This window comes from Staurois parvus, unplaced genomic scaffold (assembly GCF_062004578.1).
Source record: "Staurois parvus isolate SC_StPar_1 unplaced genomic scaffold, SC_StPar_1.0 ptg000346l, whole genome shotgun sequence".
NCBI classification, from domain to species: domain Eukaryota; kingdom Metazoa; phylum Chordata; class Amphibia; order Anura; family Ranidae; genus Staurois; species Staurois parvus.
Window position 1 is genome coordinate 2186886 of NW_028318142.1, and position 1153433 is coordinate 3340318.

General features: G+C 42.4%; 3 protein-coding genes and 1 pseudogene across 5 annotated transcripts; 3 read left to right on the plus strand and 1 right to left on the minus strand.

Annotated features, from left to right (window-relative positions):
* Window positions 1–79072: 79072 nt before the first annotated feature.
* On the plus strand, window positions 79073–101321 carry PEX10 (peroxisomal biogenesis factor 10). The gene is made up of 6 exons (XM_089684348.1): window positions 79073–79432; window positions 82326–82406; window positions 84316–84722; window positions 87462–87637; window positions 90195–90330; window positions 92916–101321. The coding sequence occupies exons 1-6, from the start codon at window positions 79321–79323 to the stop codon at window positions 92982–92984; spliced, it is 981 nt and encodes a 326-aa protein (XP_089540474.1). The 5' UTR covers window positions 79073–79320; the 3' UTR covers window positions 92985–101321.
* Window positions 101322–115057: 13736 nt separating this feature from the next.
* Window positions 115058–150710, minus strand: RER1 (retention in endoplasmic reticulum sorting receptor 1). Of its 2 annotated transcripts, none has more exons than XM_089684349.1 (7): window positions 150641–150710; window positions 137615–137702; window positions 132432–132536; window positions 131098–131197; window positions 126252–126330; window positions 121526–121661; window positions 115058–117367 (listed from the first exon to the last, which is right to left on the minus strand). In XM_089684349.1, the coding sequence occupies exons 2-7, from the start codon at window positions 137693–137695 to the stop codon at window positions 117278–117280; spliced, it is 591 nt and encodes a 196-aa protein (XP_089540475.1). In that variant the 5' UTR covers window positions 137696–137702; window positions 150641–150710; the 3' UTR covers window positions 115058–117277. The 2 variants fall into 2 exon arrangements, with proteins under 2 accessions (XP_089540475.1, XP_089540476.1); XM_089684350.1 differs by lacking the exon at window positions 150641–150710 and adding an exon at window positions 150310–150374.
* Window positions 150711–158026: 7316 nt separating this feature from the next.
* MORN1 (MORN repeat containing 1) lies at window positions 158027–615796 on the plus strand. Of its 2 annotated transcripts, XM_089684351.1 has the most exons (15): window positions 158027–158112; window positions 194794–194865; window positions 199758–199856; window positions 210403–210513; window positions 212403–212493; window positions 228810–228897; window positions 289576–289672; window positions 300300–300410; window positions 328263–328386; window positions 330639–330814; window positions 425853–425998; window positions 439714–439802; window positions 588547–588623; window positions 597008–597127; window positions 615588–615796. In XM_089684351.1, exons 1-15 carry the CDS (start codon window positions 158040–158042, stop codon window positions 615737–615739), a joined length of 1626 nt encoding a protein of 541 aa, XP_089540477.1. In that variant the 5' UTR covers window positions 158027–158039; the 3' UTR covers window positions 615740–615796. The 2 variants fall into 2 exon arrangements, with proteins under 2 accessions (XP_089540477.1, XP_089540478.1); XM_089684352.1 differs by lacking the exon at window positions 597008–597127.
* A 191031-nt stretch (window positions 615797–806827) lies between these two features.
* On the plus strand, window positions 806828–806948 carry LOC149456883 (U2 spliceosomal RNA; annotated as a pseudogene).
* Window positions 806949–1153433: the final 346485 nt, after the last annotated feature.

Here is a 1153433-nt window from a genome sequence, read left to right on the forward strand (position 1 = left end):
TGTAGCAGAATACATTTTGGCCTAAATTTATAACCAACTTTGAGTTTACTATATATTTTTTATAGCTGAAAGTAAAAAATATTGTTTTTCTTCAAAATTTTTGGCCTTTTTTTGTTTATAGCGTGAAAAATAAAAAGCGCACAGGTGATCAAATACCACCGAAAGAAAGCTCTATTTGTGTGAAAAAAAGGACGTAAATTTTGTTTGGGTGCAGCATTGCATGACCGCGCAATTATCAGTTGAATTAGTGCAGCGCTGAGTAGCAAAAAGAGGCCTGGTCATTAAGGGGGGTAAATCCTCTGGAGCTCAAGTGGTTAAAAAAAAAATTGTAAATGCATTGAAAACCAATTAATCTGTTCGTATTGCGAAAAAAATGTGTAAACCTAGGCATTATTTTCAATGGATTTTCATTCGTAAACCGAAAATTACATTAACCGAGGCGTTCGTAAACCGAGGTATGCCTGTATATCATTTTCAGCTCCTGAGGAATATAACTAATGTTTTTGTTTCTGAGTTTTGCTTTAAAGTAAATGTAAACCCTTACTGAACAAGATTTAGTTCCCAAAGTACTGTACATTATATTAAAAAAGTGGGTTTTTTTTTTACAAAAATATACTTGTGCCTTTTTTCATCCTTTGTTGCCTAGCTGGGTCCTCCAAAAAAAATATTATAAAATAATTTAGCTTTGTCAAGAATCAATGTTAGAAGATTTATTACAGGTCATTAATAACAGATACTCCCTTATGCACACATTACTGTGTGCTTGCATTCTTATCACTTATATGTGGAAGGAGGTAGTGCTAAAGGTTTGCCATATGTAATATTGTTTATTATTCATCTATAATTAGGCTGTATTCCAGCAGCAGAACTGCAGAATACATATAAAATGAAAATACATTATTTAGATATATAAAGGAGATCATTACATAGTATACAGTCCAATTCATCCCTTATAGCTTAATTTTAGGAAAATAGCTATATTCACAGCTGAAATACATACAGAACGTGAACTTGAACTGTTTTAATAAAGAATCACCATTTTACATAGCTGGGGTGCCTAAGGGGTCTGACTAGTCGTGGATGTCCCAAAGCCTAGTAGCACATTTTCTACTGAACTCACTTCTACATGTATAACTATAGACTCAGGTACCTGTTCCAGGGGATAGCACTATTATTATCATTATAATAATACAGGATTTATAAAGCACTACCATCCCTTCCCCAGAACAACCTGGCACAGCCCATAGGGTGTTTCGCACAACTCTCCAGCACACCTACAAAAAATTAGTGGTGCACACAGCATCTGAAGAACAGTACCTTACTCTTCCTATAGATCAGTCCAAGAGTTGACTTTTAGGACTCACTTGTGTATGGAGGGTCATGGATGGACACTTGCTACCCAGCCCTCACTAGTAGCAGACTCCTCACACACCCTTAACACTGAACAGTTCACTTACTCAACATCCCAGATCCTCATGCAATGATGGAATGTCCAGTTGGATCTGCTTGTCTTTCACATTGTACTTGCTCAAAGTAATTTTTACAAAGTTCAAATAATCGATAATAATTAATTTCTTGGAAGGAGAACATTCAACTTCTCATAAACCACTCCAAAAATATGGACAGTTACCATGCTTGGGATAAAATGTGTATCCAGTCAGGTACCTGCCAATACCCCATATTATTCACAGCTGAAATACATACAGAATGTGAACTTGAACTGTTTTAATAAAGAATCACCATTTTACACAGCTAGGGTGCCTGTAGCATGAAGTTAAGGCCTAGCCCCCCTTCATAGGTGAGCTGCTTACTGGCATGTTTGTGGCCTAAGGGGTCTGACTAGTTGTGGGTGTCCCAAAGCCTATAGCACATTTTCTATACTGAACTCCCTTCTACATGTATAACTATAGACTCAGGTACCCGTTCTGGGGGATAGCACTATTATTAATATATTACAGGATATATATAGCACTACCTTCCCTTCCCCAGAACAACCTGGCACAGCCCATAGGGTGTTTCGCATAACTCCCCCGTACACTTACGAAAAATTAGTGGTGCACACAGCATCTGAAGAACAGTCCCTTACTCTTCGTATAGATCAGTCCTAGAGTTGACTTTTGGGACTCACTTGTGTATGGAGGGTCATGGGTGGACACTTGCTGCCCAGCCCTCACTAGTAGCAGACTCCTCACACACCCTTAACACTGAACGGTTAACTTACTCAAAATCCCAGATCCTCATGCAATGATGGAATGTCCAGTTGGATCAGCTTGTCCTCCACAAAGTAATGTTTATAAAGTTCAAATAATCGATAATAATCCATTTCTTGGAATGAGAACACTCAACTTCTCATAAACCACTCCAAAGATATGGACAGTTAGCATGCTTGGGATAAAATGTTCATCCAGTCAGGTACCTGCCAATGTCCCATAATAAAGCGATACTAAACACAAAATGTTTAATTGCCATTAAACATCTTGTGATCCAGACAACCCTGTCACACCACACACCCAGGTCCTGGACATCACTGCAAACTACATTTTAGGTTAGAAAAGGAGCCTGGTCAAGGATCAGCACTAGGTTTCTTCACTGAATAGTGAAGAAGTGGCAGCCTGTTGGTCAAGCCATTATTTTGCTCTTTTCTACTCCAAGTATGTTCAAATTGTTACTGACAGCACTGTACAAAGCAATAGGCTAGTTCACACTGCAGGCTCTCCTATCGCAGTATGAGTACTGCTATGTAGGGCATTCAGGGTAATAACTGGAGTGGGATTATTTAACAATATACAACAGCATAAAAAACAATAGTTTAGTGTAACCCCCATCTTCCATTCTTGCTTAAGCGAAAATGTTGTGCAACTCTCCTGGCGCCTTTTGAGATATGCGTGTCACATATACCAAAAGGCATAGGCTTCCATTTATGTTTAATCTGTTTTATTCAGTTTTCAAGTTTATGCAAGCCAACAAAACAAAACAAAATGCACTTTCCATCACCAGTACATCACATGAGATGCACATAGAATGCTGGTGCATTTCGTAAGAAAAAGGGCATAAACTCACTCTGGAACAAATAGAGAATGTGTACCAGGTTATTGTAATCACCCTCAAGAGTGGACAGAGAGACATTAATACAATGCTTTAATAGCTATAATAAAATTACAACATAGAAACAGTATGAAACCAAGTATATAAGAGCATCTGCCAATATCCTGAATTGAATGAGTATCAATTCCACTACTAATATAGTTATAACTATGTGGTAAATAGTAAATAGTGGCAGATGAAATCTACATAATCAGCATATAGACATTCAGAGACCATCAATATGCAAGTAACCTATATATTATTATTATTATTATTATACAGGATTTATAGAGCACCAACAGTTTGCGCAGCGCTTTACAAAATGAAGGTAGACATTACAGGTACAATACAATTTGGTACAAGAGGAAACAGGGAAAAAAAGGTGTGCAGTATGAAATGAAGTAAAGATGAGGCAAGAGGGAAAAATGAGAGAAAAAAAAGGGGGGGGGGGGTAAATTGGGGAGCTTGGGACCTGAGCTCTATGGCGGAACAAAGCCAGGGGACTAGTCTACTGGAGACTTGCAGACAGCAGAGCCAAATATCATACATAAAAGGTAAATTTTGAAGAATGTCGGGAGTGATTCCAAACCGACCATGTGAGGGTATAATCGCCAGTTTTACCTGTTTCCCAGGAGACCAAATTTTCCATGTGGTTGATGGAATCAGGCTTCCATTTATAACAGGAAGAGTGGGGTATGCACTGCCTGAACCCAGAAGAGATAGCCACCTTCTGATGATCTCACAGATGAAGATGGCATTGCTGGATACCAAGAGTTGGTAGTGGAGAAGTGGACCACTGCAGGACAATGCTACATCCGCTCAGCGGGTGAGTATCTGAATTGAGGACAACCCAGCATCAGGTAAGAAAGGATTGAAAAAAAAATAAACAGGGGAGAGGGTAAAGTTTATGTAGCTACCAGAGGAGGAGCAAAGGGGAACAATATATATTGTCAGTTTTGTGTCAGCTCTGAGTCTGCTGTGGCTGCTGACGTGATATTCAGGATGGTGGCACCCAGCAGCAGTCACAGGGCATTTGGATATCTACACAAGGTAGGCTTTTACAGGTAAATATCATGCCTAAAATACGTTAAATGCACATACAATTTTATGGGAAGATTCTTGGTGACATGAATGGTCTGGCGATGGGGTCTCTTTAAAGCTCTGCACCAGTCATTTACATTTAGTTTTGAATAAACTAGATGAACATTAAAAACTTTATCAGGTTTTTATGGCTGTATCCCTGGAACAGAGGTGTAGGAACAATCTCACCAAAGAGAGTTGAGCAGAAAGAAATAAAACATTTTTTATTGCTGTCTGTGCCCCATTTGAGGAGATTCAATCATATCCTATTCCAATGACAACCTATGTGTCATGGTATCACTAAGTTTAATAGTAAGAGGAAATTTTCCCAGTGGGAGAAGACAAATATACATTTCAAACCTGTGGGTCCAAAGCCGCAGAAAATTTCAGTGGACACTGTAGTGAGCAGATAAATAGTACCATTGGACATATGTATGATAACCGTCTCCAATCCACCTGGTATTGTCTTATCTCCCCAGTGGGGATACAATAAAATATGAACCCCTCCCTACTGTAAAGCTATAATAGAAACAATAGTTTTGGAGCTGGAATTAAATTTAAAGTGGCAATTACTGAACAGACAATAAATTCACCCAGCATTGACATCTATGATTCATATAATCTTCCTCTTATCACTTCTATAAGTTCTTATTATTTCTTTTGAATAACGCATTGTTGAAAGAATTTTCAACCCAACACATGCCTGCCATGATCTACTGTGGTTCCTTTTTGTAAAGATTTCTGCTCCCACACAGGAGGATATTACATATTAATGCCAGAAATGGTGCACTGCACAACAATTGTCTTGTCTATGGCCATCTTTAAGGTGAACAATGGAGTGAATACTGATTTGTGAATGGTTATTGCAAACCACTGCTGGTAGTTCCATAATATTAAATTAGCCAAACTGCCTAAAATCTGAGAAATAGGTAATCCTTGAGCACTGAAATTGCTCTATGCTTATTAATAAATATATTCACCAAAGATGCTTAGAGGTATATGAAGGACAGCAAACAACTGCCCTTTGGCATTTTAAGCTGGCCATAGATCAGTAGAATTTTGATTAAATCATTTATCGGAATGTTTGTTCGATTTTCATATTTATACGTACATATATACACAGAGAGGCTGTGAATGAAATTCTCCCTCAGTATTCCATCAATGCACAAGAATGACACATGACCTCTGCTCTCAACACAGTTTGTAGATTCCTAGCAAGATTACTACATTGTTTTCTTGCCCTTCAGGGTATAGATTTCACATCCGCCTAGAGATAAATGCTTCAAAAGTCTTCCACACACAACTGTCAGGATTCAATGCACAGCTACATGCAACAGTTCCTCCATTTCAATGATTAACCTGCATTCAATCTTTACAACCTATTTATGATCCCGATAAGGAGAAATGTGCCCAGACAAAATGAAAATTCTTCCTTGTGTTGTTGGTGCTCAAACATTGATAGGCAGATCTTCTAGAATGGAGGTTCCCAACCCCTCTCAGTGTGAGAGACACTCAAATAAAAGAGGTGGCGGTAAATACTAAAAGCGGTATTAACCTCCTCGGCGGTATGATTCTTTCCGATTTTTTGTGCTGAAAGCGGTACCATTTTTTTGCATGGAAATATGTACTTTTTTATTGCAGGCCTGTAATTTTTAGGAATAACTCACTGAAATCTGGCCGAACAAGAGTCTAGTAAACATCCCGGGTAGGATAAAATTTGAAACACGAAATCATAAATTATAATTTAATAAATATTCATAAAAAATAATAATATAATAATAAATGTAATTCAATAATATAATCAAACCAAAAACACTGAAATTTGAAATACTGAGGCAAATTCGCACATCGCTGAGCAAAGTCGCAAAATTGTTTTCAGTGTCTGATGACGAATTTCCCCACGAATCATTATCACTCAATTCTGCAAGTGGTTCTGATTTACTATCGCTGTTCTCTAGCTGGTCTAAAACCGCTTTTGATGTAAAGGGATGCTTTTTGGACGCCATGGACTTTTCTAAGTTTCCGGCAGAAAGAACAGTCAAAATGCAGGCAGGGGACAGGACAAAGCACTCGGGACAAAATGTATGTGAAATGCATTGAAATAGCAATGTTTTACTATGTAATAATCATTTTTAAAAAAATTTAATTTTTTAAAAATTTAAAATTTGCCGCCAGTTCCGGCGCCTGTACGTCCCGACGTCACAGGGACCGGAACACAGAAGCCGGATGCCGGTATCGGCCGGAGGAGATGGCCGGGAACGCTGCAGGGGGCACATCGTGGGAGCGAAGGACAAGGTAAGTGCTGCAGGGACTCCCTGAGCAACGCCGCATGGTAAGCCCGAGTGTAGCTCGGGGTTACCGCTTTTGGTACTGACATTTTCCCCGAGCTACACTCGAGAATACTGCTAAGGAGGTTAAACCCAAAAAACTATAATGGATTTTATTGCAGCTTACTAGTTCTTAGATGTGGTGGTTGTATTAGTTTCCTTTTTTCCTTTTATTTTCACTGGTGATCTGGCCAGCAAGTCTATTTTTCAAATTCTTATAACAGACCAAGCTGTCCAGTAAAAGTGGCAGTTACAGGGTTGAAATAAATCATTTAACACTTACAGGGGTGCTTACATGAGTCAGATTTTATTCATTTATATACAAACTTTCTTACAACAGAATAAAAACAAAATGCTGTAACTGCTTAAAAAGTGTTAGCTGGTGTTCACCCTTAGTTTGTTAGCCAAGTTAATCTAAATCTGCTATTGCACCTAACACTACCCTCTCACGAGATTGACGATCCTGCTGTCCAAAAGTATCTCCATTGCTCCCCCATCCTAAATGGAGTCACTCTAAGAAAGGAAGTTTGTTACTGGCCGGATCACCAGGTGAAAATAAAAGGAAAAAAAACTAAAAAAGGAAAATGAATGCAGCCACCACATTTAAGAATTGATAACCTGCAATATATTAATTTTTTGTTTTTGTTATTGTTTTTGGGGGGTTTAATACTGCTTTAACCACAAAATAAACCCTAGCAAATAAAATATTTTAGTCAATCATTACATAACATTTCAGTGAAAGGACATCAGTTAGGTAGCTTCCATATGACTTTCTGCTTGTTTGAAGTGTCTGTAGCAGCAGGTGATTAAGAAAGATTGATCCTGGCCATCTGCAGATATTGGAAGCCACATGAAAGCAAAATGAGAAATACACGTGACTCTTAAGTCATGGCTTTAAGACCACTATTCTATAAGATGTTTGGAGAAAGTTCCCTAAGTGGATATAAAACATGTTGGTTATTCTGGTTATTCTAAAAACTAAATATGTGTACAGCAAATTACTGTGCAGTGCTCATTAAAATGCAAAAGGTCATAAAGGCACAGAGATGAAAGAGAGAGACATTTCTACCTCACACCCTCTGAGTACTTCCCAAACACCAGGGCTACCAAGTGTAGTGAGTACATGAATAAACCTCCCAATGATACTATTACTGGGCTGCAGCTAGAGGGAGTTCTAATGATTTGTTGTGTGACTTTGGGAGATTAATACCAACAAGCTCACATTAAACTCGGAATGCAAGTAAGCAACGTGTTTTCTGTTCTCTTTAAATACAGGTTAGTCGTACTTTATTTATGCTATCTTTGTTCAGTTTTGTGTTTGTTCTGACACTCACTTTCTCTGTTTCATATCCTATATGTTAGTAATGGTAATTCTCTAATACAAATTGATGCACTTTTCCATGTGGCCTGCGCTGCCACTATAAAGAAATAAAGCATCTATATAATGTGATCCATTTCTGTTTAACACATTAAACTCGGAATGCAAGTAAGCAACATGTTTTCTGCTCCTCTTTAAATACAGATACTTCAGGCTGCATCTCTGGCTCCATGCACACGGGGCGTTTTAATAACACTGGTAACTTTAGCTGTGTAAAGTCACGTTAAAAGCATGAGTTTTTCAGAGTTTTTGTATTAACATATAGTGGTGTTTTGCTGCGTTTTTTCACACTTCCTTTTTTTAACATCTTTTAAAGGTTTTTTTGACCACCAAAAACATTTTTTTTAGTCCACAGAATGTAAAAAATTTAAAAAAAAATTCTGGTTTGCCGTAATTTACCACTATTTTCAGCGTTAGAGCGTTTTTACAGCTAAAAAACTAGTCCTGTTTTTTTTTTTTCCAGCCAAAAAACTTCCCTGCCAAAAAACGTTGCTTACAGTCTATTTGTGCATGGACACCTAGGAAAACATGCTGGGGGGTTTACTGGCTGTAGAAAAAAACATCAAAAGCCAAAAACAGCCGCTGTAAAAACGTCCAGTGTGCATGAGGACTTTCTCATACTTCACACTCAGATCTTGGATCTCTCAACCCTGATAAACACATTTGAAATGATGCGGATCACTGATTGTGAGCTAGGTCTTCTTATCCAACATCAGTACCTGACCTCACAAATGCTCTTTTGGCCGAATGAGCATAAATTCCAACGAACACATTCCAAAATATTGTTTCAAGCCTTCCCAGGCTTCCAAGGAGGGAGGACCAACTCCATAACAATGGCCATCATTTTGGAATGTGATATCCAACAAGCTCATTATCACGCCTACCCCTAATGCAGATGGTCAGGCACTATAGGTAGCTTCTGTGTTGTTTAGCAGAACCCTTTCCCATAAGGAAAGCAGGCCTTCCGGTACTTGGTTGCCCCCAGGAATTATACACAATGCCATAGTACCTGGCTACCACACTGGGGCAGGCACAAACTGAGCACAGCAAACAGATACTTATGACAAGCATAGTGGTTCAATGACAGTCCAGGTACAACCCAGGCAAGGCTCAGGATAGAGTCACATCCATATTCAAAATACAGGCAGAGTTCAGACAGTAGTCAATATCCGATCCAAGGTCGTCAACTAGGGAACCCAAACAGTGAAGCAGGACAGACAGACAGGGAGCTTGCAGCATGTTTTACAAACACAATATCACAAGCATGAGACTGCAGTCTTGGCTGGCTTAAATCAGGTTTGCTCTCCACCCAGAGACTGGCCACATCAATCACCTTGCAAGTGAACAGACAGATAAGGATGCATCATAGCGTAAACCAGGATGCTGGAATAAGACCAGCAGCTGTCAAAGAACAGGAATTTTTACATGGTCCTGACACTCATATACACTATATTGCCAAAAGTATTGGGACGCCTGCCTTTACACACACATGAATGTTAATGGCATCCCAGTCTTAGTCCATAGGGTTCAATATTGAGTTGGTCCACCCTTTGCAGCTATAACGGCTTCAATTCTTCTGGGAAGGCTGTCCACAAGGTTTAGGAGTGTGTCTATGGGAATGTTTGACCATTCTTCCAGAAGCACATTTGGGAGGTCAGGCACTGATGTTGGCCGAGAAGGCTTGGCTCGCTGTCTCCACTAGAGTCTGGTTGAGGTCAGGACTCTGTGCAGGTCAGTCAAGTTCCTCCACCTCAAACGCGCTTATTCATGTTTTTATGGACCTTGCTTTTTGCACTGGTGTGCAGCCATGCAGGAACAGGAAGGGGCCATCCCCAAACTGATTCCACAAAGTTGGGCGCGTGAAATTGTCGAAAATGTCTTGGTATGTTGCCAGTTGTCTGCAGAATCAATAGCTAAAGAGTAAGGGAGTGTTATACCCGTCAGTTTTTTGTGCCATCTGTATCCCATGGGGACATTTCTCTTCACTTCCTGTCCCATAGCCAAAACAGGATGTGATAGGAAATCCCTCCAAAGTGATGGAACTTCTGGTTGTTGTCATCTGCACTATTGTCCCCATTGGAAGATTTCCCATCTATTCCTGTTCGTGAGACAACCTAAAATTTGGGATTAAAATAACAAACAGGAAGGGTGCATCTCCCTAATGAGGGCACAGGCAGCAATAAAAACTGACGTGTTCTGTTTCCTCTCCACTCTAACCAAACCTAAAAACAAGTTTTTCCTTCAGGTACACTGTATTTGGGGTTGCTAGCATTCACTGTCAAATATGTATATGTTTATTTAAAGTGAAAAATATTACAGATTCCCTTTATAAAAAGCAAACAATGCAGAAAAAAATATATTCTGGGCTGGTAAATGAGATTTTAACTAGGTCAGTCATTGGGAGCCTCCTATATATCAAGGTATTCAATTGTTTGTGTCACTGCAATATCATCCCAATTATACAGACATTGTAACCTACTTTACAAGAAGTTTAATGCTCTTATTAATTGTATACTAATTAGTTTTGATACCTGGAGAAAACACCTTTATTTAATTCTCTGCCTTCAAATGTTATGTTTTTTTTTTTAACTCTCAAAGCCGACCTGACAGCTTCATATAAAATGCTGCTCCACTTATTAGAGTTCTTCTGTTATAGACTAAAGTGTAGAATCAGTTGGTGATTGGCTAGCTCTACCAAGACATCAGCCCTTTAGCTGCGATCAAATGACCAGCCAAAGTGATATTACAACCTCTGCAAGAATGATAACTAATTTTATCTCAGCGGCTATTTGGCAACTGAATTGATTGACATATAAATAATAATAAGGAGAAGAATATACAATTCAGTCTGTGACATAACTTATTGGATAATTAACAAGTGAAAGTTACAGTTGTGTCCAAAATTATTCAACCCCCACTGAAATTGAGTGTTTTGGCCAGTTTGACATTGCTTTTGATCATTCAGTCATCTTGCTTACATTTACATTAAAGAGGCACTTGTAGGTCAGACAAATATAACATAACAGTTATAATGAAATAACCACAAATGTCTTTTCTGTGCTCACAGCATTATCAGTTTTATTCAACCCCCAAGTGACATTCAATCTTAGTACTTAGTACAGCATCCTTTTACAGTTATAACAGCTTTTAAACGTGAAGCATAGCTTGACACAAGTGTCTTGCAGCGATCTACGGGTATCTTCGCCCATTCTTCATGGGCAAAGGCCTCCAGTTCAGTCACATTCTTAGGCTTGCGCACTGCAACTGCTTTCTTTAAGTCCCACCAGAGGTTCTCAATCGGATTTAAGTCTGGTGACTGCGATGGCCACTCCAAAATGTTCCAGCCTTTCCTCTGCAACCATGCTCTAGTGGACTTGGAGGTATGCTTGGGATCATTGTCCTGTTGAAAGGTCCAACGTCTCCCAAGCCTCAGGTGTGTGACGGACTGCATCACGTTTCCATCCAATATCTCCTGGTACTGAAGAGAATTCATGGTACCTTGCACACGCTGAAGCTTCCCTGTACCTGCAGAAGCAAAACAGCCCCAAAGCATGATTGACCCTCCACCATGCTTCACAGTAGGCAAGGTGTTCTTTTCATCATAGGCCTTGTTCTTCCTCCTCCAAACATAGCGTTGATCCATGGGCCCAAACAGTTCTAATTTTGTTTCATCAGTCCACAGAACACTATCCCACAACTTTTGTGGTTTGTCCACATGGCTTTTGGCATACTGCAGTCGACTCTTCTTATTCTTTGGAGACAGCAAGGGGGTACGCCTGGGAGTTCTGGCACGGAGGCCTTCATTACGCAGTGTGCGTCTTATTGTCTGGGCTGAAACTTCTGTACCCACATCTGACAAATCTTTTCTCAGTTCCTCAGCAGTCACACGGGGACTTCTCTCCACTCTACGCTTCAGGTAGCGCACAGCAGTCGAAGTCAGCATCTTCTTTCTGCCACGACCAGGTAGCGTTTCAACAGTGCCCTTTGCCTTGAATTTGCGAATGATGCTTCCTAAGGTGTCTCTTGGTATGTTTAACATCTTTGCAATCTTCTTATAGCCATTGCCCTTCCTGTGAAGAGAAATCACCTCTTCTCTTGTCTTCCTGGACCATTCTCTTGCCTTCACCATGTTTGTAACCACACCAGTAAATGTCTAGAAGGAGCTGAGTATCACAGTCATTTTAAAGCTGCCTAATTGGTGCTTATTATGCTTGATTGCTGCTCGGTGACATCCACAGGTGTTTTCAATACCTGATGGAAAGCACCTGTATGAACCTCTGTTCTTCAGAGTGGTAGTCTTTAAGGGGTTGAATAATTGTGGCAATGAAGAAACCACATAAGAACCATTTACTACTGTATTACATAAACAATTGATGTCATTTTAGTTGCATTTGGGTAGTTACAACGTCCTTGTAGGATTTGATTCTGAATACAATTCCAAATGTACACTATAGTCCCTAAACCCCTTTACAGCATTGGGGGTTGAATAATTTTGGACACAACTGTATAAGTTGGCTAAAGTGACAGCAAAGCAGTAGCTGTCTGCCTTTTGTCTTGTTTTGCGTGTCAGAAACTCGTATTGGTAAGTAACTAGCCACTGCAATTTTTCATTCACTTGTGTCTATAAATTGCAGTTTGAGCTACCGAGGTCTGTTAACAACAGCCTTTAACCACTTCCCCTGCGCCCTATAGCAGAAATACTGCGCAAAATCGCGTATATGTACATGATTTTGCAGTTCGCAGCCTCGGCTGTCAATCACTGGGTCCCAGCCTGTGAATACTCGCCGGCACCCAGTGATCACCAAGTATTACCGACGGGTGAAAGAACTGTATGTAAACAATATGGTTCTCTCCACTGTCAGCTTCTGCACACTGCTTTGTATGGCTCTGCATAGCAGAGCGGACAGTGGAAAGCACACACACAGCCTCATAGTAAAACACACACAGCACACAGTTAACCCTTTGATCGCCCCAAATGTTAACCCCTTCCTGCCTAGTGCCATTAGTACAGTGTGAGTGCTTTTTTATTAGAACTGATCACTGTATTGGTGTCACTGGGGATGTCAGTGACACCATGTCAGTTCCCCCCCAGTGTCAGAATGCCCACCGCAGTCCTGCAGTCCCACAGTCCCACTATAAGTTGCTGATTGCTGCCATTACTAGTAAAAAAATGTTATGAAAAATTCCAGTATATTGTATATACCGCCATTTGTAAAAGCTAAAACTTTCACGTAAACCAATTAATTTACACGTATTTTTTTAGCAAAGACATGTAGCAGAATACATTTTACCCTAAATTTTTGCCAAAATTTGATTTAAATTTTTTCATTGGATATGTTTAATTGCAAAATTTTAAAGGTATTGTGTTTTTTTCTCACAATTTTCGTTTTTTTGTTAATAACGCAAAAAATAAAAAAAAACAGGCAATCGAATACCATTGAAAGAAAGCTCTATTTGTGGGGAAAAAGGATATAAATTTCATTTGGCTGCAGTGTTGCATGACCATGCAATTGTCAGTTAAAATAATGCAGCGCCATAACGCAAAAAATGCCCTGGTCAGGAAGAGCGGTAAATCCTCTGGAGGGCAAGTGGTTAAACATGGGGAAAGAAGCTGAAAGCTTCATGTGTTGGCAAAAAATGCAAAATACTAACTAACCTATAGGCATGAGGTGGAGCCTATGAAGGAAGTACCTTTTATTTTAAATGGACATTCGCTAATGCTGCCCCAAATAAAAACTGCTCAGTTAAATCAGTTAAATAAATTTAAAAAAATTAAAAAAAATATTCACCTTAAAACCAGACTTCTGGTGAGCTTGCATTGCCAAGGGTAATGTCACTGGGCCTTTTAACAGTATCCTGGGAAAGCTTAGTATTCCATATCCCAATCCCCAATTCTGCAATGGCCTCTTGCAAGATTTAGGATTCTCAACTTACCCAGGATCCTTTGGTGAGGCCCTGCGATGTCAATGTGACCTGGCATTCGGTTATGTAACTGGAAGGAGCTCTGTGCCGCAGTTTCTTGAGTAAATGTATTCAAAGTAAGATTGTGTTTTTCCCACTCACAAACCTTTATTGAGAGCAACACAAAGGCTGCAATAGCTGATTACCTTCTGTAAAAAGCCTAAACACTTGCAAACTGATTTACGTTGGTAGAATGTTGTTCGAAAGATTTTGTTTTAAGAACATTCGTTTAATTTTCTAGTTGTTAATTGGGTCAAACTTACATTCGTTTTTGCCCGCAGGATAAAAAATTTTTCCCGTTGGATACATTTCAAACAGTGTATGTAGTTTTCGTTCAGAAAACTCCCTTCATTTCAAAATCAAATGTTAAAGACGAACAAAAATTTTAACTTTTTTTGAACAACATTCGTCAATTTGTTGAATCTACTGAAAGTTCTCGTTTGAAAATCCACTAGTGTATAGCTAGTGTTAGTTTTCTTTGTTCAGCCAATAGGTTGAATGAAAAAAAAGCTAGCAGGTTCCTCCATCCACAAACAGAGGATGGAAGAATCCCCCTTCCCCCCACCAGGACATTGTATTCTTACAGCAGTACCTGTAACTATCATAATACACTAATCAGCAGCTCATCAAAAAAAATCCAGCTGGTCCCTTCAACAGAAGTTAAGTGATTGATTTTTGGAAGGCCACACACTGGCTGAAATTCAGATGGTCACTGCTAGAGATGAGCGAAGTATTCAAAAATTCGATTAGACTGATTCGGCGAATTCGTAGAAAAAATTCGATTCGAGTCGAATATATTCGCTGTGAATTTAACTTAAAAAAGGGTGTTTCTAGGCTTCAGAGAGACTTAATATTAGTGCTGAACACTGTACCTTTAATTTAAATGCCCTTGGAGTCTGCTGGGGAAGAGAAATAATACTGTCAGGCAGTATGACATGCAGATGAGTGCCGTCGATCTTAGAATCACCGCACACTTCACTCATTTGGCCAGTCACGGGGCCAAAACCAGAGTGTGGAGCCACAGTGTGGCGGTGGAGGCAGCAGCAATGGGAGGCCATGCAGCACCCTATGACAAAAATGGAAACCACCAGCAGTGTGAGGAGACCTGAAAGTGGCACATGGCAGAGTGTGGCGATAGAGACAGCAGCAATGGGAGGCCGTACAGGGACCCATGACACACTCTGGACCTGGCAGCAGCATGAGGAGGCGGTACAGGGGCCCATGGCAGATTACGGGCCTGGCAGCAGCATGAGGAGTCGGTACGGGGGCCCATGGCAGATTACGGGCCTGGCAGCAGCAATGGGAGGCCGTACAGGGACCCATGACACAATCTGGACCTGGCAGCAGCATGGGGAGGCGGTACAGGGGCCCATGACAGATTACGGGCCTGGCAGCAGCATTTGGAGTCGGTACGGGGGCCCATGACACACTCTGGACCTGGCAGCAGCATGAGGAGGCGGTACAGGGGCGCATGACAGATTATGAGCCTGGCAGCAGCAACTTGGACAGGAGGACGTTCAGTTTCTGCACCGTCTGGTGCGTGCTCGCAAACTGTTGTCTCTTGGAAACGGATTCCAAGAAAGACTGCTGACGGAATCCGTGAAGAGGAGTAGCAGGAGAAGGAGCTTCTGAACGAGCGGAATATGCCAACAAGCGACAACAGGGGCCCATGACAGATTACGGGCCTGGCAGCAGCATGAGGAGTCGGTACGGGGGCCCATGGCAGATTAGGGGCCTGGCAGCAGCTATAGGAGGCCCGTAATCTGCCAGCACCCTATGACAAAAAATGGAACCCACCAGCAGTGTGAGGAGACCTGAAAGTGGCACATGGCAGAGTGTGGCGATGGAGACAGCAGCAATGGGAGGCCGTACAGGGACCCATGAGAGACTCTGGACCTGGCAGCAGCATGAGGAGGCGGTATAGGGGCCCATGGCAGATTAGGGGCCTGGCAGCAGCTATGGGAGGCCCGTAATCTGCCAGCACCCTATGACAAAAAATGGAATACACCAGCAGTGTGAGGAGACCTGAAAGTGGCACATGGCAGAGTGTGGCGATGGAGACAGCAGCAATGGGAGGCCGTACAGGGACCCATGAGAGACTCTGGACTTGGCAGCAGCATGAGGAGGCTGTATAGGGGCCCATGGCAGATTAGGGGCCTGGCAGCAGCTATGGGAGGCCCGTAATCTGCCAGCACCCTATGACAAAAAATGGAACACACCAGCAGTGTGAGGAGACCTGAAAGTGGCACATGTTTGGGGCATGATTCATGGCGGATTTAGTCAGTTGTGTCAGGAACTGGTGGTTTGAAATCCAGACTAATCCACGCCTGATTCATTTTCACAAACGTCAGTCTCTCCACACTTTGGGTGGACAGTCGTGTCCTCCGCGGAGTTGCAATACCTCCTGCCGCACTAAACACGCGCTCCGATGCCACGCTACTGGCCGGGCATGACAGCCTTTCAAGGGCAAATTCAGCTAGTTGGGGCCAAAGGTCAAGTTTCGTTGCCCAGTAGTCAAGGGGATTGTCTACCTCGGTTGGCAGGGTGCTGTCCAAGTAGGCCTAAGCCTGTTGTTTGAGGTCCTGCTCCAGGTCCACCTGATGCTGCTGCTGCTGCTGCTGCTGCTGTGGCTGGTTAGTAGTTTCCTCACTGCGCTGGTGAAGAAAGCTACTCATCATCGACTGCAGACTGAGGCAGCCGCTGCTGGTGGAGCTGCCACTGCTCCTACCACCCCACCCCTCCCCTGCTGCCATGGCAGCGGAACGCGAGCGCACAGGGCCCACAGTGTCTGAGGATGGACGTTGGCGCAGACAGGCAGAGACCAGCTGACTACATAGGTGGTTTTTATAGTACGTTATTTTGGCCTCCCTCTCAGCAGGTGTGAAAAAGGCCACCATTTTGGAACGGTAGCGAGGGTCCAACAAGGTGGACAGCCAAAAGTCATCCCTCTGTCTGATGGTTATTATTCGGCTGTCGCTACGCAAGCAACCGAGCATGCTATGGGCCATTTGTGCCAAGGAATGCGAGGGACTCCCTGCCTCCATCTCCACAGCATACTGCCACGGTGCGTCTGGGTCCTCTGTCTCCTCCTCCTCTACCAGATGCTCCTGCTCCTCCACTCCTGTCCGCTGAGTGGAAAAACCACCCATTTCACTCAATAATTCCTGAGCACCAATGTCCTCCTCTACCTCCTCCTCTTCTTCCTGTCCTGCCCCCACAGGGGTCATGTGGCGTTGAGATCTGTGCGCCACGTCTACCGCACCCTGACCAGCCATTGTTAACAGCATTTGTTCCAGGACGTGCAACAGAGGAATGACGTCGTTCATCCCATAGTCCTGCCGACTCACGAATAGCGTGGCCTCCTCAAAGGGCCTGAGCAAGCGCAGGTGTCACGCATGAGCTGCCAATGGCTGACATCTAAGTTACACAGGGAATACCTTTATCCGCTTTTAACATCAGGAAATCTGTGATGGCCTTTTGCTGTTCGTAAAGGCGGTCTAACATATGTAGGGTTGAATTCCACCTTGTTGCAACGTCACAGCATGAGGAGTCGGTATAGGGGCCCATGGCAGATTAGGGGCCTGGCAGCAGCTATGGGAGGCCCGTAATCTGCCAGCACCCTATGTCAAAAAATTATACACACCAGCAGTGTGTGAGGAGACCTGAAAGTGGCACATGGCAGAGTGTGGCGATGGAGACAGCAGCAATGGGAGGCCGTACAGGGACCCATGACAGACTCTGGACCTGGCAGCAGCATGAGGAGGCGGTATATAGGGGCCTATGGCAGATTAGGGGCCTGGCAGCAGCTATAGGAGGCCCATAATCTGCCAGCACCCTATGTCAAAAAAATTCTACACACCAGCAGTGTGAGGAGACCTGAAAGTGGCACATGGCATGAGAGACTCTGGACCTGGCAGCAGCATGAGGAAGCGGTATATAGGGGCCTATGGCAGATTAGGGGCCTGGCAGCAGCTATAGGAGGCCCATAATCTGCCAGCACCCTATGTCAAAAAATTCAACACACCAGCAGTGTGAGGAGACCTGAAAGTGGCACATGGCAGAGTGTGGCGATGGAGACAGCAGCAATGGGAGGCCGTACAGGGACCCATGACAGACTCTGGACCTGGCAGCAGCATGAGGAGGCGGTATATAGGGGCCCATGGCAGATTAGGGGCCTGGCAGCAGCTATGGGAGGCCCGTAATCTGCCAGCACCCTATGTCAAAAAAATTCTACACACCAGCAGTGTGAGGAGACCTGAAAGTGGCACATGGCATGAGAGACTCTGGACCTGGCAGCAGCATGAGGAAGCGGTATATAGGGGCCTATGGCAGATTAGGGGCCTGGCAGCAGCAATGGGAGGCCCATAATCTGCCAGCACCCTATGTCAAAAAATTCTACACACCAGCAGTGTGTGAGGAGACCTGAAAGTGGCACATGGCAGAGTGTGGCGATGGAGACAGCAGCAATGGGAGGCCGTACAGGGACCCATGAGAGACTCTGGACCTGGCAGCAGCATGAGGAAGCGGTATATAGGGGCCTATGGCAGATTAGGGGCCTGGCAGCAGCTATGGGAGGCCCATAATCTGCCAGCACCCTATGTCAAAAAATTCTACACACCAGCAGTGTGTGAGGAGACCTGAAAGTGGCACATGGCAGAGTGTGGCGATGGAGACAGCAGCAATGGGAGGCCGTACAGGGACCCATGAGAGACTCTGGACCTGGCAGCAGCATGAGGAGGCGGTATATAGGGGCCTATGGCAGATTAGGGGCCTGGCAGCAGCTATGGGAGGCCCGTAATCTGCCAGCACCCTATGTCAAAAAATTCAACACACCAGCAGTGTGTGAGGAGACCTGAAAGTGGCACATGGCAGAGTGTGGCGATGGAGACAGCAGCAATGGGAGGCCGTACAGGGACCCATGACAGACTCTGGACTTGGCAGCAGCATGAGGAAGCGGTATATAGGGGCCTATGGCAGATTAGGGGCCTGGCAGCAGCTATGGGAGGCCCTTAATCTGCCAGCACCCTATGTCAAAAAATTCAACACACCAGCAGTGTGAGGAGACCTGAAAGTGGCACATGGCAGAGTGTGGCGATGGAGACAGCAGCAATGGCAGGCCGTACAGGGACCCATGACAGACTCTGGACTTGGCAGCAGCATGAGGAGGCGGTATATAGGGGCCTATGGCAGATTAGGGGCCTGGCAGCAGCTATGGGAGGCCCGTAATCTGCCAGCACCCTATGTCAAAAAATTCTACACACCAGCAGTGTGTGAGGAGACCTGAAAGTGGCACATGGCAGAGTGTGGCGATGGAGACAGCAGCAATGGGAGGCCGTACAGGGACCCATGAGAGACTCTGGACCTGGCAGCAGCATGAGGAAGCGGTATATAGGGGCCTATGGCAGATTAGGGGCCTGGCAGCAGCAATGGGAGGCCCATAATCTGCCAGCACCCTATGTCAAAAAATTCTACACACCAGCAGTGTGTGAGGAGACCTGAAAGTGGCACATGGCAGAGTGTGGCGATGGAGACAGCAGCAATGGGAGGCCGTACAGGGACCCATGAGAGACTCTGGACCTGGCAGCAGCATGAGGAAGCGGTATATAGGGGCCTATGGCAGATTAGGGGCCTGGCAGCAGCTATGGGAGGCCCATAATCTGCCAGCACCCTATGTCAAAAAATTCTACACACCAGCAGTGTGTGAGGAGACCTGAAAGTGGCACATGGCAGAGTGTGGCGATGGAGACAGCAGCAATGGGAGGCCGTACAGGGACCCATGAGAGACTCTGGACCTGGCAGCAGCATGAGGAGGCGGTATATAGGGGCCTATGGCAGATTAGGGGCCTGGCAGCAGCTATGGGAGGCCCGTAATCTGCCAGCACCCTATGTCAAAAAATTCAACACACCAGCAGTGTGTGAGGAGACCTGAAAGTGGCACATGGCAGAGTGTGGCGATGGAGACAGCAGCAATGGGAGGCCGTACAGGGACCCATGACAGACTCTGGACTTGGCAGCAGCATGAGGAAGCGGTATATAGGGGCCTATGGCAGATTAGGGGCCTGGCAGCAGCTATGGGAGGCCCTTAATCTGCCAGCACCCTATGTCAAAAAATTCAACACACCAGCAGTGTGAGGAGACCTGAAAGTGGCACATGGCAGAGTGTGGCGATGGAGACAGCAGCAATGGCAGGCCGTACAGGGACCCATGACAGACTCTGGACTTGGCAGCAGCATGAGGAGGCGGTATATAGGGGCCTATGGCAGATTAGGGGCCTGGCAGCAGCTATGGGAGGCCCGTAATCTGCCAGCACCCTATGTCAAAAAATTCTACACACCAGCAGTGTGTGAGGAGACCTGAAAGTGGCACATGGCAGAGTGTGGCGATGGAGACAGCAGCAATGGGAGGCCGTACAGGGACCCATGAGAGACTCTGGACCTGGCAGCAGCATGAGGAGGCGGTATATAGGGGCCTATGGCAGATTAGGGGCCTGGCAGCAGCTATGGGAGGCCCTTAATCTGCCAGCACCCTATGTCAAAAAATTCAACACACCAGCAGTGTGAGGAGACCTGAAAGTGGCACATGGCAGAGTGTGGCGATGGAGACAGCAGCAATGGGAGGCCGTACAGGGACCCATGACAGACTCTGGACTTGGCAGCAGCATGAGGAAGCGGTATATAGGGGCCTATGGCAGATTAGGGGCCTGGCAGCAGCTATGGGAGGCCCATAATCTGCCAGCACCCTATGTCAAAAAATTCTACACACCAGCAGTGTGTGAGGAGACCTGAAAGTGGCACATGGCAGAGTGTGGCGATGGAGACAGCAGCAATGGGAGGCCGTACAGGGACCCATGAGAGACTCTGGACCTGGCAGCAGCATGAGGAAGCGGTATATAGGGGCCTATGGCAGATTAGGGGCCTGGCAGCAGCAATGGGAGGCCCATAATCTGCCAGCACCCTATGTCAAAAAATTCTACACACCAGCAGTGTGTGAGGAGACCTGAAAGTGGCACATGGCAGAGTGTGGCGATGGAGACAGCAGCAATGGGAGGCCGTACAGGGACCCATGAGAGACTCTGGACCTGGCAGCAGCATGAGGAAGCGGTATATAGGGGCCTATGGCAGATTAGGGGCCTGGCAGCAGCTATGGGAGGCCCATAATCTGCCAGCACCCTATGTCAAAAAATTCTACACACCAGCAGTGTGTGAGGAGACCTGAAAGTGGCACATGGCAGAGTGTGGCGATGGAGACAGCAGCAATGGGAGGCCGTACAGGGACCCATGAGAGACTCTGGACCTGGCAGCAGCATGAGGAGGCGGTATATAGGGGCCTATGGCAGATTAGGGGCCTGGCAGCAGCTATGGGAGGCCCGTAATCTGCCAGCACCCTATGTCAAAAAATTCAACACACCAGCAGTGTGTGAGGAGACCTGAAAGTGGCACATGGCAGAGTGTGGCGATGGAGACAGCAGCAATGGGAGGCCGTACAGGGACCCATGAGAGACTCTGGACTTGGCAGCAGCATGAGGAAGCGGTATATAGGGGCCTATGGCAGATTAGGGGCCTGGCAGCAGCTATGGGAGGCCCTTAATCTGCCAGCACCCTATGTCAAAAAATTCAACACACCAGCAGTGTGAGGAGACCTGAAAGTGGCACATGGCAGAGTGTGGCGATGGAGACAGCAGCAATGGCAGGCCGTACAGGGACCCATGACAGACTCTGGACTTGGCAGCAGCATGAGGAGGCGGTATATAGGGGCCTATGGCAGATTAGGGGCCTGGCAGCAGCTATGGGAGGCCCGTAATCTGCCAGCACCCTATGTCAAAAAATTCTACACACCAGCAGTGTGTGAGGAGACCTGAAAGTGGCACATGGCAGAGTGTGGCGATGGAGACAGCAGCAATGGGAGGCCGTACAGGGACCCATGAGAGACTCTGGACCTGGCAGCAGCATGAGGAGGCGGTATATAGGGGCCTATGGCAGATTAGGGGCCTGGCAGCAGCTATGGGAGGCCCTTAATCTGCCAGCACCCTATGTCAAAAAATTCAACACACCAGCAGTGTGAGGAGACCTGAAAGTGGCACATGGCAGAGTGTGGCGATGGAGACAGCAGCAATGGGAGGCCGTACAGGGACCCATGACAGACTCTGGACTTGGCAGCAGCATGAGGAAGCGGTATATAGGGGCCTATGGCAGATTAGGGGCCTGGCAGCAGCTATGGGAGGCCCATAATCTGCCAGCACCCTATGTCAAAAAATTCTACACACCAGCAGTGTGTGAGGAGACCTGAAAGTGGCACATGGCAGAGTGTGGCGATGGAGACAGCAGCAATGGGAGGCCGTACAGGGACCCATGAGAGACTCTGGACCTGGCAGCAGCATGAGGAAGCGGTATATAGGGGCCTATGGCAGATTAGGGGCCTGGCAGCAGCAATGGGAGGCCCATAATCTGCCAGCACCCTATGTCAAAAAATTCTACACACCAGCAGTGTGTGAGGAGACCTGAAAGTGGCACATGGCAGAGTGTGGCGATGGAGACAGCAGCAATGGGAGGCCGTACAGGGACCCATGAGAGACTCTGGACCTGGCAGCAGCATGAGGAAGCGGTATATAGGGGCCTATGGCAGATTAGGGGCCTGGCAGCAGCTATGGGAGGCCCATAATCTGCCAGCACCCTATGTCAAAAAATTCTACACACCAGCAGTGTGTGAGGAGACCTGAAAGTGGCACATGGCAGAGTGTGGCGATGGAGACAGCAGCAATGGGAGGCCGTACAGGGACCCATGAGAGACTCTGGACCTGGCAGCAGCATGAGGAGGCGGTATATAGGGGCCTATGGCAGATTAGGGGCCTGGCAGCAGCTATGGGAGGCCCGTAATCTGCCAGCACCCTATGTCAAAAAATTCAACACACCAGCAGTGTGTGAGGAGACCTGAAAGTGGCACATGGCAGAGTGTGGCGATGGAGACAGCAGCAATGGGAGGCCGTACAGGGACCCATGACAGACTCTGGACTTGGCAGCAGCATGAGGAAGCGGTATATAGGGGCCTATGGCAGATTAGGGGCCTGGCAGCAGCTATGGGAGGCCCTTAATCTGCCAGCACCCTATGTCAAAAAATTCAACACACCAGCAGTGTGAGGAGACCTGAAAGTGGCACATGGCAGAGTGTGGCGATGGAGACAGCAGCAATGGGAGGCCGTACAGGGACCCATGACAGACTCTGGACTTGGCAGCAGCATGAGGAGGCGGTATATAGGGGCCTATGGCAGATTAGGGGCCTGGCAGCAGCTATGGGAGGCCCGTAATCTGCCAGCACCCTATGTCAAAAAATTCTACACACCAGCAGTGTGTGAGGAGACCTGAAAGTGGCACATGGCAGAGTGTGGCGATGGAGACAGCAGCAATGGGAGGCCGTACAGGGACCCATGAGAGACTCTGGACCTGGCAGCAGCATGAGGAGGCGGTATATAGGGGCCTATGGCAGATTAGGGGCCTGGCAGCAGCTATGGGAGGCCCATAATCTGCCAGCACCCTATGTCAAAAAATTCTACACACCAGCAGTGTGTGAGGAGACCTGAAAGTGGCACATGGCAGAGTGTGGCGATGGAGACAGCAGCAATGGGAGGCCGTACAGGGACCCATGAGAGACTCTGGACCTGGCAGCAGCATGAGGAAGCGGTATATAGGGGCCTATGGCAGATTAGGGGCCTGGCAGCAGCAATGGGAGGCCCATAATCTGCCAGCACCCTATGTCAAAAAATTCTACACACCAGCAGTGTGTGAGGAGACCTGAAAGTGGCACATGGCAGAGTGTGGCGATGGAGACAGCAGCAATGGGAGGCCGTACAGGGACCCATGAGAGACTCTGGACCTGGCAGCAGCATGAGGAAGCGGTATATAGGGGCCTATGGCAGATTAGGGGCCTGGCAGCAGCTATGGGAGGCCCATAATCTGCCAGCACCCTATGTCAAAAAATTCTACACACCAGCAGTGTGTGAGGAGACCTGAAAGTGGCACATGGCAGAGTGTGGCGATGGAGACAGCAGCAATGGGAGGCCGTACAGGGACCCATGAGAGACTCTGGACCTGGCAGCAGCATGAGGAGGCGGTATATAGGGGCCTATGGCAGATTAGGGGCCTGGCAGCAGCTATGGGAGGCCCGTAATCTGCCAGCACCCTATGTCAAAAAATTCAACACACCAGCAGTGTGTGAGGAGACCTGAAAGTGGCACATGGCAGAGTGTGGCGATGGAGACAGCAGCAATGGGAGGCCGTACAGGGACCCATGACAGACTCTGGACTTGGCAGCAGCATGAGGAAGCGGTATATAGGGGCCTATGGCAGATTAGGGGCCTGGCAGCAGCTATGGGAGGCCCTTAATCTGCCAGCACCCTATGTCAAAAAATTCAACACACCAGCAGTGTGAGGAGACCTGAAAGTGGCACATGGCAGAGTGTGGCGATGGAGACAGCAGCAATGGCAGGCCGTACAGGGACCCATGACAGACTCTGGACTTGGCAGCAGCATGAGGAGGCGGTATATAGGGGCCTATGGCAGATTAGGGGCCTGGCAGCAGCTATGGGAGGCCCGTAATCTGCCAGCACCCTATGTCAAAAAATTCTACACACCAGCAGTGTGTGAGGAGACCTGAAAGTGGCACATGGCAGAGTGTGGCGATGGAGACAGCAGCAATGGGAGGCCGTACAGGGACCCATGAGAGACTCTGGACCTGGCAGCAGCATGAGGAGGCGGTATATAGGGGCCTATGGCAGATTAGGGGCCTGGCAGCAGCTATGGGAGGCCCTTAATCTGCCAGCACCCTATGTCAAAAAATTCAACACACCAGCAGTGTGAGGAGACCTGAAAGTGGCACATGGCAGAGTGTGGCGATGGAGACAGCAGCAATGGGAGGCCGTACAGGGACCCATGACAGACTCTGGACTTGGCAGCAGCATGAGGAAGCGGTATATAGGGGCCTATGGCAGATTAGGGGCCTGGCAGCAGCTATGGGAGGCCCATAATCTGCCAGCACCCTATGTCAAAAAATTCTACACACCAGCAGTGTGTGAGGAGACCTGAAAGTGGCACATGGCAGAGTGTGGCGATGGAGACAGCAGCAATGGGAGGCCGTACAGGGACCCATGAGAGACTCTGGACCTGGCAGCAGCATGAGGAAGCGGTATATAGGGGCCTATGGCAGATTAGGGGCCTGGCAGCAGCAATGGGAGGCCCATAATCTGCCAGCACCCTATGTCAAAAAATTCTACACACCAGCAGTGTGTGAGGAGACCTGAAAGTGGCACATGGCAGAGTGTGGCGATGGAGACAGCAGCAATGGGAGGCCGTACAGGGACCCATGAGAGACTCTGGACCTGGCAGCAGCATGAGGAAGCGGTATATAGGGGCCTATGGCAGATTAGGGGCCTGGCAGCAGCTATGGGAGGCCCATAATCTGCCAGCACCCTATGTCAAAAAATTCTACACACCAGCAGTGTGTGAGGAGACCTGAAAGTGGCACATGGCAGAGTGTGGCGATGGAGACAGCAGCAATGGGAGGCCGTACAGGGACCCATGAGAGACTCTGGACCTGGCAGCAGCATGAGGAGGCGGTATATAGGGGCCTATGGCAGATTAGGGGCCTGGCAGCAGCTATGGGAGGCCCGTAATCTGCCAGCACCCTATGTCAAAAAATTCAACACACCAGCAGTGTGTGAGGAGACCTGAAAGTGGCACATGGCAGAGTGTGGCGATGGAGACAGCAGCAATGGGAGGCCGTACAGGGACCCATGACAGACTCTGGACTTGGCAGCAGCATGAGGAAGCGGTATATAGGGGCCTATGGCAGATTAGGGGCCTGGCAGCAGCTATGGGAGGCCCTTAATCTGCCAGCACCCTATGTCAAAAAAATTCTACACACCAGCAGTGTGAGGAGACCTGAAAGTGGCACATGGCATGAGAGACTCTGGACCTGGCAGCAGCATGAGGAAGCGGTATATAGGGGCCTATGGCAGATTAGGGGCCTGGCAGCAGCTATAGGAGGCCCATAATCTGCCAGCACCCTATGTCAAAAAATTCAACACACCAGCAGTGTGAGGAGACCTGAAAGTGGCACATGGCATGAGACACTGTGGACCTGGCAGCAGCATGAGGAGGCGGTATATAGGGGCCCATGGCAGATTAGGGGCCTGGCAGCAGCTATGGGAGGCCCGTAATCTGCCAGCACCCTATGTCAAAAAATTCAACACACCAGCAGTGTGTGAGGAGACCTGAAAGTGGCACATGGCAGAGTGTGGCGATGGAGACAGCAGCAATGGGAGGTCTCCCATTGTCCCAACATGGCCCAAATAGTCCCAACATGGGCCCCCTGGCCACGCTTGACTTTCTGGCCACATAGTCGACATACGGCTACGTTTACTTCCTCGGGCGGCTTGACGAAAAATTGCCACACCGCCGAGTAGGAAACTTTGCCCCCGATACTCCTCACTGGCTGACTGCTGCTTCCTCCGTGCACACCGGCACCACTACTGGCCGTGGTGGTAGGCTGCAGTGGAGCTGGTGCTCTACTCCGTGGCCGTTTGGCTCCACTGACACTGCTGCGACCCTGCTGCTGTCTCCTGGGCAACCCACCGACTGTTTTGCTCGCTGCCAAGCTGCCACCCTCTTCTCCTGATGATGCGGAAGAAATTGCCTGATGACGACGAGGCTGCCAAGTGCGATCAACCTCCTCATCATCAAGTAGGGTCTCCGCCTCACTACTAGCCCCCTCGGCTGCGTCTGGGTCAGGAGACAGACCTGTCTCTAGACCGGCTACCGAGCCACTCTCCTCGCCACTACTTCTTCGCCTGGCTGCTGAAAAGGCGGATGTCTCCCCCCGTTCCTGACCGCCCTCTGTTAGCTCTTCCTCACTGTACAGTGGGGCTGAGCCCACAGCATGCGATACTTCGCTTGGTGAGGGAACACCAAAGGACAGGGGCAGGTAGAGGACACGTGATTTCAGTGGGCTTGGTCCCGGGCCATGCCAACTAACGGTTGTGTCTGACGTACCCACCGACCGTTGGCTGTAGGTGTCAGAGGTGACCTGGGAAGAGGAAGACGACCGAGCCAACCAATCGACGACGGCAGGGTTGTCGGTGGAGACACGACCGCTGGATGACACCGGGAGCACTGGCCTCTGGCTGCGAATAGTGCTGCCTCGACCCCTTCCTCTGCTGCCACGTCTGCTCGCTCCTAAAACATTGCCTCCTCTGCCACTCCTCTGCATGTTGTCTGACATACTCTTTAATTAAACGATTATGTGTCCCTGAGTAACAATTCTGTGTCCCTGAGTAACAATTCTGTGTCTGTGCGAGTAACAATTCTGTGGCCCTAAGTAACAGTTCTGTGGCCCTCAGTAACAATTCTGTGTCCCTGATTAACGTTTCTGTGGCCCCAAGTAACAGTTCTGTGGCCCTCAGTAACAATTCTGTGTCTGTGCGAGTAACAATTCTGTGTCTGTGCGAGAAACAATTCTGTGGCCCTAAGTAAAGTTTCTGTGGCCCTAAGTAACAATTCTCTGGCACTCAGTAACAATTCTGTCTGTCCCTGAGTAACAATTCTCTGGCACTCAGTAACAATTCTGTCTGTCCCTGAGTAAAAATTCTGTGGCCCTAAGTAAAGTTTCTGGGGCCCTGAGTAACAATTATCTGGCACTCCATAACAATTCTGTCTGTCCCTGAGTAACAATTCTCTGGCACTCAGTAACAATTCTGTCTGTCCCTGAGTAAAAATTCTCTGGCCCTAAGTAAAGTTTCTGTGGCCCTGAGTAACAATTCTCTGGCACTCCGTAACAATTCTGTCTGTCCCTGAGTAACAATTCTCTGGCACTCAGTAACAATTCTGTCTGTCCCTGAGTAAAAATTCTGTGGCCCTAATTAAAGTTTCTGTGGCCCTAAGTAACAATTCTCTGGCACTCAGTAACAATTCTGTCTGTCCCTGAGTAACAATTCTCTGGCACTCGGTAACAATTCTGTCTGTCCCTGAGTAACAATTCTCTGGCACTCAGTAACAATTCTGTCTGTCCCTGAGTAAAAATTCTGTGGCCCTAATTAAAGTTTCTGTGGCCCTAAGTAACAATTCTCTGGCACTCAGTAACAATTCTGTCTGTCCCTGAGTAACAATTCTCTGGCACTCCGTAACAATTCTGTCTGTCCCTGAGTAACAATTCTCTGGCACTCAGTAACAATTCTGTCTGTCCCTGAGTAAAAATTCTGTGGCCCTAATTCAAGTTTCTGTGGCCCTAAGTAACAATTCTCTGGCACTCAGTAACAATTCTGTCTGTCCCTGAGTAACAATTCTCTGGCACTCAGTAACAATTCTGTCTGTCCCTGAGTAAAAATTCTGTGGCCCTAAGTAAAGTTTCTGGGGCCCTGAGTAACAATTATCTGGCACTCCGTAACAATTCTGTCTGTCCCTGAGTAACAATTCTCTGGCACTCAGTAACAATTCTGTCTGTCCCTGAGTAAAAATTCTCTGGCCCTAAGTAAAGTTTCTGGGGCCCTGAGTAACAATTCTCTGGCACTCCGTAACAATTCTGTCTGTCCCTGAGTAACAATTCTCTGGCACTCAGTAACAATTCTGTCTGTCCCTGAGTAAAAATTCTGTGGCCCTAATTAAAGTTTCTGTGGCCCTAAGTAACAATTCTCTGGCACTCAGTAACAATTCTGTCTGTCCCTGAGTAACAATTCTCTGGCACTCGGTAACAATTCTGTCTGTCCCTGAGTAACAATTCTCTGGCACTCAGTAACAATTCTGTCTGTCCCTGAGTAAAAATTCTGTGGCCCTAATTAAAGTTTCTGTGGCCCTAAGTAACAATTCTCTGGCACTCAGTAACAATTCTGTCTGTCCCTGAGTAACAATTCTCTGGCACTCCGTAACAATTCTGTCTGTCCCTGAGTAACAATTCTCTGGCACTCAGTAACAATTCTGTCTGTCCCTGAGTAAAAATTCTGTGGGCCTAATTAAAGTTTCTGTGGCCCTAAGTAACAATTCTCTGGCACTCAGTAACAATTCTCTCTGTCCCTGAGTAACAATTCTCTGGCACTCAGTAACAATTCTGTCTGTCCCTGAGTAAAAATTCTGTGGCCCTAATGAAAGTTTCTGTGGCCCTAAGTAACAATTCTCTGGCACTCAGTAACAATTCTGTCTGTCCCTGAGTAACAATTCTCTGGCACTCGGTAACAATTCTGTCTGTCCCTGAGTAACAATTCTCTGGCACTCAGTAACAATTCTGTCTGTCCCTGAGTAAAAATTCTGTGGCCCTAATTAAAGTTTCTGTGGCCCTAAGTAACAATTCTCTGGCACTCATTAACAATTCTGTCTGTCCCTGAGTAACAATTCTCTGGCACTCAGTAACAATTCTGTCTGTCCCTGAGTAACAATTCTCTGGCACTCAGTAACAATTCTGTCTGTCCCTGAGTAAAAATTCTGTGGCCCTAACTAAAGTTTCTGTGGCCCTAAGTAACAATTCTCTGGCACTCAGTAACAATTCTGTCTGTCCCTGAGTAACAATTCTCTGGCACTCAGTAACAATTCTGTCTGTCCCTGAGTAACAATTCTGTGGCCCTAACTAGCGTTTCTTTGTCCCTAAGTAACAGTTCTGTGGCCCTCAGTAACAGTTCTGTGTCTGTGCGAGTAACAATTCTGTGTCTGTGCGAGTAACAATTCTGTGGCCCTAAGTAACAGTTCTGTGTCCCAGAGTAACAATTCTGTGTCTGTGCGAGTAACAATTCTGTGTCTGTGCGAGTAACAATTCTGTGGCCCTAAGTAAAGTTTCTGTGGCCCTAAGTAACAATTCTCTGGCACTCAGTAACAATTCTGTCTGTCCCTGAGTAACAATTCTCTGGCACTCAGTAACAATTCTGTCTGTCCCTGAGTAAAAATTCTGTGGCCCTAAGTAAAGTTTCTGTGGCCCTGAGTAACAATTCTCTGGCACTCAGTAACAATTCTGTCTGTCCCTGAGTAACAATTCTCTGGCACTCAGTAACAATTCTGTCTGTCCCTGAGTAAAAATTCTGTGGCCCTAATTAAAGTTTCTGTGGCCCTAAGTAACAATTCTCTGGCACTCAGTAACAATTCTGTCTGTCCCTGAGTAACAATTCTCTGGCACTCAGTAACAATTCTGTCTGTCCCTGAGTAACAATTCTGTGTCTGTGCGAGTAAGAATTCTGTGTCTGTGCGAGTAACAATTCTGTGGCCCTAAGTAACAGTTCTGTGGCCCTCAGTAACAGTTCTGTGTCCCAGAGTAACAATTCTGTGTCTGTGCGAGTAACAATTCTGTGTCTGTGCGAGTAACAATTCTGTGGCCCTAAGTAAAGTTTCTGTGGCCCTAAGTAACAATTCTCTGGCACTCAGTAACAATTCTGTCTGTCCCTGAGTAACAATTCTCTGGCACTCAGTAACAATTCTGTCTGTCCCTGAGTAAAAATTCTGTGGCCCTAAGTAAAGTTTCTGTGGCCCTGAGTAACAATTCTCTGGCACTCAGTAACAATTCTGTCTGTCCCTGAGTAACAATTCTCTGGCACTCAGTAACAATTCTGTCTGTCCCTGAGTAAAAATTCTGTGGCCCTAATTAAAGTTTCTGTGGCCCTAAGTAACAATTCTCTGGCACTCAGTAACAATTCTGTCTGTCCCTGAGTAACAATTCTCTGGCACTCAGTAACAATTCTGTCTATCCCTGAGTAACAATTCTGTGGCCCTAATAACGTTTCTGTGGCCCTAAGTAACAATTCTCTGGCACTGAGTAACAATTCTGTCTGTCCCTGATTATGAATTCTGTGGCCCTAACTAGCGTTTCTTTGTCCCTAAATAACGATTCTGTGGCCCTCATTAACAAGTCTGTGTCCCTGAGTAATGGTTCTCTGTCCCTAAGTAACTTTTCTCTGTCCCCAATTATCGTTTCTGTGGCCCTAACTCTGTCCCTGTCCCTAGTACAGAGCGGTCTGCCTCTGTTCAATAACTGCAGGCAAATGAAGAATTCCAAAATGGCCGCTATTTATAGCTCGACCATTACACAGTGCTGGCTGGCTGGCTGCTGATAGGCTGATGCGATCACATGTAGTTGAGGCATGCATTATGGGTCAGCGCGCCTTGTCTGCGCGCCTTCCCAGACATCCCCGCTCCGTCGCCGCACATGTCAGCCGCCATTTTCTGAAAAATTTCGATTCGCGCGTCCGAATTAGGCTATTTTTCGGATTCGGCACGAATCGAAATTTTTCAGATATTCGACTCGAATTCCACTTCGGATACTTCGATTCGCTCATCTCTAGTCACTGCTGCAGCAACTAAATTTCAGTTAGTGTGTGGCCAACTTTACTAAAGAGCATATTTATTTCAGCACTTCAATGGCTTCCTACCCCCCATTCAACCTTTAAAATCCACCATTGTTCTTAGGTTTTGGAGATATTTGGCTTCCTTCCCTTCTCCCATGTGACAGTGTTTAGCAATAGTCCTCAAGGAGCCCAGTGCTGCCATGTAGGGGCAAAGAGAACGTTCTTGGTCCTGTGTAGGCTCCCAGTGGCAATTTTGAACTTATACTGGACTTATTCGACTATTTGATGGTGCCTTCATGGACTTGACTACTTTTCAATGACTTTTCGCTTGAGTACCATGTCAATGTCTCGATTTTTGTATCATCTGTCTGGCCATTTGATGCTGCCTTCATGGACTTGACTACTTTTCAATGACTTTTCGTTTGAGCACCATGTAAAATGATTGCTCTATTTCTGGATTAATGTTGACCAGTGCATGCACATAAGGCTAGTTATGATTTTTCTTGACTGAGAGCGAATTCAGCTATTAAAAATGAGTTTGTTCTCATTGGATTCAACAAAAATTTTCCATCCTTGTCCTTTGATTTCTTTCTTTGCTTTGGTCAAAGCTGATAGTTAAATTGCCCATTTTATCCTCTTTATAATTGAATGAACATTCTAAAAAAGACAACTTTCTAATAAAATTCTATAGGTGAAAGTGCAGATTTACACAGGGATTTCTCTCCTTGTCCCTGGTAGCAGTGGAGGAAAGATGTGTACAGTATATGCACCAGGTCCTGTGACTCACCAGGAAGTGGGAGGATATCTTTCCGATGTGAGCACAAATGTCCATATCAGAAATGTTTTCTTCTGTTACTGTTCTGGTGACAACTTTAAATCTGGTCCTTTGACACAGAGTGGGCTCCAATGAGATCAGCAAGGGGTCTGTCTGCTGAACCTGCTGATTAGAGCAGAGTAGGCAGATGAAACATTCGTGTCTGCTCAGTTTATGGAGAGTGGACATGGACAGAGTTCTGCTCTATGGTCAGCTCTTCTATCGGTTTACATCCAACTGCCCTCCAATCTGATCTGCCTAGATGGAGACGGACGGATCCCCTTCCATTTTGTTAGTGAACTTGGGGTCCGTTTACACCTGCCGGTCCATAGGGGTGAATCATCTGTTCAATAAGGTCTACCTGAAAAACTGACAGGCAGACCTGAGCAGACCGTTCGTGTGAAAGTGGCCTTTTGGATTTACCCTCACTTTCATGCCTGCAGACATTGGTGATCAGGACAATTAGAGTGAATCTCCCTAATAGGACACATACAGCAATACAAAACCTTTCAAAGATTCCACATTCTCACCAATCCATCCACATTTTTGCCTTTAGTTATTTTAAGCACATCCTGAACCTTTCATTAGTACACTAGGGCAAGGTGGTCACAAAGGGGTTGTCATCACAGTATAGGTCCACTTTAACATAGGACAACAGATATATTGTATCGGCTTTGGTCTTATCTCTGAGTACAGCTGACATGCTTTCATAGACTTCCTTGCATGTCCCATCTTTAGGATTTTTCTTAGAAACATCTTTGGGAAGTGTTTCAACTGATAAATATAGGACCAGGCCGAAGCACTATTCTGATGTGTGCTATATCTGAGCTGCGAAAAGCCTGTCTGTAGCCGCTCTGAACTGCCACTGGTCTTTCTCTTATCATAAAACCTTCTGCTAGTAAAGCCAGTCAAGCATGACCCACTGAGCCAGCAAAAAGCAGAAAGGAGAATCTTCAGTCTTTTTAAAACTTGTTTCATGAGAATGTGTTCGGCTTTCAAAATACTTTATAACAATGTGTTAATGTGTAAAAAAAATATGCAACATATATTTATACTCAGGGCACCTATATTTGCTTATTACATACACACGGTTAGTTACACAGTGATTGCACTTTTCTGTTCCTCCCACTGTGGTTTCTAGTCTATCATGTTATCATCTATCATCTTTTACTAATTAAATATATGACCAGCTCTACAAGAATGATAACTAATTTTTTCTCTGCGGCTATTTGTGTTATACATGTGTGTGTATAAATTGCAGTTTGAGCTACTGAGCTCTGTTAACAACAGCCTTTAAACATGGGGAAAGACGCTGAAAGCTCCATGTGTTGGCTAAAAATGCAAAATACTACTTGACCTATATACATATATTGAAGCCTATGAAGAAGGTACTTTTTATTTTAAATGGATATTCACTAATGCTGCCGCAAGTAAAAACTGATCACTTAAATCAATAAAAAAAAAAAAAAAATATTAAAAATATTCACCGTAAACCCCTATTTCTGGCGAGCTTGCATTGCCAAGGGTAACGTTATTAGGCCTTTTTATAGTATTCTGAGAAAGTTGAGTGTCCCATATCCCAATCATCAGTCTGGACTGGCTACTTACAAGATTTAGGATCCTCAACTTTCCCGGGATCCTTTGGTGAAGCCCTGTGATGTCGATGGAAGTTTGGTGAGTATTTTTAAATTTTTTCTTTAAAAAGTAGTTTTTATATTTATTGCTTTAAGTGCAGAAATTATGTTTATTAGAAGAGCTGCAACATAAGCGGACCGTGCATGTTTATGTAAAGTCTGCTTCAGAATAATAATATGATTTAAAAATTTTGACATCTATCTATTTATTTGAATGATAGGACCATTTTGAGGCACACAATTTTGGTTAAACATCAAGCCAGCACTTTGCCCACAGGCACTTTGTGTTTTTTGCAATTTGTCTGGGCTGACACACATTTGAGGTATCACCGCGAACGCCAGATCATGGGCAGTAATTGTAGCACCTGACCTCCTCTGTAAATGTAATTTGATAACCTGTAAAGGCTTTTAAAGTGTCGCTATTGTCATTTGTCGCCATTGCACGGGCAATTTTAAAGCGTGACATATTTGCTATTTATTCAGCGTAACATCATCTTTTATATTATACAAAAAATTGGATTATGTATCATTTTTTTCTCCACTAAAATTCAAAAAAGCGGATTTTTTCCTAAAAAATTGCGTAAACCACTGCACAAATACCGTGTAACATAGATGACTGCAAAACCAAACAATTTATTCTCTAGGGCCTCTGCATTAAAATAATATACAAAGTTTGGGGGTTCTAAGAAATTTTGCAAAAAAAATTTATTGTGACATGTAAACAAAAAGTGCCAGAAAAGGCTTGGTCTTTAAGTAGAAAACTCATAACAGGTCTGTAATATAAATATAAATCCATGTCTCTGTTGTTGTACAGACATCATGTCTACTTATCTCCCAACCCAATCCTTCTCATTTCCTCTAACTCCGATCTAAGCTCCTTGGTTAAAGCTGCCTACGAACAGCAGATAATGACTAAAGACAGATCTCTGCACAAACATGCAAGTTCACATCAATACACATCAGATTTGGTGAATATTCTCTAGTGTCTGTGGAAACCTTAAAATAATCCTGTCCTTTGCCAATGCCAGGATTGAAGAAAATGAATGGTACTTCTAGATATGGTGAAGCATGTGACTCAATTCATGGAACAACACTGGACCAACCATCAAGCACCTGCACTGTCATATGAGTCTATGACATTGTGTAATCAATGGTTTGTGTTTCTCATAGCTTACAAAGCATGATTCGTCACTCCAGAGAACACATTTCCACTGCTCTAGAGTCCAGTGGCGGTGTGCTTTACACCACAGCATCCGACGCTTTGCATTGCACTTGGTGATGTAAGACTTGGATGCAGCTGCTCGGCCTTGGAAACCCATTCCATGAAGCTCTCTACGCACTGTTGTTGTGCTAATCTGAAGGCCACATGAAGTTTGGAGGTCTTTAGCTTTTGACTCTGCAGACAGTTGGCGACTTCTGTGCTGACCCCGCTCTGTCATTTTACGTGGCCTACCACTTTGTGGCTGGGTTGCTGTTGTTCCCAGTTGCTTCCACTTTGTTATAATACCACTAACAGTTGACCATGGAATATTTAGTAGCAAGGAAATTTCACAGATGGAGTTATTGCACAGGTGGCAACCTATCACAGTATCACGCTTGAATTCACTGAGCTCCTGAGAGCGACCCATTCTTTCACAAATGTTTGCAGAAGCATTCTGCATGCCTAGGTGCTTGATTTTATACACCTGTGGCCATGGATGTGATTGGAACACATGAATCCAATAATTTAGTGGTTCCTCTAGTGTCATCCACATAGCTGTAGTCAATGTGTCCAACCATATAGTAGCTGGTCCCCCTCTTCATCTGGTGCCTTCGATCTTCCCAAACATTATTTCCCTCTCCAGAGATGACCAAAATAGGACAGTTGTAACTTCAAAATTTGGGCTTCCAATAACATAGCTGGTTTGATCTTTTCCAAAATTGAAATATTAGTTATATGGACTGTCTGGGGTTTCTTGATATAGTGGTCTCAATGTCGCCCCTGACACCACCAAAGGGTCACACAGAAAATTCAGTTATTTTATTTTCCTATGTCAAAGGCTGAAAACATGAAACAGGTGATGACCAAAGACTAGAGATATGCTATGGGAGAAGGTCAAAAGACTGAAAACAAGCTTTAGAAGTTTTTGTTGACTGAGAGCATGCTTAAGAAGACAACCCTTGATTGGAGACACATTACATGAGACTTCCAGATATCACTGGTATTGCCTCCCATTCCATGCTTCCTCATTTGTGCTCCATTTAGCCACCAAAAAAAATTGCTAGCACCTAAATAAGGAAAATGCAGAATACTGTGTGCAGGGGCTACAAACGAAGCACAGTAAGTGTCAAAGAGCTGAATGTGGCTCTTGGGGCCCTGCAAATTGGTTGAAATTCAAAACCCTGAACAGTTCTGCCAACACCACCCTGCTTGACCAACTTTGATGGAAAAATCAAAGAATAAAAGTCAGCTGAACAGTGATTGTAGCAAACATGTGTGTGTCGGCTGTAAGCAGACAAAAGCCGATAGTGGAAATGTGTCCATACAAGAGTGGATGGGAAATCTATGGATTTGATATGTTCAGCCTACTGAGCTGAATCAGAGGAATCTTCACGTGTATGGCAAGCTTTCTAATTCACGTGCATGTGGGCATGTTAGAGTATGTTAGAGTACTCAAGTGCACGACTCCCTGTGCACCAGCTCAATAGCTTTTTTCTCTGCAATAGTTTATCCCTTATCTGAACCTAAAAGATAGCCAATCTATTAACTCATGTAAGACACAAAGGAGATTTGCAGTGATATCATACAGGCTTTAGTTCCCAGGTTTGGTGATATCAGTACTCCGATAACAAGCACTGACATCACTAGTATGTAATTATATTGGTGCTGTGTAAACTCACCTGGAGAATACAAATATCATAAAAGTCACAGTGACAGTAGAGAAAAGCAAGATGTGTCTTTTGTAAAGTCTAGAAGTGCAGTAAAGCTGGCTATGCATGGCTCAGTTTTTTTCATTCAGCCAGTTGGTTGTGCGAAAAAAAAACAACCATTTTCCTTTTCCACACATTCCAGTTGGATGGGGAAATCCTCCCCACTATGTCATTGTATTCCGACAGTGAGACTCCCCACCAGCAAAATGCACTAAACAGTGCTGCAGCTGACTGGCTGCATGTGCTGATCGAGCTAAAACATACCAACAAGCCCCTTCATGAAAAGCCAATTGAAATGTGGCCGGTTCAGCACCAATGCTGCAGCAGGGAGGTGAGTATAGATGTTTGTTTTTTTTGTATTCCCACACTTCTCCTTAAAATACACTAAGCTCATTCTTTATTCTTTTATTTATTCTTATATCTCAATTTACTGTTCATGCTAATGCACCATAAGCTGTAGATATAGCAATTATTAGCAGGGGTTGCCTGAAATCTTAAAGATATTTCAGTGGTTTCTTTGTGTTACTAGTACACACGATCAGAAAATCATACACAAATACCACTTTCAAAATGATCGCACAATAATCCGATTCGTAGTACACAACTTTCGTCCACAATTATTTGAAAGAACAAGCACGAAAATGTTTCTCGTACAATACCAAATCGTATGATTTTTGTTTAATCGGCACAGTTTGCATTCAAAAATGTAATACAATACATGACCAGGGGACTAAAGATGGCTTGATCCAGTCCCCTTCAACCAATACCTACCCCCCCCCTTTTAAATAAGTAACCACACAGACAACAAAAACTGCAGTTAATGGCCCAAAATGGCCTTTTACTACAACCATTAGTAAATAACATTTAAATAACAAAAACACAGTCAAACATACGTGTTCTAAGGTCCCAATAGGCATCAAGAAAATGAATACCTGCCTCCTGCTTAACTAGGCCTCCAGCCGCAACACCACCGACTCGGAGACACCACTGCAGATACCCCCACCAGAACAACTGAAAGCCGTACCACAGACAGGTTCCTACAAAGTGCCTTTCTTGTGCCCACAGTAAGCAACGAGGACATTGCACCCCGCCGGTTATTCCCCAGCACCAACTGGGCACAACCACCACCAAAAACAAACAAACGGGCAGGAGGGAAGTTTGTCTTGTGAAAACTCTCTTCTGACTGAAGACCCCCCTGCCACAACCTGTCAGACCACCCCTTGTGGCTCCACCCACTCCCTCCTTAAAACCATTTAGACTCCCCCCTTAGCTAATGGGACTCTCCCAACACCCTTTAACCCCTGTCATGCCTGCCCTTCGTTCAGGTCTTCTTCTTTCTTTCTTCTACTCCGGGCCTCCCTTTACATTGATCTCAAATTCTGTCATACAAGAATTTTCGTAACTTTAGTAACCACTTCACATTTGATATGAGACTGGCATGCAGAAAAAAAAAATGGGCGATCATTGGTCCGATATTCTCATCATGTGTACAGGACTTTAAGCTGGTTGAGAGACTGCAATAAAGAGACAACGTTTATTCAAAAGAGAAGTATGGCCAAATCTCTTTTGACCAAATTTCTCTTCTGGGTCATAGGAGTGCACTTACATTTACATTCCTGTGCCCCAGAGTCACAAGTCCAGGCTTTGGAAGGATCCACCCAGATGCCTGACCAGTAACTGGCTCACCACTAAGCCAACTGCTCCCGCCCTCTCCACAGCCAGGCACTCCAGTGAGCATTGGAGGGGCAGAGCAGAGCAGTGATTGAGAGTCATTGTTCTCTGTTCAGAGCAGAGAACTGAGTGATCAGCAGTCATGTGATCACTCAGTTCAGGGCCAATCACTCACATGTGATTGCAGCATAACAGATTACATTATTATTATTAATATATGTTTATTATTATACAGGATTTATATAGCGCCAACAGTTTGTGCAGCGCTTTACAACATAAGGGAGACAGTACAATTACAATACATTTCAATACAGAAGGAATAGGAGGGCCCTGCTCGTGGAGCTTACAATCTAAAGGAAGAGGGAGGTGATACAAAAGGTGATAACTGTGGGGGATGATCTGGCAGAGGTGATTCAAGTACAGTTCTTAGGTGGAGGTGGGGTAAGCTTCCCTGAAGAAGTGAGTTTTCAAAGATCGCCTAAAGGCAGACAGGGTGGGTGCTGACCGGACATGCTGTGGTAGGGAGTTCCAGAGGATGGGAGAGGCTCTGGAGAAGTCCTGGAGGCGAGCGTGTGAGGAGGTGATGAGGGAGCTAGAGAGGAGGATATCATGGGAGGAGCGGAGCCGGCGATTTGGGCGGTATCTGCGGATGAGGTTGGCGATGTAGCTAGGGGCAGTGTTGTGGATGGCTTTGTAACCTGTGGCTAGTATTTTGCATTTTATACGTTGGGTTATTGGAAGCCAGTGGAGGGATTGGTAGAGAGGGGCAGCAGTCGCTGATTGGTTGGTAAGGTGTAGGAGTCTAGCAGCAGCATTCATAATAGACTGAAGGGGGGATAGACTGTGTAACGGTAGACCAGTGAGGAGGGAGTTGCAGTAATCGAGGCGGGATATAACCAAGGAGTGGATAAGTTGTTTTGTGGTGTCATTGGTCAGGAAGGGGCGGATTTTGGAAATGTTCCGGAGGTTGAGGCGGCAGGATTTAGCCAGTGAGTGGATGTGGGGCCCAAAAGGAGAGGTCAGAGTCTAGGATTACGCCTAGCAGACTGGCATAAGGGGAAGGACCAATGGTTGTGCTGTAAAAGTCATGAGTTGGGGATCGGGAAGGAGGAAATATTACAAGCTCAGTTTTTGAAAGATTGAGTTTAAGGTAGTGAGGTGACATCCTCACTGATATGTCGCTTAGTAGATTTGTGATACGTGAGGAGATTGAGGGGTTGAGCTGGGGATTGGAGAGATAGATCTGGGTGTCATCAGTATAGAGGTGGTATTGGAAGCCATGGGAGGTTATCAGTTGGCCCAGGGAGGAGGTGCTAGTTGGTGCGATTAGCTGCGAGAGCTGTCAGCCTCCCTTTGCTTTCAATGGGGCTACCTACTCAGAGGTAATCGCAGGAAAGTACGCTGGGGTTCTCTGATCTAATCGCCAGCAGGTATGAATGCACCTTTACTGGTGCCGAAACTGGGTTCCGCAACTTAGATTGGCTGGGCCTAAATGATGTAAATCCCATGCATGCACGGGAGTTCATTCATTCCATCATGCACAGCTCAATGTAGATTCTAAAGATGATTGTGAACAGGCAGGTAAATGCTGAAGATCCTGCTTGCAATTTTTTTTTACAGTTTAGTTCCACTTTAAGATGTATTCCAGTCCAAACAACACAGCGAAGCAACCTGCTATCTAATATTATTATTATTATTACTACGAGTTTATATAGCGCCAAAGGGTTTGCTCAGCGCTGTACAATAGGGGGGGACAATACATGGCACAGTACAACAAAGACAGACAGCGTACGAGGGGTAAGAGGGCCCTACTCTTACGAGCTTACAATCTAGGAGGGAGGGGGTAAAGGTACAGTAGCGAAGTGGCTGGGGGGGGTGAAGTGGTAGGAGGAATGAGGGAGGATGGCCGTTAGGTGAGGGTGGGGTAGGCTTCCCTGAAGAGATGGGTTTTGAGGGAGCGCCTGAATGTGAATAGAGAAGGCGACAGTCTGATGGATTGGGGCAGTGAGTTCCAGAGGATGGGGGAGGACCTGGAGAAGTCCTGCAGTCGTGCATGGGAGGAGGAGACCAGGGAGCAGGATAGAAGGAGGTCCTGTGAGGAGCGAAGGGTACGGGTAGGGTGGTACCTGGTGATCAGATTGGTGAGGTAGTCAGGGGCAGTGTTGTGAACGGCTTTGTAGGTCAGGGTAAGGAGTTTAAATTTGATGCGTTGGGCAATCGGGAGCCAGTGGAGGGAGAGGCAGAGGGGGGTGGCAGAGGTGGAGCGGGTGGTAAGGTGGATGAGTCTGGCAGCTGAGTTCAGGATGGTCTGGAGCGGGGAGAGCCTGCACTTGGGTAGGCCAGTGAGGAGGGAGTTGCAGTAGTCAAGGCGTGAGATGATGAGGGAGTGTACTAGAAGTTTGGTGGTGTCTGGGGTGAGGAAGGAGCGGATCTTGGCAATGTTGCGAAGATGGAGCCTGCATGTGTTTGTGAGTGATTTGACATGCGGTTGGAGGGAGAGGTTCGCGTCAAGAATGACGCCAAGGACTAATAGTGGGAAAATGTGTATCAGTAGGTGTCCATTGTATTTACTGAGCAAACTTCAATAGATCACATTTACATTAACAGCTTCACATCTGGCCATGGTGTATTTTCATGATCTCAGAAGCTATATGGCTATGATCTCATGGAAACACGGCTGATAAGGCTCTCCCAGCATTCACACTTCCTATCACTAGACAGCTCCCATCACACCACATTGGCTGGAGACCTATCAGTGTCATGCCCAGTAATGTGTGCACTCTGACCGGTAGTCTCAATGAACACCAAAGTGAAAGAGAAGGAAAGTTTGCAGCTGCCTGAGCTCTTCCTCTTCTCCTTTGGGTGGTTCTGCCTTCCTGATTATGTACCCTTAACACGTTGTTACATTGCAAAGATGTTACATCATAGGAGATTGTTTAAAAAATATATGTGATTTGTTGCATCCCCATGTCTGCGCTGCACTAGCACATTGTGGTAGACTTACCTGTCAAATGAAGCCCTCCAGCAGTGAGCTGTCACCACTGACAGGGCTTCCATCTTCACCCAGACCTCCTTCCAGGGTCACATGCGATAGCCATTTGAAAGGCTGGGCCATGATGATGTCACTCCCGCACATGTGCAAGGGAGTCACAATTGCGGCATAATGCTCTGAACTGATGGCACATTCAGTGTGCCCTAGAAGCAGAGAACAGTGTAGATGTGCTAGTGACGTCACTGGCTGCTGAAACGGTGCACATGTAGAAGATATTCTTTGTACCTACAGGTACAACTTATTAGAAGCTTACCTGTAGGTACAACTTCTTATAGAGAGTTATTATTGCTTTAAGGGTAAATCAACACAAAATGAAAGTGGTTCTAAAGTTAAAATATTTTTTACTCTTATGAAGTCTCTGCATTAATGTAAAAAAGGTTTTATTATTTGTTGTGCTCCTCCCTTGTGCTAAACACTTAAAGTGATATTAAAGGCTTAAATTTGAAAAACAAATAACAATAACAAACACGTCATACTTAGCTGCTCTCTGCAATGGTTTTGCACAGTGCCGCCCAGATCCTCGTCTTCTCGGGTCCCCTGCCGGTGTTCCTGGCCCCTCCCTACTTTCAGGTGCCCCCACAGCAAGCAGCTTGCTATGGGGGCACCCGCTGATCTGTGTGTCCATTCACACATGGAGCCACAGCTTGGCCCCGCCCCTTCTCTCTTCTCATTGTCTCCCTGGTTGTGATTGACAGCAGCAGGAGCCAATGGCTGCTGTCGCAGCCAATGAGGAGAGGGAGTCCCGGGATAGCCAAGACTCCAGTGCACATCGCTGGATCGAAAGGGGGCTAAGGTGAATATTATGGGGGGATGCTGCACACAGAATGTTTTTTACCTTCATGCATGCAATGCATGCAAAGCTTTGCCAGCTTTTTAATGAAAACTTTCATGTAATTTATAGAACCAAAAGAAATCCATATGTAATTCCAAAACTTTATACAGTTCAATACCTGTCAAATAAGGATACTTTTGCACTGTTGCATTGCAAAAACGCTGTAAAAACACATATGTGTTTTTGCTGTGTTTTTATTGCTTTTGTGCCATGGTTCCTGTGCATTTTGCACCTGTGAAAAAAGGACACATGACTCACAAAACCCAACTGCAGGTGCCTTTTTTATGGTGTTTTTGACACGTTTTTGATCTGTTTTCCATTAATGTCAATGGGGAGGTGTGTTTTTGGTGCAGTTTATTTACAGCACCAAATCGCAGTATGCAGGACTTTGAAAAACACAACAGACCCGCAACTAACCAGTGCGAAGAGTCCCATAGGATTTAACGGTCATGAATTTTTCTTCCGCAAAAACAGAAGAAAAATTGATCATTGTGAAAGCAGCCTGACTGTCACAAACTGTCACAGAAACTTGACAAATGCTGTGATTATTAAAAAGGGTTTCTGACATGAAGTGGTCATAAAACAGTATATGCCCATTTGTACTTTCAGCACAAATAATATTGTAACAAAGGCTCAGCGTTTATTAATTTCTTTCTTTTTAACATATTATGGCTGTAGTTTTGGAAAGCGCAGGTGCCATAGGGATTAGTGGTAATGTATGTAAAACAATGCACAGAAAGTCCCGTTTTGCTTGCAGAAATGCAATAAAAACGCAGCACATAAACCACTCATAAAAATGCATGTACAATTGTGAACTGTAAATCAGTACAAGGTATTGCTCATTTCTGTATATTTTGAATTTCAAAACACATGATCACAAAGAATTGGTATTACAGCATGCGCAAACTCTCAGTAAGTCAACGTTTGAAAAATAATCCATATGCAGCATAAACATACATCTATATTTCAGTGGCAATGTCAAAAACTACTGCCAGACCTGCAGCTACAGACATGCTCTGATTGAGTCAATGCCGGAAAACTTAGCAGAGTGTCTATGACTTTGAAAAAGCCGGGAACAGCAATCTCCTCTATACCGGTGAATGTCACTAACTGCTGACTGCCACAATGCAAATCTGAACCCTAATATGTTCACCTTCACCAAAGATCCATGTTCTGCTAGAGACAAGTACATACTCTAACAATCATGGATTGTATTGTCATTCTCAACACTGTTCCAGTTTACGCTGAGTGAACTTGCAGGAGCAAACCGTCTCAGAAGCAAAAAGAATACATTATGTATGTGCAGAAATAAATGAAACAACTAACCGTCAGCTTTCATAGTCCAAAGGCCCAGTTAGGAAAGGTCTTCTCTTTGCAATGAAATCCAGCTTGACATGTCCCAAGAAAACAGATGAAGAACAGTAAAGTTTCTTGCGTGCCTCCCAACCCACAGTGATCTCAGTTCACTATTCAGCCCCTATTCAAACAAGTGAGCTCCAGGGCAACAGCAAGTTCAGTGTGGGAGGGGAGCATGGAGGAGAGAGGGAGTTTACTCTCTCCTGTAAGCAAGCCCTTTCTATCCAGAGAGGAAACCTGTTCTTCAGGTTACAAGCTGCTTGAGTATGTTTGAATCCTTATATTTCACTTTTTTGGGCAGGCTGAAAAAAAATCCCCTCCGCCATGAAATTGAAAATAAAGATTTTTTTGTTCATTACAGCTCTTAAAATGCTGTTTTGCTACATGTTTTGTGTACAAGTGAAGTTATGGTGTTTATTTACACAATATCACGTTGTATGGAGCTGTAGAGATCAACCCTCCCCAGGTCTATTTAAAATGGGTCTAAAGTCAAAATCTGACTTTAAAGTGGTTGTAAACCTCAGATATGAACTATGAACAAAGCATATCCCTCTATAGTGTGATCTTGACTTTATCCAGAGCACTATAGAGGGAGGAAGGGATATAATAAACAAAGTGCAACATCCCTAACAAATACAAGGGGGGGGGGAGTCCCCTTTTTTGGTGAGACTTTAACGACACAATTTACTTGTATGATAAATTTCAACAATTCAAAAGAATTTTTTTATAAAAACAGTATGAAATTTTATTTTTACAATCTTCACAAATAAATATAAAGCTACAATACATATTGCGGTGGTGTCATAAGAGATGGTATTGCAAATCTAATCATGGATCATGCATGGCTCGTACTTGACGAGTTTTGAGATCATCAAAAGTCTCTTCTTCAGAAGAGCTCAAGAAGGCATGATGTATGATTCCATGTGATGTAAAAACCGCCAGGAGATATTAAAAACAAATTGTTGTGAACACAGCCACTGATTTCTCATATATCTCAGGCAAAAATGATGAAACAAAAATTAATAAAGAAAAAACTGAGACCAGTGGATGAAAAATGCCGCCCAAACGCTTCTTGAAGGAACCCTGCCCAAATGCACCGTCAACAAGCTGGTTGGTACTGATAGGTCTGTGCTACTATGAGTGCAAAGCGATGACCACAAGGAATTTGCGTGAGAAAGTGTTGATGACCAGGCAGGGGTGGACTGACAACTCATGGGGCCCCCAGGCAATAGGGGATCATGGGGCCCCTGTGTCCTTGCCCAAACTCAAAAAAGCCTATGAAAAAGGTACCAGGGGCATCTCATGGGGACCCCTACTGACCCCGGGCCCTCGGGCGGTGCCAAATGGTCAGTCCGCCCCTGTGACCAGGTCTATCCAAAGAAGCATGCTTGATGGCTGTGAGATAATCTATCCAGAGCACTAAGAGTCATTTCTGTCTGCTGTTTCGTTCTTCTGTTATCGATATCATTCACTTCTGACAAGTTTTCCTGACACCAAGAGAAAAAAAGGTGACAGGGGAGGGAGTCCCAGCTGATTGACAGCTGTAGCTCTGTTCCCATGGTATACAAAACTGCAGTTGGTTCGGAAGGAGATTCGTTCCAAGATCTTGAGAAAAAAGCAACTCATGATTCAGTGTGGACTATGCTCAAGACCAAGTTATGACAAAGTATGTCTCTTTCAAGCCTATCTCCAACACATTATCGCAGTTTCCTTACCTGACATACCGACAGCACTCTCCAGATACAGGTGTGCTCAAAAGTTTGCATACTCTGGCAGAAATCGTGACATTGTAGCATTGATATTGAAAATATGTCTGATCATGCTAAAAAACTGTTTTTTTATTTAAGGGTAGTGATGATATGAAGCCATTTGTTACCACATGCAGTTACGGCCAAAAATATTGGCACCCATGCATTTATGTCAGATAATGCACCACTTTCCCCAGAAAATTGTTGCAATTGCAGCTGTTTAATCATTCTCATGTTTATTTCTTTTGTTTTTCTTGGTATGACACAAAAAAGTGGAGAAACAAAAAGCTAAATCTGACACATTCCACCCAAAACCCCAAGAATGGACTGGGCAAATTTATTGGCACCCTCAATTTAATATTTGGTAGCACACCCCTTGGAAAAAATAACTGAAATCAATTGCTTTCTGTAACAATCTATGAGTTTCTTACACCTCTCTACTGAAATTTTGGATTACTCTTCTTTTGCCAACTGCTTCAGGTCTCTCAGATTAGAAGGATTCCTTTTCCCAACTGCTGTTTTGAGATCTCTCCACAAGTGCTGTATGGGATTGATATCTGGACTCATTGCTGGCCAGTTCAGTACTCTCCAGCGCTTTGTCTCCAACCATTTCTGGGTGCTTTTTGACATGTGCTTTGGATCATTGTCCTGTTGTAAGACCCATGACCTCTGATGGAGACCCAACTTTCTGACACTGGGCCCTACATTGCACCCCAGAATTCTTTGGTACTCTTCAGATTTTATAATGCCATGCACATGGTCAAGACATCCAGTGTCTGAAGCAGCAAAGCAACCCCAAAACATCAGTGAACCTTCACCCTGTTTGACTTTAGGGACTGTATTTTTTTTTGTTAAAGTCCTCATTTCTTTTAATGAAAACAGTAGAATGATGGGCTTTACCAAAAAGCTGTAATTTTGTTTCATCTGTCCACATCATATTCTCCCAAAACAAAAGGATTTTGGCTTCCGCAGGTAAGTTTTGCAAACTACAATCTGGCTTTTGTATGTTTCTGTGTGAGCAGTGGTGTGTCCCTGGGTCTCCTACCATAGTGTCCCTTTTCTTTCAGGTGGAGACGTATAGTGCAAGCTGTACCCTGTGCCTGAAGGTCAGCTTGAATTTGTCTGGAAGTTGATTGAGGTTCTTTATCCACCATTCGAACAATCCTTCATTGCAATCTTTGATCAAGTTTTTCTCTTTCGGAGATTCTTTTGGAGGCTAGCTACAGTGGCATGGGCTGTAAATTTCTTGACAATGTTGTGCACAGTGGACACAGGAACATTAAGATCTTTTATTTGATACATGTGAGTTTAATTACAGGAGCATCACAAACTTGGAGCGCACTTATTTCTTACAATTTTGAGAAGGTGCTAATAATTTTGTTCAGTCTATTTTTGGGATTTTGCATGGAATGTGCCAAATTTAGCATTTTGTTTCTCCACTTTTTTCTGTCATACCAATACAAACAAAAGAAATAAACACAAGAATGCCGAAACATTTGTAATTGCAACAATTTTCTGGGTGAAGTGGTGTATTATCTGACAGAAATGCAGGGGTGCTAATATTTTTGGCCATGGCTGTAGTTGTTTGGCTCCTTTTTAAATCATAATGATAACAAAAATCACCCAAATGGTCATGATCAAAAGTTTACATACCCTGGAATGTTTGGCCTTGGTACAGACAGACAAGGTGATACACACAGGTTAAAATGGCAGTTCCAGGTTAATTTTGTCTGTGGCTTTTTAAATTGCAATTAGTGTCTGTGTATAAATAGTCAAAGCGTTTGTAAGGTCTCACATGGATGCACTAAGCAGGGTAGATACTGAGCCATGGGAAGCAGAAAGGAACGGTCAAAAGACCTGTGTAACAAGTAATGGAACTTTATAAAGATGGAAAAGAATATATAAAGATATCCAAACCCTTGAATATGCCAGTCAGTACTGTTCAAACACCTATTACGAAGTGGAAAATTCAGAAATCTCTCAATACCAAGCCAAGGTCAGGTAAACCAAGAAATATTGCAGCCACAACTACCAGAAGACTTGTTCAGGATACAAAGAAAAACTCAGACGTAACCTCAGTAGAAATATAGGCTGCTCTGGAAAGACGATACTTAAACAAAAAATAAACTGCATGGTAGAGTTGCCAGAAAGTAACATTTACTGCGCCAATGCCACAAAAAAGCCCAGTTACAATATACCGACAACACCTTGACATGCCTCACAGCTTCTGGCACACTGTAATCTGGAGTTACGAGACCATGATAGAGGTTTATGGTAACAACATAAAGCGTTATGTTTGGAGAGGGGTCAACAAGACCTATAACAACAAGTATACCATCCCTACTGTAAAGCATGATGTTTGCTCACTGATGTTTTAGGGGTGTTTGAGCTTTAAAGGCACGGGCAATCTTATGAAAATTGATTGTAAGATAAATGCGGTATGTTATTAGAAAATACTGGCAGACAATTTGCATTCTTCTGCATGGAAGCTGTGCATGATACACTCTTGAACTTTCCAGCACGACAATGACCCTAAGCACAAGGCCAAGTTGGCCATCCAGAAAAGGAGAAAGTTCTGGAGTGGCCATCATAGTCTCCTGAACTTAATATCATCGAGCCACTCTTGGGAGATCTCCAACGTGCGATTCATGCAAGACAACCAAAGACTATGCATGACCTGGAGACAGTTTGCAAAGACAAATGGACAGCTCTACCACCTACAAGAATTCAGGACCTCATAGACTACTATTACAAAAGTCTGCAGGCTGTCATTGATGCTAAAGGGGGCAATACACATTATTAAGAATTAAGGGTATGCAGACTTTTGAACATACCATTGCCATGTTGCCATGTTTTGTTTTATGATTGTGTCATTCTGTTATGACCTACAGTTAAATATGAACCCTATAAGAAATAAAAGAAATGTGTTTTGCCTGCTGCGGTCTCGTGATCTTCTGAGAGAGAGGAGGTACCTCTCTTACTTCATGGCTGGGCTTTGCCCTCTTCTGAGCCTACTCGTGACTCCAATATGGGAACTGGTCCGGTGATGTTAGACGCTGCCGGCATGCTTACAGTTGTGGCCAAAATTATTCAACCCCCACTGAAATTGAGTGTTTTGGCCAGTTTGACATTGCTTTTGATCATTCAGTCATCTTGCTTACATTTACATTAAAGAGGCACTTGTAGGTCAGACAAATATAACATAACAGTTATAATGAAATAACCACAAATGTCTTTTCTGTGCTCACAGCATTATCAGTTTTATTCAACCCCCAAGTGACATTCAATCTTAGTACTTAGTACAGCATCCTTTTACAGTTATAACAGCTTTTAAACGTGAAGCATAGCTTGACACAAGTGTCTTGCAGCGATCTACGGGTATCTTCGCCCATTCTTCATGGGCAAAGGCCTCCAGTTCAGTCACATTCTTAGGCTTGCGCACTGCAACTGCTTTCTTTAAGTCCCACCAGAGGTTCTCAATCGGATTTAAGTCTGGTGACTGCGATGGCCACTCCAAAATGTTCCAGCCTTTCCTCTGCAACCATGCTCTAGTGGACTTGGAGGTATGCTTGGGATCATTGTCCTGTTGAAAGGTCCAACGTCTCCCAAGCCTCAGGTGTGTGACGGACTGCATCACGTTTCCATCCAATATCTCCTGGTACTGAAGAGAATTCATGGTACCTTGCACACGCTGAAGCTTCCCTGTACCTGCAGAAGCAAAACAGCCCCAAAGCATGATTGACCCTCCACCATGCTTCACAGTAGGCAAGGTGTTCTTTTCATCATAGGCCTTGTTCTTCCTCCTCCAAACATAGCGTTGATCCATGGGCCCAAACAGTTCTAATTTTGTTTCATCAGTCCACAGAACACTATCCCACAACTTTTGTGGTTTGTCCACATGGCTTTTGGCATACTGCAGTCGACTCTTCTTATTCTTTGGAGACAGCAAGGGGGTACGCCTGGGAGTTCTGGCACGGAGGCCTTCATTACGCAGTGTGCGTCTTATTGTCTGGGCTGAAACTTCTGTACCCACATCTGACAAATCTTTTCTCAGTTCCTCAGCAGTCACACGGGGACTTCTCTCCACTCTACGCTTCAGGTAGCGCACAGCAGTCGAAGTCAGCATCTTCTTTCTGCCAAGACCAGGTAGCGTTTCAACAGTGCCCTTTGCCTTGAATTTGCGAATGATGCTTCCTAAGGTGTCTCTTGGTATGTTTAACATCTTTGCAATCTTCTTATAGCCATTGCCCTTCCTGTGAAGAGAAATCACCTCTTCTCTTGTCTTCCTGGACCATTCTCTTGCCTTCACCATGTTTGTAACCACACCAGTAAATGTCTAGAAGGAGCTGAGTATCACAGTCATTTTAAAGCTGCCTAATTGGTGCTTATTATGCTTGATTGCTGCTCGGTGACATCCACAGGTGTTTTCAATACCTGATGGAAAGCACCTGTATGAACCTCTGTTCTTCAGAGTGGTAGTCTTTAAGGGGTTGAATAATTGTGGCAATGAAGAAACCACATAAGAACCATTTACTACTGTATTACATAAACAATTGATGTCATTTTAGTTGCATTTGGGTAGTTACAACGTCCTTGTAGGATTTGATTCTGAATACAATTCCAAATGTACACTATAGTCCCTAAACCCCTTTACAGCATTGGGGGTTGAATAATTTTGGCCACAACTGTACACGCGCCTGATTGGGGGTATAAATAGCGAGCCGCTTGGCCCCCTGATGAAGGTAGACCACAATTGAACATTGTTTTATCTACTGGTATATAGCCTTATCTGACTATATATTTGGGAGATCTTGGTTACAAACACTATACTATCTAAGCTTTATTGCACATGGAAGATCGTATGTAGTAGAGACTCCCTTATCTACTTTTAATTATTGGCCTCTTATAGGCTGATCTATGTGGGCTGGATTTATGCCTCCCTAGAATTATTTTCTATATGTTTGTAGGCATTCGTCTATGGGGTCTTATCTAACGCTATAGTAAATTGAAATGGACACCTCCAACTCTCTGCCTGTGGTCTCCTTGCGTTTTGGGTTATGACCTGGTACCAATTTTCTGGTATCTACAATTCCCTCCTGGCTGAAATATTACTATTTTGTTTTAAGGTCAGTATATGGTTGAGGTGGGTTTTTTTGTTTGTTTTTTTTCCTAACATGGTTATTTTGATGTTTTCTTGTCACACAGGTGGTACACCTATTACTTTGCCCGTTATTTTGCCCCCTGTGTCTGCCATGGGGGGAGGTATGGTGGAGCCCCGTCTGGCCTTTTTTTGGCATGAGTTCACATTGGTAGGCAATCTAATTGTAGATTTTGATATACCATTGTGTAATAACATGGTATATGTATATTTTATGAGATGCTGTGTTTTGATTGTTATGATTTTATTTCAGAGTATTTCTTGACTTTTCCTCCTAAAGAAGTGGATTAATTCCAAGGAACATGTAGAGGAGTCAACATCAATCATCCACAATATATAGTTTTAGGGGGTGGAGTTGTAATAATTATGAACTTTGTGATTTATGAGATCATGCAATTAAATGTATGTGGTTTTAGAACTAATTTTCTATGTATCAATAAAAACATATTATATTTACTATTTTGTTGTCTTTGGGTGCTGAGATAGTCCATTCTTGTTTTGGGGTTTCCCCTTCAACTCTTCTATATCTAGCAATTGGATGGGTTAAATATTTTTGGATGATCAATATTGTTTCCTTTTGGATTATGCTGGTCTAAAAATGGACAGGTTGGGCAATGACCTTGAGTCTGGATATCCGCCAACACCACCAGCCAACTAGTATGCTTGGAAATAGTTTACTACTTTACTAGTATAATCTACTGACCATGACACAGATTGTGTATGCATGTTTAATTGCCCTTTAAAATCTATAGCCAGCTAACAGCAATCTTTAGTACAGCTAAAAAGTGATGGCCCTTGTAGAATTCATTAGACAGCATGGCTGGTGTGTAAAGGGGTACTACCTAGCGGAGGTCACTTCAAGTGTATAAAATAGGCTAACATTGCTTTATCTAAGCAATGATGGATATACTGTGGGATATACTTATTGGATGGCTATATCTCCAGGAGTAGACAATCAATGTCACATAGAACCTGATTTCGGAGTAGAACTGGAAGCAGCAAAGAATCAACAAACTTCTAAGACCAGGAAGACCACTTTGGGTGACAAGTAAATATTTCAGGTTTTCTTATTACTTTTTTCAAAAAGTAGAGGCCATGGGAGGGTAGGCAGACCTAATGTCAGTGTTTGATTTTAGGTCGACTATAAACAAATATAATTATATAAGCAAAAATTCATAAATTATAGTATCTTACTGTGCAAACGTGCAGTAATTCTTCAAGGTGCAAATGTGCAGTGATTCTTCATAAAGTGCAACGAATCCTTAGTGCTTCCCTCCGGTGGTCCCGCTTACTCACCAGCTCCCGTGGACTCTTCTAAGAACAAGAGTCTATCGCGTCTGTGTATTATATAGGCTCATCTGGGATTTGTAGTCCTCCTGTGGGTCAGATCCTTATTCTAATCCTCCATTGACAGTTTTGCATTCATGAGAATAAGCTTCTCATAAAGTAGTATATAAAGAGAAAAAGGGGGCCCATATAGTGAAATACTGTTAATTAGAATTAAAATTGTGTTCCACTCACATGTAATGGCAGATAGAAAAGCATGCAAACACCAGACCAGAAGTAGCGCTCCGATGTGTGTTCCACAGGCCTGAAGTGACACCATCAGCGGCTCCCACTGACACGTTTCACTCCTCCCATTGGGCGTTCTCAAAGCCTGCTTCGGGGCTGTTTTTCTGCTAAAGGTACAGGCCAACTTAGCCGTATTGAGGGCCAATGGACAGGGCCATGTATTGTAAAATCTTGGATGAGAATCTTCAGAACACTGAAGATGGGTCATGGATGGGTCTTGACAATGACCCAAAACATACCGCCAAGGCAAAAAAGGAGTGGCTTGAGAAGAAGCACATTAAGGTCATGGGGTGGCCTTGCCAGTCTCCAAACCTTAATCCTTTCGAAAATTTACGGAGGGAGCTGAAAATTTGAGTTGCCAAGCAACAGCCAAGAAACCTTAAGGATTTAGAGAAGATCTGTAAAGAAGAGTGGACCAAAATCTCTCCTAAGATGTGTGCAAACTTGGGAACCAAATACAAGAAACATCTTACCTTTGTGCTTGCCAACAAGGGTTTCTCCACCAAGTGCTAAGTCATGTTTTGCTTGAGGATTAAATACTTATTTTACTCTTTGAATTGTAACTCAATCTATAACATTTGTATCATGTGTTTTCTAGATTTTGGTTGATATTCTGTCTCTTATTTAAAACATACCTATGATAAATATTATAGACCCTTAATTTCTTTGTAAGTGAGCAAACTTACAAAATCTGCAGGGGATCAAATAATTATTTTCCCCACTTTATATCTGAAAGATCTGGCTGCTCCTTCTGCATCATAAGAATGTACAGGTTTGTTCATGTACTGTATGTACACTACAAATATTAGTATCCCAAACAAAATTTCAGGTTTGCATGAGATAACATAGAAATGGCTAAGAAGTAACAGAATGCAAAGAAACCTAAATTTGTCAAACAACTAGATATTTCATTGTGGCATTACTTTAATTAAAGAACAATTTGATGCAACATTTTCACTTTAGAGAAATCTCCATTTAATTTCTGTCCCATAGCCACAACAGGAAGTGAGAGGAAATCCCGGGTCACCAGAACTAGTGTCCCCATTGGAAGATTTCCCCGCCATTCCTGTTCTAGTGAGCACTCAGAATTTGGGATTTTCTTTTATATTTACTTTCATAACTAATTGTTCTAATCCCTCTCCACTCTTTAAAAAAAAAAAACGTTTTGCCTTCAGTTATACTTTAGAGCAATAAATAAGCCACTGTTGTTAATCAGCAAACACCATGCAAAAATCGGATCGTTCACTCAGTTTACTTTAAAGCTCATCAGGGGATTATGGAGGTGAAGAAAGGCTGAAAGCTAGCAGAGGTACACTAGGGAAACAGAAGCACATGTTCACTGGAATGTTCATAGAATACAACAGGTTCAAGGATTCAGGTAGCAGACAGGAACACACTGCTGGGGATGTAATAAATCTCTGTAGTAATATGCTCTGCATGCAGTGACAGCCATGATACTCAGGCGCTGCTTCAGCGGTTTCTTCTCTGCACACCGGTCATGCGCTTGGCACCACCATCATTAAGAGAATACTTTTATTTTTTTTCAATGAAGACAAAGTGTTCTCTGATTGGACAGGATGAAGACTGTGACATCATCCGCCTCTCCTCTTTGCCTTGTTCAATCAGAGAAATGCCTTCTATTCAATTTAAAAAAAAGGTGTTCTTCTCAAAGGTAGAGATGCTGAGCAAGTGACCCCCTGTGTCCAATGTGCAGAGGGAAAGCTACTAGAATAACCTATTCCTAGACTTTATGGTCTATATTTCAGTGCAGTGCAACCAAAATGCCATACAATACAAAAAAATTATAAAACATGTGTGTCTACAAACAATATTCTATATATCCAAAACCTTATCACATCATATAAGTCCATAAGTGAAGTTTTTGAATATATAGAATATTGTTTGTAGACACACGTCTTAGCGTTTTTTGTATTTTTTCTTGTATGGTATTTTGGTTGCGCTGCACTTACATGTATATATAAATTGATTGGTGTTGAAACACATAACAGTGATTAGCTGCAACACATTGTATACATTTTTGTGGTAAAGTTTATTTTATTTAGTTGGTAGTGCAGAGGGCTTTTTTTTTATTGTTAGCCTTTAAGGTATTTTTAGCAAGTGCATGATTGCAGTTCAGGATTGTAGTCTGTCTAGGCCTATATTGTTCATGTAAATATATAGTAGGTGTATGCTGTATAAGTAATCAGCAATCCTATCATGCTTGTTTATCATGAAATAATAACTACACTACTAATTAGTTTTGATAAGCCACAATTTGAAGTCACTTGTTTTAGTATATTTGTTGCAATGAAAGTGTGTTTTCTTTGCACGAATGCCTACAGCTTATTATCACTCATTAAATAGTTTGTGGAAGGTTCAGAGAGAATGAAAATGACTATCTAGAAGGGATGGTGATGGAGCTGTACATAAAAGAACATTTGTACTGAGAGAAATATAGAAGCCAACAAGCCTGGCCTCTCCTTCTGAAAATCCTAGTTGCCTGGCTGCCATTCTTATTTATTGGGTTGGAAGTGTTTTTCTGATAACCAAATGTAAGGAATCTGGCTGATTCAAGTCCAGCACCCTGTATCTGTACTTAAGATGTCCATACATTAGTAAAATTTTGTTTCAAATGGTTTGTTTTAGGAATGCTTGATTTTCTAATAATTTGTGGGGTCAAATTGATGTTCGCTTTCAACTTTAGCGATGAGAAAATTTGTATAAGCAGGACAAAAAAGTTTTCTTGAATGAACAAATTTCTAACAGTGAATAGTTTTTGTTTGGGAAAGTCCATTCACTCCAAAATTGAATGCAGCTAACAATCAAAATGTTATATATAGATGCTAATGCAGTATCCCCATGTATAAAGTATAGGGTCTCATTTACTGAGAGCAAATTAGTACTTTTACTTGTGAATCACCTGTATTAACATTATTCTAGCACCTTATTCTTTTTATATATATATACAGTTGTGTTCAAAATAATAGCAGACATCACTAACCTGATCAATCACTGTTTTTGGTAGAAATGATATTTCTACATGGCAAATAATTTACTAGCAGGTGTAGTAGAGTAATAGAAATCCAATAGACCCAACAGTCATGACATGCATGCTGCTGATTCTGTGTAATTGAATCACTAATTGAAAGGGGCATGTTCAAAATAATAGCAGTGTGGAGTTCTATTAGTGAGGTCATTCATTCTTTGAAAAACAGGTGGCAATTATTGCCCTTATTTAAGGAAGGAAGGCAGTAAATGTTGTACATGCTGGTTACAGTGCACTTCTCTCTGAAATTCTGAGGAAATTGGGTTGTTCCAGACATTGTTCAGAAGAACAGCATACCTTGATTAAAAAGTTTATTGGAGAGGGAAAGACATATAAAGAAGTGCAGAAAATGATAGGCTGCTCAGCTAAAATGATGGCAAATGCTTTAAAATGGCAAACAAAACCTGAAAGACGTGGAAGAAAGCGAAAAACTACCATTCGAATGGATAGAGGAATAGCCAAAATGGCAAGGACTCAGCCAACAATCAGCTCCAGGAAGATCAAAGAAGGTCTAAAGTTACCTGTGAGTACTGTTACAATTAGAAGATTCCTATGTGAAGCCAAGCTATCTGCAAGAAGCCCCCGCAAAGTCCCACTGTTGAAAAAAAGACATGTGCTGAAGAGGTTACAATTTGCCAAAGAGCACATTGACTGGCATAAAGAGAAATGGCACAACATTTTGTGGACTGATGAAAGTAATATTGTTCTTTTTGGGTCTAGTGGCCGAAGACAGTTTGTCAGACGACCCCCAAACACTGAATTCAAGCCACAGTACACTGTGAAGACAGTGAAGCATGGTTGCGCAAGCATCATGATATGGGGATGTTTCTCATACTGCGGTGTTGGGCCTATTTATCGCATACCAGGGATCATGGATCAGTTTGAATACATCAGAATACTTGAAGAGGTCATGCTGCCTTATGCTGAAGAGGAAATGCCCTTGAAATGGGTGTTCCAACAAGACAACGACCCCAAACACACCAGTAAACGTGCAACATCTGTTGGTTCCAGACCAACAAGATTGACGTTATGCAGTGGCCAGCCCAATCCCCGGATCTTAATCCAATAGAAAACTTGTGGGGTGACATCAAAAATGCAGTTTCTGAGGCAAAACCAAGAAATAGAGAAGAACTGTGGAATGTAGTCCAATCATCCTGGGCTGGAATACCTGTTCACAGGTGCCAGAAGTTGGTTGACTCCATGCAACACAGATGTACAGCAGTTTTCAGAAACAGTGCGACTACAACTAAATATTCATTAAGTGATTCAAAGGAAAGCAAAATCTTCAAACATTTTTCAGTTTATATAGTGAATGTTTGAGTTTGTAAAGAAGAATACAAACACTGCTATTTTTTTGAACAGTCTAATTTTCACTTTTCTTCAATTTTTTTAAAGGAACACCACAAATTTGATATATTTTTCGTCATGTTTTGATTTGGAATAGAATGTGTAGTGTTCCCAATGCATTTGTGTGTATGGAAATAAAAGCTATTAGAAGGATTTTGAGCTTTATTCACTTTTTTCAACACACTGCTATTATTTTGAACACAACTGTATATATATATATATATATATATGTTGTAATAAGTCTTAAGTGTTTATATCTTGCAAAAATAATGCTAAACATATATATATATATATATATATATATATATATATATATATATATATATATATGTTCCACAAAAATTTTCTACCCTCTTATATTAACTGCTACAAGCTGGGTGGTTTATTTATCTTTTCAACACATTTATTAATACATATGATCATTTTTTAATTAAATAAGTAATTTTTGTGCATAAAATATTATGATATTATGCAATAAAGAGAATGGCATAGTAATCAGACCCATCAAACCTTGAGAAATATATCGACATAGTAAGTAAACACATACTGTATATAGTAGACACTGTCCAGTACTCTGACCCTCAGAGAAGTCAGAGTGAGTAAAGGGAAAAAAACCCTGAAGATTCCCCTCTTGACAGCTGGTATCATCAAAATGTAAGATGATAGTTCTGTATTTTGGCGATTTCTCTGTCATCAGTTTCTCGTTTCCACATATTGAATAAAAGAATGTATTTCATACCTGAATTGCCTTTGTCATCACCATCTTTTACTTTATTCTTTTTTTAATAGACATTTGGAACACAGTTGAGTTCAAGAGAAACTATACCAGTTTTTGGCCTATGTTTTCTTTTTGTTTCTTTGTTTTTTAACTGATGTTTTGTTTTTTTTGTTTGTTTTTTTATATACTAATGTTACTACTTAAATAAAATCATTATTTGTCCAGTAAGCATTAAATACAGAGTTCATTGTTTTCACATAACATTTTGGGGGTTTCTTGAGCGACAATATGGTGGAAGATGTTTTATTTTCAGACCTGCTTTCTCTAACTGACACTCTACAAACCTAGTCTCAGATAAAGGAAAAAGGAAGAAAAATCTCTGCTCTGATCATTCAGTTTCGTATGTAAGGTTTCTGCATGGTAGGATTTTCAGTAAAGCAACTATGATTGATAAAATTGTGTATAGGAGTCTATTGCTCTATTTACTAGTGAGAAAAAGGCAAATATACAATAATCATATGCAGGGGCGGACTGACAACTCATGGGGCCCCGGGCAATAGGAAATCATGGGGCCCTTGTGTCCTTGCCCACTCTCAAACCACACCCAAAAAAGCCTATGAAAGGTACCAAGGGCATCTAATGGGGCCCCTTACTGACCCTGGGCCCTCAGTCAGTGCCCGAGTGCCTAAATGGTCAGTCCGCCCCTGATCATATGTAATATTTCATATTTACCAGAATAATATATAGAATTTTTTTTGTATTTTATATCCCTATACATAACTAATAATTAAAGAAATATATGCAAAACACTACATGCTGGTTCACACTGATGCGGTGCGAATCTGATGTGGTGTCACAGTGCGATATCACAGTGCGATTTCTGCTGTGACAGCTGCGGATTGAATGCGATTTCTAAGGAGACTGGGCATAGCAGGAAGTGAAATTCACACCATACCCACACTAAATTCACACAGGACCCTATTTTGGACCGCATCAAATTTGCACTGCATATACAGTATGTGAACAACAGCCTGCACTGGAAATAATGCTTTTGTAGATTACATGGAAATTAATGCTTTTTGGATCGCATCTGATCCACATAGAATTCGCATCAGTGTGTACCAGAGCTACATGCAGTTCTGTAGAATCAAGGATATATATTGTTTATACATTTTTTAAGTTATTTCACTTATTGAAAGTACCAACTAATAACACTAACCTGCTCAAAAAATAACTTTGCTGTGAAAGGCCAAGAGAAGTCAGATTACTCACACTGCCGAATGAGTTAGGACACACCATCCTCTTCCTAGCAATAATAGAGGATCAGCTTAGTGTATTTACAGATGGTACCAACAAACATTCTTATTGGAAAGACTCCTAGGCTATACACACTCAGCATAATGGATGCACTCTGTATTAGTTTTATAAAAATACATTTTTATTATTATCACTTCATAATTATTATCTATATCTACACATTTTTCAGCTTTAAAAAAAAAAACAAGTCAAAATAATATTTTAGTCTTTATAATTTTATATTAGATATGATTCTACAGTCCTATGTATCCGCACATACCCAAGTTTCTACCAATACCTAAAATCTTATGTACATTGTTTAATACATTTTTTTTTTTTGAGTACAAAAAAATAGACAATTTAAAAAAAAATCACTGAAGCGAAATCACTCTGGAGTACTCACATCTATGTCTTTCTGCTATCCTTTTTTCTGCTCTTCCTTGCTTTTATTTATTTTTTTCAGTATTTTATTTACTGTTATAAATAATTCAGAATCTTTGCTTGCAATCTGACATGGTGCATAGGGCACTGTTTAGATCAGTGGTGGTAAACCTGTGGCACGCAGAGATCTCTCTGTAGGCACACAAGCCAAGTCGCCCCAGCATCGCCGCAGCAGCCGAGCATCAGATAGCAGCGCACATAGGGGCCATGCGCATGCTTGGAAAGGAGTAGCTGCGCCAGCCGATGAAGTCATGAGCCGCAATTCATTAGCCATGAAAAACATCAGAGATTTCGCTTGGCCGGTCAGTGCACTACCAAGGATATATATATTGGACTGGTTGTGAGTTTTACTACATTTGTTTTTATTAACACAAGATTTTAGTTTGTGCTGGTGGTCAGTGGAACTTTGCCCCCTTGTGTTGGTGGTCAGTGCAACTTTGCCCACTTGTGTTGGTGGTCAGTGGAACTTTGTCCCCTTGTGCTGGTGGTCAGCGGAACTTTGCCCCCTTGTGCTGGTGGTCAGTGGAACTTTGCCCCCTTGTGCTGGTGGTCACTGGAACTTTGTCCCCTTGTGCTAGTGGTCAGTGGAACTTTGTCCCCTTGTGCTGGTGGTCATTGGAACTTTGCCCCCTTGTGCTGGTGGTCAGTAGAACTTTGTTCCCTTGTACTGGTGTTCATTGGAACTTTATCCCCTTGTGCTGGTGGTCAGTGGAACTTTGCTCCCTTGTGCTGGTGGTCAGTGGAACTTTGCTCCCTTGTGCTGGTGGTCAGTGGAACTTTGCTCCCTTGTGCTGGTGGTCACTGGAACTTTGCCCCCTTGTGCTGGTGGTCAGTGGAACTTTGTCCCCTTGTGCTAGTGGTCAGTGGAACTTTGCCCCCTTGTGTTGGTGGTCAGTGGAACTTTGCCCCCTTGTGCTGGTGGTCAGTGGAACTTTGTCCCCTTGTGCTGGTGGTCAGTGGAACTTTGCCCCCTTGTGCTGGTGGTCAGTGAAACTTTGCTCCCTTGTGCTAGTGGTCAGTGGAACTTTGGTTCCTTGTGCTGGTGGTCAGTGGAACTTTGTCCCCTTGTGCTAGTGGTCAGTGGAACTTTACCCCCTTGTGCTGGTGGTCAGTGGAACTTTGTCCCCATGTGCTGGTGGTCAGTGGAACTTTGCTGCCTTATGTTGGTGGTCAGTGGAAGCTCTGTTATTGTGTTTTTCTTTTAAGACAAAAGATGTTATTGTATGGGTTGTTTTTCTAAACTAAAAGCTTAATGTTCAGCTTTATTTGGCACTTTGCATTAAATAAGTGGGTTTTGGGTTGCAGTTTGGGCACTCGGTCTCTAATAGGTGCACCATCACTGGTTTAGATGGTAGACCCTCCAATGCCTGGAACAAGCATCTCTGCAGTATAGTAGCCACTCTGTCTGCCCTTACAACATTCACAATTTTATTTATTAATTAATTACAGGTACTTATATAACGCTGCCAATTTACGCAGTGCTTTACATATTGTACATTTACATCAGTCCCTAACCCTCAGGGGGTGTACAATCTAAGGTCCCTAACTTACATTCATACACACACATACTAGGGCCAATTTAGACAGGAGCCAATTAACCTACCAGCATGTCTTTGGAGTGTAGGAGGAAACCGGAGTACCTGGAGGAAACTCAGGCAGGAACAGGGAGAACATGCAAACTCCAGGCAGGTGGTGTCTTGGTTGGAATTTGAACCAACAACCCTAGTACTGCCAGGCAGAAAGGCTAAATGGTTAGCACTTCTGCATGGCAGTAATAGGGTTGTTGGTTCGCATTCCAACCACGACAATAAATAATTAAAACAGGAAGTATTTAACCACATGTGAAACTTTAGGTGAACAAAATCATAGGAACTGCAGGGCTCACTTGAAGCCGAGGTATTACTAAGAGTTTGTGAAATGTTTGATGTATAGCAATTGCACAAAATGCAAATATAACCTCTCCTTTCTCAAAACACAAACACCCATCTTTTTATTATGCAAAACTCTGTTACCATGCTAAGAGAGTGGGTGAGGGACACATGCCCTCAAGCTAGCAGGAGGAAACCTCCAAGCTGACCTTATAGAATGGGCAGCACAGTGGCTAAATGGTTAGCACTTCTGCCTTGCAGTACTAGGGTCGTTGGTTCAAATCCCAGCCATGACACCACCTGCCTGGAGTTTGCATGTTCTCTCTGTGCCTGTGTGGGTTTCCTCCAGGAAACTCCGGTTTCCGGGTATACAATATATATATATGTAAAGCGCTGCATAAATTGACGGCACTATATAAGCACCTGAAATAAATACATTATTTTCTTGAAGGAATAACTGATGTTTTGAACAGACTTCCAGCAGAGGTAGTAAGTCAGTCGACCGTAAGTGAATTTAAGCACTTTTTTGGGAAAAACATAGATCTATACAACTATTTGGAATTGTTCTCAACTATTTGGTGGACTTAGTATATAACCAAGTTGGTTACCTATTTCACAACAACCAGATACTGCTGAAATGATACAAATTTTCAGTACTGGGTCACCTGTTAAATGTGGCTCAAGCATGCACCCTGGGTTTGTGGAAGCAATCCAATACCCCACACTGTCCCTATGGTTTTCTACAGTTAACAAAATTAGGCAGATGGAAGACCTTACTGCCACTCTTCAAAATAAAGAGTAGTTTCACAATATGTAGTTTGCTTTGAATAAATGTATCTACTCACCCTGAGGTCAGGGCTGGCAGAAAACAGAGAGTAATCCAGGGAGAGATTGAGGTCAGGGCTAGAGGCAGAGAGTAGTTCAGGGAGACTGAGATTACGGCTGGTGTAACACAGAGAATAGTCAAGGGAGAGGCTGAGGTCTGGACTTGCAGAAGACAGAGAGTAGTCCAAGAGCAAGACTGAGGTCAGGGCTGATGGAAGATAGAGATAAGTATAGGGAGAGGCTGAGGTCAGAGCTGACTGAAGACAGAGAGTAGTCCAAGGGTGAGACTGAGATCAGGGCTGATGGAAGACAGAGAGTAGTCCAGGGAGAGACTGAGGTCAGGGCTGGGGGCAGACAGTAATCTAAGGAGAGGTTGAGGTCAGGGCTGATGGAAGACAGAGAGTATTCCAAGGGGGAGACTGAGGTCAGGGCTGATGGAAGATAAAGAGAAGTCCAGGGAGAGGCTGAGGTCAGGGCTGATGGAAGATAAAGAGAAGTCCAGGGAGAGGCTGAGGTCAGGGCTGATGGAAGATAAAGAGAAGTCCAGGGAGAGGCTGAGGTCAGGGCTGATGGAAGATAAAGAGAAGTCCAGGGAGAGGCTGAGGTCAGGGCTGATGGAAGATAAAGAGAAGTCCAGGGAGAGGCTGATGTCAGCGCTGATGGAAGATAAAGAGAAGTCCAGGGATAGGCTGAGGTCAGGGCTGACAGAAAGCAGAGAGTAGTCCAGTGAGAGGGTTAGGTCACTACTGGTGGAAGACAGGGAAGAGTCCAGAGAGAGGCTAAGATGAGGGTTGGAGGCAGTCAGAGGGTAGCCTAGGGACAGACTTAGGTCAGGGCTTGTGGCAGAAAGAGAATAGACCCGGGAACAGGCTAAGGTTATGGTAGGTGGCAGAGAGGGTAACCCAATGACAGGCTACTAAGGGCCAGAACTAAAAGCAAGGTAACAGAGTATAGCGCCAATGCAATACAGAGCTGGTGTAGTCAGAACTATGCTTGCAATATTTAAATAGCATGCTACAGTCACCCACTCAAGGCAAATGCAGCTAAGCAGACGGAGCGAACTTGCTTCCCAGCCATGAGAATGAAGTCCAGAATGAGTGTAACTGCCAGCCAATCAAAGCAGGGGGAGCATTGTCGGCAGAGCATGCTGCCATAGGTGATGACAGCGGCAGGGCAGCGGGCCCCAAAGAGACTGTAGCAGTCATAGTAGCCTGAGGCATAGTAACATGTCTAACTCTCCTAAAACCTGTAAAATGTAATAAATGATAACTTGCAAACCCATAGGGTCCTATAATCAAATATTTGGTCTTTAATAACTGGTATATATAAGAAACAGTGCCAGCAGATGGTAATTTAGACATGAGTTCACAGGAAATGTGTCTAGTTGTATGGTTAGGCTCTAGTTGTATGGTTAGGTATTCAAATGGACCTTTCCTCCCTTTCACTAAAATTCACAGCAACATACAGCTCTGCATGCTGACATGAAATCATCTTATATTTATTAGATAAACATTTATTACTTTTACTCACATTTTCTGTGAGGCACTGGTTATATAACCCTGGCCTCGCTGCTGCTGCATCCTGGGAAGTTCCTGTTATATGGTCCAAGAGGAAGACCCAGAGTTCCAGGAAGTAAAGTGAGATGGATTAATTTGCCCTTAGTAACAATGACCATAGTGAAAGGAATGGGAGGAGATTAAAAATAAGGTATACAAAAATAAAATGCCTGCAATTATCTATAAGTATCTGTTTGTAAATTGTCATTTCTAAAGGTGCCTTTATTGTAATTTTTATGATAAGGGTGAAGTTCCTCTTTTATTATAATTATAATGTAATGTTCCTCCTTTTTCATATACACATAGCAATAAAGGAATCATTCTAGCTTATGTTTTAAAAAAAGAACTCCCAGAATTACCTTTCTATTTAAAATTTGTTAGTTTATAATAGGTTAAGTCCAACTAGGTCTAGGACGTATCTATGTCATTTACAATTTAGAGTTTTACTGAACACTGAGTGTACAGCTATCACTATACTCCCACTACTCTGACACTGGACTTTCAGGTCTCAGAAACACCAGATTTAGAGTTCTGTGTAGTCTCTCTGCCTGCCCCTTCTCTACTCAATTATGGAACACATTGCATGTGAACCCATTCACAAAATACAAAGCCTTCTGTGAATGGGCAGCAGAAAGAAGAGGCAGGCTGTCATACATCAGCTGCATCTCTACTGTTAGAGTGCCAGGAGAGTAGTGATAGCTGTACCTCCAGTGCTCAATAAGACTGCAAGTTGTACATGAAACAGAAAAGTCCATAGCAACCTATTCCTCATTGGACTAAAGTTGGCCATGATGTCACCACATGCTTTAGCTATTATATGTTTACTTTTGGTGTTAGCATGATGGTACTGCTTTTGCAGCAGTTAGCACCCCTAGTGGCCAGAAGCCAAATTACTTCACTGAACCCCACACTAGAAGGATAATGCAGTGACGACATTTTGTCAGTTTCAGGGAAATAGAGTGGAACACTGATTTTCCTCCACCAGTTCTACTCACATCACACTCTACACTTTACTTGATTCAGCCTGAAGACATAGAGGGAAGCTGTTGTATACTTCGCTATGCCCTGCACACCCAAGGTCCGAGCCCAGTCTCTAGCAGGGTGCTGTTACACAGTGGGCCCTAGTTTAGGAATCCCACAACCTAGAATGGTAGAAGATAAAGTACTCATCCAGCCCTCCGATGAAACCTCTGTCACCAGCCACCACCGTCTCCTCTCATGGCTGCTCCTACTTTGATTTACTTCTTATTCTCCATCACCCTGAAGGATAGCCTGAAGGTTTATACTTTGTTTCCCATTCTCATTACCTGAGAGAGCACATTCTTATTAATTTCACAAGAAATTCAGACCAGACCTTCTTACTAAAGCAGGACTTTTTTACTTAAAATTGCCTAAAAGTAACAGTTCCTTATGACCTCCATATTACAGTTCTCCAATAGTTACATGGGCAGTATGGCTCGGTAGAAAACATAACAATACTCTGTTTCTCTCCTGGTGACTACATGCTGTACTTGGAATAGGCTGTGGTGCTCATGCCTTTAGTACCTTTAGTTTGTGATAGTTTCCAACCAGTACTGACATTATGGCTCCTACTATCCAGGCTTGCTTCAGGGTCCCACCATGGGGGGTAACCCCACTGTAAGTGTGACTGTCTGTATGGCTTTTCCAACTCTTCCAACCAACCACTGACCCAACACCCTATCACTGTATATATACAGTATATATATATATATATATATATATATATATATAGTATATATCTGCAGGAAGAACCACAAGCCAAATATGGCAGACTCAGACAACAACCCTTGAGTCAGCAGACATTAACACAATAGTAAAGGTCACAACTGACATTTTAGGAACCTGCTTACAGGCCATACACTGTTAGTTTCTTTTTGCATTCGGCCAGCAGGCTGAAAGTAAAAAACTAACATGTTTCTCCTTCCACACAAACAAGGTGGATGGAGGAATCCCCCTCACCAGGACATTGTATTCTGACAGTTGGACAGTTGGAGCTCTGATCAGCGGCTGTAGCTGATTGGCTACAGGAAATGGTCAGGAATATTTCTCCTGCATGTCACTTCAACAGAAGTCGATCAAACTATTGAATTCTGTCAAGTGAGGATGACCACACATTGATCAATATTCACTCAGTGTTTGGCCCCTTGTAAACTAGCACATTTTGTATAGTAAAGTAATTCCTGGAGTTCTTGAAATGTAACTTAAAAAAGGCAAATAATTCTGTATAAGAGCTTTTCTAAGCAGTTCTTAAAGTAAATTTATGATGAATTGTCTTTTTTTATTATTATTATTATTATTATTATTATTATACAGGATTTATATAGCGCCAACAGTTTGCTCAGCGCTTTACAATATAATGGGAGACAATACAGCAACAATACAGTTCAATACAAGAGGGTTAGGAGGGCCCTGCTCCTTGGAGATTACAATCTAAGATGTAAACACAAATTTAAATAAACTACACATTGAAAGCTTTAAAAATGTATCAGATTAGAATACAACCTTCCATAGTACCACAGACATGCTCCTTTACTGACAACCCATTATTGATTGCATCTTACCAGTAACGTGCAAAGTATAATACTACTGAAATGTGCTTACACTAAGGCAAGAGGGTGGATGGAAAGAAAATTGCTCAATTTCACCGTCAACATAGTCAGTGTTAAGTGGGGAATCCCTCCCACAGCGCTACTGTGTTGTGCCAGCAGGGAGCCCTGATTACTACTGTTGGCTATAGCCAAAAACAGTAATCACATGTAAAAAATGCCACAGGATGGTGGTACCCAAGTTGATCAATGGATTGACTTGGGTACAACCAGCCTGCCCGTAGATGGATCAAATCTATTACAGTCCATGCTGAAGCATCTGAGATTCGATCCATCTATGGCCAGCTTTAGTGATACACAGCACAGAACGCAAACAGTGCAGTTTTGACTAATGGTGTTAGTTTTTTGGGTCTTAATTAGGTAGAAAGTGCATAAATGGTAGCTGACTGGAGTTCTGTAAGTGTAGAAATAGGAACTGATCTGAGGCCTATGGTGACTATTTACTGGCACAGTGTTTGGTTGATTCACATTGCAATTCACCCAGTGAAAGTGCATGTACCCAGCATTTGTTCTATGGAGTGGGGCAAAAAAACAAAAGTTATTTGGTTATTTCCTGTGCTGGTTAAATATTTAAAATTAATTTAAACTCCAACTCCACCTTTTGGACCATTTTACATATTACCATGTATTTAGGGTGTAATGTGTAACCTGATGCAAATGAGACTCCCTTTGATTTGATTCATATCCCCCACAGAAGCTGTCACTTTTGAAATTTGCGCAGTTGTGTGTCTCCTGCACACCCGCATCATTCAGCCATAGGGATTGAGCTAGAAGTCCCATCTGCCACCATGATAAATAAACTTGTAGTTCTCAATGGAACACAAGAGCTGTGGTCACCACACTGAAGGCTTGTATACACTGGAAACTGGTGGGGGAAACTCGTGTTCCATGCGCGTTTACTGCACCGCGTTCAAAATGCACTGCGTGTGCGATCCTATAGTCCTAATGACACCCCAAATGTAGATCGCAAACACATTGCATTTACCTGCAGTGCCAGTACAGTGTGTGTTTTTGAAAAGTCGTGCATGTACTACTTTTAATAAGATCAAGTGTGATTTCAGTGCATTCAAATGAATAGGCAGAAAATGCTACTACACTGAATCGCACAGAAACGTGGTATGAACCGGCCCTCATAGTCTATTGGCACTTCCTTCAGCTCTTCAACTGATAGCCCATATATTGGTACAGACAGAGAACTGGAGGAAGAGTCCGCAGGAGCCTGGTATTGCACCCATGAATCACTGATTGCTTTGCATGCTGATTTGCAAAAAAAACATTAAAAAATTCAAACATTTTTGCTGCAAATATATATATGAATCTCTTAGTTTTTAATAGGCAGACTAAGCTTTTAAAATGAAAAATACTTGTACACATGAAATGTTCCCAAAACCCAAACTGATACTTTGCAGTGCAAAAATTGTTATTCCTGTCCAAATCGCATGTAATTTTCCCACTGCACAGTCATAGCCTGAGTTCACACAGGACAACGGTGCTGACCAATCAAAAGTCGTTTAGCCTGTACTGTCATCCCTGCAATTCAACTCCCCGCGGCTTTCTTTCTTTCTTCTCCAACAGCTGAGAATCTGGAGCATCTGCCTCCATCCTCCGCCTGATAGTCGACACCAGTATACACAGTACATCCCCACTTCTGCTCAGCATGGGATCGGTGCTGCAAAGTTTCCCGTACCACTCCTGTGTGAACTCAGGCTATGACAACCCTGGGTTCACACAGAAGCGGTGGGGAAACTGCATGCGACCTGAACAGGAATAGCATTCCTGTTCAAATTGCATGCTATTCTTTCAGGTGCAATTTGCGTCCATACATTTTTTAATGATGCAAATTGCACCACAAAGTATCAGTACTTGGTATCAGCGAGTACTTGACCGAAAGTATTGTATTCATACTCACTGGTCAAAAAATGGTATTAGTGCATCCCCACTAGATAGCAATATGTATCACAGGAATTGCCTTTAATACTTAGCGCCATCCAGTGGTCAAATTGAGTATTTTCTATTTTAAAGTTTCTCTTTAACCACTTGCCCTCCAGAGGATTTACCCCCCCCCCCCCCCTTCCTGACCAGGCCATTTCTTGCAATATGGCGCTGCGTTAACTGACAATTACGCGGCCATGCAACGCTACACCCAAATGAAATGTATGTCCTTTTTTTCCCACAAATGGAGCTTTCTTTCGGTGGTATTTGATACCTTTTTTATTTCTTGCACTAAAAACATGTCTTCGCTAAAAAAAATTCCAATACGCGTAAATCAGTTGGTTTACATGAAAGTTATAGCATCTACAAATGGCGGTATATATACTGGAATTGTTATTTTACTAGTTATGACGGCGATCAATGACTTACAGCGGGACTGCGGTGGGCATTCTGACACTGGGGGGAACTGACTTGGTGTCACTGACATCCCCAGTGACACCGATACAGTGATCAGTGGTAATAAAAAGCACTGACACTGTATTAATGACACTGGGCAGGAAGGGGTTAACATCTGGGGCGATCAAAGGGTTGACTGTGTGCTGTTTTAATGTGTGTGCTGTGTGTGTTCTACAGTGTAAGCATGCTACTTTGTATTGCTCTGCTATGCAGAGCAATACAAAGCAGTGTGCAGGAGCTGGCATACCTCTCCCCCCATCAGTGATACTCGGCGATCGCAGGGTACCGTTGGGGAATCACCAGCCGAGACCCGGTGATCGACAGCTGAAGCCGTCAATGGCGGCAAAGGTAGGGCGCACGCGCCCCCTACCCGGAAATGCAAAATCACATATATCTATATATACATAATTTTGCACAGCCCTGCTGCCCTGTAGCAGTATTTCTGCTATAGGGTGGCGGGCAAGCGGTTAACCTCCTTGGGTGCAACTTTTGGCCATCTCGATTGGCCGGTGTGTGATGACAAAACTCTCACGCATGCACAAGAGTTCGGTCATCCCGGCACACAGGCACAGTGCCACAATGTATAGTGAACTGCACATGTGCAGCTCAGTGTACAGTCTAAGACAGATTGAAAACAGGCATGTAGGTTTATTTTATCACAGAAGAGACACTTCCTGCTTGCACTTTTTTAAAAAATGACTCTAGTTCTGTTTTAAAGCATCGGCCTAGCACAGGATAATTATGTCACCTATGATGAAACGCGTCGGGTGGAGCTTGGGTGTATGTCACCACACATGCGTGTATGCTAGCGGCCATCTTGGAAGTGGGAACACATGGTTTGTTCTGATTACACAGTGCTGTATTGATCTTGGAGTTTGTAAGTGAACTTTTATGGTTCAATAAATTGTATAAGATGATTTCACACTATAGGAAGCTCTTTCATGTTATGCACATGCCACCTTTGATGCCTGACAACGCTTGCATTGATGGCAATATGGAGTAGGTGAACGTTGTTTGAGCCATATTTGGATGCTATGGAGAAGACTTGCTTGGCTGCTAATCCTTTCCTTTGAGCTGATTTTGACCAGTCTATAACATGATGGTCAAATATATCTGGTAAGCCTTTATTTGAGCACAGAATGGGGTGCCACGTGTTTGCACAGATATCATTTGGTCATCTAGCAATTGAAGATCCACTTTTCTCACATTTATTTGTACATCATTGTATATATCCTTGTGATTCTGTTATCTAGTTTGAACATCATTATATTGAGTTTCACATGGTAATAGCTGGGATTACACAATAATTTCTCTTTTTTTTTAGCGCTACACTCATATATATAATTTGCTCCTGCTGCTGTCAATCAAATCCAATGACAGGGTGTCGGGGGCAGGGATGAGCTGCACTGTGTGTGTCAATAGACACACAGTGTGGTTTGGGATCAGGCACCTCCCCCCCCCCAGCAAGCGGCTTACTGGGGGGGGGGGACTTGGAAGGCAGGAGGATCCAGGAGCATGGGAGGGGGACCCCAGGGGAGGATTGGGACTGCTCTGTGTAAATCCATTGCACAGAGAAGGTAGGTATTAAATTAAAGAAAGAAAAAAATTTACCTTTACAATCACTTTAGATAAATACTCTGGTACATGGCTCCTTATGGTGACAACAACCAACTTGGCTTTCAGCTACACGTCACAGTTACCTCAGGTTGCCATAAGATTATTCCACCTGGTTTTCAGATAGAAAGACCCCGATCCAAATCGATTAATAAGCAGAGAAATCCATTTTTCATTTTGCTTACAAAACACATTCACAAATCAGTCTTTTCCAGCATCTGTATGACATGCAGTATTATGCAGGAAATGCTGACATATCTGAGAAATCAGCCTTCAGTGGACCATGCATTATTGAAATATGCCAAGCAGTAAGAACTCTAAAGTGCTGTTTTCAGATATTTGTGTTCTAGAAATAGTAATGAATTGTACTGTACTCTGCAAGCCTGAAATATCACGCTGTAAACACCTGCAGGCTGTTTTTATATTTAATTTGGGAAAAGTTTATTGAGAAGGTACAAAAAAGGCACAAAGCTGTGACTATAACTGGAGTTGACTATGGCCAACTATGGCAGACTATGGCAGTACATGTGTTTTTAGTGCATGGAGCGCAGAGCTGCACCTATAATTGGAGTCGACTATGGCCATCTATGGCAGACTACGGCAGTATATGTGTTTTTAGTGCATGGAGCACAGAGCTGTGCCTATAATTGCAGTTGACTATGGCCAACTATGGCAGTACATGTGTTTTTAGTGCATGGAGCACAGAGCTGCACCTATAATTGGAGTCGACTATGGCCAACAATGACAGACTATGGCAGTACATGTGTTTTTAGTGCATGGAGCACAGAGCTGCGCCTATAATTGGAGTCGACTATGGCCATCTATGGCAGACTACGGCAGTACATGTGTTTTTAGTGCATGGAGCGCCGAGCTGCGCCTATAATTGGAGTCGACTATGGCGAACTATGGCAGACTACGGCAGTATATGTGTTTTTAGTGCATGGAGCGCAGAGCTGCGCCTATAATTGGAGTCGACTATGGCCAACTATGGCAGACTATGGCAGTACATGTGTTTTTAGTGCATGGAGCACAGAGCTGCGCCTATAATTGGAGTCGACTATGGCCAACTATGGAAGACTATGGCAGTACATGTATTTTTAGTGCACGGAGCACAGAGCTGCACCTATAATTGCAGTTGACTATGGCCAACTATGGCAGTACATGTGTTTTTAGTGCATGGAGCACAGAGCTGCACCTATAATTGCAGTTGACTATGGCCAACTATGGCAGTACATGTGTTTTTAGTGCATGGAGCACAGAGCTGCGCCTATAATTGGAGTCGACTATGGCCAACTATGGCAGACTATGGCAGTACATGTGTTTTTAGTGCATGGAGCACAGAGCTGCGCCTATAATTGGAGTCGACTATGGCCAACTATGGCAGACTATGGCAGTACATGTGTTTTTAGTGCATGGAGCACAAAGCTGCGCTTATAATTGGAGTCGACTATGGTCAACTATGGCAGACTATGGCAGTACATGTGTTTTTAGTGCATGGAGCACAGAGCTGCGCCTATAATTGGAGTTGACTATGGCCAACTACGGCAGTAAATGTGTTTTTAGTGCATGGAGCACAGAGCTGTGCCTATAATTGGAGTCGACTATGGCCAACTATGGCAGACTATGGCAGTACATGTGTTTTTAGTGCATGGAGCACAGAGCTGTGCCTATAATTGGAGTCGACTATGGCCAACTATGGCAGACTATGACAGTACATGTGTTTTTAGTGCATGGAGCACAGAGCTGCGCCTATAATTGGAGTCGACTATGGCCATCTATGGCAGACTATGGCAGTACATGTGTTTTTAATGCATGGAGCACAGAGCTGCGCCTATAATTGGAGTCAACTATGGCCAACTATGGCAGACTATGGCAGTACAAGTGTTTTTAGTGCATAGAAGACAGAGCTGGTAGTCTTGAAATCATAAACCTTGCACTACGGTGCCATTCATTTATAGATGTAAAGAGAAAGGCAGCTTTGATCATTTTGATTGTTTTGGAGAACAAAAGTCAGCTGAAAGTGATTGAATTTGCATTGACATTTCTTAGGGGTTATGTGAACATTTGCTATTCATTTCTATGTGTGTGCACCCAAAAATAAGGACATTTGCTTTGCACAGTAAAACAGCATTTTGTAGCTGGTCCTGAGTGTTCTGTGCATCATCACATAATAAGAAATGATTAAGAAAGCAATTATGTAAATTATTAGCCCCCCCCCCCAAAAAAATAGCAACTCATTAATTTTTGCAAAATGTACGCAATTTAGTCTCTAAACTGAATACCTGACTGCATAGAGAGCTCTGTACTGCATTATAAAGATAGTGTCTAGACACCACCTAGTGACTAAAGTAGTGAAATACAATTTATACTGCTAACTACAATTTTTTGTTAAAGTATCCACATGCCCTCCAGAAGAGTTACCCCCTTCCTGACCAGGCTATTTTTTGCGATACAGCGCTGCGTTACTTTAACTGACAATTGCGTTGTCATGCAACACTGTACCCAAATGAAATTTATATAATTTTTTCCATACAAATAGGGCTTTTTTGGTGGTATGTGATCACAATATTTGGTATTTGATGGTATTTGATCGGATTTGGCGCTATAAACAACAAAAAAATTTTGAAAAAAAAAAATGTTTTATTTCTTGCTATAAAATATATCCAATAAAAAAATAAATTTCATCATAAATTTAGGCCAAAATGTATTCTGCTACACGTCTTTGGAACAAAATCCCAATATATGTATTTTGATTGGTTTGTGTGAAAGTTATAGTGTCTACAAAATGGCTTTATATATATACTGGATTTGTTTTATATATATACTAGTAATGGTGGCATTCAGCGACTTATAGCAGAACTGTAATACTGCATTGGGCAATCTGACACTGACTGACACTGATTAACTGACAATGACATCCCCAGTGACACTAATACAGTGATCAGTGCTAATAATATGCTGGAACTGGTTAACATCTGGGTTACTGTGTTAACTGTGTGCTGTTTTTACTGGAGAATGTGACGGTTTTTATTGTTTGCTTTGCAGGGAGACGAAAACTGGCACATCCCGCTGTCAGTAGAGAGATCTATGTTGTTTTATGAACACAGTTCTCTCTCCTGTCATCTGTTCCACAGATCAGAGGGTTCCGTCCATAAATCATTGGCCGGGACCTGTTTGTCTGCACCTAAGGAAGTCAATGAGAGCTCAGCGGGGTGGGTGCGCACACCCTACCCGGAAATAAAAAATCATATATATATATATATATATATATATATATATTTACACACGAGTCTGCGCAGCTGGCCTGCACTGTAGCAGTAAACCTACAGTGATCAACAAGCCGGTATAACTAAATGGTGTGATGGTCTAAACAGGCAGTGGGGAAGCTTTGGTAGGGCAGAGGTTGGTATCAGTAGGACAGTGGATGATGTCAGTCAGTAGAGTAGTGGACTTGGTCAGTAGAGCAATGGACTTTGTCAGTAGGGCAGTGGACTTTGTCAGTACAGCGGATGTCAGTAGAGCAGTGGATGGTGTCAGTAGTTTTTTTTTTATTATTATTTTATTATTTTTATTATTGTTTTACAATATTATTTATTAATTTTGTTTATTGCAATTTTTTAGAAGCCCCATTGGTTGGGCTTTGGTGGAATATCAGGGGTCTACACAGGCCCCTGATGGGACATTTTTTAGAAAGACAAAGGGACCGAGCACAGAGATTCCACAGTCCCTTTCTCTGCAGCCTCAGCCACACTGGACAGTGATAGAATGGGAAGAGCTCTGTGCTGAGCAGCTTCAAATTCATTCACAAACTGAAGCATAGTAAACAGCAGTTAGAATCCTATATCAGTTAAAATCAGGACAACATTCCTCTCCCAAAACTCCAGCAACTGATCTCCTCAGTTCCCTGATGTTTACAGGGTGTTGTTAAAAGATGAGGATTGCTACATTGTGGTAAATATGGCCCTGTCCCAACTGTTTTGAGACATGATGCCACCATCATTTTCAAAATTACCTTATTATTTTCTTAAAATAATACTTTTTCTAAGTTTCAAGATGGCAAAATTGACGAAACGCGTGGAGGCGGGACCTCCGGTCTTCACTTCACCCATCAGTGCAGCCACATCTGTCCCAGTGTCCCCATGACAGCCATGTGTCACCACAGCCCACACCAGTATGGCTAAAAAATGATATACCTGTGAGGAGGCATACCAAATTCTAAATATAACCGACGAGACCAATGGTCAACTCTCTGTGTTGGATTCTGATTGTGAGCCAGTGCTATGTAGTGTGACTGGAAGTGTACATCTGGTTCAGCCCTTGGAAGAGTATCCCTCTCTAGATCAAGCAGGTCCAGGATCACAACAATTTAGGCTCCGACACAGAGTTCCCCTTAAGGGATGTATGGGTGTTGCTTTTACAGTAGTAGAAACCTCCCACTCTGGATGGATTCGGAGTAACACAGCTTCTGGACCCTACAGAGGTTGCACAGGCAGTCCAACTCCTCCAGGATGGCACATCAATACAATCCATTGCCAGCAGAGGGAGGGATACTCTTCCAAGGGCTGAACCAGATGTACACTTCCAGTGACAACAGGGAATAATATTCATACACTGCACTGTACCAAGTGTAGTTCCGGTGAGTGGGCATTTCTTCCATTCTTTATTGAGGAACATCCACTGTCATTCGACCATGCCTCTGCCTGCCACCTAAACTGACCATACCTCTGCCTGCTCAGAATTGACCCTAGCCTGTTATTCGACCACGCCTCCGCCTGTCGCCTAAACTGACCATACCTCTGCTTGCTCTGGAACTGACCCTGCCCTGTTATTTTACCATGCCTCTGCCTGCTCAGAATTGACCCTAGCCTGTCATTCGACCATGCCTCTGCCTGCCGCCTAAACTGACCATGCCTCTGCCTGCTCAGAATTGACCCTAGCCTGTCATTCGACCATGCCTCTGCCTGCCGCCTAAACTGACCATGCCTCTGCCTGCTCAGAATTGACCCTAGCCTGTCATTCGACCATGCCTCTGCCTGCCGCCTAAACTGACCATACCTCTGCCTGCTCAGAATTGACCCTAGCCTCTTATTCAACCACGCCTCCGCCTGTCGCTTAAACTGACCATACCTCTGCTTGCTCTGGAACAGACCCTGCCCTGTTATTTGACCATGCCTCTGCCTGCTCAGAATTGACCCTAGCCTGTCATTCGACCATGCGTCTGCCTGCCGCCTAAACTGACCATGCCTCTGCCTGCTCAGAATTGACCCTAGCCTGTTATTCGACCACGCCTCCACCTGCCGCCTAAACTGACCATACCTCTGCCTGCTCTGGAACTGTCCCTGGTCTATTTATTGATGCCTCTGCTTGCTGCCTAAACTATCAATCACGATTCTGCCTTCCACCTGAACTGACCTCAGCCTGTTAAATGACGTTTATTGCCTGCTGCTTGGACTGATCTTTTGCCCTGCTACTGTAGTAGTGGGATTCAAAATAACACAGCGGTCTCACGTATGTGAGGGTCTCCAGAGAAGTTTTTCTGAGCACAAAAAACTACATTTTTGGTTTTCTCCGGGTTATGCAATTCTAACATTAGGGTCTGCAGACCGGAGGCTTCTAAAAGATTTGGGTGGGAAGAAGCCTCTACCCCTGTGCCCAGGTCCTACCTGACCAAGGCCTTAAGCCTGATATTTCTGCCAGCTGCCGAAAAACCCTAGCCTGTAAATTGATCATGCCTCTGCCTGAACTGACCACATAACTATGGAACATGTTCCTGCCTACTGCCAGTACCAATACTCTGGCTGTGCTGACCATTTCTGGCTGCTGCCTGGACAATTCCTTTGGCTGTTGCTGACCCCATACCTGCCTGCTGCCTGGTCCAATGCTTTGGCTGTTGTAGACCACATATCTGCCAGCTGCCTGGACCAATGCTTTGTTTGTACTGTCAATATCTCTGCCTGCTGCCTGTACTGACTAGGGACAGTATTCCTGCCTGCTGCCTGGACAATTCCTTTTGCTGTCGCTGACCACATCCCTGCCTGCTGCCTGTACCAATGCTCTCCTCTGTGGACAACTGCACTACTAAAACCACAGGCAATCTTTTCTTTACCCTTTGCTTAGTTGAATGTGGCTATTTTATGGTTTCTAGTGCTCCTGGGTCTTCAAAAATTTGATAGTCAGAAAATTAGATGTGTAATTTATGCCTTTTCTGCCCCTAGAATGCCTGATGGTGCTACTTGGAAGTTGGGCCCCTCTATGTGACCAAGCTGTGGAAAAGTCTCACACATGTGGTATCCCTGTACTCAGGAGTAGCAGAATGTATTTTGGGCTGTAATTCTTGATATGTACATCCTGTGTGTTAGAAATATCTTATAAATTGACAACTTTGTGTGAAAAAAATTGGTTTTCATTTTATTTTCACATATTCCATTAACTTTTGAAAAAAAAATGACACGCTCAAAAGACACATTATGCATCACATAATATACATTGGAGTGGTTGCTTTCCAAAATGGGGTAATTTTGTGGGTAATTACAATGACCTGGTTCTCCAAGGCCTTCAAAACTGTGATAGGTGGTCAGGAAATTAGATGTGTTACTTATGCCCCTAGAATGCCAGAAGGTGCTACTTGAATGTCAGATCTCTATGTTACCAGGCTGTGGAAAAGTCTCACACATGTGGTATCCCCATACTCAGGAGGAGTAGCAGAATGTATTTTGGGATGCAATTGTAAATATGCCTATGCTGTGTGTGAGAAATAACTTAATATGACAATTTTGTGTGAATTACAACTTTGAAAAACTGACACTAAATACCTTAGATGTCTACTTTCCAAAAATGGGTCTTATGGGGCTATTTGTACTTTCCTAGTATGTTAGGGCCTCAAGAAATGAGATAGGCCATCAGTACATTAGGTGTGATTCATTTTCAATCACTAGTACCATAGTTTGTAGACTAGAACTTTCACACAGACTACAGAATATGCACTGATTTAGGTTATTAAGAAATGTAGCAGTATAAATTTTGGCCTAAATGTATGTAGAAAAATTATTTGTTAAATTTTATCACTGAAACTAAGTAAATATTTTTAATTTTTCAAATTTTTCGGTATTTGTTTACTTATATCTCAAAAAAAAAAAAAACCCAGTGGTAATAAAATACCACCAAAAGAAAGCTCTATTTGTGTAAAAAAAATGATACAAATTTTGGTTGGGTACAGTGTAGCATGGCTGAGTAATTGTCAAAGTGTAAGAGCACCAAAAGCTGAAAATTAGCCTGGGCAGGAAGGGGGTAAAAGTGCCCGGTATTGAAATGGTTTAGCACATATTGACCTGCTTATTTCAATGAGGGGTCTTTGCTTTTTGGTGATTGCTCTTTCACCAGTCACTGGGGATCATTTTTTGTCACGGTGAAACAAGAAAATACAAATACTTTAATTTGCTTTATTTATTTGGACACTATTAATAACACAGATTAAATAGGGGGGCAGGGGGGATGGAGAGGGTGGAGAGAGAGAAAGAGGGGGGTGAGAGAGAAGGGAGAGAGAGGGGGGGAGGGGGGGAGAGAAGGGAGAGAGAGGGGGGGAGAGAAGGGAAAGAGAGGGGGGGAGAGGAGGGAGAGAGAGGAGGGGGGGAGAGGAGAGAGAGGAGGGAGAGGAGAGGGAGGGAGAGGAGAGGAGAGGAGGGAGGGGGAAGGAGTGTCAGGGATGCGGGTGTGACCAGAAGTGTGTGGACTGACACAGGGAAACGTAGGCTTCAGATATAGTAAATAATATAATTTATTAAGACTAACAATACAAATATAAACGCAGTGCACCAAACCCCAAGCTAACACAAATACATACAACAAGGTGAAACAAACCCAAACCTAAACTGATATAGATACACAGGTACATACACATATAGAGCACAACGTAGTGAGGCAGGCCGGGTCGATAACTATCGGGCAGGTAGGTACAGGAGGAGCAGCCGGAGAGAATGGTCAGGGATCAAACAGGAGAAGTCAGCAGAGGTCAGGATCAGGCAGGGTCAGCAACAAGTCAGACAGGAATAGGAATGCAGGTTACAAGATACAGGGGCCCATGGAAAAACACACACCAAGGCACAGACTGCAGGTCTGGCCATCCCTTAAATATACCACCTGCAATCAGCCCCAGGTGATGGCTAATTGCCAAAGTGAACCTCTGGTTGTTGAGAGCACCCGCTGGCCAGCCCTGGTACTACAGCCCACAAGGCAGGTGAGTCCCACCACTATTGGCAAGTCCATTCCTGACTGGGAGAGAGGAGGGAGGGAGAGGGGAGGGAGAGGGGGGAGAGAGAGAGGAGGGAGGGGGGGGAGGGAGAGAGGAGGGAGGGGGGGAGGGAGAGAGGAGGGAGGGGGGGAGGGAGAGAGGGGGGAGGGAGAGAGGAGGGAGGGGGGGAGGGAGAGAGGAGGGAGGGGGGGAGGGAGAGAGGAGGGAGGGGGGGAGGGAGAGAGAGAGGAGGGAGGGGGGGGGAGAGAGAGAGGAGGGGGGGGGGGGAGAGAGAGGAGGGAGAGGGGGGAGGGAGAGGGGGGAGAGGGGGGAGGGAGAGGGGGGAGAGAGAGGAGGGAGAGAGAGGAGGGAGAGAGGGGAGGGAGGGGGGGAGAGAGAGGAGGGAGGGGGGGGAGAGAGAGAGAGGAGGGAGAGAGAGGAGGGAGGGGGGGAGAGAGGAGGGGGGGGAGAGAGGAGGGAGGGGGGGGGGAGAGAGGAGGGAGGGGGGGGGAGAGGGGAGAGCACAAAAAATAAAAACTGCACAGGCGATCATATACCACTGAAAGAAAGCTCAATTTGTGGGAAAAAAAAGGCAGTAAATTTTGTTTGGGTGCAGCGTTGCATGACCGCACAGTTGTCAGTTAAAGTAGCGCAGTGCTGTAATGCACAAAATGGCCTGGTCATGAAGGGGGGTAAATTCTCTGGAGTGCAAGTGGTTAAAACTAATTAAGGGGGGGGGGGGAGAGGTAAAAAGGGGGGGTCAGTATGTCTACTATTGTGAGCTTCTGCTGACAAATGGTCCGCCCTGTATCACCTTCACTACTCAGCACAACCCCAACCACACAGCACACTTAGCGGTGGAGCCCGACACTCCAGTTTGGTCTCTTCAGCCTTGCCAGCCAGAGTTAGCCTATCAGGGGACTGCAAAGTAGAATCTCCGCCCATATTCTCTCCAGGTTCAGCACTCGGCTACTAAGGGTAGTGGGCGGAGTTTGCCAACTACAATGAAAGTAGAACATAACTACAACAGCTGCAGAGCGGGGTTGTGGGACAGATAACACAGCCTAATGGAGCAAATAGGGCGCATGTCTGGCGCCTCATTAGCGCCCAACTTCCGCTCACCCTGCGCCCCCTGTCACCTGTTCTTTTTAGGGCTGCTGGGCTTTTTTGAGATAGGGTCCTGAAGCTGCAGCTCCAATAGCCCCTATGTCAATCCGGCCCTGGCTGCAGTACAGAGCACAGCCCGCACACCATGTCATTCGCTAGTCTCCAGGAACTTTGACAGAACGCCGGACAATTATTTGCTGCGGTAACAAGGATTGACGTACGGAAAGCTCCACCTCCTACGCTGGCGCACGCATTGTACACCCGGAAGTGGGGCAGGAAGCCGGGGGGCTGGATGTTGTCATTGTTGGGGTTCCTCGGGAAGTCGTGGGGAGGCTGCGGACGGTCCCGGGGTATGAGGCAGAGGGGAGCAGGCGTGCTGATATGGCTTTGACCTCAGCAAACCAGCCTCAGCTGATTCGGAGCAGCCAGAAGGATGAGCAGTTCCAGAGCTGTCTGAGGGGGCAGGCTCATGAGGCCTGCCAGGCCTTTACTGGTGAGTACCCCAGACACAGGCAGGACATACGTGCTTTTCATGGATATGTGTGTGTATATATATATATATAATGTGTGTGTATGTGTGTGTATGTGTATATATATATATATATATATATATATAGGTATGTATAGACTGCACATGTGTATGTGTATATATATAATGTGTGTATGTATGTGTATATATATATATAGGTATGTATAGACTGCACATGTGTATATATATAATGTGTGTGTACATATATAATGTATGTATAGACTGCACGTGTGTATGTAGGCATTTACCCCCTTCCTGACCAGGCCATTTTTTGTGTTCCTTTAACTGACAATTGCATGGTCATGCAATGCTGCACCCAAATGAAATTTACGTCCTTTTTTTGCAAAGCCATACAAAGCAGTGTGCAGGATCTGACAGGGGAGAGAACTGTTTTGTTTACTTACAGTTCTCTCCCTCCCTTGGTAATGCACCTCGATCACCGGGTGTCGGCGAGTAATTACCAGCCTGGACCTGGTGATTGACAGCTGAGGCCGTGAATAGCGGCGTGGGTAGGGCAAGCGCACGGAATGCAAAATCACGTATCTATATGTGATGTTGCGCACCTGTGCCGCCCTGTAGCAGTATTACTGCTATAGGGTGCTTAGGAAGCGGTTAAAGTGCTTCTGATTAACCCTAAATAAATTTCAGCTGTTCTAGTAGGTCTTTCCTAACATTTTCTTAGTCGCATCTTATAGCAGAAGCCATGGTCCACAGAGAGCTTCCAAAGCATCAAAGGGATCTGATTGTTAAAAGGTATCACTCAGGAGAAGGGTACAAAAGAATTTCCAAGGCATTAGATATACCATGGAACACAGTGAAGACCGTCATCATCAAGTGGAGAAAATGTGACATTACCAAGAACTGGACGTCTCTCCAAAATTGATGAAAAGACGAGAAGAAAACTGGTATGGGAGGCTGCCGAGAGGCCTACAGCAACATTAAAGGAGCTGCAGGAATATCTGGCAAGTACCGGCTGTGTGGTAAATGTGACAACAATCTCCTGTATTCTTCATATGTCTGGGCTATGGGGTAGAGTGGCAAGATGGAAGCCTTTTCTTACGAAGAAAAACATCCAAGCACGGCTAAAAACACATCTGAAGTCTCCCAAAAGCATGTGGGAAAATGTGTTATGGTCTGCTGAAACCAAGGTTGAACTTTTTGGCCATAATTCGAAAAGATAAGTTTGGTGCAAAAACAACACTGCACATCACCAAAAGAACACCATATCCACAGTGAAGCATGGTGGTGGCAGCATCATGCTTTGGGGCTGTTTTTCTTCAGCTGGAACTGGGGCCTTAGTCAAGATAGAGGGAATTATGAACAGTTCCAAATACCAGTCAATATTGGCACAAAACCTTCAGGCTTCTGCTAGAAAGCTGAACATGAAGAGGAACTTCACCTTTCAGCATGACAACGACCCAAAGCATACATCCAATCAACAAAGGAATGACTTCACCAGAAGAAGATTAATGTTTTGGAATGGCCCAGCAAGAGCCCAGACCTGAATCTGATTGAAACTCTGTGGGGTGATCTGAAGAGGGCTGTGCACAGGAGATGTCCTCGCAATCTGACAGATTTGGAATGTTTTTGCAAGGAAGAGTTTGCAAATACTGCCAATCAGGATGTGCCATGCTGATAGACTCATACCCAAAAAGACTGAGTGCTGGAATAAAATCAAAAGGTGCCCATATAAACTTAAGTATCATCTTCTTTATTACTCCGAAGAAAGGTGCAAACTCCAGACAGGTAGCAGCCTGGCTTTTATAACAATCCCAGGAGTGGAGGTTCAAATTGTCTCAGGTATCCTTTAATGACTGGAGCTCTTGAAAAGATATGTTCACATTTGTAACATGTCACATGTTACAAGAGAACACCTGCCTGATCCTCCCCCTGTCCCCACACCTACTGTCACTATCTAAAAACGGATGCGGTCACGTGATCCTCCCGTCCCAGGTTTTCTGTCCTCTTTTGTTTACACAGGCAGGGCCCTTCTTTGATGTCCATGTCACTGCCTGCATGATGTGGACATTCCCTTTTGGCTGTCCAGCAGCGGGGTACTCTCAGGATCCAGAAGAGTAGTGACATCGTTGGGCACCGTCCAGCGAGGGACCACCTGTCCCCCACACCTTGAACCATGCAGGTGGTGAACCTGGACAGGGGACTTTGGTGAGTTTAACACAGAAATACAATCTCCTGTTCTATACAGCCAAGGAAGCTGCCATCTTAGCCTCTATCTGTTCTGCAGTTATGGTGCTGTACATGTGATCAATTATCACACCAGTCATTTGATGGCTTGATGGTTCAAATGAGAGCATAAGCAACTGTGATGGTTATTATTCACGGCATGCCTCAAAAATAAGTGTTTTGGGAAACATTTAAATGAATGGGTTTAGTTCCGTTTTAATTTGCTTTGCAGAGTAAAGAAAAATAAAAACCCCGCAGGGTAGGTTGCAGAGGGGAAGAAAGGGGTTTCATATTTTGTGCAAAGTGGGGCTTTAAGCAATTAAAAAATAGAACCAGCAGTCCCCTGTAAAAGAAGTTATTAAATATTTACTCTTTTTTTGGAATGCAGTAAGTCCATTCATCGCTGTCTTGAAGAGAGATGTGCACCACTGCTATAGGACTCTTCGAAACGTGCTGAATAGCATGTCCCGTGCTGGTGCTGTAGTTCCAAGAGAATGGACTCAAAAATAAATATTCCTTGTGTTCTTTTTATGGGGGGCTGCTGGTTACATTTTTTGTTCCTAGCATCAGGGTGAGTTTAGGAGCTTGCTCATGTATGTTGGTTGATCTTTAGGTCATACACACATTGCACAAATCTTTATTTGGTCACACGTTTATCTGTTTTTAATTATAGGTGCCAAAAAATGGCTGCAGTGGAGGAAAGAGATTGAGCTGCTGTGTGATCTCGCTTACTACACTCTTACCACATTTTCAGGTAGGATATTTGGAATGTCGGTGACAGATGCCCACTCTGGGTGTTTCTAGTTGGTTCAGCTGACAATCTCATGTTCTGGAGTTCTTCCCTTTTCTGCCTGCTAGCTGCTATCAGAAAGAAGATAAGATTTATTGTCCTTGCAGAATCAAATTCACAATGAAATTACATTTCTACTCCACACAGCACTTATATACCACAATCCTCAACTACACGTATACCATACACAAACGCCCAAAAAACTGCATTTTAAAAACAAGCAAGAGATGATAACAAGTCTATTAACCCACTTTCATTTCATTCCTGCATTAATAGCCCTAGGAAAGAAACTCTTTGAATCTATTTGTTGTTATTTTCATTGTCCTAAAACCTCTCCCAGACTGCGATAATTCAAAGAAATGACAGCCTGGATGAGTCTAGTCTCTCACTTTTCTTTCCGCCCTGCAAAGACAATGGGTAAAGATTTCATCAAGAGAAACAAGTTCACACCCTACTATTTTCTGTGCTGTTTGAATCACTTTTTAGAGCATTTTTATAGTCCACTTACAACCAGGATACCACACTAGGATACAGTATGTTAGAATACTCTCAATGGCGGAAGAATTGAAGGTCTATAGGACCTACTTTTCCAGGCCAAGACTACCTAATTGGGCAGAGTAGAAACCCTTTCCTCATCCCAGTTATAACTCCCTTCCCAAAATAAGCAGCATGTGCTATCACCCATATTCTTGTACATTAAATATTCATTGAGATTGGTCACTGAGTTACTAAACTTCCCCCAATTGATCTTTCACTACCCTGTTGATTGGGCCCATTTCATACATCGGATCCTACAGGGGACATTTATAATGTGGTATGGTGTTACCACCACTATACGGCTGCTTTAAAACGTTTGCAAAGGGAGATTGTGGTATGTTTTAAAGCCCAACTCTGGGCTGGCCATATAAATGTAAATGTGTCCCCAACTTGTTTTCCCAAACATTTGATACAGAGGAATACTTTCCCTACTCTATGGTCCTGCAGTCTCCCCACTAGTTTCAGTAATGATGAGTAGACCTCTGAAGCCACTCTTCTTCTCCATTTGTGTTTCTGGCCCTCTGCCACCCCTAGGTTCAGCTTTAAGCATTTATTATAATTGAAATGGCACACATTTTACACATTCATATTTTACCTAATTACCTAATGATCCTTATTTTTGTGAGGGTATTTCAGTAGGTTTGTAGGCCTTTTATCTAGTATTTCTGTATATGTCAGACTGTGCTGAGCATGGACATAGGATGATAAACCACTCAGAAACTGTATTGTTGAAGTCAATAGGGCTGATGATTTACTAAAGGCAAGTAGGCAAAAGAAAAATATGTGCAGAAGTTGCACTAATCCACAGTCCATTCAATCTAATTCAGTGTCTCTCAATGCTCTGTGAAACCGAAAACAGACATGAATGAAAACATCCTCTGGCAGTTGCAGCTCTCACTTTGCTCTCTAGGTGGAGGATGCACTAAATAAAAATAAAAGGAAGAGAGAGAGAGAGAGACAGCACATGCGCCCTAGTGTGATAGGCTTTAATATAAGAAAACAAAAACAAACAAATGTAGTCATACACAAGTCCCACTCACATGCCTTGAGCCATCGATGAATGGATGAGTTCTCCACTGGTCTCTACTGTGTCACATCTAGAGATGGCCCCAGTGTGCATCATCCACCAGCTAGCAAAGCGTGCACCCCCCCTTTCCATTTTCAAGTCTATCCAACTCATCATGTGGTGCATTTTCACTTTGAAAAGAATACCCACATGCAAGGAAAATTAGGGAAAAAGATAATTTGTTGTGTAACCTTTATGGGACCACATAAAGCATCCAATCATTATCAATAATACAATTTATATTTAAAAATAACACAAACTTTTTTGTAGGTTATCAAACCTTGGGAGAAGAATATGTTAATATTGTCCAAGTGGATTCTTCAAAGAGGAAAGTGCCATCCGTTCTGCAGCGCTCTCTACTCATCTGCTGCCACACCTTGTTACCTTATTTCCTGGATAAAGAACTAGCTCGCCTAGAACAAGAGCTGCAGATTGAGATTGATGGAGTCCGGGCTCTACACAGCGGCTTGTCTTCTGGTAGTCACCACCGTTCATGGATGTGGAAGTGGATGCACAGAAAGATAGCTTCTCTTCCAGAGCAGGAAAAAAAGACTCTGGCCAAAACAGTTTATGCCATCAGGCAGAGTATCACCTTTCTTAGAAGGTTGCACCTGGCTGTGTTCTATATGAATGGAATCTTCTACCACATTGCCAAACGCATCACCGGTATCACATATGTAAGTGGCCTGTTACTGGTGATGAACCCATATGTTTTTTACTATATGTGCAATACTCCCTCCTAGGGGTTTTTATCGCTGAGCTCTGCACCTTGTAAAATCCGTAAGAGTGGCTCCATTGCAGAGCTGCTCTTGCTCTCACAGTCACCAGATTCACCTTGCTCCTCAGTCAGAGGTGATCAGTAAAAGGCTTCTCTAGGCTAAATTAACCTGATTGCAGTCAGCATTTGAATGGGCCCTGTATGGGCAAAGCACTAGTTAGCTTTAAAGCTGACCCCTAGGCAGAAATGTTAATATAGAGAGGGAGATATTTCATTTACTTTTTCGTAGCATCTACCTGTTATGCCATGCAATAATCCAGTGGTCTCCAAACTGCGGCCCTTGCTTGCTTTTATCTGGCCCTTGGGGCATTATTTTATCCACTAGTACCAACAGTGGGGCATAGTTTCCTCTGCTGACACCAGTGAAGGGGCACAGTTTCTCCTAATGATGGAGCACAATTCCTCCTACTGACACCAACACTGAGGCATTGTTTTTCCCACTGACGTCATGACCTTTTCTGCTCCCATTGGCCACAGTCTGGCCGCCCTAAAGCTGTAAGGACAATAAACTAGCCCTTTGTTCAGAAAGGTTGGAGACCCCTGCAATTATCCACCCTAAAAAAGGGTAATTCTTTAGATTTTTTCCGTAAGCGAGCAGTGATATACTTACATCAGTGCTCACTGTAGCGGGAAGACCTGGGAGTCTCTGACTCTCGGTTTGACATGTCCACTGAAGCTGGCCATAGACGGTTTATAGCAAGCAGGTTGAATGAAAAAGAAAAAAAGATTCCTATGTCCACACAAACTGGGTGGAAGGAGGAATCTCCCCCCAGCCAGGATATTGTATTCTGACAGGAAGACCCATTGCTGTCAGATTATACTGATCACCTTAAAATCTTTTTCTCTGCGTTTATTGAAGGACATAGCTAGATTTTCACGATGGATGGGTTTGATGCCCCACCTACAGGATTAGGATGCTAGGTGCAACTAAAAACAAAACCACACCTAAGGGGAGGCTCCCTGGCTGTGTCCTTCAGTGAAAGGAAGAGAAAGTTTTCTAGACTGTTTGAGTGACTACTGTCAAAAAGACATTCAACTTTTGTTGAGCAGGGTTTGCCACACACTGATCGAAATTCGTCTGGTCCCTGCTGAGACAGCCAAATGTTGATCCCTCTATAGCTAGCTTGAAGTGGTTCTAGTATTGTAAGGGTTTTTTTACCTTAATTCATAGAATGCCAAACCCTTTCAGCAGCTCTTTCTCCCCATCCCCCCTCAAAAACTTACCCTGTTGAGTCCTCTATTGATCCAGTGCACATCTGCAGTGCCTCTCTCCCCTCTACTCTCTCGCAAGCTTGGCTGAGAGCAGTGGGAGCCATTGGCTCCTGCCACTATCAGTCAATTCCAGTTTGGAGGGATTAGGGGGGGGGGGGGGAGGCAGGGCCAAGTCGCGCTGTTTGTGCACACGGCCCGGATTGGGAGCTAGCCCACTTGGCGTCCTGTGGTGGCACATGGAGAAGGAGAGCTGAGAGTGTCAGCAGGGGACCCCAGAAGAGGAGGTTCGGGGCTGCTCTGCGCAATACCATTGCAGTGAGCAGGTAAGAATATCAAGTTTAATCTTAGGGGGAAAAAATATAACAACCACTTCAAGATAGTTTTGTTTAGTCAGGCCAGGAAAATCCTGGTCTCTGGCTTAATCCAAAAGGTTTGAAGAGGTAAACTATTGTTCCACAGCCTACCCACGTTATCACCCATTGTTGCTAAAAGTCCCAAAGCATTAAGGGAATTGTATTTTGCTAGATGAACTATGCACACTCTAAAAAAAAAACTACATTGGCACTTCCTGTCATCCAGGCATAGCTGCAATTTCTGATTGATAGCGATGATGTTACAGACATTAACAATGTAGTTTTCTCAAGAAATAGACCATTTGGTAAATATAGGCATGTTTAACGTGTTTATGGACAAAAAATATAGGTGACAATTCGTAACTACCCCAGAGTTCAGCTTTAAGTTTGTGTTTTGCTTCTACAGTATTATAAACTGTTCATTCATCAGTCTTACACAGAGTTGATTACAGCATTTTAATGTTTTATTTGCATAAAACATTATTACTCTAGAACAGGGGTCTCCAAACTTTTTGCACAATGGGCCAGTTTACTGTCCTCCAAACTTTGGAGGGGGCTGGACTGTGGCCAGTGAAGGAAGAAAATGTCTTGTTGTCAGTAGTAGTAAACAATGCCCCATCATTTGGTGTCAGCGGAAGGAATAGTGCCCCATCATTGGTGTCAGTGGAAGGTATCGTGCCCCATCATTGGTATTTAATGGGAGGAACGTTTTACTGTTAATGTCAGAGGGCGGAATAGTGCCCCATCATCGGTATCCGTTGGAAGAATACTGCCCCAGCATTGATGTCAATGGGAGGAATAGTATTCCATTATTGGTGTCAGTGAGATGACTAATGCCCCATATGTCGGTGTCAGTGGCTGAAACTATTCCCCACTATTTCTGACAGTGGGGGAATGAATGCCAAAAGGGCCAGATAAAAGCAAGCAAAGGGCCACATCCAGCTCAGGGCCGCAGTTTGGAGACCACTGCTCTAGAAATGTATTAATTATCTCACATGTAAATGAGTGATGGCAGTACATAAAAGGAAATAGTTTTCCAATGGTTTTTTTTTGATCTCCTGAATCTCTTCTAGCTGCGTGTCCGTGGATCACTTGGAGATGATAGTATTGTGCGTCAGAGTTACGGTCTCCTTGGTGCAGTATCAGTGGTTCATCTCATGTTGCTGCTGTATGTCCAGCTGAATCATTTTCAGCAGAAGCAGGAAGCCCAGCAGAAATTCAAGCTACACCGCAGAATGTCGTACCAGAGGTAATCACCAGATGTTTTATTCATACATACATATATATTTTTATATATATATATATATATATATATATATATATACATACAGTGGGGATCGAACGTTTGGGCACCCCAGCTAAAAATTTGTATTAATGTGCATAAAGAAGCCAAGGAAAGATGGAAAAATCTCCAAAAGGCATCAAATTACAGATTAGACATTCTTATATGTCAACAAAAGTTAGATTTTATTTCCATCATTTACACTTTCAAAATAACAGGAAAAAAAAAAATGGCGTCTGCAAAAGTTTGGGCACCCTGCAGAGTTAATATCTTGTACTGCCCCCTTTGGCAAGTATCACAGCTTGTAAACGCTTTTTGTAGCCAGCCAAGAGTCTTTCAATTCTTGTTTGAGGTATCTTTGCCCATTCTTCCTTACAAAAGTCTTCCAGTTCTTTGAGATTTCTGGGCTGTCTGTCACGCACTGCTCTTTTAAGGTCTATCCATAGATTTTCAATTATGTTGAGGTCAGGAGATTGTGAAGGCCATGGCAAAACCTTCAGTTTACGCCTCTTGATGTAATTCCCCGTGGATTTTGAGGTGTGTTTAGGATCATTATCCATTTGTAGAAGCCATCTTCTCTTTAACTTCAGCTTTTTCACAGATGGCATCAAGTTACCATCCAAAATTTGCTGAAATTTTATTGAATCCATTTTTCCTTCTACTCGTGAGATGTTCCCTGTGCCACTGGCTGCAACACAACCCCAAAGCATGATTGATCCAACCCCATGCTTAACAGTTGGACAGAGGTTGTTTTCATTAAATTCTGTGCCCCTTCTTCTCCAAACGTACCTTTGCTCATTCCGGCCAAAAAGTTCAATTTTAACCTCATCGGTCCACAGAACTTGTTTCCAAAATGCATCAGGCTTGTCTATATGTTCATTTGCAAAGTTCAAACGATGATTTTTGTGGTGAGGACGTAGAAGAGGTTTTCTTCTGATGACTCTTCCATGAACACCATATTTGTACAAGTATCTCTTTATAGTGGAATAGTGTACCACAACTCCAGTGTCTGCCAGATCTTTCTGGAGGGATCGTGCAGTCAAACGTGGGTTTTGAATTGTTTTTCTCACAATCCTGCGAGCTGTTCTGTCTGATATTTTTCTTGGTCTTCCAGATCTTACTTTAACTTCCACTGTTCCTGATGACTGCCATTTCTTAATTACATTCCGAACAGAGGATATTGACATCTGAAAACGCTTTGCTATCTTCTTATAGCCTTCTCCAGCTTTGTGAGCGTCAACTATTTTCAGTTTCAGTTTTCTAGACAACTGCTTAGAAGAACCCATGGTGCTGACTGTTGGGGCAAGGTCAGATGAGTCTGGGCATTTAAAACCTTTGAGATTGACATCACCTGGTCTTCCCAGACGATGATTGAGAACAATCCATGACACTGGCAGGTCTCAGCTTGGCAAAGGGGGCAGTGCATGCTATAAATTCTGCAGGGTGCCCAAACTTTTGCAGACGCCATTTTTTTGTTTTCTGTTATTTTGAAAGTGTAAATGATGGAAATAAAATCTAACTTTTGTTGACATATTATAAGAATGTCTAATCTGTAATTTGATGCTTTTTGGAGATTTTTCCATCTTTCCTTGGCTTCTTTATGCACATTAATACAAATTGTTAGCTGGGGTGCCCAAACTTTCGATCCCCACTGTATGTGTGTGTGTGTGTGTGTGTGTGTGTGTGTGTGTATGTGTGTATATGTGTGTGTATATATATATATATATATATATATATATATAACATATAGTACTGTGCCCCTCTTCCTGCATGTGTGCTACTAAATGCGAGCTATGTGGTTGGAGAACAGGATGCCTTCTGCCCAAAGCTGAGACAAGTGCCAGGGAGGGGGGGGGGGAGTGTGTGTCCCACCCTGGAGTTTTCTGGTTATCCCAGGATGCTGTGGATGGTCAGGGGCTACATCACTCTCACCTAGGTGACCATAAGGAAGCAAGATGATGCTATGCGTGAAGGAAGGTATTTACTAAACAAGAAAAAATATTGTGATTATATAAGGAGGAGGAATTGAGATATTCGTCAAAGGTCTGCTTTACGTTTACATTGTCACAACTTTCTGGTTAAACAAGAACATGTCCTTGCTGAGGGGTGTTGCTTTGGCACCAAAGACTGTACTTACAAGCTCCAGTGATGGCAGTCCAGCCCTTGGAAAAAAATCATCCAGATTTTTTATTAAAATTCCACTGTTTTCTCATTTACTACCAAAAATATTCTGCAGCCTAAAAGTAGACTGTAATGTTTTTCTGGTCATTTTTATTAAAATAAAGCATCATAATATTATTTACAAGTTTATAAACTGATATTTTATGTCACTACTTTTATCTTGCACTATTATAACTGACTTTCCCTGACCCCTGGTTCAGCTATGGCAGGATGGGATAGAAGTCTGTTTCTCAGAAATTGCTCTGTGGTAATGTCTTCAGTTTAGATACAGATAGTGATTACCACAGTCATTCCATAACCAAGCTATGGAATACTGTAAATATCTTCTGTTCTGTGTTTGTAGGGCACCGCCACATGAGAAAAACTACCAGCGACCCTCTAAGTGCACATTGTGTTTAGAGCACCGGAAACATACCACAGCCACACCATGTGGCCACCTCTTCTGCTGGGAATGCATCACTGAATGGTGTAACACCAAGGTGAGGGCCCTTTGTGTTTTCTACATAATGTTTCTAGCCTGCCATAGAAAGAATGATGCAGAAATGTTTGGCTGCTATGGACCACACCTCAACTATTGTTTGCATCAGCTTCTATGTTAACCCCTTCTTGTCCACCGTACACAATACAGTGCCTTGAAAAAGTATTTGTACCCCTTTAAATTTTCCATATTTTTTCATGTTACAACCAAAAACGTAAATTTATTTTATTGGGATTTTATGTGATAGACCAACACAAAGTGGCACATACTTGTGAAGTGGAAGAAAAATGATAAACGGTTCTGAATTTTTTTTGTACAAATAAATATCTGTAAAGTGTGGCAAGCATTTGTATTCAGCCTCCTTTGCTCTAATACCCCTAACTAAATCTAGTGGAACCAATCGCCTTCAGAAGTCACCTAATTAGTAAATAGAGTCCACCTGTGTGTAGTTTAATCTCGGTACCAATACAGCTGTTCTGTGAAGCCCTCAGAGGTTTCAGAACATTAGTGAACAAACAGCATCTTGGAGGCCAAGGAACACACAAGACAGGTCAGGGATAAAGTTGTTGAAAAATATCCCAAACTTTGAACATCTCACAAAGCACTGTTCAATCCATCATCTGAAAATGGAAAGAGTATGGCACAACTGCAAACCTACCAAGACATGGCCGTCCACCTAAACTGACAGGCTAGGCAAGGAGGGCATTAATCAGAGAAGCAGCCAAGAGGCCCATGGTAACACTGGAGGAGCTGCAGAGATCCACAGCTCAGGTGAGAGAATCTGTCCACAGGACAACTATTTAGTCGTGCACTCCAGAAATCTTGCCTTTATGGAAGAGTGGGAAGAAGAAAGCCATTGTTGAAAGAAACCATAAGAAGTCCCGTTTGCAGTTTGCAAGAATCCATGTGGGGACACAGCAAACATGTGGAAGAAGGTGCTCTGGTCAGGTGAGACCAAAATTAAACTTTTTGGCCTAAAAGCAAAATATGTGTGGTGGAAAAATAACACTGCACATCATCCTGAACACACCATCCCCACCGTGAAACATGGTGGTGGCAGCATCATGTTGTGGGAATGCTTTTCTTCAGCAGGGTCAGGGAAGCTGGTCAGAGTTGGATGGATGCAGCCCAAATACAGGGCAATCTTAGAAGAAAACCTATTGGGAGTCTACCAAAGACTTGAGCTTGAGGCTGCGGTTCACCTTCCAGCAGGACAACGACCCTAAACATACAGCCAGAGCTACAATGGAATGGTTAGGATAAAAGCATATTCTTGTGTTAGAATGTCCCAGTCAAAGTCCAGACCTAAATCCAGTTGAGAATCTGTCGCAAGACTTCAAAATTTCTGTTCACAGACGCTCTCCATCCAATCTGACAGAGCTTGAGCTATTCTGCAAAGAAGAATGGGCAAAAATATCCCCCTCTAGATGTGCAAAGCTGGTAGAGACATCCCCTAAAAGACTTGCAGCTGTAATTGCAGCAAAAGGTGGTTCTATAAAGTACTGACTCGGGGTGCTGAATACAAATGCACACCACACGTTTCACATATTTGTAAAAAATGTTGAAAATCATTTTCCTTCCACTTCACAATTATGTTCCACTTTGTGTTGGTCTATCACATAAAATCCCAATAAAATACATTTACGTTTTTGGTTCTAACATGACAAAATGTGGAAAATTTATAGGGGTATGAATACTTTTTCAAGGCACTGTATATGTGACAGCGTAGCAGTGGACCTCAACACCTACGTGGCACACATGCAGTTGGCATTGCTATTCTGTGTTGGGAGCTTGCTCACTTGACATCCCCAGCACTGTGACCTCACTGTCGTTGACAAGCTCCTGGTCATTGTTTACTATCAAGAGACAGTGGGGCAGGCTCACAATCATGTGAACATTCTGATTACATTGATCACATGACTGGGAAGCTTATGTAATGCCTCCAGTGTTACGGACTTTTAAAGGGCCAATGATTGGAAAGTGTAGCAAATCGTATTGTGCATATAACAAAATACATGTAAACAAAAAAGCTTAGAAGAGGACCTTTAGTCAGCAAATCAAGTTCTGCTGGATCACTTCAGGCTGGTGGCTTTTGCAGGTAAAGCTGTGTAAAACATTAAAAATAAGTGCCTGTACTGTTTAAAATTCAGGAATACATGGTCTCACCCTGATCTGCACATGCTCAGTTGCCCTATTTTTCCACACTGTGCCTAAAATCAGAGCCACTGGAAACCAATCTGCTGACGGCCTAATGATTGCTCTGGGCTAAAAGAAAACAGCAATGATACTGGAGGCACTTTACTGCAGACACTAATTTTGGTAGCATAATTATTAATGTGGAATGTATGTTCCTTGCCAAAGAACATAATTTTTTATCAAGTTGTTATGGGTAAAGTTCTGCTTTAAAGTGTATTTTAAATTTAAGAAGAAAAATGTAATATATTGCAACTTACCAGTCTTTAGATGTGATGGCTGCATTAGTCTTATTTTTCAGACCAATTAAGAGAAGTTCACTTTAAGCTGAACACAAAATGTGCTGTTGGTTATTATGGTTTTAATGTTTTATGTGTAAAATCTCAATTTCAGGCTGAATGCCCACTGTGCCGAGAAAAATTCAATCCACAGAAGCTGGTGTACCTGCGGCACTACCGATGACTTTGTGACCATCTTTTTCAGACCAAGGGCTTCACAAGGTGTCTTCACAAGCAGTCACTGCACCTCTCGCTTACAGCTAAAGTGTTCTAACCTGTTTCACTGGAGAAGTGAGACTCCAGGACAAACTAACTTTGATGTTTACACAATGTGTGCAGCCAAACCTTTATAATTACAGGCTATACTATGGGCCGTGTGTATACTGAAGTAGAACTGGACTGATAACATATCCAGTGCACACTACTAAAAAAAAAATATAGTACTTACATTTTTCCTCTACTAGGCTGTAAATAGATGTGATTACTCTGGAACGATATATTCAGGATGAATAACCAAACACTTACCACTTGCACTTTACTACAATTCACTCTATATCTCAGTCTTTAGTAGAGAATAAATATTGATTGGCTCTCTGGTGCCCCTGCTGGCAGTCACAGCTTATGGCTTTAGATTTAGCCGGAAGTGTGACAAAACCTATTTTGTTCTGTTTCTTTTCAACCAGCAGCTTCTGACACTACCCAGCAGCAATAACCAGATGTAAAAAAATTGCAGAACTTCCTCAGGGCCACAAGTGTGATTCTTTATGGCATGGGTGAGAAAGTGGCACATATCTGTACAGCCTATATTTAAAGCTGAACTCTAGGGTTAACTATGAATTTCCATTGAAAACATCTGTTCCCAATGTGCACTCAAAGCAAGAGATGTTTTAAACCTAGGTTACCACATATGCGGTGCGGGAAACGCAGCGATCCCAGCACGTGTTTTGTGATCTGCTGCGGGTGTCAATACAAAGTTAACGACATTCCAAATGCAGGTCGCAGACACATTTGCCTGTACCAGATTGCTTGCTACAAAACGACCATGCGATCTGGTTGGAGTGCAGCTCAAAAAAAGGTGCCTGCATGTTTTTTGATGCTATGCGGTGCAATTTGAGCCAACTCAAAATAAATAGGCTCAAATTGCACCGCACTAGATCACATGTGAATTGCACAGGGATGCAGTACAATTCCAGCGTGAGCACATGCAAGCTATAGTGTGAACCGGGGCTTAGTTGCTGTGACTCTAAGCTCCCAATCTTTTCATCAGTGTCTGGCTGCCTGGTGAAGGATTTTTGGTCTGTACTTTTAACTCTTGACAACCAACTTTAGCTATGGCTGAAAGGACTACATTTCTCATGAGTCTTGGAAAATGTAGTCAAAGGTATGGGTGGTGGACAACACAACTCTCAACTAACCACCCACATAGCCGCTCAGCACCATCATCTACAAGCCGGAAACACCAATATTTGCATATGCTGTCCATAAATAGGTAAGACATGGTTAGGCAGGACAAACCAGGGGCCTCACAAAACATATCCGCCTATTGCAGGCACCTCTGACCTAAGGATGTCAGAGGTGTTCTAAGGGCATTCATGTGACCAGTAGAACAGATAAAGAGGACAGGATGTGGTTTATGAACTGGAAGAAACATAAATCCAGCCCAGTGGATGTAATTTTCCAACGTGGTTCAGGCTTTATTGCTTTCTGGAAAAGATGTGTAAAGATTCAGTTACACTAGGGGATTGCTTTTTAAAAGATGCAATAAAAATGCAGACTGGAGTTTAGTACCATGTACCCCAATTTGCCATATTTTAAGAATTTCCCTTCAATAAAATAGCTGTCATAACTACCAAACCATTGACATTGATTTAAAACACTTGTACAAGGTAAAGGAAATCCTGAAAATATGACCTGTTGAGGGTACTTGAGGATTGATGTTGGGAATCATTGCTTGAAGTGATGTTAAATCCAAAATGAAGCATATAATATATTGCAGCTTACCAGTTCTTGGATGTGGTGGCGGTATTTGTTTTCTTTTTTTTAGGCATTTTGGTTCTGTTTTCACCTGGTGATCTGACAAGTAACACACCTCCTGTATTGTGCCTCCACTGTGGATGAAGAAGCACAGGGGCACCTTTTGTAGAGCAGCATTGTCGGTCTGGGGGAGGGGAGTGTTAGATGGACTAGCAGATATATATACACTAACAAATTGAAGACAAACTCCAGCTCACACTGCAATTGCATAAACCGTTACAGCAATGTTTTTTTTGTTCTTTTAGGATAATTGTTTTACATAAATAAAAGCTGATCATTGTAAGCACCCCTGTCAGCAGTAAATGGTTTGTCTCAACACTGTAGCTACTACATTTTCAGGAGAGCTTGTTCTGTTGAAAAACAACAAACTTAATAGCTGGATCATCAGATGAAAATAAAATTTAAAAAAACTATTGTAGCAACCACATCTAAAAATTGGTAAGCTACAATATAATTTATGTTTGCTTTTTGATTTAATACAACTGTAGGGGGTCACATGTGTGCCATTGCATTCACTGTTGGTGATAAAAGCTTGACCAAAGAAAAGGGAAACTGTTGCATAGTTTGGGCTGTCAGATGCTTTTCTTCATTTAACAGTTCTTCTGTTGCGTTTTCAAACTTCCAGTGTGGGTAATTATGTTTAAGAGCCAGTTCACTCTATATGCGTTACATTGTGCTTTTGTTTTTCTGCATCCAAAATACACCAAAAGTAGGTTACATGGTTGCCAATATTATAATTCACATCGGTGCTTGCAGTTGCAAAAAAAAAGTAGAATAGGCTGCATTTTCCTGCACAATACTGTACTGGAACGTGGTAAACTCATTGGAATGCACATACACATATTTAAATTGAAGAAAATGAGTGGAAGAAAAAATGCACTGGAAATCATCAAAAATGCAGCGGAATGTGTCAAAAATGTGAATGCAGAAACGCATCTGGACTGCGTTTCTATGGTGTGAATCAGCCTAAATGTTTATGAGGTGATGGATACTCCATCAGGGCTCCGTGCCAGGCACCTCCGCTAAGCCGAGCTCATTGAACCATGACTTAATGCAGTTGGCAAGTTGTCTGATATGTCTTTGTATGCGTTAGCATTATCAATACCCTTCACTGAACCTGAACTCAAGCATTTTAGACAGTTGTCCACATACTTCAGGCAATATAGTGTTGGTGTAATATTTGTGTGTCCTGGAAGTTTGGGACATATACAGTGATGTATTTAGTCACAATTTGGTGCCTACTTTATAAGATTTTTGGTTAGTGTCGCTGATCTCTTATTGTAAATGATTTAGAAATGATAATTATCAATAGATAATAATGAATTTATGTCGCAGAGTGCAACATAGGATCACAAGCATGCGACAAAATAAAGTCTTGTGCAAGAAAAGCTATATATAACCTAGAGCTATTTCCATTTTACTCGAAGAGGTAGTTCTTTATTCTAGCTCACCTAAAAACGTTTTCTGATAGGAGTTGCAGAAAAATTGATATACAGAATTACCACACAAGCCATATGTGATTTATTGTAATAGATAATGAACTTTCATTTCAGTCTGCTCTAATGGTCTTAAATGTCACTTCCTTGGAATATAGCAACCTGGTAACATCCTTCAATTATCTGTACAATCCCCAGCTGTGTAAAGAGGGACTTCAGTTGGTTTTATTTATTTAAAAGTTAGCAGATACAAATACTGTATACTAAAAATCGGGTACCAGTGCCTGAGATCCAGCACAGTCTTCCTGCACCTGGTTCTTCTTACCATTGCGAGTCCCCGGCGCCATCTTATATACATTCAATACATTTGTTTATATACAGTATCCAGTTGTGGCTTCCTGATGCACAACTGCTGATGTGTCCAAGGAGGCTACAGAAGTGGGATCGGGTACCACAAAAAATTGGTACGCACTTCTTGTTCCCTGAAAAAAACATGTAACTCAGCCAAAGGCTGGAGGGAGGGAGCGAACCAGCGGGACCTCACTTTTTGAAACTTCCTGATATATAAATAAATACATGCGCGCGCACACACACACACACACATATATATATATATATACACAGTTGTGTTCAAAATAATAGCAGTATGTTGAAAAAAGTGAATAAAGCTCAAAATCCTTCTAATAGCTTTTATTTCCATACACACAAATGCATTGGGAACACTACACATTCTATTCCAAATCAAAACATGAAGAAAAATATATCACATTTGTGTTGTTCCTCTAAAAAAAATTGAAGAAAAGTGAATATTAGACTGTTCAAAAAAATAGCAGTGTTTGTATTCTTTACAAACTCAAACATTCACTATATAAACTGAAAAATGTTTGAAGATTTTGCTTTCCTTTGAATCACTTAATTTTTAGTTGTAGTCGCACTGTTTCTGAGAACTGCTGTACATCTGTGTTGCATGGAGTCAACCAACTTCTGGCACCTGTGAACAGGTATTCCAGCCCAGGATGATTGGACTACATTCCACAGTTCTTCTCTATTTCTTGGTTTTGCCTCAGAAACTGCATTTTTGATGTCACCCCACAAGTTTTCTATTGGATTAAGATCCGGGGATTGGGCTGGCCACTCCATAACGTCAATCTTGTTGGTCTGGAACCAAGATGTTGCACGTTTACTGGTGTGTTTGGGGTCGTTGTCTTGTTGGAACACCCATTTCAAGGGCATTTCCTCTTCAGTATAAGGCAGCATGACCTCTTCAAGTATTCTGATGTATTCAAACTGATCCATGATCCCTGGTATGCGATAAATAGGCCCAACACCGTAGTATGAGAAATATCCCCATATCATGATGCTTGCACAACCATGCTTCACTGTCTTCACAGTGTACTGTGGCTTGAATTCAGTGTTTGGGGGTCGTCTGACAAACTGTCTCCGGCCACTAGACCCAAAAAGAACAATCTTACTTTCATCAGTCCACAAAATGTTGCGCCATATCTCTTTAGGCCAGGCAATGTACTCTTTGGCAAATTGTAACCTCTTCAGCACGTCTTTTTTTTTTCAACAGTGGGACTTTGCGGGGGCTTCTTGCAGATAGCTTGGCTTCACATAGGCGTCTTCTAATTGTAACAGTATTTACAGGTAACTTTAGACCTTCTTTGATCTTCCTGGAGCTGATTGTTGGCTGAGTCCTTGCCATTTTGGCTATTCTTCTATCCATTCAAATGGTAGTTTTTCGCTTTCTTCCACGTCTTTCAGGTTTTGGTTGCCATTTTAAAGCATTTGCGATCATTTTAGCTGAGCAGCCTATCATTTTCTGCACTTCTTTATATGTTTTCCCCTCTCCAATCAACTTTTTAATCAAGGTACGCTGTTCTTCTGAACAATGTCTGGAACGACCCATTTTCCTCAGAATTTCAGAGAGAAATGCACTGTAACCACCATGTACAACATTTGCTGCCTTCCTTCCTTAAATAAGGGCAATAATTGCCACCTGTTTTTCAAAGAATGAATGACCTCACTAATAGAACTCCACACTGCTATTATTTTGAACATGCCCCTTTCAATTAGTGATTCAATTACACAGAATCAGCAGCTTGCATGTCATGACTGTTGGGTCTGTTGGATTTCTATTACTCTACTACACCTGCTAGTAAATTATTTGCCATGTAGAAATATAATTTCTGCCAAAAACAGTGATTGATCAGGTTAGTGATGTCTGACTGCTATTATTTTGAACACAACTGTATATATATCACTTTGGTTTGGCAACTCTCCACCAAATGGGGGCTCCTGGAAAACCAGGGTTATCCAGACTGAGAAATCCATGTGTAATCAAGCCAACAGAGGCACAAAAAAAGTCTTTGGAATCCATCGTCTCCTACTGATTCTAATCACTAAGGTTTGAAAAGTCTCCAGATGCTTGAGGTGATTGTAGCCATATTAGTGCACTTGAGACGGGGGCCCCTGGAGGACCGTGATCACCAAGGCTGAGTCTACATGCAATCGAGTGCCAAACAATCATCTCGGGAGTCTTTTATTGATACAGCCAGTGACCACAATTGTGTTTCAGGGGCTGGAACACCCCCTTTCCCCCTTGATTGGAGCTGAAACAAAGTAAGGGAGTGTTTTATAGACTCAGGAATACTTCTTGTCTGACAGATTTGTAACAAGGATTACCCAGAATAGTCAGTACATGACACTGCCAGTGTTAGCGGCAAAGTGAAAAGAGTCTACAAAACACTCCATTACTATGTTTAAGCCCTGATGCAGGGAGATGTTCTGGCACCTGAAATGCTATCTTGCTCATTTTCACTCTTATTGACATGATTACAAAAGGTAAAGTGAAAAGCCATTTACCTGTAATAGTTCTGTGTTTCTAGAGTCACTGTTAGAAATTAAAAACCAAAATTTGGCAAGGATATGATCCTGCAACAGAACATAATGCTATTTTAGACATTTTATTTGCCTGGTCATCCTGCCACTAACATATCTCCTGTATTAGGGCATCTGTCTTCTGGATGAAATGGTAGAGCAGATGCCTTTGGCCAGCAGCATTGTTGGTCTTGGAGAGAGGGGTAACGTAAATCGATAAAAGGGGTAACGTTCGATGCACTAATAGATTTAGATGGACTTGACTTACAAATTGAAGCTGAACTTCTGTTAAACACTTTATAGGCAGGTATAGCAACTTTTTTTCCTTTTGCAATAAAGGTTTTGCATAAATGAATAATGGATGATCATTATAAGCACCCCTGCCAGTGCTTTAAGCAAAGTTTTTTTGGGCCAAGCTGGATAGCGAAGCTGGAGTTAGGCTTTACAGTGGACTTGGTCTGCATGTAGCAGAGCTAGGTATTTTGTAACCAGAACTGGCATTTCTGATCTAGAAACTAGTATTAATTAGTGGCACTTTATATAAAACAATAATCATACTACCTTTACTGTAGACAGGCTACAGGAAATCAACCATCCACCGCTTCTTCCTCTCCATGACAGATTTGGTGATCTTTGGTGGTGGCCATATCTGAATTAAATAGACAATTGGCATTGATGCTGAATATCCATACTGGGCAGATTGCAATCCCTGCAAGACTATATTTGTCATCTTAGAGAGGTGAAAATATTTTTAGATCTCAGAAATCAGGGGCATCCAGTGTACAGCCTTACTGCTGAGAAAGCTAAAACAGCCTTTCTTGGCCAATAATCAGGTTGTATATGGACACAATATTTTTTTTTGTATATATATGAGCATAGATAAAATTTCATGTCATTGACTAAATACTAGGTATCGGTGACCATTTCAATATTGTTTGTTGGGGGGACTAGATAACAGAAGAAATTGGATTTTGCTTTACCTGTAAACCTGTAAATTTGCTATCTTAGAGGACTGTACTGTACAATTTAGATAGACCATACATATCAGGCATTTTTTTTTTTGGATGACCGCACATTTTGAAGTTGCACTTTTCAATGTACACAATGTCATGCTTTGCTAAGCACTGCAGGAGGACAAGATGGTAGTTTTCTGAAAGAATCCAAGATGCCATATCTATATGCATTTTGACAATTTAATAGTCCGAGACTTTACTTTGAGGATGGTCAGCTGATTTGAGATCAAACCTGTAAGGTATGTGCGGTCACTTTAAACCAATTTTTTCACTTAAATTTTAATATTAAGAGGTTACCTGTAAAGCTGCAACTGGAACTCATCTTCTCGGCTCTGTGCAGAAACTGATATTTCTGGTAGTGTCCATCTCCTGTAGCATTCCATGTTCCTCTTGTCAATTCCATGTCATGGAAACAAGTTCTCTGTAACGGAGCTGCTCAGTTTCTGTTGGAAAGTTATGTAGTTGCTTTTCTAAAGGTAACTTCTTTATTTGATTATTTTAATGGCAGTTGCTTGCAGGGAAACTAACCTATAAACATGGAAGCTGCTATCACTGACTTGCTTTTTTTTTTTTTGAAGGTCCTACCTCTGTGGCTGCCATTTGTATTTATTGTTCCCTACTGGTCAAGTAAGTGACTTGGAACACGTATGTGCATATCAGGTGTCCTGACACTACCCTAACGCCTGCTTCTTCCAGGTCAGTGACTCAGTGGATAGGGAGGCAGTCGTGATAGCCTAAAGCTTGCACTTACAAAAACAAGTCAGCAATGGGCACTTCTTGATTTCTTTCCTGACAGGTTCCTTTTAGTATTTTCTGTGTGTGTGTGTGCGCACACACATACACACACCGACACAGCTTAGTGTGGGGGGAAAATACTGGAATTTAATAACTTCAGAAATCCACATGAGATTGCCGTAAGCCCCTCTTTAGTCAGCAGTGTTTTAGTAGTATTCTTGAGTAGTTTTGTTTAGAGAGAAATTGGATTTATTATTCTTCTGTATGATTAATATATACAGTATTTCAGTGTGTGATGGCGATATCTGTATGGTATAGTGTTTTTATTTAAAAGAAAACCAGCATAGCATATCTCTAAATTGTTTTCTGTGATAACTATTAATTTAATGTTTTGCTATTAAAAATTAAATTCTGGAACTTTAATTGTGTGTGTTTAACATATATTTTAAATAAAATATTCTCTTCTTACTAAGAGCATTTGAAAGAAAATCTGCACAAAGAAATATGAAAGTAAATTAGAAATATCCTATGAGCCACTATAAATATTTGTTCTAGAATAATTCGCTAGCACCTAGCTATATTCTCATTAAATATACAAACATTAGCAAAAAAAAATTGAAAAGTAGGGCCGCGCCCTTATGTAAACACCGTGAATAAATAAATAAAATCAATTTATAGTAAATAATATTCAATGATCTATAAATAATTTCCCCTTAGTTACTCCAGATAAGAAAAAAAAAAATAGTTGATATTAATTAATGAAAATAAATAAATTTAGAATAATTCGTAAATATTCAATAGAATTGAAAGAATAATTAAATAAATAGATTCATAAATGTCCAATAAAAATTGAAAATCCCTTCATATATCAAATCCCATCTAAGTGGGACTATATACTGCAAATGGACTGTTCACATGATTTCCAAAATGACACCTCTCAAGATGAAATGAGTTACTTGGTGTTCTTCTATTAGTAGAAGACTGAATGTTTCTCCTCTTTTGCTCCTACTGATCTGCCATAAATAGATCCTGGACTAGATCTTCCCTCCAAGAGTTGTTGTTTATTTTCTCCCTGTTGCTCAGCGTATTGCTAGATAAAAGCCAACAAAGCGCTTTTGATACAAACACTGTATCCAGCCTGAGCGGCGTGTGGGCTCATACTGCCTATACTCGCTGTGCATCGGAGTCCGGGTACGTGGTGACGTCGGTGCCCCTCCCGGGGAGGGGCACCGACTTCACCACGTCGAAATCAAATATCGTTAGAAAACCAGTATTTTCAAAAGGAAAATAGGTATATAGTTTTCCTCAAAGCCTATTTTCGTAATGTTCTAATGCAGAGTATGATGCCAGACTTCCTGTACAGAGCCTCCTGCACTGTGCTCCATTCTGAAATTCTGCACAGTGAACATGACTTGAAAATAACATATTGATTGCAGAGACGTTTTGACTGTACAGGGGACACGACACGGACTGCTGGAGATCCCGTTGGTTGCTCCAATGCAGGGCTCAGCAGTCCAGATCTCCACAGTGCTGACTGCACAGAAGTGCACATGCTTAGCAACAGGAAAGAGCCATGCGTATTGTCTTGTTTACAAACCAAAATGAAAATGTTTAAACACCAGACCATTATATTGCAGCCATTTCATATTTTAATGCATTTATTCCTAAAGCTAAAGTCACATTGCCATCTGATTGTCACCTGTTGATTATCCAACAACTATAAAGTGCAATTCATGGTTTAAGCAGCCACTTGCACTACAAACTTGTTAGTAAATTAAAAGAGAAGTATAGCCAAAGCTATTTTGGTTGTATTTCTCCTGGGGATCAAAGGAGTGAAATTCGTTCTACACTCCTATGAGCTGTTTTCACAGTTGATGTCACAGAGCCGGTCCAGATTCTGAAAAAATCCCAACCATATTGTCGAGATCCACCTAGAAGCCTTGAGTGGCACCTGGTTCTGCCTCTCAGCAATCTTCCAAGAGCCTGAACCAGCCCTTCCCTCCACTTCACAGTCCAGTACTCCAGTGAGCGCTGGAGGAACAGAGAGCCAGACACTAAGGGGTTTATTTACTAAAGCTGGAGAGTGCAAAATCAGACTCACTTCTGCATAGAAACCAATCAGATTCCAGGTTTCATTGCCAAAGCTTCATTGAACAAGCTGAGGTTAGAAGCTGATTGGTTTCTATGCAGAAGGGAGTCTGATTTTGGACTCTTCAGCTTTAGTAAATAAACCCCTAACTGTCACCGGCTTTTTGCTCACGAAACACTGAGAACTGAGCGATCAGCGGTCTTTGAGTATAGTGTGTGTGTGGAGATATATATATATATATATATATATATATACTTTTTTTTTGTTTTAATTTAACCCATATATAACTTTAAAAGGATATTGTATAATTAAACTGTAAAGTTGTGAGGTTATCATTACTTAGAATAGGAAGTCATCCATGACTTCTTCCACTGTGTCACTTAAAGTGGAGTTCTGGGCTTAACCCTGACTACTCTTAAACCTGTCCCCTACACCTTCCTATGCTTACTAACCTGTGTAAGAAAGATCTGTATACTTACATATTTTCAGCCAGCAGGAGAGAGATGAGAGTGCTCTGACAACAGCTAGTAAAGCCTGAAACTGTAAAGTCACCCATAAACTTTAATGGCCCATCCATTGTCGACGCTCCCTCCTCTCCCCTGCAGTCACGTTGGCTGACACAGGGGAGTTGGATCACATGACCTGACTAGAGCGGGCAGAGAATAGGTAATTATTCTACACCGATTAGCTATAATTGTTTGACTACTGACAGGTTAAGTGAATAACATTGTTACAATGTCATCTGAAGGTCAGCAGGGTATAATAGGCAGCAAGTGAACATCTTGTTCCTGAAGTTGATGTGTTGAAAGCAGGAAAAATGGGCATAACAGTTTTTTGTGTATGGGATAGTGTAGCCGCAGACTGGTCAGGGTGCCCAGGCAGATCCCTATCCACAGCCAAAAGTGTATTCAATGGGCACGTGAGCATCAAAAGTGGACCACGGAACAATGGAAGGTGTCCTGGTCTGATCAGTCATGTTTTCTTTTACATAATGTGGTTGGTTGGGTGACCATGTGTCACTTAGTTACATAGTTAGTCTGGCTGATCAAAAACAAAAGTCCATCCAGTTCAACCATTAAAAAAAAAAAAAAAAGTTAGAATCCTATACCCACAGTTGATCCAGAGGAAGGCAATAAAAACCCAGCAAAGCTTGATCCAATTTGCTCCTGCAGGGGAAACCATTCCTTCCTGATCCCCCGAGAGGCAATCGGATATTCCCTAGATCAACTTTACCTATAAATGTTATTATCCAGTTATATTCTGTATATCTAAGAAAGAATCCTGGCCTTTTTTAAAGCATCCACTGAGCTGGCCAGAACCAACTCTTGAGGGAGTCTATTCCACATTTTCACAGCTCTCACTGTGAAGAAACCTTTCCGTGTTTGGAGATTAAATTTCTTTTCCTCCAGACGTAAAGAGTGCCCCCTTGTCCTCTGTGATGACCTCAGGGTGAATAGCTCTACACCAAGTTCACTATATGAACCACTGATGTATTTATACATGTTGATCATATCCCCCCTTAATCTCCTCTTCTCAAGAGAGAATACATTCAGTTCCTCTAATCTTTCCTCATAGCTGAGCTCCTCCATGCCTCTTATCAGTTTGGTTGCCCTTCTCTGTACTTTCTCCAGTTCCACAATGTTCTTTTTGTGAATTGGAGCCCAAAACTGAACTGCATATTCCAGATGAGGTCTTACTAATGATTTGTACCGGGGTAATATGATCTCTCTCTCTCTGGAGTCTATACCTCTTTTAATACAAGAGAGGATTTAGCTTGCTTTAGAAAGCGCAGCTTGGCATTGCATGCCATTATTAAGCTTGTGATCTACCAGAGCCCCCAGATCCTTATCCACCATTGATTCCCCCAGTTGTACCCCCCCTAGTATGTATGACGCATGCATATTCTTAGCCCATAAGTGCATAACATTACATTTATCAACATTAAACCTCATTTGCCACATAGCTGCCCAATTAAACAGTGCATTGAGGTCGGCTTGCAAGTTGGAGACATCCTGTAAGGACGTTATTCCACTGCACAGCTTGGTGTCATCTGCAAAGACTGAAATGGGGAAGAGATGTCACCAGGATGCAGTATGGGAAGAAGGCAAGCTGGTAGAGGCAGTGTGATGCTTTGGACAATGTTATGCCTGGGAAAACTTGGGTCTTGTCATTCATGTGGATGTTACATAACACATACCTACAATGCCTTTAAAATGTATTCATACCCCTTGAAATTTTCCACATTTTGTCATAATACAACCTAAAATGTAAATTTATTTTATTGGGATTTTATGTGATAGACCAACAGAAAGTTGCACATTTCAAGGCACTGTACATCACCATCGGAGTCATTTCAAATGGCCCACCACCACCACAGGTTTTATAGGTAACGGTTAAGGCTGAGGAGTTGAATGCTGACGTCATCAGTACCTGAAACCCTCATCAGCATCAGTTGCCAGTGATTGCCGAGCATCTCCGATTTTGGGAACTGTTTGTAAACAAAATAGTTCTCTCCCTCGTCAGCTCCTGCACACTGCTTTGCATGGCTGTGCATAGCAGTGTGCTTACAGTGAAGCACAACCACAGAACACGATTAGTGCCATTAGTACAGTGTCAGTGCCTTTTATTAGCACTGATCACTGTATTAGTGTCACGGGGGAGGTCAGTGACACCAAGTCAGTTCCCCCAGTGTCAGAATGCCCACCGCAGACCCGCTATAAGTCGCTGATCGCTGCCATTACTAGTAAAAATAAATTTTTTTTTAAAAAAAATCCCAGTATATATAGCGCCATTTGTAAACGCTATAACTTTCACATAAACCAATTAATTGTCACTGGGGAGGTCAGTGACACCAAGTCAGTTCCTCCCAGTGTCAGAATGCCCACCGCAGACCCGCTATAAGTCGCTGATCGCTGCCATTACTAGTAAAAATAAAAAATATTTTTAAAAAATCCCAGTATATATAGCGTCATTTGTAAACGCTATAACTTTCACGTAAACCAATTAATTTACATGTATTGGGATTTTTTTTAGCAAAGACATGTAGCAGAATACATTTTGGCCTAAATTTATGATGAAATTAGATTTTTTAAATTGTTTACTGGACATGTTTAATAGCAAAAAGTGAAAAATAGTTTTTTGCTGAAAATTTGTTTTTTTTTATAACGCAAAAAATAAAAACCGCACAGACGATCAAATACCACCAAAAGAAAGCTCTATTTGTGGGGGAAAAAAAGGATGGAAATTTCATTACATTGCATGACTGCGCAATTGTCAGTTAAAGTAACACAGTGCCGTAATGCAAAAAATGGCCTGGTCAGGAAGGGGGATAAATCCTCTGAAGGGCAAGTGGTTAACCAGTGCTCTGCTGAAGTCACAAGACTGCTCTAACTGCTGATGAGAAAAGGTATTTAGCAGTTTATATTTACTAAAATAATTGCATTTCCATGTTGTGTGTACTGTGGGAGACCAGATATAGGGAATGCAGGGTCCTGGGTTTAGTAACACTTTAAGGAATGCTAGGATTGAGCCTTCCATTGATGAACAGCTGTTCTTCTCTTTTTATTATTATTATACAGTATTTATAAAGCGCCAATAGTTCGCTCAGCGCTGTACATTACAGAGGGGAACAGAACATGTGACAGAACAATACCAATACAATGCAAAACATGAGGGGATCGAGGGCCCTGCTCTTTCGAGCTTACAATCTAGGAATCTTTTGGACTTGTTTTTGTCTGTCCTGTTCTGTTATTAACCTGTTTTTCCTGGGGTTGGCCCAGTGAGTTTTCCTGTTAACCTCATCTCAGTCTAGTCTCCTCTAATTCAATTAGGGTGTCTTGTAAACCTGATTTTGATGGGTTGTTGGTTGGTCCTACAGTTTCTAGGTGGTGGGTACCTACAGGTACTTCAGAGAGAAGCTTCCCCTTGATGGTGATTCCTTGTCCCGGTCTAGAGCACCAGATTGATCTTCTGTACCCTGCCCTTGGTTGTGATAACTCCCCTGTCTTGCAAGGGCTTCACCTCATTTAGCCTTGATTTGGGCATTCTATCTTCAAAAACGTCCGAAATGTTGGATGGTTCCCAAATTCATTTGGGATTGGCAGTGGTGGTTGCTCCCTTGGACTTCTTTTGGGACATCCCTGTTTCTGAATTTTAGTGTCCCTCAATGGATGATGGGGGGAAAAAAATGTATACTTCTATACTATTGTAAAATCTCATTCTTCAAGTCCATTGAGGGACACGGGTCCTACTCATGTGTTGTGGTCCTGTGTACTGCTTGCACACAAAACAGGGGCATGGTGGAGGGGTTATACAGCAGCTGGTTTACATTTTTTTTTTCTGTTTGCCAGTGTACCAACTTACTGTGGGCAACAGTATTACTGAACTGTTTTTGATGGCCAGTGTCCATCAAAAGATTTGAAGAAAAAAAACTTTATGGTACAGACTAGAATTTTCTTTTTTTTAGATGTTTGCTATAACATAATAAATCTTCACTATTATTTACAGTGCTACTTGACCATAAAGACAATGACTATAAAGTCCTGCAATTTTATTTGCTGAAGTTTTGATATGTCATTTTATTTGTGGCTTGAATAGAGAGACTTAAACAGAAGATCCATTTATTGAAGGATGTAGCAACATCCAATGCTTTTAGAGAAGTAATCATGACAGCATATCCAGCCAAATCCCATTTCTTACAAAGTGAGTTGCCTGGTCCAGTGGCAATAAACCAAAGATTGATCCTTACTGCAGTAGGGATAGAGACTGCATGAGAATTCTCTATGAAACCACAGCTTTACATCTAAATCTAAAACATGCAATCAGCGTTTCATACAAAAAAATAAAATGATAAAATCTGACAAATGTTTGCGCCAGCCCTGTTCATACATTGCTCAGTGCAGATGGATTATGTTAAAGTGGAGGAAACAAAACATCAAGAAAATAACATTGCTTCAAAATAATTTCAACAAATAATTAAAATTGTAAATATATATATATCTATAAATTTAAATCTTCAAAGTCATATAAAAGAAAAACATTGTTTTGAACCATTAAAAAAAAAAAAAAAAAAAAAAACCTTTTAGGGATCTCTCAATACCTTTGCATATCTCTGGCAGCTTTCAGTAATAAAACGTATCCACTGATAATCATCTCCCTAATGTTTTTGACAGAATTCATCTCAGCCTTCGACAATGGTGGCCAGTTGAATGTGCATGAACACCATCAGGACAACATAGCTCCCAAGAGCTTCACAGACATGCAATGTTGGTTCTGCAAACCTGACAGACTAAAAGCCCGGTCACACTGGATGCAAATTGGCATGCAATTTGCAAATTGCATGCCAAGTCGCACCCTATTGTCCACAATTAGAGTGGTCATGTCGGAGCCGCATAGATTTCGAAAGTAGTACATGCGCTACTTTTGCTGCGATTTGCATAGACATGTGTCAGATGTCGTGCAATCGCACCTGAAATCAGCATGTCATCCAACTTTGAAATAGCACCCTATTGTCCACAATTACAGCGGTCATATCGGTGCGGTTCTGACTTGGTCGGAGCCGCACAGATTTCAAAAGTAGTACATGCATTACTTTTAGTGCGATTTGCATAGACATCTGTGTCAGATGTCTTGCAAATTGCACCTTAAATTGGCATGTCATCCAACTTTGAAATTGTGCGACTTCACTGTCACACGATTTCAAAGTCAGGTTTGGTGTGACCAGGGTATTAGGGCAATGCAGAGGGAAGGAAATAGGAGATAAGTGGGACAGGAAGGCATATTTTACCCATATGGATCAGATAATGGTCATCTTGTGATGGGCTGCACTACATTATTTGATAGTAGGAATCAACCCTCTTAGCCATCAACTAATTTGTAATCCATTAAAGTGGTTGGAAAGTCTTCTTTTAAATTAAAATAATAAACATGTTATACTTGCATCTTACTGCAGTTGTATTGCACAGAACGGCCCTGAACCTTCTCTTTTGGGGGTCTCCTGCTGGCGCTCTGGGCTCCTCTTGTGTCTGCCCCCATAGCTAGCTGCTTGCTATGGGTGCAGATGTTCAGGCTCACTCCCAAGCTGGGCTGTGTGTGTTTATAGACACACACAGCACAGCCTCCCGCTCTCTGCTCACTGGCTATCTCCAACTACTTACTATCAAGCAAAGCCTGTGAGACCAGGAAGAGAAGGGAGCAAACATGCAGCCAGCCACAGTGCTGGATCAAGAGAAGACACAAATAAGTGTTACAGAGGGAAGTTTTTTTTTTTTGCCATGCAGAGAATGCAATAAAATAAAAAATAAAAGTGTTTACAACCACTTTAATTTCTTAAAGACTTATTCACAGACCATTGCCCTGGAACTAGCATACAAAGTTCTAGTCAAAGAAAGGCTGGAGAAAGGAGCTACAGATACGTGAACAAGCCCTTTAAAAATTGTTCTTATCCACAATATAGCATAAAAGCATCCAAAAGAGGAACAGCATGTACTTCGCAAAAGCATCCTATTAAATGTTCTGCTTTTTTTTCTTCCTACCCTGTTTTAGGGACTGTTGCAATAAGAAGTAAAATTAATAATCTAATTGCTGCAATTTAAAGTGGTTGTAAACCTCAGACATGAAATAGGAAGCATATCCCTCTACTGTGTATTTGTCTCAATTAAGAGCACTGAGTGTCATTTCTGTCTGCTGCTTAGTTCCTGTGCTTTTCCTGACATCAAGAGAAAAATGGCAAAGGGAGGGAGCTCCAGCAGATTGACAGCCTCAGCTCTGTTCCTGTGTGAAGAGGGTGGCAGGTGTCTCTTCCCTCCAATCAGCTCTCATCACTGAGCTCTGCAGTGTTTAATTTCAGCTCCCAGCCTCCATTTTTTCAGAACTCTCAGGTACAACTTATGTAGGATGATTTGTTTGATCTCGGTGTATCCCCTGAGGCCAGTCAGTGGGTGTATGTACAGGTTTTCAACCACTTTAGGTTAGTTGGTGGATGACAAATTATCACATCTACGAATTAAAGGACAAAGAAAATATGCCCAAGGTAATGCACAAGTTGCCCCTTTCTGAAATGCTAGTTGCCTGGCTGACAATGTTGTGCAATGAAACCCTTGCTCACACAAAAATAAATGTAACAGCATACCTTATATCATTGCTGGCTTCCTGTCCCATTTCATGTGAAGTACTTCTTTGCAGCAAAATGGGTTTTTTTTTTAAGTGTTACTAAACCCACAACAGTAAAATCAGTCTCTATATGCAGTAAAGTGTGCTTGTTATACTCACTGTGAAACCTAAAGGGTTATTCCTCCACAAAGGCTGTTTCATCCTGTCTTCTCTGATCCTCCCCTTCTACTGTCCCCAATTCATCTGCTGCTAGTACTGTAAAGAGCTCTAGGAGACACTCTGCACAGGCTCAGGTTAGTGTGTATTGCTAGTTTTTTTTCCCTTTGGGAGGGTGCATGTGATCAGCACAGGGCCAATCAGCACTGTCCAGAGGGCCAGGGTTATGCAGCCTCATAGGACAGTCAGAGAATGAAAACTCCTCCTACAAGCTTTAACCAGTGCTCAGCTGGACATGGATAGAAGTCACAAGACTGCTCTAACTGCTGATGAGAAAAAGGTATTTAGCAGTTTATATTTACTGAAATAATTGCATTTCCATGTTATGTGTACTCTTGGAGACCAGATATAGTGAATGCAGAGTCCTGGGTTTAGTAACACTTTACGTTTATGCTACAGGTGTATTGAATTAAAATTCAAAAAGAAGTCCAGTCAATAACATTTTCTTATGGCTGAGGTCTGAATAGGGTATGCCCATCAGTGTGCCCCCTTACATTAGGTGTCACCATCAGAGTGCAACTTTACATAATGTATTACCATCACATGCGGTGTGCCCATCAAAGTGCTCCTTTACATCAGTTGTCCCCATCACGGTGCCACCTTAGATCAGGTATTCCCGTCAGAGTGCCCCCTTGCACTCAAAAGTACCCTTTTCTTTTCCATCATATTTCCCCATCAGAGTTCCTCTTTACATCATATACCCCATCAGAGTGCCCCTTTCCACAGTATGTGCCCATTTGTACCCCCTTAACCTAACCTGTGCCCATCAGAGCGCCCCCTTAATATAAAATAAGGGCCATGCTGACAGGCACATTTATATTAAGGGGCACGCTGGTGGGCACATTCTATGTCAAGGGGCACTCTTCTGGGTACATTCTGTGTTGTGCCCATCAAAGTGCACTTTAACATTTAATGTGCCCGTAAGAGTGCCCCTGTAAGATTACACCCTACCTTTAGGGCAGACAGGAGCTGTGCTGGGATCCTTGCTGAAGGATGCTTGTGTACAGGCAGGGACCGGGAGCCGGAGAGACGGTGAGCTGCAAGGGGCAGGGCACACACATGATATCATGTTGCCGTGATGAGTGCCCTGCTCAGCAGCAGATCTGCCATTGTGGGCTGGCGGTCCAGGAGAGAGCACTGCTGGGACCACGGACCACCATTTAGTGACTGCTGCTATAGAATTTCTTCTGGCCCTGTGGATTTGCAGGGATATTTTTGACTTTATGCTATAAACATGTCAAGTAAAAAAAAAAATTAAAAAATGTAATTTTGTCAAATTTAGGCCAAATGTATTCTGCTACATGTCTTTGCTAAGGAAAAAAAAAATCCCAATACGTGTAAATTAATTGGTTTACATGAGTTATAGCGTTTACAAATGGGGGTATATATACACTGGGCTAATTTTTTTTTTTTCTGTACTAGTAATGGCGGCAATCAGCAACTTATAGCGGGACTGCGGAGGGCATTCTGACACTGGGGGGAACTGACTTGGTGTCACTGACATCCCCAGTGACACCAATAGTGATCAGTGCTAATAAAAAAAGACACTGTACTAATGACACTGCATGGGCATGAAGGGGTTAACATGACCAAATGATTGTGTGCCGTTTTACATCATGTTCTGTGTTTGTGCTTCACTGTAAGCATGCTGCGCACAGCCATGCAAAGTGCAGGAGCCGACAGGAAGGAGAACTGTTTTGTTTACGAACAGTTCTCCCCGTCGGACATCCTCGGCAATCACCAGATGCTGGCAAAGTAATCACTGGCCAGGACCCAGTGATGGACAGCCACGAATGGCGATGCGGGTAGGGTGCACACGCGCCCCACCCAACCACCTAGAGAGAGATATATATATATATATATATATATACACATATACATATACACACACACACACACACACACGCGATTTTGCGCACAGCTGCCACCCTGTAGCAGTCTTTTTGCTATGGGGCAGAGCTAAAGCGGTTAAAAAGTCAGAACCAGAAAGCAATCCTTTATTGCTCTGTGTGAAAACCTAAAGGGTTATTCTACCTAAAACAAAATTTTCAACCGTGCGTGAATCTAAAATATTAATTTAGGGTAAGCTGACCCAAAGCAAACAGAAGCTGCCATCCTCTGACTCCTGTACTACATACTATCTCTGTAGCAGTGACTTGACACACAATAAGATGCAGCTGCAGAGAACATCCTGTTCCCTTTGTGATTGTATTTTGCATATTGTACCTATACTCCTGTAGAAGCATTTCAACTTGTTCACACCAAAAACGCACAGAAAGCACATGCACAATGGCATGCATTTTTAGTGTGTTGAATCACATTTCTAATTTTTTTTTTTTTTTTTTGCTGTACAAGTCATATGATGGGTTGTAATTCTAATTTTTCATGCATTGAAGTGTAGAAAAATACAGAACTTTTATGCAACGCACCTGTATGGTATAAACGGCAAATAGAAAAACTACAGTTTTCTGTGTGTCCTTGCATTGAGCAACACAGCTCAATGCACATGGCGTGAACAAGCCCTACTATATAGTCCATTTTCTGATTCGTAGATAATTATTTTATATGTTCATGTTACAAGCTACCAACAATTACTTGGCTATATGTGACTGAACCATCAAATATGGCACAAAAACAATGGAAGTGAAGGTCTAGGGGCTCACAGAAGCTTGTGTTCAGGCAACAAATGGACATAGATTAGCTGTCTTAAGGAACAGTTCCAACAGTTCAGGCAGATTGGCAAGTCATTACTCTTGATCATAGACATCTGCACATTATAGCAAAGGTCACCAACTCTCCTATAGAATGTAAACACTTCCCAACCCTGGACAGGCAAAGCCTGTGTAAAATTGGGAGACATTTGGATCAAAGGTATTTACAATTATTTGTGCGCTGTGGATGGCATTTCATCTAAATACATGTCATCTGTAAAAAGAACAAACAGGAGGGTGCAACCGCCTAGTGCATTACCAATGATTTATTGTTCACAAAACATAAATGTCAAATGGATACTCAGAAGTGGAACGTAAAATCGCATAAAAACCATAAGATGTCATAGCAAGGGGAATCGTGTGTGTCCATGCAACCCAGCTGGACCGACAATCTGATGCGTTTCAGAGGCGTACCTCCTTCCTCAGGGTATATATTAGGCATCTGTTTTCTGAATAATAAATCGTTGGTAATGCACAAGGCGTTTGCACCCTCTTGTTTGTTCTTTTTGTAGTTTTCACAAGACTTCCCTAGTTGAGGAGGGCAGCATCTACTACACATTCCTGCTGAAGTTCACAAGCCATTGTATATCATATGTCATTTGTGGTCGTACAAAGCTGTCCACTATACTGCCCTGAACTACATCACTGACCTAATATCCAAGTACCGCCCAGCACACACACTCTGCTCCTCACAAGACCTCCTTCTCTCCAGTTCCCTGGTCTCCTCCTCCCATGCCCACCTCCAGGACTTCTCCAGGGAACTCCCATCCTCTGGAACTCCCTGCCCCAACCCATCAGATTATCACCTACTCTCCTCTCCTTTAGGCGCACCCTGAAAACCCATCTCTTCAGGGAAGCCTACCCCACCCCCTGCTAACTTGCCGACCTCCTCCACTCTTCCTACCACCCCATCCCCCACAGCTATCTCCTCCTGTGCCACCATCCCCTCCCTCCTAGATTGTAAACTCGAAAAAGCAGGGCCCTCAATCCCCTCATGTTTTGCATTGTATTGGTATTGTTCTGTCACATGTTCTGTCCCCCTTTGTAATGTACAGCGCTGAGCGAACTATTGGCGCCTTATAAATACTGTATAATAATAATCTTCAGGTGACCTCTGAGTGCTGAAATTTACAGTTTTTCATGTGTGTACGCATATTATCTCCACCTGGAAGCATCGGTTTGATATTTTCCAAACTGATTTTTTTTTTCGCAGGTAGAGAATAACTTTTGTATGAGGAATCGGCTAAAAGTCTGGCAAGCACTGCCTTATGTCTTGGTCAGACCAATTGTATTTCATCACTTTATTCGGGAAAGCAGGAAATTGCAAATTAAGTGCATAGTTGGGAAGTCTCTATACCTCTAAAGCTGGTTTTACAATTTATCCCCAAGAAAATTACCTAAAAATCTTCTAAATGACTGCAAATGAGTATAATAAAAAGGTTAATGGCTACGTTCACCTTTTTGGAAAAATAAATAAATGCACATTTTTTTTACAGGTAAAAAATTATAATTTTTTTTTTTTCCTCTGCAGCCTGTAAAGCATTGCACTCGCAATCAGCAGAGCATGGGTGCAGATCCCGCAGACTCTCAGTACGTCTGCCCATATCACTCATACGGCCAGGCAAGCAGTTACTGAATGGCAGGAAGAATGAATAAACTACAACCTGCATTTCATTAAGAACTACAAACTAAGTGCATACATTTACTGAACGCTGTGAAGGAGAAAAATCCCCCAGCTGTTGTCACTTCAAATCGTGGGGATAAAGCGAAGGTGCATGAGCTAGGACATGTTACCTGTTCCACCCTACAGGAAGGGTGGCACATGTAACATGTTCCAAAGGTGAACTTATCCTTTCAAGAAAAGAAACTGATTCAGCATTGTGTTATGGCCATCATGCTGTCTAAAACCCACAAAAGCAGGACATCACCAGGGATGAGCATCTTTTCCTGCTGCCAGCCAAAATCTTTATTAAAAAAATTGTTTTTATGTTCTACCAAGCAATCCAAAAACAAAAAAACAGACACAGGTAAAATAGCTTTTCTCTTTGTATATTTATGTTTTCATTCGAGTTCTCCTTAAGAGCAGACATATACCAACATATTACAGTAAAGATATGTCAACAGTCTGACTGCAATATAAAAATAGCCGAAGAGTTGAAAAACACTGACCTTTGTTTAAAAAAAAAAAAGATGGAGCTCTGCGGCTCCCTCAGCGGCAGCCAAGATGGCGCACTGATCATGTTGATTCTGCAAAAGGTGCTAAGTAGACTGAAGTTCAGCCAGAGCTGGCCAAATAAGTATTCTGCTTGAACAATGCGCCACCTCATTGTCAGTACTGAGGCAATGGTCACATGACGGACTGCAAGATGGTGCCTGGAGTGCTGCTTTCTTAAGCAAAAGTAAGAATTTCAATACTTCTGTCTGTCACAGCAAGACTGATAACAACAAAGCTTTGACATATGAGTATAAGTCTGCTTTAAGCTCTTGGGACAGTCAAATAAATTTATCTGGGATGATGGAGGCATTCCATAGAAGATAATTTAAAGCATGGAAAAAAAATAAAATAAAAAAAAACAATCACAGCAGTTCCAGTATTATTACTATAAAGGTTTTCTTCAGTGAGAAGTTAATCAAATCTGATCAGTAAACTCCTAGAGAGTATAGGCATCAAACCAGGTGAAAGCAGTCCACACTGCACAGCCTGTAGGGAAAGTCTCATGGAAATGCCAGGAAGAACAGCAGGAATGTCATGTCCAATGGTTACTCCATGCCGATGAACAACTAAATAAGCACTTGTCAATTTAGAAATATTAACAGGAATATTAAATAAAAACAGTAGGTGTTCCTCATTTTGCTTGAAGCAAATCATCCAGATACAATGAAGGCAGCCGCTCTGACCCAATCTTCATCTCACCCTACAGTATTCATTTTCTAGAAACTAGGGGCACCATTAGGGTTTTAACCCAATGATTACTGCATTTACTGTGTGTGAAATAAAGCAAAAATAAACACCGCACCGGTCACTTTGCAGTGCAAAATGTCATGCTAAAAAATGGTAGAGAAGCGTAATCAGTTATGAAGTTTCAGTATTTTCTAGGTGTAAAGTTTAGCAGTAGTAGCCATGGAAATAGGTGAAATTTGAACTCAGGAGCCTGGTATGAGGAAAGAGGGAACTACACAGAAAACGTGAACGTAATAAGAACATTTTGGCTTAGACTCTTTCCTTTGCATTTCCTTCTAGCTTTCTATATGTATCTGATCATGCCTTCTGAGAATACCAGTGCCATCAGATGTAAGCCACACTCCCAGCACTGCTATGGTTACATACATAAAAAAGGAGTGGTGCTGAACTTCACACATACACTAAAATGTTTATAATTGAAAAGCCGTATCTGTCCTCCCCAAAAATCTGTCCATGCTTTATTCAAAAGCATTCTACTCGTGTGCGAAGTCTCAGATTTAATCAATTATGCTTGGACTGCATATTATATCCTGGGCAATGGCATTACACTGTCACCGCTAAGTTTTACAAAGAAAGATCCCTGGAAAAGAAAAATCAATAAGACATACCTGTCAGGCAGAAGGGGAACCCTAACTTTGCTCACTTGCAGAGCAACTGTAATGGCGGCTGCAGAAACAAACAACACACTAATGCAGTGGCAGAATAGTGTCCAGTTCCATCCATTGGCTCCTAGATTACTATAGAACACAGTAACCATAGCATGCAACAGGCATCCAATGTTCCCAGAAGTGTAGCTCTGCGAGAGGACATAGATATGGCTCACCACCTGACAGCTAAATATTATTGATCTTTTATAGAGACCTTTAATATTCATTTTTTTGGCTGTAACAACGTCACTTTCAGCTTTACCACCCCAGGACCAATATGCAGCCAGGAAGAGAAAGGCAGCTCATATCCAAGACTTTACACAGGGGTGTTTGTTTTTTTTACAGGATCTCACAGTCTGCCAAGTGACCGGTTTACATTAAATCTGAATGTAGAGAGTCATCTATTCCACTTCAGCTGTCTGACTGATTCATGCACATACACTCAGCAGGAACTCTGAGATACCACTCTGTGCAATTGAACAGCAAGTACATCTTTAGAAAGAAAGACGCACTGCCATTGTTTAAAAACATCTATGCTTATGTGGATAAAAAGGCATTGTTACAATGGCTCAAAACTGTTTTTCATTTTTTTTTGTAGGTTTAATTTTTACATAAGAAAGTCAAAAAGAAGGTGACAGTTTCTTTTAACTGGAGAATGGCTTTCCGGTTTCCTCCTTTCCTTTGTACTTCCGTTTTCCGTGTGTGAATGGGATGTATCTGTATTTAATCATGTGCTACAAAACAAAAAAAATTATTATTTTTTTAAACTCAGGAGTGCTGGGGCACGTCCACTCAGTGCTGCAGTGTAAAAAAAATACATCAAAGTAAAAAAATAAAAAATAAAGTTTTGGATAGCGTGGGCAATAGTTAAAACCTGTCAGTTTTGGGGGGTTTTTTTGGGGTGTGTCTTGTTACGGAACCTGTCCCCTGAGACACTGCAAGAAGTCATAAGAAATCTCTCAAAAGTGAAGGAAAAATCAACTAAATGGTTTGCCTTGGTACAGGGATCTGAATTGGAAGACTTCTTCTTCAGCTCCTGTTCTAGTGACAATCAAAAACTTTGGATTTCTCATCACTTTGTATTCTGGTGACACACCACGAGGACAAATAAAGAGGGGTTAGACCAAAAAAAAAAAAAAACACTACATGATTTGCAGGTGTGAAAGTGACAACATGCTTTGTGTAGAAATCAAAAGTGATGTAACATTCTTTTGCGTTTGCTGTGTGATGAAACATCTTGCCAACAGGTGGGAAGCCTCACTTTCGACATCCAATGCTGCTAGTAATATGGAGTCATGTCGGAGCTTACTGAGCTTCAAAGAGGGCAAATTTTTTGCCAATTTATTTCTGAGATTGAGCTCTGCAGTCACTTTTGCAGTAGTTTTCTTATCCCGGGTCGCAATCCTGCTCAATGCCCTTTTGCCTCTTTTGGTCAGATGACCATGTCAACCACCCGTATGTTTATCAGGCGACATTTCCCCAGAAACCGTATGTGCCGTCATAACCTTTGACAATGTACCTCGCGACACAGCAAATAAATCGGAAACGTTCGTCACCGAGGCACCAACAATTTGCCCTCTCTGAAGCTCAGTACGCTGACATGACTCCGTATTACTAGCAGCGCACACAGTGAATGACAAAAGTGAGGCTTCCCACCTGTTAGCTAGGTGTCTCATCACACAGTGGAAGTAAAAGAATGTTCCACTTCCAATGCAAAACATGTCATCAATTTCACACCTGCAAATCATTTAATGTTTCCATTTTTTTGTCTAACCCCTGTAAGAGGACACAACAGTTAAAACATTGTAGGAATTCTAACCCTTAACTACTATCCAAAATTTTAAAGAAAATGGAACTATACATGAAATAAAACAGTTAGATGTGCTAAATTTCCCTAAAAAAGGTACAAATATGGCATAGGAGACAGGCACCACAAGATGTAATTATCTGTGTTAACCAAAAACCCTTCTCTGCTCATATGTCAGAATTCTAGTTTTAGTTTGTTACTGGGACCCAGTAAAAGTGGCGTAGTTTTCATCTCTTCGTCTGCTTGTGAAGACACAGCCATACAGGATAACTCATCTCTATGATTGTACTTGGCACATGCAGGTCTATTTCACAGGCTGCCCAATGGAGAGTAACAATGCTCAGGTGTACAAAGTCAGTGGAAGTTTATTCCTATGCATCTGAAGTGGGTATTAGAAAGGGGAAGTTTGATGAGGAGTGCAAATGGGAGGTCAAACATCAGATGTATATTAAAAGTACATTTATATTTTAAAGTCCATCACTAGATAAAAACATTTTTTCTATATTATACATCATGGGACACAAAACAGCTCTATTATTTCTTACTCACAAGGTAATGTGCCACCTACAGGCAATTGGACAATGGCAAAAAAAGGAGGACCTTCTTGTATGGGAGGGAGTTATATAAAACCGGATTCATGTCTTTTTGCCAGTGTCCAATTTATGCCTTCCTTCCGCTGCAGCTTCTTCGGTGTTGGCGATTCTAGTTTCTACAGCCTAGCCCAGGAGAGTGAGGTATTCTGACATGTCAGTAGGCAATTCTTTCACTCTTCCGGTTTGTTCCGAACTGCTTTCACAAGAGCTGATCTTCTATTCTTGTTTAATGGCACTGGCTTTAATGGTTTTGCTACTGAAAACAGAATCCTAAAGGATCTATTGCAGTTATTCCCATGATTATGAGAGCCAGAAAGGCTACTTCAAGGAAGACTTACTACAGGACCAGGAAATCCTATGTGGCCTGGTGTCAGGCTAGGACATTTCCTCCTCACAAATATGTTGTGGGATGCATCTGGATTTAAGTACAATCAAGGGCCAGCTTTCAACCTTGGCAGTCCTCTTTCAGTAACCGACTGCTTCTCTTTTCTCGGTGTGTACCTTTGAGGTGTTATGCATATTGTTCCTCCTGTCAGATTGTCTTTGACCCCATGGGATCTCAAATTGGTTCTGTTCTACAGAGACCTCAATGTGGTTTGATCTAACAGGAAGTATTTGAAATTAACGTCCGCAGTCAGGCAATAAGACTACTTGTCCTTTCCAGAGGGCCAAAGAAGGGTCAAGTTGCAACGAACACTACTACGTCTCATTGGATTCATCAGCTTATCTCTCAAGCTTAAGGTCTGAAAGGAAGGGCTTCACCTTCTCCATTGACGGATCATTCCACCAAGAGTGTAGGTACCATCCATCATCAAGCTTCATGGCTCAGGTCTGCAAGGCCACAACACGGTATCCAGTTGACACTTTTACAAGATTCTACCAGGTGGATGTAAGAGCTACTGAGGACATAGCCTTTGGTCGCAATGTTTTGCAGGCTGCTGTTCTTTTGGGCCTCTCCGTAGTTCCTATGTCACCTTCCCCTAATGAGCATGTTTTGAGGCTGCATTCACACTTGAGCATTTTGTAGCTTGAAGCTCCAAAAAAGCTCAAACTTACAAAAATCAATTGTTCTCTATGTTGCCTGTATGCATCAGGTGTCAGGTGTGAACAGGCACCACAGACAACAATTGATTTTTTAAGTTTGAGCTTTTTTGGAGCTTCAAGCTACAAAATGCTCAAGTGTGAATGCAGCAGAGAGATCTCTGTGAGCAAGGCATAATAGAGCTGCTCTGTGACCTGTGATGTACAATAAAGAAAACTGGATTTTTGACTTGCCTGTAAAATCCATTTCTTAGACTATATCACAGGACACAGAGATCTGTCCCACTGTGTTGGGGAATATGGCTTGCTAGAAAACCGAGGACCCTCCTTAATAAGAGGGGTTCTATAGGAAGGGATATTGTCTTTTTCCCTAATGTCTAACCACCTGTAGGTGGTACATAACCCTGTGAGTAAGGAATAACAGAGCTGCTCTATGTCCTGTGATGTACTCCCAAGAAATGGATTTTTACAAAAATCCAGTTTTTAAAAAAAGGGACAAGCCTGTTAAAAAAAAAAACAAACAAAAAACACAACAATAAAAAAAAGTTAATACGTGTCCCTCCACCCATACTTCCGGTTTTCACTCTGCTACAGAACTAAGCTAGCTGAAAAGTCTGAATCCAATAGATACTTCTGCTAAGTATTGGATGCTTTGACCCTTTCCACTGCTGTGGTTCCATCCACAGGTCTATGTGTTACAGCGTCCTGTAGTGACATAATTGTCCAGAGGCTGGAACCACAGTGTTCAGTGCAGGACCAAGCACCAACACTCCCAGAAGTGACGCTGGAGAGTCTTCTGGAAGCTTATCTTTGTGACAGGTGAAGGACTGATGGCAAGACAGGTATTAATGGTTTCTCTTTGCAGGATGATTTTTTTTTTTAATATAGAAAACATAGAATGTCAAAAAATATACTAACGTTATATTGAATATAACTTAAAGTGGTATTAAACCCAAAAGCAAACATTTATAATATTGTAGCTTACCATTTCTTAAATGTGATGGCTGTTTTTCAAAAGAACAAACTCTGCAGCAGAATGTATCAGTTACAGAGAAGGGGCAAACCATTTACATTGACAGGGGTTGCTTACAATGATCAGCTTTTATTTGTTTGAATAAAACCTTTATCTATTAAAAAAAAAAAAAGTTTCTGTTAACTGCTTATAAATTATTAGCAGGAGTTTGGCTTCAATTTCTTGGTGCATTTAAATCTGCTAGTAGATCTAACAATCCCCTCACTCCAGACTGAGAATGGTATTGTCCAAAAGTTGCCCTCATGTTCATTCATCCACAGAGGCACTAATAGACGAGGTGTGTTACTAGCTAGATTACGAGGTGATAACAGAGGAAAAAAGCCTAAAAAAGGAAAAAACTGATGCAGCCACAATATCTAATGATAAGCTGCAATATTAAATTTTTGGTTTTGGATTTAATATTGCTTTTAACACTTACCTTTATTTGTCTCTTCATGGTTATGCAGAAGAGCATGATAAAATACATGACAAGGATAGGCCAAAATACAGGGACGTTGAATGCATCAAAGAAAGTGCATACCATGGCAACAACGATTCCTTTAGTGGCTGAGTGCCTAGAGAAGAAAAAAAAAAAAAAAAAAAAAAAAAAAAAAAAACAGTATTGTGCCATGTGTCTTGCATACATTTTTATTTGAAGATCTTATAAAAACTGACAGACATTCTCTACTTGTGACTACCCATAATAAAAAGCACACCCCTTCCCCTGATCAACTTACCTAAAGGGCCACCTGCTGCTGACATCTTGTATCCTTACACACCCATATGAATACAATAGTTTTCTGTAACCACCTACATATCGGAGCAATAGGCAGCAAAATATTCTACTGTATGCAGACTGCACCATGAGAGGGATGTTTGATCTGATCATCTGGGAGGATGTGCATCTCACACCAGACAGCTCAGGACTTAGATTTGGATACACTTTTATATTCGTCCATGTAAAAGCAAGTGTGGATCTATTCTTTTACTGCAAGGGATTGGAATGTGTGAGCAGAGTAAAGTAAAGATATTTCACCGATGTAGGTTGTGCCAACCAATCAAAAATTAATTAGTAAAATAAAATTAATAAATCTAATTGAAGAGGAATAATCACTTTATTTATTATTGATTTATTGATATTAATTTTGTTTATATGATTATTTGGCACTAAAATCACTGCAATTAGATTTATTAATTTAATAAATTATTGGGATTATGAAAAAAATCTGTCAAAATATTTTATTGAGGATTATTAATTTATAGTTGATGTTTCACCAATTCATTTTTGATTGGTTGGCACAAAATCATTTATGAATTGTTTAATGGTATTTGGTTTTTTAAAAATAATTATGGTTTAAAGGTTATTATGAGGTATCAAGGAGCGCAACATACATCGGTGAAATGTTTTGACACACAGTGGTAGTTATGTGTTTTATGTTGGCGATCCACTAGAATTGAGATCATCTTGGCTCGCAGGTTATACAAATTTACATATATTTAGAGTAAAGTAAAGAGTATATGTAGGAAGAGAAGACCACTACATAAAACTGTAAATCCAGCCAGTGTCTCAATAGGCACATTTGGTTTACATGTTCCCTTTACTGCTGCTTGGACAGCTGATTAGGTACTGATAAGCTGGGGTAGTTTATCCTGCTGCTAATAGAGAACCTGTTACCTGTGCTTTCATGCTTCATGCCGTGTCATGACAGGTGGTCTGTTAAGAAAGTCCAGCACTAGAGCTGCAACTTGTTTGCTTTTGCAAACTGACAATCTAGATGACATACTCTCTGCTAGAAATGGAGAAAAGGGAGGGTCATCCTTCTCGGATTCATTCATGACTCACTTAACTAGATGTGTGTGTGATCAGAGCTCCTGGTCTGTACAGCACACTAGATATATAGAATATTTCATATATAGTTGACTAAAAAGAAACATTTTCTGTCTGAACACAACAGTGAAAATTTAAAAAGAGAAGCTCTCATATGTTAAAACAAAAAAAAAAAAAAATACATGCACAACTTTCTGCAGGTAGAAAAATGTGCTGTTATTTTTAAAAATAGTAGTCTGTAAGTCATTGCACCCACTAATCAGTAAATTGCTGGTGCAATCTCAGGCTCCTGCAGGTGATCAGTGAATCACAGGAAGCATAGAATAACTACTTCATCAGCACCTTAGTAGTTAATTGAGAACTACAGACAGGTGGAGCTCTGTGAATGAATGACAGCCATGTAGGCAGAGGTCTGCACGGTTGCTTTTTAAAAGAATTGAGACAGTGGGTGCAGGGAGAGGATCCCTGGCCCGCTGTCACAAAGGGGGATCGGGGGGTAGTAGGGACTGCAATAGTAACATGTTGTTACACCCTGAATACATGTTAGGAAAGGTGAACAAATCCTTTAAGGAAAACCTCCATGTATTCCTTTAAAATACTGGCCTGCATCACCTCCCAGCTCTGGTCAATGCCTAAATTATTTTTAGTATAGCAGTATGCTTCAGCAACTTATCAAAAATCCCTCTTTGATCTGACAGAAAGCCAAAAAAAAATAAATAAATTAAAAAAAAAAATAAAACCACAGATGGAAGCTGACTGGTTCCTACACACAACATCACCGCAATTATTTTATGTCTGTAACAGTCTAAAAATGTAGTTTCCATCTGCTTATATTTTTTGCAAATAATAAGCAGCTCCAATCACCGCTTGCATTAACTTGAATGTCCTTCAGATGTTATACTTAACTTGCCGCACAAATCTATGCTAACACATTGACTGACAATATGTTAATTACCAAAAATGTATCCAAGATTATAATTCTATGCATTATAATAGTGACAAGTTCGGATACATGTCATATAAAAACACAGTAGTCAATATATTGCATATACTCTAAAGAATGACATTAATACTACGTTCTATTCAAGCTGCAACAGTGCAGAAAATACTACGTACAAAGTATTTTCTTTGAGGGCCTGTATACATAAATGACAGCCAATTCCATTGTGTCATTTATACAACCAGTCAATCACCTACAGAAACTTCCACTCGTTTTCTAGTTTAGGGCTTACAGAACTTTAGTGATTTTTTTTTCCTTTAAAATCATTTGCTATAACCCTAAGTAGTTTGCTCCTGCAAGGTGTAGATCAATATTTCTTAACACAATGTCCATGTAGACACCTTCCATAGTGATACTACCAACCCACAGCACTGTGAGCTCCTACTTCAGAGACCATGCGGTCACTAACATCTCCTGGTATCATTTATCAGGAACCAGTCAGCATGTTTTGATTGGTTACTGGGGTTATTTACTGGTTGACAGTTGTAGGCGATGTCAGTTTGATGAAGGTCATACTACGCTGTCTGAAACATTTCCATGGTGACATCAACAAAATTTTCTGAATGAAGAATCCAGGGGTGCCGGAGATATACTGTATACTACTTAGTTCCTGTGACTGCATCCACAAAAAATGTTACAGCTAACAAAAGCATCAGTGTTATGTCTCTCACAGTTTGTGACACTTTCCTTGTCCATCTGCTACTCAAGATGCATTTTAGGACCACAGCACCTAACACACCTGTCCCTACTGTTCTAGATCTTGGCAATATGAAAACAGGACAGGGACAACCATGCCATAAACATAAAACATAAGGAATGCTGCGCTACATTCAAATCAAACAAAATGTGAATGTGGGATCCCAAAATATTAAATAAAAAAATGTGACAATGTTATCAAAACAGGTCTATACGTGCTTACTGATAATAACATAAATCAAATAAATAGCTCAAAAACATGTGGGAACACAAAAAACAATATCTATATATATGTGCATAAACCAAAAAAACACACATATATAATGTAATCACACGTGCCTATTGTGAAGTGAAAAATAACCATAATAATGGTACACACAAACTTATATCTCAAAGTCCAAAACATAAATATTGTTGGTGAACCAAACAGTAAACGGTGCTTCCAAATTGTACTGTTAGTGACCACAGGTGAAAACTCGTGCAGGTTTCTGGGTGTATACAGATCTGCGAATCCAACCACCATCTGAATTAGCCTCTCACCTTATCCCTTCGACCCTTGCGGATCAAAGAGCAGTAGTGGATCCCTCTCACAGATCCTCCAGGCATCAAAACACTCCAAAGACAGTTTTCTCAGAGTATAATATTCCCACTATGGCTCTTCTCCAGGAAAAGTTGTAATATCAATCTCTCAAAATGAGACAAAGGAGTATTCATCTGAAAGCATGAGGTTTGTTCTTGGACTGGCTGCTACGTAAGTTTCAATGTAAATATGCTACATGTTCCTATGGTATAATTAAATATACTACACTATGGGAGGATTCCTTTGTCTCATTTTGAGAGATTGATATTACAACTTTTCCTGGAGAAGAGCCATAGTGGGAATATTATACTCTGAGAAAACTGTCTTTGGAGTGTTTTGATGCCTGGAGGATCTGTGAGAGGGATCCACTACTGCTCTTTGATCCGCAAGGGTCGAAGGGATAAGGTGAGAAGCTAATTCAGATGGTGGTTGGATTCGCAGATCTGTATACACCCAGAAACCTGCACGAGTTTTCACCTGTGGTCACTAACAGTACAATTTGGAAGCACCGTTTACTGTTTGGTTCACCAACAATATTTATGTTTTGGACTTTGAGATATAAGTTTGTGTGTACCATTATTATGGTTATTTTTCACTTCACAATAGGCACGTGTGATTACATTATATATGTGTGTTTTTTTGGTTTATGCACATATATATATAGATATTGTTTTTTGTGTTCCCACATGTTTTTGAGCTATTTATTTGATTTATGTTATTATCAGTAAGCACGTATAGACCTGTTTTGATAACATTGTCACATTTTTTTATTTAATATTTTGGGATCCCACATTCACATTTTGTTTGATTTGAATGTAGCGCAGCATTCCTTATGTTTTATATTTACTTAATCACTGGTATATGATTTAATGCTAGCAGCTCTCTTTGGGATTTACACACATATTTAATTGATTTATTTAATTTTTAAATATACACTTGGAGCGCAGGAGGGTCACACCATCACATGCCATAAACATGACACTGTAAAGAATAAAAAAAAAAAAAAGAAAAAAAAGGAAGGATATTTAAAACGATGCAACTGCAGACACACAAAACCTTACCAAAATTTAAATTCCGGAAGCCGTCTAATAAATGGACGGAACTCTTCATTTTGTTTTGTCGGTAATGACGGACCCTCATCTAGAAAAACAAAAAACATGCACAGCCATGTGAAAACGGAAACAGCAGCTTGGTGGACAATCGTCTCCACATACAGCTCTATCAACATATTTGAACCAACCAGTCAAGTTTGTAAAAATCTGGGATTTATAAGCAGACTTACAGTGGATATAAAAAGTCTACATACTCCTGTTAACATGTCAGGTTTCAGTGATGTAAAAAAAAAAAAAAAACACCTCAGTTGAACAACAAACTGAAATCTTTTAGGTGGAGGGAAGTAAAAATAAAAAGCTTAAATAATATGGTTGCATAAGTGTGCACACCCTTAAACTAATACTTTGTTGAAGCACCTTTAGATTTTATTCCAGCACTCAGTCTTTTTGGGTATGAGTCTATCAGCATGGCACATCTTGACTTGGCAATATTTGCCCGCTCTTCCTTGCAAAAACACTCCAAATCTGTCAGATTTTAAGGGCATCTCCTGTGCACAGCCCTCTTCAGATCACCCCACAGATTTTCGATGGGATTAAGGTCTGGGCTCTGGCTGGGCCATTCCAAAACTTTAATCTTCTTCTGGTGAAGCCATTCCTTTGTTGGTTTGGATGTATGCTTTGGTTCGTTGTCATGCTGAAAGATGACGTTCCTCTTCAGATTTCTAGCAGAAGCCTGAAGGTTTTGTGCCGATATTGATTGGGATTTGGAACTGTTCATAATTCCCTCTACCTTGACTAAGGTCTCAGTTCCAGCAGAAGAAAAACAGCCCCAAATCATGCTGCCACCACCATGCTTCACTGTGGGTATGGTGTTCTTTTGGTGACTGGCAGTGTTGTTTACGTGCCAAACATATCTTTTGCAATTATGGCCAAAAAAAGTTCAACCTTGGTTTCATCAGACCATAACACATTTTCCCACATGTTTTTGGGAGACTTCAGATGAGTTTTTGCAAAATTTAGCTGGCTTCGATGTTTTTCTTTGTAAGAAAAGGCTTCCATCTTGCCACTCTGCCCCATAGCCCAGACATATGAAGAATACGGGAGATTGTTGTCACTGTACCACATAGCCAGTACTTGCCAGATATTCCTGCAGCTCCTTTAATGTTGCTGTAGGCCTCTTGGCAGCCTCCCAGACCAGTTTACTTCTCATCTTTTCATCAGTTTTGAAGGGCCGTCCAGTTCTTGGTAATGTCACTGTTGCATCATATTTTCTCCACTTGATGAGGACTGTCTTCACTGTGTTCCATGGTATATCTAATGCTTTGGAAATTCTTTTGTACCCTTCCCCTGAGTGATACCTTTTAACAATGAGATCCCTCTGATGCTTTGGAAACTCTGTGGACCATGGCTTTTGCTGTAGGATGCGACTAAGAAAATGTCAGGAAAGACCTACTAGAACAACTGAACTTTATTTGAGGTTAGCAGAGGCACTTTAAAACAACCGCAGGTGTGCACTGACTCTTAACATGATTTTGAATGTGATTGCTTAATTCTGTACACAGCTACATCCCCATTTATAAGAGGGTGTGCACACTTATGCAACCGCATTATTTTAGTTTATGTTCACTCCCACCCCCCATCCCCCCGAAAAAAAAGACTTCAGTTTTTCAATTGAGTTGTACAGTTTATAGGTCACATTAAAAAAGGTAGAAAATGTTCTGAAATGATTTAACTTCATCTCAATTTTGCATCACAGAAACCTGACATTTTCACAGGGGTGTATATACTTTTTATATCCACTGTACATCTCAGGGATAGGTGGGTGATGCGGTTTGGCTTTATTATCCTCCTGTCAGAGTCATTGGGGTTGATTTACTAAAAATTGGAGAATGTCAAATCTGGTTTCTATGCAGAGCTGCACCAATCAGCTTCCAGATTTATTTTGTCAAAGCTTAATTGAACAAGCTAAACTTAAGAATCTGACTGGATACCATGCGCAGCTGCACCAAATTTTGCACTCTCTAGCTTAGTAAATCAACCCTGTGTCAGGCACCAGAGAGGCCAATCTGCTCTCTGTCTGAGCTCAGGACTGACAACTGACACGGTCAGCCTGCTGGATGAGGATAAACAGGTCTTTTGTTTTCCTTCATGTAACCCCGATAGCATCTTTGTTATATGACAGTTTTAAGTGTCTGTTATTAGCACCAAGCTCTAGCATACAGCCTGACCCTTCTGCACGGACTGCGTTTCTAGTCTTTTAAACTTACTTTATCTTATACACATACATACAGCATTAACAACTGTACAATAGAAGATTTCAAAACTAACCCACATTTAAAAAGCTGATTGCTTAGATTGCACAATAGCTGTCACACCACATCAAATAGACAGTACAATTCCACAACAAATGCCAAAATACGACTATGTCTGGCAAGGATATCTTGCTGCTGGAACTCCACAGATAAACACGTAGTCAGCATTTCGCAAATATGGAGGTACTGGATTTAACATGGTTAAATCTTGTGAAAGATTTGTGGGAGATATTTGCCTGTATAGGATTACACCCAAATTTATCGTCAACTAGGGCTGCAACTAATGATTATTTTCATAATTACTTGACCGATTATTGTTTTGATTATTCAGATAAAAAAAAACAAAAAACAAAATGAAAAAAGATGTTTGGTTAGGAACAACATATCCTATCCTCTCTCAGAATAACAGAATATATAGTATAGATACTTATAAAAGGATGAAACTGGTACACATCAGACTCAGATCACTTTTTTTTCTTCTTTACATGAAAGACCTAAAAACACCATTTTGCAGATTTTCAGACATGACTAGAATATAATATATGTGGCAGACTAGAATATTATACATGACAGCTTGAGAGAAGCTACCTACACCTGCTGTCACTATTCCATTTGTCAGCGGCACGTGTTTTTTTTTTTTTATCACCAGTCATCATGGGGTTAAAAAAAAAACCACACACACACCAAGTCAAACCAGGACTTTTACAGGTATAAAAAAGGGATGCTAGCAAGGCAATACTACACGTTGAGACCATTCCAGTCCAGAGACCATTAATCAAGATGGCAGACAACAGTGTTAGTGCGTGCATGGAACAGCACGTGGTGATGAAGTTTCTTGTAAATGTAAAACCCTCGGATATCTACAAGACTTCAAGCACAGTACAGAGATGAGACGCTCAGCCGCAATATGAAAAATTTGACCGGTGTAAGCATTTCAAAGATGGCTGTACATCCCTCAGTGATCATCTCAGCCGTGGTGGTTCCCAGCCCACAGCAGTCATTCCTGTGAACATTCAGCATCTGATCCTGTCTGACTGACACATAGCCTGAATAACGAATCTTTCTGCGGGAGCAATGAACACAACGATGACAAAGTGTATCAGGAAGTCCTAGGATAGTTCAGATGTACTGACAAAGCTTTCCAGGCTATGTTAAATGCTGGGATAGATGTATGAAATGCAGTGGGGGGGGGGGGGGGGCTATGTCAGAAATATAAATGCAGTTTCCATTCCTTGACATTTGTTCTTTTGTATATTTAGAACACACACACACACACAAACACGCACTATATTGCCAAAAGGGACACCTGCCTTTACACATACATGAACTTTAATGCCATCCCAGTCTTAGTCCATAGGGTTCATTATTGAGTTGGCCCCGCCCTTTGCAGCTATAACAGCTTCAACTCTTCTGGGAAGGCTGCCCACAGTGTGTCTATGGGAATGTTTCACCATTCTTCCAGAAGTACATTTGTGAGGTCAGGCACTGATGTTGAACAAGAAGGCCTGGCTCACAGTCTCCGCTCTAATTCATCCCAAAGGTGTTCTATCGGGTTGAGGTCAGTCAAATTCCTCCACCCCAAACTCGCTCATCCATGTCTTTATGGACCTTGCTTTGTGCACTGGTGTGCAGTCATGTTGGAACAGGAAGGGGCCATCCCCAAACTGTTCCCACAAAGTTGGGAGCATGAAATTGTCCAAAATGTCTTGGTATGCTGACGCCTTAAGAGTTCCCTTCACTGGAACTAAGGGGCCAAGCCCAACCCCTGAAAAACAACCCCACACCATAATCCCCCCTCCACCAAACTTTGTACTTGGCACAATGCAGTCAGGCAAGTACTGTTCTCCTGGCCACCACCAAACCCAGACACATCCATTGGATTGCCAGACAGAGAAGTGTGATTCGTCACTCCAGAGAACACGTCTCCACTGCTCTAGAGTGCAGTGGCGGCATGCTTTACACTACTGCATCCAACGCTTTGCATTGCGCTTGGTGATGTAAGGCTTGGATGCAGCTGCTTGGCCATGGAAACCCATTCCATGAAGCTCTCTATGCACTGTATGTGTGGTAATCTTATGACCACACGAAGTTTGGAGGTCTTTAGCTACTGATTCTGCAGACAGTCAGCGACTTCTGCGCGCTGTGTATTTCAGCATGCACTGACCCCGCGCTGTCATTTTACATGGCCTACCACTTCGTAGCTGAGTGGCTGTTGTTCCCAGTTGCTTCCACTTTGCTATAATACCACTAACAATTGACTGATTCGAACGCCTGAATCCAATGATTTGGAGGGGTGTCCCAATACTTTTGGCAGTGTACACACCCACAGGGGGAGAACTCATGCTGGGTCGACCCCTAGCTGCACTGCTTGCTTTTGTTGACACAGTGTACAGAGCTGTATGTGTGCTGCACGGTGTATACTGACCAACTGATAACTATTTTTATGATCGATTAGAATTGATTATGTCGATTAGTTCCTTCAGCCCTGTCGTCAACACCTTTACACAGTAATTAAGATTTCAGTTAAAAGAAACATATTGTACCTGAATCTTCCATTAAGGATGGGTCTACTTTTGGAGATAAGAATGCTATGAAGAGATTTAGGTGGTAGATACCCAAGGCATACGTTACTATATACCAACCCTGCAAAAAAGAAAAAAAAAACGAAATATAAAAAAACACAATAGTGTGAACATCCAAATTAAATTTAATGCATCAGTCTACACATTTTATATAGTTCAGATATTCCAGCAGCTACAGCTCTGCACCTAAGCCCTCTTGTTCAGCCACTTTCTGCAGCCTTTAGAAGAAGGCTGCACTCTCACTACAGGATGTCAGTTATTCTAAATAATAGTGAAAGCAGCATAAGGAGCATTAGCCTATGTGCGAAGGGGACAGAGCGAGAACACTGATAATGGAGGGGATCTCTCACTGCTCGAGTCTTTAAAATAATGAATTCATTATAAAGAGTGATACTTTAGCTATGGTAATAAAGTTAATCCAAACAGTTCCCTGTAAAATAAAATGTATACTTGCCTGTTGGGTGGCGAGTTATTTCTTTTTTTCATTCAAAAAGCCACAGGAACTGCTGCCATCATACACTTCCAGGTATGTGCCGCATTGTGTGCATCCCACTGGGCACTGTAGTTCATCCTGCTTGACAAAGTGGTTTCACCTGTTAACCCCTTTGTCCCACAGGACAGTAATTATACAGAGATCAGCTGGTGAAACCACTGCGTCCAGCAGTGGGTGGGGGCACAATATTTGACAAAAATTTCAAATAGCAGTGGTGAATGGAGCTGTTCAATAGACATTTTACCCACCATCCATCAAATAGGCAAGTATAAAGATTCCTATTCTACAGGGAGTTGCCGATACATCTAGTGACAGGTTCTCTTTAAAATTTTGAGCCCCTTCAAGTTTTAGCTAAATATTAACCCAGTAAATCTGACCTGACAGTGTTAACGCTACCTGACCTGCCTGTTTCAGCATCGTATTTACTAGCTCAATGACTCCCAAGAAAAATGGTCACAGCTAGAGAAAAGGGCTCATAGGTCGGCTGCTAGAAACTCTCAGTTTGGCACATTATATATTGAGAAAGCAATGAAATACCAGAGATAGTAAAACCCTGTGCTGGCCCCTGCTAGCTTAGATAGTGGCAAGTTTTCTTCAGGACAAAAAGTACTGTGTGTTCTGCATAGTTTTTAGCTACAGAGGCCAATGGGTTTAATATTTTTTTAATTTTGAAATAGGAATTATCCATTATCTACTAAGTCCCTCAAAATAGCCAACTGCTGCATATTATATTACAAACATGGCAATCTCTATGAAGTGCATATTCAACAAAGCTTGCAGCAACAGGTAACAAAAAACATACCTGTAGTATATAAACCCTTATCATGTAGAGCATGCTTAGGCCCATAGTCATCAGCCATCGCACTGCTGTGTAAGGTGTGGATTTGTCTAGCCACGACTGGTATATCTGAAAAACAAACAAATGTTAATAAAAAACAAAAAAACAAAAAAAAAAACCACTATGTTGTAACAAATAAACGTGTTGCAATCATCAAAACAACAAAAAAAAAGGTCCACTAAGGTTAAATAAATCAGATGGAAGTGCATCCAACAGGTCCCTTCATCACTGGGCTATTGGCAGTATATACACTGCTCAAAAAAATTAAAGGAACACTTTGAAAACACATCAGAGATCTCAACTGGGAAAAATATGCTGGATATCTATACTAATATGGACTGGGTAATGTGTTAGGATTGTAAGGATGCCCCATTGTTTGATGGAAATGAAAATTATCAACCTACAGAGGACTGAATTCAAAGACACCCCGAAGATCAAAGTGAAAAAATGATGCAGCAGGCCAGTCCATTTTGCTGAAATTTCATTGCAACAACTCAAAATGGTACTCAGTTTGTATGGCCCCCATGTGCTTGTATGCATGCCTGACAACATCGGGGCAAGCTCCTAATGAGACAGTGGATAGTGTCCTGGAGTATTTCCTCCCAGATCTGGATCAGGGTATCACTGAGCTTCTTGACAGTCTGAGGTACAACCTGGCAGCGCCAGATGGACCGAAACATGATATCCCAGAGGTATTCTACTGGATTTAGGTCAGGCGAGCGTGGGGTCCATTCAATGGTATCAATTCCTTCAACCTCCAGGAACTGCCTGCATACTCTTGCCTCATGAGGCCAGGCATTGTTGTGCACCAGGAGGAACCCAAGACCCAGTGCACCAGCATAGGGTCTGACCAAGTCCAACGATTTCTTCCCCATACCCAATAGCAGTCAGGGTGCCATTGTCTAGCCTGTAGAGGTCTGTGCGTCCCTCCATGGATATGCCTCCCCAGACCATCACTGACCCACCACCAAAACGGTCAGGCTGAATGAGGTTACAGGCTGCATAACGTTCTGCACAGTTTCTCCAGACCCTTTCACGTCTCTCACATGCGCTCAGGGTGAACCTGCTCTCATCTGTGAAAAGCACAGGGTGCCAGTGGTGGACCTCCCAATTCTGGTGTTTAATGGCAAATGCCAAATCGAGCTCTATGGTGTCAGGCAGTGAGCACATGGCCCACTAGAGGACATCGGGCCTTCAGGCCATTCTCATGAAGTCCATTTCTGATTGTTTGGAAAGAGACATTCAAACCAGTGGCGTACTGGAGGTCATTTTGTAGGGCTCTGGCAGTGCCTCAAGTCCTACGAGTACAGTTTACACCAATGTGCTGCAGTGGTGGCACTGAAAAAAAAAAAAAAAAAAAGGCAAACTTTTTTTTTTCAGTGCAATGTGTTTGCAACACAATACATCACATTGCAACCCGCAAAAAAAGGAGTTGATAAAAAGAGTAAACCGCAATAGATCATTTAGAAGGTATCGGCATAGCCTCCTTCACAGCGCACGCCAAGCCACGCTAAGTAGCAAAAGTGGCACTTAGAGATAATGGGACAAACCATATAACACTGATAGGGGTGCTTAAAAAAAGGCATGCTCTTTTTCATATGCCGAATACTTTATTTTCCAAAGGAAATGAAAAAAAAAAAAAAAAAAAAAAAAAAAACACAACGACTCACAGTTGCATTTTTAAGAGCCTGCAAAGGTTTTCTGATAAAACGTGATCAGGCGGCTCTAGAGCCGCCTAACCACATTTACGGTGCTCTTAAAAAGGGGCACCAGAGGCTCCGGTGGTGCTTCCTGGGCTATCCTTTTCTACCAGGGAAACAGCTTCCCTGGAGTAAGCAAAAGGAACTTCCCTGGAGTAAGCAAAGGAAGCAACGTGCACTGCGACACTTCTGGGATCACAGCTGTCATTCCTCAGTTAGTATAGCACAACCTATGCTGGAATAGTTTCATTGGCGGGTAGGAGAGACTTTGGGGGTCTAGCAGACCACCAATGTCTATGTAAAGAGGACCTGTCACCTGCCCATGCTATCACATAAGGTATCCTTGTGATAACGAGTGGAGGGGGGGGGAAAGGGCCGCGCGCCCCCCCCCCCCCCCCCCCAAGTACATTGGAATGAAAACAATAAATGAAATGTCGTCTATGAAGACTTTTGGGTACCATGGTCTGTTCTGATTCCACAGGAGTGCACAGTTTTAAAACTTGACATGTTTAATCACTTGCCCTCCATCCTACAGCAGAAGTACTGCTACAGGGCGGCACGGCTGTACAAAATCACATATATATAAAACACGTGATTTGCATTTACTGGTAGGGAGCATGTGCCGCTCTACCCGTAGCGCTATTGGCTGGGGATGTCAATCACCGAGTCCCAGCTGGCGATTCATGGCCTGCACTCAGCGATCGAGGGCAAAGCTGACAGGGGAGAGACCTGTGTGCTGGTATGGTGGTGATCAGGACACTAATATTTATTATGGCGGTGATCAGGGCGCTGGTATGGTGTAAGGCGGTGATCAGCGCGCTGGTATGGTGTATGGTGGTGATCAGGGTGTTGGTTTGGGGTATGACGGTGATCAGGACATTAGTATGGGGGTGTTTTGTGCGCAGTGGGACAGGTGACAGGGCCTACCTGCATTATTTAATATGTAAATACTGGGGCACTGATCAGGGACACTGGGGTGGCTGGCACTGCAGTGTGAGTGTACAAGCATGCTGACAGGCTGCTGTACACTCACACACTGCAGGTCTGCTTCTCTCTGCTCTCACATTGACAGCAGAGAGAAGGGATCTGCTGTGCTATGATTGGTCACAGCAGTCACATGGTAAAACACCACGCGATCGCCCAAAGACAGTGGTAATGCGATCCGCTGCGTCTGGGCAACACATCGATCACCAGGCTCTGGGTCCCATGCTCTGTGCGCTGCCCAGGAGGCATCGGTTCAGGCTAATGTACAGGAAAGTTAGCCCGCATCGGCGCTGCTTCTCATCCGCCCACTCTACATAGACGTTATAATTTTCATGTAAACCAATTAACCACTTCCCAACCGCCTTATAGTAGAACTACTGCTACAGGGCAGCAGGGCTGTGCAAAATCACACACACGATTTTGAATGTCTGGAGGGGGGGGGGGCGTGCACGCCCTACCTGCGCTGCCATTGGCGATTGCAGCTGTCAATCACTGGTAATTCCCCCACCTGGCAATCACTGACAGGGGAGAGGTCTGTATGTAAACAATACAGATCTCTCCCCTGTCAGCTCCTCCACACTGCTTTGTATGGCTCTGCATAACAGAGCCATAGAAAGCAGTGTGCTTACACAGTAAAGCACGGCACACTGTAAAAAACAAAACACAGTAAAACACACAGTTAACCCTTTGATCGCCCCAGATGTTAACCCCTTCCTGCCCAGTCAGTGCTTTTTATTAGCACTGATCACTGTATTAGTGTCACTGGGGATGTCAGTGACAGTTTCCCCCCCAATGTCAGAATGCCCGCCGCAGTCCCACTATAAGTCGCTGATTGCCGCCATTATTAGTATAAAAATGTAAAAAATAAAAAATTCCAGTATATATAGCGCCATTTGTAGACGCTATAATTGTCATGTAAACCAATTAATTTACATGTATTAAGATTTTTTTTCAGCAAAGACATGTAGCAGAATACATTTTGGCCTAAATTTAGGACAATTTGATTTCTTAAATATTTTTTACTTGACATGCTTAATAGCAAAAAGTCAAATATATATATTTTTTTTTCTTGTCAGAATTGTTCGTCTTTTGTTAAATTAAAAAAAACAACAAAAAAAAAAAAACGCACAGATGATCAATTACCACCAAAAGAAAGCTTCATTTGTGGGGAAAAAGGACATAAATTTCATTGAGGTGCAGCATAGCATGACTGCGCAGTTGTCAAAGTAAAACAGCACCGTATCGCAAAAAATTACCTTGGCATTTAAGCAGACATGTTGCAGAATACATTTTGGCCTAAAATTATGAAGAAATTTGATTTTTTTTTTTTTACTGGACATGTTTAATAGCAAAAAGTCAAAAATATTTTTTTTCCCTCAAAATGAAATTTATGTAATTTTTTTTCCCACAAATAGCTTTCTTTTGGTGGTATTTGATCGCCTGTGTGGTTTTAAATTTTTTGCACTATAAACAAAAAACATATCCAGTAAAAAATTAAAAAATACAAAATTTCATCATAAATTTAGGCCAATATGTAATCTGCTACACGTCTTTGCTAGAAAAAAAAAAAATCCACCCCAAAATTAATTGCTTTACATGAAAGTTAGAGTCTATAAATGGAGGTATATATAATACCTACCTGGAATTTTTATTTTTTTTCGACTAGTAATGGGGGCAATCAGCGACTTAAAGCGGGACTGAAGCAGGCATTCTGACACTGGGTGGGGGACTACCTGCCACTGACATCCCAATGACACTAAATACAGTGACCACTGCTAATAAAAAGAACTGACATTACACTAATGACACTGGGCAGGAAGGGGTTAACATCTCAGGTGATCAAAGGGTTAACTGTGTGCTGTTTTACACCATGTGCTGTGTGTATTTTACTTGGGAATCGTGCTGCTGTGTATTTCTCTGCTGTGAAATACACAGAAACAGCAGCATGTTACCGCTTGTGTGTTCTTTACACACAGGTCTCTCCCTGTTACTTGGCAATCGCCGAGACAGAACAAGGCATGCTAGTTAGTATTCAGCTGTAGGGAGCCCTTAGGAAATACTGGCGAATTAGTCCCTTGCCCTCTTCATTGAGAAAAAAAAATTGAGTTTTCTATGAGCAATAGGACCATTTGAAAAACTTTGGTTCAGACTGTAATTTTTAGGAACACCAGCTTCCTGAATCCCTAGGATTTATTCAGCCCTTTTTATGTACAACTTTTTACAAAACCCAATCGCAAATCCATTCATGTTAGGGTATTAGCAATTTACAGGAAATCTCATTTATATCAGTGTAGTCAACCAAACTGCTTTTTTCTTACCAAAATGCCAAGGTTTTGTTCTGTGTACATCTATCTATCTCTATATCAAAAGGCACAGTAATAAATCCAAAGAAAAAAAACAAAAAAAAAAACAACACTTTGTTACAGTAACAAAAAAAGATTCAGGCATTTACTTTGCACTTACCTGCCCTAACCTTGAGAAGAAGCGATATACCAGTGAGGGCTTGCCATGAACTGACTCACCAATACTATCTCCTTCTGACATTCTGTTTCTGTGTAAAAATCAAAGAGTGAATGAGTGGTGACCGATAATAGACGGCATTTGGTAGCTGAATGATGAAGCAGAGTTGATCAAATTAAAAAACATACCATTTATTTAAAAATGTTAAATCCTTATCCTCCAAAGCATTGGGCATATGTGAGAAAAGCAGTTGAATGAAGATGCCTTGTATAGTATATAACGGTGTATAGTATATAAGTATAACGGTGTCACATGACTTTCTTCATTTTTATACATCATCCACAGACCGATGATCTTAGCACTCAATGAACCTTTACTGTTCTGGAGAACATGCACATAGAAACCTCACCTAAGAAATCGTCGCTCTGACACATTTCACCCTACAAGAGGCTAAATCACACAGGCCAGACATGTCAAAGCAGAGGAGTCCCAGGTGGGGCTTCAACCAACGCCCTCCCAATATTTAGCTGAGTCCTGTATTGTTTGAGCGCCGTATACACCTGCGGGTCTTCTCTCTTTTCTCCCCACTAATTGGCTCTTGCTGCTGTCAGTAAAATCCTGTTCACAAAGAGTGGGGGGGGCGCTGAGGCTAGCTGAGTGTGCGGGCGCATGCGCGTCAATGGATGCACACAGCATGACTCGGAATCAAGCCCTGCACGTCTGCCCCCACAGCAAGCGCTTGCTTTGGGGGCAGATGCTTAAGATGAAGAGCCAGGATCACCAGTAGGGGACCCAAGAAGTGGAGGTTCTGGGCTTCTCCGTGCAATACTATTGCACAGAGCAGGTAAGCATAACATATTTATTTTTTTTTTTTTTTAAATTGCCTTTACAAAACTTTCGAGTGACCCAATAGACTAAAAACCCAAGGCACTCTAATAATGCAGATCTTAACACCATCTAAGTCAGTAGTTGTCCATTAACAAGGTATAGGGGGCCTCAACTGAGGCCCTTATCACCAAAACCAGACATAACTTTCAGTATACTGCCAGTCACTGACTAACAGATGCTGGGTACACAGTTGCACCAAAACAGCAACAAACTATCGAAGAGTCCAACAATGATTTACTGGTTCACTAAATGATCATGTAAGAGACAACAAATAGCTATAGCATTTCAGGGGTCCATAGATCTTCTCCTAGGGGTTAAAAAAGAACTTAACTCTGCCCAACCCCAATGTAAAAAAAAAAAAAAAAAAAAAATCCAAAATAACAAAAAGCAAACAAAGAACACACACACATACTTACTAGACCCATGCAGTCCAGCGTTGTCTTGTGGAAGCAAAAGCTCTCCTTTCACCTCTTTTCCCCGGGGTTATCATCATTAACTGCGATCTGGCATGTGCACAGACACACTTGCACGTCTCTGGAAGGTCTGCACACGTGCGCCAGACTCTACACATCCAAACGCCATGGAGTCTCTATCAAAATGGTCTTCTTGCTTTCAGGGTCCCATACAAAGCCCTATGTTCTCACAACACCTACTGCAATTTCTCAGTTCTATAACACATCAGCAAAAAAGGGCACTCTCATTTGACAGGGGATGGCAGCTGGGGGAACATAGTCATTTAAGCTGGACTGAAGGGGGAATTACCCTGGAAGCATTTTTCACAATGTGCAAGTAAGTATGCCTCACAAATTTTACACACAATGAAATAAAGAACCTCAGAATATCCCTTGGTCCAGCAATGACAGCTCCACACTCTCCCCCTCTGCATCACAGCCACCGTTCCCATTTTCACAGAAGTTTTTTTTTTGTTTTTGCTACCAGGTGTCTTTCTTCTTTGCCCGCATGGTGAAAAGGATTTTACTGGTAAACCAAAAATCCCATTTTCTGTATTGTACACCACTGGACACAGAGCATCTTCATATCCAATAGATAGGGATGTCTCACAGCACTGAATATGAGGGGAGGGCAACAAGTCAACTGGCCCCAATCAAACTAAGACAGTTAGAACCTCACACAGCAGCCTGTAAAACACACAGACCAAAGGTAGCGTCCTCAGCGGCTCTAACATTGTAAAAAAGTAGAAACTGAAGACCAGGCAGGCAGCTGTACAAACCTGGGCATGGGAAATGGTAGACTTGGAAGCTGTATGACCCCTTCTTGGGCCTTCAGGAATCACAAAAAGGGAATCTGATAAACGAATTGCAGCAGTAGACTTCAGGTAAAACTTGATAGCCAGAACCACATCCAAAAGTATGAAAAGCCTTGCCCTCCTCCATCTGCAGCTTAGCACAGAAAGAGGACGCCACAATGTCCTGGTTGGGATGGAACAAAAACTATGCCAGGCAAAAATGACAGTTGAGGCCAAAAAAACCACCTTCTCATGATGGAGAACCAGGAAAATTTCCTCACAGGAAAAAGCAGCCAATTCCAGAACTCTGTGTGCCAAAAAGTAAACGGCAACCAGAAAAATAACCTTTTGAGTTAGGACAAAAATGAAATATGCCATATAGGCTCAAAAGACAGTACCAAGCTGAGGTCCCTCGCAGTTGACGGAATCCTGACCGATGGAACAGTACATGTGACAACTTGCACAAAGACACATACCAAGGAAAGTAAAGCTATCAGTCTATGAAAAAAAGGACTGCCAAGGCCTAAATCTGGTCCTTGGATCATATTCAAGGCCAGTTCCAGATAAACTTCAGGATGGAGAAAAGCCAGGATGCGATCCATGACAGGCTTGTGAGAAGTCCTCTAGCCTCACATCAAGCAATGCGAGATTTCCAAGATCAGTGGTAAATCTTCCTTGAAGTCACATTAAGAGCCTTCAGTAGGCTAGGAATGACCGAAACAGAAACTGCCCAGTCTCCCAAGACCCTGGATTCAACAGCCATACCATTAAGCCAGCGATTGTAAGGAAGGATGGTAGATCAGACTTTGCGCCAAACAGTATGGTCAATCTGGAAGGATCCAAGGGTTGTCTACTGACATGTTTACAAGTTCTCCCAGACCAGCCCAGGACAACTAGAATCACCAGAATTCTGTCCACTTGAATTCTGCGAAACAGAAGAAGTAATGGTTAAAAGGCATAAATTAGGAAGAACTAGTTCTACGGTGTCACCAGAGCATCCATTGCAACATGGGATGTGGATAGCTAACATCAAAGTAACATGGAGTTCCTCCAAAAAAGGATGATTACCTGGACCTAGAGATTGTCCAGAACTCCAATCCAGCCCATCAGGCTGGTGATAGTCATCAGGATGCTCCAGGATAGAGGGAGGATTGATTTTCCCATCTCCAACATCACTGTTATATAACCCTCCAGTCCAGAAACAGCCTTGTTCTGGCCTTTAAAGACATTGAGGTATTCAACAACTGCAATGTACCGTTTGATGGGACTAAGACATTTTGTTCTGGGAGTCTGGAACGAAAACTGGACAAAAAGGCACTGCCTCAAAAGGAGGCTACCAACTTTCCCAGAACCCTCATGCAATAGCAAATTGAGGGATTTGAGCACAAGATATTTGACCAGAAGATGGATCACTCTCATCCTGGACGGTATCCAGGGACAAGCTTAAATATTCCAACCACTGGGTTGGAACCAAGACAACTTCTCTAAATTCAGAGTCCATCCAAACCTGCACCAAGTGAAACTCCAGCAACGAAGTGACTTGCTCTCTCATAAGTAAGCGTCATACAAAAGGAATATTTTGGTTGCCCAATAGCCCCCAGAACCGTAGCTAGAAAACTGGTGAGCACTTTGGGAGCTGTAGACAGGCTAAACAACAATGCAACAAACTGAAAGTGGCAGTCCTCCACCACAAACTATTGGTGAGGTGGCAAGGTCTAAATGTGCAGGTAAACCTCTGATTTTCACTGATGCCAGGAAAACTCCCAGATGGATAGACCACTGATTCAATCTAGAACTTCTGCACTCGTAGAAACTCAAGTTTCTTGAAATTGAAGGTGCAACAAACATTACCATTTGGTTTCAGACCAGTGAAAGGTTTGAGTGGAAACCATAAAACCTTTCATTCTCTGGATCCTGAATGATCACTCCTTGCAAGAGAACAAACAGAGGGCGCACCATCCTAGCGCATTATCCCAGGGGTATTCTATTATAGATCGGTTAAAAACATGCTCACAAATAGTGCAGGTACACAGCATATCAAGCCATTACCTTGTGTCACAGTGGACAGCAAAACCCAGAGTGGACCAACACCAAGCAGACACCATCTGGGATCCAAAATCGACTTTCACGTTTTGAGGGCAAACATTCTTCAACAGAGCCAAAATATGTAGGCACCAACACTTAATCACTCAAGGTGATAGATGGTGATTAAGCGCTTGAAGAAGAGTAACATTTTTTTAGGGGGCGGGGGGGAAAAAAAAAAAAAAAAAAAAAAAAAACTCACTTGTCCCTCTCTGCCATCCTCTGCAACTTTCCCCCTACTTCAGAAAGTTGGGGTGCCCCTTTACTGTGAAGAGGACCTGTGCCCTGGCTTATTGGACTTTTGAGTCCATAGCTTAAGAAACTGGGGTTTTGGTTTGAATCCCTAGGACATACTGGACTGCTTTTTGAAGTAGAGAGAGCAGCAGGTTGTTGAACTGTAGGTTTTCCAGTGCGGGATACAGGTACCATCCTTCCAAGTACTGAAAAGCTGTAGAAAAATGGATCTAAATAAAGCAAGTCTCTTAATCCCTGATGGAAGAGTTGAGAAACTAGCTGTTTTTCTGTACAAAACTGCACAGACATGACCATCACCTAAGACCCTAGCAAAAAACATGCCTAATGGGAAGGTGTTATGCCTGGGAGGGGACTTCAAGACCCTTTTTTTTTGGCAATGTCCAATCCACTGAAGGCGCCACCATCATTTTATCACAGTGGATATGAAGATGCTCTGTGTCCTGTGATGTACGATAAAGCAAAAATATTTTTTGAAAACAGAATAGCAGGAAGTTACCTCTAATGAATTGTATTATGTCCAGTGTCGCTCTGTACTGTACAAATAGTTTCATTAATGCCAGAAATCACACGGCACTCTTTTTCTGGCGCTGTGATGGACAGTTCTGTCTATAGTACAGTGAAGGCTCGTATTGTTCACTCTACCCTCATCCATTAACAAAAAGGTATTGTATTCTTCTTACAGAATGCAAGAAATTCTGTGAATGAACTTCCTTCAACCATTTCAGATCCAAGCTCTGCCCATTACACCCCTAAAGACAATATCCTCAGCAACCACTAACACTCATTGGACAGGGAAATGATGGGTGGATGGGGCTTACTCCCAAAATCAAAAAGTCAAAAACTTGAAAATGAAGCCTCTTTCTGGTGGGTGCAATGGCATAGAAGAAGCTTTCCTAGTTAGCAAAGGTAATAGAAGGTACATCGTGGTAAATCTTCTAAAAAAAACTTGAAGCACATCTCTGGGGAAAACAAATATCCTCTTTTATAGTGGGGCTGCCTTCAAACTACAAGTGTTGAATGGTTGTTCACATTTGGGGTACCAGCAAAAAAAAAAAAAAAAAAAAACCTCCAAAAACAGTTTTATTTACCTGATCTTCAGCAGCCGGCCCTCTCTTCTACACTCCAGCTTGTGGTCTGTTCCTTGGCACCGTCACATCCAACACAGAGCTATGTGCCCCCATAGTGGCCCATGGTGTGGTGTGCATAAACACCAAAAGTGAACATAGAAAGTGTACAGTCATGGCCAAAAATATTGACACCCCTGCTTTCCTGTAAGATAATGCACCACTTTGCCCAGAAAATTGTTGCAATTACAAATGTTTAGACATTCTCATGTTTATGTCTTTGGTTGTAAGAAATAATTGCATTTCAAGTTTATGATGCTCCTGTAAATTTGTAATTCAACTTACCTGCATCAATTAACAGGTGCTGACATTATAGAAATCATGGAGCAACCAGCCTATTGTGTGTCTCTATGTGCCACAATGAGCATGAAGAAGAGAAAGAGCAGCAAAGATTTGTCTGAGGATTTGAGAACAAAAATTGTGGAAAAGCATGGACAATCTCAAGGTTACAAGTCCATCTCAAGATCATGTTCTTGTGTCCACTGTGAGCAACATTGTCAAGACGTTTACAGCCCATGGCACTGTAGCTAATCTCCCTGGACAAAAGAAAAAAAAAAAATGATCAAAGATTACAACGAAGGATTGTTTGAATGGGGGATAAAGAACCTCGGTCAACTTCCAGACAAATTCAAGCCGACTTTCAGGCACAGGGTAAAACTGTGTCAACTCACACTGTACGTCGCCATCTGAATGAAAAGGAACGCTATGGGAGGAGACCCAGGGGCACACCACTGCTGACACAGAAACATAAAGCCAGACTGTAGTTTTCCAAAACTTACCTGAGGAAGCCAAAATCCTTTTGGGAGAATGTGATCTGAACAGACATAACAAAATTACAGATTTTTGGTAAAGCCCATCATTCTACTGTTTTCAGAAAAAGCAATGAGGCCTTTAAAGAAAAGAATACAGTCCCTAGAGTCAAACATTGTGGAGGTTCACTGATGCTTTTGGGTTGCTTTACGGCTTCAGGCACTGCATGTCTTGACCGTGTGCATGACATTATGAAATCTGAAGGCTACCAAAGAATTCTGGGGTGCAATGTAGGGGTCAGTGTGAGAAAGTTGGGTCTCCATCAGAGGTCATGGATGTCACAGCAGGACAATGACGCAAAGCACATGTCAAATAGCACCCAGAAATGATTGAAGACAAAGCACTAGAGAGTACTGAATTGGCCAGCAATGAGTCCAGATCTAAATCCCATCGAGCACCTGTGGTGAGATCTCAAAACAGCAGTTGGGAAAAGGAACTATTTCAATCAGAGACCTGCAGCAGTTGGTGAAAGAACAGTGGTCCAAAATCCCAGTAGAGAGGTGTAAGAAACTCATTGATGGTTACAGGTAGCGATTGATTTCAGTTGTTTTTCCAAGGGGTGTGCTACCAAATATTAAATTGAGGGTGCCAATAATTTTGTCCAGTCAATTTTCATGGTTTTGTGTGGAATGTGTCAGATTTGGCTTTTTGTTTCTCCACTTTTTTTTTTTAGGTCATACCAATACAAGCAAAAAGAAAAACAATGCCTAAACATTCGTAATTTTCTGGGCAAAGTGGTGCATTATCTTTTCCAATCACGTAAGCGTTTATTTTCGAACATGGTTCTAATGGTTACATTGCCTTGCTCCCTAGGTAGAGTCTGCAGAAAATGGGTAATCTTATACAGGTGTTAGGTCTCCATGGGGGGCGTTTGCAGTGTCTCCATGAAGTAAGAAGATTGTCTGATCCCTGTGAGGTCCAAAAAGTGTGCTATCCTATAGAGGACCTTGCTGAACCACCATCAAAATTGGTGGGGGTTTTGTCCTAGGGGGAACTGAGGATTGTTAAATAGGGGAGCCACTGGGGTAAGAGGGGACTTCATGGGGTATTGTTTGCATACAGTGTCCCATAAATGCCGGGAGTGCGATAAGGAGGGGCTCAATATTGCCTGGTGTTCCTTTAAAATGGAGCCACATCAAAAGGGCCACAGAGTTCATTTGTGCCTCATAGCACCCAGTCAGGGCAATTTGTCTTCGAGAAGATTTGGTATAATTGGACCAGTTGGGCAGCTCAATTATGATGTAGAAAGTGGGGGACCCTCAGTCCCCCACCATCCACTTGGAAATATACAAAGTAGAGCACGCTACTCTACAACCGCCAGTACTCCAGATACATTTATAAATCAGTGATTGCAACTTCCGGAAGAATGAGGACAGTACTGAGATCGGTAGAGACCTACAGTAATATAAGATACGAGATAGGATTGTCATTTTGACCGCCGCTAAAGTGGTGCATTATCTGACAGAAATATTTTTGGCCATGACTGTATATGAACATACACAAACAAGTGCATTTAGGGTGTGTCATATGGTCCCCTCCGGAAGAAGGACCCTTCCCTAACCCCTCTGGGGCGCAAAGCTCCTAACGGGCAAGGCACACTCAGGTTCACCTAGCTAAAAGACCCAGAGGATCCTTGTTCCTCATGATCAACCAAAGCTGACCAATGAGTACTAGGTGAGAGACCCCTAAAAGCAGGGGAGGAAGGAACCCTTTCCACTAGACTTCAGGGTAAGCCTGAAGACTCACTCCTGTACCATCCGTGAATGAAAGAAAACACATATAAAGTGCAAGTGGCACACACGTGAAAAACAAGTGAAAATACCACAATGAATAAACCTTGCAGCCTGGTACCAAAAATTGCCCTGGCTTCAGCTAAAAGGCCTAGCCCATGAGACAATATGTAGAAAACAGTGGGTGTTGTCGTGGGCTAGTGCACAATTTCACAGTGGGGTCCCAAACCTATAGTGATATTCAGAGATTCCCTGCGTTGCTCGACACCACTGGCACTCTGCCGTCCCAGTCTTCAGCCAGACAAAACAACACAAACAATTGGCACTGGAATCCTCCACACCAGGGAGGTATTAATTAACTCCACCTTACCCAAAGGGTGCTTAATTCAGATTCCTTCCTTTGGGGGAGATCTCTTAGAACCCCATCATACCAGTAGGAATACTACAGAGCCAGCCATCCTAGACAGAAGGCTAGAATGACGGCAGAGCACCCCTAGTGGACACTGATATGAACAGACACTACATTTGAGCTTAGTCAAAAAACCAAGACGTTATATGGGCCCTGCATTGCACTTGATGATGAAGGGATGTTGGATTCCTATCGCCTGACGCCCGAGGCATGTCATTCCGGGCGCCAGGCAGGCAGTTTCTTTCTATCTTTAGCCCTGCTGCGGGCAAGCAGCAGCGCTCACCTGTCAGGTGAAGCAATTAGTGGCAGCGCTACCGCCAATTGCTTCACACAGTGCCAGCCTCTCCGCGCCCCCAATGTGAGGTCTCCCAGGCTCCACTTGCCCATCTGCGGGCCTGGCTCGCCATCAGCTAGAGGGGAGGGAGAAGAGTGGACAAGTCCGCGCCTCTCCCCTTCTTGTGCTCACCCGGAAGTGATGTTGCGATGTCACTTCTGGGTCCCCGCTGAAAGATTGTAATGCAATCCGTGGGAAAGAATGTAATATGATGCGATGTGCACCACATTACATTCAGAGGAGCAGAGGGGAAACATGCAGGGTATTTTAGACCTTGTATGTCTCAAAGAGAACCGGTCACCAAAAATCAAAGTTAAAAAAAAATTTTTTTGTATTGTAAAAAATGAGTTACACCCAAGCACGTGCCCCCCCCCCCCCAAAAAAAAATAATATTGAGGCCCCCCACATATACGCACGTACAAACGTAAAAGCACACACTGGGGCGTCTTCGCATGAAACCGTCAATTGCGATATATGTTACTTATCGCCGCACACAGCAGAATGAGAGCAATAATTCTAGCACCAGACCTCCTCCGTAACAATAAATTGGTGACCTGTAAGGAGCTTTAAAAGTATCGACCTATAGAAAATATAGGGTACTGAAGTCCATCGCCATTTCACAAGCGTGCACAAATTTAAGGTTTGACAAGTTGGATATCTATTTACTCGCTGCAACCTCATCTTTTATAGTTTACAAAAAAATAAGGCAATTTATTGCTTATTTGTGCCATAAAATTAACTTACTTGTATTTTTTACTGAAATTTTGTGGTAATATCACATGACATATAAAATTGGAACTACTGCTATTTTATTCTCTAGGGTCTCTGCTTTCAGAAAATATATCATGTTTGGGTGTTTTATGTAATCTTCAGGCCTAAAATTATTTTTCAAACGTGTGCAAAAATGGCTCTGGCAGCGAAAGGGATAAAGCATAAGCCCTGACCCACCCTTTCCTGACATGCAGCCAATTGGTGCTGATTACACTGCAAGGTCTCTCCCCTTCCTGCCAGTCCCGGGGTGCGGTGCTGTAGACAGGCAGGGAGGGGAAGAGGAGATAAACAGCGCAATGTTCAAATTATTACACGTTTAAGTCGCCATTAAAGCCCCCTTTGTTTTTAACCACTAGCCTACAGGGCACTTAAAACCCCTTCCTGCCCAGACCAATTTTCAGCTTTCAGCGCTGACACACTTTGAATGACAATTGCGCGGTCATGCAACACTGTACCCATATGAAATTTTTATAATTTTTTTTGAGACAGATAGAGCTTTCTTTTCGTGGTATTTAATAACCTCTGCATTTTTTATTTTTTGCTAAACAAACCAAAAACAACTGAAAATTCTGAAAAAAAAACCAAAACGTTTTCTTAGTTTTTGTTATAAAATTTTGTAAATAAGTGATTTTCTCCTTCACTGATATGTGCTAATGAGGTTGCAGTGATGGGCACTGACAGGTGGCACTGCTGGGGCTACACTGATCATCAGTGCCCTGATGATCAGTGTACATGTCCCCTCTGAGGGATGCCGATTACCGGCTCTCCTCTCGAGCTGTCAGCATGACAGCTCATGAGGGGAGAAATGCCGATAACCGGCATTTCCCTATTTACATGCAATCAGCTGTGATTGGACACAGCTGATCACATGACTGAGCCAACATCTTCGGCTCTTTCCGTTGATCCGCTGTGTCTGAGGGACACAGCGCACCACTGATGGCCACACTGCGCGCCCCCGGAGCCGCGCATGCGTGGTTAGAATGGGAGGACATCATATGACGTCCTCCCAGAACAAGTACCGCCTTGCGCCCGTCATAACCTTATATGGCGGCCGGGAGGCGGTTAAACGCCCTAGACATTCGTAAAATCACCTCCGATTTAAATACGGTTTTGGTTAAATGTATAATGATGTATCGTGGGATTTAGATGTGAAGTTCTGCTATACTTGTCAATTTACAAGCTTTAGACAGCTGCATGCCAGTGAACAGAATGCTGTAGACTTCAGATTAGCCCCATGTCCTCCAACATCATAAATGCAGGGTTCTGACATCTATACATGCTGCAGCTGGTGGTTACACCAAGAAGCTGAAGACAGTAGTTGGGTGGGCCTCTTCATGTAACATCCGCAGCGCAGGAGGGCCTATGTTGGTAATGGGAGATGGCCAGAACATGGACAGCAGTGATTTAGTATGGGCTTCTCCAAAATACCCTGGATGGACCAGAAGGACAGGTCCAGCTTTGTAATTAAACAGCTTAGTACATTGTGAATTACAGTCTATGGCAGAGTTTGTTATATTTGTAAGGAGAGGTGACCCACAGGAGCATGCTCCAGTCCCAGCCTGCACAGGTACCATATGATGAGCTTCTGGATGCCACTGAAACAGACATCATGTAACCGCCCTGGAACACATCATACCCTGCCCATCCCTGACTTAAAATGAAACTAAAACCTCCTATTCTTTACAGGAAAAGAAGCTCCCATCTTAGTCTCATCAGCTGCCAGAATGCTGCACATATGATCACCTATGACCCCAGCCATTTGATAGACAGTTCAATTGAAAGCACAAGCAACTGTGAAAGTTATTACTCACAACATGCCTAGAATGTAAGACCTCATTCACATTGACTGTACATTCCCATAGGCCAGTGGAGGGCCGTGTTTATCTACACAGCCATGCACAGGGAGTCCCGTTGCTGACAACTGGGATGGAGCAGCTGCACCCCATGCGGTATACGGTCGGGTGTGTGGTCCTGAGTACATCCAGGATGCATTCAAGGACATGAACCCACATGGATGTCACATTGGGTCTGTGTAGCAGCTGCACCCCATGCGGTATACGGTCGGGTGTGTGGTCCTGAGCACATCCAGGATGCATTCGAGGACATGAACCCGCATGGATGTCACACTGGGTCTGTGCAGCCGCTGCACCCCATGCATCATACGTTCGGGTGTGTGGCCCTGAGCACATCCAGGATGCATTCGAAGACATGAACCCACATGGATGTCACACTGGGTCTGTGCAGCCGCTGCACCCCATGCAGTATACGGTCGGGTGTGTGGCCCTGAGCACATCCAGGATGCATTTAAGGACATGAACCCGCATGGATGTCACACTGGGTCTGTGCAGCTGCTGCACCCCATGTGGTATACGGTCGGGTGTGTGGCCCTGAGCACATCCAGGATGCATTCGAGGACATGAACCCACATGGATGTCACACTGGGTCTGTGCAGCAGCTGCACCCCATGTGGTATACGGTTGGGTGTGTGGCCCTGAGCACATCCAGGATGCATTTAAGGACATGAACCCGCATGGATGTCACACTGGGTCTGTGCAGCTGCTGCTCCCAATTCTCATTAAATGGCAATGGGACTGCCTGGATGGGGATGCATGGAACACGTTCCCCCACCAAGGTAAATACGACCCTCCAGGGGCCTGTGGCTCTATACACCCCATGTGAACGAGGCCTGTTGAGGGAAAACTGATTAGATGTACAATATGGAGCCCACCATTGCACACACAGGATGTGGGGTACATCACAGCACACCTGAAGGGCACCAGAGCACAGATCCCCCACCCCATACACAATGGTGACAGGTTCTATGATGAGTCCAGCAGGAGGTTACATGGGAAGGTCTATCTCCCTTCCTTCTATAGAAGGGACCATGGTAGAAGGGGGGCAGGGGCAATTCCATGGCTGGGAGCACAAGCCAGCCCTCTCCCCCATGTGACACCTCCACCCTGAACACTGCAATCATGGGACTCAGGTACTGCCAGAGGGCAAACCACACATCGTACAACCAACCACATGACACGGAGATCAGCCTTACCGAGGACACAGCACAGTATACCAGCTTCCTAACCCTTCTTCTACAGGCCCTTCTGCTGCTGGGACATGTAGTTCACTGCGACTACCTAAATATGAAAGTAGGCAGCACCCTGACTACATCTCCCAGCATGCCTTGCCGTTGACCAACTCACTTCCGCCTCTCTCTCTCTCTCAATAGACGCCGACGAGGCAGGGCGAGGGTCGCTGGAATGGGGTGACAGGAAGTGGCCGTACGGAGAAAACCGTAATATCAGAGCGCAGCTGCGAGTATGGCTTGTAGGATGAGAGAGGCCGTATGCCCGGTGACCGGGAAAGGCCCAAACGGTTCTCACCTGCCTTCTCCTGCCCGACTCGGAACTGCCAAGAGCTCCCAAAGCTACACGTCACTGGTCCCGCCCACCGGCAGACAGGCGTGAGCAGCCGATCACTGGGCGCATCCATCCAGGCATTGGTTTGGGCTGTTCTAGCTGGAGGGCTGCTAATCTGATGCTGCATTGGTTTCTGATGGATGGAACATCACCTAAAAGTTGTACAATCAGTCACATCAAGCTGAGCCTTGTACAACTATAGATAAAAAGTACAAGTATATATATCATTTTGTTTTTGCCAAAAGTATTAGGACACCCCTCCAAATCTTTGGCTTCAGGTGTTCCAATCACCTCCATGGCCACAGGTGTATAAAATCAAGCACCTAGGCATGCCGACTGCTTCTACAAACATTTGTGAAAGAATGGGTCGCTCTCAGGAGCTCAGTGAATTCAAGCGTGGTCAGGTGATAGGTTGTCACCTGTGCAATAAGTCCATCCGTGACATTTCCTTGCTACTAAATATTCCACGGTCAACTGTTAGTGGGGTCAGCGCATGCTGAAGTGTACAGTGCAATGAAGTCACCAACTGTCTGCAAAGTCAATAACTAAAGACATCCAAACTTCATGTGGCCTTCAGATTAGCACAGCAACAGTGCATAGAGAGCTTCATAGAATGGGTTTCCATGGCCGAGCAGCTGCATCCAAGCCTTACATCACCAAGTGTAATGCAAAGTGTCGGATGCAGTGGTGTAAAGCACGCTGCCACTGGACTCTAGAGCAGTGGAGACATGTTCTCTGGAGTGATCAATCACGCTTCTCTCTGATGGACGTGTCTGGGTTTGGTGGTGGCCAGGAGAACGGTACTTGCCTGTGCTATACTGTGCCAAGTGTAAAGTTTGGTGGAGGGGGGGATTATGGTGTGGGGATGTTTCTCAGGGGTTGGGCTTGGCCCCTTAGTTCCAATGAAGGGAGCTCTTAAGGCATCAGCATACCAAGACAATTTCATGCTCCCAGCTTTGTGGGAACAGTTTAGGGATGGGCCTTTCCTGGTCCAACATGACTTCGCACCAGTGCACAAAGCAAGATCCATAAAGACATGGATGAGCAAGTTTGGGGTGGAGGAACTTGACTGGTCTGCAGAGTCCTGACCTCAACCTGATAGAACACCCTTGGGATGAATTAGAGTGGAGACTGTGAGCCAGGCCTTCTCATCCGACATCAGTGCCTGACCTCACAATGTGCTTCTGGAAGAATGGTCAAACTTTCCCATAGACACACTCCTAATCCTTCTGGACGGCCTTCCCAGAAGAGTTGAAGATGTTAGGGCTTGTTCAAACTTGACTGTGTTTCCAACTCTTACCAAATGCCCCTATAGCGTTTGACAAGCGTTGGTCCGGCGTTTGCCCCGCAACCGCCTCGCAAATGCCGGCCGGGCGTTTGCGGGGCGGCACCATGGACCTGAATAGGAGGCTTCAACTCCTGACTCGACCAGAGGCGTCCTTTTTGCCGCGACGCTAATGCTCCCGTTTTAACAACACTATGTGCTGCAATGTGCAGAATTTTCCCAGGGGTTTGGGAAACGGTAAAAACGCTTCCCAAACGCCTGTCTGTCGCTTGCTAGCAAGGCTAGTGTGAACGTAGCCTTATAGCTGCAAAGGGTGGGCCAACTCAATATTGAACCTTAAAGACTAAGACTTGGATGCCATTACAGTTCATGTGCGTGTAAAGGCAGGCGTCCCAATACTTTTGGCACTTTTGGTGTGTGTCTGTGTATATATGTATATTATATACATACTGCATATATCTATAGATATATACAGGGGTTGGACAAAACAAAATGGAAACACTACATGATTTGCAGGTGTGAGAGTGACAACATGTTTGGTGTTGAAAGTGGAAGTGATGTAACATTCTTTTGATTCCACTGTGTGATGAGACACCTAATTAACAGGTGAGAGAGAGGCTTCACTTTCATCATTCATTGTGTGCGCTGCTAGTAATACGGAGTCATGTCAGAGCCAGGGGTGGACTGACAACTCATGGGGCCCCCGGGCAATAGGAGATCATGGGGCCCCTGTGTCCTTGCCCAAACTCAAAAAAGCCTATGAAAAAGGTACCAGGGGCATCTCATGGGGCCCTCTACTGACCCCGGGCCCTCAGACAGTGCCCGAGTTTCCAATTGGTCAGTCCGCCCCTGGTCAGAGCTTACTGAGCTTCAAAGAGGGCAAATTGTTGGTGCAGCTTAGCTGGTGCCTCTGTGACTGAAGTTGCCAATTTATTTGCCATGTTGTGAGGTACAGTATCAAAGGCTATGATGGCATATACAGTTTCTGGGAAAGCGTCTGATAGGCATAAACACAGTCGACATGGTCACCTGACTGACAGGGACAAAAGGACATTGAGCAGGATTGCGACCCGGAATAGGAAAACAAGTGCTGCAAAAGTGACTGCAAAGCTCAATCTCAGTCTTCCAAAGCCTGCGCCTACAAAAACTATGCAGAGGGAACTCCATAAGCAAAACATTCATAGGCAAGCTACAATTGTCAAACCACTAATGACCATAATTTGTGTGCAGAAGAGGAGAGAGTGGTGCAACACCCATAAATCTTGGACTCTCAATCAGCGGAAGACTGTAATATGATCTGATGAATCGAGCTTCACACTGTTCCCAACCAGTGTGGTTACTTGAGGTGAACACCATTCCAAGCTTACGATCAGGACTGTCTTGTGCCCACGGTAAAGCATGGTGGTGGCACAATCATGGTTTGGGCAGCTATATCTTGGTATTCTAAAGGCCCCATCATCACTTTGAAAGGTAGAGTCACTGCCAGCGACTATGTACAAATTTTGGCTGACCATATGCACCCCATGGTGCAGAAATTGATTCCCAAAGATAGCGCCATTTACCAAGATGATAATGCTCTGATTCACACAGCAGGTGTCAAATCGTGGTTTGACAAGCATGCAAAGTCTCACACCTTCCCTGGGCGCCAGACCCCAATATCATAAACCTACTATGGTCAATTTTGAAGAACAAGGTTCAGGCTCGTTTTCCACCTCCAGCATTTTTACAAGAACTGGGACGATTTTTGTATGAATAGTTTACATCAGATTACATTATCCACCATCAATACTTACATTTGTCAATTCCCAGGAGAATTCAGGCCGTCTTGGATGGCAAAGACGGTCCAACACCATATTAGGTAACAATTTTCTTCTTTTACCTGGTGTTTCCATAATTTTGTCCAACCCCTCTGTGAGTGTGTGTGTGTATATAGAAAAAAAAATATGTGTGTGTATGTATTTTTTTTAGATATACACTTGATGTAAGTGAATATTGCATGATAATATTTTTTTTTTTTATTTTAACGCTTAATTTTAACTTTTGGGAGCATGTTACATGTTACCAATGCTGCAGCCACCACCCAATTTCCCCCCATGATAGCAGTACGGGGAGAAGTTCCCCATACAAGCTGGCACTTTTTGAATGGGGTGATTTGAGTAGGGCTCTGCCCACATGGCCGTGTTATTCATCCACCGAGTTCTGTGAACGAATGAACTACAAGTCCTGACAGCATTAGCGGCTGTTGGCTTGTATTTCTCAATGAACTACCATGGCGCTGTGGAGCACTGTGGTAGTTCATTGATTCTTCCTGTCAATATACAGTATCTGCTTGCCCGTACAACACATACAGGCAAGCAGATATACTGGCAGGTCTGCAGGAGACCTGCATGGCACCAGCGATCTGCTGATTGCTGGTGCAATGCTGTACAGGCTCCTGCAACCAAAAATAATAAATGCATATTTTTTACCTGTAAAAAAAGTGCATTTATTATTTTTGGTCAAAGGGTGAACTTATCCTTTAATTTTTATCAACTTGTATTTGAAAGTATCAGCTTCTTTCTATATACATTATGTAGAGAAAAGAATCACCCCCCTCCCTTTAAAATAATCACATTTTGTTGCTTTGCAGTCTGAAATGAAGACAGACACAGTCTATGTTTTATTAAAACGGATTTACTCAGTGTACCTTATAACATTCAAGTGAAAGATAAAACATCAACATGTCAAAAAAAAAAAATTAGAAACAAAATCACTGAGTTGGAATAAGGATCATACACCCCCCCCCCTCCTAAAAATGACTCGTAAACTCAGTCAGGTGAAGGTAATCACCTTCTCAATGGCAAGCAAAGCCGTTTGACTTTCAGCTGTGATCAGCTGAGGTAATTTGATTAGTTCAGCATGAAAAGAGCTTTTCTGGAGCATTTCAGTCCCTGGTAGTGCAACTGGAGCAAACAATCAACTATGGATGGCAAGGCACTGTCAAAAGATCTCTGGGATAAAGTTATGGACAGGCACAATTCGAGATGGATACAAAAAAATTACAAATGCTTTATCAATGCATAGAAGTGAAGTCTATTATTAAGAATTGAAGGTATTTGGTACAACACAGACCCTCCCTGGATCAGGACATTGCTCCAAATTGGATGAAAGAGCCAGGAGGAAACTGGTCAGAGAGACTACCAAGAGGCCTTCAGCAACTCTGAAGCAGTTGAAGGAATTTATGACAAAGAGTGGTCCTTGTGTGCATCTGACAACAATATCACAAATTCTTCACAAATGTGGCTTGTATGGAAGGGTTGCAAGAAAAAGGCTCTTCTCAAGAAAGGCCACATGCAGTCACGAATGAGCTTTGACAAACAACGGCTTGAAGATTCTGAGGCCATATGATAAAAGATGTTATGGTCAGATGAGGCTAAAATTGAATTATTTGGCCTCAACACCAAACGATATGTCTGGCGGAAATCCAATACAGCTCACCAGCCAAGTAACACCATTCCTACAGTAAAGCATGGAGGTGGGAATATCCTGTTATGGGGGGTTTCTCTGCAGCAAGGACTGGAGCACTTGTCAGGATAGAAGGAACAATGGATGGGGCAAACATACATTCTTGAGGACAATCTGCTGCTCTCTGCCAGAAAGTTGTCAATGGGAGGAAGGTTTACCTTCCAACATGACAATGACCCAAAGCACACAGCAAAAATGACGAATGGCGAATGTCCTTGTATGGCCTAATCAGAGCCCAGACTTCAACCTCATTGAAAATTTATGGAATGACTTGAAGACTCCAGTCCACAAATGGTCACCATCAAATTTAACTGAACCTGAGCAGTCCTGCAAAGAAGAGTGGGCAAATATTGCAAAGTCTAGATGTGAAAAGTTAGTAAAGACATATCCCAACAGACTAAAGGCTGGAATTAAAGCAAAGGTGGTTCAACGAAATCCTGACACGAGGGGCTGATCCGTTTTCCAACTCAATGATTCTATTTTTGATTAAAAAAAAAAAAAATTCTGACATTTTGGTGTTAGAACTTTCCCTTGGATGTTATAAGTTGCACTGAGTAAATACAACTGGATACAACAAAAACTGTGACTGTCTTTATTTCAGGCTGCCAAGCAATACAATGTGATTATTTTAAAGGGGAGTGATTCTTTTCTATACCCACTGTGTATGTTTAATAAATAAAAGTAATATGGGGGAAGCAATGGAATGGCAATGTACTTTTCAGTGTTCTGGTTGTCCATCTTGGCACCTATGTCAGAAAAAGGCCAGAGCTCTTACCCACCAGACCGATATATACTCACTTTCTCCGTGTCACCTGTGCAGCTTAAAGGGTTAGTTCACCTTTTACAAATAATTGCCTATGCAGATAAGGGACATCTGTAGATAAAAACAAACTGTGCAGCTCTGACCAAAGTTATTATTATTATACAGGATTTATATAGCGCCAACAGTTTTCTCAGCGCTTTACAATATAACGGGAGACAATACAGCAATGATACAGTTCAATACAAGAGGGTTAGGAGGGCCTGATCCTGGGAGCTTACAATCTAGGAGGGAGGGGCTAGGGGTACAAAAGGTAGTAACTGTGGGGATGAATAATGTCCTTGCTATAGGTGTAGGCGATTTACATACCTCATAAAGCCTGACTGGAAAACTCCCAGGACATTGCTAAGGATGTTACTAAGAGACACCTAGTTACTGTTCACCTTCACAGGGCTGAGCTCTTTCTCTGATTCAAACCGCCTCACTTGTGCTTTCTCTCCCCTGACGCAGGTCAGTGTTTGAGAGCTCCTGTGAAGGTGAACAGTAACAAATAGGCATCTCTTAGCAACATCCCTAGCAACCTCCTAGGAGTTTTCTAGTCAGGCTTCAGGAAGTATGTAAATACCCTATACCTATAGCAAGAGAAATATTCAACTTTAGTCAGAGCTGCACAGTTTGTTTTTAATTCTAGATACCTGAACTAACCAAGTAGGAGTGGTAGAGAAGGGGCATAAGAACACGGCTCAGCCATGTTTTTACTGCCCCCCCAGCCGTAAGTGTAAACAAGCCCTTAGGGCCTTGGGCAATGTTGACTTCTTTTCTCAATTGGGGAATTAAAGTGGTTCTAAAGGCTCAAGGTTTTTTACCTTCATGCATTCTAAGTGTGAAGGTAAAAAACCTGTGTGTAGCATCACCCCCAGCCCCCCCCCCCTAATACTCACATAATCCCCCTCTCGATCCAGTGGTGTGCACTGGAGTCTCGGCTATCCCGTGACTCCCTCTTCTCATTGGATAAGACAGAAGATGGAGCCATTGGCTCCCACTGCAGTCAATCACAGCCATTGAGGGGGTGGGGCCGAGCCGCAGCTGCATGTGCGAATGGACACACGGAGCAGCAGGTGCCCCCATAGCAAGCTGCTCGCTGTAGGGGCTCCTGACAGGAAGCGCCAGCGGGGGAACTGAGAAGAGGTGGATCTGGGCTGCTCTGTGCAAAATCACTGCACACAGCAGGCAAGTATAAACATGTTTGTTATTTTTTATTAAAAAATAATATTTTTGAATCACTTTAATAAAAAGTCTCTGAGAATCTGCCCCAACGTTGTCTCTATTCTAGAACAGCCAATCAGTGTTTACATTTTCTAAACTGTGTTGAAAAAATGAAAGCTACAAGCTGATTGGTTGCTACTGGTAACATCACCTGAATGAGAACTTTAACATTTGAACTTTCTGATAAAAATCTGTGAAATGCACATATATGGACAGCCTGGTGTTGATGTGAACGATTTGCTGACAGGGGCTTTTTAAAGGGTCGTGCCCCTAGTAACAGATGAAAATATGTCACTCTTGGCAAATAAAAGGGTCACTAAAAGGCCCGTCATTTGTAAACGTGGAGATCACGCCGCTCCCTCAGCGTGGATTAGAGACTGCATCCCTTACATCGGTTGTCAACTTAGAGCTGCGCATGCGTACTGGCCGCGCGGAAGGTTTGCCAGGTGCCCGGCGTTTATTGGCCAGCCGTTCCCCTTTGGCCCCGCCTCTTAGCGACAACTCCCATCCTAGCGTGGATTGGTTGCTATGTAAACATTGCAGGAAAGATGGCGGCCTCCAGGAAAGCGGCCCGAGTGTCCAAGCAATACGTGGGAGATGTGAAGAAGCAGCTCCGGCACGGTAATACATGAGTGGAGATGTGACGTAGGAAGGCATTGTACTGCTCTAATAAAGGGTTACCTATAGGACTGTGCTTTATGGTGGAGGTTACTGGGGATGGGAGCAGGGGCGGACTGACAACTCATGGGGCCCCCGGGTAATGGGGGATCATGGGGCCCCTGTGTCCTTGCCCAAACTCAAAAAAGCCTATGAAAAAGGTACCAGGGGCATCTCATGGGGCCCCCTACTGACCCCAGGCCCTCGGGCAGTGCCGAGTTTCCAAATGGTCAGTCCACCCCTGGATGGGAGCATTTCTCTCACAATCCTAGTAGTGAGTTCAGGAAACTTTTGTTTTAAAGTTTTCTTAGGATGTTTAGATTTTTTTGCAGTGCTGACCTTAGCCCTGGTTCACACTAGCACTATTTTACAGCATTCTGGCGACATGTAAAATCTCCGCTAAAATGATAACACATAGATTTTATCCTCTTGCCCTCCTGAGGATTTACCCCCTTCCTGACCAGGCCATTTTTTGCGTTACGGCGCTGCGTTACTTTAACTGACAATTGCGCGGTCATGCAATGCTGCACCCAAATGAAATTTATGTCCTTTTTTTGACACTGGGAAGAAGGGGTTAACATCTAGGGTGATCAAAGGGTTAACTGTGTGTGTTATACTGTGTGCTGTTTTACTTGAGAGACATGCTGCTTTGTATCTCACTGCTGTGCAGAGAGATACAAAGCAGCATGTCCATGCTAACAGGAGAGAGATCTGCGTTATTTGCACACAGATCTCTCCACTCTCAGCCATGTGAACGATCACCGAGTCCCAAACAGGAATCGCTGGCCAGGACAAGGTGATTGACATATCCAGCAGCCAATAGTGGCGCAGGTAGGGCCTACGCTACATGGAAATTAAAAATGACTTATATTTACGTGATTTTGCACAGCGGAGCCACCTTATAGCAGTATACTGTACCTGCTATGGGGCGGCTCATGGGTTCTGTCTTAATTGGCACAACTTGAATCTCTGTGACAAAAAAACGACTTCCTGCTCTACTTTTAGCTAATTGTTGAGCTGCATGACTCCCGTAGACTTAAAATCACCAGCAAGTTGTATGTTTGTCTTAATTGCAGCAACTTTGCTGAGACTTTTGAGGCAGTGTTTTGTTTTTTTGTTAACCCTCGCCTCTTCTCCCTGGTCATCCTTGCTGCCTAAAAACTTCCTTCCTATCACATCCCATTCACACCTGAGCATAGTGGGAATGCATGTTCACTTTTTAGGTATGTTTTTCACATGTAAGCATGTAGCATATATAGGGCAGCCCATTCAGTTGAATAGGCTACTTTGTTTCAACAAATGCTCCAAAGAAGCTCATGCCTGGTCGTGGAGCGTTGTGCATTTTGGCAGCAAAACACACGTCTGGTAACTGAGATTGCGGTGTCATTAACAATTAGCCTGTATTCACATCTGCATGTTTCTAAACGTATGGCAACATGCGGAAAACACGCATCATGTATGCGTTGCCATTTAGGCAGCAGTTGCATCTTCGCGGTTACGAAAGCACGCAACCCACACAGAAAACGCATTTGTTGCCATGTGTTTAGAAAACGTGCAGCAACACACACAAAACGCTCGTCACTCTCACTGTGTCTTTTAGGCTGCATTCGCATCTGCATGTTTCTGAATCACAACCTGGAAAGAAAACGTACGCCTTGCTGTGCGTTGCAAAACACATGCTTGTCACGCTTGCATTGCCATTTAGGCTGTGTTCTCATCTGCTCTTTTCTAAATGTGTAGCAACTTGCACAGAAAATGCGTGTTTTGCCGCTCATTTCGAAAACAAACAGCAATGTGCATCTCGCTTGCATCACCATTCGTTCACATCGGCACGTTTTCCAAATGCACTGCAACCGAAAGAAAACATTCACTTTGTTGTGCATTTGGAAAATGCGCAGAAACACGCAATGTACTAGTGTTACCATTCCTTAGCATTTCCAAATGTACAGCAACCCGCAAGAAAACGCATGCTTTGCCATGCATTTCAAAAACGTGCGACAGTGTGCGCCATGCTTGCATCACCATTTAGGCCAGTGGTTCTCAACCTTCCTAATGCCGTGACCCTTTAATACAGTTCCTCATTTTGTGGTGACCCCCAACCATAAAATTATTTTTGTTGCTATTCATAACTGCAGCAGCTCTTCTCATTCCCGCCATACAAGGCGTCACACTTCCCCCATCCCCATCACACAGAGCAGCCAGTTCTCTTCACACATGGCCCGCTCGCACCTCCACACCGCCGCCATCTTGGATCAGCTCTCCCCCCTCCTCCACCCAGTCCCCAGCTAGCCAGCTCCCTGACAGGCCATGCCCAATCTGAGGATGTCAAAACTTCTTCACTGGCGCTTCCCATTGACACGTCACCTCGTCTGGTTGGTCAAGTTCTAGTTAAATCCTGATAAGCCCCGCATTTAGAGCTGGAGATGATGTCGCCGCTCGGCGTTGATTGGGGGTGCAGTGCAGACAATGGGTGGGGCGGATGTTGTGGGAGATGATAGGCTGGGCAGAGGGGTCAGGTGTCATCACTGCTCGTATGTGGGCGTATCTGCATGTGGGCGGACCCGCCTGGAGACAGATAGAGGGGCGGTGTCTCGGTTCTTAAGACCATCGGAAATATGTGTTTTGCGATGGTCTTAGGCGACCCCTGTGAAAGGGTCGTTTGACCCCCAAAGGGGTTGCGACCCACAGGTTGAGAACCGCTGATTTAGGCTGTGTTCTCATCTGCGCATTTCCGAATGCACGGCAACCTGAAAGAAAACGTACACTTTGCCGTGCATTTCAAAAACCTGCAGCAGTGCGCGTTGTGCTTGCGTAACCATTTGTTTCCATCTCTGCTTCCAACAAAGTCATATAGGAATGCTACTTATCAGTAAAATTATTTTAAAATAGCTCTAAAGTCGTACCATGTTGCTGGGAAGTCCTAGAGCAAAATCGCCTGGAAGTTGTGGCAACTTTCATGTCACACTAGTGTCAACCAGGGCTTAAATGGGCTTTACAATCCTTGGAAAGCCTGCTTTTTCAGTAAGGACCCCTCCCCCATCCTAATCTGCTGCACAAAAAATTAAAACAAACCCCTATGCGGGCCCTGGAATGCTCATGTTGTGTGCACTTGGGGACCTGCAAGTCATATTGGGAAACAGTAGCTGTGTCTGTGCAGTTGCATGTCCAAATAGACAACAACAGATCGCCGGCATGTGGATGTGTGCAACACCTGTGCATCCCCATGCCGGTAAAAGACAGCCCTGCACAGGGCACATTGCCTTACCTGACATCTCTCATGATTCAGTGTTGTCCCATTTGCAGCACCGGTCTCTCCTCTTTCTGGTTTCACAGGAGATTCGGGTAGCAGTGGGAGCTGAAGGGTCCTGCTGCTGTCAGTTAGACTCCTGTAGGGAGTGAAAAGGGGGCGGTGCTTACTGGCGCTGTGTGTGTCTATGGACCACCACAGCCCAGATTTAGAGTGCACCCGCAAGGGTGCCCCCTCATCACACAGCTTGCAAGGGAGCACCCTCAAGAAGGAGGAATGGAGAGTGCTAGCAGGAGACTCCAGAAGTGGAGGCAAGAGACCGTTCTGTGGAATACCAGTGTACAGAGTAGGTAAGTATAACATCCTTTTCATTTTTCCAATCACCTTAAAGCAGTAGTAAACTGCAACCTTTTTAAAAAACAAAACAAAACTGCAAGACAATGCCATAATTTGCTACGGTAGTATGCATTGCATACTAGCACATTATGTGAAACCTACCTTAAAACGAAGCCCTCCAGTGGCATGCTATCACCACTGACATGGCTTCCATCTTCACCAGGTCCTTTCTCTCAGCTTGAGTGGCCGAGCCACGATGACATCACTCACGCACATGTGTGTGGGAGTCACTTTTTACAGCACACAGCTCTGAAGAAATGACACGGGCACGCCGTTCCTTCAGAGCACTTGCGCAATCGCTGCTTTACAAGTAAATATCTTATTATAGGCTTACCTGTATGTACAAGTGAAAAAACAGACTTTACTACTGTGACGATCGTGGCTTGAGGCCCCAGCCCTTCTCACCAAACTCGTGACCGAAGGACTAGCCAATCTAAAACCGCGTTGTCATGTGCGTAACAATGCCACGCCCAGCTGCACCCTGCACAAAGATTTTCCAGCTAATGGACCACAATCTATGTACTTGCAGCCTGGGAGCGATTGTTACTGGGTCAGGTTAATTACGCAATTAACCCTTCACACTGCCACCACCTCCTTTTTGTACAGAGAAAGAGGAAACTCTGCAATATCTGCAATAACACTATGATGTTTGCATAAGCGTTGGTCTACTACTGTCACTGCAGGCAGAGATATACCGAAGTTTAAAACACACACACAGTAGCGCTCTTCAGAGGCAGGGGCTCTTAGTTTGCATTAAAGAGCTTTAGAAACAGTTCAACACTTTCAGAAAGTAAGATTTATTACTAAAAGGTCAAAAGGATGCAATAAAAATATTTACAGAAAAAGATGTAGCCTATATATATATATATATATATATATATATATATATAAATATACAGAGAGCAATAACGCAGCAAAGAGATAACAGAAGGAAGTTTAGAGGGATAAAGTACTTGCCAAATGTCCTGGTTTAAGCAGATCAAGTTTCAGAGCAGAAGGGTCCCTTATCTCCCAAAGTTAGTTCCGTTATTAAAAGGGAGATTTCTTCAACTTAACTCAGCTTAGCTTAGCTATTTCTAGGAAATCAGCACGGTGTCTCCCTGAAGCAGAGAACTAATCGCCTCATTTGGGCGGGTGTGGCAGGCGGAGACCCAAGCTATGACCAAAAACCCTCCCAGTTGATATCATGGTTCATAATTTACCCTGGATACATATAACATTCTATCCACGAGTAGATTAATACGCAGAATCTTCTGCTGAACGTCTACATATGAAATATGACAGACCTGCTGGGATGGTTAAGGAGATATTATTTTCTGCACTCCTGTTGATCTCAGCTAGGGTATGTAATATAGCAAACGATTTGTATTAAAGTGAGCCATCCGAATATGTGCTTCATGTTTGTGTAAGTCTTTCATAATCCAAGACATGAAATCATAGGGGAAAAGGGGATGTTTAAATGTGAGTCCGTGTTACGACTACCTGGAATGTCTTTGAGGCTCAGGGGAAGGAATGGTTTATGGTTTTATGATCCTTCTCTAAGCAGAGTCTCCCAGACATCTGAGGGCCAGGCTAATTGGGTTTTATAGCCATGGAGCTCTCCCACTGGGGCCTGTGGCCTTTTGAACACAGACCACATTCCTGAGGGTGGGGGGAAATTGGAGGAGGAAGCCTGATTTGGGAGTAGACATGATACAAGATGGAAGATCCTTTAGCAAAATGGAGGTTCGCATCCATCCCTATGTGCATGATTGCTACAACTACCACTTTAATATACTTATGTTTTTCCCAGCTTCCATATTAAAGGGGGTGACATCACAGTTCTTCCAACAGGATCCCAAGAGATGCCAAGTACACACAATTTCATGAGATATACAGCACAGTGCAGTACCATGTACTCATGAGATTTGGGATATTCAGCCATCACTTCGAAAGACTGGTGATGTCACCCTTGCAGCAGGTGAAAGTAGAGAGAGAGAGAGAGAGACCACTGGAGAAAATGTAGAGTGGGATAAAAAATAGGCCCGGGCATTTTGGACTGAGCAGCCCCAAGCCTGGGGACCCTTTCCTCTGAGTCCAATGGCAGAATGCCAGGGCCCGGTCGTAAGAGCGACCTTTGTGACCCTGGTAGTTCCGCCGCTAGTGTCAGTAGGTTTTTATTTTTGTTTAATTTTTTATATAATTTTTTTAATGTATTTTATTGTTTTTTTTACATTTGTAGGTGAGAAAGGAGAAGGAAAGAGGGAGAGAAGGAAGGAGGAAAAGAAGGAAGGAGGGAAAAAGAGAAAGAAGGAAGGATGGAAAGAGACTGAAAGAAAGAGAAGGAAGGAGAGAGAAATAGAGAGAAGGAAAGAAAAGTAAAGAAAGAAAAAGGAGAGAAACAGGAGACAGAAAGAAGGATGGAGGGAAGAAGGAAGGAGAGAAAGAAGGGAGTAGGGAAAGAAAGGAGAGAAACAGGAGACAGAAAGGAGAAAAACAGGAGACAGAAAGGAGAAAAACAGGAGACAGAAAGGAGAAAAACAGGAGACAGAGAGAAAGAGAGAGAAAGAAGGAGAGCAGTATAGAAAGAAAGAGAGGGAAAGAAGGAAGGAGGGAAAGAGAGAGGGGAAAAAAGAAAGGAAGGGGGGAAGAAAGAAGGAAGCAGGGAAAGAAAAAAAGAAGGAAGAAAGGAGAGAAACAGAAGACAGAGAGAGAGAGAGAGAGAGGGAGAGAGAAAGAAAGGAGAGAAACAGGAGATAGAGAGAAGTAAAGAAAGAAGAGGGAGAGAAGACACAAGGCTGTCAGGGCATCTGGGCGGGGCAAGACACAGGAGGAGAGGTCGGGAGGAGGAGGGGCAGAACCAGCTCTCTCTCTCCTCTCCTGTCTATAGTGGGGGCTGTCAGCACTGGGGACAGAATATGCTGACAGATCCCCCTCAGCGCTGCAGGAGATGGGGGGGGGGGCATCCACAAGGGTAGCATACAGGAGCCCATGGCATGCAGGAGAAGGATAGAAGGGGCAACCGGGCGACACATACAGGAATTGAGAAATGCACCTGGCAAATGCCCTGTATACACTTTGGCCAGTCCGGGCCTGATAGTGATAGACCAGATCCTCTGGGTCTTGCTCAAGTTCTATGGAAACAGCTTTCCATCTGTGCACAGAACACAAAATACAAGGTGCCCTATGAATGGCGGCAGTGGTCAAGGAGCAGAGGGGTAAGTGCTTAGCACAGAACCTGGAAGATCACAGCAATCACTGTAGTAAAGCCGACTACTACAGTGATTGTCAACTTCTCCAGGTTGACATACCAGGTACCATCAGGTATAAGTAATACATACTTACATTGTACCAAGCTGGACCAATGTAACCATGCAATACAGATCATTGCTGGAGCGTGGATTTAACTTTTTTCTACCTACAGGTGGTTTTTAACATTTTTGGTGCAGCTAATTAAATAGGGAGGGCCTTCGTGAATAAATGATGCTTGCTATTTACAGCCCTGGCCAAACATTTTGAGAATGACACAAATATGAATTCACCTAAAAGGAAACACGTGCAGTCAGCATTGCTTTGCACAAAAGGGAGGTCACAGGCAAGGATATGCTGCTGCTAAGATTGCACCTAATAAACCATTTATCGGATCATCAAGAACTTCAAGGAGAGAGGTTCAATTGATGTGAAGAAGGCTTCAGGGCGCCCAAGAAAGTCCAGCAAGTGCCAGACTGTCTCCACAAGTTGAAATTACTGATGATCTGCGCTCGAATGCTCCTTGTGTGTGATGTTACCTAATAAATAATGATTAAACCAAGGAGTGTACTAGTGTATGTGGCTGCTGCTTCTATAAAAGGTGCTGACCTTTGGATCTAATATTATAACAAAGAGACGCTGCCCAATTGAACATGTGAATTCCTCACTATACACACAGACCAATGAAATTCATACAGTGTGCTCTATATTACAATATACATACAAGTGCACCATCACAATAAAACTGAATAAATATTAAATAATATAGTCTCTCAATGTGCAAACAAGCTATATTTCTTCATAAAGTGCAAAATTCTTGGTGCTCCCCTCCAGTGGTCAGACTTACTCATTAACTCATGTGGACTCTTAATATTAGAGTATGCTTATTAGGTTCAGCTGGGATTTGTAGGCCTCTTTGGGGTCTAGTGCTTTACCCAATCACCAGGTGCCAAGTTCCCATTCACAGTTATAAATTTCTCATACGGTCATATAATAATGTAATGACAGATTTCCAAGCATGGACATACAAACGCCGAACCGGTAGTAGCGCATCAATGTGCGTTCCACCGACCAGAAGCAACTTCACTAGCGGCTCCCACCTCTTAGGTCACGTGAGTGGAACACAAATTGTGTTTTAACTATAATAAATGGTATTTCACTATGTGGGCCCCCTTTCCCTCTATTATATATCCATATTTTATTTAATTTTGATTCATTTAATATTTATTCAGTTTTATTGTGATGGTGCACTTGTATGCATATTGTGATATAGAGCACACTGTATGATTTTCATTGGTCTGTGTGTATAGTGAAGAATTCACATGTTCAATTGGGGAGTGCTTCTTTGTTATAATATTGTCTCCTAAAGTTGATTCAGCTGTGGGATTGGGGCACCCCCAGTGCAGAGCTTGCTCAGGAATGGCAGCAGGCAGGTGTGAGTGCATCTGCACGCACATTAAGGCAAAGACTTTTGGAGGATGGGCTGGTGTCAAGATGGGTGGCTGTCAGGGCTCCGGGAATGACCAGAGGTGTGTGGACCGACACAGGGAAACACAGACTTCAGGTATAGCCTGTAAATAAGAGAATTTATTAAGGACAACACAAACATAAACGCAGTGCAACAAACCAAACCCAAAACTAACACAAATACATACAACAAGGTGAAACAAACCCAAACCTAAACTGATATATATATATATATATATATATATATATATATATATATGGAGCACAATGTAGTCAGGCGGGCCGGGTCGGGTCGGTAGCTAACGGGCAAACGGTACCAGGAGCGAGCAGAAGAGTGGTCAGGAATAGCCGAGGTCAGGACAGGCGGAGTTCGTTCAGAGTCAGGATCAAAGCAGAATCAGGCAGGAAGCAGACAGGGTACAGGGGCTCATGGGAAACATACACCAAGGCACTGATCACAGGCCTGGTCCTGCTTAAATACACCTCCTGCAATCAGCCTCAGGTGATGGCCTGATTGCAGGAGTGAGATTCTGGCTGCTGAGAGCACCCGCTGGCCAGCCTTGGTACTGCAGCCCACTAGACAGGTGAGTCCCACCACCATTGGCGAGTCCATTCCTGACAGAGGCAGAGAAGCCACTTCTCTCCAGGAAAACCATCAGGGACAGACTGATATTCTATAAAAGATACAGGGATTGGACTGCTGAGGACTGGGGTAAAGACATTTTTTCCTGACGAATCCCCTTTCTGATTGTTTGGGACATCCGGAAAAAACCTTGTCCTGAGAAGAAAAGGTGAGCTCATCGGTCCTGTGTCATGCCAACAGTAAAGCATCCTGAGACCACTCAGGGGTTGCTTCTCACTCACAATTTTGCCTAAGAATACAGCCATGAATGAAGAATGGTACAAAAACATCCCCCAACAGCAACTTCTCCAAACCATCCAGAACAGTTTGGTGACGAACAATGCCTTTTCCAGCATGATGGAACACCTTGCCATAGGGCAAAAAGTGATAACTAAGTGGCTTGGGGAACAAAACATCTAAATTTTGGGTCCATGGCCAGGAAACTCCCTAGACCTTAATCCCATTGAGAACTTGTGGTCAGTCCTCAGGAGGGAGGTGAAAAAACCCCCCCACAAATTCTGACAAACTGCAAGCATTGATTATGCAAGAATGGGCTGCCATCAGTTAGGATGTGGCCCAGATGTTGATAGCATGCCAGGGCAAATTGCAGAGGTTTTGAAAAAGAAGGGTCAACACTGCAAATATTGACTCTTTGCATAAACCTAATGTAATTGTCAATAAAAGCCTTGACACCTATGAAATACTTGTAATTATACTTCAGTATACCATAGTAATACCTGACAAAAAGATCTGAAGATACTGAAGCAGCAAGGTGGTGGTATAAATTTGTGGATGATTCCCCCCCCCCCCTTCCCCCAACCACCTAGTGTTCTCAGTGTAGCAATTTTACCATAACACGTCATGTATGGCAGGCACTCTGCTTGCCAAGTGCACCTATTGATGTCAACGGGACTGAACTACAAACATGCCAAACCTTGGGCTCACAGTTGCAGCACAGTATTTCAATATAAAATCCTCATTGGGATCACAAAAAATTAATTTTTTGTAAACAAATGATGTGTCTGTTCCAAACTCTCGACTGTTCTGCAGGAGAATGCAGTGGGTCACAGATCTATAATATGCAAATGATGTACAGGATGCCCAGGGTGGGAGATAGGTGTCCATGTTATTTGAGTTACAGTTCCTTTTAGAGGGACAACTTGACTGCAGTTCGGAGTACTCAGAAGTTCTCACCCATGCAAGGTGAGGGTTTCACTTGATTTGCGGTTTTCCAGAGATTGGCAAGTCCCTAATTAGGATCCAGAATTTGGCGGCTCAGAGAAACTCCAATCTTGAGTACAGGGGCTTGGTCCGGACAGGGTTATCCTGCCCGCAGGGAACGTCTGAAAAGGAACAGGCAGGAGTCAGCACTATGTGTGAGATGGAGAAGAGTCATTCACAGCTGTGAGTGTGGACTATCTAGCAACTCAGATAATTTTTATTGAGCTCCTGTGACCTTTGTTGTATCCCTGAAGCAAACGGGAACTATAAACCCAAGTGTGAGACAGGTATCCACCGTGAACCATTATTGTGTCCTAATTATACCAGGATTATTTACTGTTTGCCTTTTTACTTTTGCTGAAAAAAGCTATTTAGATGCTTGTTTTGAGAGACCAATAAAGACTGTTTTACAAGCGGCTGACTGGTGATCCTGGGCTCTCCATATTACATGTCATATTGTAGTTGAGCATACCACACGTAGTACACAATAATTGTTCATAACTACGCTTACAGGAAATTGAATCGTCAAATTCAACCATTATAAAATAATCAGTTGACCATCCCAGACCAGGGGAAGATCCACAGGGGATACTGGGGAGATGTAATTGTCCCTGATAAGGATACCACACTTATTGGAATTGTAAATTGAATTATAAACTACTTGGAAGGATATAACACCTTACTCTCCCTACAGAGACCTCCAGATAAAGGGGAAGTATGGCTGAAGCTCTTTTGGCCCTACTTTTCCTGTAGGTCACAGGAATACTCTTTGTCTTGCACTCCTGTACCTCAAGTCTGCTATCAGCTGACATTACTCAGCCAGTCCACACTCTGGAGGGATCCTGACTTTAATGTTGGGATCCACTCTGGTGTCTAACCGGCAGCTGGCTCAAACTCTCAGCGTACCGCTGGGAGCCTAAGCCAGCTTCTCCTACCCCCTTTAAAGCCCAGCACTTCAGTGAGTTCTGGAAGGGTAGAGCAGAGAGCTGGTGACTGATAGTCACCAGCTCTCTGCTTACTGATGACCGAGAACTGAGTGATCAGCAGACATGTGATCACTCGTTTCTTTGTCTTAGAGGCAGTGGGGAAAAAATGCAGCATCAGGCCGATTTTGCATCCACCTAGGTGAGTATGATTGTTTATTTTTTTAAATTCCCATACTTCTCTTTTAATAGCTCATACTGTATACCACATTCACTTATGGTGGCCACACACACTTCAATAAATTATTTATTTTTCAATTCTATCTCCTGTTAAAGCAATCGATCTATAGTTGATAATCCTTTTTATTGACATTCCACAAACTGGGAAGTGGGTTGTGATCAATAGTGGGAAGACTAGATTGTACACTCTCACCATGCAACCTCATAATCTGAAAATACAGTCAAATTCAGGGCCAGTACTGCTGATTGATAGCAATTGATCGATATTTTCCACTGAGGCTGATTGGTGCAGTTTGGTTGAATCCAATTTAAAATGCGTCTAAATTGATTTTATGGGAAGTTATGGCTATTTATTTGTTTGGTGTTTTAATCGAATTGCATATTGATTGGATAATAAAATTGAAGTGTGTATAGCCACTATTACATAGAAAGGTTTAAACGTTCCTTTTTGTTTGATCTCCATCACCATGCTATAGAGGAGATGTGATCTATGTAGTCAACCTAAAAATAGATAGATCTATTCATTTAGTCATGGATTTGACCTTATGTGATCTAGTAATTCAATGGCTAACACTTGTGGCAAGCATGCATCCAGGCTGCACAAATTTTCCCAATATTTGCGCTAAGGCCTCGCTCATATGGAGCGATTTACATCTGTGCCCTGTACAGGGCCGTGTTTTCCGGGCATGGGATGCATAAGTGTTACATTAATCCCCGTGCCAGAAGTCCCATTGTTGTCTGCTGGGATGCAACAGCTGCATGGACACAGCTGCTGCTCCCAATGACATCATGGGTGTGGGAACACGGGGCACTGAGGTAATTGCTCTGTGTGAACGAGGCCTAATACGTGGACTTTATGTGATCCTCCACTCCATCTAGTGACTTCTGTTAGAGGTATTTCAGAAAAATATTCTGCATTTTGCCCATTTGATGGAGCTGCTGATAGAAGGAAATCATAATATTACAGAAAATGGGAGGAAACTTTCTGAAGCCTTGAAGAATGCCTGTGACATGCGTCCAACAAGTGTTTTATCATTACACCCCAAAGTGTTAGCAATTCATATACTAGATTGCATAAGGTCAAATCCATTGCTGAATGTGCTATTTGATGTAGCTACACATACACTAGATTGCCAAACGTATTGGGCCAGCCCTCCAAATCAATGGATTCAGGTGTTCCAATCACCTCCATGGCCACAGGTGTATAAAATCAAGCACCTAGGCATGCAGACTGCTTCTACAAATATTTGTGAAAGAATGGGTCGCTTTCAGGAGCTCAGTGAATTCAAGCGTGGTACTGTGATAGGTTGGTCCATCTGTGAAATTTCCTGCTACTAAATATTCCACAGCAACTAAGAACAACAGCAACTCCACCAAGTGGTAGGTCACGTAAAATGACAGAGCGGGGTCAGTGCATGCTGAAGCGCATAGTGTGCAGAAGTTGCCAACTGTCTGAAGAGTCAATAGCAAAAGACTTCCAAACTTCATGTGGCCTTCAGATTAGCACAACAACAGTGTGTAGACAACAACTTCATGCAATGGGTTTCCAAGGCCAAGCAACTGCATCCAAGCCTTACATCACCAAGTACAATGCAAAGAGTAGGATGCAGTGGCGTAAAGCACGCCGCCACTGGACTCTAGAGCAGTGGAGACGTGTTCTCTGGAGTGACTGATCAAGCTTCTCTGTCTGGCAATCCAATGGACATGTCTGGGTTTGGCAGTAGTCAGGAGAGCGATACTTGTCTGACTGTATTGTGCCAAGTGTACAGTTTGGTGGAGGGGGGATTATGGTGTGGGGTTGTTTTTCAGGGGTTGGGCTTGGCCCCTTAGTTTTCGTGAATTGAACTCTTAATGCATCAGCATACCAAGAAATTTTGGACAATTTCATGCTCCAAACTTTGTGGGAACAGTTTGGGGATGGCCCCTTCCTGTTCCAACATAACTGTGCACCAGTGCACAAAGCAAGGTTCATAAAGACACGGATGAACGAGTTTGGAGTCCTGACCTCAACCCGATAGAACATCTTTGTGATGAATTAGAGTGGAGACTGCGAGCCAGGCTTTCTCGTTCCATATCAATGCCTGACCTCATAAATGCGCTTCTGGAAGAATGGTCAAACATTCCCATAGACACCCTCCTAAACCTTGTGGACAGCCTTCCCAGAAGAGTTGAAGCTGTTATAGCTGCAAAGGGTGGGCCAACTCAATATTGAACCCCACGGACTAAGACTGGGATGCCATTAAAGTTCATGTGTGTTTAGAGGCAGGCATCGCAATACTTTTGGCAATATAGTATATTTCTATGTAAATAGATGGTGAGTATTTTTACACTACGTCCCTTAATGCTTATGTGAACCTTACCTTGTAAAACATCCCATTCAGTTTAAAATAGAAATGAAAGGCAAAGATTTGTGTGTAGATATAAAAAATATTATAAATACCTTTTTTTTTCCACCTATTTTTTTAAGGGATATCATACCCTCTGTTTTCAGCTGCATAAGGATCTTAGAGAGCAGTGGGAGGAGAAACAGCAGTACACTGATCTTTCCAATGAAAGGAAGGAACGCGTGTTACAACAAGTCTGATCATTGGTGGAGGGTAGGCTGAGTTCCCAGTGTAACTAGAGAACTGACCACGCTGTTCTCTCATGCTTAATGTGGTCAGTTTTAAATAGGAAAGCACAGGGACTGGCAGGAACACCAGGGATTTCACACAAAGGTAGCAATACAAAGTGAACAGGAGACTTTTTCATGGTACAGCAGGCACATATCAGGAATATGAAATATTGAGTTCATTCTTAACTCCTCTCCCAATCCTACTGCAACAAGAATTTACCATCAAACAACAATCCCTCCACTGACCATATCCTCAGTCTAAGTCATATTGATCCAAACCTTCAAAAATGATAATATACAGTATCCCAACCATAGCCTGGGTAAGAAGATATCCCAGAAAAGGGACAGTTGGGCATTAGGAATTGTTACTTTCTACTAATTCACTTCATGCCAGGCAGATCAGAATATCTAAACCTCCAGTGGAGTGAATTATATGAGATTTGCTCCCCATTATTAGTAACTTTTCGTTTGTTTTAATACGCTGTCAGTAGTCTGTTCTTCACCTATTGCATATTGTTTTGTTTATTGCCATTGTACAGGTCACAAGCTGTAAGTTAATTGTGTCCTCAGGGACGTTTAATATAACTGTTATTGGAGTGTTTGAGTTAAGTCATAGCAACATATAATGGCAATTTGTATCCTGTAATGATCTGCAATATAAAGGCAAGGTAGTGTTTTCTCCACAAAACTCAGATCTCGTCTACCCTGAATAGAGAATATTCTATAGTCTTCTTAATGGCTATTTACATACAGTATATGCAGATATCTTATTTCAACAGATAGACCTTCCATGAGTTATATGTTTTCACATCGAGTGCATGCATGCTTCATAATGTCTAAGAGGTGTATTTATATAAAACAAGGTCAGTGAAAGTGCTTGGACCTTCTTTCTGTGCAAATGTGGGCAAAAAAAAAAAATTGTTATTAGGCTGTTTCCACTTCTAATGAGCTCCTGGCAGTTGTCCCTGGTCCCTGTGGAGTACATTGGTGTTCAATGAGAAGAACTCTGCTTACATCGGTGGTCAGTGAAAGGCTGCAGTACACTGGTGTTCAATGAGAAGAACTCTACGTTGGTGGTCAGCGAAGGGCTGCAGTACACTCGTGGTCGATGAGAAGAATTCTTACGTTGATGGTCAGAGAAGGGCCAAAGTACACTGGTGATCAATGAGAAGAATTTTCCTTATGTTGGTGGTTAGTGAAGGGTCACAGTACACTGGTGGTCAGTGAGAAGAATTCTCAGTGAAAAAGTTTCCTCCTTACACTGATGGCCAGTAAAGGTTCCCAGTACATTGGTGGTCAATGAGAAGAACTCTCCTTTACATTGGTGGTCAGTGAAGGGCTGAAGTACACTGGTGGTCAATAAGAAGAAGTTTCCTTACACTGGTGGTCAGTGAAGGGACGCAGTACATTGGTGGTCAATGAGATGAAATATCCTAACATTGTTGGTTCATGAAGGGCCTCAGTACACTGGTGGTCAGTGAGAAGAATTTTCCATACACTGCTGGCGAGTGAACAGCCAAACTACACTGGTGGTCAGTGAGAAAAGGTCTCTTTACATTGATGGGAAATGAAGGGCCCCAGTACAGTGGTGGTCAATGAGAAGAACTCTCCTTACATTGGTGGTCAGTGAAGGGCCCCTGTAAACGTGTGGTCAATGAGAAGAACTCTCCTTACATTGGTGGTTAGTGAAGAACTATAGTACACTGGTAGTTGGTGAGAAAAAGTTTCCTTACACTGATGGTCAAAAAAGGGCCCCAGTACATTGGTGGTCATTGAGAAGAACTCTCCTTACATTGGGTCAGTGAAGGGCCCCAGTACATTGGTGGTCAATGAGAAGAAATCTCCTTACATTGTTGGTTAGTGAAGGACCTCAGTACACTGGTGGTCAGTGAGAAAAAGTTTCCTTACACTGATGATCAGTAAAGGTCCCCAGCACATTGGTGGTCAATAATAAGATCTCTCCTTACATTGGGGCCAGTGAACGGCCCCAGTACATTGGTGGTCAATGAGAAGAAATCTCCTTCCATTGTTGGTTGGTGAAGGGCCAAACTACACTGGTGGTCAGTGAGAAGAGGTCTCTTTACATTGATGGGCAATGAAGGGCCCCAGTACGTTGGTGGTCAATGAGAAGAAATCTCCTTACATTGTTGGTTAGTGAAGGGCCTCAGTACACTGGTGGTCAATGAGAAAAAGTTTCCTTACACTGATGGTCAGTAAAGGGCCCCAGCACATTGGTGGTCAATAATAAGATCTCTCCTTACATTGGGGTCAGTGAAGGGCTGAAGTACATTGGTGATCAATAAGAAAAAGTTTCCTTACACTGGTGGTCAGTGAATGGATGCAATACATTGGTGGTCAATGAGGAGAAGTCTCCTTACATTGTTGGTTATTGAAGAACCCCAGTACACTGGTGGTCAATGAGAAGAATTCTCTTTACGTTGTTGGCCAGTAAAAGGCCACATTACAGTGGTGGTCAATGAGAAGAACTCTCCTTACATTGGTGGTCAGAAACGTGTCCCAGTAAACTTGTGTTCAATGAGAAGAACGTTCCTTACATTGGTGGTTAGTGAAGGGCTACAATACACTGGTAGTCAATGAGAAAACGTTTCCTTACACTGATGGTCAGTAAAGGGCCCCAGCACATTAATGGTCAATGAGAAGAATTCTCCTTACATTTCGGTAAGTACATTGGTGGTCAATGAGAAGAACTCTCCTTACATTGGGGTCAGTACATTGGTGGTCAATGAGAAGAACTCTCCTTACATTGTTAAGCAATGGGAAGCATATTCCTCTTACAGATTCCTGAAAAGTCCATTGGTGTCAGTAGTAGCTTATCTGAGAGGTAGAAGGGCCCTAGGGTCTATGGAACCCTGATTAAGAAAGGCTGGTATAGTGAGAACCAGAAACCACCTACAAGAAAATAAAAGTTTACAACCCCTGGACAATAACCATGAAGGAAAGTGCAGATTACAGCAGAGGCTTGCTTCTCCAAATATCCAGAGATTACAATGTTCTGTACTGAGAGCATGTCCCCTGTCTAACAATGCTACCTGCCTGGTTCTCAGCCTGGTTTCAATACTTTAAGATGAATACTTTGAGACACAAACCTGGAACAAGCATGCAGAGCAGACCAGGAGAGCTAGCTTTGCTTTGACCTGAGCTAGCCACCGAGTGAGCATTAGGAACTCCAGGACAACCAGGAAACTAGCATTATCTAAAGACTGTGTGAGTTGCAGAGGCAAAGTACAGAAAACAGGAAAAAAAGCTTTTGAGATTAATTTTAAATGAATTTGGACTATAAAGATTTCAGCATCATCTCATGTGATATACAAGTATATCCCTGTGCTGCCATTCGATTACAATGGAATATTATCTGCTAATTTCCAGCCTGCATAATTGAAATAGCATCCAACATCTGTGTCCCAAGGAGGTTGTTTGTACATCACAGAAAACAATAAAATGTCAAACCTGCCACAACAGTGGATGGCATCTTATGACTGCAGATGACTTTACAGGAAAATGTTACAAACTGACCCAGCTTGGCTGCAACTTGAAATGAGAGCAGTGAGCCCTCTGCTGGAGTCTCTGGAAAAGAACAGTGTGGATCAGTAATGGCTTGCCATCTAGTGGTAGAAAGACAGAAGGCATTGCTCCTTGCAGACCATTTTCAGGAAATTACAGTATATTGTATTTTTACAAATCCCATACTTTTATTTATTACAGAGCTGCTAGTAATATTTAACATGACTTACAAACTATAGACAGGACTGCTGTGTTTTATCTCCTATTATTTAATTTTGTCAGGGAGATCTCAGTGCGGCTTTGTTGGTGTTGGTATTGGTAATTTGGCACACTGTAAGGAGGCACCAAAACATAATCACATGACATTTAAATGCGACATTATTATTACTCCTACTTTTCTTAAAACATTCAATATCTCTGTATCTATATGGGCTGCTTGTAGTGAAAGTCTAGTGTAAGACCCAGCACATTTTCTTACTACATGCAAAGAAACAAAAAAGAGGGCGCTCTGGCCTTGTGCATTACCTTTAAAAATTCATTTTATTGTATAAAAATGGTGATATGTTCACAAAGGATACAATTTCTAAGGCACATCATGTGGAGTACAGCAAGGTCAAATCAAACTGGATGATATCTGTGTTGGGATTTGTAGACCTCTGAATGGCTGACGCGTTTCGAGGCTTTGCCTCTTTCTCTCTGTAATAAATACAAGTTTGATTGGACTTTGCTGTACTTCACATGATGTGCCTTTGATATTTTATCCTTTGTGAGTATATCACCATTTTTTATACAATAAATATAAAAGGCCATCACAGAGGACAAGGGGGCACTCTTTACGTCTGGAGGAAAAGGAATTTAATCTCCAAACACAGAAAGGTTTCTTCACAGTGAGAGCTGTGAAAATGTGGATTAGACTCCCTCAAGAGTTGGTTCTGGCCAGCTCAGTGGATTGCTTTAAAAAAGTCCTGGATTCTTTCATGGATACACAGAATATAACTGGTTACTAAGATTTATAGGTAAAGTTGATCCAGGGAATATCTGGCTGCCTCTCAGGGGATCAGGAAGGAATTTTTTTCCCTGCAGGAGCAAATTGGATCATGCTTTGCTAGGTTTTTTTGCCTTCCTCTGGATCAACTGTGGGTATAGGATTATATTTTTTTTGTTTGTTTTTTTTTAATGGTTGAACTGGATGGACTTTTGTCTTTTTTCAGCCAGACTAACTATGTAACTATGCAAATAAATTTTTAAAGGTAATGCACAAGGCCGATGTGCCCTCTTTTTTGTTTCTTTGCATGCAGTTCATTTGGATTCCCCTGGTCCGGTGAGGGCAGCAAGGCGTGCATCCTCTAGGCATCCTATGTGTGGTTATAGTTCCTGTGGAGTCTTTCGTCCAGTTCAGGAGTCAGACATTTTCTTACTAGCCTGCAGGTTAGAGGAGCAGTAAAGCACAGTAACTGTGAAGCACATCTAAGCAGAAAGCACAGCATGCAATTTTTTAAACAAGTATGATTGACCCTGTATATACACCAGTTACAAGTAAATACTTTGGGAATTCTTAGTTCTTTGGCATTACCTAGATGTCAGCATAAATGGCTCCTAATATGAGGTCTTATGTTAAGATAAATACAGTAACAAATAAACGCAAGCTAATTATTAGCTGATTTACAGAAAATATCTAGTCCATTAAAAGATAAAAGTTTTTTTTTTTAAATAATATTTGCCTTGGTGGCAATAGAGCTTATTATCTCCATGTGCTAATTTTTTTTGGCCACCCTGAGCTCTGCTGTATAGTGAACGGAAACCACATCGAATGCAGGCGCTTGCATGGCTTGAGTTAAAAAAACACATTCAAACCTGAACTCTAAGATACATAAATATTGTCTAAATACAAGCGTCATGTGTATTCTTGGAGTGCTTTGTGTGTTTGTTCCAGATCTGTGCATTAATTCAGTGTAAAGCTTTTCCTCTAAAGAAGCTTCCTGTAATGAAGACCGGTCACGGCTGCTCTTTTCTTGTGAAGGGTGACTGGTCTTGTTTCCACGCCTTCCTGTAGTTTTCTGAAAGCAGCCTGAAGTGGGTGGGGCATGCTGGGCCCCTCCCACAGCTCTGCTTTCTGTACAGGCTATATACAATACAGTGATGATGACACCATCTGGTTGACAGCGATTGGTGCACACAAATTCGATTTTGATCCTCCGTGGTTTTTAAGAAGTATACTAAAATGATAGTTTTTGTGCCTCGAGTTCAGCTTTAATCTTGTGTTCATGAATACAAAAACTGCATTCATTTGTGTGTGTTATCTCTGTCTGGAGATAAACTTCAATGTGAATCTCAAGTGACCTAATACATCTACAAATTAGACCCTGTAGCCGCCTTGGATCTTGTACCCAGGGAGTTTTTTGGGGCCCCTTTTTCTTTTTTCTAGCCAGAAAATCCTCTCTGATTCATTTGCACTTCCTTATTGGGACCAGACTCCCCCTTACCAAGTATCATCAACTGCGAGTTTACTGTCCCGTGAGACTGCCTTTACTGCCCACTGAGTCATTCTCAGTGAAGCAGTTCTTAATTTCCTTCCATTTTTGATCCTGTAGTGTTGAGGACTCTCAGCAATGTTCAGTGCCTGAATATAGCAAATTATATCCTTTAGAACAGCCACACTTGTACTGACTGTAACATTATATAATAATATGGATTTGGCACTGACAGGGCCTGAAAGATGATATTTTAGGTAATTAGTGAACTGCAAATCAGACTATCCTTTAAGCAGAACTAAGTGCAAAACTTCACCTTTTTTAAGGTTATGTTAGATCTCAGTGCTGCAAATTTCTTTTAGCTTCTTTACAGCCATTCCCTCCTACTTTTTAGTCCAGTGATAGCTGCATGGCTTGAAGTACCTGATCAAGGTATTGACATTACCGTTGTCTATCATCTCAAATTGGTCTGCCCATTCACTTCTGACATCAACAGGGCATTTTTGTCCACACAACTACAGCTCACTTGATATTTTCTCTTTTTTGGACCATTCTCTGTAAACCCTAGAGATGGTTCTGTGTGAAAATTCCAGTAGATAAGCAGTTTTTGAACTACTCAGACCAGCCCATCTTGCACAACAACTATGCCATGTTCAGAGTCACTTAAATCCTCTTTCTTCCCCATTCTGATGCTCGGTTTGAACTTCTAGCAAGTCATCTTCACCAGTCTACATGCCTAAATGCATTGAGTTGCTACCATGTGATTGGCTGATTAGCAATTTGTGTTACCAAGCAATTGAACAGGTGTGACTAATAAAGTGGCCGATGAGTGTATGTCTGTATATATGTGTATATATATATATATATATATACACACACACACACACACAATATATTTGGAAAAAAGTATTGGGACCCCTGTCTTTACATGCACATGAACTTTAATGGCATCTCAGTCTTAGTCCGTAGGGTTCAATATTGAGTTGGCCCACCCTATGCAGCTACAACAGCTTCAACTCTTCTGGGAAGGCTGTCCACAAGGTTTAGGAGTCTGCCTATGGAATGTTTGACCATTCTTATAGAAGCACATTTGTGAGGTCAGGAACTGATGTCGGACAAGAAGGCTTGGCTCACAGACTGCGCACTAATTCATCCCAAAGGTGTTCTGTCGGGTGCAGGCCAGTCAAGTTTCTCCTTCCCAAACTCGCTCATCCATGTCTTTATGGAACTTACTTTGTGCTCTGGTGCGAAGTCATGTTGGAACAGGAAGAGGCCATCCCCAAACTGTTCCCACAAAGGTGGGAGCATGAAATTGTCCAAAATGTCTTGTATGCTGACGCCTTAAGAGTTCCCTTCACTGTAACTAAGGGGCCAAGCCCAACCCCTGAAAAACAACCCCACTCCATAATCCCTCCCCCTCCACCAAACTGTACACTTGGCACAATGCAGTCAGGCAAGTACCGTTCTCCTGGCCACCACCAAACCCAGACACGTCCATCAGATTGCCAGACAGAGAAGTGTGATTTGTCACTCCAGAGAACACGTCTCCACTGCTTTACCCCGTTCTGTCATTTTACGTGGCCTACCACTTTGCAGCAGAGTTGCTGTGGTTCCCAGTTACTTCCACTTTATTATAATACCACTAATAGCTGATTGTGGAACATTTATTAGGAAGGAAATGTCACGGATGGAGTTATTGCACAGGTGGCAACCTATCACGGTACCATGCTTGAATTCACTGAGCTCCTGACTAGGTATGTGCGGTTCGTTTAGTTTTCAATCGAATTTCAAATGCATTTTTTCATTATTCAGAGATTTGGATGTATCAGAATTTCAAATTACAAAAATAACAAATTTAAACGAATCTGAAATAGCGAATCGAAATTTGGCCAAAATTCTATTCAAGCACAAATTCAAATTCGAAAATAAAATGGAAAACAAATTTGAATTCAAAAACAAAATCGAACAAACATTCAATAACAAATTTAAAGCGGAGCTCCACCCAAAAGGGGAAGTCCTGCTTTAAGGACTGGTCCCCTGCTCCCTGTTAAGGATTGGCACATTTGGGGAGTGGAGGGGGTACCCAAAATTGACAGCAACCCGCTCCCACTTCCGTTGCATTTGCCTAAGGCGATCAGAAGTGGAAGTTTTCCTCCCTGTAGTCTTCTGGGATACCTGACAGGTCCCAGAAGACTACAGGACCATTCACAAAGTACAGCGCTACTCGCGCATGCGCAGTGGGCACCCGGCTGTGAATCTGCAAGCTGTGAGACAGGCTGCAGAGCGGACAGAGTGGGATTGAGGGACAGGTGAGTGCAGGGGCGGACTGACAACTCATGGGGCCCCCGGGCAATAGGGGATCATGGGGCCCCTGTGTCCTTCCCAAACTCAAAAAAGCCTATGAAAAAGGTACCAGGGGCATCTCATGGGGCCCCCTACTGACCCCGGGCCCTCGGGCACTGCCCGAGTTTCCAAATGTCCAAACACGCCCCTGGGTGAGTGTCTGTTTTTTAAAAGTCAGCAGCTACAGTTTTTCTTCCTGCCCCTTCAAATTTTTCCATCACTGCCGTTGAAAATGAACATTGATTTGACCCCACTACTGATTAGGAAATCAAACAAATATTCTTGAAACGATGAAAATCTACACATGTATGGCTAGCCTTATTCAAGTTCGAAACAATTTTGACTGATTTAGAAAAAATTTCAGTCGAACACGAAATTAAAATGTTTTTTCCCCTTGATTTAAGCTGGCCATACACGTGTAGCTTTTCGGCTGAGAAAATTCTTTGCAAATTGGATGAATGGATGAATGTCGTTCGAAAATTGCTTTTAACACTCGATTTTAAAATGAATGTAATTTCTGAACGATAACCACATACACTAGCCGAAAATTTGTTTGCTCGAGAAACGTTTTTCTTCCTGCCCCTTTGAATTTTCCCGTCACTGTTGTCGAAAACAAACATCGATTTGACCCCACTAACGATTAGAAAGTCAAATGAATATTCCTGAAATTAAAATTCTCGAACGAAAATCTATACGTGTATGGCCAGCTTAACGATTAGAAAATCAAATGAATATTCTTGAAACTAATATTCTCGGCTGAAAATCTACATGTGTATGGCCAGCCTTAAGCTGACCATACACATGTAGATTTTTGGCCGAGGATATTCGTAAGAAAAGTTGTACGAAAATTGTTTGCACATTCAATGAATGGACGAATGTCGTTCAGAAATTGTCTTTTGCTTTGATCGATTATAAATGAATGTAATTTCTGAATGAGAATCACATATCCTGTCCGAAAATTCTTTTGGTGGTGAAAAGTTTCCTTCCTGTCCCTTCGAATATTTCTGTCACTGCTGTCGAAAACAAAAATCATTTTGACCCCACTAAAGGTTACAAAATCAAATCAATATTCTTGAAATTAATAATCCCACATGGAAGAGGAAGAAAAATATATTTGAAATATATCTTAAAAATATTGTTGCCAAATATATTGACATATATTTGAAATGCTACAATTTTGGCCAAGTTCAATATATTTAAAAAAAAATAAAAAAAAATAAAAAAAAAAAAAAAAATATATATATATATATCTATATATATATATATATATATATATATATATATATATGAAAAATATTTTTAAAAATACAAATCCACATTTTTGGAATGCATTTACAAATATATGTAAAAATATATGTTAAACTTACTTTTTTATATGTTAAAAAAAAATCTGAAGAATATATTTAACAAATATATATTTTTAAAAATTGTAGCATTTCAAATATATTTTTCTTCCATATGGGTTCTCGGACGAAAATCTACATGTGTATGGCCAGCTTAATTGTTCGAATTTGGTTGGCTTTTTTCAAATTCGGTTGAAATCTTTTCGATTTCGATCAACTTTTTGAACTTTGTTGACTCGATTTCAAATTCAGTTTAACCAGTTTCAAATGTGAATGACTTTTTGAATTTGGTTGAAATTTTTTCTAATAGAATTTGAATATGAATTACAAAAACAAATCCCGAAAACGAATGGAACGATTTTACCGAATCCAACTACATGAAATGTGTTAGATTTCGAATTGAAACGAAACAAAACAATTTTTTTCATTTTGCACATGTCTACTCCTGAGAGCGACCCATTCTTTCACAAATGTTTGTAGAAGCAGTCTGCATGCCTAGATGCTTGATTGTATACACCTGTGGCCATGGAGGTGATTGGAACATCTGAATCACATGATTTGCAGGGCTGGCCCAATACTTTTGGCTTTATAGTGTATGTGAGCTGACTTATGCTCATGGCTATCTCTTGCTCTTTTGAGCTTGCTGCTGAGTGCTAACAGAACACTAAAATAGCACAAGTGCTGCCTGTTTGTGTTGGGGAACCCATTGGAGGGCACTCTGTTAGGCTGGCCACACATTATACAATTCTCTATAGAAAATTGCTTTAGATTTACCAAAAACCATATAGTATGAGGTCAAACCTAAACAACACTTTCAAATGTATCCAATTAACCCCCCTGGCGGTATTCACGAGTGTAGCTTGGGGTAAAGTTTCAGTACCAAAAGTGGTAACCCCGAGCTACACTCGGGAATATCTTGCAGCACTGCTCAGGGATTCCCTGCAGTATTTACCTTGTCCTTCGCTCCTGCGATGTGTCCCCTGCAGCATCCCCCGCCATCTCCTCCCGCCGATGCCGGTATCCGTCTTCCAGGTTCCGGTCCCTGCGAGTGTCGGGACGTATGGGAGCCGGAACCGGCTGTAGATTTGAAAATTTTAAAAAGTGACATTCACTAATACACTAAAATCACATAGTAAAACATTACTGTATCAAACCATTTCACATACATTTTATCCCGAGTGCTTTGTCCTGCGCCCTGCCTGCATTTTTACCGTTCTTTCTTCCTGGAAACTGACAAATGTCCATGGCGTCCAAAAAGCGTCCCTTTAGGTCAAATGCGGTTTTAGAGCAGCTAGAGGACAGCGATAGTAAATCAGAACCACTTGCAGAATTGAGTGATAATGATTTGTGGGGAAATTCGTCATCAGACACTGAAAACGATTCTGTGACTTTGCTCAGTGATGTGCAAACTTGGCGCTCTATTTCAAATTTCAGTGTTTTTGGTTTGATTATATTATTGAATTACATTTATTATTATATTATTATTTTTTATGATTATTTATTATATTATAATTTATGATTTCGTGTTTCAAGTTTTATCATATCCAGAATGTTTACTAGACTCTTGTTTGGACAGATTTCAGTGAGTTATTCCTAAAAATTACAGGTCAATAATAAAAAAAATACATATTTCCATGCAAAAAAATGTACCGCTTTGAGCACAGAAATACTGACATAATCCTACCGCTAGGGAGGTTAAGCAGGCCCTTGCACAGTGTATAGTACATACGTACATAGTGTATGGCCAGCCTTAGTCAGGAATTAACCTGAGTTTAGTTAGTGGCTTGAAGGAAGAGATGTTGTATTTGTTTTAGTCTATGGAATTGTATAACAAAGCCCTCTTATGTTGAGACTGTTTATTTGGTGCTGAATAAATGTGCAGGACAAACCTGCTTGAGATGTTCCTGGCTGTTCCTGTCTCATGCATGGTTTACTGATGCCTTTACCAGTTGAAAGTGGAACTTCAGTTACAAAACCACATTTTAAGGCTCCATGCACACTGGACGTTTTAATATCTCTGGTAATGTTAGCTGTGTAAAGTCGTTAAAGTGTAAAGTTTCAGCGTTTTTTAGCTTTTTTTGTATTAGCGTTTTGCTGTTTTTTTTTGCGTTTTAGAGGTTTTTTTTTATCAAAAAAATATTTTTTTTCGTCAAAAAAGTCCAAAAAACACTGGTTTGCCGCGATTTTCTGTGATTTACTGCATTTTACCACGTTTTGCTGCGTTTTTCAGCGTTAGAGTGTTTTTACAGCTAAAAAACTCTTCTAGAAACCCACTATTTCTGGGGTTTGTTTCCAGCCAAAAAACGCCCCTGCCAAAAAACATTGATGACAGTCTATGTGTGCATGGACACATAGGATAACATGCTGGGGAGTTTACTGGCTGTAGAAAAAAACGTCAAAAGACAAAAACAGCAGCTGTAAAAACGTCCAGTGTGCATGAGGACTAATTCAGTTTATTTATTAAAAAACGTATAAAATATATTTTGTACATACAAATAGCACATGTGCCTAGATCCCTCTTGATATAATTTACTTCTATTCCCCTGTACAGCAGCACTCACAGTAAGAAGGGGACAGGTGACAATCTGAGTGATTCAGAGCTCTTCAGCCTAGCACAGTGCATGTCAGACTTACAGGAGGGAAGAGCACAGAGTTGACCTCATCAGTGTGCTTCTTCTCTTTCATTGTCCAATCACTTTAGCAGCCATTTTTGTTTTAAAGTGAATAAAAGAACCTTGATTTGGGGGTACAGATAGAAAATGCTTGCAGCTATAACAGCATATAGAAAATGCTTGCAGCTATAACAGTAAGAAAGGAAATGTTTATATGGCATATAATTAAAGCATTATAGAATATGTTTTTAAAAAGCTGATAGGCTTCATCCACATGAGTTGTACAGGAGCTATACAGCTCGCAGAGTCTGCATAATCACTTTCCTTGTTATGAATTAGAAGATGTAAGCATGTTGTGCATGAGGGGGTGCATAGAGCACCCACAAACACACTGACCTATGCTCTGAACACACACTTTCTGTATTCAGAGTTTCAGCCATGCGTGTGGATGGCCTGTACAGCCGTGGGCATGCAGCCTTATAGAAAGAAGTTCAAGAAGTCAAATAATTGCCTTTCTTTTCCTGAGAACCCTTTCATCCTCTGGATTTGTTTACATACAGTTCCATTTTTTTACAATGGGATTTTTTAGGCAAGTACATTATAAACATAAATCTTAAAACCATATCTCTTTATATACAATCTAAAATACATAATTACTACATAAAATTGTATAGTGGCTGATACCTCATATAATCTGTACTTAAAATACCCATACAGTCTTGAAGAACATCCATAAATCCCAAAAGGGGAGAATTATATCAATTACCTAGCGCTTGACTCGTCTGCAAAAGTCCCCCAATTTCGGGACACAACCAACACATTTCGATTATTCACAATGAACGCATTTTGATCATTCTTCAGGCACCAGATCTATAATAAAAACATAAAATAATTCAATTAATTGCATAATAGCAATAAGATGCATATGCCATTTCAATGGAACTTTTATAGTCCCATTTTTATAGTAACTACCAGGTCTTCTTTGTGTAGTCAGTTCATGACTCCTGCTCAATGCCTAGTTACTCGTAGGGTCTCATTTTTATTCTTTTACGATTTGGGCAGATATATTTCAATTCTTGTTGGCAATGCATGCTGTAAGTCAGTGTTTCTCAACCTTTTTACCTTTGAGGAACCCATGGCAAAAAGTTTGCAATCTTGGGGATCCCCTGAAAAATAATTTTGCATCCACAGGTCACGGAACATTGGATTTGATCAGCAAGCTGTAGATACAACAATGATTAACAAACACATGCAGAGCAGCGCAGGGAAGCTGCTGTTGTAACATGCCTCTTCCCCTTGATCCCTGCTAGCCCTCCTCTTGTCCATCCCAGGTGATATCACATACAAGAGCCTGGGACAGACAGAAGAGGAGGAACTGTGGGGGTCAATGGAGTAATTAACAATATGCTTTCCTGCACCACTCTGAAAAATCATAATAAAGGATTACTCAAATGGGGTTCCACTGCAGATCAATATTGTGGCAGAGGTATACCCACCCAGGGGTGGACTGACAACTCATGGGGCCCCTGGGCAATAGGGGATCATGGGGCCCCTGTGTCCTTGCCCAAACTCAAAAAAGCCTATGAAAAAGGTACCAGGGGCATCTCATGGGCCCCCCTACTGACCCCGGGCCCTTGGGCAGTGTCCGGGTTTCCAAATGGTCAGTCCGCCCCTGTATCCACCCAATGTTGTTTTGAGTATGCATTGATTCCTGATGCCTCCTCTGCAGTTGCGACTCTTGTGAGCGGCATCGAGAGGAGTGCTCTCAAGGACTGATCAATGCCATAGCATTAGTCTTGGGACCTGCAGCGAAGGAGGGAAATGCTTACTGGAATGAAGATGTGTAGGCATTTGATATCTCTTTCTAATATTTTATTTTTCCTGGAGTGATGTTATTAATCCAAACCTATGCTAATCATATGACGTAGGTCCCCTACATCAGCTTTAATAATAGGTGCCATTTGCCCTTTGCAGGAGTAGATACACATTCAACAGTATAAAATTACAATTTAACCCCCATGTAATCCTCCCTGTGCGTGTTCACATAAACCCTATACCTAAACCTAAATATATATAGTATGTATATACAAGTACCACCTAGAACGGCGAAATTACAAATCTTCTAACGTCACCAAATAAAGAATGCATCCCAAGGGCAATGTATTTATATTCTTTGTAATATCAAAGAAAGGCTGTGATTGTACTCTATAGTTATGTACCCAGAATGATTCGTATTGAAATAAATGGTTATAGCATCCAGAGCTGCGGTCCAAGCTAAACTTTACACAGCAGCTGCTGCCTTGTTTTAGCCCAGTCCAAAAGAAATAATGATGACTCAGAGAGCTCTTTGTCCTCCAACTCCACAGAGTCCTGTGAATTCTGATTTCCATGTACCTGCTTACTAGGCTGACTTCATACACCAGTTTAATATATCGCCATCTGATACAGTGACTTGAAACAAAAAATAACCTTTTAAGACAGCATGATGTAAACAGTCCGTCTTTGTCTTGGCAGGGGCTGAAACTGGCTTTTGGTTTGAAGAACGGCCCACCGCTTAATATCACGCTAGTGTCATTTCACGCAAAAACTGCAAACTGCCATTAGAAAGATCTTTTGCTAAAACATTACCATTGAAAGTCAGCATGCTGAGGCTAAAGTATCATTTTAACAGACTTAATGGGACCATTGACTTGTAAAATAAAGTTGTTGCTTTAGGTTAGGTAGGTGAGCAAATCTGTTCTTAGCGTTTCAGCCGCTAAGAACCGCTAAAAATATCTCAAGTGCATCAAAACAAAACGCGTTTAACCTCTTCGCGCCGGCGCCTCCCGGCCCTTTAAGAGTTTAAGAAGCCAGGAGGCGAGCGAGGTTTTAGGGTCATGTGACTGCCGTGATTTGCCGTCACGGCGGTTACATGATCGGAAAAGGTCCCGATCAAAAGGGGAGATCGGGACCTTTCCGTGAGTCACGGACATATGCACCGAAAAATATTTCAAGTGCATCAAAACAAAACGTGTTTAACCTCTTCGCGCCGGCGCCTCCCGGCCCTTTAAGAGTTTCAGAAGCCAGGAGGCTAGCGGGGTTTTAGGGTCATGTGACCGCCGTGATTCGCCATCACGGTGGTTACATGATCGGAAAAGGTCCCGATCAAAAGGGGAGATCGGGACCTTTCCGTGAGTCACGGACATATGCGCCGAAAAATATTTCAAGTGCATCAAAACAAAACGTGTTTAACCTCTTCACGCCGGCGCCTCCCGGCCCTTTAAGAGTTTCAGAAGCCAGGAGGCGAGCGAGGTTTTAGGGTCATGTGACCGCCGTGATTCGCCGTCACGGCGGTTACATGATCAGAAAAGATCCCGATCAAAAGGGGAGATCGGGACCTTTCCGTGAGTCACGGACATATGCGCCGAAAAATATTTCAAGTGCATCAAAACAAAACGTGTTTAACCTCTTCACGCCGGCGCCTCCCGGCCCTTTAAGAGTTTCAGAAGCCTGGAGGCGAGCGGGGTTTTAGGGTCATGTGACCGCCATGATTCGCCGTCACGGCGGTTACATGATCGGAAAAGGTCCCGATCAAAAGGGGAGATCGGGACCTTTCCGTGAGTCACGGACATATGTGCTGGGAGCGCGCAGGGTGTGTGCTCTCAGCACATATGTATTTTCTAATTGCATGCAAACATGCGGCCGCTCGGTGTCAAGGCCCAGATGCAGAGAGGACGCATATTTGCGTGCGCTCGGCGTCAAGGGGTTAAAGAATAACTAAAGGCAAATTTATTTTTTTTTAGTTTTGAATGGAGTGGAGTGGGATTAGACCCCCTGTCAGTCTTTATTGCTGGCTGTGCCCCCATTAGGGAGATTTACTCTCTCTATTTGTCCTGTTTACCATTATCATTGAAAGTGAAAGTAAAAGAAAAACCCACATTTTGGGTTGTCCCCAGAAAAGTAATAGAGGAGAAATCTTCCAATGGGGACACTATTCCTGGCGACCTGGAGGTCCCCAAGTGCTGCCTATAATTCGTAGGGATTTCTTCTCACTTCCTTTTTGTCTATGGGTCAATAAACGAAGGGAAATCTCCCCGATGGGACACAGATTACAAAAAACATAACAGGGGTTATGACCCTTCCTTGTTCTATCCAAAATGAACAAAAAAAAAAGTTTTGCCAATAGTTCTACTTTAGGTCTCATTTTAACCCCAGCTGCAATAAGAAACCAGGAGATTCCTGCTACTTGATTCCTATTAGTGGCCTCATGTAAAAAATAGAATGTCACAAATGACTCCCATTTGTCATTCAGTTGGTTCTTACTGCACAGTGAGTGCCATTCCCTTTAGGATGGTGGTCTGCAACCAGTAGATCTCGGCTAGGTAACTGGTAGATTGCGACCTGGGCTTGCTGACCCACCATCCCAGAGCATCAAACAGAGTGCAGTGCAGGGAGACTACAGGCGTACCTCGGTTTACGAATTTAATGCATTCTGCAAGACTTTTCGGATTGCGAAAAATTCGTAAACTGAAACGCGGTTTCCCATAGGAATGCATTGAAAAGCAATTAATCTGTTCCGGAGGTCAGAAAAAAGTTAAAAAAAAAAAAGTCTTTTATCTGTTCAAAACTATTTATAAAGTGCACTTTAAAGGCATAAATACTGTACAGGGACATGATTAAAAATTAATTCGTAAATGCATTGAAAACCAATTAATCCGTTCATATTGCAAAAAATTCGTAAACCGAAACGCGGTTTCCCATAGGAATGCATTGAAAACCAATTAATCCATTCCGGAGGTCAGAAAAAAGTAAAAAAAAAAGGGCTTTTATCTGTTCAAAACTCTTTATAAAGTGCACTTTAAAGGCATAAATACTGTACAGGGACATGATTAAAAATTAATTCATAAATGCATTCATAACCAAGTAATCTGTTCGTATTGCGAAAAAAATTTGTAAACTGAGCCATTATTTTCAATGGATTTCCATTCATAAAACGAAAATTACATTAACCGAGGTGTTCGTAAACCGAGGTACGCCTGTACTTGTAAAGTTGGAGCTGTAGTAGGGAACAAGAGCCACATAAGCCGATGCCTCCTCTGTAATGCTGGCTCCTGTCCCATGCAGAGTGATACCAACTGCACTCCACCTCTTATCCCGGCTAGAGGCCTCCAAAGTGGTGCCAGCAGCACGAAAGTCGGTGTGAAGCAATACACTGGGCATACTAGTATAGGGCTTCTTTCACATTGGTGCGCTGTAATTTACCAACCCCGCGGGTGCAGTGCAGTGTACCTGCAGTTATCCTGCGGGCTTGCTGACCTTAGCCATAGACTTTTATTATATCCTGCGGATTTGGTGCACTTTTTGCATTCAGAAATTTGGTGTGCTTTCAGAAAGTGCCCCACACCTGCAGGATGTAATAGAAGTCTAGAGTAAAGCTAACATGGGGGGGATTGTAAAACCTCATAGTTAAGACATGTTTTTACCACCCCTGCCCCAATCACACCCTCTTTAGCTGCAGTGGCCACTGGTGTACACAAGTTGTAGCTGCTGCATGAGTTATACACCCTGTCATGGTTGTGGCTTTAGCACCAGCCAAACATGACTCATTCAAGTGAATGAGGCTGCCCTGCAAGTGCCCTGCAACCTTGTGCAATACAGCAAACAAGGAGTTAAAGCAGGCAGTGGTGTGTTGCTTTTTCACCACCTGCTTTAACTCCTTGGACCCCGCAGAAGAATGCAGTTGCGGGGTGCTTGCAGAGTGGCTCCAATCACCTGAATGGGTCTTGATTGGCAAGAGGTAGCACCCACCAAAAGCAGCAGGGGGTTTAATTCCTACTGCGGCATGTGTAAACCTATGGCTGCTAAAGGTGGTAGGGATTGGGGGGCGGTAAAACGGCGACTCAACCGCAGGGTTTTACCACCCCTACCCCAACTATGCGCGTGAATGAGCTCTAAGGTTGCCACTGGTGAATGCAACTAAGGCCTTATTCATAAGTACAGCAGGCACTGCTGCTCCTCTGAAAAGCGATCTGAGTGTGCTTGACAGGTGGTGAGGAGGTGATATGTTGCCTCTTCACCAGCTGATTTAAACCCATAATTGCCGTGCGATTGCAACATGGTAGTATGGCAATAAGAAGTGTGAGGAGGCGGCACTGGGGGACACTGTGCCCAGTGATCATTGACTCCCATGTTGTTCAGGTAGATCTCCACCTCTTTAAGGTTGCCTACCCCTGATCTAGGGGCATGCCTTACTGCATGAAGCAATCACAATGGCAACATTAGGGAATGCAAAGCACACAAATCAATCACATCCTCTGGTGCACACAGATAAATCACATCCGCTGGTGCACACAGATCAATCACATCCTCTGGTGCACACAGATCAATCACATCCTCTGGTGCACACAGATCAATCACATCCTCTGGTGCACACAGATCAATCACATCCTCTGGTGCACACAGATTAATCACATCCTCTGGTGCACACAGATTAATCACATCCTCTGGTGCACACAGATTAATCACATCCTCTGGTGCACACAGATTAATCACATCCTCTGGTGCACACAGATTAATCACATCCTCTGGTGCACACAGATTAATCACATCCTCTGGTGCACACAGATTAATCACATCCTCTGGTGCACACAGATTAATCACATCCTCTGGTGCACACAGATTAATCGCATCCTCTGGTGCACACAGATTAATCGCATCCTCTGGTGCACACAGATTAATCGCATCCTCTGGTGCACACAGATCAATCGCATCCGCTGGTGCACACAAATCAATCGCATCCTCTGGTGCACACAGATCAATCGCATCCACTGGTGCATACAGATCAATCGCATCCGCCGGTGCACACAGATCAATCACATCCGCCGATGCACACAGATTAATCACATCCTCTGGTGCACACAGATTAATCACATCCGCCGGTGCACACAGATCAATCACATCCGCCGATGCACACAGATCAATCACATCCGCCGATGCACACAGATCAATCACATCCGCCGGTGCACACAGATCAATCACATCCGCCGGTGCACACAGATCAATCACATCCGCCGGTGCACACAGATCAATCACATCCGCCGGTGCACACAGATCAATCACATCCGCCGGTGCACACAGATCAATCACATCCGCAGGTGCACACAGATCAATCACATCCGCCGGTGCACACAGATCAATCACATCCGCCGGTGCACACAGATCAATCACATCCGCCGGTGCACACAGATCAATCACATCCGCTGGTGCTGGTTAGGGGTGATTAAAGGGTTAACGGTGTGCTGTTTCACAGTAAGCTCTGTGCGTCACTGTAATCACACTGCTTTGGATGCCTGTGCTGTGCACAGCCATCCAAAGCAGTGTGCATGAGCTGACAGAGAGGAGAGCTGTATTGTTTACATACAGTTCTCCTCCCCTTCGGAGATGCTCGGCAATCACCGGGAGCCGGTGAGTAATCACCGGCCGGCGCGGGTAGGGCGTGCGTGCCCCCTACCCGGAAATGCAAAATTAAGTATATATACGTGATTTTGCACACCTGTGCCGCCCTGTAGCAGTGTACCTGCTATAGGGTGGTCAGGAAGCGGTTAAACAATGATGATAATTGTACACACTCTTGGTAGTCTTTTGGTTTGTTCCAATCCCTCTTACTGTCATTTTTGCAGAACAACTGTAAATGTGGAAAGTCAAAACAGCTAAATGTATACAGTAAATAGCTATAAATAAAAAAATGAATAATAAATAAATATAAATATAGTAGTAGCCAGGTGGCAGCTGTGCCATCACGGAGTAAGATATCACTCTGGGACAATTACCCTAACATTTCCCTGTAGTGCCTTGGATACCAAAGTCTACCTCATTTCCTGTCAGCAGAGTGGAGGGTGACATTTCTGGAATAAAGCAGAGAATCTTGGGACATGTAGTCACAATGCCCTTGGATAACAGGTTACCACTCCACATCTTGAACTATACCTTCCAAGTGGCTGAGCCACAGAATGAACCTATGGGACAGACTATATGTTTGAATGAAATTGGCTGGCTTTCTCTCTTGGCCCAGGGATTTCACACAGAGCGGGAGTACTGCCGTTCTGCACTTAAGGGGCACCACACCAGTGTGGCCTAGCTGGTCTAAGTCCAACTTCAGGAGGGGGATCCACACCACTGATCTCAGCTGTGCGAGCTGGATGTTCAAGGCCTTTTCTTCAGCGGAAGAGCTGCTCTACAAGTTCTATGCTGATCGCTGATGTGTCAATGGAGCCAGGTGATCGCACGCTGTGCTGTCATCAGAGCGCGCCTGTAAAGCCTGGATTGACTGTCCTGTTCTTGCGGGACTGCCTTCAGGCCGGGATTGGTGAGCAGGCAGACATCCATACACTTTCATACTGTCACCTCACTATCTAGAGACACTGTATGCAGATATCATATCTTTTCTGCCTTAAAGGGACCACCCTTACAAGTATCTCAGCTGTCTACTTACTGGATACTGCAGATCTGTGACTAGTCACCATCAATTACGAGCCCCAAAATGTTAGCGAAGATATCGCCTCACATCTGAAATCTGAACTGCTCTCATCTCTTGACCAACTCACTGAGACATTGGCCTAAGCAAGATTATACTAGAGTACAGGTACCACACAGGTCCCACCTCAGTGGTCCAGAGGGACCTGACCTGTTTCTAAGTCTCTCCCCTTTACACCAGTGTCAACACTAGGTCACTATATTCCAAGAGCACTTACTCATTTATACTTGTAATAATTATTATATTATTATTATACAGGATTTATAGAGCGCCAACAGTTTGCGCAGAGCTTTACAAAATGAAGGTAGACATTACAGGTACAATACAATTTGGTACAAGAGGAAACAGAGGGCCACGCTCGTTAGAGCTCACAATCTAGGAGATCAAGCCTTTTCTTAATGTTTACTCATTAGTTTGAATGCAAGTTCTTTTATTGTGATATTGATATTTATTGTGATATACTCACTATCATACTAGAAGCAGTTGCAGAGGTTAATTTGTGAAAACTGTTCATTCTTCAATCCAGTTACCTATTGAATACAGCAATTTTACTTTGGTAAACTTGAGTTGTGTCTTGTTCAATTAACAAGGTATTATTCTTGTATTAGTGATGTCTTAATCTAGGGTGTCAGAGGGACTGAGAGGCGTGCAAAGTCAGGGCAACAACCAGGGACAAGCATCAATTAGCGGCCCTCAAAGGGGTAGTGCTCAGGTGCGGACTGATAACTCATGGGGCCCCCAGGCAATAGGGAATCATGGGGCCCCTGTGTCCTTGCCCAAACTCAAAAAAGCCTATGAAAAAGGTACCAGGGGCATCTCATGGGGCCCCCTACTGACCCCGGGCCCTCGGGCAGTGCCCGAGTTTCCAAATGGTCAATGCGCCCCTGGGAGCGCTACATATACAGAGCTAAAAATAAATAATAACAAGTAAAAGTAAGTGTATAAATGGCTATAAATTAATATACATATAAATAGCTAAAGTAAAGTTGATAGCTAAAGGCATGTAAAATAAAAAAAAGAAATTCATTTAATTCAATGAATATTATATAAACAGATGACATTCAAGTGGAATTCTAGTTTCTAGCAAAACATAATATTAAGTTGTCCACTGTTTAAAATAAAAAAGCAGCTCTTGCTACAATATTCTCCTCCTCTCTGGAGCAGGGGCGGACTGACAACTCATGGGGCCCCCGGGCAATAGGGGATCATGGGGCCCCTGTGTCCTTGCCCAAACTCAAAAAAGCCTATGAAAAAGGTACCAGGGGCATCTCATGGGGCCCCCTACTGACCCCGGGCCCTCAGGCAGTGCCCCCGAATTTCCAAATGGTCAATCCGCCCCTGCTCTGGAGATGTCCCACCCCAGATAGACCGCACAGAGGTCCAGTGCTGCTTGACTTCACTGTCTCTTTATAGCCAGCATCATTCAATCCAATTCCTGTAAGCTCAGGTTGTCCTGGACCCTCCTTCTAGGGCAGGGGTGAGCAACCTGCAGCTCTCCAGCTGTTGCAGAACTACAAGTTCCATCATGCCTCTGCAAGTCATAGCTGTAACTGTCAGTTTTGCAATGTCTCATGGAACCTGTAGAGTCATGCTTGTAATTTCTAGTCTTTGCAATACCTAATGGGAAATGTAGTTCCACAACAGCTGCAGAGCCGCAGGTTGCCAACCCCTGCTCTAGGGGCATGACAATGAACCACCCCCTGGGAGCATGTCATTAACCCGCCCTCTGGGGGCATGTCATCACAGTGGCCTGGGTTTACAGGAAAACGCTGCAAAGAGCATTTGATGTCATTACATGGCGATTGTTTTTTTCACAGCAAATATGTAGTTTTTATGGACTGCAAATTCTAAATAATCATCAATATTTTATGTTTTGTTATGTAGGATATGGCATTTACGTTTACACAAATTCATTTTTCCGCTATGAAGGGGAGTGGAAAGATGGTAAAAAACACGGTAAGCTTTTTTTTTTCTTTGCCATTATTTTGATAAACCTTACTTTTCAACACAAAACTTTAAAATAAGCCAAATATGTGTTCTCATGAATTATCTAAAGAATGTACATTTTGTGGGGAATTCTTTACCAGCTTGATGAAAGTTCTGTTAAAACAAAAACCCAATGAATACAAATGATGCGGAATCACTACAATAGTTGTTTGATGAAAAAAAAGTGACGCAGTGCCCACAGTACTGCTACTATTTTCTCCTGGGCACTGTGTCATCTTTTTCATCTAACAAATAATTGTGGTAATTCTGCCATTTTCAGTCCTCTCAAGTCTATGTAATATCTGAGACTTGAAGAAGGGACGTACCCTGACCCCCTGAAACAAGTTGGCTGTTTTACATTTTATAATGTCTTGCCTAACAAATAATGGTATTAAAAGTTTTTGGACTCTCAGTCATTAGTCTGGTGCACTTCATGGACTTTGTAGAACAAAATGTTTCTCAGTCATTAGTCTGGTGCACTTTATGGACTTTGTAGAACAAAATGTTTTTGGACTCTCAGTCATTGGTCTGGTGCACTTTATGGACTTTGTACAACAAAAAGTTTTTGGACTCTCAGTCATTAGTCTGGTGCACTTTATGGATTTTGTAGAACAAAACGTTTTTGGACTCTCAGTCATTGGTCTGGTGGACTTTATGGACTTTGTACAACAAAACCTTTCTCAGTCATTAGTCTGGTGCACTTTATGCACTTTGTAGAACAAAAGGTTTTGGACTCTCAGTCATTAGTCTGGTGCACTTTATGGACTTTGTAGAACAAAACATTTCTCAGTCATTAGTCTGGTGCACTTTATGGACTTTGTAGAACAAAACGTTTTTGGACTCTTAGTCATTAGTCTGGTGCACTTTATGGACTTTGTACAACAAAAAATTTTTGGACTCTCAGTCATTAGTCTGGTGCACTTTATGGATTTTGTAGAACAAAATGTTTTTGGACTCTCAGTCATTGGTCTGGTGGACTTTATGGACTTTGTACAACAAAACATTTCTCAGTCATTAGTCTGGTGCACTTTATGCACTTTGTAGAACAAAAGGTTTTGGATTCTCAGTCATTAGTCTGGTGCACTTTATGGACTTTGTAGAACAAAACATTTCTCAGTCATTAGTCTGGTGCACTTTATGGACTTTGTAGAACAAAACGTTTCTCAGTCATTAGTCTGGTGCACTTTATGGACTTTGTAGAACAAAACGTTTCTCAGTCATTAGTCTGGTGCACTTTATGGACTTTGTTGAACAAAACGTTTCTCAGTCATTAGTCTGGTGCACTTTATGGACTTTGTAGAACAAAACGTTTCTCAGTCATTAGTCTGGTGCACTTTATGGACTTTGTAGAACAAAACGTTTCTCAGTCATTAGTCTGGTGCACTTTATGCACTTTGTAGAACAAAAGGTTTTGGACTCTCAGTCATTAGTCTGGTGCACTTTATGGACTTTGTAGAACAAAACGTTTCTCAGTCATTAGTCTGGTGCACTTTATGCACTTTGTAGAACAAAAGGTTTTGGACTCTCAGTCATTAGTCTGGTGCACTTTATGGACTTTGTAGAACAAAACGTTTCTCAGTCATTAGTCTGGTGCACTTTATGGACTTTGTAGAACAAAAAGTTTTTGGACTCTCAGTCATTAGTCTGGTGCACTTTATGGATTTTGTAGAACAAAAAGTTTTTGGACTCTCAGTCATTAGTCTGGTGCACTTTATGGACTTTGGAGAACAAAAAGTTTTTGGACTCTCAGTCATTAGTCTTGTGCACTTTATGGACTTTGGAGAACAAAAAGTTTTTGGACTCTCAGTCATTAGTCTGGTGCACTTTATGGACTTTGTAGAACAAAAAGTTTTTGGACTCAGTCATTTAGTCTTGTGTGCTTTATGGACTTTGTAGAACAAAAAGTTTTTGGACTCTCAGTCATTAGTCTTGTGTGCTTTATGGACTTTGTAGAACACAAAAACTTGACAGAGGTGATAACTCTTCCTCATGCTACCCAAAACTAGTAAAAGCATTATTGCCAGCCTAATATCCCATGAAAAACGGTAAGACAACAAACTGTCTTTTTATGAAGCATTCCAAAATCAATAGTTGGGTCAACATTCATTGATAATGTGCATAGCTGCATGTTATGGCAAGAGCCTTCCCTCAACCATCAGACTTTGGTTCTGCTTTAAAGCTGAACTATAGGTGAAAAATGACCCATGTATTGAGGGTTAAATGTTCCTTTCATCAAGCTGGAACAGAAAAAGCAACTACAAGTATACATACTGTACGTTATCCCTTACTCCCTTGGCAGTCAGTGCTCTTCAGTGCTCCCACGGCCTTTTTCGCTTCCAGTGTAGGGCTGCTGGTCCTGCATTGTACATAATGACATCAGATTGCCTGCGACTGGCAGATCCATTAAAAGACGTGGCTTCTGTGTCTGGACTTGTGGCTGGAAACCTGCAAGAGCAAAGAATAACATAAGTAAAAATGCTTTCATGTTCCCCCCAGACAGAATTAAACACCTGCAGTGCATGAGGAGCCCCACTGCATGGGTATTTTTGTCACCAGAGTTCAGTTTAAGAATGAATGCATAACTGCAATAACAGGCGAATGCCCAGAATATTGCTTGGAATTCAGTGCTAAGATCATTGACCTTTAGTATGTTGTTTACAAGATAGTAAATTGACATGTTTATCTTTTGGTTGACACCTTTTCCGGTGACCATATACTGTATGTAATGGGATTTAGAATTTGGCTTACTAAAGCACCAACAAGGTCCAATTATTATTCTATTTTTCTTATTTGGGGATATTTGATGCCTTTTGTATGATTTTTATGTTGGATAAGATTACTGCTTAACCCCTTCGTGCCTAAGGGTAAAACAAATGTTAATGTCTAACATTTTGCAACTTTGACACGTGTTAGTAAAAGTGTACATATCATCACAACTACTTGTGCATCCAAGTGGATTACATCTTGGTTTTTTTTTGAGGAAAATTGCACACATTTTGCTTTTTTTTTTATCTACCTAAAACACACTGATACTGATACTAATTTAATTTTTTTCTTAAATCCTGCCCAAAATATACTGACCCTGACCTTTAACTCTGACCTTGACCTTTGACCCTTTCTTGTCCCAAACACTAAGCCTGAACTGACCTAGATCAAACTTTGATCTAAGTATTTTTTCTTTATTTTTTTATATTCTTTATTATTTATTACACACAGTTTGCTCATCTTTCTCTGCACAGTGACTGATCACTGTGATAGCCAATCAAAGGCTATCACAGCAATCAGGTGACCCGGAATCGGGAGTTCCGGGTCCTGATCGTTAGTACAGAACCCGGGGTTCCCGGTAAGACCCCAGTCTGAGCACAGAGGCATATACGCAACCCCACTGAAAAAAGCCCAGTCCAGTGGGGCCAAGGGATTAATATTTTGTTTATATTATGTGTATCCATGGCTAGGTGTAATTTTAGGAAATCACTAAGCAGATATAAAAAGCCCAAATTAATGCAGCTATATATTCATTCATACACAATTAAATGTATGTTTTAAACGCAATCAGTGAAAGTACCTGAATTTGACTTTGTATGGGTCTCCTGCAGTCCTCTGTACAGCAGAGCTCAGACTGACAGCACAAGGAGCCAATCAGTTGTGATGCAGTGCTCACATACTAACAAGGAGCATGCTGATAGGAGGAGAGAGCAAATTAACAAACAGATGAGCGTATTGGTCTTCTGTTTCTAATTTCATTGTTCAGTCACAGACTGGGGAGGGATTTGAACTGTCAGTGGTTCTTAACTGCAGCAGAGATAAATCAGGTTTCTTGCCCAGCAAGACAGGGTAGTGCTGTGTGATTGGGTTTTACAAATCCCAGGACTAGATAGACAGAAATACAAATCCTATGAGTAAACATGGTAAACCACTATATATGTTTTCAATTTGTGTTTCATCTGTTTTTTTTTATTTCACATTTGTTTGGTACGGTGCCCGTGTACCTTTATGGTAAACTAAAAGTGATTTGGCTGAGAAATCAAACCTGGCCATTCGTGTTTTGCTTTAAAGTGATTGTAAACCTCAGACATGAAATATTAATAAAGCATATCTCTCTATAATGTGTACTTGTCTCAATTAAGGATCACATCTGGCAAGTTTTTTTTGGCACCAAAAAAAAAAAAGGTGACAGGGAGGGACCTCCAGCAGATTGACAGCCTCAGCTCTGTTCCTGTGTGCTGTGTGAAGGAGGTGTGACTCTTCCCTCCAATCCGCTCTCAGAGATCTAATCACTGAGCTTTGCAGTGTGTAATTTTAGCTCTTCATCGCTTATTTTGTGAACTCTCAGACAAATAAATTCAGCACTTTAAATGGACGTAGAGAAGAGAGCTGCAGATAGACAGGTACAACTTATGTAGGAGGACTTGTTTCGTCTCTGTGTATCACCTGAGGCCAGTCACTTCACTGGGTATATGTGAGAGTTTACAACCACTTTAAATCAATCACTCATGACTATGACACAAAATCATAGTCATGAGATCCCTTCTATAGTCATATGATCATTCCCAGGGTAAACTATGCTGGGGGGACATCTTACTTCATTGGACACCTGAAGGTTGGATGCTTACCATTGTTTCCTTCACAGTGCCCATTGATTCTTCCATAAGCTCATTAGGTAATAATAATTTTAATTACAGGCCTTCTGGGAAAATATCCTCTGTTTGAACTGTACAGCTGCCCACTTCATAAAAATGCTGTGCATCACAACACAAGTGGAAAAACATATGGCAAACTGAATAATCAATACATTTTAACATATAAACAAGAGCAAGTCATTAGAAGCAGTAATGACTACCACTTATCCCTTTTTATTGCAGGTCACGGGAAGCTTTTATTTAGAGATGGAAGTTACTATGAAGGGGAGTTTGTACATGGAGAAATTACTGGAAATGGACTGCGTTACTGGGCAACATCAGGTTAATTCCTGCCTCTTTGACTTGTTCAAAAGCAGTTCCAGACAGCAAGTGAAACCATTTAGCAAACTACTAATGTTATACCTGAATGTGTACTTAAAACAGTATTAAACCAAAACCAAAAATGTATTCTTTCACAACTTACCAATCATTAGATGTGACTGCTGCATTCGCTTTCTTTTCTTTGGCTTTTTTTCTTCGGTTTTCACCTGGTGATCTGGCCAATAACACATCTCCTGTATTAGGATGCCTCCACTCTGGATGGAAGGAGCACAGGAGGCACAGCAGATAGCAGCATTGTCAGTCTGGAGGGAGAGTATTGAATGTATTAGCAGATTTAAATATACTAACAAACTGACACTAAACTCCAGCTCACACTTTATAATCAGTTACAGCCAACAGTTTTTTTTCATTTTGGGATAAAGGTGAATAAATAACAGCTGTTCAAATTAGGCAATGTATGCTAGATCATGACTTTTGGCTTGCCCTCATCCCCCCCCCCCCTTTCTCAGCCCCATACATCATCACTGTACCACTGTACCGGAAAAGCAAAAATGTCTCCAGAACACTACTGAAAGCTGCTTTATTGCTTTGTTTACTATGCATCTGCTTTCAGTGCCAATATTATGAGATTTTTGTACTTCTAGTAAGAACACTGTAACAATGTTGAGACTAGAAGGAAGAGGCTTTGGGAGCCAGTAAGGCTATGTTCACACTAGCGTTGTGTGCAGGCGGCAGAGAGGCGTTTGGGAAGCGTTTTTACCGCTTCCCAAACGCCTCTGACAATTCTGCACATTGCAGCACATGGTGCTGTTCTAACGGTGCGTTAGCGTTGTGTCGCGGCAAAACGGACGCCTCTGGTCGAGTCGGGAGGCGTTGAAGCCTCCTATTCTAGCCTATGGTGCCGCTCCGCAAACTCCCAGCTGGCATTTGCGGTGCGGTTGCGACGCGGTTGCGGGCATTTGCGGAGCGGTAACACCATTTAAACTTCATTATAGGCGTTTGCGGAGTGTTTTTAACGCTCGTTTTAACCGCGCATGCGGCGGTTGCGGAGCGTTTGCCGAGCGTTAACAAATGCTCCACGGACGCCGGACCAATGCTTGCCAAATATATATATAGGGGCGTTTGGCAAGCGTTGGTAAAACAGTCAAGTGTGAACAAGTCCTAAGACTCACAATCTGACACTCCAGAAAGTGTCAATATTCTGGCTAAATTGCAGGACTGATATTTTGTTCAGCAGTGCAGCAGCAGGCAGCACTTTCGTAAGTACATCTAATGCAGATTGCCTGCCTATATTAAGACAGGATGTGGTGGTAGGTTCTGTTTAATCCCAGTCATTAGTTTGTAACATGACATTCCATTTTTTCTTCCAAGTTATACTGTACATTATTAATATCGCTCACTTATTGCACTGGTGAAATTTTTCCACATTTTATACAACCAGTCTCAGAAAAGATTCAACTCTTACCAACTAGTAATTTTTTGAGCAGAGAATAATAAGATAACTAGGACAGAAAAAGACATTCTTTGCACACATCCTCTAAGTAAGAATGCTGCACTAACTCCAGAGCTGAATTAATGATCTTTTTCTAATTTTTTTTTCTGCTGCTTGACAACACATGAATCCAGCTCTGAAGTTTTCATCTGTTAGCTGCTGAGGGTTGCATATTATTCAGTAATAATTTAATGGTGAGGTTTCTTGGAAAGGAAATCTAATTGTTCTGAGCCGTTAACCGAATCCTGATGATTTGGCAGTTTCTGATGATCCAGGATGGTGATTTGAAAATCCATATCCTAAAACAAACACTAGGTGAAGCCATTGCACCATCAATTGTTCATTACAATAGATGAGTGATGTCTAATGGATGCAGTTTCTTAGGACCTTTCCTTAAAGCTGAACTTAGGGCAAACGGCTTAACTACAATAGAAAAGATACACATATGGGAACTGTTTAACCCGTCAAAGGATTTGTACATTGCTCAAACAAATTAAAGGAACACTTTGAAAACACATCAGATCTCAATGGGGAAAAATATCATGCTGGATATCTATACTGATATGGACTGGGTAATGTGTTAGGAATGTAAGGATGCCCCATCGTTTGATGGAAATGAAAGTTATCAACCTACAGAGGACTGAATTCAAAGACACCCCAAAAATCAAAGTGAAAAAATGATGCAGCAAGCTAGTTCATTTTGCTGAAATTTCATTGCAGCAACTCAAAATGGTACTCAGTAGTTTGTATGGCCCCCAAGTGCTTGTATGCATGCCTGACAACATCAGGGCATGCTCCTAATGAGATGATGGATGGTATCCTGGGGTATTTCCTCCCAGATCTGGACCAGGGCATCACTGAGCTCCTGGACAGTCTGAGGTGTGTAGGATGGACCGAACAAGACATCCCAGGGGTGTTCTATTGGATTTAGATCAGGCGAGCTTGGGCACCATTCAATGGTATCAATTCCTTCATCCTCCAGGAACTGCCTGCATACTCTCGCCACGTCAGGCAGGGCATTTTCGTGCACCAGGAGGAACCCAGGACCCACTGCACCAGCGTAAGGAACCTGACAATGGGTCCACGGATTTCATCCTGGAGGGGTTGGGCAGCCTCTGCAACCTCTGTAGGGTCCAGGTATCGCCTCATGCTACCATTAGAGACACTGACCCTAGACAAATGCAAAACTAGTGAAAAACAGAAAAGATGAGTAGCTAAAAAAATGTCAGTGGCCTCCACCTGTAAAACCATTACTGTTTTGGGGGTCGTCTCATTGTTGCCCATCTAGTGCACCTGTTGTTAATTTTGTTAACACCAAAGCAGCTGAAACTGATTAACAACCCCCTCTGCTACTTCACTGACCAGATCAATGTCCCAGGAGTTTAACTGACTTGATGCTATACTCTGATTAAAAAGTGTTCCCTTAATTTTTTTAAGCAGTGTATTTCTGTCCATCCATTTCTGAGACCTGCACAGCTGTTCCAGACAGCACAGCCTCTGGCTGGTAGAGCTGGAGACCTGATTTTGCTATATTGCGGTTTTCTAACACTAAGCTGGCCATAACAGTTGATTTTCTAATCATTATTGGGATCAAATCAGCATTTGTTTTTGACTGCAGTGATGAGAAAATTCAAAGGAGCAAGATGGAGAATTTTTCTCTAGCGAACGAATTTCCAACTGTGAAAGTGGTTTTCTTTTGGGAAAGCCCATTCACTCCAAAATTGTATGCTAAAAGCAAACATTTTTTGAAGTACTTTTGAACCACATTTTGTCATGTCATCGAATGCACTCATAAGAATTTTAACATTTGAACATTCAAATTCTCATATTGCTTGAGGTGATTGTAGCCATGATAGTGCTCTGGCAACAAAAACAATTATGTACTGTCTATGATAGTTTTTTTAATTTGAACTAATATAAAATTTTTCAGGACAAGCTTTCAGGGTGTACCCCCTTCTTCAAGGTCCAAGCAGTACCGTTGGACATATTAATGTTTGTTTGAAAATCAGCTTTAGGCTGAGCATAGATGGTTCAAATTTCGGTCGTTTGCCCAGCAGGAGACAGAGAAAATCATTCAGTTCTCCCCATCCATGCTAACATAGAGGAATCTCCATTGTGTTCAGGCAGCTTTGGCACCCATGGCCGCCTGAATAAAATTGCACTGATGAGCAGTGACTGTATCTGACATGATGCAGTGACTACCTAGTTGATCATTTTCCACCCAACACCAAGCCCATTCTATTTTTTGTTTGACATTTGTTGAGCCTAGTGGTGCTTGCAGAGCCACTCACTACTCTAATTTCAGCCAATTAACAATTGAGTGGTTGAAAATGAGCAGTTTATGCCCAGCTTTACAAGTCTCCTTTTTACCCATAACCTGAGACTGGACAATGAAAGGGGAAGCAGCGATCAAGTCTTGATTCCCCTAGGTCTACAATAGACTCCCTTCATAAACCAATGACATACTGTGGTGGATTGTCATGGTACATAGAAGCCTTTTTTGAATTCCATAAACATTTAAAGTGATTGTAAAGGTTCCATTTAAAAAAAAAAAATAATAAACATGTTATATATACATGCTCTGTGTAATGGTTTTGCACAGAACACTCCCAAACCTCCTCTTCTGGGGTCCCCTGCTCAACTCCTCCCTTTCAAGTGCCCCCATAGTCAGCCACTTGCTATGGGGCCCCTTTGCAGCTCAATCCTGAGCTGGGCTGTGTTGTGTCTATAGACACACACAGGTAATTGCTGCCCCTCTGAAAAATTATCTTTGGCAGATCTATTTTCAGAGGCCATTTTACAGGCAGTGAAGAGGTGATATTTTAGCTTCTCATTGTCTGTTTTAACCCACTGCACTTTAGTGGCTGCAAAGCAAAGCATCAGGCCATGGAATGTGAAAAATGTAATGTATTTTATTGGGATTTTATGTGATAGACCAACACAAAAGTGGCACATAACTGTGAAGTGGAAGGAAATTGCTAAATGTTTTTCAACATTTTTTACAAATAAATATCTGAAAAGTGTGGTGTGTATTTGTATTCAGCCTGCATTTACTCTGATACCCCTAACTAAAATCTAGTAGAGCCAACTGCCTTCAGACCTACCAAAACATGGCCATCCACCTAAACTGACAGGCTGGGCAAGGAGAGCATTAATCAGAGAAGCAGCCAGGAGGCCCATGGTAACTCTGGAGGAGCTGCAGAGATCCACAGCTCGGGTGGGAGAATCTGTCCACAGAACAACTACTAGTCGTGCAATCCAGAAATCTAGTCTTTATGGAAGAGTGGCAAGAAAGGATTGTTGAAAGGATGCCATAAGAAGTCCTGTTTGCAATTTGCGAGAAGCCATGTGGGGGACACAGCAAATATATGGAAGAAGGTGCTCTGGTCGGATGAGACCAAAATTGAACTTTTTGACCTAAAAACCAAACGCTACGTGCGGTGGAAAACTAACAATACACATCACCCTGAATACACCATCCCCACCATGAAACATGGTGGTGGTGGCAGCATCATGTTGTGGGCATGCTTCTCTTCAGCTGGTCAGAGTTGATGGGAAGATGGATGGAGCCAAATACAGGGTAATCGTAGAAGAAAACCTGTTAGAGTCTGCAAAAGACTTGAGACTGAGGTTAACCTTCCAGCAGGACAACGACCCTAAACATGCAGTCAAAGCTACAATGGAATGGTTTAGATCAAAGCATATTCATGTGTTAGAATGACCCAGTCACAGTCCAGACCTAAATCCAATTGAGAATCTGTGGCAAGACTTGAAAATTGCTGTTCACAGACACTCCCAATCCAATCTGACAGAGCTTGAGATATTTTGCAAAGAAGAATGGACAAAAATGTCCCTCTCTAGATGTGCAAAGCTGGTAAAGACATCCCCAAAAAGACTTGCAGCTGTAATTGCAGCAAAAGGTGGTTCTACAAAGTATTGACTACGAGGGGCTGAATACAAATGCACACCACACTTTTCAGATATTTATTTGTAAAAAATGTTGAAAACCATTTATCATTTTCCTTCCACTTCACAATTATGTGCCACTTTGTGTTGGTCTATCACATAAAATCCCAATAAAACACATTTACGTTTTTGGTTGTAATATGACAAAATGTGGAAAATTTCAAGAGGTATGAATACATTTTCAAGGCACTATACTCCTGTATTGCACAAATGTCTACCTAAGGTACAACAGAGGAGGCTAGGGGGGGTCTGAGGAGCCGAGGGGGAGGTCTGGGACTGAGTTGTCTCTCCCTTTCTCTGTTGTACTCACAGATCACACAATCTGGAGTGAAGGCAGCTTCTGCTTCCTCTTTCCAGGCATGTGACATTTCATATGACAAGGGGAGAGAGAAAGAAGGGCAGTCTGCGCTCATTTCTCAGCAGCACTGCGCTGAGACTGAGCTGAGTTCTCAGTCTCAGCGGCAGCTCTCTATAACCCTCTGCAGGCGGGAGGGAGGAGAAAACGTAATCCTATTCCCAGCAGAAGTCTGCCGCTGCTCTTTCTAACAGGAATGATGCTGTAGCCACTCCTGCCAGTGAGGTGTGGCATGAGTGGCCAAATTGCCAGTTTCCCCCCTAAAATACAATGTCCTGGGCACCTGCTCACTTGCCCACCCCACTGTCCTGGCCCTGTGTGCTGCACCCTGATGTGCTATCACACCCATTATGGATTCCCCTGAATGTCTTGGAGACATATGTTTTCAGGAACTACATAGCTCCACAAAATGCATTTACCCGTAGATGGATTTGTACTATAATTGCAATCGGAAGAAGTAATAGTATGTTGAATTTGTTGTACGTACACCGTGTCCATGTATTGACAAGGCAAGGCAACTTACGGTCTAGAAAATACAATGTACAGTAGTTGAATGGTAAATCTCCAAAGAGATCATATCTTAAAAATAGTGATCGATGGTTATACTTGACATCATCTAGTCATAGCATTTTGGATCTTTTGTTTCACAGAAATATCTGGAATTTAGTTTATTGTGGATTACACCCTACTAGTTCAGCCAAATGTTCCCAATATCCTGCTTCATCACTCTAGGCACTCTCAGGTTCACACGTGTATTTTGTAATTATTTATTTTATTTATTACAGGTACTTATATAGTGCTGTCAATTTACGCAGCGCTTTACATGTATATTGTACATTCACATCAGTCCCTAACCCTGAAGGGGTGTACAATCTAAGGTCCCTAACTTACATTCATACATACACATACTAGGGCCAATTTAGACAGGATGCAATTAACCTACCAGCATGTCTTTGGAGTGTGGGAGGAAACCGGAGCACCCGGAGGAAACCCACACAGGCACAGGGAGAATATGCAAACTCCAGGCAGGTGGTGCTGTGGTTGGGATTCAAACCAACGACCCTGGAACTGCCAGGTGGAAGTGATAACTATTTAGCCACTGTGCTGCCATATAATTCATAGTCTTTATAATTTTCATGTACTTCTTCCATCTGAAGTACCTGGTTGATCCTGCCAGTCACCTTTATTTTTTGTTCTAAACTGACCACACAAAGCACAAAAGCTGATCTGTGCTTGTGTGGTCAGTTTTCATTCAACTACCACACCCCCTCCCAATCACAGACTGCCTCAGGCACACCTCCCCCACCCAATCACAGCCAGCCTTTTGAATACACCCCCCACATCTTGTCTTAGACTGAACAGACTATAGAACACAGGCACACTGTGTGTCTGCACAGTGTCCTGTAACCCCACCCCTCTCACAGTCAACAAGAAGAGATGCATGGTCACCTGACAGAGCTTTCTGTGTCTTAAGAGTCCTAAAACCAGGGGAACTACTAATAATCTACTGCCTGGCTGGCATCTCTTCATCTGCTGATTCACCATACCATTAGTGTATTACTGTCATGCACAGCCATACTAACCTATGATAAAGCGTATGTAGCAGGGAATTCCTTTGTTTCTTTTGTAGTTTGCAAAAGAATGTCACAAATTTTAGCATATTTCCATTATTTTTTTAAGAGAGTTGTAGTGGCAATGGTCCCTGTGAAGTTTATGTATATATCTAGTTGAGTACAGGGGCGGACTGACAACTCATGGGGCCCCCGGGCAATAGGGGATCATGGGGCCCCTGTGTCCTTGCCCAAACTCAAAAAAGCCTATGAAAAAAGTACCAGGGGCATCTCATGGGGCCCCCTACTGACCCCGGGCCCTCGGGCAGTGCCCAAGTTTCCAAATGGTCAGTCCGCCCCTGGTTGAGTACCTAGGGTCCTTTCCAATTCAGCACATGCATGTACCTGTCAGTACCCATTCTTAATTTGACAGACAATGTCCCAATCTTTGGAGCAGCTTATTCAGCACTGATGGCAAGAATGGGCATTTCAACATCCTTGCATTTCCAAATAAATCAAACTTTGATACATTGTATTAGCTGCAGCTGTCAGAAACAGCCAATTACAATGTATCGTTTTAATGCAGAATGTGCTGACACTGAGGCTCCATCCACACATATCAATTTAGAATTGCAGTCGTGTAGCAACTGCAGCACAGTGCACATTTGGGTGCCAATATCCTTCCATGGCACCCCAAAAGCGGTGCAATTCTGCCGCAATTTTGGCAAACCACGCTTTAAAATCGTGTGAAGCTTGCCACCCAAAAATGAGCAGGAGCTTCTTTTTGGGTGACAATAGGGAAGCCCATTCAAGTAAATGGTTTGACTCTATCCGACATGCAGAATCACGTGAAAATTAAACTAACAAAATAGAGTAGCCGGAATGGCCAGAATGCTCGTTCCCGCTACATTATAATGTGAATGGGGCCTAAAGGTAAACAATAAAAGACAACTTTGTTTGTTTTCATATTTTTTAACTTAATCCCTTGTTATCTTTAGCCCTTATGCACACTGAACGTTTTGATAGCACTGGTAACTATAGCTGTGTAAAGTCATGTTAAAAATGTGAGTTTTTCAGCTTTTTTTTAGAGTTTTTGCATTAGCGTTTAGCGGCATTTTCCCACAATTAGCTGCGTTTTCCAGTGTTCGCGTTTTTTAGTGTTTTTTTTACCAAAAGAAAGAAAAACATTTTTGGTAAAAAAAATTTGCCACGTTTTTCAGCGTTAGAGCATTTTTGCAGCTAAAAAAACTCCTCTAGAAACCCACTAGTTCTGGGGGTTTTTTCCAGCCAAAAAATGTCACAGCCAAAAAACGTTGATTACAGTCTGTGTGCATGGACACATAGGATAACATGCTGGGGGGTTTACTAGCTGTATAAAAAAATGTCAAAAGCCAAAAACAGCAGCTGTACAAACGTCAAGTGTGCATGAAGGCTTAAAGTGTTTTTAAAGGCAATGTATCATGATGGCAGGGAAGTCTCCCTACTGTCGGCATACAGTACCACAGTGGGGAAGTTTCTTCTATCCACATCAAGTGTGTAGATGAGGAAATCGGGTCAGCCTATGGCCAGCCTGAGATCAGCGCCAGTGCATGCAAATTCACATCTCGAATTAGTACCAATGCAATCTAACATAAACCTCAGATCAGCCCCAAACCCTGCACCTTCAATCCTCAGATTAGCCTCAATGCATGTACTTGCAGACCTCAGATTAGCCACAATGTATGTACCTTCAGACCTCAGATCAGCCCCAAACCCTGCACCTTCAGACCTGAGATCAGCCCCAAACCCTGCACCTTCAGACCTCAGATCAGCCCCAAATCATGCACCTTCAGACCTCAGATCAGCCCCAAATCATGCACCTTCAGACCTCAGATCAGCCCCAAACCCTGCACCTTCAGACCTCAGATCAGCCCCAAACCCTGCACCTTCAGACCTCAGATCAGCCCCAAACCCTGCACCTTCAGACCTCTGATCAGCCCCAAACCCTGCACCTTCAGACCTCAGATCAGCCCCAAACCCTGCACCTTCAGACCTCAGATCAGCCCCAAACCCTGCACCTTCAGACCTCAGATCAGCCCCAAACCCTGCACCTTCAGACCTGAGATCAGCCCCAAACCCTGCACCTTCAGACCTCAGATCAGCCGCAAATCATGCACCTTCAGACCTCAGATCAGCCCCAAACCCTGCACCTTCAGACCTCAGATCAGCCCCAAACCCTGCACCTTCAGACCTCAGATCAGCCCCAAATCATGCACCTTCAGACCTCAGATCAGCCCCAAACCCTGCACCTTCAGACCTCAGATCAGCCCCAAACCCTGCACCTTCAGACCTCAGATCAGCCCCAAACCCTGCACCTTCAGACCTCAGATCAGCCCCAAACCCTGCACCTTCAGACCTCAGATCAGCCCCAAATCATGCACCTTCAGACCTCAGATCAGCCCCAAACCCTGCACCTTCAGACCTCTGATCAGCCCCAAACCCTGCACCTTCAGACCTCAGATCAGCCCCAAACCCTGCACCTTCAGACCTCAGATCAGCCCCAAATCATGCACCTTCAGACCTCAGATCAGCCCCAAACCCTGCACCTTCAGACCTCAGATCAGCCCCAAACCCTGCACCTTCAGACCTCAGATCAGCCCCAAACCCTGCACCTTCAGACCTCAGATCAGCCCCAAACCCTGCACCTTCAGACCTCAGATCAGCCCCAAATCATGCACCTTCAGACCTCAGATCAGCCCCAAACCCTGTACCTTCAGACCTCAGATCAGCCCCAAGCCCTGCACCTACAGACCTCAGATCAGCCCCAAACCCTGCACCTTCAGACCTCAGATCAGCCCCAAACCCTGCGCCTTCAGAAATATGGAGGTTTTAAAAAAGGGGGTGAAGAATGTAGGCATGTGGGTGGGCTTCTTCTGCACATCAGTGCCATCAGGTGCTAGTGAGAAATCGCTTACATCACTGATGTCAAGGAAATTGGTGTCCAAGCTTTTTAAAAGTTCAGTGAGCTGTATTGAATAAGGAATTGCATGCTCACCCAAGCACCGATGCTGGGAGTCGCTAAAGCCTGTGCTATCAATTGTATATAAAATCTTGATTTTTTTATATAAATTTTGTAGAATAGTTTCATACCAACAACACAGAGTGTTTATATTTTATATTTAATGAAATCTGTTTTTTCTACAGGAAACAAATATTCTGGTGAATTCCAAGAGGGAGAACTTCATGGACATGGTGTCATACATTACAAAGATGGTGGGCGCTATGAAGGAGAATTTGTTTATGGAATAAGAGAAGGTAAGTATTGTAGCAAACTTACCATATGCTCCCAAGGCTACTAGTAGAACTATCACATTTTTTGTGCTTACAATTTCATTTTTCCTTTACTACTCTACTGAAATTAATGACTTTAAATTAGTATTAAGCCCAAAACTAAAAATGTAATATATTCATCAATCATTACATGTGGTAGCTGCATTAGTTTTCTTTTTTTAGGCTTTTCCCTCTGGTTTCATCTTGTGATCTGGCCAGTAACACACCTCCTGTATTAGGCTGTCTACTCCCTAGATGAAGGATCAACAGACACACCTTTGGACAGCAGCATTGTCAGTCTGGGGGGAGGGTAGTGTTAGCTGTACTAGCAGATTTAGATACACTAACAAATTGAAGCTAAACTCCAGCTAATACTTTTTAAGCCGTTACAACAGTTTTGTTCCTTTGGGGATAAAGGTTTACATAAATAAATAAAAGCTGACCATTTTAAAGTGTTTCTAAAGGCTCAAGGTTTTTTACCTTCTTGTATTCTATGCATGAAAGTAAAAAACCTTCTGTGTGCACCGGGTCCACCAGCCCCCCTCCAATCCTTACTTGAGCTACTCCGATCCAACAATGTTTTCAACAGCCTCTGCTGTCTGGGGACTCTTCCTCCTCATTGGCTGAGACAGCAGTGGGGGAGCCCATTTGCTCCCACTGTGGTAATTTACAGTCAGTGAGCCAATGGGGAGAGAACAGGGGCAGGGCCGAGCTGAGGCTTTATGTGTCTTATGGATGCATAGTGCAGCGGCTCAGGGAGGATTATGCAGCAGTACCCCCAGGGCGAGTGGCTTTCCCTGGAGGCATTGCTCGAGGGGAGGAGACAGGAGCGCTGGTGAAAAGAACAGGGTTGGGGCTGCTCTGTGCAAAAGCACTGCACAGAGCAGGTAAGTATAGACATGTTTGCTATTTAAAAAAAACCCCAAAGCTTTAGTGTCTCTTTAAGCACCCCTGTCAGCACTAAATGATTTGTCTCACCCCTCTGACTGCTACATCTGTAGGACAGCTTGGTCTGTTGAAACAACAGACTTACTGGCAGGATCACCAGGGGACAACAAAGGACAAGAAAGCCTAAACTAATGCAGCCATCACATGTAAGAACTGGTAAAAATACATATTCTCTAGCATGACCTGAACATTGTGCCACAAACAGATCATAATTGGATAAATCCATGTACATCACATCTCTCTCCAGTTTGTATATCATAAACTTCATTCAAAAATAGGAACAGCTGAGGAATGTCTTCTTTTGACATCAGAGCCATTCCAACTAAGAAGCAAGGGGGGTTATTTACTAAAATTGCATAGTGCAAAATCTGGTCCAGCTCTGCATAGAAACCAATCCGCTTACAAGTTTTATTGTCAAAACTGAACAAGCTGATGCTAGAATCTGATTGGCTACCATATACAGCTGCGCCAGATGCTGAGTCTACCAGTTTTAGTAAAAATCCCCCTCGGTTTGCATCCTGGCTCTAATAGAACTATAAAACTGAGTTATGTATTGGCCAACTATTGTATACATTGGTGGGGAATAATGAGAGGGAGTTGAGGCTTTTCATTACATGAATACAGAAGAAAGTAACAACGTTCAGGGCTTAGCATTGCTTTGCTGAGCAAAGAAACTGTGCCATATAAATATTTAAGGGGCAATACAACTGCTGCCGGCCTTATAGTAGGAATATTATTAGGCTAATGAGTTTCTATGTGCATCTATAACCTTGAGGTTGGATGGAAACAATATGGCTCAGAAATGGTTTCAAAAGCAGCAGCTGTTTTTCATTTAGTTTCCACATATTTACAACATACAATATCTACCTACCTGTAAAGAATGTACCTCCTCTTCCTTTGACATGTTGCTTTATTTTTTGGTATAGGACATGGTTTGTTGGTGGACAAGGATGAACAGACGTTCTCAGGAGCTTTTCACAACAACAAAAAGTATGGAGAAGGACAGATGAGCTACCAGTAAGTCTTTTTTTTCTTTTAATAATAATGGTTTTTGCTACTAAGACAATTAAGCTATAAATCGAAGATGCTTCATATGAGCTTCTATAAGATGCTTCTGTGTGAGCTATTGAAGCCTCCTTAACCACTTGCCTACTGGGCACTTATACCCCCTTCCTGCCCAGGCCAATTTTCAGTTTTCAGCACTGTCGCACTTTGAATGACAATTGCGCAGTCATGCAACATTGTACCCATATTACATTTTTAGAATTTTTTTCACACACATAGAGCTTTATTTTGGTGGTATTTAATCGTCACTGTTTTTTGTTTTTTTTTTTGCTCTATAAACCAAAAAAGAGAAAAAAAATGATAATACAAAAAAAGTTTTTCTTTGTTTCTATTATAAAATTTTGCAAACAGGTAATTTTTCTCCTTCACTGATGTGCGTTGATGAGGCTCCACTGATAGGCAGCATTAATGGGCACTGATAGGCTGCTCTGATGAGCTGGCACTGGTGGGCATTGATGAGGAGGCACTGAGGCTGCTGCACTGATATGCAGCAATGACGGCCACTGATATGGTCACTGATAGCCGGCACTAATGGGCACTGACGGGCGGAGCTGACTGGCAGCACTGACTGATGACACTGACTGGCAGCACTGATGGGTACTGATGGGTGCAACTGCTGGGTGGCACTGCTGGGCAATGGTGGGAGGCACTGGTAGGAAGTACTGCTGGGCACTGTGGGTGGCACTGCTGGGCAGCACTGCAGGGCACTGATGATCAGTGCCCTGATGATCAGTGCTGATCTGCTCTGTGACAGCTGCCGGTTATCGGCAGTACTTTTCTCATGCAATGATGGTCACTGATAGGCAGCACTGATGGGTGGCACTGATGGGCACAACTGCTGGGGGGGCACAGGTGGGTGGCACTGCTAGGCACTAGTGGGAGGCACTGTTGGGCACTGGTGGGTGGCACTGCAGGGCACTGATTATCAGTGCCTATCTGCTCTGTGACAGCTGCCGGTTATCGACAGTACTTTTCTCTTTTCACTATTACAGTGTGAGGAAAATGCTGCTGATAACCGGCAACTGTATGTACTCCGTGATCTGCTGTGTCATTGTACACAGCTGATCACTTTGTAAAAGGCGGCTGTGATTGGCCTTTAGTGAATCCTCACCAGCCTACTTTTAATGAAACAAAATAAAAGTTCAACAGAAATAGATGCCCATGCAGGGGATTTTCACCATCAAAATGTAACAAAAATACTGAGCCACCTGGCTCTGTATTCAGCAGCGCTGCTGCTTAAAGTGGTAGTAAAGCCTGCTTGTGTACTTGTAGTTACAGGTAAGCCTACAGTTCCTTGAAAAAGTATTCATACCTCTTGAAATTTTCCACATTTTGTCATGTTACAACCAAAAACATAAGTGTATTTCATTGAAATTTATGTGATAGACCAACACAAAGTGGCACATAATTGTGAGGTGGAAGGAATATGATAAATGATTTTCAACATTTGTTTTTGTATTCAGCCCCCTTTACTCTGATACCACTAACTAAAATATAGTGGAACCAATTGCCTTCAGAAGTCACCTAATTAGTAAATAGAGTCCACCTGTGTGTAATTTAATCTCAGTATAAATACAACTGTTCTGTGAAGCCCTCAGAGGTTTGTTAGAGAGCATAAGTTAACAAACGGCATCATGAAAGCCAAGGAACACACCAGACAGATCAGAGATACAATTGTGGATAAATTTACCACTTCAATACAGGGCACTTTTACCCCCTTCCTGCCCAGGCCAATTTTCAGCTTTCAGCACTCTCACACTTTGAATAACAATTGCGCAGTCATGCAACGCTGTACCCAAACTAAGTTTTTATCATTTTGTTCACGCAACTAGAGCTTTCTTTTTCTGGAGTTTTTATTTTTTGCTAAATTAACAAAAAAAGACAGAACATTTTGAAAAAAAACATGTTTTTCTTTGTTTTTGGTATAAAATTTTGCAAATAAATAATTGTTCTTCATAAACGTAGGCCAATATGTATTCTGCTACATTTCTTTGGTGAAAATAACCCAAATCAGTATTTATTATTTAGTCTGTAGGAAAGTTTATAGAGTTCACAAGTACTGACGGCCAATCTAATTTCTTGAGGCCCAAAAATATCAGGACAGTACAGATATCCCCCAAATGACCCCTTTTTACAAAGTAGACAGTCTGAGGTATTTAGTAAGAGGCATGGCGAGTTTTTTGAAGTTGTAATTTGTTTGTCAGAATTTTTTGGAAAATGAAGAAATTAAAAAAAAAAATGTTCACACATACTGTCACCAGTGCAATACAGTGTCATCATAAACTGGTGTGGTGGTGATCAGAGACACTGACTGGTGACAGTACAAAAAAAATATATATTTTTTTTTTCAATTTTTTTTTTTATTATCGCATTTTTTTTCTTTTGTAAGATTATTTTTTCATAACACACTGTGACCAGAGTAGTATAATGTTACCATAATAACATTGTACTACTTTGGGGAAGTGATCAGTATTTTGTTTTGTTTTTTACACATTATGATTGCTTATAGCAAAGAATTTCTTTGCTATAATTAAGCATTTAACCTAATGAAATCGATTCATTCAGTTTTTTTGTTGTGATTAGCTGTGATTGGCCACAGCTAATCACAACACATGTGATCACTGACCAATCACAGCTAGTGACACAATTGTATACAATGGATGGCATGAAAGGAAGGCATCCATTGTTCACAACTGTCATGCGACCTGCTGTGATTGGTCTTACACTGTCACAATATAACAATACGGTGTGTGTGTGTGTGTATATATATATATATATATATACATATACATACACACACTCTGAAGACTTTTTTTTATACTCGCCTTACTCTGCCATCCTCGTCCCTCACTGGTGTTGCTTCCAAGAGTGACAACGAGTGGATCCAGCACTGTCCAGTCTGTGCCAAAGCTGACTGGTCATCTCTTCATGACATTATTATGCCATTGCTGTCTCCTGGATCTTAAGAGGATCCCACAGCTTAACATAAGGGTCCTCTTCTGCAGGAAAGAACATGGAAGGCCTAGCACCTGGTGCATCACATGACTGCAGATATAGGTAAGTAGTTTGGACACTTAGAATATTTATGACCACAGTTTAGAATTTTTATGACCCAGATACAGTATAGGTAAGTAATTTGACCATTTAGAATATTTCTACAAATAATTCAGTGGTTAGCTTTTGAGGGTTGTTGGATATGGTGGAGGATATGGGTAACAGGGGTGCCTGACATCACCTTTTGTATCTCTTGACCTTCCCTCTTAGATTGTAAGCTCTATCGAGCAGGGCCCTCTTATTCCTACTCTATTAAATTGTATTATAATTGTATTGTCTGCCCTTATGTTGTAAAGCGCTGCATAAACTGTCGGAGCTATATGAATCCCGTATAATAAAATTAATAATAATAATCACTGCAGCCCAATTTTCACCAGTATATTGAGCCCCTAAGGGGTCCCTTAGACTGTATTCGCTTTCAGGTATATTATGATAAAATAAAAATAGTCAGACTGTCACCCATTGCTTCTCCTTTAAATCTCATGAGTTTTTATTGTAGTCTGAATTCTTTTTTCATATATGTACATTAATTTTCTGTACTAACAAGAGATAAAGGGAAATCTCTCCATGGGGACACCGGGTACAAAAAAAAATTATTTTTCAAAAAAATGGTGAAGGGGTAGGACCACGCTCAGGTTATTTTTACTGCCTCTAATGTATGCCATACATGGTTCGACTTCCGAACAATTTTTGTACGAAAAATCGGACCTAAGAATAATCGGCCGATTTTTGCTCTGTTATTGGGGCAATGGCATCGGACAATTTCCATGGTTCCTCCCCATTTCGTTTATTGGGCATGCTGGAAAACTCATGAAAAACGACTGATTTTCGAAATCATTGGTGGCACCATTGGATTACAGAGCGAATGACGTTTCAATTTCTGGACGGAAAATCGTTTGGAATTCAAACCATGTATGGCCTGCATTACTTCCTGTCCCTGTAACAACCACTTTTATGTCTTGTCTTGCTAATGCAGGGACAGGAAATGGATTATAATCTCCACAATGGGGTCACAAACCGCAAAAAAAAAAAAAATTCACAGAAATATTTACTTTTCCGTAGTGTATCCAAGATTACCTAACAAGAGAGTTTAAGTCCTTGTTGAGTACTACCCACAGTCAAGTGTGTACCAACAATGGTACCTGTCTCACACCTTGAGAAACACTGCCTTGTGATACTTTACTGAATAACACATGTATGAAGGCATACGTCATTACATTCCACAGAGTTTACATTTCAATGGTCACATTTTTCTTCAGTTTCAAGGAACATTAGTTCATTATTCCTGTGCAAAGCAGAAAACCTCATACTTGGAGAGACGATGGGGTATAATACGATACTTGCTTCACGGAAGATCTGCACCTGTGTTCAGCAAGTGAGACTTTTCGTCTGTAAACACTCAGCTTGTACTGTATGTCATCTAACGCTACATGTGTCTGCCAGCGGGATATCGTCACACTGTGCGCGCACGGCCTGTAATCTGAAGAAACACATGTTTTGACGTCATGCATTCCAAATGTGTTTCTAAAGCTCCCAGTGTAATGCTAGCTGGCTCTCTGGCACAAACCTTTGTACACATGTTTACTTTGCCTGGCTACTCAATGGCTTTGGACTGGCACCTCTTGGGCAACAGGTGCACTGAGTTCTAGTAAAGTCAAGTGGTACCCATGTGACATTGTTGTCTTAGAAAAGGGATATCCCACAGAAAACCATGCTGGGTGTTTTAGATACATAGGCTAGAATTTTGTACAAGTTTACTGGGCTCCCCTCCAAAGCAATCACACAGGACTCCATAAGACTAGTACATACTTGCGGAATTTGGCCTAAAGAGAAGATAGGATGGGTGTGTTTTCTTTTGTAACCATCGCAATATTCTTCTGCTGAGATTCTTTTTTCCACTCTTGTTTTGTCCCTGAAGATTTTGTGTTTGGTAGAATGTAAATAGAGGCAGCAAGGGTGTGCCTTACTATTTTGGTGCCTGAGGGTTTGAAGATGAACTCCTGGCAAATAGCTAAAGACAAAGATGAAGAACATATGTGGCAGCTGTTTTACCTGCCAAAGGGTTTGCAGTTTGGTTCATCCAGTCCTGAGAATTACAGATTTACACAGCCCCATTGGTGTGGTGAATGAGGAAAGAAAAAACAGAGGGCGCACAGGCCTAGTGCATTACCATAAAAATGTTTAATAAAAAATAAAGTAAAAAATAATAAATAAAGTAGATGTTGTACTCACAAACGACAATATAGTCAAGGCACATCATAAAGAACATCTGGGTCAACACCGCGCTGAGTAACAGTCCGCAATAGGGAGTATAGACCTCCAAAAGGCTGACGCGTTTTGAGGACTTGCCTCTTCCTCAGAGCCAAAGGTGTGGTGACCTGACTTTTCTCCTCTTGCAGTTAGGCAATAAACCCTGGTCATCCTCTTGCTCCATTCCTGTAAGTAGCTGGTGAAGGAACAGGAGAGATACTCATGTTGACAGACTCTTGCTGCTGCTTCTGAATGCAAACTAAATAACCACGAGAGTAGAGACTTAAAAAGTAATTGGTGTCTCTTGAAGTACAAAATTTGCCCAATAACCAAAAAAGCCTACAACAAAAAAAACGTGAATAGAGAATTCACAAAAAAATCGGTTACATCTAAGACAATGTGATACTCAGATATTCATCAAAATATGCTTTTACTAGCAAAATTGCACATGAAAAACAATTGAGTAAGGGCGGCAAAAAGCCATTTGGCTTTTTGCCGCCCTTACTCAATTGTCTTTCATGTGCAATTTTGCTAATAAAAGCATATTTTGACAAATATTTGAGTATTGCATTGTCCGTGCTTCTGAATGCAGCATGCGCACACTATGCAGCAGCTGTCATTGATATGAACAGAGTACAAATATGACAGCCGCTGCTGACAGCTGCTGCATAGTGTGTGCATGCTACATTCAAAAGCAGCAGCAAGAATCTACTGATTCTTGCCGTCATCTGCCCCTGGCAACTCTATCTTGCAGCCTTGGTCAGTTGGACAGGCTCCTCTCCTGCACTGAAATGTTTTACTCTGATTTCACTGCGCCCCGGAGAACAACCAGCATCATCTAGCTCCCCCCCCCCCCCCCGAACCCCCGTCCCCCCTTCACAGCCTGACTGTATCTGGTCTGCCACTTTTATTCAGTGGATTTTGGTTCAGCATGGCAGCAAGGATGTCCATGTAAATGCAGCCTGCCTAGGAATACCCACCCCTCCAGACAGACTTCCACTTTTATATTTGCATAATTTCTTCCCACAATAATGCATAATTGCATAATTGCTTGTATCAGGACTAAGGGGCCCTTGAGAGAAGTGTAAGGCAGGGTGCTATGATGTTTTCAGGAGCTATGTACAGTACCCTGCTAGCCCCTTCCACCAACTAGGATCTGCCTGCATTACATAGAGAAGCAAAGAGACCCGGTAATAATGTCACTGGGTCTAAATATAAGGAATTAACTTCTTAAGGACTCCACCAGTGAGATCCTTGTCATAGTTCTTGGTTTCCTCTTACCAAGGCATAGACTCTTACTCTACATTCTATATAAGGAAAATGCCTTAATACTCCTGCGGCAAAAAGTGAGATCCCTGTGTGATAGATATACATCTCTCCACTGCAGAGATATTATCACTGAACTTTGTTAGGAATCCCCACTGGTATCTATCCAGCTAAAATATCACTTTTGAATGGATTGCCATTTAAAGCTAAAGAAAAAACAAACAAAAAAAAACTGGAGAATGTGAATGTGTTTCATATGTATATATCCAAAGGCTTCCTGGAACATACAAAGAAAATCAATATAATTTAATGCATGCATTTATTGTCTTCTATTTTCACAACTGCAAGGCGTACACAATAGGAATATTATTTACCGCATGACTTTTGCATACTCATTTAGATTTTGTTCTACCATATACAGTATATTTTGAGGGTTACATTTCACTTCTAACTGAAATGGACATTATATTGTGAGGTGTTGCCCACAACCCTTCATTGCTTTTAACCACAAAGCATAAAAGTAAGCCGAAGGGGATACCAATAAAGTTTGGAATGTGGAAACCAGGTTGTAAATCACATAAACTTTCTCTCATGTGTGTTCTGTTAGGGTAATGCATAGAACATATGGGTTGAGGCTGTCTTAGGTTAGGTTTTAATATTATTATGTTGTTTTTTAAAAGCAGAAACTACACAGTTATGAAAAATAGCACAAGGACAAGCATGAGAAAGTAAAGTTTAGGTAAATGTTTGTACAGCAACAAATCAGTATGGCATCTAAGAAACTCAAAATACATACATGATTATTTAGACATTTGTGTACAAGCGCTTGTTTATGGCTTTTGGAAGTCTCATTAATCTATCAGATTGATGCCCTGTTTTTTAGCCTTGTCAATTTATGCACAGCGATAACAGACTCTTAATTATTTGTGTGGTTTTTGCACTGATAAGGTAAGTACATATATAGGTGGAGCTTAAGGCGCCCTAGTGAGGACACTGTGTAACTGCACTAATGCCTAAACCATAGGCAGGAGCCGCGGTCATGTGAAATATTAAGGCAGCACTCCAAATTTAGAAGTGAGCAGAGCACTTGCACAGTTAACACTTTGTAATCTGTGGAAATACTTCTCACACTGATGGCACTAATGCACTTTGGACACAACTAATGTTAGAGAGCACCTCTCCTTCCAGGTGTTCAGCATTTCTGAGCTGGTACTGCAGAGCGTGTACTGGTGTCCACCAACTCACCAGTCCTGTCACCTCGCTGACAATGTCCATATGTTGCTACTGGACACAGGAAGCACATAGTTACATAGCCACATAGTTAGTCTGGTTGAAAAAAAAGACAAAAGTCCATCCAGTTCAACCAAAAAAAAAAGTTATAATCCTATACTTGTGACGGAACGCGGCGTCTGACCCTTGCCCTTCTCACCAACTTGTGACAAAGGACCAGCCAATCTCGCACCGCGCTGTCACTTGTGTAACAATGCTACTCTCATCTCACCCTGCAAAAAGATTTTCCATCTCTCAGGACCACAATCTACGTATGTGTCAGCAGCCTGAGAGCAATTGTTACTGGGTTAGGTTAATTACACAATTCACTACCGCCTTTTTACAGAGAAGGAGGAAACTCACAAATCCTAGCAATAACACTATGATATTAGAATATGCATCTGCAACACACACAGTCACCACAGACAGGTATATTCGGAGGATTATTACATACAGTAGCACTCTTCAAGAGACTCCCTGTCTGTTTAGTTTCCAATAAAAGCTTTAGAGACAGTTTCAACACTTTTCAAATAGGGTTTATTACTTAAAAGGTCAAAATGATGCAATTAAATTATTTACAGAAAAAGATGTTACAAATACATAAAGAGAACAATAATGCAATAGAGAAATAAAAAAAGGAGTTAAGAAGGCAAAATACTTGCAAAGTCCTGGTTTAGCAGAGTCCAATTTTCTGAGCAAAAGTCTGTTAAATGTTTCATGATTGATGTTAAACGAGAGCTCCCTTCACCAGGCCTGTCAGTCCTTTTCCATGATATTAAAGGGGTGTCGCGTGGAAACAACTGACCAATCATCCAGTTTAGGGGATGGGTGCTAGGAGGTCACTAAGCTTGTGACCAAGTCCCAACTGCAATTTCATACTAATATTAATAACCTCCAATATGTGCAGGTGGTATTCTAGCAACTGGCAGAATAATATTCAGAATTATATTTCAAACCCAGGGATACCAAACAAAGTGTACCTTTGTCACCCAGGAGGGAAGAGACTGCTTTCTCCCCTTACTTATGTGCTAACATAGTCATGTAGGACCTTGATTGGTTTGGCATAATATGCTCTATTCAAATATATACCTAATATTAATGTGCCCAGTTCCTGTTGAATTCTATGAATGTGGAATTTTTACATGTGGAATAGATGTTTTATGGCACGTTTTGCATTCCTAGAGCTTTAATGGTCTAACAGATCATGTGTGACGGCTAGACTGAGTTATTGTTTTATGATAGGGCAGAGGAAAGTGTCTTTGCAAAATAGACATCCTGCCAAGGCTAATTAGCGGTTTACAGCTCTGGAGCTGGCCTCTATTTGTGTTTTATTTAAGATAAGAGGCTCTTTTGAAGTTCGTTACAACTTATAGCCACAAATTCCATTTTCAAGAGGAGGGAGGAGGGAAGAAAGATGATTGATAATGAAAAACAAAATGGCTAAGACTTTAACAATATGGCTGTTGCGTACAGCTTCTATGTCTCTATTGCGCATAATTGTTACACCTCCCCCATCAGGTGGTTGCATGGGAGGGAACTGCAATTTTCCTCTTGAAGCAACTGACGCCTGCTGCCAGTTTGGCTGATCAGGATGCAGGTCCGTTATGTCCAGACGTTCAACTTGGTGTGATCTGGTACAACTGCACTGCTGAAGAACCAGGTTCCTTCTGAGAAGGGTGCTGTTCTCCCTAGCAACACTGTTGTTCCAACACAGTGAGTTGTGAGGGGGGAGTACCAGTCTGCTGTGACAACCCGGATATCGTGGCAGCTTCTGTGGTGCCCACCTGATCACAAGACAATTCTCTTCAGTGATGTCATATGCTAACATACTGAGATGTAGCTTCCTGTCTAGGTAGAAGAACAGCTGTCCCTCTACAGTCTCATTCTTCAGCCCCGGACTACATCTGACCCAAAGGTAGTGGCGCCTGTGACAGGTGGATTCTGGAGCTCGCCTCAAAGGTGTGCCTATGGGTACCTTCATCCAGGTTGAACAGTCTTTATATGCTGGTATCAAGGACGCCATTTTCATCAGTTTTCTGTCTAATAGGTCAGTCACAGGTTCAGCTGAGCCATGATAGTTGCACCCAGGCATCCTATCATAGCCAGCTGTACCCAAGATTGACGTAACCTGCTTCTTGGCTTGGGGAGTAGGCCAGGCCATAATTGCCTCAGCCTCCCCAGTTCCAGACCTCTAGGGGTCTCTTCCTACCGGAGGTATCCAGTGCTGAACCGATGACATGCCCCTCTGACAGTTACCGTGTTTGATTGTCAGACTAGGCACTGGCAGTTTGTTCATGACTGGTGACAGGAGTCCAAGTTGCTCTCCCCAGACATGGCCGAACACTGCAAGACCCCTAAAGTAGGCAACTGCACACAGTTCCACTCCATACTGTAGGTCATTCCTGACCCCCGGAGAGGTGGCTGGTACGTTCTCAACCCCAACTAGCTTTTCCAACTAGCAAGCCATATGGGGTGGTGAAGGCTGAATTGTCCTGAGCCTCCTGTGTTAGAGAGGTTGGACCATACCCTTTGCTCAGGTCCATTACTGTTAGGCAGCGGGCACCTACCAGCTGCTCCATTATCTCATGGTTCCTGGGCATGGGGTAGGCCACAGCCACAGGGTGGGCATTAAGTTTTCCAAGGTCTTCACAAAGCTTGGTCATCTGATCCTTTCTGAGGACTGGGACTACTGGTGATGCCCAGACCCTGCAGGACTTCTGGACCCGTGACTGCGATATTCCCTCTGTCTCTTTGGCTCATTCTGTCTGTGCCCCCTGTGAGACAAGGTGGACCAAAAGGCATGAGGGAAGGATACACCCTGCTGTCCAACTCATGAAAAGCATGGTGGGCCCTCCGAGGGTTTCCCCTGTAACTAAATGGAAAGGAAGGATGATTGGAGCTGAAGGCCCAAGCTCCCTCTATGAAGGCCGGCTATCAACTCCAATAGGGCCCCTTGCACCTCCAATCCAGGTGTACTGCCACTTCCCATGAAATGCGTTGTTCTGGTTGGTTTTGGGGGTTTAGGTTTTCACCATAGACCTTGGCAGGCCATACTAGGTGACACTCTCAATACATGTCTCCTGGGCTGACTGCACAAAATGAGTAGCTGGTTAACTCTTTCAGTCCCCAAGCCCCCTGCTGGTAGACTATTCATTCCTAGCTTCTCACTGTCCCAATCAAGCTGTTGTTTATCTTTCTCAGCAGGGAAGCTCACAGCTAGCCTGCTGATGGCCTTAACATTTTGGTCACTTCCCAGTGAGACTACAAGTACCACCCAGCTGTCCAATACCATACAAAGACGACTGCTGGGGGTTATCAAGGAAGAATCCTCTGGGCTGGAGCAAGGAAAGGGCCTATCCAGACCATCCCTTTGCTCAGCAGCCAGAGACTGTACCTCTGCCCACTTCCCAGCACTGTAGGTGACCCCCAACAATGAAAAAACATCATCATTACATCTAGTAATTACATTGTTAACATCAACTACACATGCGTTTGATACCTGTGCATGCAAAGGGTCTCCTCTGCTTCTTTAGGACATGGAGAACTCTGCACCTCCACTCTATTCCCCCCCTCCCTCTGTCCATCCACAGGTTGCCCAGATAGTAACCCAACATTTGCACACAGTACCTTGGTATGTCCAGAGAGTTCCATGGGGGCCTCCAGGGTGTTCTTAGCAAAGGCACAATCGGAAACAAGAGTACCTAAATCGTCACCCAACAGAACAGGTGTGAGAATTTCATCCGAGACTCCCACTCTCATCCCACTTCCTGCACCCCAATTGATGAACACGTTAGCACGGGGTATGCGTGAACGGGTCCCCCCAACTCCAGAGAGGGTGAAGAACTTTCCTGGGATGATGTTTTTTCTTTCAATCAGCTCTGGTCTGATCAAGGTGACTTCTGGCCCTGTGTCACAGAAACCAGTTACGGTCCGGTTGCCCACAGTGACTGGCTGCAAGTTTGCAGTGGTTACCCAAGTTTTCCTGCGGACAAACGGCACAGAAGAAGAGTTGCTGGCCACTCAGCTGTCAGTGAGGCCCCCCGCTGACAGCTGAAACATTAACACATGGTTTTCACTATTAAATACCACATAAAATAAATCATGCGGTATTTTAGTCGCGTTTTGTGGTGAATTCAAATGTTTTTTTAAAAAATGCTATGCGGTATCCTACCACATACTCGGATGTGGTAAGATACCGCTTAGTGAATTGTGCTCAGTGAGCCTCTCACCGGGCCCCCTACTAACCCCAGGCCCTCAGGCAATGCCAGAATGGTCAGTCCGCCCCTGGGTTCAGGGTTAGTTTAAGGGATTTAAAGTTCAACTGAATTCTCACACCTTTACTATCCTGTACCCCCACATGTTTTGATTTGCTTGAAAACACCTCAAAATACCTTTTCATCAGTTATCTGCCTTCACAATGCAGTGCTCTGCGCTAGCAGTCTTTAAAAAATATACTTTATATATAAAATATATGAAAAACCAAATGGTCTCTGAGCAGATTGTCTGTGACAGTCCTCAATGGAAATCCTCTCCCTCTGGTGAATGAGATGCTTTCTGGCACACCACAAAGCGTCCTTTAAAGCAACCCCCCAGGTGGCAAAAAATGTCCTCTTGTACGAATGCACCACAAAATAGTCCATTCAACACCCCTAAGTGGGGGATGGCTATCTGTGGCACAAGTCTTTGAGTTCTGGTTCCAGGGCCCTCAACAGTTTCTGAGAAAAGGAACACTCCCAGAAAACATGCAAAGCAGGTTCTTCCTGGATGATGCAAAAGGGGATGTGCCTGTACCTGCTCAGATTTCTGGCATGCATGAAAGTCCTCAAAGACAACCCCCTTTGGATCACCTTCCATGCCAGATCTTTATGATGGTAGTGAGTCTCTTTGAAGAAACATTCCTCCAAACCAATTTACAAGTGGCTAGAGGTAGGCGAGGAACAGACTCCACAATGTCCTTATGTCATCTTGTAGACAGTCTTTGGCTTCCACAAGTTGAGCTTAACTCCTTCCAGCCCCTGCTCCCTGATAAACTTAAAATTGTCCAAGTGATACCTGGGAGTATCTCAATTGTAGGGGATAGAGCTGTCCCATTTGTCCCATCCAAGAGGCAGTACTAAGTAATAGCCACTCCCTCTTCACAGACTTCCTCAAATAGGCTTGTATTGTAGAGTAGGGGAGGTGGTGCATCTGATCAGGTCATAGAATTGACTCCCGCTGCTTGTAAAAGTAATCCTGCAGCTAATTAGCCACTAGAATTGCTTTTACATGAAAGCCCATCGCTGGCTGAAAAAAACAATACTAGGATGATGCCTGCAGCTGTAGGCATCATCCTGGTATAACCATTCAAAGTCCAGTGATGTACCAGTACGTCACTGGTCCTTGTTGCATATATATGCTATGTTCTTTTTTTTTTTTTAATGCAGCCTGAAAAAGTGTGTGGTATGCCCACCATTAGAATATACCACCCTGCATCCACCCACTTCTAATGATGGGCACACATTAGGTCGCATGGTGCCACATGCACTACTTCCAAGATTGTACAAATGTCCAAATAGTGGCATGCTTTAATAAAAGTTGTCCACGTATAAGTGGTACCCCATATGGAAAAAGGATGACACCAAGTCCCAAACTATCTTGCCACTACTCCCCATGTAGTCTGGGCATCCGGGGGGGCTCCACGTGACTATCTTTTCCCTCGTAAATCCAAAACGTATATGTATAGCCTGTTGCCCTATCACAGGTCTTATATATCTTGACCCCATATCTGGCGCGCTTGCTGGGGAGAAATTGTTTGAATGCAAGGCGGCCAGAAAAATTAATGAGGGACTCATCAACGTAGATTTTTTGCTGGGGAGTATAGACATCTGCTAATTTTTGGTTAAGGTGATTTATGAAGGGCCGAATTTTGTGGAGCTGGTCAAATTCAGGGTCACCCGAGGACGTATTGTCGTTGAAATGCATAAAACACATTATACTCTCATAATAAATATGCAGCGCTAAAATTCAAATAACACAAATGATATAAACTGATATATTAGTGCTGTGAGGCGCTGAAGTTCTGGTTAGTGCAATCTACACTTATTTATACATCACTGGAGTTACGATCTGCACTTCTATATGGAGTTGGGGATTTATGTGCTTATCTGTAACACTATAATATTGAAGTTCACAACCTGCACAGTATAACGTCCGTAGACATTCATTGCTCTTGAATTTAACTTCAGCGCCTCACAGCACTAATATATTAGTTTAGATCATTTGTTTTGTTTGAATTTTAGTGCTGCATATTTATTATTGGATTTTATGAAGGTAAAGAGGTTTTGCCTTTATGTCAGCTGCTTTTTCCTGCACTACCTAGCGCTCGTATACTTTCTGACATTATACTCTCATATCTATGCCTGGCCATGGCAGCAGAGAACACAGGCATATGATGAATCGGGTCTGTGGACCAATACAACCGCAATTCAATTTTTTTAGTAATGCCCATGTTGAGGGTTAGGCCCAAAAAAAATTTAAATTCGGAAACCGTAATGGATTTCCATGCAAATGGTCTGGCAAAGTTTGAATTTGGGTTGGCAGTGATAAATTGTTGTGCATACAAAATTGCTTTGAATCACAATCAATGCATACAGATCTTCCGTGAAAAACATCTAGAAAAATCAAGGGGAGTAGTTAAATTTGCTGTTTCCACCTGAATTACGGGTTGGGCAGTGAATGGGGGAAGTATGGGTGCTGCAGAATTTGTGGGCTGCCAGTCTGCATTTGCAAGCACATCCGGAAGGATACTAGTGGCTCTACGGGCCTGTGTGCGAATTCTTGGTGGCTGCGGGACAATACTTGTGCTCGCCACCGCACCAGCTTGTACTGAAATTATGGGACTCACCACGTCACCAAGTGATACTGAAGTGCTGGTATGTGAAAGACCAGAATGTACTAGGCCGCTGGTGCTCGCCTGTTCACCAAAAGGTAGAGCGGCACTAGTACTGGCACTCTGCTGCATATGAGAGTCATCAAAATTTACCGGCAAGTGCTAGCAGAGATCAGGCCTGATTCTGAGAACACTGCGGTTTTGTGTACAATGTATCAAGTGACAGTGACCTACTGACACTGCACTTGCTGGGGGATAAGGGGGGGGGGGGGGGAGGTAAGCGTAGGAGTTAAACGCAGGTGCCAGGGCTGACCCTGCTAACGCTGTGTTTTTGGGGACACTATACTAATGTGAATGCTGGTATAGTGCTGATCTGATCAAAGATATTGATCCGTTCAGACACTATACTAGCAAAGGAGGTTTATTGTGTGTGAGTGTGCTCCTGGCAATCAATGGGTTAAATGTGATTACTGGAGTTCTGAAAGGCAATCTGATGCTATCTGGGAGGGGCGTGAAAACCACGAGAGTGTGAATCATGTATATATACATGATTTTGCGCACCCGTGCTGCCCTGTAGCAGTATTTCTGCTATAGGGCAGTCAGGAAGCAGTTAAAGAAGCAGTTTGCATACGATGCTGTTTTACTTTAGCTGACAATTGCGCGGTCATGCAGCGCTGCACCCAAAGATGGATGCAGCTGTCCTGGTCCTACCTCGGAGCAGCGTGCGTTCCACAGACCGGATGGGATGTTGGCGTCATCAAACCTTGACACGTTTCGATCAAAGATCGTCTTCAGGAAGTACAAAGAGTTTGCACGCTCTGCTCCGAGGTAGGATCAGGACAGTGGCATCCATCTTTAATTCACAACAAGGCTGAGTACACCAGGTTCTGGGCTACAGGCACTTCTTTTGTGAGTGTTCATCCCCAATAAAGGTATTAATGCAGTTTTACACTATGGGATGTTTCCTTCTTTTTCTTCATATATGACGATTAATTTTACTGCTACTTGCAGAGCTGTGGAGATAGCGGGCTGTTTGGCAATTGACCTTCTATGTCACGGACCATTCTAAGGATATGTCCGTAGGCTAAAAGGATTCGGAGATCATTGGCTCACTGAGATTGTTCTGCAAAGCTTTAATGACCATTCTAGAGATAGATGGTCATGGAATGAGGGTGAGTGTCAGTCCATGTGGGGCACTATTGTTGAGCACAATGGAGCACTAAGCAAGATATTGGATACAAGCTGAACACAAGCACGAGCACTTTCTTCTTTTTTCAGCAATTATGGGACTGCTTTATGTTATGTTTGTAATATGCACATGCTTATGACCATGCACGGTTCATTTCTTTTTTCATATATTTTTTGTGGTTATTTTACCCCATTCCTGTAGTAGCATCTCCCCTTACCCCCCCCCCCCCCCAGTTTCAGCATCTTTATCATAATGGCTTTCTCTGTATGAAAATCTTTGTCATGTGATAAAGAAATAGCATTTTCTACTTGGCAGTAAGCACTGAACTCAGGCAAGTGTAAGCTAGTAAGCATGAAGTTTGTTTTATTACAGAAACGGTGATCATTATGAAGGAAACTGGGTGCTAGACCAACGTCAAGGACATGGAGTGTTGCACTGTTTAGATGGAACTATTTATGAGGTACAGTAATGCTATATTATATCTCGTTCTGTAGGATCCTACCCTTCTGAAATGGCCTAGTGGCTCATATTAGTAGTCCCACTCTTTATATCAATCCCCTCATAATGCTCTTCAGTAATGGTTCAAAAAATATCTTCTAGAAAATTGTATTGTGTGATTCATTAGTAAAAGATTTGAAAAGAAAGGAACTATACAAATGTATTGTGGATTTGTTTTTTCCTCTTTCAATGTCCTGCCTATATTTATAGTGTTAAAGGGGGTCTGCACCAAATGGGTCAGTAAGTAAAGGGCTGGGTTGATTGTGTTAAGCCTTCATGCCCACTGTCCTTAAACCTTCATTTTTAAAATGCTACTTGTGATGCTCGCGGCGTCAGACCCCTAACCTTCTCACCAAACTCGTGACCGAAGGACTAGCCAATCTAAAACCGCAATGTCACGGGCGTAACAATGCCACACCCAGCTGCACCCTGCACACAGATTTTCCAGCTAATGGTCCACAACCTGTGTACTTGCAGCCTAAGCTCAATTGTTACTGGGTCAGGTTAATTACGCAATAAACCGTTCACACTGCCACCACCTCCTTTTTGTACAGAGAAAGAGGAAACTCGGCAATATCAGCAATAACACTAGGATGATTGGATAAGCGTCTGTATACCACTGTCACCGCAGACAGGTTATACAGAGGGTTAAACACACATAGTAGCACTCTTCAGTGGCAGGAATTCGTTGCATAAAGAGCTTTAGAAACAGTTCAACACTTTCAGAAAGAAAGATTTATTACTAAAAGGTCAAAAGGGTGCAATAAAAATATTTGCATAAAAAAGATGTAACCAATATATATATAAATATATAGACAGCAATAACACAGCAAAAAGATATCAGAAAGAAGGTTAGGTAGATAAGTACTTGCCAAAAAGCCTTGGGTTAAGCAGCTTCAAGTCTCATGAGCCAAAAAGGATTTCTTGTCTCTACTGCTTGTTCCGATGGTAAACGCAGGAGACTCTGCTTTCTCTCACCCAACTCTAAGCATAACAGCCCTTTTTCTACCAAATCCCAGCCAGCAGGGTGTCTCTTTGGAGTAGTAACCAATGGTCTCCTTTTGGGGAGGGGTGTTGGGTGGAGACCTAATTTACAACCAGAATCTCTCCTAGCTTATATTTTGGCTCATAACTTTTCCTAGGCACATTTGCCAGCCTGGGCACTAGTATATTAATACTCAGCCGCATCTGTGGAATGGTTAGAGATGAAACATGAAATATGCACTTGAATGGTTCAAGAGATATACTTTTCTGCTTTCCTAGCTATGCCAGCTAAGGGGTGTCACATACCAGGAGAATGGCCTCAAACTGAGCCTTCCGAATATAGGCTCCATGTGTAGGTAGTTATGTCCTACGTGAAGATATCAACTTATATGAAAAGTGAGTTTTTAAAAGTAGGTCTGTTTTTACGACTCCTTGGAAGGTCTTTTTGAAGTTCAGTGAGGGACTTTTACGATGTTCCAGATTGCACAGTTTCTTAGACAGTGAGGCACCCAGCCCGTGAGGTTTTATAGCTCGGAGCTCCTGCTATGCTTTGGCCGCCTGTGACACTTCTCATCACTCAGGCCACATGTCACTGTGGATAGCAGAGAGGGAGGGGGATGAGGAAAGATATATCTGTACAAGATGGACGATCCTTTGCCAAGATGGAGGTTGGAGCAAAATAGTTGAACCGCGTCCATCTCTGTGGGTACAATTGCTACACTACTCTGTGTTCTTTTGTATGTGTCCTTTTCCAGCTTGGTCTGTTTTTAGTAGCTGCCTATGGCACTATTTTCATGCTATTCAGGTGACAATCTTATCTCTAAGGTACAAGGTGGATGCCTGGAATTTGACTCTGTACAATATAGATTAGCAAACCTGTTCTAATCAGTACTCGCCCCCTGATGCCCTCTGTGTATCTGCTTGCACCATGTACCTCTTCCCACTTTCTTCTACATTGGAATAAATACCACTACTCATCTGAGCCGGGAGTTCATATTTATGACAGTATTACCTGTCAGACTTATCAGGCAATTCAATTGTGTCTACACAGCCAATCACATTGCGTGTGTGTGTTTAAAGTGATACTAAATTCTGGTTTTAAAAAAAAGATAGCATTCTATTCAAATATGTATTCTTAAGGCCCCTTTCGCATGGAGCGAAATCTGCTTTGCTTAGCAGGGGATCTGTCCGCTGATTCCCTGCTGAGAAGAGCAGAGCGGGCGGGATGTAGGTCTGTGTCCTCGCTGCAGAAACTGAGTCACATAACACTCTACAGTATGGGCGGTCAGGTGTATTTACACCTGAATGACGTCCGATCGGTCTTCTATTTTTTAGCGAACTGGATCAGACTGGAGGTAGGCGGGTGTAAACGGACACATCCGATCATGTCTGTTTTTAACAGGTGTACCTGATCAGATCACCCATGTAAAAGGGGCCTTACTCAAAAACGTAGCTTCTATAGCTTTCAGCCTCCTAAATTCCTTCTTTTTGCTGTGAACCAATTTCCTGTTAGAGGAAGGGCTACATACAGTAAGTTCAATGAATGAAATACGGTCTATGAATGGAGGGGGCCAAACTATCAATCATCCACCTGTCCTCCATTCATAGATCTTGTCCATTCATAGAAGCAGTAGTATGGCCTCTTTGAATAGAGCAGGTGGGTAGAAAGGGTAGGCACAGTCAGGCTTTCTTGATGAGAACCTCTGACAGCCCCTAATTCTATCAACCCGAGCTGCATGGGCAGAGGAAGATTTCAACAGAAGAAGTGGGGGCAAAAGATACACCTCCTACTGACTGTAAGCTACAGTATGTCCCTTGTGCTAAATTTTCTATTTTTTTCTGCACATAGGCTTTAACAATTTTCTTCTTGTTTTTTAAAGCTGGAATGGCTGCTAATATGCAAATTAACTGATTTCCTAAACCAGAATAGTATCATGTCTGGGCCCAGCTTAATTGGCATCTATTGGGAGGTTACTTGTACTTGTGCCTGCTCCATCATTGACTGTTATGATATGCTGAATAGAAGCAGCTGCTCCTGATTTTTTAATTCTACATTTGTATGGCTGTCAGAGGTATTGAGTCTCATAAATCGTGACTGTTTTTCCCACAAAATAAGTTGTATTTTTTTAAATTTTGAGCTGGGTTATGTTATATTGTTAGGTTGGATGCAAATAGGGCAGCATTGTTCTCTAAGCAGACACCTATAGAAGCATGCAGCAGTATAATTGTCAGTAAATCCATTAATTATTCTAACCATATACGGCTCTAGTTTTGAATGAATCCATTGAGATTCGAGCCATTTGTAATCTTAATGGCACCACCTGGCTCAACCAAGCTTCATTTTGCAAATACTAAACAGTGAGTGCAGCCAATCAAATGCTGTCACTTATTAGGTATTCTGACAACCATGGGAGCAATGAATTTCAGAATACAGTAGACAGCAGTGGAAATTCCTCCATCTATGCTTTTTACCGTATATGAAAGTATCAAATAATTTCCTTGTTCAGCCTACTGACAGTGTAAAGCTAGTCTTATTGCCTGCCCAGGACTTCCAGAAACAACACATCAAGCTTAGGCCATGTTGTATCCATACAGTGGTTGGACAGAGGGGCCAACCAGCAGGCAGTTAACTTATTAATAACTTGTATGAGTGTTCCATTCCCTTCCTCCATTCATATTTCAACTGTTACAGCTTGGAAGTTGATATTGGGTACACATGGACATTCAAGAACTGCAGTCTGACTATATATGTGTTCCATTCTTTGAAACACCACAGAGTTTCATGATGTAAATATTTTAACAGTTTTTTTTTAAATTCATTGTAATTTGAGTTTACTAATCCAGTAAACGATTCAATAATGGCGACATAACTTAGTAAATGAACACCATTATTTTACACTTAAGCTCACTTCAGACTCCCAACTTATTTTGTAGCTCTCCAGATCCATTAAGTGCCTTCTTCTTTAATCCATTTTATGCTAATTGTATTCGTGATCCTTATGAATTAAACATTCATTATTTCCAAACTAGGAATCTATCACTAAAACTATGCTAATGTGTAATGTACTAATATTGGTTGTAATTATCCTCCATTATAACTCAATTAGCACACAGCTCTGTGGCTGTCGATAGAGACAATGGTGGAGTGTAAATCCATGATCTCCTAGGCAGCGGGATGATTCGTTTACTTTGTCTGTTTGCTGTCTTGTTAGGGAGAATATGTTTTATAGACTGGCCTGCAAAAAGTACATTTATTATCAGTGGGGCAAAGGTGTTAGACAGTTTTACCTGGACAATGATGGGGAAGTTGACAGTGTCTTTGAAGGACACCCCTATACCTCCTTTTCAGTTACCTTTTTTGCCCTCCCTCACAGTTCCTTGCTTCACTGCAGCTTTCACTGAGATCATCTGTGTTGGAGACACAGGTGAGCGGTGATGTCATTTCCCAGGTCTTGTGACAGTTCTTGGGCCTAGTGATTGGCTTCATGGAGGAACAGATCACATATTCCTCCATAGCTGTAAATACAATGTAGTGTCCCTGGCCGTGAAGAATCAAAGCGCTGCTAGAACCCAGGTGCCCAACCTGTGGCTCGAGGGCCACATGCGGACTTTGGTATATGATGTGTGGCCCTCAGACCTCAACAGTCTGTAGAGGGAACATTGATTAGGGTAATAGCTTTGATCTCTACTAGTCTCGTGTAACATGTTACCAGTTTCATATTGTCTTCTACAGCAGCCTTTCTCAACAAAGGTGCCTTGAGGTTTCTTCAGGGGTGCCCTGGCAAAATGTCTAAAAATTGACTAAAACTTGTATACAAGCCATTTACGAACTTCTAGCCGCTGGCATCCTGACAACCAATGACATCATCAGTTGACAAGGAGGCTCTACGTCAGTGCTGGGTTCATATTAGCTTAGTGATGGAGAAAAACTGAGGGAGAAGAGAAACGCTCAGTACCAGTGTTCAAGAGTGGATTTGCTTTGGAAGAATAAATCTTCTCTAATGTTGGGCGTCCTACATGTGTGGATGTTGCTGCATTATATGAAACTATTAGAATAGTTTTTCCCATTTTAGAATGGGGTGCCTCAAGACTGTCCATAATTTTAAAGGGTGCCTTGACTGGAAAAAGGTTGAGAAACACTGTTCTACAGCATATCTCTGTCAAGGTCCTACCTTTTCCCAGAGGTTATGTTACTCCATGTGCTGGCATCCATCTTGGATTTCTGCTGAGCATGGTGGGAAGCTTTTATGCCTTCAGGTCTCTGAGGTCCATCCCCCAGAGGGGTGTGGCTGAGTACATATAAGCCTGTGATCCGCACATGCTCTTTGCACTTGTGTCTTGTGTCTTTGTCTTGCTACAGCTCTGTGTATATGCTCGTGACTCTTCTGGTATTCTGACTCGGCTTGTGACTAAGACCATTCTCTGTGTTTTCCTTCGATCTGACCTTCCGTTGCTGAACCCGGCCCGTGACCTGTGATTCTCTGTCTACTGTTCTGTACTGTTTTGTCCTGTTGTTGTCGACTTGGCTTGCCTGACTACGCTATTGTCATTCTCACCAGCTACACGCCATTGGTGGCGGCCATTACCGCAGCCGGGGTGTCTCGGGGGGCCGTGACCTGGTTCCTGGCTGCGTCAAGTCCATCCCCACCATCAGGGGCCCTGGTGAAGGGCAGCCTGGGACTTAGACTCCGCGCCCTGAGGGACTTCGGTCTGTTGGTGGTGGTTGTCGTCAGCCAGTGCCTTACCCTGCCACTAGGCATACCTGTCCGTTCCACAGCCCTGCCCTGACAATCTCCAGCCAATATGTAGCATGTCCACACTCTTTGACTCTCATTTTCTCTATTAGGTCTTTAGCTTCTGACAGTTCTCTCAAACATTACATATATTGAACATTATGTGCTTCCCATTGGTGATGTCAGGGTCCACATTTGAGGCCCCTTTAGCTCATAAGTTGACAACCACAGTGCTAGAGAGTACAGGCATGGTAAGGGTCAGGCGATGACCTTTTGAAAGACAGTTACTTTGCCCTGTGCGGCAAGGTGGCAGTGACCCCTTACAGTACATAATTGACTGCTGAAAACTATCTTTTGAAAAAATCTTTCCTTGCAACAGAATTACAAACTTCAGTAACTATTCATGTTATCTCATACAATTGCTGATGACTATGGCACCAGTAATTTGTAGCTGCATAGATAAGCAAAACTGTCTGAGCATGTTTATTTCAATACAGGAGAGGAAGCTTATCTGGAGTTGACAGCAGTGGTAACAAATTGTTACACAAATGTGACATTAGGATGCTTACTATGACATCATTATACTGACCGTGACTTTACAAGTCTAATATGTCACATAAGCGACTCTGTTGCTGATAACTAACAAATCACTTACCTATTTTCATTGAGTCTCTCTCTCCCTAGCCGACCAAGTAAGATTATGTAACTTTGCTAGTCCCCGCTAGCTAGGGAGCTTCATCAGTGTTTTGGGCCTGTTAAGGGCAGAAGTTCTATAAAGGTAACTGTGGATGATGTGTTGCAACCAGCAGAATTACATTTGTGACCTCAGCCTTGGGTACACAGCCAGAAAAAAAATACAGCTATTAGAAATATTTTTATGTAACACACTGCACTAATACTGATTGCAGGATGTTAATTAGCCACAAGATGGTAGTGTTCTGCGGTTCAGCTATTCAGACTTTATTGAAGCAAAGCCTTGTTGAATTTATATGCTGGTAGCAGGACTTCTGCACTCAGACAAGGAGTGAACGGACTGCATATCCCAGAAGATCTGGCAAAGGGGCGGGAGCGTATATATATTGAGAATCCTGGGAACTTTACAGGAAGGAAGTAGATGGTGAGAGTCGGAGGACTTTTGTGTGAAGAAGGCCGTACGGGACTCAGAGGATCCAGGCTGGATCAGACTGCTTCGTTGAGAAGGAAAGAAGGACTGCAGAACGCTGGTATCGCTGACGAGCAAGACAGTCAACCCTGCAGGCAGGCAACACGTAGTGTTGCCATCGCCATCACAAGTGACTGTGTTATTTTCAACTGTATAGTTCAGTACACTTTACGCCACAGATAATCACATTGGGCACAGACTGCCCTTTCAGTACTGTGGCCTATTGCTTTAGTGTCTCCCTATATATATATTGAGAATCCTGGGAACTTTACAGGAAGGAAGTAGATGGTGAGAGGCGGAGGACTTTTGTGTGAAGAAGGCCGTACGGGACTCAGAGGATCCAGGCTGGATCAGACTGCTTCGTTGAGAAGGAAAGAAGGACTGCAGAACGCTGGTATCGCTGACGAGCAAGACAGTCAACCCTGCAGGCAGGCACCACGTAGTGTTGCCATCGCCATCACAAGTGACTGTGTTATTTTCAACTCTATAGTTCAGTACACTTTACGCCACAGATAATCACATTGGGCACAGACTGCCCTTTCAGTACTGTGGCCTATTGCTTTAGTGTCTCCCTATTATTCTGAAACAGCAGAACTCTGGCTACAGCACGTGCCCCCCTGCAGACAGTTTTACACTAGTATCACACTTCAAGCCTCTTCCAGCTCCATAGGAACTTTCTTCACCAAAACTTGTTCACCATCCTTGGGGGTTCAACCTCTGCTGAAGTGTGCTTCCGCCTCTTTTTTCAATTATAGCCAGGTTTTGCCTTCAACTCTTGTTAAGGAGACCTTATCCAGTTTCAACACCACTTAAAGAGGAATCTTTATGTTGCTATACCATCTTGAAGAAATCTTGCTCTTACACAAAAAGGGATCTTAGCCTTAATGTGCACCAACTAGGACCCCATCAATGTGAAGAAGATTTGTTACAATTCTTGGATGAAATACAAAAGGGGAAATTATTGCTTATGGAAAAATATTAATTTAAACCCCGTTTCCAGCTGTTGAGAACCTAAAAGTGATTTAGCCTAGTATCTTGATATTCCACTGCAGCTCACTCATAAGCTTGAATTCATGTTCAAATTCTGATCCTGCAGGACATTTGGGTTTGCTTAAAGTGATACTGTGCTTGACTACTTTGATAAACCTTTTAGAGTGTTTAATTTTTTTTTTTAATTGCACATCTACTGTCATTCTAGTTGTGCTTGCACTCTTCATACTCTGACCTCAATATAATTAGAATATTTGCTCACCTTAAACTGTGTGTTTATTTTATGGTTCAAAGACAGGGAGTCCTGGTCAAGGTTTCATGGTGTTGTCAGCAGGGGCTGTACTTCCAAAACAGACTCAGAACAGACAGGGAACCAAAAAATACTCAGAGGCTGTTAAGGGGGTAGCGCTACATTTTTTTTTATGCCTCTATATTAGCCAATGTGTCCATGCACATTGTGATGTTCAGATTATTAATTAGAGCAACATTTAGGGTCATGGAAAAAAAATGCTCCAAGCCTGCGTTTAGAGAGAAGCGTACAGGCATAATTTACACATATGTGTGCAAAAACGTGTATATACAAGTTGTGGCAGTGCGGTGTCCTGCCACGGTCAAAATAAAGCTGAAAACCCTGGATTCTCAACCAGGCAGGTTGAGGGGCTCCAGTGAGTTGATATATTGCAGAGGAAACTGGCTTTTCAGTTTCCTCATATATTCATTAAGTCTGTTTTGGGATCTGGAGCCTGGAGATTTCAAAGAGATCTGGGAGGGATGAAATCTCCAATCCGGGGTCCGTGTTTTGAGAACCCCCAGCACACTGATTGCACAGGTGTGTGCAGGCCTTTTTATAGAGTCCTGACCATAGTTCTGGGCTCCACCCCGGCAGACGGAGTCAGGAGGGCTCCACCCCGGCAGACAGGAGGTCTCTGCCTTGGAGTCAGGTGAAAGCCAGACTAGCTGTGTGCTAGTGGCCATAATTTGGGAAGAGTCTGCAGGAGACAGACAGTAAACTGTGTACAAGCCAGGAGGCTGAATCTTTGTTGGTATTTCTTGATGGTGGATACCCCTGCGTGGGAAGCATTTGTGTTTATGGGACATTTTGTTTAAATAAAAGTGGACAAAAAAAGCCCTTAAAGAAGCGAGTTGCTGTGTGCTTTAACAAGAAGAGCTCTACCAATTGAAGCGAGTTCCCACATATGGTGGAGGATGCGGGCAGAACTAGAGATCCCAGCAAGGAAGTAAGTTCATGTGTTGAACTGTGTTTGGTGCATGACTCTACACTATCTGTGTGTGCAGGTGAGGAGATCCTGCAGAGCAAAGGAACTTTCCTTAAAGAGACAGTGCTCCATTGTGTTGCTGGACTGTGCAAAAGTGTTGTGGAGTGACTGCAAAGATGGGGCGGTCAAAACTCAAAAAAGAAGCAAGATTCTCTGAAATGAAAGACAGAGCCCTGTGGCTGGAGGGGTTGTTACCACCAGAAGAAGCCCCATACATGGCTGCACAGAGTTTGCCACAGTGGGAAGTGCATGCTGTTGTCCCTGGCAATGCTGGTGAAAGGAAACCAGTTTTCTGGGTGCAGAATCCTATGCTGGAAAGAGGATGCAGTGTTGAAAGTCCGGCCAAGATACTGCTGCAAGAGCGCTGTTTGCGGTGCAGTGAATGGGGGCACACTGTCTCCAATTGTCCTTTATCCCAGCTTCCAGTACAAGGTGACAGAAACAGACAAAGGTCTGGGTATGCAACTGGGAAGCCTGCTTGGAGTTCCAGGAAGGAGCAGCAGGCTGCCCAAAAGTTTCAGAAATATGTGGTTGCCCATAGCAACCCATGTGACTTCAGGCCTGCGGACCCGGTGAGAGAAGTGTCGTCTGCAGAGGATTGTGGCAACGCAGAGATGAGAGTTCAGCGCAACTGGAGGAACCCACAAAGTTCAGCTGGGAGAGTGCCATCTCCCATAGCAACAGGAGAAAGCCTGCCAACCAGGAGAAGGGGCTACAAGGGAGATGTGATTCCGTATCCCAAGAAGGTTATCTGTGGAACCATACCCTGCCTGGAATGTGGTCAGTTTGGGCATGGTATCTTTACCTGCCCCAGATTATGGAATACCACTGATGAGGGTGCTACTGGGCAAAAGTCTTCATCTGCAAGCCCAGATTTGTGTTTAAAAATGTTGGCAGCCACCTCTAGCAACAGTGAGGAAGTACCTGTTGTGCTTGCAGGGGGTGCCAAGGCGTCAGAAGTGCCTGCCACAGTATCATCCTATAGCTGCATGGATGAACTCGCTGGCCAAAGCCAAGCAGAGGAGATGACAGAAAGGATCCAGATCCCACGCACTCAAGTGAAGGTGAAGCCTGTTGCAGTGGTGGGTAAGACTGGTACTTTTGAGATAAATGTGAGCGATACTAATGCACTGATTGAGACTGACTTTGAGACTCTCTGCTATAAATTTGGGATACTCCCAGTTGGGAAACCCACTGCTGGTGATTGTGAGAGAGACTTGCCTCTGTATAATGCTTTTAGTGGGGAGGCAACGGTTAAAAATGTGAAGAGTACTGATATTGGGGTTGCACCAATGTCCTATAAACAGAATGCTAAATTAAATGTAGTAGGGGTGACCACTAAGCAGGATGTGTTATCTCCCCTAGCAACAGTGGTTAAGGTAACCCAGGATAACTGTGGTGTTGCTCTGGTGGACCAGAGTGTATCTGAATTGAGTGATGAGAATTTGTTATTTCAGTGTGGCAATGGGGAATCTAAAAGGTATGACCATATTCATAATGATGATGGGTTAATGCAATCCACTAATGCTAAAGTTTTTGTAGTGAATGACACGCCACTAAGTCACGGTGGTGAGAGTAGGAAATTGCAACCTGCTGTGCCTAGAAAAGGAGTCTCCCATTGTGATATGGATAATGAAGATATAGGTAATGGGTCTGATACAGAGCCACTCTGTCCCTCTGTGTGTCCTTCAGCGGTTGGAGTGGTACTGCGTAGTACCTCTGATGGGATCACAGGGACGATGGACTGGGACAGATGGGCAACAAGCTTGTTTGCATTAATAAAAGATGCCTCTGTGGGTAACAATGGGGTGGACATGGTTTCTGCTGTGCTGAATAGAAGGACTGTGGAGCAGCTATTAGTCCAGGGCGCACCTGTCGCTGCCAAAATTAACCCACCGCTGGTAAACGGCACCATTGAGGATAAACGCTCAGCAGAAGTTTTGCCCACAGCCCATAAAGGAGTTAATGGTGTGGTGTACCAAACTGATATCCATAGAGAAACTGTGGAAGAGCTCATTGCACCCTGAGCCTCAGAGTATTTGGGTGAATCCCACACCTGGTTACGCTCTGGGAGAGCCCCAGGTTATTGTATTGGGTACCTCCAGCCGAGAGGAAGCCTCGTTAAGAAGCACCACCTCTGAGGCATCAGTAAATGAGTGGCTCCATGTCTCCAGGAAGGTCTTATGTGTGGAATCGGGCTGTATTTTTATAACAGACCTGCTGAAGGAGATGTTAGCCTTCTGGAGTGTACAGCCGGTGTATACCTTGCTGTCTCTTCCATGTTCGGGAGAGCTGGTACAGTGGAGTCCCGCTAATCGGAGCTTGGTATTACAGGCTATACAAAACAAAGATGGTCAATATAGGAATTCTGTGATACCATCCTTGTTGGTAATGGTGAAAATTGTCTTTCAGTGCATTGCTGGGTTGCTTCATAGCAGTAATCTGTATGAGAGGCACACCAGAGTACTGTTGGACAGGACAGAGGTTTTGGCAGAAGTTCCAGAAGACACATGTATATGTGATGTGGTTGGGGTCGTCTACCCAAATGCAGAATTATGTAAGGATGGTTTGGCATCAGGACAGTTGCTGGCAGAGTCTTTTGTGACAGCGAAGTCAATGGGTAGTGACGTTTCCATGGGAGACACCCACTCCGCTGTGTGTAATTCCTCTCCAGAAACTGCCCTGCCAATTACTAGTGAACTGAGTTCTGACAAAAGTCTTTTGGCTAATGATAAAAAGGGAAATGTGTTAATGAATTTGGATTGTCTGATTACTATGTGTGATAACAAAAAGAATGGTAGACCTGGTGGTCAAGTTGACATGGTAGCTGGTCATCCTGAAAAAGGTAATGAGTGCTTAACAGACACAAGAGAGGTTAAGAGTATAGTAGTAGGCCCCCTACATGTTCAGGAAGGTCACTCTGGAAAAGTTTTCCAAAGGTCCAGTAAACGCCCAAGTTGTAAGAATGAAAGGTCTAAAGGAACTGGCCCAAAGCTTAACAAGGGGATGTTAAAAGTGTTTGATTCCCAAATAAAAGAGCCCACCTCTATTACTAAAGGGTCTAAAAATATAACCCCATCAAAATTAAATAAAGCAAAAAGGGATGGTCTAGAGGAAGTTGAGGGAGCACGTTGTAATATTACAGGTACCAGGCACTTAAAGCTTAGGCGTCAACCCCGGGTTACAAAGGGTACTGAGTTTTGTAAACCCCCTAGTGGTAAAAGGACTAGCATAGTCTTAAGGAAATTAGAAAGGCCGCGCTTTTGGAAGCACACTCGTAAAAAGGCACGGGGATGTCATAGAGCCCAAGTAAGGGTAGCAAGAGGAGACAAGGGAAGTCATCTCTTGGGGCAGGGAGTAGTGTCTCCCTTTGATGAAAATGAAGTCAGCCAGGATTGGACCTTTACAGGTGATAACCCACACAGAAGGTCTAAAGCAAGGGTTTTAGGTTTGTGTGTTCCGCTCCCTACGGGGTCAAAACAAAGGGGGGGGGATATGTGGCAGTGCGGTGTCCTGCCACGGTCAAAATAAAGCTTAAAACCCTGGATTCTCAACCAGGCAGGTTGAGGGGCTCCAGAGAGTTGATATATTGCAGAGGAAACTGGCTTTTCAGTTTCCTCATATATTCATTAAGTCTGTTTTGGGATCTGGAGCCTGGAGATTTCAAAGAGATCTGGGAGGGATGAAATCTCCAATCCGGGGTCCGTGTTTTGAGAACCCCCAGCACTGATTGCACAGGTGTGTGCAGGCCTTTTTATAGAGTCCTGACCATAGTTCTGGGCTCCACCCCGGCAGACGGAGTCAGGAGGGCTCCACCCCGGCAGACAGGAGGTCTTTGCCTTGGAGTCAGGTGAAAGCCAGACTAGCTGTGTGCTAGTGGCCATAATTTGGGAAGAGTCTGCAGGAGACAGACAGTAAACTGTGTACAAGCCAGGAGGCTGAATCTTTGTTGGTATTTCTTGATGGTGGATACCGCTGCGTGGGAAGCATTTGTGTTTATGGGACATTTTGTTTAAATAAAAGTGGGCAAAAAAAGCCCTTAAAGAAGCGAGTTGCTGTGTGCTTTAACAAGAAGAGCTCTACCAATTGAAGCGAGTTCCCACAACGTATACATGGAATTTTTAGTCCAGTGGCTAGAACAAATGACTACTGTAGCCACTAGAATTAAATTATGCACATAAGTGCACATAAACATGTGCCAGACCAAACATTTTTTTTAGTTAAGCCAGCTAGCTTCTGGCAAAGGTATCCAGTGTAAATGGGATTATATTTAGTACGCACGTGTCAATACAGCCTTGTGCTGAATGCATACGTGAATACCTTACTAAGGGTCATACCATATTAGCAGCTTATAGCAGAGATCTGAAGTAGCTGCAAATCTCTCTGCTTGTTTTTTTTTGTAGCTGAATACAGATGTGCTCATTACAATGGTGATCTATGCAGCTACAAATTACTGGGGCCATAGTCATCAGCAACTCTATTAGATATCATAAGTAGTTACTGAAGTTGGTGATTGTGTTGCAAGCAAGATTTTTTCATGTTTGGAGTGACTAATCCGATTCACAGAACGCTAAACTGACTGCAGGTAATTGCACAGTGTGGATGGCACCATTGAAGAATCATTGCATGAATTCATATGCATTTAGAAATGTCCTCTAAACATATTAATGCAGATTTGACACTGCCAGTGTGATTGAGGCCTAGAATGTATGTAGAGCAGCCTTTCCTACTCAACATATAACAGGTGATTAATTATGAAAGGAATTAATTCAATTCCCACAATACCTTGGGAGCTGAATTATTACTGGTACTTTAGTAACCAACATTGGAAATAGATGATGTTATCAAATCCCCTATTGCTGATTAGCTGCTTGTATGGTCCTATACACCTTTCATCAATAGCCTGCTATCAATCAAAGTTCCTGGAAGGAAGGGGCATTTTTCAGCACACAGGACTGTCATGTGTCAGAAGAGCTGCTCTGGCCCATTTGTATATTATTGGGTGGAGTTGCAAAAAACATGTGGATGTGTGTTGACTGTTGCTTATACATGTTTTCTCAGCACCCTAGCCTGCAGTTCTCATTTAAATGTACCTCTCCTCTTTTCATATTTGTCCCGATAATTTCCTATTGGAATTGTTAGTCTCATCTCATTTCATATTATGTCCTATAAAGTGTGACACCAATTATCTCAGCTCTACTAGTGATTAGTGCAGTTAATTTCCTCATACAGGTGTACAGCAAATTACTATTGGGTCATGACTATCTTTACAATCAACTTTAGACTTACTAAATAATGTAATATGAGGACCCAATGATGACCACTTACATTTCAATTTCATTATCCGATTGATGTGTCATTTTCATCAAAGTCATCTATTTGGCTAGCAATCGACTAGGCATACCTTTCCTGCTGTGCGCTTTAAGACTCAATTTAGATTACATTCGATCAAACTGAGTCAAAAATTAATGATCATGTTGAATCTATTGGCACCACTAAGATCAGGGCAGCCATCAGGAAGGACAGCCTGTACACATGTAGGGTGCCCGGGGGTCCCGAGGGGCCTAGGCTCCCACCTGTGAATTGGTGTTGCTGGCCAGGGCCACAACTAGCGGTGTCCTGAAGTGACACTAGCCCTGGGCAGAACATTGTTATATGGAGGGGTGGGGGCTCACTGCACAGACTTTGCTTCTTCCCTGCCTTTAATCTGCATCTGCTAGCTGCCGGGATTGGCTGTCCTATTTTGTGAGGAAGGGGAGAGTGGATGCGGCCAGCAGAGTGAGCAGCAAGAGTAGCAGCAGTAGGACAGTGCGGCCAGGATTTCCTTCTGCTCCGGGACTGAGGGTCTCCCTCTCTCCCCTCAACATTGCCATTGGCTCCAATGTCTGAACAGTGTTTGCTCACAGCACACTGTGTCCTTTCTCCATCACATGGGTGGTGGAGGGCAGCTGACTGCAATCCTCCTAGCTGGGGGTCTCCCTTTACTGGAGAAGGGTGGGCAGGGGAGTCTGTTGTGGTCCCCTCTGATCACCCTCCTGCAATCCCACTTACTTTGGGGTCTTCTTCTCTTGGAGGGGGAGGTTAGGGCAGTTTATGTTGGGGTTCCCTCTGATCACCCCCTGCAATTCTCCTAGCTAGGAGTCTCCTTCTCCTGGGACCGGGTGGGTAGGGCAGTTTGTGTGGGGGTCCCCTCTGATCACCCCCCTGCAATCTTCCTAGCTGGGGGTCCCAGCTTACTAGAAAAAGGGGGTTTGTGTGGGGATCCCCTCTTATCAGCCCCTACAGTCCTCCTAGCTGGGGATCTCTGTTTCCTGAAGAAGTGTATTTGTGTGGGGATCCCCTCTTATCAGCCCCTGCAGTTCTCCAAGCTGGGGATCTGAATTTACTGGAGAAGGGGGATTTGTGTGTGGGTCCCCTCTTATCAGCCCCTGCAGTCCTCCTAGCTAGGCATCTCTTGTTACTGAAGTAGGGTGGCGGGGGTATGTGTGGGGGTCCCCTCTCACCCACCTGCAGTCTTCCGAGATGGAGGTCTCCTCCTAGAGGGGGGTGGACAGAGAGGGTCTGTGTTGGGGTCCCCTCTGATCACCCCTTTTGCAGTCCGTTTAGCTGGGAGTCTCCTTTAACTGCAGGGGGAGGGGGTTCCTGTATTCCTGGATGGATGTGAGGGGGTCTTTTATAATTAACCCTATGCACTCCTCCTGTTCAGGGGGCTTCTTCTCCTGAGGGGGTCAGTATTACTAGATAGGAGGTAGGGGCCCCTCTGATCACCTCCTTGGTTATAGGTGACCTATAAATTTAGAGGGGGAGTCAGGGAGTCTATAGAGGTAGGTAGGTATTGGAGGGTCTTATATAGTGGTCGGTAGGTGTCAAGGGGTCCTATATAGAGACCAGTAAGTGTCAGGAGGTATTTTATAGAGGTTGATAGGTGTCTGGAGTTCTATATAGAGGTCAGTAGTTGTCGGGGGAACTTATGTAGAGGTCATTGTGTCGGAGGGTTTTATTTAGAAGTCAGGGTGTCGGAGGGTCTTATATAGAGGTTAGTGTCTCAGGGGGTCTTATATAGAGGTCAGTAGGTGTCAGGAGGTTTTATATATGGATAGGTAGGTGTCAGGAGCATTGAAGAAGTAGCGCAGGCAGTGTTAGTGTAGGGTCCTGCTCAAAACAGTTTACCATGTTGTGGTGACAGACTTTGTATTTTTTAGCCAAAATATAATTCCTTACTGTTAAATCTTGAAAGCAGTGATGATTTGGAGTACACTGACTGACATGCTTTTGTTTATGAATTTGATGGTATTTCAAATATTCAGCTTATGAGATTACCTGGTGAAAACAAGTATGCTATAGATACCTCATAACTGTATCTGTATCTGGCCATATCTGACCCATCTTTCCAATGAGTTGTTATATATAGATCAATTATTCCTATCGGGAGAGATCGACTGGAATAAAACAATAGTATATTGAAGAATATATGGCCACCATAAGGCTGGCCATAAACTTTGTCTTCTTTAGATTTACCAAAGCTGTAATTATTATTATACAGGATTTATATAGCGCCAACAGTTTGCTCAGCGCTTTACAATATAATGGGAGACAATACAGCAACAATACAGTTCAATACAAGAGGGAAAGGAGGGCCCTGCTCCATGGAGCTTACAATCTAGGAGGGAGGGGCTAGTGGTACAAAAGGTAGTAACTGTGGGGGATGGACTGGTTGGTAGAGTAGAAGATTCCATTATTAGCTGAGGGCAGGATAGGCTTCCCTGAAGAGACAGGTTTTCAGAGATCGCCTAAAAGTGAGCAGAGTAGGCGATGGTCTGATAAATTAGGATAGAGTTCCAGAGGATGGGGGAAGCTCTGGAAAAGTCCTGGAGATGAGCATGGGAGGAGGAGACAAGGGAGCTAGAGAGCAGGAGGTCTTGTGAGGAGAGGAGAGTACGGTTTGGGTGATATTTAGAGACAAGATCGTTGATGTAATTTGGGGCAGAGTTATAAATGGCTTTATACGTTATTGTTGTTTTGAATTTTATCCGTTGGGCAATGGGAAGCCAGTGGAGGGATTGGCAGAGAGGGGTGGCAGATACAGAACGATTAGTAAGGTGGATGAGTCTGGCAGCAGCATTCATGATAGACTGAAGAGGGGATCGCCTGCGATTAGGTAGGTTATAGGTAACGCTGAAGGAGCCTGCGATGGGTAGGAGGAGAACCAGGAGAGAGCAGAGTCTCTGAGACCAAGAGAGTGGAGTTTTTTGAGGAGGAGGGGATGGTCAACCGTATCAAAAAGCCGCAGAGAGGTCAAGTAGTAAGAGTACAGAGTAGTGGCCATTGGTTTTAGCTGTTAGACCATTAGTGAGTTTTAGTAGGGCAGTTTCAGTGGAGTGAGCGAAAGCCAGACTGTAAAGTGTCAAGAAGGTTGTTGTCAGTGAGGTGGGAGCTCAGGTGATTGTAGACTAAGCGTTCTAGGAGTTTAGAGGTAAATGGCAGCAGGAAGATGGGTCTTAAGTTGTTCAGGTTGGTGGGGTCCAGGGAGGGCTTTTTAAGTATGGGAGTGATGTGCGCATGCTTTAGAGGGGAGGGGAAGGCATTAGTAGAGAGGGAAAGATTGAAGATGTGAGTGAGGGAGCATAGGATGGAAGAAGAGGGTGACCGTAGTAGTTGTGAGGGGACAGGATCCAGGGGGCAGGTAGTGAGATGGGCTTCTGAGAAAACCTTAGTGACCTCTTTGGTAGTAGCAAGGTCAAAAGAGGAAAGTGTTGAGGGAGGTTTAGTATAAGGTATGCTAAGTGGGATGGATGTCTGTGCAGTGGCAATGCACAAGTGAATTTCTGATTACGGAGGGCCTTCCTCACGCTGGATGGCGACGGATTCTCAGATCACTCAGCCATCTTCTCTCTCAAGCATGGCTACCCTTCTTTTTCCTGTTCACTCTCCAAGTGCCAAACCCCACCCCTTCATGAATATAGAAATCTCTATGCAGTCTGAGGCTGTGTTAGAAAAAAAACAGTGACATCTTGTGGCTAAACTGCAGAATGTCAGTCAGAACGTTTTTAATTTACTTCAATCAGTGTTCAAACAATGAAAGCTGTTTCCCCATCTCACATGTACACCAGTGCACATGCCTTCCACTCCTGGAGTTTGGGTCAGCAGGAGAGTGAAGTATCAGCAGGAGGTGATGAGAGCAGTAGTAGGGAGATGGTAGCAGTGAGGGTGAGATGTACAAGTTTTGGGGTGGAGCAGAGGGGTACAAAAATGGGAGATTTTGGGAACACAGAAAAGTAATATGAAAAGGAGGAGTAGAGGGGACATATTAAATGGTACACAGAGTGGGACTCAGACTTGTAAGAGATGTTTCCGAGGGTGTTTGCTTGCAGTCCGTCCAGCATGCAGTAGAGTTTCTTGTTGTTGTATCTTCCTGCTGCTTGAGTTATCCTGCTTTTGTGTAACTGCTGTGTTTAACTGGGTCTTAGCACTCCATCAACGCAGCACTCACACAAAAGCAGCACCCCATCTGTGACTGTGCCCCCAATCTGTGATTTCCCCCCATGAGCTGATATAAATTTATAGGGAGATGGTCAAATGAGCACTCTTCTCCGCCCCAATTAGGAACTGATAAGGATCACATGAATAGGGGGGGATGTTTCTCAAACAGACCAGACACAGACTATAGTCATAAAAAAGAGTGCAACTAGAGGTGAAAACTAATCAACATATACAAAAATATATATACACTATTAGTTCTGAAATTAACAGGAGTCTATGCGTGTTGTAGTTAAGAGCGGAGAGGAGATAGCAGCATTACCTTTGAAAAGCAGAGAAGGCATGAATTTGACTGCTGTGTTTAACTGCGTCTTAGCATTCCATCAACGCAGCACTCACACAAAAGCAGCACCCCATCTGTGACTGTGCCCCCCATCATGTGAGGATACACCTATACAATCCATTTAATAATTATCAAATTAAGCAGACACTTGTGCTACATAGCTGATGGCAGATTTAAAGGAGATTATACAATGAGATTGTCTAGTGTATGGTCGGATGAACACAGTTTTCTTTTATATTCCAGGCTAGGTGAAATGGTAATACAGTGTTTCAATGAATGTGGACACCAATTATAGGAACTTGAGGAATGTACTGTATGTCTGCTGTACACAAGGCTCAAATCAGATGCTTCCTTTCAGTCCCTGACAACCACTACAAATGACAAATGAATCTGCTTGTTATATACAGTCTCCTTTCAGCCACATTTGATACATAAGCACTGTTTCGGTATAAAGGTCTGGAAGCTCACCAGGAGCCAGAGGTCAAAGCAGCAGCCATTGTCAATCAAGTTCGTAGACATGTCAGAAATAAAAGTAACACATGCTTTATCATCTAGTAAAAACGTACTAAATGGCCACTCACTGGATTGAAGAAAGACCCATCTAATGTTCCACTCCACCTACATTTCAGTGAAATCTTGTGTTCTCTACACCTGTTGTTTTGAAGCATTTTTTGCAAAGTGGACCCATAATGTGATATTAACATAACGCTGTATGATAATGGGATCGTATTAATTTTGAAAAATTTAAAAGTAAATGTCTGGCCTAGGAGCAGGTGCCACAAGATGCCTACAGTATAGTTCACACTTCTCCCCCACCGCCACCACTGCGCTGCTGCTGAATGTGGTGTCATTCTGACCGGGAAAGCTTCAGCACATTGTTAGTTATGTGCCAGCAAGTCCTGAATGGGAGACCTAAAGACAAGTCAGTTTTGTGCTAGTCTGGCGGGATCTTACAATGTTACCCCACAACTATAGTCAACGTGTCCAAACATCTAGTAGCTGGTCTCCCTCTTCATCTGGTTCCTTTGATTTTCCCAAACATTATTTCCCTCTCCAGTGATCTCCCTCTTCTGACAGTGTGACCAGAATAGGACAGTCGTAACTTCATCATTTAGGCTTCTAGTGACATAGCTGGTTCGATCTCTTCATTGCCATTGTCAAATCATGAAGCTGTATGGCAATTTTATAGAACTCTTAATATTTAGCAAAAGCCAGCAGGTTTGCTTTCAATGAAAATATCAGATTAGGCGGTATTTGCCTTATAGGAGATTCCTGAGTTTGGGAAGAACCTTGGGACAATTTAAAGGCCCCCCCCCCAAAAAAAAAAATGATATATTTCAGCTTACCAATCCTTAAAGTGGATCTAACGCCTTAAAGGCTCAAGGTTTTTTTTACCTTCATGTATTCTATGCATGAAGGTAAAAAACCTTCTGTGTGCAAAGGCCCCCCAGTTCCCCCCCCCCAATCCAATACCTGAGCCCCTCTAATTCAACAGCTTCTGCTGTCTGGGAACTCTTCCTCCTCATTGCCGATTGGCTCCCCCTGCTGTCAATCACAGCCAGTGAGCCAATGAGGAGAGATCAGGGGCGGGGCTGCACCGCAGCCCCATGTGTCTTATGGACACACAGAGCAGTGGCTCGGGGATGAGCACACAGCGGTGTCCCCAGGGCGAGCAGCTTTCCCTGGGGGCAATGCTTGAGGGGAAGGAGCCAGGAGTGCTGGCAGGGACCCATAAAGAAAAGGATCAGGGCTGCTCTGTGCAAAACCACTGCACAGAGCAGGTAAGTATGGACATGTTTGTTATTTTAATAGAAAACAAAACAACGCTTTGGTGTTACTTTAAGGTTTTTCTCCTTAATGCATTCTATGCATTAGGGTGAAAAACCTGTGCTGCACAATTCCCCCTAGTCCCTCCTTATTCTTACCTGAGCCCGATACGATCCATCGATGTGCATGAGAGCAATGGCTCTCGCTGCTGTCTCCCTGCTCCCTGGGCAGATTGGTAGCAGCCGATAGGAGCCATTGCTGTGCTGAGGGAGTGAGGGTGGGGCGGGACCGAGCCACCCCCTTTGTGTCTATGAACGCAGACAGAGCAGCTCTGGAGCGAGCTCACACAGGTGCCCCCATGGAAAGCTGCTTTCCATGGGGGCATCCATCAAACTGGAGGGGCCATGAGCGCCGGCAGGGGACCCCAGAAGAGTATGTTCAGGGCTGGTCTGTGCAAAACTATTGCACAAAGCAGGTAAGTGTAACATGTTTGTTATTTTAATTTAAAAAAAAAAAAAAAACACAAAACAAAAAAACAAAGCTTTAATGTCGCTTTAAATGTGGCTGCATTCGATTTATTTTTTATACTTTTTTCCCTTTATTTTCACCTGATTATCCTGCCAGTAACAAACTTCATGTCTTAGAGGGACTCCACATTGGATGGAGGGGCAATGGAGACACCTTTGAATAGAAGCCTTGTTAATCTGGGGAGAGGGTAGTGTTGGCCTGACTAGCAGCTTTAGATGGACCTGATTAACAAATTATAGCCAGACTCCAGCTAACTCTTATAGCAGCTATAGCAAACTGTTTTTTTACTTTTGGTATAAAGGTTTTATATAGGGCAAATAAAAGAGGACCATTGTAAGCACTCCTGTCAGTGTTACATGGTTTATCTCAATGCTTTATTTGCCACTTTGGCTGTACAACTTGGTTTGTTACAAGAAGTTGAAAAACAACAGACTAAAGCTGACCATACATGGATTGAAATTTGGCTGGTTCAGCAGTTTTGATCCATGTATGGGAAGGCTAGTTGTACACACGTTAATCTATTAATCGACTTGTATACAACCAGCCTGCTGCCAGCTATAGCCGGAAACACTGATCATTGTATCCTGCTGGTGGGGAAGGCTCTCCGCCAGCAAAATACTATATCTCAGCAGGAGGGATTGCCTCATTCACATTGAATGTGTGGATGGGGGAATTGATTCATTTATGTTCCGTTCAACCTGCTGGTTGAATGAAAACAAAATTAATTCTGTATGGCCTGCCTTACTGGGAGGAAGTGAAGCTGACGTGAAAAAAGGATAAAAGAAACTATAAAAAAAGGGAACTAATGCAACCACTAAATCTATAAAATGATAATCTGACATATATTAAATTTTTTGTTTATGGGTTTATTACCTCTATATAGTGCACTGACTATTATAATTATTATACAGGATTTATATAGCGCCAACAGTTTGCTCAGCGCTTTACAATAGAACAGGAGACAATACAGCAACAATACAGTTCAATACAAGTGGGAAAGGAGGGCCCTGCTCCAGGGAGCTTACAGTCTAGGAGGGAGGGGCTAGTGGTACAAAAGGTAGTAACTGTGGGGGGTGGACTGGTTGGAAGAGTAGAAGATTCCATTATTAGCTGAGGGCAGGATAGGCTTCCCTGAAGAGATAGGTTTTCAGAGATCGCCTAAAAGTGAGCAGAGTAGGCGATAGTCTGATAAATTGGGTAGAGAGTTCCAGAGGATGGGGGAAGCTCTGGAAAAGTCCTGGAGACGAGCATGGGAGGAGGAGAAAAGGGAGCTAGAGAGTAGCAGGTCTTACGAGGAGCGGAGAGTACGGTTTGGGTGATATTTCAAGACAAGATCATTGATGTAATTTGAGGCAGAGTTATAAATGGCTTTATACATTATTGTTAATGTTTTGAATTTTATCCGTTGGGCAATGGGAAGCCAGTGGAGGGATTGGCAGAGAGGGGTGGCAGATACAGAACGGGTAATAAGGTGGATAAGTCTGGCAGCAGCATTCATGATAGACTGAAGAGGGGATAGCCTGCAATTAGGTAGACCAATGAGGAGGGAGTTACAATAGTCAAGGCGAGAGATAACAAGGGAGTGAATAAGTTGCTTAGTGGTTTTCGAGGTTAGGAATGGGCGTATCTTGGAGATGTTGCGGAGGTGAAGTCTACATGATTTGGACAGTGATTGGATTTGGGGCTGAAAGGACAGATGGGAGTCTAGGATTACACCTAGTACCCTGGCATGAGGAGAGGGAATGATGATTGTGTTTATGATCTTGATGGAGAAGTCAGGGGAGGGGGCACGGGCTGGGGGGAATACTAAGAGCTCAGTTTTGGAAAGATTGAGTTTGAGGAAGTGGAGTGACATCCATGCTGACATGTCACTTAGTAGGTTAGTAATGCGAGAGGAGACTGAAGGGGTGAGGTGAGGGGTAGAAAGATAGATTTGTGTGTCATCAGCATAGAGATGGTACTTAAAGCCATGGGAGTTTATCAAGTGACCAAGGAAGGAGGTGTAGATGGAGAAGAGAAGGGGTCCAAGGACAGAACCTTGAGGGACCCCTACAGAAAGAGGGAGTGAAGAGGAGGAGGCAGCGTTATAGGTAATGCTGAAGGAGCGCTGCGATAGGTAGGAGGAGAACCAGGAGAGAGCAGAGTCTCTGAGACCAAGAGAGTGGAGTTTTTTGAGGAGGGGATGGTCAACCATATCAAAAGATAATAAAATTGTTACTTATTCTTGGTTGTAGAAGGGGTGGGAGTGGATGCCTCAGGATCTCAGTGGTGCACTGAGAGGTTGACCCAGCTGCTGGTCCAGTCATCTAAGTGGATCCTGACATTAAAGTCAAGATCCCTGCAGAGCCTAGACCAGCTCTGTGCCATCAGCTGACAGTAGGCTTTATTCCGCTGTCAGCTGAATCTGGGTCACAGGAATGCAGAAATAAGTGCACTCCTATGACTCAGAAGAGAAGTATGGCCAAAAAACCTTTGGCCATACTTCTATTTTAATACTTTAGTGTACATAGGGGGAAATGTACTAAAGCTGGAGCATGCAAAATCTGGTGCAGCTCTGCATAGAAAACAGTAAGCTTCCGGGTTTATTATCAAAGCTTAATTGAAAAAGCTGATGTTAGAAATTGATTGGCTACCATGCACAGCCGCACCAGATTCTGAGTGCTCCAGTTTTAGTAAATCTCCCCCATAGTGTGGCACAGGTTCACTTTAGAATACTCTTCTAAACGTGGATAGCTTTTCATACATCTTGGTATTGCTTACATATAATTTTGCAGCTCTCCAACCTTTTTGGTGTACTTCTCTGTCCCCCTCCCCTTTCTTAAGCCTTAAAACTGAATTCCAGATAAGATCATTTTTACATATCAATGGCCCAGCTTAATGTAAGTATACTATATTGCCAAAAGTATTGGGAGACCCCTCCAAATCATTGGATTTAGGTGTTCTAATCACCTCCATGACCATAGGTGTATAAAATCAAGCACCTAGACATGAAGACTGCTTCTGCAAACATTTGTTAAAGCATGGGTCGCTCTCAGGAACTCAGTGAATTTAAGCATTGTACCATGATAGGTTACCACCTGTGCAATAAATCCATCCGTGAAATTTCCTTGCTACTAAATATTCCATGGTCAACTGTCAGTGATATTATAACAAAGTGGAAGCAACTGGGAACAACAGCAACCCAGCCATGAAGTGGTAAGCCGCGTAAAATGACAGAGCAGGGTCAGTGCATGCTGAAGCGTACAGCGTTCAGAAGTCGCCAACTGTCTGCAGAGTCAATAGCTAAAGACCTCCAAACTTCATGTGGCCTTCAGATTAGCACAACAACAGTGCAAAGAGATCTTTATGGAATGGGGTTCCATGGCCGAGCAGCTGCATCCAAGCCTTACATCACCAAGTGCAATGCAAAGCGTCAGATGCAGTGATGTGAAGCATGCCTCCACTGGACTCTAGAGCAGTGGAGACGTGTTCTCTGGAGTAACTTATCATGCTTCTCTGGCAATTCGATGGACGTGCTTGGGTTTGGCGGTTGCCAGAACGGTACTTGCCTAACTGCATTGTGCCAAATGTAAAGTTTGGTGGGGGGGGGGATTGTGGTGTGGGGTTGATTTTCAGGGGTTGGGATTGGCCCCTTAGTTCCAGTGAAGGGAACTCTTAAGGCATCAGCATACCAAGACATTTTGGACAATTTCATGCTCCCAACTTTATGGGAACAGTTTGGGGATGGCCCAATCCTGTTCTAACATGACTGTTCACCAGTGCACAAAGTAACATCCATAAAGACATAGATGAACAAGTTTCGGGTGGAGGAACTTTACTGGCCTGCACAGAGTCCTTTACTGGCCTTGAGAGACCTCAACCCAATAGAACACCTTTGGGATGAATTAGAGTGGAGACTGTGAGCCAGGGCTTCTCGTCCAACATCAGTGCCTGACCTCACAAATACTTCTGGAAGAATGGTCAAGTATTCCCATAGACACACTTCTAAACCTTGTGGACAGCCTTCCCAGAAGAGTTGAAGCTGCTATAGCTGCAAAGGGTGGGCCAACTCCATATTGAACTCTACAAAGACTGGGATGCCATTAAAGTTCATGTGCATGTAAAGGCAGGTGTCCCCATACTTTGGGCAATATAGTATATGTATGTGTCATACCTGAGCAAGCTGAAACTTACTGTAGTAAGCACAGCTACTGCAGTGATCTGCACTAGTTGAATGAATGCAGGAGGTCGCTCTGTCAACACAGGTATCATTCAACATGCATTCTCTGATTAGACGAAGTGGAGAGGGAGAGTTGTGGCATCCTGATTTCCAGTTTATCTAATCAGAGAGTGAGAAAATGGAAAGTGTTCTCTGAATGGCACCTGTAGTAAGCAGCTCCTTTGCTCAGTAACCAGCAAGCAGGAGCTTGGCACAGGACAAGAAGCTAGTAGAAATCACTGTAGTGGTGTCTACTATAGCGATCTCCAGTTTCTATGGGGTTCCCACAGGGTATGTCATATACACACTTACATTAGTCCAAGCTGGCTAATGTGTTAAAAATTGCCCTACCCGGAATTCAGCTTTTAGAAGAAAATACAGACAATAGCATTCCAGTAATTCCATTAAAACCCGTATATGTGTTAAAGTGCTTCTGTCATAAATGGCAGTAAAGCAATGAGACATCACCAGCACTCTGTTGCAAACATCTAGACTTACTTATTATTGCAATGGGAAATTAGTCAAATAGGCCAACGTTTCAGGCCCACGCAGGGTCCCTTCTTCAGGACAAAATAGTGACGACATACTGTACCTCTGCTGCCACTATATCCTAAAAATATCTACTGTCTGCATGCCATTTTGAATTCTGGCTTCACATTTTCTTTTCCTTGTGCAGCTAATGTCGGAACTTGGTGCAGAAGCAAAAGACTCAATGGGGTTGGTTTACTAAAACTGGAGAGTGCAAAATCTGGTGCAGCTGTGTATGGCAGCCAATCGGTTTCTAACTTCAGCTTGTTCAATTATGCAATGTTAAAAAAAAAAACAAAACTGCAAGCTGATTAATTTTTGGTCACAGCTGCACCAGGTTTTGCACTCTCCAGTTTTGATAAATCAACCCCCAATGCGACAGCCAGGCAGCTAGCATTTAAAAAAGAGGGTTGGAAATGGCAGCAAAGGTATTTGTCTCTACAGGTTCTATTAAAGTATATATGAACCCTTACCTTGTAAAACTACCCACTCAGTTTGAAATAGAAACAAAGGGAAAACATGTGTATTGAGATAAAAAGCATTATAAAAACCTTTTTTCTTTTCTTTTTATAAGTGATCACATACCCTCTGTTCTCAGATGCATAAGGAGCTCAGAGAGCTGGGGGAAGAGAAACTACAGTACACTAATCTTCCCAGTGAATGGCTTTGCAAGGTGGCATGGCAGTAGACGTTTGGTCATTGGAGGAGAACAGCACAGCCAGAAAACTGACCACAGTGTGCTCTTATGCCTAGTGGGGTCAGTTTTTAATAGGAAATCAGAGGGACTGGCAGGAACACCAGGAATTTCATATAAAGGAAGCAATACAAAGAGAACAGGATACTTTTTCATACAAGTACATGGTACAGCAGGCACATATCAGGAATATGAAATGTTGGCTTTACATATTCTTTAACCTTTCCAGTGTGTGGGTGAGGCAATTGGGAGGACATCAGATACTCATTCGTAGCAGTGGGTCCCAGCAGTGCACTTATAAAGAGAAGAGAGGGATTTCAGGAGGGCAATTCTTTTTTTTCCCCTTTTTTATTAATATTTATTATTCATAAGCCTACTGCTACAATATACAAATACCCATAAAGTACACTCTATAAAATATTTATTTTGCTGCTCTTTTTTGTTTCATATAAATCCAAAGGGGTGGAAGCCCACTGTCAGTGTTGCAGCAGCAGTGCTCTGAGTCAGTACGAGGCTTGGAGCTCAGAAGGCAAATTGATGGCACAAATCCCACTGCTTTCATAATGATGCCTTTTGTATCCACGAGGATCACATCTGATCTGTACTATTTACAACCTCCTTTAATAAACATTAGTTGCATCTCACGTTATATCGTCAGTCCTCACTACATAGTGAGTTCTGAATGCTCTGTAGGTATGCAGCCAGACTGTACCCTCAATTGGCTGGACTGTCCGCAAAACAGCCAAGCAACTAGGAATTTCAGACCGAGACTGAGAGTAGCAGCAAAATATTTTCCTTTAGTGAAGGTGTAACCAGACAGGGTCCTTTTAGTCCATCTTATCATAAAAATTTCCTGTTCATCTGCAAGCCAGCGTTTCCATGCTCTACACTGATGATGCCCTTCAGGTCTGAAAAAGCTGTAATTCATTTGGGATACACAGCTTTATATTATTAAGCCGTATCTGTGCTGTATACAAGCAGGTCTGGATGCACTGGGCAAAAAGGAATGATTTGCATGACACTGGCACTATCCTTAACCGATTCCGCTCCGCCCTATAGCAGAAATACTGCTACAGGGCGTCACGGGTGCACAAAATCACGTGTGTATATATATATATATATATATATATATATATGATTTTGCAGTTCCGGGTGTTGGGCGCCTATCCGTGCCGCCATTTGCAGCCTCAGCTGTCAATCACCGGGTCTTGGCCTTTGATTCCCTGCCGGCACCCGACGATCTCCGAGTATTACCAATAGGGGAGACACTTGTATGTAAACAATTCAGATCTCTCCCTGTCAGCTCCTGCACACTGCTTTGTATGGCTCTGCATAGCAGAGCTATACAAAGCAGTGTGCTTACAGTGTAAAGCACACACAGCCCACATAGTAAAACAGCACACAGTTAACCCTGTGATCGCCCCACATGTTAATCCCTTCCTGCCTAGTGCCATTAGTACAGTGTCAGTGCTTTTTATTACCACTGTTCACTGTATTGGTGTCACTGGGGATGTCAGTGACACCAATTCAGTTCCTCCCAGTGTCAGATTGCCCGCCGCAGTCCCGCTATAAGTCGCTGATCGCCGCCATTACTAGTATAAAAAAAAAATGCCAGTATATATACCACCATTTGTAAACGCTATAACTTTCACGTAAACCAATTAATTTTTTTTTAGCAAAGACATGTAGCAGAATATATTTTGGCCTAAAGTTCAGATGAAATTTGATTTTTACATTCTTTTTACTGGACATGTTTAATAGCAAAGTCAAAAATATAGTTTTTTTTTTAAAAAATTGATCGGATGTTTTTACATTTTGTTATTGGATATGTTTTTACAGCAAAACATCCAAAATACTTTTTTTTTTTTTTTAAATTGTCAGTCTTTTTTTGTTTATAGTGCAAAAAAAACCCCGCCCTGCTGATCAAATACCACCAAAAGAAAAAAGGACGTGGGAGAAAAAGGACGTAAATTTCATATGGGTGCAGCGTCGCATGACTGCGCAATTGTCAGTTAAAGTAATGCAGCGCCGTGCCGCAAAAAATGGCGTGGTCAGGAAGGGGGGTAAATACTCTGGAGAGCAAGTGTCTAAGGGGTGAATTCACGCTCAGCTCCAATAAACTTCACTGCTCCGGCCACTCTGCGTTGCTGGCTGTGCTAAGGGGTAGTGTGATGTGCTATTTAACACATCATACTCCTCTTTTTTTGTACTAGCTTTATTTGAAGTGTACAGAATGTACACTTCATTCACTGCAATGCCTGATATGCTGCGCTGCCAGACGTTGCAGTGCGATTCAGGCCGGTGTGCTGCAATAAAATGCAGAATGTTTGCATTTTATCACAGAACGCTGCAGCACAGCGCTAGGCTGCATTGCAGTGTGAATAGGACACATAGGAAATTGTTTCCTCTTGTCTGTGCGGTGACAGACATTTTACAAACGTCTGTCACCGCATATAGTGTGAATTGGTCCAAAAGCTGAACTCCAGGCAGATCTAAAAGACACAAATTAGTGCAGACCTCTGTTCATTAAAGTGGTATTAAACCCAAAAGCAAACATTTATTATTTTGCAGCATAACAATTCTTAGATGTGATGGCTGCATTACTTTTCTTTTTTAGGTTTTCTTTCTTCTATTTTCATCTGGTGATCCAACCAGTACGTCTGTTGTTTTTCAAAAGAAGAAGCTCTCCAGCAGAATGTATCTGTTACAAAGATAAGACAAACCATTTAACACTGACAGGGTTGCTTACAATGGTCAGCCTTTATTTATTTCTGTGAAACCTTTATCCCTGACAACCTTTCTGCTATAACTGCTTTTAAAGTGTGATCTGGAGTTGGCTTCAGTTTGTTAGTGTATTTAAATCGACTAGTACACCTAACACTCCTATCCCCCCAGACTGACAATGCTGCTGTCCAAAGGTGCCCCCAGTGCTCCTTCATCCAGAGTGGAGGCACTCTAATGCAGGAGGTGTGTTACTGGCCAGATCACCAGGCGAAAACAGAGGGCAAAAAGCCAAAAAAAATGAATGTAGCCTCCACATCTAAGGACATCTAAGCTGCAGTATATTACATTTTTGGTTTTGGGTTCAATACCGCTTTAAGGCCTTTATCACAGATTCAGTTATGCCACCCTCTGACCACCCACCTAAAGTCCAACATACAGCCGGAGGGAGCTGTCCACATGTCAGAGCCGCAATGCTTTACATTGCACAAAATTTAATGCAAGCATGCTGAGTTGACAGGTAGCACCGCCTATTAAAACTGGCCATACAACCAATGGGGCCATGTTGGAGCCACAAGCCAAATCTGTGGTTTTCACTTGCAGTACATTAGTCCCATTGTAAGTTCGACATAAAAAACAGGCATTCAGGAGGTGGTAGGAATGCGCCCTGAGCGCCTGACTGCTGCTGCGTAGCTGTACTCTGAAAAGCGACACACCGCATATTGCATTTCAGAAAGTGGCCGAGTGTAAAAACAGCTTAATACACCATTGTATGTATTTGTTAAAATCAAGCAGTGCAAGTCCCCAAATGAAACTTGTGTTAGTCTCTCTCAGTCTCCTGTACAGCAAGGTTTAGACTAGAAGGAGAAGAAGCCAATTAGGCGTTCATTGTACATGCTGATAAAAGAGGAGAACAAAGTGACAGAAAGAAGAGCCCATCAGTGTGCTGCTTCTCTTCACTGTTATAGGTGGGCCAGGGGCGGATTGACAACTCATTGGGCCCCCGGGCAATAGGGGATCATGGGGCCCCTGTGTCCTTGCCCAAACTCAAAAAAGCCTATGAAAAAGGTACCAGGGGCATCTCATGGGGCCCCCTACTGACCCCGGGCCCTCGGGCGGTGCCCAAGTTTCCAAATGGTCAGTCCACCCCTGGGTAGGGGTGTGGAGGAGTCATATAAAGCTGGGCATACACAGGTCAAATTTAGTCCAATTCCTGGTGAATCTGCCGAAATTCATTCATTCACCTGGATTGACAAAAGTCAATTTTTCACTCAATGCCTGTGGAAGGAGCCAGGCAGGAAGTTTGGTCAAATAGCACCTGCATCCAATCAGATCAGGCACTGTTTGGGTATTCTGACAGCTGCAGGTTCCTGCTGTCAGCATACAATAGTTGGTGCTGCAAAGTCTATGTAAGGTCGGAAGAAATGAGTAATGCCCTGTAAACACGGTAAGAAAATCGTACGAAAAAGTTCGCGGAACCACTGATCAAATGATTTTCTCTTCGTTGATGAGCAGGATGTTTAAACCGATAACGATATTGTGAAGGAAAAAATCTGATTGAACAATGTTGTCATTTTGCATGCGAATGACTGATTTTCTATGCAGTGGTATGACGGTCGTACGAAAAAAAATCTATCAAGCGCTATCACGCATGAGCGGAAACAGAAGATGACCCGGATGTTTATGTCCAAGGAATCTTCCTAAACACAAACGAAATATCCAAATGTTAAAAGTAGATTGGCCTAATGAGATAATGAAAGCAGAATTCAGCATTTTATATTTTATGTATCATTATTTATGTATATAGATAATGTAATAAACAATATTATACTCATTGCTGGTAATTGTTGTGTATATCGCGCGTTCTGGCTTTAAGGGTGTGGCTACAAGGTCACACGCACACTGCATCACTTCCACTTGTACAGAAGATGTCAACACTACATATTGCCCAACAAACGATTTTTTTAGATTGGTTAATGTGGGCCACGATTTCGACTAATGAACAAACGCCTCTTAGTCGTCGGATGGCAGTTCGGTCGATTTTCTAATCGTGTATTCCCACTGATATTTCCCACAGGGCTGAATAACATAAATCTTTAAATGTATAGCCAGCTTATTGTCTCTATATTGTAACAGAGAAATATCAGTTCTCTATCAGACAGGGCTGTGCTGTATGTCAGAGCGCTGTGTAAATCTCAGGACTGGATGGACAGAGGAGCATACAAACATCATCTGTGTATTTAGCTGTTTGCCTGGCATTTAGCTTTAAATGAAAAGCAAATCCTTTGATTTTGGATTTTTGATTTTGTTTTAGGAAGGCTACTGCTCTCCTTTATCGGAGTTGAATTTGTTGCTTTAAACTTTAAATTTGCCTAAAGACACTAGACAGTGGCCTGCTGTGATTGATCCAGCCATTGAAGAATCCTTCTCAGCAACAATCATTGTATAAAAATGCACTGTGACCATAAGTGGTCATACCCGGCAGAACCTCTCCTATATCTGTAAGTATTTTTTTGTATGGTCAGGTTTCAATTATCCAGACTATTTCATTCTAGAACCAGTAGGTGGCACTCTATGATTTCTCTTTCGCCTCCTGGAAAGCAGTGTGATAGGTTAGATGCTAGCGCAGCTCCCTGCTGGGTTGTAAATGTTTACCACTACAGTTACATTTTCAATAGAAATATGCTTAAAGGTGGAACAATTTCTCGCTGGGAACAATATCCAACAACACCACCAACCAACAATGCTAAGTACTCAAGCAGATCCGTAGAATGGTAGAGCACGCACTGGCTCTTTTTTTTTTTTTCTAAATCCAGCTATAAATGCAGAAATGACAGCGTACAATAGAAAGAACAGTGTTCAATGTGAATAACAGGGCACGTCTTATGATTAGCAATTTTTTTATAACTCTTTTTAATTTTTTTTCCCTCGTTCCCCGTAGACTATTGTGTGATTTAACCGTACATTTGTAAAATTTATTTTCGCGTTATCTACAAGTTGGTTTCATGGGACTCAGAATGACGTCCGAATATGTTTTATAAACTCCTGAAGGTGGAAGGGGCGAGCAATAAAGTGTAAAGATGATGTTTTCTGGCTCAGTCTGTTGATGTAAATGGTTCCCTTTAGGGTGGACTAATCCTGAGCTTGGCTGCATAAAATAGGGAAAACGAGAGAAGTCTGATTTCATCGTTTGTTAGAAGACTTAGGGGGTGATTTACTAAAACTGGAGAGTGCAAAATCTGGTGCAGCTGTTCAGGGTAGCCAATTCACTTCTAACTTCAGCTTGTACAATTAAGCTTTCACAATAAAACCTGGAAGCTGATTGGTTACTGTACACAACAGCACCAGATGCTGTGTGCACCAGTTTTATTAAATCTCCCCCATAATGAGCAAATGAATATACATCCATAGGTTTCTAACAATAGAGTCTGGGTGAGTTCTAGTGGGTTGATCAAAACACTGGTACCCTGTATCTCACTGGGACTCCACCAGACCAGTCTTATCATCATGGCTGAATACATGCAGCCACTGAATGCGTGTAATGCAGGTCTATGAGGCCACGCGCAACTACCCCCAAAACGGAGTGAGCCATTTTAAAGGGTTATGTCAGGGATCCCCTCGATCCCCGCCGCGATGGTCCCGGCGCAGGCGCAGTGTGCCGCCCTGTGCAGGGACTCGAGCATTAGGTCCGGGCCGGCCGTGGCATTCGAGTTCGCGCATGCGCAGTAGAAGCCGCGGCCGCCCGCTGGGCACCAATGGCAGCGCAGGGCGGGATATTTAAATTGCCCTGAGCTGTCATTCAGTGCCTTCTGGTCTTACCTGTATCTGCGAACCTGTGAATTGTAAGTTGCTGACCCGGATTGTGCTTTGACCTTGCTGTATTTCTCCTGCCCTGACCCTTGCTTTGCCTGACCTCTCTCCTGGATGCCCCCTATTGGATTTGACCTGCTGTTGCTGACCTGGCGTGTGACCCGACCATTCTATGCCCGCTGCCTTGTACCTTGCTGTCCTCTCTGTTACCGAACCGGCCCGTCTGACCTTGCTCATCCATCCATCCATCCATCCCTTGCGGTGGGGTCTGCTGACCTCCTCATATCAGACTCTTTCCCGTGGGAGCCCTTGGCGCATACCACTACCACTGACGGACGCACCCAGTAGCCACGACCTGGTCTCAGGGGGCTCCAAGTCCATCCCCACCATCAGGGGCCCTGGTGAACAAGCACCCTGGGACTTAGACTCCGTGCGCTGGGGACGCCTATTCAGTGGAGAGCTAGTAGTACCGCCAGGCGGTCCCTTACAGGTTAAGTCAGACAAAAAGTTAGATCCTTAGCACTCCAGTTTTTAATGATCCAACCTAGTTTTGTCATTAGGTCACCTGACCTGTAGTAGCACTGTGTTGTGAATGCCCCTTGTCTTCTTGTCTGTCGACTGCTGACCTCTGTGCCGAGGCATTTTTTCACCTGACCTGCAGTAGCACAGTGTTGTGGATGCCCCTTGTCTTCTTGTCTGTAGACTGCTGGCCTCTGTGCCGAGGCATTTTTTCACCTGACCTGCAGTAGCACTGTGTTGTGGATGCCCCTTGTCTTCTTGTCTGTAGACTGCTGACCTCTGTGCCGAGGCATTTGTCACCTGACCTGCAGTAGCACTGTGTTGTGGAAGCCCCTTGTCTTCTTGTCTGTAGACTGCTGACCTCTGTGCCGAGGCATTTGTCACCTGACCTGCAGTAGCACTGTGTTGTGGATGCCCCTTGTCTTCTTGTCTGTAGACTGCTGACCTCTGTGCCAAGGCATTTGTCACCTGACCTCTGCTTGGAGGGTGACCACAGTTCAGTCCAAGAATGAAAAGTATAACATTTATATATTTTATATACACAGTATATAGCCTTGCCAACAGGATGGACTTTTGTCTTTTTTTTCAGCCAGACTAACTATGTAACAGAGCACCAAATATTATACATTATGTTACAGTGGAGCTCCAGGCCCCCCCCAAAAAGTTAAAAGTCAGCAGCTACAAATACTGTAGCTGCTGATTTTTAACCACTTACCTTCCAGAGGATTTACCCCCTTCCTAACAAGGCCATTTTTTGCGATACGGCGCCGTGTTACTTTAACTTACAATTGCATGGTCATGCAATGCTGCATCCAAATTAAATTTACGTCCTTTTTTCCCACAAATAGAGCTTTCTTTCAGTGGTATTTGATCGCCTGTGCAGTTTTTATGTGTTGCCCTATAAATAAAAAAGTCTGATAATTTTGAGAAAAAACTGTATTTTTGACTTTCTGCTATTAAACATGTATAGTAAAAAAATGTAAAAATCAAATTTTGTCATAAATTTAGGCCAAAATGTATTCTGCTACATGTCTGTGCTAAAAAAAAATCTGTGTAAATTAATTGGTTTACGTGAAAGTTATAGCGTTTGGAAATGGCGGTATATATACCGCAATTTTTTTTTATTTTTTACTAGTAATGGCGGCGATGAGCGACTTATAGCGAGATTGCGGTGGGCATTCTGACACTGGGGGGAACTGACTTGGAGTTACTGACATCCCCAGTGACACCAATACAGTGATCAGTGCTAATAAAAAGCACTGACACTGTACTAACGACACTGGGCAGAAAGGGGTTAACATCTAGGGTGATCAAAGGGTTAACTGTGTGCTGTGAGCTGTTTCACTACTTGGGCTGTGTGTGTGCTTCACTGTAAGAACACTGCTTTGTATGACTCTGATATGCAGAACCATACAAAGCAGTGTGCAGGAGCTGACAGTGTGTGCAGTGTGGAAGAGCTGACAGGGGATAGATCTGTATTGTTTACATACAGGTCTCTTCCCTGTCGGAGATAGTCGGCAACAGGGGCTCACTGACAACTCATGAGTTCCCCGGGCAATGGGGGATCATGGGGCCCCTGTGTCCTTGCCCAAACTCAAAAAAGCCTATGAAAAAGGTACCAGGGGCATCTCATGGGGCCCTCTACTGACCCCGGGCCCTCGGGCAGTGCCCGAGTTTCCAAATGGTCAGTCTGCCCCTGGTCGGCAATCACCAGGTGCCTGTGAGTAATCACCGGCTGGAACCCGGGGATTGCCAGCTGAGGCCCTTACCTGAAACTGCAAAATCACGTATAGTGTATATACGTGATTTTGTGCACCTGTGCCACCCTGTAGCAGTATTTCGGCTATAGGGCGGCTCAGATCTGGTTAATATTAGGGAACTATCCTGTCCTGTGGGTCCAGCAATGTACTCACCTGAGCCAATTCTGCAGTTGGCTTCGAGTGCTGGCGCTGGCATCTTCAGTAAGGGAAACAGGAAGTAAAGCCTTATGATTTCACAACCTCCTACTGTGCATGCGTGAAGTGCTTTGTGAATGGGCCACAGTCTTCTGTCTGGGACCTGTAAAGTAGGCTGTGAGGTTGGGGGGGGGGGGTGTAAACTCCCAGCTCTGATCGCTGCAGCAAAACCAGGAAACTCCCCCCCCCTCCCGAAAAAAAAATAATAGTGCCAAATGTGGCAGTGGAGGGGAGGGGCAGGAGGCAAACAAGCATGACTTCCTCCTTTTGGGTCGAGTTCCGCTTTAAATATACACAGGGCAAACAAACCATTTGTGCAGACTGTGCAGCTACATTAGTGCCCTCTGAAATCCAGGGGGCTATTTATACTAAATACAGTCATGGTCAAAAATATTGGCACCCCTGCATATTTTGTCAGATAATGCACCACTTTGCCCAGGAAATGGTTGCAATTACAAATGTTTAGGTATTCTCATGTTTATTTCTTTTGTTTGTATTGGAATGACACAAAAAAGTTGAGAAACAAAAAGCCAAAATCTGACACATTCCACGCAAAACTCCAAAAATGGACTGTACAAAATTCTTGACACCGTCAATTTTAATATTTGGTAGTCACACCCCTTGGAAAAATAACTGAAATCAATTGCTTCCTGTAAACATCAGTGAGACTCTTACATCTTTGTACTGGAATTTTGGACCACTCTTCTTTCGCCAACTGCTCCAAGTCTCTCAGATTGGAAGAGTTCCTTTTGCCAACTGCTGTTTTGAGATCTCACCACAGGTGCTGTATGGGATTGAGATCTGGACTCATTGTTGGTCAGTTCAGTACTCTCTAGCACTTTGTCTTAAAGCGTTACTAAACCCAGGACCCTGCATTCACTATATCTGGTCTCCCACAGTACACACAACATGGAAATGCAATGATTTTAGTAAATATAAACTGCTAAATACCTTTTCTCATCAGCAATTAGAGCAGTCTTGTGACTTCTATCAGTGTTCAGCAGAGCACTGGTTACAGCATGTAGGAGGAGTTTTCATTCTCCTGTAGAAAGATGTAAAACCCCTGACCTCTGTTTGGAGAGTGCCGATTGGCCCTGTGCTGATCACATGCGATCTCCCAAACTGAACACCAAACTGAGCATGTGCAGCTTGCCCCAGAGCCTCTGTTCTATCAGGAGATATTTAGTAGACACTGGAAGGATCACAGAAGTTCCACAGCGAGTATACCAAACATGCTTTACTGCATATACAGGTTTTACTGTTGTGGGTTTAGTAACACTTTAAATAATTTCTGGGTGCTTTTTGATGTGTGCTTTGGGTCATTGTCCTGCTGTAGGACCCATGACCTCTGATGAAGACCCAACTGTCTGACACTGGGCCCTACATTGCACCCTGGAATTCTTTGGTAGTCCTTAGATTTCATAATGCCATGCACATGGTCAAGACACCCAGTGCTTTTTCTGAAAACGGTAGAATGATGGGCTTTACCAAAAAGCTGTTCTTTTGTTTCGTCTGTCCACAGCACATTCTCTCAAAAGAATTTTGGCTTCAGCAGGTAAATTTCGGCAAACTCCACTCTGGTTTTTTCATGTTTCTGTGTTAGCAGTGGGGTCCTCCTGGGTCTCCTACCATAGCATCCCTTTTCATTTAGATGGCAACGTATAGTGCGAGCTGACACAATTGTACCCTGTGCCTGAAGGTCAGCCTGAATTTGTCTTGAACTTGATTGAGGTACTTTAGCCACCATTTGAACAATCCTTGTTTGCAATCTGTGATCATTTTTTTCTCCTTTGTCCACGTCCAAGGAGATTAGCTACAGTGCCATGGGCTGTAAACGTCTTAACAATGTTGCACACAGTGTACACAGGAACATGCAGATCTCTGGAGATGAACTTGTAGCCTTGAGACTGTCCATGCTTTTTCAAAATTTTTGATCTCACATGCTCCGACAATTCTTTGCTGCTCTTTCTCTTCTCCATTCTCCATGCAGCACACAGACACACACAACAGAAAGGATGAGTCAATTTTCACCATTTTATCTGGTTTCCGGTGTGATTTCTATATTGTCATCACCTGTTACCTGATACACGTGAGTTAAATTACAAATTACAGGAGCATCACAAATTTGGAATGCAATTATTTCTTACAATTTTGAGAAGGTGCCAATAATTTTATCTGGTCCATTTTTGGAGTTTTACGTGGAATGTGTCAGATTTGGCTTTTTGTTTCTCCACTTTTTTGTGTCAAACCAATACAAACAAAAGACATAAACATGATAATGCCGAAACATTTGTAGTTGCAACAATTTTCTGGGTGAAGTGGTGCATTATTTGGCAGAAATGCGGGGGTGCTAATATTTTTGGCTATGACTGTATGGGTCAGATGAGACCCTTTTCCACAGTCATGTAGATCAGTACATTGCTCACTTCTAGGGAAGGTGATTATCAGAAGACATTCTTCATGCTGCCCTAACCTTCTCGAGGGTTGTAATTAGAGATGAGCGAATTGAACCAGGCGAACCGGAATTCGATACGAATTTCAGGAAAAATTTGATTTTTCCCGATCAGCCGGCAAAAGTGTCCCTGCAGAGAGCTCCGCTATTTCTGACAGTTCTCTGACAGAAGGAACACATGTACAGCGGTTGAAACATTGTATCTATTAGTTTCCATTTAGGATACAGATGTTTCAACCGCTGTACATGTGAAGAAGCTGTCAGAGAACTGTCAGAAATAGAGGAACTCTGCACATACACTTTTTGCCGGCTTGGAATTAATCTTATTTTCATCCTACTTCTTCTTCATCCTCATCCTCATCCTCAGAAGAAGAAGAAGAGGATGAGGATGAAGAAGAAGAAGAAGAAGTAGGATGAAAATAAGAATAATTCCAAGCCGGCAAAAAGTGTATGTGCAGAGTTCCTCTATTCTGCAGATACACTTAGAGGAGCTCTGCAGATACACTTAGAGGAGCTCTGCACATACACTTTTTGCCGGCTTGGAATTAATCTTATTTTCATCCTACTTCTTCTTCATCCTCATCCTCAGAAGAAGAAGAAGAGGATGAGGATGAAGAAGAAGAAGAAGTAGGATGAAAATAAGAATAATTCCAAGCCGGCAAAAAGTGTATGTGCAGAGTTCCTCTATTCTGCAGATACACTTAGAGGAGCTCTGCAGATACACTTTTTGCCGGCTTGGAATTAATCTTATTTTCATCCTACTTCTTCTTCTTCTTCTTCATCCTCATCCTCCAGAAGAAGAGGATGAGGATGAAGAAGAAGAAGAAGAAGTAGGATGAAAATAAGAATAATTCCAAGCCGGCAAAAAGTGTATGTGCAGAGTTCCTCTATTCTGCAGATACACTTAGAGGAGCTCTGCAGATACACTTAGAGGAGCTCTGCACATACACTTAGAGGAACTCTGCACATACACTTTTTGCCGGCTTGGAATTAATCTTATTTTCATCCTACTTCTTCTTCTTCTTCATCCTCATCCTCATCCTCAGAAGAAGAAGAAGAGGATGAGGATGAAGAAGAAGAAGAAGAAGAAGAAGAAGAAGTAGGATGAAAATAAGAATAATTCCAAGCCGGCAAAAAGTGTATCTGCAGAGCTCCTCTAAGTGTATCTGCAGAATGTCATTTATGGAAACAAATAGATACAATGTTTCAACCGCTGTATGGAGTGAATGTCCCAGAACTGTCAGAAATAGACTATTTCTGACAGTTCTGGGACATTCCCTCCATACAGCGGTTGAAACCGCTGTATGGAGGGAATGTCCCACAACTGTCAGAAATAGACTATTTCTGACAGTTCTGGGACATTCACTCCATACATGTCCCAGAACTGTCAGAAATAGACTATTTCTGACAGTTCTGGGACATTCCCTCCATACAGCGGTTGAAACCGCTGTATGGAGTGAATGTCACAGAACTGTCAGAAATAGACAGAAAATGTCACAGAACTGTCCTTCTTCTCATCCTTCTCCTTCTTCTCATCCTTCTTCTCATCCTTCTTCTCATCCTTCTCCTTCTTCTCATCCTTCTCCTTCTTCTCATCCTTCTCCTTCTCCTTCTTCTCAACCTTCTCCTTCTTCTCATCCTTCTTCTTCTTCTCATCCTTCTTCTCATCCTTCTCCTTCTCCTCCTTCTCCTTCTCCTTCTTCTCATCCTTCTTCTCATCCTTCTTCTCATCCTTCTTCTCATCCTTCTCCTTCTTCTCATCCTTCTCCTTCTTCTCATCCTTCTCCTTCTTCTCATCCTTCTCCTTCTCCTTCTTCTCATCCTTCTCCTTCTTCTCATCCTTCTCCTTCTCCTTCTTCTCATCCTTCTCCTCCTTCTCCTTCTCCTTCTTCTCATCCTTCTCCTTCTTCTCATCCTTCTCCTTCTCCTTCTTCTCATCCTTCTCCTTCTCCTTCTCCTTCCTCATCTCCAAGGGCATTTAAATTAAAGGTACAGTGTTCTGCACTAATTTAAAGGCTCTCTGAAGCCTAGAAACCCTTTTTATAAGTTAACTTCGTAGCGAATTAATTCGCATCGAATCGAATTTCTTCCTGGAATTTGCCGAATCAGCCGAATCGAATTTTTGAAAAATTCGCTCATCTCTAGTTGTAATCTTTATCTGTGTACAGTAAGTGTGGTTCTAAAGGTAGACATTTTTTTTTACTTTCTCTGCATTAATTAAAAAAAAAAACCTGTGTGTACCTCCCCCCCTCCCCCTTATATATTTACCTGAGCTTGAATGATCCAGCGATGTCCGCAAGGGCAGAAGCTGTGTCCACTCCAGGGGCGGACTGACCATTTGGAAACTCGGGCACTGCCCGAGGGCCCGGGGTCAGTAGGAAGCCCCATGAGATGCCCCTGGTATCTTTTTCATAGGCTTTTTTGAGTTTGGGCAAGGACACAGGGGCTCCATGATCCCCTATTGCCCGGAGGCCCCACGAGTTGTCAGTCTGCCCCATGGTCCACTCTTTCCATCCTCATTGGCTCAGAGACAGCAGCAGAAGCCATGACATTTTCTTACTGTGTTTTTGTGCCTCCCTGTAATGTCCTTCATGAACTCCCAAATATCTCCTTTTCTTCCTCACTTCCGTTTGCTGGAACAAGCATTGAAAGTTAGTTGCAGTCATGTGCGCTGCTTTATGCACACTACAAATCCCATAGTCCCTAGTCTATCTCAGGAGAGAGCAAGAGAAAGGTGGCTATTTTCCTACAAACAGGAGACCATGGAGAAAAAAAATGTAGTCATCCTCTAACAGGAGGTCAAATCACAGCAGCAAAAAAAAAGAATTTGGAGATTTGGAGGTGGTTTAGAGCAGTAAAATGGACTTTTTAGTTAAGATTACATACTTGAACAGAATGTTCTATTTTTAAACCAGAGTTTTGTGTCCCTTAATGTCCTACTGTGATCCTCCTGCATGTGGGGACACGCACAATATAATACAGTTGCAATTATATAGTCATATCATCTGAAAAACAATCAAATGAGCTGGAAAATGTTTTCCTGGATACGGTACGGAAAGCAAATAAATATGCAAATAGCACATCAAAAATTATTTTCAGGTAATCTTTGGAAAAATAACGACGTATTTACTAAAAAGTCACGATTGCTTTCTAGTTAAGTGCTCTGATTTTACAGCTTTGCAGTAAAAAAATAATTGAGGGACAGCCTGAATATATGGCCATTGTATACACTAAAGACATATTTAGTCATTTGTGATAAATACAAAAATCTGTTGGAACCCATAGCAACCAATTTGCATTCATTAATTTAACTTGCTGTTGATTGATCTAAACTAATGTATTACTAGCTGTGGGTTATGGAACATCTGTGCAGCCTCCACCTTGTTATTTCATCGGCTTTACAGTTCAGAACCTCTGCAGAGGTAATAAAAGCGTTATTTCTTGACATATGGGCTATAATCAACCAAAGGCAGAGCAGCTAATGCGGAGGTAATATGGCAACACTACTGAGAGGTCTTTTTTTCCATTTTCATGCCAAAACGTAAGCTACATAATTAATAATATAGTTCTATTTGTAAAAACAATGAAAAAATACAAAATAATTTCTAAACAAATTCAATACTTTCGGTTTAAAGCAAATATGTGCTTTTCCCACAACAGGTCCCCTTTGTCAGTGTCTGAGAAATACGTGCACATTTCCCCATGCTTTAACACTAGGCTTCATGCATAGAGGGTGTTTAGTTTTATCCTCTGATCTCCTGGCAGGAAAAAGCAGCTTAATTAACCACTTGCCTACCGGGCACTTATACCCCCTTCCTGCCCAGGCCAATTTTCAGCTTTCAGTGCTGTCACACTTTGAATGACAATTGCGCGGTCATGCAACATTGTACCCATATTACATTTTTATCATTTTTTTTCATACAAATAGAGCTTTCTTTTGCTGGCATCTACTCACCCCTGGGGTTTCTATTTTTTGCACTATAAACAAAAAAAGAGCAAAAAAAAATTTTCTTTGTTTCTTTTATAAAATTTAGCAAATAGGTATATTTTCTCCTTCACTGATGGGCACCGATGAGGCTGCACAGATAGGTAGCACTGATGGGCACTGATGAGATGGCGCTGATGAGACGGCACTGGTGGGCATTGATGAGGAGGCACTGATGATGCACTGATATGCAGCAATGATGGGCACTGATAGGCGGTACTGATGGGCGGCACCGACTGACAGCACTAACTAATAGCATTGACGGGCGACACTGCTGGGCACTGATGGGAGGCACTGCTTGGTGACGCTTCTGAGCACTGATGGGTGGCACTGCAGATCTCCCCTGTGACATTTGACGGTTATCGGCAGTATTTTCATCATGCTGTGACAGTGTGAGGAAAGTGCTGCAGATAACCGGCAACTTTATTTACTTTGTGATCTGCTATGTCATTGGACACAGCTGATCACGTGGTAAAAGGCAGCTGTGATTGGCCTTTTACCTAATCATATGATCAGCTATGTCCGTAGGACACAGGGATCACCGGCAGCGCCAGGTGCACGCTGCTGGTGGTGCGCAGAGGGCACGTTCTGTGAGGACATCCATGAATGTCCCCAGAACTGGACAACCATGCTGTAGCCATCTTTTGGCTATAGCGCGGTTAAAAAAGACACCTCAATTCGCATGCGTTTAGATGCGTATAGGCACATCAAGCTTTTGAGCATTAATGGATTACATTGGCCTAAATATGAATTTATTCTGACCATTGGAATACTTTAATGCCTAAACACTAGACATATTTTGCATTTAGGCATGTTTAGATGCATTTACTGTATATACGGTCAGGCACGTCTAACTTTTTTTTCTGCTCTTCAGCTCCTCTCCAGAATACGCTGATGATGTTTTTTTTTGTTTTTTTTCTGCCTGTAAATGCTGCTCTTCTAATATGCCTATGAATGCCTATGTGTGCATAGACACATAGGAATTTATTTACTAAAACTGGAGAGGGCAAAATCTGGTGCAGCTCTGCACAGAAACCGGTCAACTTCCACGTTTTATTTCCAAAGCCTAATTGAAAAAGTTAGAAGCTTGATGGCTACCGTGCACAGCTGCACCAGATTCTGAGTGCACCAGTTTTATAAATCTCCCACATAGAGGTGCTTTTACAGGCTGAGAAAAAAAAACGCCAAACACCTATCAAAGTGGTGTTTTTTAAGTTCAGTGTGCATGAGCCCTTAAAAATTCTGCATTGTATAAATAAAAACCTGTGCACCAAATGCAGAGAGCTAACAACACAGTGGAGTTGATTTCCTAAAGGAAAATAGAGTCTTTACTTTGCAAGGGAATTTTCCCCTAACTTAGTTAGTGTGGGGAAAGTTCACTCTGAAAAGAATAGTCATGTACAAAAGGAAAATTTATAAATGAAAAAAAGAATGTACTTTCGCTTGCACTTGATTGGATGATGGAAACCAGCAGAACTTCATCTCATTCACTAAGCCAAATAAAAATTCCCTTGCAAAGCCAACAGCCTCTCAGCCTTTAGTAAGCCCGCATTCACACTATGATATATGCAAAAAAATGCATGTGACACTTGCCAAGGTGTTTGTTGGAAAAGGCACCCCAAACGCACCAAGCAAGAAGCGTGGGTTTTGCGCACATGACAATGTGTGGCGAAATGTGCAAAGCTTACATGAGCTTCCTTGCAGCCTTTATTTTGTGTAGGGCAGCCCCTTTAAATGTGTGAAAAAAAACAACAGCCACACCTGACATCACGCTACAGTAGTGTAAATGGGGGCTAAATTAGCCCTAAAGCCTCTTTTGCACTAAAATCTCAATCAGGGTTGTCAAACCTGCCCAGTTCTTCCGTGCTGGGCTACAGAACACCTGCCCCTCCCCTCATCTTTATAAGATCTTAGTTTCTGAATGCGGGTTTTTTATGTGTTCCGGTTCCACTGCATGTGGTGTGAACCAGCTCTTTCGCCAGATTTGTTTTGTTTAAAAATAACAAACATGTCATACTTACCTGCTCTGTGCAGTGGTTTCGCACAGAGCAGCCCTGATCCTCCTCTTCTGTGCAGTGGTTTTGCATATAGAGCAGCCCTGATCCTCCTCTTCCCAGGTCCCCTCCCTCCTGCCTAGTGCCCCCAGAGCAAGCAGCTTGCTATGGGGACACCTGAGCAGGCTCGCTTCCGAATTGTTGTTCTGTGTGTCCATTCACACATGGAGCAGCGGGTCAGCCACTCTTTCCTCATTGGCTTAGTGGCTGTGATTGACAGTAGCAGAAGCGACCCAGGACAGCCGAGGCTCTTGTTCAAATCACTGGATCGAGATGGGGCCCAGGTAAGTTTTAGGGGGGGGGGGCTGCTGCACACAGAAGGTTTTTTACCTTCATTGATAAAATGCATGAAAGTAAAACACCTTGAGACTTTACAACCACTTTAAGTCTAAAGATACCCAGAGGTCAGAACAGACACTCTGATGCAGCCTTTCTCAACTAGGGTTCTTCAAAAGGTTGGTAGGGGTTCCTTGAGCAATGTCCAGTTTCTACCTCTCAGATAAATGATCACTGACAACATCTTGTCTTTTTTATCTATTTGTAAAGGGGAAATGTTCCCAATGGCCAAAGATGTAAGGATCAGTCTTCCCAGTGACCATCACACTAATGTGCTATGAGATTTATATATAGTCATTATTATCAGGGGTTCCTTGAGAACAGATAGTTATGTTACAGGTTCCTCCACCTTACAGAGGTTGCAAAATGGCTGCTCAGGGCTATAGTTGACCAAACTTTACTTTCTTGATCACCCACAAAATAAGGTTTTGGGAGTAACTGAGGTAGTTGGGTGATACATTGATGAAAATTGATTTCAGAGTAAGATTTCATTTCACAGAATAATATTTCAAGGACTTCTAATTTCAAGAAATACATGTAGGTCAATACAGGGTCCACTGCTGCTATTGAAAAACCTTTTTGTTGTGTTAGCAAACAGTTTTCCATCTATGGTCAACAAAAGACTACCAGTGTTTAATGCTACATATTTCACCTTTTGCACTTTTTACTTTTTATGCCGTAATGGTATTTATATTGTTGTGGTGGTTTTTTTTTTATTCATTTAACAATGATGCATTTAGTAGAAAACAAGACATTTTAATAGGACACTCTAGGGTGTGCTTACTTGGACCAGTAAAGACATGAATGGATTAAGCCCAGTCAATAGTCTGAGTCTTTTATTGTAAGCGCTTGAGTGCCTGTATTAAGAAAAGTACTGTAAAAGGATTCCACAGTCAGGGTGCATTACCAGTAAAAGCTAATAAAGACAGTTTCTGAAAATAGCAGGAACCATACAGCACCTGCACAGAAGATAAGCAATAATGCATTTTCACCGACATACCAGGGCGAGACTCCATCAAAGGACATCGCAAGGTTACTATAAGAGTTCAGCAGCTGTGTCATCAACCCCAGGCTCTATACTGAGAATCTAACAAAATAAAGCATCTTCCAAAGAGCCATCCCCATTACATGTGTCTACAGTAATAACAAATGACATTTCTAGATGTAATCACACCTGACAACGGGCCAGACAGTGGACACTAATTAAAAGACATGAGCACCAAATAAAGAAAATATATGATGTTTTTTACATGATGTATGTAGCTGAGATTTCATTGTCCTATGTCTGCCTGTCAATGTGAACATAAATCTGTAAATATGGATCTATTTTTAATATAGATACTGTATGATAAGACAATGGCAAATCTGCTTAGCCCACAAACCTAAGTTCTAGTCTTTTTAGCTGCTCTCACTTCAGTACTGCTATAAAACATTTAGAATAAGGGCCAGTTCACACTACATGCATTTCAGTTCAGGGGCTGACTGACCATTTGGAAACTCGGGCACTGCCCGAGAGCCCGGGGTCAGTAGGGGGCCCCATAAGATGCCCCTGGTACCTTTGTTGATTTGGATTTATGCTTTGGGTCTTTCATGCTGAAAGATGAAGTTCCTCTTCTTGTTCAGCTTTCTAGAAGAAGCCTGAAGGTATTGTGTCAATATTGACTGATATTTGGAACTGTTCACAATTTCCTATACCTTGATTAAGGTTCCAGTTCTAGCTGAAGAAAAACAGCCCCAAAGCATGATGCTGCCACCACCATGCTTCACTGTGGGTATGGTGTTCTTTTGGTGATGTGCGCCAAATATATCTTTTGGAATTATGGCCAAAAAGTTCAACCTTGGTTTCATCAGACCATAACACATTTTCCCACATGTTTTTGGGAGACTTCAGATGTGTTTTTGCAAAATTTAGCTGGGCTTGGATCAGGGGCGGACTGACCATTCGAGCACTCGGGCACTGCCCGAGGGCCCGGGGTCAGTAGGGGACCCCATGAGATGCTCCTGGTACCTTTCATTGGCTTTTTCATAGGCTTTTTTGGGTTTGGGCAAGGGCACAGGGGCCCCATGATCCCCTATTGCCCGGGGGCCCCATGAGTTGTCAGTCCGCCCCTGTTTCAGTTGCTTTTTTCCTGCATCCAAAACGCACAGAAAGTAGGTTATATGGTTGTTAATGTCATAGTTCACATCAGTGCTTGCAGTTCCAGTGCGTTCCGGTTGCAGAAAAAAGAGTAGAACATGCTGCATTTTTTTTGCACAGAACTGTACTGGAACACGTTAAGACGCATAAAAAGCACCCTGGAACACACCAAAAACGCACTGGAACGCACATGTCCCTATTTAAATTGAAGAAAAAGAGAGGGGAAAAATGAACTGGAATGCATAAAAAGTGCACTGGAACATGGGAAAAACGCATCAAAAACGCACCGTAACGCATAAAAAACGCGCATTGGGAATTGCATCCGGACAGCGTTTCTATAGTGGGAACCATCCCTTAGACTACTAAGGTACTTAATTAAAAATTCAAGCTCCAAGATTGTACCTAAGCTGTAGATTTAATTAGAACAATACGTGGGTATCCTTCCATCAATATCTTTGTTCAGGCACTTCCTGTTATAGCAAGACAATACTCTCTCCCTATCTCCCAACTGCTCTACTGTGTTGTTACCCTGTCCAGGGGCAGACTGACCATTTAGCCACTCGGGCCCCGGGTCAGTAGGGGGCCCCATCAGATGCCCATGGTACCTGTCATAGGCTTTTTTGGGTGTGGTTTGTGAGGGCGAGGACACAGGGGCCCCATGATTTCCTATTGCCCGGGGGCCCCATGAGTTGTCAGTCCAGCCCTGACCCTGTCACATGTGCTTCCTCTAGAGACTATAGGTGACAATGCTGATGTTCATTGATCAGAAATATTCCACCATTTTTAACATCAGAAAGCCAGCCCTGAGTAATGATATGCTGCTGGTGGAGTATGTGCATGTAGACAGCAATAAGCTGCAAAAACAGTAGGAGAGCAGCAGCACTGAGATGCAAAGGATTAAAAATGTCAAAATAGTATTTTATAAACAAAAAACATGGCATTTGTTTATCATACACAGTGCTTTACCACACTATGGGGGTTATTTAACCACTTGCCCTCCAAAGGATTTACCCCCCTTCCTGACCAGGCCATTTTGCTGCATTATTTTAACTGACAATTGTGCAGTCATGCAAAGCTGCACCCAAATTAAATTTGTGTCCTTTTTTCCCACAAATTGAGCTTTCTTTCAGTGGTATTTGATTGCCTGTGCATTTTTTATTTTTTGCGCTATGAGAAAAAAATTTACTGACAATTTTGAGAAAAAAACTGTATTTTTGACTTTTTGCTATTAATGTCCAGTAAAAAAATTAAAAAAATCTAATTTGTCATAAATTTATGCCAAAATGTATTCTGCTACATGTCTACAAAAAAAATCCCAATACGTGTAAAGTAATTGGTTTGAGTGAAAGTTATAGCGTTTACAAATGACGGTATATATACTGGAATTTTTAATTTTGTTTTAATTTTTACTAGTAATGGCGGTGATCAGCAACTTATAGTGGGACTGCGGCGGACATTCTGACACTGTGGGGAACTGACGTGGTGTCGCTGACATCCCCAGTGACACCAATACAGTGATCAGTGCTAAAAAAAAAAAGCACTGACACTGTCCACAGCCATCCACAGCAGTGTGCGTGAGCTGACAGGGAGGAGGACTGTTAGTAAACAAAACATCCTTTACACCTGTTATTGAAACCTGTTCCGGCGCTGAATACAAAGTCATTTTGAGGGGAATAGCATTGAGCGCTGATTTTCCTCCACCAACTCTTCGCCACTCGCTTTTTTTTACCAGTTCAGCCCGAAGATTGAAAAGGGAGCCACCACACATACTCCGCAAGGCCTTGCACTTTGAGATACCAGGCCAGGTCCCTAGGAGCGTGCTGTTCCACAGCAGACCCTAAAATGAGGATCCAATTGCTTGGTAGGGAACCTCCATCACCGGCCACCACCACTCCCTCTCTCAAGCTGGCTGCTCCTTCTTCTTAATACTCCAAGTTAATCCCAAGGGTAACTTGCACACTTCATTCCCCAGATCATGTCCACTGTGAAGGCACACTCTTCTCCACAAGATTTAGACCAGATGATATATCACAAGCAGTAGCTTCTTTACTGAACAATGTATCTGTCAGAGGACTAATACTAGCACAGTTAATGTTAATGCTAATACTACAGCACACAAATGAGCTTGGGCTAATATCCAGCGTGCACTACACACATTGCTGCCAAGCTGCCTATTTAAAGGAGACCCTGGTGTGTGCTAATTACTGGATGTTCTTCAGCTCCCCTGTGACCTGTGTTCCTGTGGTCTTGCTTATGCTGACTGATCTCCCGTTGTTGACCCAGCTTCTTCCTTATCTTGCTCTGTGGATTTGGATACCAACCTTGGCTTGCCTCTGACTATTCTCTGGCTGCTTCCCTGGTTCTGACCTTGACCTGCTCCTGGAGCTTGCCCCACCTTCTTCTTTGGTATTGACCCTGGCCTGCTACCTGACCATGCTTCTGCTTCATTGTGTATGACCCTGGCTCATCCTGATTACATCTCTGACCCTGGAATTTACCTGCTACCAAGCTACCGGCACCCGTGCTTCTTTGAGCCTTGTACCTCTGTCAACACCTTCAGGAGTGCTCAGACCAGAGCCTCAAGGGACGCCCTTTTGTTAATTCAGCCTCCAACCAAGGTATGTGATAGTGTCTACTATTACATTCATTGTTCAAATATTTCCAGCATTTTAGATGTTAGTTCAATGTAACATTTCAGTATATGATCCATCCTCTTTCTGTTAGATAAGTGCTATGGCTGTGGCACACATACCTTTTAGTTGTATTTGTTCCCATACGCAGATAATAAAGGCTCAGTCCTTCAACCCATATCAGGGTACCACTACAAGATAATCCTACTCTTGGTGTAGCATTTACATCTCTATGTGTATGGTCACATGCCTACTTTCCCAAACGACCTAGAGGCCCAACCTCCTCATGCATATGCAGAGGAAGATACACAACGTACCATGAAACCCTAAACACCACACATTAACCCTTTGAAAAATGGGAAAAATTAACACGTAGGAACCTGCCTACATGAAGACCTATAAGTTGTGATGCTTTCTATTATCATACCCACATCAGTCAAAATGATCACACATGATGGTAGAGAAAGGGCTGCTGCTGTCACAGGCTGTTTACAGGTGGGTAGTGACTGGGGCAACATATTACGCTAATGACACCTCAGTACGCCGCTGTCTGATCATTTCTTTTAATCCTAACCTTACAGGTGTCTGCAAGCACAGGGGACTGACAAATCTCAGGTTTAGTTAACTAGACCCATTTAAGACCCTCCACTGTGCAATTTGGCCACACCCACCATTCAGCATAGTGGGGAACAGCATGTGCCACTTTATTACTCTCCTCTGGGGGGGATGGGGGGGGGATCTACAGTGGATATAAAAAGTCTACACACCCCTGCTAAAATGTCTGGTTTCTGTGATGTAAAAAAATTAGACAAAGATAAATCATTTCACCTTTAATGTGACCTATAAACTGTGCAACTCAATTGAAAAACAAACTGAAATCTTTTAGTGGAGGGAAGTAAACATAAAAAACTAAAATAATGCGGTTGCATAAGTGTGCACACCCTCTTATAACTGGGGATGTAGCTGTGTTCAGAATTAAGCAATCACATTCAAAATAATGTGAAATAGGAGTCAGTACACACCTGCCATCATTTAACGTGCCTCTGATTAACCCCAAATAAAGTTCAGCTTTCTAGTAGGTCTTTCCTGACATTTGCTTAGCCGCATTCTACAGCAAAATCCATGGTCTCATTTCCACAGCATCAGAGGGATCTCATTGTTAAAAGGTATCAGTCAAGAGAAGGGTACAAAAGAATTTCCAAGGCATTAGATATACCATGGAACACAGAGAAGAGAGTCATCAAGTGGAGAAAATATGACGCAACAGTGACATTAGCAAGAACTGGACCTCCCTCCAAAATTGATGAAAAGACGAGAAGAAAACTGGTCTGGGAGGCTTCCAAGAGGCCTACAGCAACAAAAAAGGAGCTGCAGGAATATCTGGCAAGTACTGGCTTTGTAGTACATGTGACAACAATCTCCCATATTCTTTATATATCTGGGCTATGGGGTAGAGTGGCAAGATGGAAGCCTTTTCTTACGAAGAAAAACATCCAAGCCAGGGGCGGACTGACAACTCATGGGGCCCCGGGCAATAGGAGATCATGGGGCCCCTGTGTCCTCGCCCACACCCAAAAAAGCCTATGAAAAAGCCAATGAAAGGTACCAGGAGCATCTCATGGAGCCCCCTACTGACCCCGGGCCCTCGGGCAGTGCCCGAGTGCTCGAATGGTCAGTCCGCCCCTGATCCAAGCCCAGCTAAATTTTGCAAAAACACATCTGAAGTCTCCCAAAAGCATATGGGAAAATGTTTTATGGTCTGATGAAACCAAGGTTCATCTTTTTGGCCATAATTCCAAAAGATATATTTGGCGCAAAAACAACACTGCACATCACCAAAAGAACACCATACCCGCAGGGAAGCATGAGGGTGGCAGCATCATGCTTTGGGGCTGTTTTTCTTCAGCTAGAACTGGAACCTTAGTCAAGGTAGAGGGAATTGTGAACAGTGCCAAATATCAGTCAATATTGGCACAAAACCTTCAGGCTTCTTCTAGGAAGCTGAACAAGAAGAGGAACTTCATCTTTCACCATGAAAGACCCAAAACATACATCCAAATCAACAAAGGAATGGCTTCACCAGAGGATTAACGTTTTGAAATGGCCCAGCCAGAGCCCAGACCTGAATCTGATCGAAAATCTGTGGTTTGATCTGAAGAGGGTTGTGCACTGGAGTTGCCCTTGCAACCTGACAGATTTGGAGTGTTTTTGCAAGGAAGATGGGGCAAATATTGCCAAGTCAAGATGTGCCATGCAGATAGACTCGTACCCAAAAAGACTGAGTGCTGCAATAAAATCAAAAGGTGCTTCAACAAAGTATTAGTTTAAGGGCGTGCACACTTTTGCAACCATATTATTTTAGTTTTTTATTTTTACTTTTCCTCCACCTAAAAGATTTCAGTTTGTTATTCAACTGAGTTGTACAGTTTATAGGTTACATTAAACGTGGAAAAAGTTCTGAAATGATTTATCTTTGTCTCTTTTTTTACATCACAGAAATCTGACTTTTTAACAGGGATGGGTAGACTTTTTATATCCATTGTATTCTCTGACAAAAAGCCTTGGTTTGTGTACCAATGATAATGATTTTGGATTGTTTCTCAACACATCCATGTGGTTTATTTTTGTAAATAAGCCTATACTTCCAGCCTCTTTACTCTTTGTTGCACAAAGTCCTCTTTCTGTTACCAGATGTACATTGTATTCTGTAGGACAGAGGTTAGGTCTCTTAGGAATATATTGAGTGGGCTGGGCTTTCTGTCCTCCCAAGATGAAAGCTAGAGAGCTTTTGTGCAGTGTAGTCTAGTACGGGTCACTGTTCTCAGTAGACATTAATTACCTTTCTATTTCTACAAGGAGCTAGAATTGTACCTTCTCCGATGACCTACACATCTTAAGCATCTCATGGTAAATGCTACCTTGAAAATTTTTTTGTTTAATGTGGCATTCAATTTTGCAATACCATATGGGAAAATGTATTTGAGTGAAGCTAGTGACTTCTTGTTCTTGATGATTGGCCGCTGTGTAAGCAATGCTTACACATTAATTACATTTCAGTTAAAAATATTTTGTGTGTGTAAGTGTGTGTGCATCTCAGCACTGTCAAAAATTGCATTACATGAAGTATATCACCAGCCAAAACTTATTTTAATATGAAAGGACTAGGGCTTCTGTTGGTTGTAATTGTTATACGTGTCCTGATAGGGAGATTTAACCACACTGTTTGTCCCGGTGGCTACTGGGACAAATATTGATGGGATATCCAAAGTCTTACAATTGTAACTGAATCCAAAGGCTACATACTGTAATAACATAGTTTGAAAAAAATACAAGTCAATCTAGTTCAACCAATAGAAAATGTTAATAGAAAACCTCCATATACAAAACTCTTTACCCAAAATTGTTCCAAAGGAAGGTAAAAAAAACACCTAGAAAGCATAGTCCAACTTGCTCCAGTAGGGGGAAAAATCCTTTCTGATCCTCCAATGCCAATTGGATATTCCCTGGATCAACAGGCTCTGGTGTTAATAGGGTGAAGGGAGATCTTCCATTGAAGCAGCTGTTTCAAAAACAGCTGTCAAAGAAGGGGTTTCATCTTACTTTGGTTGTATCTCCAAGGCAAAAAATTAAGGGAAATTGCCCCAGTGGGACAGCAGAGAAAAAGATTAACACAATGTCTATATCCTATAGCTTTATATCATCTCAATAATGTTTCTGCTTTGTCTATTTTTTTTATGAAAACATGGTGCCAAAGAAACAGCATGTACTAAATATTTATTTGTATAATAAGGATTTTATACATGTAGCACCTCCTGCCCCAAGAGAGGCTGTTAGGGAGCCCCAGAGGTCAGGTGAGCTGATATTTTGCCTCATTGAATCCTTTACATATAGTGGCAATGTGGACATAAGAGCACCAGTTATGTTTGAGATGCTTGACTCGGTCTACTTACAGTCTCTCAGAACTGTAGAGTAGAACAGTTCTACATACAGCTGTACTCTACAGTCATCTACTAGACTGGCACCCTGTGATTCTTGAGGAGTTGAGTGTAGAGCAGATGCAGCTACAGACTTCCTGGGCAAGACACCAAAATCCTTTGAATTTCCAAGCCAAGATGCAGCAACACACTTCCAGAGCAAAAGCCCAAAATCACTGGTACCTCCAGCAGCTGAAGTTCCTCCATGATGCTTATTCTAGGGATCCGCTCCACTCCTTCTGCGAAAGCTGCCTCCAGCAAGGCAGTGCAACCTTAGCGTCCCAGACTCAGGACTATTTCCTTACAGCATAGCACATGTGGCCTCCACCAACAGCAGGCATGAGAGTCAAAAGACAGTAGCACACACCAGAGCAAAGCCAGGCAGGAAAGACACCTTCTTGAAGGTCATTCCAAATATTGGTGTCTTTTCTGAGCATGCACCATTGGCAGTAAACCTCCTGAAGTTTTCCAAGGAGAGATAAATATTTGTAAACCTAACTATTGGACCCTCTTATACTATTGCCAGGGACTCTCCCCAACAGCAGCAGTGGCAAACAATAACTAGGACTTAGGGGGAAACCAACAGATATCAGAACTATCCATTCAATTCAAAAGTGACTGCAGAGCTCAATCTCAGACTTCCTGGAACTGAGTTGGACTCTACCATCACTTTTATGCTTATAAGATGACGTTTTTACAGAAACTGTATATGCCACCATAACCTTTGATACTGTACCTTGTGACACGGCACCAGCTAAGTGGGCACCAACAATTGTTGCTTTTTTGAAGCTCAGTAAACTCTGACATGACTTTGTATTACTAGCAGTGCATGCAGTGAAATGAAAGCAAGGCTCCCCACCTGTTAGCTAGGTGTCTCATCACACCGCAGAAACAAAAGAATGTTACGTCACTTCCGCTTTCAATGCGAAAAATTGTCACTTTCACACCTGCTTGTGACGTGGCGTCAGACCCCCAGCCCTTCTCACCAGCTCGTGACCGAAGGACTAGCCAATCTAAAACTGCGCTGTCATGTGCGTAACAATACCACGCTCAGCTGCACCCTGCACAAAGATTTTCCAGCTAATGGACCACAATCTATGTACCGCAGCCTGAGAGCGATTGTTACTGGGTAAGGTTAATTACGCAATTAACCCTTCACACTGCCACCACCGCCTTTTTGTACGAAGAAGGAGGAAACTCGCCAATCTTAGCAGTAACACTATGATGTTTGAATAATCGTCTGTATACACACTGTCACCACAGGCAGATGTATATAGAGGTTTAAAACACACAGTAGCGCTCTTCAGAGACAGGGATTCTTAGTTTGCATTAAAGAACTTTAGAAACAGTTCAACACTTTTCAGAAAATAGGATTTATTACTAAAAAGGGTCAACATGGTGCAATAAAAATATTTACAGAAAAGATGTAGCCAATATATATATATATATATATATATATATATATATATATACAGAGAGCAATACCACAACAGAGAGATAACAGAAAGAAGTTTAGAGAGGTAGGATACTTGCCGTCAGCCTTGGTTTAAGCAGCTTCAAGGGTCCTGGGCAAGAGGGTGCCTTTTCTCCCAAAATTGGTTCCTGATGTTAAAAGGGAGAATTCTTCAACTTACTGCTCCAAGCATAACAGCCTTTTTCTAGGAACCCAGCAGGGTGTCTCCTTAAAGCAGAGAACCAATTGCCTCATTTGGGGAGGCGTGTTTTAGGCGGGGAACTCAGGCTATGACCAAATCCCTCCCAGTTATATCATGGTCAATAACCTTCCCTAGGTACATATAGCAGCCTAGCCACTAGTACATTATTATGCAGAATGATATCCTGATCGTCCAGACATCAAATATGCCATATCTTATTATTTCAGCTAGAACTATATGGCTTCCTGCTCTCCTGTAGACTTTAACTAGGGGTGTAAGATATCAGGTGACTCGCATTGAACTGAGCTAACCGAATTTATGCTTTATTCGATTGTATGTATTCCCTATTTAAGTTATGAAAAGTGGTTTTTACATGGGATATATGTTTTACTGCTATCCTGGACTGCTTTTGAAGTCCAGTGACTGCCGGGTTTATGGCTTTACGATCAGCTTCAGAGCAAGAGTTTTCCAGACACCCTGGCATCAGCTAATTGGGTTTACAACCATGAAGGATATCCAACTGTGTCCTGTGCACTCCTGAACCCAGCACACAAGGACCACGTGTCACTCAACAGAGAGGGAGGGGGGAACTGATTTGGAGTGAGAAATGATACAAGATGGAGGGTCTTTACCAAAATGGATGTTCGCGTCCATATTTGTACGTACAATTGCTACACTGCTAATCATGTAGTGCTCCATTTTTTTGTCTAACCCCTGTATATACTCATCAATAAAATCCAGGAAGAGAGACACCAGAAATGCTACCCTAACTTCCATTCACAGAAAGAAGGCACGTAGGTCTGAAAAGGTTGACACGTTTCAAGGGGATCCCCTCTTCTTAAAGAAGAAAAAAAGAGGGGTTTCCCCTTGAAACACATCAGTCATTTTATTTGATCGGTGTTTAGCATGCCCAGACCTCCCCAGTCTTTGGAGTGCAGCAAGGCATGGTGCTTATTTATGGTTTGGAAGCGGAATAGAATCAATGAAAGTCATTTGAGTTTTGGTTGTTTCTACTATCTATTTACTCCTGAAATGTATTTATTTATTTTTTACAGGTACTTATATAGCGCTGTCAATTTATGCAGCACTTTACATATATATATTGTACATTCACATCAGTCCCTAACCCTCAAGGGGTGTACAGTCTAAGGTCCCTAACTTTTCAGTATATTCATACATACACATACTACGGCCAATTTAGACAGGATCCAATTAACCTACCAGCTTGTCTTTGGAGTGAGATGACTGTGAACTATGGACTATAGGAATTGTAGTGGCATAGAGCAGTGCACATGACCTCAGCAAATATGCAACAAATATGAGGAATTAGGGAAATAGGAACAAGGGAAATAGGAGAGGTGAGGGAGCTCATGGAGGATGCTGCAAGGAGGCAAAATAGGGCGCAAAAAACACAGAAGCCATTTCATGAAAAAAAAAACTACAGGGCCAATAAGTAGTGGATAGATTATTTTGGGAGAATAAAGATATTCGTTTGGTGTCACTTTGAAATACACTTGACCAAAAACCATTATAGTTTTACCTTTAAGACATACTCTTATGCAACTATGAAAAGCCAACTTTAATCTAAAATGTTATATTTTTTCCTATTTTAATGATTCCGTCCCTTTAACAATCTATATGCTAAACAATCAAAGCTAGGAGGTAAAAGTAATGGTGTTCCTTTTAATTTCAGTGTCGGTCATTGTGATCTAGCTCGGTCAAAAGGTCTCAGTGACCAAAGAAGTGTTTGATATAATTGAATTAGAGATGGCAATAAAAATCAAAGAAAAAGATTACCCCTGTGGAGCAATACTGATGCTGGCTATCCGTTCCTCTTGACAGTGCAGCACATGAGACAGCCGGACAGATGGGAGTGTAGATAACTCCAGGTTATATTTTGTCTGTCGTATATCATGGATTTATAGTAATCACATAGCTATAAACTATAGAAAGCAATAAATGCTGGAATTCTAATCCAGTCTGTGTATTAGGACGCAGAGGAGTATTCCTGGAGGAAAACAGTGTTTTATTATGCAGGGGTTTGCTTTTAAAGAACTGCAAAACAAATTTAATGTAAATCAAAAATGTAATCCATATGTTTATTTGCTGAGCAATTGATAAAACAATCTTTAAATCCACAATCTTCACTCCATGTTAATTTATCCGTATCCACAAACTTGCTGAATCTTTATATTGGACTGGCAGTGAATATGACTAAAATGGCTGCTGGAATAGGGAAGCAGGGGTAGATAAGAGGTGTTTGATTTAAATGAAAATAAAATTGTATCGGCTGCAACTAATATGCACCAAGGTTGCAGATGTACAGTCTTATATACCAGAGATCTCCAAATTACAGCTTGTGGACAAACACTTGGCCTGCTACAAAATTTTTTTCTGTCCCACAGCTGTGGTCAATGGTGTATCCTTAAAGTGGAACCATACTCACCTTGGCTCTAGTAATGAGACATCATGGAGCTCTTTACATCTTTGAACAGCCAGCTTCTGAGTATTGGTCTTCGGCCATTCTCATTGGCTGGAGGGGGATGACATCACTCTTGTGTGTGTTTTGCAGTTCCATTGGCTTCGGTATTGCTGAATTTCTACAGTGAGTTGCTCATGCGCAGACATGCAAAAGAGACTAAGCATGTCTCATGTTAAATATCCTGCCTTTTCACCCATTTTTTTTTTTAAATAGAGGCTACCCATGGTCTCTGCTGCAGCCCCTGTCCCCCATGTAACAGGGAACTCTTATGTAAGGGGGTCTTTGATAAGGACCCTGATGTAGAAGGGACACTGATGGGGACTCTAATGTAAGGGGAGACCGTGATGGAGACGCAAATGTAAGGTGGGATTGTAATGGGGTTTTTTTTTGGCCTGAAAATATTTGTACAATATATGCTATGGCCCTCACTGAAGACCCCTATTATATACACTAAGGTCTCAGTTATACGGCAGACACCAGAAGGTACCACATAATACCCTATACCCTTATCTGACAGCCCACACACAGAGCATTGCTGGAGCTTCTGAAGATGAGATGCAAATATTGACTTCTTAAATATGTTTTTTGCATATACAACCACCTTAGTCTCCCATGTGTCATTGCTTGGTGCTAGTGATGGGTCTCTAACGTATGGAGCACTAAGTTATGGGATAGGGAGGTACTTATTCTACCTATATGCAAGAGTTTAACGTTTCCTTGTTTTTAAAGAGGCAACAAATTTACTTTAATTGCTTTGGAAATATATGACATTGCATATGGTGTCAGTGAACCCTGTTTTATATATATATAGAGCTATACATCTATCTTAAAATAGATTCAGTTTGGGGGGAAGAGGGACAGAGGGATTTGGACCTAAAAGAAGGACAGTTGTGGTTGTTTTATTGCATTCAGACGTCTTTTGTATGTTTTTACTATTTGTCCATAATCCCTTCCTATATGGTTTGCAGTGTAATGTTGTTCCCATATAATCGTATGTGAAATGAATCCCCCACTTGCTATAGGCTTCTGGCTTTAGTACAAGTTCAGCTTAGTCCCATCTCTGTTACTGTACTTCCTTCCTGTGTGTTTAGGGAGGATGTTCAGCTCTTTAGGCAAACTGCAAATCATGCTCAACAGGTGTGATGCTGAATGGCATTCCTTCTGTGCACATTTCTACAGTCATCTCTATTTTATTGTTGTATTGTCCAAAAATAGTGGCTTACAAAATAACACCGAAATTGTACAATTGCCAAATTCTTATCTGTCAGCATTCACTACTTCATATCACGGTTAGGCAACTCATGGCTCTCCAGCTGTTGAGAAACTACAAGTGTCAAAGAACAAATTTCAAATAAGGTCACTTTTTTTTTTAGTAGCAACAAATTATTCTGCATATCAGGAATTAATTAAATATCTATTGCTAGCCATACTCTTATGGATATAAATCTACACATTGGACCCCATATAATGAAAATTAAAGGGACTACAGCCTCACATATAGCTTGCATCTATTTCTATCCTGGAAAGTTCAGATGTGCTTTTCCTTATTTCTAAACCTTCCCAAAATCTCTGCTGGTGGAGCTTGCTTGATCCAGTCAGGAACACTCGGGTGGTAGGAGAGCCAAGGAGTTTTCTCCATTTGGCCAACTTCCATTAACAAAATTAGGCACTGCAACTAAAATCCACTCTTCACATGCACACACATATCACAAATTCCAGTATTGTGCACACCATTACCAACATTTGTTTAACAAATCATTAGTGGTAACAATAGCTTATGAGGAGTAGGAGGAATGCCAAAGGATATAAAAATTAGATTGTTAATGTGGTGAGTATTTTACATGCCTATGTGACTATAAAGTCACAAACCATATCTTTATAGTCAGCAGTCTAACTACAGGTTCTTGTCGAATCTAGCAAGGCAGAGGGCATGGCAGCAGGGGTGTGCAGGAGTTCTTGTTAGAGAAGGTATTGGCATACTGGATCTGTCAGAATCATGCTTATTACCTAGTATGCAATTTTCTAACTCCTAGGGGATATGTACGGGAACTGACTGGTCAAAAAGCCTCTTCTCACTGCAATGAGGGTGGATGAGCCCTTCACTGGGACTGGTGGGTTGCAGCACTTTCCTATTAACCTGGCCTGCCAGCAAGTGAGAAAGCTATGGAAAATCCAACATTTTATAGAACAGGAGGTGAGGGGGGGAATCTTCCAATGGGAACACCTGTTCCAATAACAACTGTCTAAGAGTGGAATTTTTCCCTCACTTGCTGTTGTATCTCTGGGACAGAAAGTAAAGATAAGATATCCCCAGTGATCAATGAGAATAAGCTAAAAGGGGTTATAACCTTTCCCGACTATATTTGGATATAAAAAAATATTTGAGCTATATATACAGTACATTTTAATACCGTGTGCAGAGTCTATTCCACCATATCATTTTTCATTTCACCATTTAAATAAAAGAATAAAAACAAATTATTTTATTTCCAAAATATAGTTTTCCTTGGCCTTATTTCTATCTTTGTCTGCAGGTCAGAAGCACCACAGGGGTAAAACAGAGGGAACGATGACATCCCCAGGCTAGCAGGACATTGTTGGTCAAATGTCTGTGGCCAGCTTTTAAATGTCAATTAAAATAATCAAGGATTTCACCTGCTTCTTCTCTATTTAATTAGTGGAAGACTCCCCTAGATTTGGGTTTCCCTCCCCTTTGTATTGCGCATAAAGGAAGCTAGACTTGGCAACGTCCTTATTTTCCGCAGACGTCTTCACAGTATGTACGAGATCATGTCCCTAAATTTTGCAGGTGCTTTTCTTTTTCTTTTTTTTTTTTTTTACAGAATATGTTTCACACTTGACAGACGTATGAATACTCATTGTTGCGAGATTCAAATTGCAAAGCAATTCTTGGTGTAAAATTCAACAGCAGCTGCTCTGCAACAAAACACAGGCAAGAAAAGGCAACCAATTACGGTGATTGCTTTGAGGCAAGATATTTGCTTATAAGGTGAAACATTTGTCTTGCCAGGAAACCTGTTTTTTTTCTATCCTAATTCTTTTTTAAGGGGTGCCCGTTGCATAATCTTTGAATATTGTGTGGTCCGCCATTCAGGATCTCAGAGTATTTCTATCAAGTTGTTCATTTTCTAGGCCCACCCAGTTTGCTATTGAGAAGTCACAGAAGTAATCCCCTCTTTATGAAACAGCAGGCCCAGCAATCCTAATGCAGAAACATTTTTTTTTCAGGGACAGTGGAGAAATGACGTGTTCAGTGGACAAGGAACTATGATTCATTGCTCGGGAGTAATTTATGACGGCCCATGGATCAATGGCCATCCTGCTGGTACGCACTTTATTATGCTATCCAATTATGACTAAGAAAACACGGTAAACTTAATACACTGGCACCATTCCATTGATTATTGAGGGCTGCCTTTGGTGTGTGCCACCATGTGTTCAATAGAACTCAGACCAGTCTCTGTAATATGACAGCAACTCAAGCTTCTGGCCCTAAAGGAAAAAAAAAACCAGAAGACAAAAAACTAAAATAGAGCAAAATTAGACTCGCCGAGAGAGAAAAGAGAGAGTGACAAGCAACGCTTTTTAGTTTTATTTCAAAGGCATTCATGCTTTTGTTGCATCCAGTTTCAAATCCCAAGCATCTGTTGTGGGTGTACAGGATTAGAGCAGACTAAGAGAAATTGATTGTTCCATAATAATATATATTATTTTTCTTCTGTTATTTTTGTGTAAATGCCAGGTGTGTAAAAATAAGATTAAAACCAACCATACAGTTTTTTTTTCCTTTCAAATAATTTAGATAATAGTAGAAAACTGCAGAAAGTGAAAGCACATAAAGATATATGGATGCATTTCCAGACATAATTTGTTATGTTAAAGGAAACTATAGTCTATTTTCAGTAAGTGCATATTGTGAGCTTTTTTGTAAGGTTTGCTGTTAACATTTCTTTAAATGTGACTTTCATATCATTTTTGCTTGCTGTTCCAAATTTTCGATTATAGTAATTTGTAAACAGATTTGTAACTTCTCCCTCTGGTGGTCATCCATATGTGACCAGCATTTCCAACGTAATGTCTAGGCTTCAGCAGTCTGAATAATAGTTCTAAGGCACAGCTTCCAGTGCTGTACCAACGTTAATTAACTCTGGATCTGTGAATTAGAAGCACACTATTGAGCATGCAGCTAAGACCATACTATATGCGAATTTTCTTTCCTGAAACCAGTGGTTGCAGGAAATAAAATCACTTGATTCCCCCATCCATACAGTCAGTGTTGATGGGGGAATCCCTCCCGTGGAGCTATTGTGTTCTCCCAGCAGGGAGGGGAGATATCTCTGCTAGGAGAACACTATAATTATTGCTAGCAACTATAGCCACTGGCAATAAGTGCGTGGTAAAAATCAGACATGCTGGCTGTACCCAAGTCGATTGATGGATCGAACTAGGCACAATCAGCCTGTCCATAGATGGATCAAATCTCGAATTAAGCTGTTGCTGACAACTGCATATCTAACATATATACACTTGTTTATAGACCATACACCATGGGTGTCATTATCAAAACTTATGCATCCCTGTGATCAGGATAATTAGCAGAAAAGTACTGAAATAGTTTGAGTTATATTAACTATCCAAAATAAGTTATATAGGTAAATGTCTGTAGACATCTAGCCATCACATCTGCCTATATGGTCAAACGTAATGTGTTCCTGATTGCTCACCAGATACTGTTGTCCTGATCCAGCAATTAGCTTTCCTGCACAGACTCACACAGGAAAGGTCTATTTTGAGTCTTTTCAAGGTTCTTATTTTAACTGAAGCCCTAATGAAGAGGGAGTTTTTCTGACTCCTGAAAAGCTTTGGCTGTTTTTTTTTAGTACAAACTAATACATTAATTTAGACTCTTTGTTTAAGCTTTTGGTCTGGTGCTCTTTCCATTTGTGCATTTTTTTCCCAGTAACCTGCTGGAGTACCCACTGTCTGCTGTGAACAACCTAACCTGAGCAGTAAGCTCTTCAAATATTTGCCCACTCACTACTTTGTATGAACTAAAATCAAAATTCTGGCACCTCTTGGATGCTTTTTCTTCATTGGAGTCTGCAGAGAGCCCTGACCACTGATTGTGAGCTAGATCTTCTAATTTGTCATAAGTACCTGACCTCACAAATGTTCTTTTAGCTGAATGGAGACACCCTAAAAGTTTATGGAAAGCCTTTTCAGAAGAGTTGAGGCTGTTACTGCAGCAAACAAGGGGGTGACTCCATCTTTATGGCTGAGGTTTTGGAATGGGATGCCCAACAGGGCATTCAGAAAAAAAGTGTCCAAATCTTTTGAAAACCTACCTCCCAACATACTCATACTGTCCCTCCTGCCACACTCCCCTCAGTTGCTTTTTCAGAGGTTGGTTTTCAAGAGACTGTCAATTTGCCATGAATTGGCAATGGCAACAAGTCTCATTGAAAAGCCAAGTCTCTTTAAAAAAAAAGCAAATTTAGCAGTGGTAGTTTCCATATTTTAGAGGCTGATGTCAGAGACATCAGATATCAGCCTGCAATCCCTACAAAGTCAAAGAAGACCTTCATAAATACAGCTTTATCAAATTATTTGGTAGGTTTTTCAGTCCACATATGTATTAGGTATAGTAGAAGTCAAATGTGTAAGAACACTGGCATGTCACTGTATATAATTGAATGTTTTGCGGGCACAGCAGCAAGATTTCTGAAGAGTGGTTGCATAAAACATGCCAAATGCAAACAGATTAAATAAACAGTGCAAACGGACCATGGGAAAATGGAAAACAATACAAGGGATTAATGCCCAAGCTTTGGTGAGCTTATCATAAATGGAAAGAAAAGTTTTCTCTAATTTGGCAGTAAAACCTTACGATATGTTGGCAGGAGCAAGATCTTTCCTTTCGCTCTTTAATTCTTGACAGGGGGGCTGGGAATATGAAAACCAGTTGTTAACCACATATAGTCCCTGGTACACACTGAGGTACAGGCTTGTATTGCAATTTATGCGTAAGCCGCAGAAATCTGATGGATTATGTACCGTTATGCTTAATTGCAAACAGTCAAGGAAACTATATATCGCTTTGGTTATGACAAACCTAATCCTTCAGTGGTCTTGTTCAATCTGCTATTTTAAATATAATGATCCAAAAGGAAAAGTCCGTAAGCGGAATTGTAATTTCCCTAAAGACTATCTACAGAGCTGCCACCACTTAGAAATTGGCAGTTCAGAAACTGTTATAAATCTTAGACTTTAATGCCAAGTACAGCCAGCACACTCAGGATAGATCTTGTCACAGTGCACAGAGGTTTTCTATAACAGATCTAGCAGAAGACTTCAGGAAAAAACATCCCATATGGCAGTCAATTGCATGTTCTACATTCCAATCTGCACAGGAATACCAAAATGGTAAAGTATAACTAAAGCCAAAACAATTTTAGAACACCTGTGGGTTTTTAGTGCCATCAGTGCCCCCATTAGGGAGACGTTTCCTCTCTATTTTTCATGTTTACTGTTATCACCAATAGTGGGGATAGGAAGTAAAGGGAAATTTCCCCAATAGGACAGAAATGAAAAAAACTGACAGGGGTTATACCACTCCCTTACGCTATACAAAATATTAAAAGCATTGGTCTTTAGTTTTAATTTACTTCTGATTGGTTGTTCTAAACAGCACTTCCACTGATGTGACACACAATACCAAGTAGCAATTGCTATAGTGTCTAATAAAAAGGGCTGGCCATAGCAAGTCAGCAATGACAAGAAGAAAAGTTGTCTATATTGGGGAAAACAGAGTGAGGTTGATATATTAAAACTGGAGAGAGGCTCGCTCCCCACCCACTGCTCTGTATGTCCATTCACACAGAGAGCCATGGCTCAGTCCTGCCCCCCCTCTCTCATTGGCTTAATGGCTGTGATTAACAGCAGTGGAAGCCAATTGCTTCCACTGCTGTCTCCCCCAATGAGGAGGGAAAGTCCCCAGAGAGCTGAGGATGTTGTGCACATTGCTGGATTGTGATGGGGCTCAGGTAAGTATAAGGCCTGGTTTACACCTTTGGGTTTTTTTAGTGCTTTTTGCAGAAACGCACTACAATCCATTTAACATGTTATCCTATGGGACACGTTCACATCTATGCTTTTTTTAATGTGACGTCATTCAAATGAAATGAATGAAACAAATGCATTTGGTAATTTCGTTATAACTTTTTTTTTCAGGTTCATTGATATTTGTTCCTATGTCCATTTGGAGACTCATATGCATCCGAATCTCCGAAAATTTAATTTTCATCCAAAAGATTAATTATAACGAAATGAAACCACATGTCTAATGTATTCCCTCACTTTTTTTGCATTGTGATACCAAGACAAGAAATTAGGGGAATGGGTTTAACTAGAATAGGGAGTTACAGGCAGTATTCAAAATACTAACTACAAAGCCATCACCCCCAGCTACATCACCATCTTCATCTGCAGATATCGCTCAAATCATCCTTTCTGCTCCTCCCAAGACCTCCTCCTCAGATCCCTTGTTACCTCCTCCCATGCTTGGCTCCAGGACTTCTCCAGAGCTTTTCCCATCCTCTGGAACTCCCTGCCCTGGTATGTCCAGTGAGCTCCTACCCTGTCTGCCTTTAGGCAATCCTTGAAAACTCATTTATTTAGGGAAGCCTACCCCACCTCCACCTAAGAACTGTACTTGAGTCACCTCCATCAGATCATCCCCTGCAGCTATTACCTTTTGTACCACCTCCCCCTCCCTTTAGATTGTATGCTCCATGTACAAGGCCCTCCTATTCCTACTGTATTGAACTGTATTGTAATTGTACTGTCCCCCTTTATATTGTAAAGTGCTGTGTAAACTGTTGGCGCTATATAAATCCTGTATAATAATAATAATAATAAAATCCTGAGAGAGGTTCTTCTTCATTGTATTAAAATGTTTTTGTTTTTGCCCATGTTCCATTGGTGAGATTAAATGTTACTTTGTGTCCCACTGACATACTGTCATTGAAATAGGACTTGAAGGGAAATCTCCCAAATGGAGACACAGATAAAAAAAATTACCAGCGATTATCTGCTCAATATGTCCAAAGCTTTAAAGTGGAAGTAAACTTAATTTTTTTAAAATTTGCTGACAGACAGGGTATTTATGACAGAAGAGATCCTATCGGTCTCTTCTGCCATGAATACATCCTCCTGCCTGTCAGCTGTCATGTTCACTGAGCCGCGCAGCTTAGCATTTACATTAATTAACATTTACAGCCCTGATCTGTGTCGTAACTCCTGTTCACTTGCATGGGAGAGACGTCATTGCAGCCCATCCTATCAAACGGCCGAAGGAAGGGAGGGAACCAGGAAGGAAGATGCTGGAGAGCACCGTTTGACAGGTAAGTCTGCCATAATGTACTAATATGCCATGCATACTATCTGATTATGGTATAACCCACTTGGGGGCCCCTAAAAATAAAATTATGTAGCAGAGTTTACTACCACTTTAACAAATACTGTGAATAAAGAAAGGTTTGGCTGCAGTTTTAGGGCTTTTTCAGACCTATCCATTGCAGTGGACATTTTACAGCACAATTCTGCCACACATGATAATGCATGGCAGTTTGTGCAGTGTATTGCAGTGCCATTTTTTTTAAAATGGTACCTCATTGTAGAAATGACGTAGGTGCCAAGTGACCCATACTGCAAGTAGATACTGTAGTGTGTTGTGGCGCATTGCTTAAAAGATCCAGTTTTTGGTCCATTGTAATGCATTGCCAGCCATTCAGAATAAATGGGCTGCTTTAACACAGTGCATGGAAAGTGCAAAATACTACAGGTTAACACCCATGTGGTAATGCATCACAATGAACCACAAAGATCTAAAATGGACCTAATTATTTTAAATAGCTGGCATTTTCAATTTTTATTGATACAGTAAAGTCATTTTTAATTTTGGGGGGTTTGGGGTTTTTTTTAAGGTTAAAAGATGTCTTTAGAAACATATAGAAAAAATAAATGTTCTAGACAAATACATGATCTTCAATCTGGCAGAAGGGCAAAATGACACAGGGTTAGTAGCTAGGTGACAGTGCTGTAAGCAAATGACATAATGGCAAGGGTGAATGACATATGACATATCTGAATGATATAATGATACTGATAAGTGATGTAATGGCACAATAATTTCTATAATGGTGAAAGTGTCAGAGTGTTGGAACAGCTCTATATGACATCTGTGAGTTAGTCATTTTCTTTCCATAGGGCAAGCTAAAGTTTAAAGTAAGCTTGGAGAAAAGCCCATTACATGTTAGTTGAGGACAGCTGAAAGCAGGCTATAAATTAACTATTAATAACACGTAATGGTAATGTAGGTGCATTCTTACCACCAGGTGCTTCACGTGTTTTATAAACATTCCTAGGTGTCTGGCTTCTGGACATTACTTTCACTGTACTTACTTGGAATGACCTTTTCCTGCTTGTATAATAACCTTTTCTGCAGCACTTACCCCATCAAAGTTTTCACATTAGTTCCTTCCCTACGGGATCTCATAACTTAATGATGTTATCACAGACCTAAGGCATCCCAGTAAGGGGATAAATCAGTTAACCTATCTATGGTATGTGGGCAGAAACAAGAGAATTTGAAGGAAACCCAACAAACAAGAAGAACCTACAAACTGCATGTAATGTTTCAGGTGTAACTGAACCCAGGATATATTCTGATGGTGATAGTAAATTCTACTATACTACCTTATGGTGTCAATATATAGTTACTCACTGTAAAGTTATTTACAATTGTTTATGTAGCACTACAAAAATGAATGAAAAAAAAAACAATAGAAATGAAAAAATGTATAACCACTTCAGCTCCAGTGACGTACCCGTACATCGCTGGAGTTTGAGCCTTTATACCGGGGTGATGCCTGCAGTTGCAGGCATCATTCCAGTACAGTTTTTCAGAGCTGGTAGTCGGCTCTCTTGTAATAGCAATTGGAGCAGCTAACTAGTTGTTCGATTGCTATTACAAGCAGCAGGAGGGGATGTCCCCCCCTCACGCTGCCTTCCGCAGCTTTACCTGGATCTCCCATCCCACCGACAGTCCCAATCAACCAGCCAGCACTTCTGACGACTAATCACAGACCAGATTGGCTTTGTTTTGTTCTATGATATAGTAACCGGGAAGCAATGACCTTACATCACTTCCAGTTTACTTGGAAATAAGCTGCGCCATTTTTAAAAAAAGAAAAGCATTTATTCCCACTGATCTTGGTGTGATTAAATGCTTTTAAGGATAGAGGAGGGATTTAGGGTCTTATTGAAAAAGGTATTTAGCGGTTTATATATACTAAAATAATTGCACTTCCATGTTGTGTGTACTGTGAGAGACCAGATATAGTGAATGCAGGGTTCTGGGTTTAGTAACACTCTAAGCCAGGGGTGGACTGACCATTCGAGCACTCGGGCACTGCCCGAGGGCCCGGGGTCAGTAGGGGGCCCCATAAAATGCCCCTGGTACCATTTTATAGGCTTTTGTGAGTGTGGGCAAGGACACAGGGGCCCCATGATCCCCTATTGCCTGGGAGCCCCATGAGTTGTCAGTCCGCCCCTGCTCTAAGCTTTCAAAATAAGCAAAATTTTTCACTACTAGATGAACCAAGTACAGCATTTACCACTTTAGCAGAATTTTGTTTGCTGTTATTGTCTAGTTGCCCTTTGTAAAGAACCAATCAGAAATATAGTTTTGTATATAAAAACAAATGTTGAATAATTACATTCTTTTAATGCCATCAACAGATTCTACCTAAAACATATAGGCTCCAAAACTAGACTGTTTATTGCACTTCCGGTTGTCATCTTCTTGATGATTCTCAGCTGAGAGACCCAGTCAAATCCTGTGATGTGTCTCCACCACCCTGTGATGTCAGGTACATTATGGGAGGAAGCAAAGTTGTAACTCTTTGACACTCCTGGCTTCCACATCTTCCTAATTGTAAGCTGCCAGTTGTGGACTCTAACTCTCAAAGTGTGCCCCTCCCCCCAAACCTGTGACAACAAATGTGGTTATTGTAATTTCCCAGCATTTAAGCATCACCAGTACATCTGCAGAGGAGGGGTAACAATTAAAGCAGGCTGCTGTTTTTGTAAGGGATACTTTTTATGTCTACTAATAAATTTTTGTGCATATCAGCAAAACTAGGCAAACTAAAGTATGCAGAAAAATACTCTTGTAAACCCTTAGTGAATGACCCTTTCTTAACTAAAACCTAACAAAATGTAGCGGTTTCTGGCTTTTATAAACAGACAGCAATGAAGAAGAATATAAATCATTCCTTTTTCTTGACATCATTATTTCCCTGCCCGAGGTCTGTAAATCACGTCATGGCTATAGAAGTCTTATTTGCACAATGTATTTCTGTTGAACTGTAGGCAGCAATTTGGTGATGCTTCCTCTGAATGTGACTTATGCTCATCACCAGATGTGGAATATTTCCTGGTGCTAGACAGTACTAGTCCCTCAGAGACTGTAATTATTATGTACCATGTGCTCACTGTCAATGTGCCAAAGAAGACTGTACTTGGAATCTAAATTTGGGAGCCATTTTTGACTGACTGGAAGAGCACATCGTGTAGTATGGCTGGGAATGTCAGTTATCTGCTGTCTATCTGAGAGGCTGTGCGGGAAGTACGCTGGGGATGACATTCTACATACTTCTGGTTATGACAGCTATGAAGTTCAATAATATGTTTAACATCCTCTGTGGGAAACTCATGAAAGGTTATGATTACTGGCCCCCAGAAACTCTGCCCTGCTGGAGTATGGTTATATTGTAAAGAACTTTGGTCTAATAAAATGCAGGATATTGCTTTTAAATGAACAGCTGTTGGAACTACCAGATACATTTAAATAGTGCTTAAACTCTTCCTTATTATGGGGAGGCTTTAATTATGCAAATTATTACAAATTGTCAACTGTTTACTACTGGTGTCTGTACCCACCCTTCCATGCTGATTAGCAATACACTTATTGAGAGATGAGTACAGAAAGCTGTTGTAGCACTATAATAGGTGATACATTTTTTGCTTCAGGTCTGCTTAGATTTTTTTATGCTGAGTAGGAGTGACCACACACAGGAAAATGAAAATATTAAAACGTTAAAGGATTTTTATGACCCACATTTATTCCCAGACGGCCCACTTCCCCTCTAGAGCAGGTCCGAGAATTCATGTTTTCATTTCCCTCGTTCCTGTAACCATAAAGAGTTTCTATTAAGATAGAAGTATAGCCAAAACTCTTTTGGCCCTTAGCTCTGCACTCCTGTGACCCGTATTCAGGCGAAAGCGGACTTTAGCCCACTGATGTCACTCAACTGGTCCACACCCTGGAGGGATCCCAACTTTCTTGTTGGGATCCACCCAGATTCCTGACCAACAGATGGCTCAACCTCTCTGCTCACAGCTGAGATCCTGATCCAGCTATTCCTGCCCCCCTCCACAGCCTGGCACTCCAGTGAACGCTGGAGGGGCAGAGCAGAGGGCCATTGACTGACAGTTACTGGTTCTCTGCTCACTGAAGACCAAGAACTGAGTGACCGTTGGTCTTTGATCGCTTAGTTCTCGGTCTTAGAGGCATTGGGGAACAGATACAGCATTGGACTGATGCTGCATCCACCTAGGTAAGTATGATTGTATGATTTTGTTAAATCCCATACTTTTCTTTATTTGTGAAGTCGTCATTGGGTTTGAAAATGTTTGCAGGGCAGCTGCTCGGAGGAGCAATAAGCAGGGTTCCCTTGGTCAGTTTATAATGGTGTAAGCCTCCCCCCCAGTCCCAGAACTACCAAGTACATAGGCATTCCCTCTTACTCTACAGATAGTATGTGGGCAGGCTATTGAAAATCAAGGCATAGCAATTTTTTTTGGCTGGAAAAGAAATCAATATATTGTATACCCGTCGAGAGGGACAGGTGGAGTTCTATAGTCCAGCAGGGAACTCAAGCAGGGCTGGCAACACTGCTTATGATTTCAGTGCAACAGAGGCAGAGTGCACAGAAAGGTGGGATCTCTTTGGTTTGCTGACATGATCACCAGTATTGTTCTAGTACTTGCATTGCTTTTTACATTTATAAAACAAGGAAACTGTATTGCACATTTCATTTTAATCTTTTGCATGCCTGGACATACACTTTACAACATGATCTGCCATTACTGACTTGTTTTTAAAGGTGTATACTCCAGAGGTTTAATCTGAATACATTTTTCTTTAATTAGTGAACTACTGTCCTGGACAGTGTCATGACACATGTTATACACATACTCATTCTACATCAGTGACTCACAAAATGCTTAGAAGACAACCCTGAAACATTAATCTTTAAAACAAGTCATCAATGGCAGCTCACATATTTCTGTCCTGGTATTTTCCTTTATGGGGCACCTTACACAGTATTTTTAAGAACCACAGATGTGGTCATTTAAAGGATCACACCTAAAAGCCTCATGGTCTTGGTGCGAACTCTCAACAGGATGCTTTCACATCTTAAAAACCAGCTTTCAGTGGTCTCCTTCCAACATTTATTAGCATGAGATGTGGATGGATCTTTTCAATAAGCTTACTAAAGGTTCAAATTACGCTTAATAATAAAAAAGGAACACAAAAGTAAGACAAATTCTGTTTTTTGTACAAAATTTCATAGGAACATAAGTGCTAGTAAATCATGGGGCTGTAGTAATTACCAGGGTTGTGACCTTATGCTCCTGTAGAAGTTTCACCTCTGTATCTTCAGTACTTACCCTTTGATACCAATACTGATTATGTAGTTTCTTTGCCCGATAAAATGAAGATATTCTCCTGAAGACTAAGCAAAGAAGTATCTTCTCCACTATGTGATATACAGCTTTATCACTTTTATAATTCATTCTTTTACTCATTAATGGTTTTATTTCAGATATTGCAAAGAAGATAGTTATACTGGGAGACGATATCATTGATGTTGTCCAAGGGATGCCTGTAACCTTCCGTGTACAGCTCCAGACAGAAGATTGTGAAATTGCAGATAGTAAGATCCAATTTTACTCCAATATTATTGTTGCTATTATTATTTGTATTAGCAGCACTAGTAGTAGTATAATTATTACAGTACTAGTATGTATCGTATTAAATAAACACTCCTTCTTTTTCCTTAAGCAGACCTATCAAATTTAACTTTTCTGTTTTTTTATTTCTAACTTCTCCTTTATATAGATAACGTTACCAAATGTTTATCTTATTACTCAGATATTATTGCACAGATTGTAAAGTTATCACAATTTGTCTTTTTTTACATACAGATATAGTAATTAAACCATTTTGTATCTGTTTTACTAGCTATCTGTATTAATTAAATCTGCAGCTTAATGCCCAACTCTGGGCTAAAATTTTTGTACAAAAGTGCACCCCCCATTTTTGACTGCAGTGGTTACCTTCTCTCCAGTGCTGTGCCCTGCAAAAATTCCTTTTTGCCTCTAGATGATTTCAGTCTTCAATAATTGAATAACAATCTACAGAGGACATCTTGTAAGTGCAGGACGTTGTCACATACCTGGTTGGGGAGCCTGACGTAGAGAGAGGGCGTCCTCTTACCACTCCCGCTTGGGACACCTGATAGGGTAAGCAGAAGGCACCAAGCCAAGAGGGGCACGAGTGCCTGACGGGTCTGAGATGACAGCTGGCAGGTGATGACCCGGAAGACCAGGGTGTAGGTCAGTTGCGGATGCAAGTGAGCAAGTACAGCAGCAGGAAGGTATAGCGGAGGGTTTAGACAACTGCGGGCAGCTGGCAGCCAGAGATAGTCACAGGCAGGAGAAGTTGCAGCATCAGACAAGCCGGGTTAGGACTAATTGGGCAGATCAGGTACAGTGGAGCAGGCAAGCGGATAGTCAAGGGATGAGCCAGGTTGGTGCAGGTGGAGTTCAATCATGGTCAGGTCAAATCAGGAAGGTAACAGGAATCAGAATACAAGCAACAAGCACAGAATGTAGTAGACCAGAAGGCATAAGTTTAAGTGCAGTAGGGGTTTAAATAGCCCACCTGTGTTTGCCGGCGCGCGCACACATGCATACTCGTGTGCGTGCAACAACGTGCGCATGTGCACTGGCACAGCCGACGGGTACCCAGCGTTGGCGCATAAATGTGCGCCGATGCGAAGCTTCCTTACCCTAACAAAAGTGACATTGACATCATCGCGGCAGCATTTTCTTTTTTTTTTTGCATTATTGGTTGTCACCCACTTATGGAGAAAATCCAGAAAAAAAGTAGAACCAAGCCATCAGCTAAACTACCTGAAGACATTTGAAAAAGGTAAATAATAAAAAGAGGAGCTGAAAATATCTAAATTATCTAAAGCCATAACTTTTTCATTGTATTGTAGGAAATTGTTAAAATCCTTGGCTAGTTTTATTGTCATCAATGGTCTGTTGACATGATTTACCCTATTTGTCTTGGTGGCCATTGTTATTAGGAGAAAAAGTAATGTAAAATCTAAACATTTTACAACTGTCCTCAAAACAGGAGATGAAGGGAAATCTAATGGGGGCACTTGTTCTGTCTTAGATCATTGTCTTAGATCAGAGGGGATGCCTCCTTACTTTGTAGAGATAAATAAAGGTTATCTGTTCCCTACTCTATTTAAAACAAACAAAAAAGCTTTGGCTTTAGAATTATCTACAGCTAAACTTTGATTTGACTAAACATAGTTTGCTGAATTTAACCAAGAGACTAAATCCTAGTAGAAAATCACAGTAATGAACATACAGCAAAACATGGGTGGTGACAAAAGGCATAAAGCCTTTATGAAAGGAAGCCATTACTCACATGGGCCTATGACATCATGGGCTCTAAGTACAATCCTGAACAGGTTTGGAAACAGCATGGTAACAGAAGTCAAGTGCTGAGTAGCCATCTGAAGAACTAGCACAGCAGGCTCAAATATAGGTTAACCATCTGGAACTGATCTATCAATTTACTGTGCAGGAGAGGCACACCAGGAGACCACATCTCAATGCAAAGCCTCAATCCTACAGCTAGTGCTAAAAACTCTCCACCAGTAAAGCTGCAGAGCTAATGTACTGTATCTGCGTGTAGTACTAGTGTGAATGGCAGGGCCATAGATGATTTGACCAAGTTAATGCCTGATTATTACCAGTGGCACAATTTAAAGGAAAATTCTACAATTTACATTTGCTTGCATATTCATATACCATATTTTAAATAAAGCATTTCCTTACCTTTTTTCCCCTCACTCCCCATAACAGAACTAGCCCACCCTCCAGCCTTAAAGTTCCATACTTATGATCTTCTTGATTTAAATAATCTTGGTGTATGTTTAATATTTTGAAACTTTGTTTTCCTGTGTATAGTTGTAAATACACACTGTAAGTGCATGAGGGGAACCATATGTGCTCATTGTATACTTGTTTTACAATTTGTTTTACTGCCTATTTTCACTGTGCAAATCTATGAGTTGGCCAATTAATTGAAAAGAAAACACTCCCTATGTGAAGTTAGATTGAATCATTTTAGTAGCTAAGCTACTCTGTCGTTATTGACTAATCTATGAATCTCTATATTTAATACAAAAACAGCATAAAGCAAATATGTGAAATTTGAAGAGATATCAAAAGTACACTACAGTAATAACTCAAAATATGTTAGCAATAAAAACACTATACGCTTTTGGTCTTAAAATAAAAATTTGTTTATACTTACCTGCTGTGTGCAGTGACATTGCACAGAGCTGTCCCTTATCTCCTCTTTGGCAGTCCCCTGCCAGCACTGTCTGCACCTTCTTCTTCCAGATGCACCCTTAGCAAGCCATGTACAATGGCTGTTTGCTTCCATAGATACATAGTACTGGTAAGCCACGCACCCTCTCTCTCTGAGAAGAGTCAGATAACTGTTTAGAAATGGGGGGGGGGGGGGGTTGTAGATGGTAGTGCTTTTTTTTTACCCCAATGTAGAGAATGTAGCAAGGCAAAACATTTTTTGAGTTTAGATGCTCTTTCTAATATACCTGTATACAGGGGCGGACTGACCATTTGGAAACTCGGGCACTGCCCGAAGGCCCGGGGTCAGTAGGGGGCCCCATGAGATGCCCCTGGTACCTTTTTCATAGGTTTTTTTGAGTTTGGGCAAGGACACAGGGGCCCCGTGATCCCCTATTGCCCGGGGGCCCCATGAGTTGTCAGTTCGCCCCTGACTGTATAACATTGCTTTCTCTGCCTCTGCCCTTAGAACATTTGTATATGCTTTTAGATACTTAATTGAAGGAATACTATATGCTATTTAGATATACTCTTACGCAGACTACTAGCATTGAATAAACCAACAATCGTCCCCTATATACAGTACCCCCTATATACCCTGCATGCAATACCTTGCATGGCAATTACATGAGAGTTGCTTTCTGGATAATACATGAGCAATAATAGTATGAATGACATCATTTTTCCCTATGGAGATTACTAGAAAGAGAAAGTAGGGATTTCCCTATGTGCAATATACTGTACATCTAAAATCTATCTTTCAATCACTTTGAAAGCTCTACTGCTTAGATGTACCTCAAAAGAATCAGCACTGTGAGAATTAATGAGTATAAACCTCACTTGGAAGTGTACCTTTATTGCATTAAAAGGATCACAGCCTGGGCAAGGTGGAGGACCCGTTCGCTCCTTCAATGTAACAATGTAAGGCAGAGAGAGCTCCTGTGCCCTGGTGGTGAAAAATAAGACTGCGGCATACCAGAATTGACGTTACCGCAATCTTGGATTTGAGGTTGCCGGCCCCGGACCACCGGCTTGCTTCCCAAGGCAGGATCAGTTCTAGGATGCCGCAGTCTCGTGTTTCACCACCAGGGCACAGGAGCTCTCTCTGCCCTACATCATTACATCAAAGGAGCAAACGGGTCCTCCACCTTGCCCAGGCTACCTCACATATTGTGATCCTTTTAATGCAATAAAGGTACACCTCCAAGCGAGGTTTATACTCATTCACTCTCACAGCGCTGGTTCTTTTGAGGTACTTGGATTCACTACATAAGTGTTAATTACAGCAGCAGGGAGGAGTTATGTCTTATATACCTTTCTAATCACTGCATGGATGGCTCTTACTGCGCTTGGAATAGTTGACACTTCACTACTGCTTAGATGGCATCAGCAAAATAACTGTGACAATATAAATTTTGCCAAGAATTAATTTGAGCAACAAGTTTTTGGAATGTGTTTTTAATATGTTATATTGCAAGTTTTTAGTGCTGTAGCAGCCAAGACTGTATTTAAAACCCTATTCTACCAGCCACCATTTATAAAAGGTTAAGAAGGCTATAGGGAGCAGAAAATGTGAAATCATTGACTTGTAAAGGGGCTGTAATAGCAGTGATTTGTAACAGTCTTTAGCAGATCTCTAAAAACTTCTAAAGGAAGTTTGAAGTCTCTAACCATTTGTCAGGGCCAGGATCGAAACCCACAATCACTGCTGTGTCCGGCATTAGCTATCTTTGCTGAGCCATCTGAGATGCTGGACAGCATCTTGTCTGAACCTTTGGATAATCTGACCTTGTACCTTGTTTCTTGTGAACCTTGAGCTTGTAGCTCCTCTCATGAACTTCCTGAACAGGTTTGGAAACAGCATCTCTCCAATCGCTATTCTGCTCCTTTGCGTACCTGCAGCTGTCCTTATCTCTACTACCACGTGTTATCAACCTTGTTTTTTGACCTTTGGCTTGTTTACTGACTATAATTCTTCTAGATCCCTACCTGGTATATCTGCGACTGGACCCTGGCTTGCTCACCTCCTGGTGGAGCAATCCTGAGGACTACGACCTGGTACTAAAACAAAGCAAAATCCATCTCCACCATCAGGAGCTTTGGTGAATACTTGTAAGCCATTAGAGCCTCGGGTGAGCCTACGTCATTCCCCAGGGTGACCTGCTTGTACACTTATCCAACTGGTTGGTGGGAATCTCTCTACGGCTAGAGCAATTGGTCTTTGAGTCTGACCCCTGACCATGACACCATTTCTTGTCAAGTGCCTGTAGTTGCTGATAGCTTCCTGTAGCAACAAAGCCACAAAATATTATATGTGGCCATTTGGAGATCTTAGGCGATGCACTTGAGGCCTCTTGTATATAATAAGGTGACCACCACTGGTATGTACAGTATTCTGTGACCTAGACCTAGTCTGCATTGGCTACTTCCTCAAGTGGTGCAACTTAATGTTTTCTAGAAACAGATAATAAGAAAAGGTAACATAGTTGAATAAACCAGATATGAGGGGCAATGCTATAGCTAATTCTCATTTTTATCACAAATTTGCACTTACGTTATAAATACAGCAAATAATGAGATTTTATCTGCCCTAGCTGTATTGAATGTTTATGCAGCATTATAGTTGCAGAGTCATGTAAGAAAAGTTGAGAAAAAAATGAAAATTCTGACTTAAGCAGCACCTGTGTCCATGCTCTTATTGTATATAAGACTTAATACAGTAAGTATGAGAACAGCCTGCAGTAGAGTCTGTTGTAACCTGAGTTATTAATGCCATGATATAACTGTTTCTGAAACGTACATAGTAAAATAAAACCTCATCTTTTATGGCAGCTTCAGTGAAATCTATTATCCATGTATCATTTGTGCTTCCCAGCGCACTTTTGTTCCTCCCTAATGCACACAAGGTAACAGAACTTTAAAATTCCACATTACTTTCATTTATGACATTTTCCTTTGAGTGGATAATAGAGCGCTGTAAAACGTAAAACCTACATTATAACTTTAGTGTCATAAATGCCGGCATGCTCGATTGTGTTTCAGATCTGCCAATTGATATCAACAGTTAACATTCTTCACATTGTCTTCACACACCATTTATAATCTTCACATCCACTTTATTAAATAGAAGAAATTAAAAAGAGGCAAAGTCTTAATTTTCTCAGCGTGCACTTAAGTTGTTTAATTTCCCACATATTGAATGGCTCATGTAGTGGTATACATTTCATGTAATTGTAGATTACCATGGAGGATATGCCTGGCCCTCCATATTAGGCCCTTGAGAGGTTTCAGATACAGTTGATAAATGTACATTATCCACCTGCACATTGTCCTCAGTGCAATGGAATTTGTGATATCCAAATACTGTATACTCAGTTTTAAAATGACAAGCGACAGTAAAGTTTTCTGTGATCCCTCACCATAGGCTAGAGATAAATGAAAATGACAAACGGCAGGTCAGCTGCATTAAACAAGGACCCAAATGAAAACTGTTTTATATTTAAAAAGATATAAAAAAATATATCCTTTGCTACCCTTTTGTATCCTTAACAGAGAGATGCACGATTAAAACAAATGTTTTTTTTGTTTTGGATTCCTTCATTAAATCATTTTGTTTTCTTATTTTATAATTTGTTTTCAGAATTAATTTTGTATATTTGGATTTGTTTTGTATATTCATTTTACTGAATCGATTAATGTTTTCTGAAGTTTGGCTATATTCATTCTTATTTCTGGAGATTACTTATGCACTCTGAGTCATCCCTGCTAGTCCAACCCACAAAGAGAAATTGAACGAGCTATATTGAACAAACAATAATGACTGCAGTAACGAAAGTAACAAATGGAATGAAATTTATTTCGGGTTCATTCGTTATGTTATGTTTCAGGGGGTCTGATGAATCCAACACCATCCAACCCAAACACAATAAGTAGGAATCATCATCTTTCACTTTTACATCTTACCATATTTATTTCAATATGTTTCCATTTCATATGAAGTGCATTTTTTATAATAATGAAAAAATGTACAATAAAAACAAAATGGATCGAATTTGGATCATTCGTTATGTCTTCACCGCTATTTCAGATGCTTCAAACATTAACAGAAGGCCCAAATTATCACATCATGCCATCCGAATGAAACAAATTAATGCAAATTAATTCTTTGTTTCGTTATAATTTATTTTGGATTCTTTGAACGTCGTTAATATTGTGATTTAGAGATTTGGATACAGTGAATATCTGAATAAGGAAAATTTTGTCCGAATTCCGATTTACATAGTTACATAGTTAGGCTGAAAAAAGACAAAAGTCCATCCAGTTCAACCATCAAAAAAAAAAAGTTATAATTCTACATCCACAGTTGATCCAGAGGAAGGCAAAAAAAACCCCAGCAAAGTTTGACACAATTTGCTCCTGCAGGGGAAAAAAAATCCTTCCTGATCCCCCGAGAGGCAATCAGATATTCCCTGGATCAAATTTACCTATAAATGTTAGTATCCAGTTATATTCTGTGTATCCAAGAAATAATCCAGGCCTTTTTTTTAAAGTAAAAGATTTGTAACAAAATGAATTGCACATGTCTAATCCTTAATATCTTTTAGCAAACCTAGATGCCGTCTTGTAGTTATCAAATGATTTGTATGATTACAATAGAAAAATGGAAGGAATTAATACAAATTGTTTACCCTGGGGTGCTGTTTCCAATATTCATTTTTGAAGGTTCATTTACACCTTTACAAATGCATTGGTAACCTTATATTGCAATATTACATGTACATTGTATTACATTGTGTGTAACGGGGGGGAGCATTCATCACCATATGCAGGTTATATGAAGATAAGGAAGAAGGAAGCTCTTTGTATAATAGATAGGCATGAGGCACTGCATGTAATAGGCATGACACACTGACTGTAATAAAGAGGGGTGATGCACTGCATGTAATAGAAAAAAATCAGAATCAGCTTTACTGGCCAGGTATGTATAGTCATACACTTTGTCTTCGGTTTAAATATTAAAAGTTCAAAATTATTCTCAGTGCACACTTGTATTAACAGGTCTTGAGGCAGGTTGAACTTCCTAAGCAGACACAGGAAGTACCTCCTTTTGTTGGGCTTTTTTTAAGAATTGCATCATTGTTGAATGTCTACTTCAAGATCCCAGAAACCTGAAGGTCTCCTCAGTTGGCACAGTCCTATTGTGTTTGAGGAGAATGGTGAGAAGGGACATTGTGAAGGGGTTTCTTCTGAATGAGGAGAATGAGGCATTTCTGTGCGGGCATGGATAGGGAAGAGTGAGTTGTCCATGTTGCAACTAATGTAATGGATGCTGGGTTGTGACGTGTCTTTGCTGGAGGGCAGATTATTCTGTTGTCTTGGATACTGGAAAGGGAGTTTTGTATAGTAGAGTGCTGTATTTCAGATCCATTTGATGTCAGGGATACTGGGGAGTGAGGCACATTTCTTGGGGGTTAAGGTCACTCCTGCTACATGGATACTGAATAGGGAGCTTTGTGTAGTGGAGTGCTGCAATTCAGATCCAGTTGATGTTGGGGAGTGAGGTATACTTCCTGGGGTTTAAGGTCACTCTTGTGACATGGATAATGGAGAGGGAGCTTTGCGTAGTGGAGTGCTGCAATTCAGATCCAGTTGATGTTGGGGAGTGAGGTGTACTTTCTGGGGTTTAAGGTCACTCTTGTGACATGGATAATGGAGAGGGAGCTTTGTGTAGTGGAGTGCTGCAATTCAGATCCAGTTGATGTTGTTGATGTTGTTGATGTTGGGGAGTGAGGTGTACTTCCTAGGGTTTAAGGTCACTCTTGTGACATGGATAATGGAGAGGGAGCTTTGTGTAGTGAAGTGCTGCAATTTAGATCCCATTAATGTCACGGATACTGGGGAGTAAGGTGTACTTCCTGGGGGTTAAGTTCACCCTTGTGGCATGGATACTGGAGAGGGAGCTTTGTGTGTGCACCAACAGTATGACATTATATTGGCACTGATGATGTGGAACACTTCTTAATAGAGTGTTGAGATCCTAGATCGCTTTGCCATGGAGGCAGTCTTCAGCGTCGACTTTAGAAAAAAACTAAACCTACATACCGTAGGTACATAGGCTTTGGGGGTCCTGAAGAGCCCTCCAGTAATGGATATTCATTCAGGTAACAGGTGTGCTCCAAAACAGTGCATGTAATGGAGCCAGTGGCTGTACCTATCATGTAACCAGCTTTCTCATACTGTTTACAAGTTATTCCACTTCTATGATGCCTCTTTTCAAGGCTGAGCTATGTGCTTCATATAAGAAAACAAAGAGGTATTGAGAATAAACATTGCATCACGTAAATGAGAAAATAAGAAGCGACTGGTTCTATTGAAAGGGGTACAGGACTCGATTCACCAGCCTGTAATGCAGAAATGTACCTTGCTAAGATATGATATTATTGACCCCAGTAAACTGATTTAGGAACTGTTTGTGAAAGATGAACGCTGTCTTTTATAGACAAGATCTGTCCTTGGAATACTTGTGGATGGGAATCCTAGTCACAGCTGTCCTTGGTTAAGGCTACAATGGCATTGAATTCTAGACGCTCACAAAGAATGATCAGATCCAGCTTACAAACAAAAGCCTATATGTAGGCTTAATATTTTTTTCATACTGTGAATATCAATAAAAAGCTTCCCAGTTCCGTTAACTCTACACTTGCATTGAGAGACATCCAGCTTTAGCACTACAGAAGAAAATGGCAGTAGCAGTATGTTAATCCCATCATGCTTTGGAAAAACTCATAAATTGCCTGCCTCTGCTCGATGACTTACAACAAGCATGGTTTATTCAGACCCAGAGTGGCAATCTGGCTATTCAAGCATTTCCCACAGGGGTTGGTGTGTTTAGGAGCATCAGTGGGCTGATGTTTGTGCTTATAGGTAACTGCAAGGGGAAAATAAACTTGTGGCTGGGACTTTATAGATGCCTAGACATATAGTAAAAGCTTACAACATCCAAAAATTACAAAACTCATTTATTACACAAACATTAAAAATATCATGGATGATCAGTACATTTTTTCCAGTCTCTATGAAAATTGCTTACAAAAACGATATACCACCATGTCCTCCACATGTTACAAAAGATGTAAATGTGACTTGCTTGAACATAATATTATTGTTCATATGGAGGAACCCAACATGTTCCAAGCAGTATACATTACATTATCTGAAATATAAAAACTATATCCAGATATATAACATATACATTATCCTTGTTAGAATGCCAATATTTACATACAGTACAAGGACAAGAGGGAACAACAGGCATGTAGGGTAAAATGTGCAGCTTGATGCCTCTACCTGGCCAACATAGATACCCTTCAAATTTAAACAACACTGGGAGAAAGTCACAAGGGTTGCTGTCGATGCCATCATTTTTCTGCAAAAATAAGAAAGCCAAGTGCATTATGTCAAAATTGCAAAATTCAATAGAAAACTTGCAATATGTGTAGGCTCACATAGGATTAAATGCATTAATTAGTTGGAATTGACTGTAAATTGACTATGCATTTCATTAAAGTCTACTAAGTGTAGGTTGGTTGGTCCAAAAAAAAAATATCATCCAAAAAAATCTTAGTAGATGAAGTAATTAGGTTGTAACATTTCAGTCTGCAGGATTTGTAATTATAGATGTCCCTCTTAATTCTCAAACTGGTTTACTGATAAAGTGAAATAGGCTCTATAAAGTAACATACCTGTATATGGACAAAGCAGAATGAATATATTACTGAATAGATTAAAAAAAAATCTGTTCACATGGTTAATTAATTTTAGCCAATCAGATAACAATAGCATGTGGACACAGAAGAAAGGAAGATTCTGAAAAGAGCCAGCCCATGTGTTATAGGTAAAGATTGTAGAAAAAGAGGTATGAAGCACTATGTATAAAACAGATGCATGAGACACTGTTAGTAAATAAGAGATGTAAGGTCCTGAATATATTTGATAAGTATCAGATTCTGTGTGCTACAGAGAGAACAAGGCAATGCATGTAACAGTCTTTAAGCACTGTGTGCTTCAGATAGTTATGAAGTGTAAATGCACACTAGCTAAAAAAAAAAAAAGAACCTAGCAGCTGCTTTGAGCATTTTTTTCTGCTTCTAGAAGCAAATAGTGTTATGTTTTTGAAGCTTTAGCTTCTAGTAGCGGAAAAAAACTCTTTTTGGGAGCAATTTGCTGACAAAAGAATGAACACTTTTTTCTTAGTGGGCCACCAATATCCAGATTTCGATAAAGGAAGAGGCCCTTGTCTCCCCCAAAAAGTATGGATTGGGGGTGACCCCCACTCTTACATAGTTACATAGTGTGGCTGAAAAAAGACAAAAGTCCATCCAGTTCAACCATAAAAAAATAAAATCCTATATATAATCTTATACCCACAGTTGATCCAGAGGAAGTCAAAAAACCTAGCAAAGCATGATCCAATTTGCTCCTGCATGGGAAAAAATTGCTTCCTAATTCCCCAACAGGCAATGAGATATTCCCTGGATCAATTTTACCTATAAATGTTAGTATCCAGTTATATTATGGATATTAGGAAATAATCCAGGCCTTTTTAAAGCAATCCACTGAGCTGTCCAGAACCAAATCTTCAGGGAGTCTCTTCCACATTTTCACAGCTCTTACTGTGAAGAAACCTTTCTGTATTTGGAGACTAAATCTCTTTTCCTCCAGACGTAAAGAGTGCCCCCTTGTCCTCTGTGATGACCTTAGGGTGAATAACTCTGCACCGAGTTCTCTATATGAACCACTGATGTATTTATACATGTTGATCATATCTCCCCTTAATCTCCTCTTCTCAAGAGAGAATAAATTCAGTTCCTCTAATCTTTCCTCATAGCTGAGCTCCTCCATGCCTCTTATCAGTTTGGTTGCCCTTCTTTGCACTTTCTCCAGTTCCCCAGTGTTCTTTATCTCAGTTGGTGCCCAAAATTTAATTGCATATTCCAGATAAGGTTTTACTAATGATTTGTACAGGGGTAAAGTGATATATCTGTCTCTGGAATCTATACCTCTTCTAATACAAGAGAGGATTTTACTTGCTTTAGAAACCGCAGCTTGGCATTGCATGCCATTATTAAGCTTGTCATCTACCAGAACTCCCAGATCCTTCTCCACCATTGATTCCCCCAGTTGTACCCCCCTAGTATGTATGATGCATTTATATTCTTAGCCCCCAAGTGTATAACCTTACATTTATCAACATTAAACCTCATTTGCCACATAGTTGCCCAATTAAACAGAGCATTGAGGTAGGCTTGGAAGTTGAAGACATCCTGTAAGGACGTATTCCACTGCACAGCTTGGTGCAAAGACCGAAACAGTGTTTTTATTCCCAGACCCTATATCGTTTATAAATATATTATAAATATATCCTCTGGAACTCACTGCCCCAATCCATCAGACTGTCGCCTTCTCTATTCACATTCAGGCGCTCCCTCAAAACCCATCTCTTCAGGGAAGCCTACCCCACCCTCACCTAACGGCCATCCTCCCTCATTCCTCCTACCACTTCATCCCCCCCAGCCACTTCCTACTGTACCTTTACCCCCTCCCTCCTAGATTGTAAGCTCGTAAGAGTAGGGCCCTCTTACCCCTCGTACGCTGTCTGTCTTTGTTGTACTGTGCCATGTATTGTCCCCCCCTATTGTACAGCGCTGAGCAAACCCTTTGGCGCTATATAAACTCGTAGTAATAATAATAATAATAATAATATTAAAAAGTTAGGGTCCCAACACTGAACCTTGGGGTACACCATTGACAACCCTAGTTGTAGAATTCAGATTATGAATCATTAACCACTACTTTCTGAATACAATATTTTAGCCAGTTGTCTATCCATTTGCATACAGATTTATCCAAGCCCATAGACTTTACCTTACACATTTGCCATGTGTGGGGAACTGAGTCAAATGCTTTTGCAAAATCCAAGTATACCACGTCCACAGCCACCCCCACTGTCTTTTTCTTCCATTTTTAATTGCCAGCAATTATTTTGTTTACATTCAGCTGTCAGCAGAGAACCCCACCGGCAGCTAATAAGTCATTGGTTGTTAAGGATGCATTGGCCAGCTTGCTACTAAAGAAGCTAAACGCTGCCAAACACTGGCACACAAAAGGGAAAAATGCCGGGAAAATAACACTCATATTCAATGTATTTTTTTTCAGCATTTTTCCAGTGTTTTTTTCAGCTCCTAGTGTGCATGGAGCCTTAATGTAAGAGAGGTATGAGGCTCTTCATTTAATGGGCAGATGTAAGGCATTGCAAACACTAAATGTATGAAACACTGCATAATATAGAAATGCATGAGGCACTGAATGTTACATAAAAACAAGAGGCACTGCATGTAACAAAGATATAGGATATTCTGGGGAATTTGTAAAAAGGGTCTGAGACACTCTTTAGAATTTTGACAGGCCTCTGCATGGCAAATAGTGGTGCAGGTGACAAATTCATGTATCTATTGTAAACCTGTTACCCATATGAACACTCTGCTGTCAGTCCAGCTGAGCTTCCTCCTGCTTATCCAGCTGTCACACAGACATTGCAGACCAAGGAGTTTTGTAGCTGGGTTGGCGAAGACTGATGTGGATTCAGACACTAGTATCCAAACAGGTCCACTCCCCTTGTGATTGGCAGCAGATGGAAGGCAGATCCATAGCCAGTAGACAGCCTATTATTGGCTATAGAATCGTCCCCCTGACAGCTGTTAATCACAAGGAGAGGGCATACCTGACGGGGAACTAGTGTCTCAAGTTCCCCATCAGTCTCTGCCCACTGTTAGCTTTACTGGTTACTAGAAGGCTGTTGGCTGTGAAGCTGATGGAGTCCATAATGACCAGTGACAGGTGGGGAGGGGAGGAGGTAGCAATGGCAAACATGCTACCTGCTACACAGTGTGCAGAGATGGGCACTGTGCCTAACTCTGTACACCAACTTAGTCAGGTTTAATTACCTCCAGCTTTGTTATCTACATACTGGAGGTAATTATTTTTTAATTTGGTGCAGTAATAGAGCCACTTTGTAAACGTGGCGCTATTAAGAACCATCTGAATCCGCCGCACATGCAAGTAAAGCTACCATATTGGAGGACATGGATTTTTAACTCTGGCACAGGCTATTTTAAAGGGCCATACCACCAGAAAGGTGTTGTTAAAACTTTACTGAATTCCCATGATTATGAGTAGAAGATAGTTTTGAGGCATTACATGTAATGAAGCATGTCCTAGAACAGGTATGAAGCACTGTGGTTAAGAGAGAGACTTGATTTTCTTTGTGTAATATTCAGACATGAGGCACTATGTGTAATAGAGAGTTAAGAGGCACAGGGTTTAATATAGTTACATTGTGTGTAACGAAGAGCTAGGATACAGGAACTGTAGGGAAAGAAGAGGTATGAGGCTCGGTGTATACAAAAGGTATAAGACACTGAGGGTAACTTAAAAATATGGGTCACTGCATGCATAGTTGTAATACATTGAATATAAACTTAAGTGCAGCGCTTAGAGTAAACAAGTGATAAATAATATAAAACCGTGCAATCTCATATGCAAACCAATACAATATTATTAGTATTATTATTATTTCAGGTACTTATATAGCGTCATCAATTTATGCAGCGCTTTACATATATATATATATATATATATATATATATATATATTGTACATTCACATCAGTCCCTAACCCTCAAGGGCGTACAATCTAAGGTCCCTAACTCACATTCATACATACACATACTAGGGCCAATTTAGACAGGAGCCAATTATCCGACCAGCATGTCTTTGGAGTGTTGGAGGAAACGGGAGTACCCAGAGGAAACCCACGCAGGCACTCGGAGAACATTCAAACTCCAATATAAATTAAAAGTCTCATAAAAAGTCCACCATAAAAATTGTAAATCCAGTGCTATCCTCACAGAGACGAGAAAACGAATCTTCCAAATTAATGTGAAGCAAAAACGGAAAAGCTAGACACTTCCACCAATCCACCAAGTGCATAAGATTGGACGCTTACCAAATGGTGCAACCACTGGTTAAGGTATAGTCAAAAAGGCTTCAGATCAATCCGTGCTTAGGGTATGCATATCCTGAATAGCATGGCTCCTCCTGGCATAGCATCTCAAAAGTATCCATAGAAATAAATAGAAACACCAGGGACCCTCATAGTGTAGTAGGTCCCCCTGATGATGTCAACTCTGATGAAACACATTGGGCGGGGCCACAGGATGTGATGTTGTTACGCTGACCCGGAAGTGGAGTTGTGCATGACACGAGTGGAGGAGGAAATACATTGTGAAGATTGTATGATTACTGCCTGGCTATTTATCACTCTTGTGAGTAGTTTTGTTTTTAATAAATTGTATGTTTTTATAGCCACTACACTATGAGGGTCCCTGGTGTTTCTATTTATTTCTATGGATACTTTTGAGATGCTATGCCAGGAGGAGCCATGCTATTCAGGATATGCATACCCTAAGAGCGGATTGCTTTGAAGCCTTTTTGACCATACCTTAACTGGTGATCGTGCCATTTGGTAAGGGTCCAATCTTATGCATGGAGGTGGATTGGCAGAAGTATCTAGCTTTTCCATTTTTGCTTCACATTCATTTGGAAGATTCTTGTCTCTGTGAGGACGGCACTGGATTTACACTTTTTATGGTGGGCTTTTTTGTGACTTTTTGTCTATTTTATAATATATTGGTTTGCATATGAGATTGCACGGTTTTATGTTATTTATCACTTGTTTACTCTAAGCGCTGCACTTATGTTTATATCTAATTTTTAGAGTTTGTATCATCACTCTTTGTGCTGGTTGCTACAGTTGTGACCAAAATTATTCAACCCCCAATGCTGTAAAGGGGTTTAGGGACTATAGTGTACATTTGGAATTGTATTCAGAATCAAATCCTACAAGGACGTTGTAACTACCCAAATGCAACTAAAATGACATCAATTGTTTATGTAATACAGTAGTAAATGGTTCTTATGTGGTTTCTTCATTGCCACAATTATTCAACCCCTTAAAGACTACCACTCTGAAGAACAGAGGTTCATACAGGTGCTTTCCATCAGGTATTGAAAACACCTGTGGATGTCACCGAGCAGCAATCAAGCATAATAAGCACCAATTAGGCAGCTTTAAAATGACTGTGATACTCAGCTCCTTCTAGACATTTACTGGTGTGGTTACAAACATGGTGAAGGCAAGAGAATGGTCCAGGAAGACAAGAGAAGAGGTGATTTCTCTTCACAGGAAGGGCAATGGCTATAAGAAGATTGCAAAGATGTTAAACATACCAAGAGACACCTTAGGAAGCATCATTCGCAAATTCAAGGCAAAGGGCACTGTTGAAACGCTACCTGGTCGTGGCAGAAAGAAGATGCTGACTTCGACTGCTGTGCGCTACCTGAAGCGTAGAGTGGAGAGAAGTCCCCGTGTGACTGCTGAGGAACTGAGAAAAGATTTGTCAGATGTGGGTACAGAAGTTTCAGCCCAGACAATAAGACGCACACTGCGTAATGAAGGCCTCCGTGCCAGAACTCCCAGGCGTACCCCCTTGCTGTCTCCAAAGAATAAGAAGAGTCGACTGCAGTATGCCAAAAGCCATGTGGACAAACCACAAAAGTTGTGGGATAGTGTTCTGTGGACTGATGAAACAAAATTAGAACTGTTTGGGCCCATGGATCAACGCTATGTTTGGAGGAGGAAGAACAAGGCCTATGATGAAAAGAACACCTTGCCTACTGTGAAGCATGGTGGAGGGTCAATCATGCTTTGGGGCTGTTTTGCTTCTGCAGGTACAGGGAAGCTTCAGCGTGTGCAAGGTACCATGAATTCTCTTCAGTACCAGGAGATATTGGATGGAAACGTGATGCAGTCCGTCACACACCTGAGGCTTGGGAGACGTTGGACCTTTCAACAGGACAATGATCCCAAGCATACCTCCAAGTCCACTAGAGCATGGTTGCAGAGGAAAGGCTGGAACATTTTGGAGTGGCCATCGCAGTCACCAGACTTAAATCCGATTGAGAACCTCTGGTGGGACTTAAAGAAAGCAGTTGCAGTGCGCAAGCCTAAGAATGTGACTGAACTGGAGGCCTTTGCCCATGAAGAATGGGCGAAGATACCCGTAGATCGCTGCAAGACACTTGTGTCAAGCTATGCTTCACGTTTAAAAGCTGTTATAACTGTAAAAGGATGCTGTACTAAGTACTAAGATTGAATGTCACTTGGGGGTTGAATAAAACTGATAATGCTGTGAGCACAGAAAAGACATTTGTGGTTATTTCATTATAACTGTTATGTTATATTTGTCTGACCTACAAGTGCCTCTTTAATGTAAATGTAAGCAAGATGACTGAATGATCAAAAGCAATGTCAAACTGGCCAAAACACTCAATTTCAGTGGGGGTTGAATAATTTTGGTCACAACTGTATGATTTATTGTTGCACCTGAGTGTAGAATTTTTATATATATAATACATTGAACATGTTTCAGTGTGCTACAGCGTAATGATGAAAAATGTGCAATGCTTTTTATTTTTTTTTCATAGGCTGGGAGAAATCTGTATTGCCTAATTTCGGTGTAGGCATTGGTCTAGGACTTGCCTGTGATGTGTGGAAGGGGTTCCTGCATTACAATTCTGAGCAGAGTTCCAAATATTGTATTTAAGCAGTTAAACCTGTATTTCAACTTTGTATTTAGCTGTTTGCCCTGAGTTCACTAATAAAGTCAAACAGTCAAAATAAGTCTGTTATCAATGCAGGAGGTGTGCAAGAAAACATAGATGGTCATATAACAGTATTTTTTTTAATGTATAATTTCATTTAGTGCATTTGTGTCTGCTAATGGATGTGTTGATCACAACAGCAGGGATCCGGATCCAGCAGTGAAAATGTTAACTTTCACATATAGAAAATTGACATTTTTCTCTGCACAGCAAGAACTTCATCCTTCTCACCTTCTTAAAAGCATTCTTATTCAGTCAAGGTTTCCTCGAGCAGCAAAGTAAGATTTAAAATGAGGTCCGAGGCATGAAAATCAAATGCAAAAAATACAGGCTTTTTCTTTGAATTTCACAAGGTTATTTATAAACAGAGATTAGAGGGGAGAGTCGGAATGCATTTTCATTATGCATCTTTGAGACGCGTTTGGCGCTTTCCTTTGTGTGCGCTTGCCTTGCCTTGCTCTGCTGGACAGATACAAATATTTGTCACCTTTTAAATCTTCACTTGGATGCGTGGCTTTCTTGGCTCTATAAATCGCACATAAACTCTCACATGGCATCATGTATATAACAAACTGAAAGCTAACTTCACCTTTTTCACATTTTCTAGCTGTAGCAGATTTGTGGTGCATGTTTTATTTTCTCCATTATGTTTTATTTCCTTTTTTTTTTTTTTTTCTTGCTCTTATTCATAATTCTTCACTTTTTTCCTTTCAGTATCATCAACATTTTATATTTAAAGCCTACTCATGCTTTTGCACTTTAGGTGCACTTTACTACACTTAAATTGTATGAAGAGTTCTGTATGGTATTTCCTGTAGGATATTATATATAAGAAAGAGAGTGCATAATATAACGATTATTGAATTAAAACTGTAAGATATTGCACCCACAGGAGGCTTGGATAAAGAGGTTCTACCCCAAAAAGCATTAAGTGGGCATACATCTCTTCCAGGTTTAGGCTAGGGTTTCACCTGAGCTCTGGCCTGGGTCATTCTGTTGCAGAGATATGTGGGAACAACTAAAACTCTTCCCTCTCTGCCTATTATTGTGTAGCCAACATCCAGCCAAACTTCTGGCCCTGACTAGATACCCTTATATCGATGCAAGGCAATGTACTGTATATGCCTATTATACACCAACTTGTACATGTAAGTATAAAATGTTTTAATTTTTAGTTAAAACATGCAGTTGTGTTCAAAATAATAGCAGTCAGACATCACTAACCTGATCAATCACTGTTTTTGGTAGAAATTATATTTCTACATGGCAAATAATTTACTAGCAGGTGTAGTAGAGTAATAAAAATCCAACAGACCCAACAGTCATGACATGCATGCTGCTGATTCTGTGTAATTGAATCACTAATTGAAAGGGGCATGTTCAAAATAATAGCAGTGTGGAGTTCTATTAGTGAGGTCATTCATTCTTTGAAAAACAGGTGGCAATTATTGCCCTTATTTAAGGAAGGAAGGCAGCAAATGTTGTACTTGCTGGTTACAGTGCATTTCTCTCTGAAATTCTGAGGAAAATGGCTCGTTCCAGACATTGTTGAGAAGAACAGCGTACATTGATTAAAAAGTTGATTGGAGAGGGGAAAACATATAAAGAAGTGCAGAAAATGATAGGCTGCTCAACTAAAATGATGGCAAATGCTTTAAAATGGAAACCAAAACCTGAAAGACGTGGAAGAAAGCAAAAAACTACCATTCAATTGGATAGAAGAATAGCCAAAATGGCAAGGACTCAGCCAACAATCAGCTCCAGGAAGATCAACGAAGGTCTAAAGTTACCTGTGAGTACTGTTACAATTAGAAGACGCCTATGTGAAGCCAAGCTATCTGCAAGAAGCCCCCGCAAAGTCCCACTGTTGAAAAAAAGACGTGCTGAAGAGGTTACAATTTGCCAAAGAGCACATTGACTGGCCTAAAGAGAAATGGCGCAACATTTTGTGGACTGATGAAAGTAAGATTGTTCTTTTTGGGTCTAGTGGCCGGAGACAGTTTGTCAGACGACCCCCAAACACTGAATTCAAGCCAAAGCAAAATCTTCAAACATTTTTCAGTTTATATAGTGAATGTTTGAGTTTGTAAAGAAAAATACAAACACTGCTATTTTTTTGAACAGTCTAATATTCACTTTTCTTCAATTTTTTCTAGAGGATCAACACAAATTTGATATATTTTTCTTCATGTTTTGATTTGGAATAGAATGTGTAGTGTTCCCAATGCATTTGTGTGTATGGAAATAAAAGCTATTAGAAGGATTTTGAGCTTTATTCACTTTTTTCAACACACTATTATTTTGAACACAACTGTATGTTAAAATGCACACATATACACCATTAAAGGAACTTAACCACTTGCACCTTGGGCATACAAGGTACATCCAACAAAACATAAGCAGGCCTTGTACGCCCTGATCCCCCCCCCCCAGTGACTGCTGTGCCCATCAAAATCACTAAGACTGATTGCCAATTTGACATTCTGTTCTCAATGTATAAGTATAGACACAGAGGATTCTGTATATATGAACAGTGTGAAGGGGCAAGAGGGTGAGGGCACTCTCCCAAAGTATGATAAGGTCCTATTACCTATCAAGCGCATATATTATTGCAGTACCCCACAGTAAACAAGAAAGCATCTTTTGATGAATTCTGATGTTAATAGGAATTTTTGCATTGTGTCTCACCAAATAAGCTTCCTTCTGCAGATTGTATATTGTTGCTGTTCTGTAAACAGCAATTTAACAGCCTAAAAAAGACTCACCTGTAGTGTGAGAAGAGGCAATGTTGGCTCTGGTTTGGGATTGTTAAAGAGAAACTGTCACCTTGCCCATACAGGACAAGGTGGCAGTGTCTGTGTAAAAGGCACACCTGCACAATGATATACTGCTTGTCAGCACTCCCCTGCAGTTTCTGCTTCAGCCGATCACTCTCTGTCACTCTCGATCATTATGACACTGTTCAGGTCTAGCAATTGACTGCTAGACCTGAGTGCTGTCACAGGGGAGGAGGTCATAATCTCCCCCAAACCTGGAGGCACCAGATATTGTTGCCTGCTGTGACAGAAAGAGGAGTGAGTGTAAGGCTTTAGGGGAAAGGGAGGTTGGCCTTTATCCAGAAAATTACACTTTGCTGTGCATGGGCAAGGTGACAATCTATCTTAACCACTTGCCGACCGCGCATAGCCGAATGACGGCTTCACCGCGGCCGGCCAGTTCTGAGTGGACGTCATATGACGTCCTCCCAGAACGCGCTCTCCTGCGCGCCCCAGGGGGCGCGCACCCGGCGATCTCCGTGATCGCTGTGTCCTACGGACACAGCTGATCACGAGATGTGGTGAAAGGCCGATCCCACCAGCCTTTTACCACGTGATCAGCGGTGTCCAATGACACGCTGATCACAGGAAAATGCAAGTGCCGGTTCTCGGCTGCACTTTCCTCACGCTGTCAGATCGTGAGGAAAGTACTGCCGAGAACCGGCAGTTGTCAGAGCGGGGATCGGCACCGATCATCAGGGCACTGATGATCAGTGCCCTGATGATCGGTGCCCAGCAGTGACCCCCGCAAGTTCCGATCAGCTGTGCGCCCACTAGCCCTGCCCACCCATTCCCAGCAGTGCCCCCACCTGTGCCCAGCAGTGCCCCCACCTGTGCCACTCTGCAGTGCCACCTACCTGTGCCCAGCAGTGCCACCTACATGTGCCCAGCAGTGCCACCCACCTGTGCCCACCAGCGCCACCCACCTGTGCCCACCAGTGCCACCCACCTGTGCCCACCCACCAGTGCTGTCCACCAGTGCCACCCACCAGTGCCACCCACCAGTGCTGCCAGTCAGTGCCACCAGTCAGTGCCCAGGGGTTGTGCCAGTCAGTGCCGCCAGTCAGTGCCCAGAAGTGATGCCAGTCAGTGCCGTCTATCAGTACCCATCATCAGTGTCACCTATCAGTGCCGCCTATCAGTGCTGCATATCAGTGCCGCCTATCCGTGACCCCTAATTAGTGCTGTCTATCAGTGCCGCCTATCCGTGCCACCTCATTAGTACTGCCTATCAGTGCCCTTTAGTGCTGCCTATCAGTGCCCATCAGTGCCGCCTATCAGTGCCCATCAGTGCCGCCTCATCAACGCAAATCAGTGAAGGAGAAAAAATACCTGTTTGAAAAATTTTATAAAAGAAACAAATAAACTTTTTTTTTTTTTCAAATTTTTTGCACTTTTTTTAATTTATAGCGCAAAAAGTAAAGCGCCCAGTGGCGATTAAATACCACCAAAAGAAAGCTCTATTTGTGAGAAAAAAATGATCAAAATTTCATATGGGTACAATGTTGCATGACCGCGCAATTGTCAATCAAAGTGCGGCAGCGCTGAAAGCTGAAAATTGGCCTGGTAAGGAAGGGGGTATAAGTGCCTGGTAGGCAAGTGGTTAAAGAGGTGTCAGTGACAAGGTGCAGCAGCAGTTCCCACATGGGATGTTCTTGCACAGGACACTGCTTCTATTGATGAATGGAGTGGTGGAGGAGGAAGGCAGATCCTAAACAGGGCTCTGCTTCCATTTGTGAATGGAGTAGGGGAGAAGGAGGGGAGCTCTTACACAGCATTCTGCCCCATTGGTGAATGGAGTGGCAAGGGAAAGGGAAAACTTAAGAAGTGGCAAGTGGAAGGGAAAACTTAAGAAGGCCAAAGACAAGTCGAAAACCAAAAAAATATTCTTGGTCTTTCGTTTTTTGCATCAATAGTGTGCCAGCTGCGACATGCGATTTTCGTGTTGCAATCGAAAGTGCCTGATTCAACATGTTGGATTTTGTTTAGAAAAACAAAACAAATGATGGAACAATTGTATGTGCCACTTTCATTTTTCAATTGACAGAACGTTCAGTGTCTGACTCTTCTATGGCTGGCCTTGTACAGGGCTTTGCTCCCATGGATAAACGGGGTTTCAGAGCAGCAAGGACAAGTCTTAATCAGAGCTTTGATCCTAACAGTAAATGGAGTAGTTGGTACTTTCCTTATTCCACACAGTTCCAATAGGAAAGGAAATCTGCTACCCTTGATTGGTGCCTGTTCATGTGGAGAAATCTCACAACAGTGTCCTGGCTAGAGCATCAGATGGTCTCAGCTGCGATGTGACCCACCCGAGAACATCAGTTCCGTCTCCAAACTCCCCTTTACACAATTTCAGGCTCTGCAAGGTTGCAAATAGAGATGAGCGAATTATTCAAAAATTCGATTTGGCTGATTCGCCGAATTTGTGGAATAAATTCGATTCGATGCGAATTTATTCGCTGCGAATTTAACTTATAAAAAGGGTTTCTAGGCTTCAGAGAGCCTTTATATTAGTGCAGAACACTGTACCTTTAATTTAAATGCCCTTGGAGTCTGCTGGGGAAGAGAAATAATACTGTCAGTCAGTATGACATGCAGATGCGTGCCGTCGATCTTAGAATCACCGCACACTTCACTCATTTGGGCAGTCACGGGGCCAAAACCAGAGTGTGGAGCCACAGTGTGGCGGTGGAGGCAGCAGCAATGGGAGGCTATACAGCACCCTATGACAAAATGGAACCCACCAGCAGTGTGAGGAGACCTGAAAGTGGCACATGGCAGAGTGTGGCGATGGAGACAGCAGCAATGGGAGGCCGTACAGGGACCCATGACACACTCTGGACCTGGCAGCAGCATGAGGAGGCGGTACAGGGGCCCATGGCAAGAAGAAGAAGAAGAAGAAGAGGATGAGGATGAAGAAGAAGAAGTAGGATGAGGATGAAGAAGAAGAAGAAGAAGTAGGATGAGGATGAAGAAGAAGAAGAAGTAGGATGAGGATGAAGAAGAAGAAGAAGTAGGATGAGGATGAAGAAGAAGAAGAAGAAGTAGGATGAGGATGAAGAAGAAGAAGAAGAAGTAGGATGAGGATGAAGAAGAAGAAGTAGGATGAGGATGAAGAAGAAGAAGAAGAAGTAGGATGAGGATGAAGAAGAAGAAGAAGAAGTAGGATGAGGATGAAGAAGAAGTAGGATGAGGATGAAGAAGAAGAAGTAGGATGAGGATGAAGAAGTAGGATGAGGATGAAGAAGAAGAAGTAGGATGAGGATGAAGAAGAAGAAGAAGAAGTAGGATGAGGATGAAGAAGAAGAAGAAGAAGAAGTAGTAGGATGAGGATGAAGAAGAAGAAGAAGAAGAAGTAGGATGAGGATGAAGAAGAAGAAGAAGAAGAAGAAGAAGTAGGATGATGATGAAGAAGAAGAAGTAGGATGAGGATAAAGAAGAAGAAGAGAAGAAGAAGTAGGATGAGGATGAAGAAGAAGAAGTAGGATGAGGATGAAGAAGAAGAAGAAGTAGAATGAGGATGAAGAAGAAGAAGAAGAAGAAGAAGTAGGATGAGGATGAAGAAGAAGAAGAAGTAGGATGAGGATGAAGAAGAAGAAGAAGTAGGATGAGGATGAAGAAGAAGAAGAAGTAGGATGAGGATGAAGAAGAAGAAGTAGGATGAGGATGAAGAAGAAGAAGTAGGATGAGGATGAAGAAGAAGAAGAAGTAGGATGAGGATGATGAAGAAGAAGAAGAAGTAGGATGAGGATGAAGAAGAAGAAGAAGGATGAGGATGAAGAAGAAGAAGTAGGATGAGGATGAAGAAGAAGAAGAAGTAGGATGAGGATGAAGAAGAAGAAGAAGAAGAAGTAGGATGAGGATGAAGAAGAAGAAGAAGGATGAGCATGAAGAAGAAGAAGAAGAAGAAGTAGGATGAGGATGAAGAAGAAGAAGAAGAAGTAGGATGAGGATGAAGAAGAATTCCAGTGCAGCAAAAAGTGTATCTGCAGAGAGCTCCGCTATTTCTGACAGTTCTCTGACAGTTCCTTCACATTTACAGCGGTTGAAACATTGTATCTATTTGTTTCTGAATAAAAACATCTGTATCCTAAATGGAAACAAATAGATACAATGTTTCAACTGCTGTAAATGTGAAGGAACTGTCAGAGAACTGTCAGAAATAGCGGAGCTCTCTGCAGGGACACTTTTTGCCGGCTGTAGAAGGGATGAAAATCGGCCGATCGGGGAAAATTCGATTCGCGCATCCGAAGTTTGCTAATGTTCGGATTCGGCGCGAATCGAATTTTTCCTAATATTCAAAACGAATTCCACTTCGCCAGGTTCGATTCGCTCATCTCTAGTTGCAAATGCAAACAAAATACTACAGACTGCCAATTATTCATGATACCAATTTATTATTATTATTATTATTATTATTATTATACAGGATTTATATAGTGTCAACAGTTTGTGCAGCACTTTACAAAATGAAGGTAGACATTACAGTTACAATACAATTTGGTACAAGAGGAAACAGAGGGTCCTGCTCGTTAGAGCTTGCAATCTAGGAGGAAGGGTTGAGTGATACAAAAGGTAATAGCTGTGGGGGATGAGCTGATGGAGGAAATAAATGGTGGTTTACTAGGTAGAAGCAGGATAGGCTTCTTTAAAGAGAAATTAATTTATTGCACTTACAATACTTTAAAAGATATAGCTTAAGATATCGTAAGTGCAACGTGTTCGTAGGTGCCGTGAGAAAGACCATAAATACAATGCTGTCTCTGAGATATACTATTCCAGTTCCTGCACCTGTTCTACAATGGCAACTGGAAAGGGAATTACATCAGGACTCCTTGTGTTTCTGATTCAGCATAAATATAGTTTTACTACTGCTTCCTCTACCCGTGCAGCCCCCAGCTATAAATAAACTGTTTTTAAATATGTTTCTCGGACTCTACCAAAATTTGTGCTATGATGCTATTTTGAGATGGCTAAAGCTAAATCATCTTTGGTGCCTAAAGAGAACAGCCAGCTACTGTCCCCTGTACATAAATAACCCAGAGATTTACAATTCCGGTGGATGGAAGATTGCCTGAACCATACAGTGCAGAGGCAGAGAGTGTAAATAGGTTCTTAATACACTGTTGAATATCTAAGCATCTTTCTTGCACAGGTTTTCATCTTTTGAACATGATAACAATATTTGCAAGGTCAATGGATCTTGGCACAAAAATTATAATTTTAAAAGGATGACATGCATTTTATTTAGTTGAAAAATGTACACATTTATTTAAGGGGCAGCCAATTCAATTTAGTGATATACAAAACAATCACTATTAGTTCACTGCAATAAAGGAAAAACATAACACATTTTCCATAAGCACTACTTATTATTGAATAGTTTTCCTTAAAGCATACATGTTTCCAGCTTAATAAAAGCAAACACAGTGCCACATTACCAGTATCATTCTTGACAGCCACCTCTATTCCCACTATAGACCTACAAAGACTGTATGCAAATAAAGACTTAAATGAAAGTCGGTATTTGAATACTGCTAAGTATGCATCCTGCAACTCGTGGCAGTGCACAGGCTTGACAATTGGCTGCTCAGCACTAAGTGATGCATTGTAGGAGGCCAGAGAGAGCATGCGTATGTGTCTTCTCATACTTTGAAGTTCAGCATAGCAGATCCAGATGGCGGGCATCAATGCTATTTGAATGATATTACATCAATGCTATTTGTATGATATCGCGGCTGAAGTTGGCTGCTTCTCATGGGCTTTGTTTTAACCTTTAAATTGAGCTCTGACCATGGGGTCTCCCTCCAACACCACCCGCTTGCTGCCCAAAGGAGTGTCTAGTAAAGTGTTATTGAAGGTTGTTTTTTTTTTTTTTTTTAATAAAATCAAACGAAGATGTTAAACCTGCCTGCACTGTGCAACGATATTGCATAGAGCTGTTCCCTACGTCCTCTTTTAGAGTCCCTTGCCAGCGCTGTCCACTCCTTCCTGTGGGTGCCCCCTCAGTAAGCCGTGTGCTATGGTAGCACCTGTGAGGGTGCAGTCCTGAGCTGGGCTGTGTGCATCCATGCATACACATAGTACTGACAGAAGCAGGAGTCTTTGGCTCTCAGAGTCTCCTGTGAGACCAGTAAGAGAGAGTAGCTACACTGCAGTTGAGACAGCGCTGGGGCATGAGAGGATTCCGTAAGTGTTTAGGGATGGGCAGATATTGGAAGGTTTTTTTCACCTTAATGGAAAGAATGCATTAAGGTAAAAAAAAACTTTTGAGTATAGACCCACTTTAATTGATAATTGCGGTGTTCATTAGAAAAATAGAAGGGTGGAAGAAGTTGGAGTTAAATCAAGGCCTCTATTGAGTTAATTGTGTGTTACCAAAGCATTTCCTCACCCTACCAAAGTCAGTGTTAGTCTATGAAGTTTATTCCAACAGGAGGGCAGTGCATGAGTTTACGAATGACTCTGAGAGAACCAAGAAATGGCTGCATGGAAAAATAAAGTGGCTTGATATGTTGATAACTGGTCTTGTTATAACAGCTTGAAAACCCTTTTTTTTTTTTTTCATTCTTTTCGAGTAATATATACATAGAACAATAGTGTAAAAACAAGCCTCTCCTAAAAGGGCACCTTTCAATTTATCAAGTTGACTAAACATGTCAGTTTTGCATTACATAAGAACATAACAACTAAAACCATAAATGTGTAATTGTTCTACGAAGTGATAAATTACAGAGTAATGTTGACTATATTTTGGTGTGCCAGAGTTGGTTTGATATGGTTTTCTAATGTATGCCCAGTGGGACAGACTGAAAATAAATCTTAATATGCCTTGTACCACTTTGTAATTCCATGGGACTATTAATTACCACCCTTGGGTCTTTCTGATGGGGCAGGCCACATTTGAAGATAGATTGTTACACCAGACATAATTAATACAGATACAGAAACACAATAATCTGAATGTATTAGGTGAATTCAAGGCAAACCCAACTTATAGCACTAGCAAATCTACCAAGGATTGGCTCAAAAAAAAAAAGAAAAGAAATACGGTTTATGGACTGCCTTAGTCAAAGCCACAATTTTGATTCCCTTTGAAATTTTGTAGGGAATATTAAAATGGGCAGTATTTTCAAGGGAACTTACAAACACCTTAAAACTAAAGGACTTTTTGCATAGAGAAGCGGTCAAACATTTCACTCTAAGTAAGAAAGTGGTGGCCAGTTATACAAAATTCCTACAAGAAGTTATGTCTTCTACAAGGGAAATCCAGCTTTTGATGACAAGAACATACTTACTTTTTCACAGTGCACCATTGCATCTAATACTATTTTATTATTAATGAATGATTGAAAAAGCAATCAAAAGTACTATCACTTTTATCTGTAAACGCTGTTTGAGTAAAGATTGAATATTTGCCTATTCAAATATGCTGAAAAATATACAATGTATATAGTATATATTAGTATGTGTATTGCATTTTAAAACCTTTTTTTCTTGACTTATCAGAAGAAAATGGACGTGTTTTAAGAATAAGGGCTGGAATAAAATACACAACACCTACTAAACCACCAAGTACTAATATTCTGGAATTAATTGAAGATTTTGAAGACAAGCCATTTCATACTCCTTTGTAAGTATCTCACAGTACCCTGTGTGCATATGGTATACATGCAGATGGTGGATGCAATAATGTAAACACCAATTTTATAGGGCTCAATTTTATTTGTGTAGGCCATCTTTTATCTTGCTTTATCTATGCTTTATAGGTTGTATGCCAGTGAACAATTCATGATCAGCAGGGGTTAGTACAAGTAATCACAAAATGAGAGACTTGTCATACTTTTAAAGAGACCAATTTGCCGGTGCCCATTTAGCTTGAGCATCTGTAACCATAACCGTAAAAGCAAAATTGTTTGGTCTCGCTGGCTATGACTACATTCACGAAGCACAACAAGACTTCATTGGTGAAGAGGCCAAAAACTGAAACTGAATTTTAACATTGGTGTCTGTGAATAAAGGTTTAGGGATTGCAGCGGTCCCAAGGGGACATCAAAGTAGATATTGAGCTCCGCTCTTAGATTTACTGCAGTAGTTCTGTTACTTGGTCACAACCCTTATAACTGTTCAGTGGGCCCTGTTGTTAAAGTTTTGGTATTCGACCACTATTATTCGCCAACGAAGTCTAGGTAAAGGAAGGTTCACAGCAGCTGGTTGTAACAGTTTGCTGCAGCTGGCTGATACACAGCTTGTCTATTCAACCATAATATTTATCTACTCCATCACACATTCCTTGAATTCCAATCCTATTCTCATCAATTTATGTAAGCCCTGATGAAGGTAGCACCCTCTGACCTCCCATGCGTGTTGACTATTTGTTTGGGACATAGCCACCTGTTTTAAAGATTATTAGGTTAATTTACTAAAACTGGAGAGTGCAAAATCTGGTGCAGCTCTACATAGAAACTAATCAGCTTCCAGGTTTTGTTGTCAAAGCTTAATTGAACAAGCTGAAGCTAGAAGCTGATTGGCTACTATGCGCAGCTGCACCAGATTCTGAGTGCTCCAGTTTTAGTAAATCAACCCCTGTTACCTCAACATTTCATATTCCTGGTATGTGTCTTTTGTACCATGTATTTGTGTACCTTTTAGTATCCTGTTCTCTTTGTATTGCGTTCCTTTTTTTTAAATACTCGGTGATCCTGCCAATCCCCCAGCTTTCCTATTTCAAACTGACCACACTAGGCATGAGAGCACATCCATCCCATCTGAACATGGTCAGTTTTCTGGCAGTGCTGGGAGAACAGCCTGCCTGTCCTCCAATGATCAAGACTTGTACTGACACGCTCACCTGCACAGCCATTTACTGATATCAGTGTCCTGCTGTTTCTCCACCCCGCCTCTCTAAGCCTCTTAACTGCAATTATGTGATCACTTATAAATAAAAAGAAAAAAAAGTATTTATAATGTTTTGTTATATACTGTATATACACAAACATTTTGCCTTTCATTTATATTTTGAACCAAATTTGTTGTTTTACAAGGTAATGATTCATATACTTTAATGGAATCAAACTTATAGTTGGACTCTCATTTTGGTGTGGCTCTCCATTCTTATTTGTTTGATTCCTATCTAAAGTTTTCTTGAAGAAACCTCAGTACAGGTGGCTACTGCCTGTCCACTGGTTATGGCATTCTGAGACATCCAGCTTCACACAAACCCTTTTCATTTGAGAGTCAGGGCCATCACTCTCCTCTTAGATCTGTTTTCCGGACCCCTATACCAGACAGCGCAGCCAGATCCTCAGTCTCCATTGCAACAGCAGCATAGCTTGGTTTTAAATACACCCCAGCCTACTGATTAGACAGTTAGTGGAGTCATATTAAATTTTATTTAGAATGTTTGTTTTTTTTTCTTCTATCAACATGTTCACACTATAAGCATATGTTCAAGGCAGAAGAACCCCATAGTGTGTAGTACTGAACCTTCTTTTTTTGAGTCCTAGTCTGCAGTGGATTACAGGAGGGTAATATACAGATTTTTCTGTTTAATTATTTCATAATTAATGCTTAACTGTACGAGTTGAAGTTTCATCTGATTATGTGAATGAAGTACAGCTTAGGACCTAGAAGGCAGGTTTCACATGTTCCCCTGCTTACTAAAACTTACAAAGCAATGAAGGTGACATGAGACCACATTAGTGCATTATAAATATTTACTGAATCTGAGGGTTAGATGGTTGTTCTTCCAAAAACTTTATATATAAGGTCCAATGGGGCAAATTAGGAGTTTCTGATGTTTCTTGTTTTAAAAATGTATGGTTGTATTTTTATTGTTTTATTTAAGATACATAAATGTTACATTGCAGTTGTCTGTGTTTGCAGTGGCTATGAATGTGTGAACTATCCCTTGTCATGTACGACCCACGAGAAGTTCATGCAAGAGGACTGCAATGCCGTATCTACTCAGCCTGGACTAGAATCATCTAGTGCCCAGCTGTCAGCGGATGAAAGTGAACCTCGCTCCGAAACCGCTGGAGATCCCCCTGGAGGACAGCATGGTGAGTTAATGACATTTTCATGCTTAGGTTTGTTTGTTACAGCTGTTGTTAGAGCCAGATAGCTTATGGCCTGCAAGAATGTTATGCTGACCATGAGCACAGGCAACTTTGTGTTAATTTCAATGCGTGGCATACCTGCACACTATGGCAGATCTACAGTACCTCTCAGTTTGCCCCCTCCAGTGATGACATCTTCATGCTCTCTGCCACTACTCTGTCCTTGCCACTGCTTTCAACTTCTTTTCTTCTTCTGGCCAATGTCTTCTTTTGTGAGCCACTTCGGGTAACCTTTGTTGATGCAACTCCAGTGCTTATATTATTCTGTCACTGGGCCAGCATTGTAAAAACAAAAGTTAAATATCTAGAAAATAGGAAATGTAGTTTTTCAACCAAAAACATCCCTAGCACTTTATTTATTACAGCTTTATATATATTGTTGACAATTTATACATATTATACATTAGCCCTCCCCTTAAAATGGACCTTTCCCTAAATTTCACATCCACATGCATCTCTGCATGCTGAGTTGAAATTGACTATCAATTTATTTTACATTTTTTTCTTTACGTACCTTTTTTTTTCTTTCAAGTCCTATTTTCCCGAAAGTTAGTATTGATGTAACCCTAGCCACACAGATGCCCCCTAGGAGGAAGGCAATGTCACCATTGCCTTCAGGGTAAACTACAAGATGTCATGAGATATCCCAGTATTGTCATACTGCGCATGTGTGAGAAAAAGCGCATGATGTTATGCACTTCACCTTGTACTTGTGCATGTGTCAATTGACACTACAGGCATCTGCTGGGGAAGAAACCCTTTCTCTGAGATCTCATGGGGTGCAGGAACAGGGACCCAGGTAGTACCAAGGCAAATAAAGAAAAAGTCACAAGGATATATGGTAGGTAAGTATGATTTGTTTATCTTCCCTATATTTTGGTTTATAGAGTGGGACTGGTGGGAAGGTCCTCTTTAAGGAGCTTACAATCTAAGGTCCTTCATTTCACATGCATACATACATGGACCAATTAATCTACCAGCATGTCTTTGGAGTGTGGTAAGAAACCAGAGTACCCACATGCAAGCACAGGGAGAAATGCAACTCCATGCAGGTAGTGACTTGGTTAAGATGTAAACTAACCTCTTTTCTGCAAGGTGGAAATGCTAACCACCTCCACTGTGTTTCCTCACCTTTCTTTTTCTTGAATTCCAGATATGGATATTTCTACATAGTTACATTGGTCCAGCTTGGACCAATGTAACTATGCATATACAATAACTGGCTGATTCCCCTGGAAGCTGGAGATTACTGTAGCAGACACCGCTACTATAGTAATCATTGCTAACTTCTGGGTTCTGTGCCAAGTGGCTGTCTGCTGCTTACTGGAAACAGGAGGTCACCTGCATGGCATGGGCGCCGAGTGATGTCACCACCCTGCTTTGTCCAATCAGAGAACGCAAAGCAAACCATGCTCTAAATGGTGACCCTTTGTGTTCACAATGGCAAACACTCAGCTCAGGACCCAAAAACTAGTGGAGATCACTGGAGTAGTGGTGCCTACTAAAGTGATTTCCAGCTTTCAGAGGATTGGCCAGGTATCCTATATGCATAGTTACATTAGTTCAAGCTTGATCAATATAATGACTGCATGTAAAAATATTATGACTGTAGAGATTAGGAAAGGGAGGAAGGAATAACACAGGATTCTCAAATTTGCAGTTTGAGAAGCTTCCAGCGTGTTTATTGTGAGCGGAGAAAACTGAGTTATACGTTTTCTCCAGGTTTTGAAATACCAGATTGGGGCCTGAAGTTTGAAGGTTCCAAAGTGTCTTTAGTGAGACGGAACCTTCAATCCTGTGTCCGGACTTTTCTAGATGCCTGCAGCCTGTTTGAATGCACAGGTGTACAGGGTCATTATAAGCTAGGTCTGAGAGTAGCTCAGCGTAGTTTCTTCTGTGTGGAGACAAAGCCCTATCAGCAAAGCTGGGAGTTCCTGCCAAAGACTGCATCCCTTGTGAGGGAGATTACTGGCTTAAGGACTGGAAAAGTTGAGTCAGCTATACAGGTCTGGGAGGCCAAGAAAGTTGAAGGAGCTAACTGGTTCAAGGTGCTGGACGGAGTCTGGAAGTCTCTAGAGAGTACAAACTTGAGGGGATGGAAAACCCTATGAGGGAGTCAGGAGTGGGCCTGTCCAACAAAGTCCTGCAACCAAGGCTAGGAGAGCCTGAAGAGTCCATGGTCTGGGAGACGAAAGAGAGCAGTTGTTTTCTTTGTGAAGTTGAAACCCCTGCGTGAGCAACTTTGGGTGGAACTTTAATATCCTTTAGAAAACTGGGCTGCCATGTCCTTAAACTGAAGTGCATCTACCACATTGACCTAACCAACCTCCATATCATAATATCCATACCTGGAATTCATCTTTAAGGTTTAGTTTTAATTTTTGATTGCTGTGTACCTTTAAATAATAAAGGAATAAAGACTGTTCACATGGTAAAAGGATTGTAGTTTTTCTAAAACGTGAATGCTTTTCTTTTGTAGCTTGTGTGACTGTTTTCAATGCAAATACTCTTTCTCTAAGTTCTTTATTTGTTGCCTTGTCATTTCTTATGCAACTGGGAAACACCCATTGAAAAAGACTATTCAGAGATCTTTAAAAGGTAATGACATTCTGGCTGTGTTCTAGGAACCGGCTCCAATGCTCTAATGTGTTTAATGTATTATTTATTTAGCAGATTGCACGAAAAAGTAAATCTCAATATTATGATTCAAAATACCCCATCCCTTAGGTATATTAGCACTTGAACTTCTGGTAGAATGAATAATAGTTGAAGTCCCTGGAGTTCTCTGCCGGAGAACACGGAGCAGAGGTGTATATATGAATAATATATTACCAGCTGAAATTGAAAACAAACATATTTGTTTCTGGGGAGGAAAAGCAAACATTTTAATTGCCCTGACCAAATATTATTAGGAACTGATGGTGCTGCGGGTTGATTTTATTTTGTTGCGCTGAAGAACACAGGGAATTAATAAAGAAGGTTGCTGTTACGACGTAGTATTCCAATGTACAAAGCGATGATCCTGGGTCAATTCCTGCCAACATGCAGATAATTATAATTGAGCACATAAAATTTACATGATCAATATGTGTTCTGTTGCTTGCTTAGATTTCCCATACTAGTCTTTAATTATTTTTAGGGGACTATCAAAAGAATGTGAACTCTTTATTTATGATGTTTCCCTGTTGTAACAGTTGAGTATTTTTGTAACTTGGGTTTTACCAGAATACTGAACTCTAAATACAGATTTTACTGCAATGCCACCGGCTGGAAAACATACGTATTGCAACACAACCACTAATTATACTTTGAGCTCTTTCACACGGAGCGGGGTCTGCTTCAATAACCACTTGAACTCCTGAAGGTTTTACCCCCTTCATGACCAGGCCATTTTTTCCTATTTAGCATTGCTCTACTCTAACTAGTAATTGCGTGGTCATGCAATGCTGTACCCAAATGAAATTTATATAATTGTTTTCACACAAATGGAGTGTTCTTTTGGTGGTATTTGATCACTACTGGGGTTTCTTTTTTATTTTTTTGTAACATAAACAAAAAAAAAGACTGAAAATAAAAATAATTTTTTTCTTACTTTCTGCTATAAAACATCCAATAAAAAAATGTAAAAAAAAAATCAAATTTCTTCATAAATTTTGTCCAAAATGTATTCTTCTACATGTCTTTGGTAGGCCGTTGCAGGCTGGTAGGGGCCTTAGTGCATTACTTTGCTCAGGGGCCCATAGTGCTATTAAGATGGCACTGCTTACAAAAGTAGTCCAAGGATATAAAAATCGGTGAAAGGCTCATGAGTGGCCAAGACTTGTTGATGCACGTGGGGAGCAAAGACAGTCCTATGTAGTCCAATACAATAGAAGAGTTTATATTGCTGTAAAAGTGGAAATTTACCCATCAATTCAATGGTTTCAAAAAATGGTTACATTTCAGGCATACTGAGAATGAAAACTGTCACATTTGCTTGTGCTCTCAACCCAACTGTTAAACCATCAAATGGCTGGTGTCATAACTGATCACGTGCAGCATCATGGCAGTTGAAGATCAAACAAAGGTTAGGATGTCAGCTTCCTTGGCTGAATAGGGTAGGAGGGTTTAGTTCCACTTTAATGCAGTTTTCCATAGAAAGGTGTCAGAACACACAGTGCATCACAGTTTGTTGTTATTGGAGCTACATAGCCGCAGACTGGTGAGGGTGCCCATGCTGATATGTGCTGACCTGTGATCACAGCCAAAAGTGCCTACAATGGGAATGTAAGCATTAGAACTCGACCACGGAGCAGTGGAAGATGGTGGCCTGGTCTGATGAATCTTGTCTTCTTTTACATCATGTGGATGGCTGGGTGTGTGTGCTTTACTTGCTTGGGGAGGGGATGGCACCAGGATGCAGTATGAGAAGAAGGCAAGCCAGTGATCTGCTTCTGGCTGCTTGGTGCCAGGGGCCTTAGCAGACCTTCAGAGATATAGTGGGGTCCATGTCTTGGGGGGTCAGGGCTGTTTTAGCTGCAAAAGGGGGATCTACTCAATATTAGGTGCTTAGTCATGTTATGATGGGTGGCCATAATGTTGTGGCCGATCGGTGTATATTTAATGATGTATTAATGGGTACAAAGCTACAATAATTTGGGTCTTTTATGCATGCCTGAAGTGCGCTCTGCAGTTTACCTGGAATTCAGCTTTAGTTCACTGGGAAATATCACTTTTTCATTGTGGAGCTCTGTCTTCCAGAAATACATTCTTTTCATTGCTAAAATATATTCCTTAACCAGCTCCCTCATTTGCTATGCCTCCTCCACGCCAGACATTTTGTCTGAGTCACAGCGAGACCTACCTACTCACAGGCTGACTCACAGTTTTGAATTTCAAGTTAGGAATAAATAAGCTTCCAGTGCTATCAGGCTACTGCAGAGCAGGTCCTGATCACATTGTGAATCAGTGTCACCCAGGACAGCACATGAAGAATCCTGCGTCAAGCACAGACAATGCATTCAGACAATAGTATTGCACATTCCATATACAGGGAGGATTTGGCCATTATTATCTATTATGTTTAAATGTTTATCTGAAATACCGACACTTGCAGCATCTGATTCAGAAAATATTTTCATGCTTTTAAAATATTCATTTCTATGGCAGTAATGCAGATGGAAGTTTACAGGCACTCATTTTTCCACCGAGGTGAATATCTGCAAATTGTGTAGTTGGACCATCTGTGATTTCAGGAAAAAAAATGAGATTTGCTTTGCAGGTTATTATTTCTGTAGCTATCACCCTTGGCTTGCTTTTTACACATTGGAAAGGGTAGAGAGACACATGTTTGCATGTGAAACAGAAACTGTAACATACTTATGTCACTTCTTAAGCACCTTCCCATCCTACCTAGTAGATGCGATAATAGGTGCCTCTTTGTTTCAGTTAAAGGGATCCTGTGGCATGTCTAAAAAAAATTGCAGCCAGCACCCCCAGCAAAATAAAAAACTGAATACTTACCTCTGCAGCGGGCGGCAAGGGAAAACTTCTCTGTGCTAGGTGCATTTCTGCTATCTGACACATTTGCATGTGTCCGATAGTGTATCCACTGCTGTGTGACGTGGTTCCTCCTGCTAGCCACTATGTCACTACAGGTCACAGTAGTGAAGTAATGGCGGGTGGAAGGGACCGCAGTGCCTGGCGGGGGACATGCAGATGTATTGGATAGCCACTGTGTTCCTAGATCTGCAAAAGAAAGAAATAGATTGTAAGCTCCAAGGAGCAGGGCCCTCCTAACCCTCTTGTATTGAACTGTATTGTTGCTGTATTGTCTCCCCGTATATTGTAAAGCGCTGAGCAAACTGTTGGCGCTATATAAATCCTGTATAATAATAATAATAAAAATATTCATTTTATTTATTTTTTCTACTGGGGGTGTGCTGGCTGCAGTTCTTTAGACAAGCAGCAGGATTTCTGTTGCTTTAAAGCTGAACTCCGAGATATATCTCATGATCTAAAATGTTGGATTAACATTTTAAATCTTAAATGAGATTAAATGATTGGGTTAAAATTATAAACTGACATTTATATGTACTTGTGTTATTTTAATTAGAGAGTGAAAAGATCAGTAGTTTGTGGTATATCATAGAAACCAGTCAGATTAACTTTCATTAATTTTGCTTGGAACTTCATTAGAAGATGATTTGTGTTTGGTTACTTCAAACCTCGAGGCAGAGAATGCATATGTAGTGAGCAATTATGGCTGCCACCATATACAGCACTTTCACTACTAGAGTCCTCAGTTTGAATCCCAACCAGGATGCTACCTACATGGACTTTGCATGTTTTCTCTGTGCTTGCATGGGTTTACTCCCACACTCCAAACACATGCTGGTAGGTTAGTTGGCTACTGTATAAATTGACATTAGTGTGTGTGAAAGCAAGGTAGGCACCTTAAGCCTGGTACAGAAAGCCAGCCAGTTTAGTAGGAAAAGGGCAATTTTCGCTTCATGTGTACCATTGTCTGTTCAACAGATGCTGGTCTAACGTCTGGCTTCTGTCAAACGTTAATGCTGGGAAACCAGCATTTGATTAGCATTTGCAGCCAAAGGCTGCAAGCGTGATCAGTGTATTCTAGTGGAGCAAGTCGTCGCCCCCCCCTCGTTAGAATACAATAGTCCAACAGGAGAGATCCCTGCATTACACATCATCGTGTTGATGCAGGGATCTGTCAGTTTTTTTTCCGTTCAACCCCTTGACTGTACGAAATAAGCAAATAAGCTACAAATGTAAACCCAGCTTTAGATTGTAAGCTCTTTGAGGGCAGGGACTGATATAAATGTAAAGGACTGTATACATTGTTAGCACTTTATAAATACTGTAAATCAGGGGTCTCCAAACTTTCTAAACAAAGGGCCAGTTTACTGTCCTTCAGACTTTAGGGGGCGGACTGTGGCCACTGGAAGTAGAAAAGGTCCTGAAGTCAGTGGAAAAATAACACTGACACCATCTTTGATGTCATTGGGAGGAATTGTGCCTCATTGTTGATGTTATTAGGAGGAAATGTTCCCCTTTATTGGTGTCATTGCGGTGAGTTGTGCCCCATCATTGGTATCACTGTGCACCATTGTTGGTGTCATTGGGAGAAATTATGTCCTATCATTGTTGTCATTGGGAGGAATTGTGCCCCTTCATTGGTGTCAGTGGGGAGAATTATGCCCCATTGTTGGTGTCATTGGATAATATAGTGCCCCAAGGGCTGAAAGCAAACAAAGGGCAACCAGTTTGGAGATCACTGCTGTAAATTAATAAACACTGATCAAAGTAGAAAAAAATGCAATTTTTGGATTTTGATACTTTTTTGTCTATGGATTGCATAAAAAATTATTTTTGCAAGACAATATAACCAAGCTAACGGAAGGTATTTAAAACTTAATGTGTGGTTTGGTGGTTCACACATGCAAATTTGGCTATGTGTGATTACATGCAGGAACCCCAGAGGGGGTTCCCTATGATTAGCTGCAAAAGGTATACCAATTGAAAGCAATGAATGACTGATAGCTCCCACAGCATCATAGTCATTCACAGGTAGTCGTTTATGGAGCGATTATCTGAAAGTGATCAGCCCCAGGAGCATTTTGTCTGCTGATCTCTGGGAACCCCCACTGGGGTTCTTGCATGTAATTTGTGAATGACCCTATTCCTGAATGGAGCCCTATCTCTTACCACGGTAGGGTTTTCTGAGTTTGCATGTTCTTGTTTGGGTTTCCTCCTGGTACTCCAGTTTCCTCCCACACTTTAAATACAGGACAAAACATTAGCACTCATTGGTAAGATTGTTTGAACACAGGTATAAAAGCACATTTATCCTTTTCCACCCTCTTTTTGACCTAAAATAACCACCTCTCTACCCCAGATTTACACTAACCTTGATCCAGGCAACTGCAGCCTTCACTAATCGTCAACTCCTTCCAACAAAATCTTCATACTGTAAATATTTAAGTAAAAGCCCTTTTATATCCAGACTTGTAAGATATAGACCAAGTGTTCTCTATGAGTTGCTTTGGAGATATTAGGGCTCCACATTTCTTGTAAAGCAGAATGCTTCTTTAACATTTCATGACCTGATGTATGTCAGCAGAGTAAACTAATGGGAAAAATGATGGATAAACACTTTTAATGCATTGATTGGAGTGGCATGACGTACTATGTAAAGCAGCTGAAAGACATTTCCTGTCTGCGGCCTCTAATAACTTTATGTAATGTTATATATGGCCGGAAACAACACAGCTATAAAATGGTGATTTATGTGTTTGCAGATTTAGCAATTAAAACGCACCTTGGGTCTGTCCTGAGACTGCTGTTTTTATTAGTCTGACAAGGAACATTCAGGGCACTCAAGTGTGACAAAAAGTAATTTCATGGGATTTGAACTGTTTTCCAACTAGCTTTGTAGAGTTAATTCTGTAATATGGAGCATGTAATTTTTTCAGGTAGTATTCTGGGATCAGATATAGCCGACTCTGTTTTTGGCTATAGGATACACTATGATCAAGCATGTAAAATCTGCACCTTAAAAGCAGTAAGTACCTTTAAAGGTAGGCAGTAAGCAAAAGGAGAAGAACCAAATAAGTGTAGGACCTACATGAGTAGGTGGAGAATCAGGAAGGCACAAGTTTAAAGAGCGAGGAAGTAGTATACATAGAGGTCACTTACCTGATTGGTTGGATGGGAGCTGGCTTGGAGGGGGCTCTAAGGGTGGTCTGGATGGAGGAGTTAGGTGAGTAAAATTGGAAATGTGCTGGAGAAGAGAGAACTTCCCACCCATCTGCATTATAATACAGTATTTGGTTCATTGGTTATGAAATCTCAGCAGTTGCCATAAGGTTTGGTGTTTCTGAAGGCGGTAAAGTTAGTTGTGATGTAAAAGGTGTGGTGTCCTAAATTCAGTGCAGTAAAATGTTTAGGGACCATGTAGTTACAGGTCAGTAGTTGTCTGCAGCCAGTTTATTATGGTCCCCAAGGCAGTATGAGCAACTGTGGGCCTAACATACAGTATGTAGCTGGTTCCTCAGATACAGGTATTTTGTTCTGTTCTCTTAGTGCTTGACCTGCAACCTTGTCTGTTTGACTGTCGTATGGTTAAGTAAATGTGGTTTTAAATTGTTTTAAGTGTTTTATAATATAAGGTCAGTAAGGCCATTGAAATTCATTCAATCATGATCTGTTTTCCCCAGGAAAGGTTTGTGGTAGCATTGGGGAGGGTTAAAGCAGTGAAATAGTGATAGTTGGTTACATCTTAACTACCTTAGTCATGACTCAGGGCCATACTTTAGGGTCTTCAAGGTGCACCCTGGTATCATCTGCATCTAGCTAACTAGGTCACTAAAAACCTCTACAGTAGTAGTCAATATCTTCATCTTCTACATGCCTCTACATCTGAGCCTTCCAAACATAAAGAGGTCAGATGGAGGAATAGAGTATTAGATCCCTGGTTTGGATTAGATGTCTTGGTTAAGTATGAAACATTTTTGGGTTGGCAGTTCTCTAGACTACATTTCTAAAAGTGGTTAGGAAACAGTTCCAAAAACATTAAGATGCAAGTGTGAGAAAGTCACTCCAACTTTCAACGAACAATAAATTGTACAAAAACTCTCCACGCTAAAATATCAGTACCCAGATGGCTTTTAATATTACACTTATCAATATTTCCTCACAATATAAATTGCAGAAAAGATTTACAATGTTCCCAACAAAACTGCATGCAGGCAGTCAGGGTAGTGATCCCAAATTCCAAATGAATTTAAGAGAAGTTGCACGCAGAGCTCCTTTATAGCGACGGATGTGCTATTACTTCATGCTAAAACAGTGAGCACTATGGTGGTGTAGCATCACATGTATGTGCAATTAAAACCTCTGTTTTTAAAGTTGAACTCTAGGCAGCTATACATTATACCAATTAATGCAATCCTGCAATCTCCAATACAGAATTAAATGCATTTTAAATGCAAGCAGTGTATGTATTGTGGGAACTCGCTTCAAAGGGTAGAGCTTTGTTAAATTCACACAGCAACTCGCTTGCTTTTTAAGGCCTTTTTAGCCCACTTTTATTTAAATGAAAGTTCAAAACATAAGAAGTTTCCCACACAGGGGTATCTATCATCCACATAAACAAAATTCAGCCTTCTGGCTCTCTCAGATATAAACACTCTTTCTCTAGCCTTTCTTTTCAGGCTTACATCTGTCTCCTGCAGACTCCTTCAAAAATGGCTCTCACACACAGCTAGCCACTAGCCCACAGCTACTCCCAAGCAGCTCCTTGCCGCTTTTGGCTTCCACTTCTCCTTGGTGGAGCCCTCCTGACTCCTGTCTCCAGGTGGAGCCCTCCTGACTCCTATCTGCCGGGGTGGAGCCCAGAACCCTGGTCCTGACTCTATGAAAAGGCCTGCGCACACCTCTGCAATCAGTCTCCTGGCCATTCCCAAAACCTGGTCCCAGGATTGGAGATTTCATCCCTCCCAGATCTCTTTGAAATCTCCAGGCTCCAGATCCCAAAATGGACCTTACAAACAAAGGAGGAAAGTGAAAAGCCACTTTCCTCTGTATCAAACACTTACCCTGGAGCCCTTCAACCTGCCTTGTTGAGAATCCTGGGTGACAGATTGCCACACTGTCACAGTATCTAAATGTGGTATGGCATGGGTCTCTGAATAGCAGGGTAGGAGTGTGAGAGCAAAAAGCAGCCCAATGAGCCAATCAGTTTATGTGGTGACAAGAAGCATGCTGATAGGAGGAAAAAGCAGAGTGACAGAGAGATGAACTGATCATTGACCTTTCACCATCCAGTCATGGGCGGGGGACGGGTCCAGAATGAACCGGGCACAAAGGAAAGGGGCAGCATAAGCTAACTCCATTTTATATTTGAGTGGTCTATTTTATTTTTATCTTGTTGTTTTTGGTGCAAATGTGCCTTTAACCTAAAATGAAGAAATGGTTTTATTAGACATTTTGTGCTGCCTAGCTGGTTTTGCCATGGAATTTTTGTATTGTTCTGTTTTCAAGAGCAACTCTTTATATCTGTGCTTAATTTTTTTTAAACCTGCTTACTTCAGAAACTACTCCTGTCCTGAACCTTTTTGAAGTGTTAAAGTATTTAATAGCTTCAGTTACTGTATGTCCCCCCTCCCTTTTATTTCTCTAAGCTGTACAGATCAAACTTCTCAAGGCTTTCTTGATATGTCTAAAAATTGTGTCTAAAATATGGATTATGGTTTAGTAAGTGGCGGTAGGTTTACTTATGAGACAACAATATGGAACCAATGCTAAACAAATGTTTCATAGGAGAATCACATTCCTGATTTCTTTAAAGCTTCCATCCTAAATGATTACTATCAAAGTTCTTAGGAAGTTTGAGTGATTTTGTCAGTATATCCACCATCTGTCCATTAATGGAAAGTCTATATAGTCTTGGTAGAAAATGTATTGCTGATACAAATAATTTTAGGAAAGAAGATCAGCTCGCTGTTAAGGGGTAACTCTAGGCAATACATATCTCAAATATCAGGTCTCAAGAGTGCAACTCCTCTTCACCAGATATTTGAGAACCACTCTCAAAGGAAGTTTATAGCATTTTCTAGAAGAATTCCAGGTATGGCATTTTATATAGTTACATTGTTCCAGTTTGGAAAAATATAACTGCATATCAGTACAGAGAAAAGCCGCCACACACCTGGCTGATCACAAGCATTCATGTTTATTGTACAAACCATCCAAAACATGCCAAATACACTATCTACCTTAGGACCGCATGCTCTAATGCACTTCACCCAGTCAGGGCTTAATCATAGATATGGGGGAGGACCAGGAGGAGGGTTCCTATATACACACTAATATGAGCATAAAAACAAAACACTTGGTGCATCTTCAAGCATTCATTCCTTAGGGACGAAACCATTTGTTAACATTATTCATTCTCCTAATGGATGTCAAATGATGCATCAGGATTACAATAAAAACATACAAATAAAATAATGGAAAAACTCAAAATGCAAATATAAATTTATATATGTATGTACATACTTAACCTCGATCATTATACACAATATATAAAAACCTTTTATTCTGTCATGAGTCAGTGCCAATAAGGCTGTTGGCTAAATAATACATTTGAAATGTTACATCCTACATTTAGATAAAGACAATGATTGTAGGGTGAAATGTGATCCTATGGTGAGACATAAAATATATTAAGGTATAGTATCAGAGATTTAAGATGGAAGATATTATCCCCCATCTCTAAAACCTTGAGATTGAGAAAATGCAGAGAATTCTTTGAATGGTGCCCATGCTAAGCTGCCAACCTCTTGTGTTCACATTGCAGCAGGGTAGCCAATCGGCATGGGACCTGGAAGCTAAGGGAGATCACTGGAGTAGCAGTGTCTACAAAAATGATTTCCAGGTTCTAGAATGACTCAGTTGCTTCTATACTTTCTGAGTCACTGACCTGAAAAAAGTATGAAGCTCACAAAAAAAAGAAAAAAAAAGAAAAAAGAAAAGTCAGGAGTTCTAATTTCCATCGTTGGATTAGTGGATCATAGTATCTGCAAGACAGCCAGGCAGTTTTGGCAAGAGATGGATGAACAAAACAAAAGGGGGCAAAGGCATAGTGCATTATCAACAGCACTCTATTAAAGGAACCAAACTGGTCTTTCACATGATGGAACTCATAAGGTCCAAAATTTTGAGTTCCATAGTGTGAAAGACCTGTCTGATTCCTGGGTTCATTTACAGTGCTGGTTTACTGTTTGCTTTTTTTCGTATGTACTCTTTTATCCTTTAATAAAGTGCTGTTGATAATCTACTTGGCCTTTTTGCCATTTTGTTTTGCTTTGTTTGCGCAGTTCCAAGATTCCCCAATCTTAAAGTAGAACTATAGGCAAAACGTTTTAAAAAATTTTGGATAGATAAAGGGAGAGTTAAAACCCCATCAGATTTTTTTGCCATCTGAGTCCCATTCAGCGATTTCCCTTCACATCCTGTCCCACAGCTGAAAAAAAAGTTAGAGGAAATCCTTGCAAATTAAAGGAATTTCTTGAGGACCCCCCAGGTCATCATAACTAGTGTCCCCATTGGAAGATTTCCACTTTTATACTTTTCTGGGGACAGCCCAAAATTTAGGATTTTCTTTACTTTCATTTTCAATGATAATGGTACACAGAGCAAATAGAGATGGAGAATCTCCCTATTGGGGGCACAGAAAGCAATAAAAACTTAAAAGGGTTCTAATCCATCTCCATTCCATCCAAAACAAAAAAAAAATGTTTCCTTTAGTTACACTTTAAGAGGGAGGTATTGGCGTAATATACCAGCTTGGGTTGAGAACTGATCGTCACTGCCTGTGGCAGTTGATATGGTTTCCCTAGAGTCCCTTAGCGCTACAGTGTCAAGATACTACTTTACCCAGAGATGGGCTTTAAATCATTTTGAACAACATTAGTATGAATAGTTCATATTTACCACTGGCAGGCAGTAATTGGTACTGCAATCAAAACAATAAAAGCATCCCCCATACTTTTATTCGTTGTATTGTTGTATTATTTATTTGAATTGTGATGTGTTTTTAATGCACATTTTTTCTGAACATTGGACTCTCCCCACACCTGTTATTCTCTTGAGTCCCTGTTGTGGCCCTTATAAATTTTATTTGCATAAAATCTATATGTTTTATTTTGTTATATTTAGTGTTTTAAAAAAATGTCTGGCATTTCAGTTAGGCTGAAGTTTATCTTTCATCAAGTGCTTCTATAAAAATTCTCCAATAAATCTCTTTTGTACAATATCTGCAGGTCATTTAAAATGTTTTGATTTTTGTATTTTTTGACAGATGACATAAGAAGTAAAATCTTATCTCATTGTCTAACTAGGCCCAAGGATAAAACAAAGTGTTAAGTCACCTTATATGGCCCTACATAGTTGGCAACCATTTCCCGTAATTGAATTAATCTCATGAGGTTTGGGATGATTAATGATGGCAAGCTTCTTAGACAAGAGGGGTCAGTGTCACACTTTTTATCCTGGATTTTGGGTGGCATACTCTCCATACATCCTCCCTGAAAAAAAGAAAAAATACACAAAGAATCATTAATCAAACCAAGAACCTAACAATATGTAAATCCAGCACAGGAAAATAGGCTCTTTCAGCTTTAACAAGCCATGGATATTGTAGCTGGTCTACAGAAAATTGTATGTTCCATTGAAATTTAAGGCCTGATTACATAGAATGGAGTGCAGAAGTCATTAAAGTGGAACTCTGCTGCTGTGGTACCCCAGTGTATGCTGTGCATGCTTACACATTATGGCACACTTACCTCCTAGAGTGCCTTCCTCAAGGTCTGCATTCCCCCTCATTTCTTTGCTACTGCCAACTTTTTCTGCTCTTCTTCTGGGTCTAGAATCTTTTATCTTCATCCAGTAGTCAGTCATGGATTGCATAAATTCCATGCATGCACACTGCAACATATCACCCTGGCACTCAGCTTTAACTTCAAACACGGTCGGCTGTGACTTGTCAAAGACTGTCTTCTGTCATTTTTTACTCTACACTTTTTTTGTGAATGTACCCCATTCTCATTCACATAGGGGGGAACCAGGATCTGGGGGCTCCCTTGTTAAAGGGGGATTTCAGATTCCGAGAAGCCCTCTGCCGGCAGACCCCCACAACCACTGGCCACAGTTGTGGGGAAGAAGCCCTTGTCCCCATCAACATAGGGACAAGGTGCTTGGGGGGGTGCTTTGGGGCAGGGGCATTTTGAGGGCATGTGGCCTGGTATGGTTCAGGAGGGGGGCTGCTCACTTGCCCCCCCCCCTTTCCTGACCTGCAGGGCTGCATGCTCGGATAAGGGTCTGGTAAGGATTTTTTTTTTTTTCAAATTTTGGTGTTTCGGGTTGCCCTCAAAATCTATACCAGACCCAAAGGGCTGGACCCCACGCAGTTTTTTTGTTAATTTTTTAATTGCCAGCCATTCTTTTTACATTCAGCTGAATGTTTTCACTGCTTGACTTAATAACTTGACTTATGCGGTATTTTAGTATTTTTTTTTTTTTTAAATGCTGTGCGGTATCTGAACGCATACTCGAGTGCAGTAAGATACTGCTTAATGAATTGTCCCGGTTCGAAGTTTGCGGTCGAACTTTCGTTCGAATGTTCGACCGTGAACTGAACAGGGTGTTCAATCCATCTTGTAGTACTTCCTACCGAGGTATGGGTTTTATGGTGGAGCGCTTACCCCTCAAAAGTAGGTATTTCATATAAATTGCCTCTGTTGTGTGTTTTGTAGACAGGGACTGATGCAAATGGTTCAGTGTTCTCTGTAAACCTTTCTGAGAAAAGTGTGATCACTGTGTAAAAATTTTGGCAAAATTAAGCAATCGATTGAAATTGCTGTTTTTTTCTTATGTTGTATTATAGCTCATTCTGCTAGCAGCATGGCATTTGAAGAGACCTAATCCTATCCAATTATTTTCTCTTGAAGTTTTATACATCTACTTTCACTTTATCTATAACTTTTAATCACTTGTTAGACTAAATTGAAGATAATACAAGAAATCTTAATTGCAGACCTAATTTCAGACCTTTTCGAATGGCAGTTACAAAATCAAGTAAAACTTCTCAAACTTCAAATCAATAACATTTTTCTCTTTTGATTAGGGCTTCACAATTTGTTTTCTACAGTTTTCAAGGTCAGTAGTGTGCAAGTGACAAGAATAATTTAATATGAAATTTAAAAATAAACCCAATTCGATGGAAGTGATGCAAATCCCGATGAGGCCCATTGTTCTATATCACCTGCTAAAGTTAACCTTTCAGTAACTTTACAAATGTGCATTAATAGATTCCTGACAGTATAAAAATGTTTTATCATTAAAAAGTAGAGATGAGCGAATCGAAGTATCCGAAGTGGAATTCGAGTCGAATATCGGAAAAATTTCGATTCGAAAAATAGCCTAATTCGGACGCGCGAATCGAAATTTTTCAGAAAATGGCGGCGACATGTGCGGCGACGGAGCGGGGATGTCTGGGAAGGCGCGCAGACAAGGCGCGCTGACCCATAATGCATTCCACAACTACATGTGATCGCATCAGCCAATCAGCAGCCAGCCAGCCAGCACTGTGTAATGGTCGAGCTATAAATAGCGGCCATTTTGGAATTCTTCATTTGCCTGCAGTTATTGAACAGAGGCAGACCGCTCTGTACTAGGGACAAGGACAGAGTTAGGGCCACAGAAACGATAATTGGGGACAGAGAAAAGTTACTTAGGGACAGAGAACCATTACTCAGGGACACAGACTTGTTAATGAGGGCCACAGAATCGTTATTTAGGGACAAAGAAACGCTAGTTAGGGCCACAGAATTCATAATCAGGGACAGACAGAATTGTTACTCAGTGCCAGAGAATTGTTACTTAGGGCCACAGAAACGTTATTAGGGCCACAGAATTGTTACTCAGGGACAGACAGAATTGTTACTGAGTGCCAGAGAATTGTTACTCAGGGACAGACAGAATTGTTACTGAGTGCCAGAGAATTGTTACTTAGGGCCACAGAAACTTTAATTAGGGCCACAGAATTTTTACTCAGGGACAGACAGAATTGTTACTGAGTGCCAGAGAATTGTTACTCAGGGACAGACAGAATTGTTACTGAGTGCCAGAGAATTGTTACTTAGGGCCACAGAAACTTTACTTAGGGCCACAGAATTTTTACTCAGGGACAGACAGAATTGTTACTGAGTGCCAGAGAATTGTTACTCAGGGACAGACAGAATTGTTACTGAGTGCCAGAGAATTGTTACTTAGGGCCACAGAAACTTTACTTAGGGCCACAGAATTGTTACTCGCACAGACACAGAATTGTTACTCGCACAGACACAGAATTGTTACTGAAGGCCACAGAACTGTTACTTAGGGCCACAGAATTGTTACTCGCACAGACACAGAATTGTTACTCGCACAGACACAGAACTGTTACTGAGGGCCACAGAACTGTTACTTAGGGCCACAGAATTGTTACTCGCACAGACACAGAATTGTTACTCAGGGCCACAGAACTGTTACTTAGGGACAAAGAAACGCTAGTTAGGGCCACAGAATTCATACTCAGGGACAGACAGAATTGTTACGGAGTGCCAGAGAATTGTTACTCTGGGCCACAGAAACTTTACTTAGGGCCACAGAATTTTTACTCAGGGACAGACAGAATTGTTACTGAGTGCCAGAGAATTGTTACTCAGGGACAGACAGAATTGTTACGGAGTGCCAGAGAATTGTTACTCAGGGCCACAGAAACTTTACTTAGGGCCACAGAATTTTTACTCAGGGACAGACAGAATTGTTACTGAGTGCCAGAGAATTGTTACTCAGGGACAGACAGAATTGTTACGGAGTGCCAGAGAATTGTTACTTAGGGCCACAGAAACTTTACTTAGGGCCACAGAATTGTTACTCGCACAGACACAGAATTGTTACTTGCACAGACACAGAACTGTTACTGAGGGCCACAGAAACTTTACTTAGGGACAAAGAAACGCTAGTTAGGGCCACGGAATTCATACTCAGGGACAGACAGAATTGTTACGGAGTGCCAGAGAATTGTTACTCAGGGCCACAGAAACTTTACTTAGGGCCACAGAATTTTTACTCAGGGACAGACAGAATTGTTACTGACTGCCAGAGAATTGTTACTCAGGGACAGACAGAATTGTTACGGAGTGTCAGAGAATTGTTACTCAGGGACAGACAGAATTGTTACTGAGTGCCAGAGAATTGTTACTTAGGGCCACAGAAACTTTAATTAGGGCCACAGAATTTTTACTCAGGGACAGACAGAATTGTTACTGAGTGCCAGAGAATTGTTACTCAGGGACAGACAGAATTGTTACTGAGTGCCAGAGAATTGTTACTTAGGGCCACAGAAACTTTACTTAGGGCCACAGAATTTTTACTCAGGGACAGACAGAATTGTTACTGAGTGCCAGAGAATTGTTACTCAGGGACAGACAGAATTGTTACTGAGTGCCAGAGAATTGTTACTCAGGGCCCCAGAAACTTTACTTAGGGCCACAGAATTTTTACTCAGGGACAGACAGAATTGTTACTGAGTGCCAGAGAATTGTTACTCAGGGACAGACAGAATTGTTACTGAGTGCCAGAGAATTGTTACTTAGGGCCACAGAAACTTTACTTAGGGCCACAGAATTGTTACTCGCACAGACACAGAATTGTTACTCGCACAGACACAGAATTGTTACTGAAGGCCACAGAACTGTTACTTAGGGCCACAGAATTGTTACTCGCACAGACACAGAATTGTTACTCGCACAGACACAGAACTGTTACTGAGGGCCACAGAACTGTTACTTAGGGCCACAGAATTGTTACTCGCACAGACACAGAATTGTTACTCAGGGCCACAGAACTGTTACTTAGGGACAAAGAAACGCTAGTTAGGGCCACAGAATTCATACTCAGGGACAGACAGAATTGTTACGGAGTGCCAGAGAATTGTTACTCAGGGCCACAGAAACTTTACTTAGGGCCACAGAATTTTTACTCAGGGACAGACAGAATTGTTACTGAGTGCCAGAGAATTGTTACTCAGGGACAGACAGAATTGTTACGGAGTGCCAGAGAATTGTTACTCAGGGCCACAGAAACTTTACTTAGGGCCACAGAATTTTTACTCAGGGACAGACAGAATTGTTACTGAGTGCCAGAGAATTGTTACTCAGGGACAGACAGAATTGTTACGGAGTGCCAGAGAATTGTTACTCAGGGACAGACAGAATTGTTACTGAGTGCCAGAGAATTGTTACTTAGGGCCACAGAAACTTTAATTAGGGCCACAGAATTTTTACTCAGGGACAGACAGAATTGTTACTGAGTGCCAGAGAATTGTTACTCAGGGACAGACAGAATTGTTACGGAGTGCCAGAGAATTGTTACTCAGGGCCACAGAAACTTTACTTAGGGCCACAGAATTTTTACTCAGGGACAGACAGAATTGTTACTGAGTGCCAGAGAATTGTTACTCAGGGACAGACAGAATTGTTACGGAGTGCCAGAGAATTGTTACTCAGGGCCACAGAAACTTTACTTAGGGCCACAGAATTTTTACTCAGGGACAGACAGAATTGTTACTGAGTGCCAGAGAATTGTTACTCAGGGACAGACAGAATTGTTACTGAGTGCCAGAGAATTGTTACTCAGGGACAGACAGAATTGTTACTGAGTGCCAGAGAATTGTTACTTAGGGCCACAGAAACTTTAATTAGGGCCACAGAATTTTTACTCAGGGACAGACAGAATTGTTACTGAGTGCCAGAGAATTGTTACTCAGGGACAGACAGAATTGTTACCGAGTGCCAGAGAATTGTTACTCAGGGACAGACAGAATTGTTACTGAGTGCCAGAGAATTGTTACTTAGGGCCACAGAAACTTTAATTAGGGCCACAGAATTTTTACTCAGGGACAGACAGAATTGTTACTGAGTGCCAGAGAATTGTTACTCAGGGACAGACAGAATTGTTACGGAGTGCCAGAGAATTGTTACTCAGGGCCACAGAAACTTTACTTAGGGCCACAGAATTTTTACTCAGGGACAGACAGAATTGTTACTGAGTGCCAGAGAATTGTTACTCAGGGACAGACAGAATTGTTACGGAGTGCCAGAGAATTGTTACTCAGGGACAGACAGAATTGTTACTGAGTGCCAGAGAATTGTTACTTAGGGCCACAGAAACTTTAATTAGGGCCACAGAATTTTTACTCAGGGACAGACAGAATTGTTACTGAGTGCCAGAGAATTGTTACTCAGGGACAGACAGAATTGTTACCGAGTGCCAGAGAATTGTTACTCAGGGACAGACAGAATTGTTACTGAGTGCCAGAGAATTGTTACTTAGGGCCACAGAAACTTTAATTAGGGCCACAGAATTTTTACTCAGGGACAGACAGAATTGTTACTGAGTGCCAGAGAATTGTTACTCAGGGACAGACAGAATTGTTACCGAGTGCCAGAGAATTGTTACTCAGGGACAGACAGAATTGTTACTGAGTGCCAGAGAATTGTTACTTAGGGCCACAGAAACTTTAATTAGGGCCACAGAATTTTTACTCAGGGACAGACAGAATTGTTACTGAGTGCCAGAGAATTGTTACTCAGGGACAGACAGAATTGTTACGGAGTGCCAGATAATTGTTACTCAGGGCCACAGAAACTTTACTTAGGGCCACAGAATTTTTACTCAGGGACAGACAGAATTGTTACTGAGTGCCAGAGAATTGTTACTCAGGGACAGACAGAATTGTTACGGAGTGCCAGAGAATTGTTACTTAGGGCCACAGAAACTTTACTTAGGGCCACAGAATTGTTACTCGCACAGACACAGAATTGTTACTCGCACAGACACAGAATTGTTACTGAGGGCCACAGAACTGTTACTTGGGGCCACAGAAACGTTAATCAGGGACACAGAATTGTTACTGAGGGCCACAGAACTGTTACTTAGGGCCACAGAATTGTTACTCGCACAGACACAGAATTGTTACTCAGGGACACAGAATTGTTACTCAGGGACACATAATCGTTTAATTAAAGAGTATGTCAGACAACATGCAGAGGAGTGGCAGAGGAGGCAATGTTTTAGGAGCGAGCAGACGTGGCAGCAGAGGAAGGGGTCGAGGCAGCACTATTCGCAGCCAGAGGCCAGTGCTCCCGGTGTCATCCAGCGGTCGTGTCTCCACCGACAACCCTGCCGTCGTCGATTGGTTGGCTCGGTCGTCTTCCTCTTCCCAGGTCACCTCTGACACCTACAGCCAACGGTCGGTGGGTACGTCAGACACAACCGTTAGTTGGCATGGCCCGGGACCTAGCCCACTGAAATCACGTGTCCTCTACCTGCCCCTGTCCTTTGGTGTTCCCTCACCAAGCGAAGTATCGCATGCTGTGGGCTCAGCCCCACTGTACAGTGAGGAAGAGCTAACAGAGGGCGGTCAGGAACGGGGGGAGACATCCGCCTTTTCAGCAGCTAGGCGAAGAAGTAGTGGCGAGGAGAGTGGCCCGGTAGCCGGTCTAGAGACAGGTCTGTCTCCTGACCCAGACGCAGCCGAGGGGGCTAGTAGTGAGGCGGAGACCCTACTTGATGATGAGGAGGTTGATCGCACTTGGCAGCCTCGTCGTCATCAGGCAATTTCTTCCGCATCATCAGGAGAAGAGGGTGGCAGCTTGGCAGTGAGCGAAACAGTCGGTGGGTTGCCCAGGAGACAGCAGCAGGGTCGCAGCAGTGTCAGTGGAAGCAGTGTCAGTGGAGCCAAACGGCCACGGAGTAGAGCACCAGCTCCACTGCAGCCTACCACCACGGCCAGTAGTGGTGCCGGTGTGCACGGAGGAAGCAGCAGTCAGCCAGTGAGGAGTATCGGGGGTAAAGTTTCCTACTCGGCGGTGTGGCAATTTTTCGTCAAGCCGCCCGAGGAAGTAAACGTAGCCGTATGTCGACTATGTGGCCAGAAAGTCAAGCGTGGCCAGGGGGCCCATGTTGGGACTATTTGGGCCATGTTGGGACAATGGGAGACCTCCCATTGCTGCTGTCTCCATCGCCACACTCTGCCATGTGCCACTTTCAGGTCTCCTCACACACTGCTGGTGTGTTCAGTTTTTTGACATAGGGTGCTGGCAGATTACGGGCCTCCCATAGCTGCTGCCAGGCCCCTAATCTGCCATAGGCCCCTATATACCGCCTCCTCATGCTGCTGCCAGGTCCAGAGTCTGTCATGGGTCCCTGTACGGCCTCCCATTGCTGCTGTCTCCTTCGCCACACTCTGCCATGTGCCACTTTCAGGTCTCCTCACACACTGCTGGTGTGTAGAATTTTTTGACATAGGGTGCTGGCAGATTATGGGCCTCCCATAGCTGCTGCCAGGCCCCTAATCTGCCATGGGCCCCTATATACCGCCTCCTCATGCTGCTGCCAGGTCCACAGTGTCTCATGCCATGTGCCACTTTCAGGTCTCCTCACACTGCTGGTGTGTTGAATTTTTTGACATAGGGTGCTGGCAGATTATGGGCCTCCTATAGCTGCTGCCAGGCCCCTAATCTGCCATAGGCCCCTATATACCGCTTCCTCATGCTGCTGCCAGGTCCAGAGTCTGTCATGGGTCCCTGTACGGCCTCCCATTGCTGCTGTCTCCATCGCCACACTCTGCCATGTGCCACTTTCAGGTCTCCTCACACACTGCTGGTGTGTAGAATTTTTTGACATAGGGTGCTGGCAGATTATGGGCCTCCCATAGCTGCTGCCAGGCCCCTAATCTGCCATGGGCCCCTATATACCGCCTCCTCATGCTGCTGCCAGGTCCACAGTGTCTCATGCCATGTGCCACTTTCAGGTCTCCTCACACTGCTGGTGTGTTGAATTTTTTGACATAGGGTGCTGGCAGATTATGGGCCTCCTATAGCTGCTGCCAGGCCCCTAATCTGCCATAGGCCCCTATATACCGCTTCCTCATGCTGCTGCCAGGTCCAGAGTCTGTCATGGGTCCCTGTACGGCCTCCCATTGCTGCTGTCTCCATCGCCACACTCTGCCATGTGCCACTTTCAGGTCTCCTCACACACTGCTGGTGTGTAGAATTTTTTGACATAGGGTGCTGGCAGATTACGGGCCTCCCATTGCTGCTGCCAGGCCCCTAATCTGCCATGGGCCCCTATATACCGCCTCCTCATGCTGCTGCCAGGTCCAGAGTCTGTCATGGGTCCCTGTACGGCCTCCCATTGCTGCTGTCTCCATCGCCACACTCTGCCATGTGCCACTTTCAGGTCTCCTCACACACTGCTGGTGTGTAGAATTTTTTGACATAGGGTGCTGGCAGATTACGGGCCTCCCATTGCTGCTGCCAGGCCCCTAATCTGCCATGGGCCCCTATATACCGCCTCCTCATGCTGCTGCCAGGTCCAGAGTCTGTCATGGGTCCCTGTACGGCCTCCCATTGCTGCTGTCTCCATCGCCACACTCTGCCATGTGCCACTTTCAGGTCTCCTCACACACTGCTGGTGTGTAGAATTTTTTGACATAGGGTGCTGGCAGATTACGGGCCTCCCATTGCTGCTGCCAGGCCCCTAATCTGCCATGGGCCCCTATATACCGCCTCCTCATGCTGCTGCCAGGTCCAGAGTCTGTCATGGGTCCCTGTACGGCCTCCCATTGCTGCTGTCTCCATCGCCACACTCTGCCATGTGCCACTTTCAGGTCTCCTCACACACTGCTGGTGTGTAGAATTTTTTGACATAGGGTGTTGGCAGATTACGGGCCTCCCATTGCTGCTGCCAGGCCCCTAATCTGCCATGGGCCCCTATATACCGCCTCCTCATGCTGCTGCCAGGTCCAGAGTCTGTCATGGGTCCCTGTACGGCCTCCCATTGCTGCTGTCTCCATCGCCACACTCTGCCATGTGCCACTTTCAGGTCTCCTCACACACTGCTGGTGTGTAGAATTTTTTGACATAGGGTGCTGGCAGATTACGGGCCTCCCATTGCTGCTGCCAGGCCCCTAATCTGCCATGGGCCCCTATATACCGCCTCCTCATGCTGCTGCCAGGTCCAGAGTCTGTCATGGGTCCCTGTACGGCCTCCCATTGCTGCTGTCTCCATCGCCACACTCTGCCATGTGCCACTTTCAGGTCTCCTCACACACTGCTGGTGTGTAGAATTTTTTGACATAGGGTGTTGGCAGATTACGGGCCTCCCATTGCTGCTGCCAGGCCCCTAATCTGCCATGGGCCCCTATATACCGCCTCCTCATGCTGCTGCCAGGTCCAGAGTCTGTCATGGGTCCCTGTACGGCCTCCCATTGCTGCTGTCTCCATCGCCACACTCTGCCATGTGCCACTTTCAGGTCTCCTCACACACTGCTGGTGTGTAGAATTTTTTGACATAGGGTGTTGGCAGATTACGGGCCTCCCATTGCTGCTGCCAGGCACGTAATCTGCCATGGGCCCCCGTACCGACTCCTCATGCTGTGACGTTGCAACAAGGTGGAATTCAACCCTACATATGTTAGACCGCCTTTACGAACAGCGAAAGGCCATCACCGATTTCCTGATGTTAAAAGCGGATAAAGGTACTCCCTGTGTAACTTAGATGTCAGCCATTGGCAGCTCATGCGTGACACCTGCACTTGCTCAGGCCCTTTGAGGAGGCCACGCTATTCGTGAGTCGGCAGGACTATGGGATGAACGACGTCATTCCTCTGTTGCACGTCCTGGAACAAATGCTGTTAACAATGGCTGGTCAGGGTGCGGTAGACGTGGCGCACAGATCTCAACGCCACATGACCCCTGTGGGGGCAGGACAGGAAGAAGAGGAGGAGGTAGAGGAGGACATTGGTGCTCAGGAATTATTGAGTGAAATGGGTGGTTTTTCCACTCAGCGGACAGGAGTGGAGGAGCAGGAGCATCTGGTAGAGGAGGAGGAGGAGACAGAGGACCCAGACGCACCGTGGCAGTATGCTGTGGAGATGGAGGCAGGGAGTCCCTCGCATTCCTTGGCACAAATGGCCCATAGCATGCTCGCTTGCTTGCGTAGCGACAGCCGAATAATAACCATCAGACAGAGGGATGACTTTTGGCTGTCCACCTTGTTGGACCCTCGCTACCGTTCAAAAATGGTGGCCTTTTTTACACCTGCTGAGAGGGAGGCCAAAATAACGTACTATAAAAACCACCTATGTAGTCAGCTGGTCTCTGCCTGTCTGCGCCAACGTCCATCCTCAGACACTGTGGGCCCTGTGCGCTCGCGTTCCGCTGCCATGGCAGCAGGGGAGGGGTGGGGTGGTAGGAGCAGTGGCAGCTCCACCAGCAGCGGCTGCCTCAGTCTGCAGTCGATGATGAGTAGCTTTCTTCACCAGCGCAGTGAGGAAACTACTAACCAGCCGCAGCAGCAGCAGCATCAGGTGGACCTGGAGCAGGACCTCAAACAACAGGCTTAGGCCTACTTGGACAGCACCCTGCCAACCGAGGTAGACAATCCCCTTGACTACTGGGCAACGAAACTTGACCTTTGGCCCCAACTAGCTGAATTTGCCCTTGAAAGGCTGTCATGCCCGGCCAGTAGCGTGGCATCGGAGCGCGTGTTTAGTGCGGCAGGAGGTATTGCAACTCCGCGGAGGACACGACTGTCCACCCAAAGTGTGGAGAGACTGACGTTTGTGAAAATGAATCAGGCGTGGATTAGTCTGGATTTCAAACCACCAGTTCCTGACACAACTGACTAAATCCGCCATGAATCATGCCCCAAACATGTGCCACTTTCAGGTCTCCTCACACTGCTGGTGTGTTCCATTTTTTGTCATAGGGTGCTGGCAGATTACGGGCCTCCCATAGCTGCTGCCAGGCCCCTAATCTGCCATGGGCCCCTATACCGCCTCCTCATGCTGCTGCCAAGTCCAGAGTCTCTCATGGGTCCCTGTACGGCCTCCCATTGCTGCTGTCTCCATCGCCACACTCTGCCATGTGCCACTTTCAGGTATCCTCACACTGCTGGTGTATTCCATTTTTTGTCATAGGGTGCTGGCAGATTACGGGCCTCCCATAGCTGCTGCCAGGCCCCTAATCTGCCATGGGCCCCTATACCGCCTCCTCATGCTGCTGCCAGGTCCAGAGTCTGTCATGGGTCCCTGTACGGCCTCCCATTGCTGCTGTCTCCATCGCCACACTCTGCCATGTGCCACTTTCAGGTCTCCTCACACTGCTGGTGGGTTCCATTTTTTGTCATAGGGTGCTGGCAGATTACGGGCCTCCCATAGCTGCTGCCAGGCCCCTAATCTGCCATGGGCCCCCGTACCGACTCCTCATGCTGCTGCCAGGCCCGTAATCTGTCATGGGCCCCTGTTGTCGCTTGTTGGCATATTCCGCTCGTTCAGATGCTCCTTCTCCTGCTACTCCTCTTCACGGATTCCGTCAGCAGTCTTTCTTGGAATCCGTTTCCAAGAGACAACAGTTTGCGAGCACGCACCAGACGGTGCAGAAACTGAACGTCCTCCTGTCCAAGTTGCTGCTGCCAGGCTCGTAATCTGTCATGCGCCCCTGTACCGCCTCCTCATGCTGCTGCCAGGTCCAGAGTGTGTCATGGGCCCCCGTACCGACTCCAAATGCTGCTGCCAGGCCCGTAATCTGTCATGGGCCCCTGTACCGCCTCCCCATGCTGCTGCCAGGTCCAGATTGTGTCATGGGTCCCTGTACGGCCTCCCATTGCTGCTGCCAGGCCCGTAATCTGCCATGGGCCCCCGTACCGACTCCTCATGCTGCTGCCAGGCCCGTAATCTGCCATGGGCCCCTGTACCGCCTCCTCATGCTGCTGCCAGGTCCAGAGTGTGTCATGGGTCCCTGTACGGCCTCCCATTGCTGCTGTCTCTATCGCCACACTCTGCCATGTGCCACTTTCAGGTCTCCTCACACTGCTGGTGGTTTCCATTTTTGTCATAGGGTGCTGTATGGCCTCCCATTGCTGCTGCCTCCACCGCCACACTGTGGCTCCACACTCTGGTTTTGGCCCCGTGACTGCCCAAATGAGTGAAGTGTGCGGTGATTCTAAGATCGACGGCACTCATCTGCATGTCATACTGCCTGACAGTATTATTTCTCTTCCCCAGCAGACTCCAAGGGCATTTAAATTAAAGGTACAGTGTTCAGCACTAATATTAAGTCTCTCTGAAGCCTAGAAACACCCTTTTTTAAGTTAAATTCACAGCGAATATATTCGACTCGAATCGAAATTTTTCTACGAATTCGCCGAATCAGTCGAATCGAATTTTTGAATACTTCGCTCATCTCTATTAAAAAGCAGTCTTTAAACTCTAGTCACATGACTTTACCTAGGATGAGATTTTGTCATTGGTCTGCTGGCAGGAGAAGCATTGTCTCAGTCTCACCTTTCGCAGTGATCAGACATACTGTACATTGTAACTTTGCAGCAAGCCACAAGGAACCACACAGGCACCAGGATTTTACATGACAGTGTCATCTCTGAGCTGGCATCTGAGTCCAGGAAGTAGGTGCTAACTCTGGATGATGTCTGAACAAAGATGGTGTCTTCTGGGGGAAACAAAAGCAGATGAAGGCATTGTCAGGGGGAGTACTGTGATCTCTGTGAGAGATAATAAAAACCTGTAAGAGTTACAATAATGTATTACTTAAAGTGTTACTAATCCCACAACAGTAAAATCAGTCTGTATATGCAGTAAAGTATGCTTGTTATACTCCCTGTGGAACCTAAGGGGTTATCCTCTGCATTGTGTAAAAATGCTGTTTGATCCTGACTTCTCCAATCCTCCTCTTCTTCCAGTGCCTCCTTCTTATCTCCTAATAAGACATATCATGTGAAATCACTCTGCACATGCTCAGTTTGGTGTGTATTGCTAGATAGCTTTTTTTTTTTTTTCGCTTGGGAGAGTGCATGTGATCAGCACAGAACCAATCAGCACTGTCCAGACAGAGATCAGTGTCCTGCATCCTCCTAGAGCAGAATGAAAACTCCTCCTACAAGCTTTACCATGTGATTTGCTGGACACTGATGAGAAAAGGTATTTAGCAGTTTATATTTACTAAAATGATTGCACTTCCATGTTCTATGTACTGTGGGAGACCAGATATAGTGAATGCAGGGTCCTGGGTTTAGTAACACTTTAACATGCATGCATGTAAAGCACAATTGTCATTTAAAGTATAACTAAAGGCATTTGTTTTTTGTTTTGGATAGCGTGGAGGAGGATCAGAACACTTGTCAGGTTTTTATAGCTGTCTGTGTCTGTTAGGCAGATTCACACTCTCTATTCTTCCTGTTTTACCATTATCGCCGAGAATGTAGGTGAAACAAAATCCCAAATTTGTGTTGTCACCAGAACAGGAATAAAGGGGAAATCTTCCAATGGGGATATTTGATCTGATGACCCTAGTGAGAACCAGGGATTCCCTTACTTTGAAAGGATTTCCTCTCACCTCCTGTTTTAACTATGGGATAAAAAAATTAATGGAAAAACTCCCCAATGCAACACAGATGAAAAAAACCTGACAGGGGCTATGACCCTCCCTTTCTCTATTCAAAATGAAAAGAAAAAAAGATTTTCCTTTAGTTTTACTTTAATGCAAAACCAATTAAATACATTGAGGGTGCAAAAACAACTTTTTCTGCTTTTATTTGGCTTTTAACTGAACTCCAGCATAAGCGTACTATAAAAGCAACGGTCTATCTGCAGGAGTCCAACATGTCCACGGCTTCTTCACAACTACAGTTTTGCAATCAGGAATGCAGATCGTTACTTCTAATTAAGCAGGGAAAATGTTTACTGTTGACGCTTTCACACAGAGAACAGCAATCTTTATTTGTAGCTGTGTGCTGGTGATTGGAGCTTTATTACAGAACAAACAAGCTTCACTTTGTCTTTACCATGAAAAATATATCTTACTAGGTCCTTAATAAGCTGCCATTGCAATGAATGGCTGGCCTTCCAACCAGACTTTGGATCAGTACAGATGACCAGATTATAAGCAGGTCTTATTAAACATGCTTATAGCCAGGTCTGACAGATCTTGAGGATCGTTATTTGAACCAACCTCCTAAACTGTTCAAAGTACAGTGAAAGCAGTCTTTACATTCACATCAGTCCATGCCCTCAAAGAGCTTAAAATCTAAGGTCCTTAAAGCCTAGTACACACTTCTAGTTTTTTTTTGTTCAACTCATTTGGCTAAATGAAAAAAAAACCTGACCGCCCAGGAGGAGCAATTGGCAGACCTTTTTCAGTCATGCCACTGCGACAGAAGCTGGTCGTTCCGACTGCCCTACACACAGGATGCATATTGGCTGTTTTTTATTGAACCAGCCAATGCCCTCTGACATTTGGCCCGTGTGTACTAGGTAGTGGTGCACTGAAATGAAAATTCTGGTTGCGAAAACAAAAATTCAAAATGCACTTGGCTGAAAACTGAAACCGAAATGTGCAGTTTTTAAAAAAGAATATTTTTTTTTTGAAAAAAATACACTTTTATTAAAATAAATATATATATATACCCCAATTGTTTTGTAAAATATGTAAGAGAATGTTACAGTGAGTAAACATATACCCAACATGTCACGCTTTAAAATTGTGCACGCTTGTGAAATGGCATGAAACTGCAGTACTTAAAAATCTCCAGAAGAGATCTAGTGCAAAAATGATTGCTCTTGCTCCGACGTTCATGGCGATACCTCACATGTGTGGTTTGAACACCATTTACATATGTGGGCATGGCCTACGTATGCGTTCACCACTATGTGCGAGAACAGGGGGACAGGGGCACTTTAAACTTTAAAAAAAAATGTATTTAATGTTTTTTTGTTTTGTTTTTTTTTTTGCACTGTTCCTTTTAAAATAATTTTAATCACTTTTATGATGAAAGAAATAAGAAACGCATGCATCCCTTGTGATAGAAATAATTAGTGACAGGTCCTCTTTATGGAGAGATATTGGGTCAATAAGAGTGCACATCTCTCCTCTGAAATGTTAAGCATTAGATAAAAAAAAAGCATTGATCTAGTGCTTTAAAAAAAAATGTCCGGAACCGGAAGTGGCATTGCTCCGGTCCTCCAAGGGCATAGAGATGTGTGACGCCCATCTTTCCTTCACTCATCTCTATACCCAGCGCTGGGATCAATGGTTTCTCAGGTAAGGCTGAACTACTGAGCGGCGGCTGGCGGGCGAGCAACAGCGTACGGGCGGAAGCGAGGGGCGGGTTGCGGCACGGGGTGGGTTTTTTCAGCACCTTTATCAGTGCTTTTTTTCATTTCGGCCGACAGCCAAAAGGGGTGTTTTCAGCCGAAACGTTTCGGCCTCCGGAATTACGGTGCTAGGCCTAACTCACATTCATACATACACATACTAGGGCCAATTAACCTTCCAGCATTGTCTTTGGATTGTGCGAGGAAACCCACAGAGCCACAGGCAGAACATGCAATCTCCAGGTAGGTAGTGCCGTGGTTGCGATTCAAACCAACAACCCTAGTTTTGCTAGGCAGAAGTGTTAACCAATTAACTGCTATGCTGCCCAATTGGCCCTTTCAATATTCTGATATTTTTGAGGACAGATCTGAGATGAATGAACAGATCTACCATGTCCAAAATCTGGATCGAAATGTTTTACATCCAGCAAATAACCACTATAGATTTTAAATAAATTTGACACCAGTCTTTCCCATTTCAGAGCCTCCTTGATGAATATTAGGATTAACCATCTCTAGGGATGAACTAAACTGCAAAGTCCAAGATGTTGACTGGCATTATTATTATACAGGATTTATATAACGCCAACAGTTTGTGCAGCACTTTACAACATAAGGGCAGACAGTACAACTGCAATACAAATGAATACAGGAGGGATTAGAGGGCCCTGCTCGTTAGAGCTTACAATCTAAAAGGGAAGGTGGAGAGATACAAAAGCTAATAACTGTAGGGCATAGTTTGGTTCCAGCATATCTCCACCATTGACTTTGAAAAAAAGTTGACACCAATCTTGGTCACTTCCAACGCCCTCCAGATGGGTAATATTGTCACTCATCACTAGGGATGGGCTAAATTAAGACTTTTTATTTCCCCGATTTCCCTTGATTTTAAGGATAGGTTAAGGCAAATGTCAGTTTGAGCTTCACTGCATATACTGTATATGGTGTGAACGGGGTACACAGAAAACATAGAAAATGCAGCTCAAGGGGCGTACAAGCACAACATAAACTCAAAGTGGAAATTCAGTCAGAAAATTAAGTCCTGCAAGATCACTTCAGGTTGGCCCCTTTTGCATTATAGCTATGTAAAACATTAACAATAAGTGCCTGTACTGTTTAAAATTCAGTAATATACTGGCTCTCCCTGCTATGCACATGCTCATTTGCTCTCTAGTTGTGCCGAAAAAGTAGAAGCTGACCTGCTGATAGCCTAAAGATTTACTGCTGCTCAGGGGCTCTGGGCTTCAGCAAATGGCAGCCTCAGGAAAGAACAGGCAAACACATGTACACACTAATTTTGGTAACATAATTATTAATGTGGAATGTATGTTCAACGCTAAAGAATATTATTTTTATTAAGCTGTTATAGGTAAAGTTCTGCATTACCTGTTCTAATAATGCTACCACAAAAAAGTCCCATCTCTGACTCGTTCTGTTGTAAACAACAATCTTTTTCTTCATGAAAACAGGTAAAACTGAACTTTGTCTATTTGAATTTGAACTTTCAGAAGAGACCTGTCACTTTTGCAATAAAGAGTTACATTCTCAGCATGAGTTGAGATGAATTACCTTCTATGCGCATTCAAAGGAGTTACGTTAGCCCTGGCTAACCAGTCATGATGGCCAAAAATGACAAACCTGGAAGATTCCTTGACAAAGAAGTCAGCGTCAGCAAGGGAGCTTGGGGTCATTGCAATGCTGGAGGAGAGATGTGTATTGTGGAGTTTAGTTCTGCTTTAAGTTTAGTTGATAAGCACTGTTATAGAGGATATTAGGTGGATGTGGGGCTTTTCAGAGACACTTCTACTGTGCCCCGTGTGGCTTCATGTACAAGGTGACAATATCTTTTTGAAAGAAAAGCTTTTTTGGCCATATTTCTCTTTTGGGTCACAGGAGTGCACTTACTTTTGCTCTCCTGTCACCCAGAATCAGCCGACAGTGGGATGAAGCCTGCTGTCAGCCGATGTTACAGAGCTGCCCGCTGTCAGCTGATGCTACAGAGCCACCTGCTTCCCCGCTGTCAGCTGATGTTACAGAGCCTCCCGCTGTCAGCTGATGTTACAGAGCCTCCCGCTGTCAGCTGATGTTACAGAGCCTCCCGTTGTCAGCTGATGTTACAGAGCTGCCTGCTGTCAGCTAATGCTAAAGATCCGCCCACTGTCAGCTGATGTTACAGAGCCTCCCGCTGTCAGCTAATGTTACAGAGCCGCCAGCTGATGTTACAGAGCCTCCCGCTGTCAGCTGCTGTTACAGAGCCGCCAGCTGATGTTACAGAGCCTCCCACTGTCTGCTGATGTTACAGAGCCGCCAGCTGATGTTACAGAGCCTCCCGCTGTCAGCTGATGTTACAGAGCCTCCCGCTGTCAGCTGATGTTACAGAGCCTTCCACTGTCTGCTGATGTTACAGAGCCACCAGCTGATGTTACAGAGCCTCCCGCTGTCAGCTGATGTTACAGAGCCGCCAGCTGATGTTACAGAGCCTCCCACTGTCAGCTGATGTTACAGAGCCGCCAGCTGATGTTACAGAGCCTCCCGCTGTCAGCTGATGTTTCAGAGCTGCCCACTGTCAGCTAATGCTACAGGGCCGTCCGCTGTCAGCTGATATTATAGAGCCTCTCTCTGTCAGCTGATGTTACAGAGCCTCCCGCTGTCAGCTGATGTTACAGGGCTGCTCGCTATCAGCTAATGTTACAGAGCCGCCAGCTGATGTTACAGAGCTGCCCGCTGTCAGCTAATGCTAAAGATCCGCCCGCTGTCAGCTGATGTTACAGAGCCTCCCGCTGTCAGCTGATGTTACAGAGCCGCCAGCTTTTGTTACAGAGCCTCCCGCTGTCAGCTGATGTTACAGAGCCTCCCGCTGTCAGCTAATGCTATAGAGCCGTCCACTGTCAGCTGATGTTATAGAGCATCCCTCTGTCAGCTGATGTTACAGAGCCGCTAGCTGATGTTACAGAGTTGCCTGCTATCAGCTAATGTTACAGAGCCGCCAGCTGATGTTACAGAGCCTCCCGCTGTCAGCTGATGTTACAGAGCCACCAGCTAATGTTACAAAGCCTCCCGCTGTCAGCTGATGTTACAGAGCCTCCCGCTGTCAGCTGATGTTACAGAGCCGCCTGCTGTCAACTGATGTTACAGAGCCGCTCCAGACTTTGGAAGGATCCTGCTAATATTGTCAGGATCCACCCAGCTGCCTGACTGATGGCTAGTTCCAGGGCTCTCAGCACGTGTCTGAGAGCTGAAGCCAGCTGCGCCTGCACACCTTCTTCAGCCTGAACTCCAGTAATTGGAAGAAAAAAGGGAGACCAAGAGAAAGAGATCCCTAAGGTCAAGGGGTCCCAATGAGGACAGACTGTGGCTTGCATGAAAAGCAGTTCAAACATATATTGCAGAATAAATAAGCAACCATGTAAAACTATAAGAATATAGACCTCACCACCACCAACAGGAAAGAGTGAAGGATGGAGATGACGTGATCATCCAAGGTGACGCCACACACTAAGAAGTCCCGGCACCTGAGTGAAAGTACTAAGCCGCAGTCTGTCCTCATTGGGACCCCTTGACCTTAGGGATCTCTTTCTTTTGGTCTCCCTTTTTTCTTCCTATGCAATAGTAGGCTCCGAGGACACCACTGTGTGATCCACATGTGAGTCGATATCTACATTTTGCAGCATTAGGGATCATCTCATTGGAACCCCTTTGGTTATAATTCATTAGTATTTAGCTAATGGGCATCCTGTTTTTTTAGAATTCTTGTTACGAGCTCCAGTGATTGATGGAAGGGCAGAGCAGAGAGCGGTAACTGACTCCTAGAAGACTGACAACTGAGTGATCAGCGGTCATGCGATTGCTTAGTTTTCAATTTTAGAGTTGGCTGGGGACAGCTGCAGCATCAGGTCAATGTTGCAGCAGGGATATGGGTATGCATGTTTGTTTTTTTAGGTATCCCAAACTTCTCCTTTAAAGGACACCATTTTTGTAAATTATTAGTTTGTCTAGATCAGGGTCCTCAAAGTTTTTAAACGGGGCCAGTTTACTGTCCCTCAGACCATTGGAGGGCCGGACTATAGTTTTTTTTAAAAAAAACTATGGTCATCTCCTGTACTGTGTCCGCATTTGTTCAGAGACTGCGGACATACAACGGTGGCGGGAGTACTGGGTCGGCTGCTCTATAAGACGCACAGACATTTCCCCCCAAGTGTGTCTTATGGAGCGAAATAGTGTCCCATCATTGGTGTCAGTGGGAGGAATAGTGCCCCACCATTGGTGTCAGTGGGAAGAATAGTGCCACATCATTGGTGTCAGTGGGAGGAATAGTGCCCTATCATTGGTATCAGTGGGAGGAATAGTGCCCCATCATTGGTGTCAGTGGGAGGAATAGTGCCCCATCATTGGTGTCAGTGGGAGGAATAGTGCCCAATCATTGGTGTTAGTGTGGGAGGAATAGTGTCCCATCATTGGTGTCAGTGTGAGGAATAGTGTCCCATCATTGGTGTCAGTGGGAGGAATAGTACCCCATCATTGGTGTCAGTGGGAGGAATAGTACGTCATTGGTGCCAGTGGGGGGGGGGTGGAATAGTGCCCCATCGGTGTCAGTGGGGGGGAGGAATAGTGCCCCATCATTGGTGTCAGTGTGAGGAATAGTGTCCCATCATTGGTGTCAGTGGGAGGAATAGTGTCCCATCATTGGTGTCAGTGGGAGGAATAGTACGTCATTGGTGCCAGTGGGGGGGGGGGTGGAATAGTGCCCCATTGTTGGTGTCAGTAAGGGGAGGAATAGTGCCCCATCATTGGTGTTAGTGTGAGGAATAGTGTCCCATCATTGGTGTAAGTGTGAGGAATAGTGTCCCATCATTGGTGTCAGTGGGAGGAATAGTGTCCCATCATTGGTTTCAGTGGGAGGAATGGTACGTCATTGGTGCCAATGGCGGGGGAGGGGGAATAATGTCAGTGGGGGGAGGAATAGTGCCCCATTGTTGGCGTCAGTGGGGGGAGGAATAGTGCCCCATCATTGGTGTCAGTGGGGGGAGGAATAGTGTCCCATCATTGGTGTCAGTGGGAGGAATAATGCCCCATCATTATTATCAGTGACACCAATGATGGGGCACTATTCCTCCCACTGACACCAATGACACTTAACTTGCTGACCCCTGTTCCAGCATGGTGCTGCTGCAGCCAGCGTACCTGGTTGCAGCAGTACCATCTGCACGGCACACTTACCGGGCGGTCAGCTGTCCTCCTTCCTTCACTTCGGCCTCTCCCTCCCTTGATTTTCGCGGGGCCACTCGGCGATTGTCCGCCTGTGTGCCTTTCCTGAGCTACAGTACTGGCGCCCAATCACCGGTGAGGAGGCGGAGCCGAGCGGCAGCGCGGACATCGAGTGAGGGAGCGGCCGGAGTGAAGGAGCTGCGCATCCTGGAGTGGATCATCATGGGACTGGGACCGGAGCCAGGTAAGAGACAGCAGCCCCCTGCCCACCCCTGTACTTAGTGTCCCCTGCCCATCATTGGTGTCAGTGTGAGGAATAGTGTCCCATCATTGGTGTCAGTGGGAGGAATAGTGTCCCATCATTGGTGTCAGTGGGAGGAATAGTACGTCATTGGTGCCAGTGGGGGGGGGTGGAATAGTGCCCCATCGTTGGTGTCAGTGGGGGGAGGAATAGTGCCCCATCATTGGTGTAAGTGTGAGGAATAGTGTCCCATCATTGGTGTCAGTGGGAGGAATAGTGTCCCATCATTGGTTTCAGTGGGAGGAATGGTACGTCATTGGTGCCAGTGGGGGGTATAATTTCAGTGGGGGGAGGAATAGTGCCCCATTGCTGGTGTCAGTGGGGGGAGGAATAGTGCCCCATCGTTGGTGTCAGTGGGGGGAGGAATAGTGTCCCATCATTGGTGTCAGTGGGAGGAATAATGCCCCATCATTATTATCAGTGACACCAGTGATGGGGCACTATTCCTCCCACTGACAGCAATGACACTTAACTTGCTGACCCCTGTTCCAGCATGGTGCTGCTGCAGCCAGCATACCTGGTTGCAGCAGTACCATCTGCACGGCACACTTACCGGGCGGTCAGCTGTCCTCCTTCCTTCACTTCGGCCTCTCCCTCCCTTGATTTTCGCGGGGCCGCTCGGCTCCGCCTCCTCGCCGGTGATTGGCCGCCTGTGTGCCTTTCCTGAGCTACAGTACTGGCGCCTGATTACCGGTGAGGAGGCGGAGCCGAGCGGCAGCGCGGACATCGAGTGAGGGAGCGGCCGGAGTGAAGGAGCTGCGCATCCTGGACTGGATCGTCGTGGGACTGGGACCGGAGCCAGGTAAGAGACAGCAGCCCCCTGCCCACCCCTGTACTTAGTGTCCCTTGCCAGCGGGCCGGATGAATGTGCTCAGCGGGCCGTATGTGGCCCGGGGGCCGTAGTTTGAGGATCCCTGGTCTAGATGATGTTTGTTTATTATGCTTAAAGTGTATGTGAACCATAACCTTGTAAAACATCCTATTCAGTTTTAGAAATGAAAGGCAAAACATTTTTGTATACATAAAACAAAAGCTTTATAAATGCCTTTTTTCCTTTTTTTTAACATGCCCTCTGTTCACAGCTGCATAAGGAGATCAGAGAGCAGGGGAATAATTTACAAACACTTTTTTGCCGCTTTATTAATATTATCTGCATTTAAAAATACATTTCATGATTGTTAAGGAATATTTGAATTAAAGCATGTTTTTTTAAATGTTTTCCTATAGTAAGAGATAGAACAATCATTTTTGTAACTGATCAGTGAATATACATGTGCTCTATATGGAGGCGTAATGTGGAATTCTGTAACAGACAATGTTACAGTAACTAAAAAAAGAGTCTATAATGTTATTGTTTCTTCCATTCACATTGTTTTGTGCTTAGATAATTGCAAATGTACTCCTCATTCAACAGCACAAACTCCTTTTGTTGACATGTGATACTTAAATTGTACTTAATTTTCACTTAAGATCAAATCATTTCTAATAAACAATGCAAACAAGCCCATCTTCCCAAGGTGGATCCCTTCCAGATTTCATAATACTATTATCAGTTAAATTACAGAATGTAGATTTAGTAACAAAGCGCATTGATTTTATGGACAAAACGATAGTTATATTTAGTCTGTTAACCTTTGATAATTCCCTCCCACAGCTACAAATTGTAGGACTTTTTATGCTAATTGTTGTCAGTGGGGGTTCTGCCAGGGCCCCTCCGTAATTTAAACCCATTGCATCATAATGCAGGTGCTGATAATTGCAGAAAGCCTTTATTATTGACAGATTGGCTGGGGTTTTATGCAATTTATTTTTAGATCGCACTTGCAAATATGCTATTGGAGCTCCATTATCGAAACAGACGACACTGATGACACTCGCACTTGGAATATCAGGAATACGATGGCATAATCGGAGATAATTGTTTATCCTGTTGTTATTAACGTAAATGCTTAAGTTGTTTAATCAGTTAATATTCATTAGTGAAAATGAGTTCAATATTTGTTGTAGTATCACCACTTTAAAGGGAATTTATTCTATGTTGAAATGCTGTAGATGAGTATGTGATCGGTTTATGTAAATAATCTTTTCAATGTACATCAATGACATATTTTAATTAAAGAAAACCTGTATTGTGGAAGCTGTGCCCAAATGCTGAGTACAGATTAATGTGGTAATAAAGTAATTTCTTAAAAAACTGCTGACTGGTAGGGTTTTATGACAGAAGAGAGCCGTCCATACTGTCATAAATGCTTCCCCTTGCCTGTCAGCTGACATGTACAATGAGGCGCACATGTGCAGCTCAGCGTACATTTAACCACTTGCCCACCAGAGGATTTACCCCCCTTCCTGACCAGGCAATTTTTTTTGATGCGGCGCTGCGTTACTTTAAGGCTACGTTCACACTAGCGTTGTGTTCAAGCAGCAGAGAGGCGTTTGGGAAGTGTTTTTACCGCTTTCCAAACGCCTCGGACAATTCTGCACATTGCAGTACATGGTGCTGTTCTAACGAGAGAGTTAGCGTCGTGTCGCGGCAAAACGGACACCTCTGGTCGAGTCAGGAGGTGTTGAAGCCTCCTATTCTAGTCTATGGTGCAGCTCCGCACGGCGTTTGTGACGCGGTTGCGGGGTGTTTTCGGAGCAGTAACACCATTTAAACTTCGTTATAGGCGTTTGTAGGGCATTTTTAACGCTCGGCAAATGCCTAGCAACTGCGCATGCGGCATTTGCGGAGCGTTTGCCGAGCGTTAAAAACGCTCCGCAAACGCCGGACCAACGCTTGCCAAACACTATAGGGGCGCTCGGCAACGCTCGGCAAACGCTCCGCTATTTGCGGAGCGTTTGCCGAGCGTTAAAAACGCTCCGCAAACGCCGGACCAACGCTTGCCAAACGCTATAGGGGCGTTTGGCTAGCGTTGGTAAAACAATCAAGTGTGAACGAGCCCTAACTGACAATTGTGTGATCATGCTACACTGCACCCAAATGAAATTTATGTCCTTTTTTCCTCAGAAATAGAGCTTTTTTTCAGTGGTATTTGACCGTCTATGCAGTGTTTATTTTTTGCGCTATAAACAGAAATAGACCGACAATTTTGAAAAAAATATATATATTTGACTTTTTGTTATTAAACATGTCCAGTTAAAACATTTTTAAAAATCAAATGTTGTCATAAATGTAGGTCAAAATGTATTCTGCTACATGTCTTTGCTAAAAACAATCCCAAAACATGTAAATTAATTGGTTTACAGGAAGCTTATAGCGTTTACAAATGGCGGTATTGATACTGGAATTTTTTTATTTTTTACTAATGGCTGTGATCAGCGACTTATAGCAGGACTGTGGGACTATGGTGGGCATTCTGACACTGGGGGGGAACTGACTTGGTGTCACTGACATCCCCAGTGACACCAATACAGTGATACGTGCTAAAACAAAAAGCACTGACACTGTACTAATGGCACTGGCAGGAAGGGGTTAACATGGGGCGATCAAAGGGTTAACTGTATGCTGTGTGCTGTTTCACTATGTTGGCTGTATGTGTGTGTTTCACTGTAAGCACACTGCTTTGTATGGCTATGCTATGCAGAGCCATACAAAGCACTGTGCAGGAGCTGACAGGAGAGAGATCTGTGTTGTTTATACACAGGTCTCTCCCCATCAGAGATACTCGGCGATCACCAGATGCCAATGAATAATCACTGGCCGGGACCCGGTGGTTGACAGCCGAGGCCTCAAATGTTGCACGCCCCCTACCCGGAACTACAAAATCACGTATATATATGTGAATTTGTGCATAAGTGCTGCCCTGTAGCAGTATTTCTGCTATAGGGTAGAGCGGAAACGGTTAAGATACCGAATCTGTGCCTTGACTATGTGACTCCCATGCACATACACGGGAGTGATGCCATTGCAACCTAGCTATTCAAGCAGCTGAACCCAGGAAGAAAACTGGGCAAAGATGGAAGCGCCCAGGAGCCATGGGATCAGTGATGGCACAGTGCTAAAAAGCACATTATGAAAGCTAAGTCTGTGATAATGTGCTAATATGTGGTGTATAGTAGCACATAATGGCATAAACCACCGGGGGGAACATGTAATTAAAAAATGTCTTTAATACCACGCTAAGAAAACCAAAGTATGTATATTGTGCTTTGCCTTGTATCTCATCATTCAAGGGTTGTTCATGTCTATATGTTGGAAATATGCCTTGTAAAAAACTAGATAAACATAATATTGATTGCAGAGTTAAACCTGTACCGTAGAAGTTGTGCTAAAAAGGCAAGCAGAGGGCATAGGACTAGTTACCAATATTGCATGTGTTCTCATGGAAGCTTATCTTTCCCCTTGTTCTGCACTGTGATTCTATACGGACATCTCGCTAGAGGAAAGGCTTTGCTGTCTAACATCAGAGCTACTTCCATGATGACTGTTGACCTGATGACTAATGGAGGAATGCTCAAAAAGCAGCAGATGAGATGCAGAAAGGATAGATTAAGAAAAAGAAGCAGGGAGGTCTTTGCACTGGAGGTGCTCAGGTACAGCTTCTCTGCAGCAAGGAAACTGATCAGCACAGTAGTAACATCACCAAATCTCACTTTCAACTCTTGTGAGACTAACATTAACCTCCCTGGAGGTATTCTCGAGTGTAGCTCGCGGTAAACTTTCAGTACCACAAGCGGTAAGCCCAAGCTACACTTGGGCTTACCATGGGGCGCTGCTCCGGGATCCCTCGATCACTCACCTTGTCCTGCGCTCCCGCAATGTCCCTCCTGCAGTGTCCCCGGCAATGTAATCCAGCGGATGCCAGCATCTGTCATCTGGGTTCCGTCCTCTGCGTGCGTCGGGACGTACGGAGGGACAGAACGGCGGGAAATTTGAAAATGACAAAAAGTGACATTCACAAAAATCACTAAAATTACATAGTAAAACATTCCTGTACCAAACCATTTCACATACATTTTGTCCCTACTGCTTTGTCCTGTGTCCTGCCTGCATTTTTACTGTTCTTATTGCCTGGAAACTGAGAAACGTCCATGGCGTCTAAAAAGCGTCCCTTTAGGTCAAAAGCGGTTTTAGACCAACTAGAGAACAGCGATAGTAACTTAGAACTACTTGCAGAATTGAGTGATAATGATTTGTGGGGAAATTCATCATCAGAAACTGAAAACGATTTTGCGACTTTGCTCAGTGATGTGTGAACTTGGCGCTATATTTCAAATTTCAGTGTTTTTGGTTTGATTATATTATTGAATTAAATTTATTATTATTATATTATTAGTTTTTATGATTATTTATTAAATTATAATTGATGATTTCGTGTTTCAAGTTTTATCATAGCCGGGATGTTTACTAGACTATTGTTCGGACAGATTTCAGTGAGTTATTCCTAAGAATTACAGGCTTACAATATAAAAAACCAAATTTCCATGCAAAATAATGGTACCGCTTTCAGCACCAAAAATCTGAAATAATCAGACCGCCAGGGAGGCTTTGAGGCACAGGAAGTGTGCTGCTATTTTCAGGAGCTAGCCAGGACAAATAGTAGATTTTTTTCAGGGTATTGCTTAGGCATAATTATCATTTCCAGTTTCCTATAGGAGAGCAAATATTTACTTTTTGAGTTCAGGTCCATGTCAGAGCTGCCTCTATGATGACTGGTGATCTGATGACTATTGAAGGAATAATGAAGAAGCCGCAAATGAGGTGCAGTAGACACAGATCCACAGAATGATTATCCACTTCATCTCTCACACCTAGACATCGCCTATGGACCACTATAGGCCCATTGATTCAGCATAAATTTGTCATTACTTAAGATAATAAGTAATACATTCAGTATATATAGTACGTAATTGTAGGTTAAATTACTCTTTCTTTTGGAGATTCAATCTTGCTAAATTATTTTCGTGCATTCCATTTTATCAATATTACTGTAATAAAATATATAGTGTCTTGTGGATAAAAACTATAAATTGTGTCCCATCATTTATCACATTTAAAATGATGCTAAAATGATTATTCCAGCACAAGCATTACAAAAATATTTACAAATGAAATAAAGATTTTTTTTTCTATTCTGTGCTTTTTTTTTAAATACGACACTAAAAAAAATAACCCAAATTAATTATTAAAAAGAAAAATGTTTCAAATATTAATAGTTATAAAACGAAATTAAAAAAAACCAGCAGTAAAATGATAGATGGGGGTGGGGGAAAGGAAGAAGGAATTAAATAGGTCTGATTAGAGTAAACTAATGGTTACTAAGGGTTTGAATAGGAACAGATTTTGTTATAACATTTTTATTACTTGTCAAGTTGCTTTAAAGTGATACTAAAGTCTTGTTTTTTTTTTTTTTAATAACAAACATGTCATACTTACCTGATCTGTGCAGTGGTTTTGCAAAGAGCAGCCTGGATCCTCTTCTTCTCGGGTCCTCCGCCAGCACTCCTGGCCCCTCCTTCCTGTTGGGTGCCCTCATAGCAAGCAGATTGCTATGGGTCCACCCAAGCAGGCCCCCAACCCTTCTCCTGATTGGCTCACTCTCTGTAATTGACAGCAGGGTGGGGGGCTGCTACACACAGAAGGTTTTTTACTTTCATGCATAGGATGCATGCAGGTAAAAAACCTTGCGCCTTTAGAACCACTTTAAAGCAGTATCAAACCCAAAACCAGAAAATGTAATATATTGCAGCTTACAGTTCATCAGATGTGGTGGCAGCTCTATTTTTTTTTTAGGCTTTTCCCCATTGTTTTCATCTGGTGATCTGCCCAATATGTGTGATATTATTAGAGTGCCTACACCTTGGATGGACGTGCAACAGAAACACAATTGGACAGCAGCATTGTCAGTTTGAGGGGAGGGGAGTGTTAGTTGTACTAGCAGATTTAAATACACAAAAAAATTGATTTGAAGCCAAACTCCAGCTTACATATTATGAGTAGCAAGAAGCAACAGTTTGGTTCCTTTATGGATAAAGGTTTTACATATATTTATTTACAATAAATAAAAGGTGATCATTGTAAGTAGCCCTGTCAGTTGTAAACGGTTTGTCTCAACTCTCCAACTGCTTCATCTGCAGGACAGCCTGTTCTGTTGAAAAACAACAGACCTGCTGACTGAATCACCAGGTGAGAATAAAAGTAAGAAAGCCTAAAAAAGAAAAGTAATACAGCCACCACATCTAAGAATTGGTAAGCTGCAATATAATAAACAATAATAGTTTGCAGCTCTTAAAAATATGTATAAATAAAAATATAAATGAAAATAAACCACAACACCCATGACAATTAAGTGAATCAAAAGGAGTGAACAGTCCAAATATCATCACAACAATTCAGGGATAATCTTCTCCTCTGTGATTTATCTTCATAGGTTGGTATTAGTGATGTTTGACCTCCACCTTAGTTTAGATGCACACTCACCAGATCCAAATGCTGTCTAAATAAATAGAACAGCAAATGCGCTTTTGTAGACAATGAAGCTCTTCTCCAAGAAAAAATACTCCAGGTGAACCAATAGCTCCTCAAACACTCTCTTAGCCCATGGAAATCACAGAAAAAAAATGGGTTTAAAACCGCTTTAACTAACATCTTCAGATTGAAGCTCAGATTTTTGATCTGCAGATGAACGAAACAGTAGATACAAAAGTAACAAAGATATTTTGCATCTCTCTATTTTGTGCCTGTTGTTTATAAACACTGTTTCAGATGTTTTTTTTGTTTCAGCAGCAACTGTAATAGTTGCTGTATTTACTTGACATCTCCTGACTGTCATTTTGACAGTCGTTAATAAGTGCACAGCAGGGTGCTACAGAGGGGTCCTTCCACCATGCAGTCTGACTCTTTCTCTGTTTTTTGGCATTCCCTCTTCCTCTAGCCAAACCTGATCTGTGTACCTATGTCCACAAATAGCCACACACCCTCTCTGCAGACTCACACTCCAAAGGAACTGTTGCCACCCCCCTCCCACCCCCAAAAAAATGCCCACCAAATACTACAGATGATGATACTTCCAATCAACTTTGTGGCCCCCTACTTTTCCTCTAGTGCTTGTTCCTAGAATTCCCAAGAGAGGTCAAGCTGCATACTGTTTGCTCTGCCATAAAACCCCCAAGGCAACTGGCAGCTAGGCAAGGGGAAACCATTCTAACAAGCAGATTGGTAGGTCAGAATGAAGTCAGAAATCCTGATTTGAATACCTGTTCCAGTTAGTGACTCAGCAATTAATGAAACCATTGGATCAACATGATTACCAGGTAATTAGCATTTTCAGAAAATATAGATCATCAATGGAGGCTTCCATATTTTCTTCGAAAAGATTTCCTTTTTAAACCAATTAACCTATAGCTTTCTTGTTATTTTTAATGAGCATGCTGTGTGTTTTTTTGTGAGCTTGATAAGGAAAACCAGGTTTGCATTTGATAATGTGCATCATCATTTTGGAAGAGCATCTTGCTTCTCAATTAACAGTCAAGTACCAGATGCACAGTGGAGTACCATAACATGTTTGCTTTTTAATCATGGTCTCACACAGGGGACCCAGCCTGACAGCATCTGCTTACATCCTTACCTGCTGTTGTTTCCTAGGCTGGAGTGTGTAGTCGTTTTCCAGGCTGTGAAGATAGCATGAGCCTAAGGTGTATTATTCACCTTCACACATAGTCAGGAACCTGCTAGGGCACTTTCATTTGCTGAGAACCTAATGCCACATTGTCCTATTGTGAGTGGTAGTATATTGGCTTATGTGTCTACAAAACATATGTTTGCTGTCATTTACTTAAAAACAGAAACACTTTCATGTTCATTAAAACACTTACAGACAATTGCTGGTTTTGAAAAGGATTGGATAACTTGCTGCTGTGGAAAGTCACATTTTGTTATGTTACAGCCTTATTCCAAAATGGATTAAATTCATTTTTTCCCTCAACATTCTACAAATAATACCCCATAATGACATGTGAAAGAAGTTTGTTTTGAAATCTTTGCAATTTATTAAAAATACAAAATGAAAAAAAATCACATGTACATAAGTATTGACAGCCTTTGCTCAATAGTTTGTGGAAGCACCTTTAGCACCAATTACAGCCTCAAGTCGTTTTGAGTATGATGCTACAAGCTTGGCACACCTAATTTTGGGCAATTTCTCCCATTCTTCTTTGCAGTACTTCTCAAGCTCCATCAGGTTGGATGGGGAGCGTCAGTGCACAGCCATTTTAAGATCTCTCCAGAGATGTTCAGTCGGGTTCAAGTCTGGGCTCTGGCTCGGCAACTCCAGACATTCACAGAGTTGTCCCATAGCCACTCCTTTGCTATATGGGCTGTGCTTAGGGTCATTATCCTGTTGAAATATGAACCGTCACCCCAGTTTAAGGTCCAGAGTGCTCTGGAACAGGTTTTATCAAGGATGTCTCTGTACATTGCTGCATTTCTGTTTCCTTCAATCCTGACTAGTCTCCCCGTTCCTGCCACTGAAAAACATCCCCTCAGCATGATGCTGCCACCACCATGCTTCACTGTAGGGATGGTATTGGCCAGGTGGTGACCGGTGCCTGGTTTCCTCCAGACATGACACTTGGCATTCAGGCCAAAGAGTTCAATCTTTATTTCATCAGACCAGAGAGTTTTGAGGAGTGGCTTCCGTCTGGTCATTCTACCAAACAGGCCTGATTGATGGAGTGCTGCAGAGATAGTTGTTCTTCTGGAAGGTTCTCCTCTCTCCACAGAGAAATGCTGGGGATCTTTAAGAGTGACCATTGGGTGCTTGATTACTTCCCTGGCTAAGGCCCTACTCCCTCGATTGCTCATTTTGGCCGGGTGGTTCCAAACTTCTTCCATTTACGGATGATGGAGGCCACTGTGCTCATTGGGACCTTGAATGCTGCAGAAATTTTTCTGTACCCTTCCCCAGATCTGTGCCTTGATACAATCCTGTCTCGGAGGTCTAAGGACAATTCTTTGGAGTTCATGGCTTGGTTTGTGCTCTGACATGCACTGTTAACTGTGGGACCTTATATAGACCGGTTTATGCCTTTCCTAATCATGTCCAATACACTGAATTTCCCACAGGTGGACTCCAATCAAGTTGTGGAAACATCTCAAGGAGGATCAGTGGGAAAAGGATGCACCAGAGCTCAATTTTGAGAGTCATGGCAAAGGCTGTGAATACTTATGTACATGTGTTTTTTTTACAAATTGCAAAGATTTCAAAATGAACTTCTTTCATGTTGTCCTTATCCTGTAACTCAGGAGGTAGAATACTGGTATCTCCCCCTTTCGAATGTGCTAGCTTAGTCATGTATGACCTAGATTTGATTCAAATATACAGTATATGTAATATTAATGTGTTTTGGTCCTGTTGAATTTTATGAATTGTGTGTGGATTTTGTTAAGTTGTGAATTGGGCGGAGGTCTCGGAAAGGTTGCCCCACCCCTGGCTGCTTTTCTGGGTAGATAATTTATGGCACGCTATGTGTTCCTAGTGCTTTAACTGCACTACAAACCATGCATGACAGAACTGACGGATTTTGTCATAGATTTTTATGATAGGTCAGAGGGAGGTGTTAATATGTTGACTTTTTATGGTCATTGGAAACTAACAGGTATCCTGTCAGTACTCATTTAGCTGTTTACAGCTCTGACCATGGCCTGTATGCTGGTGTCTGCTGTATTTGTGTTGAAATAATGGGATCTTTTGAAGTGTGTTAAAAGTTAAGACTATGAATTCCATAGATTGCAGGAGAAGGGAGGGGGTAAGATCACGGGGCTCCTAAAAAAAATGGCTGAGACCTGAACAAGATGGCTGTCGCCTACAGCTTCGATGTGCCTAATGCACACAACCATTACACAGCATATATCATTATATGGGACTCAGTTTAATGTAAAAGTAGAATTGAACCCAAAAAGTGAAGATTTGCTATCTTATAGGTAACATCTAGAAATGTTAATTGCGCATAAACAGAGCAATGAGTAAGGCACTTCCTGACATGTGACTCTAGCATTTTAGCCTCCAAATCAGTAGTGTGAGAACATCTAAGGCATTGCTACCTTTGACTGCTAGTCTTGATTTAGAGTATGATTTGGTGATGTCACTACTGCACTTCTCACTATTTTCCCTGGGAAAGAGTAAACAGTTCCTAAGGACCTGCAATCCAAGAATCCCCCCCCCATTTCTTTTTCATTCATTCTGTCTATCTGTGCTTTCTACACATGACCACTGCTACTTTTACATTACCCTACCAGTCATCAGGAAAAAACTTTGACTTAAATGAAGCAAAGGTCTGCTCCTCTACCAAGATGGCTGCCTCCACACAGAACTAACAAAAAACTACTTGATGCTTACTTATACTGTAACATTGGTCTGGGAAATATAATAGGGAATATAATAGGGAAACAACAGCTATACCCATGGTGCGCTATACCCATGCACCAAACCCACTATGACCTAAAATGTCACTGTAACTGTCTTAGGGCTCGTTCACACTTGACTGTTTTTCCAACTCTTGCCAAACGCCCCTATAGCGTTTGACAAGCATTGGTCCGGCGTTTTTAATGCTTTGCAAATGCTCTGCAAACGCCGCATGCACGGTTTAGCGGCAGTTGCTAGGCATTTGCCAAACGTTAAAAATGCCCCACAAATGCCTATAATGAAGTTTGAATGGTGTTAACGCTCTGCAACCGCGTCGCAACCGCACCGCAAACGCCGGCCGGGCATTTGCGGAGAGGCACCATAGACTTGAATAGGAGGCTTTAACTCCTCCTGACTCGACCAGAGGCATCCGTTTTAAGGCTGTCAGGTGTAACCTTAAAGCGCAATGTGGAATGAGCGCAAAAATACAAAATGATAGTACAGATATACAACTGCCTTCATTATAGGGAGATAACCAGACAGCAAGGGCATGTATTAATATTGAGGGTTACTGTGATTACTAAAATACTCAACTACCCATTAAAATATATCACAGTACCCTTCCAGCCTGGGAAAAGAATGCATTTCTATCAATCCACTATCTCCACCAGTCCAGAAAAATCTCCCTTTTCCTCCTACAACTAAACCCACATTGCCCCAATAAATCTAAGTGCCCATAATGGAAAATAAAGAAACATAAATAAAAACCACAAAAATCCCTTAACCCTTTATTTTTCATTATGGGCACTTAGATTTATTGGGGCAATGTGGGTTTAGTTGTAGGAGGAAAAGGGAGATATGTTTGATTTTGATGGGCAGCTGAGCCTATTTGTAATCACAATGACAAACGACAGCAAAAAACATACTTACTGGCTGGTTGTTGTCTCACTAGAGTGAAGGCAATTGTACACGGCTCAGAACAATTAAAGGAACACTTTGAAAACACATCAGATCTCAATGGGGAAAAATATCTTGCTGGATATCTATACTGATATGGACTGGGTAATGTGTTAGAAACATAATGATGCCACATTGTTTCATGGAAATTAAAATTGTCAACCTACAGAGGACTAAATTCAACCATCCCCAGAAAATCAAAGTGAAAAAATGATGCAGCAGCCTAGTCCATTTGGTGAAATTTCATTACAGCAACTCAAAATGGTACTCAGTAGTTTGTATGGCCCACATGTGCTTGTACGCATGCCTGACAACATCGGGGCATGCTCCTAATTAGATGATGGATGCTGTCCTGGGGTATTTCCTCCCAGATCTGTACTAGGGCATTACTGAGTTCCTGGACAGTCTGAAGTGCAACCTGGCATTGTCCGATGGACCGAAACATGATATCCCAGAGGTGTTCTATTGGATTTGGGTCAGACGAGCGTTGGGGCCATTCAATGGTATCAATTCCTTCGTCCTTCAGGAACTGCCTGCATACTTTCACCACATGAGGCCGGACAGTGTCATGCACCAGGAGGAACCCAGGACCCACTGCACCAGTGTAGGGTCTGACACTGGGTCCAAGGATTTCATCCCGATACCTAATGGCAGTCAGGGTGCCATTGTCTAGCCAGTAGAGGTCTGTGCGTCCCTCCATGGATATGTCTCACCAGACCATCACTGACCCACCACCAAAACGGTCATGCTGAACGATGTTACAGGCAGCATAACGTTCTCCACAGCTTCTCCAGATCCTTTCATGCCTGTCACATCTGTGAAAAGCACAGGGCGCCAGTGGTGGACCTGCCTATTTCTGGTGTACAATGGCAAATGCCAATTGAGCTCTATGGTGCAAAGGGCCCACTAGAGGATGTCTTGCCCTCAGACCACCCTCATGAAGTCTTTTGCTGATTGGTCAGAGACATTCTCAACAGTGGCCTGCTGGAGGTAATTTTTTAGGGCTCTGGCAGTGCTCATCCTGTTCCTCCTTGCACAAAGGAGCAGATACTGGTCCTGCTGATGGGTTAAAGACCTTCTACAGCCCTGTCCAGCTCTTCTAGAGTAACTGCCTGTCTCCTGGAATCTCCTTTATGCTCTTGAGACTGTGCTGGGAGACACCGCAAACCTTCTGGCAATCGCCTGTATCGATGTGCCATCCTGGAGGAGTTGGACTGCCTGTGCAACCTCTGTAGGGTCCAGGTATCACCTCATGCTACCAGTAGTGACACTGACCCTAGCCAAATGCAAAACTAGTGAAAAAAAGTCAGAAAAGATGAGTAGGGAAAAATTGTCAGTGGCCTCCACCTGTAAAACCATTCCTGTTTCAGGGGTCGTCTCATTGTTGCCCATACAGTGCACCTGTTGTTATAGTCATTAACACCAAAGCAGCTGAAACTGATTAACAACCCTCTCTGCTACTTAATTGACCGGATCAATATCCCAGGAGTTTAATTGACTTGATGCTATAGTCTGATTAAAAAGTGTTCCTTTAATTTTTTTTGAGCAGTGTATATCTGTTCCATCATTTTTTTATTTTTGCATTCATTCTGCATTGCCCTATAAGGCTAAATACCTTGCAGCCTTATGACTTCCTTTCATTTTCTACATCTTTACTTTTTCTACATGTGTTTTAGACAGTTATGAATAAAAGTGTAGTTTTAGGTCATAGTGGGTTTGGTGCTTAGGTATATCACACTCGTGCTGTTGTTTCCCTGCCTCCACACAGAGACATAGTGCAAAACAAGGCATGATAAGTCAATAATAGTGAAAAGATCAGTTGCAGATAGCCTACAGTTAGCACTGGTGTTTAGTTCTTCCCCCTTTGTTTGCCTTTCTTGAACATAGTTTCCACAGTTCAGGTCATTTTAAATCTTCCTTTCATGCCAAGTGCATGAAGTTTTCCAACACCTAGACAAGAAATATTTAAAATGATCTTACTGCTTTCACAACCCCGAAATGTCAGAGCAGGGGCGGACTGACAACTCATGGGGCCCCCGGGCAATAGGGGATCATGGGGCCCCTGTGTCCTTGCCCAAACTCAAAAAAGCCTATGAAAAAGGTACCAGGGGCAGCTCATGGGGCCCCCTACTGACCCCGGGCCCTCGGGCAGTGCCCGAGTTTCCAAATGGTCAGTCCGTCCCTGTGTCAGAGAGATCACTGGAGAAAGCAATAATGTTTGGGAAGATCGAATGAATCAGGCAAAATGGGAGACCAACTACTAGGTGGGTGGACACATTGACTACAGCTATGGGGATGACACTGAAGGATCTGGCCAGACTAGCACAAAACTGACTTTTTGTTAGAGTTCTTATTCTCTTCTTTTTTTATTATTATTATTATTATTAGTATACAGGATTTATAGTGCCAACAGTTTGCTCTGCGCTTTACAGTTTAACGGGAGACAATACAGCAACAATACAGTTCAACACAAGAGGGATAGGAAGGCCCTGCTCCTTGGAGCTTACAATCTAGGAGGAGCTCTTATGTAGGTCTTGAGTTGATGGCACTTATTATTATTAATAATAATAATTATAATAAATATAAAACTTGAGGCAAAGTATAAAAAAACAGACTTATTTTCTTCATCTTTACTCAATACCTTTTAGTTCTTTTGTACCCATACCTTTTTGTTTTATTTGTATGTGTTTTAAAAATGTAGCGTTGATTGAGACTTGATTACTTCAGGTAACATCTTGGCTTGTGTACTCGTCTCAGTACCCTGATTGTTCCTAGTAACAAGTGACAGGCATTTCTGTCTGGGTTTACAGTGAACTCCCTACTTTTTTATCCTACAGAAGAATCCTTATATCGAGGTCTGATAGATTTGGTCTTGAAAAATCAGTGGTTGTCATTTATTTGTATGTACAAATATTATTAGTTCTCTTTAGGCTAGTTCTTCTTTTAGATATGCAAACAAGCTTGCCATGAAAGGATCCGTTTTTGTTGCTTTTTGGTCCCTGATATTTGCATGTTGCTTTTTTTTTATTACTTTGGATTAGCAACTTGATTGAGGCTGTGTAAAGAGAAACCAGGTTTGCATCTGATATGTTTATCAACACTTGGAAGAGCATCTTATTTCTCAATTAAGTCAAGTACCAGATGCACAGTGATGCACCATAAAGCATTTAGTGAATTTCATCAAGGTTGTGGTCTTTATTTCTGATTTGTAAGTGTATGTATTTTAAAATTTCTTGATTTGAGCCTGCACAAGACATCCTACTGATATTCTAAAAGATTTCATATAGATCCTAGTACAGTAATGTCCAAACGGATTTTAATTCTGACTATAAATGTATATATTGTTTTTTTTTGCATACTTGCTTTTCAGGGGACTTATTACTATTCAACTGAGACACAGATGTTGCAGTCATTCCATATTTAGTATTTATTTGAGATCATTTGTTAGAAAAATTAGTAACTGTTTTACACACCATCAATTTTAACCAATGAGCAGAAAGAGCAGCTCAGTACATGCATAATACAGGACAACAGAAATCGCTAGAGTTCAATTATACTCTTTGATTCTAAGCCGCTTCAGTTAACACTGACCAGTCATGTTAAGATGTTCCATGTTAGATAATGTAATTTAATTTTACCATATGTAGTATTAAAAATTGTGCAATCACACACAAATATTCTGTTTATACATTTCCAAAATCTACTGTGAAGAAAATTATATAAACCTGTGCATTGCACCACATATATTAGTCAAGTACTATCCAGTCCCCTTTATACTTTTTTATTTTCATTAACAGTTAATTTTTTAGGGCAAGCTTTTGACAGTCTACCACCTTCTTCTTAGTCCAAACAGTATTTGTTCTGAAAAATTACCTGCTAGTGCAAATAATAAAAAGTATCACAGACAGCAAACAACTGTTTTATTGCAAGTAGACTAGTGCAGCTACAACCACTGTAACCATCACAGTCTTCTGAGATAGAATGAAAGATTTCTAGATGATCCACTGGCTGTTGTATACAGCCTTATTCGATTTTTGTTTTTAGCATTAGACCTTATTTGATATCATACCCTTGAAAGCTGTACAAGTCTCTATGCAAGCAGCCTTTAAAGAACACTTTTATTTTAATGAATCCTCTCTAACTTCAGCCACTGCCATTTGTGAAGCCCACAAACCCACCATTTGTGTAAACTTAAAACAACTAGCCTTCAAAAAGGCTTAAAAAGGTAGGGAAGATTACAGTAAACATTTAGAAGCTGACCTTTTTGCAGCTTCCCAAAATTTTAAGAATGAGCCCCCTACTATCAGTCAGACCTAGGTACTTAGCTTGAAAACTGAGCTAAACCTTAGATTAATGTAGCTGGTGCAACAACAAATTTCTTGAACAGGGCATACATTCTATCTAAAGGGTAAAACAACCTAATACTCTCTTGCCCTCCAGATTTAGAAACATAGGTTCTACAAACACATACCCTATAAATTGTGTACAGATTAGGTACATCCCATATTGAACCAGCAAACACAAATGTTCCTGCACTTGGGGATGGACTCGATGCAGGCTACAACCACATTAAGAATGTCCTGGAACATGCACACCTTGCTGCCCTCAATAGACCTGTGAAATCTAAATATACTGAATGAGGAAAGAACAAACAGAGGGCAAACAGGCCTAGTGCATTACCATAAAAAATGTTTAATAAGAAATAAAGTATGTGTTGTACTCACAAGCAACAATAAAATCAAGGTACATCATAAAAGAACAGCTTGGTCAACACCGCGCTGAGTAACAGTACGCAATAGGGAGTGTAGACAACCAATAGGCCGACGCGTTTCGAGGACTTGCCTCTTCCTCAGAGCCACTTCTTTTATGACGTGCCTTGACTTTATTGTCTTTTGTGAGTACAACACCTACTTTATTTCTTATTAAACATTTTTTATGGTAATGCACTAGGCCTGTGTGCCCCCTGTTTATTCTTTCCACATCCCATATTGAACCCGGTTAAAATCTTAATAATTTTCTAAACCCATATATCAGCAACACAAATCTTGTGACTTCAAAAAGGCAGTATATTTGCCAACCTCAACCTTCTGAAAACTGTCAGATTCAGGTAAAAACTTTATTAGTGAGAAAATGTCTTTATTAGAAGTCTGGCAAGCCATTAAAATCCTGAAAAATGGGGAAAAGCTGTGATCTGATGAGTTTTCTGCTGCTTACTACAAAGTTTTTGGATATCATCTCCCTTTATCTAGCTAAGCTATTTAATCATTTGAGAGAGGAGGCTAAAGCTTACATGTGAATCTCTGCTTTCAAACTATTTGTATGACTCTGAGGTAGCACCCTGACCCATATTACCTGGACAAGTTATTTTCCTTTCTTTGATTAATATTGACATGAAACTAAGGACCACAATCCTGGCTAACAGAATGAATACAGTGCTGGAACACTTAATGTCTAAGGATCAGGTGGGATTTATTCTAAGCAGACAGGTGGGGAATAATCAAAGATTAGAGAGTTATAGTTGTATGTGGCTATATTATCATGACATTATACTACAGTACCAATGCTCATAGTAATAGATGTAAAGAGCAAAAAGGAACTTTGTGTGCAAGTGCTTAAAATAAATGTAGAAGCAAGAAACTAAGGTAGACAAAGACAGAGGTAGTACTTTTGATTTATATAGAAGTATGTTAAGATTCAAAAGATTCCTATTAATTAAAGCAAACCAAATAGAATTGAAAAAAAAGAGGCAAGGAAGCATTTTAAATTATTATTTTTTGACTGTTGTTAGCATATTTAGTAAAAGTATCATCCCTTTATTCATAACAGTTGAGCTGTTATTTAGGAGAACAACGGTAAATGATCTGTTACTTACAGATGACCTACTTAAACAGTATGAATCATATTATACATAACACAGATGGTAGACCGATTACCTGCTTCTGAGTGATTCAAGCTGTTGCAGCTGGTATCTAGAATGCCCTGCCACACCCCTAAATGTGAATGTTAGCAAAGGAATATTACCCCTGGTTCAAATATATGCGACCGTATGGGCCGCGTTTTGCACGGGCACGAGAGCCCATTCATTTGAATGGACTCCCATACTGTGACACGTAGGGAAGAAGTCCCTGCACTTCTTTGGAAAACGCAGCCCACACGGGAACCTCGGTTCCCGGTACGGTTGAGTTTTCCAGTGCGGGCGGCGTGCCATTAGAAGTAATGGCACCCGCCTGCAGGTCTGAATTTCTCTGTGTGGGTGGTGCGGCTGCACGGATTTTCGTGTGGATCCGCAACGACACCACCCGCACAGATGTGAACCTAGGGTTAGTGTGTTTTACATGTACTTTGAATAAACTGGACCTTTTTTTTTTCTAGAGATGCTGGTGTTCCTTATACTATTAAGATCATAAATAAGATCATAATAAATATACTTTACAAGTGCAAGTAGAACAGGTCTTTATGGCATAAGCACCATTCCAAGGCTTCTTTGCAGCTAATGTTTTGCTGCACAGTTTGCTTAAAAATGTTTCACGAATTTTTAGCTATTAAAAGTACCCAGCAAGAAAGGACTTATGTTATTAGGCAAATGCAGCATATCTGTAGGTACATTTAGCTTTTGAAGTGATCCAACCCTCTCTATCTTTTGACCCAGAGAAAACACAAAATTAAACATAACAACCAACGTACGTCCCATTGTGTATAATGAATTAAAAACATTATTATTATAATGGAAAAATGTACTCATAAATGGCCTGGCAAGCATTAAACAAATTGGACCTGGCTGGAGGGTTTTAGTATCACCAGGGGCAGAGGAGAGGAGAGGGATAAGTGCCCTGTCCCTGCAGGGACACAGAGTATGCACTACATTCCAAGACACTTTCTATATGCTATGCAGATTTCACATCTAAGGGGTCTAAACCTTTTCCACCCTCAGCACTAAATCCAACCTACAAGAAATAAGAATGGCTTTATTGGCCAACAAGGCACTCTACTTAGTCAATTGGTTGGCTGATGAGTAGAACTGCATAGCTAACAAAGCATACTTGAGGATTTACTCTTTCAGCAATACAGGAATTCTAAACCGACAATCCACTATACAAGATGGCCAGGTTTCACATATCGCCAAGTAGAGTTAAACTGGAAAAGGCTGATTTGTGTCAAACATCAGATTGCTTTAGGTTAGCCTAATTCACTACAAATCCCAATCTAAGCAAAAACATTCATTCAACACTACTCAAAATCAATTAGTGGTCCTATTATAATCTAGGCAAAGTCACTGACTAGAGCTCAAGGACTGCTTTTTAATGATAAAATGTATGGATTTTTCAAGACGTCTACTGTTATATATTGTGACATGTTAGGATTTTATTGACAGGGACCAGCAGAGTATATGTCAATGTTAGCATTGAATATATCTTCTCTGGTCTCTTTTTGTCTGTGAAAGATACAATTGAAAGTGTTTTATATCTATTTGATACATGAAAAGAAAAAAATACCTTTTCAGAAACTGAATGTTGTCTTGTATCCTGTTAACTCTAACAATCCAAGTAAAATGGATGTATGATACTCACCATTAAGGAGAAGTACAGCCAAAGCTTGTTTGGCTGTACTTGTCTTTTGGATCACAGGAGTGCAGTTCATTCTGCACTTCTGTGACCCATTTTCAGCCAACAGCGGGCTCTCAGCTGATGTCACTCTGCCAGTCAAGGCTGGGGAAAGACTTTAAAGTTAGAAGCCACCCACATCCCTGGACCGCTGAAAGCCTGAGCCAGTCGCTCCTGCCCCCTCCATAGACCAGCACTCCAGTAAGTGCTGGTGGGGAGAGGGACAGAGCAGAGAGCGGTGACTGACAGTCACCAGCTCTAAAAACTGAGTGATCAGCAGTCTGTGATCGCTCAGTTCTCAGAGGTCTTAGAGCCAGCAGGGGACAGATGTAGCATTGGACTGAAAAAAAAACTTCTCTTTTAATCTGGCCATAGATGGGTAGAATTGTGATAGAACATTCTTAGAAAAAGAATGTTAATTTTTTTAATCATTAGTGGGTCAAATTGATGTTTGTTTTCAACCACAGTGATGAGAAAATTTGAAGGAGCAGGATGGAAATTTTTTCTCAAAAAAAACACATTTATAACAGTGTATGTGGTTTTCATTTCCATTCATTCCACAATCAACTGTTAAAAGCAAATACAATCTTTTATGTTCTGAACATTCTGAGACTTTTTGTACAGCTACAATTTCCCTAAAACTTTTTCTAAGAATCTAAGAAAGAAAATCCAGGGCACTCACAGCATGTCACTCCTCAAAGTGATACTAAAGGCCTAATTTTTTTTTCTAAAAATAACAAACATGTCTGTACTTACCTGCTGTGTGCAGTGGTTTTGCACAGAGCAGCCCAGATCCTCCTCTTCTCAGGTCCCACGCAGGATCTCGTGGCCCCTCCCTCCTGTAGGGTGCCCCCACAGCAGCTTGCTATGGGGGCACCTTATGCTCCCTGTTTCCATTCACACACGGAGCCGTGGCTTGGCTCTACCCCCTCTCCTCATTTGCTCACTGATTGTGATTGACAGCAGCAGGAGCCAATGGCCCAGGATAAACTCAAGTGCACATCACTGGATCGAAAGGGGGCTTAGGTGAGTATTTGGGGGAGCTACTGCACAGAGAAGGTTTTTGACCTTCATGCATACACTTTAAAACACTTTAAGCATTAATTCCAAAGACTTAAAACAATTAAAACACATCCTGCCAAAAAATGCTTTTTCAAAACAGTTGGATGTTTGTTACTCAGGGCTTACCTGCTGTTTAAAAATTCAGTTGCCTCCCTATACTTCTTCTCCCCCTGAGTGCTGGTAACTCTGCCTGTCTTTTCTCAAGAGCCTCCCAGTTTCTATCTTGGACTATAGAACTATTACACTCTACCTTTTCAAGATTGACAATTGGCGAAAGACAATTGGGTGAGGCTGACACCATTTCAGTGTACAAAATCCTGTGTTGTCAGCTCACAACAGGAAATTGGAAGCTAAGCGCAATTTTGGAAAAGTAACACATTTTTTTTGTATTTTCAGGGACACCCTGGCCTAAAGATAAACAGTGCAAAAATAACTAAAAATATGCACTCACTGAAAATATGCTACGCTTCTCTGGTAAATGTTGTTCTCAAAATCTTAGTTTAAATGGTCAAATTCTTCTGCCTATCATCTCTGTTGAAGCCTGGAGCTACAGAAGTGTTCACCATGACTCTCTTTAGAATGGAGAATAAAAAATTAATTTCAATGTAAAGCACTTGAACCTATTTCTAAATGCTCCTTCTAAATTTTATCTTAGTACATTACAATACCTAATTTCCTAGCTATGCTAATTTCTTGCCGCAGCATCTTTCATCTTGTAGTTAGATGAAGTTCGAATTCAGATGAGCTTGACTTTGCTTTATCCTCCATCTTTCCACCCTCCACTTATCTTTCAGATTGAAAATATTCGACAGTTATGTTTAACTTTCCATTGTCTAACCTCTAAATTCCACTGTACTACATTAATTGCACTCATTACATAATTGCAGGTGATGTCTATGCTGTCCTAAGTTCTCCCCGACATGTGTATTAAATTGTAATCTTTCCATCTTTTCTTCAATATAAGTGGCTTTGTGGCTAATTGAGTCTGGCTTTAAAGACTAATGTGCTGTGTCTGGTCACCTTTTAAAAAGAGAAATCTATTATAGTGTGTGTATTACCCTCAGGACTTATAACACGTTATTACGAAGATAAAAATGGTTTCTCAGATGGGTGAAAGTATTACGATGCATAGACTGTTATAAACAGAATATCTATTTACTCCCTATTATTAAGGCTCACATTTGTGATTTTATGATGGAACTAATTCATTCTGATAGTTAGATCTGCTTATTCCTAGGGTTTTCCTCCTCCCCCCTCTACCCGACTTGCACCTTGATGTCCTACACAGCTGATTAGTGCAGTGTAATTGAGTTGGTTGTAAAAAGATAATTAATTGACATTTTGCTTGCTGAGAAATCTGTCTGGCCTTTCTTGGTTTTAAGCCCTGTCATCCCGCTGCCTTTCACTCCCTATGGTAACAGTACGACCTTTATCTTGCTGATCATGTCATAATTGTTCTCATTAAAACAGACATGACAGGATTTAACGAGTAATTCAATGACTGATTCTCAAGAAGCTTTGCAGCGTTTTTATGTCAAAGAGACTCTCAGTTCTGATATACCTATATGGGACTGATATTAAGAGGAAAGTGATTGATTCTACTTAGCGGACAGGAGTCATACCTCTTAAACACGATAGATAGATAGATAGATAGATAGATAGATAGATAGATAGATTAGATTCAAAATGGGATTTTTGTTTAAAGGAAGACTCCTGGCAAATCGGCTAAATAAATAGTTGAAATACTTATATTGCCTGTTTCCTGCTTTACCTGTTTAATTCGGCAGTGATGCACATCTTCCATAATGTGACACATGTAGTCACTGAGTAAGCAATTTAGATTCCTATCCCAGGAAGCAGTAGTGCTAACCCAGGACATGGCAGAGTGATCATACTTATTAACAGAGGTGCGTGTATCGCAAGAATGGTTGGCCAAAACTGATATAATCTAGAAAGTAAAACATCAAAAAAAACCCAAAAAACTATATATAGTGTGTGTACAGTATACTGTATATACTGTGTATGTACATATATATATATATATATATATATATAGAAAAAATTTATTTCAAGATTAGTGATTTTTTTTAGACATACATTTATAGATCTAGTTATAATATTTTCACAAATTTTTGATAGTGTTACATCCTAATCTGTCTAGACTTATTTCTTTGAACTGATATCCCCTTATTGACAGATAATGTTTTCCTTGATTCAAATGTATTATCTGAGCACTTTAGTCCATCTTTAAGGAATCCTTGAGTCTTTTGTAGGCTTTTTCTGTCATAGTAGAACTGCAAAATGACTGTACCTCACTGTTCATCTTGCTTAGTGTAAGTCTACTAGTTAAGTCAGACCATTTCTGGGACAAGGTCTAGATCCCGGGGGCCAACATGCCAAATTGCGCCCCCCCCCTCCAAAGATGTATGAGCATTATGTATCAGCAAAAATCCCCCTCCCAAAAAAATTGAGCACTAATCTGCATGCTTACCTCATTTGCATAAATTACCCCTCTTCCCAATACCAATCTGCCCCCTGCTGAAGTCTTCTTCCCAGCACAAATATTTACCCCCCAACCCCCCCAGCTCACGTCCTCTCATTCCCCATATGCGCAGCACAAATCCACACCCCTGAAAAATCCCCGTCCTAGTACAATTCTTCTTCCGCTCAAATTCCCCTCAGAGCACAAATCCTTTTTCCCCCACTCCAAATCTCCCCTCCCAGCACAAATTCTCCCCAAGCCTCCATCCTAGCCCCCCCCCCCCACTCATCCCTGCTAGCGCAAATTCCCTCCACCCAAAAAGAAAAATTCCCCTTCTAGCACAAATCCCCTCCCCCTACCATATTACTTTTTCTAGCTCAAATCCCCCAAAAGTCCCCCTCCTAGCACAAATATTCTTCCCACATCCTCTGTCCCATCACATATTCCCTCAAATCACCACTCCTAGCACGCCTTCCCAAATTTCCCCTCCTACAACGATTCTTATCCCCCCCAAATCCCTTCCCAACACAAATCCCCTCCCCCAAGCTCCTTGTGGTACCCCCCCACCTCACAACACCACTCCCCAGGGCAGCCACCCAACCTGCCCACCCTTTGTCCCGGCCCTGAGTCAGACTAGCTTAATAGTCTTTCAGCAGAAAGAGTATGTGGGTTGAGTAGCATTAGAGAGATTTAGGTAGCCAAATTTTTTTTTTGCCAAATGGCAGGGGTGGCCTTCTTCTAAGGTCTCACCACATAGCCCACACCAGCTTGTTTTTTTTTTTGCAAGTTAGCTTTAAAATATATTCAACAGAATGTGTTAAAATGCTATACAACTCCATATTCTTGGGTGACCTCAGCATCCCTGAAATGGTCAGTCGCTGGTGGTCTTAATGAGTTTAAAGCCCACTTTTGTGAGAAAAAAAATTAGCAAATGAAAAAAAAACCCAATATAGCATATACAACTGCGACTTAAGTCATATTGTAATTGTATGTTAATAAATATTTCCTTTCCTTTTCAATCTGCAGGCCTGTACTTTTCTGTAAAATGCAATATGGCAGGGGGGGGCGTGTCCAAGATGGCGACTGGAGTGGCCACATAATCCGGAGCTCTGGCGCCTTGATTTTTAATCCGCTGCTATCCGGGCAGCAGTGGACCCCAGCAGGGCACCGGAGGCTATTTGAAGCATTCCCTGCAACTGGGAGAGGGCTCTGGTCTGTATTGCCCCTCTCCGTGGCAACGGACATCCATGGCCTGGTGCCACCACATAGCCCGGGGCTCCGGCGCCTCGGAACTAAATCCACTGCCATCCGAGCAGCGGTGGATCATCAGAGTGACATCAGAGGCACCTTCTGCATCCCCTGAGTCTGAGAGAGGGGCACTGTGGTGTATTGCCCCTCTCCGCGGCAACGGACATCTGCGGCCTAGTGAGGCCTGCTCCATCCGGCCCTGATCTCCTCCCATATGGGCCACAGTGAGTACAGGTGGCAGGGGGGCGGGCAGGTGCTGGTCATTGGGTCCCCCTCCAGTGATCCAGGGACTGTGGCTCCCGATCTTTGTCCCAGAAACCCCCCCCCTCTGTAGCCACAGCCCCCGCTGGGCTTGGAGGCCTGCTGTGGCCTACATACTGCTGCCAGTGAGGTGCCTGGGCTCCCTACGCTGGTCCTGGAAGACCCTATAGCCAGCATATGGGGACTTCTGTGCCGCACAGGCCCCTTGGCCCTCTCCGACCCTGTGGTGGGAGTTACAAAGGGGGACTTGGAATCTTGCTTGGAAACTATGTACACCAAGCTAGCCGCTAAATTCCAATCAGAACTCCACAAGAGCACAAATGTTCTCTCTCAGGAAATAGCCGCATTGGGCTCCAGAACTGACCACTTAGAAACCAAACATGATGAACTCAGCCTAGCTTATGGTGAGCTTTCCAGAGATCACGATCATTTACAAACAGCCTTTGCACAATTGTAGGCACAGGTTGAGGACCTTGACAATCGCAACCGCAGGAATAATTTGTGAGTCAGGGGAGTCCCGGAGTCTGTGAGTGACCTTTCACAAGCAATAACCAAGCTATTCAGGTCTCTCCTTCCGGATCACGACCCTAGCTCCTTTGCTTGTGACCGCATCCACAGAGCCCTGCGCCCAAAACCTCCTAATGATAAACCACCTAGGGACATTGTTCTGTGTATGAAGGATTTCCTGACCAAAGAAGACATACTCAGAGCTGCTCTCAATACCCCAACGATCACCTTTGAAGGTTCGGTTTTACAAATATTTCCAAATGTTTCTCCGGCTACGTTAGAGAAACGTAGAAAAATGAAGGAAATCACAACTGCCCTTTTCTCACCTTGTATCCGCTATAAATGGGGCTTTCCTTTTAAGCTGATAGTTCCACATAATGGGAGCACATATATAGCCACATCCCTTCCTGAAGGCGGAGAAATCCTGGCCAAATTGGGCCTGGCAGACGCCCCATCACCTCAACGTCCACCTTCCACCCCTCGAGTCTCTCCCATTTGGCATACTCCATCTCCATGAAGGGATAAAGGAGAGTCCGACAAGAACCGGGATGAAAAGACCTTGCTCACTTGCATATTACACATTGTTTTGATGGTCTTTTGTAGGATGCTGCAAATTGTTACATGTTCATATATCATTACTTTTGATCTAATATTTAGCTATTTGGACGTGCAAAAATCCAGCATGGGTCTTCGGACCCTCATTTTGCCACCCATATGCTCATAGAAATTTCTGACATGTGACCCCACCCTGCCACCTAGCATGGTCAGAGATGTCGCCATCTTGACTAGGGGTGGCGTCTCCGCTTCCCGTGTTTTAAGGTGGTGGAGTTTGGGCCCGTTTGGCCCTTTGATGATGTACTTTTCTGTCTATTCAGAGAAGGCATTTAGCCCACCTGATCCACAGTTTATTATGACTGCTTTAGTTGTAGGGGCTCTTAAGGCCCCAATTATATTTTATGTTTTTGTTTTCTTGACAGTTTTGGTACATGATATTACTCATATACAAATTTGTGGACACCCCGGTACTTATATTGAGACTTGGATGCTCCATAAATTCATTCTGACAGATTTCACCTTTTATGATGTGGTTCCAGATATTCCACTATCTAGACAAACTATTGTTGATACCTTTCAGCTGGGTACAATAATGTTGACTGACACTATTTTTCTTTCCAATGGCTATCCATTGCATCTCACATAATGTCCAGGGTTTCAATTCTCCAAATAAGTGCAAAACGGCCTTCCACCAGTATAAGCGCCTAGGTGCAAAAACGATTCTATTACAGGAAACTCATTTTGCGGTCGCTAAACACCCAACACATTTCCACAGATCTTATAGACAGGGGTTTTACACTTTACACTCTACTAAAAGCAGAGGGGTGGCGATTTTTTTCTTAACTCATCCCCCTTTGACATTCAACATGTATATCGTGACCCTGAGAGTAGATTCATCATTATTAAAGGCACACTTTCGGGTCATGAACTCATGATCGCGAATGTTTATGCATCAAATTCGGCTCAGGCTTCCTTCTTTTCTCATTTTTTCACAGTTCTGGATAGGTTTATTTCCCCTCATTTACTGGTGGGAGGAGATTTCAATCTGGTGGCAAACCCCCTTTTGGACAGATGTTCGCCCTCACCATCTTCCCAGGCCTTCCCAAAATCCCTTACTAAAAAATTGGAAACACTTCAACTGGTAGACTCCTGGAGGGCACACAATGTAGGAGCCAAAGATTACTCATTTTACTCCCAACCACATGACTCTTATGCTAGATTAGATTATATCTATTGTTCCCCTATTTTGCTAGCCAATTCAAGGAAGGCATGTATTCAAGTCCCTGGTGGGATCATAATATAATGGCATTGTCTATCACTTTCATAGGTCTTGCACCCACGCCCTATTCCTGGCGCCCTAATGACTCTATGCTCACGGATATTAATTCCCGCCAGGAAGTAGTTACATCTATTCAGGAATACTTTCAGCTAAACGCAACTCCTGAAATTACCCCAGCTACTTTGTGGATAGCCCATAAGGCGGTCATGCAAGGTCGCCTCATTTCTATGGCCTCAACTAGGAATAGGGAGCGGTGGAAACAAATTCAGAAACTTACCCGGGAGTTAGAAACACATTATAGAGCTCATATTGGTAATCCATCTCTTTTGAAAAAAACAATGATATTGCAAAAGCGTTTAGAGCTGAATACTTTATTATCCCCAAAAAACTGAAAAAGCGGGCGAAAGCCTCTTTTCTGTTACATAGCAACTCGGCGTCTACTATGTTTGCACGGAAATTAAACCATTCTATACGACCCCCACATATCTATAAATTACAAACTGAAACCAACAGCGTCTCCTCTTTGTTTCATGAAGTCCTGGGCATTTTTGAAAAATTTTACTCTACCCTATTAGCTCCCCCACAATCACCTTCTGCTCCCCTAAACGACTCCTGGCTGGATTCTATACCCCTCCCTACTCTCACACCTTCTCAAGTATCCTCCCTTAATGCCCCATGTACATTGGATCAAATAACCTGTGCGATTAGCGCACTAAGAACTTCCACAGCACCTGGTCCTGATGGGTTTACGACCAGCTATTATAAACATTTTGCTACGACACTTGCTCCTTTTTTGCTGTCGTTGTTCAATCATGTTTGCAGGGTCGGCAGGTTCCCTGAGGAGATGCTGTTTGACTAATATATCTCTTTTGCCTAAACCCTTAAAAGACCACCATCTCCCCCAAAACTATAGACCTATTTTGGTAATGAACAATGATCTGAAAATTTTTTGCCATATTCTGGCAGATAGGTTGGCCTCAGTTATACCCACTCGGGATTTATCCCAGACAGATTTATTACAGACAACATTCGCCTCATGTTAAATGTTATACAGGATGCCAATTTGCATTCCAAGGAAGTTTTATTACTGAGCCTGGACATCAACAAGGCCTTTGATAGCGTCCTCTGGCCCTATCTATTTTCTCTACTGCAGAAGATGGGCTTCAATGCCGAATTTCTGTCTGGTATACATGCCTTGTACGACTCCCCCAAAACAAGAATCAGACTCCCAGGTTGTAATTCAAATTTTTTTACACTAGGCAGGGGTACCCGTCAGGGCTGCCCACTTTCACCCCTATTATTTGCGCTTGTCTTGGAACCCTTGGCTATTGCAATAAGATCACATTCAGATATTTCTGATTATCCATTACTGGTTTCGCACTTCAAACTATCTATGTATGCAGATGATGTTAAGCTTTTCCTCACTAATCTATAAGTATCACTACCAAATTTATGCACATTATTGAATGATTTTGCTACTGTATCAGGTCTTACAGTTAATTTTACCAAATCAGTGATTATGCCTGTTAATGTTACTGACTCCCTCTCTCCGCAATTCTTTTCCATTTCGTTGGGCTACTGACCGGATCCCATACCTAGGTATCTACCTCACTCCCAACTTTTCAAAACTATTTACCGTTAATTACCCACCGTGTGTGTCTCGTCTTGCTACTCTTTTGAAGGTCTGGCATGGGTACCCCATTTCATTCTTGGGCAGAGTTACGGCAGTAAAAATGAACATCTTGCCTAAATTACTTTACTTAGTTAGGGCACTCCCTATCTTAGTCTCGAAGGCATTCTAAGATCGTTCTCAAACGACGATTAATAATTTTATTTGGCGTAATAAACGCCGTCATTTTACCTCATCGGTCCTATACCGATCGCAAGGGACGGGAGGCTTTGGTCTCCCCAATTTCTGGTTTTATTACCTGTCGGCCTGTTTTGCACAGATATCTCAATGGTCAACTATCAATTCCCAGATCCCTTGGATTAGATTTGAATCCCAGTCTATCCATTCATACTATCTTCCAGGCATATTATGGTCAAAAACGCCCCGCCCCTGTTTATTATTGACTTATAATTCTATTGTTGCCCAATCGCTAATGCTTTGGTCCCGATATAAATTTAAATTAAAGCTTGTGTTCTTTATCTCTCCAGGTTCATCATTTTTTGGTGACCCGAATTTTCCTATAGCATTCTCATCCCCACAGGCATTTCAATAGTGGTATGATAGATCCCTCATCAGGTTTTCTGACTTTCAAAGGGGAGGGTCTTATGTCACTTTTGAGATGCTTCATATACTTTTTGACATCCCGCTCAGAGAATATTATCATTATCGACAGATTAGACATTTTTTCCTCTCACATTTTGGTCTGATACCTTCCTCCCTGATCTCACTTTTCGAACGTATTAGCCTTGACTCTCCCAGGGGTAGGGGTCTCATTTCGGATTTTTATTGCCAGTTTCTGGTTGCTGCCTTCCCATCTCCCCCTTTATAGACAGAAGTGGGAAGAGGATGGTGGTGTCACATTTTCTGATGAGGATTGGGAGTCCATGGTGGATAATATATGTAAGAGCTCTAGATCTCTTTCTGTCCGGGAAACTGCCCTCAAAATATTAACCAGATAATATTATACCCCATCTAGATTACATATCATGTTTCCAGTGATGTCCCACTTTTGCTTCCGGGGCTGCGTCCTTACTGGTACCTTGGTGCATATATTGTTCTCATTGTTATGGTGCAAGATCTCAGATGCGGCCTCCGCTGTGGCAGAGGCCCCGGTGCATATTTCTATGCGGTCTTGCCTACTAGGAGCCCATATCCCGGGAGTCCAAATTGAGATTATGATGCTAATCCATACCATCTGTATATCTTCCCTTTGGGCTATAGCCCTACATTGGAAGTCCCTCACGGTACTATTCGCCACAGTTCTGAATAGAATTGATGCAGTGATGCTCATGGACCTTACTGGATAAGATGCACTTATTTGACAGAAAATGGGAAGTCTGGTGAACTTATAGGCATTTACTATCTGACTAATGTCCACTCATATTTTGGTTGATTGAGTCATTTTCTTGGAAGCTATATGGTGTTACATACCCCTCTACTTATACTGCTCATGTACTTAATTTCTCTTCTCTTTTTTTCCTTTTTTTTATTTTACATGGTTGTACCATTTGAAATATGCATTACAGATGTGCCTTGTTCTTGTTGTATGCTTTACTTGATACTGTACTGCCATTTTGTAGTATATATCTTGACAAAAAAACAAAATAAAAACATTTGTAAACAAAAAAAATGCAATATGGCTACCTGGAGGCATTCTGTACACAGGTGGTGTTCAGAACACCTCCTGAAAATTTAATTTCTTGCTTGTGTGTTTGGCTTACTGTTTTTCCCAGAACTCTGCACTTAGATACACATGTGATTTTTGGCACCCCCTGCAACAAAAATGTCATATTTAGCAAGATACTCAAAAAAGGAAAGCACGTCTAAAGAGATGCAGACCCTACCAATTTCCTCATTAGAGTACTGCAAGTGCAGCAGCTAATTGATAATTATAAAACCACTCCCATTCACATTCATTTTGCACATGGACACAGACAAACAGCTATTTCTTCAGAATAATAAAATGTAGGAAACTGCAACAAAGTTTGTTAAAATCACTGCAATGTACATAGATCACATAGAGGGGAATTTTATTTTTTTTTTAAACAAAAGTGGAGTTACGTTTTAAAACTTGACTTACATCTTCTCGAAAAGGGGGCTCTACATTTTTTTGATGAAAGCTGTGAAACATTTTAAGTTAGTGGTAAGTAGTAAAAGATCTTTTGGATTGTGGGTAGTCTCAAGGTGTTTCTACCACAATACATTTTGTTTTTTAACCCTTCCCACAAAAAGGCTTCAATGGTCATGCCATAGTACTATGTAGTAGATGGTTGCATCTGCATTGACTTTGGAGAACAACTTTGCTGATGGACTTTTTCTCCAGCAATGGTGCCCTGGACTCATATTTTGTGGCTCTTTATTCCATACACATGAATACCATAAAGAGGTCACCCATCATAGACCTTTGTCTAGTATTCCTTGTGGACTCCAGAATCACAGTCTCTCTTCAATGGCCTTGGGTTCCCAGACTTTGCCCACCAAAAGGTTGGCGTTTCACCCTTATAGTTTACTTTTTGATTTATTAATAATGGAGAAGGCAACAGATATTAAAGAGTTTTAGTAATGATGCATCCTCTACCTAAAATGGATGTATCAATTTTGTCCGTTTCTTTCTAATTTAGAACACCATTGCTTCATAATTTCTCCATTAATTCCATTTAGACAAGCATTTGTACTGTGCATCTGCCAAACTGTGTGTTGCTAGGATATATTTTAAAGAACTGATCAGATAAAACAGTTGTGTTGGAGAACAGGATTTAAATGCTTTGAGAGCATGCAAGACATAACCTTGTAGATATGAGATTTTCAGACAATTACATAGGTACCTCCTGGCAACAATCTGTAATATGAGTTGGAAGCATTTTAGTATTTGTGCTACATGCAACCCGGTGTATTTTCTATTCTGCCTCTAGCAGATAATCTGATATATTAACCAGATCTTGTTATTCACAACTTCAAGATAGAAGATGATTTACGTGTACTGAAATCAAATGACAATACAATTGTACTTATGACAGACTGATTTTGTCATTTTATAGCTCACCTGTCATGTTACAAACATAAAGCTGTGAAGGAGGAGAGAATACATTCCTGTTTCTGGCAATGATTAAGGGTTTATTTTATTTTTTAAGTGTTAAAGTATATATAACCACAGATACTAACATTTCATGTAAGCTTTAATGCTGAACTCCAGGCAGAACAAACAGCTGATGAAAAAGTTATCCCTTACTTACTTTACTTAGCAAAATTTTTTATGTCGTGTTTAAAGTGTGCAATATTTTTTTTTTAAAGCATCCTCAAGCATGTACTGGAGGGGGATTCAGAGCTACAGCTTCCTGTAATGATAGCCAGTTCCCATAGCTGTCTACTAGCTAGGCAGTGCTGCCTTAAGTGGGTAGATCCAGTCTATCACCTGGTCTTTCCCTGTCACCATCACCTGTCAATGCCCATAAATCATCTTTTTGCCTACAGAGCCAAAGGAAATATGGGTCAAGGAATGTTTGGGAAAATTAAAGGATGGATTCAGAAATTCAACGATGCTGATTTTTAATTATGTAAAAAAATAATTACAAACGTAATTGTGAATATTTTTAAATCTGCAGCTTTCAAATGAATATTGTTTACTTAAAGATTCGATCTACTTTAAAACTAAAGTCTTGCTTTTAAAAAATGCAGGAAGGCAGGCTCTTTATTGCAGAAAAAACATTCAATGTCCTTCTGCATTAAAAGAAACCTACCTGTCTGTTCACAGTCTTCTATAGAATGCACAATGAGATGCGCAAGCGAGCTCAATCCACATTCCAGCATAGCATCTGTGTGCTGGGATAAACACACTCTTGCACATGCGCAGGAGTGACATCATCCTGTGCCAGCCAATGAGAGCGACCACAGCCCAGCACCTGGAAGAAACCCAGTAGAAAATGTTGGCGAGGGACATAGAACCGTTTAAGGGAGGTAAATATCGCCGAGTTTAGCTCTGCTTTGAGTGGCGTTTTCGGCTACTTTCTGTCCTAAAGTTGGATTGTGTAAACTTTACTGAGGGTGGGCAGATATTTTATAGATAATAGGGATGAGCTGCTGGCAAAAGTTTACTTGTTCGGAGGCTCACAGCAATAGGTTTAATTTAAACCCCCAGCAGGTAGCTGAGAGCCTGAGCCACGTGTTGCTCCAGACTCCAGGGTGGATTTCGACTTTAAAGTCAGTATCTTTCCCCAGCTTGGACCAACTAAGTGATGTCAGCAACAGGTGGCTTCAGCCCGCTGTCAGCAGAAAACAGGTCGCAGCAGTGCAGAATGAACTGCACTCCTGTGATCCACAAGAGAAGTACAGCCAAAAGAACTTTGGCTGTACTTCTCCTTTAAGGTCAACCTGTGGCAATGCCTTGTGTGGGCACATCAAAGGTTGGCTTTACAGCCTGCATTTATCCCATGTAAACTTCATAGTATATATGTGATTATAGTAGTCTTAGAAGATTAGGAGGAGGGGAGTTAGGTATGACAGGTTCAACTGATTTTTTGGCATTAGAAAGTTGCAGTAAGAAACCTGACGAACGTTTTTGACTCTTATTACTTTGATGTAGCACTATTTTTTGCTAGACCTTTTATTCTTCTCTTTAGCTATTCAGAACATCACTGCAAGATGTCAGTCTTACAGTAAAACAGTTTTGAAAATATAAGAAGAAAGATTTGGGTTATAGGTCTAAAGATAGGCTATCCTATTATACCTCTTAAAGTGCAGTCATTTTTTTACTATTGTATTTGCTCAGAATGTATGCTTATTAGGAAATTGATTCATGATAGCCTACAGCAAATGTTTAAAGTAGAATAAGGTGAATGGAATAGTAAAAAGTCTATAACTTAAATCTCCATTTAAATTAAACAGACCTATTCTACATTATATGAGCTATCCTGTTGATAGATCCCATTAGTAATCTTCAATAATGTTGAAAGTAATGCTATAACTCTGGTATGCTGTGGGGGTAACACTGACACTATGGAATTTATCTCCGTGTTGTCTCCCCTATGGAAAGTCCAGGAATTTCTCAAGCACTTATTAAGATTATGTTCATCTATATCTTTTTTTAAGCTCTCGGAAAAAAGGTTATCCTAATAAAACACACTGAGTCAAAGTATGAAGGGTTTTCCTTATGTTGGTATCCATGCCTCATTATTTTTAATAATAGATAGAGAATCATGCAGATTTATTGGCAAGATACTGCTTCTTTGCATGTTTTTTTATGAATACTCCGTTTGGTCCATACACCTAATCAGAGAACAAACTGACAGTGACTTAGCAACGAGAGTAGCAGTAGTAGGGAATGCTATAGGGCCAATGACCCCATAGGGTTGCAACATGTGACCCTGAATAATGTATTGTTTTAGATATCTAAACAAAAACTATATTATTTTAAATTTTTTTTAACAAGTGATTGTGATTAGTTTCATGTTATATAAGCTTGTTTCTGTCTATAGAGTGAACATGCACAGTGCTGCCGTGTACCTTGGTTGGAGGCTGAGCTGATGAGAAGGCTTCCCTTGTGGCTCTGGTCCGAGCACCCCTGAATGTGGTGACAGAGGTACAAGGCTCAAAGAAGCACAGGTGTTGGTAGCTTGATAGCAGTTCACTGCCATGGTCAAGGACATAGTCAAGGGGAGCCAGGGTCATACACGGTGAGACAGCAGCATGGTCAGGAAGCAGGCTGAGGTCAGTACCAGGGAAGCAGGCAGAGCAAGATCAGTAGCAGGCTGAGATCAGCACCAGGGGATCAGGCAGAGCAAGGTCCAGTAGCAGGCTGAGGTCTGTATCAGGCCGAGATCAGTACCATGGAAGTAGGCAGAGTATAGTCAGAGGCAAGCTGAAATCAGAATCCAGAATACACAGAGCGAGATCAGAACAAGCTGGGTCAGCAATGGAAGATCAGTCAGCAAAAGCAGCAACACAGGAACAAGGATAATGGGGAGCTAATGGACATCCAGTGATTAGCACACAGTAGGAACTCCTTTAAATAAGCAACTTGGTGCCAATGTGTAAGGATGTGTGTGCCCATGAATACTGGTAACAAAAATGTGCCTATGTGTCAGTGCATGCTAGATATTAGCCCAAGCTCATCTGTGTGCATGAGCATTAGCAGCACGAGAATTAGCATTAGCTGTATTGGTTTCCTGACAAGTGCATAGTCTATATATACAGAGAGAGTGAGAGATATGTACATGTGGCAGAAGTTTTGGAGCCAATGTATTGACACTGGTAGATCTCAATATGGAGTTGTTAGGTTTCTGCATCTATTATTCTGTAGCAACCATAAGGCACTTATATAGTTTTTGGAAGTTTATTAAGTGCTAGACAAAAGTTATGCAATAATAAGGAGTTAATCTTAAAGTCCAGCTGAACCCTCTTAATGTAGTACTGTAATGTAGCCAGGCTGCATATACAGTAATAAATATGGCTTTTAATTACCAGCTAGATTCTGCAGCAAGGGTTAAAAAAAGCCTGTGCTGCCAGAGCACAATGTTGGACCATGGGTCACACAAACAGCCAACTCTCCTGCAGTCCCACACAACATACTGAACACTGCTCTCACTCCCTGAACAGCACTGTCGAGTGGGGTGTCAGCAATTCAAAGAGAAATTCTGGAATTATAAAAAAAAAACCTTACATACTCACCTAGGTGGATGCAGCATCAGTCTGATGCTACCTCTGTCCCCTACCACCTTTAAGACTGCTGATAAAGACTGTCAGTCACCGGCTCTCTGTTTTTCTCCTCCAGCATTCACAAGGGGCAGCAGTGGCTGGCTCAGGCTCTCAGTGGCTCTCTGAGAGGCTGAGCCAGCTGTCGGTCAGGAATTTGGGTGGATCCTGACTTTAAAGCCTGGACCAGCCCTGTGACATCAGCTAACAGAGGACTTTAGCCCACTGTTGGCTGAATATTGGTCACAGGAGTGCAGAATTAAGTGCACTTCTGTGACCTACAGGAAAAGTAGGACCAAAAGAGCTTTGGCCCTACTTCTCCTTTGAGCTCTCCAGGTGATACCAGGACAGGGTTCAGTTGGGCTTTGAGTCTTGGGCTACAGGTTAAATTAGGATGGAGGGATAAGGTTAAGTGTTACAACTAGCTAAAATGCCAAGGGTTCATTTTTAGGATTATGATAAGGGATAGAACTATCTTTAAGGATGTACAATATGCTAAAGTGCATCTTTAGTCAAAACTTTTTTTTTTGCTGTCGAGATTGTTTAGTATCTTTGTCATGTTTGTATTGCTGTTTGTGTTCACACTGAGAACATTCACCCATTCTGCTTGTCTTCGTGATCTTTGTCACCAAGACAAAAATTGATGGAAAATACAAAATTTTACAGCTGTCTCTAGAACTAGCGGTGAGGGTAAATCATCCCATGGGAACACATTGTCAGGTGACCGCCATCTAAGAGGAAATCATCCTCCATTCGGAATGAGAGTTCCTCTTCCTGTTGCATCTCGAGAAAGATTGTGAAGAGAAATCTTCCAAACAGAAGCCAGATAACAGAAATATGAAAAACAAGAGTTTAACCCAGTGGTTCTTAACCTGGGTTCGATCGAACCCCAGGGGTTCAGTGAGTCAGTCTCGGGGGTTCGGCGGAGGTGACCCACACCTGACTCATATGATTTGTGATGACATGCCCCGCTTGTCCATCATTTGCTGCAGGTGGTCACGCAACATCGCTTAGCCCAGTGGTCGGCAAGCCGCGGCTCTTGTGTGCCGGGCGCCCGCTCCCCTCCCTCCTCTCGGGCGGCAGGGACTCAAATGCAATGATTGGCCAGTCTCGCTGCCACTCACATCCTGATAGCCAGTGAATTACTATATGGGGGATGAATTACTATATGGGGGATGTATTACTATGGGGGATGTATTACTATATGGGGGATGAATTACTATATGGGGGATGAATTACTATATGGGGGATGAATTACTATATGGGGGGTGAATTACTATATGGGGAAGGAATTACTATAGGGGGGATGAATTACTATATGGGGGATGAATTACTATATGGGGGGATGAATTACTATGGGGGATGAATTACTATATGGGGGATGAATTACTATGAGGGATGAATTACTATGGGGGATGAATTACTATATGGGGGATGAATTACTATATGGGGGATGAATTACTATGGGGGATGAATTACTATATGGGGGATGAATTTTCATACCGTTTGTTACAACATATCTTTGCGAGCAATCCTTTTCGAGGATGCTGGACATAAAGACGAAGAAAAGGAACAGACTTTGTTGCGAAAATGACATGAGAGTGGCACTTGCCAAGGTAATGCCGCGCATTTCTGAACTGGCCTCTGAAAGACAACAGCAGAAGTCACACTGATTTGCGGTAAATATTCATTATTTTGTTTTTGTGTGAAAATCATGTTTTAATGGTTTTGTTCTTTGTTCTTAATGGTTTTGTTCATTTTGTACACCTATGTATAAATATATACCTATGTTTTGAATTTTAAAAATCATATTTTATTTTTCCAATTAAGAAGGGTTCGGTGAATGCGCATATGAAACTGGTGGGGTTCAGTACCTCCAAAAAGGTTAAGAACCACTGGTTTAACCCTTCCCTACTCTTAGCTAAAACTGAAACAATGTGTATTGATATTAAGCAATAAAGTTAAAGTAGAACTCCAGTCAAATCCTACATAAACCTACTCCCACCCCCATTCTAATCCCTATACTAACTATCCTGTAGAGGCAAAATGTGTATACTACCTATTATATTGTAAAGCTCTGAGCAAACTGTTGGTGCTATATAAATCCTGTATAATAATAATAATAATAATATTCTGAGGGCACTCCAGTCTGGTCACTTGCTCTCCCCAGCAGCTAGCTTCAGTAAAGAGATATCACCGACAATGGCTGGCATGCCTATGCAGTGATGTAACCCATAGACTTTCTGTGGGGCATCAATTGTCGGCTGTCTCTACTCTACCCTGAAGCTGGTGCTGGAAGCTGATCACGGGACCAGATCGAATCACCCTCAGAATAGGTAAGGATACATATCTTTCCTGTATAGGGTAGTTAGTATGGGGCTTTGAATGGAGGTGGGAACAGGTTTAAGTTAACATTGGAATTGACTGGACTTCTACTTTAAGCTTTGAGGATTAGGCTAAATGTTGATGTTAGGGGAGGGTAGAAAGTGATGGTGAGGTTACCTATTCATACAGGTTATAATTCAGTAGCATGGGTACTCATGTAGCATTCATATATCTTTTTAAATGCTATTAGCCCCATCTACTTCACTGAACTTTCAACACTGAAAGCTGTTGTGCTATAGCTCATAGTATAAAATGACTCTCCTCCCTGTTTTGTGATAATGCATAATGACTGTTCTTCGCGCCTTCTCTCTTAAAATCAAGCCTTTGGCCAGTCATGGGTATTAAATGTGATACAAGTTTCCTCAGGCTTGGCTATCATCCAATTGTAATATAAACATGTACACTTTAACTAAGCATGGGTCCTTATGGTAGAAGAAGGAGTGGAGCCACTGCCAAACACCACCGGCACCCACTTGTAAAGGAGGAGATAAAGATGATATTTCCAGTAGAAACAACCTCAGATTTCAGATCATGTCTATGGATATCTTATATGTCTGGTCACTAAAGTGGTTCTAAAGGCAAGACATTTTTTACCTTAATGCATTCCCTGCAAGCCAAGGGCATACATAGAAGAGGAGGAGCCGAGAGAGCTGGAGGGGGGCCCCAGAAGGAGATTCAGGGCCTCTCTGTGCAATACCATGCAAAAATGTTTAATATTTTAGAAAAAAAAATAAGCCTTTACAATCACTATAAAATCAAACAGAATTAAATTTAGTTTGCTAAAGCACTGTGTATCATAGACAACTGCTATATTTGTTGTAAATAAAATGTTGTTTTAATCTTTTTTTAATCCTATTTGCACCTCGGTGTTGCCGATCTCCTGCACCTTCTTTGCCATTTCCTGCCTAAATGCATGCACTCCCAATATGGTTGCATAGTATTTCTCAGGGCAGGTTTTCTGATGGTGTTTTGTTAACAACAGTGATCCTTTCATGAGTAACATGAGCTGGAATGGCTACTTCAGAAGCCCTATTTGACAGGGTGACAATACAGCAGCACAACGAGGCAAGGACAGAACTTTGTTGCCCTTTAAGGGGGAGTACCTAAACAAAGACCTTTATGATAAGATCAGCATCTATTATTTTAAGGTAAGCTGAAAGCTTCTTTTCTTTTCATGTTACAACATTGAGATTGCTCAGGTAGTGATAATATAGGCAGACCCTCCCCCTCTTCCCGTTAGTTTGTTTCTTGACACAAGATAACGTGACAAATCTGCAATACAGTTGTGCAAAAATTCTAATGTGTATTATTGCCTAGAGATACACATTACTACAATAAATGGTAAATAATCCTTCTGGAAAGGCCATGTTTCAGCTTTTGCAGGCCCAATTTGTTGTTTCACACAATGTGATAACGTGTCAGAGGTGTTGAGGCAGCACAGAATTCAGGTTTGTGCTAGGAGTTTGGTCTGGGCCCACATGGGGAAATAATCCTAGGCTTATAAAATGTATTTCAGATGTGCACATGCTAGTACGAAAGACAAAACGTCCATGCAGTTTCCCAAAGCAGAACTACACTGCATTTGAGCACCACAAACCAAATTCAAAGCAAACTCCCCCAAGCATGCTTTATTTTGCTGTGAAATCGCTTTGAAACCCCCCCCCAGCTTTTTTGTCCGTGGCCATATTGAGTAAGGGCAGATGATTCAGGTAGCGTTTACTTTCTGGAATTATCGTATTTTTCGCTCCTTAAGACGCACCTAGGTTTTAGAGGAGAAAAACAAGAAAAAAAATATTCTGAACCAGTGGACTGCAGACACAGTACAGGGAATGACCAGAGACTGCGGACACAATACAGGAGATGGCCAGAGACTGCGGACAGTACAGGAGATGACTAGAGATTGCGGACACAGTACAGGAGATGACCAGAGACTGCGGACACAGTACAGGAGATGACCAGAGACTGCGGACACAGTACAGGAGATGACCAGAGACTGCGGACACAGTACAGGAGATGACCAGAGACTGCGGACACAGTACTGGAGATGACCAGAGACTGTGGACACAGTACAGGGAATGACCAGAGACTGCGGACACAGTACAGGGAATGACCAGAGACTGTGGACATAGTACAGGGAATGACCAGAGACTGTGGACATAGTACAGATCACCAGAGACTGCGGACATAGTACAGGAGAAGACCAGAGACTGCGGACATAGTACAGGGAATGACCAGAGACTGTGGACATAGTACAGATGACCAGAGACTGCGGACACAGTACAGGAGATAATAATGGTGTGAACCTCCTGCGCTCAGGATAACTCCCAACACAAATAAAGATCATCCCGAGAAGCTGCTCACATTAAATCATATACCAATCTTCAGAATTAAATTATGGAAACAATGTAGCACTACTCGCTTATATTCATATAAACAAGTGGACAAATAAACACCTAGTAAATAAATATCAAATAACTGAAAAAAATTGTGTCCACTAAAGTGAAATCATGCACATCACTTAATAATACACACATGTGAATGAATCTAAATTCCTATAGTGAAAAATCAATCCTTCCAACTGAAAAACAATACGTGCTTTTACAAGTGAATATATACAGTACATACAGTATATACAGTACATATACATATGAAGGGTGTGCATTAACATATATATGTACCTAAACATACCCCATATAGTGAATAAGTCAAAAAAATGTGCATATATGTGAACTCAATAAGTGCAACTGCACACAAACAAAATATATTTGCATATAAAGTCCAAATAAGAATGATCACACTCAGGTGAACAAAAAACACTCGTGCTGATATTTGTGTACACAAGTGGGTTGATAGTTGAGCAGAAGATCATCCGACTACTGGCTGAATCAGCCTCTGACCTTAAAGACTCAACCCTTGCGAGTCAAAACGTTTAGTAGGATCTTTCTCACAGATCCTCCAGGTTGGTATCACTCCAAACGACTGCTCCCACTGTATATAAATCTCCCTCTAGGGATCAGCACTTCAATAATGGCTCCTTCTCCAAGCAAGATCAAATGCTGCGCTAACAACTCATATGGAACATAAAACACAAGCTTCCATTGTGTAGTATGTTTATTGCCAAGTATAGTAACAAATAAAATGCGCACTTACATCAAAAAAGTAAAATTCAGGGCTCCAACCACACGCCTTTGGATGTAATATGCATGGGTGTACAAGGGTGTACAAAGATGTACCAAGATGACCGCCACGCCGGAAGTGCGTCACTACGTTGGGCCGACGCGTTGTGTCACAATACCATGTGACTTCCTCAGGGCTCTTCCTCAGAGACTGCAGGGCTCTTCCTCAGAGACTGCAGACAGTAAAGGAGATTACCAGAGACTGCAGACCTTTGGGGAGGGAGGGGGAACAGGTACCTGAATTTGACAGGTACCCGCTCCCACTTCCGCAGAGTTGTCTTTCCTTCTTCCCGTGGCAGCTTCTGTGACAGCTGGGTGCCCACTGCGCATGTGCGAGAAGTGCTGCACTTTGTGATGGCCCGGAGCCTTCTGGGACCTGTCATGTGTCCCAGAAGACACCGGACCATTCACAAAGCGCAGCGCTTCTCAAGCATGCGCAGTGGGCACCCGGCTGTCACAGAAGCCGCCGCGGGAAGACTGTAGCGCTGGAGCGAGGAACAGGTGTGGTCCTGCACGAGAGAACAGCTGAGCGGCCGGCCTGATATTCTGACATGGTGGCGGCAGAAATACCGGACCGGCCGCTTTACATTTGCTCCATAAGACGCACTGACATTTTCCCCCCTTTTTTGGGGAAAAAAAGTGCGTTTTATGGAGTGAAAAATACGGTAATCTGCCCTTAGTTTAGTCTCTCCTCCCCTCTTGAAGACTCCTGGAATGTATAACATCATTTGCCTAGGCTGGCAACCAGGAAGTAACTGAAGAAATGTTAAAGAAAAAGTTTAAAACATGTAAATATATAAACCTTCCTATCCATTTAATTATTGCTAGCAGCATAAGGATTGAAAATAGTCCATGTTGATTGAGAAAAGTGAAGTTCTGCTTTTATTTATACCCCAGGTATAGCAGAATACCTGCTAATACTAGGAGACCCATGGGCATCTGTGGCTTTAAAGAGGAACTTCGCCCAGGCATGGGAAAATTAAAGCTTAAGTACCTTAGCTGCTTTTAAGATACATATACTTACTAACCCTTGCAGCCCAGAGCTGTCTTCCGAGCAGCTGATTCTTCTTAAGGTACCTGTTCCTTTGTGGTGCCATCTTGGTCTTGTAGGGCAAGCCAAGGTGATGTCATCCTTGCCTAGGCAAGGAATGAGGAAGTGGGAGCAGGTAATATTAAAAAAGGTTCTCACTCCCCAATTAAAACATTTCTGGTTTCTCAACAGGCTGGGGGAAAAGAAGCGAAGGGTAACTTAAATTTTTGGGTTGACTGCTTTAAATTTAGTTACATAGGTTGAAAAAAGAAATCAAGTGTGATCACTAGAAAAATGAATTAATAAGTAATCCAGTACTGCATAAACAGAATTCTGGCCATACATGGATCGAATCATGGTCAAATATTGTTTTGTGCGTGCCCACCAGGCACCACTTGACTCCACAAAAGTCTCTTTTGTTGAAATACTTAGATGGCTAATTCTCAACTGAACAGCACCAGTATCCAGTCAGATGCAGTAATTGTTTGGGAATTCTGACAACTGAAGGCTGTCAGATGAAAACAGCCAATGCTGCAGATTTGTCTATCCATAGTGGTGTTTAGTGTGGAAGAGAGAATCAAGTGATTTATTTTGCTCAGCCCGTGGCTGAACAACGGAAATCTTAACAATTTTAAAGTACTTTAATAGCCAGGTATATTTTGTGCAATTATAAGCACATCCAGTTAAAACAACATACTGAGGTGGGTAGAACTATCTCCTGAGGAAGTCCATTCAACATTTTCACAACTTCCACTGTGAAAAAGCCTTTCCATATGTAAAGGTTAAACCTATTGTCCTCCAGGTGAAAAATTGTCATTTGTAATGACCTTAACGTGATTCCAAAGCCTCAAGGTTTTTTACCTTAAAGCTTTATATGCATTAAAGTATAAAAAAACTTCTGTGTAAAAGGATTCCCCCCCCCCCTTATACTTACCTCAGCCCCATCGCAATCCAGCGAAGTGCATGAGAGCTGTAGCCCTCCTTGCTTTGTCCCCCCTCACTGGACAGATCAATGAAGCAGCAGGAGCCATTGACTCCCACTCCTGTCAATCAACTCCAGTGACAAGGGAGCGGGCAATAGACACAGCAGCAGGACTCGGGGGCGAGTCTGCACAAGTGGCCCCATGTTAATCGGCTTCCTTTTGGGGGCACAAACGAGAGGAGGAGCCAGGAGCACTGATGAGAACCTGAGAAGAAGAGAATCAGGCCGCTCTGTGCAATTCTGTTGCACAGGGCAGGTGAGTATAGACATGTTATTTTTTTTTTCCTTTACAACCACTGTAAGGTGACCAGTTTGTAAAATAATCCTCCCCCTTCCCCCTCTTATACTTACCTGAGCCCCATCGCGATCCAGCGCTGTGCATGAGAGCTGTGGCGCTCCTTGCTTTGTCCCTCCTCACTGGGCAGATCGATCGCAGCAGGAGCCATTGACTCCCGCTCCTGTCAATCAACTCCACTGACGAGGGATCGGGGGGCGAGGACCAGTCCTGCTGTCTGTGTCAACGGACACAGCAGTGGGACTCGGGAGTGAGCCTGTAACGAATGCCCCCATGGAAATCGGCTTCCTTTTGGGGGTACGAGCAAAAGAGGAGAAGCCAGGATCGCTGGCGGGGGACCTGAGAAAAGGAGGATCAGGGCCACTCTGCAATTCTATAAGTACAGACATGTTTGTTATTTTTTTTTTTTCTAAATTTCCTTTACAACAACTTTAAGATGAACAGTTTGCACAGCGTTTACTATGTGAATCATTTATACATTTATACAAGGTAGTGGTTATTTATTCCATATTATGATCATGCCCTGGAACAGCAGGTAATTGTCAGTTTTCTGAGATGAAAGTCACATTATAAATCACCTTTCATATCCGTCTGTGTATCTGTTCATGTGACAAGGCAAGCAACAGTCATATATGTGTCTGACGGAGAGAGCACAATGTTCAATGTCTAGCTTTCAAATTACAGTCTACGTCTGAAATGGACAAGGATAATTGCAGCAAATTGTTTTAATTGGATGCCGTTGTTTCACCCTATGGGATCTAACGTCGGGTGGACGGCAGCATGTAACATATGCTTTCCCGCTGAAGTGTTGTCGCTGATGCGTCTGGACATTGAAGATTGTAATTATTTGCAGTGGCTTTGTTTGACTGGAGCGCAAAAACAATAAGGCTGCTGATTCATTGTTCCGAATAATATAACCTAATCTTCTCACTTGTAGTTTACTTCTCATTCTGAGTGCTACTTATCAGTCAAGTCTTTCTCCCACTGCCTATTGCTTGAATGGTTAGTTATTGTCATCAGCCACAATGCCATTTTTTATACTTACATCTACAAATTAGCTACTCTTTTGTTTTGTTATTTGTGTTTTTCCTGAAAGAACTAAAGTGAGTTCTAATGAAGTAGCAAAACTTTATGGTACAAATGCACAAGTGAGCTATAATGAGCGTGACGTAAATGTGTGGCGTAAGGGGGCCAATGCATCCTTTTATGAGTCTGTTGAATGATTCAAACATCACTTATGATAATGTGGCGCTGTAGGGGCTTACTTGCAAGCAGTAATGAATGGTTGCAAGAATTAAAGTTTCTTGTTTCTTTCACTGATTTTTTAACATGGCTCCATAGAAAAGTGAATGATCCTTTTACAGTTTTTCAATTCTGATTGTCACCCGAGTCAGGAAGAATGTCAAGTCAATGCAAGGTCTTCCTGTGGACCACTGGTATTTGGTAGCAGTGTGATCACACTGTCAGGACCCAGGTTTATACCTACAATCTCTGCTGTGTCTGGCTGTATCTCTTCTTGCTGATGCACCTGAGATGCTGGATAACACCCTGCTGGATTTTTTAGACAACCTTGCCTTGTGTCTTGTTTCTCTTGAACCCTTTACTCCTTCCATGAACTTGCTATTTACACCATGCCTTTGCACTTTCTGTTTGCCAGATTATTGTGTTCTCTCCAGACAATATGTTGCTCGTGCCATTTCTGCCATCTGTATCCTCACTACCATAAAAAAGCCCTCTTAAAAAATGCCTAAAAACACCTGGGCTTTTTTGTGGTATTGGCGCAGTGAAGGCTTCTTTCTGGCAACTCAACCATGCAGCTCATTTTTTTTAAGTATCGTCTTATTAAGCTCCTTGAAACAACTACATTGTCTTTTTCCAGAGCAGCCTGTATTTCTGCTGAGGTTACTTGCGGGTTTTTCTTTGTATCCCAAACAATTCTTCTGGCAGCTATGGCTGCAATCTTTTTTGGTCTACCTGGCCTTGGCTTGGTATGAAGAGATCCACTTCTTAATAAGTGATTGAACAGTACTGACTGGCATATTCAAGGCTGTGGATATCTTTTTTATATCCTTTTCCATCTTTATAAAGTTCCATCACTTTGTTATGCAAGTATTTTGACAGTTCTATTCTGCTCCCTGTGGCTCAGTATCTAGCCTGCTCAGTGCATCCATATGCGAGCTAACAAACAAATTGACTATTTACAGTATACACAGAAACTAATTGCAATTTAACAACTTCCCAACCACCCTATAGCAGAAATACTGCTACAGAGCGGCCCCGCCCCCTAGTAAAACACTCCCAACACATAGTTAACCCTTTGATCGCACCACATATTAACCCCTTCCTGCCCAGTGCCATTAGTGCAGTGTCAGTGCTTTTTTTTTAGCACTGATCACTGTATTGGTGTCACGGGGGATGTCAGTGACACCAAGTCAGTTCCCCTCAGTGGCAGAATGTCCACCACAGTCCTGCGGTCCTGAAGAAGCTGATCGCCGCCATTACTAGTAGATTAAAAAAAATCCCAGTATCTATACCGCCATTTTTAAATGCTATAACGTTCATGTAAACCAATTAATTTACACATATTGGGATTTTTGTTTAGCAAAGACATGTCACAGAATACATTTTGGCATAAATTTATGACAAAATTTTATTTTTAAAATTTTTTTACTGGACATGTTTAATAACAAAAAGTCTAAAATATTGTTTTTTTTCTCAAAATTGTCGGTCTTTTTTTTTCTATAATGCAAAAAATAAAAAATGCACAGGCAATCAAATACCACTGAAATTCATGTGAAAAAAAGGACGTAAATTTAATTTGGGTGCAGTGTTGCATGACCGCACAATTGTCAGTTAAAGTAATGCAGCGCCGTGACAACAAAAAATGGCCTGGTCAGGAAGGGGGGTAACTCCTCAGGAGGGTAAGTGGTTAAAAAGCCATATGTGTTGGAAATTAACCTTTACTTGCCATTTTAACCTGTGTGTGTCACCTTGTGTGTCTGTATCAAGGTCAAACATTCCAGGGTATGTAAACTTTTGATCATGGTCATTTGGGTGATTTCTGTTATTGTTATGATTTAAAAAGGAGCCAAACAACTGTGTGATAATAAATGGCTTCATATGATTGCAATCCTTAAATAAAAGACACTTTTGTTCGCATGACCAGTCATATTTTTAATATCAATGTCAAAATTTCTTGATTTCTGCTAGGGTATGAAAACTTTTGAGCACAACTGTATACCTGCCTGAAGTTCATAAAAAACATTAATTCATGCTTCAATGGCCAACCATTCATCTGGAACTGCTTTCTGTGTATGCATGACTCTTTATTATACTAGCATACATTGGTTTAAGGCTTCTTAACCCTTATCATTGCATAAATAGACATTATGGGGTTTATTTACTAAAGCTGGAGAGTCCAAAATCAGACTCCCTTCTGCATAGAAACCAATCGGCTTCTAACCTCAGCTTGTTCAATGAAGCTTTGGCAATGAAACCTGGAAGCTGATTGGTTTCTATGCAGAAGGGAGTCTGATTTTGGACTCTCCAGCTTTAGTAAATAAACCCCTATGGTTCAGAACATGGAAGCAGCCATGCTATGGAGCAGAGCATGGATATTGAGTGACCGATGGGTTGCTTACTGCAAGATTTCAAATATAGCACACCAACCTGATGTGTGTATGACCCTCACCATGTGTTCTGTGTCTTAAAAACTGTGCCTGTCATACAAGTTTTTGAAGTTTTCACTTTATTCTAGTTAAATTTGTTGCTCTCTTGTTAAGGCCTTGTCTATCTGTTGAATTATATAGAAAGTGCACACATTGCCCACAGCATGTGCTACAAGATCAAGAGCTACTTGTTGTTTGTTGACTCACAAGAGTAATGAAATTTAATAGAATATTAAAGGAGAGGGAAAAGAAGAGAAAACACATTCTTGAACCAAGCCAGACATGTAAACACTTCATGACCACGGTAGATTGTAACGAGACATGGAAATAATATGTTTGAGTATGGATTTGCTTTTTAAGTTTAATAAAACATGCAGAAAAGCTAAAATAATCATATACAAGATTAGTCTTGAGCCAGTGGTTCAGGAGTTACACCTGGTTCTTCGGTAGCTTTGATGTTGATTGTGATAGTTTCTCAGCTGGTGATTAGTACCTGTCTGTCTAAATATTTGCTGCAACACAAATCTCTCTTAATGCAAACCTGTCAGGATTAAAAACCAGAAACCAATATGTGGATAGAAAAGCTGGCAACATGAAGTTCCATTGAATAAGTGTAATACTTTAGTTTTCCATTGAATAACATCCTGGGCCTATCAAGCACCCTCAAAGTCCCATATAAACTTCCGATGAAATGCTGACACCCTAAACATTGGTGCATAGTTACAGTCCTTTCTGTACACCACAATGCATTGGTTGAGTTTGGCCATCTTTCACTCTGCATTGGTTTGGGGGATGTAAGTAAGGCACACTTCTGGACCCTTAAAGTCAAATCCACACCTTTCAATACATGTCAGGTCCACAACAACCTTTCATCCAGACATTTGATTGAGATATGTTGAAAAGCATGTTTTGTACTCTTGCTTGCAGAACATTTATGTTGAAATAAGCAATTCAGACAGATTCCGGGATACCCTTGAGGATTGGATAACAACTGGTAGGTATTTACCACCTTCCAGTGCCTAGCCAATTATGTGTTTCTTGTTTCCTACAGTTTATTTTACATGTTAAAAGGAGAAGTAGGGCCAAAGCTCTCTTAGCCCGAGTGCACTTCCTTCTCCTGTGACCTGTATTCAGCTTACAGTGGGTTGAAATAATAAAAAAGTTTATGCAGTACATGCACATTTTCTCATGTTATATCCCTTTAAAGACCATGCAAGTACTGAACAATACCTGTTGAACTACTAGAAATGCACTCCTAGGTTGAGATGTGGGCTGACAACAGACAGCATTTTTGTGAACTGGTGTCAGCCATGCCAAGTTTTCTTTTGCCAAACTACTCAGACCTACCCACTCTCCCATCTCCTCAACATAAAGACTATTCATTCTGTAGTTACAAGAAAAGAGCTGGGAGGGCCAATTACTCTTCTTGAGATAAGAGAAGAAGTGTGCACAAGACACAGGACTGAGTTGAATTGCTGACATGATCATCAGGTATTTTTTGTATCAATATAAAATAGTGCAGCGCTAAATAAATGATTGATATCGCCTACCAAACGCATGTATATGATGGATGCGTTTTGTGCCACAAATAGTACTGAGGAATATTACTCAGAAAATGAGGATATAAAATAAAAATGAAGTAAAATGCAAATATCTATAAGAAACATATAGTCATGACGAGTATGTTGATATAAAATGTCCAAAATTATTTAAACTTCTTAAAACTGATGTAATCTTCAAAAAACTTCTATATAGTCCCAGAATACTGATTCCACTTGAATGAGTGTGTAGATAAACATATAGAATGCGCACTCACCAGAAGCGCTAATGAAAAGCGCATTGTATCATAAGCTCCTGAACATGCCCTGGTCCTTCGGGTGTAATCAGGTGTGTTGCCGGGGACTGGATGATCTTCCCAATGGTACTGGGCAGTCGATAGCCAGTGCCAATAATCAAGCTTTTCTGGGGTGCTGGGATATTCACTGAAGATGGTACATTCACTGAAGATGGTACTGAGGGATTTAAAGTGCTCGATACAGAGCAAACATTAGGAATATCCCATAGTGTAGTATTTTAAAAGATGCTTTATTATTGGTGCTTAAAATATGACAGAAGAACATACAGCACTGCAATATGAGATGACAGATGCCGCAATATAAATCACATAAATGTGCATGAAACTGACCAGCTGGAACAATGTGGTGGCCGTCGGATCCCCGTGATCCAACGGCTTGACATCAACGGCTAACAAAAGGGCTCCTCCTTAACGCGTTTCGAACACAACGTTCGTTGTCAAAAGGGGTATGCCTGTAAATGTACTCCTAGGTTGAGATGTGGGCTGACAACAGACAGCATTTTTGTGAACTGGTGTCAGCCATGCCAAGTTTTCTTTTGCCAAACTACTCAGACCTACCCACTCTCCCATCTCCTCAACATAAAGACTATTCATTCTGTAGTTACAAGAAAAGAGCTGGGAGGGCCAATTACTCTTCTTGGGATAAGAGAGGAAGTGTGCACAAGACACAGGACTGCGTTGAATTGCTGACATGATCATCAGGTATTTTCTGTACTGTACAAATGTAGCGCAAAGAAAAAAATGTATACTGCTTCAAAGACTAGCATGGGCTGGATATCCAACGGCCCTAAAAGGGGAAATAAAGCAGCCCATACATGAGTCAGGTTTTTTTGTTCAAGTAGTGAGTTGAACAATAAAAAAATGGACTTGATTCCCCCATCCTCAGACTCAATGTGGATGGGAGAATCCTCCCCGGTAAGCTATTGTTTTCTGACAGCAGGACTTCCCCACCATCAGAATACACTGATCTGCATTGCAGTCTAAAGTCTGCTGGTTAGATTGAATGGGGTAAAATCCAACAGGGTGGTTGTACAGAAGTTTATCTGTAGATCAGCTTCTGTACAACCTCCCTGCCCCATACATGGATCGAAAATTTGGACAATCTCTGCTGAACCAGCTGAATTTTGATCTATGTATAGCCACTTTTACAGATGGTTTTTGTTAGGGTTTACATACATTTAAATTTTAGGTCTTAAATGGTGTTAATTTTGAAAATGAAACCAAGCGGTTGCCTAATCAGTTATTGTTTGCTTTAAAAAATATACTATATATCGGCCTTTTTAATATATACCTCAAACCAAGAATAAAACTTTATTATATTTCAGTTTAGAGGTACAATAATATATTGCAAGTACTTAAACATTTCTGTTGACCTTGACAAAAAGATTTTCTCATTGTAACAATGTGCAATGAACTAAAATCTCAAACAATCCCAGCAACAACCCCCATGTAATGGAGATGATATGCATTGTGATGTAATTAATGTCATTAATTTAAAAATCACTGTATACTGATCTGACTCCAGGAAACTGAAATGTGGTTGGTATGGATTGATGCACTTTTCCCATCAGCAATGCCTTTTCTGTCAATTTACTGAATTGAGCCCCTTTGAGTGGCCCAATGCCACTTCTGTTATTTTAAGACAGTTCCCGAGTTGGGGTGCTTGTTATTCCTGTTCATGGGGAGGCATCTGGTGACCATTGCTGAAGAATCAGCAAAAAGTAGTGTGCAACAATATTTCAGTACAGTCCCACCGATAAAGTGGAGCATGGCTAACCATGGAAGGACACATTCACTGTCATAATAGCTTATATAGAAATTACAGAGTAATCTCATTTCTTTGTGTAAAGATCCCTATACAGATATCAAGAGAGACTAATTTACTCAGTCATTAAAAAATAATGGTCCAATTATGGTACTTTTGCGACATTGTCTTAATAGGCATAACATAGTTAATGATGTAGTAATTTCCCTTCAAATTAAGTGAATATGAATGTATATTAACAGTGCATTATCCATTTTTTTTTTTCGTTTGTGTAATGCAAAAAATATAGGTGACCAGACATATTTTAGTAGCAACACAGTAAGTTGCTTGATCAGATGGCACTGGTCATCATAAATAGAGTGGGTGAATCTCCCCAGTGGTACACAGCCACCATTAAAAATCTGATAGCGATTGCTTGACTATTCTATCTAAAAGTAAAAGAAAAAATGGCTTTAGGCTAGCCATACATTATGCAGTTTTCTTTCCTTCAACCACAGGTTGAAGAAAAGAAAATTGCTTCATTCTGACTGTGTTGATAGGAGAATCCCTCCCACAGCGCTATTGGGTGCACTAGTAGATGGCAAGGTTGGGGGTCCTAGTGGATGACAGACTCAGCAATGGCATGCAATGCTAAGCTGCAGCAAGCAAAGCTAGTGCAATATTAGAATTAATAAAAAAGGAAATTTACTCAAGAGATAATACTATAATCCTGCCATTTTATAAACCTCTGGTTTGGCCACATCTGGAGTATGCTGTCCAGTTCTGGTCACCAATCCTAAGGAGGGATGTGTGGGAACTGGAGAGTCCAGAGAAGGGCATCAAGGTTAATAAGGGGACTGGAGGATCTTCATTGCAAGGAACTACTACAAACATTAAACTTATTCTGCCTGGAGAAGAGTCGCTTGAGAAGAAATATGATAGCGATATACAAATACCTCAATGGTGATTCTAACATACAGAATAAACTACTCAGTCTCAGGGAGTGTAAGAAGACACAGGGCTACTCAATGAAATTGTAGGAGAAGCGGTTTAACCTTAAGTTGCGTAGGGGTTTTTCACTGTCAGGGCAGTGAGGATGTGGAAATCACTTCCACAATTGGTGGTGTCAGCAGGAAGTATTGATAGTTTTAAAAAAACTCTTAGATGGGCATCTTAGTGAACACAGTATACTCGGGATACAGGAAATGATTTTTGACATGAACAAACACACACCCACACAGGTTGAACTGGATGTAACTATGTCTTGTGCCGATGGGGAATGCAGGGAGCCTTCTCCACCGGCAGAATACAATGCAAGAAAAATACCCGACAGGCTGGTTGTGCAACCAGCCTGCCCATAGATGGATCGAAATACAGCCAGTTCCTGCTGAACTAGCTGCATTTTGATCCATAAAGGACAGGCTGAACTCCAGCTAAAACTTTACATTGCATTTTGGATAGAGCTTGGAAGCATTAGAACTTTTATTTTTTTTATTTGTCTGCTCCCCTACTGCTGAGATTTTCTTGGAACTCTTCTCAGGACAGAAAGTGATAAGAAATCTCTTTAGCAAGTAAATGGACAAAAGAATAAAAAAAACCTTTTTCAGTAGAGTAGGGAAGGGTCAGAACTTTTGAATATATTTTTATTTCAGTCCATTCCTTGGACCCTGTAACGGCAATGACCACTCCTCTCATTTTTTGTGTCACAGGGACAAGAAGTGATAGTAAATTTCCCCAATTCAAAGAAGAATTGGCCAGAGTTAGGCTTTAAATTATATTTTAAATCACAACTTATTTTTTCATGTTGGATAAATTAGTGGAGAGTTAAAACCACTGTCAGTTTTTTTTGCTGTCTGTATCTTACAAGGTAGATTCCCTTAACTTTCTGTCCTGTAGAATCAACTGAAAGTAAGAGGATATTTTTTTCAATGTTGGATTTACCCTGTCTTGGTGACATTGGTGTGCAGGACAATTGTAGAGTAAATAGCTGTGGTGCCAGGCGATATTTTTAGTTCATTCATACACAGATCCCTGTGAATGAATGATGTGGTTGTGTGGGCTGAGCTGATTTTAGATGTGACATCAGCTTCCAGGAAGAGGAACCCCTGCCCACTGTCGCAAGATGGGACTGGTTGAAGGTGGGAGGGCAGGCACTTGTACGTGTTACAAGTTACACCTCAAATACAGGTGTAGCATGTAATGTGGTGCAAAATGTAAACTTAGCCTTTAAACCCAAAAACAATAATTTATTATAATGCAGCTTACCAGTCCTTAGATGTGGTAGATGTTTACTTTTTTTTCTCAGGCTTTTTGCCTTTATTTTTACCTGGTGATCCTACCAGTAACCAGTCCTAGGTTGACAACGCACTACCTCTGTGGACAACCAGCATTGCCACGCTAGAATAGAACTAGAAAACACCTTACCATCTCCTCCATTGGTGTGTTGGGGTTCTATAGTCCACATTGAGAGCTGTGAACAATGCTAACTGATAACAGTCAGCAAGGGGCAGAGAGTACAGGAACTTATGAACTTGCTGGATTTCTGACAGAATTAACAGGTATTTTCTTACACTTGTCAAACAAATATAACAAAAAGTATTAATGGAATGTTTAATAGACCAAAAAGGACCACATACAGTAAGTGAAGTTCATTGTTAAGGTTTACCGATACTTTAAACAGGTACATTCAGCCAAGTATTCCTATGCATGATAGTGCTCAACCAATAGAAGTGAAAATTGGTTCTAATGGCTATACTGTAAGGTGGTTTTTCTATCAAAGAAGAAGATCAATGATTAAAATATAGTATGGCTAGACATGGCTATGGTCCTAGGCTGCTACCTCTCTGATAACGACAAAGGCTATGGTCCTAGGCTGCTACCTCTCTGATAATGACAAAAGGGAGTGATCATCAGAAATTCTTGGATGTGTATGGCGGGGCACCTGGTACAAATATTCACTGAAAGGACTTTTTAAAATATTTAATGGTTATGAGCATCAAATACAACCAACATGTTTTGAAGCCCCCCCCCCCCTTTTTTTCTCATGGCTTGAGCAGTTGCTGGAAATAGAATCATGATGGCATATACAGGGACCCGTATTAGGGTTTGATGAAAACTAGCATCTATGAAGGCACTTCACCCAGCCACCTTCAGTTCCATTAGCACGTTCTCCACCCAACATGTTTTGGCATAAAAAAGATGTCGTCAGGGGAGGGACATCACGGATCGTGGCCATCTTGCTGGTTGGAAACATTTTATGATTTTATATGCTGAACTTCATTCACTGTTTGTAAGTGTGATACTTTCATTCAGTTCCTGATTTTATTAATTACTACACAATTAAGTGGGTCTGCTTCTCTTTACATATATTTATCTGGGAGTATTTGATCATCCTCTTGTCTCAATACTATATTTATACTGCTGAGTGAATTGCAGTGGAAAATAATACAGTGAAGAGATCTGTTGGGATCCCCGGCCATCAATATATTTTACATGGGCTGTTTGACCACTTGATCTGTGGTCATTGCTTTTTGGTTAGAGGATATGTGTGCTGACGGTGGAGGATTCTCTTTTCTTCTGTGGCACTTTTGTCTCTTTTGGACATGGGGTTCATATGATGTCATATGATGTCATATGATGTCCAGCTGCACTTTATGGACTTATTTTGAGAACTACCTTATATTATTTGCACTTTATATTTTAGACCATTTTTGTGGTATATACCTTTTGTATGGTAATTAGCGGTGCATCTGGTTATATAATATTTATTGTTTGTTGCCTACATTTTTGGCAGCTGCTGTTTTACCAAATTACGTCACTCCTAGTACAGGTTGTTACTGGATATAGTTACTCCATAACACAGGTTTGAAACTTTTGGGGAACTGACCACTGGGGAGGAAGTCCAATTACCGACTCCCTCACTACCGAAGGACCCTCCACTATATTAGGTACCATGCTTTATGACAGACTGCTGTACACTCTCCACAAGTTCCTGGTTACCTATAACAACTGTTTTCCTCCATAACTTGTATTGCTGAGTTATCCCATTCTGTGGTGGCCTTGCTTCATACCAGGGGCGGACTGATCATGGGGCCCCTGTGTCCTTGCCCAAACTCAAAAAAGCTTATGAAAAAGGTACCAGGGGCATCTCATGGGGCCCTACTGACCCCGGGCCCTTGGGCAGCGCCCGAGTTTCCAAAAGGTCAGTCCGCCCCTGCTTCATACCCATGTGTGCTTTACTGACCCTGTTCTTTCGTATACCAGAAACCATCATGCACCCCTTTTGAATAACTGTACACCAGGCTTTGGAAAGTTTGACAATTTTACTGAAACTTCTCATGGCAGAGCAGACAACAAAGTTCCGACTCTAAACTGGCTAACAGAGGTGGCTACCCAGGCATACCTTAATAGGTGTAACTCCATAGCTGGTGAGTTCCCATGACTGGTAGTACCCACCAGATCACCAGTATCTTGTGCAGATCACATGCTGGTCCTGGGGGTTCCAGGTTCTATGTAATGTGTCTTTCTTCTGCCTCAATCTCCCCTGACCGCTCCTGGAACTGGACCTTCCCCCTATTTATGTATCACACTGAGTGGAAGGCCGGCCCAAGACATAAATCCCGGGAACTTAGGTTTTGGAAGTTCACCCTTACCCCAGCCTGGGCAAGCTGAGCTACCTAGCCAATCTAAAACAACCCACTATGTAGGCAACCTGCCTGCAGGCTGGAAGTTTTAAACAAGGTGCACAGATATGTGATAGTTTCCCCATCCAGATATGGTGATGGTCTTTCCTGTGGAAGCCTTTCTGTATTATAGGATGACGAATTCCTCAATTTTATGCTACTGCAATTGCCTTTCAGTGTAGACAGCATTACAAATATTCAACACAAGCAGTTCTGTGTTGTTTTAGAACTTTAGTCTTTCAGGACATCTAAATAGCAGCAAATAACATTATTTGAAACAACCTTGTAAAAAAAAAAACAGCATCCATCTGTAGAGACATTTAAGGAATCAAACAAAAAGAACTGTATTTGATAACAATATGAAGATCATTTTAATGTTCTCAACTTTTTTATTACTAGAAAGAAATGGTAACACCTACTTGGATTTTGGAGTGCATTAGGACATTGCAATTATGCCACCAGCAATTTGGTTCCTAGTCATTGCCCAGAGCAATAATAGTGCTACCTCAGCTAAAGCTAATGGTGGAATAGAATGTCCTTGTAGTTGTAAAATGCTTAACTCTCATCTAATGTATCGCAATTAGAAAATAAAGACCTTTCATGGAGAAAGATGGATTCTGAATGTAATGAAACACGGTACTATAATTTAAGGTTCTTTTCTGCTGTGAATATTTAAAGCTCATGATCATATGCTGCAACAAGTCTATGTAGAGAGGATGGTTCCTTCACTCTGCATTGTGTTTTTTCATTTCACAATGATATGTTTTAAACTAAACGCCAGGCAGATATAATGTGCACCAGTTATATATTTATTAAAAAAATAAATGTCAGGAATGCATAATGCACAGAGTGCAGGGGTCAGGAGCATGTTTTGCTCAGGGGGCAGGAGTAAATAATGCACAGAATAGGGGTCAGAACCATTTGTCACTCGGGGTAGGAGTAAGTAATGCACAGAGTGCAGGGGTCAAGAGCATTTATCGCACAGGGGGTAGGAGTATGTGATGCACAGAATGCAGGGGTCAGGAGCGTGTATCACCCAGGGGGTGGGAATAAGTAATGCACAGGGTGTAAGGGTTAGGAGTGGGTAACACACAGTGCAGAAGCCAGAAGTAAGTAAAGCACAGAGTGCTTCCCAAGCATAAATTTCCCCCTTCGGCCCAATATCACCCCAACCGCCCATGACACCACCTCCAGCAAAAGTTGCCACTTTCCTCCCTGAATTGCACTTACCCAACCCTAGCCTTAAGTTGCATCTGCTGGTGAGTTCCCCAGGGTTCAACGCCATGACCACCCACTTTTTTTTTCTATATGTCACTTATTCAGAAATTGTTGGCATGTATGGACATCAAATGGATAATCATAACAATATATGAGCAACAAACAGGCAGTTATGACAATCTGCAGTCAAACAAAGAAAAATAGGGCTTGTCATGATGCTCCATGGCCCACTGGGGACTCTCTGTGAACAGGTCAGGTTTGAGGAAGGGGGTATAAGTGCAGGGGTCAGTAGTGAGAAATACAGAGTTTGGAGGTAAGAATTGTGCAGCACACAGTGCAGGGGTCAATAGTAAGGTAGGAAAATTTCAGAGGTCAGGAGTAACACAGAGTACAGGGATCAGTAGTAACCAGAGTTCAGAGATCAATCATAAATAGTTACATAGTAAATAATGCAAAAAACAAATGTTGCCAGGTAGACTACCCCACAGCCCATGGGCTGGGAATATCATTTGAAAAACAGGGTCAAATCTAGGGACACTTTTGTTCTAGGAACAACCACCTGAAATTGGGGGCTATCCACAGAAATTGGCACCATCTGGTCACCCTATTTTAAAAATATCTAGTGTAAGTACTTCAATTTGTTCTGATATTAGCATCCTGCAACCCCCTGCACTTCATGCATCTTATTGGAAGAGGCAAAGCCAGCACTAGAAGCCAATCAGACTCTGTAAAGGCTGGTTCACACCACAAAAATACATTCAGGATGCATTTTTACTTACAGTTCACAGCAAATACTGACAGATGGAGAGAACAGAGTGAGCAGCAGGATCCTTCACTGTCCAATTTGCAGACTATGGTGGTAGTGGTGGTGGGGCAAGGAGGAGGGCTGTTGACCAGTGTTTCTGATCAAGCTGCATTGCTGCTACAGTGAAGATTAAACCATATCAAATATCTAACATGAAAAGCAAAAATGTAAAATATTGTACCTTTCTAGACCCCAGATGAGGCGTTTGCATTTGTTTTCTTTTTCAGGCTCTTTCCCCTTCAATAACTACTGGTAATCCCCAAAATAACACACTTCACAATGTAAAAATAACACACTTCACAAAAAAAACTGTAGCCACCCAGGGACAGGAAGTATCCCTGGGTGGCTACAATCACACCTCCACTGCATCTATTGGGGGAGCCGTGGACCTCAAACATGTCTGCATTTGTTTATCTTCTTTTCATGGGCTTGGAAGATTTAGTAGTCTACAGAAAGAAGATAATGCTTTTTGTTCAGATCACAGGAAGTGACAAGGAAACTGCATTTCTGGCGAGATCAAAAAGTATTTTCTATACTTGCTGAGAATGTCCTTAGCCTGAAAACAGGAAACCAGTGCATTCACTACATCTAAAGACTAGTAAGCTGCATTATATTACATTTTTTTTTTGGTTGTGTCATCCTTTGATGAATTGACTGTGCTCCTTGGCATGGTCGCCTCGTTTGACATAATTGACTGGATCGATTTACAAATCTTTGGCAGGTAAAAAACACACACATGCAAAATTGAAAAATGTTGTATTAGACTTAGAGAGAGAATTATCGTTTTAATTTGAGCCTATAAAATAATAGCTAAATGTTCTCTGGTTCTGAACACTGCCCCCTCAATAGAGTTTAAAAAGGGAGATTGCACAGTAATGGGTGATCACAAATCATTTTTTATTATTTATTCTTCTCTTCTTTGCTAACTGGTAAAAGATATGTGTTAAAGTTACTTTGTATAGTTTTCCTGTGGAGAGATGTAAAGATACCATTTAATCCAGCTTGCATTCATTACAAATAGATGTTTGCCTAAGTATCTGAATCTGTCTTCATATTGCCTCTGAAATTCCCTGCACAGCAGCACATTGTGAAATAGAAGGACAGCATTAGGACCCAATGAGAAAGATATTGCTTCCAGGGAACTTGCTTACAAGAGTGGAGAGCAGGGGATGACTGCTTCATTGTGCTGTTGTCCTATATTATCCATTCACGAGCTGATGCATACCTTGGACTACACAATTTCATATACATTGTCGGCAGGCAGGTCCAAGACATGGCTGTGCTATGCTAAAGGATGCCAGAATTACACACTGGCTGGAAAGTATTATGGGTTATTTGCCATGTAAAGTGACTGCCATGCATGTTTTCAAATGTGTATATAGTTGCTTTCTGGAGTTCAGCCTTAACATATTTTTGCATATCTACTATGGTACAATTCATCTTTTTTATCAAATAATTACAGGTTTTTACATTTTTCACATACCTTTATACCCGCATGCAGTAAATCTGTTAACTGCCCTAAGGAATTGTTATTGTAGCGATAACATTATCAAGTGTTATGCACACTGCTGTATTTTTCACACACTAAAAAGGAGAGAATTGAATGGTATGATCTTGAAACTTAGCTGTCTGTTTTAATTTCAGTTTGTATTGGCACAAAGGGCTAGAGTCAGCATACTGATGCAAAAGGTCATGCAGATCTGGTTTACCAATAATGTAAAACATGGAGTAGTTTTGGCCAAAGAAACCATTCAGGTTTTGGCATTTGTTTGTAGCCTGTACTAGAAAAATTAAAACTGGAATATGGTTGCTTTGGATGGCAAAAACTCTTCTTTTTCTTTTATATGATACATTTTCCATTTGAGGACATTGCTAAGTTTGCACAATAACATGTAGCCTCTTTCTGTTGAGCTGGTCGGTTAGTCAAAGTTAGCTGCATGGTGACTAGAGTTGATTCTAAAATTTGGATGGTATTCAATTTGGCCAAATCTGAATATCAGTGTTGGTTTGGATTTCCAAAAGGCTTCTGGAAGAAATGGGAACAAAGGAGTGCAAAAAATGGTCATGGAACACATTATTTTAGCAAATTAAAAGCCATCCAGTTAGGAGTTACTTTAAATAATTATGATTATGGTGTGGTGTGTTCTTGTCCCTATGGGTGGTGCAACTTAATTTTTTTATGGTTCTGTTTTCTGTTCTCAAGAATACCCCAAAATCTCCATAAGCGATGAGGACATCTCTTTACCTCCTCCAAATAAAAGAGTTGAAACAGGCCAAGTTGTTTTCGAAGATGTCGTGTTTGGACCAACGCCATCACGATTTCTCCATCTTCTCGAAGATGCTGACAAGGTAAGCAATATCGGTAAATAGGCTATATGCCTTATCATCTTTCAAACTGGAATGAACATATTCGTGGAAAGCAGCATTCTCCTGAATAAAATATAAGCTTTTGTGCAGCTGAGTACAGCTCTCACAATTATTTATAAATACCCCCCTTCCTCCGACCACGTATCAGAAAGCATGTGTCTTCAAGAGGAAAAAAGAATTGTACTTTGAAGGAGGTCTATGTGAAACAACACGGTTGTTTTTTTGTCCTGTTACCTACAAAGGATTATTCAGATAATAAACAGCAGACACATCACCACAGCAGTTGGCAGGTGTCAAAAAACAGATAATTGACTGAATGAGAACAAAGAGGAATTCACTACTCCTGCTTCTTTGTATAACAGAAAAAAAGACACATTTCACTACCGTGGATATTTCCTCTATATTAGCTGCATGAAAAAGGAAGCAAAAAAGACAATATTATATGTATTTAGGAAAAGTTCTCCATACAGGGGTTGTTATTATATTTTCTATTGTTTATTGACGAGAAGCCTTGCAGAATTTTTGAAAGGTTTAGACCCAAATCTTTACAGTATTCATAGTGGCTTGAAGGCAACTCAGAGACAGAGGGGTTTAATTACTATAACTGGAGAGTGCAAAATCAGGTTCACTTCTGCATAGAAACCAATCAGCTTCCAGGTTTTATTGCTAATGCTTAACCTCCCTGGCGGTATTCCCGAGTGTAGCTCGGGGTAACATTTCAGTACCAAAAGCGGTAACCCCGAGCTACACTCGGGAATACCATGCGGCGCTGCTCCGGCATGTGTTCTTCACTTACCTTACCCTGCGCTCCCACGATGTGTCCCCTGCAGCGTCCCCGGCCATCTCCTCCGACCGATGCTGGCATCCGGCTTCTGTGTCCTGTCCCTGTGACGTCGGGACATACGGGCACCGCCGCCGCCGGCAGCGGGAAATTTAAAAATTTTAAAAAATGTCATTTTTTTTTTTTTTCATTTTACACAGTAAAACATTGCTGTTTCAACCTATTTCACATACATATTGTCCCTAGTGCTTTGTCCTGTGCCCTGCCTGCATTTTGTCTGTTCTTTCTGCCTGGAAACTGAGAAATGTCCATGGCGTCCAAAAAGTGTCCCTTTAGGTCAAAAGCGGTTTAGACCAGCTAGAGAACAGCGATAGTAAATCAGAACCACTTACAGAATTGAGTGATAATGATTCGTGGGGGAAATTCGTCATCAGAAACTGAAAACGATTTTGCGACTGAGCTCAGCAATGTGCGAACTTGGCGCTCTATTTCACATTTCAGTGTTTTTGGTTTGATTATATTATTGAATTAAATTTTTTATTATTTTTATATTATTTTTATGATTATTTATTAAATTATAATTTATGATTTTGTGTTTCAAGTTTTATCATACCCGGGATGTTTACTAGACTCTTGTTCGGACAGATTTCAGTGAGTTTTTCCTAAAAATTACAGCCTACAATAAAAAAAATACATATTTCCATGCAAAAAAATGGTACCGCTTTCAGCACCAAAAATCTGAAATAATCATACCGCCAGGGAGGTTAATTGAACAAGCTGAGATTAGCAGCTGATTGGTTTCTATGTAGAAGTAAGGCTTATTTTTCGTTCTCCAGCTTTAATAAATAAGCCCCATAGGGTGGTGCTCATCCGACTTGTGAATGGTCTCCTGAAAGTTCATAAATAGTAACCATTTTCATTGCTGAACATAAAATGCAAATGAAAATGCAGTGTTGCCAAATAATATTGAACTGATGCTTTCAGGTAATGTAAATATACATGCATTAGGTTATGATCATTCAGTTATCTTAAAGCAGAACTGCAGCTAAAAAAAAATGTAAAGCTAAAACTGAATAGCCCATTGCATTTTCTAGTACCATGACTGCTTTGTGATCATTGGTTCATGCCTAAAATGGGTACCAATGCTGCAATAGCCACTCATCAGAGTGTTACCAGAGTCTGCCATAGGAGGCTGTATTCAAAATTTTGAGACCTAGACCTGGAAGACAGTGGCGACCACTGTAGTAGCGGAGATTATTACACTGATTCTCCGTTTCCACCGCAGTTCTTCAGGTATTGCATATGCTTTCTTACATTGGTCCACACCTAGAGTTCAACTTTAAGTATCATTCACTAGCCTGGAAAATGGTGGAAATTGCAGTATAATTGGTCTCCATATTTTTAGTAAACAAAAAACTTTCTCTGTTTCATGGATTTAGATAAAGAACTGTACCTCATTAACCAGAAATACATTTCCCTGAAATACATAATTGTTAAAACATGATAATTTTCTCATAGTATATAGTTTTTGCTATCTACACAAAATAGTTGTGATGATAACCTGCTGGTACCAAATGTATTGTTTTTGATATCCTGGAATCTGCTTCCCAGTCAGGAGAGTGCGTGTTTCTGATAAAACCTATTGCTGCCCCTTGCCATATCATTCCACTTCCCCAAGGATTTTCTCCACCCACAATCTTTGATGGTGCACATATTTAATGATTAATTACTCTAAGAAGGGGTCATAATGAGTGTATGTGATGAATATTCCACTGCAAACTACAGTGCATTTTTTTCTTAATCAATCATACACCAAGGAACTTTCATTACATGGCACACTATTTATATTTTGATAGAAGATGAGACTGATCATTAAAGTGTATATAAAACCAGACTGTTCACTTTGCAAGGGAATTTCTCCTTAGCTTAATGAATGAGGTCAAAATTCTTTTTTGTAAAGAATATCCAATCACAGGCAATTAAGATAAAAAAACAGTTTCTGTTTACTTTTGATTGTATGATAGTAGTCAGCAGAGCTTCATCTCATTCACTAAGGAAACATTCCCTTGTAAAGTGAACATAAAATAGAATACAATGACTGGGTGAGTTCATGGGGACCTAAAGCCTTTTGAACCTCTATGCTTGCTCAGTATGGATTGTCCTTATGAGGGACATTCAAGTCAAACCAAGACCTTTGAATTTAAAAAAAAAAAGCAAATTTCAGGTGGAGTGGAAACTGCATTTATTTTTAACATACTCCCTTAGTACATTTATACACTTATCTCAGCTTTTAACTAATGTCTGGAAAGCTACGGCATAGAAAGATTTGTCAGTACGGCTGAACCATCCTAGAAAGGCCTGCTTCACTTCGTCATCGTTGTGTTCACCGTTCCCTCAGAAAGATTCGTCTCTTGTGCAATTTCATGACAAGTTATGCGTCAATTATCCAGGATCAGGTGATCCACGTGCTGAATGTTCACAGGAATGACTGTTGTGGGCTGGGAACCATCATGGCGAGGATCGTCTCTGACGGCCATCTTAGAAATGTTTACGCCATTCAAATGTCTTACTGTGGATGAGCATCTCATCACTGTACTGCGCTTGAAATCTTTTGTAGCTATCCACAGATTTTATGCCTTTGTTCACGAGAAACTGCATCACCACACGCTGTTCCATGCACGCACTAGCACTGTTGTCTGCCATCTTGATTAATGGTCTCTGGACTGGCCCGCGACATGTGTCCACCTATCAGTAATAGGACACACTTGCCACTTACTACTGCATGTAGTACTGCTATGCTAGCATCCCTTTTTATACCCGTAAAATTAAAAGTCCCGGTTTGACTTGAACGCCCCTGTTATAATATCTCAGCTTTATAATATTCTCTTAGCACATGCTTTTCTACAATAGGACAAATCTTTCCTCTTGACTTTTAAAACAAGTATAGCCAGTCAAACTCAAGAGAGCAATTTTACATTTCTAATTAGATGGCACAGAGGTCCAACCACATTGCACAAAATCATACCATCAATACCTGACTGGTGTTGGAGGTGTGGGGAACCAGGTGGTACCTTAATGCATATATGGTGGGCCTGTTCTCACATCTGGCCTTTTTGGAAATCTATATTCAAGCTTTAATCACTGGAAAACCCTGACCAGAGACTCCTGTAGTAGCAGTGCTATCAATAATATCTGGGTCAATTTCAAAGGTTAAAAAGGGTATACTCAGATTCCACCTATCTGCAGGGCATGCATTGATTCCCTGACATTTGAAACCGACTACAATTCCCACTATTAGGGAATAAGTAGAACTTAACCTTCTTATAAGGATGGAGTCATTAACTGCTAGTCTCTATGAATGGTATCCAAAGTTTCTGACGTTATGGTGCACCTGGATTAATTTATCTACATCAACCAAACTTCATCCTTTTCATTAAACATCCTTCAGAATTTTGGCCACCTTCCAGCTTGGTATCATCCCCATTCGACCTACTTTTTGTTTCTCTTTTTCTTTGTTCTTTGTACACCTTTTTCTGGCTATCTATTGCCTCTCGATCAATTGCCTCTCAATGAATTTCTACTCTGATGAAGGTACCAGAAACTTGTCAGAATCATTTTTCCTTATGATACAAGTTATTTAGGGACACTTTGTACATCTAGATAGTTTTGTTGTGACCGAGGCAGCCCAACAGTTTCCTCTAAAGTTTCCTAAACACTTCTGGGTCTTTGGTGCACATGACTTTAAATTTTAGAAACATAGAAAAGTGATGGCAGAAGAGCTTTTTATTTTTGTTTTTTTAATTTTTGTTTTTCTGTTAACTTTTTTGTCTGAGTATAGATCTATGCTTGTCCCAAGCATGTTTGAAGCTATTTACTGTTGACTGACTCCCTACCTCTGCTGAAAGTTTATTCCAAGCATCAACTACTCTTTCAGTAAAATAATACTTTCTGAGATTAGTTTTGAACTTTCCTCCAGTAAGTTTAAGGTCATGTCCCCGTGTTCTTGATTTTGGTTTCATGTTGAAAATACTACCCTCCTGAACCTTATTCACCCCCTTGATGTATTTAAAAATTTCAGTCATGTCTCCCCTTTCCCTTCTTTCCTCCAGACTGTACATGTTAGGTCCCTGAAGTTGCTCTTTATATGTTTCATTCCCCAGACCTTTCACCGTTTTTGTTAGTTTTGGTAATAAAGTAAAAAAATCCAATCACGTTAGTTTGACATGATCTGCCCTCAGTAAAGCCACCCTGCTTTTGGGTCCAGCAAGTTGTGTGTTTTTAAGTGATCAATAATCCTTCTTTTCAGGAGTAATGCCAGCTTCTACCTTGCTGCCCTTCTTGTGGATAGGTACATTAGCTGCCCACCAGTCATGGGGAACTTCTCCTGTTAGAAGAGATTGATTAAAAAGATCAGTTCAAAAACTATACCTTGAAGGATGATCGATCCACACTGTGACAGATCCAAGGCTGGAATACCCCAGGCATTGGGGCAGAGATAAAACGCTGTGACAGCAGGCAGCTGAACTGGCGATCCCACACAGTGACAGATCTGACACAACATACCACCACCAACACTGACACAGATCAGCAGGCCCAGCAGGCACTAGAAGAGCAGGCTGTGGGATTGTGATGATGTCATCACTCACCGACACATTGCACATGTGATGGATGTCTGGCCAGGTCACACTCACACAGACACGAGACATCAGAGTCAGACATTACCTTCCTCCGCAGGTGCAGCTCTGCCTCCACTGATGAATGGGAAGAGAAGGGCTGGAACTCCACAGTGGTGAGCAGCTGCCAGCTGGCTTGCAGTAAGGAACTGAGTCTAAGAGTAACACTGGAACGATCGGCAGCTCAGCTGCTACACTGGCCCCAGACACCTGGCATCTTCCTCTGTCCTTACTTCCTCCCCTCTGCCACCCATCCTCTCAGCTGAAGGATCATTCATGACAGGGTTGCGTCCCACACAGAGAGAGTGCTGGCCTGGGCTGCGCCCAGGCACCCCTGGGTGGTAGTGTGCCCTAATGGAAGCGCCAGTCCTGGAGGAGCCCAGTTTTCATTTTAGTGATCCAATCGTATTTTTTTCTTTCTATGTACCTAAAAAAGGATTTATCTCCTTTTTAATAGATTTAGCAATTACCTCCACTTTCTGTACTTTCTGGCAGCGTTGATAATGTGTTTGGCTTCCTTTTGTCTATTCTTATTCTCTTCTCTGTTAGCAACACCTCCTGTTTCCTATATGTTTTTTTCCTTTACTACTTACCTCTTTAGTGAACCATATTGGTTTTTTATTCCATTTATTCTTGCTAACTTGCCTGACATAACCTAGTTGCCTCCAGGATGGTAGACTTTAACAGTGCCCACTGATTACTTACTCCTGTCGTTTTATTCCACCCTTCAATTCATTTTTTAGAAATTCACTCATTTCAGCAAAATTCGTCCTTTTGAAATGTAAAACTTTTGTTTTTGTATATGATTTTTCAGTTCTTATTTAAATATCAAACCAAAGACATTGGTGATCATTAGAACCCAAATGTTCTCTCACATCAACATCAGTCGATCCCCATCTGTCAGTACTAGGTCTACGATATGATCACCTCGGGTTGGACTTTTTACTAACCATTTTAGAGAAACCCCATTCAGTGCTTCCATTACATCCCTGCTCCTGCATGTAATAGCAGTTTGAGAATTCCAGTTAATGTTAGGCATGTTGAAGTTACCCATAATCAAAACCTCCCTCTTCATTGCTATTTGAGTTATCTCGTCAATCAGCTAGTTATAATATTCTTCAGTCTGTTGAGGGTCTGTATATAATTTTAAGGGAAGATCCCTCTCTGGTTGGAAGGCAGACCCAGAGGGTTTGGAGTATTTCATTTGTTTTTTGAATTAATGTTAGCCTTATGCTATTTTTGACATGTATGGCAACTCCTCCTCCCCTCTTCCCTACTCTGACTTTCCTGTATAGTTTATACCCTGAAATAGTTATTTCCCAGTTATTTGAATCCTTGAACTACGTCTCTGTAATTGCAACAAGGTCCAAGTTGTCCCTAGATATATGTGCTGTCAGCTCACAAAGCTTGTTGCCTAAACTCTGAGCAGCAGTGCACATGACATGACAAATACTGCTATCTACTGCTTTATTTTTACCACCAAAAACTTAAACTGAAGTGACCACCCCATCAGCCTAATCCCCAACAACACAAACCCGCACATTTGTTTCAGCCTGCTGGGAACAGAAATGCTCCTCAACAATTACATCTCTGCCCCCATTTCTCAGTTTAAATGCATGTCTAAAAAAACGTAAATTCCATACTAAGAAGCTCAGCGCCCTTGTGTGAGAGATGCAGACCATCTCTTTTGTACAGCTCAATGTCAAACCACCTGTAAGCATCATGTCTAACATAACGAAAACCTTCAGCTTTGCACCAGTCCTTTAACCAAACATTGAACTCTATATGCTATATGAAGTAATTTCTCTTGTTGTCCTTTACGCACAGGTAAGACCTGTGACCAGGGGCGGACTGACAACTCATGGGGCCCCCAGGCAATAGGGGATCATGGGGTCCCTGTGTCCTTGCCCAAACTCAAAAAAAGCCTATGAAAAAGGTACCAGGGGCATCTCATGGGGCCCCCTACTGACCCTGGGCCCTCGGGCAGTTCCCGAGTTTCCAAATGGTCAGTCCGCCCCTGCCTGTGACAGTACACCATAACTGTTGAAGATCCTGTCCCAAATACTGAAAATACTTCTGTATAGAATACACATCATTCTGGGACAAATCATTTGTGCCAAGGTGCACGACAGCATCAACATTGCACTCTTCACTCGCTCTTTTGACAATTTTTAAAATGCAGCTTTTATCTCTCCTAACAGTAGCACCATGTAAACATCTAACTTCCTTTGACACTTCTACAATGACATGATTTCCTAAAGAAACACCTCTTACAACTGAATCACCAACAAGAAGATGGCTTCTTCTTTTAGGAGCCTTTTTCTACAACACTTGCCTGGACTGGAATCTCAGATAAAACAGTTACTTTTGGCAAAGCAATTTTTTTTTCTCAGGGTCCTCCTTCCTATACTCACAATCAGCTATATTTGCAACCTTTGTATCTGCTTCTAGCTGAGAAAGAGCACTATAGGAGTTATGCAGTGTCACAAGCTATGTGAAAAGCTACATGTTTATGGTTCACAGGCCTCACTCTTCCTGAACCAACAGTTGTCCACACTGCCCTTCTCCTGAGCGGTCTTTGAAGAAGAGATGGCTTTTTGCAGGGCAGCTCAACAGAACAAATTTGCTTAGACAGCCTCCTGATCTCAAACTGCAGGGCACCAACCAATGAATTTAGACAAGCAATGTCATCACATAGACTAGAAATCTGCATACAAATGGGACAGCATCCCGGCTTCCATAAAGGACCACGAAAAACAAATGCCAAACAAGTACTGCACTGAACTAAATCAGACATTTTAAAAAAGATTTATCTAAATTCAAACACAAGTACTAACCAAAGATAGTTGACTGTTTCCAACCTCTGTCCGTTTTCAGGTTACTGCTGTTCAAACTATACACTTTTGTCCTGCTGCACTTCTGTACTGCTGCACTTCCAAAGAGCAGAGGCTACAGAATAAACTCTACAGAGTTGCTACCCCTCTTACAACACTAATTAGGCACCAGTTAGGACAACAGGTCCCCTCTTTGCATATGCTAATTAATAACACCCAGTATTCAACAGGTGATAATTGATAACACTCAGTACTCAACACCTCAGCAGCACAAAAACAATTACTCCAGTACTTAGTAAACAATAACCAATAGCAACTCAGACCCAATATCAAGGTTTAAAAAGGTAAACAGTATAAGAAAAAGCAACTAGAAATACTGTAAAGAATTTAGCAATAACCTGAACTTACTGTATCCAGCTACTGCTGTTCAAACTATGCACTTTTGTCCTGCTGCAGCTCTGTACTGCTGCACTTCCAAAGAGCAAAGTCTAAATTTTGCAATATTTCTCTGTTGTACTGTACCTTCCCCTTTATGTGATACTTGTTGACTTTATCTGCCTACATGTCTTGATATGCTTTGAAACCTAATACAATTTATTCTTTAAAAATATACAATATAAGAAAAGGCTGTGAAATAAACAGAGCGTCACTTAATGGGCTGGTAACAACCATGGGATGGATGATGCATTCATTGAATTTTTGGCTATCATCCTTGACTATATCGACGTCTTTCATAACCGTGTTATCACAAGCTGATACAATTTGTGCTCCTTTGAATCCTATGTAATGCCTTCTAGTCATCATGGTTCACAGACCACAGCTAAGAACGCAGAAGATACAAATATACCATCAGATTATTGGTGTTTGTGCAACAAGGCTTGATAAGCTTTTGTGCTAACACTTTATCACTTGACTTGCACTTGCTCTTTTTGTAAGTTAGGTCCTGAAAAGAGCATTATTGAGATAATTTGAAAATATCACATGTTCACGGCAAAAATTTGAACTTATTGCATGTTGGTGGTGATGAATATACATGCCAATGAAGCATTACTGCTGATCTCCTTTTGCAGATGTTTTCTTTACTTATATAGTAAGATTTATTAGAATTGTTCATATTGGGAAATAATCTCTGCTTGTGCATGGTCACCGAAATGAAGACAGAAAGGAAAAAAAAAAGCTCATAAACAGGGAAATTAACCAAAAGTCGTTGATTTATTAAAACTGCATAGTGCAAAATCTGGCGCTGTACTGCACAGGAACCAATCCGCTTCCAGATTTTTTTGTCAAAGCTTGTTTGAACAAACTGAAGTTAGAAGGTGATTGGCTACCAAGCATAGTTGCACCAGATTTTGCACTCTCCAGTTTATTAAATCAACCTCAAAGTGCCACTGCCTTTAAAAATAATACATAGAGACAGATTGGTACTAATAATTTTATCTTAATATTTACTTCCGAACACCTAACGAGCTTATAACCTAATATCCTTACCCAGTCATACAGCCATGCATCCATTAGATCTCCTGGGCATGATAGTAATTCTGGTGAGAAGTTCTATATAATACCACTAACAGTTGACCGAGGAATATTTAGTTGCAAGGAAATTTCATGGATGGACTTATTGCACAGGTGGTAACCTATCAAGGTACCCATTCTTTCATAAATGCTTGTAGAAGCAGTCTGGATGCCTAGGTGCTTGATATTATACACCTGTGGCCGTGGAGGTGATTGGAACACCTGAATCCAATGATTTGGAGGGGCATCCCAATACTTTTGGCAATATAGTGTGTATGTGTGTATATATATATATATATATGTGTATATATATATATATATATATATATATATATATATATATATATGTATATATATATATATATATATATATACAGTCATGGCCGAAATTGTTGGCACCCTTGATATTTTTCCTGAAAATCAAGTATTTCACACAAAAAAGGTATTGCATTAACACATGTTTTGCTATACACATGTTTATTCCCTTTGTATGTATTGGAACAAATATAAAACAGAGGCAGAAAAGCAAATATGACATAATGTCACACAAAACCCCAAAAATGGGCTGGACAAAAGTATTGGCACCCTTAACTTAATATTTGGTTGCACACCCTTTGGAAAACATAACTGAAATCAGTCGCTTCCTATAACCATCAATAAGCTTCTGACACCTCTCACCCGGAATTTTGGACCACTCTTCCTTTGCAAACAGCTCCAGGTCTCTCTTATTGGAAGGACACCTTTTCCCAACAGCAATTTTAAGATCTCTCCACAGGTGTTCAATGGGATTTAGATCTGGGCTCATTGCTGGCCACTTCAGAACTCTCCAGCGCTTCTTTGCCATCCATTTCTGAGTGCTTTTTGACGTATGTTTGGGGTCATTGTCCTGCTGGAAGACCCAGGATCTTGGACGCAAACCCAGCTTTCTGACACTGGGCCCTACAGTGCGACCCAAAATCCTTTGGTAATCCTCAGATTTCATGATGCCTTGCACACAGTCAAGGCACCCAGTGCCAGAGGCAGCAAAACAACCCCAAAACATCATTGAACCTCCACCATATTTTACCGTAGGTACTGTGTTTTGTTCTTTGTAGGCCTCATTCCGTTTTCGGTAAACAGTAGAATGATGTGCTTTACCGAAAAGCTCTATCTTGGTCTCATCTGTCCACAAGACGTTTTCCCAGAAGGCTTTTGGCTTACTCAAGTACATTTTGGCAAACTGTAGTCTTGCTTTTTTATGTCTCTGTGTCAGCAGTGGGGTCCTCCTGGGTCTCCTGCCATAGCGTTTCATTTCATTTAAATGTCGACGGATAGTTCGCGCTGACACTGATGCTCCCTGAGCCTGCAGGACAGCTTGAATGTCTTTGGAACATGTTTGGGGCTGCTTATCCACCATCCGGACTATTCTGCGTTGCAATCTTTCATCAATTTTCCTCATCCGTCCACGACCAGGGAGATTAGCTACAGTGCCATGGGTTGCAAACTTCTTGATAATGTTGCGCACTGTGGACAAAGGCAAATCTAGTTCTCTGGAGATGGACTTGTAACCTTGAGATTGTTGATATTTTGCCACAATTTTGGTTCTCAGGTCCTCAGACAGTTCTCGTCTCCTCTTTCTGTTGTCCATGCTTAGTGTGGCACAGACAGACACACAATGCAAAGGTTAAGTGAACGTCTCTCCTTTTTATCTGCTTTCAGGTGTGATTTCTATATTGCCCACACCTGTTACTTGCCCCAGGTGAGTTTACAGGAGCATCACATGCTTGTAACATTCTTATTTATCCGCAGTTGTGAAAGGGTGCCAATACTTTTGTCCAGCCCATTTTTGGAGGTTTGTGTGACATTATGTCGAATTTGCTTTCTTTCCTCCCTTTTTTTGTTTTGTCCCAATACACACAAAGGGAATAAACATGTGTATAGCAAAACATGTGTTAATGCAATACGTTTCGTGAGAAATACATGATTTCCTGGAGAAATATCAAGGGTGCCAACAATTTCGGCCATGACTGTATATATATATATATATATATATATATATATAGTGAGGAACAGAAGTATTTGAACACCCTGCAATTTTGCAAGTTCTCCCACTTAGAAATCATGGAGGGGTCTGAAATTCACATGGTAGGTGCATTCCCACTCTGAGAGACAGAAAGTAAAAAAAAATTTAGGAAATCACATTGTATGATTTTTAAAGAATTTATTTGTCTTGCACTGCTGAACATAAGTATTTGAACACCTAAGAAACAGCAAGAATTCTGGCTCTCAAAGACCTGTTACTGTGCCTTTAAAAAGTCCACCTCTACTCCACTCATTAATCTAACTTAGTAGCACCTGTCTGAGCTCTTTAAAACACCTGTCCACCCCACAGTCAGTCAGACGCCAACTACTACCATGGGCAAGATCAAAGAGCTGTCAAAAGACACCAGAGCCAAAATTGTGGACCTCCACAAGGCTGGAAAGGGCTACGGGGCAATTGCCAAGCAGCTTGGTGAAAATAGATCAACTGTTGGAGCAATTGTTAGAAAATGGAAGAGGCTAAAGACGACTGTCAGTCTCCCTCGGACTGAGGCTCCATGCTAGATCTCACCTCGTGGGGTATCACTGATGATAAGAAAGGTGAGGAATCAGCCCAGAACTACAAGGGAGGAGATGGTCAATGACATGAAGAGAGCTGGGACCACAGTTTCAAAGGTCACTGTCGGTAGAACACTACGCCGTCATGGTTTCAAATCATGCATTGCACAGAAGGTTCCCCTGCTCAAGTCATCACATGTCCAGGCCCGTCTGAAGTTTGCCAATGACCATCTGGATGATCCAGAGGAGGCATGGGAGAAAGTCATGTGGTCAGATGAGACCAAAATAGAACTTTTTGGTCTAAACTTCACTCGTCGTGTTTGGGGGAAAAAGAAGGATGAGTTGCATCCCAAGGAAACCATCCTACTGTGAAGCATGGGGGTGGTAACATCATGCTTTGGGGGTGCTTTTCTGTGAAGGGGACAGAACGACTGCACTGTATTAAGGAGAGGATGAATGGGGCCATTTATTGTGAGATTTTGAGCAACAACCTCCTTCCCTCAGTCAGAGCATTGAAGATGGGTCGTGGCTGGGTCTTCCAACATGACAACGATTCGAAGCACACAGCCAGGATAACCAAGGAGTGACTCCGTAAGAAGCATATCATGGTTCTGGAGTGGCCTAGCCAGTCTCCAGACCTAAATCCAATAGAACATCTTTGGAGGGAGCTAAAACTCCGTGTTGCTCAGCGACAGCCCCGAAACCTGACAGATCTAGAGAAGATTTGTGTGGAGGAGTGGGCCAAAATCCCTGTTGCAGTGTGTGCAAACCTGGTCAAGAACTACAGGAAACGTTTGACCTCTGTAATTGCAAACAAAGGCTTCTGTACCAAATATTAACACTGATTTTCTCAGGTGTTCAAATACTTATGTTCAGCAGTGCAAGACAAATAAATTCTTTAAAAATCATACAATGTGATTTCCTGAATTTGTTTTTTAAATTATATCTCTCAGAGTGGGAATGCACCTACAATGTGAATTTCAGACCCCTCCACGATTTCTAAGTGGGAGAACTTGCAAAATCGCAGGGTGTTCGAATACTTCTGTTCCTCACTGTATATATCTATCTATCTATATATCTATATAGAGAGAGAGAGAGAGAGAGGAAAGAAACGTTGAGATATATATATATATATATAGAGAGAGAGAAGAAACGTTGATATATATATATATATATATATATATATATGTAAATAAAACCAGTAACAATATAATGTAAAAAATGTCCTTCGTTATATAGAAGTATTTTTCACTTTGTTCACATGTGGACAGATGTTTTACACATACTGTATATACACCCTTATATTTTTCATATTTTCAGCCACAAAGCAGGAAGAAAGCAAGTGGAAAACTATCTGCAGAAAAAACTGAGAAAATGACAGTCTCACAAGAAAAGATTGAAGACAGCAGGTAGGTGCGAATCAGTATTTCTGTCGCTCAGCTGGGTATGCTTCCCCTCTTATGCCGTGCTTACTTTCCCTCAAGCAAGACAGACTCCTTACTGAGACTTCTATTCTGGGAAATAACAGCGTGTCCTTCCTAGAACTAATCAGATCTCCCCTGTACTACCTATTTGGGAACCCCCCTGGCATGACGGGTGAATTTCAAATCAGATCATTTCATATTAAAGTAATAAGAAGCTCAATTAATTAATTAATTATATTTCAGAAGGCTGTTTAAAATCCAGTTTTTGATTTTCTGTTCTATTTTGATTTGCAGGGCATGTTGGGAATGCAAATTTCTGAAAAAAAGGTTTATTATGTTTAGCTTTGTCATCTGTTATTTGTACAGGCTCTTGGGGTATCCCTTGTGCCCTGTGATAAATATTCCTATTTTGCTCATTGCACCAAGCAAAGTATAGACACCGTGTTGTGTCTAGGTCATCATAGGTGGGCAGACAGAAGATAGACAGCAGTGGCTACTGTACTGCCTTCCAACTAGCAGAATTTTAACAATGACATGGCATATATTGCAAAATCTTCTACATTTTACAGATTTAGTGTTTTCCTTGATGAGCATAAGCAAAGTGCTGTGAAAGATTTTAAGTACTAGGTTAAAATAAAACATATTTTATTTTCTTGATTTCATTTATTCCAGTTTTGTCACTTGCAGTTAGTATATTTTTTAGGACTTTACTTTTTTGTTTCATTTTTTTCATAGCAGTCAATAAAATAAAATCAACCCGCTTTAACTATATTTATTTTTGCAGACTTTGTTGCATATCCTTACCTGCTATTGTTCTGTAAATAAATAGCTATTTTATGTGAATTCACTTGATACATGTGCTAATTCTGAGGAACTGCCTAATCACTTGTGTATTTTGTAATATGAACATTGCATATCCTTGCATTCCTTCAGACTTGCTACATATCTGTACTTAAGTCACCATAGATCCAAGCACTGCGTATTTTGCATCAGAGGAAGAATTTTTACACTTGGGGTTTAATTTACTAAAATTGGAGAGTGCAAAATCTGCTGCAGCTGTGCATAAAAACTAATCAACTTCCAGTTTTTTTTTTTGTCAAAGCTTAACTGAAAAAGCTGAAGGTAGAAGCTGATTGGCTACCATGCACAAATGCACCGGATTTTGAACTCTCACGTTTTAGAAAATCAACCCCATTGCTTTCTGTTGCCATGACTGCATGAAAGAAAAATTTTATATTTTTGAGCTTTGAAAAGTTATGGCTAGATGCAGATTGAAATCAAAAGGGCAGTTTAAAGAAATTTAAATTATAAGATAGCTTGAATTGAAATTCTGTATGTCATTTTATTTTGATCAAAACCGACGTTTTCCGTTAATTCCAGAACACATCTGTTTGCTTGTGTTGTTCTTTAACCAAATGGAAAAAAAACATTTATTTAAATGAAATACAACATTGTTAAGATAAATTTTGGTACTGAAATATAACTTGCAGAAATATCTCAAATAAAATAATGAATAATGTTAATATGCATACAGTATTTGTTAATATTTTCAGATAGAAAGTGATTAATAATATAGCTCCAGTCCTATCAATGATTTGTCCAAACTCCTCCCCAGTGTAGTTGTTGTTCCTGTTGCCATGGAAAATTTTTAATTACAATGAGTCTGTTTATAAATGTTTTCACACAAGATTACACCACTTTCACACCTTTTCCATATTTTAATTCAGTTGGTGAAAGTTGTGTAAATCTTGTGTGAAAACATTTACCAAATGATTTTTTTGTTTTTACAGATATTCTGTGGAAACTGCTAATTTTGCAAATAATTTTTTTCTTAAAAATTTTGGCAAAAACCAGGAAATTTGGGTGAAATCTGGATATCTCGGCAAAATGCTTTGACTTCAATAGGGAATGCCAAATTAAAGTGTTTTGTTGGTTTTTAAGGATCAGTTGGCTTCAATTAGTTCCTGAGGGTAACAGAAGCTGATTTCAACTCACTATTGTAAGTTCTTTTCACACAATGAAAGCAAAGACAGTAAAAAAAAAAGTAAAACAAAAACTTTTTTTCGACAGTTTACAAAGAGCGATTAAGCACAAATACCAAGAATACTAAATTATATAAACTACCACCCTAAATGTTTCCTTAAAAATATACAATACAAATAAAGATAAAAAAGAAGAGACTTTTTTACAAGCATATTCTATCTGATATTACAATATTGACAATTTTCATTAAACCAGTTTTGCCAAAATCATTCCAATATAGTTGTGTTCTCTGATAACTGGTAAAATCTAAACATTTCTTACTGGGCAAGAAATATTTGAAGAGCATCTGCAGGCATAATGAAACAAAACAAATAAAGAATATTTTTCACAAAATTGATTATTTTATTGCTCTTGCTTATAATACCACATTTAAGAAAAAGGTGGAATGATCCTTTAACTGTAACATTTTCTGTTCGCTGTGCTGTCAAACCTACTGATGTCTATAAAAACCTTAGCTCTGTTGCGATCTTCCTAATATAAGCAGCATGCTGGTATTTAGGGCAGTTCTCTGTGGTTAAATATAAAACCCATTTGGAATTTTGTAACTTCTTTCTGTACTGACCTACATTTACTTTTTGTGCCTTCAAACTTTTCTGTTATTTGACATTTTAGACTATCTCTACTATTTTCTGGTAAGGATCTGCGTTTTTATAACAATAGGAATTTCTTCTAAGCGATGTCGGAATAGATGTTTTTAGTGATTTAGAAATGCTCTACTATTTTTTCATTTTTCTTTGGCCTACTTGGTGACATTTTCGTTACTTTTTTTTGATGTTTGGGCTCATGTATGAACTATTATTATCAGTACAACCAGGAGTTAACACTTAACCTTAGATGTACAGTATATATGAATGTAAACAAACTGGGACAGATCTTTGGATCTGCCACAACAGGGAAAGTGGGCAAGGTTAAACTGGAAGGGGCAGAGTTTTGTCTTAGAAGTTTTATAAAGTGTTTGATTAAAGCAGGATACATTTCAAGGAAACCAATGGTTGTCCTTGTTCTTGTATACCCTATTAATTAAAATTCAATAAAAATGAGTTGAATATAAATTTCAAGGAGTGTGCAGGAGTTACTTATAAACAGTGTATAAACAACTGACAATTCCCATCTATAAGCAAGAGTATTACATGGACTTCTGAAATAGGGAAGACTGCACAGAATAAATCTACAATCCTTCCTGTCTGCAGCTCAGATAGTATCATATTACCTGCATTTGTTTAAATTTCATATTCCTAATATGTACCTGCTGTACCATGTACTTGTACGAAAAAGTATCCTGTTCTCTTTGTATTGCTTCCATTGTGTCAAATCCCTGGTGTTCCTTCCAGTCCCTCTGCTTTCCCATTAAAAAATGAACACACTAAGGTGTCCGTTTATGAACCAGTAGTAATAGATCGCTGCTCAGTTCTCCGGCATTCTTGGAGAACACAGTTCTCCTGTCAATGCTGTTTATGAAGCATATGTAGATCAGTTCTCCAAACGAAGGAAGAACGGTCTACAAACGCTGGAAAACGGCTGATTTTACTATAATCTCACGAGATTACAGTAAAGATCAGTTTACTAAGCAGAGGTAAATTATCACTGCTTAGTTTGCGGTCCCTCCGATTCTCCAGCTCTGGGCTGGAGAATCTGGAGGGAGAACACAGATCGCCAGGGAAGGGCTGAACATGTTCTCCGCTGATCTCCTGAGTGTCATAAACTGTGAATGACCAGAGAATAGCTGCGATCCTCTGAATCACAGCTATTCTCTGTGTCATACAAGGACACCTTAGCAGGAAAACGCAGCGTGATCAGTTCTCTAGCTGTGCTGGGAACTTAGTCTGTTCTCCTCCAATGATCAGATTTGTCCTGACACCCCCCACCTTGCACAGCCATTCGCTGGGAGGATTAGTGTGCAGCTGTTTCTCCTCCCCTAGCTCTTATGCAGCTGAGAACAGAGAGAATGTGATCTTGTTAATATTGTTTTTATATCTGTACACAAATGTTTTGCTTTTCATTTCTATTTTTTTACTGAATGGGTTGTTTTACATGGTGAGGGTTTACAATCACTTTAAGTTGGAGTTCAGGTTTAAATGCCATAGGATGATTTACTAGCGGAATATAGGCTGTTCACTTAGCAGGGGAATTTTCACTTACCTTAGTAAATGAGGGGAAGCTCTTCTGACTTTAACCAATTATGTGCAAGCAAAATGCATGTTTTTTATATATCGTTGCATGTGATTGGGTATTCCTTACAAATTTTAAAATAATTTTAAGTGAACAGCCTAAAATTCTTTTGTAAAATAATATCGTGTTAATTTTTAACACCTAAACCAAATGGAGAAGTAAATGAAGCCACCTTCTCTGAACCCCTGACCTTGAGCCTAGTGTTTAACTCTTCCTTCACCCAAGCACTGTCACCTAAAAGGTGATGCTAACAGACGAACATTTTAAGCACCAAGGGGTGCAGTCCCTCTGCTATATCCGAATATTCCTCTATTTTGATCAGGAAAAGCTTCAGCACTTATGGACAAATGCCTGCCCCCGTAACTGATCCATCAACTAAGATAGACTGCCTCACTGGCCAATAGAAAAGTGCATGAAGTGGAAGGGGCAGACCAGCTTCCACACTACCAGGAAGTGTCAGAGCTTAGTGCCGTCAGAAGAGCCTGGCATTTGAACATATGGAGAGCAAGACAAGCACTTGTTACTGTACAAGTTACCTGTTTTCTATGCCTTTTTAGCAGTTTTTTAAAGTGACAGTACCAATTAACCCCCAATTTAACCATCAACCATTCTCATAACTGTTGACCCTCAGATTAGATTTTGGTTAGATTTTTTTTAAATATCAGACATGTTATACTTACCTGCTCTGTGCAATGGTTTTTCACAGATTGGCCCCAAATTTTCTATTCTGGGGTCCCTCACTGGTCCTCTCAATTCCTCTTCTTCTCTATGTGGCACCATAGGAACCCACTTCCTATGGTGGCACACATGCGGGCTCAATCCTGAGCCAGGTCATATGACACACAGTGCAGTTCAGCCCTGCTCCCCCACTCTCTGCACACCTCACAGGATCTGATTGACAGCAGCTGGTGCCAATGGCTCCGATTATTGGCTCAGTCCCTGTGAAGAGAGAGAGCAGTGCTAGATCTAGATCAGGCTCAGGTAAGTATTTGAGGGGGAGGATCTGGGGTTAGCTGAACAGGAAAGATTTGTTAAACCTAACGCAGAAAATGCATTAAGGTAAAAAGCCTTTAGCCTTTCCATTTTACCTGACTCTAAAACCTAACCCTTAATTCTCAACTTGAGCCTAACCCAGGGGCGGACTGACCATTCGAGTACTCAGGCACTGCCCGAGGGCCCAGAGTCAGTAGGGGGCCCCATGAAATGCCCCTGTTACCTATATAACAGGGCCCCTGCCCCATGATCCCCTATTGCCCGGGGGCCCCATGAGTTATCACTCCGCCTAACCCTTAACAAGACCTTAAAATATAGCCCTTAAAACAAACAACCAATTAAAATGAAAGCTGGATGATTGAAATCCCACAAGGATGCACCCCTGCAATTGGCTGGAGTGCAATCTTGTTGGATTTCGATCTCCCGGCTATCCCAGGAGGCAGCAGTGAGGCACAATGATGTCAGCCACGCTTTCCAGAAGCATCCAAAGCTGGGACAAAGTTTTTATAACAGCTTTATTTTTTAAATGCCTTTACAGGCAATCTAATTTTGAGGTGGTGACTTTTAAAAGACCACACCTGCCATATTCTTGGAAGGTTCATTTAATATTTAACCTTAATTTAAAATGTGGCTCAAAAGTCAATCCCTGAAAAAGGCAAATCTTAACCAAACCCCCAACCTCTACACCGACACTAATTAAACTACTTCTAACCCATACTTACCCATAGGAACCCACTTCCTATGGTGGCACACATGTGGGCTCAATCCTGAGCCAGGCCATGTGAGTCTATTGACACACAGTGCGGTTCAGCCCTGCTCCTCCACTCTCTACTCACCTCACAGGATCTGATTGACAGCAGCTGGAGCCAATGGCTCAGATTGCTTTGTTAAAAGCAGAAAGCATTTATGTGCCAAAACAAAGCAATGCTAGGGCACATTACTGAAATCACTAACAGCCAATTCACACTAACTTGCGCTAAAATGTATGGAATATGCATATACATTTCCATCCATTTTAGTCACGTTTTAATGCGCTCAGAACATCCATTGACATACATTTTGACATCGGTTGACATGCATGCACAGCGTAATGGTGTGAATAGGACACATTGAAAATTATTATTTTTTTAGATGTTCCATGGATCTGCATTTTACAGCTGCACTAAAATGCTGATCAACGCATTGGTGTGAATTGGGCCACAATCTGTTTTTACAGCATTTAAAAGATCAAACGTGTAAGGAGACATAATTTGAAATCTATAGGGGAATAACTATATCCTCTACAAATGGTGTCTGCAAAAGCTTAATTTTTTTTTTTTGGGGGGGGGGGGGGAATCTGTTTGATCACTTTTCAATCATATTTATGAGTATTATCTTTCAATTACATCACACACACATTTGTTAAAGTTTAAACAAAAACATTTTGTAAACAGAAATATTTGGTTATCCAGAAGCCACAACTGTATGTTGAAAAGTAGCACTTTTTCCACCCTAGCGAGCCAATACAACCAATGCAATTTCTATAACTTGCTATATACTAGTATTTCTTTCTTATGGTATGGTCAAGAATAAAAAATACACTTTTCAAAAATACATTTTTTAATAAACTAAATATGAAATATTGCTTTTTAGTATTTGCATTTTGTTAACTTGTGGATGGAGCTTTAGTCTCCTTTTCATATGTTTTCCAAGGACAGATCTGTTGTTATGCTGCATTATACACATAGAACCAAATGACACATCGTAATGATTCATCGCTTGTAAGATGGCACATTCTTATATTTTATTTATACAAAATCTGCTGTGAGACAGGCTGCTGTGTTGTCTCTTTAGCCCAGAGTGCTTTTGGAATCCTATGCAATGCATTCCACTTTAATTTTTGTGTCAAACAAGGATTGCATACATATAATAAATACTATTCTAAAGCACATCAGTTTAAAAATGTACACACTATTTTTTTTTTCTCTGGGCTTTCTGGCCAGTCCAGGGTTGTCATGTGCCCTTTCTCTTCTCCAGCAGTAGCAGTAAGCAGTCCTTACCTCCTGGACTGAGCATGGCTCACGTAACATTGGTGTTTGAGTGCTATTTGGTACAGTAGTACATTGAGCTCAAGGTGACATCCCACAAGCAGGTGGGTCCATTACAACTTGGGCTCAGAGGAAGTGAGCTTTATGATGCTGGCCATCATTCAACCCAGAAAACTGGTGGCATCTAGTGGTGAAGAAGAAGTACTGTGGGGGACAACCTTGGATTGAACATTAGTATTGCAGAAAAATCTGCTTTTTTTTTACTTTAGCTGGGCTATTTAATATTATTATAATTTTTTTTATTTTTAACTGGCTTTGAAGTAAAACATTCATATAATACAGAAAATGATACTAGCAGAATCAATTTATTTTCTTTTTTCCTGGAATGTCGTTCTGATCAGGCTCAAGTTCTTTATTTGCTTTAAAATACAAATATATATTTCCGATGATTGTGTTGTTGCATAAGCCTTTGTCTGGCTATGTAATCCAATTTCTGCTCAGCGTATGATACATTTTTTCCTCCCATCAGAAAATAACACCTGCAAGCTTCTCAGAGAGTGTCAGGCAGCTTGAAATGTTATGCTCTAGAATGATCACGCTGTCTGCGGACACATTATCACTGAGACTTTCAGGTCTGCCACTGAAAAGCACCAGGGAAATGTCATCCTGACCTCTGACTCAATCATTCATCCTGTAATCTGTCTGTGCGCTAATAGCAGACCAGCACCCATTGTGTCTTGTACTAAGAAGCTCAGCATGACAACCATCCTGCTAGCATGTCATCCTGTCTGGGAAACCGTAGTGAAAAGAATTCTCTGAAATAAGGTATAAAATAATACAGCCTTATTATATGATCCAGTGTTCTGCATAAATGAGGATTCAGTGGCGGTTGCATAACATAATTTTCCACCAGAATTAAAGGGCAGTTATTTTTAGCACTCGTTGCATGGACAGCGCTATGTCGCTACAGTGGATGTCATTATTTTTTGTTTTTCCCAGTTACTTTTGTTAAAAAAAAAATTTCTAAGGGCCCTTATTGCACTGCACCTCAGTGCACATAGTAAGCCATGTTGTGTTATGCAGCCCATTCAAAATGAATTGGCTGCAGCGTAACTCAACTCATAAAAATGTAGTGCAGGTTGCATTTTTTGGAGCGCAGCTGCGTTGTGGAGGTGTGTCGGGGTGCTATTTAAACTTAATGGCACCATGGCTCATCAACAAATATATTGTACCTTACCATGCATTGTGTTAATATATGCATTAAGGAACAGTGAACTGACCCCAAGTCTGCTTTTTACAATGCCGTATAATTTGAAGCAGCAGTCTTGTTTTTTGAAAGCGGACCCTCATATCCTCTTACATTTTAAAAAAATGCTGGAAAATATTATTTTTTTATTTGTAACATAGAGTTCTGTTTTAAATGGTCAGTCCACCCAGTAGTGATATTTTATTTATAGGTGAAGCCTGCTGAGCTGAGTCAGCCATTGACTTACCATATGCATTGGAAAGTCTACAATTGGCTAGTGTGTGTAACTAGACTTTTGTGTGTAAGTGCCTAAAAAGTCCCTAATCCAAGCCAATTGTATACTATTCTACGTATGGGATGTGGCACCTAGTATGATCAGGCTTAGATTAAATGTATTGGATAGTCCAGTAGTGTGATATCCCTGCTATAATTCCTGTCTCTATTCCTATTCACTTGAAAACTTTGGGTGTTCCCACTTACTTTGTGTGTTACAGTTTCTCTTGTTACATTCTCAATAATATAGGAGGAGTTGGTGGAAGATTCATTCGGGAGGACAGTGGCTGTTTTATTGCATAGCCTTAGGTTGGCCATATATTATACAATTTTTTGGTAGAATTCTCCTTTAGATTTAGCAATACCATATAATATGAGGTCAAACCTAAACACTTTCAATTTGTATGCAATCAGGCAGGCCCTTGCACTGCATAGTTGAAGGTAAATCTAAAGGAAATTGAATAAGAAAATTGTATAAAGTAGGGCCAGCCTCAGACTAGGAGGGTTACTAGTGGCCAGGCAAAGACTTATCCATCTAAAGCAAAACTTCATTAAAAATGCCCCACTAGTGCTTTTTTAAAAACTTTTCACTATGTTTATTCTAATTGTTTTGTTTAATAGTTTATGCTCATGGTTAAGTCATATGGACAATTTGCAGGCTTATCAGATACCCCTACAGGTACCATGAATTTTTGGATTCAGTTCTTGAAATCCAATCCAGTCAATAGCCTTTTCCCTGTAACTGGCCTGTTGGCAATGAATACATTGTTGTATATTGTGTTATAGTAAGCCGCTGATTGTATTCTTTTTCTCTTGTATATTTCGGCCCAATCTCCCTCAATAAATATATTCTGTTTCTGGTCAATTTTAAACTGCTGTATCATCTGTGGTCTCGCAATTTTTTATTGAGAGTTTAATAGAAATTGGCTTGCAGCAGAACAATTGTATATTAGTGAAAAAGTAACAGTCTCAGTGAACTGCTGACCAATTTCTATATGTCTTTTAAAGTGGGCCAGTATTGTTTGATGAAAAAGCACATGTTGCTACTAAAACAGGAAAAGGCCTAAAATGAATCAGATTAGGGCGCTGCTGCTGTATATAAATCAAGCTAATTATAAAAGAAAGAAAAAACAATTCACAGCCAAATGCAGTGTGTGTTGGCAGTCTACACTGTCGCTGAGACTATCCATGAAAATCTTACTGTTTAGTGATGGGCCGAACACTCCTCTGTTCGCTTCGTGGTCGAACATTCGAACCTACCGAAAGTCTACCATCTGAGTATGCAGTAAGATACCGTTCAGCTACTATATCAGTAGTGAAACACTCATTAATGTTTCAGCTGTCAGCGGGCTTTCCCGCTGACAGCTGAATGTCAAAAGAATTGTTGGCATTGCCTGACAATTAAAAAATAAAAAAAAAGGTGTGGGGTCCCCCATCCCATCCATATCAAGTCCTTCAGGTCTGGTATGGTTTTTGAGGGGAACCCCCATGCCAAAATTAACAAAAGGGCGAGCACCCCTCCTGAACCATATTATTCCACATGCCCTCCCCCCCAAAACACCTTGTGACCTGTTTTCAGTCGACAGCTGCTCTGGCTGGTCCAGGCTGGGGAAAGATCCCAACTTCAAAGTCGGGATCCACCCCAGTGTCTGTGAGCTGAGAGCCTGAACCAGCTGCTCCCTCCCCCTCCACAGCCCAGCACTCCAGTGAGCACTGGGGGGGGAGAGCAGAGAGTCATCGTTCTGTGCTCAGAGCAGCTGTGAAAACTTGGCAATCAGCAGTCATGTGGTTGCTGAGTTCTCATGTTTAGAGCCGGTGGGGAACAGATGCAGCAACGTAGTGATGCTGTATCCACCTAGGTAAGTATAAATGGTAAAAAAAAGTCCATACTGCTCTTTTAAATGTGTATTATGGGAATTTATGGGGCTTCCCCCAATACAGTGCAAAAGATTGGCTTAGTATCCTGGTGCCCTTCTTGTTTCTGGTTAATTAAAAAGATAAAAAGGTTTCAGATTTTTCACTGCAATGTGTTGTGTTGTGTGTCAGTTTGGGGAAAATTGAGGTATAACAAGATTGAGATTATGGGAAAACTGAATTATTGAACAGATAGACAGATGGAGCTAGGCATGGATGGACAGAAGGAGGAATGGAAAGAAAAGTGATGTATGACTGGAAAGATGGATGAATGTATAGAAAGAAGAAAGCTGTAAGGATGCAAAGCAGAAAGTAATGGAAAACTTCCACTCCAAAGTGCTGTTCCATTCCATTATCCCTATGGTCTTTTCAGCAGAATCTTCACTGGATAAAATGCTTGAGCAACATAAGATAAGGTATGCTTTGAGTCAACATGGAAAAAACAGTGCAGGACACTAATCCTCGTATTTACATTACATTATTGGCTTGCAACATTACAATGGTGCATACAGAAAACTTACCTGCAAGTCCTAGTGTTGACTGGAGACACTGCTAATATATCTAATTTAATGAAGGCTATTGATTCTCTTTAAAGTCCTTTCAGTGACTGTTAAGTAGTAGTCCTTATGTGCATCTTTGCTGGCGATTTTTAATCTGTTAGTAAAACAATACCATTCCCTGCCATCTATCTCACACATTTTTCTTCCAACACAGTCCTACCCATTTTTCTCCACCAATGGCTTCCTTCTGAACTCTGTACATCTGCAGCTTCTGCTCCCCCTCCCCACTGCTTGCCAATAATAAGTAATGCACCCCTGTCCTGTGCTCACTACTAGCTACCCACACTTTCTGCCTCATTTCCATCCAGCATGGTCAGACCTCTATCTGCCCAACATTCTTTCCTGCACCTCCTATTATCCGGCAAACAGTGATGCAGCACCTGAGCATTGTGTTAATCTTGAATCCTGTACCTTCGGCTCCCTGCCCACCTCCATTGGTTCTATCATTTTTCCCCCTGACTACATATCCATTCACTTCATTGTCTTCAGCCATTTGCTTGAGACTGGTTTGGCTTAGTTTACTCCAATAACTGTCTGCCACTGCATCAAGCACTGAAAAATCCATTGCCTATGCCCTCAGCTCCTGTCACTCAACTAATTTAAGTGGAACTAAATCCTCCTATCCTTTACAACCAAAGAAGCTGCCATCTTAGTTTCTGATCTGTAGTTATGCTGCACATATGTTCAGTCATGACTCCAACCATTTGATGTCTTGACAGTTTTGTTGAGAGCACAAGCAGCTGTGATAGTTACATTCATGCATTGAATGTAATTGTTTTGTGTTACTGTTAAATTGATGGGTTTGAGAAGCCAAAAGCGACATCTTTTTCTACCTACATGGGTCTAAGATACCCTGACTTCTAGAATAGAGGAAGCTCCAGTAAGCAATACAGGTATTTGTAAGTAAGCTAAGAACAAAACGATCTCCAACCATTACTTAAAGGAGTATTTGTTGCTATACTTTTATGTATACAGGGGTATTTTTGAAGTATAGAGTTGCATCTATGTTATATGCATGTTTAATTTTAGGAGTAACATAGAGAGATACATGTTTATAAAATTCAGCTGGCAAGGATCATTATCGAAAGGCTTTGGGTTTGTGTTGATGGGCACATTCAGCTTGCTTTTGACATTATTTTGAGATGCTTCTCAGTTTAAACAGAATTTGTGGACAGGTGAATTTGAAGTACAGTTTACTTCCATTTGACCTGCTTCTAATCTCCATCAACATGCTTCAAGCTGCTTTTGCATTTCATTAACCTGAATGGGGAGAGAAGCAGTTCTGACACAAACAAAAGGCTGTAAACGCAGGCCTTCACAGCTGGCCACCAATGTCCACCACATTCAGATCATTCTTGCATCTCTAACTACTCCTCTTGACTGCAAACCAACCATATCAGAACCACACTCTTGTCCTGGAGGACCATGTTATGGTCTCCTACAATACTTGGAGCTGTGTCCTTCATCTCTCAGCATCTTGCGTAAATCGCACAACGCTGCTAAAATCTTGCAGTTACATTCCAACAGTAAAAATTATTGCCTATCACCGCATATGATACAGTAACCAACATTTAGAAATGGGTCGCACAGCCAAGGTGGTGATTGATGCTCAATAGTGCTCTATGACACTGTTTTAAAAAGACGGCACATTTAATTTTTCTCACATATTTTGGATTGCTGTAAATCTTGCCATACAATGAACGTGGCATTATTTACTTTGGCTACTGTCTTTGTATTAGCAGAAGAAGCACACAGTATATAATCGATGCACTGTGTGAACACACAGAATCTGCTGGAGTTCCAGACAATTAGGTCATCTAATGCACTTGCAGCTGTCTGATGCATTGATCTTCAGTGCTGTCTGGAGCAGGACGTCCTTCTAACCTGCAGCAGGCTGCCATTCATTAGTTTCTAAGAAGAGCAATCCCCTGCAGCGCCGGCCATGTCAGTTATCTTCTTTCTTGTTATTATTATGGGCTGATTATTTATCCCTGTACACAAGTCAGCACACAGCTTCTGTGTATTGCTTTGTGTTCGGTATAAAATATTAACATTGCTTACAATTATTCATGCATAGAATATGAGTGCAGGGCCGGGTCTTACTATGTGTCACTTTATTTTCTGCTGTTGCTTTTTGTTTATTTTTTTATATGTATTTCTATTCTGCAGTGTACAGATGACAAATACTCTGTACGCAAAAGGAATCCTCTGTATTGTAAATAGCTCTGATTTCCGTGACAACTTGAACCTTTTCAGTGCAGATGCATTTTAACCTTGAGGCCGTGGAACTGGTCAGGCTGTGTTAATTCATGCATCAACAATTGCGTTGCATGCTGATGTACATTGACGTACATTTGATAAAAGGTTTGTAGTTCTGTCCCTTCAGCCCTGAGCAGGGGCAGACTGACAATTCATGGGGCCCCCGGGCAATAGGGGATCATGGGGCCCCTGTGTCCTTGCCCAAACTCAAAAAAGCCTATGAAAAAGGTACCAGGGGCATCTCATGGGACCCCCTACTGACCCCGGGCCCTCGGGCAGTGCCCGAGTTTCCTAATGGTCAGTCCGCCCCTGGCCCTGAGATTTACACACACTGTCACATAGTAAAGTCAGGTGGACGGCACTGTTTTTTCTGGTAAAGTTTAGAATAGAATGGTGTCATCTCCTCACCAGCAGCCTGAAAACTGTAGAAGGAAAGAGTAGCAGCAAACTCACTAGGTCATCTCTCTTATCTCCTTCTTTTTCTTGTAAGCACATTTGCATCTAGATTGGATCTTAGTGCTGCCCCTTCCTTTCCCAGACTATGTTCTGCTGTATCAGAGATTGTTGGTATCAGTTTGATGATTGAATAATGTTTGAAGCAACACTTCACAGTGCATGTTGTCCAGAATATTTAAAATTATACTAAACACAAAGTTTAATTTACATGATCCCTTCTACTTCTGTATGTGGATGATGGCACTGTAATTATTTTACTAAAAAAAAAAATCTACATAGCTTTTTCCTGATTGATATATAGCTGTTACATGGCCCAGCTCTTTGCCAGCCTGTCTGCAGGGAAATAGTGGCAGGAGGACTTTCTAGTCCACTGTTGCTGGTCACATGTTCAAAATAAAAAAAAAAAAAAAACAGCCTTTAGAATACAGCATAAAAATAAATAATTAATATCAATAGACTGTTTTAAATTGTCATATAAATATATATTTGAAATTAAATCTTTATTATTTTTTGGCAATAACATGAAGTGGGTGGGCGGATTTCTGCCAGTCACAGGCTGTGTCACGCCCTTGAGGCCAGTGTCTTAAAATAACAGGGAGGTGAAGCCTCTATCAGGGGGCGGACTGACAACTCATGGGGCCCCCGGGCAATAGGGGATCATGGGGCCCCTGTGTCTTTGCTTAAACTCACAAAAGCCTATGAAAAAGGTACCAGGGGCATCTCATGGGGCCCTCTACTGACCCCGAGCCCTCGGGCAGTGCCCGAGTTTCCTAATGGTCAGTCCGCCCCTGGCCCTGAGATTTACACACACTGTCACATAGTAAAGTCAGGTGGACGGACTGTTTTTCTGGTAAAATTTAGAATACAATGGTGTCATCTCCTCACCAGCAGCCTGAAAACTGTAGAAGGAAAGAGTAGCAGCAAACTCACTAGGTCATCTCTCTTATCTCCTTCTTTTTCTTGTAAGCACATGTGCATCTAGATTGGATCCTAGTGCTGCCCCTTCCTTTCCCAGACTATGTTCTGCTGTATAAGAGATTGTTGGTATCAATTTGATGATTGAATAATGTTTGAAGCAACACTTCACAGTGCATGTTGTCTAGAATATTTAAAGTTATACTAAACACAAAGTTTAATTTACATGATCCCTTCTACTTCTGTATGTGGATGATGGCACTGTAATTATTTTACTAAAAAAGAAATCTACATAGCTTTTTCCTAATTGAAATAGTGGCAGGAGGACTTTCTAGTCCACTGTTGCTGGTCACATGTTCAAAATAAAAAAAAAACAGCCTTTAGAATACAGCGTAGGTGATCAAGGGGCCCCTGTGTCTTTGCCCAACCTCAAAAAAAACTATGAAAAAGGTACCAGGGGCATCTCATGGGGCCCCCTACTGACCCCGGGCCCTTGGGCAGTGCCCGAGTTTTCAAATGGTCAGTCCGCCCCTGGCGTCCATCAATCTACATGTAATATGCCTCCCCTGTTGTGTTTAGCTGGTTAGTGGGCATGGAGGAGGAAGGAGGGAGTGGACTGTCATTTACCACTGTGAATACGTCCACATGTGGGACTCTATAGTAACTTGGTCTGCTCATGTGTGACAGGGAGGAAATGCTCAGCATAGAAACTCATTGCAAACTGAACATGTGCAGAGTTGCCAACACTGAAAAATCCCCAACTGCAGTGGGGACTTGGACAGAAGGGGGAGATGGAGAACAGCAGGATCAACCAGGTTTTTTGCAGAATACAGAAAACAAATCTCATAGTGACTGAGTGAGTATGAATCACATGTAATATATCATTTATTGATAGGTTTTTTTTTTTCATGATGTGGTTTTAGTGACACTTTAAGTAAGTCACTGAACCTAGTTAAATGGCGGAGAGAGCCAAGATTTTGGTCCATTTACAGAATCTATACTATGCACGTTCAACATGTGTTACATTGCAGAATATGAACCACTGATGTCATTATTATTATTATTAATATTATTACACAGCATTTATATACAATACATGAGACAGTACAGTAACAATACAATAAAATACACGAGGGGTTCGAGGGCCCTGCTCCTTGGAGCTTAAAATCTAGGAGGGAGGGGAGAGTGGTACAGGAGGAGATAGCTGTGGGGGATGGAGTGGTGGGCAGAGCGGAGGAGATCAGCAGTTAGGTGAGGGCGCGGTAGGCTTCTCTGAAGAGATGGGTTTTCAGGGTGTGCCTAAAGGTGAGGAGGGTAGGTGACAGTCTGATGGATTGGGGTAGTGAGTTCCAGAGGATGGGGGAAGCCCTGGAGAAGTCCTGGAGATGGGCATGGGAGGAGGAGACCAGGGAGCTGGAGAGTAGGAGGTCTTGTGAGGAGCGGAGAGTGCGTTTTGGGTGGTAGATGGATATCAGGTCGGTGATGTAGTTTTGGGCAATGTTATGAACAGCTTTGCATGTCAATATTAGTATTTTGAATTTTATGCGTTGGGTAATTATGTATTATATGTATTATTCTGTATATATATATAATTTGAATTTCCAAAGCTTGCATTCAGTCTCTGTTCCCACAATAAATGGACAGGTTGACATACAACTAAAGGCTTTATTATGGAAGTGTAATCAAGCACCAAATCTAATTACTATGTGATGCCCAAGCCTCATAAAATAAAAAATCTTTACCTTCCCTGATTAAACCAAATCCTCATTCATTTATGTCTCACACACTCCCCCCCCAAGACACTGCAACTCACAGTGGGAGGGATTCAGAAACAAAGGCAGTACTGTCAGTTCAGAAAGCAGTGAGCAGGACTAGATGTGGCCAGGTGCTGAGTGACAAGCTACAGACTTGTGAATCAGAAGTGACATTGCTAGTAACTGCACCTCCCTGAAACATTTTTTTTTCATCCAACTGTAGTGCAAGCAGGCATAGCCTACATAAGTGTGGCAACTCTGCTCTGAATTCAGGAGCGGTGCAGCACGGTTGTCACACCTTCACAGCAACAGGTGGACTTCACAGACAGGCTTAATGGGTATTTGTGGGACTTTGCAGAAGGAGTAACTATAGAACACATGCAGATGCACTTATAATTAAAGCAGTATTAAACACCAAAACAAAAATGGAATATATTGCAGCTTCCGATCCTTAAGGAGTAACTCTACTTTTGTTGATAAAAAAAAATCCCCTCTGGGTGATCAGTATACTAGGCGTGATAATTTAATTCTTGGAATGCCTGCTGCTTAGCTCTATGGTGGTGAGTCACACTGGAGCGTGTTGTGAGATGTTCTAACTTGCACTCCCTTGGTTTGCAGACCAATTGACTCAGTCTTTATGGAGTAGTAGAAGAAATAACATGTGTGTGTTGTGCTATTGGCATAAAATGAGTGATAGGAATCTGGAGCAGTGGATTACCATCATATTTTGCATGAAAATTGGCAAAAGTGCAAATTAAACTTTAGCTTTGTTACAACGGGCTTATGGTAAACATTCCATGAAGAAATAATCTGTTTTTGAATGGCAAAGACCATTTAGGGGGGCATGAAGATGTCCACAATGACGCAACAAGTGGGCAGCCAAGAACACAAAGGCTGGATGCAAATGTGCACAGAATGAGAACCCGCATATGATCAGATCGAAGATTACGTGTGTGAATGATGGCAGAAGAATTGAACATGGACAGAGAAACAGTGTAGCAGATTCTAATGGAGGATTTGGAAATGAGAAAGGTTTCCGCAAAGATGGTGCCTTGAGTCCTCAAGCACACTGGACGTTTTTACAGCTGCTGTTTGTGGCGGTTTTTCTACAGCCAGTAAACTCCCCAGAATATTATCCTATGTGTCCATGCACACATAGACTGTAATCAGCATTTTTTGACAGGAAAAAAACCCCCAGAACTAGTGGGTTTCTAGAGGAGTTTTTTAGCTGTAAAAACGCTCTAATGCAGAAAAACGTGGTAAAACGTGGCAAACCGGCATTTTTGCCTGTTTTTTTATAAAAAAAACCCCACTAAAAACCGCAAACATGAAAAAATCCCACAAAACGCTAATGCAAAAATGCTAAAAAAACGTGGAAAAACTCACGTTTTTAACGTGACTTTACACAACTAACGTTACCAGCGTTAATAAAACGCTCAATGTGCATGGAGCCTGAATCTTGACAAAAGATCAGAAAGAATGTCACCATCAATTTTTATCTGATCTTTTGAAGAACGCAGAGGAGTTTAATGTTTTTGTACAGTCCATTCTGGGAATTAAATAGTCACACCTCATATGTTGCAAGGATTTTAAAACATTTTGCTGTAAAGTCCTACCTGTTTCTACCCTTGTGGAATAGCTCTTTGTTAGATCGTGTCTTTTGCAGGACTGATTCTGAATGGGGGCGACTTTTTCATTCTTGATCAACTGATGCACTTGCAAGGCTCTAATTAGCAGCAGGGTATGCACCCCTTTAGAAGAGATGAATGCTGTAGGAGCATCTCACCAAAACTGAGATTGCTTAGGATGCCTCAAATCTGACTTGTATGTTAGTGCAGACTTTTGGAAAAATAATAAGCAGAGTAAGCCAATAACATAAACCAATCACATAAGCAGTGTACTGTATACGGAACACCTCTGGGTTGCCATATTGCAGTGAATTTTACAGAAAATTGCAGTGCTGCAGATTGAAAAGGGATGCATAGCTCAGTGTACATTCTGTAATAAAGAGCCTGCCTGTTTGCAATTTCTTTTCAACTTTGGTTCCCCTTTAAAAGTGGTTCTAAATGCTGAAGTTTTTTGCCTTAATCCATTGTCTGCATTAAGGTAAAAACTTTTTGAGTCCATTGCACTGAGCTGGTAAGAATACAATGTTTGTGTTTTTAAAGAACAAAAATGTTGGGTTTACAATACCTTTAAGCCACATGAACAAAAAGCTGACCATTGTAAGTACCCCGGAAAATAATTTATGGTTTTATTCAACTGCTGTAACTGTCACTTCTGCAGAATAGCTGAAGCTGTAAGTAAATGCATAAATGCATGTGAAATTAAAAAAAGAGTGGATTAATATACTGAACATTACTGGTATCATTAGTGGTATTAATTCAATACAGTAATCAACGTGCAATATTTTTATTTACCATAGTGGGCCTTTTAAAAAAATCTGCTGTAGTATGCTGTAAGATGTCATATATATTTATAGGTGTTTCCTTTACATTTCCTTGTGGAGTTCAGAAGGTTGATGAAAATGCAACAATAAAAACAATACTTATTGAAAAGATATCAGGATAAAGTAAAGCATTCACAGCCCATGTAAATCTCTGGACACGTACTGTCATCAGTCACTTATTGAGAGCTGCGCTCCATATGCATGTTCTTCTCTCTCCAGCGTGTTCCTCATTGACTGAAGACACTGTTTATGATCTCTGTTTCCCTGTTGTCTGCAGTCAGCAAGCTGCCGTTATCCTGACATTTCACTATTTACATTTGCATTAGAATGCAGTTTCAACAGTTATGTACCCATGTGTATATTATAAATTCAACAGCTCCTGGCATGGAAAATATGCAGAGTGCATATATATATATATATATATATATATATATATATATATATATACACACTATGTTGCCAAATGTATTGGGACACCTGCCTTTACACTTGCCTTTGATGGCATCCCAGTTTTAGTCCATAGGGTTCAGTTTTGACTTGGCCCACTCTTTGCAGCTATAACAGCTTCAGCTCTTCTGGGAAGCCTGTCCACAAGGTTTAGGAGGGTGTCTATGGGAATGTTTGACCATTCTTCCAGAAGTGAATTTGTGAGGTCAGGCACTGATGTCGAACGAGAAGGTCTGGCTCGCAGTCTCTGCTCTAATTCATCCCAAAGTTGTTCTATCGGGTTGAGGTCAGGACTTTGTGCAGGCCAGTCAAGTTCCTCCACCCCAAACTTGCTCATCCATGTCTTTATGGACATTGCTTTGTCCACTGGTGCACAGTCATGTTGGAACAGGAAGGGGCCATCCCCAAACTGTTCCCATACAGTTTGGAGCATGAAATTGTCCAAAATGTCTTGGTATGCTGATGCCTTAAGAGTTCCCTTCAGTGGAACTAAGGGGCCAAGCCCAACCCCTGAAAAACAACCCCACACCATAATCCCCCTCCACCAAACTTTACACTTGGTGCAATGCAGTCAGGCAAATGCAGGTCTCATGGCAACCCTCAAACCCAGACACGTCCATCAGATTGCCAGACAGAAAAGCGTGATTCATCACCCCAGAGAGCACATCTCAAATGCTCTAGAGTCCAGTGGCAGCATGCTTTACAATACTGCATCCAATGCTTTGCATTGCACTTGGTGATATAAGGCTTGGATGCAGTTGCTCGGCCATGGAAACCCATTCCTTGAAGCTCTCTATGCACTATTGTTATGCTAATCTGAAGGCCACATGAAGTTTGGAGGTCTTTAGCTATTGAATATGCAGAGAGTTGGCGAGTTTTCTGTACACTGTTCAGTTCAGCATGCGCTGACCCCGCTCTGTCATTTTTCATGGCTGAGTTGCTGTTGTTCCCAGTTGCTTTCTCTTTGTTATAATCCCACTAACAGTTGACTGTGGAATATTTAGTAACAAGGATATTTCACGGATGGACTTATTGCACAGGTGGAAATGTATCACGAATGAGGAAAGAACAAAGACAGGCCTAGTGCATTACCGTAAAAAATGTTTAATAAGAAATAAAGTAGGTGTTGTACTCAAAAACGACAATAAAGTCAAGGCACATCATAAAAGAACAGATGGGTCAACACCGAGCTGAGTAACAGTCTGTAATGGGGAATGTAGACATTCAATAGGCTGACGCGTTTCGAGAACTTGCCTCTTCCTCAGAGAAAATTGTGGCTAAAGTTGAGGAGGTGAACTACTGGGTTCATTAACAAGGGAAGAGGAAGCCTTACCAGATCTACCACATATATTTGCTGAAGCCCTGGAATGAAAGGGAGCTGGTATTCATCTTAGGCAAGTACGAGACTTAAGCCACAGGTTGGTGTAGACAATGTCCAGGTAGCCGGTACTCTAGCAAAAAGCCGAGACCGAGGACGTGAAGGAATTTTTGCAAAAGATCAAATTTTACTATTTAGTAATTTTACTATTTAGTAAATTTCCTCCAATTTGCTAGGGCTAACTAATGATTAGAGATGAGCGAATCGAACATGACGAAGTGGAATTCGTTCCGAAGATTTGGAAAAATTCTATTCGCGACGAATCCGAAGATTAGCAAACTTCGGATGCACGAATCGAATTTTCCCGAAAATGGCGGCGACATGTGTGGCGACGGAGAAAATGGACAGAGAAGATGGGGCGGGGATCTCTGGGAAGGCGCGCAGACAAGGCGCGCTGACCCATAATGCATTCATGACATGTGATCGCATTAGCCAATCAGCAGCCAGCCAGCACTGTGTAATGGTGGAGCTATAAATCGCGGCCATCTTAGAATTCTCCATTAGCCTCCGGTCATTCAAGAGAGACAGACCTGTGTGTATTAAGGAACAGAGTTAGGGCCACAGAGACTTTAGGGCCACAGAATCGTTACTCAGGGACACAGAATCGTTACTCAGGGACACAGAATCGTTACTCAGGGACACAGAATCGTTACTTAGGGCCACAGCTATCAAAGAATCGAAAATTTAAAGTGACATACACCCTTTTTTTTTTGGTGGCTGTCGTGCACAGTTGGTGCTGCAGTTTGCCGATTGTGCAAAATAAACTGACTTTCTGCTTCACAACCACTATTGTACGTTCAAAGAGTTAAATCCATTTACACGCCGGCTGGCGGTAATATTTTTTGGGTGATTAGTGCATTCCAGTGACACAAACGTACAGTTTCCAGCCAACGGAAAGCTGCAATTGACCGATTGTGTACAATAAACTGACTTTCTGCTTCACAACCACTATTGTACGTTCAAAGAGTTAGATCCATTTGCACGCCGGGTGGCGGTAATATTTTTTGGGTGATTAGTGCATTCCAGTGACATAAACGTACAGTTTCCAGCCAACGGCAAGCTGCAATTGACCGATTGTGCTAAATAAACTGACTTTCTGCTTCACAACCACTATTGTACGTTCAAAGAGTTAAATCCATTTACACGCCGGCTGGCGGTAATATTTTTTGGGTGATTAGTGCATTCCAGTGACATAAACGTACAGTTTCCAGCCAACGGCAAGCTGCAATTGACCGATTGTGCTAAATAAACTGACTTTCTGCTTTACAACCACTATTGTACGTTCAAAGAGTTAAATCCATTTACACGCCGGATGGCGGTAATATTTTTTGGGTGATTAGTGCATTCCAGTGACAGAAACGTACAGTTTCCAGCCAACGGCAAGCTGCAATTGACCGATTGTGTACAATAAACTGACTTTCTGCTTCACAACCACTATTGTACGTTCAAAGAGTTAAATCCATTTACACGCCGGGTGGCGGTAATATTTTTTGGGTGATTAGTGCATTCCAGTGACATAAACGTACAGTTTACAGCCAACGGCAAGCTGCAATTGACCGATTGTGCTAAATAAACTGACTTTCTGCTTCACAACCACTATTGTACGTTCAAAGAGTTAAATCCGGTTTTATTTTTGGGGTGCTTATTGAATTAAAGAGTATGTCAGACAACACGCAGAGGAGTGGCAGAGGAGGCAATGTTTCAGGAGCGAGCAGACGTGGCAGCAGAGGAAGGGGTCGAGGCAGCACTAGTCGCAGCCAGAGGCCAGTGCTCCCGGTGTCATCCAGCGGTCGTGTCTCCACCGACAACCCTGCCGTCATCGATTGGTTGACTCGGTCGTCTTCCTCTTCCCAGGTCACCTCTGACACCTACAGCCAACGGTCGGTGGGTACGTCAGACACAACCGTTAGTTGGCATGGCCCGGGAGCAAGCCCACTGAAATCACGTGTCCTCGACCTGCCCCTGTCCTTTGGTGTTCCCTCACCAAGCGAAGAATCGCATGCTGTGGGCTCAGCCCCACTGTACAGTGAGGAAGAGCTAACAGAGGGCGGTCAGGAACGGGGGGAGACATCCGCCTCTTCAGTAGCCAGGCGAAGAAGTACTGGCGAGGAGAGTGGCTCGGTAGCCGGTCTAGAGACAGGTCTGTCTCCTGACCCACACGCAGCCGAGGGGGCTAGTAGTGACGCGGAGACCCTAATTGATGATGATGAGGCTGATCGCACTTGGCAGCCTCGTCGTCATCAGGCTATTGCTTCCGCATCATCAGGAGAAGAGGGTGCCAGCTTGCCAGCGAGCAAAACAGTCGGTGGGTTGCCCAGGAGGCAGCAGGGTCGCAGCAGTGTCAGTGGAGCCAAACGGCCACGGAGTAGAGCACCAGCTCCACTGCAGCCTACCACCACGGCCAGTAGTGGTGCCGGTGTGCACGGAGAAAGTCAGCCAGTGAGGAGTAGCGGGGGCAAAGTTTCCTACTCGGCGGTGTGGCAATTTTTCGTCAAGCCGCCCGAGGAAGTAAACGTAGCCGTATGTCGACTATGTGGCCAGAAAGTCAAGCGTGGCCAGGGGGCCAATGTTGGGACTACAGCGTTGCGTCAGCATATGCAGCATCGCCATTCGGTGGCCTGGGAAAACCGTGATAAAGATACGGCGGTTCTGCCTGCCCCAGCCCCCGCTCCATCACCCGCTCCGTTACTTGCTCCGTCACCCGACGTCAATCGCCCTCTATCAGCCAGTCAAGGCTCCAACACCTCTGCTGAGGGGAGTTGTCGCTCGTTGGCATCTTCCGCTCGTTCAGATGCTCCTTCTCCTGCTACTCCTCTTCACGGATTCCGTCAGCAGTCTTTCTTGGAATCCGTTTCCAAGAGACAACAGTTTGCGAGCACGCACCCGACGGTGCAGAAGCTGAACGTCCTCCTGTCCAAGTTGCTGGTGCTGCAGTCCCTCCCTTTCCAAGTGGTGGACTCAGCACCTTTCCGAGAAATGATGGCTTGTGCCGAGCCGCGGTGGAGAGTGCCAAGCCGGCATTTCTTCGCCAAAAAGGCAGTGCCAGCCCTGCATTCACATGTAGAAGAGATGGTGGGCCAGTCTTTGAGCATGTCGGTCTCTGCCAAAGTGCACGGCAGCGCCGACGTGTGGAGCTGTAACTACGGTCAGGGACAGTACATGTCATTTACGGCCCACTGGGTGAACGTGGTGCCGGCACAGCAGCACCAGCAACTTGGACAGGTCACGCCGCTTTTGCCTCCACGTTTGCACGTCCTTGGTCCAGCAAAGATGTCCGCCTCTACCACCTCTTCTTCCGCCGTGTCCTCAGCCGCCACCCCCGTGCCAAGTCCCATTACACGACCGGCATATCACATGTGCAGGGCGCAACGGTGTCACGCTGTGCTGCACCTGGTATGCCTTGGCGAACGTAGTCACACAGGGGAGGAACTTCTGAGTGTAATGAACAGAGAAATCGACAGATGGCTGTCTCCGCGCAAACAGAAAATCGGAACCATGTTGACCGACAACGGAAAGAACATGGTGTCTGCTCTGCGTCAAGGAAGGTTGTGCCATGCACCATGCATGGCTCACGTGTTCAATCTGGTTGTCAAGCGGTTCCTAAAATCCACCATCCCACTGCAAGACATCCTTAAAATGTCACGTAAACTTTGCATGCATTTCAGCCATTCCTACACCGCAAAGCACACCCTCCTTGAGCTGCAGCGGCAGAACGGAATTCCACAGCATCGCCTGATCTGCGACGTTGCAACAAGGTGGAATTCAACCCTACATATGTTAGACCGCCTTTACGAACAGCGAAAGGCCATCACCGATTTCCTGATGTTACAAGTGGATAAAGGTACTCCCCTGTGTAACTTTGATGTCAGCCATTGGCAGCTCATGCGTGACACCTGCCGCTTGCTCAGGCCCTTTGAGGAGGCCACGCTGTTCGTGAGTCGGCAGGACTATGGGATGAACGACGTCATTCCTCTGTTGCACGTCCTGGAACAAATGCTGTTAACAATGGCTGGTCAGGGTCCGGTAGACGTGGCGCACAGATCTCAACTAGAGATGAGCGAAGTATTCAAAAATTCGATTCGACTGATTCGGCGAATTCGTGGAAAAATTTTGATTCGAGTCGAATATATTCGCTGTGAATTTAACTTAAAAAAGGGTGTTTCTAGGCTTCAGAGAGACTTAATATTAGTGCAGAACACTGTACCTTTAATTTAAATGCCCTTGGAGTCTGCTGGGGAAGAGAAATAATACTGTCAGTCAGTATGACGTGCAGATGAGTGCCGTCGATCTTAGAATCACCGCACACTTCACTCATTTGGGCAGTCACGGGGCCAAAACCAGAGTGTGGAGCCACAGTGTGGCGGTGGAGGCAGCAGCAATGGGAGGCCATACAGCACCCTATGACAAAAATGGAAACCACCAGCAGTGTGAGGAGACCTGAAAGTGGCACATGGCAGAGTGTGGCGATAGAGACAGCAGCAATGGGAGGCCGTACAGGGACCCATGACACACTCTGGACCTGGCAGCAGCATGAGGAGGCAGTACAGGGGCCCATGACAGATTACGGGCCTGGCAGCAGCATGAGGAGTTGGTACGGGGGCCCATGGCAGATTACGGGCCTGGCAGCAGCAATGGGAGGCCGTACAGGGACCCATGACACACTCTGGACCTGGCAGCAGCATGAGGAGGTGGTACAGGGGCGCATGACAGATTACGAGCCTGGCAGCAGCAACTTGGACAGGAGGACGTTCAGCTTCTGCACCGTCGGGTGCGTGCTCGCAAACTGTTGTCTCTTGGAAACGGATTCCAAGAAAGACTGCTGACGGAATCCGTGAAGAGGAGTAGCAGGAGAAGGAGCATCTGAACGAGCGGAATATGCCAACAAGCGACAACAGGGGCCCATGACAGATTACGGGCCTGGCAGCAGCATGAGGAGTCGGTACGGGGGCCCATGGCAGATTAGGGGCCTGGCAGCAGCTATGGGAGGCCCGTAATCTGCCAGCACCCTATGACAAAAAATGGAACCCACCAGCAGTGTGAGGAGACCTGAAAGTGGCACATGGCAGAGTGTGGCGATGGAGACAGCAGCAATGGGAGGCTTTACAGGGACCCATGAGAGACTCTGGACCTGGCAGCAGCATGAGGAGGCGGTATAGGGGCCCATGGCAGATTAGGGGCCTGGCAGCAGCTATGGGAGGCCCGTAATCTGCCAGCACCCTATGACAAAAAATGGAACACACCAGCAGTGTGAGGAGACCTGAAAGTGGCACATGGCAGAGTGTGGCGATGGAGACAGCAGCAATGGGAGGCCGTACAGGGACCAATGAGAGACTCTGTACTTGGCAGCAGCATGAGGAGGCGGTATAGGGGCCCATGGCAGATTAGGGGCCTGGCAGCAGCTATGGGAGGCCCGTAATCTGCCAGCACCCTATGACAAAAAATGGAACCCACCAGCAGTGTGAGGAGACCTGAAAGTGGCACATGGCAGAGTGTGGCGATGGAGACAGCAGCAATGGGAGGCTTTACAGGGACCCATGAGAGACTCTGGACCTGGCAGCAGCATGAGGAGGCGGTATAGGGGCCCATGGCAGATTAGGGGCCTGGCAGCAGCTATGGGAGGCCCGTAATCTGCCAGCACCCTATGACAAAAAATGGAACACACCAGCAGTGTGAGGAGACCTGAAAGTGGCACATGGCAGAGTGTGGCGATGGAGACAGCAGCAATGGGAGGCCGTACAGGGACCAATGAGAGACTCTGGACTTGGCAGCAGCATGAGGAGGCGGTATAGGGGCCCATGGCAGATTAGGGGCCTGGCAGCAGCTATGGGAGGCCCGTAATCTGCCAGCACCCTATGACAAAAAATGTAACACACCAGCAGTGTGAGGAGACCTGAAAGTGGCACGTTTGGGGCATGATTCATGGCGGATTTAGTCAGTTGTGTCAGGAACTGGTGGTTTGAAATCCAGACTAATCCACGCCTGATTCATTTTCACAAACGTCAGTCTCTCCACACTTTGGGTGGACAGTCGTGTCCTCCGCGGAGTTGCAATACCTCCTGCCGCACTAAACACGCGCTCCGATGCCACGCTACTGGCCGGGCATGACAGCCTTTCAAGGGCAATTTCAGCTAGTTGGGGCCAAAGGTCAAGTTTCGTTGCCCAGTAGTCAAGGGGATTGTCTACCTCGGTTGGCAGGGTGCTGTCCAAGTAGGCCTAAGCCTGTTGTTTGAGGTCCTGCTCCAGGTCCACCTGATGCTGCTGCTGCGGCTGGTTAGTAGTTTCCTCACTGCGCTGGTGAAGAAAGCTACTCATCATCGACTGCAGACTGAGGCAGCCGCTGCTGGTGGAGCTGCCACTGCTCCTACCACCCCACCCCTCCCCTGCTGCCATGGCAGCGGAACGCGAGCGCACAGGGCCCACAGTGTCTGAGGATGGACGTTGGCGCAGACAGGCAGAGACCAGCTGACTACATAGGTGGTTTTTATAGTACGTTATTTTGGCCTCCCTCTCAGCAGGTGTGAAAAAGGCCACCATTTTTGAACGGTAGCGAGGGTCCAACAAGGTGGACAGCCAAAAGTCATCCCTCTGTCTGATGGTTATTATTCGGCTGTCGCTACGCAAGCAAGCGAGCATGCTATGGGCCATTTGTGCCAAGGAATGCGAGAAACTCCCTGCCTCCATCTCCACAGCATACTGCCACGGTGCGTCTGGGTCCTCTGTCTCCTCTTCCTCCTCCTCTACCAGATGCTCCTGCTCCTCCACTCCTGTCCGCTGAGTGGAAAAACCACCCATTTCACTCAATAATTCCTGAGCACCAATGTCCTCCTCTACCTCCTCCTCTTCTTCCTGTCCTGCCCCCACAGGGGTCATGTGGCGTTGAGATCTGTGCACCACGTCTACCGCACCCTGACCAGCCATTGTTAACAGCATTTGTTCCAGGACGTGCAACAGAGGAATGACGTCGTTCATCCCATAGTCCTGCCGACTCACGAATAGCGTGGCCTCCTCAAAGGGCCTGAGCAAGCGCAGGTGTCACGCATGAGCTGCCAATGGCTGACATCTAAGTTACACAGGGAGTACCTTTATCCGCTTTTAACATCAGGAAATCTGTGATGGCCTTTTGCTGTTCGTAAAGGCGGTCTAACATATGTAGGGTTGAATTCCACCTTGTTGCAACGTCACAGCATGAGGAGTCGGTATAGGGGCCCATGGCAGATTAGGGGCCTGGCAGCAGCTATGGGAGGCCCGTAATCTGCCAGCACCCTATGACAAAAAATGGAACACACCAGCAGTGTGAGGAGACCTGAAAGTGGCACATGGCAGAGTGTGGCGATGGAGACAGCAGCAATGGGAGGCCGTACAGGGACCCATGAGAGACTCTGGACCTGGCAGCAGCATGAGGAGGCGGTATATAGGGGCCCATGGCAGATTAGGGGCCTGGCAGCAGCTATAGGAGGCCCGTAATCTGCCAGCACCCTATGTCAAAAAATTCAACACACCAGCAGTGTGTGAGGAGACCTGAAAGTGGCACATGGCAGAGTGTGGCGATGGAGGCAGCAGCAATGGGAGGCCGTACAGGGACCCATGAGAGACTCTGGACCTGGCAGCAGCATGAGGAGGCGGTATATAGGGGCCCATGGCAGATTAGGGGCCTGGCAGCAGCTATGGGAGGCCCGTAATCTGCCAGCACCCTATGTCAAAAAATTCAACACACCAGCAGTGTGTGAGGAGACCTGAAAGTGGCACATGGCAGAGTGTGGCGATGGAGACAGCAGCAATGGGAGGCCGTACAGGGACCCATGAGAGACTCTGGACCTGGCAGCAGCATGAGGAGGCAGTATATAGGGGCCTATGGCAGATTAGGGGCCTGGCAGCAGCTATAGGAGGCCCGTAATCTGCCAGCACCCTATGTCAAAAAATTCAACACACCAGCAGTGTGAGGAGACCTGAAAGTGGCACATGGCAGAGTGTGGCGATGGAGACAGCAGCAATGGGAGGCCGTACAGGGACCCATGACAGACTCTGGACTTGGCAGCAGCATGAGGAGGCGGTATATAGGGGCCTATGGCAGATTAGGGGCCTGGCAGCAGCTATGGGAGGCCCGTAATCTGCCAGCACCCTATGACAATAAATGGAACACACCAGCAGTGTGTGAGGAAACCTGAAAGTGGCACATGTTTGAGGCATGATTCATGGCGGATTTAGTCAGTTGTGTCAGGAACTGGTGGTTTGAAATCCAGACTAATCCACGCCTGATTCATTTTCACAAACGTCAGTCTCTCCACACTTTGGGTGGACAGTCGTGTCCTCCGCGGAGTTGCAATACCTCCTGCCGCACTAAACACGCGCTCCGATGCCACGCTACTGGCCGGGCATGACAGCCTTTCAAGGGCAAATTCAGCTAGTTGGGGCCAAAGGTCAAGTTTCGTTGCCCAGTAGTCAAGGGGATTGTCTACCTCGGTTGGCAGGGTGCTGTTCAAGTAGGCCTAAGCCTGTTGTTTGAGGTCCTGCTCCAGGTCCACCTGATGCTGCTGCTGCTGCGGCTGGTTAGTAGTTTCCTCACTGCGCTGGTGAAGAAAGCTACTCATCATCGACTGCAGACTGAGGCAGCCGCTGCTGGTGGAGCTGCCACTGCTCCTACCACCCCACCCCTCCCCTGCTGCCATGGCAGCGGAACGCGAGCGCACAGGGCCCACAGTGTCTGAGGATGGACGTTGGCGCAGACAGGCAGAGACCAGCTGACTACATAGGTGGTTTTTATAGTACGTTATTTTGGCCTCCCTCTCAGCAGGTGTGAAAACGGCCACCATTTTTGAACGGTAGCGAGGGTCCAACAAGGTGGACAGCCAAAAGTCATCCCCCTGTCTGATGGTTATTATTCGGCTGTCGCTACGCAAGCAAGCGAGCATGCTATGGGCCATTTGTGCCAAGGAATGCGAGAAACTCCCTGCCTCCATCTCCACAGCATACTGCCACGGTGCGTCTGGGTCCTCTGTCTCCTCCTCCTCCTCCTCTACCAGATGCTCCTGCTCCTCCACTCCTGTCCGCTGAGTGGAAAAACCACCCATTTCACTCAATAATTCCTGAGCACAAATGTCCTCCTCTACCTCCTCCTCTTCTTCCTGTCCTGCCCCCACAGGGGTCATGTGGCGTTGAGATCTGTGCGCCACGTCTACCGCACCCTGACCAGCCATTGTTAACAGCATTTGTTCCAGGACGTGCAACAGAGGAATGACGTCGTTCATCCCATAGTCCTGCCGACTCACGAATAGCGTGGCCTCCTCAAAGGGCCTGAGCAAGCGCAGGTGTCACGCATGAGCTGCCAATGGCTGACATCTAAGTTACACAGGGAGTACCTTTATCCGCTTGTAACATCAGGAAATCGGTGATGGCCTTTCGCTGTTCGTAAAGGCGGTCTAACATGTGTAGGGTTGAATTCCACCTTGTTGCAACGTCGCAGATCAGGCGATGCTGTGCAATTCCGTTCTGCCGCTGCAGCTCAAGGAGGGTGTGCTTTGCGGTGTAGGAATGGCTGAAATGCATGCAAAGTTTACGTGACATTTTAAGGATGTCTTGCAGTGGGATGGTGGATTTTAGGAACCGCTTGACAACCAGATTGAACACGTGAGCCATGCATGGCGCATGGCACAACCTTACTTGACGCAGAGCAGACACCATGTTCTTTCCGTTGTCGGTCAACATGGTTCCGATTTTCAGTTTGCGCGGAGACAGCCATCTGTCGATTTCTCTGTTCATTACACTGAGAAGTTCCTCCCCTGTGTGACTACGTTCGCCTGGACCTGGCAGCAGCATGAGGAGGCGGTATATAGGGGCCTATGGCAGATTAGGGGCCTGGCAGCAGCTATGGGAGGCCCGTAATCTGCCAGCACCCTATGTCAAAAAACTGAACACACCAGCAGTGTGTGAGGAGACCTGAAAGTGGCACATGGCAGAGTGTGGCGATGGAGACAGCAGCAATGGGAGGCCGTACAGGGACCCATGACAGACTCTGGACCTGGCAGCAGCATGAGGAGGCGGTATATAGGGGCCTATGGCAGATTAGGGGCCTGGCAGCAGCTATGGGAGGCCCGTAATCTGCCAGCACCCTATGTCAAAAAACTGAACACACCAGCAGTGTGTGAGGAGACCTGAAAGTGGCACATGGCAGAGTGTGGCGATGGAGACAGCAGCAATGGGAGGCCGTACAGGGACCCATGACAGACTCTGGACCTGGCAGCAGCATGAGGAGGCGGTATATAGGGGCCTATGGCAGATTAGGGGCCTGGCAGCAGCTATAGGAGGCCCATAATCTGCCAGCACCCTATGTCAAAAAATTCAACACACCAGCAGTGTGAGGAGACCTGAAAGTGGCACATGGCATGAGACACTGTGGACCTGGCAGCAGCATGAGGAGGCGGTATATAAGGGCCCATGGCAGATTAGGGGCCTGGCAGCAGCTATGGGAGGCCCGTAATCTGCCAGCACCCTATGTCAAAAAATTCAACACACCAGCAGTGTGTGAGGAGACCTTAAAGTGGCACATGGCAGAGTGTGGCGATGGAGACAGCAGCAATGGGAGGCCGTACAGGGACCCATGACAGACTCTGGACTTGGCAGCAGCATGAGGAGGCGGTATATAGGGGCCTATGGCAGATTAGGGGCCTGGCAGCAGCTATGGGAGGCCCGTAATCTGCCAGCACCCTATGTCAAAAAACTGAACACACCAGCAGTGTGTGAGGAGACCTGAAAGTGGCACATGGCAGAGTGTGGCAATGGAGACAGCAGCAATGGGAGGCCGTACAGGGACCCATGACAGACTCTGGACCTGGCAGCAGCATGAGGAGGTGGTATATAGGGGCCTATGGCAGATTAGGGGCCTGGCAGCAGCTATGGGAGGCCCGTAATCTGCCAGCACCCTATGTCAAAAAACTGAACACACCAGCAGTGTGTGAGGAGACCTGAAAGTGGCACATGGCAGAGTGTGGCGATGGAGACAGCAGCAATGGGAGGCCGTACAGGGACCCATGAGAGACTCTGGACCTGGCAGCAGCATGAGGAGGCGGTATATAGGGGCCCATGGCAGATTAGGGGCCTGGCAGCAGCTATAGGAGGCCCGTAATCTGCCAGCACCCTATGTCAAAAAATTCTACACACCAGCAGTGTGTGAGGAGACCTGAAAGTGGCACATGGCAGAGTGTGGCGATGGAGACAGCAGCAATGGGAGGCCGTACAGGGAACCATGACAGACTCTGGACCTGGCAGCAGCATGAGGAGGCGGTATATAGGGGCCTATGGCAGATTAGGGGCCTGGCAGCAGCTATGGGAGGCCCGTAATCTGCCAGCACCCTATGTCAAAAAATTCAACACACCAGCAGTGTGTGAGGAGACCTGAAAGTGGCACATGGCAGAGTGTGGCGATGGAGACAGCAGCAATGGGAGGTCTCCCATTGTCCCAACATGGCCCAAATAGTCCCAACATGGGCCCCCTGGCCACGCTTGACTTTCTGGCCACATAGTCGACATACGGCTACGTTTACTTCCTCGGGCGGCTTGACGAAAAATTGCCACACCGCCGAGTAGGAAACTTTGCCCCCGATACTCCTCACTGGCTGACTGCTGCTTCCTCCGTGCACACCGGCACCACTACTGGCCGTGGTGGTAGGCTGCAGTGGAGCTGGTGCTCTACTCCGTGGCCGTTTGGCTCCACTGACACTGCTTCCACTGACACTGCTGCGACCCTGCTGCTGTCTCCTGGGCAACCCACCGACTGTTTCGCTCACTGCCAAGCTGCCACCCTCTTCTCCTGATGATGCGGAAGAAATTGCCTGATGACGACGAGGCTGCCAAGTGCGATCAACCTCCTCATCATCAAGTAGGGTCTCCGCCTCACTACTAGCCCCCTCGGCTGCGTCTGGGTCAGGATGACACCGCTGGATGACACCGGGAGCACTGGCCTCTGGCTGCGAATAGTGCTGCCTCGACCCCTTCCTCTGCTGCCACGTCTGCTCGCTCCTAAAACATTGCCTCCTCTGCCACTCCTCTGCATGTTGTCTGACATACTCTTTAATTAAACGATTATGTGTCCCTGAGTAACAATTCTGTGTCCCTGAGTAACAATTCTGTGTCTGTGCGAGTAACAATTCTGTGGCCCTAAGTAACAGTTCTGTGGCCCTCAGTAACAATTCTGTGTCCCTTATTAACGTTTCTGTGGCCCCAAGTAACAGTTCTGTGGCCCTCAGTAACAATTCTGTGTCTGTGCGAGTAACAATTCTGTGTCTGTGCGAGTAACAATTCTGTGTCTGTGCGAGTAACAATTCTGTGGCCCTAAGTAACGGTTCTGTGGCCCTCAGTAACAGTTCTGTGTCCCTGTGTAACAATTCTGTGTCTGTGCGAGTAACAATTCTGTGGCCCTAAGTAACAGTTCTGTGGTCCTCAGTAACAATTCTGTGTCTGTGCGAGTAACAATTCTGTGGCCCTAAGTAACAGTTCTGTGGCCCTCAGTAACAATTCTGTGTCTGTCCCTGAGTAACAATTCTGTGGCCCTAACTAAAGTTTCTGTGGCCCTAAGTAACAATTCTCTGGCACTCAGTAACAATTCTGTCTGTCCCTGAGTAACAATTCTGTGGCCCTAATAACGTTTCTGTGGCCCTAAGTAACAATTATCTGGCACTCAGTAACAATTCTGTCTGTCCCTGAGTAACAATTCTCTGGCACTCAGTAACAATTCTGTCTGTCCCTGAGTAAAAATTCTGTGGCCCTAAGTAAAGTTTCTGTGGCCGTGAGTAACAATTCTCTGGCACTCCGTAACAATTCTGTCTGTCCCTGAGTAACAATTCTCTGGCACTCAGTAACAATTCTGTCTGTCCCTGAGTAAAAATTCTGTGGCCCTAAGTAAAGTTTCTGTGGCCCTGAGTAACAATTCTCTGGCACTCCGTAACAATTCTGTCTGTCCCTGAGTATGAATTCTGTGGCCCTAACTAGCGTTTCTTTGTCCCTAAGTAACAGTTCTGTGGCCCTGAGTAACAATTCTGTGTCTGTGCGAGTAACAATTCTGTGGCCCTAAGTAACAGTTCTGTGGCCCTCAGTAACAGTTCTGTGTCTGTGCGAGTAACAATTCTGTGTCTGTGCGAGTAACAATTCTGTGGCCCTAAGTAACAGTTCTGTGGCCTTCAGTAACAATTCTGTGTCTGTGCGAGTAACAATTCTGTGTCTGTGCGAGTAACAATTCTGTGGCCCTAAGTAAAGTTTCTGTGGCCCTAAGTAACAATTCTCTGGCACTCAGTAACAATTCTGTCTGTCCGAGTAACAATTCTCTGGCACTCAGTAACAATTCTGTCTGTCCCTGAGTAAAAATTCTGTGGCCCTAAGTAAAGTTTCTGGGGCCCTGAGTAACAATTATCTGGCACTCAGTAACAATTCTGTCTGTCCCTGAGTAACAATTCTCTGGCACTCAGTAACAATTCTGTCTGTCCCTGAGTAAAAATTCTGTGGCCCTAAGTAAAGTTTCTGTGGCCTTGAGTAACAATTCTCTGGCACTCCGTAACAATTCTGTCTGTCCCTGAGTAACAATTCTCTGGCACTCAGTAACAATTCTGTCTGTCCCTGAGTAAAAATTCTGTGGCCCTAAGTAAAGTTTCTGTGGCCCTGAGTAACAATTCTCTGGCACTCCGTAACAATTCTGTCTGTCCCTGAGTAACAATTCTCTGGCACTCCGTAACAATTCTGTCTGTCCCTGAGTAACAATTCTCTGGCACTCAGTAACAATTCTGTCTGTCCCTGAGTAAAAATTCTGTGGCCCTAAGTAAAGTTTCTGTGGCCCTGAGTAACAATTCTCTGGCACTCCGTAACAATTCTGTCTGTCCCTGAGTATGAATTCTGTGGCCCTAACTAGCGTTTCTTTGTCCCTAAGTAACAGTTCTGTGGCCCTGAGTAACAATTCTGTGTCTGTGCGAGTAACAATTCTGTGGCCCTAAGTAACAGTTCTGTGGCCCTCAGTAACAGTTCTGTGTCTGTGCGAGTAACAATTCTGTGTCTGTGCGAGTAACAATTCTGTGGCCCTAAGTAACAGTTCTGTGGCCTTCAGTAACAATTCTGTGTCTGTGCGAGTAACAATTCTGTGTCTGTGCGAGTAACAATTCTGTGGCCCTAAGTAAAGTTTCTGTGGCCCTAAGTAACAATTCTCTGGCACTCAGTAACAATTCTGTCTGTCCCTGAGTAACAATTCTCTGGCACTCAGTAACAATTCTGTCTGTCCCTGAGTAAAAATTCTGTGGCCCTAATAACGTTTCTGTGGCCCTAAGTAACAATTCTCTGGCACTGAGTAACAATTCTGTCTGTCCCTGATTATGAATTCTGTGGCCCTAACTAGCGTTTCTTTGTCCCTAAATAACGATTCTGTGGCCCTCATTAACAAGTCTGTGTCCCTGAGTAATGGTTCTCTGTCCCTAAGTAACTTTTCTCTGTCCCCAATTATCGTTTCTGTGGCCCTAACTCTGTCCCTGTCCCTAGTACAGAGCGGTCTGCCTCTGTTCAATAACTGCAGGCAAATGAAGAATTCCAAAATGGCCGCTATTTATAGCTCGACCATTACACAGTGCTGGCTGGCTGGCTGCTGATTGGCTGATGCGATCACATGTAGTTGAGGAATGCATTATGGGTCAGCGCGCCTTGTCTGCGCGCCTTCCCAGACATCCCCGCTCCGTCGCCGCACATGTCAGCCGCCATTTTCTGAAAAATTTCGATTCGCGCGTCCGAATTAGGCTATTTTTCGGATTCGGCACGAATCGAAATTTTTCCGATATTCGACTCGAATTCCACTTCGGATACTTCGATTCGCTCATCTCTAATCTCAACGCCACATGACCCCTGTGGGGGCAGGACAGGAAAAAGAGGAGGAGGTACAGGAGGACATTGGTGCTCAGGAATTATTGAGTGTAATGGGTGGTTTTTCCACTCAGCGGACAGGAGTGGAGGAGCAGGAGCATGTGGTAGAGGAGGAGGAGGAGACAGAGGACCCAGACGCACCGTGGCAGTATGCTGTGGAGATGGAGGCAGGGAGTCCCTCGCATTCCTTGGCACAAATGGCCCACAATGTCTCCTCACACTGCTGGTGGGTTCCATTTTGTCATAGGGTGCTGTATGGCCTCCCATTGCTGCTGCCTCTACCGCCACACTGTGGCTCCACACTCTGGTTTTGGCCCCGTGACTGCCCAAATGAGTGAAGTGTGCGGTGATTCTAAGATCGACGGCACTCATCTGCATGTCATACTGACTAACAGTATTATTTCTCTTCCCCAGCAGACTCCAAGGGCATTTAAATTAAAGGTACAGTGTTCTGCACTAATATAAAGGCTCTCTGAAGCCTAGAAACACCCTTTTTATAAGTTAAATTTGCAGCGAATATATTCGGCTCGAAGCGAATTTATTCCGCGAATTCGGCGAATCAGCCGAACCGAATTTTTGAATAATTCGCTCATCTCTACTAATGATGTTGAGCATGATATAATTACTGAGATTGGTGTCATAGTTTGTGTTAGGCCACATCCCAGAAGCTCAGAGGAAGGCTGTCTTAGAGTAGGTGAAAAAGATGTTGGTGCTAGAAGTGACTGAGGAACTACAGAGTGGTGGAGCCCGATTGTTTTGGTCCTCAAGCCCAGGGGAATTCTGGAAGCTTAATGAGGTGTAAAAATTTTACCCCTTCTCTATTGCCTGGGTAGATGAACTCATTGAGAGACTAAGGCTGCCCTGATACATCACCACTTTGGATCTTCCAAAGGGATGTTGGCAGATACCCTTAACCAAAGCCAACCGGGGAAAAGCAATTTTCTCCACCCCCATCAGGAATACACTTTGGTGTATCTGGATGACATTGACATTTTCAGTCAGGGCTGGGAATCCCATTTGTGCAAGGTCCAGGCAGTGGTGGGCTCTCTTAGAAAGACGGATTTACCATGAAACATTTGCTGTAGGCATGGAGGAAGTGGAGTACCTTGGGTACATTGTGGGAGGAAAGATGGTGAAGCTCCAAGTCACCAAGGCAATTGGTAGGGCCAAGACTGTATAGCCTCATACAGTCTTGGCCCTACCCAATTACCAAAAATCAGGTGCTTGCATTCCTGGGTATAGTCAGTTACTAGAAACAATTTGTGCTAAATTTTACCACACTGACAGCACTGTTGACCAATCTGACCAAGGGTTGGAGATTGGTTATGATTGAGTTAAACATAAATGCTAAAAAAGCCTTCCTGGATTTCCTGTGTTAACATCCTGTTCTAATGGCTCCCAATTTCTCAAAGGAATTTGTTTTCAGAAACACCCATCTACTGTGGGACTGGAAGGTTTTCCATCAGAGGACATTAATGGAGAAAAGTGATCTTTCGCAGTAGGAAGTTAACCGTAGCTGAGGAGAATTGTGTGGTGATAGAATGGGAATGTTTGGCCATCAAGTGGACCTTAGAATTGCTCCGATACTATCTTTTGGGAAGGAAGCTTTGCCTGGTTTCTGACCATATTCCTTTAACATGGGTGCGACAAAATAAGGGGACAAATTCTACAAGGCGAGACAGCATGCACTGGGCATGTGCTACCTTTGAACAGGAAAGGTGATAATGAGGGGAAATCATTCTATGGCTGTAGTGTCTTGAAAGTAGAACAGGAAGGAAAGAAGCTGGAATTAGAACTTTTTGTGGCCGGTAAGGGGGGGTGATCAAAAGCCTATACATTTTAAATTAAGCAAGAGATTTATTCACTGCACAATGCATTTACATCCACTGGGTCCCCCTCACTGCATAGGCTGTTTTATGTCAAAAAGTGGACTAACCCTTTAGGTAGTGAACAAGTCCTCTAAGACGGTAATAGTCAGGACAGGGAGGAATTTTAGTATAGGTCTACTTTAATTAGCAACATTTAATTATTTCAGCAACTTCTCATTTTAAAACAAACTCCTGCTTGTTTCAATAGACTGAAGTACTTTAAATACATTTGTCGATTTTACATATACAATGTTTACTGCTTGTTTATACATAATGTTTATTCATAATTGGAAAGAAAATAAACAGCCTTTATCAAAAGACCGTTTTTTCCCTTTAACCTAGAACTACAATGACTGCTGCGTTATTGTATGGTTTTTAGAATTCTGGCAAACAAATATATTATTTTTGTGTGCAAGATTTGTAAAGCCATTAAAGTGGTGTTTTTAAATCTTTTGTGTCAACACACTTTGCACAATATCAAAATGCATAATTCACTTGAAATAAATCTCTTTTATGGCGGTTTTTTAGTTATAGGGCAAAAGCAATCCTTTTAGGGGGTATGGAATGTTGCTCTACAGTTGCACATTCATGTGGTACCACATTGTAACGCACTCTCATAAATGGCCTATTAGCGATGCTAAAATTGCAGCCTGCTTGTCTGAAGGCTTTGTATTTCTTGCTGGGTGTGAGAATTTATACAACAGAACCTCCTCTCCTTGGCAGGAAGGCAGACAATCTATGTGCGGCATGCTTGATTAACAAGCCCAGATCATAGAGAACAACTTGCATGCAAATGAAAAATTGGCCTATTTACCACTCAAGATGTCCCTGTTTGATTCCAATAGTCTCTGTAAAAGAAATGTTGTTTTACACAAAATCACATTCAGCTGGGGATTGTATTTTCCCTTTATGTCTTTCCTTCAGTTCAGAATTAGTACTTTCTTTTTAAAAAGGGCTTTGTATAACCATCCAAAACCATTTTTATTATTTTTATTTTTAAAAGGTCCAATGCTGTTGAAAAGCAGGATTTTATTATTGAAACCAATAAACGTAACCAATCTATTTATTTTTCTCCCTTATACAGTGGATCAGTATACTGCTGGAGGATCAGTGCCCTTAGTTTTCAGAGCAGAACTGTAAGGCTATGGTGCCTACTGCTTTGTCTGCAGAAAATGGCGTACTACAGAAGGGGAAACTCTGTTAGGGTAGGGGTTCTCAATATGTAGCTAGAGCAAAACATTTTTTTTGTTTGTTTCGGACAGAGTAGGGGCAGGTTAAAAACCCCTGCATTATTATTTTTGCTCCCATTGGGGAGATTTTCTTTGCTTCCTGTAGGGAATAAAAGAAGATCTCTCCAAATAAGGGGGACATCCTCCCTTAGACAGTTGAAGCCTGCCTACATGGCCTATTGGTAAATCTGGCCCTGGTTGTTACTGCAACAAGTATCCCTATTGTAAGATTTTGCCTAAATTCCTGTTCTAGCGACATCTTAAAATGTAAGACTTTTCTGCACTTTCAGTTCAAGTGGCAGTTGTCATCAGAAAAAATCAAGAGAGTGAATCTCTCCACTGGGAACAAAGACAGCAATAAAAAATGACTGAAGATTTACTCCTTCCCCACTCTGGAGGCTTTAAATACATTAGGGTTCATTTACTAAAATTGGAGAGTGCAAAATCTGGTGCAGATGTGCATAGAAACCAATCAGCTCCCAGGTTTTTTGTCAAAGCTTAAATGAACAAGATGAAGTTAGGAACTGATTGGCTGCCATGCACAGCTGCACCAGATTTTGCAGTTTTAGTAAATTAACCCCATTGCAATATTTGCACAATTACAAGCTTCCTATACAGTTGCAAGAAAAAGTATGTGAACCCCTTGGGATTACGTGGAGTTTTGCATGAATTGGACATACAATGTGCTCTGAACGTCATCTAAGTCACAACAATAGAAGAACACAGTCTGCTGAACATAATACTACACAAACATTAGATGTTGCCATGGTTTAATTGCACATAACATGTAAACATTCACAGTGCAGGGAGGAAAAAGTATGTGAACCTTTGGACTTAATAACTGGTTGACCCTCCTTTTGCAGCAATAACGTCAACCAAACGTTTCCTGTAGTTGCAGATCAGACCTGCACAACGATCTGGAGTAATTTTGGACCATTCCTCTTCACAAAACTGTTTCAGTGTAGCAATATTCTTGGGATGTCTGGTGTGAATTGCTCTCTTAAGGTCATGCCACAGCATTTCAATCGGGTTGAGGTCAGGACTCTGACTGGGCCACTCCAGAAGGCGTATTGTCTTCTGTTGCCATTGTTTTGTTGAATTACTTGTATGCTTTGGGTCATTGTCCTGTTGCATCACCCATCCTCTGCGGAGCTTCAGTTGGCGGACAGATGGTCGTATGTTTTCCTGCAAAATGTCTTGATAAACTCTGGAATTCAACCATGGCAACATCTAATGTTTGTGTAGTATTATGTTCAGCAGACTGTGTTCTTCTATTGTTGTGACTTAGATGACGTCCAGAGCACATTTTATGCCCAATTCATGCAAAACTCCACGTAATCCCAAGGGGTTCACATACTTTTTCTTGCAACTGTAGATTGGCCAGTATGCTCCCATGTAAGTCTTACAAAACTAGGGAAATTTATTGAGACTTTTTGGGCACCCAATAACAAAAATTATATGTATTGGATATGATAAAAATAACAGACATCAAAGCTTTAAAAAATATGCCAATAAGGCTATATCAGTTTCATACAGGCATAGTGCAGAAACATTATATAAACATAGAAAATACTAATAATCCAATGTTTGAGACATATATCCAATGCTCCACAAGGAGAAAATCAGATGTACAAATATATACCAACGCGTTTCAACTTTCAGATAGCATATGTCTTCATTAGGGGGTTTATTCCCACTGACCATTTCTGTAATACATATATCATGTATATCAATATTTGTCATACTAGGAGAACAGGAAGAATATACCAAAAAAGTATATCAACAATAAGCAGAGTCAAACCAAGACTTTTACATGTATAAAAAGGGATAATAATGTGGCGGTACTACACACAGTAGTAAGCGGAAAGTGTGTCCTATTACTGATAGGCGGTGCACATGTAGCAGGCCAATTTAGAGACCATTAATCAAGATAGCAGACAACAATGTTAGTGAATGCATGGAACAACATGCAGTGATTAAGTTTCCCCTTTTGCTGTCCACAATCCATCTACCACTGTTAGAGCAGTCTGCACATGCTCTAATTGGTGTGTATTGCTAGAGAGGTTTTTTTTTTTTTGAGGGGGAGGGTGCCTGTTTTCAGTACAGGGCCAATCAGCACTGTTCAAACAGAGGGTCGGGGTTTATGCAGCCTCATAGGACAGTCGGAGGAGAACAAAAACTCATCCTACAAGATTAAACAGTGCTTGGCTCGACACTAATAGAAGTCACAAGACGATGCTATATACTGCTAATGAGAAAAGATATTTAACAGTTTATATTAACTAAAATAATTGAGTTTTCATGTTCTGTGTACTGTGGATAACCATATATAGTGAATGCAGGGTCCTGAGTTTAGTAACACTTGAACATTTTTTGTGCAGGATGCTTTTGTGAAAAAAAAATTGGGGTCATTAATAACTTTTATTTTTTACCTGCACATTACGGTTTGAGCTTTCTCTGTGCACTGTCAATCAGGAGCAGTGAGTGATACTATGTAAATTGATCCATTGCAGAGGCTGGATGTGTTGACCCCTGTAGTGCTCTGTGAGAGCCATTGTACCACCATTATAGGAAGCAGTAGGGGAACAATTTAAAAATGGGTTTTAAGGCAGCACATAAAAAGAATGCCAGTACAGCAATCACTGTGTGTTATGGTGTGATATAAATGTTTTTAATATTTGCGTTCAGATAAATCTGAAATTCGCAAATTATCTTGGCATTTCTATTATTTTGGATGAAAATTCCAAAGCCACATAAATCTTACAATAAAGAAACAATTTCTATGAGAGTAACAGATTTTATCTGTCTAAAGCTGGTCATACATTATACAATTTTCTAATTTGATTTCCTTTAGATTTACCTTCAACTATGTAGTGTAAAGTGTATGTATTGAGTAAGTGAGCGCTTAGAAGTTGCTGTAGGCATTGAACACCAAAAGGCACCAAACAACCTCAAAACACTTAATAAACAATGGGTGCAGCGCTAAAATAGAAGAACATCTAAAATAGTACATAAAAATATAAATATATTAATACTGATAGTAAAGTGCTTAGTAAATACCTCCAGTCAGTCTTGTGTATGTGTACCCCCTATGAATACGTGCGGTTTGCACGAAACGCATCAGGAAGGAGCTACAGTACAGAGGCGTCGCGCCACGTGGGCCCCGGCGGCAATCTTGGATTTACTATCTGGTCAGTAGCTGTTTCTGTTATATGTTTTTGCTTGTTGGATACAATAAATTTCAAGATTTGAAACAGTATCACGCTATTTGGCCTCCTCTTTTGGGGCTCTGTGAGAGCTTCCCACTACCCACAGAGCCACGCATAAGAAGGTTAGAGCCATGCTGATTAGCTGAATGAGCATAGAACGGCAGCAGACCAGACCGCACACCAGAGGGAATCCTGGTTAACCTTAAGAGGGGTGTCTCTTACATGCGCATATTGTCTGCGCATCTGGTGAGTGCGCAGTCTTTTACCAATTTGGATGCACTATCACCCTTCACCATATTACTGGAATTTTGAGATCCTTTATGCACCTAACCCACTGGGATATTGTGGATGGTATATTCACACTCATTGTTGATTAGTCACGACGCAGTGGCTTGGAAATGATAGGAGTGGACTTTAAGTTTTGGCACTTTATTATATGCACTTTTGTATGTGTAGTCTCCGTGATTACTTGTGAACACGCTGAGTCACATTACTGATTGGAGTTATTTACCAAGCACTTTACTATCAGTATTTATATTTTTATGTACCATTTTAGATGTTCTTCTATTTTAGCGCTGCACCCATTGTTTATTATATGTAGTGTAAAGGCCTGCCTGATTGCATGCACGTTGAAAGTGTTTCGGTTTGACTTCATATTATATGAACTGGTAAATCTAAAGGAAAAAAGTACAAAAAAATGGTATAATGTATGGCCAGCCTAAGTCCAGGTGGACGTTCCCCGTCACTTATGTAGTGTTAGAAGTGATAAGTTCATTAGATTGTCACCATCTGCTAATGAAAAGTGAAAACCTCCCCTCTTTCTATATTCTACACTTCTATATTCAGTTTTTATGACATACTACCAGCATTCCTTAATACAAATGGTGGTTTCTATTGTTTAAAATGTAGTTTGTTGTTGGGGTATAAGAAATGGTTTTCGGCACAGAGATGCATTTGGTCTGCTTATTCCCGTATGCAGCCAACATGCTGCGGAGATAATTTCACTAAGCACTCAGGCAATTCATCTCGCTCACACCAATCTGCTTACTTTTACAAATGTTAATTGCTCTAGTAAACGATATCCTCTGTTTTTGGATAGTATAGAGATGGCCATTTATAAATAGCGGCATGCCAGCTTAGGAACTTAACAAGTGCATAAAGAAGCTTCTTCCCGCATTAAAATTACATTTTCAGGAATAGAAACCATGAAGAATTGTGCTGTCATTAGTGCCCATTAATCTGTTTAAAAGAGAAGAGCGGGTGTGATTTAGTTTAATTTGGTATGTCGGAACTACACTTCATCATGTGACGCCAACTTGTCTGCTGCTTAATGGCTGTATGCTGTGTTTTGGAGAGAAACTACTGTAAAGATGAGTGAAAGAGGAGAAATGGTGCAAGTTTAAAAGGAGAGTACTGTTAGCTGTTTAAAAGGTCTTGATTGTTAAAGAAAAAGTCTTTTAAATGAGTATGAACTAGAGTGGTGGGATATGAGAATGGTATGTTCTTGCCACTGTTTTGTGTAAGTACGCACATCCAGTTTTTATATTTAATGTCCGCACCAAGCAATGGTTGATTGTAACAAGTCACCTGCAGTGCGTTCACAGATCATGGACTGCAAGTTCCCTCTTCTCTCCTGGAGTGCAAGGGAAGGTTTAGATTTGTTGGACTTGAATACCCACCTCTGACATCTGCTGGATATTTCTGAGCACTGTGACTTGCTTATGCTACCGCTCTACATCCAACCGCATTAGGAATGTGCTCAAGCTGCAGTTCCACATCGAACATACTAATCAGTGTGCTCAGGTCCACACCTGACCTTTTTAGGAGTGTTTAAATGGAGGTAAGACCATTTAACCTGTGTCTGCTCAGAGGTCTTGTTCATATGAAACCTGTCAGGCTACCCATGAACTATTTTCTGAATTTGGCTGGGACCGTATTCTTGAGCACGATCCTGTGTTAAAGGTTCCTTTGGCCATCTAACTGTCTGACCACACTCCTGCTCTGTACCTAGTTTTGTGTGCTTGCAAACTGGATGTCATCATCCAGGGTTCCCTATAGGTTTCTGTCAGTTAGAAGTATAACATCCACAGCATCAGTTGATGGAGGTACGAAACACCAGGGTTGCGCGAGAGAGCATTGAGAGTTCACCACTCTACTGGTGACACGGAGGATCTGCTATACCTGTGATCCAGGTCTTTTCATCCATCACCTTTCTCTGCTTTGAAAACTAGACCTTTACTACCATATCTTTTTTTTACCTAGCTGGCATTTTATATTTACTGGTTCTTTAACTATGCTTTTCATTCAGAAATTTCTGATTAAACACAAAAACATCACAGAAGTCTACAACCCAAGACAAGCCTACAATCTTGAGTAAATAAATAATGTATCTGAACATTCATTGCTGGTTTTCCAGGTCAGTGGGTTAAGGGAGATGAAAATTCTTTGCATATTGCTGGGTTTTACAATGTGCCAGAGATGGATGTCAGACCTAAATGTAGTCAGCTGCTTGAGGTAGACTCGATTTCCTGAGACTCAGCCTGGGTTCTCCCCAACACGAAGGTATAACAGCAATCTTCAGACTTGTCTCACGCTCCCAGGCTTTTTATTGCTGCTTTTCAGTAATCTTAATTGCCTGGTTTTGATGAAGAAAACATGTTCGATTGCAAAATTCAGTGAAAAACAATCCAGCCGGTCTGGTGATTTATACGCAATGCCTGCAACATCAGCCTTCCCTGTAATTACTTGTTCGTAGGTTGGTAATACATGACAAATGCTGGTATGTTGCATTTGTATAACATCTTTTTTTAACCCGCTTAAGAATTCAAGGGGAAAAATGCCACATAAAGCAGAGGATACAAGCTAGGAGCATTGGAACAACATCAGTCTTTTGGCTATCTGATGTGGTGCCCAAAAAGTGTACTATACTCAATATCTGCCTATTTTAATAGCTGTGACATTCAACGTGTGGAAAGAGAATTACATCCTTATTTGGCGAATGCACTGCCCAACCCCTGCCCTTCTCACCAACTTGTGACAAAGGACCAGCCAATCTCATACCATTTTTCTATTATACAATCCCATTATCAGCTGCACCCGGCACAAAGATTTTCGAGCTTGCAATGCCACAACCTAGGTGCCAACAGCCTGAGAGCGATTGTCACTAGGTTAAGGTAATTAAGCAATTAACTCTTTAAGCCACCACTATCTTTTGACTGAGAAGCAGAAACTCATAATCTTAGCAATAACAACTATGATATTATAAAAAGTCTGCAACACACACTGTCACCACAGACAGGTATGTTCAGAGATTTGTAATACAGTAGCATTCTTCAAGAGACAGGGATTCTTTAGTTTGCATTAAAAGCCTTAGGGACTGTTTTATCACTTTTCAAACTAGGGTTTATTAATGAAAAGGTCAAAATGGTACAAATAAAATATTTACAGAAAAAGGTGTTACAAAGAAATAAAGAAACCATAAAGCAACAGAAAATTAGAAAGGAGTTGAAAATGAAGAATACTTGCAAAGTCCTTGGTTTTAGCATAGTCCAGTTGTCCAAGCAAAAACATTGCAGTGGCTCTCTCAAGTCCGGTTAGGTGTTCCTTGGTTGATGCTAAAAGGAGAGCTGTAAAATCTGCAATCTCTTTTTTTATCTGACATCAAGGTGGGTGTTGACAGGTTATCTGATCAATTACACAGCTGGGGGGAGCACAGTGTTCCTGCACTCTGCACTAATTTACTATCCCAGGGGCTTTTCATTCTAATGTCACCCTACAATAGGAGGGGCCCTGGACTAGAGGTAGCTGTCTTTTTATGGAAGGGTCCCTGGACTGGAGATAGTAATCTCTCTATGGAGGGGCCCCTGAACTGGAGATAACAGTCTCCCTGTGGAGGGGCCCCTGGACTGGAGGTAGCAGCCCTGGACTGGGGCATCCATAAAGAGACTGCTACCTCCAGTCCAAGGGCACCTTCATTAAGAGATTGTCACCTCCAGTCCAGGGGCCCCTCCATAGGGAGACTGTCACTTTTAGTCAAGGGGCCCCTCCACAGAAAGATTGCCATGTTAATCGCTAGCAACCAATCAGTGAGTGGTGATGTGCATTAACCGCTAGCAGCCAATCAGTGAAAGGTAATGTGTGCAGTAGCCACTAGCAACCATCAGTGAGTGGTAAGGATGTGCAGTAATCTCAAGCAACCAATCAGTGAGTGGCAAGGATGTGCAGTAACCTTTAGCAACAAATCAATGAGCAGTAATGATGTGCAGTAGCCTCTAGCAATCAGTCAGTGAGTGGTAAGATTGGCACAGTCAGTGAGTGGTAATGATATTCTGTAACCTCTCGTAACCAATTGCAATCGCTGCCTGATCTGCTGCAGTAAACTGATTTTGAATCTACATGCTATTTATGGTATGTCTCAAAGCAGGTGGAGAGTGAAATTGAAAGGGGGAGGTCAGGGCCCAAAAAAAGTTTGCCCGGGGTCCAATTAGTATTAAAGCCCCATTGAGATCCAGCGATGTGCACGACAGCCTTCGGCTGTCCCGGGTCTCTGCTTCCTCATTGGCTGCTGTCAATCACAACTAATTAGCCAATGAGAAGAGAGAGGGGTGGGGTCAAGCCATGGCTTCCTGTGTGAATGGACACATGGAGCAACGGATGCCCCCATAGCAAGCTGCTTGCTATGGGGGCACCCGACAGAAAGGAGGAGCCAGGAGAGCCTGCAGGGGACCCGAGAAGAGGAGGATCCGGGCTGCTCTGTGCAAAACCACTACACACAGCAGGTAAGTACCAACATCTTTGTTGTTTAACAAAACCAAATATTAACCTTTAGAATCACTTTATCTTTAGAGTCACAAAGCTGTATTTCTTTAGTTTGGTGTTTTTTTCTCTTGATTCAACCCCTTCCCTAGCTCATGTCTCTGAGACCTTGATTTATAAAGGTTCATAACATGCTTTATTTAACCTGCTCTGTTAGTAATGATAGTCTCCCACAGCTAATGCTATTATAGCACTTTCATTGTTATTTTTTCGACCTTTATGATTAAATTACTGTAAAAGTCAGTTCATGAGGACTGATACACAGATTCTCTATTGAAGAAAACAGGAAAAGATACATCTGAGTTGGTGATAAAACACTTTGTGAGATAAAATAATTCATGGGAAAATTAGGCTTCCAACAAATAAAATGTTACTAAGCTCACAACAGTAAAATCAGTCTGTATATGCAGTAAAGCATGCTTGTTATACTCACTGAGGCACCTAAGGGGTTAATCCTCTGCACTGTGTAAACATTATGTTTGATCCTGTCTTCTCTAAGCCTCCCCTTCTTCTGCTGCCCCCAATCTTTCTGCTAATAGATTAGTGCCTTGAGGGCAAGGTGCACATGCTCAGTTTGGTGTGTATTACTAGAGAGTTTTTTTTTCTTGGGGGACTCTTGATTTCTGATAGTGGGGGGGGCTCTTGACATCTGATGTATGGGGGGTGTTCTGGACATCTGCTTATAATTATAAGAATAATTAAATCCTATGTCAGTTGAAAAGGAGGGTCGCTCACCACTGGTATCATACACCAGAAACATTATTGGATGATTAAACCATGTTCTGTCTGAACAGTCTCCAATTAAGTCTCTTGTGCATATTCCAGTCTGCACCTGCCCTTTACAGCTGATGTTTTTACTAAAACCTGTGATAATCCAATGAAGAGACAATGATTTAATATGATAAAGTGTGGATACATTTTTATAGACTTAGATACAACAGGCCCTTTGAGGGCAGCCATACTGTTGATGCGGCCCATGATGAAATTGAGCTTAACACCCCTGATTTAGGGTATACTCACACTGTGGCTGGTTTAACTGAACCATGACAAAGTTCCATTCCCCCTGCCCCCTCCACTTTGCACTCACACTGGCTTGTAAGGAAGTGTTCACAGCAGGCCCAGACTGGAACAAAAAATAGGCCCAGGCATTTTGGACTGAGCAGCCCCAAGCCTGGGGACCCTTTTCTCAGAGCCCAAAGGTGGGATGCCAGGGCCCAGTCGCAATAGCGACGTTTGCGTCTCTGGTAGTTCTGCCACTAGTGTCAGTAGGTTTTTATTTTTATTTAATTTTTTTCAATTTTATATTTTATTATTTTTTGTAGGAGAGAAGAAAGAAAGAAAGGAAGAAGGGAAAGAAGGAAGGAGGGAAAGAAGGAAAGAAGGAGAGGAAAGAAGGAGAGAAGGAAAGAGGGAAAGAAGGAAAGAAGGAAGGAAGGAGAGGAAAGAAGGATGGTGGGAAAGAAGGAAAGAGGGAAAGAAAGAAGGAAGATGGGAAAGAAGGAAGGAGGGAAAGAACGAGCGAAGGAAGATGGGAAAGAAGGAAAGACGGAAAGAACGAGTGAAAGAAGGAAGGAGGGAAAGAAAGAAGGAGGGAATGAAGGAAGGAGTGTATGAAGGAAAGAGGGAATGAAGGAAAAAGGGAATGAAAGGAAGGAGGGAAAGAAAGAGGGAAGGAAGGAAAGAGGGAAAGAAAGGAGACTAACAGGAGATAGAGAAAGAATAAAAGAAAGAAAGAGCAAACTATAGAAAGAAAGAAAGAAAGAAAGAAAGAAAGAAAGAAAGAAAGAAAGAAAGAAAGGAGAGAAACAGGAGAGAGAAAAAAAGAAAGAAAGAAGCGGGAAATGCATGGCCCAGTTCCTCTATGTGCCGCCTGGCCTCCCCTCCTATCCACGCAGCTCAGGCCCAGTGGGAAAATGGCCGGTGTGCATTATGGCCAGTCCGGGCCTGGTTCCCAGGAACAGTTACCCCAGTGTCCCCAGGCACATTCTCCTGCTAACCAGACCATCTATCCCTGTTTTACTTTACTATGGATACAACTATACTGCGGCACAGTTTGCACTCACACTGCAGCAAACCATACCAGATCACAAAGTGAACCGTGCCTGGGATGCGTAACCGTTCCCAGGCGTGGTTTGGAGCACTCACACTACACAAACAAATCGGCCTAAAGGGCTGACCCATGCCCGGTCTGGTTAAAAGTGCTATTGTGAGGGCATCCTTAAAGTTCACAAAATCCTGGAGTTAGGCTTTAAAACCCAACTCCAGCCAAAACTTTTGTTACATTTTGGACAGAGTGAGGAAGAGTTAGAATCCTTTATAGGATTTTATTTTAGGTTTTGTAGTTATTGGGGATATTTTCTTTATATACTTTCCCCACCTCACCAAAACCAAAAACATATTTTGGCTGGAGTTAAATTTTTATATTTTGAGAAAAAAGAACAGCGCTTGGCAGCATTCATGTTTGTAAATCTGTAATTTTTAGAAGCAAATTATCATAAGACAAATTGAGTAGAATTCTTAAAATAACTCATTCATTTTAGAGAATTGAGCCTCATGCTCCGTAGTAGCACATTAGTCACTGTAACAAGAATGGGATTATAAGGAGGCTTTGATAAATATGTGAGCTGCAGTCCACCTCTTACATACTGTTGTATGTCATGAAGGTCCAGTCTGTACTTTAGTAAGTCAACTTGTAATGCTCACTCAGCTAAAATAGAGGAGAAACAGTGTTAAAACAAAGCTTATCACTTCATATTGTTATCAGCTGATGGATTGCCTGGCAGCTCCATGTGTGTAATCTAATCACTAGGCTGGAAAAGCCTTCCCTATCCTCCTTCATCAATTTACAGCTATGCTGTAATGATAACTTAAAACATGTTAACAGTCTTTCTGAGAAGGATAAATAAGGAAAAACTGGAAGGCCAGTTACTTTTCATGGAGAAAATAATGTTTTAGGGCTCATGTACACTGCAGCTGATAAACTGACGTTTAGGAGCTGTTCAGCATTTTTTTCAGCAGCCCCTGAACTCACCCTAATGTTTCCCTATGTGTCCATGTACACATCGTCGTTTACAGGCAGTTGAGTTTACAGTCATTTTTTTGAACGCAGAAAACTTGCATTTAGCAGATTTTATCAGCGTTTCAAATGCAAAACACTTGTAAATGCGTGTACACGCGGCTAACCGCGTTTATAGCTGTTTGCGTTTGAAATTTTTTTTTAACTCTTCCAGTTCCAGATGCTGTCCAGAGCCTTTTTTCATCATGAAAAATGCATGCAAAGCATTTTCCGGGTACTCAAATGGACCTAGCACACCATACTTTGAGGTTTTGCATGAAAAAAAATATGTTAGACACTGCTGCAATAATTTCTGCACAGAAATGAGCTAGAACACATCTAAACACCACAAAAGAAAAAAAAGACAGCTGATCTCAACAAATACTACTCTCTCTGCTTCTGCTCTCTCTATTTCTCTAAAAAATTTTTTACTGTTTTTCAGTGCATTCTGGGCATTTGGGAAGGTCTCCTGAGGTTATCTTTAAAAAACGCTTCTAAATGCAAATGCGCATAAACACGGTATACAAACATGGCTAAACACGTTTTTTAACCTACTTTTTTCCAGCAGTCAGTTTCCATTGTTCTGAAGTGTCCCGCGCACATGGGGCCTTAGGCTACGTTCACACTAGCGCTGTGTGCAGGCAGCAGAGAGGCGTTTGGGAAGCGTTTTTACCGCTTCCCAAACGCCTCGGACAATTCTGCACATTACAGCACATGGTGCTGTTCTAACGGGAGCATTTGCGTCGCGTCGCGGCAAAACGGACGCCTCTGGACGAGTCAGGAGGCGTTGAAGCCTCCTATTCTCGTCTATGGTGCCGCTCCGCAAACGCCCAGCCAGCGTTTGCGGTGCAGTTGTGACGCGGTTGCGGAGCGTTTGCGGAGCGGTAACACCACTCAAACTGCATTATAGGCGTTTGTGGGGCGTTATTAACGCTCGGCAAATGCCTAGCAACCGCCGCTAAACCGCGCATGCGGCGTTTGCGGAGCGTTTGCCGAGCGTTAAAAAACACTCCGCAAACGCCGGACCAACGCTTGCCAAACACTATAGGGGCGTTTGGCAAGCGTTGGCAAAACAGCCATGTGTGAACGAGCCCTAAGACTCCCTTCACTGCTGATCGACTCAACCGTGTGTTTATACAGCCCCCCCACCCAACCACAAGTGTAGCCTAAAAGAGCACTGGGGAGCTCAAACTGGCTGTTCCATTTTTCATGATACGACCAGTCAAACCATGGCCCACATAATCGCTGCCCATCTGAAAGAGCCCTAATAGTGACAACAACAGGTTGTGCTCAGGGGCGGACTGACCATTCGAGCACTCAGGCTCTGCCCGAGGGCCTGGGGTCAGTAGGGGGCCCCATGAAATGCCCCTGGTACCTTTTTCATAGGCTTTTTTGGGTGTGCTTTGAGTGTGGGCAAGGACACAGGGGCCCCATGATCCCCTATTGCCCGGGGGCCCCATGAGTTGTCAGTCCGCCCCTGGTAGTGCTTGTGCAATACATGTTGACATGGCCACTTGATCGTGACCATCAGGGGCTTGTGTGACAGAGGGACTACACAAGGGCACAGTTTGGAGACAATCTTCATCCTGTAATGTAAAGTGTCAGAACAAGAATCTTTATGGCAGGATCACCAGATACAAATAACGATAATAAGAATGCAGATTTAAAAAGATTAAAAATAACTTTTGAGATTACATTAACATTTAGATTTAATGAAACCACATGACCCATTCCAGTTCCCCTCAATCAAATATTTTTTTATAAATGTTCCCTATCCAAAATTCAACATTTTTCAAAGCCATAAGCATCCAAATGTTTTACATCAAATTAAACCAATTATGTAGCACATCAATCGTTTTAAATAGAGTTTTCTATTTTTAACCAAGTAGTACTGCCTAGTGACTTTTTTAGTGATTCCTAATCCATGTAGATGTAGAATTCCATTCCTTGAATAATGTTTCCAGGTTGGAAAGTGTTAAAGAAGTTTTCTTTTTTCCCTGCACTGCATAAAATGCTTTTTAATTAAGTGTGCTGTCATTAAATCAGTCATTAGGCAGATACAGATGGAGTCAATTATTTTTTTTTTTATCTTTACACTTGAACACACATTTAATGCTACTGCAATTGTTGAAATGATCTCTGTCATTATTTTGCGTTATGGAGAATTACATTGTTTTACCTTCACTGTAATATACCTTGATGTGTGTATTTTGCTTAATTTATGTCGGTACATGACATGCAGGAAAGGATCGCATTAATTATATATTAATTATGTTTTTTTCTTACCTATAATAAAGATTAAAAGTCTATCTGCTATGCAGGTAGAGGGGGTGGCTTAGGAAATACTTTAAATAGGAACAGCCCATATACAGGCTTTGAAAAAAAAATGAGTATTATTAAACACAATTGAAACTACTTATAAACATATGTATGCCTGAAAAATATTCAACTACTTGCCTACCGGGCACTTTTACCCTCTTCCTACCCAGGCCAGTTTTCAGCTTTCAGCGCTGTTGCACTTTGAATGACAGTTGCTCAGTCATGCAACACTGTACCCAAATTAACTTTTTAGCATTTTTTTTTAAACAAATAGAGCTTTCTTTTGGTGATGTTTAATCACCACTGGTTTTTTATTTTTTGCTAAACAATAAAAAAAAACAAAAAAAAAAGTTTTTCTTAGTTTCTGTTATAAAGTTTTGTAAATAAGTGATTTGTCCCCTTCACTGATGTGCGCTGATGAGGCTGCAGTGATGGCCACTGATAGGATGCACTGATGGGCACTGATGAGGCTGCACTGACGGACATTGATGAGGAGGCACTGATGAGGCTGCACCGATATGCGGCACTAATGGGCAATGATAGGCGGCACTGATGGGCACTGACAGCCAGCACTAAGGAGGCACTGATAGCCAGCTCTGATAGGTATTGATATCAAGCACTGATGGGTTCTGATAGCCAGCACTGATGGGCACTGATACAAAGCACTGATGGGCACTGATAGCCAACACTGATGGGCACTGACAGCCAGCACTAAGGAGGCACTGATAGCCAGCTCTGATGGGTATTGATATCAAGCACTGATGGGTTCTGATAGCCAGCACTGATGGGCACTGATACAAAGCACTGATGGGCACTGATACAAAGCACTGATGGGCACTATTAGCCGCACTGATGGGGCTACTCTGATCTTCAGTGTAGATGTCCCCTCTGAGAAACTTACTGGCTCTCCTCTTATCATACGCTGTCAGTGTGAGGAGAGGACTGCCGATAACCAGCATTTCCTTTTTACACAGTGATTAGCTGTGACTGAACACTGATCACATGGTAAAAGGCCACTTTGATTGGCCCTCTACCTGGACACATGATCAGCTGTGTGCGAGGGACATATCGATCACATATCGTGCCCAGTGTACACCCTCGGGGGTATTGTTCTGGGAGGACAGCACATGTTCTGGGAGGCGTGGTTCTGGGAGGACATCCATAAATGCCCTCCCAAAACTAGCCGAACACACTGTAGCCATCTTTTGGCTGTAGCGTGGTTGGGAACTGGTTAAACTGTAAATTACACCGATAATGCCCATGGAGACTCCTAGGATGTATGAAATAATTTTGGCTTAGGCCAGGAAACAGGAAGCAACAAAAGAAATGTAAAAACAAAGCTTAAAAGAAGTAAATATAATATACCTTCCTATCTATTTACTAATGCTAGCAGCATAAGGACTACAAGTAGTTATTGCTGATTGAGAGAGTTTAGTTCCACTTTAATGAAATTATTTGCTGCCTTCTGGTCTGTTAAATGTAACATTTTTGTTTAATATCAGCTTAAAAAGTACAAAAAATGTGTTGATCCTGACAGAAATCCAGTGCGTCATGTGTCCTGTGCACCCTGCAGTGTTATCTCAAAAAAAGTTATCAAGAAATATTTTAGAACTACAGAAAGTCCCCTTGACCCCAGGTGTACACCTATGCTTGTTGCAATTGATGTGTTTTTCCGGTACGTTTTGCAGTGTGTTTTTGAACACATGTTTTTGATGTGCTTTGTGGTATTGGGACGTTTGTTGTTATGTTGTTAGGGGGAGGTGTTTGTTTTCATGCAGATGAAAAACGTAAAACACAGCAAAAATGCATACAAAAATGCATAAAAAAACGCAATACCTTTGTTTCTAATGTGATTCCATTGAATTTTATTCAAACAAAAATGCAAACTACTGTGGGAAAAAAAAGTCCCTGACCCTTTCCAAAAAATGTACCAGTTAAAAACACACAGATGTGAACCATTGGAAATCATGTTAAATGGGCTGTAGTGTGTTTCTGCGGGAAACGCACTGGAAACCACACAAGTGTGAACCTAGTGTTATTATGGAGAGGAGAAGACTGGCAGGCGTTCTGTAGTCCCAACAATGCTGCTCCTTCATATAGACAGTACAGTGAGTGAGCATTGTCACCATAGGACAGCACGTATGTCACAGGCTGGATCACCAGGTACAAATAAAGGCTAAAATAGGCTGGAAAAAGGTCATTATGGTTATAGCATAAATGAATAAATTAATAGGAGTCACACAATCTCTGCTTTTCTAGATTCTTTTAGTAAAACATCCATGCAATAATTACAGTCATGGTCTCCGCCAAAAACCAATACCTGTTTGACGTGTCAAGGACACCATGACTGCAATTATTTCATGGGTTTTGATGCATTTTGTTGGATTACAACAACTTTACTGGACCTCTGTCTTGTGCCAGTTCCCCTAACTCTGTGGCAGTCTTTCAGTGAGTTAAATAACATGTGGATCTGGTAAGGTGTGTAGACCTCTGAAAGCATGTGAACTTTATCACCTTTAATAGAAAACATTGTAGAAGCTGTAAATGTGTGATTAGTTGATGCTGGGGCAGAGGCATCAAGGAAGATATATTTTACGGTCCAGTAAAGGCATGTTCTGGGAAGGTGTAAATAGCGCCCAGCTGGCAGTGTTGATTTCCTTTGCTCTTGGTTAGCAGTTACCTCTGAATACTAATTACAACAATTTTCACAATCACCAGGACATCATTTGACATTGATTAATTAGAATGATGGTGAACAGAATCCCATCTGATAAGTTGATGATACATAAATTAAGTATTAGCACTTGGATTTTCCACTGGTACTTTTGAGGTCAAATATGGCTCATATTTAAAGGTACACTGCAGTCAAAACTGAAATCTAATCCTAGAATTTATACAGGTAGCACAGCCTATCTTTCACTGCAAGGCAAGGAAACAGGTTCGTCTTCTTGTAGAATTCTACCTAAAGCCTATCTAGTCTTAAAAATGCTCCTCCTTCCCCCTCCTAAAACCTATACTAACTAACCTGTATAAAAAAGATTTTTATACTTACCTATTTTCAGCCCCTTAATATGGTCATGTGATCCAGGTCCCCTGTGTCTGCCAGCAGCAGCTGCAGGGGAGAGGAGGGACTTCAGACAATGGCTTCACCATTGGAGGCTATAGATGAAAATATAGCTCCTGGCTTTCCCTTCTGTTGTTGGGTGCTCTCCCCTGCAGCTGCTGCTGGTAAGTACTGTATATTTCATTTGTACACAGGGTAGTTAGAATATGTGTTAGGAGGGGAGATGGAGCATTTTTAAGACTAGTTAGTCTTTGGCTGGAATTATATTTAAATGCCTTCCTGCCCAACAGCCTATGACCTTTTCTTTGCTCCCATGTCACTACATTAACCTGTCGATAGTGAAGAAATTACCCGGTACCTCTAGGCATGGGAGTTCATGTGAGTCACTCCTCTTGCTCTCATGTGACAGTGCTTGTGCTTGGTGATTTGGCCCTAATATATGTATGTATGAATGTGAGTTAGGGACTTTAGATTGTACGCCCCTTGAGGGTTAGGGACTGATGTGAATGTACAATATATATGTAAAGCGCTACGTAAATTGACAACACTATATGAGTACCTGTAATCAATAAATATGACCTGTTTTGTAAGTGTTTTTGTTTTGTAAGTGTTTTATGAGTGTTGGCATAACTAGACACGTTGCCAGAGACTATAGTGGATGGAGCAGTCTGAAGGCGCTACAATGCTAAATAGTTTTTTTTACTGCTCACAAATTTGCCTTGGTGTGAACAGACACTGTTGAAATGCATTTTCTCACATCAAAGGATTTTACCATTGCTGAAAAAAGCAGCGAAATTCCTGGAATTGCTTGTTTCATAAACAAGGCTGTTGTGTACTGTAAGTGTGGGGAGGAAAGGGGATGAAAAAGGCAAATGTGTTTTATTCGATCTTACTACAAGCGGCAATTAGAATTCAAATAATTAACATATTACCATTTTACACTATAGACCTTGTAGGCTTGGGGACTGTAAACAATTGTCACGTGGCGTTGCACGTAAAGTAACATATGTCATTGGCACACCTTGGATCTCTTTGCAAGGTCCAAACTTTTATAGAAAGATAACATTATAATCCAAAGTTTTGGAGCCACACAGGACCCCTTCATCATTCATATGTGATGTTACTTATTCCAGATGAAGAGATCCAGTATGGCACATTGTGATTTGATCTTCCAATAAATGTTTTGACTGCAGTTTTGTAATCAGGCTGATCTTTTCCTAGGGTATTAATTATATACAGACTAGTCCCACATACAAAGCAGTCTCTAAGAAACTTAGTCTTCACACTGTTTGGAATTTCCAATACAGCCCTCCTCATTACTATGCCAGTTCATAGAGAGGGTGGTCTAATGTGCAGCCATGCTTCAAGCTTTTTTTTAGGGCAGCATATCTGATGAGTACTTGCGAACACATCATAAACTTGCAAAATTGATTGTACCAAGCTAGCAGATCCATATTACCAAAGGATGCGGAGCCAGTGACGGTGAGTAATGCAGGTGGGTGCTTCTTATCTTGAGAAAGAGCAATAGCAAACTAGAGGTTTTCTAAGATGCCCAGTCAATGTTCCTTCCTGCAATTTATAACCACAGGAAGCCAATGTGTATTGGGACCAAACAATCCCCCTTTATTCAGGCTACAGTCCTAATGAAGGAGGATGTTTGGCTCCCAAAACAGATTGCATTCCTGTGGTTATACTGTTGTAGCATTATGCTCTTCGGAGTTGTTGAAATTTTGGGTCCCCCTTTAGTCCTGCACAGCCAGGCAACACGCATTTTTACATCAACTTGCAACCAGGAAGCAGTAACCAGTCCTTGAGCTTACATAGTTACATAGTTAGTCTGGTTGAAAACAGACAAAAGTCCATCCAGTTCAACCATTAACCTCCCTGGCGGTATTCCCGAGTGTAGCTCGGGGTAAAGTTTCAGTATCACAAGCGGTAACCCTGAGCTACACTCGGGCTTACCATGCGGCATTGCTGCAGGATCTGTTCTTCTCTTACCTTGTCCTGCGCTCCCGCAATGTCCCTCCTGCAGTGTCCCCTGTAATGTCCTCTGTTCGGATGCCGGCATCTGTCTTCTGGGTTCCGTCGGGACGTACGGTGACGGAACGGCGGGAAATTTGAAAATGACAAAAAATGACGTTCACTAAATACACTAAAATCACATAGTAAAACATTACTGTATCAAACCATTTCACATACATTTTGTCCCTAGTGCTTTGTCCTGTGCCCTGCCTACATTTTTACTGTTCTTTCTGCCTGGAAACTGAGAAACGTCCATGGCGTCCAAAAAGCGTCCCTTTAGGTCAAAATCGGTTTTAGACCGGCTAGAGAACAGCGATAGTAAATTAGAACCACTTACAGAATTGAGTGATAATGATTCGTGGGGAAATTCGTCCTCAGGCACTGAAAACGATTTTGCAACTTTGCTCAGTGATGTGTGAACTTGGCGCTATATTTCAAATTTCAGTGTTTTTGGTTTGATGACATTATTGAATTAAATGTATTATTATTATATTATTATTTTTTATGATTATTTATTAAATTATAATATATGATTTCGTGTTTAAAATTTTAACATACCCGGGATGTTTACTAGACTCTTGTTTGGACAGATTTCAGTGAGTTATTCCCAAAATTACAGGCCTACAATAAAAAAAATACATATTTCCATTAAAAAAAAATGTACCGCTTTGAGCACAGAAATATGGACATAATCAGACCGCTAGGGAGGTTAAAAAAAAAAGTTATAATCCTATGCCCACAGTTGATCCAGAGGAAGGCAAAAAAACCCAGCAAAGCGTGATCTAATTTGATCCTGCAGGGAAAAAAATTCCTTCCTGATCCCCTGAGAGGCAATCGTATATTCCCTGGATCAACTTTACCTATAAATGTTAGTAACCAGTTATATTCTGTGTATCTAAGAAAGCTCTCACTGTGAAGAAACCTTTCCATATTTGGAGATTAAATTTCTTTTCCTCCAGACTTAAAGAGTGCCCCCTTGTCCTCTGTGATGACCTCAGGGTGAATAGCTCTACACCAAGTTCACTATATGAACCACTGATGTATTATACATGTTGATCATATCCCCCCTTAATCTCCTCTTCTCAAGAGAGAATAAATTCAGTTCCTCTAATCTTTCCTCATAGCTGAGCCCCTCCATGCCTCTTATCAGTTTGGTTGCCCTTCTCTGTACTTTCTCCAGTTCCCCAATGTTCTTTTTGTGAATTGGTGCCCAAAACTGAACTGCATATTCCAGATGAGGTATTACTAATGATTTGTACAGAGGTAATATGATATCTCTCTCTCTGGAGTCTATACCTCTTTTAATACAAGAGAGGATTTTACTCGCTTTAGAAACATCAAAGCTTGTTTTTTTTAAGTTTTATTAAGAAAATTGAAATTGGATAGGGTAAGGGGGTACAGGATGCCCAATAGAACTGAGAAACTGAGGACAACTTTCTGTAACTAATACAAGTTTTTACAGCAAAACAGTCTCTTTATGAGAGCTAGCCTGTGTCTCCGGTTATACCACCCCAGACCCCAGGTGAATCCTCCTCTCATTCAGCTATCTGAGCGAAATCGCTGAGCAGGTAATCCAGTGCCTGCCATGTTAGAGTAAGTCCTGGGTAGTTGCTAATATGGTTTCCCACCAGAATGCTCCTTCCCCTATCTGGCCAAGGAGGTGCAGGTCTACTCACTTAGTACTTCTCCTGTGTTGCCGGTGGATCGGTGGCTGCTACCAGGCCTTCTGGCCTGCTCCTTCCTTGCCACACAGGTGATCCTCTCTCAGGGGTCCGGTGAAGTTCCAAGCTTTCCTCCTTCCAAGGTCCTCCTGCCTGGAGGTGAGCCCCTCTCCCATACAATCGATAACTCATCAGCTGTCAGCGGGTGTCCCACTGACAGCTGAATGAAAACAAAACATGCCAGCAATTACAAATGGTGAAAAAAACAGTGTTCCCCCCCATCAATGCCAGGCCCTTGGGTCTGGTATAGATTTTAAGGAAAACCCCATACCAATAAAAAAAAAAGGCCCTTAGGCCTGGTATGGATTTTGGAGGAACCTCACACCAAAATAAAAAAAAAAGGCGTGTGGGTCCCCTTACAATCCCAAGGGATTTGGGATCTGGTATGGATCTGGGGGGACCCCACATGATTTTTTTATACAATTTTGGCGTGGTGTTCCCCTTAATATCCATACCAGACCCCTAGGGGTTAGGGGGCCCCCTTCGATGCATCTGAAAAAATACCCCATGTGATACCGCCAGCAAAACCCTGGTGATAAATAGCGCATTTTTTTTACTTTCTGTTGTGTTTGTGAAGTGGACTTAACAGCTTACTGCATTTGTTTTTGCAGTATTTACTGACACATTTTTAATTTTGTGCTAAATATCGCAGAATCGTTTTTTTTGTGAATTGGACATTTTGTTACTGCATGCGATAATTTATGCAAATTAGTCATGTGACCGTGTTATCGCATGCGATAACATTTAGTGAATTGACCCCCGTGTCACTTAAATAAAATGGTATATTAGAGGTACCAGCAGCTTTCATTGTACCATCTGCTCCCGAATGTCAGGTAGTTCTGTACTGGCAAAACTTTCACACTTCTGTAATGTCAGAGCTTTGACCGCTCTCTATGAATCACGTATATTCCCATTCTATAGCAGATCAGAATTCATTGGCAGGCAGGAAGGACCAGGCAAACTTCACCACCCCCAGGACGTGGCTTTGCCCATTCGTAACAGTTTGGCATTCTAGATTCCTGTACTTTAAAGTGACAGGATAACTAGTAGATTTTGTTTTGACTGAAGTTCTCCTTTTAAAAAAGCAGTTTACAAGCAGTATCTCATCACTCTTAAAAAATAGTCCCTAAATGAAAAGCAGTCTTCTAAAGCTGTTTGTATTACAGCCTGTTTGTTAAGCCATGTGTTGCTATGATAGAAGCATGATAGGAATATGTAATAAATGATTGCAATGTGAGATAAGCAAGTGGTATGTAAAGTTCTTCTAACTGTCCAGTGGTTGACCACTTGCCATGATGCATCATCTATCAGGAGACTTGTAGCAGGAGCTTGCCGAGTTCCACAATGTGCTTACACATTGTGATAGGAATGCTGTGTATTATCTAGTTGCCATAACAGGGTTTGTTCATACAATGTCAGTAGACACACCCAGGCCCTTCTAAGAGCAGAATCAGTCTGTATAAAATCATTTTGTGGGGTACTCATTAGCAAGGAGCAAACTGAATGACTCTCCCCATGGGGAGCCATAAGGCAGCTGACCTTCTTATAGAATGTGTTTTTTTCTGGTGCTGTAAAGCTGCAGCCCCTTATTAGCAGGTCAGGCTGAGCCTGCTTAAAGGTTTCCACACCTTTTTATAGTTGCTCGGGGATGTATAGTTTTACATTGTGACATTATACTTCTTGCTTTATACAGTTTCATGTAAAAAATAATTACCCTGCATCAAGTGGAGTGCTGTATTCAGGCATTGTTAGGTCACCAGAAGTTTATTTCACACTTTCATTATATGTTGACTTTAGTAGCCTGCAAAGTTCTAGGAATTCTATAGCCGTTAGGAATAGGGGCTTAATAACAATCAGCTTTACTGTTCTCTGACACCTCTTCTGTCTTCTGTTTGCAGAATAGGCTGGAGCCATTATTCTTTAACTGCAGCCATCATCCAGCTCTGACCCTGTACTATTTCATAAATACATGTCTTAATCAGGATTGTATTTTGATATTGTGTTGTCCTTGGCGCAGTTGAATGATGATGCCTTTTTGCACAAACCTCACCTCTTTTTTTGATGTAGTTATCATATAAATTTATCAAAACCAAAATCCTGGATGTTAGAGTGATCATTTGCTCTGCTCCCACTCTCACTTCTTAGGTTTCTGCAGACTGACATCTGGACTTAAGGCTTTTCCAGTTACATTGAAGTGCCCCTTTACATTGGAAATTAGAGGTAAAGTGCTCCCTAACATTAGTGGTTAGGTAAAGTGCTCCTTACATTGGCGGTCAGTGGTAAAATGCCCCTTTACATTGGTGATAAGTAATAAGGTGACCCTTACATTGGTGGTCAGTTGTAAGTTCCTCCTTTACATTGGTGGCTAGGAAAAGTGTCCTTCTTACATTGATGGGCAATGGCAAAATACCTTGATACATTGGTAAAAAGTGATAAGGTGCGCCTTACATTGGTGGTTAGGGTTAGAGTGCCCCCTTACATTAGCAGTCAGTGGAAAATTGATCCCGGTCTTTCACAGTGAGTATAGCAATGCCCCGCATGTAATTGTAAACACTACTTGTGCACAAAAATTAAAAAAAATATATTTTTTTGCTAAAGTTGGTGGAATTTAGTAATTTTGTTTTGTTTTCCTTGTTCCAGTTATTGTTCCTCAAACTCTAAGGACCCGTTCGCACCAGCCCCATTGGGAAGCTTTGCCTAATGCAGTCCCAATGCATAGACAAGGCAATTTAATATATGTCTTATGGCTTGTTCACACAGGTAGCCAGGGGACCATGAAAGCAATTGGTTGAGCTGCAGTTTTATCACTTTCTGCCATTGAACTTGACCCAATAGAGTTGACAGGAGCACACCGCAACCGTTTGCAATGTGAACGTTTGGAGTGCAGTGGTTTGGCCTTTTTAGGGTTAAAGCAAGTGATGTTTGCCTCCTAGCCACCTGTCAGCAACCCTTTGAAAAGTGAGCCATTGTGAATCACACTTCAGAGGGGCGACAAGGCACTGGGGTTGATTTACTAAAAATGGGTAAAAATGGAGAATGCAAAATCTGGTGCAGTTGTGCATGGTAGCTAATGAACCTCTAAAGCCGGCCATACATGGGTCGAATTCCAAAAGGATTTTCTTTCGAAAATCTTTTCTAAGAATTTTCGTTCGACTTTCACACCACTAGTGGGTCATAGAAACAGCCGATTTTCATGTGACCATCCAATCTGAGTGATTGGGCATACTGGAGAATTTTTTTACATTGGTGGTTAGGGTTAGAGTGCAGACAGTGTTAAATTGATCCCTGTCTTCCCCAGTGAGTATAGCAATACCATGCATGTAATTGTAAACACTATTTGTGCACAAGAATAGAAAAAAATAATTTTTACTAAAGTTGGTGGAATTTAGTCATTTTGTTTTGTTTGCATTGTTCCAGTTATTGTTCCTCAAACTATAAGGACTCATTCACACCAGCCCTATTGGGAAGCTTTGCCCAACGCAGTCCCAATGCATAGACAAGGCAAGTTAACATATGTCTTATGGCTTGTTCACACAGGTAGCCAGGGGACCATAAAAGCAATTGGTTGAGCTGCAGTTTTATCACTTTTTGCCATTGAACTTGACCCAGTAAAGTTGAAAGGACCACATCGCAACCTTTTGCAATGTGAACGGTTGGAGCGCAGTGGTTTGGCCTTTTTAGGGTTAAAGCAAGTGATGTTCGCCTCCTTGCCACCTGTCATCAACCCTTTGAATAGTGAGCCATTGTAAATCACATTTCAGAGGAGTGACAAGGCACTGGGGTTGATTTACTAAAAATGGGTAAAAATGGAAAGTGAAAAATGTGGTGCAGCTGTGCATGGTAGCTAATCAGCGTCTAAAGCCGGCCATACACGGGTCGAATTCCAAAAGAATTTTCTTTCGAAAATCCTTTCTAAGAATTTGCGTTTGACCATCACACCATTAGTGGGTAATAGAAACAGCCTGTTTTCGTGTGACCATCCAATCTGAGTGATCGGGCATGCTGGACATTTTTTGAAAAACGAACAAATTTCAAATCAATGATGGGAGCATTGTGTGAGAAATATAAACGAAAAAAAAAAATGAGCGTGAGCTGTGACCTGGAAAGAAAATTCTTGACCACAAAAATTCTTTTCTGTAGCAACACAAGGTGAAATTGAAGGCTTGGTTGGTTGAGTTTCGAAATCAATGGTGGTGCCATCAGGTTACAAAACGCACAAATTTCTGATTTTCTAAAGAAAATTAATTCGGAATTCGACCCATGTATGACCTGCATAACTTCATCTTGTTCAATTAAGCTTTGACAAAAAATCCTGGAAGCTGATTGGTTTCTATGCACAGCTGCACCAGATTTTGTACTCTCTAGTTTTAGTAAAGCAACCCCTCTCTGTTGGTGTGCGCTAAACAAAGAATGACAGGTAGCATTTTTACACATCGGGTTGCGACTTGCTCTACAACCCACTGCAACAAGCTGCGGTGCAAAGAGTTGAATAAAATGGCAGTGTAGCCATCAGAATAATGTACAGTATGTGTGCCAGGGAATGGGGTTATAGACAATTTAAACAGATTTTTTTTTATATCCTGATTCTAATGCCATGCTTCTTTTTCAATTTTTCTGGTTTACCTAGAGAACCTAAGAAGCAGCATATATGATAATTTAGCACAGTGGCTAAATGGTTAGCACTTCCATCTGGCATTACTAGGGTTGTTGGTTCGAATCCCAACTATGGCATCACCTGCATGGAGTTTGTATGTTTTCCCTGTGCCTGTGTGGGCTTCCTCCAGGTAGTCCGGTTTCCTCCCACACTCCAAAGACATGCTGGTAGGTTAATTGGCTCTGGTCTAAATTGGCCCTAGTATGTGTATGTATGAATGTAAGTTAGGGACCTTAGATTCTACGCCCCCTGAGGGTTAGGGACTGATGTGAATGTATAATATATATGTAAAGTGCTGTGTAAATTGATGGGGCTATATAGGTACCTAAAATAAATAACTTAAGGTGTGATGAATGACTATATTGCTGATAGTAACCACATTTCCGTCATCATCTTTTGATGGGTAGTTGACAAGGAAAGCTACAATCTAGTCGGTTGCCATGAGCAACAGTGATATTTTTTTTTGTTTCCTTCCCTCCAGTTTGTATACATACACCTCAACATCTGATGACATGTGTGAAAGAATACAGAAGCTTTTCATGTCATCTAGCAAACACACACAATCAGAAGCAGCTGGGCCTAAATAGCTTAATAATTACCTCACTGATTAAGGGGCTGACAGGCTCACACTTTTCTTAAATCGCATTATTTAGCCGCAGTCACAAAGTTTTAAGTGATTTTAGGATGTTTGAGACCAATTAGATTCATATAAATGAACCTGAAAGATGTCTTAATGAGGAGGTTCCTTGTAAAACAGGAATTACTTCCAGATAAGAAAGCACATTTGGACCTCTGAAAAGGCGTTCTTGTCTCTTAAATTCGTATCCACGCTAAACTCACCCGCCCTCCGAAATTGCTTCCAAAACATCATTCAGGTCACCACCTAAGAAAAAAACCTGTCTAAATTGCAAAGGCACAATGGAAAGAATTAGATTACATTTCAGTAGCCGGATAGACCTCAATACACGCTAAAACAATGGCGGGATTGAAGGTAAGAGAGGCAAGTAATACATAATGATTGGATACAGCGCCATTGATTAATGAAGCCTGGGGGAGGAATGAGGGGGTAGAATGGAATCAGCAGACAGCCTTTGTGAGTGTATAGCTCTTTTTTTCTATTATGGCTGTCACTTTAAATTTACTTAAAGTGGAACTCCACTTCCTGGCAGCTATTTAGAGCCCATTTATTTTTTGTGCAGTACATTAATGTTATGCTAAGGCAGCCTACTGAAAATAATTGTTACTAAACTAGCTGCTGACAAGACCTGAGCTTGTAATCACACTGAACAGAATACCATTAAGCCCTGGCTCACATATATGCAGCTGTAGGGCCGCATTTTGCACGGACACGAGAGCCCATTAATTTGAATGGACTCCCGTGCCCCGTGACATACAGGGAAGAAGTCCCTGCACTTCTGAAAACGCAGCCCGCACGGGAACCAAGGTTACCAGTATGGTTGCATTTTCCAGTGCAGGAGGCTTGTTATTAGAACTAATGGCACCTGCCCGTGGGTCCGCATTTCTCTGTGCAGGTGGCGCGGCTGCACAGAGGTCCGTGCGGAGGTCCACCCGCACATATGTGAACCAAGCCTTAAGGTCCAGTCCACTTCTAGTTCATTCGCATTGTGTTCAATCTCAAGCCCTGATAAAGGGTGTAGCTGGCCAGCTAAGACCGGTCCTAGGTTGTTAATATGGTTCACATATATGTGTATACCAAACCTGCCAATAACCTCAGTACAGTATATATGTGCATATGTTAAAGCCAAAAGCAGAATCATTGCTGTGATTTATGTCTTTGATTGTTATATGACATTTATATATTCATTGTTAGCAGAAGCAGAAAAGGAAAATATGCCTTTAAGAGTTAGTATATAGGTGAGCCAATCACAGCCAGCCTCACACTGTACAGAGCCTTAACCAATCCCAGCCAGTTTCACATTTATGCCTGTGTAAAACACCCTGCTAGAATATTCTAGAGACACATGCTCACCAGACAGAAGAGGAAACAGACAAAGTTCCAGTCAGAGAAGCTTTATGGAAACAGAGAAGGCCAAATAGGTATTTAATGCACTTGTGTGTTCCTCTATTGTTTAACATTGCAGGTAGATCTGTGTGTAAAACCTGTTGTATGTGTTTACTTGTAGTTCCACCAAATTTATCGAATTTAACGAAATAATCTAACGACATAAGCTAACGAATCTATCGAATTTATCAATCTAACGACATAAGCTAATGAAGTTACAAATCTATCGAATGTATCGAAATAATCTAATGAGATAAGTAATCGAATCTATCAAGATAAGCTATCGAGTCAAACCACTGTAATACGGATTAAACCACTGTAATATGAAAGAAATAAGTCACTGTAAGATAAACGAAACAAGCCATTGTAAGCAGTGTTATATGAAGAAGATTGAAGTTATTAAAGAAGTTAACTAAAGTATTCAGTGTGCTCTTTAAACCTACTGCATCCATAGAGCGGCATTGGAGGAATTACAGAGTAAAGTCAGTCTAATCAAACAAAGAATCAGCAATTGCATAATTTTTCTAATGCCACAGCGCACAAGGCACCAAAGGGTGCTGCGCCTGCCACAAAGGGGGTGTGTTTGGAACCTGAAACATGTTGCTTGCCCTTTGGATTGTTCCCTTGACTTTTACTGGAATAAGGTCATCTCTGGATCTTTTAGCAGAGGTGTAGTGCTTCAATGTACATTTTTGTTATTTTGAAAATAATGGGCTGCCGTTTCCCAAAATTGGCCAGAAAATTGGACGTGTCACAGAGTTTGTAACACAGTGCGTCGCAACACACTATGGTTGGTAGTCATTCATTGCAGTTCATGTCAATGCATGTGTAAGCCTTGTACCGGAGCAAAACGCCAGTCTGGCTTGAGTTTGTGGGATATTATCAGCTCTCCAATGTGAAATGTCACTTTAAGTTGTGGAGTCCTTCCAATGATCAGTAACAACACTTGTGGCCTGACACAAACAGAGACCCTAAGTAAGTAGCTATAGGCCTGTCTCAGTCTCTGGAGGCGCCAACACTGAAATGAGGTGCGTGCACGATCTTAACGACCCAGGTCTGCCTTGTATCCGCTGGTGACTCAGAAAAGAACAAATGTCTCTCCAACAAGCATGCAATCTCATCAGCCTTCCTGGCAGCAATCTTCCTTTCTCTGAACAGGATCAGCGTCTTGAACACCATCAGCTTCACTAGCTGCAGTTCTCACACCTGGATGCCAACGGATTCTCTGCTCACATGGCTCTTTTCCTTCACCATCATCAAAACATGGTTGCAGTCTCTCTTCCTGTTCACTGAGCTCCCATGTGTAAAACCCCAACCCTTCCTGAATATTGAAATATCTATGCAGTCTGAGGCTGTTAGAAAAACAGTGACATCTTGTGGCTAAATTGCAGAATGTCAGTAAAACATTTCAGAACATTTAATTCACAATGAGAGCTGTTTCCCCATCTCACATGCCACCCCACTAGAGGTTGTCGTCCTCGGCAACCCTCCCCATACAAACTCATTCTGGGCATAACGCTGTGGGGGCACACCAGCATTGGGCCTTGTTTATCTTCGTAGAGTGACAGGCTCAGAAACACTGGGGACGTAAGAGCTGTTTCCCCATCTCACACATGTGTGCTGGGGTGCCAGTCATGCCACGAATGGTCCCGCTATACAGCAGTGTATTGTAATGTGTGTTACCATAACATGAGTTGCAGGGGTTAGAAATGTGCACACTATACATATTGCACCCTTGAACTCTGCACTAAGTGTAGTGCACCTATGGACTCTGTACATAGCGAACTCCTGAACTCTGCACTTTGTGTGTAACACACTCCTAAACTCTGCACTCTGTGTGTAACGCACCCCTAAACTCTGCACTCTGTGTGTAATGCACCCCTGAACTCTGCACTTTGTGTGTAATGCACCCCTGAACTCTGCACTTTTTGTGTAGCACATTCCTGGACTCTGCACTTTGTGTGTAGCACAATCCTGGACTCTGCACTTTGTGTGTAGCACAATCCTGGACTCTGCACTTTGTGTGTAGCACAATCCTGGACTCTGCACTTTGTGTGTAGCACAATCCTGGACTCTGCACTTTGTGTGTAGCGCATGCCTGAATTCTGCAAGTAGAACTCTGTATGTAATGCACTCCTGGTATTAATTGCCCCTTTAAGACCATACCCGCTATTAGATGAGGTTTTGCTGTTGTGCTTCATGGTTGCTTTACTGCATCTATTCTCTGAGAAAAAAAGCCCTGCCCGACAATTCAGGCCCTGTGGGTAGGCTGCCTAGCCAGTTCACACCCAAAGGGAAGGCATTGTGAAGAGAGGCAGATGTTGTCCCTGCACTGTCCCCACTCCTCTGGACCCTTTCCCTATCTCTAAGCACGGTCCCTGTTAGACGGGGGACCCTGTCCCTATGCTAGCCAATCACATCAAGCGCACCAAACCCAGGAGCCAGAGTCTTAAATAGACTCTGCCTGACCCAAGATGGAGTCACAAAGGGCACCAGCATCCAATCGGACATGCTTATTTTGAAAACACTATGTAAAATACCCATTTCAGATAATGGATGAGTAAATCTGTTTCCTTATGTCTGTATTGTTGTTTTTGGATTCACAGAATAAAAAATAATGCTTTTATAAGGTTTTGGCCTCCAACAAAAGATGACTTTTGCTTATATGGATACCGGGCAGCAGGCTATTCAAGCAGAATTACAGCCACAGTTGTCATTTTTACATTTGAAGGGACTAAGCAAGGGTTTAAACGTGCTTCAGGTTGTTTTTATGCTTTCATATTTTTTTTTTGTGTGATCCCAATGATCACTGTCAGTAGGACAGGGAATCCCTCAGATATCAAGCTGCATTTAAAGCATATTTAATCCCCTCCAAAAATGTATATATTGTGACTTATCTGTCAGATGTTGTAACTGCATTGGTTTTAATTTTGCAGCTGTTTTTATTTTTTTCATGTTTAACCTCTTCCTGTCTGCCCATTATACATAGACTGCGGATGGGAAGCTTTGCTGATGCTGGCTAACGTACCTGTATGTCAGCCCACATTGATGGCTCCTGCATGGCTCACAAAGCGCATACCCCAGAGCTCGGCGATCGGTGTGTCACCTGGACACAGCGGATCACATCACCGCTGTGTCTGGGTGATCACATTGGTGTTTTACCATGTGACTGCTGTGATCAATCAATGGAAAGTGAAAGTAAAGATCGCTTCTCTCTGCTCTCAGTGTAAGCAAAGAAAAGCGATCATGAAGTGTGTGAGTGTATAGCAGCCTGTCAGGCTGCTTGTATGCTCACAGACTGCTGTTCCAACCACTCCAGTGTCCCTGGTCAGTGCCCATGTGTCCCTGATCACTATATTATATGCATAATAAAACATGCAGCCAACCTCTATCACCTATCCCAGTGTGCACAAAAACACCCCCCTACACCATACCAATGTCTTGATCACCGCCATACCAGTGTCTTGATCACCTTCATACCCCAAACCAACACCCTGATCACTGCCATAAGCTATACCAGCACCCTGATCACTGCCATAAGCCATACCAGCGCCCTGATCACTGCCATAAGCCATACCAGCACCCTGATCACTGCCATAAGCCATACCAGCACCCTGATCACCTCCATACACCATACCAGCGCCCTGATTACTGCCATATAATATACCAGCACCCTGATCACTGCCATAAGCCATACCAGCACCCTGATCACCAACATACCCCTTACCAGCATCCTAATCACCACTGTACCCCATACCAGCATCCTGATCACTGCCATGCCCCAAACCAGCATCCTGATCACCACCATGACCCATACCAGCATCCTGACCACCCCATATGCCATACCAGCGTCCTGATCAATGCCATACCCATTACCAGCCTCCTGATCACCACCTTACCCCATACCAGTGTTCTGATCACGGCCATACCCTATACCAGCGTTCTGATCAATGCCATACCCGTTACCAGCCTCCTGATCACCACCTTACCCCATACAAGTGTTCTGATCACGGCCATACCCTATACCAGCATTTTGAACACCGCCATACCCTATACCCGCATTCTGATCACCACCATACCCCATATTAGAATCCTGATCACCCCCATACCTCATGCTAATGTCCTGATCACCGCCATACTCCATACCAGTGTCCTGATCACTGCCAGACGCCATACTAGACTCCAGCATTTTAGGGTCTCAACTGATCAATTTACAAATATATATCACATAGTTTGTAGACTCTATAGCTGTCACACAGACTAAAAAATATACACTGTTTTGGGTTATTTTTACCCCAAAAATGTAGCAGAATATAGTTTGGCCTAAATTTATGAAGAACAATTATTTATTTGCAAGATTTTTTAACAAAAACTAAGCAAAAATTACTTTTTTGAAAATTTTTGGTATTTTTTCATTTATATAGCAAAAATAAAAAACCAGTGGTGATCAAATACCACCAAAAGAAAGCTCTATCTGTCTCAAAAAAAGGATAATTTCATATGGGTACAGTGTTGCATGACTGAGTAATTGTCACTCAAAGTGTGATACTGCTGAGAGCTGAAAATTGGCCCGGACTGAAAGTGGGTGAAAGCGTCTGTACTGGAAGTGGTTAACCTGGTGATCCTGCCAGTAAGCAACATGAAGCTATAGGGTTGCCCATACACTGTTAGATTTTTTTCATTCACCCAGGAGACAGATTTCCCTACCTACTCTATCTACTCTATCCATCCTGTCAGGATGCTGTATTCTGACAGCCGCTAGCTCCTTCAACTGGCCAGAGGGGACCCAACAGTGCCACACTTTAGCCAGCTTAAGGGTACTGGAATCTTGGGAAGTTAAACATGTATTTTTCTGTAGTAATGCAACCGACACATCTAAGGACTATTAAGTGGCAATATATAGAAATGTTGTTCTTGAGTTTAAATATCCTGTAAAGCCAAACTCCAGGAAACGTGAAAACTATCCCTTGCAGTGGGGCTTTGCCTATAGTGCATGGGTTAATTGCATGTTTAGGTCTAGGGGACTTGTTAAAGTGGATTTACTTACCAGATCTCTCCATTCTGCTAGACCAGTCTCCCCCACATTTAGCGGTCTAAGGTCCTGAAGTCTTCAAGACCAATGCAGGATCAATAGTTCTGCACTGGACATGATGATTCAGAGGGACAGTCTGCACTGACAGAACATGGAGGGATCAGCACGTGCTGGGTGAGCAGAGGATCAGCTTTTACTGTCCCCTAGACTAAACAAGCAGTTATCCCTTGCAGTAAAAGTCTAGCACTCAATTTCAGGTATAGTTTTTAAAGTTTCTAAACAGTACATCTCTGTCATACATGCACAAAGTAGAATTCTAGCCTAAGCTCAAGTGGTCTTCAAAATGTCTCCTCCTCCTCCTAACACCTATGCCAGGGTTTGTCAGCCAGGGTTTCTCTAGCTGTTTCTATGGGTTCCTTGAGCAATGAGCAATTTCTGCCTCTCAGATAAGTTTCCACTGACACCATTGATCTTTTTAGCAATCTGTAAAGGGGTATGTGACGGAAGCGTAGGCGGGACAGAACGCATACGGAGGATGATAAACACACAGTTTTATTGAAATAGGAGAGACAATCAGGGTAACAAGGGTAGCGTCCGGGTAAACAAAAAAAGGGGAGAAGAGGGGGAAGAGTCCAAACAGTGATAATCCGGCTCCGGATAGGGCGATTCAGGTATCAATGGTTCGAGCACTCAGTGGGGCAGTCCAGGTTGCTACAGTAATCCAGGCACGCAATAGGGCAGTCCAGGCAAGTATTAATCCAGGTGTTCAATGGGGCAGGGGCGGACTGACCATTTGGAAACTCGGGCACTGCCCGAGGGCCCGGGGTCAGTAGGGGGCCCCATGAGATGCCCCTGGTACCATTTTCATAGGCTTTTTTGAGTTTAGGCAAGGACACAGGACCCCATGATCCCCTATTACCCGGGGGCCCCATGAGTTGTCAGTCTGCCCCTGGGCAGGGGAGAATATGGGCGTACAATGGGGAAGTCCAGGCAAGGGTAATATGGAGATTCAATGGGGCAGTCCAGGCAGGAAGAATATGGGCATTCAATGGGGCAGTCCTGGCAGGGAAAATATGGGCATTCAATGGGGCAGTCCAGGCAGGGGAGAATATGGGCGTACAATGGGGCAGTCCAGACAAGGGCAATATGAAGATTCAATGGGGTAGTCCAGCAGGGGAGAATATGGGCGTACAATGGGACAGGAACAGCTTTCCAGGGACAAACATCGGTCAGCAGACAAGAACAGCTTTCCAGGGACAAACATTGGTCAACAGACAGGAACAGCTTTCCAGGGACAAACAGCGGTCAGCAGACAGGAACAGCTTTCCAGGGACACAGTGGTCTGCAGACAGGAACAGCTTTCCAGGGACACAGCGGTCAGCAGACAGGGCTTTCCAGGGACACAGCGGTCAGCAGACAGGGCTTTCCAGGGACACAGCGGTCAGCAGACAGGGCTTTCCAGGGACAAACAGCGGTCAGCAGACAGGAACAGCTTTCCAGGGACACAGTGTTCAGCAGACAGGGCTTTCCAGGGACAGACAGTGGTCAGCAGACAGGAACAGCTTTCCAGTGACACAGCAGTCAGCAGGCAGGGATCGCTTCCCAGGGACAAACAGCGATCAGCGGACACTCAGCAGGGTCTGGGCTGTGGGGTCTGGCCTCAGCTCAGACCTCACACAGCTGTTCTCTTCCAGAGCAGGGGACCAACAGACAGCCGGGTCCTGCTCCGGTCTTCTTATTACCGGAGCAGGATGCTTCCTGGTTGCCCCGGCAACGGCCGGCCCTGCGTCAGGTTACCGGGGCAACGAGGCATGCCCCCTCATTCCGGCCGTGCCCAGGGAGCACGGCCCTTGTCTTCGGCGGGCACAGCGCGCGGGAAACCTTGGGGCCGCGCCACGCCTGCCGGGACAAGGAGGGGGGGCACGCAGAGACACCCCAGTGGCCAGCACATGAAGAATCCACGTGCAGGCACAGCGGGGTCTCAGACTCCTCCAGGGGCATCGCTGAGGAGAGGTGCTAACCACACCACAGGGGACAGGTTCCTGACCTCTGGCACAGCCTTTGATGTAGGCTTGTGCCGGACATAGGGACCTGTAAGGGGAAGGGAGGGGGGAGGATGAAGGAGAGCGAAGGGGGAGCCGTGACAGGGTAATTCTTCCCAATGGCCATCACACTAATGTCACATGAGTTGTAGATAAAGTAATTTTTAGCAAGGGACCCAAAATTTATTTCAAGGGTTCCTCTGTGTTGAAAAGGTTGAGAAAGGCTGACCTATGCTGACTAACCTGTGTAGGAAAGATGTACTGTATATACTTACTTTCAGCCTACTCCAGCTCAGTTATATGATCCAACTCCCCAGTGTCAGCCAAAAGTGGCTGCAGGGGAGAGGAGGGAGCACTGACAACAGCTGCACCACTGGAGCCTATGGGTGATGTCATCGCTCTCAGCCATTCCCCGCCATTGTCAAGCGCTCTCTCTTCTTACCTGAAGTTCCCTGACACAGGAGATTACATGACTGGACTAGAGTGGCCAGAAAATAAATAAGTATATACATCTTTTTTACACAGGTTAGTCAGCATAGTTTTTTAAGAGGGGGGGAAGGGAGCATTTTTAAGACTAGTTGAGGTTGGAATTCTACTCTGAAAATGCTGAAAGTGCAGGAAAACTCCTGTTGATATGGAAGAAACTCAGAGTGTACCCAACTCCCTCTTGCACAATTCCCAAGAAGTATTGTCAGCCCTGCCCAGTTGGACTACAAAATGTCTCCCTCTTTCCTAATCTCCATAGGGAGGGGTGGTTTTCTGTAGTTCAAAAGGAAAAACAGGGCAGGGTTGATAACACTGCTTGGGATTTTAGGGCAGCAAAGGCCAAGTGCACAACAAGCTGTCACTGGATTTCTGGTAGATCACCAAGTATTTTTCAGTAGAGAATTGAAGTGTGCAGGTATTGCAGAGATGTACTGCATATGTTGCCCATAACCTGATATTATATATGGTTTTTAAAAGATTTATACCGACTGTAGGTCTCCTTTGCGCAATAAAATTTTCAGGGTATTGATGTTGCTAGTTCTTTATTGATTTCCATGAAAACCGGTGGGGGACAAAATGTTCTGTTCTGGCGTGCATCGCATGCCACAGTGACAGGACGTACATCAGAATACATAAGCGATTGCAGCCACCAATTTGGAAGAACAATATAAATGGTTACAGAGCAATCCCATAAAAAGGAATTTCACATTGGAATTCTCTCACGGACAGCCTACCAGCCTTTTAAACTATGTAATGTTAAAAATGTGTACATACGCTGCAGGAGTCCCCCAAATCCAAATGCAAAAATGGTTCCTCTGAAAGGTCTGTCTTTGTCAAAGGGTCAGGAAGCAGAAATGTTTGAAGTTTTCTTGAAGCTGTGACGCTCCAGAAGTAGAGAGCCATCAGCTTTGCCCTGACATGCATTACTAATCTTCTCTGAATGTACTTTACTTAGGGAACATTGTGCTACTATTACATACATTCAAAACCTATAAGGAAAATATGGAATTTGTCAATGTGCCAATGGAAAAAATATAGCAAAGAATCCCCCCCCCAAAAAAACAAAACACAAGTAAGTGACAATATTCTTACCTATACTACTTAAAACAGATCAACATTTCTTTTATTAAAATAAAAATTAATTGCTTAGGACATTTAAAAATAAAAAAGTACAGCTTTTGCTCTCTCAGGCAGTACTTCCTTTCTGCCATGTCCTCAGTCTTCCAGGTTAAATAACAGCCGGTGTCATTAAAGAATGAGTTCACCTTTTAACAAAAAATAATGAATGCACATTTTTTTGTAAGTAAAAAAAATGTGCATTTATTATTTTTTTGTTTCTGGAGCCTCTAAAGCAGTGGTTCTTAACCTGTGGGTCGCGACCCCTTTGGGGGTCGAACGACCCTTTCACAGGGGTCACCTAAGACCATCGGAAAACACATATTTCCAATGTGTAAAGAGCAGCTACTGTGTTGAAAGCAGCTACTGTGTTGAAAGCAGCTACTGTGTTGAAAGCAGCAGTATTGGAGGTAAAACGACACTTCATGAATTATAATTACTGGGTAAATAATTTTTATGGTTGGGGGTCACCACAACATGAGGAACTGTATTAAAGGGTCGTGGCATTAGGAAGGTTGAGAACCACTGCTCTAAAGCATTGCACCAGCAATCAGCAGATCACTGATGTCATGCAGGTCTCCCCCTGACCTGTCAGTATATTGCGCATACATCCCGTACGGGCAAGCAAATACTTACTGACAGGAAGGATCAATGAAGCTGTGGAGCGCCGTGGTAGTGCATTGAAAACTACAAAGCTGTCTGTAGTTTTCCTATTCACAGAATACTGTGAATGAGTGATGCAGGAGGAGCCCCGCATGGCCATGTTTTTAAAAATTGTGACAGCGGGGAGAAGATCCCCCCCGCTAGCTGTCACAACGGGGATCGGGGGGTGTGGGGGCCAGTCTGATCATAACATGTTACATGTTACACCCTGAATATGGGTGTAACATGTAACATGTTACAAAATGTGAACCTATCCTTTAAAGCAGAGCTCCAGTCAAAATTGAAAAAAAATAAAAGTCTGCAGATACAAAAACTGTAGCCACTCACCTGTCCCTGGATCCAGCGGTGTGTTCCCCAGCACCAGCATCTTCAATGTGACAGCTTGTGGTTTTACAGCTGGGTGCTCACTGCGCATGCGAGTAGCACTGCCCTTTGTGAATGATGCAGTAGTCTTCTGGGACCTACGGGGAGGGAGGGGGGAGGACAACTTCTGCTTCCAATTGCCTAGGTGATCACAGTAGAAGTGGGAGTGGGTACCTGTCAAATTTGGGTTCCCCCTCCGCTTTCCAAAGGTGCCAATCCCTAGTGAGTTGCTCCACTTTTACCCTAAATATTTGGTTATTTATATGCTGCACTTAGATGGCACTGCCTCTCTCTTCACTGTTTCCACACATAGTCCCTTCTAACTCTTCACAAGCAGGCAGCCTCTAAGCCCAGCAATCCATAATTACCGACTGATATTCGGACTTCATAGACCCTTCATTCCCCACCCTTTTTTATTATATCAAACACCTATATTGTATTTCAGTGCTGCAGCGGCCACTCCAACCTCCCCTAAGTGTGCCAAATGACCTTTCCTCGCTATGCTCACTGTACTACTGTGTTGAAGTGGTAGTAAATGTGACTTAAAAAATAAATCTTCTCCCTGCAAAGTAATAAAATGTGCTAGTATGCATTGCATACTAGCTCATTATGAAAGACTTACCTTAGAAGAAACCCTCCAGCGACACATTGTCACCACTGCAGAAGGCTTCCTTCTTTACCCAATCCTCCTTCAAGGTTTGCGGGCTGCGGCTGCTTAAATGGGTGAGTCACCAATGATGTCACTCCTGCGCATGCACATGGGAGTTTTGGTCATGGCACACAGCTCTGAAGGAACGGCACGGGTATTGCCACCAGCTGCTACTCCATAGAATATCTCCTAAACAGCGAATGTTTAGGAGATATTTATTTTACCTGTAGGTAAAAATATACAAAGTGACTTTACTGCTACTTTAAAAAATGTTATTATTTAATTACATGAGCACCATTCAGTGCAACACTGATGAAGAAAAGAAAGGATTCATGGGGGGGATTTACTAAAACTGGTGCACTCAGAATCTGGTGCAGCTGTGCATGTTAGTTAATCAGCTTCTAACTTCAGCTTGTTCAATTAAAGTGATACTAAACACACTGTTTAATTTACATTATCCCTTCTCTTTCTGTATGTGGATGAAGGCACTGTAATTATTTTAATAAAGCATATTCTATAAAGCTTCTAGTCCTCTGCTGCTGGTCACAAACAAAGAAAACAAACAAACGTTGCGATACAGAGTAATAATAAATTATTAATATCAATAAACTGTTTTAAATTGTCATACAAAAATGTATATCTGACATCAAATCTTTATTATTTTTGGAAATATCATGGAGTGGATTTCTGCCAGTCACAGGTCCTTCAGACTATGTCTTAGACCAGTGGTTCTCAACCTTCCTAATGCCGTGACCCTTTAATACAGTTCCTCATGTTGTGGTGACCCCCAACCATAAAATTATTTTCATTGCTACTTCATAACTGTAATTTTGCAGTGGGAGGACTAGCGCCCCATCACTGATGTCAGTGGGATGAATAGTGTCCCATCGTTGGTATCAGTGGGAGGAATAGTGCCCCATCATTGGTGTCAGTGGAAGGAGTAGTGCCACATCACTGATGTCAGTGGGATGAATAGTGTCCCATCGTTGGTATCAGTGGGAGGAATAGTGCCCCATCATTGGTATCAGTGGGAGGAATAGTGTCCCAGCATTGGTGTCTGTGGGAGGAATAGTGCCCCATCATTGGTGTCTGTGGGAGGAATAGTGTCCCATCTTTGGTATCAGTGGGAGGAATAGTGCCACATCACTGATGTCAGTGGGAGGAATAGTGTCCCATTGTTGGTTTCAGTGGGAGGAATAGTGCCCCATCATTGGTGTCAGTGTGGGAGGAATAGTGCCCCATCGTTGGTTTCAGTGGGAGGAATAGTGCCCCATCATTGGTATCAGTGGGAGGAATAGTTCCCCATCATTGGTGTCAGTGTGGGAGGAATAGTGCCCCATCGTTAATGTCAGTGGGAGGAATAGTGTCCCATCGTTGGTTTCAGTGGGAGGAATAGTGCCCCATCATTGGTGTCAGTGTGAGAGGAATAGTGCCCCATCATTGGTGTCAGTGTGTGTGTGGGGGGGATAGTGCCCCATCATTGGTGTCAGTGGGAGGAGTAGTGCCACATCACTGATGTCAGTGGGAAGAATAGTGTCCCAGCATTGATGTCTGTGGGAGCAATAGTGCCCCATCATTGGTGTCAGTGGGAGGAGTAGTGCCACATCACTGATGTCAGTGGGAGGAATGGTGCCACATCATTGATATCAATGGGGAGGAATAGTGTCCCAGCATTGGTGTCAGTGGGAGGAATAGTGCCCCATCATTGGTGTCTGTGGGAGGAATAGTGTCCCATCATTGGTGTCTGTGGGAGGAATAGTGTCCCATCTTTGGTATCAGTGGGAGGAATAGTGCCACATCATTGGTGTCAGTGGGAGGAATAGTGCCCCTTCATTGGTATCAGTGGGAGGAATAGTGCCCCTTCATTGGTATCAGTGGGAGGAATAGTGCCCCATCATTGGTGTCAGTGTGGGAGGAATAGTGCCCCATCATTGATGTCAGTGTGGTGGAGGGGGGAATAGTGCCCCATCATTGGTGTCAGTGTGGGAGGAATAGTGCCCCATCATTGATGTCAGTGTGGTGGAGGGGGGAATAGTACTCCATTGTTGGTTTCAGTGGGAGGAATAGTGCCCCTTCATTGATATCAGTGGGGAGGAATAGTGCCCCATCATTGATATCAGTGGGGAGGAATAGTGCCCCATCATTGATATCAGTGGGAGGAATAGTGCCCTTTCATTGGTATCAGTGAGAGGAATAGTGCCCCATCATTGGTGTCAGTGGGGGGAGGAATAGTGCCCCATCATTGGGGTCAGGGGGGGGAATAGTGGCCCATCATTGGTGTCAGTGGGGGGGGAATAGTGTCCCACCGTTGGTGTCGGTGGGGGGGAATAGTGTCCCACCGTTGGTGTCGGTGGGGGGAGGAATAGTGCCCCATCGTTGGTGTCAGTGGGGGGAGGAATAGTGTCCCATCGTTGGTGTCAGTGGGGGGAGGAATAGGTTGAGAACCGCTGTCTTAGAATAATAGGCAGGTGATGTATCCATCAATAAAGATGTAATATCCCACCCCTATTGTGTTTAGCTGGTTAGTAGGCATAGAGGAGGACAAAGGGAGTGGACTGTCATTTACAACGGCGTATACACATACATGTGTGACTCAATAGTCACATCTGCTGTTCAGATGTAATAGGGAGGAAATGCTCAGCTTAGAAACTCACTGTAAACTGAGCATGTGCAGTGCTGCCAACACTGCTCTGCAAAATCCCCAACTGCACTGGGGACATGGACAGAAAGTGGAGATAGAATACACCAGGATCAACCAGGTTTTTTTGCAGAATACAGGAAACAAATCTCATAGTGACTGAGTGAGTATGAACAGCATGTAATACAGCATTTATTGATAGTTTTTTTATGATGTGGGTTTAGTGACACTTTAAGCCTTGACAGTAAAACCTGGAAGCTGCAGAGATGCACCAGATTTTGCATGCTCCAGTTTTAGTAAATCTCCCCCATGGCATCATCACACTGGCTAATAGACCTTTTGAAAAAAGAGATGTACAGTTGTGTTCAAAATAATAGCAGTGTGTTGAAACAAGTGAATAAAGCTCAAAATCTTTCTAATAGCTTTTATTTCCATACAAACAAATACATTGGGAACACTACACATTCTATTCCAAATCAAAACATGAAGAACAATATATCAAATTTGTGTTGTTCCTCTAAAAAAATTGAAGAAATGTGAATATTAGACTGTTCAAAAAAATAGCAGTGTTTGTATTCTTCTTTACAAACTCAAACATTCACTATATAAACTGAAAAATGTTTGAAGATTTTGCTTTCCTTTGAATCACTTAATGAATATTCAGTTGTATAAGCACTGTTTATGAGAACTGCTGTACATCTGTGTTGCATGGAGTCAACCAACTTCTGGCACCTGTGAACAGGTATTCCAGCCCAGGATGATTGGACTACATTCCACAGTTCTTCTCTATTTCTTGGTTTTGCCTCAGAAACTGCACTTTTGATGTCACCCCACAAGTTTTCTATTGGATTAAGATCCGGGGATTGGGCTGGCCACTCCATAACGTCAATCTTGTTGGTCTGGAACCAAGATGTTCCACGTTTACTGGTGTGTTTGGGGTCGTTGTCTTGTTGGAACACCCATTTCAAGGGCATTTCCTCTTCAGCATAAGGCAGCATGACCTCTTCAAGTATTCCGATGTATTCAAACTGATCCATAATCCCCGGTATGCGATAAATAGGCCCAACACCATAGTATGAGACACATCCCCATATCATAATGCTTGCGCAACCATGCTTCACTATCTTCACAGTGTACTGTGGCTTGAATTCAGTGTTTGGGGGTCGTCTGACAACTGTCTCCGGCCACTAGACCCAAAAAGAATAATCTTACTTTCATCAGTCCACAAAATGTTGCGCCATTTCTCTTTATGCCAGTCAATGTGCTTTTTGGCAAATTGTAACCTCTTCAGCACATGTCTTTTTTTCAACAGTGGGACTTTGCGGGGGCTTCTTGCAGATAGCTTGGCTTCACATAGGCGTCTTCTAATTGTAACAGTACTCACAGGTAACTTTAGACCTTCTTTGATCCTCCTGGAGCTGATTGTTGGCTGAGTCCTTGCCATTATGGCTATTCTTCTATCCATTCGAATGGTAGTTTTTCGCTTTCTTCCACATCTTTCAGGTTTTGGTTGCCATTTTAAACCATTTGCGATCATTTTAGCTGAGCAGCCTATCATTTTCTACACTTCTTTATATGTTTTCCCCTCTCCAATCAACTTTTTAATCAAGGTACGCTGTTCTTCTCAACAATGTCTGGAACGACCCATTTTCCTCAGAATTTCAGAGAGAAATGCACTGTAACCAGCATGTACAACATTTGCTGCCTTCCTTCCTTAAATAAGGGCAATAATTGCCACCTGTTTTTCAAAGAATGAATGACCTCACTAATAGAACTCCACACTGCTATTATTTTGAACATGCCCCTTTCAATTAGTGATTCAATTACACAGAATCAGCAGCATGCATGTCATGACTGTTGGGTCTGTTGGATTTCTATTACTCTACTACACCTGCTAGTAAATTATTTGCCATGTAGAAATATCATTTCTACCAAAAACAGTGATTGATCAGGTTAGTGATGTCTGACTGCTATTATTTTGAACACAACTGTATGCATTTTTAAGGTGGTGAGAGAGTCCAGTTATGTGACCTGTCAAAGTCAAATGACAAAGTGTAAAGGGTCTGCTGCAGATAAGTAATAGTTACAGGTCTTGCCCCATCCCCTGCCTGTGACTGGACAGTGAAGGAGAAGCAGCATACCAATGGGCTTGTCTCTCATGGCACATGTTAACCTCTTGGCACTGGCGCCTCCCGACCCTTTAAGAGTTTTAGAAGCCGGGAGGCGGGGCGGAGTTTTAGGGTTATGTGATCACCGTGATTCGCCATCACGGCGGTCACATGATCGGAAAAGGTCCCGATCGAAAGGGGAGGTTGGGACCTTTCCGGCAGTAGTGGACATATGTGCTCACGCTCTCAGTACATATGTCATTTCTAATTGCACGTAAATATGCGGCCGCTTGGCGACAAGGCCCGGAAGCTGAGAGGCCACATATTTGCGTGCCATCGGTGTCAAGGGGTTAACTAACTGGCTTCTCGTGCTTTGTCTCCTTTTCCCAGTCTGACCTCTTCTGTTAAGGAGATTACAAGGCTGATAGCAGGTCACTTTCAGGTACTTGCACTGCTTGCATTAAAAAAATTATTTAATAATGTTTTATAAATACAGTTGTTAATTTGTGTCTTTTATATCTGTATAAAGTTCAGCTTTACTTATTTAAATTCCCTGTAAAAAATATTTGAAGTGTGCCACAAATGTGAATAGTGAGGGTTTTCATAATCTCATGGTAAGCTAGATGTAGAGATGTTGCATCATGAGTGAAACTTTTGGAGACCTTTGAGAAGGATTAGATCTGGAGTGCCTTCTCTCTTTATTACATTGTACCCAAATTCTAACTGTTGACTCACAAGAATAATTATGTTTTGTCTGATGACCCGACGTGCCATCAATAATAAGACCCTCCTGGCCATTAAACGGTATTTTCCTAATAGGTGCACGCTTTGGCCAATCAGAGGGCAGCATTCTTCGTCTGCTCAACCTAAAGATTTCCATTTGAAAAATGAGCCCTGCCTTGTCTCTGCGAAAAATAATAAATAAAAGCAGGTGTGAAGGCTTGGAATTGAAAACAGCTGGAAAGGACGGATGTGAGCTGACTTCTCCGGAGCTTCACTCTTTAATCCCTGCGGTTCAGCGTGAATATTTCCTTTCTGACGCAATGCAGAAGTAATAAAATGGAGTGCAGCATATGGAGGAGTCTTTAAGACATAGAGGACTATCATGGTAAAGCCTGAGATTAACCGATTAGTTGCCATGTTCCCCTTAGAGGCTGCAGTGCTACATTTACCTCCCATGATACAGAAGGGTTAACCCCTAATGCTTAAGTCAGCCTTTTCTGTTAAACAGGATTGCAGCAGATAGCTGGCTAAATGTAACATATTTTTATTGTTGCTACTTACCAGTTGTGCAATATTTCTATCAACTTTTTTCATCTTCTGTATGGGAAAGAGAGTATGGAGGTGCACAGTGTGATGTATGAGAAATTGGCGTTAAAAGGAAACGATTACTCGAAATGTAAGGAAAGTGGATGCAGGAAAAGCACTCTTTACTAATTTATGTGGCTGATATGTCTCTGCTTCACATTCATGACAATGATAAAGATGGTGTTCCAGGGCTGAGATAGAATCCCTCTAAGAGAAAAACACGTATTCACATTGACCCAGACTTCTTACTCAAGCCATGTCTTTGTTAATCCACCTAACTGTCCGAACCTCTGATTGGTCACGGAAGTGTTTGGCCCCCTATTAGCTAGGGAACATGACCTTAGATATTGAGGAACCATAACCCTATCCCTTTGTGTATGCACACAGTACTGACCACTTGTCAGCTCTAATATGGAATTCACATGGTTTTGTTAAAAAAAAACAAAGCCATTAGATTTTTTAAGCCAGTTTTACCTAAACAGTCTGCATGGCAAAATTTGAGGCTAATTCAGACAAAACCTTGGTGAAGGTGAATAAGTGAAAAGGTATTTCAACATGACAAACTCTAGGAATTAAAGGAGTACTATGGTCACAGCATACACTTTATTTTTATAACATCATCATGCATTTGGAGTCATGCACCCACACCCACATTAGGAGCAGCAGCATCCCATTTGACAGCAATAGGACTGTCCAGTACGTATTGAACAAAGACAATCCAATATAAGCTTACTTGGAAAAAAAATCTGTTTTCAGATTGTGAGTTCCGCCTGTCTGCTGGTCAACTGTTCCAACTGTTTCAGATTTTAAAGACTATGTATCCCATGGTAACTTGCTGCCTGCAAGCAGTGATTCCTGTACAGTAAATAAATTAGTGGGGATCTTGACAAAATTAGTTTAAACATGTAAGATGTTTTGAGCGTTAGAAGACTGGATGGGGTAGCAAGGTGTGCTGATGCACTGAGAGAACATTTTGATGCATGCAGTGCTTTTCTTGTAAATTTTGAGCATTTGCTCCACAGTGCGTACAGCTACAGATGTCAGGAAGGGCATGTTTTAAAGTAGCACAATACCAAAAAGGGCTGCGCAACCAAAATATTATATATAAGTGTACACTTATATAAATACCTACAACCAAAAATGTGGAAGTAAATATGTAATAGCTGTTATATTATGTAATCCATTTATCTTGCATTTAGTTTTATCACTAAGCTATTAGATATTATTTACTTACACATTTTTGATTGTAGGTATTTATATAAGTGTACACTTATAGATAATATTTTAGTTGCGCAGCTCCTTTGGGTATGGTGTTATATTTGATGTGCGAACATATGACAGGCACTTGCAGCAACACTTTATTCTGATATTTTATAATATTTTTGTAGTTTTGCAATTTATTGGTGGGATTTTCTATTTATTTTGTCTATTTTTTTTTTGTGAGCATGGGATTATTATATTCTAACGTAGTCCACCACAAGTCCACACTATTAGATCTTCAAACGTTGAAAATATCTTCAAATCACAGATACTTCAAAAAAATATAAACTAAATATAGTGCATTAACTTTTTTAAACCAATATTTCAATACAATATTTGTGATACCATGCAAAACATTTGAATTTATGTAGGACATTTTTGGAGATAAGGAAGGGGAGAAATTTTTTCATGAATGGCTTAATGAAAAGGTTTTTATATTTGCACTTTCAAGAGTGAAAGGTTTACTTTTGTTCGGGAATATTTAGAGAATTTGAATTTGTGATTCTAAAGTAGGTTTAGCAGTTTTTAGGGGTATGTGTATGCAGTGGGGCAAAAACGCATTTAGACAGTCACCAATTGTGCACGTTCTCCCACTTAAAAAGATGAGAGAGGCCTGTAATTGGCATCATAGGTACAACTCAACTATGAGAGACAAAATGAGAAAAAAAATCCAGACAAACACATTGGCTGATTTGGAAAGAATTTATTTGCAAATTATGGTGGAAAATAAGTATTTGGTCAATATCAAAAGTTCATCTCAGTACTTTGTTATATATCCTTTGTTGGCAATGACAGAAGTCAAACGTTTCCTGTAAGTCTTCACAAGGTTGGCACACACTGTTGCTGGTATGTTGGTCCATTCCTCCATGCAGATCTCCTCTAGAGCAGTGATGTTTTGGGGCTGTCGTTGGGCAACACGGACTTTCAACTCCCTCCAAAGGTTTTCTATGGGGTTGAGATCTGAAAACTGGCTAGGCCACTCCAGGACCTTGAAATGCTTCTTACGAAGCCACTCCTTCGTTGCCCGGGCGGTATGTTTGGGATCATTGTCATGTTGGAAGACCCAGCCACGTTTCCTCTTCAATGCCCTTGCTGATGGAAGGAGGTTTGCACTCAAAATCTCACAATACATGGCCCCATTCTTTCTGTCCTGTGCATGGATCAGTCGTCCTGGTCTCTTTACGGAGAAACAGCCCCAAAGCATGATGTTGCCACCCCCATGCTTCACAGTAGGTATGGTGTTCTTTGGATGCAACTCAGCATTCTCTCTCCTCCAAACACGACGAGTTGTGTTTCTACCAAACAGTTCTATTTTGGTTTCATCTGACCATATGACATTCTCCCAATCCTCTTCTGCATCATCCAAATGCTCTCTAGCAAACTTCAGACGGGCCCGGACATGTACTGGCTTAAGCAGGGGGGCACGTCTGGCACTGCAGGATCTGAGTCCCTGGTGGCGTAGTGTGTTACTGATTGTAGCCTTTGTTACGTTGGTCCCAGCTCTCTGCAGGTCATTCACTAGGTCCCCCCGTGTGGTCCTGGGATTTTTGCTCACCGTTCTTGTGATCATTTTGACCCCACAGGGTGAGATCTTGCGTGGAGCCCCAGATCGAGGGAGATTATCAGTGGTCTTGTATGTCTTCCATTTTCTAATTATTGCTCCCACAGTTGATTTGTTCACACCAAGCTGGTTGCCTATTGCAGATTCAGTCTTCCCAGCCTGATGCAGGTCTACAATTTTGTTTCTGGTGTCCTTCGACAGCTCTTTGGTCTTCACCATAGTGGAGTTTGGAGTGTGACTGTTTGAGGTTGTGGACAGGTTGTCTTTTATACTGATAACCAGTTCAAACAGGTGCCATTGATACAGGTAATGAGTGCAGGACACAGGAGCCTCTTAAAGAAGAAGGTACAGGTCTGTGAGAGCCAGAAATCTTGCTTGTTTGTAGGTGACCAAATACTTATTTTCCACCATAATTTGCAAATAAATTCTTTCCAAATCGGCCAATGTGATTGTCTGGATTTTTTTTTCTCATTTTGTCTCTCATAGTTGAGGTCTACCTATGATGCAAATTACAGGTCTCTCTCATCTTTTTAAGTGGGAGAACTTGCACAATTGGTGGCTGACTAAAATTTTTTTTGCCCCACTGTATATATATATATATATATATATACAGTCAGGTCCATAAATATTGGGACATCGACACAATTCTAACATTTTTGGCTCTATACACCACCACAATGGATTTGAAATGAAACAAACAAGATGTGCTTTAACTGCAGACTGTCAGCTTTAATTTGAGGGTATTTACATCCAAATCAGGTGAACGGCGTAGGAATTACAACAGTTTGCATATGTGCCTCCTACTTATTAAGGGACCAAAAGTAATGGGACAGAATAATAATCATAAATCAAAATTTCACTTTTTAATACTTGGTTGCAAATCCTTTGCAGTCAATTACAGCCTGAAGTCTGGAACGCATAGACATCAGCAGACGCTGGGTTTCATCCCTGGTGATGCTCTGCGAGGCCTCTACTGCAACTGTCTTCAGTTCCTGCTTGTTCTTGGGGCATTTTCCCTTCAGTTTTGTCTTCAGCAAGTGAAATGCATGCTCAATTGGATTCAGGTCAGGTGATTGACTTGGCCATTGCATAACATTCCACTTCTTTCCCTTAAAAAACTCTTTGGTGGCTTTTGCAGTATGATTTGGGTCATTGTCCATCTGCACTGTGAAGCGGCGTCCAATGAGTTCTGAAGCATTTGGCTGAATATGAGCAGATAATATTCCCGAAACACTTCAGAATTCATCCTACTGCTTTTGTCAGCAGTCACATCATCAGTAAATACAAGAGAACCAGTTCCATTGGCAGCCATACATGCCCACACCATGACACTACCACCACCATGCTTCACTGATGAGGTGGTATGCTTAGGATCATGAACAGTTCCTTTCCTTCTCCATACTCTTCTCTTCCCATCACTCTGGTACAAGTTGATCTTGGTCTCATCTATCCATAGGATGTTGTTCCAGAACTGTGAAGGCTTTTTTAGATGTCGTTTGGCAAACTCTAATCTGGCCTTCCTGTTTTTGAGGCTCACCAATGGTTTACATCTTGTGGTGAACCCTCTGTATTCACTCTGGTGAAGTCTTCTCTTGATTGTTGACTTTGACACACATACACCTACCTCCTGGAGAGTGTTCTTGATCTGGCCAACTGTTGTGAAGGGTGTTTTCTTCACCAGGGAAACAATTCTTCGGTCATCCACCACAGTTGTTTTCCGTGGTCTTCCGGGTCTTTTGGTGTTGCTGAGCTCACCGCTGCGTTCCATCTTTGTAAGAATGTTCCAAACAGTTGTTTTGGCCACGCCTAATGTTTTTGCTATCTCTCTGATGGGTTTGTTTTGTTTTTTCAGCCTAATGATGGCTTGCTTCACTGATAGTGACAGCTCTTTGGATCTCATCTTGAGAGTTGACAACAACAGATTCCAAATGCAAATAGCACACTTGAAATGAACTCTGGACTTTTTATCTGCTCATTGTAATTGGGATAATGAGGGAATAACACACCCCTGGCTATGGAACAGCTGAGAAGCCAATTGTCCCATTACTTTTGGTCCCTTAGCAAGTGGGAGGCACATATGCAAACTGTTGTAATTCCTACACCGGTCACCTGATTTGGATGTAAATACCCTTTAAATTAAAGCTGACAGTCTGCAGTTAAAGCAAATCTTGTTCGTTTCATTTCAAATCCATTGTGGTGGTGTATAGAGCCAAAAATGTTAGAATTGTGTCGATGTCCCAATATTTATGGACCTGACTGTATATACTGTATATATATATTTTTTTTAATAATGATAGCCTGGCCACAGGTTCACTTTAAACTACAATTTAGCTTTAAACTTGCTATATCTTGCAGTCTAAGTAGAACTTAAGAGCAGCATTCCAATCAGCAGCTAGTACTGGTGCACATAATCAATGAGAATGTGTTTTACTTGACTGTTTATTTGCACTTTACATCAGTATTGTTAATTTCTGTAAAGAGATTAAATAATTTGCAGGATTCTCAAGAACATATACTTAAATACATATTTCAGAGCTTAGAAACAGAGTATAAGCATTGTTATATCATAGAAGAAGTATGCACACTTGAAACAATAATACAAAGGAAAGCATGTCTGCCTTAATATTATCTCACATACAGCTCTGTATGTATAAACAATAGGAGAGTCATGCTCATTAAAACCACAGTAGAATAATACAGTAGATTTTATGGTACATTGTTTTTGGCACTGGGAAGTCAACACTTTTTGTCCTTAGTACATCAATTGTGGTGGTAATAGTATGTGTTCCTGATCATTAACCTATCCCCTTTGGATCTGCGTACATTTTTCAATATTCCACAAGGAAAATTGTCTTCCATGGGACTTTAATGCACCCATAACAACATCAATACATAAAAAATAATTTTTATTAATACATTTGTTTTAAAAAAGATAAATGCAATTTTTGGATCTGGCTTTAAAGTATGTACAATAATACAACCTGTACCCAGGGGCGGACTGACCATTTGGAAACTCGGGCACTGCCCGAGGGCCCGGGGTCAGTGGTAGGCCCCATGAGATGCCCCTGGTACCTTTTTCATAGGCTTTTTTGAGTTTGGGCAAGGACACAGGGGCCCCATGATCCCCTATTGCCCGGGGGCCCCATGAGTTGTCAGTCCGCCCCTGCCTGTACTGCTAACATTTTACAACACATGATCTGATATCAAATAGGAAATTATAAACAGCCAATTTTACCAGCTTTTGCTACAATATGATCTATCTCTAATGCGTTTTGATTATTGTATAAACTTCATCAGGGGGAATGATGAGGTACATATATGCCAGAGTAAATAAAATCATCTTATGGACCCAAAAGGCTCATGCAGTCCAGCATCAAGACCCTCAAGGAGCCAGGATAGCCATCCATGGCCAGACTGGGAGAATAACCATCCACAACCCTCCACAATCAATACCCCAAGCTATTGAATTCTTGTGTGGAATGGTGTAGAAGGTAATGCAATGGCCACTCAAAACTGGATCTCCACAAATCACACGCTATTTAATTCTTAGCATGATGAACACGAGGATGATGGATAAACATTAAGGAATCAGAGTGGCCACAACACGTCTGCACCCAACAGCCAGACCAACAACTTTGTTGGGTGCAGAAGTGTCGCAGTCACTCTGATACCTTAAGGTTTCTTTATCTTCCTGTTCTTGTTCATCATGCTAAGCATTAAATAGCATATGATTTGTGGACATCTAATTTTGAATGGCTATTGCATTACCTTCTGCACCCTCCCACACAAGAATTCAATACTTTTCGGTATTGGTCGTGAGCCGTTGTTCTCCCGGCCTGGCTTTGGATGGCTATCCTGGCTCTTGGGGGTCTTTATGCTGGACTGCACAAGCCTTTTGGGTCCATAAGGTGATTTTTGAATGACCTTTTTTTCTCTCTGGCATATATGTACCTCAACATTCCCCCTGATGAAGATTATACAGTAATCGAAACGTGTTAGAGATAGATCATATTGTAGCAAAAGCTTGTAAAATTGGCTGTTTATAATTTGCTATTTGATGTCAGATCATGTGTTCTAAAACTTTAGGGTACAGGTTGTATGGTTGTACATACTTTAAAATCAGATCCATAAATTGCTTTTAGCAGTTTTAAAACAAATTTTGTATCCATGAAAACTTTTTTTATACTGATGTTTTTATGGCTGCATTAAAGTCCTGTTTGAAACAATTTTCCTTGTGACTTAGTCAAGGGACGAAGCAGCCCTTGACTCAAGATCACTCACCTACTCTTACTATAATTTGTTCAATATTTAGCATTATTTATGGTTAGAAACATTTTTTTTAAGTATTTTGATGTTACCATTTGAATACATTTCATTTTACAATAAAACGTATATTACAGGGTGTGCCCATGACACTGGTGTCAAAGAGCATTAAGCATTTAACAGGGAGAGCAAAGCAGATACTGTTTTGTTTCAGACTATCCCTCTATAATTGAAACTCAGGTTAAGTTATGAGCTCTTGAAACAGGCCTGTCAGAAAGGCAGCCTAACAGCCAAATAAATGGGGCTCATATGTCATGCTTATGATATTGCTGCAAATTACAAGCCAGAGGCTTGGCATTGTCCACCTGCATACATAAGTAAGGAACTTTACAGTTTCTCAAAAAAAAACAAAGCACAAAACAAATTTCTTTTGAAAACTATACAATGAGGTATGATGCTGAAAAATAGATTTTGAGTTTACATACACTAAAAAAATACATAGGCAGCCATTGTTGATTAGTTTTTTGAGAATACTGGTTGCCTGGCTGTTATTCTGATGCAGTAAATTTAACATATATAGTCACTGATCTGCAACAGTTATGTAGAGCAGACATCAGTGGCCAAACTCCTACTCTGCGTCTATCATTCACAGTGCATTGAATATCGAGACAGACCACAGATTTGCATTTTCAGAGACCAGCAATGGTGTTCCATATATTCCTTACCAGTACTGGTTTGCTTCAAAACAGATTTACATTTCTCTGTTGCTGTGCTGTAGAAGATATTTATATAAACCATCTGAGGCGCTTTGCATGTGTTCCATAGACGTCTCTATCCCCTGATAAACACATCTCCCTTTAAACCATGCATTACATTTAAAGTGCTGAGTCGGGAAAACTGAACATCAGATTAAAAAGGCTTGTTGACTATTGCTTTCTATAATGTACGATAGAAAAATTATTACATTTTTTTTTAATTCAAGGTTGGGGATGCAAAATTAAAGTAATTACATTCTGATATCAGGAAATATGGAGCTTACTAAGTCAGCTAGAAGAATATTATAGCCCCGTTCATATACTATATTAAAACCTTGATAGAAGCAGGATGTTACAACATTTCCACGTCTTGGAATAAAGCGCGTTGTTTATTGTTGCCCGCATGTTAACGGCTCTTATAAATTTACTCTTCTTTTATGTTCTGCGTCTACCCACTTTTAATATTCCTGTGATTCATTTTGGACACATCATGAATTTGAAAGTTGGTTAAATTATTGAACAATAAAAATGGTATAAAAATAACATGGGAAGGGAGGTGCTTTATTGCTCCCCACTCCTCAATTTCTAAAGGGAGAAACTTTCACATTACTTTAACATGATCTATACACTGTAATATTCCATGGACAAGGCTGGCAGTTTCTACTTTTATTGATGAATGGTATGATTGGATTTGCTCAGTGTTGTGTATTTCATATATATTTACATGCAATTGAGCATTATTGGGTTACGTAATAAACTGTGGTCTGCAAGAAAGGAATGAAAAGGACATACTGGGCCTTCCACAAACAGCGGGGACTCTGCCAGCTGATGCCACTAACATAAACCCTGAACTTGAAGCAAATATAAAAGGAACAAATTAATGCAATGCTGTACTGATTAATCCATCATTTAATTTATTTTTTGGATGCAAGCGTGTACATACCTGGCCTATCAGCCTCTTGCAGTCTCTTTACAGCAGAGCTCATGGGGGATTGAAAAGCAGCACAATAAACCAGTTGTCCTGCAGTGCATATAGCATGTTGATAGAAGGAGAGAGCAGAGTGATAAAGATGAGCTCTTCAGTCTTATGCTTTTCCATCATCCTTTAGTCACAAGTTGGGGAATGTCAAGACCTGAAAGTGTTACTGAACTACAACAGAATAAAATCAGGTCTGCTGCCCTGCCAGACTGGGCCATGCTGTGTGGATAGGTGTTTAAAGCTTAGATTTGAACAGGCAGAAATACAGATCCTTTGGAGGACAAGATAGCCCCATTATATGTATTTCATCTGTGCATTTAGCTGTATGTATAGAGTTCAGCTTTAAAGTATATATGAACTCTCACCTTGCAAAACCACCCATTCAATTTCAAATAGAAATGAAAGGTGAAACATTTGTACATACATATAGAAAGACATTATAAATACCTTTTTTCTTTTTTTTTTTAAGTGATCACATACCCTCCTTTCTCAGAAGAGAAACAGCAGTACACGGGTTTTCTCAGAAGAGAAACAGCAGTACACTTGTCTTCTCAGTGAATGGCTGTGTAGGGGAAGGCATGTCAGTGGAAGTCTGATCATTGGAGAAGAGCAGGCTGAGTTCCTAGCACAGAAAACTGACCACACTGTGCTCTCATGCCGAGTGTGGTCAGTTTTTAATAAGAAAGCAGAAGGACAGGCAGGAACACCAGGGATTTCACACAAAAGACAGCAATACAATGAGAATAGGATACTTTTTCATACAAGTACACAGTACAGCAGGCACATATCAGGAATATAAAATGTGGGATTTACGTATTCTTTAAATGTGAAGCCTACCCAAAGTTACTATTTCAGTTTTATTTGAATAAAATAAATGCTTGCTTCTTGAATCTCTGAGATTTACTCCCTTGTAGACAAACTCTCTTATTATTTTCCACACATTATTGATACATGCCCTTAATTACTTGACACAATTTGGATTTGTAATGGTCATTAGGCAGAATTGGAGAGAGAAATAGAAATCAATGTGAACATTAAACGGCCTAGAAATTAGCTTGATAGGGATGAGTTTGGAAACATTTTGCTAGACCTTTAAATCTGATAGTTTTATACTCTTCGGATGGGAGAGGTATGTCTGATATATTATGAATGACATGAGGAATAGTGTTAAAACTAATCATTTTATTATCTCTTATAAGTTGCATTTGTGGCCAATATAACTTGATATACTCTAAATAAAAATAAATACACAGTTTGAGTTCATTTTCATTTCTGTGCTCTCACAGCTTACCGTCTACAGGTAGAGCTTGTCAATCAAGGTAGCACATTTGTTGCTCTTACTGATGACTTATTATTCTTACACAGACAGAAGATAAGTATTCAAGTAATTCTACTGTTAGACTGTATTAAGCGCAAATTAGATCAATGTAATTAAAGATAGACTCCAGGAAAAGCAATTATTGTCTTAATACAAGAGTCATGTGTATTCTTGGTGTGCTTTGTGTATTTCTTCCAAGATATGTGCAGTAATCCAGTGTGTAGGAGCTTTGCGCAATATAGACCTACAATACAAGAGAACTGGCTTGGTACATAAGTAAGGCGTAGCTCAGTCCCAAAACTTTATTTCATTAACTCATACAAAAGAAATGCCCATGGGACTTTTGAAAAGATATGTCATGAAGAAGACACTCCAATATTTAAAAAAAAATCATACAACTTCAGCACATATAAATATTAAAACATACACTATATTGCCAAAATTATTGGGGCATCCCTCTAAATCATTGCGTTCAGGTTTTCCAATCACCTCCATGGCCACAGGTGTGTAAAATCAAGCACTTAAGCATGCAGACTGCTTCTACAAACATTTGTGAAAGAGTGGGTCGCTCTCAGGAGCTTAGTGAATTCACGTGTGGTACCATGATAGGTTGCCATCTGTGCAATAAATCCATCCGTGACATTTCCTTGCTAATAAATATTCCGCGGTCAACTGTTAGTGGTATTATAACAAAGTGGAAGTAACTGGGAACAACAGCAACTCAGCCACGAAGTGGTAGGCCATGTAAAATGACAGAGTGGGGTCAATTGCATGCTGAAGCGCACAGTATCCAGAAGTCGCCAACTGTCTGCACAGTCAATAGCTATAGACCTCCAAACTTTGTGTGGCCTTCAAATTAGCACAGCAACAGTGCGTTGAGAGCTTCATGGGATGGCAATCTGATGGACGTATCTGGGTTTTTCAGTTGCCAGGAAAGCGTACTTGCCTGACTGTATTGTGACAAGTGTAAAGTTTGGTGGAGGGGGGATTATGGTGTGGGGTTGTTTTTCAGGGGTTGGGCTTGGCCTCTTAGTTCCAGTGAAGGGAACTCTTAAGGCGTCAGCATACAAAGACATTTTGGACAATTTCATGCTTCCACCTTTGTGGGAACAGTTTGGGGATGGCCCCTTCCTGTTCCAACATGACTGCACACCAGTGCACAAAGAAAGGTCCATAAAGACATGGATGAGTGAGTTTGGTTTGGAGGAATTTGACTGGCCTGCACAGAGTCCTGACCTCAACCCCATAGAACACCTTTGGGATGAACTAGAGCGGAGACTGCAAGCCAATACGTTTGGCAATATAGTGTAAATATTGAAATACAAATCCATAAAATGTAACAATAATACATCGGTTAACCATGTAAGGACAAAAGTGATGTTAAGTCATATTATAGGGAGAGATGATCAAGCAGCATTATACATCTCAATGCATTTTGGTAAAGCAACATTCACTTTTTCAGGAGATATTGTAAATTTTAATAACCATGTTATTACAAACTATGTATCCAAATTTATACCAAAAGAAAAATTAAAAATAAATAAGATAAAAATAATTACAACACTCCCCAAGGCCCACCAAATGTAATTATATATGCCATACGTACATTTCATTTAAAATTTAGAGGACATAGCAGGGATGCTGCTAGTGGAGCGGTGAGCACAACAAGAGGACCCTGTCAGAAAAGTCTGCAGCTGTGGAAAGGGCAGAAACGCCATAATATAGGCAAAGCAGAGATGACCAAGCAGCATTATACATCTTGATGCATTTCGTGAAGCAACGTTCACTTCTTTAGGAGATTTAATTTTGACTGATCAGATACCTACAGACAACCCGTGTTATTACAAACTATACATCCAAGTTCCACAACCCCCCCCCCCAGCAGGCACACAGAAGAGTAGCAGAACAGAGCCAGCTGGGAAAAAAAATGCCTGGAGCCATAAATAAAATTAAAAAAAGGAAAAAGAGAGAATGAGTATACCACATACCAAATAAAAAGAAAAATGGTTTTCTTTGCCTGTAATGTTTGCAGCCATGTGGTATACTCATTTTATTTTTTTCATTTTTTTCTGTTTATTAATGTTCCAGCCATTTTTTTTTGCTCGGGTGGGGGGGGGGGTGACGTCTCTGCCCTTTCCAAAACTCCCAAATCAGACTTTTCTGACAGGGTCCTTTTGCTGTTTTTAGCACCGCCCAACTAGCGCCAGCCCTGCCATGTGCATTGAATTTTAAATGAGATGTAAGTATGGCCTATATAATTACATTTGGTGGGCCTTGGGGAGTGTTGCAATTATTTCTATTTTATTTTTATTTTTTCTTTTGATATAAATTTGGATGTATAATTTGTAACAACACAGTTTTTCTGTAGATATCTCCTGAAGAAGTGAACGCTGCTTCGCGAAAACTGTCAAGATGTATAATGCTGATTGATCATCTCTGCTTTGCCTATAATATGGCTTAACCACTTGCCAACTGGGTTATAGCCGAATGATGGCTACAGCGCGGTTCTCCAGTTCAAGGAGGGCATCATATGGCGTCCTATGGCGTCCTTTCCCAGAGATGTGCACCCAGCACTCTCCATGATCGCTGTGTCCAATGGACACAGCTGATCACACGATGAGGAAAAAGGCCAATCACAGTGTGAGGAAAGTACTGTAGATAACTGGGAAGTGACACAGAGGACATCTGCACCGGTCATCAGGGATGATCAGTGCCCAGCAGTGCCACTCACCAGTGCTCTGCAGTGCCACTCATTAGTGCCCAGCAATTGCGCCCATCAGTGCCCAGCAGTGCCGCCAGTCAGCGCCGCCCATCAGTGCTGCCTAGCAAGGCCAATCATTGCTGCATATCGGTGCAGGATCATCAATGCCTCCTCATCAATGCCCACCACTGCCTCCTATCAGTGCCCATCAGTGCTGCCTATCCATGCTACCTCATCAGTGCTGCCTATCAGTTCTGCCTATCAGTTCAGCCTACCAGAGCAAAATTACCTGTTGCAAAATGTTATAATAGAAACAAAGAAAAACTTTTTTTTTTTCAAATTTTTTGCTCTTTTTTTGTTTATTGTGCAAAAAATAATACACCCAGTGTCAATAAATACCACCAAAAGAAAGCTCTATGTGTGTGACAAAAATGATAAAAATGTCATATGGGTACAATGTTGCATGACCACGCAATTGTCATTGAACGTGCAACAGCACTGAAAGCTAAAAATTGGCCTGGGCACGAAGGGGGTAAAAGTGCCCAGTAGGCAAGTGGGTAAAAGCACATTTGTCCTTGAATTACATTTTATGGATTTGTATATCAGAATGTATGTTTTGACATTTATATGTGATAAATAACCAAAGATTGGACACTGCTGCTCTCTCTCCTTGTGTAGAGTGATTGGTCCTGTATCTGCCCCCTTCTGTAGCTTTCGAAAATCAGCCTGTAGTGGGTGGTGCCTGTTGGGCTCCTCCCACAGCTCTGCTTTCTGCACAGGATATGTACAGTACAGTGATAATATCACTACTACATTTACAAAGTAACATATGGGTTTTCAAAGGCATTTGGTGCACACAAAGTGAATTTATCCTTTATGGCTATCCAAAGATCTGTTTAAATGAGAGGTTTTTCCCCCAAAGTTCTGCTTTAAAAAGAAGGCATTTTTACAGCCTTTTGAGTTTAATTTCAATCTAGTCTCTGAGTTTGCCATACAGTTTGCATAACAGACCTCCCACATCCCCTCTCTGTCATTATTAATTTTTCTAGCACAAGCAGGGGAATGAGACTTCTTCAGTGAGTTAGGTGCAGAATCCGTTTCTAATTTACCATACACCTGGGTAAATGCAAAACAAATTGCCAGTGACACTTTTTAGTAAATTAAATTTAAAAAAATTAAGGATTTCAGAATGCTAATACCCTTCTTCAGGTATATTGCTAAATAAAAGCTGAAGTGCAAAAATATACACAGAATCTGAACGACATAGCAAACATCCCTTTTCCTGAAACTGTTATTTAGACAACAGGCTATATGATCGGTAGCATGAATATCTCAATTTGGTGATTTATTCATGCCCCATTGGGATTTTGCTTTTTTTTTTCTCCTAAAAGGTAAAAGTACATCTAGAAATTTTATCAGTGAATGACAAAGTCTGTGAATTATCGTAAAACCTGAATCAGGAAAACTTGTTATATTTATATAGAAGGGCAGTTCACCTTTTGATGCCATGGCATAGAGTCATTGCAGTAATATCTCTGAATTCCAGCATTAAATTCATCTCGCTTACTCTTTACCTTCGCATTTATCTCTGTTTTTAATTAAACCTACAAGACAGATAAATCAGCCAGCACACTGCTTTCATGTAAAGTATTGCCTAAGTGCTTATTCATTTTTATATCCACTTTCCAACATGGGATCAATAAATCAGTGTATGATTTGCATTTATACAGTTGCTTCTGTACCAGACACTACAACCGCTCCGTGTAGTGTGAAATAAAATAACGTTCAAATATAAGAAAGATGTATTATTTTAAAATCGCGCTCCAGCTAAACCTTTCTTTTGGATAGAGTGCAGAAAGCTTAGAACTTATTTTAGATTTTCATTGCTGTCTGGTTTTGATGCCATTAGGTTTTCATTGCTGTCTGTGTCACTACTGAGGAAATTTGCCTTTATTTCTCTCTTGAAAACAGTGATGGGAAATAAGGAGCAGTCTCTCCCAAACCTGAAAAATGAAACATGAAATGAAACAAGATGTCAATGAAAACTTGTAATGTACACTGCTCAAAAAAATTAAAGGAACACTTTGAAAACACATCAGATCGCAATGGGGAAAAATATCATGCTGGATATCTAAACTGATATGGACTGGGTAATGTGCTAGGAATATAAGGATGCCCCATCATTTGATGGAAATTAAAATTATCAACCTACAGAGGACTGAATTCAAAGATACCCCAAAAATCAAAGTGCAAAAATAATGCAGCAGGCTAGTCTATTTTGCTGAAATTTAATTGCAGCAACTCAGAATGGTACTCAGTAGTTTGCATGGCCCCCATGTGCTTTTATGCATGCCTGACAATCTCGGGGCATGCCTCTAATGAGACAACGGATGGTGTCCTGGGGTATTTCCTCCCAAATCTGGACCAGGGCATCACTGAGCTCCTGGACAGTCTGAAGTGCAACCTGGCGTCATCAGATGAACTGAAACGTGATATCCCAGAAGTGTTCTATTGGGTTTAAGCCAGGCGAGCGTGGGGGCCATTCAATAGTATCAATTCCTTCATCCTCCAGGAACTGCCTGCATACTCTCGCTACATGAGGCTGGGCATTGTCATGCACCAGGAGGAACCCAGGACCCACTGCACCAGTGTAGGGTCTGACAATGGGTCCAAGGATTTTGTCCCGATACCTAATGGCAGTCAGGGTGCCAATGTCTAACCTGTAGAGGTCTGTGCATCCCTCCATGGATATGCGTCCCCAGACCATCACTGGCCCGCCACCAAAAACGTTCATGCTGAAAGATGTTACAGGCAGCATAACATTCTCCATGGCTTCTCCAGACCCTTTCACGTCTGTCACATGTGCTCAGGGTGAACCTGCTCTCATCTGTGAAAAGCACAGGGTGCCAGTGACAGATCTGCCAATTTTGGTGTTCAATGGCACATGCCTGTCGAGCTCTATGGTGCTGGGCAGTGAGCACAGAGCCAACTGGAGGCCTTTAGGCCACTCTCATGAAGTCTGTTTCTGATTGTTAGGTCAGAGACATTCACACCAGTGGCCAGCTGGAGGTCATTTTGTAGGGCTCTGGCAGTGCTTATCCTGTTCCTCCTTTCACAAAGGAGCAGAAACCAGTCCTGCTGATCAGTTAAGGACCTTCTACAGCCCTGTCCAGCTCTACTAGGTCATCAGGTATTGATGTGCCATCCTGGAGGAGTTGGACTGGCTGTGCAACCTCTGTAGGGTCCAGGTATCGCCTCATGCTACCTTAGCCAAATGCAAAACTAGTGAAAAACAGTCAGAAAAGATGATTAGGGAAAAAAATGTCAGTGACCTTCACCTGTAAAACCATTCCTGTTTTAGGAGTCATCTCATTGTTGCCCATCTAGTGCACCTGTTGTTAATTTCATTAACACCAAAGCAGCTGAAACTGTTTAACAACCCCCTTTGCTACTTAACTTACCAGATCAATATCCCAGGAGTATAATTGACTTGATGCTATACTCTGATTAAAAAGTATTCTTTTTAATTTTTTGGAATCAGTGTCTAAAGTATCCACACCAAAGGTCTAGAAGTTCAAAAATTATTTTGAAGATGTGAGCATCATTGGCTGTGAAAAAGAAGTGAAAACAGGTGTATGGATCTATGTTGACAAGAAACGTAAGTTAAAGGTGGTGTAAAAAAAAAGTAGATTAAAGGGAAAAAGAATGTTCAAAAAGGGAGAAAAAAAGAAAATTATAACAGTTAACAGTCATGAAATAAAAAGATAAGTAAACTACGGGTAAAAATTACAAAGTATAGAAAAATAAAGAAATGAAAATATAGGAAAATAATGAAGAATAAAAAATAAAGAGTGAAAAATAGGAGAAAAAAAAGAAAAGATCTTTAAAAAAAAAACAAGAAAAAGGTTAAAAAAAAAGGGAAAATTAAGAAAAGATATAAAAATAGAATGCATAAGAAAGTAGTATATAAAAAAGAAAAGTAATGCAAGAGAAAATTATCTAGTATGATATTATAAAAAAATAATAAAATATGAAGAAATGAATAAAGTGAAAATAATGAGTAATGAAATAATGAATTTGAAAAATAATTGAAGTTAAAAATAAATAATGATGTTGAAAAATAAGAATGAAAATATAGAAATATTACTCTGTGTAAAGTGAAAAATGCGAAGGTGTGAAAAAGAATACAAATGAAAAAATGAAAGAAAAAACTAAGTTCTATTGTCCTGATCAGGTACAAGGAAAGATATGAAAAAATAAAGGCTGTTTGATCCTGACTTCTCTGATTCTCCCCTTCTTCCAGTGTCCTCCTCTTATCTCCCGATAAGACATCTGGTGTGGAGTCACTCTGCACATTCTCAGTTTGGTGTGTATTGCATTTTTTTCTTGGGGGAGTACATGTGATCAGCACAGGGCCAATCAGCACTGTCTTGACAGAGGTCAGGGGTTCTACATCCTCCTAGAGCAAAATTAAAACTCTTCCTACAAGCTGTAACCAGTGCTCTGCTGGACACTGATAGAAGTCACAAGAATGCTCTAACTGCTAATGAGAAAAGGTATTTAGCAGTTTATATTTACTAAAATAATTGCATTTCCATGTTCTGTATACTGTGGGAGATCAGATATAGTGAATGCAGGGTCCGGGGTTTAGTAACACTTTAAGGAATATCTATTAGGCGGCCTTAAAGTCAGCTGAAGTATTCTCATTAGCAGGTGTAATGAAAATGCTGGGTGCAATAACTATAAGTCATATACACACACACACACACAATAGACAGGTAGTCACACACAGGTACTTTTAACCAGCATTTACACCATTACATATTCTACGCATGTGAAAGACCCTCTACCAAATGAACACCTGCCCTGGCACATCATTGCATTCACTTGCCACTCCAAGAAATAACAGAATCCAACTGCAATATTCTTGCACGGTCAAAACCCCCACTTTTATTATCACACAACATACAGGATATATCTTATAGTCATCAAAATCTGCATAATAACACACACCAATAATAATATGAGCATTACAGCATGAAATAGACACATCATTTGACAGCATCACAGCATAGAATTAATACATACCAAAGCTATGTGAAGGTGGGAAGGAGCAGATCCCATTGGAACCATAATGCACAGGAGGTCACGGGGAAGCTGTAAACGTGACCAATTGATGAGGCCATATAGCCTTGGCAAGAGTCCCAGCGTCAGAGCATCCTCGTTTGCTAGGGGGCTCCCAATCGATCCCGTTCAGACTCCCAGCTTTTAAACCATTTTCCTGGCAGCTTTCTCGAAGTGGGCGGGCACCACACCCACTTTAGGAGGAGCTAGAAGAAAGGTTCTGTGAGGATAACAGGGTCACTCCCTGCCACCATATTGAATCAACATCGTTATCTGAAAAGTCACACTTTTGCTTCAGATCAGCTTCTTATCTACCCTAAATGTATTCTCATCTACCCTAAACTCAAAGATTTCTAACTTCTCAAGTAAGTAGACATCTTTAAACAGGTTCTTATCTTCTAATGTGACATTACTAGATGTCATAAACACGTTCAATCCCACAAACAAGTTCTTATCTTGCTCTACACAGAATATTTTGTGACTCTGTTCCTTTAGCTTAGAGAAATGACATCAGTCATTTCTCATGCTCCTGGCATTTGGGCAACAATGGTTTATTGTAAAGTTTACCCAAGAAACAAAGGGTCCAAGACCAACACATTTCATAGGTATTACAGCAGGGATGAGGTCAGTCATGTTCGGATCCTAGTTTGGACATGCTTGGGCTATCCCACCAGAATGCTGTCATACATCCTTGCCAATCTTAAGGTAGCCCACACATTAGTCAGTTTTTTTATTCAACCAGCAGCTTGAATGCACAAAAAGCTGACCCGATCCCCCAATCCTCCCTGCTGAGCTATTGCATTCTGACCACAGGGACACTTCAGCATTGACAGCTATCGTTCATTTTCAACAGGGTGGTTCTACAGAAGTCAATCTGTAGATCAACTCCTGTTCAGCCATAGTGCTCATACATAGATTAAAATTCAGCTGGTCCCTGCTGAACTGGCCAAATTTCCATGTAAGACCGGCTTAAGTAGCCAAGGCAATCCCCATCCTGTAGCAGCACATATACATGCCTCTTGTATACAAGATACTGCAGAGTGAGCAATGTCACTTATGATTGGTGGGGCACTGTGATGGGAAGAAGGGGGCCTTATCAAGTTGGGGGCCCCATGATTTCTAACAGCAGCTCTGATGCTTGCTATGTTACCTTTGCACCAGTTATAATTTAAAACATTGCCCCAGTACTGAATACAATTCTGTATTACACAATATTTGTATTTAGTATGATTATAGTATAGAAAATAGCTTTCATACTTTGGCTTATGTATTGGTGTCATTTTTGTTCTTCATGCCCTTTCGATGGTGTAAACATCCTAAAGCTATACATGATCCAAGGCATGGAGACATAGAGCTTTGACAGAAACAGGAACTAAACTTACAGGTTTAACTGTCAAAAGGTATTAACATGTCAGTCAAATAATTGCCCAGCTTAACTGCTAAATGACACCATGTTAATCTTATTTATACTGTCAAGTTTGTTTTTCATAATTGTCCCTTTTTTGCCAGGACAGAACAATGTATACTGTATGTAGTTTCTCAAGGTAGTGTGTGACATCATAGCTTGTGATTCTCTTGACAGCTTCCCATACATATAACACAAAACATTTTGTAGCAAAGGGACTGTAGGAGAGCATACAGGTAGTGAGCAAAGCCAACAAAAGAAAAAATAAACCATAAAATTCCAAATTTATTGTACCAAATGTAAAAAAGGACATAGTAGTGACCATATCCATGTAATATACCAAGGTATAATTCACATCTGTACTACAGGGAACATTCTTGTTTTTACAAAGAAGGTCTACATAAAAAACTCAACGCGTTTCAAAAACACTCTTTCTTCTTCAGGAGCACATGTAAACACATTTAAAAACATATAACATATTACTAAAAAGAACCAAATCAATAAAAGTTGATTGACACACCGGACAATTACATTTGTTATAAACTGTATGTATTGTGCAAGATGTCTAAGAACAAGGGTCAGTGCATTAAAAACAATGTCATAAGACCTTATTCCGGTGAATCAGCATACATGATGAAGGAACAGGGAGCATATAAAGGATCATAAATTCACATGGCACCAGAAAATACCTTAAAGTATTGCCCATATGAGTATGGTCTAAACAGATATGGAAAAAAAGTGATAGTAATAAAACTGTCCAATAGCGTATCGTTAGCTCTATTGGGGCATTATTTAGTTGAATATGTACTTGCATATGTAGACAGTAAATGTATCAATTGGTGTCTATGGGAGAACAGTCATCATATAGTACTGGGACACAACAATTATAAATGAAGACAATAGTGGTGGTTTTTGCTGCAAGAGCACATAGGAGCAGCCATTAGGCCTAAAGTGGATGTGACTCAGTGAAGTGACTGGCCTTAGGAAAAACACAGAGATTAAACAAATCCTCCAACATAAGTTGTACCTGTCTATCTGTAGCCTTCTCTTCTTGACACCCGTTTAAAGTACAAAATTTATAAAGTTTGTCTGAGCGCTCAGAAAAAAGGGGCAGAGAGCTGAAGTTACACTCCACAGACCTCAGTGAGGAGATATCTGAGAGCTGATTGGAGCGAAGAGGCACATTTCCTCCACACAGCTCACAGGAACAGATCTGAGGTTGTCAATCTTATGGAGATCCCTGGTGTCAGGAAACGTTTAACCCATTTAATAATGAGCTAAAACTAAATACAAATCGCAACAATCAGTTTCTAATGTGCAGCCACTCTATCCACAACTTACATAACAGTATGTATTTCTAATCTGAAAATCCAAGCATATAACAAAAGTGGGTCCCCACCATAATCTTATGTATTCCGCACATCTGTCATGGTGGCTGTTCATGGAGATACCAAGTATAAAATGACTGCTCACAATTTACACTGCAGGGGATATTCTCTTGGCTTGGGAATATGTTCTCCTTCTCTGCACTCTGTGCCTGGGACAGGAAGTAAAGGCAGATATCTCTGATTAAACAAAGACAAAAAAAAAACCCTGACAGAGGTCTTTACCTCTTTTTTTCTATATCAAATAGCTAAAAAAAAGCTTTGACATTACATACACTTTAAGAATATACAAATACATTGGGCATTAGCCAGTAGCGGCTCTGATATATGAGAGTTGAATGAGAAGAAAGGGGAGGGGAAGACAGGGCATATCATTGAGAAAAGTTATGGCTTACATACACCCAGGGCTAGGATCAAAGGAACTTCATATGGATTCAGGGATCAATTTGAAAATGAACACTTGCAGGCAGTATACACTCTCTGGCAACTTTATTAGGTACACCTGTTCAATTGCTTGGTAACACAAATTGCTAATCAGCCAATCATATGGCAGCAACTCAATGCATTTAGGCATGTAGTCATGGTGAAGACGACTTTCGAAAACTGCTAATCTAGTGGGATTTTCACGCACAACCATCTCTAGGGTTTACTGAAAATGGTCCGAAAAAGAGAAACAATCCAGTGAGCGGCAGAGGTGTGGATGAAAATGCCCTGTTGATGTCAGAGGACAGAAGAGAATGGGCAGACTGGTTCGAGATGATAGAAAGGCAACAGTAACTCATGTCTGTATGGACCAAAATCTCTGAGGAATGTTTCCAACACCTTGTTGAATCTACGCCACAAAGAATTAAGGTGGTTCTGAAAGCAAAATGGGGTCAACCCAGTACTAGCAAGGTGTACCTAATGAAGCGGCCGATGAGTGTATGGTGCCTACACATCAGCGCCATTATTATATCAGCCACTTTTTAGGAGAGGTCAGGTACACCTTAAAGCAGAGAAGGCAAAGGTGACAAACTATTCTGGGTGTCTGGTTAAAAAGATCAGCCAATTGGCATGCTGAAAATCTTTCCAGTATCAAAATCTGAGACTAAATTAGAAATGAAAACCTATCTCCCATTGGAAATCATAAACATTTTTGGGGGTCTTCTTTAATGTGTCACTGGCATTCAGAAGTGCATATATATGCAGCAGCATTCAGTTCCATCTGCTTCAACAACATGCATGGCCATTTTGACAAATAAAGCTCCAGGACAAGTGATGGAGCTTGCCACTAAACCCTTACCCCTCACTGCAATGGGCTCCCTCATTGACCATTAGGTAGCAAGAAGTGGTGGGGGGCAAAGGGCAAGCTTCAACACAATCAGAGCTTTTCCAGATCAGACTTGTGAAGCAGATGATACTGAAAGCACTTCAGGTAAGTTCAATCATCTCTGGGTGTCTGTTTTTAGACCTGTCAATAGCGTTTATATTTTTTAAAGTGACAGCATCATTTTTAATACACACAGTGCTGGTCAATAGCATGAACAAAGACAGGCACTGGTATGCCACAATGATGTTTTTTAGCCTGCCAAGGTTTATAAACGTTTCCAACAATATACTGTATCTCATATCACTGTTTAAGTAGTCATGCCATACAGGATGAGGGCAGTTGACGTCTTTGGGAACATATTTTTCTCAAAAGTGCTGACTGTTTCTATTTGCATTCGTGTTGGCAGTGAATATACAGAAGATAAATGCCAGGTGCATAGTGCACAGCAAGCGGTATGTCCTTCATAAAGCTGGCAATTAAGGTGATCGCTTCCATTAAAGCCCCCAAAGGAAACATGTCACTGAGGCAGAGCATAAAGCAAGTGATAAAACCCCAAGGGGCTGCACTCTGTACGTGAACAGTGCATAGGTTATTGGCCTCAGTGACTAAAACATATACCGAATTTAAATGATAAAAAAAAGCATGTAGATGTTCAAGGACAGTAAGCAAAGACTTTCGTAGCAATTGTATTGTATGCACGGAAAGCACAGCTCTCAGACATGTTTAGGTATATAGTACAAAGAGCAATAGTTGGCTTTAACCGATCACAGCCGGGCAGGAATAAGCTCTTTTTAATCTGAAAACAATGAGCTGCTGGGAAATGGCATTAGAAAAGAGGCAGCAGAGGTCACAGATGGAACCATAGGGAACAAATACCCCCCCCCCCCCTTTTCCTCCCTAAGTACACAGCGCACCCTTGTATTGCCATGGTTGCTGTGGAATAACATTTCCCTTTTTTTGGAAGTTTTCCAAAAATAATTGCTTGCTACAAATTGAAATGCAAAGTTTTTATTATAAAAACCTTAACATAGATGTAAATGTTTACTGAATGACAGGCAGTTTGCTAAATAATTGTATATCATAAATAATTGTCATAGTTGCTTATCAGTAAAATTCTTGTTTTCACCTTTTTTCATCTCAGTGGTCTCCATCCTAAAGCTTATTTGCATCCATTGCCTGTCTACATGCCCTCAATAACTGCATGCCATTTTTCAGGACAGTGGTCCATATCTGTGTATAGTGACAGGGTGACAATCAAGGAATGCAGTATGGTGACAGGGACAGAGCGTTTTCATGTTATAACAAGAAGTGCCTGAAAAATTACCTACATTTCAGGATCACCAGATTCTACGCTAATAAAAGATGTAAACATATTTTAAAATATTGCAGATTTAAAAATATTGAAAATTACTTTGGAAATTACACTTACGTGTTCATTTTGTATGAGATTTTAGTGATTGGGTTTAAAAATATTTTAGCTATACATGTTTTTGTTATTTTTTCAAATGAAACTGTAGTTGTTGTTCAAAAGGGAAACTTCACCAAAATAATAATCATCACTGCATGCTTGGTGCCATCCTGAATACATACTGGTTTTGTCTACATCTTGCAGATATCCTAGTGGCAAAATATCACAACATAATTCATGTGGTCATTATAAAAGATAGATAGTAATCTCACTCTTCCCTGGTAATAATTGGGGAATCCACCTGTAGGTGGATGACATCTACCGCATAGGATTGTTGCACTTGCCAAAGATACAAATGACTGCAGAACGCTTTGAGCACTGGAAACTTTCATGCGTATGTGGGGTGGTTGAATAATTCTAGGAGTCCTCCCTCAAAACATAATTATGAACATTGGATGTTTAGTCTTTAACCCTAACCTGTACTATGCTCATTCAGGGAAAAAAAAACATGTTCACTGAGTAACTTGCTCCCTCTGCTGTTGGGACGTACCATTTATTTGCTCCCTTACTGGCTCATTGACTGACTGGAGACCCTTTCAAAATCCCTGTGTTGGTTCCGGGTCAGCTGTAAGTCGCAGTTCACACAGCGTTAAAGTGGACCTTGCAGTACAATGCAAGGTCTGTTCAAATTGCCCAAACTCCGTCACTCTTTAAAAACCACTTACTACTAATAAGTGTAAAATGTTCCTATAGAAAAGAAAGTTGTCTACCTCAATGTCTTTCCCTAAAGATTCAGCTGTTCTGTATTCAGCAGAATCTAGTCAGATGGAGTGTGACACTTTCCTTACCTAGGTGCCATAGGTGGAAAACAGGGGCGTGGTAAGTATAAACTCCAACTCTTTTTTTAATTGTACATTTACATCTAGTAATAGCAGCATACGCCGCAACCATCCTAGATTCTGCTGGACTGTCCCAGGATTTAAACACAACCCTGGTGTTCAACAGATCCAAACTGTAGTAGAGAACAAAAATACTAAAAGCACTAACCTTACCTCAGTAAACAGTTGATTTATTGATTTAGGAGATATACTCACAAAAGTAGCAATAAAGCAGGCATATATAATCCAAAAGTGAATCCTACGATAAGGAGACACGTGTGAATCCCATCGCAAGGGGAGACTCTCAGAGTGACGATGACGCATTTCGTAGGGGGGTCCCTTCTTCATCAGAGCTCAAGTTCAACAGATCCAGGCTCTGTCCCAGAGCCCAGTGCTAGAGAATGTGTTCAAGCACCTGGCTCCAGCTCTATACAGACTCCGTGGTGGAGTGATCTCCTGCCCAAAAGAGTCTCTATAGTCTTGGCAGCAGGAGTAAAGAATGCAATAGCGAGGGACAAAGACTTTTGTACATGTCCACTAACCCCAATATTTTTCCCCACCTTCCACTGGGCGCTATTGTTCCTCCCCACCCTCAGCGGGGTACTATTGCTCTCCCCTTTCCTTGGATGTGCACTAGAGTTCTCCCTCCCCCTTTCCATTGAGCACTATTGTTCTTTCCCCCCAGGTGCTATTGTTGCTCCCATCTCTTATTGGGCACTATTGTTCTGCCACACCAATTATGGGGCAATATTGTTCTCAAGCACCTTCTGCTGGGAACTATTGTTCTCCAGCCACCTTCCACTGTAGAGCCCAGTGGGAGGTGGTTGAGAACACTAGAGCCTATTGTTAGTGGAATAGTGCTCAGCAGGAGGTGAGGGGTGAAAAATACAGCCTTGTTCTCCCCCACCTCCCACTGGGCACTACAGTTTCCCTCCCCCATTAACTATTGTTCTCCCCCAACCCCCACCTGGGTACGAATGTTTCCCCCACCAACATATCAGCATAACTGTTCCCCCTTCATCTGCTGAGCACCAGTGTCACCGACCATATGCATCTGTTTTCATCCCATCCTGGCCATGAACATCAGGGAATTCTTTCTCCTGGCATTTTTATTCCAGCTAACTACTGAATCCAGGTATTTTTCTTATCCCTACGGACTACCAATTCCAAACATTTTTTCCCTCTCACTGTTCACTGACATGGGACATTTTTCCTCCCATTACAAGTGACACTGGATATATTTTGTCTACTACATCAGATTTTTTTTGTCCCTTGGCCACCAACACTGGGCATTTTTTTCCACCCACTGATCCCAAGGCATATTTTTCTTCCTTAGTACTCCTGCCTTCAGGACATTCTCCCTCTCCCTTCCACTGACCATGGGCATTTTCCTCCCGACTGTCACTGGGTCTTTTTGTTTTCTCCCACTGATCAGCAATGTAATGGGCCTTAGGACATACAGTCCTTTTTGCTGCACTCATACATGTGTTGTTAATTGCATTGCCCTGCTTGCTACACTCTATGTGCTGTGTAGTACCTTACATTGACCTGGCCCCTGTACTTATTCTTTCAACAGTTGACTGTTGCTATATAGTTTGCAACTAATAAAGCTCTTCTTTAACCTAGGCTTAGACAAGGTGTTAGATCTTGGTGTATTTTTTATCCTTTAGGTTTGTGTAAGTGAAGCTCTCATTCCTAGCATAGTAACTAAGGAGTATTTTGAGACTACAAGCATTGCAGATTATGTACAGTGTATACAATATCTCGGCTTAGATTTTATTTCACCATATTCTTTTAAGCCACTCCCAATCATCACTACAATTTAGACACCTCCATTTTTGGCATAGTGCACTCCATCAAATGTCAAGAGGAAAGGCTTCTTAAAGTGGACCTTTAAGGAGCCGCCCCCCATGGTCACATCACTGTCATGGGGGGGAAGGGGAGGTTTCTTAAAGGTTTACTGTAAGAAGCCTTTCCTTGCCTCCAACCCCCCCCCCCCCCCCCCCTCATGACAGTGATCTGGTTGGTTAATTAGCTACTCAGGCATTCAGAACTTCATTATGGCACTTAATGGAGAGTCATATGCTTCCACCATACCTGGAAGTGTCAGGTCTTTGGTACTCAACCAATCACACATGGTGGTGGAGAATGCAGGGACCTAATTAGCATCAGTACAGGAAGCCCCCTATCCAACAAACCAGTTACTTTATAGAATTCCAGTAAGAGATGTAAGCCCCCAATTCCTATTAGAATAAATTAAATTTTGTATGTTTCCCTTTTTACCATTCACAGCTGCAAAGAAAACCGAAATCCTAAACACCTGGCAAGAAATGTGACTGTGTCTGTGACCTATTCATCTTGAAAAGTAGTTTATAGTGCAATATTCCAGCTCCATCTTTTCCAAGATGTCTTCACGTTGGGTGGAGGCATTTTACATTATAATAATATCATCTTACCCATTTACGCTGTGAAAACTAAGCACTCGCTGTAATGCCACACAGTCCTTGTATGTCAATGTACGGCATTATTTGTCTTTAAGTGCGCTCGAGCTGCAAAATACAAAGTAGGCTGAAGTAGAGTGTAAAGTATTATTTATCTCTGAAAGAGAAATATCTCGATAACCAAATGCTCCTTTTTTAAAGCTGCCAGTGAATTAGCGATACACATTTAAGAGACGGCCTGACGCTCCAGCATCTTTTTCTGCTAATGTACCTTCCATTGTTCCCGCATTTTAATCAGTGCCTTTCGAATCTACTCAAGCACAATACTTTTGAACTCTTTTTCTCTTTCTAGATTTATTTTCTAAAGCCCTGGGGGTTCTGTAGAAACTCTTAGGATTCTTGTAAACCCTTTTATTCCTCTTCTAGCTGGCAGACTGACAGCTTTTTTTTTTTTTTTTCGTTATTCTCTACGCTAAATTATTTATCTATATTCCCCTCCCAGCCCTGACTTCTAAATCTTTAACATGGCTCCTGGGAGATATTCAAGGTTTTCTTCCCATTTAAAAAACAGAGAAACTTGTATTTTTTTACCTCAAATGTTTCACTGTGAATATTACCCATACAAACTTTGATTGTTGTTGGATCATTAACGGCCTGATACCTGTTATAGAAAACAATTAAGGGCTTCGATGAAGTGCTCGGAAATATTTCAGCCACCTTTTCTACTTTCTTGCCTCAAGGATTTTTATTGTTTGATGTTGTTGTGACTTTTGTCTTTAATATGAAATATCTTTTTTTCATCTGTCTCCGGGGAATGGTGTTTTGCTGAATCAGTTTCCTTTTGTCTCTGTTTTGCATCTTTTTCAGAGCATTAATTTAGTCGTAAATGGTTTTTTTGTATGGGGGAAGCTGTGAACCCACTTGCTTCTTGCATATATTTTCCACATGATCTCCCCCCTCCATTCACGACATACATACTCTTCCTATATACTCCATATTGTCAGAAGAGCTGCAATTCACACATTCAAGGCCAAGTACAAGGGCATTACTGTTTTGATGATAATATGCCTTTAAATAGCTCTGTCTAGTGATATGCTAATTAGATATACATTGCTGGATGCTTTGTACATAGTAACTGCATGCACTAGAATTTCCAATGGAAAGCTCCTAGGGTTCCAAATGCATAGCCTCATGAATCTTATGGCAACAAAATATTTTCCAAAACCCATGAAGCAGCTGTAGGAATATCTTAAATCTGGTCATTTTCTGTCTATGTTAATTAATAGATAATACCATATATAAAGACCTTTTGTGAAATGTGCAAATTGGGCCCAAAGGGTCAAGTTTGTAAGTAGTATAATCGCCATTCTGTCAATTGTTGCCTAGATAATACACACGCTTGCACAGTGGTGGTCAACATTTTTTTTGTGACCCCCATATGTCAGTGAGCCATTGTCCCTGACCCTGAGGGGGACTGGCAAAAGGGCAGCTGCCCCGGGTCATGCTTGTTTTTACAAATGATGGGTGGCACTGACGTTTAGAGGGCCTCCTTTTGTGCTGAACATAATCAGTCAACAGAGGAACGGATGGTCACTGTATGCAGCTGTTTAATTGATCTCAGTTGCCCACATAAACAGTCATTTCACTACAGCTTTTTTTTGGAGAGCGGGAGAGGGGGGTATAACAATATTTTCATTTTGCCTATAATTTTGTATCATGATAAATGTTCAGCTGCTGCTGCACTGCCATGGTCAATGCTGAATGCAACCTGATTTTGAAGTCAAAAGTAGTCATTGTTCTACTGGACAGACCTTCAGGTCCTTCATTGTCTTGGGGCTCTCAGGAGTTATTTGTCATTTTAAGGTATTAAATATCAGGTTAGGCACCACTTTCTAGTAGCATGTAGCTTATTTAGTATTTTATTGTCCAAGCAAAGCTGAAGTTTAGGAAATTGTGCAGTTGGGGATTTACCTTCAAAGCTCCAGTGGTAAGACCTCCTAGGCTTAGATACCACAACATAGTCAGAACTGTAGTTCTGACCTTCAGTTAGTAGTTGTGAAGGTCCTTTCCATCAATTCTTCTTAATTTCTGATATGGTGACCCCAGTCTATGCGCAGTGCTTGGTCATCAATATCTGTAGCATTGACGACTGTGTAGAGACAGCAGAGTTGTCCAACCTTCAAATCTCAAGTGAAACTGCTGGTCAAACTATTACTATGCCAATTAGGCATTTAAGAAAGATAGAGCACTAAAGTGACTCTGACTCAAATATAGTTTCCTAGAAAAGGCATACCTGTAAAAGATAAGTGTACATACTCATGAATGCTGCACCATTACTGAAAAATAGTTCTCTGAGGTCCTCAGGGAAACTACAACATCTGGGAGTGTCAATCTCCTGGTTTTCCTGCAACTCTCACTGAGTCCTCCTGTCAACCTCCACAAACCTAATGTTTTCTCTAATGACATAGAGGTCAACAGAAGGAGCCAATGAGAGCTGCGGGAGACCCAGGACATCAACCAGCCGAGTTGGAGGAGGCAAGCTAAGTTTGTACACTCTTCTTTTACAGGGCAACCTTTTCCTATAGACCAGGGGTAGGCAACCTGCGGCTCTCTAGCTGTTGTGGAACTACATTTCCCATGAAGCATTGCAACATTACAAAACTTGACAGTTACAGCTATGACTTGCAGAGGCATGATGGAACTTGTAGTCCTGCAACAGCTGGAGAGCCGCAGGTTGCCTACCCCTGCTATAGACAATATAAATAAATTTATTTTTGGCTCATGGTAGTGAGTGAGCCTGAATTACTGTGGGTTCAGTATGAGGTTAGGCTGGATGGCTCAGCAGGTTGGGACTTTATCGCCTCCACCTAGTTCTGGAGGTCCATGAAAGCTTCCAGAAGCCAAAGGGCGGAAGGATGGATACTTCAATCTGCATATTCATGGGAGTCTGACCAATCCCAGAGAGGAAGCTCTTGTAGTGTGGTAGACCAGCCCATAAATATGAGAGAGCCATGCTAACAGAGAAGTCAGGTGGAAGATGGATTGCTGAAAGTTGTTGCTGTGTAGCCTGGGAAGGGGGTCTGCTTCCAGTTCCAGGCTTGATGCTGGAAGCCGAGGAAAAGCTGAAAGAGGGAGCTCCACTGCCCTGCTGTCTTCCAGGAGGGAGCCTGCAAACCTTGGAAAGGAAGCAGTCCAGCTAGAAGGCTTGAAAGCAGTTCTATCTACAGATGCACAACAAGGATAGTGTGAGTTCCTCTACACCCCCAGGGCCTAGAAGGGAGAGGTCTGTTGTATGCAAGTTCTGGAAAGTTTTCAGGGGACAGTTCATAGCTTACCCGATCCCATGTCCTGGGATCAGATAACGCAGCCAGGTGGACTGGTATTCTGTTACCCTGTTAAGTTTAATCTCTTAATAAAACAAAAAAAACACAAGTCATTGGACTGTTTACTTACTTTGGATGCAAGTGTGGAAGATGCATGTTTCTTAACTGTGCAGAGCTTAAGGTTGACCCAAAAACTCAATGGCCCTCCAGGGAGTAGCACTGCATTTACTATAGAAACATGGTCGCTCTAACAGTTATAGACAGTGAAGTGCTGTAATGATTTCCCAACATTTTCAGAAAATCTCTGTAACCAATGTTGGACTCCCTGCAGTTAAATGACAACCTTTGTGTGTAGTAGTAGTAATAGGTCTATGACTGCATTGGTGAGATGTTAGGTGAGAGTTCAGCCTATCTATCAACTGATTTAAAGCTCATGAACACAGGCATTTATTGCATATGAGCTGTTTTTATTATCAATATAGTCAATGTGAATGCAAATGCAACTCAGAAGAAGCAGACATTTGTATTTTAGCATTTGAAAGGCAGATTGAAGCAACTCAAAGCAAGCAATTTAATGCTATGATATTATACTGCAATTGACTTGGTTCTAAGTCTGATTCCCATGCCTTTATATGTTATCATACATAAAAGGAGAACAGTAGTTCGTTAAGAACTTATACGCTCACAGCCTTTTCCTTTGTGTGCTATGTCTATGCAGTACACTGTAGCAATAATAGTGACAGTTGCCAATGCTATAAACCAACTATAACATCAACCTTCTGATGTCTTTCCTCAGTCTTCTTGATGATGCACATTTAGTCAACAGTTACATTAGTTGTGTTAGATATTCCTCTACAATACCCAGTTAATGGTGATGACTTACTAAATTTGTATAAGCTGTTCACTTTGCAAGGTAATTTTCACTTAGCTTTGTAAATGAGGTAAAGTTCTGTGAGCAAAAATATAGTTTTTTTTAAATCATTTTACTTGCATTGAGGAACTGGAGAAAGTACAGAGAAGGGCAACCAAACTGATAAGAGGCATGGAGGAGCTCAGCTATGAGGAAAGATTAGAGGAACTGAATGTATTCTCTCTTGAGAAGAGAAGATTAAGGGGGGATATGATCAACATGTATAAATACATCAGTGGTTCATATAGTGAACTCGGTGTAGAGCTATTCACCCTGAGGTCATCACAGAGGACAAGGGGGCACTCTTTACGTCTTGAACAAAAAGAAATGTAATCTCCAAACACGGAAAGGTTTCTTCAGAATGAGAGCTGTGAAAATGTGGAATAGACTCCCTCAAGAGTTGGTTCTGGCCAGCTCAGTGGATTGCTTTTAAAAAGGCCTGGATTTTTTCTTGGATACACAGAATATAACTGGATACTAACATTTATAGGTAAAGTTGATCCAGGGAATATCCGATTGCCTCTCAGGGGATCAGGAAGGAATTTTTTTCCATGGAGGAGCAAATTGGATCATGCTTTGCTGTTTTTTTTTTTTTGCCTTCCTCTGGATCAACTGTGGGTATAGGATTATAATTTTTTTTTTAATAGTTGAAAAGGATGGACTTTTGTCTTTTTTCAGCCAGACTAACTATGTAACTATGCACATAATTGGCTAAGTGAAATTCCCTTTGCAAAGTAAAATTTAGTTTGCAAAGGGAAAGTACTACTCCTTACAAACCAACCCCAAACTTTCCCAATGGGTTTATCCTGTTATTATGCTGTAATTTGACCCTTTCACATCTCTAAATAGTCTGACAGTTGTATTCATGAGCATGCATTCTGAACTGACGTCGTGCCCATATACTGGCATCCTTGGGCCTTTTATCAGTTTTGTTTCTAAAGCTAAACTGCTGCTGTTCAAAGGTGCCTCCATTGCTCCTCCATCCAGAATGAAGACACCCTAAGATAGGAAGTTTGTAACCAACAGGATCATCAGGTAAAACTAACAGAAAAAAGCCTAAAAGAAAGAGAAAACGAATGCAGCCACCACATTTAAGGACTGGTAAACTGTAATAAATTAAATTTTAATTTTAGGTTTAACACCACTTTAAATGAAACTTTCAGTAACTGGTGTTCAACTTCACTATGCAGCAGACAACACTATATGGTAACTGTTTTATATGCCAAAACATTTAGAGCTCTATTCAGCCAATTTTATAAAGCAGGCTCCTCTACCAGACATATTACCCAAGTCTTTATTTTCTTATGCAGTTAGGCAGTACAATTTGGTCAGTGGTTTAACACTAGCCTGATGATTAAACAGTGAAAGAGCAACAGCGCTGTTCTTTCTGGTACTCGTTCCTCCTGAAAGTAAGTCCCTTGTGAGTTAGGACAATCATACTGTAACTACTGTATATTCCTTGTACAATGTTGTCAGCCTAAGTGCTGACCCTCCATTACCAATGTGCACCAAGCTATGCAGGAGGTCACACAAAGCTAATATGAAGACAGAATTCATGTAATTACACAAACTATATTTACAATACAATAACTTAAAGTTCAATGAATAAATAACTGAATTAAATCATATGTAAAGTTACATTTCTTTTTTTCATTTTGGATTGGATAGGGGATGGCTAAAACCCCTATCAATTTTATTTTGCCATGTGTTTCCCATTGGGAGATTTTACCAAAATTTTCACCAGAAAAAGTGTCCCCATTGGAAGATTTTACCTCTCTTCTTGTTCCGGTGACAACTCAAAACTGTCCCTCAATTTGATCCTTCAGTGCTGGTTCACATATATGTGGATTGGATGCCATTTGAACCACATCCAATCCACATGACATGCAAAATAACATTGCTTCCTATGGTGCCTGTTCAAATATGTCCAGTCAGTGCGGTTTGAAAAAGAGTCATGTACGATTTCTGAGCAGTGTTGTCCGGTTCACGTACGAATTACAGACCATTGACTTCTATGGGAACTGTTTCTAAACTGCATATGTGTACATGGGATAAATTCCTGAGCTAATCCTGTCCTGAACCTGATGTAAACCTGACCTGAACCAGTGAACAGCTACTGTATCAATTCGCTGTGAAACCTGAGCTTCAATCCGCACCGCACATGTGTGAATCAGCTCTCATGGTTGTGTATCAATTATATATTTTGTCTTAGTTTTATTAGCTTATGTAACAACTTTGAAACCCACCTCGAGGAAAAGTAAACTCCTCCCTTGACGCCTCCTGCGCTGCAAGGGTACAGGAAAAGCTGGGGTACAGAAAAAGCAGGTTTACTTATCCGATCCTCTTCTCTGCCAGGAGATGGCACTCCTTTATATTTCAGAAGTGGACTGTGTTTTAGCACTCCCATGTCCAGAGCAGGACTAGGGACTTTGCATGAGTCTCAATGACGTCAAAGGGCATCTGACCACTGGAGCATAGGAGAGAAGAAACTTCAGGAATCAGTTTTGCAGCATGGAGGAGCCTGTGGGAGCACAGGAGCAAGTGAATAAAACTGCTTTTCCCAATCCCCTAGATATAAATAAGCATTTAACCCTTGCAGTTTTGGGGCAGCCCCACTGCCATGAAGGAGTTTCACGTTCCCCAGATTTAAGCTTTAAAGACACTGTTGGCCTCTCGCTCTGCACTGTCTCAGTTTTGGGACAACAGAAGGGCATAGCCACAGTGCTTTAATCTACAGTTATTGTCATTCTTTCTATTAAATGCTAGAGAACGTACCCTTGCAAATCTTAATGCTTATAATGAGTATATATTGTTACGGCTTTTCTAGTTATTTTGATTGCAGTGGGGAAGAAGGTTAATTTCAGGAGAATATATTGAGCTTTTGGAACCAATAAACAACTTGTCTGCATGTAATACTACTTATACAAACAAGGACACTTATTCCACAATCAGTCTTTGTTTTCTAATATCATTAATTATAGCTCGGCTTAGGGGCTGGTCACCACAATGAGGCTTTGCTTTGAATCTGTCCACCACGGTGGTCTCTTTTGGTACATTAGCTATGGTATAGCCTCTTTTCTTCTCTTTTATGCACTATCCCCCATAGATGTCTCTGCTTTACATATGTCTATACGTCTCATACTCACAGCCACATAGTTTTGCGTACTACCAAGGCAATATACAAAAGCAATGGCAATTCTGAAGGCTTGTGTATACTAGTCTGCAGGGCTTTTTTATTCTTTTAGCTACAACCATTGCTTTTTGTTCATTGTTTTATATTGCATTTTATTTAGTCTTTTTGTATGTCTTGTCATTGGTTATGTGTGGTCTGACTGCATAATTGTCCACTGAATATATGAGAGCTGCACTCTTACTGAAATCCATGGATGCCCTTTATTAAAAATGGCACATGTGTGTACGCAAGATGTTAAACTGTGTTTCCCAAAGTCTGAGATGCTTCCCAGTGGAGATACTTATCAATATTGGTGCTGGAAAGTTTGTGATCTAGGTGCAGGACAACCTTATGGGAGGGTATGCACACTTTGGTGTCAGCTGCTAGCGCCATTCACATAGGCTATTTGCTAGTTTTTACTATTGAAAATTATGTTTTTAATTCACAAAGGCCTTGAGTACACACCAACTTTATCTTGTACAAGAAAAGTGTATACGGCAAACATTTATAAAGCATTTACAAAGCTTTCAGCAAGCTTCAAGTAGCTTTCCTAAAGCCTTTAAAGCAGCTTTTAGCTCAGTTTAGGGGTGTTAACCACATATCCTAATGGGAGTAATGACTGTCACTTTAAACAAGCTGCAAAAATGCTATCAGCAATCTGCTGCACTACCTAAAACTTGTTAGACGCCGGCTAGCAGCTTGTATGAAATGACAGACATCCCCATTATGATCTCTGTTTAATATTTCCAAACTGGTGCTGAAGAATGCTTTGAAGGTTTCAAGAGAACTACTTAAATATTGCTAGGAGCTTTGTTAACGCTTTGTAAAATCTTCCTGTACACACTGCTGGGAACCAAGCTGAGAACGTAGATGCAAAGATCTTTCCATTAGAGACATTAGAGAAGGCCTGACTTGTGGAAGATGTGCCTAGAAAAAGAAAGCAGTTAGCAGAGAACTAGTCAACAGTATTGCATAGCCATCCCTGCAGTCGGTCTTTCCCTATTATTCGCTTACCATGCCTTGTTCCACACTAGGTCTCTGTGTGGGGATGGTCACCTTGGTCACAGCAGGGTTTTGATTTCTCATGTCAGAGCTGCCCCCTTGATAACTTGAGGATTTGATGAATGGTGGGGTAATATTCAAGCACCAGCAAGAGAGGAGGAATCAAAGAGTCAGAGAAATAATGAAACAGAAACAGGAAGATCCTTGCACTGCATGTCCTCAGTTACAGCTTCCTCTCGCTCAAGGCAAAGGAGTGCCTAGGCACAGTCACATGCTAAAAAGTCCATTTTTTTAGGAGTAAAATGGTAGATTTTTAGGTTTAACGCTTATTAACATTTCTAGATATTACATGGAAGATAGAACATTTTTACATTTTGAGTTCAGGTCAACTTTAAGAGATATCAAAGTGGACCTAGTTGCTGCCTGGCCTATAGCCAGATGGCAGCTGGGCGAACAGCTTGTCCCTCTGGGTGGACGCCACATGACGTTCTTTCCGGAACGCGCATTGCGCGTGCCCGCAGGGCCGTGCTGTGGCAAGTTCTGTCACCGGCCGTGTACCTCGGACACGGCCAATAACAGATCTGTGTATCGGCCCTGTTGCCAGTACCATGTGACCTGCTGTGACCAATCACAGCAGGCCACATGACAGTTGTATACAATGGATGGCTTCCTTTCATGCCATCCACTGTATACAAGTGTGTCTAGCTATGAATGGTCACAGCGATCCCATGCACAAGCTGGGCCAATCACAGCCCAGCTCTGTCATATGATTAGCCGTGGCCAAATCACAGCTAATCACAAAAAGAAAACCCCTGAATGAATCGATTTCATTCAGGTAAATGCTTGCTTATAGCAAAGTAATTCTTTGCTATAAGCAAATTGTGTAAAAAAAAAAAAAAATAAATAAATACTGATCACTTCCACAAAGTAGTGCAATGTTACTATGGTAATATTATACTACTTTGGTCATAGTGCAATATGAAAAAAAAATCTTAAAAAAAGAGAAAAAAATGTAATAAAAAATTAAAAATAATAAACAATTTGAAAAAAACTGAAAAAAAAATATACATTTTTGTTTTTGTACTGTCACCAGTCAGTGTCCCTGATCACTGCCATGCCAGTTATATGATGATGCTGTACTGCACTGGTGACAGTATGTAAAAAAATAGTGAAAATTATTTTTTTAATTTCTTCATTTTCCGAAAAATTCTGACAAAAAAATTACAACTTCAAAAAACTTGCCATGCCTCTTATGAAATACGTCGGACTGTCTACTTTGCAAAAAGTGGTCATTTGGGGGATATTTGTACTGTTCTGACATTCTTGGACCTCAAGAAATTAGGTTGGCTGTCAGTACATCAAGATTGATCAATTTTCATATATATTCCATAGTTTGTGCACTCTATAACTTTCCTACAGACTAAATAATACATCCTCATTTGGGTTATTTTCACCAAAGAAATGTAGTAGAATACATCTTGGCCTAAATTTATGAAGAACAATTATTTATTTGCAAACTTTTATAACAGAAACAAAGAAAAACGTGTTTTTGTGTTCAAAATTTTCGGTCTTTTTTTGTTAACTTCGCAAAAAATAAAAACCCCAATGGTGATTAACCGCTTGCCGCCCTGCCACTGTGTATATACGTGTGCAGGGCGGCAGTGGAGCGCAAAACCACGTTTAAAAACGGGTTCCGCGCTCCCGACACTTTCGCTGCAGGGGGCGCGCCGACCCGCGGGTGACACTATTTGATCCAGGAGGGATCCAGGAGGGATCAATCATTAGATTTCAGCCAGTGATTTCTGGCTGAAATCACATGATCGGTCCCTGTCCTATCCTGTCCTATGTTGACATACACACAGGGCAGGATATGATGTCATTCTTCTCTGCCTGGACACATTCCGTTCCAGACAGAGAAGAAGACATCCAAAAAGTGAGTACACAAGCACTACACTACAGTTAGAACACTCTAGGACACATTTAACCCCTTGATCGCCCCCCCCCTCCAGTTAACCCTTCACTGCCCTGTCACCAGTGTCACTGATCAGTGAAGCGATTTTTACTGATCAGTGTCGCTGGCGACTTCCGATAGAGTTAGCGCCCCTCCCAGATAGCGCCAGATTGCCCGCCAGTACACCAGTAATCCCGTTTAACCCCTTGATCGCCCCCCCCCCTCCAGTTAACCCCTTCACTGCCCTGTCACCCAGTGTCACTGATCAGTGAACCAATTTTTACTGATCACTGTATCAGTGTCGCTGGCGACTTCCGATAGAGTTAGCGCCCCTCCCAGATAGCGCCAGTTTGCCCGCCAGTACACGAGTAATCCCGTTTAACCCCTTGATCGCCCCCCCCCTCCAGTTAACCCCTTCACTGCCCTGTCACCCAGTGTCACTGATCAGTGAACCAATTTTTACAGATCACTGTATCAGTGTCGCTGGCGACTTCCGATAGTGTTAGCGCCCCTCCCAGATAGCGCCAGATTGCTCGCCAGTACACCAGTAATCCCGTTTAACCCCTTGATCGCCCCCCCCCTCCTGTTAAACCCTTCACTGCCTGTCACCCAGTGTCACTGATCAGTGAACCAATTTTTACTGATCACTGTATCAGTGTCGCTGGCGACTTCCGATAGAGTTAGCGCCCCTCCCAGATAGCGCCAGTTTGCCCGCCAGTACACCAGTAATCCCGTTTAACCCCTTGATCGCCCCCCCTCCAGTTAACCCCTTCACTGCCCTGTCACCCAGTGTCACTGATCAGTGAACCAATTTTTACTGAGCACTGTATCAGTGTCGCTGGCGACTTCCGATAGAGTTAGCGCCCCTCCCAGATAGCGCCAGATTGCCCGCCAGTACACCAGTAATCCCATTTAACCCCTTGATCGCCCCCCCCCCGGTTAACCCCTTCACTGCCCTGTCACCTGTGTCACTGATCAGTGAACCAATTTTTACTGATCACTGTATCAGTGTCGCTGGCGACTTCCGATAGTGTTAGCGCCCCTCCCAGATAGCGCCAGTTTGCCCGCCAGAACACCAGTAATCCCGTTTAACCCCTTGATCACCCCCCCCCCAGTTAACCCCTTCACTGCCCTGTCACCAGTGTCACTGATCAGTGAACCAATTTTTACTGATCACTGTATCAGTGTCGCTGGCGACTTCCGATAGTGTTAGCGCCCCTCCCAGATAGCGCCAGACTGCCCGCCAGTACACCAGTAATCCCGTTTAACCCCTTGATCGCCCCCCCCAGTTAACCCCTTCACTGCCCTGTCACCAGTGTCACTGATCAGTGAACCAATTTTTATTGATCACTGTATCAGTGTCGCTGGCGACTTCCGATAGAGTTAGCGCCCCTCCCAGATAGCGCCAGTTTGCCCGCCAGTACACCAGTAATCCCGTTTAACCCCTTGATCGCCCCCCCAGTTAACCCCTTCACTGCCCTGTCACCAGTGTCACTGATCAGTGAACCAATTTTTACTGATCACTGCATCAGTGTCGCTGGCGACTTCCGATAGTGTTAGCGCCCCTCCCAGATAGCGCCAGATTGCCCGCTAGTACACCAGTAATCCCATTTAACCCCTTAATCTCCCCCCCCCAGTTAACCCATTCACTGCCCTGTCACCAGTGTCACTGATCAGTGAACTGATTTTTACTGATCACTGTATCAGTGTCGCTGGCGACTTCCGATAGAGTTAGCGCCCCTCCCAGATAGCGCCAGTTTGCCCGCCAGTACACCAGTAATCCCGTTTAACCCCTTGATCGCCCCCCCCCCTCCAGTTAACCCCTTCACTGCCCTGTCACCCAGTGTCACTGATCAGTGAACCAATTTTTACTGATCACTGTATCAGTGTCGCTGGCGACTTCCGATAGAGTTAGCGCCCCTCCCAGATAGCGCCAGTTTGCCCGCCAGTACACCAGTAATCCCGTTTAACCCCTTGATCGCCCCCCCCCTCCAGTTAACCCCTTCACTGCCCTGTCACCCAGTGTCACTGATCAGTGAACCAATTTTTACTGATCACTGTATCAGTGTCGCTGGCGACTTCCGATAGAGTTAGCGCCCCTCCCAGATAGCGCCAGTTTGCCCGCCAGTACACCAGTAATCCCGTTTAACCCCTTGATCGCCCCCCCCCCCTCCAGTTAACCCCTTCACTGCCCTGTCACCCAGTGTCACTGATCAGTGAACCAATTTTTACTGATCACTGTATCAGTGTCGCTGGCGACTTCCGATAGAGTTAGCGCCCCTCCCAGATAGCGCCAGTTTGCCCGCCAGTACACCAGTAATCCCGTTTAACCCCTTGATCGCCCCCCCCCCTCCAGTTAACCCCTTCACTGCCCTGTCACCCAGTGTCACTGATCAGTGAACCAATTTTTACTGATCACTGTATCAGTGTCGCTGGCGACTTCCGATAGAGTTAGCGCCCCTCCCAGATAGCGCCAGTTTGCCCGCCAGTACACCAGTAATCCCGTTTAACCCCTTGATCGCCCCCCCCTCCAGTTAACCCCTTCACTGCCCTGTCACCCAGTGTCACTGATCAGTGAACCAATTTTTACTGATCACTGTATCAGTGTCGCTGGCGACTTCCGATAGAGTTAGCGCCCCTCCCAGATAGCGCCAGATTGCCCGCCAGTACACCAGTAATCCTGTTTAACCCCTTGATCGCCCCCCCCCCCAGTTAACCCCTTCACTGCCCTGTCACCAGTGTCACTGATCAGTGAACCAATTTTTACTGATCACTGTATCAGTGTCGCTGGCGACTTCCGATAGTGTTAGCGCCCCTCCCAGATAGCGCCAGTTTGCCCGCCAGTACACCAGTAATCCCGTTTAACCCCTTGATCACCCCCCCCAGTTAACCCCTTCACTGCCCTGTCACCAGTGTCACTGATCAGTGAACCAATTTTTACTGATCACTGTATCAGTGTCGCTGGCGACTTCCGATAGTGTTAGCGCCCCTCCCAGATAGCGCCAGACTGCCCACCAGTACACCAGTAATCCCGTTTAACCCCTTGATCGCCCCCCCAGTTAACCCCTTCACTGCCCTGTCACCAGTGTCACTGATCAGTGAACCAATTTTTATTGATCACTGTATCAGTGTCGCTGGCGACTTCCGATAGAGTTAGCGCCCCTCCCAGATAGCGCCAGTTTGCCCGCCAGTACACCAGTAATCCCGTTTAACCCCTTGATCGCCCCCCCCAGTTAACCCCTTCACTGCCCTGTCACCAGTGTCACTGATCAGTGAACCAATTTTTACTGATCACTGCATCAGTGTCGCTGGCGACTTCCGATAGTGTTAGCGCCCCTCCCAGATAGCGCCAGATTGCCCGCTAGTACACCAGTAATCCCATTTAACCCCTTAATCTCCCCCCCCAGTTAACCCATTCACTGCCCTGTCACCAGTGTCACTGATCAGTGAACTGATTTTTACTGATCACTGTATCAGTGTCGCTGGCGACTTCCGATAGTGTTAGCGCCCCTCCCAGATAGCGCCAGTTTGCCCGCTAGTGCACCAGAAATCCCATTTAACCCCTTGATTGCCCCCCTCCCCCCCCCAGTTAACCCCTTCACTGCCCTGTCACCAGTGTCATTGATTACAGTGAACAGATTTTTACTGATCACTGTATTAGTGTCACTGGTGACTTCCGATAGTGTTAGCGCCCCTCCTAGATAGCGCCAGTTTGCCCGCTAATGCACGGGATTTTTTTTACCAAAAACATGTAGCAGAATACATTTTGGCTTAAATTTATGACTAACTTTGAGTTTACGATATATTTTCTATAGCTGAAAGTAGAAAATATTGTTTTTTTTCAAAATTTTTGTGTTTTTTTTGTTTATAGCGCAAAAAATAAAAAGCGCACAGGTGATCAAATACCACCAAAAGAAATCTCTATTTGTGTGAAAAAAAGGACGTCATTTTCGTTTGGGTGCAGCATTGCATGACCGCTCAATTATCATTTGAGTTAGTGCAGCGCTGTATAGCAAAAAAAGGCATAAATTACAGTATCTATACCATAGTTTGTAGACACTATAACTTTCACACAAAGCAATCAATATACACTTATTGGGATTTTTTTTACCAAAAACATGTAGCAGAATACATTTTGGCTTAAATTTATGACTAACTTTGAGTTTACGATATATTTTTTATAGCTGAAATTAGAAAATATTGTTTTTTTTCAAACTTTTTGTGGTTTTTTTGTTTATAGCGCAAAAAATGAAAAGCGCACAGGTGATCAAATACCACCAAAAGAAAGCTCTATTTGTGTGAAAAAAAGGACGTAAATTTCGTTTGGGTACAGCATTGCATGACTGTGCAATTATCATTTGAATTAGTGCAGCGCTGTATAGCAAAAAAAGGCATAAATTACAGCATCTATACGATAGTTTGTAGACGCTATAACTTTCACACAAAGCAATCAATATACACTTATTGGGATTTTTTTTACCAAAAACATGTAGCAGAATACATTTTGGCTTAAATTTATGACTAACTTTGAGTTTACTATATATTTTTTATAGCTGAAAGTAGAAAATATTGTTTTTTTTCAAAATTTTCGTGGTTTTTTTGTTTATAGCGCAAAAAATAAAAAGCGCACAGGTGATCAAATACCACCAAAAGAAAGCTCTATTTGTGTGAAAAAAAGGACGTAAATTTTGTTTGGGTACAGCATTGCATGGCCGCGCAATTATCATTTCAATTAGTGCAGCGCCAAACAGCAAAAAAAGGCCTGGTCATTAAGGGGGGTAAATCCTCTGGGGCTCAAGTGGTTAAATACCACCAAAAGAAAGTTCTAGTTGTGTGAAGAAAATGATAAAATTTTTGTTTGGGTACAATGTTGTATGATCATGCAATTGTCATTCAAAGTGTGACAGCGCTGGGACCTGAAAATTGGCCTGGACAGGAAGGGGGTAAAAGTGCCCAGTATGGAAGTGGTTAATCTTTACAGCTGAAGATGGTTCCATCTTAGCTTCACTGCAGTTGCCATGGAGCTGCACATGTGAGCAGCTATGAGAACAGCCATTTGAGGATTTGAAAGTTCAGTTGAGAGTTGATGTAAACAACTAGAAGTTGTGACAGTTATCATCAGAGGCATTCCTTGAATGTGACTGTTTTAGGAAACCATTAAATTAGTGGGTTTAGTTCCACTTTAAGGTAGTTGAAGGTTTAACCTGCCGTCTTAGAGGCTAAGTTCACCTCTTTCAGAAAATAACCTATGCAGTCAAGGGGTAGATATTGAGAAACTGTAAAATGTTCATTCATTTTATTGTCATACCTGTAGGCCAGTTGGGCCCCCTTGGAATCCTGAATGGAAATCCCCACATCTTGCTTTGTTGCAAGGATGTGAATGCCTCTGGATGCTGTGACAGTGTGAGGCCCTGCCATTATGTGAATTCAGGTAAAAATGATACAGAATTCATAATATGGCGTAATGCAAAGCTCCATGATGTGTATTGTGAGTGGAGAAGGCTGGGCTTTAAGCTTTCTTTGGGTTTTGTAATCCTGGATCAGGGCCTGGTGTTTAAAGGTTCCAAAGACTCTTGGATGGGAAGGAACCTTCAATGCTGTTTCCGGATTTTGCTAGACACCTTCAACCTGTGTGAGTGCACAGGTATGCGGGTCCTTATAAGCAAGGTCTGAGAGTAGCTCAGGGCAGTTGTTGCCATTTAGAGACAGTGTTTCCGTGTGTAGGTAGTGGTGTGCTCCAGCCAGGAGGGGTGACCTGCTTGGGAGAAAAGATCATGTGTATGGGAGACTTCTTGTCCATAGGACTGGGAAAATCAGGACAGCTATGTGGATCCGGAGGGACTGAGAAAGCTGAGGTGATGATCGAGTCCTTTGTTCCTGAGCAGTGGGAGAGCTCGGGGCGCTGCTAAAACCCTATCCAGAGTCCAAATTTGGGACCGGTGCAGTGAGTGGCTGCAAGCATAGGCTGAGTGAGCCAGGGGAGACCATGGTCTGGGAAAATGGAGCAGGCAAAAGTACTGCTGACTGGAGAGCCAGGTGGCTTGACATTTTTGTTATTTGTATTAGCTGGAGACAGGGGCGGACTGACAACTCATGGGCCCCCCGGGCAATAGGGGATCATGGGGCCCCTGTGTCCTTGCCAAAACTCAAAAAAGCCTATGAAAACGGTATCAGGGGCATCTCATGGGGCCCCCTACTGACCCCGGGCCCTCGGCAGTGCCCGAGTTTCCAAATGGTCAGTCCACCCCTGGCTGGAGATGAACCTCTGTGTGGACAATCTGTTTGTATTGAACTTTTTACTTTACTTCTCATTTATGCTCCATTCACACTATGGCGTTTCAAATAGCGGGTGGAATCACCGCTATTCTGCTTGCGAATTGAAAATGCAATGTGAAAACACACAATCTCATGTTTGGGTGCCATTTATTTCAATGGCACCTGACAAATCAGGGTGTTTTTGCCACGGATATGGCACATTTTTCTTTCAAACTGGAAGCGGAATGCGTGAACCCCAAAAATGGGTGTCCCGCGATTTGTCTGTGCAATTGTGGTGCTATTGTTGTGCAGAAAAATGCTCCACATTCGCAACAAAAATGCCCTTTGAAATGAATGACACCTGAACACGCAAACACATGTTTTCACATTTTCACAGCATGATTTCAAATGACGGGCAGAATCCCGGCGATTCCGCCCGCGATTTGAAACGCCCTAGGGTGAATGGAGCCTTAACTGCTGAGCACTTAACTATAATTCCTGTATAACATGGACACACTTGACAAATGTGTCTACCACGAGAGCTAAACATCACCCATATCACACCACTCACTCCCAACATTACGGGTGCTAAACCCAACGTGCTGAGAGTGAGCACGCAAAGGTTTCATGTTGGAGGGAGGATGCAAATAACCTTCAGGTATGACAACAAAAATTTTGTGAACATTTTACAAAGCTGCAGTTTTTTTTTTAATACATAATGGGGCCCCTTGACTTCATAGGCTGTTTTCTGGAAAAAAGTGAAACTGTATTTGGGTGGACAGAACCTTTTAGATGGCATGCAAACCAAAGCATATGGTTAGTAATGATGCAGACATTATTTTAGGCTTGCATCTTTAGGATCTGCAATATTTTTTCTTTTTTACAACTGGGATGACCGAAACATGTCAAGCAGAAAATGAGAGTGACATATTAATAACCCTCTGTCTTGGCAAAGATTGCCAGTGATCAGTAAATAGGTTAATGCGATTATTATGGAAAAGGTCGTGGCAAAATATAAATGGGGTTAATTGCTGAGCATGGAAGGGCAGACAGATCCAGGGAGAAAAGAGAGATGCATTGTGGGTGAACATAGGTAAACCAAAGAATGTGTATCAGGGTCAGACAGTTGTGTTATAAGAATACACATAGAAAGTGATCTCAAAGAATAGCACAAATAGGGGCCAATTCACTGAACTTTATGAGATATTTGAATGGTGTTCGCTATCTTACATAATGATAATTTTCTAATCAAAACATTCAGTTCATATATAACTACTGCTTAGGTGCGTAATCATTTTTGCATTAAAGCTTTACTTCAATTAGATGTAAAAAAACACAATTTAAAGCAGTTCTTTGATCAATCATCATTAAATGTATTTTTTACCACTTCAAGTCTGGACACTTTCACCCCCTTCCTGTCCAGGCCAATTTTCAGCTTTCAGTGCTATCACAATGACAATTGCGCGGTCATGCAACACTGTACCCATATGAATATTTTAGCATTTTTTTGAGACAGATGAAACTTTATTTTGGTGGTATTTATTCACCACTGGGATTTTAATTTTTTTGCTATATAAATGAAAAAGTCCAAACATTTTGAAAAAAAAAGTGTTTTTCTTATAAAATTTTGCAAATAAATAATCTTTATAAATCTTGGCCAAAATGTATTCATCTATCCATCTATTGAGAAATACTGTGAGAGCTGTGATTGGTCACAGCTTGTCACATGGTACAAGGCTGTCGTGAATAGCCTTGTACCATGTGACCTCTGTGATCATTCACAGATTTCACACATAGTAAGCAATGATGTCAGGAAGTGACATCTTGTTTCTTACTGTTCCTGTGATCACTGTTCACACAGAGGTCCTGTACAGTGATTGGTGTTCCAGCGGGCACCGGATCGTGGTGCCACGTGCTCCCAGGGACAGCGCGCAGGCAGTGAATGTGGAGGCCGTTTATAAACGGCCACCTGCTCCTGCACTGCTCCCTTCCAGCCATTTATGTACATGGGCCGGATGGGAAGTGGTTAAAAGCTGGCAGTAAAGGTACCTGAATTTCACTTGGTATCAGCCTTATGCAGTCCCTGTTCAGCAGGGCTGGAGTGTGAGAGGAATTACTAGTACAAGGAGCCAATCAGTCCAAGTACTGAGTAGAAGTAGGAGAGGAGAGCAGAGTGACAGAGATATGAGCTCATCACGGTGCTGCTTCTCCTTTTACTGTCCAGTCACAGGCTGGACAATCTGAGCTCAGAGGATGGAGGTTGAATGATGCAGGTCATCAGACTGATCTATTTTCTATTGGCAGAAAAACGTATTGCAGGGGAAATCCCTGATTTGAAAGTGATAATTTCACAAAAGCTGATTTTGTTTTATGCTTTACTGAGCTATTCGGGTTTGTTTACTTATTTTTGGCTGGAGTTTTGCTTTAACCTCCCTAGTGGTCTGATTATGTCCATATTTCTATGCTCAAAGTGGTAAATGTTTTTACATGGAAATATGTATTTTTTTATTGTAGGCCTTTAATTTTTAGGAATAACTCACTGAAATCTGTCCGAACAAGAGTCTAGTAAACATCCCGGGTTGGAGAAAACTTGAAACACAAAATCATAAATTATAATTTAATAAATAATCATAAAAAATAATATAATAATACATTTAATTCAATAACATAATCAAACCAAAAACACTGAAATTTGAAATATAGCTCCAAGTTCACACATCAGTGAGTAAAGTCGCAAAATCGTTTTCAGTGTCTGATGACGAATTTCCCCACGAATCATTATGACTCAATTCTGCAAGTGGTTCTGATTTACTATCGCTGTTCTCTAGCTGGTCTAAAACCACTTTTGACCTAAAGGGACGCTTTTTGGACACCATGGACATTTCTCAGTTTCCAGGCAGAAAGAACAGTAAAAATGCAGGCAGGGCACAGGACAAAGCACTCGGGACAAAATGTATGTGAAATGGTTTGATACAGTGATGTTTTACTATGTGATTTTAGTGATTTTAGTGAATGTCACTTTTTGTCATTTTCAAATTTCCCACTGTTCCGTCCCTCGTACATCCCGACGTTTGCAAGGAACGGAACCCAGATGACAGATGCTGGCATCCGCCGGATTACATTGCCGGGGACACTGCAGGAGGGACATCGCAGGAGCGAAGGACAAGGTAAGTGATCGAGGGATCGCAGAGCAGCGCCGCATGGTAAGCCCAAGTGTAGCTCGGGGTTACCGCTTGTGGTACTGAAACTTTACCTCGAGCTACACTCGGGAATACCGCCAGGGAGGCTACATACATAAACTATATACTATTTAAGTATACTCTTCTGCATTGGCTCTGTTATTCTGCTTTCCTAAATAGATGCCTTATAGAATTTTACACTTAGTGCCATTCATAAGCTAGAGATATTTTAAAGTGGATGCCAGCCCTAAGTGAATGATGTTTAGTTTGCTAAAGCAATTCTATCATGAACCATGGCTATTTATGTTTTCACCCTTTTTCCTCCTAAGATACATCTCAATGCTGCTGGTGTCGTCAGAGCCGTAGCTAGGATATTTTGCGCCTGGGGACGAACGGCCACCTCATATGGTCCCGGTAGACACCCCCCCCTCCCGATCACCTGGCTTGGCTCTCCCCTCGTCCCCTCCGGCACATGCCCGGCTCACTGCCCTCCTCTCTCCCGGATGGCTCCTCTCATAACTCACTGTGGATGGCAGACATATCAGATGACATGTCTGCTGCAGCAGCTGCAGTGATCTTGAGACCTCATTTTGGCGCCCCTGTACCTTGGCGCCCGGGTACATACAGTGAGGAACAGACATATTTGAACACCCTGCAATTTTGCATGTTCTCCCACTTAGAAATCTGAAATTCACATTGTAAGTGCATTCCCACTCTGAGAGACAGAATTTAAAAATAAAACTTAGGAAATCACATTGTATTATTTTTAAAGAATTTATTTGTCTTGCACTGCTGAACATAAGTATTTGAACACCTGAGAAAATCAGTGTTAATATTTGGTACAGAAGCCTTTGTTTGCAATTACAGAGGTCAAATGTTTCCTGTAGTTCTTGACCAGGTTTGCACACACTGCAACAGGGATTTTGGGCCACTCCTCCACACAGATCTTCTCTAGATCTGTCAGGTTTCGGGGCTGTCGCTGAGAAACATGGAGTTTCAGCTCCCTCCAAAGATGTTCTATTGGATTTAGGTCTGGAGACTGGCTAGGCCACTCCAGAACCTTGATATGCTTTTTACGGAGCCACTCCTTGGTTATCCTGGCTTTTGCTTCGAGCCGTTGTCATGTTGGAAGACCCAGCCACGACCCATCTTCAATGCTCTGACTGAGGGAAGGAGGTTGTTGCTCAAAATCTCACAATAAATGGCCCCATTCATCCTCTCCTTAATAGAGTGCAGTCGTCCTGTCCCCTTCACAGAAAAGCACCCCCAAAGCATGATGTTACCACCCCCATGTTTCACAGTAGGGATGGTATTCTTGGGATGCAACTCATCCTTCTTTTTCCTCCAAACACGACGAGTGAAGTTTGGACCAAAAAGTTCTACTTTGGTCTCATCTGACCATATGACTTTCTCCCATGCCTCCTCTGGATCATCCAGATGGTCATTGGGAAACTTCAGATGGGCCTGGGAATGTGATGACTTGAGCAGGGGAACCTTCCGTGCAATGCATGATTTGAAACCATGACGGCGTAGTGTTCTACCGACAGTGACCTTTGAAACTGTGGTCCCAGCTCTCTTCATGTCATTGACCATCTCCTCCCTTGTAGTTCTGGGCTGATTCCTCACCTTTCTTATCATCAGTGATACCCCACGAGGTGATATCTTGCATGGAGTCCCAATCCGAGGGAGACTGACAGTCGTCTTTAGCCTCTTCCATTTTCTAACAATTGCTCCAACAGTTGATCTATTTTCACCAAGCTGCTTGGCAATTGCCCCGTAGCCCTTTCCAGCCTTGTGGAGGTCCACAATTTTGTTTCTGGTGTCTGTTGACAGCTCTTTGGTCTTGCCAATGGCAGTAGTTGGCGTCTGACTGACTGCGGGGTGGACAGGTGTCTTTAAAGAGCTCAGACAGGTGCTACTAAGTTAGATTTACTGAGTGGAGTAGAGGTGGACTTTTTAAAGGCACAGTAACAGGTCTTTGAGAGCCAGAATTCTTGCTGTTTCTTAGGTGTTCAAATACTTATGTTCAGCAGTGCAAGACAAATAAATTCTTTAAAAATCGTACAATGTGATTTCCTGAATTTTTTTTTAATTCTGTCTCTCAGAGTGGGAATGCACCTACAATATGAATTTCAGACCCCTCCATGATTTCTAAGTGGGAGAACTTGCAAAATTGCAGGGTGTTCAAATACATCTGTTCCTCACTGTATGTACCCCCCAGCTACGCCTCTGGGTGTCGTGCAGCCTGTTTGCAGTTACTTGCTACCTACATGCACTCCAGCAACAACTACATGGCATTTCCTAGGACAGGTTTTCTGTTGAAGACAAATGTGGACCATGCCTGCATAATGTTGAAATGGCCACTTGTAGTCTCCATTGGAAGCCAACATAAGATGAGCACAACTGGGAGACAGGTACAGATCAATGTTATAAAAGAAGTTTCAGCGAGCGCTACAAACACAACAGCTGCTGGGACACCAAAAGGCAACCATAAACCTCCCAATATAAATGTCAATGTAAACAGGTGCAGCGCTGATATAAAATATATTATGGAATAGCTAAATACTTCAATCAATCATAAAACTGGTATGTCTCCAAATAACGGCATAAATATTATAAATGTACGCATTAAAATACAATAAATATAAAGTTCAAGATAATTATATCCACATGAAAGTGGTTGTAGTGATAAAACAGTCCAAAAAATTGAACGTGAGGATCTCGTCAGATCACAACTAAAGTGCTCAAATATTCTTATCCAGGAGTGACAGATGATGTGACTGAGTAATAAGTGAAGGGTGCACTCACCAGAAGCGCGCTATAAACACGCATTTGAGGTTAATACTGCCTCATCAGGTATGTTCAGGTCATCTGCTCCAAAATCAGGCCAGGTTCCTGTTCCCTTCAGGGTCCCTTGACAGGTATCACTGCGTCGAGTCACCTCTATAATAGGCTCTGTGAATGATGGCACTCACAGAGAGAGCCCAACAAAGGATGCCACATAGCGTGATACTGTTTTTCAATGGAATTTTATTTCCACAAAACAAGGTAGTAATAAAAGGAAAACACTGACCATATAGTTTCAGGATGGCCACCAGCGGTGGCGTGACGTCTAGATGCTGTAGCCCCTAACTGACGCGTTTCGTGCTAAGCACTTAATCATAGGGTACAGGCTTACAGCATCAGACGTCTATACAGGTGTATTTATATTGAAAAATGGCGGTTGCGCATATTGCGCCCGCCATTTTGCCGGCTACTCGCCGCATGTGCAGTGTGTCGGCGCCATTTTGTCATGGATCAAAAGATTACATTGCATATCTCTATGTCCATGGAAGGTGCGTGCTACGGCGCCATTTTGTTGGCAGTTTTAAACTCCAGAAGATTGCTCTGTTTACCAGATAAGAGGAGATAGCTTCAAATGTAAGATCAAACGTCAGGATAGATAGGATAGATATCCTTATCAAACTGCTAACATTGAGGGGTAGAGAAAAATGCTTTGAGAATGCACCCACTTAATATTTTAAATACCGCAAATCATGCAGCAGACACATACACAATCAGATCGTTATAATTTGATCCTGTGATATTATGTGTGTATTAAGTTGTTAAAAACATTATAATAGGATATATCCAGTAAAGACATCAGGGTGAGGATGTCATGTAAAATAAATCAACTGGTAAACACAGTAATAAAGACATTCATGAAAATACATACAATTATTAAAATGTTCATAAATATCCAAATAAAAAACAGTAGGAAAGTTCACATGGTCAGCCGTAATTAAAATACCAGCATATGTTACATATATAAAAATAAAATAAAAATCAAGAAATAAATAAAAAAGACAAATATATAAATGGAATTAAAATATCAAAAATAAACATATAAATAAGAAAATTAAATATAAAAAATATTAAAAAGTACAATAAAAGCGATGACAAAAATTATTTATATGTTCCAGTTAAATACCAATGATGGTTGGAATCAAAACTATCAAAAATTATAAAAATATCATAAGAATATCATAAAAAAACGTAAAAGGAGTCAGTGTATAAAATGGAGTCACTATAAATTTAGTCACTAAAACGCTAAAAGGACATATGGTAGTAAAAATATATAAAGCAATCTAACTATCTATAAAGCAGTTGATATCAAAATCATTGTTGAGCCCCTTAGGATGTAAGGAGCCCAACTCAAAGATCCATTTTGATTCTGATTGTGAAACTGCTCTTTTCTTATTTAATCCCCTCCAGTGTGTTTTAAAGATGCCTATGCCCATAAAATTAAGCGAAGACGGATCTCTGTTATGGCAGACCCTGTAGTGATGAGATAGGGAGTGCTCTTTATAACCTTTTTTGATATTGTTTACCTGCACTCTTAACCTATCTCTTAATCGCTTAGTGGTACGTCCAACATATTGCATCTTACATGGGCATTGTAGCAAATAAACAACGTGTTTACTAGTAATAAAATCATCAATATTGTATGTTCTACCCTTCACTGTAGAACTAAAACAATTAGTTTTCTTTGTTAATTTGCTACATTAGCAAATCACAAATTTCCTACAAGGAAAGAAACCTTTCATTTCTGAAAAAAAGTGGTATTACTTGGAGGATTAATTATATTAAATATATTAGGAGCTATCCAGTTTCTTAGGGGCATAGCTCTTCTAAAAGTAATTTCTGGTTTTTCTGGTAAAATTTGATTTAAAATAGGATCTGATATTTAAAATTTTCCAGTTGCTGTGGATGACTCTAGTGATTGCTTTATGTTGAATCAAAAAATTAGTGAAAAAAGGGCACATTTTTTTCTTTCTTTGTATGACCATATCGCTTAACATTTCATTTCTGTTGGAATTCCCTATTTCATCCATTATCTGATTCAATGTAGATTCATTATATCCTTTTTCTAGGAACTTAGCTTTTATGACAGATGCTTGTGTATAATAAGTGTCAATATCTGTGCAGTTACGTCTGATTCTCAAAAATTGTCCTTTGGGGATGTTTTGCAACCAGACTGGGTGATGGCAGCTGTCCAACGGTGTATAACTATTTCTATCAGTCTGTATAAAAAAAGACTCTGTGACAATTCTGCCTTCTTGGTTTAATAGCCTCAAATCTAAAAAATGTATACTGCATCTGCTATAATTAAAAGTAAGTTTGATGTTCAACGTGTTGTTGTTTAAGGTTCCAAAAAAATTTAAAAGGGCTTGTTCATCACCATTCCATACCAGGAGGATGTCATCAATATATCTTTTATAAAAGGAGAGCTCAGGCCATTCTCTCACGTAGATGACATCCTCTTCCCACCTGGCCATGAAAAAAGGTTAGCCAGGCTGGGGGCGAACTTAGCCCCCATGGCAACTCCTTTTGTTTGTAGGTAAAATTTATGGTCGAACCAGAAATAGTTTTTTGTCATCGCAAAATCCAACAGTGTTACAATAAAATCCTTCTGTAAAATAGACATCCCATTAAAATCATCTAAAAAGAATTTTACAGCTTCCATGCCATCAGAGTGCTCAATGTTAGTGTATAAGGAAGTCACATCTGCTGTGACATGAAATGTGGTAGGGTCCAAGGTTACATATCTAATTTCCTGAAGCACTTGTTTAGTATCCCTCAGGTAGGTTACGAGGGGCTGTAAAAAATAATCAATATACTCGTCTGCTCTCAAACACAGGGACCCAATGCCGCTGATGATCGGTCTACCTGGTCCTTTATTTAAAAGCTCTAATTCCTGGGTTGTTAACTCCACCTTACTTAGATTGAAGATTCCTGTGTCTTTCACATCTTTCGTTTTTTGGGGTTTATTAACCCTTTTGCCTCCCCTCTTTCCTCTCCCATGGCACTTCTCTTTCATACAGATCAATAGTCACCAAGAACAGGAAGTGTCTGAAAAAGGACATTTATGGCAGGATCACAAGGCAGTATTTTAATGAAAACTACAGATTTTAAAGAGAAGTGTGGGAATACTAAGATAAGCAGCCACCGCACTCTGCTCTGTCTCTTCAGTGCTCGCTGAAGTGCCAGGCAAGAGAGGCTATGTGTTGAGAGGCTGTACCAGCTGCCTGAGAGGCATTTGGGTGGATCCAGACATTATTGTCAGGATCACTCCAGTGTCTGGCTTTAGCCTGCTATTGACTGATTCTGGATCACAGGAGAGCACAAGTAAGTGCATTTCTGTGACCCCCAAAATAAGTATGGCCAAAAAGCATTAACCATACTTCTTTTATAAATGGCCAATGGAGATTAAATGTTGAAGCTTACGTGAGGTTTTTAATGATTAAGTTAATACACAGTAAAATGTAACAACTTCAGGACTGCAAATGTAGGAGATATGCCTTAAAAAACTTCACCAGACTCCAGAGAGAGAGATATCATATTACCCCTGCACAAATCATTAGTAAAACCTCATCTGGAATAAGCAGTTCAGTTTTGGGCACCAATTCACAAAAAGAACATTGGGGAACTGGAGAAAGTACAGAGAAGGGCAACTAAACTGATAAGAGGCATGGAGGAGCTCAGCTATGAGGAAAGATTAGAGGAACTGAATTTATTATCTCTTGAGAAGAGGAGATTAAGGGGGATATGATCAACATGTATAAATACATCAGTGGTTCATATAGTGAACTCGCTGTAGAGCTATTCACCCTGAGGTCATCACAGAGGACAAGGGGCACTCTTTACGTCTGGAGGAAAAGAAATTTAATCTTCAAACACAGAAAGGTTTCTTCACAGTGAGAGCTGTGAAAATGTGGGATAGACTCCCTCAAGAGTTGGTTCTGGGCAGCTCCGTGGGTTGCTTCAAAAAAGGCCTGGATTCTTTCTTAGATACACAGAATATAACTGGATACTAACATTTATAGGTAAAGTTGATCCAGGGAATATCTGATTGCCTCTCGGGGGATCAGGAAGGAATGTTTTTCTCTGTAGGAGCAAATTGGATCATGCTTTGGTGGGTTTTTTTATGCCTTCCTCTGGATCAGCTGTGGGTATAGGATTATAACTTTTTTTTTTCTATGGTTGAACTGGATGGACGTTTGTCTTTTTTCAGCCAGACTAACTATGTAACTATATAGTTTATAGGACATATCTCCTACATTCAGCAAGTCACCCATAGAGTGCATTGTAATTTGAACAGTGTTTAACCTCAACTGAACAGGTTTGGCTAAAGCTGACCATACACTGATGACATTTTGTCCCGTTTCTCATGAACCGGTTGAAATTCGAGCAGTGGATTGCCCTGTAGGCACCCTACTGCCCTAGATACATTGATCCAAAAATCAAAGGAGGGGCAGGATAATTCAGAGCAAAACAATGACAGCAGTCAGTTATTGTTTGGCAGCACCCTCTGTATTCTGAGCTGATGGCTCTGGCTGTCAGAATACAACAGCCTCAGCAGGAGATTCCTCCATGTCTGCTGTTTAGTGTTGATGGAGGAATCTGTTAGATTTTTTTCTTTCAGTTTGCAGGCTGGGTGAAATAAAAACTATTATGTGTATGGCCAGCTTAAGTGATTCTCCTACTTTACTGAAATCCTGTGGTCTAAACTGGCAATAAACATTATCTGAGATGGGATCAGCAAGACAGAACTACTGTGCGAGAAATCTGAACAACATTTAAAGCAGAATTATACCCAAAAATGGAATACATTGCCGCTTATCATTCTTTAAATGTGGTGGTTTCTGCTTTTTTTCCCCTCTGTTTTCACCTGGTGATCTGACCAGTAACACACCTATATTAGAGTGCCCCCACTCTGGATGAAGGAGCACAGGGGCACAGTCGACAGCAGCATTGTCAGTCTGGGGCAAAGTGAGTGCTAGGTGAACTAGAAGATTTACATAAACTAAAAAACTGAAATCAAACTTCTGCTCACACTTTATAAGCAGTTTCAGAAAACAGTTTTTTTCCCCTTTTGGGATAAAGGTTTTACATAAATGAATACAAGCTGATCATTGTAAGCAACCCTGCCAGTGGTAAATGATTTCTTCCATTCCTGTAAACTGATATATCTGCAGAGAGCTTTTTCTTTTGATAAACAACAGACTTACTGGCTGGATCACCAGATTAAAATCGAAGAAAGAAAGCCTAAAAAAAGAAAATGAATGCTACTACTACTATAGTTACACTGAATGTATTCCTAATTCACTGTTGCTGACAGAAACCAGATTGAAGGTTCGATACAGTCTTCCACATGCAGTATGTCATGCAATGAGTTGCCAAATTGTACTAGGTTAGCATATTATAAAACTGGATTGAGATATCATTACATTATGAAGTGTATACTCTTAGCCATCATACTGGAGCAGCATACAGAAAGGATTCCCATACCTTCTCAGACATTTCCTGGGATAACCCTATGGGTGAATATTCACTTATAAGCCACAACTATATGAACACTGACGGGTTAAGTGAATAATATTGAGAATCTTGTTACACTGGCATCTGAAAGTCAGTGGGATATATTGGGTGTCAAGTGAGCATTTTGTCCCTGAAGTTGATGTGTTGAAAGCAGAAAAAAAATGGGGTTTGCAGTTTGTTGTGTTTGGGGCTGTGTAGCGAAGACTGTTCAGGGTGCTCATACAGACCCGCGTCCATAGCCAAAAGCACGTACAATGAGCATTTGAGCATCAGAACTGGACCACAGAGCAATGGAATAAAGTGGTCTGGTCTGAAGCATAACATTTTCATTTACTTCATGTGGATGGCTGAGTGCATGTGCATCCCTTACTTGGGGAGGAGATGACACCAGGATGAAGTATGGGAAGAAGGCAAGCTGGTGGAGGCAAGGTGATGCTTTGGGCAATGTTCTGCTGGGAAACCTTGGGTCCTGCCATTCACGTGGATGTAACGACACATACCACTTGTAGGCAGGTGTAGGTGCCACTGTCAGTAACCACCATGCAGGAAGAGTAGAGGGCAAGAGAAACTTATGTCCTCTTAGGCCTCTGTATATGTCATAACGTGGGCACTGCTGCGTCGGATGACCTCAGCGGCCATTTTTAGGGAGGGCAGTGCTTACAAAAAGCACTGCCTCACTGCTGTTGGCACATATTTTACATGTGGCTAAATATCTTTTCTCATCAGCAGTTAGAGCAGTCTTGTGGCTTCTATCACTGTTCAGCCAAGTTCTAGCTAAAGCTTGTAGGAGGAGCACAAGGGATGAGTGGGCCAACAAGGAGCATACTGATAGGAGAAAGAGTAAAAGAGAGATGAGCTCATCAGTTTCCTGCTTCTCAATTTCACTGTCCAATTATAGACTTAGGCAGGTCCTGCATCCTCCTAGAGCAGAAAGAAAACTCCTCCTACATGTTTTAACCAGTGCTCAACTGAAGTCACAAGACTGCTCTAACTGCTGATGAGAAAAGGTATTTAGCCGTTTATATTTACTAAAATAATTGCATTTCCATGTTGTTTGTACTGTGGGAGACCAGATATAGTGAATGCAGGCTCCTGGGTTTAGTATCATTTTAACAGTAGGCGATCAAAATGTTTTTCAGCAGCCAACTTTTACACCGATCTTTAAACTCTAAACATTGCTGTCAATAGGCAGACCCTTATTCCATGTTTGTTTCTGCACTATATGTCTTTTGTTCCATTTTTTTTTTGATAATTTTAATGCTGATGCGTTTATTTTTTTTCCAGGCATTTTTAAGGGGGGAAAAATCAATATATTTTCAAGGCTACTGCTATTATTTCTAGGAGCTTGGAAATGGGTTTGCTTTTAAGGAGAGTGGTAAAATGCTGGTATAAAGGCACTCAGTGTGCTCAGCCAGAAGACTACATTAAATATGATATTTGGTTGACCTTTTCTTAACCCAGTCTCTCTCTTTTATTTCAATTCAGCCATTTAGTGCTAGAGGAGCTTGTAAATTCTAATACATTTTTACTGCACACTATGCAAAGAACATTATTACAGACCTTGATTGTTCCGAAAATAAAAGATTTCCACCAAAAACATTTTTTGCTAACTTTTAAGTAAGAACATTTTTTTTTATAAGATTTAATGGAATTCTGTAGTTTTTTAATCTGATTATTTATGAAATTTGAGGCTTATCTTTTTTCACAAAGTATTTAAGTTCATCCTTTTTAGGGCTTATCCACATAGGCGAAATTTAAATACTCAGATCTAAGCTGGATCTTGCTGCCAGAAGCTGGCAGAAACATCCAACGTAAAAAAATGCATGTAACGGCACATAAACTACTTACACATTAGAAGCATATCATTCTTCATCCACTCCTCCAGCTTCACTAGAATACATTAACATGTATAAGCATGTATACACATTTATGTGCGTTTACAAGCATTTACACATACATTACACCAAAATATTCATATCAAATGTAGGATTTGGCCATGTCTCTGAATGCTGCTCTTGATTATGGAACAGGGGCGGACTGACCATTTGGAAACTCGGGCACTGCCCGAGGGCCCGGGGTCAGTAGGGGGCACCATGAGATGCATCTAGTACCTTTTTCATAGGCTTTTTTGAGTTTGTGCAAGGACACAGGGGCCCCATGATCCCCTATTGCCCGGGGGCCCCATGAGTTGTCAGTCGGCAGCTGTTACGGAACTAAAAATTGCTACGTGCATGAACACATTAGCTATAACAGATTTGAAGGCACCAATTTTTGCAACTGTGTGCACAAGCTCTTAAAGAGGAGCTCCACACAAAAGGGGAAGTTCTGCTTTGAAGACAGGTCCCTTGCTCCCCATTAAGGATTGGCACCTTTGGGGAGTGGGCACCCGAAATTGACAGGTACCCTCTCCCACTTCCGTGGCGATTGCCTAGGCGATCGGAAGCAGAAGTTGTCCTTCCCCCTCCTTCCCCGTAGTCTTCTGGGACATGTGACAGGTCCCAGAAGACTACGGGGCTCAGCAAAGCTCAGCACTACTTGTGCATGCGCAGTGGGCACACAGCTGTGAAGCTGCAAGCTGTCACAGCCAGGTGCCCAAACTGAAGATGCCGGCGCCTGGAACACTGAATGGCCGGTGAAACGGGCTTGGGGGAGGACACCGCGGGATCGAAGGACAGGTGAGTGTCTGTTTACCACAATGCTGTATGACAGGGGTGGGCACTAATAGAGAAACAGAAAAAGGGCACACCGACCTAGTGCATTATCGTTTAAAGATTTATTGAAGGAACAAAGTAAGTATCATACTCACAATAGACATAAAAACACAGGCATGTCAAACTGAACAAGATGTAGGATCCAAACAACATCTGAGTCCATACGATGGAACCCTGGATGACCAACTGGCTAGCGCGTTTCAAGGACACAACCTCTTACTCAGAGCCAACCAACCAGCCAACTGGGTTGGCTCTGAGGAAGAGGTTGTGTCCTCGAAACGCGTTAGGCAGTTGGTCATCCAGGGTTCCATCGCATGGAATCAGATGTTGTTTGGATCCTACATCTTGTTCAGTTTGACATGCCTGTGTTTTTATGTCTATTGTGAGTATGATACTTACTTTGTTCCTTCAATAAATCTTTAAACGATAATGCACTAGGTCGATGCGCCCCTTTTCTGTTTCTCTATTAGCATCCAGTGTATTTGGACCACCCAGGTCTGTTGAGGGCAGCAAGCAGTGCATATTCCAGAAAATTCCAGAACATTCCTATTGGGTCTACTGAGTCTTTTCCTAGCGCAAGAGAAAAGTGTTTGTTGTGTTGGTTATGACAGGGGTGGGCAACTGTGGCCCTCCAGCTGTTGGTGAACTACAAGTCCCATCATGCCTCTGCCTTTGGGAGTCATGTTTGTAACTGTCAGTTTTGCAATGCCTCATGGGACTTGTAGTTCTACAACAGCTGGAGGGCCACAGTTGCCCACCCCTGCTGTATGGGCTACAGCTTATGGTATTCTAAATGAGTTCTAGTATGGTTCAGCAGAGACCAGCCAAATTTCAGTCAGTGTGTGGCCACCCATGCTTGACAGAAGATGATTGTTTGAAGGACTACTGTCAAAGGGACATGCTGGAATTATTTCTCAATTAGAAGCTGCATCCACTGATCAGTATATTCTGACAACAGCAGCTCCCACTATCACAATACAGTGTCCCAGTGGGAGGATTGCTGTATCCCTCTTGTTTGTGTGGATGGAAGAATCTGTTAGTTTTTTTTTTTCATCCCGCAAGCAACTGAAAGATCTCTCTTGGGAAATCAGGACCTCCTTCTTCCTGCTTGTGATCACACAAAAAGACTCTCTAGTTCCAGTGTCTTCTTGCAAGATTTTGTCTGTTCTGTATTCCCCAGGATCTAGCTGAAAAAACTATGACGTCAACCTAGCATGAGTAGAAGACAGGGATATAGTTATCCAAAATGTTTTCATCTTGACGAGTATATTAGCAGATTAATAGCAAAAAGTGGGTCTTTAAATTTTGCCTAAAGGGCAACATTAATTCCTTTAGATAACATGCTTGGGGGATGCCTTAAACCTGCATGTAAAGTGATGCATACATAGGATGTACTAAAGCAAATGTGAAACCTAAAAAAAAATTATCACAACTAAATTACATTTCTAACCCCCGATTTGCTTATGTTTACGGTCATGCCCATATTTTGGTCAGTGACATCAACCAGGTTCCCCAGCGCTGCTCTTTATAGTTCAGCAATGCTGGGGAACTGTCAGCTGTGATGGGAATCCAGCGGGAGAGGATCCAGTGCAGTTCATCATGTTCATGTCGGTGGGACATCGTTTGTTGTGAATGACAATGGATCTAAATTGCTGGTCTATGTGATTGAGGCTGGATTTACACTGCGTGGCTTTTTTTTTTCCTAGTAGGAGATATTCACAGGGTCATGTGGCCCAGACAGCACACTTTGTTCTATGTTGTCTGGAGATGGCATTCAACTCTGGAAGAAAAAGTTCTATTTTGAGACATTGTAAATAGAAGTGTTGATGCTGGAACCAACATCTGTCTAGGAGAAGGGTTCCAAATTAATGAGGCTCCCACAGAATCCGTGAATCGTACGTAGCAGGGAACGGCAGCAAGAAAGCACATTGTTTAATCATGTTTGGTGTCAGTGTATTGAAACACTGTACTGTAATTTTGCACCATATGTTCCAGCCTGTGAATTGAAGAATGTGAAAAACTAAACAATTTCACACACTTTAAATGTTGTAAGTGGAATTCTGCACCTCTCTGCATTTTTTTTCCTTTTTTAAACCCTGTCAGGTAGAGGTGGGATATGCTTTCCCTACTAACAATCTGTCTGAAATGTCAATGAACCAATTGACTACATGTAGCAGAATGGGATGTTTGAAGCTGCTGTCGGCTATTAAAAGGCATAGAGCAGCAAAACAAAGAAAACAGTGACTAAAACAAAGAAACATGCTGTTCTTTTCAAGATTGAAGTTATACTGGGATTATATATATATATATATATATATATATATATATATATATATATATATATATATATATAGTATTTTCAGCCTAATAGGTTGGCTGATTATCTTTTCTAAATAATACTACCAAACCCGCTACTACTGCTAATATTAATTTATAAATGTAGCACCTTTCTATAAATAGGAAATTTCGTTTTTGGCTCATTCTGTTGTAAGCCGTGTACCGGGGTGAGCTCCCCAGGATACAGTGAAGTCACAAACGAGGAAGGCAACCCCAACACCAGGTTTTGCCACAACAGAATTTTACTTAGATGTGGCAAATAAACACAACCACAAATGCTGGGAAAATACAATAAATTTACTTACACCCAGCTCAAAGGCTGAGACCCTTGTGCTGCACAGCACGGCGCCTTCTGATGGATGACGGTAGAAAGCGAAGTAATTTACCTACTGGTGGGCACAACTAAGCTGCTCCACCTTACCTGTTATTACCCTAAAAGAGCAAGAATCAGTGTATGGGTGTATGGTATGGGTTAGCCTGCGGTGCAGCACAACAGCTTACAATCTTACACAAATCTTCAGTATTCCCCCTCCCATAACTGATCCTGTAGCAGGTGCCTGAGTATTCCTCCTGAGCAAAACGCTAGTCTGGCTTGAGTTTGTGGGATTTTATCAGCTCTCCAATGTGAAATGTCACTTTAAGTTGTGGAGTCCTTCCAATGATCAGTAACAACACTTGTGGCCTGACACAAACAGAGACCCTAACTAACTAACTATAGGCCTGTCTCAGTCTCTGGAGGCGCCAACACTGAAATGAGGTGCGTGCACAATCTTACCGACCCGGGTCTGCCTTTCTTCCGCTGGTGACTCAGAACAGAACAAATGTCTCTCCAACAAGCATGTGATCTCATCAGCCTTCCTGGCAGTGATCTTCCTTTCTCTGAACAGGATCAGCGTCTTGAACACCATCAGCTTCACTAGCTGCAGTTCTCACACCTGGATGCCAATGGATTCTCTGCTCACATGGCTCTTTTCTTTCACCATCATCAAAACATGACTGCAGTCTCTCTTCCTGTTCACTGAGCTCCCAAGTGTAAAACCCCACCCCTTCCTGAATATAGAAATATCTATGCAGTCTGAGGCTGTGTTAGAAAAACAGTGACATCTTGTGGCTAAATCGCAGAATGTCAGTAAAACATTTCAAAACATTTAATTCACAATGAGAGCTGTTTCCCCATCTCACACTGTAATCAAGGGAACAGCGTCTGTTTGGCCTGGTCAATTCAGTTTCACAGGCTGGGAGTTTGATTGCTTCCCCTGGCTCTGAAAGAAGCTTCAAGAACTTAGGGTCAGAGATTCAAACCAAACAGATGACTAGCCTTAATATTCATCAGGTGCCAGCCAGTCCCTGGAAAGAATTGTCCAGAAGGGGGCTGGAATGGGGAAAAACTCAGACTGGGAGACAGGAAAGCATCCAGTAAAACGGGTAAGCCACCACCACCAGAACGGCTCCCCTGCTCCCCACCGTGTGCTACACATCAGCCCCCTGTGCCCCGCCACCGCACAGCCCCGTCATGCGAGCCTGCCACGCGGCCTACAGCACCCACAGACGCTGGGCCCTACAACACCCACAGGCGCCGGACCTACAGCACCCCCAGATGCCGGGCCCTACAGCACCTCCAGACGCTGGGCCCTACAGCACCTCCAGACGCCGTGCCCTACAACACCTTTTGACACCGTGCCCTACAGCACCTCCAGATGCCGTGCCCTACACCACCTCCAGACGCCGTGCCCTACAGCTCCTCCAGACGCCGTGCCCTACATTTGGACTACTGCAACTCCCTTCTCACCGGCCTACCTCATTACAGACTATATTTTTTGGCTTTGACTATTGCGAGTGAAGGGTAAAATCCCTATGCTGAATTCCCATATCTACACACCTGATTTTGCCATTAGGAGGATTCCCACACTGTATGTTGATTTTTTTGTTTAGTTTATACAATACAGTATTTAGTATGGGGTGCTAGAACACAATGGCGGACACAATGAAAACTCCCAGATACACAGCAACACATTTTCTGGTAGGAAGATCTCACTGTACGAGCATCTGCAACATAGAAGGGGTTAGGGCTGTGTCAGTTCTCTGGGTTCTACTTTTCAGGTTAAATCTCACTCTGGCAAAATAGAGACACCAGAATTTTCAGCTCCACCAAAATTCCACAACCATTACAACTGTATATAGTGGTGTCACATCACCCCTTCAGGATTTCTCTACAGAAAAGAAAATTGCTATGGCCTTTTGGGAGTGATGAAGATACAGACTACAATTAGGAGACTTCAAAGCTGTAGTCTCCAAAAGATACAAGAAGCTGAGCTAAATTTGAACCCACCCATGCAACCCAATGCTGAGCTATCAGACCTCTCTGTAGGTAACATGCTCACAAATCTGACCAATTTCCTGTTCTTTAACATTAATATAACTTTTGGGGAAAATTACATTTTTGGCATCTCTAGCTGCCAGGTAGATGTGCAGTTTATTTTTTTTCTTTTAGTTTGTGTTACTGTGGGTAGCCACTCTACTTCAATATGTTACACCCAATTAGGTCTAAACCAGGGTAAACATAGGAGCCTTCTCTGCTTTTCCGGTGCTGCTTAATCACACTTCCAGGATAAGGGCAGAGTTCACCTGACCTTCCCCCCAGCTGTGGCTTTACAAATACAAGCACTTTAAAGCAAAAGTTGCAAGTAGAGTTTTGGATTGTGGGCAGAGACAGGAAACTGGTCTACAAAAACAAACAGGACTCACTGTCTGGAACACGGGTGTCAAACTGGCAGCCTTCCAGCTGTTGCCAAACTTCAAGTCCCATGAGGCATTGCAAGATTGACAGTTACAAGCATGACTCCGAAAGGCAGGGGCATGATGGGACTTGTAGTTGTACAACAGCTGGAGGGCCGCCAGTTTGACACCTCTGGTCTAGAATAAAGATTTTTTGTTTAGATCCATCAGCCATTGAGAATAATCTAGAAAAATCTGATCTTTTGAGACATGTAGAGAGAATACACAAGGGGTTGATTTATTAAAGGCAAATAGACTTTGTACTTTGCAGTATTTTACCCAAAGCTTAGTGAATGCGGTGAAGCTTCACTTTGTAAAGAATACCTAATCAGGTGCACGGAAATAAAAAAAAAATTTGCTTGCACATGATTGGATGATGGGAATCAGCAGAGCTTCAACACATTTGCTAAGGAGTGGAGAAAATGAATGCAACTGCATTTCCAAAGTGCGCAGTCTTTTTTCCTTTAGTAAATAAACCCCATATCACCATTGGAAATTTGATACACACCCAGCATTCCAGGTCAGCGCAGATTCAGATGTCATGTGAAATTCTTTGAATAGAGAAAGTGTCTTCATCCTAAAGGATGAAGAGTGGAGAATTCAAAACATACCAAACAATGATTTGCACATTCAGAGAGGAGATGACAATGTAGAGTCTATAAGGAAGATTAGTGCACTGGGTTCCTGCAGAAAAAAGCAGAGTGCCCCAGGGCCTTAGGAGGTCAGTACTGATTTAGTTTGGTATGCTATAAAGTACACAGGGGAATTAAAAGTTAATTACTGTCAAATCTTTGTCTATAATTAGATCTTGCCAGTTATTCGTGCTTTTTCCCCCCTTTCTGATTGACATTTAATGGTCTTCAGTAAATATCATTGAGTGCTTAATTACGCAAAAAAAGAGAAGAGCTCTGCCAAACATTGTATCCAAAATGACCATGTGACACCCTGGTGCCTAATCTGTGGCTGGGGTGGGCATGTGGCGCTTTGGCACTTACTCTGTTGCCCTCAGGACTCCTGCAGATAGTAATTTTGATGCTTTCTTAAGCCAGTAAAGGAAATATTTTCAGTGCTGTTTATCTCTTTTCTCATTTTATGTGTTTTTTTCTCTGATCTTTTGTATGGGATCTTGCTGTGAGAACTATCTGTTGTGGCACAAGTAATTTTTAAAGGGGGTGTTGGAAGCACAGGCATGGATTGGTTTGCAAAGTCCCTAGATGACTATCTTCTGAAGCATGTCCCCAGTCACCAACATCTCCTATAGCAAGTTTGAAGCTTCTGACCATCTCCTGTAACAGGTCTGTTATCTCTGACCATTTGTTGTAGCATGGCAGTAGTTTTTTACCATCTCTTGCAGCATGTCTGAAGTCTCTGACAGATTTTCGTAGCATTGCACTCACTGAATTTTATGTGGCCTCTTGGTGATGGACCCTCTGTATAAAGTAACTATCGCTGATGTAACATAATCCTATTATAATTTTAGAAAACTATTACACTTTTTGTGGAAAAAAGAAACTGTTATGCATTTTAGTCTGTCTGCACGACCACACCAATTTCCATGCATACCATAAGTAAGTCTAAAAAACAGAAACTCTGTGATGCAGTGAGAACCTTATACTGCTTCTGCTTTAGCTGTGCATTCAGCATGATGAAGTGAACCTGGTAGACTAGATTCTTTGAGTGCTTATTAATGGCTTGATAAAAGCAAGAAATGGCGCCCAATTTCAAACTTCACTCATGATTATTGGGCTGTACTTCAAGGGAAGCTGTGCTAAGGAAGCCTGGAGGCTGCCATTGCTTCTGCTTTTAAAACAATAGTTCCCTGGCTTTGGCTTTCTTCATGGCATCCAAAATGGGTGCTACCATCTTTGATACCTCTTTGAGCCAGGGAAAAAAGGTAGATGTCAATGACTGCCCTCTTTCCTAAGAGCTTTAGTCTGCACTTGTGCTCTGTCATGTGTGCCCATCCCGCTTTCATACCTCATGAACTAGTGGTGCCTTCAAACACAATTGGAAGGAATGGCTAGCATTCCACGCAATATAATTTTTATTTGGAAATTGTGTCAACACATTCACACAACCCCCATTATCAAGGTGTCATCTTGACGAAGGAGGCCTCCGTGCTTCCAAAACATTTGATGTTTTGAAACAAGTGTAATGCTCACCTCTGAAAGGGGCTCCCTGAGTAGTCCAAAGGTTCTTTCCCAAACTAGTGTATCGGCAGCCAGGGACAAAGCTTCAGTCATTCTTCTAGCTCAATGAACAGTCTAAGGGTATTATTATTTATTATTATACAGTATTTATAAAGCGCCAATAGTTCGCTCAGCGCTGTACATTACAAAGGGAGACAGAACATGTGACAGAACAATACCAATACAATGCAAAACATGAGGGGATCAAAGGCCCTGCTCTTTCGAGCTTACAATCTAGGGTATCCTTTTTTGTGGCTTTACTATTATAAGTTGAACTTGGATAGGGTATATTGAAGCTGTGGTCTACTCCAGTAACACAATGTAGTAAAACAAGGACTCTTCTCACTTTCTTAGAGCTTCTTAGAACAGTCCTTGCAACAGCAACTAAGGGACTGAGCTACGCTAAAACACCATAAGAAATGTCCAAATTTGAGGAGAATCCGGCATTAATACACAAGCGATAATAGCAGCACTCAGTCACTAAGATCTTACACACAGGTCTGTACTCACAATGTTCCTGGATACTTGGATTCCTTCTTCCAATATCAGCCAGAGATTTCTCTCATGAACTCTCCAGACCAGATCCTCAGTAAAATCCCTCTATCAGCTCCAGCAAGGTGCCATAGAATAGGCCCCCCAGCCCTAACACAGCTTGGACCTTGATGAGCAAATACAATAAAGTAGCTGGACTGCCCAAAAGGACAGCAGGTATTTAAGCTGGGAACTTCTCTTCCTGGACAAGAACCCGGCTGCCCCAGGCCTCAGAATTTTTATGCACTCCCCAGCCACCTACTGCTCCCCTTCCCCCCAAGGACTGGCTGGGACTACATAAATATTCAGGCTATAAATCTGACTCTCCTAGCCCACTGTCTTCCAGAATCCCCCAGAAGGCAGGGAGGAGTTATCAAACCTGCAACAGTCCAAAGTAATCACAAGCTGCTCCAGCTAGGCAGAGGAGCCTAAAGAACTACATTTACCTAATCTAACTAGCAACCTATTTAGGAGGGTGCTACACACGTTCCAAGTAAAAATGTACAGACATATGTGTGGAGTGTTGGCCTTTTGTTCTGATTGCTGATTGCATGATGCCTGCATGGTTTGGAGTCAGGGACACTTGTGTAACAGATATTGGCATGCTTGTTAAGCACATTATTCATTTGATGATTATAGCCTGGCCACCGGCTCACTTTAAACAGTGATGGACGGCTGCTCTTTTTATTATTGGATGCTTTCTTTTGAAAAAAAATGAATACTGTATCCTTACACATGCTTCACAACTTACTGAATCACTGACCCCCTTCAGTATACAGACCAAGATTCGTAACTCCAGTGGCTGCATGCTTGTTCCAGATCTGTGACTCACTAGGAATTGAGAAAAAAACTAAGCATGATTGCCCTGGAGCTTGTGCCTTGTAAAACAAGCAAGTCCCAGTCTTTCCCATATTTCTATCCTGACTGTATATCGCTTTAATTAGTTATTTCTAGTTATTTCAGCAGTTTCATATTTTAAAGCAACATGCTGCTTTTTATAACACTGGAGTTCTTCTCGTGTTTATCTGTTAAGTATGTCATCTTCCTATGTTCAAATTTGTCCTCCCGTTTGACAACTCTTGTCTCTGTATTTCAGAACGGATGCCATCAATAAGGAACGTAGGATTAAGAAAGAGACCAATATTCTGGACAATAACAGCAATACCAGGACAGGTAACAAATTCATAATTATACACTCATCTTAGGTTATGTGCCTAAAGGTTGGGAAGCCCAATATTACTTACCACAGTATTTGCACTGGAGAGCAGCACTGGGCCAGTACCCAAAGATACCTAATGCAGATGTGCTTTAGTGGTACTTTGGCATTAACTTCTAATAAAGGTGATAGTGAATTTATATCAAATAAATGTTTTATGTCAAATAAAGGTTGCAAGGTAGGTTTTAAAGTACCCATGTCTTGAGAAAAATGCAGGGGCTGGAGGTTGCGTCTTAAAATTGATAATTGCCCAGCTGTCACCCACATCACTTATTCACATAAAATAAAATTTTAAAAAACTCTAACGCCTTTCTATACTGACCTGAGTCCATCGTCATGTGACCCTCTTTCAGAGGTGCTGTCCTGGGCCTGCTGTCAAACTTGTTGCTGCCCATCTTCATTACAGCATCACACCACTGCAGTCTTCTGGAGCCGGGGAGAATCCCGCTGCTGGACCTCCAGTGGTAACTGTTCACATCACCCAGGTTACAATGTTGACACCATTCTGCATTCTAGGAGATAGAAGACTCAGGAGACGGTACATCACAGGATCATGGATCCCCCAGAGGGAATGAAAGGTCAACCAACAGTTAATTCATGTTAGTCATGTGGACATGAAGGCACTTTTTTTTTCTAAGCTCCATCTCTCTATTCAAACCGGAAAAAAATATTTGCTCTTGTCTTCTCTGATTCTCCCCTTACTAAACCCACAACAGTAATATCAGTCTGTATATGCAGTAAAGCATGCTAGTTATACTCACTGTGGAACCTAAGGGGTTAATCCTCTGCATTGTGTAAAAAAGATATTCGATCCTGTCTTCTCTGATCCTCCCCTTCATCTACTGTCCCCATACCATCTGTTGATAAAACAGAGCCTTGGGAGCAAGCTGCATATGCTCAGTTTGGTGTGTATCGCTAGAGAGTTTTTTTCTTTCTTGGGTGAATGCATGTGGTCAGCACAGGGCCAATCAGCACTGTCCAGACAGAGGGTGAGGGGTCCTGCAGCCTCATAGGGGAGAATGAAAACTCCTCCTACAAGCTGTAACCAGTGCTCTGCTAGACACTGATAGAAGTCACAAGACTGCTCTAACTGCTGATGAGAAAAGGTATTTAGCTGTTTATATTTACTAAACTAATTGCATTTCCATGTTCTGTGTACTGTGGGAGACCAGATAGAGTGAATTCAGGTTCCTGGGTTTAGTTACACTTTAAGGACTGTTATGGTGATATCAGTGGTTTAATTACTATGCAATATATATTTTTGCTGCCTATTTACAGGGTCCAAAATTGTTGTACTAAAAAACTATAGCAAAAGCTCTATGCCAGGATGAAATGACCCATAGACAAAATCACTTTGAGGTTAAAAAATCCATAGCTGTCTTTTGTTTTTAGTACATAAAGAGTTCTTAATTAAGCACTAGTTCCTAGGTGAAGAGCCAATTATAGTTTAATCTGCTGGTATCAGCCCAGCACAAGATGAATTCTGGTTGGCGAGTTTGGGTTTGCATTTAATAATTAAAACCTTCCGGGCTCATGCAAGGGTCCTCTTGTTCTTCAGATCTTCTCACAGTAGTGGATATTCTTCTATGATGCAGAGAGAAGCATTATCATGATGATGTCAGCATTACTGTCTGCATCATTTTTGTGAACATGGGGTACTGTGGTGATGCCCCCTCAGGGGATGGGTTCATGCTACCCTGCACTTATAGGATGCCTTCAGTCCTCAAGGCTGAATGATGCTGGGAGTTGTTCGATCTGGTGGACTGAGGTCATTTAGTGGCAGAAAGCTATTACTGTGGTGGAGAGTAGTGGAGGAGGTGAGTATTATTCCCAGAGCTTGTTTCCTCTCCAGGGGACTCATTTATAAAAAATAAAGCCTGGAGTTGGGCTCCAGTTCATGAAAAGAATGCACCGAGTTAAGAGCTGCTGTTTTCTATTTCAAAATGAATAACACACAGCACAAAACTCATCACAAATAGCTTTCCTTTTAGACATGATCCATGTGGAAAGTGTAGACGTCTCCCAATATCTGTGATGTGTAAAAAAAAAAAAAAGCTTTCCATGTGAAAAAGATAAATTTGCCCCCCCCCCCTTACAGAAACTTTGTAACAAAAGTTCTCCTGTTTTGCAGATAGGATCAGACAGATTAGTGGACTGAAGAATCCCAGTATTACCCTGATACAGTTATCCCAGCTCAGACTAAGCTACATTTCATTACATAGCACAGACAGTTCATTTACAATCCCACTTTAAAGGCTTTTTAACGGGGGAATACCTATGCCCACCTGTTGTGAAAGTTAGAAGAATAATTTCTCTATGCTCATTCAATAAAATATATGACTGTAAAGCCTTTCTCCGAGATAGATAGCCTTTGTGCTTGGCCCACTTTTGTACTGGGAGGATTCTGGGATGGCTTTACATAGGTATGTCACTTTTTAAATGTATATTTTTAGAATGTGTGTGCTATATAGATATTTATGTTGTCAAATCCTTATTTAAATGAGTAAATATACCGGTGTGATAATAAGTGCCTATACAAAAACTTAAAAATTCACCAGCATAGATAGGCATAGGCTCCTCTCATTCCAATGTATATACGATTCCAATGGCATCATAACGTATGTCAGAACAATTCAATATAGTGTAGTGGGCAATAGTAGGAATTGTGCCATTTATTAACCTCCCTGGCGGTATTCCCGAGTGTAGCTTGGGGTAAAGTTTCAGTACCACAAGCGGTAACCCCGAGCTACACTTGGGCTTACCATGCGGCGCTGCTCTGGGATCCCTCGATCACTTACCTTGTCCTGCGCTCCCGTGATGTCCCTCCTGCTGTGTCCCCTGTAATGTCCTCCGACGGATGCCGGCATCTGTCATCTGGGTTCCGTCCCCTGCGAGCGTCGGGACGTACGGGGATGCAACTGGTGGGAAATTTGAAAATGACAAAAAGTGACATTCACTAAATTCACTAAAATCACATAGTAAAACATTACTGTATTAAACCATTTCACATACATGTTGTCCCTAGTGCTTTGTCCTGTGCCCTGCCTACATTTTTACCATTCTTTCTGCCTGAAAACTGAGAAACGTTCATGACGTCCAAAAAGCATCCTTTTATGTCAAAATTGGTTTTAGACCAGCTAGAGAAAAGCGATAGTAAATTAGAACCACTTGCAGAATTGAGTGATAATGATTTGTGGGGAAATTCATCATCAGACACTGAAAACGATTCTGCGACTTTGCTCAGTGATGACTTGGCGCTATATTTCAAATTTCAGTGTTTTTGGTTTGATTATATTATTGAAACAAATTTATTATTATTATATTATTATTTTTTATGATTATTTATTAAATTATAATTTATGATTTCGTGTTTCAAATTTTAACATACCCGGGATGTTTACTAGACTCTTGTTCGGACAGATTTCAGTGAGTTATTCCTAAAAATTACAGGCCTATAATTAAAAAAATACATATTTCCATGCAAAAAATGTACCGCTTTGAGCACAGAAATATGGACATAATCAGACTGCTAGGGAGGTTAATAAATTATGCATGCAAACGAAATGTGTGTCTCAGCATATATCCAATCTCAAACACAGCATGGGATGTAAAAACCTTTTCCAAAATGGCCGCTCCATAACTTCCGGTTTACGTCTGATGTCAGGACTGACGCGTTTCGTCACTTCCGACTTCAAGTGCTACTTTTTTAGGGTTTCCATACGTGGTGGTGTTTGGATCTTTATTTCAGTCTTTTTTAATTGTATATATTTTTAGAGCATATTTTAAGTTTAGGGTGCTCAAAGCACAGTATTTACTTGATGCTATTTGTTGATGGCAGCGGCAGTGCCCAGACCATTCCGACTGTTATGGCTATGGGGGAAACAATGAAGGATTCAGATTGTTTATCCGAGATCTCAGATTACCTTGGTGTCCACAGGGAGAAACCCATACAGCAAGGTAAAATTCTTGTCTTGTGCTGCCTATAAAGTGTGCCATGAGGGTTCAACCATATTGTATGGCACATAGAATTACATTAGAACATTCTAAACTTGTTTGTACCAACAGTGGTGAGCAGGGGCAGACTGACAACTCATGGGGCCCCTGGGCAATAGGGGATCATGGGGCCCCCTGTGTCCTTGCCCAAACTCAAAAAAGCCTATGAAAAAGGTACCAGGGGCATCTCATGGGGACCCCTACTGACCCCGGGCCCTCGGGCAGTGCCTGAGTTTCCAAATGGTCTGTCCGCCCCTGGTGGTGAGCAAGGTTGTTTTAAAGAAACACCAGTCATCAGGATCTTTTTTTATACCAAAAAGGAGAATGGATATCTGATTGGTTATCAAAATCTTTAAGCATGTTAGAAGACATTTTGACAGAACATCCACCTTTGGTTACAGCAAACAAGCATGACGTGGCTAGTTGTAAATATTAAATGTCCTCTGCAGGCTTTAGAATGTAAATCCAATTTAATTATGACTTTGCTCTGTATCTTCATATTTTTCCTTGACTAAATGATCCCACCAAATAAATGGCAAAACCATATTTATTAAGAATTTAAAGCAATATTAATTCCCAAACTAAAAATGTAATACATTGCAGCTAACCCAATCACTTTTTTTAGCCTTTTTTTCCTCTGTTTTCACCTGGTAATCTGGCCAGTAACACACCTCCTGTATTAGAGTGCCTCCACTCTGGATGTAAGAGCACAGGGGGCACCTTTGGACAGCAGCATTGTCAGTTTGAGGGGAGGGGTGTGTTAGATGTACTAGTAGATTTAGATACACTAACAAATTGAAGCCAAACTCCAGCTAATACTTTGTAAGCAGTTATAGCAACAGTTTTTATTTATTTGGATAAAGGTTTTACAGAAATAAAAGCTGATCATTGTAACCCCCCTGTCAGTGATAAATAGTTTGTCTCATCCCTGTGACTGCTACATTTGCAGAAGAGTTCTGTTGAAAGATAACAGACTTACTGGCAGGATCACCAGATGAAAAGAAAGAAAGAAATCCGAAAAAAGAAAACTAATGTAGCCATCACATCTAAGAATTGGTAAGCTGCAAAATAATAAATGTGTAATACTTCTTTAAAGTAAAATAACTTAATCCATGTAAAGTACGGAGAGCAAAGACAGTGTCAAAGATCAGATGTAAACATATGTTTTATGTTTTCTGTGAAACTTCTAACATATGATACACAATATGCTCTCTAAAATCACATTGGCACTGCCTGGCCTATATAGAATATAACTTGAAAGGTTTTGGCTACCTTATACAGCATGTTAAAGTCTTTATTAATATGTGTGTATTATTAGCTTAATTACTATAATGTAGGTAGTTGAAAGGCTTAAGATGAAACAAAAAAAAAATTAAGAAATTATTTAAAGGCAAAGTATAATGGTTTTGTGTCAGTTTTATTTCATTTCTTAATTTATATATTTTTAAAATGATGATTTATATCCTGTTTTCCAGTATATAAAATCTTTATTGTACAAGTAAATATTTGGTCCGGGGAGCAGTCGTGACACCATTTTTGTAGAACACAGAGATAGCCCTTTCCTCTTATGCTGTTTTTCTCTCTCATTTAAATTCTATACAGAGCAGGGAGGGGATTAATTACTTTTTGATTCATTCAGCTGTACCCTGTACCATACATTCCGTATAATCAGGTCAGTGATGTGTGCTAACCCATAGAAACAGGTTTAAATCTACAGTTCAGAGTAGTATTTTAAAGTGAAACTTTACTTAAGTGCTGATAGATTTCCTAATGCTGGCCCCTTTTGCAGATATAGCTATGTGAAACATTAAAAATAAGTGCCTATACTCTTTAGAATCCAGTAAGGCACTGTCTCACCCTGTTCTGCACATGCTCAGTTGTCCTGTATTCTCTGCACTGTGCCGATAATTAGTGAGTCGCTAGAGGCAGATCTGCTGACAGCCTGCAGATTTACTGCTGCTGAGGGGGTAGGAAGCAAGAGGAATAACACAAACTGTGCAAAGGGAACACAGATTAACCACTTTCTGATCGCGCTATAGCCGAATGATGGCTACAGTGCAGTTGTCCAGTTCTAGGAGGGTCCTCCCAGAACTGTGCGCCCTTAGCTGCACACACTCGGCACTGTCTGTGATTGCTGTGTCCTTTGGACACAGCTGATCACATGATATGGCAAAGGGCCATCACAGTGGTCTTTTTACCATGTGATCAGCTGTGTCCAATCACAGCTAATCATCATGTAAACACACTGGCAGTACTTTCCTCACACTGTCACAGCATGAGGAAAGTACTGCCAATAACCTGCAAGGGTGAAAGGAAACATCTACACCTGTGATCAGCATCTTACCATGTGATCAGCTGTGTCCAATCACAGCTAATCATCATGTAAACACACTGGCAGAACCTGCAAGGGTGAAAGGAAACATCTACACATCTACACCTGTGATCAGCATCTTACCATGTGATCAGCTGTGTCCAATCACAGCTAATCATCATGTAAACACACTGGCAGAACCTGCAAGGGTGAAAGGAAACATCTACACATCTACACCTGTGATCAGCATCTTACTATGTGATCAGCTGTGTCCAATCACAGCTAATCATCATGTAAACACACTGGCAGTACTTTCCTCACACTGTCACAGCATGAGGAAAGTACTGCCAATAACCTGCAAGGGTGAAAGGAAACATCTACACCTGTGATCAGCATCTTACCATGTGATCAGCTGTGTCCAATCACAGCTAATCATCATGTAAACACACTGGCAGAACCTGCAAGGGTGAAAGGAAACATCTACACATCTACACCTGTGATCAGCATCTTACCATGTGATCAGCTGTGTCCAATCACAGCTAATCATCATGTAAACACACTGGCAGAACCTGCAAGGGTGAAAGGAAACATCTACACATCTACACCTGTGATCAGCATCTTACTATGTGATCAGCTGTGTCCAATCACAGCTAATCATCATGTAAACACACTGGCAGTACTTTCCTCACACTGTCACAGCGTGAGGAAAGTACTGCCGATAACCTGCAAGGGTGAAAGGAAACATCTACACTGATAATCACGGCACTATTTATCAGTCTCCACTGAGATTTTGTATTCTGACATCATGGAGACTTCCCTGCCGTCACAATACACTGATCACTGCTGATCGAGTGGCAAAAAGCAGTCAATCGGTAGATCGAATTCTGTACAACCACCCTCCCCATACATGGATCAAAAATTGGCTGGTCCCTGCTTAACTGGCCACATTTTGATCCATGTATGGCTGGCTTTAGGAAGTGCTGCTCTGGGCTTCAACGAAGTAGCGTCCTCCAGCAAGAAGAAACAGGAGCAATGCTGGAGACAATTTACAACACACACTAATTTTGGTAGAATAAATAATGATGTGTAATGTATGTTCTTTTGCTAAAGTACATTAATTGTTATCAAAGTTTAATTGTTAAAATTCCGCTTTAATGACAGATTCACTACCGTAGTTTGAGTCTCCTACAATCTACAACAGATTTAGCCATTCATGGTGATGGTCACAATTAACAGACCATTTGTGGAAAATAGGAGCTTTTTTCAAAGTTAAATACACTTGCTGAAGTAGCTCTCACATTATCACAAGCAGTTATCCGAACTGATGGCTGCTGGTCCCAAAAACTGTCAGTAGCTCATTCGAGGACTAGGTATTGGCAAAGAAGGGCTAAAATAGCTTTACTCTGCAGATAATCTGTATATTCATGGTTCCTTAACCTCCCTGGCGGTATGATTATTTCAGATTTTTGGTGCTGAAACCGGTACCATTATTTTGCATGGAAATATGTATGTGCCTGTAATTTTTAGGAATATCTCACTGAAATTGTCTGAACAAAAGTCTAGTAAACATTCCGGATGTGATAAAACTTGAAACATGAAATCATAAAATTATAATTTAATAAATAATCATAAAAAATAATAATATAATAATAAATTTAATTCAATAATATAATCAAACCAAAAACACTAAATTTGAAATATAGCGCCAAGTTCGCACATCGCTGAGCAAAGTCGCAGAATCGTTTTCAGTGTCTGATGACGAATTTCCCCACCAATCATTATCATTCAATTCTGCAAGTGGTTCTGATTTACTATCACTGTTCTCTAGCCGGTCTAAAACCGATTTTGACCTAAAGGGATGCTTTTTGGACGCCATGGACTTTTCTAAGTTTCCAGGCAGAAAGAACAGTCAAAATGCAGGCAGGGCCCAGGACAAAGCAGTAAGGACAAAATGTATGTGAAATGCTTTGAAACAGCAATGTTTTGCTATGTAATAATCGTTTACAAAAAAATTAAAACTTTCAATTTTGCCGCCAGTTCTGGCCCCCGTATCGCCCGACGTCACAGGGACCGGAACATGGAAGCTGGATGCCGGCATCGGCCAGAGGAGATGGCCGGGGACGCTGCAGGGGAAACATCGCGGGAGCGAAGGACAAGGTAGGCGCTGCAGGGAATCACTGAGCAACGCCGCATGGTAAGCCCGAGTGTATCTCGGGGTTACCGCTTGTGGTACTGAAACTTTACCCGAGCTACACTGGGGAATACCGCCAGGGAGGTTAATAGACATTTGCACGCTGGAAATTTTTGTTTTGGATGCATTCATTCTTTGAAGAATTTTGTTTCATCATATTCCTTCTGCTGAACGGATTTATTTCTTGGATTCATTTTGTATCTTCAGCATTTGTTTTGTATTTTCGGCATTCGTTTGGCATGTTTGTTGGTCCGGGTTAATCAAAAAAATATTGCAAATATATATTTCGGGTGGATATGATATTCATATATCAAAACTATTTGGAAGGATTCGATATTTTCAGACACAAAAGAATAATTAATGCAAAATCCGGAGGTCCCAACTTTTTTAATCCTAAGAATTGCATTATACTGTAGAATTGAATTGACTGACTGTGATCATTCAAATTCAATTTAAATCACAAATTTATTTGAATTTGAATTATCGAAAAAATGTGTAAATTGAATTCATTTTCCCATGGGCCTGAACTGCTATCGCATCACGTGAAATCAACCGAATGAAACAAATGCATTAATTTCCTTATAATTTTTTTCAGATTTGTTGAGATTCACATGCATCCGAATCTCTGAAAATCAAATTTTTGTTGGAAAGTCGATATGTTACGAAATGCACATGTCTATTCCTAAACACAAAACAAAAAGTCAGAATTAATCTTTGGCTTTAGTAAACTTGAGTTTATTAGCTAGGAGTTTATTCTCTTTTGGTGCCCTACTGAACAAAGTCCGTAAGTATGGTGTGTGCAGAAAGCAGCAAACTAATGGGTTTTATGTTTGTGACAGTTTCTTTAGAGTTTTTTTTTTACTGGTTAAGGAGCAGGGGTGTATCTTGTACAGCCTAAAGTCCTACACCTGTGTCAGTTTAGCAGGTGAGGTCCTGGTCTGTGTAGCAGAGCCACTGTTAGCAGCCCGTCCAGCACTGATTTTGTGTAACAGAATCAGTGCTTGTCAGAATTTCAACAAAGTTACATTGCAGTTAGCTGCACTTGTCAGAGGCAACTAATCACAATGTAGCAATGTTTTTGAGTCACTGGAGTAAGCCTGAAAGAGTAAAGTACAACTACGTGCTGCAGCATGTACAGTTTTCCCTTAGTCCCCCTGCAAAGTTCCACATGTACCTGTTTTTCCTGCCAGTGAAGTTCACCTAATGCAGCTTCCTGTGATGGTGTGGTAACAATACTGCGCTGCTCTTAAATTTAGGCCAAAGTTGCCAGCCTGGAGAAAATGAGTGCAACTGTACTTGCAAAGTGCACCATCTATTTGCTTTTAGTAAATCAACCCCATAGCTTCCTAATAAATACCAAGCATTCTAAAGTCTCCACTTCATGGGTTAGTTTGTAAGGGTAGATGGGTGGTACTACCTCCATGTTTCCCATTTACTTGTTGGGTAACTCTAGAGGCCTACCCTGGGGTGGGTTGTTCTGGGCTATGCTAGGCACCTGTAAAAGGATCATTCTGCTTTACACATTGCGGCAACTTTACTCTGTGCCGACTTCATCAATGCCCTGGGGCATGGCTGAGACCACTGTGGGGGAATACTCAACCTTAAAGAGGACCTCCACTCTTAGAGATGATCCTGCACTGTGTAAACTTGCACAATAACAGTCCTCCAGTTAACTATCGGGTTCCCGTGACAATGTACACCTTCACTGTCCACATCCACTTGTCCAGCATTTTCCACTACCTCTCCTGGTAGGAGAAGCGGGCCCTGACGTGCACTTAGCATAGGCTCTGTACATGCACTTAAGTTTGAGCTTCCATACCAGGATGGGAGCCTCTGAGGGACTGATCCTCTTCCGTTGTTATGGTATACAGACCACTGGCGGAAGGAATGCAAACAACATCTCCCTCACTGCTATAGGCCGTGGTCCTGCCTGTGACAGATTGCTTTACTGGCGCTGGGCTTCCGTTACCCTTGACTCAACTGACTACACACCAGGATGACTCTTAGTGTAGTGTCTTAATACCTCAGTGTCTAGTGACCTAAACTGTAATCCAAGTGTAAGATATGCAAGTTACATGCACTGCACCCCTTTAATAACTTCAGACCAGGCATGAAACAAAATTGAATTCTTTACTTAAGAAAATATGTTGAAGTCCACATGCATGAGAACATTTCTTCCCTACATCTCTAGACTCTAACTCCAGCTTGTGTGCTGCCCTGGATTAACCTGAAAAGATGTAGTTCATCAATGATGAAGCCCATGGTTAATGGCAATGTCCAGCAGCTGGTGTTTTCTGGGTGAATCCCCAAGTTCCTACATCATGGCAGCAAGGTTTCAGGCAGAAGCAGAACAAGAGATCAAACTCTTCTCCTCCTCCTCCTCCTCTTAAGGACCACTAACCCTTATTTACATTCCAGGATAAGTGGGTTGGACCCAAAAAAACCTGCCAAGAGGAAAACCTGCGATCTAAGGTTAACCCTATCTCTCCTGTCTGGAGCAGCATCTAGCTAGCTAAATTGCAGCCTGCTTACAAGCTCCTGTCTGATGTCTTCTAGTGGTAACATAGCAGGCCCATACTATGCCTATCATTTCCATCCAATGAATTTGAAGCTGCAAAGCAGAAATTACTATCCTGCCCCCTTTGCTATTCTCTGAGTCTAGCTATGTACACTGTACTTTATAGGAAATGTTTAATTGTACTGTGTTTTCATGGAGATACGTCTATGGAATTCAATTGTGTCTGTTAGAAATGATTCTGTAGACACAGCTGTGTCAGTTTCATCTAAGTTTTTTCTAAGCAGTCAGCATATTTTTTAAATTTACCAAGGAGAACACTTTATTACCATATAGGTAGTATATGCTATAGTCTGTATAAACCTGATAGCTTCGATGTGTTAATTTACAATATGTAATTTACACTAGTATCACGTGCAGATTTCTTCTACGTTGGAATTTGCAGCGTGTATAAAAGTCATTGAAGCACGCATGAAAACTGATGTCTCTGCAAGTGAAATCTGCACGTCAGTTTTTTTAAGTTTTTCTGCACGTATGGTGTGAATGAGACCTAAAACACATTCTCCTTTGCACTGGCATTCTTAGAATCAGACTACACTATTTTTAGCATAGACAGTCTCTACCATAAATCCACACCAAGACCAATGGTGTGCTGATTTTTCTCCTGAACAAAGACATTCTCCACCAAAATGATACAACACCAAGATCCCAGTATAGGAAGTCATTACATCCTCCCACTCCCACCTATATTCTGAACATTCTATGCTAAGTCTTTTACATCATCTGGCTAAGCAGTGCGCAAGTGGAGTTGTGAATCTGAGTTTGACGTAAACCAGCACTCACTTCCAGCAAATGAATTGAACATCAGATTTCATAACACATATCCAGCACTGCTTGCATGCACCTCCATTCACTTTTCACAGCACTTGGAAGTCTCCAAACCCAGGATGCTTTATGTTAAGTGGTAGCCATCAGTTTAGAAATGGGAACTCTGCTAGCCCCCTTCCAGCATCCCATGGTGCAATGTCCTGGGCCTTTCTGGCCAGCTAAGAGAGGAGGGGTGGAAATTTCAGATTACCAAACTTAGGAGTTGGTTATGCATACTATTTAAGCACTCAAGCTTGAGAGCTCCTGGGAGCGCTAGAAGAATTAATTGAACCAGAGGCACCCTGCTTTCAACTATTTCTATGTTCGGGGGCCTGTCTATAAAGTAGTGTTGCACTGAATCGGGTTTGAAACCTTTTAGTCATCTTTTTCTTTTTGTTAAATCCACCCACCACTTTCCCATGAAATTTCAAAAGAGCAATATGCAGACAAAAACAGAGAACAGGCTTTTAAAAGTTAAAAAGTCTTGAATTTGTGCCCAAAGTGGTGTGCAAAACTGGCAAACTGGAACAAAAGAGGCCAAACAGGATAAAATTGCTGATCTTATACAAAAGAAAAGGGAGAAACTTGTGTTGCAAGCAATTATGCCACTGTTATACTGCCATATTAATCCTGCAAGCTGTTTTCTCAAAATCCAGTTTTACAGCTTTATAAATATTGAAAATTTCAATAAAATACATGAAAATTGGTTTAAAAAGTGCTGAAGTGATGAATGGGAATATTGAGCTTGACCTTCAAACAACCTTTTATAAGTAGGTAGAACTATTAAATAGAAAAAAAAAAATCACAGAACAAAATATCAGACTAACTTTTTAAAGCCTTTATGAACATGCCCCTTTATTTTACTCGTTGGGGTAACTTCAAACTTTTACATGCTGTCTGTATATCGTGGTGCTTTGAAGCTGGATTCACACTTGTGCACTGTAGTAATTCATATGTTACCATAATACACAGCAATGTGCATTATTTTTGTTGGTGCATTGCAATGCCATTCATTCTGTGAATTAAACCCAGAACCCTACATTTACTATATCTGGTCTCCCACAGTACAGAGAACATGGAAATTATTTTTGTAGATATAAACATCTAATTAGCTTTTCTCATCAGCAGTTAGAGCAGTCTTGTGACTTCTATCAGTGTCCAGCAGAGCACAGGTTACAGCTTGTAGGAGTTTTCTTTCTGTTCTAGGAGGATGCAGAACCCATGACCTCTGTCTGGACAGTGCTAATTGGTCCTGTACTGATCAAATGAACTCTCCCAAGAAAAAAAAAACCTTTAAAGCAATGTACACCAATCTGAGCATGTGCAGTGTGTCTCCACATGATATGTCTTAACAGGAGATAAGAGGGGGGGGCACTGGAAGAAGGGGAGGATCAAAGAAGTCAGGATCAAACAGTATTTTTACACAATGTAGAGGATTAACCCCTTAGGTTTCTCTGTTAGTATATCAAGCATGCTTTACTGCATAAACAGACTGATTTTACTGTGGTGGGTTTAGTAACACTTTAATGGCACCTCAATTCAATTTTAGAACGTACCTGTATTGTAGTTGCACAACTAAGCAAGGTAATGCACAACTAGGCATTGTGGTGAGCTATGATATCATTCATTTTAAAATTGACATTTACTGTTTTGCTGGGGTTTCAGTCAGGAACCTTCCCCGAATCTGCACAACCTTCTTCTGGGTTGGGACATATGTGGCTCAGCCTCCCCTCCCTCCCACTGTTGCACCAACAATCCTCTGGGATATTTTTGTGCTCCTTGCTGTCTTCAAAGATGAGCACAGATGGCATTAACCCTTTCCTGCTCTGAAGTATTATTGACATTGCCCCTAGGTAAGATCACTCACACCTATACCATGACACACAAGGGGTGGCCCTAGTCTGTTTACTTAACAGCTCAGTGGGAGGAGGGTATTCAGAATTTCATCTAAAGTCCTCATGCCTAAAAGTATGGACTGCTGCTCCCAGCCTGTCATTTCCCTTTTCAGGGTGATGCCTTAACCGCTTCTGGAGTGGCCCCTCTCCTTGTTTATCAAGGGAGGAATTTTCTGCTTCCATATCTGAATTTCTGGGTGAGCATTCAGCATTGTTGGAGACCTCTTCCTAGAGGCTGAGACATTTTTGGAGTCCTTTAGTGGTGGCTGTTGTCACAGAAATTATGGATGATCAGTTTTGTACTTTGTCTGGTTCTGAGGACTCAGATCAAGGAAATTTTGAGTTCCCTGAGTACTGACATATCTCCAAAATTTCAGGACACCATTTTAGTACTTACTGATGCAGTGCGTACATGCTTTGACTCAATTTTACAGCCTGTCTCGTACAGTGACTGGTCTAAGCATTTCCTCTCTCCACAAGAACTTAACTGTGCATTTTGAGGATATCCTGATGTTCAAAGACCCTGTGGATAAATTACATAGTTACATAGTTAGTATGGCTGAAAAAAGACAAAAGTCCATCCACATCAACCATTAAAAAAAAAAAAAAAAAAAGCTTTTGCTCATTTTAGAAACCGCAGCTTGGCATTGCATGCCATTATTAAGCTTGTGATCTACCAGAACTCCCAGATCCTTCTCCACCAATGATTCCCCCCCATAAATGACTGGAAGCACTATCTAAACCCTTGTTCTCCCATGCAGGCCTTGCAATGCAACCTGCTGTTGGGACCATATCATTTTGCCAAACTCTGACTGCCTGGTTCAGGGTCATGTCTTGGGATCCTGGTTCTATACTAAGGGATCCTTGTGTTCTTTACCATTTGAACTTCTGTCCACGACCTAACACTATCAAGTCAACTCTCTCACAGATATGACCCACCAAAATATATAAAATGGGCCTCCTGCCTCTGTGAATGCGGAGGACCCTTTGGCTTAAAATGTATTTACATTTTTGCAGCCAAATTGGGGTAATACCTACATTATGATTGTTATATGTTCCCTTTCACAAAATATTTAAAAATTGCAGCTTACCTTTTCTACATGTTCTATTCTGAACCTTATATCAATAAAAAATCCTACATTGTGCTTTTTTCTCTGAGGGAGCTGGGCGGCGGCTGTGTTTGCCATAATTAACCCTGTCTGTACTTTGCAGGCAGATGTTCATTATCAATTGAAACTAGATTTGAACACTGTCTGTCCTAGGAAAGGCCTAAAGGTGTAAGGGCTAGGCATTATGCATTGGGACAGACTAACATTGTTCAAAAAACCTTGCAGTCAGCCATGACACCTTCTGCTGAGAAACATCAAAAAGTTGAGAAGCATTCAAAAAAAAAGAGAAAAAAGTGTGTGTGTGTATGTCTGTCCGTGTGAATGGGAACACAAATTTGACCCCAAAGTACAAATACACTTTAAGTGTTGGTCTTCAGAACTTCACTGCAAGAAGGGGTCTCTTGAGGATGCCAGGATGCCATTGGCTGGGGTATGCATTTTCAGGGAATTCCTGGATACCCTTGTCATGGAAATCATGTGGAGGAGAAGTACTTATTTGCTTCAGAAAAAGTGGACAAAAAGTCTTACAGCTAAAGTCCCTGCTCCTGAAACACCAAATAGCTTCTTTCATTTTCCTCAATTTTCAAGGTCCAAGGCCAAGCCTGAAACCTAGTTCTGCCATAAGCCCTGGATTCCCAAACCCATGAAGTTCAGAGACAAGTCCTCCTCACTATGATGAATTGTTATCTGGTCCCAAGAAATTTCAGACACTTGTCTCCGGGGGCTACACACTAAAATTTTGGTCATTGACTCATGCCCGCTTCATGTTATCAAACTTGGCAATGGCACTGCAAAGATTTGGGGACCTCCATGCTGCTCTGGAGCAGCTCCTGTCCCAGGGGCTCATAACCATGGTCCCAAAGAGAGGAAGGATCTAGAATTTGTATCCCAATCTTTTTACTGCCTGAAAGTGAAAGGAGGCATTCACCTTTACTAGGTCTAAAGATTCTCAACAGACATATTTGAGTGAAAAACATTTGTATGGAATGCTTCCCTCCACCCAAGAGATGTTATGTCCTTTGTGGACATTAAGGATGAATACTTGCACATCTCTATTTTTCCCAGGCATCAATGCTACCTGTGTTTTTTGCTGTGGGCATGCAACATTCCTAATCTGTGGCCCTTCTCTTTGGCTTGACTACTGCACCTTTGATTTTCACCATAGTGCTAGCCCTGTTTCAGTCTCAGGGCATCCCAATTGGGAGATATTTGGACCACCTTTTTCTCAAACAACAATTGGAGCAAGTCCTGTCAGCTAATGTTCAATGGACTGTGTAGAACCTATAGAGCATGGGTGTCAAACTGGCGGCCCTCCACCTGTTGCCAAACTACATGTCCCACAAGGCATTGCAAGATTGACAGTTACAAGCATGACTCCGAAAGGCCACCAGTTTGACACCTCTGCTATAGAGGCTCGGGTGGATCCTAAATAGCCAAAAGCTGCAACCATCTCATTGCTTGGAGTATCTGGGACTGTTCTAGGATATAGCCTTGTCCAAGATTTTCCTTTCACAGAACAATCTCCAGAGACTCTACAGTTCAGGAGGACACCAACCGTCTGCTTTTGTGTGAGGGTTTTGGGCTTGATGATGACCTCCTTTGAGGTTGTCCCAAATGCCCAATATCATCTTAGACTGTTGCAGTTCAACATTCTGCCAATGTTGGACAAGCAGGCTCAGTCTTTAGACCGCTGCATCTGCCTTACCCCCAGGGTTGGTGGATCATGAGTCTGGTGCTGAAAACTAGGCTTTCTTTATAGCTTTGCTTTGCCAGTGTCCAGTTCTCCCTAAAGTGGTGGTATAACTTAATGTTCCAGAATACTATTCTGTGTCCCATAATGTACTAATGTACTCCAAGAATAGTATTTTACAGGTGAGACAAAATCCTATTTTTAAGGTTTTGTGTAGATCAGAGGATTATTAAAACCTGTTGAATTATTACTGCTGTCTATTACCTAATTAGAGAGATTTCCCCTCATGGAAGTTCTAGAATTCTCAAGCAGCTGTCAGATTTTTAAAGCTGTTTGTGTCCCCGTTTTTCACTGACACCTCCCACAATACTATCCTGGCTGATTCCTTTTAAAGATGGAATTACCCTTTAACATTTGTAATCATCTTTAAAAAAAACATTTTTATCTAACCACTAAAAAAGCCACCAAAAAGGTGGCTTGTTTGTGACAACAGCTGAGAAAGCTGCATTGCGACTCCGCAGAATTACTTGCAAATTGAAACTGTAAATAAATGCAAAGTTACCGTTGTGTACTGCAATTCACTCCCTTAGAGGCACATTTGTATTTACATAAGATGCTGCAAAGATGGCGCCCATTGTGCTGGAGTGAATTGATTCAGGTAATTGAAAACATTTTGTTTAGTAATAAGCAAAATATAAACACTAGAGATTCAGGGTGCACATGAGATTCTTCTATGCTAATAACGAACCCTGTTTGCTCTGCTCTTAATATAGTGTGATTAGTGCTGATTAGCATTAATAGAGAGGCTTCTTCTACCTCTCCTAATCACAGGTGTTTGATTAGCATTGTGCTTACATATCAGGGACAGCTGTCTTCTCATTACTTATGCCTCTTGTAGAATGGGCCAATTACAGAGTTTGGTACTGCCGCACCCCTTCCTAGCTATTTATTCTAATTTAGCGCTTATTAAATCTGCTGCATGAAAGGAATGGTGTGCTGAATGCCAAATGCTTCTACACTGTGTTTGTGAACCAAGGGGCTGATGTAGACAAACTAATGTGACCGTAGAGCTGTTTCCTCTAGCAACCAGTTGGCTTTTGTAATTTAGAGGATGACACCTGGTTGTTTGCTGAGAATCAGCTCTAATTTGAATTCAGTTGTTATAGATTAGCTCATAAAATGGCTCTGATAAGATGAGATTTAAAATGGTAGTCATGCTGAAGATGAAATATATAAGAAGGAGAACAGTTTTTTTAGCACTTGAGCTAACCTAAAGCCCCAGCAAAGTAAATTGGCAACTCATTGGACAGGGACATGTCTGAAACTTAAAGGAACCATGCTTTACCTGCTGAGGGATGGATAAAGGACAGTGTGTAATATTTTTTAAATATTTTGTTTTGTTATAGTCAGGACTAAAAATAAATTTAAAAAATGTTTTTTTTTCAGATGTTTTTCAAATTTCCCCTTACCTCTTGTTGTGCAAAGCCTGTCATTTCAGAACTCTGTAGCTCACGCAGAAATGTACACACACACACAAGTGCAAAGCAGTGATGCAGACAAGTGTCAGGGCTCCGGGTATGACCAGAGGTGTGTGGACTGACACAGGGAAACACAGGCTTCAGATATAGTATAAACAATATAATTTATTTAAGACTAAAGAATACATAAACGCAGTGCAAGACTAAACATAAACACAGTGCAAACAAACCAAACCAAAACCCCCAACAGATAACAAAAGAACAATACTAAGCGTAGTCGGGCAGGCCGGGTCAGGAACAATCAGGCAGACAAGGTACCAAAGGAGCAGACTGGAAAGTGGTCAGGAATAGCAGAGGTCAGGACAGGCAGAGTTCAGGGATCAAGGAGGATCAGACAGGAAGCAGACAGGATGCAGGTACAGGGGCTCTTGGGAAACATACACCAAGGCCCTGATTGCAAGTCTGGCCATTCCTTATATGCACCTCCTGCAATCAGCGTCAGGTGTTTTGGCTGACTGCAGGAGTGAGCCTCTGGTTGCTGAGAGCACCCGCTGGCCAGTCCTGGTACTGCAACCCACAAGGCAGGTGAGTCCCACCACTATTGGCGAGTCCATTCCTGACACAAGTGACCTCTTTTCCTTCCATCCCTCTCTTTTCATACAGCTCTATCTAAGGTTTCCATGATGGACATTGTACCTGAAAGGATGCTCTCTATAGATAAGTCATAGAGATTGGTGACATTTTTGTGTTGCATTAACTGTTCATTTGTAAAACAAGATTGTATGCTTTTAGTAAAAAAAACCCCATAAAATATCAATTTAAAAATGTATACAATAACTACAGCAACATTATACTCAAAACCATTATAGTTTCTCTTTAATTTTGTCTGCTCCTCTCTGAAACCTGGAAAACCTCTGAGCACCCTATATGCCAAAGGTTAGTAGACACCTGACAATCACACCTATATGAGTTTGCTGTACTTTCCAAAAACCATCTAAACCCGTGCTCATCAATATTGAATTGACTCCTCTTGGAGATTATAATGCATGCTTCTGGAAGGCTTTCTCTGAGATTTTGTAGTGTGTATGGGGGAATTTGTGCTCACTGAGCAAAAAAAAGCCTTGTTGAGATCAGGTACTTATCTTGGATAAGAAGACCTGGCTCACAACTAGCATTACTATTTATTCCACAGGTGTTCAATAGGGTTAAGATCAGGGCTGTGTGCAGGCCACTCAAGTTCATCCACACCAAACTCATCACACCATGTCTTGATGGAGCTGGCTTTGTGCACTAAAGCACAGTCATGCTGTTACAGGACCTTCCCTAAATTGTTCCTACATGGTTGGAAGCATATAATCAAAACATCTTTGTATGCTGTAGCATTACCAGTTCCCTTCACTGGAAACATCTGTACTCAATAATTTGGAGGTGTATCCACATACTTTTTGCCTTAGAGCATAGGTATGGTGGTCAGGTTTCTACAAACGGTTGGCCATATAGTGTACCTCTCAAAACACAAGCGCCAATCTGAATACATATATGAGCAGTGCTTATGTTCATAGGATGTCTCCTTGCACCATCTGGAGAGCCAATACTTTCCCTGATACTCTTGGAATCACTGAATTTCTCTTCCCACACCGTGCAAACATGCTGAGTGAAAGAGATGACTTACATTGCTGGTGTTTACTCTAGCTGAGAGGCTATTATAATAATAATAATTATTATTATTATACAGGATTTATAAAGCGAGAACAGTTTATACAATGAATTATAACATAAGGGCAGACAGTATAATTACAATACAATTTAATACAGGAGGGATCAGAGGGCCCTGCTCATTAGAGCTTACAATGTAAGCGGGAGAGTCAAAAGATACAATAGGTAATAACTGTGGGGGGTGGGCTGATGGAGAAAATACATGTACAATTGGTTAGGTGGGGGCAGGATAGGCCTCTCTGAAGACATGAGTTTTCAGTGATTGTCTAAAAGTGGACAGAGTAGTCAGACACATTGGGGGAGGTCCAGAGGATGGAAGCAGCTCTGGTGAAGTCCTGGAGGCAAGCATGGGAGGAGGTGACAAGGGAACTAGAGAGCAGGAGGAACAAAAAGACTGATTTAGTTGGTATTTTGAGACAAGGTTAGTGATGTAGCTGGGGGTTGAGTTGTGGATGACTTTTTAAGTTGTTGTAAGTATCTTGAATTTAATTGAATTTAATTTGTAGAGTGTGCGGAAGTCAGTGGAGGGATTGGCAGAGAGGGGTGACAGACACTGAACGGTTGGTAAGGTGGAAGAGCCTGGCAGCAGCATTCATGATGGACTGAATGGGGAATAGCCTTTGTAAAGGTAAGCCAGTAAGGACGAAGTTGCAGTAGTCGAGGCAGGAGATAACCAGGGAGCGAGTTAGAAGCTTTATGGTGTCATTGGTTTGGAAGGGGAATATCTTGGAGCGGTTGAGGTGGCAAACTTTGGACAGGGATTGGATGTGGGGCCGAAAGGATAGTTCAGAGTCCAGGATCACACCTAGAACCTTGGTATGCGGTGACAGGTTGAAGGTTGAGTCTTTGCTTTTGACAGAGGGGGCACGTAGGGGAGTAAATATTATGAGCTCGGTTTTTGATTGATTGAGAATGATTTTGGTGTGACATCCAGACTGATATGTCTGTTAGTAGATTAATGATATGTGAGAAGACTGATGGAGTGAGCTGAGGGGGTAGAGAGATAGATTTGGGTGTCATCAGCATAGAAATGGTATTGAAAGCCATGGGAGGCAATCAACTGACCCAGGGAGGAGGTGTACATTGAGAATAGAAGAGGTCCAAGAACAGAACCTTGAGGAACCCCAACTGAGAAAGGAAGAGGAGAGGAGGAAGTAGAATTGTAAGTGACACTGAAGGTGTCATGAGATAGGTAGGATGAGAACCAGCGAAGGGTACATTTGCGAAGACCAAAGGAGTAGAGTTTTTTAAATAGGAGGAAGTGGTCCACTGTGCAAAGGCAGCAGAGAGGTCCAGGAGTAGGAGTACAGAATAGTGTCCATAGGTTTTAGCCATTAGTAGATCGTTTATGAGTTTAAGGAGTTTAAGAAAGCAGTTTCCATGGAGTGTTGAGGGCAAAATCCGGACTGAAGGGGATCAAAAAGGTTGTTTTCAGTGAGATGGTCACTCAGTTGGTTGCACACCAGGTGTTCAAGGAGATTGGAGGAAAAGGGGAGTAAGGAGATGGGTTGTAGGTTGTTAAGATTGGTGGGGTCGAGTGAGGGCTTTTTAAGTATGAGGGTGACTAAGTGCATGTTTTAGAGAGTTGGGGAAGATGCCATGTGAGTTGGAGAATGTAGGATAGAGCCAGAGGGTGACCGTAGCATTTGTGACGGAACAGGGTCCAGGGGGCAGGTGGTTAGGTAGAGAAAAGTTTAGCAACCTAATTTATAGTAGTGGGGTTAAATACGGGAAGTAGTGATTGTATCTGTGGACATGAAGTGTCAGGTGTGAGAGGTATCTGGAGATCATTTTACAAATTGCATCAATCTTCTTTTTGAAGTAATTGGCGATCTCCTGGATGATAAGTGAGTTAATGGGTGGAGGCAGTGGAGGTTGAAGAAGGGAGTTGAAGGTAGAGAAGAGTTGACGGAGACTGGATGGGAAAGTGTTAATGAGAGTGATGAAATACAGTAGGTCTGCTTTGCAGTGAGGAGGCAGGAACAGTATTTCTGGAGAGCAAATTTATATAGGTTGAAGTCTTTCTGAGACTTAGTCTTATGCCATGGGCGCTGAAGAGCATGGCTACAGTTTTTGAGACTTTTGGTGTCATCTGTTTGCCAAGGTTGTAGTGGTTGGGGCCTTATTGTGTGTGTAGTGAGGGGGGCTAGCTTGTCTAGGGAGGGTGACAGTGAGCTGTTGTAGACAGAAGTGGCTAGATTGGGGCAGGACAGGGATCAGATTTTGTCATGGAGGTGGTTATTAGCATGGTAGAGAAGAGAAGAGAAGGGTTGAGGTTGTGAAGTTTTCTACGGGTACCTGCTAGGCGGTTGGAGGGAGAGGAGGTGGAAGTCAGGGAGAGATTTAAACTAATAAGGTGGTGATCAGAGAGTGGCAGAGGATTGGTGGAGAGGTTGCACGGACTGTATAGATAGGAGAATACAAGGTTAAGGGTGTTGCCATCCATCAGAGTGAGTAGAAGCCTGTATTCATTGCTTCAGGTCAAAAGAGGAGGCTAGACTAACAAGTTTAATAGCAGGAGTATTGACATTAACAGGGATGTTAAAGTCATGATTGTGGGGATTTCAGAAGAGAGAAAATAGGGTAACCAGACAGAGAAGTCATCAAGGAAGGTTGATACGGGTCCAGGGGGCTGGTAGATCACAGCAATTCTTAGAGAAATGAGAGAAAATAGACAAATACAATGTGCCTCAAAAGAGGAGAGTGTTAGAGAGGGAGGTGGGTGAAGTATCTGATAGGTGTTCTGTGGGGCTAGAAGGATTCCTACTCTACCTCCCTTCTGCCCTTGAATGAGTCCAGAAAAGGCTACCATGGGAGAGGGAAGCAGGGAAAGCAGTGTCAGATTGGAGAAAGTCAGGTTTCGGTAATGGCAAATAGGTTAAAGGAATTTGTGATAAAGAGGTTGTGGAGAGAGGTGAATTTGTTAAAGACAGAGCAAGCATTCCAAAGGGCAAAGGAAAAAGGGAGGCTGGTTTTGGGAAAAAGAGGAATGGAGAATAAGTTCTGTGGATTATGGTTGCTTCCAGAGGGAGTGGGGTGATGGGAGCACTGGGCACAGTTAAATAAAGGAGGCCTGGGGTTTGGGGATATTTCTCCAGAGGTTATAAGAAGCAGAAGGGCGAGGGAGGTAATATGGAAGTGCAATTTATATAGATGGGACATGCCTTAGTGTCCTGGAGGTTTTATTAGCATGTGGATTTAGAATTAGCAGGAGTTAGTGAGTGCAGTAATAGGGAGAGGACAGAAGGAAGGGTGATGTATATAGATTGTGGGGTGGAGAAGAGGGGTGAAGGAAAGAGAGTTTAAGTAGAAAGGACACAACTGTCAGAAGGAGTGGTAGAAAGCGCGTGCTACAGAGTGGAAGGAGAGCTGAATAGAGAGACGGTCACCTGAAGCCTATCTGGTGCCTTTCAATGCAGTTTGCTATGTATGTTCGTTTTGTGCAATCGCTGAAGTGCAGAGCCTGAAGTGCATATCACTTGTATAAAGATTCACTTCTAGAAAGAATCACTAAAAGAAAGAACCCCAGCAATGTTCCCCCTGGCAAAGTGCTCATGTACCAAAGTAGCTAAAACCAGTCTAAACCAGAGAGGTTTCCCAAACACCTGGGAATCTACCCCCAATATACAAGACAAGAAGTTCTAAAGGGAACCTGCCAACCCTTTACATCTCTTACTTTTTTCACCTCCCACTGTTATGCCCTAGGCTGCTATGCTGAGCATCCTCACTCTTGCTCCAGTTATTATAAATCAACTTCACACTATGTATAGCTGAAGCCAAAAAACTAAATTTGTATTATAAATGGATCTGAAAGAACTGCCTGGGTTGCATAATCAAAGCAACCAAATAAATATTTCAAGAACATAAACAGGGGAAGCCAGTTGCTATAACACAAGACACGTTTCTTCCAGGCACAACTGCAACACAATTATTCAAGACTGTCTTTCTTTCCCAATATTGCAACCTAATCATAAAGAATAGCAAGTAACCCTAAAAAACATACAATTCCGAGCATGGTAGACAATACAAGTAAATGCAGCAACTGATTTATTAGCTTTAGAGTGCTGTAAAAAATAGTTTTTGGGAGAGTGAGGTGTTATAGCCCCTATAATAAAGAAAACTGGAGAAAGAACTGTTCAAGCTACAAGTTTCTCTCTGCAGCCCCCTCACCCTTCTCAGCACTTTTTCTGAACTCCATTGCAAATCAAATTGAATGCTCCTACGGGGATGAGTGATTAATGGAACATGGTGTTGTTTGCTCTTCTTAAAAATCAATTGTCGAAAGGTAAAAAGTGGTCCAGAGGGCTAATAACCATTTCAATATTGAGTGCAGAATGCACAGCCACCTTTCAAATTGGAAACCTAAACTTCATGGCATGCCCAGTCCTATTAAAGGAGCAGTGTTAAAAGTTGGATTCCCTTTGATTTCCACTAGGATTCCTAATTCAGAAGCAACTTCACACCGTACATCCGTAATATGATAGCATGTAATGACACAAATGAGGTGGGGATTCTTGCCTCATATCCGCCTTCAGTGGTAAAAATGGAATCCCATTGCTTCCCAGTGGGATTCCTATTTCAGAGGTAGCTGCACACTCTGCATTCAATAGTGAGCTGGTAGAGGGCAATTTGGACAAATTCACTGAGTGAATCATGTTCACTAGTGAAATGAATTGCTGCTTCCTAGCAAACTGTCTAGATCAGGGGTAGGCAGCCTTTTTAAAGGTGGAGATCTACCTGATCTAGACAGTTTGCTAGGGCTCCTGCCCTTCATCGCCCGTCCAGAGATGTGTAGCCTCCTGCTCTCTGCTCTGCTGTGAGGATGGATGAGTGCAGGAGAGGAGACGGGGGAAGAACTGGCACCGAAGCAGTGGGGGTCAGCAAAGCAAGTGTTCATGAGCTACGCAGTCAATGGGTAGATCAGGATCAACCCCCGCTGTAGATATTCTACTAGTTCTCACTTACACAAATGAATTCACCCATTCTTATTCTCCAACAGCCTTACCCCTTTCTACAAATATTGTAGCACAATACATACTATAATGTGTGCACTACTATGATCATGCCTTAAAGAAAGTGTGAGAAGGGTTAAGTGTCATTCAGGGTTTTACCCAAATAAGTTAAGGTGCACCAGGGTGCTTGTGGCATGCGTAGGAAATTGGATTTTCAGTTTCCTCAAAGATTGGTAAAAACCTGGGTCCTGCGGTCTGAAGGCTTTGTAGAGACTTCGGAGGGATGAAGTCTTCAATCATGGGTCCAGGTTTTGCAGACAATCAGCTCACTGTTTGTGTAGATGTATGCTGGGCATTCTTCCTAAGAGTCTGTGAGGCTGCAAGGGAACAGCCTGAGGTGTGCATGTCTACAAAGTCTAAGCCTGGAGAGCCAGAGAAGTAGTGTTGCATGATTAAGTCAGGGGCTGAAAAGGAAGCATTTTGGTATACAATATACTGTTCATTTGATACAGTGGGGCAAAAAAGTATTTAGTCAGCCACCAATTGTGCAAGTTCTCCCACTTAAAAAGATGAGAGAGGCCTGTAATTGGCATCATAGGTAGACCTCAACTATGAGAGACAAAATGAGAAAAAAAATCCAGACAATCACATTGGCTAATTTGGAAAGAATTTATTTGCAAATTATGGTGGAAAATAAGTATTTGGTCACCTACAAACAAGCAAGATTTCTGGCCCTCACAGACCTGTACCTTCTTCTTTAAGAGGCTCCTCTGTCCTGCACTCATTACCTGTATCAATGGCACCTGTTTGAACTTGTTAGCAGTATAAAAGACACCTCTCCACAACCTCAAACAGTCACACTCCAAACTCCACTATGGTGAAGACCAAAGAGCCGTCGAAGGACACCAGAAACAAAATTGTAGACCTGCACCAGGCTGGGAAGACTGAATCTGCAAAAGGCAAGCAGCTTGGTGTGAACAAATCAACTGTGGGAGCAATAATTAGAAAATGAAAGACATACAAGACCACTGATAATCTCCCTCGATCTGGGGCTCCACACAAGATCTCACCCTGTGGGGTCAAAATGATCACAAGAACGGTGAGCAAAAATCCCAGGACCACACGGGGGGACCTAGTGAATGACCTGCAGAGAGCTGGGACCAACGTAACAAAGGCTACCATCAGTAACACACTACACCGCCAGGGACTCAGATCCTGCAGTGCCAGACATGTCCCCCTGCTTAAGCCAGTACATGTCCGGGCCCGTCTGAAGTTTGCTAGAGAGCATTTGGATGATCCAGAAGAGGATTGGGAGAATGTCATATGGTCAGATGAAACTAAAATATAACTGTTTGGTAGAAACACAACTCATCTTGTTTGGAGGAGAGAGAATGCTGAGTTGCATCCAAAGAACACCATACCTACTGTGAAGCATGGGGGTGGCAACATCATGCTTTGGGGCTGTTTCTCCGCAAAGGGACCAGGACAACTGAGCCATGTACAGGACAGAATGAATGGGGCCATGTATCGTGAGATTTTGAGTGCAAACATCCTTCCATCAGCAAGGGCATTGAAGATGAAACGTGGCTGGGTCTTCCAACATGACAATGATCCCAAACATACCACCCGAGCAACAAAGGAGTGGCTTCGTAAGAAGCATTTCAAGGTCCTGGAGTGGCCTAGCCAGTCTCCAGATCTCAACCCCATAGAAAACCTTTGGAGGGAGTTGAAAGTCCGTGTTGCCCAGCGACAGCCCCAAAACATCACTGCTCTAGAGGAGATCTGCATGGAGGAATGGGCCAACATACCAGCAACAGTGTGTGCCAACCTTGTGAAGACTTACAGGAAACGTTTGACCTCTGTCATTGCCAACAAAGGATATATAACAAAGTATTGAGATGAACTTTTGATATTGACCAAATACTTATTTTCCACCATAATTTGCAAATAAATTCTTTCCAAATTAGCCAATGTGATTGTCTGGATTTTTTTTCTCATTTTGTCTCTCATAGTTGAGATCTACCTATGATGCCAATTACAGGCCTCTCTCATCTTTTTAAGTGGGAGAACTTGCACAATTGGTGGCTGACTAAATACTTTTTTGCCCCACTGTATATAATGTAATATATTACATTGTTCTTGGTTTTAGATACAATTTATAGATGCACTTCCAGTTCAAGTTCTTGATTTTTCTTTTTCTCTAGGAGAATATGTGATCATGGTTGAAGACATCACCAGTCCACCATTCCTGGGTCACACCCTCCAAACAGCTTTCAAACTTGTCAGACTTATTCCTGATAATGGCAAAATGAAGAATAATCGAAAGTCAGATATGCTAACTGTTCCTAACTTGTGAATTAGTCTTTTGTTTTACTTTGGTTATATTTACTGTAAATAAATGCATTTGAATAAACATTTGTTATAAATTTTATTTCAATTTTTATTGTCAAACGTGCACATCTCATAATGTCTGTAATATCTGAATAAGCCTAAGGCCTCTTTCAAATTGCTGCGCTGCAGTGTGGCCTTTGCGTGGGTGCAGCACGGGTGTGCCTACAGTTTTTGTGTGGGTTGCCCATAGATTTTCTATTATGTCCCACGGTTTTGCCATGTTTTCTAAAAGTACCCAAAAAGTCCTGCCACAGGCAGATCGAAATTCAGACGGTTCAGCAGTGACTGGACAAAGTTTGATCCATTTACTGCACCTGCTGATCAGTGTATTCTGATAGTCAAGAGTCTCTCTGTCAGAATACAATGTTCCATCCACCTCATTTGTGTTTGTAGGGATACCATCTTGAAGGCTGCTGAGTTTTTGGGTCACCCTAAGCTCTGCACAGTCAGACAACACACATTTTTCACACCTTCATACAAAGTTAGTAAACAGTCCATGAGCTTGGTTTTTGTTGTTTTATTAGGGGTTAACAATTTGGAGGGGGTCTAGGGGTATATGGAATGCCCAATGGAAGTGAACAACTTGGAAGACAACTTCTTAGACAAAAATGGCAAGAATCCAGAAAAAAAATCACAAAAAGAACAAATGGATCCTAGCTCTCTACTCCTTCAGGAGTGGCACTTCCCTTCTGACAGATTAGCACACAGTCTGCAAGGAACAGTTGGTCCCCTTAAATGAATCTCCTCAGACCCCAGATGAAAATCTCCTCTTCCACCTGGCTGTCTTGAGAGTATCCAAGGGCAAGGGATTCTGAGACACACAATGAATGTAGTCCCAGGAAGAACTATTTGGATATTCTACCTGATCACCCTTGGCCCAGTGGGTGTAGAAGTACTCACACTGTACTGCTCCTGTAGCTTTAAAGGTTAAAGCTGCTTTCAGGCATTACACTGGGTTGGCTTCTTCACTGCTGACAGGCTGTCTTTCCTAGCTAGACTGTGGAGATCCTTCTGTCCAACTTCAGCCTGTAGACAGACCCTCCTCTTCTGGGGCTCCCTCCCAGGCTCCACACCAACAGCACTTCCTCACTCCATCTTCCACCCGACTCCCCTGCTGACCAGGCTCTCTCATACTTAGGGCTGACCTAGCCACCATGCCAGGCTTCTTGCCTGGAGATTGGCCAGATTCCCCTAAGTATGCAGATCAGCCCTCCTCACCCCTGCCCACTGCTTCTAGAAACTTCTCCAAGCAGGGGGAGGTATCAGAGAACTGACCTGCAGAGCCCTTCAGCCTTAACCTGAAGTAACCTTGTTGAATCACTCCCTGGCTGACTCATATCCAGGCTTCTAGCAAGCCTCTAACTATACACACAAAAAACTCTTACACTAGAGGGCGTTACATATAGATGGAAGAATCTGTTCATTTTTTTCATTCAGCCGACTGGGAGAACGAAAAAAAAACAAAACGTCTATGGCCAGCTTTAGGGAGAAAAAAGAATATGTCCAATTTTGAGAGAGGGAAAGGGGAGAAATGCAAGGGTGATAAGTGGGTGGGTAGGGTGATGGTGTCCCTCACTAGGACAGACTGTTCTGCACAGCATCCACTGTTTTAAAGTGATACTAAGCATACATTTACATTATCCCTTCTCTTTCTGTAGATGGATGCTAGTACTGTAATTATTTTCCTAATCCAAATACAGCTGTCACATGACCCAGCTCTTTCCCAGCCTGTCTTCAGGGAAATATAAGCAGGTGGAGGTTCTAGTCCTCTTTTGTTGGCCACTAGAGATGAGCGAATCGAACTAGGCGAAGTGGAATTCGTTTCGAATATTAGGAAAATTTTGATTCGCGACGAATCCGAAAATGAGCAGACTTCGGATGCGCGAATCGAAATTTTTCCTAAAATGGCGGCGACATGTGCGGCGACGGAGCGGGGATGTCTGGGAAGGCGCGCAGACAAGGCGCGCTGACCCATAATGCATTCATTCATGACATGTGATCGCATTAGCCAATCAGCAGCCAGCCAGCCAGCACTGTGTAATGGTCGAGCTATAAATGGCGGCCATTTTAGAATTCTCCATTTGCCTCCAGTCATTCAACAGAGGCAGACCTGGCTGTATTGAGGGAGAGAGTTAGGGACACAGAAACGTTACTTAGGGACACAGAAACGTTAGTTAGGGACACAGAAACGTTACTTAGGGACACAGAAACGTTAGTTAGGGACACAGAAACATTACTTAGGGCCACAGAAACGTTACTTAGGGCCACAGAAACGTTACTTAGGGACACAGAAACGTTACTTAGGGACACAGAAACGTTACATAGGGCCACAGAAACGTTACTTAGGGCCACAGAATCGTTACTTAGGGCCACAGAAACATTACTTAGGGCCACAGAAACGTTACTTAGGGCCACAGAAATGTTACTTAAGGCCACAGAATCGTTACTTAGGGCCACAGAAACGTTACTTAGGGCCACAGAAACGTTACTTAGGGCCACAGAATTGTTACTTAGGGACAGACACAGAATTGTTACTGAGGGACACAGAATTGTTACTGAGGGCCACAGAACCGTTACTTAGGGCCACAGAATCGTTACTTAGGGCCACAGAAACGTTACTTAGGGTCACAGAATTGTTACTTAGGGACAGACACAGAATTGTTACTGAGGGACACAGAATTGTTACTGAGGGCCACAGAACCGTTACTTAGGGCCACAGAACCGTTACTTAAGGCCACAGAAACGTTACTTAGGGACACAGAATTGTTACTCAGGGACAGACACAGAATTGTTACTGAGGGACACAGAATTGTTACTGAGGGACACAGAACCGTTACTTAGGGCCACAGAAACGTTACTTAGGGCCACAGAAACGTTACTTAGGGCCACAGAATCGTTACTTAGGGCCACAGAAACGTTACTTAGGGCCACAGAAACGTTACTTAGGGCCACAGAATTGTTACTTAGGGACAGACACAGAATTGTTACTCAGGGACACAGAATTGTTACTGAGTGCCACAGAACCGTTACTGAGTGCCACAGAACCGTTACTGAGTGCCACAGAACCGTTACTTAGGGCCACAGAAACGTTACGTAGGGACACAGAATTGTTACTCAGGGACAGACACAGAATTGCTACTGAGGGACACAGAATTGTTACTGAGGGACACAGAACCGTTACTTAGGGCCACAGAAACGTTACTTAGGGCCACAGAAACGTTACTTAGGGCCACAGAAACGTTACTTAGGGCTACAGAATCGTTACTTAGGGCCACAGAAACGTTACTTAGGGCCACAGAAACGTTACTTAGGGCCACAGAATTGTTACTTAGGGACAGACACAGAATTGTTACTGAGGGACACAGAATTGTTACTGAGGGCCACAGAACCGTTACTTAGGGCCACAGAAACGTTACTTAGGGACACAGAATTGTTACTCAGGGACAGACACAGAATTGTTACTGAGGGACACAGAATTGTTACTGAGGGACACAGAACCGTTACTTAGGGCCACAGAAACATTACTTAGGGCCACAGAAACGTTACTTAGGGCCACAGAAACGTTACTTAGGGACACAGAATTATTACTCAGGGACAGACACAGAATTGTTACTCAGGGACAGACACAGAATTGTTACTGAGGGACACAGAATTGTTACTCAGGGACACAGAATTGTTACTGAGGGACACAGAATTGTTACTCAGGGACACAGAATTGTTACTGAGGGACACAGAATTGTTACTGAGGGACACAGAATTGTTACTCAGGGACAGACACAGAATTGTTACTGAGGGACACAGAATTGTTACTGAGGGACACAGAATTGTTACTCAGGGACAGACACAGAATTGTTACTCAGGGACAGACACAGAATTGTTACTGAGGGACACAGAATTGTTACTCAGGGACACAGAATTGTTACTCAGGGACACAGAATTGTTACTGAGGGACACAGAATTGTTACTCAGGGACAGACACAGAATTGTTACTCAGGGACAGACACAGAATTGTTACTCAGGGACACAGAATTGTTACTGAGGGACACAGAATTGTTACTGAGGGACACAGAACCGTTACTTAGGGCCACAGAAACGTTACTTAGGGCCACAGAAACGTTACTTAGGGCTACAGAAACGTTACTTAGGGCCACAGAATCGTTACTTAGGGCCACAGAAACGTTACTTAGGGCCACAGAAACGTTACTTAGGGCCACAGAATTGTTACTTAGGGACAGACACAGAATTGTTACTCAGGGACACAGAATTGTTACTGAGTGCCACAGAACCGTTACTGAGTGCCACAGAACCGTTACTGAGTGCCACAGAACCGTTACTTAGGGCCACAGAAACGTTACGTAGGGACACAGAATTGTTACTCAGGGACAGACACAGAATTGCTACTGAGGGACACAGAATTGTTACTGAGGGACACAGAACCGTTACTTAGGGCCACAGAAACGTTACTTAGGGCCACAGAAACGTTACTTAGGGCCACAGAAACGTTACTTAGGGCTACAGAATCGTTACTTAGGGCCACAGAAACGTTACTTAGGGCCACAGAAACGTTACTTAGGGCCACAGAATTGTTACTTAGGGACAGACACAGAATTGTTACTGAGGGACACAGAATTGTTACTGAGGGCCACAGAACCGTTACTTAGGGCCACAGAAACGTTACTTAGGGACACAGAATTGTTACTCAGGGACAGACACAGAATTGTTACTGAGGGACACAGAATTGTTACTGAGGGACACAGAACCGTTACTTAGGGCCACAGAAACATTACTTAGGGCCACAGAAACGTTACTTAGGGCCACAGAAACGTTACTTAGGGACACAGAATTATTACTCAGGGACAGACACAGAATTGTTACTCAGGGACAGACACAGAATTGTTACTGAGGGACACAGAATTGTTACTCAGGGACACAGAATTGTTACTCAGGGACACAGAATTGTTACTCAGGGACACAGAATTGTTACTGAGGGACACAGAATTGTTACTGAGGGACACAGAATTGTTACTCAGGGACAGACACAGAATTGTTACTGAGGGACACAGAATTGTTACTGAGGGACACAGAATTGTTACTCAGGGACAGACACAGAATTGTTACTCAGGGACAGACACAGAATTGTTACTGAGGGACACAGAATTGTTACTCAGGGACACAGAATTGTTACTCAGGGACACAGAATTGTTACTGAGGGACACAGAATTGTTACTCAGGGACAGACACAGAATTGTTACTCAGGGACAGACACAGAATTGTTACTCAGGGACACAGAATTGTTACTGAGGGACACAGAATTGTTACTGAGGGACACAGAATTGTTACTGAGGGACACAGAATTGTTACTCAGGGACACAGAATTGTTACTGAGGGACACAGAATTGTTACTGAGGGACACAGAATTGTTACTCAGGGACACAGAATTGTTACTGAGGGACACAGAATTGTTACTGAGGGACACAGAATTGTTACTCAGGGACACAGAATTGTTACTCAGGGACAGACACAGAATTGTTACTCAGGGACACAGAATTGTTACTCAGGGACACATAATCGTTGAATTAAAGAGTATGTCAGACAACATGCAGAGGAGTGGCAGAGGAGGCAATGTTTTAGGAGCGAGCAGACGTGGCAGCAGAGGAAGGGGTCGAGGCAGCACTAGTCGCAGCCAGAGGCCATTGCTCCCGGTGTCATCCAGCGGTCGTGTCTCCACCGACAACCCTGCCGTCATCGATTGGTTGGCTCGGTTGTCTTCCTCTTCCCAGGTCACCTCTGACACCTACAGCCAACGGTCGGTGGGTACGTCAGACACAACCATTAGTTGGCATGGCCCGGGAGCAAGCCCACTGAAATCACGTGTCCTCGACCTGCCCCTGTCCTTTGGTGTTCCCTCACCAAGCGAAGTATCGCATGCTGTGGGCTCAGCCCCACTATACAGTGAGGAAGAGCTAACAGAGGGCGGTCAGGAACGGGGGGAGACATCCGCCTCTTCAGCAGCCAGGCGAAGAAGTAGTGGCGAGGAGAGTGGCTCGGTAGCCGGTCTAGAGACAGGTCTGTCTCCTGACCCACACGCAGCCGAGGGGGCTAGTAGTGAGGCGGAGACCCTAATTGATGATGATGAGGCTGATCGCACTTGGCAGCCTCGTCGTCATCAGGCTATTGCTTCCGCATCATCAGGAGAAGAGGGTGGCAGCTTGGCAGCGAGCAAAACAGTCGGTGGGTTGTCTCCATCGCCACACTCTGCCATGTGCCACTTTCAGGTCTCCTCACACACTGCTGGTGTGTTCCATTTTTTGTCATAGGGTGCTGGCAGATTACGGGCCTCCCATAGCTGCTGCCAGGCCCCTAATCTGCCATGGGCCCCTGTACCGCCTCCTCATGCTGCTGCCAGGTCCACAGTGTCTCATGCCATGTGCCACTTTCAGGTCTCCTCACACTGCTGGTGTGTTCCATTTTTTGTCATAGGGTGCTGGCAGATTACGGGCCTCCCATAGCTGCTGCCAGGCCCCTAATCTGCCATGGGCCCCTGTACCGCCTCCTCATGCTGCTGCCAGGTCCACAGTGTCTCATGGGTCCCTGTACGGCCTCCCATTGCTGCTGTCTCCATCGCCACACTCTGCCATGTGCCACTTTCAGGTCTCCTCACACTGCTGGTGTGTTCCATTTTTTGTCATAGGGTGCTGGCAGATTACGGGCCTCCCATTGCTGCTGCCAGGCCCCTAATCTGCCATGGGCCCCTGTACCACCTCCTCATGCTGCTGCCAGGTCCACAGTGTCTCATGGGTCCCTGTACGGCCTCCCATTGCTGCTGTCTCCATCGCCACACTCTGCCATGTGCCACTTTCAGGTCTCCTCACACTGCTGGTGTGTTCCATTTTTTGTCATAGGGTGCTGGCAGATTACGGGCCTCCCATAGCTGCTGCCAGGCCCCTAATCCGCCATGGGCCCCTGTACCGTCTCCTCATGCTGCTGCCAGGTCCACAGTGTCTCATGGGTCCCTGTACGGCCTCCCATTGCTGCTGTCTCCATCGCCACACTCTGCCATGTGCCACTTTCAGGTCTCCTCACACTGCTGGTGTGTTCCATTTTTTGTCATAGAGTGCTGGCAGATTACGGGCCTCCCATAGCTGCTGCCAGGCCCCTAATCTGCCATGGGCCCCTGTACCGCCTCCTCATGCTGCTGCCAGGTCCACAGTGTCTCATGCCATGTGCCACTTTCAGGTCTCCTCACACTGCTGGTGTGTTCCATTTTTTGTCATAGGGTGCTGGCAGATTACGGGCCTCCCATTGCTGCTGCCAGGCCCCTAATCTGCCATGGGCCCCTGTACCACCTCCTCATGCTGCTGCCAGGTCCACAGTGTCTCCTGGGTCCCTGTACGGCCTCCCATTGCTGCTGTCTCCATCGCCACACTCTGCCATGTGCCACTTTCGGGTCTCCTCACACACTGCTGGTGTGTTCCATTTTTTGTCATAGGGTGCTGGCAGATTACGGGCCTCCCATTGCTGCTGCCAGGCCCCTAATCTGCCATGGGCCCCTGTACCGCCTCCTCATTCTGCTGCCAGGTCCACAGTGTCTCATGCCATGTGCCACTTTCAGGTCTCCTCACACTGCTGGTGTGTTCCATTTTTTGTCAGAGGGTGCTGGCAGATTACGGGCCTCCCATAGCTGCTGCCAGGCCCCTAATCTGCCATGGGCCCCTGTACCGCCTCCTCATGCTGCTGCCAGGTCCACAGTGTCTCATGGGTCCCTGTACGGCCTCCCATTGCTGCTGTCTCCATCGCCACACTCTGCCATGTGCCACTTTCAGGTCTCCTCACACTGCTGGTGTGTTCCATTTTTTGTCATAGGGTGCTGGCAGATTACGGGCCTCCCATAGCTGCTGCCAGGCCCCTAATCTGCCATGGACCCCTGTACCGCCTCCTCATGCTGCTGCCAGGTCCACAGTGTCTCATGGGTCCCTGTACGGCCTCCCATTGCTGCTATCTCCATCGCCACACTCTGCCATGTGCCACTTTCAGGTCTCCTCACACACTGCTGGTGTGTTCCATTTTTTGTCATAGGGTGCTGGCAGATTACGGGCCTCCCATAGCTGCTGCCAGGCCCCTAATCTGCCATGGGCCCCTGTACCGCTTCCTCATGCTGCTGCCAGGTCCACAGTGTCTCATGCCATGTGCCACTTTCAGGTCTCCTCACACTGCTGGTGTGTTCCATTTTTTGTCATAGGGTGCTGGCAGATTACGGGCCTCCCATAGCTGCTGCCAGGCCCCTAATCTGCCATGGGCTCCTGTACCGCCTCCTCATGCTGCTGCCAGGTCCACAGTGTCTCATGGGTCCCTGTACGGCCTCCCATTGCTGCTGTCTCCATCGCCACACTCTGCCATGTGCCACTTTCAGGTCTCCTCACACTGCTGGTGTGTTCCATTTTTTGTCATAGGGTACTGGCAGATTACGGGCCTCCCATAGCTGCTGCCAGGCCCCTAATCTGCCATGGGCCCCTGTACCGCCTCCTCATGCTGCTGCCAGGTCCACAGTGTCTCATGCCATGTGCCACTTTCAGGTCTCCACACACTGCTGGTGTGTTCCATTTTTTGTCATAGGGTGCTGGCAGATTACGGGCCTCCCATAGCTGCTGCCAGGCCCCTAATCTGCCATGGGCCCGTGTACCGCCTCCTCATGCTGCTGCCAGGTCCACAGTGTCTCATGAGTCCCTGTACGGCCTCCCATTGCTGCTGTCTCCATCGCCACACTCTGCCATGTGCCACTTTCAGGTCTCCTCACACTGCTGGTGTGTTCCATTTTTTGTCATAGAGTGCTGGCAGATTACGGGCCTCCCATAGCTGCTGCCAGGCCCCTAATCTGCCATGGGCCCCTGTACCGCCTCCTCATGCTGCTGCCAGGTCCACAGTGTCTCATGCCATGTGCCACTTTCAGGTCTCCTCACACTGCTGGTGTGTTCCATTTTTTGTCATAGGGTGCTGGCAGATTACGGGCCTCCCATTGCTGCTGCCAGGCCCCTAATCTGCCATGGGCCCCTGTACCACCTCCTCATGCTGCTGCCAGGTCCACAGTGTCTCCTGGGTCCCTGTACGGCCTCCCATTGCTGCTGTCTCCATCGCCACACTCTGCCATGTGCCACTTTTGGGTCTCCTCACACACTGCTGGTGTGTTCCATTTTTTGTCATAGGGTGCTGGCAGATTACGGGCCTCCCATTGATGCTGCCAGGCCCCTAATCTGCCATGGGCCCCTGTACCGCCTCCTCATGCTGCTGCCAGGTCCACAGTGTCTCATGGGTCCCTGTACGGCCTCCCATTGCTGCTGTCTCCATCGCCACACTCTGCCATGTGCCACTTTCAGGTCTCCTCACACTGCTGGTGTGTTCCATTTTTTGTCATAGGGTGCTGGCAGATTACGGGCCTCCCATTGCTGCAGCCAGGCCCCTAATCTGCCATGGGCCCCTGTACCGCCTCCTCATGCTGCTGCCAGGTCCAGAGTCTCTCATGGGTCCCTGTACGGCCTCCCATTGCTGCTGTCTCCATCGCCACACTCTGCCATGTGCCACTTTCAGGTCTCCTCACACACTGCTGGTGTGTTCCATTTTTTGTCATAGGGTGCTGGCAGATTACGGGCCTCCCATTGCTGCTGCCAGGCCCCTAATCTGCCATGGGCCCCTGTACCGCCTCCTCATGCTGCTGCCAGGTCCACAGTGTCTCATGGGTCCCTGTACGGCCTCCCATTGCTGCTGTCTCCATCGCCACACTCTGCCATGTGCCACTTTCAGGTCTCCTCACACTGCTGGTGTGTTCCATTTTTTGTCATAGGGTGCTGGCAGATTACGGGCCTCCCATTGCTGCTGCCAGGCCCCTAATCTGCCATGGGCCCCTGTACCGCCTCCTCATGCTGCTGCCAGGTCCAGAGTGTGTCATGGGTCCCTGTACGGCCTCCCATTGCTGCTGTCTCCATCGCCACACTCTGCCATGTGCCACTTTCAGGTCTCCTCACACTGCTGGTGGGTTCCATTTTGTCATAGGGTGCTGTATGGCCTCCCATTGCTGCTGCCTCCACCGCCACACTGTGGCTCCACACTCTGGTTTTGGCCCCGTGACTGCCCAAATGAGTGAAGTGTGCGGTGATTCTAAGATCGACGGCACTCATCTGCATGTCATACTGACTGACAGTATTATTTCTGTTCCCCAGCAGACTCCAAGGGCATTTAAATTAAAGGTACAGTGTTCTGCACTAATATAAAGGCTCTCTGAAGCCTAGAAACACCCTTTTATAAGTTAAATTCGCAGCGAATATATTCGACTCGAATCGAAATTTTTTCACAAATTCGCCGAATCAGTCAAATCAAATTTTTGAATAATTCGCTCATCTCTATTGGCCACGTTCAAAATAATAAAAAACATTGAACTGTTTTAAATCATCATACAAATGCAGTATATATTTGAAATCAAATCTATTATTTTTTGGCAATTATTATTATTATTAATATTCAGTATTTATATAGCGCCAAAAGGTTTGCTCAGCGCTGTACATTATAGTGGGGGACAGTACATGAGACAATACAGTAACAAAATAATACACAAGGGGTTCGAGGGCCCTGCTCTTTCGAGCTTACAATCTAGGAGGGAGGGGATAGTGGTACAGGAGGAAGTGGCTGTGGGGGATGGAGTGGTAGGAGGAGTGGAGGAGATCGGCTGTCAGGTGAGAGTGGGGTAGGCTTCCCTGAAGAGATGGGTTTTCAGGGTGCGCCTAAAGGTGAGGTGGGTAGGTGACAGTCTGATGGATTGGGGTAGTGAGTTTCCAGAGGATGGGGGAGGTCCTGCAGTCGGGTGTGGGAGGAGGAGACCAGGGAGCTAGAAAGTAGGAGGTATTGTGAGGAGCGAAGAGTACGGGTTGGGTGGTAATTGGGTATCAGGTCGGTGAGGTAGTTTGGGGCAGCGTTATGAATGGCTTTGTATGTCAATGTTAGTAGTTTGAATTTAATGCGTTGGGCAATCGGAAGCCAGTGGAGGGAATGACAGAGTGGGGTGGCAGAAGAGGAGCAGTTGGTAAGGTGGATGAGTCTGGCCGCTGAGTTCAGGATAGACTGAAGCGGGGATAGCCTGTGTTGGGGTAGGCCGGTGAGAAGGGAGTTGCAGTAGTCCAGACGTGAGATAATAAATATGCGGCCAAATATGCGGCCTCACGGAATGGGGTTTTTTTCCGTGGGGCCGCATATTTGCGCACCTGTCTTTGTGCTGGGCGCGCGCCACACAGCGTGCTCCCAGCACAAAGACCGCAGTGTCACTGAGAGCCCCGGGTCCCATTCTAACGATCGGGACCTGAGACTCCCGATTCCGGGTCAGATGATCGCTGTGATAGCCTCTGATTGGCTATCACAGTGATCAGTCACTGTACAGCTCGGCCCCCTTGTTTTTTTTCCCTCTCTATGAATGGAGAAGAGAGATACATTGTATCTCTCTAAATCCTGGCATAGAGAGAAAAAAATGTTTGTAAAAAAAAAAGAAATAGAAAAAGATAAATAAATAAATATTAAAAAATAAAATATAAAATACCTACATCAAGGTTTTATCTAGTTTAGTGCCAGGGTTAGTGTTTGGATCAAGGTCAGGGTCAAAGGCCAACATTTAAAAAAAATTGGTATCAGTGTCAGTTAGTGTCAATGTCAGTGTTAGTGTGTTTTAGGTAAAAAAAAGACAAAAACAAAATGTGCACTATTGTTTCTGGGCTGTACTACAGGTACAAACAACAAATAACATACACATATATGGTATCGCTGCGATCATCAAGAGCTGGAGAATTTATTTTGGGTTGTTCTTTGGTGGTACAGTGGGGATCGAAAGTTTGGGCACCCCAGCTAAAAATTTTTATTAATGTGCATAAAGAAGCCAAGGAAAGATGGAAAAATCTCCAAAAGGCATCAAATTACAGATTAGACATTCTTATAATATGTCAACAAAAGTTAGATTTTATTTCCATCATTTACACTTTCAAAATAACAGAAAACAAAAAAATGGCGTCTGCAAAAGTTTGGGCACCCTGCAGAGTTAATATCTTGTACTGCCCCCTTTGGCAAGTATCACAGCTTGTAAACACTTTTTGTAGCCAGCCAAGAGTCTTTCAATTCTTGTTTTAGGTATCTTTGCCCATTCTTCCTTACAAAAGTCTTCCAGTTCTTTGAGATTTCTGGGCTGTCTGTCACGCACTGCTCTTTTAAGGTCTATCCATAGATTTTCAATTATGTTGAGGTCAGGAGATTGTGAAGGCCATGGCAAAACCTTCAGTTTACGCCTCTTGATGTAATCCCCCGTGGATTTCGAGGTGTGTTTAGGATCATTATCCATTTGTAGAAGCCATCCTCTCTTTAACTTCAGCTTTTTCACAGATGGCATCAAGTTACCATCCAAAATTTGCGGAAATTTTATTGAATCCATTTTTCCTTCTACTCGTGAGATGTTCCCTGTGCCACTGGCTGCAACACAACCCCAAAGCATGATTGATCCAACCCCATGCTTAACAGTTGGACAGAGGTTCTTTTCATTAAATTCTGTGCCCCTTCTTCTCCAAACGTACCTTTGCTCATTCCAGCCAAAAAGTTCAATTTTAACCTCATCGGTCCACAGAACTTGTTTCCAAAATGCATCAGGCTTGTCTATATGTTCATTTGCAAAGTTCAAACAATGATTTTTGTGGTGAGGACGTAGAAGAGGTTTTCTTCTCATGACTCTTCCATGAAGACCATATTTGTACAAGTATCTCTTTATAGTGGAATAGTGTACCACAACTCCAGTGTCTGCCAGATCTTTCTGGAGGAATCGTGCAGTCAAACGTGGGTTTTGAATTGTTTTTCACACAATCCTGCGAGCTGTTCTGTCTGATATTTTTCTTGGTCTTCCAGATCTTGCTTTAACTTCCACTGTTCCTGATGACTGCCATTTCTTAATTACATTCCGAACAGAGGATATTGACATCTGAAAACGGTTTGCTATCTTCTTATAGCCTTCTCCAGCTTTGTGAGCGTCAACTATTTTCAGTTTCAGTTTTCTAGACAACTGCTTAGAAGAACCCATGGTGCTGATTGTTGAGGCAAGGTCAGATGAGTCTGGGCATTTAAAACCTTTGAGATTGACATCACCTGGTCTGCCCAGATGATGATTGAGAACAATCCATGACACTGGCATGTCTCAGCTTTACAAAGGGGGCAGTGCATGCTATAAATTCTGCAGGGTGCCCAAACTTTTGCAGACGCCATTTTTTTGTTTTCTGTTATTTTGAAAGTGTAAATGATGGAAATAAAATCTAACTTTTGTTGACATATTATAAGAATGTCTAATCTGTAATTTGATGCCTTTTGGAGATTTTTCCATCTTTCCTTGGCTTCTTTATGCACATTAATACAAATTTTTAGCTGGGGTACCCAAACTTTCGATCCCCACTGTAGGTTATAGTAGTAACAAGAAACACACAGCTAAATAAAAAAAATTTTTTTTTTTACTATTTTGGGCCAGTTTTCCTTTGATGACAAAAAAAAAAATCAGGAGATATCCATTATAAAGTATAATCCACCTGGCTGTACAAAGTAGTTGTGATGATATGTATGGTTTTACTAACACATGTCAATCTTGCAAAATTGTGCTTAGGCATGTAGATTTGATTTACCCTTTGGTGTGAAGGGGTTAAGGCAACACAGACTAATAAACAAGTGATTTTAGCAACTGAGAAAGAAGAGAGATCTGGCACTATTCTAATGCATATGAAAAAAAGGACTTTATTCCTGTTAGCATTTGAGGAGATGATGGACATGGTAAATGCATATAAAGAGTAGTGGTCTTTTAAACCACCCTAATCCAGAAAGATCCATATTTGATGATGAAACGCTGTACATGTCTGACAGGTCCACTTTAAACTTGAGACGAAAAAGTCTCTGTAAATAGTGTGATGCAGGTTATTTGTAGACATGTTATTCCTGGAGGTGTTATCTAACTATCCCTATTTTTCAGTGATATAAAGATCCTTGCAGTGAGAGAAGTCTCTGGCTGAACCTGACCTGGTATGGCCTTTCCACAGAGCTTTTCATAGCACTCAGCATTCCTGGGAATTCTCTTGGGTTTGCTTCTCAGGGTCGTGGCTGACAAGTGTCCACCAGTTGCTGCTGTCTTTTGGCAGAATAGTGGCGTCATGAACCTTACTGGCTGGCAGCTGCCTGTGACAGGAATAAGTACAGGGAGGGTGAGGTACAGCAAGTGACTACCTAGGAAAATATAGCCCACAAATAGTAATAGACGTCCACTGTTCTTCATCATTACACAGTAGAGATGAACCTTGCCAAAGGCTTAAAGTCAAACTCCAGTCAAACAGCTAAATATGCAGATGAAATTCATACAGAGGAACTGTTTTATCTGCCAAAGGATTGGTATTTCTGTCTATCCCTTTATGAGATTTACACAGCTCTGACGCACAGCACAGCCAGTCAGGCAGTACAAGATACTGCACTTGTTCAACTTATCGAACTTGTCTCTCCGCCAGCCTTTAACTGAAAAATGAAAAGAGAAGCAGCAGAATGATGAACTCATCTCTGTGTCACTCTGCTCTCTCCTCCTATCAGTATGCTCCTTGTGAGCATATGATCACTGCAGAACAAATGACTGGCTCCTTGTGCTCCTTCTTCCATGCTGAGCTCTGCTGTATGAGGATGTTATGAAGTAAAATTCAGGTTCTCACAATACCTGAATTAAAAAAAATACTGTTCAATCAATACAAAGCTGCATTATTTTTTATATCCACCTGTTGCTCAGTTTCAAAATAGCATTCAAACATGTGGACACCAGCTTATTATTTTTTGTAAACAATCATTGAATAAACACCTATATCAGCCATGCATTCACTATGATGCAGTAAGAGTGAGTGTGTGAACACCTCTGGGACCAGTCTTATCTATGGAAAACATTAGTAGTCCTTTCCAGGGGCGGACTGACAACTCATGGGGCCCCCGGGCAATAGGGGATCATGGGGCCCCTGTATCAAAAAAGCATATGAAAAAAGGTACCAGGGGCATCTCGTGGGGCCCCCTACTGACCCCGGGCCCTCGGTCAGTGCCTGAGTTTCCAAATGGTCAGTCCGCCCCTGGTCCTTTCAGATTGGTAGACTCCCTGGGACTGTCTGGCTGGGAATATCTGCTAGAGTTAAAGGGCATAATTATTGTTAGCGTAGCGCAAGCACTTAAGAGCTGCTAGTGAATTTGGTTCTATTTCCCCCTTAGAGCACACACAACAAGGCACATGGCATTTTCCTCATTCTTCCTATGGCTGAGGAAACAGTCTAGGAGTTCTTTTTTGGGTTTTTGCACGCATGTACCAGCTAACAAGATTAATTTAGTTTTATGTTTCTGCTAACAATAGTTTATTGCAATCTCTCTCCTGGGACCCACATCTACCTCAAACAGCTGCCCAATGAGATACACTGGAAGCAGGGGCGGACTGACCATTTGGAAACTCGGGCACTGCCCGAGGGCCCGGGGTCAGTAGGGGGCCCCATGAGATGCCCCTGGTACCTTTTTCATAGGCTTTTTTGAGTTTGGGCAAGGACACAGGGGCCCCATGATCCCCTATTGCCCAGGGGCCCCATGAGTTTTCAGTCCGCCCCTGATTGGAAGATGTGGTTCTAAGCGGTTATGCACCTGGGGTTACATGAAGCACCCACACAAACAGGGACATGTGCTCTAAATACACACTATTTGCATTCAGGGCATGTGTTCTGGGCAAGTGCGGGTGCATTAAACAAGCCCTGGTTCAGACACAACTTCTAATTCATCTCAATGGGTGGTTGTAAGCAGCAGCTGCAGGTCCCAGGTAGGTGATTATACAGGCTCCGTACAGCAATTGTTATTATGCTTAAAAAAAAAGAAAAAAGGTCCTAAATGGTACTTACTTTCACCACAATTTGGCACTACACTTCTCATCCTCCTCTGGTCCTGGCCACTGCTCCTCTATTGGGCTGAGTAACTCCCAGTACCAATCACCCTTCTTCCTGGGAGCTCAGAGTGTCTAAGGCCATGAGTGCATCCTCAAGGTTTCCTGGCTGATCAGGAGAATGATGTAGAGAATGTGAGTGCTGTTCTCTGCATTATAAAGCTTCAACCACCACTGCTGCAGGAAGAATAGCATCTCGGGACTTCACAAGACTTCATGGAAGACTGATTTGTGAAAGGTATATATACATACATTTTAGAAAAGGGATGCAGGAGGGGTATTTAAGTCTAAATACAGTGGGGCAAAAAAGTATTTAGTCAGCCACCAATTGTGCAAGTTCTCCCACTTAAAAAGATGAGAGAGGCCTGTAATTGGCATCATAGGTAGACCTCAACTATGAGAGACAAAATGAGAAAAAAAATCCAGACAATCACATTGGCTGATTTGGAAAGAATTTATTTGCAAATTATGGTGGAAAATAAGTATTTGGTCAATATCAAAAGTTCATCTCAATACTTTGTTATATATCCTTTGTTGGCAATGACAGAGGTCAAACATTTCCTGTAAGTCTTCACAAGGTTGGCACACACTGTTGCTGGTATGTTGGCCCATTCCTCCATGCAGATCTCCTCTGGCGCAGTAATGTTTTGGGGCTGTCGCTGGGCAACACAGACTTTTAACTCCCTCCAAAGGTTTTCTATGGGGTTGAGATCTGGAGACTTACGAAGCCACTCCTTCATTGCCCGGGCGATATGTTTGGGATCATTGTCATGTTGGAAGACCCAGCCACGTTTCATCTTCAATGCCCTTGCTGATGGAAGGATGTTTGCACTCAAAATCTCACGATACATGGCCCCATTCATTCTGTCCTGTACATGGATCAGTCGTCCTGGTCCCTTTGCGGAGAAACAGCCCCAAAGCATGAAGTTGCCACCCCCATGCTTCACAGTAGGTATGGTGTTCTTTGGATGCAACTCAGCATTCTCTCTCCTCCAAACATGACGAGTTGTGTTTCTACCAAACAGTTCTATTTTGGTTTCATCTGACCATATGACATTCTCCAAATCCTCTTCTGGATCATCCAAATGCTCTCTAGCAAACTTCAGACGGGCCCGGACATGTACTGGCTTAAGCAGGGGGACATGTCTGACACTGCAGGATCTGAGTCCCTGGCGGCGTAGTGTGTTACTGATGGTAGCCTTTGTTACGTTGGTCCCAGCTCTCTGCAGGTCATTCACTAGGTCCCACCGTGTGGTCCTGGGATTTTTGCTCACCGTTCTTGTGATCATTTTGACCCCACGGGGTGAGATCTTGCGTGGAGCCCCAGATCGAGGGAGATTATCAGTGGTCTTGTATGTCTTCCATTTTCTAATTATTGCTCCCACAGTTGATTTGTTCACACCAAGCTGCTTGCCTATTGCAGATTCAGTCTTCCCAGCCTGGTGCAGGTCTACAATTTTGTTTCTGGTGTCCTTCGACAGCTCTTTGGTCTTCACCATAGTGGAGTTTGGAGTGTGACTGAGGTTGTGGACAGGTTTCTTTTATACTGATAACAAGTTCAAACAGGTGCCATTGATACAGGTAATGAGTGCAGGACAGAGGAGCCTCTTAAAGAAGAAGGTACAGGTCTGTGAGAGCCAGAAATCTTGCTTGTTTGTAGGTGACCAAATACTTATTTTCCACCATAATTTGCAAATAAATTCTTTCCAAATCGGCCAATGTGATTGTCTGGATTTTTTTTCTCATTTTGTCTCTCATAGTTGAGGTCCACCTATGATGCCAATTACAGGCCTCTCTCATCTTTTTAAGTGGGAGAACTTGCACAATTGGTGGCTGACTAAATACTTTTTCGCCTCATTGTAAATCTGCCTAACATGCAGCTGTCAGCTAGTGATCAGTGATCACTTACACAAGAAGCCAGGATTCAGTGCTATTTTAGAATTTTAGAATCATTTTTGAATTAATAACTGAAAAAGAGAATTATGACCATCATGGGTGCATGCACTGAGCTTAGGATGGAGACCACCATTATTTTCACTGAGCCAAACTCATTCAAGACTTTTCTTAGGACCACTTCAGGGCCACAGGATGTACGTCCTGTCTCTGCGAGGGCTAGGGCACTTTGTATGAAATGTACCCATTAACCACTTTCCGTGTGGCCCATGTAGATATACGGCTGGACGTTTCTAAACATCCCCTGGCATCCATTGCCTGTGCGCGCTCCCTGGGAGTGCGAGGCACCATGACCTCTGAACACAGATCACTCTACAGGACCTCTGTGTGAGGTCCCGATTCATATGATCACTGATTGGCCAATCAGTGATCACAGGAATAGTAGTAAACTATGTCACTTCCTGACATCATTGCTTACTACGTGTGAAATCTGTGAATGATCACAGAGGTTACATGGTACAAGGCTATTCACAACAGCCTTGTACCATGTGACAAGCTGTGACCAATCACAGCTCTCACAGTATTTCTCAATGGCTGCAGGAATGCAGCCAGAGAGAAGGTGAAATGATTGCTTTTACAGCCTTTATGGGTGTAAAAGCAATCAGTGTAAAAAAAGAAAAAAAAGAATCTTCATCACCCCCCACAAGTAGTACAGTGTCACTATGGTGATACTGTACTGCTAGGGTAATAGTATGTTAAAAAAAAAAACATAAATAATAATATAAAAAAAAATAAAAATTTAAAAATTTTTTTTTTTAAATTATAATTTTTGGTTAAAAACTAATTTGGGTTTTTTTTACTAATAAGATAGATGAACACATTTTGGCCAAGATTTATGAAGAAAGATTATTTATTTGCAAAAGAAAAACACTTTTTTTTCAAACTGTTTGGACTTTTTCATTTATATAGTTAAAAATAAAAATCTCAGTGGTGAATAAATACCACCAAAATAAAGTTTTATCTGTCTCAAAAAATGCTAAAAAATTCATATATGGATACAGTGTTGCATGACAGTGCAATTGTCATTCAAAGCATGACAGCGCTGAAAGCTGAAAGCTGGACTGAAAGGGGGTGAAAGTGTCCAGACTTGAAGTGGTTAATGTCATATGTAATTACACTACCATAGGCAACATGGTGTACACTATGTTGCCAAAAGTTTGTGAATACCCGTCCAAATTTGTGAATACCTGACCTTCTCATGCTTGTTGTATGACCATTAGATACTAAACCATTAGTATCGAGTTGGCTTCAAAAACCTCCACTGTTCTGGGAAGGCTTTCCACAAGATTTTGGAATGTCTCTTTGGGAATTTGTTCCAAATCAGTCTAGAGCAGGGGCGGACCGACAACTCATGGGGTCCCCGGGCAATAGGGGATCATGGGGCCCCTGTGTCCTTGCCCAAACTCAAAAAAGCCTATGAAAAAGGTACCAGGGGCATCTCATGGGGCCCCCTACTGACCCCGAACCCTCGGGCAATGCCCGAGTTTCCAAATGGTCAGTCCGCCCCTGATCTAGAGAGCATTTGTGAGGGCTAGTACTGATGGTGGGTGACAAGACCTGGCTCACAATCAACATTCCAGTTCAAAAGGTGTTCAGTAGAGTTAAGGTCAGGGTTCTGGGCAGGCCACTCGAGTTCCTTTACACTAAACATCTCAAGCAATGTCTTTATGGAGTTGGCTTTGTGCACAGGGGCACGGTCATGCTGAAATAGAAAAGTACATTCCCCAAACTGTTTCTGCAAGGTTGAAAGTGCACATTTGTCTTAAATATATTTGTATGCTGTGCCATTAATGGTACCCTTCACTGGACACCTCTAATAATTAGTCAGTGTATGTCTTCTATAAAATGAGGACATGTAAAATACATTTCAATACTCTCTGCAAATGTTAGTTTTTAGCAAAATAGCTGTTTCAAATGTCAGCATAAATGGCATTTATAAGCTGCTAGTACACAATAATAAAACCCACTGTGATTATATTATTAAAACCTCGAAATTGGCTTTCATCAACTGTTTGGAAAGTCCAGAAAATTTTTAATTTTCCTTCTGGCTACAATTTTTTTTAACTTCAGTTTCCTTCCATTTATGTAATGAATTTTGTAATAGAAGGTCTTCGGAATCCAGGAACAGAAGTTTCCTTTGAAAAGTCCATTCATTTAAAAAAAAATATGTACAGCATTAAACAGCAGTTTAGTCTAATGTTGCAAAGTCTGAGTAGTGTGCTACAACAAAGCAATGGGAACGCTGCTGTAAAAATAGAACAGATGTTTATAAAGCACCTTTGTTTCCACGAAGGGGGGGACACAGGCATCCTTCATGTTAACCCATGGACTCTATCCACCTCCATTAACATTCACTTTCTCACCTCCGCTTTGTAGCTGAACTTGGCTGGAATTAGCATTCTTTGCACAAAGAAACACTGTTAATCATGGAACAGGCATATAGATGTATTCTACGTAGCAATGCATTGGACAGCGGCCAGCCTAATCCATACCAGCTATGTGAGCCATGGAGGGATACACTGCACGCCACAAAGGTGCTGTGAAAAAATGGCAACAGGCTGCTAAAACCATTAAACACTAAATAATAAATAGGTAAACAAAATTAATAATAAGTTTTTTTTAAAATACAGTTTTAAAAATGTTGATAGATTTTATAATATTTTTGGCCATTTTTTCTGTTTAGGATTAAAAAATAAACATTTATTAAATTATTATTTTTAACATTATTTATACTCATGGGATATGTTTTCGTACTGATACTTTTTGATATGTATAATATACCATTTTTAATGAAATGTAAAACAAATCTGATAGAAACAGTGGAACCAAAAAAAAAACAAAAACTTGACCTTTTTTGTAAATATTGAATAACACGGATATATTCAGCATTGAAAATCACCAGCAGGTGGAGATCTACAGTAAGTTTGTTTTTACATGTTTACCAGGGTAACGGTTGCCACTTTGCTGAAAAAAGTCTGTTCTATGCAAAGCTAAATAAGTGTAGCTCAGATTACAGGTACAGCTAAATAAAGTAGAAAAGTGGCTTAACCTCCTCTTCCTCCACATACACACATCTGTATGACACTGTACAGCTCTCTTGGGGATTTCAATTAGAGCAGCAATATGAAAGGCAGGGGCGGACTGACCATTTGGAAACTCGGGCACTGCCCGAGGGCCCGGGGTCAGTAGGGGGTCCCATGAGATGTCCCTGGTACCTTTTTCATAGGCTTTTTTGAGTTTGGGCAAGGACACAGGGGCCCCATGATCCCCTACTGCCCGTGGGCCCCGTGAGTTGTCAGTCCGCCCCTGATGAAAGGTAAAAGCCGTTGTTCTGCTCTATAATATTACTGTTCTCTTTCTTGAATGCTCTGTGAATCAAGTGTCATTAATGCAAACTTTGTTGAACATTTTTTTTCCCAAGAAATTAAGATGTTTTAATAATAGTAAAAAAGAAGATATCAAACATCAGTTTATGAACTTAAACAAAGTGCCCCTGCAAGTAAGACGTTTCATGTGTTATTCTCCCATTGGCTGCATCACCAGTCTGTCCTGTGCTTGATGATTGCTTCCTTAAACAGGTCCTCTCAGTCCTACACCATGGGATTACCAGACAGGGTTCTGTTCTGCCCAATCAGACACAGGCTTCCCCAAAATGGCCATCGGGAGCCCAGTGCAAAGGACAAGTTAGCCCTCTGCAGGTTTTGTTTAGCACCAGAAGTAAGCAGCGATCATGTGATTGCCATGTTTACTTCTGGAAGCTAACCAGGACGGAAGTGGGGAAGTGGACAGATATCACTGCCTAACCTTTTATGTTGTCACCTGTTCAAGTGGGAAATAGTGGGAAACAGTAGCGTCTGCCAGAGACACCCTACTACACACATACAGTGAGAAAAGGTTATAACCCATCCAGACCCTAAAATTAAAGGAAAATAGTGTACCGTGAGCTTTTCAAGGATATGTAAATCCTAACAGTTAAAGCAGTTTTAAAAGCATATTTTTTTTTTCTTAAAATGATAAACATATTATACTTACCTACTCTGTGAAATATTATTGGACAGAGAGCCCCGCGATCCTCCTCTTCTGGAGTCACCCACCAGAGCTGTCTCCTTCTCCTCTTCTACGATTGCTCCCATAGCAAGACTTGTGTGAGCAAGCTCCCAAGCTGGGCTGTGTGCATCCATAGACATACAAAGTGTGGCTCGGCCATGTCCACTGTTCCCTCCTCAAAGGATTTGATTGACAGCAGCAGGTGCTTATGACTCCTGCTGCTGCCTCTGTGTCTTGTGAGAAGAGGGAGAGAGCAGTATTACTACAGATGAGCACATCGCTGGATCGAAAGAGGAGCCAGGTGAGTGTTTAACCACTTGCTGCTATGAGTGGCATGAGCAGGGTAAGCAATGTACTGGAAGATGAACTTCTGTGATTGGACACAGCACGAGTCTGGCAGCTGATTTCAGCCAATGATTTTGGTTGAAATCAGCTGATTGGCTGTATTCAATCACACACAGAGTTCTGTATTTACAAAACACAGAAATCTAAGTACAGGGAACAGCGATCTGGCTGCTTATTCTCCCTGCAATGCAGGGAGAATAAACAGCCATACATTAAAGTAAAAGCAACATACATTACACACGTTTGACATTGTTAGGTACACAGTTAACCCCTTGATTGCCATTAGATGTTAACCCCTTCCCAGTCAGCGTCATTAGTACAGTGACAGTGTACAGTATTAGCAGTGATCACTGTATTGGTGTCACTATTGATGTCAGTTAGTGTAACCACCAGCCAGCGTCAGCTAGCACCACACTATCACAGTCCCTCTATAAGTTGCTAACCACCGACATTACCAGTATAGCGTCATAGCCACATAAATTCCAGTAGATATACCATAGTTTTAAATGTTAATAGTTTTCCACAGACCAAATAATTAACACTTATTGAGAATTTTTTTTTTTACCAAAGATATGTCACAGAATACATTTTGGCCCAAATTTGTGAAAAAAAAAGATTGGTTTATTTCTTTGTATTTTATAATAGAAAGTACAAAGATATTGTTTTTTCCCCTAATATTTTCAGTCTTTTTTCATTTATATAATAAAAAATAAAAACCAAGTGGTGATCAAATACCAACAAAAAAAATTTATATTTGTGTGGAAAAATTTTATAAATTCGATTTGGGTACAGTGTTGCATGACCAAGCAATTGCCAGTTAAAATAGCCCAGTGCCGAATAGCAAACAAATGGCCCGGCCATGAAGGGGGTAGAACCTTCCGGAGCTCAAGTGGTTAACGGGGTCTGGGGGAGCTGATATTGAACGTTTATGCCTGTAGAACCACTTTAACTTCTATTATTTGTTCCCTTTTGGTTTGTTAAATATACAATTCAAAGTGTTTTGTTATTGCTGTTCAAATAATTAAAAAATACCTATTGATTCTGCTAGTATTCTTGTGAGTTGATAATGTCCTGTGCTCTGTACTTGTGCCGACTGTTATCAGTTACCATAGTTCACAGCTATCTAAGAAAACACCTCCCCGTAATTTATGGAGGAGAAGAGAGGTGTTTTGCATTTTGGTCCTTGCTGACATTTCTTTTCTATAGATACAGTGCAGTGAGTGAGTTCTATCCCCCTAGGATAGGAAACATGTTCCTTGCAGAATCCCTAGGTAAAAAGCCTCAAAAAGAATATTAATACGGCCGCCACATCATAGGACTGGTAAGCTGCAATATACTACACTTCGTTTTTGGGTTCAAATATGCTTTACATTATCTTTCTTTTTCATTTTCTTACCTTTACTTTGTTTTTCCTTGCTTGTCGTTACTCATGATTACAATTAAAATAACCTTGGATTAGATATATGAGATAATTAACTAAAGATTTCAAGACGTTTGGAGTCAGTAACGAGTTCCATAACCACAGTTTCACTGGAAAGCCGCAGGCCATTACGACAGTCACGGAACTTGTTTGTGCCATCAGACATCCTTCTAATCAGCAACAGGGGTCATGCTATGCCTTATGGGAACTGGATCCATACTCCCAGGATTCGAATTATAAAGTCACCAATAAATTAGGAGAGGTTGCTATGGACTAAATAAGGGTTAAATGTTGAGCTGGATTAAGGGTTCTAAAGCCTGAATTCAAAATTTAAGCTGGACCTTAAAATTTAGGCATATCTTCTACGCCATCCTCATATTTGAAAATTTTAAATTTTAGGCTTCTTTCACATGGGGCGAAATCCCCTTTGCTCAGCAAGGGATCTGTCCTCTGGTCCCCTGCTGAGCAGAGCAGAAAGGTAGGAAGTGGTCCGTGTCCACTCCATTTATGCAGAGCGGACATGGAGAAAGCCCGCTCTGCTATGTAGGCAGCTGGGTGTAAAAAGACTGGCTGTCCGCTAATACCCAACTGCCCTACGATCCAATCCAAATAGACGGAGAGGAACGGATCTTCTTCCATTTGTTTTTACTGGACAGAATCACAGAATCAAAGGTAGGCGGGTATAAACAGACACAAGTTCGTTTACACCTGCTGGTCCATAGGGGTGAATGGGCCGTCCAATCAGGTCTGCATGAAGAACTGACAGGCGGACTTGATCAGAATGGTTGAATGAAAGGGGCCTTAATCTAATAATGAACAAATAACATTTACACATTCGCTATTCTTTTCATTGTATTTCATTAGTATGAATGAGTACACCAGACTATACAAAAAAGGGTCAAACCTGTGGGTAACTATATATACCGATATTTGTCCCTGTGACTGGCATGTGTTGATAAAAGCAGGATGGTCGGTAAAATTAAATTTTCCACAGAATAGCCATATTTATCCAAATGGAAACTCTCAGTTTTGCTAATTAAGCTATTTACAATGATTTACAATAGAAAAAAAGAAAATGTTTTTCCTTTATTGAAAGGGTTTTTTGTAAGGATAATTTGGGGTAGTTTAGTTTATTTAGTGTTTTTATTATCATTAAAGTGTTCTTTATGTGCAGTATATATTATTGTATTATTATATTATTATAGTATATAGTATAGTATTATAGTATTATATAGTATCGTGTACTGTCAGTTTAAAATATTTATGTTACTTTTTATCTCTGTTTTTTTCTTTCACTTAAAAAAGTAAAATAGGGAAGTTATTGAGTGGATACGTTTTAGTAAATGAAAGGATCCAGGTTAGCTGATAGAGCTTCCATAACCCTCAGGAGCCATTTTAAGCCAATTTCAGTGGGAAAAAAACACCTTAATTTCACTTTGCCTGTTGACACCAAGGCATTTCACTAGAACAGTGAAATTTTGCTGGAAACTGAAAACTTTAAATTTAGCATATCCCTGTAATCCTCCTCAATCTCCTTTCTCTTTGTAAAACACTGGTATGTACTGTGTATGTGTAATATATATATATATATATATATATATATATATATATATATATATATATATAGTCATGTCCAAAAATATTGGCACCCCTGTATTTCAGATAATGCACCACTTCGCCCAGAAAATTGTTACAATTTTCATGTTTATTTATTTTATTTGTATTGGTATGACATAAAAAAGTGGAGAAACAAAAATCCAAATCTGACACATTCCACACAAAACCCCCCAAAATGGACTAGACAAAATTATTGGCATGCTCAATTTAATATTTGGTAGTAAGCCCCTTGGAAAAAATAACTGAAATCAAGCTCTTCCTGTAACCATCAATGAGTTTCTTATACCTCTCTAGAATTTTGGACCACTCTTCTTTCGCCAACTGCTCCAGGTCTCTCAGATTGGAAGAGCTCCTTTTCCCAACTGCTGTTTTGAGATCACTGTACTGGTGCTCTAGGGGATTGGATCTGGAATCATTACTGGCCAGTTCAGTACTCTCCAGCACTTTGTCTTAAACCATTTCTGGGTGCTTTTTGATGTGTGCTTTGGGTCATTGTCCTGCTGTAAGACCCATGACCTCTGACGAAGACCCAAGTTTCTGACATTGAGCCCTACATTGCACCCCAGAATTCTTTAGTAGTCTTCAGATTTCATAATGCCATGCACACGGTCAAAATATCCAGTGCCTGAAGCAGCAAAGCAACCCCAAAACATCAATGAACCTCCACCACTTTAGGGACTGTATTGTTTTCTTTAAAGGTCTCATTTCTTTTTCTGAAAACAGTAGAATGATGGGCTTTTCCAAAAAGCTATAATTTAGTCTTGTCTGTTCACAACACATTCTTCCAAAAACAATTTTGGCTTCCTCAAGTAAATTTTGGCAAAATGTTGGCAAGCTCCAATCTGGCTTTTTTATGTTTCTGTGTCAGCAGTGGTGTCCTCCTGAGTCTCCTACCATGGCGTCCCTTCTCATTCAAATGGCAACGTATAATGTGAGATGAAATGAAAACGAGAAGCGCACCAACCAACCTCAGTAACCAAAATGTATTAATTGTAAAAAATATACTCACAAACAGCGAATGAAATCAGGCATGTAAGTCCTCAAAGGGACTTGAAGATAGTGTGAATCCCATCAAGGGAATGGGTGTTCAGTATAGCTGATGCATTTCGAAGGGAGTCCCTTCTTCATCAGAGCTCTCCCCTTTGAGGACTTACATGCCTGATTTCATTCACTGTTTGTGAGTATATTTTTTACAATTAATACATTTTGGTTACTGAGGTAATGCGCAAGGTTGGTGCGCTTCTCGTTTTCATTTCATTCTGCAGTATTGGTCGGGCTTCCCCAGCCTTGTTTTGGAGCCGCACAGCCCTTTATGCATTGGACGATTTCTCCAGGCCTGGTTTCATCTATTCGCCACTTGTCTGGGTCCTAGAGCGCAGGAGAATTTGTCTTTGATTTACTGTAACGTATAATGTGAGCTGACACAGGTGTACCCTGTGCCTGAAGGTCAGCTTGAATTTGGAAGTTGATCGAGGTTCTTTAGCCACCATTCGAACAATCCTTCCTTGCAATCTTTGATCAATTTTTCTGTTTTGTCCATGTCCAGGGAGATTAGCTACAATGCCATGGGCTGTAAACTTCTTGACAATATTGTGCACAGTGGACACAGAAACATTAAGATCTCTGGAGATGGACTTGTAACCTTGAGATTGTCCATGATTTTCCACAATTTTTGTTCTCAAATCCTCAGACAATTATTTGCTGCTCTTTCTTTTCTCCATGCTCCATGTGGCACACAGACATGCAGCAGAAAGGTTGAGTCAAGTTTAAACCATTTTAACTGGTTGCCGGTGTGATTTCTACATTGTCAGCACCTGTTAATTAGTGCAGGTGAGTTAAATTACAAATTACAGGAGCATCACATGTGTGTGGAATGTGTCAGATTAGCTTTTTGTTTCTCCACTTTTTCCTGCCATACCAATGCAAACAAATGAAATAAACTTGAGAATGCCTAAACATAATTGTAATTGAAACATTTTCTGTGGTGCATTATCTGACAGAAATGCAGGGATGCCAATATTTTTGGCCATGACTGTATATATATATATATATATATGTGTGTGTGTGTGTGTATACATATTTAATTGGATATTTTTTGTGGGTGAGCACTTGAGCATTTACCTCACATATAGACCCTTGAAATAACTTTCTGGTCTCAGGCAACCCCTACTATAAATGACTATATCTACAACTATTGTTACATTAGTGTGATGGTCAGTGGGAAGAATGCTCCTTACAGTTGTGATCATTAGGAAGATTCACCCCCTTACAGATAGCTAAAAAGATGGTGTCAGTGGGAACTTATATGAGAGGAAGAAATCGCTCACTGCTGAAGGAACCCCTAGCAACCTCTAGACAAAGCCTAGGGTTCCATGAAAACCTGGTTGAGAAACCCTGTTATATATATATATATATATATATATATATAGTGTGGGAGGCACTGGGAGCAAAGTCACTGTGTACACTCAGTAAGCAGGGCAGCTGCAGAGTGATCATAGCGGGTAATACAGCTCAACTCCGGGCAGCCTGAGAGAGCGTGGAGCGATCTGCACTCCACTCCACCTCTCCCTGCAGCCAGAAAGCTAATTTTGGTGGCAGCCACCAGTTAACTCACTGTGTATCAGAGGTGCAGATTGATTGTGTGGGTACCTAGCCTGTCCAATTCCTGACTGACTGCTGACTGTGCTTACTGCAGTGCTACTGTTCGCTGTTGTCTGACTCTGTGGAGATGTGTTTGGGTAAATGACAATGCTGCTGATTGGGACTGTGCTGTGCCTGTGGCTGTGTCTTTGTTGGATATGGGTGATGTCCTTTTGCTGCATTAAGCTGTCTCTTTGCTGGATATGGGAGTGTCTCTTTGCTGGGTTAAGCTGTCTCTTTGCTGGATTTGGGGGATGTCTCTTTGCTGGATTAAGCTGTCTCTTTGCTGGATATGAGGATATCTTTTTGCTGGATATGGGGTGTCTCTTTGCTGGATTAAGTTGTCTCTTTGCTGGATATGGGGGATGTCTCTTTGCTGGATTAAGCTGTCTCATTGCTGGATATGGGGGATGTCTCTTTGACAGATTAAGCTTTCTCTTTGCTGGATATGGGGATATTTATTTGCTGGATATGAGACTGTCTCTTTTCTGGATATGAGACTGTCTCTTGCTGGATATGGGGGATGTCTCTTTGCTGAATTGGGCTGTCTCTTTGCTGGATATGTGGGATGTCTCTTTGCTGGATTAAGCTGTCTCTTTGCTGGATATGGGGGATGTCTCTTTGAAGGATAAATCTGTCTCTTTGCTGGATATGGGGATATATCTTTGCTGGATTAAGTTGTCTCTTTGTTGGATATGGGGGACGTATCTTTGCTGGATTAAGCTGTCTTTTCGCTGGATATGGGGCATGTCTCTTTGATGGATTAAGCTGTCTCTTTCCAGATATGTTAGATATGGGGGATGTCTCTTTGCGCATATGGGGGATGTCTCTTTCTGGATATGGGAATGTCACTTGCTGCAACTGGGGCTGTCTCTTGCTGAAAATGGGGGATGTCTCTTAGCTAAATATGGGGATATCTTTTTGCCAGATATGGGAGATGTCTCTGATGTGAGAAGCAAGGAGAGAAGCAGAGAAGATACATTCAGCATGACTAGGGAGTTTAAATAGTCTGGAAGTGCCTCTGAGCTTACTTTAGTAAGGGCTGCATATTTCAGATATTTTGTACATTTAACTACATCGCTTTTTAATTCCATACACATTACTTGTATAACCCCCCAAGCTTACTTGGTTCCCTGTTCTCTAAAGGGGCAGTACTAGGAGGTTTGTAGAGGTGAAGTAAAGGGGTAGTTCTGGGAGGCGTTTATAGGGACAGTGCAGAGGCGGAGACCAGAGTGATCTAGGGGAGGAAGGAGAGTTCCTGCACCTTTTCTCTGTGAAAAAAATCCCTGTATGTGTATGTATATATATATATATATATATATATATATATACACACTATATTGCCAAAAATATTGGGACACTCCTCCAAATCATTGAATTTAGGTGTTCTAATCGCCTCCATGGCCATGGGTATAAAAAACCAATCACCTAGGCATGCACACTGCTTCTACAAACATTTGTGAAAGAATGGAGCTCAGTGAATTCAAGTGTGGTACCATGATAGGTTTGTCACCTGTGCAATAAGTCCATCCGTGACATTTCCTGGCTACTAAATATTCCACAGTCAACTGTTAGTGGGATTATAACAAAGTGGAAGCAACTGGGAACAACAGCAACTCAGCCTTAAAGTGATAGGCCACATAAAATGATAGAGCGGGGTCAGCGCATGATGATGTATACAGTGCGCAGAAGCCACCAACTGTCTGCAGAGTCAATAGCTGTGACCAATCATGCTTCTCTGTCTGGCAATCCAATGGACATGTCTGGGTTTGGCAGTTGCCAAGAGAACGGTACTTGCCTGACTGCATTGTGTCAAGTGTAAAGAGGACCGTGAGTATGCTTCTGGCGATGCTTGAGGCTGACAGCAGACAAGAGTCACCCTGCTGGCAGAAAAAGAAAGATGGGAGCAGTGTCCCAAGTGACTCCAGAGACTTGACAGTATAGATGAGGATGAACACCGCTCAAACTGATCCCCAGGAGTCAGAGAGTAACAGGATGTAGTGGGGTGGCCTCAGTCATCACTCTTATCATGCCCTCTGATGCTGAGGCCATCCCACTACATCCTGTTCCTCTCTGACTCCTGGGGATCAGTTTGAGTGGTGTTCATCCTCATCTATAGTGCCAAGTGTAAAGTTTGGTGGGGGGGGATTATTACGTAGGGTTGCTTTTCAGTGGTTGGGCTTGGCCCCTTAGTTCCAGTGAAGGGAACTCTTAAGGCATCAGCATACCAAGACATTTTAGACAATTTCATGCTCCCAACTGTGTGGGAACAGTTTGGGGATGGCCCCATCCTGTTCCAACATGACTGCGCCCCAGTACATAAAGCAAGGTCCATAAAGACATGGATGAGCAAGTTTTGGTTGGATGAACATGTCTGGCCTGCACAAAGTCCTGACCTCAACCCGATAGAACACCTTTGGGATGAATTAGAGTGGAGACTGCAAGCCAGGCCTTCTCATCCAACATCAGTGCCTGACCTCACAAATGCACTTCTGGAAGAATGGTCTATTGCCAGAGACATTTATGTGAGACTGCTGTGTTAACATAGAATTCCATGTTAGACTGCTATTTATCACAGATATTTATGTGAGATTGCTATGTTGCCATAAACAGCTGGAACTGCCTCTCATTCATCTGTGGGCTGGTCACATGACCTGTGATATCACTTGCAAGGAGGATGGCTTGGAATGGATGTCTGTAAATATACTGCACATGGTTCGGTGTTTCCCCCGCAAAACTCTTCATCTCTGTGAAGGTAAACAGTGACACATATGTCCTACCGGTCTCCCACCAAGCCCAGCAATCCCTAATATGTGTAGGTGGTCAGAGAAGGTAACACTCTCCACTAAGTTACAAAGCAGGGGAACCTATTTGGATTTGAAGAATTGGAGCTGTCTCAGCTCCCCTATTAATCCGGATCTCATTAAATGCCCATGTAAACGCATGTAACGCCGGAACATTTTACAGAGGAAATACAATGGTTTTAAATGGTATTCCATAAGGAGAGCTTTGATTAAAACATCTGTTCTGTATTGAATACTGTTCAGATCTACTTCTTGGCTCGCTCTGCTGCAATCTCAGAACAACCCTGAGCACTATAATTTTCTAACTAGAAAAATACATCTTAATATCGAGCATAGACTGTTATTCTCATTCTCCTCTGTGCCTGAAAGCATCATTGTGGTGGTTGAATAAAAGCAACTCTGGGCAACAGGTAAAACCATCCAATGAGCTGTAACATTATTGTGGAAACATTGCACACATGCTTAAAGTATGTCTAACCCCTCGCCTTTCATTTCATTGTTTACTATATCCCTGATAGTTATACTTTGCTTTTGAAACTTTCATTTATGTTTTTCCAGTTCCTATCACAGAGAACATCTTTATGGCAGTATCTGCTGACTTCAGATGTGGTTTAGAGATTACAAGTCCCATTATACTTTGCACTATGTGTGTAGAGGGCAGGCCTTATGGAGGAGATACTCCCAGGAATTCATAAAGACTGGCACAGATTTTGTGAAAGTGTCTCTCATGTGTTGTAAAAGTGGTGACTAATGTGCCAAATTCAGGTACCTGTCTAGAACTTGTACTTGAATTTGGTTTATGGTGCGCCACTGTTAGAATGCACTCGAGGCACTCTCACAAAAAATGTCTGAGCCAGTTTTTCTCTCTGAATGCCAAAAGAGAATTGGTCTCAATTATCTTCACTTTTCATTTTACACATTTAATGCGACACAATGTAAAAGTGGCATATCTAAGAACTACCTGAATTTGGTGAATGGGTCGCTGTCAGAACTAAGAGTGTCGCAAATGCTTCATGAATTTGGTGCAATACAGTAAGAAGAGGGATTAATAATAAAGAAGTGGCACAGCCGCTTTATTGAACTCCCAACAGTGTTTCTGAGTCTGTATGTGTCAGTGCATGCTGTGTCAACATGCAACTGAGGGTGACAACATTATTCACAGAGGAGTTGAGGAAGAATTTAACCAGTTGTGGACAGCGTAATGTAGCTTTACTGTAGGGTGTAGCTTTAGTGTAGGGTGCCCCCCAAATTCCATTTGGGTCTAGGGTAGATTTTAACCCATGAAAAAAAAAGAAGAAAAAAAAACTGCGCCCCCTCCTAAAATCCATAACAGTCCCTTATACAAGCATGCAGAATGGCTGGCCAGGAAAGGGGTGACTAGTGCATGGTTTTCCCTCTAAACTATACCAGTCCACATTCCCTCAGCATGGGGAAGATACCAAGGCAAGGAGGACTACCCTGGCAAAGCACCTTGTCTTCATGTTGAGGAAGATTAGGGCCTCTCACCTACAAGCCTGGCTTGGTTGTTGTAGGGGTCTACGAGCAGGGGGCTTATTGTAATCTGTAACTTTTCATTAAAAATAGGTTGGCCCCAAATGCCCCCTCACATAAATGAGTAGTCCTTCTTATTACACAAAAATAATAAAAATAAACACAATTTTTGACAAATCCTATAAAAAAAAACAAAAAACGTCGCTGTAAATTCATCATCAGTCATGTTGTCCAGAAATATAGCGTATGCCAATCATGATGAACGATGTCTGCCAACCAGCTGAAACAAAAAACATCTTGACATGTTTGCACCTGCCGACTATCGCATGCTAATGACAGCTCCTGAGCTGAGTAATGTAAACTTCTGAACTGTGAACTTTTGTACCAGGTGCCTCTCCATACACATTCAAGCCTTTAAATACATATCACGCATACATTAAAGCCTATGTATAGCCAGAACTTTTTTTTTCAGTTTTAGATAGAGTAGGTAAGGGTGAAAATCTCTGTCTCTATATTTATTGCTGTGTTTGTCCTGCTTAGAACATTTACCTTTACTTCCTGCCACGGAGGTGCAATAGAAAGTAAGAGGAATTCTATGCAAGAGGAGTCATCAGAAAAGGTGTTTCTTCTGGAAGGTTTCCTCTTACCTCAGGTTCCAGTAACAACTGAAAAAGTTTGGATTTTCCATCCATTAAAAAAGATCAAACCAAGGTTCTATTCTACCGTGAATCAAAATGAGACTCTCTCTTCAGAGATCATTTAATAATGAAGAAATATGCATGTTCCCCAGACTTAACAGAACATGGACACATCTAGGGACAAATAAGTAATGGATCATGGTGAGGCTGTAAAGAGTTTAAAGTTAACTGTGCTTTCTCCAGTAATTATGTAAACAACTGCCATACCTAAACTTCCACTTTAATACCATAGTCAACTGGTGAGGTGGAAAACAATGTAACAACAAAGTATCCCTTATTTTAATAGCGTTCCAAATTTCAAACTTTCAACCCATGAGAACATGGTGACACCAAATATCCTTGGTTTGGGTACAAATGTATTTAGTTAAAGGGTAAGTTCACCTTTGGACCATGTTACATGTTCCACCTGCAGCCGCTGCCCGATCCCCCCTTCCCTGTGACAGCAGTACGGGGAGAAGTTACGAGCACATAGATTAAACTGAGTCTGCTGGAGACCCGCATGGTACCATCTAATCGCTAGTGTAATGCTCTACAGGATCAAAAAAAATAATAATAAATTCACATTTTTTTTACCTGCAAAAAAATATGCATTTTTCTTTAAGTGAACTTTTCCTTTAAGTGTTTAACTCTAGTCCATTAGTCTGTGCTAATTGGACCTGTCTGACATATAGATAACCAATAGAGGGAGAGTCTACACATCTGTACATGAAGTATGATCGTGAAAACATGGACCAGCAAGTAAAAACCTGAGCTACATCACAACTGATTTGATGTCAATTTTATAATAATAACTTTAAATGTGTACTTGCTGAAAACACATTTCAGTTTTCTAAAAGCAATTATGAGTAAAATATGACAAAATAATTAGTTTTTAAAATGTAAGTTTTTACATATAAATTTAGAGTTTTGGCATTGCTCATTTAAACAAGAACATTGTTCGACGCTAATGCCAGTAAATATTAGAAATGACAAGATTCTAAAATAAGAGTTTTACATGCAGCTTTGGATCTGCCAGAACAAACAGGAAACATTAACTTGGATGACAAATAAAAGTTAAGTTATTCCATTTCAGAGGAGATGTCCATTTAACCCTTCTAGAGTAAAAATAGAATGGGATTTAATAAAACTGCCCTGCTTATGCCTATAGAGTGGGCAGGGGAGCACTATCAGACATCACTGGCTCCTGTTTATGTTGGTATCAAACCTGGCTGAAAAATCCTTGCCTATGAACGACTGGCCAGAGAGAAATTGGTAAAGTTGTAGATTGCCCACAGAAATATCTTTAATTCCCTGTCTGATAGTAAAAGGGTGAAACACATTACAATCAATTATGCAAGAAAAATTTTGAAATCCTAACTGCTGTCCTTTTCTGATGTCCACATCTTTGCCTGGTGACATGAACACTTCCTGCTGGCTGTCTGTTGGTGGGGTCCACACAGGTCCTGAAAACTCCTGTCATGAGAGTAATGATATCACGATAAGCGATAGTGACAGGACTACATAGCAGCTGGTTCATTGATATTTATTAACAAAAGAGGTGCTGTGAAGGGTCACATGATGGTGGATCAGATAATGAACACAAGGCCTTTTGATGGCCTTTAATGCCAACCCAACCAACTGTATACACTTACCTTCCCTTTCCTCTCCACCTCTCAGATCAACCACCAGGATCGAAGGAAAGAGGCACCAGGTATGAAAGGCTCCTTCTCTTCACTCCTGGCAGGTGAATGGAGTCGCAGGAGTAAGAAAGGGATGGTAAATGTGTACAGTTTGTGTGGATGGCATCAAAGTAAAAGTGTTTTTTGCCCTGTATGGTTGAATCGTAGGTTCACTTTGACCAACCTTACAAATGCATACATGTTTTATTGTGTTACAAATTATCCATAAAAACAGCAATACTAAAATAAATAATGGCTGACATACTCTTTAAAGGAAGTACACTCATCTACATATGCATCAACAAGTATCTCCTCTGCTGACCACATGTACAACATGGTCTATATCTGATTACAGCACATTATATAACAGAGAAGAATATGTGGAAGCACGACATATTTCAATCATCAAGATCTTCCTCAGGGGTAGATTGATAGCCTGCAACAAAAGGATGTTTTTATATATATATATATATATATATATATATATATATACACAGTATATATACGGTATATATATATATATATATATATATATATATATATATATATATGTCAGTCTATATATAACACCAAGGTCTGACAATCTGTGACTAATCCCATCAGGGCAGATAGAGGATGAGACACAGAGATCACCAGGAGTGCCACATAAAAAGTTTCTCTGAATACTATGAGCCAGGCAAACCTGATATGGGAGAGAGCTCAAGAATCAACAGAGATGTCCCACATAAGGATATACTATTTATTGTGTGGAGTCCGCATTTAGCAGTATTAGTCTTGGACAAAACCATGTGTCTCAGACAAAGTATCCCTCATATTCAGACATGTTCCTGAGATGGCTACCAGCAGCAGTGATGCTGGAGCATAGCATGCAGACAGCTCATGGGGCCCCCGGGCAATAAGGGCTCATGGGGCCCCTGGGTCCTTGCCCAAACTCAAAAAAGCCTATGAAAAAGGTACCAGGGGCATCTCATGGGGCCTCCTACTGACCCCGGGCCCTCGGGCAGTGCCCGAGTTTCCAAATGGTCAGTCCACCCCTGCGTGCAGAGCAACTTTTTATGAGGCACTCCCAGTGATCTCTTTGTCTTATTCTCTATCTGCCCTGATGGGATCCATGGCAGGTTGTTGGACCTTGGTTTTATGAATAGGCTGACTTCACATTATATATACATTATATATACATGCCTGCCTTTACACACACATGAACTTTAATGGCATCCCAGTCTTAGTACAATATTGAGTTGGCACTCCCTTTGCAGCTATACCAGCTTCAACTCTTCTGGGAAGGCTGTCCACAAGATTTAGGAGTGTGTCTATGGAAATGTTTGACCATTCTTCCAGAAGCACATTTGTGAGGTTAGGCACTGATGTCGGACAAGAAGGCTTGGCTCGTAGTCTCTGCTCTAATTCATCCTAAAGGTGTTCTATCAGGTTGAAGTCAGGACATTGTGCAGGCCAGTCAGGTTCCTCCACCCCATATTCGATCATCCGTGTCTTTATGGACCTTGCTTTGTGCACTGGTGCGCAGTCATGTTGGAACAGGAAGGGGCCATCCCCAAACTGTTCCCACAAAGTTGGGAGCATGAAATTGTCCAAAATGTCTTGGTATGACACATTAAGAGTTCCCTTCACTGGAACTAAGGGGCCAAGCCCAACCCCTGAAAAACAACTCCACAGCATAATCCCCCCTCCACCAAACTTGATACAATGCAGTCAGGCAAGTACTGTTCTCCTGGCAACCGCCAAACCCAGACAGGTCCATCAGATTGCCAGACAGAGAAGCGTGATTCTTCACTCCAGAGAACACGTCTCCACTGCTCTAGAGTCCAGCGGCGGTGAACTTTACACCACTGCATCCGATGCTTTGCTTTGTACTTGGTAATGTAAGGCTTGGATGCAGCTGCTCAGTCATGGAAACCCATTCCATGAAGCTCTCTATACACTGTTCTTGTGCGACTTCTGCACACTGTGCGGTTCAGTATGCATTGACCTTGATCTGTCAATTTAGGTGGCCTACCACTTTATGGCTGAGTTTCTGTTGTTCCCAGTTGCTTCCACTTTGTTTTAATACCACTAACAGTTGACCGTGGAATATGCAGTAGCAAAGACATTTCATGGATGGACTTATTGAAAAGGTGGCAACCTATCACGGTACCACGCTTGAATTTACTGAGCTCCTGAGAGCGACCCATTCTTTCACAAATGTTTGTAGAAGCAGTCTGCATGCCCTGGGGCTTGATTTTATACACCTGTGGCCATGGAGGTGATTGTAACACCTTAAGCCAACGGTTTGGAGGGGTGTCTCAATACTTTTGGCAATATACTGTATATATTGCATCTTTCATATGTTACAGGCTATCTACCCTTGAAGAAGATTTTGGTGCCTGAAACATGCTGGGTTTTCACATACAGTATACGTCTCTCTTATATAATGTGGTAGATTCTGATATAGACCATGCTGTACATGTGTTCAAAAGAGTAGTTAACTGTCAATGTATATGTAGATGAGTAATCTTTTATTGAAGAGTATGATGTGTGATTTGGGGTGCCCTAAATGTCCTGACTCCTGATGTATGTACAATATTAATTTCTTATCTCCTTTTAGATCACATAAGCTCATGTGTTATAGGTTCCCTTAGGTCATATAAGAAAGATTTTATTCATCACAAGAAACAAAATACATTTTTTATTTAAAATAATAATGCCATTTAGGTTTCCTGGCATGTACTCTGCTGATGCATGCCAAGCATCATTTTTAATTATCCGTCCTTTTTGGACTGTGGCTCCCACCCTCACATTTCTAAGTGCTAGGATACTGGTCGTATTATATTCCACCACTGGTTCTTACAAGGTATCTCTAATTAGTTTGGGCAGAGTTCTGATTGGCAAAAGTAAAGCAGTTCCTAGTGTTTCCACAGATATAAGATTATAGGAACATCTGACCTGTTGCAGTTGAACAAGAAAACCACTTCCGCTGGTACCCTCTGGCTTGGAATTTACAGGAAAAGAACTGAATCCCTAGTTAGGGATCTATTCACTTTTGATTTCCTACTGAGAAAAGTCACTGCTAGAGGTATCTGGCCATCTTCGTTCTCCCTCCTCAATAGGTATAATCATTCAGGTGATCTGAGTGTGGAAAAACATTTTGGCTATTAGATTGTATCTGCACAAGGGTCCAAATCCTATTGCCATCTCTATAGTTGAAGATAAGTAGATTTGTAACATATTTTTAGCCAGTTTGATCCCTGAACATGTGATATGCCAGCAATATTTTAGCTTGACATGGATTATGACTTTTTTTAATGCAATGAATATGAGTAGGCAAGTAGGAAGCAAAGAGGTCATCAGGAAAGGTCATTGGCAGTAAAATTTTAGGACTAATACAAGAAAGAATTACAGAACACCTGAGAACTGACATATGTCAGTGAAATGGATAATGCAGCACTCTTCTATTCCACAGGTGGGCTGATTAGACAGAGAAAAGGTCAACCGGTCATTCCCATTGAAGATTGAATCTGCACAGATTGGATGACCCCTGTGTCTAAGCATACACAAAAACATAAAGTGGTGTGGTCAGAAAGATACAAACATCTCTGCTGAAAATATATTGCAGAATCTACTAACAGATTTCTGTTGCCTTTGAAAGGCAATACTTGCAGAATGACTATATTGTGTAAAGATGGTGTCCCTGGCAGCCTGGTAACCTCTTGATTGGTATGCTAATTTTTTTGGGGGGTGGGGTGTCGGTGACATAAAATACAAGAACAAAGTTTGGCCATGCAGTTTGTACCCATCCCTAATTATAAAACAAAGCTAAAGTACTGTATGTGTGAACCCTCACCTTGTAAAACACCCCATTCAGTTTAAAATAGAAATAAAAGGCAGACCTTTTGTGTATAGATATAAAAACCTCCCTTTCTCAGCTGCACAAAGAGCTTAGAGAACTGGGGGAGGAGAAACAGCATTACCTGAACTTGCTGGTGAATGGCTGTGCAGGGGTGTGTGTCAGAAGAAGTCTGATCAGTGTAGGAGGGCAGACTGAGTTCTCAACACAGTCAGAAAGCTGACCACGCTGTGTTCTCATGCCTAGTGTGGTCAGTTTTTAATTAGGAAAGCAGAAGGACTGGCAGGAACACCATGGATTTCACACAAAGGAAGCAATACACAGAAAACATTTCCATACACATATATGGTACAGCAGGCACATATCAGGAATATGAAATGTTGGGTTTACATATTCTTAAGGTATCCCCAACCTAAACCCTTTTACGTAACCCTTAACAGTTAATACAATTACACCATTAGTTTGATCCTAACACTAAACCTTTAGAGCTGATTCATGCCTGTGCAGTGCATTTTAGGTGCATTTTACCTGCCTTTGATGTGTGTTACCATTGAACCATATATAACTTACATTTGAAAGAGCATCAAAGATGCAGCAATGATGATTTTTTTTCATACTGCACCTAAAGCACACAGGTGTGAACACTTAAAGAGTAAATCCACTTTTGTTGAGAAAAAAAAACATTTCCTTCTGGGTGATCTATGTGCATTGCAAGGATTCTAACAAACTTTGTTGCACATTCCTGCCTTTTGTTATGCTGGAGTAATATCTGTTTGCTTGTTGGTGTCCATGTGGAAAGTGAATCTGTATGGGAGTTGTTTCATAATTGTCATTCGGCTGCTGCACCTGCAGGGCTCTAATGAGGAAAGCTGCAAGGTCTGGATCTCCTTAGATGTGATTTCCTTTTGGGAATATCTCACCAAAAAGGACATTTTTGTTGCTCACAATTTGATGTGTATCTTAGTGCAGACTGGGAGAATCCAGAAATCAATCACACAAGCAGGAAATAACATATCTAGGGTGTGTACAGAACACCTCCAAGTAGCTGCATTGTATTGCATTTTACAGAAAATGACAGCTCTGCAGATTGAAAAGGAAAGGTTATTTTTAATAAAGTTCAATTACAATATGACTTCCATGCCCATCTTTCCAGCCAGTGTTTAAAAGAAAAAAAAAACAGGCTAGGTTGCAATACTCGGCTCCTGTTGTCTCCCAGTCTTCCACAAACTTTATTGCACATTCCTACCTTTTATTATGCTGGAGTAATATCTGTTTGCTTGTTGGTGTCCATGTGGAAAGTGAATCTGTATGGGAGTTGTTTCATAATTGTCTTTCTGCTGCTGCACCTGCAGGGCTCTAATGAGGAAAGCTGCAAGGTCTGGATCTCCTTAGATTTGATTTCCTTTTGGGAATATCTCACCAAAAATGACATTTTTGTTGCTCAAAATTTGATGTGTATCTTAGTGCAGACTGGGAGAATCCAGAAATCAATCACACAAGCAGGAAATAAAATATCTAGGGTGTGTACAGAACACCTCCAAGTAGCTGCATTGTATTGCATTTTACAGAAAATGACAGCTCTGCAGATTGAAAAGGAAAGGTTATTTTTAATAAAGTTCAATTTCAGTATGACTTCCATGCCCATCTTCCCAGCCAGTGTTTAAAAGAAAAAAAAACAGCCTAGGTTGCAATACTCGGCTCCTGTTGTCTCCCAGTCTTCCACAATATTCTGGGTTTAGTAATGCCTAGCATCATATAATGGGAATACATTTACTACAGAATACTGAGGACATACTGTCATTGTCCTGGACTTCATGAAGTAGTGATTCCTTGGTGTTCTGCATTCACAAGGTAATGATGTACTGCAGTGGGTCTAATGTCATCACATCAGCATCATTGTGACTTCTGGAAATCCTTGGTTGTCATCAGGGCCAGCGGAACTAGTGCCCCCATTGGAAGATATCCCTGTGAACCCTGTTCTGGTGACATCACAAAATTTGGGATTTTCTTTTACTTTCACTTTTGGTTATAATGGCAAACAGGACAAATAGAGAGGGTGAATCTTCACAACCAGACAGGTGTTCTGATCCATCTCCACTCTATCCAAACCTGAAAAAAAAGTTTTACCTTTAGTTATAATTTAAGAGGAAGAGGTGACTATGGGAGTAATTTACTAAAACTGCATGGTGCAAAATGTGGTGCAGCTCTGCATAGAAAACCAGTCAGCCTCCAGGTTTTATTGTCAACGCTTAATTGAACAAGCTGAAGTTAGAACCTGATTGGCTACCATGCAGAGCTGCACCAGATTCTGAGTGCTTCAGTTTAAGCCCTGGTTCACATACAGGTGAAACTCGAAAAATTAGAATATCGTGCAAAAGTTCATTTATTTCAGTAATGCAACTTAAATGGTGACAGTAATATATGAGATAGACTCATTACATGCAGAGCAAGATAGTTCAAGCCGTGATTTGTCATCATTGTGATGATTATGGCTTACAGCTCATGAAAACTCAAAATCCACAATCTCAGAAAATTAGAATATTACATGCAATCAATAAAACAAGGATTGTACATAGAATAATATCAGACCTCTGAAAAGTATAAGCATGCATATGTACTCAGTATTTGGTTTGGGTCCCTTTTGCAGCAATTACTGCCTCAATGCGGTGTGCCATGGAAGCTATCAGCCTGTGGCACTGCTGAGGTGTTATGGAAGACCAGGATGCTTCAAATAGCGGCCTTCAGCTCTTCTGCATTGTTCGGTCTCATGTCTCTCATCTTTCTCTTGGCAATGCCCCATAGATTCTCTATGGGGTTCAGGTCAGTCGAGTTTGCTGGCCAATCAAGCACAGTAATCCCACGGTCATTGAATCAGGTTTTGGTGCTTTTGGCAGTGTGGGCAGGTGCCAAGTCCTGCTGGAAAATGAAGTCAGCATCCCCATAAAGCTCATCTGCGGAAGGAAGCATGAAGTGCTCCACAATCTCCTGGTAGATGGCTGCGTTGACCCTGGACTTAATGAAGCACAGTGGACCAACACCAGCAGATGACAGGACCAACCCAAATCAACACAGACTGTGGAAACTTCACACTGGACTTCAAGCATCTTGCAGTGTGTGCCTCTCCATTCTTCCTCCATACTGTGGGTCCTTGGTTTCCAAATGAGATGCCAAAGTTGCTCTCATCAGAAAAGAGGACTTTGGACCACTGAGCAACAGACCAGGTCTGTTTTTCTTTAACCCAGGTAAGACGCTTCTGACGTTGTTTGTTGTTCAGGAGCGGTTTGACAAGAGTAATATGACATTTGAAGCCCATGTTCAGGATCCGTCTGTGTGTGGTGGCTCTTGATGCACTGACTCCAGCCTCAGTCCATTCCTTGTTTAAGTCCCCAACACTTTTGAATAGCCTTTTCCTGACAATCCTCTCCAGGCTGCAGTCATCCCTGCTGCTTGTGCACCTTTTTCTTCTACACTTTTCCCTTCCACATAACTTTCTATTAATGTGCTTTGATACAGCACTTTGGGAACATACAACTTTATTTGCAATTACCTTTTGAGGCTTTTCTCTCCTTATGGAGGGTGTCAGTGATGGTTTTCTGCACAACTGTCAGGTCAACAGTCTTTCCCATGATTGTGATTCCTACTGAACCAGACTGAGAGACAATTTAAAGGCTCAGGAACCCTTTCAAGGTGTTATGGCCTAATTAGCTGATTAGAGTGGGACACTTTGAGCCTAGAATATTGCACCTTTTCACAATATTCTCATTTTCTGAGATTGTGGATTTGGGGTTTTCATGAGCTGTAAGCCATAATCATCACAATTATGACAAATCACGACTTGAACTATCTTGCTTTGCATGTAATGAGTCTATCTCATATATTAGTTTCACCTTTGAAATTGTATTACTAAAATAAATGAACTTTTGAACGATATTCTAATTTTTCGAGTTTCACCTGTATATCTACAGTTGCAAGAAAAAGTATGTGAACCCCTTGGGATTACGTGGAGTTTTGCATGAATTGGGCATAAAATGTGCTCTGAACGTCATCTAAGTCACAACAATAGAAGAACACAGTCTGCTGAACATAATACTGCACAAACATTAGATGTTGCCATGGTTTAATTGCACATAACATGTAAACATTCACAGTGCAGGGAGGAAAAAGTATGTGAGGCCCTAGCTTAATGACTTCTCCCAGAGCTAATTGGAGCCAGGAGTGAGCCAACCTTGACTCCAATCAGTGTGATGATATTGGATGTGTTGCTGACAGCTGTCCTGCCCTTAAAAAACACACACCTGTTTGGGTTTACTGGTTTCAAGAAGCACTGTCTGATGTGAACCATGCCTCGCAGAAGAGAGCTCTCTGAAGACCTACGATCAAGAATTGTTGACTTGCATGAAGCTGGAAAGGGTTACAAAAGTATCTCCAAAAGCCTTGATGTTCATGTGTCCACGGTAAGACAGACTGTCTACAAATGGAGAAAGTTTAGCACTGTTGCTACTCTCCCTAGGCGTGGTCGTCCTGTAAAAATGACTGCAAGAGCACAGCGCAGAATGCTGCATGAGGTAAAGAAGAATCCCAGAGTGTCAGCTAAAGACCTACAGAAATCTCTGGCACATGCTAACATTTTTGTTGACACATCTACAATAAGGAAAACATTAAACAAGAACGGAGTACATGGGAGGACACCACGGAGGAAGCCATTGCTGTCCAAAAAGAATATTGCAGCACGTTTGAAGTTTGCAAAAGAGCACCTGGATGTTCCACAGCACTACTGGCAAAATATACTGTGGACAGGTGAAACCAAGATTGAGTTGTGTGGGAAGAATACACAACACTATGTGTGGAGAAAAAAAGGCACAGCACACCAACATCAAAACCTCATCCCCACTGTAAAACATGGCGGAGGGAGCATCATGGTTTGGGGCTGCTTTGCTGCCTCAGGGCCTGGACGGATTGTTGTCATTGATGGGAAAATGAATTCCAGAGTTTATCAAGACATTTTGCAGGAAAACGTACGACCATCTGTCCGCCAACTGAAGCTCCGCAGAGGATGGGTGATGCAACAGGACAATGACCCAAAGCATACAAGTAATTCAACAAAACAATGGCTGCAACAGCACAGAATACGCCTTCTGGAGTGGCCCAGTCAGAGTCCTGACCTCAACCCGATTGAAATGCTGTGGCATGACCTTAAGAGAGATTCACACCAGACATCCCAAGAATATTGCTACACTGAAACAGTTTTGTGAAGAGGAGTGGTCCAAAATTACTCCAGATCGTTGTGCAGGTCTGATCTGCAACTACATGAAACGTTTGGTGGAGGTTATTGCTGCCAAAGGAGGGTCAACCAGTTATTAAGTCCAAAGGTTCACATACTTTTTCCTCCCTGCACTGTGAATGTTTACATGTTATGTTCAATTAAACCATGGCAACATCTAATGTTTGTGTAGTATTATGTTCAGCAGACTGTGTTCTTCTATTGTTGTGACTTAGATGACGTTCAGAGCACATTTTATGCCCAATTCATGCAAAACTCTGCGTAATCCCAAGGGGTTCACATACTTTTTCTTGCAACTGTATATTAGTTTAGGGTAGGAGAGGGTGGTTTTTGACTGCTTTGAGTTACTAGCTGTGCTTTGTACATTTCCCTTCACAATGTAAGAAAAGTCAGCTTGTCAGTTACTGTGATAAATAAGTTTATATAGCTCTCATTATCAGAACTGGCATGTTATCTAAGGTTCTATTTCCAGTTCTCTGTAAAAGTTTATCTTTATTAGGAATTTCAGTCTATCCAGTCATTTTTCTTATGTTCACACTGGCAACAAGTTCAGGAGAACTTTTATCTTTATTTTCTCTGGAAAGTACATACATACCAGCCTACTGAATTGTATTCTATCACACTAGATGGTGTGAATGAGAATGAAATCTGTGATTATGCCAAATTTGCCAGATTATGACTAAACTGAAAGGTCATTTATGGACATTACTAAAAACTGCCTCTATGATCTAGATCTATCTATCTAACTTTCAGGCTTTAGGAGTTCAAACACTTTGGGAGTAAACAATGCCACATCATTGGTTTTGGTGGGAAGAATAGTGCCCCATTGCTGGTATTAGAGAAAGGAATGGTGCCACATTGTTGATATTCAAGGGAGGAATGGTGACACATCATTGGTTTTGGTGGGAGGAATAGTGCTCCGCTGTTGGTATCAGTGAAAGGAATAGTGCCTTATTGTTGGTAATCAAGGGAGCAATGGTGCCACATCATTGGTTTTAGTGGGAAGAATAGTATCCCATTTTTGGTATCAGTGGGAGAAATGTTGCCACATCACTGGTGTCTGTGGAAGGAATGGTGCCCCATTATTGGCATCAGTAGAAGAAATGTTGACCCATCATTGGTGTCAGTGGATGGAAGGATACTCTTAGGGCTGAACAAAGGCAAACAAAGGACCACATACGGCCCTTGGGCCAAAGTTTGGAGGCCACTGCTCTAGCAGATTCAAGTATAACTAAACCGAAACTTGTGAGGTCAGGCACTGATGTTGGACGAGAAGGCCTAGCTCGTAGTCTCCACTCCAATTCCAAAGGTATTTAATTGGATTGAGGTTAGGTGCAAGCCAGTCAAGTTCCTCCACCTCAAACTCACTCATCCATGTCTTTATGGATCTTTCTTTGTGCCCTGATGCGCAGTCATGTTGGAACAGGAAGGGGCCATCCCCAAACTGTTCTCATAACGTTGGGAGCATTAAATTGTTCGAAATGTCTTGGTATGCTGACGTATTAAGAATTCCCTTCACTGGAACTAGGAGGCCAACCCCTGAAAAACAACCCCACACCATAATCCCCCCTCCAGCAAACTTTACACTTGGCACAATGCAGTCAGGCAAGTACCGTTCTCCTGGCAACCACAAAACTCAGACACGTCCATCGGATTGCCAGTCAGAAAAGTGTGATTTGTCACTCCAGAGAACACATCTCCACTGCTATAGCGTCCAGTGGAGGCGTGCTTTACACCAATGCATCTGGCACTTTGTAAGGCACTTGGTGATGTAAAGCTTGGCTGCAGCTGCTTGGGTATGGAAACCCATTCTATGAAGCTCTCTATGCACTGTAGTTGTGCTAATCTGAAGGCCACACAAAGTTTGGATGTCTTTAGCTACTAACTCTGAAGACAGTTGGTGACTACTGCGCACTGTGTGCTTCAGCATGCGCTGACCCCGCTCTGTCATTTTATGTGGCTTACCACTTCATGGCTAAGTTTCTGTTGTTCCCAGTTGCTTCCATTTTGTTATATTACCACTAACAGTTAACCGTGGAATATTTAGTAGCAAGGAAATTTCAAGGATGGACTCATTACACAGATGACATCCTATCACAGTACCACCCTTGAAATCACTGAGCTCTGAGAGTGACCCATTTTTTCACAAATGTTTGTAGAAACATTTCCTAGGTGCTTGATTTTATACACCTGTGGCTATGGAGGGGATTGGAACACTTGAATCCAATGATTTAGAGGGGTGTCCAAATACTTTTGGCAATATAGTGTATTACATTTTTGGTTTTAGAAACACTTTAAACCCCTATAGGTGACCAGGCTTGAATGGTACCTGAAGGGGTCAGTCCACCCAAAAATATTTTCCAGTGCATGGTATATACTAGAGGGTTAATGTGTTTGTAAGCACTGCAATAAATGTCTCTTATTTGGTGTCTTTTGATCTGTTATAATAGACCTAGACTCTGCAAGTACTCCAATGATGTGACATCGCTGAGTTCCCTCACTCACCCTGTCTTCTTTCCAGCTTCTTCTGGATGTTGGGTCTTTAGCCTTCTTGCTTGGCCAGCTAGGGAATGATGCAACACCCATATATGTGTAGGTAGGTACTTGACTAGAGAGAGAATTAGAACACAGTGTTGTAGCTGCTCTCTATGCCCTAACAGAACTAACATGCTATATTTAGTAAAACTGCCTGCCTTCCACCAGGAGGAGGAGCAGATAAGCCAAAGGAACTCTATAGACTTGTATGCTGCCATACTGGACTGTGGGAGTTGAAGTCCTGAATGGGAGCCATGCTATGGAATCTTATGGACAATTGAACAACAATACCCACAAGTGTGAGGGAGGAAGAAAGGCTTCATTTCCTAGGCTGCAGAGAAAGGAAATTCCTTTTTTGCCACACGGAGACCAGAGTGAGCACACCTGCGTTCCTGGGTGTGCGGCCACCTGACAAAAGCCTATGACCTGAATCAGAGATTGGGGTCCTGTGTGCTTGGGACCAGAGAGAGTGTATTGGAGTGCGTAGAGGCTGAAGACTGAGCTATTGGTGGACACAGACCTTTGCTGCAGAAAGACTGGAGCACTGTATACCTGTGGGCTGAGGACTGGAGCCATTGCAGGCAGATCCAGAGAACATCTGAACAGCGGGACCATTGCCACCATACCACTGTGACTGGTGAGAGGGCATGGCTGACATAGACCTTGTTGCAGCTAGTAGGGGCTGAGCACATAGAGATTGAACGTTTGACTAGCAGCCTTTACCACTGCATGCAGACACTTTACTGGTACTGAATTTATGTGTATCACTAAGGACTCATTACCAACCAGGGGCGGACTGACCATTTGGAAACTCGGGCACTGCCCGAGGGCCTGGGGTCAGTAGGGGGCCCCATGAGATGCCCCTGGTACCTTTTTCATAGGCTTTTTTGAGTTTGGGCAAGGACACAGGGGCCCCATGATCTCCTATTGCCCGGGGGCCCCATGAGTTGTCAGTCCGTCCCTGTTACCAACATTAGCTGGTTGAAGAACTAGGGCAAAGGACTGTCTCATTAGATAGCTGGTCTATTAGGTTTTCATTTGCTGCCACAAATAAGGGGAGACTTCTACATTATGATCAGGGTCTCGGCATTGTTATTTCTAGAGTGCACTGTAACAGTACAGTATGCTTATTGCAAGAAAGTTATAACAACATCGTTCACCATTTTAGTTATGGTCATTTATGCCATTGCTTTGTGTGGATTTGTAGGTTACCAAGTATAAATTATTCCTGCTAGAACTCCACACCAACCTGCTACAAGTTAGTGATCATATTATTACTCATTTATGACTTTGCTGCCATTTACCTCAATCCATCACAATATATTAAGTTCTGTTTCCACTAATCAGTCTGGTGTCTGCTTCTTGATGCTAAATTATAGTTGTGTGCAGAGTATTTATCTTTGTGCTCTCAACAGTACTGCAATTTCTAACTGCTTAACCTGGCTTGCCAGAGGGGCCAAGGTTGCCCAAAGAGTCGAGGCAAAGAACAGGTAACCCAAAACAGCAAACGGATCCTCCGGGGGTAGCGCTATACATGCGCACAGGCATTCATTCATTCCGATGCTTAGGTGTGATGAGAATGTTCACTAGGCTTGTGCATGTGCAGCTCCATCTACATTCTAAAAAAGACTGTCAGCACGCGTGTAAGTTTGGTGTATTGCAGAAAAAGCAGTGCATGTCTCTTCTGCAGTAAAGATCCTGACTGCTCACATTTTTTTTATTTGTACTTTAGTTTGATTTAAATATATGATTGAAAATATTTTAATTGAAAACATTTTGCCAATTAATTTTCATCAAAATATGCCTGTTGATTTTGCCAGAATTTTTGTGAACCAATAACTTCCAGTGCTCTCAGACTTCCTTGTGCATTCAGACTGTTAATGATTATCCCAGCTATATCTAAGGACTACAAAACTACACCCCTCTATGTTATTGAGAATATTAGAGGAGTTGAGATCCATACTCATGAATTGTTTCTGTTGTTCTGATAAAGAAGGATGAGTTGTCATCCAAGAACTAAAAGTGTGTTAATAGCAGAATCACCAGGTGAAAATACTGGAAAAAAAGCTTGCAAAAAAACAAAAAACAAACAAATGCAGCCACATTTAATGGCTGGTAATATTACATTTTGGCTTTAGTATAATACAGTTTGGTTTACACTTTTAACCACCTTATATTTTATTTTTCAGGAACTCCCTAGATGAAGTATCTGGCCTTGAGTTCTTTGGTCTGCATACCTGCTGTGGCCATTATGAGAGGTTGCCAATTCTCCTTGGTGTACTCTTTATTTTATTTTTATATTCTGGAAAATGCAACACAAACATAAAACTTCCCAGCAGACAGGAACAGAGTTGGAATTTATATGATATGATGTTTAGTCATTTCTCATTACATCAAAATATCTTCATTTTTACAGAAGCTGAAATTTCACATCTGTCTCTGAAAATATTGAAGCCATTTTTGACCTCCACTATGGGCCTCTATATTCATGTTGACTCATGCCATGGCAGCTGAATTCTGAAATTCTACCAGAGGCTCTACAATCTCAGATCATCCCAAGATACTGCTATTTCCTCAGAGGTTTTTCAGGCAGCAGTATCATACATCGAAACATTATTTACGTCTTTCTTCTGAACGCAGCCTATGCATAGAATCCCCAATATCACCAGAGGAATTGGAGTCAGCCATCAAGCAAACCCACCCAGGGAAAGCCTTGGAACCTGATGGGTTCTTCCTAACATACTATATGCATTTTCAGTCACTTTTGTCCCCTTATTTTCTACTGCACACATTTCTCAAGGACAATACCCCACAAACGTTCCTCATACCAAAGGAAGACAAGAACGCAGCCAATGAGGTAGTTACCATTCCAGTGAACTTTAGAATGCTGATCCTAAACTGTTTGCCAAGATCATTACAAATAGACTACTCCCCATATATAGAAATTGGTGTATACCAACCAAGTGGGTTTTGTACCCTCACAAGAAGCAAGGGACAACCCACGAGAGTACCAAGTACTATCCAATCTGCCTGGTCACAAAACTGCCCCCAGGTGTTGCTTTTGATGGATGTGGAGAAAGAATTTGATGCGGTCAATTGGAGCTTTCCCCAAGCCACCCTAAAACACATTGGCTTGGAGTCAACATGTGCAGATGACTCTCTGGCTACTACTTTTGCACTTCTGAAGTGGTACGCTCTAACAACATAAAATCTGAATTTTTTTTATCTTAAAAGGATTGCTTTAGAGGTGTCCTCTCTCCCCCTTGATCTTCATCCTCACCCTAAAGCCACTTCTATGCTCTGTATGAACCAAATATTCATGGTATTACAAAGTAATCTGGGGTCCATAAACTTGCAGCATACACAGATGACTTAGTCTTTTTTGTTGCCCATTCTACCCCATCACTCCCAAACATATTACAAACCCAAAAGTGTATGGTTCCCTGTCTAACTATAGGGTTAACCTATAATATATAATTGAAGTCAGCACCTATGAATATTACTGTCCCACAAGCCAAATGGTCCACCCTGAAACCAAATTTTCACTTTCCCTGGGCTAACTGGAATTGTTAATTGATGCTGTAATGGAGACTACAAGCACTGGGTGACAATGGATGTGAAAGATTTCCCTACCCCCATTAAAAGCCTCCCTTGGTTATCTTCAACTTTACCCCAAGATATTAGGTCTCACCTAGGGCAACCATCTCAGTAGTTTGAAAACTATTCAATTCTACAAACATCTCACCCTCTCCATCGCCCCTAACTCCTGTAATTGGCAATCCAAACTTTACCTTAGGATTGCATAATCAGAATCTACTCCGCCCACATACAAAGCACAAATTCCACCTGGTTGACTTTTTATCTAATGGCTGCTGTCTTACACCTACAAAGATTAACTCAATGTTGGACCCACCTCTTGATTTTGGGAGCACTCTCTAATTACACCATTTCCTCCTGTCCCTGCCTGAGAAAGGAACACTGGGTAGGGGCCTGACTCCTTTTGAGTTCCTGTGCAGATTCAGCAGCTCCTCTTATCATACTCTATCCAAACTATACAAAATGCTACTGTGACGGTCGCAGCGTCAGACCCCCAGCCCTTCTCACCAACTCGTGACCGAAGGACAATCTAAAACCGTGCTGTCACGTGCGTAACAATGCCACGCCCAGCTGCACCCTGCACAAAGATTTTCCAGCTAATGGACCACAATCTATGTACCTGCAGCCTGAGAGCGATTGTTACTGGTCAGGTTAATTACGCAATTAACCCTTCACACTGCCACCACCGCCTTTTTGTAGAGAAAAGGAGGAAACTCGCCAATATTAGCAATAACACTATGATGTTTGAATAATTGTCTGTATACCACTGTCACCGCAGGCAGAGGTATATAGAAGTTTAAAAACACACAATAGAGCTCTTCAGAGACAGGGATTAGTTTGCAGTAAAGAGCTTTAGAAACAGTTCAACACTTTTCAGATAATAAGATTTATTACTAAAAAGGTCAAAATAGTGCAATAAAAGTATTTACAGAAAAAGATGTAGCCAATATATATATATAAATACAGAGAGCAATACCACAACAGAGAGATAACAAAAAGAAGTTTAGAGAGGTAGAATATTTGCTATCAGCCTTGGTTTAAGCAGATCAAGTTTCCTGAACAAAAGGGTACCGTCTCCTAAGTTGGTTCCTGATGTTAAAAGGGGAGAATTCTTAAACTATCTGCTCCAAGCATAACAGCCTTTTTCTAGGAACTCAGCAGGGTGTCTCCTTAAAGCAGAGAACCAATCGCCTCATTTGGGGAGGGGTGTTTTTAGGCGGGGAACTCAGGCTATGACTAAATCCCTCCCAAGTTATACCATGGTCAATAACCTTCCCTAGGTACATGCAGCAGCCTAGCCACTAGTAGATTAATATGGAGAATGATATCCTGAATGTTCAGACATCAAACATGCCATATGTCACTATTTCAGCTAGAACTATATGGCTTTCTGCTCTCCTGTAGACTTCAACTAGGGGTGTAAGATATCAGGCAACTCGCATTAAACTGAGCTATCCGAATATATGCTTTATTCGATTGTAATTATTGCCTATCTCCAGATATGAAATTATATGGAAAAGTGGGTTCTAAATGTGATGTCTGTTTTACAGCTATCTCGGAATGCGTTTGAAGTCCAGTGGAGGACTGGTTTATGGCTTTACTATTACATCCAAGCAAGAGTCTCACAGACATACTGGGCCCAGGCTAATTGAGGTTTATAATCATGAAGCTATCCCACTGGGCCTGATGCCTGTGATCTCTCGGAATACATACAGACCACATTCCTGAGGGAGGGGGGATTGGAGGGAGAGAGATACAAGATGGAGGATCCTTAGCAAGATGGATGACCGCGTCCATCTCTGTGTGCACAATTGTTACAGCTACAGACACCAAAAACAGACTATTACCCCTGTTGAAGTGGGAACAGGAGTCAGGAATTACTCTTACCTCAGAGCAACATGAAAGTGCTATCTACAATGCTCACTAGTACTCCATTGCAAACAAGCTCCGGGAACTTATTCATAAAAGATGGTACAGGATTCCTCATGCCCTACACAAATTTGATTGATCAATCCTGGACAGATACTGTGATTTGGCTTCAGGTAAGATGTTACACATTTTCTGGCACCGTCCCAAACTACACTCTTTCTGGACCGAAGTTCCCAGTATGATTACACATCTGACAGATCTCAAACAGTATCCGGCTGCTTATTTGCTCCATGCCACCATGAGGAACCCTAAGGCCTCCCTCACTGTCCACTTACTAAACACAGCAAAAGCCTTCAATCCTCTTTTGTGAAAGCAGAGCTCTCCCTCACCAACCGTATATGGTGTTCAATTGTCAACAATATTTTTAATATGGAATAAGTTACCTCTACAATTCAGAAGAAAAATTCAGGCTGACATAGAGATCTTGGAACTATTTCACATTCACAGTCTTATACCTGAATATAATGGTATCTGCCTCAAACCCATCAACATAAAAGTCATAAGAGCATGATTGTAACATACACAACCACTCATATGTGGTCCTTACACATCCAAGCAGCATTAACTTTTTTTTCTTCCCAGGGCCTTCTTGCAGTGATTTCCCTAATAGTTTCCCCTCCTACCCTTCCCCCCCACACTACCTATCCCTTCTTGGTTACCTGCCTAACTGTTAGGCCACTATCTCTATACAGCTCATCCTCCATGTATCCTTCCACTTCTACACAACTAAGTCCAACCTTAGCTTGGGTTGTACGCAGGTCATCTTTGTCCCTTAAAGTTTCTCTGCTGAACAAACCCCCCTTCCCATCTAGTGGCTGGCAAACCTCACACGTCTTGCTGATATTGCATTTAATGCACTAAATGTATGGTATATTCTTATGAATTATTTATATTGAGTCTAATTTAAGATTTTGTATACTTTTTCAAATTTGTCACACCCCATGTATGTGTACTATTTGTATAACTGCGTTGGCAATGTGATGACTTACTGTACATAAAGAATTAAAAAAATTTTTAAGCCGTTAGACCAAAATAATGACCTGGGATGTAGTGTTATTTTGGGAGGAGATTGACAATGGCTAGGAGGTTTTTCAGCATAGAGTGAGGTGAGTTTAGACTGTAGCCTCAAGAAAAGGAATTTCAGATTTTGGTTTACGCAACTAAAAATGTTGGCCACACTGTCCGAACAAATAACTGGCTGCCGAAATGATTGACTGCATAGGCAGGAGCAAGGCAAAGAAAATTCCTTTTTCCGCTAGAGGATCCCCTTGTTTCCTTGCTCCCATGTAACATGCGGAGGGAGAAGAGTGATCACACAGAGGAGATAACATTTTGTATACTTCTGCCTGCTAGGAAAAATATATCTTACATGAAAAATGTCATTTTGATTATGGCCATTATTAAATTTGAGCTCCAGGCAAACAGGTAATGCATATACCTTAGGTTCACTGTGTAGTCCAGTTTAGGTTACCCAGTTTTATCATAGATAGAGATGGGCTTGGGCATCCTCTGAACACATTTCTGTCTGAACTTCCAGTTTCTAATCCAATCAGCTTTGGGCTGGGGTGATGTCAGTGCCCTTATATGGACACATGTCCATATTTAGTCAATGACATTGACTAAATATGGACATGTGTCCATATAAGGTTACATTCACATGGGCGTTTAGTTTTCTGTGTTCAGAGGCAGCCAAACATCAGTTCTTGGTGTAGCAACACTGTTTGCTTTGTGTGTGGCCAAACCTTTACAGACACGCCAGCTCTGGATGCACACTGGCTGTATGCAGGGTCATTCAGAGAATGTATTCGCATGTAACTGTTCAGTAACATGCGAACAGCAGTGGCGATGGCCATTGAATTGTACAGAGTACCAGTCTGACAGCCCCCCGCTAATAGATGCTGTGGGCCGCACACAGAATTTGTAGGCAGTGTTTTGTTCTGCCACTAAAAATCTAGTGATCAGCTACCCCTGGCTGCCCCCATGCACACATGTTAATGTTGCCTAAGGGCACTGATATCATCAGCACACCAACCTTTGTTTGTGGGGCAGGCAGTCACCCAACCTGCAGCATATAGGACTAGAAAATAGAGCAAATTGGAAGTTTGGAAAGAGGTGAGTTCGGTGAATGCATGAGCTCTTCTCTAGTCATACACACATATTAGTAATATCTCTGCCCCTTTGTTTACAGGACAAGAAATGACCTGACCCTCGGCCAAGTGAACTGGAAAATAGTGTGAATTGGAGATTTGTATAGAGATGAGTTCGGAGGAGGCATTGCTCATCTCTAGTCATACTCACCCCTTTTCTAGTCTGTAGAATCAACCTGCTACTTCCTGGGTCTGGTTCCTGCTCACTGGACAGAGGTGATGACGCTGAATCACTGTCCATTGAGGAGGCAGAGAGGTGACATAGTTGAAATACTCAGAAAATATCTAAACTAGAGAGTATCAGAAAAAGTGAAGTGTTTCAAAAATCCTACTTGTGATAAGTAGTGTCAAGCAAAGTGATGACTAACTTGGAAAAATAAAAACATGCACTTTTCTGAAATTTATGAAAATTGCAGTCATTTAGTACGTTCTAATAATGTGGAAATGGGAAATAATTATGCTATAAAAGTTTGCGATTTAATGCCTTTAAGTAGAGTGTGAAAGTATGATGTCTTATATGTTCTGAAACAGATTTTATGTTGGCAGTCTCTTCCATTCTAAGTACTGCAATACTGTTACACCCTCCAAAATGTAAGTACTGACATTTTGACTGCATCAAAATGTTAAGGTTGAACTCCAGGGACAAAAACATTTACCCTTACAGTGTAATCCCTTCCCCACTGCAAAGTTTTAGCTGTTCACTTTGCCTGTGGGATAATGAATAATGTGGTCCCCTGAATACCCTGAATTCCCTTTTCTTCACCGCTTGACCATTCGCAGCTGTCTGACACCATCTCATACAATGCAGGACCAGCTTCCAGGTATGCAAGGAATAAGGTATAATGAGAACTCCTCCGAAGTTTTTAATTCAAATTGGATTGTATTACAGAAGCACAGTTGAACACATTTTCCATGATATAAGTAATTCCACCAGGATAAGCTCATAATTCCAACAATACAAGTAGTATTAGCTTGCATGCTTTACTTTTCCAGTTTGAAACTGTTTAAGGTCAGATCAAGAAAATGAAAAACTAGTGGATTAAAGGAGAAGTAGGGCCAAAGCTCTTTTAACCCCATTTCTCCTGTGGGTTACAGGAGTGCACTTAGATCTGCACTCCTGTGATCCATAATCAGCCAACAGTGGGCTAAAATCCACTGTTGGCTCTCTTCACTGAGCTGGTCCAGGCTCTGGATAGATTCCAACTTTAAAGTCAAGATCCACCCAGATTCCTGACCGGCAGCTAACCCAGCCTCTCAGTGAGCTGCTGAGAGCCTAAGCCGGCCGCTGCCATCCTGCCCACAGCCCAGCACTTCAGTGAGCACTGGAGGGGGACTTCGCTGAGCCGGTCCAGGCTCTGGATAGATCCCAACTTTAAAGTCAAGATCCATCCATATTCCTGACCGCCAGCTAACCCAGCCTCTCAGCAAGCTGCTGAGAGCCTAAGCCTGCCGCTGCCATCCTGAGCACAGCCCAGCACTTCAGTGAGCACTGGAGGGCGAAAATGGGTCACAGAAGTGCAGGAGAAGTTGGGCCAAAATAGCTTGGCTATACTTTTCATTTAAAAGACATTGTATACTTTCAAATGTTTTAATTGTTCTAACTAGGTATTAGTGCAGTTCTATTCCCTGTGCTGTTTATTTGCCTTACCTTGTAATAATGGGCTCACATCCTGTGGTTGCAGTTTGTGGTGTCATAGCTGATCGATTCCCCTATGTCTATGTGTTCATTCACCTAACTTGTCCGTATTTGACCTATTCAACAAAAGGACAAGACAACTTCCTCTTCCATGTCAGACAGGGTCCATTGCATGTGTTGCTTTCTGCCCTGTGTTGCATCACCAATGTGGGAGTGCTAATGTCTTAAAAAACATTTTGCTGAATTAAGAGCTCCCTGCTCCCTATGAATGCTCTGCTTGCTTCAGCCTGGGTCAGATCTAATTACTGTACTTGCAGCATTGCTAGACTGAGAGTAGTGATTGGCCGAACACCCCCAAGTTTGGTTTGCGGGCGAACATTCAAACCTAATGAATGTTCGACCTTGAGCCCAATGCAAGTCTATGGGACTCGAACTTGTAAATTCAAAAGTGCCCATTTTGAAGGCTTATATGCAAGTTATTGGCCATAAAAGGGGTATAGAGACTGCCCTGAGGGACATGAATAATTTTTTTTCAAAAAGTACCATATTTAAAGGGGCAGTCATTTTTCATTGATTAAAGTAAAAATACAAAACAAACAAAGAAAAAAAAAAATACTTTAAATATTGTGCCTGGGGGGTACCCTTAAACTATGTGCAAAGTTGCACATCTGTACAATGTATAGAACCTGCTGCAACAGGACTGACATTTTTTTACACAGTAAAAAATATATATATATTTTTTTAAAAGTGAGTGGGGTCCCCCCTAAAAGCCATACCAAGTCCTTTAGGCATGGTGGGACTTTTAAGGGAACCCTACCTCCCAAACATGAGAGGAAAAAGTGCATGGGGTTCCCCTTAAAAGTCCTACCAGGCCTAAAGGGGGGGAAGCATGGGGTCCCTCCTAAATTCCTACCAGACTCTTGATCTGAGCACAGGCCTGGCAGGGCAGGAAAGGTGGGGGGAATGAGTGCCTCTTCCCTTACCGCATCTTATCAGGCCACGTGCCCTCGGCATTGGGACGGTGTCTCAATGCCAATGGAGACAAGGGCCTCTTCCCCACAACCCTGGCCCGGTGGGGGTCTGTGGGCAGGAGAGCTCATTAGCATCAGGGTATCCCTTTAAATAAGGGGGCACCCTGATACTGCCCCCCACCCTTGTAAATGAGTAAGGGGTACTTGTACCATTACCCAGTCACTAAAGGGTTAAACTAAGTAAAAAATAAAGACACCAGACTTTTGAAAAATTCCCTTATTGAAAAAACAACAAAGTCCTTTATTGAAAAACAGTAAAAAAAAATGGTTCCATTGTTGTAATCCATCATCAATCATGGCATCCAGCGTTCTCACACTGATGCGGACTCGCCAAAATGAAAAAAACGCCCTCCAACCAGTCCGCAATTGTCCACAATCTGTTATTTGCCAGTCAAACATAAACAATTGGGTGGAGCTAGTTATGATGGCACTGCTAGCTCTGTGCAATTGTGCTGTTATTGGTCAAAGCATTGCACCTGACCTGTGTTTGAAGTAGAATGCTTAAATTCACACTGAAGAAAACAATCAGGTCAGGTGATTGACTTGGCCATTGCATAACATTCCACTTCTTTCCCTTAAAAAAACTCTTTGGTTGCTTTTGCAGTATGCTTTGTGTCATTGTCCATCTGCACTGTGAAGCCGCGTCCAATGAGTTCTGAAGCATTTGACTGAATATGAGCAGATAATATTGCCCAAAACACTTCAGAATTCATCCTGCTGCTTTTGTCAGCAGTCACATCATCAATAAATACAAGAGAACCAGTTCCATTGGCAGCCATACATGCCCACGCCATGACACTACCACCACCATGCTTCACTGATGAGGTGGTATGCTTAGGATCCTGAGCAGTTCCTTTCCTTCTCCATACTCTTCTCTTCCCATCACTCTGGTACAAGTTGATCTTGGTCTCATCTGTCCATAGGACAGATGTTGTTCCAGAACTGTGAAGGCTTTTTTAGATGTCGTTTGGCAAACTCTAATCTGGCCTTCCTGTTTTTGAGGCTCACCAATGGTTTCCATCTTGTGGTGAACCCTCTGTATTGACTCTGGTGAAGTCTTCTCTTGATTGTTGACTTTGACACACATACACCTACCTCCTGGAGAGTGTTCTGGATCTGACTGTTGTGAAGGGTGTTTTCTTCAGCAGGGAAAAAATTCTTCGGTCATCCACCACAGTTGTTTTCCGTGGTTTTCCGGGTCTTTTGGTGTTGCTGAGCTTACCGGTGCGTTCTTTCTTTTTAAGAATGTTCCAAACAGTTGTTTTGGCCACGCCTAATGTTTTTGCTATCTCTCTGATGGGTTTGTTTTGTTTTTTCAGCCTAATGATGGCTTGCTTCACTGATAGTGACAGCTCTTTGGATCTCATCTTGAGAGTTGACAGCAACATATTCCAAATGCAAATAGCACACTTGAAATGAACTCTGGACCTTTTATCTGCTCATTGTAATTGGGATAATGAGGGAATAACACACACCTGGCCATGGAACAGCTGAGAAGCCAATTGTCCCATTACTTTTGGTCCCTTAACAAATGGGAGGCACATATGCAAACTGTTGTAATTCCTACACCGTTCACCTGATTTGGATGTAAATACTCTCAAATTAAAGCTGACAGTCTGCAGTTAAAGCACATCTTGTTCGTTTCATTTCAAATCCATTGTGGTGGTGTATAGAGCCAAAAATGTTAGAATTGTGTCGATGTCCCAATATTTATGGACCTGACTGTAGGTCCAATATTACATGTTGGACCCATTTTAAATAAACTAAACAGTGCCATAATACCCAAAGAGGCCTACATCCTAGCTTGAAACAGGACTCATGTGAGCTAACCAAGGTGACCAAATTAAATCAAACCTCTTTAATGAATTTCTAAGAAGGAAAGTGTATCTCTCATATGAAATGTACTTACTAAGATCAAATATACAATCAGATAGGGTTGGAGGATGCGGGGAAGACCACTTAAGGGGAATTTGCCTTCGAGCCACAAACAGTGCACATATCACAGTAGTCCGCTTTGACGGCTTGAGCAGTGAAAATTCGATGTAACCCAGTAAACATGTAAGAGGATCCACTGAGAGATCAAAATCTAATAGCCTATTAAGTGTGCCCACAACCTCTGCCCAGTACCTCTGGAGTTTTGGGCAATGCCACATTAGAAGTACTAAGGACACCTAGGACAAGCTGGGTTGGCTCTAAGGCCAATAGCACTCAGAAATTCCTGGGCCCTATACACCGTATGGAGAATAAAAACCTTGGTTAATCTATGTGAAGAGGAATTTGAAACAAGAGGGATTGCCTGAAGGAACTCTTCACAATCATTGGCCCATCCCTAACAATTCTTTGATTATTTTGGCAGTTGCATATTGATTTTTAAACAGTAGGGCATTTTCTAAAATCTACTTGTTGTGTCTGAAGTATATCCACAGCCAAAACTGATTTTATTTTTTAGTAGGGAATATTCAGAAATTCTGTAAGGTTCTTTGTTCTAGTGACCGTTATCACCAAGATAGAAAGTGATGGAGAAAAAAAAATGTACAGTTGTCACCTCAACAAGAACAGAGGAGACATTTTCCAGTGGGAACACTGGACATAATTCAACCTGGGAGACTAAAGACATTTTATGGTAGAGAAACTTTACTGCAAGGAGTCAGCTCCAGATTGAAGGTCAGTGTTGCGGCGAGAGCTGTTTTAAAAACTACTCAGGGAGTATTACAAAATAGCCTGGAGTTGTGCTTTAACATTCTATTGTTACCTTCCCCTGAATTGCACTTTGTGAAGTCCTTTATTTCTGAGTAAAATATAGCACACTCTTTATTAAATATTGCTCTATACATATAACACACAAATAAGACTCAGAGGAGTCTATTGTAAGCAATAAATGAGCAAAGTTGATGAAAAACACTTTTTTCTCTTTTCACATGTGCCATTGTATTTAGGTACACACCAGATGGATGTTGGGTTGCCATGGAAAGAACATGTTTTTCAAAAACCTATAAATAGTAAAGCAATATACAGCCTTCAACCTCTTTATCCAGCCTAAGACCTGCACAGCTCAGGCTGAATATTTTCCTTATGTGACTTTAGCAGAATTACTGTAAGAGCCATTGAATTTCATTGGAAAATCAGAAATCTCATAAACTGATGCATAAACGTTAACTGAGCATGTTTGACCGCTCCCATAGCCTTTCCAATGATATTATTGGAATCTGTTGGGCCTTGTGTGGACGGTGCCAAGGAGTATCGCTTTCAGTATTGGGTTCCAAACTTGGATGACTTTTCAGGAATGGCCAATTTCATTACAGAGAAACAGGAAACAAGTGAGGGGCTTTTTATTGAAGAGTTGGTAGAGAGGGGAAAAAAGTCACACAAAACTTCATAACTAGACATAATAGAGAAAACAGAGATGACATGTTGTTATAGTAATAGATTTACGTTGAGCTCCTTGTTTCTTTCAAAGTTTTTCACTGACATTTTCACCCTGGGCTGTATTTAGACTCTGTGTTGCCCTAAATACAAAGAAATGATGACATTTGTAGAAGCTCTGCCCCTTGAGTCATGTAATTACCTGAGTAAAAATTGCCATTAGGAAATGTATGGTAGTATGAGGTCTTCTTTATTATTTAAAGATACTTTTTAACTGTACAGATTGCCATGCAAGAGAAAAAGGAATGGTTTCTTGTTGTATCAACTAAAAAAAGAGTCTTCTGACTTTACTAACATACTGTGCAGTCATTTATCCTACACCTCCTGCATACACTTTCACTATACCTCCAGAACAAACCCGCTCATCCGGCATCCCATAAAACCTACACCTCCTGTATTCCCTACCACCTTCAGCTCCGTCATCCCCTTTCACCTAAACCACCTGCAAACCCCCCCCCCCAATACCTCCGGTATTCCCTCCCTCCTACATCTCCTTTATCCTCTTTCCCCTACGCCACCTGCAAACATTTCCCCCTATTCTTCTTGCACACACTTCCCTGTACTGTAACTCCTGCATCCCCTTGCACCTAAACCCCTGCACACACATCCCCCTATATTTTCTGCACATATGTCCCCCCTACACCAATTGCACACACTTCCCTCTACACCTCCGTTTATCCACTTATCCCTACGCCTCCTTTATACCCATTTCTCCTAGATTGTAAGCTCGAAAGAGCAGGGCCCTCGATCCCCTCATGTTTTGCATTGTATTGGTATTGTTCTGTCACATGTTCTGTCCCCCTTTGTAATGTACAGCGCTGAGCGAACTATTGGCGCTTTATAAATACTGTATAATAATAATAATAATTTCCTATACCTTGAGGCACCCCCTTCCACCTACGCATCCTGCATCCATTATCACCTACACCTCCTGCATCCCCTATCACCTACACCTCTTGCATCTGCTTCTCCCTACACTTTCTGCATCCCCTATCACCTACACCTCCTGCATCTGCTTCTCCCTATACCTCCTGCATCCCCTATCACCTGCACCTCCTACATCCCCTATCACCTACACCTCCTACATCCCCTATCACCTACATCTCCTTCATCTCCTTCTCCCTACACTTCCTACATCCCCTATCACCTGCACCTCTTGCATCTGCTTCTCCCTACACTTCCTGCATCCCCTGTCACCTACACCTCCTAAATCCCTTATCACCTACACCTCTTGCATCTGCTTCTCCCTACACTTCCTGCATCCCCTATCACCTACACCTCCTGCATCTGCTTCTCCCTACACTTCCTGCATCCCCTATCACCTACACCTCCTACATCCCCTATCACCTACACCTCCTGCATCTGCTTCCCCTTATACCTCCTGCATCCCCTATCACCTGCACCTCCTACATCCCCTATCACCTACACCTCCTACATCCCCTATCACCTACACCTCCTGCATCTGCTTCTCCCTACACTTCCTGCATCCCGTATCACCTACACCTCCTGCATCTGCTTCTCCCTACACTTTCTGCATCCCCTATCACCTACACCTCCTACATCCCCTATCACCTACACCTCCTGCATCTGCTTCTCCCTACACTTCCTGCATCCCGTATCACCTACACCTCTTGTATCTGCTTCTCCCTACACTTCCTACATCCCCTATCACCTACACCTCCTGCATCTGCTTCTCCCTACACTTCCTACATTCCCTATCACCTACACCTGCTACATCCCCTATCACCTGCACCTCCTACATCCCCTATCACCTACACCTCCTACATCCCCTATCACCTACACCTCCTGCATCTGCTTCTCCCTACACTTCCTGCATCCCCTATCACCTACACCTCCTGCATCTGCTTCTCCCTACACTTCCTACATCCCCGATCACCTACACCTTCTGCATCCCCAATCACCTACACTTCTTGCATCTGCTTCTCCCTACACCTCCTGCATCCCCTATCACCTACACCTCCTACATCCCCTATCACCTACACCTCCTGCATCTGCTTCTCCCTATACCTCCTGCATCCCCTATCACCTGCACCTCCTACATCCCCTATCACCTACACCTCCTGCATCTGCTTCTCCCTATACCTCCTGCATCCCCTATCACCTGTACCTCCTACATCCCCTATCACCTACACCTCCTACATCCCCTATCACCTACACCTCCTGCATCTGCTTCTCCCTACACTTCCTGCATCCCCTATCACCTACACCTCCTGCATCTGCTTCTTCCTACACTTCCTGCATCCTCTATCACCTACAACTCCTACATCCCCTATCATCTACACCTCCTGCATCTGCTTCTCCCTACTCTTCCTGCATCCCCTATCACCTACACCTCCTACATCCCCTATCACCTATACCTCCTGCATCTGCTTCTCCCTACACTTCCTGCATCCCCTATCACCTACACCTCCTGCATCTACTTCTCCCTACACTTCCTGCATCCCTATCACCTACACCTCCTACATCCCCTATCACCTACACATCCTGCATCTGCTTCTCCCCATACCTCCTACATCCCCTATCACCTAAACATCCTGCATCCCCTATCACCTACACCTCCTGCATCTGCTTCTCCCTACACCTCCTGCATCCCCTTACACCTACACCTCCTGCATCCTTTTATACCTACAGTTACTGCGCATAAGTCCTGTCAGGAATGGACTAGCCAGCAATGGTGGGACTCACCTGCCTTTTGATCTGCAGTACCAGGGCTGGCCAGCGGGTGCTCCCAGCAATCAGAGACTCAACTTTGCAGCCAGCTAACACCTGGAACTGATTATGCTGGGGTATTTAAGGGATGGCCAGACTTGCAGACTCTGCCTTGGTGTTGTGTTCTCTTGGGCCCTGTATCCTGTTCCTGCTCTCTGTTCCTGTCTGATTCTCTGCTGACCCTGCTCTGATCCCTGGCTTGTCTGACCATCCCTCTGCCTGACCCTCTGTACTACGCTGCTTGCTACCTGTTCTGATCCCTGGCTTGTGACCCTGACCATCCCTCTGCCTGACCCTCTGTACTACGCTGCTTGCTACCTGCTGAACCTGGCCTGTGACCCCGACCAATCTCCGCTTGCTCCCCCTGTACCTACCTGCCCTATTGATATTGACCTGGCCTGCCTGACGACGCTTGCTTGTATGTACTGTTATCTGTGGGTGGTTGGTTTGGTTTGGTTGCACTGTATTATGTTTTAGTATTGCACTGCGTTTATGTTTGTATTGTTAGTGTTAATAAATTATATTGTTTATAACATATCTGAGGTCTGCGTTTCCCTGCGTCAGCCACACACCTCTGGTCTCACCTGGGAGCCCTGACATTACACCAAGGCCAATCCTGACCAGAAGTGGCTGCACAGGGAAGCCATCTTGGCTTGTTGCTGGGAAGGATGGATCTGGATGAGGTTGTGTATTTATATCTGCTAGTGTTTGATGACAGGGAGTATGCTTATCAAACTCTGAAGGAGTATCCCAGGGATCAACTACTAGAATGTATACGGCCCGCAGTCTTGCCAGACGACTCGGTGCCCGCAGTCTTGCCAGACGACTCGGTGCCCGCAGTCTTGCCAGATGACTCGGTGCCCGCAGTCTTGCCAGACGACTCGGTGCCCGCAGTCTTGCCAGACGACTCGGTGCCCGCAGTCTTGCCAGACGACTCGGTGCCCGCTGTTCCGCCAGTTGACTCGATGCCCGCAGTCTTGCCAGACGACTCGGTGCCCGCAGTTCCGCCAGTTGACTCGATGCCCGCTGTTCCGCCAGTTGACTCGATGCCCGCTGTTCCGCCAGTTGACTCTGTGCCCGCAGTTCCGCCAGTTGACTCGATGCCCGCTGTTCCGCCAGTTGACTCGGTGCCCGCAGTCTTGCCAGACGACTCGGTGCCCGCAGTCTTGCCAGACGACTCGGTGCCCGCAGTCTTGCCAGACGACTCGGTGCCCGCAGTCTTGCCAGACGACTCGGTGCCCGCTGTTCCGCCAGTTGACTTGATGCCCGCAGTCTTGCCAGACGACTCGGTGCCCGCAGTTCCGCCAGTTGACTCGATGCCCGCTGTTCCGCCAGTTGACTCGGTGCCCACTGTCGTGCCTGGTGACTCGGTGCCCGCCGCTTCGCCTGAGGGCCCGAGACCTGTCGCTCCGCCTGGGGGCCCGAGACCTGTCGCTCCACCTGGGGGTCCGGCGCCCGCCGCTCCGCCTGAGGGCCCGAGACCTGTCGCTCCACCTGGAGGTCCGGCTCCCGCCGCCCCGCCTGAGGGCCCGAGACCTGTCGCGCCATCTGGGGGTCCGGCGCCCGCCGCTCCGCCTGAGGGCCCGAGACCTGTCGCTCCGCCTGGGGGCCCAAGACCTGTCGCTCCATCTGGGGGTCCGGCGCCCGCCGCCCCGCCTGAGGGCCCGAGACCTGTCGCCCCACCTGGGGGCCCGATGCCTGTCGCCCCGCCTGGGGGCTCGATGCCTATCGCCCCGCCTGGGGGCTCGATGCCTGTCGCCCCGCCTGGGGGCTCGATGCCTGTCGCCCCGCCTGGGGGCCCGATGCCTGTCGCCCCGCCTGGGGGCCCGATGCCTGTCGCCCCGCCTGGGGGCCCGGCGCCCGCCCCTCCTGGGGACCCGAGGCCGGTCGCCCCGCCCGGGGGCCTGGTGCCTGTCGCCCCGCCCGGGGGCCCGGTGCCTGTCGCCCCGCCCGGGGGCCCGGTGCCTGTCGCCCCGCCCGGGGGCCCGGTGCCTGCCGCCCCGCCCGGGGGTCCGGTGCCTGCCGCTCCGCCTGGTAATCCGATGTGCCTCTGCCCGGAGTCCTGCCCGATGTGCCTCTGCCCAGAGTCCTGCCCGATGTGCCTCTGCCCGGAGTCCAGCCCAATGTGCCTCTGCCCGGAGTCCAGCCCGATGTGCCTCTGCCCGGAGTCCAGCCCGATGTGCCTCTGCCCGGAGTCCAGCCCGATGTGCCTCTGCCCGGAGTCCTGCCCGATGTGCCTCTGCCCGGTGTACCCCTGCCCGGTGTGCCACTGCCCGGAGTCCTGCCCGGTGTGCCAGTCTTTGATATCCCGCCAGTTACCAGACCCGGGCGGTGGAACATTTTGCCCAGCTAGGACTGTTTGGAGCGTCCTGAGGCCGCTCCTTGAGGGGGGGGTACTGTCAGGAATGGACTAGCCAGCAATGGTGGGACTCACCTGCCTTTTGATCTGCAGTACCAGGGCTGGCCAGCGGGTGCTCCCAGCAATCAGAGACTCAACTTTGCAGCCAGCTAACACCTGGAACTGATTATGCTGGGGTATTTAAGGGATGGCCAGACTTGCAGACTCTGCCTTGGTGTTGTGTTCTCTTGGGCCCTGTATCCTGTTCCTGCTCTCTGTTCCTGTCTGATTCTCTGCTGACCCTGCTCTGATCCCTGGCTTGTCTGACCATCCCTCTGCCTGACCCTCTGTACTACGCTGCTTGCTACCTGTTCTGATCCCTTGCTTGTGACCCTGACCATCCCTCTGCCTGACCCTCTGTACTACGCTGCTTGCTACCTGCTGAACCTGGCCTGTGACCCCGACCAATCTCCGCTTGCTCCCCCTGTACCTACCTGCCCTATTGATATTGACCTGGCCTGCCTGACGACGCTTGCTTGTATGTACTGTTATCTGTGGGTGGTTGGTTTGGTTTGGTTGCACTGTATTATGTTTTAGTATTGCACTGCGTTTATGTTTGTATTGTTAGTGTTAATAAATTATATTGTTTATAACATATCTGAGGTCTGCGTTTCCCTGCGTCAGCCACACACCTCTGGTCTCACCTGGGAGCCCTGACAAGTCCCCTATACCTCCTGTATCCCCTTCCCCTCACACCATCTGCACACACTTCACCCTATACCTGTTCCATACCCTTCCCTCTTTCTGAATGCCCTTCCTCTTACAAATCCTGGATCCCCTTCCTCCTACGCCTCCTGCATATACATCCCCTACACCTCCTATATTCTCTTCCACCTACATCTCCTGTGCACACCTTCCCTTATACCTCCTGCACCCACCTCCTCCTGCATCCCCTACACCTGCATCTCCTTCCAACTACACCCTATGCATCCCTCTTCACCTTCTCCATCCCTGCCATGCATATTATTTGAATTTAGGGCAGTGAAAGTGTTTGCTTGTAGAGATTTTCAAACTGAACCAGATAAGGGCTGAGTAGAACAGAGAAAAAGTGGAAGTGCCCTTTGCAGGCTGCCACAGAGTGAGACCCTTGCTCTCTGTGTGGCAGTGGTCTCTGCATAGCCCCTTACTGAGGAAAACCTACAGCTTTGCAATTAGAAAAGCTCATGCTCTTCACTGATTGGAGAGTTCTGGCTCTGAATTAGAAGAGGGCATGTTGGACCTCTTCAGAGAGGCCATTGCCAACCAGAGCTCAAGGGTCCTATTCTACAGTATGCTGGCAGGGACAGGATATTCTTCTCAAGTCATGTCTAATTTTTTGGGAAAACAAACTGTAAGACTTTTTCTTGTTATATGCAGCTGGAATGTGTATAGCTGATTTAAACTGAATGTTCATTTGAGCTTTAAAGGAGTCTCAAATATGCCCTCTTACCTACACCTGTTTCATCCACCTTTAGTGGGAGCACAGACAGCTAGGTGTTTTGTGGCTGTGAAAGGCTAGACGTGTCGGCACCAGGAGTTTGGGGCTTGGTCAATTGAAAGGGCCATATACTGTCCTATGTAGGAAGAAAGAGTCTATGAATGGGAGAGCTTGAGTCAGGAGGTTCAGAGCCACTCCTGCCTGAGCCCGAACTAGGAGATGCATTGAACTCTGCTTTGCTTTGTGCACTGCTGGGACTAGTGGTCCTATATTGCCGGTGTAGTCTTGAAGCTGCGGCCAAGACACACAGCCCTCTGAAGACCCGTGAGGAGTTGGTGTCTATCTGCCTAGACTTCCTCTCTTGATGCCACTGCTGGCTTGTTCGTCCCCTGCTTGTGACAGAGTGCTGTGAGAGGTCTGAGTTGCGGCCAGACCCTACAGCCAAGACCCTACCAGTGCCCTGCAAGCCTGCCTTCTGCTGAGTGTCCCTGCCAGCCTGCCTGCTGCTGAGTGTCCTTGCAAGCCTGCTTGCCGCTGAGTGCCCTGCAAGCCTGCCTGCCGCTGAGTGCCCTGCGAGCTTGCTTTCTGCTGAGTGTCCCTGCAAGCCTGCCTGCTGCTGAGTGTCGCTGCAAGCCTGCCTGCCGCTGGGTGCCCTGCGAGCCTGCCTTCTGCTGAGTGTCGCTGCAATCCTGCCTGCCGCTGAGTGCCCTGCGAGCCTGCCTTCTGCTGAGTGTCCCTGCCAGCCTACCTGCTGCTGAGTGTCCCTGCCAGCCTACCTGCTGCTGAGTGTCCCTGCAAGCCTGCCTGCCACTGAGTGCCTTGCGAGCCTGCCTTCTGCTGAGTGTCCCTGCCAGCCTGTCCCTCTGCTGTGTGCCCAGATTGCTCATTGCCTGCCAGCCTGCCCTTCTGCTGTACCCGGATTATCTTTGCCTGAACTGCCCCTTTGCTGTGTGCCCAGACCTACCTATTGTCTGTCTGAACTGCCCTGGTGTAGCCTGGACTTTACCCATTACCTGCCTGAACTGCCCCACTGCTGTGTCCAGATTATCGTGCCTGCCAGCTTGTCCCTCTGCTGCGTGCCCGGATTGCTGATTGCCTGCCCTTCTGCTGTGCCCAGATTATCTTTGCCTGAACTGCCCCTCTGCTGTGTGCCCGGACTTACCCATTGTCTGTCTGAACTGCCCTGGTGTAGCCTGGACTTTACCCATTACCTGCCTGAACTGTCCCTCTGCTGTGTGCCCCGGACTTAACCCTTGCTGCATTGATCAAGTGCCCCAAATCCCTCAATAAAAACCTTGTGTGCCCACTGCTCTCCGCGTGTGTTCTGTCCTGCCTACACCTCCGTCACACTTACGATAATCTGATTGTTAGTCACAGCTTTTGTTAGAAAATATTAGAACGGACAAGCACGAACATTTTTCTTGTGTGATACCAGATTGTACGATTTTTGTTTAAGCCATAGTTTTTGTCTGAAAATGCAATCCAATACATTACATCACTTCCAAATTTTTTTTCTGTCATATGAGAATTTTTGGAACTTTAGTAACCTCTTCATTTTTGATATGGAGACTATCATGCAAAAAAAACGGACAATCATTCGTCCGATATTCTCATTGTGTGTATGAGGCTTTAAACACACAATGAAGACTGTGGGCATTTTTGGTAACAAGCTCAATGGGGGGGGGGGGGATTTGCTTTGTCTGAAAGTTACATAGTTAGTCAATTCAGTTGATTCAGAGGAAGGCAAAAAACCCAGCAAAGCATGATCCAATTTGCTCCTGCAGGGGAAAAATTTCCTTCCTGATCATCTCCCGAATGGCAATCGGATATTCCCTGTATCAACTTTACCTAGAAATGTTAGTAACCAGTTATGTTCTGTGTATCTAAGAAAGAATCCAGGCCTTTTTTAAAGCAATCCACTGAGCTGGCCAGACCAACTCTTGAGGGAGTCTATTCCACATTTTCACAGCTCTCACTGTGAAGAAACCTTTCCGTATTTGGAGATTAAATGTCTTTTCCTCCACACATAAAGAGTGCCCCCTTGTCCTCTGTGATGACCTCAGGGTGAATAGTGGTTCACTATATGAACCACTGATGTATTTATACATGTTGATCATATGTCCCCTTAATCTCCTCTTCTCAAGAGAGAATAAATTCAGTTCCTCTAATCTTTCCTCATAGCTGATCTCTTCCATGCCTCTTATCAGTTTGGTTGCCCTTCTCTGTACTTTCTCCAGTTCCCCAATGTTCTTTTTGTGAATTGGTGCCCAAAACTGAACTGCATATTCCAGATGAGGTCTTACTAATGATTTGTACAGGGGTAAAATGATATCTCTCTCTGGAGTCTATACCTCTTTTAATACAAGAGAGAATTTTGCTCACTTTAGAAACCGCAGCTTGGCATTGCTTGCCATTATTAAGCTTGTGATCTACCAGAGCCCCCAGATCCTTCTCCACTATTGATTCCCCCAATTGTACACCCCTAGTATGTATGATGCATGCATATTCTTAGCCCCCAAGTGCATAAACATACATTTATCAACATTAAACCTCATTTGCCACATAGTTGCCTAATTAAACAGTGCATTGAGGTCAGCTTGTAAGTTGGACACATCCTGTAAGGACGTTATTCCATTGCACAGCTTGGTGTCATCTGAAAGTGCGCTTATTCTTGCACATAAAATTTGTACAAATAATTGTTATCTTTGGGCAAGTGACAGTTTGTTATAAATTAGTGAATGGAGTCTACAGTGCACAAATGTCCCAATGCTGGTGTGTGGCTTTCACATAAATTTGCAAATAAGACCTCTGCGTTTAACAAAATATTAGCAACCATTGGTATTAGGCAAGGAGCAGTTCTTGAACACCTCTGTATTTTCTACATAAATAATGGTCTCTCCCATTGTTCACCTTTACATTTGTGTTAAACTGATTGAGTGTTTACGATTTTGTTTTGGCTGTTGTTTTAGCATACTGTACATGCATTGCTTTCCTATTTAAAAAACACATAAAATGTATCTGTGTTTAATAAAGACCCAATAAAGCGTTTACTATTGTTCTAAGTAAAATTTCCCATATACTCAGTAACCCTTAGGAATTACATTAAATTAACTGGGAAATGTGCAGACAGGAAATCTTAAAAAAACACAGCAAAGGACCCTGGCTCTCGTACTGTGTCACACAAACTAAATCTTTATTTGTCATCCAGGGACATTTCAAACGAACAGCTCTTCAAACAAAATGAGACTGACGCGCCACATCATCTGCAGGAAATGTAGCTGAACAGATACTGAATGAAAATATTTGTCTGATCTGCTTCTTGATCATTCAAGACGCGGAGAAAACACCCCATCACTTTGCGAGTGACACTTCCTGATTAGACTGAGTGATTTTCAAAAAATAAAAGTTGAGCACTCCAGTCGTAATGAATGAATGATGCCAGGCTGTAGGAAATCAACAAAGAAACAGCTCAGAAGAAGATTGTAGCCATGAAAATGAGATAGGTCTAACTGCTTTTAATGTGTATATTCTCTCGTCTGCATTCATCCCAAAGTACAGTATATGAATAAAGTATTCTAACATTTATAGGGAAAGTATTAGTGGCGCCTCATAGAACTGTGGCTTTGGTTCAGATTCCACCAAGACTTCTTTTTCACATTTGTATTGAAAGTGAATACTCTTGAGCATCCCACAAACACCAGATCCAAATGAATGTAGGAATGGCTCAGTACACATGCTTGCATGCTCAATGAACATGGCTTTTGTGCCACCTGGACCTGAACGTTTCATGCAGTGTTAACATCACAGCATACTGACACCACTACATTGATTTATTATAATGACCACACTTGAGTCTTTACCTTCTGCTGGTCAGTATTGGACTCTAAAGCTCAGGTCCCTGCAGTGCACACCTGCCCTAATCAAGAGTGTTTCAGTAGACTGCTGTACATCCATCCTGTGCCTGATCAACAGCTTAGTTTTTCTTTACTGTATGCTTCTGTTTTATTATGTTATTGTGTTTTAGTATGTTGGTTCATTGTTACTTTAACATTTCTGGCTTGTGTGTAGGTGCAGTGTGGTACAGTGGCAGTAAAGACACAGAGTATAAGTAACTTGTGTGTTCCAGTTGTCTACACTGCATCCAAGTGATCCCAGGTGACCATAGAGAAACCTTGTTTCCCTTGACTTCCTCTCCAGCTGTGGTACCACTCAGACTGAGCACCACCTAATGGAGAAAACAGACTGAACCTGCCTACAAGATGATGCTGCAAGGGTCATGTCATGCATAACATACTACCCTGCAGATGTGTCACATCCTTTGTCTTTGAGGGGGTATATACTGTATATGCAGAGGGCTGACTATTAGGAGTCGGATTTGGGAAGTAGATTGAGAACTAGTGCTGTGGTGTAGCTCTTCTTGTCACCATCCCTCTTAGGGAAACCACGTGTCATGTACTCCACTTACCATGGACATTTTCCATCTCAGGTATGGGCAGCACAAGTTACGTATGCATCAATCTTGTACTGCTAAGGACAGTGCCTTAATTCAGCAGCACACCCAATCTACCTCAAAAGATATCACACAGCCAAATGTGTGTTTATTAATTTATTATTTATTTTATTACAGGTACTTCTTGTAATTGTATGGGGGAGATACCCTGAAGAAAGATAAGATTGTTCTTGGAAATTCTCGAGTCTGTAAAAAAAATCTTTTATTAATGAAAGAAGTTTCTATGTCACTTACTGGGAAGAAGTATTAAGTGTATTAAGTGCGAACAAGTGTAAGTATGGAGTACTGCAAGAACATGAATACTGGATGTTAAAGCCTTGTAATCCTCTGGGTCATGATGTATGGTACCATTGAGGGACTACACATACAACCTTCTGGGTTTGGACACTGGAAATATATAGCAGCTCTGGTTAGGAGGTGGGGAACTTTGGCAGCTCTTATGGTGGTAAGTGACTGATGTACTTTTTGGTCCCACACCTCATGGCTCGGTCTTTACACTGGAGCCTGCTGCTGCACAGGGTTAGTCCAGACCTGGCCACACCAGCTCCACTTGAAGCCCTTTAAATTGGCATGATATTGCTTTATCTGCAGGAGCTTATAAGAGAGAAGAGGAGTTTATTGTTAGAGTTTGCATACACTATACAAGTACAGTCAGGTCCATAAATATTGGGACATCAACACAATTCTAAAATTTTTGGCCCTATACACCACCACAATAGATTTGAAATGAAACAAACAAGATGTGCTTTAACTGCAAACTGTCAGCTTTAATTTGAGGGTATTTATATCCAAATCAGGTGAACGGTGTAGGAATTACAACAGTTTGCATATGTGCCTCCCATTTGTTAAGGGACCAAAAGTAATGGGACAACTGGCTTCTCAGCTGTTCCATGGCCAGGTGTGTGTTATTCCCTCATTATCCCAATTACAATGAGCAGATAAAAGGTCCAGAGTTAATTTTAAGTGTGCTATTTGCATTTGGAATCTGATGCTGTCAACTCTCAAGATGAGATTGAAAGAGATGTCACTATAAGTGAAGCAAGCCATCATTAGGCTGACAAAACAAAACAAACCCATCAGAGAGATAGCAAAAACATTAGGCGTGGCCAAAACAACTGTTTGGAACATTCTTAAAAAGAAGGAACGCACTGGTGAGCTCAGCAACACCAAAAGACCCGGAAGACCACGGAAAACAACTGTGGTGGATGACCGAAGAATTCTTTCCCTGGTGAAGAAAACACCCTTCACAACAGTTGGCCAGATCAAGAACACTCTCCAGGAGGTAGGTGTATGTGTGTCAAAGTCAACAATCAAGAGAAGACTTCACCAGAGTGAATACAGAGGGTTCACCACAAGATGGAAACCATTGGTGAGCCTCAAAAACAGGAAGGCCAGATTAGAGTTTGCCAAACGACATCTAAAAAAGCCTTCACAGTTCTGGAACAACATCCTATGGACAGATGAGACCAACATCAGCTTGTACCAGAGTGATGGGAAGAGAAGAGTATGGAGAAGGAAAGGAACTGCTCATGATCCTAAGCATACCACCTCATCAGTGAAGCATGGTGGTGGTAGTGTCATGGCGTAGGCATGTATGGCTGCCAATGGAACTGGTTCTCTTGTATTTATTGATGATGTGACTGCTGACAAAAGCAGCAGGATGAATTCTGAAGTGTTTTGGGCAATATTATCTGCTCATATTCAGCCAAATGCTTCAGAACTCATTGGACGCCGCTTCACAGTGCAGATGGACAATGACCCAAAGCATACTGCAAAAGCAACCAAAGAGTTTTTTAAGGGAAAGAAGTGGAATGTTATGCAATGGCCAAGTCAATCACCTGACCTGAATCCAATTGAGCATGCATTTCACTTGCTGAAGACAAAACTGAAGGGAAAATTCCCCAAGAACAAGCAGGAATGGAAGACCGTTGCAGTAGAGGCCTGGCAGAGCATCACCAGGGATGAAACCCAGCGTCTGGTGATGTCTATGTGTTCCACACTTCAGGCTGTCATTGACTGCAAAGGATTTGCAACCAAGTATTAAAAAGTGAAAGTTTGATTTATGATTATTATTCTGTCCCATTACTTTTGGCCCCTTAACAAGTGGAAGGCACATATGCAAACTGTTGTGATTCCTACACCGTTCACCTGATTTGGATGTAAATACCCTCAAATTAAAGCTGACAGTCTGCAGTTAAAGCACATCTTGTTTGTTTCATTTTAAATCCATTGTGGTGGTGTATAGAGCCAAAAATGTTAGAATTGTGTCGCTGTCCCAATATTTATGGACCTGACTGTATATCTAAAACAAAAACTTTTTTTCTATTCTGAATAGAGTTGGAAATGGTTTAAATCTGTCTTTTTTTTTTTTGCCATCTGCGCCCCAAGCTGTCACTGGAACTAGTGTCTCTACTGGAAGATTATCCCATGATTACTGTTCTGGTGACATCTTTTGAATTTAACCCTTACTTTCTGTTCCAGTGGCAGTGGTCACCGGGTAAACAAAGGGTGAATCTTCCCAACAAAGACACAGACACTACTTTACTCAAATCAAAATTTCCTGTGGGTACACTTTAAGGAGAAACTTCAGTCCCCTTTAACTTTGGATACCCATTCAACCTTTCTGGTGTCACCAGTTTTGATGGCCTGGTGCCTGCTAAGATGTGCTGAAAGGCTCAGCCCAACCTTCGAGTCCCTGGTGGGGGTTATGGACTTTCATACCCACACTGTCTTCATGCATGTGCTTGAACCTGTGAGTGTTTTTTTTTGGGGAATTGCAGTCTGTAGTGTATCTTTCCTAGTTTGAACAGTCATAAATAGGCATAACGTGATTACATCAATAGAATGCATAAGTAGACTACAATGAAAATCTGAAGGGTTTAAAGAATTCCTGGATTACAGAGTCACAGGCTTGACATTAGCTGCTGCCAGAACACTAGACTATCGGCAAACAGAGGTTTTTTCATAGTGGGTAGATGAAGAACAGAAGACCTCTCTCCTTTATGGTCTAACATGCTGTACACATTGAGTATGACTAAAGAGTTCCTTTCAATATATATTTGTTTGGTGCATTTATTTAAAAAAAAAGGGGGGGGGGGGTAATGAGTGTAACTTACTGTTATGATTTATACATAGTTCTGAATTTTGACATCAGATCAGAAACTTAGGGTGGGTCAAAAAACATTCAAGTTCCAGTTATGTTGAAAGAAAAATCCTTCCATGTCAACCATATAGATTGCAAAGATTTTAGCAAATGTAATAGAAGATTCTTAAACCCTTCCAGTCTGAAGATAGTGAAATTGGACATGCCATGACACTTGTCTAAAGGAAATCTGCAATAAAAATGCCAATGCTTACCTCTTGATCTTGAACGGCTAAATGTATGACTATAATTCTGATCCTTTGGTTTTCATAATTTTGAGTCATTGACTTTTCTCCCATTTGCATATCTGCTGTAGGTCAGTGTATTTAAATCAATGTGTTACCACAACAGCGAAGAAATTATCATTTTCAGAAGGAGGTCAGCAATGGCAGCCTTGTGGCAGTAAAGTAAGAGAAGAGTTTGAAAGGTTCCAACAACCACATGATCAATCCCAGCATTTCATGAGGAAATGGTACTTATAGACATTCATTCAACAGTCCTAGCAACTGTATCCTTAGAGATAAACCTCCTAGCATAAGGATGCCTGCAATTTGAGCTCAAGCTCTGTGTAGGCTGAAGGACACTAAATAAGTTGACTACAGGAGCAGTAGAATGGAGAGTCCTGTCTACATATGGAATACTGTTGCCTTATTTATTATTATAAAGAAGATACATTTGCTGTGTTTGATTGTTTTGGAGAATTATGGCTGGTGCAGTAAAACTGTCATAAGCCTGGGAAATTCAAACTGAGCATATGATGGAAACAGTTTATCATCCCTTCAGTGAAATCCAGCAGTCAAAATGATCTGTAGACTTAACTTTGTGCTGGGTGAATGATTCAACCTATTAAAGACAGAGGATCAGTATGATAGGCAAATGACAGCAGGCTCCAAGGAAGATGGCTGTCAGGAATGGACTCAGCACTGGTGGTGGGACTCACCTGCCGTGTGGGCTGCAGTACCAGAGCTGACCAGCGGGTGCTCTCAGGACTGGTGGTGGGACTCACCTGCCGTGTGGGCTGCAGTACCAGAGCTGACCAGCGGGTGCTCTCAGCACTGGTGATGGGACTCACCTGCCGTGTGGGCTGCAGTACCAGAGCTGACCAGCGGGTGCTCTTAGCAGCCAGAAGCTCACAATCAGCCAAACCTGGGGCTGATTGCAGAAAGGTGTATATAAGGCATGACCAGGCCTGTGCTCTGGGCCTTGGTGTATGTTTTCCCATGAGCCTCTGTACCTGATATCCTGTGTTCCTGCTTCGTTGCTGACCCGGCTTGATTCTGACCTCTGCTGACCATCTCCTGTTGAACCCCTGGCTTGCCTGACCATCCTTCTATCTGATCCCCTGTACCGCGCTGTCCGTGAGTTACTGAACCCGGCTTGTGACCTTGACTATTCTCTGCCTGCTCCTTTGGTACCTTGCTGCCCGCATGTTGCTGACTTGGCCCATCTGACCACGCTAACTACTCTGCCATCCATCCATCCTGCACGGATCCAGCCGTACCTGCACATACCTCTGGCGGATCCCTCTACCACTAGCAGGTGTACTCAGGGGCCGCGACCTGGTTCCTGTCTGCCCCATGTCCATCCCCACCATCAGGGGCCCTGGTGAATAAGCAGGCTGGGACTTAGACTCCACGCCCTGGGGAATCCTGTCCTGGGGACCACTAGAGGTACCACCAAACGGTCATTACAGAACCCTACGGCCGGCCTGACCGTTCCACCTCTCCAGCCCTGACTGCGCCTGTGTTCCCGCACCTACTAAGATTAGTGAAAGGTTGGTTTGTTCACTGTGCGTTTATATATATATATCTGGGTGGCTAATAATAACCTGTATTATTATACTATACCTGAAACCTGCGTTTCCCTGTGTCAGTCCGCACCTTTCTGGTCATTCCTAGATTCCTGACAAAGGCAGGGGGTAGCACCACCCACTCTGGCTCCACTGGACCGCTGTCCTTTTTGACATAGGAGAAGTGGATCAGACCAAAAAAGTCCACCAAAAAAAAAACCAGGGAAACAAAGTTAACTCTTAACCCTCCTCCCCAGAACAGCACTTAACTAGGCTAAATTGCACCCTGCTTACATGCCAATCTTTTTTTTCAGGATTATGACCGTTTGCCTTAATAAACATTAACTCAAAGAATGGCTTGTGTAGAAGCTATATTAGTAATTTTTTGTTTTACAACTGTAACAACTAGAGATGAGCGAATCGAACCAGGCGAAGTGGAATTCGTTTCGAATATCGGGAAAAATTCGATTCGCATCGAATCCGAATTTTAGCCAACTTCGGGTGCACGAATCGAATTTTTCCCGATCAGTCGGCAAAAGTGTCACTGCAGAGAGCTCCGCTATTTCTGACAGTTCTGACAGTTCATTTACAGCGGTTGAAACATTGTATCTATTTGTTTCCATTTAGGATACAGATGTTTTTATTCGGAAACAAATAGATACAATGTTTCAACCGCTGTAAATGTGAAGGAACTGTCAGAGAACTGTCAGAAATAGCGGAGCTCTCTGCAGATACACTTTTTGCTGTACTGGAATACTTCTTCTTTTCATTCTTCTTCTTCTTTTCATTATTCTTCTTCTTCTTCTTTTCATTCTTTTCATTCTTCTTCTTCTTTTCATTCTTCTTCTTCTTCTTTTCATTCTTCTTCTTCTTCTTTTCATTCTTCTTCTTCTTTTCATTCTTCTTCTTCTTCTTTTCATTCTCTTCTTCTTCTTTTCATTCTTCTTTTCATTCTTCTTCTTCTTCTTCTTTTCATTCTCTTCTTCTTCTTTTCATTCTTCTTTTCATTCTTCTTCTTCTTCTTTTCATTCTTCTTCTTCTTCTTTTCATTCTTCTTTTCATTCTTCTTCTTCTTCTTTTCATTCTTCTTCTTCTTTTCATTCTTCTTCTTTTCATTCTTCTTTTCATTCTTCTTCTTTTCATTCTTCTTCTTCTTCTTTTCATTCTTCTTTTCATTCTTCTTCTTCTTCTTTTCATTCTCCTTCTTCTTCTTTTCATTCTTCTTCTTCTTCTTTTCATTCTTCTTCTTCTTCTTTTCATTCTTCTTTTCATTCTTCTTCTTCTTTTCATTCTTCTTCTTCTTCTTTTCATTCTTCTTCTTTTCATTCTTCTTCTTCTTCTTTTCATTCTTCTTCTTTTCATTCTTCTTCTTCTTTTCATTCTTCTTCTTCTTCTTTTCATTCTTCTTCTTCTTCTTCTTTTCATTCTTCTTTTCATTCTTCTTCTTCTTCTTTTCATTCTTCTTCTTCTTCTTTTTATTCTTCTTCTTCTTCTTTTCATTCTTCTTTTCATTCTTCTTCTTCTTTTCATTCTTCTTCTTATTCTTTTCATTCTTCTTCTTCTTCTTTTCATTCTTCTTCTTCTTCTTTTCATTCTTCTTTTCATTCTTCTTCTTCTTCTTCTTCTTTTCATTCTTCTTCTTCTTCTTTTCATTCTTCTTCTTCTTCTTTTTATTCTTCTTCTTCTTCTTTTCATTCTTCTTTTCATTCTTCTTCTTCTTCTTTTCATTCTTCTTCTTCTTCTTTTCATTCTTCTTTTCATTCTTCTTCTTCTTCTTCTTTTCATTCTTCTTCTTCTTCTTTTCATTCTTCTTCTTCTTCTTTTCATTCCTCTTCTTCTTTTCATTCTTCTTCTTCTTTTCATTCTTCTTCTTTTCATTCTTCTTTTCATTCTTCTTCTTCTTCTTTTCATTCTTCTTCTTCTTCTTTTCATTCTTCTTTTCATTCTTCTTCTTCTTCTTTTCATTCTTCTTCTTCTTCTTTTCATTCTTCTTCTTCTTCTTCTTCGTCGTGCCCCGTGACTGCCCAAATGAGTGAAGTGTGCGGTGATTCTAAGATCGACGTCACTCATCTGCATGTCATACTGACTGACAGTATTATTTCTCTTCCCCAGCAGACTCCAAGGGCATTTAAATTAAAGGTACAGTGTTCTGCACTAATATAAAGGCTCTCTGAAGCCTAGAAACCCTTTAAATAAGTTAAATTTGCGGCGAATAAATTGGCATCGAATCGAATTTCTCCCGCAAATTCGGCGAATCAGCCGAATCGAATTTTTGAATAATTCGCTCATCTCTAGTAACAACCTGCGTTATTACTGGTTGCAGGATGTAAAGGGAGCACAAGATGATGGTGTTCTGCTGTTCAGCTACGCAGAAGAAAAGCCTTGTTGAACTTGTATGCTGGTAGCAGGATCTTTGTGCCCAGATAAGGAGTAAACAGACTACATTTCCCAGAGAACCTGGCAAAGGGGCAGGAGCATATAAATTCAGAAGCCTGGGAACCCTACAGGAAGTAAGTGGATGGTGAGGGACAGAGAACGGGTGTGAGGAGAAGGCTGCACAGAACTCTGGAGATGCAGGCCGTGCCAGGCCGCAGAGCAGAGAAGTGAAGAGGGATCTCAGATCACTGGTATCACTGCCAGACAGGACAGACAAGCCTGCAGGCAGGCAGATGCTGGTACCACCATTGGTATTGCTCCTTGACAGAGGGACCAGGAGAACACTGGGGCCCCCCTACTGAGAGACTACATTTTACAGAGGCTACAGATTGGGTGAGAGGGTTCCATATCCAGATCATCACAAGTTGCAAGTGACTGCATTAAATTCAGTTGTTTCTTTCAGTTCAGTACATCTTATATCATAGCTTATCACACTGAGGCCAAGACTGTCCAGCTTATTTTGGCCTACAGATTAGTGCTTTATTAACATCCTAAGCCGCAGGACTTTGCTCCAGTATATGCATCCTGCATACAGAATCACATTAGTGTCTCTTTTCAAGTCTCTTCTAACGCCCAAGGAACTTGTCTCTTCAGACTTGTTTCACACCTTTGAGGAGGAGTCCACCTCTGCTAAATTCTGCTTCTATAAATCTTTCCCTTTATGCTTTGCATGCAAGAAATTTCACTTAAATTCAACATCACTCCAAGGAGTTTTCCTTTTCTGAGACTACACCATCTTGAGGGAAACTTGCATTCACACAAGGAAAGATCTGAACCTTAATGTGCACCAATTAGAGCCCCATCAAGCGCACAGAAGATTGGACACTTTTGCTGAAAGAGATATGAAAAGGGACATTATTGCTTTTAGCCAACTAATTCACCTCCAGAGTTAAACCGAGTCACCAGTAACTGAGAGTTGATAGTTTGATAGTTCCTCTCAGCCAACTTGGGTATAGACATCTCAGAGGCTGGGACTGATGTTAAATTCTGATCTTGCAGGACATTTGGGAGTTGCTTAAAGTGATACTGTGTCCTAATACTTTGTTGAACGTTTTTAGAACATTTAACCCTTATTGCATGCTCATCTACTGGTATCTTTTTGTTTTGCTTGCACTCTTATTATTCTGACCTCAATATAACCAAAATACTTGTCCACCCCAAACTGTGTGTGTCATTTTTATGGTTTCAAGCCAGGGGGTTCTCCTGGTCAAAGGTTTACAGTGGTGTCAGCAGGGGTTGAGCTTTCATAGCAGGATTAGGGCAGACAGTGACAAATAACAAATGAACCTGTGCTGGAATGCTGTACCTCTATTGTGCCTGCATGGGAGTTGCATCATCATAGGCTGGCCTCAGGTAGCAGGAGAGCTTCCAGGCAGGTGGCACCAGGAGCTGTGGAGCTGCATGAGAGACAATACAGAGCTACAAATGGGGTAACAGGATGAATACAGAGGTAATTGTGCATTTTGTTGGAAATGATCCCCTTCCCAGTTCGACTTTGATGGACTTCAGAACATTCAGTTAATGCCTTATCTCTCAGTGTGCCTTGCTATCTGCTTGGTTACTCCATGCTTTCAGGATTTCTCTTTATTACCAACTTGGACTTCCCTCCCTTACCAGCTACCTGTTCTGACCCATGCCTTGAAATTCTGTACCGTGTTTAGTTCTTACTGTTCAGCCTTCGGTGGTCAGCCATAGCAGCCAATATATTTTGCTTATGACAAACTTCCTTTAAAGCTTAACTTCAGGCAGTTATTAAAGACATAAATTAATATAGTTCTGCATTCACGAATACCTAATATTTTTACTGCAAGCAGTGTGAGTACCTGAATGTGACTCAGTGTTGGTCTCTAGCAGTCCTTGTACATCAGAGCTCACACTGGGAGAGGAAGAAACAGCGCCTGAAGCCAGTTGCCTGTGTTGCATTACTTGTGTCTTAATGGAAGCAGGCTGATGGGGGGAGAAAGCAAAGTGACAAAAATTCTCCCCAGTCTACATGAGCCTACCCTGACCGCCGTCCGCATGAAAATGCTAATCACGGAAAAACTGCAGCAAAATACGGTGACCACCCTGGGCTCTGAGGAAGAGGCAAGTCCTCGAAATACATTAGCCTGTTGGAAGTCCAGAATTCCCATTGTGGACAGACACGCAGTGCGGATTGGACAGAGCTGTTCTTTTATAATGTGGCTTTGTCTGTATTGTCATTTTCTGAGTACAATACCTACTTTTATTATTTATTAAATACATTTTTAAGGTAATGCACTAGACCGGTGCGCCCTCTGTTTGTTTTTTTCTACTTAGTTAACAGTGCATGTCAGAGCACAAACCAAGCCATGAAATCCAAGGAATTGTCCATAGACCTCCGAGACAGGGTTGTATCAAGGCACAGATCTGGGGAAAAGTACAGAAAAATGTTTGCAGCATTGAAAGTCCCAATGAGAACAGTGGCCTCCATCATCCATAAATGGAAGACATTTGGAACCACCAGGAATCTTCCTAGAGCAGGCTGCCTGGCCAAAACGAGCGATCAAGGGAGAAGGGCCTTAACCAGAGAGGTATCCAAGGACCCAATGGTAACTCTGAAAGAGCTCCAGCGTTTCTCTGTGGAGAGAGGGATCCTTCCAGAACAACCATCTCTGCAGTGCTCCGCCAATCAGGCCTGTAAGGTAGAGTGGCCAGACAGAAGCCACTCCTCAGTAAAAGGCAAATGGCAGCCGCCTGGAGTTTGCCAAAAGACACCTGAGAGACTCTCAGACCATGGGAAACAAAACTCTCTGGTCTGATGAAATAAAGATTGAACTCTTTGGTCTCAATGCCTAGTGTTATATCTGGAGGAAACCAGGCACCGCTCACCACCCGGCCAATACCATCCCTACAGTGAAGCATGGTGGTGGCAGAATCATGCTGTGGGGATGTTTTTCAGTGGCAGGAACTGGGAGACTAGTCAGGATCAAAGGAAAGATGAATGCAGCAATGTACAGAGACATCCTTGATAAAAACCTGTTCCAGAGCGCTCTGGACCTTACACTGGGGCGGCGGTTTATCTTTCAACAGGACAACGACCCTAAGCACACAGCCCACATAACAAAGGAGTGGTTATGGGGGAACTCTGTGAATGTCCTGAGCCCAGACTTGAACTCGATTGAACATCTCTGGAGAGATCTGAACATGGCTGTGCACCGACGCTCCCCATCCAACCTGTTGGAGCTTGAGAGGTACTGCAAAGAAGAATTGGAGAAGTTGCCCAAAAATAGGTGTGCCAAGCTTGTAGCATCATACTCAAAATGACTTGAGGCTGTAATTGGTGCTAAAGGTGCTTCAACAAAGTATTGAGCAAAGGCTGTGAATACTTACAGTTGCAAGAAAAAGTATGTGAACCCCTTGGGATTACGTGGAGTTTTGCATGAATTAAGCATAAAATGTGCTCTGAACGTCATCTAAGTCACAACAATAGAAGAACACAGTCAGCTGAACATAATACTACACAAACATTAGATGTTGCCATAGTTTAATTGCACATAACATGTAAACATTCACAGTGCAGGGAGGAAAAAGTATGTGAACCTTTGGACTTAATAACTGGTTGACCCTCCTTTGGCAGCAATAACCTCAACCAAACGTTTCCTGTAGTTGCAGATCAGACCTGCACAACGATCTGGAGTAATTTTGGACCACTCCTCTTCACAAAACTGTTTCAGTGTAGCAATATTCTTGGGATGTCTGGTGTGAATCACTCTCTTAAGGTCATGCCACAGCATTTCAATCGGGTTGAGGTCAGGACTCTGACTGGGCCACTCCAGAAGGTGTATTCTGTGCTGTTGCAGCCATTGTTTTGTTGAACTACTTGTATGCTTTGGGTCATTGTCCTGTTGCATCACCCATCCTCTGTGGACCTTCAGTTGGCGGACAGATGGTCGTACGTTTTCCTGCAAAATGTCTTGATAAACTCTGGAATTCATTTTCCCATCAATGACAACAATCCGCCAGGCCCTGAGGCAGCAAAGCAGCCCCAAACCATGATGCTCCCTCCGCCATGTTTTACAGTGGGGATGAGGTTTTGAACTTGGTGTGCTGTGCCTTTTTTTTTCCACACATAGTGTTGTGTGTTCTTCCCAAACAACTCAATCTTGGTTTCATCTGTCCACAGTATATTTTGCCAGTAGTGCTGTGGAACATCCAGGTGCTCTTTTGCAAACTTCAAACGTGCTGCAATATTCTTTTTGGATAGCAATGGCTTCCTCCGTGGTGTCCTCCCATGTACTCCATTCTTGTTTAATGTTTTCCTTATTGTAGATGTGTCAACAAAAATGTTAGAATGTGCCAGAGATTTCTGTAGGTCTTTAGCTGACACTCTGGGATTCTTCTTTACCTCATGCAGCATTCTGCGCTGTGCTCTTGCAGTCATTTTGACAGGACGATCACGCCTAGGGAGAGTAGCAACAGTGCTAAACTTTCTCCATTTGTAGACAGTCTGTCTTACCGTGGACACATGAACATCTAGGCTTTTGGAGATACTTTTGTAACCCTTTCCAGCTTCATGCAAGTCAACAATTCTTGATCGTAGGTCTTCTGAGAGCTCTTTTCTGCGGGGCATGGTTCACATCAGACAGTGCTTCTTGAAACCAGTAAACCCAAAACAGGTATGTGTTTTTTAAGGGCAGGACAGCTGTCAGCAACACATCCAATATCATCACACTGATTGGAGTCACAGTTGGCTCACTCCTGGCTCCAATTAGCTCTGGGAGAAGTCATTAAGCTAGGGCCTCACATACTTTTTCCTCCCTGCACTGTGAATGTTTACATGTTATGTGCAATTAAACCATGGCAACATCTAATGTTTGTGTAGTATTATGTTCAGCAGACTGTGTTCTTCTATTGTTGTGACTTAGATGACGTTCAGAGCACATTTTATGCCCAATTCATGCAAAACTCCACGTAATCCCAAGGGGTTCACATACTTTTTCTTGCAACTGTATATACATGTGGGGTTTTTTTTTTTTTCGTTTTTTATTTTTAATAAATTGCCAAGATTTCAAAACAAACTTATTTCATGTAGTCGTTATGGGGTATTGTTTGTAGAATGTTGAGGAAAAAAATAATTTAATCCATTTTGGAGTAAGGCTGTAACATAGCAAAATGCGGCAAAAGCTCTGTGAATACTTTCTGGATGCACTGTAGGCTTTTATGGAGTTGAGTTTAGGAGCTTTGGCAAAAAAATGCCAAAAGCTCCTAAACTCGAGTTTAGGAGATGCTCGTGTACATGAAGCCTAATGCTTCTACTTTCCCTGATCTATCACAGACTGGGGGAGGGATGAGACCAGTAAGTGCTACTTAAATGCAGCAGAGAAACATCGTGCCCTGCTAGAGTGGGCTGTGCTGGGTAACAAAGCTGTATAGATCTCTGGACTGGATAAACAGAGATACAGACCCTTTGGCAAGATAAAAATCTCCCATTTATGTATTTCATCTGTGCATTTAACTGTTTGTCTGGAGTTCAGCTTTAAGACCGCTTCAATCTCAGTTTGAGCATTTCTATAATTTCCAGCTGTACTTACAAAATTACTTTCGGTAATGCCAGCGGAATGAGATGCTATGAAACAGATATAACTCCAATAACATCAACCTGATTTTAAAAAAAGTATGAACTTCAAGTGTCCACCCACAGGAGGCAATGAAACACCCCCATTACCCACGCGGCAGGCGCTGAAATGCTTGATGGCAATTAAGATCCATTTGTTTTCATGAGTATCATTCAAGTGCAGGAAATCTACAACTGTATCATTAATATTCACTTAGTTACTGCAACTTGCTGCACTGATAACACAAAGTACCCTACAGAAGAGTCTACGGAGCCAGTGCGCAAACAATTAATCATCCTGCCAATATATCCCTTGATGCACTAAAAAATGAGCAACAGCTATAAAATAGACATTAAGATCACAGTTTGACAAATATTCTTCTTTGGAAAAGTAACAAGCAGCCGTGTTCCCATCCGTTCTAATTTATGGCAACGTTTTCTCCTGTGCAGAGTCTATCCTCTCTATACCACTTAAATATTCCCGGGTACAAATATACAGTTTCTGACATTATTCCTACAGGGTCTCTAAAATCCCCAATGCTGTTGTTATATGTCTTCCATATATTGCTGAGAGTGGCATCATTGCTTGTCACACAACACAGCAATTGAGTATTAACTCCTTTACTCCTTTGAGAGCCAGTAGGAAGAATTCCTGATCATTAGGCACTGTGATTGGCTGTAAAATGCTGACATCATTGAGAGCTCACGATGGACATTAGGTCCCACCTGTCCTGATGCGCCATATATTTATTTATTTCAGGTACTTATATAGTGCTGTCAATTTATGCAGTGCTTTACATATATATTGTACATTCACATCAGTCCCTAACCCTCCAGGGGTATACAATCTAAGGTCCCTAACTTACATTTATACATACACATCTCCCTGATGAAGCCACGTGACCCTGTGGCGTAACGCGTAGGGGTGGGGCTCTGACGTCACCATGTTCTGTCGGCTTGTCTACGGCGAGTATAGGAAGTGTGCAGAGCACACACAAAGGCTTTTTATCACAGGCACATCTTAACTGTTTTATATGTGAGTGGGACTAATATTTGAACAATAAAATGTTTAAAAGGCTAAGGTACTATTTCTTCTTCTTTTCTTTGACAACATATATGTGGAGTTCTGGAGGGGATATAAAGAGAGATAGACCCCTGGAGGTGAGAGTGAGATATCCATCCATCCATATCCATTACAGGGAGCATCATTTTGGAGAACCACCAGGTGGATTATCAAGATATTGCAACGTGGAATCATCTGAGAAGGATTTTTGGAGCAGGAATAGTTGCATCTGTTCTTTCAAGACAAAAAGCAATTTTAGCCTAAATTTATTGGCTAAAAAGGAGGTGAGCGCATAATATAGCAATATTCATTGGTTTTTTTCACCCATTGGATGTCACCCATTTTTTCACCCATTGGATGTCACAAGTTTTTTCCATATATTACGAGGACTGTTCACTTAATACGGACATTTTTTTGAGGTTATAATTGTTTATTTGGTTTATTGGATTCCATTGAGGAAATGTTATAATTTTGTTTTGGTCATCATATTTTATATATTTTTTGGTTTTGTTAATAATCAGGTTTATAATTTGATTACGAACACAAGTCACAGATGAATATAAGTTCGTTTTAAGTATTAATTTTATTATCACATTATATTATGGGTAAACACTATTAACAGCACCATTGTTAATATTTGGATTGAGGTGTCAGCACTATTTATGAGTTAGTGTAAGGAGCTAGCGAACCACATGTGCATTTTTTTTTTGATTGATTGATTCAAGCACTTTTGAATTTCACCATATTAGCTCACAAGTATTACTAGCATCACTATTACACATATTAGGGACAATTTAGACAGGATCCAATGAACCTACCAGCATGTCTTTGGAATGTGGGAGGAAACTGGAGTACCCGGAGGAAACCCATGCAGGAACAGGGAGAACATGCAAACTCCAGGCAGGTGGAGCTGTGGCTGGGATTTGAACCAGCAACTCTAGCACTGTCAGGCAGAAGTGCTAACCATTTAGCCACTGTGTCACCTGCTTATATATACTCATTAAAACCCCCAAAAATAGTATAAGTGACTCAATGCCGTGCAGAACCAAAGCTTCCTAGTGATAAATTCTCATCTGCCATGCAATATCACATAAAATCATATAATAAAGTGTATTAGAACATGCGTAGAACATATGTGTTTATGTCATCACAAAATATCTGTAACAATACTCAAACTAAATCTTATAATAAAGTATGTTCACTGGACATGTGTGTATCATGCGTAAAATATATGCATTTAACTCATCACCATATACAGTACCTTGAAAAAGTATTCATACCCCTTGAAATTTTCCACATTTTGTCATGTTACAAACAAAAATGTAAATGTATTTTATTGGGATTTTATGTAATAGACCAACACAAAATGGCGCATAATTGTGAAGTGGAAGGAAAATAATAAATGTTTTTAAATTTAAAAAAAAATTAATATCTGAAAGGTATGGTGTCCATTTGTATTCAGCCCCCTTTACTCTGATACCCCTAGCTAAAATCTAATGGAACCAATTGCCTTCAGTAATCTAATTAGTAAATATAGTCCACGTGTGAGTAATTTAATATCAGTATAAATACAGTTGTTCTGTGACACCTTCAGAGGTTTGTTAGAGAACATTAGTGAACAAACAGCATCATGAAGGCCAAGGAACACAACAGACAGGTCAAGGATAAAGTTGTGGAGACATTTAAAGCAGGGTTAGGTTGTAAAAAAATATCCCAAGCTTTGAACATCTGTTCAATCCATCATTCAAAAATGGAAAGTGTATGGCACAACTGAAAACCTGCCAAGGCATGGCAGTCCACCTAAACTGACAGGCCGGGCAAGGAGAGCATTAATCAGAGAAGCAGCCAAGAGGCCCATGGTAACTCTGGAGGAGCTGCAGAGATCCACAGCTCAGGTGGGAAAATCTGTCCACAGGACAATTATTAGTTTTGCACAGGGGCGGACTGACAACTCATGGGGCCCCGGGCAATAAGGGATCATGCGGCCCCTGTGTCCTTGCCCAAACTCAAAAAAGCCTATGAAAAAGGTACCAGGGGCATCTCATGGGGCCCCCTACTGACCCCGGGCCCTCAGGCAGTGCCCGAGTTTCCAAATGGTCAGTCCGCCCCTGGTTGTGCACTGCACAAATCTGGCCTTTATGGAAGAGTAGCAAGAATAAAGCCAATGTTGAAAGAAAGTCATAAGAAGCACTGTTTGCAGTTTGCAAAAAGCTATGTGGGGGGGACACAGCAAACATGTGGAAGAAGATGCTCTGCCTCATTCCACTTCACAATTATGTACCACTTTGTGTTGGTCTATCACATAATATCCCAATAAAATACATTTACGTTTTTGGTTGTAACATGACAAAATGTGGAATATTTCAAGGGGTATGAATACTTTTTCAAGGCACTGTATCTGAAACAATCCACACCCATAACTACAAAACATAAAACTAGATCTTATAATAAAGTATGTTCAGTGGACATGCATGTATCATATGCGTATATATCAAAATAGAATCATGCAGAAAACACTATTTATGCGCTTAACTCATCACCATATACTGTATCTGAAACGATCCACACCCATAACTACAAAAGATAAAACAATGGTAAATTCCAAGTGTCCATATATTTTCATAGGAATCCTCTATGTTCAAAAATCCAACCGTGCAATCAATCAAATATGTGCTACATGGTGTGCTCTTCGTTTCTAAAATCTTTGTTTTTAGGATCACCACATGTAGATACCCATCCACCGACAATAATATGCTCTCACCTTTTTGATAGACCTCACAACAAGGTCTCATGCACCTGCCCCTTGTAGTGGGGTCACCTATATCACAAGAGTAATGGCTTCCTCCAGGTCGCTGGGGCTTCTCAATCCATCTCCATCATCAGCAATCCTTGGTGGAATGTTTTCAATAAACTCAAAACAAAGAAGAAAATATAGTGCTCTCCACTTAAAACTCACCACTTATTGAAACAAATATAGTACACTCAGCTTGTTGGTGCACACATCCAATGCACATGGAATACAGGCTTTTGTAGTTTAAGCCAACCAACAAATTGGCCGACCATGTACTTCCAGTTTGTGCAGCGTGATGTTACCGGCTCCTCCCATGATGTTGTTATATGTCTTCCATATTATGTTGAGAGTGGCATCATTGCTTGTCACACAGTGCAGCAATAGAGTTTTAACCCCTTTATGCCTGTGAGAGCTAGTAGGAAGGAATCCTGATCAATAGGCACTGTGATTGGCTTTATAATGCTAACATCATTGAGAGCCCATGATGGACATTAAGGCCCACCTGCCCTGATGCGCCATACAGTAAATGCTTATTGATGTTGTAAAGAAGTTAAATATGTTTGGTATATTAATTATACTAATAAAACAACATTTATAAAAAAAAACTTCAGATAATAGGTACAGTTCCAGGAATGATGTTTAAAGTAGATGTAAACCAATAGTAGACTACTGGAAAATGATAAAGAGCAGCCCCGGAAACTTTCAAAGGGCTGCACAATAGCAGCACATTTTCGTACCACAATGCCTCAAAAAATTGGGTCCTGTTGCATGTTTTGCAGTGCATCGCAATGCACACTGAAGAAGTTGAAGTAAAATAAACCCCAGCATTGGTGTCAGTGAATGCAATGAAAACCACTGGCATTGGTGTCAGTGGACACAATAATAACGTCCAACACCGGTGAATTTATTTATTTATTTCAGGTACTTAAAATAGCGCCGTCAGTTTACGCAACAGTTTACATATATATTGTACGTTCACATCAGTCCCTAACCCTCAAGGGGCGTACAATCTAAAGTTCATTAATAACTCCCAACATTGGTGTCAGTGGATGCAATTGTGATGATCGCGGAGTCAGACCCCAGCCCTTCTCACCAAACTCGTGACCGAAGGACTAGCCAATCTAAAACTGCGCTGTCACGTGCGTAACAATGCCACGCCCAGCTGCACCCTGCACAAAGATTTTCCAGCTAATGGACCACAGCCTGTGTGCCGGCAGCCTGGGAGCGATTGTTACTGGGTCAGGTTAATTACGCAATTAACCCTTTACACTGCCACCACCTCCTTTTTGTACAGAGAAAGAGGAAACTCGGCAATATCAGCAATAACACTATGATGTTTGCATAAGCGTCGGTATACCACTGTCACCGCAGGCAGTGATATACCGAAGTTTAGAACACACACAGTAGTGCTCTTCAGAGGCAGGGGTGCTTAGTTTGCATTAAAGAGCTTTAGAAACAGTTCAACACTTTCAGAAAGTAAGATTTATTACTAAAAGGTCAAAAGGGTGCAATAAAAATATTTACAGAAAAAGATGTAGCCAATATATATTTATATAAATATATATATAAATATACAGAGAACAATAGCACAGTAAAGAGATAACAGAAAGACGTTTAGAGGGATAAAGTACTTGCCGTCAGCCTTGGGTTAAGGAGGTCAGGTTTCAGAGCCAAAAGGGTCTTATCTACCAAAGTTAGTTTCGATGTTAAAAGGGAGATTCTTCAACTTCAACTCAGCTTTGCTTACCTTCAAGAATCACAGCCTTTATCTCGGAACTCAGCAGGGTGTCTCCCTGAAGCAGAGAACCAATCGCCTCATTTGGGCGGGTGTGGCAGGCGGAGACCAAAGCTATGACCAAAAATCCCTCCTAGCTTATATTATGGTTTATAACTTACTCTGGATACATATAACATACTATCCACAAGTAGATTAATATGCAGAATCTTCTGCTGAACGTCTACATATGAAATATGAGATACCAGCTTGGATGGTTAAGGAGATATAATTTTCTGCTCTCCTGTATATGCCAGCTAGGGGGTGTAATATACCAGGCAACTTGTCTTAAAGTGAGCCGTCCAAATATGTGCTCCCTGTTTATGTAATTATGTCCTATTTGAAGATATATAATTATATGGAAAAGTGAGTTTTTAAATGTAAGTCTGTTTTTACGACTACCTGGAATGTCTTTGAAGCTCCGTGAGGGCTGGTTTATGGTTTTACGATCCCTTCTCCGCAAGAGTCTTGCAGACATTGGGGCACCAACTAGTAAGGTTTATAGCCATGACACCCTCCCAATGAGTTTGTTGCCTGTGATCTCTGTCATCATCCAGACCACATGTCACTCAAGAGAGAGGGAGAGGGGATATCGGAGGAATCTGATTTGGGAGAGAGAGATACAAAATGGAGGGGTTTGGGGCAAAATGGATGACCGCGTCCATCTCTGTGTGCATGATTGCTATAGCAATAACCCCCAACACTGGTGTCAGTGAATGCAATAATAACTCCCAACATTGGTGTCAGTGCTATTAACATTCACGCAGTGAAAGTTAACCCGTAATCTCCCCCCTTCACATTGGTGGTCATAGCAGTAAAAGTTAAACTACCATCCTCCCCCCCCGCATTGGGGCTCATAACAAGTTAATCTTCCTATCCCCCCTGTATTGGTGGTCATGGTAGTAATAGTTAACCCCCTCCACCTTAGTAATCATGGAAGTGAAAGTAAACCCCCATATTGGTGGTCATGGTAGTGAAAGTGTTAGCTCCCGCATATTGGTGGTCATGGCAGTGAAATGTTAGCCCCCCCCCATCTCCCCTGTATTAGTGGTCATGGCAGTGAAATGTTAATGCCCCATCTCCCCTGTATTGGGGGTCATGGCAGTGAAATGTTAACTCCCCCATCTCCCCTGTATTGGTGGCCATGAAAGTGTTATCCCTCCCATCTCCATATTGGTGGTTATGGCAGTGAAAGTGTTAACCCCCCCCCCGGATTGGTGGTCATAGCAGTGAAAGTTTTAACACCCCCCTCCTTCCTCTTGCACCAGTAGTCATAGCTGTGAAATTGTTAACTTCACCCCATTGGTGATCACTACCCATAGCAACAAAAAAAATGTGTGTATATATTCCAAAAATGCATAAACATGCTCAAGTGTGGATCCAGGCTAATGGTCACTTTCCAGGAGTCAATGTATTAGCTTGGTTACTTTTAGAGGAAGCGTCCCATCATCACTACAACATTTTCGAACTGAATCCTTTTGCAACACAAACTTTTATGCAAAGAAGAAGATCCAAAACAGGTATGAGAGCTACACAATTGCCTAAAACTCAATTGCCTACAATAAAAATAATATTTTCTAATCTATTGGAAAATCGGCAAGTTGGATATTTGCCAGTTTCTTGTCCAATTTTGCTATCTTTTTTTTTTGCACATACAACAAACCAATTATCTTGTACGTTTGTCAAATCCTCCTCAGAATCGATGAGCTTTAGTTTCCATGTGGCTCCAGCATGTGTATACATTCCAAAGCTCTGATCCAACCACAAGTTTGTCTGAGCTGATTTAGAGGGATCAGTGTTTAGGATGGCATGCTTATACAAGGCCAAGGCACTTGTGGGTTTATGTCTTAGACAGCGAGTTAAGGAAGGCAGCAGTGCCGAAAAACAGCTTGTCGCACTATATCTCAAAGTAGAGGAGAGGTTCTGCAATAAAGAAGGGCCTTTGACAGTCTGAGTTAATTGTTATTGCCTGATAATATATAATGCTCTATTGTTTTTACTGAATTGTCTAGGGCCAGCCTATTTTTCCCTATAGGGGGGTGAATAAGAATGGTGCATATGTACTGTCAAGACAGTTTCAGTGGAGATGTGCATGTCACTGAATGAAACCATATCATCTCATAATGCAAACAGCGTGACCCAATTTTCGCAAATGCTTCATGGTAATGCATGCCTTTCTGCAACACGTGATAACATGCATTTCTGCGTTGTGGTGCCATTCATTTTGAAATGCACCCCAACTCACTAAGGCAATACATCTCAATGGTGGCATGATAGGGTCACATCTGATTTTTGGCACAATGGAGTGAGTTGCATCCCAATAATCTCAATGGGCTTCCTTAACACAACACACATTAACAGACAGGCATTAACGCTCCACAAAGAAGTAAATGGGTCTTAAAACTGAGAAATATAAATGAGTACAAACCTGGAGTTGTTGGCCAACATAATGCCTATTAAGTTTTCACTTATGGCTATATGAATGCGAAACAAAAAAATCGGATTGAGCATAAAATTGTTGTTACCCTCAGCAACCAAGTTATTTTCTTTCATTATAGTATAGAGAACAATACTTCTGTTCTTTTTTTTCCACAGTAGATCTTCAACAAAAACAACCATTGCTCTGTGTAACACAAAGGTAGCCAATAGACAGCACAACTATATAAAAATATGAAATCTGATCATGAACATATAATTTAAATGAAAACACAGCTTGCAAAAGAAAACTATACTTACCCGCTTCACCTTTGTCCTCAGAATATTTTTCTCTGTGCAGACCAAAGCTGCCAGCAGAATCTTGAGCATCTGATACACTTCTGGCTGTGCCAGATGCCTGGTCCCCCACTACTTGCTGTGGTTCTACCAGCTGACTGTAGATTGAACCACAGTAGGCAGAGGGAGGTAGAATTGAGCACGGCGAAAATTTTTGTTTGTTTTGGATGCATATGTTAAGTAAAGAATGTCATTTCATCATACAGTATTTGTTGTGTTCATCCGTTTAGTTTTCGGCATTCATTTCATATCTTTGGTATTCTTTTCATAGATTTGTTGATCTGGGTGGAATCCAAAAATATTGCAGTTTTTTCGGAAGATTGCTATATATTTTGGGTGGATTCGATATTTATATATCAAAGCTATTCGGAAGAATTAGATATTTTTGGACGCAACAGAACAAATACTGCAAAATTCTGCGGCCCAAATTTTTCAAACCTATGTAAGAATTGAATTAAACTGTGCAACTGAACTGATTGACTGACTGTGACAATTAAAATTCAATTTAAATCACAAATTTACTTGAATCCGAATTATCAAATGAATTTGAAAATTGTGTTAATTTCCCCAGCTCAAACTACTATTGCATCATATGACATCATTCGAATGAAACAAATGCATTTGTTAATTTTCTAAATTTAGTTATAACTTTTTTCAGATTTGTTGGCATTCATTACTATGTCCATTTAGAGAATTGTATACATCAGAATCTCAAAAAATCTAATTTTCGTCCGAAAATCAATTAGTTAAGAAACTAAACGCACATGTCTTGAGAGAGGACACAGACATCCAACACCAGATGCTGCAGATTCGGCTGATGGAATTGCTGTATAAAAAAAGCAAAAATTTGAAGAACAGGAGGCAGAACTGTAGAATTATATATGGTCATCTATTTCAGACTGTGCTCTGCTTTATTTTTTTAGATTGTCAGATTTGCTTTAAACTGGTTTCTAACTGTACAGTCTGCAGTAGCCTGTTTTGCTGGGATGGTGCATTAAAGACCTCTGAGCTAAAACTTGAAGAATTGGATTTTATACAGGCTGCATTATACTGAAGAGAATTTATTGTCCAGATGGAGATGGAAAATGTTCCCTCTTAATGAAGTGGAGAGTCCAGGAATTAAAGTATCCTTCCCATAACTCGACTTAGGATTCAGTATGTGACACGTTACTGTGTTTAAATGGAGAACAACTGGAAACATATTGGTTATATAATGGGGCTGTTAACCTTTTCAGTGATAAGCTACGTTTGCTTTAGTAGGAAGGGGGCTTCTTTTGGATGAGTAAAATTAAATTGATGTCACAGAAGAAGCTTCACAATGACTTTCCTAAAGTTTTAATAACTGGAACTTTTCTATGATGCTGGGGGACCATGAATGGTTTAGTTTTCAGTATCCTCAGCGGCACTATTTAGTTGGCTTTAAATGAGGTTATTTAAAGGAGAGCTCAGCTTAAAAAAACTGCCTTGAGAGAGAAATGCTAGATGTTTGCCTGCCAAGCTAATGCTTTGGCTTTAACTATGTCACTGACATAAAGCAAGTATCCAGCCAGCCAGCTGTGCACAACAACAACTGGTGCAACTCAGGCCACATCAGTGACTTTTTTCTTTATTCCAGTATACAGTATGTTTACTTTTCATAATGGCCTACAGAAACCCCAAAACGTGTTTTAAAACGTAACTCCAGGTAAATAAGTAAATACACAGATTTTGTATTTCAGCCCATCCAGTCCTCAGATTTACACAGTTTTGTCCAACAGCATTGCCGTGTATAACAAAGAAGGGGGGCCTGGTTCTTCTATGCTGTGGTTTCACTTGCACCTACTGGTCCACTAGTCACTCTGCTTTCTCCTTGCCTCCTTTAAAGAATTCCAGGTACAGATATTTGTCTATAGTTACATTGGTCCAGCTTGATCCACTGTATATGCATATACCATACCTGTGGGATCCCTGGAACTGGAAACCACTGCAGTAGGCAGTCCTACCATTGCTTCTGGGTCTCAAGCCAAGTGGCTGTCCTGCTACATTGTGTACACAGGAGATCAGCTGCTGTGCTTGGGCACCATTCACAGAATGCTTTAATGTTCTCAATGAATGCAAAGCATTTTCTGATTGGATGAGGTGATATCCTCACCCTACCTCTCCACCTCCTCTTAATTCTTAAAGTGGTTCTAAAGCCTTGTTATTTTCTTTAAAATAGTAAACACATCATACTTATGTGCTCTGTGCAATGGGTTTGCACAGAGCAGCCCCAATCCTCCTCTTCTTGGGTCCCCCACCTGCGTATCTAGCTCCTGCCGCTTGCTGAGTGCCCCCAGAGCAAACTGCTTCCTCTGAGGGCACTAGTGTGTGCCCACTCCTGAATCAGCTCTGTGGGTCCATGGGACACACAGAGCCTGGCTCAGTCCAGCCCCCCGCTCCTTCCTCACTGGCTGTGATTGACAGCAGAGGGAGCCAATGTCTCCTGCTGCTGTGTCTCAGCCAATGTGGAGACGTTGTCCCAGGAGAGCCTTGGCTCTCATGCACATCACTGGATCAGGCTCAGGTAAGTATTAGGGGGGGGGGGCGGCACTTCAAAGAATGCATGAAGGTAAAAACCTTCAGGATTTAGAAACATTTAATGATAATGTGATAGAAATTGGCAGCAGGAACGTTTTGCATTAGAAATGTAAGTCAATCAAAGTAAAAACACCAGCCCTCAAATCTTCATGCTCCACAATGAAAACCAGTGTCTGTCACTTGCTGAGGTGCAGCCCTCTGAGGATCGGGGAATCATAACCCTGACAAAAGTAAACACAAGAGGGTGCACTCTCCTCGTGCATTACCATGGTAACACATTTTGAGGAAGGGAGTCTGTCTCCTGAAACGTGTCAACCAATTTCAACCGGATAGTTGTTCCACAGGACCCCTGTAGTCTGCGACTGAAAGATTTGACTTCATATCTGTTTTTATAGTCCTTTTGTGAGTATGCACTTATCACTTATTTTCAAATACATTTTTTTTCTACCACGGTAATGCACGAGGAGAGTGCGTCCTCTTGTGTATTCTTTTGCGTTAGAAATGTGCATGACAAAAAAAAATCAGTTTTGTTTATTATTCATTCATGAAGTCAATCATTTTGTTCTCTCATGATTTAAATAATTTCTTCTTTAATTTGTTTCAATTGTTTGGATTTGTTTTGTATATTCATTGTTCTAAATCGATTTGCATTTTCTGAATTTAGTTTGGAAGATTCGGATTCGTTCATTATGCTTTCAATGCGACTTTACATTGTGACTTCAATGCGACTTGGATGCCTTGTGACTTGCTTGCAACCTGCTTGTGATTTTGATGTGGCTTGCTTGTGACTTTGATGTTTTGTGATTTTGTCCAATCACAACCATATAGAGTTTGAGACATTTTATTGAACTTACAAAACCCTCTTAGTCGATGAATATGAATGAATTTGTTTTCATTATAATTTATTTCTGATTTGTTGAAATTCTTTACTATTGTGATTTGGAAATTCGGATACATCCGAATCTCCGAATTCTGAACATTTTGTCCAAATTTCAATTCATAATAAAAACAATTACACATGTCTATTTTGCATCAGTGAAAACACAGACAGCCTCAGCAAACTACTGGCCAATTTCTTCCTGCAGGTCAAAGCAGGTTTATTACTGAAAAACCATGTGTTTCTGCTAAAACTACCGGGGAAAAGACTGAAATGAGTCAGATAGGGTCCTGTTGCTGTGTGTACGCTACGCTAATTGTAAAAGAAAAAAATCAATGCCACAGGGAAAAATGTGCTGCCAATGTACGGTGTCACTGTGAATGTTCATATAAATTGTGCTGTTCTTTACAACTAGTACAACTTTAAAGCTGTATTAAACACTGTATTTTTATTTTAACCCCTTCACACCAACAGTATGCATATATGCAGCCCTACAGAACTGGGCTTTTTTTCCGTGGATCACAGTGTGCAGATACTGGGCTGTTACCAGGCTGCTTGGGTCCCATACTAACGATTGGGACCCATGACTCCTGGTTCCAGATCACCTGATTGCTGTGATAGCTTTTAATTGGTGTGTATTTTTACACAGTTTGTATATTTACACAGTGTGTATTTTTCTCTCTGAATGGGGCGAGAAACATTGCTTCTCTCTCTCATGCAGAGAGAATGTAAACAAAAGTGTGTAGTAAAAAATAAATAAAAGAAAGAAAAGAAAAGAAAAGAAAAGAAAAAAATAAAGAATAATATCTAGATGAATGTTAGATCTACAGTAGGTCAGTTCCAGGGTTAGTGTTAGGGTCATGTAAAGGTTAAAGGTCAGGGTCAAAGGTCATAATTAGTAAATTTTGGGCAGGATTTCTTAAAGTACTTTTGAATGTAGTATTAGTGTCAGCATCAGGGTGTTTTAGGTAGGATAAATAAAAAAGCAAAATGTGCACTGTTTTGTTTTTGGGCCTTACTATGTGTAGCGCCCACTAGGTGGTACTAGTGTAAGATAAATAAATTTTTGGCTTATGGTAGTGAGTGAGCCTGAATTACTGCGGGTTCAGTGTAAGGTCAGGTTGGATGACTTGTCAGTTTGGGACTGTTCTGGGTTCTGGAGGTCCATGGAGGCTTCCAGAAGCCAGTAGGCGGAAGGGTGGAGACCCTAATCTGCATATTAATGGAAGTCTGACCAATCCCAGGCTAAGAGGCCCTGGTAATGTGGTAGACTAGCCCATAACTATGAGAGAGAGCCATGCTAACAGGGGAGTCAGGTGGAAGATGCATTGCTGTGTGGCCTGGGAGGGAGACCCAGAGGAGGGGGGGGGGGGAGTTCTGCTTCCAGGCTGGATGCTGGAAGCTGAGGAGAAGCTGAATGAGGGAGCCCCAGGGAGTGAGGAGGGAGTGACGTCATCGTGGCTTGGCCATTCAAGCAGCTGCAGCCTGCGAACCCAGAAGGAAGACCGGGAGAAGATGGAAACCTCTGCAGCAGTGACAGCGCACTGATGTAGGGCTTTGTTTCAAGGTAATTCTTTTATAATGTGCTAGTATGCAATACATTACTAGCACATTATGTATTTACCTTGTAGGGTTTTTTTAAGCTTTACTACTGCTTTAAGGCATTCCCCAAGCATGCTATTTAAAGAATTTGTGTATTTTTAATATTGCCCTTGAAGTCACATAAAAAGACCCTCAGACAGTAGTTTGCCTATCAGCCCCAAATATGGTCAGAATATACAAACACCATTCAACCCATATAGACTTCAATGGGATTCAACCCTAACTTCTGGTTTGCCAAAGCTCAAACGGGATTCCCCAAACCCTTTTGAGAATTGAACCCAGACAGATTCACTCATCAAATGCAATGTTCCCAAAAGATTACAAAGAATCAAGAACTGACATTTTTTAAAGAATATATTTTATTAAATGTTTCATTATTAATTACAGTTAATTAATATCCCTTCTGCCAATAGAAAAATATCAGAGGTAGATGTACCTTATGTTTATCAGAATCATAGCATATACTGTAGTGGGGTAATTCATAAATGATACATTACATATTAAGGGAAGAAGGCAATATATCTCAATGTATTTATTATAGGGGTGGGGGTGTTCAATTCCTACTACCCCACAGTGGCAATCAGAGCGTAATGAGAAGTTTTAGGGGGCATTCCAGGGGGTAGATACATCAGCAAATACAATGGCAAATAATAATGTGTTATAAGAAGTTTTGCATATCGGACAGACATTTGGTCCACCTTGCAGGAATAGCTGGGTAAGTATCATGAAATTTAGCTGCTAATTCTTCTATTTTCTTTACAAGGTTGAATTCCTTAGTAAATTCCCCCCTATCAATGCACAAAGTTTGTACTTTCATTGATACTTCTTATTGCCTAACCTAAGTTATTAAGTTGCAAGCTTTATGGACTTCCCTTCTGTGGATTTTAGAACCTTTCAGAATTTTATAAATCCTGAGGAAGGGACTTAAGGAAGGCCCCAAAAGCCGGCATCTCAGTCCCCTTAAAGGGTAATTCCATTTTTGTGCGGGAAAAATAGCAAATAAAACATATATAGCATTTACAATTGCTACAGTAGTCAAGCTGTAATATATGGTTATTAAAAATTATCTTTCATTTTCAATCTGCAGTACTCTAAAATGTAATACAACATGGCAATCTGGAGGTGTTCTGTACACAGTTGGTGTATGGAATGCCCCCAGAGGTGTCATTTCCTGCTTGTGTGATTGGCTCGCTTATTTTCCCAGAAGTCTTCACTAAGATTCAAGTCAGACTTTAAGCAACCTCTGCGGCAAACATTTCATTTTGGTGAGATACTTCCAAAGGGTTAATGATGTCTAAAAGGATTCAGACACTGTAATTTGCCTCATTAGAAGACTGTGAGTGCATCAGCTGATTAATAATGAAAAAGTCCCTCACATTCACTTTCACTGTGATACAAAGAAGCAGATATCTTTTCTTTCAGAGCAACAAAACGTAGGATTCTGCAACAGTGTGTTAATATCCCTGCAATGTATATAGATAACCCAGAGAGGATTGGTTTGTTTTCAAACAAAAGTGGAGCTAATGGAGGGGTGAATCTCCCCAGTGAGGGCAAATGAAGGAGTGAATTTCCCCAGTGAGGACAAAAAGAAGGGATGAAACTCCCCAGTGAGGACAAATGGAGGGGTGAAACTTCCCAGTGAGGACAACTGGGGGGGCACACTCCCCAGTGCAGACAAATGGAAGGGTGAAACTCTCCAGTGAGGACAAATGGAAGGGTGAATCTCCAAAGTGAGGGTAAATGGAGGGGTGCATATCCCCATTGAGGACAAAAAGAAGGGGTAAAACTCCCCATTGAGGACAAATGGAGGGGTGAATCTCCCCAATGAAGACAAAAGGAGAGGTGTAACTCCCCAGTGAGGACAAATGGAGGGGTGAAATTCCCCAGTGAGGACAAATGGAGGGGTGAAATTCCCCAGTGAGGACAAAAAGAAGGGGTGAAACTCTCCAATGAGGACAAATGGAGGGGTGAAACTCCCCAGTGAGGATAAATGGAGGGGTGAAATTCCCCAGTGAGGACAAAAAGAAGGGGTGAAACTCTCCAATGAGGACAAATGGAGGGGTGAAACTCCCCAGTGAGGACAAATGGAGGGGTGAATCTTATCCTTGAGGGCAAATTTAGGGGTGAATCTCCCCATTGAGGACAAATGGAGGGGTGAATCTCCCCAGTGAGGACAAGAAGGGTGAAACTCCCCAGTGAAGTCAAAAATAAGGGGTGAAACTCCTCAGTGAGGACAAATGGAGGGGTCAATCTCCCCAGTGAAGACAAAAGTAGGTGTGAAACTCTTCAGTAAGGACAAGTGGAGGGGAGAAACTCCCCAGTGAGGACATTTGGAGGGATGAATTTCCCCAGTAAAGACAAATGGAAGGGTGAATCTCCCCAGTGAGGACAAATGGAGGGGTGAATCTCCCAAGTGAGGACAAATGCGGGGTGAAACTCTCCAGTGAGGACAAAAGGAGGAGTGAAACTCCCCAGTGAGGACAAATGGAGCGGTGAAACTCCCCAGTGAGGACAATTGGAGGGATGAATCTCCCCAGTAAAGACAAATGGAAGGGTGAATCTCCCCAGTGAGGACAAATGGAGGGGTGACTCTCCCCAGTGAGGAAAAATGCAGGATGAAACTCCCCAGTGAGGACAAAAGGAGGCATGAAACTCCCCAGTGAGGACAAAAGGAGGCATGAAACTCCCCAGTGAGGACAAATGGAGGGGTGGAATCTCCCCAGTGAGGACAAATGGAGGGGTGGAATCTCCCCAGTGAGGACAAATGGAGGGGTGAATCTCTCCAGTGAGAAAAAATGGTGGCGTGAAACTCCCCAGTGAGAAAACATGGAGGGGTGAAACTCCCCAGTGAGAACGAATGGAAGGGTGAATCTCCCCAGTGAGAACACACTGCAATAAAAGATTGACAAAAGGTTTAACCCTTCCTTGTTCTATCAAATAAAAGGTTTTGCTTTTACATACTCTTTAGGTTAGCCACACTATAAACTATAAACTTTGCACATCTTTTTAAACACCCAGTTTAAGTTTGGTTTCTGTTGATTAGCGTTTCTATTGAATGGTAAGTGTTTCATTTCACAGTTTCACCTTGGAATATTGACAGGTCTGTGCCTTGTATTTTGCCAGGCTGTCATCTAACTACTCCACCTTGATATTCTCTATCCCTATTGTATGTGATTGAAATGTCACTGAATGACGATTTCTGCTGCACAGACACTGAACACGTAGGGCATCTGCCACAATGCTCTTTTCTAACCTTTCAATGGATACATTGGAATGCAGGACAGGCACCCCACACAAAAGCCAATTTTTTTCTTTGTTGGTATAGCATGATGCAGCCTTGACTTAACTGGTTAAGGTGGGGGAAGGTGCGTTATGTTGGTACAGTTTGGTAAAATAGAACAAGACAAGTTTGACAAAGAAATTGAAATGCTGCTTTCTAAGTCCCTCAAGGACAGAAACTTTATCATTATATTTCCTAGAAGAAAGACTGAATGCATTTGTGATGACGAGGATAAGCATCTCTATAAGCCTTAATGTCATTGTAAAATTAAAGATGAACTCCAAGCAAACAGCTGAATACACAGATGAAATATATGTACAAGAGCTGTTTGCCTGCTAAAGGATTTGAATTTCTGCCTGTTCATTCCTGAGATTTACAAGCCCTGGCAGACAGCTAAGAAAGTTGCATTTTCTCTACAGCAGGTAAGTAACACAATGTCCTGTAGGTCTTGTCCCTGCCTCCAACCTGTGATTGGACAATAAAGAAGAGGCAGCAGCAGACTGATTAGCTGATGTCCCTAAAACTCTGCTCTCTTCTTCTGTCAGCATGTTCCTTGTTATCACTGCAGCACAACTGATTGGTTCCTTGTGCAGATTCTCCCTCTCCAGTATGAGCTCTGTTGCACAGTGAATTACAAGAAGCTGATACCAAAACAAATTCAAGTACCAGTTGTTTGAAAAAAAAACATTTGCTGAATTTTTTTTCAAGAGCATATACCTGAATTAATTTGTATATTTACAGTAGATCTGCCTGGAGTTCAGCTTTAAAGTGTAAGAAAAAAATGAAAAGGTGAACTAACACCCTACAACTACCCCTCCCTCAGTCCCCGCTGTACTTACCTTCATGGGTATTGAGCTGTCAGTGCCTATGCAGCCGGTGCAGTGGTCCTCTGCCTCTTCTATCTGCAGGGTTTCTGGACAGATCAGAGAGATTCTCTGAGATGATGCTGACCAATCAGAATCGTTCTTCTGATCATCCAAGAAACCCTGCAACAAGAAGGAGGATAACAAATCTCCACACTGCTACACTGCTGGGCACCCATATGGAAGAAAAATATATTTGAAATATATTTTAAAAATATTCTTCCCAAATGTATTGCCATATATTTGATATACTACAATTGTGACCATATTCAATATATTTCAAAATATATTTCAGTAAATATATATATATATATATATATATATATATATATATATACAGTTGCAAGAAAAAGTATGTGAACCCCTTGGGATTACGTGGAGTTTTGCATGAATTAAGCATAAAATGTGCTCTGAACGTCATCTAAGTCACAACAATAGAAGAACACAGTCAGCTGAACATAATACTACACAAACATTAGATGTTGCCATAGTTTAATTGCACATAACATGTAAACATTCACAGTGCAGGGAGGAAAAAGTATGTGAACCTTTGGACTTAATAACTGGTTGACCCTCCTTTGGCAGCAATAACCTCAACCAAACGTTTCCTGTAGTTGCAGATCAGACCTGCACAACGATCTGGAGTAATTTTGGACCACTCCTCTTCACAAAACTGTTTCAGTGTAGCAATATTCTTGGGATGTCTGGTGTGAATCACTCTCTTAAGGTCATGCCACAGCATTTCAATCGGGTTGAGGTCAGGACTCTGACTGGGCCACTCCAGAAGGTGTATTCTGTGCTGTTGCAGCCATTGTTTTGTTGAACTACTTGTATGCTTTGGGTCATTGTCCTGTTGCATCACCCATCCTCTGTGGACCTTCAGTTGGCGGACAGATGGTCGTACGTTTTCCTGCAAAATGTCTTGATAAACTCTGGAATTCATTTTCCCATCAATGACAACAATCCGCCAGGCCCTGAGGCAGCAAAGCAGCCCCAAACCATGATGCTCCCTCCGCCATGTTTTACAGTGGGGATGAGGTTTTGAACTTGGTGTGCTGTGCCTTTTTTTTTCCACACATAGTGTTGTGTGTTCTTCCCAAACAACTCAATCTTGGTTTCATCTGTCCACAGTATATTTTGCCAGTAGTGCTGTGGAACATCCAGGTGCTCTTTTGCAAACTTCAAACGTGCTGCAATATTCTTTTTGGATAGCAATGGCTTCCTCCGTGGTGTCCTCCCATGTACTCCATTCTTGTTTAATGTTTTCCTTATTGTAGATGTGTCAACAAAAATGTTAGAATGTGCCAGAGATTTCTGTAGGTCTTTAGCTGACACTCTGGGATTCTTCTTTACCTCATGCAGCATTCTGCGCTGTGCTCTTGCAGTCATTTTGACAGGACGATCACGCCTAGGGAGAGTAGCAACAGTGCTAAACTTTCTCCATTTGTAGACAGTCTGTCTTACCGTGGACACATGAACATCTAGGCTTTTGGAGATACTTTTGTAACCCTTTCCAGCTTCATGCAAGTCAACAATTCTTGATCGTAGGTCTTCTGAGAGCTCTTTTCTGCGGGGCATGGTTCACATCAGACAGTGCTTCTTGAAACCAGTAAACCCAAAACAGGTATGTGTTTTTTAAGGGCAGGACAGCTGTCAGCAACACATCCAATATCATCACACTGATTGGAGTCACAGTTGGCTCACTCCTGGCTCCAATTAGCTCTGGGAGAAGTCATTAAGCTAGGGCCTCACATACTTTTTCCTCCCTGCACTGTGAATGTTTACATGTTATGTGCAATTAAACCATGGCAACATCTAATGTTTGTGTAGTATTATGTTCAGCAGACTGTGTTCTTCTATTGTTGTGACTTAGATGACGTTCAGAGCACATTTTATGCCCAATTCATGCAAAACTCCACGTAATCCCAAGGGGTTCACATACTTTTTCTTGCAACTGTATATACAGTGGGGCAAAAAAGTATTTAGTCAGCCACCAATTGTGCAAGTTCTCCCACTTAAAAAGATGAGAGAGGCCTGTAATTGGCATCATAGGTAGACCTCAACTATGAGAGACAAAATGAGAAAAAAAAATCCAGACAATCACATTGGCTGATTTGGAAAGAATTTATTTGCAAATTATGGTGGAAAATAAGTATTTGGTCAATATCAAAAGTTCATCTCAATGCTTTGTTATATATCCTTTGTTGGCAATGACAGAGGTCAAACGTTTCCTGTAAGTCTTCACAAGGTTGGCGCACACTGTTGCTGGTATGTTGGCCCATTCCTCCATGCAGATCTCCTCTAGAGCAGTTATGTTTAGGGGCTGTTGCTGGGCAACACGGACTTTCAACTCCCTCCAAAGGTTTTCTATGGGGTTGAGATCTGGAGACTGGCTAGGCCACTCCAGGACCTTGAAATGCTTCTTATGAAGCCACTCCTTCGTTGCCCGGGCGGTATGTTTGGGATCATTGTCATGTTGGAAGACCCAGCCACGTTTCATCTTCAATGCCCTTGCTGATAGAATTAGGTTTGCACTCAAAATCTCACGATACATGGCCCCATTCATTCTTTCCTGTACATGGATCAGTCGTCCTGGTCCCTTTGTGGAGAAACAGCCCCAAAGCATGATGTTGCCACCCCCACCCATGCTTCACAGTAGATATGGTGTTCTTTGGATGAAACTCTCCTCCAAACACGACGAGTTGTGCTTCTACCAAACAGTTCTATTTTGGTTTCATCTGACCATATGACATTCTCCCAATCCTCTTCTGGATCATCCAAATGCTCTCTAGCAAACTTCAGACAGGCCCGGACATATACTGGCTTAAGCAGGGGGACATGTCTGACACTGCAGTATCTGAGTCCCTGGCGGCGTAGTGTGTTACTGATGGTAGCCTTTGTTACGTTGGTCCCAGCTTTCTGTAGGTCATTCACTAGGTCCCCCCGTGTGGTCCTGGGATTTTTTCTCACCGTTCTTGTGATCATTTTGACTAGAGATGAGCGAATTATTCAAAAATTCGATTCGGCTGATTCGCCGAATTTGCGGAATAAATTCGATTCGATGCGAATTTATCCGCTGCGAATTTAACTTATTAAAAGGGTTTCTAGGCTTCAGAGAGCCTTTATATTAGTGCAGAACACTGTACCTTTAATTTAAATGCCCTTGGAGTCTGCTGGGGAAGAGAAATAATACTGTCAGTCAGTATGACATGCAGATGAGTGCCGTCGATCTTAGAATCACCGCACACTTCACTCATTTGGGCAGTCACGGGGCACGACGAAGAAGATGAAGAAGAAGATGAAGAAGAAGAAGAAGATGAAGAAGAAGAAGAAGAAGATGAAGAAGATGAAGAAGATGAAGAAGATGAAGAAGAAGATGAAGAAGAAGAAGAAGAAGATGAAGAAGAAGATGAAGAAGAAGAAGATGAAGAAGAAGATGATGAAGAAGATGATGATGAAGAAGATGATGAAGAAGAAGATGAAGAAGAAGAAGAAGAGGAAGATGAAGAAGAAGAAGATGAAGAAGAAGATGAAGAAGAAGAAGAAGAAGAAGAAGAAGAAGAAGAAGAGGATGAGGAAGAAGAAGAAGAGGATGAGGATGAAGAAGAAGAAGAAGAAGAAGATGAGGATGAAGAAGAAGAAGAAGATGAGGATGAAGAAGAAGAAGAAGATGAAGAAGAAGATGATGAAGAAGATGATGATGAAGAAGATGATGAAGAAGAAGATGATGAAGAAGAAGAAGATGAAGAAGAAGAAGAAGAAGATGAAGAAGAAGAAGATGAAGAAGAAGAAGATGAAGAAGATGAAGAAGAAGAAGATGAAGAAGAAGAAGTAGAAGAAGATGAAGAAGAAGAAGAAGAAGAAGAAGAAGAAGAGGATGAGGAAGAAGAAGAAGAGGATGAGGATGAAGAAGAAGAAGAAGATGAGGATGAAGAAGAAGAAGAGAAGAAGAAAATGAAGATGATGAAGAAGATGATGATGAAGAAGATGATGAAGAAGAAGATGATGAAGAAGAAGATGATGAAGAAGAAGAAGATGAAGAAGAAGAAGATGAAGAAGAAGAAGAAGAAGATGAAGAAGAAGAAGAAGATGAGGATGAAGAAGAAGAAGAAGATGAGGATGAAGAAGAAGATGAGGATGAAGAAGAAGAAGAAGATGAGGATGAAGAAGAAGAAGAAGAAGAGAATGAGGATGAAGAAGAGGATGAGGATGAAGAAGAAGAAGAAGAAGAGGATGAGGATGAAGAAGAAGAAGAAGAGGATGAGGATGAAGAAGAAGAAGAAGAAGAAGAAGAGGATGAGGATGAAGAAGAAGAAGTAGGATGAAAATAAGAAGAATTCCAGTACAGCAAAAAGTGTATCTGCAGAGAGCTCCGCTATTTCTGACAGTTCTCTGACAGTTCCTTCACATTTACAGCGGTTGAAACATTGTATCTATTTGTTTCCGAATAAAAACATCTGTATCCTAAATGGAAACAAATAGATACAATGTTTCAACCGCTGTACATGTGAAGGAACTGTCAGAGAACTGTGAGAAATAGTGGAGCTCTCTGCAGGGACACTTTTTGCCGGCTGTAGAAGGGATGAAAATCGGCCGATCGGGAAAAATTTGATTCGTGCATCCGAAGTTTGCTAATTTTCGGATTCGGTGCGAATCGAATTTTTCCTAATATTTGAAACGAATTCCACTTTGCCAAGTTCGATTCGCTCATCTCTAATTTTGACCCCACTGGGTGAGATCTTGCGTGGAGCCCCAGATCGAGGGAGATTATTGCTCCCACAGTTGATTTGTTCACACCAAGCTGCTTGCCTATTGCAGATTCAGTCTTCCCAGCCTGGTGCAGGTCTACAATTTTGTTTCTGGTGTCCTTCGACAGCTCTTTGGTCTTCACCATAGTGGAGTTTGGAGTGTGACTGTTTGAGGTTGTGGACAGGTGTCTTTTATACTGATAACAAGTTCAAACAGGTGCCATTGATACAGGTAATGAGTGCAGGACAGAGGAGCCTCTTAAAGAAGAAGGTACAGGTCTGTGAGAGCCAGAAATCTTGCTTGTTTGTAGGTGACCAAATACTTATTTTCCACCATAATTTGCAAATAAATTCTTTCCAAATCAGCCAATGTGATTGTCTGGATTTTTTTTTCTTATTTTGTCTCTCATAGTTGAGGTTTACCTATGATGCCAAATACAGGCCTCTCTCATCTTTTTAAGTGGGAGAACTTGCACAATTGGTAGCTGACTAAATACTTTTTTGCCCCACTGTATATATATATATATATATATATATATATATATATATACTGCATGTTGAAATTAGTCTTTATTACAAAATATATGAAAAATATTTTTAAAAATACATTTCAAATATACTGTATGTCTTTAAAAATACAAATCTACATTTTTGGAATGCATTTACAAATATATGTAAAAATATATACACATATATTAAATATGGGCAAAATTCCATGTGGGCATGGACAGCTCATCACCCATGGAGTTAAAGTGCTGTGGCGAACTGAGACGGAAGTAGGAGTGGGTACCTGTCAAAACCAGATATCTGCTCCCTCCCAAAAGGTGCCAGATGTGGCAGCGGAGGGGGAGGAGGAAGAGGCAGAAAAGCAGAGCTTCCATTTTTGGGTGAAACTCTGCTTTAAGCATAATCCATGTGAGCTCATCCTACCATAGATTGTGACTCTGTTCCTGTTTATCTAGGAGTTTTAGATGTCCCCCCACCACCACTTTTTTCACATTCATAGTTCTCCATCGTATAATAGAAATAAAAATTCAAGCAGGGATCCTCATCATAACCTCAGACACCCCACCAATAGACTCACTGCAAGAGTTAAGAAACTGTCAGGTAGTTCAGCATTTTAGCATTAACAGATACTGAAATTGTACATTTTCAGTAGACTGACCCAAGACAGCTAAATAGGATTGAGAACCAAACATCGCCTCGCCTTACTGCAAAATCCACGTTCTTTATGCTGAACATCTAAACCATCTACATAGTCCATTACTGACTGATTGGGCCAAGCAATCACTTACATAATGTAAACCAAACTGATACAAATAATCCAGACATATAGGTCATAATCAAATCTATATTGTTTATATGAAAAGTTTCATTGGTTTTACATAAACTCAAACACTTCCCAACAGTGGAAGTAATACCAGCAGTTAGCTTTCTTGGCTGGACCATTGTTTAGATTTTTTAATGCAAGCCTTAGCAATATACGTAGATTGTAAAAGGAAATTCTCAGCAGAAGGATAAATAAACATAATATATCCCAGATGGATGACTTTTTGCCTTTAAAATCCCAAAACAACAGCAAAGGTTCCAATCTCCGGCACTACAGCTGTGGCTGTGTTGTCACTCCCAAGTCAAGGCTGGATAGAGATATAAAATTTGCAGGAAAACAGTGATAATTCTACATGCCTGGACACAATAGTGGAGGAGTGTAGCGCATTATCTATAAGATCTACCAGATAATATGGCCCAACTATTGACCAACATATTCACTTTGCAAGGTAAAAAGCCTCAATTTCTATTGTAAATGTGTACATTAGCACATATAAGATGATCATTATGACTGTACATGGATGGACGGGAAACATGGATCTAAATCTATAGTTTAATTTGGGTACAGAGACAATAGGGAGGCATGACATGGGGTTTCATGGTACTCTGGTTTCAGATTGGGTCCCGAGGAGAAGGTTGTGCATTGCTGTGGTCAGCAGTCTTCAATAAAAGTGAATGATGCTATAGGTGCCAACATCAACACTTGTTCACAGGTCATGTGATCCATGGCAGAGCTCTCTGAAACCTACTGTTGTCCATTAAAACACAGTAAACATAACAAATCAAGTCAGAATATTGAGATTCTTGCATGAGCCCAGTTGGGCGTGTTGTCTTAACCACTTGCCTTCCAGAGGGTTTTACCCCCTTCATGACCAGGCTTTTTTTTGTTATTCCGCACTGCACTACTTTAACTTGCAATTGAGCAGTCATGCAACACTGTACCCAAATGAAATGTGTATTATATTTTCACACAAATAGAGTTTTCTTTTGGTTGTATTTGATCACCACCAAGTTTTTTTATTTTTTGTTATATAAATGAAAAGACAGGCAATTTTGAAACAATATTTTCTACTTTCTGTTATAAAACATGCAAAAAATTAAAATTTCTTCATAAACTTAGGCCAAACTGTATTGTGCTAAATGTCTTTGGTAAAAAATCCTAATAAGTATATATTAATTGGTTTGTGTGAAAGCTATAATGTTCACAAACTATAGCATATACAGTATATTTGAAAGTTGATAAATCCTGATGTGCAGATGGATGAACTCAGTTCTTGAGGCCCTTAAAATGCCAGAACAATAAAAAATACCCCCCAAATGACAGGCCAAGGTATTTAATAAGAGGCATGGTGAGTTTTTTGAAGTTGTAACTTTTTGTCACAATTTTTTGGAAAATTAAGAAATTTAATAAAATTTGTTTCTTTTTCACAATTCTTTTCTCACATACTGTCACCAGTGCAGTACAGTGTCATTATATGACTGGTGTGGCAGTGATCAGGGAAACTGACTGGTGACAATATGTTAAAAAAATATATATTCAAAAAAGATTTTTTAATTAAAAGAAAAATTTACTTTTTTTTTACATACTGTCATCAGAGTAGTTCAGTGTCACCATAGGGACACTGTACTACTCTGAGGGGGAGGAAGGGGGTTATAAGGGATTTTTTTTTTTTTTTACACTTTGATTGCTGTTAAAATGATGATCACTGTAACAGCAATGTTTTTGCAATGTTTTGCACTGTCATGAATGGGCTACATTCATAACAGCTGTGATTACTATTGTGTGCTGTGATTGGCCCACAGCTATCACATGGCACAGGGTGTTGTGATTTGCCCAGGTACCAAGTGATATCTGTGGGCCAATCACTGCATAAATATAGGGATCACAGATGTTATGAATGAAATTTGTTCATAACAGTTGTGTTAACATTGTGATCAGATCCCCTTGTCGATCAAAGTGGATGGGTACCGGAATCGCAACTTGCTGTGTCCTGGGGAGAGCAAAACCTGCTGTGGTGGGGCTCTGTATGCCCCACGGGGTGCACCAGTGCTTTTGTGCTAAGTGACACACAGGTATGTCGCTTAGCCTGCTTGTGCTGCCCGCCCACAGTACTGGTTAAAGGCCAACTCTTTACAAGCATGAAATTTCAATTCTTATCATTTTCCTGATTTAGCATCTCATTAAAGCCCTATACAGGATCTATGGGGTATATGGATTATGGTCAATCTGGGCAGGAGGAGCTTGGAACTGTGCTTCAGAAATAACCGTTTTATTGACTGCCATATTAGTAAATGGAGATGACTGAAATTGAGAGAACTTATTTCCCAGACATTTTAGTAAAAACAGGCATAGTTTTGCTAATTTTCTCCACTGGCATAATGCAGTCATGCAGCAATGAGTCATGGGAAAGGCTAAGTTAAGAAGGTTTTGATGATTTAATGGGCATTGATGCTGAAATCCAGGAAACTATCAAATTCTCCCTCGTAGAGGAGCTTTGGACGTGATGATGCCGAGGAACAGTACACTGCCGAAGCATGGCTTTAAAATTTTCTTTTTGGCTGATCAGTAACATTTGTCATTAACTCTAACTTACTTCAATCCCCTGATGAAGAAGGTGCTTTGAACCGCGTCATTCCACTCCCATTTAAGAATTTAAAATGCCTTTGGTTTGACAACTGTGTCTATGCCCTTGTATATATAAGAATATGGAGTAAAAGAAAGCGATGTTGACATGACAGAAAGATGTATCAGCTAGAAATTTTATGTGTAAAGAATTTATTTTAAATTTAATTACATGTACATGTTTAAGGAGAGGATTATAGAATGACAGCTATTGGTCTGCTGGGGCTGCTGACATCACTTCCAAGATGATGGAATCCATCAGCCAACTCAGGGCTTTTGGATGTCTACAGAAGGGAGGGTCTTCGAGGTAAATATCATGCATAAAATATGTTATATGTACATTCTGTACAATCCAATGGGATGATTGTTGTTGGAATGAATTGTCTTGTAACAGGATCTCTTTAGAGTTAGCATTAAATTGCATGGCCCTCCACCACAAGGGAGCTGTAGTGGAGTATTAGATAAAGCAATGTAACATAACAATTGTTTATATGGTTTGTGTTAAAAAAAAATATTATATTATCTTTACCCAGCTAGTCTGTACAAATAGTCCCAGTAGAGTGAAGTTTTTATATAGTGATTATAAAATTATTAAAACATGAGTACATCTGTACCAGGTACTAGGAACCGTATCAGTCCCCCTCCCCGGCTAAAGATCAGGAAAAATTGTGAAATTTATTAAAGGGCAGCCTCCAACAGCTTTCAGCGGGATTCCATTCTTTTGATAAATCCAAGCCTCTGTTCTTCTAGGTTTATATAGCTGGGGGAATTCGGTAAATATCCCTTATAGTTTTGAAGTTCCCAGCTGTTGACACAGTGGAGATATCAGCAGATGAAGGTATAAGCAACGTGTCACTACGATGGAATGTTGAGATACACAAGAACATATTTCATATAGAACTGCATGCAATCATTTGTGTTTAGGTTGAGAACTCTATATATAGAGAATAAACCACACACGTGACAAAATAAAATATGTAAAAAAAAAAACAAGGGTCATTAAAGGATTTTCCACCCACTAAGTAGGTTTTTAGTCATCAGCTTTTACAACTCCTTCTACATTACCCACCTAGCATTGCAGGTTGGAGGTCCATTCTGGCAGAAGTGAAGCTTCCATAGTGGCAAACTGTTCCAAGCAAACATTTGCATTAATGTAGAACTCCAGGAAATATAACTAAAAATGATTGTGAAAGATATGTATAATATTATTATATGTATGGAAACATTGGCTGGATCTCCAGGTGAAAATAAAGGAAAAAAAAAAACCTGAAAAGAAAACTAATGTAGTGCTCAATGCTGGAAATAGACAGGTAATGCCAAAGCAGTACAGAGGCTGCCTATCACAGACACAGTTCCAAGCACACCGATACACAGGTTAAGTCTAGGGGATTTCATTTTGTGGATTTTATTTGCAGAAAACTTGAACAGGAGAGGGATGAAGGTGCAGGATACAAAACAATATAACAGCAAAGATCTTGTAGCAACAGCCGTGACTGGAGGTGATAGGGAATGGCCAGTAATTCTAGGCCTCTATAAGAACAGACCCAGTCTATACAGTAACCCTTGGCACTATTTTTTTCTAGTAGCAGGCACACCTGAGAGACCCTCAATAATGTATTATTTGCAAGGTAGCAGGAGCTGTCTGCCACCCAGCTTACACATGACATTCTTCAGTGAAGAAGACAAAGATCCTTCTCTAGGACTGGACTCCAGAACGATGCCCTGCAGCAAAAAAAAACTTTAGCAATCTTCCCCGGGCCCTGAATCCTGCACTTGCTTGAGGCCCAGACTGAAACTCTTTCACACACTAGCTGCCTTCCAGGGGCAGCAGCCCCAGGGCAAGAACACTCTGAACAGGATTCCCAAACATTTATCTTCTCCCAGATACCTTCTGGGTGCCTGCTCCTGGGGACTAGCTGAGGTCAGATGAATATTCATAACTCAGTGGTTGACCCTCATACTTCCAAAGGCAGGCAGGAGCAATCATCTACCAAGTTTGGGGAACCTGGCCAGACCTAGAAAATAGATTGTTGCTCCACTGAGTACAGAAAAGCCAAAAATGAAATTTAGCCTTACTAGGGCAGGGCGCTATACTAATGCTGCAATAGGTTACATTTTTGCTTTTTGGGTTAAACACTGCTTTCAGCCCTTAGTTGTGTCCAGGGGCGGACTGACAACTCATGGGGCCCCCGGGCAATAGGGGATCATGGGGCCCCTGTGTCCTTGCCCAAACTCAAAAAAGCCTATGAAAAAGGTACCAGGGGCAACTCATGGGGCCCCCTACTGACCCTGGGCCCTTGGGCAGTGCCCGAGTTTCCAAATGGTCAGTCCGCCCCTGGTTGTGTCCATATCCACCTGCTGACTGTTCACAGTAAATATACTGCGAGGGGGCGCCAGGTGCAGGTACACTCACGTATATGTATGTAATCAGCCTTCTTTTGGGTTTGAGGAGCTTGCATGTACTCTGTACAGGGAACAGCGATCTGGCTGTTTTTTTCTCCCTGCAAAACATATGCAAGTATATACCATATTCCAGGCATATAGTAAAGTAAAAGCAGCACATATTACACATTGTTAGGCACACAGTTAACACCTTGATTACCCCTAGATGTTAACCCCTTCCCAGCCAGTGTCATTACTACAGTGACAGTGTACATTATTAGCATTGATCACTGTATTAGTGTCACTGTTGATGTCAGTGTCAGTCAGTTTGTGTACCTCCCTGCCAGAATCAGTTAGCTCCAGATTGCCGACCACGCTATCACAGTCCCACTATAAATTTCTGATCGCTGCCATTACCAGTATAACATCATAGCTGCATAACTGTCAGCATATATACCATAGTTTGTAGGCTTTTAACTGCAGAATACATTTTGGCCTAACTTTGTGAAGAAATGTATTATTTTTTATTGGATATGTTTTATAACAGGAAGTGAAAAATATTTTTTTCCCAAAATTGTTGGCCTTTCTTTGTTTATATAATAAAAATTAAAAAAACCCAGTTTTGATCAAATAACACAAAAAAGCTCTATTTGTGTGAAAAATTATATAATTTTCACTTGGGTACAGTGTTGCATGACTGCACAATTGCCAGGTACTGTAGCTTAGAGCTGAATAGTAAAAATGCCCTGGTCATGAAAGGGATAAAACATTCCAAAGGTCAAGGAGATATTTGTACAACTGAACTGCTGCACCTTAAAAAAAAAACAAATACATTTGTTACATTTGTAAATGTCACCTCCAAATCTGTATACAGTATATAGAACAATTATAAAGAACTGGCTTGTTTAACTCTTCAGTGTGCCTGCAATGAGTTAGTAGCCTTTGGAGAAAACCCTGTGACATAACTAGCCCTATTCTCTCCTGATTATTTTTCTACGACAGCTTCCATTTCTCTAATGTAGAACAGAATTGTTTACAAGCATTTTACAGCGCGACATCAGTTTGGCTGAGAATTTGAATATAAACAGTAGCAAGTGCTTTTAAATATGGAATATTTTTTTCCCAGGAAGAAAAAAGGCTGCTCGTCAAGAATTAATTCATTAATATGAACAGGATTTTTTAATTAATATCTGGGACTTGGAGGGATTTAGTGATTTGTGAATGCTAACACTTTAGGAATAAAGGCTTGACAGATATGACCACCAGCTTAAGATATTCTATTGCTGATCTTTCCAAGAGTATTAATGGCACATACTGTATGCTAAAAGCTTTACCAACAGAAAATCCAAAGCTGTTTCAAATGATCAAAGTTGTTACTAAAGTAATAAGATCTGTGATAGAACATAAAATTATTTAGAGAAAGTTCAAATGCAGTTTTTAAATGAATGGTCAATGAACTTTTGTGGTTACAAAGAGGGAAAAATGAAGAGTAAAACCTTTCTGGTGTTGTGGGTGTAGTTTCCAAGTGTTATCCTAGCACAGAACAAGACTACTGTGAAGGGTACCTACTTTAAAAGGAGCCTTTCAGAACAGAATACATACAGTTGCAAAAAAAAGTATGTGAACCCCTTGGGATTACGTGGAGTTTTGCATGAATTGGGCATAAAATGTGCTCTGAACGTCATCTAAGTCACGACAATAGAAGAACACAGTCTGCTGAACATAATACTACACAAACATTAGATGTTGCACTACTGGCAAAATATACTGTGGACAGATGAAACCAAGATTGAGTTGTTTGGGAAGAACACACAACACTATGTGTGGAGAAAAAAAGGCACAGCACACCAACATCAAAACCTCATCCCCACTGTAAAACATGGCGGCGGGAGCATCATGGTTTGGGGCTGCTTTGCTGCCTCAGGGCCTGGACGGATTGTTGTCATTGATGGGAAAATTAATTCCAGAGTTTATCAAGACATTTTGCAGGAAAACATACGACCATCTGTCCGCTAACTGAAGCTCCGCAGAGGATGGGTGATGCAACAGGACAATGACCCAAGGCATACAAGTAATTCAACAAAACAATGGCTGCAACAGCACAGAATCCGCCTTCTGGAGTGGCCCAGTCAGAGTCCTGACCTCAACCCGATTGAAATACTTTGGCATGACCTTAAGAGAGCGATTCACAAGATGCACTTATTTGATAAAAAATGGGAGTTATTAAGTCCAAGTGTTCACATACTTTTTCCTCCCTGCACTGTGAATGTTTACATGTTATGTGCAATTAAACCATGGCAACATCTAATGTTTGTGTAGTATTATGTTCAGCAGACTGTGTTCTTCTATTGTTGTGACTTAGATGACGTTCAGAGCACATTTTATGCCCAATTCATGCAAAACTCCACGTAATCCCAAGGGGTTCTCATATTTTTTCTTGTAACTGTAAGTGTAGCCATTTTGAAGGTGCAACCTTTTGGGCCACCATCCAAATTTTTCCTTGGTTAGCTGGTGATTTAAAGGCCCAGAACAAGTATCTGAATGTGACTTGCCCTGATACTTCATAGTTATATTTTCTCCATAGTAAGAAAAAACGAACTAAATTGTCAATATAATCAGTGCTCAACCACTAAGTGGGGTGTACCTGAATGAAAAAGACAGGCAAAACTTTCTGCTGCTAACAGATTGATGTTCTCTATTGTCCAAATCCTTTCTGCAAATCTGTTACCTCTATAAATAGACTTTTTCCATACTATGGAAATAAAATCACTTACCTTATTTCCATACTAATGTAGCACTACCCCCTTAGGAGTTGCTGAGTTTTGGGTCCCCCTATAGTCCTAGACAGCTGGGCAACACACCATTTTCTTCAGACTTTGCACATTGCAGACAGTAAACAGTCTCTGAGCTTGTTTTTTTGTGTTGTTTTATGCAGAGGTATTGAACTTGGACAGGGTTGAGGGGTGTATGGGATGCCCAAGGAAACTGCAACTTGAAGACAAACTCCTTAGCCACTATGTACAAGTCCACAGACAAAGATTCTCTTCTTGGAGAGCTCTCCAGCCCTCCTGGTGTACCACTTAAGACCCCAGATGAAATCTCCTATTCACCCAGATGCCTGAGGGAATCCCTGAGCAAGGAGACCCAGGAACTGCCACATTTAAATCAACAGTCCTAAGTGGGGGCCAGTCAGGTTTCCCTTATCTGGCCCAGAGTGTGTGGGATTACTCACTCAGTCCTCTCCACAAGCTTGTGGGTTTATGGCTGCCTTCAGGCCTTACACTGAACTGGCTCCTTCCCTGCTTCCCAGGCTGACCTCTCTCAGGGCACGGTTGAGGCTCAGAGATCCTCCCTTCAAGCTCCTGTCTGCAGGTGGGCCTCTCTCTTGGGCCCCATCCCAGGCTTCACTCTCCAGCCTTTATTCCATCTTCCACCCGACACTACTCCCCTGTTGAGTAGGCTCAATCATACTTAAAGGCCCTTGCTTAGGGATTGGCCAGAGACCCATGGGTATGTACATCAGTCCCTCCTCACCGCCACAAACTGCCTTCCAGAAACTTCTCAAGTCTCTAGAGCAGGGGGAGGTATCAGAGAACTGATCTGCAGAGCCCTCAACCCTGACCTGAAACCGACCTGGCTGACTCATCCCAGGGTGACTCATGCCAGGATGGTTCATGCCAGGCTGCTATTCGGTCTCTGACTGAATCTAGCTAACTATAGGGGCACTACACTAACAACCCAGATAAAGGGGACATTATATATGTTTCAAAATGTGCTGTATATGCACTTCTATGAACAGGACTCTCCTTCATGATCAAGACTGCTATGCCTGCCTTTTGTCATTAAGGAGTAATTCCACTTTTGTAAAAAAAAAATAATCTCTGGGTAATCAATATACAATGCAAGGATTTTAACACACTTTATTGCAAAGGTTCTGCTCTGAAGAAAAAGCTGTTTATCCTTTGTAATCACCATGTGCACTTCCTAGTTTCTTTTTTGAGAAAAGCTGCATTGTCTGAATCCTTTTAGAAGTATGTATCCCTTTTAGAGAATCTAATATTTCCTATTGCAGGGGATGCCTAAAATTGACTTGTACCCCAGACTTCTGGGAAAAGCAGATAATTACATGTTCTCAGGAGTTGTGTACATCAACAGTGTACAGAACTCCTCCAGGTTGCTATATTGCAGTGGACATTACAGGAAATTACAACAGCTGCAGACTGAAAAGAAAAAATAATTTTAAAAGCATTGAATTACAATATGGCTTGTGTAGCAAATGTTCACAACAAACAAACATCTATCTGTCTGATGTCTACTTTTAATGGAAGATTGGTCTTTACATGGGAAATATTAATAGAGAAATGACAGTAGGGGTGCGCTATACCCACGCACCAAAACCACTATGACCTGAAAATTCACTTTTATCCATAACTGTTTAAAAATCATAGTGAAGAAAATGAAAGGAAGTCATACGGATGCCAGGTGTATAACCTTATAGGGCAATGCAGAATTAGTGCAAAATACAAAATTCAGTTTGCCATGTGCTTTCCTTAAACACACTTTTTGCACTCTACACCCCTGGTGAAGCCTTTTTTTAAGGTGAAACATGTTGGGTTAAGGGATCGTTGTGGTTTTTAATTCTTTTTCTTTATTATTCATTATGGGCACTTAATTTGGGCAATGTGGGTTTAGTTGTAGGAGGAAAAGGGGGATTTTTGTGGACTGGTGGAGATAGTGGATTTATAGAAGTGCATTTCCAAGGCTGGAAGGGTACTATGATATCTTTTATTTTGATGGTCAGTTGAACCTTTTAGCAATCACAGTAACCCTCAGTATAAATCCCTGAGTTGTAAAATGTGTCCAGTATACTGACCCTACCCTATACACATCTCCATTCAGACACAAAAATTGATCAACGGCAGCTAAAGACATACTTGCTGTCTGGTTGTTATTTCCCTATAATAAAGGTATTTTTGCACTAATGCAGCATTGCCCTATAGGCAGGTGTGGACTGACAACTCATGGGGCCCCCGGGCAATAGGGGATCATGGGGCCCCTGTGTCCCTGCCCAAACTCAAAAAAGCCTATGAAAAAGGTACGAGGGGCATCTCATGGGGCCCCCTACTGACCCCAGGCCCTCGGGCAGTGCCCGAGTTTCCAAATGGTCAGTCCGCCCCTGCCTGTAGGGTTATATACCTGGCAGACTTCCTTTTATTTTATACATTATGATTTATAAATGGCGGCACAGTGGCTTAGTTGGTTAGCATGTCTGCCGTGCAGTAAATGGGTCATGGGTTCAATTCCCAACCATGGCGCCTCCTGCATGGAGTTTGCATGTTCTCCCTGTGCTTGCGTGGGTTTCCATCGGGTACTCCGGTTTCCTCCCACACTCCAAAGACATGCTGGTAGGTTAATTGGCTCCTGTCTAAATTGTCCTAGTTTCATCCCTGGACATGCGGCATCTCCTGCATGGTAGGGGTTGGGGAAAGACCTGGCAACCTACCCTGTAAAATAATTGCTAGGAGAATTCATGGAAAAAGTCGCTTACAAGTGACGGTCCTTGCAATCGCCAAGGGTCGGATACGACTGAATGGATAGATAGAGAAAGAGATTTATAAACAATTTTGAAAATAAGTGAAGTTTTAGGTCATAGTGGATTTGGTGTGTGGGTATAGTGCTATTTTTTAATTCCTCTCTCTCTCTCTCTCTCTCTCTCTATATATATATACTGTATATATATACTATATTGGCAAATGTTTTGGGATACCCTTCCAAATCATTGGATTCAGGTGTTCCAATCAATCACTTCCATGGCCACAGGTGTGTATAAAATCAAGCACCTAGGCATGCAGACTGCTTCTACAAACATTTGTGAAAGAATGGGTTGCTTTTAGGAGCTCAATGAATTCAGTGAATTCAAGTGTGGTAACGTGATAGGTTGTCACCTGTGCAATAAGTCCATCAGTGAAATTTCCTTGCTACTAAATATTCCACGGACAACTGTTAGTGGTATTATAACAAAGTGGAAGCAACTGGGAACAACAGCATCTCAGACAAGTGGTAGGCCACATAAAATGACAGAGCGGGGTCAGTGCATGCTGAAGCACACAGTGTGCATAAGACGCCCACTGTCTTCAGAGTCAATAGCTAAAGACCTCCAAAGTCTGTGTGGCCTTTACATTAGCACAACAACAGTGCATAGAGAGCTTCATGCAATGGGTTTCCTTGGCCGAGCAGCTGCATCCAAGCCTTATATCACCAAATGCAATGCAAAGAATCAGATGCAGTGGCATAAACCCTGCTCCCACTGGACTCTAGAGCAGAGGAAATGTATTCTCTGTAGTGACAAATCGTGCTTCTCTGTCTGGCAATCCAATTCGACGTTTCTGGGTTTGACGGTTGCCAGGAGAACAGTACTTGCCTGACTGCATTGTGCCCAGTGCAAAGTTTGGTGGAGGGGGGATTATGGTGTGGGGTTGTTTTTCAGGGATTGGACTTGGGCCTTCCTGTTCCAACATGACTGCACACCAGTGCACAAAGCAAGGTCCATAAAGACATGTATGAATGAGTTTGGGGTGAAGGAACTTGACTGGCTTGCACAGAATCCTAACCTCAACCCAACAGAACACCTTTGGGATAAATTAGAGCAGAGACTGTGAGACTTCTCATCTGACATCAGTTACTGATCTCACAAATGCACTTCTGGAAGAATGGTCAAACATTCCCATAGACACACTCCTAAACCTTGTGGACAGCCTTCCCAGAAGAGATAAAGCTGTTATAGCTGCAAAGGGTGGGTCAACTCAATATTGAACCCTAAGGACTAAGACTGGGATACCAATAAGGCAGGCATCTCAATACTTTTGGCAATATAGTGTATATATATATTTTTTTTAACAAAGGTGGAGTTACCCTTGACTTCTTCTTTAGTTTTGTTTCCTCATTTATCACCTGGTGTCTATACCATTTTATTGATGCGTAAATTGAGCTACCTAGCTTATCCCTACTACCTGTTTGTCCTTTGTTGTGCCTTATAATATCTTCACTTGCACATTTTTGTTCCTGGCAAGTGACTCCGTAAGTAGTGAAGCAAGGATCCAGATAATTAGACCATACGCATGCAAAAACAAGTTGGCAATGCCAAGATCCCATGTTAGTATCCTGGCAGGTTTCGTTTACAAATCTAAAAAGAATTTAATCTATTCCCCACCTTCAGTTTACTAAACACCCACCTATAAATAGGGATATCACTCAAGCTTCACTCATTCTAATGAGGATCCTTTGTCTTTACAGTCTGATAACTGGGACTGCCTGGGAAATATGGACAGTTGGGATGATGTAGGAGGAGCCGTATGTATGCAAGTGTATGTGCTCGTGTTCCGAATTTTTAGGAGAGCTAACACCTGGTAACAAAGAGCTGCAGCCAAGCACTATCACATAGGAGCCACTCTACTGGCTGGCTAGTATTTAATGGCTGTGTACATTTGTTTGACCTCTGATGTAATAATAAATATGATTTTATGACATTTGAAAGGACAGCTATTACTAAAATGTCTTCCTCCTTTTCTGACAATCAAATATGCTATAATCAAAATTGGTGAAAAAGATCTTCAATACCTGCCCTGCAGAGAACACTGGTCCAGGCTCCCACAGCAGCTGTTCACATGACTAAATGCCTAGGCACTAGTCATATGATATCAGGTGAGAGGAAGGCATAAAGCAGAAGCAGTTGTTTCTGAAGGACAGTAAGTAGTGTGTATTTTTTTTTCATTGATGATTATGAGACGGATTTACAAAATGTAGCAGTCACATTTAGCCTATGTTAATGTAGCCAGGTACCGGCTGCTGCAAAATGGAACCAAGGGGACATTGTGAAACTGGACCATACACTATGTAGTTTCCTGCTAATGCCTGGAACCCAGACCGTTACATCACTTCCTGCCTATAGAGGAGGAGCTGTTCTTCCTATAAAAGAGCAGATGATCTTGGAACTTGTAGTTCTGCTGTCCATTTTCCCTGTGTCTTAAAGCCCCTTTTGAATTGTGCTGATTCAACAGGGGATTATGGGAAAGCCTATATTTTTTTACAGTATCTGATGGGCTCACTCTCTTGGCACGGGGACATCAAAGTGGACAGTTTGAGGCTCACATGAATAAAGTAATGTCACACTTATCCACCACGTGAACACATTTCAATGTCCATCACCTGTACCCTTATTCTCAATCCAAATTCCTCTTGCATTTCTATATATAGCCTTCCGTCACTCTTCACTTTATATATTTCTTCCAGATAAACTCTCCCAGGGGGGTCGTTTCTATCTAGCAACTTAAAAGAATACCGAACACCTCATGCTGATTTATTAATCGAACAGTTGGAGGCCTCCGTTCTGCATTCAGCTGCATTGGGACTCAGTGGCCAAGCCTTAGACACACAGCCTATTAATCTGTAGAGCTGCATCGCAGAGTGCTCACAGCTGCTCCCCGACTGTTCATCGATCCTCACAGCCTTCTCAGCATCATCCGCCATGGCTTATAGTGCAGTGACAACTTGCCGTATACCCAACACTCCTTGAGTGTAGAGATAAAGACTCGTTCAGCTCATCCTGTAGTGCCGGAGACCCCATCTGTGCCAGGATCGTGAGAGGGCAATTGCCCACCTTTCTGCTTTACCCAGTTGTACAAAGACACTTCTAGCAGACACCTATATACTCAAGTGAGGAATCTTTGATTTGGTACTTCCCTAGTTCTGTCTGAAGACCTGACTCTGTCATTCTCAAACACTCTTTACCTTTAAATGGCCCCAACTTGCTACTAAAAGATACTATCCCAAAACATTGGATTTGACTCTATTTTATGTCCACAACCACTTATTGCTTACTTAAAGAGGTGCCCCTTCTTTATATAAACCAGATCCCCTCGAGTGTTCTCCCTCTACAAATCTGCCTTCCTCACCTACACCTCCTCCCTTCATGCCGCCAAACAAGCCTACTTCATAACCCTCATCAATACCCTCTCCAACTGTCCTCGCTGGCTCTTCTCTAGTTTCAACTCCCTACTCTCTCCCCCCCCCACCTCCACCCAGTACCTCACTCACTGCCCACGAGATTGCCAATCACTTCCAAAATAAGATCGATGCAATCCGTAAGGACATCACCAATGCTCAATCTACCTCCCCACCTAGCCTCCCTCCCACTATAACCCCATCAACTCTCCCCTCCCCTGACCTCGAAACTGCCCTGCCCCCCACCACACCTACCACCCCACACACTATAACCTCCCCAACACTCCACTCCTTCAGCCTTGCTACCACTAAGGAGGTCACTAAGGTCTTCTCAGAATCCCACCTCACCACTTGCCCCCTTGACCCTGTCCCCACACAACTCCTCCAGTCACCCTCCACCTCCATCCTACGCTCCCTCACCCACATCTTCAATCTCTCCCTATCTACTGGTGTATTCCCCTCCCATCTAAAGCACATGCACATCACCCCCATTCTCAAAAAACCCTCCCTGGACCCCACCGACCTGAACAACCTTAGACCCATCTCCCTGCTTCCATTTACATCCAAGCTCCTTGAGCGCTTAGTCTACAATCTCCTAAGCTCCCACCTCACTGACAACAACCTCCTTGATCCACTACAGTCTGGCTTCCATCCCCTACACTCCACCGAAACCGCCCTACTCAAAATCACTAATGACCTGCTATCCGCCAAAGCTAATGGCCACTACTCAGTCCTCCTACCCCTCAACCTTTCCACGGCCTACGACACAGTTGACCACCCCCTTCTCCTTAATAAACTACACTCCCTTGGCATCAGAGACTCCTCTCTCTCCTGGCTCTCCTCCTATCTATCCCAATGCTCCGTCAGCGTCACCTATAACGCTACCACCTCCCCCTCTCTCCCCCTCTCTGTTGGGGTCCCCCAAGGCTCTGTCCTTGGGCCCCTTCTCTTCTCCATCTACACCTCCTCCCTCGGCAAACTGATACACTCCCATGGCTTCAACTATCACCTCTACGCTGATGACATGCAAATTTACCTCTCCACCCCTCACCTCACCCCTTCAGTCTCCGCCCGTATCGCCCACCTACTGAACGACATATCAGACTGGATGTCGCTCCATTTCCTCAAATTGAACCTTTCCAAAACCAAGCTCCTAATTTTCCCCCCAGCCAGCGCCCCCCCCCATCCTCTCCATCACGACCAACAACGCCATTATCAGTCCCACCCCGCAAGCCAAAGTCCTAGGTGTCACTCTAGACTCAAACCTGTCCTTCCAACCCCATGTCCAATCGCTGGCAAACTCATGCAGGCTCCACCTCTGCAACATCTCCAAAATACGTACGTTCCTATCCCCAGACACTACTAAACAACTCGTTCACTCCCTCATTATCTCACGTCTGGACTACTGAAACACCCTTCTCATCAGCGTACCCCAACACAGGCTATCCCCGCTTCAGTCTATCCTGAACTCAGCGGCCAGACTCATCCACCTTACCAACTGCTCCGCTTCTGCCACCCCCCTCTGTCATTCCCTCCACTGGCTTCAGATTGCCCAACGCATTCAATTCAAAATACTAACACTGACATACAAAGCCATCCATAACGCTGCCCCAAACTACCTCACCAACCTGATACCCAAATACCACCCAACCCGTACTCTTCGCTCCTCACAAGACCTCCTACTTTCTAGCTCCCTGGTCTCCTCCTCCCACGCCCGACTCCAGGACTTCCCCCATCCTCTGGAACTCACTACCCCAATCCATCAGACTGTCACCTACCCTCCTCACCTTTAGTCGCACCCTGAAAACCCATCTCTTCAGGGAAGCCTACCCCACCCTCACTTAACAGCCGATCTCCTCCACTCCTCCTACCACTCCATCCCCCACAGCCACTTCCTCCTGTACCACTATCCCCCCCTCCTAGATTGTAAGCTCGAAAGAGCAGGGCCCTTGAACCCCTTGTGTATTGTTTTGTTACTGTATTGTCTCATGTTCTGTCCCCCACTATAATGTACAGCGCTGAGCAAACCTTTTGGCGCTATATAAATACTGTATAATAATAATAATATATAAATACCTACAAAAAGGCATTCACTTGATCCCATTGAGTTGCATCAGTGGCCGCAATGGAGCTGGCATTTTTCCTAAACCTCTCCCCCACAGCCAGGGTTGCACTCTCAATGAGCACCATTAATTACTGTCTGCTGACATTATTTAAGCACTGCTATTCACCTTTTGTTACCACTGCTTAGTCCTTTAAATTGTGTATATTGCTGTAAATAGTTTATAACCCACTAAGTGTTACCTTGAACCATTCTTGAGGTATTCAATACAACTGTGGTTACTGAAATACTACGTACATTGCCCTTTTTACTACCTGTTGGGTATTTCTGGCAACTGGTTTGGTGAACATTGTTTGTCTAACCATGTCTAAACATAGAGTGGCAGAAGGGTTGAGGAGTTTGCAAGGTTAGGGCAACACCAGAGGAAGAATCATCCAGCGGCTCCATTAAGAACCTTTCAGCACATATAGAAAATACCTGTTGATCATGACAGAAATGCAGTGTTCTTGTCACTTCCTGTAAGCTGCACCAAAGAATATCTTCCTTCCTAGCCTTTCTCTGTAAACTACCTATTACCTTGCCCCCCCATGAAGAAAAAGAGGTACGGACATGTTTGTAGTCCATATCAGGGGAGCAGCCTAGGGTAACCATGGTTTTTTCTCTATAAATACACTGGAGGGGTAACCACCAAGGGGCAGGAAGTGCTTTATTTGCAGGCTTACCAGGTGAAAAATAAGCTTGAAAAAAGAAAATGAATGCAGCCAGCACACCAAGGATTAGTAAGCTGCAATATATGGTTTTGGGTTTAGATACACTTTAAGTGTAGGCATTATTAGGTGCCTGCATATTTACTCATGCAACTGGGGGGGGGGGTTCTCTGATTCTGGGTTCACACTACACATTTCCCAACCCCATCCCCACCCATTTCACCCAAGCCAATGATATTTTTTAAGAGCTTTCATTGGCTTTGCATGGTGGAAAGGAGTGAGAATGAACCTCGCCCCTTGTGCCAGCAGCACCTTCCTCTTTGCTTTGTGTGGCCTCAGTAAAGCCAGTCCTAGTGCCCACTAGATTTTTTTTTTCCTTGAAAGATGTGCGTAATAATTCAGCTGACATTTAAATCTGCTGAGTGTTTTGATATGTGATTTTGGTGAAGTTAACTTTTGCTAATGCATTTTTGAATTGCCTATGTTTGTGACAGGTTTACTTTAAGCCTCAATAAATTCTATATTTTTGCACCAAGTCTTATACCAGAATGATTTCTGTAAGACCATACCAAGAAAGCTTTCTGGAGATGAGCCTAAACATAAACATACCATTAATTACATTGTGAAAAAGAGGTTAAGTGTGACTGTTGTCCATGCTGAGGGATACCTGGCCAGTGGCCAGCTCTGGGAGGGCCTATGGGTTAGTATCTACATCTCCCGCTTGGATTGAGGCCTCCTCCTTTCAGCACCACTTTACAAACATCTGGACTGAAAGATCACCATAGTTTCCTCCGCTCGAGTGTAACTTTTCCACGGTTGGGGAATTCTCCAGCCATGAGAACAGCCAAGAAAGTAAACAGATTTTTTGGTCCACCTTTTTTTCCTCTTTCTTCCTTATAGAATTCCAGCCAACGTATTCTGCGATTTGTGTCACTGGAGAAAGAATATGTAATCCGAGCTTAGCAGGTTCTAAGGCTACATCTCTGCTTTGTGGTTCTTTTCCCAGGCAGAGGTGTGAGAATCACATCCCGGCCTTGGTAATGGTATTTCCAGATCCTTTTAAAAGTTTGGATTGTTCGACATAGATCCCAGAAATCATAACACATTTGATTCTGAGATTTGACACAAGGCTTTATTAAAACTCTGTACAGAAAAATGAAAAAGCACAGAGTGGAATACACTTTAAAGTGAAATAATAAACTTTTCCTAAATGCTTCGTTTTATGCATTGCCATGTTGTTTGTAGGTTATTGTATGTTTTATTACCAAAATACAACCCAGGCTTTCTAATGTGCTAAACCTTTATGCTTTTTTTGCAAGAACATCTAGGTAAACTGTTGTTTTTACTAAAGACAGAAAATGAGTTGCTTGAGAGCTGCCACATAATAGCTGAATAGATGTGACTTTGTATGAGAAATAAGAGACAGATTGAGATATATATATATAATATATATATATATATATATATATATATATATATATATATATTTCTTTCATTTTTTTGCACTTTTTAGAATTTTTTCATTATTCTTATAAGTAAAACCACATATGTGATCTGGAACAGGAAATTATCACTTTTTTTTTTGTAAAGCTGAACACCAGGCACAAGTTAAAAGAAAGTATATATACTTTTTTAACAATTCAGTTTTTTTTACATATAGCTTAAATATTTAAACAGGTTTCAAAATCAGCCACCTGTCATCCCCTTTACAGCAACACTCAGTGGGGCATCACTAGGGGCCAGTCATGCTCTGTTGCTTGCCCAAACAAGCTTACAGGGTGGAGAGCGCAGAGTTGATGCCTTATCAGTTTGATGTTGTTTTTTCACTGTCTAATCAGCAGACTGGGCACGATAGTGACACTGTGCCACATACCTTGGATGGAGACTGAGTTGACAAGAGGGCTTCCCTTGTGGCTCTAGTCTAAGTACCCCTGAATGTGGTGACAGAGGTGCAAGGCTCAAAGAAGCACGGGTGTCGGTAGCTTGTAGCAGGTGAATGCCACGGTCAGAGACCAAGTCAGTGTGAGCCAAAGTCATACACAGTGAGACAGCACCATGGTCAGGAAGTATGCAAAGCAAGGTCCAGTAGCAGGCCACGGTCAGTACCAGGGAACAGGCAGAGAATAGTCACCAACAAGCTGAATCAGCAATGGAGATCAGTCAGCAAAAGCAGGAACACAGGAACGCGGATCATGGGGTAGCTGAAGAACATCCAGTGATTAGCACACTCCAGGGTCTCCTTTAAATAGGCAGCTTGGCACCAATGCGCATGGACTTGCATGCCCATGATGCATCGATGTCAGTGCACACTGGATATGTGCTGGTACATGTGCATGAGCATTAGCTGCATGGAAATGAGCATTAGCTGATCGAGAATAAGCAATAGCTGTATTCATTTCCTGACACATTACTGTATTCCCTAACTAATACAAAAAATACTGTCACCCTCCTGGATGAGATTTTTGATATTCTTACTTCATCTGGGGACTGGCAGATCTCCCCAATTTTTGGAGTTGAACACTTGTGGCTTTTTTTCTTACCTTTCACATTATCTTTATCATTATCACTATCACACTTGAGAAACTCTAGCGGACCCTTAAGTTGTACCGGGAGCCTCTAGCAGTCTCATTTCTGGATTTCTGAGTTTTGAGTCAGTGTTGCTTTTCCTTTAGTAATTTCCAAAACTGAATGAGTCAGAGATGGGGCATGCACTACCCATCTCTAGTTCATATTGCTCTATATGTGTTTTCTGTTGCAGAGAAATATAGAACAAAATGTGAGCAAATTAAGCTGTGCTTTTTTATTAGGGCTTTCTAAGGATTAGTTTAAAAATAAAAATTTTACGCAAGTCACACAAATATTTAAAAAATCAATCTATAGTCTTGTGAACATTAAAAAAATAAGTAAATCTAACAACATTTTTTGTCTCTTCTATGGAACCCTAGGGTCTTTCTAAATGTTGCTAGGGATTCCTTCAGAAAAGAGTAATTTCGGCCTCTTGGATAGGCTACCACTGATAGCGATAATCTTTTCTGGGCATTCTTCCCACTGACCACCAATGTAAGGTACATTCTTCTCACTGGTCATCAATGTATGACGCATTCTCCCCACTGTCCACCAATGTAAGGTGTATTCCTTCCACTGACCACCAATGTAGGTGCTTTCTTCTCACAGGCAACCAATGTTTGGAGCAATTTCCCCTCTGACCACCAATGTAAAGTGGTGCTTTCATACAACTGACTGCCAATGTAAAATAAATTCTTCCCACTGACCACCAATGTAAGATGTATTCTTACCACTGACCACCAATGTAAGGTGCGTTCTTCTCACTTGTCATCAATGTATGAAGCATTCTCCCCACTGGCCACTAATGTAAGGTGTATTCTTTCCACTGACCACCAATGTAAGGTGCGTTCTTCTCACTGATCACCAATGTAAGATATATTCTTCCCACTGACCACCAATGTAAGGTGCATCCTTCTCAATGATCACCAATGAAGATGTATGCTTACCACTGACTACCAATGTAAGGCACATTCTTCTCACTGACCACCAATGTAAGATATATTCTTCCCACTGACCACCAATGTAAGGTGCATTCTTCTCACTGATCACCAATGTAAGATGTGCTCTTACCACTGACCACCAATGTAATGGGTTGTCTTCTTACTGACTAACAATGTAAGGAGCCTTCCCCCACCTAATGGCTAACCAATATAAGAAGCATTCTTCCTACTGATCACGAATGTAAGGTGTATTCTTTCCACTGATCATCAAAGTAAAGGGGTACTTCCCCCACTACCATCAATATAAGAAAACACTTCCCCTATGACCATCAATGTAAAGGGTCACTTTTCTGCAAGAGAACACTGCAATTTTCACTGTGTTATTTCATTTCATTATTATCACTGAAAATAGTATAGTTATATAGAGCAGCCCTAAATACTATACATTCATTTTCCCTGTATTTGTCCTTATTTCTACAACTTACTGTTCATGCTAATGCTCCATATGCTGTATATATATTAATTATTAGCATAGGGTGTTCCCTGAAACCTAAAAGTTATTTCAAGGGTTCATTTTTGTTAAAAAGTTAAGAAATGCTGCTTTAGACTTTCTTAAGACTACAAAAATTGGGTGATAAACTTCTCATGCACTGATAAACAACACCACAAGTTTTCAATATAAAATGACAATGTAGCAGTGTAAGTAGTGTGTACTGTGTGCTTTCCTAGATTAAATATACATTGATCACATCTTCTCTCTGGAGAAGCCTGTAATGCATTTCTGGGGAAGGTGTGGGGAAGGATCCTTTCTAGTAAGAAAAATGTGCCTATTTTATTTTATGATTTTCTTTGCCAAACATTTCATATCTCCTCTCCCACATAATGTGTTCCAAAAAGATAGGAATGCCCAGAAAGTGTCTCTTGCAGATAGAGTGTTTATACTTCCACCAAACAGTGAAAAATGGGCTGAATTAGTACCTTTTGGCTAGGAAAACGAGTAATTTATGTGCTTTGATAAAGTATCCATATGCACTTGTTTATTGTGTTCAATACTGCAATACATGTTTGCAAAAGGAGAACTGTGTACTTCTTTATTACAGACACATATTAATGCAACTCTGTACACAACACAGTGTATGTTACCCTAAATATTTTTTTCCTATGTGTGTGTGTTCACACGTGTGTGTTTAATAGTCTCTCATAGTCATCATAGCCTCTAGCATTTTCATGTATTTCTTACATCTGAGGTACCTAGTTGATTCTACCAGTCACCCTTCTTCCTTGTTCTAAATTGACCACACAAAGCACAGAAGCTAATCTGTGCTTGTGTGGTCAATTTTTATCCTTTGGCTGGCCATTCAGAAATACAGGACATTGTGCAGATGCACGGCATGCCTGTATTGGATAGTTTGTTTAGCCACCACATCCCCTAACCAATCACAGCTTGCCTTTTGAACACGGCCCTTGCTCAAACACAGTCTGCTTCTTGTCTTAGGCTGAACATCCTATAGAATAAAGGCACACTGTGCATCTACACAGTACCTTGTAACCCAGCTGCCCACTATCAGGGGGAAACAATATGTGGTCACATGGCAGAACATTTTAAATCTTAAAGATCATTTCTGAAACTAAGCAAAAGCAGTTACGGTGCCTGCATAGTTATAGCTGTATTAGAACGTGTATATAACATTGTAAGTTCACAACTACTTTAACCACTTGCCTACTGGGCACTTATACCCCTATCCTTACCAGGCCAATTTTCAGCTTTCAGAACTTTGAATGACAATTGCGCAGTCATGCAACATTGTACTCATATGACGTTTTTAGAATTTTTTTTTCACTAATAGAGCTTTCTTTTGGTGGTATTTACTCACCGCTGGGTGTTTTATTTTTTGCGCTATAAACAAAAAAAAGCAAAAAAAAAGTTTCTTTGTTTCTATTATAAATATTTGCAAACAGGTAATTTTTCTCCTTCACTGATGTGCATTGATGAGGCTGCACTGATAGGCAGCACTGATGGGCACTGATAGGTGGCATTGATGGGCACTGATAGGCAGCACTGATGGGCACTAATAGGCAGCACTGATAGGCAGCACTAATGAGGTGGCACTGATAAGTGGCACTGATAGGCAGCACTGATGAGCTGGCACTGATAAGTGGCACTGATAGGCAGCACTGATGAGCTGGCACTGATGATGGGTACTGATAGTCGTCACTGATGAGCTGGCACTGATTATGGGTACTGATAGTCGGCACTGATAGGTGGCACTGACTGGCAGCACTGCTGGGCACTGACTGGCAGTACTGCTGGGTGGCACTGACTGATGGCACTGCTGGGCTGCACTGATAGGCACTGGTGGGTGACACTGATGGGCACAGGTGGGTGGCATTGCTGGGCACTTGTGGGTGGCACTGCTGGGCACTTGTGGGCAGAACTGGTGGGTGGCAGTGCTGGGCACCGATCATCAGGGCACTGATCATCAGTGCCCTGGTGATCAGTGCTAATCCCTGCTTTGACAACTGCCGGTTCTCGGCAGTATTTTCCTCACGCTCTGACAACGTGAGGAAAATGCAGCCGAGAACCGGCAATTGCACTTCCTGGTGATCAGCTGTGTCATTGGACACGGCTGATAACGTGGTAAAAGGCCGCTGTGATTGGCCTTCTACCACATCACGTGATCAGCTGTGTCCATAAAAGAGCGTGTTCTGGGAGGTTGTCATATGACGGGCTCCCAGAACTGGCCAGACGCAGTGCAGCCGTCATTCAGCTACCTGCGGTCGGCAACTAGTTAATATACTAATAAATATATCATTAAATGTTTTTCTTTGAATCTAAATAGTGTAAGTGCCTGAAGTTGACTTGGCACCAGCCTCTTGCAGTCCATGTACAGCGGTCTTGGGGAAGGAGAAGGCTTGTAAGTGGATTGTAATCCAGCTAGCTAGGTGATGCCCCGGAAGGGAAGGTTAGGATTAACCTGACAATAGGCCAGCTGCGATTTCTCCTGCGCTCTAGGGCCCAGACCGGTGGCAAATAGATGGAACCAACACCGGAGCAAGCGACCACCGGTATATTTCAAGGTTGTGCAGCTCCAAAACAGGACTGGGGAAGCCCGATCGATACTGCAAAGTGAAACAAAAAACAAGAAGCGCACCAACCTTGCGCATTACCTCAGTAACAGAATTTATTAATAAAAGATAGGTACTCACAAACAGCGAATAAAATCAGGCATGTAGTCCTCAAAGGGACTTCAAAGATAAGAAGCCAGCGCGAATCCCATCATGGGGGTAGACACTCAGTATAGCTGACGCGTTTTGAAGGCTATGCCTTCTTCCTCAGAGCTCTGAGGAAGAAGGCATAGCCTTCGAAACGCGTCAGTTTTACTGAGTGTCTACCCCCATGATGGGATTCGTGCTGGCTTCTTATCTTTGAAGTCCCTTTGAGGACTACATGCCTGATTTTATTCGCTGTTTGTGAGTACCTATCTTTTATTAATAAATTCTGTTACTGAGGTAATGCGAAAGGTTGGTGCGCTTCTTGTTTTTTGTTTCACTTTGCAGTAGGATTAACCTGAGTTCCAAGGTGTAATGCCTATGAAATGTGTTGGCCTTGGACCCTTTGTTTCTTGGGTAATTTTTACAATAAAGCATTGTTGCCCAAATGCCAGGAGCATGAGAAATGACTTGATGTCATTTCTTTAGCCAAAGGAACAGAGTCACAAGATATTCTGCTGAGAGCCAGATAAAAACTTGTTTATGGAATGAACCATGATTATGACATCTAGTAACCTCACATTAGGAGATAAAAACCTGTTTAAGGACATCTAAGTTAGAAATTCTTAAGCCCGGGGGAGATGAAAAGAGGTTTTGGGGTAGATAAGAAGCAAAAGTGTGACTTTTCAAATAACGAATATGGTGGTTGAACATGACTGTTATCCCTTCTGCTAGCCCCTCCTGTGGTGGGTGTGGCGCCGCCCACTATTGGACCGCTTCCAGAAAAAGGGTTTATAAGGCGGAGTTACGGGCAAGACCAGTAGAAGCTCCCCTAGTGGCCAGAGGATGCTCTGACGCTGGGATTTTTATCAAGGCCTATGACTTCTCCGTGACCCCCTGGGCAGTTTGGTTCCAATGGGATTTGTTCCTCCCAGCTTCCACATAGCTTTGGTAATGTATTAATTCTATGCTGTGATGCTGTCAAATGATGTGTCTATTTCATGCTGTAATGCTCACATTATTGTTGGTGTGTGTTATTATGCAGATTGTATGACTATAAGATATATCCTCCTGTGTGCCGTGTGATAATAAAAGTGGAGGTTGTGGCAGTGCAAGAATATTGCAGTTGGATTCTGCTATTTCTTGGAGTGCCAGGTGAATGCTATGATGTGCCAGGGCAGGTATTCATTTGGTAGATGGTCTTTCACAATGCGTAGAACATGGAATGGTTTAAATGCTGATTAAAAGCACCTGTACGACTACATGTTGATTGTGAACATGTATATGATGTGTTTAATAATTGCACCCAGCATCACTATTATACCAGGTTTTCTGTTTGGTGAGCTTTTTGGGTCCAACCAACTGATCCTAGGGTTATAAAAGGGACAGTGGTCTGAAGCCTGAGGCTCTTTCTATGAATGCTTAGCCTGAAAGAGAATGGCCTTACACCTTTCTGTCATCTTGGAACCCATTGTAATGTAGGAAGCCTGGGGCTCACCCCGAAGACTCCAGCTGCTGGATTCTGCTGAATACAATGGACTTACAACAGATGCACTTTACCTTTTGCATGTATACTGCAGCAACACACAAGTCTGAGTTAGGGCTTAGGGATATAGGGAAAAGGACTGTTCTAGCATGTTGGATTTTACACTTAGTCCACAGCTTTGGCACAATAGGTATGATGACAGCACATCAGTTTTCCTAATGCAATACAGCAAGTGGTTACCAAAGGTAACAGAAGCTAACAGTCAGTCAGGCAGTCTGTCGTTGGTGTGTGCCTTTTGCAGGTGGGATAGCCTCCAGCAGCGAGGCAGTTGTCAGCATTCCTTCCGCTAGCCGACTGTCTCCAATAGCAATGGTAGCGGATTGGCACCACAGAGGTCCCCTTTTTATACAGAGGTACAGAAGCTTAAGATCTAACTCAAGTGTGTGTACGAGTCCACTGTGCTACTGAGAGAGAGTGGACAGCAATGGACAGGTGGATGTGGATAAGGCTCAGTGTGTCCCTCCTTAATTGCAAGTCAACAGTGAAGGAATTCAGTTGTACGGAGACCCGAGAGTTAACCGGGAAACAGTTATTGTGCAAGCGTAAACATACATAACTCTCTAAGAGTAGAAAACCGCCTAAAGTTTGAGTATACCCATTACCTCATGGGTAAAGTAGCGTGATCCTGTTACAGGTGCCTAGCATAGCCCAGAAGAACCCAACAGCTATCTTTTTGTGTGACCCAGACTTGTCACCCAATGAGTTAATAGGAAACATGGAGGAATGTTGCACCTATCCCACCACACAGGCTGCTGTACAGGGACAGCAGGAAGTCAATGACCTGCTGGATACCTGCAGGAGGATAGCCTTGTTTGTTTTGAGCAACCTAACCTGATCCAGTGAGCTTTCCGAATGCTTCTGTCATCTCACTGCTTTGTATGAACCTGGCACCTCTTGGATTTTTTCTTTTATCCATGGCTATAGTTCAAAGGCCATGCAACGCATTACGCTTTTTAAAAAAAAAAATCTCCCAGGGTGAATCAGCACATACATTTACCAGGATTGCAAATTTCTAACCCACAGGAATCCCCTCAAACCCATGGTAGCAGCAAGCCCAAACTTCATTCCTAATCTACTATTGACAAGACTTTTTTGTCAGTAAGATTTCTTGAAAATACTTGTTGATCTGTTTCACTAGTGTTTCCTGAATGTTCATTTTCTGTTTGTGGTCTGCAATAAAGCTTCTAACTTTATCGAAGTCGGGGTCTGCAGAAATCTGTGGGCACCCCTTACCTGATGTGACATTATAGAAATATGGCAGAATACCTAACACAATTCAGAAACTCTACAGTAAACTAGATAACTCACAGCTTGCTTATTTCTTTAGAATCTCATCATTTTTTGTACAAGCTGTTTTCTTGTTTGGTGGAGTGCAAAGTACAAAACATTTGTTGCAGTTGTTGCCATAGTACCTTTTTCAACATATTGTTGTCTAATAAATTGTGTTTATGAGATGTTTCAATGAGGCATAGATCTCAAAAAACAACTTGAGAGATACATAATCTTTACAACATACAAACGGAGTTGACTTGGGCTTCTTTCATACAGGGGTGGTGCTGCCTCCACAGGATTCGCTGATTGTATTAGATCCTCTGTTCTTACCTTGATAACTACAAAGACCTTTGCACCGCTGACACCTTGGGTATACACGTCAATAGATAAATGCTGGTAACTTTTGGTTAGTAACTTTTGGTCACCCTCAAATGAGACTTGAGACCTTCGAGTAGAATGAGATAATGAGTACTCAAAAAAGACATGATATCACAATGAAAGACACTTTTTGGCATACGCAGTTTCAAACCTCAAGATATTTATTAGGAGTGCTACCTTAAATTCTGGTAAAGCCAGCATTAACTGTAGATTTCTCCACTGAAAATGAACAGCCTAAGGTAACTTTAACTTGGTATCAAGAGAATAATGGCAAAGTCTCCTAGAGTTACTTATGGTGCAGAATCTAGGCCTAGACCGTAATTTAATGACTGCAGAATAAACTCCTGACTATGCAGGATAACAGGTACTCTAAAACAGACTTAAAGTAAGTCTTCTGACGGCTACATTGGGGCCCTTGAAGATGTTGGAGCACTAGAGGGAACAGTTTCTGCAGAAAAGAATATGTTAGCAGAGCACTAATTTCTGAGGTACACTGAGTGGAGAAGTGTCCAGTAAAGGATTAATTTTCAGGGGTAAAGTGTTGAATATTTCTCAGGTATATAAGGATACAGTTCCTTGCAGCAGGACCATTGATGAAGGTTAAGGAGTAATAGATAGTGCCTTTAAGAGTGAGAGGGCAATGTTGCTTTCCAATCTATTTACTACAAGGTCAGTCAATATGTCACAAAGGGTTAATATCCCACTCATCAACTATTTGAAGCAGGTCTCTTTTGATGAAAAATAAAGGACCCCCTTTAACCACTTGCCAACAGCGCTATAGCCGTATGACGGCTACAGTGCAGTTGTCCAGTTCAGGGAGGACGTCATATCACATCCTCCCAGAACGCGCCCTCCCACAAGCCCCCAGGGGTGCGCACCTGGCAATCTCTGTGATCTCTGTGTCCTAAGGACACAGCTGATCACGTGATGTGGTAAAAGATCAATCACAGCAGCCTTTTACCACGTGATCAGCTGTGTCCAATGACACAGCAGATCACCGGGTAAATGCAGTTGCCGGTTATCGGCTACACTTTCCTCATGCTGTCACAGTGTGAGGAAAGTACTGCCGATAACCTGCAATTGTCAGAGGACTGTTCGGCTGCGATCATAACCGAGAGCAGCAGGTCTGGGTCTCCAATAGTAGGCCCAAAGACCATCCCTGACTCCAGCAGACAGCAGTACCTACTCCAGCTGGACTAGACTGCAGCTTTCCCCATTTTCTGGAGCTGTCAGGCACAACCTCTAATTGTATCTTCTCTTCTGTCTCTCTCCCAGACAGGACTTTTCCCTTCTGCACACACTGGATCTCACAACTGTTCAATGCTATCCCAGGCTTTTTACTTTATATTATTATTATTTCAGGTACTTATATAGTGCTGCCAATTTATGCAGCGCTTTACACATATATATTGAACACTCACATCAGTCCCTAACCCTCAATGGGTGTACAATCTAAGATCCCTAACTTACATTCATACATTAGGGCCAATTTAGACAGGAGCCAATTAACCTACCAGCATGTCTTTGGAGTGTAGGAGGAAACTGGAGCACCCAGAGGAAACTCACACAAGCACAGGGAGAACATGCAAACTCCATGCAGGAGGTGCCATGCCCAGGAATTGAACCCATGACCCATTTACTGCAAGGCAGACGTGCTAACCACTAAGCCACTGTGCCGCCAATATGACCCTGCCTGCATTCAGGCACAGGGCTTTGTAGTTTCCAGACTGTTTTGATAATAGGACTCATTCTGGCTGGGACTATATTGCCCATAGTGCAGTGCTCTACGTTGAGATGAATCCGAGTCCACAAAGCTCCATCTTGTGGCAGAAAAAGGGAACTGCTTGCACGAATGTTACGTATGATAATGCATTAATAAACCTGCACATTATAGTGACAATGGTCTTGTTACACAGACACCGTGTTCCATCCCCTGATGAATTAGAGTAAAGCAATGCAGAAGTCAATTTTGTTACATCAACGCCCTTTCAGTTTTTTTCTCAATTTACAAACAACAGTGTTCCATTTCTTCCTGCCACCCATAGATGCTGGATGTTTACATTAGACTAACTATAATCTGTCACATTTGGGTCCTGAAAACGAAAAAGGACACCATTCATTTTTTTCCCCAGACCAGGACAGAGGTATTTAGGTGTGAAGGGTTGTATGTTTGTTTACGTGGCTATAGACTTACATGGAGCTTCCAATCAAGTCCGCCTGAAAAAACTGAAAGGGGACCTGTGTGAAAGAGGGCTTGCAGAAAACGGACAGTTGGGTACACACATTAGTGTGACAATCTTGCATAAGCTCTAACCTACTGTAAAGTGAGAGTTTACATTACCTTTAAAAGAATAAAAGAACTGTTTATCAACTCTTGATAGCAATCATTTACATATGATGTATGTTATCCTTCCACTTAAGATTCTTACAGTTATTTGATTTGGTTGCCATGTGGACAGGGTTTAACCAAAAGATTTTGTATCACAATGAATCCACTGCTTCTCTCCTGAGTCTGCTGTAAGCTGCAGAGTGTTTCACTGTGTGTAAACACACACATTCAAACATGTAGTGTGGTTCCATGGCCAATTCGCTCCATTTACAAGGGGTCTGTTGTCTGTAAAGACCCCCCCATTGGCAATCACAGAAGCAGGCCAGTAAAAGTAAAGAATCATGAAAAAATTGATTGAAAATAAGAAACAGAAAATAGAGGACAATGTGCATTTGGTAAATAATGTAAGAAAATATTATGTAGTTAGACCTCCCACAACAATAGACCCCCTAGCAACAATAGATCCTCTGTTAGCCAACATCAATAAACCCTCCAGCACAGCCCAGCAGCCCTTGCCATTACATACATTCAGTGTTCTCCGACATTCCCACTGAAAAAAAGCTTTGTCTGTGCTTAATTGTAATATAAAAATATTGGCCTAGTAAACACACCATTACAAATATTTAAAGGTTATACCTCAACATATAGGCATAGAATTTTTAGAAGGTTATACCTCAACATACAGGCATAGAATTTGTAGAAGGTTATACTTCAACATATAGGCATAGAATTTGTAGAAGGTTATACTTCAACATACAGACAGTGAACCTAGATTGGTGCAGTCCCTCAACATGCCGAAGGCTAATATTCTGTACAATGAGACTATCTTTGGACAGTTTTTATCAGAATGAGATTTGACCCAGGATTTGTTAAATAGCTGATACACTAATCAGCTAGCTATAGTATGCACAAACAACCTTAATTCCCCATCTATCAAACGTCAGCTGGGAGGAAGACAGGGATGCCCTTTATCCACATTTCTATTTTCACTGGAAAAAGAGCTGTTTGCTAATATATTAAATCAATCAGCAATAAATAAGGAGCTTACTTGGCACAAACTTGAGGAGAAGATTTCTCTTTACACAGACAGCTCCTTAATGTACACTATATTGCCAAAAGTATTGGGTCGCCTGCCTTTACACACACATGAACTTTAATGGCATCCCAGTCTTAGTCCATAGGGTTCAATACTTAGTTGGCCCACCCTTTGCAGTTATAACAGTATCAACTCTTCTGGGAAGGCTGTCCACAAGGTTTAGGAGAGTGTCTATGGGAATGTTTGACTATTCTTCCAGAAGTGCATTTGTGAGGTCAGGCACTGATGTTGAACGAGAAGGCCTGGCTTGCAGTCTTCACTCTAATTCACCGGGTTGAGGTCAGGACTCTGTGCTCGCCAGTCATGTTCAGCCACCCCAAACTTGCTCAGCCATGTCTTTATGGACCTTGCTTTGTGCACTTGTGCGCAGTCATGTTGGAATAGGAAGAAACCATCCCCAAAAACTGTTCCCACAAAGTTGGGAGCATGAAATTGTCCAAAATATCCTGGTGTGCTGACACCTTACGAGTTCTCTTCACTGGAACTACGGGGCCAAGCCCAACCCTTGAAAAACAACCCCACACCATAATCAATAAACAATGCAGTCAGGCAAGTACTGTTCTCCTGGCAACCGCCAAACTCAGACACGTCCATCAGATTGCCAGACAGAGAAGCGTGATTGGTCACTCCAGAGAACATGTCTCCACTGCTCTAGAGTCCTGTGGCAGCGTGCTTTACACAACTGCATCCAACATTTTGCATTACACTTGGGGATGTAAGGCTTGGATGCAGCTGCTCGGCCATGGAAACCCATTCCATGAAGCTCTCTATGCACTGTTGTGGTGCTAAGCTGAAGGCCACATGAAGTTTGGACATCTTTAGCTATTGACACTGCAGACAATTGGCGATTTCTGTGCACTGTGCGCTTCAGCATGCACTGACCCCGCTCTGTCAATTTCCGTGGCCTACCACTTCATGCTGAATTGTTATTCCCATTTGCTTTCACTTTGTTATAATCCCACTAACAGTTGACCGTGGAATATTTAGTAGCAAGGAAATTTCACAGATGGACTTATTGCACTGGTGACAACCTATCATGGTACCACGCTTGCATACCCTGAGCTCCTGGGAGCAACCCATTCTTTCACAAATGTTTGTAGAAGCAGTCTGCATGCCTAGGTGCTTGATTTTATACACCTGTGGCCATGGAGGTGATTGGAACACCTGAATCCAATGATTTGGAGGGGTGTCCCAATACTTTTGGCAATATAATGTAATTAAATGGAACAACAAAGTCATGCAATGAATTCATTGTTTGGGTTATCTGAAGAGTTCAATATCTTTTTAGGTCTAAAAGTCAACCTGGAAAATCCATAATTTGCTCTATTGGATCAGCACATCTGGATGTATTCCCATCAGATACCCTGAGTTGACAACTTAAAACATCTGGATTGTAATCTATAATGACTATGAATTGAATCTAACCTCTCTAATACAACACATGACCACCAAATATAAGGCTTGGTATTCCCTCCAGTTTAACTTAGAGTGGTGCATAAACCTAATAAAAATGATCTACCTTCCAAAGTTTTTGTACAGTGATCATCCCCAGTATATATACCTAACAAACATTTCTCATCTATACATTTTTTACTTGTTTTCTTGAATAGGAAGGTGGCATGCATTAACAGCCTCAATCTTCAAACACTTATTGTCAAAATTGCAAACATACATACAAAAATAAAATACCAATAAAAAAAAAGGTTTCGAAAGTAGTTTGAAAACATTTTCAGAAATGGAAATATTGTTACACAAAATGCAGATTTTATTAAAACAGTGTATATTTAGATTTGTGTGTTTGTGATGCAGCTCCCGTGCATTATTCAGGCTGCTATCTCTTCTCTTTATTTGGGGAACATGATACAAAACATACAGGAATATCATGGTAATACTATAGAACACATACAGACATTTCACATAAAAAATGAGATTACAACATTCCTTATACATGACAAAAGCAGGAAAACAGTATAGGTTCATCAAACAGGAATCCAACAAATACAGAAGAATGTAATGCATTCTGAGGTAGTGGTCTGTCTCTCGCAAACATTTTCAATTTTTTCTTGATGGTGTGTATTTATCATATAGCCATTGATAATAAAATATATTGTGTACGAATGAACTAAGATAACATAGCAACAAGCGTTTTGTGTTTTCTCTCTGTGCTCACCCTTAGGGATTTCTGATAATCCTTTGGTATCTGAAAGAGGCAGCATTATAATCTATGGGCACTAATCTTTGTAACTTGCTGCACAACTTTGGGCTTCCCTATTTTACCCCAGCCTGCGACCTTTTTATTTTTTGAACAACTTCAAAATCTGCAAAGAATGGCACCTCTGATCCTGTCAAGCAAGATGACCTTGAACCTGGTGCATGGTAATGAGTGGGTGTACCCCCAGTGTGATGTGTTTTTATCATCTATGTACAGTGATCCCTTGGGTTCCTTGAAGAAGAGAGTGTCTTGCAATGCATCAGAATATGAGATTGTATCCAAGCTGTTGCTCTGATCACTTATCATTTTAACATTTCTCTCTGTCATTTTTAATCAGTGTGTTATCAGGGATTTTTTCAGCGGGAACGTGGGGGAACGCAGTTCCGGCACCTCCAGCACTGGATGTATATAATGGCAAGGAGTGCTGGGGTGTGCTGGAGGGCCTAATGATGCTTGCGGTTAGGGGATCTATTGTTGCTGGAGGGGGATTTGTTGTCGTTAGGGGAGTCTTATGTTTCTGGGGAGTCATTTGTTACAGGAAAATAACTACTGTTGAGGGAGGGGGTCTATTATTGCTAGCTGCTGGAGTGTTTAGAAATCTGTTGTTGCTGCTTGGGGTCTATTGGTGCTGGGGGATCTATTGTTCCTGGAAGGATCTATTGCTGTTTTATGGATCTATTGTCAGGTGGGTCTATTGGTGCTGGGAGATCTACTGTTGCAGGGGTCTATAGTTGCTGGGGGATCTATTGTTGTTGGGGGATCTATTGTCACTGGGAAATCTATTGTTGCAAGGGGGTCTATAGTTGTGGAGGGACCTATTTTTGCTGGGGGATCTATTATCGCCAGTGGGTCTATTGTTGCTGGCTGCAGGGGATCTATTTTAGTTAGAACAATATGATACTTAGTTCTGTATTCAATAAAAGGGGCAGTACTGGGAGGTGGATGAGAGGTGGAACCAAGGGACGGTGCTCGGACGTGGGTAGAGGGCGGAGACAAGGGTGATTTAGAAAGGGGGAGTTCCTGCATCTATTCTCTGGGGAAAAAAGCGCTGTGTGCTATAATATGTGACAATAAAAATTGTAATTTTATTAATTAATAGTCTGGATGTCTGTAAAATCCAAATCAACATAAATATAAATTTGGGTAAATTCAGCCTGCCCATACATAGAAAGTTCCAAGTGTGTCAATGTGCCTTTACGTTCTTTGGTATGATGTCAAACCATGTGTTTAAAGGCAAACATTAGATCTCGAAGTTGGTTTTTAGGAATTATTTGAAATAGAAATGGGGTCCATGTTTTGAACGATTTAGGAGTTATAGGCTGCTTGGACTGAACAGTGTCTAATTAATCAAGAATCAATCATTTCTGAAGAACACACAGAAAATGGAAATGGATGGATATTGGTAAATCCAGTTTGAAAGGATGCAGTCCTTAGCTGCCAAAATGAAAATCTGTTCAAATTTTAAAAGTGTCTGCTCTGCATTTGTACATTTAGCATTGACTCTGACCATCTGGAAGAGAGCTGTGACAGTCTGAAGTTTTCTTTTCTGGTGAGTAATTTTTTCATAGTATCAATTGCTTCTTCTTGTCAAAATGCTTGACTTAAGGGGCAAAGTCAAAAATAATGACTGGGGTCAGCATGTGGATTTTGAGACTTCAAACATTCTCGAAGATATGTTGTGGGAAGTCTCCACTTCAGGGAGATGTCAAAACCATATTATACTCTATGAGGTGTGACAATTAAATTTCTGAAATGGGCTGTAAAGAAAATGTTTGCTTACCCATCTCCTAGATTGTAAGCTCGAAAGAGCAGGGCCCTCGAACCCCTCGTGTATTGTATTGTTGTTACTGTTTTGTCTCATGGTCTGTCCCCCTTGCTATTGTACAGCGCTGAGCAAACCCTTTGGTGCTATATAAATACTGTATAATAATAATAATACATTAGCTGCTGATGTCATCTTCAAAGTAATCCCCTTGTGAAGCAATGCACTTTTCTAGACAACTGTGTCACTGCCTGAAACATTCCTGGAATTTGTTTTCCACATACTATCTTTGTTCCGGCGCGCTGGATGTCTGGAATATCACCAAATCTGTGTCCTTTTAAGGCAGTTAAGGCATTTTTTAATTTTGAAAACAGCCAAAAATCACAGGGTGCTAAGTCAGGGCAATAAGGTGGTTGGCCAAGTTTTGGAATAGATTTCTGGGCAAGGAACTTGCAAAGACAACGCATTATTGCAGGAGCATTGTCTTGGTGGAGAATACACTTGTCAGGCCAGAGTTTCTGTCTTTTCCTCCAAACAGATTCCTGTAACCTTTTCAGAATTTCCAGGTAACAATGTGGATGACAGTTGTACCTCGCTCTATAAACTTGTAGTGAACTATCCCCTTGTGATAAAAAAAACACATCAGAATGGTTTTGATTTGTTATGGGTTGTACTTAAAATGGAAATAAACCCTCCTATCCTTAACAGCAAAGGAAGATGTCATCATAGCCTCTGTGCAATGTGCAGTTGCCATGATGCTGCACCTGTTATCAGTCATGATATCAGCCCTTTGATGACTTGACAGTTTAGTTGAGTGCAAAAGCAACTTTGATAGCTATCATTGCATGAATTAAGACCCTCAGGACCCTGTCTGGAATTTTCAACACTCCACAGATACTCCTCTCTTAAAACTCACAAACAATCTACTAATGGCTAAAACCAGTAGACACTATTCTGTACACCTTCTCCTGGACCTCTATGCTGCCTTTGACACGGTGGGCCACTCCCTTCTTATCAAAAAACTGTACTCCTTTGATCTTCATGACAGTACTCTTTGTTGGTTCTCATCCTACCAATCCCACCGCACCTTCAGTGTCACTTACAATTCTACTTCCTCTTCCTTTCTCTGTCGGGGCTCTGTTTTTGGACCTCTCCTATTCTCAATCTGCACCTCCTCCCTGGGTCAGTTAATGGCCTCCCATGGCTCCCAATACCATTTCTATGCCAATGACACCAAAATCTATCTCTCTTCCCCTCAGCTCACTCCATCAGACTCTGCACACATCACTAATTTACTAATGGGTATATCAGACTGGTTGTCACACCACTTCCTCAAACTCAATCTACCGAAAACCAAGCTCATAATATTTCTTCCCCCACGTACCCCCTTCTCCTGAGTTCTCTGTCGAGATTGATGGCTCAACTATCAACCCGTCCTTACATCCCAAGGTACTAGGTGTTATCCTGGACTCTGAACTATCCTTTCGGACCCACATCCAATCAATGTCTATAATCTTTTGGTTGTCGCAAGCGCTCACAATCAATAGTGTGCAGCTAAAAATACAAACTCCCCTGGGCATAAAAGTCTCATATACACAAAACAGTACACAACTATCCTTCACAGATTTTCATATATTCTCACCAGAATCTTCCCAATAAGAATGCGTTGTATAGCATATGATCTTCTCTATCTTTTCTTCTTGACCATCTACTCGACTGTTTCCAATCTCCCAAGCAAAAAAACTAATATACAGTAGTGTAGTGATTCCACATAAAATATAATACGTGATACACCCATGCATGAATACAGGACACTTTGTGAATCATATCCACCACAATCCACACTAATTACTCTTACCCTCATAGGGTGAAAATGTGCATAAAACTCTCCAGCAATATGATTATCCTCTTATATAAGAGTTCAACCATGCACCATCTACCTCCAATGTGCAAGTAAATCAACAAGCTCTTTCCTTCCCCTTTAGGCATGCGCTTACCCTGCATACATTGATAAGTGCTTTCAATACTCAGTGTAATCTTCACTCCGTTTTCTCCTCACCGCACTTCATAAACTCTCAATCGCCATAAAAAAAGCAAACACACAAGCCCATAGTGCAGCAGTAGTGCAAACCGATCAATTTAATATTAAAATTGCGCTTACATGAAAGAAAAGTACAAACAACCTGTACCAAAGTGGCCGCTGCGGCACTTCCGGTTACGACTGACGTTACATCCGCATACGTAATATACATCACTAAATAATTGAAATCAAATGTTGTACATAAGATTTATAAATAAAAGAAAATACAATAGAATAAAATGACATGCTCCCTACCTGCCTAAAATTAATGACCCAATTGCAGCCTAAAATATGCGCCCTAGAAATTGGAGATAAAACTATTTAAATCTAGTTCTATGTTTTATCCCTTAGGGTACATACTGTCTAGCTCATAAATCCAGAAAGTTTCATTTTTTTAAACCTCACTAGTGCGATTATTCCCTCTCCAATGTGCCCCTACTTTATCAATAGCACAAACGTTAATAGTGAGTGGTTGCATTTATGTACATCTTTGAAGTGCTTGGACAGATTTAAATAAACATACAGTACTAGGAAGTTAAGCACTAAGATATATTTCACCTTCCTACCTGGCCCTACCACTAAAGCCAATAGTATAGCTTTGCATTGTGGTTTTAAAAATAATTCAACCTTTAAACATCCAGCTACAATGAGTCAGAATGTAGAGGTATTCAAACAGATGGTAGATATTGAACCAAGAGAGTTAAAGGTTGAAAGATTTAAGGATGCTGTCACCATTACTAAAGGACTGGAAAGTTTGGAAAAGAAGAAACGTGATCATACGCCCAGCAGATAAAGGGGGTGGAGTAGTGTTATTGGACAGGCAGGCTTATGAGACAGAAAGTACAGGTAATAGAATTTTGGGGGATACAGCTACATATGAGAAACTTAATGGCAATCCAACAAAAAGGATCAAAAAGGAATTTAATATTTTAGTTAATGAAGCTAAAAAGAGTGGAATAGTTGATAACAGAGAAGCGAGATACCTAATACCATCTAGCTGTAAGGTCCCAACATTTTGTTATTTATCGAAGATCCATAAAAGCTTGACTAATCCTCTAGGTAGGCTGATAGTCAATAGTATAGATTCTGTACATGCCAGGGTTGGAGAATATGTTGATCATTATCTCCAGCTTATTGTAACCCAAATGCCAGCCTACTTAAAGGACAGTCACCATGTTATTGATTTGGTAGAAAATCTAGAAGTGGGAGATAATTTAATTCTTGCCACTATAGATGTCAATTCCCTGTATATGAGTGTTAGGCATGTAGAATGCTGCTAAGTGAGCCTTGAGGACATTTACGGATCTGCATAGGAAACAGAGAAAATTAATTTTATAACTGTTGGAGTTTGGCATGCAGAAGAATTATTTTTGTATGGAGGAGAATTTTTTATTCAGAATAAAGGTGTAGCAATGGGAGCGAAGTTTACTCCCAGCTTAGCGAATGTTTCCATGTCCAAGTGGGAACAGGAGGTTGTGTTTAGTCGTAAATGGGAAGGGTTAAAGGTTTGGAGGAGATTAATTGATTTCATTTTGGTTGTATGGGAGTGAAATATGGATTCATTATTAAAATTCTTTACCCTCCTGGATATTAATGAATATGGGCTAGAGTTTTCCAAGAAGATAGACACTCATTCTGTTGGTTGCTTGGATCTACACATTTTTTGTCACGAAGGTGTGTTACATACCAAAACCCACTTTAAGGCCACTGATCGCAATGGATTTTTTCCGAAGCTGAGTTGCCATCATCCTATGTGGCTCGAGAGAATCCCTAGAGGACAGTTCAGTAGGTTCATGAGAAATTGCTTGAAGTTGGAAGATTAAATCGTACAATCGGGAGTTGCTAAAAAAAGATTTGTGGATAAAGCCTATGATCCTGTAAAATTAGAAATAAATAGATATGACTTAAGTTAAAACTATGTGGGTGGTATCAGAAAGAAAAAACAGTCGATTAAAAGAAAGGATAATGGGTTTGAATTTGCATTTATTTCGGATTTCAATTGTCAATATAAAGAGGTCAAACAGATTATTGACAAATACTGGCCCATTATAAGAAATGACAAGGTTTTGGGACCTATGGTACCTAGAAGACCCAAATTTGTGTATAGAAAATCTTCTAATTTACGTCAGAAATTAGTTAAAAATTTAATTTCTCCTTCAAGACCTTTAAGAGATACTATGTTTGATTTGAAAGGCTTTTATTCTTGTGGAAAGTGTACAATATACAACATCACAAATGTTAAAATTGGGAAAATTGAAACCTTCATGTCTAACGTCACACATAATACATATACCATCAAAAAATTCATTTCATGCCATTCTGTCTTTGTTACCTACCTGCTGGAATGCACTTGTGGGTTCCAGTACGTAGGGCGGACTACGAGGAAGTTACACGTGAGACTGAAGGAACATTTCATCATTGTAAAGAAAGGTCTGGAGGATCATAGTCTGTCCAAACACTTGAAAGAGGTACATAAATGCAACCCCTCACTATTAAAGTTTTGTGCTATTGATAAAGTAGGGGCACATTGGAGAGGGAATAACCGCACTAGTGAGGTTTCAAAAAATGAAACCTGGATTTATGAGCTAGACAGTATGTACCCTGAGGGATTAAACATAGAACTAGATTTAAATTGTTTTATCTACAATTTCTAGGGTGATATTTTAGGCTACAATTGGGCCATTAATTTTAGGCAGGTAGGGAGCATGTCATTTCATTCTATTTAATTTTATTTTATTTATAAATCTTATGTACAACATTTGATTTCAATTATTTAGTGATGTATATTACAAATTATTTTAGTGTGTATTCTATGTATTTGGTTGCACATGGAATATATTTTATGTATGTAGGGGGGGGGGAGATTAAGTATTAAGAATAGATTTATATCTGGTTACTGGATTTTTTTGTCTATGAACACTAGGGGGCAGGTGATCCAATATAATGTTTTACATTCACTGTGTATAGTTTTATTGGTACACACTTAGAGGGCGTATATTGACTTCATTGGAATATTTCATGTTTGTGTCTTAAGAGTGGATATTGAGTACTGGTATGGGTGCATTAGCATATAAAGTCATGTACTAATAGATGATGAACGGCATGGGGAAAATGACACTTAGTGTTGTAATAGCGTACCTTGTCCAGTAAACAAGATGGCTGGTGGGGCTTCAAGAGTAGGGCGAGAGCTCTTTAGAAAGCATAGTCCAGAGGCATCTGATGTCTACTGCCTATGAGGAAGTCAGTTTGATGATGAAACGCGTCAGTAATATGTGATGTCAGTCGTAACCGGAAGTGCCGCGGTAGCCACTTTGGTACAGGTTGTTTGTACTTTTCTTCCATGTAAGTGGAATTTTAATATGAAATAGATCATTTTACACTACTGCTGCACTGTGGGCTTGTGTGTTTGCTTTTATATGGCGATTGAGAGTTTATGAAGTGTGGGTGAAGAGAAAACGAAGTGAAGATTACACTGAGTATTGAAAGCACTTATCAATGTATGCAGTGTAAGGTGCATGCCTAAAGGGGAAGGGAAGAGCATGTTGATTGCACATTGGAGGTGGATGGTGCATGGTCGCACTCTTAAATAAGAGGATAATCATATTGCTGGAGAGTTTTATGCACATTTGCACCCTATGAGGGTAAGAGTAATTAGTGTGGATAGTGGTAGATACGATTCACAAAGTGTCCTGAATTCATGCATGGGTGTACCACATATATTTTATGTGAAATCACTACACTATATTAGCTTTTTTTGCTTTGGAGATTGGAAGCAGCCGAGTAGATGGTCAAGAAGAAAAGATAGAGAATATCATATGATATAAAACGCATTCTTATTGAGAAGATACTGGTGAGACTATATAAAGATCTGTGAAGGATAGTTGTGCTCTGTTTTGTGTATATGAATCAATGTCTATAGCCTGCTGCCTCAACCTCTGCCACATTTATAAAATATGCTCCTTCCTAAGCAATGACACCACAAAGCTCCTAGTCCACTCCCTAGTCATCTCTCGCCTCAACTACTGCAACTCCCTCCTCATTAGCTCACCTTGAAATAGGCTATCCCCCCTTCATTCCAACATGAATGCTGCTGTCAAACTCAGGGGTGTATTTACCATGAGGCAAACAAGGCAATTGCCTTGAGTGGCATTTTTTTATGGGGGCGGAACGTGAGGATGGGGACTGGACACGGTAAGGCACAGCATAGGCTCCACTCTGCCACATGGGATCCAAAAAAGGCTGCGGACTGCTAGAGGGTGGCAGATACCAGCTGTCGTTCCTGGGGATGTCCGAGTTCACGTGGGCTTTTCTGATCATGGCTTCAGTGACCTCCGGCTGTGAAGGTGAGTGCTGTAAGAACTAACTCTCTCTCTCTCACTGGGGTGGCGAGTAGGGGGGGGCGTACGATTTTTGTGTTGTCTTGGGCAGCACAAAACATAAATACACCACTGGCCAGACTCATCCACCTTACCAACTGCTCACTGTCTGCTACCCCTGTCTGCCAATCCCCCCACTGGCTGCCACTCACCCAAATAATGAAATTCAAAATACTAACAACAACTTACAAAGCTATTCACAACTCTTCCCCCAGCTACATCACTAACCTAATCTCAAAATACCAACCTAATTGTTCTCTTCATCCTCCCAAGACCTCCTGCTCTCTGGCTACCTTGTCACCTCCTTCCATGCTCCCTCCAGGACTCCTCCTGGAACTCCAGAGGATCGGAGAGGCTCCCCATTCTGTCTGACTATATCCTACTCTGTCCACTTTTAAATACCCTAAAAATCCTTCTCTTCAGAGAGACCCACCCTGTCCCCACCTAACAACTGTACTTTTATTATTTCCGTCAGCTCATCCCACACAGTTATTACCTTTTGTTTCTCTTGACTTTCTCTCTTAGATTGTAAGCTCTATCGAGCAGGGCCCTCTGATACTTATGTAGCGATACCCCCGTAGGGGCTGCTTAAGTTTGTTCACTCCGCCACTCTGCTTCTCAACCCCAAGGACTGTCTCAGCCCCAACTGGCACACCTGGCAATAGTGTAAGTGCAAGGATCAATGAAAAGCACACACGTTATAATAAAACACAGAGATCAGCTTTACTGTAAGACCTCTATGGGAAGTAATAAACATTAACAACAGGTATATGTTCGGTGAATCAAGAGAACAGCAAATACTGTGACCGAAAGAAATATAACTCACTTTTACACTCAGTCTGCTTTCAGGGGATTCCAACCGTAAATAACCCCAAAAGCAGAGGAAACACTTAAATGGCAACCTGAAAGTGGATTTACCTCCTCTACATAGATTCAGCTCTATGATGTCCAAGCAGGAGGAGGGCAGAAGAATGACTCTCTATTGTGTCAAACTTCTTCCTTCTAACCCCCGACACCACAAGCCCAATAGGCAAACACTGTATCCAAATGATGCTTAATAGCTACTTTCAAGGTAAAGCTATTCCCTCCCACACCATGCAATATAGAGGCCTAAATACGCATGCGCGTGCACGTATGGCACCAGTAACTTCAGTCTCTTGGTAACAGGATGAATGTTGGGATCTTCAGCTAGCCACTTTCGTTGGTGCACTTAAACTCCTTAAACACTTAAAGTGTAATTGTAATCCAGTGGCAGTATTTGTATAGCGAATACTGTGTCTGTTCAGCAGGGCCATCTACACAACCCAGTGCCTGGTGAATTTGAGCAAGGTATGATGCAGTATGTGTGCAGTGTTCCTGTCATCTGACAGTGGGAAAAATCCCTCTCACCAGATCCTGTGACAAAGGCCCAAACGATCGTCCTGGAAATGACAGGCTCCTCTGGTCACCTCAGGATGAACACTTCACACTGTCAGGATGGCCTCTGTACTGTAAGCCACTTCTCTCAATTTGGATGTTCCCTTGGCTGATGCAGATCACCAAGCATGCAGTGCACTGCCCAAAAGCACTTCTTTGCCAGGTCCAATCTATCTGCTGCCACATGCAGTCTCCTCTCCTCAGGAGAAACCCCAAGATGGATCCATTCACTCTCCTCTCTCCAAGCATGATGGCTTTTGTAGTTCTTTTGTAATTCTATCTCCATATCAGCCTATAAGGCCATTTCTGTTCAAGACTGCATCGTCCACAATGCTTTGCAGCTGCACTTCCTGTTTGACAGAGTCCTTGTCATTGGCTCCTTTAATGGCTCTTGTAATTGGCTCTCTCACTCTCTTACAGTCTGAGAGGAGAAAGGGGGGGCTGAAATCCCTCACTGCTTTGTCTGTGTCAGGGCAAGTGTCAGGTTACACAGGAGAGGCCAGTCAGCAGATCACAGCCATGAGACAGGATTAATATCTCCTGCTACACACTCCCCCCACCAAAGAACCTTTGGTCCTCCAAAGGCAGTAACAATCCTTGACCTGGTACATGCTTGATATATACACGCGGAGAAAAACAAGTTAGTACACACAGGAAACTAAACAATTTACATTCTCATAAAATCTTGGCAGGGGAACCTCCCACCAGTTAGTAGCCTATAAGCCACCTTAATTGGACTTGCCCAGCCAGATGTGTCAGGGGGTGAGTCAGGATTTTCAACCACCAAATCTGCAGTGGAAGGATCAGGTGCTTCAAGAGTCCTTTTAGCGGTGAGAACAACCTCTTCAGAGCTCTCACCCAAAGTATCATATGTTAGTCTCTTTGGCGGGTGAATAACCCTACGCTCACGCTGTTCTTTAGGCTCTGGGGTTGCAAGCACACTGGTCTCTTCTCCCTGAATTTTAGCTTCATCCCTAACTTCCTCTTCAATGAAGGATGGGAAGTCTGCAGAGTCTGTTGTCAGCAAAGAGGACTGAGAGTCTTCCAGCTCTTCAATTGGTGGACTCTGAGGCACAAACTCAGGAGCTTCTGGCCTGAGTATCCCGGTGTCGATTACTGTGGCAGGAGAAGGAGGGATAGCAGATTCAAGCATCTGAGACAACCACAGCCAATCCATTCCCATCTCTTCATCTTCGCTGTCTCCATCTTCTGCAGGCTGAAGCACAGACTGAAACCGAGTCACTGGCCGAGATCTCTGGGGGGCCTTGGATGATGACTGTGGATCTGGCTGTAGTGGCACACGAACTGCTTCAGATAGAGGCAACAAATGATTACGATGCCAAGTTTTCAGCGGGCCTGTGCTTCCCTCTGGCCGGATCTGGTACACTGGGAGTCCTGGCAGCTGTTTGCAGATGACATAGGGCTGCGATTTCCACCGGTCAGCCAATTTGTGTTTTCCAGGGACACCCAGGTTTCTCAGCAGCACCTTGTCACCCGGCTGTAAGTCCTGCACTCGTACCCGGAGGTCAAAGTTTCTTTTATTTCTCTGTCCTCGGGCATCTGAGGCAGCTTGGGCCTTGTCATAGGCAGCCTTCAGACTTTTCCTCAGGCGGTCTACATATCCTCTGTGTGAGGTTGCAGAGGTACGGTCTATGGACGTGCCAAAAGCCAAATCTACTGGCAGCCGGGCCTCCCGCCCAATCATTAGACAATAGGGAGAGTATCCTGTGGCATCGTTTGTGGTGCTGTTATAAGCATGCACGATAGCTGCTATGTGCTTGCTCCAGTGCTGCTTTTTGTCAGAAGTCAGAGTCCCAAGCATATCCAAGAGGGTTCTGTTGAATCTCTCTGGTTGGGGATCTCCCTGAGGATGGTATGGGGTGGTTCTAGACTTCCTGATGCCCAAAAGATCTAACAGTTTCTTGATGAGACTGCTTTCAAAGTCTCTCCCTTGATCAGAATGGATGCGTTGAGGTAGACCATAGTGCACAAAGAATTTTTCCACCAAGATCTTGGCCACCGTGAGTGCTTGTTGGTCTCTTGTGGGAAAAGCCTGAGCATACCTAGTGAAGTGATCAGTTACTATTAGGATATTTCCCTGTCCACTCAAATCAGGCTCCAAGCTTAGAAAATCAATGCACACCAGCTCCATGGGTCCCTGACTCTGAAGGTGGCCCATTGGGGCAGCTCGGTGAGGCAAAGTCTTCCTTTGGATGCACCTAATGCAGGAGTGACAGTAACCCTCAACTTCAGCTCGCATGCAGGGCCAGTAGAATCTGTCCCTCACCAGGTGGAAGGTCCTGTCGGGTCCTAAGTGACCATGACTATCATGCAAAGCAGTTAATACTGTCTCTCTGTGTTTTTCTGGCAGGAACAACTGCCATCTTTCTCCAGGATCTCCAGAGGGGCCCCTTCGGTAGACCACCCCTTGGTGCAACTGCAACCGATCCCACTCTCGGTGTAGTAGACGGGCTTCCTTAAGAGAGTCAGTGAGGAGCAAGTCAGGGCATTGGCTCTCCAAGGCTTTCAATGCCAAGCTACAGAGAGGGTCTTCCAACTGATCCCTTCGCAAGTCTTTCTTGGAGAGTTTTGGCAGACTTTCATCCCCGACTTGGGTGACGTTGCAGTAACATCTGGGAACACCAGCGGCTGACACTCCAAGGTCTTTGGCCCTGGATCCTCCTCCAGCTTGGTGTTCTGCTCCTTGACATAAGGCTTGTACACCTTCGGGAGTCAGCTGAGTCCATTCTTCAGTATAGTCCCTGGAACAATGAGGCCTTCTTGACAATGCATCCGCATCTTTGTTTCCAACTCCTGGTCGATATTTCAGACTGAAAGTGAATTCAGATAAGGCAGCCAGCCATCTGTGACCTGTGGCATCTAACTTCGCCGTAGTGAGGATATAGGTGAGAGGGTTATTGTCGGTCTTGATCACGAATTCAGCCCCGTACAAGTAATCTCTCAGCTTATCCACTACTGCCCACTTTAGAGCCAGAAATTCGAGCTTGTGTGTGGGATAGTTCTTCTCAGTGGGTGCCAAGCTCCGACTCACATAGGCAACAGGCCGAGGGTGCCCGTCATGCTCTTGATACAGCACCCCGCCCAACCCATCTCTGCTAGCATCAACATGCAGCTCGTATGGCTTGGTTGGGTCTGCATAGGCTAGAACTGGAGCAGTGGTTAGACTCCACTTCAGCTGTCTGAAAGCCTCTTCACACTGAGCAGTCCACTGTTCTTGAATGGACTCTCTGGGTTTCCTAGGACCTCCAGCTGATCGAACAGGTTTTGGCAGATCTGGGTCATCATCTTCCTCTCCACTCTTCAGTAGTTCGTTGAGTGGGCGAGCTGTTTTAGCGAATCCCTCAACAAATCTTCTGTAGTAGGAACAGAATCCCAGAAATGACCTAAGTTCGGTCACATTAGTAGGCCTTGGCCAGGAAGTGACGGCCTCTAGCTTCTGGGGGTCGGTGGCCACTCCATCAGCAGACACAATGTGGCCAAGGTAATTAACTGAGGGTTGATAGAACTGGCACTTCTCCAAGGATAACTTCAACCCCTCATCATGGAGTCTCTTCAGTACCTTCTCTAGACGCTCTTCGTGCTCCTCCAGAGTCTTGCCAAACACAATGATATCATCTAGGTACACCAATACCTCTATCAGGTTCATGTCTCCCACCGTCTTCTCCATTAACCTCTGGAAAGTGGCTGGGGCACCGGAAAGGCCTTGTGGCATGCGGTTGAATTCAAAGAACCCCACTGGGGTAATGAAAGCGGTCTTCTCTCGGTCTTCAGGTTGCATGGGAATTTGATAGTATCCGCTCTTCAAATCCAACACGCTAAACCACTTGGCCCCTGATAGACTCTGCAAAGCGTCTTCTATTCTTGGAGTGGTGTATTGGTCAGGAATGGTCCTCCTGTTCAGCGTCCGATAATCAATACACAGCCTCAATGCACCATTCTTCTTCCGTACCACCACTATTGGAGAAGCATATGGACTCCGGGACTCTCGGATGATACCTGCCCCTTTCAACTCTGCCAGTTGCTCACGCAGGTCTTCCAAGTCCCCTAAAGGAATCCGTCGAACTCTCTCCCTGAATGGCTTATCCTCTTTAAGACGGATTCGATGTTTGGCACTTTTTGCACATCCCACATCGAATTCACTCTTGGAGAATGCAACCTTCCATCCCTGAAGCTGAGCCTTGGCCCTTTCCTTCCATTCAGGTGGAAGGGGAGTATTTTCCAGATAAAATTCCTTGGCAGGGATCCCATCTTTCTCTTCCCCCACCAAATCAGATAGTGAGACTGGGGTGGCTGGGTTAACTTGTCCCAACAACATCCGTGCTGGCATCTTCACAGGTAAGGCCGTTATGTTGCAGACACTAACTGGGATTTTTCCATGACTTCTTTGTAACGCTTTAGTTGAAACAACTTCAGGAATTATCTCTACTCCCGAACCTTTCCTCTGGCCATCTGCCTCGACGACAATGAAAGGGCCTGGTTGCTTCCAGCTCAACTTGATGGACGCTTGTAAACAGGCCACTTCACCAGGCTGTAACACCTTCTCCCTTCGGTCCAAACGCCAGATCTTCCCCACTCCTTCAGCTGGAGCTTTCTGTTCTTGCACCAGGCGCTGATAGGCCTGTCTCAACAAGGGGTGCACACTTGTAGTTGAAGTGTCTGACTCCAGAACAACAGGCGTCAACAGTCTTCTGACCAGATCAGTATTGGTTCCTATAATAAGGGAACCCGTACTGACCCCTACTGGGCGAGGACAGACCACTGCTAACGTGTCAAAAGTCTCAGTTTTCCCAGCCACCGAGGGATCAAAAGTCAGCCTGACTGGTAAATAACCGTCATAGGGGAAGTTTTGAGTGCCAATGCCCCATATCTCCAGCTCTTCCAACTTCTGCAAGGGCAGGTGCTTGAGGTGCTTGTCATAGAAGTCTCGGTAGAGAAGGGTCACTTGAGCTCCAGTATCCAAAAGGGCCTTAGTGTAGATTCCCTCTACTTGGATGGAAACGACAGGAGCAGGTCCCACCAGCCTGTCTGGAAGATTGGGGGTGGTTGGGATCTGAGTCTGTTTGGTGGCCTGAATCCGCACTACTTTCTTGTGAAAATTCTGATCTGGTTTGAGTCTCCTTTGAGTGCTGGGCATCTGGTGTGCATTGATCCTCCGCTGCTGGGCCATATGTGCCAAAGTAAATGGGGCACTGGGTCGCTCAGAGGCAACAACAGGAGCCTTCTGCAAAGGGTTGAACTTCCGCCGCTGTCTCCTCTTGTCTTTTTTTATGAAGCTCTCTACTTCAGATGGGCACCCAGTTTGCGCCTTCACCGGAGCCTTCTGAAGGTTTTTCTGCGACTTTCCAAGAGACAGCTTCTTTAATGCTCTCACCAACTCTGCAGTAAGGTCTGTCAGGTTCTCTTCATTTGAGCAATTAGCGATTAAATGGCCTTCCTCTCCACAGCGATAACACTTCTTATCGTTAGAGGAGACAACACCCCTTCCTTCCTTGATCAGAGTGGACACCGTCTGCTTCACTTCCTCAAGTGATTGTTGCATATCGGCATGGGCTTCCATCACTTGTCCTACTGTTTTCTGAATTCCACAGAATGTTTGCTGTAGAGTAGTTTGCGCCTGTGCCAACTGAACTATAGCTTGTGTCAAAGTGTCAATAGAGCTGACGGGCCCTCCATCTGAGCTGGTCTCCGATGCAGACCCAGACTGTATGATGTAAGCCGTCGCGCCATGTTTAAGACCCTTGGCAGACTCAGGTATCTGTGCCTTGGCTGCAATGAGAGCTTCTTCCTCTCTAATAGCCTTTATGAATTTGGAGTAAGTGAGGAGGTCAGTTGGACTCCTGGATCGAAGTTCTAACACAATGGGATCCAGTGGCTGGGCTCCCCTTTGCACCTGTAGCATTAAGGATTTATTGGCCTCTTCAGCTTTCATCCCACCTTTCATTAAAACTTGTTGAAGGGTTTTATCCAGCCGTGTGACATAGTTTATTAATTTCTCACCCTCCATTTGATAAGTGTGCTGAAAGAGATAGATTAATTCTGTGCAATCTTCAACTCTCCCATAAACTTCACAGAGTGCTTCTAGACACTCAGAAACTGAGCAGGTGGGTTTATCCCGTTTCAGGTTTCGAACTACATCAGAAGCTGGTGCCCGCAGGCTCTCTACCACCCTCTGTCTCTTTACCGTGTCAACCACATCCCACTCTTCCACCGCTTGGATGGCTTGATCCATCCAAGTATAAAAGTCATCTTCTCCTGAAGGTGTGGGAACTTTCCCCGAGAAGAACTGTAGTTTGCGATACTCATAATTGGTGGACCCTACTGAGTTTTTGAGAAGCCCTGTAACTAGTTTGCCAAACTCAGCCACTAGCAGAGAAGGGGATTCTTCTGAGGATGTCCCTGGCTTTGAGGTTCTGACTTCTGGGTCCAGCATGGCACTATCTTTAAGAGTTGATTGCAGAGTATTGGAAATTATCCCGGACGAGCCCCCACATGTAGCGATACCCCCGTAGGGGCTGCTTAAGTTTGTTCACTCCGCCACTCTGCTTCTCAACCCCAAGGACTGTCTCAGCCCCAACTGGCACACCTGGCAATAGTGTAAGTGCAAGGATCAATGAAAAGCACACACGTTATAATAAAACACAGAGATCAGCTTTACTGTAAGACCTCTATGGGAAGTAATAAACATTAACAACAGGTATACGTTCGGTGAATCAAGAGAACAGCAAATACTGTGACCGAAAGAAATATAACTCACTTTTACACTCAGTCTGCTTTCAGGGGATTCCAACCGTAAATAACCCCAAAAGCAGAGGAAACACTTAAATGGCAACCTGAAAGTGGATTTACCTCCTCTACATAGATTCAGCTCTATGATGTCCAAGCAGGAGGAGGGCAGAAGAATGACTCTCTATTGTGTCAAACTTCTCCCTTCTAACCCCCGACACCACAAGCCCAATAGGCAAACACTGTATCCAAATGATGCTTAATAGCTACTTTCAAGGTAAAGCTATTCCCTCCCACACCATGCAATATAGAGGCCTAAATACGCATGCGCGTGCACGTATGGCACCAGTAACTTCAGTCTCTTGGTAACAGGATGAATGTTGGGATCTTCAGCTAGCCACTTTCGTTGGTGCACTTAAACTCCTTAAACACTTAAAGTGTAATTGTAATCCAGTGGCAGTATTTGTATAGCGAATACTGTGTCTGTTCAGCAGATGCAATGAATGCCCAATAGATGGCTCCCTACTCAACATAATGATGATATACAATATACAGAACACCAATCCTTTCCCATCTTTTCCAAAACTAGAACATAGCTTTATTTTTATTTTACCTGCATGAAAGTGATACTAAACCCAGGGCCTTGCATTCACTATATATGGTCTCCCACAGTACACAGAACATAGAAATGCAATTATTTTATTAAATATAGACTGCTAAATACCTTTTCTCATCAGCAGTTTGATCAGTCTTGTGACTTCAGCAGAACACTGGTTAAAGCTTGTAGGAGGAGTTTTCTTTCTGCTGTAGGAGGATGTGAAACCTCTGACCCTCTGTCTGTACAGTGCTGATTGGCCCTGCGCTGATCACATGCACCCTCCCAAGAACAAAAAAAAACAAACAGCATGTGCATGTGACCACTGGTACAGTCGGTATTAGATGGTCATTTCAACAATAGGAGGGGCAGAGCAGACAGGATCAAACTGCCTTTTTACACAATGCGGAGGATTAACCCCTTAGGTTCCACAGTGAGTATAACAAGCATGCTTTACTGCATATACAGACTGATTTTACTCTTGTGTGTTTAGTAACACTTTAAGGCTCAGTTCACACTAATTTTGTCAGCAGGCATCAGACAAGTGTTTGGGAAGCGTTTTTAACGCTTCTCAAATGCCTATGAAAATTTGCTAGCACACAGTGCTGTTCACACTGAAGTGTTAGCAAAACTGGCACCTCATATGGAGTCAGGAGGAGTTGAAGCCTTCCATTCAAGTCTATGATGTTGTTGCGACACGGTTGCGGAGCGTTAATACCATTTAACTTCATTATAGGCATTTGTGGTGCAGTTTTAACGCTTGGCAAACGCCTATCAACCGCCTCAAAACCACTCCTAGATTGTTAACTCCTAAGAGCAGGGCCCTCAAACCCCTCGTGTATTGTATTGTTCCTGTATTGTCTCATGTTCTGTCCCCCACTATAATGTACAGCGCTGAGCAAACTTTTTGGCGCTATATAAATACTGTATAATAATAATAATTTGGGGAGTGTTTGAGGAGTGTTAAAAACGCTTCCCTGTCCAATGCCTGTCAAACACTATAGGGTCCTTTGGCAAGAGTTAGAAATAAAGTCAAGTGTGAACGAGCCCTAAGGGGTAAATTTCCAAATGTTTTCACAACTTTCATCCAAGATTCACACATTTTCTAATTGGATTTAATTGATAAAGTTTGAGTCATGAGTAAAATTTGTATTAATCTTGTTTAAATACATTCAATAAAAGTAGAACTAAATTGAAAACTTTTTTTTCATTATGTATAGAGTAATGGGAGCAGTATAACCCCTGAAAGTTTTTTTCTTTGGCCATCTGTGTCCTATCGGGTAGATTTCTCTTCACTTCCAACTTCGTAGCCAAAACAGGAAGTGAGAAACCACTCCAAAGTGGGGGAATCGCTGGCAGGGGCAGACTGAGAACTCATGGGGCCTCTGGGCAATAGAGGATCATAGGGCCCCTGTGTCCTTGTCCAAACTGAAAAAAGCCTATGAAAAAGGTACCAGGGGCATTTCATGGGGCCTCCTACTGACCCCGGGCCCTCGGGCAATGCCCTAGTTTCCAAATCGTCAGCCCGCCCCTGATCGCTGGTTGTCACCAGGATCACCAGCACTAGTGTCCCCATGGGAAGATTTCCCCTGTTGTGATATTGCTGTTGTGGAGAGAACTCAAAATTGGGTATTTCCTTTTACTTGAAGTGATATTGTGTACAACAGAGAGGGTGAATCTCCCTAACAGGGTACAGACATCAGTAATAACCTGATAGGTGTTCTAATCCCTCTCCACTCCAATATCCAAATCTAAAAAAAGTTTTTCTTTTAGTTATACTTTAAATATCTTCTGGCTAAAAAAGGAAGGTGTTTTCTTTTCTACAAAATGATCTTTTTCTCCATAAATAGTCAAGAACCTCCATTCTCCCCTCCCGTTTCCCCAGGAGGTGGATGTAAGCTTATGTCCACGGAATGTCAAGGAACCGTTTGCAGTAAAAAATGAGGTTTCATAATGATTCAAACTGTATGGCTTACATCACACAGATACACCGGGATAATTGGGGGGGGAGGGGGGAATGGGAAAAAATTGTATTGTGTGTCACAGTTGCTAGACAGATGGGTTTAATAAAGAAATATATTTTTTCCTGATTTAGAGATGTCCAATGTTTTAAGGAGAAAAAAAAGCACAGGCAGAATTTTTGTACTGTTCGGTATTGCTACACACGACTGATTAAAAACAGTGGAATGGTTTTAAAAATGCTAATATTGTCCCAAGTATTTAAATACGTCATCTCATTATTTTAATAGTCAGGAATGAGGCAGGAAATCGGGGATTTGGTTCACTGCCGATCTCGCAGGATTGTCATTTGCACTGTTATTGTTGCTTTGGATTGTCAGACATGAGGTGAACTATGTTTCTAGGCCCCAGACAACACAGGGTTGCTAGGCAACAGCCTCCCTGGTCCCATGATGAAAAAATGAGAGCAAATTAGTTCTGCAGGCACTATAAAACTGGTGTATGTAAATGATTGTTGTCATTTTGGGACTCTAACATCGTGGGGTTTTATTTTTACTCTAGTCGCAAGATCATCTTTAATTGCTGGGAATTTTGTTGAGAAATTGTTGTGTTGCAAAAATGGCGATGAATTGCATAATGTCATTTAATTGGCACCACAGAATGGTTAACTTTCCTAGCTGGCTTCTCAATTGTTATGTTTCCACAGGAAATGACCCTCTTAAATGTATAGCTGGCTATATAGAAAATGTATTCAGTATATTTATATATTCAGTCATACGAACCTTAAAGTGTTACTAAACCCAGGACCCTGCATTCACTACATCTGGTCTCCCACAGTACACACAACACGGAAGTGCAATTATTTTAGTAAATAAAAACTGCTAAATACCTTTTCTCATCAGCAGTTAGAGCAGTCTTGTGGCTTCTATCAGTGTCCAGCAGAGCACTGGTTAAAGCTTGTAGGAGCAGTTTTCTTTCTGCTCTAGAAGGATGCCAAACCCTTGACCTCTGTCTGGGCAGTGCTGATTGGCCCTGTGCTGATCACATGCACTCTCCCAAGAAAAAAAACCCTCTCGAGTAATACACACCAAACTGAGAATGTGCAAAATGCCTATGGTTCAGTCTGTCTTATCAGGAGATAAGAGGTGGTCGCTTAAACAAGGGGAGGAACAGAGCAATCAGGATCAAATGTCCTTTTTACACAATGCAGAGGATTAACCACTTAGGTTCCACAGTGAGTATAACAAGCATGCTTTACTGCATATACAGACTGATTTTACTGTTGTGGGTTTAGGAACACTTTAATTATACTGATATTCTGACAGGTGATGTAGTGCTGAATGGGAACTTTTTAATGTGAAATTATTTCTGCTCATTATTAACACTAAGATAACTATAGTGCAGTATTTCGGGATATAGAAGATTTTTCACTCAAGCCTTTTTTATTAAAGAGACTGAAAAAATCAGTTTGTACCCGCTCTATATCTCTTTTATCCACTGCTTGCTAAAGTAATAAAGTGAAGGTCTGCCTATTCAGGACAATTTCCAAACTGGATGGATTGCTTGGCAATGATACTATTGTACTTAAAGTGATATTAAACCCTAATATCTTGAAACTTACCAATTCATCTATATGATGACTGCATTCGTTTTCTTTTTTCCTTTATTTTCACTGGATGATCCAGCCAGTAAGTCTGTTATTTATTAACTTCATTTAAGACCCCAAACGCACTGGGTACAACTTGGCATGCAGCTTGCTTGCAAATCATATGTCAAGTTGCACCCTATTTTCCGCATTTAGAGCGGTCATATCGGTGCGGTTACGACTTTGTTGAAGCTCCACAAATTTCTAAAGTAGTGCATGCACAGAAAAAAAAATGCCAGTTAGAGGGTTGAGACAAACCATTTAAGACTGACTGGGATGCTTAGAGTGGTCAGCTTTTATTCATTTATGTTAAACCTTTATCCCAAAAGAGAAACAAACTGTTCCTGTAACTGCTTGGAGTTCAGCTTTAATTTGTTAATCAAGTCCATCCAAATCTGCTAGTGAATCTAACACGACCCTTTCCGCAGACTGATGCTGCTGTCTCCATTAGAGATGTGCACAATGAAAACATTTGTTTCATTTCCAGAGAGAAGACAAGCAGCTTGGAGGCCCAGATTTATTGAAGTAAAAGGAAACAAGGGTGTCTGGCTTGCATTGCTTATGGGTTGCTGTAAATATCCATTTGCTGACTGTTTATTGTAATGATTGCCCTTTAATTGTCTATGCGTTGCTTGGCAATAAACCTTGTTGCCTAGGTATTCTGATCACTGGTCACCTCTTTGTTACCACGGTATTGTTAGGATTGCAACATGTTGTCAGGATGGCCTGTGTATAGTTTGTTAAATATATGGTATGCTAAGTGCGCTGCTGATACGCTCCATGGTTCACTGCAGTACCCTCTTCCCCCACAGCCATAGACTCATTAAAGTGCTACTAAAGGTGCAGCTTTTCTTTTTTTTTTAATAAAAAACATGTTCTTTGTTATGGTCTTGCACAGAGCAGCCCTGATGCTCTTCTTCTTGGGTCCCCCGCCGGTGCTCCTCCCCCTTGATCAGTGCCCCCAATAGCAAGCCGCTTGCTATGGGGGCACTGGTGAATGCTTGCTCTCAAGCCGGGCTCTATGCATTGATAAGCCATATAGAGTTGGGGCTTAGCCCCGCCCCCCCACTATCTCCTCATTGGTTCCCGCCGCTGTCTCAGCCAATAAGGAGAGGGAGTCCTGAGAAAGCCGAGGCTCTCGTGCAAATCGCTGGATCCAGAGGGGGTTTAGGTGAATATTAGGGTGGGCTGTGGGGGGGAGCAACACACAGAAGGTTTTTTACCTTCATGTATAGAATGCATGAAGGTAAAAAAACATTCTGCCTTTACAACCACTTTAAGTTAACCACTTGCCTACTGGGCACATTTAGCCCCTTCCTGCCCAGGCCAATTTTCGACTTTCAGTGCTGTCACACTTTGAATGACAATTGCGTGGTTATGCAACTCTGTACCCATATGAAATTTGTATCACTTTTTTTTACACATATTGACCTTTCTTATGGTGGTATTTAATCACGACTGGGTTTTTTTTTTTTGCACTATAAATGATTTTGAAAAAAAAGGTTTTCTTTGTTTCTATTGCAAAATTTTGCAAACAGGTAATCATTTTTCTCCTTCATTGATGTGTGCTGATGAGGCTGCACTGATAGGGAGCACTGATAGGCACTGATGAGGCAGCACTGATGGGCACTGATAGTCTGCACTGGTGAGGCAGCACTGGTGGGCATTGATGAGGAGGTACTGATGATGCTATACTGATATGTGGTACTGATGGGCACTGATAGGTGGCAATGATGGGCACTAATAGGTAGCACTGAAGGGCACTGACTGACAGCATTGACTGATGGCACTGATAGGCAGCATTGGCTGGTAGCACTGATGGGCACAGATTGGCAGCACTGATGGGCCGCACTGATGGGTACTTATGGGCAGCACTGATGGGCACTTTTGGGGCTGAACTGGTAATCAGGGCACTGATAATCAGTGCCATAATTATCAGTGCAGATGTCTCCTTTGACAGTTGCTGGTTATTGGCAGTACTTTCCTCATGCTGTGACAGCGTGAGAAAAGTACTGCCAATAACCAGCAAGAGTAATTACATGGTGCTCAGCTGTGATTGGACACAGCTGATCACGTGGTAAAAGGCCGCTGTGATTGGCCTTTTATCATGTCATGTGATCAGCTGTGTTTAAAGAACACAGCAAACACAGACAGCGTTGGGTGAGTGGTGCTGGGGGCGCGTTCCTGGAGGACGTCATATGACGCCTTCCCAGAACTGGATGACCACACTGTAGCCGTCATTCAGCCGTCATTCAGCTATAGTGTGGTAAGAAGGTGGTTAATATGTTCCTGCTGTTCAGCTTAAATCTGAAGTTTAGTTCCAATTTCTTTTCTGGGATATAGGTTCAGTAACATTACTTACCTCCAATGAAGTGTATTCCATGTCCTGCTGAATGTTCCTTAGTGCAGATATGTTCCCTGCAGTGAAGGTCCACTTCACATTACAGAGTTTCTCACACTGTAGAGGCTAACCTCCATAGCTATAACATTACAATACTTTGGAGAAGTCCTGACAGTCGCCCGCCCCTTCTGTGCTCTCCTCCATTCAGAAAAGTATTTGTTTTCACAGAATGTAACACTTTCTGTGAATGGAGGAGATGATCCTGTCATTAATCCACCACTCCCCCATTCACAGTACATGAATGGGGAAGGGAAAAAGGAGAAGCCAAAAAGAGAGTGGCAGCCGTTGGAACTTTTTCAATGTACTGCAATGATAGAGTTAAGGAAAAAGGACCAATCAACAGGATGTGGGATGCATGTCATTAGTGCTAAGTAATGTTACTAAACCTTTATCCAATCATATTTAAGGGCTTCATGCTGAATGATGTCCATTAGCAGCAGGGACATTATCTGTTGGAGGGGTCGTTCAAAGGTAATAATGATAGCTTAATGCATGTGAGGAATCTTATTCAGCAGAACAGGAGCATTATTTTTCAACCATTGAGGCACACATGATTAATTACTGGCAAAAATAGGGAGAATGGTTCAAGTGCCTTATGCCTTAATGGCAGATGACAACATACTCAACTCCCTTGGTCTTCACGAAGTAGACCGGTCTAAGAAACGCTCCATGGAATACATATCCCCTGCTCTAATGATCCTTAAGTTGAAATTGAAATAATGAGGATAACAAGTACAGTATGACAATGAAAGCACTGAATGTTCAGGGAGATATGAAGGCTTTGTAGTTTCAAATTGTTATCAATTGTGATAGTATACACTCACTGGCCACTTTATTAGGTACACCTTGCTAGTACTAGGTTGGACCCCCTTTTGCCTTCAGAACTGCCTTAATTCTCCATAGCATAGATTCAACAAGCTGTTGGAAACATTCCTCAGAGATTTTGGTCCATATTGACATGAGTTACTGTTGCCTTTCTAACATTTCGGATCAGTCTGCCAATTCTTCTCTGACCTCTGACATCAATGAGGCATTTTCATCCACACAACTGCAGCTCACTAGATATTTCCTCTTTTTCGGACCATTCTCTGTAAACCCTAGAGATGGTTGTGAGTGAAAATCCCAGTAGATCAGCAGTTTTTGAAATACAGGTGAAACTCGAAAAATTAGAATATTGTGCAAAAGTTCATATTATTAGAAGTTATTATTATTGTTGTCATATTATTAAAAGTTCATTAATATATGAGATAGACTCATTACATGCAAAGCAAGATAGTTCAAGCCGTGATTTGTCATAATTGTGATGATTATGGCTTACAGCTCATGAAAACCCCAAATCCACAATCTCAGAAAATTAGAATATTACATGCAATTAATAAAACAAGGATTGTACATAGAACAATATCGGATCTCTGAAAAGTATAAGCATGCGTATGTACTCAGTACTTGGTTTGGGCCCCTTTTGCAGCAATTACTGCCTCAATGCGGCATGGCATGGAAACTATCATCCTGTGGCACTGCTGAGGTGTTATAGAAGACCAGGATGCTTCAATAGCGTCCTTCAGCTCTTCTGCATTGTTCGGTCTCATGTCTCTCATCTTTCTCTTGGCTATGCCCCATAGATTCTCTATGGGGTTCAGGTAAGGTGAGTTTGCTGGCCAATCAAGCACAGTAATCCCACCGTCATTGAACCAGGTTTTGGTGCTTTTGGCAGTGTGGGCAGGTGCCAAGTCCTGCTGGAAAATGAAGTCAGCATCCCCATAAAGCTCGTCTGTGGAAGGAAGCATGAAGCGCTCCAAAATCTCCTGGTAGACGGCTGCGTTGACCCTGGACTTAATGAAGCACAGTGGACCAACACCAGCAGATGACATGGCTCCCCAAATAAACACAGACTGTGGAAACTTCACACTGGACTTCAAGCATCTTGCAGTGTGTGCCTCTCCATTCTTTCTCCATACTCTGGGTCCTTGGTTTCCAAATGAGATACAAAAGTTGCTCTCATCAGAAAAGAGGACTTTGGACCACTGAGCAACAGACCAGGTCTGTTTTTCTTTAGCCCAGGTAATACGCTTCTGATGTTGTTTGTTGTTCAGGAGTGGTTTGACAAGAGGAATACGACATTTGAAGCCCATGTCCAGGATCTGTCTGTGTGTGGTGGCTCTTGATGCACTGACTCCAGCCTCAGTCCACTCCTTGTGAAAGTCCCCAACACTTTTGAATGGCCTTTTCCTGACAATCCTCTCCAAGCTGCAGTCATCCCTGCTGCTTGTGCACCTTTTTCTTCTACACTTTTCCCTTTCACATAACTTTCTATTAATGTGCTTCGATACAGCACTTTGGGAACATCCAACTTCTTTTGCAATTACCTTTTGAGGCTTTCCCTCCTTATGGAGGGTGTCATTAATGGTTTTCTGCACAACTGTCAGGTCAGCAGTCTTTCCCATGATTGTGATTCCTACTGAACCAGACTAAGAGACCATTTAAAGGCTCAGGAACCCTTTGCAGATGTTATGGCTTAATTCGCTGATTTGAGTGGGACACTTTGAGCCTAGAATATTGCACCTTTTCATAATATTCTAATTTTCTGAGATTGTGGATTTGGGGTTTTCATGAGCTGTAAGCCATAATCATCACAATTATGACAAATCACAGCTTGAACTATCTTGCTTTGCATGTAATGAGTCTATCTCATATATTAGTTTCACCTTTTAAGTTGCATTACTGAAATAAATGAACCTTTGCACGATATTAACATTTTTTGAGTTTCACCTGTACTAGATGTCTAAATGCGTTGAGTTGCTACCATTTAATTGGTTGATTACCAGTTTGTGTTACCAAGCAATTGAACAGGTTTACCTAAAAAAGTGGCCGTTGAGTGTATGTACAACGTATTTTGATAAAATGGAATGTTCACACGTTGTTTTTAGCTTAGTTACCAATCAAGCAACAATTTTTATATACATTTGTGGTTGACGTCTTGTATCTTGTTATATTTTGGTTATCAAAGCTATATCCCAGAAAAAAAAAGCAACTAAACATCAGCTTTAGAGTCCTTTCACGCGGTACTTTTGTATTACCACCAAATCTTTCCAGCAGAAAATTTCTGCGTAAAAAAAGCAAATATGATTTGAATAGTGTGAGTGCTTACATATGTATAAACAAATAAATGTCTGTACACATATATATGTAAGAATTCTAGAATCATTATTTTAGCTTCCAGAATTCAAGGCGATGTGATTTACTTGCCTATGCGAGTATTGATGCGTAGGCGTGTAAAATGCTGACCAGTAATGTAGATTATTGTATTTTTTTTCTATTTATCTAATTGCAGCTCTAGTTTAGTGGTATTTACATGATTGTGTGTACAGGCTCATGGAAAGCACAGAGCTGCGTTTAGATCAGAAAAAAACACCTGAGTGCTTGCATTTTACAAGCCAATGTGCAAGAGTCCTTAACCTCTTCACGCCGGCTGCACACGAATGTGCGGCCTCCCGGCGTCTGGGCCTAGACGCCGAGCAGCCGCACATTTGCGTGTAATTAGGAAAAACATATGTGCAGAGAGCACGCACCTTGCTCGATCCCAGCACACATGTTCGGTACTCACGGAAAGGTCCCGATCTCCTCTTTCGATCGGGACTTTTCCCGATCATGTGACCGCCGTGACGACGAATCATGGCAGTCACATGACCCTAAAACCCCGCCCTGCCTCCCGGATTCTGAAACCCTTAAAGGGCCGGGAGGCGCCAGTGCCAAGGGGTTAATGTGTGATGCCTTCAGCAAAGTCTCTACTAAGGTCCACAACCTTTGTGTCAGAAATTGAATACAGAAACAAGAGGCCAGCGCAATAATAGTAGAATAAGAACTTTATGCTTTGAAAGTGGCTTGACAAAGCGATAACTGACTACATAACTTTTGTGACTGCTAATTAAGATGGGGCCAAGCAGGCTTTACACTATTATAAAAGTGGACATTTGCCTGTGCACCTTCTAGTATTAGCAGTAGGTAGCTACATTCTGCTCTGTCACTCCACCAGGGATCTGACAAAGCTACATGAGTAAAACTCCAGAGTGAACCAATATTATTTTTTGATTCATTTAATAATTTGCATGTTCAAGTATGTCAGCACGTAAACTAAGAAAATTGTGTTTCGGCCTGGCAATGTGAGCCAATTGACCTTTACCTAAAGCTTAGCTGCCGGTAAATGGTGGAACTGGATTATATGACTGAGTATTTGCCCCATTGATCATTGGCACTCCAAGTGAAGGAAAGAGCTGTGTTTGCAACATTGAGTATAAATTACAGCCAACCAGTTAACACTTAGCTAAAATTTGCATAAATTAAACTGCCTTACCTGCCAAAAGATTCAGTTTAATCAAGCGAGCCTTAGGAAACAGTATGTTCTGGACCTCTACTCCCCCAACCTGTTGATTGAATAGTGATGGAGTAGCTGGTTGGGCATTCCTGTGCTCATGCTGCTTTTCTCTCCTGTAAGCACTGCATTAAAGCCTGTTAAACCCTGTTCTAACCTTTTCTCTTTTCCAGCCCTGGTCTTCCGGTGTGGAGGACTAAATGACACCAACAGATTCAAGTACTTGCAAATATTGCATTCAAAATGCATTTAATAATTTTTTTGATGAAACACATAACTGAATTCACTGTCTTTTTTTTTTTAAATAAAGCTTTATGAGAATAACCCTAGCCAAAATATATTGAGTCTTGGACAGAGCCTGGATAAGTTTGAACCTTTGTTGAGTTTTAATTGATGTTTTTTCTAACTTCCTAACTTTCTGAGATTTTTGTCATGGTATTTACTAATATTGCAAAGTATGATGAATGCCCTACACACTGTATGGCAGCCACTTCAAATGAATGCCAATAATGTGAATTTCTCAAATGTTACCATTTGAAAAAGCCATATAAATCACATTGAACTATATGTGGTGAAACGTCTGCTGAAGTTTGGCATTGCGGCGAACACCTTAATAATAGCATGCTGAATGTTATACAACCCATTTCTTTCCCCACTTGACTTGTGGCTGCTTTTATGCATTTTGTTTAACAGTCTATTTAGTGTGCTTTTTTTTCTAACTCTATGTACTTGTTTTCATAGTCAATTTTATTTTGAACTTCAAATCTGACCCTGGTAAGAATGCCTTTTTGATAATGCTGTTTATTTATAAGCATCATTTATATTAATCACTTAGAAAATAAACTAAGGCTGGGTATAGAAGGCTTAAGAAATGAATAGATTCTTCATTCACACAAATGAGGTAGATGAAGGTATCCCCTTGCCAGGACATTGCCTTTTGACAGTGGGACTCTCTGCTGTCAGATAAACAAAACAAAAAAACCCCTAAAGAACCTGGAAGGTGGGCAGGTAGCAGAGGAGCCACGTCACACAAATACGTGAAGATCTCCTTTAAAGTTTAACTAACGGCAAAAAAAATTTTTTCATTTTGGATAGAGTGGAGAGGGCTTAGAACACCTGTCATGTTTTTTTTTTTGTGGCCAATGCGTCCATTAGGGACATTCAACCTCACAGTTTGTCATGGTTACCACTGTCACCAAAAGTGATAGTGAAAAAAAATCTCAAACTTTGAGTCGTCACTGGAACAGAAATAAATCTTCCAATAGGGACAATAGTTCTGTGACCCTCGTGTCCACCATAGATTTCCTCACTTTGGAGGAATTTCCTCCCACTTCCTGTTTTGTCTAAGGGACAGGAAGTGAAGGAAAATCTCCCAATGGGACTCAGTGAACATGGACCATTATTATCAAATAAGACACATGTTAGCAGCATGTTTGAATCACAATTATTTTGTCAGTACCTCTGTCTTGCCACTGCTGAAAATAAACATAGCTAATATCATACTCACACAACCTAGCCTTAGCTAAGATATTTGGCTACCAAAGACTTTATTTGTAGATAACGTTATTAGAGTCTACAGAGAGTATTCTTTTGCAGACAGAACCAATCCTGTAGACTTTCAGTGAGATAAGAGAATCAGGAAGGATTACTTAGTACTTGTAAGCAGGAAACACTGTATTTGTAATGAGCAAATATGGCTATTCCCATAGGGATCTTCCATGTATTCAGAGTTGCTGCCTTGTTCACCTTTAACAACCACCCTTCAAAGAAGTTTTATGTGTAATTTAAGTCCACAAGAACTGAAGTGGCTGATTAGTGGTCTGAGCAAAGTCTTCCAAACAGGGCTACGCAAAGGAGAGGCCAATGTTCTTATCAGAGAAGATTAAACTGTGACAGGACATTAGACAAAACAAGTTCAAAGGTGGGTAGAGAATAAAGCCATCTGGTTAAAGACTGCGCCAAGAGATAGAGCTGAAGTGTGGTTAGAGCTAGCCAAAGGTCAGCCCTAGGGATGAGAGAGCTTTTGACAAATCCATACAAAAATTCACAAACCATAAATTCTTCCATATTCCTTATTGAAGCCAATGGGAGTTGAATATTAATTAGTCATTGTGGCTTCCTGTGGGGCTGTAGGGCAAGTTATTGCCAAACAAATAGCACAAGGAGTCCGGAACTGTGGAGAACCTGTGGCAATGCTAAACAAAATATAAACAGTAAATATACAGCTTAGTAGAGCCTTTTACGGTAACACATCTGACTTATTGCTGTTGTGGGAATTAAAGAATAGGCTAGTTCACTTTAAAGGGCCACTAGGTGCCATAATCTGATTCCCAGGTTGGCATTTTGTCTACATTCCTTTGGCTATTCCTACCCACTTTCACTAAATGTACTAATTAATCCTGTCCAGGCCCAACTCTATTCCTTCTTTCTTTTTCTTTCTTCTTTCTTGGCTCTGCCTACATTGGTTTACAGACTCCTATATGGACCCCCTCATTTGGTCTTTATCTAGCTTTATCTAGCTTCTGACCTTTACTCCTGTTCTCTTTCCTGGATCTGTCCAAGACTCATTTGTCTCTGTGGATCTAACTATTCACTTGGTTCCATGCTCTGAGTGTACTTTATCTAACCCTAACCTTTGCCAACGTCTTTGACTCCAACTCCTGCCCTGCCTTCCTGTTCATTTAAGGACTTCCTGGTGCAAACTAAGGCTAAGGTTCAGATTCACTCCAACCATGGTTTTGCTGTGAACCCACCACCCAATTTAGATCTGCATGCACCTGCAAATTAATGAGTGATTTTGCCAGATCAAACCTTCCAAAATCTTTAATACATGGCATGGCCTTCGAACTAGGCTCAGCATGCTTAGAAGGGCTAATAATGGGAGGAATTGGATAAACTTCCCTCCTTCCAGTGTCTTGTGTCACCCTCTCTGTTCAGAGATTTCTTTACATAAACCCTTGTTATGACTAGTGTTGCTTTAAAAAGTGTAATTGCTTGCTACTGTTTGGTTCCCCTTGCAGCTTTCTTTAGGGGGAGGGGGTCATAGGGGTTTCTCTTTCATTTTTCTTTGTGTTTTATTTAAAGGGGGAGCCTTCTACCTAAAGGCATAGGCAATGCCCTTTCTTCACAATAAGCTGTTGCATTGCTGTGCCATAAACATTGTGTACTAATATCACCACATATTCACATATTCACCCCCCCCCCCCCAATCACCAAGTTCATCCACAGGCTGCAAACCCAAGATCAGAAGGAACACCGTGTTGAAGTTTGCCAAGATCGTCAGCGTGTCATGGATGACCCATCCTTCATGTCCTTCATGTTGAAGATCATTACCGTGGACAAAACTTGGGTGTACGGGTTTCACGCAGAGTTCCACTTTTGCTCTTTGTTCTAACTTGCTGTCCATGATGAAATAGCAGATGTGGTAACACACATGGCTGGAATAGCACCAGTTGCACAGCTCCCGATGTACACAGGATGATGTCTTTTGGCACATGACTTATGAAGGTAGGTGCTCCTTGTGCGTGCAACCTTGTCCTGCTATCTCTTGCCATGGTTCAAAACTAGTCTCAAACCTTTTTGATACCACCTCTTATTTACTAGGGTAGCTATATGTATCCAAAGTATACTTTTGATATGCCTGTGATAACCAGCATTTAGGTTTTAAGCATGACTAAACTTAACCCAAACTGCCCTTTTCCCCTGGTCTTCCCATGCAATTTTTAGCTCTCATTACAGAGAGCAGGTCTGAAAGTGACCTAGACCTAGGCACGCTGCAGCCTACAATAGGCCAGTCCCCCCTCTTCCTCCCCACCATGTTCCACCTAGCCAGTGGGTCAAGCTGCATTGCACTCACATGGTCTTTTCAATGGGAAAGCAATGTCATTACACATCTACAGGGAGATGACTTCTCGTAAAGTGCCTGTGGAGTAAAGGGTGTGCATGAGCAGTACTGATGATTTGAATGCCTCTCAGAAAGAGCCACTGCTATTGATCAATTATGGGGTCTATATATTTCATGGGAATGGTAAATGGTGGCAGTTAGCTTTTTCTTGTTATTAATATAGGAATTATTTAAGGTTGGGAGTAACAAGCTTGAGACGCAGGGTACTTGGCAGATGTTGTGATGCATGTATCCCAGGGCTACTGCTTGAGGCTATAATATGAATGTACTGATGACAGATAGATTAATATTTTCTATAACTGCACTCCATCTGTTTTTCAGGGTATGTTTTCCCCAAATGGGATGCAAAGAACAAGATGAGCTGCCCAGCATATCTGGAGTTTTGTCAGGAAGTTATAAGCACATTTCAGGTACAAGCAACTACTAAGCCCTCTATGACATTATGATAAATACACAGCAGAAAAGTTATGATCTTAATTCTGTTCACTTTTCAAGGTTAATAAAATCTTCCAGAGCTATTTCCACCTTTGGCAGCCCCTCCAAGCATTGGATTTATAGGTGGACATACGTGCCTTGGGATGTCTGCCTACAGCCACGCTGGAAGCTAAGTGTAACTTTTTCCTAATGAATTTAACTGACTGCTCCGAATGGGGTGGTCATAATAACGTCTCTATTTTTCCCATTCCACCTACAATTCTCTGCTGCACTGGAGTTTTACTATGGTTGCATGAATATAGTTTGGGGAATATTTTACAATAGATGTTCATTATTACATACAAAACCCATTTGTTTGGGAGTTTATGGGGGCATTTTTCACAGTGTTTATTACTGAATAGAGCAGCACGCAGTTAACATATGCCGTGTCTGACAAAGGCGAGAATGCTTTTCAAATGAGCCATTTAATAGACCTGCAAGGTCCCTGGTATCTCATGAAAGCTTTTCCACGCACCGGGTCCTGAACTGAGATTGCATGATTCTTGAGACTTTAAGGAGACCTCTAGGAGAAAAAAGTGGCTTACTGAAAGAGTTGCAAGCTGAGAGGGATGGGGATGGGACTTGTGCATCTCCTATCCAATGATAATGTTTCCAGATTCCTCTTTGGTGACAGTTTCAGCATCTATTTTGTCTGTGATCACTATGCTAGGATATAAATGTAAAGCATAATTAAAAGGAATCTTAAAGTGAACTTGTCATGATTTTTATTAGAAGTCCTAGATGGTGGCTGCCATATTTAGACTCCCAGACTACACACTCATATTGCAACAGTAATGCCAAACATGCTTAGCCACATTGCAAATGACATTCACACACTAATATGCAGCCAAGAGGTCAGGGAGTGACTGCTTCAATCTTAAAAGTCTCACACCCTTTGCACTGTACCAGATTTACTGTAAACATTTATTATGCTGAGAAAACCAAGCCCATAACCAACCCTCTTCAGGCTTTAAATCTGAAATTGTCTGTTCCCCTTAATTTCAAATGTCTGTTGATCCTGGTGTAGGGTACTCTCTGTAGAACTTCCTTTGAAGGGCTGACAGTGCAGCAAAAGCACTTATTGTGGTACTGCCATCCTTCCTGCATCATAGACTCCCATTAGGTCAACAGGATGACATAGTCACTCAATTATTCAGATCTCCAGGAGTCTTGCAGTGCAGTGAGCTTTAATTCTAGCAATGAGTGCTAAGGACAAGTGCACTAAAAGTACCCACCAACCAACCCTGGAGGATATGATAGCAAGTGAAGGCTGAGCAATAATACGATCATTCAGTATGATCATGCAATAGTGGTTTTGGGCTATCCCCACACTTATCACTGAAGATAAGTAACCTTTTTGCAGTAGGATATAGGACTAATTGTTTACCCCTTTTGTGGTATTGGTGCAATTTCTAGAATGGTCACTAGGGGGTTTATTTACTAAAGCTGGAGAGTCCAAAATCAGACTCCCTTCTGCATAGAAACCAATCAGCTTCTAACCTCAGCTTGTTCAATGAAGCTTTGGCAATGAAACCTGGAAGCTGATTGGTTTCTATGCAGAAGGGAGTCTGATTCTGGACTCTCCAGCTTTAGTAAATAAACCCCTAGGTGTCTGCATAGTCTTGGGCTCAACTTGGGAAGAGTCAGGGTAATTAAAAAGAGATCTAGTTTGGTTGTAGGGGAAAAGAAAAGCTAGTGGCTGGTGGAATGGAGTGAGGACAGTTGCCGCCCTAATGGGACAGGAGGTGCTGCTTTGAAAGCATCCAAAGGCCTTCTTTGTGGCTTCCGCTTGGGGACAAGCTGGAACTATTTCTCCAGAGGGGCTAAGCTCAGAGAACTGGAGTCCCTTAAGAAAACAGAACCTATTTAAAGGGCTCCCTTTTGTGTTACCAGTGGATACAGAACATCAAAACTAAAGAGAGACGGAAAAACACAATTACTAAATTGTTAAAAAGAAGCCTCTAGTTAAACAATGTTACAATTGAGAACTGGACTCTGGTCTTCTTTCATTTTTATGAATGTTTGAGTGAGCCTATATCTGGGGAGCAGAGACTGTAGACTGGTTCTGTTTGGGTGGTGGCTCAGTAGAAGATGGTCGGCCTTTGTGGTTTTTCATCCTGTCTTCATTTAAAAAATAAAATTTTGTAGATTCCATAGAGGCAGCTGCTCCATCCATATCAGGTATACTTTCTACCTGCAAATGTCCTTTGTACTAAAGAGTATAGTCTTTCTAAGCTGCTCACAGTTCTTTTGACTGCATTTTTCAAACTTCAACAATTCTGACAGAATGTATCTTTATCTAAAGGCTGTAGATTCTTCTCATTCAGGAGACTAGGAGCCAATGCCATTATTAAATGTTTGACAGAATGGGTTAAAAGCAGCAAAAATTGGAGGACACTCTTGGTAGAATTCAGTAGTTGCCACACTACATTGTTGTAACTGCAGATGTAACCTACTGCTGTTTGAAATTGAATGTGGCAGCACAATAGTGTACATTGTGAAGGTGACAGGTATACTTTCAACTTTAAAAAAATACATGGAAAGCAAATTTTACCTGAAATTTAAAATGCCCTTAGCTCTATAGAGTCAGCCTGACTCTCTAGGAGCATGAGGTAATGTGGACATAATGCTATGTTTGGGGAAAATGCCAATATACTTTGTGTTATTAGCATGGTTTCCCAAAACATGTGCAAGCAGATTTGTATTCTTTTTTTCCATTCAATCTGCAATTTGGCAATCGAGCGTCTCTTGCTAAGGAGACTTTAGAAGATCTTGCTTCCTACAACCGCGCTGGTTATTATCACTAATTCAGAATGATTGGCAATAAATGCACCTACAACAGGTTGCCATGGAAATTAATGGCTTTGCAGGGTGTGGATGTTAAAAAAAAGACATTTGTAGTTGAGCATTCCTTCTATGATTGCACAAAGTATATTTACAGCTTATCTGTATATGTGTAAAACAGTGGGAATTCTATGTTGGGTCTTTACTCAGAGAATGTCCATTGATCCCTCTCCCTCGGACAGATATGGCTATTTTAAGTGTGATTTGCAGACCATATACTTACTGTATAAGAATCTAGAGGTTCCTGGGAAGAGCTGGCAAGATACCAGTGCTGAGTGCAGAGAGACATTTCAAGCAAAGTCAATGTCATACACAAATCATTAAAAGGAATAATACAACATAATAGCAAAACTAGTTATCTTAAAGGTGAAATAGCAGTGGAAATTGCAAATCTTTTCAGAACCCCACAAAGAGGAGTGGAGGATTGACAGAGAGGCCCTCTGCTTCTGGATGTTACTGCTCTAGGCTTTTGAAATTTAATTTGACCATAGAGAGCCCAAGGATCATTCAACTAGATACTGTGAATGGGGAATGAGCTCAGCTGTCGCTTACAATGGGGTTCTAGACTATGAAAATAACTTGCTACATGCAAACTTGCGACAGCAACAGTGCTCTTTGCTGTTCAAAAGGTAACACTTTAGTAAATGTGGCCTGGGACAGAGTTAAAAATTGTTCCTGCCTAAAATATATAGAGGGTTACATTTTCAGTGCATAATACATTCCATATTATATATATATATATATATATATATATATATATATATATATATATATATAAAATACATTCTATTGGCCAGGCCATGCAAGTTTGGTGAATGATCCATTGGCTTCTTTGCAGCAACCAGTGACTTCACAAGCTAAATATCCTTGCAAGAGTTTTCTCTCTCCAACACACTCAAAAGCATAAGTGTTGCAACTGCAGCTTTAAGAATGCCTTTACTGTAGTCTCCGTGATGTAAATTAAATGAGAATCCAATAGGCATAGTTAGATTCTATAAAAACAGATATGGTACTTGATCACTATTAGAAAAATCATGATGGAGATCTCCATGGCTTTTTTTCTCAGATAATAGGTACAGGTACTCCCTTTCAGAGTCACCCCTTGTCTCCACCCTGCTACCCACCTCCAAGCACTGTCCCTTGGTTCCACCCCCTACCCACCTGCCAGTACTGCCCTTTTTAGAGAATACAGAACAAAGTATCAGTTTGTGGTGCTTAGTAATTTGTATGGAATTTGTTAATAATAACAAGAAAAGCAGTATAATAGATCCCCTGCAGTCAGAAACAAAAGAATCCAAAAGCAACAATAGATCACTCCAGCAACAATCAATCCCCAAGAAACAATAGACCCCCCAGAAACAATATTCCCCCCAGCAACAATAGATCTAAGCCAAGAAATAAAACACTCCGCCAGCATCAATAGACCCTCCAGCAGCCAGCATCAATCGACCAATCCCTCAACAGCAGATCCCTACCAGCAACATAAACCCCCTCAGCCATTGCTTTGCAATCTAAACCATTGCCGGGTTTAGAATGGCTGCAGTACTGTCAGCTTTGGACTTTGGTTCTTCGACCTCGACTTCTCCTTTGAACGGACCTCCATCAGACTTTGAGCACTTATTATTACAGGAGCAGAGACCTTCTCACGTCCCTTCTACCGTTTACAAAATGCTAACGGCTGCAAACTCCTATGACAAACCTCCATTTTTCACCAGATGTAAATCAGCACTGGACTCATTTATTTCACTGACTGGAATAAATTATGTGCCACTTTGTGTTGCTCTATCACATAAAATCCCAATAAAATACATTTACATTTTTGGTTGTAACATGACAAAATGTGGAAAATGTCAAGGGGCATGAATACAAGTCACTGTATTTAGGCATGGTTATGAACATGAGTATTGCTTTTTGGCTGAATCTAGAGTCCATGATGGGTTTTATAGAATACTAACAGGTAAATATGTTATATCTGCTTGACCTTAATTTAGGTTCCAAAAATTAAGAGACAGCATGAATAAATAATCTGTGACAATATGTTTAGGCACCTCTAGTTCACCTAATTTAATGGTAAAATATTGTTTTGGTGCTATTGGATTACATTTAAGGGTTGATTAACTAAGGGAAATTATGCTGTCCACATTGCAAGGGGATTTTCCCCAGAGCTTAGTGAATGTGTAGAAATTTAAAGCGATTTTAAAGGTTCATTTATTTTTTGTAAAATAACAAACATGTCTATATTTACCTACTGTGTGCAGTGGTTTTGCACAGAGCAGCCTGGATCCTCTTCTTCTCGGGTCTCCTGGATTCTCCTGTCTGCCGGGTGCCCCCACAGCAAGCAGCTTGCTATGGGGGCACCCGCTGCTCTGTATGCCCATTCACACATGGAGCAGTGGCTTGGCCCCACCCCCTCTCTCTCCTCATTGACTGACTGGCTGTGATTGACAGCAGCAGGAGCCAATGGCTGCTGCTTGCTGTTTCAGCCAATGAGAAGGCAGAGACCCAGGACAACTGAGGATGTTATTCACATCACTGGATCACAATGGGGCTCAGGTAAGTATTGAGGGAGCTGGGGGAGCTGCTGCACACAAAAGGTTTTTTACCTTCATGCATAGAATGCATGAAGGTACAGAACCATCAACCTTTACAACCACTTTAACTTTGCAAAGCATACCCAATCCTGTATGTGATATGTGAGGTGGGTGGTGAGCTGATCTTTTATCAGGCTAACATGGTGTTTACCAATCACTTGCAGTGAAAATTAAAAATAAAAGCATTTGGCTTGCACATGATTGAATGAAAAAAAGGAGCAGAGCTTCACTTCATTCTCTGAGCTCTGGGGCAATTTCTTTTTCAAAGTGAACAGCCTACTTGCCTTTAGTAATTAAAAAAGCAACTCCACTTTTGTTGCAAAAAAAAATCCCTATGCACGTTATAAGGATTTTAACAAACTTTGTTGCAGAATCCTATCTATTGTTTTTCTGAAGAAATAGCTGTTTGTCTGTGTCTATGTAAAAACTGAATCTGAATGGGAGTGATTTTAGAATTATCAATCAGCTGCTGCACTTGCAGGGTTCTAATGAGGAAAGTTGCAAGGTCTGCATCCCTTTAGATGTATTTTCCCTTTAAGAGTATGATATTTTTGTCGAAGGGGATGCCCAAACTCTGAGTTGTATCTTAGTTCAGTAAGCCAATCACACAGGCAGGAAATTACATTTCCAGGGGGCATTCTGTACATCATCAGTATACAGAACACCTCCAGGTAGCCATATTGCATTGCATTTTACAGAAAATTACAGCGCTGAAGAATGAAAAGGAAAGGTAACTTTTAATAACATTCAATTACAGTAGGAATTCTGCAGAAATTGTATATGCCATATATATTTTTTTATTTAATTTTTTCCCACAAAAGTTGAGTTACCCTTTAGATCTCTCAGTGTGAGCTCCTTTTTGTATACTGTTCATCTTTTTCTTTTTTTTTCGCTAAAAGTGTTATCTTCAAACCACATTCCGACGTGTCCTCTTGCTTTGGCTGACCAGAATCCAAATACATGAGATTTTCTGCAGAGCCTCTAGAATGATGCTGCAAGCAGCTTGTAGGAACGGCAAGGACATTCTAACAGAACAAAATCAGTGCTGACCACAAGCCTACATCAGATTATAACTTAGTTGTAACTGAAAGACTATTATTCTGCATAATCAAAAAATTTAAATTACCTAAAACTAAGCTACTTTTGTTCACCAAAATGAAGACTTTTTGTATACTTAATGAAATATTTTTTGCTGAAATATTTTTTAAAAGACTGTTATTTTTTCCAGGCATTTTGAGAGAAGTGATTTCTATAGAACGGGAAAGTGTGTTCATAGCTTATTGAAATGCAGATTTTATTTAAGGTGCTTTTTGTGAAGTATTTTTAAGGTTGCATTTTGAAGTATCTCATTATATTTTACTCACTTGTTCCTTAATCCTCGTCCATGTAATTGCATCTTCACACCAACAAAAGATCCCGAGCTGAATACCAAAACCTTCTACTTGGCTAGTCATCTAATGGGCACGTTTTTGTGGCTGACGACTCCCCTCATCCTTTATTAATGGTTCACTAGGCCTCACTCAGAGCAAATCCTCTGGGCTTCTGGCCGTGAACTTGCTTACAGCCTATTTGGCAAGGGAAAGAGATCTAAAACACTATTTAAAAACTCATTCCCCTTACTTTATTGATGGATTCCTGTGTTATAAATTAATCCTTTACTCGGGTTGGTTTATGCGAGACGCCAAACATCTGGCCCTATATTAGCAGGCAGCCCTAATTAGACAGAATTTTAACAGCGCTTTAATTAAGAACAAGTCACTGTGAAACTAACAAAGAAAATGTCTGCCTTTAAACAAACATATCTGGGACTGCTATTAGCTCTAATCCATTTGGTTGCACATACAGCATTTTATGGACTTTGGTCAGCAGAGGCTGGCAAAGGAAATGTCAGGGCAGCTTCCTCCTTTGACACAATAATTTTTTTTATATTCAATAAATGATTAAATCTTTTCAGAGAGGTCCAAAAATGTAAAGATTAAAGGAAAAAAAATATCCAAAATAAAGTGAAATCCTGTGACTTTTTTTTTCAATAGTTTTCTCCTCATGGCATTAACATAAAGTTGTTTTTTTCCCATGCATAGAAAATGTTTTAGAAATTTTCAACAATTCCTGATTTTAGTTTTGATCTGGCCTACTCTCTTTCACCACCTGTATCTCCATTTTGGTCTTTGAGGATGTCCATCAATGTGATGAACTAAGAGGGAAATGTGGCAAGCAGGAGGGGCATACAGAGACCTCAGAGGTCATGTGGAATTGCCTTCTTGGATAGATTTCCCCTCCCTTCTTTGTTGTCTTCTAGATAAGAAGGCAGGAAGTGTTCCCATTTGGACAGAGGTTCTAACCATTCCCTACTTGTCCCAATGCCAGATATGCTTTACACAAGTCAGTTACCCATCAAACTTGCCCTTTAAAAAACAGGTCAGCGATGGCAGCTCCATATTTCTGTCCTGGCATGTTCAGTTTAAGATAGCAGTGTCTAGGCTGTAACACTCCCTATGAAGAATTTTCGGGTGTGGATAGTTCAGTGTTCCTTTCAATACAGATGTGTTAACTGATTTCGACAGGGCAAATTCCAATCCAACTTTTCATCCCTGCTATGAGCCAATTGAAATATAAGGCACTTCCATGTCAATTAAAGTCTGGATGGCAGCTCACGTGTTAAATGAACTATCTGGCTGTGGAGAGCTCTGTAATCCAGCTTGCCTGCTGTACTGCCAACACATACTATATAATGAAAGGGAAACCTTCAAAATAAGTACAAAACTTTCACTTATGAACTATCTTTACAGTTGTATTTATTAGGATTCTGGTATCAAAGTGAAATGCAGTTACTCTAGTATGTATTAAAAGGTGTACAACACACATTGTCACAAGACTTAAAGCTGAACCTGAAAAATTAGGCTAAATGTACTCTTGCAATGCACCCCCCCCTATGCAAGTGTTAAAGGTTTGCTAAGTCTAGGGGGACGATGATGAGGATGTATTACTTATCTTATCCCCACTCTGGCCAGCTCTGTCCTTCTCCTCTTCACCCTGGAACTTCGGGCTATTAACACTATATTGTACTTGAAGAAGGCAGGAATAGGACAGCAGCCAGGAAAGCCTTAGAGAAGAGGTGACATAAGGCTGGTCACAGATTCAGGGAATGTCCAAAGTGGGGAGTAAAGTAAGTTTTACTCCTGATTCTGACACCCTTGGACTTAATGAGTAGTTAACCTCCTGCAGTGCGGGAGGCCATACTGCAAAGGTATATTTTGCATAATTTCAAGAGTTTAGCTTCAAAGTAAAACTGTGCTTTGCCCAAACAAGGTAAAGCAGCAAATTTTCTTTAATATCTTCCATACCCACAAAACATATTTGCATATTTGCATTTCCTATGAGCAAGGAAAGGAGACCTTGTGTAATCTCCAAGTTGCTGTAGTGAGAGCTTACACAAGGCTCACTTGTTACCCATGTGGCAGCACTGGGCAAATGACCAAGCACCAGCTCTGTCCTATGAGAGATAGAGGAAAGAGTTATATTCTACACCATGCTCAGATGTATTAGGCATTAGAGTTCCTGGCAGATGTGCATATGGGGGAACAAAGGAAAGGTGAGTAAGCAAAAAGCACAGGTTTGTTTTAAAGATCTGGTCACACTATATTGTGACAGAAAAGTTGGCATGCCTGATGATATTGATGATATCTTATGGATTCCTTTGTTTCACTGTACTGCAATAGCCACATTTTGGCCGTTCAATGCACATTTTTCACTTCCTTAGGACTGACCTCACAGTTCTTCCAGTATTGGTTTTGTGAGGACTAATTCACATCAAATTGTTTTCAGCAATTCTTGAATTGCTAGTGTTAGCGCTACCCCTAAAGGAGCCGTTGGTAGTATAGGGTCCACTGCTCTCTCTCTCTCTGGCCTACCACCAGAATACTTTGGCCAGGAATTCCCAGCAGTCACACAAAGAGGACACACACTGACCTTTTAGGAAAATAAACACACTGCATTGGCAGACCAAATTGAAGATATAACAAATAGATCAGATTTTCAATGTTAATGCATAAGAACAGTACAATGTATTAATCCAAGTGTCCTTAAGGCTAGACTTGGTATGTACTGCAGTACTTATGCCCCAAGTGACAGGAGCAAACTACTAAAAGTATAACAGACTATGTCACTTAAGGGCTCTCAGAAAAGTGCTAGGCTTAGGCCTGTAAGCTCACTGCACTAAAAGCAACACAGTCCTGCCCTAAGGTATGAAGCAATTTGAAGCAGTCTTTGCTCTTGTCGACAATAATGGAACCCTTTAATAAGAGAGCAAAAGCAGAACATGAAAACTTCTAATGGCAAAGTGTTGATGGAGGATAATGGCACTCCTTCAGATTTGGGTTGAAGAAAGGGTTAACAATTAGTTATGCTTGTTGTGTCAGTCAAGGACCCTCTCACCAGATCTCTCTGTGGCAGTCAATGTGCGACTGTGAGTAGTCCATTCAGTGGGGGACCCCTTAAAAAGTGGTGCAGCAATGGCAGCTGGGATAAAGGCAACTTGAACAGTGTTTCTGGATGATGGGGGCTCACACACTGGATTAGCCCCCCCCCCCCCCCGGCTTAGCACTCAGCACGGCATTCTGTCCTCTAGCTCTGGCACAGCCTCATCTGATGTCGTCCAGCCTGACACAGTTCAGAACAGCACAGCTCACACACTCCTTCCTGGTTGGCCCGGCTCTCCCTCAACTGCCTGACTCCTTTATGGGTTTTCATTTATATATTGTCCCTCTGACTGCTTATAGGCCTTGTAGTTGCGGCCCCAGTTCAGCTGTGAGGAGAATTCTCTTTCAAGATTACATCTTCCAGACTGCCCCTGGTAATTGTATTATGATTTTATCCAGGCAAGGCTAGTTGACAATGCCATCTTATGGGCAAATACTCAGTAACAATGCCCCGTGTTACATAAGTAATAATTTTGCAGTAAATATCTACCATCATTTGTTTACAGCAGCTTTGAAGTGAGATTTTACTTTAGAGAAGATATAAAAATATGACACATGGCATGGTTGTACTTTTTTTTCCTATGATGCATCCTGTGCACAGCAAACTGGCTTATGTCATTTAAACTCCTGCAGATGCTGGTATATTATCTTCTGAATGGTCTTGGATCCAAACTATGAAAATTAATTCTGCCCTATGGTCTGCACTGCCTTTTGTCTGAGCTCAAGTTTACCTTGTACACAGTACAAAACCTTATGTGATAATAGACTGTAGGTTTAACCTGAACTGCCTTAATACATTTTAAAAGCAACAACTGTGCTGAGGTAAAGGCATCTTAGGCTGCCTGCTAGTATCTGTGTTAGTCTTCAAATTAATGGAGCTCCTAGGGCCATTCTGTACATAAAGCCTTACTTTCTGCGCAAGCTGACAAGTCATCTGGCAAATACCAAGACCTCAGTAGACAGCAGAGACTCTGGCATTTAACACTTGAGGGCTTAGTACCAGGATGGGTACTTTTAGCAGACGTTGAGGTCTTATTTACAGCCTAGAACCCAACATCCAAGGAGGTCCCACATGGATACGAGGATCAACTGGAACACTAATACAGGTACGTACACACAATAAGGTGCCTGTACATTAGCACAGTTGCTACCTTAGGGCCAGCGTTGATGGACTTTTGTTAACATCAGAACTGTCTATATCCCTATACACGTCTACAGGAAAGTAGCTTGAAACAAGTCAACTGCAGGTCAAATGCACCTGCAACAAATTCTGAATGATCTCAGCAGTGTCTCAAATTGATGTCATGAAAAGTATGTTGTGTTAGCCCATCAAAGCCTGCCTACACAGGCCCTTTTAAACCAAGTCAAATTCAGTGTAAATAAAGCTGAAGCATTTTAAAAATAGAACAAGCAGTTCAATGACTGATTTTCATTGTTGCCTGAATTGTTGAATCTGCTATAAATAAGTTAATAGATCTACAGATATGTGAAAGCAATTATAGGGGCAAGTAAATGTGAACTTAAACATATCTTTTACTTATTTTGGTGACAGTGTCCTTTTATGCTTGTGTTTCATGAAATATGACCTCCCATGGTGGTTAAGATATAGATGTCTACGAAGCTGTACAACTCCAGTTCAGGTACGAGTGTGTGAACTGTCTCACTGTCTGTCTGCTCCATTCTTGAACAGGGCAGAAAAGTGTGGAACGTACAAGACTAAGTGCTTAGCTGGGAATTGGCGTACCCAAAGTAAGAGCAGATGTGAGAAGCTGACATGAAAAATATTGTTGTTGTAGGAAAAAATCCCTCTGTGTTTTGCCTGGACATATTTACATTAAACTTTAAATTATGCAGACGGGGTAGTGAAAAGGACGGACTAAGTTTGACCCATGAGAAAAGACCTTGACTACTCTCTGTAGTATACGAAATTCACTTCCCTAACTTAATAATGTCTCTCTCTGATACTTTTCCATGTCACACGTGATGATTTACCTTTGAAAGCTACAAAATCACTTGACTTCCTCAGGTTAACTTTCTCTATGGAGGGATGACCCACAAGTCCCTAAGACATAATTAAAAGTAAACTTAACATGTGGGTTTTCACGGTTTTTATCACCGTCTTCGCTAAAAGTATCTGACAGTGTCCAAGCTCGAATGTTGGCATGCCAAAATGTTGGGTAGAAGGTTGAGACAGATACATGTGCAAGCGATTTTGTCTTGTCTCTGGAGGAAAGCTTGAAGGACATACAATATTTTTAACTGGTTGGAAATGTAACTAATACATTGTGAATGTTATCTTTCCCTTGACGGCTTCAAAGCCAGCCCAAGCAAGAGTTTCTTTTTCCTAATGTAATGTGTCTTAAATATTTCCGAGAAAGAAAAAGCCTGAAATGTTTTCTTTACCTCCAGGTCACTTGTTCGTCTATCCAAACATCCTCAGTTTAGCTCATGTTATGCAGATGTCCCCATCAAATTTGGCAGGAGGCTTGGAAATTTGAGAGTCCAATTGTTTTAATGGGAATGTTTTGAAAATTATTCAGAAATTTTGCCCACATCATCAATCTTTGTCTTGCCATCACTCGAATATTAATTTAGGTGATGTGGACTTTTTACACTTTTGTACTGTGATGTTTGGATCAAAGGGTTTTAGCTACAAGTCAAACTGTAAAAGCAGTCAGTAGGTTAACATCTGATAATTAATGAATATGTAAACCCAAGAACAAAAATATATTATATTGAGCTCTTCAGTGTAATTGCTGCTGTTTTTTCTCAGGCTAAGTATATTTTCTGCAAGTACAGAGAAAGAGGAATGCCCTATAAGAAGATTTAACAGAATTTTGGGGTGGTACACATGCTCACAATAGAATGCTGCATAGAACAGCACTCAAATGTCAGAAAGACTCTTTCTGTGGCAGTAAAGACTGCCTACCACAGTGATCGGAGAAGGGGAAGTGGACAGCACTCATCACATTACTGTGTAAAAGACACTAGGATTTTAATTATGTATTATTTAATGTATTAATGTACAGGAAGAGGTGGTATGAATGATGGAGTTGGGCTTTAGGGGCACGTTCTTACGTTCTCAGATTGTCTATTATACAGTTTATTAGCTCATAGGTGTGATACTTTAGCTTGGTCTTGCTTGAACTCTGTATGCCCTTACCTTGTGATCTTTGACTATACTGAATGTTTATTGCTTCCTCTGATTTTGATAGCTTAGGTCTGCTTTCCCCTTGTGTCAAATTTGGACCATTGACACTTGTTAGTTTAACCTATATCCTCTGGCTAGGTTATTCTGTTCCCTCTAGTTTCTGGTTTGCTAGTGTAGCACTAGGACATGAATGGATGAACCGACACTAGCATAAAGACAAAGCACCTTCCCCTAGAAGGAGGCTCTTCATCAGCAACAAATCTTCTTGTTCTTCAATGTAGAGAAGAGGGTCATCCTTGGGCATGCAGAACAGTCGGAAACAAAGCAAACAACCATAGGCACATAGTCCAGTCCTAATCCTGACTGACTGGCTATGTTATAAGGCACAACAGTGACATATGAATGATGAACTTTTCTTTGAGTCCCTAAATTAGGGAGGAGCCCCTTCTAAAAAGAACGAAAAGGAACTAAGCCATCTCCTTTCAAAATTTCAGCCCCTGTAAATGGCTCTGTCTTTGCTCCATTCCTGCTTGCTATCTTGAAAGCGGGCCCATGCTTCCTCTAGGTGAGGCCCTCTCAAGTGTCTGGGGACATGCATGTGGTCCCAGATCAAGTCCTCCTTCCATTGAGCCCTTGACTCCTCCCTATATCTGTGTCTATAACTTCTTGAGGAACATATGTGTAATGTAGTCCCCACTCCAAGGCCACCCATTTTTGTACCTCTCTCTGCGAGCTGGAGAAACGGGGCAAAAGCTTTTTGTTCCCTAATCCTGGCTGCACATAAGACTGAGGAGAACGGATGACCCACCTCTGCAGATCAGTAGACTTGGCTTTGGCCTTAGGCCAGGGTGAGGAAAAGGATTTGGGTGGTGGGGCTTGGGAAGGAATTCTGACAGGCTCTGACCTACAGGAACGTCCAGCAGAGTCTGGTGTGTCTGGTTCTGATGGTCTCGTCAGTGAGTCCAGCTCTCTGTAGTACCTCCCCCAGCCCCATTCTTCTTCTGAGGACCATCCTTCATGCATCTCTAAAGGCCCGAATTTGGCTAACAGCCTGGGTGAATCCCAATCTATCCCCCTACTGCTGACAATCTCCTCTGGCTCACCTGAGGATTGGGCGTCCTCACAGCTTGGTTCCTTCCTAGAGGATTGGTCAGGGCTGGTGGGTGAGGCCAGTTCCATTTGGTCAGCAATTGTTGGCACCGACCCTCCAATGACAACTGCGGGCACATGATGGATGGTGGAGGGCAACCCTTCTCCACTGCAAGGATAATTTGGGTATAGCTGCAATGCGCCATCCATCTTACTCCACTCATGCTCTCTCTCTATGTGGTAGGTGTAGAGGGTGTTTTTTAGGGCAGGCGTCTGGGCGTGATCTTGGGCATGCTGGTGATATGGCCATGATCACTTGGCTCCATCCAGACTACTGTGCAGGAACTTTCTCCCCATTTGATTAACCCCCAGTGTTCTGACTTGAAATGTGAGGGCTGTATCCTGATGGAAGGACACAGACAGTTTGCTGTCTAGGATTAGCAATGTAAATGTTGATAATGATGTTGCTCCCCGCAGGTTCCAGCAGGCGACAACGGGGCATGAAGCACACCCCCCACTGAATGCATGGTCACCATTAAAGTTACCAAATTCAATTAACACAAGCAGGGGCGGACTGACAACTCATGGGGCCCCCGGGCAATAGGGAATCATGGGCCCCTGTCCTTGCCCAAACTCAAAAAAGCCTATGAAAAAGGTATCGGGGCATCTCATGGGGCCCCCCACTGACCCCGGGCCCTCGGACAATGCCCGAGTTTCCAAATGGTCAGTCCGCCCCTGAACACAAGACAGTAAAGCATTTGTAATCCATTGATCATAGCAGACAGGAAGATTACTGTTAGGGCAGAGTCACTTGCTCTCACCACCTGTTGAGCAGCTCACAGACTGATATGCAGCCATGAACTGTCCTGGCTGCTCCAGGCAACAGCAAGCACAAAAATGATAGGCACTTCTTTGTCCCATGCTGTCATATAGTCTCTGTCGGTAGCCACCTGTAGAGCAGCAGAGGGACATCTGTGGACTGATGAACTGTACAGGTTGCCCCAGGCAACCATGGGCAGGACAGCAAACATGGCGAACATTTACATGTGTTTTCAGAAGCACATACAAGGCACAGTCTTTGTTAGGAGCCACCTGGGGAGCAGCATAATGACTTTTAGATGGGCTCGATATGCTTAGCCAAGTTCCGCAACACTCTTTTCTGGCTCGTTCATTGCTAGGGGTGATGGCTGGCAAGTTGCTATAGGCGAATCCCAAATTTACAAACCCCCACATGCAGCACTACCCCCTTAGGGGTTGATAGAAGATTTGGGTCTCCTTATAGTCCTGCACAGCCAGGAAATCTGTATCTTCCACACAAGCTTGCATCCAAAGTCAGAAATCCGTCTATGAGCTTTGTTTTTATTGTTTTTATTTAGGGAATTTTGAACTGGGTTAGGAGTGTACAGGATGCCCAAGGCAACCAATTACTGAGGACAAGCTTTCTGGAACTATTTACAAGCTTTTCTTTTGCAGCACAGTCTCTGTTCAAGAGCTAGCCAGTGTCTCCACAATGTACCACCCCAGACCCCAGATGAAATTTTTCTCTTCACCCAAAAAATTGGAGATTTTCCTGAGCAGGAGATCTGGCTCCTTTTTCTTTAGAGAGGTGAACAGTCACTAGTAGTGGGCTAATCTGGTTTCCCCATTCATCCAGGGGGTAAAGGGGTACTCACTCAGATCCTCTCCTGTACTGCTGGTGGGTTGGCTGCTGCTACCAGGCTATCAGCTGGGCTGCTCTCTGCCATGCAGGGGGCCAGTGAGTTCCAAGCTTTCCTCCCATCCAGCCTCAGGCCTGCAGGTAGGCACAATACCACTGGGCTTCCTCACAGCCTTCTTCCTAACAGCCTCACATCTTCCTCTCTCTATCTTCCACTTGACTCTCCTCTCCCAGCCTCCTGCCACTGAGCAGGTTCCAACCCTTTTTAAGGGATTCTAGCCCCCTACCAACTTTTTGTTGGGGATTGGCTAGGACCCCTCAAGAGTGCAACCAGCCACTCCTCAGATCCACCCACTGCCTCTAAGGCCTTCCTCCAGGGCCTGTCAGCCCTGACCATAATTTGACCCCTCTCTGGCTATTACACCTGGTCTGATGCTCAGCCCGTCAAACCATTGGAGTCTAGCTCCCTCTAGATAAACTAGTGTAGGGTGCTACACTAGTCTACCTGCTAGCCATAAACTGTACCCTGTCAGGAAATTCCCTTTAGCCACATGGCTCAGAGAAATGTGCGTGTGTGTGCGGGAGCGCATGTGGTTGTGTTTGTATTATGGCATGTGTTCCAACATGCATGCACGTCCAGATTGGCATTGTAACCAAATGGCCAACTTAACAGTTGGTTCTTAGTTGTATCCTGTGCTCTGATTGTGTTAGATTGTGAGTGATTGGGCCAGAGATACAAGAGATGCCAACCTTATCATTTCAATCTCCTATCAGGAAATAGACACATACATGAGACTACAGCCACCTAACTCAGACTCTATAATCCACTTCATTATTTACAGCTTACAAGAGGTGGGTTCTGAAGGTGTGTTGCAGTGGTTATAGATCCCAAGCAAGTGTCTGTACCTTAGATGGGGAGGTGGTGTTGTGGCGTTGGAGCATGCTGTGCATGTGTCTCTCCTTTGAGGATTGGGTTGTTATGTGGCCTTGGTTTACTGCTATCACCTCCCCTTTGGGTATTTCCAATTACATGATTGAGTGTTCTACTTGGACCAGTTTTTTCTGACTCTTTCTTTTCCCTTATATACTGCTATTAGTATGGCGGTGATAATTAGCGTTCATCAAGCAGTTATTTTTTGATACATCTCCACCTTTAAAAGTTAGCCTATGGGCTCCTTCAATAACCATTTGAGCTGTCTTTATGTCCAGGCTGTTTTAAGGACTCCCTGTTCCTTTAAACTACCTACTAATTGGCTTGCATATAATGTGTATAATTGAGCCAGTGATGCTATTGCTGGTGCTATATCTAATATCTCCCAAAGAAGCCTTAAAATAGGCAAAAAATGTTGAGAAATAATGCACTGGATATGTATCCAGCATGAATAAGTATCATCACCAAGTTTTGGATACTCAAATGTATATTTTTATATTGTGACTTTTATGAGATTGAAATAAATGTTGTATTTTTAGTTACAACTTTCTCATTATTGATGGCACCCTTGAAGTCCTTCCTATTTTATTTTCATTAGTGAGGAGTTTATTCTCCCCCTCTTTATCTTTCTTTATATCCCCTCCTCCCTTTTCCTGCATTTCTGTACCTTAAAACAACTGAATTTTAGCTACAACATTGTACTTTGAAAGCTAACTATCCAAAAATTTTACTGTTGTTGAAAATATTTGGAACTGGTGGATATATCAAATGGGAGCAAGTACATTATCTAGAAGTAAACATAAGGAATAAAAACCAAAGAACAAAAACAGTGCTCAGTTACAGGCATTCATATTAGTTTTCCAGCTAATTATCCTGCAATGGACATAATTATTTATTTATACTAATATTAAGCTTCTGCTCTTTCAACAAACATTCATTAGTTAAAATACTAACTATGAAGTATATTTAGGGCCAAAACCTGTCTTTTTTAAGTTTTGCATAGAATGTGGAAGGTTTTATCCATATCAAGTGTTATTGCTGTCTGTGTCCCTGATTCACATTTGGTCCTGGGGAAATTGACTCTAGTACAGAAAGTGAATTTTTGAGTTGTCACAGGGAGAGAAATAGAAGGTACATTTTCCATTGGGGAACCTACTCTAGTCCCTAAGAGGAACTATATCCTTGCTTTGGAGAAATCCCTGCTTAATTCCTATTGTGTCTCTTGGAAGGGAAGTGAAAAAAAATCTGCCCCAACAAGATAGTCAGCAAAAAAGGAAAATAAACTGACAGGGGCCTTAACTATTCCCTATTCAAAAAGAAAAACATAACTGCACATACACTTTAAAGGATAATACATACAACATGAAATAATACTTTCTTATCTCTTGGCTGGTATTGCCTCTTAACCAGTTTGCTATTGCAGCAGAATTATTTAATTTATAGTATAGGTCTCTGTAACTGGAGATGTTGGTGGGCCTTACATTCCATAGACTTATCCTCGCATTTCTGTGTTCACACCACTGCTTATTAATCTCTATTGCCCATAGACCTGTTGTAAAATGATGTGTGACTCATTTGCATTGCATATTGTTTGCTTAAAATGCATTTTCCATGCCACTGTTACCACCCAGAAACTGATTTAAGAAATTAGGCTGCATAGCAAAGAGATTAGAGGAGAGAGACATCAAGATGTTAATCAAGACACCTAATTTGTCAAGTCTTTTCAATCAGTAATGGACTGAGAATGTGGCCTCCTGGGAAAATCGAGATGAATAGAGTCCGATTTATCCGTAAACTGACGTATTTGCATATTATTTAATGTATTGCTTTGTAATCCCTCTGTATGTACTGCATTTGTTCTCCTCATGTAAACAATAGGAATTCTAATTGAATCTAGGGAGGCAAGAAAGGCAGTCAAATGCTCTACAAAACCATTGGAATGGAGGTCTGGAAAGTGGTTATGAAATTAAATAGGGCTAATTGTCTTTGTAAAACAGTTTTGTGGCTTTATGGGTCTATTATACCCACTTGGTAAACCTCCTGCAATTCCTCACAGTTAAATAAGATGAAGCTAACAGTCATGCAAGCGACAAATGAGCTTAGCAGAAGTATTCTCCAGCTCTGTAAACCTTAGAGTAGGAAAACTAAATTTTAATTAAGTGATATTCTGCTAAGCTATTTTAACTTAGCCATGTACGATTTTTATGTTTCCTGACTAAGCAATGCTCAAATTATAACTCAGAGTTCCACTTAAAGTGAACCGTGCTTTGCTAATGTAGAGCAAAACAATAGATTTTACTTTAAAGAGGACCTGTACTGTGGAAGAAAGTCACAAGAAAGGCAAGCAAAGAGCAACAGACTATTCATCAACATTGCTTGTAGTCTTCCAGCAATTAATATTTTCTTCATTACCTACTGACCATGCATTGTTCAACACTATGTCTCTTCCATCTTGGTAGAAGCAGGGCTTCTTTCTCATACCAGAATTGGTCCCCTGAAGACTGGTGATCTGGTGTTTGGGAGAAGGAACAGTAGCTTCTCGGCCTTTTGGCTAAGATCAAGTGTAGTATCTGTTCTTATCAGTGTCCAGTAGGGGTGCTCCGCTGTCATTCTTGCTTTTAGGTGAGGATGGCTTGCTGTATAGTACCCCTGCTGGTATGATGGGGGCTCTGAAGGTTAGTACCGAAGAGAAACCGAGGCTCCTACAGGCTGTAATTCAGAGTAATTCCCCCGGGAAAACCAGAGGGGCTCAGTTCCTCCTGATTTGAATGAGTCTACCTTGTCTGGCCAGGGAGGCAGAGAGTCCGCGGAGCAGTGCCCCCCGAGAGTGGTCACCTCAGGGGTGCTCTTAGTAACACATGGGGGTGGAAACCCAAGTATGAAAAGTGCACATGGTCACTGTTCCAAGCACTTTTTCTGCACTGCGCCTTTTAGGGCTAGGTCTTTTGGCTAAGTCCAGGTCATTTTTTTGCTACAGGCCTCAGGACCTAGCCAGTGCACAATTGCACAGCCACTTATTTATTTATTTTTTCTCCAACTGTTTTGTCACTTTTCACTTATGTGTGTGTTTTTTTCTCACTAGGAGTGTGGGCCCTGCCCTGAAGTCTAGGGAAAGATGCGTGGCCATTAGGTTCCTTCCTACCCTGTTCCTGGGGGTGTCTTTCTTTGGGAGAGCTCCCTGACCTAGTACTTGGTGGTCGGCTTCGGCTAGCCACAAGGAAAGGGGTCCGCCAGGCCTTCTGTCTAGGTGGACCATGTGAAAACCTTTGTCCCTGTCAGGAGCCTTGTGCCCCAGGGGATCAGGGTAGAGGTCCTACCCCTTCAGGGGGTGGACTAAAGCACACCTCTAAGTGCACTTTTTGTGTTTGTATTTTGCACTTGCACATTTTTTGTTCACTTAATGGTTTTTGTTTTTTGCACCTCCGCGGGCTTAGAGAATAAAAAACAGTAGTGACAGCTTCAAAACATACTGGTGATCTGGTATTTAGAAGAGGAAATGGTAGTGGCCTTTTCAAAGATTACTCCAAATCACTTGAGAGTAGCAGTCACAGGCAGCAGTGCCTTAGATTTGCACCGCAGATATACAGGATAGGAGTGTCAGGAAACTATCAGTTGTGCAAATGCACCAGCATGCAGATGAGGAACCGGCATGTACCCACAGGTCGGCACATTTGCATGCACTGGCGCACAGCTGCCCATGCCCAATCCCAGGAATGGCATCATGCTCCTAAAGGAAAGACTAATGCCTGGTAATCACTGGAAGATCTTCAGCTCCTCGTGACCTGTGTTCCTGCTTTCCTGTTCCTGTGATCTGACCCTCTATTGATGATGCGGCCAGCTCTAGACCACACTCTCTGATTTTTTTATTCCAACCTTGGCTTGTCTCTGGCCATGTTCTGTCACATTTCTGATCCTGACTTCTGTCTATTGCTTGACCATGCTTCCTCTCGCTCCTCTGTGTATGACCTTGGCCTAGCTACTGTCCTTGTTCCTGCTTTCCACCTGTGCTGACCCTGCCTCGCTTTCTGAACACCTCTCTGATTCTAAAGGGTACCTGCACTTGCCTCTGACAGGACTTCTTCACAGTATCCATGCTGTGCATCCGAGGTCCATTCCCTGGATGCTACACTGTGCCACTTCAGCCTAACCACAATTTGTCCTGGTGTGTCTCCATCACTGCTGGCTACAGCCCAGATAATGCTTCTACCTTATACCTGTCTACTGGTCTAGCACCCCTGCTACTTTCTGCCTTGCTTCTCTGTCTCTGCAGTCAGGGGTGCTTGGTCAAGAGCCACAAGGAGAGCCCTCTTCTCACTTTGGACACCAAACAAGGTACATGACAAGGAGTGAGACTGGCACCTAGGCACAGTCAGATATTTGGAAGTGCACTGCTATTTTCAGGTATTCAAGGCAATGTGTATATTTTTTCAGGGCACTGCTTACCTACATGGAATAAAATATATATTAAATATATTTTTAAAATGTTCTTCCCAAATATATTGACATATATATATTTGAAATACTACAAATTTGGCCATATTCAATATATATATATATATATATATATATATATATATATATATATATATATATATATACTGCATGTTGAAATGCATTTTTTATATATTACAAAATATATGAAAAATATTTTTTTTAAATATATTTTTTTAATCTATTCTTCAGATTTTATTGAAAAATGTCTATTTTAACATGTATTTTTTATTTTTACATACAGTATATTTGTAAATACATTCCAAAAATGTAGATTGACTGTATTTTTAAAGACATACAGCATATTTGAAATTGTATCTTTAAAAATATTTTTCATATATTTTGTAATAAAAATGCATTTCAACATACAGTATGTGTGTATATATATATATATATATATATATATATTTATTTATTTTTATTGAAATATATTGAATACGGCCAAAATTGTAATATTTCAAATATATTTCAATATATTTGGGAAGAATATTTTTCAAATATATTTAAAATATATTTTTCTAAGATGTGGGGAGGGCCAATCAGGGAGCAGGAGAGCTAGCCAAGCACTCTCATAGACTGCAATGGGATCATGGGAGATGTAGTCCAAAAAACTGCATCTCTATTATGCAGGAATTGACTTTCTGAGCTACAAATCTAGATAGACTCTGAGGTGCAGAAGTAGAAGAACATTGGGCTGCTGCAATGCACACTGAGACACATAGTCCCTTGGAGAGGCTGCTGCACTCAGAAGGATATCTGCAGAACTACAGATTCCAATAGACTGAGAGACACCAGGAGGAGGAGAGTGGATCTTTTTACTGTACTGTACGGAAACATGTGTGGCTTTTGCGCCTAGGATCCTGAGGAGTAAGGACCTCTGCCAATCCAATTTTCTCACCTAAGTCAGTTAGAGAGGGGAACTTGGGACTAGACCAGGGAAGGAAGCGGATGTCCAGGCTAGAGTGTTGAGACCACAGGCACTCTCTTTCCAGTGTGGACGGAGCAGCAGCATCATTGGCCACACTTGTTGCTTGCCCTTTTCATTATTATTAAACTTTGTTCAAGTTATTCCAGACGGAGTTCTTCAAGTTCATACCTTCTTAAATGTATTACCGCAATTGTTATATTGTTGATATATTATGATATACAGTATACTCACTAGCCACTTTATTAGGTATACCTGTTCAATTGCTTGGTAACAGAAATTGCTAATCAGCTAATCACATGGCAGCAACTCAATACATTTAAGCATCTAGATGTAGTGAAGATGACTTGCTGGAGTTCAAACCAAGAATCAGAATGGAGTAGAAAGGGGATTTTATATGACTTTTCATGTGACATGGTTGTTGGTGCCAGATGGGCTGATCTGAGTATTTCAAAAACTGCTGATCTACTTGGATTTTCACGCACAACCATCTCTAGGGTTTACAGAGAATGGTCTGAAAAAGAGAAAATATCCAGTGAGCATCAGTTGTGTGGAAGAAAATACCTTGTTGATGTCAGAGGTCAGAGGAGAATGGGCAGACTGGTTTGAGAGGATAGAAAGGCAACAGTAACTCAAATAACCACTCGTTACAACCAAGGTATGCAGAATACTATCTCTGAATGCACAACACGTCAAACCTTGAAGCAGATGGGCTACAGCAGCAGAATACCACATCGGATGCCACTCCTGTCAGCTAAGAACAGGAAACAGAGGCTCCAACTCACACAGGCTCACAAACATTGGACAATAAAAGATTGGAAAAATGTGTCCTGGTCTGTTGGTAGGGTCATAATTTGTTGTAAACAACATGAAAGCATGAATCCATCCTGCCTTGTATCAACAGTTCAGGCTGGTGGTGGTGTAATGGTGTGGGGGATATTTTCTTGGCACCAGCAAGGTGTACCTAATACAATGGCTGGTGAGTGTATATTAAGTTTGTTTTATAAATTGGTCTGGTGCTTGCATTCTTCCAAATAGAATTATAAGTGGGTACTAATGTCAGTGATTTCCCTGTGAAATTGTGTATCTGTGTACTCAGCCTGATGTGTAGGAGGGGCTGAGGTCTTTGAGAAGGCTGAGGCAGAAAAAGGAGGACCCATCTTTACCAGCTGCTCCTTCGAGGGGTTTGCACTAGAGTTACATGGAGGGGAAATGTGATAGTTGAGGTTGCAAGGAAGGTTAGGCCGGGGATCACAAGGAGGATTAATGTGAAGGTTAGTGTGAGGGTTAATCTTAGGGTTAGTACAAATGCAAAGAAATATCTTCAGCACATCATAGATCTTCAAAATAAAGTTCAAATATTTATTAAAGCGATCACATCACAGTGGTGAAAGTGCAAAGTTTTGCAGACTTGCTGGACCTCTTCATCAGGGGGTGAAGAGGTCTTGTGAGAATCCAAAATGTTGCACTTTCACCACTGTGATGTAATTGCTTTAATACATATTTTGAAGATCCATGGTGTGCTGGCAATAAATGTTTGTATTTATGCTGACATTGATATACAGTTGATACTCACTGCAGCACCCATTTACTCCAGGCCATTTCAGAAACGTAAAGGGCAGGAATATTTTTCCTAGTCTTAGGGTTAGTGTTACAGGGAGAATTAGTGTTAGGGTTACAGGGAAAGTTACGGTTTGGGTTACAATAAGGGCTTGCATTATGGAAGGGCTTAGTAAGTGGGGGCATTAGAGTAAGGAATTTCTTTGTGCTGAGATCTCCATACTAAAAATGACCAGTGTTCTGTTGGCTCCAATCGAAGCATTAATAGTGTGATCTCTGTAACTTACAGTTGTGATGAGATAGCGATAACTTCAACCTCTGATGGATACCACAGTCAGCGACTCAATGAGAATGACATCTTGTAGATCTTGTGAAGTTTATTCCATAAACTGAGAGAATCTTACAACAATGAAATTCCATAGGTCAAAAGAACATGCTGTTTCCTGCTCCATGCCATGAGGCTTACTGCAATGCATCTCTGGGAAAGGGGGAGGGCTATCTATGCAACATTAGCTAAACTAAAGGAAAGGGAGGAGCAGAGACAAAACACTGAAAACATTTAAAGGCATATGACAGTCAATATGACAGTCATGTGAAACATGACAACCAGTGCTGATTTCCCAGCCATTAAAGATATTGTATTAGTGTTGGTGACTGGCAAGAGGTAGTGCACTGTGGTGAAAAAAGTGTGGTCTATTCCTGAGAATGACTGTAGCTTTCTGGTAGCTCAGTGTCATAATAGAAAGCCCAGGAGAAATTGGGTGACCTATCGCAGATCAGCAAAGGATGGAATGCTGGCACACTTTCAGCCACCCTGTTTAGTCCAGTGTAAGTGCTCAATAGGTGCCAAGAGAGAATAATCACAGCCAAACTGTATTGTTCTCATGGACTGAGAATTGTGGCCAGAGTTATCTCCTTCACTAAAAACACTGTATTGCCATACCCCTTTTTTGGATACACTGCTGTGTCTTGTTACGTATCATTTTTAATAAATGATTAGCAACAGGGATTTGTTGTGCATTATAGTGTATGTGTAGGCAAAATAAATAAATTATTCAGCATATCTTATAAATACATGCACATTTGCTCATGTTCTGTCTCTCTATAATGCTGCAAGTACAGAAAAGTACTAGTTGATGATGCCAGAAATCCAAGGAGCTCCTAACTTCCTGTTTGAGCTGACTACACTATCTTTGCTGTACTAAAATCCTAATCAATGTTGTCAGGCCTGCCCAAATTATCTCTTCTGGACTGCTGGAGAAAAAACGGTCTTAATGTCAAGATACAAAAAAAGCAAGCAATAATTATTTATTACAGGTATTTATACAGCGCTGACAATTTATACAGCTCTTTATATTCTGTATTTACATCACTCCCTGCTCTCAAGGAGCGTACAGTCTAAGGTCCCTAATAGCCCATACACATAGTAAGAAAATTGTACAAAACTTCCCGTACGAGAAATGATCAGCCGATTATCTGATCGTTAGTAATAGTTTCGACAGCTGATTCTGACTTTTCAGATGACAAAAACCAAGGGTGCAAGCTAAAAATTTTTTATTGTATATGAACACAATTTTCGATTTTTGTTTCATGTGTACAGTAATTGTAGGGAGATAACTGAATAGAAAAAAAATTGTACATGATCAGAAGCATAGGACAACACTACACTTCCGTTTCTACTATGCTAGTACATAGCTATGTTTGCCTTTGTCCCATTCCGACATTCCGATCGGTCATCAGAATTTCTCATAAGGTGTGCTTGGCTTAACTCACATTCACATATACTAGGGTTATTTACCTTACCAACATGTCTTTGGAGTGTGGGAGGGAACCCACACAGGCACAGGGAAAACATGCAAACCTCAGGCAGGTTGTACCGGGCTGGGCTTCAAACCAATGCCCCTAATGCTTCCAGATGGAAGTACTAACCATTTAGCCACTGTTCATTAATGCACAAAGCTAGAGTAGAGCCTAAAGGTTTAAGTTTACACTTAAGAACAATGAACAATTAAAGGCCAAATCCCGCCAAAACTTTTTTTTCCATTGAGCAGAGAAAGGTTGGACCAGGTTTGTTGTTGAATATATACCATTGCCATAATGTTAATTTCCATTGACTGTATCTTACACCACAACCCAAAGTGTACTGGTTGTATGTTTACTTTGCCTATCTTTTTCATTCAAAATTAAGTGAAAGAGATATTTACCAATGCCTCCTGTTCTGGTGACAATATGTCCTAGAGAGGGAAAGTCATAGGAACTCTCTCCAATGGGCACAAAGACCTCAACATATCCCTTGTTGATAAGTAGTTGTAAGTGTTAGAACCTCTATCAGGTTTTTATTGCTACATCTATCTTCTTATTCCACTGGCATCTGTTTCCTTCATTTTTGATGTTGGTATCCCAATGACAAGAAGTGATGAAAAAACTCTCTGGTGGCAAGACAAACAGTAACAAAAATCTGACATAGGATTTAATTCTTTCACACATTCAAAAGCTAAAAATTGTTTTGCTGTTGTTTGACCTAAAATTAACCCAAGAGAATTAGGGAAATAGCAATTGCTGCCTCGTTCTGAAAATGAGCTTCTGCCTTCCCTATTTTTTACATCATTGATATGGAATCAGGAAGTACATCACAAACATCAGCAATAATCCATCTTTATATGCGTAGATTCTTGTACTGAAACAAAAGGGTCAGTATTCCAACCACAAAGTATCATTTTTGCAGAAAGAGGTTGTCAGTGGCAGCCTCCATGTTATTCTCATAACAGGCTTTGTTTAACTTTAGGAACTGTACTTTAGTCAGGAATGTTCTAGGAACACTAGAAGAACAAGTTTGCTTTTTAGCTGAGTTAAGAAGCTACAAAATAATTATGACAATGTGATACATTATTTAGTACGTAGTTATATAAAACATGAGTCATGCATTTCTTCCCAGCCCACTAGCACTGCCAAAATTTCAGTGTGACACTTGGAAAGCAGAGAAAACTTTTCTGAATTTAATAAATGAAAAGAAGAAACTTTTTATTCGCAGACAGAATGTATTTCTCTCGTTTCTACATTCGCCTTTAAAGCAATTTGTTTTAATTAATCCATGGGTGGTATTGGTTCTGGGAACTTTCTCCTCCATAACATACAAATAGAAATAAAGAGTTTATAGACATTGATTATGTCTAGATGATATGAAACTAAATGGTAAAAATGACTTAGACAGCTTTAGTATTGCTTATAAGTCATAGGAACGTACACAGTTACTGCAGATTAGGCTGTAGATAGTTCACTAAATAAAGCTAGGTTCACAACTATGCAGGTTGCGTTTGAGCCATTTCTGCATTGCGTTTCGTTTTGCATTTTTGCAGTTGTGTTTTTTACACGTTTTGCATTAGTTTTTTTTTTTCATTTTTTAAAATGTTCTTGTTGCAGATTTAAACCACAAAACACATCAATAATGTGGCAAAAATGCAGAAAACAAGTGTATGATCCAAACGCACACGTTCCTGCGTTAAAAAATGGCTGTGTGTATAAGTGGGTGCTGCAGTGACCGTCGGCTGGAACCGAACAAAATCAGCAAGAAAAAAATGTCACCAGCAAACCGAGGATCACCAATATGGGTCCAAAGGTTTTAATAAACCATCACATAGTTACAGCAAGGCAACGTTTCGGAGTCTCGCAGGACCCCTTCATCAGGCATGTGTCACATGCCTGATGAAGGGGTCCTGCGAGACTCCGAAACGTTGCCTTGCTGTAAAAATGCAGCAAAAACGCAATACATGCTTTTCTGCAACAAGTCTATAGAACCAAAAATGAAACTTTTTGCGTTCAAAAAAGTCCCTGACCCTTTCCAAAAAATGCACCGGGTGAAAAAGCTCAGATGTGAACATGTCCCATAGGAAATCATATTAACTGGACTGTACTGCTTTTCTGCAAAAACGCAAAATGCAAAACGCTGCAGAAAACGCTTAGATGTGAACCTAGGGTAACCTAGTACAATATTATTTAATTATAGTGCTGGGTTTTATTAATTAATTTGCCTAATGGCAATGCACCTATGGCTGTTCCTGCTACAACAAACAAGAATGTTGAAAAATGTTCATTCATTCAGCCCATGCAGCCAATTGGCTGCAGCACTGAACAATATATTCTGATATCCTGACAGTGGACGAGTCCCGCTGTCAGAGTGCAGTAGCACAGCGGGAAGGATTCCTTCATTTGCCTTGAATAAGTGGAGGGGGAATCTGTTCTTTTTTTTTTTTAACAGCTGGATGGCTGATAAAAAGATCGATCTATAGCCAGTTTAACATTCTTAAGCTAACCTTTAACCTATCTCTACTAGCGTTAACACTAATCTTCCGCGCAGAAGCCAGTTCACTGTGTATGTGGCAGGTGGCGGATTCTCCTGTATGAGATGAAACAGTTGTTCTCCACAGTGTCCACACCGGCTCCAGAATCGGATTCCTGCCATCAGCCCCTTGTACATGAGTGTCCGGCCTCTCAGATAGTACCAAGAGCTAGTTTGCTGCTCAGCACCAACCTCACACCAGTGTCAGTCAAGCACTTTCCTGTGGCAGCTCCATGAACTCTACGTGGCTTGCAGCCTGGCTGGTAGAACGGCATATACCCTGCCATCTTGCTGCACCCACCACGTGAGTCTCTCTCCTCTGCCTCTGGAAATGACATGGCTGCTCCACCCTCTTTTTCTGACTGTGCAAGACTGGTGGCAGCTCCACCTTTCTTCCTCACTGGATGGTGCTCGGGTGGGATTTTCACCCCTCTCTGAGCAGCTTCCTCTGGCGTCTTCCTTCCTGTGCCGCATCTTAACCCTTGCATGCCCACAATGGAGTTTTTCCTTGCTGGCTGTTGTGTGGGCATCCTCCACTGTGGCACCAAGCATCATCAATATTCCGATTGCCTACCTGCAATCGGTCCATAACTGTACACAGCATCTGTTCACCGACTGCCGCACTTTTCCCGCCCTGCAGGGAAACTCTCTGCTGGCTGGACAGTACAGTTTCACAACATAGCAACAGCCAATGCTGACATTCAAGAAGTTTTTCACCTTTAATTCTTCCATTTGCATGTCCGTGGCACTTTGGACAGTAAGCAACAATATCCTATAGCAACACAGTCTCTGCATGCATTTACCCACTGACTTCGGACCCTTCACATAGCATGGATGATCTGCACTAGAAACAATTCACAAACACTGAACTCACAGACTATACACATGCAACTGGCTGTAATTGTCCCCATGGTCAGGGATTCCCGGCCAGCAAGTGAATGGGGCCAAATACCATCCATTGACACTGGAAGAAGAAACCTGTCATATAGTAGCTAACACTCCACCATATATGAAGTTTGGCTCCTGCCAAACAGGCTCAAAAACCAGCATCCAGACAAAATCCTGAACAAACTAGAGCTCATCCTTAGTTAGGATAAATGTTAAAGTTACAGGGATGGTAAGATCCAGGTCATATGTGCAATTTGGTACAGAGATTTATCACTGCTACAAATTGCTATTGTGAGCAATTAACGGCAATATGTAGTGAGTTGCTATCAGTTTGTCGCTAACAGGGGAAGACTGACAATTTGGAAACTCGGGCACTGCCAGAGGGCCTGGGGTCAGTAGGGGGCCCCATGAGATGCCCCTGGTACCTTTTTCATAGGATTTTTTGAGTTTGGGCAAGGACACAGGGGCCCCATGATCCCCTATTGCCCGGGGGCCCCATGAGTTGTCAGTCCGCCCCTGGTTGCTAAGAAGCATTTTTCACTGCTAAAAGTTAAATTAGTACTACCACATTGGGTTAGTGTGCTCTGCTACAAATTGCTCTCTTTCAGCTATTTCTACCTAAGCCATAGAGGTGAATGCAGAGCAATTGTTGCTATTGAGCTGGTTGCTGATCTGAAAAGCTGCTCATATTCAATAACTGAGTGACTCAGATGCAAATCACTATAATATTATTGAGTTGGTGGTTCCACAAGAAAATAACTTTGATCACTGTAAATGAATCACCCATCTGACATGGTCTGTAGTGTGAGGATTAGTAAAGGGGCAACAGGGAGGATTAGTGTGATAGTGTTAGGGTTATAGGTAGGATTAGTGTTAAAGCTCTGAGAGCTCCCAGCTTTGATTGAGAATCCAAACTGGTCTTATACAAAGATATGATAATTATACGTATGACATTAGGTCTGAAGGTATCCGATTGGTATTTAGACATGCATTTTGATATGTTTTTAATCTTGGCTTTTAAACAATAAAATAAATTATTAAATGAATGATATTTGTTGATGCTAGATTCTTCATTTCTGGATATAAGAATCATTTAGGGCTCTAGCCCAAAGCAAGGCCCACCACCAGCTGATCAAGAGGGCCACTAACCCTTTCATTCTGCCAGGCAGAAGAGTGAAAGACAAGTTTTCATGTTTTTCCCAAAAACAATGTATTGTTCAGGAAACAGGGGCATTGGACTATGGATTCAAATACCCACATGTGCCTCCAAAAGTTATGGATGAGGTGGAGACTCTTAGAGAAAAATGGTGTGTAGCTGAAGTTTGGGAGTTCATTCATGTGCCCAAGCCCCATCGCCTCCCAGATTCCATGTAGTACTGGGAGGAGTTCTGCAGCATCAACCGCAGTTGGAGCTGGGGCAGGTTTATCTTTAAGCACAGAGTGCTAATTAAGAAACAGGACAGACCTGTCCATGTAAGATCTGTGAATATCTGGGGTCCAATCAACTGGATGGTCCAGGTCCCCCACCATGAATTCTACTTGTAGGCCAGAAGAAGCCTGGCCATTTGCACCATAAGCTTAATTTTTTCAGTTGCTGCTTCAACAGAACTGTTGCTGAGTTTGGGCAGAGACCACCCACGTTTATTCCAGAATGCTGACAGAGGCCAGAAGAAGCCAGAACAAAGTTTGCAGTGGCCCTCACCGTCAGCACTAGATTATTCTGTATGGTCTTCAGCTTTGCAGGCTCTATCCACCCTACATTTCTTACCAGTGCTGTACACACTCTCATCCTCTAGGATCCTATGGGTGAGATCAAAAGAGAAAGAAAGTTGTTCATTTTCGGCAGTCATTATCCTGAACTGCTCAAGGTCCCTTCTTACCTTGGCCTGATTAAAAAGTGTCTACAGGTGGAAAACCTCCATCCAATCCCCAGAGCGCTGACAGGAGTTAATGTGCTCTTATACGCTTGCTGGGCTACATGGAGTATGGGCTACAGAGCCTGGCTCAGAAAATTTTGTTGCAGAGACTGTTGACTTTATAACCCCCTGATAAGGACAGTCAACTGTTGGCAAGGAAGAATGTATAGTGTAGACAGGTATGTAGATAGCTAGAATGTTGATTTGTGCTCTCTTTCAGAGCTCTGAATAACCTCGAGTCAGGAGTTTCACCCGTAGGGGGCAGTTGTCATGCTACTGATTGGATGTGAATATTGCTGCTACTATGCCAGGCTATTTTTCTTGTGGGTGGGTCGCCTCTTTGGAGAGAATGCACCCTAGGACATTTAGATAGTATGTTTACTATTTTGTTATATGGATTACTTCTTTTCCTGCATTATTGCAAAAAAGCACCATACTGTACCTCGGCTAAGGTATCACATTGTCATGTTGCTGAATTTTGCCTTAAAATTTATATTACTAGATAGTATAGAATTCTAGTTAGCTGGTGGGAATGTTAATGTATTAAACAATATAAATACCTGTTTTCGGGAGTCCTTCTGCTAAGGGGTCCCCTTTACACAGGCCAGGTGTGAGGCTCCATTTTTGGAAATATGTACATATGCAAAGATGTATTTATTTATTGTACATTTCTATTTTTATACTGTTGTGTACATAGTTCATTTCGCTAACCCCTCATTTTTAGTTTTGGGATGCCAAGCTCCTGGGCTCAAGAGCAATGTTTTTATTTAGGTGTCCCCTGAGGACAGGGCCTATTTTGGTGTGTGTGTGGGTGTGGGTGTATGTGTGTAGGGGGTATCAACCTCCTAGTTTAGCTGCTAAAAGAGAGTCAAATTAATTTTTTGTCTCTGCTGTTAGAAATGGAGACATAATTGTGTTTTGCCTACTCTGAGTTCTAAAGCTACAGGTTGGCCTGTCTCTCTCTGTCTCTCCAGAATCTTCTGGAAACATAGTGAGTAGGAGAGGGCAGAGTCTGAGCTGGCCCTGTATACAGACTCAGCCATTCCCTGGTCAAGAAAAGTGGTCACTAGAGGGCTGAGAGTGGTATATAAGGATGAAAGCAGAGAGTAGCAGGGTCTTTCACCAGCAGGAGATTGACCCAGCCTGGAAGTGCTGACAAACCTTCCTAGGTTTAGAAAAGGAACAAAGGAATCCTAGGATGTCTCTAGCTCACAAAGGAGTAGAAGATGTCGCAATAGTGCACACCAGAGGCAGACACGGCCCTCCATTTTGTTAAGAATTCTCCATATTTCCTCGTCATTCTCCCCCCTTCCTCTCTGTTCATACACATTGACATATGGCCTGTGTGTTAAAAAGTGTCACAGGCCAGAGCCCAGCAGGGAGCCCCGAAGTGCCTGGTTGTCTAAGAGAGCTGTGCAATATAGCACCTCGTAAAAGATAACGCAAGCCTTCCCAGGAGTTCAAAGACATTCTGGAGAAGCACGAACCAGATAACACTTTTAAAATCCATTTTTCCCCTATGTCTCATATCTTGGAATATCAGAGACTTACATAAAAAAACAGGCATATCTTCAGATTGGCCACGAGGAGACAAACAGTTTGATAGGTCACTCTCTTTGGCTGGAATACATAGGAAAGCAGGAAAGTAGATCTCTTGAATCATTCAGTGTATAATTTCATATTTCATATCTAATCATTCCTCAGATGTGTCTGCATAATAATCTACCCGCGGGTGGAATGTCACTTGTGCATAAGGAAAGTTATGAGCCAAAATATGAACTAGAAGAGATTTTGGCTCTAGTTTAGGCCTACGCCCAGACGATCCCTCCCTAAATGGGGTATTGGTCCTTGACTTCAGAGACACCCCCTGCTGGGGAACTACAAAATGGGTTGTCAGGCCTAAGATAGTTAAGTTGAAGAATTCTCCCTTTTAACATCAGAACCACCTGGGAAGACCCGTGCCCTTTCGCTCTGAAACTTGATCTGCTAACCCAGGATTCTGGCAAGTACTTTAACCCTCTAACTTCTCTCTGTTATCTCTTTGCTGTGCTGTTGTTCTCTGTATATTTATATATATATTGGTTACATCTTTTTTCTGTAAATATTTTTATTGCACCCTTTTGACCTTTTAGTAATAAATCTTTTTTTCTGAAAGTGTTGAACTGTTTCTATAGCTTTTTATTGCAATTTACGAATTCCTGCCTCTATAAAGAGCGCTACTGTGTTTGTTTAACCCTCTGTATAACCGGTCTGCGGTGGCAGTGTTATACAGACGATTATCTCAACCATTATAGTGTTATAGCTGATATCGCCGAGTTTCCTCTTTCTCTGTACAAAAAGGAGGTGGTGGCAGTGTGAAGGGTTAATTGTGTAATTAACCTGACCCAGTAACAATCGTTCCCAGGCTGCCGGTACATATATTGTGGTCCAATTAGCTGGAAAATCGTTGTGCAGGGTGCAGCGGGGAGTGGCATTATTACGCAGCTTTAGATTGGCTGGTCCTTCGGTCACAAGTTTGGTGAGAAGGTCAGGGGTCTGACGCCGCGTTCGTCACAGAAGAGTCATCCTTTAAAGTTGCAGGAACATCAAGGCAACATCCAGAGTGGGATACTTTGTGACACGGATCACAAGCAGGCCACAGAGAATCCTTAGAGAGTGACTGTTGCTTGTACACCCCTTCTGGATAGAGGGACTGTTCCTGACCTAGCTACCAGGGCTGCGCCTTAGAGGAAGCCCCACTGTGTTCGAAGCTGTTGCTAATCTTTTGTGGAAGAAAACTCTGCCATGTGTTGTTCCTTTGTTTCAAGATAGTGTCCTCAGCAAGTTCTCTAATTCCAGACATCCCAAAGCTCTTTCCAATCCCCACCCAAGTTCTACGAAATAAATAAAACAACAAAAATTGAACAGCCCCTACTAGACACTGTCTGAGGATTGAATGAAATTTGATACCCCTAGACAAAATACTTTGTGCCTGGCTGCTTGCACACTTAAGGGATCAAATCCCTGGACCAATCCGGTCTGTGCATTACACAAATCATCCCTAAATAAGATTTTATGGTTGAGCGCCAAGCCGTTCTGCAAGGTAAGTGCCATAGCTTCTCTTCCCATCATTCTCCTGCACATTTCTATTGGCTAATGAAGTAGCTCATCATGGTGATACTCCATAAAAAATGTGTGGGGTGGGAGCAGGGGCGGACTGACCATTTGGAAACTCGGGCACTGGCCGAGGGCCCAGGGTCAGTAGGGGGCCCCATGAGATGCCCCTGGTACCTTTTTCATAGGCTTTTTTTGAGTTTGGGCAAGGACACAGGGGCCCCATAATCCCCTATTGCCCGGGGGCCCCATGAGTTGTCAGTCCGCCCCTGGGTGGGAGGTACATGCAGCCTTTGACATTACCTGGAGGTGTTATTGCTTCGACTGTGAGAACTGCATGAAGTATAACATGGTATTAGAGGCTATTGTAGGTATGCTCAAGCATTAATCACTGCCTATATTTTTTTTTACCTACAGCAGATATTTTTTTCTTTTTTTGATGACAGGGTCTCTTTAAACTACTACTTTTGAAAATAAAAATCCTTTACTACAGGCAGCCCTCATTTTCTCCAATCTGGCTATCATTGTCATGCTCACAGGTATGCCATTCTTCAGCTGAAATCTCATTTCCCTTTTAAATACCGCCACTACATCTGTTTTCTGTTAATCCTATGGCACTGCAACAGAATAAGTTGAGTTCCTGAAGATTAGAAATAAAAATAGTCTTCTGCCTGTCACTGAACTAAGTTGCCTAAGTACAGTACTCTCGGGTGTATGCCATCTGGTTCCTCCTTATAGTGAATATAATAATGTAATACTTCTGCATTCTCTTTATCCCCGTCTTGAGCCCTTGAAAGGTGAGCTGGGTAAGATAATGATCTGAGTCATCTTAGCTTTCAAAGACCCAAACCTCTCCTTCATCTTCTTACAATTTACATATTTGAGAATTTTTTCCAGGTCTGGGTATTTGGCATTTGAAATCAGGTTTTCATTTGCATCCTTTGTTAATTCAGTCTCTTTTGTGCTCTTTTGCATTCCTCTTAGTTTAGAAATGCTTGGTGACTGGCATACATATGACTCATTAGAGCTTGAGAAAGTTTGTGTTTTTCATTTTATTGATAAAGTAGAAAACCTTTTCGTGGCTTAGAATTACATGCCAGACAACTAAAACTGTATTAATCCCCCAAATCAAATAGAATGTATATTCTATTCAAGTCCAATCATTCTCAGATGCGGTGGTTTTCTTCTTTAGAGCTTTTTTCCTTTTATTTTCACCTGGTAATCTGGCTAGTGAAGCAGGCCATACATGGGTCGAATTCCAAACGATTTTTCGATTGAAAATTGTAAACATCCTTCATTCTGTAATCCGATGGTGCCACCAATGATTTAAAAAATTGGTAAATTTTCACAAATTTTCCAGCATGCCCGATAAACGAAATGGGGAGGAACCACAAAAATCATCCGGTGCAATTGCCCAACTAACAGAGCGAAAATTGGCCGATTGTTCTTAGGTCCGATTTTCGAACTAAAAATCATTCGGAAATCAACCCATGTATGGCCGGCCTAAGTCTGGTATTATTAATTTTCCTTTAACAGACTAGGCTGTTTAGGAAACATGGCAGTTAGACGGTTAAGATAGACTATTTAACACTGATGGGTGCTTACAATGATCAGCTCTTACTCATTTATGTAAAATATTTATCCCAATAGGGAAAAAATGTGCTGTAAGTGCTTCATAAGTATCAACTGAAGATTGGCTTTAATGGACCAGGCCAATGGTGTAAGCTGAGATGCACATGCACAGCTCAGTGTCATGTCAGAGAAGAACGCAAGCAGGCAGATAGGTACATCTTACTGCAGAAGAGACATTGCATGTTCGCTGTTTGTGACTAGGACATCTAAGAACTCTTGTACACTGCTGTTCCTAAAACTTGAGTTTAAAGTTTAGGACTGCGACAAAGCACTGATTTGTGCTAAAAGCGTTGTCATGGTAACCGGGATATGTTTTGGCCAGTCTCCTTCCTGCTGAGGAATCATGATGGTTGCCATTAGCTTTCCTACGCTCCATTGAGGTCACTTCCGGTGCGCCGTGCCGTCACTTCTGGTGCGCCATGACGTCACTTCCAGTGCGCGATCCTCAGTGACACGAAGGAGGCCTTCTGATCTCCCAAGTGACATCTCACTAGACCATTGGTTTGTGGACACATTCCCCACCAATTGCTGCCCTTTTACAACCTTTCCATCTGTGGAGTTTAGCATCTAGTCTACATTCAGGTAAGTCGCTTCCATCATTCCTTTTAGCATGTGACTTGTGCCAATCCTTTTGTGTCATACTACCACATGGATTTTTTGGAATATGGTGATTTTGGTTTTATCGATCTATTAAACATTTGAATCAGACATATTGACTGCTGGCTGTGTACGTCATTGCATAATTATTCTGTCTTTCACCACGAGAGCTCTGCGAGTTATCAAAACTTGAGTTTAGGAGATTTTGGTGTTTTTTGCCAAAGCCCCTGAACTCAACTCAATAAAAGCCTTTGTTCTGTCCAAGTACACATAGGCTTTTACCAGAGTTTTTGGGACAGTTAAATGTTCCTCTCCTGAACGTGATTCTTATACGTTCATGAGAGGAACGTTTTGGCAAAAAAACGCTAAACGCTGCAAAAGCACGTCTAAACGCTAGATGGGTTTAGCGCTTGGGCGTTTATTCATGTCAGTTGGAAATACTGTGCTGTGCTTTGTGTTTTTCTGCTGCCAGGAGAGCTAAACATCTAAGGAAAGCTCATGTGTACATGAGGCCTAATGCTGCTGTGTTTCTGTTGCTCTTCCATCTGCCGTTTTGACACACCATGACAGGAAGTATGTTAATGGCCAGATCACCAAGTGAAAGCAAAGGTGAGAAAATCCTAAAAAAGAAAATGAATGTAGCCACCACATTAAAGGATTAGTAAACTGCAATATATTACATTTTTGTTTTTGGAATTAAAGTGTTAATAAACTCAAAACAGTAAAATGTGCAGTAAAGCAGCCTTTCTCAACTGGGGTCCCACAGCACCCCGGGGTGCCACCAAAGGTCTTCAGGGGTGCCGTGGGGAGAATGGCTGTCACTTGTGTCTGAGCTCCCGATCCCCAGCCGCACTGTACGCCGGCACTGGGAGCCGTCAGACCGCTGAGCAAAGTGAAAGCAAAGGGAAGGGGAGTGTCTTCTGTGTTCTCTGCCTCCCCCTAGAGTGCAGTACCTGGCTGTGGGATGGAAGCTAAGGTACTGTAACTTTTCATAATGCTGTATACATGTGCCTGTGTGTGTACGAGTATGTGTGTGTGTGCGTATGTGTGTATGTGTACATGTGTACATGTATGTGTGTACGTGTGTGTGTGTATATGTGTACATGTGTGTGTGTACATGTATGTGTGTATGTACGTGTATATGTGTACATGTATGTGTGTACATGTGTGTGTGTGTATATGTGTACATGTGTATGTGTACATGTATGTGTGTACATGTGTGTGTATATGTGTACATGTGTGTGTATGTGCATATGTGTGTGTGTGTGTATGTGTACATGTATGTGTGTGTGTGTGCGTGTATGTGTGTATGTATGTGTGTATGTGTACATGTGTGTGTGTGTGTGTGTATGTGTGTACATGTGTGTGTATGTGTACATGTATGTGTGTGTGTGTGTGTATGTGTACATGTATGTGTGTATATGTGTGTGTGTATGTGTACATGTATGTGTGTACGTGTGTGTGTGTGTGTATGTGTGTACATGTGTGTGTGCGTATGTGTGTATATGTGTGCATGTATGTGTGTACATGTATGTGTGTACATGTGTGTATGTGTACATGTATGTGTGTACATGTGTGTATGTGTACATGTATGTGTGTACTGTCACTTGTGTCTGAGCTCCCGATCCCCAGCCGCACTGTACGCCGGCACTGGGAGCCGTCAGACCGCTGAGCAAAGTGAAAGCAAAGGGAAGGGGAGTGTCTTCTGTGTTCTCTGCCTCCCCCTAGAGTGCAGTACCTGGCTGTGGGATGGAAGCTAAGGTACTGTAACTTTTCATAATGCTGTATACATGTGCCTGTGTGTGTACGAGTATGTGTGTGTGTGCGTATGTGTGTATGTGTACATGTGTACATGTATGTGTGTACGTGTGTGTGTGTATATGTGTACATGTGTGTGTGTACATGTATGTGTGTATGTACGTGTATATGTGTACATGTATGTGTGTACATGTGTGTGTGTGTATATGTGTACATGTGTATGTGTACATGTATGTGTGTACATGTGTGTGTATATGTGTACATGTGTGTGTATGTGCATATGTGTGTGTGTGTATGTGTACATGTATGTGTGTGTGTGTGCGTGTATGTGTGTATGTATGTGTGTATGTGTACATGTGTGTGTGTGTGTGTATGTGTGTACATGTGTGTGTATGTGTACATGTATGTGTGTGTGTGTGTGTGTATGTGTACATGTATGTGTGTATATGTGTGTGTGTATGTGTACATGTATGTGTGTACGTGTGTGTGTGTGTGTGTGTGTGTGTGTGTGTGTATGTGTGTACATGTGTGTGTGCGTATGTGTGTATATGTGTGCATGTATGTGTGTACATGTATGTGTGTACATGTGTGTATGTGTACATGTATGTGTGTACATGTGTGTATGTGTACATGTATGTGTGTACATGTGTGCGTATGTGTGTGTGTGTGTGTATATGTGTACATGTATGTGTGTACGTGTGTGTGTGTACGTGTGTGTGTGTGTATATGTGTATTATTATTATTATTATTACTACGAGTTTATATAGCGCCAAAGGGTTTGCTCAGCGCTGTACAATAGGGGGGGACAATACGTGGCACAGTACAACAAAGACAGACAGCGTACGAGGGGTAAGAGGGCCCTACTCTTACGAGCTTACAATCTAGGAGGGAGGGGGTAAAGGTACAGTAGGAAGTGGCTGGGGGGGATGAAGTGGTAGGAGGAATGAGGGAGGATGGCCGTTAGGTGAGGGTGGGGTAGGCTTCCCTGAAGAGATGGGTTTTGAGGGAGCGCCTGAATGTGAATAGAGAAGGCGACAGTCTGATGGATTGGGGCAGTGAGTTCCAGAGGATGGGGGAGGACCTGGAGAAGTCCTGCAGTCGTGCATGGGAGGAGGAGACCAGGGAGCAGGATAGAAGGAGGTCCTGTGAGGAGCGAAGGGTACGGGTAGGGTGGTACCTGGTGATCAGATTGGTGAGGTAGTCAGGGGCAGTGTTGTGAACGGCTTTGTAGGTCAGGGTAAGGAGTTTAAATTTGATGCGTTGGGCAATCGGGAGCCAGTGGAGGGAGAGGCAGAGGGGGGTGGCAGAGGTGGAGCGGGTGGTAAGGTGGATGAGTCTGGCAGCTGAGTTCAGGATGGTCTGGAGCGGGGAGAGCCTGCACTTGGGTAGGCCAGTGAGGAGGGAGTTGCAGTAGTCAAGGCGTGAGATGATGAGGGAGTGTACTAGAAGTTTGGTGGTGTCTGGGGTGAGGAAGGAGCGTATCTTGGCAATGTTGCGAAGATGGAGCCTGCATGTGTTTGTGAGTGATTTGACATGCGGTTGGAGGGAGAGGTTCGCGTCAAGAATGACGCCAAGGACTTTGGCTTGCGGGGCGGAAGTGATAGTGGAGTTGTTGGTGATGATGGATAGGATGGGGGGGGGGTGTGGGCAGGGGGAAAGACGAGAAGCTCGGTTTTGGAGAGGTTAATCTTGAGGAAATGTAGCGACATCCAGTCTGAGATGTCATTTAGGAGGTGAGTGATGCGGGCGGAGATAGTGGGGGTGAGGTGAGGGGTGGAGAGGTAGATTTGGGTGTCGTCAGCATAGAGGTGATAGTTGAAGCCGTGAGATTGTATGAGTTTGCCCAGGGAGGAGGTGTAGATGGAGAAGAGAAGGGGTCCAAGGACAGAGCCTTGGGGGACCCCAACAGGGAGGGGGAGGGAGGGGGAGGTGGCACCATTGTAGGTGACACTGAAGGAGCGTCGGGATAGGTAGGATGAGAACCAGGAGAGAGCAGTATCTCCGATGCCAAGGGAGAGTAGTTTATTAAGAAGGAGGGGGTGGTCAACTGTGTCGAAGGCCGCAGAGAGGTCCAGGAGAAGGAGGACAGAGTAGTCGCCCTTGGCTTTGGCGTTGAGTAGGTCGTTAGTGATTTTGAGGAGGGCGGTTTCAGTGGAGTGTAGGGGACGGAAGCCGGACTGTAGAGGGTCAAGGAGGTTATTGTCAGTAAGGTGGGAGCTTAGGCGATCGTAGACTAAGCGTTCAAGGAGCTTGGAGGTGAGTGGCAGCAGAGAGATGGGTCTGAGGTTGTTGGGGTCCGCGGGATCCAGGGAGGGCTTTTTGAGGATGGGGGTGATATGCGCGTGCTTTAGGGGGGAGGGGAATACGCCAGTAGAGAGGGAGAGATTGAAGATGTGGGTGAGGGAGCGGATGAGGGAAGAGGGGGGTGACCGGAGGAGTTGAGAGGGGATAGGGTCCAGGGGGCAGGTAGTGAGGCGGGCTTTTGAGAGGACTTTGGCGACTTCCTCAGTAGTGACAGGGCTGAGGGAGTGCAGTGCGGGGGGGGTTATGGTGGGCGGGGCATTGGGAGAGGAGGGGGGCAGTGCGGTTGTGAGGGCAGAGGAGGGGGGAGATGAAGGGGTGACGGGGGCGAGGAGGCTAGGTGGGGAGGTAGATTGCAAGTTGACGATGTCCTTACGGATAGCGTCAATCTTGTTGTGGAAATGGGTGGCAATTTCATGGGCGGTGAGAGAGGAACTGAGTGGAGGAGGGGGGGGGGAGAGCAGGGAGTTGAAGGTGGAGAAGAGTCGGCGGGGGCAGGAGGAGAGGGTGTTTATTAGGTTAACAAAGTAGGCCTGCTTGGCGGCGTGGAGGGAGGAGGTGTAGATAAGAAATGCAGATTTGTAGAGGGAGAAAGTATGAGGGGACCTGGTTTTGCGCCACAGTCTCTCCAGTGCGCGACTGCGACGTTTGAGGCGTTTAGTGCTGTCGGTCTGCCAGGGTTGAAGCGGTCTGGGTTTGATGTAGCGTGTGGTTAGGGGTGCCAGAGAGTCTAGGGTAGCTGATAGTGAGTCATTGTACAAGGTGGTGGCTATGTCAGGACATGACAGTGAGAGGATGCTGTCGTGTAGGCAGTCGGCGGCAGAGTGGAGGGGGGCCGGGTTCAGGTTGCGGAGGTTGCGGCTGGTGATGGTTTGGCGTTTTTGAGGGGGGGAGTTGGGGGAAGGGGAGATGGAGAAGGTGATGAGATGGTGGTCGGAGAGAGGGAAGGGGGTGTTCGCGAACTGGTTGAGGGTACAGAGGTGGGAAAAGACGAGGTCCAGGGTGTTCCCTCCGAGGTGGGTGGAGGATTGAGTGTGCTGTGTGAGCGCGAAAGAGGAGGTTAGGTGGAGGAATTGGGAAGTAGCCGGGGTGTTGTCGTTGATGGGGATGTTGAAGTCCCCGAGGATGATGGTGGGGAGCTCAGAGGAGAGGAAGAAGGGAAGCCAGGCGGCGAAGTCATCCAGGAAGCGGGCTATGGGTCCGGGAGGCCTGTAGATCACTGCGATCCTTAGGGGGGTGGGTGAGAAGAGTCGGATGCAGTGCGCCTCAAAGGAGGGGAAGGAAAGAGAGGGTGGGTTAGGGAGGACCTGGAAGGTGCTAAGCGGTGACAGGAGCAAGCCGACACCACCACCTCTGCGATCGCTCAGTCTTGGTGAATGGGTCCAGATGAGACCTCCATGAGTGAGTGCCGCAGGGGAGGTGGAGTCGGTGGCCTGTACCCAGGTTTCGGTGATGGCTAGGAGGTTGAGGGAGCGAGAGATGAAGAGGTCATGGATGGCGGTAAGCTTATTGCAAACCGAACGAGCATTCAGGAGTGCAACCGAGAGAGGGGGGATAGATATGGGGAGGAGGGGTACATGTATGAGGTTGAGGGGGTCTCGTCGGCTGGCGTGAGCAGGGGGGGCTCTAGGGGGGGTGTGAGGTGGTGAGGGGCCAGGGTTTGGGGAGATGTCCCCAGCTGATATGAGAAGGAGGAGGGTGAGGAAGGTGGCGTGGGAACGGGAGGTGTAGGAGCGCTTGGGTCTGAAAGTGGTGGCAAGTGGGTCAGCGGGGAAGTGGAGTAGCAGGAGGAGGTGGTGGGTGCCGTAGTGGGGAGAGGGGAGAAGTGAGGGGGCGATATAGAGCTGCTTAGCGGGGGTGGGTGGGTAGAGGAAGGCGGTTTTAGGGATGGAGGAGAGGAGGACAAGGAGGAGGAGCGCGGGCGGCATGTTGGGGTGAGCGGGGTGCAGGAAGGGTCAGGGTGGGTGAGGGGGTGCTGGTCAGGGATGGCGAAGCAGTGTCCGAAACGCAGTGGGAGGTGGCTGGTAGTCCCAGGTGGGGTGGAGGGCAGGGGATCCCTGGTGGGATGGTGGCCGTGCTATCCCTGGTGGGTTAGTAGCGATCCCTGGAGGGATAGTGGTTAGGGGTCCCTGGTGGTTAGGGTTTCCGGTGGGTGGTGGGATCGTGGTTGGGCTCCCTGATGTGTACATGTGTGTGTGTACGTAAGTGTGTGTATACATATGTATGTGTGTGTCTGTGTGTGTACATGTGTTTGTATGTGTGTGTTTGTTTTTATATGTGTGTATATGTATTTTATTTTGAATCTCGACCACCTATTCCTGTCCTATCAGAACTGCTTTTTTAGGACTTGTTCTTAATAGCAGCAAGGACTGCTGCTCCTCTGAAAAGCAATCAATGCTCAGATTGCTTTTCAGAGGCATTTGACAGGTGGTAGAAGGGCAATATGTTGCCTTCTCACCACCTGGTTTAACCCCAGCATCAATCACCACACCAATCAGTGCAATGCGCATACAGTTGTGTGGTGGTTATAGTTCAACTCCATTCACCTGGAAGTATACTTCCAGCTGCGGCAACAGCATATGTATACCCCCAGCTACTGTTTCTGCAGCTAAAGGGGGAGCAATTGGGGGTTGTAAAAGCAGCTCAATTGCATGTTTTTACCTCCCTCCAACCTCGCAGGTGAATAGGCCCTTGGTTCACATCTGTGTGGCTGTGTGTAGGGAAGCCCATTCATTGCAATGGGCTGCCTTTCCCGCAGAAATGCAGGGAAAGTAATCCCTGACCTTAGTTTTAAAATTGCACTACACCAAAAACACCCCGGGTGTGCCAATGTATGAGGGTAGCATCTGTCTGCGTGTCAGGAATGAGCGTGATTTTGCGTGCGTTCCATGACACACAGTAACATGAACCAAGCCTTGGACAGGGGTGCCTCATGACTGAAAATACTTTTCAAGGGCGCCCCAACTGGAAAAAGGTTGACAAACACTGCAGTAAAGCATACTTGTTATACTCACTATGGAACATAAAGGGTTAAACCTCTGCATTGTGTAAAAATGCTGTTTGATCCTGACTTATCTGATCCTCCCCTTCTTCCAGTGTCCCCCTCTTATCTCTTAATAAGACACGTCGTCTTGCAAGAGTGCATGTGATCAGCACAAGGCCAATCAGCACTGTCCAGGCAGAGGTCAGGGGTCCTGCATCCTCCTAGAGCAAAATGAAAACTCCTCCAACAAGCTTTAACCAGTGCTCAGCTGGACACTGATAGACGTTACAAGGCTGCTCTAACTGCTTATGAGAAAAAGTATTTAGCAGTTTATATTTATTAAAAAAATTGTACTTCCAAGTTCTGTGTACTGTGGGAGACCAGAATGCAGGGTCTTGGGTTTAGTAACATTTCAATACCACTTTAAGGAGTTCAGTAATTTTACCAAATGAGCAAAGTGACTGAGCTTCGTTGAAAACCACCCCCAAGTCACTTACGCCACCTTTCTTTGTGCTCTCGCTTGATTCCTTCGCAGTCCTATCCCTGTGTAAATCCTGTGTTGGATGGTGTCGGGAGTTTACACAGGGATAATGCTGTGCCCCCTCTGTCATGGTATAGAGTTGGTAATTGCCTGAGCACTGTATTATGGGAGGAGGTCACATCACCCACATGTACATAGAAGCAAAAGAGCAATGTGATGGCAGGTGAGCTCAGTGAAGGTGAGTATAAGTGGGTTAGGAGGTAGGTTTTAATGAGACTCAGTCGCTTTGCCTTGAATTGGCAGAACAGTAACAGAAAACAAAGAAACATCTGATATGCGAAATATGGAGACTGCTACTAGTTACTTTATAACTTCCTTTTGGCAAGGAGAAAATTGACAAAGTGTGTAATTTGGAAACCCAATCGAAATTAGTTTTTTTCCGAGCCATGTTTTTCCTTAGTACAAAGAAAAAAGTTTTGAATGCTTTAGATCAGGCTTTCTTAACCTTCTTAAGAATAGGGAACCCTTGAACTACGTTTCAGGTTTCATAGAACCCTGCTAACAATTACTACACCTATAGCTAACAGTACATTGGTATAAACAGTAAGTTGAACTATAAGAATGAAAAAAAAAAAAAGGAACATGGCATACTTTGCATACTACTCTATATGACAATTATTTTCAGTACATAGTTACATAGTTTGTCTGGCTGAAAAAAGACAAAAGTCCATCCAGTTCAACAAAACAAAACAAAAAAGTTATAATCCTATACCCACAGTTGATCCAGAGGAAGGCAAAAAACTCAGCAAAGCATGATCCAATTTGCTCCTTCGTGCAAGGAAAGGGGGGGAGGAGAGCGAGAGCCCCCCCTGAACCATACCAGACCACATGCCCTCAATATGGGGGGGTGCTTTGGGGCGGGGGGCTCCCACAGAGCACTTTGTCCCCATGTTGATAGGGACAAGGGCCTCTTCCCCACAACCCTGGCCAGTGGTTTTGGGGGTCTGCAGGTGGGGGGGCTTATCAGAATCTGGACTTTAACAAGGGGACCCCCAGATCCCGCCCCCCCATGTGAATGAGTATGCGGTATATGCTAACGCTACCCATTCACAAAAAAAAAGTGTAGAAAAAATGACAGGAGACAGTCTTTGACAAGTCCTTTATTAAAAACAAAAATAAAAAATATCCCCCGAAGTAGATACAACGTCAATCACAATGCCCGCCACCACTGCCGACCTGAAAAAAAAAAGGCTCTGCTCCCGCCATCTGACAGCTGCGCCGTGATGACAGTTCTTAAATACTGTGATGATATCACAAGGGGATGGGGTTATCCTCGCCCCCTTGTGACATCATCATGCACTGTGATTGGCCAAAACATTGCACCTGACCTGTGGCTTTGGCCAATCACAATGCACTGTCAGGGCGCAGTGCACTGTGAGGACAGCGGGCAACCAGCCTGCCAAACACCCTAACCGTTTGTGTGTTTAGCAAACACACAAACTGCCCATGCTCGAACATGAAGCCCATCACTAATGTTGATGTGGCCATCCAGAGGAACAGAGGATTGGGCAAGTAGCCTCCTTAGTGGTCTGATTATGTCAGTATTTCTATGCTCAAAGCGGTACATTTTTTTGCATGGAAATATGTATTTTTTTTATTGTAGGCCTGTAATTTTTAGGAATAACTCACTGAAATCTGTCCGCACAAGAGTCTAGTAAACATCCCGGGTATGTTAAAATTTGAAACACGAAATCGTAAATTATAATTTAATAAATAATCATAAAAAATAATAATATAATAATAAGTTTAATTCAATAATATAATCAAACCAAAAACACTGAAATTTGAAATATAGCGCCAAGTTCGCACATCACTGAGCAAAGTCGCAAAATCGTTTTCAGTGTCTGATGACGAATTTCCCCACAAATCATTATCACTCAATTCTGCAAGTGGTTCTAATTTACTATCGCTGTTCTCTAGCTGGTCTAAAACCGCTTTTGACCTAAAGGGACGCTTTTTGGACGCCATGGACATTTCTCAGTTTCCAGGCAGAAAGAACGGTACAAATGCAGGCAGGGCACAGGACAAAGCACTCGGGACAAAATGTATATGAAATGGTTTGATACAGTAATGTTTTACTATGTGATTTTAGTGTATTTAGTGAATGTCACCTTTTCACATTTGTAAATTTCCCGCCGTTCCGTCCCCGTACGTCCTGACGTCACAGGGGATGGAACCCAGAAGACATATGCCAGCATCGGCCGGAGGACATTGCAGGGGACACTGCAGGGGGGATATCGCGGGAGCGAAAGACAAGGTAAGTGAAGAAGAGATCCCAGAGCAATGCTGCATGGTATTCCTGAGTGTAGCTCGGGGTTACCGCTTGTGGTGCTGAAACTTTACCCCGAGCTACACTCGGGAATACCTCCAGGGAGGTTAAAAGTGCTTTTATTCTCCCCTAGAATAAATGAGCGGTTAACTCTTGCAGTGCAGAAGCAGCCCTACTGCAAGGAGGAATTTTCACATTTCCCGGAGTTGCGCTTTAAGAAACAAGTATTTAGTTAGCAGTTATTTTTAGTCCTGAATTAATACTATATACAAATTTCCTTAACTACTGTCATTTCCTCTCCTATATTCAGAAAGATACTTCCCCTTTAATATTTGGTCATTATCTAAAAAGCACTGCATGTTGTTTGTACACATCCTAAATTCCCCTCAGGACGTCTGCTATACACATGTTAAAAGTTATGTGAGTGTGTTGTCTAGTTAAGCGAGTGCGTCTGTGCACTTCTAATGTGTAATGTAAGTCTGCCTTGTTCTGTTTATGTAGGTCAGCGTGTTTGTATCATTTAAATGTATATAACTCAGTCGGAGCGATCCATCAAGTTGCAGTTGTGTGTACCCTGACAGACAGGCCACCACATTACCTCCGTCTCCTCGCAGTGCAGGGAATATTAGCTCCAGCGACTAATTGTATCTATACATCATTCAGTGCTTTTGAGTGTATGATCACTGTAAATAATTCAGGGTATCTGTTTGAGAATCTCATACACAGTATATTCACAATGCATTCTGTTTTTTTGCATGTACTGAATTTCACAGGGTGAAGGCTGGACGAAAAACGCAGAACAGCTGGGCTCAAGCAAGAAAACACATAAAACCCAAGTTATTGTTACCATATGGATCTATATCATAAAACCAGCAATCTGACCATGACCATGACTTCAGTGTGTTCTTGTAAAAAAGAAACCCTGGATACTTTTGTATTCCAAAACATGTCATAATAAAAGATTAACAGTTTAAAAAAAATTGGAAATAGAAATCTTCCGTGCTGCAATGCAGATTTATTTCTGACATTCTTCGCAATCCTGAGAAAAAAAAAGGATAATCAGATTTTAAAGATCTTAAGAGGGGGAAGCTTAATGTATATGTACTAAGAAACCTCAGCCAGTCTTTCAAGAGGCCATATTTAATCTTCGGCAGTAACTAGATGAAGCAATGTTTGTACTAAAGCTGATTTTGTTGGGCTCACTTGTAGGTCTGGAGCATGGGTGGGCGATTTTGCATCTCTAATGTGCAAACCACCTCTGAGTAAGGTTGTAATGGTAAATGCAGAATAAGCAAATACAAAAAATAGCAATAAAATTATATTTCTTTTTGTTTAAGCTATTTTTTCTTTATTTGATAGATTACCCCACCTCTCTTTCTTCTCTTTATAAAATGATACTCATTGTCAGTTGGAATTCAATTTTTTAATACAGGAAAAGGCATGATTTTTCTACGTAGGGTAGCACCCTCTTAGTCAGCTAGGGGGAGCTAAACCTCAATTGTTAGCTAGGAGGGCTAAGTGGCACCCTGGGTGTGATAGCTAGCAGGGGTCAAATTGTGTTCAGAGTTGAGATTCTCTGCAGACTGACTCTCTGGAATTTCCCCCTGCTCCAGTACTTTGGAGAAAGATCTAGAAGCAGTGGGTGAATCTGAAGAGTGGCTAGTCTGTACCCTTAGAGGAACTTGGCCAATCCCAAACAGGAGGCTTGGCAAGGGGCCAGGAAAACCTTTAAGAGTAACTGAGCCTGCTCAGCAGCAGGAGAGTTTGGGTGGAAGATGGAGAGGATGTGAGGCTGGAGAGCAGGAGCCTGTGAAGGAACCCAGATGGAGAAGGGCTCACCTACAGGCAGAGAACCTTGGAAGGAGGAAAGCTCGGGACTTCACTGACCCCTGAGAGAGGACCACCTGTGAGGCAGGGAAGGAGCAGCCCAGCTAAAAGGCCTGGTAGCAGCCACCAACCCACCAGCAGCACAGGAGAACTGAGTGAGTAGATCTGCACCCCCTGGGCCAGATAGGGGAAAAAGGCACTCTAATGGGAAACTGAATTAGTCTGCCACCCAGGACTGTTTCACCATTCATGTGGCAGACACTGGATCCCCTGCTCAACGATTCACCCAGAACAGCTGGGTAAGGAGAATTTAGGGTCTGAGGTGGTACTACAGGAGATGCTGGCTAGCTCTCCAAAAGAGACTGTTTTGCTGTACACACCTGTAAATAGATTTAGGAAGTTGTCCTCAGTTTGTCAGTTCCATTGGGCATCCTGTGCACCCCTTACCTTATCCAAGTTACAATCCCCTAATAAAATCACAAAAACAAAGTTTAAGGATTGGTTACTGACTCCTGGATGCAAGTCTATGTGAAAATGCATGTTGCCTAGCTGTGAAAGACTAAAGGGGAACCAAAACTTCCACAACTCCAAAGGAGGTAGTGCTACAGTAGTTTCAGATATATACTTCATACCCCACAGTCCAACTGTATTGATATTTTCTGCTCCCAAGGTTAATTGGATTCATGTCTCTTGCTCCCCAGGTCAACTAAACTTTTATGTAGCATCCTCCCAGTATGTGTAGGTTGTTAGGTAAATTTAATTTAGCTCCTCTGTAGTCAGTGGAGCAGGGGATAATTGCTCTAGTCTGCTCAGTGTCTTATGGGCTGCTGAACTAATTACTTCCCCCTGTATTCTAGGGGATTCAAGAATCATACTGGGAGGGAGAATGGAGAGACAGCTTGAATATTTATCAAGATCCAGCCAATCCTTGCAGAGGTGTGTCCAGTAGGTGGCTGGGGAGCCCATAAATAATCTCAGATTTTGGGCAGAGTGTGTGGGTCCTGGGTTAAGTCCTGCTGAGAGGAAACCCCTGTCTGGGAGCTCTGCATAAAAAGACACCCCTAGAATATTCTATGTGAGCCAAAGAAATGGAGAAAATGCTGTGTACATGGCTGTGTTTGCACTAATTTTGGGGTCAGTTACAACCAGGGGCTCTTTTGGGGGTGTGATACAATGATTTCTTCAGCTGGCCACACGCTAGCAAAATTTAGTTAAAATGTTTTGTTTTTGTGGGGTCAAATTGAGGTTCATTTTCAAGTAAAAAGAACATTCAAAAGAGCAGGAAGGAGAATTTTCTCAAGTGAACAAATTTCTAACAGTGTATGTGGCTTTCGTTTGGGGAAGTCCATTCATTCCAAAATTGAATGCTAAAAGCAAAAGATATGTTGAAGTACTTAGTACTTACATAGAACACTTGGGCACTTGGCTCTGCATCATGATGCTTTCCAGGCCTTGTGTATTGGATCAGTTAGCCGCAGAGCACCCTGCAATTCCAGAGCAGTGGTATTACCAGTGCTATCCAGTCTTTAATTATTCCCTCTGTAAGTTTGTATTTGAACATTGCAAGCTCACCTGCCCTTAGCATGTAACCACTGAACACTGCATTATGGCACTTCCTAGCCTTGTGGTCATTGTGTAAGCTGCACAGATTCGCTGGTTCAACCCATGATCTACACACTTTTAGTACACCCTCACAAATGCACTCCAGACCCAGAGCTGTGATGCAGCCTCTTCTGCGTTCTAGCTTATGCTATTTTATTCTGTTACTAACCTATGGTTATGATGAAGACATTAAGTTTCTATGAGCTCTGAACTCTATAAAGTAGTACGCCCTTTTGGGGTATGGAATACTATTAATATGACTGCTCCTTATTCTACCAGTACCTGACAATCCAGGTACATGGACTTTTGATGCTTTTTCAGACACCAGACCTTTCCTGTACCCTCTTATTTAAGAAACTTTTTACCAAAGACGGGAAATGTCTTATTCACTCTTCCCTTCACCAATGTGGAGAAATGTTCTCCTATAGAAACAGACTATTTGAAAGCATGGACCCTACCCTCTGTTGACATTCTAGTCTGTGATTAGATTAGACACATATTGCCTCTGTCAATGATGTCTTTAACTATGAGGTCTTTATTGTAGCTTAAGCTGGCCATAGATGGTTCAAATCTCGCCTCGTTTTGCAGGGACTGGCCGAGATTTGATCCATGTATGGGCAGGCTAATTGTACCCAAGCTTACTCATTGATTGACTTGGGTACAACCAGCATGTCAGATTTCTAGCATTCGATACTTACCAGTGGGTATAGCACAGGGGTAGGCAACCTGCGGCTCTCTAGCTGTTGTGGAACTACATTTCCCATGAGGCATTGTAACATTACAAAACTGACAGTTATAGCTATGACTTGCAGAGGCATGATGGAACTTGTAGTCCTTCAACAGCTGGAGAGCCGCAGGTTGCCTACCCCTGGTTTAGCAGCTAGTAATAATCACTGTGTTCTCCCAGCAAGGGCAGCTCCTAGTGCCTCCCCCTTCTGGGATAACACAATAGCTCAGCAGGAGGTATTCCCCAATCAACACTGATTGTGTTGCAGGGAGAATCACATCATCTATGGCCTGCCTTAGTTAGAATTAATCCTTACATCTCAGTCGGAGCTACGTGGTATCATTCTCTATGTTCTTCTGAGGACAACCTTGTGAAATCATGTCTGGCAAGAATTCCATCTGCCTAAATTCTCCCCATTTTTATTGTACATCAAACCTTTTCTATTTGCCCATTTTGGTTTATAAATTTGCTTGGAATGTTATTCTTATATTATGGATCTGTTTTTCCCTGAGCCATGGATTGGAAATTACCTACCAAGCTTATTAGTTCTTTATTATGTTTTTCCCTGGACATGTCCAGTTATCCTGGTTTCCTTTTCGTGAATTGTAGGGTTAGGGTCATCAGGCTTTAGCCCTTTCTTTTTCTTTTTTCCCTTCCTTAACCAAGTGGCTACTTGGCCCGCTTCACCTCTATCAGCTGTTAATTTTTTTTGTTCCACCTGCCTTCACTTTATAATTTTGGGACTATATCTTTTTGAGGGTGTTCTGTCCTGGTCTGTGGCTCTAGTTTTCATTTTATTGCCTCTCGCAGTAGAGGTTACCTTTGTTGGACTACTTTTGGATGTCCCATTTTTATATAAATTCTACTGTTAATATGTCCCTCAATAAATTAAAATGAAGGCAGCAGCATAACCTTGTTGGCCCCAAGACCAGCAGGATTTACAGTATATATCCTTCTCCCCCCACCCTTCTCTTCCCATCCCAAGATAACTTTATTATTTTTTCCTGTCCCACAGTCCAACTGGATTTATACCTCCTGCTTCCTGAAACCTACTAGATTTATGCCTCCTGCCCCTAAGGCCAAATGGATTCCTACCTCCAGCCCCCAGGGCTAATTGGATTTATAGTCCTCACCCTACAGCTCAACTATATTTTTACTTCCCGCTAATGGTATAGTGGTACTTACAAAAAAGCATCATACATGGAGGTTTCATATTATATTTGTTCCTGAAAGCACCAAGAATTGCAGTGCTCCACCCAGCAATTTGGCCAGGTCTACTTGAGAACAAAAAGAATGGAAAAACTCTGTGTGCCATAAAAAGCATTCCTGACAGTCAAAAGTACATTTTATGTCCTTTTGTATCCCTAAACTGTCTAAATCATGTTCAAGTGTATAGTTGGCTGCTGAATTGGTCAAAATCAGGTCATTTATGGTTCCTATATCTCATAAGAAGCTTATTCTTTAGTTCATAGAACTCTAACGAAGAGAGAGAGGATATTCTTTAAAAACAGCTTGCCGCTCCATGGAGCACGTTAATCTTTATGTTGCTGCTCAAAAGGACGAAGTCTGCATTTAGGTATCAAAATAAAAGGAATGTGCCTATGTAAGCACAGGTTCACTTTAAGTATTTAATTATTAAAGCCTACTGAACAAGTGAATAAATAAATTCAGCCAAACAGTTAATATCATACGCTGATTATTATTAAAACACAGGATTCTGGAGCAGAGGTCAGATAATCATAACACAGTACATGGGGCATTCTTTTAGGAATTCTGGAATTCTTCTGTTTCATATAATTATAATAAATTAGTGGCACACATGTTTGGATGACCTTTCTTAGGCATCCCAGTTTCTAATCAAAGGCTTTAGCCAGATAAGGCCTGGAATTAAGTCTTGGCTCAGCCTGGGGTTGGAATCAACTTGGTGGTCTCCACCTATTCTCCTGTGAATATGCGCTGAAAGTGAACTATCCGCATAAGCCATTCTAAAAACTGCAAATAGCAATTTCTATGCAAGTGAACAGTTTCTGTTAATGAGGTGTTGCTGCAAGTTAATGTGTCAACTATCTTACTCTCACATACAGGAGCGCAATCCAAACTGTGAACGCTCCTTACACTACAAAGTTAAAAAAAAACACACACAGCTGGACTAACAGAAGAGTTAAAGGAAACCCATCCATGAATTTAAACTTTTTCTAACACATTGCTTTTGCACAGATTTCATTTAGGTGCCATTTCAGTTTATACTGATTATATAACAAAATCTAAATGAAATTTCAAATTTATCCAAAAATGTTTTCTTTGAAAAAAAAAGAAGAAAATTAATATAATTGTACCAAACAAAAACACTCTTTGCCGTTACCCAGTAACAGATTATTTTCCCTTCCACTTTGGCACCAGTTGAGTCAGACAAAGCATGGCAATTGTAAAGCAGGGTAGGATCAGGCAACAAATTGTTCTGGGAGTCTGATGTAGAAGATCAGTAAATTTGCATATAAGTAGTCCTCACAGCTTCAGGAGTCAACCCACAATTACTATGTTATATCTAAAAATCTATTACCCTATATGAGATTTTATTAGTACCAGGAAAAATCTTCATACATTAACCCATTAATATAAAAAAAATCTAATATTTTCTATCACATTTTAAATCTTATAAATATATGCGTTATTTCACATATCACACATAGGAGTTACATAGCTAGACTGGCTGAATAAAGACAAGAGTCCATCCAGTTCAATCATAAAAAAAGTTATAATCCTATACCCACAGTTGATCCAGAAGAAGGCAAAAACCCAGCAAAGCATGACCCAATTTGCTCCTGCAGGGGAAAAATTCCTTCCTGATCCCCCAAGAGGCAGTCGGATATTCCCTATATCAACTTTACCTATAAATGTTAGTATCCAGTTATATTCTGTGTATCCAAGAAAGAATCCAGGCCTTTTTTAAAGCAATCCACTGAGCTGGCCAGAACCAACTCTTGAGGGAGTCTATTCCACATTTTTACAACTCTCACTGTGAAGAAACCTTTCCGTATTTGGAGATCAAATTTCTTTTCCTCCAGACGCAAAGAGTGCCCCCTTGACCCCTGTGTTGACCTCAGGGTGAAGAACTCTACACCGAGTTCACTATATGAACCACTGATGTATTTATATATGTTGATCATAACGCCCCTTAATCACCTCTTCTCAAGAGAGAATAAATTCAGTTCCTCTAATCTTTCCTCATAGCATAGCTCCTCTATGCCTCTTATCACTTTGGTTGCCCTTCTCTGTACTTTCTCCAGTTCCCCAATGTTCTTTTTGTGAATTGCTGCCCAAAACTGAACTGCATATTCCAGATGAGGTGTTACTAATGATTTGCACGGGGGTAAAAGTATATCTCTAATGAGCTGATTTACTAAAACTGGAGAGGGCAAGACCTTCCTAATGGGATGCACAGACCATCTTATTTCAAGCATCAATATTTGCATGGGTCTCTACAGACCTGTGGTGGTTAGCTTTCTTGATATAGGGGGCCTCAAGTGCTGCCTCTGACACGACCAGAGGGCCGTACATAATATTCAGTAAATGTAGTGCCACAGGAAGCTGTCAGCAGTAGATATGCAACAGGAGATGGTCAAAGACTACAGGCAATGCTGCAAGAGATGGTTAGAGACTGCAGACATGCTGCAGATGAAGAACAAAAACTAAAGGCATGCTACAAGAGGCTGCAAACATGAAAAACTCCATACATTTCAGTGCTCAGAGGTCTACTGCCTCTGCCAATCCCTCCACTGGCTTCCGATTGCCCAATGGATCAAATTCAAAATGCTAACACTGACATACAAAGCTGTCCATAATACTGCCCCAAACTACATCACCGACCTAATATCCAATTACCACCCAAAACGCACTCTCCGCTCCTCACAAGACCTCCTTCTCTCCAGTTCCCTGGTCTCCTCCTCCCATGCCCGCCTCCAGGACTTCTCCAGGGCATCACCCATCCTCTGGAACTCCCTACCCCAATCCATCAGACTATCATCTACTCTCCTCTCCTTTAGGCGCACCCTGAAAACCCACCTCTTCAGAGAAGCCTTCCCACCCTCTGCTAATTGCCGATCTCCTCCACTCTTCCTACCACTCCATCCCCCACAGCTTTTCCTACCGTAACACTATCCCCTCCCTCCTAGATTGTAAGCTCCAAGGAGCAGGGCCCTCGAACCCATCGTGTATCGCATTGTATTGTTATTGTACTGTCTCATGTACTGTCTCCCATTGTAATGTACAGCGCTGAGTGAACTATTGGCACTATATAAATACTGTATAATAATAATAATAATACTGAAGAGGAAGATTACCACAAATGATGTATGATATACAATGGATCATGAACTTTGCCAGGAATGTGTAGTAGATGCTGCCCTTCTCGAGTGGGAAAGTCTTGTGAAAACTACAAAAAAGAACTTACAGGAGAGTGCAAATGCCTTGTGCATTACCAACGATTTATTGTGACCTTTGACATGACTGGTGGCTCCACTCCGTATAGTGAGGCCAGTGGTGTTCAATTTATGGTTCTATATATACATAGACCTGGCTCTATCACATGTTGGTTAAAGTGGGTAGCAGGGCGCGTTGGTGGACAATGCTGTGGAAGTATGGCAGCCAATGATGGATGATGTATAGGAAAACCGGTACTAAACAGCACTTCTAAAGTGTGGAAGCAAACTCTGTGCAGAAGAAGATGAAAAAGGAAGGCACTTCTAAGTGCAGTATTCCAAGGTCAACTTTTAATAAAGGCGGTTAAAAACACTTACAATGTGGTAGTATAAACAAGCTCTAGTTTAATCCATATATAGCAGGGCTCTGTTCTCTAAACGATGGAGCCACTGTGCCAGCCAGCAGCTGCAGGGGGAGCTTGAGAAGAGGTGTTAAAGATGGCCGCAGTTCTATCCAGACCACTGGAGTGCATGCTGGAATGCACGCTGTTCACATTTACTTTCCATTTCTATGAATATCCATTTGGCATCCAAATTTTGTGGACAATAAAACATTGGTAATGCACTAGGCGTTTGTGCCCTCCTGTTTGTTCTTTTTGTAGAGACTCCAGACGTACTAGTTGTTGGAGCTTGGGAACATGCTTTCAGAGAGAGTCATAGAATCATTACATGAGACTGCTAGAGATCACTATTACAGCCCATTTACAAATCAGTGTTTTTACATTTGTGCATCCTACAGCCCTTCTAAAATTACTTTTGATATTTATCTCAGCAAGATCTGCTCTAAATGATCAGAGGAATAAAAAACATATTGGGAGACAGACAGTTCAGAAAAATAATAGGATAGTGAATAGGAAATAAATCAAAATATTTAACCACTAGAACCCAGTTTAATGAAGTTTTTCATTGGCTTGAGTAAGCACCTGTTGGGAAAAGCAAGTCATTCTACATGAGCACCTGTGCCTATGCATGGGCATGTGCATAGATATCTGTGCGCAGGTGTGGCTATGTCTGACTAGTGACATATACACTTCTTCTGTTAGTTTTACTAGGGGAAAGATGAGAAAAAAAAGAAAAAATTGCCTGTGACGCTCGTTCACAGATCAGGTGCTGTTAATGAATTCAGTGAAATGAATCACTGCTAGTGTTTGAGTAACAACATGGTCTACTCATTGACTGAACCTTTGTGACAACTTAAAAGTAAACACACATAATACAGTGTTACAAATTCTGCTTACTGTGACATATGAGAATAAACTTAATACCTGAGGTTAGGCTGTGTAACTAGACATACAGTATATACAGACACTAATGGGACCAGGCTGCCGACTCCAATCTGGCTTGGGAAGGCCGATATCTGAAATGAATAAATGGAGAAGGGGAGAGAGGCACCCAAGAAACCAATGTAGTATAGTATGCCAATTTATTTAAAAAAAACACTAAAACCCTATAATATTGCACTCGCAAAGGGTGAAGTGTTTGCAGGCATGTCATTATAGCAACAGCCCATAACCACAGGCAGATGGCTTGATCCACTGGGAGCTGGATGGAAAGGTAGCCTCTGAAGGTGCAGAGGGGATTGGCACATTAGAGAGTGGGATGCAAAGCCAGGAGCGTAGCAAAAAGTGCAAGAGCTTCAGCCAGTGGGTGCTTTGACAAATCTGCAGGTCAACGGATCGCTGGAACTGAAGATTTACTGGAAAGGACTGCCGTGCAGGAAAGGATGAGCAGCCTGGTAACACCACCAAGGGAGTGTGTGTGACTCTAGGGAACGCGTTTTCTGAAGAACAACAAACTTCCTTCATCAGCCTCAGTCAGGGCCATCTTTAACACAGGGCAAAAGGGGCAGCTGCCCAGGGCCCAGTCATTGTTGTGGGGCCCAAGGCAGCTCCCTGAGTTAATTCCACCACCTCCGGCGATGCTCACTTCTTTCACTTGTAGATACAGAAGCACTGCTCCTGTGACACCACTCCTCTTCTGGAGGCCACTGACAACCCTCCCTGCTCTACACATCAATCTCTATAGGAGAGCAGAGGAATGAGGGGGTGGGGAATCCACACAGGCAGCCTGCATGGACACACTGTAAGTATTCCTCTGCAGCCCCTCTGTGAAAATTGTGTGTGTGTGTTTGTGTGTGTGTATGCGAGTGTGTGTGTCTGTGTGTTTGTATGTTTCTGAGTGTGTGTGTGTAAATGTGTGAGTGTGTGTCTGTGTGTATATGTATGTGTGTGTCTGAGTGTGTGTATGAGTGTGTGTCTGAGAGTGTGTTTGTTTGTGTGTGTGTCTGAGAGTGTGTTTGTTTGTGTGTGTGTCTGCGAGTGTGTGTGTCTGAGTGTGTGTATATGTGTGTTTCTGAGTGTGTGTCTGAGTGTGTGTGTGTTTCTTTGTGTGGTTGTATGTGTGTGTCTGTGTATGTGTATGTCTGTGAGTGTGTCTGAGTGTGTGTGTATGCGTGTTTCTAAGTGTGTGTGTTCCTGTGTGTCTGTGTGTGTCTGTGTCTGTATGTATGTGTGTGTGTCTGTGTGTGTCTGTGTATGTCTGTGTGTCTGTGTGCGTGTATGTGTGTTTCTGAGTGTGTGTGTGTAAATGTGTGAGTGTGTGTCTGTGTGTATATGTATGTGTGTGTGTCTGAGTGTGTGTGTATGAGTGTGTGTCTGTGTTTCTTTGTGTGGTTGTATGTGTGTGTCTGTGTATGTCTGTGAGTGTGTCTGAGTGTGTGTGTATGCGTGTTTCTAAGTGTGTGTGTTCCTGTGTGTCTGTGTGTGTCTGTGTCTGTATGTATGTGTGTGTGTCTGTCTATGTCTGTGTGTCTGTGTGCGTGTATATGTATGTGTGTTTCTTAGTGTGTGTGTCTGAGTGTGTGTGTGTGTGTGTCTGCATGTGTGTGTGTGTCTGTATGTATCTGTGTGTGTGTTTTCAGTGGGTGAGCTCTGAAATGACATCTGTTAGGAAGAGAGCTTTGTACTTGGGTGGGGTGGAGAACTTGGATGCACACAGCGCACCCCTCAGTCCTGCATTCCGTACATAGCGCACACCTCAACCCTGCACTCCATACACAGTATGACCTGAACTCCATACACAGTGCACCCCTCAACCCTGCACTCCATACATAGTGCACCCCTCAACCCTGCACTCTGTACATAGCGCACCCCTCAACCCTGTACTCCATATACAGCGCAACCCTCAATTCTGCTTCCATACACAGTGTACCCAAACTCCTTACACAGTGCACCCCTCAACTCTGCATCTCTGTACATAGAGCACCCCTCAACCCTGCAGTTCCTACATAGCGCACCCCTCAACCCTGCACTGCATACATAGCACACCCTTCAATCCAGCACTGCATACACAGAGCAACACTGAACTCTCTACACAGTGCACCCCTCAACCCTACACTCCGTACAAAGTGCACCCCTCAACCCTGCAGTCTGTATGTAGTGCCCCCTTCAACCCTGCACTCTTTAAATACCCTGGCAGCCCATGCTCGGAGATGCTGCTGACATTGAGCTCTGTTCCTATCTGCACTCAGTCAACTTTCATAGTTGTGTGGTCTCTGCTATGCTCATTGCTAATAACAAGTTCTAGAATTTTCTGTCTATTGGTGGGCCTTGTCCGCTCTGCAGTCTGAAGTGTGCAGGAAGGGAGGAGATTGTGTGCTTTAACCTCTAGCAACCAATCAGCGAGCTGTAATGATGTGCAGTAACCATTAGCAACCAATTAGTGAGCAGTAATAATGTGCAGTAACCTCTAGCAACCAATCAGTCCACAGTAATGATAACCTCTAGCAACCAATCTTTGAGTGGTAATGATGTACAGTAACCTCTAAGAACCAATGGGTGAGCGGTAAAGATGTGCAGTACCCTCTAGAAATTAGTCAGTGAGCAGTAATGATGTACCTCTAAGAACCAATCAGCAAGCAGAAATTATGTGTTGTAAGCTCTAGCAACTGATCAGTGAGCCGTAATGTGTGCTGTAACCTCTAGGAACCAATCAGTGAGCAGTAATGATATGCTGTAACCTCTGGCAACCAATTGCTGCTTGTTCTGCTGCAGCAAACTGATTTTGAGTCTAGCTGCTATTTATTGTATGTTCAGAGTGGGTGGCTGAAGGGGGGGGGGTCTGGTGGCTAGGGGGGGGGGGCAAAAAAAATGTTTGCCCATGGTCCAATCAATTTTAAAGAAGTTTTTCAGGAAAAGCAAGTCAGTCTGCATGAGCACCTGTGCCTATGCATGGGCATGTGCATAGATATCTGTGCGCAGGCGTGGCTATGTCTGACTAGTGACATATACACTTCTTTTGTAAGTTTTACTAGGGGAAAGATGAGAAAAGGATGGCATTGATGTGGATGTATTCAATCCTCTTAGGGAAAATTTGCATTTTAATTTGTTTTCATGTGAATTTAATACATCCAGAATTTAATATTTAACTGAATGTAGACTTTATTTTCTCTGAGGCTTCTGTCAATAGTTTGTGTGGAGTGTTGTCATGGGAAATGTTTGGGTTTCCACAATAGTTCTCAGTTACCACATTTGCAAGGATATTTTCCCTTTTGAATCCAGCTTTCTATCCTTTAGGATAAATCCTTTTTCAGATTTGATGTTGTAGATCTATATACGGTACTGTAAATAATTGTACGGATATTTACTATATGCAGATGTTATTTTTGGTAACTTTCTGGTACAGTCTTTCCTGTAATTTATTGTGTTTTAGTAGTGATGGTTCCAACATGATCCCAATAGGAAATGCTTTTATTTCCTTATTCCAGTATTATAATTAGATACTGTAGCTAGGGGCACCACAGCTTTTTTTTTTAAAGTACTTGTGTGTTTAAGCAAACTCTTCAGCTTCAGTAGGAGCCCATAGGGGGAGAGCTATGTAAAACCACCAGCTCAATTAGCTCTTAGCATTAAAAAAACAAATCAGGTGTCTTACTTCAAGGTACTCCCGTGGCAAACTTTCATAACCATGTATTTAACTTTCTTAAATTACATGGCACTGCATCACTTTACAATGTACATAAATCCATTTGTATCAATCACTGATTCTAAAGACCTTATATTCTAATACTTTGCCAAGTGTTACGAACATAAAAATATAACACACCAGACCCTAATTTGGGTGGAAGCACGTTAACTTGTAAAGAAATAACCAGCTCACCCCCAATCCACTCATACCAGAGCTTTCCCTGAGGTCGAAGTGTGCTCTACTATAAAAGAAATAGCTAACCATTCAGAAGCCATTTAGATTATTGGAGGAAACCAGAGCAGCCAGAGGAAACCCACACAAACACTAATGGATAATACAAGCTCTGTGAAGACCCTGCTGGGAAATTAAGTCAGGTCCAAACACTGCAATACTAACCAATAAGCCACTGTGCTGGCCTTATCTAACACATCTACTTACAACCTTGTCCGATAGTTGACCATTGGGATGTTACTGAACATGAATGAGATAATAAATGTAGTAAGTATAGCCGTCCTATGATTTGTAATGAGAAAAAATTAAGCTAGGAAACGTATGCTGTTGTTTAATAGGCATTAAAACATCCCATTCTGTTAGGATAGTGTTTGACTTGAAATGCTAAAACTGTTGCTAGGTCAACATAAAAACATCAGTCCTACTTTTATATCTGGAAAATTGTCTTTCTGTGCCAGGAGATTGGCACCGCTAATTTTTTGTCTCAGAGCTCCAAGCCATGACTGATTTAATTAGGTGCCAGCTATATCACTATGCTATTCAGGGACATTTACAGATGAGACTATGGTTAATCCCTTTCCCCCCTAGTGCCCAATACTGGGACTGCTCCATCACTTCCTGTTAGCAGAGTGGATCCAGTACTTCTGACAGCAGAGGATCTTGGGACTTGTAGTCATATCGCCAATACATACTGTATTTCTGAGTGCTTATTGAACTACAACTACCAAAAATCTGGTAAACCAGAAGGATGCTGGGAGAGCAAATATATTCTACAGCAAGGGATTGTCTCTCTCTCTCTTGGTGTGCGATTCAAAACCGAACACAGGAAGACTGCTGTTCTCCTTCAGAGACATATTGCTGCGGGACTCTGCACTCTGTTCAGCAGAGCGGGATTGTCGTACTGGGATTGCATCTGCTTCTGTGCATCAGCACTGTCATTGTCCAGTCTTCACACAGATATCTCTGCTTGCCACATTGACATGCCTGCCTGGGCATAAACTCTTGTTCCCAGGAGGCCATGCTATCCATAGAATTGGTGAGCGGGTGGTTGCCCAACCTTTTTCTGTCGTCACTCTAGAGACACTGTATGCAGATACCTTTACACCTCAGTTACCAGGAGATTTTCACTTTGAGCAGTACCACAGCTTATGTGTTTAACTTCACTGAATTGCCAGTATTCGCTAATGCTTATGAGCCCCACCATTGCTAGCAGAAGACAGCAGATACCACCATATCAGGAACTTTAAACATTGCAGGACTCGAGTCGCAATCTCTAGTTAAAGGGACCATTTCTCTTTTAAAGCCATTGTTATTCAACTTGAGGAACTTATATCTATTTGTGCCATTTACATAATTCTCTGTATGCCCTGTTGCAGTGCTGGTGGCATGGAGGGAGCAGATAAGTAAACAAGCTTTTTCTTCCGCTTGCTGCTGGTGTTACAGTTAAATAGTTGAAGTTAACTACTCATGACTGTATAACGTGTTAAACGTTGTTAATTGATTATTCCTATTTTACCAGTGTTCTGCTTTTATGTGTTAACCGGGGTTGCATAATCTAAACCCATTATTCCTGTGGCCTACTCTTTTGAACAAGTCTAATATAGAATTGTGTCTCTTACATTATTATTCTATACTGTTGAACTATGTCTGAGCCCAAAGTGTCAGAGGAGACAAGCATTATCAAGCAGGTCCTGCGGGGATATCACTACACCTAAATTAAGGCTCTCTCTTTATCTCCTACTGTACCCCAAGTACTAACCTTCCCTGTAACCCCAGTCATAACTCTAATCATTAACTATTTATTTATTTCAGGTACTTATATAGCGCCATCAATTTAGCGCTTTACATGTATATATTGTACATTCACATCAGTCCCTAACCCTCTAGGGGCATAAAATCTAAGATCCCTAACCTAAATTCATACATACACATACTAGGGCCAATTTAGACAGGATCCAATTAACCTACCAGTATGTCTTTGGAGTGTGGGAGGAAACCGGTGTACCCAGAGGAAACCCACGCAGGCACAGGGAGAACATGCAAACTCCAGGCAGGTGGTGCTATGGTTGGAATTCAAACCAACTACACCAGTACTGCCAGGCGGAAGTGCTAACCATTTAGCCACTGTGCTGCTCATAACCCTAACTGTTCTTGTAACTCTTTCCATAACACTAATCCTAACCCTCCCTGTAAATCTAACACTAATACGTGCCACATTTTAGAGAGGGGTGTCACTTTTAACCTGTGGCCACTGCTCTATGGGTGTGTGTGTTCTGGATTGGCCCAACCCTGTTCCTTTAGGCTGGATGTAAAAGAGCCATTCTGGATCTTTTTCAGTGGCAACAGAGAGAGAAAGGATGGAAATCTAAGATTAAGCTCTCCCCCTGGAGGCAGGAGGAGAGAAATGTAGGGGCCTACAGCCTATAGCACCCCCTCCTGACTAGTTAGTGGAAAATGTTACTGTGAATGCCAGGATTTGGATGACCTTTGAATATAATCTTCTATCAGTGTCTGGAATCCACGTATAGTCTATATACTAAATGTTATGCCAACTTGTGGACTGTTTGTAACCTGTTGGGATGTCAGATTAAGTATCAAGTCACTCATGGCCTCATCCTTGTCTCATATGAGCAGTTACATGAGAACAGTGATGACATCAGACATTGATTTGTACAGAGTACAAATCTCACAGCTGCCGCTGTTCACACACAGTGTATGCAGGCAGTGTTTAGAACTGCTAGCGGAAATCTAGAGACTCATCAGTGGTCGCCCTTGACAGCAGCCATGTAACTGTAGCCTAACTCTCTCTGTAACCCTAATCCTCCCTTTTACCCTAACACTGGCCCTTTCTGTAACACTTACCCTAACACTAATTGTACATGTAACAATTTTTGTAAACAACTGGCCATCAAAGAAGGTAGTTTCTAGATGGCCAGCCAGTCCTCTAGTGGTTGCCAACTACAGGAATTCCTTGAAAATTCACTTGTCACCAACATGGCTTAGGATATAAACTGATATTTTACATACTTATGATGTTTGGAGAATGCGAATTTTGGAATGTTTGTCGCACTGTGACCTATAAAGGTACCTCACATATAGATGCTTTTATCTAACTTGCATTAAAAAACAAAAAAGTGTACTTTTTCATCACTACTTACAATATCATTGCTCATAGCTGTCTCTGTCTTTATAGAATGTGTCTTTAACAGAGGAGAAATTAAACAGCATGTAGGCTTCATAAACTCTATTGGGCCTCATAATTCAGTATACGGTAACTAAAGGGAAAACATTTTTTTTTTTTAGTTTTGGACAGAGTACAGAGGAATTTAGGCACCTGTCAGGTTTTTATTTGTGTCTGTGCCCCCGTTAAGGAAGATCACCGTTTATTTATCCTGTTTACTATTATCTTCGAAAGTGAAAGTAAAAGAAATTTCTGAAAGTTTGGGTTGTCCCCAATACAGTAATAGAGGAGAAACTTTCTGAGGGGGGCAATAGCTCAGATGATCCTGGTGACAATCAGGGATTCTCTCCCTTTTAAAGGGATTTCCACTCACTTCCTGTTTTGGCTATGGGACAGGAAGTGAAGGAAAATCTCTCCCTATGGAAAACAGATGGACACAAAATCTTACAGGGGTTATAACCCCCCTTACTCTATCCAAAATGAAAAAAAAAACATTTGCCCTCATTGTACTTTAATGAATACTTAAAACTTTTATTTTTGGATAGAGCAGGGAGGAATTAGTACCTTTATCATAGTTCTGTAACCCTGCTAGGGAGATTCAGCCCTTTTTATTTGTCTTGGTGATCATTTTCATAGAGACATAAAGTAATGGGAAATCCAAGATTGTACCATTCATCAGAAAAGGAGCTGAAAGGAATTCTTCCATTGAGGACATTTGTTCTGATTACAACAGTCTACAAGTGACTTACCTTCATATTCAAGACATTTTGTCTGACATCCTGTTGTGTCTCTGGAACAGATCATAAATACCTCCTCTCAATGGAAACCTGACAGAGGTTCTAACCATTCCCTACCCCAAACATAAAAGTTTTGACTATAGATGCACATAAATATTTTGAAAGAAAGCTCTGCAATGGCCATGGTTACCAGTTGGTTTAAAATGCCAGATGGAAGAATACAGTTGAGTACTGTCCGTGTGTTTTTTGTAATCTGCACTATCAGCTACCATGGAAGGAGTTTGGTTACTTCTTCTGGGTATCAAACTGTTTTCACTGCAGACATTTGTATATAGCCTTTTGCTTTAATGATTTATAAAATGAAAGAAAGGGATTAACTTTGCTAACATACTGTATAATAAACAACAATACTGAGCAACAGGTTTAGGTTTTATACCATGTAACAGATAAAATTGTCTTCTTTTGTTTTCAACACTTAAAAGCTCTATGGAGCATTAGACAAATGGAGTATGTAACCTAGCAATGTGTAGGTGTTTGATTAATAACACAAATGACATATGACATCCAAGGGTTTAGGCCCCAAATCCTGTTAGAGTTGCATATTGTGAAACAAAGGCAGTCATGGCCACAGATGAGGAGGGAATCCTGGATCTGCTTAAGACACATATCAATGTTAAATTGGAAACATAACTTACACCACAGGCATGGCATTTGGTTGTAAGCCTATTCTGAGAGGGAAATAAGTCTTTGGATTTAGTCAATTCAAAACATGTCTTTTCATTCCTCAATTCCAGACTTGCAACTAAGACATCAGCCAGATTGTAAGGCATGTGTTTTATGAAATGCTGTAGTAAGGTTTCTTAACATGTTTCTTTCTACTCCTCTTAGAAAGTGGCAATGTAACAGAGATCGCAACCTGTACCAGGATCATGACACTTGGCATTAGAGGTTATAGCACCCATCCTGTTACATGGAAGCATTATTGTAATGCGTATTAGTGGCATTAGTAACAGTGACACATTTTATTATTGTATATTTTGTGATGCAATTGTTTTAAAATATATATAAAGCCATTATTTTTGCTTTAGTTTTGAATAGAGTAGGGTAGAGTAAAAACCCTTGCGAATTGTGTCCCAATATGGAGAGTTTTCTAACTGTCCCTAGAAGCAAGGAAATAGGTGGAAATGTCTGGTCAGTTCTGCAGACCTCACTTACAAAAGATATTGATAGGATAGAACATAACAGAAAATGGTGAAAGGTCTGAGGGGTAAAACATATCAGGAGAGACTTATGAAACTTGATATGTACAGTCTGGAGGAAAGAAGGGAAAGGGGAGAACCTTTAAATACATTAAGGGTATGAAAAAGATTCAGGAGGGAAGGTTTTTCACTATGAAGTTAAGATCAAGAACACAGGGACATGGCCTCAAACTAGCAGGAGGAAAGTTCAAAACTAATCTTAAAAATTATTTTCTGGATTAATCAAAAGTTGGAAGAGACTTCCAGCAGAGGTAGTGTGTCAATCAACTGTGTGTGAATTTAAACATGCTTGAGACAAAGTAGACAAAGACGTTAAATTCAAAAATATTTAAAAACAAAAATAGGACTGACTTGATGGACCACTTGGTCTTTTATTTCTGCCATCACTCTTCTATGTCTTCTATCACTGTCACAAAGTTCAAAGTGCTGAGAGTTCTGAGTTCTGAGAGCTCTATGGACCCCAAATTCACAGACATAAAAACAAATTATCCTAGAAGAGAAACTCAGTATATCATCAGCCCTCCAAGCTTCAGAAAATGAGACAAAATGATCAGTTGGTTAAATACTGTGCTGAGCCAAGGTATAAGGCAAAGTTGTCCTAAACTGAGACAGAAAGGAGATTGCACATCTGTATGTACAATATCCAGACTGACACAAGGTGTAAAAATACCGACCACTGTCCACTGGTCCATTGAAAACCATACTGGATGGGGAGAGGTGTTGTGAAGTATAAAAAATATCATGTTTGGGGGTTCTAAGTAATGTTCTAGCAAAAGAATACTAATTTTTACATGTAGGAGAAGAATGTCAGAATTGGCTGAGGGCTGAAGTGGTTATTTTTTGTTTTACTTTCTACATAACAGTATGTATGAGTGAAGGTTACAACAGTGGCTCCTAATCTAGCATTATCTGCCTCCAATGTCCACTCTTCTGGCTGAGAGTGCAGAATTCCATGCTGACCCAAGCCATGCCTCTAGTGATTTGTTGTAAACCTGCTACTCTGTAAGCCAATATCAACTCATTGGTTTAGATCCTGCCCAGAGCCAAGGCGCACTCTGAGCATGAAAAGATAATTGAAGTCATGTGAGTGATGAAATAAGGCAAACAAAATGTATTTTGTTTTATTATAAACATAAAAGCATTGTGTAATGTTTACCCATTGCATCTGCACCGTGGCATGATTGGATAAATTGCTGTGGCTTCATTTCCACTTTCACACAAAAAAAGGGACCTTCACTACTTTTTAAATGCAGTGCTCTGCAACACACCAATGGTTTAAATTTGTAGTACGCTACAATGCAAGGGAGTTGAAATGGCATTAAAAATTAATTCTTCATTCTCACATGTGCATTTCACATGCATTTTACCATGCATAACCGCATTGCAATAGTATACTTTTCCTATACTTGCTGCCCTTCAATTTACATGATTCATACCTTGTTAGATTTACATTGTGTTGACCTTCAATGACATTTGAGATACTTGTTCATCAACAGGATGTAAATAATTCCTTTAATGAGCAAAGTGCTACATTTGTCTTTACCATCTCTTAAGGAATAACAGATAATAACAATGAGTGAATCAACTGAATGCTAAGTGGGTGAATTAGATACTCCATAGGTAATTTGTGATTTTCCGGTTTTGTGTCCAGATCTACCGATCAGTGGTGAATGGTAGAGCATATGCATTCCAAAGTTTTGTGAATTGTGTGATTAAACTTGGACTGTGTGAACTTGAACATTCAGGGTAATTGACCACTTGCAATTTTTTTCCTGAATGCATTGCAGATCTGCATCAGTGACAATGTATCCTAGTTACTACAGCTATCTTTGACTAGGAGAAATAATTAAATTTTGAATATGAAATATTTATTTGCATGTCTGCTTTGTAGGCTGCTTTTATCCCACAGTCTGTTTACTAGCCGGCTTGAACATCACATCCTTTGTTAATATTTGTCTCAGAGTCGGCAATTAGCATCATAATGTGCTACTCACTAACTAGATATTCTCAAGTCTCCTCTTCAGCTACAGAAGGCCATGCAAGCAATTAGACTTGTCTTATCAATCTCTAGACAGTTGAGAAGACAGAGGTTACGTTGTTCTCAGCTGTAAAATCTTTTCATTTCTACTGCGTGAAAAATAGATTTAATTTTTTTTTTGTTTGATAAATATGTCATTCAGCTACCTATTTAAAATGAAGAATGGCTAACTAGGGAACAGCAACAAATGTAATGCAGCTAGCTATCAAGATGACAGATTCCCCCCTTCTTCCTGCAAAATAATAAATACATTTTTAATTAATTAGCTGGTAATTTGCATAGCATTATGAAGTATTCAACAATAGCTGGGCTGTCTGTGTCAAAAATACAGGGAATGACAGTACTGAACTCTGAAAATAAACTTGACTGTCATGTTAATCCAATGACCCAGAAAGAGTAGGCAGACCAAGAGATATTTAGTTGAGTTCAACTTTGCTTCCTGCAGAGGTCAGTAACTCAAAATTAAGAAGCCAAAGACAGGCAGTCAAGTTTTGTTTTAAATAGATTTTTATTGAAGGTTTACAGTAAAGGCTGTAAATTACAAGGAGTGTGGCACTATTGTCATAATTTCACACTGGAAACATTGAAAGTACATCTTTTAATATAATATCTTACAAATATAGACAGTGTCTTTTTAACTGCCAAAGCACAATATGAATGTCAGGGCTGGGCTCCTGCTACTTAACAAGCAGCTCTTTTCTTTCAGTGTTCAGAAGCTGCTCAGCTGTTAGTTAATTGCCAGCTACTCGTTGTCTCCACATTGACTCACCTGTATACCGTTACCTACCTTATTAGTCCAGCCTACAGCCAGTCCTTTTTTCTATTTTAGCAGCTTAGCTTATTTCTCGTATATTGTTTGTTACTGTATTGTCTCATATACTGTCCCCCACTATATTGTACAGCGCTGAGCAAACTTTTTGGCGCTATATAAACACTGTATAATAATAATTTCCACTTTGCCTTTGAATGGTCTATGATTTCCAGTGTGTTCCTGCCTGTGTTCCTGTGTACAACTCAGTCTGGCTGACTTCTCTTCTGATTCCTGTTCATGATTTTTGGCTCCAGACTATGCTGACTTCTTGTTTCTTGACTCTGGTTCTTCTGATAACCTGCTCTGACATCCAAACTCTGGCTTCTGTTTTGACTATGTTCCTGATCTATGTTATATTGTCTATTTCATTAAAGGTGTGATTTTAACTGCACTTTCTGTCTCCACCTGGTTCATGGTTCCTGACAGTAAAGAGAGAAAAGAAAATGAAAAAGATGGAAGGGAGACACCTCAAATATTGTTTTTTTTTTAAGTGTATTTATTTCTGTTCTGTATAGGTTGCATGAAAACAATAGTAGGCAAAGAAAAGGCTGTCTAGGCACATACATCTGGGCTGCACAGAGCCAGAACAATAAAGAGAGTCACACACATACACAACATTGCTTTCTCTCCTCTATATGCAGGGAGGTAGCTACTGTAGAATAGCACTGAAATGAAGTGGAAGGCAGGCAAAAACCTATGGGTACACCGCAAAAGGACTATAATAACCTTCATGGAGAGGAAGAGTCAGACAAATGAACTGCAGATGAGTCCATCCAGGGTTTGCCATATCTGTGTAGATTATCTTGTATTTTCAGAAGGTTAGAATTCACTTGACAAAATGCTTGTAAACTTGGGGAAGCAACATTTTCCAATTAAAGAGAACAGCCGTTCTGGCTTTAAAGGAAGTGAGTCTAAACATTGTGCAAGTATAAATAGGAGGTCATTTAGATTGCCCAAGAGATGAAAGTTCAGGGGTCTTTGAGACTCGAAGACCCAGGTTGGTTTCTAGGATAGTGAACAAACTGCTCCAGGGAGGATCTTGCTATTCTTGATTGTGAGGTGTTCCAAATAAAAGGAGAAATAATAGAATCTGAACGTTGGTGCAAGTTCTTAGAAAGGAAAAACAGGGATGCTTTAGAGGAATTTAGGTGGGTATATAATTTTAATTAAGTTTATATGACCAATATCATTAAGAGGCAGGGAGCTCTAGGTGTGCAGTCTGGATCCCATTTGCTTCAATATGGGGGTTATATTAAGGAATTCAAATTTGCTAAAATCTGAGTGACTCTGGATCCCCAAGTATTTGAATTGACTAGATATTTTTTTCAATTTGAATTGTATCAAAAAGGCATATGAAAGCACTGGGCATATAAGGTAAGCAGCACAATTATCCTATCCCACTCTAAGTTCAAAACATCCCCAGAACCCTCCACAACCTGCAACAAAGTGTTGAAAGAACTCTCAGAACCATCTAATTAAATCAAAGAATCATCTGCATATAACGAGACCTTCTCCTCCTGGGGACACCAACAGATATCACCCAAACCAGCAGACTGTCTAATGGATGGTGCCAGTGGTTCCATGGCTAAAGCCAATAGTAATGAAGAGAGGGGGCAGCCCTTTTGGATGCCCCTCTGGAGTCAGAAGATATTTTGGTTGGACTGAATATGTGCCTTAGAGCCTGAATATAAAAGTTTGGCTCACTTGCTATACAGGGGCCCAAAGCCCATTCCAGCCATATTCTCCCATGGAAATGATCATATGATGGTATCAAAGGCTTCTTGAACACCTAGGAAAACAACAAAACCACTCTGTTTTGATGCAGCTGTGCTATATCTACATAAAGATGTAGTCTCCTAATAATGTCAAGTATGCTCTTATTGAGCATTTAGGAAGGTCCATTGTGCTTTAGCTCTTTTGTGGTCCACCAATGAAAGGTGTAGAATCAGATCCTGGTGGAAGACTGGGTTATTTAACAGTGGGGTTAGGGGTGCATTGTCAGACTTCAAATGACAGCTTTAGGCCTCATTCACATGGACAAGTCTGGTGCATGAATCAGAATATTGGCAGACTGCACTTATCATTGATTTGCACAGGTTGTGTGCACTCCACAGCACTGAACACCTTTGCATCCCCGGCTGAAGACAGCTCTTCACATGGGTGTATGGATTGGCATGTGAGTGTGAATTAGACCTTACTGAGTTTGTCTCACAGAGCCAGTGAAACAGATAAAGTCAGAACAGGGGCGGACTGACGACTCATGGGGCCCCCCGGGCAATAGGATATCATGGGGCCCCTGTGTCCTTGCACACACTCAAAGCACACCCAAAAAAGCCTATAAAAAAGGTACCAGGGGCATTTCATGGGGCCCCCTACTGACCCCGGGCCCTCGGGCAGTGCCCGAGTGCTCGAATGGTCAGTCCGCCTGAGTCAGAATTAGACATTAGTTCTGCCAGTCTGTTGGCCACCTCTTTCCACAACTTCCACAATTCCCAGCATACTTTGTAGCTTTTCCTCTGCTGTCTACTTTCAATATATAAGGACTATATATCCCGTGCCTACAAGCAGCAGTCCCTGTACTGACTCCACCTCCTGAAACTCCTCCTCTCAGCTCCTCTGTAGTGCAGCAGGCAGGCTCTATGAAATATGTGACTCAGCAGTGCCTACTCACAGGGCTTAGTGAATACATGTCACAGAATTCAAGGAACTATATTTGTGGGGGATCTTCAAGAGCAAGCTTACAAACTTTTAAGATCATTCAGATTAATAGGAGTGGGCTAGAGAAAAAATGAAATACAACGTGGAAATTAATATATGATTTTAAATTTTAACTATAGATATGCTTTAAAGTGAAACTTTGGTTTAATAAAAAATCTATTCTAGTCAAGTATGCATTCTTAACTCAGGAAAGTACCTTATATTACTCAAAGCTGCCTTCAAAACTCCAAATTCTTTTTTTCTTTTTTTTTGGGGCTGCTCTGATCCATATTAGAGGGTAGCTAGGTTAATTCTCTATGATCTCTATGTAAGTAAGAGCATAGCCACCATCTCTTTCTCACTTCCAAGATGGCATAAGGACTATGGGATATGTAGTGTGCATAGAGTAGTCTGCATGACTGCATCTAATGTGCACTGCTCATTTCAAACAGATGCGAAGGGGAAAAGGAGCGGTTTGAGAGCTCATGGAGAATGTTACATTGAGACTGAAAAACACAGTAAGAAACAATTTCATGAATAGATTATGGGGCCATTAAGTAGTGAACATGTATAGATTATTTTTGAAAATGAGTGGCTTGGAAAATTTTATGAATGGTGGTATTGGTTAATATTAATGGTGAAAGAGATTAATAGGAGATAATCTGCAAAGAGTGCACATTTTTGTTTTCTAGTACCACACCAAACCTCTTTTATACTGAGATTGTCTCTGATAAGACAAGCTAATGGTTTGATATGGATAGTGAATATTATAGGGGATAATAGTCATGCCTGTCTTGTACTGTGTTATATATTGATAATGTGAGAGAAATGTAAGTGTATATGTATAGTGCCTGTAGTGATGGAGTAGAGGGTTTGAAGAGTGTTCCAGGATATTATATTGTACATATAAGTCAAGGAAACCAAGTCAAATGCCTTTTAAATATCTTTGGTTAATAGCAAACCAGATCAAGGCCCTCTATTATCCCAATTAGACTGGAGGAATGATACCAGATCAGATTTGATATGGAGCATGTCTTTCAGGGTATAAAGGCTACTTGGTCATTATGTATGTAAAGAGCTATAGACGTAGAAAATTTGTTTAAGTGAGGATTTAAATATCATTGTTGATCAGGGAGTTAGGTCTGTAATGATTGACTTCTGCTTCATTTTTGTGTACTTTCTGTATCATACTAATAAAGTTTTTTTCTTATCATCAGGATCAAATCAGATACCATCCCTTATAGCATTAGAAAGTCATTAAACATGGGAAGCAAGTCTACTCATTTTTTTTATAATAAACAGTTGAAAAACCATCAGGAGCAGAATATGATGTCGTTTGTTTAACAGCATTTTAAGCATTAATGTTACTGCCATATTTCTGCCAATATAGGTCACCTTTAACATTAATCTGTAACCAAGCTATTGCCATTCACGCATTTACATATTTCTAATGTTAAGCCATATTGGGCTTTAAAACTAAGCTTCACTGACCTGTAGCTGCAGGCATTTTGGAGTAATTCATTCTCAAAGTTCACAGCAGAAGTACTGTAGTTATGCAAGATTTTCTCGTAGATACTTCCCATGTTCCCTTCTCTCAGCAGTGACACAGGAACCCAGCTCACCCTGCCCCCTCCTCCTGGCAATGACATAGCAGCTCAGTCCTCCCTGCTCTTCCTTCCCAGTAGTGATCCAGCAGCCTTACGGTCTTCTCTTTTCTAATACATTAAATATTTTATTGATATTTATTTTGTTCTTATGTTTTAATTCCCTAAGCACCTCTGAGTAAGAACCATCCATCCATTTTTTTCCTTTGTAAAGATTTGCCTCTCCAGCCTGGGGCTGAACATTCACATTTTGCTGCACCACATTTATTTATCAGTCTGCAGAAAGAAAGAATCAGTTCCTTGGCCTCCTCTCCCCCCAGTGATCAGACTAGAACCTTGCAACTTTGCAGTATTTCACAATGTGGGAGGCTTCAGCAGGGCTAGTTTGTGTCATACGTTTGTGAACACAGCCAAGAGCTGCATAATTATGACGATGTACATGACTATATCTTCATTGAGCGAGAATCTTAGTCCAGGAAGCACATGCTAATTCTGGATCATGCCTGCACAATCATAACTCCGTGCTTCTGGAGACAAAGGCACATGGAATGGAGCATTGTGGTCTTTGTGAAAGGTAAAAAATACCAGTAAATGTAACACTTACATATTCCTTGTATGTATGCATTTAATGAAGAATCTCAAGCATGGTATTTATATGACATACCTGGCAGAAGCTGTTGGAAGCTGGAAAACATTGAAGTAGACAATGCTACTCCAGTGATCTCCACTTGCTTCCAGGTCCAATGCTGAGTGGTTGGTCTGATGCATTGTAAACACAAGAGGTTGTTCGCTCAGCACAGGTGCCATTCAGAGAATGCTTTGCTTTCTCTGACTTAATGCAAAGCACTCTCTGATTGGACAAGGTGGAGAAGCATAACGGTGATGTCCACCTGGCCTTTCCATGGTAGAGAAGGTATCCTGTAGGCTAAAGGTGTACCATACAAAACTATGTTGCAGTTCCGTAGTGATTAGTGACCATGGTGGAACTTGGGTGTTGTATTAAAGTGGTTGAAAACCTGAGACATCACACAAACAAAACATATCCCTCTATAGTGTGTACTTGTCTCTATCCAGAGCACTAACTGTCATTTCTGTCCGCTGCCTTGTTCCTCTACTATCTGCATGAGTCACTTCTGACAAGTTTTCCTGACACTAAGAGAAAAATGATGAGGGATCTCCAGCACACAGCCTGTCATTGACAGCCTCAGCTCTGCTCCTGTGTGCTGTGTGAAGAGGAGTGTGTCCCTTCCCTCCAATCAGAGTGTCACTTTAGCTCTCGCCCTCTGCTTTCTGAAAGCTCAGACAAGCTGTAAAGATTCAGCACTTTGAAGGGTAGTAGAGGAGAGAGGGCTACAAATGAATAGGCCAGTAACTTCATTAGGTATATGAAAGAGTTTGCAATCACTTTAAAGAACATACCCTTTAACAAATATATGCTAAAAAAGAGGGATTGCAATGGATGGATTGTAAATGAGAAAACACATTATAGGCTTGACAAGATGACTACCGAACTGTGAAAATGACCCAGCTAAAGAAAACACTAAATAAAATCCCATGCCATCATCACAAGTACTTATCTTCATTCACCTTCCTTTAACAAATGAGTGCAGCATAATTCACATGTAGTCAGATGCTCTGCAGACAGCATGCCTCTCTCTTCGTTCCTGTCTCCCCCACCACCTTGAAGAGGAAGAAAGCTGCTGGCTGTGCTACCGGAGTGACTCTAGTGTGTGTGCTGAATTCCCCCCAGTGCTATGTGAGCAGATACAAAGTGACTGAAGGGGTACACTGTGCTCCTCTCACCCCTTGCTTCCCTGCTGTGTGAGCACATCAAGCTGTGTGTCCTCCCCCACTTTCTCCTGTCCCCTTCCCTCCTGGAAGTAGTGGCTCTGAGACAACCAGAGCAGAGAGAACATGCTATGCAGCGGCCCAGAATTCTAGGAAATTTAGTCCATAAAGGAGTGCTGCACAATACAAGTCAATGGTGCTAATTAAGCTGCAGACTTTAATACCCAGGACTCCCTGCACAACAGAATAGGAGTGACAGAACCTTTCCCCTGCAATTCTGTAGAGATCTGGGTTTTTCGCAGGAGGAAACCAAGTCACCATATAACAATTGTACTGCCCCCTACCCTGTCCTCCAGCCCAGTCCTTCTACAATTGCACCATTGACACTAGATCATCAACTGATTAGGATGAAAATGGGTTATTGACAAGTCATTCTGAAACAGCAGAATATTTGTCTTTTTTGTACTTAATTCTGCAATAGGATGTTGGGACAAGACATATAGCAAACTGTTTCAATTTCTACTTGTTTCTCCATTAGCTTTTCACAGGGAGTGAATGATTTCTTTAATTCCCTCAGCTCTTATGTGGGAATTGTAATGTCAGGGCAAATGTCACTGGATATTTAGCTGTTAGATTTCAGTAAAGAGCCTTGAGATTAAAATCAGTGTGTTGGGTGTCATTGTCACTAACTCTAGAGCCAGATATTGGAAGATAACATGTTCCAGTGTTTCCTTACTTCACCTTTACAAAAGGCACTGATTATAAAATTCAGACTTAGATCATTTTTTTTTTAATAGCAAAGCATAGTGTAAAGTAAAAGGTACAAAATCTGAGTTGAACAAAAAGGTTATTAAGTTTATTTTTTACTTAATTTACAGTATTAATCTATTGTAGCTACAATATATTCATCAGACTTTTCACAGTACAGCTGTGTTTTGCATCTTGCCTGCATCTTTCCTGCAAGCGTATACATTTTATTTAAAAAAAAGTAGTATATGAGCTTTAAACCAAGCTTTCACCAAACTCTAACTGCAGACATTGTGGACAAATTCATTGTCAAAAGTCACATCACAACAGAAGCACCCCTGTTGCCCACCCAGCAGTGATTCAGCAGTCCAACCTTGTATTGTCTAATGTAAATACAGAACAGGAGCAGGGTGATTTGAGCTGTAGAAAAACCACAGACTATTGATGATTTGTCAGATAATTGATTCACATGACACTGATTTATGGAAAATGCTAATTAATTCTTTGGGTTGAAGGGCTTGAACAGTAACATGTAACTAGTGCACCAAATTTTAAATCCCCAATGAGGCATTTCGCTAAAAATGACATATGAACTCTCACAAATAAAGACATTTTCAGAAAATTAGTTGGTCAATATTTGGCACAATGAAGGTTATGCAGTATTGTGCCAAGAAGATGATGGCACAGGACAGTCAAGATCATGGTTTCTTCATCTAATAAATTCTACACAGTGTGACATAATAGTTTATGTGAAATGCAACATGCCACAATCAGATGTGCCATGTGACACTACGCATGTCTCTACAGCCACCAATCATAGTCTATCAGGCCCAATGACTTGAAAGGATTCAGAGCTCCATGCCAATCTAGCCTCTAGCTTACCAATCATTGGATGTGGTGGCTGCAATAGCTTTCTGTTTTTCAAGCTTCTTTTTCTTTATTGTCATATGATGATTGACCATTAACACACCTCCTGTCTTAGGGTGGCTACAACCATTAGTCAATCAGTAGAGAGGGTAGTGTTAAATGGACTAGTACATATAGGTGGACTTTATATAAGTGACTAACAATTTATAGCCTAATCCCAGGTGACACGTTTTAGGCAGTAACAGTTTTTTTTTTTAAAGCAACAGTGTAAAAATGAAAAAATAAATAATTAAAAAACAATGAAACCTCCTCGTGCTTGTGAGCAAAGGCAAACGCACGTGTTAGCCCTGCACACACGCAAACAGCGATTGTCTCACACATGTGAGGTATCACTGTGAACATTAGATCATGGGCAGTAAATCTAGCCCTAGATCTCCTCTGTAAACCTAAAGAGGTAACCTGTAAAGGCTTTTAAAGTGTCGCCTATGGGTAGTAAAATTGTCACTGTTGAAAATTTTAAGTGTGACGTGTTTGGTATCTATTTACTTAGCGCAACATCATGTTTTTTATTTTACAAAAAAATCGGGTTATGTATTATGTTTTTTTGGATTAAAATTTGGCGAAGTGTATTTTTTCCCAAAAAATTGCGTTTGAAAAACCACTGAGTAAATATCACGTGACTTAAAAAAAAATTGCAAAAACTTACAATTTATTCTCTAGGGTCTCAGCTTTATAAAAATCTATAATGTTTGGGGGCTCTAAGAAATTTTCTAACAAGTAATACTGTTTGTTACATGTAAATAAAAAGTACCAGAAAAGGCTTGGTCTGCAAGTGGTTAAAGGAAGCTGAAAAAACATACTTACTGGCCACCAGGTATTAAAACTGTGTTACAAAGATGAATCAGAAAAACAATGACTGTTTTTTAGTGCTACTGACAGAATGTATCATATATGTCATTTTTGATTTTGGCTGTACTGTAGTTACACTTTGATGTCCAACTGAATTTTCAGTTTAAATCAGTTAAACACATTCCAGGTGCATAGAAACAAAAGCTAGAGTTCTCCAATCAGCAGGGAGCTTGAACTTTGCTGAATGCAGATCTATAGGTGTGATGTGTCGTCAGAGCACTACAGAAAGACAAATTCTAAATAGAGAGCAAGGGGCATTCTATGCATCATGCTTGCAGGGGCAGGTATTTGTAGTTTGGCTGTGGCTGCTTTCCAAACAAAGCAAACTAGCGGACATTCCCCATATTTTGGTTTGATGCACCCTTGGTTTGGGAGGAGCCAGCCCTTTAAATGGCTGTGGTGCCCAAGGCTGGTAGGATGGACTCCTGATGGTATGGCACTCTCGCTGTAGTGCCCTGGCTGTGGTGCCCAGGGTTGGTAGGATGTACTTCTGATCATATGACCCTCTGATTGGTTGCATAGTGCTGATGTCAACATAAGCTGGTCCTACAGTTTCCCACTCAGCAGTACTTAACCTTGAACTGACAGCTTAGTCACAATTGTAGTGGCTCTGATGAATCATGCACCAGAACAAGGCAGTGCTGCATCTATACAACGACTGGTTGTTAATGTGATATTGAAGTAATTTTTTTGATAAATGAGCTGCTAATAGCAGTATTTACATGCACTGGCTTATGCTCTTGTTGCTGTCAATCTCCACAGTTGAGGAAGAGGAGAGGCTCTGTGTCCCTCTTGCATGTGGCTGGGAACAGTTGCACAGATGATTGTTATTCTAAATGAGAACTTAGTGGAGACTGCTGGGTCGCCATAGGTTCTGGCAGGCACAAGGAGCACCCAGATACTTTGAGTCATGTGTTTTGTATGGTCTACCTATCTTTCTATACTGTATGATAAGATATGTAGCTAAATGTGACACAAGTAAAAGCAGTACTGTGGGCGTAGGATTATAACTTTTTTTATGGTTGAACTGGATGGACTTTTGTCTTTTTTAAGCCAGACTAACTATGTACTATGTACATGGATACATTATTTTAGCTATGTAAAACTGTGCTGAAAATTCATGTTTGTGTAAATGCAGCTAGACTGAATGCACCTACACACTGCTGATCATCTAGGTGTTCATTTGGCCATAGCAAAGCATTACATGCTTCCAGGTGTGTTTAGAAATGAGCTCCAAATGTACCTTGTACACATGTATGGTATTTTAATTTCTTTGGATATGGGGTCTGCAGAAAACTCTTATTGTGTGTGTAGTTTGCTTGTATGCATTGACTTAGTTTTTTAATGATATATTTCCTAGTCATATAAACATATGCTCAAATGTTTTTGTATGTTCATGGAAAGTACCCCCTGAGCTGAATGCAATGAAGATAATATATATATATATATATACATATATATATATATATATATATATATATATATTTATATATGTATTAATGCCAGAGTCAACACGATGGGCCCAGCTGCCTTTCCAGTAAAGTTCAATATCTGATTTCCTGATAGAAAGCATGCATTGTCTGCATTAAGGCCTGTGAATTATCCAGTAAAGTAACAGTGAGTGTCAGGGCAGCTGGACAATAGAGGAAGTTTCTTGTAGATTCAGTCACAGCTGCACAACCCTTTGTGTGCCGTGGCTGGATTTGGATAGGACTCAGAAGATGAAATTGCAGCATTAGCTTGATATCAGCTTACAGGCATTCTTGAGTCTTCTGTGCTTTTTCTATATGGATGTCTTAAAGTGACCTGAACTTAAAAAAGTGAAGATCTGCTATCTTCTAGGGAATATCTAGAAATGTTAATTGTGCCAAACAGTACCCTTAAACATTTACCTTGAATTCTTCCTGACAAATTGTACTTCCTATGTTAAGGGATTTCTGTTCCTGCACCCAAATAACTGTTTATTTAGCTGTTTGTTTGTGGAGTTATTAAATTATACCTCTGATTACTAGTCTCATGATATTTAAAGTGAGATTTGGTACTACTGTGCTGCTCACCGTTCTCCTTGCTGGAGAGAAAGATTCACCTGGGGACCTTAAGTGCAAGGATCTTCCTGCTATTGCTTCATTCATTCTGTGGATCTATGTTTTCTGAACCACTCCTGTTGATACTTAAATATTTTTCCATAACTCAACAGATTACTGACAATCGCAGGGCATCCTCTACAAAGTTGGCCACCTCCACACAGTGTGGAACAAAGTATAGTAAGTCAGAAACAGGGAAAATATTAGCTGCGGGTAGCCTACGTGCGATAACGACGACTTTGTCCTCTTCTTTTCGTTTTTGAATTCAGCTTCCACAGTTCAGGTCCTCTTTAAAAAAGAACTCCAGGCATGGTTGAAAACACCCATTTTTTCCAAAATGCATATAGTAAATTTACTTGGATCACCTTGATCTTTATTTACTTATTCCCAGTTTGACTTTGATGGCTATCATTGCATATCTATAAACGCAGCTGCATTTTGTCTCTGAGTTGAAATCTCAGGCATCCTTCATACACCTGATGTATTCACAAGGTGAATGGACATTCAATGGTGGCCAAGGACAACTGGACTGAGGGAGTGGAGGCCTTAGATACTCATACCAGTTACACCTGAAGATTAAATTTAAATTCCACCCACTCCTCTAATGCAAATTGTATCTTTATAGAAATAATAATAAAATATAACATAGTGCTTTATGTCTTTCATGTCAAAATGATGTAGCAGAATAATTACCAGTAATTTAAGCAAACAGTATGCATACTTGTCAATATTGTAAAGTGCAGTTTTATATGAGACATCTATTCCATAAATCCATAATGACATAGTCTTTGATGAGATGTTAAGCACACCATCAGCCTAATTTCATATTTCATGATGAAATAGTGCTAGCACAGTACGCGTTAAGTCTTATTCTATATAATTAGAATCTCTCAATTGGGTTTTCTTTTTTTCTTTGTCTTTTCCTAGAATGGCCGTGCTTTTATATGCAACATTTTATGAGCCATTTCATTTATTTTTTTTTTTTACTGTAAATAACCTGAAATAATATTATGTTACAGTTAATTACAATTTGATAAAATACCATAGTATGCTAATAGCTAACAACAGCAAAATGCAGAAATCAATTGTTACTTTATTTATTTTTATTTCTGACCTACTTCTGTTGAAGAGCTGCTCCAACATCTAAACATGCTACTGAAACTCATAGTGGAAACAGCCAATTTTCAGTGGCATAATATACCACACATACAGTACAATGAGCACTGACAATGTTGACCTGTTGGTTGTCCAGAATAGTATAAAGAGGGGCTTGTCCCATTTGGCTCCTAGAGCTATATTACATGTCACATAATAAAGCTGAACAAGCAGTTTATCACTCATTTCTACAGGATCATCATCTCTTTTTTTCTGCATGGCTGTTATAGGCTTGAGGCTTAAAGTATATGGAAACCCTAACAATTAAATTCTATTATTTGTTCTCCTTTGGTTTGTGCAGAAAGTTAAAAAAAAACTTTTCCTTATCCTTCCAGAAATCGTGTGAATTGCTGACTTTCTGTGATCTATGAATCTGCTGTACTGTTATCAGTTAGCAATGTTACTAATTCACATTGTGAACTACAGATCCCCCCCATATTATGGAGATGAGGGGGGAGATGTCCTGTAGTCCTATCCAAGAGGAACAATGCTGCTCATCCATAGATACAGTATGGTAAATGAGTACTGTCTCCCTAGGGCAGGACTTGTGTTAAGGTGGTTTTAAACCCTTAAATATACCTAGTGAAATGACCATGGGCGGACTGACAACTCATGGGGCCCCGGGCAATAGGGGATCATGGGGCCCCTGTGTCCTTGCCCAAACTCAAAAAAGCCTATGAAAAAGGTACCAGGGGCATCTCATGGGGCCCCCTACTGACCCCGGGCCCTTGGGCAGTGGCCGAGTTTCCAAATGGTCAGTCCGCCCCTGGAAGTGACTGATCTCGGGTGATACACAGAAATTGAAAAACATCCTCTTATATAGGTTGCACCTGTTTATTTGTAGCCTTATCACCTCTACATCAGTTCAAAGCTCAGAATTTATACAACTTGTCTGAGATTTCAGAAGCAGAGACGATGAGCTGAAGTTACACTCTGCGGAACTTAGTGAGAGCTCATTAGAGGAAAGGGACACGCCCTCTTCACACAGCACACAAAAACAGAGCTGAGGCTGTCAATCACAGGCTGTGTGCTGGGGCTCCCATCCTTGTCACCTTTTTGCCTCTTGGTGTCAGGAAAATTTGTCAGATGTGACTCATGCAGATAGCAGAGGAATGAGGCAGCAGATGGAAATGACAGTGTTCTAGATTGAAGTACACGCTATAGAGGGATTTGCTTTGTTCATATTTCATTTCATATTTGCAACCACCTTAATGGTAGGATAATCAGATGAAAATAAAGGAAGAGTCTGAAAAAAGAAAACTAATACTTCTACTACGATGGGCTGGTTAGGTGCAATATTTTATTTTTGTTCTTGGATTTAAATGCAGTTTATAACATTTTTAAAATGCACAGAAGTCCCACAAAACAACTCTGGGGGGGAATGCTCAGTATGGTCATGTACATTTTGACAATCAGATTGAAAGATCAACACTCCAGAATTGGGTCACAAAATGTTCAGATTGAAGAATCTAACATAGTTTTCTTTACTGTCATCATCATGTGCATTAAATTTAAATATCTAAAGTATATCATATATTGTACAGGTTCTTGGGGGGGGGGGGGGTTGCTTTAAAACTTTTTTTATTCTGTGTTGCATTTTAGTGCTGCTCAGGGCAGGTTTCCTGACAGTGACAACAATGGACCATGCCTTTGTAATGTGCATTGAAACAGCTGCTTGTGTTCTCCACAGGGAATGTGTGTGACAAGCTGACAATGTAGGAGCACAATTGAAAAACAGAAACAGAACTTTGTCACACTATAACGCGAAGTGACTGAACAAGGACTTTCATGGCGAAATAAGCAGATATGATTTAAAAAAAAAAACAACTGCATATTTCAAAAGTTAAAAGTTACTTTTGAAATTACATTAACGTGTTAAAGCTTTTAGTGGCTGGAATTACATATACTATAACATATAAAAGCACATGTGAGATAGGAAGCTGGGGCATTCAGGAGGTTTAATCACCTTCCAACTGCCATATTGTTAAAAAAAAATGTCCAGGAGGTAGAAGTCTGTTTCTGAAGTGCCGTTTATAAATTGCACTACATTGATAAAGCATGAGCAGCCAGTGCATTCATTAAAAGTCTGTGAAAAAGCTGTCATTAGACTGTTTGCATCACAGACAAAAGGTACAGAGATGGTCCTAGTGGCTCTGTGCCTTGTGATCACTGCTTTGACCAATCGCCATAATCACAAATGCAATCAATTTTTATTTCTAGCTCAGCTTAATATTGCAGTAGCGCTCCAAGCCCCTGGTTTATCAAAACTTGGGGAAAAAAATCTTTTTTAGGTAATTTCGGCTGCAAAACCTAATTTTTTATTCAGATATAATAGGCCTGATTTGCAGATCTAAAAGTTATAGGAAAATGTACTCTTAAAAAAAACAACAAAAAAAAAAATATAAAGGTAAAGCTCAAAATTTCATACAAATTGGCCAGTGGCAAATCAGTTTATTACTATATTTTAAAAGTTTTTTTTATTGTTTCTTAAATGCTAAAACAAAGTGCACAAAAACACTACAAAACAACAACCCCATGTTCTCCAAGCACTCTTCCATCCCATTTTCCCAGTTATTATTATTATTATACAGGATTTATATAGCACCAACAGTTTGTGCAGTGCTTTAGTTATTTCCAAAATATTCCAAATATAGACTAAACTGAAAAACAGTACAGCTCTAATGCTCCAGAAGGTAAATCCTGCTGCTGGTAACACTGAATACTGATGTTGGCCAGAATGTAAGGCCCATCAGGCTCAGCTTACACTACAGAAAAATGTCTTCTGGCAGAACACATGATCAGCAGACTGTAAGTCTAAAACAGTTAAAGGTGATGAGAATTGGCTTCAGCTTGGCTCTCCGCCCATAAAAAAACTCCTCCAATGCATTTTGCCCATGTTGGGCTTAATAATAGGGCCTTCAAAATTAAGCCCCTCATGGGCAAAATGGATTAGGAGGAGTTCTTCTATGAGTGGAGAACTGAGCAGAAGCCATTTATCAACATCTTTTACCATTTTAGCTGTACAGTCAGCTGATCCTGTGTGTGGACAGGCACCATTTTTCTGTATTCCAAATGTAGACTTCAGATATTTGGTAGATAGAAACTATCTGGCATGAGGACCATACACGAGCACTTGAATAGGCAACAAGTAGAAAGAGTGTGTAAGAGACAGTAAGCACAAATAATGTTCAGTGATGAGGCAGGCTTTATCTTAAATTAAATATTAAAGTGTATTATTTGAAAGACAATAGCCACAAATATTGTACAGTGGTTGGATAGTGCAGCTGCAGATGGCAAAAAGCAGAGGGCAGAGAGTTGCCATCTAAAGCTTAAAAAAAAAACAACAAAAAAAACACTACACTATAAACATTCACAAGTCCAGTAGTCTGAGACTCACTTTGCCCAAGCTCATTGCTATATAATCTTGTAAGCATTTCCTGGCCTGGGTTGCCCCAGAGTGGATGATTTACAATTGCAATATCCTTTTTGTTTGTTTGTTTGCATTGATTTGTTTTTATTTTTGTATTTTTATTTTTTATTTTCAAATTTACTTATTTTATTTTTCACTGCTCCTTCCAGGCGGCACATAGCAGCCAGGTTTTCAAAATATTTATTTCTTTATAGTCAGGCCACTGAAGGCATAGCTGCAGGGGGGAAACATTATGGCAAAAGGCTTCCTCTCTTCCACAATGCAGGGAAAAGTGCAGGCAGCCACAAATGGAGAGGGGAAAAATCTATGGCCAGGGGGAAGGGCAGACAGCAGCAAAAAGTCAAGCATAGAATCTTACATCCATAGGCTGCCCACTCTTCCTCAAATCAAGAATATCCCCCAAAAAAGAAACAAATAAAGGCATAAAAGGAGCAGTGGAGGTACTGCTTGTTCGGAGGCAGTAGGTGTCAAGCATTGCCTTACTTCTTTTCTTCCTCTACTTACCCCTCATTCACCTTCACCACCTCCTTCTCCTCCTCCAGCTCCATCTCTTGGTCTATTTCCTCTAATCCTGGCAAGAAAAGATTGCATGTTGTCTTGATTACTGTCTAATGAAACTCTCAAACATGTATGAGAGGCAGTCTGGAAAGGCTTTGGGAAGCTGTTTTTTTGTCCTTGCCAGTGTTGAATCACATAGGAAGTAGTGAAGTGCAACAAATCCTTTCCCTTCTTATTCCTCGGAGCAGCCACTTGCCTGTAAGTGTTGCAAATGCACCTTTTTTCTCCTTCTCCTCTTCTGCTAATACCACCATAGCCCTGCCATCTGGCTATGAGGAGTCAGTGGAATGTTAGACAATGCTAGCCCAAGGACAGGTCCAGCAGAGCTCTGCAATGTTTTTTGGGCATTTTTGTAATGTATCTGCTGCTGGAGCAAAAGAAAACAATTTCCCCAAATCACAACCATGTCCAGGTTCTTAATACCAACTTTGACAAATACCACTTTTCATGAGATTGCGGCCTGTGCTATACCCACAGTGTCAGCAACCCAGCTGCCATTATTTTGCCCAGAAGGCCATACAACAGACACAATTTGTTTTTTGCACAGGAAGCCATCTCCACCCATCACCAGCATGTGAATGCCATGAGGCAACAGAAAGCAGTGCAGAAATACAAAGAGGAGAAGGAGGGTTGTGGTGCTGGTGATAAGGAGGAAGGTTCCCATTACAGTGTAAACAACTGTGTCCCCTTATGAAATCTCTGTGGCTCATGAAGTTAAATGAGATCATGGCCATGGAGGATCATATGGTCACGCTACATAATATTGAAGAAACTTTCAGGTCCATGTAGATGCCCTGGCAGTATTATGTTTACATGGACTCTTACCTCAATGCATTGGAAAGCAGTGTAATCATCCATACCTGTTGCCTTTGCTCCCCAAGGAGATCATCTAGGTCCCCTTGGCCCATTTGCCTCTCTTCCTCTGTATACCCATTCTCCTTCTCCTTTTCCTCTTTACTTCCTAGTCTTGGAAGTTCTGTTTCTGTAGTGCAGTCCAACCTAATTTGATACTTAGATCTCAATGCCTTTTCCAAAGATATCATTGTTGGCTACCTGGAATCAAGATACACTAGCATTGTTTCTTTTTGTTTTTTCCAGTACATTACATCAGGCTTACCCCTTCTTACTTACCACTGCATCGCTTCTCAGCATGCATTATATTGTATTGTATCCAACATTATACCTTTTTGTCTATCAGCTATTTTGATGTATTCTCTTCATCGACCTTATCTTTGATTGTGCTGGATAATTAATGCACTTATGTTTGTATCTGATGGAAAAACCCTTTTTTGCTTGTTTTTGTACCCTAACTTTCTTAATAAAGTGAATTACAAAAAAGGTAAGGAGTAGGGGGAGGAGGATTGGGGTTGTGGCAATGAGGAGGAGTGTTGAGATACTGGTAGTGAGGAGGAGGTTTAGGGTGCTGGTGGAGAGGAGGAAGAAGGAATTGGAGGTGGTTCAAGAGGGTCTTTTCACCCTTCCGCAATACAAGGGTAAGATCAGAGATCTACTGCCCCCATCCCAGAGGGTGCCCAAAATGTAGCACATTGAGGATATGCTATGAATAACCTATTTGTCAAGTCTTCCATTTGATGACCAACATGCATACAATCCTTTGAGCCCTGAAAATAGTTTTTTTTTATACCACAGCAGAGAGGGTGAAACCTTGAGTAGGGCTAGACAAGAGCAGAGGACCAAAAACTGTTAGTGGCTTCAGCTGAGATAGCGCTACATCCCTATGCAAAAACTAAAAAGGGTTCCTTGCAAGATAAGGCTGTCAAGGAATGATACCCTATAGGTGACAGTAGAGAGAACAATGTCTCTAATTGGTGGAAAAGGATGTTTCTGAACTCCAGAGAAAACCAGATTTGTCTTAATTAAGGCGGGAAAAGCCAATGGTCTCAGAAATCCCAGTCAAATACTGACACAGACCTAGCCATTTTACAATCTGCCATCAATATTTTTTAATATAATTTTCATTTTTGATTTCATTTATATAAATATTTTTTTCACTCCTAATGCCATCCTTATCCTGGTCAATCAAACACAGACTAGGATGGAAATGCAAGCTGGGTACTCTTCTTAGGGAAGGACAGTGACTAAGTGGCAGCATTAGGGTAATAATTTTGAATCCCAACCATGGCAATACTTGCCTGTAGTTTGTATGTTATCCATGTACCTGAGTGGGTTTCCTTCCACACTCCAAAGACATGATAGTAGGTAAATTGTCCCTAGTATGTGTATGTATGAATGTGAGTTAGGGACCTTAGATTAAATGTTTCTTGGGGGCAGGTACTGATGTGAATGTACAATGCACATACTATATACAGTATATGTAAAGAGCTGTGAAAATTGTCAGCGCTATATAAGTACCTTCAATAAATAAACAAGAATGAAGTCCTAGGCCTCAAAATCACATTGTCCCTATGCAAAGTTAAATAATTATTTGTAGGGCCGGCTGTAGGGGGTTGCTGGGGTGGGCTGTGACCCCCAGATTTTAGTTGTACCCCCCAATGATCAGTAATCCAGTGTGATTGGGGACAATTGATGTAAAGGAGCACACTGATGTGCTGCAGACAGTTGATATAAGGAGGCACTCTGATTGGGACAACCCATTTAGGGGTCACTGTGATGGGGATTCCTGATGTAAAGGGGTACTCTGATGGGGGCAGTTGATGTAAGGGGGCCATCTGATGAAAGTTATCACTCTGAAGGAGACCCTGATGTAAGGGGGACTTTGGTGGGAAACTTGATTTAAGGGGGGGCTCTGATGTAAGGGGGCACTCTAATGGGGACCCTGATGTCTAGTGGAACTCTGATGAGGACACATGATATCTAATACATACTAGTGTTTCCCAGGTCATGATACTGTGTGACATACTGTCAGTGACTCACACAGAGTTTTGACATTGAGCCCCCTGACTTTTTTACTGCACCCCCAGATGAGGTTCCTTGCAAAAAAGGCCACTATGTCAGATAATGGCATAAATTATGCAGCTGAAAACAAAAGGAATCTCTGAATACAAAGGCCCTATTAACTTAAAATAAAAATGCCAAAAATAAATGAAAACCCCAAAATACCACCTTGTGAAACAAAAAAATGTTTGTTGGTTGAATTGCAGGGGTGGCTTGTATATGAGAGCAGTGGAATGAATATCTTTAATGAGTTTAAAAATAAATCTTCTGTGAGGAAGGGAAAAACAGCTTCAGATCACACAGAGTAACAGTGAATTAACAGGGGGAGCTACATGGAGGATTCCCCGCACAAGAGAGAGAAAGACTAATAGTTTCTGAGACAATGGGCAGAATCCTGACTTTTGTTAATTCCTACCATTACTATTTTTTATGTTCTTATTTTTTTTAAATGTTATTTACAGTTTTTTTTTATCATTTTAATATACAGTATATATATATATATATATATATACTTTTTATTTATTTTTTTAATGGGGTTGCAAAGGGATTGTATACATACACTACTGGATGTCAAGGATGTACCAGTTGCTGAAAGTAGCCCAATATGCATTTGAGATACAAGCCTGCTCTTCTGCATGTGTGATATCAAAGAGGGCCTTTGGGGCAGGAGGGAAGATTTATGACTGCCTGAATTTTAACAACCTGGGCTGAGGATACGCAGTGTTTGGGTGCACAGTGTCCTTACATTTTAAAAAAAAAAAATTTCAAAGGATGCAGCAAGGTGCTGCAAAAAAAAAGAGAGCTCTGGAATGCCTGATGCATTATAATCTCCTCAAGATCAAAATTGTAATCTATAACAATAGCCAGCAGTAGGGCATTTTTAAGAAGGAAGAATAGTCTGAAATGGGCTAGAGACAAAGATGCAAGTGTTTTACTACAAACATTTAGAGGCAGCAGATGACACAGAAGTGTGAAATTGGCCAGCAGCAGGACAATTTAAATTAGCAAGGATAGACCCAATTTAATATGGATGAAAAGCACAGGTTGAGGTTTTACTACAAGAATGATGATACCCTTATCATTTCACTGATTGAAGTCAACATTAAAGTCCTCACTAGATAGTACCTGGTTCCTTATCGACGCTCAAAGTTCTTTCCAAACTCTTTGCTGCTTTGCTTTCAGGGATGTAACCTTCAAAGTACTATGTATCATGTATGGTGGGAATGTCCTTGATTTAAGGGCTTGTGGAGCAAAATCTTTACCTTGCTGAGACAAGTACAGAAGTCTAACTACAACAATTTCCTTGTACCACTCTCCTGAATGAACAACTTGAAAATATCTCCTGTGCTGTATGAAAATTTATATTTTTTTTAATGTTTATGCAGCTAAATTGACCAAAGCCTAATCATGGATAAAGGCTTTAGTTTCCCTATCTCAGGTTAGGCAGAAAGTCTCCTGGATCATGACCCATAAAAAGCTTGCCAGCATTTTGACTGATACTGCTAGGCGTTTTGAAAATGGCCATTGGCTCAATATACGCATTCTGAGCTTTGATCATGTCATGCTTAAAGACAGTAATTCTTGATTGGTTCTGTATATATTGTTAGTATTCCTCAATGCCAGTGCAATAGTTACATCCCAACCCAGCCAATAAAGATGGCCATAGATCCTGATCCTGGACGAAGCTGAGGAGAAGATGTCGCTGGCATGGAGGGAGCTCATGGACATCTGAACCCTGGAGAAAAGGAGAGTATAGTTTTGCTTTATTGCTCTGTGATAATGTAGTAGGTCTTACTTCCATAGTATAACAGGGACAGGTATTTCTGTTTCTAGAATAACCTAGCAAAATGGGTAATTCAACGTCAAAACTGAGCCACTAAAAAGCACTTGTGATGTAAAATGCAATATATTTATTATTTTATATTTTGTCACTGAATTAATTCTTTTTTGTTTAATCTATATTTTATTTATAATGTTGAAAGAAATAGTCAAACCATTAAAAATGCCGCTATGGTAACACAGGATTCCCTTGTTATAGTTCACAGAATATAAAAAGCAACATGTATCAGAGAGATAAAGCGCTAGGAGTCACAGAGATGGGACGTTTGAATTACTGAATTACTGATTCATTCTTGTGCGGAGAAGCTGGGTTAGAGGGAAGATCGCTGTAAGTAACACATAGCATGAATACGAAGGAGGAAAGCTTTTAGGCAAATTATGAAAGAACAGAACAGGCCTTTGGGGAATTATTTCAAGACATTAGGCACAAATGACAAGGAAATGGAGGATATATTAAACATTATTTTGCATCTGTCCTAGTTAATAGAAATCAATCTGCCTCAGTTAACAGAGTATACAGCAAAGCACTTCAATGACCAGATAGTTGATAAAAAAAAATATTTAAGCTGGGGTTTTCCGTGGAAGTTTGAAAAATACTTTTTACTGGTTTGTATTGGACATATTATTATTATTATACAGTATTTATAAAGCGCCAATGGTTCGCTCAGCGCTGTACATTACAAAGGGGGACAGAACATGTGACAGAACAATACCAATACAATGCAAAACATGAGGGGATCAAGGGCCCTGCTCTTTCGAGCTTACAATCTAGGAGGGAGGGGGTAGTGGTACAGGAGGAGATAGCTGTGGGGGATGGAGTGGTAGGAGCGTGGAGGAGGTCGGCAGGTTAGCAGGGGGTGGGGTAGTCTTCCCTGAAGAGATGGGTTTTCAGGGTGCGCCTAAAGGAAAGGAGAGTAGGTGATAATCTGATGGGTTGGGGCAGGGAGTTCCAGAGGATGGGTGACACCCTGGAGAAGTCCTGGAGGCAGGCATGGGAGGAGGAGACCAGGGAACTAGAGAGAAGGAGCACTTGTGAGGAGCGGAGTGTGCGTGCTGGGCGGTACTTGGATATTAGGTCAGTGATGTAGTTCGGGGCAGTATGGTGGACAGCTTTGTACGTCAGTGTTAGGATTTTGAATTTGATCCGTTGCGCAATCGGAAGCCACTGGAGGGATTGGCAGAGGGGGGTGGCGGAGATGGAATTATTTATAGGCCTTTTGCTATTAAGTCAAAGAGTGAGGTGTAGTAGGCTAGAGAAAAAAAAACAGAAGACCTTTTTCACTTTTCTGAACGTGCAAATCTAAATAGAAGTGAAATGTGACTGGATTCCATGGGTTATTGGTTTCATGAAGCCTCAATTCAAAAACGTCCATCCAATGTTCTGTTTATCAGCCAGAAGTGAACAAAAGGAGCCCTGTGTAGCTTGAGAATTAATCCCAGTTGAAGCTTACATGGGCTGAGGACTCTTTCCCCATCCCAATGTGACATTTCTGGGCTAATCACAAAGCATCAGTGCCACCTCATGAGATAAGGGACGTGCGTAGGCAGGTGCCTATAAGAGAGTTAATGTGTTTTTCTTTTTGCGTTCCTGTTTTTCCTGTTCTCATATAATTGGGTCAGCCAGGTGCAAAATGTTACAATGTCCTAATGTTACACTGTATCCCTAAGTTGACCTGTGAGGGTGACGGAGCTGGAAGGGTTAACGTTTTTCCAGCCATTTTTAACAAGGTTACCACTCCCTACAGGTTATACCATATAAAAAGGGCTTACTAAAATGTCCTAAGAGAGTTCCTGCGGAATTACTGACAAAATGTAGCTTTTCCTCTGCTGGAGTAGATCACCCCCTGGGGAAAGGGGGTGGTGGAAGCAAAGTCGGAAAGGGGGTGGTGGAAGCAAAGTCGGGGTCCTGTTGGCCCTTATGGACTGCCTTTGTGGATTATTGCCAAATTATGGACTCTAAGGGATTTGCACTACCACTTGTGGATTATTGACTAAATGGACTTTTGCCTTGCAAGGATTGCTTTATGGACTTTGCTACAGTTGCCTAAGGAACAGTCACTTTATAAAGCACTCTGCAGTCTCTTGAAGGGGTGCATGCACAGTGTATCAAAAGAACAGGGCTTACATCTTGGGAACTAAGTTAGAGAAGATACAATACATGGGTCTAGCATACAAAGTGCTATCCAAGGGAAGCTCATTCGTTGTTGTCAATGACTACAGTGTCTGTGTCACATGCAAATCAGCCAGGAGATGGGTGACATGGCAAAAAGGTGACGGGACTGTGGTAGTGAAGGGGGGTAAAGTGCTTGCCACCTTCACTTGTGGCTGGTTCCACACTTTTTGGGCCCACATCCATGGCACAGAGTACCTAGGGACCCAGCCTGGAGTCACAGGAGAGAGAGATGTAGAGAGGAGAAGAGAGCAAGCATGGAGAACGGAGAGAGAGTTTCATATCCAGTAGCAACACTGGATTAGTCACTGAGAGAGAAGTGACATGTATTGCTGGATTGGTGGAGACTGGTACAGGCCCTGAGATACCAGTTCCTAAATGCTGCATACCTGAGAAAGTGGTTTTCTCTAACAAAGAGTGTGTCTGCAGTGTTCAAGCGCCAAAAGTGTAAAGAAGTCAGCCATGGATTACAAAGAGTTAACTGTGTGAGTTGTTGTCTGTCTCTAAGTCTGGAGGTGTGTCCTAATGTTGATTTCACGTGACCGCAACTCCTGGTTAGTGTTTAGGCATTAGCAAGTGCAGTTCCACAGTGTTCCCAATAGGGCGCCTTAAGCCCCACCCACAAGTGGTGTACAGCAACTTCATACCCAAAAGTACAACTTAATCCTTTCATCTTACTGGAGAGGGAGCAAAGAGAAGATGGTTATAGAATGCTACAGAGACAGGCTTTAAAACGCAGGTGTCAAACTGCGGTCCTTGTCTGCTGAGTTACTACAAATCTCATCACACATCTGACTTAGGGAATCATGCTTGTAACTGTCAGCCTTGCAATGCCTTATGGGATTTGTTGTTATGCAACAGCTGGAGGGCTGCAGTTTGACACCCCTGCTTTATTCTGCATAGGACAAGATGGTACACACATACATACACATACATACACAAACATACATACACACTCACACACACGTAGGGTTATACCTTGTAGTATACTCTATTAGAGATGAGCGAATTATTCAAAAATTCGATTCGGCTGATTCGCCGAATTTGCGGAATAAATTTGATTTGATGCAAATTTATTCGCTGCGAATTTAACTTATTAAAAGGGTTTCTAGGCTTCAGAGAGCCTTTATATTAGTGCAGAACACTGTACCTTTAATTTAAATGCCCTTGGAGTCTGCTGGGGAAGAGAAATAATACTGTCAGTCAGTATGACATGCAGATGAGTGCCGTCGATCTTAGAATCACCGCACACTTCACTCATTTGGGCAGTCACGGGGCCAAAACCAGAGTGTGGAGCCACAGTGTGGCGGTGGAGGCAGCAGCAATGGGAGGCCATACAGCACCCTATGACAAAATGGAACCCACCAGCAGTGTGAGGAGACCTGAAAGTGGCACATGGCAGAGTGTGGCGATGGAGACAGCAGCAATGGGAGGCCGTACAGGGACCCATGACACACTCTGGACCTGGCAGCAGCATGAGGAGGCGGTACAGGGGCCCATGACAGATTACAGGCCTGGCAGCAGCATGAGGAGTCGGTACGGGGGCCCATGGCAGATTACGGGCCTGGCAGCAGCAATGGGAGGCCATACAGCACCCTATGACAAAATGGAACCCACCAGCAGTGTGAGGAGACCTGAAAGTGGCACATGGCAGAGTGTGGCGATGGAGACAGCAGCAATGGGAGGCTGTACAGGGACCCATGACACACTCTGGACCTGGCAGCAGCATGAGGAGGCGGTACAGGGGCCCATGACAGATTACGGGCCTGGCAGCAGCATGAGGAGGCAGTACAGGGGCCCATGGCAGAGTGGCGAAGCGTAAGCAGCTTAAATTGAAGGCCATACAGAGGCCTATGTTAAAAAGTCCCCCCAGCAGCAGTGTGGGGAGACGACTATCAAGAGTCCAATGGCAGAGTGGCGGAGCGGAAGCAGCTTCAATTGAAGGCCAATAGTGGTTGTGAAGCAGAAAGTCAGTTTATTGTACACAATCGGTCAATTGCAGCTTGCCGTTGGCTGGAAACTGTACGTTTGTGTCACTGGAATGCACTAATCACCCAAAAAATATTACCGCCAGCCGGCGTGTAAATGGATTTAACTCTTTGAACGTACAATAGTGGTTGTGAAGCAAAAAGTCAGTTTATTTTGCACAATCGGCAAACTGCAGCACCAACTGTGCACGACAGCCACCAAAAAAAAAAGGGTGTATGTCACTTTAAATTTTCGATTCTTTGATAGCTGTGGCCCTAAGTAACGATTCTGTGTCCCTGAGTAACGATTCTGTGTCCCTGAGTAACGATTCTGTGTCCCTGAGTAACAATTCTGTGTCCCTGAGTAACAATTCTGTGTCCCTGAGTAACGATTCTGTGTCCCTGAGTAACGATTCTGTGGCCCTAAAGTCTCTGTGGCCCTAATGCAGGCCATAGAGGGGTCGAAAATCGGCCGATTTTTCGGCCGAAAATAAAATCGGCCGATTTTCGGATCGTTAGTGGGCTATTTGGTCGGCCGTTTTTCGTTATTTTGGCCGTTTTTTTTTTCTGTAAAGTTGGAAAAAAAATCGGCCGATTTTGCCGATCGGCCGATTTTCGCGGCAATAGTGGGCAAATCGGACGATTTTTTGCCGATAAAAAATCTGCGCATGAGCAGTGACCTGCAAGAGGAAGACAAAAAGAAGAAAAAGAAGAAGAGGATGAAGAAGAAGAAGAAGAGGAAGAAGAGGATGAAAAAGAAGAGGATGAGGAAGAGGAAGAAGAAGAAGAAGAAGAAGAGGATGAGGATGAAGAAGAAGAAGAAGAAGAAGAGGATGAGGATGAGGAAGAAGAAGAAGAAGAAGAGGAGGATGAAGATGAAGAAGAAGAAGAAGAAGAGGATGAGGATGAGGAAGAAGAAGAAGAAGGAGAAGAAGAGGATGAGGATGAAGAAGAAGAAGAAGAGGGTGAGGATGAAGAAGAAGAAGAGGATGATGGTGAGGAAGAAGAAGAAGAAGAAGAAGAAGAGGATGAGGATGATGATGAAGAAGAAGAGGAGGATGAGGATGAAGAAGAAGAAGAAGAAGAGGATGAGGATGAAGAAGAAGAAGAAGAAGAAGAAGAAGAAGAGGATGAGGAAGAAGAAGAAGAAGAAGAGGATGAGGATGAAGAAGAAGAAGAAGAGGATGAGGATGAAGAAGAAGAAGATGAGGATGAAGAAGAAGAAGAAGAAGAAGAAGAGGATGAGGATGAAGAAGAAGAAGAATAATAAGAAGAGGATGAGGATGAGGAAGAAGAAGAAGAAGAAGAAGAAGAAGAAGCGGATGAGGATGAAGAAGAAGAAGAATAAGAAGAGGATGAGGATGAAGAAGAGGATGAGGATGAAGAAGAAGAAGAAGAAGCGGATGAGGATGAAGAAGAAGAAGATGAGAATGAAGAAGAAGAAGAAGAAGAAGAAGAAGAAGAGGATGAGGATGAAGAAGAAGAAGAAGAAGAGGATGAGGATGAGGAAGAAGAAGAAGAAGAGGATGAGGATGAAGAAGAAGAGGATGATGATGATGAAGAAGAAGAGGATGAAGAAGAGGATGAGGATGAGGATGATGATGAAGAAGAAGAAGAGGATGAGGATGAGGAAGAAGAAGAAGAAGAAGAAGAAGAAGAAGAGGATGAGGATGAGGATGAAGAAGAAGAAGAAGAAGAAGAAGAGGATGAGGATGAAGAAGAAGAAGAAGAAGAAGAAGAGGATGAGGATGATGAAGAAGAAGAGGATGAGGATGAAGAAGAAGAGGATGAGGATGAAGAAGAAGAGAATGAGGATGAAGAAGAGGATGAGGATGAAGAAGAAGAAGAAGAGGAAGAGGATGAGGATGAAGAAGAAGAAGAAGAAGAAGAGGATGAGGATGAAGAAGAAGAAGAAGAAGAAGAGGATGAGGATGATGAAGAAGAAGAAGAAGTAGGATGAAAATAAGAAAAATTCCATTCCAGCAAAAAGTGTATCTGCAGAGAGCTCCGCTATTTCTGACAGTTCTCTGACAGTTCCTTCACATTTACAGCGGTTGAAACATTGTATCTATTTGTTTCCGAATAAAAACATCTGTATCCTAAATGGAAACAAATAGATACAATGTTTCAACCGCTGTAAATGTGAAGGAACTGTCAGAGAACTGTCAGAAATAGCGGAGCTCTCTGCAGGGACACTTTTTGCCGGCTGTAGAAGGGATGAAAATCGGCCGATCAGGGAAAATTCGATTCGTGCATCCGAAGTTTGCTAATTTTTGGATTCGGCGCGAATCGAATTTTTCCTAATATTCGAAACGAATTCCACTTCGCCAAGTTCGATTCGCTCATCTCTATACTCTATAGGCCACTTTACACACTCGGTGTAGAGTTATTCACCTTGAGGTCATCACAGAGGACAAGGGGGCACTCTTTACATCTGGAACAAAAGACATTTAATCTCCAAATACAGAAAGGTTTCTTCACAGTGAGAGTTGTGAAAATGTGGAATAGACTCCCTCAAGAGTTGGTTCTGGCCAGCTCAGTGGATTGCTTTAAAAAAGTCCTGGATTCTTTCTAGGATACACAGAATATAACTGGTTACTGATATTTATAGGTAAAGTTGATCCAGGGAATATCCAATAGCCTCTTGGGGGATCAGGAAGGAATTTTTTTCCCCTGCATGAGCAAATTGGATCGTGCTTTGCTGGGTTTTTTTTTTGCCTTCCTCTGGATCAACTGTGGCTGTAGGATTACAACTTTTTTTTATGGTTGAACTGGATGGACTTTTGTCTTTTTTCAGCAAGACTAACTATGTAACTATGTAAGCCTCATTCAGCTGTAGGCATCTGGTTCATAGGTATTAAAGCAATAGATGTTGCTGTGAGCTTTTTGTTTTCTGTCCCATGACCATGTAGACTAACCTTAGTTCTTTTGTAAGGTCTTCAGTAAAGGAGTGCTGTTCAGTTCATAGTTCCAGTGTCTTCAGTTGCCCTGGCAAAATTCCCACATCAAGACATCCCAATAGAGTGCAGTAAGATGCTGCACACAGTCTGAGGTTCAGTATACTAAACTAACGTGCCATAATTGTAAAAATAGGCCACAGAAAAGGTCAGAAAATGTTACAGAATTGTTTTGGACAGTTCTTAATTTTTAACCAAATTCCTTTGTTATTAATGTGTCAGGAACATGTTATCAGCCATCAGACTAAGATTTTTGTTTGGCTAATAAATGTGTGCATAGGCATAAGCATAGAAGACACATTGCTCATTTTCCTGCACGTATGAGAACTCGCGCATGCACAATGCACTTGCACGTGCACACAAATGTGCGTGCACTGCTGACAAGAGGCCTATTTAAACTTGAATCCTGCACTAGTCCTATGTTGTATGGTCTTCAGCCTTATACTTGTGATCCAGTCCTGATGTGCATCCATGTTCCTGTTACTAACCTGGCTTCTATTCTAACCTTGTTTTTCGACTACCTGCTCATGTGTCATGTACCTGATAGAAGTCTGAATTGATGAGGTCAGCCTCTCTTGTATCTCCAACCCAGGCTCCACTGAAGGTGAAACAGATGGTGCCAAGGGGCAGGAGGAACACGAGTGCCTGTGGATATTGATTGTGGAACTTGCGGATGGTGATGGGCATCCAGTCAGGAACAGAGTTGATGCCAGGATGGCCAGCTGGGGTTAAAGACGCATTCCACTGGAACTGCAAGATCTGTGTACGTGGCTTGCCGGAACTTCTGATAAGCGTGAGGCCAGAACACAGCGTGACAACTGGAGTTGATGCAGGCACTTGGCAGGACTGTAGAGCCAAAACTGGAGCCAGAAGCGCAGTCAGAGTAATAGCCAGGGTCAGCAACGAGCAGGCGATGAGGTACCAAAACATCAGACAGGGACGTGGTCAGGAGGAAGCCAGAATCTGAAACCGATGAGCAGAAGCATAAACAGGATCCAAGAGCAGGTCAATGGCAAGCCGGGTCAGTAACTGATACACACAGGATACAGCAGGAAACAGGAAGTTAGCTGAAGACCAGTCAGCACTGACAGAGAGTAAGAGCTTCCTTTAAATAGCCTGGCGCCAGAAACAGTGCGCACGCTCCCGCTTGTGTGCACTCGTGTGCGCACATTCTTGCATGCATACTTGAGCCTATGCTTATTTCTAATAGCCAGTTGCTGTACAGGAATTCCCTTACATCATGTTTGCTGTCTGCCTCTGCTACCGACCCTGGTCCAGACTACTGACCATGTTTCTGCCTGATGATTCTGTACCACGCTGCCTTATTGTTCCCGACCTCTGCCTGTTCCTGACTCTGATTCTGTGTACATCCCACCATACGTGAACTGAACTTAGTGCTATGACAATGCATCACCAGCTGTATCTCTGCCCTTCAGACACCAGTGCTCACAAGTTCCTGTTTACAGTGGCTACACCTTGGCACTCATGCACTTCTTTCACCCCTGCAGTCTCTGTCTCTGTCTCACTATCCAGGACTGCTTGGAAGGGAACTGTGCAAGAGGCCACCCTCATCATCTCAGGCTCCACATACAGGCATGTGACATAATGACTGTAACAATAATGAAATCTGAAGAACTCCAAATCAAGGAAGGAGAGAAAGAAGTCATACGCCATTTTTCCAAAATCCATAAGTCAGCGACAAATTGCCAGATTCAAGCAGACTATAATACATTTGATTAAACTACCTAACAGAACATGGTAAAAATTAGGACAGTTCCAAAAAGTAAAAGTAAAAGTTTTTTGTTAATGTTGGATCAAGTAACGGAGGTTTATAACCCCTGTCAGTTTTTGTTGCTCTCTGTATTCCATTGGGGAGATTTCCCTTCACTTCCCGTCAATGTCCCATAACCAAAACAGAAAGTGAGGGGACATCCCTCCAAATTGAGGGAATCCTTTGCTGTCATCAGAACTAGTGTGCCCATTGGAATATTTCCCTTCTTTTCCTGTTCTGGTGACAAACCTAAAATTTGGGATTTTTCTTTTACTTTTGTTGAAAACAGAGTGGGTGAATCTAACCCCTAACTGGGGAATGGACAGAGATAAGAACCTGACAGGTATTCTAACCCCTTTTCACTCTCCATCTAAAGTTAAAAAAAAGGTTTTGTCTTTATTTATACTTTAAGAAAGACTGCTAATGGCCCCTGTAAGATTTTCTTTAAAATGTCTAGCAGACACTTTTAATTAGGTGTGTCATAAAAGCACCTTAAAAGACCCTAATGCCAGTCATAAATAGTTTAGCAGGCAGTTAAGGAAATCCACACCTTTGTCTAAGTTTGTTAACTGCCAGCTTTTAAAATCCAGTCATATTCTGTAAATCCTGATCTGAAAAAAAATTATTAATAATTTATCTACACACATAAAAGAAAATAACAGTCTCTTAATGTAGAACTAAAGGAAACATGTTTTTTTTTTTTGTTTTGGGTAGAATGGAGATAGATTACACCACCTGTTGGTTTGTATTGCTGTCTGTAACCCCAATTGCTGTCTTGCTTACCATTATAAAAAAAAAAAGTAAAAGAAAATCCCACATTTTGGGTTTTCCACAGAACAGCAATAGAGGGTATATCTTCCAATGTGGGCACGCACTAGTTCTGGTGACCTGGGGGTTCCAATGGATGCCCTTAATTTGGGAATCCTGTTTTGGCTATGGGACAGGAAGGAAACCACACTGATCGGTAGATCTTTATTTCAATATTCTTCTGTTCTGCACTGCACTTGTCACATGCCTGATGAAGGGGTCTTGCAGGGCTCCGAAACATCACTTTTTGTGCCCATTATGTGATATTTTAATAAAGCTTTGGACCTGCTCTGGAGATACTGGCTGGCGACATACAATTTTTCTTGCTTATAAAGTAAAGGTATATATCCCCAATCGGAGACACATGGCAAATAAAACCGACAGGAGTTATAACCCTTCCTTACTTTATCTAGAATGCAAAAAAATACATAAAAAAAGGTTTGCCTATAGTTATACTTTAAACATCTTACATACCTCTACTGTAATGTGCAGCAGGCATATTAGTCACATGATATCTTTTAAAAAGAATAACATAAGATTAATATGGCTGATGTCTATCAAATTGCAATTTCATACTACGCAATAATATGTTGGTTGTTGGACCATAAACCACGGTCATTTGAACACCCTTCATGGAAACTCTGCACAAATGCTAAGAGGCATCTCTGAGGGCCAGTGACTCAGAAGTGGACATACGCTACAGTGAATTGGCCTCTGCCCAAACCAAAGACCAGATTAACTTTGCTAAATACTTTTCATTTGTAATCTCATTGTATATATTATGTTGCTTATTTTTGTAATATGCATTTTTTAAATTTTTTCTTGCATCATTTTGCCTTTTCTTTCAGTAAAATAACATTTAAAAATCTTTAAGCTGATGTTTTAAATGCTCTAAATGAACACTTAAAGAATCCTTGCCTTTTTAAAGAATTGTTACAGCGGATACTGTGAACATTGCTGATTTTGTTAAAACATGTGGTGGTAGCTATGGTTTGTGTGTAGAGGGTTACGAACCTGTTTCACTAATTCATTTTGTTTTGAATTGTATCGTGTGCACTATCTCCTTCCATTTTGTAAAGCACTACACAAACTGAACCCTCATTCTGAGTCTGCTGGTGCTTAAATTGTTGTCCTAGGAGCTGGAAAATCTTTGTGTTGGGTGAGCCTGGGAGTGCCATTGCCACAATGACAATTGTAGGCACCTGAAAATATACAAAAATGTGTTTATTGTTCATGAATTTTTCTTGGCCTGCATTACCAGATGTACGGGAAGGTTGTTTCTTTTGCTGAGACTGTTTGAACTAAAGGGTATTTTTCCCATCTCAGAAGGTTAAAATGCATGTTACAAACATTCCCTATGATGTGTCATAAGGGGGTAAGTACATACCAATCTTAATATACTAGCCTCATAATGTGTTTGTATGTGTGGGTATGCGTGTGCATGTATGTATGTAGACTGATGTAGCACCCTCCTTTATCTTTTGGCTTTTTTGTAATCAAAGAAGCAACAATTGTTTGGTCTGGTCTGTTTAAGGTCTCACAGGCTGGAAGATTGGTTGCTTCCCCTCTGCATCTGGAAGAAGCTTCCAGAGAATAGGGTGGGGCATTAAAATCACTCACTTTAACAGGTTCTGACCAATCCCTGGAGGGGAAGTTTCCAGAAGCAGACAAAAGTGTGAATAAATAGTCTCCAGGAGGATTACAGAGATGCAGGGGCTGCTGCTGCCAGGCAGCTCATGGACTCAACAACTGCTCAAGGAGGTTTCAGAGGTGCTAGGATCAAAGGCTCAGATGGACTTTGCTCCCAGCTGACTGCAGAACCACATCACAATGGATCCAGTCTTAAGGGGTGCCATCTCACTCACTGGGTTGCAGGCTGGGTGTGGAAAAAAAATTCACTGCAAACAGTAATTTGCACAGAGCAGCCCTAATCTTCCTTTTGTCTTGTTCCCTGCCGGCTCTCCTGAACCCTCCCCCCTGTCAAATACCAAGCAAGCAACTTGCTCTGGGGGCATTCATGTGTACTCTGTCCTAAGCCAGCTCTGTTTGTCCACTGACACACAAACTGTGGTTCAGCCCCATTCCAGCCCACCCCCTACTTTCTCCCCATTGGCTGTGATTGACAGCAGCAGGAGCCAATGGCTCACACTGCTGCCTCCCTGTCAAATGAGGAGAGATAGAGCTGAGAGAGCCACTGCTCTCATATACATTGCTGGATCAAGATCAATCTCAGGTAAATATTTAGAGGGGCTGGGGAGAGCTGCATGCAGAAGTTTGTTTTACCTTAATGCTTAAAATGCATTAAAGTGATTCTAAAAGCTTATTTTTTTTTAAGAAAAATGACAAACATGTCTATACTTATCTGCTGTGTGTAGTGGTTTTGCACAGAGCAGCCCGGATCCTCCTCTTCTCAGGTTCCCCTCCGACACTCCTGGCCCCTCCCTCCTGTTAGGTGCCCCCACACCAAGCAGCTTGCTATGGGAGCGCCCGCTGCTCCAGGGGTCCCTTCCGCCCTCTCTGTCTTCTCATTGGCTTTGATTGACAGCATTGGGAGCCAATGGCTTCTGCTTCTGTCTCAGCCAATGAGAAGAGGGAGTCCCGGGATAGCTGAGACTGTAGTGCACATCGCTGGATCGAGAGGGGACTTAGGTGAGTATTAGGAGGGGCTAGGGGGGATGCTGCACAGAGGTTTTTTACCTTCATGCATAGAATGCCTGAAGATAAAAAAAACCTTGAGCATTCACAACCACTTTAGGTTAAAAAAAAAACCCTTCTGCCTTTAGAACCACTTGGGACATACTTTTATTGGTGTTGGTACAGTTCTGATTGCAGACATAGTTCCAGTTGTAGAGAAGCTACATATTCCACCGTATCAATTCTTTGTTTTAGCGAGAGAGGTATCAACGTCGTGGAAGGTGAGGTTTTTTTTTAGCATTTTTTCAGAGAACCTGTCCTTAGAGAGTTGCTGTAAATGAGAGGATTACAAGTGTGGCACAGGCCTTCTGTTTAACCTCCTGTGTTTTTGAGAACTTTCTTCCAGTTTACGTATGTAGGTGAGTGCAGCATTGTGCCACAGCAGTAAACACACAGAGTCTATTTGCAGGAACAGAACTAATGTAATGTTCAGTAATTCAGCAAATCACAACAGGCCTAGTGGGAAGGCGCCTGACTGGGAATACTCACGAAATATGACATCTGTGTGTAGTGGAACAGTTCTCAGATGTACTGAAGGCGTCTGTCTTGAGGAGCAGAGTGTGTCCTGGCCAGTCAAGACCCAAGCAGGGAGGTTTCCAGGAAGGATGGCATGTTCCTATCCTTTCCATACCTGTCTAGAACCTCTCCCTAATGCTGTTCACTGTCCCTGTCAAATGGGTAACCTGCCCCTACATTACCCACATGTAAAATGTGCGCCAATCCCAGGACCCAGGATCTTAAATAGACTCTGCCTGACTTAAGTTGGCTGCCAGAGTCACATGTGCTGCCAGCATCCAACCAGATCACTGCCCCAGTGGCTCAGGTAATCATAGAAGACCCATATTCTTCCTTACTTCCTCTCCCTTCACAATGCTGCACAACCTGCACTGGAGAAAGTAGTCTGCACCTGCCTACACATAGAACATTGCATGAGTTAGGTAGTGTGTTGTGGTGGTGATGAAAAGTAGATGGCCTAGTGGAAAAAAATTTATATACCTGTCTCTGTAAAAAGCCCAGAATACTCATAAAAATGTGCAATATGCGTACACATTTAGGGTCTACCTTACCAGAGGGGGAAGTTCTTAAATGTATAGCTTCTCGCTATTACCCCCCCCCCCCCCTCCATACACACACACACATGCACACTGCAAAGACTCATGATATGGTGCACCTAAGGCTGGCCATACATTATATAATTTTCTTGTACAGTTTTCATTTAGATTTACCTAAACCATATAATATGAGGTCAAATCAAAACACTTTCAATTTGTATGCAATCAGACAGGCCAATGCACAGCATAATTGAAGGTAAATCTAAAGGAATTTGAACAAGAAAATTGTATAATATATGGCCAGCTTAATATGGATTGATTTACCAAAAGGCACATTCTGTAGACTGTACAGAAGAAGTTTCCTCAGAGCTTGCCCATGACATGATGGGAGTCAGCAGAGCTTCGCCTCATTCACTAAGGTTTGAAAGTAAAACCATCTAGTTGCCTTTAGTAAGTCAACCCTTACTAAACGTTAGCCTTTAGTAAGTCAACCCTTACTAGAGTCTAAACATTTTTCGTTGGTATGCATTCAGTAAACTGAAATTTGACTAACTCCTAGGAATCCTGCATGTACTGCACTTTGTAGATTATCTCTGCTTTTTGAAGTCCCCTGTTGACCAAACCAGTATTATGTTATCAGAAGCACATTCAGACTCTAAGTATGTTCACTAAGAGCAGACACAATTTTTCACTTCCCCCCTCCACCCCCATTTTTTTTATATATTTCCACTCAGCGGGAAAATTGTTGATATTGATACATGTCCCTCTTTGATAGTTTTTCATGTTGGGCTCTGCAACATTTTGCTATATATCCCCTTAAGTGCTTTTGTTTATGAGCGCCTAAATATAGAGAGGGCATGTTATTATACAGCGTGTATCCTTTTGCCGCGTACGTGGGATGTCTGCCAATGGCATGAGGCTTAATTTCTTTTCTTGCGTACAATTTTAAAGCAGGAATGCTGACAGCTCATGAAACACTGTTTCCCCAGGTGAAACTGCGATAACAATAAAGAAGGTTTCCATCCAAGAAAACAGCAAAAAGAATACAGACGCTAGTGCAGAAAGGGTTAGACCTAGCTGGAAGATGTCACAGCCGGCTGTCTCCAAACAGATGTTCAATTGTTTGTGGGATGCAGTTTAATTGTTGGATAACGTTCCAGCACTAGGGGGATAAAAAAAGAAAAAAAAAAGAGAGAGAGAAGAACTCCCGATCTGCAGCTGCAGTAAATGCCAGCTTTAAAACAAGGCGTATTCTTAAACCATGGCTCCGGGGGAACTGCCTGAGCAGGAAATCTCAGCCAAGGCTTGCATTAATAGCACTTTGAAGTTTTGGAAATGAATCGCTGCAATTTTAAAACATCTTGTTTTATTTCAAGGCTTTACGAGTTTATTTAAAACAAGCGTATTCCTTTAGGGCACCCTCCAAAACCAGACTTATCAGCCTGGGCCAAAAGAAGTAATAGGTCTTTTTTTCTAAGTCCTTTTAGCAATAAAATAACAGAGAAAGGCTGATATTATTTATTAAAGGTAATCTGTCCCCAAAAGGGCAGTTGGTCATGCAGAGGTTCACTAATAGGGATCAAGTGAATCATACGTTTTTAAATGCATGAATATCCAGGCAGTAAGGATTAAGAGATTGCAAGATTCTTTGCTCATTTCTAATTTATTAGATATACTGTATATTAGATCACATATTTTTATTATTAGATATATGTTAGATAACATATGAGATAATATGTTTCTGAATAGGGATTTGTGAGTTAAATTGATGAAAATGCATCTGATTCACTTGTCACTGGTCAGTCAATACCTGACCTTTAAAATACCAAATAAATAAAGTTAGGTATGGCATTTCTGGTGACAGAATAGAAGTTGTAAATCATTTTAATCTCCTAGGCTCTCTCATAAACAAGGAAGCAACCAGCAGTGATGAAATATTCTGCAGAATTGCATTTGGCAGCTATACAATGAAGACTCTCAACAAAGTTTTCAAATGCAAAGACATTACACTGAAAATAGACTTTTCTATGCTGTCATTTTCTCAGTTGTCAGTTACGGCTGTGAGAGCTGGACACCACGGAAACAGGATAAAAAGAAGGCTGACTCATTTGAATTTTGGTGCTGGAGAAGGATTTTATGTGTGCCGTGGACAGCCAATAGAAGTAAGAGATCGATTTTGGAATGGATCAAACTGGCTGTGTCACTAGGAGCTCAAACAATGAAGTTGTGACCAGGGGCAGACTGACAACTCATGGGGCCCCCGGGCAATAGGGGATCATGGGGCCCCTATATCCTTGCCCAAACTCAAAAAAGTCTATGAAAAAGGTACTAGGGGCATCTCATGGGGCCCCCTACTGACCCCGGGCTCTAAATGGTCAGTCCGACCCTGGTTGTGACTGGCCTATTTTGGTCACACTATCAGAAGAGAGAGATTACTGGAGAAGGTAATAATGTTTGGGAAGATCAAAGGGACCAGGCGAAGAGGGAGACCAACCAATAGGTGGTTGGACACACTGACTACAGTTGTGGAGATAACACTAGAGGATCTCACAAGACTAACACAAAACAGATTTCTTTTTAGAGCTCTTATTCATCAAGTCACTAGGGTTCAGACCAGGGGCGGACTGACCATTTGGAAACTCGGGCACTGCCCGAGGGCCGGGGGTCAGTAGGGGGCCCCATAAGATGCCCCTGGTACCTTTTTCATAGGCTTTTTTGAGTTTGGGCAAGGACACAGGGGCCCCATGATCCCCTATTGCCCGGGGGCCCCATGACTTTTCAGTCCACCCCTGGTTCAGACTCAAGTTGATGGCACTTAATAATAATAATAATTTTAATGGCATTTTAAAGTGAATCTGGAACAAAAATGAAAGTGGCAATTAAGAAAGTAATTACTTACCTCTACTGCTGCTTCACTGAAGAGAAATGATCATCCAAAGTCTCTTCAAAAACCAACACTGCTCCCCTGAAGTACTCAGTGGTTCCTCCTATCATCACCTAATTCATTACTGTGTCCTGTAGTGGCGTGGAGGTCAGTGGGAAGAACCACTGAGTGCAGTGGGAGATCGGGCAGTTATCACTCATGGAAGTGTCAGTTTCTGAAGAGTTTTCAGATGACAATTTCTCTCCATTAAAGTTTAGCGGAGGTATTTACCATCTTCTTTAAACAGAACACTTTTATTGTCATTTTCATTTTAGTAGCACTTTTTGAGTCACTTCCAAAGCTTTTTGTTAGACAAGGGGTGCTGGCTAATAGTGATGGGAAAATCTACTTGGGTTAAATCCAAGACAAGTTTGGCAAACATATCCAACAATTTGCAAATTGTGACTTTTAATGTGAGCTTCATTAAAGTCAAGAGGAGGAGAATCTTGAAAATCAATTATATCCATTTTCAAGGCTAATAGGCAAGATATTCTAAAACAAAGTGCTATGGAAGGTGGGCACTGCTAGGGGTAATAACTACCAATGCAAAAAAAATATTAAAAATACAGTTCAGCAGGGAGCAGCTCTTTTAATAAGTCTTAAAGGACAACATTAAAAATACACAATTACTTTAAATAATATGCTTAGGCATATCCTAACTGTGGAATGGCATACCTGTAGTTCTGTTTGTAAACAAAGTGGGCTGGGGATTCCCTTCATCTATACCAGACTATTATTCTAGACGTAGGTTGGGTATGGAGTTTAAGGGGGTACTGCATGCAACAAACATACCAGACCCTTATCTGAGCATGCACCCTGGTTGGCTACTTTGCGACTTGGGAAGAGTACCTTTCCAGAAGGGCTTCACTGATAAATCACCTTGCTCCCATTTTAATGAGGACAATAGCCTCTTCACCACATTCCTGTCTGAGTGGATGTAAGAATCTGAAGGGAGGACTTATCAGAATATTTAAAATAATAAGCCCCCCCAAATATCTGCCCTCCCCTCTTTATGAATAAGAAAGGGGTATATAGCACCCCTTGTTACTCATTCACAAAAAAAAGAATTAAGTGGTAAATAAACACATCACACGTTCAATATTTTGTCCTTTATTAAACAAAAAAACATGGTGTAATTCAGTCATCAGTCATGTCATTTAGCCATGTTGATCCACATCAATCACAATGATACCCACTGAAAAAGACACCAGTTGGGTGTGTGAAGGGTGTGGCGTCAGACCCCCAGCCCTTCTCACCAACTCGTGACCGAAGGACTAGCCAATCTAAAACCGCGCTGTCACGTGCATAACAATGCCACGCTCAGCTACATCTTGCACAAAGGTTTTCCAGCTCACTGGACCACAATCTACGTGCCGCAGCCTGAGAGCGATTGTTACTGGGTCAGGTTAATTACGCAATTAACCCTTCATACTGCCACCACCGCCTTTTTGTATGGAGAAGGAGGAAACTCGCCAATCTTAGCAGTAGCACTATGATGTTTGAATAAACGTCTGTATACACACTGTCACCGCAGGCAGATGTATGCAGAAGTTTAAAACACACAGTAGCGCTCTTCAGAGACAGAGATTCTTAGTTTGCATTACAGAGCTTTAGAAACAGTTCAACACTTTTCAGAAAATAGGATTTATTACTAAAAAGGTCAAAATAGTGCAATAAAAATATTTACAGAAAAGGATGTAGCCAATATATATATATATATAAATACAGAGAGCAATAACACAGCAGCGAGATAACAGAAAGATGTTTAGAGAGGTAGAATACTTGCCAGGGTACTGTGTTTAAGCAGATTCAAGGGTCCTGAGCAAAAGGGTACCGTTTCTCCGAAAGTTGGTTCCTGTTGTTAAACAAGAGAAATCTCGTCATCTTCCTTCCCCAGGCATAACAGCCTTTCTCTAGGAACCCAGCAGGGTGTTTCCTTAAAGCAGAGAACCAATCGCCTCATTTGGGGAGGGGTGTTTAGGCGGGGAACTCAGGCTATGACCGAATCCCTCGCAGTTTATATCATGGTCAATAACCTTCCATAGGTACATGTAGCATCCTATCCACTGGTAGGATAATATGCAGAATGATATTCTGAACGTCCAGATACCAGATATGACATATCTGCTTGGGACGGTTAAGGAGATATCGCTTTCTGCTCTCGGGTAAATGTAATCTAGGGGTGTAAGGTATCAGGTGACTCACAGTAAACTGACCAATCTGAATATATGTTTTGTGTTATTGTATGTATTTCCTATGAGAAGTTATGAAAGTGTATGAAAAGTGGTTTCCCAAATGAGATATATGTTTTACTGCTATTTCGGAATGCTTTTCAAGTCCAGTGACTGACGGGTTTATAGCTTTACGATCAGCTTAAAGCAAGAGTCTGGCAGACTTCATGGAACCAGCTAATTGGGTTTATAACCATGAAGCTGTATCCAGCTGTGCCCTGTGCACTCCTGAACTCAGCACACACACATATCACCGGCCACTCAACAGAAAGGAAGGGGGGGCTGATTTTGTAGTGAGAATGACACAAGATGGAGGATCTTTAGCAAAATGGATGTTCGCATCCATATTTGTACGTACAATTGCTACAGGGTCCATTTTAGCTCGTGTTCACAGGTTGGCGTGGTATCCTTCAGCGGGTCAGCAGGCATAATTCGCTGTAGTTGACATGGGTCACTGTCCCATCAATCAATGATGCTTCTGGCTTGCACAGTGAAAAATTGTCAATTAGTGCCAGTAGCAATACCTGTCACTGACTGACCTGAAAAGGTACAAAAGCTTTAGATCTGTCAGGTATGGTATATGCATAGTTACTTTGGTCCAAGCTGGAACAATATAACTATAAAAAGATATATAACTGAAATTTATTTTTAAGCATTTGTAAATATTTTCATCTCTATAGCCGGGGCACAGTTTCTCTTTATTTTTTTTATTGTACATTTTTTGGCTTAAATATGCATTGCACTTGTGCAGGTATTTGGAGTAAGACAAGAAGTAAGAATTCCTTTTCCAGCTATAAGTCTCTATGGATGTCTGCAAAAGATAGATTTGTTTTAATTAGTTTGTTTAGTGCCTGAATATACCAACAAGTGTACTTTTGAGTACAATTAGCCTCATAGCTTGCACTATTCAGTATATCATCACGCACCTGTAATATTAAATTGCTCTTCCCACTGACTAACCTGTGTGGGAGGTAGTATGCTGGATGAATGAAAGCCACACTAAACATCTCACAGAAGGGCTTGGCCCATTCAAAACAAAGTGTCAGTCTGGTTAAAGTGATATTAAAGCCTGAGTTTTTCCTTTTTCTAATGCTTCTATAAAGACGTATGATATGTACTGCCTCTTGATGTATATTATATGGGGGTTATTTACTAAAACTGCATGGTACAAATTTCTGATGCAACTTTGTATAGAAACCAATCAGCTTCCAGGTTTTATTGCTGAAACATAATTGAACAAGCTAAACAAAACAATATGATCTTACGCGCTTCTATGGATAACAACTACCCATCTAATAAATCACCCTCAGTGTAAAATATATAATATAACCAAAATTATTTTGTTTTTCCAAAATAAATAGCAGCTAGTGCACCCAAATCTTATCTCATATCTGGATTAGCTAATAAATACAGCGATCAGTGCAGCGCTACAATATATTAATAAATTACAAAATTAAATCACAAAAATATGTGAAAAAGAAGTTCATTTATCTTCATTAGAATGTTTCCATCCCTATGTAACCCCCATGTGCTCCAAGACATATATGTGCAATTATTCCGCCACCAGATGTCTGCTCACCTCCAGCAGTATGACCTCACATAATACTATGTTTGGTTTAACTGCGCTTTTGGTTCCAGTATGGACACTGTAGATCAACTTAATGGACCCCAGCTATCATTCACAACTCATCTGGAATTCAGCTCCAACCATCACATCACTCCATAACAGTGCTTGTATACACACAAGCTACAGCACACGTAAGACACTTTCTGGAGCCGCCTGCTCGTGACACTGCTGCTAGACAGAATGAGCTCTTTAGAAACTGGCCATTCCTGAAGAAGTCAGTGTGACGAAACTAGTTGGACAGGACTTACTACGTCACTTCCACTTCTATACTTGTGGAGAGCAGGTGGCTCCAAGAAGTGGTTTACAAAAAGTCAAAAGCGCAGTTAGACCAAACATAGTGTAGCGCTCATCCCCGAAGGAGCTGCTGGAATTAACAGGCACTTCTGTCCTACTTCAGTGATGAACCATGTATATATTAGATCCACAGCACACAGTACACCTTGTGGGAAGTTTTATAACAGGTTTAATAAGACAGGTAAAACTCTGCAAATAAACTGCAAATTAACTTGGAAAATAGCAGTTAAATGCACTGAATACATTAACATCAATAAACACAATATTAATGTATATACTGTACATATATGCCGGCATAGCTATAGATCAGTATTAACTCCCTGCAACTATAGCGGCAATATGTCCCCAGTTAAACTGACGTCTGTTTAGGTCCAGTCCCAAATTCACTTGTATACTGTAGGATTGTAATACTGTGTGAGTCTATGTGTTGCACAGGCCTGTGTTAGTGAATCGGCGCTCTTAACCACTTTCCATCCGGCCGTTATATATAAATGGCTGGACGGTGGCAGTGCAGGGTTGGGTGGCTGTTTATAAACGGCCTCCCCGCCCCCTGCTTCTGCGCGCTCCCTGGGAGTGCGCAGCACCGCGATCCAGTGCTCGGCGTGTCCTCCGGACACAGTGGAACACCGATCGTCGGATGGGACCTCTGTGCGAGGTCCCAATCACGTGATTACTGATTGGCCAATCAATGATCACATGCAGAGTAGTAAGCAAGATATCACTTCTGACATCATATCTTACTACGTGTGAAATCTGTGAATGATCACAGAGGTCACATGGTTCAAGGCTATTCACAACAGCCTTGTACCATGTGACAAGCTGTGACCAATCACAGCTCACACAGTAGTTCTCAATGGCCTCAAGAATGACAGAAGTGACATCTTGCTTACTACTCTGCATGTGATCACTGATTGGCCAATCAGTGATCACATGATCGGGACCTTGTACAGAAGTCCCGTACGATGAGTGGTGTTCCACTGTGCCTGGAGGACACAGCGGGCACCGGATCGCGGTGCTGTGCGCTCCCAGGGAGCGCGCACACAGTCAAGAATGGCGGGCGCTGTTTATGAATGGCAACCCGCCCCTGGAATGCCACCTGGAATACCACCGTCCGGCCGTTTATATACAGCGGCCGGAAGGGAAGTGGTTAAACCCAACACTGCAATTGTTACATGCTTGTTGAATCTAGGTGTAGAGGGATAAGGTGTAATACCGTAGTTCTCAATACATTGTCCCTCCATCTATGGGACCAGTTTCTTACAGCCTTCTATCTAAGGCACTCTAGCTAGTGGGCGTATTAAGTGTAAATAAATCAGAGCTGTCTTTACTATTGATTGGACCATGGGCAAACATTTTCTTTGGTCCTCCCATGAAATTTCACTCTCCACCTGCTCTGAGACATACAATAAATAGCAGCTAAACACAAAATCAGTTACTGATTGCCGGAGGTTACAGCATATCATTACCGCTCACTGACTAGTTGCTAGAGGTTACAGCACACATTACAGCTCACGGATTAGTTGCTAGAAGTTACAGCACATGATTTTTGCTTGCTGATTGGTTGCTAGAGGTTACTGCACATCATTACTGGTGATTGGTTGCTAGAGGTTTCTGCACATCCTTATCGCTCACTGATTGGTTTTTAGAGGTTACTGCACATCATTACCACTCACCTATTGGTTGCTAGAGGTTACTGCACATCCTTACCACTCACTGATAAGTTGCTAGAGGTTATAGAACTAGCACTTAATTACGTCCCACTGATTGGTTGCTGAAGGTTACAGCACATTATCACCCCACTGCCTGCACAACATGGACTGAGAAGATTTAGGGGACCCACCAATAGACAGAAAACACCTAGGACTCCTGGGATCAATGGCAGTGCTGGGGAGGTGGGGGGGGGTTGATGTTATCAGTGGTGGGGGGATGGTATCAGTGAAGATGGTGGGGAGGAGGGGATAAGTGGAAGTGCCCGGGGGGAGGGAGGGATCTTATGAGTGACAGTGCTGATGGAAGGATGGGATCAGTGGCAGTGCTGGATGGGGATGGCAGGTGAGATTTATACACAGACCACCAATGTTAGGGGAGATTAAAACTGATGACCAATGTAAGGGGGATTTACACTGACCACCAGCGTAAGGGCAATTCTGCTCTTACCACCAATGTAAAGGGAAATTTACACTGGCCACCAATGTAATGAGGAATTTGCACTAACCACCAACGTAATGAAGTATTTACACTAACATCCAAAGTAGTGGGGCATTTTGCACCAACAACCAATATATTTCTACACTGGCCACCAAGTTAAGGGGGAATTTACACTGACTGCCAGCAGAGGTGTTGGTGGCTGGAACCTTGGGGAGGAATACTATACATATGAATGCCACATTGCTGCCACTGTTTACATATGAATGCCACATTGCAGCCATTATTTACATATGAATGGCACATTGCAGCCATTATTTACATATGTATGCCACATTGCAGCCGTTATTTACATATGAATGCCACATTGCCACCGCTATTTACATATGAATGCCGCCATTATTTACATGTGAATGCTGGCATGGTCTGCACACATGAGTCATCTGTACATTGCAATAGGACAGAGCTGGGCAGCATAAGTGACAGCACTATACACCAAGATATCGGACACAACTTGGGACAAAGACTTCCAGGGACAAGGGAATGTAAATCAGTAAAGTTAGCAGGTATGGAACAGCTGCTTTGGGCCCCACAGCAATTACTGGGCCCAGGGCAGCTGCCCCTTGTGCCCCTCCTTAAAAACAGCCCTGGTTTGTATAGAGTGGAGAGAGATTAGAACACCTGTCAGTTTTTATTGCTGTCTGTCCACTCCCCCCCCCCCCCCGTTAAGGAGATTTACCCTCTCTATTTGTTCTGTTTACCATTATCATTGAAAGTGAATGTAAAAGAAAATCACAAATTTGGGGTTTTCCACAGAACAGTAATAGAGGGGAAATCTTCCAATGAGGACACTAGCTCTGGTGACCTGGGGGAATTCCCTTATTTTGCAGGGGTTTCCTCTATCTTTTCTGTTTGGCTATAGGACAGGAAGAGAAGGGAATTCTCTGCAATGGGACACAGATGGTGAAAAAAATCTGACAGGGGTTGTGCCCTTCCCTTGCTCTATCCAAAATGAAAAAAAAAGATTTGCCCATAGTTCTGCGTTAAGCTCAGTGCTGGAGTACATCAAGGGCTCACTCTCAAACAGGAACATAAATAATACAGCCTGTTCTTCAACCCCTAGATTTAGTATTTAACTCTTGCAGTGCAGGGGCACCCCCCTTCCCATACTGCAAGGATTTTTTTTCATCCTGGATCTGAGCTTTAAAAATAAAACTTAAACTAAGTTTTAAAGGAAATAGAAAAATGATCCCTTGCTGCTGGCTTAAGCAATACTTTCTTGATCGACCACAAATTCTGTACTTTGCAACCTCTCTCAGCCTCAGATCTGCAACTAATGTATCCCATTTCCAGTGTGGACATAAATCATTTCTTTCTAAATCAGGAGTGGTGCATACCGAAAAAACCTTGTATGCTCTTAACAAGATGATACAGAGTTTTTGATTTTTGTTTTGTTTTTTTGGTATATAACATCTTGAGTACCTAGCGATTCTAAGTGCATCTGTGTGGATGTTGAGTCCCCATGGGCTTCTTGCTGTTTTAAAATCAGGAGTGTGCACAACTTAGCCTGCAGGGAGAGCAGATAGGCCCTGTAAAATTCCAGAAACACCAACATTTTGTCCACCAGAGGATTTTGCATATCATGATCACTTGGAGAAATAGTTCAAATGTGACCCTTGTAAATGTTCTCATTCTAATTTTTTCATTGAATTGTAATGTGGCAAATTGTATAAAAACATATTGAAATGTATGTAGTGCATCCTAGATGTTAGCTTTGATAAGTATGCGGGTTCTGACAGTCAGACAATCTGTCACAGTCTAAGGACCTATCCACATAGTGAAACCCGTAGTGGAAACAAGCGTTTCTACTCGCAATTTTTGTTGTGATTTTGTGTGTTGCGCATATGTTAGCCCATTCACTTCAATGGACTGCCCTATGCTTCCTGCCCTGCTCCTTTTTGGGCTGCATTCTTAGCGTGATTGTTAAACATTCATTTAGCCACGATTGCTGCAGGATTCTCTTGCGTGACAATCACAGCAGAATCACTCCACGTTTAGGGTGCCATTAAAAATAATGGCACACAAACATGTGTCCTATGGTACGCCATGATTTGAAATTGCAGACAGAATTGCAGCAATTCTGCCAATGATTGCAAATCACATAATGTGAAGGGACCTAAAGGTGGCCATAAATTTCTCCTTTTTTTTTCGTTGAGCCTGCCGGCTGAATAAAAAAATCAGAGCCGATTTCCCAATCCACACATTCGAGGTAAAACAGGAAAATCTTCCCTGCCGAGTCATTGTATTCTGACAGCAGGACTCCCTTGCCACCATTGGATCTAGCGGAAATTTTCCAACAAGCTGTTCATGAAAAGTCATTCCATAGATCGACTTCTTATTGATGGGAATGGCCATACATGGATCGAAATTCAGATTCTTTCAGTGTGTAGTATCTTATAGAGACTGGAGGTCAATTACTGCTTTGTTAGCTTGGCTAGATAGGGGAAAGTGAACTGCTTTATCAAATTTTTTTGTTCCAGTGCCAATATTGGCACTATTTGCATCATCCATTTTTTTTCTCATTTTAAGTGGGAAGTCGCTGCTGAATGCAGTTACATAATTTTTACGAGTATCTGTCTCACTGTGTCACAGGATTTCGAAGGTGTCACCAGATTCAGGCAGGAGCTGTATGAGCATGACTATCAAAGGCAACAACTTTGAGTGCTCTACATGTATATTTTCTGTTACTTTTCTTGTGGAGCTTCTATAAATGCAGCATATATACCTTTCCTTATTATCGTGTAATTAGAGTACACTCAAAGAGCATTGCATTTCTGTAGGATGTGATAAATACTACATATTTTCTGTTTGTGCCTTTCTCCTGCTGCCTCTCAGCTCAATGCCATATGGCAATGAATACAATATTTTGGCTCTTAGTCACGTTCAAGAAACAGTTTCAGAGAAAATACAGTTTGAAGCACTTGCCAAATTAGAAGACTTTTTTTCCTTTAGCAAAATAGATTACCTGTACAATAAACTAGACCGATGCTGTCATATTTAAGCTGGTAATGTGGACATTCGCAACCTTTATGAGCTTGGAAGCCTCAATTAAATATAAACACAGGTAATGAGCTACGCCAAACATGAAAATATCACTCAACTTCCGTTTAAGGCAACCCATATTTATTTGAATTGCAATTGAATGAGGTCAATGTATTATAAATATATAAATGAAACAACTGTAATATCAACAATGTTATCTCTATTATTATTGTAAAGAGAATCTGTCACTTTGCTCTGAATTCCTTCAACTTCCAACCCACTTATAGTCACCTCCCCTGCGATCTCCCACCATTCCCCTGGCATTCTAATCCCAGTGTAGGATGTTATTGCAGCGTACACAAATTTTACAATGTCACCCTCTCTGTCATGTGAAGCTGTTCATGCCTTTTGATTGGTTTTTGGCCCAAGTAGTGCATTATGGAAGGTGGTCAGAACTTATGTGTTTATCTACATACTTTTCTGTGTCATTGGCTTAATATATTAAATCAAGAACATCAGCATGACATTCGAGCAATTGGCTTTTCAAGAAGTATGTAGCAGGGTGTTTAGGGGGATCAGATGCTGCACTTTTTGCAGCACCCCTCCTCCCTCAGGTGCTAAGAAAGTGATACTGGACAGGACAGCGCCTCAGCTATTGTCTGGTATACAGAGAACAAGGAAGCCAAGTGACCACATGAGCACTAGCGGGAACTCTGAGAGGACTGACTTGTCCTCTTAAGGGAGCTTTAGGCAGCTATCTTGGAGAAGTCTATGCCTCTAAAGAGATTTGATCATTGAGATTTGATAAATATTATGTACTGTATCATAGAGGAGGAGTCCTCAAAGGGGAGTGCACAAAGGACAGTAACAGGACATGAGTAGAAAATTGATTTATGTGTTCACCCCTTGATGTGCATGGGGCTGTTCAAATAAAAAGTATGCAGGACACTGTTGAGCACAAGCAAGTTCTTCATGTGGGCCTTCTTCTTTAGGAAAGAGGAAATCCATTTATTGAAACTGTATTGATGCTGCAAAGTGCTGTGAGTACCCATGCTGGGAAGGACTTTACCCTTATTATTATTATAGAGGATTTATGTAACGCCAACAGTATACGCAGAGCTTTACAATATAAGGGGACAGTACATTGACAATACAGGTAGATACAGAAAGCATTGAAGGGCCCTGCTCATGGAGCTTGCAGTCTAAAGGGAGAGGGAGGTGGTACAAAAGGTAATAGCTGCAGGGGATGATCTGATGGAGGTGACTTAAGTACAGTTCTTAGGTGGAGGCGGGTAGGCTTCCCTGAATAAATGAGTTTTCAAGGATCGTCTCAAGGAGGACAGGGTTGGAGCTAACCGAACGTACTGAAGCAGGAAGTTCCAGAGGGTTGAAGAGCAGAGAGGACGGTCTGGGCGATATCTGCAGATGAGGTTGGTGTTGTAGCTGGGGGCAATGTTGTGGATGGCCTTGTATGTTGTAGTTAGTATTTTTTATTTTATACATTGGGCTAGTGGAAGCTAGTGAAGAGATTGGAAGAGAGGGGCAACAGTCACGGATCAGTTAGTAATAGTGGTGAAATGAAAATTCTGGTGCCAAAACTTAAACTGAAAATTCAGGATGCACTTGGCCGAAAATCAAAACTGAAATGGGCAGTTTTTAAAAATTAATATCTATTTTGGGAAAAAAAACTTTAAAGATTAAAAAAAAACAAAACACAGGATTATTTTGTAAAATATGAAAGAAGATGTTACGGCGAGTAAATAGATACCCAACATGTCATGCTTTAAAATTGTGCAAGCTCGAGGAATGGCTTCAAACTATGGTGCTTAAAAATCTCCATGGGTGACTCTTTAAAAATGTCTACAGGTTAGCAGTGTAAAGTTACAGAGGAGTTCTAGTGCTAGAGTTATTGCTCTTGCTCTGACTTTCGTGGCGATACCTCACATGTGTGGTTTGAACACCGTTTAGATATGTGGGCATGGCCTACGTATGTGTTCACCACTATATGTGAGCACAGGGGGACAGGGGCACTTTAAACTTTTTTTTTTATTATTTATTTAATTTTTTTTCTACACTGTCCCTTTAAAAAAAAATTTAATCGCTTTTATTCCTATGACAAGGAATATATGCATCCCTTGTGATAGAAATAATTAGTAATGTAAAGCATTAGATAAAAAAAGCATTGATCTAGTGCTTTAAAAAAAAATGGACTTGTTTACAGGGCTGAACCAGAAGTGACATCACTACAGTCCTCCGAGGGCAAAGAAATGAGTGGAGGCCATCTTTCCTTCACTAATCTCTATGCCCAGTGCCGGGATCATTCAGTGGTTTCTCCGGTAAGGCTAAGAACTACCGAGGGGCGGCCGGTGATGGCAGCAGCGGGCGGGCGGCAGCGGCGAGGGGGCATGGTTATTTTTGGCACCTGTATCAGTGCTTTTTCATATAGGCCGATGATATTGGATTGTTGTAGTCACTGAGGATGATGGCAGGTAATTCAGAGGAGAGAAAGTAGGGTAGCCATGCGGAGAAATCATCGAGACAGCATGACAGAGGGCTGGGAGGTCAGTAATTGACTGCAATCCTCAGACAAACTGGTGAAAAAAGACAATACAGTGCACCTCAAAAGCACAGAGGGAAAGAGAGGGAGGTGTAGGAATAACCGGGAAGGTGTTTTGTAGGGAAATTATTTTTTTAGTGCCGTAGACTGTTTTTCAGAGCAGACTGGACTGAAGCTCCATCTTTTAAGAGACTAACTGAGCACCAAAATTATTGTGAGCACCTGAAGACTAGAAGTTATGCAATATGTGTATTTTATTGAGATTTGCCTTAAGCAACTATGTTGGAAATGCTTCCTTATGATAATAAGATTGTTTACTGACAAGTTGTTATGAAGTAAAACTTTTGAAATGCAAACTGAACCTAAGTGGGGGAGATTTACTAAAACTGGTGAACTCAGAATCCGGGGCGGAAGTGCATGGTAGCCAATCAGCTTCTCAATTCAGCTTAATCTGTTAAGCTTTGACAATAAAACCTGGAAGCTGATTGGTTTCTATGCAGAGCTGCACCAGATTTTGTACTCACCAGGTTTATGTTAATAACCAATTCTGTGTCTGTAAGGTGCTGGGATGGAGAGTGAGTGAGACTGATAATGTGTTCTGTGGATAAGATCTAGTTGGCCTGTACAAGGAAGGGTACTGTGATGGGGTAAAGCTCTTGGGTCTCCAAGAGCTTTACTCCATCACAGTACCTCACAGTACAGTAGAGGTCTTGGGAACTTCAGTGTCCTGCTGGTCTGTTGGAGTGCCAACCCTTTGTACAGTGCATGAAGCTACTGGGGCCTCTGGAGACAAGAAGGTTCCCCTGTGATGCTGAACTGTGCAATAGTGAAGATAGATATTGTCTGGGTTACCACCTTCCAATCTCCGAACTTTTTGCAAGGCTCTTGCAGGATTCATATTCTTAGACAAACCATTGTCAAGTGGTTCTACCCTCCAGGTTTGGTTGAACAGACCCTTTACAAATACCATTTCACTAAGCTAAAAACATGCAGGTACATACAGAGCAAAAATGGAGTAATTTAAATGGTTGTTAACAGTGTTTTTTCTTTCCATTGAAGCACCCTCCTAGACAGGTCACTAGGTAATTTATTGTTTGGTTTGCTCTGTAAGAAGAGAGTTTGCAATCATTTGGTTAAAGTGTTTCTAAAGGCTATTTTTTAAAAATAACAAACACATCATACTTACCTGCTCTGTGCAATGGTTTTGCACAGAGCAGCCCCAATCCTAATCTTCTCTCTCCCACTGGTGCTCCTAGCTCCCCCCCCCCGCCAAGAGCGAGCTGATTGCTCTTGGGGTATTTCTGCGTACTCACTCCTGAGCCACCTCTGTGTGTCAATAAGACTCATAGAGTTCGGCTTGCCCCCCCCCCCCAAACCCTCCTCAGCCAATGGCGTCTGCTGACATTGATCAGATAATCCTTCATGGTGTAAAACCCTTTTATCTCATAAACCAAAGTATTTGTCAGGGCAGGAGCTGTGGAACGGACAGGCAGGCCTAGTGGCAGGGTCACGCACTGACTAACGACAACCACCACCCACAGACCGGAGTCCCTCAGGGCGCGGAGTCTAAGTCCCAGGCTGCCCTTCACCAGGGCCCCTGATGGTGGGGATGGACTTGACGCAGCCAGGAACCAGGTCGCGGCCCCCGAGACACCCCAGCTGCAGTAATGGCCGCTGCCAATGGCGTGTAGCTGGTAGGAACCAGATCAGACAATAGCGTAGTCGGGCAGGCCGGGTCGACAACAACGGGACAAACGGTACAGAACAGTAGACAAGGATAACAGGTCACAGGCCGGGTTCAGCAACGGGAGGTCAGATCAAAGGAAAACGCAGAGAATGGTCTAGTCCAGTGGTGGGCAACCTTTTTTGTCAACTGAGCCAAATCTCGCCAAAACCACGATTAAAATTTATTTTGAGAGCCACATTTTTAAAACTGAAAATACATCTCCCATATAGTAATTCATCCCCCATAGTAATTCATCCCCCATAGTAATTCATCCCCCATATAGTAATTCATCCCCCATATAGTAATTCATCCCCCATAGTAATTCATCCCCCATAGTAACTCATCCCCCATATAGTAATTCATCCCCCATAGTAATTCATCCCCCATAGTAATTAATCCCCCATATAGTAATTCATCCCCCATATAGTAATTCATCCCCCATATAGTAATTCATCCCCCATAGTAATTCATCCCCCCTATAGTAATTCATCCCCCATAGTAATTCATCCCCCGAATAGTAATTCATCCCCCATAGTAATTCATCCCCCATATAGTAATTCATCCCCCATAGTAATTCATCCCCCATAGTAATTCATCCCCCCTATAGTAATTCATCCCCCATATAGTAATTCATCCCCCCTATAGTAATTCATCCCCCCTATAGTAATTCATCCCCCATAGTAATTAATCCCCCATATAGTAATTCATCCCCCCTATAGTAATTCATCCCCCATAGTAATTCATCCCCCCTATAGTAATTCATCCCCCATATAGTAATTCATCCCCCCTATAGTAATTCATCCCCCATATAGTAATTCATCCCCCCTATAGTAATTCATCCCCCATATAGTAATTCATCCCCCATATAGTAATTCATCCCCCATATAGTAATTCATCCCCCCTATAGTAATTCATTCCCCATATTAATTCATCCCCCATATTAAGTCCCCAAGTCCTCCCTGTGTCAATTCACTTACCTTTGCTCCGCGCGTTCCTCTCGCCGTATTCCCGCGCCGTTCTGGTCTTCAGGGCGGACTGTGAGAGGAGTTCGTCACGCTGCCCCGCCTACATCCTGGCTGCCCCGCCTACATCCTGACAGCTGCAGAGTCCTGACTTTTGGGGCGGCCGCCCGAGAGGAGGGAGGGGGGCGGCCGCCTGAGAGGAGGGAGGGGGGCGGCCACCCGAGAGGAGGGAGGGGAGGGGGCGGCCGCCCGAGAGGAGGGAGGGGAGCGGGCGCCTGGCACACAGAAGAGCCGCATTTAAGTTTGTAAAGAGCCGCATGTGGCTTGCGAGCCGCGGCTTGCCGACCACTGGTCTAGTCCAAAGCCGAGTCAGATTCCAGTAGAGTCACGAGAGTATAAACAGAGCTGTTGCAACACTAACACACAAGACACGAATGCAAAGAGCCCGTGCGGACAACAGGCTTATATGTGATCAACCACACCCCTCTGGGGGATGGACCACAGAGGCCTGAAGGCATAAAAGACTCCCACCATGCTCTGCAGAAACCCAAGATGGATGCCAGCACATGGAGCAGCAAAACCTCTGGGAAAAGGTAGGACCTTGACAGTATTGCACTTACAGAATAGTAAACAATTGACACTTTGAGGCTGTGGTACTCCAGGGACTCTGCCTGCATTCCACCGTGGATAATTGTGAAACCAGAAGTGACACAATTAGCTCGCCCAGCTACTGGTGGAGTTAATTGCGCCACTTCTGGTTTCACTATTACCCGCAGTGGAATACAGGCAGCCTTCCTGAAGTATCACTGCCTCAAAGCTCAATTGTTTACTGTTCTGTAAGTGCAATACTTTGTTTTACGAGATAAATAAAAGGATTTTACACTATGAAGGCTTCCTTTGCACACATCTGATCATGGTTCGTTTGGAGGAGGAGGAGAGTTGGTATAAGCCACATTGGACACCAAGGATAAGAAGGACACCGTGTTAACCCAGCATTGGAACCTGAGAGCATTTGACCTGCTTACTAAGCAGTCAAGGAGTTGTGGTGAGTGTGGTGGCTACAGTGGGAGCACGTGTGAAGACACTGTTTATTGAATAAGAGCACCTTCACAGCAGCACTAATATATTCATGGTCAAGAATTTGGACTTTTATAAATGGAAGTGGCTTTTTAGTCCAGTGGACTGTTTTTGTATTAATTGAAGGACTCATCATACTTACGGTCATATATTATATGTCTAATTTATTGAGTTTTGAGGAGAGAGGGGTATGGTAGTATTGGTTGCAATTCAATTCCAATTCACATAGCATTTACCAGAGTTTATCACATAAGGTGCATATGCATCTCACAGCAATTCTATTACACTTGCGCTAGGTAGAGCAGGAGGTACACTGTAGTTCGGTCACCACATTTTACTTTCAATTAATTCAGGTAGCGCTACACCCTATTTATTTATTTGGATTTTACACACCTTTTTTGGATGGTGGTAGGTGTTCAGAAGCCGCCTAATTTGTATATATACACACACAACTTGTAATATCTTACATTACGCAAATTCCCAATTTATCAACTACACCATAAATGATATTTTAATAACTGACAGTGTGCCTTTGAACTTGCTAGAAAATTAGACTACTCCAGGAAGCATCAGTTCCCTAGAAAAGCCCTCTCCCTCCTTATATGTCATAGAACTTTCCTCTTCTGGGAGTGTCTAGTTACTATCTGAGCTGGTCCAGCTCCTCTGGCCCTCCCCTTACACCCTTATGTTACCTTTTTTATGTAGCCGCCAGTGGAGGAGCGCAATTTGAGTAAAATCTCTACATCTGCTGGGGCTGATGACATCATATCCAAGAATGAGGCGCCTAGCAGCAGTCTCAGTGCTTTTGGATGTCTACACAAGGAAGGTTCTTACAGGTAAAACACATGAATAAAATTTGTTAAATGCACATATAATTTTAATGGAAAACATTTTGTTGAAATCAATGGTCTGGTAAAAGAGGTCTCTTTAAGCATTACATACTTTTCCACACTATTATAACTGTTTCTACCCAGAAATCGTATTTGTGTTACAACCAAATTCTGTCTGTCTGATCACTTTGTACATAAACCCGATAAAACTCACACAATACAGAGCAGACACATAAAGCATATACAATGCTCACATAATCACAGTGGCTAGATACAGAAGCACTGCATGCTGTCTTTTTCACTCGACTAGTATCTCATTGCAGACTTCTCTATAGTCTCTGGCACTGGTATGTAGACTAAGTAATAATATTCACTCTAAACCTCCAGGAATTCTGTAGGAATCAATAAAAAGAGACTGAAATCTTGTTGTGCCGGATTGTGGGTTGGCGTATTCTAAAGCTCTTCCAGATCTGATTTACATATAAATATAATGCATGTTGAAAAGCTGTGGAAAAAAAAGCTTAGAACATTAAACCACAGCCCATGCTTTGAGAGATTGTGCACAATTAAACAGTGTATTTGTATGTAAATTTCATTTGGATGTAACAGAAACTTGAATATCTGAAGGCTGCAAGAATTTTCACATTTAAAAGTCTTCATCCTCTACTCTTATTTCTTTCTCCCCCAAAAAACAAACCCCTTGATGATGATGTGATCTCTATTGCCCAGCCGTTTGGGCTGTCTGGTAGGGCATTTGATGTTGGTGTATCATTGTGCTTATGAGACTGAAATGATGTCATTTAAGATTTGCAGACAAAAAAAAAGGACATCAAAGGACAGTTCCATCGGCGATTACAAGACGGTGTTCCGCAAACCATCCAGCTCAGAGGATTAGAGAGGGGATCGTTGTCTGAAAAAATAAGTTCCATTGTGTGAGGAGCAATATTGTGCCCCAGCAAGGTAACCCTATTAACAAGTGCACAATGTTCTTACAACCGTCTTCTTTATAGATGATGGGAACTAGCTATGATAGAAACCGCTTTTTTTTTACATTAGCACCGTACAATCCAGAGATATTACACTTAATGGGTCTATCAATACACGTGTGAAGATTTGGTCCCACGACCTATGTACGACACTGTAGAGGTAAGGTGAGACAGCCTTAGAAGAGAATTATAAGGCTATATTATATTTCTAGCATCTGAAATGACAGGATTGTAATGTGGATTCATAATTGTGAACATCAAAGTACAAAAGAACCCACACCATTGAAGCTTGAAACAAAAAAGGGACAAAACACACAAATACACAACCAAATTACCTTCTAAAAAATCAGCACTGCTAGGAATACAACCAAACATAACATAATTCATCAAATCTAGTTCACTTAATTGAAAAAATGACACTTGTCTCAAAGGGAACACAGCTATATACATACGCCACGCTTAAACATGATCAAAATATTTTAAAAGATAAGTTCACTTTTTTTTCCAGTTAAAAAAATTATCAGTTACTATTTTTATTCTTTAGGAGCCTGTAAAGCATTGTACCATTGATCAGCATATCATTGGTGCTATGCAGGACTCCTGCAGACTGTGATTGTGAGCTGTCAGCCTGTACAGGCAGGCAGTTTCACACTGGCAGGAATAATCAATGATCTACCAAAACGCTCAACAGCGCCATTGTAGTTCATTAAGAACTAAACTACAAGCCAACAGGCACAAAGGCTTTTGAGACTTGTAGTTTCCCATTGTCAGAACTCTGTGAATGAATATATGATGTGGCAGGGTGGGCAGAGTCCATTCTTTGTAAATTATGACAGCTACCTGGGGGGGGGCACATACCCTGCTAGCTGTCACAGTGGGGGATCGGGGGAGGGGGGAAGTGAGTGTGTGGAGGCCAGTGTTATCCTGAATGTGTGTGTAACATGTAACCTGTTACGAAAGGTGAACTTATCCTTTAAAATTACCCCAAATTCCATCTGTTCATTAAACACAAACTCAATGGATGAGTGAGTTTGCTTTGCATATTAAAACATTAATTAAATGGTGTTTTTGGTGCTCAGATACAGTGTAGTTCTGCTTTAAGAAATATAACTTTCTAGTACCACCCACCATCCCTCTCCTCCTCCTGTGCCCTGCAGCAGCTATAAGCAGGAGGGATAACAAGACTACATGGGGACATATGAGTGGATAGATGTCAGCATGTCTTAAATACATGAGTGCACTCTCTGACCCCTAGTACTCATTGATATTATATGAATTTGTATTGACATTGTATGAATAATGCATTTTGCATGTTCAAGGCAATGGGAGTGTGCAGAAGCTGTAAAGTAAAACAAAAAGAAAGAGCACCAACCTTGCGCATTACCTCAGTAAAATGCGATTTTAATTAATTTAAAAATATACTCACAAACAGAGAAGTATAACAAGCGTGTAAAGTCCTTCTCTGTTTGTGAGTATAATTTTAAATTCAATAAAATCACATATTACTGCGGTAATGCGCAAGGTTGGTGCTCTTTCTTTTTGTTTCGCTTTACAGTATTGGTGGGGCTTCCCCAGCCTTGTTTAGAGCCGCACAACCTTTGATGCTTTGGTGGTGAATTTCTTCAAGTTCTGTGTCCATCTATCCACCCGTGATCTGGGTCATAGAGCACAGGAGGTGTTGTTTTTTGTTTCTAGTGTGCAGAAGTTGCCATTTGTTAGACAAAATTCCAAATGCACATTCAACAACTCTGCATGTTCTTGTTAGCCAATAATTGAACACGCTTTTCTGTAAAGTTAGATTGTGACCCAAATAGAGCCATAACAGATGCCCAGCCTGAGCAAAGGCCTCATCTCCCACAAAAATGCTTGGTAGGGGAGGGCCATTTGTGCCTGGCAGTGGACTGTTTTTAGAAAGGTTTGTCTCTCTAGAGAACACTTCTTCTGTCAGGGCCCGGACTTGAACTTGGGACCTCTACTTTGTCAGGCAGTAACTCTTATCACTGGGCTACCTGGGATACTGGACAACACTTTGCCTGATCTATTGGACAATCCTGCCTTGTGTTTTTTTTTTCTGATGAATCTTGAACTCCTTGCTCCTCCCATGAACTTCCTGATTTAAGCCATGTCTCTGCATTTCCTGGTTGCCAGATTATTGTGCCTTCTCCAGCCAGTATCTCGCTTTGTCTCTCCTGCTGCCGTCCATACCTTCGCTTCCGACCTTTGGCTTGTTCCTTGACTATGATTCTGCCTCATCCCAACCTGCTACCACTTGTTACCGACCCTTGGCTTGTTTACTGACTACGCTTCTGCTAGATCCCTACCTGCCATATCTGCTACTGGATCCTGGCTTGCTCACTTTCTGGTGGGGTGATCCTGAGAACTGCGACCTGGTACTAACACGCAGCAAAATCCATCTCCACCATCAGGAGCTCTGGTGATTACCGGTTAGTGCTTAGACCCCACACCTTAGGTGAGCCTGCGTCATTTCCCAGGGTGACCTTCTTGTTTACCTATCTTGTTAGTTGGTCTGCTGCTATAGCTACTGGTCTCTGAACCTCACCTCTCACCGTGACAGAATAATCTGGCCTAAACATGGAGGCCGCTATAGCAAATGCCATTGCTCCTTTCAGGCAGCGAATTTCAGAGCTTCAAGAGTTTGGTGTTACCTACCAAGAAAAAGTTTCCAAACTACAAAATGTAGTAAAGGGGCAACAGGAAGAAATCCATGCTCTGCAGAGACAAAACAACACGATTTTAAACAATTTTGATAGTTTTGTGACTGCAATGAACCAGGTCTTTGGTGATCCCAACCGCTGCGCTACCGCTGAAGCAAAGCTGCATAGTTTGTGGCAGGGTAGACGCTCTGTTGCTGAGTATATAGCTGAATTCCGATGACGGATCTCAGATACCACCTGGAACCCAGCAGCACAAAAGAGTCCGTTCCGGCAAGGGCTCTTGAACAGGTGAAGGATGAGCTCGCCAGAGTAGAGACTCCTAACGATCTCGAGGAGTTCATCCAATTATGCATTCGGATTGACCAGAGACTTACAGAAAAGAGAAAGGAGAGATTGGGAATGTTTGAAAGTAATGGCGGCATGCGTTTTTCTGCTAATCAGTTCAGTCAGAAAGACCTAAACATTTCTCCAGATTCTAACACACCTGAACCTATGCAGGTAGATGCTATTAAGAAATCCATTTCTACTCAAGAGAAAGAGAGAAGACGTTTGAAGAACTTATGATTACTGTATATTGTGGGGACTCTGGGCATTACACAGTTATTTGTCCCAACAAAGTCAAAAGAACAATTGCTGCCACTGCTGTTATACTGCCTGAACACATAAACTCAATTACCCAGTCTATCTCCCCATTGATCCATGAAGAAAATAAAGTTGGCTCTAAACAGTCTCATTTTATCATACCTATCAAACTTTTCACTGAGGGCCATGAAATTCCTTATTCTGCTATGCTGGACTCTGGGGCTGGGGGAAGCTTTATGGACATAGAGTTTGCCCACAACAATATTATTCTCGGAAGAAACAAATCTGCCCCTATTGATATGGAGACGGTTGATGGTTCACCTTTATCATCAGGACCAGTTACTCATGAAACAGTTCCTCTGGTACTCCAATTTAAGGCTGACCATTATGAGACCATCAGCTTTCAGCTGATTACATCACCTAAATTTCCTGTCATCCTGGGAATTCCTTGGTTTTCTACCCATAATCCCTCCATCAACTGGGGAGCACGGACTATAAATTTTACATCCCCCCCATTGTGAGGAACATTGTAGGAAACCATGTTGTACAAATTCTCTACCAATCAGGGAATCACAAGTTGATATGGTAACTCCACAGTCATATGACAACCTGCCTCCACAATACCATGAGTTTCGAGACGTCTGTGATAAAAAGAATGCTGATCAATTACCTCCTCATCGTCCATACGATTGTCCCATTGAACTGCTTCCAGGAGCAGAAATACCATTCAGCCGCCTTTTCAATTTATCAGAACCAGAATTAAAGGTGCTCAGGGAGTGGCTTGATGAGAATTTGGAGAAGGGCTTTATCAGACCCTCAACATCTCCTGCAGGGGCAGCCCTGTTCTTTGTTGAGAAAAAGGACTCCACTTTGCGTCCATGCATTGATTTTAGGGGCTTGAATAAAATCACTGTTAAAAACTGTTACCCACTCCCTTTAATCGCTGAAATGTTGGAAAGACTCCGCTCTGCCAAAGTCTTCACAAAACCTGACTTACGAGGGGCATATAACCTTGTACGCATGCGTCAAGGAGATGAATGGAAAACTGCCTTTATAACCAGATATGGACACTTCGAGTCCCTAGTTATGCCTTTTGGTCTATGCAATGCTCCTGCGACTTTTCAGCACTTCATCAATGATGTTTTTCGAGATCTGTTGGACCAGGTTGTTATTGCATATCTGGACGATATTCTCATATTTTCAGACAACCTGAGGAGCATCGCAAGCATGTCTGCACTGTATTCAAAAGGTTAAGTATGAACCGACTTTACATCAAACTGCAGAAATGTGAGTTTGAACAAACCCAGGTCCAGTTCTTGGGATATATCATTTCTTCAGAAGGAGTGAGCATGGATCCTGAAAAGATCAAGGCAGTGGTGGATTGGCCTGCCCCTGGAAACATTAAGGACATACAATGATTTGTTGGATTTGTCAACTTTTATAGGAAATTCATAAGAAACTTCTCTAAAGTAATAACACCAATTACACAGCTGACAAAGAAAGGAGTGCCCTTTGCATGGTCAACTGAGACGCAAACTGCTTTTAGTAAGCTAAAGACTCTATTTACTTCTGCACCAATATTGGTACATCCAGATCCTGAGCTATCTTTTATTGTGGAAGTGGATGCCTCAGACTCAGCCATGGGAGCTATCATTTCTCAGCGATGAGGAGAAAAAATGCAGCTTCAAACCTGTGCATATATTTCTCGCTTGATGTCATCAGCTGAAAAGAATTACGACATTGGGAATAAGGAGTTGCTGACAATTAAGGAAGCTTTTTCCAAATGGAGGCATCTGTTGGAAGGGGTTAAGCATCCTGTGACTGTCTTCACTGATCATAAAAATCTAGAATTCATCCGTTCTGCCAAGAGATTGTCTTCTAGACAAGCACGTTGGTCACTGTTCTTTTCCAGGTTTAATTTTATTATCTCATATCGACCTGAATCAAGAAATGGTAAGGCTGATGCCTTATCACGGATGTCATCTGGGCCTCTCCAGGAAAACAACTCTGAATGCACAATCCTGCCTCAAAAGAACTTTCTAGGGGCCACAATTCCTAAGGCATTTTTGAATCTTCTTAAAGAGGGGTATGAGAATGACCCACTTCTCAATCATACACCTAAGCATGTTAACCTGGCTTATAAGAATGGGTTTTGGATTCAAGGATATCATCTTTACGTACCTGAATCTGTTCGGGTGGAAGCTCTCAAGTTGGTTCATGATTCCAAACTTGCTGGGCATTTTGGAGTTTCTAAGATCGAAGATCTTTTATCACGTTCCTTTTGGTGGCCGGGTTACAAGAAAGATGTCAAATGCTATGTGGCCTCATGCCTGACCTGTGCACGCAATAAAACTCCCTGAGCCTCTCCTTTGGGGTTGCTTCAGCCACTCCCTGTTCCATCAAGACCATGGGGGTCTATTTCTATGGATTTTGTGGTTGATTTACCTTCCTCAAAAGGAATGACCACTATCTTGGTAGTTGTCGACCGTCTCACAAGGCCCATTTCATTCCAGTTAAGGGGGTGCCCACTGCTGAACAAACTGCAGAACTGATGGTTCGAGAAGTCTTTAAACTGCATGGAATCCCTGATGATGTGGTGTCTTACAGAGGCGTGCAGTTTACTTCAAAATTCTGGAAAAGCTTTTGTTCAGCCTTAGGTGTTACAACCAATCTGTCCTCTGCTTTTCATCCCCAGTCTAATAGTCAGACTGAAAGAACCTATCAAACAATGGAGCAGTATCTTCTATGCTTTGTCACTTATCTTCAGGATGACTGGGTGGACTGTCTTCCCACTGAAGAGTTTGCATACAACAATTCTAAACATAGTTCCACTTCTCAAAGTCCCTTTTACTTAAACACCGGTTATCATCCAGTTTTTATTTCTGATCTCCCTATTACAACTCCAGTTCCTGCTGTTACCAACAGACTAACTACAATGCAGGAGATTCAGGAAAAATTGATTGAGACTTTGAGGGAAGCTCAGGAATGTTACAAAAAGACTGCTGACAGACACCAGAGATCACTTCCTACATTTCATGTGGGTGACAAAGTTATGTTATCAATAGAGATGAGCGAAGAAATTAAAAATTCGATTCGACTGATTCGGCGAATTCGTGGACAATATTCGATTCGAGTCGAATAAATTCGCTGTGAATTTAACTTAAAAAAGGGTGTTTCTAGGCTTCAGAGAGACTTAATATTAGTGCAGAACACTGTACCTTTAATTTAAATGCCCTTGGAGTCTGCTGGGGAAGAGAAATAATACTGTCAGTCAGTATGACATGCAGATGAGTGCCGTCGATCTTAGAATCACCGCACACTTCACTCATTTGGGCAGTCACGGGGCCAAAACCAGAGTGTGGAGCCACAGTGTGGCGGTGGAGGCAGCAGCAATGGGAGGCCATACAGCACCCTATGACAAAAATGGAAACCACCAGCAGTGTGAGGAGACCTGAAAGTGGCACATGGCAGAGTGTGGCGATAGAGACAGCAGCAATGGGAGGCCGTACAGGGACCCATGACACACTCTGGACCTGGCAGCAGCATGAGGAGGCGGTACAGGGGCCCATGACAGATTACGGGCCTGGCAGCAGCATGAGGAGTCGGTACAGGGGCCCATGGCAGATTACGGGCCTGGCAGCAGCAATGGGAGGCCGTACAGGGACCCATGACACACTCTGGACCTGGCAGCAGCATGGGGAGGCGGTACAGGGGCCCATGACAGATTACGGGCCTGGCAGCAGCATGAGGAGTCGGTACGGGGGCCCATGACACACTCTGGACCTGGCAGCAGCATGAGGAGGCGGTACAGGGGCGCATGACAGATTACGAGCCTGGCAGCAGCAACTTGGACAGGAGGACGTTCAGCTTCTGCACCGTCGGGTGCGTGCTCGCAAACTGTTGTCTCTTGGAAACGGATTCCAAGAAAGACTGCTGACGGAATCCGTGAAGAGGAGTAGCAGGAGAAGGAGCATCTGAACGAGCGGAATATGCCAACAAGCGACAACAGTGGCCCATGACAGATTACGGGCCTGGCAGCAGCATGAGGAGTCGGTACGGGGGCCCATGGCAGATTACGGGCCTGGCAGCAGCTATGGGAGGCCCGTAATCTGCCAGCACCCTATGACAAAAAATGGAACCCACCAGCAGTGTGAGGAGACCTGAAAGTGGCACATGGCAGAGTGTGGCGATGGAGACAGCAGCAATGGGAGGCCGTACAGGGACCCATGAGAGACTCTGGACCTGGCAGCAGCATGAGGAGGCGGTATAGGGGCCCATGGCAGATTAGGGGCCTGGCAGCAGCTATGGGAGGCCCGTAATCTGCCAGCACCCTATGACAAAAAATGGAACACACCAGCAGTGTGAGGAGACCTGAAAGTGGCACATGGCAGAGTGTGGCGATGGAGGCAGCAGCAATGGGAGGCCGTACAGGGACCCATGAGAGACTCTGGACTTGGCAGCAGCATGAGGAGGCGGTATAGGGGCCCATGGCAGATTAGGGGCCTGGCAGCAGCTATGGGAGGCCCGTAATCTGCCAGCACCCTATGACAAAAAATGGAACACACCAGCAGTGTGAGGAGACCTGAAAGTGGCACATGTTTGGGGCATGATTCATGGCGGATTTAGTCAGTTGTGTCAGGAACTGGTGGTTTGAAATCCAGACTAATCCACGCCTGATTCATTTTCACAAACGTCAGTCTCTCCACACTTTGGGTGGACAGTCGTGTCCTCCGCGGAGTTGCAATACCTCCTGCCGCACTAAACACGCGCTCCGATGCCACGCTACTGGCCGGGCATGACAGCCTTTCAAGGGCAAATTCAGCTAGTTGGGGCCAAAGGTCAAGTTTCGTTGCCCAGTAGTCAAGGGGATTGTCTACCTCGGTTGGCAGGGTGCTGTCCAAGTAGGCCTAAGCCTGTTGTTTGAGGTCCTGCTCCAGGTCCACCTGATGCTGCTGCTGCTGCTGCGGCTGGTTAGTAGTTTCCTCACTGCGCTGGTGAAGAAAGCTACTCATCATCGACTGCAGACTGAGGCAGCCGCTGCTGGTGGAGCTGCCACTGCTCCTACCACCCCACCCCTCCCCTGCTGCCATGGCAGCGGAACACGAGCGCACAGGGCCCACAGTGTCTGAGGATGGACGTTGGCGCAGACAGGCAGAGACCAGCTGACTACATAGGTGTTTTTTATAGTACGTTATTTTGGCCTCCCTCTCAGCAGGTGTGAAAAAGGCCACCATTTTTGAACGGTAGCGAGGGTCCAACAAGGTGGACAGCCAAAAGTCATCCCTCTGTCTGATGGTTATTATTCGGCTGTCGCTACGCAAGCAACCGAGCATGCTATGGGCCATTTGTGCCAAGGAATGCGAGGGACTCCCTGCCTCCATCTCCACAGCATACTGCCACGGTGCGTCTAGGTCCTCTGTCTCCTCTTCCTCCTCCTCTACCAGATGCTCCTGCTCCTCCACTCCTGTCCGCTGAGTGGAAAAACCACCCATTTCACTCAATAATTCCTGAGCACCAATGTCCTCCTCTACCTCCTCCTCTTCTTCCAGTCCTGCCCCCACAGGGGCCATGTGGCGTTGAGATCTGTGCGCCACGTCTACCGCACCCTGACCAGCCATTGTTAACAGCATTTGTTCCAGGACGTGCAACAGAGGAATGACGTCGTTCATCCCATAGTCCTGCCGACTCACGAATAGCGTGGCCTCCTCAAAGGGCCTGAGCAAGCGCAGGTGTCACGCATGAGCTGCCAATGGCTGACATCTAAGTTACACAGGGAGTACCTTTATCTGCTTTTAACATCAGGAAATCTGTGATGGCCTTTTGCTGTTCGTAAAGGCGGTCTAACATATGTAGGGTTGAATTCCACCTTGTTGCAACGTCACAGCATGAGGAGTCGGTATAGGGGCCCATGGCAGATTAGGGGCCTGGCAGCAGTTATGGGAGGCCCATAATCTGCCAGCACCCTATGACAAAAAATGGAACACACCAGCAGTGTGAGGAGACCTGAAAGTGGCACATGGCAGAGTGTGGCGATGGAGACAGCAGCAATGGGAGGCCGTACAGGGACCCATGAGAGACTCTGGACCTGGCAGCAGCATGAGGAGGCGGTATATAGGGGCCTACGGCAGATTAGGGGCCTGGCAGCAGCTATAGGAGGCCCGTAATCTGCCAGCACCCTATGTCAAAAAATTCAACACACCAGCAGTGTGTGAGGAGACCTGAAAGTGGCACATGGCAGAGTGTGGCGATGGAGACAGCAGCAATGGGAGGCCGTACAGGGACCCATGACAGACTCTGGACTTGGCAGCAGCATGAGGAGGCGGTATATAGGGGCTTATGGCAGATTAGGGGCCTGGCAGCAGCTATAGGAGGCCCGTAATCTGCCAGCACCCTATGTCAAAAAATTCAACACACCAGCAGTGTGAGGAGACCTGAAAGTGGCACATGGCAGAGTGTGGCGATGGAGACAGCAGCAATGGGAGGCCGTACAGGGACCCATGACAGACTCTGAACTTGGCAGCAGCATGAGGAGGCGTTATATAGGGGCCCATGGCAGATTAGGGGCCTGGCAGCAGCTATGTGAGGCCCGTAATCTGCCTGCACCCTATGTCAAAAAATTTAACACACCAGCAGTGTGAAGAGACCTGAAAGTGGCACATGGCAGCAGAGTGTGGCGATGGAGACAGCAGCAATGGGAGGCCGTACAGGGACCATGACAGACTCTGGACTTGGCAGCAGCATGAGGAGGCGGTATATAGGGGCCCATGGCAGATTAGGGGCCTGGCAGCAGCTATGTGAGGCCCGTTATCTTGCAGCACCCTATGTCAAAAAATTTAACACACCAGCAGTGTGAAGAGACCTGAAAGTGGCACATGGCAGCAGAGTGTGGCGATGGAGACAGCAGCAATGGGAGGCCGTACAGGGACCCATGAGAGACTCTGGACCTGGCAGCAGCAGGAGGAGGCGGTATATAGGGGCCCATGGCAGATTAGGGGCCTGGCAGCAGCTATGTGAGGCCCGTAATCTGCCTGCACCCTATGTCAAAAAATTTAACACACCAGCAGTGTGAAGAGACCTGAAAGTGGCACATGGCAGCAGAGTGTGGCGATGGAGACAGCAGCAATGGGAGGCCGTACAGGGACCCATGACAGACTCTGAACTTGGCAGCAGCATGAGGAGGCGGTATATAGGGGCCCATGGCAGATTAGGGGCCTGGCAGCAGCTATAGGAGGCCCGTAATCTGCCAGCACCCTATGTCAAAAAATTTAACACACCAGCAGTGTGAAGAGACCTGAAAGTGGCACATGGCAGCAGAGTGTGGCGATGGAGACAGCAGCAATGGGAGGCCGTACAGGGACCCATGAGAGACTCTAGACTTGGCAGCAGCATGAGGAGGCGGTATATAGGGGCCCATGGCAGATTAGGGGCCTGGCAGCAGCTATGTGAGGCCCGTAATCTGCCTGCACCCTATGTCAAAAAATTAAACACACCAGCAGTGTGAAGAGACCTGAAAGTGGCACATGGCATGAGAGACTCTGGACCTGGCAGCAGCAGGAGGAGGTGGTATATAGGGGCCCATGGCAGATTAGGGGCCTGGCAGCAGCTATGTGAGGCCCGTAATCTGCCTGCACCCTATGTCAAAAAATTTAACACACCAGCAGTGTGAAGAGACCTGAAAGTGGCACATGGCAGCAGAGTGTGGCGATGGAGACAGCAGCAATGGGAGGCCGTACAGGGACCATGACAGACTCTGGACTTGGCAGCAGCATGAGGAGGCGGTATATAGGGGCCCATGGCAGATTAGGGGCCTGGCAGCAGCTATGTGAGGCCCGTAATCTGCCTGCACCCTATGTCAAAAAATTTAACACACCAGCAGTGTGAAGAGACCTGAAAGTGGCACATGGCAGCAGAGTGTGGCGATGGAGACAGCAGCAATGGGAGGCCGTACAGGGACCATGACAGACTCTGGACTTGGCAGCAGCATGAGGAGGCGGTATATAGGGGCCCATGGCAGATTAGGGGCCTGGCAGCAGCTATGTGAGGCCCGTTATCTTGCAGCACCCTATGTCAAAAAATTTTACACACCAGCAGTGTGAAGAGACCTGAAAGTGGCACATGGCAGCAGAGTGTGGCGATGGAGACAGCAGCAATGGGAGGCCGTACAGGGACCATGACAGACTCTGGACTTGGCAGCAGCATGAGGAGGCGGTATATAGGGGCCCATGGCAGATTAGGGGCCTGGCAGCAGCTATGTGAGGCCCGTTATCTTGCAGCACCCTATGTCAAAAAATTTAACACACCAGCAGTGTGAAGAGACCTGAAAGTGGCACATGGCAGCAGAGTGTGGCGATGGAGACAGCAGCAATGGGAGGCCGTACAGGGACCCATGAGAGACTCTGGACCTGGCAGCAGCAGGAGGAGGCGGTATATAGGGGCCCATGGCAGATTAGGGGCCTGGCAGCAGCTATGTGAGGCCCGTAATCTGCCTGCACCCTATGTCAAAAAATTTAACACACCAGCAGTGTGAAGAGACCTGAAAGTGGCACATGGCAGCAGAGTGTGGCGATGGAGACAGCAGCAATGGGAGGCCGTACAGGGACCATGACAGACTCTGGACTTGGCAGCAGCATGAGGAGGCGGTATATAGGGGCCCATGGCAGATTAGGGGCCTGGCAGCAGCTATGTGAGGCCCGTTATCTTGCAGCACCCTATGTCAAAAAATTTTACACACCAGCAGTGTGAAGAGACCTGAAAGTGGCACATGGCAGCAGAGTGTGGCGATGGAGACAGCAGCAATGGGAGGCCGTACAGGGACCCATGAGAGACTCTGGACCTGGCAGCAGCAGGAGGAGGTGGTATATAGGGGCCCATGGCAGATTAGGGGCCTGGCAGCAGCTATGTGAGGCCCGTTATCTTGCAGCACCCTATGTCAAAAAATTTAACACACCAGCAGTGTGAAGAGACCTGAAAGTGGCACATGGCAGCAGAGTGTGGCGATGGAGACAGCAGCAATGGGAGGCCGTACAGGGACCATGACAGACTCTGGACTTGGCAGCAGCATGAGGAGGCGGTATATAGGGGCCCATGGCAGATTAGGGGCCTGGCAGCAGCTATGTGAGGCCCGTTATCTTGCAGCACCCTATGTCAAAAAATTTTACACACCAGCAGTGTGAAGAGACCTGAAAGTGGCACATGGCAGCAGAGTGTGGCGATGGAGACAGCAGCAATGGGAGGCCGTACAGGGACCCATGAGAGACTCTGGACCTGGCAGCAGCAGGAGGAGGTGGTATATAGGGGCCCATGGCAGATTAGGGGCCTGGCAGCAGCTATGTGAGGCCCGTAATCTGCCTGCACCCTATGTCAAAAAATTTAACACACCAGCAGTGTGAAGAGACCTGAAAGTGGCACATGGCAGCAGAGTGTGGCGATGGAGACAGCAGCAATGGGAGGCCGTACAGGGACCATGACAGACTCTGGACTTGGCAGCAGCATGAGGAGGCGGTATATAGGGGCCCATGGCAGATTAGGGGCCTGGCAGCAGCTATGTGAGGCCCGTTATCTTGCAGCACCCTATGTCAAAAAATTTAACACACCAGCAGTGTGAAGAGACCTGAAAGTGGCACATGGCAGCAGAGTGTGGCGATGGAGACAGCAGCAATGGGAGGCCGTACAGGGACCCATGAGAGACTCTGGACCTGGCAGCAGCAGGAGGAGGCGGTATATAGGGGCCCATGGCAGATTAGGGGCCTGGCAGCAGCTATGTGAGGCCCGTAATCTGCCTGCACCCTATGTCAAAAAATTTAACACACCAGCAGTGTGAAGAGACCTGAAAGTGGCACATGGCAGCAGAGTGTGGCGATGGAGACAGCAGCAATGGGAGGCCGTACAGGGACCATGACAGACTCTGGACTTGGCAGCAGCATGAGGAGGCGGTATATAGGGGCCCATGGCAGATTAGGGGCCTGGCAGCAGCTATGTGAGGCCCGTTATCTTGCAGCACCCTATGTCAAAAAATTTAACACACCAGCAGTGTGAAGAGACCTGAAAGTGGCACATGGCAGCAGAGTGTGGCGATGGAGACAGCAGCAATGGGAGGCCGTACAGGGACCCATGAGAGACTCTGGACCTGGCAGCAGCAGGAGGAGGCGGTATATAGGGGCCCATGGCAGATTAGGGGCCTGGCAGCAGCTATGTGAGGCCCGTAATCTGCCTGCACCCTATGTCAAAAAATTTAACACACCAGCAGTGTGAAGAGACCTGAAAGTGGCACATGGCAGCAGAGTGTGGCGATGGAGACAGCAGCAATGGGAGGCCGTACAGGGACCCATGAGAGACTCTGGACCTGGCAGCAGCAGGAGGAGGTGGTATATAGGGGCCCATGGCAGATTAGGGGCCTGGCAGCAGCTATGTGAGGCCCGTAATCTGCCTGCACCCTATGTCAAAAAATTTAACACACCAGCAGTGTGAAGAGACCTGAAAGTGGCACATGGCAGCAGAGTGTGGCGATGGAGACAGCAGCAATGGGAGGCCGTACAGGGACCATGACAGACTCTGGACTTGGCAGCAGCATGAGGAGGCGGTATATAGGGGCCCATGGCAGATTAGGGGCCTGGCAGCAGCTATGTGAGGCCCGTTATCTTGCAGCACCCTATGTCAAAAAATTTAACACACCAGCAGTGTGAAGAGACCTGAAAGTGGCACATGGCAGCAGAGTGTGGCGATGGAGACAGCAGCAATGGGAGGCCGTACAGGGACCCATGAGAGACTCTGGACCTGGCAGCAGCAGGAGGAGGCGGTATATAGGGGCCTATGGCAGATTAGGGGCCTGGCAGCAGCTATAGGAGGCCCGTAATCTGCCAGCACCCTATGTCAAAAAATTCAACACACCAGCAGTGTGAGGAGACCTGAAAGTGGCACATGTTTGAGGCATGATTCATGGCGGATTTAGTCAGTTGTGTCAGGAACTGGTGGTTTGAAATCCAGACTAATCCACGCCTGATTCATTTTCACAAACGTGAGTCTCTCCACACTTTGGGTGGACAGTCGTGTCCTCCGCGGAGTTACAATACCTCCTGCCGCACTAAACACGCGCTCCGATGCCACGCTACTGGCCGGGCATGACAGCCTTTCAAGGGCAAATTCAGCTAGTTGGGGCCAAAGGTCAAGTTTCGTTGCCCAGTAGTCAAGGGGATTGTCTACCTCGGTTGGCAGGGTGCTGTCCAAGTAGGCCCAAGCCTGTTGTTTGAGCTCCTGCTCCAGGTCCACCTGATGCTGCTGCTGCTGCTGCGGCTGGTTAGTAGTTTCCTCACTGCGCTGGTGAAGAAAGCTACTCATCATCGACTGCAGACTGAGGCAGCCGCTGCTGGTGGAGCTGCCACTGCTCCTACCACCCCACCCCTCCCCTGCTGCCATGCCAGCGGAACGCGAGCGCACAGGGCCCACAGTGTCTGAGGATGGACGTTGGCGCACAAAGGCAGAGACCAACTGACTACATAGGTGGTTTTTATAGTACGTAATTTTGGCCTCCCTCTCAGCAGGTGTGAAAAAGGCCACCATTTTGGACCGGTAGCGAGGGTCCAACAAGGTGGACAGCCAAAAGTCATCCCTCTGTCTGATGGTTATTATTCGGCTGTCGCTACGCAAGCAACCGAGCATGCTATGGGCCATTTGTGCCAAGGAATGCGAGGGACTCCCTGCCTCCATCTCCACAGCATACTGCCACGGTGCGTCTGGGTCCTCTGTCTCCTCCTCCTCCTCCTCTACCAGATGCTCCTGCTCCTCCACTCCTGTCCGCTGAGTGGAAAAACCACCCATTTCACTCAATAATTCCTGAGCACAAATGTCCTCCTCTACCTCCTCCTCTTCTTCCTGTCCTGCCCCCACAGGGGTCATGTGGCGTTGAGATCTGTGCGCCACGTCTACCGCACCCTGACCAGCCATTGTTAACAGCATTTGTTCCAGGACGTGCAACAGAGGAATGACGTCGTTCATCCCATAGTCCTGCCGACTCACGAATAGCGTGGCCTCCTCAAAGGGCCTGAGCAAGCGGCAGGTGTCACGCATGAGCTGCCAATGGCTGACATCTAAGTTACACAGGGGAGTACCTTTATCCGCTTGTAACATCAGGAAATCGGTGATGGCCTTTCGCTGCTCGTAAAGGCGGTCTAACATGTGTAGGGTTGAATTCCACCTTGTTGCAACGTCGCAGATCAGGCGATGCTGTGGAATTCCGTTCTGCCGCTGCAGCTCAATGAGGGTGTTCTTTGCGGTGTAGGAATGGCTGAAATGCATGCACAGTTTACGTGACATTTTAAGGATGTCTTGCAGTGGGATGGTGGATTTTAGGAACCGCTTGACAACCAGATTGAACACGTGAGCCATGCATGGCGCATGGCACAACCTTCCTTGACGCAGAGCAGACACCATGTTCTTTCCGTTGTCAGTCAACATGGTTCCGATTTTTAGTTTGCGCGGAGACAGCCATCTGTCGATTTCTCTGTTCATTACACTCAGCAGTTCCTCCCCTGTGTGACTACGTTCGCCAAGGCATACCAGGTGCAGCACAGCGTGACACCGTTGCGCCCTGCACATGTGATATGCCGGTCGGGTAATGGGACTTGGCACGGGGGTGGCGGCTGAGGACACGGCGGAAAAAGAGGTGGTAGAGGCGGACATGCTTGCTGGACCAAGGACGTGCAAACGTGGAGGCAAAAGCGTCGTGACCTGTCCAAGTTGCTGGTGCGGCTGTGCCGGCACCACGTTCACCCAGTGGGCCGTAAATGACATGTACTGTCCCTGACCGTAGTTACAGCTCCACACGTCGGCGCTGCCGTGCACTTTGGCAGAGACCGACATGCTCAAAGACTGGCCCACCATCTCTTCTACATGTGAATGCAGGGCTGGCACTGCCTTTTGGGCAAAGAAATGACGGCTTGGCACTCTCCACCGCGGCGCGGCACAAGCCATCATTTCTCGGAAAGGTGCTGAGTCCACCAGTTGGAAAGGGAGGGACTGCAGCACCAGCAACTTGGACAGGAGGACGTTCAGCTTTTGCACCGTCGGGTGCGTGCTCGCAAACTGTTGTCTCTTGGATACGGATTCCAAGAAAGACTGTTGACGGAATCCGAGAAGAGGAGTAGCAGGAGAAGGAGCATCTGAACGAGCGGAAGATGCCAATGAGCGACAACTCCCCTCAGCAGAGGTGTTGGAGCCTTGACTGGCTGATAGAGGGCGATTGACGACGTCGGGTGACGGAGCAAGTAACGGAGCGGGTGATGGAGCGGGGGCTGGGGCAGGCAGAACCGCCGTATGTTTATCACGGTTTTCCCAGGCCACCGAATGGTGACGCTGCATATGCTGACGCAACGCTGTAGTCCCAACATGGGCCCCCTGGCCACGCTTGCATTTCTGGCCACATAGTCGACATACGGCTACGTTTACTTCCTCGGGCGGCTTGAGGAAAAATTGCCACACCACCGAGTAGGAAACTTTGCCCCCGCTACTCTTCACTGGCTGACTGCTACTTCCTCCGTGCGCACCGGCACCACTACTGGCCGTGGTGGTAGGCTGCAGTGGAGCTGGTGCTCTACTCCGTGGACGTTTGGCTCCACTGACACTGATGCGACCCTGCTGCTGTCTCCTGGGCAACCCACCGACTGTTTTGCTCGCTGCCAAGCTGCCACCCTCTTCTCCTGATGATGCGGAAGAAATTGCCTGATGACGACGAGGCTGCCAAGTGCGATCAACCTCCTCATCATCAAGTAGGGTCTCCGCCTCACTACTAGCCCCCTCGGCTGCGTCTGGGTCAGGAGACAGACCTGTCTCTAGACCGGCTACCGAGCCACTCTCCTCGCCAGTACTTGTTCGCTTGGCTGCTGAAAAGGCCGATGTCTCCCCCCGTTCCTGACCGCCCTCTGTTAGCTCTTCCTCACTGTACAGTGGGGCTGAGCCCACAGCATGCGATACTTCGCTTGGTGAGGGAACAGCAAAGGACAGGGGCAGGTAGAGGACACGTGATTTCAGTGGGCTTGGTCCCGGGCCATGCCAACTAACGGTTGTGTCTGACGTACCCACCGACCGTTGGCTGTAGGTGTCAGAGGTGACCTGGGAAGAGGAAGACGACCGAGCCAACCAATCAATGACGGCAGGGTTGTCGGTGGAGACACGACCGCTGGATGACACCGGGAGCACTGGCCTCTGGCTGCGAATACTGCTGCCTCGACCCCTTCCTCTGCTGCCACGTCTGCTCGCTCCTAAAACATTGCCTCCTCTGCCACTCCTCTGCATGTTGTCTGACATACTATTTAATTCAACGATTAGGTGTCCCTGAGTAACAATTCTCTGGCACTCAGTAACAATTCTGTCTGTCCCTGAGTATGAATTCTGTGGCCCTGAGTAACAATTGTGTGTCTGTGCAAGTAACAATTCTGTGTCTGTGCAAGTAACAATTTTGTGTCTGTGAGAGTAACAATTCTCTGGCACTCAGTAACAATTCTGTCTGTCCCTGAGTAACAATTCTCTGGCACTCAGTAACAATTCTGTCTGTCCCTGAGTAACAATTCTGTCTGTCCCTGAGTATGAATTCTGTGGCCCTGAGTAAGAATTCTCTGGCACTCAGTAACAATTCTGTCTGTCCCTGAGTATGAATTCTGTGGCCCTGAGTAACAATTGTGTGTCTGTGCAAGTAACAATTCTGTGTCTGTGCAAGTAACAATTTTGTGTCTGTGAGAGTAACAATTCTCTGGCACTCAGTAACAATTCTGTCTGTCCCTGAGTAACAATTCTCTGGCACTCAGTAACAATTCTGTCTGTCCCTGAGTATGAATTCTGTGGCCCTGAGTAACAATTCTGTCTCTGTGCGAGTAACAATTCTGTGTCTGTGCAAGTAACAATTTTGTGTCTGTGAGAGTAACAATTCTCTGGCACTCAGTAACAATTCTGTCTGTCCCTGAGTAACAATTCTCTGGCACTCAGTAACAATTCTGTCTGTCCCTGAGTAACAATTCTCTGGCACTCAGTAACAATTCTGTCTGTCCCTGAGTAACAATTCTCTGGCACTCAGTAACAATTGTGTGTCTGTGCAAGTAACAATTCTGTGTCTGTGCAAGTAACAATTTTGTGTCTGTGAGAGTAACAATTCTCTGGCACTCAGTAACAATTCTGTCTGTCCCTGAGTAACAATTCTCTGGCACTCAGTAACAATTCTGTCTGTCCCTGAGTATGAATTCTGTGGCCCTGAGTAACAATTCTGTCTCTGTGCGAGTAACAATTCTGTGTCTGTGCAAGTAACAATTTTGTGTCTGTGAGAGTAACAATTCTCTGGCACTCAGTAACAATTCTGTCTGTCCCTGAGTAACAATTCTCTGGCACTCAGTAACAATTCTGTCTGTCCCTGAGTAACAATTCTCTGGCACTCAGTAACAATTCTGTCTGTCCCTGAGTAACAATTCTCTGGCACTCAGTAACAATTGTGTGTCTGTGCAAGTAACAATTCTGTGTCTGTGCAAGTAACAATTTTGTGTCTGTGAGAGTAACAATTCTCTGGCACTCAGTAACAATTCTGTCTGTCCCTGAGTAACAATTCTCTGGCACTCAGTAACAATTCTGTCTGTCCCTGAGTATGAATTCTGTGGCCCTGAGTAACAATTCTGTCTCTGTGCGAGTAACAATTCTGTGTCTGTGCAAGTAACAATTTTGTGTCTGTGAGAGTAACAATTCTCTGGCACTCAGTAACAATTCTGTCTGTCCCTGAGTAACAATTCTATGGCACTCAGTAACAATTCTGTCTTCCCTGAGTAACAATTCTCTGGCACTCAGTAACAATTCTGTCTGTCCCTGAGTATGAATTCTGTGGCCCTGAGTAACAATTCTGTCTCTGTGCGAGTAACAATTCTGTGTCTGTGCAAGTAACAATTTTGTGTCTGTGAGAGTAACAATTCTCTGGCACTCAGTAACAATTCTGTCTGTCCCTGAGTAACAATTCTCTGGCACTCAGTAACAATTCTGTCTGTCCCTGAGTAACAATTCTCTGGCACTCAGTAACAATTCTGTCTGTCCCTGAGTAACAATTCTCTGGCACTCAGTAACAATTGTGTGTCTGTGCAAGTAACAATTCTGTGTCTGTGCAAGTAACAATTTTGTGTCTGTGAGAGTAACAATTCTCTGGCACTCAGTAACAATTCTGTCTGTCCCTGAGTAACAATTCTCTGGCACTCAGTAACAATTCTGTCTGTCCCTGAGTATGAATTCTGTGGCCCTGAGTAACAATTCTGTCTCTGTGCGAGTAACAATTCTGTGTCTGTGCAAGTAACAATTTTGTGTCTGTGAGAGTAACAATTCTCTGGCACTCAGTAACAATTCTGTCTGTCCCTGAGTAACAATTCTCTGGCACTCAGTAACAATTCTGTCTGTCCCTGAGTAACAATTCTCTGGCACTCAGTAACAATTCTGTCTGTCCCTGAGTAACAATTCTCTGGCACTCAGTAACAATTGTGTGTCTGTGCAAGTAACAATTCTGTGTCTGTGCAAGTAACAATTTTGTGTCTGTGAGAGTAACAATTCTCTGGCACTCAGTAACAATTCTGTCTGTCCCTGAGTAACAATTCTCTGGCACTCAGTAACAATTCTGTCTGTCCCTGAGTATGAATTCTGTGGCCCTGAGTAACAATTCTGTCTCTGTGCGAGTAACAATTCTGTGTCTGTGCAAGTAACAATTTTGTGTCTGTGAGAGTAACAATTCTCTGGCACTCAGTAACAATTCTGTCTGTCCCTGAGTAACAATTCTATGGCACTCAGTAACAATTCTGTCTTCCCTGAGTAACAATTCTCTGGCACTCAGTAACAATTCTGTCTGTCCCTGAGTATGAATTCTGTGGCCCTGAGTAACAATTCTGTCTCTGTGCGAGTAACAATTCTGTGTCTGTGCAAGTAACAATTTTGTGTCTGTGAGAGTAACAATTCTCTGGCACTCAGTAACAATTCTGTCTGTCCCTGAGTAACAATTCTCTGGCACTCAGTAACAATTCTGTCTGTCCCTGAGTATGAATTCTGTGGCCCTGAGTAACAATTGTGTGTCTGTGCAAGTAACAATTCTGTGTCTGTGCAAGTAACAATTTTGTGTCTGTGAGAGTAACAATTCTCTGGCACTCAGTAACAATTCTGTCTGTCCCTGAGTAACAATTCTCTGGCACTCAGTAACAATTCTGTCTGTCCCTGAGTATGAATTCTGTGGCCCTGAGTAACAATTCTGTCTCTGTGCGAGTAACAATTCTGTGTCTGTGCAAGTAACAATTTTGTGTCTGTGAGAGTAACAATTCTCTGGCACTCAGTAACAATTCTGTCTGTCCCTGAGTAACAATTCTCTGGCACTCAGTAACAATTCTGTCTGTCCCTGAGTAACAATTCTCTGGCACTCAGTAACAATTCTGTCTGTCCCTGAGTATGAATTCTGTGGCCCTGAGTAACAATTGTGTGTCTGTGCAAGTAACAATTCTGTGTCTGTGCAAGTAACAATTTTGTGTCTGTGAGAGTAACAATTCTCTGGCACTCAGTAACAATTCTGTCTGTCCCTGAGTAACAATTCTCTGGCACTCAGTAACAATTCTGTCTGTCCCTGAGTATGAATTCTGTGGCCCTGAGTAACAATTCTGTCTCTGTGCGAGTAACAATTCTGTGTCTGTGCAAGTAACAATTTTGTGTCTGTGAGAGTAACAATTCTCTGGCACTCAGTAACAATTCTGTCTGTCCCTGAGTAACAATTCTCTGGCACTCAGTAACAATTCTGTCTGTCCCTGAGTAACAATTCTCTGGCACTCAGTAACAATTCTGTCTGTCCCTGAGTAACAATTCTCTGGCACTCAGTAACAATTGTGTGTCTGTGCAAGTAACAATTCTGTGTCTGTGCAAGTAACAATTTTGTGTCTGTGAGAGTAACAATTCTCTGGCACTCAGTAACAATTCTGTCTGTCCCTGAGTAACAATTCTCTGGCACTCAGTAACAATTCTGTCTGTCCCTGAGTATGAATTCTGTGGCCCTGAGTAACAATTCTGTCTCTGTGCGAGTAACAATTCTGTGTCTGTGCAAGTAACAATTTTGTGTCTGTGAGAGTAACAATTCTCTGGCACTCAGTAACAATTCTGTCTGTCCCTGAGTAACAATTCTATGGCACTCAGTAACAATTCTGTCTTCCCTGAGTAACAATTCTCTGGCACTCAGTAACAATTCTGTCTGTCCCTGAGTATGAATTCTGTGGCCCTGAGTAACAATTCTGTCTCTGTGCGAGTAACAATTCTGTGTCTGTGCAAGTAACAATTTTGTGTCTGTGAGAGTAACAATTCTCTGGCACTCAGTAACAATTCTGTCTGTCCCTGAGTAACAATTCTCTGGCACTCAGTAACAATTCTGTCTGTCCCTGAGTATGAATTCTGTGGCCCTGAGTAACAATTGTGTGTCTGTGCAAGTAACAATTCTGTGTCTGTGCAAGTAACAATTTTGTGTCTGTGAGAGTAACAATTCTCTGGCACTCAGTAACAATTCTGTCTGTCCCTGAGTAACAATTCTCTGGCACTCAGTAACAATTCTGTCTGTCCCTGAGTAACAATTCTGTCTGTCCCTGAGTATGAATTCTGTGGCCCTGAGTAAGAATTCTCTGGCACTCAGTAACAATTCTGTCTGTCCCTGAGTATGAATTCTGTGGCCCTGAGTAACAATTGTGTGTCTGTGCAAGTAACAATTCTGTGTCTGTGCAAGTAACAATTTTGTGTCTGTGAGAGTAACAATTCTCTGGCACTCAGTAACAATTCTGTCTGTCCCTGAGTAACAATTCTCTGGCACTCAGTAACAATTCTGTCTGTCCCTGAGTAACAATTCTCTGGCACTCAGTAACAATTCTGTCTGTCCCTGAGTAACAATTCTGTCTGTCCCTGAGAATGAATTCTGTGGCCCTGAGTAAGAATTCTCTGGCACTCAGTAACAATTCTGTCTGTCCCTGAGTAACAATTCTCTGGCACTCAGTAACAATTCTGTCTGTCCCTGAGTAAAAATTCTGTGGCCCTAATAACGTTTCTGTGGCCCTAAGTAACAATTCTCTGGCACTGAGTAACAATTCTGTCTGTCCCTGAGTATGAATTCTGTGGCCCTAACTAGCGTTTCTTTGTCCCTAAATAACGATTCTGTGGCCCTCATTAACAAGTCTGTGTCCCTGAGTAATGGTTCTCTGTCCCTAAGTAACTTCTCTCTGTCCCCAATTCTCGTTTCTGTGGCCCTAACTCTGTCCCTGTCCCTAGTACAGAGCGGTCTGCCTCTGTTCAATGACTGCAGGCAAATGAAGATTTCCAAAATGGCCGCTATATATACCTCGACCATTACACAGTGCTGGCTGGCTGGCTGCTGATTGGCTGATGCGATCACATGTCGTTGAGGAATGCATTATGGGGCAGCGCGCCTTGTCTGCGCGCCTTCCCCGACATCCCCGCTCCGTCGCCGCACATGTCAGCCGCCATTTTCGGAAAAATTTCGATTCGCGCGTCCGAATTAGGCTGTTTTTCGGATTCGGCACGAATCGAAATTTTTCCGAAATTCGACTCGAATTCCACTTCGGATACTTCGATTCGCTCATCTCTAGTTATCAACAAAAAATTTGAAGGTTAATGTTCCATCTGCTAAGTTGGGTCAAAAGTTTATGGGTCCTTTTCAGATTTCTGCCCAAATCAACCTGATCACCTTTCGTTTAAAACTTCCAGACCATCTGAGGATTCACCGTTTTTTCACATATCACTACTCAAACCGTTTCATGAAAATCCTTTCTCTGGAAGACTTTTTCCACCTCCTCCACCCGTTGAGGTACAGGGTAAAGAAGAATTTGTGGTGGAGAAAATTCTTGATTCCAGGATCTTTAGGAATAAATTACAATATCTGGTTCAATGGGAAGAATATGGGCCAGAAGAAAATTTTTGGGAGCCTGAGGAGAATATTCATGCCTCTAGATTAACAAGAGAATTCCACCAGAGGTTTCCTCACAAACCTGGCCTTAAGACATCCAGAGGATATTCCGGGAGGAAGGGAGTACTGTCAGGGCCTGGACTTTAACCTGGGACCTCTACTGTGTCAGGCAGTAACTCTTCTCACTGGGCTACCTGGGATACTGGACAACACTCTGCCTGATCTATTGGACAATCCTGCCTTGTTCCTTGTTTTCTGATGAACCTTGAACTCCTTGCTCCTCCCATGAACTTCCTCATATAAGCCATGTCTCTGCATTTCCTGGTTGCCAGATTATTGTACCTTCTCCAGCCAGTATCTCGCTTTGTCTCTCCTGCTGCCGTCCATACCTTCGCTACTGACCTTTGGCTTGTTCCTTGACTACGATTCTACCTCGTCCCAACCTGCTACCGCTTGTTATCGACCCTTGGCTTGTTTACTGACTACGCTTCTGCTAGATCCCTACCTGCTATATCTGCTACTGGATCCTGGCTTGCTCACTTCCTGAGAACTGCGACCTGGTACTAACATGCAGCAAAATCCATCTCCACCATCTGGTGAATACCGGTTAGTGCTTAGACCCTGCACCTCAGGTGAGCCTGTGTCATTTTCCAGGGTGACCTGCTTGTTTACCTATCCTGTTAGTTGGTCTGCTGCTATAGCTACTGGTCTCTGAACCTCACCTCTCATCGTGACATCTTCACTGCTCCAGAGTCCAGTGGTGGTGTGCTTTACACAACTGCATCCAACGCTTTGCATTGCACTTGGTGATGTGAGGCTTGGAAACCCAATCCATGAAGCTCTCTACGCACTGTTGTTGTGCTAATATGAAGGCCACACAATGTTTGGAGGTCTTTAGTTATTGACTCTGCAGACAGTTGGCGACTTCTGCACACTGTGTGCTTCAGAGTGTGCTGACGCTGCTCTTTCATTTTACGCGGCCTATCACTTCGTTGCTGAGTTGCTGTTGTTCCCAGTTGTTTCCACTTTGTTATAATACCATTAACAGTTGATCGTGTAATATTTAGTAGCAATGAAATTTCATGGATGGACTTATTGCACAGGTGGCAACCTATCATGGTACCACGCTTGAATTCACTGAGCTCTTGAGAGAGACCTATTCTTTCTCAAATATTTGAAGAAGCAGTATGCATGCCTAGGTGCTTGATTTTATACCCCTGTGGCCATGGAGGTGAATGGAACACCTGAATCCAATGATTTAGAGGGGTGTCCCAATACTTCTGGCACTATAGTGTATATAGACAAAAAAAAATTTTCTTTTGAGAATGTTTCATTTTTTTCCCAGAATTAAAGTTTTGTATTACTGTTGACAAGTGTATTTCGTTTTTATTTTATGCATATAAAAAATAAGCATATTTGTTTCTTCATGTACCAGTTCTAATGAAAGTTTTATTACAAAAATACAAATTACCTCAGTGTGATGATTAGTCGTTCAGCAGGAGATATACTATTATGGAAATATCTGTCCATTCACTGCAAACAACTACTGAGTAAACCCAGTAACTCATCGAAGTCAGAAAAAAGGGAGGTTTAGTGGACATGATAAGAAAGCAACAATGACAACAATCATGAATCAAAAGAAGTTGGACTAACCTTTTTGTGGACATCCTGGTGTTTGTCAAAAAATGTATCTTCATATCTGAAAACTGAATAAAACTTTATTACAAAAAAAAGTATCTTCATGACCACGTAGGGTACATGACTGAGAACTGGCCTCTGTTTTCTCAGTCGGCAATTATGGGATGGATCCAGTATCTGCTTGCCCTACTCTTCCTCTCTCTTTCACGAATCAAAAATTATGTAGCAATGGCTGGTGCCACAAAACATGCCATTTCATATTCACTCTTCTTTCCTGAGCCCGATACACCACCCAACACAACAAAGAACATGAAGAACAATGAAAAACAGGAAGAAGAGATTTCACCCAGGAAGCAGATGAAAAACACAAAAAACAAAGCAACAAATGATGAAACAGATTATATTTTCATTAGCTAATAAATGAAACACCAAAGCTTAAAAAAGTCGGAAAAATTCTGTGTGATAACCTGCAAAAAGTGCACAACAAAACGTGCAAAAACAACTGAAAAACGCTCAAAGACGCTATGCTCAAGTGTGAATCCAGCCTTGCTGCTTATATTGTGTATCTAAATCCCTAATTCTACCTGTAGTATCCTGATGTCCCAACAATGGTGCCTCCCCCTGGGTGATTCAACAAATGAACCTTCAATACAGCTCTGCACATATCATGGCTCCAGCCACTTCATGAGGAGTGGTTCAATAAAGTGAACAAAAGTTGACTATTTCTCTGACATAAAACAATGCTCTATTGTTAGCAATACAAAATAATTTCCTTTAGAGAGTATTTTTTTGTATTGTGCTAATGATTTATAATTATGCCTGGAAAGGATTAAATTTAACCCTGGCATCATTTCAGCCCACATCTAAGCTTAATAAGTACAACAAAGTTGCAACATAGTATATGAATAGAAGCAATAAAATATATGCAAGGTATAGAACCCCCCTCCTACTTCACAAAATGTTTCCGTTAAATCCATCCCATTGCTGGCACCCTTCTCCACATCACCACTTATGGTGGTCCTGCCCCACTATACAGCCCTTATGGACAGAGTTACACAAACTAATATCCCAAGTCACTACATACACCTTAGACTTCACCCAAGCCCAATTCATCCTACATCATTGCTCTCTACCCAAAAAAACATATTTCAAATGACTGGCCATGCACCTAGTGAATGCTGACAGGCTATGTGTCCCTACTGCCTGGCGCTCCACCAAACACCCAACATTTCAGAATGGCTCTGTCGAGTAAATGAAGTAGCAGAAATGGAAGAGCTCATCAATGTTGCACAAGATACACCGTCTAAGTACTCAAAAACCTGGGCGTGCTGACATCACTTTGCCGAGTCCATGCAATATACCCAACTGTTGGCATCCTAACCTACATGGCCAGCCTGGGTGTACTACTTGAGAAAATACATCTGTGAGCCCCAATGTTTCAAGAGAGAAACACAAGGATAGGATTAATCTCTCCCTACCTTTCCTTTCCTTTCCCTCTCTTTTACCCAACCCTCTTTCCTTTAACCTTCCCCCTTCCCATTATCTCCACATATCTTGCCAATCTACCTATTTTTGTTCCCCATCACCCCCATCTACTAATAAACATTGGCATAGACCTTCCTGAGAGATTGGAAAGGATAGCTTATTCATATCCATTCTTTTGCCTTAGATGTCCTGAATATGGCTTATGAAAGGCTAAACTAGAAGACATCGGCGACTATTATTTTTGATGAAATATACATTTTTTTTTAAGACAAGTTCTTATTTTACCCAACTGTGACATTTTCATTATACCTCTCATACATCTATATGCCTTGGTCTGACACCATTCTTTACTCAGTAGACCTCAGTTTTGATGGTAACCTAATAGGATACTTTGATACATGGTTATAATAATACTTTCTTGAATTACTGTTCGTCAATATTGATTTCTGCCATGTCATAAGACCAAAAACGTATATAAACATTTCTCTTCTTTTTATATCACTTTTTTGGCCTTGAGGCCTGTAACTGTTATATTACCATCCCTACTTGTATTGTACTGGTTCATCACAAAACATTTTCAATAAAATGTATGAAAAGAAAATACATGCAGAGTAAACGTGTGCCCATTGAGGCTCATACTAGACCTTAAATACTCTCAGACACACCAGTCCTTGTTGATAATGCCAAAGTTGTATGGTGGTCAGTCAGTTTTACTTTGAAGCTCCATTGTGTCTCATTGTGTTAGTTTCTAACACAGTTATGGGAGCTCTCCATCCACCACCACCCTAAAAAACCACCCTAAATAACATGCATTGCTGACCATGCCCAACAACCCATGTCGCCCAATCAGAGGGAAGGAATTTTCAAGGTAGGACGATGCCCAGGAGGTAAAGGGGAACTCTTACTTCCCTCTTACAGTATCTTCAGACACCGTTACAGATTCACCTTTCTGTGATCTAGTGTCTGTCCAACTTCCTCTGAGCCCAGATTGTCAAAGACCTACTCCCTGGGGGTACATAATGAAGTTGATGTGGTCTCATGGAAGAATGCTGTAAAAATGTAATTATGTGGGACGGTTCTTACAGTATTCAGGACCTGTCCACCACCAGAAGGTACTAAATAAGAGGACCTGTGACATCATGCAACCAGACCAAAGGCTGCAATTGGTTTTAAGCTGTCTGATAAATCATTTTCCTGAAAACACGGCCAGTCACCAGTGCCTGCTTGTGTGTTTCCCCTCTTAATTATTTAGCAATCTGTGTAATTGGATATCCTGCTATTTATTATTTTAAGAGTAAAAGTTGTAGTATTTCATATTTAAATGGCTAAAGGATAAATTCACCTTTAAAGAAAAAATAACAAATGCACATATTTTTGCAGTAAAAAAATGTGAATTTATTATTCTTTCCTGAAGAAGTCTAGAAGCATTGTACCCATGATCAATGAATCAGGAGTACAATGGTCAGGCTTCTGCAGAAAAACCTTGCAGACTTCTGCCCATACCTTCATATGGGATGTGTTGAAAGCTGCAGGGCTTGTGAATGAACTACAAGTGTGCTCATCAGTTCAGTCAGAACTACAAGCCTTCAGCCACAATGGATGATGACAGTTGTAGTTTATCCATTCACAGGAAACTGTGAATGAATGACACGGCCATGTGGGCAGAGCCACACATGGCCATGCTGTTTTTAAATGGTGATAGCAGGTGCATGGAGAAGAACCCCCATTTGCTGTCGCACTGAAGTGGAGATCGAGGGAATTACGGGTTGAACATGTAACATGTTCCAAATGGTGAACTTATCCTTTAAATAGAAATACAAACTCACTGAGACTTTTTTGATACAGAACATAGTTAATAAATAAAAATATGAGTATTTATGCAGCCTCAGCCAATCCCTGGGGAAAAGTGCCCAGATGGTGGCTGGGATATAGTCTGAAGTTGAGAGAGCAGTGTTCTTCCCCAGGGGCAGAGGTTCCCAGTCAGAGGAGTTGCTGCCCAGCTGAAGATCTTGCCTGTTTCATCGAGGTCTCATCTATGCATAGCTGGGGGGCCTATTCTGCTGCAATACTTTGGGGGCTAAAAAGAGGTCTCATTGAGGATAAAGTCTGGATGTTTCACTGTAGAGACTGAGTCTGGAGGGAGACATCCAAGTCCCAGAGACACTGTGAGTACAGACCTGCGAGAAGGATCTCAGAAGTGACTGCTGCTGCTGTTAACCCCTGATGCACTAATATTAAGGCTTGCCTGGCCTGGGACATTGCTGATGGTATCCCAGTGCTTACCACTTTAAGCCCTACTGATGAAGTAGCTGCAAAGGGAAGAGTGTTCATATTTTTGTTCAGGGTTCACTGGAGCAGTGGTCTCCAAAATGCGGCCTGGGTCAGCTGTGGCCCTTTGCTTGCTTTTATCCAGCCCTTGGGGCACTATGTTCATCCACTGATACTAACCATGGGGCATAATTACCCCCACTGACACCAATGAAGGGGCAGAATTCCTCTCAATGACACCAATGACAGGGCACAATTCCTCATAAATGACACCAGTGACAGGGCACAATTCCTTCCTCTGGCAAAAGTGATGGTACACTATTCCTCCCACTGATACCAAAGATGGGGCATTATTTATTACCGCTGATGTCAGGACCTTTTCTACTCCCAGTGGCCACAGTCCACCCCCCCCCCTTAAGTATGAAGCACAGTAAACTGGCCCTTTGTTTAGAGAGTTTGAAAACCCCTGTTCTGGAGTATCCAACAGCTTTCCTGAGTCCAATCCAAGTTAATATGCAATAAACTTTAAAATGGCAACCCCTTAGACTGTGTACCAAGTCAGAGGAGTGAATGTCGCTGTTTGCCTGGCTGCCACTGCACTAGTGGCAAAAGAACCTGGGACATAATCAGTGGCCCTTGCAAGGGTAAGCGATACATAATGACCATGCTCTGCACAATTGCTACAGAAGAAGAAGCTTCACAATTTTCTTTGCCGAGCACATTAACCAAAATCTTCAATTATTTAGATATTTTAGGTGCCATTTAAAGACAATACTCAAAATATCTTTTCTTTTCTGTCTGAACAACTAAATACAGGACATTATTCATGCATAAAGTGATTTCATTCAACGCAGTGCAGTAGGCTTTAGGTACAAGAAATACATCAAGAACAATTACCTGCTGTGCAATTGGACTTCCCAGGTGTAAAACCCCAGAGCATAAATGTTGTGTGATGATTAGAAATCCAATATACTCGTGGAACCAGGTTCCCAAGACCCCTGCATCTTCAGCCTACATGAATCATTAAGGACAATCATTATTCCACTAGTCCTGTCTTTCCAACTGATGAAGGATCACGTATGTAAACAGAAGATAGCTGGTTAGCAATAGCAAATACTACACTAATTGTTTCGTACTACCCTCTTTTTGTGGCTGGTCTTTCTATCTCAACAATTAGTTTTTAAATTAAAACAGAAATATGCTCTGAGTGAAAAATGGTAGCTGGATAACCTGCCAGAAAACAGATGTGAGATGAAAATTATAAGCAAGATAGATAGATAGATAGATAGATAGATAACTTTAACATATAACATGCTTTACTGGGTTTTTTTTTTCTTTCCTCTTGGCTTTTTTTTTGGAGGGAATTCGGGGGAATGCAGTTCTGGCACCTCCAGCACTGAATGTATGTAATGGCAAGGGATGCTTGGTTGTTCTAGGGAGTCTATTGATACTGACTGCTGGGGATCTATTTTTGCTGGAGGGGATCTATTTTTGCGGGGTACCTATTGTGCTGGGAAGGTCTGTTGTTGCTGATGGGGGATTTATTGTTGCAGGGGTGGGTCTTATGTTGCTGAGGGGGTCTTTTGCTGATGGGAGAGATCTACTGTTGATAGGGAGTCTATTGTTGATGATTGCTGGATGGTCTATTAATACTGGCTGAGGGGAGATCCATTGTTGCTGCTATGGGGTATTTTGTTGCGGGTAGTCTTTTGTTGGTGGAGGGGTTCCATTGTTGCTGGGGGGGACCTGTTGTTGCTGGGGGTCTATTGTTGCTGACTACAGGGGATCTATTTTACTGCTTTTCGAGTTATAGTTAACAAATTCTACACCCTGGTTTGGTATTCTCTAAAAGCGGTGATACTGTGAGATGGGTTGGGGGTGGAACCAAGAAACAGTGCTCAGAGGTGGGCAAGGGGAGGAGACAAGGGGCGGCTTGGAAAGGAGAGTTCCTGCACCTATTCTCTGAGAAAAAAAGCCCTGCTTTGGATCAACTGTGGGTATAGAATAGCATATATGGAGGTTTTCTATTTGTGTGTGTTTTTTCTCTTTTGGTTGAACTGGATGGACTTGTGTCTTTTTTCAACCAGAATAACTATGTACCTATGTAAGTAGATAGATGTCATAAGTATGTATAAACTTTAGACAGCCAGATGCCAACAAGTAGATGGAACACATAAGTGAAGGCCTATCACTCATCTGAAAAACATTCACTTGGGAATAGTAATTCAAAATACCAAGGCTGCAACATCCACATGGGTCAATATCATATCTTATAACATCAGAACAAGAACAGGTTGGGGAAAGAGAAGCACAGGGGAGCACTGTGCTGGAGGAGTACAGCTTGGGTAGAATCTTCTCTTTTTCCTGTATCACTTGGCCATGTTCTCCACTGACGTCTGGACCAGAGAGCGAAAGGAACTGCGCCTCTCCACAATTCTGAGCCTGTGACGCTACCAGCAATAGATATACAAATAGAAGCTGTTTTTCAATACAGTGATGCAAAGAACTTACAAAGACAGTCTTACTTATGGTTATTGGAGTACTTCAAGATAGTATTAAATCCAAAAGCAAACATTTAATATATTGCAGCTTACCAATTCTTAGATGTGATGATTGCATTTTTTAAGGCTTTCACCTGGTGATTCAGCCAGTAAGTCTGTTGTTTTTCAGTGAAACAAGCTGTCTTTCAGATGTATCAGCACTGGTGCTTACAATGATCAGCTTTTATTCTTATTGTTATTCTTATATTAACCGCTTCCCCGCCGCCCTATAGCAGATATACTGACGTGATTTTGTTTTTCCAGGTAGGGAAAACACGCATGTGGGCCCTATCAGTGCCACCATTCGCGGCCCCGGCTGTCAATCACAGCACAGCCATCCAAAGAAGTGTGCTGAGAGTGAAGCACCAACACACCGCCCCCCATTAAAACACTCCCATAACACAGTTAACTCTTTGATCGCCCCTCATGTTAACCCCTTCCTGCCCAGTGCCATTAGTACAGTGTAAGTGCTTTTTTTAGCACTGATCACTGTATTGGTGTCACTAGGGATGTCAGTGACACCAAGTCAGTTCCCCCCAGTGTCAGAATGTCTGCCGCAGTCCCGCTATAAGTTACTGATCACCGCCATTATTAGTAGAAAAAAAATGTTAAATTCCATTATCTATACCGGCATTTGTAAATTCTATAACTTTCACGTAAACCAATTAATTTACATGTACTGGGATTTTTTTTAGCAAACACATGTAGCGGAGTACATTTTGGCCTAAATTTATGATGAAATTAGATTTTTTACATTTTTTTACTGGACTTGTTTAATAGAAAAAAGTCAAAAATATTGTGTTTTTTCTCAAAATTGTTGGTCTTTTTTTTATAGCATAAAAAAATAAAAAGCACAAAGGCGATCAAATACAAAGCTCAATTCGTGGGAATAAAAGGTTGTAAATTTCATTTGGGTGCAGCGTTGCATGACCGAGCAATTGTCAGTTAAAGTAATGCTTTGCCGTAATGCAAAAAATGGCCTGGTCAGTAAGGGGGGTAAATCCTCAGGAGGGCAAGTGGTTATTGTAAAACCTTTATCCCAAAAGAAAAAAAAATGCTTGCTGTAAGTGGATATACAGTGTTTGCTGGAGTTTGGCTTTGATTTGTTAGCATATTTAACCTCTCTGGCGGTATTCCCGAGTGTAGCTCGGGGTAAAGTTTCAGTACCAAAAGCGGTAACCCCGAGCTACACTCAGGAATACCATGCGGCGCTGCTCCGGGATCTGTTCTTCACTTACCTTGTTCTGTGTTCCTGCGATGTCCCTCCTGCAGTGTCCCCTGCAATGTCCTCCGGCGGATGCCGGCATCTGTCATCTGGGTTCCATCCCCTGTGAGCGTCGGGATGTATGGGGGACGGAACGGCGGGAAATTTGCAAATTACAAAAGGTGACATTCACTAAATTCACTAAAATCACATAGTAAAACATTACTGTATCAAACCATTTCGCATACATTTTGTCCCGAGTGCTTTGTCCTGTGCCCTGCCTGCATTTTTACTGTTCTTTCTGCCTGGAAACTGAGAAATGTCCATGGCGTCCAAAAAGCATCCCTTTAGGTCAAAATCGGTTTTAGACCAGCTAGAGAACAGCGATAGTAAATTAGAACCACTTGCAGAATTGAGTGATAATGATTCGTAGGGAATTCGTCATCAGACACTGAAAACGATTTTGCGACTTTGCTCAGTGATGTGCGAACTCTATTTCAAATTTCAGTGTTTTTGGTTTGATTATATTATTTAATTACGGTACATTTATTATTATTATTATATTATTATTTTTTATGATTATTTATTAAATTATAATTTATGATTTCGTGTTTCAAATTGTAACATACCCGGGATGTTTACTAGACTCTTGTTCGGACAGATTTCAGTGAGTTATTCCTAAAAATTACAGGCCTACAATAAAAAAAATACATATTTTCACGCAAAAAAAGTACCGCTTTTAGCACAGAAATATGGACAAAATCAGACCGCTAGGGAGGTTAAACATAATTTACAGATGGGCCAGTCTATAAGCTCCTTTCTTTACATCTTCCAACTGCTACATAACCTTCTCCATTAAATATAGGCATGGAAACCAACTTACGCAAGCTTGAATGAAATCAAGCATGCTACATAATGTGAAAAATGTCTAAAAAAAAATCTCAAAAAGTGGTAAGGAAATTAAGTTAAATTTCATCACCTCTTCTAAAGCCTACAATTTATTTACTTCTAAAAGAAAACATTGCCTCTTTGCTTACTTAGCAGCTTATTTATAGTGACATAATAATGGCCTTATTTTAAACACCACCAATAAGTATATCACTCAATAAACTACGTAAGTACGACATAGCACGGTCTGGAGATTTTCTCACTTGTGTAAACTAAACATTAAAGTTTCACGTCCGATGGTTTAGCAGGTGTGAGTCGGTCTTCCAAAGAACGAAGCAATTTATGAACCATCAAAGCCAAATATTACGCTGTGGACGCACCTTGGATACAATTAAAATCAACACAAGTAGCCCAGCTGTCTCAACATTGCTCCTGTGACAACATTATGGGCTGCTTGTATGTTACATGTAGACTGTAACTTCTAGAAGATAACAACAATCCTGATACAAAATATTACCTCCATTAATAACTGCAATATTAGCTCCATTTGTTTATGGTATTGTTCTTGTCATATCACTATTCTTTGTCCTTTGCATTCCTTTAGTGAATAAAGCATAGATAACTCCTTAAAACAACTATACAGCACTTGGTAAATCCATGGTTGACAGTCGGAATGTGAGAGCCTCACATCTGACCCATGACTTCTCAGCAGAGCAGTACATTATATTAGTTCCATAGTGCTTTAAAATTAAGATATAAAGGTGTCCAAACTGGTAGTTTAGATTAAAAAGTAATAAACCTAATGTGATGTTAAAGTGATACTAAAGGCCGTGTTAAAAAAATAATAACAAACATGTCATACTTACTGTACCTGCTCTGTATAATGATTTTATCCAGAGCAGCCCCGATCCTCCTCTTCTTGGTCCCCAGCTGGACCTTCTGGCCCTTGCCCACTACTGAATGATCCCAGAGAAAGCCACTTGCTCTGGAGCACTCGTGTGCTCACTTCCAGGCCCAGCTCTGTGTGTTTATAAGACACACAAACTGTGGCTCAGCCCCACCCCCCAATCCCTCCTTACTGGCTGTGATTGACAGCAGTGGGAGCCAATGGCTTCCAGTGCTGTATCTCAGCCAATGAGGAGAGAGATACCCAGGAGAGCCTAGGCTCCTGTGCATAGCACTAAATCGAGATTGAGTTTGGGCTCAGGTAATTATTAGGGGGACTGTGGGGGGAGCAGCACACAGGAGGCTTTTGCATAGAATGCATGAAAGTAAAAAACCTTCAGCCGTTACAACCACTTTACAGAATGAGTTCACCTTTTAAGAAAAAAATGCACGTATTATTTTCAGAAAAAAAGAAAGCAAGCTTCCCCCTGGCCTGGCCCTAAATATCCTCTCCCGGCATTCCACACTTCTTTCCAGTTTGCTGGACCGTGTAGTTTCTGATAGCACTGGATCCATGTAGAGATCCAACTCCCCAGACTACATGCCCCACAACCCCCTGCTTTCAATAGCAGTTCTTCTCTTACTACTTTGAGGTTACAGGTTACTAAGCTGGACACTAGAGGGAAACAAGCCCAAGACAGTCAACAATGTCTCTTGGTTGTGCGGGTGTACTAGCCAGCACTTGGCTACACCAGCAATTCCAAAGAGGAGATCTTATTGTTGAAGCATCTGATATATAGGAATATGCTGGGATACATCTCTCCTAGATGGTTATTAGTGTTGGTTGTTCTTGGCTCTTTAGGGCCTATTGACACCATGATACTGTGCACTACAATGCATACTTTTTATAGCCTTTAGGCACACTGTATTATGCAGCACATTCATTTTGAATGGGCTGTCAGTACACATCATAAAGTAGGTTCTTTTATTTTTTTTCCTACACCTCAGAGCAAAACACAGAACATCTACCTATGTACATTGTGGTGCCCCATAACGTAGGTGCATTGCACTGTAGCAGAGCATTGTGATGCAAATAACTTTTAATAGCAATGAAATGCAGTGCATATCTACAGCCCGTTACTGCACATTGTGATAATTGGCATCTCCTAGATTGTAAGCTCGAAAGAGCAGGGCCCTCGATCCCCTCATGTTTTGCATTGTATTGTTGTTGTTCTGTCACATATTCTGTCCCCCTTTGTAATGTACAGCCCTGAGCGAACTATTGGCGATTTATAAATACTGTATAATAATAATAATTATAACATGTGTCATGATCTCCACTATAATGCATGTTATGGTATGAACAAACCCTTAAAGGTCAATGTTTCAATTTTGTGTGGTTGTCTGCGCCACATACTGGTTTTTATACTCTCTTGGAGACTCCAATGATGAAATATCCCCCTCTAAAAATTCCTGTTCATTTTAATGCCCACAGCCATCACAGAGCAAAATAATGATTTCACACTCGGTGGATATTTAATAATACAGAATAAAAATCCAGCCACATGAAAGTTATAACTACCTAATGCTTAAAGTTTAAATTTAAATAATATAGTGAATAAAAGTCCACTGAAACATACAATAAGTGTACACGGTAATAAATAACAAATAATATCCATATAATGTGTCCACTGGCACTTTAAAGGCATGGTGATTGGGAAGATATACACATTATATGGACATTATTTGTTATTTGTTACTATGTGCACTTTTAAAGGAGTAGCGCTACCTTTATATTATTTGTCTCACATTTTAGTGTAGTTTACATTTAAAGGAGCAACTGCGCTTATTTATAAAGTGCTGGTTGGTGCCCTTTTATCATACACAGTTTTTTAAATCTTATTTACCTGCAGTGCCTCTGAGTTTCACAGTGTCAGATTTCCACCTTGGATTGGTTTGCTGATTCATATGTTCTACAATGCAAATTCTAAACTAAGATTTAAAATAAGACTCTAGTCGGGTTTGATTCACAGTGAGTTTTCGGCAAATCCTGCTAGAAATATGCAAATCCCATTTTAGTCTATGAGGGTGAATCCTTATATTAAATTCTGCCCATTTTTAAGGCTAATAGGCAAGCTATTGTCCAAAAAAATACATGGGGAGCAGGGCAATGCCACAGATGAAATTTAACTGAGCAAGAAAAGAAAAAAAAATTAAAGTACCATACCGCAGGAAGAAGGTCATTTTAATGCCAGTGACATAACAGTTTAATAGTATAGTTTGTAATATTTGAACTTTTCTCAGTGACCCAACTATCTTGAATGTATGTACTTTAAGTAACAAGATTTGTGATATGATCTTTTACATACACACATTTTTATCATGGACATGTAGTACCTGTTTTGATTTATTGTAATATGTGTTTTTTTTATTTAACCCAGATTCTGTATCCTTCATCCAATCTCCTGAAAACGAGGGATTTGATTCTGGGAAAGGTGTCAAGTTTGGGGTTTGTTTCATCCCTAGCCTTCAGATCTTGGATACAACAAAATTATTTGTGACTACACATATAGAACAACATATTAGTGTAATACGCATATGCATTGGCTGGGAGTACAACATAACCCTCTTGAGTGAAATTGAGCTATTTTATATCATGGGTGAAATGGCTGTTTGATTTTATGGATCGTTCATATTTTAAAGAATGAGTTCACCTTTTAACAAAAAATAACTGCACATTTTTTGCAGGTAAAAAAATGTGCATTTACTAATTTTTGTTTTGGGAGTCTGGAAAGCAATGCGCCAGTGATCAGCAGATCCCTGGTGCCATGCAAGACTCCTGCAGACCTGTCAGTGTATCTGTGTGCTCATATCTTGTACTGGGAGGCAGATACACACTGACAGGAAGAATCAATGAACCACCACAGTGCTCAACAGCTCTGTAGTAGTTAATTGAGGACTACAAGCCGACAGCCTCAAAAGCTGTCAGAACTTGTAGTTTTCCCATTTACAGAATAATATGAACTTGTGACATGGCTGGGAGAGTGGAGCCATGCTTGGACACTTTTTAAAAAATTGTGACAGCTAGCAGGGCATAAGATCCCCACTAGCTGTCACATTGGGGGATCAGGGGAAGCGGGGGCTGGTTCTTTTGTAAGATGTTACATGTTGGACCCTGAATATGGGTGCAACATGTAACACAGTACAAAAGGTGAACTAATCCTTTAATGTATATCAATAAACAAAGAGTTGTTACTTTTAAATGTCAAAGTACAGGTGCCTTTAAAGTCCACTTGATAGATTGTTGTTTTTGGGTTTCTGTAGTTTGTAATCTTTTTTTGCTGTACTGCACTGCATTATCTGCAAGTTTATTAAAATGTCAAAACAAATTGCATGAAAACACTTCAAAATCACAACCCCACATTCCATGAATCCCCATTCATTCCAGTATCCCCCATTATTCCTATATTTAAAAAAAATACAATTCAGGTGGGCGTTCAGTAGAAACTTTCTAGCATTGGGACAGTACAAACACTCAATTAGGTAGCAGAAAGTTAGACAAGGTAAGTTTTATCTTGCAATAAAAGTTAGAGTGTATTATCTGAGAGACAAGAGCCATGAAATGTGTTCAGTGGCTGGACAATATGTAAGCAGCTTGTTAAAGTCATAATGTAAGAGGGATCCTCTTGATAAGGTCATCATAGTGACAAAACACCATTGGGGCAGGGTTTTATAGTGTGTGCAGACTTCAGCTTACAGAGCAGAGTTTATCCACATACAGCATGTTTGGCTGTATCAACAGAATGGTGAGAGTGCCTCTGTTGTGCCAGGGAAACTGACAGCTTATGTTCATGACTGAATACTGTTGTTAATATGTAAGCACAATACTGTTTCAAATAAATGAAGATGCTTTTAGAATACTGCACTATGTGGAATTTCTTTTACTTGCTTTCTGAGAAACCATGAAGAGGACAACCCAATCACAGATGAGCTGGTCTCCATTGATTTAATGTTTCTTGAATTGATTTTATTCCAAAGCGATTTTGCTTTTCTTGAGAGAGATTGGCATAAAGAAGTTGGTGAGTGTGTGTCCAACAGATGGTGGACGAAAGCACTACTGTGATCACTATTTTCTGTCTAATAAGAAGAGGAATTTTGTATACACTACTGGACGGATATCACATTTGTTCTAAGGAATATATTCACCTGATTATTTGTTAGGACACTAGGTGCACCTATTTCAATAGGACATTATTTAACTACATATATACAATGTTTGTTTGATACTTGATTTGGATTTTTTTATTGTTGTAATACATCAGTATCTAATCACATCACCACTTTATATAGATCTTTTTTTTTTATTAAGGTGAAGCGCTGCATTGAGGATTTTTATTGATTCTCTGTTTACATTGCATTTCTGTGGCCCCATGACCCTCTTGCCTACTTGATGTGGTGTATCCTAAGCCTATAAAACTCCTTCTGAGGCTTCCCTCTCTGTCACTAGAGGCCACAGATGTTGTAAATGCAAAGGAAAATAGTGTAAAGTCAGGGGAGATGCAGAAAGTGAGGAACAAGGAGGAGTGTGGGCCTTTTACTGCCAGCTTATCTCACTGAGGAGCTGTTCCCACTGAGCTCTGTGGTGCAGATCCATGTGTTTCCTCATGTATGTGGTACCCAATTGGCTGGCATTGTTACCACAGCTGATACGCTGTAGGCAGCCACGACCACGGATATGATAAATAAGGCTTGCACTAAAGAGCTCTGGTCTGTGCCAGGGAGGAGGAAGAAGAGGAAGACTTTGTTGGTCAGTTTGTTAATTACCTACTGTAAGTGCTGTGGCTGTGTTGGCACAGCCACTGTGAAATAGAAGAGGCTGATGTGCTTTGTTTCTGACCACTGCTTTGTCCTGGAAAGCAAGCTTGTCCCTACTACCTCTACATGCAGGACTTCTGCTTTTTCTGCCTGACAGTTTCAATAATGGAGATTGCCTAAATTTAATGGCAGCTATAGCAATGAGGGAATAAACACATGGTGCTTGTACACACTGTTTTACTGCCTGTATCACCAACAAATGTGCTCATTGTAATGTATAAAAATGGCCCTAGCTAAATGAAGCATACCTCCCTAAAAGAAAATAAATCCTGAAACCTTAAGCCCCAACCCATTTTTAACCCACAGGAAATTAACCACTTGCCCTCCAGAGGATTTACCCCCCCTTCCTGACCAGGTCATTTTCTGTGTTAAGGCGCTGTATTAGGTTAACTGACAATTGCACGGTCATGCAACGCTGCACCCAAATGAAATTTACGGCTTTTTTCCCCCACAAATAGAGCTTTCTTTCAGTGGTATTTGATCACCTGTATGTTTTTTATTTGTTGCGCTATAAAAAAAAAGACCGACAATTTTGAGAATAAAACAATATTTTTGACAGTAAAATTTTTTTTTTAAAAATCTAATTTCGTCATACATGTAGGCCAAAATGTATTCTGCTACATGTCTTTGCTAAACAAAATCCCAATATGTGTAAATGAATTGATTTATGTGAAAGTTATAGCATTTAAAAATGGCGGTATAGATAGCAGAATTTGTTTTCTTTTTTTTATTTCACTAGTAATTGCTTCGATCAGCAACTTATAGCGGGACTGTGGGACTGCGGCGTGCATTCTGACACTGGGGGGGACTGACTTGGTGTCACTGACATTCTCAGTGACACTAATACAGTGATTAGTGCTAATAAAAAGAACTGACACTGTACTAATGGCACTGGGCAGGAAAGGGTTAACATGTGGACGATCAAAGGGTTAACTGTGTGCTGTTTCACAGTGTGCTGTGTGTGCACTCTCAACTGTAAGCACACTGCTTTGTAGGGCTCTGCTATGCAGATTGACAGCTGATGCCGTGAATAGCGGCGCGGGTAGGATGCGCGTGCGGCCCGCACGCGCACCCTACCCGGAAATGCAAAATCACGTATATATATATATGTGATTTTGTGCACCCCTCCTGCCCTGTAGTAGTATTTCTGCTATAAGGCAGCAGAAAGTGGTTAAAAAAAATATGGATAAATGGTTAATAAAAAAAAATTTGAAAAATTAAGCAACAACAGAAATGACTTCAAGCACAGGTAAAACACTGTATAAAAAAACTTTACTGTGAAAATTAAAAATAAATGGTAAAAAAACAGCGCTGACAGCACAGTGGGATAGGTTAACTCGTTTCATGTTGAATAATGCATACTTATGAGTAAAAGCATTAAACTATTCCACTGTGCTGTCAGTGCTGTGATTTTTTTTTTACTATTTATTTCTGATTTTCACAATAAAGTTTTTTGATACTGTTCCTGGAGAGTGTGCGGCCATCCACTTCACTTGATTATTTCTGTTTTGGAGGCAAGCTGGGCGACTGGAGATACTGTTCCTAGAGAGTGATTATAAAAATTGACTGCAGAGGATTTGGCCCAGCAACTGAACATTAACTACAGTTGTTGCTGACACACAAAATGGTAATCCTTAAAGGGATTGTTGGATCTCTGAACTGTGAATAGAGGAAAGGAAGGGGGAGGGGGGTTTCAGACACAAGAATATGTAGCCCACCAGGACCATGGATAAGGGGGTACCACCAGTCCTTCTGTACGGGGCCCAGGCCAGCATGGGGGCCCAGGCAGCTTAGCAAAAGTGAGTATGATCGGCACGGTGGGGGAGGGGGGCAATTACTGGAACCAGTCCCCTCTATGGCTCTCTCTGCAGCAGCTTCTCCTCTCCCTCCCACTGTCTTTCAGCTGCCTCATACAAGGGACATTTCCAGTAATTGTTTCCCTCCCCCCTGCACCGCTTACCCTCGCTGTTTACCACACATTTTCTACTGCTGCCCAGGCCTCCCTGTGTGCCCCCACCCCCCTAGTGCTGCCTGCTTCCCCCCTTTGCTTCCTACTGGCAGCTGCAAGCACACAATAGGATCCTTCAGGATGGAAAATGGGGGAAGGGTCTAGAAAATATGTCAAATTGCTTGCTTTCGTGAATGAACACCATAAGTGAAAAGTACTGATCAATCACTGTGTCCATAACTGAAGCATAGTAAACTGTGTTTTTTTTGGGGGCCCTATTAGGTTGGCTGTAGGGGGTCCTGTATGTTCCAACAGCTGACCTGTAGCCCACCATACTGCAATTCACAGTAATTTGTGTGCAATATAGCACAACATGGCACAGTTTAGAAACTAACTCCCTACACGGAGTGTCAGCTGTCCCTAAACTGCTCCAACACACACTGACAAACGGCTGCTAGGGAGCCACCTTTTTTTTCAGAGAAGGGGCTGGCACATAACAAAGCCCCCTTTACTGGTCCTTCTACACCAGCTGACCTAAGTTCCAAAGCCATGCAGTGCTTAACGATAACAAAGCCTTCTGAAGTTCACTATAAATTTGCAGGAATCACAAACCTTGAACACACAGAATTCACCTCAAACTCATCTTTATGAGGTGATTAGTGACACTTACCTGTCCAGGGATCCAGCAATGTCCTCACCCGAGCTGATTCTTCAACCAGCTTTGGTTGCTGTGAGAATGGCACTTTGTGAATGGTCCTGCAGTCTTCTGGGACCTGTGAATTGTTCCAAAAGGCTGCAAGGGGGAGGGAACCTCTGGCTCAGATCAACGTGGCGCATCTGATCGGAAGTAGGAGCGGTTACCTGTCAAAACCAGGTACCCGTTCCCCCCTCTCCCTCAAAAAGTGCCAAATGTGACAGTGGAGGGGGGAGGAGGCAAACAAGTGGAACTTCCCCTTTTGGGTGAAGTTTGCTTTAAAGTGGTTATAAAATCACAAGGTGTTTTACTTTAATGCTTTACCTGATTTAAGGTTTAAAACCTGTCTGCTCCCCCCTACACAAATGCTTACCTGAGTCCTGTTTCGATCCAGCACTGGCTGTTCCCACCTGCAGCAGCACTGCTCTTTCTTTCTGGTCTCATTGGGCAGATTGATAGCATTAGGAGCTATCGGCTCCTGCTGCTGTCAATGAAACCCAGTGAGGAGGGAGCAGGTTACGGGGCAGAGCCACACTGTGTGTGTCTATAGATACATGCAGCCCAGCTCAGGATCAAGCAAGTACGTCTGCCCCCACCAATGCACAGAGCAGACAAGTATAAACCTGTTTATTATTTGAATAAAAAAAATGTCATGGTTAACTCACTTTAAGTCTATTTAATTTACAGTTTATTCATTTATTTTGGGCTTGGAAGATATAATACTGTTAACATGTACTTATGATGAACCTGAGAAATGTAAAATGGTTGTAAAGCTAAAAACTAAAAGAAAACTGCAATAAAACAGTATTAAACCCAAAACAAAAAATGCTATAAAGTGCAGCTTACCAATCATTAGATGTAGTGACTGCATCAGTTTTCTTTTTTTTTTTTTTTTGCTTTTCCCCTTTATTTTCACCTGGTGATCTGGCCAGTAACACATCTCCTGTTTTAATGAGACATCTCTGTATGAATGAGCACAGGAGGCACAGCATGCAGCAGCACTGTCAGTCTGGGCAGGGGTATTAAATGTAATAGCAGATTGAGATACACTTACTAAAACCAGCTATAGATGTATCAATTGTTCCCCCTCAACATAGTCAGTGTTGATGGGGGAATCCCTCCAGCAGAGCCATTGTGGCTCCCCCACCGGGAGAACACAGTGATCACTGCTAGGGGCTATAATACCCAATAGCAATAATCGCATGTAAAATCCGACAGGCTGGTTGTACCCAAGTTGATTGATTGATCAACTTGGGAACATTCAGCTTGCCCATACATGGTTCAAATCTAGGCTTGCTGGTTCTTGCTGAACTGGCTGAGATTCAAACTGTCTATGGCTGGCTTAATTGAAGCCAAATTCCAGCTCACATTTTATAACCACTTGAGCTCCATAAGATTTCGTCACCTTCATGACCAAGGCATTTTTTTGCTATTCAACACTGCACTACTTTAACTGGCAATTGTGTGGTCATGCAACAGTGTATCAGCATGAAATTTATATCATTTTGTCATACAAACAGAGCCTTCATTTGGTGGTATTTGATCACCACTGGGTTTTTTATTTTATAAATGAAAAATTACTGAAAATTATTAAAAAAAAAACCACTGTTTTATTATTTCTGTTATAAGACATATTTTTTTTTTTAAATATCTTCATAAATTTAGACCAAAATGTATTCTGCTACATGTCTTTGTTAGAAAAAAATCCAAACAAGAGTATATTAATTGGTTTGTGTGAAAGCATCTACAAACGATGGTATATTTACTGGAATTTCAATTTATTTTTATACTATTAATGGTCGCGATCAGCGACTTATAGTGGGACTGTAATAGTGCGGTGGGGCAATCGGACACTAACTGACACTGAGTGAAAACTGACTAAATGACACTGACATCTCCACTGACAATAACACAGTGATCAGTGCTAATAGTATAGACTGTCACTGTATTAATGACACTGGCTGGGAAAGGGTTAATATCTAGGGGCAATCAAACAAATAACTGTGTGCCTAACATGCGTAGTGTGTGGAATATGTGCGGCTTTTACTAATATATGTGACTGTTTTGTCAGCACAGGGCTCTGAACTGTCATTTGCTAAGCCGCTCAGCAGGTCCCCCAGGGGCTGAGCTATGTTGTTTGTGCTAATAGACGCGCACTTCCCGGCTCAGGAGTGAGCCCACAGATGCGCTACCGAGAAGAGAAGGAGCCTAGAGCACTGGTGGGGACCCCAGAACAGGAGGTTTGGGCTGCTCTGTGCAATACCATTGCACAGAGCAGCTAAGTTATTTTTTTAAAAAACTGAGAGTTTACACAGTAAGCTATTCATAAGCTGAAATACACATAAGTAGAGATTGCATTTGGTGAAAATGGCAAAAAAATCAATAATTCCAATAAAAATCAATAAGCATTTGAAGTTATATGCAAATCTCTACTTTCTCTGTAGAAGGTGTGCTTGGTCCCAAGCCTTCTCACATTCTTACTGGTCCTTTAATGTGATGGGTGGTTTTACAGGCCAATAGGAATGCTCAGGGACTGGTACTGTGTAAGCTAGGTTTGAATTTTACAGGCAATATTGAGATTTGCATATAACTTTAGCTGTTGTTATCTCTGTGTCCACTGATTGCTTTGTCATGTGGTATCCATATCTTTATTGTGAATGGTACAGGTTTGTGAAAGATTTTCTTTAACCTCTTCAAGTTCTTGGAACAGCATTACAGAGTGATGACACCCCACCAAGCCTTTTATTCGGCTCACGGGAATAGGGCGTGCCTCCGACACAATAGTAGGTTGGATTCGGTAATTACTAGAGATGAGCGAATTATTCAAAAATTCGATTCGGCTGATTCGCCGAATTTGCGGAATAAATTTGATTCGATGCGAATTTATTCGCTGCGAATTTAACTTATTAAAAGGGTTTCTAGGCTTCAGAGAGCCTTTATATTAGTGCAGAACACTGTACCTTTAATTTAAATGCCCTTGGAGTCTGCTGGGGAAGAGAAATAATACTGTCAGTCAGTATGACATGCAGATGAGTGCCGTCGATCTTAGAATTACCGCACACTTCACTCATTTGGGCAGTCACGGGGCACGACGAAGAAGAAGATGAAGATGAAGAAGATGAAGAAGAAGATGAAGATGAAGAAGATGAAGAAGAAGAAGATGAAGAAGAAGAAGATGAAGAAGAAGAAGAAGAAGAAGATGAGGATGAAGAAGAAGAAGAAGAAGAAGGAAAATAAGAAGAAGAAGAAGAATGAAAATAATAATAAGAAGAAGAGAGAGAAGAAGGAGAAGAAGAAGGAGAAGAAGAAGGAAAAGAAGAAGGAGAAGAAGAAGGAGAAGAAGAATGAAAATAAGAAGAAGAAGAAGAATGAAAAGAAGAAGAAGAATGAAAATAAGAAGAAGAATGAAAATAAGAAGAAGAAGAAGAAGAAGAATGAAAAGAAGAAGGAGAAGAAGAATGAAAAGAAGAAGGAGAAGAAGAAGGAGAAGAAGAATGAAAAGAAGAAGGAGAAGAAGAATGAAAAGAAGAATGAAAATAAGAAGAAGAAGAAGAATGAAAATAAGAAGAAGAAGAAGAATGAAAATAAGAAGAATTCCAGTACAGCTGTTATGATCCGCCAGGTGGTGCCTCAGGCTGCCAACTGACAGACCTACTCAGAGCGTGGGGTCTAAGCCCGGGCTGTGCTTTCACCAGAGCCCCTGATGGTGGGGATGGACTTGAAACAGTCCCGGGCCAGGTCACGACCTCCGAGCAGGCCCGCCAGTGGCTGAGGAGACCCTTGGGGACAGGTACCGGGAGAGCCAGATATGAAGAGGATGGCGGCCCCAGCAGGGTAGTAACGGATCGTGGGCCCGTGAGGGTAAGCGGGGTACAGAATCGGTAGGCGAGAGTAGTCGGGTCACACGCAGGGTCAGCAGGGAAGTCAATCCGTAGAATGGTCAGGGCAATCCGGGTCAAACGCAGGAGCAGGCAGAATAGTCAGGACAATCCGGTTCAAACGCAGGAGCAGGCAGAGTAGTCAGGACAATCCGGGTCAAACGCAGGAGCAGGCAGAGTAGTAAGGACAATCCGGGTCAAACGCAGGAGCAGGCAGAATAGTCAGGGTCAATCAGGGTCACAAGATAGGTGCAGGAACTCAGGATCACAGAAGACCTTGCGGCAATCTGTGACAGTGCAGGGCATCTTTAAATAGTGCGCCCTGCACTGTCATTGGCCGGCTAGGACGCGCCCCCGGCTGTCATTGGACGCCTGAGGCGCGCCCGCGGCTCCTACTGCGCATGCGCGGCGTTCTGTCAGCCGCGGCTCGCCGGGACCTAGTGCCTGTGTCCCGGCGCGATCCACCGCCACTGCGCATGCGCGAGGGACGGAGCCGCGATCGCGGACCCTGGAGCCGTGGTCCCTGACAACAGCAAAAAGTGTATCTGCAGAGAGCTCCACTATTTCTGACAGTTCTCTGACAGTTCCTTCACATTTACAGCGGTTGAAACATTGTATCTAGTTGTTTCCGAATAAAAACATCTGTATCCTAAATGGAAACAAATAGATACAATGTTTCAACCGCTGTAAATGTGAAGGAACTGTCAGAGAACTGTCAGAAATAGCGGAGCTCTCTGCAGGGACACTTTTTGCCGGCTGTAGAAGGGATGAAAATCGGCTGATCGGGAAAAATTAGATTCGTGCATCCGAAGTTTGCTAATTTTCGGATTCGATGCGAATCGAATTTTTCCTAATATTCGAAACGAATTCCACTTCGCCAAGTTCGATTCGCTCATCTCTAGTAATAACGTTTGCCTAGATTCTAGTATATATACAGTGAAGGAAATAAGTATTTGATCCCCTGCTGATTTTGAATGTTTGCCCACTCACAAAGAAATGATCAGTCTGAAAATCGAATGGTAGGTGTATTGTAACACTGAGAGATAGAATAGCAACAAAAAAATTCAAAAGAAATGCATGTCTAACAAATGATGCACTGATTTGCATGTTCATGAGGGAAATATGTATTTAATCCCCTTCACAAAATATGACTTAGTACTTGGTGGCAAATCCTTTGTTGGCTATCACAGAGGTTAGACGTTTCCTATAGTTGGCCACCAGGTTTGCACACATCTCAGGATGGATTTTGGCCCACTCCTCTTGGCAGATCCTCTCCAAGTCTTTAAAGTTTAGTGGCTGATGTTTGGCAACTCAAACCTTCAGCTCCCTCCACTGATTTTCATTTGGATTAAGGTCTGGAGACTGGCTAGGCCACGCCAGGACCTTAATGTGCTTCTTCTTGAGCCACTCCTTTGTTGCCATGGCCGTGTGTTTTGTGTGTTTATTTCCTTAACTGTATAGTAAAGCTATTTTTTAAAAACAAATTTTGACTTATAATTTAAAAACTCGAAGCAGATATAAAAATTCAGTTTATCCCAATGGTGAATTTATGGGAATATACAGTAATAATGGCATTTTTTCATAGTATAAGTGCCTGAAGACATTAGTCTTCATTTGTGCCTTACACAGCAGTCCTCTGGGACCTAGGGGAACACTAGATCTGATTAGGCTTTACTGTATTCCATAGTGTTGTCCATCTTCTAACATGAACAGAACATAGTTACAGAAGGGTAGAGGCATCATCTCACAGGTCTACTGCTGCTCTTTTTTGTCCAATCAGCAGCCTGGAGGTTTAACATCTAGATCACAAACGTGGGTGAACATAGAAGACGTCTGGTGGTTATGACCATTCTCAGATATGTTTTCAAAAGTGTACTGAACTGTGTGCCTAAGGTTCAACATTAAATAAAATGATATAATATAGCAGGATAATTGATCTGTCTCAGTTGGGGGAAGTCCTTTCATTTTTTGAAATGTCTTATTTTCTCATGTCGAAGCATGTTAGAAGGAATAGATTTAGTAGAATAAATTTAATGGAGGTCCTATGCCTTGGACTTGGACTACAGGGAACAGAGATTTCATGTAATTCTCCCAGTCACGGATTATTAAACAGTCCTTATTTGTCTAAAACCGAGAAGAAAGTGCATTCTAGGTTATGAATTGGTTTTGGCTCTTCAAGTCGGGGGAGAACAAGCTTCTTGTATGTAGTTTGGGACTATTTTTAACCACTTGATTTTATGAAAATGTTAATAGGATCCGTATTTTGGCTCCATCTAGTCTAACATCTATTTTAGTGGTAAGAGACACATTGTATGAAGTGAACATTAATGATGAGCCAAGTACTGTCCAAGTATAAGTCTTTTGCTGTTTGATCCGGTTCCTTGGCTTTCACGATCTGGGGAAAGATGGGTATTTGATAAATATTAAGTATTTTGAATTTGAGGTTACTAAGTTCACATACACATAGATACACCAGATAAGCTAGTTAGTTTCTATGACTGCTGGAAAAAAAACATTCAAATATTTAAAAATGGTAATCCAGTGTAAAAAAAATATACAGTATATAGTATGCAGCTGGTACAAGGATCATCATAATAGGCTTGGAAGGGTATTTGTCGTAAGAGAAGAATGGCTAAGTAGACAGAGCACAGGTATTGCTGCAGACCAGCCCACTAATCCTTTCCTTCCCCATCTGTCTGTTCCTGGCCCACGCCTTTCATTCATTGGTTTTCAGTTCTTTTAATAATGGAAGCACTCTGTCACATTTGGGCATTACCCGAGTCTTACTTTAAAATGTTACTAAACCCACAACAGTAAAATCAGTCTGTATATGCAGTAAAGCATTCTTGTTATACTCACTGTAGAACCTAAGGGGTTAATCCTCTGCATTATATAAAAATGCTATTTGATCCTGACTTCTCTGATCCTCCCCTTCTTCCAGTGCCCCTCTCTTATCACCTGATAAGACATATCGTGTGGGGTCACTCTGCACATGCTCAGTTTGGTGTGTATTGCTAGAGAGGTTTTTTTTTTTTCTTTGGAGAGTGCATGTGATCAGAACAGGGCCAATCAGCATTGTCCAGACAGAGGTCAGGGGTCCTGTATCCTCCTAGAGCAAAATGAAAACTCCTACAAGCTTTAACATGTGCTGAGCTAGACACTGATAGAAGTCACAAGACTGCTCTAACTGCTGATGAGAAAAGGTACTTAGAAGTTTATAATTACTAAAATAATTGAATTTCCATGTTGTGTGTGCTGTGGGAGGCCAGATAGAGTGAATGCAGGGTCCTGGGTTTAGTATCACTTTAAGGAACCTATGTACAGCACTCTATTAACACATTCCACCAGCCATAATCCGCGTGCATTGAATAGATTAGCAAAGAGACCTAGTGGTGATGTCACTGAGTCTAAAAAGGTATGTAATGAAAATGGAAAGGTTTTATTTCATAATTTCATTATCCTGTTATTGAGCAGGGAAAAGGAAAAAACAAGAAAGGCAAATACAAGCAGACTAAAAGAGAAGTGCTCTTCCACCTCCAACACACTTATGCGCTCACTTCAAACTTCACCAGGAGAGAAAGTCACGTGTTGTGACGTAACGCGTAGGGTACACCGATTACGTCAAGCTTTAAACTGGAAGTCTATGTGCCACCATTTTGAAAGAGGGATTACAGCATGTATTCAACTTGGAACACTGTATAGTGGGTTTTTTAACCCTGTGGTGTCCCAGGAGGACACATTTTAATTGGATTGGATCTACATAAAAGTGCTGGCAAAGAGTTTACAAAGAGTGGGAAAACGTTTTACCATTATACCTGCCTGGGTTAAAAGGGAAAAGTTTGGTTTGACCTGTCATCATGGGTCGAACATAGAGGTGAGCGCATAACTGTGTTGGAGGTAGAAGAGTACTTTGGGGTGATACAGGAGCACCATACACTTGTATACAGTAGTGTGACTACACCGGTCTACATGAAGTTATTGTGGAATTAAAGGGACTGTTCACAAGGATTTATGTTATATTAAGTTGCACTATTTATGTTGTAAATATGTTACAAAGGACTGTGGATGTTACAGATTATGCATGGATCTACATATATTCATTGAAATATATGACCCGAAGCATATATTGGACTATTAAGTGTTCACAAGTACAGAGGAGTATCATTTACTGTCACTATTGATTAATATGCATTTAGCAGGTCGCAGTTGATACAGTGGCACCATTGCATTTATTTATTTATTTATTAATTGTTGAGCTGCATTTTTCACCATTTATTTATTTTGTTATATGTGGGAACACATCACATGTTAGCTGCACATCTGGTAGGAGGTGTTTATTGTGCTGAAGGTTTTTCTATATATATCAGATTGCTGATTGCTGGGTTCTTACAGCCGCTCTGAGCAGAGAGCGGGACTGTCAGTCACCGCTGTCTGCTCTTCCTCCAACTGCACTCACTGAAGCGCAGGGCTGTGGAGGAGGAGGGAGCTGCTGGCTCAGGCTCTCAGCACTTTGCTGGGAGGCTGAGCCAGGTGACTCTCCAGACTGTGGGGTGGATCCCAAGTTTGGAGTCAGGATCTTTCCCCAGCCTGGACCGGCTGAGTGATGTGTGCCAACAGGTGGCTTCAGCCCGCTGTTGGCTGAAAATGGATCACAGGAGTGAAGAACAAACTGCACTCCTGTGATCCACAGGAGAAGTACAGCCAAAAAAAGCTTTTAAACTTCAACTTTGTGCAAGTTGTATTTTTTTGTAGCCTTTGCTTTTTCTGATATATCCTGATTCCTAACTACAGCTATTTAGTATTCCATTACTGTGACCTCCAGGGAATAAGTAGGAGCACTATAGGATGCATTATAGGCTGCCCTCTTCCGATAACAAGAGTTAACAGTGTAGAAAGAGGTTTGTTATATATCACTCACCACTAGCTAACCAATGTTAAAGGGGTGTAAATAGGGTTCCATTATAGGCTACTTGCCCCTGGTTGGAGCCCCATCAACATTTTTCAACGGGGCCCTGCGACTTCTAGTTAAGCTGCTGTTTCCTAAATATTTATGCTGTATGGGGTGTCCCTCCTTCCCTTTGCAGAATAATGAAAGCTATGCAAAACTAATAGCTTCGAACAAACTCTCCAGCATGCAAATGAAAACGAGATGTGAAAAAAATTCTGCAGGATTCCCATAAACATTCTTCCCCCTTAGAAATGTATCAAGCCACAACTCATCCTTAAGATAAGCAATCATCCAATGGCCCCTCACTTGTAATCCGAAGAAGGGCGCACAGTGGGGCCTCTCAGAGCGATAAAAGCCAGCTGTCTAGCAAAGGAACTTCCTCTCTCCAGATGTAAGTCATCGCTTCACCCCGTAAGAGGAGAGGAAAATTGCTTAAACCGAAAGTGTTTTCATAAAATGAACATGAAATATCCAAAGAATGTCTTGACATAAACAGAGATTACTTACATAGTCAGGCTCAGATAGTAAGTTTTCTCAATACACTTTGATGTACTTTACATCATATTAACATACAGACTGCAGAAAGGTGCAGAGAGAGGGGAGGACAATGGACTGGTACTGTAACTGTATTAGGAAGGTCCTTTGAGAAGACAATATCTGTTGGTGTTATACCACAGACTGCATTTAAGGTTTTATATACTTGTACATATATTTGTGTTTTACTGAGAACCTCTGAATGAAAAATAATTTTACCTTCTGCCACAAAAGCCTTCTATGTTATGATGTGTATTCAGGTTTTGATGAAGATTCTTCCTTAACCCACTTATATTTTAAAATATGACTACAGCAGGGGTGGACTGACAACTCATGGGGCCCCCGGGCAATAGGGGATCATGGAGCCCCTGTGTCCTTGCCCAAACTCAAAAAAGCCTATGAAAAAGGTACCAGGGGCATCTCATTGGGCTCCCTACTGACCCCGGGCCCTCGGGCAGTGCCCGAGTTTCCAAATGGTCAGTCTGCCCCTGGACTACAGTATATCTGCCGAAAGAAGTCCTTTCAAGCAATACCTCTTCTTTTTTCTACTTTCCTCTAATTCTGGCCGTATACTAATCAAAATTCAGGCAGGACTGTTGAATACACATGCTGAAAAAACTTTGCTGATCAGCGGCTGCAGCCAATTGACTGCAGCTGCTTATCATTGTGCGCTGACCCAGCCCAGAAGCTTACCCAACTTTTAATCATTCACCGTACTTATCGCACTCCTCAACGGTTGTATGACTGGAATAGGAGAGATTCCCCCCTCTGTCCCAGATGTGAAATTAATAATGGCATGCTTATTCATATGTTAAGGAAATGCCCTAAATTGGTAAAATATTGGACCCATATTATAACAATGATTAATAGAATCTCTTAATCTGCCGTTAGAGCCTAAGATTTGTCTGTTGGACCTATAAATAAGGAGCTATATACTGCACATACCTATACTGCTACCCTTCAAGTGTTGTTTGTTGCTTTGAAGCTCACAGCTCAGAAATGGTTGTCTCCCACTCCCGCTTCCCATACCCACTGGATTAAAGCTGTTATGATACCCTAATCAGAGAGAAATTAATCAACATAGAGGATGTGCCCGGAAATTCACAACTATTTGGGATGCTTGGTTGGGTACTCCGGGATTAGCACCAATTCAACTAGTCAAGGACAGAATATTAAGTGGCGGAGTCTCTTCAGGTTTGCTGTGATATAGCTAGAGTCCCATCAACTCTTAGACAGGTATTAGATCCATATGTATACTAAATATTTGCGTTTGGCAGACATTGGACTTTTATCTATTGTATTAAACATGGATAGGTTGAGGCAGCTTGATATTCCAAGTTCAGTTTGGTGAAAGAATGGTTTGTTTTGACTGTTCTGGTTTTGTATTTTGGGTTCATATGTTATATGTAGAGATGAGCGAATCGAAGCATCCGAAGTGGAATTCGAGTCGAATATCGGAAAAATTTCGATTCGTGCCGAATCCGAAAAACAGCCTAATTCGGACGCGCGAATCGAAATTTTTCCGAAAATGGCGGCTGACATGTGCGGCGACGGAGCGGGGATGTCGGGGAAGGCGCGCAGACAAGGCGCGCTGCCCCATAATGCATTCCTCAACGACATGTGATCGCATCAGCCAATCAGCAGCCAGCCAGCCAGCACTGTGTAATGGTCGAGGTATATATAGCGGCCATTTTGGAAATCTTCATTTGCCTGCAGTCATTGAACAGAGGCAGACCGCTCTGTACTAGGGACAGGGACAGAGTTAGGGCCACAGAAACGAGAATTGGGGACAGAGAGAAGTTACTTAGGGACAGAGAACCATTACTCAGGGACACAGACTTGTTAATGAGGGCCACAGAATCGTTATTTAGGGACAAAGAAACGCTAGTTAGGGCCACAGAATTCATACTCAGGGACAGACAGAATTGTTACTCAGTGCCAGAGAATTGTTACTTAGGGCCACAGAAACGTTATTAGGGCCACAGAATTTTTACTCAGGGACAGACAGAATTGTTACTGAGTGCCAGAGAATTGTTACTCAGGGACAGACAGAATTGTTACTGAGTGCCAGAGAATTCTTACTCAGGGCCACAGAATTCATTCTCAGGGACAGACAGAATTGTTACTCAGGGACAGACAGAATTGTTACTGAGTGCCAGAGAATTGTTACTCAGGGACAGACAGAATTGTTACTGAGTGCCAGAGAATTGTTACTCAGGGACAGACAGAATTGTTACTGAGTGCCAGAGAATTGTTACTCAGGGACAGACAGAATTGTTACTGAGTGCCAGAGAATTGTTACTCAGGGACAGACAGAATTGTTACTGAGTGCCAGAGAATTGTTACTCAGGGACAGACAGAATTGTTACTGAGTGCCAGAGAATTGTTACTCAGGGACAGACAGAATTGTTACTGAGTGCCAGAGAATTGTTACTCAGGGACAGACAGAATTGTTACTGAGTGCCAGAGAATTGTTACTCGCACAGACACAAAATTGTTACTTGCACAGACACAGAATTGTTACTCGCACAGACACAGAATTGTTACTCAGGGCCACAGAATTCATACTCAGGGACAGACAGAATTGTTACTGAGTGCCAGAGAATTGTTACTCAGGGACAGACAGAATTGTTACTGAGTGCCAGAGAATTGTTACTCAGGGACAGACAGAATTGTTACTGAGTGCCAGAGAATTGTTACTCGCACAGACACAAAATTGTTACTTGCACAGACACAGAATTGTTACTCGCACAGACACAGAATTGTTACTCAGGGCCACAGAATTCATACTCAGGGACAGACAGAATTGTTACTGAGTGCCAGAGAATTGTTACTCAGGGACAGACAGAATTGTTACTGAGTGCCAGAGAATTGTTACTCAGGGACAGACAGAATTGTTACTGAGTGCCAGAGAATTGTTACTCGCACAGACACAAAATTGTTACTTGCACAGACACAGAATTGTTACTCGCACAGACACAGAATTGTTACTCAGGGCCACAGAATTCATACTCAGGGACAGACAGAATTGTTACTGAGTGCCAGAGAATTGTTACTCAGGGACAGACAGAATTGTTACTGAGTGCCAGAGAATTGTTACTCAGGGACAGACAGAATTGTTACTGAGTGCCAGAGAATTGTTACTCGCACAGACACAAAATTGTTACTTGCACAGACACAGAATTGTTACTCGCACAGACACAGAATTGTTACTCAGGGCCACAGAATTCATACTCAGGGATAGACAGAATTGTTACTGAGTGCCAGAGAATTGTTACTCAGGGACAGACAGAATTGTTACTGAGTGCCAGAGAATTGTTACTCAGGGACAGACAGAATTGTTACTGAGTGCCAGAGAATTGTTACTCAGGGACAGACAGAATTGTTACTGAGTGCCAGAGAATTGTTACTCAGGGACAGACAGAATTGTTACTGAGTGCCAGAGAATTGTTACTCGCACAGACACAAAATTGTTACTTGCACAGACACAGAATTGTTACTCGCACAGACACAGAATTGTTACTCAGGGCCACAGAATTCATACTCAGGGATAGACAGAATTGTTACTGAGTGCCAGAGAATTGTTACTCAGGGACAGACAGAATTGTTACTGAGTGCCAGAGAATTGTTACTCAGGGACAGACAGAATTGTTACTGAGTGCCAGAGAATTGTTACTCGCACAGACACAAAATTGTTACTTGCACAGACACAGAATTGTTACTCGCACAGACACAGAATTGTTACTCAGGGCCACAGAATTCATACTCAGGGACAGACAGAATTGTTACTGAGTGCCAGAGAATTGTTACTCAGGGACAGACAGAATTGTTACTGAGTGCCAGAGAATTGTTACTCAGGGACAGACAGAATTGTTACTGAGTGCCAGAGAATTGTTACTCGCACAGACACAAAATTGTTACTTGCACAGACACAGAATTGTTACTCGCACAGACACACAATTGTTACTCAGGGCCACAGAATTCATACTCAGGGATAGACAGAATTGTTACTGAGTGCCAGAGAATTGTTACTCAGGGACAGACAGAATTGTTACTGAGTGCCAGAGAATTGTTACTCAGGGACAGACAGAATTGTTACTGAGTGCCAGAGAATTGTTACTCGCACAGACACAAAATTGTTACTTGCACAGACACAGAATTGTTACTCGCACAGACACAGAATTGTTACTCAGGGCCACAGAATTCATACTCAGGGACAGACAGAATTGTTACTGAGTGCCAGAGAATTGTTACTCAGGGACAGACAGAATTGTTACTGAGTGCCAGAGAATTGTTACTCAGGGACAGACAGAATTGTTACTGAGTGCCAGAGAATTGTTACTCGCACAGACACAAAATTGTTACTTGCACAGACACAGAATTGTTACTCGCACAGACACAGAATTGTTACTCAGGGCCACAGAATTCATACTCAGGGATAGACAGAATTGTTACTGAGTGCCAGAGAATTGTTACTCAGGGACAGACAGAATTGTTACTGAGTGCCAGAGAATTGTTACTCAGGGACAGACAGAATTGTTACTGAGTGCCAGAGAATTGTTACTCGCACAGACACAAAATTGTTACTTGCACAGACACAGAATTGTTACTCGCACAGACACAGAATTGTTACTCAGGGCCACAGAATTCATACTCAGGGACAGACAGAATTGTTACTGAGTGCCAGAGAATTGTTACTCAGGGACAGACAGAATTGTTACTGAGTGCCAGAGAATTGTTACTCGCACAGACACAAAATTGTTACTTGCACAGACACAGAATTGTTACTCGCACAGACACAGAATTGTTACTCGCACAGACACATAATTGTTACTCAGGGCCACAGAATTCATACTCAGGGACAGACAGAATTGTTACTGAGTGCCAGAGAATTGTTACTCAGGGACACCTAATCGTTGAATTAAATAGTATGTCAGACAACATGCAGAGGAGTGGCAGAGGAGGCAATGTTTTAGGAGCGAGCAGACGTGGCAGCAGAGGAAGGGGTCGAGGCAGCAGTATTCGCAGCCAGAGGCCAGTGCTCCCGGTGTCATCCAGCGGTCGTGTCTCCACCGACAACCCTGCCGTCATTGATTGGTTGGCTCGGTCGTCTTCCTCTTCCCAGGTCACCTCTGACACCTACAGCCAACGGTCGGTGGGTACGTCAGACACAACCGTTAGTTGGCATGGCCCGGGACCAAGCCCACTGAAATCACGTGTCCTCTACCTGCCCCTGTCCTTTGCTGTTCCCTCACCAAGCGAAGTATCGCATGCTGTGGGCTCAGCCCCACTGTACAGTGAGGAAGAGCTAACAGAGGGCGGTCAGGAACGGGGGGAGACATCGGCCTTTTCAGCAGCCAAGCGAACAAGTACTGGCGAGGAGAGTGGCTCGGTAGCCGGTCTAGAGACAGGTCTGTCTCCTGACCCAGACGCAGCCGAGGGGGCTAGTAGTGAGGCGGAGACCCTACTTGATGATGAGGAGGTTGATCGCACTTGGCAGCCTCGTCGTCATCAGGCAATTTCTTCCGCATCATCAGGAGAAGAGGGTGGCAGCTTGGCAGCGAGCAAAACAGTCGGTGGGTTGCCCAGGAGACAGCAGCAGGGTCGCATCAGTGTCAGTGGAGCCAAACGTCCACGGAGTAGAGCACCAGCTCCACTGCAGCCTACCACCACGGCCAGTAGTGGTGCCGGTGCGCACGGAGGAAGTAGCAGTCAGCCAGTGAAGAGTAGCGGGGGCAAAGTTTCCTACTCGGTGGTGTGGCAATTTTTCCTCAAGCCGCCCGAGGAAGTAAACGTAGCCGTATGTCGACTATGTGGCCAGAAATGCAAGCGTGGCCAGGGGGCCCATGTTGGGACTACAGCGTTGCGTCAGCATATGCAGCGTCACCATTCGGTGGCCTGGGAAAACCGTGATAAACATACGGCGGTTCTGCCTGCCCCAGCCCCCGCTCCATCACCCGCTCCGTTACTTGCTCCGTCACCCGACGTCGTCAATCGCCCTCTATCAGCCAGTCAAGGCTCCAACACCTCTGCTGAGGGGAGTTGTCGCTCATTGGCATCTTCCGCTCGTTCAGATGCTCCTTCTCCTGCTACTCCTCTTCTCGGATTCCGTCAACAGTCTTTCTTGGAATCCGTATCCAAGAGACAACAGTTTGCGAGCACGCACCCGACGGTGCAAAAGCTGAACGTCCTCCTGTCCAAGTTGCTGGTGCTGCAGTCCCTCCCTTTCCAACTGGTGGACTCAGCACCTTTCCGAGAAATGATGGCTTGTGCCGCGCCGCGGTGGAGAGTGCCAAGCCGTCATTTCTTTGCCCAAAAGGCAGTGCCAGCCCTGCATTCACATGTAGAAGAGATGGTGGGCCAGTCTTTGAGCATGTCGGTCTCTGCCAAAGTGCACGGCAGCGCCGACGTGTGGAGCTGTAACTACGGTCAGGGACAGTACATGTCATTTACGGCCCACTGAGTGAACGTGGTGCCGGCACAGCCGCACCAGCAACTTGGACAGGTCACGACGCTTTTGCCTCCACGTTTGCACGTCCTTGGTCCAGCAAGCATGTCCGCCTCTACCACCTCTTTTTCCGCCGTGTCCTCAGCCGCCACCCCCGTGCCAAGTCCCATTACCCGACCGGCATATCACATGTGCAGGGCGCAACGGTGTCACGCTGTGCTGCACCTGGTATGCCTTGGCGAACGTAGTCACACAGGGGAGGAACTGCTGAGTGTAATGAACAGAGAAATCGACAGATGGCTGTCTCCGCGCAAACTAAAAATCGGAACCATGTTGACTGACAACGGAAAGAACATGGTGTCTGCTCTGCGTCAAGGAAGGTTGTGCCATGCGCCATGCATGGCTCACGTGTTCAATCTGGTTGTCAAGCGGTTCCTAAAATCCACCATCCCACTGCAAGACATCCTTAAAATGTCACGTAAACTGTGCATGCATTTCAGCCATTCCTACACCGCAAAGAACACCCTCATTGAGCTGCAGCGGCAGAACGGAATTCCACAGCATCGCCTGATCTGCGACGTTGCAACAAGGTGGAATTCAACCCTACACATGTTAGACCGCCTTTACGAGCAGCGAAAGGCCATCACCGATTTCCTGATGTTACAAGCGGATAAAGGTACTCCCCTGTGTAACTTAGATGTCAGCCATTGGCAGCTCATGCGTGACACCTGCCGCTTGCTCAGGCCCTTTGAGGAGGCCACGCTATTCGTGAGTCGGCAGGACTATGGGATGAACGACGTCATTCCTCTGTTGCACGTCCTGGAACAAATGCTGTTAACAATGGCTGGTCAGGGTGCGGTAGACGTGGCGCACAGATCTCAACGCCACATGACCCCTGTGGGGGCAGGACAGGAAGAAGAGGAGGAGGTAGAGGAGGACATTTGTGCTCAGGAATTATTGAGTGAAATGGGTGGTTTTTCCACTCAGCGGACAGGAGTGGAGGAGCAGGAGCATCTGGTAGAGGAGGAGGAGGAGGAGACAGAGGACCCAGACGCACCGTGGCAGTATGCTGTGGAGATGGAGGCAGGGAGTCCCTCGCATTCCTTGGCACAAATGGCCCATAGCATGCTCGGTTGCTTGCGTAGCGACAGCCGAATAATAACCATCAGACAGAGGGATGACTTTTGGCTGTCCACCTTGTTGGACCCTCGCTACCGGTCCAAAATGGTGGCCTTTTTCACACCTGCTGAGAGGGAGGCCAAAATTACGTACTATAAAAACCACCTATGTAGTCAGTTGGTCTCTGCCTTTGTGCGCCAACGTCCATCCTCAGACACTGTGGGCCCTGTGCGCTCGCGTTCCGCTGGCATGGCAGCAGGGGAGGGGTGGGGTGGTAGGAGCAGTGGCAGCTCCACCAGCAGCGGCTGCCTCAGTCTGCAGTCGATGATGAGTAGCTTTCTTCACCAGCGCAGTGAGGAAACTACTAACCAGCCGCAGCAGCAGCAGCAGCATCAGGTGGACCTGGAGCAGGAGCTCAAACAACAGGCTTGGGCCTACTTGGACAGCACCCTGCCAACCGAGGTAGACAATCCCCTTGACTACTGGGCAACGAAACTTGACCTTTGGCCCCAACTAGCTGAATTTGCCCTTGAAAGGCTGTCATGCCCGGCCAGTAGCGTGGCATCGGAGCGCGTGTTTAGTGCGGCAGGAGGTATTGTAACTCCGCGGAGGACACGACTGTCCACCCAAAGTGTGGAGAGACTCACGTTTGTGAAAATGAATCAGGCGTGGATTAGTCTGGATTTCAAACCACCAGTTCCTGACACAACTGACTAAATCCGCCATGAATCATGCCTCAAACATGTGCCACTTTCAGGTCTCCTCACACTGCTGGTGTGTTTAATTTTTTGACATAGGGTGCTGGCAGATTACGGGCCTCCTATAGCTGCTGCCAGGCCCCTAATCTGCCATAGGCCCCTATATACCGCCTCCTCATGCTGCTGCTAGGTCCAGAGTCTCTCATGGGTCCCTGTACGGCCTCCCATTGCTGCTGTCTCCATCGCCACACTCTGCTGCCATGTGCCACTTTCAGGTCTCTTCACACTGCTGGTGTGTTTAATTTTTTGACATAGGGTGCAGGCAGATTACGGGCCTCACATAGCTGCTGCCAGGCCCCTAATCTGCCATGGGCCCCTATATACCGCCTCCTCATGCTGCTGCCAAGTCTAGAGTCTCTCATGGGTCCCTGTACGGCCTCCCATTGCTGCTGTCTCCATCGCCACACTCTGCTGCCATGTGCCACTTTCAGGTCTCTTCACACTGCTGGTGTGTTAAATTTTTTGACATAGGGTGCAGGCAGATTACGGGCCTCACATAGCTGCTGCCAGGCCCCTAATCTGCCATGGGCCCCTATATACCGCCTCCTCATGCTGCTGCCAAGTCCAGAGTCTCTCATGGGTCCCTGTACGGCCTCCCATTGCTGCTGTCTCCATCGCCACACTCTGCTGCCATGTGCCACTTTCAGGTCTCTTCACACTGCTGGTGTGTTAAATTTTTTGACATAGGGTGCAGGCAGATTACGGGCCTCACATAGCTGCTGCCAGGCCCCTAATCTGCCATGGGCCCCTATATACCGCCTCCTCATGCTGCTGCCAAGTCCAGAGTCTGTCATGGGTCCCTGTACGGCCTCCCATTGCTGCTGTCTCCATCGCCACACTCTGCTGCCATGTGCCACTTTCAGGTCTCTTCACACTGCTGGTGTGTTAAATTTTTTGACATAGGGTGCAGGCAGATTACGGGCCTCACATAGCTGCTGCCAGGCCCCTAATCTGCCATGGGCCCCTATATACCGCCTCCTCATGCTGCTGCCAAGTCCAGAGTCTGTCATGGGTCCCTGTACGGCCTCCCATTGCTGCTGTCTCCATCGCCACACTCTGCTGCCATGTGCCACTTTCAGGTCTCTTCACACTGCTGGTGTGTTTAATTTTTTGACATAGGGTGCAGGCAGATTACGGGCCTCACATAGCTGCTGCCAGGCCCCTAATCTGCCATGGGCCCCTATATACCGCCTCCTCATGCTGCTGCCAAGTCTAGAGTCTGTCATGGGTCCCTGTACGGCCTCCCATTGCTGCTGTCTCCATCGCCACACTCTGCTGCCATGTGCCACTTTCAGGTCTCTTCACACTGCTGGTGTGTTAAATTTTTTGACATAGGGTGCAGGCAGATTACGGGCCTCACATAGCTGCTGCCAGGCCCCTAATCTGCCATGGGCCCCTATATACCGCCTCCTCATGCTGCTGCCAAGTCCAGAGTCTCTCATGGGTCCCTGTACGGCCTCCCATTGCTGCTGTCTCCATCGCCACACTCTGCTGCCATGTGCCACTTTCAGGTCTCTTCACACTGCTGGTGTGTTAAATTTTTTGACATAGGGTGCAGGCAGATTACGGGCCTCACATAGCTGCTGCCAGGCCCCTAATCTGCCATGGGCCCCTATATACCGCCTCCTCATGCTGCTGCCAAGTCTAGAGTCTCTCATGGGTCCCTGTACGGCCTCCCATTGCTGCTGTCTCCATCGCCACACTCTGCTGCCATGTGCCACTTTCAGGTCTCTTCACACTGCTGGTGTGTTAAATTTTTTGACATAGGGTGCAGGCAGATTACGGGCCTCACATAGCTGCTGCCAGACATGTAATCTGCCATGGGCCCCCGTACCGACTCCTCATGCTGTGACGTTGCAACAAGGTGGAATTCAACCCTACATATGTTAGACCGCCTTTACGAACAGCTAAAGGCCATCACAGATTTCCTGATGTTAAAAGCGGATAAAGGTACTCCCTGTGTAACTTAGATGTCAGCCATTGGCAGCTCATGTGTGACACCTGCGCTTGCTCAGGCCCTTTGAGGAGGCCACGCTATTCGTGAGTCGGCAGGACTATGGGATGAATGAGGTCAAATCGGCCATGGGCCCCCGTACCGCCTGTTCACGCTGATGCTGGTCCCACAGTGTGACCTGGGTCCCTGTACGGCCTCCCATTGCTTCCACTCTGCCATGTGCCACTTTGAAATCTCCTCACACTCCTGCGGTTGTCCATTTTGTCATAGGTTGCTGGCAGATTACAGGCCTTCCATAGGTGCCACCAAGCCCCATATCGGCCATGGGCCCCCGTACCGCCTGGTCACGCTGCTGCTGGGCCCATAGTGTGACCTGGGTCCCTGTACCGCCTCCCATTGCTCCCACTCTGCCATGTGCCACTTTCAGGTCTCCTCACGCTCCTGCTGGTTTCCATTTTGTCATAGGTTGCTGTATGGCCTCCCATTGCTGCTGCCTCCACCGCCACACTGTGGCTCCAAACGCTGGTTTTGGCCCCGTGACTGGCCAAAGGAGTGAAGTGTGCAGTGATTCTAAGATCGACGGCACTCATCTGCATGTCATACTGACAGACAGTATTATTTCTCTTCCCCAGCAGACTCCAAGGGCATTTAAATTAAAGGTACAGTGTTCTGCACTAATATTAAGTCTCTCTGAAGCCTAGAAACACCCTTTTTTAAGTTAAATTCACAGCGAATTTATTCGACTCGAATCGAATATTGTCCACGAATTCGCCGAATCAGTCGAATCGAATTTTTCATTTCTTCGCTCATCTCTAGTTATATGACTCTGTATTTACATGGATCCAAACTTCAATAAAAAAAAATCTGATTTAAAAAATCATTGTGTATGACAGTGGCAGGTTTCATTGTAAGAATATAAAGTCCCAGTTCGGGAAGGGGATGCTTGTGTGGATGACTGTCTATGGCCAGCTCAACAGTTTATGGAGATGGAAATCTGCATGTTGTCTAAAAAAAAGTCGGCCTTATTTTCTAAGACTGTAGATTGATTTACTAAAAGGCTATTCACTTTGCCAGGGAATTTGCACTTTTCAAAGAAATATGCCTCAGAACTTGAAGGAGTGAAGCCAATTTTGCCTAGTGTTGGATAGAGCACGGGATGGTTATAACCCCCGATGGGTTTTTTTTGTCTTTGTCCCATTAGAGAGATTTCTAATCACTTCCTGCCATAGAGACATTAGAGGAAATGAGTTAAACAGTTTTAAAATAATGGGAAATTTCCTCTAAAACAGTGGTCACTGGAACATATTATCCCCTGACTCCTGTTCTGGCGATGACTGTAACTTTTAACATTTCCCATTGCTTCCTTTATTGAAAGAAAGATAGAGAAGGAAAATACCCCCAACCACAGATTGCAATAAAACCCAACAAAAGTTCCAAACTTTCCCTACTCTATAAAAATGTAAAAAAAAAAACTCTCAAGAAATTTTAAAGCCCATAGCTTAAGTTGACAATAGATGGTTTGATAGTCATACAACAATCGAAATGGGGAAAAATCAGCCTGAGATTTGAATTGTTTAAGTTGGAGGAAACTGTGTTTTCCTTGGTTCTTTGCAAAACTCTGTTTGGGACCTGGAGCCTGAAGATTTCACAGTGATCTGGGTGGGAGGAAATCTCCAATCCTGGGACCAGGTTTTGGGAATGGCCAGGAGACTGATTGTGCAGGTGTGTTTGGGTCTCTTCTAGAGTTAGGACCAGAATTCTGGGCTCCACCATCCCAAGGAGTCCATGTGGATGCAAGGGAGCAGCCACAAGTGTGCACAGTGTAGTCTGAGAGAGCAAACAGAGTGCCCAAGCCTGTGAGCTGGAGAAGCAGGAATACTGTGAAAGAGCGCTAACCAAGGTACAGCGTTTGTAAGTGAATGGTCAAGAGGACAAAGGCATAAAGACTGAGCAGTGGTGCTGCTAAAGAGATCCAAGAGACTGAATCTTTTTTTCTTTTGCATTGATGGTGAATACCCCTGCATGGGAAACCTATATTGTATGAACCTTTCTTTTAAATAAAATTAGGCAGAAACAGCCCTTAAAAAGAAGAAAACGAGTGGCTGTGTGCTTTAAAGCTCTACCCTTGATGCTAGTTCTCACAATATATATATATATATACACACACTATATTGCCAAAAGCATTGGGACTCCTGCCTTTACATGCACATGAACTTTAATGGCATCCCAGTCTTAGTCCGTAGGATTCAATATTGATTTGGCTCGCCCTTTGCAGCTATAACAGCTTCAACTCTTCTGGGAAGGCTGTCCACAAGGTTTAGGAGGGTGTCTATGGGAATGTTTGACCATTCTTCCAGAAGTGCATTTGTAAGGTCAGGCACTGATGTCGGATGAGAAGGCCTGGCTCGCAGTCTCCGCTCTAATTCATCCCAAAGGTGTTCTATCGGGTTGAGACCAGGACTCTATGCAGGCCAGTCAAGTTCCTCCACCCCAAAGTTGCTCATCCATGTCTTTATGGACCTTGCTTTGTGCACTGATGCGCAGTCATGTTGGAAAAAGAAGGGGCCATCCCTAAACTGTTCCCAGAAAGTTGGGAACATGAAATTGTCCAAAATCTCTTGGTATGCTGACACTTTAAGAGTTCCCTTCAATGGAACTAATAGGCCAAGCCCAACCTTTGAAAAATGACCCCACACCATAACCCCCCCTCCACCAAACTTTACACTTGGCACAATGCAGTCAGGCAAGTACCGTTCTCCTGGCAACCGCCAAACCCAGACACATCCATCGAATTGCCAGACAGAGAAGCATGATTCGTCACTCCAGAGAACGTGTCTCCACTGCTCTAGAGTCCAGTGGACTGTTCACTAGGTGATGTAAGGCCTGGATGCAGCTGCTCAGCCATGGAAACCCATTCCATGAAGCTCTCTATACACTGTTGTTGTGCTAATCTGAAGGCCACACAAAATTTAGAGGTCTTTAGTTGTTGACTCTGCAGACAGTTGTGCGCTTCAGCTTGCGCTGATCCCGCTCTGTCATTTTATGTGGCCTACCACTTCGCAGCAAAGTTGCTGTTGTTCCCAGTTGCTTACACTTTGTTATAATACCACTAACAGTTGACCGTGGAATATTTAGCAGCCAGGAAATTTCACAGATGGACTTGTTGCACAGGTTGCAACCTATCACGGTATCACGCTTGAATTCACTGAGCTCCTGTGAGCGACCCATCCTTTCACAAATGTTTGTAGAAGCAGTCTGCATGCTTAGGTGCTTGATTTTATCCACCTGTGGCCATGGAGGTGATTGGAACACCTGAATCCAATGATTTGGAGGGGTGTCATAATACTTTTGGCAATATAGTGTGTGTGTGTGTATATATATATATATATGTATGTATGTATGTATATGTATGAGACCTTCACATCAGATCTCAATTCACTCAAGGGAAATAAGTGTGATAATGGACTTACTAATTGTTGCTAATTAGAGAGCCAGGAGAGGCAATGCTGCACAAAGACTTGCATAAATTATATATGTAGAAAAATATGCTGAGATGTTCTGTTTTTGTCAACACATATATATTATTTCCTTTTTTCCTTTTTTCTCAGTGGACACCATCCCTTTATGTATAAATACAAACTCCGCCCCCCCCTCCCTTAAATGCCAGACGAGGCAGGGAGACTATGGATGGGACTTTATATGTGCCACTGGAAAATCACACAGAAATGATAAAATAATCAATTTTTATTCAATAAAAATAATAACAATAAGGTCCAAAACACCAATAACCATTTCAGTCCTGACTAGGCGATTTTCTATTCAGCACTGTGCTATTTAAACTGGTAGTTGCGTGGTCACGCAAACGCTGTACCCAACGAAATGTATATCCTTTTTTTACACAAATAGTGCTTTGTTGGTATTTGATCACCACTAGGTTTTTAATTTTTTGTGATATAAACGGAAAAACACAGGAAATTTAGAAAAAACTATATTTTCTACTTTCTGTTATAATTTTTATAACAGAAAGTAGAAAATATAGTTTTTTTCTAAATTATCCAATAAATTCAAATTTAGTCATAAATGTGTCTTTGGTTAAAAAAAAATCCCAATAAGTTTATATTATTTATATTATAATAATTGGTTTGTGTGAGAGTTATAGTGTCTACAAACTATGATATATATATTGGAATTTATGCAGCTTTTACTTTCTGACTACCTATCTCATTTCTTGAGGTGCTAAAATCTAAAATGCCAGGGCAGTACAAAAACCCCCTATATGAAAAATGAAAAATGCTCCGTAACATTCGGGTATCATGGATCCAAAGTGATGCTGCAGCATTTTTTTATTTAGAGGCGTTGATGAAAACATGATATGCTAATGTGAAAATGGACACAAAAACACCTGTAGTCAGGAAGAAAACAGGCAAATACAATAGACTCCAAGAAAAAGTAGACACAAAAACAGCTATAAGATAGGAAAGAAGATAGGAAAGGAGAATATAGACACAAAACAAAATTAGACCCACAAAAAAGACATAAAAAAAAACACTGCACTAAGAAGAATACACCCACAATATTAAAAACTACATGACAAGAAGAATGTAGGTACAAAAACATTAGACCTAATACAAAATATTGGCAAAAAATCTACTAGAGCCAAAGAAAATGCAGGTACAAAAATATCTGTGTTCCAGGTAGAATATCAGATGAACCACCACTTGACTTAAAGAAAAATACAGGTACAGAAAACAAAAAATGTTTCCAGGCAAAATATGGGTATGGGAAAAAACAGACATATAACAAAAGACAGACTACAGACATACATACCTGAAGGTGAATTGTGGAATACCAGTGGAAGCATTCAAATGATTTGGCTGAGCATACGGATACAGTATATAGGGTGTATATTTATATATACTGTGTATATACAGTTGAGTTCAAAATAATAGCAGTCAGACATCACTAACCTGATCAATCACTGTTTTTGGTAGAAATGATATTTCTACATGGCAAATAATTTACTAGCAGGTGTAGTAGAGTAATAGAAATCCAACAGACCCAACAGTCATGACATGCATGCTGCTGATTCTGTGTAATTGAATCACTAATTGAAAGGGGCATGTTCAAAATATTAGCAGTGTGGAGTTATATTAGTGAGGTCATTCATTCTTTGAAAAACAGGTGGTAATTATTGCCCTTATTTAAGGAAGGAAGGCAGCAAATGTTGTACATGCTGGTTACAGTGCATTTCTCTCTGAAATTCTGAGGAAAATGGGTCGTTCCAGACATTGTTCAGAAGAACAGCGTACCTTGATTAAAAAGTTGATTGGAGAGGGGAAAACATATAAAGAAGTGCAGAAAATGATAGGCTGCTCAGCTAAAATGATCGCAAATGCTTTAAAATGGCAACCAAAGCTTGAAAGACGTGGAAGAAAGCGAAAAACTACCATTCAAATGGATAGAAGAATAGCCAAAATGGCAAGGACTCAGCCAACAATCAGTTCCAGGAAGATCAAAGAAGGTCTAAAGTTACCTGTGAGTACTGTTACAATTAGAAGACGCCTATGTGAAGCCAAGCTATCTGCAAGAAGCCCCCGCAAAGTCCCACTGTTGAAAAACAGACATGTGCTGAAGAGGTTACAATTTGCCAAAGAGCACATTGACTGGCCTAAAGAGAAATGGCGCAACATTTTGTGGACTGATGAAAGTAAGATTGTTCTTTTTGGGTCTAGTGGCCGGAGACAGTTTGTCAGACGACCCCCAAACACTGAATTCAAGCCACAGTACACTGTGAAGACAGTGAAGCATGGTTGCGCAAGCATCATGATATGGGGATGTTTCTCATACTATGGTGTTGGGCCTATTTATCGCATACCAGGGATCATGGATCAGTTTGAATACATCAGAATACTTGAAGAGGTCATGCTGCCTTATGCTGAAGAGGAATGCCCTTGAAATGGGTGTTCCAACAAGACAACGACCCCAAACACACCAGTAAACATGCAACATCTTGGTTCCAGACCAACAAGATTGACGTTATGGAGTGGCCAGCCCAATCCCCGGATCTTAATCCAATAGAACTTGTGGGGTGACATCAAAAATGCAGTTTCTGAGGCAAAACCAAGAAATAGAGAAGAACTGTGGAATGTAGTCGAATCATCCTAGGCTGGAATACCTGATCACAGGTGCCAGAAGTTGGTTGACTCCATGCAACACAGATGTACAGCAGTTCTCAGAAACAGTGCTTATACAACTAAATATTTATTAAGTTATTCAAAGGAAAGCAAACTCTTCAAACATTTTTCAGTTTATATAGTGAATGTTTGAGTTTGTACAGAAGAATACAAACACTGCTATTTTTTTGAACAGTCTAATATCCCCTTTTCTTAAATTTTTTTAGAGGAACAACACAAATTTGATACATTTTTCTTCATGTTTTGATTTGGAATAGAATGTGTAGTGTTCCCAATGCATTTGCGTGTATGGAAATAAAAGCTATTAGAAGGATTTTGAGCTTTATTCACTTTTTTCAACACACTGCTATTATTTTGAACACAACTCGGTATATATATATATACACAGCTTATGTAAAGTCTATTTTCAGTAAGCTTGAATTTCTTACTTTATTTTCTAAAACGAATCAATTTTTAGGAATCTGTTACAAAGTTTTTTTACCTGGAAATCCTGCCAAAAACAATACTTCCTGTTGCAGGCTAACAGTGCTAAATTGCTGCCTCCTAATTGGCAACATCATTGTCAGCTGCAAATGTGTGCTTCTTCAGGTAGTCCTTGGGCTGCCTTTTAAGTCAGTAGGAGGCATGTGGAACCTGAACGATCAGAGTATTGACCTTTCCAAGTCTAATAGCAAAAATTGTTGTCTACATTAGTTGTATCTAAAATATACTTATTGTTTTAATGAATGTTTAACTGTAGTAAATAGCATCTGCTTTGAGTTCAGCATTAATGTTTACCTTTAGTGGAGCTTTAATGCTGGTATTATTGATTAAAAAATGGCCCCCAACTTGACCATCATTCTAGGGCATGACCTCAGGTCTTTAATTTTAGATTTGTTCATATCTATAGCTTATATCTAAAATGTAAAACATATTAACCAGTCCATACAGCTGGGCCTTTGTTATCTGGTTTAAGTTGAAAAGAAACTCTGCAGACCTATATTAATCATTTCATGTGTCTTTCTGTTTTGGAATGCTCATTCTGAATTTTAAATAAAATGGTTCCTGTGCTCTCCATATGTTTAGTGTTGTGTCTCTTCCCAGAGAAACCTTAACGCCACAGCCATTTGTTGCTTACGTTACAGGACGCAGCTGTGACCCAGGACAAGCCACGGCATGGCGAGATCTTAAAGTTGAGCTGCTCCATAGGGAGAGTGATGACCTTTTAAAGAGCTGTTATTGGAAAGATCTTATACAGTTGTGAAAATGGAGTCATTTTTCTTAGTAATTACAAGATAATGTCTTTCATGAAGGAGAACAATCTCCACACCAAAATTGCCCTGGATGATGTAAGCTGAAGATACCAAAAAAGCCTGAAACACGTTTTATGTGTTTTTTTCAATAGATCTTTAAATATAAATATTAGAACATAAATATTAGAATTCAAATTAAAATATAGCGACGTTGTGTATTCACTATAGCTATCTCAAATACACCAGCAATTCGAGATGTATAAACTTTCTAAATAGCTTAAAACCCTATACCAGTCAGTAGAAAAATGTATCCTTGTACATGGAGCTTTCCACCATGCTGTGTGACCAGTCCCCCAAAAAGGAGAAATATAGCTAGAGCTATGGATCACAGGAGTGCTATCCATTCTGCACCCCTGCGACCAGGGCCATCTTTAATGTGGGGCAAAAGGGGCAGCTGCCCGGGGCCCAGTCACGTAAGGCCCAAAGCAGCTGCCCCTTGAGCCTGTGCTGCCCATAATTGCCAGCTGTCATGGATTCTAATAAGCTGACTGTCCCACCATGCTCTTGTCTCCATCTGCATCCCAGAAATCAGAGATGCGGTTGGGACAGCTTACACCCATTTCACTCATACATTGCAGAGCACTGTACTAGTTTTAGGAAATACTGTACAATAGGGGTACCTCCCCCTACCTCACTCCCTCAGCAGACCTAAGTAACATCCAGGAGGTGGTCCCTTCTGGCTTCTTCTGCTTGAGTGTCCTGGATGGGGATGTGCCTGACCTCCGATATCGCGCCCACTTGGAAAAGGATGGAGTGACAGATCTGAGAAGAGGGAACCCAGCAAATGTGCCTGAAGGTAAAATCATATAGCAGTACATCATGGATTAGCTTGCAGGCACCTCTATGCTAAGTCTGTTGAGTTACTGCAGCTTAGCATAGAAGTGCTGTTAGCTGACATATGGGATGTTTCATGTAGCACTGTGAGAAATTGGGCTCATTAAAGCATTGTTACTGCCCCGAGGTTTTCACTGCCCCCTGATATGTGCCCTCCTGAGTCCTCCAGTGTGTGCCTTCCCGATCTCTCCTGGTGTGTGCCTTCCTGACTGCTCCCTGATATATGCCCTCCCAGCCCCCATACTGTGCCCTCCCAACCCCCCTGGTGTGTGCCCTTCCAGCCCCCAAACTGTTCCCACCTGAACTCTTGTTTGTGTGCCCTCTTTACCCCTATACTGTTCCCTCCCAACCCCCCTGGTGTGTGTCTTTCTGACCCCCATAGTGTGCCTTCATGATCCCCCTAGTGAGTACCCTCCTGACCCCCCTGGTGTGTGCCCTCCCAACCCCCGCTGGTGTGTACCCTCCCATCCACCCCTGGTGTGTACCCTCCCATCCTCCCCTAGTGTGTGCACTCCTGACCCCCCACGATGTGTGCCCTCCCAGCCCCCATACAGTGTCCTCCTAACCCCCTGGTGTGTGTCCTCCTGACCCTATACTGTGCCCTCCTGACCCCCCTATACTTTACACTCACTCCCTGCACTGTGCAATGCAGTCTCCTGACCCCCTTTACTGTGCCATGCTGGCCCATCTGTACTTTGCCCTCTTGACTTCCTATCCTCTGTTCTTGTGACACCCAGTCCTCTGCCCTCCTGACCCCTGTACTATGTCCTACATTCTGATGACCTATGTACACTGCTCTACATCCCACTGATCCCTGTCCTGTCAACTCCTGACCTCTTCCCTGATACCCTCCCTGTTTTCTGCCGTACTGTTCCCTGTACACTGCTGTACAACCTACTGACCTCTGCACACTGCTGTACATACTACTGTAATGCAACATGAAAACTGAAGCACCACACCACTGTCACTCTTATTGATTTATTTACCCTTCACTTAACTCTTTCTAATTCAAGTAGTCATTCCTGAGTACTGGTGACCAAAACTGAATTGCATATTCTAGATGAGTGTGAACCAGCAGTAACCTTTAGCAACCAATCAGTGAGTGGTAAGGATGTGCAGTAATCTCTGGCAACCAGTCAGTGAGCCTAGACCAATCAATAAGCCTGGACCAGTTTTTTATATTTACACTATTAAAGTCTATGTGTGTGTTTGTTTTTTGGGATGTAGGTGTGGAGAGCAAAATTGCATGTAAGGGGGGACCAAGAAAATGTTTGCCCAGAGTCCAATCAATATTAAAGATGACCATGCCTGTGGCTCATTTCTAGCTGACAGTGGACTGATGTCCGCTGTTGGCTGACGATACAGAGCCAGTGAAGGCATCTGGGTGGATCCTGACCCCCCCCCCCATTGCCTTCACTGGCAGCTTGCTCAGCCTCTCAGTGAGCTGCTGAGAGACTATGCCAGCTGCTCCAGCCCCCTCCACAGCCCAGCACTTTCTTAAACGTTGGAGGGGCAGAGCAGAGAGCTGGTGACTGACAGTCACCGACTCTCTGCCCACTAAAGACTGAGAACTGAGCGATCAGCGGTCTTTGATCGCTCAGTTCTCAGTCTTAGAGGTGGCAGGGACAGATGCTGCACTCACATAAGTATAATTTTTTTTTAATGAAACCCATATTTCTCTTTTAACAAGAATTTAACCCATTTAGTTCCTCTATAGCAAGGATATTATGTTTAAACCCCAAATTTCAATTTAATACATTGCAGATTTGATATATACAATAGATTAATACATATTCTTCTTATTTCAATTTTAATTTAAAGAGCCTGCTTTTACATACACAATTAGAGTTCAGGCAATGACATTCGAACAGGCAAAGGTAAAATCTCTATGTAGAATTATTACAGAATCACAATACTAAAATCTGCATTTATGATAAAGAACAGAAAAGGTTACTGGTTCAGTGATGTATAAACATTGGTAAGGGGCAAAGCATCTCTGTTTGGTAGCTATAGGTTTGTGTACATCAGGGTAATAGTATTTAAACCTAAGTGCTTGAAATTATCTTATAAGTCAGAAGAGTGGTGGATGGAGTCTTTATTTTGCAGTTAAGGTTAGCCTGTTTATTGGGTGTATTGGGGAGCTATTGAGAGAGGAAGTAAAGAAAGTGAGAAGAAGAAAAGTAATAAAAGAAGAGGAACGTTGGTGAGAGCTGGGAAGAAGATGGTAAAAGAGCATAATAGAGGGTTGCTGGAGGTATTAACAGTCAAAAATGGAATGGACTGTCCTGAATTACTTAACAAGAAAAAGAGAGGAAGGCACCTCTAAGTGCAGTATTGACAATTTATTCAGTAAACAATGGAAAATTAGCACTTACAAGATAAACGGTTAAAAAGACTCATCGTGTGGTAATTAGATCCAGGTGGGACATCCAGTTGTCCAGCAGCAGACTATGCCTATAGGATCAGGAAGTAGAGACCAGGATGTGCCTGTGCATTAAAAATGAAGCTTGGAGAACAGAGTCAGATGTAGCAGGTGAAGGGGGCGGTAATGCATTTTGGAGCATACTCAATAGGCTCCTTCTTCAAGCCTGAGCCCCAGTAGAACCCTGACATTTTTATAGTGTGAAGGGAATGGGAGGGAGGCAAGTAATTCCTGGGTCCTAAGGACCTACATGTTTTCCTGCATCGTGCAAGAATTAATACAAGTATAAAAAAGATATAAAAACAGAAATAAAAGTAGAATAAAAACACACGAGAGAATAGCTCTAATGCTTTAGGGTTACAAAGTATACGAGTGTGTATGTATACATATAATAACATATATCTAAAAAATGGCATATTCGATAGAAGGGAAATAGAAAATGACAATTAAATCTAAAAATAAATAGAATGGAACAATGGAGGTGAAAATAAATATTAATAATAATGAATAAATCAATGAGGTAGTGAAAAAGGTAGATTATTGTACCATAAATAAAAAATTTATAGAAATAACTATAAAAACAAAAGAAAAACAAAGTTAGAAAAACGCATTTTAATAAAAACGCATTATAATAAATGGGCTTGCTATATTAGTATGTGAATTTTATGTATCTCCTTATTATCCCTTTGTGATGTAATAAAAGGGATCATACTTAAGTGAGAGAGGGATAGGAAAGGGATATACCTAAATTAGTTGGAAAAAGTACAAACAGCTGTATAAGGATATTCTGTTGATATTTATAACCACCATTTGGAGGGAAGCGAATGTCTCTATAAAATGGAGCTTATTTTAAACTCTTCATTTAGGCCACCAGGGGATAACACATCCAAAGTGTCGATCCAAAAAGTTTCCCTCTGACAGAGATGCAAAAAACGCTCTGCCAGAGGGAGGTCCCATGGCATTCCTTCAATGATCCACACATTAAGACCGTCAGTGGATTTTTCGTGGCATTCAAGGAAATGTCTGGGTACGCTATGCTGATCTTTAGTCCATCCTCTATGAGGCGACGGTGCTCACCAAAACGTTTACGAAGGGTACGTGTGGTTCTACCCACATAGTTCAGACCACAGGGACAAATTAGGCAGTAGACCACGTATTCAGAAGAGCATGATTCATACCATACCAATATTCATGATTGCACTGATTCATACCAACAATAGGGGAAAGGGTGAGAGGAACTGTGTTCTTTCTCTTAGTTTTAAGTTTGCTGGGTGCTATTTTCCCTTTTAAGTTGGGAGCTTTCCTGTATGAAAACTTGGGTTGTTGTGGTAAAAGTGATTTGAAGTAAGGGTCTTGGTGCAAGATTGGCCAGTGTTTGCGTATAGTATATTCCATTTGCTTATGATGACTATGGAACTGAGTGACAAATCTAATCTGTGATGGCAGATTTTCAGTAGGATGTTCTGATGTTGTAGGGCCATTGGTATAAAGTGTGTGGGCTTCTTCTACAATATCCAAAGGGTAGCCCTTCTCGATAAACGTATTTTTAAGTATTGTACCTTGTGAAATGTAGTCGGATTGCTGGGTACAGTTATGGCGCAATCGACAAAATTGGCTTTTAGGAATGTTTCTAAGCCAATGTGGGTGGTGGCAACTCTTATAGTGTAACAAAGAGTTTCCGGCTGTGGGTTTGGTGTAGTTCCTGGCATGGATCTGATTGTTGCTGTGATAAATATCAAGATCAAGAAAGGGTAGGTATCAAGATCAAGAATTCCTGCCACCAGGCAGTTTAACTTATAGGTAATAGGGGACTGTTAGTGTGACAGTGAAAGACCTATGGACCATGTAGTTATATATTTAGTTAAAGCATTGCACTTATTTCTTCTATTTGAGCTAAATATGATACACCACATATTTATTTCTTCATTTTGGGACAGGTTTTAGAGACTTTGCTGCATTTAAAAGACAGTGAAGACATGAAAAAGATATTGGTTGTGGTCAAATGGGAGTTGTACATCTAGGATCTGTGACACTAAGCAGTGAAGTGCTTTCCAATAGGGTTGGATATCTTTACAGTCCTGCCATATTTGCAGAATGGAGCCAAATTCAGTACTATAATACCAACATCTGTCTGAAACCTCTGGGAACCAGCTGTGGAGTTTATGTGGGGTTCTGTACCAGCGGGATAGGAGTTTATAAGATGATTCCTGGAGGTTTGTATTGATATAGCCATTATTGGCTAAGGAACAAATTGATTCATATGGGAGCTACTTTTCCTGCCAAAGAATTTGTACTTCTCTCCTTCCATTCCTGAGATTAATACAGATTTTTCACACAGCACAGTCCTGTCTGGCAAGGTAATAAATATGACTCTTTTCTACTGCAATTCAGAATTACTTACAGGTTTTGTCCCCCAAGCCTGTGACTGGACAGTAAAGGAGAAGCAGCACACTAATGAGCTTATCTCTCTGTCAATGCTCTCTCCTCTTGTCGGCATGCCTCTTGTTAGCAAAAGAACAGTACAGTAAAACTGATTGGCTTCTTGACTGCTTCTCCATCTCTGTCTGGGCTCTTCGATACAGGGACCACAAGTGGCTGATACAAAGTCAAATTAGGGTACTTATATTGCTTAAAGCATTTGTAAAGTGTTTTTTTTCCTTTTAAAATAACAAACATGCTATACTTACCTGCTCTGTACAATGCTATAGCAGAGTGACCCTAGACCTCCCCTTCTGGGGTCCCCCTTTGGCACTCATGGTTCCTCCTCTTCTCAAAGCTTCCTGCTTTCTATGGTGGTACACCTGCAGGCTCAATCCCAAGCTATGTTGCCTGCCTCTATAGACACAGACAATGGAGCTCAAACCTGCCACCCACTTCACCATTATAAGATTTGACTGACAGCAGTGGGAGCCAATGAATTTTGCTACTCTCAGCAAAGCCTATGAGAGCAGGGAGAAGAGGAGAGAGCCTCTGCTCTAGAGAACAGTGCTGGATCTAGATTGGACTCAGCTACGCATAAGGTGGGGTGAAGGGGCAATACACATTCTGAAACACGTTCCCCTAATGCAAGAAATGCATTAAGGTAAAAATGTTTAGGCTTTACAACCACTTTAAATTATAAAAAAAATTATGTTGTAATGAATACATTTATGAGGTTTTTTTTTTATATCTGCCTAAGCTTTAAAATTGCTTCACTGGCTATCTGCCCTATCTTCTTCTGGGTTCCATTTTCCAGGTTTGCAAAATAGTATTTTCAGGTACTCACTGGTTTCTTAGGGATTCCATTGGCAAGACCCAAACAAGAGGAATTCATAATAAATATCCACTAAGAGAGCACTGAGATCACTCACCTTCTACCTCATTGGCCATGAGGGGGCAACAACTTATGAACAGGTAAGTGCCCTCTTAAGTGATCCAGTTGTTGCTAATTTGCTGTCAGCAAGAGAGTAACATGGCCCTTAGGTGATGTACTACCCAAATACTAAAATATTTGTTTTAGGTGGTCTGACTATTTCATAGCAAACATCATGTGTAATCACTTATGCAAAAACATTAAACATATGCTCAGTAGAATAAATCAAGAAAAAGGATTTTAGCTACTGGTTTGTATGGAGGAGAAGGAAGGTTACCAGCAAAAAGAAATAAAGGTGCATAAACAAATCTGGAAATCCATATGGTAGATAAATATTTCAATAAATCACATACCTCAATCATTCTGCTGGGTTGCAATGCTTTGCAAGCTCCAATGCAAAGAAAAAAAAAACACTCATTTGTTTTTTTTTTTTTTTTTTTTTTCAAAAAACGAATATGCCTTCAAGTACACCCATGTAAATTGTGAACCTTTTCAACACATTTGAGAAAGCCAACATTGGATCTTTATTCAATGTCTACAGATAAAGGTGACATGCTACAGATAAAGATGATATACTACAGATAAAGGTGATATACAGTTGTGTTCAAAATAATAGCAGTGTGCTGAAAAAAAGTGAATAAAGCTCAAAATCCTTCTAATAGCTTTTATTTCCATACACACAAATGCATTGGGAACATGACACATTCTATTCCAAATCAAAACATGAAGAAATATATATCAAATTTGTGTTGTTCCTCTAAAACAATTGAAGAAAAGTGAATATTAGACTGTTCAAAATAATAGCAGTGTTTGTATTCTTCTTTACAAACTCAAACATTCACTATATAAACAGAAAAATGTTTAAAGATTTTGCTTTCCTTTGAATCACTTAATTAATATTTAGTTGTATAAGCACTGTTTCTGAGAACTGCTGTATATCTGTGTTGCATAGAGTCAACCAACTTCTGGCACCTGTGAACAGGTATTCCAGCCCAGGATGATTGGACTACATTCCACAGTTCTTCTCTATTTCTTGATTTTGCCTCAGAAACTGCATTTTTGATGTCACCCCACAAGTTCTATTGGATTAAGATCCGGGGATTGGGCTGGCCACTCCATAACGTCAATCTTGTTGGTCTGGAACCAAGATGTTGCACGTTTACTGGTGTGTTTGGGGTCGTTGTCTTGTTGGAACACCCATTTCAAGGGCATTCCTCTTCAGCATAAGGCAGCATGACCTCTTCAAGTATTCTGATGTATTCAAACTGATCCATGATCCCTGGTATGCGATAAATAGGCCCAACACCGCAGTATGAGAAACATCCCCATATCATGATGCTTGCGCAACCATGCTTCACTGTCTTCACAGAGTACTGTGGCTTGAATTCAGTGTTTGGGGGTCGTCTGACAAACCGTCTCCGGCCACTAGACCCAAAAAAGAACAATCTTATTTTCATCAGTCCACAAAATGTTGTGCCATTTCTCTTTAGGCCAGTCAATGTGCTCTTTGGCAAATTGTAACCTCTTCAGCACGTCTTTTTTTCAACAGTGGGACTTTGCGGGGGCTTCTTGCAGATAGCTTGGCTTCACATAGGCGTCTTCTAATTTTAACAGTACTCACAGGTAACTTTAGACCTTCTTTGGCTGAGTCCTTGCCATTTTGGCTATTCCTCTATCCACTCGAACGGTAGTTTTTCGCTTTCTTTCACGTCTTTCAGGTTTTGGTTGCCATTATAAAGCATTTGCGATAATTTTAGCTGAGCAGCCTATCATTTTCTGCACTTCTTTATATGTTTTCCCCTCTCCAATCAACGTTTTAATCAAGGTATGCTGTTCTTCTGAACAATGTCTGGAACGACCCATTTTCCTCAGAATTTCAGAGAGAAATGCACTGTAACCAGCATGTACAGTACAACATTTGCTGCCTCCTTCCTTAAATAAGGGCAATAATTGCCACCTGTTTTTCAAAGAATGAATGACCTCACTAATAGAACTCCACACTGCTATTATTTTGAACATGCCCCTTTCAATTAGTGATTCAATTACACAGAATCAGCAGCATGCATGTCATGACTGTTGGATTTCTATTACTCTACTACACCTGCTAGTAAATTATTTGCCATGTAGAAATATCATTTCTTCCAAAAACAGTGATTGATCAGGTTAGTGATGTCTGACTGCTATTATTTTGAACACAACTGTACTTGAAAGAGAATTTATGAACAATGTGCCTTTTCAATCATTTGAACAACAAATATGAATATATGTAAAGCAGTGCTGTGGACAAAGTAAGTACACCTTTGGTATCAAAAGCTTGCATTGCCCCCTTTAGCAGAAATTACTTTTTGCAGGCATTTGGAATAACTGCCCACCAGTCTCTGACAATGTTTCATTGATGTTTTTGAGAACTTCTCAATTCAAATGCAATGCTACAGTTGCAAGATATTTGTGGGTTTCCTTGCATGAACTGCCTGTTTCAAAACCCCCCTACAGATTTCCAATGGAAATCAATTCAGAGCTTTGACTATGGCAGTCCATAACTCTCTAACTCTTCTTTTTGAACCATTCCCTGGTGGATTTGTTAGTGTGCTTCTGATTATTATACTGTTGAAAGGCACATTTCAGGTTCAACTTCAGCTTTTAAGCCGATGGCCTCACGTTCTCATCAAGCAAGCTTTGATATGATGCACAATGTATAGTTGACTTGATGACTGTGAGCTGCCCAGACCCTGAAGCAGCAAAGCAACCCCACACCGTAATATTTCCATCAAAATGATTCACAGTTGTTATGAGGTTCTTCTACTAAAATACTATCTTCTGTTTGCAACAAACATGTCTATTGCTACTGTGACCAAACAACTCTATCTTTTATTGATCAACCTTGAGCACATTGTTCCACGAGGTCAGATTTTTGAAAATATGTTCAATGGTGAACTGTAATCTTGTTTTAATGTTCTTTTTGGACAGCAAAGGCTTTTACTTAACATGCTTTTTATGCAGGCTGAATTGGAGCAATCTTTTTCTGATCATAGATGACCCCTTTGACTCCAACTGTTGCAAGCTTTACCTGAACAACACTTATTTCTGGAGACTTAGCATCAAAGAGTTAGATCTTGGGTTGAATATGCCTGGTCAGCCAGTATGGACAAATTAGCAATTGTTTGAAATCTAAGCCACTTATAGATTATTTTCCTTACAGTGCAACATCTGTTTTTAAATTATTTGAAAATGTTTTGAAATCCCTTGTCTTTTGATCTTGTCATGATGACACCACACCAGTCAATAAAAATGATAACATCACACCTTGGATGTCTCTGGATAAAATAGGACAGGTTTCACCTGTCTTCTTCCTTAGGAGATTCCAATTATTGGCACCTAATCTGTGTAGCACTACCTCCTATGGCAGCCACTAAATAAGATCAGTCCTCTATTCTGTGTCTCAACCATCTTAAGAGCCTCGGCTCCTCTAACACACCAGGTTGAGAGTACAAACATACAATATCTCAGGAATTCACTGAGATTAAATCATAGTACCCAATAGCTATGTCAAAGAAAACAGGCACCATACCAGGTAGTATATGTTGTCACCCAATATAGTTGGCAACTAGGCAAGCATGCAGTGGATTCAAAATGATAACACAATTTAGCATACAAAATGATTAACAGTAAAGACTAGACATGAGATGACATTTGGCATCCAGATTAGCATAAACAATAACAAGGCCACCTTAAGTGCAGCAGTGAGCAGTAGTAAAGTTTAATCTACTGAGTGCTGAAACTATACTGCCAGAGCACATTTATGGCAGTGATGCTAGTACTAGACTGACTGGGTATGCACTGTCCAACAGAAAAGAGAATTAGAGATGAGCGAATCGAACTTGGCGAAGTGGAATTCGTTTCGAATATTAGGAAAAATTTGATTCGCACCGAATCCGAATTTTAGCAAACTTCGGATGCACGAATCGAATTTTCCCCGATCAGCCGGCAAAAAGTGTCACTGCAGAGAGCTCCGCTATTTCTGACAGTTCTCTGACAGTTCTGACAGTTCATTTACAGCGGTTGAAACATTGTATCTATTTGTTTCCATTTAGGATACAGATGTTTTTATTCGGAAATAAATAGATACAATGTTTCAACCGCTGTAAATGTGAAGGAACTGTCAGAGAACTGTCAGAAATAGCAAAGCTCTCTGCAGATACACTTTTTGCTGTACTGGAATTCTTCTTCTTTTCATTCTTCTTCTTCTTTTCATTCTTCTTCTTCTTCTTCTTCTTCTTTTCATTCTTCTTCTTCTTCTTTTCATTCTTCTTCTTCTTCTTTTCATTCTTCTTTTCATTCTTCTTCTTTTCATTCTTCTTCTTCTTCTTTTCATTCTTCTTTTCATTCTTCTTCTCATTCTTCTTCTTCTTCTTTTCATTCTTCTTCTTCTTCTTTTCATTCTTCTTCTTCTTCTTTTCATTCTTCTTTTCATTCTTCTTCTTCTTCTTTTCATTCTTCTTCTTCTTCTTTTCATTCTTCTTTTCATTCTTCTTCTTCTTCTTTTCATTCTTCTTCTTCTTCTTTTCATTCTACTTCTTCTTCTTTTCATTCTTCTCATTCTTCTTTTCATTCTTCTTTTCATTCTTCTTCTTCTTCTTTTCATTCTTCTTCTTTTCATTCTTCTTTTCATTCTTCTTCTTCTTCTTCTTTTCATTCTTCTTCTTCTTCTTTTCATTCTTCTTTTCATTCTTCTTCTTCTTCTTCTTTTCATTCTTCTTCTTCTTCTTTTCATTCTTCTTTTCATTCTTCTCATTCTTCTTTTCATTCTTCTTTTCATTCTTCTTCTCATTCTTCTTTTCATTCTTCTTCTTCTTCTTTTCATTCTTCTTTTCATTCTTCTTCTTCTTCTTTTCATTCTTCTTTTCATTCTTCTTCTCCTTCTTCTATTCATTCTTCTTCCTCTTCTTTTCATTCTTCTTCTTCTTCTTTTCATTCTTCTTCTTCTTTTCATTCTTCTTCTTCTTCTTTTCATTCTTCTTCTTTTCATTCTTCTTCTTTTCATTCTTCTTCTTCTTCTTTTCATTCTTCTTTTCATTCTTCTTCTTCTCATTCTTCTTCTTCTTCTTTTCATTCTTCTCAATCTTCTTTTCATTCTTCTGCTTCTTCTTTTCATTCTTCTTCTTCTTCTTTTCATTCTTCTTTTCATTCTTCTTCTTCTTCTTTTCATTCTTCTTCTTCTTCTTTTCATTCTTCTTTTCATTCTTCTTCTTCTTCTTCTTTTCATTCTTCTTCTTCTTTTCATTCTTCTTCTTTTCATTCTTCTTCTTCTTCTTTTCATTCTTCTTCTTCTTCTTTTCATTCTTCTTTTCATTCTTATTCTTCTTCTTTTCATTCTTCTTCTTCTTCTTTTCATTCTTCTTTTCATTCTTCTCATTCTTCTTTTCATTCTTCTTTTCATTCTTCTTCTCATTCTTCTTCTTCTTCTTTTCATTCTTCTCATTCTTTTCATTCTTCTTTTCATTCTTCTTCTCATTCTTCTTTTCATTCTTCTTTTCATTCTTCTTCTTCTTCTTTTCATTCTTCTTCTTCTTCTTTTCATTTTTCTTTTCATTCTTCTTCTTCTTCTTTTCATTCTTCTTCTTCTTCTTTTCATTCTTCTTTTCATTCTTCTTCTTCTTCTTTTTATTCTTCTTCTTCTTCTTTTCATTCTTCTTTTCATTCTTCTTCTTCTTCTTTTCATTCTTCTTCTTTTCAGTCTTCTTTTCATTCTTCTTCTTCTTCTTCTTCGTCGTGCCCCGTGACTGCCCAAATGAGTGAAGTGTGCGGTGATTCTAAGATCGACGGCACTCATCTGCATGTCATACTGACTGACAGTATTATTTCTCTTCCCCAGCAGACTCCAAGGGCATTTAAATTAAAGGTACAGTGTTCTGCACTAACATAAAGGCTCTCTGAAGCCTAGAAACCCTTTTAATAAGTTAAATTCGCAGCGAATAAATTCGCATCGAATCGAATTTCTCCCGCAAATTTGGCGAATCAGCCGAATCGAATTTTTGAATAATTCGCTCATCTCTAAAGAGAATACATAGCGGTGGGGGGCAGGCGGTGAAAAAAGGGGCTTCCAGGATAAGTATTACAGGAGTGGAGGTCCTTTAAGATGTTCTTTTGCTTGCTATCATTGGGGCTCTTTAAGAGCATTAGGGCACTTAATTACAGTCCCAGTTAACCGGCATGCAGTATAGGTACAGTATAAGCACGGTATAGTCTTGACACAGGTGCAAGAGTGGATGTGGTTCAGATGCAGTAAGGGTTCAGTGTAATGCGATATAGAGTTGGTTTAGGTGCAGTATAGATGCGGTATGGATGCTGAAAAGATGCAGTAAAGCTGTAGTAGAATGATAAAATGGTGAGCAATGAGAAATCTCACCAGTCCCTGTGGTGCAGCTGTGAACTCATACTGTGGAAGGGGCCCCCTCTTTCACTCCCAGGTTCTTCCGAGGATCAGCGGTGGGAAGATGAGGGCTCAGTCTCCACCACTATGGCCAGTCACTAGTCTGCCAGCCTGCAGCAGATGTGATCCCCTTGCTTTCTTTGACATCAGGACAGCCCACTTCCCCAGACAGATTAATAAAAAATTATTTGCTAACTCCTCCTGCTGCCAAGGGAACACTGGAATCTATAGTTAAGAAAGTCAGTCCCTGTATTACATGGCTATCATTTCAGACTACCAGACTACCAACTCCCAGGATTCCAAACACCCTGCATTGAAGTCTATGGGGTTACTTGGCTTCAGCTCTCCCCCTGCTGGTCAGAGGAAAATGGTGCAGCATAACATAAGTGTCTCAGTAGAAAGTGAAAGTAAACTGATTGTAAAGAGGGAAATGTCTCCTTCTCCATGTTTCTATGGTCCAGTATCTGGCTACATCTGGAACATTGGATTGCCAAAATTACAGTGGCAAGATATTTGCGAAACATGCAAATCCAATTTAAGGATGTTAGTGAAGAGGCAGGTCTGTATTTAGAGAAAAGAACCAGATAGGAATTCACAATGAAATTGTTAAATTCCATGCAATGCATAAAGATGAACAGCATAGGACTTTTTTATTCCAACAAAAGTGGGGCAATGTTTCAGGTGTCTGTTTTGCATATCTTTTAGACAATTTCCAGAAGAAAGTGCAGAAACTAATTACTGTACTATGTTTTCATATTGTAGAAAAAACTCATAAGTTTGTGATGAAAAATATACAGCACAATAAGCACAGGAGCCCTGATCAGACCCGAGTACTGCAAAGCCAGGGAACTAAACAAGTCACTGTATAATATTTAAAACGGAAGCCAAAGCAACTTTTCACAACATGTATATCCATATAAAGCCCATCTCTTGGTAAAGCTTCCCCAACCATCCTTCCCTCTCACCCTCTTCTCACTCATTCATCAGGTATTAAATAATAAATACTTTCCAAAGCCTTTTTTAGGATTCATCTAAACCTGACATCTGTGTCCCTTGGACCCATGGACCTAGCACTGCATTCTGTGCCCACATTGATTATTATTATTATTATTATACAGGATTTATTTAGCGCCAACTTTTTACGGAGCTCTTTACAATATAAGGGAGACAGTACAATTACAATACATTTTAGTACAGAAGGAATATGAGGGCCTTGCTTGTGGAGCTTACAATCTAAAGGAAGGGGGAGGTGATACAAAAGGTGATAGCTGCGGGGGATGATCTGGCAGAGGTGATTTAAGTACATTTCTTAGGTGGAAGTGGGGTAGGCTTCCCTGAATAAGTGAGCTTTCAAAGATCGCCTAAAGGCAGACAGGGTAGGGGCTGACTGGACATAGTGTGATTGGGAGTTCCAGAGGATGGGAGAGGCTCTGGAGAAGTCCTGGAGATTGGTCACTGCTTTCTAAAAAGCCATCATACCGCTGTGGTTTTCTTTAAGCTGTAAGGTCATAGAGATGATTAGATGATTTACTAAAAGAGTAGTGCATGTTCACTTTGCAAAGTGTTTTTTTTTACATGAGAATTTCCATTTAACTTAGTGAATGCAGTGAAAATTTACATTGCAAACAAAAAAACCCAACCATGTACAAAGAAAATAAAAGAACTGGATTTTGCTTACAATTGATTGGGTGCTTGAAGTTAGCAGAGCTATTTCCTTGTTTACTATGCTAGTGGTAATTCCCTCGCTAAGTGGAAATTCACAAAGTGAATAACCTCTGCTCCATTATTAAACTGATTCAAATGATGTGGCATACAGTTAGTGAGGTGGATACAGAAAGAAGGTGCCTCCTCTTATGCTGAGAGAAAAATAAAACACTCAGAACCCAGTACATTATGGGACTATAGATTTAGATAAGTATTTGGGCTTCTAGCTTTATTTTTTTCCAAACTAGAGGACAATTAGTTAGCGGGGGGGGAGGGGCTATATCTGGAGTTTAGCTTTACCTTACATTTGACATCATTGCTCTGTAGCTAACAATCTTAACTATAGATGGAAAGGCATTAAAAAAAACTGAAAAATTGGGGAAAAAAGTTTTTTCTCCATTTATTTTACAAAACTGTTTTTTGGGTCTTTTTTTCTAGAAAAATTAAAAAAGGTGTGTGGAATATGTTCTTTTACAATGATAAATAATATATCTATGACATAGTATTGAGACTATATAACATGAAGACCTTAATAAAGATTTCTGAAACATCTTGTAAAGTCTTAAATTATTGTATTTTTTCTCAGCTAAAGACAAGTCAATCCTGGAATAAAATTTAAGTAAAACTGTACTTCTCATTGCACCTCAAACAACGGAAATAGGCATTTCTACCACTAGGAGGCACATTTGGGGAAAGGCTCCAGTTTAGTTTGCTTGTGGGCTCCATCTTGTACCTCCTGCAGCTCGGTGATTGTTGGGAAATAGTAGATTTTGTCCAGCCTTAATTGACAGATACGAGGGTAAATTTGTATGACAAATTAGTTTATCTTTATAACCTTTAAATTATTCCTATTATTGTTTTCCACAATCACAGCATCATTTTTGCCTTTAGTCTGGTCAGTAAATTAGTTTTTCTTTTCCTCCTCTCAATAAAATGGTGATACAAACATCTAGAGTATGGAAATATTTCCACAGTGCAATTTTTGCTGAGAGCAATTTGCAAATAAATATTCTTTTCCAAATGCTACAAGGATGACAAAACACATCCTTGCATGCTAGAGGTGCCCTAAAAACATTAAAAATACTTTATGTCCTTAAATGAGGACAATAATGAAAGTTGAAGTAGTTTTTCCCTCCAGAGTTCTCATTTCAGAAACACTCTTTCTGCTGCTTCTGGATCATCACATACAGTATGTTAAAAAGCAAGTTTAGTTTATTTACTGAATAAGCAGTACTTTTATTTCAAGCATAACACGTTTATATACACTGCATTTCATGTTCCCAGTTTTGCAAAATGACTTTCAATTTGTAAAACTACTCCACACTGAATTTTTTTAAATTGTTCTAAAAAAAATGTCCTTTTTTCCCAGAAAACAAGGAAAAATACTTTTTTTCTCATGGCTTCAAAAATTCCAGAAATTTTACATCTTTCATTTTAACACATCATGGGAAGCATATTGGCTTAGTGGTTAGCACTGCTGCCTTGCAGTGCTAGGGTCCCAAGTTCAAATCCTGGTCAAAAGACTATTTGAATGGAGCTTGCTAGTTCTTCCTGCATTTCCACAGTTTTCTTCCCACACTCTGAAGGTACTTTGGTAGATTATTTGGATCCTTTCTAAATTGGCTCCAGTATGGGTATGTGCTGTATGCATGGGAGATAGGGACCTTAAAATATGATCTCTTTAAAGCTAGATATAAAGTACTGCGTACATTGTCAATGCTATATAGAAATATTTCAATGGCTCCATGCACACTGGAAAAAACACTGGATAAAAAAACGCTGGTAATAGCATTTTTAGTAGCATTTTAGTGGCCTTTTAGCACTGTTCAGAAGCATTTAGGAGCGTTAGCATTTTATTAGCATTTTTACAGTACATGTTGAGGGGAAAAAAGCTATAAAAAGCTGTTAGGAGCATTTTAGTAATGTTTAGCAGCATTTAATAGTGTTTAGGAGCATTTAGTGTTTTTTTCTGCTGGACAAATGCTTCAAAAACTCTACAAAAACATTTTTTTTTCAGCTCCTAGATGCTGAAGCTCAAAAAATGCTAATAACCTAAAGTAGTGTGCATTGCCACAAAGAAGAATACTATTTAGCTTCTAGGAGCAGAAAGAAAACTGCTAATAACAGCTTCTAGAAGCCTAAAAAAACACTAGTGTGGAGCCTAACAGTGATAGTCAGGCACTAAATACCACACGGTGATTTTGTCATTTCCGATGCCACAGGGACCTAGAATGTTCACTGGTGGTGGATCCCTTCAGTCATAACAGAATCTTTCTGCCTTTCTCCTACCCATGAAAGCTAACTAACAGCATTGCACCAATCTAAGATTCTTTTAGTATGCAAATTCCCTTCTAGTGTCATCGGACTATCACGTTACCAGCTACTGCAGCAATTTCTCCACCTAGGCTGTGTCTTGAACTAGAAACCAGACAAGAAAGAATGTGTGACCTGAATTTAAAAAAAGGATTTTATGGTTCTTTAACAATTCATATTTATAGATGAATATTTAGAATTTGCCCAAAAGGAGTATTTCTACTAAACTATGCCTTGATTCTGGAGCCTGGATGTGCCTTAAGCTTTTACAGTCGTACAGAGAGTACTTTATCAATTGCACCACCACCCTATTTTTCCCACCCTTCTGTCTAATCTTTTTGGCTCACGTTCTTAGTGCTATATTCCTAATAACTTTGGCCCAGTTCCACAGAGCCCTTTGACTCATCTTCTTAAGCCTGCTATTTAGGCAGCGAAAGGGTTAGTCATATTATTTGACGCTAATTATTTACTTCTTTACGTTCTCAAGCCAGGTGGAAGCTGCCTCTCCATATTCATCCAGTTCTCAGGTTTAAACTACCTCAGGCATCAACATACAGTGTCAGCCAATTTCTTGCTTACCAATATTTTTGCTACTTGTCAAGGGTGTTTATGTTATGAAAATTCCGTCTTCACAGCAGCTTACAGCTTTGCATAAATTGAAAGGATGGGAGTTGAATGTAAACTAATGCCATAATTGCAGCAGTGAGCAGCACTTGGTGGCATTCAGAAGCAATGAAAAACACCATGTTGTGGGCGACCTAAATTTGTAAAATGTGTTTTGTGAAGAAAGCTGTAAAGAGTATGGAGGATGGGTGAAATCAATTAGAGAAATGCTGCAAAAATATGTATTAATGCGGAGGTAGAAAATAAGGAATAAAGTCATACTGCTTGTTTAGCCTTTATTTCAGCATAGTGTGCCATAAACATCAACTAAAGAACAAAAAAAGGCACTGAATAGAGAAATTCATCATTGCTTCATGTCAAGGTTGCCAAGCGTATTTTTTGGACAACTGACCAATGAAAAGACGTTGCGAACAGCTAGTTTTTACACTACTTTGCCATAACAAAAGTAGACAATATTGTATTGCAGAGTACAGGATAGGATGTCTGCCTTTGAAGAAATACAGCTAAGTGCATGTGTTGATGGACTTTGGACTTGCTTTGAAGGCATCATTTTGAGATGCTTTGGAGATCATTCAGAATTTGATTGACAGGTGCATTTGACTTGCAGTTGGCCTTTTTCTAACGTTTAATTGACCTAATTAACACTGGTTTCGCATTATTATAAACTTGCATAGGAATACAAAGCCTTTCTGATGTGAGCAAAGCCCGTCAACATAGGCTGTAAGGATTGGCAAAAATAGCCCGATATATCTTTAACAATATGTATTGGACTTTTCCATTACTGTCTAGAACCTTTACAAAGGTTGCAGTAGGCAATAGATACTCATCATAGAATTCAGTTAAAGTGATACTAAAGTTTGTCATTTTTTAAAAATAACAAACACGTTATACTTACCTGCTCTGTGCAATGATTTTTCACAGAGCCACCCCCGATCCTTCTTTTTGATCCCCTGCAGGCAGTTCTGGCTCCTCCCCCTTGACAAATGCCTCCAATAGCAAACCTCTTGCTACGGTGGCACTCAAGCAGCCTCAATCCCAAGCCATGCTCCTGTCAATGGACATGGCCCATTCACACTCAGAGTGTGACTTGACCCCACCCCCACTCTCTCCTCATTGGCTCACTGGCTGTGATTGACAGCAGCAGCAACCAATGGCTTCCACTTCTGTGTGAGCCAATAAGTAGAGAGAGACCCGAGACAGCCAGCACTCTCATGCACATCGCTGGATCGAGATGTGGCCAGGGGTGGACTGACAACTCATGGGGCCCCCCGGGCAATAGGGGATCATGGGGCCCCTGTGTCCTTGCCCAAACTCAAAAAAGTCTATGAAAAAGGTACCAGGGGTATCTCATGGGGCCCCCTACTGACCCTGGGCCCTCTGGCAGTGCCCGAGTTTCCAAATGGTCAGTCCACCCCTGGATGTGGCTCAGCTAAGTATAAAGGGGGGCTGAGGGTTGAGCTGCAGAAGGTTTTTTACTTATTTGCAGGTTTTAGTAGGTTACATGTTATGGCAGAACACAGTTTGTGTGTCTCTTTAGAAAAAATATCTGCTGTTCTACTATCTGCAAAAATTTTCAAATCTATACAAACCAATGAAAAAGAAAAGAATGCCGAAAATACAAAACAAATTCCGAAAACTAATGGGTTCAAGATAACGAATATAATGAAACAAAATTCTTCAATGAACCAATGCAACCCAAACAAAACTAAACAAAACGAACATTTCTGGTGTGCATGTGTCTACCATGTACAGGGAAGTGTACAATCCTGGTATCTTTAGGATGCCAGGAGTAGAGCTGTCCATATGCGAGTAGAATTTTGCAAGCAGAAATTGGAATGTTCATCAAATTTCTGATCGTTAATGGGGTCAAACTGACGATCATTTTTGATCATAATGATTAAATAAATCAAAGAAGCAGGGTGGAAAATATTTCTCAACTTAATGAAATAAAACTAGATATTACCATTTATATGTAATAACACCAGAGACTGGGAATATCAGACTCGGGGAGTCAAGAAGAAATTTATTTTTATCCTGCAAATTGTGCCATGTTTTTTTCTGCCCTCCACCAGGTCAACTGTGGGTATTTTTTTTTTTTCTACAGGTTGAATTGATGGACATGTGTCTTTTTTTTCAACCTGACTATAGAACAAAATTCTAACAGTGAATAAGGTTACCATTCATGAAATTCCTTTCATTCCAAAATAAAATATTAAGAGCAAACAAAATAAAAAAAAAATGTATTCCAATAAATTTTTATTAATTTAAAAAAAAAGAGAAATAGAAAAGAAAAAACAGTTTCTACTAGGGCATCAAAGAGACAATACATATGCCATGCAGGGCACTAGAGTAAGGTATCAAGTTCAAAGTAATGGTTACACAGTTGTTATTAATCAGTAGGACATTTGTTGCATCAATTTCTCCATGGTTTCCATGCTTTCTCAATTATAGCTTGAGAGCCTGATCTGATAGAGAGTGATCTTTCATATGCATAGTGAATCTTAGTTAAAGTTATAACTTCAGACAAGTTAGCTCCTTTTTCCTGTATTTCTGCTTCCAGGAGAACATGCACTATAACAGTGTGATAAATGTTGGGAAAATTACCTATCCCTAGATTCAATATCACCAGATTTGGTTTCATTAATGTGCCCCTAATATCTGAGAGGAGCTGGAAGACCTTTTACCAGAAGCTTGTTAAGTTCTTACAGGTTCAGAATATATGATATTCTGTAGATTTCCTATGTGTCCACAACCCTACCAGCAAAGGGAAAAGTTAGAGGAGGAAATTTTAGCCATCTGGCAAGGAGTTATAGACCAGCAAGTCACCATTTTCAGCACAGGTTCCCAGTGGGTAACGTAATGGGAGATATTATGCATGAACTGGAATGCTTTGAGCCATTGAAAGGTTGTAAAGTACTTTTGGAGGTCTTACTTCCAGTTCTGAAGATGGTTTGTTTTAGCAAATATCAACTCATGTTGAAGCAGGTTATAAAATAAAGATTTACCCCTGCCTGAATTAGGTGGGACAGTATAAAAGTTCCAGGCATGTGAGTGAATATATACTGATGGTAGAGGATGTTTAGAAAAACATTGAATAGGATATACCCATAGCAAATAAAATGTTGAAGTCAAGACTCTGATGACAAGATTAAAAATACTGAGATTTTTAGTTTGAACATTCGTACAAAATTCTAATGGCCAAAGAAAGAAGGCACTGAATCCATAAGCAGACTGGAAGAAGATGACAGCGGTGTTAAAATGGCAAGGGGGAGTGCAGACCTCTCATTGCTGGAGTAGAGCAGACTAGGGGCTAAGTCTGCTAAAATGTACAAGTAAATAAAGTGTAACTGCTTCGGTGACACAATGCGGATTCAGTGCCACCTTAAAGTGGAACTTCACTCCCTCAATCAACATTGACTATTTTTCATCCCTATTTTGCTATTTTGCTTATTTATTTTTACATTTTTTTCTGTTACTACCTGGTTTCTAGGCCTAGGCAGTACGAGAAGAGGGCACACAGGACACCCTCCTACCAGCATGCCTGAGCTAAGGGCAGATGGATTCCAGGAAGTAAATGCTACATGAATCACCTGCCCTTACTGAAGATGATCATGGCCAGAAATGCTAAGGGGTGTTTTTCAAAGTGATTTTAAATAAATCACAGGGACATGGATGAATGGGTGAATGTGCTTTGAATATTAAAAATGAACTAAATAGAATTTTTGGTTTGTTCTGCTCAGATACAGCATAGTTCTGCTTTAAGGCATTACAGGGTATCTGCTATCAGAGTTATAAGTGGTTATAAGTACCATAATGGAACTTGTGTGTTGTGTTTAACCTCTTCCCTCCGGCACAGGGGTGGACTGACAACTCATGGGGCCCCTGGGCAATAGGGGATCATGGGGCCCCTGTGTCCTTGCCCAAACTCAAAAAAGCCTATGAAGAAGGTACCAGGGGCATCTCATGGGGCCCCCTACTGACCCCGGTCCCTCGGCAGTGCCCGAGTTTCCAAATGGTCAGTCTGCCTCTGCTCCGGCACTACACATATAATTGACCTCTCGGCGGGTGGACCTTAATGTTGACAGGCTGCATATATTAGCATCTAAATGTAAGCAATGCTATGATGAGAGCGTGTGACCTGCTCCCTCCTGACGCAGTTACCAGCGGGTAACAGGAAGCTCTCAATCTCTACTGGCAGTTAGGAGCTTTCCAATCATGTGACCTCTGTGACAGCTAATCTCAGCGATCACATGACCTCTCAGCAACTAAAACCTCTTAAAGGGCCAGAAGGCGCCGCTGGGAAGGGGTTAGGACAAAAGAGAAAGAATGTACTGCACGAATATATTTGCAAACGACTTTTTTGTTACCTGTTTCTGTTCACCTCTGGAAAAGTGGAAATAGATTAAATTCAGCAAATGATCAGGAGTATCAGGAGGATACTTCTTGCAGGAAGAAACCATCTTTTATTTCTTTTGTTTGTTTTGTCTGTAAATTATAAAAAGTTTCTGAAAATATTAGTCAGACAGCATGCTTCCTTCAATAACACATACCAGCAGTAATTCTTACTAAAATAATTACGTGATAGGAGGATCTCCATCATTTCTGTGTGGCTAAGGCAGCATGTTATAAAAATATGTCCCTGCCAAAGAGAACGGTGATGTCATTTATAAACAAATAAACAGTCAAAGAGTCTACAAATATGGAGGACCAAATTCAAATACTGAATTCAAACAGTCTCTGCATACTGACAGCATACAGTCTATGCAGTGTACAACCACCATGCAACCTTCCATAAAGCCAATGGAATCTCAGCAATACTAGGAAACAAAACACTAGTTTGCCAACCTCGAGTAGGGTTTGATAAGCACTTAGGGCTAAATAGGCACTTAAAATCTTTGTAAACCCTAACTGAACGATGTTAAATTTGTTACACCACTGTGTATTAAAAACAAATGCCAGTTTGTTTTAAAAATACCAGTCCTTCTTTTTTCACCCTTTGTTTTGCAGCGTATTTGAAGCTACTTCCTGTCTACCTGTATGTATTCCACCAATGGTTGTATGACATTTTTCAAGGCAAGTTTCTTAATGACGACATAAGTAAATTAGGCTTGCATACAGTGTGTTGAAACAGCCAATTGTAGTCTCCATCTGAGGTTTACGTTACAGGATGCCAACACAAGTGCATTTATGGGAGACAGGGAAAGCATGTTGCATACTGTGTGTTGAAACAGCCAATTGTAGTCTCCATCTGAAGTTCATGCGACAGGATGCCAACACAAGTGCATTTATGGGAGACAGGGAAAGAATGTTGTCATCCTATAACAGGAAGTGTCCGAGCTTCATGGCAGGATCACCAGGTATTATATTACTGAAAGCTGCTGTATATTTAAAAATATTGAAGCGGACCTTTGAATTACATTAAAATGTCAAAACTTGTGTAGCAGCCTCCTTGATAGGTGCTAGGATAAATAGATTACAGTGGTTCCTCCGCTTAACAGGAGACCTGTTTGGAAAATCTAATTAGACTTAACAGAGAGCTGCAATTGTTTGGTAATGCCTGCTCTGTGTGTTCAAGTGCTGCTAGATCTGCCTTCTGGCGTCCTCTACATCCAAGTAACCTAGGAATACAAAGAATCTAAGGAAGGTTCTGGATGTAAAGGAGGAGTGCAGCCCTGAAGGTTGCTGGGACAAAGTATTTATTCTTTGGGCATGCTGAGGCTGGGGTCTTTCCTGGAGAGGATTGCCTCCCCAGGCACCTGCCACCATGCTGCCTGAGTGACCTGAGTGCCTGAAGAGAGAGAATGACCCTTGTTCTTCATAAAGCTAATTAAGGTGTTCTGTCTGCCAAAGGTCTGTCTGGTATCACTAGAGCACATCACTTGGAGAAATGGAAGGAGACTACCATTCTGTCTTTGGGCCTGGTGAGTGCAGACACTGCAGGAACTTGGGAACTCTGTGTGCTTTGCTACCTGTCTGGTGTCGAAAAGTCAGTGTGGGTATGAAAAATTGGACACCGTTTGGCGTCCTGAAGAGCACTGTCTGCTTAACCCACTGCTGACATTGGTACTTTGCTCAAGGCTGCTATTTAAGGAAGTTCTGTCCTCAACTGTAACTAGTTCTATTCTTGGAATATCCTACTAAATTCCTTTCTCCCAATCCAAGTTCTCCAACAATAAAACAACAAAAACAAAACCCTTAGACTGATCATTGGAGACAACAAGCAAATGTGTGTGTATCTGGCTGTGGAACTACCTTGTGCCTAGCTAAGGGACAAAGAGAGGGAAAGCCTGGGCAGTATCAGAGCAGCTCCTACGAGGGGAGCGCTATACTGTACTTGTAACAAACCCAAAAAGAAGCATTGATGTTTCTGAAGCTGTACAAAATGGGTAAGGTTTGTCTTAGGAAGCCCATCATGATTTATGAGGCCATTGGAAGCAAACTTATCCTTATTGGGTGGGGTTTGCCTTAGGAAGCCCATCATGATTTATAAGGCCATTGGAAGCAACCAGCACTATTACAATATGAGCCATGCTGGAAGATGTGAACACAGCCTGCAGCCTGCCAAAGTCTCTATTAGCACCCTAGATCAAATCTGCCTGATGCCTACTATGTTTGTGCAAATATAAAGTTACATTTAATGTTAATTGGCTTTATTTAGCCATTTCAGAAATTCCTCATTCTAAAACCATATCCTGCATTTAAGCTGCTCTGGGCATCCTCTTTAAAATGAGTTGATAGTCTTATATTTTACACCTTTCTAAGAAATATATCTCATCCGATACAGAGAGGGTGAGGGGCCTCCGTTCTTTGTTTCAGCAACCATGAATGTATAAAAAATAAATACATTTAGAATATAACTGCACAGTAAATGACAAATTCTATACCTGTAATTAAAATGTTGCATTTCATAGGAAACGAGCATATATCACAAAGCATTAGCGAGAGCAGAGGAAATGAAATACAACATAGCAATGTGTTCATGGATGTAATTCTCGCATTTAACCACAGTGGTAACTCAGTATAAGTCATAAAATTGAAGACTTTGTGTAGAATTCATTGGTAACCTTATAGTATTATATCATGATATATAACACCATTGCCAGCTGTTGGCATTAGCAACTGTACATTTATAATTGGATCCTTGAACTTATGGGCTACACAGTGAAATATTTCAACACCTATAGCTTTCATTTACTCTAAAGCAGTCATTTATATTCCTTTTCATATACTTTTAAAGACACAGTGCTTGTGAGTAGGCAGGAATAAGTGCTAAATTACAACTAAAGGCTTCTGTATGACAGTCTAAACCAAATCCAGTTAAGATGCTTAGGCCTAATAAAATAAACAAAAAACTTCCTTTGCCTACCCTGACTGTGCCACATCCTAATTTATTTAAGTCTCATATGCTCCCCTACCAGCTCACAGTTGGGGGGTTCAGCAACAGGGGCATTGCTGTCAATATAGGAAGCAGTGAGCAGGACTAGGTGTGGCAAGGTGCTGAATGACAATCTACAATTTAGTGAATCAGCAGTGACAATGCTGATAGCTAAGACCCTGCAACATTTTTTTTCACCCCACAGCCTACATAAGAGTGGCAACTATGCTCATCATTGCTTCCCCAACACTAAAAACTGCATTAGATGGACTAAGCTGCTAGGATCAACAGGTATTTGTGGGACTTTTTAGGTGCACTTATAAAAAAGTGTTACAGTATTTTTTTTTTAATGGGAGGCCATAGTACTTCTTTAACTTTTCATATTTCCCCCCTAACCTGTAAAGTAGGCTTTGCATGAGTTCAGTTTCAAGAGTGCCCCTGAAGCTCCCAAACCCAGGTTACTCTGATGGAAGCTTTAATGGTCATGCTCAGGCCATTTTCCATATCTGCTGTTAAATATAATGGTTAGGTTCACTGATCAATAGGGAAAAGTGGATCAAGCATGGCCTACTGGGGCTTCCCATGGAGAAAATATGTGCTCAGAAAATGTCCCTCTGTCCCTCCATCAAAATGATCCACTTCAGTCAAGGAGTATCCTGCTGCAGGAGAGTATGGGGCAAATATTCTTGTCAGTAACCTAATAAAGAAAAAATATGTTATTTTTTTAGTGTTATCCAAAAAAAAGGACTATAGTACTTCCTCTTTCTTGCTTTGATTTCACACAGGAGATACACTTGTTCCGGATTTGTAAACCCAATACACCCCCTGCAAGTGGTAAGTGATCCTTTTGATTATTTACAAATTCAGGTGAGCAGGGTAACCTTTGATGTGAGCCATGGCTCAAAGGAAATGGGTTAAATTGTGCAGAATTTTTTTTTTCATCTTTTATGAATAAAATAAATATACCTTCAAGTAATCTTAATCGGTGGTGTTTTTTTGTGGCTGTAAGCTCACTCTGTAAATTTCCTAAGTCATTTTTTTACAAGTATGACACTTGTAGTCTGCAGCACTTAGGTTGGAGTAGCTGTTAATGAAATCAAAGGTGCAACTAAAAAAACCACAGTGCCCTAGCACAAAATCTGTATTCGGCTTCCTCAAATCTTGTACTGGAACCTTCAACAGCACAGCTTAAAATATTAAAACAGGCTATCATTTCATTATCAAATAAGCTATTAAGGGCCTCAGTCCACAGATAACAAAAAAATAAGATATTTAATGCTGCTTTATGTTACAGAATATAGGGTGAATGCACCGCAAGTGAAAAAAGGGGGGATCAGTCATTGGAACTCATGATTTGGACTCTAACGTCATTGGCAGAAGCAGTAATGCAATTTAAAAAGAGGGCTACGGGTATTTTAAGAAGGGGCAGATGCTGTAATGAGCAGAGACTACATAGTTGTGCCTTGTGGGCAGATGGAAGGACCATTACAGCTTAGAAGCCCAGAAAGGAGGTATGAGAACATTTCTCAGGATGTCCAAAGATCTGACAGTCTCAATGGAACCATACTTACAATTTATATACATTAACACTCTGCAGGGGTGCTCAAGGCCTGTAGCTTTACCATGATCATAGTTAACAATATACTTATATTAGCAATCATTTATTAATGATACAGTAATCTTCTGCCTATTCTAAAAATGCAGTGACATAAGGAAACCGTGCCATAGCACCTCTAGGTTGGTGAACTTTTACCCTCTGTGCCTCCCGCAGTTATATCGCATCATAAAATATAGAAAGAACATTAGTTCCCCTTTAAAAACATTCACACCTTAATATTTGTCGTGGATTTTTGACTTTTTCCCTGGTAGATAAAGTGTTCAAAATGCTTTAAGTCTGTAATAGTGAGAATTTATGGTTTCTGTCCTCGCACAAATGCTCTGTTTTGCAAGATTAAAGGCAACCATTTCAGTCTGCTGTTCGAGTTATGTCTTCTTCCTGTGCTATATATTAGGCAGAGTACTGAGCTTGTCTAGCAGTTTCACATTACATGCAATCAATATTCAAAGGTTCAAGATTGCACAAAATAAGACACCTTTTCTTGTTTATTTAGTAACTGAACATTTTTTTCATCTTCTGAAAAAATTTAGTGAATTATTTTTGTCGTGCCATTATATACTAACTTTCCTTAAATGTATATAATGAAAATTGGCTCCATTGCTTTCCTTGAGATAATACCTTTGATGTGTGCATTTTGTGATTACAATTAAGCTTGCATTATAGTTACACCTGACGAAAAAACTCCACAAATCAATATGTAGTATAATACCCATAGGGGTCTATTTGGCAATGTTTTCATGCAAGATTCATACTTTTTTTTCACATAGAATGCAATTAGAAATATGTGTGAGTCTTGGGTAATAGTTGTGTGAGTCTTGTGTAAAAACATTGGTAAATAGACCCTATAGTGTTATTGCAATGTCTACTCCAGTTAAAGAGGAATTATATAATGGGTATTTTATACATACTTACAGTGGTCCAGCTTGGACTAATGTATCTATATATACAGTATATACCATACCTGGTTGATGCCCCTGGAAGCTGGAAATCACTGAGGTAGATACCACTTCTCCAGTTCTCTACTACCATGCTGAGGGAACGACCTGATGCATTGTGAACACAGGAGGTCAGCCACTCTGCACAAGCACCATTCAGAGATTGCTTTGCATTTTCTGAATTAATGCAAAGAGTTCTCTACTTGGACAAGGTGTGACATCACCTCTCCACCTCGTTCAATAAGATAATACTTTGCATTCATTCCGAAAATGCGAAACATTCTCTAAATGGCACCCATGCCGAGTGGCTGACCTCTTGGAACTATGTATAAAATATCCATACCTGGTATTCCTCTTTAAACATCTTGGCATTTCAATTTTCTCACAGATTACAATCTATCAGCTGCATGATACCAGTTTCTGTTGCGGCATTTGTGTTGTGATATGTATATAACATATTTAGGGATATGCAGGTTGTGGCTATTCTATTGTCAGGGTTTCATTAAAGGTGTTATAGTATATTCATGGTGCAGCTGGAAAGACTAACTTTGCTCAGCCAATGCCAGATCCACACTCTACTAGGAGTCACATTAATAAAAACTGGAAAATAAAATTGAAAACCTGTGTAGGGACCAGGGGCGGACTGACAACTCATGGGGCCCCCGGGCAATAGGGGATCATGGGGCCCCTGTGTCCTTGCCCAAACTCAAAAAAACCTATGAAAAAGGTACCAGGGGCATCTCATGGGGCCCCCTACTGACCCCGGGCCCTCGGGCAGTGCCCGAGTTTCCAAATGGTCATTCCACCCCTGGTAGGGACCCTGCCTTGAGCAGGGGTGTCTCTATTCCAGTGTTTATCAACCTTTTTTCAGTCAAGGAACCCTTTAAAATTCTGCACAATCATGGAGCACCCCATTCTAAAATGTAGAAAGCTAAATTTCAGTTTTACATACTGCAGCAGCATCCACACACCTCGGCCACACAACATTAGAGATATTTTATTCCCCTCCTTTACAAACTGGAACTGACTAGTATTCTATGGTTTCACGTCTCCCTCAGTTTCTCTCCCTTTCTCTGCTAATGTGACCCCAGTGCTGACAGAGAGGGGCAGGAGAGGGGAAAACAAGGATGGCAGTTGCCCAACATCCTCCTTATCAACTGATGGCCTCAGTGGTTGCTAGGATGCCTGCACGAAGCCCAAGATTGTAATACTGTGTGATAAAAATCTATGGCTTTGTGTAACAAAAAGTCAAGCTTGATCCACTTGCTGAATTGTTGATACATTTTTAGTAATTTGTTGGCCTTTTGTCAAGGAACCCCTGGAGAACCCAGAAGCCACTCCAGGGTGCCCAGGCACCCTGGTTGAGAAAGGCTTCTCTAATATAAATTTGGTGGTGCAGCTAGGTTTTAGTCAGCAAGAGCTCTAACCGTTATTGTTCTGTTTTCATTTCTCCTGTATTCTGTATTCAGATTTCTGATAGTTCAAAATATTGTTTGATTCTGCCTGATGCTGGGGAGCTGGAAAAAACAATATTGCTGAGTACCGAATACTTATTTCTCTCAGTAAATCAATAAGAAGTTTATTGCCAGTGCTACATGCTGAGGAAGGATATACATATTTGGGTTGACCTTGGAGAAGGGTTTATTTCCAGGCTTCGCCACAGAAGGCGTGTTTGCTCCCAAGCATACGAATACAAACTGTAAAAGGTACTGCAGGTATAGCCAGGATTATAGTTGCTGTGAACATTTGCTTTTCCTCCTGCTGTTGCTGCTGTTTTTGTGAAATTGACAGAGAAATATTGCAGCAATTTTTAGGGTGACCATTGTGGGCAGCCATTTTAGAGGTGTCTAGGGCTACCTAAAATAGAGAGGAGCGGGGAAACAGTGGGTGCAGAGTGCGCGGGAGCGGTACCCCACCGCTGGAGATCTCTCCCCCTGAGTGCAAGACAGCAACCATTTGTGCCCAGGGTATTGTTGTGAGTAACAATCACCCAAAGACGTTTTCAGAAGCCAAGGGAAAGAGCTTTGACTTGGAAATCGTGAGTCTTTTCCCTGGGGGGGTATGAGGTATTTGGTGAATGCTTTGTGTGACCAGACTTCCTGATAGAGCCTCCCCTCCCGCTGCTGAGAGATCAAATTATTCCAAACATGTATGAACAAATTCTGGGGAGTGAGCATGGGACTGGTAAGAGATCAAACTTCAGCAACCTTACTTTCTTCCCTATTGAAAGTTATTTTTTAAAGGGCCCCACTGCTGGCGCCTAGCATGCTTATCTCATCTACCACTGGCCAGTGAATAAGGGACTGTCTAGCAGCTATAACTAGCCTTTTTTCCTCTTAGCACTAATTCTTGGCTACCCATACAGTTGTGAATTGCTAGAAAAGAGCATTGCTAGTGCTTAACTATTATTTTATTCATTTAAAATATATTGTTTTGTTGCTTGTTTGCTCTTTGACATACTAAATGTCTTTTCTCGGATTTTTAGTGCTCAAATAAATTGTTAAATTGCCCAAATTGTGTCGGTAAGTGCTGGGTGAGCCAGGTGTGTCATCTTCAAATACAGAGACATTATATCCAGTGGCTCCTCCGGGGGTGGCACTACACAGACTAACCAGGATGTGGAAGAAAAGGTGCACACTGCTATAAAGATAGAAGAGACATCCTTGTCGCCAATCTTGTTGAATCTTGTAGTCAGAGTGCAGAGCAGTTATAAAGTGCTTTGACAAGTGCGGCCTTCGGAAAAGGAACTGGAAATAACTTGTAAAGAGTATAGAAAGTATTTTATATAGAAGTAACAACTGTGAAGAATAACATTTATAGGACAGAGATATGAAAACCACAATCTTAGTATCCTGTAAAGTCCCACAATTACTCGTTGAACCTGCAAAGGAAGCTTAGCTAATACAGCTTCTTGGGATGATGTGACCATGATGCTGCACTGCTACTGAATTGAGAGCAGAGTTGCCACTCTTATGTATGCTTTTCTTGCATTGCATTACAGAAAGGCAAGACGTTGCAGGGGGATTGACTAACAGCATTGTCACTGCTGACTAATAATCCCGTAACGTGTCATCAGCCCTTGGCCACAGCATCCCATTGCTTTCTGGATGGACAGCACTGTCTTTGGTGCTGACACCCTGGTACTGTGAGCTGCAGTGTCTGGGAGGGGGAATGAGTCGGACACAAATGAATGTGGAAATGTTTTTGTTTACCTAACAAGGCTAGTGTATTACTGGATTTAGTACTTTTTTAGACTGCCATACAAGAGTCTTTCATTATACTTTAAAGCTAAAAACTCCTCTCAAATACATACAAGAAAGTCACCCCAAATGCAACTTTGAAGGCAATTGTCTACAACTGTGTTATGAAACATATGAATCCATCAATATTTATACAAAATGAAAAAATATTAAAAACTCAATAACGGTTGTTTTTGTAAGTACATACAGTACATCGCACATAAATATACAAGATTCCCACCTTTCCCACAAACAGAGAAAAATCTTCAATTGCATCTAGAGATTATTTTAGACAGGATCACCCAAAGCATTTCCAAAAAGAATTTCCTTCCTCAGGGGTGTAAAAAGTAGGGAATATCAAGTGCTTACAAGTGAACCAAGAGTCATCTATAGCCGTATATGTTAAAACCAAAAGGGAGTTGCTGTTGTTCACTTGACCAGTATGGGGTCCCAACAAAAGCCCAAAGGAAGCCCAGGTGGAACACACTGGGGCCACCATATGGTAAAAAATTGTGCTTGAATATACAACCCAAGTTATAATGTTGGGGCACCATGAGGACTCTCTTCCAAAAGTTCTCATCAAAGATATGGCCACTGGACAAAAATCTCCTCTGCTGTCTATAGGGAATGATTTGCAATTCCATGCCAAAAACTCCCCTCCCCCCAATGGCAATTGTTTATAATATACAATGCGGTAGCATACTGAATGTCATCCAGTTAGGATTTAGATCCAGTTTAAAGCCAAATTACTTATTAAATATTCAAGTTATATGACAGGTCAGGTCCCATGTCTTCTTTCTTTTGGCCTATAGTATGAAAAGGTTATGGTATGCACCACCTACACTGCTTTCTGGTTATGCTGTTATGCATCTATTGCCTGCGTTAAATGTCTATCACAAAGTACATTTGTAATCTTCCCAGGATCCTTATATTGTCCTGGAGCCTTCCAGCGTGATGTCACAATGAGGAGCGAATGCAAGACATGTCAACTGAGCTGCAGAGGGTACAAGGGAAATCTGACCACCAGTCACTGCTAATGAAAAATGTGGGTTTAGGGACTTTTTCTGGATTTGAGTGACTTTTTTTTCCCTGGGGATGCGCTTTAATGCAACTTCTAAACATCAGCTCCATGAAAACATGATCTGCCACCTGTACTGTGTAATTCTCATGGTAATTCATTAGCAGCAAGAATTTACACTGCTCAAAAAAATTAAAGGAACACTTTGAAAACACATCAGCTCTCAATGGGGAAAAATATCATGCTGGATATCTATACTGATATGGACTGGGTAATGTGTTACGAATGTAAAGATTCCCCACCTTTGATGGAAATTAAAATTATCAACTTACAGAGGACTGAATTCAAAGACACCCTGAAAATCAGTGAAAAAATGATGCAGCAGGTTATTCCATTTTGCTGAAATTTCATTGCAGGAACTCAAAATGGTACTCAGTAGTTTGTATGGCCCCCATGTGGCAACGTCAGCGCTTGCTTCTAATGAGACAACAGATGGTGTCCTGGGATATTTGCTTCCAGATCTGGACCAGGGCATCACTGAGCTCCTGGACAGTCTGAGGTGCAACCTGCTGGCGTTGGATGGACCTAAACATGATACCCCAGAGGTGCTTTATTGGATTTAGGTCAGGGGAGTGGGGGGCCATTCAATGGTATCAATTACTTCATCCTCCAGGAACTTCTTACATACTCTTGCCACATGAGGTCGGGGATTGTCATGCGCCAGGAGGAACCCAGGACCCACTGCACCAGCATTGGGTCTGACAACGGGTCCAAGGATTTCATCCCGATACCTAATGGCAGTCAGGGTGCCATTGTCTAGCCTGTAGAAGTCTGTGCGTCCCTCCATAGATATGCCTCCCCAGACCATCACTAATCCATCACCAAAATGGTCAGGCTGAATGATGTTACATGCAGCATAACATTCTCCATGGCTTCTCCAGACCCTTTCACATCTGTCACATGTGCTCAGGGTGAATCTGCTCTCATCTGTAAAAAGCACAGGGCGCCAGTGGCGAACCTGTCAATTCTGGTGTTCAATGGCAAATGCCAATAGAGCTCTATGGTGCCGGGCAGTGAGCACAGGGCCCACTAGAAGACATCAATCCATCAGGTCACCCTCATATAATCTGTTTCTGATTGTTTGGTCAGAGACATTCACACCAGTGGCCTGCTGGAGGTCATTTTGTAAGGCTCTGGCAGTGCTCATCCTGTTACTCCTTGCACAAAGGAGAGAATACAAGCTCTCCTAGAGTAACTGCCTGTTTCCTGGAATCTCCTCCATGCTCTTGAGACTGTGCTGGAAGACACAGCAAACCTTCTGACAATGGCACGTATTGATGTGCCATCCTGGAGGAGATTAGAATCTGCCATCCTGGAGGAGTTGGACTGCCTGTAGAACGTCTGGAGAGTCCAAGTATCGCCTCATGTTCCCAGTAGTGACACTGATCCTAGCCAAATGCAAAACTAGTCAAAAACACTCAGAAAAAATGAGTATGGAAAAAAATGTAAGTGTAAAATCATTCCTGTTTTGGGGGTCTTCTCATTGTTGCCCATCTAGTGCACCTGTTGTTAATTTCATTAACATCGAATTAGCTGAAACTGATTAACAACCCCTTCTGCTATTTAACTGACCTGATCAATATCCCAGGAGTTTAATTGACTTGATGCTATACTCTTATTAAAAAGTGTTCCTTTCATTTTTTGAGCAGTGTAGCTTCAATGCATAAACTAGAAGTATCAGAAGTGTTAACACTGCGGTAGCTGTTTATACTGCGAACCTCAGAAATATTTTTTTCCATTAACTTAGCATGCCTTTGTTCTCATTGTGTCTCTCTCCTTATCTTTAGTCAGAAATTCCGAAGCGATTACATGCAACTTTATTATACCATAGAAAAACATGACACAGCCGACATATCGGAGTTGTAATTAGCTATGAGATGGGAAGGACATTTCAGCACATAGCATATAGATTGCTGTAAAAATGTGTTAACACAATCATAAAAAACATGACCTTTTTGCATAGGCTCTTAAAACTGTCTCTGCTTTGTTATTCATAAATGCGCTTTGTTACCTTCTTTTTTGCATTCTTTTTTATGCACTTAGTAAGGTCAAGAACAAAGTAATTGCTGGATTTCATGGTTATTTTTCCTTTGACTGGAACCCCCCTCCCATTGTGTAAAAGAGAATTTTAATGATGACAAAGGTAAAATGTAATGCAGTTTGAATATTATGTAGGAAAAAGGGTTGGCATGAATAAAAAGCTTTACAAAACTTCTCCTCTAAAAGGTAACATCTGGTTATCATTGAGTTTATTGTCTTTGCCACATACCAGAGTAGTGTTTTATTAAAATAGAGCATGTAAATGGGTAAATGGTGTTTTGTGTGTTGTTGCCATGGTTTCACTGGCTTTGGGTGTCACCTATAAAAGTTTCCAACTGACCCTTACAGAAGTCAATTTACATATTTTACTAATCTACATTTTAAAATGCAAATATTTTTACAATTATTGTTAGCATCGTCAGCACGGTGAGAATGAGCAGGGGGCATTTGGCCACCTGTACAAGAAAAAAAAATGTTGAGCTGGTGGCCTTAGTGCAGTGTTTCTCAACTCCAGTCCTCATGGACCCCCAACAGGTCATGTTTTCAGGATTTCCATTATTTTGCACAGGTGATTTGATCAGTTTCACTGCCTTAGTAATTACCACAGCTGTTTCATCTGAGGGAAATCCTGAAAACATGACCTGTTGGGGGTCCATGAGGACTGGAGTTGAGAAACATTGCCTTAGTGGGAGATCCCCCCTCTTCCATTCAATCCTTAGTCAAAGTGGGAGTGGCAGTAAGCGATGGCTTCAGGGATGTTATATAGCTATCTGCTATCCAAGATCTTCCATTACAGTGACGTGCTGAGGGAAAGTCTTCCAGCTCCAAATTTATTTCTGTCTCAGAGATGTTATGCAACCAAATATAAAGCTGGAAGAATGTAAAACTGTAAAATGCATTGTGCTCATTTTTTAAGCTGAACAACAGGCACACAAACTTTCATTGAAATAGATTTCTCAATAAATAACAATGAAAACTGCACCACGGGCAAAACAAAAAAAAACAAAAGAAACCAAAAATAAAGAAACACAGACAAGTGTGATTATGGCTGCTGCAGTCTTCAAAATGTGACTAACTTCCACATTAGTGAGCCATATAAATGTGTGCAGTATATAGACTGCTCTGCCAAAAATGTGAATCAAAATTACTTAACAATTTGCCACATGTGAAAATGCAAAAAATAGAAAAAAAGTTATATAAATAGACAACACAAGAAAATATAAATAAAGTCCAATGTATCAGTAAGCCCCATTCAGATAATAGTTGCTTGAAAGCCAAAAGATAGGTGAACAGGTGCCATTAGTAACAGAAAAAACAGGTGACCACTTCCAGGTGCTCCAGGTGACCCCACATGGATTTATGCTCACCACAATGGATGGACCTCTTGAGAAGAGGAGATTAAGGGGGGATATGATCAACATGTATAAATACATCAGTGGTTCATATAGTGAACTCGGTGTAGAGTTATTCACCCTGAGGTCATCACAGAGGACAAGGGGGTACTCTTTACATCTGGAGGAAAATACATTTAATCTCCAAACACAGAAAGGTTTCTTCACAGTGAGAGCTGTGAAAATGTGGAATAGACTCCCTCAAGAGTTGGTTCTGGCCAGCTCAGTGGATTGCTTTAAAAAAGGTCTGGAATCTTTCTTAGATACACAGAATATAACTGAATACTAACATTTATAGGTAAAGTTGATACAGGGAATATCCAATTGCCTCTCGGGGGATCAGGAAGGAATTTTCTTTCCTAGCAGGAGCAAGTTGGATCATGCTTTGCTGGGGGGGGGTTGCCTTCTTCTGGATCAACTGTGGGTATAGGATTATAACTTTTTTTTTTTTCTAATGGTTGAACTGGGTGACTTTTGTGTTTTTTCAGCCAGACTAACTATGTAACTATGTAACTATTACTAGATAGGTCTCACTGAGCTTTTTTTGGTTGGACCCACTGTGTGTCTTGTCATCAACATGACCATTCACAGGTACCAGGAATGAGATTTCTTTTCATGCAATACACTGCCACTCAAAAAACAATATCAGAGAAAAGATTACTTGCGCAAAGCAGCTGACTTTATTCAATCATATAAACCTAACAATTACACCGCACTCAAATGTATATGTGCCTAGGTACATACAGTGCTTGTTGTTAAGATGGCTCCAGGGATGGGATGGGATGGGATGTATCATCTGGGGAACACTGCTTCAACTAATTTTGTCTGTATTGGACATCCTCAGGAACTAGTGTTCACCATTTTAGAAGCTGGATTTATACCCTGCCGAATTAGCTGAAAGTTTCACATTTAATTACTGTACAGATTTGGAAGACATACACAAAGCACACAGAGATTCAAGTAAGAATATAAATTACTCTTGTGTTAAGATGATATTTGCTTATCCCAGAGTTCAGCTTTAAGGAAGCTGAATAATAGGCATTATTTGTGAAGATGACATGCGATATTATTTAGTATTTTTTTAAATGTCACATTAATATCACATTCACAGGGAAGCAGCCAATGTCCAGCTTATAAAGAACTAACTTATTTAGAATTCATATCTACCCCTACAACCTTTTTTTTAGCACATACAGTATATGTGAAAGGTGTGTTACAATAAGCCATGTTCTATAAGACAACACCCACCTTTTACTATGGCCACCAATCAATGTGGCACTCCTTATGTTGTGAACTTTTACCCCTCAAGAAACTGTACTTACCATGAATGGGCCTGCTGGTTATATTTGCCCCCAGACCAAATGTTTCTAGCTCCCCTGATTATCTCCAATAAATAAAGCCATGTTCTACATCCTATTTGTGAATAGAACATACAGAAATCAAACTGAGGAGATTATTTAGCTTCATCTTGCTATTTCTAAATGCCTTTAAACGTTCTTGAGTGGTGGATCAGCTAGGTTTGGAATGCCACTGATGTTTGAATTGCAAGTTTAACTAAGGTTCACAATCACTAAAAGGAACACTAAGTGGTAGAGCATGTGCCCAGGCTTCAAAGCACGTACTGCAATACTTCCACCAGTAAAATGTTATTGGAGCTTTCCTCACCACCACCATTACGCCAGGATAAGCTGGGTTCTGGAAAAGCCACACTTAGTTAAAGTAGAACTAACTGCAAAAACTTGCCTTTAGTAGGATGTTTATAACCCCTGTCAGGGTTTTATTTTGCCATCTGTGTCCCAATGGGAGGTTCCTGTTCACCTACTGTCCTATGACCAAAACAGGACGTGAGAGAAAATTACTCCAAAGTCAAAAGGTTCCCTGGTTATCACCATGGTCACCACAACCAGTGTCCCCAAGGTAAGACTTCCCCTTTATTTCTGTTCTGGTAACAACCCAAAATGTGGGTTTTTCTTTCACTTTCACTCTCAGTAATAAAGGAAACCAGAATGAATAGAGAAGGTGAATCTACCTAATGTGACACAGACAGCAAAAAAAAAAAAAAAGTGGACAAGTGTTTCTTCTGCACTTGTTGTGGGCTGACAACACACAGATTTTTTGTGGGTTGAGTGGTGTCTGTCCTGCCCAGTGTGTTTTGCTATCCTGCTCAACCTCTCCCACTTTCACATCTTTAAAACTTAAAGGCTAATTATTCTGTAGTCCACAGAATTGAGAAGGCTAATTAGACTGCAGATGACACAGGACAGCTGTTTCTGAAAAGATTACAAATTATTTGTTAGACTTATCAAACAAATATAACAAAATGCTTTCAATGTTATATTACACAGGCCAAAAGGCTGTGAATAAGAAGTTGTAAATGAGCTTTAAAACAAGCCCTTACTATCCTCTCTAGGTGCAAACATGTGAAGCAATTCATTCTCAAAGTTCATAGCAGAAGCACTGAAGTCATTTAAATCACTCTCTCATTCCAAGAAATCGGTTAAATTGATTCTTTATATCCTTCTGAGAATTATGATAGCCAAACACTAGAAACAGTCGTCAATATCGCTTGACTTAGTCAAAAATAAACTCAAATGGATCATGATCAATGATAAACTTACAAGTATCCTTAATAACAATACCTCTAAATTTGAGAGCACTTGGGATATCCATGGATCTGATATATTTCTGTTATTTAACAGATTTCTGACTGATTCTCTTTTACTTGTTACTTTATTCTTTACTTTCCTCTACTCATTATTTTCTGTACTTTCTTTCCTTTTTATTTCTGTTTACTGTTTCAGTGATATTATTCCCACCATCTCACTTGCTGTACAATATGTTGATATCTGACTGTGTTTAGCAATGCGTTATTCTTATTGCATATTTTCGGTCACACCATTATTGCCTAAGGATCTACCTTGGATTTTAGCATGTACTCGAGAGCAGGGGCGGACTGACAACTCATGGGGCACCCAGGCAATAGAGAATCATGGGGCCCCTGTGTCCTTGCCCAAACTCAAAAAACACACCACAGTAGATCAAAAACGAATTCTCCTGCGCTCTAGGGCTCAGACAGGTGGCGAACAGATGGAACCAGGCCTGGAGGGATCGTCCACCAATGCATAAAGGGCTGTGCGGCTCCAAAACAAGGCTGGGGAAGCCCAATCAACACTGCAGAATGAAATGAAAACGAGAAGCGCACCAACCTTGCGCATTACCTCAGTAACCAAAATTTATTAATTGTAAAAAATATACTCACAAACAGCGAATAAAATTAGGCATGTAAGTCCTCACAGGGACTTGAAGCTAACATGAGTCCCATCAGGGGAGTAGGTGTTCAGTACAGCTGACGCGTTTCGAAGGGGGTCCCTTCTTCCTCAGAGCTAACTGAACTGTGAGTGCTCTCTCCTATATATACTCCTGGACTGAACCTAGGCCCTCCCCACTGGGTTGGGCAGTCTCAGGTTAGTAGGAGGGGCCAAGATATCGTCAACAGACAATCACTATTTGTAATGCCATCAGAGAGAAATGATATAGACAAACGTAAAATATAAGATATAAAATATATAAAACCACATTTTGCATACACCACTTAGTATGCATGTAATATATCAACTTAGCGATGAACACCAATGGGAATGATGATAATAGATAATAAATGATGAAACATAATATATAGTAAATAGTTAGTCTTATTCCATGATTCATTAGTGAGCGATGTATCAAATGGACAATTCATCCAGAGGGCTTGTCATGATGCTGGATGAGTATATAGCAATTAATGTAAAAATAGACATAAATTGTTAGTCAATGGATGTCTTAATGGATAGGTGTCCATAGTGACACAAACACATGTATATATATGTAGACATATAAACCCACACACAAACCTTCAACCAGAAGCTGTGTGATGTGTGCTACCAGGCAGCTGCATGTGCTTCATGATCGGATGATGGAGAGGATTGGATCAGTAATCTTGGATCCGTAATAATGTATGGTCAGCAGCAGAGGGAGATCTTATGCTTCCCTCTATAGCTGCAGGTTTACCCATCATTTATTATCTATTATCATCATTCCAGTTCAGTTAGCTCTGAGGAAGAAGGGACCCCCTTCGAAACGCGTCAGATGTACTGAACACCTACTCCCCTGATGGGACTCATGTTAGCTTTAAGTCCCTGTGAGGACTTACATGCCTGATTTTATTCGCTGTTTGTGAGTATATTTTTTACAATTAATAAATTTTGGTTACTGAGGTAATGTGCAAGGTTGGTGCGCTTCTCGTTTTCATTTCATTCTGCCAAACTCAAAAAAGCCTATGAAAAAGGTACCAGGGGCATCTCATGGGGCCCCTACTGACCACGGGCCCTCAGGCAGTGTCCGAGTTTCCAAATGGTCAGTCTGCCCCTGCTTGAGAGATTGATGTTTGTACTCGTGCCTACTTTAATCTGTTCTTGGACTTTGTTGTTTTGCTGTTTGCATCATTCTTGAATGAATAGATTTATTGCTTGGCACTCTACAACTCATGATGGTGGGTTGCGTTTTTTTTCTGTATCCTATTTCTAAAATGAATAAAAACATTGAAATATAAATCACTGTCTCAACAGTGCAGCTCTCGTTTACATTAGGAATTAGAAGGCTTGAAGACTGCAGAGTCACTGCTGGGAGGAGCAAACAGGATGAGCTGAGCTGCTGTCAGACTGACAGCGCTTCTACCTTTATTTTTGGGGACATCAAGGTCTTGTTTGAAAGCTTATTAGCTAATTAAAATATGTAAATATTTTATTGTTAATTGCCTGGACATATTTTTGCTTTAAAAATCAAAGAATTCTGATTGTGCATTTAAATATGACAAAGTCACCTTCGCTGTTTAAATATTGTCTTTCTTGTCTTGAAATTCTGGGCCTTTGATCAAGGATGCATTCAAATTCCTTCAAATTGTACCTCATGTTTGATATTTGTTACATTCTCCCAGATATATTTCACTTCCATAGGCCAGATACCTGGATTGTTCCTCAAAAAGACCTTTACCTGTGATTTGGATTACTATGGATTTAGACAGTTGTTTTATTATATGTTTTCCTGCTATGCAGGCGCATTCTGTAAAGACTTTTTTTTCTAATCTGAACTGAAAATTCAACTGAAATTGATGTTGAATGGAAATTTATCAAATGGCTGGCAGCAGTTAGGCAGAGGCTTGGAGTGAAGTAAATGACTGGGATGTATGCCATGTACTGTACATGTTTACTCTGTGCCATGCTGCCAACTGTTAGTAACAAATACGGCTACATGACAATGCATACAATGAGTTACAAGGGCACGTTCATAGCATGGGTAGTATTGTACGCCTGCAGGAGGCATGTCGTTCCTTTTCAGCATACACAATTTACCTGTATGCACTTTCAGTAGGTGGATGTTCTTTGATCCTTATTTGCATACATTTTCTGCAGACGTTCCTAATAAAATCTAAAATTATTTGGAAACTATTGAGAATTTTGGAGAGCTAATCATAAAATGTAATTTCCTTCTAAGTTGACTAAAATTCCTTTCAACAAACAAAATAAAGAAAACCATTTTGTAAAGCAATATTGGATTTAATACATCCTATCCATTTAATAGAATGAGGTTATATTATATTTAAAGTCACTTGCGTCATCCATAACTCCCTTCATAGATTCAGCGGAGGACCAAGCATAGCCCACCACTCCCCTTTCCTATAATTGTGTTATTCTCAGGATTACCAGGTAAAGATGAAGGAAAAACAGTCAGAAAAAGAAAACAAATGCAGCTACTTCATCTAAAGACCGGAAAGCTGAAATATATAGAACAATATATTACATTTTCGGTTTAGAAGCAGTTTAATACTGCATTTACACGAGTAGACACACACATAAACTAATGCCTTAAAGCCCAACTCCAGGAAGAAATAAATCAGCTTTTCTTAGCTATTCATTATTTTAAAAAAATCTTTTTAAACACTGGTTTACTTATCTAAATCAGCGGTCACATGATGATCCACAACACCCCTTTCATACTGGAGAATGATCCTGCCTCAGGGCAGCAACTGTTAGGGGCAGTATTTAGTTCTGACTCTTCATCCGGCTAAACGTTGTGGCCTCTTGGTGCGCGTTAAGGCAGTCAATAAGACCTGCAGGCCATATTAGATCTATGGAGTAACTGGAAGTTAATTCCTAATGGTTCAGTAATTAACGGAAGTAACAAGTATCGGCCACAAGGCCTCTCATCAAACCCAGCGAGAAAGCAGCAGTGGTCTCTCCAATTGGTTATCCACTGACTCTGGGATGCCCATAATGACTCTGGTAGGTAGCTTCGGCCCTCAGTACTTGGGTCACGCTCTGTACCCTCCGACTGTCCCCCACACGGCTGTGGGCTCTGCTGACCAGGCTCTTTTTCTTTTGAGTGGAGTTTTCTTGACATGATCCTATCAAACTACTGCCACATCACTCTCCTGTCACACTCTGAGGAGAATCCTATTTCCACGCACACACAGTCATCTCTTGTGGTTAAACTCTGCACTGCTGACAAGAAGAGGGGGGTTAGCTTACCTCTCTCTTGTCACAGTACAGCTGGCTGTTTACACAGTACACTTGCGGAGAGGGCAGGTAGATGAACCGGGGGTGGGGGAAAGGATGGGCTCCCCAGCTCAACCTATGATGTACACTTCTGACAGCTAATGTGCAGCAGGAAGTGATATTGGCTCTCCATGAAGGACTCTCTTACACTACAGACCAGAAGAAAGACTTGAGGTACTCTGGTATGCAGTTACTAGTTTCAGCTAAGAAGACAATGCTTTGGTTCAATCTTTCCTGCCATCTTCTCCTTACTATTGTGTTGGAAAGCCTCCATGACCTATAGTGAGCTCATCAACACTGGTAATTTTTGTTGCAGGTAGTTGTGCCCTACCGAAAGCCCCCTTCACACTAACTTTCCCTTATGTAAATCCAGCTCCTTATACTAACCAACTTGAAAATCAACTTTCCTGCTCCAAAAGATACCAGTGGTGAGATCTTGGTTATAAAATTAACAAAATACAGTTTTGGGTTACTGCATTTAAGAAAAAGAAGATGATACACATGAAAGTTTCAATATGATAGATTTGTAGATGTCAACGTATGTAGGCCATCTTTTGGGCCTTATAGGAGTGAGAAAAAAATACTGTTTTTTAGCCCAAGCAGTGTAGAAACATCTATGCTGCACAGATTTAATCTCTGCTGTAAGTATATATAAAGCCCAGTTTTTGTTTGAATAATGAAGGGAATGGATACATTTTTTGCTGTCCATATCCCATTAGGATTCCCTAATCTCCCATCCTGGAGACACAACAGTGAGTATAAAATCTCCCTGAAGTGACAAAACATCCACACTTTTATGTGACAGACCAACACAAAGTGGCACATAATTGTGAAGTGGAAGGAAAATGATAAATGATTTTCAAAATTTTTTACAAATAAATATCTGAAAAGTGTGGCGTGCATTTGTATTCAGCCCCCTTTACTCTGTTACCCCTAACTAAAATCTAGTGGAACCAATTACCTTCAGAAGTCATCTAATTAGTAAATAGAGTCCACCTGTGTTTAATTTAATCTCAGTATAAATACAGCAGTTCTGTGAAGCCTTCAGAGGTTTGTTAAACAACATTAGGGAACAAACAGCATCATGAAGGCCAAAGAACACATCAGTTAGGTCAGGGATAAAGTTGTGGATAAGTTTAGAGCAGGGTTAGGTTATAAAAAATATCCCAAGCCTTAAACATCTCACAGCGCACTGTTCAATCCATCATCTGAAAATGCAAACCTTCCAAGACATGGCCGTCCACCTAAACTGACAGGCCGGGCAAGGAGAGCTTTAATCAGAGAAGCAGCCAAGAGGCCCATGGTAACTTTGGAGGAGCTGCAGAGATCTAGAGCTCAGGTGGGAGAATCTGTCCACAGGACAACTAATAGTTGTGCACTCCAGAAATCTGGCCTTTATGGAAGAGTGGCAAGTAGAAAGCCATTGTTGCAAGAAAGCCATAAGAAGTCCCGTTTGCAGTTTGCTAGAAGCCATGTGGAGGACACAGCAATCATGTGGAAGAAGGTGCTCTGATCAGGTGAGACCAAAATTGAACTTTCTGGCCTAAAAGCAAAACACTATGTGTGGAGGAAAACTAACACTGCACATCAGCCTGAACACACCGTCCCCATCATGAAACATGGTGGTGGCAGCTTCATGTTGTGGGGATGCTTTTCTTCAGCAGGGACAGGGAAGCTGGTCAGAGTTGATGGGAAGATGGATGGAGCCCAAATACAGGGCAAGCTTAGAAGAAAACCTGTTTGAGTCTGCAAAAGACTTGAAACTGGGGCAGAGTTTTACCTTCCAGCAGGACAACAACCCTAAACATACAGCCAGAGCTACAATGGAATGGTTTAGATCAAAGCACATTCATGTGTTAGAATGGCCCAGTTAAACTCCAGACCTAAATCCAATTAAGAATCTGAGGCAAGACTTGAAAATTGCTGTTCACAGACTCTCTCCATCCAATTTGACAGAGCTAGAGCTATTTTGCAAAAAAGAATGGGCAAAAATTTCACTCTCTAGATGTGCAAAGCTGGTAGAGACTTCCCCAAAAAGACTTGCAGCTGAAATTGCAGCGAAAGGTGGTTCTACAAAGTATTGACTCAGGGGGGCTGAATACAAATGCACAACACACTTTTCACAGATTTATTTGCAAAAAATGTGAAAACCATTTATCAATTTCCTTTTTGGCTGTAACACGACCAAATGTGGAAAATTTCAAGGGGTATGAACACTTTTTCAGACACTGTAGATAGCAATAAACACGACAAGGATTTTTATACTTGCCACTCTATACAAAACTAAAAAAAAAGAGTTTTGGATTGAAATGCACTTTACCATAGTATTAAACTAAATGTACAGCTGAAATACATATATCTGAACTATCTTATGTGCCAAAAGATTTGTTAAGTTATTCAACATTTATTATTAGACAAGAGGAAGGTAAGGCTGTCCATACAGCAGTAAGATTTAACATATATAATTACATTGGGGGGGTCACCACCCCAAAAAATGCAAAATAGAGAAAAGTGTAACAGATATTCATAATATCTCTGGTAATAGAAAACATACATATAAAATACAGGTACATACATAGGTAATATAGTACACAATCAATATATTAACTTGCCAAGAAGGAGAAAAGGTGGGGAAAAAAAGGGTCGGGGGAAAAGGGGGGGGGGGGGGACCAAGACACTTACAAAACCAAAATGGGGTATAACAAGATAAATTCACTTCCATCTAGGCTGGGGGGAGGCATACAACAGAGACTTTTAACAGGCCACAATGGGAACAAAAGCCCCGATCCTCTAAAACCAAACAATTATACAATACATGAAACTGCAGAAATTACCAAAAAAGTGGGATAAGATGATCCAACAAGTCACCCACATCTATATAAAATATATAATAATTGCACTCCAAATCCCTTCTATACTCACTCCAACAACAAATATGGCTCCAATCAAAAATCCAAAGGTGGGTGACATATCAACCAGTTATATCGTAGTGCACCTCAACCGATTATGGCAGTGGAAAGGGTAACATCCAATAAAACACAGATGGAACAATGATATGGGGAGACAGGACCCAAGAAGTGTGTTCTTAGTATATATCTTGAGATGGCTTCTTTAAAGAAATCAAACAGAACAAAGGGAAAATACTAAATAATATATTCCACTAGCTGGATATGCCTTAGTCCCATATAGTTATAAAGTACCAACATAATCTACAGTATTTCAACTACTAGTGAGTCCTCATGCACACTGGGCATTTTAAAACCACTGGTAACGTTAGTTACATAGTTACATATAGAGATGAGCGAAGTATTCAAAAATTCGATTCGGCTGATTCGGCGAATTCGAGGAATAAATTCGATTCGATGCGAATATATTCGCTGTGATTTTAACTTATAAAAGGGTGTTTCTAGGCTTCAGAGAGCCTTTATATTAGTGCAGAACACTGTACCTTTAATTTAAATGCCCTTGGAGTCTGCTGGGGAAGAGAAATAATACTGTCAGTCAGTATGACATGCAGATGAGTGCCGTCGATCTTAGAATCACCGCACACTTCACTCATTTGGGCAGTCACGGGGCCAAAACCAGAGTGTGGAGCCACAGTGCGGCGGTGGAGGCAGCAGCAATGGGAGGACATACAGCACCCTATGACAAAATGGAACCCACCAGCAGTGTGAGGAGACTTGAAAGTGGCACATGGCAGAGTGTGGCGATGGAGACAGCAGCAATGGGAGGCCGTACAGAGACCCATGACACACTCTGGACCTGGCAGCAGCATTAGGAGGCGGTACAGGGGCCCATGGCAGATTACGGGCCTGGCAGCAGCAATGGGAGGCCCGTAATCTGCCAGCACCCTATGACAAAATGGAACACACCAGCAGTGTGAGGAGACCTGAAAGTGGCACATGGCAGAGTGTGGCGATGGAGACAGCAGCAATGGGAGGCCGTACAGGGACCCATGAGAGACTCTGGACCTGGCAGCAGCATGGGGAGGTGGTACAGGGGCCCATGGCAGATTACAGGCCTGGCAGCAGCAATGGGAGGCCCGTAATCTGCCAGCACCCTATGACAAAAAATGGAACACACCAGCAGTGTGAGGAGACCTGAAAGTGGCACATGGCAGAGTGTGGCGATGGAGACAGCAGCAATGGGAGGCCGTACAGGGACCCATGAGAGACTCTGGACCTGGCAGCAGCATGAGGAGGCGGTACAGGGGCCCATGGCAGATTACGGGCCTGGCAGCAGCAATGGGAGGCCCGTAATCTGCCAGCACCCTATGACAAAAAATGGAACACACCAGCAGTGTGAGGAGACCTGAAAGTGGCACATGGCAGAGTGTGGCGATGGAGACAGCAGCAATGGGAGGCCGTACAGGGACCCATGAGAGACTCTGGACCTGGCAGCAGCATGAGGAGGCGGTACGGGGACCCATGGCAGATTACGGGCCTGGCAGCAGCAATGGGAGGCCCGTAATCTGCCAGCACCCTATGACAAAAAATGGAACACACCAGCAGTGTGAGGAGACCTGAAAGTGGCACATGTTTGGGGCATGATTCATGGCGGATTTAGTCAGTTGTGTCAGGAACTGGTGGTTTGAAATCCAGACTAATCCACGCCTGATTCATTTTCACAAACGTGAGTCTCTCCACACTTTGGGTGGACAGTCGTGTCCTCCGCGGAGTTACAATACCTCCTGCCGCACTAAACACGCGCTCCGATGCCACGCTACTGGCCGGGCATGACAGCCTTTCAAGGGCAAATTCAGCTAGTTGGGGCCAAAGGTCAAGTTTCGTTGCCCAGTAGTCAAGGGGATTGTCTACCTTGGTTGGCAGGGTGCTGTCCAAGTAGGCCCAAGCCTATTGTTTGAGGTCCTGCTCCAGGTCCACCTGATGCTGCTGCTGCTGCTGCTGCGGCTGGTTAGTAGTTTCCTCACTGCGCTGGTGAAGAAAGCTACTCATCATCGACTGCAGACTGAGGCAGCCGCTGCTGGTGGAGCTGCCACTGCTCCTACCACCCCACCCCTCCCCTGCTGCCATGGCAGCGGAACGCGAGCGCACAGGGCCCACAGTGTCTGAGGATGGACGTTGGCGCAGAAAGGCAGAGACCAACTGACTACATAGGTGGTTTTTATAGTACGTTATTTTGGCCTCCCTCTCAGCAGGTGTGAAAAAGGCCACCATTTTTGAACGGTAGCGAGGGTCCAACAAGGTGGACAGCCAAAAGTCATCCCTCTGTCTGATGGTTATTATTCGGCTGTCGCTACGCAAGCAACCGAGCATGCTATGGGCCATTTGTGCCAAGGAATGCGAGGGACTCCCTGCCTCCATCTCCACAGCATACTGCCACGGTGCATCTGGGTCCTCTGTCTCCTCCTCCTCCTCCTCTACCAGATGCTCCTGCTCCTCCACTCCTGTCCGCTGAGTGGAAAAACCACCCATTTCACTCAATAATTCCTGAGCACAAATGTCCTCCTCTACCTCCTCCTCTTCTTCCTGTCCTGTCCCCACAGGGGTCATGTGGCTTTGAGATCTGTGCGCCACGTCTACCGCACCCTGACCAGCCATTGTTAACAGCATTTGTTCCAGGACGTGCAACAGAGGAATGACGTCGTTCATCCCATAGTCCTGCCGACTCACGAATAGCGTGGCCTCCTCAAAGGGCCTGAGCAAGCGGCAGGTGTCACGCATGAGCTGCCAATGGCTGACATCGAAGTTACACAGGGGAGTACCTTTATCCGCTTGTAACATCAGGAAATCGGTGATGGCCTTTCGCTGTTCGTAAAGGCGGTCTAACATGTGTAGGGTTGAATTCCACCTTGTTGCAACGTCGCAGATCAGGCGATGCTGTGGAATTCTGTTCTGCCGCTGCAGCTCAAGGAGGGTGTGCTTTGCGGTGTAGGAATGGCTGAAATGCATGCAAAGTTTACGTGACATTTTAAGGATGTCTTGCAGTGGGATGGTGGATTTTAGGAACCACTTGACAACCAGATTGAACACGTGAGCCATGCATGGCGCATGGCACAACCTTCCTTGACGCAGAGCAGACACCATGTTCTTTCCGTTGTCGGTCAACATGGTTCCGATTTTCAGTTTGCGCGGAGACAGCCATCTGTCGATTTCTCTGTTCATTACACTCAGAAGTTCCTCCCCTGTGTGACTACGTTCGCCAAGGCATACCAGGTGCAGCACAGCGTGACACCGTTGCGCCCTGCACATGTGATATGCCGGTCGGGTAATGGGACTTGGCACGGGGGTGGCGGCTGAGGACACGGCGGAAGAAGAGGTGGTAGAGGCGGACATCTTTGCTGGACCAAGGACGTGCAAACGTGGAGGCAAAAGCGGCGTGACCTGTCCAAGTTGCTGGTGCGGCTGTGCCGGCACCACGTTCACCCAGTGGGCCGTAAATGACATGTACTGTCCCTGACCGTAGTTACAGCTCCACACGTCGGCGCTGCCGTGCACTTTGGCAGAGACCGACATGCTCAAAGACTGGCCCACCATCTCTTCTACATGTGAATGCAGGGCTGGCACTGCCTTTTTGGCGAAGAAATGACGGCTTGGCACTCTCTACCGCGGCGCGGCACAAGCCATCATTTCTCGAAAAGGTGCTGAGTCCACCACTTGGAAAGGGAGGGACTGCAGCACCAGCAACTTGGACAGGAGGACGTTCAGCTTTTGCACCGTCGGGTGCGTGCTCGCAAACTGTTGTCTCTTGGAAACGGATTCCAAGAAAGACTGCTGACGGAATCCGTGAAGAGGAGTAGCAGGAGAAGGAGCATCTGAATGAGCGGAAGATGGCAAAGAGGGACAACTCCCCTCAGCAGAGGTGTTGGAGCCTTGACTGGCTGATAAAGGGCGATTGACGTCGGGTGACGGAGCAAGTAACGGAGCGGGTGATGGAGCGGGGGCTGGGGAGGGCAGAACCGCCGTATCTTTATCACGGTTTTCCCAGGCCACCAAATGGCGATGCTGCATATGCTGCCGCAACGCTGTAGTCCCAACATGGGCCCCCTGGCCACGCTTGACTTTCTGGCCACATAGTCGACATACGGCTACGTTTACTTCCTCGGGCGGCTTGACGAAAAATTGCCACACCGCCGAGTAGGAAACTTTGCCCCCGATACTCCTCACTGGCTGACTGCTACTTCCTCCGTGCACACCGGCACCACTACTGGCCATGGTGGTAGGCTGCAGTGGAGCTGGTGCTCTACTCCGTGGCCGTTTGCCTCCACTGACACTGCTGCGACCCTGCTGCCTCCTGGGCAACCCACCGACTGTTTTGCTCGCTGCCAAGCTGCCACCCTCTTCTCCTGATGATGCGGAAGCAATAGCCTGATGACGACGAGGCTGCCAAGTGCGATCAGCCTCATCATCATCAATTAGGGTCTCCGCCTCACTACTAGCCCCCTCGGCTGCGTGTGGGTCAGGAGACAGACCTGTCTCTAGACCGGCTACCGAGCCACTCTCCTCGCCACTACTTCTTCGCCTGGCTGCTGAAGAGGCGGATGTCTCCCCCCGTTCCTGACCGCCCTCTGTTAGCTCTTCCTCACTGTACAGTGGGGCTGAGCCCACAGCATGCGATACTTCGCTTGGTGAGGGAACACCAAAGGACAGGGGCAGGTAGAGGACACGTGATTTCAGTGGGCTTGCTCCCGGGCCATGCCAACTAACGGTTGTGTCTGACGTACCCACCAACCGTTGGCTGTAGGTGTCAGAGGTGACCTGGGAAGAGGAAGACGACCGAGCCAACCAATCGATGACGGCAGGGTTGTCGGTGGAGACACGACCGCTGGATGACACCGGGAGCAATGGCCTCTGGCTGCGACTAGTGCTGCCTCGACCCCTTCCTCTGCTGCCACGTCTGCTCGCTCCTAAAACATTGCCTCCTCTGCCACTCCTCTGCATGTTGTCTGACATACTCTTTAATTCAACGATTATGTGTCCCTGAGTAACAATTCTGTGTCCCTGAGTAACAATTCTGTGTCTGTCCCTGAGTAACAATTCTGTGTCCCTGAGTAACAATTCTGTGTCCCTCAGTAACACTTCTGTGTCCCTCAGTAACAAATCTGTGTCCCTCAGTAACAATTCTGTGTCTGTCCCTGAGTAACAATTCTGTGTCTGTCCCTGAGTAACAATTCTGAGTCCCTCAGTAACAATTCTGTGTCCCTCAGTAACAATTCTGTGTCCCTCAGTAACAATTCTGTGTCTGTCCCTGAGTAACAATTCTGTGTCCCTCAGTAACAATTCTGTGTCCCTCAGTAACAATTCTGTGTCCCTCAGTAACAATTCTGTGTCTGTCCCTGAGTAACAATTCTGTGTCTGTCCCTGAGTAACAATTCTGTGTCCCTCAGTAACAATTCTGTGTCCCTCAGTAACAATTCTGTGTCTGTCCCTGAGTAACAATTCTGTGTCCCTGAGTAACAATTCTGTGTCCCTCAGTAACAATTCTGCGTCCCTGAGTAGCAATTCTGTGTCCCTCAGAAACAATTCTGTGTCTGTCCCTGAGTAAGAATTCTGTGTCCCTGAGTAACAATTCTGTGTCCCTGAGAAACAATTCTGTATCCCTCAGTAACAATTCTGTGTCCCTCAGTAACAATTCTGTGTCCCTCAGTAACAATTCTGTGTCTGTCCCTGAGTAACAATTCTGTGTCCCTGAGTAACAATTCTGTGTCTGTCCCTGAGTAACAATTCTGTGTCCCTGAGTAACAATTCTGTGTCCCTCAGTAATACTTCTGTGTCCCTCAGTAACAATTCTGTGTCCCTCAGTAACAATTCTGTGTCCCTCAGTAATAATTCTGTGTCTGTCCCTGAGTAACAATTCTGTGTCTGTCCCTGAGTAACAATTCTGTGTCCCTCAGTAACAATTCTGTGTCCCTCAGTAACAATTCTGTGTCCCTCAGTAACAATTCTGTGTCTGTCCCTGAGTAACAATTCTGTGTCCCTCAGTAACAATTCTGTGTCCCTCAGTAACAATTCTGTGTCTGTCCCTGAGTAACAATTCTGTGTCTGTCCCTCAGTAACAATTCTGTGTCCCTGAGTAACAATTCTGTGTCCCTGAGTAACAATTCTGTGTCCCTCAGTAACAATTCTGTGTCCCTGAGTAACAATTCTGTGTCCCTCAGTAACAATTCTGTGTCTGTCCCTGAGTAAATATTCTGTGTCCCTGAGTAACAATTCTGTGTCCCTGAGTAACAATTCTGTATCCCTCAGTAACAATTCTGTGTCCCTCAGTAACAATTCTGTGTCCCTCAGTAACAATTCTGTGTCTGTCCCTGAGTAACAATTCTGTGTCCCTGAGTAACAATTCTGTGTCTGTCCCTGAGTAACAATTCTGTGTCCCTGAGTAACAATTCTGTGTCCCTCAGTAACACTTCTGTGTCCCTCAGTAACAATTCTGTGTCCCTCAGTAACAATTCTGTGTCTGTCCCTGAGTAACAATTCTGTGTCTGTCCCTGAGTAACAATTCTGTGTCCCTCAGTAACAATTCTGTGTCCCTCAGTAACAATTCTGTGTCCCTCAGTAACAATTCTGTGTCTGTCTCTGAGTAACAATTCTGTGTCCCTCAGTAACAATTCTGTGTCCCTCAGTAACAATTCTGTGTCCCTCAGTAACAATTCTGTGTCTGTCCCTGAGTAACAATTCTGTGTCTGTCCCTCAGTAACAATTCTGTGTCCCTCAGTAACAATTCTGTGTCCCTCAGTAACAATTCTGTGTCCCTGAGTAACAATTCTGTGTCTGTCCCTGAGTAATAATTCTGTGTCCCTGAGTAACAATTCTGTGTCCCTGAGTAACAATTCTGTGTCTGTCCCTGAGTAACAATTCTGTGTCCCTGAGTAACCATTCTGTGTCCCTCAGTAACAATTCTGTGTCCCTCAGTAACAATTCTGTGTCTGTCCCTGAGTAAAAATTCTGTGTCCCTGAGTAACAATTCTGTGTCCCTCAGTAACAATTCTGTGTCCCTGAGTAACAATTCTGTGTCCCTCAGAAACAATTCTGTGTCTGTCCCTGAGTAACAATTCTGTGTCCCTCAGTAACAATTCTGTGTCCCTCAGTAACAATTCTGTGTCTGTCCCTGAGTAACAATTCTGTGTCCCTGAGTAACAATTCTGTATCCCTCAGTAACAATTCTGTGTCCCTCAGTAACAATTCTGTGTCCCTCAGTAACAATTCTGTGTCTGTCCCTGAGTAACAATTCTGTGTCTGTCCCTGAGTAACAATTCTGTGTCCCTGAGTAACAATTCTGTGTCCCTCAGTAACAATTCTGTGTCCCTCAGTAACAATTCTGTGTCTGTCCCTGAGTAACAATTCTGTGTCTGTCCCTGAGTAACAATTCTGTGTCTGTCCCTGAGTAAAAATTCTGTGTCTGTCCCTGAGTAACAATTCTGTGTCCCTCAGTAACAATTCTGTGTCCCTGAGTAACAATTCTGTGTCTGTCCCTGAGTAACAATTCTGTGTCCCTCATTAACAATTCTGTGTCCCTCAGTAACAATTCTGTGTCCCTCAGTAACAATCCTGTGTCCCTCAGTAACAATTCTGTGTCCCTCAGTAACAATTCTGTGTCTGTCCCTGAGTAACAATTCTGTGTCTGTCCCTGAGTAACAATTCTGTGTCTGTCCCTCAGTAACAATTCTGTGTCCCTCAGTAACAATTCTGTGTCCCTCAGTAACAATTCTGTGTCCCTCAGTAACAATTCTGTGTCTGTCCCTGAGTAACAATTCTGTGTCTGTCCCTGAGTAACAATTCAGTGTCTGTCCCTGAGTAACAATTCTGTGTCTGTCCCTGAGTAACAATTCTGTGTCTGTCCCTGAGTAACAATTCTGTGTCCCTCAGTAACAATTCTGTGTCCCTCAGTAACAATTCTGTGTCTGTCCCTGACTAACAATTCTGTGTCCCTAAGTAACGTTTCTGTGGCCCTAAGTAACGGTTCTGTGTCCCTAAGTAACGATTCTGTGGCCCTAAGTAACGATTCTGTGGCCCTAAGTAACGTTTCTGTGGCCCTAAGTAACGATTCTGTGGCCCTAAGTATCGTTTCTGTGGCCCTAAGTAACGTTTCTGTGACCCTAAGTAATGTTTCTGTGTCCCTAAGTAACGTTTCTGTGTCCCTAAGTAACGAATCTGTGGCCCTAAGTAACGTTTCTGTGGCCCTAAGTAACGTTTCTGTGTCCCTAAGTAACGTTTCTGTGGCCCTAAGTAACGTTTCTGTGTCCCTAAGTAACGTTTCTGTGTCCCTAAGTAACGTTTCTGTGTCCCTAACTCTCTCCCTCAATACAGCCAGGTCTGCCTCTCTTGAATGACTGGAGGCAAATGGAGAATTCTAAAATGGCCGCCATTTATAGCTCGACCATTACACAGTGCTGGCTGGCTGGCTGCTGATTGGCTAATGCGATCACATGTCATGAATGAATGCATTATGGGTCAGCGCGCCTTGTCTGCGCGCCTTCCCAGACATCCCCGCTCCGTCGCCGCACATGTCGCCGCCATTTTAGGAAAAATTTCGATTCGCGCATCCGAAGTCTGCTAATTTTCGGATTCGTCGAAATTTTCCTAATATTCTAAACGAATTCCACTTCGCCGAGTTCGATTCGCTCATCTCTAGTTACATAGTTAGTCTGGCTGAAAAAAGACAAAAGTCCATCCAGTTCAACCTGTATAAAGTCATGTTAAAAACCATGGTTTGCCATATTTTACCACATTTTTCCGCATTTACCAGTGTTAGAGCGTCTTTACAGCTAAAAAAAACTCATCTAGAAACCTCTAGTTCTGGGTTTTTTTTTCCAGCCCAAAAATGCCCCTGCTTAAAACTCTGATTAAAGCCTATGTGTGCATGGACACATAGGATAACATGCTGGGGAGTTTGCTGGCTGTAGAAAAAAATGGCAAACGCCAAAAACAGCAGGTGTAAAAATGTCCAGTGTGCATGAGGACTTATAGTATGGTACATCAGTCAGAGCCCATCGATGCCTCAATGCATGTACTGCCAAAGATAGAATAGGAGAAGTCTCATCTCAATGGCCCCTATTATAGTCCCTGGGCCTCCCAAGGATCCACCCATAATTATTCAACATCTGAGCACCTACCAGTAAAATACTGCATTGCCACTGAGAGGTTAGGAAAAGGGAGGTTCTTTCCCCACATGGAGGACTTATTCACACATGTCACAAATAACACTAATTACTCAATCACCATCACGTAGACATCAAGTCTTTCTAATCCCCACCCTGAGACCATGTTGACCAAGCAAAGCAGTGTTCTAAAATGGCCACCACGCCGGAAATGGCATCACCATATATGACATCACGACAACACAGCCAAGCAAAATATAATATCCATAGTGCTCCACCTAGGGGACAATATACAAAACGGGCATCTTAAATACTAGCAATGGCCACACAAAAAGGGGAGGCAAGAAACATCTGCATCAAAAGCCTGAATACATTGTCCAAAGGGGACACAGCCCATATAGAAGCAAGTCATTCTGGACAAAACATACAAAAAAAGAGATATAATGAACATCAAAAAACAATAAACAGAAAAACAAAAACAAGAAACAAAAGACAAAGGGAAAACCTAAAAACGCAAAACACAAACACCAAAATATTAGTATTGATCTCCATCATTTTCAACCTCCAGGTCTCACAATCTAAGATCAATTAATCAAGTAAACTCATAAACTCAATAGCATATTCATTGGGTGTTTGACTCCACTCACGGAGACACAGGGGCTTCATTATAAAAGAAACAGATCACTCATGTCTCTGTCAAAAATGAGGCAAAGTTGATGAAGCCTTTAAGTCCAGGGGGGCGGTGTCATTAAACCTGTAGATCCACTTCACTTCCATTTGTAATATGTGTTGGTCAAAATCACCCCCACGAACATGGGGGTGTATTATGACCAGGGCAAACATCAGTAATGAATCAATTTGAAAAGCATGTCGTCCAGCAAAGTGTTGCCCAATAGGGCTTTCTAAGTTATCTCCCTTAATATCTGCTACATGATCTTTAATGCGTTGTTAAAATTTTCTACGTGTTTTACCCACATAGAAAGCATCACTTGCACATGTTAATAAGTATACTATCCCTACAGTATCACAACTCATGAAATGTTTTGAATCAAATTTGATAGATTGTGGTAACATTCTATCATTAGTTACCTGTACGTATCTACAAAAGGCACAATTGCCACACTTGAAAGTCCTCTTATGTCACATTCCACATAAATCTTGACCTTTCATCCTTTCAAAATGGCTTTTTACCAGGGTATCCCTTATAGAACTTCTGCGTTACAAAGTCAGACATAGACAGTTATCAATAAAGTGTTTGATGATTGTGTCATCTGTTAGAAGGTGCCAATGTTTCTGCAGAATGTCTCTAACTGCCTCACTTTGATTGCTATACTGTAGAATATGTCTTATTTTTACTTTTTCTTGTGGGTGTTCACCTTGAACAAAGTTCCCGAGGGTTTGCTCTGGCTTTCTGATATGCTTGCTTAAGGGATTTCTTAGTGTATCCATGTCTGAGAAACCTATCTTGCAGAAATTTAGCTTGTGTTTCAAAATTTGATGCACTAGAAGCATTTCTATGTAGTCATAAATACTGGCCTACTGGGATGCCCCTTATAACGTGCTTCGGATGTGCACTATCAGTATGCAACAAAGAGTTTCCCGCGGTGTCCTTTATGAAGAGGTCAGAAGAGATATCACCATCCAAATTGTTTTGAATGGTCAAATCCAAGAAAGGTAAATATGTGTGATGAACGATAAGAGTGAACTGAAGGTTCCGCTCATTCTTATTCAAACAGTTAACAAATTAAATCAATAAGTCTTCAGATCCTGCCCATAATATCACTATATCATCAATCTACCTCCTCCATAAGGAGGTACTGCATCATCACATCAGAACCAAAAGTCAATCACGTCCACAGGTACAGATTGGTATAATATGGGGCACAGGTGGTCCCCATAGTCACCTCCTGCACCTGGAGGTAGTGGGAGCAGTCAAAAATAAAAATATTGTGTGTCAAAATTAATTCCAACAATTCCAGAATAAAGGTGTTATATGGGTAGTATTCTCTTCTTCTCTCCCTCAGAAAAGACCCCACCACTTGTACACCTCTATCATTACATGAATAGAGGCATTCAAAATCAATAAAGGCCAATTTTGAATGTTGGTCCACAATTAATCCCTCTAAAATGGTTAGTAGGTGAATCATATCTTTTAAATAGGATGGTAAACTTTCCACACAAGGACAAAGTTCTTCAACAAATCCTACGATACAAGGACCCTTTCAAGACAGTATAGCCATACCCCTGGCATATTTCTAAGTTAAGCAGGAAAGTCTTGGTCAAAGACCTCTGCCTATTGGTTTGCCAGCTCAGACTGGTATCTGGGCATAGCAGATGGCAATGAATGCTGTTGTAGGTAAGTGTACACACTTCTAGGTGGCCATAATTTATACCTGCTACAGAGGCTTTAACATAATTTATTTAATAAAAAGCTGGTCTATACTCAAAAATGAATATTAGCTATGTTATATGGAACATCTAGATATACTAATGGTGCCTAGGCAGTACCATGAAAATGTTACCTTTCATTTGGAATTCCTTCTGGAAAATGGCAGTGTACATCCTTGTATGTGAGGGTACCTAGGCACTCCCATGCTGTCAACCTCATAACTGTAAACCTGCAGTGTGGGATCTATGACATCACTGCTTCTGGCTACTAATCTCAGGAGATTTGTTGATGTCACTACTTTTCTTCTCACTGTTTTCTTTGCTTATAGCCCTGACATACAGAAGCAATGCTCTCCTTCTACCAAGATGGCCACTGCACACAGAGATTCAGTGTAGAACAAGGCATGGCTAATCAGTAATGGGAAAAAGAGCAAATACAGGAAGATCACAGGCAACACTGGTTTCTAGTCATTTGCTCTCTGTGTGTCTTTGTAGGCACAGCTTCCAGAGTTCAGTTCCTCTTTAAGGAGCAAAGTTCTAAGGTCTGTTTTATATGGGTGAGTATATGAAGGCTTGGTACCCACACTGAGTGGTGGGTATGTGTGCGCAATTAGGATAAAGTTATAGAAAGGAAATGGTGGAATAATGTTCTAAATCAAATTCCAAAGGAATGTTTTAAACATCTCAATGGAAATCTGAGACTAAAGGAAAGTTTGAAGAACTGAAGATATGAAAAGCTGGAGGAGGGGTCAGTAGTATGAATTTATGTACATTTTTATACAAAGAGAGCGATGTAAATCGGACACTTATCTCAGCATTTCTCATATCTTTAGCCAACATGTAAACTGTGTTCAGTCCTTATCATTATCAAAAGGCATTCTGTTTGAATTACTTGCCTGGCCCGGTTTTCACCTCCTGTGATAGTGATGAATCACTTTGTCTTTTGGATTGACTCTTGCATCTTTATGCTCTTTGATTTCAGTGTAGTACATGTTAGTTCATTAATAATAATACAAATAGAATAAAACTCAGGACAAATAGTTTCAAGATATTTAAAACAGAACTCTGGTGTAATGAAAAAACAGAACATCTTCACTGGGTCCTCTTTATCCTGTGTATGCACACAAGTATCCCATTCATTTATAAGGGAAAAGCCGTACTCTGCAGGGCCACTAGAAACTGCAAAAAGTATCGTTCTCTAGAGGAATAAATGAAGCCATGGTACACATATGCAGGATGAACATAGGCTGCACTTGGGCAGTAAACTCATGACTTAAAGGACAAGTTATATCAAAGGTAAAGTTGTCTTAGGAGTATGGGTAGTAATTTTTTAATCAAAGAGGGCTTTTTTAAAGGGTTGTTTTATATACTGATATTATATTAGTAATGTGATCAGTGTATCTATAAATATGAGGGAACATAGAGGTGTCTTCACATACCATTAGAGTGGCCCACTCCAGACAGATGGGGGCTGACCAGTTCTTGGTATTTTGATAAAGTATTTAAACATACAAATCACAGTGTCCTGACATCTGGGGCACCAACCAAGAACGTTGATGGAGACATCTGATAGCATGTCAGTACAAAGTGTTGGCTTGTACTTTTTTACAACCATTAGAGTCAGGGCTTTTTTTCTCAAGGAATAGGTGCAGGAACTCCCCAACTTTTGATTCACCCCTTGACTCTACCCCTACCCACCTCCAAGCATCGTCCATTGGTTCCACCTTCTACCCTCCTCCCAGTACCGCCCCTTTTAGAGAATACAGAACCAAGTATAATTTTGTGGTGCTAAGTAATTTGTATGTAATGTGTTATGACAACAAGAAAAGCAGTAAAATAGAGTAGATCCCTTTCAGCCAGCAACAATGGACCCTCCACAACAAAATACTGACCCAGTAATTAAAGACCCCCCCAGCAAAAACAGATCTCCCAGCAGCTAGCATCAATAGGCCCTCCAGTAGCCAGCAACAATAGACTACTCCCTCAACAGGAGATCCTTCCCAGCAACAACTGACCCCCACAGCAACAATAGACCCCCATGCAAAAATAGATTCCCATCAGTGACAATAGATCACCCAGCAGCCAGCATTAATAGACTCTCCAGCACACCCCAGCACCCCTTGCCATTACATACATTTAGTGCGGGAGGTGCAGTAACTGCATTCCCCCATGTTCCCACTGAAAAAAAGCCCTGATTATAGCTAAAAAAAAAAAAGACCAGGACACTTACAGTATAAGAACCCTGCATATGAAACAAGAGGCTTACAATGTAAATCAGCGTTATTCTTAAACAACAAAGAACAAAACATAATTAACAATATAAGATAATTCCAAAAGAAAAGATTGACATTTATAAAACCTTAAAGTTCAGTTGGATTTTCTTTTCTCATATTTTTGGGGTGCTGAAAAAGTTACTTTTTTTTTTATCTTGGATTTGGAGACTTTCCAATCTCTCATGCCCTGGCAGCATGCTAAGGGTAGGGGCTGCTGCTGGTCTGTGTGAGAACAGCATTCCATCTCTGGTAGTCCATAACATCTCTTGCACAGTCACAATGACTCTACCCAATCAGCAGAGAGTGTGAGCATTATTGATTGGAGTTTTGACCATATAGGGGATGTATTTAACTGCTGGAGATAGACTGATGCACAAATTTATAGCATGCTGCCAGGGAAGGAGTGTTGATCACTGGCTGCTACTGGCTGCAGCATTTGACTCATTGTTTTTGCTTTTCTTACTTATTCTAAGAGTGAATGTATGTTGCTGTGTGCCTGTTACATGCTTATAAATGACATTATAGAGCAGTGGTCTGCAAACTGTGGCCAGGGGCCGGATGAAAGCCTTTTGCTTGCCTTTTTCTGGCCATGAGGTATTATTCCTCCCACTGACACCAATGATAGGCACTATTTATTCTACTGACACCAACGATAGGACACTATTCCTCCAACTGACACTGTCAGGGCTCCGAGGTATGACCAGAGGTGTGTGGACTAACACAGGGAAACGCAGGCTTCAGATATGGTATAAAATATAATTTATTAAGACTAACAATACAAAACGCAGTGCAAAACTAAAATAAACACAGTGCAAAGAAACCAAACCACCCACCGATAACAATACATACAATACAAAGAGTAGTCAGGCAGGCCGGGTCAGTAGCAAACGGAGTACCAGGAACAGGCGGGAGAGTGGTAGGGGTCACAAGTTGGGTTCAGTAATTCACGGGCCGCGCGGTACAGAGGGTCGGGCAGAGAATGGTCAGGGTAACAAGCCAGGGATCAAGCAGGAGAAGTCAGCAGAGGTCAGGATCAGGCAGGGTCGGCAACAAGTCAGACAGGAACAGGAATACAGGATACAAGGTACAGTGGCCCATGGAAAAACACACACCAAGGCCCTGACTGTGAGTCTGGCCATTCCTTAAATACAACCCCTGCAATCAGCTTCAGGTGTTTGGCTGATTGCAGGGGTGAGTCTCTGATTGCTGAGAGCACGCGCTGGCCAGTGCTGGTACTGCAGCCCACAAGGCAGGTGAGTCCCACCATTATTGGCAAGTCCATTCCTGACAGACACCAATGATGGAGCGCCATTGCCCCCACTCATACCAAGGATACACCAAGGATAGGGCACTATTTCATCCACTGATACCAATGATGGGGCACTATTCCTTCCACTGACACCAATGATGGGGAACTATTCCTCCCACTGACACAAATGATGGGGCGCTATTCCTGCCACTGACATCATCAATGGGGCAGCAATTCTCCAAATGACGATAATGATAGAAGATATAATGCTGGAGAGGGGGCATGGATCACATTTTTTCCTGAGCATGAAAACACTTTAACGTATGAAGAGCACTTTATCAAGGTAGAATTTTTTCTTATGCAGCAGAATCACTTTACTGTTTAATTGTGTGTCACTGGTCTTGGATTGATATGTCATTGGCTGTTAATGGACCCCTATTATAGGCTTCCATTGTTTATACAGTATGTACTGTTTAGTGCTGTGATTATGTCTTCTATCATTTATTGGTATGTACACTTGAGCAGCAGCATCAGTACTTATATAGGTTTCTATAGCATGGGTTTTTAGTTTATTTTACCATACCTCCCATTGACACCATCAGCGGGGAACTATGCCTCCCACTGACAACAATGATGAGGTATTGATGCTGGGACATTTTCTACTCTCACAGACCACAGTCTGGGCCCCCTAAAGCCTGAAGAACAGTAAACTGGCCCTTTTTTGGAAAATTTGGAAACCCTCGATAGAGAGGGAATGGTTCTATGTGTTCTCCGTAAATCTGAAATCTGGGTTATACAAATATTGTTTAAAGACAAGAGGCATTTGTATTCCTACTTGAATCTTTCTCTCCTTTGTGTGTTTTTCTAGATCTGGATTTGTCTCTGTGCAGGAGCTTCCTGCAATAAAGACCGGTTACTGTTGTTCTCTCTTTTTATGCAGGGTGACTGTTCCTGTACCTACCCACTCCTAGTTTTCTGTAGGCACCCTGTAGTGGGAAGACCTGATGGGTCCACAGCTCCACTCTCTGTACAAGCTATGTACATCCTAGTGATATCACTGCTACTTTTGCAAAGTAATATATGAGTTTGCAAAGGCAATTGGTATAAACAAAGTAGCTTTGTATCCCCTGTGGCTATAGAGAAATATATTTAATTGAAAGTTTCTTTTTATTTGCCAGGAGTCCTGTTATAGTTTACCCTTCCTTAGGGTAACTGTTTCAGCAGTCTTGGCAGTGCTACGCTTTGTCCCAACCCCTATTACCATCAGACATAAGAAATGTAGGATTCAACTTACAATATGGGAACTGAGTAGACTTGAAAAATGTCTTGGGCATTCCTCCAATTCCATCTTGTAACACTCAGTACTGCATGCTTTGCACAGATACAATACAATATAATATAATAAATAACAACACAAATATTAACATAAGATTTCACATCTTGAAATAATAAGTCATGTAAAATGCAACATATGTGAACCCACTTGTCAAAACAGTTTGAAAGAAAAGTTGAGAAAATCTGGTCAGGATTGCATTCATGCTTTATAAAAAAAAACACCTAAATGATGAATTTATATAAATTAATTTCCATATCTAGGTTTGTTCACAACAGAAAACTGTCTGGGTAGCGATGGAAAGAAATTGATGATGTTATGCAACTTATCAAGTATTCTGCTTATGGGTTTTGTAAAAGAGTTTAATTAATCTTCTGGCTGTTGACAGAGAAAAATTGCCAGGGAAAATGCAAATAGGATTAGGTCCACATGTTATAGAGCTGTGTTTATGGAGCTTGAGTAAAAAATTAACTGGTGGAACAGATGACCAAGATTTAAACATTAAAGAAATATACAAAACATTTAAAAATGCTTTTATCTTATGTATTTTCAGAGTCTACACTATTAGGGGCATGTCTTGCAGACAACATCTCGCCAGGTCAGAATCATAGATAAGCAACTGCTACTTTCTATGAAAGAAGTCACTTCATCACTGGTGTAAATGCTACAGACTCTCAATCGCTATTAGCAGTAAGGGGGTAGCACCATAGGAGAAGGTGAATTTTAGCAATTCTGTCGCTGACAAGTTGTCATCAGGGATAAAATCACTAGCGTGACTTAAGCCTGAGGGTAAACAATTAGACACAAAAGAGTTAGCAAATAATGCTGGGAGGTAAAATAGCTTTGTACAAGGAGATGAGCTGCAGAATTGCTATAAATAGTGATAAGCATGTAGATTTAATACAGGTGGGACCAATTTGTGTTGTGCAATGTTTGTCGTGGATCGCCAGTTTATGGAGGAATCAGGCCACTGTTAGTGAACTAGATCCCTTAACATTTCAAGCAAAAAACTCCAATACCATTTAAACATGGAAGCACCCTGTTGTGACGGGCACGGGTCAGACCTAAGACCTTCTCACCAAACTCATGACCGAAGGACTAGCCAATCTAAAACCGCGATGTCACGCATGTAACAATGCCACGCCCAGCTGCACCTTGCACACCGTTTTCCAGCTAATTGGACCACAATCGACGTACCTGCAGCCTTGGAGCGTTTGTTACTGGGTCAGGTTAATTACGCAATTAACCCTTCACACTGCCACCACCTCCTTTTTGTACAGAGAAAGAGGAAACTCAGCAATACACTAGGATGATTGGTTAATCGTCGGTATACTGCTATCTCCACAGACAGGTTACACTGAGGGTTAAACACTCATAGTAGCGCTCTTCAGCGGCAGGGATTCGTAAGTTACATTAAAGGGCTATAGAAACAGTTCAACACTTTCAGAAAGTAAGGTTTATTACTAAAAGGTCAAAAGGGTGCAGTAGAAATATTTACAGAAACAAGATGTAACCAATATATATATATATATATATATATATATATAAATAAATATATAGAGCACAACAGCACAGCAAACAGATAACAGAAAGAAGTGTAGGTAAATAAGTACTTGCCAAATAGATGCCTGGGGTTAGCAATTTCCAGTCCTATGAGCACAAGGATGCTTTCTGTGTCTCGACTGCTAGTTTTGTTGGTTCATTGCAGGAGACTTTGCTTTCTCTTTGTCTGCTAGATGTTAAAACGCAGACGGTCCTCACTTCTCTGTCTACACACCAAACATAACAGCCTCTTTTCTACTCAAAATCAAGGGGGTGTCTCTTACAACAGAACCCAATTGCCTTATTTAGTCAAAGGATTGTTAGGCAGGGGGCTCAGCATCATACCCTGATTGCATTCCCGAGGAAGGGGATAACATTAAGACTTCTTCACACAGTGAGGGCCGTGCCTCGCTCTTGTATGCACGATTGCTACACCTCCCCCCTCAGGTGATGGCATATGAGTTTAAGAGAAATACCAAAATGCAGAAGTTTGGAGGAAAATTGGGAACCACGCCTCTCCCTGTGTGCATGATTGTGACACTTGCCACTAACTGAACACTACAAAATCTTACAACAAAATAGATATAAACCCACTAAATCAATAAAATGTCATTGCAAAGAGAGAAAAGGAATTGGAAAGAGACATTTAGGTACCACAAAACTTCAAATCACATTTAAATGTATCTTATATATTAGCATTTTATTTGATAAACATGTAAATCTGTGGAATGAAGAACCCAACACAATAGATTCCAGCTTCATGCAAGTCAACAATTCTTGATCGTAGGTCTTCTGAGAGCTCTTTTCTGCGAGGCATGGTTCACATCAGACAGTGCTTCTTGAAACCAGTAAACCCAAAACAGGTGTGTGTTTTTTAAGGGCAGGGCAGCTGTCAGCAACACATCCAATATCATCACACTGATTGGAGTCAAGGTTGGCTCACTTCCGGCTCCAATTAGCTCTTGCAGCGATACAGAAACACTCATCTTCACAGCTCTGGACATCCCCAGGAACGTGAGCCAGGCTCTACATACACCATCAACCAGCCTGCAGGCTCTCTCGGATCCCACTTGGTTCCCATGGTGCTTGTGTCCCTTCTTTCATCCCGTAATTTGGGGGGAGGTGCTGTCCCCTCAAAAATGCCACCCTAGGCAAGTGCCTTGTTTGCCTTGTGGTAAATACGCCCCTGCTTAGAACACCGCCTTGCTGGTAAGTGTAGCTAGGGAGTGACTCCATATAAGCAGGTAATTTCTGTTGCTGGCAAATGGTGATTAGGCATGACCATGAATATCATAGTTATATAGTTCGTCTGGCTGAAAAATGACAAACGTCACCCAGTTCAACCATTAAAAAAAAAAAAAAAAGTTATAATCCTATACCCGCAGTTGATCCAGAGGAAGGCAAAAAAAAAACCCAGCCAAGCATAGCATGATCCAATTTACTCCTGCAGGGAAAAAAATTCCTTCCTGATCCCCCGAGCAGCAATTGGATATTCCCTGGATCCACTTTACCTATACATGTTAGAATCCAGTTATATTCTGTGTATCTAGGAAATAATCCAGGCCTTTTTTAAAGCAATCCACTGAGGTGGCCAGAACCAACTCTTGAGGGAGTCTATTCCACATTTTCACAGATCTCACTGTGAAGAAACCTTTCCATGTTTGGAGATTACATTTCTTTTCCTCCAGATGTAAAGAGTGCCCCCTTGTCATCTGTGATGACCTCAGGGTGAATAACTCTACACCAAGTTCACTATATAAACCACTGATGTATTTATACATCATATAGTCATATAGTTAGAGTTTACATCAACTTTAAGAGAAAGGCTGCTCATTCAGCTGTATATAGAAACAGTCTCTCTTCTCCCATCAGCTGCCTCTAGGGGCAGTCAGGAGCAGGCAAGGAAATCCACTGTAAACAAAGTTCTGAATAGTGTGAAACCAACAACTAGAATTGCATGTACTCCTTCTTAATGAGTTTTTAAATGAGCTGCAGAGACAAGTCTGAATAAAGTATTTGGGCTGAGAGTATACTTATCCTTTAATACATTCAGCAAAAACAATTAATCAGGGCAATGTAGCCTTTAGGCCAATTTAGGAGTAGGCCACTACCCAAATTTGTTTTTGCTGAAGCCTATATTAATTATTGCAGCTACATGGCAAAAGCTGAGTTTTGGGTGAGCTGATCATGTAGCTTGAAGGCAAAGTGAAGATGTTAGCAAGCTAGATCAAGAGCTGGCTTTTAATGGCAGTCTAATTACAGGAAATGAATAACCCTGTTTGTGCTTACTATGGGCTTATTACCTATAATGTGCAAGGATTAGGTAAATTGACAATTCTCCTAATAAGTCTCCTAATTAGGAAGCAATGACGTTATGATACATAATATGTACATTTCATTTAAGTATTCCATGGACTATTCAGGAGTGATATCATAAAAGAAAGGGGGTTATTTCAGTGTATACAATTAGAGACAGAAAATTGCGGAGGAAAATTAAAGCTGGACTCCAGTCAAATATCTGCATAAATATACAGCTGATGGACACATAGGTGAATAGTTTTGCCTGTCAACACATTTGTGATTCATTTGCACTATTTTTGTGACCTAAGCCATCCTAACTTTGCAGGGCTGCAGGATGGCACCTATTTTCCCTCTTACAGTAAAAGTATAACTAAACCATCACAAAAAATGAATAAAAATGTTAAAGTGTGTGTATACTCAAAAAATTAAGGCTTAAAGTGGTATTCTAATCAATTCAAACTAACTACTCTTAAAAATGCTCTCTCTCCTTTCTTAACACCTATTCTGACTAACCTTTTGAAGAAAAGATCTGTATACTAAAGCTGACCATAGATGGTTCAAAGCTTGGCCAGTCCAGCAGGGACCTAGTGGGATTTGAACCATCTCTGGGCAGGCTGATTTTACCCAATTCAATTGTTGTACTAATTGGGTACCACCAGCATATCTGGTTTATCAGAAGTGATTATTGCCAACAGATATAGCCACTAACAACAATCATTGTCTTCTCCCAGCAGGGACAGCTCCCCTTCCCCCATCACCCCCCACTGGGAGAATACAATAGCTCAGCAGGAGGAATTTCCCTCCTCAACACTTGCTGTGTTAGGTTATGACCAGATTTCCACCTTAAAGTAAAAATAAAGTTCTGCTATAATAGGCAATGTCTTCCCAAAGGGACATGGATGGAAAAAAAACTGACAGGGGTTAAAACCCTCCCTTACCCTATCTAAAATGAAAAAATGTTTTGTTTTTAGTGATCCTTTAATTCTTGTCTTGACATCTAAACACAACAGAGTGGAGTGAAAGGATGAGCCAACTTATTAGAACAAACGTACCGCTATATCTCAACCAGAAAATAGCCCGCGGGCTCTTGAAGTGAGTTCATATGAGTGTGGAGAAACGGGGATATTTCACTTTTTCCATCCTTGGCTTAGTCAAGCTATGGGGAGGAGTGTGATTAAAGTGCAAATCCTGAGGCTACATTTTGATTGCCTGGTTCCAGTGCAGTCCCCTTAGGGTTCATTGATGCACACATATTTGATGCTACATATATACATCTATATATTAGATATTTCCATGCCTTTCTGAAGAAGCAGACCATTGCCTGATAATGCAGTGCCACCATTCTACTTATTAATCATCGGTGCATCCTTAATGAGGTAGCAGAGTGTGACGGCATCAAGATGTAATACCTATGTTGTAGAAGGTAAAAGTCATTTATGTATGGATATTAATAAAGCAGTTTTGTTCTTCACACACATACATTTTCTGGAATTTTTTTTATCATATCATGTATATAAAATGTGTTTAGCATATATGGTCTAAAAACATATGTGACACCATAAAAGTCCCTTGATTTTTAGTAATGTCTATTTTTAGGAGGCTGGGTCTCTACTCCTTTGGACTTAGAGATTACTATTATTTCATTAAAAATAAAATCTGGGGCTCCCACATCCATTCCAGAATGGGGGGAGATCCCCAAACAGCGCGTGGGACTCTTAAAATGTGCCAATAGGGGGAGACTATAAATATCAACAGTGTATAAATTCAGAATAATTTTTTATTACAAAATCAGATAACACTGGCATCCATATGTTAAAGAACATTAATATTGAATCCAGTTACAACATGCTTCTTTCTTCATACAATAATGTTACAGTGTTATATCAGCATGTAGAATGGATATGTTTCCCATAATCTGCTTCTTCAGGATCCATGCTGAGATTTACATATAGGAGATGGCTTACCAATGTCAAGCTCCTCTGAATTGCAAGAAGAAAAGAAAGGAGAAGCTACAAACAATCATCAGAAATCCGCAAGGAGGGGGGAAAGCCCAAATTCCCATAGTACCCTTAATCTACACCATCAGATGGCACCCTATAGCCTTAGAGCCTTACAGCACAATGCCAAAAATACTAATATTACTTAGACCACAGAACACCAGTAAATAAGATGTCATATAGGGTGTACATATGTCCAGGAGTCAACTCATACTCCCTCCCTTTCCAGCTGTATGGGTTGAAAGTAATATGAGTATTTTTGGCATTGTACTGTGAGGCTCCAGGTACCAAGCCACTTTGAGCAGTCCAGGGATCATGTAATCGCCATGCAATCACGTGATCACAATGACAGTAAAGCTGTTATTAATAAATCTCAGTCATAACAGCTCTGCTTCCTATACCAGTGTTCTGTGATTGGCCTACAACTATCCCATGGTACCTGGGACAACCACAGCACCCTGTACCATGTGATTGGCTGTGGCTAATCAAGTATATATATACAGCTGTTATGAATAAACCGCTTTCATGACAGTTGAAAGCATTGCTATTACAGTGATCATCATTTTAACAGCAATCAAGGTGTGAAAAAAATACCTGATCACCACCCCCAGAATAGTACAGTGCTACTATAGTGAAACTGAACTACTCTGATGAAAGTATGTAATAAAATAGTTTTAAAAAATTTAAAAATAAAAAGGTTAATAAAATAAAAAATTATTTACCGTATTTGCCAGCGTATAAGACGACTTTTTACCCCTTGAAAATCTTCTCAAAAGTCGGGGGTCGTCTTATATGCCGGTATACGGCATACTAACACTTTTTAGAGGGGCAGCGCGGTGCCGTCGCCCCCCCCCCCTTCCAACGGAAGGGACACTAAGTACAGGGGTGGGCAGGGGCTGTTTCTTACCTGGTTCCGGTCCCACGACGATCCGGTCCAGGAGGCGCGGCTGCGCCTTCAGTCCGGCCACTGGATGTTCGCGCGGCTGCTCGGCTCCGCCTCCTCACCGGTGATTGGCCGCCAGAACTGTAGCTCAGGAAAGGCACACAGGCGGCCAATCACCGGCGAGGGGGCGGAGCCGAGCGGCCCCGCGAAAATCGAGTGCAGGACCAGCAGGTAAGTGGTCAGTGTAGAGGTGCTGCTGCAACCGCGTATGCTGGCTGCAGAAGCACCATACGAGAACAGGGTCAGCAAGTGTCAGTGAGAGGAATAGTGCCCCATCATTGGTGTCACTGATACCAATGATGGAGCACTATTCCTCCCACTGATACCAATGATGGGGCACTATTCCTCCCACTGACACCAACGATGGGGCACTATTCCCCCCCCCACTGACACCAACGATGGGGCACTATTCCCCCCCCGACACCAATGATGGGGCACTATTCCTCCCCCCACTGACACCAATGATGGGGCACTATTCCACCCCCACTGACACCAATGATGGGGCACTATTCCTCCCACTGACACCAATGATGGGGCATTATTCCACCCCCCACTGACACCAATGATGGGGCACTATTCCACCCTCCACTGACACCAATGATGGGACACTATTCCACCCCCCACTGACACCAATGATGGGACACCATTCCTCCCACTGACACCAATGATGGGGCACTATTCCTCCCACTGACACCAATGATGGGGTACTATTCCTCCCACTGACATCAATGATGGGGCACTATTCCTGCCACTGATACCAATGATGGGGCACTATTCCTCCCACTGACACCAATGAAGGGGCACTATTCCTCCCACTGATACCAATGATGGGGCACTATTCCTGCCACTGATACCAATGATGGGGCACTATTCCTCCCAATGACACCAATGATGGGGCACTATTCCTCCCACTGACACCAATGATGGGGCACTATTCCTCCCACTGACACCAATGATGGAACTATTCCCCCCACTGATACTAATGATGGGGCACTATTCCTGCCACTAATGCCAATGATGGGGCACTATTCCTGCCACTGATACCAATGATGGGGCACTATTCCTCCCACTGATACCAATGATGGGGCACTATTCCTGCCACTGATACCAATGATGGGGCACCTATTCCCCCCACTGATACTAATGATGGGGCACTATTCCTGCCACTGATACTAATGATGGGGCACCTATTCCCCCCACTGATACTAATGATGGGGCACTATTCCTGCCACTGATACTAATGATGGGGCACCTATTCCCCCCACTGATACTAATGATGGGGCACTATTCCTGCCACTGATACTAATGATGGGGCACCTATTCCCCCCACTGATACTAATGATGGGGCACTATTCCTGCCACTAATGCCAATGGTGGGGCACTATTCCTGCCACTAATACCAATGATGGGGCACTATTCCCCCCACTGACACCGATGATGGGGCACTATTCCTCCCACTGACACCAATGATGGGGCACTATTCCTCCCACTGGTGTGCATTGGAAGAGGGGTAGTCTTATACGGCAAGTATAGCCCAAACACTACATTTTAGCAGGAAAAGTAGGGGGTCGTCTTATAAGCCGGCAAATACGGTAACTTTTTTTTAATATATATATTTTTTTTTAAATACCGTCACCAATCAGTGTCCTTGAGCACTTCCACACCAGTGGTATGATGATGCTATACTGCACTGGTGACAGCATAAATTACAACTTCAATAAACTCACCATGCATCTTACTAAATACCTCAGACTGTCTACTTTCCAAAAAGAGGTCATTTGGGTGGTATTTGTACTATCCTGGGATTTTAAGGGACTCAAGAAATTAGATCATCCGTCAGTACATCAGGATTGATCAATTTTCATATATACACTATATTGCCGAAAAGTATTGGGACACCCCTCCAAATCATTGGATTCAGGTGTTCCAATCACCTCCATGACCACAGGTGTATAAAATCAAGCACCTAGGCATGAAGACTGCTTCTACAAACATTTGTGAAAGAATGGGTCGCTCTCAGGAGCTCAGTGAATTCAAGCGTTGTGCCGTGATAGGTTGCCACCTGTGCAATAAGTCCATCTGTGAAATCTCCTTGATGCTAAATATTCCATGGTCAACTGTTAGTGATATTAAAACAAAGTGGGAACTACAGTAACTCAGTCACGAAGTGGTAGGCCATTTGGTAAGCCAAATGACAGAGAGGGTGTGATAATTGTGCTCACAGATATGGTCAATGACAACCATAATTTGGATCATACTCTGCAAATATCATTCTCTCCGCCTCCTTTTCTTTGAATGGAATGTGGTCTGTGTGTGTGCTGAGTTCAGGAGTGCACAGGGCACAGCTGGATACGCTTCATGGTTGTAAACCCAATTAGCTGGTTCCAGGATGTCTGTCAGGCTCTTGCCTTGGCCTGGTCGTAAAGCTATAAACCAGTCAGTCACTGAACATGAAAGCATTCCAGAGTGGCAATAAAACAGACATCCCACGTGAAACCACTTTTTCATACAATTTCATAAATCCCGGCAGGAACAAGGTACAATAAAACAAAGCATATATTCAGATAGGTCAGTTTAATACGAGTCACCTGATACCTTACACCCCTAGATAACGTCTACCAGAGAGTAGAAAGCAATATCTTGTTATCCGTCACAGCCAGATATGTCATATTTGGTGTCTGGACGTTCAGAATATTCAGAATATTAACGTTCAGAATATTCAGAATATTAACCTGCCAGTGGCTAGGCTGCTGCATGCACCTATGGAAGGTTGCAAGGGATTTGGGTCACAGTCTGGGTCTCTGCCTAACCCCCCTCCCCAAATGAGGCGATTGGCCCTTTGCACCCCCTGCTGGGACACTAGAAAAGCTGTCATGCCTGGGGAGAGAGACATGAAGAGATTCTCCCTTTTAACATCAGGAACCAACTTTGGGAGAAAAGGCACCGTTTTGTTCAGGACACTTGGACTCTGCTTAAACCAGGACTTCTGCAAGTATTCTACCTTCTTAAACTTCTTTCTTTTTTCTTTCTGTTGTGTTATTGCTCTCTTTAGGTATATATATATATTGGTTACAACTTTTCTGTAAATATTTTTATTTCACCATTTTGACATTTTTAGTAATAAATCCTATTTTCTGAAAAGTGTTGAACTGTTTCTAAAGCTCTTTAATGCAAACTAATAATCCCTGTCTCTGAACAGTGCTACTGTGTGTTTTAAAACCTCTGGATACATCTGTCTGCGGTGACAGTGTGTACACAGATGCTTATTCAAACATCATAGTGTTACTGCTAAGATTTGGGAGTTTCCTCCTTCTCTGTAAAAAGGTGGTGGTGGCAGTGTGAACAGTTAATTGCATAATTAACCTGGCCCAGTAACAATCGCTCTCAGACTGTTGGCACCTAGATTGGGGTCCAGTGAGCTGGAAAATGTTTGTTCAGGGTGCAGCTGACAGTGGCATTGTTACACAAGTGGCAGCGCAGTTTTAGATTGGCTAGTCCTTCGGTCATAAGTTGGTGAGAAGGACTGGGGTCTGACGCCGCGCCCGTCACAGCCCCTTCCTGTTCCAACATGACTACGCACCAATGCACAAAGCAAGGTCCATAAAGACATGGATGAGAGAGTTTGGGGTAGAGGGTCCTGACCTCAACTCGATAGAACACCTTTGGGATGAATTTGAGTGTAGACTGCAAGCCAGGCCTTCTCATCCGACATCAGTGCCTGACCTCACAAATGTGCTTCTGGAAGAATGGTGAAACATTCCCATAGACACACTCCTAAACCTTGTGGACAGCCTTCCCAGAAGAGTTGGAGGTGTTATAGCTGAAAGGGTGGCACAACTCAATATTGAACCCTACGGACTAAGGGCTCGTTCACACTTGACTGTTTTACCAACGCTTGCCAAACGCCCCTATAGCGTTTGGCAAGCGTTGGTCCGGCGTTTGAGGAGCGTTTTTTAATGCTCAGCAAACGCTCCGCAAACGCTGCATGCGCGGTTTGCGGAGCCCCACAAACGCCTATAATGAAGTTTGAATGGTGTTACCACTCCGCAAACGCCCTGCAACCGCGTCGCAACCGCACCGCAAACGCCGGCTGGGCGCTTGTGGAGTGGCACCATAGACTAAAATAGTAGGCTTCAACGCCTCCTGACTCGACCAGAGACATCCGTTTTTCCACGACGCAATGCTAACGCTCCTGTTAGAACAGCACCATGTGCTGCAATGTGCAGAATTGTCCGAGGTGTTTGGGAAGCGGTAAAAACGCTACCCAAACGCCTCTCTGTCACCTGCACACAAGGCTAGTGTGAACGTAGCCTTTGACTGGGATGCCATTAAAGTTCAGGTGCTTGTAAAGGCAGGCGTCCTAATACTTTTGGCAATATAGTGTATATATACCATAGCTTGCATAAGCCCTACCTTTCACACAAACAATTTATATACACTTATTGGGATTTTTTTTTGTTTACCAAAGACACGTAGCAGAATACATTTTGGCCTAAATTTATGAAGAAATTAGATTTTTTTATGGGATATGTCTTGTAACAGAAAGTAGAAAATTTCATTTTTTTTTTTTAAAGATTTTTGGTCTTTTTTTGTTTATATAATAAAAAATAAAAATAAAGTGGTAAACAAACACCACAAAAAGAAATCTCTTTTTGTGTAAAACAAATTATACAAATTATACAAATTTCATTAGCTTAGTGTTGTATGACTGTGCACTTGCCAGTTAATGTAGTGCAGTGCCAAATAGCAAAAAATGGCCTGATCATAAAGGGGGTAAAACCTTTCGCCACTTAATTGGTTAAATGCTATCAAAACATATCTATATAAACCACCTTTTGTTTATGATTTTTATATAGTGGACATTGATGCATTAATTGGATACACGACTTTCCACTTCAGTGTTCTTTCATGTATTGCTTATGATAATAACCTCTTCAGTATTACAGTAGCTGCAATGTTATAATCAGTACTAATTGTACATACCCTACTACAGAGATCTACAGAAGTGCAGAGGTGTGTTTTTCACTAGTCCTTGAAGAAGGAAGTTTAAGTAGTGCAAATTACTTAACAACGGAGTTTAAATTGTGATTATGGACAAGAACGTCTGAATAATTTGTGCTCCAGGTATAAAGAGTTCATACTGGGATTATGAGTAAATCCAGCCATCATCGTCAGCTGTTTATATTAAAATGTGGCACTTGTGGTGAAACAATGAAGTAGAGTAAAAATCCATCCATTATGTGTAGGTGGGAAAGCTAGAAATCTTAAAGACTGTTCTAATGGACTAGCTCTTTATTAGTTTCAAAGGAGTCCCCCTATATTCTATAATTGCTATATGAGACAAACTTAAAATATGCTTTTTTCCTGAGCAGTTGGAAGCTCCTTCACCCTGACTTTTCTTTTTCCACATTATCACTGGTTTCTTCCTTTATTGGTTCTCTGCTGCATTTCTCTGGCCTTTTCCTCATCACTCCCCTTCTTTTGGTTTCTCTCTGGAGTGAACAGCATATTCTTTGTTTGATTTATGGGTATTGGGGCAATGGGTGTCATGGTACAAGTGGATATGCAACTAGTGGCAGTTAAAGTAGAACTTTACTGCCTGCTAGTTTTGGGTGAGGGGCAGGGGCGGACTGACAACTCATGGGGCCCCCGGGCAATAGGGGATCATGGGGCCCCTGTGTCCTTGCCCAAACTCACAAAAGCCTATGGAAAGGTACCAGGGGCATCTCATGGGGCCCCCTACTGACCCTGGGCGCTCGGGCAGTGCTCGAGTTTCCAAATGGTCAGTCCGCCCCTGGTGAGGGGTTCTTATCATAATGTTCAATTATGCTGTACATGCTTGCACATTATTGTAAAATATTTTAAAATTAACTACAAGTCTGCTGTCTTCCAATGTTTACAAGTCCACACTTGTTGCTGAATTTGTGTTGCCTCGTTCATCTTCATCAACACTTTTTTCTGGTTCTACATTCTTCCTCTTCAGCCATAAGGTGACCACAGATGATTTAACTTCAGAGCATGCTGGACTCTATTTGAGGCATCTTAGAGTTGCAGGCAATGAGCCAGGAGTGTACACTGCACTATGCGTGTGCTATGGGCTGACCCATTCAGGGCAAAGTGTGTGCATGTAACCTATCCCCAGACATATTTGTATACCCTGCCACCCATCTGATTAGTGTCTAAAGCCTGGTGTCAACTGGAGTTGGAGTTTAGACAGGAGAATTATATCATGTGGCAGTCCAGGTAACTGGCAACATTGGCATATAAGAAAGGTGAATTCACACCCCTACCCAGAAGCCAAGCTTTGTTAACAAGGGGTCCAGCAGTGTGGGGAGTGAAAAGAGAGCATGTTCCCATATATATAGATGCCTGAGGTGTGACATCTGTGCTGACACTATCACTTTGCCCTGAATGAGTAATGTTACAGTATGTCTTATAGGGTGCACTTCAGTCAAGCATAAAAATCAAAGGTATTGTACACTTTCAAATGTTTTTGTTGTTTTAACTAGGTATTAGTGTAGTTATATTCTCTGTGTTGTCTGTTTGCCTTACCTTGTAATAATAGTTTGTGGTGTTATGGCTGATGGATTCCATATGTCGTTGTATTCATTCAAAATTCATGTAATTCTCCTAGATTGTAAGCTCGAAAGAGCAGGGCCCTCAATCCCCTCATGTTTTGCATTGTATTGGTATTGTTCTGTCACATGTTCTGTCCCCCTTTGTAATGTACAGCGCTGAGCGAACTATTGGTGCTTTATAAATACTATATAATAATAATAATAATAATGTATTCATCAAATTCTTATTATACTGTGGGGTTGATTTACTAAAGGTAAATACTGTATACTGTGAGTGCACCGCAAGTACAGTTGCTTTAGATCCGAGGGGAAGCTCTGAAATGAGGTGAAGCTCTGCTGAATTATTTCATCCAATGCAGTGCACAGCCTATTTGCCTTTATTTATTTATTTCAGGTACTTATATAGCGCCGTCAATTTACGCAGCGCTTTACATATATATTGTACATTCACATCAGTCCCTAACCCTCAAGGAGCGTACAATCTAAGGTCCCTTACTCACATCCATACATATACATATTAGGGCCAATTTACACAGGAGCCAATTCACCTACCAGCATGTCTTTGGAGAGTGGGAGGAAACCGGAGTATCCGGAGGAAACCCACACAGGTACAAGGAGAACATGCAAACTCCAGGCAGGTGGTGCCGTGGTTAGGATTTGAACCAGCGACCCTTGTACTGCCAGGCGGAAGTGCTAACTATTTAGCCACTGTGCTGCCCATGCCTTTAGTAAATCAACCCCCATATGTTTCTCCCACATCACTTCCTGACCCACCTTGTTTTACTGGTTCTTCTATCTACCACCTCTCTCTACTTGACTCTGCATCTCTGATTAATTTGGTCTCTAATATGAAATCTTTCACCTGCATACTTGATCCTACTCCCACCCATTTATTGAAATCATGTTTTGGTTCTCTAGGCCTCATTATTCTCAATATCATTAATGACTCCCTTTGTAATGGAACACGGCGTTCGACCCCTGCCCTTCTCACTAATTTGTGACCGAAGGACCAGCCTATCTCGCACCACGCTGTCACTTGCGTAACTTTGCACAAATATTTTCCAGCTCATGGGACCACAATCTATGTGCCAGCAGCCTGAGAGCGATTGTTACTGGGTTAGGTTAATTACGCAATTAACCCTTTACACTACCACCACCAGCTTTTTACAGCGAAGGAGGAAACTCACAAATCCTAGCAATAACACTATGATATTAGCATAAGTGTCCGTAATATACACTATCACCACAGACAGGTATGTTCAGAGGATTATTACATACAGTAGCACTCTTCAAGAGACAGGGATTCTTTAGTTTGCATTAAAAGCTTTAGAGACAGCTTGAACACTTTTCAAAATAGGATTTATTACTAAAAAGGTCAAAATATTTACAGAAAAAGATGTTACAAAGACATAAAGAGAACAATAAAGTAACAGAGAAATAAAAAAAAGGAGTTCAGAAGGCAGAATACTTGCAATGTCCTTGGTGTAAGCAGAGTCCAATTGTCCGAGCAAAAAGGTTTCCTTCGCTCTCAAGTCCGTTTGCTGTTTCTTGATTGATGTTAAATGAGAGCTCTCTTCTCCAGGCCTGTCAGTCTTTTTCTATGATATTAGAGGGGTGTCGCCTGAGAACAAATGACCAGTTTGGGGATGAGTGCTAGGCGGTAACCAAGGTTATGACCAAGTCCATACTAATATTAATAACTTCCAGTATGTCCAGATGGTATTCTAGCAACTGGTAGATTAATATTCAGAATTATATTTCAAACCCAGGGATACCAAACACAGTGTACCCTTGTCACCCAGGAGGGAAGATATTGCTTTCTTCTCTCTCCTAGGTGCTAATATAGTCATATATGGCCTTGTTTGACTATCATTAAAATAATTTATCCAAATATATACCTAATATTAATGTGCCCAGTTCTTGCTGAACTTTATGAATTGTATGTGAAATGGATACATGTGGAATGGACATGTTATGGCATGCTCTCCATCCTAGAGCCCTAATGGCCTAACAGGTCATGGCTGACTGAGTTATTGTTTTATGATCGGGCAGAAGAAAGTGGTTTTCAAAGCAGACCTCCTGCACTAGACTAATTAGCGGTTTACAGCTCTGGAGCTCATCTATCTGTGTTTTATTTAAGATAAGAGGCCCTTTTCAATTCTATTCAACTTACAGCTACAAATTCCATTTCAAGAGGGAGGGGGATGGAGAGAACAGACAAAATGGCTGAGGCCTAACTAGATGGCTGTCATGTACAGCGTCCTGTCTCTATTGCGCACAATCGTCACAGTAAAACATGGCACCTGCCCCGGTCCATAACTGGCTTATGAAGCAAGGACTACATGAACTGGGCAACGCATGTCAGTAATAAAGGAAAAAAAAAAAAAAAAGGGGGGGGGTTCAATAATCAACTCGCCAGCCAGCTTGCCAACAATCAAATTAACCTGTCTAACAGTATGCGTTAAAAACAGGGGTTTAGTTAGCACACATTTGCAAATACATATGTAAGCCACAGAGCCACATCACGGCACCCTGATATTCTGTGGTCCTAACTCTACAAATTTGAGTACCCATAGTAGAGTCACATGCATTTAAAGGATAGACCAAAGGCAGGTGCACATAAAGGGAGCCCACCCCTCTTAAAGGTACAGGAGTGCAAGGGCACCCAGCATGTAGCACAATGGCAGCCAGGGTGCCCAATGCACTCACTCATCTTAAAAACAACAGTAAAGTAAAACATGGCACCTGCCCCGGTCCATAACTGGCTTATGAAGCAAGGACTACATGAACCAGGTAACGCATGTCAGTAATAAAGGAAAAATAAAAAAAAGGGGGGTTCAAAAATCAGTTCGCCAGCCAGCTTGCCAACAACCAAATTAACCTGTCTAACAGTATGCGTTAAAAACAGGGGTTTAGTTAGGACACATTGATGTGGCTCTGTGGCTTACGTATGTATTTGCAAATGTGTGCTAACTAAACCCCTGTTTTTAACGCATACTGTTAGACAGGTTCATTTGGTTGTTGGCAAGCTGGCTGGCAAGTTGATTTTTGAACCCCCCTTTTTTTTATTTTTCCTTTATTACTGGCACAATCGTCACACCCTTATCACCCATTTTCTACTCACAATCCTCAAAACTGCTACCATTGTGGTGGTGGAGCACAAAGGATCTGCATGGAGCAATTTATTTGGCACCAGAAGATTATGTACCATTGTTTTTGATTTACAACCTGGTGTGGGACTTTCGTTCTTGTTTTGTTCTTGACTTTGGACTTCATTTATATCACTTTTAGGTTTTTTTATGTTTCTATCGCAGTTGGAATATTGCTCACCTATTATGTATGTTCAGCGCCATACCTTATTTTATTATATGGTCATAAGTGATTTTTCAGTCCAAGGGGCAGCTAACATTTTTTGTATGATTTTTTATATTTTTATTTTTGTTGGCACACTAAATGGGTGAGTAGTTATGTATATTTTATTGCATAGAAGATACACTGTTTGGGTAAGGCAGTATAAATCACGTTTTTGCAGGTAAAGAGAAGGCGATTAGTTTTTCACTAAATATTCAATGCATGTATTGCCATCCACTCAGTCTTACATCACAAAATTGTTAATTTAATATAAAAGTATCTTGCAGCTGCAGCCATGGGCGCTTTTTGTCTTCCTATATTGTAAGCTCGAAAGAGCAGGGCCCTCAATCCCCTCATGTTTTGCATTGTATTGGTATTGTTCTGTCACATGTTCTGTCCCCCTTTGTAATGTACAGCGCTGAGCGAACTATTGGCGCTTTATAAATACTGTATAATAATGAATGCTCTGGCTGCTTTTGTCTATGTCAGATCTAACTACTGTGCAGCTCTCACCTTCAACAGCACTAGACTGAGATCCAGGAATCGTAGGATATGTAGTTTTTTCATAGAGAGTGTCAGTTCCTAAACTACAGACAGATGTCATGTATTAATCTGTGCAGTGCAACGCCGAATGCTTCAGGTTTGAACAGAAACTTCTGACACAGGAATGTGAAGCTTTACTCTAGTATACACTGTGCATACAGGGCAACAAAGGCCACCATGAAACCATGAAACTACATGATCAATGTATATCTTATGCAGGTGAAAAACACAAGGTGCAAGTAGGAAAGTTTATAATGCCTTTAAACCTTAAACACAATTCTGGGAATACAGCATTGACACTTGAGTCACAACCAGGGGTGGACCGACTATTTAGAAACTTAGGCACTGCCTGCGGGCCCGGGGTCATTAGGGGGCCCCTTGAGATGCCCCTGGTACCTTTTTCATAGGCTTTTTTGAGTTTGGACAAGGACACAGGGGCCCCATGATCCTCTATTGCCCGGGAGCCCCATGAGTTGTCAGTCCATCTCTGGTCACAACAGTGGATTCATCAAAATGCACCTTAAGAAACAAAGTACACAGCAGTGTGACCAGCTGAGCAAATTTGCTATTTATATTTCTTCTTATTATCCTTTATTATATCTTTATTGATGATTGTCTCCAGCATGAGCATCTGCTTTTACTGTGCAGCTGCCAAGTACTATAGGCAAAAGGCTAAATTTAACCAACACAGAGGTAAGCTTTTGACGGTTCTGCCCTATTCTGCTTTACAGAGAAGGGCCTAGTATACCACCTATTGTAAAATTTGCCATTTTGTGCTTTATAGTTTATTACTACTGCAACAAAATTTAATGTTTTAAAATAATTCTTTATTATCACTATTACAAGATGCCAAGATTATAAATCATTCACACATACTAATGAGGGTGTGTGCATTTCGGCACAAAAATGGTAAGCTCCGTTGAAATGTATAGTTTCATTTTGTGTTTTTATTCTTACTGCAAGTAGTGCCAGATTTGTGCATAAAAGTTAGCATATGTTACCATTTGAGAAAGGAGGTAGATCAGTTGCTGCTGGCAGCAGCTGTTTCACGCTATCAGTATGTTTGTTAAAGCAGAGGAATCTTATCACTTGAGTTTCTCCTGGGCTATACAATTGTGCTAATTGGAGTTCACATCCCTCCACTAAATCACACAAAACAGATACAAACAAAAATAGATCACAAAAATTAAACACAAGCAGTTGTCATAATACTGATTCACAGAAATTCAAGTGCAACTTTTATAGAAATTCCAAATTTACAATTAAATAATGATCTATAATCATTACTAATATTGAACCATTAGCATTCGTAGATACACCATGTTTTATTATAAAAATAAGCCCCAGTTTATTCCTTCTTCACTGCAAATACCCAATGATTTTCAAGGGAACTTTAAAAAAAAATCCTTCGACTTGACTGGTTGTTTGAAAGCTAAGATAACAAAATTCAATTAATAAATCATCCCTTATATGAAAGTGTATTCACTAGACACAACTGCAGATCAGGAGTGTAGTTACCATAAGGCAAACAAGGCGTTTGCCTAGGGCGGCACTTTTCAGGGGGGCGGCGTGTCGCCACCGCTTCCCCACTTCCCACAGAAGTGACACTTAGGACAGGGGCTTTTATGTATCTTACCTGTGTCCCACTTCGATCCAGTCCATGAAGGCGCTGCTGGAGGAGGGGTAGAGAGGGTGTCTGGTGTCCTTTCCCGGATGGATGATCATGCATCACAGATGCCAACCTGATGTGGACAGGAATTTTCCTTCTGGGTGACAAGCCAACCCGCCCCTCTCTTATCTGGTCACACCCCAGGATCACTGACAGCCTGCCCCTCCCTCCGCAAGCTCCACCTCCTCACTTGTGATTGGCCGCCAAATCTTTAGCCCAGGGAAAGCACACAGGCAGAGAGGAGGAGCCAAGCGGCAGCATGAGGAAGCTGATTGGAGTGAGGGAGTGGCCAGAGCCAGTGAAGAGGAGGAGAGCGACTGGAAAAGGAAGACAGCTGATCGGTAAGGTAAGTGTCTGTGCCGTGCGTCTGGGATCTGGGGAGAGCAGATGGTGCTCCTGCAGTCAGGTATGCTGCCTGTGGATGGGAGAGAGAGGAAGCCTGGGCTGGGGGAGGGGTCAGCAATGTAAGCATCATTGGTGTCAGTGGGAGTAATAGTGCCTCATCATTAGTGTCAGTGTGGGAGGAATAGTGCCCCACCATTGGTGTCACTGACACCATGATAAGGCACTATTCTTCCCACTGACACCAATGATGGGATACTATTCTTCCCACTGACACCAATGATGGGATACTATTCCTCCCACTGACATCAATGATGAGCCACTATTCCTCCCACTGACACCAACGATGGGGAACTATAACTCCCACTAATGCCAATGTTGGGGCACTATTCCTCCCACTGACACCAATGATTGGGCACTATTCCTCCCACTGACACAAATGATGGGGCACTATTTTTCCCACTGACACCAATGATGGGACACTATTGCACCAACTGACACCAATGATGGGGCACTATTTCTCCCACTGACACCAATAATGAGGCACTATTCCTCCCACTGACAGAAATGATCGAGCACTATTCCTCCCACTGACACCAATGATGGGGCACTATTCCTCCCACTGACACCAGTGATGTGGCACTATTCCTCCCACTGACACCAGTGATGGGGCACTATTCCTCCCACTGACACCAGTGATGGGGCACTATTCCTCCCACTGACCTCAGTGATGGGGCACTATTCCTCACAGGACTCCCATCTCTACACTCCCCCCTGGCAAGCACACTAGCGTGGCTTAGCATCGCGCATGGACATTGAAGTTCCCACTGTGCGCGCACATCAGTTCCCACATGCAGAGGATGGATGACATCTCCTGGATGACAGCAGAGTGGCACAAACCCACGTTGGCTTGGCACGCCCCCTCACGAGTAGCATCCAATCGTAAATCAGGGAAGGCACCACACAACTTCAGCATTGCCAGTAATGTTGAGGCACGGAGCAGCCAATTGTGGGAGAGCTAAAAGAGTTAAAAGATGTAGGGGGAGCGATCTGTTACTGGAATGCTGGACAATGCTGAGATATACGTAATATGTCAGTCAGAGCAGTGGGGGGGGGGGGGGGCAACACCAATTTTTGTCATGTGTCAGGTTTTAACACTGCTAGAAAGTGGAGAGGATTTCTCAATGTTGGATCCACACTTCTTTGCAAGACTGGGCACAGATGACTTGTGATGCTTTACTGTACCAGGTAAACTGTTTCATTATTTTTTTTATTTCCGATTTATAACCACTTTAACCACTAGCCTACAGGGCACTTATACCCCCTTCCTGCCCAGGCCAATTTCCAGCTTTCAGTGCTGTCACACTTTGAATGACAATTGCGCAGTCATGCAACACTGTACCCATGTTAAATTTTTATCATTTTTTTGTGACAGAGCTTTATTTTGGTGGTATTTAATCACCTTATTTTTTCTTAAACAAACCAAAATGAACTGAAAATTTTGAAAAAAAAAATTTTTTTTCTTAGTTTTTGTTATAAAATTTTGTAAATAAGTGATTTTTCTCCTTCACTGATGTGCGCTAATGAGGCTGCAGTGATGGGCACTGATAGGTGGCACTGATGGGCATTGATGAGGAGGCACTGGTAGGTGGCACTGATGGGCATTGACAGGCATCACTGATGGGCACTGAAAGGCAGCACTGATAAATGGCACTGTTAGCCAGCACTGACTGGCACTGTTAGGTGGCACTGAGTGGCACTGTTAGGCGGCACTGACTGGCACTGTTAGACGGCACTGGCTGGCACTGATATGTGGCACTGATGCACACTGATAGGCGGCACTGACTGGCACTGACTGGCACTGATAGGTGGCACTGATTGGCAGCACTGATAGGTGGCACTGATTGGCATTGATAGGTGGCACTGACTGGCACTGATAAATGACACTGAAAGGCAGCTCAGATGGGCACTGATATGTGGCATTGATGTTCACTGGTATGCACTGATATGTGGCATTGATGTGGCACTGATAGGCACTGGCACGTGGCACTGACAGCTGGCACTGATGGACTTTGACAGGTGGCACTGCTGGGGCTACACTGATCATCAGGGCACACTGATCATCAGTGCCCTGATGATCAGTTTACATGTCCCCTCCGCGGAAAGCCGATTACCGGCTCTCCTCTCCTCTCGAGCTGTCAGCGTGACAGCTCGAGAGGAGAGAAATGCCGGTCACTGGCATTTCCGTGTTTACATGTGATCAGCTGTGATTGGACACAGCTAATCACATGACCGAGCCGACATCATCGGCTCTTTCCGTGATCGGTGATCCGCTGTGTCCGAGGGACACAGCGCACCGCTGATCACTGCGCTGCGCACTCCCTGAGCCGCGCATGCGCGGTGAGAATGGGAGGACGTCATATGATGTCCTCTCAGAACGAGAGAACCACCTTGCGCTCGTCATTGGACTATATGGTGGGCGGTAGGTGGTTAATTAGATAGACAATCAGAGGTTGTCATACATGTAGCACCTCCCTAGGTAGATGATTAATTATATTAGATAGGTAAATTCAGTTGTCATTCTGTAGGCAGAGCAGCTGTAATTATTGCTAGGTAAAAGTATAGTAAGCTCGCTGTACCGAGTGAGCTGTGGTCATTTAGTAAGGTCCACTCTGTGTGCTCAGTACTGCTAGTACCCTCCCAAGCAGTTGCTGTCATAGGCCTCACTTCGGCAACCTGAATTAATTACTGAGACCCGGGTTCTGCTACACTGACTGAGGGTCTGTCTCCTGGAGATCTGGTCTGGTATCACAGAGGAAGGCATCCAGTTGCTCTTGGGCCTTGTGACTACAAACATCCCTCAGGATTTTAGAGACTATGTGCTGTTTAATCCCCTCTGGTATTAGGAAGTCAGCTGCGTGTCTAGCAAAGGGAATACCTTTGAGCTTTGTACATCTGTCCACTACTACTTAAAGGGACACTGCTTGAGAGCTCTAAAGAAGTTACTACTTGATGCTCCTGCTTTAAGATGAAGTCCACTGTTTGATTCAAACATGGACTCAGCTATAGCTTGTTCTGAGGATTAGACAAAGACCTCACTGTACACAGTTCCTAATCTGGAGTATCCCACTCACCTTCCTCATCTCTATCCCCATTCTTCAAAAAACAACACAAACAACACCCTAGACTGATTATTGGAGAAACAAGTGTATGAGCCTATGTGCCTGCTTGTGGGACAAGGCATTTGGGGACGACCTGGACAGTATTCCAGTGGCTCCTACGGGAGTAGCATGCCTGGACACTAATCGCTTGAAGACAATGTAATAAATTTAGATATACCCACTGTCTCGTTATAAATGGCATTGTGGGTTATGCATGCACCTTAAAACATTGTCTGGGAAACTCAATAAAGAATTGATGTCACTTTTCTGGCAGTGCTAGAAGAAGCCACAGAAGATTTGTCACCCCAGGCTGCTATGAGCCTGATGTTAAAGCTTCAAGCAATATATTGAAAACATGGATATGCTCACTTCTGCTGTGCGCAAAGTCCTCAGCATTGTTGCACTTCCTTCTCCTCTTTCATGTTATACCCCTTTGGGTACAAAGAGACCTGCTAAATCAAAAAAGACATTCCCCATTCTCAAACAGATAGAAATGGCAATTTGTGATGAGTGGGTCAATCCAAAACCTAATTCAGGCAAGCATTTGCAACAGTTTTGGTAACAACACCAACACAAGCAACACATTCAGATATTCTTACTACTGAAACTTTAAGAACTTGTAACTATGGCAATGACAGATTCTTAAAGAACTACTAGCAGTTCAGAGACTAGGTTTGGCCTGCATAAAACCTGTAACATCATCTGTGCAAATATTGCTCAAGATTATTTTTTCCTATACAGTGTAACAACAGCAGAAACCAATTGCTTGTCTTGTACATACAGGGCCACCTGATGGTCCTCCTGGATGGTGCACTGCACACAGCCTCACTGCTTTCTTGGCAGCTTCTTCAAAAAGGAAATTATCATCACATTGTAGACATAATAAAAACATTGTGAATAAGGCTGTTTACATTCTTGAGTTGTAGCAGTGTGAGGGTTTTTTCCTTTGCATGTATACCGGTCTCCCCATCTCCAAGGAGTTTACTCTGCAATGTCTCTTTGTGATCTGAATGAGATGCCTAATGAATACTGTCTTTAGGAGAACTCATTGCATCTAAACAAATGAATTTGAAGGCAAGCTTTTTTCTCTTTTGTAACTTTCCCTTAGAGAGTGGTGCTTGATGTTCTGAATTTTTAACCTGAATCAATTGTATATTATTATTTGCCCACAGCAGATCTGTCAACTGCTGTTGAACCTCTCCCATCAATATATCTATAAGCATGTTAATATTATGATAAACAGCTAATATTAGATGTAAACAGATTAAGTGAAAGTGGCACTAAGATTATTAAGTGGGAATTACATTTTAAAGATACAAGATTCAGATTCATAATATACTATAACAACTATAATATACATGATGGAGCCAAACATTGTGGACACCTGACCAACCCATCACAGGAATGTTAACATCCCATTGCATAACCATGGGCATTAATAGGGACTGGACCACCCTTTGCAATTCTAGCATGAAACCACTTTTCTAGCTGTCCACAAGTCTTTGGAGTGTTTGTGGGAATTTGTGCCTATTCAGCCAAAACAGCATTTGTGAGGTCGGGTACGGATGTTGGATGAGAAGACCTAGCTTGCAATCAGCATTCTAATTCATCCAAAAGGAGTCCTTTAGGAGCTACTTTGGCGCTCTGTGCAGGCCACTTGAGCTCCACCACACCCAGCTCATCAAACCATGTCTTTATGGAGTTGCCTTTATGCATTGCGGCACAGTCTTGCTTGAACAAAAAAGGGCCTTCTCCAAACTGTTTCCTCAAGGTTGGAATTGCACAATTGTTTAAAATGTCTTTGTCTGCTATAGCATTAAAAGTACCCTTCACTGAAAACACTTGAACTCTGTATTTTGTAGGGGTGCCCACATACTCTTGAGTATAAAGGTTGGCCTTATCATTAACAATTTATAGCTACCCTGTCACTGAAAAACCCAATTACATTAATGCATGTAATTACAGTAATTGTTTCTCTAACTGAGCCTGTACTAAAAATATATATTTTGAGACCGTTCTCAGTCCGTAACTGGGAATTCACATTTGCTCCCCTAATAATGGATCTGGTGGAAGAAACTGAATGTAGCTTTTTCAGCCAAGTTGACTGTGCCTCATGTTCTTCATGTACAGTATGTCTATAAAAATGCAGTAGAGGGTACAGTGCTTCTGCAATTCACTCTTTATTGCCTGGAGGCATGAGCTCTACCTGTCATAGATGTGTTGGGGTAAAAAGAGATCTTTCCACCAGGGAAATGCTAGCAGTGCAGAAGAGCAAACAGGCTTTGAAACTTTCTCCTGCTTTCACAAATAAAAAGAGGATCCATTTCAAGTTGCTTATTAAATCAGGTAAATTAGGTAACTAAATTAACCTAATTTAATTAAGTAAATTAAATTAGGCAAACTTTAATGACTTCTTAAACTTTATACACTTCTCTCACTAATCACAGCCTCAAGGTATTCTTCTGGCTAGTAATGAAAACAAATAGCATTTTTGTTATACTCACTATGGAACCTAAGGGGTTAATCCTCCACATTGTGTAAAAAGACTGTTTGATTCCGACTTCTCTGATCCTCCCCTTCTTCCAGTGTCCACCTGTTATCTCCTGATAAGACATATTGTGTGGAGTCACTCTGCACATGCTCTGTTTTGTGTGTATTGCTAGAGGGCTTTTTTTCTTGGGAGAGTGCATGTGATCAGCACAGGGCAAAGCAGCACTGTCCAGACAGAGGGTCAAGGGTTATGCTGACTCTTAGGACAGTCAGAGCAAAATGAAAACCCCTTCTACAAGCTTTAACCAGTGCCCTACTGGACACTGATAGAAGTCACAAGACTGCTCTAATTGCTGATGAGAAAAGGTATTTAGCAGTTTATATTTACTAAAATAATTGCACTTCCGTGTTCTGTGTACTGTGGGAGACCAGATATAGTGAATGCAGGGCCCTGGGTTTAGCAACACTTTAATAGGAAGAGAGGATTTTAAAAAAGACAATTTTCATACTTGAAGAAGATATTCAAATGAAACTGTTCCTAATGTTTTCCCTTTAAACTCTGAGATAGACTTGTTTCTAAGGATCAAAAGTAAAGTGTAACAATCAGCATTTTGATCTTAAGATTGCTAGATGCTATTTTCACTTACCTGTTTACTGCCATTCAATGACTGTCAGTTAATCTTGCAAGTATCCTCTAAAAACAAAGATGGCTGTAAAGTTCATGTGAAAATCACTCAATGGATGTTAAAGCATCAGGCTGGATCAGGGGCGGACTGACAACTCATGGAGTCCCCGGGCAATAGGGGATCATGGGGCCCCTGTGTCCTTGCCCAAACTCAAAAAAGCCTATGAAAAAGGTATCATGGGCATCTCATGGGGCCCCCTACTGACCGAGTTTCCAAATGGTCAGTCCGCCCCTGGGCTGGATATGTTTTAGGACCACTTGTCAGCAGGGACCTCATCAAAAGGGCACGATGACACATGAGACTTTCATATAAAAGGTTTAGCAGATGTAGCACCCTTCCAGTTTGCTAGTTGTTATGTAGATTTAGTTGGCTCCTCTGCAGGCAGAGGAGCAGGGGTTTATTTTGTTAGAAGATGTGCATTGTCTCACAGGTTTCTGACCTGTTACATACCTCATCTTCTGCTTTGGGGGTAGTGCTACACACCAATTACCTATTTAAGGTGCTCCCATATTTGCAAGCGGTGCTTAAAATATAGGTGCAGTTTGGAACAATCAGGCTTGTGGGTTTATGCTGAGATATTATTGCAATCCTTTAACAATCATTCCAAAGCTGCAAAATCTCAGCAATAGAATGTTTATAGAGCCAATAATGAAATCCACAATAGATTTCAGCAAAACTCTAATAGAAGTAACCATGACATTTAAAAAACACAATAGAGATAATGTTAGATAGGTGACAAAAATATTAAATATTGCAGTTTTTTTTACATGTTATTTCACATCCTTCTGTCCTTTAATATCACAAAGTAAACGTTTTGTGAAGACCACAAGTCAGCTTCATTCAATGACTCTTAAAGTGGTTGTAAAGGCTCAGGGTTTTTACCTTCATGCACTCTATGCATGAAGGTAAAGAACCTTCTGTGTTCAGCAGCCCCCCAGCCCCCCCCCCCTAATATTTACCTGTGCCCCATCGCGATCCAGCAATGTGCATTAGAGCCTCTGCTCTCTAGGGACTCTCCGTTCTCACTGAGTGAGACAGCAGCAGGAGTCATTTGTCTGGCTACAGTCAATCACAGCCACTGAGCCAATGAGAAGAGAGAGGGGGCGGGGCTCTGTGTGTGAATGGACACACAGAGCAGTGGATCAGGAGCTAGCCTGCTTGAGTGCCTCCATAACAAGCTGCTTGCTCTGGAGGCACTCAGCAGGGGACCGCACCAGGAGCGCCGAGAAGAGGGATTGGGGCTTCTCTGTGCAAAACTACTGCACAGAGCAGGTAAGTATAACATGTTTGCTAATTTTTTTTTTATTGCCTTTAATATCATTTTAAACGCAAATGATTGACCTTGGCTTGATCTTCTAAAAATAAAAAGAACTGACTATTCCTTTTATGCTAGGCAACTTCAATGAAGTCTTTATCGCTAAACTCAGATGCAAAAATCACCAGTTAATGCAGTTACGTATTCAATAAAAAAAAAGTAAGTCAATTAATTGTAAATTAATCTAATCTATGTGTCTGAATTTGACTTTGATAATGTTTATCCTATTTAACGTGGAACACAAACTGGTGGAGAGAAGGGCAGCACTAGTAGCAAGTCAGATGCGGTGCATGAATGCTGATATGTAACATGCTGACAGGAGACCAGAATGATAAATTCATTAGTTTGCTTTTGATAATTCCCTGTTCAGTCACAGGCTGGGGAAAGGAAGGTGACCTTAATATACTGCTTAGCAGCAGTAGAGAAAGTCAGGTCATCAACCTGGTTGTGCTGTGTGGCAGGACTATGCAAATCTCAGGACTGGGTGGATAGGTAAGATAGCTCACATGGTTGTATTTCAACTGTGTAATTAGCTGTTTTTCTGGAATTCAGGTTTTAAACATGAAGCTCGTACGGATTATTTCATGTGCCAGGTTCGTTTTGCTATCTAGCTAGCAATCTTCATATATAAGTAGTCCTGTTGTCATTACTGTCCTTTTATGAAAATTTCAGCGTCTGCGAGCAAGATGCCAGATTTTATTCCCAAGAATAATGTCATTATTATCATAGACACATTTCTAAAATTATATAGTGGGGGAGTGGAGCCACAGATTTTCAACTGCAATTAATTAAAAAACAAGTAATACAATTAATCTTTCATCTAAAATGAGTCACACTACTCGCTGAATAAAAATACGTTGCCTCATGTCGAGATAGGATTGTAGCTTTCTAGTTTGCATTGAATGTTTTTGCTAAATTAAAAGAAAAACTGGTAAAGTTCCATTTCTCATGGGGATACTGTGTAAAACTACTCCTACACCAAGGAAAACGTGTAAGGGTTAGACTTTATATGCCATGGTGACCATCACTTATATGGGGCTGCCTTGGCCAATACATACATGTCTGAATATTAGAGTTGTCATTGAACGTGAGCCTCATTTAGCAGTGTATGACCAACATACTGTATAGTACTTCCAATGTACACACATAGTACAAAGATACGGAAAACAATAATGTTCTTCATGATGTTATTTCAGTCAAATTCTTCAACCTCCCAGTTTTTATAAATTTCTGCTGGTTTGCAAAGAACCTAATATTTCTTATAGTAGGTTAGAAACATTAGCTAGTTTGCAATTTTAACAGAATAGGTAATTGTCGGAAAACAGTTTCGGCATGGCAAAAAAAAATGCATACACCACAGAATATTAAAAGCTGGGCAAGCATGGACTCTTCACTAAAGTGACTCAGTGTCTCAATCAGTGTAATATATGGCTGTATAGCATAGTCTCTATAAGACTCAATAAAAACTGAACATTGAGCTAAGAATCACTAGTTCAGTACAACAGTTCAAAAACTGCTGCATGGATCATCCTCATAGACATCAGCGTCACAGTGAAGCCCAGGGAAGATCTGGTAACACAAGTAAACAGTTGGAGGGATTCAAGGCCCAAGATCAAAGGGCCCCCTAAAGAAATTGGAGCACTCTGGAAGCAATTGGAGAATGGTTCCACAGAGTAGCTAGGTCTTCTGGTGAAGCAGCATGCTATTAGGCTATTGCCTGGCTTACCCCACCATTCTGATTGAGTTACGCTCACCTAGCTAAAGATTACTTGACAAGCTACCTCTGCTTCATCAGGTTTGACCTCTCTGACCTGCTGAAGGAGGAAAGCTGAGGAATGTATACTATGTGGGTGTTTCCAAGAATCCAGATAGCTGTGGGAGATGGAGTTAAAATAGCCTGCACCCACATTTAATCATAGTATGTAAATAGCCACACCGCTACACAGTTATGCCGCCTTTATATTATGAACAGGGGTGCTACTTTTTTTTTTTAAGCTATACATTTTTATAAACAAATTTGCACAAGTTCATGTAGAATTCTCAACTTTCCCCAAAATCAAGATTAAAAGCGGACCTAGCATCAGATATATTTTTCATGTTAACTACTTGCATGTTACAGTATGTAATGTGTAAAGCAGGGTATGCACATTTAGCTTTTTTTTTTTGAGCCAGTGGATTGAACAAAAAAAAAAGAATACACAGATCTGTGCTGCAGCTATTGGCTGCAAGCGCTGATCAAATGCTGTTTTTTAAGTATGACCATTTGTCAGAAGCTGGTCATTAGACCAGCTTCTGTTGAACAGACAGGGGTATGCACAGACAAAATTTGACCAGTTCCTGCTGAATCGGCTGATTTTTGGTCTGTGTATACCTTGCTTTAGTATACAAGTGCTTATTACCTCTCAGAGAGATCACAGAACTTGCCTGACAAAGTTTTCAGCTGATTTTTTCTCCAGGAGTGCCGTGCCATCATAGTCCAGAAAATTGTTGCTGACCCTGAACAGAATAGAGATGAACAGAGATGCGTAACAGAGATGTCTTCTCAAAAGTAAGCCAATAATGCAATGAGTATGTAAACTTTGGTCAGATTTCAATACATTGTAAATAACTTGCACTGTATTTTAGCATGTATGTGTATGAAAATCAAAATATTATTACATGCTGTTATCAGGCAGGAATACATTCTTGCCAGAACATCCAGTACATAAACAGTAGGTGTGGCTTTTTCTGACTTTTGGAAAGTTTCATAATTATAATGAGTGATGAAGTAAAAAAGAACATGGACCTTGGGGAATAATCAAACTAAGAGCCCCCTCTTCATCCAATTTTTCTAACCCAGAAAAAAATTATAATCTGTAATTTATTTTATTCTTGAGCCAATGTAGTCAAAGAAAATGTATCTAAATTATGTTCTGATGGTTAAATCAATTGAAGGCAATACTTGAACAGCTCAACCAACCGGGAACCAAATGATAAAGTCCAGTGCAACTGGAATCCCAGTTTTATGAAATAAAGCAATATGAAGAAGTCTTTCGGGAGATGCCTGGATCTCAACTCATCTGTGCATGCTTGACATTCAACATCAAGCCAATATTACCTTCCTATGACTGTATTTGTGTGTATATGTGTGTATTTTCCTCTAAATTTTGTATATGGTAATGTTTTCCAATGCCTTATTCAAAGATGAAGAACAGCTTAGTTCCAGGAGTTAACCATGTCATAGGTACATCATGATGACATTAGTAGAATATTTTCTGCAACATTGCCTTAAAGTAATGTCCAATCTGGTATCTCCCAACTCTGAGATTTTATGTCCGCTCGTATATGACAAAAAGTGTCATCTTCCAAATGGAGACACAGACAGATAGAAAAATAGAAAAGGGCAGAATGCAGTTAAAAATCCCCAAACAATCCATAGAATCTTTATTAAACATCCATCAAGACATAAAAGGGGGAATCCAATACAGAGCAAGATTGACACATTTCAGACCCTTTCCTGGGCCTTATTTGTTGCAACTAAGGTTCAGGATGGGGCTGAAACACATCAATCTTCCTTTGTATTGAATTCCCTCTTTCATGTTTTGATGGATGTTTAATAAAGATTCAACAGATTTTTAACTGCATTCTGCCTTGTTGCCAGACTTTTTTTCTATTTTTAGTTGTGGATCTGTGTGTGCAGCGGTGGTCCAGGCGCAAGTATCTTACTTCACCCAACTTTATGTTTATTATTTGGAGTGCAGCACCATTCTTCTTTTGTTTTGAAGAAACCTGACCTGACAGGTGTTCTGACTATTCCCCAAAAATGAGAAAACCAAGTTGGTTGAAGTTAAATTTTAAAGCCCCTCTCAAGGCATAAGAATACATCCTTCCAACACTCCCTGCTGCCCCTAAAGACCCATTCTGGCTTTTTTCCATGAATACTTTTAGATGCTCTTTTATACTCACCTAATTACCTTGTAGGCATTGCTTCCAAAGTGTCTCAATCCCTTCTAATGTTGGTTACATCTTCCCGTTGCCACTGGACAGTTAATAGAAAGTGTCAGTAGAAGACCTTGGACATGGTGTGTCACAAAACAATAGATTTAGGTCAGTTTCTTGGGCTTTTAGACTTTGTTTCTTTTATGTGACCTAGCATTTAGTTAGGTGGTTGGGTGAAGGTCAATGGTGGGGAGAAAAGCTATACATGGAGTTCAGTTTTAACTTGTATCTTGTAATAGTGAATCTATTTTAACATGCTGGAGATAAGAGTAAATCTATCCCCAGATAAAAATGTAAAATAAAAAAAGAACATAAGTGATGGATCACTTAGCCTTTTTCTGATTTCAGTCTTCTATGGTTCTATGCTGAGTCCTTCAGTTTAGTGCCACAGAATTTGCTGCAGCAAAAGCATCATCCATCTTTGCTAGCCTGGTAACAATATCTGCCAGTGAATGCCACTCCTACTGCGTAATACTTTCCTATGTAGAAAACAATTATCTGTAATTAGGCACTATGTAATATTATGATCAGAATTCCTCAATAGTTTCATAGAACTTCATGAACAGCCTACGTCTAATTGTGCATCAGTACATTACATTTATTGTATTTGTGTAGTGAGACAAAATGAGAACCAGCAGTCAATAGCTCACGATGGATAAACACAGCATATGCTATCAATTTTGGTGTCTCACTGGTTTGGAATGAAGAACAGCACTGGGTGGTTTATTGATATTCATTCTATTTCTTTGCTTTTTTGCTGAGTTTATGACATACATAGCAGTACATATTTCTGTAGATGAGTGTTGGTTGTTATAAGTTACAGAACAATGAACCAATGATTCTATGCCAGAATGGTTTCTAGTATGAGCATTGGCCGTAATCTGTGAATTTTTGCACTGTGGGTTTTTTATAGGGTGACTCTTTGTCTAATTTCAATTGAAAAGCAGAGAAAGAATTGCTTCCTGCTGAGACCTATATTTGTCACCTTTTTTTGAGCTAAATACATATCTAGTGGGGTGTCTATTTAGAAAAATTGAACAGAGCGCTAAGCCCTTGCTAAAATATTTTTTGTATAACAATATTGCCAGTTTTAGAGATGTTTTATTGAGGTCACGAAGGAGCTGATAGTAAAAAGATATTGTTTTACCAGCCATGGATCTTAGTCTTACAAAGTATACTCTAAACACATCAACTAAGTACCATCGCCGTGACTTAATTGGCAAAAGCACCACATTTTAAGAAGTGGAACCCTGTTTCTGCAGAAGAGCAGACACGGGTTCCTGTGCAAACAAAACCTGCAAAAAATGTATTTTCATTGAGAAATATGTGGATGGAAGACTATGTGCCATAATGATCTACCACTTTCACATTGAAGAAACATTATTATTTAGGTGTTTTGGCTTAGGTCAGTGTTGCTATTTTCAAGTTTATTGCCAATTGATTATTTGTATTATGTATTATCTGCTTACCAAGCCTGTGAGGCATCTGAGTATGGCTACATGTGTCATCTCCTGGTGGTCTGCCTGCAAATAGTAAAAGAAAACTCAAGTTAAGGCTTGGTTCACATCTGTGCGGGTGATGCCTCTGCGAGGCCAGCACAAATACCTGCAGCCGCACCACCCACACCACCCACACAGAGGAATGCGGGACCTGCGGGAGGGTGGCATTAATTTTAATGGAAATCACAACTATACTGGGAATCTCAGTTCCTGTGCGGGCTGCGATTTCTGAAGAAGTGCAAATTAATGGGTTCTTGTGCCCATGCAAATCGTGACCTGCACAGCCGCACATATGTGAACCTGGCCTAAAGAAGAAGTACAGCCAAAGCTCTTTTGGCTGTACTTCTCCTTTGGATCACAGGTGTGTAGTTCATTCTGCACTCCTGTAACTTGTTTTCATCTGACAGTGGGCTGAAGCCCATTGTCGGCTGATGCCACTCAGTCGGTCCAGGCTAGGGAAAGATTCCGACTTTAAAGTCGGGCTCAACCCCAGAGTCTGGAGTGGCACCTGGCTCAGCCTGTCAGTGATCCACTGAAAGCCTGAGCAAGCCGCTCCCTCCACCTCCACAGACCAGTGCTCCAGTGAGCAATCCCCAGAGTAGTACAATGTTACTATGGTAACATTGTACTACTCTGATAAAAGTATTAAAAAATAAATCAATAAATGTAAAAAAATAAATAAATACATTAAATTAAATATACTGTATTGAAAACAAAAGAAAAAAATGTAAGGTTTTATTTTTTTAACTATATGCCGACCGCCTGCCTGCAGTGTGCACACGAGTATTGGCTCTGGGCAAAGCGATGCAACCTTATGTCGCTTTCTATTTCGAGGTGCGAACGCACCTGTGCCCCCCCGCTACCCCCTCATCAGTCCAGGGAAAGAGAGAACACCGCACTGTGAGTAAAAGCACTACATTTTACAAGCACATGTTATATTAGCACATTTAACCAGTTGAGCACCCCTATTAACCCTTTGATCACCCCGTTACCCACCCAGTGCCATCAGTATAGAGTAGTATATTTAATTTTTCTCTGATCACTGTATTACTGCCACAAGTGACGTCAGATAATGTCAGGGTCTGTAAGCTCCCCTCCCAGTCAGGGTCAGCTAGCGTTAGATTGCCCACACAATCGCACTCACACTATAGGCCGCTGATAACCACCATTACTAGTATAGTGTTTGTACAGATCAATATATTGAATACCAACAGAACTATACTAGTGCCTCCTTAGTATAGTGTCCCCAAAAACTCAGTGTTAGTAGGATCAGCCCCATTCGATGCCAGTACTAGCGTTTAGCCCCTTTAGCTGTTTTTCATGGAAGATTTGTATCAACTGATTGTGGGCCAAAGCAATTTATACACACAACAATACATTGCCGGCCACCTAAATTCAGCTCTTGCCAGACAATTCGCATGGAAGCCTATCACGGTTTCTGAATTTAAAACATTTTTAGGCCTAACCCTCAACATGGGCATTACAAAAAAGAATGAATTGCGGTCATATTGGTCCTCAGACCCGATTCATCATATGCTCATGTTCTCGTTCTCTTCTGTTACATATATGCCCAACAAGGACTAGCAACATATTGGTACTTCATTGGACTTTGAGTGGGTTTACCGGGATGATGCCTGCAGCTACAGGCATAATCCTGGTATCGTTTTTTTCAGCTGGCAATTGGCTTTCATGTAAAAGCAATCCTAGTGGCTAATTACTCGCTGGATCATTTTTACAAGCAGTGGGAAGGGACTCTCGCCCCCTGCCCCCCTTAAGAAACCGGAAGCTACGAGCATTTCATCATTTCCGTTTCACTGGATAGTACCAGCACCATTTTTAATTTGGAAAAGCATCCGATCACACTGATCTTGGTGTGATCAGATGCTTTAAGGCCAGAGGAGAGATATAGAGTCTGAAAGACCCCAGATTTCTTAAAAAAGAGTAACTGTGATTGGCCCTGGTCAAGAAAAAGATAGAGTGTAAAAAAAAAAATTTTTTTAAATCATCCCTGCCCGTGCTCATGCACAAAGCCGAACACAAGCGTTGGTTCCGTGTCAGTATGTAAATAGAGATTGCACTGTGCATGTGAGGTATCACCGTGAATGTCAGATCGAGGGCAGTAATTCTAGCACTAGACCTCCTGTGTAAATATAAAGTGGTGACCTGTAAAGTGTCGCCTCTCATTGTAGTTTGTCTCTGTTGCACGGGCATGTGCAAATTAAAAGCATGTCATGTTTGGTGTAACATCATTACTCGGTGTAACATCATCTTTAATATTTTAACAATTGGGCAATATATTATGTTTTTGTGCATTTTAAAATTTTAAAAATTTAATTTTTTCAAAAAAATTAGCGTTTAAAAAATCACTGCGCACACTCTGTGTGACATACAATATTGCAACACCCACCCTTTTATTGCTTTAAAAATATAAAATGTTTAAAAGTAATTTTCTAGCAAAAGAAATGGTTTTTCATGTAATCAAAAAGTGTCAGAAAAGGCTTGTTCTTCAAGTGGTTAGAAGAGTGAGTGATGTGTGGCAGAAGCTTCTAATGTTTGTCCTGAAATGACAGGATAGTAGAAGCATCCCTAAATGACCCCTTTTTGGAAAGCAGAAACTCCAAGGTATTTGCTAAGGGGCATGGTGAGTATTTTACAGATCTCATTTGTTGCCACAAGTTTTTGGAAAATGAAAGAAAACAAAAATATATGTTTTATTTTTCAAAACCCTGTGACAAAAATGATATCGGAAAAATACTAACCATGCCTCTTGTCAAATTCCATGGGTTGTCTGCTTTCCAAAAAGGGGCAATTTTGGGGGAGTTTGTACTATCCTGCCATTTTAGGGCCTCCAAAATTGTGAAACCTCCAAAACTAAGAAACCTTTGAAAGCTTGAAAAATGTTTTTGGATTTTGGGTACCTGTATGTGGATAGGCTGCCAAAAAGTCTCTCACACATGGTATCCCCATACTTGGGAGAAGTAGCAGAATGTGTTTTGGAGTGTTATTCCATATATACCCATGGCACACATGAACAATATATAATTTAAGTGACAACTTTGCGTAGAAAAAAAATTATAATTTTCCAAAAATTTGTGCCAAAAAATAAAATCTTCCATGGACACAACATGTCTCTCAGCAAATTCTTTGGGGTGTCTACTTTCCAAAAAAAAGGGGTCATTTAGGTGTTTTTTGTACTGTCCTGGCATTTTAGCACCTCAAGAAATGTGATAGATAGTCAGAAAGTAAAAGCTGCGTAAATTCCAGTATAAAGTTATAGTAGACGCTATAACTTTCACACACACCAATTAAGAATACATTTGGCCTAAAATTATAACTAACTTTGAGTTTACTGGATATTTTTTAAAACCGAAAGTAACTATCTTTTTTTTTCAATATTTTTGGTCTTTTTTTTCGTTTATATTACAAACAATTAAAAACCCAGTGGTTATAAAATACTATCAAAAGAAAACTTTATTTGGGTGAAAAAAGGATATAAATTTTGTTTGAGTACATCGGTGCATGACTACGCAATTACCAGTTGAAATAACACAGAGCTGAATAGCACAAAGTTGCCTGGTCAGGAAGGGGGGTTAATCGTCCAGAGGGCAAGTGGTTAAAAAAAAAACATATTTGTTTTATTTGGGACAGCATCATTGGAACAGCACCAGAAGCTAATAATAAGTAGGGCTGTCCATTTGGATCTGCAGCATGCTTTATCTATTCTATTCATACAAATTTTGTTTGGGGTGACAATATCTGCTGTACTAAAGACTCCTTCTGACAATGACTTAAAGTCATTAACTTAAACTCATGCCTAGTGCACACATTCAGAAAGTTGGACGATAAAATTCCGCTTTCTGAGCGATTGTACAATAATTTGAATGTTAGTACACAGCTTTCGAGAGTCGATCATGACAGTTTATGCCAAATTATCTGAAGGGGCAAACACAAACATTTTTCTCATATAACACCAGAACGTACAATTTTCATTTAATCAGTACAGTATTTGTCTGGAAAAAATCGGAAGATCAAGACCATGCATGCTCAGAAAAGAAATATATACTACGATACAATACACAGCATTATATCACTTCCACAAGTTGTATTCTGTCTTACGAGATTTTTCGTAACTTTAGTATCCTCTTCATTTTCTATATGAGACTAGCATCTACAAAAAAAATGGACAAGGCTTTAAACTCCAGCCATGGTGTAATTGTTTTATAGAGCATACAAAGACAAAATAAAGGGGTACTAGCCCCCAGCATCTTTACAACTCCCCAAATTTATTTCAACCACACCACTTAAACTTGTGAGGTTTTGTTATAGTATTACTAACAAATATTACATATTACAAATACATTCTGATGAGATGAAAGAAGAGACATGATTATCCTCAGGAAATCATCCAAGGAGAGACAGTTTGGAACACTGCTCACCACAAGACGGCTTAGTCCTTTATGAGATCCAAACAGGATCTTGGGTTGCTAACGAAAGGATCGCTTAGCAATAAAAGAGGATTTTTAGTGGATGGGGAAACTTAGGTGAGAGGACCCCCTCTCTATATCTTTGTAGCTCTGCCCCACACACTACTGATATAATTTTTCCTTTCTGGGTGGCCCTGACAGAGGAATATAATGTTGGTTTTTAATACAAAGTTTTTCCCTTGGAACATATGCTTTGATTATACATACACATCATGTAACTCTTGAAGAAGTGGACACAAGTATACAAAATGCAAAGAGAATTCCAACTCCCATTACCAACTATACTTCCACAATGATGATGGCACATGAGTATCTGTTATAGGTTATTTTAGTTAGTATAATGGTATCATAGGCTCTCCAATTTAAATGGTGTGGTTTGAGTCAATCTGAGGAGTTGTTGAGATGTTTGACACTAGTACCCTTCTAGTTTGTCTTCTAGTCCCCCCCCCCCCATTTTCAGGTAGTCATTGAGGCAATGTATGTATGTAAATGATTTCAATAGATGTAACCTTGGTACCAGTAAAGTCCCGAGAGGTTTCTTGAAATACATTTCTGTGTCTTTGTTAAATATAAAAGTTTGAGATGTGGGCACTTTTGGATAATGCTGATTGGCAAATTTCTCAATGGAGCATACTTATAGTTCATTTATTTATTTTTTTAATTTCAGGTACTTATATAGCACCGTCAACTTACGCAGTGTTTTGCACATATATATTGTACATTCACATCAGTCTCTAACCCTCAAGGGGCATACAATCTAAGTTCCCTAACTCACATTCATACATACACATACTAGGGTCAATTTAGACAGGAGCCAATTAACCTACCAGCATGTTTTTGGAGTGTGGGAATAAATCACCCACGCAGGCACAGGGGGAACATGCAAACTCCAGACAGGTGATGCTGTGGCTGTTATTCAAACCAACGACCTTAGTACTGCCAGGCAGTAGTGCTAACCATTTAGCCACTGTGCTGTCCATTGATGCTTCCTCTAGCTCCATAACTGAAAGTCCGTACATTGGTACCGTCCTGATCTAGAGGAAGATGCTGCACGAGCCAAGACATTCCACCTGCGATCCACTGATCACTGTTGCAATGCTTTTCAGGCTCAAATGCAAAAAATAATAAATGCACATTTTTGATTTTTTAAATATGAATGTATTTATAATGTTTCTGCAAAAGATGGAATTCTCTTTTGAGTATCTAATAGGCTAAGATGCTGAAACTTCACTGTCAGTACTGCAGAACATATGTATTATCAATGCAACTTGAAAGCCAAAAATATATTTGTAGAATTGGAGACCTTATTTTTGTGATACAGCGTTTGAAAATGAATGCAAGTTGAAAATGTATAAGAACACATCCATATATATGTGGTAATATAGCCGGCAACATCACTTCTTCATAAATAATCTTTATTGGCAATGACTGGAAATTATATGATCCATAAAAGCTAACGCATTTCGGCATTTCACTGGCAAGAGTTGTTTTCCCATATGCAGAAATTAAGCAAACTAGTACGGGTCTTCAGGTTTTTTTTCTTATAAATTCCATTTTTGTATTATACAGCAGTCACTGACCCCACCTGACTCCTGCTGTTTGTTTTTATGAGGTAATTAGTGGCAACTGGAACATCTCTGTCTCTGTATACTTACAACGCAGAGAACTGAGAAGAGTTGCTAACAACAAATGCTGAGCATTGGCAGTATTTGTCACTGTGATCCATGCCAGTGCTTACTTTATGAGTAAGTAGGGTAGCTGCTATGCACTCTGATTAAAGTCTGTACACTAAGGGGCCATTGAGGCCATTTAGAGTTGTACCCCTTGAGAAATGATCACCTATCTACCACACAGGGAATCTCTGATCATAGAAACACTATGGTGGGCCATTGAGTCACTTTTGGCAATTAATTGATACCATTGTAGAGCATGGGTAAACATGAATAATTAACATGTTATTTATGCTACTAATCTTCACGGGTTTCTGAAAATTTAATGGCTGTCTTTTTTCTTTCCCTGGGATGCTGTTGACATAGACATCTGCTTATGACGAAATGCGTCAGACGCAGCCTCCCTTGTGATGTCATCGCATACAGAAAGGGAACCGGAAGTTGATGCTGTTCATGACATGACATGCACATGTTTTTTAATGTTTGTATGTGCAATTTTTTACATATTAAATGGTGTTTGGAGATGCATTCCACTACACTATAGGTGTTTATTTGCTTATTTTTCATGATTTTGCTTGCTTGCTTATATATAAAACCCATCTGAGGAGCTTTATATGGAAACAGCGCTAGGTCCTGTGTGGAGAGTTTCCACTGAGGTTGGGCACTAAGAGCACTTATTGACCACTCTAAGAGGGCCATTTCTTATTGGTAAGCCTGCATCTTATCTTTTGTATCTGGTAATGGATGACACTGGTGGTATTAAAGAAAGAGAGAAGAGATCCATTCATCTGTCTATTTTTTTGCACATATACTGTATAGGCCTTTTAGGTCCCTATTTTTGGACATTACAAGTGATTATGTGACATTTGATTATGTATTAGCGCAACACTTATTATACACATGCTGTTGGCATACCTAGGTGTGTAGAGTGCACATTGTTTGGGTAAACATCATATGGTTTTAATGTTTGCTGACTTTATCATGATAATACTTTGACAACTATATCCTCCCTAATCTCCTTAGGAAGTGCTAATATATGCCTACTAAATCCATTGAGACAAATTCTCCTCACTGTTCACCTGGAAGACCTTTGGATTTGTGTGTGGTGGAAATCTATGATGGTATATTGATATATTGCAGGAGGGGAACATTTTTACAAGGGGGCAGGCTTGGCAAAGTCATGTGCATTGTATGTATATGCCAGCCTGAATAATATAACAATATTAAAAAATATATATAATTTATTATATGTATGTACAATAAACATGAATTTTATACCAAAATGTATGTATTGGCATCATCCCACAGTTTTTTGCTATTGAATCCTGTAATAGGGATGATGTTACTCACTCTATAAGGGTTTTTGAGAACACTCTGAGTGTTTTTTATCAGTTTATTCATTCAGCATTGTGACAATAGGCCGTTTAGAATGAAAACCAAACACACAACTACAGGAGCGGGCAACAAATCTATACTGCAGCACACCACAGTGCAATTTTCATGTGCTGTTGGACACTGCTTTAAAAAAAGGTTATATCCACTTTAAGGTACGCTGTCTGCTCAATTCAAAATGACTAAGCTGCCATGGTGCATCAAGCCTTAACACAGACTAATGCATTGCATTCACAAAGGTTGTAATTAGAGATGAGCGAATTATTCAAAAATTCGATTCGGCTGATTCGCCGAATTTGCGGGAGAAATTCGATTCGATGCGAATTTATTCGCCGCGAATTTAACTTATTTAAAGGGTTTCTAGGCTTCAGAGAGCCTTTATATTAGTGCAGAACACTGTACCTTTAATTTAAATGCCCTTGGAGTCTGCTGGGGAAGAGAAATAATACTGTCAGTCAGTATGACATGCAGATGAGTGCCGTCGATCTTAGAATCACCGCACACTTCACTCATTTGGGCAGTCACGGGGCACGACGAAGAAGAAGAAGAAGAATTAAAAGAAGAATGAAAAGAAGAAGAAGAAGAATGAAAAGAAGAATGAGAAGAATGAAAAGAAGAATGAAAAGAAGAAGAATGAAAAGAAGAATGAAAAGAAGAAGAATGAAAAGAAGAAGAAGAATGAAAAGAAGAAGAAGAAGAATGAGAAGAAGAATGAAAAGAAGAATGAGAAGAATGAAAAGAAGAATGAAAAGAAGAAGAAGAAGAATGAAAAGAAGAAGAAGAAGAATGAAAAGAAGAATGAAAAGAAGAAGAAGAAGAATGAAAAGAAGAAGAAGAAGAATGAAAAGAAGAATGAAAAGAAGAAGAAGAATGAAAAGAAGAAGAAGAAGAATGAAAAGAAGAAGAATGAAAAGAAGAATGAAAAGAAGAAGAAGAAGAATGAAAAGAAGAAGAAGAAGAATGAAAAGAAGAATGAAAAGAAGAAGAAGAAGAATGAAAAGAAGAAGAAGAAGAATGAAAAGAAGAATGAAAAGAAGAAGAATGAAAAGAAGAAGAAGAAGAATGAAAAGAAGTAGAAGAAGAATGAAAAGAAGAAGAAGAAGAATGAAAAGAAGAATGAGAAGAAGAATGAAAAGAAGAATTAAAAGAAGAATGAAAAGAAGAATTAAAAGAAGAATGAGAAGAATGAAAAGAAGAATGAAAAGAAGAAGAATGAAAAGAAGAAGAAGAAGAATGAAAAGAAGAATGAAAAGAAGAAGAAGAAGAATGAAAAGAAGAAGAAGAAGAATGAAAAGAAGAATGAAAAGAAGAAGAAGAAGAATGAAAAGAAGAATGAAAAGAAGAAGAAGAAGAATGAAAAGAAGAAGAAGAAGAATGAAAAGAAGAATGAAAAGAAGAAGAATGAAAAGAAGAATGAAAAGAAGAAGAAGAATGAAAAGAAGAAGAAGAAGAATGAAATGAAGAAGAAGAAGAATGAAAAGAAGAAGAAGAAGAATGAAAAGAAGAATGAAAAGAAGAAGAAGAAGAATGAAAAGAAGAAGAAGAGGAATGAAAAGAAGAATGAAAAGAAGAAGAAGAAGAAGAAGAATGAAAAGAAGAAGAAGAAGAATTAAAAGAAGAATGAAAAGAAGAAGAAGAAGAAGAATGAAAAGAAGAAGAAGAAGAATGAAAAGAAGAAGAATGAAAAGAAGAAGAAGAAGAATGAAAAGAAGAATGAAAAGAAGAAGAAGAATGAAAAGAAGAAGAAGAAGAATGAAAAGAAGAAGAAGAATGAAAAGAAGAATGAGAAGAAGAATGAAAAGAAGAATGAGAAGAATGAAAAGAAGAATGAAAAGAAGAACGAAAAGAAGAATGAAAAGAAGAAGAAGAAGAATGAAAAGAAGAAGAATGAAAAGAAGAATGAAAAGAAGAAGAAGAAGAAGAATGAAAAGAAGAAGAAGAAGAATGAAAAGAAGAATGAAAAGAAGAAGAAGAATGAAAAGAAGAATGAAAAGAAGAAGAAGAAGAATGAAAAGAAGAAGAAGAAGAATGAAAAGAAGAATGAAAAGAAGAAGAAGAAGAATGAAAAGAAGAAGAAGAAGAATGAAAAGAAGAAGAATGAAAAGAAGAATGAAAAGAAGAAGAAGAAGAATGAAAAGAAGAAGAAGAATGAAAAGAAGAATGAAAAGAAGAAGAAGAATGAAAAGAAGAAGAAGAATGAAAAGAAGAAGAAGAAGAATGAAAAGAAGAATGAGAAGAAGAATGAAAAGAAGAATTAAAAGAAGAATGAGAAGAATGAAAAGAAGAATGAAAAGAAGAAGAATGAAAAGAAGAAGAAGAAGAACGAAAAGAAGAATGAAAAGAAGAAGAAGAAGAATGAAAAGAAGAAGAAGAAGAATGAAAAGAAGAATGAAAAGAAGAAGAATGAAAAGAAGAAGAAGAATGAAAAGAAGGAGAAGAAGAATGAAAAGAAGAATGAGAAGAAGAATGAAAAGAAGAATTAAAAGAAGAATGAGAAGAATGAAAAGAAGAATGAAAAGAAGAAGAAGAAGAATGAAAAGAAGAAGAAGAATGAAAAGAAGAATGAAAAGAAGAAGAAGAAGAATGAAAAGAAGAAGAAGAAGAATGAAAAGAAGAATGAAAAGAAGAAGAAGAAGAATGAAAAGAAGAACAAGAAGAATGAAAAGAAGAATGAAAAGAAGAAGAAGAAGAATGAAAAGAAGAAGAAGAAGAATGAAAAGAAGAATGAAAAGAAGAAGAAGAAGAATGAAAAGAAGAAGAATGAAAAGAAGAAGAAGAAGAATGAAAAGAAGAATGAAAAGAAGAAGAAGAAGAATGAAAAGAAGAAGAAGAATGAAAAGAAGAATGAAAAGAAGAAGAAGAAGAATGAAAAGAAGAAGAAGAATGAAAAGAAGAAGAATTCCAGTACAGCAAAAAGTGTATCTGCAGAGAGCTCCGCTATTTCTGACAGTTCTCTGACAGTTCTGACAGTTCATTTACAGCGGTTGAAACATTGTATCTATTTATTTCCGAATAAAAACATCTGTATCCTAAATGGAAACAAATAGATACAATGTTTCAACCGCTGTAAATGAACTGTCAGAACTGTCAGAGAACTGTCAGAAATAGCGGAGCTCTCTGCAGTGACACTTTTGCCGGCTGATCGGGGAAAATTCGATTCGTGCATCCGAAGTTTGCTAAAATTCGGATTCGATGCGAATCAAATTTTTCCTAATATTCGAAACGAATTCCACTTCCCCAAGTTCGATTTGCTCATCTCTAGTTGTAATGGCTCATAGTGTGAATTGGTCCTAAAAGCTTACAGTTTTGGAGAGAGGGGTATGTGATTAATTTTTTTTCTTTTTTTATTGGTATCTGTGTTCCCACTGGGGAGATTTGCACTCTAAGTATGCTTCACTTACCATAATGGCAGAACAGAAAATGATGCAACACTACTTTGTGATGGAGTCACTCTGCTATTCACTGTTTGGTGTCAATTGGAGATAATTTTTTAAATAACAAAGAAGTCTCTATGTGACAGACTCAACCTGGACAGGGGCTTTTGGAGGGGACAAGGGGCTAGAGTTCTACTCACTGATTATGGCCCATGGAAGAGACCGGGTATTTCATTAGCTTCTCCTGGTCAGAGCATGGAAAAGAGCTCTGTTCACCCTCTGATCCCATGGGGAGAGGAGATCATTCCCTAATTGTGGACAATAACACTGATGAATGCTGAGAGTGTGGCTTGGAATAATTCACTGAATAAAGACAATAAAGCTTCCCTTCTGAAGTGGATGGAAAAGTGTAATATTAATCTTGTACAGGTTAATGGTCAGAGGAAATATGGTTGCCCTCCTGCAGACTGGGTAGAAGAACCTCCTTCGCTTGTGACAGAAATATTTATCAACAATCTTCCTCAAGAAATCTATGAAGATATATTAATTCTACTTTTTTAGACTGCTGGAATATTGTATGAGTTTTGTCTTATGATGACTTTTCAAGTGGACAGATTACACAAGTGAAAGCCAACTGTCTGGGGTGGACTACCTGACTAATCAAAGCTGGTCTGGATGCCTGGCTGTTGATTAGCTTACTTTTAAGTAGATCAATGTTTAATTAGGTTACTTTTAGCTGCTAGCTGTTCATTAGCTGTACTGTTAGATGTACTGATGATATTACTGTTTACAGTTGCATTGTTTAGGATAATGTGATCAAGCTCTTACCTGATTTTGTGTGGTATACATTCTGTGTGAATTTTCAATAAAAATAGAGTTCCTGTTTGCACCTAAGCTAGTGTTGTCTAGTTCTTGGGTGCAATTCCCAGCTAAGCAATAATACCTTGTTCCAAGGAAGCAGCTCTCTGGCAGAGGCACTCAGGTGGGGTGTCAAGCAGTCCATCACAATCCACATTCCTTTTTTCATAGGAAAAGCAGTGGGTCATGGCTAAAGATGTGGATTTTTTATATTTTGCTCCAGCAGATGAATAGAGTGACAAGGAAGCAAAGGAAAGTTGAACAGAACAGGCAGTCTGGTAAATTTATTGTTTTTCCCTGCAAGGAAAAAAGCACAGGTTCATTTTAACAAAGTTGCATCTGCTCACATTCTGTAGAGGATGCAGTGATATTTTTCAAAATACTTTAATACATTTGTGACTAGTTGCATCCTTTATGACTTCTACATGCTTTTATGAGCACTGCATGCTGCAATTTAAACCATTAGCACCGACCTCCAGGTAATCATACCTTGCCCCCTATTAGTAAATGGCTGCTCTTCAACACTAGACTTGCAGCCCACCAGTAGCGTTATATACAGTGCCGCGATATACTTGCATATAAAATACCACTGATTCTACAAAGACTGCAAATAATCCATACACCTTCTTTGCAAAGAAAAACTACCTTTTCTCTAAATTCCTGCAATACTTAAAAACAATTTAATTTTTTCAATCATCTATTTAAATATGCATGAGATTTAATGGAAGCAGGTAAAAAGAAAAAGATTAGAAATTTATGCTTTACACACTTCTACCAAGTCTGTAACCTTGTTGTACATACATAAAGTAATTTCATTTTGATTGCCTATTGAGTAAGTCTGATTATTCTTTAAGAGTCACTTTGGAATAGAGCCTGAAGGTACAATATAAAATAATTGAATTGAGTGTTAAATCCCAGTTGGTGACCTTGTCTGTAATTTGAATAGAGGTCTAGTATCTAGAATTTAGTAAGGCTGTGGGGAAGAAACTACAGTAGATCTATTGTAAGTTCTAATATTGACATTTTGTTATAAATATAATTCTTCCATCTTGTTTTGTCTACCTGTAAAATATTGTCAGTGTAGCTAAAGTAAAATTGTAAGGATAGAACTATGGGAGCTTCCATTGCTGACTTGTTTTAAACAGGTCCTAGGTGGTCATCCTGTTACTGCTATCAAGAGCAAGCTTTCAGCCAGAGAAGTAGAAAGACTCTGAACTTCTGTCCTACATATTTATTGCAGAATAGCGATATTGAGTGGCACAATTTGCCCAAAGTGAAGTTGAACCTGTACTGAAAAAACTGGGATACAGCCTGTAGAGGAGCAGCTGGGATTCAACCTATATAGGAGCAATTTGTGGCAAGCAAATGTTCATTACAGGTTTATTCAATGGGTGAATAAATCAATATAATTCAAGAACTACAGTAGTAACGGAGTTCTTTGAACACCTTAGATCAGCCTTTCTCAACCTTTTTACCCAAGAGGAACCCTTGAAATATTTTTCAGGTCTTGGGGAACCTCTGCTAAGATTATTTTTTTAGGAGATCAATAGAAATAATGCCCCTTGCAATAAAGAATTCTCCCTTTACATTGGTGGTCAGAATGCCACCCTTGCAGACAGCAAAAGAGATAATTGGTGTCATGCCGCTGGTTCTGCCAAGTGGTTTTGGACTCAAAACTATGCAGGCATCTTCAGATAGGAGGTCAATCATCCACAGGTTAAGGGACCCCTAGCAACCTCTGGAGGAACCCTGTTTGAGAATGACTACCTAAGATGTTTACCACAGGAGCCCTTGTTGTGGCCAGAATCCAATAGATCCTTTTAAAGCCAGTCAAAGGAGTGCAGGGGATTAAGGTATAAGATCGCCTGTCTTTTGTGGTGTAATTGTCCAAATAAAGGTGGTAAAATACTTTCTTACAAGGGCATGGACATATATTGCTTCCATATGAGAACAGTGATGTCATAGGAGACAGAGACTTTTTCTCATAATCTCCTGTGCATTCTTGTGGTGAGGAGTGGGAAGCCTGTGTGTTGTCCATGCCCTTTTACTAATAAACTCCAAAAAAACAGTAAATATGTTCTGGGATGAGAAAATATCACTTTTTGCCAAAGTGTTGCATTATTACATCCCGGTCACATCGGGTGTGACTTGGCATGCGATTTCCATGCCAGGCGACTTGCAAATCGTATGCCTAGTAGCACCCTATTGTCCGCTATCTGACTTGATTGGAGCAGCACCGATTTCTAAAGTAGTGCATGCACTAGTTTTGTCACGATTTGCATAGACATCTGTGTCAGATGTCTTGCAAATCGCAACTGATATCGGAAGGTCACCCGATTTTTAAATCGTACAACCTCACCTTAAATCGCACAATTTCAAAATCGTCTTTGATGTGATCGGGGGCTTAATTCACTATATACAGGCTACATTGAGAATATACCCTATATTGTATAATAAGATAAAAAAAGTGCAGTGCTAAAACCAGTAAAATAAACACATACTGCGATATAGTAAAAGTAGTAAAACACCATGACGTAAAATACCACTATCATTGCATAAATGTATAATAACAGGTAACAACCCAATATGAAGGGATGATTTAAACGCTTGGATAGCTATACTGATAAAAATTATCTATGTAGGATAAAACCATCCAAATAAAGTGCAAAAAAGTCTAAATAAAGTGCCAAAGTTGTTATGTATCTCAAACGAGGGATCCTATACCAAGTGATGATAATAGTTCCAAATGACTATATTCAGGTGAAAAGCTTTACTATCCCAGTGTGAACCAATAGTACTCCGGTGACATGCGATGAATAGTAAGATTGCACACTCACCAGAAGCACAATCTTAATGTGCATATATCATGTAACTCAGCCAGAGGTCTCCTCTTAAGTACAGCCTGGTGTGGGATCACCTCCTCTGTGGATCTGGGCATTAGGACGCCATTCAGAGGTTCCCTCTAGAGAGAGGGCACGTCCCGAGTCAAAGAGGTAGACGGTCATGAGCGGCTGTGATGTACAACTTGTAAAATGATCCTGTATTACATTTAAAAGTTTAAAAGCCATGCCCTAAATACAGACACTACTTTGTAAATGGAGGCTGACTTTAACTGGCTTTATGGCTAAGCAATGCCAGCTGGCTGTTTCCAGTCAGCCACAGTGCCCAGTATCAGCACTTTCATTGACTAATGAAATGGCAATCTGTGATGCTTTGCATTAAAAGTAGGGGAGGTCAGGCTTAACTAACAAGGCAAAACTAGATAAAAGGAGGACACAAAATAGCTTTTCTGGCTTGGTATCAAAAAGGCATTTTATGGCACATTTACTTTATTAAATTGAAAACGTAGTGCATGTTCACTTTAAAAGTGAGTCAACAATGGCTGTGTTTCTGTCTTCCAAGACCCCCTGAGTCAATGGACGTCTATTTGCTTCAGTGAGCTTTTGCATTCTCATGGAAGTCTATGGGGATGCAAAACCCACTTGAAACAGGTCAAATGCAGGTCAGAAGGAGGTCAGCTTCAGGTAAAATGCACCTGTCAATGAATGCTGTATAATCCATCAAACTGATCTCAAAGTGATCCCATCAACACAAGCCAAAAGTCAGTTGAAATAATCCCTAAAAGTGCTTAAAAATGTGTTTCTGTTGTTTATATGCAGAAAATAACATTTGAATCAGGTTAGTTTAAAAAAATAATACACACAGCCTTCATATTTTATCTCATAAAGTTTCCAGATTAAAATTTTCAGAATGGCCACATAAGTTGGGATCAGCATATAGTACACATATTCATTTAAAAGAAACATGTCAAGAAACAGAAATATTCTGTGTAATTGCTGTCCTCTCCTTCTGAGATGTTTTTTCTTTTGCCTGTCTGTCATGAAAACCCTCTTAATCACTGACCTGGATAACCATGTATGACTCTTCTCAAACTCTTTCTGTTTTCCATACCTGTTCCGATTCAGTCACTCAATGTATAAAAATGCTAATGGTTCAGTGCAACAGCCAGTCAATGTGAATTTTCAGAATGAGGTCAGTAAGGAAAACCCTGTATTTTTTCTATTGTTGGGTTTACTTCAAAAGTCAAGTCTACACAAAAATTAATGTTAACATTTCCTGAGGGGTACACTGGCGATTGCTTGGCTCTACGCCCCCACCGTTCCCAACAAAGACATCTGTAGCATATCCTCAGAAGATATTGATCCAGGTGCATTGCTTGCCTTGGTACTTAAGGCACTGGTCCCAGATCTCCAGCCAAAATCTCTGGGTGTCAGACCTGCAGCTGCTAAATTTTACACAGTGATAACTTTTTTTGTCTAGGTCAGAACAACTAAAAAGTGGAAAGCTGTATTTGTGTAAAAAAACCCTCAAACGTCCTTATGCTCTGTTCAGCCTCCAATGTTGAGCAGAAGGTGTATTAGAAGCTTCATGCCTGGTAGTATAGATTAAACAGCGAGGTGATCAACTTGAATAAGAAACCCTGATTAGGAAGAAAAATGAATGGAGGCAAAGGGAAAAAAGAGAAATACAGAGAAAAGAAAAGGACACAAGCTCGAATGATGGTGGCACTTTTCAACTTTTTCAACTTAGGCCTTGAGTTTTTTTGGACCAACACACCTTTAGGTCCCACAACACCTTTATGTATGAACACTTCTTACTAGACCTTCTTCTCATGGACACGGCAGGTGTCTTGACAAAAAAGATGCTAAGATCTAACTGGAGATCCTAACCGATATAAATGCTGGAGTGTAATTCAACCAGGTGGTATGTACCCAAAACTGAACTACCAGTTGTGGTTGGAGTCGGTTGGAGTTTTTTAATGGTTTGGAGAAACAAAAATTCCAAAAAGAAAAGGCAGATTATTTTAAAGGTTTTAGAAGAGCAAATGTTTTCATTAACTATAGACTGCATATTTTTTAGCCACAAGTTAAAATGACTGACCATCATCTAAAGGGTTTAGACCAGTGAACAACATACATCACAAGTTATATAACAAATGAGGTATAGTAAGCCCTTCCGCCGTAACTCTGCTCCATTCTCTTCCTGCTTTGCTCATTTTTTTCTCGAACAGCACGTTTCATTTTTCTCCTCATTATTTTTCTTCACTTTTGTTCCCAAATTTATCGTGGCTGATTGAACCTTTTCACCATCCACAAGATGTAAAGAAAATACAGGATCCTCTGTGCGTACATATTGTGCTGAGAAAGAATGTAAAACTGGTGAGCAGAATTGTGCATATCAAATTATATTCAGACTCTCATTAAGATATTGACATGCTCTGAAATTCGAAGTAGGTTTCATAAAACATGGCCGAATAAAAATAATAACAATAATAATAATAATAGTAGTGGGTGTACTTCCATTGCTACCTGAGGGACCATATTGACATGCTAATGCACTTTAGTTTTCAGCAAGAGGAAACTCTGGATACTCAAGAGTAAGGAAAAATTCAGGTTCACCATTACCATGGATTCAAGGAGAATCCTGCAGGTTCAAGATTATCAGTCCTGGCAAATTTATGAGCAGATTTTCCCAACAGAATTTTGTTAAAACCGTAATACACTACATGTCCTTTGAACTATCACCAGCAGGCTTAGAATGGGCAGTAAGATTGTTTTTGGCTAAGCCAGTCTCCTCCCTAAAAAAGGGGGTGGGGGGCACAGAGAAGCCACAGTGTAACTTAATTAGAAGTTGTTGCAGGGAAAGAGTAGGAAAAAGACTACTTTTCCCTACTGTAGAAAGAGAGATCAGGGTCAGTTAAGAAACAGTACTTTAATTCTGATTGTTAGCCCTTTAGCTAGTACCTTCTTTGCCTTTTTTAATTATTGGGGGCTTTTTTGTCTTTTATTTTATTTTGTGATTGATTTAGATCAGTTGTTACTTTTAGCTGCTGCCCTATCTATAGCAAGCTGTAATATTTCCCTATTACCACTTGAATTCCTGGTGCTGTTTCAAAATTGCTCAGAGAGAGTGGCTATTTGTCCCAGCACCATTTTAAAATTGCACCCAATCTTAAAAATTCACATTGGCTGGAACTGCTGGATATAAGTGACAACCAGCATACAACAGTAAGCCCAGGAGCTGAGATGATCAGCAGCTTACATGTAGCAGATCAATCTAAACACAAAACATCCTATGAAATAAAAATATTTATGCAGATCTCCTAAGAATTTAAAGCCCTATCTGTTCTAAAAAAAAAAAAGGCTACCAATGTTAAAAGGTACAATGTGAGAAACTGAGACATCTTCAAAATGAAACAAATGCTTTGGGACCTAAAGGGATTACCGGGAGGAAAAAACTTCAAGTTGTCAAAACAAAGTGTGTGTGGGGGGGCTGTTTGGAGGTTGGTATTTTGCAGTTTTAGCTTAATTTGTTGGTATATTGGTTTTTATGCTATGTTGATATGGCTTTTGTTTTACTTTTTTCCTTTGCTGCAAGGATTCCTCGTTTAGGATGAATTCACACAGCTCTGGCAGCTGTCCATTCCCATCTGTTATAGGGGGCAGTGTGGCACGTGATTCAGTGCATCACATGGCTTCTTCTTTTTTGTACAAACTTTATGCAAAGCGTACAAAATGTACACTTCATTCATGCAATGCATAATAGCATGATGCGCTGTGGTGCTGTACATTGCCATGGAATTCGGCATGGTGCACTGTGATAAAATGCAGGATGTCCAATTCTAGTTCAATGTTGGCGGCTCTAAAGTTCCTGCCAATGCTCCTCACATTAAAGTGCAACTGTTCTTTGCCAGCAATTACACATCCCTTAGTCCCCCTTTCCAGTCCGATAGTTTACCTGTCCCTAGTCCTGTAAGATATAGGCCTCGTCAGCATAACTTCAAATATTTTCTGTGCCAGGCCAGGCCTAGGCAGTTGTACCATATAATTCATTCAAGCATATGAAGAGCACTCAGTGCTCTGATGAAGCATGCTCCATTCAAACTTATAGAGAGTTTATGGTCTGGTGGAGCGTTCACTGGATGGACGCATTAAAACAAAATTGGAAGCTCGGGAAGGTCAAATAAGTGAAACTGCACTTTAATATTTTCATAGAACTACAGGTCTCCCAAGACGGACAGTCACAAGTATTACCCACCATGAAACCATCCACATTTTAATAGAACCAAGGGTTGCAGTCTGTTCAGTAAGGCTGGGCCATGTTACAGAAATGTAGTGTGACTGAGTGTACTGGGTCATTGAATACAGGCGAAATGTTAGACAGCAATTACTTGAAGAATTATATCTTCACTTGAGGGACATTTCAGGTTTTTTGAGAGTCTTGTTCTTTTCACATAAGATATCATTGCAAAGTTCACCAGTATTGTAACTAATTCCAATGGAATATTTTTATTTCTTTTACCTGCTTTGAATGATCCACATCACTGCTGCTGTTTTTTAACTCTTTTCTATAATTTTGATTTATGATTTTACCCCTTGTAAAATGGGTAGGAAAGTTTGATTACAATAACAAATGTGCCCCTTTATTTTTTTATGTACAATACAATAGGAGCAAGAATTTTTAATAACGTGTCTGTGTGCAGTACAACTGTTCCAAGTACTGCCAACTCCATTCGCAAAGTAAACAGCGGGCAGAAGAAAAGCTCCTGGCTTCTTCCCACATGTTTTCATTACTTGAGGTCACTTCAACGACATTGTACAGACTCTGTGGTGTTTTCACCAGCTTAGTATGAAATCCGCAGGTGTGAGCCAAATGAAAAAAAAAATTTTCACTCAGTACGGCAAGACCATCGGGGGCTTCACAGCCAACCTGTCTGTTCCTCTCACGTAGTCAGTGTAAAGAGGCTGCAAGTCATGATAGCTTCTGGGCATGATCAGGCCTGTGTTGTACTGCAGTGTTATGATTAGATTCAGGTGTGCCGTGAAGCATGAAGTTCAAGACTGAAGAAATTCAACCACCTGAGAAATGTAATTATACAAATCACACCGTGGAGAGATCTCAAGCAATGATGTATAGTGCCCTTTCCAAATTCTGCTATCGGGCAAATTACGAGTACAGTATCATGTTAATATAAATCTAATTATGGCCTTGGATCCCATTATTTTTATCCCGTTAGCAGTTTTTAAAGTAGAAGTCTGCCCAGACATTACTTTGTAAGTGGAGAGTGCAAGGAAGAAATGATTCCCCCATGCGGCATGGAGATGACAGATTACAGAGTATACAGTGCATCCCGAAAGTATTCACAGCACTTAACTTTTGCCACGTTTTGTTATGTTACAGCCATATTCCAAATTGGATTAAATTCATTTTTTTCCTCAACATTCTATAAAACAATACCCCATAATGACAACGTGAAAGAAGTTTGTTTTGAAATCTTTGCAATTTATTAAAAATAAAAACCACATGTACATAAGTATCCACAGCCTTTGATCAATACTTTGTTGAAGCACCTTTAGCACCAATTACAGCTTCAAGTCATTTTGAGTATGATGTTACAAGCTTGGCACACCTATTTTTGGGCAATTTCTCCCATTCTTCTTTGCAGTACCTCTCAAGCTCCATCAGGTTGGATGGGGAGCGTCGGTGCAAAGCCATTTTCAGATCTCTCCAGAGATGGTCAATCGGATTGAAGTCTGGGCTCTGGCTGGGCCACTCCAGGACATTCACAGAGTTGGCCCATAGCCACTCCTTTGTTATGTGGGCTGTGTGCTTAGGGTCGTTGTCCTGTTGAAAGATGAACCATCGCCCCGGTCTAAGGTCCAGGGTGCTCTGGAACAGGTTTTCATCAAGGATGTTTCTGTACTTTGCTGCATTCATCTTTCCTTTGATCCTGACTAGTCTCCCAGTTCCTGCTGTTGAAAACATCCCCACAGCATGATGCTGCCACCACCGTGCTTCACTGTAGGGATGGTATTGGCCAGGTAGTGAGTGGTGCCTGATTTCCTCTAGACATGACGCTTGGCATTCAGGCCAAAGAGTTCAATCTTTGTTTCATCAGACCAGAGAGTTTTGTTTCTCATGGTCTGAGAGTTCCTCAGGTGCCTTTCGGCAACCTTCAATGCTGCAGAAATGTTTCTGTACCCTCCCAAGATCTGTGCCTTGATACAATCCTGTCTCGGAGGTCTACGGACAATTCCTTGGACTTCATGGCTTGGTTCATGCTCTGACATGCACTGTTAACTCTGGGACCTTATATATACAGGATTATGCCTTTCCTAATCAACTGAATTTCCCCCAGGTGGACTCCAATCAAGTTGTGGAAACATCTCAAGGATAATGAGTGGGAACAGGATGCACCAGAGCTCAATTTTGAGTGTCATGGCAAAGGCAGTGAATACTTATGTACATGTGTTTTTTTTTTCATTTTCATTTTTATTAAATTGCAAAGATTTCAAAACGAACTTCTTTCTCGTTGTCATTATGGGGTATTGTTTCTAGAATGTTAAGGAAAAAAATTAATTTAATACATTTTGGAATAAGGCTGTAACATAACAAAATGTGGCAAAAGTTAAGGGCTGTGAATACTTTCTGGATGCACTATATTTTATATAATGTTGAGATATACAAATTGAAAGACAACATAAGTAAAGGTGAAACTTGTTTCTCTTTTTTTTTAAAGCCCTAAATTTTAAATCTTGATTTGTAGGATGAAGATTAATCAAGTGTAGTTACCTACAGAAACCAAACAGATTATCACTTTAATGTCAGTTCAGTTAAATGAACCTCGTCAGCCCATGCTAGCTGTCAGATAGCTTCCAGGGAGTGGTGTGTCACTCATTCCATCATGTGACAGTGTTTGGGCATAAAGAACCAGCAGGCTACAACCACATTAAGAATGTCCTGGAACATGCACACCTTGCTGCCCTCAAATAGACCGGGGGAATCCAAATATACTGAATGAGGAAAGAACAAACAGAGGACGCACTTAGTGCATTACCATAAAAAATGTTTAATAAGAAATAAAGTATGCGTTGTACTCACAAACGACAATATAGTCAAGGCACATCATAAAGAACAGCTGGGTCAACACCGCGCTGAGTAACAGTCCGCAATAGGGAGTGTAGACATCCAATAGGCTGACGCGTTTCGAGGACTTGCCTCTTCCTCAGAGCCTGCTGTTCTTTTATGATGTGCCTTGACTTTATTGTTGTTTGTGAGTACAACACCTACTTTATTTCTTATTAAACATTTTTTATGGTAATGCACTAGGCCTGTGCGCCCTCTGTTTGTTCTTTCCTCATTCAGTGTTTGGGCATAGCAATTGGTTAAATACTCCCTCATACCCAGAAGAGTTTTGTGGCAGCAGAAGAAGAAGAACAAGCCACTTGGGATTGCTGCAAAAGTGAGCATAGCTGGGTCACAGTTTAGGCTTTAAAATGACCCTAAATGGACAGTGTGATGGGTCTTCTTTAAAAGACAACTACACCTGTACTTTTCAAAATGGCACCTCTCAAAGGAGCCTTTCAGAAAGCTGACTGGGGCACAACGCGTCAGGCGGGTAGGGACCTCATCACGTTGGGTGAAGCTTAGATGCCATTTTGGAAAGTACAACTTAGGTTAGAAAAACAGATGAATATTTTCTGTCTCAAAAGTGAGACTTCAGTGTTTAGACCCCCCAACAGCGTTCTGAAAAAAAAATTATAAAAAATAAATAATGATTATAAAAAATCAGACAAAAGTTTCTAATCAGACTAAAAAGCCACACCCAATACGTGGCATAATTTAGCCAAACCCAATGTTTACTGCAATACGTGTAGCACGTTGCAGGTCACCATCTCCCAGGTAGAGTCCCCAGTACATTACTTTGCCCAGGGGTCCATGGTACTAGTAAGATGGTACAGACTCTTGATAAGATAGGTTTTAAGAATGGAGGTAAGGCGATAAGTATTGTTAACTCTTTAGCTTCAACTTCTCTGTTTTCGGTCAAATCTTCTTAGAAAGGTTTTCGTTCATCCATCTAAATTAATTGCTTTGCCAAACCAAGGTATCATCCAGTCCAGGCTAAATATACTGAATACAGTCTGAAAATTCATGCTGTAAATTTTAGTGCAAAATTCACAACTTTTGTATAGCAACGCCACATTTAAAAACCACTTGGTTTACCAGTAATGTATGCTAAATAGATGTAATTGATTTTTTTATTCATTAGACTTTCTTATTTTGTTTCATGGCAGCATAAAACAATCCAAACATTATTAACACCCTGGGTTGATGACGTTTGAAACCATTTGGAAAACTGGATAACAAGTACCATCACTTCCGAACATTCCCTGTCACCTACTGGATGTGTGGCCAGCAGTAATTGCTATTGTCACTTTCCCTGGGCGACTGATCACCAGAGATAACTGGATCTTTGCAAATACAGATACCATATATACTTCTGCTGTCTGGAAAAAATAAAAAAAAAATGTGTTTCCATGGAGATTCATTGTTTGCCCCCAGATTGAAATAGCACATTGGTAGCGCCTCGTCTTGAAAGAAAGGGATATGGGAACTCCAGTCCTAGCATTTTTTTTTTTTTTTTAGTATAAAAAGGCATAATCATTCAGAAGTCCTTGGTGTTCTTACAAGTGAAGAGCACAACAATCTGTTTTTCTCCCTTTAGAAGAGGAAATTCTGATATTTCTTCCCATCTCAAAACATCAAACGTAGAGTGACGGAATTAAAGAAAAGTAACTGAAATGTGATGGGCATGGGTTAAAGTGATTATGACTCTGATTTGCTACACTGCTTGCAAATCTGCATTGAATATGTTTCAAACAAACATGCAAAGCTCCTGTCAACAGCACGTCCACACTTCCAGCTTGTACGCAGGCAATTTGTGCGTAGCCTGAAAAGACGCTCTTAAAAGCGAGGAATAAAAAAAAGCACAGTTTCACCCGATAGCAGAAATGTTGTTCTGAGCTCAGAGGCAGCAGAAAGTAACGAGAGAACATTAGTTTAATCGGTGACAATTAGTTTGGTCATATGTTATGCCAGGAATAGCAGAACAAGTATCCTACTGGGGCTGTTTGTGATTACTCTAACACAACTGAGCTGAGCTGGTGCCATCAGGAAGCGGACAAGCATGTGCAAAATATCTGTTAAAGGACAATGGTTAAAGTGTATTTATCTTGTGATTGATAAAATGTACCCTAGCTGGTGTATTATAAAACATTTTAGATGTGATAATGGCCTTTAAATATACTGTTTGCAAAACTAAAGACTCAGACCTCATAAGCGTTAACATGTTTATGTATTTTTAAATGTAATTTTCAAAATTTTTGAATTTGCTCCTTTGATAAAAAGAAAACAAGCCAATCCTGCAGTGCAGGTCCTTGTTCAAGCACTTTCCATTATAGGATGACAATGTCCCTGTCTTACAATCATGTTCCTGTGTGGTCACCCTGTCACACAGGCTTTTGATGGTCCACTGTTGTCATTAGGGATGAGCAGGGCTGTGGATAAGGGGGTACGACCAGCAGTGGTGTATTTAGGTTTTGTGCTGCCCTAGGCAACACAAAAATCATCTGCCCCCACAGACACCGACCAACACAACCCCCCCTTCCCCCTCCTGTGGAGAAAGCCCGACATTGACCAACAACACCCCTGCCCCCCACTCGGGAAAGCCTTCTACTAACCCCCCCCCCCGGTGATAGAGAGACACTCATCTTCACAGCTCCGGACATCCCCGGGAAAGAGAGTCAGGCTCTACATACACCATCAAGCAGCCCATAGCTTCTCTCAGATCCCACCTGGTTCTCATGGTGCATGTGTCCCTTCTTTCATCCCTTCTTCTGGGGGGAGGTGCTGCCCCCTGAAAAATGCCTCCCTAGGCAAGTGCCTTTCTTGCCTTGTGGTAAATACGCCCCTGACCACCAGACCTCTTGTACGGGGCTCAGGCCAGCAGGGGAGCCCAGGAAGCTGAGTAATTTGGATGTGGGCAGGGAGGGTGATCAGCACGGCGGCGTGGCAATTACTGGAACCGATCCCCTGTATGACTCTCTCTGCCCGCAGCTGAAAGTTGGCTTCTTCTCCTCTCCTTCCCATTTTCAGCTGCTGCAGGGAGAGCCATAAAGGTGATCGGTTCCAGTAATTGCCCCCCTGCCACACCCATCACCCTCCCTGTGCACCATATGTTTCCCCCTGCTGCCCAGGCCCCCATGTGTGCCCCCACCTCTGCAGTGCTGCCAGGTTCCATCTTCTCCTTCCCATTAGCAGCCGCAAGCACACAATATGATTCTTCAGGATGGAGAGTGGGGGAAGGGTCTGGTAGATGTTACCAGTCGCTTTCTTTTCTGAATGAACACAATCAGTGGTCAGTACTGATCACCCAATGTGTTCAATCATAATTGAAGCAAAGTAAACTGTGTGTTTTTTGGGGTGAGGGGGGCCTGTCAGGTTGGCTGACAGCAGCCCTGGGGATGAGATTTTGGTTTGCTGCTACCATGGGTTTGCAGTGAATTCTACGTGTTTAAAATGGAATTAAAGGCAGTTTAAACTTACCTTTCCTCCAATGGTCCTGTCCCTCGTCAGTGCCAGCATCTTCTTCTGTGTGCACACAGGGATCGGGCTGACTGCTGTAAGCTGAGCTGCGCAGTACACTTTACATGTCAAGGGGGTGTGGCAAACAGGCTGGTAAGTGTAATTTATTGATATAAGAGCTGTACTCCCTAAAATAAACATCCAATAACAGTTCACGAGTATTCTGTGATGATGTGAAACAATCTTAAGCTTCATCCACGTGAATATTTACAACTGTTCGCATCCACCACTGTGCTCACGCTGTGCTCACCTCATTGAATTGACCTACAATGCATGTAAATGTGTCAGGAATGGACTAGCCAGCAATGGTGGGACTCACCTGCCTTTTGATCTGCAGTACCAGGGCTGGCCAGCGGATGCTCCCAGCAATCAGAGACTCAACTTTGCAGCCAGCTAACACCTGGAACTGATTATGCTGGGGTATTTAAGGGATGGCCAGACTTGCAGACTCTGCCTTGGTGTTGTGTTTCTCTTGGGCCCTGTATCCTGTTCCTGCTCTCTGTTCCTGTCTGATTCTCTGCTACCTGTTCTGATCCCTGACTTGTCTGACCATCCCTCTGCCTGACCCTCTGTACTACGCTGCCTGCTACCTGTTCTGATCCCTGGCTTGTGACCCTGACCATCCCTCTGCCTGACCCTCTGTACTACGCTGCTAGCTACCTGCTGAACCTGGCCTGTGACCCCGACCAATCTCCGCTTGCTCCCCCTGTACCTACCTGCCCAATTGATATTGACCCGGCCTGCCTGACGACGCTTGCTTGTATGTACTGTTATCTGTGGGTGGTTGGTTTGGTTTGTTTGCACTGTATTATGTTTAGTATTGCACTGCGTTTCTGTTTGTATGGTTAGTGTTAATAAATTATATTGTTTATAACATATCTGAGGTCTGCGTTTCCCTGCGTCAGCCACACACCTCTGGTCACACCTGGGAGCCCTGACATTACACCAAGGCAGAGTCTGCAAGTCTGGCCATCCCTTAAATACCCCAGCATAATCAGTTCCAGGTGTTAGCTGGCTGCAAAGTTGAGTCTCTGATTGCTGGGAGCATCCGCTGGCCAGCCCTGGTACTGCAGATCAAAAGGCAGGTGAGTCCCACCATTGCTGGCTAGTCCATTCCTGACAGTATGCATTGTAAACACATGTATTACTCTAGGTATGTCATGAACCTGTGGTCGTGAGCCCTTGTAGACCGCCAACTCGGGGTTCCCCAGGGCGTGGAGTCTAAGCACCAGAGCCCCTGATGGTGGGGATGGACTTTCAGCAAGCTGGGACCAGGTCACGGCCCCCAGGTATGCCCAGCTGAGGAAAGTGTGAGCAGAGTGTAATCCAGGAGACAACAGGGAAGTCGATAGACAAGCCAAGGTCAGGATGGGTGGAAATCAAGCACACTGAGTGGACAAAGCCGGGGCCAGTACACGGGTAGTCAGATACAGGATGCAAGCGTAGCAACAGCCAGGAGCTCAGAGAACTAAGATTTTGCTCAGGCAAAGTGGGCTAGACTGAGCATGTCATATATAGACAAGCAAGCTAGGAGGCGGGACAGGAAGTGACGGAAGGGAAGGAAATAAAACCCAGAAAACAGCAGACAATGTCCATAGGTGAGCGCAAAGCACACATGTGAAAGGGATCAGGAACAGCCCTGCAGCAAGGTAAGAATACACAAACAAGAAACTGCAGGTTAACTTGTGACAAGGTAGGTGCCTCTCAGTGACTCCTATATGTTCCCAGTTATGATGTACACGCCTCCTGTCCTCTAGGGTGTCTCTGGCTCCAATATGGCACATCCAGGAGAAACCAGTATTGGTCCCTTTAAGGCAGCTTCTTATACAAACTGGGCTTGTTTTAGTGACATGTTAAAAGAGGGGAAAAGCAGCTTCTAATTGTGTAGTAATTTAGTATATAACCTTCATTGATAAAAAAACGCACTAAGCTATCAAGATTTTTGTAAATCAAGTCATAAAAAGCAGCAGGCATACCACTCTATACAATACTTCTAGTCCGCAATCAACAGGCTCCGCCCTACTCGTTACGTCATGTGACTTCATTAGGAGTCAGGTGATTTTAGATCTGCTGTGGTTACTTATTGTGGTCAATTCAGGCCTTTTACTGCTTGATAAAAAAAAAATACATATCCAAAGTATGTGATAACTGTCAGTAAAAATTGTTCTGTGCTGCAACACCACATATAGCTTCAAAGCATCTCCCAAGCATGTAATTTAAAGGATGTGTTTTTAACATGTTACACACAGAGTCAAATTAAAATGAACCTCTCACTGCTGTACTGTATTTTTTTTCTTTCTTGCTTCGTTAAATGTCTCCCATGGCAGTGTTAAGCTCCCCATTGCCCTTTTTAACAATAGCTTGCCTATTAGCCTTGAAATTGTCAAGAATTTAGTATCAAGATTCGCCTTCTTTAGACTTCAAAGGTGTTCACTGTTAAATGTTTTTTTGGAGAATTCCAGACAGGTTTCAATAAGAGCCCCCACAAACTGAACCTGGGCAGTTTTATTCATCTCTGGTTATCGCAAATGACAACTATCTCCTGTTAGAGACAAAAATGGCCAAAAAAACACCGTTATAGGCTTTACCCATTCCTTGCTCTATCCAAAATAAATAAAAATAGATATTTATGTCCATTTCTTTTTAGTTTTCTATTATTGGCTGACAAATGCCAACTGTGTTTAGCACATATAACCAAAAATTATTATAGGTGTAAAATGCCCTATATCCTATGGCTTTCAGGTTGCAGTGAAAGAATAATTGATCTGGCAGTTTTGATTACTCAAATGGCTTCAGTGTTTCAGTCGGTCAGCCACTCAATCTTTTCTCATGCTGTCAAAAATATGACAAAGATATCACAGTGGCTTTAAAAAAAATTGTGTGCCCATTACCAGTTAGGAAGAACTAAAGGCAAACCTTTTTTCATTATGAAAAAGTAAGGGAGAGTTATAACACCTTTCAGTTTTTTGTTTAATTTTTTTTTTTTTTGCTGTTTCCCATTGGGGAGATATCCTTTCTCACCAGGGTCACTAGAACCTAATGTCTTTATTGGAAGATTTTGGAAAATTGGATATATTCTTTCACTTTCTGTGAGAACAGTAAACATGATGAATAGAGAAAGTGAATCTCCCTAAGGCTAGGTTCACACCTATGCAGGTTGCATTTGAGACGTTTCTACATTGTATTTTGTGTTGCATTTTAGCACCTGCAGTTTTTACACGGTATTGATGTTGTTTTTTTTTAATGTTTTAATTTTTTTTGTTGCTAGGCAGATTTAAAATGCAAAATGCAAAACACATCAAAAATGCAATACATGCTTTTTTGTAGCATTTCCATTGAAGTTTATGGAACTAAAAATGCAACTTTTTGCTTTCAAAAAAGTCCCTGACCCTTTCCAAAAAACGCACCAGGTGAAAATGCACAGATGTGAACATGCCCCATAGGAAATCATGGTAAATGGACTGTACTGCATTTCTGCAAAATGCAAAACATTGCAGAAAACGCTTAGGTGTGAACCTAGGGCTCTGGAGGCACAAACAGCAATAAAAACTTGAGTGGTGTTTTATATTCTCTCTACTCTATCCAAAACCTAAAAAAATTGTCTGTAGATCTTTTATTCATGGCAAGTGATTGTTGCACAGGTTAGTAAAAGCTACGATCAGCCACATTTACTTAAAAGAGAAGTATGGACTTTATAAAAAAAAATTATATATATATATTGTGACAGTGTGGCAATCTGTTACCCAGGATTCTCAACAAGGCAGGTTGAGGGGCTCCAGGCTAATGTTTGATACAGAGGAAAGTGGCTTTTCACTTTCCTCCTTTGTTTGTAAGGTCTGTTTTGGGATCTGGAGCCTGGAGATTTCAAAGAGATCTGGGAGGGATGAAATCTCCAATCCTGGGGCCAGGTTTTTGGAATGACCAGGAGGCTGATTGCACAGGTGTGTGCAGGCCTTTTCAGAGAGTCAGGACCAGGGTTCTGGGCTCCACCCCGGCAGATAGGAGTCAGGAGGGCTCCACTTGGAAGACAGGAGGTCACTGCCTGGAAATCAGGTGGGCTTCCCCTAGGAGAGGTGGAAGCCAAAAGCGGCAAGGGGCTGCTAGAGACTAGCTGTGTGCTAGTGCCATATTTTGGGAAGAAGTCTGCAGGAGACAGACCGCAATCTGAGAGAGCCAGGAGGCTGAATTTTCTTTTGTGGATGATCGATACCCCTGTGTGGGAAACTTCTGTTTGAACTTTCATTTAAATAAAAGTGGGCTAAAAAAGGCCTTGAAAAATAAGCGAGTAGCTGTGTGCGTTTAAAAGCTCTACCACTTTGAAGCGAGTTCCCACAATATATATATATATATTATATATATATATGCTCACCAAGGTGGATGCAGCATCGATCCGTTGCTGCATCTGTCCCCCGCCGACTTTTGCAGTGAGAACTGAGAGATAAAACACCACTGATCACTCAGTTCTCCCCTTCCATTCTGAGCAGAGAGCTGTGACTGCCAGGCTCTTTTGGTCTATTAAATATTCCAGTGAAATTGTTGAGTTAAATCTGTTCAATAGATGAGCAAAAAATACCTATTTATCTTGCCAGAAATCTGTTGAGCTTGTACACTCCACAGTGTTATCTCAACTAGTGTGCGATAAACTATGTAAACTACAGAACAACTCCCCACTATGTTATGAAGATGAGGGGAGGACAAGGTGTTCTCTAGTCCTAACATGCTTACTGTTCTAGGGTGGCAATGGGTCTCCCCCATAGGTAAATAATATTCAGTGAGCGCTGTCACTGAAGGGCAGGAATTGTGTTACTGGCAGGATCACCAGGTGAAAATAATGGACAAAAAGCCTGAGAAAAGAAAACTAATGCAGACACCACATCTAAGGACTGGAAATTTGCAATATATCACATTTTTGTTGTTAGATACACTTTAACAACCATGGGATGGTATAGAATGTATAGCAAAAATAGAGTTAGGACTCGTTTCTGCAGTGGATTGCTTTTCAGAGGGCATTTGACAAGCTGTGAAGAGAAGTTATGTCTTTTCCTTAATGCCTATTTTAACCCCTAAAAATCTGTACCATCAGACCGCAACTTGATACAATGCATACGGCTATGGGCAGTTACAGTGCAGCCCCTTCAGGTGAATAGGTTGCACTTGGCAGGTGGTACTGCCTAGCTGAGTGCAACAGAAGGGATCATTTTTGCGGCATATGTACAACTTTGTCCACTGCCTTTGTACTAAAAGAGGTAGTGGTTGGGGGGTGGTAAAAATATAGATTTACCACATTATTTTAAAACCCACAGGTTTAAATGATACCTTACTGCACATGGATAAACTGGAGGCAGGATTATTGAAATTTGAGTTAATAAGGTGCAGTTGACCTACATATTTGAGCAGGTCAGCCTGTAGGTGAGCTCTCATCTAATCGGAGATTGACATCACATTGACATCACATAGTTGAGGTGGAAGAGTACTTTCCAGATCACAAAGGTTTATGGACTTTATTGATATATTAATATTTAGTTTGACATTTTGCACTGTTCAGGAATTATTTACCTTTTATTGGATTTTTCACATTTCACCTTGTTTACACATATGAATGTCTTGCATTTCACTTGTTAGCTGGCATTGCATAGTCTAAAGAACAGTATGTTTATTCTGGATACATTTAATACTTAAGACATTTTCTTCTGGCACAGCAGCAGCTACAAAGTTTGTTAGGTTAGATGGAGAGAAATTTTAACACCTATCTCCAAGCAAATAAGCCCCCCATCCCTCCTATCCAATTACCTTCTGAAGATTTTTTATACTTACCTCAAGTACAGCGCCATTTTAATAGCATCCTGGGCCCCTGGGCAAAGTAATGTGACTCCTACCAACTTGCACCAGGTGTCCCCATCACAGTGCCCCCCTGCATCCGGTGTCCCAATCACAGTGCTCATATACATCAGCCTCCCCCATCACAGTGCCCATATACTGTACATCAGGTGTCCCCATCACAGTGCCCCCTTATATCAGGCGTCCCCATCATAGTGCTCCCATAAATCAGGTTCCTCCATCATGGGGTGCCCACACAGCAGGTTCCTCCATGACAGTTTGCCCATATAGCAGGTTCCCCATCACTGTGGCCCCATACATCAGATGTCCCCATCACAGTGTCCCCTGACATCAGATGTCCCCATCACAGTGCCCCCATACATCAGGTTACTCCATCACGGGGTGCCCACACAGCAGGTTCCTCCATGACAGTTTGCCCATATAGCAGGTTCCCCATCACTGTGGCCCCATACATCAGATGTCCCCATCACAGTGTCCCCTGACATCAGATGTCCCCATCACAGTGCCCCCATACATCAGGTTACTCCATCACGGGGTGCCCACACAGCAGGTTCCTCCATGACAGTTTGCCCATATAGCAGGTTCCCCATCACTGTGGCCCCATACATCAGATGTCCCCATCACAGAGTCCCCTGATATCAGATGTCCCCATCACAGTGCCCCCATACATCAGGTGTCCCAAACATCAGGCCCCCCCCATCACAGTGCCCATATATATCAGAGTTTTGACCCTCCCCTTCCCCCTTGTACTCACAGATCACAAATGCTGTTCCCACCTGCAGTGAAGGGAGCTCCTCCTTCCTCTCTTGTGCTGAGACTGAGGTGAGTTCTCAGCGCCAGCTCTCTGATAACACCTACAGGGAAGGGAAAGCTGAATCCTCTCTCCAGCAGAAGCAAGCCACTGCTCCTTCTGGCAGGAGTGACATTGCAGTTGCTCCTGTCAAAGAGGAGCTGCAGGAGCCACCAAATCACCAGTGCACCCCCCAACACATCACACCCGCTCCTGCTTCCTTATCCTGGCCCTGATCATTGCTTCCTCCCCATGCACCTGTGTGCCCATTCATTAAGATTGCCCTGCTTAAGTCTACTGTTTGTTTCCATCCCCCAAAGCCCCTTCATTGGTGTGAAAAGCAGTGACAGAATCGGTACCCCTGCCCACCTGTTGCCTCTGAGGTGTAATCACTTCTGGAGCATGAAGGGTCCCTGCTGCTGGACAGGAAGTAAGAAGTGTCTATGCCACCCTTGCAGCAATGATGGAATCCATAGACAACCCTTCCTCATCTGCAGTGAAGTACATAAATGACCCAGCACGTCTATTGATTACAGATTCAGGTAAATACAGCTTTTAGCTCATGGGTTTTTTCTTCATTAACTCTTATTTTTTTAAGGTATGCCTGAAGTTCAGCGTTTAAATATTTCATGGGATGGCATGATTGGATACCAAACTCTATACATCTGTGTGCAACGAATAAATGTCATAATAGATTAAAAAAAAAATGCCAAGTTCAACCTTCAACACTCACCAACTCTGTAATGCATACAATGGATTCTTTAAAATAGTGGAAGCCCTATACAAAATATCGGTAGAAGCAGTGGTGTGTACCCTATACAACCCATTCCCTTCCATTGCAACATGACTCACTCCATAAGATACAAAAAGTCTTTGACAGAGCTTTAATGTACTCTTCTGATTAAAATAACCCAAGCCCAATCAATGAATTATTCTGCGTGGTTTCACTGAATGTCAAGCAATTTTAATCAGAAACATAAAGAAGTGCTCTGAGACAGAATAGTTTGTGCATGGTGTATTGAGTCATATTGGAGAGTCTGAAAAATGCTTGCAAAACCAGTGAAACAAGAGCTGCCATATGGCAACAAGGCATTCACCTATACGTTAAAGACAGAAAACATAAGCGTGCAGTATTTTGGTAAAGTCCATACTGCACAAAGATTCTAATGAATTCAAACATCATGATATTGTAATCCCATCAGGGGAAGCCAGAGACAGTAACACACAGTGGCGGACTGACCTTTAAAGCACTCGGGCACTGCCCGAGGGCCTGGGGTCAGTAGAGGGCCCCATGAGATGCCCCTGGTACCTTTTTTATAGGCTTTTTTGGGTGTGGTTTGAGTGTGGGCAAGGACACAGGGGTCCCATGATCCCCTAATGCCCGGGGGCTCCATGAGTTTTCAGTCCGCCCCTGGTAACACATATATAGGTCTCTTTTACTGTCTTTCTAATTCAGTTCTGCTGGCCAACCCATTGGACTGCTAGTCAAGAAAAAGACATGCACTTACTTTTTCTTTTATTCATGCACCTACTTTAGTTGTGATGTAAGCCCATAACTGCTACCTCCTATTCTCTATAATGCTGTATTGAGGAGTTACAATCGTAAAAAAGGACAGGGGTGTTTTCCCTATAGCAATCACTCCTTAATTCTGTTTTCTAAACCAGAAGAATAACAGCTGATTTCAAAATGGTTACTGTAGGAAACACTACCAGAAAACAGATCATCCATGTACTTCAACACATGTTAACCTGGGGTTACACTAATTTTGCTTGGGCAATGCTTTCTTTGGGATACACTTATCCACAGTTCCACTGGTCTCATGGTGCTTCCCATAGACATGTGTGGCTAAAGCCTGAAAGAGAACATTGATGGCATCTACTGTACACTGTCTTCAAAGGCTTAGACTGTTTGCACATAGCCAGTATATTTTATCTCAGTTTGGGAAAACCATGCTGTATACCAAGGAAAAACTTGGCCAAAATTAGCACTGATCTCTTGTTTCCTGATTCTAACGTGCAGTAATCCACAGCAACCAATCAGAATTCACTCTGCTGAAGTATGACCAGTACAAGATTAATTCTGTGAAACAATAAAACAGCGCAAAATATGAAATGAATCAAAAGTAATTATACACAAATCATAATAAATTCTGTGGTTATAAAATAAATGTCCAAAACCACCAAAATGAAAAAAATATAAAATGTGTGTCCAAATACAAAAAGTGATGAAACCAAAAACAAAGAAAGTCCCTTTAAACATGCAAATAGTGCTCCAAAATTTTTTTAGGATAAGTTTAATGCAGAGAAAAGACTCCACGGATCCACACCTTCCTGTGAATACTAATGTATTCACTCACCAGAGATAAGAATAAATTGCACTTTATGGATACAATATTATCCTCCAATTCCCAGGGAAAATGTCCTCTCCATAGCCTTCTCCATATACAAGAGCTTCCTTACATCCAACTTCAAAAGGGATTTCCCCTCATAACGATGTGTTATATAGGAAGACAAAAGAAGAACCAATAGTGCAATATTGCAAAGACTTTTAATTAAATAAAATAGTTCTCAGTCTACTCACATTATAACTTAAAATAAGTCGCCAATTTACAAAATTCTCCAAAACAGACTTCCCAGTGTAAAACGGATTCCAGAAAGTAAACCAAACTGGCAGCACTGGATATGATGTCACACGCTCAACATAGGAAACCGGAAGTATGTCTGACTGATGAGTTTCACCCCTCCTCCAGGCGTTATCAAAGACCTAGACCTCCGGTTCCTCATCACTTATATACTACACTGGCATGCCTCCCACCTAAGAATTAACCAATCAGGATTAGTTATGGTAAATAGGGGATAAATAGGGAAATATCCCACCTTCCCACAATGCCAAATAGTCATTAATAAGCTGCCAGTGTGTTTACTTATTGGTGTCCCTTTCATAATAGGGGGCCCTCAATCCCCTCATGTTTTGCATTGTATTGTTATTGTTCTGTCACATGTTCTGTCCCCCTGTAATGTACAGCACTGAGCGAACTATCGGCGCTTTATAAATACTGTATAATAATAATAATTCTTATTTACGTGTATTTTTGCAAACTTTACATAAAAAAAGGTTTCTAAATTATTAAAACTCATTTACAGTTGCAAGAAAAAGTATGTGAACCCCTTGGGATTACATGGAGTTTTGCATGAATTGGGAATAAAATGTGCTCTGAACGTCATCTAAGTCACGACAATAGAAGAACACAGTCTGCTGAACATAATACTACACAAACATTAGATGTTGCCATGGTTTAATTACACATAACATGTAAACATTCACAGTGCAGGAAGGAAAAAGTATGTGAACCTTTGGACTTAGTAACTGGTTGACCCTCCTTTGGCAGCAATAACCTCAACCAAACGTTTCCTGTAGTTGCAGATCAGACCTGCACAACGATCTGGAGTAATTTTGGACCACTCCTCTTCACAAAACTATTTCAGTGTAGCAATATTCTTGGGATGTCTGGTGTGAATCGCTCTCTTAAGGTCATGCCACAGCATTTCAATCGGGTTGAGGTCAGGACTCTGACTGGGCCACTCCAGAAGGCGTATTCTGTGCTGTTGCAGCCATTGTTTTGTTGAATTACTTGTATGCTTTGGGTCATTGTCCTGTTGCATTACCCATCCTCTGCGGAGCTTCAGTTGGCGGACAGATGGTCGTACGTTTTCCTGCAAAATGTCTTGATAAACTCTGGAATTCATTTTCCCATCAATGACAACAATCCGTCCAGGCCCTGAGGCAGCAAAGCAGCCCCAAACCATGATGCTCCCTCCGCCATGTTTTACAGTGGGGATGAGGTTTTGATGTTGGTGTGCTGGGCCTTTTTTTCTCCACAAATAGTGTTGTGTGTTCTTCCCAAACAACTCAATCTTGGTTTCATCTGTCCACAGTATATTTTGCAAGTAGTGCTGTGGAACATCCAGGTGCTCTTTTGCAAACTTCAAACGTGCTGCAATATTCTTTTTGGACATCAATGGCTTCCTCTGTGGTGCCCTCCCATGTACTCCATTCTTGTTTAATGTTTTCCTTATTGTAGATGTGTCAACAAAAATGTTAGCATGTGCCAGAGATTTCTGTAGGTCTTTAGCTGACATTCTGGGACTCTTCTTTACCTCATGCAGCATTCTGCGCTGTGCTCTTGCAGTCATTTTTACAGGACGACCACGCCTAGGGAGAGTAGCAACAGTGCTAAACTTTCTCCATTTGTAGACAGTCTGTCTTACCGTGGACTCATGAACATCAAGGCTTTTGGAGATACTTTTGTCACCCTTTCCAGCTTCATGCAAGTCAACAATTCTTGATCGTAGGTCTTCTGAGAGCTCTTTTCTGCGTGGCATGGTTCACATCAGACAGTGCTTCTTGAAACCAGTAAACCCAAAATAGGTGTGTGTTTTTTAAGGGCAGGACAGCTGTCAGCAACACATCCAATATCATCACACTGATTGGAGTCAAGGTTGGCTCACTCCTGGTTCCAATTAGCTCTGGGAGAAGTCATTAAGCTAGGGCCTCACATACCTTTTCCTCCCTGAACTGTGAATGTTTACATGTTATGTGCAATTAAACCATGGCAACATCTAATGTTTGTGTAGTATTATGTTCAGCAGACTGTGTTCTTCTATTGTTGTGACTTAGATGACGTTCAGAGCACATTTTATGCCCAATTCATGCAAAACTCCACGTAATCCCAAGGGGTTCACATACTTTTTCTTGCAACTGTACAAGATCATTTATATTAGGACGATCACATGCAAATATATTATATATCAATAAAACTAAAAAAAAATACTGTGAGAGTGTAACTAGTTAATAATGTGATGCAGGCACATCCAGTAGCTCAAATTATCCATCAGATCCTTTAATACTGAAAGGCTTTTACTTGACAGGTGCATAAAGTTTGAAACAGGTGCACATTTTCCTGGAAATCCTGCGTGATATTGCATATGATCATTGTATTCTGAGCACTGCTGATCATTCCACATATTATTCTGCAAACCTAGGCTGTGACCAAACTGCAAAAGTTTCAGGACAGAGACCTGCACATACAATGAACAAATTGGAACATTCATCAGCTTCATCTCACAAAAGGGCCCCACAGGAATACAAATGTCTGCACTAGCTCTTCCTTTACTTTATTTATGATTGTAGGACAAAAAATGTCTTCCTAAAGGTCCTTTCACATGGAGCAGACCCTTTTAGCGGATCCGCTTGCTCAGTGGGGGATCTCTCTGCTGATCCCCGCTGAGCAAGTAGATGGCAGGTCTGTGTCCCCTCCGCTGCTGCAGAGCAGACACAGAGCTGCTCATTCTCCTCAATGGGCAGTCGGCGTAAAACGGACCACCTGCCTGTTTTTATGTGACCCGATCCAACAGACAGAAGGGAATTGGATCCCCATCAGTCCCTTTTTGGCGGATCGGATCAGATGTCGGCGGGTGTAAACGGACACATGTCCGTTTACACCCACCGCTACACAATGGTGTATTTAGGTTTTGTGCTGCCCTAGGCAACAAAAAAATTGGACGCCCCACCCTCACCTGCAGAGAGAGCCTTTTACCATCCAACACCAGACCCCCTCCCCACGGAAAAAGCCTGACAGTGACCAACAACACCCCTGCCCCATCCCCACCCAAGAGAGCCTTCCGCTAATGCCTCCCCCCGGTCATCAGAGAGAAAGACACTAATCTTCACAGCTCTGGACATCCCCAGGAACAACAGTTGGGCTCTGCATACACCATCAAGCAGCCTGCAGCCTCTCTGGGATGCCACCTGGTCCCCATGCCATACATGTCCCTTCTTGAGTGAGGCAGTGCTGCCCCCCCTAAAAAAAGCCGCCCTAGGCAAATGCCTTGTTTGCCTTGTGGTAAATACGCCCCTGCCGCTCCATAGAGGAGAATGGAGGTTCCGATTGGGCCCGCCTGAAAAATGGGCAGGTGGACCCGATCGGAATGTCCGTGTGAAATAGACCTAAAGGAAACCTATGTTCAAATATTAGTAGTATTAGTAGTAATATGTAGTGTGACTTTTCTGAAAATACTAGTTGCTTGGATGTCTTGCTGATCCAGCATCATCAATACTGTAAGGTTCCTTTCAAACTAATAAAATTTCAGAAATGCACTGAATTACATGACAATGGAAATCACATTTTTTTCAATGGTGTCTGTTCACATCAATGCAACTCAGCACAGAATGATTTTGAAAAAGGTTTTGTTATTATTTTGGTGTGATTCCAGCATGATTTTGGCTCTTAGAATATGCAAATTACTTCAAAGTAGCATCCAAGTTTTATCCAAGTTGCACTACAAAATTGCATTACTCTACAAACTCGGATCAAAATCAGATCGCAGCAGTGTGAACCTAGCCTAAGTCACTAGGTATGCAGAGACTTTTATTATTATTATTATTATTATTATTATTATACAGGATTTATATAGCGCCAACAGTTTGCTCAGCACTTTACAATATAACAGGAGACAATACAGCAACAATTCAGTTCAATACAAGAGGGTTAGGAGGGCCCTGCTCCTTGGAGCTTACAATCTAAGAGGGAGGGGCTAGTGGTAGAAAAGGTAATAACTGTGGGAGATGGACTGGTAGGAGGAATAGAAGATTCCATTGTTAGCTGAAGGCAGGATAGGCTTCCCTGAAGAGATAGGTTTTCAGAGATCTCCTAAAAGTAAGCAGAGTAGATGATAGTCTGATAAATTGGGGTAGAGAGTTCCAGAGGATGGGGGGAGCTCTGGAGAAGTCCTGGAGACAAGGATGGGAGAAGGAGACAAGGGAGCTAGAGAGCAGTAGCTCATGTGAGGAGCGGAGAGTATGGTTTGGCTGATATTTGGAAACTTCTCGGATTTTCTTGACCTGAATGTTTCTTCTGGGTGAGTGACTTTAATGTATTGAAGCCATTGACTTGACCTGACAGCTAGGCAAATAGCACGTTGTTAAGGAGAGAGCAGCAATGAAAGCTTATGTATTACTCTTAAAATAGGTATCTTTTAAGAAAATGTTCATTAAGGAACAATCACCTGCGATGAGCTCACCCTAAAGGGACATACATAGATGAAAATTGTATAAAGGAAAGATGTATTGTGTTCAGCGCATTGTATTTCTGGCAGCAGACCCTGGGTAATGCCAGCAGGTATGCTGATGATGAAGAACGCAAAGAGCTTTTTAACAATAACATTTTTAGAACTGCAGGTTTTGGTGAATCTGAAGCTAGTATGGGTACTGAGAGCAATGCTGTTGGAGATCTGCATGACAGAAAAATATGTTTTGTTTTGGATTCGTTCGTTAAGTTAATAATTTTGTCATATTCATTATGATTCATTTTCGGAATTAATTTTCTATATTCTTTATTTTCAAAATGATTTGAAACTTGAAATTGAAATTCGAATTTCAGAAGATGGCTATATTCATCCTATTTTTTCTATTCTTTTCTATTCTATTTTTTCTTTTCTATTTTCTATTCTATTCTACTTCTTTATTTTCTAGTCTTTTCTATTCTGTTTTCTTCTTTGCAATTTTATTCATTTCTATTCTGTTCTATTCTGTTCTATTCTATAAAGCATCCTACATGGGATTCATCATCTTATTTCATTTTTTATACCTTACTGTATTTATTGCATTATGTTTCCATTTCAAATTAATTTTCAAATGTAACTTCACTTTCAAATTCAATATCATTTTCAAATTCGGATAATGCATTTCATTATCATTATCTCGGAATTGTTGAAATTTGTTACTGATTCAGAAATTTCTCAGAATAACAAAAATTCTGTCCAAATTTCCATTCATAACTAAATGAATTTGCAGATGTCTAAATGCTACAATTTCTCTTTTTTGTGCTTTTAACTAACCAAAGCAGCAGAACTGCATCATTTTTTTACATTCAGGGGTGACAATGCCACCTGCCTAACTACTATTTTTAAAAGACACTTGCTGGTGAACAATTAAGTACTTTGATAGCAAAAATAGTTCAGCCCAGGCAACTGGTCCGATTTGCATAGCAAGTAGTCCAGAGGACATGAATTATCTTATTTAAAATTGAAACCAGTCCAACAGTGCTTTGGACATATTTCCAATATGGGTTTAGTTACACTCTGCATGCAGTGTTGACTGGAAAGAAAAAAATGTTGTTATATAATTTAAAGTGTATTGGCCATTCTGTCCTTGTTGCTACCAGTTTAGCTGGTTGTACCTTCCTTACAGAGACAAAGGTGGTAAAATATGATGCAGTGGGAAGCTGGGGGTGCTATATTAATGGAAACAGGACTTCCAATGTTCTAATGCAAGCCTTGAAATTTCTCAATTTGTTTTATAGCAAAGGTCCAGTACCATGACTCGTCAGTGGTTGCCTCTGTATACAAGCAATGAAAAAACGTGTGTTTTTTTTTGAAGGAGCACAATATGATTACACTTGAACAAAAATTAGCTGCATGGTTGAGTTGCCAGAAAGAAGGCTTTACTGCACCAATGCCACAAAAATGCCTGGTTACAATATGCTTGACAACACCTTGACATGCCTCCTGGGGCTTATTTGTGGCATTGGCTCAACAAAGGCTTCTTTCTGACAACTTGACCATGCAGGTCATTTTTCTTCAAGTATCATGATATTGTGCTCCTTCAAAACAACCACGCTCTCATTTTCTAGAGCAGCCGGTATTTCTCCTGAGGTTACCTATGGGTTTTTCTTTGTATCCCGAACAGTTCTTCTGGCAGTTATGGCTGCAAACGTTCTTGGTCTACCTGTTCTTAGCTTGTGTCAGGAGCCGCCACGATCCGTGGCTCGGCGCAGGCGCACTGTGCCCGTTCACGCTAGTGTATGGGCACTAGGTCCTGGCCTGCCGCGGCGGAGACGGAACCCTCTCATGCGCACTCGGAGCTGCGGGGGCGCGCCTGGCACCAATGACAGCGCAGGGTGCGATATTTAAATCGCCCTGCACTGACAGGTGGTGCCATTTGGTCTCCCTGTGTTCCTGATCTTGTTGCTGTGATTCCTGCTGACTCGGATTGTTCTTGACCTGGCTGTTCTCTCCTGCTCTGACCCCTGGCTTGCCTGACCTCCCTTCTGGATGCCCCCTTGTGGATCTGATCTTCTGTTGCTGACCTGGCGTGTGACCCGACCATTCTCTGCCCGCTGCTTTGTACCACACTGCTCCCACGGCTACCGACTTGGATTGTCCGACCACGCTCTTGCTCATCCATCCATCCACCTTGCCCTGGCATATCCGCCTCTTCACATCAGGTTCTCACCCTGCAGGAACCTCTGGCGGATTCCTCTACCACGGGTGGGTGTACTCAGGAGACGCGACCTGGTCTCGAGTCGCTCCAAGTCCATCCCCACCATCAGGGGCTCTGGTGAACAAGTGGACCGGGACTTAGGCTCTGGGGAAACCTGACCAGTGGGCTGCTAGAGGTACCGCCAGGCGGTTCCTTACAGCTTGGTATCCAGAGATCCCCAGATTTTCCACTTCTTAATAAGTGATTTAATAGTACTGAGTGGAATATTTAATGCTTTGGACATCTTTTTATATCCTTTTCTATCTTTACAAAGTTCCATTACCTTGTTACGCAGGATTTTTTACAGTCCTTTTCTGATCCCCATAGCTCAGTATCTAGCCTGCTCAGTGCATCCACATGAGCGCTAACAAACTCATTGACTATTTATACACTAACACTAATTGCAATTTAAAAAGCCACAGATGTAGGAAATTAACCTTTAATTGCTATTTTAACCCTTGTGTCACCTTGTGTGTCTGTACCAAGGCCAAACATTCCAGGGTATGTAAACTTTTGATCATGGCCATTTGGGTGATTTCTGTTATTGTTAGGATATAAAAAGGAGTCAAATAACTATGTGATAATAAATGGCTTCATATGTTTACTATTAGAGATGAGCGAATCGAACTAGGCGAAGTGGAATTCGTTTCGAATATTAGGAAAATTTCGATTCGCGACGAATCCGAAAATTAGCAGACTTCGGATGCGCGAATCGAAATTTTTCCTAAAATGGCGGCGACATGTGCGGCGACGGAGTGGGGATGTCTGGGAAGGCGCGCAGACAAGGCGCGCTGACCCATAATGCATTCATTCATGACATGTGATCGCATTAACTAATCAGCAGCCAGCCAGCCAGCACTGTGTAATGGTCGAGCTATAAATGGTGGCCATTTTAGAATTCTCCATTTGTCTCCAGTCATTCAACAGAGGCAGACCTGGCTGTATTGAGGGAGAGAGTTAGGGACACAGAAACGTTAGTTAGGGACACAGAAATGTTACTTAGGGCCACAGAAACGTTACTTAGGGCCACAGAAACGTTACTTAGGGCCACAGAATCGTTACTTAGGGCCACAGAATCGTTACTTAGGGCCACAGAAACGTTACTTAGGGCCACAGAATCGTTACTTAGGGCCACAGAATCGTTACTTAGGGCCACAGAAACGTTACTTAGGGCCACAGAATTGTTACTTAGGGACAGACACAGAATTGTTACTGAGGGACACAGAATTGTTACTGAGGGACACAGAAATGTTACTGAGGGCCACAGAACCGTTACTTAGGGCCACAGAACCATTACTTAGGGCCACAGAACCGTTACTTAGGGCCACAGAAACGTTACTTAGGGTCACAGAATTGTTACTTAGGGACAGACACAGAATTGTTACTGAGGGCCACAGAATTGTTACTGAGGGCCACAGAACCGTTACTTAGGGCCACAGAAACGTTACTTAGGGACACAGAATTGTTACTCAGGGACAGACACAGAATTGTTACTGAGGGACACAGAACCGTTACTTAGGGCCACAGAAACGTTACTTAGGGACACAGAATTGTTACTCAGGGACAGACAGAATTGTTACTGAGGGACACAGAATTGTTACTGAGGGACACAGAACCGTTACTTAGGGCCACAGAACCGTTACTTAGGGCCACAGAACCGTTACTTAGGGCAACAGAATCGTTACTTAGGGCCACAGAAACGTTACTTAGGGCCACAGAATTGTTACTTAGGGACAGACACAGAATTGTTACTGAGGGACACAGAATTGTTACTGAGGGCCACAGAACCGTTACTTAGGGCCACAGAAACGTTACTTAGGGACACAGAATTGTTACTCAGGGACAGACACAGAATTGTTACTGAGGGACACAGAATTGTTACTGAGGGACACAGAAACGTTACTTAGGGCCACAGAAACGTTACTTAGGGCTACAGAAACGTTACTTAGGGCCACAGAATCGTTACTTAGGGCCACAGAAACGTTACTTAGGGCCACAGAACCGTTACTTAGGGCCACAGAACCGTTACTTAGGGCCACAAAATCGTTACTTAGGGCCACAGAAACGTTACTTAGGGCCACAGAAACGTTACTTAGGGCCACAGAATTGTTACTTAGGGACAGACACAGAATTGTTACTGAGGGCCACAGAATTGTTACTGAGGGCCACAGAATCGTTACTTAGGGCCACAGAAACGTTACTTAAGGGCCACAGAAACGTTACTTAGGGCTACAGAATCGTTACTTAGGGCCACAGAAACGTTACTTAGGGCCACAGAATTGTTACTTAGGGACAGACACAGAATTGTTACTGAGGGACACAGAATTGTTACTGAGGGCCACAGAACCGTTACTTAGGGCCACAGAAATGTTACTTAGGGACACAGAATTGTTACTCAGGGACAGACACAGAATTGTTACTGAGGGACACAGAATTGTTACTGAGGGCAACAGAACCGTTACTTAGGGCCACAGAACCGTTACTTAGGGCCACAGAAACGTTACTTAGGGCCACAGAAACGTTACTTAGGGCTATAGAAACGTTACTTAGGTCCACAGAACCGTTACTTAGGGCCACAGAAACGTTACTTAGGGACACAGAATTGTTACTCAGGGACACAGAATTGTTACTGAGGGACACAGAATTGTTACTGAGGGACACAGAACCGTTACTTAGGGCCACAGAAACGTTACTTAGGGACACAGAATTGTTACTCAGGGACAGACACAGAATTGTTACTTAGGGCCACAGAATTGTTACTTAGGGACAGACACAGAATTGTTACTGAGGGACAGAGAATTGTTACTGAGGGCCACAGAACCGTTACTTAGGGCCACAGAAATGTTACTTAGGGACACAGAATTGTTACTCAGGGACAGACACAGAATTGTTACTGAGGGACACAGAATTGTTACTGAGGGCCACAGAAACGTTACTTAGGGCCACAGAACCGTTACTTAGGGCCACAGAAACGTTACTTAGGGCCACAGAAACGTTACTTAGGGCTATAGAAACGTTACTTAGGTCCACAGAACCGTTACTTAGGGCCACAGAAACATTACTTAGGGACACAGAATTGTTACTCAGGGACACAGAATTGTTACTGAGGGACACAGAATTGTTACTGAGGGACACAGAACCGTTACTTAGGGCCACAGAAACGTTACTTAGGGACACAGAATTGTTACTCAGGGACAGACACAGAATTGTTACTGAGGGACACAGAATTGTTACTGAGGGACACAGAATTGTTACTCAGGGACAGACACAGAATTGTTACTCAGGGACAGACACAGAATTGTTACTCAGGGACACAGAACCGTTACTTAGGGCCACAGAAACGTTACTTAGGGACACAGAATTGTTACTCAGGGAAAGACACAGAATTGTTACTGAGGGACACAGAATTGTTACTGAGGGACACAGAATTGTTACTCAGGGACAGACACAGAATTGTTACTCAGGGACAGACACAGAATTGTTACTCAGGGACAGACACAGAATTGTTACTCAGAGACACAGAACCGTTACTTAGGGCCACAGAAACGTTACTTAGGGACACAGAATTGTTACTCAGGGACAGACACAATTGTTACTGAGGGACACAGAATTGTTACTGAGGGACACAGAATTGTTACTCAGGGACAGACACAGAATTGTTACTCAGGGACAGACACAGAATTGTTACTGATGGACACAGAATTGTTACTGAGGGACACAGAATTGTTACTGAGGGACACAGAATTGTTACTCAGGGACAGACACAGAATTGTTACTCAGGGACAGACACAGAATTGTTACTCAGGGACACAGAATTGTTACTGAGGGACACAGAATTGTTACTGAGGGACACAGAATTGTTACTCAGGGAAAGACACAGAATTGTTACTGAGGGACACAGAATTGTTACTGAGGGACACAGAATTGTTACTGAGGGACACAGAATTGTTACTGAGGGACACAGAATTGTTACTCGGGACAGACACAGAATCGTTACTTAGGGCCACAGAATCGTTACTTAGGGCCACAGAAACGTTACTTAGGGCCACAGAATCGTTACTTAGGGCCACAGAAACGTTACTTAGGGCCACAGAATTGTTACTTAGGGACAGACACAGAATTGTTACTGAGGGACACAGAAATGTTACTGAGGGCCACAGAACCGTTACTTAGGGCCACAGAACCATTACTTAGGGCCACAGAACCGTTACTTAGGGCCACAGAAACGTTACTTAGGGACACAGAATTGTTACTTAGGGACAGACACAGAATTGTTACTGATGGCCACAGAATTGTTACTGAGGGCCACAGAACCGTTACTTAGGGCCAAAGAACCGTTACTTAGGGCCACAGAAACGTTACTTAGGGACACAGAATTGTTACTCAGGGACAGACACAGAATTGTTACTGAGGGAAAAAGAACCGTTACTTAGGGGCACAGAAACGTTACTTAGGGACACAGAATTGTTACTCAGGGACAGACACAGAATTGTTACTGAGGGACACAGAATTGTTACTCAGGGACAGACACAGAATTGTTACTCAGGGACAGACACAGAATTGTTACTGAGGGACACAGAATTGTTACTGAGGGACACAGAATTGTTACTCAGGGACAGACACAGAATTGTTACTGAGGGACACAGAATTGTTACTGAGGGACACAGAATTGTTACTCAGGGAAACAGAATTGTTACTCAGGGACAGACACAGAATTGTTACTCAGGGACAGACACAGAATTGTTACTCAGGGACACAGAATTGTTACTCAGGGACACAGAATTGTTACTCAGGGACAGACACAGAATTGTTACTCAGGGACAGACACAGAATTGTTACTCAGGGACAGACACAGAATTGTTACTGATGGACACAGAATTGTTACTGAGGGACACAGAATTGTTACTGAGGGACACAGAATTGTTACTGAGGGACACAGAATTGTTACTCAGGGACAGACACAGAATTGTTACTCAGGGACACAGAATTGTTACTCAGGGACACAGAATTGTTACTGAGGGACACAGAATTGTTACTGAGGGACACAGAATTGTTACTCAGGGACAGACACAGAATTGTTACTGAGGGACACAGAATTGTTACTGAGGGACACAGAATTGTTACTGAGGGACACAGAATTGTTACTCGGGACAGACACAGAATCGTTACTTAGGGCCACAGAATCGTTACTTAGGGCCACAGAAACGTTACTTAGGGCCACAGAAACGTTACTTAGGGCCACAGAATCGTTACTTAGGGCAACAGAAACGTTACTTAGGGCCACAGAATCGTTACTTAGGGCCACAGAATCGTTACTTAGGGCCACAGAAACGTTACTTAGGGCCACAGAATATTACTTAGGGCCACAGAATCGTTACTTAGGGCCACAGAATCGTTACTTAGGGCCACAGAATTGTTACTTAGGGACAGACACAGAATTGTTACTGAGGGACACAGAATTGTTACTGAGGGACACAGAAATGTTACTGAGGGCCACAGAACCGTTACTTAGGGCCACAGAACCGTTACTTAGGGCCACAGAAACGTTACTTAGGGACACAGAATTGTTACTTAGGGACAGACACAGAATTGTTACTGAGGGCCACAGAATTGTTACTGAGGGCCACAGAACCGTTACTTAGGGCCACAGAACCGTTACTTAGGGCCACAGAACCGTTACTTAGGGACACAGAATTGTTACTCAGGGACAGACACAGAATTGTTACTGAGGGACACAGAACCGTTACTTAGGGCCACAGAAACGTTACTTAGGGACACAGAATTGTTACTCAGGGACAGACACAGAATTGTTACTGAGGGACACAGAATTGTTACTGAGGGACACAGAACCGTTACTTAGGGCCACAGAAACGTTACTTAGGGCCACAGAATCGTTACTTAGGGCCACAGAAACGTTACTTAGGGCCACAGAAACGTTACTTAGGGCCACAGAATTGTTACTTAGGGACAGACACAGAATTGTTACTGAGGGACACAGAATTGTTACTGAGGGACACAGAAATGTTACTGAGGGCCACAGAACCGTTACTAAGGGCCACAGAACCATTACTTAGGGCCACAGAACCGTTACTTAGGGCCACAGAAACGTTACTTAGGGTCACAGAATTGTTACTTAGGGACAGACACAGAATTGTTACTGAGGGCCACAGAATTGTTACTGAGGGCCACAGAACCGTTACTTAGGGCCACAGAACCGTTACTTAGGGCCACAGAAACGTCACTTAGGGACACAGAATTGTTACTCAGGGACAGACACAGAATTGTTACTGAGGGACACAGAACCGTTACTTAGGGCCACAGAAACGTTACTTAGGGACACAGAATTGTTACTCAGGGACAGACACAGAATTGTTACTGAGGGACACAGAATTGTTACTGAGGGACACAGAACCGTTACTTAGGGCCACAGAAACATTACTTAGGGCCACAGAAACATTACTTAGGGCCACAGAATCGTTACTTAGGGCCACAGAATCGTTACTTAGGGCCACAGAAACGTTACTTAGGGCCACAGAATTGTTACTTAGGGACAGACACAGAATTGTTACTGAGGGACACAGAATTGTTACTGAGGGCCACAGAACCGTTACTTAGGGCCACAGAAACATTACTTAGGGACACAGAATTGTTACTCAGGGACAGACACAGAATTGTTACTGAGGGACACAGAATTGTTACTGAGGGACACAGAAACGTTACTTAGGGCCACAGAAACGTTACTTAGGGCTACAGAAACGTTACTTAGGGCCACAGAAACGTTACTTAGGGCCACAGAACCGTTACTTAGGGCCACAGAATCGTTACTTAGGGCCACAGAAACGTTACTTAGGGCCACCGAAAAGTTACTTAGGGCCACAGAATTGTTACTTAGGGACAGACACAGAATTGTTACTGAGGGCCACATAATTGTTACTGAGGGCCACAGAATCGTTACTTAGGGCCACAGAAACGTTATTTAGGGACACAGAATTGTTACTCAGGGACAGACACAGAATTGTTACTGAGGGACACAGAATTGTTACTGAGGGACACAGAACCGTTACTTAGGGCCACAGAACCGTTTCTTAGGGCCACAGAAACGTTACTTAGGGCCACAGAAACGTTACTTAGGGCTATAGAAACGTTACTTAGGGCCACAAAACCGTTACTTAGGGCCACAGAAACGTTACTTAGGGACACAGAATTGTTACTCAGGGACAGACACAGAATTGTTACTGAGGGACACAGAATTGTTACTGAGGGACACAGAACCGTTACTTAGGGCCTCAGAAACGTTACTTAGGGACACAGAATTGTTACTGAGGGACAGACACAGAATTGTTACTGAGGGACACAGAATTGTTACTGAGGGACACAGAATTGTTACTCAGGGACAGACACAGAATTGTTACTCAGGGACAGACACAGAATTGTTACTCAGGGACAGACACAGAATTGTTACTCAGGGACAGACACAGAATTGTTACTCAGGGACACAGAACCGTTACTTAGGGCCACAGAAACGTTACTTAGGGACACAGAATTGTTACTCAGGGACAGACACAGAATTGTTACTCAGGGACAGACACAGAATTGTTACTGAGGGACACAGAATTGTTACTGAGGGACACAGAATTGTTACTCAGGGACAGACACAGAATTGTTACTCAGGGACAGACACAATTGTTACTGAGGGACACAGAATTGTTACTGAGGGACACAGAATTGTTACTCAGGGACACACACAGAATTGTTACTGAGGGACACAGAATTGTTACTGAGGGACACAGAATTGTTACTGAGGGACACAGAATTGTTACTGAGGGACACAGAATTGTTACTCAGGGAAACAGAATTGTTACTCAGGGACAGACACAGAATTGTTACTCAGGGACAGACACAGAATTGTTACTCAGGGACACAGAATTGTTACTCAGGGACACAGAATTGTTACTGAGGGACACAGAATTGTTACTCAGGGACAGACACAGAATTGTTACTGATGGACACAGAATTGTTACTGAGGGACACAGAATTGTTACTGAGAGACACAGAATTGTTACTGAGGGACACCGAATTGTTACTGAGGGACACAGAATTGTTACTCAGGGACAGACACAAAATTGTTACTCAGGGACAGACACAGAATTGTTACTCAGGGACACAGAATTGTTACTGAGGGACACAGAATTGTTACTGAGGGACACAGAATTGTTACTCAGGGACAGACACAAAATTGTTACTGAGGGACACAGAATTGTTACTGAGGGACACAGAATTGTTACTGAGGAACACAGAATTGTTACTGAGGGACACAGAATTGTTACTGAGGGACACAGAATTGTTACTCAGGGACAGACACCGAATTGATACTCAGGGACAGACACCGAATTGTTACTCAGGGACACAGAATTGTTACTGAGGGACACAGAATTGTTACTGAGGGTTAAAGAATTGTTACTGAGGGACACAGAATTGTTACTGAGGGACACAGAATTGTTACTCAGGGACACAGAATTGTTACTCAGGGACAGACACAGAATTGTTACTCGGGGACAGACACAGAATTGTTACTCGGGGACACAGAATTGTTACTCAGGGACACATAATCGTTGAATTAAAGAGTATGTCAGACAACATGCAGAGGAGTGTCAGAGGAGGCAATGTTTTAGGAGCGAGCAGACGTGGCAGCAGAGGAAGGAGTCAAGGCAGCACTAGTTGCAGCCAGAGGCCATTGCTCCCGGTGTCATCCAGCGGTCGTGTCTCCACCGACAACCCTGCCGTCATCGATTGGTTGGCTCGGTCGTCTTCCTCTTCCCAGGTCACCTCTGACACCTACAGCCAACGGTCGGTGGGTACATCAGACACAACCGTTAGTTGGCATGGCCCGGGAGCAAGCCCACTGAAATCACGTGTCCTCGACCTGCCCCTGTCCTTTGGTGTTCCCTCACCAAGCGAAGTATCGCATGCTGTGGGCTCAGCCCCACTGTACAGTGAGGAAGAGCTAACAGAGGGCGGTCAGGAACGGGGGGAGACATCCGCCTCTTCAGCAGCCAGGCGAAGAAGTAGTGGCGAGGAGAGTGGCTCGGTAGCCGGTCTAGAGACAGGTCTGTCTCCTGACCCACACGCAGCCGAGGGGGCTAGTAGTGAGGCGGAGACCCTAATTGATGATGATGAGGCTGATCGCACTTGGCAGCCTCGTCGTCATCAGGCTATTACTTCCGCATCATCAGGAGAAGAGGGTGGCAGCTTGGCAGCGAGCAAAACAGTCGGTGGGTTGCCCAGGAGGCAGCAGGGTCGCAGCAGTGTCAGTGGAGGCAAACTGCCACGGAGTAGAGCACCAGCTCCACTGCAGCTTACCACCACGGCCAGTAGTGGTGCCGGTGTGCACGGAGGAAGTAGCAGTCAGCCAGTGAGGAGTATCGGGGGCAAAGTTTCCTACTCGGTGGTGTGGCAATTTTTCGTCAAGCCGCCCGAGGAAGTAAACGTAGCCGTATGTCGACTATGTGGCCAGAAAGTCAAGCGTGGCAACGGGGGCCCATGTTGGGACTACAGCGTTGCGGCAGCATATGCAGCGTCGCCATTTGGTGGCCTGGGAAAACCGTGATAAAGATACGGCGGTTCTGCCTGCCCCAGCCCCCGCTCCATCACCCGCTCCATTACTTGCTCCATCACCCGACGTCAATCGCCCTCTATCAGCCAGTCAAGGCTCCAACACCTCTGCTGAGGGGAGTTGTCGCTCGTTGGCATCTTCCGCTCGTTCAGATGCTCCTTCCCCTGCTACTCCTCTTCACGGATTCTGTCAGCAGTCTTTCTTGGAATCCGTTTCCAAGAGACAACAGTTTGCGAGCACGCACCCGACGGTGCAAAAGCTGAACGTCCTCCTGTCCAAGTTGCTGGTGCTGCAGTCCCTCCCTTTCCAAGTGGTGGACTCAGCACCTTTCCGAGAAATGATGGCTTGTGCCGAGCCGCGGTGGAGAGTGCCAAGCCGTCATTTCTTCGCCAAAAAGGCAGTGCCAGCCCTGCATTCACATGTAGAAGAGATGGTGGGCCAGTCTTTGAGCATGTCGGTCTCTGCCAAAGTGCACGGCAGTGCCGACGTGTGGAGCTGTAACTACGGTCAGGGACAGTACATGTCATTTACGGCCCACTGGGTGAACGTGGTGCCGTCACAGCCGCACCAGCAACTTGGACAGGTCACGCCGCGCAAACTGAAAATCGGAACCATGTTGACCGACAACGGAAAGAACATGGTGTCTGCTCTGCGTCAAGGAAGGTTGTGCCATGCGCCATGCATGGCTCACGTGTTCAATCTGGTTGTCAAGCGGTTCCTAAAATCCACCATCCCACTGCAAGACATCCTTAAAATGTCACGTAAACTTTGCATGCATTTCAGCCATTCCTACACCGCAAAGCACACCCTCCTTGAGCTGCAGCGGCAGAACGGAATTGCACAGCATCGCCTGATCTGCGACGTTGCAACAAGGTGGAATTCAACCCTACACATGTTAGACCGCCTTTACGAACAGCGAAAGGCCATCACCGATTTCCTGATGTTACAAGCGGATAAAGGTACTCCCCTGTGTAACTTCGATGTCAGCCATTGGCAGCTCATGCGTGACACCTGCCGCTTGCTCAGGCCCTTTGAGGAGGCCACGCTATTCGTGAGTCGGCAGGACTATGGGATGAACGACGTCATTCCTCTGTTGCACGTCCTGGAACAAATGCTGTTAACAATGGCTGGTAAGGGTGCGGTAGACGTGGTGCACAGATCTCAACGCCACATGACCCCTGTGGGGGCAGGACAGGAAGACGAAGAGGAGGTAGAGGAGGGCATTTGTGCTCAGGAATTATTGAGTGAAATGGGTGGTTTTTCCACTCAGCGGACAGGAGTGGAGGAGCAGGAGCATCTGGTAGAGGAGGAGGAGGAGGAGACAGAGGACCCAGACGCACCGTGGCAGTATGCTGTGGAGATGGAGGCAGGGAGTCCCTCACATTCCTTGGCACAAATGGCCCATAGCATGCTCGGTTGCTTGCGTAGCGACAGCCGAATAATAACCATCAGACAGAGGGATGACTTTTGGCTGTCCACCTTGTTGGACCCTCGCTACCGTTCAAAAATGGTGGCCTTTTTCACACCTGCTGAGAGGGAGGCCAAAATAACGTACTATAAAAACCACCTATGTAGTCAGTTGGTCTCTGCCTTTGTGCACCAACGTCCATCCTCAGACACTGTGGGCCCTGTGCGCTCGCGTTCCGCTGCCATGGCAGCAGGGGAGGGGTGGGGTGGTAGGAGCAGTGGCAGCTCCACCAGCAGCGGCTGCCTCAGTCTGCAGTCGATGATGAGTAGCTTTCTTCACCAGCGCAGTGAGGAAACTACTAACCAGCCGCAGCAGCAGCAGCATCAGGTAGACCTGGAGCAGGACCTCAAACAACAGGCTTGGGCCTACTTGGACAGCACCCTGCCAACCGAGGTAGACAATCCCCTTGACTACTGGGCAACGAAACTTGACCTTTGGCCCCAACTAGCTGAATTTGCCCTTGAAAGGCTGTCATGCCCGGCCAGTAGCGTGGCATCGGAGCGCGTGTTTAGTGCGGCAGGAGGTATTGTAACTCAGCGGAGGACACGACTGTCCACCCAAAGTGTGGAGAGACTCACGTTTGTGAAAATGAATCAGGCGTGGATTAGTCTGGATTTCAAACCACCAGTTCCTGACACAACTGACTAAATCCGCCATGAATCATGCCCCAAACATGTGCCACTTTCAGGTCTCCTCACACTGCTGGTGTGTTCCATTTTTTGTCATAGGGTGCTGGCAGATTACGGGCCTCCCATTGCTGCTGCCAGGCCCCTAATCTGCCATGGGCCCCTGTACCGCCTCCTCATGCTGCTGCCAGGTCCACAGTGTCTCATGGGTCCCTGTACCGCCTCCCATTGCTGCTGTCTCCATCGCCACACTCTGCCATGTGCCACTTTCAGGTCTCCTCACACTGCTGGTGTGTTCAATTTTTTGTCATAGGGTGCTGGCAGATTACGGGCCTCCCATAGCTGCTGCCAGGCCCCTAATCTGCCATGGGCCCCTGTACCACCTCCTCATGCTGCTGCCAGGTCCAGAGTCTCTCGTGGGTCCCTGTACGGCCTCCCATTGCTGCTGTCTCCATCGCCACACTCTGCCATGTGCCACTTTCAGGTCTCCTCACACACTGCTGGTGTGTTCCATTTTTTGTCATAGGGTGCTGGCAGATTACGGGCCTCCCATTGCTGCTGCCAGGCCCCTAATCTGCCATGGGCCCCTGTACCACCTCCTCATGCTGCTGCCAGGTCCACAGTGTCTCATGGGTCCCTGTACGGCCTCCCATTGCTGCTGTCTCCATCGCCACACTCTGCCATGTGCCACTTTCAGGTCTCCTCACACTGCTGGTGTGTTCCATTTTTTGTCATAGGGTGCTGGAAGATTACGGGCCTCCCATAGCTGCTGCCAGGCCCCTAATCTGCCATGGGCCCCTGTACCGCCTCCTCATGCTGCTGCCAGGTCCACAGTGTCTCATGCCATGTGCCACTTTCAGGTCTCCTCACACTGCTGGTGTGTTCCATTTTTTGTCATAGGGTGCTGGCAGATTACGGGCCTCCCATAGCTGCTGCCAGGCCCCTAATCTGCCATGGGCCCCTGTACCACCTCCTCATGCTGCTGCCAGGTCCACAGTGTCTCATGGGTCCCTGTACGGCCTCCCATTGCTGCTGTCTCTATCGCCACACTCTGCCATGTGCCACTTTCAGGTCTCCTCACACTGCTGGTGTGTTCCATTTTTTGTCATAGGGTGCTGGCAGATTACGGGCCTCCCATTGCTGCTGCCAGGCCCCTAATCTGCCATGGGCCCCTGTACCGCCTCCTCATGCTGCTGCCAGGTCCACAGTGTCTCATGGGTCCCTGTACGGCCTCCCATTGCTGCTGTCTCCATCGCCACACTCTGCCATGTGCCACTTTCAGGTCTCCTCACACTGCTCGTGTGTTCCATTTTTTGTCATAGGGTGCTGGCAGATTACGGGCCTCCCATAGCTGCTGCCAGGCCCCTAATCTGCCATGGGCCCCTGTACCGCCTCCTCATGCTGCTGCCAGGTCCAGAGTCTCTCATGGGTCCCTGTACGGCCTCCCATTGCTGCTGTCTCCATCGCCACACTCTGCCATGTGCCACTTTCAGGTCTCCTCACACACTGCTGGTGTGTTCCATTTTTTGTCATAGGGTGCTGGCAGATTACGGGCCTCTCATTGCTGCTGCCAGGCCCCTAATCTGCCATGGGCCCCTGTACCGCCTCCTCATGCTGCTGCCAGGTCCACAGTGTCTCATGGGTCCCTGTACGGCCTCCCATTGCTGCTGTCTCCATCGCCACACTCTGCCATGTGCAACTTTCAGGTCTCCTCACACTGCTGGTGTGTTCCATTTTTTGTCATAGGGTGCTGGCAGATTACGGGCCTCCCATAGCTGCTGCCAGGCCCCTAATCTGCCATGGGCCCCTGTACCGCCTCCTCATGCTGCTGCCAGGTCCACAGTGTCTCATGCCATGTGCCACTTTCAGGTCTCCTCACACACTGCTGGTTTGTTCCATTTTTTGTCATAGGGTGCTGGCAGATTACGGGCCTCCCATAGCTGCTGCCAGGCCCCTAATCTGCCATGGGCCCCTGTACCACCTCCTCATGCTGCTGCCAGGTCCACAGTGTCTCATGGGTCCCTGTACGGCCTCCCATTGCTGCTGTCTCCATCGCCACACTCTGCCATGTGCCACTTTCAGGTCTCCTCACACTGCTGGTGTGTTCCATTTTTTGTCATAGGGTGCTGGCAGATTACGGGCCTCCCATAGCTGCTGCCAGGCCCCTAATCTGCCATGGGCCCCTGTACCGCCTCCTCATGCTGCTGCCAGGTCCACAGTGTCTCATGCCATGTGCCACTTTCAGGTCTCCTCACACTGCTGGTGTGTTCCATTTTTGTCATAGGGTGCTGGCAGATTACGGGCCTCCCATAGCTGCTGCCAGGCCCCTAATCTGCCATGGGCCCCTGTACCGCCTCCTCATGCTGCTGCCAGGTCCACAGTGTCTCATGGGTCCCTGTACAGCCTCCCATTGCTGCTGTCTCCATCGTCACACTCTGCCATGTGCCACTTTCAGGTCTCCTCACACTGCTGGTGTGTTCCATTTTTTGTCATAGGGTGCTGGCAGATTACGGGCCTCCCATTGCTGCTGCCAGGCCCCTAATCTGCCATGGGCCCCTGTACCGCCTCCTCATGCTGCTGCCAGGTCCACAGTGTCTCATGGGTCCCTGTACGGCCTCCCATTGCTGCTGTCTCCATCGCCACACTCTGCCATGTGCCACTTTCAGGTCTCCTCACACTGCTGGTGTGTTCAATTTTTTGTCATAGGGTGCTGGCAGATTACGGGCCTCCCATAGCTGCTGCCAGGCCCCTAATCTGCCATGGGCCCCTGTACCGCCTCCTCATGCTGCTGCCAGGTCCACAGTGTCTCATGCCATGTGCCACTTTCAGGTCTCCTCACACACTGCTGGTGTGTTCCATTTTTTGTCATAGGGTGCTGGCAGATTACGGGCCTCCCATTGCTGCTGCCAGGCCCCTAATCTGCCATGGGCCCCTGTACCGCCTCCTCATGCTGCTGCCAGGTCCACAGTGTCTCATGGGTCCCTGTACGGCCTCCCATTGCTGCTGTCCCCATCGCCACACTCTGCCATGTGCCACTTTCAGGTCTCCTCACACTGCTGGTGTGTTCCATTTTTTGTCATAGGGTGCTGGCAGATTACGGGCCTCCCATAGCTGCTGCCAGGCCCCTAATCTGCCATGGGCCCCTGTACCGCCTCCTCATGCTGCTGCCAGGTCCACAGTGTCTCATGCCATGTGCCACTTTCAGGTCTCCTCACACAGCTGGTGTGTTCCATTTTTTGTCATAGGGTGCTGGCAGATTACGGGCCTCCCATAGCTGCTGCCAGGCCCCTAATCTGCCATGGGCCCCTGTACCGCCTCCTCATGCTGCTGCCAGGTCCACAGTGTCTCATGGGTCCCTGTACGGCCTCCCATTGCTGCTGTCTCCATCGCCACACTCTGCCATGTGCCACTTTCAGGTCTCCTCACACTGCTGGTGTGTTCCATTTTTTGTCATAGGGTGCTGGCAGATTACGGGCCTCCCATAGCTGCTGCCAGGCCCCTAATCTGCCATGGGCCCCTGTACCGCCTCCTCATGCTGCTGCCAGGTCCACAGTGTCTCATGCCATGTGCCACTTTCAGGTCTCCTCACACTGCTGGTGTGTTCCATTTTTTGTCATAGGGTGCTGGCAGATTACGGGCCTCCCATAGCTGCTGCCAGGCCCCTAATCTGCCATGGGCCCCTGTACCGCCTCCTCATGCTGCTGTCAGGTCCACAGTGTCTCATGGGTCCCTGTACGGCCTCCCATTGCTGCTGTCTCCATCGCCACACTCTGCCATGTGCCACTTTCAGGTCTCCTCACACTGCTGGTGTGTTCCATTTTTTGTCATAGGGTGCTGGCAGATTACGGGCCTCCCATAGCTGCTGCCAGGCCCCTAATCTGCCATGGGCCCCTGTACCGCCTCCTCATGCTGCTGCCAGGTCCACAGTGTCTCATGGGTCCCTGTACGGCCTCCCATTGCTGCTGTCTCCATCGCCACACTCTGCCATGTGCCACTTTCAGGTCTCCTCACACTGCTGGTGTGTTCCATTTTTTGTCATAGGGTGCTGGCAGATTACGGGCCTCCCATAGCTGCTGCCAGGCCCCTAATCTGCCATGGGCCCCTGTACCGCCTCCTCATGCTGCTGCCAGGTCCACAGTGTCTCATGCCATGTGCCACTTTCAGGTCTCCTCACACTGCTGGTGTGTTCCATTTTTTGTCATAGGGTGCTGGCAGATTACGGGCCTCCCATAGCTGCTGCCAGGCCCCTAATCTGCCATGGGCCCCTGTACCGCCTCCTCATGCTGCTGTCAGGTCCACAGTGTCTCATGGGTCCCTGTACGGCCTCCCATTGCTGCTGTCTCCATCGCCACACTCTGCCATGTGCCACTTTCAGGTCTCCTCACACTGCTGGTGTGTTCCATTTTTTGTCATAGGGTGCTGGCAGATTACGGGCCTCCCATAGCTGCTGCCAGGCCCCTAATCTGCCATGGGCCCCTGTACCGCCTCCTCATGCTGCTGCCAGGTCCACAGTGTCTCATGGGTCCCTGTACGGCCTCCCATTGCTGCTGCCAGGAGGCAGCAGGGTCACAGCAGTGTCAGTGGAGGCAAACGGCCACGGAGTAGAGCACCAGCTCCACTGCAGCCTACCACCACGGCCAGTAGTGCTGCCGGTGTGCACGGAGGAAGTAGCAGTCAGCCGGTGAGGAGTAGCGGGGGCAAAGTTTCCTTCTCGGCGGTGTGGCAATTTTTCGTCAAGCCGCCCGAGGAAGTAAACGTAGCCGTATGTCGACTATGTGTCCAGAAAGTCAAGCGTGGCCAGGGGGCCCATGTTGGGACTACAGCGTTGCGTCAGCATATGCAGCGTCGCCATTCGGTGGCCTGGGAAAACCGTGATAAAGATACGGCGGTTCTGCCTGCCCCAGCCCAGGGTTCCATTTTGTCATAGGGTGCTGGCAGATTACGGGCCTCCCATAGCTGCTGCCAGGCCCCTAATCTGCCATGGGCCCCTGTACCGCCTCCTCATGCTGCTGCCAGGTCCACAGTGTCTCATGGGTCCCTGTACCGCCTCCCATTGCTGCTGTCTCCATCGCCACACTCTGCCATGTGCCACTTTCAGGTCTCCTCACACTGCTGGTGTGTTCCATTTTTTGTCATAGGGTGCTGGCAGATTACGGGCCTCCCATAGCTGCTGCCAGGCCCCTAATCTGCCATGGGCCCCAGTACCGCCTCCTCATGCTGCTGCCAGGTCCACAGTCTCTCATGGGTCCCTGTACGGCCTCCCATTGCTGCTGTCTCCATCGCCACACTCTGCCATGTGCCACTTTCAGGTCTCCTCACACTGCTGGTGGGTTCCATTTTTTGTCATAGGGTGCTGGCAGATTACGGGCCTCCCATTGCTGCTGCCAGGCCCGTAATCTGCCATGGGCCCCCGTACCGACTCCTCATGCTGCTGCCAGGCCCGTAATCTGTCATGGGCCCCTGTTGTCGCTTGCTGGCATATTCCGCTCGTTCAGATGCTCCTTCTCCTGCTACTCCTCTTCACGGATTCCGTCAGCAGTCTTTCTTGGAATCCGTTTCCAAGAGACAACAGTTTGCGAGCACGCACCCGACGGTGCAGAAGCTGAACGTCCTCCTGTCCAAGTTGCTGCTGCCAGGCTCGTAATCTGTCATGCGCCCCTGTACCGCCTCCTCATGCTGCTGCCAGGTCCACAGTGTCTCATGGGTCCCTGTACGGCCTCCCATTGCTGCTGCCAGGAGGCAGCAGGGTCACAGCAGTGTCAGTGGAGGCAAACGGCCACGGAGTAGAGCACCAGCTCCACTGCAGCCTACCACCACGGCCAGTAGTGCTGCCGGTGTGCACGGAGGAAGTAGCAGTCAGCCAGTGAGGAGTAGCGGGGGCAAAGTTTCCTTCTCGGCGGTGTGGCAATTTTTCGTCAAGCCGCCCGAGGAAGTAAACGTAGCCGTATGTCGACTATGTGTCCAGAAAGTCAAGCGTGGCCAGGGGGCCCATGTTGGGACTACAGTGTTGCGTCAGCATATGCAGCGTCGCCATTCGGTGGCCTGGGAAAACCGTGATAAAGATACGGCGGTTCTGCCTGCCCCAGCCCAGGGTTCCATTTTGTCATAGGGTGCTGGCAGATTACGGGCCTCCCATAGCTGCTGCCAGGCCCCTAATCTGCCATGGGCCCCTGTACCGCCTCCTCATGCTGCTGCCAGGTCCACAGTGTCTCATGGGTCCCTGTACCGCCTCCCATTGCTGCTGTCTCCATCGCCACACTCTGCCATGTGCCACTTTCAGGTCTCCTCACACTGCTGGTGTGTTCCATTTTTTGTTATAGGGTGCTGGCAGATTACGGGCCTCCCATAGCTGCTGCCAGGCCCCTAATCTGCCATGGGCCCCAGTACCGCCTCCTCATGCTGCTGCCAGGTCCACAGTCTCTCATGGGTCCCTGTACGGCCTCCCATTGCTGCTGTCTCCATCGCCACACTCTGCCATGTGCCACTTTCAGGTCTCCTCACACTGCTGGTGGGTTCCATTTTTTGTCATAGGGTGCTGGCAGATTACGGGCCTCCCATTGCTGCTGCCAGGCCCGTAATCTGCCATGGGCCCCCGTACCGACTCCTCATGCTGCTGCCAGGCCCGTAATCTGTCATGGGCCCCTGTTGTCGCTTGCTGGCATATTCCGCTCGTTCAGATGCTCCTTCTCCTGCTACTCCTCTTCACGGATTCCGTCAGCAGTCTTTCTTGGAATCCGTTTCCAAGAGACAACAGTTTGCGAGCACGCACCCGACGGTGCAGAAGCTGAACGTCCTCCTGTCCAAGTTGCTGCTGCCAGGCTCGTAATCTGTCATGCGCCCCTGTACCGCCTCCTTATGCTGCTGCCAGGTCCAGAGTGTTTCATGGGCCCCCGTACCGACTCCTCATGCTGCTGCCAGGCCTGTAATCTGTCATGGGCCCCTGTACCGCCTCCTCATGCTGCTGACAGGTCCAGAGTGTGTCATGGGTCCCTGTACGGCCTCCCATTGCTGCTGCCAGGCCCGTAATCTGCCATGGGCCCCCGTACCAACTCCTCATGCTGCTGCCAGGCCCGTAATCTGTCATGGGCCCCTGTACCGCCTCCTCATGCTGCTGTCAGGTCCAGAGTGTGTCATGGGTCCCTGTACGTCCTCCCATTGCTGCTGTCTCCATCGCCACACTCTGCCATGTGCCACTTTCAGGTCTCCTCACACTGCTGGTGGGTTCCATTTTGTCATTGGGTGCTGTATGGCCTCCCATTGCTGCTGCCTCCACCGCCACACTGTGGCTCCACACTCTGGTTTTGGCCCCGTGACTGCCCAAATGAGTGAAGTGTGCGGTGATTCTAAGATCGACGGCACTCATCTGCATGTCATACTGACTGACAGTATTATTTCTCTTCCCCAGCAGACTCCAAGGGCATTTAAATTAAAGGTACAGTGTTCTGCACTAATATAAAGGCTCTCTGAAGCCTAGAAACACCCTTTTATAAGTTAAATTCGCAGCGAATATATTCGACTCGAATCGAAATTTTTTCACGAATTCGCCGAATCAGTCGAATCGAATTTTTGAATAATTCACTTATCTCTATTTACTATCCTTAAATAAAAGACAGTTTTGTGGCATGATCAGTCATGTTTTCAATATCAATGCCAACATTTCACAATTTCTGCCAGGGTATGCAAACTTTTGAGCACAACTGTATTTTGTTATCTTTCTGAAAAGCCTCAGTAGGAGACACACAACCCTAGTCAGCTCTAAAACCCAAAAATTTAATATTACAGAATTTGACAGTTCTTAGATGTAGAAGATTAGTTTCTTGTTTAGGTTTTTATATCTTCATTTTTTAACCTGGAGATCCCATATTGCACACTTCCTCCTTCAAGCTGGCCATAGACAGAACGGAATAAAGTCCTTTCAGCAGGGACTAGACAAATTCCAATTGGTGTGCGGATGTTCCTGTTCAACAGAAATTGGTCATTTGATTGAATTATGTTGAAGGAGAATGTAGTAAATCTTTCCTTGAGCAGCAGGTTCCACTGTCAGAATACAATTTCCTGATCTGGCAGGGGGATTCCTCCATCCAATTTGTTTGTTTGGGTAGAGGAATCTGTGGCCATCTTTAGTGCACCAATGCTTACTCACTGTACTTTACCAAATGGAGACACAACCTTGTTGCTCTACTTATTTGGACCTCAAACATTTCCCTCACTTCTTATCTCTGTTATATAGAGGGAGTTGTTCTGTAGTTTACAGAAGTAATAGGAGGAGACTGGTAAGATTGTTTGAGATTACAGTCTACTGCTGAGGAAGTTACAAGAAGCTGCAAAATCAACAAGCAACTTTCTCCATATGCAGAAAATGTTCTTAGCCTGAAAAAAAAACATTCAAGAACTGGAAAACATTAATATACTACTTCTTGCTGGGGTAAGATCAGGGGCGGACTGACCATTTGGAAACTCGGGCACTGCCTGAGGGCCCGGGGTCAGTAGGGGTCCCCATGAGATGCCCCTGGTACCTTTTTCATAGGCTTTTTTGAGTTTGGGCAAGGACACAGGGGCCGCATGATCCCCTATTGCCCGGGGGCCCCATGAGTTTTCAGTCCACCCCTGGGTAAGATATACAGGGGTTAGACAAAAATTGGAAACACTACATGATTTGCAGTATCAAAGGTTATGACAGCATATACAGTTTGGGGGAAAACGTAGCCTGCTAAGCATAAGCCTTGGTCAACATGGTCAGCTGACCGAAAGATACAAAAGGATATTGCGCAGGATTGTGACACGGAATAAAAAAACAACGGCTGCAAAAGTGACTGTAGAGCTCAATCTCAGTCCTGTGAAGACGCTTATGCTCATCAGACGATGTTTTCCCAGAAACTCTATATGCCATCATAACCTTTGATGCCATACCCCACGACACGGTAAATAAATTGGTAACTTCAGTCACAGAGGCACCAGCTAAGCGGTACCAACAATTTGCCCGGTTTAAACCTCAGTAAGCTCTGACATGACTCGGTATTACTAGCAGAGCACACAATGAATGATGAAAGTAAGGCTTCCCATCTGTTAGGTGTCTAGGTGTCTCATCACACAGCAGAAGCAAAACAATGTTATATCACTTCCGCTTTCAAGGAGAAACATATTGCCACTTTCACACCTGCAAATCATGTAGTGTTTCCATTTTTCGTCTAACCCTTTGTATTTGTACTGATACTTTCATTGTTTCACTTCTATGGCATTCTGTGGTCTTTGACCAATCCTGGAAAATGTTAGAAATGTCTGTACCATTAGGAGAGATTTACTAAAGCTTGTGCACACAGAGTTTTGTAACGTTGGCTTGTTCAATTAAGCTTTGAAAATAAAACCTGGAAGCTGATTGGTAACTATGCACAGTTGCACCAGATTTTTTGTGCACCAGTTTTAGTAACTACCCCCCATTATGTCCGTTGAGAGCCAAGCACAGAGAATAAATAATTTTTCTTAGGAATGATCCAGTCAGGACCACAGTACCCATAGTCAGGTTTAGAGGCTCTTTCCCACTGAAAATATCTCTGAACCTCACAATTTCGGGTCCCATTCGAGGACTTTATATTTCTGGGAAATCTGCAAATCAGCTTTCCCTCTCTATCGGGGCACCTTGGAACCCGTCACCCTGCATGGGTGAGAACCCTTGAGTAGGTCAGAACCCAGCTCATGTGAACCAGTGTGCTGATCTTACCAGTAACTTTATAAAGCATTGAAAGTGACTTCCACCAAACAGTTTCTGGTGGTGACTCGGTTGCTGTCATTTAAAACACATGTTCACCTGAAGTACTTGTTTGGTAAATGCCAGATTCATTGTTTTATAAATATGCCACATGGTGGCTACACTTGGTGGGTTCCAGCTGTGAGCTGCAGCAGTTCCTATAGTTGAGGTTACAGGCCCCTTACCTAAATCAGACTTCAAGTTTCTAATCAATGACTCTTTTATGTGGTGGGGTTCCCTACTGGTTGGAATTTAAATCTGTCTGATAGCTTTATGGTGTCTGGAACACACAAAAACAAGATGATATCACAGACAATTTTCACACATTAACAAAAATACACATTGAACCAGCTTACCACTTTATATTTTTGAAAATGTTGTTTTTAGCCTGGAGTTCACCTTTAAACAAGCATTTCAACAAGTATATGGCAATGGTAGGTGTGGTTTGTTTGTAAATGTTTCTTGTACCATAAGATGTCATATAAATATGCCATTTTGTATATTTAAAAAAATGAATAATGCAAACAACTTTTTTTGTGTGTGTGCGTAGAATAACTGGCAAACAGCCACCAGCTTGGCCAATGACGGCACTAGCTTAATTCACGGTCTCTTAGCAGCCCAGTCTCTCATTGCAGAAACTGCTCCAAATTAAGTGTGCCAAACATTCCATAATGTTATCAATCCCCCACCATCTCCCCCTTCCTCATCACTCATCTTTCCTCTCCCCCCTCCTCTCCGCTCCATCCTTATGCCCCAGATGGCAGTCTTTGGAGCGATGCCCTTGGTAATCTGCCACATATTATTCAGTTATATATTTTCCTCTTTTTTTTCTGGTTACAGATGCCTTGTATTAATTTCTTTTGTTGAACAGAGTGTTAATGTGATCTTAGTTCTTTCACCTTACTGACACTTTTTATTACATAGATTTCTCAAAAATGGCATGAAAAATACATACAAGATAGATATTTTCTCTTGGAAATGTCTAAAAACTATATCAGAGTAAATCTATGTAGCAAGGGTATGACTACAGGATCCATCCTCAGGCTAAGAGAAGTGGACCTAAGCATCATGGCAGCTGGAAGGCTACAAGTAAAAGGTTTTAAAAGAAGCAGAAAAGAGTGAAACAAGACGATAAATACCTTCTGTACGTTTTCCCTTGTCTTCACCTTGTTCATTCAGAACCTCTTTGTTGCAGCTTTTGTGTTATATTGAGCAAGTGCTTTACCAAGGCAACTCTGGGTCACAGAATCTTGAAAAGTTACATTATTGATGAATTAGAATGAGTCTGGAGATGGACAACAAACGCAGTGAAAGGTCCGGGGGATAAAACATATCAGGAGGGACTTCAAGAACTCAACATTTACAGTCTTAAGGAAAGAAGGAAAGGGAGTACATGCTTGAAACCTTTAAATGCATAAAGGGTGAGAATAAAGCTCAGGCGGGCAGAATTTTCAATGAAGCCAAGATCCAGTTAAGAAAGGATAAAAAATAAATACTATATATATATATATATATATATATATACTGCTCAAAAAAAATTAAAGAAACACTTTTTAATCAGAGTATAGCAGCAAGTCAATTAAACTCCTGGGATATTGATCTGGTCAGTTAAGTAGCGGAGGAGTTTGTTAATCAGTTTCAGCTGCTTTGGTGCTAATGAAATTAACAACAGGTGCACTAGATGGGCAACGATTAGACGACCCCCAAAACAGGAATGGTTTTACAGGTGGAGGCCACTGACATCTTTTTCCCTACTCATATTTTCTTTATTTGTTTCATAAATGTTTATTGTGGTTTAAAAAAAAAAAGATGTACAACATGAATATACTTAAAGTTAAATAATGAGTTAAACACACTCGTTAGTTGCAAAGGGGAAAAAGAAAGGCAAGTTAAAAAATGGACACCCCTTCATACATATATCTTCCGGGGTCCAAAAAGCCTCAGTGACACGTAGCTAATGTACTAGCACAAAGTAATGCCAAATGCTAAACAAACAATATCAGTGACCTCGGTTAAGCATAATCAGATTGCTTATTAACTGGAAGCTAATTAGAGAGCAGAAATTAAAAAAGAATGATAGCTATAGTGGGAAAGAAAAGAAAGAAAAAAAATACTTACTCATCTTTTCTGACTGTTTTCACTAGTTTTGCATTTGGCTAGGGTCAGTGTCACTACTGATAGCATGAGGTGATACCTGGACCCTACAGAGGTTGCACAGGCAGTCCAACTCTTCCAGGATGGCACATCAATAAGTGCCATTGCCAGAAGGTTTGCTGTGTCTCCCAGCATTAAGGTGATTCCAGGAGACAGGCAGTTACTCTAGGAGAGCTGGACAGGGCCGTAGAAGATCCTTAATCCATCAGCAGCAGGACCGGTGCAAGGAGGAACAGGATGAGCACTGCCAGAGGCCTACAAAATGACCTCCAGCAGACCACTGGTGTGAATGTCTCTGACCAAACATTCAGAAACAGACTTCATGAGGGTGTACTGAGGGCTCGACGTCCTGTAGTAGGCCCTGTGCTCACTGCCCGGTACCATAGAACTTGATTGGCATTTGCCATTGAACACTATAATTGGCAGGTCCCCCACTGGCACCCTGTGCTTTTCACAGATGAGAGCAGGTTCACTCTGAACCCATGTGACAGACGTGAAAGGGTCTGGAGAAGCCATTGAAAATGTTATGCTGCCTGTAACACATTCAGTATGACTGTTTTCTTGGTTGATCAGTGATGGTCTAGGGAGGCATATCCATGGAGAGATGCACAGACCTCTACAGGCTAGGTGATGGCACCATAACTGCCATTAGGTATTGGGATGAAATCCTTGGACCCATTGTCAGACCCTACGCTGGTGCAGTGGGTCCTGGGTTTCTCCTGGTGCTCAACAATGCCCGGCCTCATGTGGGAAGAGTATGCAGGCAGTTCCTGGAGGATGAAGGAATTGATGCCATTGAATGGCTCCCACACTCGCCTAATCTAAATCCAATAGAACACCTCTGGGAGATCATGTTTCGGTACATCCGATGCTAGCAGGTTGCACCTCAGACTGTCCCATTAGGAGCATGCCCCGACGTTGTCAGGCATGCATACAAGCATGCATACAAGCAAACTAATGAGTACCATTTTGAGTTGCTGCAATGAAATTCAGCAAAATGGACTAACCTGCTGCATAATTTTTTCACTTTGATTTTCGGTGTGTCTTTGAATTCAGTTCTCTGTAGGTTGATAATTTTAATTTCCATCAAACAATGGGGCATCCTTACGTTCGTAACACATTACCTAGGCCAGGGCTTAAAATTTAGGGTCTAGACCTACTAGCCAGGTACAAACCTTACTCTCCACCAGTTGCCCCACCCAACCTTGCCCAGGTCTGCCTCCAACCCCACCCCCGGCCCATCCCCAACCCCACCCCAGCCCTGCCCCCAACCACACCCCCTTAAAGCTTATGAAATTACATTTTTCTTTAGAATAAAGAGTCCAAAATATAAACTGTATACAGTAATGTATATCCCAGCTCCCCTGTACTCCATTATAGTGATATGACATGTATACAGTATGTATATCCCAACTCCCTTTATTATAGTGATATGACATGTATACAGTAATCATTACTGTACACATGTCATATCACTATAATGGAGTACAGGGGAGCTGGGATATACATTACTGAGTAATGTATATCCCAGCTCCCCTGCACTCCATTAAAGTGATATGACATGTATACAGTACTTACTCCTTGAGTCCCCCGCGGAGGTGGAGAGGGTGTCTCCTCTCAGCGGAGGAGAGCGGACCTCTCCTGCACCTGTCCCCTCAGCGTCGGTGCCGAAAAAGCTGGAAACCAGGACTCGGCTTCACAATGAGGCTTGGAGCGCAGCCGCTCCATCATCTGTGCTCGCCACTCGCCGCTAGGAGAGGAGTTGGGGAGTGGCAGAGAGTTGGCCAGGGAGGTTGAGTTCCTCCACCTATTCTCTGAGAAAAAAACCCTGCTTAAAGGCTGAAGGTTTTTTTACCTTCATGCATTCTATGCATGAAGGTTAAAAACCTTCTGTATGCAGCATCCTCCCCAGCCCCCCTTAACACTAACCTGGGTCCAGCAATGTGCACTGGAGTCTCGGCTATCCCGGGACTCCCTCTTCTCACTGGCTGAGACAACAGCAGGAGCCACTGCTGTCAATCACAGCCAGTTAGCCAAGGAGAAGAGAGAGGGGGCGGGGCTGAGGTACTGCTCCATGTGTGAACACACTGAGCAGCGGCTAGGGAGTACACATGCTCGAGTGCCCCCATAGCAAGCTGCTTGCTGTGGTGGCACCCTACAGGAGGGATGGGCCAAAAGCGCCACTGAGAAACCTGAGAAAAGGAGGATCTGGACTCCTCTGTGTAAAACCACTGCACACAGCGGGTAAGATGATAGACATGTTTTTTGTTTTTTTTTTAATTAAGCCTTTAAAATCACTTTACTTTTTTAAACTTTAGGCTTCATCACATCACAAGTTTCAAGTTCTTCCAATCTCCTGTTTGTGTTTTTCATTGTTTCAGCTGCCTAAAGTGCTTATAGATATCACATGACATTGGCCATTTATGTATGTATCTATAGTTTAGTCCCCAACCAACATTGTCCTGACTGAGGTTCTGTGGGGAAGACCCAAGTGGCCAGAAAATATTTTTCCTGGTTAGTGACTTCAGTTTTCTCCAGAATAGATCAATAGATCAATAGAACCATTGTGAGGCTGTTGGATCTTGCATGATCCACAGGACAGATAACACAGTCTACATTTATAGTATCGTTGAAGTTAAAAAAAAACAAATGCAATACAAAAAGGGAAATTAAGAATAGTTTTTTTCTTCAGTGCAATGCTTTTTAGGTCCACTGGGATATAATTCTTTTTATTTTAAAAAATGCACTGATTTTTAGCTTAAAAAAAAGAAAAAGAATATACCCATATAATTTTTTTGTGTGAATGGTTTCACCAATCCCTGAAAACGTAACTGCTACAAAAACCTGAAGTTTAAAACGGCAGCTGTGACTTACATCTGGAGTATCAGAGTAGAGAAATCCTGTGATTTAAGATGCTAAAGTGTCCCCTAATCTGTTTGAGACAGCGGAGCCAAGCAGAGCACTGGAATCTCAACTTCATCTCTATTTTCTTTTAAGGAAAAAAAAATTTAAAAGAAGTGTTGAGGTCTTTAGTGCATTTTAATAAAAAAAATCATAAGTTACTGTGTGAGATATTCCCTTTAAGTTAAATCACACAACATATAATACATATTATTCTATTCTAACTGGTAAAATATTTGTTTAGGGAGGCAAAAACTGGCAGTTCATTGTTGTTTCAATGACAAATCTGCCATAAAAACAACTTCATTTAAAATACCTCTGTAGATCCATTAAACCAATTAAAAAGTTTAACATTTTTTTATTGTCATCTTGAAGTAGATTTTCAGTGTTCAGTATACAACAAGAGAACCAGCAAAGTGTAAATGTATAAATACACAAAACCATGTGAATCTTACCCAACCATGCTTAGCATTTGATGGGCTTGAGTTTTGTTCAGAATTTAATTACTAAAATCGGCACATTACCAAAAAATTCAGTTCCTTAAGGCAAGTCTCTTGAGAACTGAATGTTATATGGTTCAAAAACTATCTAATTAAAAAGCACTGTGTAAACAAGAAAACAGGTGGCTTATTAAACCCACATATATTTACAATGTTGAAAATGTCCCAAGTGGTTTTACAAATTAGGAAACACTGATACTGGGAGGGCCTTTCTAAAAACATACCTCACGTTGAAAGGAGACATTTTGGCTAACAGTGACAGCAGGTTGAAACTAATGTAATTGAGCTACCTTTATCACAGTATCTGAAATGTCTATATTGCCCATGGCAGCCAGATTCTCCTTTTCATCCTTTAGTGGGTAGTTAAAAATAAAAAGTAAAAATCTCACTGATTACTGTGTATAGGGCTTCAAAATGATACAAGTTAGAAACAACCAGCCAAAAACAGAAATGGTTTCTACAAATGACAACATGTTTAAAGCAAGAATCACTCCTTCAACTGATATCTTCTGCTAAGGAATGTCTAGCCAGTCACATGCGGATGAATAAGAAAAAAAAATAGAAGCTGTGTGTAATCACTAGAGATATAATATTAGAAAATATCCAGGGGAACAGCTCTTATTGTTAGTCCAGTCTAAAAGTGAAGTAATAAAAAAATTGTCCAAAGGACTACTACAGGTTGACTATTAAATATAGCATAGTGTGCAGTGGTCCCCCACAAGCAGATATTGATTTTACAGGAGGTGTGCCTTCTTTATGCCATCACTGCCCAAACAGAAAGAACACCCCACTGTATTACTGCCGGTATAAGGTCCCATTGTTATTGTCACTGGGAGGAATAAAGCCCCATCATTGATGTGTTAGTAGGAGGAGCACAGCCCCATGGTTCTTGTCAGTGGGAGACGTTTTGAACCATCAGTGGTGATATTGGGAGTAATAATGTCCCATTGTTGGTGTTAGTGGGAGGAATAGTGCCCCAAGGGCCCGTTGAAGGCATGAAAAGGGCAATATCTGGCCTGAGGGCTGCAGTCTGAGGACCACTCAACTTTTGGGGGAAGTGTGTGCAGTAGATGTTAAAAAGTTGTAAAAGTCACTAGGGTTCAAGAAACATGAAACTACTTCTTCTTTATCAAGATTGCTGATGTATATAGTTAAAAAATAGATGTGAATATAAAGTAAACCACATGAAGCTTACCAGTTGCTCATTCTGGCCTTAGTTTTTTGTAAAATAATCACATGACACTTGTGCAGAAGAGGTCTTGATGTCTAAATATGGCCCGGTAGACCTGGAGCAAAAACAGCCATCTTAAGTTAAAAATAACAGAATATTGGGGATGATTTATTAAAACTGAAGAGTACAAAATCTGGTGCACCTGTGCATGGTAGCCAATCAGCTTCTAACTTCAGTTTGTCCAATTAGGCTTTGACAAAAAAAAACCTGGAAGCTGAATGATTTCTATGTGGAGCTGCCCTAGCTTTTGCACCCTCCAGTTTTAGTAAATCAACCCTATTGTGCTTTATAGTAAGCCATCACTGCTGTTTCTGGATGATGACTGTCTGCTTTAAACCAAGATTATGATACATTAAACCTACAGCATACAGTAAGTCGTGGGGGAGTTCATTCTAGTTTAAAGCAGTGTCCTCTGATTACAGGTTACTAAGATTGGGATGTACTAATGGCTGCATCAAATGACTGTCAGAGCAGTCAAGGACATAAACTAGGAGTCAATGATACATTTATAGAGAAGGTCAATACTTAGAGAACAAATGAATGTTAAGTCATATTTTTATCACAGAAAACTGGCCTTGTCTTCTAAAATCAGCTGAACTCACCATTTATAGCGTACCTGTCACTTGCACACAGTCACTGTTGACAGTCTGCTTTCAAAATGGAGGAAGTTTTTGAAAAATGTGACTGTAACTAAATGGTACATTTATTATATGTTTTATAAATAAAATGCCACTACTTTTTCCAAGACACACAAACTGGTAGAAAATAAACTTTTCTGTTTGAGATGAAGGATATAAATTCATTAAAATGGTATCTGCTAGTTCAGTGGTTTGGTTTCTTTTATTACAATTTTAATTTGATTTGTTGTTACTCATCTTGCTAAAAGGAATATCAAATGTGGCATTAGTAATTTTTCAGGGGGCTGTAAAGATCACAAATGGGAAAACAATGGTTTGTACAGGGGCTTTAAAAGCACTGATCTCTAACAATCGCATGTGATGTGTCCCCAAACTCTGACAGTCTACTGCAGTAAGTCCTCCATCCCCAATCACACCTATAAAATGTCTGTGCTCTCTGACCCTCTAATGAATTCTGTCCAGAGTTTCTGAACTTCCACAGTCTTGGGCAATTTACAGTAGTATAGTCTTTACTATCTATGGTAGTACATTCTCTGACTGAAAACTGTATTATGTTCGCAGTCTCTGACCATCTACAGTAGTATGGCCACAGTCTATGACCATCTACACTGGTATGTACACAGTCAATGACCATATACACTGGTATGTACACAGTCTATGACCATCTACACTGGTATGTACGCAGTCAATGACCATATACACTGGTATGTACACAGTCTATGACCATCCACACTGGTATGTACACAATCTATGACCATCTACACTGGTATGTACACAGTCTATGACCATCCACACTGGTATGTACATAGTCTATGACCATCCACACTGGTATGTACATAGTCTATGACCATCCACACTGGTATGTACACAGTCTATGACCATCTACACTGGTATGTACACAGTCTATGACCATCTACACTGGTATGTACACAGTCTATGACCATCCACACTGGTATGTACACAGTCTATGACCATCTACTCTGGTATGTACACAGTCTATGACCATCTACTGCATTATGTATGCAGGCCGTGACCATCTACAATATTATGTCCATAGTCACTGACCATTTACGGTAGTATATACATAGTCTCTGGCCATCTACAGTAGTATGTTTACAGTATCTTACTACCTACAGTAGTATGTTCACAGTTTCAGACCATCTACATGTTAGATGGTGAGGGTGTTTCTGTGCAGCAGCCAGAGCTGCCCACTGAGCAAAGATGCCCCTTGAGCAGGTGCCAGCAGAGATAGTGAGACACCATGCCATAGATTGCCCACTCACTTCCTGGTTAGCTACCAGAAATAATCACAGCAGTCACAAGATTGCTGCATACTACCAGCATATGGATAAAACTTCAGAGGACAGACATGTTCTCTGCGCTAGGGTCAGCTTGGGGGAGTCTGTGTGTTACTGGACATACAGTTTTCCTGAGATTTGGGCAGCCATATTACCCGAGGGCAGGATATACCGTATATAGACCCTGCTGAGTCATATTAAGTACCATGCAATGTGGAGAGTAAGAGATAGAGACAGAGATCCCATAACTAGGGAAAGATAGGACTAGAGCAGGGAAAGGTTCTTGAGGAGCAGGGACAGCATGAGAGTGGTCCAGAGTACCACAGCATACTTCTTAGAGTTTTTGGCAAGGAACCTCTTGTCCAGCCTGTATTTGGATTGCACCCTTATATCACCTGCACAGCACTCTATTTGGTGGCTCACTGCTAGCCTTAGGAGACCTGTTTAAGGAGCAATCCTTGAGCACACTTTGCATGTAAGCTCTGCATATTTGTACTGCTTCTGGACAGAATTGTAAAAGTGCTTTACAATTCATACTTTGGAATTGCCACCACAATGTTGTACTGTTTACAGAATTCCTAGAAGATGTTGTCATGCCTGGTCCCCTTAAAGTGGTTCTAAAACCTGAAGGTTTTTTTTAACCTTGATGTATTCTATAGGATGCTCAGGAGCGAGAACGCATGAGTGTCCCAAGCAGGGGCGGACTGACAACTCATGGGGGCCCCGGGCAATAGGGGATCATGGGGCCCCTGTGTCCTTGCCCAAACTCAAAAAAGCCTTTGAAAAAGGTACCAGGGGCATCTCATGGGGCCCCCTACTGACCCCGGGCCCTCGGGCAGTTTCCAAATGGTCAGTCCCCCCCTGGTCCCCAGAGCAAACAGCTTGGTCTGGGGGAACTCAGCAGGGGGGAAGGGCCTGGAGCACCAACAGGAGACCTGGGAATACTAGAATTGGGGCTGCTCTGTGGAAATCACATTTGTTATTTTATTTTTTAAAATTAAACCATTAAAATCACTTTAAATTACTGCCACTCAGTTAGCACTGCCAACATACAGAAGAATGTCCACATTTTTCAGATCATCTTTAGTAGTATTTCCAGAATCTCTGACCATTTACAGTAGTATGTCCACAGTCACTGGCCATTTGCAAGAATGTGGTCACAGTTTCTGATTACACTGTTCAACAAATTTTTATTTTTTGCCAGTTTTGGAAACAAAAGGATCCATTTCTTAATGAATTTCACATTCTGAGTTCAAATATAACAATGAAATTTGTCAATTGGCTCTAGTTTTTCTGTAAACAGAAAGTTTTCTACTATAGGCGTAATGACTACATAATGCACAATAATTATATAGATAGATGTCTTTCCACAAATATAAAGCAAGTGATATTGACTACATAACAAAGCCTAAATGGCATAATATATTGCATAGGATTACCAAGAAAAATTATAGCCATAAGCTAAGTTGAATCATTTTAATACTTAGGATTCTCACTAGTTTTGTCTTCAGTTTGTGTCGGTTTTGCTTCTCTTGGCTTTTCTCTTGTATTCGAGGAAAGGGCTATCTCTTACAACTGCACGTGACTACATGCTTCAGGTTCTTCCTCACTTGACTCAACCACGAAGGATTCTGGTGCTTTAGGAATTGGTAGCCCCTCTCCATGAGGAATTGGACATATTGCCGATGGAATATTTGGATAGTGCACAGATAACTTTTTCTTCTTATTTAGCCCTTTTACAATTGGAGGCACCATACAAAAGTAACAATTACTAACATGATCTGTTGGCTCTCTCCAAATCATTGGCACAGCGAAAGGCATAGATGCCTTTTTTCCATTCAACCATTGCTCCAGTGCGGTCCCACAAGAATTGCAGCATATATGTGGTGCCCAGCTCTTGTCCTGGTCTCCTATCTTGCAGCCAAAATACAAGTTGTAGGCTTTCTTAATCATTCCTGTTATCCTCCTTTTTTGTGAGATAAAAGTTATTTCACCGCAGATATAGCAGAAATTATCTGCTTTATTCACACAAGTTCGAGGCATTACTGAGTAGCCTATATAAGCATAAAACGAAATGTAAAGACGCTGTCGAACTACAATCAGCTACAGATACTGCAGCATTTATGCAGTGAAGTGATGCAATTAAAGGCTAATATTGCATCATCTCAGTATACATGCAATTTTCTATTGGTCACCAGTATCAATTGCGCAATATGCAGCTGAAGTTGCATCATAATTTTGAATGGCTTACGTCATTAGATGGGTGAATATATCATGGAAACTAGAGCCAATCAACATTTTTTAGGGTCATTTTCGTTTTCAGCACCCCAAAATTATGTAAGATTAGCTAATTTTATGCCCAAAACTTTTTACCTGTTGAACAGTGTTATCTACAAGAATATGTTATCAGTTTATGACCAACTGAGGTAGTATGTTTACATACTCTGACTATCCACAAAAGAATATCCACAGTCTCAGACTATCTACAAAAGAATGCTCATATTTTCTGACCATCTATAGTAGTATGCCTACTGTCTCTGTCCATCTACAATAGTATATCCACAGTCTATGACCATCAACAATAGTATGTCCACAGTCTAGACCCATACACACTAGTATTTTGGTGTCTCTGACAGTTTTCTGTAGTACTTTATACACTGAATATTATCTGTGTCCTTTTTTTACTGTTAGAATATTGTCACACAGCCTTGAAACAGTTTTCACTACATTAAATTATGAAATTGCTCATGTAGCATTTACAAATTGCATATTATGTACAATTTTAACAAAATGGAGCCTGAAGCTGAGGGCTCAGTATTGATTATTTTTCCCAAGTCTTTTGACGCAAGTAGTGAACTTTATCCCAAATATATTTGCCAAGTACCGTCTCTCTCATCCGCCATACCTGAAACCTGATACTAACAGAGTTCTTGAGTTGCAGTATATTAAAATTGCAGTATGTTTACCATAGTTTGTACTTTCACACAAACCAACTAATATACAAATATTGGAATTTTATTTCCAAAAATATGTAGCAGAACACATTTTGGCCTAAATTTATGAAGAAATTTGATTTTTACATTTTTTTTTTATTAAGTGTTCTTGCATGGCGAGACCACTTACTGTTATCTCACATATATATTCTTATTATTATAGCCAAATTTACCACCCTAACTCTTCCCACAGTTTTAACACTACATAGACAGTAATATACCGAAACGTGCGGATTGTTCCCGATTGGTGTGCTATTACTTTGTGGAACATTTCGCAGAATATTTCACGAAATATCTGCGTTTTTGTGGTGAAATTGGTCCCATAGGAATGAATGGTGGAATGTTCAAAACTAGAGTGTGAGCTGAAAAATCAGGACATGATTTCTAAACTGCCATCACTCCCTCATTTTCAAGCCCACCTACAAATCTTATATCAAAACGTTCAGCTATCCCTGCTGCCACTAAAAATGCCCATGGCTAAGCCATAGTCCTGATAGTTTTCACAATTTGATCATTTGTTTGCAACTCACGCCGCTCATTGACATTCATTGAAACTCCACTCTAGCCACCTCAAATTTGAAGGGCAATTTCTAAACTGCGACTGTGCCTTCATTTTTAATATTTCAGAGACATACTATGCATCAAAATGTAGGTCTGGGTCTTGTGATTCTCACAATATAAAGCTCTTCGGTGTAGGATTTATATTTTTAAACTACAACCGTTTGAAGATGGCAACCGCCAGTGAAGTGAGCAAGTTGGAGCAGTTTGTTTTTAACCGCTCTTCTCTGCCCTTGCTGTATAGTGAGTTGCCATAGGAACCCAGGTGTTTGAGCAGGCAGCAGAGTAACAAGACACTCCACCCAGTAACTCCACCCACTCCAGTCGTAGACTACTGCTGAAGGCAAGAACACTTCACACAATTTCCCCAGAAAATGTAGCTTTTCTAGTTGGACATGTTTTACTGCAGAAGGTAGAAATGTTTTTTTTTTCATAATGTTTGGTCTTTTTTGTTTATATAATAATAAAATAAAAAACCCAATGGTGATCAGATGAAAAAATGGCCTGATCAGGAAGGGGGTAAAACCTTCCAGAGGGCAAAGAAGGAAAGTACTGCTCCTCTGCAAAATGGCTATCTCCATATGGCGATACAACACAGAACAAGACATGATTTGTCAGTCTTGGAAAAGAGGTAAATGGAGCCCACAGGCTGTATAGTTTACTAGTCCTTTGTCCTATTCTTGCCTTCTTGGCCACAGAATCCACAATCCAAATCATTTTTTAAATAGGAGAAGCTAATATACTACTGAGTGGAGTTTGAATCGTTTGAAATTTGGAATTTATTCATCTTGGGATCTGAGAAATTTAAAATATAATTTAAATATGAATATATTGGGGCTCACAATGTTACCACACTGATATTTGTTGCTCTAAAAATGTCAAGTGAGTGCATTGATATTATTGCTAGAAATTCATAACTGAAATGTGTGCTAAGAATTACTGTAACTAAGCTTTGCCAGATCTACAGCTGCAAATGAGCATTATCTGTGCAAATACACGGCTAGACATGTAGAGCTAAATTGGAAGCAGGTTATTGTTAGCCATGAGTCATAACTGTACAAAGCAGATACCATTATCCAATCTGCTTTGTATCTTAAAAATATATATACAAATGTTTTCTAAAGGCTTTTATAGTAAAATGAGTGTCCCATAAAGGTGTTATACTTTATTAACCTTTTCTAAACTGGAGGTGTTTATGTTTTTTTAGTTCAGAATCATTGTTATCTCTTTTTCTTTTTACTTGGTTGCTGAGTGCCCCAGCACAATGTAACATTGGGGTTGATTTGCTAAAGGCAAACAGGTTGTTCATTTTGCATGGGAAGTTGCACTTTGCAAGGGGATTTCCTCCAGAGTTTAGTGAATGAGGTGAAATTCTGTTTATTCATCATTCAATCATGTGCAAGCATAAGTGCTGTTTTCTTTTATTTTCCTTGTATGTATTTGGCATTTACTAAGCTCTGGGGAAAATTTCTTTGCAAAGTACAGCTTCTGTTGCAAAGTGAATAGCCAATTTGCCTTTAGTAAATCAACCCCATTGCTTCTACAAAGTAAGCATGACCAATGTACCTCATATACCTTTTTTCTTGGTTTTGTAGTACTTTTGTATGACTCTTTAAAATGGACTTGCTTGAAAATGCAAGGACCGCATAAAATTACTAATGAAAATAAAACTTCTAACAACACATACCCATACAAGGAAGAATGTACATTTTAATCTCTTCCATTTGCCCAAACACTATTGTGGTGAAGAAGATTCACTGACTGAAGTCTCTTCATATAACATTTCTTGGAGTGACAATCTCTTGGTGCTCCTCTGCCCTCAGTGGTTTCTCCCTCCAACCGTTACATCACTAAAAGATGCAGAAGTGATGTTGGGTAAGCCGGAGGAACCAGTGGGGTAGATAGGAGATCAACAGTTCTAGAAGTGTTCATTTCTTAAAAGACCTCAGTTGGTGATTCATTTTTATTTAATAAAGGGCATTATGGTATTGCACAGTCTGTATCTAAACTCAAAGGTGTATCCAAACCCAAAAGCAAAACATTTATATATTGTAGCTTACCAAACCTTAGAAGTGGTGGCTGTATGGATTCTCTTTTTTAGACTTATTTTTCTTTTAATTTCAAATGGTGATATGGCCAAGAGGTCTGTTTTTTTCAACTTTGTTTAACAATAAATACTGTGAAAAGTGGCAATTAGAGGGTCTCACAAACCATTTAACACTGAGGGTCAGCTTTTACTCATCTATGAAAAACTTTAATCCCAAAAGGGGACACAAACTGTTTTGTAACTGTTTAAAAAGTGTTAGCTGGAGTTAGGCTTTATTTTGAAATGAACTTATGTAAAGTCAATCTAAATCTTCTAGTCCATATCCATTGCTCCTCCATAGATAGAGAACCCGCCCTAAGACAGGATGTGAGGCCAGATCACCTGGGTAAAAAGCCTAAAAACAGAACTAAAGCAGCCATCACATCCAAAGATGTAAACTCTGCTATATTAAGATTGTGCTTTTGGGTTTAGATACAATATGCTTCAAATCTTGGGTGTTTGTATTCCCAGCTTTGTTCTCTCCTGGAGAGACATGGTAAAGCAAGAAGATAGTGGTGTCTGTTTGTATATGAGAAGTGTTCTGAAAGTGAGTGTGTAAGCTGGAAGAGTTCAAAGGTGATAAGGCATTATGGATGCATTTACAGATCGGTGTAATTGCTGCTAAGTTAATTACTGGAGTATGTTACAGGGTCCCCCAAAACAATGAAGAATAAGGGACTCAGGTCCTTATGGATGGGGCAATGATAATAAAATGAGATTTTAACTACCCTGAGATTAGTGTGTAAACATTTTTCAGAATGATTTTATACATTTTATAGAATCCCCAACTAGAAGTGATGCTTTCTTGGATCTGTTAATCACAAACAATGCAGAACTGATTACTAATGTTCATATAAAGGAAAATCTGGGTAGCAGTGAACATAACATAATTTAACTTAATTTAAATTGTAAACAACAAGAACATACTGGAAAGACAAAAACACTTCATTTTAAAAGAGCCAGTTTCCAAATGTGGATGGCTTCTCTCTAAATCATAAATTGGGAGGAAACATTAAGAAAAAACACAGAACATAAATTAAAATGTTTCAGACTGATTTTATGTAAACACATTACACTATTTATTCCATTAGGCAATACCTTTAAAAGACTGAAGAGAAACCTATGTGCCTTGTCATATTGTTCAAACCCATAAACAAAATAAGAAAAGGGCATTCAAAAATATAAAACTGAAGTAACACTTTCATTATTTTAGAATTACAAGGAATAATATAAAAACTGCATCTTTAAAATGAGGGGACTTGACTGCTGGAGGGGTGGTGGGTTTTTGGCAGTCCCTAGCACCTTTGTGTAATTATTCAGCAACAAGTAAGCAGGTGCAGTCTCTTTTCCCCACTGCAGGTGGCATTCAAACCACAGTATCATGGGAAAGAGAGAGGAAGTCAAGTGGAACTTGCTCTTCCTTGTATCCCGGGTTACTGGGAAGAGATCAGCTTGGATGTCACCATCCCATGTGACTCTGGTGGCCATCTTGGGTCAGGCAGAGTCTAATTAACACCCTGGCTCCCAGGTTAAGTGCGCATTTTGCAAGGGATAGGTCACCTGTCTGTCAGGGAATGTGAATAGCGATAGAGAAAGGTTCTGGGTGAGTAGGGACAGGATAGGGGCACACCAACCTTCCTAGGAATCCTCCCCATTGAACTCAGACTGGCCAGACTGCATTCCCCCCTCAGAGACAGACGCTGTTGGTACATCAGAACCTTCTCCACTTTACATCATTGCATAGAATGTTCCCAGCCGGATGCTTTCCTGCTGGGCTGTTTGAGTCTATGAGCCGTTTCTTCAATACAAGTTTTATTAATTGCAACTGGACTCAGTGTATTTACTGATACCGCACTACCCTGCACCACCCACAAACACAGGCCCCTATTGGCTGGGGCTTCATTTAGGGATAGGATCCTCAATCAATAGAAGCAAAGCGAGGGGTGGGTCTACCAACTAAAAGATGGAACAGCCATCTAAGCCATCTAAAAAGTCCCCCATCTGCCCTCCCTCTTTGTCTTTTGTTATTGTCGTGCTGATACTGCCAATTTTTACCTTGCCAGCATTGCCATGGTTCCTGTTTGCACCCCCTGTGGGTTTTGGTTAGTTCGATACTTGTCTGGAACATGTAGTTAAGATAGGCATTTGGGCTTTTTATGATTTGGGTGAATTAGGTGCTCACAGTTTAGCTGTGTAGCACCCTCCTAGGTTAGCTATGGGGACCTAGACCTTGATATCTAGTGAGGAGATGATTAGCAGCTCAGGTGAGATAGCCAGATGGGTCAAATTCTGGTCAGGACTGAGAGACACTGCAGACCAGCCCCTCTGGAATTATCCCTGCTCTGGGGCTTTTGAAGGAGGGCCTCTGAGGAGGCTGAACTTTTGAGGGACCTCAGCCAATCCCCAACAGGAGTCTTGGCAAGGGGCTGGACTCCCTTAAAAGTGTTGGAGTCTGCTCAGTAGCAGGAGTGTGGTGGTGGGAGAGGAGTGAGAAGCACGAAGATGTGAGGCTGGAGGAGGAAGGTTGCTAGGAGGCCTGGTGGGATGGGACCTGCCTGCGAGTCTGGAGCTGGAAAGAAGGAAAACTCAGGACTCGCTGGTCACCTGAGAGAGGACCACCAGTATGGCTGGAAAGGAGCAGCATCCATTCCGCAAGCACCTGCACCCCCTGGGTAGATGGGGAAGAAGCACTCTGGTGGGAAATCACATTAGCCCTCTTCTAGTGACTGTACACCTTATTTAAGGGAACAGGAGCCAGATCCCCAGTTCAGGAAGAAACCTTCAGATTGCTGGGTGAAGAGGAGTTCATCTAGAGTCTGGGGTACAACAAGTGGAGCTGCTGGCTAGCACTCTCAACAGAGACTGTGTGTCAGAGAAGAAGTTGTGAAAAGTTCAGGAAGTTGTCCTTAGATTTCAGTTCCTTTGAGCATCCTATACATCCACAAACCCTATTGAAGTTTAATCTCCCTAATAAAACAACAAAACCAACACTCAAGGCCTGATTTCTGTCTGTGGACAAAAGTTGTGGGGAAAATGCTAATTGACTGGTTGTGCAGGACTATAGGAGGACCCAATATTCATCTGCAATCCCTAAGGGGCTAGAGCTAAAGCTGTGATTGGCACAAAACATTATATTGCAGTGGTTATTGGTTGATACATTTGTTGTAATTGTTTTTATTTGAATAAAGCTTTGGCCTTGCCCTTTCCAACATTAACAATGTATGTGTAATTAGTTGGGCAAGGGCCTACATTTATAGATAAGGAGGTATGTGTTGATCTGAGTGGATATGCATCTCAGCAGTCACGAAATCAGACTGGCATACATTCAAATTGTCAGAATGCTAAACAGAGTAATTCCCCAAAAAATTTTAAAATATAGTATTGTATATTAATAATAAAAAAGACTAGGTGTGAGCATGAAGGAATGCTAAGCCCTAGTCACACTGTTGCACTGTAATAGCTTGTGGTGAAAAGCACATTATGACAATATGTTACACGTAATGCATTGCAATGCAACAGATTTTTAAATGGCACCCCATTGCACCTAGATAGCACCTAGATAGCACAGCACAATGCACTCAATAAAGAAATAGTGCAAGTCTATTTTTCTGTGCATTAAAGTGGAAGCACCACTTATTTGCCTGCTCCCTCCCTCCACTGTCATATTTTGACAGGTACCGGCACCCACTTCCAGCTCAGTTCGCTGCGTCAAAGTGAGCCGGAGGTTCGGCCTCCTCCTTGCTTCCGCAGTCTCCTGGGAACTTTCACAAGTCACAGGAGATTGCCGGACCAATCAGGAGGCATGATGCAACTCGGGCATGAGCAGTGGCCACCAGGCTGTGAAGCAGCAAGCTTTCACAGCCTGGTGCCCACAGTAGAGATGCCAGCGCCGTGGAGTACAGAAGGAGAGAAGGGACTGCATGGGTGAGTACATCGCTGGACCCCGGAACAGGTAAGTGTGCATTTATTTAAAAGTCAGCAGCTACAGTTTTTTTAGCAGCTGCCTTAATAAACACAAAAATGGCTGGAACTCCACAGTGCATTGGCACACAGTAATGCAATACATTCCACCATGTCTTTAACCCCTCCCATCACACTAAGCCACACCCACATTTCATCTAAAAGTGAGTTCTCATTTTTGCATCCTCAGGTCTGCCCCAGCTACCCAGCT

Coding starts and splice junctions, on each gene's coding strand:
- PEX10 (XM_089684348.1), top strand. CDS start 79,321: ATGGCTTTGACCTCAGCAAACCAGCCTCAGCTGATTCGGAGCAGCCAG. Junction 79,433..82,325: donor GGCCTGCCAGGCCTTTACTG/GTGAGTACCCCA, acceptor TTTTAATTATAG/GTGCCAAAAAATGGCTGCAG. Junction 90,331..92,915: donor CTGAATGGTGTAACACCAAG/GTGAGGGCCCTT, acceptor TCTCAATTTCAG/GCTGAATGCCCACTGTGCCG.
- RER1 (XM_089684349.1), bottom strand. CDS start 137,695: ATGTCAGAAGGAGATAGTATTGGTGAGTCAGTTCATGGCAAGCCCTCA. Junction 126,331..131,097: donor ATCCTTAATGGAAGATTCAG/GTACAATATGTT, acceptor TTGTTTTTCTAG/ATGAGGGTCCGTCATTACCG. Junction 117,368..121,525: donor CCATGAAGAGACAAATAAAG/GTAAGTGTTAAA, acceptor TTTGTTTTGTAG/CACATGATTAAATACAGATA.
- MORN1 (XM_089684351.1), top strand. CDS start 158,040: ATGGCGGCCTCCAGGAAAGCGGCCCGAGTGTCCAAGCAATACGTGGGA. Junction 158,113..194,793: donor GAAGAAGCAGCTCCGGCACG/GTAATACATGAG, acceptor TTTGTTATGTAG/GATATGGCATTTACGTTTAC. Junction 212,494..228,809: donor GAAGGACAGATGAGCTACCA/GTAAGTCTTTTT, acceptor GTTTTATTACAG/AAACGGTGATCATTATGAAG.